At 44.8% G+C, this 1,153,433-nt stretch overlaps 9 protein-coding genes, 3 non-coding genes and 2 pseudogenes across 18 annotated transcripts; 10 read left to right on the top strand and 4 right to left on the bottom strand.

The window, feature by feature from the left end:
• Positions 1–25,173: 25,173 nt before the first annotated feature.
• PLB1 (phospholipase B1) lies at positions 25,174–141,359 on the top strand. Its single transcript, XM_054565700.1, has 58 exons — positions 25,174–25,234; positions 42,864–42,936; positions 44,534–44,595; positions 45,726–45,784; positions 49,182–49,222; positions 49,807–49,850; positions 52,820–52,910; positions 53,251–53,302; positions 55,143–55,229; positions 60,001–60,063; positions 60,764–60,843; positions 61,714–61,789; positions 62,614–62,718; positions 63,749–63,805; positions 68,290–68,361; positions 69,174–69,248; positions 71,324–71,387; positions 78,674–78,732; positions 80,451–80,524; positions 82,010–82,053; positions 84,063–84,171; positions 86,925–86,979; positions 87,261–87,341; positions 90,240–90,305; positions 90,626–90,726; positions 92,817–92,898; positions 95,426–95,530; positions 95,649–95,744; positions 95,979–96,050; positions 97,183–97,221; positions 97,743–97,803; positions 98,701–98,759; positions 99,713–99,786; positions 103,092–103,135; positions 103,659–103,767; positions 105,138–105,189; positions 105,583–105,663; positions 106,164–106,229; positions 106,927–107,027; positions 108,014–108,095; positions 108,754–108,858; positions 109,948–110,043; positions 110,569–110,640; positions 116,647–116,712; positions 119,819–119,879; positions 120,421–120,479; positions 122,331–122,398; positions 122,658–122,701; positions 122,919–123,018; positions 126,519–126,570; positions 127,537–127,617; positions 129,180–129,242; positions 129,791–129,885; positions 131,320–131,401; positions 132,405–132,509; positions 132,976–133,071; positions 139,600–139,674; positions 141,171–141,359. Exons 1-58 carry the CDS (start codon positions 25,174–25,176, stop codon positions 141,357–141,359), a joined length of 4,383 nt encoding a protein of 1,460 aa, XP_054421675.1.
• Positions 141,360–220,206: 78,847 nt separating this feature from the next.
• On the top strand, positions 220,207–259,563 carry PPP1CB (protein phosphatase 1 catalytic subunit beta). Of its 2 annotated transcripts, XM_054568403.1 has the most exons (9): positions 220,207–220,290; positions 220,509–220,648; positions 237,331–237,462; positions 239,483–239,713; positions 243,528–243,632; positions 245,534–245,605; positions 251,528–251,679; positions 255,097–255,231; positions 257,751–259,563. In XM_054568403.1, exons 2-9 carry the CDS (start codon positions 220,597–220,599, stop codon positions 257,853–257,855), a joined length of 984 nt encoding a protein of 327 aa, XP_054424378.1. In that variant the 5' UTR covers positions 220,207–220,290; positions 220,509–220,596; the 3' UTR covers positions 257,856–259,563. The 2 variants fall into 2 exon arrangements, with proteins under 2 accessions (XP_054424378.1, XP_054424369.1); XM_054568394.1 differs by lacking the exon at positions 220,207–220,290 and having other exon boundaries at positions 220,466–220,648.
• Positions 259,564–265,204: 5,641 nt separating this feature from the next.
• Positions 265,205–289,045, top strand: SPDYA (speedy/RINGO cell cycle regulator family member A). The gene is made up of 6 exons (XM_054568384.1): positions 265,205–265,439; positions 267,423–267,481; positions 269,572–269,657; positions 273,591–273,762; positions 280,978–281,275; positions 288,898–289,045. Exons 1-6 carry the CDS (start codon positions 265,205–265,207, stop codon positions 288,987–288,989), a joined length of 942 nt encoding a protein of 313 aa, XP_054424359.1. The 3' UTR covers positions 288,990–289,045.
• TRMT61B (tRNA methyltransferase 61B) lies at positions 288,892–297,878 on the bottom strand. The gene is made up of 7 exons (XM_054568369.1): positions 297,112–297,878; positions 295,834–295,936; positions 294,068–294,258; positions 291,005–291,096; positions 290,367–290,593; positions 289,376–289,453; positions 288,892–289,293 (listed from the first exon to the last, which is right to left on the bottom strand). Exons 1-7 carry the CDS (start codon positions 297,805–297,807, stop codon positions 289,250–289,252), a joined length of 1,431 nt encoding a protein of 476 aa, XP_054424344.1. The 5' UTR covers positions 297,808–297,878; the 3' UTR covers positions 288,892–289,249.
• A 3,497-nt stretch (positions 297,879–301,375) lies between these two features.
• Positions 301,376–302,424, top strand: LOC129064871 (40S ribosomal protein SA-like; annotated as a pseudogene).
• A 322-nt stretch (positions 302,425–302,746) lies between these two features.
• WDR43 (WD repeat domain 43) lies at positions 302,747–335,945 on the top strand. The gene is made up of 18 exons (XM_054568356.1): positions 302,747–302,991; positions 308,792–308,929; positions 311,103–311,224; positions 312,812–312,932; positions 313,709–313,848; positions 317,407–317,509; positions 318,050–318,114; positions 320,114–320,285; positions 321,734–321,820; positions 322,719–322,850; positions 324,289–324,420; positions 327,798–327,884; positions 328,496–328,527; positions 329,524–329,587; positions 331,701–331,814; positions 332,333–332,402; positions 334,511–334,557; positions 334,657–335,945. Exons 1-18 carry the CDS (start codon positions 302,767–302,769, stop codon positions 334,846–334,848), a joined length of 2,043 nt encoding a protein of 680 aa, XP_054424331.1. The 5' UTR covers positions 302,747–302,766; the 3' UTR covers positions 334,849–335,945.
• Positions 313,316–313,400, top strand: LOC129068174 (small nucleolar RNA SNORD53/SNORD92). The gene has a single exon (XR_008528907.1). It is a non-coding gene; the product is annotated as a small nucleolar RNA SNORD53/SNORD92 (small nucleolar RNA).
• LOC129068158 (small nucleolar RNA SNORD53/SNORD92) lies at positions 322,312–322,389 on the top strand. The gene has a single exon (XR_008528905.1). It is a non-coding gene; the product is annotated as a small nucleolar RNA SNORD53/SNORD92 (small nucleolar RNA).
• Positions 323,136–323,211, top strand: LOC129068166 (small nucleolar RNA SNORD53/SNORD92). The gene has a single exon (XR_008528906.1). It is a non-coding gene; the product is annotated as a small nucleolar RNA SNORD53/SNORD92 (small nucleolar RNA).
• Positions 335,946–367,904: 31,959 nt separating the features above from the next.
• Positions 367,905–406,022, top strand: TOGARAM2 (TOG array regulator of axonemal microtubules 2). Its single transcript, XM_054565694.1, has 19 exons — positions 367,905–367,932; positions 369,892–370,032; positions 371,658–371,939; positions 372,045–372,256; positions 373,064–373,254; positions 376,783–376,829; positions 379,182–379,348; positions 381,885–382,056; positions 382,259–382,423; positions 383,955–384,108; positions 384,806–384,911; positions 385,668–385,903; positions 387,810–387,968; positions 390,939–391,056; positions 391,411–391,505; positions 392,944–393,136; positions 394,039–394,255; positions 401,698–401,784; positions 405,543–406,022. The coding sequence occupies exons 1-19, from the start codon at positions 367,905–367,907 to the stop codon at positions 405,797–405,799; spliced, it is 3,027 nt and encodes a 1,008-aa protein (XP_054421669.1). The 3' UTR covers positions 405,800–406,022.
• Positions 406,023–414,423: 8,401 nt separating this feature from the next.
• PCARE (photoreceptor cilium actin regulator) lies at positions 414,424–425,492 on the bottom strand. Of its 2 annotated transcripts, XR_008528523.1 has the most exons (3): positions 421,801–425,492; positions 417,313–417,591; positions 414,424–414,442 (listed from the first exon to the last, which is right to left on the bottom strand). XR_008528523.1 is itself a non-coding variant. In XM_054566123.1 (2 exons), the coding sequence occupies exons 1-2, from the start codon at positions 425,490–425,492 to the stop codon at positions 417,405–417,407; spliced, it is 3,879 nt and encodes a 1,292-aa protein (XP_054422098.1). In that variant the 3' UTR covers positions 416,739–417,404. The 2 variants fall into 2 exon arrangements, 1 of the variants encoding a protein (XP_054422098.1); XM_054566123.1 differs by lacking the exon at positions 414,424–414,442 and having other exon boundaries at positions 416,739–417,591.
• A 24,714-nt stretch (positions 425,493–450,206) lies between these two features.
• On the top strand, positions 450,207–498,275 carry CLIP4 (CAP-Gly domain containing linker protein family member 4). 5 transcript variants are annotated; one of them, XM_054568326.1, is made up of 16 exons: positions 450,207–450,251; positions 456,261–456,408; positions 458,905–459,044; positions 459,840–459,933; positions 460,945–461,106; positions 462,811–462,929; positions 468,973–469,209; positions 473,179–473,314; positions 479,255–479,395; positions 481,233–481,322; positions 482,076–482,219; positions 483,905–484,039; positions 487,157–487,280; positions 489,456–489,520; positions 494,599–494,671; positions 496,585–498,275. In XM_054568326.1, the coding sequence occupies exons 2-16, from the start codon at positions 456,276–456,278 to the stop codon at positions 496,901–496,903; spliced, it is 2,112 nt and encodes a 703-aa protein (XP_054424301.1). In that variant the 5' UTR covers positions 450,207–450,251; positions 456,261–456,275; the 3' UTR covers positions 496,904–498,275. The 5 variants fall into 5 exon arrangements, with proteins under 5 accessions (XP_054424301.1, XP_054424291.1, XP_054424309.1 ...); XM_054568316.1 differs by lacking the exon at positions 450,207–450,251 and adding an exon at positions 450,428–450,542; XM_054568334.1 differs by lacking the exon at positions 450,207–450,251 and adding an exon at positions 450,428–450,546 and having other exon boundaries at positions 456,352–456,408.
• Positions 498,276–506,704: 8,429 nt separating this feature from the next.
• Positions 506,705–1,139,166, bottom strand: ALK (ALK receptor tyrosine kinase). The gene is made up of 29 exons (XM_054565684.1): positions 1,138,485–1,139,166; positions 951,886–952,005; positions 933,525–933,689; positions 798,142–798,343; positions 662,346–662,473; positions 612,412–612,543; positions 605,114–605,245; positions 602,739–602,839; positions 586,328–586,497; positions 570,314–570,408; positions 570,011–570,139; positions 550,497–550,659; positions 540,817–540,967; positions 534,915–535,046; positions 534,050–534,194; positions 531,341–531,523; positions 529,991–530,089; positions 529,329–529,481; positions 528,242–528,346; positions 526,273–526,459; positions 525,469–525,559; positions 525,295–525,359; positions 524,706–524,835; positions 519,958–520,055; positions 516,297–516,389; positions 514,231–514,332; positions 510,504–510,638; positions 509,622–509,712; positions 506,705–507,394 (listed from the first exon to the last, which is right to left on the bottom strand). The coding sequence occupies exons 1-29, from the start codon at positions 1,139,164–1,139,166 to the stop codon at positions 506,705–506,707; spliced, it is 4,869 nt and encodes a 1,622-aa protein (XP_054421659.1).
• LOC129067873 (4-hydroxybenzoate polyprenyltransferase, mitochondrial-like) lies at positions 1,128,667–1,131,624 on the bottom strand (annotated as a pseudogene).
• Positions 1,139,167–1,153,433: the final 14,267 nt, after the last annotated feature.

The following is a 1,153,433-nucleotide window of genomic DNA, read 5'->3' as shown; positions in this document are numbered from 1 at the left end:
CTCTTGCCAGAACAAGTTCCAACATGAAAGGCAACAGCCATTGTATAATTCTGCCCCAGCTCCACTTCTTGTAAAATGACATCAGAACAGCCTGCTCCAGCCCTTAGTTGAGCCACAACAGGGTACAACAGACAAGTACCGATGGCCATGTTATCTTCCGGGAGGTCCAGCCGCTCCTGGTGTCCAGTTACTGCAGGGAGGACAGCCCAGTACAGCTCTGCCACAGGCCACACTATTATTATTTTTATTTTTTTTGGCAGTTCCTTCAGTCTGCAGATAATAGTAATTAAACCTGTTCCACAGCTTAAGTAATACAGGAATGTGAAGGGAGGCGGTATGGACCACACAGCTAATGCTAGTCACCTAGACAGTGTCAAGCAAAAAGCACCAAGAGGCTGTGGTGAAAGGACCTAGGGAACAGATCTAGTCAGGGGCCGGCACTAGAGGCACAAAGGGTGCGGAAGCCTCAGGCTTAATCCCAGGGTGAGGTGAGGAGAGCGATCGACGTGAAAGGGTCAAGATGGTGGCTGTCATGATGGGGCGGTATGTCTACAGGTGGCAGGCCCCTCAGGGGAATGGTCTCACTCAAGCAGACTGACAGCGTCTTTCTGAGGGGACTCTGGGATCTGCGGTGCCTCCTGTGGCAGCCCCTGCCACCCAGGAATGGAGCCCGTCACAGGGCTGGCCCTGGACCTGGCTGTCACCTTGTTCCCATCAGATCTGTGTTTAGTTGCTCTGAGTCTGACCAGATGAAATTAATTCAAAACAGGATTTGGCCCACAGGGCAGGGGTGCTCCCATAGTATTTCGAACCTGGTAGCTTTCAAACTTTTTTCACCAATTTTACACCATAATTCAGGGCATACACACATTATACATAGATATATTTGCACATTCATTGAACTGAAACTTTAGTGAATGTTTGTACTAATTACTTGTGATATACTCTGATATTTTTTATTGTTTTTTTTAAACACTAGTTACAACCAACCAAATAATGTCATTACTCACCAACGGGTTCTAGCCAGTAGTTTAGAAAGCACCGCTCTAACCATATAAGCCAATCAGCAGCTCTGTTCTGTCTGATTCTCACAAGGTGGCAAACGGCATTGGGTCCCAAGAAATCTCATACCCCATTGATTATCTGGGCCTATCTCTCCATTCCCATAGATTTACATATATGAACTTCAGAGTACATTGATGTAAATGTATACTTGGTTCTCTTAGACCTGACCTCACACTCACTGTTCGGCACACTGAGAGCCACAGCGCTGAGCAACACTGAACAGTGTTGTTTCTCTGATTGGCTGCGCCCAGCATTCCCCCTTTCCCCACTCAGTCCTTGTGGGAGGTCCCCGAAGTTAAAACATTTCAATCAGAGAATGTCCGGGAAGAAAGAGACCTTGAGAAACATTGAATACAACCACACTTTTGATGCATCACAGTCTCCAGTCTCTGCTTGCATTCCTCCAGAGACAGAGAGCTCACTATTTATTGAGGTAGCCCCTTCCATCTTTGGACAATAATTCAACCAAAATTTGTCTTCCTATGGCTTTCATTTCTTAGTTTTTGTTTCAAAATTAGCGAGTCAGTATGTATTCTTAGAAAAATACCTGGCACATGGTAAGCACTAGATAAAGATTTCTTACTAGTATAAGTAGTAGTGCTTGTGTTGGTGCTATTAACAGTGGTAACTTGCTCTGGCTGGTGTGGCTCAGTGGATTAAGTGCCGACCTGAGAACCTAAAGGTCACTGGTTTGATTCCCATTTGGGGCATGTGCCTGGGTTGCAGGCCAGATCCCCAGTTAGGGGCATGTAAGAAGCAACCAGTTGATGTGTCTCATCAGTGTTTCCCTCTCTTTCTCCCTCCCTTGCCCCTTCTCTAAAAATAAATAAATAGCAGTAATAACTCCTCTCACCCTTGTCTCACACGATTGACCTTTGTATATTGAAAGGAGGGAATCACATTGCCTGGGTCTTCTCTTTTCTCTGCTAAACACCCCCAGTTCCATCGATCCTTCTGGCGCAGTGTGGTCTTCTGCCCCTGCACACCTGGCTCACTGCCCTGGTACAAGCCAGCCTCTAACAGGTGCGGGCGTCTCCGAAAAGGCAAGCCTTCGCAATCAGAGAATGGACTCCGCCTCATGCAGGGCGCCAGGGCTGCACGCAGAGACTTCCCCGCCACCCGCCTCACCCCCTGCGACCTGAGTGCCCTGTGGCTAATAACGCCTTCGAGGGTTATTAATCACTAACATCAGAGCAGAGCAAGACCTGCGAGCCCAAACAAAAGAGGAGTGGGAAGGGTGGTGGGAAATTAACAAGCTGGCACCCAGAAGGCATCGGGCCGCAGGAGTGCGGCAGATGCCCAGGAGGAGCTGCCCGATGGCTGCACCAGCGGCTCAGGTTCAAGTAGCTACAGGAGACAGAGGGATGGCGGAGCTGCAATGCGCTTGGGTGACACGCGCTCCGTGGGAGGGAGAGAGCCTTCATTCTGCTCAAGCCAGTTGCTACTGCGTAGGCACGTGGGCCCACATGTTATACGGTCATCCACGTTTTCAAAATAATCCTGAAATATGAAGTTTTCATTACAGAATCATCCCATTTTAAAATGTCAACTAATTCAAACATTTTTCAAAATACGGTGTGAAGCGACAGTGTCCAGGCTAAATAAACCAAACCACCGTCATCCTCAGTTCTCCTTTTGGGCTTCTGTGATGGGGGCTGGGCCTGGGTGGAGCCTGGGGCCTGGCCCGCCCACCTTGTTCCAGTCTCTCCTTCTCAAGTCACTGCCGCCAGCAGGGCCAGATTCAGGAGGACAGCTCTGTTTCCCGGCAGGGCCATTGAGCCTGAAGTGCTGTGTGGAAGGAGGCTTGGACTGGAATCCCGTGTCACCCCCCGCCCCTCCTCAAGGAACACTTGTACAGTGCCTGCCTGCTTGTTGGAGGAGGAGAAAATTGGGCTTTACTTGGCTTCTGGCTTCCTTCATGACCTCAGACTCTCCTTCCCAATGACAGTTTGCTTATGTCTTTGCAAAACAGTGAACTTAAAAACACTCCGTGTGTCTTCAGATATAAAACCAGCAATGTTTATGCTAAACATAAAATTTTAGTCTTATTATGGATCCACAGAATCATAGACTTTAAGAGCAAGAAAGGGGCCTTTCAACCAGCTAGGCAGTTGAATCAGGTAAACTGAGGCAGAGAGTAATTTGCCTGAAGCCTCACCACTGGGTCACTGGCCCCTCTGCTTCAGATAATCCTCCCAGTGCCTTGGAAAAACAAACCATAACTGCCCCCACCCCGTCCCACCCACTCAACATACTTCACAATGGGCCTGATCCTTAGAGATAGTATTGTATTTTATGCAAAATTTAGACCATTTGCATAAAATATTTATAAAAATGTAAACATGTTTTATTTTTAAATATTAATAAAAAATTTAGTATAGGCCCCTTGAAATGATGTAAACGCCTAAAAGTTTTAAGAATTCTTCACAAATTACTTACCTTGAAACCTGGCAGGCCAAGTGATTTGTAAGCTGTGTACGCTGTTGCCACATGATGGATGTGACTTTAGCTAGTAAACAGAAACTGCTACATTACTTTGTCAGGATTGATTTTAATGTATACGAACTCTAAAATGTGCAAGTTTCCAAAACACATCTTTCACATAAAATGAACTGTCTGGTGATCTACCAAGCTGGTTTGGTTGTTCTCCCAACTGGATGAAGCTGCTCTGGCTTGAGGGCTCTTGCTGATGACAGCTGTCTGCCTTCCCAGCAGCCATTGCTCCTTTCTTCCTTGTGAGCAGATTCCCGATTTTGTTCAGATACTGATCAACAGCATGCTCAGGGAAGGTGGTACCAGCCTAGGAGGTGAGTCATGCTTGGTCTGGGCCACTCATGGTGAGCCCATCTCCTTTGCCAACGACTGGCTTACAAGTGGTGATGGCGTGGCCCAGTTCTTCCTCGTAGACCTGAGGCAGAGTTGGCTGGAGACCTCTGGGAAAAATTTCCTCTGACAAAAAAAGAAAGATACACAAGAAAGTTGCATTTCCTTCCCATCTTTGGACATGATTATGTAAAAGTAGGATGCTTGGAGATGTGGCAGCCATTTTGCAATCACAACGGAAAGAAAAGAGAATCATAGAGAATACCACTATACAAGGGGGGGATCCCCCAAACCCCCATAGTTTGTTTATACAAATTGTGTATTTATTCCTACATGTTTAAACTTTAGTCAACTTCAAAGCACTCTTCATTTGATGCAATACACCTATCAAGATGTTTTTCCACTGCTCAAACAGTTTTTGAACTTGTTGATTTTGATGCCTTTTAGTGCTTCCGCTGTTTTTTGTTTCACCTCTTTCACATGGGCAAAATATTTCCTTTTGAGGACTTTTTTCATCGGGGGAAAAAAATGTTGTTTGGGGCGAGGTAAGGAATACAGGGAGGGTGGGGCATGGGGGTCATGCCATTTTTGGTCAAAAACTGCTGAACACTCTGCATGGTGTGGGCAGGTGTTGCTCGTAAATCACCCATCATGAAATGGGCGAATGCACTGAAAGAGTCTTCCGAAAAATTCACTGAAGCTGAGCGCAGCCTCTCACAACAATGCCAGCTGATGCACTGATACAGATGGGTTCCTAGAACACTCACCTAGCCAGGGAAACCTGTACGACAAGGGGTCCACCCTCTAGAAGGTAATTTGGGGATTTTGGGGGGGCAGCTGCACATTGAAGGGGACCTTCAATATGCCAGGCTGAAACCTGTGTTTTGTAGTGACAATAAAGGGAGAAAGGAGACAAAGACATAGGCATAGGAAGGGGAAGCATGTAGAGCCAGCCCTCTCGATAAGTCAGGACCAAGGCTGGGATGACATCGGGCTCCCCCTCCTTAGCCCCTGAGCTCTTTCTCCTCCACTAGGGATGTGTCCTTGGAGTGGGACCAGAGGGCACCCAGAAGGTGTGGGGATGTGAGGGACCCAGAGTGTCCTGTGCACTCTGAGTGGAGTATGTAGGACACACCCACGTGTACCACGTGCCACAGCAAAGCGTGCTCTGGAGAAGACGTGAGAGGCTCCCTATGCCCCACAGATATGTACAGAGTTGTTTGATGATGTGGAACATCCTTTGGAAATTAAGCCATTTGTCAATCCACTCAGTCATTTTACTAATTTACAAAATGCTGACTTTGGACCACACCCTGGGCTGCTTCTAAGAAGAGCAATCATGCTCAGAAATAATTAGGAGCCAAAACAGAACAAATCAAATACCAGGTGAAGGGACCAGGCAGCCAGGGCTTGGGGGTTCAGCGAGGGAAATGGTCCCTGGGACTGGGGTAATCAGGAAGGGCTTTGTGGAGGTGAAGGGCAAGAAGAGGGAGCCAGGTGGTGGCGGTTTGGACCTGGAAGATAGAACAGGGCCTCTCAGATACGAAAAGGAGCCTTTATCTTACCGCTTCCTTGCACTGATGGAAAGTGTTTAACGGCTAGGTCTTAATCTACCCTCTAATGCACAACTTCGTTCATGTGAACACATTTTTATTGAGCAGTTACTACGTGCCCGTATGTACTCACAACTGGGGCTATAGAGAGGCAGATCCCTCAAGGAGATGCATGTCTGTGTTGAGAAAGACCTGTGATCAGCCAAAGACCAGGGACAAGTGCTGTTACAGGAGGAGGGGACACAGGGTGCCACCAGGCCCCGTCAGCGGAGGGACATCAAAGAGGGTGGGGGAAATGGCAAGATGGTTTTTCAGGAGCACAGGCTAAAATCTATCTTGGGGACCTAGAAAATCTGTCGGGCTGGGGAGGCTGCTGGCCTGCTGATAAACTCATCCCCCGTTCAGCTTTCTAGTAGAGGCCAGTCCCCTGGGAGGAGCTCACCCTTGTCTCTCTGTATGGATGACCCCTGGTCCCCTGATTAGTCCAAATTGCTTTGGGCTCTCATCCCAGAGGAAGGGGCTGAATAAGGAGAGCCTCGCCCTCGCTGCCTGAACAGGTTCTCTTTGCTTTGCTGTGTGGACATCTGTAGGGAGACACTTATCGTCTCGGGGTGAGGAAGGGTGTGACAGGACAGTGGGGGCCACCTCCTTCCGTGTCCCTTTGTAGGAAGAGCTTGGATGTTGCTGGGTGTGCAGCTGCCCAGTGGCCCTGAGCTGCCTCCAGAGCGTGCTAGCTGCTCGTTGGGGACTATCAACACTGACATCTCTAATGGGCGGAGGCAGGTCCATCTGAGCTCAGCTGGTGGGAAAGGGCACTGAGAATTTAGGAAGGACACTCCCTGAGTGTGGCATTCAGCCTGCACAGTACAAAGAGATGAGGCCCTGTCGAGTGGCCAAGCTGGGGAGGCAGGGTCTGTTGGGGCACAGCTGCTCCTTTGGCCATCATTGGGGGTCAGCCAGGCCCATTCCTGCCCAGTGCCATTGTGCTGGAGCGACAGGAGGAACCAGGAAGCAGCCAGAGTGGCCTGACGCACCGAGATGAGGTGTGGGACTGGATGGCGCGCTGGTCTTGGCGCCAGAGAGCCGAGGCAGGACTCTGCAGGCTTTGGCGCACCTCCAGCCACAGGGAAGCGTGTGTTCGCCCCAGGATGGGTCATTACAGATCAGTTAACAATGTCTATTCCATTCAACAAACACCTTTCTTTTGACACCCAAAGGGGCGCACAAGGAGCTCCTGCTTTAGGGGAGTTTGCAGCCAGTAATAGATGGCCAGCTTGGGTGCTGACAGGGGACCAGAAATGCTCTAGAGCTTCAAAGGAGGGTGAGGTCACAGCTGGTGGGAGGGGACTGGAGGCAGCCTCCAATAGGGAGCGTTCCTGAGTCCCTGCCAGGGTCCAGGTGCCATGCTGAGTACTTCATACACCTGATTTTATTGAGCCCTCACCTCTCTAAGGTATGGATCATCCTTTTCTTTTGTAGACTGGGCAACAGGCTCAGAGGATATGAAGTGACTTGCCCAGGGGTACACAGCCACCAAGTGGCCAAGCAGAGGTTAAGGTCAGATGTCGCTGACTCCGAAGGGCATACGCATGCAGTTTGCTTGGCGCTGCCTGAGGCAGACGGGGCATGAGATGAACCTGGAGAGGGAAGGAACTTGTTGGGCGAAGACAGGAGGAAGGCACTGCAGGCTGAAGGTACAGCCGGACACCGATGGGGAGGCAGCGGGGTACCGGAGATGTGTGGTCAGCTCGAAGGGAGCCTCAGGGTGAGGCTGAAGGAAAGCTTCAGGTGTGCTGTGAACGGCCTCGAGGGCCTGGGCCAGGGCCGAGTGCCCCCTCCGGAGGCCACGGGACCCACTGGGGAAGGGAATGATGAAAAGATGATGGGGGAGAAGACGTGATGGCAGGGGAGCGCAGAGCCAGCCCAGAAGGCGGGGGAAGGAGGGCGTGCTGGAGGAACCCGTGGGACACCGGAGGGAAAGGGGAGGAGTTGCCTCCCTCATGTGGGCAGTGGAGTTTCTTGGAGAAGAGCCACCCAGAGAGCTTGTCCAGGACTGAAGGTGCAGCGGGCTGGCCTCAGGGAGGAGCCCAGCAGCACCCACCACCCCCGGGTGGAGACCGAGAGGAAGAAAGGAGCTTGTGACTGGTCAAGGTGAGAAATGACCCTCTGTTGATTTGGCTGGGGGGACGAAGGACGGACAGGTCCGGTGGGAGCCACCACACAGCCGGTACTCAGATATTTTCCACAGGCCCAGCCTGGCTGTGATGTGCTGTGGGCCTATGTATCTTGGTCAGGCCTGAAGGGACTCTTGAGGGAACGGGTTCCTACAGAGTGATGCCTGCTTTGGCCTGTCCCCTGTGGTGCAGGACCTGTGGCACTGGCTATGCACTGGGCCAGGGTCTGTGCCCCGGCCCAGCCGAAGCAGCCAGGCCCACAGTCCAGTCAGACTTGCCAGGCCAGCCCCTTACCTGCCAGCTCATGGCTGACCTCCATGCCTTTGCTCCGGTTCCTCCAATCAGCACATATCACTTTTTTAAGACCAGGTTCAAGAGCTGCCTACACCAAGCAGCTTTCCCTCAGGAGCTCACCTCTCGGCAGCTCGATGCATGAATACTTACATGGTCTTTTCTCTACTTAGAGTCTCCAGATTTTATTTTTTCATGTATGTTCTTCTTATCTCCCCAAGGAGATGATAAGGCCTTTGAGGGTAGGGATTCTATCTTATCTCACATCTTTTCTGTCTTCCACGTAACACCTCAAACTGGGTCACAGAAGGCCCGACACTCCCAGAACTTCGGAGGGGGAATTCCCTTCCACCCACTCTAGGAGTGTGACCCCGAGACCTATCAAAGGATGTGGTGACATGCAGGCGGGGTACATGCTTCCTCTGTGATGGTTCTCTGAAATGATGCGCAGCTGGGAGGGACCTTGGCTATGATCCCACCCCTTCCTCCACTGAGGAGCAAACAGAAGTCCCAGGTGGGGCCCAGGTGCCCGGGGCACAGCTGAGCAGGGGCTCTGAGGAACACCATGGAGATGAGCGATGACCCCCTTGACTAATACCCCGTGTTCCAGGCCTCATCCAGGCCTACATCCACCATTCGGAAATGTTCTTTTCTGCTGGACACACACCTGCCGTCATTGGCTGGTTCTCTGCCCGCCCTCCATCCTCGCTCCCTGGGTAGACTCACATGGCACAGCCGGACCGGCCACGTCTGACTGCCGCGTGGCCCGGCTCAGAATGCTCTTTTGCATGTCTGATCCACCTGTCCTTGGCATCTCTCGAGCCCCTGTCCTAAAGGCATAGGTTATGACTTCCCTCCACATTCTTCCCAAGAGACCTCAACCCTACCCAGAGGTCCCTTCTCAGGCAGGAATCACCGCCCCTGCCTGGGCCCAGGCCAGACCTCAAGGCGTCATCTTACCTTCCCTCTTACACAAAGTCCATCCGTGTTACTTCTTAAATATCGGGTTGCCCACAAAGTTTGTTTTGTGTTTTCTGTACAATGGCTCTAGTAGTGCTTAGTTGTCTTTAACTTCATTTCAGACAATCTTGTTAGATTGTATTGGGACAGCTGTCATATCAGCATGCATTTTTAAAAAACTTTTCAAAATTGGTGAACTTTTGTGCAGCCATTTTAATATTGAAGATGGAAGAAGATAAGCAACATTTTCAGTGTATTATGTTTTATTATTTCAAGAAAGGTAAAAACACAAAAAAAGATTTGTGCAGTGCATGGAGAAGCTGCTGTGACTGATCGAACGCATCAAAAGTGGTTTGCAAGGTTTCCTGGCACTATTGACATACCATCGGCCTGGTGGGCTGTCTTATGCATTGGAAGACGCTCAGCAGCACCTCTGGCCTTTATCCACTAGGAGCCAACAGAGGGAGATAGCCAACATACTCGAAATATCCAAATCAAAAAAGTCATTGGTAAAAATGTAAAATGTGTCTTTTATGGAAAAAACGACACAGGTCTTTGGCTAACCCGGCTTGTCCGTTCCCACATCTTTCCACCTCCACCGCTTCCTGACTGGGCTCCCGGCTTCCTTCCTGTCTCTCACCGACCACTCCCCACCACACAGCCATCCCTTGAAAACATTCAGCAGATCCTGTCATTTCCCCTCTTAAAACCCTTTATGGGCTTCTTGGTTCTCTTAGGATGAGGACCCAGATGTTAGCAAGGCCTACAAGGCCATGGGGAGCCCCTGCCTACCTCTCCTGCCGCGTCCTCCTTCCCTCTGCACGCCAGCCACGGTGGCCTTTGCCCTTTGGAATTCCCCAAGACCCCGCTAGTTACAGAGCCTTAAAAGGAGCCTGAGAGAGGCCCCTGGCCACATGTTTTTATATTGTCATTTTTCATTCATTTGTGAAACTAACCAATGCATGTCCCTCTCTCTACCTGCCTAGACTTTAAGTTCCACGAGGCTGAGACATAATGGTAGCTCAGAAAGTATTTGTTGACGCTTAGACCTCTCTCGGGGTGAACACTCCTGGGTCCTGGTCACCAAGCTTGGGTGCGAATATGTACGTCCCTGTGCTGGGTAAGGCGTGGGCACCTGGAGGCAGTGGGCAGGGGCCGAGAGGGCCTGGAGGCGATGACCACAGGGAAGGAAAAGACACAGTGACCAAGGGACGTGGCCTTGAATTGGGGGAAGAATTGTTTTGTTTTCTGGCAATAAGAGGAAGGAGGAAGGAGAGTTGACTTTGGGACTTTATCGCAAGGTGGATGGCCCTTATGTCCTCTTTAAGTCACTGTCACACATTGGAGACTCTGCAACATCTGTCGAGACCCCTGCTTACTGGGGCAATTACAGAGAGCCTTGGAGCCTTTCAGCAGCTGCGGCCTTACCCGCAGAAGCTGTGAGGGGCCACGGGAGAGAGGCTCCCGCTTTGGGCTGTGCTCAGCGTGGCTGGGGCCGGGGCCGGGGCCCTCTGAGCCCCCACAGGGAAGCCGCGTGTTACCAGCGGCTGCTATCCCAGGGCCCCCTGGGCTGGCTGGGCTCCTAGGTGCGGCCTTACCGCACCCCGGGTCTGGCCCCCGGAAGATGTGGGGTATTCATGAAGAGCTTTCGTAACACCTGAGTTTTGAAATCTTAAAATGGGGTAGGAAAAAGGTGTGGATCAGAGGAACTGAGCTGCAGCAGGAAACTAAAACAGAGACAGAGAAACCCCAGTCTTCTGCCCACGCCTGTGGAGGTACAGCTATGCCACTAAGCCAAGTAAGCAGGTCAAGACCCAGGTGGCCGCTTCACTGAGCCCTGGACACCTGGCACAAGCAGAAACCACCTCCATTCTGTCTTATCAGCTCTGCACACCTTTCTCTGGATTCACTCTTCCCTGCAGGGGAGCCCTAGGCAGCCCCACCCTTCTCTGCTCCTCCTGTAATAAAATATCTAGCTCCATAGGACACTGAAGCTCTGTGCCATTGAAAGGCTCCCCTCAACTCGGTTAGGCTTGGGGGTGCTGTGGGGGCAGAGGAAGGTAGCCCACCCTCTGCCTTCTCTCTCCACCTGCTTTTCCTGTCCTGGGAGAGCGAGGCTGCCTTGGGCGGAGGGGTGGGCAGGGAAGGGGAGGAAGTGCAGGGGAGGGCCCGCTGGCTTTTACAGCTGTGTGTGGCACTGTGCGCACGGGTAGGCAGACCAAAACCTGGATCCTCTCGGTGGGGAGTCTGGCCAGGTTGGAGCCTTTCGGGTCTCTGACGTGGGTTCTCTAACACAGGCCATGCCCCCTCAGGCCCCCACAGGATCCCCTGGCTCCCCCATCCTCACCTGGTCCTTCAGGGTCCTCTTCTGTGGGGGCCGGTGGGGGGGATCTGTATCTGTCCCCATCCCTGCTCCACCAAACCCTCTGAGATGTTGTGATTTATAATAAGAAATATACATCAGGTCTTCATCCTGGTTGGAGGCACAGGGCTCCTAAAACCCTTGGAATTTCCTAAGAGCTAAGAATGATAAAGGTGTCTTTTGTTATGTTAATGTGGCGACTTTTGGAAAACCCCTAAGTCTCCAAAGGCCCCACCAGAGATTGCCCATCAGATCAGAGGGTTGTCACTTTCAGTCCTAGACTCCCTCCTGTCCGCTCCCATCCCCCCAGCCCCCGGCCACATTTGGGAAACAGCCAAGAGGGGTGGGGATTGAGTTCAAACACCGGTGGCCAGGGATTGAATCAATCATGCCTGTGTGACAAAGCCTCCGTAAAAACCCCTGAGGCTGGGCTTCAGAGAGCTTCTAGGTTGATGAACAGGTGGAGATTTGGGGGTGGGGTGGAGGGGGGCAATGACATGCCTGGGGAGAGCCTGGAAGCTCTGGGTGCCTTCCCGCAAACCTGGCCCCACGCATCTCCTCCATCTGGCTGTCCCTGAGTTATACACTTTTATAACAAACTGGTAAAGAGTAAGCGAGCTGTTTCCCCTGAGTTCTGTTGGGCCATGTCAGCAAATTAATGAAACCAGGATAGAGTCATGAGAGCCACTAATGTACAGCGGGGTCAGTCAGAAGCCAGGACTTGCGATTGGCGTCTCAAGTGTGTGTGGGCGGGCAGTCTTGTGGGCCTTAGCTCTCGGCCCATGGGATCGGACTCTCTGTCTAGGCAGAGCGTGTCAGAATCGAGTCGGACTGCCGGGCAGTGGCTGGTGTCCCAGCGTGGCTCGAACACCAAGCGTCTGGGGTCAGAAGTGCTCCGTGATGGCGGTGTGAGGGCGAAGGAGACATGCAGGAGAAGTGAGCTCTTCCAGCACCCGGGAAGCCCGGTCCTTCCAAGGCACCCTCTCTTTTTCCAGCTACTCCTCTCACAAGGAGGCTCTTCAGGGGCCAGACACCACTTCTTGTGCTCCTCAGACTCCCGGGACACCTATCAAATTCTGTGAGTCCTCCTACTCTGGCGGGAGGGTGGGGGCGATGCCCATCCCGCAGGCGACTTCCCTTCATAGGAAGCCTGCCCGTGGGCCGCCCCAGTTTCCTGTGGAGCTGGAGGCGGGGCTCGGGCCGATGGGGGCACGATGGATTTCTCAGGCTCTGACTCACACAGCAGAGGGGGGCCAGCATCCCGAAATAGGGTGCGGCCTATTTGGCACCTACTGAATTGTTCTTGGCCCTTCAGGGCTCTGCCTAAAAGCTAAGACAAAAGCAAGAGCCCCTTGCGTTCTTCCCGTTTCATGAACATCATGAAAGGCAAGGATGTGTTACGTAGCTGGGGAGAAGAGGAAGGCCGGTCCAGGGAGTGGAACCAGAGCCAGAGAGGCACACAGAGGTTGGGAGGGGAAGGCCCATGGATGGAGCCAGGGAGAGGACAGGGACCTGATGTTGACACAGCAAGGGGGAGGCCCAAAGTGTCTCATTTCATTCTGTTGATTCCTTCCCCAACCCTGGGGGAGGGTATTATTCCCATTTTAGACATGAGATGGGAAAACCGAAGCTTCCAAAAGCAAGTGAGTCATAGGGCAAGAAGCAGAATTGGGGTCAAGCGAAATTCATCAACACAGCACCTACAAGGTCCCAGTTGTTTTCCCCCTTAAAAATAATGTCTAGTTACATGAGTGGTATTAAAATACATTCACCACGTGGAAAGATAAACAAAACTTTAATGATAAAGCTAATGACCTCTTTGACCGCAGAGCCTTAAGTAAGGGTAATTTCCTCTCTATCGCTGCCCACACACACATGCTCACATGAGCACACATATGGAGCTTTCCATAGAATGAATGTAGTCTTGTATTGATTGGTTTTTTGTTTTCTTATTCTTTTTACAAAACAGACCTCTCACCGTACATACCGTTGGGCTTTCCTTCTTCACTCCACATTATACCCTGACAAGCCTTTGTTAGTAGGTGTGGATCCACCCCATTCTTTTTTATTCCTGTATAATATGATATTCTACCACAGCCGCCTTAGCCACTCCCCTGTTGATGGGTAATTAAAGAGTTTCTAATATTTCAAATAACAGATGCATTGTTTAAAAGAACTGCAATGTTGCAGGAATCTATGCTGGCAAGTCTCAAGACTGGACAGGGACTGGTGAGGCTCACATGCTAATGAGCAGGGTCACAGGTGAGGGGTGGGGAAAGTCCCGCCTCGCTGCCAGGAGCCTGGGCTGAGGCTACTTCCCTTCTCTGGGCTTCTGTTTTCCTGTCTCTGAAACAAAAGCGTTGGGACGCCAGTGGTTCTCAACCCTGGTTACTCATCTGAATCGCCTGGGGGACTCTAAATAAAAAACCCAAACAGATTAACAGCAATAACAACAGTGCCTGGGCCCATCTCCTGGAGATACTGATTCTGTTGCTCTGGGGCAGAGCTCTTGCACCGGTCATTTTGAAAACTTCTCCTCAGACTCTGACAAGCAGCAACGTTTGAGAACCATTGTTCTAGACCAGGGCTCTCCAACTCTGAAGCGCCCACAAAACCCATGGGAACCTCCTTCAACTGTATTTCCGGATTCGGTAGGTCTGGGCTGAGCCCGAGGTTCCCCCTTTCCACCAAGCTCCTAGATGACACCAATGCTGCTCTAGACTGTGTTTTGAGCAGGAGACTAGATCCCCTAAGCTAGCTTTCCATTCCTATGTCCTTTTTGACCACCCTGTTTCTGCTCTGACCTTCAGCCAACCAACGCTGGGCTCAGGTTGGTGGGCAGAGAGTGCCTGAGAACTCAGGTATAAACCAGAATGGTCCCCCAGGACCGGGCAGGGCAGCTGGGGAGGTCCAGGGACTTGGGTCCAGCTGTGGGTGCATCAAGCCCAGAAGACATCAGGCAGAGGGTTGGCAGGGCTTGTGGGGCTCAGCGTGGTGCTGCTGGATCAGCCATGACATACGCTACAGTTGACCCAGGGACCTCCAAGAGGAAGTGACAGGTTCCAATCAGGCCGTCGGAGCCGAGCTGCAAGGAACTCAGGGCAGTTCCTGAGAGGAGGCCTGCCTCAGGAACGGCATCAGACACCAGAAGGGGCTTCCCCCAACCTGACACGGAAGCATTGGCACCATCTTCCCCCTGCCCCTGCCCCCAGTGTCCCCTCAGTTTACAATATTTATAGGCATCTTCATCAATAGGGAATCAATTAAAATGAGGACAGCCAAGTGTTTTCTGCAAAGTCATGTGTGTGTTTGGGATTTTTTTTTGTTTCGGTTTCAAAGCCCTTTCAGAGTATTCCACTAGATGTTGTAGAGTTTAGACTTTTTGTTGGCAAAAAAGTCTCTGATTTCAAGTTTAATCCATTTACAAAGTGAAGTGAGTGGCCAGCTTTGAGACTGACTCCTGAATCCGCTTGGAAGGTAATTTCTAGTCTGTCCCTAAAACCTTCCTTTGATTCAACTTTTCTCTGCTTGCAAGACTGAATCCAGATGCATCAATTTTTTAAAATTTGATTGCTTCTATCGACTTCATTTTTAGAGCAGTATTAGGTTCACAGCAAAATTGAGAGGCAGGTACAGAGAATATGTAAGTATCTCATGACCCCTCCTCCATTCCCCATCATCAACATCCAGCACCAGAGAGTGTACTTGTTACAATCAGTGAACCTACTTTGACACATCATTAGTACCCAATGCCCACAGTTTACACTGGGGTTTACTTTTGCTGTTGTACATTTTGTGGGTCTTGACAAATGTCAAAATACAACACTATAACAGCATGTACCCACCGTTGCAGTGTTACACAGAGCAGCTTCACCGCCCTGGAAATCCTCTGCGCCCCTCCTATCCACCTGTCCCTCCCTCCTAACCCCTGATCTTTTTATCATATCCGTAGTGTTGCCTTTTCTAGAACTCCATATAGTTGGAATGAAGCAGTATATGGCCTTTTCAGCTTGGCTTCTTTCACTTAGCAATAGGCATTTTAGATTCTTCTACATTTTTTCATGACTTGATCACTCATTTCTTTTTAGCACTGAACAATATTCCATTGTCCGGATGGACCACAGTTTATTTATCCATTTACCTACGCAGGATGTGTTGGTTGCTTCCAAGTGTTGGCAATGATGAATGAAGCTGCTATACACATCTGTGTGCAAGGTTTTATGTGGACATGTTTTCAACTCTTTTGGGTAAATACCAAGACGTGATTGTGGGACTGTATAGTGAAAGCATGTTCAGTTTTATAAGTAACTGTCATGCTGTCTTCTGAAATGGCTGCACCGTTTGGCACTCCTACCAGTAATGAGCAAGAGTTTCTGTTGCTCCACGTTCTCACCTGGCATTTGGTGTTGGCAGTGTTTTGGATTTTAGGCCATTCTAATAAGTATAGAGTGGTATCTTGCTTAACTTTGCAGTTTCCTAATAACGTATGATGTGGAGATCTTCCCATATGCTTATTTGCCATCTGTATATCACCTTTGTGAGGTATCCATTCAGGTCTTCGGCCCATTTGAAAAATCAGGTTGTGCATTTTCTTCTTGTTGAGTTTTAAGAGTTCTTTGTATATTTTGGATAACAGTCCTATGTAAGATATCACTTCGGCAAATATTTTCTCCTTGCCTTCTTATTCTCTTGATTCCGATCAATTTTACAGGAAAGGTCCCAGAATTTACTTCTAGTAAATGTCTGACCTGTTTTCTGGGCTCTCTTGAAGCTGCTGTTCAAAATTTCCCTGAAGTCTTTGCCTGGGTTAGTCTGTTCTGCTTTTTTCATGGATAATTTAGGATTCGATCTTCCTACTGACATGTGAATTAGCTGGCAGAGATCTGGCAGGCCTGGGTTATAGGCCCCTGGGAGGGTCTGGATTTTCCAGTAATGAGGTGCATATCTTGTCAGTTTGGGGCAATCTTGGAAATAGCTCTTAGTTCTGCTGAGATCAGGGTTTAAACTCTGTGGTATGAGGCATGTGTGATTCTCAAAAGAGGTGAGTTTGTAAAGGAAACCAATATTTTGGAGCGTAGGGGCCTTGTTAAGAAAAGGCCAGGGATCCAGGCGAGGGAAAGGAAGAGGCAGAGGGTGGAGGAACTGGGGTCTGATCCACGCATGAGGGGAAGAGAAGGCAGGGCGAAGTGGGGGTGCTGGAGGGGGGTGCTGGAGCGGGGCTGTTGAACGAGGGAGGCAGTTTTAGCCCAGACAGTTTTTACACTTTAAGTCATCAAGTCTCTTGTTTAGGTTTTACCAAAAAATTCTTTTGTAGTGTTGGAATTTCAGAATTAGAATCCTGCTTAGAAGCATCAGGGTACCGATCAAAAAACACTGCTCATTGGGCCTGAGAAATTTTATTCCATTTTGTTCTAAGGCCCCTCCCAAATGAGCAGTTCTAGGTAGTGTCCCCAAAGTGTCCATCAAAGGCCCAAATCATCCATGGTGAAGTTCTGCCCCTTAGAGAAGTGTAGGAGTTACATTGGTAATGGGGCACCTGAGAGAGGCAGCTTTTCCTAGAAGGGGACAAAGGTTAGACTGTGACAACTCCTGGCCACAGTCAGTTGGGAGTTACAGTCAGTGGAAGGCAGTCATACAGCCTTGTGTCTCGGGCCCTGACCTAATGGTCAGTGACCTCTGAGCACAGACCCAACGACCTGAGTCCCTGGCAGGTGGAGTATGTCAGAGAGAGGGAATGTGTTCTCTCTGAAACAAAATCAAGCTCTCGGGACAAATAGCCAGGAAGGGAAGACAATCTCATCTGGCTTTATTGGTGACTCACAGCAGTTTGTCCTCAGAGGCTGCTGGTCTGAGGAGAACTGCCAGCTCTCCAGCCTGTGAGGTTGACTCAAACAGCCAGCTCAGAGGACCGGCGGCTGTGCTCCGCTCTGGGACCCTCCTCCTCATGACAAATAACATGGAAGGACACTAGACAAAACAGAGAAAGGCAAAAGGAAATCACCGCGGACACAGCCCCAAAGGGGAACACCAGCCTAACATAAATACCCAGGATTTGGTGAGCAAATAAGACAGCTAAGGAACTCAATGCAGAGAGAGCGGAGCCGAGGTCCAGCGCAGAAGTCCTTGTCCATGTGGACAAGGCTTCCTGGGCAGTGAGGCTCAAGGCGCTTGGTGGACATCACACCTGGAGAAGAACACAACCAAGGGCCACAGTGACAAGCTGGTCAGGCTGGACCTGAGTCACAGCACCAAGATTACAGTAAAAAAAATCAAACAAAACCAGAGACAAAATTAGCCACAACTGTTCATTTATAAACAGGGAGACACAAGGGAATGTAGTCACTGTCATTTTAGCAGGAGTTCAGAGCTGCCTCAAAAAAGAGTACATTTTATAGGGGAAAAAAGAGGAAATACTGACAGTCTATGACTGGCAAGCATTCCATTAGGGGGGATTTTTGGAAGCAGGGGAGACACGAATTGACCTCCCAGTACAGCTGGCTGTCTTTGATTGGCTCACGATTCAAAACTTACAAGACTGGGACATTTTCAGGCTTCCCTGGTTTTTTAGGAGGGCTATTTTAAGAGATTTCTTAACTCTGGGAGAGGAGGAGGGGCTATGTGGGTCCGGCAGAGGCCACACAGGGCTCCCCCTTCCTTTGTGTGGCGATGAGTTGCTCTTGGCCTAAAGAATGCAATTCTTGGGACACAGCTTCCTACTGTGTGCAAAGCTACCATGTAAGGGAGTTACAAAGATGAATGAAGCATGTCCCATCCCTTTCCAGCCAAGAAGACCGCTCCAATTGAACAATTTTTTGATACCTGACATGACAAAGTAAGCAATGTGATGGAGCTACAGAGAGGGCAGGAGAAGTTAATATGCTGTGAGGGAGGACTTGATTCTGGGCCCCGGGGGCCCCTGCGGAGTGACCGCAGCGATGCTGGGTGTTATCATCCAGAGTCATTGTTGCAAACCTGCTGACGTCAGGCCCCGTGCCAAGTGCTGGGGACACAGCAGTGAACCACGCAGTCCTTGCTCATGGTCAGACACACAGGGCAGACTTTGAACAAGCAATTACAAGTGTGTGGTAAGTACTGGAAGAGAAGTACAGAAGGCCAAGGGAGCATGAGACAGGCCCTTACACTGGTTGGGCCAGAGAAAGCATTTCATAATTACGAAGTATTTCAACTAGGTCTGGAAGGAGAGTTAGTGAGGTCAAGAGATAAGAAGGGGATTGGTGTGGCCTGAGAGTTCCAGGCAGACGGAACAGCATGTGTTAAGGCTCTGAGGTGCCAAAATGGACGGCATGTTCGAGGAAGTGAAAGGAGCCCCGTGAGCCTGGGGCCGGAGAAAAAGGTGAGACTGGGGCTTGAGGCTGGAGGGGGAAAGGACATGCAAAACCTTCTTAGCCACCCTAAGATGGCTGGACTTCGTCCATAGGCAGCGGGAAGCTGTTGAAGGGTTTTATACTCAGGTGTGCCATTGGGTTTCCACGTTGAAAGGATTTCTCTGCCTGCCATATGAGAAAGAAAAAGTGGATCGGAACAAATAGGAGTAGAGATGGTTCAGCCATTCAGGGAAGCCAAAGTGGTGGCCTGGGCCCAGGTTCAGGCATTGAAGAAGGAGAATGGTGAGTGGTATCATGAGGTGATTTAGGATATAGAATTGATGGACCTCAGCCATTGATGATCTATCGGGGCTGAGGAGAGGGAATTTTCAAGGGATGCTCCTGGGTTTGCCCAAAACCACTGTTGCCCCCTTTAGGGGAGCGAATGAATGGGAGAAGATCCTACCTTCAGTCCTTAACCCCTCGAGCGTGAGGTGCCCGTGAGCATCGGAGTGGAGATGTTGGGTCAATCAATGAGTGTATGGGGTTTGAAGGTTAGAAGAGAGGGCTTGGCTGGAAATGGAGAGGCAGGAACCACGGGCACAAAAATTTGAAGTGAAGCCACGGGGGTGTGAAATATCACCTTGAGAGACGGAGGGAAAGGAGGATCCAGGCCAGTGTCTTGAGGAGCTCAGACAACAGAGGTGCACTGGCAAAGGAGGCTGAGAAGGCACAGCTGGAGAAAAGAACCCAGGGAACTGGAAGCGTGGGGGCCAAGGACAGCGCGGTCTGAGAGCAGGGGGAGAGGCCACCTGCCAAGTTCTGCTGAGATGGCCAGAGAGGTGAGGTCTGAGGACCTTATTGTCCAAATTGTTGCCTTGAGTGCATTTTTGGTAGAGTGATAGGAGCAGAAGCCACACCGAGCGGGAAGGAGATGAGAAAGTAGAAGGTATCTGAAAGGGTCACCCTCAGGATGGGCGCAGAACTGGGGTAGCCAGCCTGTAGGGATTGGTATAGGAATCCAGATAAGAGATGGTAAAACTCAAGAGCTTGGAGCCTCACTCTGGCTAAGAAAACATGGATCTCAGCGTCAACAGAGAGGAACAATTGGAAACTTGGCTCGAGGTCACTCCCAGACACACAGGAGGTGAGGGGGAAGGGAAGCAGCTGCCTGGGACCCTGCAGAGGCCACGCTGAGGTGCCAGCCGGCCGCTCTCTGGAAAGGTGCACGTCCCTAGCCACACGTGCCCTTCGGGGGCCTCTGAGGGTCCATTAAGGAACAAAGTGAAATGAACAAAAGTAAAGGAAGTATTATGTCTTGGATTAAGAACCAGCCTTTGGAACAGAAAACCCAGTATTAAAAATTCGCCTTCACCTCCCGCTCTCCGTGTGATCTGGGGCAAGTTCCTGAACATTTCTGTGGATTATAAGACAGAGTCTGTCTTCAGAATTGGTGTAGGATGAGCAAATGTGTGTGGATTGGAGTGGAGACAGGATGGAATCGGAAAACCCCTTTCCCTCTGCTTTTCCCTTCCAGGGGCTAGCCCTTGAGCTCTGAACAAGATCCTTCCTGAATCCGTGAAGGGAGGAAGGAGCCATAGACTTAGCCACCCCCTCCAGCAGGGCCCAGAGCGGGGCTACTCCCCGGGAGACAGGGCTGCGGTGACAAAGCTCCTCAGTGCTGTGCCCTATCTCGCCTGGCTGTCCTGATGCCTGGCGCTCAGATCAGATCTGCCCTCCTGACCCAGCCTGGCCCAGCAGGCCTGCCTGCATCAGGGCCTTGGGACAGAAGGCCGGCCCTCCCCGTCACCCCACCCACTCACAGCCCTCACCTTAGGTGGGGCCCTCAGAGGTAAATAATAGGCCTGCCCAGGGAGCTGGCAAAGCAAACATATTAGCACATTGTCATCTCGCTGAAGCTAATACCATGGGCAGTGCTGGGGGGAGGGGCTGGCAACCCAGCTGGTGATGCCTTGCCACGGCAGTCTCCTGCCCCACACAGCCAAAGGCCACGGGCCCCATCCTGGAGCAGCCTCGTGGATGCAGGGATGTCCCCAGCTGGTGGTAGGGGGGCTCTCTTCCTCCCCTGGACCCCTTGTCCAGGAGGAGTCTTCTTCCAGGGCAGGCACTGTGATCTGAATGCAGGCCAGGGAGGAACATGGGGCCAGCTGCCCCCCCAGCAAGGTCTGACGTGCGTGAGAGCCCCAGGAGAGACTGGGAGACTTGGCCTTTCCCTTTGGGCTTGAAGAACAGATCAGAGCTCTCACAAACAGGGTGCGAAGGGAACTGAGAAGTGAAAGACTAGCCACAGGGTGGGAGTTCCCTCAGGATTCAGCTGGGGGGCAGAGTACCCACATACCGCTTCTCGCCCCAGAGCGTCTGCAGGCCCTGTCATGTGGAATCTCAGGTCTGGAAGGTCCAGGGAAGAGTTTTTCCCGTGTGCCAGTGCCCATTGGCCATGCCGGCTGGTCTGTTTCCACAGGACCCCCTTCCCAGGATGGAGATGCGGGCCGTGGTACCTGCTAACGCAGGGTCCTTGCCTTGGGGGCAGAGATGGGGCCCCTTTCAGGCCTCAGTCCCAGACACTGGGCAGACTGGGCTCCACAGGGCCAGGGGCCCTCAGCCCTGGCCTCTCATCAGGATCCATCAGGGAACTTGGCAAAGGCCCAGTGCCCAAACCCCACCCTAGACCAGTTAACTGCTCAGGGTGTCTGAGGGTGAAGCCCAGGCACAGGTATTTGTCTTAATAAAAGTCTATTGGAATCTAGGTGATTCCTACGTGCAGTCAGCATTGAGGACCACTGCATGGGCAGATGATGGTGTTATTCTTGTTCTTCTCTTGGGGAAAAGCCGTGAGCTGTGAACCTTAGTGTTGCTTCTCCAATGTTTCTTTCCCATCATGCCTCTCTCTTTTCCCTTAGTTTATGATCCTAAAACATGATTTGTATTTCTTTTGTCTTTGCTATTCAGTTCTGTTGAGCTGATATTTTTTTATAGTAGTCTTGGTCTCTCTCCTTTTATACTGCCTTTCATGTGTTTATTGATTTACCTCCAACGTTTAGTGAACACAGGCTACGACAGGCAGTGTGCTAGCTGCTGGGGACTCAGCGAGAGCAAGAAGGCCAGGCCTCGTGGGGTGTGTGCCTACTGCAATTTTCCCTGTCGTTTGTTCTTTTCTCTCCTTTTCTGTGATATTTGAAAAAATTTTTGTAGACATACACGAGTGGTCCCTTCATTTTGTTTCTTTTTTGCCCCTTAATCAAACTGTTCTTATCTTTAGTACATGGATTATAAACATCGCCTCTGCCTAAGGGAAACTAAGTCAGCTCAGTTACTTGCATTGGATGATGTTGTGTGTGTGTGTGCGTACGTACACACAGTTGTGTTGTGTAGTGTATGCACAGAAGCACTGGCATCTGGAGCACATTTGCGTCTGGAGATTCCTCAGCGATGCCCCCTTTTACTCCTGTGACTGAGAAGGGTCTTGGAGAACCCAGGCTTGGCTAAACCAGTTGTCTCTTTGCCCCTGGACAACACTCAGCCAATGAATGGAGATTTTTGAGGGCCTTATATGTGCAGGAAACTGAGCTAGATGCTCTCCGGTGGGGGAGAGTTCTCGGGTACCAAGACAGCAGGAAGAGAAAGGTCCAGCCTCGCCCTTGGGAAGCCCACCTGGCACAGGCAGAAGGAGTAAGCCATAGAAGGTGCCGTGGTGACGCCAGTAAGGACTTTGGAAGAGGAAAGCTTGGAGCACACAGTTCTTGGGGCACTGCTGGCATCGGCACACGTTACCCTGATAGGCAGTACTGTGGCTCCATCCCTCCCACAGCTCTGGCGGGCACCCTTCCGCTCCCAGCTGTGCATCTCCATAAAAGAGGTGCTGATGGGCCCTTGTCCTGGCACATTGCAGAGCTCACCCAGGCGGCAGGAACTAGGTTTTTCTTGTTGAAAGAAGAGGACAATTTCACTTACTCTCTGCTTGCAACCATTACACGTTTCTATTTGTATTTCCTTCCCCAGGCCCAGAGCTCACCGCAGGCATTGTTTCTAGCTCCTACCACAAGGGAATTTGGTGTAGCTGCATCTTCTAACCAGACACACAAGCCTGTTTTCTTGTTTTCAAAGTCTAGGGATTTCTTTGTGGATCTGATCTACTACTCTCTGAGGTAGTGGTTTTCAAATTCTTGGGTTTTTTGTTTTTGATTTTTTTTTTTTACTGTGATTTTCATTAAGAAATACATATTGTGTCACCACATGTAGCTGACACAAAAATTTCCCAAAACATTACTTACCCTTGCCAAATGTAGTGCCCTTGGATATTTTATATTCTACTTAATTTTATTTAAAGTGGGTTTATCATTCACCAAATTCATGGGATAATAATGGCTCGTATGTAACCCCCAGTTTGAAAATACTCTTCTAAGGCCAGTTCTGCTTTAATCCACATGTTTGGTCTAGCACCTCCTTGTGGATTGTTGGACAGCAGCAAACACTTCAGCTATGGTATGAACACACTGCCATCCCCAAAATATTTGAATTTATGGGCCTATGCTTTTCCCAACAGGAACATTTGCTGATTGTGGCTAAAAACTAAAATGGAGCACCTTCCCTCCTCTAGGACATGTCGTTTTAGGACATTTTAGTAGCAAAAATCAAAGAACAAAAATTTACAAATAAGTGATAGAGCTTGCCTCTGGCTTTTGACCAGTGCTTGCCCCCTTGTTTTCACAGCTGCTAAGAGATCACATAATAAATAGGTGCCAATTAAACTAACACATGAGTAAAGAGCCCACAGCTGTGCCTGATAGAGTGCCCGAGGGCTGTTATTGCCCCACTGCCTCACAGCCCATGAGGATTTCTTGATGCATTGAAAGGACTCCAAGTTTTCTTGTACTTAAGAGGAAATTTAAGAATGCCTCCCAATGGTTAAAAGTGTTTTTAAGTCATTTTTCTAAATGTAAAAAAGGTTAGGTTGGTGTGTGTGCCAGCCCACTGTGGCCTGGTGACCGTACAGCGAAGCAGTGAAGAGACAGAAGCGAATGCATGGCTTGTAGAGCTGGGCTGTTTCCGCCCATTTCCCATCGTGGCGCCCACCCCACCTCCAACTGGCCGAAGCAAGAGTGGAGACCTGTGAATGCTCATGCAGTCCAACTAGGTTTGGAGACTCTCAGTAGCAGGACAGCAGCTTTGGGCCTCTTGGAGAGTGTGTGGGCAGTTTGGTGAAGATCAGTGTCAGGTGCTCAGGAGTATCTGTGCCCAAACGGCCTCAGCAGACCTCGCCTCAGGGGTGTTTTCCTCTTCCTTCTCTGTGTGCTGCTCTCTGCCAGGCTCTGCGGCCAGCCAGCTGGGCTAGCTGCATCCGTGCCCGCTCACCCCTGGTGTGACCTGAGACCTCTGTGTTGCTCTGCAGCTGAGCCTTTGTCATGGCTACATCAGCGGTCACCCATAAGCCACATTTTTTCTGAGCACATAAGAAAGGAGACCTTAATATCAGGGACTGAGGAACAAAGGGCCGCCTGCTTAATCTTCACTTTATACTTGCGATAACCAGGCTAGAACTGTGATTTTAAACATATAAAAGACACGTCAGCAGATCAAGATCTGAGGTTGGATAATATCAATAGAAACCAGCTCCAGATCCCAAAAGTCAGGCTCTCGGCCATGCTGCCATGAGGGTGGCCAAATGCAAGGGCATTTAAATATATTTGTTCTCATTAACCAAAGGCATTTGTTCCTTGGTATTTGTGGGGAAAATTGAAATTCACCCTCAAGGGCACTTGGTCACCCCGGTTCTAAATTTCGGGTCTGCCTGTCCAGTTTAGACTCACCTGGGCCAGCATTCCCACTGAGTGTGCCCAGAGGAAACCACTGATTGTGTCGAACAAGCTCCGTGACTCACCTCTGGCTGGCATCTCTCAACCGAACATGCAGACAATAGATGCGTGGTGTGCACTTCAGGCCAACATCACTCCCAGCCACCCACGCTTTGCAGGGGAGGCGGGAAGGGGGGGACAACAGAAACGAGCCTCTCTGTACCGTAGGGACCAGAGCCCCCAGTGGCGCTGCTGACACGGTGGGGACCCATTTCACAGTGCGATGAGATGGCGCATTTGGAAGTGGCTTCATCGTTTACAGTTGTTACAAAGTAGCTTTGCGCCTCTCTTGGCTTTTAATTCTAGAGCTTACAGCTGAGAAGCTGAGACCACGTTCAGGGATGCACCCAAGTCCTCACAGCTTTGGCCAATCTGAGATGCTAGCCCAGCACCCTGGATTTCCAGCCCCACTCGCCCCCCAGCAGACCAATCCCCAACAGCAGCAATTTCTGGGCACCCGCCGACCGGGGAGGCCATACAAAGAGCGCTGTGTGGGCCTGGTCTTTTGGTGCCCTTGTCTGGAAACTGCTACCCATCTTTGACCCATCCGCCTCGAGAAATCTTCTGCCTAAATGTTAATATTTATCATTTACAGCTGGCCACTGCCCCCTTTCAAAGGTGAGCACAGTAAAATTTATGACAGGCGCACTATCAGACAACAGAAGAGTATAAAAGGAGAAAGAGGGACAGGCCATCCACCTGCAGAGCCAGTTCATCCGAGGCCAGCGACACCTGGAGGATTTTGGCATGGGGCTGCTGCCACACGGTTTCCTCCTGCGGCTGCTGCTGCTGCTGCTGCTGGGGCAAGGTGAGTCTGCCCGCGGGTCCGCCTGCCTATGTCGCTTAGACATGGAGCTTGGGAGAGGAGCGTGTCCTTTGCGTGAGCACAAACTGCAGAGTTCCGGCCCGAGCAGGCTGGCATACTGCAGCCAAGTGCCCGAGGCTGTGGCGCCAGAGGCAGGTCTTGGGATGGGTGAGGAGGGACGGGCAGCAGCTCCCTGGTGGGGAATAAAAGCTGTGAGAGTAGGCAGCCACCAAGACCTGGATCCCAGCTCCCTGTGCCGTGTGGCCCCAGGGCAAATGCTCCCTCCCGGAACCTGGATTTTTTTTCTCATCCTTAACATGGAAATACCACTGCTAATGGTAAGCATGTTTTGATCATTCTATTTATGGTTTTTGCTTTTGCTAAAAGGACAGAGGAAGGCAGGTTTCAGGATGATACATTCTGAAGGATTGCCCACCTTCTTTCGTGCTATTGAACTTGGTGTTACCAAGTGGGCTCCCGGGCCAGGCTTTGGGCTTCTCCCGACACACGGATTAGAAGGTGATGCCTCTGCCATAGTCCCTCCCTGCCCTTCTTCATCTGACCCCGGCCTGGCTCTCCTCTCCTCCCTTTGTTTAGAAAGGCAGAATCCCTTAAACTGAGGAGAGCCTTAAAGGTGTTTTAGCCCCTCCAGAGGAGAGGCCTGGGCCCAGGGTGGGAGACAACCTGTGTCGGGGGCCACAGCGGGGAAAGGAGGGGGTCTGGGGCCGAAGCCTGGGCCTGGCGGCGTCCAAGTGCCAGCTCTGCTGCTCACCCCGGGCGGGTCTTCCCTGCCCGCCCCCGCCCCGAGTCTGGTGTGCAAGGCGGGCGGGGTGTGAGGTGGCGCATGATGAGACGCGCTATACTTATTGCACAGGGTGATTGCATCCTCGTAATTGCTAATGAGGCTGAGGTGCTTTTTAAAAATTGTTTATTGACCCCTTGAATTCCTCTTTCATGAAGTACCTGTTCAAACGTGTTTCCCATTTTTCTGAGTTTGTTCTTTTTTCATCGATTTTTAGGAGTTTTTCATACATGCCGCGTGCTTGCTCCTTGTTGGTTATACATAGGGCAGATATCGTATACTCTGATGCTTGTCTTTCCACTCTCTTTAGGGAGATGTTAGATGAGCCAGTTCCTTAATGTGGGGGGCGGCGGGGGGAATGAAGACCACCCAAATGAGAACAAATGGAGGCTATTTACTCAGTTTGCTATAGCAACGGGTCCACCGCTATCACGTGTGCTGGGCAGGGACCCTGAGGCAGGGGAGTGGGAACACTGAGGGGAAGCTTCAGGTCTGCCCTTCTTGGAGGCGGTTGCCAGGGGGAAGCTGGAGGTTCCGTAACCAGAAACGAGCTCTCTTACGTGATTTGTGTGGGGAACGTACCTGGCTTTCTCTGGTTGGTCCTGAGTCGGAAGCAGGGACAAACGTGGGGAAGCTGCAGCCACCGACCAAGTCCTCACCGCCTGGGCTGATGGCTACGGGCATGGTGCCCGGGCTTCCTGGGCCACCTGCTGCAGGTGTGGGGGGGGCTAGGGTCCTGCTGTCACCTGCGGTCTGCCCGTGGTCTGTTTGTAGGTTCAGTCTCTCCATCTCCAAAGCTTTTAATCTTTTCCTTAATGGCTTGTGCTCTTCGCGTCTTATGTGAGAACTCCTCTCCTGCTTTTCAGGCATGAAGATGTTATTCTAAAAATTTGGCAAATTCGATTTTCTTTTTGGGGTCTTTAATACATCTGGGATTGACTTTTGTGACTAGTGTGCTTAGGTTTTTAATGTCTCTCCAAGTTTTATTGTTTCCTCTGTCGAGGTCTTGCATGTGTTTCATTATTCTTAGGGACACGATTTTTGTTGTATGGTAAATGGGTTTAAAAATTTTTTTTGAAAATATTTGTTATTGATATCTAGAAATAAAATTGATTTTTAATGTATTAATTTTGAACCCATTTAAACCTTATTAATATTTTTGTCTTTGGTTTTATTTTTTTTAAGTTTTTAAATTTTTTATTTCTTTATTGTTCAAATATTTTTGTCTCCATTTCCCCCCACAACAATTCTTATAAATTTTAATAAATTATGTGTATATTCTTTTGGAAAGTCCATGTACACAATCCTGCCAGTAATAACAGTTTGGTGCTCTCCTTTCAAACTGTATACCTTTGCTTGCTTTTGCCTTACTGTGCTGGCTGGTGCTTCCATGGCAATGTTTCACAAAAGTGATGAGTGGAGATACTCTTAGCTTATTCCCAAGTTCAAAAAAAAAAAAAAAGAAAAAGAAAAGAAAGTGAAAGTGTTTAATGTTTGATCAGAAACTATGGTGTCTGCTACTGGAATTTCTATAGCTACCCTTTATAAAACTAAGAAAGTCCTATTTTATTCCCAATTTTTATGAGTTTTTTTTTTTAATCATAAGTGGACATTGAATTTTATCTAATACTTTTCTGCACTTATTAAGATGATTGTATGATTTACTTCTTTAGTCTGCTAATGAGGTGAATTAAGTTAGTTGACTTCTTATTTTATTTCTTTCAGTCATTATTAGATTAACAAAAGATCACACATTGCATTTACTTGTCCTGCCTCTTTAATCTCTTTTAATCTAGAACAGTACTTTCGCCTTTTTGTTTTTGTTTTGTGTCATTAAAGCTTTTAGGCTAGCTTTTGTCTTGTGCACTTCAATCTGGATTTGTCCAAATAGTTTCTCTATTGCTAGAATCAGATTAAACTCCTAGGATGGAAATGCCGCATAGACAATGTTGCGTCCTAGCTGTGACACATTGGGGGCTATACCTGACGTTGGAAATACCCTAACTGGTGATGTTAAATTTGGTAATTTGGTTTTGGTCGCGTCTGCCAAATTTCTCCCTTGTAAGGTATCTTCCCTCATGTGATTTATAAGTTATCTGTAGAGAGATGCTGTGATATCTTGTGACTGTTCTTATACTCAACAGCTTTTAGCATCCACTGATGGTTCTTGTCTGAATTGATTATTACCATAATGAATGTCAAATGGTGATTTTTTAAAAAAGATTTTATTTATTTATTTTTAGAGAGAGGAGAAGGGAGGGAGAGAGGGAGAGAAACATCAATGTGTGGTTGCCTCTCACGTGCCCTCTATTGGGGACCCGGTCTGCAACCCAGGCATGTGCCCTGCCTGGGAATCAAACCAACGGCCCTTTGGTTTGCCGGCTAGTGATCAGTCCACTGAGCCACACCAGCCAGGGCTCAAATGGTGATTTTAAAATGTCTACCACCCCTTCTAATATTGTTTGGTGGAATTCCTCCATAAAAAAAAAGAAAAAAGATTTCTCTCCTCTTCCTCACTCTTTGTACATTTTGTCTTTTTAATATAAAATGGATTCACAAATTCTTTTCTTAATCAGTGTGTTATAATTCAATCCTGTTATTTATTTTAATGCTCAAGCTATTACGAATTTGGCCAATGAGAGCTTCCTTAAGCTAACTACTATGTCCCCACCAATTTTTAAACACTTCTTAATTTTATGGGGCAAGCTGTTTCAGGCTAATCTTGTTTTTGTTTTTGTTTTTGTTTTTTCCCCCCTATCCCAGCCATGCAATTAGCCATTTCTTCAATTGGTGGGGGATTTTATTTAGAAACCAAGAGCTGGGTGCTTGGGATGTTCATTGCTGCTACAGTGTCATTGTGTCTAAGCCCTTTCCGTGGACAGAGCTAAAAAATACAGTTTTCTTTTTTATTTTAATGTATTTATACAGACATGTCTAATTTTAGTTAGAACTAGTCTTGTGTCTCCTTCCCCATTCCAGATTTGTATTGCCTTCCCACGGTGCAAACCAGGGTTATAATATATCAATATGTGTATTCATTTGCTAAATCCTATGATATATACACTATAATATTGGAATCATTACAGCACTAACACCACCACCAACAAATGAAGTTCAAAATTTCTTTGCTGTTCTTCGTCCTTAGATGAGATCCACTCAGGGTGTATAATGAAAATACTTTGTTCAAAAATCAATGGATTAATTTTTTGGGGGGGTGGTGGTTTCCTTTTGGGGTTATGTTCTCTGTTTGACATGTAATTAAGTTTGTCTGTTTGTATTCAGTTATAAGGCTTCTTCTGTTCTTGTTTATTTTACTTTATTTTTGAATATATAACATATTGACATGGTTAAAAAATCAAAACTGTGTGAAAAGCTATAGTACTCAGAGACATCCTACCTCTTCCTCCTTAGCCTTTTCATTCCATGTCTACCCACCTCTGTAGGTAACCAGTTTCAGTATTTTCATATGCTTTCAATGTTTCTTTTTACAAATGTATATTCTTTTTTTTCTTTTTGCATAAAGATAACCTACTATATACTTTTACTGCATCTTGATTTTTTTCATTCAACAGTATATCCTGAAGTGTTTATTTGGTTTCTTTACTTTATATTCCATGTCTCTTAGCTTTTCTTCCAACTTTAGCATCTTTTTGTCTTTCTATGCTGCATTCTAAGCAATTTCTTATGACACATGTTCTAGTTTATTTGTTCTTTCAGTTGTATCCAATTTGCTGTTAAACCTGAAGATTTGAGATCATTGAAGATTTTGAAAACTGACTTTATTTTTCAAATTAATTTACATTTAGTTATTTGCCAAATTTGTAAATGTTGCTTTTTTTGTTGTTGTTTTTTAATCCTCAACCGAAGATATGGTTAGAGAGGGAAAGGGAGGGAGAGAGAGAGGGAGAGAAACATTGACGTGAGAGAGAAACACCGATCCGGTTGCCTTCTCATATGCACCCTGACTGAGGATCAAACCTGTGACCCAGACATGTGCCCCAAATGGGAACTGAACCTGCAGCCCTCTGGTTTACAAGATGATGCTCCAACCAACTGAGACACAGTTGCCAGGACCAGGTGTTGCTTTTCAAAATGATTTTGTGTTCCTAGATCTTCAAGTTTATCTTTTTTTAAAACAGTTTTATAATTTTTGTCTGATAATTTCAGTACCCAAAGTCTTTGATCTATTTCTGCTCTATTTTTTTTCTGCTAATATTTGCTCCTTGATACCTTGTTTCTTTCTGTGTTTGGTTTTTTTTTTGTTTGTCTGTTTTTTTATTGTGAGCTACTCGGATTCCTTAAAAATTATTTGTGAGATTCTTTGAGGCCTAGGATAAAAATGTCTGCCTTCATAGACTATATACATGCCATTCTGTCAGACACTGGGGACATTACCACTTGAGGATCACTTCAAACTAAGCTTATATGGTACAAGTTTCCTTAGAACAGCAAAGTGCCATGTTAAAAAAAATACACACACACACACACACACACACACGACAGCTTCCCTTTAAGAGAGATGTACTGTTATCCCCATTTTACAGAAAAGAAAACCGAGCCTCAGAAATTAAGTAACTGCCCAAGGTTGTCCAGCAAGTAAGTACAGAAGCCAGAGTTCAGTCCTGAGTCTGAGTCCAGAGGTTGAACCTCTAGCCACCACCCTGCTTTACAATCCCGCCCCAAGGGAGGGAAGAATCACCACGGGGCTTTAATTTAAGCTTTAAAATGGACAAACAACACATAGGAAAACAGATTCTGGCTCTGAAAGTTCCGGCTTATGAAACTGAAACATCATGATCTCAAAACTGCAATCGGCAAAAGCAAGTTGGCAAGAAATCGCTGTGTCTAAGAAAATACAAGTTTCACCTGAATTTTATTTTCCTGGAATGATTCAGAAGTACACCAGCAGGCTGTCATGCCTCAGTGATGCCCCTATGCCAAGCCTGTCACCGCAAAGCCATAGCGGGGAGCTGGGTGACCTCATCGTGAGAGGCAAGGGGTACCGCTTTCATTATTAGAACAGGTAAAGCTAGTCAATGTTCATTTCACAAGGACCCTGAGTCCTTCCTGGAGGTTGCCAGACCAGCCTTCCAGAAATACTGTCTTTCCAAATAAGAGTAGAAAGCAAACTTGGAGAACTATTGGTGGCCCAAGTCCTTCCAGTCACTGATAAGAGAGAGGAGGGGACTTGCTTGAGTCATATATGTAGTTGGTGGCATCCCCGCCGCCCCTCCAGTTTGCACGCTGGCCTCCCATGTCCTGCTCCGGCAGCGAGCCCAGCCATGGGATTTTCTCTGAAAGCTCAGGAGTTCTGCCTTCCTGGGATGTCATGCGTACCTTGTAGATTTTTAGGCCTTTATTGTCAATCATGTTCATCAAGTTACATTTTTGCTGCTGCCAGTCAACTGTCTGAGCACCCTTCTGAGAAGTGGAGTTAGGCCGAGCCCGGCTGGTAGATAATAACCCAGGTGTAAGGAACCCTCTGGGGAGAGAGAGCTGATCTGCGTAAAATCACTGGTGAAGAATTGGGTACCAAAATAGGGGCAAGGAGCTGTAATAAAAGCAACAGGATTCAGAGAATTGAGATGCACGTGGGCTGGGAAAGTTTCATGTGGGAGGTGAAACTCGACTGAACGCTGAAGGATGAGTGGGATTAACCTAAACACAGAGGAACAGGGAGGACATGCAAGTGCGGGCAGCTGCACAGCCAAAGGCAAAGTGGGGCTCAGCGTGGGGGGCAGTGGGCGGTGGGCATGAGGAGCAGGGCACAGGCCTGAGCTGGAGTACGGTGTTGGCGCTGGGGAGCTGATGTGTTCGATAAAGTGGAGTTTTGAAATCCCAAGGCAAGGAGAACCATAGAGATGATCCCAGTGTCTTTTGGCTCAAAGAGACTTCTGAAACAGTTTCATCCAAATCTTTTCTTTTACATTTACGGAAACTGAACCCTACAGAGGTTAAGTGACGGGCCCAAGGTCACGCAGCCAGCTATAACTTAAATTTGTTAGAGTAGAATTGGGGGCCTATTAGAGGTTCTTCAACAGGTAGCTTAATGCCAATGGTATCTGGGCAAGAGGGGTTGGCTGGCTGCAGATTTACAAGGTCATGAGTCAGGAGACAACACGCTGGGGAATCAGTGTGCCTGGCTCCTAGAAAGAGGCCAGCAGGGAGTTTGCTGGGCTCTGGGAAGGCCCCGTGATTTTCTTCTACCTTAGGCAACCATTTCCTCCTGCACTCTTGCATCTCAGTGAGAAATAACACGCCCTTCTTCACAGCAGGAAGTTCCCGTTGTTTTTAGGAGCAGACCTTCCTGATGGGGTCACTACATGGCCTCCCGCACAGTCCCCTGGGATTCCCTTCTGCTGGAGCTCACAAGTCACTACTACTCCCTCCAGTCCCTGGTCCCTTTTAAAGTTGTGGCGGGTGGTGGCTGGGGAAAAGCTGTGGCTGGGAGCGATGCTGGAGGACGTCCGTGTAGGCAGACTAGGGGCTCCGGCCTGCCACGGGTGGACGAGGCTCCACTTGTTCACTCTCTCCAGGCAGCCCTCTTCTTGAGATTGTCCTTCCTGATTCTGGGTCTGCCTCAATTGTCCTCACGAGGACGTTGAGGAAAATACAATCTCCAAGCAAAGCGTTTCTTGTCTGAGGTCATGAAGTCATTCAACAGCAAAACTCAAGTCAACCTCGAGTGTGTTCTCCCCTGTCAGGACGCTCCCGGGGACCGCCTTCCCCGTCCGGGGGCATGAGGTGTGGACGCTGGACCGTGGGCTGGGGCAGGGGGGCACCAGCGGATGAAGACATGAGGGAGCACTGGTCTCTGGCTGGACTGGAATCTGTAATGGGTGGTGGAGTCTCCCCGTGGTCGTTGGCACAGGACACTGAATAGTTGGAGAATGGTGGCTTGGGATTTTCCATATCATCTCTGATGTGTCTTGGAATCTCATCAGACTAGAGGTTGTGTCTATTCAATGGCTGTAACAGTGTTAATCACATATCATTCTTTGGTGTTCTGATGATAAGTCTCGGTGGACTGACGGGTAAGAGAGGCTGAAAATATTGGTCTAGTAGACATGGCAACAGAATAAATTTCCATATGCTGGGAAGTCAGGTTATAGAACAACATACATTCTTATAAGCCTTTTTATAACCTTCTTTTAAAAAAACCTTGCTCTTGAGGAAAGCATACCAGGGTAGGTTAAGGAGACTCGAGCTCTACACATGGCCCTTTTTATAATTTGCTGAATGGTCTCTGGCAAATTTGCTAACCTCTCTGGGTCTTAGTTTCCAGAGGTATTAAATTGAGATGATCTCAAAGACCCGCCCACCTCAGCCATCCCACGGTTCTGAGACAAACATTCAGAGGTCAGACTGGTTACCCCAGAAAGATCTTCTGGCCCTCAGTGTCACCTTCCACTGATTACGACATGTGACCCCCCAAGCTAACATCCCACATCCCTCAGAGCACTGGGAAGGGAACCCTGCTGTGGGAGCAGCAGCCGGGTGGGGCTCACGGTTTCTGACTCAGCACCCACAGGTAGACACGTGCCAAGCTGGCTCACAGGTTGCCAGCAGTACCCACAGGCCCTGGGTGTGAATGGGTGACAGCTGGAGCCCAGCATCTTAGAGTCCAAAGCAGTACAGGGACAAACACTGGCTGACTTGGACGCGTCCCTTCCAGCCCACCAGGCTGCCTCACTGCTTAGCGGATGCAGTGGGGGATGCAGTGGGGTGCGAGGCCTCCCCCTGCCCCAGGTCTGTGTCGGCTGGTGGAAGTCACCTAGCCCCTCTGAGCTTGGAAAAAATGCCAACAGGGTCATAAATCCTGTCTCCCTCTACCCTTCAGGGTTGCTGTGAGGACATTATAATACACTTTTCAAAGAGCCCATGAATTTAACATATGGGGAAGTGAGGCTTTAATTCCCCGCAGTGCCCCCCACTGCCCAGGGCAAGCGCCTTCCTTTCATCCAGGAAGACGGTTCAGCCTCGCATGTGTACAGCCCTTTCCTGTTCACATGGCACCTGCCTCATCTTTGATCCTCACAACAACCCTGTGAAGAGGGCAGGGAAGCCAATCTTCTCCCCGTTTTATAGATGAGGAAGTCAAAGTTCAGACAGAGTAATGCATGATCAAGGTCACAGAGTGGCTGTCCTTCCTCAAGGCAAAGACAGGGTGGAGGGGAGCGGGGGAGGGTGGACAATTGTGCTGTAGGCTCAGTGTAAGTAGAAAAACATAAAGGAAACCTCTAAATGACTAGGGAGCTGTTCTAATTTTGTGTTTGAAATCACCTTTCCTACCCCCTAGCCATTTGTTGGGCTAACACTTTAGGTGTCTTTGAAGAGTCAGGGCTCTCACACTCAGAAGTACCCCGACTGCACTCAAAGGGCTTTTCACAGCTTGGTTCCTGGCACGCCCAGGCCCCGCCCCAGGCCAGTCAAATCTGCATCTCTGTGTTGTGGGGCCCTGGCAGCAGGCGAAGGGTTGAGAATGACTGTTCCGGGAAGTACTTCCCTCAGGGAGAATTGTGTGTGACTTCTCCTAGCCGAGGTGATGCTTCAGTGGCCCTTTGTCACTTCCAGGTCCCCAGTGGTAACAGCCATGTCCAGCGTGGATGACTGATCCTGGCCGAGCCTGTTTCTCAGTGTGTGCTTGGGCGTCTTTCCCTTTCACTTCCATCACGGTGGAAAAGTACATGTTTTTTTCCTTACCGACCTTATGGAGGTGGGATTTTTTCAGAGAGCTCTAAGCCTTTCATGAATATGAGCTTGAGGGTAAAACAACTGTTCAAAAGGGAAAAATTCCCTTGGGGTCCCATGATTGGGGTTCAAGCACAACACAAGTGCTTGGACATTTTTTCCACAATGCCTCAGGGTGCTGCAAGAACAGGTAAGAAACTTCCCTCCCCTTTACCCGGTGGAAAGCAGAACGACTGCAGTGTCACTCTAGGATTCAGTGGGGACAGGACCGAGGGGTCCTAAGTTTCCACATGGGTCTTCAGGTCTGGACTTTTAATGTTTATTGGGTTGGCCAAGAGGTCTGTTTAGTTTTTTTCCATAAAATAAAATATACATTTTTCATTTTCACCAATAACTTTATTGATTTGGATATTTTGAGTATGTCGGCTCTCTCCTGCATGGTATAATGTTGATCATTCCCAATTAATGTCTTGATTTGACCGCTGTCAACTTCAGCTGGTCTACGTCATCTGCAGCACAAAACCTCGCAAACCACTTTTGACAGGTTCAATCAATCACAGCACCTTCTCCATACACTGCACAAATCTTTTTTGTGTTTCAGTTGTGTTTTTACATTTCTTGAAATAATAAAGCATAATATGCTGAAAATGTGTATTTTCCTCCATCTTCAATATTAAAATGGCTACACAAAAATTCACCTATTTTGATAGGTTTATTTTAAATGCATGCTGATATGACAGCTGTTATTATACAATCTAACAAAATTGTTTAGAATGACGTTAAAGACAACTAAGTGCTACTAGAGCCAGCTTATAGAAAAACCAAATGAACTTTTTGGCCAATCCAATAGATTCCAGGAAGAGCCCCTTTGTGACTCCAGGGCAGTCAGTTATCATGGATGATTCAGATCTTCAGGTTGAAAACAGGAACTCCATAGCTATATGAGGAAATCCCAGAATATGGAGCCTGGAAGAGTCTGAAAATTGGTCTATGCTAACCATCTCTCTGACCCTCATTGTAACTACAAATTACTGAACCCTTCCCATGTGTCAGCTAACTGTTTGTGTTTACATGCATTTAATCTGTACAGTCACTCCATGAGGCTGGTATTATCAACCTCATCTTATAGGTTAGGAAGTGGAAGCACAGAGACATTGACTAGACCAAGGTTGTCCTAGCTGTTAACATCTACTGGCTATGCCTGTCACAAGGCTGCCAGGACCCCCACCCTCTGCTTGGATCTGTGCCCTGGTGGCCTATTCTCATTCAGGTAGCTCTGGCTATTCTACTAAGAGATAATCTGTGTCCACTGGTTTGGAGGGTGTCACAAAGAACCAGGCCAGGCCCTTTGGCAGCCAGCACTTTAGATGCCGAAGGAAGCTCTCATACACTTCCCCTCAGTGTCTCTTTTCTGGTTTTCCCAAGTGTGTTTAAATATGGTATCTATTTAATGCTTTCAATGTGTCCTACCTGTTCTATGGTTTAATTTCTCCTTTCTTTTATTATTATTATTTTTTGGCATTGGTTCCATCACCCTGCCCAACGTTAGCTTGCAGACTATATATTTTTTTGTTGTTTTGGCATTTAAGATTACAACATGCATCCTTGACTTCTTAAAGTCTAATATCAGCGTAACTCCATTTACTCCAGGCAAATATGCCCACACAGCAAGATGTTGCATGTATTTTAAACTCCATGCTGCATTATTTTTATTGTTTATATTGGTGTTGGCAAGCTTTTTCTATAAAGGGCCAAATGGTAAATATTTTAGGTTTTGTTGGATCATATGTGGTCTCTGTCACATACTCTTCTTTGTTTTTTTCCCCAAAACCTTTTGAAATATGTAAAAGCCATTTTATTTAGAGAGCCAATGCAAGAATAGGGTGTGAGCAGAGTTGACCTATGGGCAATAGTTTTCTGGCTTCTGTTTTTGCAGTCAATTTTATTTTGGATTTACTTACATATTTATTCTTTCTGTATTTCATTCTTTCTTACATCACCATGCTTCCCTCTGGAACCATTTTCCCCTAGCATTTTGAGTGGGTCATTCCACTGTTTTCTGGCCTCCATTGTTTCTGACGACGAGTCAGCCATAATTTTGGTCTCATGTATGTGAGAAGTTCTTTTTCTTCTGCTATTTTCAAGGTTTTTTTCTTGGCTTTAGAACTATACCTAGACACATTAGTTATTATAGTCGATGTGTCTTGGTAAATTCTTCTTTGTTTTTTTTTCTATCTAAGGTTTTTGGGTTGTTTTTTCCCCCAGTTTCTTCTGTGGCTGAATATTTTTCACCAAATGTGAGACGTTTTCAGTCTTATCTCTTCAAATATTTTTCTGCCTCTTTGTCTCTCTTATTGTTCCAGGACTTGTTATTTGTATGTTTTTATGCTTGACAGTATGCACAGATCTCTGAGGTTCTGTTAATTTTTCTTAAATCTTTTTTCCTCTATATTTTTCAGAAATGTACTTTTTATTGATCTATCTTTAAATTTATATGTTCTTTTTTCCTGCCATCTTGAGTCTGTTGCTGAGCCCACCTAGTAAATCTTTCAGTTATTGTACTTCTCAACTCTGGAATTTGTTATATTTATTTTAAATATATTTTATCTATGTAAATATATAAAAGAAGATATATATCTCTTCTATTTATTGAATCTTTAGTACATTTTTAATAGTTCTCTGAACATAGTTTCTTTAACTGTTTGAAAATTAATATATATTAATATATGTAATTCTTTGAAAAATATACATATTAGCTGCTTTGAAGACTTAGCTTGCAAAATCCAACATCTGAGCCCACCCAGAACCAGTTTCCATTTATTGCTCTTTTCCTGAACAGAAGACTAACTTTTCAGGTTTGAGGTATGTCTAGTAACTTTTGGTTGATAACCAAACATATTGATAACATTTCGTAATTCTTGATCATGTTTTATTTTTCTGAGAGTCAGTGGTTTATTCCTTAGCCCAGACATAAACTGCAAACTCTGTTTTCCTTACTACATGCAGCCATTGATGTCTCTGCAAAGCTTTGTATTTCTTGTGTTTATTTTTTTTTCACCTGGAATCCTAGGGGGTCATGCTTGAGTCTGCATGGTTTAGTGACCAGCCAATGATTTGGAGAGAGGTCGTGCTCACACATCTCAGGTCTGTGAGGCTCTGTTCATTCTTCTGTGAGTAGGTTGGCAAATAAACACAGAGTTGCAGCCAGTTCTCCAGTTTCTCTTTACCTTAATTTTACATTGGCCTCTTGCAGGTTTCCCCATCCCCAAATTCATAGATTTCCAGTCAGCCTGGAATATGTGAAGAGCATATCTCAGCCTGTCTCATTGCTGGGGTGTCCCCATTAAGTTATCTGATTGGTTCACCTCTATCCCAAACAGGAAACAAAACATCATGCTAACAAAGCCTCAGATATTACCCATTTATTCCCACATTGTTGTACCACTTTATACTGTCTATTGTCTGTTTTATTTTTTGGGTTTTTTTCTCCTCTTGTTTTCTGTTTATCTTGTGTTGTGTCCTGGTTTTTTTGTTGTTTTTTTTTGTTTTTTTTTGTTTTTTGTTTTTTTGTTTTAATTAAATGACAGGCATGGTATATGAATAAGTAGAAAGACAATATCATATTCTGGGTGGTGCTATCTTCTCCCATAAAGGCTTTACTTTTGCTTTTAGCAGACAGTTAGGTAGAGGCAGATCACCTTAATCTAAGCTGGAGTCAAACTGAAAGCTGTGATAAATATATACAATGGCATAAAAAAGAATGTGATAAAAAAGGAATGAAATCTTACTTCTTGTGACAACATGGATGGGCCTAGAGGGTATTGTGCTAAGTGAGATAATTCAGACAAAGACAAATACTATGATTTCACTTATATGTGGAATCTAAAGAACAAAATTAACAAAATAGAAACAGACTCATAGATACAGAGAACAGACTGAGAGTTGACAAAGGGGAGGAGGGTTGGGAGGCTGGGTGAAAAAGTGAAGGGATTAAGAAGTACAAATTGATAGTTACTGAATAGTCACAGATATGTAAGTTACAGCATAGGGAATATACGTTGTCGATAATGTTGTAATAACTATGTATGGGGCCAGGTGGGTACTTGAAATATCAGGGGGACTACTCTATAAAGTACATGATTTTCTAACTACTACACTTACACCTGAAACTAATACAAATGTAAACTGTAATTGAAAACTTGGAAAAAAGGAAAAACAAACCCTAAAACAAAAAAGCTGGGCTTCCGTCTTTTTGGCGGCTGGTCTGTTTCAAGTTTATCCCTGCTGCAAGGGTCTAGCTCTGTGAAGTCCCAACTGAAAGCCTGGGATACTTACCGCAGCCCCTCCGCCTTGCTGGGCACGGGACTCCCATATTTTCCCCACCTCCGTGGAACTGCCTAAAGCTCCGCTCAGCACATCAGCCTCCTAACTTCTGCTGCTGTTGCCTGTGATGGGGCAAATGCTTTCAGAGTAAAAACAGCATCGAATGTTGGTTTTACTTTCTTTACATCTCTTTGACTTTGGACCCGTCAAATACTTACCGCATTTTTGACTTTCAACAGATGATCTTTCTCAATCTCTCTCTCTCCGCCCCCTCCTCTCCTCTTCCCATTCTCCCCCCTCATTCCCCTCAATGTGGAAATGCATGATAATGGAATGTCTACAGAGGAAAAAAATAAGGTCCAGAATAGTCCAGAACAATTGTAGGAAAAATTGTAGGAATCCATCAACTGTCTTAAAAAATAACCTCTCTGAGCCCCTTTGGAACATTTTAGAACTAGAGTCAGCACATAGGACCTCTCAACCCAGCCCTGCTTCTCTAAAGAGAAATTTTTAACTTTTGCCGCTATAAAATCATACTAATAATGACATCTATCTCCCTGGATTGTTTTGATGGCAAAAACAATAGCACCTTTTACCAAAATTAACATATTTCAATAAACACTTTGTGCAGGCACTGGGCTAGATCTTCAGCTTATATTAATTTAAAATTTTTATAGAGTTCTGAGTATACTCACTGTCATAAAAATCTTTTAAAAATGGTTTTATTATTTTTTTTTATCCTCACCTGAGGACATGCTTATTGATTTTAGAGAGAGGGGGAGAGAGCGAGGCAGAGGGAGAGAAACATCAATGTGAGAGAGAAGCATTGATGGGTTGCCTCTTGTACGCACCCAGACTGGAGGACCAAATGTGCAACCTAGGCATGTGTCCTGGCCGGGAATCGAACCTGGGAACTTTCGGTTTATGAGTGGAAGCTCTAACCAACTGAGCCACATCAGTCAGGGCCTAAATTTTTTTTTTTTAATCTTTAAACAAAACTACTGTTTGTATCAGGGGACCAATGACTTTGAGGAGGAAATTTTTATTTTTTCTCAGACTTGGAGTCTGGAAGACTAGAGGTGCTGGGTGGGACATTTCTCAAAGACCAGGGAGAGTCAGTTTCTGGTATCTGCATTCCCCTCTCTGTGAAGGTCCTGGCAAAGCCCATTGAGGAGGTGTGGCAGCGTCAACCAGCCTGGTAATCTAGAGGCAGACCCCAGGTTTCCACCTACGACCCCTGGGCTAAGGCTGCTGTTGATCAGAGATGCCACCTGCCCATTTCTGCTTGATGACCACTCTTCTGTGGCCGTCCAGAGCAGGCATTGGAGGGCAAACAATGGCCCATGGGCCAAATTCAGCCTTCTGCCTTGAGCTGAGAATGGTTTTTCCATGTTTAGATTCTTTTTTTCCCATGTGGTTGTCTAGTTGTTCCAGTACCATTTGTTGAACAGACCATTTCTCCTCCACTGGATTGCTTTTGTTCTTTTGTCAAAGATCGGTTCATTCTATTTATGTGGTTTTCTGGGCTCTGCATTCTGGTGCATGCAACTATTTGTCTATTCTTTTGCCAATACCACACTGTCTTGATTACTGCAGCTTTAGAATAAGTCTTGAAGTTTTGCAGCGTTACTTCTCTGACTTTGTTCTTCTCCTTCAATTTTCTGTTGGCTATTAAATGTCAAAAATCAGTTTGGTGATATTCGCAAAGACTTTTACTTTTTTAAGTAGTTGGGGGATAAAAGAGTATTTCATGGCACATGAAAATTTTATGAAATTCAAATTTTAGTCTCCATAAATAAAGTTAATTTGTTTTTACATTGTCCGTGGCTCCTTTTACATGACAACAGCAGAACTGAGTATTTGTGGAAGAGACCGTATGGTCTGCAAAACCTAAACTATTGACCACCTGACCCTTTACAGGACAAGCTTGCTAAGTCCTGGGATGTTAGGCTCTGACTTAGTTTCTTGGTTATGAGCATGGCCCATGAAGCCAGACTGCCCATTTTCAAATCCTGTCATCACTATTTGCTAACTGTGTCACCTTCAAAATGCTGCTCAACCTTGCTGGGCATTATCAGTCAAATGGGGGGATAACAATCAGCTCATAGAGTTGTTAGGATCCAATGAATTATTTTATATAAGTGCTTAGAACAGTGCCTGGCACATAGAAGCTGCGCATAAGAATCGGTTACTACATGGATTCTGGTCCTTGCTTAGAAATATTAGCAAAATAGTCTCAAATCTTTGCCCTGCTGATTCACTTACCTCACTAGTCCCAGAGTGACGATCTTCTTAAATTCACAAAAATGTGCCTTTGAGTCTCTTCTAAGACCCGCCATGGCTCACTGTTGCTCACGGAGTAGCCTGGTGTTCACAGTCTGCAGCCCCTCTGCTGTTTGTCTGCAGAACCTCACCTGCCCTGCCTGCCTGCCTTTCCCCTGCCTCCAGTTACAAACCCTGTCCTCCAGCCATTGGCAGTGCTCTGTGCTTGTCCACACCTCGGCGCCTTCCCATCAAGTGGCTCTTTCTGTCCAGAGCTTTCCTCTGGGAATTTCAAAAGGGTTGCTGAAATCTGAGGGCAGGTCACAGCTACCATTCCTGGTATGAGCTTTAACATAGAAATTAGTGCCTGATCTCTCAGTGGGCATGAAATGCACTCTTGCTCCTCATCAAATTCCAGATAAAATCTTTTCAGGGTCAAAAAAGTAAGACTGCAAAAGATGACTAGGGTGGAAAAGAAATGAAGCTCTCTCCCCCCAGTAGGGCCTCCCTTTCACATTGTGTGATGCTCTTTGGGGGTCTCTCATGGTACGGCCTCACGTGGTATCCAGAGCAGAGGATTGGGTGGGGAGAAGTCAGAGGGAGCAAGGGACCTTGATCTCTGATTACATGTCAGTATCATAAATGTATCAGGAGTCTGTTGAAGTAAGCATCAAGATTATGTAACCACATGAAAAATGCTCAAGGTACAGCATTAAAGGGAACTCGCTGGACACAAAATTGCATCTGCGTTGATTACAACCAAACGAAAAGCGTGCCTGATGGGGCGTCTGATGGTGGGCAGGAGGAGCGTGTCCGCAAATGAAGCCACTTTTGGTTGGAGGGCTGGTGGCACTGTGGGTGGGGTTTTTTGGCGCCTTTATTGAGGGTGGTGTTCATTGTACTATACTATTACTTGTATATTTAAAAGGTTAATGAGTCTGTTTTATTGGATGTAAATTATGTTTTTTAAAAGTTAAAAAAAAAAAGGTTTTAGAAGACTGGCCCGAAGTACACTGGGATGAGGGAAGTATCTTTACAGTCTCCTCATCTGCTTCCCCCCCGCCCCCCGCCCCCGTCACCTACAGTCAGCAAGACCCCACGAGACAGCCCCTGGCCAGCCATCATGGCAGCCGTGGCTGCTGGGAATCCCATGAGTAGCTCTTCTAAGCTCACATCACTCATCAGACTTCCAGAACGTGCTTCACCTCCCCTTCTAGGTCCTCGCTTCCTACACAACAGCAACTATTTGTCCAACATCACTTCTTGGGAGGCCCGCCTTTTGCTAAGGAACCAGTAAAGGAGTCTGCACAATGTGCAACCCCTCTCAGAAAACACTGCCACTTTTCAACCTGGGGACTCTGCTTAAACAGGCTGCATTAATGGAACTGCAGTGTTTCAAACAATGGAGGTGATAGCTGAAGAAATGCAATCTAGATTTTCCTAACACAAAGGGTGTTACTGAGCTGGGCACATAGTTATATCTGGGAAGAAGGGCAGGAACGTATTTAACTCCAGCTAAATAACCTGAACTATATATGTTTTTTTTTATTTTAGGGACCACCCAGGCCCATGCCTTTCCTGGAGAGAATACATTGGAAGAGCAGCTGCGGCTGGAGGTGAGAGCTTTGTCCTCTTCAGGGGCTGGCGGGGTTTCTTCCAGTGGGCAAATGCAAGTTTCAGTGCAGCTTGGCAGGCTCCTTCCTTGAGGGAAAGGGCTGGCTGAGCTGCTTCCCCCAGGGAAGTCTGGTTGCCGTGAGACGGAGACAGCACGCCGTGTCTCCTGGAATTTGGGCTTCATCATTCCTGAGCACTGAGTGGGTGGTTCCCAGACGTGTCCAGAAAGAGTTGTAAATGGGCTTGTTATCTCTATGAACCTTGAAGCAGATGCTATGAGTTATCTGAAGGCAGCTGGGTAAGGTCTTCCCAGAACATCCCCAAGATAAGAGTGGAGAGTAAATGCTTTATCTCTTCCTTTAATCAGTAGTTCCAGAGGACCTAACCTGTGGTCGTGAGGTGTGGCCCGGGGACTCATTTACGGCCTGTTTTCCCTGCGGGAGTACAGTGAGTCCCACTTTAGTCGTGGATGGGCTCTCGTAACTGCAGTGACACAGCTTGTAATGAAACCAGTTTTCCCACAGGCTAGTTGGCCTAAACAAGAGCTAAGTTTCTGTGGCATCTCAGCAACATTAGAAGTTGAACGAGATGGCTTCAATTAAGGACCTGCTATATTTCCTCGTCCACTCTCAATTCTGAGCAGAAAACATCTGATCTCCCTTCCCAGAGCCTTTCACGTGATTCACAGAAGCAGAGGCTGACCTGGACCCCTACGAACCTAAGTAGCCTGGAGGACCCAGGCACTGGTCGCCCGGTCCCTCCCCACCTCTCAGCAGCCCTCTGGGTTTAGGGCACACCAGTCCTGTGGAGACACATGTCTCTAGTTTCAAGTTTACCCATTTCTGGCAGCACACAAACATAATGCCTCAAATACCTGCTTTGTATAAATAATCAAAAGAGAGAAAGTAGATAATACAAAGAAATGTAGCATAGATGAGTTTTTGAAATACTTTATTTATTTATTTTTAGAGGGGAAGGGAGGGAGAAAAGGAGAGAAACATCGATGCGAGAGAGAAACAGCGATCGGTTGCCTCTCACATGCACCCCGAATGGGGACCAAACCTACAGCCCAGGCCTGTGCCCTGACCGGGAATCGAAGTGGCAGCCCTTCGCTTCGTGGAGCGATGCCCAACCAACTGAGCCACACTGGTCAGGGCACGTTGATGCATTTTTTAAATCTTTTAGTCTAGGTGCACTGGGTCTCTTCTTAATGATTCCTTTTTTTATTGTGGTAAAATGAATACAATATAAAATTTACCATTTTAATCATTTTTGAATGTATAGTTCAGTGGCATTAAGTACAATGCATTCACATTGTGCAACCATCATTCCTGTCTACCTCCAGGACTTTGTCAACATCCCAGGAATGGATTTTTAGTCTCCCTCCTTCTCCATCCCACCTGCTAAAATCATTGTTAGAAGACACATGTCCCCTTATACTAGGTCATCTAGGCTTAATCAGTAAGACCATGACTATGGACAATTATTGCTTCTGGATTTCGAGCCTAGATGGTACAAGCACATGGTCGTTTTTGCACCAAGCTTTCAGGACCTGCAGGAGTTCCATACAAGGCAGCTGATGTCTTCAATGCTTGGTTGTATTTGCAGAGCCAGAACTTTCAATTCCTGTGCAACCCAAAGAAGTCAGGCTCCAGCATGCCTTCTAAGTCAGGTGGGTGACCCTGAGCCATGACGCAGGCGTGGCCAGCAGAGGCTCTAGCCCTACTTCTCTGGTACCTTTTGGCCATTCAAGTCCTTCCTCTTTCCCATCCTTAGTCCCTCACCCCTTCTCCTTTCCCCCCTCATTTATTTCTATGGGGGGACACAGGCTGATGCACCAGTCAGAGAGAAAACCAGCATGGCCCACGGAGGCCTGGCTGATGAGGGCAGCCTCCAGGAGCTCTCGCCCGCAGGAGGCAGACAGTATCACAGGAGCAGCGGGTTGGAGCCCAGTCACTGCTGTGCCTTCCCCAGTCCTGTGACATAGCCGTGGTGGCTGCTCTAGGTACTTTTTTCCTGTGAGCTAGGCCTGTCTAACACCTGGATGTTATGCATGTTGCTCTTCAGCTGGCCATCTTCTCTTGCTTTATCCTAGTAAGAGGCCGCATCATAGACCATTCAATGGCTTTATTTATGTTTGCATTGCACTGACTTACCACAGTATCCAGTTAAGCATGTCATTTTGACCGTTCCATTGTATGAGGAGTAGAGGCAGAAAAAGACATCTATGTATTTCTTAGGAAATGGCTTCTTTGGGAGTCCATAACATGACCAGGAAGCATGTCGGTGGTTTCTAGGGAGACTTAATTCTGAAAGTGCTGGCAGCCCAGGCGGGTCAAGGAGGCTCCCTGGGGTGCCATTTGCATGCCGCTTGCACCTGATAGTTATGTGTGTTCATGGCTCTGAGTGCCGTTCTCTGGCAGTCCCCAAGCCAATGTACCCAGGTGGTTTTCATTTTAATTTTTCCCTTTTTAATGGTGGTCCAGAAATACAGAGCCGTGGAACAGGTGAGAGGGGAAAGTGAGAGCCATGGGTGGCCCTCCCTGGGACATGGTCGGGAGATCTTGAGTTCAGTTCACAGTGTGGCTTCCAGAGAGGAGTGAGCCTCTTTTTGAGCAGGTCCCTGGGCCTCCCAGTGACCACCTGGTCTTCAGTTCCCCACTCTCATGGCCAAAAGACTTGGCCTCGGCCCTCTGCCTGGGGGACATGGGGACATGGGGCTGCCCCTCCCATCTGCTGTCCCTGGCCCACGTTGTGATGAATGCAGACCTGACTTTCTTACCTTGGTTCTTGTCTTTGCAGTCCACTCCCTGAGACCTTCTGATATTAAATTTGTGGCAGCCATTGGCGATGTGGAAACTGTGAGTATTTCAAGAAGATGGAGGTGGAAGCCAGAGTTTGGGATCTGTGACCCTCTGAGTGAGCTTCTGGTCGCCAGAAAGGATGTTTCATTTTGGGAGAGAAGCTTATTCTCTAAGTTGGAGAAATCCTCGTATCCGGGGCGTTCTGAGTCTTTTTTTCTTTCATCAGATCAATGCCTCCTTTTGTGTTCGGGTTAGAAACCTTTTGGGGTTTCTCATTAATAAATTAGACCCATTGATAAATTAAGTCAAAGATCACAAAGAATTTTAAAAGTAATCTCTTAAGCTTTCTATTTATAAGATAAAGAAAAAAATGTCCTTATCTGCTTGGTAAACTTTTAAAAACCCATTAATCCTTGCTAATACATTTTAAGTGGTGTGTTTCACGTGATCGAAAGGAGAAAGAGATAAGAGAAAGTTGGAGAGAGAGGAATGAGCACAAGGAGAGGCATCTGGAGACCAGAGGGTCGGAGAGCAGAGCGAATGCCAATACAATTCCTCACCCTGGCCTTCCACATCCCCCCTCACACTGGTCTTAGTAAAAGCCCATAGCCCTGCTGCCCACGGCCCCCACCCCCAGTCCCAGTGACCCCAGCTGGACAGACCACTTACCAGGTGTTCTCTGCTCTGCCCCAGAGCCCTGCTCTACCTCCCACACCGAACCAGGACGTTCCTCTTCCTCCAGTGTCATCGTCTCCCCAGTGCCCCTCCCCTGACCCTGCTGCAGGTAGCACCCCCTGCAACCTCGGCCCCTTCCCTCGGGCCCAGGCCGCCACCTCCCCATGGGCCCCAGCCCACAGGCCCCAGCCCACCGCCCCGCGCATAGTGGCAGCTGTATGCAAAGTATGAGACTTCACATGAGAAACCCCAGTGAAGTTGGCAGGCAGAGCTTCCTATCCTTGTTGTCTCCTAGAGGTGCTGGTGGTGGAGAAGCTGCACGTGTGACTCTGTGTGTGTGTGTGTGTGTGTGTGTGTGTGTGTGTGCGCGCGCGCGCGCGCGCGCGCTTGTGCTTCGGGGCGAAGGTGGAGGTTTACTGCTGGGAGAGATATGGAAGGAGAGATGGGAGTAAATGAGAAAAGAGGTTCCACGTCATAGAGAGAGCATTGACTTTGCTGAGCCCATGTGTCCCCGCATGCTGATGGTGACATTCCTGAGCCTGGAATGTGTGCCTCTCCACTGGAAGGCGCGTATTCTATCACTTTGGGCAGGAAATTCACTGCAGGAGAATCTCCACCCAAGTCAGGCTTCCAATTATGTTAAACCAATCAGTGACTTCCACTCTTTGGTCCCAGTTTGGAAGGGCTCCTATTCGTGCATTATTCAGACCCCCGCTGGGCCTGTCACTCCGCTCATCCTTCCGCCTCCTGTGAGCCCGAGGCCTTGGCGCAGCATTCCAGCTGCAGCCCAGGACATCTCCGGCCCCGAATCATCGCCGTGACACAGGCGGCACCTCGGCCCATCGGAGGAAGCCTGGAAGCCCAGCTCCCCGGAGGCTGCCCTCCTCTGGCTGCCCCGAGAGCGGCTGTTGGGAGCCTCGCCTAGTGCGCAAAAAATGCCAGGATTGGGAAAAATGAGACTGAGAATTTAAAGTGGAAAAAGTCCATAACTCAGATGCTTTTGCTTTGAGTTCCTGGAGCTTTTGGTAACTGAGGACAAACACTTACCTGCTGCAGTAACCAGCACTTGTTTGTTTAATTGCTCTGGACTCGCTTTTCCTCATAGAACTTAAAATATCAGATTTGTAAATGTTTGTAGATATTGTTTTCAACTGACATTTGTGATTCGTGTTTAATATAAGCAAAAATCAACCACAACACATGCATATAGTAGAAAATATTGAAAACCCCACTCACCGCTCCAATTCCTCAGCCTCAGTGCGCGTGCACTGTGTGTGTGTTGTGCGTGTGGGTGTGTGTGTGTAGCCTAAGCAAGGTCATCCTGAATATACTGTCTGCGACTTGTTTTTGTGATTAAGTGTCGGAGACATTTCTCCATGCCAGGGAGGTGACAATGCACTCTACCAAATGCCTTGAAGGCAGGGCCTGAGTCTGACTTCCCCTTGCGTCCCCAGTGCCAGACATCGTATCTGCCACGCGGCAAGCACTCAGCCAGTGGTGTGCGGGGAGGAGGTGCCTGGCCGCAGGCACGAGGGAGACACGGGGGTGTGCTGGGTTTGCCCGCCTTACCTTTCTCCCTGAGCTCTTCTCCCTACCCAGAGCCTTTTCTCTGTGATTTCCCCGACCCCCGTCCTTCCCTATCCCCACCCCCCTCCCCCATCAAGCTTGTCCTGAGGAAGAGCCCTGCTGTTGGTGAGACCCCCCTGGGTCAGGCACAGCTGTCCTTGTGGCCTCAGCCCCAGGGGGCCAGCTTCCCTCAGGGCTTCACCTGCTGGCATCCTTGTTTACGATTTCTGACTGGCATTGTGGTGGGACCTTTATCTGACAGGTTACTGTTCTCTGGAAATGTTGCCTTTCACACCCCTCCTTACTGAGGGGCGAGGGACTCCAGAGAAACGTGTGGTCAGCCTGTCCTCCTGAGGACCTCCGCGGGTGTGACCCAGTTGTATGGACTAGCTGTCATTTGAGCTGGGTGGGTATGAGTGACAGTATTAAAAGGAAGCAGCAGCAGGCCGGCTGTGGGCAGGGTGAGGACAGCTGTCCCTGCCATACCTGGAGACGCTGTCTTCTAGGGATTAAAATCTCTGAAAATAATACCACTGGCAACAGCTACTGTGTACTGAACACTCTCCATGTCGGGGGGGCAGGATCCAGACATCCCTAGGCCCTTGCAAAAGACACTATCCCCAGGCGGGTTCCCACAATCTCACCTCCAGCCCATAGAGAAGGTCCTGGGCTGTCCACCACTTGCCCGAGGGGAAAATCAGAAACTTATTTTGTTCGTTCAAATTGTATTTACTTAACCAATATTTACTGAGTACTTAGGATGTGTCAGGCACTGTTCTAGGTGTAAGGAATATCGTCAAGGGCGAAGCAGACACACGCTCCTGCCCTCGTGGTGTTCACGCGCTGGCCAGGGGAGTCAGGCAATGTGCCAAGTTAGCTGTAGAGTGTGGACAGTCACAAACGGTCTCTTTCGTTTTTGGGTAGAATATTCACGGGGGTTTTCGATGCCTTTAAATCTATGTTCTCCAGTCCCCATTTTCTGTTCCGAGGGAAACACACCCCCCTCCTGTTTCTCTGGGCTCCGACCCACATGCTGCAGGGGAAGCCTGGCGTGCTCCCCTCCCTGCAAAACTAACGGGGGCACCTGGACCTTTCTCTGATCTGTGGGTTCCCTAGGAAACAGTGAGAGGGCGTGTGGGACAGGCAGCCGGGGTCTCGGGAGGGCAGGCTCTGCTGCCCCCCTGGCTGGATTAACACCTCCTGTCTTCTCCAGCGTCCAGACTCGGGGACGGCCAACGCGGAGAAGCACCCATGGTAAGTAACGATGTTGGAATCCCAGAGTAGTAGAGCCAAGCGAAGCCTCTGAGCATCTGCTCCCCTTGTTTCACTGACAGGCAAACCCCAGGGCCGGAGGGGAAAGGCCTTCCTCCAGCTCCCTTAGGAGCAGGTGTCCCTTAGGAGTGGGACAGGGCCCAGTCTCCAGCCTCTCCGTGTCATTGAATCCCCCTGACTCCTCTGGGTGAATGGGAGGAAAGGCAGGAAAGCCCGCCTGTGGGATTCTCACTTCCCACCACCAGCCGGGCTCCCTGCCCTGCTCAGGGGGCAGCGCGCAGTGTGGACCGGGTCGGTCTCATTCCACACCGGGGTCCACACCCCCTTCCAGCTGTGGGCCAGACTGGAGATGTAGGCAGAAGGGCCCAGACGGATGGAGCTGTGCACCCTATTCAGGCGACTCCATTGCCATCTGAGCTGCATCTCCCGCTCCAGGAAGGGTCATCCAAGATGCGGAGCCGGGCTGAGCAGAAGCTTGTCAGGAAACAGATGGCAGCAGCCAGTGAAAGGGTTGTTGGCAGGGGACAAATACAACCTGACACGGGCATGTTTGCTTCTGCTCGCAGGACTGGAACAAGACCACGGCAGGCGTGCATGGGGGTGGTGACAGGTGAGTTCTGGGCATTCACGGCCAGACTCCAGGTTGTCCCCATCTCTCCTGCCATAGCTGCATTTTGATAAATGAACAGAATGTACCCTGTTGGCCATTTTGTCACGTAGCCTAAGGAGAGAAAGGGGGAGAGACTGGGAACCCGGGTGTGAAAAGTCAACCCACCATGAAAGGAGGGCATGAGAAATGTGTCTGACAGTCCCTGAGCCAAGAGAAGCCAGGAAGCTTTGGTAGGTTCGAGGCCGTAGGAGAGGGGGCCGGGGGTGGCCAGGCCAGGGTCCTCAGGCTCCGCCTCCCCCACGACCCCAGAGCTGGGCAAGCAGCCCTTCATCCGGGGAAACTGCCCCCCACTCACTACCCCCACCCGCCACACCAAGAGAAGATCTGGTCTTATTTTCAGCCTATTTCATTTTGTAATAACTCCCTCACTTTTTACTATATCAGTTGGGTTCAGAAAAATGAAGAAAATGAAAACCAACTGTATCTCACTCTCTGGAGATAATCACTGTTAACATTTTGGCCTTTTTACATTTGAATGTGCTTATGATATGCTATCTGTAACCTGGTTTTTTTTTATTTAACATCAGAGCCCCTTATGATTCTATTAGGTCCTTCTGAAACCTCAAGTCCCTTAATGCCAGCAGAATTAGTCTAGTGGGATGTTAGAGTCACTTCTGTTTGGTGCTCAGGGTCACAGCCAAGGAAACCACTGTTCACTCCATAGTTAGAGCAAGAGGGCTCAGACGCAATGCGTGTGCTCCGCGGAGCTGACGCTCCTGTGGGAGCAATGGCAGCGGGGTGGCCAGTGGCCTGCCAGCTCAGCCAGTGAGCTTCCCCCGGGGCCTGGCATTGCTAGGCTCCCTGCAGAGGACAGGTGAATACACCGCTGGGCCTGCCCTCAGCCCTCCCCTTCCAGCAGGGGAGGTGGGGGCCTGGTTCAGCCCCGCAGGATCCGACTGACAGGTGAGGAGATATTTGTGGCCACAGTGATGGGAGGGTCCCCTTGGAAAGAGTCAAAAGGTTCTGAAAGAGGAGGCCCCTGCCAACTGAGTGACTGCCGCAGCTCTGCCTGGGTTGGCCCTGTTTATCCTCAAATGGAAGGAAAGAAAGAAATGAAGTGGCATATTTGTGGTGTCTGGGAGGATAGGTTGTCGTTTAGACCCTGAAACCACAAATATAGCTGCTTTGTCTGATTTCGCAATTTACCTCCTTTTTTTGTCCCTCACCTACCTGGTAACAAGTCATGACTGCCCCTCCTTAAGCAGAGTGACCAGAGGAGTCCCGCCTGGCCAGAGATGCCGCAGCAGGCAGGGCAGTGAGAGCAGATCGGGCACCTGAATGTCCTCAGAGGCAGGACTCACCTGTAGCTGTCAGTGAATCCAGCCTCCCTAGCGCATGCGGAGCAGGGAGCAGTGGAGCGCAGGGCCTGGAGCACCTGGGCCTCCACGGGGAAAATGCTCCAGGACAGCCAGCCCCGTGCCGCGTGTGACGGGGCCCGCCCGAGCTCAGCACCCCCTGCATCCTTCAGTCCCAGGACCTTGGATCTCTGCAAACCAGCCACGCCCTCGCCCACCACAGCCAGCGTGCAGATGGGAAGACTGAGTGGGGGCAGGGAGGGACTGTCTCCCTACCAGGCAGGGTCCCTGTGAGGGCAGGCGGTCCAGCCCCTCAGCCTGTGCCCTTTGTTCTGACCCCTCTGAGAGCCAACAGAGAGGCAGCCAGGACAGAGCAGGTGCACAGCAGGCGTAAAGCAAAATGACAGGCAGGTTTATGTGAGGAGAACCAAGGTCCTGTTTGACCACAGAGAAGCCATGCAATACAAATACTTTTCATTAGAAAGCAACTCTCTTTCAGAGACTTAGCACCAGGTAGTCCATTCGCTGTCACAGACAATCCTGATGCCGGGGAGGAAAATCTCCCTCCCACACACTCACACTCACTCACACGCTCACACTCATTCACGCGCCCTCTCACACACTCATGCACACGCATCACGTACTCTCACACAGTCATTCACACACTCTCACACGCACTTACACCTCACACTCGTACACACGCGACCCATGCACACACTGTCCTGCAGTCTTCCACTGGCCTCAGAGCTCTCCATTTTCTCACCGCGTGTGAGAAGGGGCTCCTTCCTCAGGCCGGCCAGGGCTTGTCCAAGGAGGCTCATTAGTTTCGGCTGAGGATGAAGAAGATTGAGCCACACGTGGCTTGGGCGGCTGCCCAAGCCAACCCTGCTGAGTGACCAGTCTCCTGACTCCCAGCCCAGCGCAGCCCCGCCCGCCCCCCCGGCCTGCTGCGGGCCGTGTCAGCTCCTTCAGGGGCGCCTTTAGAGCCCCCTCCCGGATTCGGCCCCCACGAAGCCCCCGGCACTTCTGGATGGGGGCAGAAAGAGGGGAGAACTGGCTGGGGGGTGGAGACGTCTCCCTCCTGTGACACTCTCCATGCTCTGCCCTCTCCTCTCTCGGGAGCGAGACACAGCTTCACTGCTCCTGGCAGCGCTATTTTTAGTGGTCTGCTGGCTGTCAGCTCTGGGACATGTTCTCTGTCGCTCCCCGGAGCTTTCCCAGCCTGCTGTCACTCTCAGGGGGAGAGAGCAGCTGGGACGCAGCCTGCCCAGATCCCTGTCCCAGCGCACTTTCCCTAGCAAGTTGATAGCACACAACTCCAGTTAACCCAGGCACCTCGGGTAGGTTGCTTAGCTTCTCTCAGCCTCAGTTTCCCCTTCACATATACAAGGTGCTTAGCACTGAGCCTGGCCTAGCACTCAACAGATGTGAAGTTTTAGCTCTGTTCACTTCCAGGGGCCTGCTAGGAGGCTGACCTCGCAGCCTAAGGCAGGTATGGAGGGCAGGGTTTGGGACAGGGACAGCCACTCTGGGCACTTCACCCCAGAGAGGTCAGTCTCCACAGGTGGCCCCCAACTGTCTGAGCCACAACGCTCAGACCACCTCTCCCTTTAGTCCTTTCAGACATCGTCAGACACTTCAATCCATCTGTTCTGAGGCCTGTGTGCGCTCCTGGGAAGAGAGTGGTACCTCACAGTGGTGCTGAGTAAGTCCCTTTCCTGGCTCCCTCCAGGGCTGTGCACTCCCATTGGTCTAGGGCATGTGGGCAGGAGGATTGGGGGTGGGGGCTGGAATAGTCAAAGGGGCTCGAAAATAGAGGCCCATATTAAGTCAAGGCCAAAATGCATCTCCTGCACTGATCTAAGTCTGTCTGATGGGCCTAGCTTTCAAAATCAGGTCAAGGGCTGCCCTCCAGAAGCCAGGGGTGGTGCAATGTCACCTCAGACTCGGAGGCTGGCTCCGGGGCCGGGGCGAGGGCCAAGCTTCCAGCCCTGGACAAAGCTGTGGTTCACTGATCTTCTCTCTACCCAACCCCCTCTGTGCAGAGACTTGTGGATTCAGGCCAAAGAGCTGGTGAAGAGCATGCAGGAGAACCAGGTGGGAATCCCCCCGGCTCCGTGGTTGGGGCTGCCCGTGTCTGCTGTGAGGCAGTTGGACCAAACACACCAGGCCGCCATGGCCCCGAGGCCCTTGTGCCCTGGACTCAGCAACCCGGGTGGCCTGGGCGCTCCAAACATGCCCCTCCTGGAGGCCATTGAAACAGGGCCGCTTCTTAGGTGCACAGTGGTGTTCTGCGAGGTCCTGCCAAAAGTCAGCAGCAGGGCTATGCAACTTCTCACTTAGGAAGGCGGTTGAGAGCCTGGGTTCCAGAGGGAGGCCAGTTTAAATGGGAATCCTGAATTCTTCTCCTGTTAGCTGTATAATGGTGGTTAAGACCCTTTACCTCTCTAAGCCTCAGTTTTCCCATTTGTGAAATGGGCATAATAAGAGGCTATAGCACAGGACTGAGGGAGCATGAAATGGGGTGCTGGATGTGCCTAGCCCAGAGGCGATGCTCAGTGAAAGCCTGTAGCTGTCATCGTCACTGAAGTGGCAGTTGTTGTTGTTAATTACCGTATTCATTTCAGTTCTGAGGTGGGGCCTTAGTACCATACATGCCGGGGCCCTGGTACCCACCTGGCTGCAACCAAGTGCTGCGCCTGGACCGCTGGAACCAAGGGCAGCACTGTCTCAGGCAGCTGTGCTTTCATTAAAGGGCTCAGGCATTAAAGCCAGGTCCCTGCAGGTTATACAGGGTCAGGGACAAATGCAGGAGATATGCCACAGAGAACTGGTTTCCCACTCTGACCAGGGTAGCTCACAGGGCTGGGCATCATCCAGCAAAGTGAAATGTTGCTGATTCGGTTGCCAGTTGGGGCACATGCCTGGGTTGCAGGTTCAATCCCCAGTTGGGGCGTGTGGAAGAGGCAACCGATTGATATTCTTCTCTTTTTCCCTCCCTTCCCCTCTCTCTAAAAATAAATAAATAAAAATATTTAAATAGAGGTGGTTTCCCCCTAACAAGAGAATACCAGAATTTCTGGGGTAATCACAGCATTCTAGAAAATAGCTGAGAGGTGCTGAATCCAACCCGTAGTTTTATAGATGAGGAAACTGAAATCCCAGGAATTCATACAACCTGTCCAAGTTCACGCAGGCAGTTAGAGCTAAATCCAAATGTCTGATTTGCAGTCTTGTGCTCAACTGCATCCCGGTGCCTCTTAAAAAGCAAAACAAACGTTTATTTTTTGTTCCATAAGTGATACATGTTCATTACAGAAAAATCAGAAAACACCAGTAAACAAGAAGAATATTCCCCTGAGATAATTGCTGTTGACAACTCGGTGTATAACCACTTCCATATTTTTTCCAAGCACATGTGTATATTTTATAAAACAAGGCTGTTACTAGATGTAGATACTTTTTATAACCTGCTTTTCTAAGTATGGTATTTTCCCATGACAGCATTACATTTTCCAGCACCACTTTAATAGCTACACAGTGTTTCATCTTATGAGTGTTTCACAACTTGCATGGCAATTCCCTATTTTAGACATTTATGTTGCTTCCAGTTTTTTAATGTTATAAACAAGGCTTCATCGAGGTAGCTAAATCTTCCCTGTTTCCTTATTTCCTTAAAATACATTTTAAGAAACGGAATAGTTGGATCAAAGAGTATGCCTTTAAAATTTTTTAATGTTTATTTTGCCAAATTGCCTTTGAAAGCAGTTACCCATTTTGAGTTTCCTACCATATACTTTTCTTTTTGAAAAAATTCATAAATAAAATATGATTTTGTGGGGGTGGGTATATGAAATAGAAAAATAATGAAAAGAAAGTTCTTTAGGTATCAGGTTTGACCACTATCTCTTTTTGATGCTGTTGCCTTTTTCTTCAGCAACTTGACTTTCAAAATGACTGGAAGCTCATCAATGTGTTCTTCACGAATGCAAACCAGTGCTACCTGTGTCTCTCCACCCAACAGGTAAACCACAGGGGAGAGGGGCAGAGGAACTGCAAATGCCAGGGTGGGTGCAGGGCGAATGAACTAGACCCGCCTGATCTACACCTGGGCTGGGCCTCATGGCACCTGTTGCAGAATTTGGGCGGATGGATGGATGGATGAATGGATGGATAGGAACCATATACAGGGACAGGTGTTTTAACATCCCAGCTTTCCTATCAGATAAAGGAAATTGAGGTGTAGATAAGCCGAGTCAATGATCATTCCGCAGTTGAGAAGAATCAACCTCCTAGTGAAAACTCATTTTGTCTCTTTTAACTCTGGTTTCATTTAAATACTGAATTGAGGAAATAAAGCAGAATGTGCAGTCTTGCCATCACCTCTTGAACTGTATGTAGCTCACTGTGAACTCAAGTTGTAACAGGAAGCCTTCTGCTCACATACGTAGACCATCCTGCAGGCTCTCTAGCGTTCCTGGATGCAGCACATGAAATGAGTGGCTTCGTTTATTTTTTCTGTCGGTGACTATCTGGGACATAAGTTCTTATGGACGATCATCCAGGTCAGCATCAGTTGAGAGTGGAAGGGGTGGCGGAGATACCTAGGCTATGATGACATAGATGGTGCACACACTCTTCTTCAAGGGCCTGAAGAGGCCCTTGCCACCAAGCTGGCCTTGCCGCTTACGGCAGACAAATTACCTGCCCCTGTCCTCTCAGCCACCTTCCAGGGCCTCTGCCAGGCCATGACACAGGCATGGGCAATGTTTTTGAGGTGTTCCCTTCCTTTGACCTGTGCCCTGCTCCCACAACATATACCCTGGCCTTCTCCCAAACGCCCCGTGTTCCCACCGAGTCCTGGCCCACCACCCAGACCCCCTCCTTCAGTGACATTGGGCCCTTGGAAAATGCTGAGGGAAGGCCACCTCGCTGGACTAGCTCCTGTTGAGCAATAGTCTCACAGACCTCCTGGGTTTGTGGCATATAGATCTTAAAGGTTTATTTTACTTCGCCCCCTGTTTTCTCCCATGCCAAGTGAAATTTACAAGCTCTGTTTATTCTGTGCCCCTCTTTTTAGGGATTATGTACACCAAAGTTTCTTTATGAATTTTTGTATTCATGTGTTAAAGTGCTCAAACCAGCATTTAGGCATCGCTTTCTTCCTCTGTATATCCACTCATCCGTCTATCTGTCCATTAGTTGTTTATTCATGCATAAATTCATTTTCCCTTTTTACATGTAAGCACATGCTATTGTATTTATGATAAGTTATGTTCCTGTTGGCTTTTGTTTGATTTTTTTAAATGTTTGAATGCATTCATGGATGCTTACACTCATTCATGATTTCTCCCATGTGCTTTTCTTGTATTTAAGCATTCCTATGTGAATTCTTGCATTCTTTCATGTATTTATGCTTTGAAGCATTCTTGGCTATGTGATGCATTCCTATGTCTGCATGTGTCCATTTATTTACTGTTACTAATTTTTACTTAAACAATGCACAAATGTTTTTTCCTTTAAAAAACTAAAACATTACAGTTACAGCTAGAATACCACCTCCAATCCTCTCCCTCTTTTAATTTCCAAGCTTCTTACATATTTATGAATCTTAGTATAGCATATTGTATGTGTGTGCAAGAGACAGAGAGGGATTTAACACAATAATATATCATGAGCAATTTTTTCACTGAGCATTTTTAAGATGTAGACATGCTGATACCACCCATAGACTGAGTTTATTCCTGTTACTTGCTCAATAGTATTCCACTGTGAAAATGTACTAAGTCATGTTTTGTCATTTCCCTATTGATGGCCACATAGGTATTTCTAGTTTTGTTAACTTACCTGAGTGTGTGTGTTTTTCTAAATAAAGTGATTTTCAGGTTGCAGAGTGAAGTATATTAGTGGGTCAAAATTAAGCTTAACGGTTGCAATCAAAATTATAAAGATGGAAGTAGAATAAACTATAAAATATTATAGTTAATTGCATGTTATAAGATAAGTGTAGATTCAGGGTTATTTTTCTTCATTTTCTATGTAGATATTTCATTGGACTGTAATATGAAGTACATCTTACACTGTGGGTCATGCTTGAAATAATTTGAAGAAAAGTAGCTAGAATAGATTCTTAAACATAGAATTGCTAGTCATCAGACACATACGCTCTAAGTTTTAATAGGGACTGCCTAGTTACCTTCCAAAGTAGCTGAACCCATTTCTATTTCTCCAGTGCCCGAGAGTCTCATTTTCTACAACTTTTCCCGCACTTGTAACCAAACTTTTTGTCAATATGTGAAATTCCTCCAATATGTGAAGTTCTAGTCACGTTGACAGATATGGATTTATTTACATGTAGGACCTTAAGTAACTCCATCTCCATAAATTTAGTTCACTGTGGTGATGCTCATTAGCATCCACTCAAGTTCCCTCTTTATTGAATTTTTTAATTTCATCTTGGTTTTCCTTTTGCACAAAGACCACCAAGTCTTTGGAGCCTGGACTAAGTCCCACCCCCACTTCCGTTTCCCACAAAGGACCCCGTGGCCCCTAGGACAGGCTCTCGGCCTCTTTGCCCCAGGCCCGCCAGCCCCCTCTTCTCACCGCCCGTCACACTTCTGCCGCCCAGACCCACCCCTCACCCGCTGGCCTTGCTGGCGGAGCCTGTGGCCACAGGTCCCTCTTCAAGCTCACCCAGGGGCCTTGCTGGGTGTTTCCCATCAGAGAAGTCCCTCCACAGCGTTCCTGTGTTCCTACAGCCCTGGCCGGGACTCGCTCTGCAGTCCCGGGGTCACGGGGGCCACCGGTGGCTGAAGGCAAAGCTGAGTGGTGGGCTCCCAGCTTCTGCCTGAGGTCACAGAGTATCTCTGCCTTTGCCTGTGTCATAGGTCAACTTTTCCGAAGTAATTCCTATGAGGAAAAAAGTGTTTTCCTGTCTTGCCCTACGTAGAACCTGGAATTTTCTCCTCTAAGAGGGCTTCTTGGGTGGGAAGTAGATAAGGGCCTGTGTCCACATTTGTTCTTTGGAGGTTTCTTAAGACCAAAGTCACAGGAGAGTAAGGCCAGGAGTGCGCCATTAGGCAGTGACAATGTTTCTTTGGGGCTGCTGCTGCGGGTTCAGCTGTTCAAAGGCAGGGGTGTCGCCAGGCACCGGCGCCCTGGCTCACTGCCATGAAGTGAAGGTACTCACAGGGCCTGGGTCTTAGCGCTGCTCTCTGCGGTGTAGTCTGTTATGAGTAAGATGAAAACATCGGGCAACGGAAGAGGCAAAATGAAGGAAAACTCAAAGCTAAGGACACTGCTGGAAAATCTTTATACATTTATTTTTTGCAAATGCCTTTAGAAGCAAGTGTCAGCACTGTGGAGGGGCTGCTGGTACCTTTTGACTGGATCATCCTACTCCTTGGAATAATCCCAAGGAAACGATTTATTAGAAAAAGTTAAGTTTTGTCTCAGGCACATGTGTGGTAATAGAACATTCTTCTGACTCTGAAAGCAAAAGGTATAAATAAAAATATGCAAGTTCATTTGGAAAAAAATAAGCTTTTTCCTGACATTGGGATCAAGGAGGAGTTTATTATGTGTGCCCTTATAGACAAGGAACATTTTATAAGAGTGTACCATCTTCCCCTAAGGAACAGGGGCAGTGGGGACCCAGGTGACACACATTCAGACTCTGGGGTGACTGGGTGGCCCCAATTCACTCTGTGGCCATGAATACACCCTGGACTGAGAGGTTTCTGTAGCGGAGTTTGAGGTCAGGGGAGCACCACGAGACCTGAATGACCTGAATGCGGGGCAGCGAGGGGCTTTTCAGACAGAGCTCCCCGGAATCTTCAGAAGGAAAAGGGAGACATAGGGTCCTGTTCAGAGAGAGTCTCACTGAGACTGAAGAAAATGGGGCAGCAGGCGTCATGGCCGGTCATGGCAAACTAGTAGGCTGAACTGGCTTCCAGAGGACAGCCTCGCTCCTGAGCGGGGACTCCTGGGCTGGGACTTGGTGCGGTGAGGCTGCGTCCATGGCCTGAGTGATTGGCAGCTGTCTCCAGAATCCCCGCCTGTGTTCCCCCAGGAAACAGAACAGCTCCTGGGCCTTCCTGTCTTCCTGTCTGAGCCCTGTCCCCTCAGGGGACAGCTGGTTAGCAGGCAGCTTAGGAGTTTGTCTTGTTGTAAAAGTTTATTTTTGTTTAGTGTTTTCTGTTTGTTTTGGTTTTTTTTTTAACCCTGAATTAGGTAAGCCAGGGCCTATTTTTGAAGTGCTCTCATTTGCTTATTTATTTTCATTACCTGCAAGGCATTGGGTAGGAAAGGGGGAGGTTCTTTTAACATTTGGTGGCAGAGAGAGGTCTGATAAGAGTGTCATGTGGAAGTTTTAGGCCCATCTTGGTCCTTAAATCCAAGAGTAATTATGTTCTCCCTTTGGACCTGATTTTCCTCAGACAAAAGCGACTCTATCACCTTTGGGAGTAAGTCCTGTCTCCCGTCTCTCAATGTGAACTGTAGAGTTTCCTTGACCTTGAGTTTGCCCTTCCCTGACATGGAACTTCTCATTTGGGGGAGTTTGATATTTTTAGTGGATGATGGTTGAAGAAGTCAGAATGGACAAAAGCCTGGGGGAGCTCTGGGAACTCCACACTTGTTTGGGGGACACTGGGGTCTAGTAGGGCTTTTTGTCACTTCCATCTCAACTGAGGGTGGGGCTTAGGGAGGGGAAATGTCAGGCAATGTTAGCCCAAGCATCCTGGGCCCCATGTCTTCTGTCTCTACCTGCACTCAGCACATGTCTCCTCTCACAGGAGAGGCACGTGACAAGGGGCATGGACAAGCTGACCAGGACGCTGGACTACCTGCTCCAGGAGGTGAGGCTTGCAGCTCCGCCGGCTCCATGGGACCACGCACTTGGCACTTCCTCCTGGGTGTTTTCCGCAGACGGGGGAACCACCCTTCTGAGGATTGGCAGGAAAGGTTCTGGTTACTCTCAAAGTGCCTCCACTGGGTTGAGAAAAATGACGTAGAGGCAGACATCCCATGAGGGAGACCATGACTAGGGAAAAGGTTTAGGAGCCAGTCTTTTCAACATTTTCATGCAAACCTGGGTCAGTTGTAGAGCCCTTCTCTTGCAAAAGGTATTTCTGACGGACTTCTGGGTGGGAAGAAGGAGCAGAGTGCAGCTCGCCCTAAGGACTCAAACCCCACTCTATCCTCCCTGGCCTGGGGCAGTGATGTCCTGGAGTGTCCCTGAGCGCCTTTGAGGCTTCCCTTCTTAAAATGGCCAAGAGGAGCAAGTGCTACAGCTTCCGAGACTTCCGGGAGGCAGCTTCTCTGTTGGGCCCATCGTGGTCATCCCTCCTTGTTGACACCGTGAGCAATGGTGAATGACGCTTTTCTGCATAGCTAGCAGAGTGGGCAGCCTTGGGCCAACCCCAACCGAACTTCTCCCAAAGAGGCGCAGTGTGCTCAACCAGGTCCCAAATGGGCCTCCAACCATTTGGGCTCCAGGGAAGACCCTGGGCAGCAATGGTGACTTTGCAAATGCCCTTCTCCCTCGTTTCCTCTTAGGTCCCTAAAGCATTTGTGAACCTGGTGGACCTCTCTGAGGTTGTGGGGGTCTCTCCCTGGCATCTGGGGACCCAGCTCAGGTAAAAAGGGGAGTGGAATGGAACCAGCATTTGTTGAGTGGCTGCCGAGCGCCAGGCACTGGGTGGGGCCCTTCACATGCATTAACCCTATGAGAGGTTTAAAGGACAGAAGGCAGGAGAGATTAAGCCACCACATGTGCGAGGTCACACTGCTAGTGGGTGCAGCATCGTTCTGGCGACTGAGTCAACTACTGAGTCTGGCTGATGTAGCTAGATGGCCTGCCCTCACCAGAACGATCTGAGAGTTTAAAAAGCAGGTTTGGCAGAATATCCATATGCCAAGAATTGATACTTCTGGAAAGTGGGGGAAAAAATTTTTTTTTGCCTATATGTATTTTATCTTCACAGAACTGAACTCCCATGTAGTTCTGAAATTTGTTGTAGAATTTCAGCTTCTTGTGCCTACATCCTAAGACTCCTGGCTTTGTACCCAGAAAAGAAGTTGACATGGCAAAAGCCAGGGGAGGGGCCGCGGGAGGTGGGGGCCCTGGGAAGGAGAGGACAGCGCTGAGAGGAAAGGAGGGTTTGAAGAGAGGACACATGGGGTGGGGAGAGGAAGAGCTGGAGGTGGGCTTCTGGGGTGGAGGCAGCGAGGGGGGCGGTGCGTCAGGAGACGGAGTGAGAGGGAGCGTGTCTGCACACCCCTTCCCACCCCGACGGAGGGACAGATGGGGGGCCAGACCCCAGCGTACCTTTCAATTCTGTTTTCCCCAATGTGGTCGTCTTCCTTTTCCTGCACCCCCTGGGACTTCCAGCCTCTCCCCACTCCCAGAGCACCGCCCAGGGGCCCCGGCCTCTTATTTCTCCGCGGGGCAGGCTGAATAGCCGCACTGTATCCCGCTCTCATTTCTGGCTTATTTTAACCTGCAGCCCCACAGCAGAGCCCTGTACGTGCTCCGGGGACACCTCGAAGCTGTCCAAGTTTGTGGCACAGTGGTCCTATCAGGTGAGCCCACTCTAGGGGGCTGGTGGTTTGTGGAGGCTGGGGGTCATGGAGGAGAATAGGGATGAAAGGAACAACTAAGGTATAAGTCTGTGACTATAGGACGTCTCCAACGGGGTCAGGAACCAGAGAGCTGCTTTCAGCTCACTCCCCAGTGATGACTTGATTTGCCTGTATGTACCGTGGGGGCGCCAGTACTGGCAGGGTGGGGGTGGGGACAGAGTTGGTACTTTAGACAGCGAAGGACTTGGCAGATCTGTTTGGAAAGGGTTCTGATCATTGTCACTGCTTGAACCGCTGCCTCTGTGGCTGCAGAGCTGATTCTGCCTAAGCCGGGCTAATCCCCCAGATGACAGCCCAAGGGCGCCTCAGAGGTCCCAAAGCTGTGCTTTCTGATTTAGAGATGAGACCCCAACAGGGTGAGGATGGCTCCGTGGAAGCCATCATTCCTGTCAGCAAGCGGCTCAAAGCACAGTCTCTATTGTCATATGTTGACATGATGACTGTTGTTTAAGAAGAAAGTTACATGTGAAGCTGTATGGCACTTCTCTCACTCCAGTGGTGACATGCTTTGTGCCGTTAGCTGCACACCCCCCTCCGGAACTCAGCCCGTGGACAGAGCGTGGGTGCCCTGGCTGCGTGCCGCGCTGGCGTGCGCCTCCTGAGCTCCCACGGAAGAGGTTTCAGACCCATCTCTGGTGTTAATTCAGCGCGGCGCACAACAGGCGGTTGTGATGGAGGGGCTGCTGCGAGCTCCCCGGGGGGAGGACAGGGCAGGCTGTGCCTTGCTCGTGCCCCTGGGCCCACGCCTCTGCTCTCTCCTTCAGGAAAGCTGGGAACGTTTGCTGGCCACCAGCAAGTACAACGAGCAGGAGTCCTTCACAGTGGTTTTCCAGCCCTTCTTCTATGAGACAGCCCTGTCACCACTCTCGGTGAGTGAGGTGACCGTAAGGAGCCTGGCCCACCCCCGCCCTCTCTCACCCATCTGGGACCCACTGAGCCCAGGGTATGCACTCGCAGGGGGAAAATGCTACGATACTCTCTTTTACTTCCTGGATGCTTTCCCATGGGGTTGGAGGCCCCATGAGGCAGGTTCTTGGAGGCAGAGCGGCCCAGCAATCATGAGCCAGGCTGCTCCTGGCTCTGAAATGGGCCAGCTGTGTGACCTCGGACAAGTTGTTGGAGCTCTCTGTGCCTTGGTTCCTCATCTGGGAAATCAGGGCCATTATCAATATTCTCTCCCTCTAGGCAGATTGTCAGATTGCATGAGTAAATAGCTGTTAGGAACTTGGGAAGCCCTCAGTACCTCTCAGCTGTTGTAACTATTCAGGATAGAATTTTAGGGGGGCCATGTCACCCACCTCCCTCTATGTCCACCCCTGGGAGGAAGGGTAATTTGACTTGCCCCCATTTCCTCAGGTCACTGAGCAAAAGTCTCTTGCCCAGCAGGACACCCAGACCACAAGCATGGTGGCGGGTCAACACGTGCTCAGTAGGGCCTCTGACGCCACCGAGACTTCAGCACTGTTCCTCCCTCTAGGGTCTGGGACAGTCCCTTCCTCCAGACTCTGGCTCCTGCCTGTTGGAGTCACTGTGCCCCCTCCAGGACTTAAACAATGTTTAAATAGTGGTTTAAAAGGAGGAGGAGGGATATTAGTTCCCATTCCCCTCTACCGAGACCACACACAAGTCACTTCCTGATGCCGCTGCCTCTACTGTTCAGTTATGGAGAACCCCATGGTAACGAGGGGGTCCTACCTGCTCCTGCAGGCCCTCACTCCAAGCCCTGACCCCAGATAGCGGTCCTATACGTGCCTGTCATTACTGATATGGAAAGGGGCTGAGAGAAAGAGTCTGGATAGATCAAGGCCACTCCCTCTCTGCCAGAGACAGCCTCAAAGTGCCTGGCAGGTCCCGCCTATCCTTGGGGGCTCACAGGGTTCTAATCTGCTTCTCTTTCAGCGGGAGTGGCCACTCCAGGATGCCACCACGCTCGCCTTGAATCTCTGGAACAGCATGGTGAGTCGCCAGGACCGGGAGGCTGCTGGGTCAGCCCGGGCATCCGGCCCACAGGAGGGGCGGGGCTGCCACCGTCACATCTGCTCTGCCCACTGCTCTGATGGAGGGGCCGCAGGGTTCCAGCAGGATCCCCAGACAATGATTCTGGGCCACCGGGATGCTCCCCACATCTGGGGCCAGCCCAGCTCTGACTGTCCGGGAGTCTCACCTCCTTGTCTCAGAGCTGCGACGCAGCCCGGGCAGCGAGCAGGGCTCTCTGGGCACTTCAGTGTCACCGTCCCCAGAGGCAGGGGCGTGGCCTCAGAGTGGGCGTAGGAGGCTTCACTCAGAGTGGGGCACCGGGGAACGTCCCACACAGCGATTCCAGCCAGCTTCCCCTCACACCATACTTCAGCGCTATCATGTGGTTTCAAGGCCCGGGGGGCGGGGGGTGCTCCAGGATGAACATGGGCTTTCGAGTGACGAAGATCTGGGTTTGAATCCTAATTCCATCTCTCACAAATTGTGTGAATTTGGGGTCTCCCCAAAACCCAGGTCATAACCCCTGGCCCAAGAACTGTCAGGCGTGTGGCTCACTCCGGGCCCAGAGGGAGCACTCAGCACGCGCTGGCCTCGCTTCCTGTGACTGTGACAGGTTCGCCCACACCTCCAAGGGCCCCCCAGGGCTACCTGGGATGAGTCAGTGGATGGAGTGCGATGTCAAAACTTTGAGCTTTTCGAGGGCACCAGACAGACACCTGATTTTGCCGTCTGTTTTTTTTTTCTCCATCGAAGCTGCCCTATTTTTAGAATTCCAGTGACAGAAACTTGGTTTTCTCTTCCTTGAATTAGAATATTTTTTGCTCCATCTTTTCAAAGAAATGCTTTGGCGAGTGCCCGGAGCAGCTGTGTTTCACGTTGCAGTAGCCGGCAAGACAGAGAGCAGGGCGCGTGGGGGCTGGGGCAGGGGCAGGCGCTGGCCCCAGACAGCCCTGGCCTCTGGGATGCCGCTGTCCTTTAACAAAGAGCTCAATGTCTTGCTTAGTGGGCCAGGCCCTGGGGTGGAATTTTTTCTCCCCAGGAAACCACTTTGCTGCTGATCTTCTGTGAAGGGCAGAAGGAAGGAACCCAACCCCTCCTTCCGGGGCCGCCCTCCCGCGGTGGGAGAAGGGCTGATCATTCCAGCTCAGCCAAACCTGTCTCCTTCCCCTCCTGTGTCAGCCCTCTCCCAAGCAGAGAAAGGGAACCTACAGCGTACCCCGCCCTGCGCTGGGCCTGAGGAAGATACAAAACACGCCCCAAATGGCCTTTGCCTTCATCGAGCCTAGGGTATAGCTGGAAGGGTCAGGCAACTGAGAGGAACAAGAGTAAACTTGAACTCAGCCAGCAGTGATTTGCTGGACTCTGCACCCAAAAGTGATATGAGCAAGATGTCAGGAGAGCCCTACAGTGATGGGATTTGAGTGGGTTTTGCAGGGCATGTCAGAGGGGGCCAAGGTGGTCATTCCCAGGCAAGAGAACTCCATGAGTGAAGGGCATGGAGGAAAAAAAGCAAATGCATTATCAGGAGGCAGTAAAAGCTGGTCTGATAAGGCAGGATAAGGAGGCCCCAAGAACAAAGGGAGCACCACGAGCCAGACAGAAGCTGCAGAGAACAGATAGGGAGTAAGGGCCTCCCTCTCCCTCTTTCTCCTTCATCTTGCTCTTGAGCATCATCCGTGGTGGCGGCAGCAGTGACAATGGCCTTTATTGAACCCGGGTGATGCCCTGTTCCTTCAAACAGGCACAGCAGTGTCCTAGAACCTATTTACGTGTGAGGATGAGGATGAGGTTGAGCAGGTACAGGGAGGGGGAACAGAAGGTTTCACACTCAAGGCCAAAGCGCTGGGACACAGTAGATGACACAAGGGCTCCAAGGTGGCGGAGGTGGCTTTTCTGGACAGGTAGCCCCCTTTCCCCCGAGACTTGTCCCCCAGTCACCAGTCATTTCCCGGCGAGAGTTCTCAGGGATGCTGCAGCCAGTCCCCAAAGAGGGACGGCTCTTTCCCAGTGTGGGAGTTTTTTGTTTGTTTGGTTGGTTTTTTGCTGCTTTTTTTTTTTTTTGAGGTGAGTCACGTGGCCTTTTTGGGTCTCATTTTTGCCCACTTGCCAGAGGGGTATAATAACCCTCGGTCAGCCTCCAAGGGTTTTGGGGGTGGTTCACCCTTGGGTCCATCTTGGGTCCTCCCAGGGACACGGGGAGGCCAGGAGTCTGCCTCCGCCCTCTGGAGCTTCTGCTGTGGTGGGCTTCACCGAGAGCAAAGAAGCAACAGCCTGGTGTGTCCACCCGTGCCCACATTCGCAGACACACACAGCCCCCAGAGTGGGCAGCAGAGAGGGGCCCAGAGAACCGCTGGGACAACAGGTGCCCAGGTTCCACGCTCCTCTCCTCCCCCACGGCCCAGGGCTCCGGGGAGCAGGGTGACTGTGGGGGCCACAGCAGCATCTGCTCTGCGCCCCCGCCCCCTGCCCCCCAAACGCCAGCATTCTCATAAGCTCTGAGGGCCAGTGACCAGGAACGGAAACTCCGCACGGCAGTCCCTGCAGAACATGCGCCCAGACTGAAGCTGAGCCCCCGGTGCAGAGCTGAGGAGGATCTTGTGTTGGGGACTTAAGTTATTCCCTAGGCCCTTTCTGCCTTCTCAATAATATTGATAGTTTTTAAAACCCCCACAGTAGTTTTAAAGAGATCGACCTTTGGGGAACTCGATTCCCAGGTCCTTCCAGCCATTGCTGACCCCCACCTTGTGCCAAGCCCTGGGCAAGGTACTGGAGCCACGGGGCAGGATGGGAACATGCAAGAACTGCTCACAGTTGAGTGGAAATTCTCCTTGGAGAGAATGTCTCCGGCCACCCTCTCTCCTCTCCCACACTACAGGTTGTGTCAGGGTGGCAGGGAATCTGTGCGGGGGGAGATTTGAGCAATTACAGACACCAGCACCTGGTGTGCTGGGTCGGGCGTGTGCTTGCGTGCCCACGGCGTGGCAGGAGGATGAGGGGCAGTCACTCGCCATCTTCCCCTCGAGGATAGAGGGTCAGAGAGGGTGGAAAGGGGGTTAGTGGAAGGATGATTCAGGTGACTAAGAATGAGATGTTTAGCACAAGGTTCTTAATGGGAATGGGTTTATTGGGAGAACTTATGAATTTCCCTTCTTGGAGGTCCTTAAAAAAATAGGTTATGTTATATGCATTCTACCAGCATCATGAAGATGTGGCTCTTCCAATGCTTCTTTCCAGACTCTATTAGTCATTAAATTTTTAGAAGATTGGAGAAAGAAAGCAGGCCAGATTGACAGCTGGCCGCCAACCCAGGCCCACCCAATACTCCCTTTGCGAGCAGGCCTGGGCATTCCAGTGGGTCCTCCCATTTCTAAGAGTGTCCACCATCAAAATAAAACTGAAAAGGGACCTCAGTTCCTCCTCCAGCCCTTGGGCTAAAGGATTGCCACTCCTTTAAGGGTAAAGTTCTTCTCCTGCTTCTTGCTTAGTGGGCATAGATTCCGGGATAAGATATTGCCAAAGACTCTCAAATCCTCACGGAGGATGGCAGAACCTGTAACAGAGCCAGACAGGGCACTCCCTCCTGGAGCCTCCTGTCTCTTGTGTCCCCTGTCAAGGTCCTTGAAGGGATGATAAGGGACAAAGGTGTCGTAGGAGCCTAGCCCCTGTGGGAAGTAGCCCTGACAGCAATTGTGAGCTCTTTCTGCCTTCTCAATAATTTCTGATATTTAACACCCCCCAAAGGAGTGTTAAAGAAATCTCCTCCCACAGTAGATGACTGTTCTTGCAGAAGAAAATCTGTGATGTCTCAAGGCCACTGCATGGTCCTTTTTAAGTGTTTACATACATTTAATGAACATGGAAACAGAAGGAACTTTTAAAACATTGCTCCCACGTCAAGTTCTTCACTGCCCTCACTTTCCCCTCTTCCCTTCAGTGCTTTCATCTGCTGCTCCACCATGTACTTGTCCAGGTTGTTAGCGGGGCTTTGGTTGTCATTTCACTGGCTGCCTATGCCAGAGCTGGTGCCACTGTCACTCATCCCTGAATCGATAGACACAGGAAGCCGTGTGACCCACTGAGAGATGTTTGGTTGCAATGAGGACCTCGATGTCCTAGTCCCAGCCCAGCCTCCCTGGTGTTCAGTGTCTCCTGTGACATCAGGAGGGGCGGGCTAGGAATCCACGATTCCCCGTGCAATGGGTCTCAGCTCAGAAGGGCGCCGGATTCCCCAGAAGGACCCGTTAAACTGCCGAGAGCTGGACCCCGCCCCAGGGTTTCTGACTTAGCAGGCTGGGGTGGCGGTGGGGAGTCTACGTTGCTAATGCGTTCCCGGGTGATGCCCATGCTACTGGTCCGGGGCCACACTCAGAGAGGCACTGGACCTGCGAGCCTTTCTCAGTGGCACCTGGAATGCAGCCACCTGTGTGCAACTTCCCTCTTCTAGAGGTCACCTTCTTTTCTAGATGGAGCCAACAGGACAGAAGGATGAGCCGTTCCGTGCAAATGAGAAAAGGCTAACGAAATGTCCCTCTCAGGTAAGCAAGGACAGGGGAGGGGAGGACATCTATCACTGAACTGGGGGAGGAAGGGGGTCACCGAGCGGGCTTTGCTGTGAAGTGGGGCTTCTCTGGCTGAAAAATTAGCTGCTGTAGAGTCTTGGGTCTGCTTCCCTGGGTCTGGTCGCAGCTCTGCATTCTTGGCACACCTGAGGTTTACAAAATTTAACCAGCGTAACAGAACTGAGACATTTGAATAGAGTTATGGCCCCTTCCACACCTGTGTAGGAAGGGCATAGGGACAAAACCGTATTTCACCTGGCACCAAATGTCCCGAATGTGAAGATGGGTTTCTTAAATATGTTAAATATGTGATAGGCATATAATTAAAGTTGCCTAATAAATGGATGAGAAAACAACATGAACAAGTAGAATTCCTTTTATCATGTAATGGTAGTCAATGTTTTGGCTTTCTTGATGAGTTGGTAATTTTTTTGTCACTAGGTTATAAGGGCTATATCATTAATCCTGTTTCCCTCTTTGCTTTGGCTGCCAGGAAGCTTACAGTTAAGTTCTTCTTTTATGGAAATATGTGTACTTTGCTGGCAGCATGGGCCCCTACACAGAGAGCAGAGGTGAGGGCTGCAGCACACAGGAGCTTTTGAAGCTTTAATGGGCTCCTTCAGGGAACTCCTGGGCAGTACAGAGAAGAGAAGGCAGAGAATGGTTTTCATACGAATGATGGTACGAATGTTCCAAACTGGCCAAAGGCATTGCTGGATGATAAAGGCTCAGGATGAAAGGGCATAGATTCCTGGGTCATGGTTATAACACCTTACTTTTCTCTGCAGGAAAATCCCTATCTGTTCACCTATAGAAACAGCAACTACCTGCCCAGGTTCACAAAGCTCCAAGAAAAGCCTGAGGTAAGGAGAGGGCTTCTGTAGTTGACGCACATGCAAGTGAACCAGGGGGTCATATACCTTGCTGAGTGTATGGAAACTTCTATGTGGTTCTTTATGTCCTGGAACCCCACTGGCAGGCTGGGATGAGTGACAGATCAAGTGTGTGGCCGTCTCCTTGGTACTTGAAACAGATCTGCCCTTTGGCTCCATCTTGAGAACAGCCTGGCGACCAGCACGTTACAGCTTCAGGGAGAGTGTTGGGGGCTCAGCTTTGCCTGCTGCCTGTCTATCCTGCTGGAAGGCAAGGTTCTTCAGGTGCTTCCCAAACCTTGGACAAGTCCTTTTAAACTTGGTTGAGGCCTTAATCTGAAGAGAAAGTCAAGAAAAGGCCAAGAAATAGGGTGAAACCAGGTAGTAAAGAGACCAAAAGGCCTCAGAAGATGGCCCTCATCTCATGGGCCATCTTACACTTGCTCACATATTGCTTGTTGCTTATCTCAAGACTCTTTCTGATACTTCCTGCTAAGATTAGATAGGACACCCTCCACTGCTCTGAGACACTTGTAGGTTGATGTCCTCGTTCTCTGAGGCCTGGGGACTGATACAGATTGTAACAAATTTGGCCTAGTGTTGTCCCTGCCTCCTTCTTGTATAAAAGGGTGAGAGTTACTCCAGATGGTGGAGGCAGAGCTAATGACCTGGTCCTGTACCACAAAGCTCGAGAAATGCAGTATGAAACACACTTTGATTCACCAGTTTGCCTCACACTTTCAAACTAACGTGACAGCAACGAGGATACACCAGAGGGGCAGCATGGCACAGTAAGGGGAGAGAACTGGCTCTGGGTTCAAATCCATGCTCTTCTACTCAACTGGCTCTGTGTCACTGGACAAGGTATTTAACTCTCTCTGTGCCTTGTTTATTTTCATATTGGAAGTGGTGAAAGTCATAGTCCTCATGGAGTTGCCATTAAATCATAATAAATAACAAGTATAAAGCATGTGTAATAGGATCTGGCATGCTATGAGTTCTGTATAAGTGTTGCTATTACTATCATGTGATAATAGGGAGTGATACATTCCTACATACCTACCTGTTCTGTACTGCCAGGACTCGGGGCCAGTGAGGGTAGGGAATCAGAACAGGTACCTAATCATTATTTGTTGAATAATTAAATGGGTGGGCAGGTGGGTGGAAGGATGGATACCAGGCCTAAGAGGTAAAAACATCAATAAGATACTTGCTTGTCCTAAGGCACTCAGTCCAGTGGAGTCAACCAGCAATTATTGTACAATGGAGTAAGTTCTGTAATTAAAGTTTCCATGGAGTTTTCAGGAGGAAAGAGGCAGAGCAACTAATTGAGATAGGAGAGGGTTGAAGAAGACTTCCCAAAAAGTACCCATGACCTTAACTTTAAGGATGACTAAGGCTGAACCAGGTGGATGGGAATGTGGGAAAATGGAGGGAAGGAAAGAAAAAGGGAGAACAGAGAGAACTGTTCAGTCAAAGACATGGGGGCATGGAGGGTACGGTTTAGACTGGCTGGGGACCTCTTAGGCCATGCTGAGAAGGATGGACTTTATGTTGATATTAATACAGAGTAGAAATGTATTTACTGTTTGCCCAACAAATATTTATTGCACATCTCTGTGTACTGTCCTAGCCTCTGCGGATACAGCAATACCCACAACAGACAAACAACCCTGCTTTCACTGAGAAGCTGGGCAGGGAAGTGACATAGTTCCATTATGTTGAGAGAGAGAGAGAGAGAGACACCCCCCTGAATGGGTTCAGATGCTGGGGAGAAAGCCCAGGGGACTGAAGGTGGCGATGCTGCAAATACTGCAATATTCCAGGCAAGAAGCAACACAGGCCTGGATGTACGCTGAGGTGGAGGGACCAGAGAAGGGGACAGGTTTGGGAGCATTTGGAGAGGATGTTGTGGGTACCCAAATTTGAGTGTTGCATGAGAGGAAGAAATTGTAAAAGACATTTAGGTTGCTGTATTATAGAATATTTTCCAAAGTAGAGACTCTACTTCTCACCCAATTTCACATGTTCCATTTCTCCTTACCTCGTTGTTTGTCTCATTCCAGGTGGGAGATGGACCGGAGATCAGGTGCCCTGACAAGGATCCCTCTAACACAGTTCCCACCTCAGGTACACGGCTTGAGTCAAGTGATTTTTAAACTCATTTGAGGCCTGAACTCATCGAAGTAAAAACAACCCGTAGGATGACAAGGGATTTCCACACAATCTGAGATACACCTCAGCGGGTTTTTGAGGACAATAGAAATAGCTCTGTATGTACAGGCATGTCCTGTTTTGTTGTAATTCACCGTTGCTTTTTTTTTTTTTTTTTTTTTTTAATTAACAAATTGAAGGCAATACCGTCCACCAGCAAAAAAAAGATTATGACACACTGTTGTCATGGTCTGGAACCAAACCTGTAATACCGCTGAGGTGTACCTGTATATTTGTAAGTTCATGCCTGTGTTTGGGTATTCTTTAACTGAAAGAACTTATGATATGGTATGATGTGATATGACATATAAGATATGATAACATTATCAGAAAGCATTTATTGAGCATAAGCTGTGTGCCAGGCCACGTTCTGCAAGGAGCCAGCTCATGTCATTGTCCCTGCCTTTAAGCCTTGATGAAGTGAATTTGTTCTCAAAAGCTGCCTTCCTGCCAGAGGCAAGTATAAGCAGTCCACGCTCCCTGTCAGAGCCATGGGCAGGGTGCCACCAGCCCCGCACAGAACAGGAGAGGGTGCTGTCTTAGAAATGTGCTGTTTTTAGTGCTGCTCAGTATTTCCCAAATGGCTGGTATGGTTGGATCATGAAAAGGAGAATCATGGAATGTTCTAGGCAGAGACCTTGCCAAAAAGGGGCTGCCTTAGGGCTGAGCCTTTTCCTCCAGGCCAGCCAGAGTGGGAGTGGTGTGGCAGCGTGCCTCGCTCACGGGTGGTGGGGAGGTCAGGCACTCGTGTGTGGTGACCCGCAGGAATCAAAACAACAGCCAGGAGCATTTCCGCAGCAGTGAGATAGGATCCTGAAGGGAGACTCACTTGTTCATTGATTTGTTCACTTGTTCATTCATTGACCAGATGCTTGTTGAGTGCCTCCCATGTGCCTCGCAGGAGAGAAAGTTAGGTTTGTAGACGCCGTGGTGCCTAGCAGGAATCTTTCAGGGATGCACATCTTTGTATTCAAGTCGTCCCCTTTTGCTGAGTGTTAGTAGAACAAACAAATGCCCTGGCTGTTAGCCTGTCCTTCACCCATGTCTCAGCCCTACACACTATTTAGGCCAAATGAATGGGGAGTTAAAAATCTCCTCGCACTTGGGTGTATAACTGGCTCTTGTTCTGTACTGCAGAATTAAGGAACACATGGTTGAGAACTTACACATACATGCACACACACTCTCTCTCACACTCTAAACACTCACTTGTAGTCTTTGACTCCCCCCAACACGCACACACTCGGGGGCAACCCACTCCTATTGGTTAGTTCACTAGCAGGATTTTAGCAGCCGAAATAAATTATTAGCTTCATATGTAGGCCTTCCTATAGAAAAACTCAAAGGTGTATGTATGTATGTATGTGTCTATGTATAGAGAGAGAAAAAAAGAGATGCAGAATTTCTGTGTTTTAATAGCCATAGTCTTTACAGTGAAATAACATCCAGCCTCTTTTTAATCTTATCCTTCTGAAAGAATGATCTGTAAAGCATTTCACAATCTTTGTAGATTATATTCCTGCCATGACAATGATAACCAACCAATCCGTGAGAGCGTATCTCAACATCTAAAAGCCAATAAAATGTGAACCTCTTCTTTATTCCCTGACCCTGAAGATTGTTTATTGTCACGTGAAGACGTAAGAGCCGGAAATCTTGCAACCTTGAGATCGGAGATACACTGGTGATAGGGAGCTGTTTGAATAAGCAGACGGATAGAATCAGGCCTGCCTGACCCAGCCAAGGGCCTGTGGAGACCAAACCCTGTCTCTCCAGCTGTGTGGCCCCACTCACGGATCAGTGCTGGGCCCGCACGTCTGGAAAGTATCATTTAGACAAATGGCTACTACTAACGACAGCCGTAAGAAACTACTACTGTAGTTTCATGACACTGTGCATGATTTATGATTGGACATTTTAAACACAGTTGTGACCGTGGGGGCAGGCAAAAGGACTTAGCACCGGTCCACATTATTTATTTGTCTTTGATAATGATCATATTTCTGGTGAGGTCGTTCACTCCTCTGGAGATCATGTTTACAATTTCTCATTGAGATGAAGGCATCTGATATGTATTTAACAGATTATTTTATCTTTATATCCCCAGTGACTCAGCACCTGGTATGAGCCCATACCTGTTTGCTGAACTAATCTGAATCATCAAATATTTCTGACTCAGCAAATCAACAATTTTCATGCTTGAAAAAGACTTTCAAAACCAACTAGACCAAAGTATCTTCTGTCAAACCATTTTTCTTATAAAATAGCTGTTTTGCCTTCAGACTTGTTTTCAGAAACCTTCTTTGTTAGTCCCCTTTTCTAGTGTTTCTCTCAAACCAATTCACAGGTATATACCTAGATAACCAAAAGTGACGTTTCAAAATAGGATACTGCCTTTCTCAACAGGCCAGGGACCCTGGCGGCCAGGGTGTCTTGCTCTCATTCCATCAGCGCTCATAGGTAATAAACTTTTTCCATTGATCTGCGGCACTTTGGATGAGATATACAGGATGGATGTAATTTTTTTTTTTACAACCAATTGTCATTTGGTAGCCAATAAATGAATGACTGAATGAATGAATATAAGCCTCTAATTTTTCCCCCTACTTAGTTCACACAGTGCAGTTTGCTAGACACTCTGGCCTGTGGGTTTTATAACTTTGTAAATACTTGTATCATTTTATATTACTCCATGGCTCTGTCCCTAACATAGTTGGGATAACTTAAAAAAAATGTTGGGACCTGGCAGCTGAGGGTTTCCTAGTGAGTAAGGAGTAGCATTTTGCAAACAAAGGAGTGGTAATAATAAGAAGCCAGACGGCACATGGCTTATTGGCTGCCTATTGAAGTTGGTCTCAAAGTCAAGCTGCTAACTCCATGAAGAGGAGAAAATTTATAGTATTTGAAAATAGGGATCCACAAAGCTAATTATGTAATTATAATCATATATGTCACTGTCACCGACAGTATGAATCCGAACTGTTCATTCATTTAAACCATTGATTCCTAAGTCCCTGAAATCATTTATGTTACCCATTTGGCTGAAATGAGCCACTCAAAAGCTGACATGAAAAATTCCCCAGGTTACAGCACTGAGCGATCATTAAGGGTTTCACTTCATTGTGAACCAGCAGATTGGTGGCCAGTGTAGACCCCAAACTGTTTTTTTAGTCACCTCATGCTCACGGGTCTTGCACCTGAACCTAGCCTGTGACTAGGAAGGAATGACAGCCCACAAGGATGAACCGCCTACTTGTCCCTAGGCAGGACCCACCTGCTAAGCAAGTTCAAACTCACCCTAAAACATCTGGATGAATAAGTGTTCTCCTTCCCTGTAGTTTCCTTCCTTTTGAGCTTGGAAAGTTGTCAAGTCTCTGACACAGAGCCCCTTACTTAGTCTGTCACTTACTTTAACACATTTCTAGAGCTCCTACTCTGTTCAAGGCACGTGTTTTGTATAAACTCACACCAGAAGCCCTTCAGAGGCAGAAACAAGGTTCCAACCTTGGGCCAGCAGTTTATCACCATTGAAGAAGTCTTTATGTAAGTCCCTAAAATCCTTCACTGTTAGCTAGGGATGGGCAACCCTAGCTAACAGTGAAGAGAAAGTTGGTATTCAGATTGTGGACCCCAGTCATTTAAGCTATTGGGTTACACGAGACAAAAACTCCAAAGTACCAAGTCTCTCTCCTGGGTATCCCTCTTCATGTATAGAGATTAGTTTCCCTAACTCTCTGCACTTGCTACTCTTTCATTGCTATTCATGATATTTCATCATCATTTGGATTGCCTCCTGATAAGATATCTCTTCTGAAGAAATCTTGATGATTTAATGATGAGTTTATCAATTTCTTTCAAGGTGGTGCACAGTTTGTACCAGATAATGTTTAGCTAATCAGCCCACGCAAATTTAATCTTATCTCTAGATAGTTCTTTCCCCAAGGAGACCAATTGCTAAAGTGTTTTGCTGTGTTTCCAAGCTGTGTCTTTGTCATATATGATGATATTAACAAAGCTCAAATCAAGGTCAGCAGATATTAAACTGATGATATGTGTTGGGCTCTATCTTAAGAAAATCCCAGATAAGTCAAATTCCTCCTATCTAAGCTTGGCTCATATGGTTTATTATCTCTTGTGGGAAATCCTTTAGGATGATCAACAGGAGAACCCCCCTCCCCACCACACTTAAACCAATCTTTCTACACATATGCATATATATAGATATATACATGCCTGTGTGTATGTGTGTTTCCTGTCTGCTACAAATTTTGGAGATAGGAATGGCCAATTTCAGCTGCCTCTTTTTCAAATTGTAATGTGCTTTTGGTGCAGATATATCAATTTATTCCACATTTGTCAACCTTAAAGACTTCCCCTAACCTTTACACCCTACAGTGTTCACAGAATTCACTGTATTACACATTATGGCAACAAGAATATGGTGATTAGCTGTCATCACCAGGAGCTAAAATGAACCTTCTAGAGTTGGGGGGAAGGGGAATCTTTGTTGTTACTGCTTCTTCTTCTTCTTCTTCTTCTTCTTCTTCTTCTTCTTCTTTTTTACACACAGCCTGATTTATTTGAGAAGAGATCATTTTAATGTTCTTGTGCTCAGCCTGTGGGTATGTGCTAATGTGTGTAGCTGGCTTTGTGACTTGATATTGTTCTTCTAACCACATATCCTTGGGCCCACTGCAGTCCTACTAAATCCCAAATTCTGAGGGCGAGGACCAACCATCTGTCTTCTAACCAACTCTTCAGATGATTCTGATGCGTGCTCAAATTTGAGAACCACAAACCTATGTATTTTGCATACGTACATTCACACCTAGGTATGTGTTAGTTCATGTGCTGTCATAGGAAGAGGCAGGGACTTTTACTTGTCTAATGAGAGCAATTCCTGGGGGAGGTGGCCGTTCCCCATCTACAGACAGCAGGGAAGTCAGGTAGACAAGACGTCTCCATGGAGGGAAATGAGACATCTGCTCTGAGTGTTAATACAGCTTCCTCCACAGGTATAATTATGCAAGCATGATTTGGATGTTGATGAGTGAAGTGGGCTCTGTGCAGTCCAGCTGTGTTGAAAGCATTTTGTCCTCTGTGTTTCACTGCATGTTTATAGAGTGAGTTGGCAAAGAAGCGCCGCCGAGAAAGCCTCCTTGCACACAAGCTTCAGTTTACCCATCTGGAGCAACGGCCCACTGAAAGGATGGGCTTCTTCCCTCTGGGAATGGGCGGCTCCCTGGTCCAAATGATATACTAGACTTCTCCCAAGGCCTGGAAGCTGGCTGACAATTTAGTTCGCATTGCACCTCTGGAGCCAAGGGGAGGCGCATCTAAGAGGAGAGTGGGGCTATGGCAAACGAGGGTGACTGTGGAAGCAAGGCGCCCTGAGGAGCTGGGCGGTACGGCGGGAGTGGGAGGCGAGCCTGTGATGTGAGGGGACAGAGCTACATATGGCTTAAAGGGCCTTAGGTGTGGTCCCCACAATGCACTTGGATAGAGAAATACAGTGCAGGTGTGCACAAGCAAGTTATTATATATACAGGGTGGGGCAAAACTAGGTTTACAGTTGTGAGTATGTAAAACCCAGAGTTTATTCTTGTATTATTTATTAATTATTGTATTATTTTCCACACAAACAGCTGTAAGCCTCCTTTTGCCCCACCCTGCACAGCAATTCATGTTCACCAGGCATGAAAGGCCTGTGGCCTTAATCTCCTTTTCAGCGTTATTTTTCTTGATCTCCTTCTATACCCATCACTAAAGCCAAACTGTACAATTATCTGATCTTCATAGACATCGCCTCCTTTACCATCCCATACACGTCCTCTCTGCTTTCCCTCACCTACCTGGCTCTCCCTCCACCTTATCTCAGAGTGCCCTGAAGCTTAGTTCAAACGCCACCTTCTCCATGAAGCCGGCTCCGAGCCAACCCCGCGGCACCCCTAGGGGTGGACCATCCCCTCAGCCCTAGAACTTCGCGTCACTTTATACCTCTCCGAGTGCTTATCAGCCTATAAATTATTATAACTAGGGATGTTTCCTATTTCCTCCTTACCCTGTGAGGTTCTTGGGGGCATTTAATATTTCTGACCACCGTGCAGTCTCCAGCACACCCAGCCACTGCTTGGGGTTGAACGTGTTTGTCACTTGAGCAGAGAGCTGCTTAGCCACATCACAGTACGTGCTTAAACTCTAGATAAAAAATGGAGTCAGGCTGTAGGAAACAGTTTGGTGGTTCCTCAAAAACCTAAGCATAGAATTATCATAGGACCCACCAATTCCACTCCTAGACGTATCCCCAAATAATGGAAAACAGGCATTCAAATAAATACTAGTATTCAATACATGAACTATTCAGAAGAGCCAAATGTCCTTCGAAGTGGTATATCCATACAATAGAATATTATTCAGCCACCAAAGAAATGAAGTATTGACACGTGCTATAACCAGGGCAAACCTCGAAAGCATTATGGAAAGTGGAAGACGCCAGACACAAAAGGTCACATACTGTGTGAAGGCATTTGAATGAAGTGTCCAGAATAGGTAAATCCATGGACAGAAAGCAGGTTGGTGGTTGCCAGGAGCTGGGGGAGGGGGAGAAATGGGGAGTGGCTGCGAAGGGGGGCAGGTCTGCTTTGAGGGGAACGAAAACGTTTTGGAACTAACAGAGGCGGTGGATGCACATCATTGTGACTATGGCACTAAATGCCAAGGAGTTGTTGACTTTAAAATGATTAATTTTATGTTCTACAAGTTTCACCTTGATTTTTAAACATCATGGTATGAAAGCATTTGTCTTTTCACTGTAGAGAAGCTGAGCTCATTTTTTCTGTAGATGCTATGCTTTATTCCAAACACGACCAGACCCTAGAATAGATTAAGTACTGGTTGTGGGCTGTTTCATGCCCTGAGGATGACTACTCTCCTCGTGGCATTGGGGTCATTGAAAGCCGCAGACTCCTCTTCGAAAGCTGGTCATCATCCAGCCTGGAGGCCAGCGCCCGGTGCCCCAGGGAGGAGACTGGTAGCCAGGCTCCACGGTTGCTGCTGCCGAAGCTTAGGACAAGGATGGGCTCTTAATATTGTTGTCCAAGCTGAATAAGACAGACCTTCCCTCCGTTTTTCTGGGAGATCTTCATTTGTTTTCAGAGGAGATAGGAACCCTGCTCTTCCATTCACTCCTGCTGGGTTCTCAGTTCACAGGCTGAAGGTGGCGGACATCAAGGTGATCGGAGCCCTGGGGGACTCTCTCACGGTGAGTCACCCTGACTGTACAAGGAAGGGCAGGGGAGGGGCTGATCTGGAGTCACGCGAGAACCTGGAGTGAGGAATCCTCACTCCTTGCTCTTAAACATTGTCATCTTGGGTCCTGGTCTTCGGTCCCTCTCCGTGCCCCCGCCCACTCCGGAGGCGAGCATGCCTTGCCCATCTTGTTTGCCCACCCTAAACTCACCATTCCTCTCCCAATGCTGAAACGAACCAGAGGGCAGGAAGTGGGGGGCTCCCAGCGGCAGCACCGTGATGGAAGTGGCCCAGCGCGAATCATGCAGCGGAGCCGGACTAGGCCTCCCACCCACGGAGCAGCACTCCTTCAAAGACCTGGTGTTGTGTGTGTCCACGTGGGAAAGTTAAGGGAGGGGCAAAGAGACGATGAGACAGGAGCAAGTGCCGCTGGGGTGGAGGGGAGGGTTGCGGTGTGAGAAAATGGGCCCTGGAAGAGTCAGAGCTCCTGAAAATGATCCCAGCCTCTCCCTGGTGACACCCAGCCCTACAAAAAGCTGTCCATGAAAAGCCAAATCAGGCCCTTAGAGAGCCTGGCTGGGGTGTCCCAGAGGGACCCAGGCGGAAGCTTCCATTCAACAGCAGCTCCTTGCAGGCCAGCCCCACTGCTGGCTGTCGCATCCAGGGCCTCCAGCTGAGTGTCCCCCAAGACCAGCTGATAACTTTCATGTCTTCGGCCTGTTCACATTGACATTATTATCTCACTGAATATTCTCAACAAAATCCCCTGAAGTCTGGCACTCCCTAAACTTAACCAATGAAGAAGGTGAAGCCAAGTGATGAAAAGTCAGTGTCCACGGCCACACAGTTTGTTAAGTGCTGGACCAGGACCAGAACTCATGGGTCCTGCCTCTAAGTCCAGAATTCCGTCCCTGTGCTGTGGCTGTCTCCTCCCTGACCCCTCAGTGACTCTTCACCCCAAAGGCCCTGCTGCTCCTAACCCTCCAGGAAGGACGGTCAGGCTGGTTCTTAGCACTGCTTACCCCAGCCACTGCCTGCCAGCTGTGGCCCGGTATCACCTGCCTCCGTGCTCCCCTGCCCCCGTCCCTGGCTCCTTGAAGATGCTCTAGGAGTAAGAAGTGGGCAAGAATCAGCACAGCTGACCAGGGTTTCCTGGGGAGGCAGCACTTTGGGTATGACGTACCTGGCAGGTAGCAAAGAACTGGGCACCAAGGCAGGGATCCCACCCTAGGGGTGGCTCTCATGCCCTTTGACACGGCTCTGCTAAAAAATAACATGCTTTAGGCGAGGGCTGTGCACCTGCAAAGCACGTCCGGATTGTGGTTTAAAGGCCCTGCTCTTGCGTCAGCTGAGGGGCAGGTACAGGGCGTGCCATTTGATACTACTTTTTAAATTGCCCATACGTAAGATATAGTGATATAAAAGAATTGTGATAAGCCGTCTTTTAGCCCAGCTTTTTAAAAATGAAGAAAACGGGGTCCAAAAATGTGCCCTTTTGGAAAATGGACACTGGTCTGGTTTTCGGAGCACTTTCTCTAGACTAGTGTCACTGCGTCTTGGTCTGCACAGGGTTTTCTTGGGGTGAGCCCAGGGTGCCCAGCAGGGGCTCACTCATCTCTGAAAAGGGTGCTGTCGGGACCCTAGAGAGGCCCAGGTGATCCTGGCCGGAACGAGCGCGCTCCTGGCCGGTGGGCAGGGAAGCTCATTGCCTTGCTGCTTGCTCCCTCTCAGGCAGCTAACGGGGCCGGGTCCAGGCCTGGGAATGTCTTGGACGTCTTGACTCAGTACCGAGGCCTGTCCTGGAGGTGAGTGATGGCGTGGTGAGACCCCCAAATAGACTCCTTCCTGGCAGGACTGAGAGGACCCCTGGGCATGGCAGAAAACAATGCAGAGGGATAAGCCACCTAGTAGTTTTCATGAGAAACTTCTAGGCTTAATATGAGGAAGATATTTATCAGTTTCCCCAAACCACTGCATTTCCCAAAGCAGGGGCTGGGACCAGCAAGAGTTTGGAGGAGAAACTGCATAAACATTTGGGCTGGAGAAGCTTCTCTAGCTTCCATTTCTCCCTCTGGGAAGTAATCTTGGAAGGAGGCAGTGGCCTTTGGAGCCAGAGTTGTGTCTGAACCCTGGCAGCCCAGCTCTGTGCAACTTTGGGCCAGTCACTTAACCTCTCTGAGCTTGTCTCCTCATCTTTGATGCAGGGATAATAATACTGCATGAGCACTGTCCTGAGGATCGGAGTACCCCAGCACAGTGCCTGACACAAAGTAGGGATAAATGGTCACTGGTGTCATTATTAAGGGGCCTTCAGTTTACAGATGAGGAAGCAAAGCTCAGAGAAGGCAAGTAACCTGTCCAAGATCACACAGCCAGATGGTAAAAGAGCAAGAAGTCGAGTAGGTACTTGTTGACTCCTAGCCTGGTCGCTTCCCCCATTGTGTATGATGGCTTCCTGCAGGCTCGTCCCTGCCCTGCGTGCAGTCAAATCCAGGCTTCCCCAAGCCGCAGCAAGAGGGTTTGACCTCTGAGCTTTGAAGATAAGAGAGGGCAGGCTTGGTGCTTTCTCCGCCTGGAATCTGGTGTCTCTGGCGCCAGCTGAGTGTTGAATCCCTGGCATCTTCCCTCGCAATGCCGCACAGGGTTAAATCCCAAATACTTTGAGGACCTTGAAAATGTTCCCAGGCATACTTGGCAGAGACTGAAGGAATATGGAAAAGCAAGGGATTCAATAAACTCCGGAATGTTGCATGTTTTCATGCCTAGAAACCCATCCAACTTTGATTTTCTTGGAATTTTAGAAGTGGCTTGCAAGATCGGTTGCCCTCAAGAAGGTACCCTTGGAAAACGGGTTTGCCCAAGCCAGAGAGGAAAAGAGAGATGAGGGCAACCGTTTTACTGTGTTTTCGGTAATAACAGCAATGCGCAGCTGCAGCAATAGTGGGGCAGGGCTGGACACAGCCTGGAAGGAAGTCTCTTTCCCTTTCGAAGCTGGGGGAAAGAGGGCCCACTGTATTCCCCCTACCCCAAGGCCAACGCTCCAAGTTACAAATCAGCAAAGTCAGCCATGACGGGGTTCTTGTTTGGACGTTCAGGTGTGTGGGGAGAGGGGAGTTGCTGTATTCTGGGTTGTTTTTCAAGGTTTTTCCCTGAAATCATAAGTAAAAGTTAGGCTCTAAGCCCCCGAGGTGTTTCTCAGAAGCAGAAAGCTCTGTCTTGGTAGCGTCTGAGGTGTTTTGGCGTCGCTGGCATTTTCAACCTTCATTTCCTTTTTTGTTCCCACCATTCAGCATCGGCGGAGATGGGAACCTCAGCACCGTCATCACCCTGACCAGTGAGTCCACGCGCGCTCTCTCTCTCGGGCTTTAGATCGGGATCGTGATCTCCCCGCGTGTTTCTGCGGCGCCCCCTGGTGGCGGCCGCGGGCTTAGAGAACCGGGTGGTAGGAGACACCCACGTTCGGCAGGGGGCGCTGCTTCCCTGGTATGGCCGCCCTGCGATAAAAGCCTGGGAGATTTTTTTTTTTTTTTTTTTTTTTTTTTTAGAAATCGTATTTGTCCAAGGAAGAAAGTAAGAGAGGAAAGAGGTCTCAGGTCAAATCTTAGTGCAAGTCATTACTAAGAAATGATTCAAGAAAGAAGGAAAGGAAATCCTCTGCTGTGCCTGTCATTCTGAGCAGAGCACCTTTCTCTGAGAGGCATCGGTCTAGGCTTGGGCTGCAGTAGGCACCACTGCGTGCAAAGATATTCGATTCCTGTGTGTAGCTTTAGGAAACGCTGCTGTTGCAGCAGTAAAGGTGAAGTTGCCTCACAAGGGTAACAGCTCAGAATGATTTTTTTTAAAGCTTGACTACATTCTCGGAAAACCTTGTCTTATTCATCTTTTTATTCTTAGTGTACACACATCACTGTGCTTGTTCTTAAAGATACATGCAATAAATGTTAATACTGATTTCTGCCCCCTTACAATCTTACAGCTAATAATTATACCTGAGAGGAATTTCATTGGTCCCATTCTCAATTATTCTTCTTGTAATTACCCCTTTGTAATATATCTTTAGAGGCTAGGATGTTATTTGAGCATCAAATCACTAAGAATTTGGTGCTAGGAACTGCTTAATCTCCATGCAGGCAGAACTGATTGGACTTGACATTTGTTATCTGTTTTTGCTGTTTGCAAATCCCATTGAATTTAAGTAGGTACAGTTCCATGGCACAAGTACTCCCTGTCTTCTTTATTTCTAGGTCTACATACAAGAGCTATTAATAAGCTCCCCTATTGCTAGGAGATGGTTTGGGTTGCTTTTGTAAGTGTGACTGGCTGCTTGTGAGCTGGCCAGCCTGTACAGCAGCTTACTGGGCTCTCTGATTCCCATGCCATTATCATGGATAACATAATTGAAAATCATCAGGCTCAAGATCTTTCACCAAAGTGACTTACAAAGGATTGAGACAATGTCACCCTTCAGGTGGGCTCTCCTGACACATTTAGCCTATGTGAATGCTATCCAAAGGGGAAAGAATTGTCTTTTTCAATAAATGGTACTGGGACAACCGTATAGCTACATGCACAGAATGAAATTGGACCCCTACCTCACACCATACACAAATATAAACTCAAAATGAAATGTAGACCTAAATGTAAGATCTAAAACAAACTCTTTGAAGGAAATAGAGGAGCAAGTCTTTATGACCCTAGGTTCAAGAAAGCCTTCTTAGATATAATACCAAAAGCACAAGTGACAAAAAGAAAGAACAGATATTTTGGGCAAAAGTAAATGCTTTTGTGTTTCAAAGGAAAAAGACAACCCCAAGAAAGGGAGAGAGAACCCAAAGAGTGGGAGAAAATATTTGCAAATTATATATTTGGTAAGAAAATTGAATCTAGAAAATATGAATTTTTCTTATAACTCAGCAAAAAAAAAAAAAAAAAAAGACAACCCAATTAAAAATGGGCAAAGGCAACATTACAAAAGTATTTAATGCCACTAAACTGTACACTTAAAAATGGTTAAAATGGTAAGTTTTATTATGTGTATTTTACTATAATTTTTAAAAATGGACAAAGAATTTGAATTGACATTTCTAAAAATACAGATACACACACACACACACACACACACACACACACACACACACTCTCACACACTCACACACTCAAATGGCCAGTGAGTACCTGGAAAACTACTCAATATCAGTGACCGTCATTGTCTTTCCATGCTGAGTGAATAGCTTGGGGAAGGGCTGTGGGTGGGGGCTCTCCTGAACACCCACTGGCACTTATGAAAGGAATTGGAACATTGCCTTGGGGTATACTAAACATGTCTCTTCCCTGTATTTCCAGACATCCTCCGGGAATTCAACCCCTCCCTGAAGGGCTTCTCTGTTGGCACCGGGAAGGAAAACAGTCCTGGAGCCTTCCTGAACCAGGCTGTGGCGGGAAGCGTAGCTGGGTGAGCAGGGGAGCTCCGGAGTGAACAGCATGGGCCTTCTGGGACCTGCTTAAGAGCTTGGCCTGGACTGGGATTTATGACTGACCGCCGGGAGGTTTGGTGCAGGGGAAGGGCCTAAGGGTCAAAGACTGGACTAGGAGGGCTCTTTGGGGGGTGTCCCTGGCTGTGGGACACAGGAAGCTGCTAGCCCGTCCCCAACTCCACCCCAGGAACTAGCCACAGTTGACTCTGATGCCAGGAATATTCTTTGAGCAAATTACTTTTTCTTGTCTATGAATCTGACGTCCACATAAGAGAATGATGTAAGAGGGCTCACTGTGAGACTCAGTTTTTATTGTTTTGTTAATCTCTATCTTTCCCATCCTCTTCTCCTTCCCTTCCTCAGACACGCGTTTTGGGCAGCTTTCTCACGCTCTAGATCTTGCATCCTTCCTGAATCATGGAGAGCACTGGTCCCCTGAGTCTGAGTCCTGGTTCCCCCGTCACTCCCGCCCCCTCACCTGGCTTCACTAGGCTTAGCCTATGAGGGATGGGCCCACAGTGAAACCTCCCAGGGCAGTTGTGAGGCTCAATGCCATGTTGAATGTGGAAGTCCTGGTGAGCTGTAAACTGCGCACACCTGTTGGGACAGGATGGCGGTCCCAGCAGCGGTGCAGCAGAGATGCAAGACCCGGCTGGGAAGCCTGTTAGAGAGCAAGCGAACTACTGTGTCTTGGTGCATGAGTACTGAATGAATAGCGTTGGCTTCCCTGGGTCCTACGGCTCCATTTCTCTTCAAGGTCCTGGAGCCTTGAGCGCTCCATTGGGTGTCCTACCTTCACAGAGAATAAGTGAATGCTACACCCAATCTAGGGAAAATAAATGGAAAGATCCCGGTTCTGAGTCCTTTTCTTCTTTCAGAATAATCACAAACTTCACTTTACCACGTAGTTCCTAGGGATTCCTGTGTTTTTGTTCCTAGATTCCCTAATTTCATTCTCTCAGTTCTCAACGCAATCCTGAATCTGTGAGACACCCAAGTAACTCTTAGGTATTCCTGACAGGAAAGGACAAATTATCCAAAGCAGAGACCCTACAAAACCTAATAGCGTTCAGAATGAATTCTGTGCCTTTGCTGTCCTTTTGGTGAGGGAGGAGTGAAAGGCTACCACTTTTACTGCTTTAAATTTTTGCCTTGCTTTAGCATTAGCATAATTTTGCTTTTTTCCAAGTACACATCAGCTGGTGGAGTAAAAGGAGAGGCAGTTCTAAGCATGACTAGGTCAGGAAGACATCCCAGAAGGAAACCTGAGTCATAAAAGTAACCAAAACGGAGTGTGATTCATATGGCCCTGGATTTCTTCCCTGCTTCCCCAGAGGCCTTGGGGCTCTTTCGTGCAAGTAATCCATTTGTCCAACACATCCTGAGTTGTAGGGCAGGGTTAGAAGCTATCATTCCCATATCACAGAAACGGAAGCACAAAGAAGCAAAGTGGCCTGAACAGACACATCAACTCAACCACATGGCCTGTTGGCTTTGTGTCCTGCAGGCTTTATCCCAGGCTTGATAATAATGCTTCATGTTATTATCATACATGGTATTCAGCAATGTACAAGTTACGAAGTACCTTTGTTCCATTATTCCTTGTGTTCGACGCAGTAACTGTTAGGTGGACAAAGCAGAGGGTCAGGTACCCATGTTTTCTTAATGATGGTACTAGTGATACAGAGAGGTCAATGAGTCAACCCAAAACTCAGGTCCATAGAAAAAGCAGCTGCTCTGACAACTTCTGCTTTTCAGATGAGGAAACCGAGGCTTGAAGAGGTGATGTGGCTTACTCAGAATTCCCAGCCAGGTTAGCTGATTCCTAGCCTACTGTGACTAAGACCAGGCCAGTTGGGCTGACAGTTGAGAGGAAGAGGATGGCGGCCAACGGTTCCTGCTGGCCACTGTACCAGAGGCCGACTTGATGATAAGGGTGGTGATGGTGGCACAAATAATCCAACGGCTTATTTACAGTATGGATCCTGACCATGTGTTGTTCTACGTTCCTTATGGGCACCTTATTTAATCTTCCCAACAACTCTGTGAAGAAGCTGTGCTCACCACCCCCATCTTACATAGGGAAAAACGGAGGGCTGGCAAGGTTAAGCACTTTGCCAAGGTCTCGGAGCTGGTCAGTGGTGGAACCAGGATTCAAACCCGTGCTGTCCGGCAACTTCAGTAAGGGCTCTTGCTCCACAGGGCTGCTTTGCCCATCTCACGCACTGCTCCCAAGGACCCTCTAAGACTGGGGATTTTCTCCATGTTTGTAGTCTTTTTGGACTGGGAACTTAAATCACATTCCCACAGTGAGCAAGAGGTAACTGAATGTGAAACTCAAGTATGTCTGGCTCAACTATGTCCCCTGGAGGGTGAGGGCCCCTTGCGGCCGAAGTGATGGCGTGAGCCATGCGTGACATGAAACACTCCCATGGAGCCTTCTGTTTGCCCTGACTGAGCCTGGCATGGGAGAGAATGGAAAGCAGGTGATCAAAGACGCCAATCAGGACACAATTCCCCTGGCAGTTGCCTCCTGGCGTATGGAGGGTTCTGCTCGTCCCACCGCACAGGGGTGACTCCCCACCCCTGCTCCAGCTCTGTGACAGGAGTCTGGCCTTCAGTCCCACTTTCCTGCCACGTATTTTATTCCTGTTCTCTCTGCTAAGCCCCCTCCCAGCCTGGCTTCACAGTCCCTGCTCCTCATGTGGCTTCTTCCTGTGTCTGCCCACAGGGATCTACCTGTTCAGGCCAGGAGGCTGGTAGATCTGATGAAGAACAACACGATGGTAAGTCTGGGGGCAGTGCCACCTGGAGCCACTGGGGTAGGACTCCCAGAATAGGGGTGAGGCAGGAGAACTCCATGGAGACAGAAGGAGTAGCCTTGGGGGAGGACAGGGCCACAAAGAAGTCCAGAGAGTTTACCTCTAAAAAAAAAAAAAAAAAGTGATGATGTCCTCTAAACATGTGGTGTGTGAGGACCCATTCCTGCCAGTGGTCAGCATTTTGTATTTTCCTTGACTTGACCTTGGGGTAAGACACTCACTTGTTTGTTTTCTATTCATTTCAGAACATAAATTTTCAGGAAGATTGGAAGATAATAACCATGTTTATCGGAGGCAATGACCTCTGTGATTTCTGCAATGACCCGGTAGGTCCCAGGGAAGAATTTCTGCCCCAGGTTCCCAGATCAGTGCAGCGTGGTTGGGACTTGGGGCTTGTGGTCCAGCATGGATCCAACCTGGGATTAACCTCAAGACCAGGAGGGCATTCGCATCCAGGGAAAGCCTCCACAGGACAAGCAGGACCAATGATGAGATTAATCCTGATTAGGTTTTCTAACAAGGGAGCCTGAGCATATAATTCTAGAATCCATGATCACATTCCAATGATCTCAGAAAGTCTGGCGTATCTTCATAGCTGATTATAAGTCAGCTCCTTTCTCTGGCATTGGACTGCCTCGCCATCCCTGCCTTCGTGCTGCTACTTCTATGGGAAGGTCAATTTTCTCACGCAGCTGGCCCTCAGGCGCAGAGGCGGAGGTCAGAGCCCAGGCGTCCCAGGCCAATGGGGACCCCGGAGCCAGGCTGCTGCCCTGGGGGTATGGCGCCTTTTCCTGGAATCCCAGGTTCTGTGAGCTGGAAGACAGCCCGCCAGCCCTCCCGGCCAGTCTCCGCCCAGAGCAAAAATGCCTTCCGTAGAGTTCACTTGTCGAACATTTCCATTGGTGGGCAGCTCTTTAATTGGCAACGTAGCCCTAACTAGTAATCTCAGTGGGTGTAATTTGTTCTGTGGTGTTTCTTTGTGTTAAGCCCAAAGCTGCCTATGCTGGGGATGCCTCTTCTATATTCAACCCAGCTGACTTTTTTTTTAAGATAGTTGTTTCTTTTTTTTAAATTGTGCAAGTAGTACACACAGGAAACATCAAAACACAGAGAAAAAAATATTCTCTGTAACCAAATTACAACAGCCAGAAATGCCATTATTAACACTTTGGTAAATGTCTTTAGCATTTTCTGTGAATATGGAGAAAATGCTTTATTATTTTCTAAAAATGGTATCATCTCAAAAATATTGTTTGGTAACCTGCTCTTTTTCAATAGCTACACATTGGGCAGATATTCCTGTGTCAATATTTATTTTTCTAAAAATAATTCTTAATGGCTATATGGCAGTCCATAATGTAGATTGGCCATCATTTACTTAGCTGTTCCCAATTATTGGGTATTTAACTTACATTACTTCTAATTATACCTATAATAAAGTAACACCTGGATAAACAACCATCTTTATGTACATCCACAACTGTTTCCTGGTATATGTTCTAGGTAGTAAACCATTTTATAAGCAAAAATATCTGTATACTCTCTCCAATGTCTTATTTGCAAACATACTGGGAAATTGAAAGACTTGTATAGTAAGTGCCCGTATACCCACTACCTAGATTTTACAGTTGTTAATATTGTGCTATATTAACACATATCTATCCAACCATCTTATTTTTTGGTGACTCTGCACATTTTTAATGCTTTAGATACATATTGCCAAACTATTCCTGGAATGTTTATAATAATTATGCCTATTTCTCCACATTCCAACTGGCAATTCATATTATTTAATAACTGCTAATCTGATAAATGAAAAAAAATTGAACCCTGTTTTCAAATTTTGCCTTTATTTACTTTCTAGGTAGGAATGAACTTTTATTTCCCTTGTTTGACTCTTTCCTTTTGATAACTTCTATATTATGCCTATTGGCCATTTTCTTCTTTTTTTTTCTCTTTTTTTTATTGTTGTTCAAGTACAGTGGGCCATTTTCAATTAAGGTGTTTATCTTTTCATTATTGATTTATAAAAACCCTTTGTCAAATATGTTGCCTATTTGTTGTCTTCCATTTAGTTTGGTGACAGTGTTTTCTGATAAACAGGATTTTTTTTTTTTAATGTCTAGTATCATTTGCTGGGCATGTATTATATGCCGGGCATTGTCCTAGGAGCTAGGCCGACACGTGAAGCACAGGCTGTGTCCTCACGACACTCACCCCGTCGGGGGCGGGGGCGGGGGTGGGGGTGACACAGACAGTTGACTGTAACACGATGAAGAGAACGCCGCGACGTGGGTCTGTGGGTGCACCCAGAGGTCTGAAGGCAGAATTTCTGTGTCAGAAGTTTACACAGAGCAGGAGGCTTTCCAACTTGGACTTGAAGTCTAGAACATTTGTCAGGCAGAAAAGGGACCAGCTGAGCGAAATTTAGGGCGTGGAGAGTCTTGCCGTGGCCTGGGAGCCGCTGCCCTGAGGAGCGACCCCGCTCCCGAGACCCCTCCTTTCCTGGCCTCAAAGTCACCCAGGTGTGGAGGTTTCAAGCTATGATGTGAGAGGCCCACAGGGGAGCCCGGGGCCCAAGGTGGGGTCGGGGGTCCTCCCCCACATCCCTGCAACGTGGATTTGTTTGGTAGAGCAGAGCTCTTGGTTGGATTTCATTCAGAAAGGGTTCCACTGTTTTTTTAAAAAGTTGAAGAACCGCAAGTATCAAAATCAAGAGAAGTAACCATTAAAGTGTGTTTAGCCTTGGGAGAGGGGTCCCCCGGGGCCCTGTTCCCCTCCATTGTCTCCTTAAGTGATGTGCCTGGGCTGTGGGCACCTGAGGCTCTGAGCAGAAGAAACCAAGGCTCAGCCCAGAGGACGTTCAAGCTGCAGGAGACCTCAGAGGTTCCCTGCTCCAGGACCCCATTTCAGAGGACCCCAGAATGTGACATGCACATAGCTAGGACCCTATGTCTAGTTGACAGAAGTGGACCCGGAGCTTTCCATGGCTCCACACAGGCGAAAGGGCGTCTCTCCTGCAGAAGAAAGGGGTCACAGCCATGATAAGCCTGAGGCCTGTGGAGGTGGCTTGGAGGCTGGGGGCCCCAAGGCAAACCTGTGTTTCAGGCTTGTGCATTCTGGCTGAAACACAGGGAGGAGGGGAGGCAAGAGAAGAAGCGGCCCTGGTCTGCGTAGGGATTGGGTGACAAATGGTGTGAGATCAATGTTTCCTCTTCCTGCAGGCCCGCTATTCTCCCCAGAACTTCACGGACAACATTCGGAAAGCTCTGGACATCCTCCATGCTGAGGTACAGAGGCTGGGGCACGTGGCCTCTGTGCAGCTCAACCACGGTTTTCCTCGGGCCTCAGACCCAGCCTGGAGGGGGCTCTGGCTTCTGGCTGAGACCTCCTTGCCAGGTCCCCTTTACCTGGAGACCAGCATGACCACACCGTCAGTCCTGGTCCCAGTGGCCTGAACGCACTGGTGCTCATGGGGACGGGAGGGGCAGCGGAGGTGGGAGGGGCAGGGATGTGGGAAGTGGATGGGGCCAGACGGAAGGCCCCAGGCCCGACACCCAGCAGGAGCAACTGCCCCGTCCTGTCGGTGACTGGCCTTGCCTTTGCTCAGGTTCCCCGGGCGTTTGTAAACCTGGTGAAGGTGTTGGAGATCATCGCCCTGAGGGAACTGTACAATGAGAAGAAAGTCAACTGCCCAAGGCTGATCCTCAGGCAAGCTTTTCCCCTTCCCAAAGGGGCCATAGGGCCCTTATCAGAAAGTTGGCTTTGAGGAGTTAGAAAACCCAAGGGCAGAAGCGGGAGGAGGGTAGAGACTGCCCTGTTTTGTCACCTGACAAGGTTGAATGGAGGAGACTTTCATGACCCCATCAGAGACCCTCGCTCCCCTTAGAGTGTGCATCTACAACCCACACGGGCTTCTATTGTCATGGTAGCTCAGGACACCCTTCAGTGCCTCAGGGAGGGAAGAGACCAGCATGAGGGACAGCGGGGCAGGGAGCCTGGTTGGGCCAGGCTGCCTCACCGCTGCTAGGGCCTACGTTTAAGTGTGTTCAGTGCTTCCCCCCACGCCTAGGGACTCACGTCCAGAACAGAGGGAGACTCTCTTTGACATGATGCTCCAGGCTGGGCATTCACAAATGTAGGGCTCTAGTTGCTTGGTAGAAGAGAAGGTGGTCATATCAGAACCAGGAAGGTCTAGAGCACAGAGTCTTCCCCAGAGAACAAAGAGCCTTGTCCTGGGACAGCCCCCGGAAGGCCTTCTTCATCCCCAGTCTCCAGAGCCAAACACAGGTGGCTCCCTCTCTAGTACTGCGCATCTTCATGACCGTCAGGATTAAGATGTCTTTCTAACCTGAGCATGAACATTCACACAGCATTGCTTCCTGCAGACCTCTTCTGGACCATTAGCTGAGGTCATGGTTGCTGTGCCCATCCTCCCCTCCCCCGCGCCCCCCCCCAGCTCTGTACCACCCTCCCCACACACACACCATATCCCCAAGCATATCACATGGTAATTATTCATGTGCTTCTCCCCCACAGCCCCGAACTCTGTGTCTGAGTCACTGCTAGCACAGCACAGGGGCTCAGCGGCTGTTGGCTGAAGGGCTGAATGAATAATTCACAAGGGCCAGATTTGCTCTTTGAAACAAAGGGGTATCTTGGCTGCTCCCCTGAAAATCCATGCGAAACCTCACCTGGGGGCCCCGACTGCGCGGGTCCCCTCGGGAGGCCCGCGGGTGCTGAGAGCAGGAGGAAGGCTGCTGGATGACACATGCCTGTTAGAGCAGCTGGTGTCAGGCATCCTATTTTCAGCTGCTGACTCATCCCCCGGCTCCCACTTTCTCCAATCTCTGGGCCACGCGGGGTTCAGTGTTTTCATTCCATTTCAGAGCAGCTCACCCAAAAGTCTCTTGCTACCCATCACGGTAGGGTTGTTAGACAATGATAGCTAAAGGCTTAGAGCAGGCACTTACCACGCTGCTTCTCAGACCTGCAACGGCCAAGCCACTGACCATGGTTAGGCAGGCTCAAGGTCACCTGGTCCCACCACCTCTCCTGTGCGCTGCCCTCCCTGCCTCTCTGTCCTTCGTCTCGGTGGGGGTTCTTTCCTTGGTGGGGCTGAGTCTACCCCGAGCCATCCCCACTATTACCCTTTATCACCCCGGACCAAAAGCCTGGATTTGCAAGACGGCCGTCCAGATCAGAACGACAGACTGGACAGAAGTGGTTTAACCAGGGATTGAGAGCTCAGGTTCATCCCAGGCAGACTTGAGTTCAAGTTCTGGCTTCTACACTTAACTTCCATGTGACCTTGAGATAATGACCACACCGAGCCTCAGCTTTCTCAACTATAAAATGGGGGTAATGATAATACAACTTCTAGAATGGCAAAAGAGGATCAAACAGGTTGATACCCATAAAACTCTTGGCACAGTAAGCATTCACTATATGTTAGCCATTCTTATTATCATCATTGTCACTACTGTCATTTAAAAGGAGGCGTGCCTGACCTCCACCTTTCAGTTCTTCAGACAGACCCAGGGTAGCTCAGCTCCAAAAAGGCGCCAACTGCAGATGTGAGAGAAGTAACTATTTCATTTTCATGAGCCAATGCAGGTCTGGGAAATTTTCTTCGGCTTCATCTGGTACCACTGACAGGTTAGCCAGCCAGGGCCCCCGTTAGCACAGACTCCTGACACCTCCAAGTGAAATAGAATCTGAATCTCATGCCACCATTTGTGCATCACGCAATCAGACAGTGATTTGGGTGGGGTGGGGCATCTCTTCTGTTTGGTCTGCAGGAACTTGTGTCCCTGTGTCCTGACGCTGCCTGATAACTCAACGGAACTTGCCGCCCTCGTTGAACTGAATAAGAAGTATCAGGTAAGGCAGGAACAGGCTGCACAGAAACCGCTGTGTGACTTGGTTGCTCTGGTTGGAAAATGAGCACATGCCTACATTTTTTGACCCCCACTGGATGGGAGATCGCCTCTGACCAGTTTGCAGATTTGATGACACCCCTTAAGGCGGCAGGGACTGTGGTTCCTTTTTTTCGAATCAAGCTATAAAGCCAGGTCGCTGAACACGCTTTACCAAGACTCAGCTCCTGACCTTACACAGAAACAAGATTCTTAGTTCTCCACTGGGAATGCATATGAGCCCGACTCCTGCTGGGAAGCCTTTCCACCCAAGAGAGTCCGCATGGTTCCATGAGGTGACATGCATCCCCTCTGTCCTCCCCCCAGGGGAAGAGGTGTTACTGGGCAGCGGGAGGAGGAAGTCAGCGGGTGTTCTCCAACCCTCCCGTGGGTTGTGCCTGTCAGGCCTTTCTCCACCAAAGCTTTGACCAGAGCAGCTGACTCCCTTGACTCTCTCTTGAGTTTCCCCCTAAATAATTGTCCAGTCAGCCAAGAGGACAGTAGTAGCCTTCTGGCCCTTCTAGAATGGATTGCAAACAACTTCCAGGGTGTATTCACCCTTCAGGTCCAAGGACTCCTTAGGGCAGAACCCGTTCTCAGCAGACTCTTCCGGGGGCAGCCATACCTGCCGGGGGTATTAGGGCTCGGGAGAATGAACCTCTCTTTTTCATGCTCTGACCCCACTGCCCAGCACTCTGGGTGCCTCCCCAGCTGCATGGCCTTCTCTGTGCGCAGGCGCCTGTGCCCCCATGGCCCGCGCCAGGACAGGGAAGGCAGCTGGGGCCATGAGAGCTAACCCGTTCCAGGTGGGCTGCTTCAGTGCAAGCAACAAAAGCATATGCAATTCTGGTTTATTTAAGCAGGTTTATTATTTAAGCACAATATCTGGAAGAGCTAGAAAGCTAGGGTCAGAGGCCAAGCCACTAGAATCATGAAATTTTAGGAATCAAGCCATAAGAATCAGAATTAGACCAAAGACCTAGTCTACGACGCAGCTGCCACCCTCAGCAGAATGGAGTTTGTTCTGTCCCTGCATCTTCCTACTGCTAGTGTCCAGCCCCAAGCAGGAACATTCACTGGAGACCCTCGGCACGTGCCCACACCCTCGTTGTGAGGGGCATTAAGAAAGCCAGCATTTGTCTTTCTCACCTGCTACAGGGAGAGTCAGGCTGCTCTTCATACAGTGAAGTTTTTCCAAACAGGAAGTAGGTTCAGATGCTGGGTAGACAAAAGGAAAAACTATTCACCAAAATTGACTTCACTCACCTTTCTAGATTGGCCAGCTGTTCCCAGGCCTGATCTGGGTGCCACTGAGACCCTGACTTAGCATCCTGGAGAAGCTCACAGCTCAGCCACCTGAGGCCACCGTGCCCTCTCTCCGAATCCTCACTCCCCACTTCCTGCCAAAGCTACAGTTCCCATCATCCTCCCTGGAGATGATCATTGCTCTTAGTACCATCCTGTGCCAGGCATTCTAGACACTATTTCTTTCATTTCTCAAGAGACAGATGGTACCGCTAGGAGCCGTTGTGGTTGGTCCGTGGAGTAACCAGTAGCATTGGAAAGGATTTAAGGGATGGCCCAGGTCTTGCCAAATAGAGCTCCAGAGCGGGAAAGCATCTTGTCACACAGTTAGTAGCATTGCACCTTCTGCCTTATTAACGGCTCTGCTATTAACCAGGAAGGTAATGAGGAGACTCCCCTGTGAGGTCAAAACTGAGGTGTCTCCAGTATAGGGGCCCCCTTTCTGGCTGACTCTGGGCAAAGAAAAGTGTATGGTACCTTTTCAAGTGGCCACACTAATGTTCTCAGATCTGCGCGCCTGGCTTCCCTCTCCAGCCAGGGCTTTGGCCCCCGATGGTGTGAACCTGGCGAGCGGTGAGATGGCGGTCTGGCACAAGTGGGGGCCAGAACTGGGTTCATTGGTCCTCCTGGAACTGAGCCCAAGTGGAAGCTGTGAGCGTGACAGCTTCATTAGGCTCCCTGTCAGATCCGAGAGTCTCCAGAGTGAGCAGGCACGGGAGCCCCCGTGCGCGCACACACGCAGGCCATATGCAAACGCTATGATGGGCCTTAAGTGTCGTCAGTGATTCACCTTGGATTTTCTGAATATATGTAGTACAGAAAAAAGAAAATGTAAGAATAATCCAAACACGTCATTTAATCAAATACTTGCCCCCTCCCCCAAATTTTTTATCAGGAGCTTTAAAGGGGATCAAGCCCCTTTAAAGATGAGCTTTGGGTTTTCCTTACATTCCTTTTTTCACAGTCTCAGTCAAATGCATGCAATGGCAGCAGAAGTTGGGGACAGAGGTTGCGATAAACACTGCTTTAAAAAGTCAGTAGCTGGCTCCTAATCAGTTGAGATTTTGCTGCAGATTGGTGTCACTCCGAGGTCAGACTCTGTCTAATTCTATGGCAGAGAGAGAGAGATGGCATAAAGGTCAAGCAGGTGTGGAGAGCCTGACCCTCGTCCCATTCGCCCCCTGCAGGAGGGGACCCACCGGCTGGTTGAGAGCGGGCGATACGACACGAGGGAGGATTTTACGGTGGTTGTGCAGCCGTTCTTTGAAAAAGTGGACATGCCGAAGACCTCGGTCAGTAAAGCAAGCATCATAGATAAAGGGGGGTGCAGGTAGTGCCCACCGGTCTCTGAGTGTCATCTCATTACCTGACATCTCCTAACACGGCCCCTCTTGTCTGTCCTGTGACCAGGAGGGGTTGCCTGACAGCTCTTTCTTTGCTCCTGACTGTTTCCACTTCAGCAGAAAAAGTCATGCCCAGGCAGCCAGTGGTCTCTGGAACAATATGGTAAGACGATCAAGGTGGGAAACATTTGCCTTCCTCTGATAAGAAAAAGACTGCAGAAAGCCTTGGCTGGACCTCAGGGGCCCATCACTCAGGCTGTGTGAGTCCCGGCACAGCAATGATAATAAATCTCATTTCCTTTGCCCCTCCCTCCCTTCTCCAGCCCTGACCCACAGCCTGGCCTTTCCACTCTTGCCTCCTCTTTCTCACTCCCCATCTTCCTGCTTCTTGGTTTAGCTGGAACCTGTCGGCCAGAAGACAACACAGCGTGATTTTCAAAGCAAGATCAATATCACGTGTCCGAACGAGGTAGAGTGGAAAACACATCCTTGCAATGGCTCCATGTAAAGCATCTTTTCCAGCCTTTTGAAGTCTCATTAAGGCTTCTCAGTTCATTGCATACCAGGGTCTCTCCCTCATGCCCAGCTGTGTTCACCGGCTCGCTCATTCCAGACTCCAGTTAACCATCCACAATGTCCAGTCTGGTTGGACTGTGATGGATGATAGTCCCTGGTGGCCAGGAGGCCCTCGGGCACTCCTCCATCTCTTCCTGTCACAGCAAGCCCTAGCACTAGTCTAGGCTACGGGCAGCTCTTTCCAGTTGGAAAGAGGAACGTGGTACTACCATCCAGCCCTCATTTGGAAGGCTAGAGAGTGGGGACAGCATCGGGGGCAGGAAGGGACAGAAGGACACTCCATGTGGCTGTCTGCATGGCACAATGGGAAGAGTGAGGAACAGAGACCCAGAATAATATCTGCGAGGACAGGGATGGAAGCAGGGGTGGTCATTTGGAAGCTGGAGCTAGGAAAGCAGACATTAACCAGGAAGGCAAAGCCGATCAAACACCCCTCCACCCCCCATTCACCCACGTGTGGTTGAAAGATTCTTGGACCTCTGCGGCTGCCCCCTCCCCTCTGTGCGCTCCTTGTATTCCCAGTGGGGTCCCACTGAGCTGGGCTTGCCTGAGGCAGGACCTCAGAGAGCCTGTCTTTTCTTGCCTGGGCAGGAAGGAGCCCAGGCTGCTGTAGGGTAGGAGTGGCATGGGGTGGCAAGGGGGAGTAGGGACAGGGGCTTGTCTTAGCAGAAAGTGGTGCTCTGTTGGCAGGGGGCAGGGTTGAGAAAAAGGGGACACAGCCACCCAGCCAACTGCATAGGAGGTGAAGAGCAGACATGGCCATTCCTGGGAGCCACTGCAGGGTTTATTCTCACTGCTCCTGTGGGTTCCGGTTGGGTCCGTGTTGCAGAGCAGGCCCCAGTGCATCCTGGGAAAGAGCCCCCAGGGTCAGCCTGGTGGGGACGGGCTTGCGACGTGGAGCAGGGAGGCCGAAGATGTTTACAGTGTTTGTGCTGAGGTCAGCACCTCTTGTGGGTGGATGAACAGAAAGCAACTCAGGAGGCGAACTCAATTCATTGTGGCTTCTAACCCCCCTCTTCTCACAGAACTGGCCGTTCCTGAGCACCTACAAGAACAGCGTGCAGGTATCTACCTGTTGCTTTCTTTCCTCTCGACAGCCTATGCAGTGGGCAGCCCCTGAGCAGGGACTGGCCCAACAGGGCGGGTGAGAACAAAGGGGTTCACACTCTTTCATAAAGTCCATCCACCTACACTTCAGACAGGGTGGAGGGCAGAGTAAGCTCCACCAATAACAGCCCAGAATGGGCCCAGCCAATCAAGTCTCAGCTTCAGTAAAGACATAGGTGAAGATCCTACCCTCCCCATAAAGCCATTATGGAAGCAGGGATGGGGTGGGGTGGGTGGTTTTGTTAATGCCTTGATTCATTAGAAGGTGGAAGAGTCTGAACTACATTAGCAGATCTCAGGTGACTAAGTTCAGCATTGCCTAGGGGACCTTCTTCAAATGCCCTTCTAGGCTCTTCTCCCAGTGTGGGGGGTGGAGTGCAGTGTATGCAGGAGCCTGTGTTTGTTAAGGTCTCTACGTGTCTGACACTCAGCCAGTCTCTGATCCCTTTCACCCCTGAGATTCATTCTACGCCCTTAGGGTCACGGGAGCCACCTGCTGTGCAGGGACAGAGCCCCTTCTGCCTCGCTGCCCACCTCAGGTGAGCTCTGTGGGACCCATCGGGATGCAGGATCTCTGCACAAGGCCTCAGAAGCCCTTGAATGTTCTGACAAAATTTTCACATGTAACTCAAAGGTGCAGTTATGGCCATTGTTTGCTTCCTGACTGGGAGGCCACCTGGGACAAGTCCCCGATTTGTCCCCTCTGCCCTGTAGAGATGTCTTATCTGGCAGGCATCAAGGTGGCCAGGCCAGGAACTTTTTGTCCCTTAAAGGGAGCACAGTGGCGGAGCCACATGAGCTCCCCTTCCAGGGACCTAGCCCTGTGGTCATGAGGCCCAGAGGTGGGCATCGGGTGCCAAGGGAGTCCCAAGGGGGAGCCAGCTCTTCGGGCTGTCTTGGGGCTCCTGGCTCTGCAACCCCTGCCTGCACCTGCAGGGCTGGAAACTTCCTGGAGTCTTGGAGACACTTGAGGGCCCAGAAAGGCCTGGTATGATTATGTCTCAGAGTCTTGATGGAAGTCCAGAACCCAGCCCTAAATGGGCTGTGCGTCAGGCCCTGAACCTCATCTCAGATGGTCCAGTGCCATCTGGTTCTTCATTCAGGTCACAGCCGGCATGCCACACGACTGCCGGCACTGCAGTGGTGGGATCCCGCCATGCCGTCCCTTCCCCCCCGCCCCCCGCCATTTATCCATCCCCTTTCCTTTTCCCTCTCTCTCAGCACCCTTCTCTCCCCATAGGTCCAGGATTCCTTTATTGTGTCTCTTATAGGGAAAATTTGTCAATGTAACCTCTGCCTCCAGAGCACCACAGACGCTCAGTCCCACGTGGCCCAAACACACAGGCGAATGGTGTTCTGATCTTGTTTAAAGGAGCACTAGACTCTGACTGCAGCTTCCTCCCCGCACACTCACGCGTGTCCCCTTGTCTCTCCAGTGCACGCCCTGAGACCTGCGGATATCCAAGTTGTGGCTGCTCTGGGGGATTCTCTGACCGTAAGGACACCGGGGCCCCAGGTGGGGTGCGGGCGGCTGTGTCAGTCCCAGCCCCGAGTCCTCCCGTTCCAGGGCCCGCACTCCTGGCCCCTGCATTATGCTCCGCCCCCACCTCCTGGCCTTGCCCGTCCATGAACATGGCAGTGGTTCGTTTTGCCGCTACTTTCTCAGTCAGCTGTGCAAAGGGAAGTCTTTCTCAGGCGTGAACTGAATTATAGTGGAGGTTTTGAACTCTTAACAACACTTATTTAACAATTGCAAAAACCCATCATATTGACTCAAAAAATCTTCTACACCTATCTGTGTGGGTGCTCTTTTCCCTGTGGATGATGTTTTCCAAGCAGCTCAGACCACCTCCCCACCCCCCGCCCCACATCTGTTTCCTCTTTGCATGGGAAGTAGCAAAGGCTCCGGAGCTGTAGCTAAAGCTGGGCTCCTCAGTTCTGAGGAGCAGGGCTCTTCACCGCCCCAGAGGACAGCTTTCTGGCAGCACTTCTAAAGCCTTGCGGGAGCCTTGCGGGAGCCTTGCGGGCTGTCCCAGCGGGAAAGAAGAGGAACGTAAGGTTTGAGAGAAATCTGCCCAAGGCAGTCCACTCAAATCTATGAGCTCTTTCTTCATTGCTTGTGAAGAACTGAGGCTCATGAGGCTGATAGTAATAATATAACAGTGTCTCCCATTAGTAAAGCTCTTTAGAGTCTTTCAAACCATTTGACAACTCTGATCCTCTTTGGTCATCCAGAGAGCCCTGTGAGGTAAGCAAGGCCTTGTCCTCAGTGCAGTCAGGAGCCAGCTGCGATCTGCAGGAGGCGAGCCCAGGTCCCCTGACTCCCGGCCCAGTGTTCTGCTCGGGCGCACGGTGCGCTGGGAGCCACCTGCAGGCGCCCTGCACCTCGGCAGCCTCCGTTTTCTCTGACTTGCTGATCTTCCTGTGGATTTTGGTATGTTTTCAAAGGCTGGCAGTGGAATTGGCTCCAAACCAGGCGACCTTCCTGATGTCACCACTCAATATCGGGGGCTGTCATACAGGTAATGATAATACTTCACCCCTTCCCATCCCATGTTCACCCCCAGAGCTTGGGTGGGGGTTTGTCTCCTGTAAATCCATAAATAACAGAGAGCAAGGATCCAGTCTGGAAGGGGCTTTCAAAAGAAAAACCTATGTTACGTCTGCAAAATGTGACAGTGTGGTGAGTGGAGAGGGTCTTTTACTATTGATGACCTTTTTTTCTTCTTTTTCTTTTTCTTTTTTTTAAATTGTACAGAGAAGACAAACCAGGGTTCTTAGACTCCTGAGTCAGCAAATCCAACATGAAATGCACCCGAAAAGCACCAAATCCCTGAGTCTTCACCTGCCCGTTTGCATGTATACGTCTCTGTTTCCTGTCTATATGTATCCGTTCGTGTCAGTCTGTAGTCACACCTCTGCCTTTATATGTATGTACACCTCGGTACAGAAAACTCCACAATGCAACACATGTCAGGAGGAAATAACCAAGACAAACTCACAACCAGCAGACATTGAATGAGGGGAAGGTATGGGAAGCACAGGCAAATGCTTCTGTTCATTGGGCAAGTGCTGGGTAGAAGTAAAAAATGCCTGAGTGCCACAGGGACGTAGAAGGGGGAATGGCCAAGCCTGGCTTCCCAGCGAAGGTGGTAGCCCCGTGATGTCTTGACAGAACAGCAATTAGGTCGTGGAAAGGGTGAGAAAGAACATTCCAGATACAAGGTGTCAGGTGAGCGGTTGAATTCTTAAGTTTCTTTCCTAATAAAGCTCGTATTTACATACGCCTCACAGTGACTGGCAATTAGCTCAGCATTAAAACGCCTAGAACAAAACCAGCCACTAGAGGGCAGAGTGCTAATGAGAAACCTCCTCCCTTTTCTTCAGCGTGAATTCAAATGAAATGTTTCTTCCGAGAAAGTGAGAGGGAACGCTGGGGACGACTAGAATTGTGACAGTTTTCTGGTAAACTCTGAGGACGGTTTCAGAGAGAAAGGTTTTCCTGGGTGAGAGAGGTATCCTCCCTCCAGAGGTGTCCACAGAGAGGATCCAGGGCATGGGCAGGTGGGCACATCCCCCCCTGAGAGCTGGGGTACGGGCCTCTAAGCCCCTGCTGTCCCTAGGTTTCCACATACCTCGGCCAGGTAGGTGGTCTTGAACAGGCTGCCTCAGAGCAAAACAGAGCCTGCCCTCCTGACCACTCTTCCCCAAATGCTACTGAGGCTACAAGAGAGAAGCCAGAGAGAGAGAGACAGACAGACAGACAGACAGACAGAGAGACAGAGAGAGGCAGAGAGACAGACAGAGAGAGAGACAGAGAGACAGAGAGACAGAGAGAAAGCAGAGCTCATTCCTACAGCGGACCAAGGATGAGGTTGTGGCGGCTGGGTTCAGTTCCAGCTAACCAAGGCAGTGGCCTCACAGCACAGCTCGGAGAAATAGAAAATAGACAACCAGCCAACCGACGATGGAGAAGCTGGTCCTGGTGGTGTGGTCTGGGGAAGGGAGGTGATCCCGACTTTACACACACAGCTCCAGCGGGCGGACAGGCTCTGAGAGTCAGATGCAAATGGGCAATTTGCTAAACGTCTCTCTCTGCAGCAATGGAAACATTCAGCCAGTGCTCTGTCTCTTCCTACAAGTGAGGTCCAATGAGGCCTAATGCTTCAGTCTTATGTACTCGTTGGCTCATATACTCAGCCTCATATATTTAATGCTGCTGTCCCTTTAAACCCTTTGTTCTAAATGTTTCAAATACCTGCCCCAGGTTAAAAATGGAAGCTCTGGGTCAGAGTCTGAGAGACAGCTTGACACAGGGTAGAATATATAGACCAGTATTTCCCAAATTTTGTTCCATGGAACACTGGCCCCAGCCATGTTCCTAAAGAGGGCAAAATTATTTGTATTTTTTTTTTTTTGGAAACATTACTTACTATATCCTTCCCCTGGGGAATTCACGTGCATGTGAGCATACTAAAGGTTCTGAGAATACCTACAATGAATTTTTTTTAAATTGTATCTGTTTAATCTAGTGTTTCTTTTAATCTCAGAACACTTTCTTTGTCCATATACCTATTAGCATCCCCTGGAAACTGTCCACATACCAGAGCAGCGACTTTCAACCGGTGTGCTACAGGAATGTTTAAAACATGCAACGCCTGTCTGTGCAGTCAGGGACACTGACCTCTTTTCCTTCGGATTGTCAGATTAAAAAATGACAACAGCCAACGCAATAATAGCCATTCGGTGTAAATGAATCAATATTAAACCTTATTTTTTGTCCAATCATCAAAAAATGTAATGTATTTTTTTGGTGTGCCACAGAATATTAGTAATTAGTTTATGTGTGCCATGAGGTGAAAAAGGTTGAAAAATGGCTGTAGTAGAGTAATCTGAGAAAAGCAATTTTCTGAAGTCATTAAAGCTTCTAGATTGGAAGTGCTCAGCAATGAATGATTCTAAATGAATTAAAAATGTGATTTGAGCCTCTTGCTCCAAAAAAATACAAAGCGGAGGAAGTGGAGGGAGCGGACCTCATGGAGCTGGCCCAGCGGTGGGTAGCTGTGAGCAGGGCGGGCGGGAGGAGGTGTGGCTGACTTCCGAGGGCCCTGGGCCTGTGAGAATCATATAGCTTAACAGTCTTCAGAGCATTGCCTTTTCCTCAGTTGAAATAAACTGTCTTGTTTGGCACCATTCAAAAGACCAAAATAAAATTTACTTACCAAAAAAAAAAAATCGCATTTCTTTGTCTTGTTAATTAGGAGTTCAATCCTTGCATTACTGACACTCCTTGAACAAATGTTATGAAACATCTCCTCTGTGTTACTCTGCTCCACAGTGACGACAGAGGAACAAAGCCCAGCCATTGAGCTCATGGTGTAATTACCACAAATTACATTAATTGGCAGGTCTGAGCTGTTTCATATGGATCTGTTTTCTTTCATGTTTCACATAGCTCTGATCAAAACGAGGGCTTAACTTGTTGTTCCATATTTATTTGAATAATTCTCTTTTTTTCTCCTAGAATGGTACACTCTAAAATGGTCTGAGAGAGAGATTTCCATGGCCTATTGGTCTAGATCAATGTAGAGTGTTGAATTCTTGGCTGGGCATGTAGAATATTCTGGCTAAGCACTCTCCTTCCTGATTTGGTGGAGAAAAGAAACAGCTCTCTTTTGCCTTGAAATCCTGGATTTAGGGGGAACCAACCCACTGGAGAATTCAGATTTTCTCAGAATCCCCCAAACACAAGGAGATGGGTCTGGCATCTCTTACAGGAGCTAAAAACCTATGTACTGATTCAATCTCGCTGGCTTACTCCCTACAGCTCAGGAGGAGATGGCTCCCTGGAGACTGTAACCACCTTACCAAGTAAGTAACTGCCAGGGGCTCGAGGCTTGAGTGCCTCTGCTAAGGAAGGAGGAAGCAGCATCTTCCTTCCGACCACCATTGAAATGGAAGGAGAGGCCCATGAATAGGTGGTTTAGGGGGGTAGAATAAACCTTGTATTTGGAGCCCAGAGACCTGGGGTCAAACTCTGGCCCTTCTACGTGCTTGCCAGGTGACCTAGGGCAGGTCACCGAACATCCTGAACCTCAGGTCTCTCCCACTGGCCCAGAGCATGCAGAGATAATCAAATGAGATAGTGAGGATTCTCTGCACAATTCTCTGGTTGGGGGGGAGCAAGCTGGGACCCCTGCTGCCTTGGCCCATCCTGTCATCCAGTCATTTTGACTCCGCGAGGCCCCAGCCCCTGCTTGGCACACAGTCCACTGCTTCTCCCCCGGCCACCTGAGGACAGTAACACAGCCCACTGTGGGGACCCCAGGCCAGAAAAGCCCCCTGGCCTTTTGTCATAAGCTTTCTGTTTCCTGTTCACCCCCTCCTCTTCCAGATATCCTTCGGAAGTTTAACAGATATCTCACAGGCTACGCACTGGGCACGGGCAGCGCCAACGGCACAAATGCGTTCCTCAACCAGGCCGTTCCTGGAGCAAAGGCTGAGTACGGCATGTGGGGAGGGGGGCCTGTGGGAGGCACGCCCCTTTAAGGTTGCAATACTGCTCTCTGTGTGCAAAGGGCACATTCATCCATTTGCAGCAATGATTTGAGAGGCTCTCAGCCACTCCTTTCCTGGCCACCCTTGTCACTAAGCCAGAGAAACTGGGACTTGGACAGAGTCATGACCCTAAAGGCTGGACTTTACTTTCATGTGCAGCATGTTCTAATCATTCGACTAACTGACCAGCCTTATCCAGTTTTTAACACTTAGCATGGCATGATGGCACTAGAGAGATTCCCTCTCTCCAAAGCCTTACAAGTGGCAATTCCCCCCAAAAGATCAGAACGTGCCAAACAAAAGGACGGGCAAGCCAGAACCTCCTTCCGTAGAGGCCACTGGGGCAGCCAGTCATGTCCTGTCACCAGCCTGCTGTCGAGCTAACGGGAAGCTCAGTTGAGAAGCCAGAAGCAGTGAAGCAGAGGTGCTCAGCCTCCCAGGACAATCCCCCATGGAGGCCCCTCATCCTGCTCCTCGAGGTCCCAGCAGGCTGGGTCCCCTTGTTTTGGCCCAGCTGTCTGAGCCTCTGTCACGCTGTCATCTTCTTGCTCTGGCCCACACACTTCTGGTTGATGGGCATGGCCCTCAGAACCAGTCATTCAGCGGGGTAATAGAAATAGCTGGGGACAGATGGACCCACTATCGGGTCCCAGGAGACTGCTGTGCTGTGGATCCATCCCACCCAGACCTGTAACAGGGCCCTGGACGACTGGGGAGCTCAGGTGCCCAAAACCTAGTCCTCCCATGAATTAGAAACCCAGGCATGTGTACAATGAATATTTATTCTCCATCTCTTTCTAAAAGAAGCATTTAAATAAGTTTATTTTTAAAAAACACACAGTGTATACTTAAGAGAAAAATCACAGGCACTGAGGGGAAAGAGAGGAAGCAACTCTGTCTGTCTGAGCATTTTTATAGTTACTGTGCTTGAGCATCAAATTCTCAGCTTCCTGGCAGCCAAGGTAGAAAGAGGAAGCACGCTACAGCTGTCCCAGATCTAACTTCAGGGACCTTCAGAGATGGAATCCTCGAAGACACTTTGCACGAGTAGTTCTAGAAAGGAGATTATGAGCAACAGATATAATTGGCTGTACCTTCGATCACAACTTTAAGACAAACACACAATTGGACTTTCAGAGGGTTATTTGTGGTAATAACTCTCTGCAACAAGCAAGTAACTCCTTGTCCCTCAGCCTCAGGGTCTCTACCAGCTCATGTAGTTGGGCTAAGGCCATGAAAACCTCCAGTTCAGGCCCTTTGAGGGGAATAATCCAGGCACTGTTCCTGAACAGGACTGATTTCCTCTTCTTTTCAGGGAACTTGCAAGCCAAGTCCACACTCTGGTACAGAGGATGAAAGATGACCACGTGAGTCAGATTTAGGGTTACTTTTAAACGAAAATTTTCTAACCCACAAAAGTCCCCAGTGGGTTGGTCTGCCATGAAGACCGTGAGCCCCCTGTCAGGAGAGGCATTCAAGCGGCGGGAGGGTAACTGTCGTTGGGTACCTTCTGGAGGGGAGAGTGTGTCAATGGGGAGATGTTTGTTGCTGATCACAGTGACCTTGAAAGTCTCTCCTGGTGCTAACATTCTGTGGTCTAGAAACCTCTCAAATTCTTTCAGCTCTGAGGTTCTGATTCTACTATTTTAAGTGAGCAAGGAAGCCTTAGAGCATTAAATGGATTTCCTAGAGCCGTGGCATTTTTTTATTTGCTTGCTTGTTTGTTGGAAATCATGAAGTGTTTTCCTCCCCCTGTGTAGAGAGTGAATTTCCATGAGGACTGGAAGGTCATCACGGTGCAGATCGGAGGCAGTGACTTATGCGACTACTGCACAGATTCGGTAACAGGGGCCGGGCAGGCCTGTCATCACCCCTGACTTTGACCTGTAGGTCTGGGAGCTCCTCTTTGAAAACAGTCCATAAAGTCAACCCTAGATTTGTACAACTAGGCCGATGGGTGCGTGCATGCACACGCTTCTTACCCGTGACCCTCAGGTTTCTGGCTCCCCCTTGATGTCTCAGTGGTGTAAGGTAGCAGGTGGCAGATCAATGGTGCTTCTACCTCCCTCCCTTACAATTCCTGAGAATTCAGAAAGAGAAGAAACTGTAAGCCTCAGGCAAGTAGAAGGAGGACTTGCCGCTTTCAGCTCCTGACCTTAAGCTCTGGCTGAAAGTACCCGTCTTCTGGCTGGCCCGCTTTTATCACAGCGAGTGGGCAACTGCTCATCTCAGATTCCGACATGATGAGGTGGGGACAGCTGGAGGCCAGAGGGGGGCCTGCAACTGCCCCGAGGCCCCCTCCTCCTAACCAGTTCCTCCTCTCCCTCCTGTCTCTTTCCAGAACCTCTATTCTGCAGCCAACTTCTTTGGCCATCTCCGCAATGCCTTGGACATCCTGCACAGAGAGGTGGGCGGTAGCAGCCCGGGCACGGCAGGGGAAAGGGAGGGGGAAAGAAGGTGAAGGCACCCACCCGTCCTAGAGGTTAGGGCCCACCCACGGGGCAGCCTCATTGCATTTGGAATCAGCCCAGAAGGATGTCAGGCTTGAGGAAGGAAAAGCAGTGTGTGTACTAATCGTCCCCACACTATTACCTGGGACACTCCCTGGTGGCAGCAGCTGGGCAGCTCCCAGGCCAGGCACTGCACGCTAGGCCACACATTGTATCTAGTGCAAGCCCTTCTCTGATTCAGCACCCAGCAATGAGCTCTGTCCCCACCCCCCGCATAGCAAAGCCACTCCTGCACTCTGACCACCGGGTGGTTCTCTGGGTAGCCGAGTCCCTGGGCCTGCTCAGCAGAGTTAGTCCAGGCTGGGCTCACGACAAATGGTCGAGGGCTGACATCCTGCCCAAGGGGGCATCTACCCCACTACATTTAAAGCTAGACTATTTGGGTTCACTAACTGCTGGCTGCACGGAGCTGGCCTCTCAGCCTTTAGACTTGGGTCTGCCATGCTGTCCCATTCCAGGAGGTGCCATTCCCACTGCAGCCCGTGGGGGCGCACGGCCTGTAGGGTCCTAGGGCAGCCCAGTGTTCTCAGGGCCCTAAGGCAGCTGGAGGGAGGAGCCCCTGGAGGCCCCTCCCAGCTGTGCTCTTGCACTCAGGTGCCCAGAGCCCTGGTCAACCTTGTGGACTTCATGAGCCCCAGCGTCATGCGGCAGGTGTTCCTGGGGAGCCCAGACAAGTGCCCAGTGCAGCAGGCCAGGTAGGCTGTGCTGGCTGCCCTCATCCGCTGTTCCAGCTTGTGCAGCGGTAACTCCTTGGGGTCTTTGTGACTGGGTCTGTCCACGTGTCCAAGTCTGGAAAGGGGTTCTTGTGCCAGAACCACCCCTTTCTGGGAAGTTGGAGCCATGCCTTACCCCTTCTCCAACCTCAAGGGGTCAGCAGGAGCCTCTGTGATACGGGGGAAGCCACGGGGTGAGGCCAGGCCTGGGGCAAGGCTCGTGCTTGAGAGACGGTGTCACTCAGCCTATGAAGGAACAGCATGGGATGGTCAACTGAACCCGAGGTGACGAAATGACCCACACAATCCAGTCACCTTTAGCAGAAGTGGATTAGGGAGGGAACTTCAAATTGGGAGGATTTTGGTTCTTAAGCTGGGTGAGAGGGTACATAGGTGTGTGTTTTATTGTTATTTGTACCTTATATGTATGTTTATTTATTGAACAAATACTTTTACAGAACTTACTGTGAACCAGGCACTGCCTGAGTGCTTTAGAGATAATGTCTCTTTTAACATTAAGTATATTTTATGGGCATGAAATAATTCATAACAAAATTGAAGACACAGTGGGGCACTTGTGTCAACAGAGGAGATGTCCAAGGACATGAGCCACTGGAGACCCCCAAATACCAGCTCCAGTAACCGAAGATGCATTTTTATTTTATTTAAAAAAAATTAAACATTGCATTTTCATTGCCTAAACTCATCCGTTCAGTGTACTTCACTTCAGGCCCAGCGCCTGCAGTCCGGCACTGGGACTCCGTTAATGTGAGAGGGTGCTCATCCATGCGCCCTTGGGGGCTTATCCAGTCCCCGTGTCAGGCCTGAAACCTGCCCCTGAGCACACACATCGGAGCCTCATAATACATGGGCTCCAGAGCCCAGGCTCAGAGGAGCTGCCCTGTGCCACAGAACCGGCCCCTGACCAGAGCGCCAGCTCGCCCTCCTACCTCCCTCTCTCTGTGCAGCATCCTCTGTAACTGCGTTCTGACCCCTCGGGAGAACTCCCAAGAGCTGGCCAGGTTGGAGGTCACCGCCAGAGCCTACGAGGTGAGACCAAGAAGGGCACCACTTGGCGCACCCCTGCCCCCACTCAGTGAACACACCTGCCCAGAGCCCCCCAGGGGAGGCACCCAGGGGAGGGCCGAGCCGCTCAGGGTTTGAGGGGGAACTTCACCACCCAGGCCCCCTCCTCTGCCCCACCTGGCTGAGGTGTCTCAGGTAGCCGGATGGTTGGAGTCATTCCAAAGGAACCTAGGAAGCAAAGCCGCCATGGCCCTGATGCCCACAGTGCCTTAACTCTAATGCTTGACCTGAGGAGGACAGTAGCCTTGGATGCCCCATGGGACCCACGGTCCAGCTGCCCGTACGCCACCTGCCCCTCACCCCCTCAGCAGGCAGGCCGGGGGCTCTCTGGAGACCCTTCCCAGGATTTCATTCCTTCTGGGACTTCCAGCCTGGCCCTTCAGAGCTTGTAGTTCACATAAAAGCAAAACAAAAAGGTGACCCAACCTGTTCCCAATTCTCTGGAAAGAGCTTTGCAATCAAGAGTGTTTGCCTGCTCAAGAGAAGGGCTGAGTCAGCACTCCCCCCACCCCGTCTCATGTCCCAGGGGGATGGGGCTCGGCCCACCACTCCCACACTTGCCCCACTGGGCTCTCGGGCTACCTAGGGCCTGTGCTGAAGGCACCTGTGGGTGTGTCCCCAGAGCAGCATGCGTGAGCTGGTGGAGTCAGGCCGCTATGACACACGGGAGGACTTCTCCGTGGTGCTGCAGCCCTTCTTCTACAACATCAGTCTCCCCGTCCTGGAGGTACGTCCCTGCCCTCTCCGATGGGGCTTCCAGAGAGGGAGGGAAGTTCGGGGCAGAAGGGCCACGTGTTTCCATCAGAGTGTGGATAAAATGGGAAAGACTCAGGCGGCTCTGCAGGTGCTGGTCTGGTGGGTGCAGCCTCCTCGGACATCTGAGCTGCCTTCCCAGAGGCAACCGGGCATGGGCACTCAGCCTCCGCTGTGTTGAGCACCTATTATGTGCCAGGCACTGTGCGTGCCAGACGTAAAATCTTTACAACTGCCTTTTGAGGTGAGTTTTATCATCCCCACAGAGCGCAGGCTCAGAGGTGTCAACAGCCTTCCTAAAGTCACACAGGAAATATGGGACCGAGAGGCAAGATATGAATATGTCAGCCCCAGAAGATTCACTTTCTGCCATATGTACATGACACTGTAGCCATAAAGGAGGACTTGGGGTGTTCATTTGCAGCCTGGCTGTGCTCTGCGCCTGACACTCCCACTCTGCGCAGCTGCAGCTGAGCTCTGCAAGTGGGTGGGGTAGGGCCTGGGCTCCATCCAGCTGGGCTGCCATCCTAAGGGCCTCACCTGACTGGAAGGGGCTTTTAGCGCCCCTGTGAGTCCTGAGGAAGAGGAGGGTGGCACGCTGCCCTGCATTGGCTTTGCCCAGGCCTTCCCTGAGGCTCAGCCCCATGCTCCCCACCAACACCACCAGTTCTACCTGGCCAGTGACTGGGAAGTAGCTTTTCCCAGTTGGCTGGCCAAGACTCCCTTAGGGACTAGATATTCCCTCAGCCACGGATAGGCTAGGGCCTCACACCAGCATGCCTAAAAAGAAATATGGCACTTTTTATTTTTATTATTAAATAAGGGAAATTGTGGAGCCAGAAAGGAGGATGGGGGTTTGCGATCACCCAAGGCTTTTGATTTATGAGGTTGCTCTGATCTCTCCCTCGAGGTGAGCAAGCCCTGCAAAAGTCCAATGGCTCAGAGCACCTCCGGGAAGGAGGGGGTTGAGGGGTCAAGACCAGGGCTCAGGTCAATGATTGTGGCTCCCTCTTAACCCTCTGCACCAACAGGATCTTGAGAAAAATCTATTTCTCTCCTCCAGGATGGGCGCCCGGATATGTCTTTCTTTGCCCCGGACTGCATCCACCCGAGTCAGAAATTCCACTCCCAGCTCTCCAGAGCCCTTTGGGTCAATATGGTAAATTAAGTGGGGTGCCACTGGGGTTCCAGTCTACAGCAAAGCACCAGCATCCATAGAATGGACTGTTCTTGGCCTGCCTTTGCCAGCAAGGGGCAGAGGAGCAGTGGCTGGCACATCTGTAGATGTCTATTGAATTGAAAATACAGCCCTAAGGTCCCAGGATTAACCATGCCTTCTCCTCTGTGCTTTGACCTCTGCTGAGGGACTCTGCGTGAATGCAAGGCAGACCCCTCACGTAGTCAACATTCTCTGTGCGCCCCTATGCCAGGCAGCTTAAGCCATGTTACCTCATGGAAGCTTCTCAACAGTCCTGCTGTGTTGTGAGTCTATGAGGAAGCTGAGTCCTGGAGAAGCTGAGAGACTTGCCCAATACCCTGCAACTGGCAGCTGGCAGAGTCAGGGGTGGAGGCCAAGGCCCCTGAAATCGTGTTTGGAGCTTTCCCATGGCAGCCTGCTGCCTGGGGATGTTCACTTCCATGGAAACCAATGAGCACACCTGTGTCTTTGTTCTTTCCCAATCAGCTTGAGCCGCTAGGAAGGAAAACGGATACCCTGGACCTGACAGCAGATGTAGCCATCTCCTGCCCCACTCAGGTAATGCGGGAGGGCCTGCTTTATTTCTCCCCAGGAAGCTGGAGCTCTGACCTCGCCCCACCCCCTTTGGCCTCCCCCACAGCTTCCTCCTTGCCCACCTTGCCCCTCGTCTGGAAGCCAATGGACTTTGCAGGATGGAAGGAAGTCAAGGAAAGCAGGAAGGGGAGAAGCCCTTGTTGCTTTGGGAATGGGAGAAGCAGGTGGGAGAGGAGGCCTGGGTTTAAGCAGAGGTTGAGGGTCAGGGTGAGGCAGATGGATTCTTGAGCAGGAGAGTCAGGAAGCCAGGAGGAAGACGAGAAGGCTTGTTTTAGCCTCAGTACATGGGGCAGGTGAGGAAGTCAGACTGCAGGTGGAGGCCTAGCAAGAAGCCTGCGGGTCCGAAGTTGTGGTTCGTGGTGGTAGAGCCTGAATTAGGAGTTTCCAGCAGGGATAGGGTCAAAGAGGACGGTGCGGGAGATGCGTGGAGGAGGAGCAAGCCGGGGTGGCCTTGGTAGGAACTCAGCTCCTTTTAAGGAGGAAAATGTAAGTGGTTGTTCAGCTGGATTTCAGGCCTGGGGTGGGGGCAGGTTCATGTTCTGCATGCCTTCAGCTCCCTCTTCGAGGCTCTGTCTTATGACTTCTTAACCAAATAAGGCCAAGGCCCGAGAGCCCTCAGCGGCAATAAAAGCAGGAGGTTCTGACCCAATCTGGGAGACTGGGTTTCCCTCCGGGGGCAGCTGCGTCACCAGCTCCTACCCTCTAGGCAGGGAGCGGGGGAAGGGCCCCGCAGCTCCCCCATGTGTCTGCCAGGGTCCAGAGAGGGTGGCAGCCCTTCCGGACCCCCTGCGCCCTATCTGCTACCGTCCCCACCCCTGTCTGCAGCCCAGGCTCAGCCTGTGTGCCGTCAGCCTCATCAGGAGAACCAGAGCAGTGGGGAAGGAGGGCTGTGGAAATGAGGGCAGTGGCAGCAGAGGGCCTGGCTGCTGGCTCTGGCATGTGGACCAAAGGAGATAGTCCAACGGTGGAGCAACAAGGCCACCACGGATGCCTCCGCTCCAAAGGTCAGACGCTGGCCAAGAGGCTGCGGCACAGGCCCAGCGGACTCTGCTGTGGCGGGAATAAAGGGCCTGATTGCTAAGTCCTAAGCATGTCCAAGGGGTCCTGGGGGAAGAACCGGGCCACCTCTCTAGCGGGGGCATTTGGGGACTCAGAGCAGAGGCTGTAAATCGTACAGGAGGTAAGAGTGTCAATATTGTTACAGTTCCTATGGCCATACTGAACATCAGCCATGGAAAACCCTCTCCAATCTGCCCATTCAACCCTCCATTAAATAGTAAAAGTACTAACAATCCATTCCAGGGAGCCGTTGTTGCCCTTCCTCCCCACAAATATTTATTAAGCACCAGGTTAGAGCTGAAGCACTGGGTCAGGGAGAGCTCTATCACCATGGGCTTCAAGGTGAGCTGTGCTACCCTTTGCCGCAGACCAGGCAAGGAACCCCAAGAGGGTGTCACTCCACCAACACTCAGGTCACAGTGGGCTCCGCTCCTCCTCCTGGACAGAGCCTGACTGAGCCATTGGTGAGCAGAGGAGAGCAAATCCAGCCTCCTGGAACCGTAGAAGCCCAGCCTGGAAGAAGCGGTTGCCAGGCAACCCCAGAGCCCATTCCCAAAGGCTCCATCTGTTGGCCAGCCCAATTTCACGGCACCAGGCAATGGAGCGCTCTGTGTTCCTCAGGTCCCATCTGCTCCCTCCTGTGTGCCTCAGAGCTATATAAAAGTCCACCAGCAGCTCAGCGTGAGCTGCCAGGGGCCAGGCAGCACGTATTTTAGTGCTAGCTGTGTCTAAACATAGACGCAACAGGCAGGACCCATAGGGGAGGAGGGGGCCGAGATGGATGCGAGCACTTGGGAGCTTTCTCAGCCTCCTCCCTGTTCCTCCCCCCCCCTAGTCAACTGCAGGCTCATTCTGCCTGGCCAGGTCAGGCTCTTACCAACACTCCACGGATTTTGGTGGACTTTGAGAATGGACAAATGATTTTACAGCCAACTTTTGAATAACCACTCTGTGGACGATGACTGTCATTCCCTTCCTGCCTCCATCCCCTCTCTGCCCACTCCTTCCCTAACCTGGGGCAGCTGCCAGTAGCTCCTCAGGCTTTGAAGAAAGCAGCTGACAGACCAACACAGTCCTTTTTAAGCTCTTATTCATCTGGCCCTCTCTAAGCACTTGACAAAGTTAATTCCCTCCTCCATGGGTTTCCTGGGTGTGCAAAAGCTCCTCATTGTCATGTTTTTCTAGTTGCTGTCCATTCTTGTCTCTTCTAATGACCCTCCTTCCTTCTTCCAGCCTCAAAAATGTGGACGTTGTCCAACTGTCATGTCTCAGGCCTGTTCTCTCTTCTCTCTCCCCTGGCCCCTCACTCTGGGATTTGTCCATTCCCAGGAGTTCCTGTTAAATTCTTTGTATGAGCCTGTGTCTGTATCTCTGTGTCTGTAGTTCTTGTTTCTTTCCCAAACTCCACCTCTGTGTTTCTAACCCTTAAGAACTGTTTTCCCTACATAGTGTGAAGTTACCCAGGCAGCAGCTTAAAGGGATGGTCAAGGTATCAACAAAGCAGGGGAACCAAAGAGATGCACAGAGAGAGGGAGAAGCAGAGAGGCCAGGAAAGGGAGAAACCAAAATAGTTTCAAGTGACTTACATCCAGTCTTTCATGTTGGAAAAAGCAGAGGCCTGTTCGATTCCATTACACACATTGTTTAGCGGTGTTTCTATTTTGAATTATATACGGGGACGCTATTCCCTTTTGATGCTTTGGATTTCTAAATCTCCTAAAATCCTGCTCTGCTCTCACCATCACCTCAAACGCAACAAACTGTCACTCAAAAAATAATTTTTGAGTGTGGAGTGTCAAAATAGGAACTAAATATCTGTCTTTCCAAACTTGATGGTCCTGAGGACTTTTCTATTTCTGTCAGTGTTACTGTGGTTTCCACCTCTCTGCAGGCACCGAGGCTCAGGCAGGAGCCCTATCCAGTAGGACACTTCCCAGTGCCCCTCTAGCCCACCCCAGTACCCAGCTCCACCACCATCCCGCCCCCCATTTAGACCCTTAGCACTTGGTATACTGAAAGTTAGCTGGTCCTACATTCCCATCATAAAACAACAGGGGGTTATATAACCTTAGGATCTCAGCGGGGAGTACCTGGGGGTCCTGTTGATGTAATTCTCATAGAATAAATGGAATATTTTACCACATCCCTCCTGAGGCATTACCACAGCCTCTACTTCAATGTCTACACTCTCAAGGCAGTGCCTTTCAAACTGCCAAGTCGCTACCCATTAACAGGTTGTGAAGTTAGCCTAGTAGGTCACGCACCAGCATTTGGAATGGCATGGCCTGTTATGTCCTCTTCCCTCCTACCGTCCCCACCGCCCGTCCCTGAGCCTTCCCCTCAGTTCCCTCAGTCCTTTGTCACAGACGAGCCTTCTAAACCCTGTCTCATGTAGTAGGTATGTCTCCTTGGAACACGGCCCCTCTCCAGGCGGTGCCCAGGCCTGCCTGTACACTCCGGTTTGGTCCGAGCAACACGGAACAGAAAAAAAAGAACCGCCACTCCTTCACCGTGGAACTTTAAACCTAGTGACACAGCCAAGATGAACATGACCTTTTCCCGAAGCCTCTGACTCACGTTGCTGACTCACATCAGGTGGCTGCCCTGGCTCTGCCCCACCCCCAGGCAGGCAACACCGTCTTTGCACAGACTTCCTTGTCCCAGTGTTTAATAGGCTTCACCTTCTACTCACCAGTGTTACAAACAGAGCCTAACAGAGCCTGTCGGACTAATGATGGAATCTCTCCCCCAGTAATCTGCTCACCTCCAGGCCTTTAAACCACTCTGACTCATGCACACACCACACAGCCCCTGGTCAATAAAACAAGCCCTGGGCAGCCCAGTCCACCTGCCTGCAACTGGCCTGGACCTGTTCTTATTATTCCTGCTCTGGCCTCCCTCCCGCCGAATTACAGTGTCTCCCTGACCTCCCACCCCTTTGACTCAGTCTCTCCTCTCTGGCCCCTCCCCCAACTCTTGGGTCATATGACCAGATAGACTCTCCAGTATGACTTTCAGCACTTCTGTAAGGTCAGGGTGCTTCGTTGTCCTTTTGTTTTTCCTGTGCTGGCCACTCTGGGACTAGCTCTAGCCCCTAGACATTAGGCCCAATCAAGTTCCCTTGAAGTGGGGGGAGTATATTAATTAGCAACGTGCCCCCCACTAAAGTCCAGTCTTTGAGGACTCATCAGTTGTTGCACTTATTCTTTGCAACGAAGGCCACGACATTCTTTGATGCTTCACTGCTACCTCCTAGCTTCTCACCCTCTCTGCCTGACTTGATTGTAAGCCCCTTTATATCCTCCCCTCATCCCAGCATGATGTGTTTAGTGCTAAACACATGGGCGCTTGACAAATGTGGGTCAGTTATGTATAGGACACTCCCAGGTTGCCCTCATGTGATGGGGAATGCTCAGCGGATGCTAAATGACATTAGCTGGAGACAAGCCTAGTTAGCCATGGTGACATGCCATTGTAAGGCCTCTTTTGCCTTGTGCTGTTGCAGACAGTCTTGGACACACTTCCTGTCCCTGGCCCTGAGTGCTCCTCTGGCCCATGTGTCAGCTAGGAACAGAGACTCAGAAGGAAAGAGACACACACATGGTGTTTGGGGAGCCAGGGGGCTGTGGGTTGGGAGATTTGTGCATGGAGATTTGGTCCCCCAAGGTGACTGTCGAGTCCCCCTCTTCCTCTTGCTCTCTGAACATGCAGGGCCTGATACCAGCATGAGGAATGGAGCCAGGCCACTTCTAGTCAGGAAGGCCTGCCAAACCAGCTAGGCCATGTTCTCACTCACTACTTGCTCTCTACCTGTAACAGATCTCTTCCACCCTCTGGACCTCAGCTGCTCCTCATTTGTAAAATGGGGGGTTTCAGGGGTTGCAAACTTGGATCTGAGGCCAGTCAGGAACACGACAGTGTGAATGGGATTGGGTATGTGCCTAGAGGAAGCGGCGGGGCCAGAACTGAAGAGAACATGTTTCTTCTGAGAGCATTCAGGTTCTGTCTCCTCTCACTCCCCTTCCTCTGTTAACACCATTCAGGTGAAAATAAACGAAAATGTCCAAATCGAAATGTCTCCTGGATGGGTTCAGCCCGTGAACAGTCAGCTTTCAACCCCTGGAACTGATCTCCAATGACCTCTTCTCCAGCACTCTGGTTCTTTCTTCTTATTCCCAAATTTCAGACCATGGCCCTTCTACCTCCCTTTTCACATCATTGTGAAAGAGTTGATAGCCCTGGGCCTTGTGGTATTTCCTGATCTCGGTCTTCTTAACTAATTCTTGCTTCACCATCACTTTTATGTGTTTTCACTCCCTTGCTTTTCACATTTCTCCTTTGCCTCCATTCGTCCTTCTTGATGAACCCATCACCTGCAACTGGACAGACTTGGATTCTTGACTGGGCTTGTGTTAGAACCAATCATAAAGTGCATAGGTGAGTAGGGAATGAAGAGGATGTTCATGAGAAAAAGCGTGACCAAACTGTATGAAGCCAACCAGAAGGGGGTAAGACACACAGTTCAAAAGAGGAGGAAAGCAGATATTAAAAATAAATTCATAATCATAATACTGTAATATGAATCGCTTGCCAGAGAAATTACAAAGGAAAGAAAAAAGATCATTGCAATGATTAGGGAGATGCTCAGGTGCTAGGGAGAAAATGGAAGCATAGAGCCATGAATCAAACATACAGGGAACCCTTTTTCAGGGCTTTCATTGTGTATCCCTTGCCAAAGCTGATATGTAAAACCCTCTAGGGAATGAACAAAATTGTGTTTATACAGCTCTTCCTATTGGATGCAGAAGAATCATGTTAAATAAATCTAGAGGACAGGATTATTAGTTCTTATCTTTCCTAAGCAATCTTTGATATCGTCAGATAACTTCCTTTTCTGGTTCCTTTTCTCAGAACGAGCCTTTCCTGAGGACCCTCCGAAACAGCAACTACACCTACCCCACCAAGCCAGCCATCGAGGTAACTCCTGGCTCACGCCTGCCTCTCTCAGGGACAGACCATTTCCACCAGCCAGTGACTCGGGGTGTGATGCAGGTTTCAGAGTATTCGCTTAAGCAGAAATGTACCCTTCTTACAAATGGGAAATTGGAATGTAAAAAAAAAAAAAAAAAAAAAATTCCTGAACCACAAAGTTCCGGGACTTCTTACAAACGGGAAATTGGAATGTAAAAAAAAATTTCCTGAACCACAGAGTTCCGGGACTGTCCTAACCTGTTCCCCAGTGCTTACCTGACATCAGCAGCCAGCAAGAGGAAGTGCTCATGGATCCGTTTTCTTTGACCTTTTTGTACAAACATCATTTCTGATTAGGCAGCTCAGCCTTTCAAGAAGGGATGACAGGGAGGCAGTAGGTACAATGTGCCTTTGACTTGTTGAAAGGTGAAGGCTGAGCAGAACGTATCTTAATTCCAGGGGCTGGGCCCAGTGGAAAGATCATGCATATCCAGGTGGGTCTCCAAGGCTGGCTTGGTTCAAGTCAGTCGTACTGGCTCTGAGGAACCCCAAAGGATTCAGGCCTTTAAGGACTGCTAATCCAAAGGTGGCCTGGAGGATCTTGGACCACACCAGGCCTCGAAGGGCAGGCCTGGTCCAGATCTGGTCCTTTGGCCACCAGGACAGAGGCTCAACCACCAGTTTTGGTGGAGCATCTATGGTATGTCCAATCTTGTGTTAGAGGCCGGAGGGACTTCAGAGAGGTATCAGACATGGCCCTCCCCTTGGGGAGTTAGAGAAAGGTCAGTTCCACCCTGAGCACCTACTGCGTGCCAGGCACTATTCGAGGGAGACAGAGCAGAAGAACAGACAGATGGGTCCTATCCCTCATGGGGCTTACAGTCCTTTTTTTTTTTTTTTTTTTTTTTTTTTATTCTGATGAGCTGGGCAGGCCAGGCCTCTCTGAGGAGGAAGGATTTGAGCAGGGACATGCATGATGAAAAGACACCAGCTATCTGGAGAGCCAGGGTCCCAGGCAGGACCAGGGAACACAAAGCTTCAGAAAAGGGGCTGAGTTGGCTATATTCAAGGAAGAGAAAGAAGATCATGGTGGCTGTGGGCATGTGAATTAGGTAGAGGGAGGTGATGAGATCAGAGGAGTTTTCAGGGGCCAGATCACCCAAAATCTGATTCCCTAAGTAGGAAGGTTGGACTCCAGGTGGAGAGAGACGGGAAGCCATTGGAAGGGCTGAGAGAGGGCGACATATTCTTCACCTTTGAAAAGGTCTCCCTGACTAGTGTGGAAAACGGACTGGGGCACAGCAGCAGTGACTGAGGAAGGGCCTTCTGTAAGCTCGCTGCGCACTGAGACCCGCCCATAGGAAATTACTGATGAGCTGTTAGGTTCTGAGTTCTGGGATCCAGCCATGACAGCGTCATGGCCGGGGGAATGCCAGCCGTGCAGCCTCCCTGGATTCTTTCAGGCTCGCATTAGCCCAGTGGAGCTTTGTCCCAGGCACACTATCGACCAAAATTCATTATAATCAAAATGTCAGCGGCGTCTCGTCACTTAGGCATTTAATTATTTAGCATTTATTTATTTATTGGATGCCGGCATGAAGCAGGCACTGTGCTAAGGGCTGGGTAGATAAAGTGAGCCGAGTGGGCCTGGGCCTGCCCTTTTGGATCTTACAGTCTCTCTGTCTTTGCTTCTGCTGCTGGACGAGTGAGAAACCCAGGCCTAGAATGCGTGTATGTGTTTTTAATACCTTGCTAGTTTAGCCACAGACAGGCAGCATCAACATTACCTGGGAACTGGTTAGAAATGCAGAGTCCTGGGCACCACCCGAGTCCTACTGAGTCAGAATCTGCATTTAGCAGGACACCCAGGGGATCTGGACACTGCAGCATGTGGTTCTCCCCTCTGACAGATGAGCATGCTCACACTCCCACCTGTGTCTGGGAAGCTGCACAGCACCTGCTTGGCTGGGGCTCACCAGCTAGTGGAGAGAGTTCTAAATTAGTACTCATGGCTCCAGACCTTCTTTTTTTCAATGGCAGTTCTCCCAATATTTGTCATTGGCACACAAGCATATTCCTGACTGCAGTAGAACATCCGCACAGGAGAAGGAATCCATCAGTGTGAGGAATTGAGCAGTTCCTTGGAATAAACTAAATTCTATCAAATTAAGCAAATACTATTTAAAAGAAGTTTCATTTTGCTCCCTCATTAGAGGAGTGTTTTGTCTTCATCATTATCCAACTAAAACAGAAGAGATGGGCTTCCAAAGCCTTGGCAGAGAATCAGCCGACCAGTCAGTGCCTGTTTGTGCAGCTCTCCTGTGCGTCCTGCACTGGGCTTGTCTCTCAGGCCACCTTGGGGACATGCAGATGTGTGGGACTCTACACAAGAGATTTGACTTCTCCTCCAGCTTGCTGGCATTGGTAATTTCTGTGTCCCCTGCTTCTCACCCCATCCCTTCCTCCAGCACCTGGAAAAGGTGTTCTGTATTATAGAAACAAACAAATTTGACTAACAGTATCCAGGTTACAGGCATTAAGTTTTACACATGCAAGGAATTGGTTGGCTGTGAAGTTAAATATCCAAAAAGATATACACATGTGCAGGAAAAAAGTATGCAGAAACCAGGAACTTAGCAATTGCAAAACTTTCATGTTCTTTTCCTAAAAGCATTCTAACGAATTAGCTTACTGTCAAACAGCAAGGCCAACACCCATCTCTAGTCCCAAGTCTTGGGTGTCCATTAGGCGCCCAAGTCTCTGTTCCCCTGGGAGACAACCTGTAGCATCACTGCCCTGTGTTTCCCTTGCTTTGGTAGGATTGCCGGCTCCCCTTGAGAGTATAGATAGTGGAGATGAAGAAGGCTGTGTGAGTGTGCATGTGCGTGCCCACCATGGTGTGTTTTGTGTATAGGGAGAGGCAGACACCCATTTCCTCCTCTCTCATGCCCCTCACAGTCCGTCTACAACCAACAGGTCTTACCCTCACATGACCCCCTGCAGTCACATAGTTCTAGCCTCTACTAATAATTACTTAGCTAATTCTTGGGCTAAAGCTAACTGCCCTGCACAATGGGTGCTGGGCGTTGCATCTTTCTTCCTGTTGATTTAGAACTGGGGCAGTGACTTCCTGTGTGTGGAATGGAGTACTTCCAGCAGTGTTCCCACCTCGGGTGAGTGAGAACGTCATTCCCTGCTTCAGTTAAGGGCCGCGCGGAGTGCACAGGTGGTGGGAGACCCGACAAACATACCTTGGAGCCTCGAGCAGGCCTTGCTGATTCCTGTGCAGTGCAACCCATGACAAGCTGGCCTGCAACCCCTGCTGGGCCCCCAGGCCTCTCCACAAATCCCACTTCTGGTCCACTTGGTCCCAATGGTGTCCCTCAGGCCTCCCTGCCCAGCACTTTGGTGGGGGCAGTCAGGGATTGGGGTCCTCTCTACCTATGCTCATGATGCCAGCAGCCAGAACTTCCCTGGACCACTCCAGTGTGAATTGGGCTCCTTCAGGATGTCCAGTAACCATCAAGGCCATTACCTTCATTGTCTTGGTTGCTCTAAATGGACACAAGAGGCAAACTTGCTAGTGCCCTAAGCTGGAAATAAGTGTAATGGGAACCTGTGGGACTACAACAGAATCTCAGACTTCTGGTCAAGCTTATACTTTAAAAGGAAGACCTCCTCCTGACCATCCATCTTCCTGCCTGTCTGTCCTAGTCCATGAGCTCCGACCAGCAGATATCAAAGTGGTAGCCGCCCTGGGTGACTCGCTGACGGTGAGTACTGAACTGCACCAGGTGTGGGCACCAGCCAACCCCTGTGCAGAATCAACTCCTCCTCCAAGCTGGCTCTGCATTTAGCTGACACTAAGGAGCACTGCATGTGTCAGGCACTGAGCACAGCCAGGCAGCCACAGACATCACCAGGTTCTGTAGAACGCCCCACCCTCCGTCCTTCCACAGTCCAGCTCAAGCACCACCCCCATCCCCAGGTAGAGGCTGCCTACCCTCCCCGCCCATCCACACTGTCCCCGAGCATTGCATCTGTGTGCTGTGGTGCTCATCCAAGTCCCCCTGCCTCTGTCAGAAAACTCATCTCCTGCTCCCTGATTCACAGAGCGCTGGGTCTACCACACATTGCCCAGCGCCGCTCACCCCGCTTAGAGATGCATTCCCCGGGGCAGAGGGAGCCCAGTTCCTGCACACAGATGGCACGATCTCACTAAGTGAGTCATGTTAGCCAGCTGCTTCGCTACTGCTGTGTGCAAGGCGCTCTGCTGGCCCTTCTGAGCGGAGAGAAGTATGAGGCACAGTCGTGACCCTCAAGAAATTTGTTCAACTGGGAAAACAAGAAACTTACACAGCAGCTACCTAATCATATAGATAGCATACAGGACTTTTAAAATCAGGTGTTCATTCTGTAAAAACAAACAATTTCCCCGTAGGTATGTGAATGTGTTTTACTTTTGGTATGAACATGGAGAAAGCTATAAAAGGATCTATATATCTGTCTTTGTGTGTGTATATATATATATACACATATATATAAAAATATATTTTTTATATATAAGTATATATGGCTATAAAAGGATATATCCTTATATATAAAAATGTATTTATATATAATGTTATATATTATTTATTACATATATAATGTATTATATATTATATATAAATATATTTTTATATATAGCTATAAAAGGATACACACACATACATACATACACATACAAACACACCAGGCCCGTCCCCATTAATTAGCTTTGGTAATGTGTACATGTGGGTCAGGGGCCAGGTGGGAATGGGGCAAGATTACTGTATCATTTTACTAGTTATGGTACATATGTATTTTTTTTTATAAGTTTCAAAGAAGAATTTCTTTTTTAAGATAGGGCATTTAAAGAAAGCTTTATAGAAGAGGTAGAAACCGACAAAGCCCTTAAAGAATGAATTAGACATTCCAGGCTGGGCAGGAGGGAATTCAGTCTGCCCGGAAGGGATGGAGTTGGTGGTCATGGCACAGGCTGGTCCAAGGCCTTCAGCCTTCGGATCAATTTGCTTAGACCAGGAGGTTCGTGTGGCAGGAAAGGAGCGGGTGAACGAAGGAAGAAAGGTGGAAACCAGCTTATGGTGAGCTCAGAGAGCTGGTAATGGGGGTTGGCTTTGGGGGGGGCGGTAAGAGAAGCCCGCTGAAAGGTCGGCGTCAAGGGGAAGTTTGGAGACATGTGTGCTCAGGAGAGCAGACAGACAGCCTGGTGAGGTGAGAAGGGAACAGACGCAGGGGGCTGTGCGGTCAGGTGGGAGGTCAGAGGGTTGCCCATGGCAGGACGATAGCAGCCTCACCTCAGAATACGGCAAAGGGAACAAAAAGAAAGAGGTGGGGGCTCGAGAGGCTGAGAAGGAAGAATCTTGGTTCTTTTAACACTTGGTCACTGGTTGCATGTAGAGGACCAGGGAGTCAGGACAACTCAGAGATTAAATGTCCCAGGGAAAAGCTGGTACCATGTTCAGAAAAGGTAAATCCAGGTCCCGGCAGCCACCGGGGGGACAGAGGGCCTTTCCCAGCGCCCTCAGCCTGGCCCCGGCCCAGCCCGGGCCTGCAGCCTGCTTCCTCTTCGCCTTTCACAGACGGCGGTGGGAGCCCGCCCCAGCAACTCCAGTGACCTGCTCGTGTCCTGGCGGGGCCTCTCCTGGAGGTGAGGACTTCTCCACTTATTTTCTGTGGGCGACACTCCCCCAGAGGGGCAGGAGTGGTATTTCCCTGTCGGCCTCCAGAGGCGGGGCCAGGCTCCATGGCTCAGCTCTGAGAAGCAAGGAGAGACCCTGGTGCTCATGTTGGTCCTAAGGGAATGGGAATCCCCTCCAGGGGCAGACTCTCTGGCTCTGACTCAGAAACAGGAGGACATGCGCAGCAGCAGGCCAGGGGATTTGAACAAATGTGTTTCTCTTCCCCAGCGTTGGAGGGGACGGGGTCTTGGAGACCCACACGACACTGCCCAGTAAGTAGCCACACGAAGAAGCACCATCACTGTAGCCACAACAGCTGTTCGCAGGGGCCACGGCCTTCCCCTGAGAAACAGAAGAGAAGGTTGTCTGCAAGGAGGGAAGGCAGCCAGCCCCGAAAAGACCCAAAACCGTCCTTTCCCCAGCCCGTGCCCCAACACGGCACCTCCATCTCCCACTCACCCGTGCTGTCTGCTTCCTCCCTCTTAAAAGACATTCTGAAGAAGTTCAATCCTCGAATATTCGGGTTCTCCACCGGCACACAGGAGGAGACAGCAGGACTGAATGTAGCTGTCGAAGGGGCCAGGGCTCGGTGAGTGGACGTGGGGCCAGGAGGGAGAACGGAGGGCAGGCTGGGAGGTCCTGGAGGCTAAATAGAAGGAGGTAGGCTGGTTCCTGGGAGCCTGGCCCCAGGTGAGCAGCGATGGCTGCCGTGCACGAATGGGGTGCCTCTGTGTGCCTGGCCCTGAGCCGGCTCCGCACGTGGATGCTCTCAGGTAATCCTCGCACCCTTCAGGACACTGAGGCTTAGAAAGTTCCCCAAATGATCCAAGCTTATCAGAGAAAGTTATCAGAGGTGCCAGGATCAGACCAGGCTGACTCAGGGCCTCTGTTCTGCCCCACGGTGCTGTTACTGCCTCTCGGGGCAGCAGGAGGTAGTGCCTCCCACCCCCGCAAGGTGCTCCAGCTGACCTCCCGAACTTCTCAGGCGCTCAGCACTTAGTGTGGGACTCTATGGACGGCCACCTTTCCTCTCTCCCCCGCTGCCTCAGAATCTCTAGTGCTTGATGCTGAAAACGCTGTTATTTTGACATTAGGGAGTTAGATATTCAGGCCCCTGGAGCAGCATGGTAGTTGTTTGTTTTCACTCAGATTTCTGTTGTTGACAATAACCCAGACAATTAAAGCTGAAATGCCTGACAGAGTTCATTGATTTTCTGCACGGAAAGTGCTGGGTATTTGCTCTGCAGCAGGATTGCTGCACTCGGATCACCAGGGAGACAACACTGTCTTGACTCATTGTGTTTACAGGGAGCGTTCTTTTCAGGCCCTGTAAGGAGGGCCCCACGCTCTGTCTGAGTCTCTGAGCCACAGGAAGCTATGTCAGTTCCTCAGCGTCATAAGCAGGAAGAGCTTCTTTTTCTGTGAAAAACCGGGGCTTCGTGGGGTCACAACGTCAACACCTCACTGCTAATATGACTATTGTCATTATAGTTACTATCATTATCATCATCATCATTGTCCTTTCATCATTATTCCACAGCCCAGGCTTCATTAACCAGGAGGCGATTCCTCCGTCTGTTGACGATGTTTCAGCCGCTTTCTTGCTTCACCTCTCTCACTGCCTTTTCTAGTTTACTGCTGCTCAGTGCCTCCACCGGAACGAAGAACCGGTGGCAGGGGAAGTAGCCCTGACTCGCAGCTTCTTGTTCTGTCTCTGGTGCCCCGCCCGTGTTTGGGGAAAGGAGAGTAAGCCACTGACTTGAGTAAGCAAGGTTGGAGAATGGTTCTCTCTCTCCTTTATCTACACTCTGTGCCTAGGATGGTGTAGATAATGGTAAGTTCACCTAAACAGAAAGATAAACACCACAGCAGAGCAATTAAGATAAGGGGCCTGGGGTCAGACCCAGTGTGTGGAGATGTCAGCTCCCAGATGTGCCAGCTGTGGGACCTTGGGTAAGTCACTTGGTATCTCTGAGTCTTCATTGCATCATCTATTCATAGGGATAATAATAGTACCCATTTCTCAGGGTTGTCATAAGGATTAAGTGAGGTAATAATCCATGGAAAGCACTCACAACAGTATGTAATATGTATGCAAAAAAAAGAAGTTTGCCATTATTAGGGTATTTAGTTTTAAGGTTTTAGTAAACATCTAACCTCCCTTCAATCAATCAGCAAGCGAGAATTCACTGGACACTTGCCAGGAGCTGAGCCCTGAGGTGGTTACTAAAAGATACAAAACAGTCAAAAAAAGGTGAACTTTCTCCTTACAAAGAACTTGCTGTCTGGGTAAGGAGACTAAACAAACATAACTTTTTTTTGGGGGGGGGGACTGTTGCGTATGGCAACATTGCAGACTGAAATGATTTTGCGCTTGGGAGTGCAGCCAAGAGAACAGAAAAGGGTGGCATGAGGACTAGGCACTCCAAATACAGAGGCAGCCCCAGACAGGGGGACCCCAGAAGTCATCTCATCCAACCTTTTCATTTAAAAGGTGAGAAAAATTCAGCCCTAGCAGGACTTGGTAACTTGGGTAAGCTCACCCAACAAGTTACTAGCAGAGCTGAAAGGAGAACTCCAAGAGCAGGGCTCTTTGCACAGGGACAGAAAAGGAAATGCAGGCGGCGTGGATCGTGAGCTCAAAGAGCAGGCTCGTGGGGGAGGCGAGGCTTGCTCTGAGCCCGAAGAACCTGGCGGAAGGGAGGAGGACGTGGGCATTCCTGACTTCCCCCCTAGTGCTCCTGTGGGCTAATCACCCATGAATTCCCCTCGGCACATCTTGAACCTATTAAAAGGGTATAGGTTACCTTTAACCAGGACAAGCTTTCTTTATAGCTATCTGATGTACCCAGCAATAACAATAGTGTATGGGTGTGATCCTGGGTGAGTGAATGAGAAACAAAGGCAGGGAGGGTGTCTGCTGTGCTTGGCCTTGTGCTTGGCTCATCGTGGCCACACAGAGATTTTAAATGGCCATCCTGTACCCGTGGCTGCTTCTATATCTTCCCCAAGGAAGCCTCTATTGGCTGTATCTCTTTGCTGACATAACTTCTCATATACCTACAATACACTGCCTTTAAAAGCCTGCAATTTGATAAGTTTTATAGATGCACATCCCTGTGAAACCATCCCTGCAATCAAGATGATGCACACCCATCACCCCTCCCCAAAGTTTCCTTGTGCCCATTTGTAACCTCTCCCTCTTGCCCCTTCCTGTCCCTACCCCATACCAGGCAACCACTGACCTGCTTTCTGTCACTATAAATTAGTCTAGCTTTCTAGAATTTTATGTAAATGGGATCATAGACTATGTGTGCTTGTCAAATCTCTTTTATCCAGCAAAATTCCTTGGAGGTTGTTGCATCTGTCAATGGTCCGCCTTTATTGCTCAGTAGTATTCCATTGACATACAGCTCCCTTATCCAGAAGCACCCATGTTCTTTTTTCTTGGCAGACGTCCAGGAGGTGGAGAACTAACCCTGCCCATTTTTGTCCCCCTCGCATCCTGTTTTTTGGGGGGAGGGGGAAAACTGAGGTGACGGAGAATGGTTTAGAAATCCAGAGTAATTACAGAGAAGACAAACAAAAGGATTAGGCGAACAGAGAGTGGGACTTAGAAGTAAAGATTCAAGGAGCCGTGAAGCCTGGAAAGGGAAAAGCTGAGGGATAATTTAGGGCTCTGACTTTTTTCAAATACACAAAAGGTTATTTTTAAAGCAGACAGCCGAATAAGAAGTGCACAGACTCAGCTTGCGAGGAAAGAGCTGGATGAACGATAAGGACACATCCCTGATGCAAGGTTGAGCAGATGCCACCTCAGGTGGCCCAGGAGGATGGGCCTGCAGGAAGGGGTGGTGGGAAGCAGAGTAGCCCCAGGGAGGGTCCGGATCCACGCGGCTCCGACGTCTGTGGCAGATCTCTGATCGTTACTCAGCTGAGCTCCCTCGAGAACCAAGCCTTTCAGTACATGCCGAAGCAATAAACATAACCTTAGTCTTCCTGAGACACATCCTCGTCAGGCCCAGCTCCTGCAGCCTGAGCCCTAGCACCTGAGCCAGCTCTCACCATCCCTTCTCTCCTCCTGCCCAGGGACATGCCAGCCCAGGCCCGGGACCTGGTGGAGCGAATGAAAAACAGCCCTGTGAGTACAGGACCTCCGGGCACCTGAAGGCACTGGGTCTCCAGTGGGGGTGGGTACAGCAGCTCTGAAAGGGCCCCTCAGCCCTGCTGCAGCGCCTGCACCAGGCTCACCTGAAAGAGCGGCCAAACGAGCCACAAGAAGGGAGGCCTTACCACAGAGGCACCCTCTTTGCTGCACCCCTAACCCCGGCTCTGGCACCCGCATCCCTAGGGCAGGCAGCAGAAGGGCGAGATGGGCCAGAGCGCTGGAGATCAATGGCCGTGGCCTCTGGCAGCTTCCCACTTTACCCAGAGTTGGCTTCACAGAGCCCTATTATGTAAATGCTGGGCTCTAAAAATAGGCTTCTCATTCCAGTCCTTCCTCCCTCCCGCTTACCCTGCCCCTCTCAACCTTCTCACTAGTGGGCTTTTTCTTACACTCTGTGTTTATGCCTTGGAATTCAGCTCCTGGCAGAACTCCTATTATGGTCGGTCAGTCGTGGCTGAGGGGAAGGCAGGCTCCTTGGAGGGCCTCCCAGCCCCCAGCCCAACCCTCCTGTCCCCTCCCTCGTCTCACACCTGAAGAGCTCTCCCAACAGGCGGCTCTGGGCTTCTGCTTCTAGCTGCGTCTTTTGCGCTCGGCTCCTTTGAAGGCCTTCAGACCACGTTTTCAGGGGTGTGTTCATCCACTCCACCTCACAGGGGACTTCAGCTTTCTGAAGAGGATTTCGAAGGGAAAACAGTCCCCTGCACTGCATGAGCAGGCACACGCACACGCACACATGCATGCACACGCACACACTTTGAGGCACCCCTGTCCAGCACCAAGGGCAAGGTGAGGGAGGCTCAACTTGGCATCTTCTCTCCATTGTGATACAGAGTGAGAGATACCGGGGCGGGGGGCGGCGGGGTGGTGTCTGGCCTGGGAAGCACCGCCCAAATGTGCCCCCCCACCAAGCCCTAAACCTAGAATCTTCTGTCCCCTCAGGAAATCAACCTGGAGGAAGACTGGAAGCTGATCACACTGTTCATTGGGGGCAACGACTTGTGCCATTACTGCGAAAACCCGGTAGGCCCCCGGGCGGCCCATTCGGGGCCTGAGAAGGGAGCTGCTGACCAGTGGCGTTCTCCGTGCCCAGGGCCCTGGGCTCCCTCGTGGGAGTCCCACCGGCCTGCTCGCCCCGGCACCGGAGTCTGCCCAGGCAGCCGCTGGTTCACACATGCCCCAGGAGGCTGGACATTTGCCCCTGGTGAGGGGTCTCTTGGAGACCAGCTTCATTGGTTTCCCGATTCCAGAAGTGTCTAGAAGCATCCACACTTCAGGCACTGCGGATGGGGTGGCCTCTCTAACGCAGGCACACGCTGCTTCCTGGGGCCCGGGGGTAACTAGCGAGGCCCACCTCACGTGTGCTTGCAGTCTCTGCCCAGTTTGTGGGTGTTTTTTCGTGGGGTCGGGTGCAGAGTGTGCAGGGGGCACTGAAACATCAGAGGGGCTGGATGGAACAGAACCAGGCCCGATAGGACGGCTTGCCGCACTGCAGGGACGTCACGAGCTGACCGACCTCAGCTGGCCGGCCTGGGAACCCAGCCCTGTTCCTAACATTTCTGTGGGGAAACACATCCAGACTTACAAACTTCGGGAAGTTGTAACTTTTGGAATACATCTTGTTCTAAGTTGAGGACGTCCTGTATTTTATTTGGCCAGAAAAAGACAGCTGCCATTACTCAGAGATCATGGTAGAATGTTTGACAGTCACAGGTGAGGGGGCGAGGCGGTGGGCAGAGAAGACCTTTGTCGCTCCTTGTGGCTCAGAGGGACAGTCACCAAGGGCTTGATGAGAAGCCCTTCCCCCGCACAGGAGCGCGCCCTCCCAGGCCCTGTCCCCTCTGCGCTCCACCTTTTACTGCACAGACTCTGGAGGCAGAAGTGACACAACCCCCTGGGGATTACAATGTCATCGCATCTTGGACTCCACAGGGTCCAGGAAGCCCAAAGTCACCCCAGAGCCACCTGTGGACACTTGGTACAGGAAAATGCCTCTGCTAGCTTCAGAATACCTGTCCCTTGTGTAAACAGGTTTATACTCCTGAGAGTATTTTTACGAAAAGGACCTGACTGCCACCACACAGAACTAACTAGGAGGGGCTAAGTCAGCCTCCGTCAGAAGATGGGCCAGGGGAGGAGACCCCAAGCTGAGTCACAAGGGACAGTAGGAGCTGGGGGGGTTGGGGGGCGGGCAGTAGGGCCAGCATGGCCAACGCCCTGAGGAGAGAGAGCAAGGCCATCAGGGGCACCATCCTGACTGAGGAAGGTTGAGGCTGGTGACAGATGGGACCAGAGACTGGGCAGGGCCCAGCACTGCTAGGGTTAGAGATCCCAGGAGCGGGGTCCGGCGGGGATGGCTTGTGTTGTCTAATACGGGCCTAGGGATGACTTCTCCCAAGAGATTCTGCCCACCAGCAACAGGGGCTGGGCTTCCCAGCCCACCCAGTGCCACCAAAGCTCCTCTGAACACCCCCTCTGCCACCATCCCAGCGCCCAGGCCTTCCTCTGCTGGGCATCAGATCACTCTCCTCCCTTCCCGCGAGTAAAACCCAGGGGCTGAGGAGAATCCCCTTCTTTCCTCACAGGAGGCCTTCTCAGCTGGAGAATACGTTCGGCACATCCAGCAGGCCCTGGACATCCTCTACGAGGTAGGACGGAGCGGGGCACACGCCTAGGTCCCGATTCCTGCCAGTGACCTGCCTGTCTGCTTGCTCCCTGGGGCTGCTCCCCGGGTGCATCTGGGCAAGTTGTGTTTGACGAGATGCACACTGAGCAGGACCCCGCCATGAGTAGGCAGCAGGATGGGACAGGACAGGAGGGGCAGCTGCCCAGCTCCCCTGCGGGGAAATTCTAACTCAATCAGACTGTTGTATTGTTGGTGGCAAAGAGCTTGCTTCTGGAGCCAACTGGCCTTGGTTACAGCCAGGCGCTGTGGCTTACCAGCAATGTGACTTTGGGCAAGTGACTTCTCTGCGTCTCGCTTTCTTAATGTAGAAAGTGGGGCCGATAAAGGAGATTCAGTGAGATTAATACAAGTCATGTTCTCTCTCTGGGCCTCAGTTTCTTTATTGGTAAAATTGGGGAGGGGGAAGGGGGCTTGTCGATGATCCCTTAGGCTCATTCTAGTGGTAATAAGTGCCCTGACTCCCCCCAACTGCCAGTGGACTCATGAAGCCCACCCCTTTGCTCCCCACAGCTTCCACGAGCTTTTGTCAATGTGGTGCAGGTCATGGAGCTGGCTAGCCTGCACCAGGGCCAAGGCGGGAAATGTGACATGCCGCTGGCCGCTCAGTAAGTACATGGCCACGGTCCCGGGGGAGGGCACCTGGGGCATGTAGGGCTCATGAACGCCAATGGTGAGACCATTGCAGGCAGAGCAGCCAGTCCTGTCAAGAGGACAACTAGCCAGGGACTTGGAAAATCTTTTGGAAATGTCTGGACCTTATTAAATGCCTACTGTATTCAAGTCGCTTCATTTCTCAGGACTCCAGTTTGCTTTTCTGTAAAGTCAAGCAAATAGATCAAATGATCCTTAAAGCCTCTTGATGATTCCAAACTCCAACTCCAGTGAGTTGCTCCATGTTTGAGAGGCAGCAGAGGGCAATGCGTGTTCAAGACAGCTGCATGTGGCCTCAGATCCTGGCTCGCCATTTGGGAGCTTTGGGGCCATGCCCAAACCACCTAACCCTTTCTGGGCCTTTTGCTCTTCACCTGTACAATCTCCTTGCAAAGCACTAGGGAGATCTAGAGGAAACACGTGTAAAGGCCTTGGTCCCCATGGAGCAGGCTCTCTGGGAAGAGTGGGTTCCTTGCCCCAGGAAGATGATCCCCTTGCCTCTATAATGTCCTTGATATGACTGTCCTTGCAAGCCAGTGCAAGAAGAGAATTTCTGCTGGGGGCTAGAATTTATCTGAAGCTCAGGGGCAGCCCTGGGAGGAAGTTGCCATCCTCTGAGATCAGAGGGTCGCCGAGGATTTTGCCATGGCGGGGACGGGGAGATTCTGTACGGGGTTGAAGGGTCCTAGCTGGGGTCAAATGGATTTGCTGGGAAGGTGACAAGCTAGTTCCCAATCTTGCTAGGAAGCGCGCCCCTGTGTGAAACAGCCAATGTCTGGGGGGGTGTGATGGGCTCCTCCAGCCCCTGCTGTTCTTACATGGTACTTTGGCAAGGTACCCCAAGGCATTGACCTGTCCTAGCTTCTTAAGAGTCTGCCCACTCAGGAGCCCTAAGGGAGAGTCCCAAGCAGCCAAAAGTAGAGAAGGGAGGCATCAGGAACATGAAGAAAGACTGGGCCATCGTGGCATTCTTCCCCGAACTCCAGCCCCTACCTGGTCTTTCCCTGGAGAAGCCCCAGAAGCCTCAAGCTTGGGATGGAGCAGTCAGGCAGCACGGGGACTGGGCAGCCTGTCCACACAGAGGCCCAGGCACCAGAAGCCAGCTCTGCCACCTTCTCTCTCAACAAGTACCTGCTGGACCTCTTGACCTTGAGGTTCAGCTCTGTGACCTGGGTCCACGAGTCAGCAAGGCTGTATTGTGGGGGCACCTGTGTCATCCCCCATGTGAGGCAGCACAGGGCCCAGGCCCCTGTGGGTAGCTGCTTTCAGTGTGTGTGTGTGTGTGTGTGTGTGTGTGTCTGGCAGGGGGGTGGGGGGAGTCAGCCTCCCGGAGGCCCAGAGCCAGGCCGCTCCCAGTGAGTTTCTCTGCGGGACTCCTTGTCTTACAGGAGCAACTGCACATGCTTCAGACGCTCCCAGGAGAACACGTGGGAGATGCAAGAACTGAAGAAAGTGAACTGGAACTTTCAGGTAACCCGCTCCGCTTCTCTTCCTGCCCGAGATGGGAGGTGCCTTTGCTCCAGAGCAAGGATTCCAAAGTGTGTGTTCAGCAGGGTTTTCCTGAGAGCTAAGGCAGGTCACAGCCCTTGAAATGTGTCTGCAGGTGAATCAAACACCAAGGCCAGGAAGGGGTGGGGAGGGGAGTGAGAAATCTCAGCAAGGAAGCTGAGAGAACTCCTGCCTCCCGGCCCGGAGCAGGTGAGCTGCACTGGGCTCCCAGGGTTCCGGTCCTGTGACAGCCCCCAGCCCCCACCCAGGCAGGGCGGGGTGGTATTCTCTGCCTGTTGGCCTCTCTCTCTTCTTAAGAACCGAAGTCTCAGCCCCACCCATTTACTGTCCCCTCCCTTGACATACCCACTCTGAGCCTTTCGGCAACTTACCCATCTCACGCACAGGGTATCTCTTACCTCTTCTCAGCCATTCCCCCCGACCAAACTTCACCTTTGTACATCTCCCTATGTCAGCTTCAGCTTGCACTTCCCTGACCCTACATTGTTCTCACGGGGGGTTTTTTGTTGGTTTTTTTTTTCACATTTTGTCTCATTTTCCCAAGTGGATTATAAGCTCCTTAAGAATAAGCACATCTGGTCTATCTCTTTTAGAGTCCAGAATTTGGGCCTTAAGTCCAAAGACTGTGGACACTCATCCCCTTAAGCTCATGAGCATCTAGGGGAGCTGGCATGGAAGTGCCCCGTCCTTTGAGCGGGATCTGACTGGAGCCCGTGTCCTAATTCGCCTCTTCACGCCCCGAGATCAGGGAGGCCTTGGGCCCCAGCAGGCTGCCCAGCGGCTCAGACCCAGCCCTGTGGGGACTGCAGAGTGGAGCCGGGTGCTACTCCCGCACGCACCCTCTAAGTCACCTTTGTCTAGGGAGGGCTGGCCCCCGTCACGGCCGACCCAAGGCAGCAGGACTAGCAGGAGGGTCCGGCCCTCCTTGCCAGGAGGGCCGAGCAGCCTCTCTCCCCTTCCACAGAGCGGCATATCCAGGTTCTCCTACTGGCACCAGTACCTGGAGCGTGAGGACTTCACGGTAGTCGTGCAACCCTTCTTCCAAAACACGCTCGTCCCCCTGAACGAGGTAAGCTGCGGGCATGTCTGGGAGGCACCCGTGTAGACGCTGTATCTTAGACGATGTATTTTCTCCTCTCTGTGGGCTTTTTTTTCTTTTTGCTTCTCCTTCACCCTTTCTTGGAATATGATTAGAACCTAGCTGCACTAGGAAAGAAAAGGAGAAAATCAACATTGACCAAGCTCCCGGCGCATGGCCCTGCTCTTTGCTGGATTGGGCTAGAATGGAGAGCCTCCTAAAAATGTTATTCTTTTTCAACTGTGAGGGCAGAGAAGCTGAGGAAAAGGATGGACTGTGGGTGGCTACGATTCCTGCCTGTTTAAAAATTCAAAAATTGAGGCATTTCTCCATCGATACCCAAGCCAGTCGTCAGCAGGGTCGTAAGGAGAGGTGCCCTGGGGGCCTGCTAGGTGGGTGGGGGACCCGTCGTGGTGCCCTTGTCCCAGAAGGATGATCCCCTTGCCTTTGGTCACAGAGAGGAGGAGCTGACCTCACCTTCTTCTCCGAAGACTGTTCCCACTTCTCGGAACGTGGCCACGCCGAGATGGCCATCGCACTCTGGAACAACATGGTGAGTGCTGGGGGCCACCCCAGGATGCTGACCACAAACGCCTCCTGGCTGACAGAGCGCCTCTCTCCCCAGAGCTCAACAGGGCAGCACAACTTACTTGCTCTGACAGATTTGATTCTTTCAGTAATGCCCCAGTGCTGGGGCGGGTTGGGGGGCGGGGGGCGGGTAACTTTGTAATCAGATAAACCAGATGAAAGTAACAACGCCAACCCCTGACTGTGATCTTGGGCAAATGATCTTCTCTCTGGCCACCTGTGTCCACATCTGTAAAAACAATGAAAGTGACACAGATCTCAGAAATTTGAGATAATGTGTGAACAGCACCCAGCACAATAATTAACGTTCAACAACTGTCAGCCCCTCCACTCTGGCCTCAACACATTCCCAACCATTATTGCTTTAAACAGCAAAAAGGAGAGAGCCACCCAGCCTGTTTTCCCAGGCTGCCACCTATTCTCATCCTTTCTTAAGGTGGTAAAGGGGACCTTATGCAATGAACACAGAGCCCAGGGCCCACAGAACACCTGGTCTTGCCTCTGCCCTGTATGGCTGGCTAGTCAGCTACCATTGCACAGAGCTTGACCAATGACCCCAATAGCTGTATCCTCTTGCACAGAACAATGAAATGCCTTTCCAATCCACGGACGTCTTTTGCTTTAGTCTCAGTGGGTAGCCCAACACCCCCGCTAACGTGCACGTTCCCTCCTTTCTCCCGTGGGGACTAAGCACTCTGCACTCCTGACCCTTTGACTGCAGCTTAGACCTGCCACCCGCACTGTGCAAACATTCCCACACCTGTCAGATCATCCAATAGGTCCAGTACCTCGCTCAGCTGACTCACAATATTGACTCTGTCCTTAGCTACACCTTTTCCTCCTCTCTGGCAACCTCTCCTCCTCAGAACAGCACATAAGCAGGCTTTATCCTTGGCCTACGTAACTGCAGACTTGGCCTTTCTCTACTTTTGTTTTCCTGGTGTTTCCCTCCTGTTGGCATTGCCTTCTGCCCACTCCGGAATCTTTCATCATACTCTCAGCCCAAGACTCTGAATTTCGATCCAAACATCTTTAAGTTCCCTCTGATCCAACCTCCACACTGTAATTTTTTTAGTCCGGGTTTGTACAGTAGAGTTGATTTTTTTTGTAGATTAAAACTTCAATCTACAAAAGTGTGTTCTATGGAAACAAACTTGAGCAACATCCAGTTGTCCTTCAGTGGCTGAGTCATGACACTAGTCTTTTTAAAATCCACCCCTCCCCCTGCGAGAATGGGTACCTATGCACAATCCTATTTATCCCCCAGAGATCTGGGGGGAGATCTGGATTCCTAAAAGGGCCCAGAATGCTAAGTCCTTAGCCTTCCTTCCCAACATTTCCGTCACGTTGTGGTCTTTCTACCTGGTGGCATTTCGAGCCTGCTTAATACCAGGAGTCTCCTGGAGCTTGATGACTCAAAAAATGACAGGCCCCACTGCTTGCTTTCTGCGTGAATTAAGAGTGTAGCTCTGGCCTCCCTCTCCCAAGGCAGCTCAGAAGTTCCCCGCATTCACCCAGGGGAGAGGCTGTTATATGCATAGGCAAGTGGGAGGGGCTTAGATCTGAAACCCAAAGGTACACACACTGCTGTAGGGCCAGAGTGATAAAGCTACAGGACTGCCCACGGCTCCCCAGCCGTACTTAGAATTTAAAAAACAATAGAAACAAAGAAAAACTGGACTGGAATCATCAAAGAAAGTCTTCTATGCTATATAAGTTGGGGAAATAATTATATAGTCCAGTATTTTCATCCCAAACCATCTCAGATATATACCTGTTGCATCATGCCAACTCTTCAGATTATTTTCTTACTGGAATTTCACTCCTAGAGGATAAATAATAGGCCCATAGAACTAAAAAGGCTCTTAGAAGTCCTCTAGCCAGAATGCTCAGTAACTAAAGCAGAGACATGAAGCAGTTTGCCCAGGAGTGGCGGAACAGGGAATAGAACCCAGGTCTAATTGCCTAGTGCTCTGGACACAGCACCACCTGGCCTTCCCACTCCCAGCCAGATAAACGCATATGTAACCGGTGAATTCATGTCTCATAATTAGAGTCCTATGACATAGTGTCTGCAGCCTTTGGCTGATGCTCCCAAGGTCCCCTTCTGTGACAATAAACATGCTTTAAACTTTTCATCTGCTCCTCCTCTCTTAACAGATTATGCTTTTTCCAGAGACTTCTGCAAAGCCAGAAATGTTAGCAGTGAATGATTTTTCTCTTCCTTCTTATCCTTTTATCTTATAAAGTGTTTCCGTTTTTTTCTGATGCCTATTCCTTCACCGCTGGCCCCTTCCTCCAGTCAAAATCCCACACTTAGCTGCCATTTGCATCTCCCCAGGCGCTGGGTGACAACCTCGCCTCCCGATTGGCGTCCCTGTCTCCAGGCTACAGCCTGACAACAGCAGTCCTCAGCTGGGCGAGAGAAGAGTCACCTGGAGACTCTTAGAAACAGATTATGCCTGCAACCACTCAGGAAAACTCTTTGGTGTATCTACTAAGTCTGAATGTATAGATGCCCTGTGACCCAATGATTCCACTCCCGGGGTATTTTCCTCTCAGAAAGGAGCACACGGCTTCACCAAAAGATGCATACAGACTTTTCACAGCCCCACTATTCACAATCCCCAAAATGGGAAACTCCCCGTATGTCCACTAACAGGAGGATGAATTAAAAAAAACTGTCACATGCCCTGGCCAAGTGACTCAGTTGGTTGGAGCATTGTCCCATACACCAAAATGTTGCAGCTTCAATCCCCAGTCTGAGCACATACCTAAGTTGTGGGTTGGATCCACGGTCAAGGCGTGTACGGGAGACAACACATTGATTTCTCTCTAAAAGTAGTACACATGTCCTCAGATGAGGATTGGAAAAGCTGTGACACATTCATACAATGGAATACTTTACAATGAGGAGAGGCAAACTTCAACAACATGCAGATATATCTACATATAGATACATATGTATGTAGATATATATACATATTTCAAAAACAAGCAAAGCAATATCTTGCCTTATTGAGGATGAATTATTCCTGAAGAGGGTGGCAGGAGACCTCTGGGCACTGGTAATATTCTGTTCTTTGATCTGGATGCTTGTTACCTGCAACAATGATTATTCACTTCATCACAAGTTATCAGCTGCTCACTGATGATTTCTACTTGTTTCTGTATGTGTGTTAGCTTCATTAAAAAGTTTCCTTAAAATAAAAATTTCTGGGCCTCATCCCCAGAAATTCTTAATCTAAAGTGGCACCTGGGTTTAATATGTTTTAAAGCTCCCCAGGTGACATTATTTTAGAGGGTTTGCAAAGGATCGCCTGAGATTTATTCACCACAGAACAATCACAGCAGTCTGCAGAAATGAAAATATGACCAAGTCACTTCCTGCTTTCAAATTTACAAGGCCCACCCCTCCCCCAGGGAGCAAGGCCAGGCCCCTTAGCACAGCACGCCAGGCCTCCTGGGACTTGACCCTAGTTAACCTGTCCAGCAGCCGTGCGGCCACCCTCTGACTTGCACTTGGCAATCTAATAAGGAGTGAAATTTCCTGCGCTGCCCATGCTGACTGCCCATGCGTGTCTGCTGTCGCTCAGCCCTTGCCCCGGGCTGCCCTTCCACCTTGCTTCTCCTGACTCTTCCCTACCTCGCCACTCAACACCGGCGCCAGCTACCACAGGAAGTTTTCTCTAAACCCCCAGAGTGGCCTAGAGGCCCACCCGCCCCCACTGCACCCTGGCCCAGGCCTGTCATTGGACATCCATTGGTGTGTCTGGCTTCAGGAAGATGGGTTCTGGGAACAACAACCCCATTTTCTGTGGCCAGCCCCAGGCCTTCTGCCCGGAGCTTCTCCACGCAGGTCTCTGCGACTCCACTGTGTCCCTCTGCTCACTCAACAGCCACTTATTGAGCATCCCTGCGTGCTGGGGGCACAGCAATAAAAAAAGATGTCTCTTTTCTCATGGCGCCTACAGCCTAGTTGGGATGAGACAGATAAACAAATAAATGAACTAGGTAATTTCTGACCACATTCAGGGCTTTAAAAAAAATGCAGGGCAATATGACAGAGTAATGGTGGGAGAGAAGGAGGCTTCAAGGCAGAAGTGACGTGAACCAGAGAGTCGGCCAGGCATTCGGGGTGAGGGCTCGAGTTCCAGGCCGAGGAAACAGGGCCTGTGCTGGCCCAGAGTCAGGAATGAACTTGAAGTGTCTGAGGAACATACAGGCCAGTGTGACTGCAGGAGAGTGAGCAAGGTCAGGGAGGGGGCAGGGCCTGGTCCCTGGATGGCTTTCCAGCCATATGAGCCAGTTTACCCTCCGGCTGTTGAGCAGCGATGGTCTAGGAGGAAGCAGGAATGGTCTTGGAGAGGCCAATAGGAGGCTGCTGAGTCCAGGGGCGAGGTAGAGGAGAGAGTGGTCAGATTTGGGATATGTTTTAGACTGACTGACCAATAAGGTGAAAGAGACACAGAAGATGACTCCTCAGTTTGGGGTTGAGGAAACTCAGTGGATGGTTGAGGTGGTAGAGAGAAGTAGGCTTGGAAGGGAAAAACCCCAGTTCTATGTTGGATGTGGTAAGAGGTGCCTTCCAGATATCCACCCGGTGTTATCAGTAAGCTATTAAATATATGAGTCTGGCTCTCAGCTGATCAGGGATGGAGAGCGGGAGCAAAATGTGGGGGTTGTGAGCATGCAGGTGGTATTCAAAACCGTGGGGTTGACTGCGAGCTCCTAGAGAAAGAACAGGTGGAAACAAGTGTAGGACCAACTACCAAGCCCTAGGACAGTCATTCCAACTTGTGACACCAGCAACGGCGGGGGGGCGGGGAGGAGGGAGCCAAGAGAAGTGAGTGGTTTGAAAGAAAGGCATCAATTTTGACAAATGTTGCTGAAAAGTCAAACAAGGCAGAGACCAAAAAAAAAAAAGCGACTGTTGTCTCTGGCAATATAGAGGCCATTGGTGACTCTGACCAGAGCTTCAGTCAAATGAGGAGACCGAAGACTGATGGGAATGGGTGTCAGAGAAAAGGGGAGGTCCAGAAGTAGAGCCAGTGACTACTAACAGCGCTTCCTAGAGCTGTGAGAAGTAATGGCGAAGGTCGCTGGAGGGGATGTGGGATGGAGGCACTTAAAGGCTGGGGGACAGTGTGGTAGGCAGTGCTCTGATAGCAAGGAACCAGTAGAAAGGAGAAAACCATGCAGTCACCAAACCCATACGGTCATTACCTTCCTCTGCACCACTTAGTTTCTGGGTTCCTAGAATCTCATTGGGAATCACCCAACCTTGCCTTTAGCAGCCATGAGGTGCTTTGGTTACAACAGTGCTAAGTAGAAATAATAGTACCCTACATATGTAAGCTGCCTCCTGCTCACACGTGATTTCATTGCATCTTCTCATGTGATGCTCACGACAGCCCGGTGTGGAGTTGTCAGGATGGGGTTTAAGGCCCTGCAGCTAACCTTGGGGCAGCTCAGGAGCCTGCCTAGCACCATATAGTCATTACCTGTAGAACCAGGACCCCAGCTGCTGGGCCCACTGTGCCCTTTCCTGTCACCATGGTGCCTCTCCGAGGACCTGAGCGGCCTTCCTCCTCTGTGTTACTAAGGAACAGGTAGAAAGGCTTTAAAACCACAAGCAAGATCACAAGCCAGGTGTGATCATTAGCTGGCAGAGCACTTTCACTTATCTCATAGGCGGTACCTGGGGGGTCAGGACCCGATGAGGACAGGAACAGGCAGGGACGCAGATTATAAGACGGTGGAGGCCAGATGTTCGGGACAGGCTGAATAGGGGAATGTGCCAGGTGTCCATCCTTCTTGGTTGGGGCTGGCCACGTGTCAGGGGACAGGCTGCTGGCTGAAGATGCTGGGAGGAGGGGGTGCGGCAGCTTCCAGCTCATTCTCAGAGGGTCCCAGGATCAAAAGTCTAAAGCAGAACCTCTGCGAAACACAATTGCTCCCAGGAATGTTTCAAGTAAACCTTTTTCTCTGTGGAAAAAACAAAGATGCTCATGTGAGAAAAACCAGATATCTTAAAGTTGACAAACCAAGTGTGGTAATGGTGTCATGGTAACCAAGGTGCTTTCCAAGTTTTCCTGAGACTGACTAGCCCCATCCACTTCAAGAAGTTGGTCAATATGATTATCACCATTTTATAAACTGCAAATGCACAGTGTCTGTGATCACAGCCACCCACAAGGGAAGCAGGAAATGAAGGTCTGGGCCCTGACTTCCACTCACTGTGGGCTCTAGACTGGTCAGTCTCTCCTGGGCCTCCGTAAACCCAGGACACAGACTCGGGGGCCAGCCCTGTTCGGTGGACTCTGACCTGTCACTCTCTGAGTGAGGGTCAGGTCCAGCTCCGGCCCTGGGGCTGCTGGTACTGCCCAGAGTCTCACCTCTTTGCTGATTTCAGTCTTGCAAAGGGAGGGAGTCTGGGGTGAGACACTTCCTAGCTTCCGAGGGAATCAGGGTTTTTTTTTCCTCTTGTCAGCTGGAACCAGTGGGCCATAAGACAACCTCCAACAACTTCACCTACAGCCGAACCAAACTCAAGTGTCCCTCTCCTGTGAGTAAATCCTGCCTGTCTAGCATGGACCAGCACCTTTTGGGGGGGGGGGGCGGGGAGCATGTTGATAAAGCCACTTGGAGACAACAAAAATTCCCTGGGAGGCTTTGGCATTGCGTGCCTTCATTCACTGCCACCGTTCTCAAATCTCACCTCTCCTCGTTGCCCCTGCCACGTCTCAGCTCCTTAGAGTGCGTGGCCATGGGTGAGGGGAGCGAGGAAGCAACAGACTGAGGCAGAAGAGGCACTCAGGGGAGGCACACAGCGCTGCCCAGGACCTGAGTCACCCGCTGCCCTTAGGCATCTGAGTCATGCTCTGTCTTTACAAGGTCGAGGAGCCCTCCCATGCCAGGCACGGCACTGCACGGGGTCGGGGGTGGGAGGGGGGGTGGCAAAGAGAAATAAGACACCGTTGTCTGTTCTGGGAGCCTGCCATCCTCTTCCTCCCTTTCCAAGGCTGCCATATTCCAGGCCCAGACTAGCTTCGCCCAGACCATTGACAAAGTCCCTCCCTTGCTCCCCGGCTCCCCTTTCCCTCCATCCTGCAACCATTGCTGGACATGGAGCAGCCTCCCTGGAAGTAACTGCAGTGCTGTCAAGACAGCCTAAAACCCTTCCCTGCCTCCCGCTGCCCACTGAAGAGAGGCGCCTAAGCCACTCGGCTCCCGGAGCTACTGCCGCTTCCCAGAGGAGCCCCACAACTGCCCTCTGCCCCTACCAGCGGCTCAGCCCTCAGCGCCACCAATGGAAAATTTTCAGATCCTCCAGGCCTTTTCTGGGCTACTGTTCCACCTTATCTCACCCTCGGGTTCCACCCCAGACACACACCTGCTTTGGCCTTTCTTTTCTGTTTACACCTCTCCTAAGACACAGACAGGCTCCTTTGTGATGTTATTGCTTTGCAATGTGCCTTATCTTCTGGTCACATCTTAGCCCTCGGGGACTCTCCCAACTCCCAGCACAGGGCTCCACACTGCCAGGTGCTCAACTAGTGCTCCCTGCGAGGGAGGAAGGAGTCCCGGGAGGCAGGCCCAAACACCTCCCCACCCCCTCACTTTTGGTTCTCTTATCTACGGTAGAGCCAGCTGTCCTTCCACACTGAGCTTCTCTGCTCCCCAGGCCACCCTGGATGGGAGATGGGGCAGTTGTCCAGGGGTGGCCTAGAAGAAACTGAGTTGGGGGCCCTGCCAGCTCCCCAGGACTCTCTCATCGGTCGCCTGTCAGTTCCCAGTCTTTCAAAACTGGGTCAACAGGAAAGGAGATGCGGCGAGACACCACAAGGAAGTTGCAATGGCGTGTCGCTCGCTCTGGATACCCCTCCTCCTTCGGAAGATCTGGGCACAGTGTAGACAAGGGAGTGTTACACATGGAGGCACCATGGAAATGTGCAAGGCTACCGCAGCATCTCCATAATGGGGGTCGGGGGGCCTAACTAAGGTGGGCAGGTGGGTGGTTTCAGAGGCCCTTAACCCTCGACCCTCTCTCCTCCACCCCAGGAGAGCCCTTACTTCCACACCCTGAGGAACAGCTGTCTACCCCGAGACAAGGCTGAAGCAGGCCCCAACGTGCTCTCCTGGGCTGTGCCAGTGGCAGCAGGAGGTGGCCTTGTCGTTGGCGTCGGCGCGGTGATGGCCTGGAGAGCCGTGAGAAGGAGCCAGAGTGAAAATCTTTCAACCAGCTTCTAGGCCTGCCAGTCGTGTGGCGACGCTCATCCTAAGTGCCCCGGGCACACCATTTCTCACCAGCCCTCTACCTCAGCGCCCCCGGACCACCAGAGGGCCTGGCTTCGACACCCGGCGCTGCAGGGTGCCAAAAGGGTCTCCATGACTTACTGAGGCCTGAGGCCTATGCTCCTAGAATTGACACATTTAAATAAAGGCCAAAGCCCTTCTATTCTTGAGTTAACCTGCTTGAAGCTCTCACCTTCCATCTGTTATGCAACGCAGGCGTGGGAGCTGCCCAAGTGATGGCTGCCGACCAGAGCCAGACAGGCTCTAGCCCAGCACTGGAGGGACAGCGCCTCAGTCACAAACCCACCCACTATTTCAAAAGTGGGGAAAACACTGGTCACCAAGCGGTGGCTAGAACTCAGGAGCTGCCTGGCCACCATCCAGTGCAATCCAACACATTCCGGTCGTGCACCTGTTCTGTACCCAGGACCACGTAGAGCACTGTAGGGCCTCCAAGGCTGTGAGGTACATGGCCAAGAAGACAAACTCGTTCAAAAGACAAGAAGCTCGGTGACAGTATGAAATTCAGCACTGGGACATTGATGGGTAAATGTGTCCGATTGTTCTCAAGACTAGGAGCAATTCCTTGGGAAAAGTTCCCTGGGGAGGACAATTTTGAAATATCATTTTTAAAAAAATAAGATTGGGACATGAATAATTCACATATCTTCAACCCGATTTTCTCAAGGTGCTAAATTTAGGAAAGACTTTCTCTTTCTATATTATGAGGTTGCTGAGAGAGAGCTGGAGAACCTCAAGATACAGGCCCCGACAAAGGGCAAGGCCCTGCGCTGGATGGATGTCTTGCCCAGATTATTCCTTTTATTCTGCACCAAAACCCAGGGAGCGGGCAATGCAAAGTTTTGAAAATAGAAGTGGTGGTTGCACAGCATTGCGAATGTACTAAATGACATGACTTGTTCACTTTAAAATGGCTAATTGTGAGTCCTGTGAATTTCACCTCAATAAAAAGCTAACAAAAAAGAATCCGTTATCATCTGCATTCTGAGTACCTCTCTGATGCCGCAGCTTGGGATGACAAAGAATGTGAGCTAAAGCTCCAGGTGTGCCCCTTGACTATGTGGCCTTGGCAGCAAACCCCGTCACCAGCCTGAGCTCCATTTTCTCAGACACCTCATCTATAAAAGCAGACCCAGAGCACGCGTGTCGCCTGCCTCACAGCACTGCGGAAAAACGACACACATAAATGCTCTGTAATACATTCGGCACCCATGGAAAGGAGTTGTTTTCTCCTTTGCAGAGAGTTGAGATAGGGTCCAGGCTGTCAGGGAAGGAGAGAGACGAGCCTGGGAACTGGGCAATAATGTATGGATGAAAATTGCTTGCCACCTTCTCATAGAGGTTCATCAACCTCTATGAGAAGTTGCAAAATGGAGGGTTCCCAGAGGCCCTAGTTTCCATCCCAGTACTCTTTTAGCTTCAATTTCTGTTGCTGTACAATGGGGTTGGCATATCTGCTCCCCGTCTTCCTATGGACCGAAAGACATAGTGACAGAATCACACATCTTAAAGAACTGCCACGTCACAGCTGTGCTCCTGGCTTACCGCAGTGTAGCAACAAAGAGAACGCATTCAACCCGAAGGTCCATTTCCCTGATGCCACTTTCCCTCCGGTTTCCATTCCTCCAACAGCTCCCACTTCCAAAAAGCCCAGGTCCCCTCACTTAGTTTGGGGTTGGAATTTATACCACCTGAGTAATCCACGAGACTTCAGTCTGAAGAATTAACAACAACAACAAAAAGTGATCCCAGGCTGGTAGCCAAGGAACAGTTGTCACCAACAAAGAGATGTCCTCTCTGGAGGGACAGAAGTCAGGCCCCATTTCCCACCAAATCTATGCTAAAAAGCCAAATTTTAAAAATACATGGAAGTACGTACTTGAACCTGGTGGGAGTTCACATGCATTGGCTAAATACCATGTCCTTTACCTGTAGGAAAATGTTCCATCTCATAAGGACGACATCCGTAGCCTCACCACAAACAGAGCCACCAAATCCTGAGAAAGCTACATTCCATGTTCCTCTCCACAGAGGCTTTTTAAATTCAAAAGAGATTAGTATGGATTAAGTTTGGTCAAAAGCTTCATAAAGGACATTGAACTTCAACTGTGCTCTGAAGGATGGAGAGATGATTCAGTTAGAGGCCAAAAAGAAAGAGGTTGTGGAGACAGAAAACTCCATTAAGTGGAAAGATGAATGAGCGTGGTGTGTACGGAGGACAACAAGAAAGCCAGGAGAGATGAGGGTGGATGGAGGGGCCGGATGCGCTTGCATTCGTGGGACACAAGGGGAAGGCAAGGAGTCAGTAGCCATTGAGTCGTTATAATGGTGGTCGTATCAGGCTGCATTTGATTTGGGACTCTAAATGTTACTGGGAAAGGCTAATGCAAAGAAAAATTATACCACTAAGAGGTGACAGAGGGTTTACACTATGGCAGACACTGTGGTGCACAATAACGAAAATGTTTACATCCCTATTATCACCCCTTTTTTACAGAGAAGAAAACCAAGACTCGGAGAAGAGGTAACTGGCCCAGAGTTACGCTTTCATTACATAGTAAGACATTCATCAAAATGGGACCAGTGTCCAGGGTAGAGGGGATACCCCAAAACATAAATGGATGATTCCTGCAGTGAATTAGGCCAAATTGCAGATAAACGTGGTATGAAAGTCTAGAAAAGGAAGATACCATCTTCCAAGGCTATAGTGGCACTACGCGCTCCTCCTCTTTCAACTGGTCTGAAGAACTCAGCCGTCTCTTGTTCATAAGCTATGATTTTTTTTTAATTACTGAAGGGGACTACGATTTATTTTGCTAGAAATATTGGAGTTTTAGCAGCAGACAAATCTTTTAATGAAGAAACAATCCCTGTGAGAATCAACAGACATAACAAAAGGCAGGATTAGACTCACATTTTACATAACAGTCTTATAAGAATATTGAAGTCAGACCGTAAGTTTGATTAGAAAGATTAAAAACCAAAGGAAGTTAAACAGGAGATGAGAATAAAGCACCATTTAAAAAAATAAAGGCAGAATTATGAAAAACTAAGAATCAAATAGAACTTCTAGAGATCAAATATACTGGAATTAAAGAAAATTGAACTTATGGAGATATAACAGATTAAACACTTAGTGAGCCAGTGTTTCCTGTGTATTTACTGTTTACCGGGCATTGCCTTCTGCAGTAAGATTGTATTACTCATCAGTTCCCACAACTGCCCAGTGAGGTGCATACTACCATTCCCTTCATCTAACAGACCGGGAAACTGAAGTGGTTGTTATGTCTTTTCAGTCTTTTTGTAAGAATTAAATGAGATTAAAAAACAACAGTTTAAAAGACAGGTTTTCAAGAATTAACTTCCTGCCCACATCAGCGTTAATTCCCGTAGATTATTCAAGGGCCTTTGTAAAGTAAATGTAGTAATGAAAACATGGTTGGCATCTTAGAGTTTACAAGGCATTTTACTATATTCTCATTTGATCCTCACCACAAGCTTGGATGCAAAGGACAGTATTTTTATGAAAAAGGCACCCCAAACTTGGAAAGAAGGCAGGAGAGTGACCACTTGTCTTGCCAATGTCATTGACTCACAAGCTCACCTAATAGATGCTAGTTACCCAGAATACACTGTTAGACTCTGCTATTTACTCTTCAGTTAGAGCCCAGACACTATGTAGCTATGTTGACTAGTGGATTTCTGACTGGTTAAAAGAGAAAGAAAACCTCAAGTTTACAGTTTTATCACTAATATCTATGTACATTATGTACATAGACTATGTAATGTATAATGTCTAAGGGACATTATACAGTTTTGTGTCTATAAGTAACATCATTTCAGCATTCCTGTGACCAACAATGTAAATCTCCAGTCTTCAAATTCTTTGAACTAAACTTCACCATCTTAATGATTCCCTAATTAAGTACTGAGTTAAAAAGCCTATGACCTGTGTTCATCCTATATTATTTAAGAATCATGTTTTCAACTTTTAAAAAATAATGATTTTAAAAATAACAAAAAAAAAAAACAGGTTGCTTAAGATTTTAAGAAAGTATGTAAAACCTAAAAATATATTATTTAAAAAAAAAAAACCTCATAAAATCGAATCAGTAGGAGCCAACCACCCAGTAATTCTACCCCCAGGTAGTAAGTCTTTAAAAAAATATTTGGAAATATGTCTCTCTAGGGAGATGGGTGCACGCATATTTATGGCAGTGTTAGTCATAAAAATCAATGAAACTGGAAATGATGAGATCAATGTCCGTCAAGAATGGACTGGGAAGATATCTAATGGTACATTAACACAATGGAGCATTTCCGCATCAGTGAAAAATGAATCACTACAGTTGCATTTATCAAATTGGGGAAATCTGACATACAATGTTGAAAGAAGAAAGTTTTACCAGGAATTCATGAAATCTGATTCCATTTAAATGAGGAGATAGGTAGTGAAAGTAGTACAGGAAGTTGATGTAACAATTACAAACACTAGCAGTTACCTGTGAGAGAACGAGGAGACTGTGTTGAGGCTGGATGTGTGGAGGGCGCTAAGATACGAGAACTGCCATTTCTAACATGGGCGGTGGTGTCACAAGGTCTTGCTTGATAACTTTTAAGTTGATGTGCATGTATTTCAGGCTTTTTCTGTATGTACAGTTCATCATATTTTTAAGCTAAAACAATGAAGGAGCAGGAGGTTTTATACGAGAGCCAAGCTAAAGTAGGTTGCTCCTTTATTGAGTAACCAGCTGCTGGGGGCTCTGCGAGGCTCTGTGCCCAGGAAAGCCTCCACTCCCCTGGCCGTCGTAGAGAAGCTCTTCTCAAGAGCTACATGCAAAACTTGGGCAGGTGTTCGCTACAAAGCCACCAAAGTGAAGTAAATACAAGTCCTAGCGACGGGGGCAAAGAAACAGAAACCGACCCTTCAGGGCAGGCCCCAGAGCCAGCCTCCCAAGAGCAGGCAAGTTTAGGACCAGCTCCTTAGCAAGGAGGCACTCTGAGCTTCAGCCAAAGAAGCCACTGAAATAGGCTGCCCCTGTGTCTCTGTGTGATGGTCAAAAGGCTTGCCACTTTAAGCTGCCGCCAATGTTCTGGCAGCTGGCACGGTGATGGAACAAGAGTCAAGGGAATGTGCATCTTGGAGACAACCAGAGTCCTTCCCTACCGGCCCTGGCCGGAGCACCTAGCAACAAGCATTTGCCATCGGGACGCTGTCACACAGTGCTGGGGAGTGGGGGGAGCAAAGAGAGCAAGAAGGAAGAGAGGAAACAGAGGCTTCCCCTAAATATATCCTACATGGACAGTGTTCAGTCATTTGAACTCCATTCTTTATGAGCAATTAAAGTCTCAAGCACCCTCAGGCTCAGCGATTGGAGAATCCACACTGACCAGGGACGTGGAGGGGCTGGGGATTAGGAAGGAATGAAAAATGATTCTAGTCTTGCATTATTAAGAATGGCCCTATTTCTCCTACTGGAATAAAGCAGGGACAGTGTGTACCTTAAAAGGCTGTTAGTGGATTAAATGGGACAATGTTTGAACAGGGTCCGGCAGAGGAGGTGCTTGCTACACGGGAGCTGTGATGAGTAACATCTCCCGTGTGCACCTGGGCTGAGAGAGTGTCTGTGAGTCAGTCTGCTCTCCCCACCCTTGGCAGGGCATTGCCTACTCCAGTTCCCCATGCCTTCTCAACCTAAGCTCTCAGTAAGATTGTTTCCTTCTAGCAAAGGCTCAGCCCAATGCTGGTACCTAAGAAAAGGCCCCTCTCTTGGGCGGAACAACTGAGGCAGCAGCCCTGGGTCCCACACTTCTGAGCATTATTAAATTCAGTTTTGAATTGCCTGCCATCCCAAAAGGCCTATGAAAAAGGATGATGGTGCAGCCTACTTTCAAGTGCCATCATCTTGGGTGGGCCCTAAACATGGGGGACATTTCAGGGTCCAGGACACAAGAGGGAACAGACTTTTACCACCCAACCCCCAAATCAGCTGGGAGTGAGCTTCTTTCTCTGCCCACCCTGCCAGGGGACTGTCATATACAAAAGTCTGGTTTTAGGTTAAGTTTATTTCTAAACTTGATGTCAAAGGTTGAAATGGGCCTGTGGTCCGCAACGGTAGCTGGAACAAGCTCCCCAAGCCAGCCCTCCCCAGGACTACCCCATCTTGACCTAGGTGAAGGACTGGTTTTTCTCTCTGTGGCATCCAGTGCAAAATTAAAATATATGGCTTTTATTGAAAAATTAAGAACTTTAAGACAGCAACAGCAGAGTATTAAACCAAGGGCAGGACCTCTGAGCTCCTCGCAGGTCGCATACCCACGAAACTGGCCTACCTAGACCTTTCAGTGCTCCGTGCTCTTAAAAACCAGAGTGACCGAACCCTTGTCCCTGTCTATGAGGAGCAGAAAGGAGTAGGCCAAGGGCTCAACCCCCTGGAGAGGAGAGTGCCCTGGGCCCTGTGGCAGAACCTAGGAGGCTCTGCCCAAAGGGAGGCCTACCGGGCAGCTTGGTTTTTTTCCACTTACTGGAAAAACAGCTCAGAGCATATCTCCTATGACCAGTAGATCAATGATAAAGTCGTTACATGTGGAGGTTCAGTTTCGACTTTTCTTTCCCGCTTCTATTTTTGTAACTCGTTTTTCCCGGCAGGGGACATGATCAGGATCTCTTTGTGTCTGAAATGCCCTGGGGAGACGGGAAACGGAAGCAGTTTCCAGAACTGTCCCCAGGGCCACCCTTCTTCTAGAAGGAGGCACAGATACTTGCAAAAGCAGCACAGGCATTGGTTTCTTTCTCATAAGGGTGTTGTGAGAATGCGGGGAAGGCCTGGGCAGAAAGCACAGAGCATCACCAGGCAGAGGGGACACAATCTATTTAGCTACTATTAGTGTTATTCAGACAGGCAGCTTGAATAAGAAAACTGAGGGCCCGTTTTTTGCTCTGCCAAATGTCTATTTATCTATTCAGTCTTTTCCCCCCTGAGTCGGTATTTAGGTTGTTTCTATGACAGAACACTTTGACCTATAGGTGTCTTCATTGAGGCCATCAGTTAGCCAATCAGCCGGTGGAACTGAACATCATTATCATGTGTCCTGTGTGAACCACCAGAAAACATCGATGAGGAGGATACAAGTCACCTCCAAAGGTTTTACAGTCTGCCATAGGGATCACCATGCTTTTTTTATTACACACCAACATCAGCAAAAAATTTTATCATGTAGATCCCAATATAGAGATATTTATTTATAAATTATATATACAGAGTCCAGCAGAAGTAACGCCTGCTTCAATGTGGTTGATACAGTAATGATACAGGTGTAATAATTTATAGTTTTAATTTGAACATTTCACCTAAAATATCATATGGTGTGCTTCAGTATGATATTATGTTACAGAATTACATGTGTACGACTTTGTGATATAAGATTTTGTAATAAAAAAGGGGAATTATTTGTGCCAGACCCTGTATATGTAAAACTGTGCTAATATAGAAATCACAGAACATTCACAAAAATAGAAGTTGTTAAAGAACAAAATAAAGCTGAAATGAAGTTTCGCTCTTGTTAAAATAATGGTAATATTTGGGGGAAGGAAAACATTTTGATTTGAATGTGTTTCTGTGCTTTTGAAAATCTTGATTGGAAGCTTTGTAACACAATGATTTATTGGTCTGGTTTAATGTTAATTTTGTTTGTAAACTTGCTTTCAAAGGTTGTCATAGCTGAAAAAAAATTCCTCTCAAACATGGGTGATTCCAAACAGAAGAGGTACCTTGTTGATTGTGTTAACTAAATCACGACTGTCATTCAGTTACACAAAGATTTTTGTTGAACTGTCACTAATAAAATGCCCTTCTCCCTGGTTTCAATCGTTCCTTTTTATTTTTTAGCAAGCTAACTGGAAGATGTCCCATTTTTCACAAATGGGTTCAAACCCCACTAACATTCTTTCTTTCAAAATTTTAAAACCAGGCTTTAAATTTCCTTCTTTGTGTTTTTTTTTTATTTACAGATATGAGAGTCTTTATAGATAAAGCTCATCGCTGTCAGTTGCAGAATCACCAGAACAGTAGCAACATTCCCAAACATCTGTTTTCAAAATGAATTCCCTCCCTTACCTTTATTTTTAAAAAGTACCTTCCCACATTGCACTACACAAGCTACTTTTGAAAAGCAATTACTTCTTTTCCATGAAGTGAGGTGTTTTTTTTCCTAAAATATTTACTAGGTGACATATTACTGACAACCAGCTGTCATACCAGAAAAGGTCAGCAAGTTTGAAATTATTGTCTATTGATTTAAAAAAAAAAAAAGCATGATTTTCCTTCAAGCTTAATGGCTCTTCCAAGCATGTTGCCAAAATACTTTCATGCTAACTATCTCATTACGAAAATGTTGTAAGGATTCCATTGTGCTTAAAAGTCTTGTTTTTGTAACAACTACTACATTGATGATATCTTACCGTATTTTGTGCACTCCTGGCTTTGAAGAAATAGCTCACCAACAAATGATACAGGGAAAGAATTCCATTGACGGTGCTAGATTCGTACTCTTCCCAGGAACCTTTTTATTCGAGGCCTCAATTAGTGAGGACACGTCCACAGTTTTTTCCAAAGAAGTGTTTTTATTAAAGAAAAAAAATTGTTGAGAATATGTCTACACTAGTACATTTTTCTTTTAACAACATACATATACACAGCAATTGTATGTATAGTTCATAACTGAAACAATCCAAGAAATACCATAGGCTAAAAAATACTGGGTTTTTAAAAAATCTATGTTATATCCAGATGCCCAGTGCTTCATAATTTGTTCTAATGCTTAGCAATGTTTTCTCTGCATCTTCCAACAGTGTATATACTCCAGCTCCTATTCTTCTTGTGCTGTGTGATTTCCCTTGTCTTTTCATCATTACGACATGTGATTCTTTGCCTCTGCTAGTAAAACAACCTTGAAAAGATAGAAAAGGTCTTTAAACATTTATCTTTAAGTTTAGGGAATTTTGTGAGGTGTTGAATTCAGAACACTGCGATTTCAAACATTGCTTTTAAAAAGTGTAGTGGTTTATTGACGTGTACCAAATGTCTTGCTAATCCATATAGCTTCATATCATTAGCTTGTATCTGAATGCAACATATGCTTTTAGGGAGGGGTGTATATAAATCTTTATTCAATATGGACTTGATGATTTCAGTGTTTTGTCTTCTTGTCAGGTCTGATAGATCATCATTGTTTTCATTTCATGATGTGGCTGTGAGGAGCCCGACTGTCAGCTCTGGCTGTAATTGGTTTGACAGCTTGTTGTCAGATTTCAATTCTGATTCTAGCACTTGCTAACTCTATGACCTTGCAGGACAGTTGTCACAACATGTTGAAAGTAAATGATTGAGCAAAGGGCCCCTTCTAAGCTCTCTGGGTTGGTCCACCCTGCCACTCTTGGGCAACTTCCCATATGGTATGTGCCATGTGACACTTGAGAGTGCCAGGGTCAATCCACAAATAAAACATTAGGGAGGTAGCTTATCACAGGACCCAGCAATACATTTGCCAAAAAAAAAAGAAAGAAACATATCTATGCAAAGCGTTACACAAAAACTTTGATAGCAGTTGTGTTTATAATAGTCCAACACTGGAAACTACAGAACTTCAACAAGAGGCGAAAGGGATAAACAAATTACAGGATATCCGTACAAGAGAATCCTCCTCAGCAATAAGACAGAATGAACTACTAATCCTCACAACAGGGATGGCTCTCACAACATTAAAGAAGCCAACCATCAAAGAGTGCACACTCTTTTCTTTTTGTGAAGTTCTAGAAAAGGTAAGACAGCTATGGTGACAGAGAGCAGATAAGCATATTCCGTGGTCTGGGATGGGGGACCTGAGGGCAAAAGGGCATGAAGAGGGGAATTTGGGGGGACGGGACAGCTTTAGATCTTGATTGTGGTGGGGTTACATTTTTCAAAACTCATTAATTTCTCTGCTGAAAATGGGTACATTGTATCATACATGTTATATTGAGGAATAAAGTGGATTCAAAAAAATTTGTGCTCTTTCCACTAAACCACACTCCCTCATTCCCTAGCTCCACCCTAAATCACACAGTCCGCTCCCAGGCCCCGGGGATGGTAACCAACACTCCCCCAAAAAGGAGGGAGAGGCAGCAAAACAAGCGAGGGCAAACAGGGCAGCCTGAGGTGGAGATGAGCAGAGTAACCTGCTGGCTGTGCCATCCCGTTCAAGCTATTCAGCCTTTCTGAGCTTTGTTTTCTCAGCTGTAGGACGAAGATTAAAAAACAGGGATGTAGCCCCTAACTTTTGCACATGTACCACTATAGGTTTGTCTCCCCTTTGCCAGTATTTCATATAAAGGGAACCACAGAGTATGCACTCTTTGATGTCTGGCTTCTTTAATTTTTTTTATTCATCCATGTTGTGATTTTCATTGTGATGTTCTTCATTGCTGAGTGGTATTCCATTGTATGCATATACTGCCATTTATTTACCCCATTCACCTATTGGGCATTTCAGTAGTTTCCAGTTTGGGACTATTCAGTAATTTCCAGTGAACGAAACTGCCATCAACACTATGTACACATCTATGTGTATATCTGCTTTTTTTCTGTTGGATAAATACCTAGGAATGAGATGACTGAGTCATATGATAAGGGTACTTTTATTTATTTTTAACTTTTTTTTTTTTTTTTAGAGAGGAAGGGATACAGAAGGAGAGAAACATTGATGTGAGAGACAAACATCGATCAGTTGCTTCTTGTACACTCCCCGACCAGAGTCCAAACCCGCAACCTGGGCATGTGCCCTGACTGGGAATCAAACCGGTGAGCTTTTGCTTTTCAGGAAAACACCCAACCAGCCAAGCTATGCCCATCAGGGCAAGGGTACTTTTATTTAACTTTAGGAGAAACTGCCAAGCTGCTTTCCAAAGTGGTTGTACCACTTAGTATGCCCGTCAGATTGTGGGAGGGTTCCCTTTTTTCCACATCCTCACCAACGCTTGTTATTGTTAGTCTTTTTCATTTCAAGAACACAGGTTTTGAAGTCAGACAGACTTCAAATTCTAGTTCTGTCACTTCTAACCCCATAACTCTGGATAGGTCATCTGATCTAATTGAGTTTAGTTTTCTCATTTTTACAATGAGAATAACAATATTTCCACAATGGAGTTTTACGTGGCAAGTGAAAATACAGACTCTGTGTTCAATTAAATTGTTTAGCATATCTAATTACATCCACATGTGTTTACTCAGTTATTCTCAATTCTGAGGGATGGTTTATCTGAAATTCTAATTTAAGAGCCCTATCACGATGCCTTTGTCTAAAAACTACCTGGACTCAGGTGCAGCCTGATACCCAAGGGCTCGTGACAGCAGGAGGTGCTAGGACCAGGTAGGGCCATTGGTTCTGCCTGTACTCTAACCCCCAAGCGGAGAGGGAAGGAACTTACCCGCCAAATCAGGGTGTTTACACTTCCTAGAGCTTTCTCTCCAGCACTGGATGATGGGGAAATTATGGGACCTGAAGTCACTATCAAATTTCTTAAACCTTCTGAGCCACAGTATTTTCATCTATAAATTGGGGCTAATGAGATTTACTCCATAGAATTATTGTTGAAGATTAACACTGGACAGTCAGTGATATGCAAATGATAGCTTTACTTTCACTAGAGGGGTAAAAATGTATATGCCCAGATGGAGACCTTCCTAAAACTAATCAAATGGCAAATACAAGTCTTTCTTTTCAACTTTCCTGGCTACGTTGGAGGTGATGGATTTCTATGGCAATGGGAAGTTGAGGAAACTTGCTGCAGGAGCAGCCACCATCCCACAATAACGTATTTGGCACAGGAGGGAGGAAAAGAGGCCATGAGAGGCCCGGCCAGGAAGAGGCCGCCGAGACAACGACCCCTGGGGATCCATTTCAGCGGCGTGGAGGTGAGCCCAGGAATCTCCATGTAACCAGGCTCCCCCACTGATTCTGATACACAGGTATGGGAACTACAGGCCAGCAGTTTTCAAAGTACGAGTCCTCTGACCAACAGCATCAGCATTACCAGGCCTGTCACTGAAATGCAGCCTCTCAGGTTCCATCTCAGACCTAGTCAATCAGAAATCCCCAGGATGGGACACAACAGTCAATATCTTTAAAAAGCCCTTCAGGTAATTCTGATGAATATCCAGGTTGGAGAACCACTACAGTAGACCAAAGACCATTAAAGACTTCCCAATATAGAGGGGCTGAGGCCAGAGTGGGAGAAACAGGAAGAGAGCAGATTCCAGATAGGGAAAAAAAATCAAGCGGTATCTCCAGGTCCAGCCCAGATGGCTGTGGTCACAATGATTGACACGAGGGAGCGACAGGGTCTGGCTGCCCCCTACTCCACTCTGCCCCTTGGTTCTTGTTCATTTGTGTGAACAAGGCAAGCTGCTTATATGCCGGTGGTCAGAGAAAGAATCGGACCCTCGGGCTTTGTCGACCTTTTCTTCTGAATTTCAGTACAGTTTGGCTGGCAACCCCAGTGTACAAGACCTCAAACACCAGTTACAAATATATTAGACTATGGTAAGTGAGCTTTAAAAAGGCATAGAAAAAAAATACTGGAAGGAAACATGCTAATCAAATTAAAAATGGAAAGGTAGGCAAATATTAAAATCACAGTGCTGTCTTGTTCCGGTTTCTGACCGCTTTTCCAGCACACTCTGGGTGAGGGGACAGACAAGGGCCCGGGTGTGGGAAGCAGAAAGCGTCCCAGGTATGACCATTGGCCCAGCTGAGGGAGGGCTGGGTTGAGTTCCCCACACTGTGCTCCAGGAGGTGTTAACCCGTGCACCAAGGCAAAAAAAAAAAAAAAAAAAGGAAAAGAAAATGAAAGGGGAGGAGGTGAGAAGGGGGCACTCAAAAAGTTTGGGAACTTTGCTTTCAATAGCTCTCACCTGGAAATTCACATGGCATGTTTGCATATTAAAGGTGCTGAGAACTCCTGAAATAAAGAAACCTGTTTAACTCGATTTGGTCCAGTACTCCCCATCTTTTCTGAGCACACAGCCCTCCTTCCTACCACACTCAGAAGCATGGGACAGAACAGTGTTCTGAGAACTGTCAGCTTGGGGAACACAGCTGCACAAACCTTGTCTGCCAGGGACGCCCTTGCTCTTCACCTCCTGGTTCTCCCCAGACGGTCCGCTGGCCTGCCTGCCTTCCGCCATGGATTCAGACCAACCTAAACACTCACACCTAGTTCTGTCTTGGACAGGAAGTCTAAAAACAGCCTCTACTTTATGAAACCTGAGTTAGTATCAGGCCCCGTTCTTGGTATTCTTGGTGTCTTGCCTAGACACTCTTTTTTTTTTTTTTTTTTTTTGCCCAGACTGTTGCCAGACTTGAATCCTTAACAATTCTTCTCCAGAATTCTAGGTCTGGGCTCTTCAAACCCAGGCTCTGGGCCTGACCTACCTCCTGCCCCTCTGGCTCTCCCAGATCTGAGGTGGCCTGCGAGGGACGGGGGACATACCCCTGTCCTCTACTCCCCACATTAGCTGTCTCTGGGCGTGACCTTGGATGTACTGGTTTCTAATACCTGTACCCTTTCCTCTAGAAGCATTCCTGCCCCGCCCCTGGGTGTTTCATGTCCTGTTCTCACCCGATGCCAACTCAGCTCTTAGAGCACTATGCTGGTTAATCCTCAGATGTTTTCCTAAGAGTTGCATTTTTGGGTAATAAAAAAGAAATGACAGTTGCTAGTAATAAGTCTGCCAGGGCTTGGATACAGTGACCTGTGTGTCCAACTTTGCAGCAGGCGCATGTGACCAAAGGAGCCCCATACTTGGTGGCAGACAGTTTGCTTTCTGGACCTAGATCTGAGACCTTGAGCAAGTCCCCTGACCTCTTTGAGCCTCAGTTTTCCCATCTATAAAATAAGAATAATAACACCTGTCCTGCCTACCGTAAAAGGAGGCATTTGAAGGATAAAGATGAAATAAAGTACTGTGGGCCCTTTGAAAGTGCGCATTGCTATAACAATGTAAGGCATTATTATCTGTATTTTATGACTTAGCGTCTTTTCACCCACATCACAGGCTAAGGATGGGGGCAGAGTTGGGGGGGGACTGTTGAGGTGTGTTTTTTGTTGGGTTTTTTTTTGAGAAACAAATAAATGTCTTTCTAAGGTTGTTGACTCTACAGACAGAGTGACTCACTGACCCATCCACCCCACTGAATGAAGAGCTTGAGTGAAGTGGCCCATTCGGCTTCCTGCTTCGGCACAGAAGCAGGACCCTAACCCGATGGGGTTGGCCCCTGGGCCCGGGGGGGGCCAGGGTCCCCTCTCTGTCTGTGTAAGCGCTACGCCCAGGGCCGGATGAAGCTCTTCCACTCCACAGAGCAGGCCTCCCTGCCAGGGCGAAAGCCACAGGCTTACTGCTCTGACCGGCGTGGAAGAGGCATACAGGGCTCTCAAAGGAGACACTGGCCGGTGTGGGACAACACTTGCTCTGGGATCGGACAGCGTTTAGTCCCAGCCATGCCACTTACTAACACTGACACCTCAGCCATGGAACCTAGTTTCTCTTTCTCTATACTTCTAAATGGAGATCATGGTGCTGAGTCCGCAGGCTGATGTGACAACAATGTATGGGTGTGAGCCAGAGGCGGTAGAGGTGGAGATGGAGAGGTGGCAGTAATTTGAGTGGAGACAGAGGTGATGGTAGGAGGCAATGGTAGCTGAATAGAGCTGGATTGATTCCATAGAAAAATAATTGGGCATGTCCAAATATCACCAGAAATAATATTCAAGCTAAAAGGAGAATTTTGAACCACAGTGAGCCCAGACCATAGGCTCTAACAAAATGACCCCTAACAAAATGGTCCTTGGCCTCCCCTGCCCATGGGATCCTGGTGACCATCTTCCTGGCATCTTGGAAGCCTTTGGTCATCACAAGGGAGCTCAGTGAGGCTGCAGGTCACAAGCCTCTCTTCTGTAGACGTGCATCAGGGTGCCAGCAGCTGGAAGAAAGGAAATGCTTCCTTTCTCTCCTGTCTGGTCCTGGCTCATCAGGTACCGGAGCTCAGCAGACTGCAGACAGGGCTGGGACTGAAATTCTTTGAGTTCCAACCAGCAAACTTCCACTTTCTGATGAAGTAGCCATCAGGATTTCTTACCACCATTCACTAAGGATGCATGACTTCTGACCTTAGAGGGATGCTAGAGGGATGCTAGGTCAAGTCAGTAGATGATGAGTGGTCAGCTCTTAGGAAAGATGAAGACTCTGCTGCTCAGAGTGGAGCAAGTCTCAGTGCCTTCTGGGAGGTTTTAGAAGTGCAGCCTTGGGCCCCAGCCCAGACCTACTGAATCAGAATCTGCATTTTACTTTCTAATAAGATCCTCGGGAGATTAACATGCACTGGGTGTATGTGTGTGCGCACGTGTGTGTGCGTATGAGCAGGGCTGCATTCATTCTCAGGGCTCCAGGGGGAGAAGCCACTTCCTGGTCTTTTCTGGCTTGTAGAAGTCACCTGTATTCCTTGGCTCTAGACTTCTTCCTCCATCTTCAAAGACAGCAGCACAACATTCAAAATAAATGTAAGAGGCACTAGTATAGGGAGCCGTGTCTGGACTCACAGTCTTTTGGTGTTATTTGTCATAGTATTAAAATTAAGTATTCGTGCCTCTTCATTCAACATTCACTGTGTACCTACACTGCGCCAAGCATTGTGCTAGACCCTGGAGACAGGACAGTAAACAACACTGGCCCCATCTAGGTCCTAAAAGAGCTTACAGTGATGCCTTCCAGAGAAATGGAAAAAGGCCATGTCCATGACCAGCCTTTCCAGGCAGATGCCTCCCTGGCTGCGTTTGGGGAATTGCCCACAACGCTGGGCATTACCTGTGGCACATTTCCCCCGTAGATACCTCACCTTGCTGCCAACAGCAGAGCTCAGTGAGCTGTATGACTGCAGATGCTGGAATCAGTACATGGCATACAGTAGGGACACACTGTGCCTGCTTAGAACTGAATTGCTCAACTGTGACCAACAGACACTCCTCCCTCCTGCCCATCTCCCTCCTCCCATTTCTTCTTCCCCTCCTCCCTTCCTGTCTTTTTCCTCTTCGAGAATCGTCCCAAAGTGGCCTCCCTTATTCTTTCCTACCATTTTCCCCCTATGTCTTCCCAAGATTTCCAGGTACATGTCACCAGTCTGAGCAGCAAAAACAACTGGAAATCCAAGAGCTCTCAAAGGTCCATCTTAAGCCAGGATGACACACACACATCACATACCCCTGACACATAGGACTCAGGAATATCTACAGCTTTGTAATGTGACTCTTCTTTTTGAAGACTCTTTAGCTCAAAAGCATAGTTGGGGCAGGCCAATCAGCCGCCCACAGGCGCCAGGACGCTGGGAGCCGCCAGCCTCCAGGAAGATTAAATGCAGCTGTAATGCTGTGCGCGCCAGGCGCCCTGAAGCTGAATGACGCTCTGAAGGTCCAGCGGACCTCCCCTTTTCTGCTAATAGCAGCAAACACATCTCAGACTCCAGGGGGTACAGGGGAACACAGCGCAATCAGGGCTGTCTGAGGTAGTATAATCTAAATTCACTTCCCGGCTATGCGGCATGAATTCTAGAAATTCATTCCCACAGAGCGGAGCAGAGCATCGGGTTGTTCCAACCTAGTGGCACAGAGCAGAGGGCCTGTCCAAGTGCCTGAGCCCACACCCCACCCTGGTTCTCCCCAACCTGCAACCAGCTAGACTCCTTGTGCATGATCAGTGTTGTGGATGAGGCCCTGGCCCCAACCTTCCCTGTAACTGCAGTGGATATTGTGTGACTCCATGCCTGGAGGACTGAACTTGATCTCTAGGATAGAATATCCAGCATAGGTTCTCTCTTACCGAAAGGAAAGAAAGAAAATTGCCTTTGTCTTTCCAAGTGAAAGTTACAGAAGAACGCCCTTCTCCCCAAGCCCCTGTTTACAACAAAATTGATGTAGACAGGCTAATACATGTCTATCCAAAGCATTTCGGTTTTCAAAATAAAGAGGGACCCGAGTCATCTGTACAGTATGCAGGCTGGGAGGGGGAGCCGAGGGAAGCAGAGGAAACTAGTGTTGACTCGGAACCTTCTCCATGCTGAAGCAGTGCTTGGCATCCTCCATCCTCATGACTGCAATAACATTTGTGAAGAAGGCATGATGCATCCCACTTTAGAAAGGAGGAAACTGAAGCTCAGCAGGATGAAGAGAAACTCTTGAAATTCCCAGATTCACAGAGCAAAACCAGAATTCAGACCCCCATTGGCCTGACTCCAAAGTGCTTTCCTCTACAGCCTACTGTGTTCAGGAAGCAACAAAGCTCCAAAAACTGCCATGAGGGAAGGCAGAAGCAGGGCCATACATGCGGAAGGTCGACTTGTAATTAAAGCTTGGAAATTCCATGACATCCCCGGAAACTATCTAACTGATAACTCACGTTGTTTCCTGGCCGTGCAGTGGGGCCCCGGCATTGACAGCCCTGCCACCTGCATCCGAAGCAGGTCCTGGCAGGCACGTAGCCTCTCACCCTTTCGGCCGCACATCTGTGGCAACAGACATCCATGTGTCCACCAGCCTAGTTCAGAGGGAGCCCCTGTTACTACCCTGTAGCCCCTGTTTATTTGGCTGGTCCTTGATACAAAGCCTTGCCCTTGCCTCACCCAGCTCCAAACCTGAGGGAGTTCCGGGTAGCTACCCACCTGCACCCAGAGACTCCCTGTTCTCTGTCCCGCGCTTGGACCATAGCAAACCTTCATCACTCTCCTCATCTGTCAAACCCAATTAATGATGCAGACACGAGACATTTTGGCCACATCCTCCTTCACAAATGGGTCACTCCTACTCCCCCCAGTACCTACCTCCTCCCCACCTCCGCTGCTAAGATCCCAGCATGCCTTTCAGCTTAGCCACAGCTGTTCACAGGAGCAGGCACAGCCATAGCGCTGTGGCTGTGAGCACTGCTACATTATTAACATTGGTGTAATACATACAGGCCAGAACTTTCTCTGTCTGACAGTAAACATGAAGGATTTAATCACAGCATGGGACAATTAAGAGTTTTTCATAAAGTGATGTATGGATTTTAACATGAAACATCTAACTCAGCACGCCAGTCCCTGAGTACATGTAATATTAATATCCCATCCATCTTCTCATTCCTGGGATGACACAGCACAGGGGGGTTGAGATGTGGAACAAAAGCCTGAATACCAATCAGGTTGATGGTGCCTGTTGCAAAACATGTGCCTGCACTCCTCTGAGAGAGGCGATGTCCCTCCACCCCCCGTCACCACGGCAAGGAGCTGAGGGAAGATGGGGAATGAGCAGGGAAATATGGAGAGCTCCAAATTGCTCATCAGCAGTGTTTGCTCATGCAAGGCAGCCATGAAAGGCATTGCTGGCAAGGGCAGGGATCCAGAACTCACTGACAGCCGGGCAGCCTAGACTCTTTGGCCCGCACACAAGCGCACACGAGAAAGCTGGCCGAGAGTCCAGCATCTGCTCTGGCCTGGCCTCACATCAGCCACTGGTGCGCCTCGCCAGGCCGGTCGGTCCCAGCTGGCTGCTCCAGCCTCCTCCTCAGTTTCCTTACCTGTTGCCCATTGCTGGCCATGGCTCCTCCTCCTGGAGGGACCTCCTCCTCCCAGGAAACAACGCGTTCTGGAAAAAACACCTCAGTGCCTCCTCAAAGCCAACACCCTAGACAGGCCAGGACACACCTCACCAGCCTCCTCATGACTCTCGCAGCCAGCCCTTGCTCACTACCCTTTTCTACCTTCACCTGGGCGTGCCTGCTAGAGCAGTATTTCTCAGATTCACCTGAAGAGCTTGTTAGGAGAGTAGGCCTGGAGAGAGTCTAAGAATTTGCATTTCTAACAATACCCAGACGATATTGACGCTTCAGGTCCCAGTACCATCTGTGGAGAACCACGGTGCTAGTGACGGCCTGAGAAAGCCTTGAATCAGTGTAAGGCCCGCCAGCACTGCCCTGTTCCACAAAACTCCATCCTAGGCCCGAGATGGAACTAGACAGAAAAACACATAAGCAGCCCTGCGGTCTCATCCAATATGTGACATTGTTTGCCCTGGGCAAAGGCCTGGCTCTGATAATGTCCTTGAGTTCCTGTTCAGGGACAATCAACAATTAAATGAGACTTTTATGGTACTTTAATAACACACCATGTGGGATGGGCCTCAAGACAAACTTCTCACTGAAATCTAGGCAGCTGCAGATTCCAGGTTCATGGCCTCCCATGTGTTTACAAGGATGGCAATTGACAGGGGCCAGACGGTCAGTCCAATGCGGGGGCAGCCCCCCTGCGGAAAGCCTGCTCTCAAGTTCCCCTTTGGACCTCTCCTGGATTTGCTGCTTTCTCCCGAAACAGGACCCCAGGACTTCATTCATTTACAAAACAAAAGACTACAGCCCAGGGCACTGAGGTGAGGTGATTCAGCAGTCTGCTCCAGCCTCCCACTTTCTAAGGATCAGAGAACCCTGGGCCTGCAGTGAAGGAAGGCAGGCTCCAGGCCTGCTCAGCACTGACTGGATATGTGACCATAACTAGTGTCTCAGCATCACTGATTCTGTTGTTTCTTCTTTCCGGGGGCCGGGGGTGGGGAGGCGATGGGGAGTCTGTCACGTTTAATTCATAGGGTTACATTAATAGCATAATGATACTCCATGACATTATTGATTTTTATTAGTATTATTGTTATTTTTTTCTAGCACAGGGCTATGTACCCCAAAGCAGCCTCCCCCGGTGCTGGAACACTTCCAGAGCCTCTCCCACCTATATCTTTTCCAATGGTATCTGCTTATTCATCAAACACTTGTTGAGCCCCTTGTCCTTGCCAAGCACTTCGCCAAGTACCACAGTCCAAAAAGGAAGCTGACAAGATTCTCGGCCTGAAAGCGCTCTCAGCCTGGTGGGAGTGATGACAAGGGTCACATACTCCCATTTCAGCAGGACGTGTTGATAGGAGGGTGTGCAGAGTGCACACTGAGGCCAAGGGGAGACCTAGAGCAGAGATGGCTAGTTTCTCTCAAATATCTATTTACTCTTCTTCCTTAGCAACAAAAGTGCCACCCAGAATTAAGATTATACTTTCCATCCATCCAGGCGGCTAGATGTGACAGGTGACTAAGTTCTGGTCAATGAGATGTAATTAGGAATGGTGTGGGGATAATTCTAGGAAACCTCCTTAAATGGCAATAGGCATGTGCACTTTTCCCTTACTCCTTTCTCCATCCTGTTGCCTGGAATGCAGATGTGATGGCTGGAGCTCCATCTCTGTCTTAACCTGCAAGGATAGAGATATTCTGGAAATAACAGGGCAATAAACTGAAAGGAATGGGTTGGGATCCCTAACAGCTTTGTGCACCAATCATCGAATGTCTATCTCAGAATTTATTAACACAAGAGTAAGTAAACTTTCATCTCATTTTTAAGCCACTGTTATATTGGGTTTTCTGACCTATGCCACTGAGCCTAATCTCAACTAATTCAGGACCAGATTATGAGTGACCTGAGGATTTTGGACTTTATTATATAAGCAATAAAGAACTGTAAACTCTTTATAAGCTGTGGAGTAACGTAACAAAGAGAGATAAAGGAAGAAAGAATAGAAATGATCCAAGTTTCCAAGAGCCTGGGGAAGCCTATTTTGTTGATAGACATGGGGAACTCAAATTTAGAGGGAAGGATTATGAATACGGTTTTAGACTCATGGACTTTGAGGTGATTGTAATGATTCCATGCTAAAACTATTCAAAAGGGAGCTGGAGGCATAGGAGTGAATCTTGAGAGAGAGGTAAGTATTTGGAGCTACAGGCTTAGAATCACTCATGTGCAAATAATGATTGACATGCTACAACACAGATGAACCTTGAGGACCTTATGCTGAGATAAGCCAGTCACAAACAGACCAGCGCTGCACGATTCCATTTGCATAAGGTACACAGAGTCATCAAATTCATAGAGACAGAAAGTAGAATGCTGGTTGCCAGGGGCTTGAGTGGGGGGAAGGGGCAGTCAGCGTCGAACGGGGACAGAGCTTCAGTCTGGGAAGCTGCAAAGGCTCTGGAGATGGGCGGTGATGGTTGGGAGCAACGCAGATGTGCCTAGTGCTCCTGAAGGGCATGCTTAAAAATGGTTAAGATGGTTAAAAAATTCATACATGCATGAATAAATAAATAAAGAGAATATCTAGTAACTTTTCATAGAGCAATAGCTGAAAGCCCAAGAGTAGATGAGGTTTTCTGGGAAGAATAAAAAGGGGGCTGGCAGGGCTGCGCTTTGAGGATCAGAAGAAGGAAGCCGATCTAAAGAGAGAGAGACAGTTGGTCTGCGAGGATGGAAAGACACTACGTCACAAAATCCAAAGAGGGAGAGAATTGGTGACATGATTAGGTAACTTTTGGAGAGCAGCAATGAGAGAGAGAAAGGGAGGTTGTTCAGCAAAGTCTAGCCAAATTGTTTTGAAAACAAAGGAGTGTCTGAGTTAGCACTGAGCGCAAGATTGAAACTGCAGGTGGTGACCATCTAAATTGGATTTTTCAAAGAGGGTCAAAGAAAACATCGTTACAGCAAGACTGGGCCCGCATGAAGAGCAGCCCAGGCCCCCATTCCATTGTGATCATTTTCAAAGTGAAAGGCTGCCTGCATGAAGGACAATGGAGAATCCATCAAACCAAAAGTCAGTTTCTGAGCTATGGGAGAAACTGAGAAATGCAGAATAAAAAGTGCCTGCAGTGCACTGGGGCAAACGCCAAGGAAAAGGGAGAGAGAAAGGAGTCTGGAAAAGAATCTTCACCATCTTAAAACTGCACTCCCCGCTTTGAGTCAGACTGGGGAGGTGAGCTTTAACACTTACTCCATCTGTAGTCACTAAGATGTAACTAAGGCATGTTTAAAAAAAAAGGAAAAACAAAAACAAAAGCAAAAAAACCCCTTAGCTTGGTATCCGGAAACAAAATTCCTCTTAGGGAGGAAACTGCTTTCCCCTAGAAAAGTACCTTTATAAAACTTGAGATGGCAGGTATGACTGGAGGCCTAAGTTGGCAGGTGAGAAGCTAAGAAGAAAGTCAAACAGAGTTACATACATGGAAGGGCGGGAGGAGGGGGAGGACTAGCAGGACCGCAGAGTCTCCAAAGAACTTGCTGTTTGTGACTCTGAAATGAAAACACACTCCCTTTGTTTTATCAAGCTTGATTAGAGTAGGGAGGTTTGGGTAAAGATGAAGGAAAAAAAGATGAATTCCGTGTTGGCAAACAGCAGGGCAGCACGAAGGGAGAGGCCCAGAAAACAAGAACTCTTTGGAGACGGGAAGCTGGAACCGAAGGTGACCATGAGAATGAGAGCCGGATGACCCGAGGCAACATCTGGGGTAAATTACCTGAAAGGACTGGCTTTGTGCACAGCTGGGCTGGCGTTACTGTAATAGCCAATCAGCCTCTTGAGCAGTCTACCGCTTGTGTCCTTACTCTGGCTCCGTCTGTTTCCTTCGGACCTTCGCCTGGAGTTGAGAGGACGGGTGGCTCAAGCAAAGCAGAGAGATCAAAGAACAGAACTGGTGATATCAGGGGGAGGGCGGTAAAACGGGGTTAGACAGTAATGGGGAAAAAGACAATAAAACTAAGCTCTCTGATTTAAAACATGGCAGGGGTGGGGGACAGAAAAGGAGAACAGAAAGATCATCGGATTTGCACAACCTCCAAGTCACTAATGATGTCGGAAGGAGCATTTTCTGCAGGACGGGCCAGGGTCGCCACATCCTACGGTGTGGGTTGTCCACCGCACAGAAGCAGGCCATCCGGAAGGTGCCGCTCACACCCTGGTCACCACAGAGTGAGTGTCCATGGCAGACTTCCAGCCACAGGGAGAAAAGAGTCTCGAGGAATGGGTCCCTTTTCTTAATAGGCACAAGGGCATCTTATGGCAGACTAGCAGCAGCCTTAGTGGGGACAGAAAGCAGATGGCTATAAAAGGTTATAAAGAAGTGGCTAGTGAAGAAATGAAAGCAGTGTATTCGAAGCTCCTCTAGTGGGAATGTATGGTTTATCTACTGCTGCACAACAAATCACTCCAAAATTTAGTAGCTTAAAAAGAACATTGATTATCTCGGTTTTGTGAGTCGCGAATCTGGGACAGTTTCGCAGAGCACTTCTGGTTCAGGGGCTCTCGTGATGCCTCAGTGAAGCTGTCGGCTGTGTCTGCAGCCATTTCAAAATCCAGCTGGGACCGAAGGGTCCCCTTGGAAGCTCACTCCCAGAGAAGTGGCAGGCTTCAGTGCCTCATGGGCTTTTGGGCTGAGTTGGGCTCAGTTTCTTGCCATGCCAGGTGGGTCTCTGTAGAGTCGCTCACTGCATGGTGGTTTGAGAGCGAGAGAGAGAGAGAATGCAGCAGGAATGGGAGGAGAGGGAAGAGGAGGGGAGCAGAGGGGAAAGGAGGGGAGGGGAGGAGGAGAGGAATGGAAGAGAAGGTCCAATACAGAAGCCACTGTCTCTTTACAATCTAACTGATTACAAAATAAGGGTGAACCTGAGAGGCGGGGATCATTAGAGCCCTCTCAGAGGCTGCCTATCACGATAGAAAGGCTCAGCCAGCTCTTTCAGAAGGCAACATCTTTCTCTCACCCTGAGGGTGAAATCGTTGTGAGACAAACAGAATTTGGGGAAAGTCCTAAGCTCACCTTAAGCAGGGACCCTAGTGTGTTCCAGCAAGTGACCTGGTGGCTAAGAGGAGCCAGATGGCAGAAGCAATTGCCACTGGCTGCCCCCTCAGCAGGCGCCTGGTCATCTGCTCACAGGGCTTTAGCTTTGGTGCTCAAGGGAGCTGTCTGCATCCACCTCGTGCGGGTATGAAGGAAAGTTCATGAATGCCAACAAAGGTTTCTAATCCAGGGTAACAGCCCATGCAGAAATCCAAAGAGGCATTCAAGGAAAACAAAACGCCTCACAGGCCAGCTTTGTTTCTGCTTTCTGTGTGGAAAGACCTGTTATGCAGAAGTGTGGAGGAAAGAAAAAACTCACCAGATCAGCCGGTACCAGGCAGCACCTATTTCCAGCCCCACCATCTGGGGCTGTCCAGGCCCCCAAGATGGCCAGCGCTGAGGCTGTCAACTATCCCTAGATACACAAGCCTGCGTCCTTCGTCTCACCCTGACTCCCACCCGCCATGAGACTCACTATGTCTTCTTTTGAACTCCTGGAGCACAGAAGCACACAGGCATGCAAGAGAGGTATTCTCCATTCCAGCTGGGTGTCACCAGCTATTCTCATTCTGTGCCATTAGACTACAGCCAACTCTTCTAGATTCTTTTAGAGGCTCCTGAAATTTTTTAGCCACTCTGGAGTTGATTCAATTTATAAATATTTATCAAGGGCCTGTTATGATGATGAGTCAGCTCCAGGCCATAGTTGCCTGAGATGAAGTGAGCCAGGAGGGGACAGATCCAGGGGGTGGATCATTCTGGTGGGCCTGGTGGCAGGAAGCTGTCATGCCAGAGCTCTTTGGAAAGGAGATGTGCAGTTACCATGAATCCAAACATTGATCATGGGCAAAGACTGACGTGAAATCAAAGGGAAGACACACATAACACTCAGAATCTATGTAAGAGAGCCAAGGCTAAAGCTGAGCAGTTCCAAGTGAAGAGGGTGTTAACACATGCATAGCCCTGGCCAGAACGTACAGGCCAGGAGCCAGCATCCATTCCTGAAAATAGGAGCCCTGTCTGACAGACAGATGTGCTCATCCACTTAGATACCCATAAATCAAGGTTTGGGATCCAAGGTGGGCATCAAGAAACAAGCAGGGTATGGTGTTTGGACCCAGAGACTAGAAACGGCAGTTGGCATCTATGACAGGTACCCACCTGTCTATGGGACAGGACCATCTATGTTAGGTCCCCTGACAGGGACCACCTAACAGCCCAAGTTATGAATGCTGATTCCAGGGCTTTCTCAGGATTAATTGTAGAATTAATTGATTCTAGGGTTACTCATTTTAAGCAGCCTTTCTGTTCTACTAGACTGAGGCTTGGAATAATGTTTGTCTTGTTGATGGGGTATTCCCTAGCACAGGGCCTGGTATGAAATGCAGGTTCAATAAATGTGAGGGAGGAAGCAACTGCACCTAGAGAAAAGTGGGAAACTACAGGGGGCAGAACACAGATCTAGGACCCAGAGAATCCTTACAGGTCAACGCAGAAGTGGAGAGTTTTTTCTTCCAAGTTACGGAGACTCTGGTAGACCCAACAGAGCCCAGGTTTCAGATTGAGAGCAAGCAAACCATATTCTCTACCACATTATTTATCCTACCTCCCTCATGGGTCTCCTTCAGAAGAGAGCAGAGGACACAGATGACAACAGCTATTCACCTTTTCCAGGGCTTAATCTCCAGATTGTGGATATGTGTAAGCAGAAACCAAGCTAAAAACTTCAATGTGTGACTGAAGCATTCCCTTTGACTATAACTAGGTGCATGGCCTTGAGCAAGTCATTTAACCTGTCATTATTACAGCCTCAAACTGTTTCCTCATCTGTACTGAACGAAGTTTTTTTAGCTTGACATAGCCCCACTTGTTTATTTTTGGTTTTTTTTGCTTTTGCTATTGGTGTCAAATCCCAAAAATCATTGCCAAGACCAAGGTCAAAGAGATACTTTCTATGTTTTCTTCTAGGAGTTTTATGGTTTCATCCATTTTGAGTTGATTTTTGCTTATGGAGCAAAACAGATCCAGTTTTATTCTTTTGCATGTGACAATCCAGCTTTCCCAGCACCGCTTATTTAAGAGACTATCCTCGGCCCCTTTGTTGGAAATTAATTGATCATACATGTATGGGTTTATTTGGGGGCTCTCTATTCTGTTCCACTGTTCTACTTGCCTGTTTTTATGCCAGTATCATACTGTTTTGATTGTTATAGCTTTGTAATATAGTTTGAAATTAGTGTGATGTTTCCGTGTTTGTTCTCCTTTGTGAAGGTTGCTTGGACTGTATGGTTCCATGCAAATTTTAGGTTTCTATTTCTGTAAAAAAAAAGTCATTTACATTTTGATAAAAATTGTATTGAATTTGTAGATCATTTTGGGTAATATGGACATTTTTAACATATTCTTTTAATCCATAAGCACAGAATACATGAAGGAAACCATCAACAAAATGAAAAGGCAACCTACAAAATGAGAGAAAGTATTTGCAAACCACATATCCAGCAAGGAGTTAATATCCAAAATATACAAGGCACTGATTCAACTCGATCACAAAAACAAATAAATAAATAACACAACTAAAAATGGGCAAAGGATCTGATTCGCCATTTTTCCAAAGAAACACAGAAATGACCATCAAGTACATGAGAAGATGCTCAATCACCAATCATCAGGGAAATGCAAATCAAAACTTTAATGAGATAACACTTCACACCTATAAGAATGGCTATCTATGATCAAAAAATAAGAGACAAACACTGGCAAGGATGTGGAGAGAAGGAAGCCCTCGTGCAGCTGTTATGGAAAAGAGTAAGGAAGTCTCTGAAGAAATAAAAATAGAACTACCATACATCCAACAATTTCACATCTGGGTATATGTTCAAAGGAAATGAAACCATAATCTCAAAAAGATATCTGTACTCCTGCATTTGTTGTAGCACTGTTCACGGTAGCCAAGGGATGGGAACAACCAAAGGGTCCATCAATGGATGAATGGATCAAGAAAATGGAAGATTCCATAATAATGGAATATTATTCAGCTTTTACAAAGAAGGTAATCCTGTCATTTACAGCAATATGGGTGAACCTACAGGAAGTTATATGGAGTGAAATAAGCCCGGCGGAGAAAGACAAATACTGCATGGTATCATTTACATATGGAATCTAAAAAAAAATATTTAAACATCTAACACATACAGAGTAGAAAACTGATTGCCAGGAACTGGGGTAAGAGAAATAGGGAGAAGTTGGTAAAAGTATAAAAACTTTTACTTATGAGATGAATAAGGTCTGAGGATCTAATATGTAACATGATGACTATAGTTGATAGCACTGTATTGAATAATTGAAATTTGCTAAGAGAACAGAGCTTAAGAGTTCTCAGCAAAACTAATAATAATAAAGTAACAAACATGAGGTAATAGATGAGTTAATCAACTCAATGAGGGAAATCCTTTCAATTGTGTGTGTGTATCAAATCGTTGTATTGTATACTATAAATATCTTACAATTTTATTTGTCAATTTTACCTCAGAAAAGCTGAAAAAACAAAACAAAAACTATTTCCTCACCTGTCAAATGAAGGCATTAGACGAGATAGAAGATTCTGTGGTTCCCTTTCTTTTCCACTATTCTGAGGTTTATTTCTGGTCTTCTTTTAAAAAAGATTTTATTTAATTATTTTTAGAGAGAGGGGAAGGGATGGAGAAAGGAGAAGAGAAATATCTATTGGCTGCCTCTCACATGCCCCAACTGTGGACCTGGCCCACAACCCAGGCCTGTGTCCTGACCAAGAATCTAGCCAATGACCTTTCCATTTGCAGGGTGACACTCAACCCACCGAGCTGCACCGGTCAGGACTCTGCTCTCTTGGGACGAGGACACAGAGTAGGACTGCCCCACCGTGAAAATATGCAGCAGCTCATCAGCTTCCCAAAAGAATCGGAGTGGGCCTAGAAGGAATGTGTACACACCCTCTCTGTGCTGTCTCCATGGAGCCTGGCTCTCCTGGAACACTGTGTCTGTGGAGGAAGGTGAAGCATATTTCCTGTAGGCAGTTGCTTATGTCTCCTGAGCCCTCTAGGGAAGAGGCAGCATGACAAAGCTGGACAGCCTGTGGACTTAAAAACACGCAGACCTGGATGCCGGTCCCAAACTAGGTGTGTGAGCCGGCAACTCACCCATCACCTTTAGGTCTCCATTTGCTTATCTGTAATGAGCAGAATCCCCTTTGGCCTCACAAGATTGTTGGGAAAAGGCTTCTCTAAAATACTGCGCTAAACAGGCGGTCATATTGTTAGAAGAAGCTGATCAAAATGGCTCAGAGGACATGAGGGAATGTGTGGGGCCAGTGGTCCGTAGTTTGGAGGCAGAAAGAACTTTTTAAAGATTTGTAGATTCTAGAAAATTAAGGTGAAAGCTGGACGTTGTGAGTCTGTCTGGTAAGAGACAACATGGTGTAGCTGTTGAACCAGACAGTGGGAGGGTCGCAGTTCCCACTTTGCCATTTACTAGCTGGGAGACTGTGTGTGGCACCTCACCTCTCTTGAGTCTCAGTTTTCTCAACTATAAAATGGGCATAATCTTCTTGCCTTGCCTACTTCCCAACATTGCCACAGGATCCAGTGAGGTCATGTTTCTAAAAATGTAGCCCATGATAAAGGGACATGCACACTGGCGTCAATGCTCCTGGGTGTGAGGGACACTTAGTAGGGGCTCCAAGTAATTAATTGTGATGAGCCAGTGAGACACAATCCAGCCCACAGCACGAGCAATCAGGGTAGATGGACAGACACCTACAGGCAACTTGTGGGCAGCTACAAGGCTTCATCTGCCCCCAAACCTTCCCTTCCTCCCCAACCTGGAATTCTTCCCATTAGAATTACGCATGTTCAAATGAGAGGTTGTTCAGAGCCAAGGGTGTCTGGGTGAGGGGCAAGCAAGCGCTGGAGTCCAACCCAAACCCCACCCGTGAGGATCCGTGCCTATCCAGAGGGAGGGGTGCTTTTGGCTAATTATCATGGATTATGTGCCATATGGATCAGCACATCCCTCTCCTGGAGGTTGGAAACAAGTGATCCTGGTTTAAAGAAACAAATGTTCCCTGGAATGGGAGGGTCACTCTCCCCCTGCCTCCCATTAATAAATAGAATGCTGGGGAAATGAAATGCCAACAATGAATTTTGTGTGTGTGTGTGTGCACGCACAGAGAGAGGGAGAGTGAGTAGTATGATAGGATCCATCCAGGAAGCCCAGTGTTGGTGCTGAGGAGCTGGGAGACATGGGTGAAGGCTAGGTGAGAAACCAGGGCAAAAAATATACCCACCTGTGTTCTGGGGGAAGAGGTAATGGAGGGTAGATGGATGAACACAAGCTTGCCTATCCTCGGAATCTTGCTGGAGGTCTGTCCTTCCAGCTTAGGCCATTGGGGAACAAGCAGAGAGTATGATATAATGAGGGGTTACAGGGCTCCCTGCTCTGTACTCTACGATGAGCCCTCAGCCTTCCCCCAAAGCACTTGTTGAGCACCTCCCAGCCCCTCCTCCTTTGAGCAACACCGTTAGACCCTGAGCACTGCTGGTTAGCTTCGGTCAGATGGCAACAAGCAGCCACGGCCTCCCAAGGTCGCTGCATCCACGTGGTTTCTGCGACTCCTGTGCCCCTCCTTCTTCTTCACATGAGAGATCTCACTCTCTGAGGCTGTGAATCCTCCAGGGAGTCCTGGAAACAGGACGCTGGGCACGACAATAAACACAGAGGGCAGAACGTGCCATCATGGGAGGGGAAGGGATCTCCTTCAGGGAGGGCTGTACAATAGCCCAGGATGTAGCTTCCTATAAGCCTTAGCAGTGCAGCCTCACGGCCAAGGGCATGCTCACCTCACAGCAGGAGGGCGGGTCTGTGGCCAGGCAGTGCCGCCAGCCTCCTGGACAAGCAGAAGGCCCCAGAAATGGGCTTTCCTTCTGGTAGAATGAAGGCTCTAACCTAGCCCTTGTTCATGGGATGCATCCCTTCACCTCTGGAGCCTGAGAAACTTAATCCATGGAGAGAAGGAAAGGGAAAAAGTCATATACCTGTATGGGGTGAACGGCATACCCTCCCTGGACCTCCAGTTTTGAAGAACGGGGAATAAATGGCTACCTCCTACAAAAGGTCTTTTTGGTCCATATAAAGGCCTAGAAGGGACACTGTCAAGCATTTATGAAAGTTTCTTCATTTTTTTTTCTGAATGTTTTTTTAAAGATTTTATTTATTTATTTTTAGAGAGGGGGAGGGAGGGCGAGCAAGAAGGAAAGAAACTTCAATGTGTGGTTGCCTCTCAAATGCCCCCCACTAGCAACCTGGCCTACAACCCAAGCATGTGCCCTGACTGGGAACTGAACCAGCGACCCTTTGGTTCGAAGGCCAGTGCTCAATCCACTGAGCCACACCAGCCAGGGCAAAAGTTTCCTCAATTTTAAAGTAAAATTGATCTGAAGGCCAGAGTCAACTCTTTTCAAAAATGGATAGTGTGTTAACACAACAGTGCAGTTGATTCTTCAAGCCGTCCTTTACAGCCCATTCATGTTCTCCGTGCTACTGGCTGTGCCTTTTGAGATGTTTGAACACCCATCATTGGAAAAAACTCAGCCACGCTGTCTCCCAGGCATCGCAGTGAGTGGTTCTCCATCTTTTTAATCAGGGTTGCCCTGGGGTTTCTCATAAATGCAGGCCACACCTAGCATTTACGGGGCCCAGCACAAGTACAAACAGAGCCAAAAATAGAGTTTATACAGGTTTAATATTTAAAAGTTATTGATCAAGCTAACAAACAAATGAAATATGCTATACCAGTCTATGTTGATGAGCAAATATTCACAATGACTTAGAAAGCCAGGTTCAAATTTAGAACTCCCACCCTTGGAATTCTGCCACACAGAGAGAACCCTCTCCCAGATGCTCAGCCCTGAGCTTCTAGATCTGGACTTCTCTTCCCATCCCCCACTCCATTTACCCACATGCCCAAACTCTTTCCACACACTCTAATAACAGTCACCCCTTTGCCATCCTTTGCGCAGACTGGCCATACTGGCTGTGACCTTGGCCTTTGATAGGATGGACCTTGAAAACAGGCCTGAAGCAGGCTAGAATTCTAAGTAACCTAGAGAGTCTCTAAGTACTCAGGGAATGTTCTAGAATATTCTAGTTACCAGAGAATGTCCTGGAAAAGGTTCATGGACTCCAGGAGTCACATCTCCTGGGTCCTGCAGTCTCCTTACCCACTGGGAGAGGCATGGCTGGACAACTGTCACAGTGGGAGTCCTGGGAAGTCCCAGGGTGGGAAAGGGCATCTAAAGGCGTTATTGTTACACAAAATCTGAATGCAGGAACTTGGTGCTCACCCAGATCACTCCCACAGAGCGTGACTTTGGGTAACCGTGTTTCAACTCTCTGGGCCCAATTTCTTTGACTGTAAAATGTGGGGTTTGAGCCAGGAATTTTTAAATGCCTTTATAGAACCAAAAGCCACCCTAAATTTAGTTCCAATCACATGTATGGAGTACTTGCTGTGGGCCAGGCATTGTGCTGTCTCCTTCTGCACACATGATCTTGTTCAACCTGTGATTCCATCACCCTATACCCACTTCCCAGCCAGACAAGTTTAGGACATTGTGCCCAGGCTGGACGTCCCACAGACTTCCAGGGATGGACACTAAAAATGATGCAATGCTAAGATCAAGGGCCTCCAAGAGGGAACATTCAAGATTCAATGGAACCCACAGTCTACCTGTCACAGCAATCAAAAGGGGCTGTCCGAGAGGTGGACCCTTTGTGACAGACCTGGCAGGGGAGAAAGGGTCTGTCACAAAGACTAGGCCTCCTGCCTAGTCTACCAGGTGGGGAGGAAACTGTTTAGGGCTGCAGTTCAGACACAATTTCATGCTCACAAAAAACAATCGAAAACTCCTGTCTCATTGTATTTGCTCTTAAAGGGCCAGGCAAAAATAAGCAGTAGTGGAAAGAGGAAGCTAAAATTGAAGAAGGCATGAAAGTCAATCCCATGATCCTTGTGTCAAGACTGACGCAGGCCTGCAGGCTTTTGGGAGCAAGGCCTCCCATCCTTTTTCTGTTTCCCTAAGACTCTCTAGAGTTTCACAATCCCCAGTCTTGAGGTCAAGTTTACTCATGTGCCTCTTATCATTGGTTACTTGGCCTCTTTGGGTCATGACTCAGTATTTGACCTTGCACGAGTGTCTTAATTCTCCAGGCCTCAGTGTTCTCAACTGTAAAACGAGCCTTCTGAGGACCAAAAGAGATAACACCTGTTAAGATCTGGTAAAGAATAACTGGTCAAGAATTCCTCGGTGGTAGTAGTATTTTCCTCTCACATGGCAAAGCAAAAAAAAAGAGAATAGCCAATGTAGAGCTACATCAGCCCTGCTCTGTTCCCTAAAGGACAACGCCACCCCTTTCCTGAAGACATGGATCTCTGGCCTGTCACATCAGGCACAGGACAGCCTGTAGTCACAGAGCGGAGTCGGTCAGCCAACCACACCATACCCCCCAGCCTTCATCAAATATTGATACAGTGTATAATGTCTTCCGAACACAATACCCTGCTTCTCAGACTTGGGCCTGCCCTCCTCTGACCCCAGGGGAGAGCAAGGGTTTTTCATGTCCCTTAAGCGGCTACACATCTAGTAAATCTTGCCCTCATCCTTCATGGCAGGATGAAAACTCCAGCTGCCGGCTTTGAGATTTTTCGTACTAATCCAGCTCCCCAAGAGGGAAGGGAAGGACATGAAACTGATGTTAGCAGTCCCTCCTCCATGCTGAGTGCTGGACACAGGGCTGTGCGTGCGTGATCTCATTTAATCCCCATAGGAACCCAGGAAATTGGGCGGTCCTGGCTATAGTTTATAGATGATGGTGCTGAGCTGTAAAGGGATTAACTAGGTAACTCAAGCAAAGTCACATTTGTCCAGGGTGAAGTTGAGATTTAGAGCCACATCTAAAATCAGCATGCTTCTGCTGGCACTACCCAGGAAATGAGAACTGAGGACTGTGAGAAATCTCCACAACCCCAGTAGATCTGTTCCTGGGATCCCTGCCGAGGGTCAGGCCACTTAGCTGTGCCCATGCCCTTGAAGGCCAGTCACAGAGTTGAGCAAAGTCAAAACTGAAAATTCTATTGGCCCTGCCAAGTGATCCCTGACCAGATGAGTCATCTGACCTCCAGAACCAAACCCTGTTTTGTGTGTCTTTGTAAATCAAATTACATCTATTCCTTAGGAATCTCCATTGATAACACATTATTAAACTGTCCCTGTGGTGGGGCCCTGATCTGGATTGGGGCGGGGTGGGACATAGGTGTGGCATATCCATTTCTTAACACAGCCTGAAACCAGTATCACCCTGGAGTTATTTATAATGTACTTACAAGTCACAGGACTCATCGTAATAATCAATGTTATATATAAAATGTATTAGAATTCAGAAATTAACTCCACATTAGGGCACCATCGAAGGAAGATCATACATCTCTTGTGATCTTCATGACAACCCAAGAGGTCAAGAAAAGACTATTATGAGGAAAGTTGGTCACAAATTAGTTAAGTGACTGCCTCAGAGCCAGGACTGGAACCCAGGTCTGTTTTACAACTGATATAAATCACCATTTTACAGCCAGACACTTGAAAGTTTTTTAAAAAAACACACACACAAACAAAACAAAACTTCAGGCACAGAGAAGCAAAGTGGAGTGGCTTGCCTAGGGTCACACAGAGAGCTGGGATTGGAACCCAAGCAGTCTCGCTCCAGAGTCTGGGTGCTTAGCCACATACTTTGCCTCTGTAAGAACTAAATTTCTATGCCAAGGCTCCCTGCACTGTGAGCACAGAAACCTAAGTCCTGTCACTGCATGATTCCTTTTCCTTTATCTCTGAAGTACAAGTTCTGGGGGACTTGCAAAGTGCCAAAGGGCATCTCATCCTTGGGCAGGTCTGGGGTTCACTGACCCACATAGACCTCAGTTGCCCTGCCCTACGTGGTTGCCCTAATTGTTCTTGGTTCCTGTCCTCCAGCAGGATGCTCCATGCTCAGGGCAGAGACTCGGTCCCCTGTTCTGTGCCACGCTGGGCCTAGGAAGTTCTGTGAGGCCAGCCAAAGCCTCCTTGACCAAGGCTCACCACGTGGCCATCCCCTCTGGAGGCCTTGCCACCTGCCTCCAGGCTCTGCTGCAGGAAGCAGAGTGCAGGGCCCTTTGTCAACAACCTCCCAGGTGCCCTCTGCCACCACCAACTTCAGCTCTCTTGCTCTTACCCAGGTGTTTCCCCGAAACCCTCTATCTGTGTCCCGAATCCCCTCTGGTCTCCTGAAGATAAAGACTGGTGTGCCCCAAAGATAGGAAGACAATTTTGTTTCTTCCCTTGCCCTGTTGTATCCCTCCACTGAGGTGACAGGTTCAGAAGGCCTGGCTGCTGGAAGGGGAGTGGGTATTACATGGCCAGGGAGTGAAATCCTTGGAGAGAAGAAAAAAACACATCTTGATTAATATAAAAAACCATACAATTGTTTACATATATGCACATACATATTGAGGGAGGTCTGAGGGAGTGAATTTAATAAGGCTCCACAGAATACGTGTATTTGAGGGAGGTCTTATAGCAAGTAAATATTGATCAACCAAGAGGAGAGAAAGGATAAATATTTCCACCCAGCAAGTCAAGGGGTAAGGACAGCGCCCCTCGCAGAGCCAGCAACATTGAGGGCAGAGAGCAAGTTGTCTCATTCATGCTCAAGAAGGTGAAATAACTAACATCATTCAGGCTGGAGCACCTACTATGTGCCTGATACTGGGGATTCAGGCCAGAACGAAACTCAGAGCTATGCAGCAGGTCCAGGACTGGTAAAAGGCCAAGAAGACCAGCGTTCCAGGTGGCTGCCATGAACAGGTGTCCTCAAGAGCCACCAGCTTCCAGAGTGAAAAGCGGCCATGAGGTCTCCTCTGGTCTGCTCACAGCGAGCCCTCAGCATCCAGCAGACGCTGTAACGGCTGCCGCTGTTCTGAGTCTTGCGCACTCAGGAGCCGCATCACAGTTTGGACTCACGTGGGTACCTCCCCTGTAGGTGTAGGCTGGGCAGAGGAAGCCGGTGCTGTACATCCTGCTCGGTGGCCCCAGGGGACCTGTGTCTCCCAGTGTCAGCAGGGCTTCGCCGCCCCAGACCTTAGGCTTGGCTCAGGCCTAGAGAGAAACCTGCTTCCCAGCACGACTCCCACATTCCTTCTGGGTGGAATGCCTTTATATGGCCAAGTCCAAGTCCCGTGGGCAGGGACTTAATTAACTCTTTACATACCTTTACGAAACCCCACATGGGAGAACAATTCCTCCTCTATCTGGGAAAGTGCTGATGCCACGGGAAAGTGCTGATGCCACGGGAATGTTTCTATTTGGTTATTATCACCTTTCCTCTTGACAAGATCCTGTAGTTTCAGTAAACCCAAGGGCAGGGATCTGCTTGAGCACCTCGGGATGGGACTGGATAATTCTTGAGGGAAAGGGAGAGTTTGTTTAGTGGGGTTTGAGTTGGGCAGAAACATTGCGTGCCTGCTATGTGAGAAGCATCGTGTGAGGTATTCAAAGTGGGAAAATAATCCCATTCTTGATGTCAAGATAGTCCCCAATACAAGAGAGTTCACAAATGGTGGCAAACAAAAAGGAAAAGCAATCTGAAAGGAGGGTGACCCATCGGATGCTCATAAAACACCTGAGTTTTGAAGCAGAGGTTCAACTGGAAAGGGAAAAGCCAGGTGCAGCTACTATCCTCCGGCACCCCCATCCCAAACGGCTGAGTTAGGGCAGGGCACGAGGAGGATCCTCGCTTATCTGTGACAGCCACAGAGCTGTGGTCGCCGCCGGTCTGACCCATGTAACCCAACTGCCTTATCAGGAGCCCTGTCTGGCATAGCACGTGAGGGTCGGCAAGTGGCAAGGTGGTTCCAGGTCCCTGTTGGGAAAATGAAAGCGCTCAGGCCACCACTGGACTGTAGCCAGGGCCTTTTAGAAAGTCCCCTGGTACTAGGCACAGCCTATGCCAGTTCATGGTGCGTGCGACTCCCACCTGATCCGTCTAAAAGCCAGTTTGAACCATGTCCCTGCCCTAAACTTCAGTGGTTGCTTCCCATTGCCGAGCTCTTATTTAAACTCCTCGGCCCAGTGTCCAGTGCCCTTCACCACCTGACTGCAGTTTACCCTCCCAGCTTCACCCCAGCACTATGCTGGCCTCCCACCTAGGACACCTGGCTCTACTTTTTGAAATCCTGCCCTCCCTTTCAGGGTGGCCTCAAATGCCCTTTCCCTGCTAGGGGCTTCCCCGACCCATCCACAACGCCTCCCTGCCTGCCCACTCCATCCCATCCTGAAGCTGCCCTGAAGTGTACGCCTACCTGGCGTCACCGCCACACTCCCCCTGGGACTGGGCCTCCCTCACTCCATTAACTTGGAAGTTCCCTGAGGTCAGGGTCTGCCCTGTTGCTCTCTGTCTCACTTCATCAGAGTCCCACACTCAAGGTGCTGGCTGTGGTTTTGTCCCCCCTGGGCCTCTCGCTGTCCCTGTTCCCCTCCATACCCACACCTGCTCCCTCTCCTAGGCAAGGGGTCAGGTCCACAGGAAGCCCTTGGGGGAGACTTTTGCTGGCGGTGGTGTTGAGCTTCAGAATTCACATGGAATTAAATTGCTATGAGGTCTGAATGGACTCCTCTCTCCCTTTCTTATCTTGAAAAGCTTGGCTTAATCATTTAGTATAAAGCAAATTAACCAGGAACCTGCATTGACACTCCTTCAGCACCAACTTTTTATTCAGAACTTTCCCAAGAGGGAGGCTCACTCCTCAACCCAGGGAGCCTGGCTCGCTGGGTTTCCTCGCACGCTGCCTCCTCTGGTCCGCATCTCAGCTCCCTGACTACATCCCTGGGGCTTCTCTGCCGGCACCCCTCCCTCCAGCCTCGCAGTGCCTTTGATCCTCACTCTCTTCCCTTCTGGAGGGTCCCTCCTCAGAGCATGGGCTCACTGCTACTGCTCCCATCATCTCTTTAAAGGTGTTGACCCCAAACTCCAGAAGTGAAGTTTCTCCCGACAACCCTCTGGGTGTTGGCGCTTACACTGTTAGCCTCAAAGCGCCGGCACCTGCTCATCTCCAAAACACCTCCATTCATATTCAAATCCAAAAGTGAAACTATATTCTCATCCTTGGCTTCCCTGCTCCTGCCAGCAACACTGCCCCATGTAAGGGGGGCCTTTGAAACTGCTCCCCCCGCCCCCCAAATGCTCAGTCCCTCTCAGAATTCACTTCTGGACCAGCCTATCCCTACACATGCCTGTTTCCCTGCGGGCCTTGCTGCCGTCACCTGTCCTTCTCTCTCGGGCCATCCTCTCCAGCGCCACGCAAGGGTGGCCCTTCTTCCCTGGCTGTCACTCTTCTTGCTCTTTCCCAGCCTCAGACTGGGCTCCCTCCTTTACCAAGTATGTCTGCAGGTTGATGATGGAGTAGCAGACCCTGTTTCAGCCAGGTCCTGTGTCCTCACCCTGTTGTTCCCTGCTCACGGCAGCCCTGACCAGGCTCAGGGGCGCCTGGAAAGCCCAGGATCAACTTTAGCTTCTCCCCGTGCTCCAGGGCTGTGACCTTGGAAAAGTCCCCTGAAGCAGTGGTCAGGGAGATGAGGAAACGAGTGAGGAGGCTGTTGTCACAGGTGAGCTATTTGGAAGCCCTGGAGCAAGGTGACAGCAGAGGGCATGGTGACAAAGGTCCTCTTGCTCTTTGCCAGAACTGCACATGCTTCCTGCCTCTTCTACTTCTATTCTTTCATTTATTCAACAAGTATCCGTTGAGCCCTACTGTATTCACTGTGCTAAACACAGATCCACCCTTTCCACTCTCTCTCCCCCATCTTTCCCTTTCCTTTCCTCCCTTCTACATGCCTCTCCGTCTCCCTTGCCTTTCACCAGCTGCTTGTTTCCCTGACATCTTTGTTTATGTTTCTTTTCCAACAGGAACTCAGGGGCCGAGGCCCAAGCTTATCTTCTTCCAGAGCCAGGGCTCTGGGACAGGGGCCGGACAGGGTCACTGAGGCCCAGCGGCCACTTTGGCCACGCGGAACTGGCCCAGAGTCTCCAGAACTCAAGCTCAGCAGCAAGATGGTCTCACCGACCAAACCAATGTACCCAACTCTCCCCATCTGGCTTAAACTTATATACCACACAGCCTTACCCCATAATTAACTAGAGAAAGACAAAAAGAAACACAACATCTCCTCTACGGTAAACACCAGTGGCCTGACCCCTTATAGTGAGATCACTAACCTAAACTGGTACATTAGTCAGGATCCAACCAAGAAAACATAAACCACTATGAATATTTACAACAAGGGGGATTTAATGCAGGGAACTGGTCACATGAGTGACAAAGTAGCTAGGAAATCTGCAGGGGATGATGAGGTGACTCAGAACAGCTGGAAGCAATGGTCACACCTCCCCCTTCCCCAAGGGCTAAAAGGACAAGGAGAGGGAGAGGCAGAATTACCTGAGCCCAGGGGTCAGCGTCACCTGCCAAAAGCCGAATAGCAGCAGGCCTATCTGGCAGAAACCAGAAACCCAAAAAGAGTCACTGCCAGAAATGCCACTAGAGGCAGAGACAGACAGGAAAATATCCTCGCTTTTCCCCGCTTCTCACCCTCCAGTTTCCCACCAACACCTCCCATTGGTCAAATCCAGCCAGGAACCCAGATGCATAGGAAGCCTTCAGCGCTTAGCCTCCCTGAACAGACAGAGAGCCAGGCAAGGAACAGACCTGGGAGCCAGTGAGCTCAGGGCACAGCTGTTCAGGCTTCATCCTTCCTCTTACCATGTACCTGTGCCAGGCCTCCAGCAGCCCACCTTGCTGCCTTTGGTCCACCAGGTTGGGGCCTGAGGATCAAAGAGAAGTCACTTTCATCCTGGTGGCCAGATGTCACTCTGGACTTTGTTCCCCAGCTCCTTGGGTAATGACTTCTGGTTTCCATGCTTGTTTCCATTACATAGTCTCCCTTCCTCCCTCCCTCCTTTCTTTCTTTTCTTTCCTCCAGTATTCCTCGTTCACTCATTTAATCATGTATGGATTGCCCTCTATGTGTTAGGCACTGTGCAGGGCATGGGGACGTGAAGAATGAGACAGTTTATGTGACAACCTGGTGACAATTCCACATAAACAGGTGTTTACAGTACAGGTCCATTTATGACCCACAGAAGTGCAGAAGGGATGGTCAGTTCTTCCTCGAGGTGGTCAGGAAGGCTCCCAGAGGGGCTGATGTGTAAGCTGAATCTTGATGAACATTTAGCCACTGAGTAAACAGAAGTAGGGCTTCCGGGCAGAGGGAGCAGCATATACAAGGACAGGCAGGCAGCAAAGAGAACGATAATCCGGTGGGGCGGAGGGTGTGACAGCGTGGGGAAGGATGGGGTGACCTCCCATAGATAGTCAGGACTGGTTGCTGGAGGGTATGTGAGAGTACCTCTCCAGGAGCTGTGGAAGGGCTTTAAGAAAGACAGAAAGCTCCTCAGAACTGAGCTTTAGAAAGATCACTCTGGCTACAGCTGGAGGGGCACGGAAGTGGAAGACCAGGAGGAAAGCTGGCGCCTGTGCAGAAAGCCGTGCAAGCAGAGGATGGTGAGATCTGCGTCCGGGAAGGGACTCACAAGGACCCTGTTATACAGGCAAGCCTCGGAGGTGTTGTGGTTCGGTTCCAGACCACTGCAGTAAAGTGAGTCATGCCTTAGCTTTGGGATGTAATTGGGCACAGGGTCTTGCGTTGAATTTGAAAAAAATTTGACATCTGTGAAGCTCAATAAAGCAAAGCACAGTAAAACGGGGTATGCCTGTAGTGAAGGTCTGATTATTTGGAAGGAGGGAAGGAAGGAAGGAAGGAAAGAAAGATAGGAAAGGAAGGAAAAAACAGAGAGGAGGGAAGGAGGAAAAAGAAAACCTGCTTGGAGAAAGTCAAGCTTTTTTTCAGTAAGTCAGCCGTCAGGGGCTCAGGTTGCTAAGCTACGGGGAAAGTGGAACAGCCCGGTGCTAAAAGGAGCTTTAGGGGAGGTGGGTGTAATTGGGCAGGTTGCTGCCTCCTCCAGGCCCAAAGCTCCAAGCCTCACCCACCCACCCTTCCAGGGCTGCTGCAGGGAGGCAGGCGAGGGGGCTGCTACACCTCCAGGAAAGGCCTATGGGGTTCAAACGGCTGCAGCACAGCACAGAGGAGGCTTCAGGGCCTTGGCTGTGTCTGAGGTGCCCAGCCAGGCAGCTGGGCGTGCACCTTGTCCATCACTCACCGGGGCACCTTTGCAACACACTCCCAGCCCAGGTGGCACAGGGCTGTTCAACTGTGTAGGGTCACAAGCTGCATTCACCCTTGTAACCTGTTTCTAGGCCAGGGAGGTGTGGGCTTTTCTGGATCTCTCCTCTTCCAGGTTTGTCCTGTGTAACCAAGAGGATTTTTAAAAATGTCATCAACAAATGACTTGACTACCAACACCTGTAGCTTTTTGAACACATTCAGAGGATGGGGGCAGAGAGAGCAGCGTTGCAGCAGGAGGTCCAGCAGTGGGGGCTCAATTTACTTTCAAGGCCTTGGGACATTTTGACCCTGGAATTCAAACTGGAAGCCACAGGGCCTAATGGGGTCTGGAGACTGCGTGTGACCAGGAGCTCCAGATGCACCTTTCTTTGGCTGTTTCCTTGTACCAGGTCCAGCAGAGGCCGGCTCTGTGTTCGCGTTAGGAGAGTTGCTCTGAGACAGAGTGCTCTTACAGGTCCGTCCCCTCCAACCTCCCTCCTTCCTCTCAGACATGCAGAGTCCCCGTCCCCGCGGCCTCTGCCTCGCCCCGCAGGGCCGAGTGCTCCCGGAGCTGGAAGTTTCGGCAGCTGAGGACCATGTAAGTTGCCTCCCAGAAGAAGACGCAGAGAGGCAAGGACAAGGAAGTGACGGGGTGCCCAGAAATGGAGAAGCCAGAGAAGCAAAAGACAGCAAATGGAGAGTCGGGGGGAGGAGGGAACTGGTGAGGGAGGATGGAGTCAAGACCTGATCAAGTCTCCCTCAGAGAGCCTGTCCGTTGAGAGAGGTGAACGGAGTCACCAGAGTAGCAGCTGAAAAACAGTGAAGAGGAAATCAAGTCTGGAGCTAGAGAGAGAAGCCGCTGGGGAAAATGACCAAGGAAGCGAGCACCTAGAAGGAGAAACTGATTGTTGGCAACATTACCTGTGGAGCGCCCACCTGGGCAGAGACCATGCCAAACAGTGATGACGTAAGGCCACCACTTCCTCAGTCCTCGCAGATCCCCGTACTCCACCCCCAGGGGGTTATCTGTGCCTCTCCTACTGAATGTCCTGTTCCCACGTACTACCTATGGGACCTTGTACAACTGAACTTCTTTGTGTACTGGTTTCCTCATTTGTAAAATGGGGATAATAATCATCTCAATCTAACAGAGTTGTTGTAACGGTCCAATAACTTCATATGTGGGAGGTGCTTAGACCAATGTCTGGCACACTTGGTAAGTATGAACTAGTATGATTTTCATCATCACCATCATCTGCATTTTATTTTAAGTGTGAAATGAATGACTTCTATGCAGTGGGAACTCTGCCCCCTTCTGTAACTAGGGAAAACAAGGCTGAGGAGGTCAAATGCTTGCTAAGGCCTCAGGGCAAAACAGTGTTGGCGCCAAGATCCAAACACAGATCTGCTGGCTCTTCGGCTCCCATTCTTTTCCACTGTGTTCATTCATCTCTCTTGGTTCCTTGGGTCATTGATAATGACAAATGCGGGAAGCAGCCATGGGCTGGTGGGAAGATCAAAGCCGTGGAGCCAACAGCCGGATCCCAGGTCCTACCTGCTCACCAGTAACCTGGGACACACCCCATCTCCCTGGCCCTCAGCGTCCCCACGACCAATGGAAAACAATATTACTTTGGAGGCATATTGTGAGAAAGGTAAAGCTATTCATCATAGTGAAAACACTAACACAGAACATTCCCCGTGTCTTGTCGAAGACACGCAAAAACATTAGATGGTTCTCAGTCTTCTTCCCACTTCTTGTGGATTTCTCATTGTTATTTTTCTGGCTTCCTGTTTCACCCCCTGCCCTGGGAAATCATTTCAACCTCAATTTCTGAAATACCCTTTGCTCACTCTTTGTGCTTATGTTTTCTTTCCCTGGAAGTTTCCATCTACTTCTGGAGGCTCCAATCCCCATTTGCGGTTAGTGCCTAACTATGTGCCTGTACCCGGGCCTTTTGCTGGAGACTTAAAACACTGTCTTGTTCCAAGGACCAACCACAAGCAAACTGTGGGATTGGGGAGAGCTGAGCCTACTGCTCTTTCTCCTCCCCAGCCCTGGCACCTGAGGTCCGAGGTTTTCTCTCCATCTAATCAGAACTGATCTCTGGACAGGAGCTGAAATTCCTTTCCACTCCAGTGAAAGTAACAGATATTTGAATAAGGGTGAGAACTTTCTGCCCAAGCACTGAACTCCCTCTGCAGAATTTCACTGTGATGCATCTCCAAGGGAAAGAAGCTGGATTGGAGCACAAGCGAATGACCACACAGGCCGCTGGGACCCCCACCCCCACCCCCACCAACTCCCACCCCGGGCATCGGCCAGGCCCTGGCTAGTCTCTGGAATGTTTCCTTGCTTTAGGAACTGTCTTGCAGTCATACTTGTCACACCTATGACATCTGTTATCTTTCAATCTTAAAGAGCTCTGGGAATGTTAATTAATGCAAGGCAGTCTAAAAAAGCAGACTTGCAAGCAGCTGCCTCCAACTACAGCTGAGGTGCCTTTTATACTTAGAAGCCTCCACGAAGAAATTCAGGGTTTCTAAAGCCCATGTCAGCTCTGGCTCTAGCAAACAGGTAACATGCCTCGAGTGTTTTGGACCAGAGTTTTAGTTCTGTTCCTAGCTGATTTCTAAAAAGTATTTCATTATTATTGTCCCATGTGCATTAGGCACTCACATCAGCATATGGACTCAAGTTCAAGCTCCCAATCCCAACGGCAGGGCCTTGGGCAAGTCTTAAAAGATTTCTGTCTCAATTTCCTCATCAACAAAAGGAAATAATAGTACATAACTCTGGAATTATTTTCAGCCTTAAATGAGATAATGTCTGCAAAATATCTACCTCAATGCCTGGTACTTAGCCTTCAAAAAAGTGAGTTTCCTTCTCCCTTCCTCCCCCACATTCCCACTCTTTTGCTACACAGCACTGAGGAGAACTAAACAGATACATTCAAAGCTCTCCAGTACCCTGTGTTCTAAAAGGAGACACATTTAATTATAAAAACCTCAGACACATACTCCTTTTGTTTAACGACTTCAAATGTTCCCTTTCACCCTCTCCTACCCTTCACTAGGAAAGAAAAAAAAAGAGTGAAAAATGAACGGGAAAGTTGTGTATGCGGTCTTTTGTGTTTGACACACCAAAATAAACAGATTGCTTTGAACTAAGAGATTATCTAAAGTCTACAGAGTAGAAATAATAACCTGACCTAAGCAGCAATGTATACAAACGAAACCGCCAAGTGTTCCCTCCTTTGGCAGCGCCCTGATAATTCAACTGCCAGCTGGAGCAGCTGGCATTCACCTCCAGATCACAATAACACAGGTATCTTGTCCAGCTCAGTATGGCCTTCTCGCATCTGCTCTGGGCGTCCCCACTGTCCTAGATCTGGGGCGGTGGGGGAGGTCAATAGTTACTAACACATTACTAAGGATCTTTTGGATTCAGGATCAGAACCAGGAGAGTGAAAGGAGTGGTTCAATCGAAAGAACTGTTGAGTTAAGAACACCCAACCCTGTAAAGAATTCTTACAAGGTTTTATTTCAGCCAGACAGAGGATACACCTGGAAGCAAGATCTCAACAGACTAAGAAAAATGCTTCAGAGGATAAAAGTTTGCAGTTTCTTTTATGAATCTGGGACGAAGGAGGGAACAGAAGGAAGGTTACAAATGGGAGAAAGCAAGGTGGGGATTAGATTAGGGGATAGTTAAGATTACGTGCTCTCTTGAGGGTAGTTACCTTCAGAATTCTAAAAGGAGAATTTCTCTGGCACTTTAAGGGTGTGTTAACTTAGATGGACAGGGATTGCTTAAGGCAAAGATAAACCTTTTACTAAATAAGTTATATACCTGGGGTATGACTACCCGCTGTGACCTGCCCAGTTAGGCATTTATGATCAGATGACCTGTGAGGTTACTTTCTATCACTGGACTTGTCAGTTTTATTATAGAGCTCCTTTTTCATCCGCAATAGGAATGCGAAGCCACCTCAGGCAGTGAAGCAGGGTGTTAAGAGGCAAGCCAGAAAAGAGGATCACCGATCGTGGAAGGGTCCGCAGTGGGGTGCTGGCTGGATGGAGCGGTCAGCGTCAGCTGATCCAAAAGTGCCAAGCTTGGCCAGACACAGAGCGGGAGCCAAGTGCCAGGCCTGGAAAGGGAAAGGAGCAGATGGAAGATGAGCAGGGACCAGGAAATAGCCCAAGCTAAAAACAAGTGGAACAAAAATAGGTTAAGGTCAGAACTCGATGTCTGCCGCCTTACTGTCAAATCCACGTGTGAGTGACAGCAAGGACAGAGTTCAAGACACCAGCTGAGGGCTGGCGCTGCTCCACCAGACTGGGACTCCGGGATGGCAGGGGTGTCGCCCTAGAGAACAGTTTGCTAGGCCCATTATTAGAATTACATAAATACTAATTTCCCTTGGCATTGTGAAAATTGGCAGAAGTCCATGCACAAAGTGAAGGAACCCAGGGGATAGACTAAATGGCAATACCACGTCTGAAAGCGGGCCTTGTCAGTGAGTGCTCCACCTGCCTCAACGTGCCTTTCACCAGTGCCTTTGGCTGGATGTACCTAAGACCTTCCCCTCTCTCCTTTCCACGTCCTGGCTTCCTCACCTGTGGTATCATAACAGATTATAACGAACATGGTGATTCAAAACAATAGAAATGTGTTCTATCACAGCTCTAGAGGAAAAAAGTTCAAAGTCAGTATCTCAGGGTTGACATCAAGGCATCAGCTCCCTCCGGAGGCTCCAGGGGAGACTCCTGGCCCCTTCCAGCTTCTGGTGGCCATTGGCACTCCTTCGTTTGTGGCTGCATCTCTCCAATCTTTCCCTATGGCTTCACAGGACCCTCTTCTCTGTGCGTGCGTGCGTGCGTGCGTGCGTGTGTGTGTGTGTGTAATCTCCCTCTACTTCTCCCTTCCAGTAGCGTTTAGGACCTACCTGGATTTCCTGGGATAGTCTCTCTCTCGCAAGATCCTTAATTTAGTCACATCTGCCCTTTTTTTCTTCTGCGGTAAATTTTGCAGGTTCTGGGGCTTAGGCCCTGATTTCTCCGGGGAGGCATGGTCCTGCCCACCAAGGGTGGGGGGAGGGTGAACGCAACAGTGGCTGGGAGAGGAATCCAGCCGGCCTTTCCCTGGAAAGATGTGGCAGGGGCAGGCGTGTGATGAGGAGGGGAGGAGAACTGTCACCAGGGCAGAGGCAAGGCAGAGCGGGGCAGAGCAGGGGTACGGGGGAGGCTGGTGGGGACCCCGTGGTGATAGGCAGGGCGACGTCAGTGAAGCCGTGGGGCAGAGTGGAGCTCAGCACCAGCACCTGGGCAGAGGCATGTTGATGGCCTCCAGAGAAAAGCGTGAGTCGCTGGGACCCCAGCCACAGGAAGGAAGAGACCAAGGCCTGCCTGGTTGCACTGCTGGGGCTCAGGGCCCCGGTGGACTGTCCTAGGAGCCGCAGGCCTGAGCACCCCTGCCCAGCTGTCTAAGCAGGGCCCAGCAGGAACACAGCGAATAGGACACCTTCCCTGACCTTGACGAGCTCACATCCTGGTGGGGAGGCAGCAATATTAACAGTGCTCTACTAGTGATGCACTATCTGTATGAGTCTGACAGAACATATATATAAGAACATTTATTCTACCTGGAGTCAGACAGTGGTGGATATAGAAACTTTTAAAGAGATAAGACATTTGAGGTGAGTTTTCTAGACAGAGGTGGGCCCAGCTGAGAGATAAGGAAGACCGTGGGATTAAGGAAACCAGTCACAGCTTTGCATGTGCTGTGAGACAAGTAGCTCCTACGTCACACATAAATATGCAACTGAGCATTGTCAGCGTTTTCTAATCAACATGGCACTGCAATATAAAACAGGCTCCAAAATTGGAGTCAGAGGACATAAGCTCAAATCATGGCTTTGCCATTGACTAGTTGGGTGACCGCAAGCAAACCACTTACACCCCCTGAGCCCCACTGCCTGATCTGGAAAGGGAGGTAATAACATCTTCCCCAGAAGATTATTTTCAAAATTAAGTAAAGTGATACAAGTAAATTGTCCGAACACCTACATGCTCCAAGGAATGTTAGTTTTCTTCCTTTCTGAGCGGTAGACAGCTGCGTGTGACAGACCATCCCTGGGGCAAGTGCTTTTCTGGTTGGAGTGGGACAGGAGTCTTACCTAATCCCTTTACAAGCATTCAAGGCATCCGAACCTCACCAGAAACTAGACTTGTTTGTTCTCTCGATTGCATTTTCTTCCTCATTCTTCCCTTCCCCTATGCTCACAGGGAAACACTGGGAAGAATCCACTTTGTCCTTTGCCCGATTGTTTCTCTCAATTTTACTTATTAGAGAATGCTCACTCCTATAAAGAAGAATTCTCACCTTCATGGTGGCACTAATAAATACACATGCACACTCTCAACCCTGAAGATCCACCGCCACACTCCTTCATCCCGACTTTCTGGGAGAAGAGCCAGCCCCTCCCCGACGGCTCCCCGGACCCCTCCCATCAAGCTCCTGAGAGCCCAGTGCTGAGAGCGATGCCCTTCAAAGGTCTGCAGGAGCTTCCTCAGGAAGGTCACTATGAGCACAGAACTTGGGGCCTGCGTTCAAGTTCTGGCTCGGCCATTGACCCTCTATGCCTCAATGTCTCCTGCAAAGTGCAGTATTGATAGTGCCCACCTCACAGGAATGTTCCAGGGTCAAATAAGATGCTTGTAAATTACTTAGCACAGTGCAGGGCAACTATTAACTGGAGTACAAGGGAAGGATCAGGAGTAGAAAGAAGCAGAAGTTATTTTGGAAGCCAGAAGGAGATGATTTCCAGTGACTGGGTCACAGGGCAAACCCACAGCAAGGTGTGATCTGAGCTCTGCTGATAAAAGAAACTTTTCCAAAAGCTTGCTTTTCCAATCCTAGAGAGCCGGTTTCTTAACAAAGGCATTAGGAGTCCTCTGATAAAACGAAGAAATAACGTAGTAAATCATTAACATTTTTGCTCAAAATATTTAAAGTCTCATTGGGACCTGAAGGAGTGAAGTTCAGGACAGGTAAATTTTGACCAGGGGAGGTGTAGTGAGTGGAATGAGAGCCACCAAAAGACATACCCATATCCCAGTACCTGTGAATGTCTTTTTATTTGAGAGAAAGAGTCTCTGCCAATGTTATCCACTTAAAGACCTAAAGATGAGGTCATCCTGGATTATTCAGGTGGACCCTTAAATCCAAGTACAAATGTCCTTATAAGAGACACAGGAGAGACACCTGGAGAAGAGGAAGAGAAGACATGGAAGGAAGACAGCCCTGTCTAAATGGAGATATTGCTGCCTCCCCACCAGGATGTGAGCTCGTCAAGGTCAGGGAATGTGTCCTATTCGCTGTGTTCCTGCTGGGCCCTGCTTAGACAGCTGGGCAGGGGTGCTCAGGCCTGCGGCTCCTAGGACACTCCACCGGGGCCGTGAGCCCCAGCAGTGCAACCAGGCAGGCCTTGGTCTCTTCCTTCCTGTGGCTGGGGTCCCAGCGACTCACGCTTTTCTCTGGAGGCCATCAACATGCCTCTGCCCAGGTGCTGGTGCTGAGCTCCACTCTGCCCCACGGCTTCACTGACGTCGCCCTGCCTATCACCACGGGGTCCCCACCAGCCTCCCCCGTACCCCTGCTCTGCCCCGCTCTGCCTTGCCTCTGCCCTGGTGACAGCTCTCCTCCCCTCCTCATCACACGCCTGCCCCTGCCACATCTTTCCAGGGAAAGGCCGGCTGGATTCCTCTCCCAGCCACTGTTGCGTTCACCCTCCCCCCACCCTTGGTGGGCAGGACCATGCCTCCCCGGAGAAATCAGGGCCTAAGCCCCAGAACCTGCAAAAGTTACCGCAGAAGAAAAAAGGGCAGATGTGACTAAATTAAGGATCTTGCGAGAGAGAGACTATCCCAGGAAATCCAGGTAGGTCCTAAACGCTACTGGAAGGGAGAAGTAGAGGGAGATTACACACACACACACACGCACGCACGCACGCACGCACGGAGAAGAGGGTCCTGTGAAGCCATAGGGAAAGATTGGAGAGACGCAGCCACAAACGAAGGAGTGCCGATGGCCACCAGAAGCTGGAAGGGGCCAGGAGTCTCCCCTGGAGCCTCCGGAAGAAGCATGGTCCTGCTGACACCTCGATGTCACTCCAGCAACACTGATTTTGAACTTTTTTCTCTAGAGCTGTGATAGAATACATTTCTGTTCTTTTGAGCCATTACGTTTGTGTGAATTTGTTATGGCAGCTACAGGAAACTAAAAAGGGTGCCAAAAAGATTGATCTTGCTTTCCTAGTTTTTTCCCAAATTCCCTAATTTAACAATTGTCTCATCTGTCTCATTATGCACTATGGCCCCTTTCTCTGAGAACCTGGAACAGTAACCACCGTTCATTGAGTACCTACTACACGAGAGGCACTAAACCAGGGGGTTCACATGGGCCACATCACTAATCCATGCAACAACCCTATGAGATGGGTATTGAGGTTGAAAGAAGTTAAGTAACTGGCCCAGCCTCACACAGCTAGAAAATGCTCGAGCTGGGACCGAAACCCAGCTGAGTCTAATTTCAAAGCCTGTGGCCCTGGCCCTAGTGTTCCACTGTTTGAGTGGGCGCCCTCTCTTGTTGACCTGCAGTTCTCCAAAAGCCTATTGGCATCTCATATAAATTGCAACTGCTTATCATCAAAACAGCTCCATGAGGTAGGAGATATTATATCCCTGTTTTCAGACAAGGAAATTCCTGCCATGGGCAGAAACAGCCTTGGGCCTCGGGGTTTCTTGGGGTCCCAGGACCAACGTCTTTGCCTCTGATCCTCTCTACCTACCACTTGCACTAGTATGCTAGGCTATAATTGGCCTTGGATGTAGTTCAGATTTCTGAAAGGCTTCTGTGTTGTCCAAAGCCTGGAGGGCTTCCATCAAGTGTATGTGTAGGGCTTGCTGGTTAGTTTCCAGAGAGTTCAAAACACCCACCGTGCTGTAAAAATACTCTACTGCCCAGACATTTACAAACACCCAGCCCACATTCTCAGAAGTCTCTCTGCCTAGTCCTATCCACACCCTCCTCCTTCCCCTCTGCCTCATTAGGAAGCTTGAAAGAATTACACAGCAAAAACTGATATATTTTTAAAATCTGCGAAGTCTAAATTATTATAATGTTGGTCATTATAATGATAATATAAAAACTGGGAAAGAAAAAAATGTTGAGGAATTCTCCAAACTATGCATCCCAAATAAATCTTTCAAAAAAAAAAAATATCTTAACGAAAGTGAGCAGAGGAAAGAAAGCCAGGAAGGAGAGTGGGGGGGGGGAGGGAATGAAAGGGAAAGTAAAATTGTCTACACTTATAAACTCTGAATACCTAAATGGATTCATTTAGAATCAGTGGTAATTGGCATGCTTTCGTCTGAGATGTTGAAAAACTTAACTGAAATAGCAAGGCATGCAGCAGGGCCATTGGACAGCAAACTGCCTTTGGAAGTAAACTAAGGTTTCCTGGATCATCCTGGCTCTTAGGGGGGGTCTGGAAAGGAAGACGAATCCAATGAAAGGGAGACAGAACTCTCCATCGTTGTCAACAGAAGTAGAATAATGAAAAGAGAACAGGACCAGAGGCCGAATATTTGGGTTTCTGTCTTAGCTCTTCCACCCGTTTGCTGTGTGACCCTGCACAAGGCATTTCCCTTCTCTGGGTTTCAGCTTTTCCCACCTGTAGATGATTGCTATGGTGCCTTCAAATTCTCCAGGTAATTTTTAACCAATATAGAATCACAACCGGTGTTTTGTTTTGTTTTGTTTTTGCTTTTCTTCTTCAAAGCGAAACAGGCAAAGAGATACGATTGCTGCTCAACACACATTTATCCAGAGGGCAAAACCACAGATATTCAGTTACAGGTCTGACGAGAGCATGTCTCACACCCAAATCCCAAGCTCAGTGGAACTGCCCTCACCGCACAAGGCTGGAGCGGCCTCGCTAGGGAGGTCTGTGGAGCCTCTGTCTGAACCTCTTTCATTGCAACACTCCCAGAAGGCCAGCCCTGTCATTAAGCCTGCAGCGTAAACATCGTCCTCGGCAGAAGCCCAAGTTAGCAGTCACCTAAAGCAACGCTCGCTCTTTTAAAGGGAGCTCTTTCACCATTCATCCCTGCACCAGTCCCTGCTTTAAAACATGCTAACAAACATGGCGCTCCCCTAGGAAATCACGGGCCTTTTTTCCAAAATCACCACAGCCTGTGGGCACGGTTCAGAATTATGTTTCACTGGCTGGTCCAGACCCCCGTTTGTCTGGGGAGAGAAATGTCCACAAGGGACAGACAGGCAGGGTTCTGAGGGTGAGGGTAAGAAAAGGGCCCCTCTGCTGTGATTGCCACAGAGCTATGGATGGTATTAACACGTTCAGAACATTTTGCCCAGAGTCCAAAATTTAAACTTACCAATAAGCATTTATTGCTCTAAATATTTATTATAAGTATATTGAGTTTCTAGCATGTCATTTTGCTCTTGATAATTAAGCAGCTGCTTCATTATGTTGAAGGTGCTTCATTATTTTAAAGCTGCATCATGTGTGTACACCTTGAAGCTCCCCCACCCCCCTTCTAGTTAGCAAATTCTCCAAAGGCAGGAGTTCCAGTTGTTTGTTTCCGAGCCCAAGAAGGTACCCAGGGCAGAAGTGAGCCAAGGCAAGCAGGCCGCCTTCACCAGGGAGTCAAGAGCAGCTCCTCCATGTGCCCCAGAGCCCCTCTCCCCGCTGTCCATCCCCACCCCGTTCTGTGGCCCACAAAGCACTAGCTCCTCCCCAGGTCTGAGAAAAGTGAGGAGAGCACTGAGAAAAATGTTATCAGGTATTTCTACATACCCCATCTCGTACTTCCTGAATAGCGATGACTATACTAACAGCTAATATTTATTGAGTATTTACTATGTTTGGGCATTGCCAGTTGCTTTATCTTGCAACACCATCTTCATACCACCCATCTTACAGGTGGAAAAACTGAGACTTGGGTACGTAGCTAAGAAATGGTAGACTGGGATTCAGAGCGGGGCTGGCTGACTTGAATCCTGTGGTTTAACCTCTGAGACAGTGACTTTCAACTGGTATACCACAAGGATTTTTAAAACACGCAATGCCTGACTATTTAGTAAGGGGCACTGACCTCTTCTCCCTTAGATTGTCGAATAAAAAAAATGACAACAGCCAACACAACAGTAGCTTTCCGGTGTGAATGAATCAAAATTATACCCATTTTTTGTCAGATGAGCAAAAAATATAATACATTTTTTGGTGTGCTGCAGAATTTTAGTAATTAGTTTATGTGTACCATGAAATGGAAAGGTTGAAAATCGCTGATCTAAGATATACTGCTTCCTGAACTGGCTTGTAAATTCCTTAAGAGTAGAGGTTCTGTCTTTTTTTTTTTTTTTTTTTTTCTGTACTCCCGCAGAGCCTCGAAGAATCCCAAGCAATAGCAAGGTCTTGGCATCTACCTGTTAACCGACTGATTGATGAGAGGTCCATGCCCAGAGCAGTGCAACACCAGAGACAACATGACAAAAGGATGGAGACAGATCTTGCAAAGAGTTTAGAGAGCTGCTTAAAGCCAGGCTGGTTTAGGGAAAGTGGGCAGGGTGTAGCTGTAGAGACCCCCTCCAGGCAATACTCGGGAACTTGCAGAGAGCCCTGAGAAGGAAGGTGGAATTTCTCCTTTAAGGGAGACTCTTCAAGGAATAATGAGGCACCCAGATACTGCAAGAGCACAGGGATGGTTCTGGGGCCAAGCTTAATTCAATGTCCCCAACTTTGGTGATCACTAAGAACCAGTGTTGCTCTTTCCAAGAAATTCCTCATCTGCTGCCCTGGCTGGCTTCCAGCTTAGAAAATGCACAGTACTCAACTGTTCCCATATTTTGGGCAGTCTGTGGAATTTTCCTTCCTTTTCCTGCACTCAAGGTGTGAAGGATTGCAGCCCTGTTTTCCTATTGGCTTATGTTTCAATATTTGATTTGTAAATCAGTTATTTGGAACTGAGAACACATTTTCCACAAGGAACCGTGTTATTTTAAGAGGTTATGATCTCAGGTAGGTCCTGGAGCCCTTTTTTTAACCCATTGTTAATAGCATTGAGTCCAATGGTACACATCACCGACAAAGAGTCACATGTTTGTAGAGGAAAATGCGGTCCCAATTCTAACTCAGCATGTCAGAACATGATTCCCTCTAGACCTTGAAGTAAGGATTCTTGAGAATGAGAAGGCGGGCAACTCTGTGTGGTACCTGCTAGCTTTCTAGCTGGGCTTGAGGAGATCAGGGTATGAGGGGAAAACTCAAGCTAGCCCTTCAAGGAGGTCACATCTGCTAGAGTTTACCAACACCATTGATATATGCTGCCTCAGGGCGGCACATGTGAGGGTATAAGTCACACTCTTCACCTCCATTTTCAAATAGAAAGGGATGTCCTCCATTCTCAGCCTGTTAACTTCCTGAAGCAAAGAGATCGATACTATCCTAGTTCCAGCTCCATCCCAAGACCTTACCCTCCACCTACTAATCTATGCTGAGGGACAGGGAGCTGAACAAGTGCCTCCAAGAAGCTCCTTATGTATTTTTTAAAGAATCATTATAATAGCTAATACTTTTATTTAGCACTAACTTTATACCAAAGGCCTCTTAATTTACTACGTTTTAATTTATTTTCTCACAACACCCCTATGGTATATTTATCACTAATCTTAAGCAGACTATGAGAAAACTGAGGTTTGGGACGATTACATAACTTGCCTTGGACCACATAGTTAGTACACGGAGGAATCACGATCCAGGCCCCCGTCTGTTGCAAACCCCAGATTCCAGGCTGTTGGCTGCTATGCCGTACTTGTTTTTACAGAAAAGAAATCCAAAAAAAAAAAAAAAATCACAAAGCAAAGCTTGCCATTGTATATTTAAAATATTTGTTTTTATTTAATCGATAATCTTAAAATTGATATAAGCATAACCTGGGTCACTGGGTAGTCCAAACATAACTGAGTCCTGTCGAGCAATTTGACAGCTCCTTTTTGTGTTTGCTTATGTTTTTTTTCTAGCCAAGAGGAGGCCAAATGCCATTACAGCACACTAAATAAATGAGAATTTTGCAGTAGATTGGACAGAGACAAATCATGGGAGAATTGCTTGTTCATGCGGTCACACAGCACATAGTATTACAGGCATGCCAAGTTCACAAGGGTTTGCCCCTTTGGTAACATCCTCACATTGGAAGCCGATACATTACAAAGATTCCGTCTTTCTAGATCCGGCATTGCACGCATGTTGACTCATCATTTTGAGAACTAGCTGTTCAATTGCTTTAGTCCCCATGAGAATTGTTAAGAAATAAAGTTTTTCTCCCAGTCTTCTCTTCACCATCCTTTCTCAATGATGCAATGAATAGTTATAAATATTCTGTAGAAACTTCTCATTTGCCTAGTTAAAAGAAGAAACTCTAAGAAACAAGAAGACAGAAACCTGCTAGTTTAATCCTGCCATATGAATCACATCAAACTTGTTTGTGAAAAAGGAAAAATCGCAAAGTTTCCGTTTATTACAACATCAAAAAAAGTGGGAGAGGAGGAAGCACAGTAAAAGCAGTACGCATAGGAAACACAAAATGAGACTATAGAAATAAATCCAAATATCAATAATCACAATAAATGTAAATGACTTACATTGGCCTGCTAAAAAACACAGAGAATATTAGATTGAAAAAATATTAGAAATCAGATATACTTTTTATAAGAGACTTGCTAAACTATAAGGTTGCAGAAGGACAGAAAATAGAAGTATGAAAAATATAAAGCTAACAAGTATTAACCAAGAAAAAGCTAATGTGGCTATTATTAATATCAGACAAATGAGTTTGGAATAAAGCAAGTCACTGTGTTCTGATAAAAGTTTCCTCTGGGGGATATAAAAACTCTAAATTTACATGTCCTTAAAATTTACACAGGAGGAGTCATTTGAAATGGTCTTAAAAGATGAATGGTTCACCAGATAGACAAGAGGAGAGGGTCAGGGAGAAGGGCCTGCCAGACTGAGGACCACACACCAAACACCGACAGGTGGGAAAACCTAGCATGTGCAGAGGTCTAGGGCATTGGGGAATTATGCTAAGAAAGAGAAATTAAAACATGGTAAGTGGTAGCGAGTTCACATTCATGAAGACTAGTTTCTATGACAGTTCTCTGTACCAGAAACAACTAGACCAAGTCCTTTTCAGCATAAAACCAAACTCACTAGAAAAAGAACACTACTTACATAGGGGATGGGAGGAGCAAAAAGAGCTAATGCTTTCATTTGTCTTGGCAAATCCTTCATTGCAGATTTCAAAGTCCCAGAATAATTCAGTCTGGTGATGTCATTTCATCCTTGGATGATTGCATGTCCTGAACAACCATGTGACTAACACCCTCTGGCTGCCACCGAGAGGTCCCAGCAAAACCAGCAGCATTACTCAGCCTCGGAGTGCTAGAGAGCTGCCTTAGTTGCTCACTTTCATAATTACAGTCTGATTTGTTGCATGTAGTAAAAAGAGGGTAAGAAAGAAGAAAGAAAAACAAGTGTGGAAACTATTTCATACTAATGCCATGACCTAACACATTCATTTGATTTCAGCTGGCAAAGGAAGCAGAAGATCCAGTTTGACAAAAAAGATCAAGAATAGTTGCACAATGGGCTTCTGAGTTGGGAACATCTTTTATACATTGTCAGTTTCTACCATAACAGGTAATTCGCTCGGTTGTGAACAAAACACCTTAGAGAGTAGCAAAAAAGCCTTAGGAAATAATGTTCACTTCAGACATAATGAACTGTTTTTTATAATTTCAGACAATTTTTGCTCCTTGAATTTGGACTCATTTTTGCTGAAATGTTTAACTAAGGAGTTCTCTAATATACAATGGGAATTAACACCTATCCACCCATTTTTAATTTTGGTGGTGAAAACTGGGAACTGAGAAAGGAGGCTGGAGGGATGGGGGGTTGTCTCCTTTTATGGTTCCTTCAAACATGTCTTTTTCTGAGAGGTAAGCATGGTTTTCGCTTTAATCACAGCAGAAAGCATTTTCCACATGAGAGGAAGTAGAGTACAGGCTTTGAACCTTATGCTGTATTTTCTCTCCAGGGACCCACGTTTACCTCCACCCTGCAAGGGGCTCTCTGCCCCTCTTCTCTTGTTTCTGCCTCCTTTCTTTGTTCATCCCTCAGTTCCTTTCCTGCCCAACAGAGAATAGCAAGACTCACGCAACCTCGTACTTTTTGTAGAAGCTGCTTTATTCTATTAACTCTGTAAGTATTTATCAAGTGCATGCCATGTGCCAGCACTCTTCTAGGCACTGAGAACACTGCATGAACAAGGCAGACAGAGGTCCCTCCTGTCACTGAGTTCCACCTGAGGGTTCTCAGCGAAGGCATCTCAGAGGCAGTGCTCTCTGAGCTGAGATCTGACTATGAAAAGGAGTGAGCCCAGGGGACCACACCTGGAAGAGTGTTCCCACCAGCGGGAACAGCCCCGTGCAAAGGCTTTGAGAAGAGCATCAGCTCCCTGCATTCCAGGAAAAGGAAAGAATGTGGTGAGTCATTCCTGGGTTCCAGTCACCCACACCCAAAGGCCACTCAGAGCTGCTAGGTCACTAGGCAGGAGCCATGCCAAGAAAGAAAGAAATGTCCTTGGCCAAAGGTAAGAGGTTCGGATAACAAAGGCCCTCTAATTCCATTCTGAGCTCTGGGGGCTGGGGCGGCTGTGGTCTCAGAAAATCAATATGGCAGCCTGCGGCCATGGCCCTGAGCAGAAAGAGATTGTTATGAGGAACAGAGGGGAGACTCCAAAGGCGGTGGCAGACAGCAAGAGAAGGATGAAGTCTCTCTTCTTAGAGGAGAAAGGAGAGCGGGGCACAGTGCCTTTGGGAGAAAATTGTCAGTTTGGGTGAGGAAGAAGGGGGGACTGGAAAGATGAAATAAGATCAATTAGTTTAGGCCATTTTGCCTGCAGAGAGCCAGAATGTGAGTAGCAGCCAGAGAGAGAATCCTCTTCAGAGGTCTAAGAACAGGAGACAGGTGAATCAGAGAAGGAGGATCAAGTTTACGGAGGGGATGGGGAGGACGGATGGACCCAGACAGACACGTGCTCTTACGCAGTCACAGATGCACACAGCCATACCAGGTGCCTTTTCAAAATGTGCCAGGTTGAAGGAAAGGAGCTAAATGTATCCTTTTTTTAATATTTATAGAGGAAGCCCGATTGCCAAGGCTCTATTTTCATAGTCTGCATTTTCAAGACCCTTCTAAACTCTGTCCCTTTCTGTGAACATAAAATATACATGCCCTCTTTTAAAGTCATTTGAAATTTTACAATAAATGTAGTAACTAAAAACAAAGCAAGGTGATCTCAGAATATGGTTTTTTGTTTTAATTTTATGTTTTCTGTATGTTACTATATGTTTTCGTCGTTGATGCCCCCTCTGCCCGGGGTTTTGGTCTGTCCCCTTCTGACCCCTGGAATTTCCATGTGAATCCCTGCTGAGCTGCCTGCTGCCTGTAAATGCGACCAGATGTGCATACCAGCCTCAGGCTACTGTTCATTAACTCAGGAGGGAAAGGGAAAAGGCAACACCTTAGCGGACTGCCAGAGTTTGTCTTTAAAAATATGTAGATGGACTTAGTCAAGTGAAGGAGGAGGTTGCTGGGGTGAAGAGAAGTGGGAGCTGAGCACAGAAGAAACATCAGATTAATCCCAGAGCACAGGAAATTGGAATTATAATTTCTTAATTATTTTGTTGTTTCCAAAGACCTTTATATGTGTAGTGAAATGAAAATTCATCTATTGCAATTCAATAGAAGTTATACTATATAAAGGTTTTATTTTAAGACATGCATAATTCTTTTATTAGCCAATCTGCAAAACTAGAATCTTTATTAAACTAAGACCACATGTTAATATAAATAAAATGAGTATATATTTTAATAGAAATGACATGAGTATATAGTTTTGAATTGCTATGGAATAGATCAGAATAAAATTTCTAGACTCATAATTTTTTTTAAGTTTCAAATTTAAAAAATCTCACTAACATTTCTGGCAGTGGAAACAGTAAACACCCAGGCCTGCAGGTGAACTTTGTGGAAAAGCAGGAGCCTGCCTGGGCCTAGGGTCTCTTCCAATTCTTTTGTTCTATGAATTGGTTCGTATGTAAACACCATGAGCGCAGCATTGAGTGAGGGTGGTCCACAAAATTTTGGTTCTCTCTCTTATCAGAAGTAGCCAGTTTTAAAAAATAATCAATAGCATTATTCATTAGAGAAATACAAAGCAAAATCACAATGATATACTACTCTCACTACTAGGGTAGCTGTAATAAAAAAAGACAATAGCAAATGTTGACAAGGATGTGGAGAAATTGGAAGCTTCATGCATTGCTGGTGGGAATGTAAAATGGTGTAGCCTCTTTGGAAAACAGCCTGGCAGTTCCTCAAAGGTTAAACATAGAAGTATGTAGCATATGACCCAGCACTTCCAATCCTAGCTATATTCCCAAGAGAAATGAGAACATATACCCATAAAAACACTTGTACATGAATGTTCAAAGCATCGTTATTCTTAACAGCCAAGAAGTGGAAACAATTCAAATGTCCATCAACTGATGAGGAGATAAATGAAATGTGATGTGTCCCTACAATGGAATATCATTCAGCAACAAAAAGAAATGAAGTCCTGATACATGCGACAACATGGGTGAATCTTGAAAGCATTGTGAGTGAAAGAAACTGCATATTGTACAATACCAGTTACATGAAATGTCTGTGATAGACAAGTCTATAAAGACAAAAAGTAAATTAGCAGTTGTCCGGGGCCAGGAAGGGGATGGAGAAAGAGGGGAAAGAATTTTGAGGGGGAAATAAGGAGTGTCTATTAATGGCTATGTAGTTTACTTTTGGAGTGATGAAAATGTTCTTAAAGTTGATTGTGGTGACGGTAGCAAAACTCTGCAAATCTACAAAAAAAAAATGATATGTACACTTAAAATGAATAAAGTGTACAGTATATGAATTATATCTCAATAAGACTGTTAACCCAAAGACAGAAAGAAAGAATTTGGGCACCAAATTCAGAATGCAAATTGGCTGATAAATTCCAGACCAGTTTAGATTTCTGCTTGCAACACACATGCAGGGTGGGGTAGGGTATTGAGAGAGAAAGAGAGAGAGAAGAATGACAGCAAAGTGGGAAGTAAAACTTTAATACAAAATTTGCTAATTAAAGTGAGGTTTCTACCATGTAAATATCTGCTTCTAAATTCTGACACCAGAGGTTTTTTTAAGGATGAGTTCTCCTAAACTTCCAGATAGTACCACCCTGAGACCCAGGCAACCCCAACCCAAGACCCCTATGTTACCCCACATGAACTAAATTGATTAAAAAACACAGAGGTGCCTCTGGCCCGAAGGACCGAGCACTCCGTGATGGCCTCGTGCAACCATGGCCCGAAACATTTCTTCTTGAGATAACGTCATCCAGGACTCACAGAAACACCTCATACCTCTCTTGCCCAATGACATTCAAAACAAAAGAAGTTTTGCGGGTTGTGTGGCTGCTGATATTAGAAAGAAAAACTGCTTTGAAAAGATTTAAGTGGTGGAAGCTCCTAGGTAAGAAAAGACAAACTAATTAACTTGTCAAATCCTTCCTCTCAAAGTATACGAATGCAAAACCTCCTTATATAACACAGTATCATTATCCAGGAGTGCAGAGCATCCCTTTTCTGGCTTCTCATTGTGTTCCATCTCATACTCCTGGAGGTACTTGAGGATTAGATGGCATTTGCAATACTTGCGCACAATGACTGAGGATATTTTGCAATAGCAAACAATTCATATTAACTTTTAAAATGTAAATATGTAGATGTAGCTGCAGCATACATGAACCATAATATTGATTCTTCACACTGACAATTAGATGGATATTAAATGCTAGGACTGCAATAATTTAATTTATATAAATATATTTAATAATATTTAATCAAATATTTAAAAGTTTAGCTCTATTTAAATAATTTTATTTAAAATGTTGGTGTAGGACTTCCAGTCAACATAGCAGCATAGGCAGACATGGCTTGCCTCTTCTCAGAACCCCATTAAAACTATAACTAAAATATGAAACAACCATCAGTCAGAACCATCAGAAATTGAGTTGAATGGAGGTCTGACAACTACAGAATTAAAGAAACCACATCCATCCAGGCTGAGCCACAGAGCTGGCAAGCTGGTGCTGTATCTGAGACTCCATCAACCTGGCTAACCCACCTTGCAGATCCCCAGAGACTCTGCCCCACCCAACTTAGGGGCCCACCCAAGCTGCTTATATGAATGGTCTTGGCTCATGCTTCACAACTTCCTAAATCCCTTCGAACAAGCAACAGCTGGCCTCAGTGAGCCCCAGGCCTGGAACTAGCAGCCTAGATTCACAGTTTGGCTTCACCTGGAAATCTCCAAGCCCAGCAAAAACAGCAGCCATCATAGATTGCTTCATAACTCAGGCAGGGTGGCCCTGGGAAAAACACAGGTTGGGGCTGATCTTGGCCTGCACCACCCGGGAAACCCCAGGTGCCAGGGCACCCAGTGGACAGCTACAGACCACATCAGAGCACCACCACCCTGCCCCTGCACAGCTGATCTTCCACAGAGGGTAGAGGTTGGTGGGAAGTGGTCACAGGTAATCCTTGCAGCTGACTGGCCTGGGTAAATCCTTCCCATTGATCTGCCAACAGCAACCAAGGCTCAACTACAAAAGGAGGATATACTCAGCCCACATGAAGGGTGTACCTCGAGTACCGAGCTCGGTACTCGATAAGGGAGGCTGTGCCACTGGACCCTACAGGACACCTACTACATTAGGCCACACTACCAAGCATGGAATCAAAACAGCTCTATCTAAATACTTAGAAACAAACACAGGGAGGCTGCCAAAACAAGGAGACAAAGAAACGTGGCCCAGATGAAAGAACAGATAAAAACTCCAGAAAAAGCTGAATGAAATGGAGATAAGCATCTATTAGATGCAGAGTTCAAAGCACTGATTATAAGGATGCTCAAGGAATTTAATGAGGACCTTAAAAGCATATAAAAAATCCAGTTGGAAACAAAGGGCACACTAATTGAAATAAAGAACAATTTACAGGGAAACAACAGAACATCAAAGAAGCTCAGAACCAAATCAATGATTTGGAACGTAAGAAAGCAAAAAACAATCAACAAGAAGATAAGAGAATCCAAAAAAAATGAGGATAGTGTAAGCAGCCTTTGGAACAACTTTAAGCAATCCAACATTTGCATGATGGGGTACCAGAAGGAGATGAGAAAGAGCAAGAAACTGGAAATCTATTTGAAAAATAATGAAAGAAAACCTCCCTGATTTGGTGAAGGATATGGACATGCAAGTCCAGGAAGCACAGAGATTACCAAACAAGATGGATGCAAAGAGGCCCACTCCAAGACACATCATAATTAAAATGCCAAAGGTTAAGGATAAACAGAGAATCTTAAAAGCAACAAGAAAAAAGCAGTTAGCTACCTACATGGGAGTTCCCATGAAACTGTCAGGTGATTTCTCCAAAGAAACTTTGCATGCTAAAAGGGATTGGCTAGAAGGAATTGGCCAAAAATATCCAAAGTCATGAAAAGCAGAGACCTACAGCTAAGATTGCTCTACCCAGCAAAGATATCATTTAGAATCGAAGGGCAGATAAACAACTTCCCAGACAAGAAAAAACTAAAGGAGTTCATCATCACCAAACCATTATTATATGAAATGTTAAAGGGACTTATTTAAGAAAAAGAAGATGAAACCTATGAACAATAAAATGGGTAAATACATATCTATCAACAATTGACTCTTAAAAAACAAACTAAGCAAACAAGAAGAACAGAGACAGAATCATGGATACGGAGAGCATTTTGATGGTTGCCAGATGGGAATGGGGGCAGGGGAGACTGGGTGAAGAGGTGAGGCGATTAAGAAGTACAAATAGGTAGTTACAGAATAACCAGAGGAATGTAAAGTACAGTATAGGCAATGGAGTGGCCAAAGAACTTACATGCATGACCCATGGACATGAACAATGGTGGGGAGATTGCCTGAGAGAGTGGGGTTACTGAGTAGAGGGGGGTAAAGGGGGAAAACTCAGAACTGTAATAGCATAATCAATGAACTATAATAAAAAATGAAATATATGTAAAAACTTTTAAAAAATACTGAATATATAAGGGACTTGAACTGCAACATAAAAACAGAAGTCAGACCAAGCTTTAGGCATTTAAGGCAAATGTTTTTATAATCTTGTTGTAACTGTGAACCCCAACTTATTTTTTAGTAACAAGAGATAATACTTTCTCACTTACTTCATGAGGTTGTTATAAGAATTACTGGTATAATGTCTCTGAAAGCATTTGGAAGATGAAAAAGAACCACAGAAATGTAAAATGATATAATTATAAAAATAAGAATAATATACATTTCATCTACTTTAATGGAAAAGAAATTGTATTTGTTTTGGAGTGCAAATAAAAAAAGCCACTTTGACTTAGAAAAATAAATAAATAAATAAAATTGGTATATTCATGTATTTTTTATTTTGTCTTTTAATTATAATGATATAAATATTTTTAAAACAACTTCTTGAAAATATACAAAGTAATCATAACTTAAAATTGATATTTGCTTTAACTTCCATTTTGATAAAAATATACTCAAATATTAAATATCTTGAATATAATTGCATTTTGTTTTTAATTTTTTTGTTATTACTGTCAGTTGAACACAAATTACATGAAAATTTTTATTTTAACAATGTAATTAGCATTTTACTGAAATCAAGAAAGTAAAATATTGTGGAATAAAAGAATAATTTCTGAATTATTTGTCTTGTTACTCATACAAAATGTCACTAGCTCATCCGATCATATGCAAAAATAATTAAATTCAGCCATCTTTGCTATTTTGTTAACTTTCATCATATAAAGACCATAGTTTTATCAGTTTTTGGATTTTCTCTTGACTTGTCAAGATAGAAGAAGAAAACATTTTATTTGACATTTTTTAACTTTTTTTGCAATATTTAAACATGTGGCTCTAGGGTACTTGGGTGTCCTTTTGTGCCCTTGCCTGGCCTGCTTCCAGAGGAGTCCAGGTTATCCCAGAAAATCTAATGAGCTGGGGAGGTAGGGGGAAAGCCCAAATCTTTGCCTTCTCCCCCAAAATAAAGATAAAAATTCCAGGAATTCCTTTGGGTAGCCATACTTCTCTGAGCACACTGGAAATTTGCTTATGAGGAAAAATGAGTCAAACCCCTAAAACCTTAGAGATGGAGACATTTCATGAGTCTTTTCCTTAGAAGTGAAGGAGTCAAGTGGAGGGAGGAGGAGGGAAAAGAGAAGCGATAACAAGCCCAAGTTGCACCCCAGTTCTGCAAATCAAAGAAGAAAAGGACCACCCCAAATAATGCTTCCCAGTGGGGGTGAAGGGAGCAGTTCAGAGCCTCCCACCCTGCCTCACCAGGGCCCTTCAAAACTGAGAGATGATCTCCCGGCTCCGAGTCAACCCAGAGAGATGCTGCTGTTCGGTGCTGAGTGATCATCGTCCTGGCTGGAGCACTACAGGCCCCAGGGCCAAGCCGGCCAGGAATGTCGGGGGAGGAGTAGGGTCAGAGGCCCTCTGCAGAAGGTCTAGAGCCTTGGGCCTGGGCCCTGCGAGCTCCTCAGACTTTCATGCAAGTAAGAAAACCACATCCCCTTTAGTTAGAAAAAACATAAAAAGTTCCTCTTCCTCTTTGCAGAAGCAGCCCTGGGCCAGGGACTTTGGTTTGGCAAGAGGAGCCAAGTCTGGGTTTTAGCCCCCATGGCGCCTTCAGCTGGGCACCAAGCACAGCACACAACTTGCACCACTACGCATGTAGCTCTAGCCTGGGCAGTGGCAGCCACACCAGAGCAGGAAAGGTGGCCCGAGTTCTGGTGGTGGTGCTCAAGGGAGCAGAGATTCCAAAACTCCATTCCACACACCCCTATGTTCCACCGAGGTGCCTCTGACCCCCAGCCCCAAAAGGCACATCAACCACAACAGGTCCCTGTCACCTGATGTGCAGCATAGTTTTAGTTTTTGTTTTTGTTTTTGTCTAGAAAAAGAGATTGTACAACTTAAAAAAAAAATTTTTTTAACTCCAGACCTCGACCAGCTAAGTCATGGTCTCTGGGGGCAATGGGAGGAAGGGGTCAGCCAGGGAGGAAGGGGCGTGCTTTTCAGGGAGGCCACTAGCCACTGGCTTTTTTAGTTTCCATAGCAATAGGTGTGCTCTTCCCCTTGACCCCATCGGGTCCTCTCCTTTACAGCTACTTAGAATTCTTCAGAACCCTGGATGGGGAATCTCTTTGTAAATCTAAATTACTAGGCTTTATCAAACCTTTCACAAACCAAAGAAAACAAACAATATATTTACATTTTAAACATCCATGTTTGAAAAATCCTCTTAGGTATCACCAACTGTAACATATAGCCAACAAAGCAACCATGGCATTCTCTCAACCTCTTGACTAAATTTAGAAGCAAACATTTTCAGAATATGAAACTAAATAACAAAGGTCACAGGACAATGAATAATATGCCATGTGTGGTTAATTATTCTTGGTTCTAAAATAAGTCATCCTAGCCTCTATATAAAAATTGTGTGTGTAGTTATTTCACTTTGAAATGTCATAGGGTTACTGTTTCAAAAAGAAAATGGAAGTGCTCAAAGATGTTTATGTAATACTGAAAGAAGATATTTCTTAAGATAATGTAATGTTTAATTCTTTATTGCTTCCCTTTGTCCTGTGGCTGGCTTATAAATATGCAACGCACAATTCTTTGTGCCATTGAAATTCAGGGTTAAGATTATTTTTAGTCTTTTGAGGGAAAAAAAACCAAATAACTTAGATGCAGAATAGATATGGTTGTTTCTCAACAGCTACTAAATCTGATGAACCATTATAATCATAAGGTAGATAGGAATACATTTAATCTTTTCCCATGACGTGATAACCTCTACTTTTAGCTGCAAAAAAGATGCTGTTTTTAATCTACCCTTAATGCTTCAGACTTCAAAAATGAGGCATTTCTGAAATACTTGATTGAAAGCCACCTGTCTGACTAATTTTTATTTCAGCTGTAATTAAAGCGGGGGATGTAATTGGTAGTGAGTTCATTCTAATACTCCAATCAGATAAAATAAGCAAGCCCTGTTGTTAATAGCGATGACGGAAGTAATAGCTCTGGGCAGTCAAGCAAATATTTACTTGTGACTTGGGGTGATCCTCTGAAAAAAGATACATGAGGTCAAGCTTGCTTCTGCTTTTTTGGGTAATGTTGCCTTGCCATGCCCTGGGAGGTCACGGGAATTTTTCCTCTAAATTTTTCTTCCTGTTGCTCTAGGATTTACACTCTTGCTTCTTCTGATTAGTTTAACAAACATCACTGGACACTCACTAAGTGTCTGACACTGTGCTAGATGTTAGGAATGCAAAGATAAAGTATACAGTCTTGGCAGTCTGGAGGGTTCAGACAATGCGCGCTCTGTGTGACGTGTGCTAGAGGCCTGCACAAGGTGCCCGCCGCTGGCCAGCCCGTGGTTTTTGAGTCCAGGGCAGGTATTTGGTTTCTTCATCTGTAGCATTTTTCTAGGGTCCATTCAAACTCTAAAATGTACATTTCTAGTTATTTCAGATAAGGTATTTTACAGCTACACTGACATATCGGCAGTACTTCCACAACGTAGATGCTGGAAGTAGTCTTAGTCTCTTTCAGATTCCTCTTAATGTTTTCCTGATGTTATTTAACCCACACGGTCCACAACCTTTTTGGCACCGGGGACTGGTTTTGTGGAAGACAATTTTTCCATGCACTGGGAGTTGGGGGAAGGTTCCAGGGTGATTCAAACACATTACATTCAAGCTCCCCTCCTGCTGTGCAGCCTGGTTCCTAACAGGCCTGGGCCAGTACTGGTCTGCAGCCTGGAGGCTGGGGACCCCTGATTTATCCTACTTAAAGCCCCCAATTACATTTCATCTGTTGGGGAGAAGGGATGTTGGTATGTGTATGTTTTGAGAGAGCAATACCCCTTTAATCAACCCTCATTTGGTGCAGAATGATTTTTTTGTCATCTTTCTCCAGTTACTTGCCACAGATTCAAATTCTGAAAGAACTTACTTCTCTTTGATCCTTTCTAAATGAATACAAATCTGAGACACATTCCTCTCTTCTATTTTAGAAAAGAAGGGCCTTCAAAGGTTCTATCTGGTCATTTATTGGGTGGCTTCTTGCCAGTCTCTTGGTTTGCTCCATCCAAGCTTGTGGGGTTTGCTGATTCAAGAATCACTCTGCACTTTCTAGCTCTTCTGCTGGCCACTTCTAAACAAGTAGAAGCATTCTCCAGCTTCTGTTATGCAACTCATTTTTTTTGTTTATTCATTTTGTTTTGTTTAAAGAGGTCTCAAGAAGACCCAGGGCAAAATGAGATGAACTGTAGATCAGTGAACTTCATCTCGGGGTAAAGAGGGATGAGAGCTTTTGCAAACTACACACTGGCGTCCTGCCCACCCCTGTGTGCTGCAGCACTTGAGAATCTCTGCAGGCAGAGGGATATTAGATTAGAACCCAGAGCTCAAGCTCCAGTTACATTTCTATCACCAACTCCCCAGCTCCTCTGTGATCCTGGCTCACCTTCTGGTCAATCACACTCATCTATTCATCTTCATATTTTGAGTTTAAATAAATAGAAATTTAAAGTGATTTCAATCCCAAAGAATCAAATATATAATGAAAAAGCTATCATGGAAAACACATATCTAGGCTCTCTGCTCTACACTTACCGCCCCCCCCCCCGCCACAGCAAAGTTTTGTTTAGTCAGGTTCTTTCAGTAAGTCTCGTTGCCCCCTCCAGGAAACAGACATTCACTTGTACCGGGAGGATCCAGTTTCAAAATGATGTCCATTCATTTGTTGGGGTACAACTTCGGTGTGTTATCCTAACTCATGAGGGAGATCCCGTTACCCAGATGAATAGTAGAGAGCTGACAGGGCCCATCGGAGCCGGACAGGTACAGACCCACAGAGAAGTGAGTGTGTAGCTCGGAGACACCCATGAGAGGTCTCAGATGGCCTTGGGATTTGGTGCTTTCCACCAATCGCCTGAGCTCGTCTCATTCCTGGCCAAGGGATTTTCTCCTTATCTCTCTCCAGGAAGTCTCATCTTGCCCTCCCCGCCTCCACCCTTGCCCTCCCAAGTGTTCTAGCAGCAACAGCTCTTGTCTGGCCCCACCAGTCTCCGTTCCCCTCTGGGGCCTACCTGTCTCCTTCGCTAGCAAAGCCTAATAATGTGTTTATGATCTGGAAATTTACAGAAAAATTTTCTCAACCCATGAACTAGAGGATACCTATGGATCCTTGGTTGGGACCCTGTGGGTTCTTGAGGATGCGTCCAGCTAGAGTATGCTCCTGGCCTCTCATCTTTCCCTTACTCAGTATCCCCTCAGGAAGTCACGTGAGTTATATGATTAGTGAACTTGAGAGAAGAAACTGAGCTCAGAGCAGCCCTTGTCTTCTCAGAGCCAGCTTGTCACAGGCAATATAAATTCTGGTCCACTCTCTGCCATGCACAAGTCACTCTGCCCTGGAACTTTATCTCAGGGGTAGAGACACACTAACCCAAGCTCATAGAGATTGCTGTGTAGCCAGAATTCAAGTTTATTCCATTTTAAAAATTAATGCAGCCAGCTAGCACATGGGTCTTCATGTTAGTGGATCAGGGCATTTCATGCTCTGAATAGGGAATTCAAATTCCCTATTCAGAGCATGAAATCTGAGTAAGGAGAGGTAGGTATATGATTCGTCAAAGAATACATTTGCCACAGAGACTTGAGAGCTCAGGTCCTTGGGCAAAGACCCCTTCTCCTCTGAACGATATTTGGAAGGTGCTACCAGCTTCTGGCTCCTTCGGGTTAGGCTTTCCATGTTATAGGCTCACAGCACCTCTGCCCACCCCCTCTGTCATTCTGGCTTTCTCCAAACAATTGATTAGTTTTGTACTTGTTACATTTACAGTCTCATTCTGGTGCTTGCCATCCTAGGATTACCTGCAAGTCGCCTTGGCTGAAGTTATAGGTGTTTCCAAAGGCTTACCTATCATATTCATCTATCAGTTTATCAGTTGCCTGTTGTTTTACTCCTGCAGTCAATTTATTGTGTGTGTGTCATACTTATTTAACTCTTAAAAGGCAACCTCATTTCCTATTTCTAGGTTTTTTTGCAAGACACTTTACAATTTACCCCATTTACTGCCAACAACATATATTTGAGCTCTTTGGGGGAAAAAAGACTTTTAGTATAACTGTTTTTATCATACTTTGCAACTTAGCTACCTGAATTTAAGCACTTAAGCAGTTTTTCCTGGTTTTATATTGTAATAACTTATGAGACTGACCTCACAAAGACAAACATTTAGTGAGGACTCTCAGTTTAACTCATCTGTTTTTTTTTAACCACTATTAAATAGTCTTATGCAATAAACTCAACACATCTCTAAAATCTCTGATCTATTTCCAGAGGAGGTGGATAAAAATATTTTATTTTTAAAGCAAAGAAATGCCCTGTTGGATGCTTCCAACAATAGAATCAGCCTCAGATCAGAAACGTCTCTTTCCTCACAGTCATCCTTTATTTCCTCCTCAAATCTCTCTCCTGTGTTAGGCATAGCTTTTGGCACTTTAGATGTAACAATGAACATATAATATAATAGAAGATTCTTGTCCTAATGGGGCTGACATTCTAGTTGAGGGAGACAGACTATAAAAAAAAATAAACAAGAAAAATATCAGCAGTTGGTAAGTGCTATAGAAAGAATATAATTCAATAATGAAATAGTGACTACTTTAGGTGGGATTATCAGTGAAGGGTAATATTTAAGCTGAGAGGTGAACAATAAGAAGAAGCCAATTTTAAGAAAAAGAAGGTAAAGAACACTGCAGAGAGATGAAGCCAGCGACAAGGGCCAAAAGCAGGACCATGCTTGGTGAGTGTGTGAAGAGAAAGGAGATTTATGGAGTGTGGCTGGCAAGGAGTGAAGTGGCACAAAGAAAAAGTCTTCCACCCGGAGCATAGGATGTGGAAGGTGTGCAGGGGCAAACACCTCAATAATTTTCTCATTTAGAGGGACCGTGGAAATTCTAACTGCTTTACCCTGACTCATATTTTTTTGCTCTATTTTTAAAGTATCTAATAAGGAAAAAGGGGTATGTAATATGTGTTGGTTCACTTTCCATACCACTGTCTCTAGCCAAGCTCATTTGTGTGTGTTTCCAGGTTTTCCAGGTGATACTATGTTCTAAATTAGACAAATGTCATTTGAGAAGAACAAAAGGGTAAGGATGTTAAAAATTTATCACTATGTCCCTCAGTAGTCAGTAGTTCAGAGGTGGCAGGTGTTTAAAAGCCAAGCATGGAAGGGGAGGACCTAGGTGAGTGACTTTTTATGAACTGTTTTATTAAACTTGACAAATTTACCCTTTTAGAGGGATGGAGGTGTCAGGACTCTGGGTCTTAAAGGAAAGAATAAATCAGGCATCAAAATGTATGTTGGCCCTAAGGTTTGCAGGTTCATAAACTCTTTGTCCTCAGTTCATTCAAGAGAGAGCTGGCTTTAGGGAACTGATTCACATTAATCAGAGTTATAGTAGACTGACTAATAAAGTACAATACCATTTTATAACCTGTGAGGGTTATAACTCTTAGCTGAAATTCATGTTTGTTAGTCAGCACATAGTCTTCCTGGTAGGAAAATCAATTTAAGAAATCACATTGAATCCAGAAGCTTAAATGTTAAATATGGGAACTGAACAAATAAGTTGGATGTTTCGAAGGGCTATTTTCATTAAGCAATGGCAGCCTGCAACAGTCCTTTTTTCACTATAGGGACATACAGCCCCAAATGGGCAAATGATCTATGTACTCAGCTGGACAGCGAAGGCTATTCCTGGACAAATGCTGGCAAACTCTTACTCCCAGTCTCTCCTATTTGTAGGCCTGGGTCACTGTTTCCCAAAGGGTGGTCTAAAGTCTACCTGCAGAAAATTTGCCTTGGGTATTCATTAAAAATCTGTTTTCCTAGGCCTCATCCCATACTTCTGAATCAGAATCCCTGGTCTTCAGCTGAGAATATTAATTTTAACTAGTTTTCCGGGGGACTGAAAGCACACTAAGGTTTTGAAAAACCACTGCTAGCTGCTAAGCTATATAACTTCAGGCTAGTTAGTTACTTAACTTCTCGACGCCTCAGTTTATTTGTCTGTAAAACAGGGATAATAATAGGATCAAATGAGTCAAGATGTGTAAAGCCCTTAGAATACTGTCTGGCACCAGGTAAGCCCTCAATACTTGCTTGCTGTTATTGTTACTACCGCCATGAACATCATTCCTCATCTTCATTGCCATCATTCAGCCCACCACGTTCCTGTTTGCTCACAGATTTGTTTTCTTTTTTGAATGAAGTAAAGCCAAGTTTATTGTAGTAAGGGAGGTCGCACCCTTGACAGAGTCTTAACCGCATCTCCCAGACTGTTTATCATGGAGAATATTTCAGGATTCCTTCTTCTTAAGATGGAAGAGAGCATCCTGAGCCATTTCTAAGTCATGCAACAGGATGGATTTATTTTTAGGAAGGTTTCTAAAGGCATCCACAATGTTTGACTGAAAGTTTACCTTTGATCTCAGCATTTGGCATGTTATCACCCTGTAATGAAAGTTGGGTTGCATCTTATTTTGGGGTCTCAAAGTTTTCTGTCTACTGACAACAGTAACATATGACACGTTTAAACTCACCTCTCTAAATGTTGTCACTTGTCATGAATTACTCTTATATTTACACCTTCCTTTTAAAAATGAACAAATGTAGAAAGAGTCTTCTTAACTTAGTATTGGCTGAGTGACAGCAATTCTAATTAAATCTTGGAGGTACCATGCTAATATACATTTGGAAGTAGAGATTGTAAGTACAGTAGAACTTAGAATGACACATTCCCACCAACTCTCTCTTCATCTGAATTTTCAGATTGGGTTATAAACATTAATTAAGCCTCCAAATATCCCTGTGACACAGATAATTACGCTAGTCATTCCTGCATTTTAGATGGGCACATTAAAGAAGGAAGAAGTTAAGTGAAGTTAACTCTTTTTTAAATTTAACCTTTATTATATTTTTTTCCATTACCATTTAGTCCCCAGGTAGCCCCCTCCCCCGCAGCAATCACTCCACAAAGTTAACTTCAGGTTATGCTGGATCAGCAGCAAAACCACTCAAGGAACTTCTCAGCATTATAATCTAAATAGTTCTGCAACTGGTTTCCATAAGCTTAACATTGAAAACTGAGTTGTTGAAAATGAATATATTTTTGCAAAAACAAAAATTAAGTCTAATCTGGTGAATAAAAAAGGAAGTTATATCTTGGGTTCAGGGAGGCTTTAGCTACTCTGACTTCCTCTATGTCCAGTCTGCTTCCCCAGTGCTGGACCGCTCTCCCTTCTAATAAATATGGATTCTTGTTCCTCCTTCTCATTTCCATTTATCCGTAAACTGTGAGTCTACACGCTGCTGTTGACCTGTAGTAGGGGAAACAGCCTGAGCTACTCATGACAAGTGTGGCTTCCACAGACTACTGAGACAGCCCTGTCTACCAGGCCAGCTGGCTCCACCCACCCATTGCACTCACCTACTGGTTTCTGCTACAGAGAGCCCAGCTCCCAGGTCATCCTCAGTGGCAAGGCTCTGAACTACTATTTAGCTGGGTCCAGGACTCGCTCGACAGGTAGCTAGGATCCAGCTCTCGTTTTGAAAAATAATAACTTCTATTTTTCTCTTGTTATAATTAACTATGTCTTCATTTTATTCCTTTTTGGAAAATATAGCTGAGAAAAAGGTGGGAACATTTAAAACACATAGCAAAAAGAAGAAAATGAAAACTTCAGTACTCTTTATTGATGTATACTATATATAATAAAGTGTACTAATCTTAAATATATTTTAATATATTATGTAAGGATAATTGTATATTTATTTAATTAACCAAACCTAGATCAACATAAAGGATCTAGGACTCTAGCACTACAGAAAGTTTTTACTTGCCCCTTCCTAATCAATATCCCTATGCCCCAGGAGTAAATTCTATTTTGATTTTTACCACTTTTGATTAATTTTATCCACTTTTGAATTTCATATAATTCTTATATGAAAAGGGAATCATATGGTATGTGCTTTTTATGTCTTCTTTTTTTCACTCACTCTAATGTCTATTGAGATTCATCCATGTGTTACATGTAACAGTAGGTTGGCTTTTTGTTTGTTCATTTTTGCTGTGTAAAATTCCACCATGTATATATACTACAATTTATCAATTCCTCTGTTGAGCAATATAGCTTGTTTCTAATTTTTGGTTATTAAAAGTAAACCTGTCATAAACATTTGTCTGTGTCATTTAATGGTCATATACATTCCATTCCTGTTGGGTATACAAATAGGAGTGGAACTGCTAAGTCATAAGATAGTCTTGGAGGTGGCTTTCAGAGATGTGTCAGTTTTCCAAACTGGTTGCACCATTATACATTCCCATAAGCAATGTGTAAAAATGCCATTATAGGGTGGGGCAAAAGTAGGCTTACAGTTGTTTGTATGGAAGATAATACAATAATTAATGGATAATAATATAAGAATAAACTCTGTGTTTCATGTACTCACAAGTGTAAACCTACTTTTGCTCAACCCTACTATATATCCTCCCCAACACTTTATATTTTCAGTCTTTTCAATATTAGCCATTCTATAGAGTGTGAGTTGGTATCTCATTGTGGTTTTCATTTGCATTTCCTTGGTGACTAATGATGTTGAGCACTTTTTCAAACACATCCTTTTTTTGTGAAATGCTCGTTCTAATATTTACCCACTTTTAAATTGGTTTGTTTGCCTTTTTCCTACTGGCTTATAGGATTCTAGTTCTTGTTAGATATATGAGGTCTGTCTGGAAAAAGTTCAGCCATTGCTAATATAACAAGAATGGTTTATGTGACATTGATGTAACCCAGCAGCCAAGGAGAGTGGACTGGAATGCACGTGTGAGAACAATGACGACTTCACTGTACTAGTCAGTAGGGGCAGTAGATGCCATTGAGTGAGCACATGTAGTATGTGGCTGTCACATCCAGAGTGACTGAGCGAGTAGAGCAATGAATCTGCATTACATTTTGCGTTAAGCTTGAACATTCCTTTGGAGAAACTATTTAGATAATTCAGCTGCGGGCAACTGGTGACTGGCGGCTTCATCACAACAAAGCATCCACTCATGCACCAGTCTTACGCAGAGTTTTTTTGTGAAACATCAAATCACCCAGGTGATTCAGCCTCCCTACAGCTGAGATTTGGTGCCCTGCAATTTCTGCCTTTTCCCAAAACTAAAATCACCTTTTAAAGGGAAGAGATTTCAGACCATCAATGAGATTTAGGAAAATACGACGAGGCAGCTGATGGTGATTGGGAGAACTGTGTGAGGTCCTAAGTTGCCTACTTTGAAGGGGACTGAAGCAACATTGTCCTATGTACAATGTTTCTTGTATCTTGTATCTTCTTCAATAAATGTATCTATTTTTCATATGACATGGCTGGAGACCTTCTGGACAGACCTCGTATACTCTTATGTATTCTTCTCTCAGTCTGTGACTTGTCCTTTCACAAAACTTCTTAATTTTAATAGAGTCCAATTTATCAATCTTTCCTTCATGCTTAACTTTTTGTGTCCGTTTGTCTCTTTTGCTTTCTATCTTACCACTCTCAAACATTCATCAAACACACACACACACACCAATGTGTAGTCAGCAGAAGGTGTTAAACAAGTGTTTCTTCTCATGCTCTGAGTAGTTTAAACATTACATTTACATGTCTCATGGCTTAAGCTAATCCCATTCTATACAGGAATATCTGAGATATATTTAAAACCTAGAAAACATTCTGTTCAACCATCTACAGGAGAAGTTTTTCTTTAGCTACTAAAAATGACAATTTTGTGCCATTAAGTAAGTCAGATTCCTCATTTAGTCCCTCAGAGTCCTCATCTAAAAATTATAAAGACTGTAACACTAAAGCTCCTCCAAGCTTTAACATGCTACTGTTTTACTTAATGGATGCCATATGTAGCGATAAACCAGACAAATTCAAATAAAGATCAGAACATAAAATATATATTTAAGTAAAAACACAGAACAAAGAAAAATACAATACTAATTATAAACAATAAGATCTTTCATTTTAAAATATATTGAGGTAAATTGATACAAATATATAGATTCAAGTATGTATGGTTAAGATTAAATTATAGTCCATAAGTAATCAAGGAAAATGAACCAAAAGTTTGCACATTGGATTATAAATGCAGTAAATCGCCATCTGAAAAAATGAAGAGGCCCACTAAAAACAGAAATCAAAATGACATTAATGAAGTGATTCTTCAACCAGTATGCCACAAAATTTTTAAAACATGCACTACCTGACTATCCAGTCAGGGGTACTGACCTCTTTTCCCTTAGATTGTCGAATTTAAAAAAAAAAATGACAACAGCCAACACAATAGCCATCCAGTGTGAATGAATCAAAATTATACCTTTTTGTTGTTGTTGTTGGGTGGGCAAATAATATATTTTTTGGTGTGCCACAGAATTTAGTAATTAGTTTACATGTGCCACAAGATGAAAATGGTTAAAAATGGCTGCATTAATGTATCACTATTCACCTTCCCCCGGTGTATTCAAGAAGGACCCCCCTCCCCTCTCATTCCTAAAGACTCTGCTGCACTGAGAAATCACCCACCCCTCTGAGTTAACTGCTGTGAGTGAACTATTCCTGCCATCAAAGCAGATTATAGCCATTGACCAAGCCTGTCCATCTACTCCTTACTTCCTCTCACTATGGTGTCCCAGAGCTGGTTCACCTAACTAGCCCCAACTTCAACAGTGCCTGGTGTTCCAGCCAGGGCTGAAACTGAAATCAGACTGACGTGGTGGCTAGAGGCAAGGGAAGAATGAAGACCTCTCAGTCTTCATTCCCATATCTATAAAAGGGAAAATCCTTAAGTCACAGGATTTTCAGGGGGGCTAAATGTGGTATCAGTAAAAATTCCCAACACATGGTACACTTAGGAAATTCCAGCCAAAGCCTTCTTTCTGACAAGGGAGTAACACCAGTCTCTTGGCCATTGAAACACTAGCCTTCCCAGCTAGTTTGGATTGTAACAGAAGCACCATTACTAGAAGTACCCTAATGTTACTAGAGTTGGTATTCACTTTCTTTTTCTGCGTGGTTTGTTCAAATCTGGACTGGAATGCAAGGGGCCCGCACAATCTTCTTCTTCTTTTTTTTTTTTTTAGCAACTAGAAAGTTGTTCTTAGAGCCAAACAGGAAACTGTTGTACTGATGGTTGACCCAGCTGCCATGGAAGACTAGAGGATAAAAAGTACGATGAGGCTAGGCATGGAGGGTGCAGGGTTCTAAAGCATTCCTGCACAGGAAGGAGAGGAAAAAAGTAGGTTCTTACACAGTGTGATAGCTTTCAAGTGAAAATCAGAGAGAGATCTGAATAAATACCTGGGCTAAGAATCGTAAGTTCCAGGTTCAAGTACAAGTTTTGCTATTAAGTCAATGCAATTTAACCTCCCTGGATCTCAATTTCCTTAAATGCAGAATGAGTGAGATCGAAAGTAATGGTATTTTTTTAAAAAGTTCCCAGCACATATGCTCACTCTCTTTTTCCCCCTCTGCCCTTACATTTCTTATCTTTTGGTTTGGAACCAATTCCTTCCTGGCAACCAAACCCTCAAACACCATGAACTGTCCTCAGCCCACCCTCCTTATTGGATCAGAGCTATCAGAGCCTCCCTCACTCTCCAAGTTGCCAGCCCAGCCTTTGTTTCACATTTAGGGCCCCGGACAGCCTGTGAATTAGAACTAGAATTGTATTCATGCCTATTGCTCACGGTGGTGGAAAATACTGATAGATGTTTTCTGCCATGCCAAATTAGACCCCTCAATGGTTTTTTCCCCATAAAACTCTGTTATAATTGGTGGTTAGAGTCCCTATTACCATGGATACTCTTCTACAGTTACATTAAGAATTAAATTGATTTTGCAGACCGATCTGGGAATTTAACCACCATTTGTACCACAGTCTCTGTGGGAAAATATATTCTGTGTTCCAAACAATTGACCTTTTGGAGTTGATCCAGTTCCTAAGATGGGGACAGTGTGTACTATATTACATTACATTTTGGGTTTATTTTGTGTGTTCCAGAATCAAAGACTTCTTAGAGCTGGAAGAAACTTTGGAGATGCTTATTAATGGACTAATTTTGTAGGTAGTGAAGCCAGGGTTCAGAAAGACAGAGATTTGTCTACAGTTTAGTGTCCTATCTCCAAGCCAATACTTTTCCCACTGTCAAAATCATTGTGTGCTCATTTCTTCACATAATCATTAAGCCACTTAAAAGTTGGGAAGATCATGTCTTCCTCAGCACAGAATCAAACATACTAAATATTTCATAAATACTTAATTGGTTCATTATTCATTTTGCTTTCGAGGTCTATTCACTGTAAGATTTCCTTAAATAACAAGTACCATTGGGGTACTTTAATTAAGAATTTGTTTATAATAGACTGAATTTGGTTTAAATCAACACTTGAATAATAATTCATAAAAATATATTTGACCAGTGTGTTCTATGTAAAAGGACCTATCAGTGTTGGATGTCATTCCAATAAGTATTTTTCACAACTCACAGACACATTTGCTTTTAGTTGTAGGAGATACGTGTCATTACTTTTAACGTGGTCTTAGGGGAGAGCTACTCATTTTATAACTACATTAGAAAACTTAATGCTTTGTTTGTTTTATTTACCAAAACCAATTGAAACAGAGACTTATGAAACCATTCAGAAGTATACCTCCAACTGAAAAGGTGCCTCACAGATAATTTATATATGCCTCATGAGGAGAGCAAACACCATTAGAAACAAAATACTTAAATTGTTTTATTTGAAAATAGTTTTCATATTTTGTATACTTTTCTTCACCAATAAATGCATTTAGTTATTTCCTGGTATCCTGTTTGAGCAGACTAAAGGAGCACTGAAAGAGACACAATCTCATATATGTAGATACCATGGTTTTACATAGACAGCTGGCTCTGTAATCTAATTACAAGGAAAAGAAGGGCCACCCACGAAAAATTAAATAGTCATCCTTTGTAGTGGCTGCCCATCCAGCCTTAATTGTTTGTAACTCCTTCAATTACTAGGCATTTATTTTGCAATCATTTTATCTTGAAGGATAGTTAGCTCAAGAGGCAAGGCTCCACTGAGAGTTTGTGTGTGTGTGTGTGTGCGTTGGGAGGTGGGGGGAGGGTGCAGGGGAGGGTGCTGTTGTTGGCCAAGGGTAGGGGAAGAGGCTTTTGGTAATACCTGGCTTTATAATTTTTTGGACTAAAATAACTGAGAAAATGCCTTATGACTTAGCTGGTAACTTTGCTGCTTGATTATTCTCTCATCTGTGTATTGAAACCAAAACTAAGTCTTAAGGAAAAAATCTTGGCCCTGCCCAAGTGTACCTCCTAGGCCTGCTCTGTATTGAGAGGGGTGGCCACCTACTGATGCACGTGTCCCTGTTTGGTTTCTCAACATCCTTGAATTGAGCTGACTACAAAAGCCAAACACATTTGATATACAGAATGGCTGCCCTCAAGGTATATCTAGTAAAATTTAGAAATTACTCCCACTTAAGACTTATTAAAGACTTGATTAACAGGAATCATATTTTAGGAAAGACAGCCCAATAAATATCCATTCATTCATTTATGAACTAGCTTGGATTAGTCAGAGCAGCAAAGAGCAGTATATCACTATCACAACCTCCACATTTTGCTATCTAAACCTACTCACTTTCACACTATATTGGCCATTGACAAATGTTGAGGCATATATACACTATCCCTATGGACGTCTGTGCCACGTTTACTAAAAGAAATGAGGCTGCTATTCACTGTGTTCCAGAGCGCCTTCTTTGAGGACACTCCATAGGATTGTTTCAGATGGTTGGGTTCCTCTGAGTACTGCTCTGCCTTTACCTAAAGGGCACTGATCTGTCCCAGGCATTTCCTGTCAGTAAGTACAAATAAGATCATGATTTTATTAAGACCCCAAATCATGATTCCCAAAGTCCCTTGCAATCAGGAAGCACAATTTTCCTACACAGACATTTCTGGAATTACTCAAGAATATTGACATACATGACCCAAGCCTTCCTAAGCCCAGTGGTGTGCTGGTGTTTAACAACCAGCTCTCTGCAATGGAAAAAGCAACAGATTTGTAGCATTTGCTAACTTCCTTGTTGTAAAAACTCCCACTATGGTCAATATGATGTCATTATGCATGGAGTTGAAAAAAGACGTATAGCAGCATATCATTATGTAGTATTCCCATCATACAGATACAGCAGGTGTAAACAACCTCTAGACTATACATAATAACAAAATGTAGCAACATAAATAGGATGTGATGAATTTTGAGTAACCATTATCTTTGTTTTTAGTACTGTATAATTTACTTGTAAGTCTATATAATTTAATTTTTAAATAATGGCTCCGTTTAACAACTGGTTTGCAAAATTCCTGAAAGTTTAACAGTTGGTTCTCATAAACCAGTGTTAGCTGGCTTCAGCACACCACTATCTAAAGCCCCACTGGGTCGGGAGTACCAGCTAATAGTTTGCCCTTCGGTTTGTCAGATTAACAATCCTAATCTAACAAGGAGCAGGACCTTAGTCTGATCTCTTTCCTAAGTCATGCCACATGTCCAAAAAGAGTGGGAGACAGTTTCCTTCATGGACTCGGAACTACTACCTGAGTCCCCTACTCCAAAGTCTGGTTGAGTGATACACAAAGCTGCTGCCCTCCACGGTGCCTGGTCCAGCCAATGTCTCCTATACCACTGGCAGCCTTCTCTTGTCCCTGCTTCCCAGCTGCTGCCTTCCTTAACTGATGACCTCCACTCTGCCCACAGGCCACTGCTCACACTCAGGCCAAAGCCTCCTCAGTGATGGCAGCAGCCAAGCAAGGTTTCTCTCTGGTACCCACCTACTCATGAACTTTACAGTGGAACCGCCTCTATTGCTACTGTTTCAAAAATGCGTAATGCAGTCCGCGTTTTCCGATTAACGGAAACATGAATTGCTTGCAAAGCCCGGGAATGAAGCCAAGGAAAGAAAGAGAGGCGGGAAGAGCGCGACGACTACATCTGCGGAGCGCCAAGGCCTGGCAGCTGGGAAGCGGGAAGGTCGGCGCTACCTACACGCAGCCAACCCCGGGAGCCTCCGCTGCGATTCGGCGCAGAAGTGGCCAGAGCGGGCGACGCAACCGCGCGAAGGCGGTGGCGCCGGTGGCTGCAGTGGCGGCTGGAGAACCGAGTCCAGTGCGACTGCGCGGAGGCCGGGGCGGCTGAAAGGTGGCCGCGGAGGAGAGCGCCGTGCGCCTGCGCGGGAGCTGCGTGGCTCGGTGGCGGGGCTGCGCTGTGTGGAGTGAGTGGCGCTGCGGGTGGGGCCGTCGGCGGCGCTGGTGAGCTTTGCGGAGTTGGGCGGTGCCGAGGAGGAGGACGAAGTGGCGGCAGGGTCTGACGCGGCCCTGTTCGTGGGAGCTCCGCTTGCTTATTTATTTATTTATTGTGTGTGCTTCCAAGTGCGCGCGCTCCACTACTTGGTGGGGAGGGGGTGGGGGGAGGGCCCGGGGGGAAAAGGGGGAGCTGGAATCGGGGCGAAACGCCGCGTGACTTGCAGGTGAGGGAACGCCGAGCAGTCGCCGCAGCCTCCGCCGCCGAGAAGCCCTTGTTCCGGCTGCCGGGAAGGAGCGTCTGGTGCCGACAAGATGGCGGACGGGGAGCTGAACGTGGACAGTCTCATCACCCGACTGCTGGAGGGTGAGTGCGGGGCTCGGCCGGCCGCAGGGAGGGGGCGCCTCCAGAAGTCCCCATTCCTCTTCTGTTGAGGAAAACGGACGGGACCCGCTTTCCCGCCCCGAGGCGGCTGCCGAGGAGGGGCGAAGAGGCTGGTTGGCCGGGGGGAGCGGCCTCCGCGAACAGGGCCGGGGGTGGAGGGGCTGTCGCCGCAGGCGGGCGGGCGAGGCCCGTTGGCCCGCGGACGTTCGGGGACCGGCACGGCGACGCGCGAGCCCGAGGGTGCGAGGAGCCCAGGGGTGCTGGGTGACCCTTCCCAAGGAGGGTGCCAGGATGCGTCCTCCTCCGCATCGTTTGTCTGTGGAACATGTATTTCTTCTCTTGTTCTCTTTGTGCATTGCCCTTGGCTGCATCCGATTCTAATTCCGGGAGTGATTTTGTGAAAAACCTTCTGGAGACGATTGTTGGATCTGTTCTGCATTTTTATGTGATGCTATAGGACGAACTCTGTTCAAGGAGAGGATAACAACGGGACTTGAGTACTTCCCATTTATTATTTTGGTAAAAAAATACTAAAAAGTCTCTGATCGAGTTGAGGACGCACGCAATCAAAATGGAATATGTAGACACGTTTGCTGAAGGTAGTAGCTTTCGGGTTTGAGGATTTAGCAGGTTTGAACAGGATTCAATATCTGCACAAACTTAGGAAAGGTCTATTGTACGGCCTCTTGTGTTTCAGCGGGTATTTGCAAGCCTTCGCAGCTTTTGAAGTTTCCGGAGCCTTCAGTTTTTATTGAACAGTTTTATTTTGGGGTGGGATATTGAGGGAAAGGGAAGAAGACGTGGAGAGGCCAGGATGTTATTTAGAGTTAATCGCGGTCTCCTCCCAGTGAATCGCTTTACCCTAAAATTTGCGTCATCGCTAACTGCTTTGTGGATGCGTAGCGAAAAAAATTGAGTCCTTTCTCCCAGAAACCGTGGAAGGTTGCATATGTGGCAACTGTTTTATTTGCTTTCAAATTACCTGAAGGTAATTGACGCAGGAAAGCAATATGTACTTGCATTTGGAAAATCATCAGAAAAGTATGGGGGGGGGGCGCTAGGTTTTTCTTTTTATTAAACCATTGTCGGTATCTCATCATTCCTGTGTACCCGTTGGGTAACGAAGTGCAGTATATTTGCTCCAGATGTGAAAGCCTTCCAGCCATCTAAGACTGAATAAGAAGCGAAGTTTCACCAGGAACTCTTATTTACCTTTTGCTTTACTACCAAGTTATTCCTGGGAGGCCCCCTGGTGCCTGCAGCTAGTGTTCACTCCTGAAGACTTTGTGGACTTAGGCATATGTGAAAATCTTGCCTGAGTGTTTGAGACATTTGCTTTGAAAGAAAATTGTATTTGAGAAGTATGTGTTGTTAGAAATATAGCTGTTATAAAACTTTAATATCTTGTTAGCTTTGGGAGGGCGGAAGTTTAGGCCCACAACCGCTTTTATAGTTTTTAAATTTGGCTTATATATTTAAATATTTTTGAAATCTGATGTTTGTATCTCAATTTCTTCGCTTTTATTTTCCATATACTTACATATTTATATACTTTATAGGAATAAAACACAGTAGACTTATGTGTTTTAAAATGTTTGATCTGGAATCTTTTAAGTCAAATGCACCTTTTTGTGATTATAGATACTAAGAATCTTCACTAGTGGAAAAAAATACGGTGTGAAAAATAGAATAAGTGAGTGATTCCATTCGTTTTTGTGAATTCAGATTAAATGTTTGGTTCTGGCTTTGGATGATCATTTTTCCTTTTACTGGTGAGAGTTCTAATCCAGACATTTTCCCCTTTTTAAATTAGCAAACATTTATTGACCTGCATTGTGCCAGTCACCAGGAATCCAAAGATAAGACACAGGTTGTTCACTCAAGTAGCTCCCAATATAAACAAGTGGTTTGGGGGCATTTTTAGCCTCCTGTCTTTTCATATGTTCAACACACCTATCATTGAAGAGTTTCATTACTTAATCCAGGGAAATACATTTAGTTTGACAGTGCCTCTCTGAGATTCTTAAATTCTCCACACTGCTCCTCTCCTCTCCCCTTCCAAAATCTAGACCCATTAATTGAAATCCAAAACAGACTTGGATTTCCTAATAAGTAATTATTTTTAAATCTTCATATAAAAAGTTTTGTGCTTTGTTTTTTTCAGTAATGTCACATGATAGTTAAATTTAACTCAAATTTAAGTGATGGTATTTTGTAAAAGCTGCCCAACAGAATAGCTACTGTTAGTTTTTTTTTTTTAATTACATGAACATACAAGTTAAAATTTGGCACAATTTCTCTGTGGGTGGGGGGGTGAGGAATCAGCAGGACTGTATCTCATTTGAAATGTTGATTAGAGTTCCACAATATTCTTGATTCTTTTTTCTTTTTTATTATAGTAAATTGTCAATTAGCTATAAAACTTTTAGAAGTATGTTTTGCATTTTGCTTTGTATTTTTCTTTTTAGGTGGACATAATCCTTGATGCCATATTTACAAAGTGCCTAGAACAGTTTTTACATTTTATCATTCACTGCAAAATAATATACTGATTTGTTTGGATAGTGCATATTTTTTGAGTTATATTTTCTTGGCTTAAGTTTTACTTAGAACTATGAGCCACCGTACCCCCAGTAGTGGCCCTGCTACCACATTCTTGTGGCTTATTGTAGTGCTTTTGACTGTTTAAATTGCAGCTAGTTCCTGTGCAAATCCTGGGAATTCTTTGATATCAGTAGTTCCAAAAGGAGTTAGGGTGGCAGTGGAAGTATAGCAGAATCACCTGGGGAACTTTATTCAAATTGTACATGTTGAGGTAATTTTGGAAGAGGTGAAATAGGATGAGTAGAATCTGATGTTTTGGGAAGAGGATAAGTATGGAAAGCTACTTCCCACTAGTTGGGATAGTACTAGCTCTGTTCCCAGCACAGACTTGATCCACATGTTTAAAAACTGGGCTGTACCAGTTAATAATAACATGTGTCTATTATATATATATCAGATACTTAACTATATATGGCACATATTGTGTACATATCATATATGTATAAAACTGTGTTCTAAGATTTGCTTTTCTGATTACAAAAGTAAGTATTCTTGTAGAAAACTTGTGAAACAGAAAAGTATAAATGGGAAAAAACCCAACTCTTCCTCTAATTCCACAATCCAGAAACAAGTCTTTTTAAAATTGTGATGTATTTTTGCTTACATACTTTTCACTACTAGAATATTATTTTATAGCTTTATGCATTAATTTTCCAAGTATTACATCATGAATATTTCTCATTGTTGAAATGTTTTCAGAAGTATTTCAAAAGCTATGTGCTGTATGATAGAAAAGTTTTCGTAACGTTTTTTTATTTGACTTCGCAACACAGTTAAGCTTGACTATTACAGCATGAATTGTAGAATACTAGCATTGTATACACTTCTGTGGCAGAATATGATTTTTATATTTTTGGCCCACTACTAGCTTTATGAAAATCTTAGGCTATGAGTGTTCTTGTTTTGTTTTCAAATCCATTTTTCACTTTGTCTCAGCCTGTCAAATGTCTGAATTTGTGAACTTGCTGTGATCATTTAGTGTACGGCTCCCTTTCCTTTCTTATGGATCATGTACTATTAAAACTTACTGACAGACTAAGCAAATAGGAAATTTTCTCCTAATGTGTCCTTTTGAAGGTTAAAAAAAGAACACATTTGAAAAATAAAATATATTAATGAAACCACATTAAAGCCCACCTTCTCAAATAAGTTTTATTTAGATATAATTCATATACAGTTCGCCTATTTGAAGTGTATAAGCTAGTGGTTTGTAGCGTATTCACAGAGTTGTACAACTACCAGCACAGCCAACTTTGGAATGTTTTCACAGCTACCACCCTGTTCCCATTAGCCAACACTCTGTTTTCTTTACTGCCACTTCCCTCCTCCCCTACACTAGGCAGCCACTAAATCTATTTTCTACCTGGATTTTACCTATTCTTGACATTTGATATAAATGAAATTGTATAATATGTGGTCTTTTTGCGATTGACTTAATGTTTTTAAAGTTTATGTTGTAGCATTTGTCAGTATTTCATTCCTTTTATGGCTGAATAATATTTCATTATAAAAATAATATTTCATTCATCACTTGAGTTGTTTCTTTTTTTTGGCTATTGTAAAAAATTACTGCTGTGCATATTTGTGTACAAGTTTTCATGTGGGCATATTTTCAGTGGGGGGAGGAATGTATATAAACTAGGAGTGGAATTGTTGCATCATATGGTTAACTCCATGTTTAACCTTTTGAGGAATGGCTAGACTGTTTAAAGCCTCTTTTTTGAATAAGTTGTTTAATTATGACCCAGCAGTCTAAAGATGGGGCAGTTTGAAGGAAGTGCTAAGGTGGTCCTCACAGCCTCAACTTCTGCAGGGAAAGTGCATAGATCCAAAGCCAGGTCTGTTAGGAAAGAGCCGGTTGGGGAGCAGGGGAAATCAACTGAGGGATACCTTCTCTCTCCTTTTCCTTCTTGGATGAGAGGTTAGAGGAGACATGGAGATGGCCCATTTTTTAAAACTGATTCACAGATTAGGTTGGTTTGTTTTCCCATTAGTAAGTTCCTGCAGGTGAGGGAAAGTTTGACAGTTTAAACAAGTAGCCCAGAAGTGTTTCTATTTTGTTAAATGGAGAGCTGGAACTTTCTGGTAAATATCTAAGTCCAAGGTTAGGATTCATTGGGATTTATAAATCTGTTTACATTTAAGTATAGAGACAGGATTATATTAAGATTTAGGATTAGTGAAGAAGATAGTAAAGTATATCTGGTAAGTTTTTTCCTCTCCTATCTTATTCCCCACATTTATTGTTTAGCAGAGTATCCATTCTAAAGGCAGGCATTCTTAAACAAGTTTAACACATGTAAAATAATGTAAGTACATAAGAATGTCAAGATATTTAGAAATAATAACCAAAATAAGTGTTTCTGAGACAGGTTATCCTGGAAGTCTTGGGGTATAGGGATGCAAGGAGAAATGGTTTATAAATGTCATTCGGCTTAGTGGTGTGGTGGTGGAGAATAGGGATTCCCAGTTAAATCTTCTAGGATTAATTTTGCGTGGATACAAGTTTATACCCTCAGGCAGTGATCACTTCTTGTCTAGCTGCTGTAAATAGCCATTTCAAGGCCTGTTCTTCCTGGAAAATAGAGGATCAGCAAAGATAGGAGAAAGAGATCAGTAGCATAATTCTTGCACACCCTCCATCTCCCGCACTCCCAAGACTGAACTGAATTATTTTTGAAGTCTTGGTTATTCGTTGGTGAAATGTAATTTTTTTTTTTTTTTTTTACACCTTGTTCTTTAAAATATACCATGCAACCAGGACTTTCTATCTGTTGGATAAATGAAAATGCTTTCATGGAAATAACATCTTTATTCCACAATTAGGGGTAGAAGACTAAAAGTGCAGGAACTAATTCTGAAGATAAATAAGTATAAATAATCAGTAGTCACTCTTTTCTTAGTTTGATGGAGGAATTGAGTTTCTGGTCTTTGTGGGTACTTCTCATACAATGAAAGAAGTAGTGAAAGGATAGTGACAGTTGCCCTTCATTCTGCCTCTTCACTATTCACATGTGTGAATTTATGAGGATGTATATAACGTTCTTGAAAATCGCTGGCCTCCCTTCCCAAATTTACCTGCATTTGTGCAAGGACAAGGAGAGAGGTATTTATATTATGTGCATAGTCTAGTGGGAGCATTGCCTGTGGGTCTTCATTTGTGCTGACACTATGTAATTTGGAGTTTTTGACACATTTTATTTCATTATAAAGAAATTTTATCCCCTGAATGTTCATCAGAATATCCCCGAGTTCCCAACTAGTCAATTACAGGGTGTCCAGAACATCATCTTGGCTTTGCATGCTTACCTAACGCTATTTTTTACTTTTCCCCTAATCCTGTCCCTTATGTTCAAAATTTAGAGAAATCAAAGTTACTTTTCATAATAAAAGAAGTTTAAGGACATCTAACATATACTATAATTGTGGGTATTCTTTAATATTATACCAAAAATCAACAAGTGGTAATTTCTTAACAACAAACTGTTATGTGGAATCTAAAATATCAATGAATTTTTTTGTTTTCTTACATTAAAATTCATTGATCTCTTGCACTTTAAGTGAATCTTACACATGACTTTGTAACATGCATTGGTCATTTAGAGAATATGGGTTAATACTAAGTAAAGCAGATATTCAAATGTTGACATACTTTATACAATATCAAAAAAATCACATTTGTTAATGTTACAGTAAGGTATTATAAGAGTCCTTAAGTATGGAGAAGCTGTCAAACTTACGGTGCTGGATACACAGTTTCCAAAATTTTAATTTTCACTTGAAAGCTTGAATCATACCATTAGCAACAAATGTTGTCAATTGTTTTCATTGAAATGACAGACACACTTTTTAGGTTTTCAAGAGTATCTGTTAAATATCTAAGTGAATAACCATGGATTGTCAGTTGTGCTTTCTAGTAAAAAAAAGATGTTTTGTTGGGGGAAAAAAGGGTGGCTGCATCAGCTTGGAACTAAAACAGTTGTATGAGTGCTTTTCTAGGAGACAACCATTGTACTTCGTTTTGGTATGCAGCAGAAATGCTATATGGATACTTTCTTATTTCATCATATAGAATATTAAAAAGCTGTATACTCAGTGGTAGAGATTAATAAATTGATTGTTTTTACTGCATTGTCAAGGGGATTCTTAAACGAAACTGGACTTGTGTTTCACTGTAAGTACATGGCTGTAAACACAGGATGTTTGGCATCACTGACTTGGTTTGTGCTAAGATGCTTGCAGTTTTACTAGCTATTACCTTTACATCATGCGGGTGCCAACACAGTGAAAAAGGAATCACACTGTGGGAACCATAGTGCTATGGCTCTCCTTCCTCTGCTTCTGAATTTTCTAGCCCTCACCTATCTGTTACTTTACTTCTTTACATTTTCTCGTTATCTGTTTACCTGTGTCCCTGGAATGACTTTTTTGAAGATGATTCACAGACCCCTTGGAGAATTCATGAAAGCCATGGGTCTCCTCAGAAAAATATATATGTTCATGTACATACACACTATTACAGACACATGGAGGCATTAATGATACAGGACTCCTGAAGGCCATCTGTAGGCTCTGAAATCACATTAGTTATTCCTATCAGACTTAATAAGGCAAATTGAAATGGCAACTGCCTAATTCTTTTACTTAAAACTAAAATTTCACATTATAGCCAATTGTAAAAACATACATTTATTCCTTTTTGTGGCTTAAAGGTAGACTTACGTGCAAAATACAGGCTGGGGCAAAAGTAGGTTTACAGTTGTGAGTACACGAAACAGTTTATTCTTGTATTTTTTGTTTATTTTTTTAGATTCAATTGTTTCTAAATATTTATTACCATTTTATTCATATTTTTGTTTTTTCTTTATTATTATTATTATTGACTCTGTTACAAATGCCCCCATTACCCCCTGCCTTTGTCCACCTCCACCCAGCCCCCACCCCACCTGCTGGCTGTCACTACACTGCTGTCTGTGTTCATGGGTTATGCGTATATGTTCTTTGGCTAATCCCTTCCCCTTCTTTCATTCAGTCCCTACTACCTCCCTCCCTCCCTGAATATTTTTTTAATCTTTTTTTTTTTCCTTTTTCTTAAAGAAGACCCTCTAACATTTCATGTAATACAAGTTTGGTGGTGATGAAATCCTTATAGCTTTTTCTTGTCTGAGAAGCTCTTTGTATGTTCTTCAATTCTAAATGATCTTGGTTATAGATTATTCTCATATCATTAGTTATTGTATTTTCTATATGAACAACTGTAAACCTACTTTTGCCACACGATGTGTGTTGAAATTGATATTTCATTGTACAGAAAAATTTAGGAAATGTAGGAAACCTGGATTTAAGTGAACTTTGCTGTTGATTAGTATGTAATCTTGAGTGAATCTTTATTAAGGGTGGAGGTGGGGTGGACCAAACTGAAATTAAAATATTAATGAGGATTGCTAAGATTTCATGGGACAGGTACGATAGTGGAATTCTTTTTTCTTGGCATCTTTTCTGTTTTAGAGAAGGCAGGTATTCATAAGAACTTGATGGAGAAAATAGCAGGTGTTTATTGAAAGTTAAAATTTAGTATTCACACTATACACATATAGACATATATATAGCACACACAATTTCTAACTTAAAAAACAAACCTGCACTGAAAAAGTTTTCACATGAATACAAAACTTGAAATACAACAATTGAGTACAATTTTTTTGTAATCTTGAGAAGAGGGGAATTCTTTGGGAAGAAGATAATGTTTTGCTTAATTGAGGTTCAGTTAGCATTCTATATAAAAATCAATCACAAGTGTTCACCTGTTGATGCATTTTATCTTGGAAGATGTCTTTTAACACGGGTTCTGCCAAATACTGATAACCTGTCCACAAGTATATGACTTTAGTTAAGTGGTTTAGTTATCACTTGGAAGGCATTTATAGAATTCTGTTAGCCTTTTTTTGATATTTGCCTTTTAGTATGTCATATTGCAGATTAATCAGTGTAATGACTTGCTAAAGGAGAGGAAGAAGAGGGTTAGTCTGAAGCTTATCATCTGCACAATTAAGTAGGTTTTGATATATTTTGCACTAGCAATGTTGTCTGAAGAATGCTGTTAGAACTGTGGCTTGAGTTTAGAAAACTTTTTATGCAAATCATTGAGGGAATGAAGATCTCACTGGTTTTAACTTTGATGGCATTAGAGGTGTATACAGTAATTTCACGTTTACTTGTGATTCAAGCAACATTAGTTGTCAAAATGACTTCACAGCATACATTTCAGTCTAAGGGGTTTTTTTTTGTTTGTTTTTTGGGGGGGTTGGCCTTATAACTTTAGGATTAAGAAACATTACTGAGTTTGCAGTGAAATCTAATTTATAAAACTACTCAGTGTTTGATAATAGTGATTGAAGGTGATTTCTTCTCTATCAGAAAAATTTCTGTGTTGGCCCTAAACTAAAATATATATATATCACAATAAAACTTTATCACTACTAAGCCATTGAACTGCTGTGTGGTAGGATAAGTCAAGATAGTCAGCTTTTATTTCTGGCAAATAGCCATGGAACTGAAAGTGGTTAGGTTCGTGAGAGCTAATGAACTCCACCATTGATACCACTTGAATAATACATAACTGATTAAAATATTTTTCCAATGAGTAATTGCTCCATAGACTTTAAACACCTAAATTTTCACAAGCTCTGTAAAAATGTCCAACTAGGTCTTTTTCTGCTCCGTGTATTTTTATCACCATTGGTATTTTTTTCCCCTCCGCTTCTTTGAAAATAATATTAACTGTATTTGTTCTACACCGGCTATTGATAGAGGCTGACTCTCCCCCATTCACTTCAGATTCAGCATTAGCTCCTCAAAAAGCAACAGCTAAGTATTGATAATACCTGTGAACTCATCAAAAGCCTAGGGAACCCACCCAAAATGAGTCGTTTTGTTATTTTAACTTATTATTGATGTTGCTTCCAATGTCCTCAACTCTTCAAGAACTGTTTATTACAGAAAGGCTAATAGTCTTAAACAAGATTATTGTCTCAAGACATATTTGTTTGGCTTTTCCAATCAAACATTATTTCATTAATTCATCGTTAGTAAATGATTTTCCTCACTTGCTAACTTGTGAACCAGTTGGAAACTTATTTTGGTTGCAGCCTCATTTTTATTTTTGTGAAGAAATTCTGCTGTGGTAAGATTCCATTTAAATTTTTAAAATTTTTCTTGACTCACTTTCCTTTGAACTAGGAATGTTCTGATGAACGTATATTATATTCTTTTAACATAGCTATAATGTCATAAATACAATGCCTGGCTATCTAATTCAATAACACTAATTCACATTCTGCTGTGCCTTATAAGCACAACATTCACATTCCACTTACATTGCTTTGCCATGAATATGCACTGGTAATAAAAGTAAAATAAAATGTGGTGGTGCAGCAATAAGCATGACACTTGAGACACTGTGGAGTTATAACTGCATTTCTGCAATTTATAGTACACTGGGAAGAAGTGCCAAGCGATGAGAATGCCCTGTCATATAATTTTTATGTCACAAAGTATCGCTCTTTTTCCCCCAACTATTTAAAAAATGTAAAAGCTACTCTTCACTTACAAGATATAAAAAAATAGGCATTGGACCCTGAAGCATGCCCAAAAGTTTGCAGGTTCTATCCCAGGTCAGGGTGCGCATACAGGAGGAGGTGACCGATCAGTGTTTCTCTCTCACATTGGTATTTCTCTCTAACTTCCTCTCTTTCTCTCAAATCAATAAAAACATATCCTTGGGTGAGGCTTTAAAAAAAATACAAAACCCTGGCATGGGACCAAATTTGACCCTCAGACATTAGTGTTTTTCCTCTTTTTCTGATGTAAACATGATTGTGCAGAAAAGGTACTAACTAAACAGGAGTCAAGAGACCTTGGTGCTTCAACCAGTTTTGTGACTGATTCAGTTAGGTAAAATAGAGGATCGGATCCACAGTGTCTAGTCCTTGGCAAAGTATTCCTCTAAATTCTTTAGATAATATCTGAATTTATGGTTTGTACCCAACAGTTGTTGAAGAGCATCCAACAAAGGAAATATTTGAGGTTTTGATCTTTGAGAGACCAGAAGCACCAGTGACCTCACCAGTCACTCTGGCTTTTTTCCTGGAAGCATAGAGGAATGGACCCCAAACATAAAGTCACTGCCTTAACTCACGTAGAAGAGAGGTGAAAGCCTGGGGCCACTAAAATAAAACAGTTGAAATTTAAATCCAAAGGAGGCAAAATCTGCATAGACTCTAACTTTAAAATCTGCAGTCAGGTCCCCTTAAAGTCATTAACTGACTACTAAGGTATATGTGTGCAAGAGAAGAGTCTAAGAAAACAGTAGCTGGGAAGCTAAAGATCTGAGCAGAGATTCCACCATCCCTCCAGTGCCAGAGAAGCAAAAGTTGACGTTCAAACTCTGCCAAGTTAGAGGAGCCGTTATTACACTCTGAGTTTTTTTTCCATTGAGACCCCATCATGGCCACTCTGTAAGATTAAAAGCAAAATTGAAATAGATCAACCCTCAAGAAAATGTGACTATCATTGGCACTCTGTTTGCTTCTAAAAGGAAACAACTGTGGAGGAAGATAATTGTCTACAATTTCTACAATTTTTCATCCATAATCAAATATTTCATTCAAGACATACTAACAGGAATTAATTGACCAAAAATCAAAAGGGCAGGGAACAAATCCATACATAATTTGGGTATTAGAGTTTTCATACAGAAACTTTAAAATAATTGATTCAATGTGCTCAGAATAAAGAGGAAAAGATGAAAAATTTTTTATCAGACCTGGAAACTCTACAACTAAAAAAATACATTAACTAGAATTTAGACTTTGGTAGTTATGAAATGCTGAGAGAGGGGAAAAAAAGGAGGTGAAATACAAAAAGAAAGTGTAAGACAGTGGAAAGGTTTAACATGTACAGTGGGAGTCCCAGAAGGAGAGAACATGGGACAGAAAAAATAATGACTAAGAATTTTCCAAATTGAGAAAGACACCAAAACACAGGTTAAAGAACTCTGTGAATTCTAAACAAGAAGAATATAAATAAAGTAGTGAGACCCATCACAGACCTAACTGCTAAAAATGAAATAAAAAGAAAATCTTAAAAGCTGCCAGAGGAAGGAAATCATTATCTTCAGGAGAGTGGTTGATATATTACCTGAAACTACAGAAGCCAAATATCAATAGAATGAGCTCTTAAGTGCTAGGGAAAAAAAGAAGAATGCTAACCTCAGATTCTAAACCCAGTGAAACATATCCTTCACAAGTGAAGGCAAAGTAAAGACAAACTAAGCTTAAAGGAAATTTATTTATAATAAACATCGCTAGAAAATGCTAAGGGAAGTTCACGTTGAAAGAAAATGATCCCAAATAAAAGCACAGAACTGCAGAAGGAAATGAAGAACAACAGTGAGGATTCATGCATGTAAATATAAATTCTCTTCAAAATAATTACTGCTTGTAGGGTTTAAAATATGTGGAAGCAATACTATCTAATGGCTGTAGAACAAAAGGCTGCAGAGTGGTAAATCAGTCAAAGTGCTATTTGTTATCTCTAGATTAACAACCAAAAGAAAAAATATGTAACTAAAAAATAAAAAGCTAATAGAGAAGAAAATGGAATAATAAGTAATTTGATTTCTCTAAAGAAATGCAAGAAAGGTAAAGGAATAAAGACCAGATGAGACAGAACAAATGAGAGTGGTGGATTTCAACTCAACTGTCAATAATTATAGTAAGTGTAAAAAGAACAGACACTCAAGACAGCTCAGAAGACCTAACCTATATATCGTTTACAGGAGGGCATTTAATTTTAAGGGCACAGATGACTAAGTAAAAAAATGGCAGAAACTATCACATGTACATTAATGAAAAAAAACCTGAGTTGGCTATATATTAATGTCAGAAAAAGTATAAGACAGAAAGTATCATTAGAGGTTAAAGAAGGGCATTGTAAAATGTTAAAAGAATAAAGTTCAACGGGAAGATGTAATTATCTTAAATTTTTAGGTGTCTAATAATATAGGTCTTAAACACAAAAAAAAGTTGATAGAACCAAAAGTTAAAATAGAAAAAGCCACAACCATAGTAGATTAATGTACTTTTTTTAGTAACTAAAAGAAAAGCTAAAGATTTAAACAATGTGGTCAACTTGACCTAATGACATACTAAGAGAACACTTTACCTGACAACTACAGGATATACAGTTGACCCTTGAACGATATGGGGGTTGGAGTGCAGTCAAAAATCCTTGTATAACTTATGACTCCTCCCAAATTTAACTACCCTCTGTACCCACAGGGGATTGAGTCTAGGTCTTCCTGCAGACAACGAAATTCACAAATGCTGGAGTCCCTTGTATAAAATGGCGTAAACTAATGCATATAGTCAGCCTTCCACGTCTACGGATTCCCAACTGTGGATTGAAAATAGTACAGGTGTTTATTCAGGGCGGGGATGGGGGGACAGCTTATAAGTGGGCCTGAGCAGTTCATACCTGTGTTCAAGTGTCAACTGTGCTTTTAAAATATGTGTGGGATGCTTACTAAAGTATACCATACACTATACATAATAAAGCAAACCTCAGTGAATTTGAAAGAAACAAAATCTCAGATATGTTCTCTGGCTTCACTGATGATAAACTAGAAATCAGTAGCAGATAATTAGAAATACTCTCAAATATTTAGAAATTAAGCAGGGTATTTTTACATATCCTATTGGCTAAAGAAAAAATAGCAAGGAAAATTATGAAATATGTTGACCCAAATAATGAAAATAGGTGTCAAAACATGTGCAACTGCAACTAAAAGCAGTGCTTACAGCAATGTGTAGAGCTTCAGTGTATGTGTTAGAAAAAGAGGCTGAACATTAAGCTCCTATTTCAAGACAATAGAAAAATAAGCAAATTATAATCAAAATAGAAGGAAAATATAAAAATAAAAGCTGAAATCAAATAAAAAGCAGACATATGATTCTTAAAAATGAAACCATTGATAAAATCTCTAGAAAGACTAATAATATAAAAAATGCGAAACACCCAAGAAAGGTACAGGAGACATTACTATTTAAAAGAAGACTAAAGAGATGGAACAAGTAAATGTAATGGTATAATCCTGGATTGAATTCTGTGCTAGAAGGGAAAAAAATGCCATAAAGGGTATGAGTGAGACAGTTATTGAAGTTGTAGTTTATTAGATTTGTATTAAATTCCCTGAATTTGATAACTTGTATCAATATTAGGGTTATATAAGAGTTTATTCTTAGAAAATATATGCTGATGTATTTTTTAAAATATTGTTTATTTAATGTTAGAGAGGGGAAGGGAGGGAGAGAAACCACAATGTATGAGAGAAACATCTATTGGTTGCCTTTTTTGCATGCCTCCAGTGGGGGACCTGGGGTGCAACCCAGGCATGCCCTGACTGGGAATCGATCCAGAAACTTTCAGTGTGCAGAACAGTGCCCAAACCACTGAGCCAAACCAGCCAGAGCTGTACTGATGTACTAAGGAGTAAAGGAGCATTATGTATGCAATCCATACTCAAATGGTTGGGGCAGGGGGTGTCTGTGTGTGTGTGTGTGTGTGTATGAGAGAGAGAGAGAGAGAGGATATTAAGGAGTAAAGGAGCATGATGTATGCAATCCATTCTCAGATGGTTCGGGGCAGGGGTGTGTAAGGATAATAAGATATTATAAATATTTTAATGCTAATCAAATAATTTAGAAACTCACCTTGGCAAAACTGACACATGGTATAGAAAATATGAATAATCTTATATGTGTTAAAGAGGATGAATTTGTACTTGAAGAACTTCTCAAAAAGAACATTCTATACCCAGATGGTTTTACTATTGCCCTAAACATTTAAAGAAGACCTTTCATCAATGTTATGCAGTTTCTTACAGAAAATGGAAAAAGAGGTAACACTTCCCAGCAGACAAGAAGGAACTTCTGTATGTAAGGGAGCACTATTGAATTGAAAGATAGCTGGGTTTGCCCTGAGCCATCTACCCTAATCTCCCATTCAGCTAATTTAGTCCTAAAATGTGGTCATTTGTCAAAGGCTTAATCATCTGAAGAACGCTTAGCCTCTCTAACTGCATTTAATCAACTCTTAGATGTGATTGATTATGAAATGCACTATTATATGCCACCGGAGTGGGGGAGCCACTGCCAATTACACTTGTAAGAAATTTTTGATTGCAAAAGTATATCCCACCTTCAGATATTAATTGGGGAAAAACATGCATTTCAGAATCAGAAACATACGACATTTTATGTGGTATATTTTTTTTGTGGCAAATTTTTAGTTTCTGTAGATGGGCATGACTTATAATGGGAAGCATTTTTAGCTGTGTAAAAATGTTAATCAAAATGCACCTTAGAATAACCTAAATGGCTTACTTGGAAGGTCAAAATTAAATTGACACATAACTTACAGAGAAAAGAACACAAATATGAGATAAAATATTCACCATTGTAATTTAGACACTTTAAGTTGACATGTGAAACTGACCCCACACTAGTCTCCACCTAATAATGGTAACCTACAAATTGTATTTGTCATTTGAAAGCAACCAGAGATCTTTAACTCTTTCAAGGAGAATGCATTTTTTTCCTTAACCTATAACAGGTATGTTATGCCTTGATTGCAGAACTGTATTTTTCACCACTGTTTCCCACAATTAAAAGTTAATGCTAAGATTAAGAATTGTTCCTACCACAGAGCATTGAATCTAAGCTACTATTCTACATACTTAATGGAAGGTACAAAATTAGATGTCTTTTTTGGTCTTAGAAAAATTCAGATGTCCATGGGAAGTATTTAATTGATGTTTGAGAAGTAATTAAGCTAAGTTCCCATTATAAAAGTAGTTCTTCTGATCATTGTTTTAAATTTCAGGGATTGTCTTACTAACTCATGTTAGCTAAAGCACATTTCAGCATTTGTCTCCGTCTCCTCTTTGTTACTTCTATATTACTATAATAATGGAAGCTATACATGGATTGGCTTTTGGCAGTGGGTTGTTTTTTTGTTGTTTTTTCTTTCAAGCCTCTCTTGCCCTGACAAAAGAGTCATAGAAACTTTAAGCAAGAAATGTGTGGACTTCGTTGTAAATGGGAAATAGTAGGGGTATATAGAGACACAGTTCTGTTTTCTTTGTTGAATTGTATTTTCAGTTAATATTGAATGGGAGCTAGCAGTATATTTAGAGGTTAAATATACACATAAAGAAAAAGAGCAAGTGGAGAAGGTAATGAGAAGAAATGATTAAACTTCAATTCAGTAGGGCAAATAAGGAACTCCCTTCCCATGCACCATTTCTCCCCATTCCATCCCAGAAGTCATTGGGAGCCATATTAGTTAATGAATTTTGTTTGCTTCTTCATGTGAAAAATGCTTTCCTCCATCTATAGAATTTTTAATATAATGCCCTATTGTAGTAATAATGCATTAAAATTTATTAAATACCTGGCACCTTTTAAAATTTGTTTTGTTTTGATCAGAAAATAGAAGTGGTAGTTGCTAAAATTCTTTGGACTGCTGATATTCCAAAGAAGCATGTGAAGCCAAATCACTTATTGTCAGCTACTTTTCATAATCCCACCTTCATAGCCATAGCTTCTTACTAATGCTACTTTGGCTTTTTACTGCTAAATGCAAGACTTTGCTGAAAGAGTAGTCCAGACACTCAGAGGTACTGTCCCTGAAACCTTTTTGGTCTCTTGGGCTGAAGCTTCACCCTGGAATACAGAGGAGGACTGCATTTCCATGGTATCAGCTTTACGGAGCTTTATGAAGAACTAGCAATGATGGAGATAGAAACCAAAGATCTATCTAAATAGACACATATATCTAAGATAGAATAACCTTTCTGTTAGCCACACACCAGTGTATCGGGTAGTTTGTTACCTGTGTGACTTTTCTGATCTTCAAAATATGGGCTTGGATCTTTTATAAGGATTGTTATTTTATGGATAAATTTTAGAAAACTGATTGTTTAATTCATTGTTTACCAGTACGAGGATGTCGTCCAGGAAAGATTGTGCAGATGACTGAAGCAGAAGTTCGGGGCTTATGCATCAAGTCTCGGGAGATCTTTCTCAGCCAGCCTATTCTTTTGGAATTGGAAGCACCGCTGAAGATTTGTGGTATGTAAACTGGTAAAAGTTGGAAACAATCTCTTTTGAATCCCAGCTTTCCTTTCATATTTATGTTGAAGATAATCTAGAGAAAACATTTTAATGTTTTTGTATAAAAGAGAATATTGATGTTTTATTTTACAAAATTCTATAAAAATTGAAACTTTCATGAAATGACAAAATACAGGCAAAATATTTGCTACATATACAACAGATAAAAAGATCGCTATTCACACTATATAGTTTTTATAAATAAGAAAGATAGTACAATCAAAAAATAAAAAGAGGCAGATCTTAGAAGAAATTCACATGGCCAATAAATGTAAGATCCTCAGTCTCACTAGTAATCAGGAAAATGCAGTTTAAAAACAAATCCTGAATGCTAATTAGATTGAGGAAAAAGGTCAAAAATTGATATCCAGTGTGTCTTTACATTGGGAAAAAATGCATGTTAGTATACTGGTTAGGAAAAACAGGTACAGAATTTTGGGGGTCAGTATAGTAACATTCATGGTATTCTAATTTTATTATGATTGTTTTGATTTATTTTGAAAATTATGTAACTTTATAGTTTGTTCTTTTAAGTGTTGTAGTGGCATTTGGCCAAAAGAAAAAACTTAAGTGATTACATTTTTCCATAGTTCGTATAACAGTGGGAAATGGTATAAATAATGTAATGTTTTGCCTTTGGTTTAATAACGCAGTTTTTCTTGGTAGTGGTTATTAGTGTTTATGATACAGGTTTTATGGACTTAACCATCAGTTTTTGTTCAATCAAGGATTATTTGCGATATGCAAATTTTATTCTCCATGTTTCTTAGTGATCTACAGTCATACCATGTAATCTGCAATGCTTGATGTGCTCCTTAAATACTTTTTTCATTTTCTTTATGTGGTTTATTAAGTCATGCATTTAGTTGTCTCTTTGCTCAGTGCCTACCAAATAGATTAAGTAAATGTTTGTTGAAAAATTAATTAGCTTATAGTATCACCTTTAAGTAAAAGTTTGGAATTTTGTGGAAATGACCCATCCTTTCTATGATTTCAAATGAAGCAAATATAATTACTTAAAAGTTTTTTATCTTAAGATGAAAATGATTCAGCCCTGGCCGAGTGACTTGGTTATGGTGTCATCTGGCGTACCAAAATGTTTTAAGTTCATTCCCTGGTCAGGGTGCATAAGGGAGGCAACTGGTAGATGTTTCTCTTTCACATTGATGTTTCTCTTTCTCTCAAATCAACAAAAACATCCTTGGGTGAGGATTAAAATAAATTCTAAAATAAAAATAAATTGGGTTATTTTTTTAAAAATTAAAATGATTCAAATTCTCTGCAGGGATCTCTTTAAAATGCTTTAATTTAAAAAGAATTTGAAGGTACCAGAAGTTATTTATCCTAAATATTTCTAACTTCTTGCTATTCATCTTGCTATTTGGTATAACAAAATGACCTATAATTAAACTACCAGATGATACGATTAACTGTATTAATTCTCTATTATTGTGTAACAGATTACCCCAAAACTTTGTGGCTTGAAAGAACAATATTATCATCTCACAGCTTTTGTGCATCAGGAATTTGGGCCCAGCTTAGCTGGGCCCTCTGGTTCTAAGGCTCTCATAAGACTGCAGCCAGGGTGTTATTTGAGGCTGCAGTTACCACAAGGCTCAACTGTAAAAGGATTCAGTTCCTTATGGGCTGGTGGACTTAGGGCCTCAGTTCCTAATGAGCTGTTGGCCAGAAGCCTCTCTGCAGTTCTTTGCCATGTGTGCTTCTGCATCATTAAGAGCGAGAGAAGGCAAGCAAGTGCAAGCAACATGGAAGTCACAGTCTATTTTAACTTAATCTTAAATGTGACAGCCCCTCTTTCTTTTGCTGTATTCTCTTTGTTAGAAGCAAGTCACTCACTACCTACAGCCCACATTCAAGGGGTGGGAGTTACACAAGAGAGTAAACGAGGAATCATTTCATAGGAGGTGATTTTACCACAGTAACCAGATATTCTGAAACTGACTTTTTCTGTTTTTAGGGGATATTCATGGACAGTATACAGATTTACTGCGATTATTTGAATATGGAGGTTTTCCACCAGAAGCCAACTATCTTTTCTTGGGAGATTATGTGGACAGAGGAAAGCAGTCTTTGGAAACCATTTGTTTGCTACTGGCTTATAAAATCAAATATCCAGAGAACTTCTTTCTCTTACGAGGAAATCATGAATGTGCTAGCATCAATCGCATTTATGGATTCTATGATGAATGTAAGTAAAAATAAAAACCTATCTTTTATTAATGGAGAAATTCCCTAATAATTTTCTATCTCAAAAGGGTTCCTTCATTTCACAGTTTTTTTGAAAATATGAACCAATAAGCATAAGCCCAAGAAGAGAGCTTTTCATGGAAAAGGAACCTAAAACTGGCAAACATTGCTAATTAAATTGGTTCTTAGGGATCTCTTTAATCATATTCTTTCAGGTTTACTACGGCTTATTCAGCCAAAAGACCCTTTTGTAACTAGCTTATTACATAGTGAAATATCCAGGTGGAACAAAGTTCACTATAGACAGTAGCTTCTAGTTTTTTAGTGTCTCTTAAGGTTTTAGCTCTCAGCATTCTTGTGATATGACAGGAACTCTTACTGGCTCTTTGTCAAAGAAATATTGAGACATTCTGAAATTTTAAAGGTTCAGGTTATTATTAGGATTTTGATCTGTACCTGTAAACCTAGAGAGAGAAAGACACTGAGAATTCTGAGGTATCCTCATTGTTTACTTTTTTTCATCAGTAACAAATCACTGATATGCTGTTGTGTTACTGCTTCCATATATTATTACTGAATCATCCGTTTACATTTGAATTTTTTTTGTTTTTGCTAGATTATGGAAGTGAACATATATTTGGTTAATTACAATTTAGACCCAATTTCAGTGATTTTCAAATTGAATTTATTGTTTGTTAGCTCTTGAATTTTCCATTAGAATGTATTTTTGTTTTTCTCGATCCTTAAATATGGTAGAGTCTTACTCAAATTCCTGTCTCTTGACAATGTTTAAGGAGCTATTCTATACACTGGGAATGCAGTAGTGCACAAGACTGATGATCTCTTTCTTTCCTTCCTTTTTTTTCTTTTTCGATTTGCAGGTGTTTATTTTGTTATTATACTTAACATGATTAATAAGTTACAAGTTCAAATAGTATATAATATAAAACTTTTTAAAAAGTTACTGTGGATTCTTTAAGTACAAAATGAAAAGAAACCCGTGGGTAACATGTTGTAGACAAAATGTTAGTATCCTTAATAAATACAAAAAGCTCTTACAAATTCATAAAAAATTAATAAACATATTAACAGTTATGTCATAAAAGAAGAAATAGAAGTAGGCAAAAATATAGAAAAAGTCTTCAGCCTAACTAGTAAATAAACAAATTAAATTGATACTCCTTTTCACCTGTCAACTTGACAAAGATTGTTGATACTTAGTGTTGACCAAAATACAGAAAAAGAGATACTCTCAAGCCACTACTGGTAGGGTTATAAACTGATTTAGCATCTACTTAATTCTATGTTACGACCTTCTACTAGGAATATATTTTTTTACTTTTTCTAAAATATAAATTATTTTTAGAAGACTCAGGCGCTATCTCTAATATAATTTTACTACCTTTTAAGCATCATCAGAGTAAATACGGATGTGAATTTGTTGGTTTGTCAAGTTTTCTCAGGTAACTCCTTTAATAATCTTATCAATTTGGAAATGCTGCGTATTAGAATTCCAGTTAGTTAGCCTCTTAGTGTGATGTATTTCTAAAGACAGCTTGGATCTGAGCACACCCCCACATCTAGTATGGACATGGCCGGAAGGGTATAGTCAGTGTAATCAATACTTTGGGCCTATGAGGAATGATACAAAACTGTCAGGATTGTTTCTCACTGGTTCACTTAAATCCTAAGTATCTAATCAGTTGAACACTGGCTTCATAGATACAGAGTTTTCCAGCCATTCATTCAGTCACCAATACCCTTATTTGTCATCCCAAAATTGGTAAGTATATCAAGCATGACCAAAATGTTGAATATTAAATGTATAATGTATTAGCTCCCTCTTTCCCCCACAAGCTGCTGACTGGACAACAGGACCATTTAGCTAACAAGTATATTAGGATATAAGGAAGAAAAATAAAACTTCAAAATTACCCTTATTCCAGTTCCCTCTTGATTTACTAACCATCCTGTGATGAATATTTCAATCTTTCATCATCAAAATTGGATGGTTTGGACTCCAGTAGAAGAGATGACAGATGTATAATAGAAAGAAAGGTTAGTCAGAGAACAGCATGTAGGAGTTTGATATATAATGAAAAAAGTGTGGAACTTCCGAATAGAAATGGTGGATTTAAACACATGTACCTACTTTAACTCTTCTGTAACGCCCTTAAAACAACAGGAATGGAGCCCTGGCTGGTGTGGCTCAGTGGATTGAGTGCTGGCCTGTGAGCCAGAGGGTCACTGGTTCTGTTCCCGGTCAGGGCACATGCCTGGGTTCCAGGCCAGGTCCCCAGTGTAGGGTGCACAAGAGGCAACCACACGTTGATGTTTCTCTCCCTCTCTCCATCCCTTCCCCTCTGACTAAAAATGAATAAATAAAATCTTCAAAAAAAAAAAAACAAAACAGGACAGGAGATTTTATTTTAATGCATAAGCTTACAAGTGAAAAAAGAACAGAAAAAGTAAAACCTAGGAAGAGTGACTATTTAGCAAATAAGAGAAGGCTGAATCCTCTGGAGAAAACCAAGAAGCAACTGATTTCACTGAAGAATCACCACCACCCTCAAAGAAGTTTCAGGATCTTTCAGCAGCTTAAGTACCATTTATAAGGATGAATATCTGGTGGTAGAATTTCTAGGTCAAGAATAGCCATATCTTTAACTTCACTAGATAATGTCTAAATGATTGCCAAAGTGGTTTTACTGGTAACTCTGTTATATTGGGCAATATCATCATTTTTTTTTTAAAGACTGGTTCTTTTCTTTTGTACTGCTAATTATAAAATATCCTAATCACTTATTTTATGGAGTTTACATTCTAGTGGGAATAATTCTTTATTTGATTTTTTTATTGCAATTTTTATTTCTGAGGTGTAGTATGTGGTTTCAGTTGTTTAATTAGACCAGTGGACAGGAAGTGGGTTGTGTTATATCAAACTGTAACCACTTTTCTAAAGCTACGTCAGAAATAGAGGTATATTCTTAAAGGATAGAATACAGGCTTGAATATCCTTGGAACAGAAATTACATCAAATGAAATAATGCACTCGTATGTGAGAACATCTTGTAAACACTACTTTGTAAATACTTGCTTATTGAGAGGCAGGTTATGGCATGAAAACATAGGAAATTAGTGCTCGTGTCTTTCATCCCTTTCCTGGGTTAGTTGTTGCAACTTACTGCCAAGTGTCAAGTTCAGAAAAATTGAGTAACACTAAAAAGGTGAGTGTACACTTGAGGTTGTCTTTATTGTAGCTCTTTATGCTAGACTAAAGAAAAATCATAACCTTTGTGTCTCTATTTATACTTGTCATAGCGCCAAGTTGTAATTCACTTGAAAGTGAATACCAGTTAAACACTTGGAAATTCTCCTTTCCTGGCAATAAGTCTATGCTGTGTTACTCAATGCATTAGAGTTAAGATGTACAGTATCCAGAGGCACCCCTTTGTTTTTGCTTACTTAGTTGGCTAGGTATTTAACTAATACACATGTTGAATGGAAAAAATAAGCTAACAGTCTGTTAGACTATTTTCAAAGTTGCTATACTGTAGTGATCTTAAAAGACAAGTGTTTGATATATTTGTTTCATAAAACCCCTAGCACAATCTTTGAAGTCTTGGCCACTTTACTGAAGGTGAGGATGTTTATTGTATTTATTACCATTTTAAAAATACAAGTAACACTTATTTTAGGAAAACCCAGTGCTAGATAAACATAAAGAAGAAAATTAAAATCATCATCATCTTGTGTCTGTGAGATAAGTGATAAGTTTTATATTTACTTATTCTATTTGCTTGTTCTTTTTATAGGCAAACGAAGATTTAATATTAAATTGTGGAAGACCTTCACTGATTGTTTCAACTGTCTGCCTATAGCTGCCATTGTGGATGAGAAGATCTTCTGTTGTCATGGAGGTAGACTAGTAAATTTGCCTCATGGGTTTTTCTTATTCTTCTGTTGTTTAGGAGAGATCGATAATATTTAAGATGTTACCAGAAAACAAGACAGTGCTTTTGTGAAAACTGAAGTGATTAAAACTGTTTTAAACACAGCTAACATCTCTTCTACTTAGAAATTTATGATTATACATAATTAAAACTAAAATTTAGTATTTGTCTTTAAAGAATTTCACATATGAGGAGTATAACCATAGTTCTCTTTGAAAAAATGCCTTCCTTTTACCTCAGTTTTAACAGGAAGATGTCTGTACTACCTATAAAAATAAGAGAATTACTGTTTTTCCAGCCTGTATTAAATGTATTTTATCAGAATCCAAACATCATTTAATATTCCCACATGGCAAGAGTTCTAGGCTTTATATAATATGTCTGCTTTAGTCCTGAAAAAAATTTTTGGTAGAATAAGTTATTTTGTGTAACTTGTTAGAAAGCTTAAATATGAAAGTTTATCTGAAAAAATAACATGTTTCTAGCACTTGATGACATGAAAATATATAGCCAGTGTACGTGACCTGACCATCTTTGAGTAATTCAAAACCTTTTGGTAAAATGTATACTTTCAAAATAGATACTGAGTTATGAAATGAATTTAACTATGTCAGAGTACTTCTAGAAATATAATTATGAAGGTCAAGAAAGGGAAAGGATTGTTTGGTGAATGTTTATGGAGGCATGAATTTTGGAGAATAAATAGACTTTGGAATAGTGGAAAGGACATAGAGTCAGACCTCAGTTTTTGAACATCTCTCATGTCACACAATTTAGTTCTTGGCCTGACATCCCTTTCATGCTGATACCATATTTCTAATGGGAAAAAATTTGGCTAGGGGGAATCAAACGAATTTCTTCTCAAACAGCCTTCTGGAATGAATTAAGTTCAAGAACTCAGGTTCCCCTGTGAGACAATCTTTTTTATGTTTAGTTCAAGAAATGTGTAAGGACTGACCTGACTAGAACGTCAAGTGTTGGGGAATGATGGGATTAGATTCTAGAGATTTGAATACTGAACAAAGGAGTTTATTGAATTGTTTGATGGCCATGTTGGGTTTTTACACATGGAAGTACTGTAATGAAAATACTGTAGGAAAATTAGTTTTCCGTCAATATGTGGGAAGAATTAACTGGAAAAAATGCTAAAAAGATAGATGCACATTTCTGAGCCTGAGATGATAAATGGTTTATTCTCTAATAGAACATAATTCACTATATTGAAACACTTTACGGTACAAGCTAAACATTTAAGAAATTGTAGTTCTTGCACATTAGTATAGCTAAGAATAGAAATGTAGCAAGCAGTATGAAATATGAATATTTAATTTCATTCTTTCTGATGATGCTTAGATTGTGCACCAAAGAGAATACTGGCTGTTACCTATGTACTGCTTGAAGGATTACAAAATATTTTTATGTGCTTTTTCTTGTTTATCATTCTGAGCAACAATTATACTTTATGAAGAGAATGAGCATGTTGGAGTGGATTATAGGAAGGTATAATGGGACATAGGCACTTAAACTCGGAAGTAAGCATGTTTAAGGATAGACGGTAAGTGGCAAAGTTGTGGGAAATAATGCAATTGAGTATGTTCCTATGAAGGACGAAATGGTTGGAAGGTGGTAGAATTTCTTTCCTTAGGAAATCTTCCACAGTGAAAGGGAATTTCACTGCCTGGTAGGGAAAAGTGGAGAGGGCCTAATTATAATGTTCTAGTATATCAAAGTAGGATTGTATCTAGTAATATAATAAAAGGAACACTTTAAATATCCTTAGTTTCGCATAGTGAATCTACTTTATTTTGTTTTCATTTGAGTGAAAATTTTTTAGATGTCAGTACTATGACTCGTGTTTTTATTTATAGGACTGTCACCAGACCTGCAGTCCATGGAGCAGATTCGGAGAATTATGAGACCCACTGATGTCCCTGATACAGGTTACGTTTATAGAGAAGTTTGCTTAACTGTTTTATGTAAAATGTTGCCATATTTGAATTTAATTATATTTAGTGGATGTATGATTGGTTTATATAATAAATAATAGAGCTTTTTTTTTTATAGTAAGGAGGCTAACTACAGATTACTTGCAGTAACATAAAATATTTCACTTTCTACTATTCCCCAAAATATAGGACTTTAATTTCTATCTGTAACCATAATGTGGTTCTGTCAAACTAATTTATCACAAAAGATCTTGCTATTGATTTTTCTTACCCTCCTATCTTTCTGAATTCCCTCATTCATACCAACATTGGTTATGTCCTTCAAAGGCATCTTAAAAATTAGTCAACAGTTTTGAACTAAAATTTTTCTTTCTTAGCTTAGGATACAATTACCTTCTTTTAAATTATTTAGTAGTTTTGTTTTTTTCCTGCATCATTTATATTTAAATTTTTGGAGCTCTTAATGCTCTTTAGGCAGAAGATTCTAGAGATGTGTGGTGAATTTTATGAATATTATGAAAATTTTGCATGAAAAATTATGAAAATTGACCATTTAGAATAACTCTTACTAAGTGTAATCAAAACAAAAACAAGTATGTTCCAGTTGAGGATAAATTGCTGTGTTGAATAACGAATGAACCAAATGTAATTTTATAAATAAATGCCTAGACACAGTTACCACTTGCCCTAACTTTAATATTGGCTTTTAAATGGTAATTACTTATATTTGAGCACCAGCGTGTGTACTAAGGTACGTATCTCTTGTGACATTCATATAATAAAATGCCATGGAGACCTCTGAATTGAATGCAGTTATGTTGTTCTGTTTCACAGGTAAACTTTTGCTTAAAACATCAATACCTTTCTGTGTGGCATTTTTCTAACACTAAATATGTGTGGTTTTTCCACACTACAGTCAATTCTCCGACACCAAGTGAGTGTCACACAATTCAATTCTGACACGAACCTGAGAGATTTAAGGCCTCCATTCCACAAGACTGCCCCCACTTCAGATCCAGCCTCAAAGGGGGTCCCTAGGAGTCTCATACTTCTGCCTGGCTGACTACAAATTAGGGTTCCCACAACAACCTCCTCAGTTAATTTACTTATATTTACCCATTAACTATACAGGGTACAACTCAGAAACGCCAAATGGAGGGGGTACAGAACACAGGTATGGGGTGGGGATTGGTTGATGAACAGCTTCCACATCATTTGGCATCCGTGTGTTCACCAACCTGGAAGCTCCCCAAGTCTAGTTATACAAGAGTTTTTGTCTCAAGTTCTAGCCATCCCTTCCCTAGAGGTGGTGGGGACAGGGTAGGAGAGCTGTAAGTTTCAACCTTTTAATCAGATGTTTGGTCTTTCTGTTAACTAGCCCCCATCCTGAAACTATGTAAGGGCCCCTGGGTCACTTCTTTAGTATAAACCCAGATGTGATGAAAGAGACTCCTTATGAATAACAAAGGACACATCCATTATTTGAAGCAATTCCAAGGGTTTTAGGAACTCTGTACTAGGAATGGAAACAAAGACCAAATATAATTTTATTATATCACAATGTCATTTTTTTTTTAAAGATTTGATTGATTTATTTTTAGAGAGAGGGGGAAGGAGAAAGAGAGGGAGAGAAACATTTTAAAGAGAGAGAGAGGTGTGGTGGCCTCTTGTGCACCCCTACGAGCGACCTGGCCTGCAACCCAGGCATGTGCCCTGACTGGGAATTGAACCAGTGACCCTTTTGTTTGCAAGCCGGTGCTCAGTCCACTGAGCCACACCAGCCAGGGCTGTATCACAGTGTCATATTATTAAAAGCATGAACATAAACAAAACTGCCCTTTTCCTCAGTTTCTACCAGACTTTTAAAACAAATTTACATTGGGTTAATTGTCCCATTATTTGCATAATCAGACCCACCCATGACGTATTTTATTAATCAGCTCTCAACCAATTTGAATGTCTTTAAAATGAGGATTGCCTAGAGTGTATTAGGGTCCAGAAGTCCTATTATGTAATAGGAACATCATCATATATATTTTAAAAAACAAAGGTCTTTCAGTGTACTGCTAAGAGGATTGTTCATTGGTAATTTTGGAAGGGGAATTGATTATTCATCAAACATGGTTGAGCGGTTGGTTATTAGGTTTATGTCCCATGCTCTTAAGACCCAAAAATTCTAGTGGGAGGTAGGCTGAGCAGAGAGGGGTAAAGGGAGGGAAATGGGGACAACTGTAATAGCATAAACAATATAAAGAAAAACCCCAAAATTCTATGAGAAGATGAGCATTAAAAAATATTCGTGGGCCACTGCCTGAGTAAAACATGACTAAACTTCTAAATTAGACTGTTAAGAGAGCATGCATTTGTTTGCTTGTTCTCCAGGGTGATTGGATTGTTTTGCTCAGTGTACTGAAAGCCTAATAATATCACTCAAAGTGCTACTCATGACTAAGCATCAACCATTATAAACGGTTGTATAGATCCTCTGTGGTCAGTAAGCCACTGACATTACGTACTGTAATAAGTTGCTTCATACCTGTCTTGTGTATGCAACCCAACTTATTTATGTTGATTATAAAAGGAAAACATACATTTTACCAGATTTTGATTGTAATTATAGAATATATTAGGCTAAACCTAACAGAAACTAGTATTTATGTATTTGTTTGTATTTTTTAAAGATTTTATTTATTTATTTTTAGAGAAAGGGGAGGGAGGGAGAAAGGGAGAGAAACATCAATTGGTTGCTTCTTGTACTCACCCAGCTGGGAACCTGGCTTGCAGCCGAGGTTATGTGCCCTGATCAGGAATCAAACTGGTGACCTTTTGGTTTGCAGGGCAACGCCCAGTCCACTGAGCCACATCATTTGGGGCCAGAAACTAGTATTTAAATAATAGAACATTTATTTTAAAATGCTGTTTTTTAACCCTGGCCAGTGTGGCTCATTTGGTTGGTGAGTTGTCCCATGGACCAAAGGCTGAGGGTTCAATCCTCAGTCAAGGCACATACCTAGGTTGTGAGTTTGATCCTCATTCCTCTCCTCCCCTTATCAGGAGGCGTGCAGGAGGCGAACAATTGATGCTTCTTTCTCACATTGTTTTTTTTTCTCTCTCTCTCTTTTTCTCTCTCCCCCCATCCCACTTTTTCTCCTCTCTTCCCCCTCCCCTTTCTCTCTCTGAAAGCAATAAAAGCCCTCAGATGAGGATTTTTTTAAAAATTTTTGAATTGCTTTTTAAGGAAGATAGAGTAAAAATATATTTCAAGTCGTCATTACATTTTCAGAGTTCCTAATAATGGTATATTTCAGCTATAAATCAGTTTCAGTGATGATGTGTTAAGTTCAGGTTTCTCTTTGCATTTTAATTAAAAGTTTTTGAGATGTTCAAAGTGGTCATTTTAAGCTATGTAATCTACAGAAATTTAATTATAAATTAACAAAATTTTTGCTTTTTTAAAGATTTTATTTATTTACTTTTAGAGAAAGGGGAAGGGAGGGAGAAAGGGGGAGAGAAACACAGGTGTGCGAAACATTGATTGGCTGCCTCTCACAGGCTCCCAACAGCGGGTCTAGCCAGCAGCCCAAGCATGTGCCCCTACGGAGTGTCAAACTGGGACCTTTCTCTTTATTTGATGGATGATGCCCACTGAGCCACACTGGTCAGGGCTAACGTTTTTAAAACTATAGCCTAATATTGTGATATTAGGAATGAATTATAAAACACTGAACTTTGAGATTGTTATCTTGACTCCAGTAAAGCTGAATAATGCCAGATTGTTATTGCTACCATTGTGTGATTCTGTATGCATATGGGCTGTCGTCATTGCCCGAATAATTCCAAAAGCAGCTTCATTCTAGTTTTATTGTCACATTAGAAATATAGACTGATGTCTTGGCCTCCTGTCTATTACTGCTTCATGAATGGAAACAGACTGGATGGAAAATATGAGCAGTTAGAGCCCCGGGGGTGGGGTTTGCAGGGGGGGGGTGTTTGTGTTAAAGAATCAGCTTGTGATTTTTTTTTTAGAAATCACAAAAAGCTTGTAAATTGAGACTGACTGTCTGTCCCCAGCAGTATCACCCTGCTCATATATTTCTTAAAATGACACACCGGAGCTTAGGAAATGATAGAAATTAAGAATGTATTGCAGCCAGTTCTTCAGGGTGTTTTAGGTAATTCCCCCATCAAGATAAGCAATATTATGACTCAAAATGAAAATCTCCTTTCTTGATAAGCTATATTATGAAGTTTATGAACTGTTTAAAAAAAAAATCTTAGCACTGGTTTCTCCTGCCATTAGCATCATAGTTCTTAGAAAAGTGCTTAATATTACCATGTCCACTCCATCCCCTCTAACCTCACTACAATTTGACTTTTACCCATTCTCCTTCAAGAAACTGCTTTAATTAAAAATCTGATGAATTAATTGTAAGTGGCACTTTTTTTTGGTTTTTGACCTATTCCACTTGTTCATTGTATTTGATACTTAACCATTTCCTACTTCTAGATCATTCTTACCCATTCTAGGAGATCTCTACTATTCTCATCTCTTTTGTTTTGAGCATTTTTTCCTCAATATTTTTTAGTCATTCCCTCTCCTCTGCTTACTTATTAATGTTTGATTCCTCAGAATTCATTTACTGTTCTTCTCACTTTTCATTCCCAAGGTGGTGTGAGTTCCTCCTAAGATTTACACTATTATTATATATGGTAAAGATACCCAGATAAGCACTTTGAGCTTAGACCTCTTTTTTTAAGCTTGAAACATTACTAATGCCAATGATCAGATCTGATTTTGTTCATACCTTCTTCCATGCCTTAGTAGAAAATGTTTTCATCCCTCAATTTGATCTATAGATAAATGCAATCCAGTGAAATCTCAGGTGGGTTCATGGACTTAGATATACTGATTCAGAACTTTATGTGTAGAACAACTATGGACTGAAAATAAGACAGTCCTGAAGAAAAAATAGTAAATGAAGATACTAGCCCCACATTTATTTAAAAGCTCTGATGTATTGTTGACTCAGGGATAAATAAAATAGATTAATGGAGTAGATTCTAACACCCAGAAGTAGACAGTTTTAGGTAGCTCTTTGAGGAAAGGATAGACTATTCAGGGAATGCTGGATCATTTGGCTGTCCACATAGAGAAACTACGTACAAAAAGATGGACAGACTTTTCCACACATTGTGTGCTTAGAGTGTACCATACACATATATCTTATTTTTGGAAAGGGTTGCAAAATACTTCCTTTAGAAGCCAGGGAAACTTATATTTGTATGACGCTTTAACAAAGAATGGCTTGGTTTGCCCTGGCCAGTGTGGCTTAGTTGGTTGGAGTGTTGTTTTATAGACCGAAGGGTTACAGTTTCACTTCCTGGTCAGGGCACATACCCAGGTTGTGGGTTCAATTCTTGTTTGGGTGTGTACAAGGCGGCAACTAACCAATGTTTTTCTCTCCCCCTACCTCTCTAAAAGCAATGAAAAAAATGTCTTCAGGTTAGGATTAAAAAACAATAAGTATCCCTGGTTGGTGTGGCTTAGTGGCTTGAGCACCAGCCTGCGAGCCAAAAGGTTGCCAGTTTGATTCCCAGTCAGGGCCCATGCCTGGGTTGCAGGCCAGGTCCCCAGTTGGGGGCGTGTAAGAGGCAACTAATCACTGTATCTCTCACACATTGGTGTTTCTCTCCCTCTCTTCCTCCTTCCCTTCCCCTATCTCTAAAATTAAATCTTTAAAAAATAATAATAAACTAAAAAAAGAATGGCTAAGTTTGATAAACCAGGATACCAGGGGCAAGAGATTGGTCTAGTTTCCTAAAGGGTAGGAGGACAGGAGAAGAAATGTGTTAAAGATATACTTTATTTTATAAACTTTGTTCTGTTTTATTCATTGCTGTTTTTATTCTTTAAAGGTTTGCTCTGTGATTTGCTGTGGTCTGACCCAGATAAGGATGTGCAAGGCTGGGGAGAAAATGATCGCGGTGTTTCCTTCACTTTTGGAGCTGATGTAGTCAGTAAATTTCTGAATCGTCATGATTTAGATTTGATTTGTCGAGCTCATCAGGTATGAAGTATAAAATTTGGATATTTCAATATTAACTTCACCCAAGTCCACTCCGTCTAATTTTGAGGAAACTGAGAGATGAGACCTATACCTTATTCTCACAAATAACAAGCTAATGATTGTTAACCCTTTCTTGCCTTCTTAAGAGAAAATGTTTCCAAGGAATATATTTTTGCAGTATACTACAGTTCTAACAAAGTTTTTGGTGCTTGTCTGAAGCTTTCTAGAAATATTTGATCCCATTTTAATATGATGTTTAAATATAGATAGTAATCAAATGAGTTGTGGGGATTTTGGTAAGAACAAACCACATGGTAAAAAGACATTTTTGAGAAAGTTGGGGAAATTCGGTTATAGACAGGGTACTAGATATCTAGTGGTGGTTGTTCATTGTTTAAGCTGTGATGATGGGTCATTACTGTTACTTAAGAGGGATGTCCATATCAGAAATGCATACTCAAGTATGTAAGGTCAGATGACCTATCCAGGGTTTGCTTTCAAATATCTCAGCAGAGAAAAAAGGGGGATAAATTAAAGAAATGGAGTCAAATGTTGATCATTATTAAATCAGGGTGGTTAGTAAATGGGAGTTTATTAACTCTCTACTTTTGTGTATGTTTAAATTTTTGTTATAAAAAAATGCATATACTATTTAGGTTTGTTTTGTTTCATGTCCTCCACCACTAAATTGTACACTTTAAAAAAATATATTTTATTTATTTTTAGAGAGAGGGGAAGGGCGGCAGAAAGAGAGGGGGAGAAATATCGATCAGTTGCCTCTCACATGCGCCCCAACTGGGAACCAAGCCCACAACTCAGGCATGTGCCCTGATGGGGAATCGAACTGGCAACCTTTCTCTTTGTGCAACGATGGTTAACCAATTTAACCACACTGGTCAGGGCTAATAAAGTGTACTTTTTGAGGAGGGGGTTGTGACTTGTTGACCTTTCAATATCCAATGCCTTATAAATTTATTGACATACTATAGGATGCATTTAATGTTTGTTGGATAAAAGAATTAACAAGAGCTTATTTTAACAATAAACCAGTCCTCATGTTCTCTAAAACATAATTTGTATGAAATACGTTCAAAGGCATTTTTAAAAACCCTTTGTGGCTATTTTTGAACATATGCTAAAAGTATTTGAAATTTGTAAATATATTTTTAAAACTTCCTTTTTTGTTGTTAAAGCAAAATTTATTAAGTATATATTGTTCCACAGCACTTTTCTCTGGGGCTTTGCCTCTTTGTGATCCTGTGTGATAAATGCAAGTGACTGGCTTCTCATTGTCTGCACATGTTGTGTATCACAATACCTTTTTCGTAGCACAGTATCCTAGTTCAACGAAATGAAATCATGTCCCCAAATTCTTTGCTTTTGGCAGAATTATCTTTTAATCAGTAAACATTTTGTTTATGATGGAGGTAATTAAGATAAGAGGGCAGAGTGGCTAGGTTTCCTAGTAATATAGCCACTGATACTCACTTTGTTACAGCTATAGATCTCCATTCACTGATCTTTTCAAAAGTGACTTTTAGTAAGTCAGGTTACTGAACTACCTTAGTTTGTGTGGTCTTTTTCCAGACGCCTTCAAAATCCTATTCTGCTTAGTTTCATATATAATTGTTTTGGGTGGCAAATTATGCTCTGACCAAGATTATCTTTGTTGGTTGTTTAACACAGATTCACTGCAGGAATTACTATAATTTCACAAGCCAGTACTATAGAAAATTATGTCTCTTAATAAGCCAATAAAGAAATAACATATTCCAAAGTAACAATAGGTTACTCACACTGTTGTACCAGGCAAGGGGGAAAAAAGGAATAAAGTCCTAATTAAATTGAAGTGTATCTTTATATAGGAGATGGTAGGTACTCAGGCTACAGCTCAGGTTTTGGAGAGATGGCTTAGCCAAGAAGAGCTGACCATGTAAAAAGTCCCTTGTTGCTAGAGCAGCAGTGGAGCCAGTGCTGGCAGGTAAGATGATCTGATGGTCTCCTTTGTGGGGGCTGCTGCACAGCTTTCTCCCCTGCTGGTAAGCCTTTACCAGGGAGGAACCACTGCCCTAAAGGTCTTAAGAGAGCTATTTAAGTCAGCAGAGTCTCCAGAAATTCTCAGTGATCTTCACAAACTCTAGGTATTTATGGATAAAATGACCCCTTGCCATAGTTGCTTCTTCACATGTTTTTTGATAAGCCCCCAGCAGCGTCCCTGTGCAGCTGAGTTACTAAGGGCTTATCAGTGACAACAGATGAGATAATGGCATCCTGACATAATTTACTTCACTCTTATATCAAAGCAACTATACTCTTAAAAACTTCATTTTTGTCAGAAACAAGTGGATTTGAAATCATATCAAACCAACACATAATACATATTATCCCTAGAATTAAGAGACTTATGATGAGGAATAACACAAACTCCAAATATTTCCTGTAGAAAAGAAATATGTTATTTTAGTAAATGTGTGATTGAATGAACAAGTGAACAAGGAAACTAAGAACTTAAAAGGATGTACTGAGTGCCAAGCACCGTGCTGAGCCTGGAGTAGACAAGGTGGCCAAGCTCTTAACAGGAAAAGTTAATGTCTAAATTCTACCATGAGATAATTACAACAGGAGCATGTATCTGATACTAAGGTAGGGATTATTTAAAAATATAAATGATTTTGGAGGTACTCTCTTACCTTAGCAAGTATTGTAGGATAATTTTTGCTTAATCAAAGGATACCTAAAAACTTCAAAATGTATTTTTGCCTACTATAAGTAAATATAAAATATTTACCTATCATTGGCTACCTCTCAAACTGTAGAGCTGAGAAACAAATTGTTTAACTTACTCAGGAATTGACATTAGATTCTAGAAATTATGTTTAATCATTAAAGAAGAATTATATATAAAAATTTTATAAGCTAATTTTTGGGAGCATGATCTGTGTAAATTAAGCTCAATTTAGTAGAGTTTTGAATGTGTAGCTACATAATACTAATATAAAATTTTAAAGTGAAACAAGAAAAATGTCCTAGCTGTAACCTGTTTTTCATTATCTGGTTATTGTTCATGGAATAAAGGATTCTATAGTTGGATTATGATGCCACCTAAGAAGTACTTAGTGTCCTAGCTCCCTGTGGACACTTATACATATTAGCACATGGAGAGCCTTGGAAATACGATTTCTAAACTTCTTAATAATCATAAATGTATTATGACTTCATTTAAGCTAAATCCTTACCATTATAGAAAAGGCACACTAAATTTAATATTCTAAGGCAAGTTTAAGAATAAAAATCAAGCTTTCAAAACAAACAGGGTCTTTTTTTTTTAGGTCTTTGTCACATTAATCTTGGTGAGTACAGATAGTTGAGAATTACCTGTAAATACTTTTTTTTTTCTTTTGACATTTTGTTTGACAGGTGGTGGAAGATGGATATGAATTTTTTGCTAAACGACAACTGGTAACCCTATTTTCAGCCCCAAATTACTGTGGTGAATTTGATAATGCTGGAGGAATGATGAGTGTGGATGAAACTTTGATGTGTTCATTTCAGGTATAATATAAATTTATAACAACTAGTAATCTAATTAAAACTATTTGCAGAGAGAATTCTCTTTTAGATTTGTGTTCTTCCCTTGAGCAAATGTAGAAAATCAGTATTATTAAGAAGCGGTTCTCAGCATGGACTCATTAGAGATTTCTGTTTTTATATCACATGAATTATACCAATCATTCTTCTCCCCTTCCCCCAAATTATAAAAGAGAGTTTATTTAGAAGTTACAGAGATAGTGGAAGTGAGCCAGCTGGGCTCATAGGCTCAGGAAACAAGGTACAGAGGCTGAAGAAGGGCCCTCAGAGCTTAGGAGAGAGAAAGGGAAAGGTAATGTCTGGGGAGGGGAGGAAAGGAGATGGGGAAAGGCCCTGGGTACGTGTGCTGGGCCATTCAATGTGAGGGTTTTAAAGGCTGGAAAGTTTATGGGAGGATCTCAATAGAATAGTCATCATCTTCTATCAGTCATTCTTAATGCAGGTTTTAAAAGTGTTAAATTCCTTTATGACTCCTTGGATAGTGCTTTGCCTGCTAAAAGAATGTGAGTTCAGTGAATTATTTAGATTGTGTTTTCTTTTACAAGATAAATGGGTGGGACAGACATTGGAGGAGAAAGAATTATAGACTCAGGTGAAAGTAATGTAGAATATTTACCTAAGAAAAAAACTTTCCAGATAGTCTTCAAGTACCCATTTATAAGTATAGAAACATTTACTTTTTAAAAAATGAACTCTGGCTTTAATGTGCTACTAAAAATCATTCTTGTTCACTGACCAAAACAACTTTGATACTTTGTTTTTGCAAAGGTTATTTTATATCCCTAACATGCAACACACTATCTTTTTAAATGTAGACCACCCTGCTCTTTATAGTATACTATTTGTAACAACTAGTATAATTGGTAAATGTTTGACTTCTTATTAAGAATAGTAACCAGGTATTATCTTTCAGTAGTTGCTATAGTGGGTGGAGTTGAATTACTTTTTTCAGTGAGGCACTATGATGTTTTGAGTAGTTCTAAGAATACTTCATAAATCTTTTGCATGCATTTTTGTGTAAATATGGATATTTTCTATCTGTAATTAGGTTAAAGCTTTATTTATACCCACCAGAATAAAGATAATTTTAAAAAGACAGTAACAGGTATTGGTGAGGATGTGGAGAAATTGGAACCTTCACACATCTGTAGTAGGAGTGTACATAAGTGGCAGTAATGTAAAATGCTTTAGAAAACAGAGTTTCTGTATGACCTAACAATGTCAATCCTAGTTACTGGTATATACCCAAAAGAATTAAAAATAGGTACTCGATTACATGTATATGCATATTCATAGGAACATTATTTATAATAGCCAAACGATGGAAACAACCTAAATGTCCATCAGCTAAAGAATGAATAAACAAAATGTGGAATATCCATAAAATGGCATATTGTTTGGCAATTAAAAGTAATAAAGTACTGATAATGTGCTACAACATGCATGAACCTTAAAAACAAAAAAGCCCATCACAAAATAACCATACACTTTGTGGTCCCATTTATATGAAAAAGCCAGAAAAGACAAGTCAAGAGATAAAGTAGATTAGTGGTTGCTTAGAGTTAAAGGGGATTAGGGGAGTGGAAAGTGGAAATGGAGATGGGAATAAGGTTTCTTCTGGGGGTGACAAAAATGTTCTAAAATAGGTTATAGCAGTGGTTGTACAACTCTGTAAATATATGTACTAAAAATCATTGACTTAATATTTTTTAAATATGTAAACTTTATATAAAAATAAAGCTGGGGTTTTGGGGAGCTTTCTGTTTTGTGGGGGTTCTTTTGGAGACTTTTATACCCCCTTTTTAAGGAGTGGCCCCAGGATATCTGAGGGGGGTGTGGTGCAGGGTGGGGATGGGGAAAGTCCTCCCTCATCTCTGTTGTAAAGAGGAGGTGCGCACGAGCAACACAACCCCAAACGCCGAAACCCTTTATGTGCACTTTCTTTGTTACTTGTGGTTAAAAAAGATTTCATTTGCACGAAACTGATGACATATGCTGGGGAGCAGGATCTCATATGCTCCTTAAATAAAGCTGGGTTGTTTTTTTTTTAACTAAAAAGATCTGTTCATACATAAAAAATTAAGGTCTAAAGAGTTTGTGACTAGTTACCCTCTAAATAGTGGCAGAATTATGGTGAGAGCCTAGGTCTTTTTGACTCTTAAAGCTGGAGTTTTTTCCTCACCGCAGAGATACACTAATTTGATTTTTTTTTTTCTTTTTTTGCTTAAATCTAAGGATTGGTTTGCTCATAGGATTCGGGTACTTGAGCTTTTGTTACTGACTGATCAATGGAATGACAAGTAATAGCACTATTCAGATGTTTGCATACTCTTTAAAATGCGAGAAATATTTGCGGAACCCTTCTGTTTTTTCTGTACTTTGACAATTTGTACCATTTATTGAAAAAAACGCTTGTAACAATAATTTCCTTAAACTTACCGCACTTTAAAGAATAACACTGTTACTAAATTGTTTACTTTAAGATATTGAAACCCTCTGAAAAGAAAGCTAAGTACCAGTATGGGGGACTGAATTCAGGACGTCCCGTCACTCCACCTCGAACAGCTAATCCACCGAAGAAGAGGTGAAGAAAGGAGCTGTGTAAAGAAACCATCAGATTTGTTAAGGACATACTTCATAATATATAAGTGTGCACTGTAAAACCATCCAGCCATTTGACACCCTTTATGATGTCACACCTTTAACTTAAGGAGACGGGTAAAGGATCTTAAATTTTTTTCTAATAGAAAGATGTGCTACACTGTATTGTAATAAGTATACTCTGTTAAAATATTCAACAAAGTTAAGTCCAAATTCAAAATTACCCATTAAAGATAACATCTTCACTTATCACACAGTTTTTAAAGTTGAAAAGCATCCCAATTAAACTAGATATGATAGTTAAACCAGATGAAAGCATGATGATCCATCTGTGTAATGTGGTTTCAGTGTTGCTTGGTTGTTTAATTATTTTGGGCTTGTTTTGTTTTGTATGTTTTTGCTAGAATAATTGCAAATATTTTAAACTTTTTTCCCTAAACATTTTTAAAAGTGAAATGTGGGACAAGCTTTAAAGACGTTCACCAACTATAATTTTTTCTTGCTTATTTACTTATGTATCCGTTTGATCTTACTAAGAAAATTTATGCCTCATTATCATAAAAAGGAATTTTAGAGATTGATATTTTAAAAGTATGAGAACTGTCCCATCCAGTGATTTAATCAAACAGTTTGGGCAAACTTTGAGGCTGATAGTGACTATTTTGCTTCATACAGAAATTGCCACACATTTGGGTTTGTGCACTCTAATTTTTAACTTATTGATCCTCTATTGTGCAGTAGCATTTCATTTAACTTTAAGATAAGACTCATATAGTATTACCCAGCTAGTTGGTAATGTGAGTATGTGGTACCTTGGTTTTAGGTTTTAATTTGCACGAAACACCTTTTGGCATGCTTAACTTTCTGGTAACACTCTTCACCTGCATCATTTTTGTTTTCGGGGTTTTTGTTGTTGTCATTATTGTTTTTTTTAGATCCACAAAACAGAATCCTTTTTTGACAAGCCTTAGAAAGCTGACACTATTTTTTTTTCCCTCTCTCTGTACGAAGGATGTATTTAAATGAATGCTGGTCAGTGGGACATTCTGTCAACTATGAGTATTGGGTGCTTAACTGTCTAATATTGCCATGTGAATGTTGTATACGATTGTAAGGCTTATGTCACTAAAGATTTTTATTCTGATTTTTCATGATCAAAGTTCATATTGTATAGACATGCTTTGTAGTGAACTATAGTAGCAATAATTTCTGTACATGATCAAGGGTTTTTTGCAGTATTTCTTTTCCTGTTCTCTCTTTTTTTTAAGGGTTAGTATTAACAAATGGCAAGAGTAGAAAGTGAACATAAAGATTTTATAAGGAGAACTTAGAGAACACAGATTTGTGATTTTTGGATGCAATACTTTTGGATGTGATTCTAAAAGCTTTTATTGAGCATTGTCAAATTTGTAAGCTTCATAGGGATGGACATCATATTTATAATGCCCTTCTATGTGTGCTACCATAGATGTGAAATTCTTGACCTTAATATTGTCTTTAAAAATGTTAAATTGAGAACTCTGTTAACTTACATTTTATGAATTGGTGTATTGTATTACTGCAAGAGATTTGATTTTCAGCACAGTGCAACATTCTTTCAAATGCATATGTCTTTTTTTTCTAATTCCATTTTGTTTTAAAGCACATTTTAAATGTAGTTTTCTCATTTAGTAAAAGTTGTCTAATTGATATGAAGCCTGAGTGGTTTATTTTACCCACCTCCCCCTTTCTTTTTATTTACAATGAGACATTTAGACACTTTAGACACATTTTATTCAGATAGGTTGCAGTGCTTGATGTATATTGAATCGATCCTTTTCTGAAGATGTTCGTATACTGCATGTAATATAATAGGTAAGGTCACACAGGCTTTCTATCTAATGTGATTTAAATAACTGGAGTATAAGTTGAGCAATTTCTAATACAATTTCGATGTACTTTTAATAGTCATAATGAAGCAGGCCTAGAAAATAAGCCTTCGGCAGAAAACAGGGTACTCTTTTATTAATAAAAACATATTAATTTAGGTCCTATTTACTGGAGTTTTGTAATAATTTAGCCAGGTCAATACTGATTATGAAACCAGTCGCTAATTAAGCAAATTAATATTGGTCACTGAATTTTAAAAGATGGAAATTTATCATGTTTAAGTATTATTCAAGCAGTCTTAAAATAATTTTAATAGCTTCTATTTATATATTTGTATTAAAAATACTAACACTGCTACTTGAAACAAAACTTCATTTCTTAGGAGAAGAATACCCTGTAATTTTAATGTCACTAATTTATAGTGTCGTTCCTCTCTGATTTTTAATAGTTTTCTATGTTTAAATATATAATCCAAATGTCATGACATTCAAATTCATTAAACCCTATTAGATAATGTGATAGCATCAATTTCTGTTAGTTCTGGAATGAAGAGAATTGACTACAGTAGTCTCCTTGCATTTGAAGCTTTAATATTCATTGTTTTGCCCAGGGACAAATTTTAATCATGACCAGCAAAACTGATTTGTGCAAAATGTGGACTCAAATACCAGGGAGAATTTTAAAGCTTAAATGGTGGCTAATTGGAAGTGTTCAGAGGATTGATATGCCTTTCCAAAAAAGAGTTCATCTCAGGGAAAAGCAGGCGGAACATCTTCGCATGTGTCCCTTAAGAATATGAAAGTATATCATACTGAGCCAAGGAAGTAAGATATATCTTCATTTGTAAATTCAGGTACATTTCTTTGTCTCCTTGGCAACCATAACTTTTGAATTCAGCCTTTTTTTTCTTTCACATATTTATGCTAAAAATGTGTTAAGAGAAGGAAGATGGTCAAGTTTATTACTCCTCTCCTGCCACCCTGACCCATTCCACGCCTCTTGTCCACGTAGATCCATCCCTGAATCAAAGCTGCGCCTGAGAAGATGCGTAACAGCCCAACTAGACCAGTGGCATCTGCTTAGAAATGTTGTACTATGTCCCTTTTTGCTAGACTTCAGTGTTTTATAATTTCAATAAACAGCTAAAAAATGGTTAAAAGGATCTTGAAGTGACAGCATACCTTACAAAATGAAAAATAGTGAAATAAGACATAAACTGATTCCATATAAGTATACACCTAAAGTTTTTTCATTACACTCTTTACAATGTGTATTCAACAAATGGCATTTAGGTACAGTGTTACAATCTTTATCCTTTTAATTTGATTCACCCGCAGTGGAGTATTATGCAGTCAGAGGAAATAACTTAGCAATGCTGTAGCAACATGAAAAGAGGCCAGGTTATCCATTAGGTAGAAGGGAATAATGTCGCAGAATAAATAAAAGGCGGTGGAGGATCTTTTTTATGTATTCCTTCAACAAACATTAAGTACCTTCTACATCCTAGGCACCTGGCCAAGGGTTGAGGCCAGAACGACTCCTGTAGAAGAACTTAAAACAGGTTAAGCAGAATGGGGAGTATTACCCCTTATCATAGAGACATGGTATTCACACCTTTTACTAGTTTAAGTGATCTGTTCATATAATTATTTCGACATAGCAGGGCCTCTCCATCAAGCTGGGGGGAAGATAAATGGCTCCGATACAAGCCTGACTTTGTGTCTGGCTTCCCCAAGGGAAAGGGGTTAAATTAGGAGGCCCGCTAGGGGAGATCATGGAACGGTCGTGGCGTTTTCCTTTGCCGGGTAAGACAGGTAGGATAACGGTAGGTCCGCTGACAGCTGTGACTCAGGCGCGGCGCGCGCAACCTCCGGCTGGCTCCGCCCCCGGCCGTGGCCTCTGTGCGTTGATTGGCCCGCGCCGGCCTCGCTCTCCATTGGCGGGAGGTCTTCGAGCAGGTCGTGCAGCTGTGGAGCGACCTAAGAGCTACCGTTTGAGGCTCGGGGGCGTCTGGGGGAGGCTGACCGCCCGCCCGGCCCCTGTCACCGGCCCCAGGTTTTCGCAGGTACCTTAGTCTCGAGCGTCACCGGCGACTCCAGTTTCGGTGGTACCCAGTCTTTTCATCCCCTCTTACACCCCACCAAGCCGGCTGTCCAGCCGGCCGTGTGTGAAGGTGTGGCGGTGACTGCCCCTTCCTCACATGCTACGGCCCGTGAGTCCCCTCTGGTGGCTTCGCAGCGACGAGAACACATCTTTCCAGCAACAACGGCCCGGGCCTGGGGGCCGGGCGGGGCGCGTGGAGGTCGGACCCGCGGGCGGCTGGCGGCGGTGGGTCTGGGGAACGGCGGCGAGGCGCGAGTAGTGCTCGTCCGGGCGGGGCGGGGCGGCGGCCTCCGCGGCCGGCCTGTGGGGGTTACCGGGCGCTCGGCTCTCGCGGCCGCGCTGGTCGTGCCGGCTGCTGGGCGGGCGGGCGGGCGGGCGGGGGAAGGGGACGAGACGGAGGAGTCGCGCGGGGTCCTCTCGCAACTGCCCCGCCGCGGCCGCCCTCACGGGCCCGGAGCAGTTCTGGTTCCGCGGGCTCCCGGCTCCCTGCTCCCCGGTGCCCGCCCGCCCGCCCGCCCGCATTCTTGCGGGGTGGGGTCGCGGCGTTCTGAGTACCGCCTGCCTCTTGGCTCGCGTCCCATTAATCACATCTTTTTTTTCCCCAGGGGCGTCTGCACCAGCATCTTGAGATCGGACCAGCTGTATGTCACTTTCTACAACTTCCGTTCACTGCTCAAATGTTGCCAAATCCTTTTCTTACATTTTCAGTACCACGGGAGGCCTTCCCTTGAAACAAAGTTGAGGCGTCACTTCGCACGGAAACATTGAGATCCTATTTACAAACCTTATTCTCTAACATAGCACATTCTAAAACACTATTTTTTAACATTTAAATTATACGTATTAGTCGAAGCGAAATCGGGTTACCTGTCATATTTTCTTGAAAGACACCCTTCCTGTAAAAAAAAAAAAAAAAAAAAAAGGTACAATAATAGTGCTGATCTGTATTGAGTTGTTGGTAAGCTTTCAGCACTGCGGTCGGCATTGTTCCTACATGTGTTCCTTTCCTCAACCTTGCAAAATAGGTACAGTTAACAATGCCAAAAATAGCTGGTTTTTTAGTGAATATTTACTATGTACCAGGTTAAAAAAACAAAAAAAAACAAACAAATGGCTTTAGTATCTCGCTATCCTAAGTGAGGAACCTGACCCAGACGTAAAATGGCCCCACGTCACGAAGCTCGTGAGACGGACGCAGGTTTCCGCTGCGGTCCGCCCTCCGGAGCCCCGGCCCGGCCCGGCCCGGCCCGGCCCGGCCCGGCCGCGGGGCCCCGCCCACCCGCCTCGGAACGGCGGCCCGCGTTTGCGGGCCCGTCGCTCCGTTCTTCCCGTCCCACCTGGTGCCCGTGTGTTCCCACCACTTCACTGAAGTGTATTGTTGCTTTATTCACTGATGCGCTGGATTCCTAATCAGACTTGCACGTAATAGCTGTGCCGTGTAGTTTTACAAAACACTATAGTGGCCTCTGGTACTTGACTGAGGCTGAACGTGGTCTGTAGCCATTAGATAAATTGCGGGGGGGGGGGGCGAGTTTGAAGGTGAAGATTGTGGAGATTTGATAATGGCCTCAGCAAAGCCTCCAGCAACTTTGCCAAAATATTTTCCTAAATTTGCTGTATTGTTTTTCAATAATTAGATTCTATGGTTATAATAGAGAAAAATACTATAGTCATTTCAATAAGAAGTCTTTTTAAAGAGTTATTTTATTTTAGCACAAAGGTGATAAATCCATCTTTCTTCCCTACAGCAATGGCATGTTTAACCATGAAGTCATAATTTATTGTCCACACTCACACTCCAAATGCTAGAATTAAATTTTTATAAAGCATAATTTTATAGCTGTGTTTATGTTTTCTTGGCAAGATGACAGTAATATTGGACTGCTTACCATGTAGCAAGTGTTTTATACATGATTTCATTTAATCTTTAAAATAAGTCTTTAGTGGTTAAAGAATATGGGCTGTGGTGTCAGTCCTGGATTCAAGTCCTAATTTATCACTCACTAATTATGTGGTGATGGACAAATATCTTAACTTCTCTAAGCCTCAAACTTCTAGTCTAGAAAATAAGGATAAAATAACACCCACTTTCTAGAAATGTTTTGAGAATTAAATGAGATAATCCATGTAAAACTTTTAGCATAGTGACTGGCACATATTAAGTGTTCGATATAAGGCTGCAATTGAGGCTTACCTGCCTGCCCTGAATTGCCAATTGGTATTGTTATTAGATTTTTGTCACATAGGCAGAAGAATCTCTGAAATACTTACTTCATTGTATGGTTCCGTGAAACACCACCCCATCATTCTCTATATTACATGCAGAGAGATGAAATTATTTAGATGCCTATAGATTAGCTGTTGTCTACTTACTACCCCACTGCCTCCCCTCTTTTCCCACACACACAGCCCAGACATTTTATTCAACTACAGATTCTGGTACAATCTTTTTCATGTTGGTGGAATCCATGTAAAAAACCTCATTGAAGGATTTTGCCATATGAGCAAACATGGGAGTGATTATACATATTGTTAAATATTGATGGATTAACTTTGTTTCAAATTTCATTAGATTATAGCACTGTACATTCATGTACACTTATGATCTGTCATTCAATAGCATGCTCATACACTTGAGTTTAAATATTAAAGTGATCAGTTTATGAGAATCCCCCAAAATACATATACCATACATCTCTTTGCTAGAGTTGTTTTTAACTTTTCAGTAAATACCAATAAATGCTACTGAATAAGTGAATTTTTTAACATATTAAGGAATTTACCAGTAAGAAAATGTTTTTTTGCGGGGGTTGCTTTTTAATATAATACCCGAAATTGATTATAATTAAATCCTGCAAATAGTTTGTCTTGATGTATTAAAAAAACAATTGAGGTGGCATATATCACCCATATGATAAAAATTATGTCAATATGAGCAGAATAAAAATTTGAGGTGGCATATAATGACCATATGATAAAACTTATGTCAATACAAGCAAAATAAAAAATTATCAGGGCAAAAAGACTATGACAAGTAGATTATAAACTCAGCATAGCTTCTATAATTAACTTTCAAATTTGGTTTTGAGTTCCCTAGTAGTCAAAGCAAAATGGTATATAGGATCTTATTTCTCGGGAAGAGGAGGTTTATTAGTTACCCAAAGGAAGTGTAGCATTTCTTAGCACTGAATTCTAAAAGCACTTTCTCATGTGAGTCACTGTCACAACATTTTAGTAGCAAGGTCAATAACATTTCACAGGACTGCCTCTGGTGGTGTCATTTAGTTAGTTTTCATATAGAAATAATTAAGAGTGTGATAATTAATTGTATGTTTTACTTTTACAGGAATCTGGGGAAACCAAAATGAGGCATAATCAGCTGTGTTGTGAGACACCACCTACTGTTACTGTTCATGTAAAATCTGGGTCAAGTAGATCACATCAGCCTAAAAAACCTATTAATCTCAAGCGTCCTATTTTTAAAGATAGTTGTCCAGCATCTGAAAAAAATACGCAGAATAGCAACAAGTCTAAACGCCCCAAAGGACCCTGTCTGGTTATACAGCGTCAGGAAATGACTGCTTTCTTTAAATTATTTGGTAGGTTTAAAATATTGAAATAGTGGTAATTAGAGAGTACTTTAAAATGAGAGATTGTAAAAGTTTATTTTATTGTTTTCTTAATAATAAAAGAGGATGCGGTTATTTTCTGTCAGATTTCTCATTTCCAACCAAATCTATTTTTGATTTATTTAGTCTTTTTTTAAATGTTGGTTTTGTTTGTTTTGATTCTTTCAGATTAGAAATTCAGATTCATCTCACTTCTAGACTTCTTAAATCCAAGTATCAAATATAAATTCTGGGCAATTCAAATTCATGGCATGAGTTTTCTTTGACCTAAAATAGAATACTATATAAACTCTCATCCAAGCCAACTGACCCAGATTGAGGGTGTCCCAAGTCTTTCAGTGCTATAACTGAGCAATTTGGGAAGGTTAGTCAAACTAGAGAAGTTTCAGTATTACATCTGGGGAATATTAAAAGTTAACTATATTATCATGCTCCTATAGTAAAAATCAGTTTGAATTTATTCAGACTATGAGATAGTGAGTGCTACATTGATGATAAATTTTTTTAAATCACCAAAAAGAAACTTCTATATAGTATTTCTTCTAGCCAAGAAAGAGGTTTTTTGTTTGTTTACTTGTTTGTTTTGAGGTAAGGTAGTAAGGTGGACAGAATAAAGGGTAAAATAGATTCTGTTAGATCTCTATAGGAATGAAATCAAGTAGATACCACAGACTGTAGATCCAGATAATGAGCTTCCTTGTTTGTAGAGAAAGGCAGATGAGTGTAAGAGGAGACAGTTAGGAATAAGAGTATTTGCCCTGCTTAGAGGACAGAAAATTAAAAAAAAAAAAAAATAGTAAGGGCAAGTTGGTTACAATTTAAAGAAAAGCAAAATGAGGTAAGAAGAAAAAATGTAACATAAGTAAAAAAATGTTGAACTTGTAAGGATATTCAGGATCTATACTGCTGTTATAAATTTGCCTCTCTATTAAAAGTACAGCAAGATTATTACCAACAAACTTTTTTTCTTATTCATAACTAATCATGAGAAATAAGAGAAATTACCTGCCTATATCATTTTAGGTAATTTAAGAAATAGAAGTGGAATTAACAAGGCAGGAACTAATTATTCTCAGAAATTCAGTACTTATTCTTGGAACTTTTCATATATTTGACTACATCAATATCTCTAGGAGATGAAAATTAATATAAGAAGTTTTGCTTTGTTACTTAAAATGAAAGGGGAAAATGCAAAAAAAAAAAAAAACCAGATTTTTTTCAGCTTATATTCTACAGCTACCCATATATTTTGGGATTATAAAATTGAAATAAGTGTTTTTGATCTTTTTAGTTGTTATTCCTTTTTAACAGCATATTTCTTTGTTAATCTTTTTTGTTATAGTACTCAGTTTCTCCACAATTAAATGTCAGTGATAAATAATGAATTATGAATCTTCTTTATATAGACATTTTAATGTGCATTGGATAATATATAATTGGACAGAGATAAATAGGAAGAGAGAAGAAGAATCTAAATCTAAAAATACCCTGGGACTTAAAAGAAGAAAGGATAAAACATTTAGAAAAAATAAAGCATTTAAAAACTATTCATTAAGTCATTATTTCTTGTAGACTAAGTTCTCTATCAGATTCCATTTCTACTTGTTAAAGATTGATTTTGGAAGGTAATGAAGAGCTGATCTAGTACCCAAGACATATTTCCCAAAGAGCTATTGGGATACTCAATAAATCAAACATTTCTACCATTCCTGACCCAATCTGAGCTATACTATATTAAGAAAAATCAGATGGTAAACTGAAGACTAAAGCAGTAACTTTTTGAATAGTGCTCGCAATGGTAAATAAACCAAAGGACTGAAAACTACACCCCAGACAACATTGGTCCAACCATTTTTGTTTGTTTCTAAGTATTATGTATAATCTCATGTAGAAATTCTTCAAAAGGAAACATTCTATTTTTAAAAGACAAGTCATAGCTATCTTTTGTTGTAGATGACGATTTAATTCAAGATTTCTTGTGGATGGACTGCTGCTGCAAAATTGCAGACAAGGTAAATTTAGTAACAATATAATCATTAACCAACATTATTATATTATTAGACTATCAGAACTTTAATGAAACCTTATAAGAATTTCATATCTTCTTAAGTTTAGGAAAAGAACTACCCTGCTTTGCTCCTTCAAAGTGGAATCTTTACACATTAATTTTTTGAAATTAGCATATACTATAGATTAATTCTATATTTGGAGGAATTGTAGAATGTTATTGATTAGATTTAAAAGACCTTAAGACTATATCTGTTTGAAAACAAGAATCAGTACAGATTTAACATGTTTTGACCATAATTATTACCTTTTTTCAGAATGTGGAGAAAGAACATTCTGAGATTCATTTCACTAAGGCAGTCTGTTACACATTTTAATATTTTGTAGGTAATTTACATAAAACAAATCCCAAAAATCTTGTAGAGCAAAATTAGCTTATCATGTTCTTTATTTAGGAATCAATGTTTCATAAAAAAAAAAAAAAACCATGCTAAATTGCATACTAGGGATTGTGTTGTTTCTATAGTCTAAAGATTTAGCTGAGCAGTTACAATATCAGCTTTGTAAATGCCACCTTAGACCAGGTCATCATATCAGAAAATTCAGCATGACTTCACATCACACTTAATGTGCCAACTGATAAAAAAGGGAATGAATGGAAGACTAGCTTATGATTAAATACCCACTAAGTTAATACTTGTATGAACTTTTTAAAATTTCAGGTTTAAGATAACAGATAAAATTGGAGAATTTTTTTTTAAGTTTGGAATATTTCAACCATACACAACTTAGGGTACAGATTAGAACAAATAACTTCCATGTGCTCATCCTGCTATCACAATCAACTATTGACCATCCTTTAAAAAAAAAAATCTTTACTGGAATATATGTTTATTGATTTTAGAGAGAGAGGTAGGGAGAGGGAGAGAGAGAGATAAAAACATCAATAGGTTGCCTGCCGTACAGACCCCAACTGGGGATTGAACTCCCAACCTAGGTATGTGCCCTGGAAATAGAACCCACAACCTCATGGTCTTCAGGACAATGTTTCAACCGACTGAGCCATATAGCCAGGGTCTGTTGACCATTCTTGTTTCTTCCAATCCCTTTCCCCAAAATCAAATCCCAGGCATCCTAATATTTTATTGATAAATATTTCAAGATGTATCTCAAGACAAATGTTTCAAGATTATATCTTTTTAAATATAATCATGTTACCAACTCTTTTAAAAATTAATGGTACTGCCTCAATGTCAAATATTTAATTCATGTAATGTTTTAAACTTTAAGACATTACAGTAGAGAAAGTTGTTGGACAGCAGGGGGCAGTGCTTTTTTTAAAGTAACTAATGAGGAGCACTGCATTTTAACACTATTTCAGGAGTCCTCTTCTGAAAATTACATTAAAAACTTGGAATCCTCTTTATGGCCAATCCTGTGAAAGTAGGATGAATAGGCATTTTATGAGAGGGAGTCTGATACATCAGTACTACAACTTGTTTTTAAACTAACAGCCAGAACCTGTCATAGTGTCCTAATACCAGGCTAGATATATATCTTTTTAATAATAAATTTAAAACACTTTTTTTCAATGAAAATAAAATCATGTTATTCTAATCTTTTGTTAGTAGTTATTTTTTAAAGATTATGTTAAAAAGTGAATATGGATGTCTGTAACTAAAAAGATTCGAGGAAAATTGTATGCACACATACATCAAGCCAATGTGGCAACATATTAACAATTGGTGAATCTAGGTGAAGGATGTATGTTTATTTACTTTATGATTATTTCAACTTCTCTATAGGTTTGAAATTTAAGAGAAAAAATGGGTTTTTGGTTAAAAAATCTTGGCAATAAAATTTAGGAATTCATTCTAATTATAATCTTCATCATGGTAAATGATCAAGAATTATTTCTCACTGTTTACATGGATTACAGAAAGCCAAAACATAAGGACTCAAGTAGGTAATTCTATAATAAGAATAAATAATGCTATATTGTTTTAGCTTATTATTGCTCTTAAAGGTAACTGTTTTAAAGTGGTTTTATTTATGGAAAAAACATTAATATTAACTTTTAATTTTTTCCCTATAGTACCTTTTGGCTATGACCTTTGTCTATTTCAAGAGGGCTAAATTTACTGTAAATGAGCATACGAGGATAAATTTCTTTATTGCTCTGTAAGTATGCTTTCTACTAAGTGGTATTTTTTATGGTAGTTCTTTATAATATATATGATAATTTATTTAAAACAAACTGTTTAAAACCTCATATATATCTTTGAATAGACCTTCCTGAATAAAACCTATACATTTTTTTACTGTAATAGGATATTTTATGTTCTTTTCATTTATCTTATTTTTGCTTTATGCCTAAGATTTATTATTAAATATTCACTTGAATTTGATTTTACCTTTTACATTTTTCAGAGTGTTTCATATAAATTGTCCTAAGTTTTCCTCTTTTGGACTTCTTTTTAAGTCAGGATATTTTCTTTGAAATTTCCATTTAATATATAATAAAAATCATTATCATCATTGCTCTTTTACATTGAACAACTTGCTGAAAATGCTCTGGACATATTCATTGTGGATTCCTGTCTATATCATAGGAGTTACTCATATCTGATACCTATAGCGTCCTCTCATTGTTTCACTTAACACACTACACTGTACTTTGACCAAGACATATTGTTTTCCAGTTCTTCCATTGACTTTGTATCAGGCAGTTTATACTAGCTTTGTGATCTGGTAAATAGTCTTAATGACATGGCTTTCCAATCTGTAGGTCAAAATTCTGCTAGAATTAGTGTAAATTAAGAATATGTATCTCAATCTCAAAACCTGTTTTACCAGTACCTGGATATAGTATTGCAATTGGAAATATATTAATATAATTTTAAGTACTTAACTAAAGAACTACATATAAAAATATTTAAGTTGAACACCACAACAACTGTTAAAAATAAAGGATAAATTTTTACTCAAAGTCCCTTTAGTTCAAACTCAAAGGATTTGATCTTTGCATGTATTCAGCAGACACATTTCCCCGTGCATAGAGAAAAATAAATTCAATAAAATTTGGTGATTACTGCTAAATTGAGGGAATGTAATGGTATTAGCTAATACTGAGTATTATGTGCAAGGCACCACAAAAATTTTTATAAGCTCATTTAATCTTCCCTATGAGATACATTTTTTAATTATCCCCATTTTACAGATAGCGATATTAAGACTTAGATTTAGCACTTTCCAAAATCACAAATTAGTAAGCATCAGAGCTGGGGCACAAAATCATATGTGACTTGCCAATGGCCAAATTCAGCCATGGACCACTAGTTATATTGCTGTTTATATGTCTCTTAGTATTGCATTATATTTGTATGTTGATGCAACATCTATTTTGTAGTTTTTTCCTCATCTGAAAATTAACAACAAACCAAAAGAAGCTTTAGTTTAAGTCTTACCAGATGCCTGAAATTGGATTTGTTTGACTTTTTTTTAGAGAAGTTGTTATCAGTAAAGCACTATGTCAACTTACTCTATGAGGTAGTCTGTGAGGTTGCATTGCATGTTATATTATAAGCTTCATATTAAAAATAACATGAAATATAATTTTCATTTTATATATAATCATACTTTGTGTATAGCCTGACTCAATAGTTCTTCTCCATAATTCTTAGCCACAGTTCTAACTCAAGTTCTTTTCTTTTCTATATATTCTTGTAACACTGAACTTAATTACCATTCTTCCTTATCTCTTTTACAGTTATTTGTTTCATTCTCAGTTGCCTCTTTGACTTGACCGTAGGCTCTTTAGGGGCAAGGAGTGTGTCTCTTACCTGTTTTGCATCCTTACCGTTTTTGTATTGCTTACAAGAGGTTCTTAATTCTCTATTTGAATAAACATAATTAACTGTTATGCAAAAAAACAAAACAAAACTAGACTCTGCTCCAAAGAAATCTTAACTATTTCAAATTAGAAGGGAACTTATACGTATACAGTGCAGATATTTCAACATATTAAGCCCAAAAAGTTGTTACTCTAGAGTAGAATCATGTCTGGATACCATAGTACAGTATAGATTTTCCATGTTTCACTTAGTAAGCATGAAAGGGACCAATCTCCCATTCTATCTTCCTTTTACTAAGCACTATTAGGGAACCCTGGCTGGTGCGGCTCAGTGGATTGAGCACCAGTCAGCTAACTGAAAGGTCACTGATTTGATTCCCAGTCAGGAAACTTGCCTGAGTTTCGGACCAGGTCCCCAGTTCTGGCTGTGGGAGATGCAGCTGATCTATGTATCTCTCACACATTGATATTTCTCTCCCTCTCTTTCTTCTTCCCTTCCCCTCTCTCTAAAAGTAAATAAATAAAATCTAAAAAAAAACCTATTAGGGATACTAAAAGTAAGAAGTTACTTTAGGTAACTTTACAGAGGACAGGGTTTGACTCATATAACTAGGGTTTAACAATAAGGTACTTTATAATAAAGTAATATTAAAATATGTACAGTTATTTTAAGGAAGGATAAATAATATATAGGTACTATTTTATAATTTATGTAACTAAATATTCATTTTCACATGGTTTTTAAAAGTATGTAAGAGGGTATGAAATCAAGAGTAAGCCTTTCTTCCTTCTATCTCAAGACTTTGGCCTCCCTTCCCAGGGACAAAAACTGTTTCATGTGTATTTGTCTAGAAATAATTTTCTATATATGAATCAGTGCATATATTACATGAATAGAAGGTTACTCTATACTTCTGTACCTTTTAAAAAATTTTAATGTGAAATATGTACAAAAGAGCACATGGTATGTGTAGCTATAGTTCATTTTTATTGCAGAATAATATTCTATTGTTGCTTATATATTAGACTTTTTTCCTACCGTCTTGTTCTGTATTTTCTGTATGTCCCATTTTTACCTGTTTCTTCTTTCCCCTTCATTTTTACCTTTTAGACTTTTTTCCTACCGTCTTGTTCTGTATTTTCTGTATGTCCCATTTTTACCTGTTTCTTCTTTCCCCTTCATTTTTATCTTTTTTTTTTTTGGGTTGAGGTTTTTAAATTTTTATTTTCTGACCCTTTTTTGTCTACTTGTTTGAAAATTATGCAGTTTATATCCTTTTTAGCAATTACCCTAGTTATTATTTTTATTTTTTTATTTTAGAGAGAAGGGAGGGAAGGGAGAAAGAGGGAGAGAAACATCAATGTGCAAGAGATACATCGATTGGTTGTCTTTCACATGTCCCCAGGCTGCCTGAAGTTGTCTCATGGCCCATTGATGCTGTTTATTGTTTGTTTATTTTTCTGTGCATGTTTAATTTTGGATATTTTATACTGTTATGCCTCCAATGCACAAATCTTTTCTTCTGTAATATTTAACATGCTATTAATTTCACTCAGTGTATTTTTCATTGTATACATAGTTTTCATCACTAGAAGTGTACCTTCTTATCTTTTTGAACATCTGGAATAATGATAACTTTTAATGTTCTTGTATGTTACTTCTACCATGTGTGTCAGTTTGATGAGTTAATTATTCTCCTTATCATGTGTTGTGCTTTCCTGCTTCTATGTAGGCCTGATCCTTCACAAGCATTTGGCAGGACACTGGTTTCCTTTTGTGTATAAGGATGTTACCTAATTGTGGCAAAAGACCATAAGAAAGGATTGGAGGGAACAGTGCATAACATTTATCCAGGGCTGGAAATAGTGTCTGTTCCAGCCAGACTGAAAAATCTCATAATTCATAGGGTTTTGAGTAGAGTATTCAGGAAGGTCTTGCCTCACTAGTAGGGAATAATTAGCCCCATACAGAATATTGCTCCAGATCTACCTAACAAATCATAAAAACAAGATCTAAAATGATCAGACTGTTTCCAAGTAACTGCATATCAGAATAAAGCTCAAGATTTACAGGAATATACAAATATGCAGAACTCATTAAGTAAAATTCACTGTATCTCTATTTTTGAGCTATTATTTCTTTAGTTATGAGTAAGTTTTAACATCTTTTAATGTGTTTATAGTGATTTGCATTTTTTTGTGAATTGTCAATTCCTGTCCTTTACCTATTTATTTTTTTAAGTTGTTGGTTTCTTTGTTAGGTACCTGGCTAATACAGTAGAAGAAGATGAAGAAGAATCCAAATATGAAATATTTCCGTGGGCTTTAGGGAAAAACTGGAGAAAATTGTTCCCTAATTTCTTAAAGTTAAGGGACCAACTCTGGGATAGAATTGACTATAGGGCTATTGTAAGCAGACGATGCTGTGAGGAGGTAAGATTTTAAAATATTTTATATATGTAATCTCTGTCTTCTGTTAATACAATTTTCCTTGTCTTGTTTTTTTTAATGTGCCTCTAACATTTTATTTTTTGTACATATAAGGGTAGACCGTTAACTTGATGGTTACTGTGAATACAACTTGTGTATTATGATGTTGATATCTTGATTTTATACCACAAGAATTTAAAATTGCCATTTGTATTTTTCAGAGCAGTCTACTTCTGTAGTATTTTTATAGTATATTTATTTTAGTGTCTTTCTCTTGTCTAAAAGATCACCAGTTTATTGCACAAAGATAGTGTGCACATTTCAAAATACCACTGGAGTTGAATAATAATTCTCATTAAATAAAATATATAAAATTTCAAGTCCCCAAGGCTGAAATATGAATTGCATGATATAAAATTTATATAAATTTAAATATGTTTAAAAAAAACATTCCTTTTTTCCAGGTTTTATTAAGATAAAACAGAAAGACACTAAAAATTAAAAGATTGGTTATTTTATTTAACACTGTGGTTTTCAATAAACTATAAAATTAATGTTTTAAACTAAAAAAGAAATAGAGTAGAAAATTAAATGAAAGCAGTGATCACTGTAAACCAGTACTAGTTCAGAAAAGTTTGCTAAATGTGAACCAGATAATACTAGAATCAGTTAAATGGACTATAGACCAAAAGGTAATGTCAAACCTGAGAGAGAACTTTTTGGGTGTGTCACAAAACTCTGCCCAGAGCTAAACATGTTAATTATATTTGTTAATGAGATAAATATATAGCAAGTATGCATCTTTGTAGATTAAATAGGAGAATTGTTGAATGTTGGAAAAAATGCAAGGATTCAGAGATAACTTAGAAAAATGTACAGCAGGCCAAGTCTTTACAAGATTAAATTCAATTGAAAAATATAAAAAATTGAATGTATAAGGCCCCCATAATTTAAGGATCCTCATTAATTAAAGGATTTATATGATTCATTCCAATTACAGGACATTGAAAGAGTCCTGTACTGTTATTTTTTGTCACCACCTCTCCATGTCAAGAGGGGTAATTTGTGTACCTGTTGCCATCCTTGGACATGATAGTCTAAGCAAGGCCTTATTAGAACACTCTGATTTTTTCAATGCAAACACTGCAAGCCCCATGGAACATTCAGCTAAGAGCATGGAGCAAGAAGCCAGGACAGGCAATACTCATGGCAGATTGCCCACCTACTCCTAAGATATAATGACCAGTATTTTTTAAATTGCCACAACTTTAATTTACACTATTGGAGCTGGAATTACCACAGTTGCTGGCATCAGACTATTAAAGAGCCAGAGAATGGGGTGACTTAATGGTGTATGTATAAAAGACTAAAAAAGTTTCAGACAAGTATAGACTCAGTTGTGTAACGGGATTTACAGAAAAGTTTAGTCTCTCAAGGATTCAACATGGAGACTTAACAGATTTCTCCACTAATTTCAGATCTACATACCAAATTTTCTATTCATCTTTCATTGTCTAGTAGATACATTAAACTTAACATGCCAAAAATTGAATTTTGATTCCCCCACATAGACTTTCAAACCTGCTCCTCCTGCAATCTTCCACGTATTAATAAATGGTAACTTCATCCTTCTAGTTGTTCCAGCCAAAAAGCTGTCACCCTAGACTTTTCTTTTTCTTGTATCTATATCTGAAAAAATATCCAGCCTCTGCCCTGACCTGTGTGGCTCATGTGGTTGAGTTTCATCCTGCAAAGCAAAAGTCACCCGTTCGATTCCCAGTCAGGGCACATGCCTGGATTGGGGAGCATGCAAGATGCAACTGATCAATGTTTCTCTCACACATTGATGTTTTTCTCTCTTTCTCCTTTCCTCCCCCTCACTCTAAAAAATAAATAAATAAAATCTTTAAAAAAATATCCAGCCGCCTGCCATTTCTCACCTCCTCCACAACTAAAACCTGCTTTGATTGTCATCCCTTGCTTCACTTCTTGCCATAACCTTTGAAATGGTCTTTGTTACAATCTTTCTTCCTTAGAGTTTATTCTTTATACCCTAGCCAGAGTAAATCTTTTAGAAGTCAAGTCAAGTCATGACTTCTCTACTTAAAAGCCTCGAGGCCTCCCATCTCATACAGAGTAAAAGGCAAAGACCTTATCATGGCTCTACATAGTCTGCCACTCTCCTCATCTCTTTGACTGTATCTCCCATTCTTGCTCACTCCACTCCAGCCATAGGGGCCTCCTTGCTGTTTCTCAAACACACTAAGGGCACTCATACTTCAAGGTCTTTGTATTTGTCATTCCCAATACCTGGAATGGTTTTCTCCCAGATATTAGTATGTTTCACTTCCTCACTTCATTCAGGACTCTGCTTAAATGTTAACCTCAGAGAAACTTTTCTATACCACCCTATATTGAATAGTGTCTCGCTCAATGGAATACATAGAGGAGTCCAAAAATAAACCCTCACATTTATGTTCAATTAAATTTTGACAAGGGTACCAAGAAAATTCATTAGTAAGGGAAAAAGTAGTCTTTTTAACAAAAGGTGCTGGGACAACTAGATATCCACATGCAGAAGAATTCAGTTGGACCCTTACTTTATATTATATATAAAAAACAAATTCAAAATGGATCAGAGACCTAAATGTAAGAACTAAAAACTCTTAAAACATAGGTGTAATTCTTCATGACCTTAGATTAGGTTTCTTAGATATGATGCAAAAAGCACAATGAACAAAAGAAAATACAAAGTGGACTTCATCAAAATGTAAAGTGTCTTTTGAAGGACATCTTCATCAAAATTTAAAATGTCGTTCAAAGGACACCATCAAGAAAATGAAGACAACCCACAAAATAGGAGAAAATTTTTGCAAATAATCTGATAAGGGACTTGTATCTAGACTATAAAGAGCTCTTACAACTCAATAGTAAAAAGAAAACCCAATTTTAAAATGTGTAAAGGATCTGAATAGGCATTTCTCCAAAGAAGATACAAATGGGCAAAAATAAAAAAGGAAGCATATGAACAGGTGCTCAACATCATTAACAATCAGAGAAATGCAAAATCAAAACCACAAGAAGATATCACTTCACACCCATGAGGATGACTATCATCAAAAAAAGATAATTACAAGTGTTGGTAAGAATATGGAGAACTTTGAACCCTCGTACACTTCTGTTTGGAATATAAAATGGTGTAGTTGTTTTGTAAAACAGCCTGACAGTTCCTCAAAAAGTTAAACAGAGTTCCATGTGACCCAGCAATTCTATTACTGTTTATATAGTTAAGAAATGAAAACTGTATTCATAAAAAACTTGTACACGGATGTTCATAGCAGCATTATTTATAATACAGTCCAAATGTCCAACAACTAATGAACAGATAAACAATGATATATCCATACAATGATATATTACTTGGCAATGAAAAGGAATGAAGTACCACGCTACAGCACGGATGAAACATGAAAATGTTATGCTAAGTAAAAGAAGCTAGTCACAAATGACCACATGTTGTATGATTCTATTTATATAAGCTGTTTAGAATAGACAAATTGAAAGAGATAGAAAGTAGATTAGTGATTGCTAGGGAGGAATGGGCTGTGACTGCTTTCTTTATGATGAAAGGAATGATGAAAATGTTCTAAGATCGACTGTGGTAACGGTTGTGTAACTATGAATATACTACAAGTCATTAAACTGTACACTTTAAATGGGTGGATTGTATGGTATTTGAGTAATATCTTGATAAAGCCAATAAAATAGCAAGTAGTACCTCCCATTATTATTATGTATTCCTTTTCCTGTTTTCCTTAATAGCACTTAATCGCCATACAGCGTACTCTGTTTTACTTACTTATCTTGCTGTCTATTTCCCCCTAGTTGAAGATAAATTCCAAGAGGGCAGGGTCTTTACTTTGTTCTTATTGTATCTCCAGTGCCTAGAACAGTGCCTGGCATATCGTAGATACTCAGCAAATATTGCTGACTGACAGAATGATTGAAACTTACGGCTTCCAGTTCTTTTCCATGTCTGTTTATGCATGAAAGAGAAAAAAAAATTTAAAACACTTTTTCATGGAGCTCACTTAGCACTTTACTCTAGTGGCAGATAGATAGGCTTTTTTTTTTCCTTTTCCAAACCAGATATACTTGAATCATGTTGATGTACAGGAAAGGCAACTACCTAGTAAGATTTCATCCTATTCTCTTAAGTATTCATTCAACAGCTAATTTATGAATAAGACACTAAGTTCAGGGTTTATTATAAAGAAATATTACATAATCCTTGCCCTGAGGTTTGCAAGGCATGCTTAGAAATTTAGTTAAGTATACTATCCATTTGTTATCGAGAGCCTAGTACTGACATACTGCCAAACCAATTCTTTATTTTCATATTGTACAATAAACCTGTTATGATGTAGCTACAAACTGGTTTTTAATAATAATATCCTACATTTGCATTGTACTTATAAATTCATAAGTATTTTCATATATCCTCACAAAAATGCCTGTGAGGGTTGTAACATTCTTGTTTTAAGGCTGATGAAACTAAGGACCAATGAGGTTGAGATTTACTCAAGACCTTACACTAATTGTCAGAGTCCGAACTTGACCTCACAACTAAGGAGTTCACAAGATTCTGTTTTCTCTGACATCTAGTCTCCACCTCTCATTGACTAGTTTAGAGAATGCATTTATTTCTGTTATGTTATTTTATCTCAGGAAGTAAACAGCAGAAGTAATCTCCATTTTACAGAGGAAGAAACTGGTATAGAAAGGTTGTGACTTGTTCATGGTCATTCAGTTAGTAAGTAGCAGGGTAGTACTTAAATTTGATATTCTTTTCATTGTACACCACTGTCAAAAGAACTTATTCTCTCCTTTGAGATAATTGAATTTTGTAATTTGTCTCCTATTATTTAATCCCTGGCTGCTGCAGAGAAGCTAAGAACCAACTTTTATCCTTAACCAGATTAACTCTTACCCTTTATTACTGGCATGTCTGCTTTCCCACTTTAGGTATATTTTCCCTTTTGGGTCCTACTTAATGAAAAAAAAAATCATTTGCTCCTTTTAAAAACTGCCTCAAATCCTTTTGTGGAGAGATGAGGAATGATTAAATTGAAAAATGTATGTACGGCTTCTCCGAAAAAGAATAAAGACTATTTCAGCCTACTTATTCTAGTCTTATCTTCTTACAACGAGCTTATCTTTTTGGGCATCAGTTCCTCTGAGGTGGATTTTATTTATGTTGGTGTTAGCTTAATTTCTAGATTGACTCACAGATTATGGAGAATGCCAATCTGATGAGAAAGAGTTAGACTCAGTAGCAATTTTATCAAGAGGAAGTTTTTTCTTGTTATGTACTCTGGCCTAGATGGCACAATATCATCATAGCTGATTTCTCTGTCAGCTACTACTTGATTCCAGACTAGAAATTTAGAAAAAAAAGCAGTGATGTGATGTAAGCACTGCTATGAACAAAATAATCCAATGACAGTATGCAGAAGAGGCCCAATATAGGGGAGGTGCTGGAAAATGCTACACGCGCTATAGTTCAGTAAGCAAGGTGTAAACCCAGTGCCAAAGGAAAATCAATGATACAAAGTTATAATTATCATTATTTGATGGCTAGTTATATATAGGGCATATGAGAGAGTGAGCCGTCACAGTTTCAGACAGTGAGAGGACATTTCAGACATCGGAACTAAAACTATTGAAATGTTGAGGAAAAATAGTAGATGAATATAGAAGGAATAAGAAATTCTGATATTCTATTTTCTCAGGTAGCTCTGAGTCTAGTTTTATATTGTTAAAGATGTGTTTATAGAGTTAACACATTTACTTCTACATTTTAAAATATGTGTAACTTTTTGCATGTCATTGGTAGAAAACTTTTTTGAAGGATTTAGAAGTGGATTATAAAATAAATGTAATCCTAAAATATACTTTTTAAAAATTAGCATAGCTAACATTCTTTATGCCATTTATCTTGGGAAGACTACAATAACCCCACTTTCTTGAGGACTGGTCTTAATTTAGGGGTTTTAAGATATTCATTTTTTAACAGCATAAACCTTTTCTTTTTTTCCAAATAAAAATTTACACACAATCTCCCAAATTGAGCCTCTCTGCTTGGTCTGCTTCCCTTAGTCCCTCTTTGGACCCCCCCCCCAAATAGTCTGTGAAACCTTAGGGCTTCTCAAAAACAATCTGAAAATTACTGGTCTAAACAACAGGGGCACTACCTAATGCTTAGATTCCTCAGTTTTCATTTACCTTGAGTCACTGATAACTGCAACTAAACATTTTTGCTTAGAAGTAACATTCTAACATTCTTCCTAGGCATTTTAGACATCATGACATCAGCATATAGGTACAGTTCCCTAGCTTGGCTTAAATAGCTATCATTTGTCTGTTGCTTATGATGTGATACAGATTTTGCGCCTATCTAACCCACAGAACAATCCTATGAGGCAGATAGTATCCCCATTTTAGATATAAAGAAATTAAGCCTTTGAAAGTTTAAGTAACTTGCCCAGTATCGCGCAGCTAGCAAGTGGGAGTCAGGGTAAGAAGCTACATTCATCCTGACTCTAAAGGCAGTGTTTTATCTAACAAAACTTAGACAACAATGCCTGGCATGTAGTTAGAAATCTTAAGTGCTTTATAAATAATTCATGTAATCATCGCAACAACCCTCTAAAATAGACATATTCTCTTCATGTTACAGATGAGGAAATGGAGGAACAGAAAGGTTAAGTAACTTACCTGTATTCTTTCTTCATCCCTTGCCATAATTGCAAACACTTTAAGATTAGCCTAACATACATGGTTGGAAACCCCAATTAAACATATTTTCAGCCCAGTACACTCCAAAGTCAATAATTGTTTTGGGATAACTGTATTGTCTTTTATGAACTTAAAATATTCATGATTAAAAAACCCAAGAAGGTTGTTGCTTCAGTCCTATTTCCTATTTGCAATAATTTAAATAGTTTCAATTATTATCTTAAGGATCCAAGCAATGAATCACTTTATAGATAAATACTGTGGTATCTGGAGATGCTTTTTTTTTTTTTTTTTTAACATCAGCAACTTAGATTTTTAAACATAGTTTTAGAGGTAGCTGTTCTTAAGTTATAGTTTTTGTACTTAATTTTACTAAATTTTAAAAACAGTAAAATTCTAAAAAAAAGCTTTCCACTATAGGTTATGGCTATTGCTCCAACCCATTATATATGGCAACGAGAACGCTCAGTACATCACAGTGGAGCTGTTAGAAACTACAACAGAGATGAAGTTCAACTGCCCCGGGGACCTAGTGCCACACCGGTAGATTGCTCACTCTGTGGTAAAAAAGGAAGATATGTTAGATTGGGATTGTCTTCATCATCATCTTCATCCAATGATACAGTAGAGGTGATGGAAAAACATTCTCAGGAATCACAAAACTCACTCTCAATGGGCATAATAGTTGATCCTCCTCAAGCTTATAGCTATTCTGAAGGTATGATTTAGTGATATGTCAGAATTAGGTTTATACAAGTTATTAATAAGTCCAAGTTAGTTATTTACCTATAGTAAGTCTTTAACAGTCAGGGAAACATAACAACATATACTACAACAATGTGAATTAAATCAGTATTGAAAGTTCTTCCCCTTTTCAGTTACTTTTTGTCTTGTGTTACTGTTTTTGTTGGTAGCTTATCTAAACTAGATTTTTAACTTGATTTATGTTAAAGTGAGACCTAATCACTATGAGTCTTGAGTATTTTAGCTATTATTTTAAGAGCATTTGAAATGTTTATTTTATTTTAATTTTTGTTTATTGATGAGAGAAATATTAATTTGTTCCATTTATGCATTCATTGGTTGACATTTGTGTGTGCCTTGACTGGGGATCAAACCTGCAACCTTGGTGTATCAGAATGATGCTCTAACTTACTGAGCTACCCAGCCAGGACCAAAATGTTTATTATATTTAAAGGAGTTTTAAGAAGAAAATAAATTCACTTGTAATTTCATCATCTAGTTTTATCAGTGATTAATTATTGGTTTCCTTCTACACCTTTTTTTTTTTTTTTTAAGTTTAATAGTACTATGTTATACGGTTGAAAAAGAAACACAGAAGTCCTTTGTCTTACCCCTTCTTCTTTTTCTATATACTGTTAAAAATTGAGATATAATTGAAATATAACACTGTTTTAGTTTTAGGTGTACAATGTGATTTGATGTATGTATATATTGCAAAATGATTACCACGATAAGTTAACATTCATCACCACATAGTTACAATTCTTTTCTTGTGATGAGAACTTTGAAGATCTATTCCCTTATCAACTTCCACGTATCCAATACAGTGTTGTTGACTGTAGTCATCATGCTGCACATACATTCCCAGGACTTATTTATCTTATAACGGGAAGTTTGTACCTTTTGACAAACTTCATCCAATTTGTCTGCTCCTCTAACCCCCCATCTCTGGAAACCACCAGTAGGTACTTTGTATCTATGAGTTTGGGGTGTTTTTTTTCTTAATTCCACATATAAGTGAAATCACAGTATTTATCTTTCTCTAACTTATTTCACTTAGCATCATGCCCTCAAGGTCCTTCCATGTTGTTGAAAACAGCAGGATTTCTTTTTTTTATTGGCTGAATAATTCCATTGTATATATATATGCCACACTTGAATATTGTAAATAATATGGCAGTAATCATGAGGGTGCAAATATCTTCTTGAAGAAACAGTGATTTTGTTTCCTTCACTTAAGTACACAGAAATGCTATTTCTAGATCATATGGTAGCTCTATTTTTAATTTTTTAAGGCGCCTCCATACTGTTTTCCATATTATCTGTGCCAATTTACATTACTACCAGCAGTATGCAAGGGTTCCCTTTTCTCCATATCCTCACCAACACTTATTTCTTTTCTTGATAATAGCCATTCTAACAGGTGTGAGATATCTCATTGTAGTTTTGATTTTCATTTCCCTGATAATTAGTGATGTTGAACACCTTTTCATGTACCTGTTGGCCATTCGTATTTCATTTGAAAAATGGTCATCTCCTCTGCCCATTTTTAAATTGGTTTTGAGTTTCTTCTATTGAGTTGTATGAATTCTTTATATATTTTGAATATTAACCCCTTATCAAATATATAATTTGCAAGTATTTCTTTCCAATTCCATAGGTTGCCTTTTCACTTTATTGAACATTTTCTTTGCTATAAGCTTTTTAGTTTGATGTCTCTTTATTTTTGTTTTTCTTTTTTCTTCTTTGCTTTCGGTGTCAAATCAAGAAAACCATTGCTAAGACCTAAGCCAAGGAGCTTATGTCCTGTTCTCTTCTGAGTTTTTTTAATTTCAGATCTTACATTTAAGTCTTTTGCTAGCAGATTTTTGTGCATGGTGTAAGATGGTGGTCCGGTTTCATTCTTTTGCAGTGTTTCCAACACCACTGTCCTTTCCCACTTGTATTCATATTCTTGGCTACTTTGTTATAAATTAATTGACCACAGACCATAGATATGTTGGCTTATTTCTGGGCTCTATTCTGTTCCATTGATCTCTTTGTTTTTATGCCAATACAATACCATTTTGATTATGATTACTTTAAAATACTAAACACTTTTTCTACTTTTTATTTTTTTAAAAAGTAGAACCATACCATATCTAGGTGTACTTTGTTTTTTCTCCACTTACCATAAAGCATTTCCCCATGTCATTAGTTTTTGAAAACCTGATTTTAAATTGTGACATGGTACAAGTATCACAATTATTTGCACACTTCATTTTTGTTTGGGTTTAAGTAGCTTTGAAGAATATTTTATATTAGAAAATAATCATATAAACTAGAAATACTTTAGTCAATCACACCACAATTTTTTTAAAAAATCATATTTATAAATGTATAGTATTTCTGACATTTTTCTATTTGAAACAGAACCAGAATATTTTACCAGCAGTGATCTTTATTACTTCTTATAAAGTCTTTCTTCTAAATTTTCATCCATCTGAAGATATGACTGACAGATTTCTTATGGTTCTTTCTAACTCTTTGAGAGAGATCCACATTATTCCAGAATTTCATCTATTTATTTTTACCACATCCTTATGAGATTAACAGTGGACACTGAAGTTTTACTTACAGAGAAAGTAGACTGTTAAGGCTCTTGAAGAAGGTAGGGGTCATGCCTCAGTCATTGTTCCATTTCCTGGCCAGAGTAATCAGTACACAAGTTTGACTCATGGAACATGTAATCTATTCCCTTGTAGCACCTCCAAGTATAATTTTTATTGGTTCACTCATATTTGAGAAAAATAGGGTCTATCATAGGATAAATAAATAAGAATTTCCCTTCAACTTCCCTCCTCCCTTCTCCCAGCTCCTTTTACCTACACTCTTTGATCCTTATAATAGGTAAGCACTTGACATAGGGGAGTTGTAAAAGGAACTGTGCTTTCATTTGGCCCTTGATGAAAGCCCTTGAAGCGCTGGTTTAGGATATACAGGTCTTATACAGCAGTGGTCCCCAACCTTTCTGGCACCAGGGACTGGTTTCTTAGAAGACAACTTCTCTTTTTTAAAACAAAGTATTTTTAAGATTTCATTTATGTATTTATAGAGAGGGGAAGGGAGGGTAAAAGAGGAAGAGAAACATAAATGTGTGAGAGAAACATCCATCAGTCTCCCTCATGCCCCGAACTGGGGAGCTGGCCTGCAATCCAGGCATGTGCCCTCATCTGGAATTTAACCAGCAACTTTGCGGAGGTGGTTTAGGACTGTATATCCTAAACCAGTGCGGAGGTGGGAATAAGCTGAGCTGTGGTTTTGCAGGGAACAATGGGAGGCAGAGCTCAGGCTCTCACCTGCTCACCTCCTGCTGTGGACAAGGTGGGTGCGGGGCAGAAACAGGACTCCAAGCTCAGGCGAGCTTCGCTGGAGGCCTGGTTCCTAATAGGCAGCAGATTGGTACCAGTCTCATGCAGGGGGTTGGGTACCCCTGATACACAGGGAGGAACCAGTATTTATTTCTCAACTGTTTAATTCAAGAATAAATGTAAGACCTTTTTTTCAGAATGACAGAGGGTAGGAAATACAAAGAAATCAACTTGTATACCTGAACACTTACAGTCATTTTCCCTCAATAGGCTTAACAAGAGAGTGAGCTATTTCGGGGGAGGGACTGGAGAAGGAAGGGCAGTTAAGGGTAACACAATGTTATCAGGAGCAGTGGCCAGTCTCACTGCCTTAAGGGCTGCTGATTCCTCGTAGTGACCTCTGCTAACAAAATTTTCTTCCTCCCATCCACATGAAGGTGGTTGGAATCATCTAACAGTTTTTTGGTTGCAGAAAGTTCAATTCAGCATGCTCCAGAAGGGACACAAAGAACTGATGCTCTCCTCTGCGTTTTTATGCTAAAACTTAGTAATAAATGGTTATCAATACTTCCATCTTTCTTTCAAACATAAGCAAGTAACTTCTCACTTTTCAGGTAAAACATGTTTTTCTACTTTTCAAATTCTTTCTATAAAACAAAATGTTCCAACAACAAGCTTTACATAAACATGTTTATGACATTTATTTTTAAAATGTTCTTTTTATTGCTTTATTTTGAGAGAGGGGCTTTATTTTTATTTGTGTAAAGCTTTTTTACATAAACATGTTTATGACATTTATTTTTAAAATGTTCTTTTTATTGCTTTATTTTTTGCGGGGGGGGAGGGTGAAGGGGGGGAAGAGAATACACTGCATATTTTTTTTGAATTGTTACCCAAGGACATTTTTTCACTGCCTTCAGCAGGGGTGTCCAACCTGCAGCCCACGGGCCACATGTGGCTCAGGATGCCTATGAATGCAGCCCAACACAAAATCGTAAATTTACTTAAAACATTATGAGATTTTTTTTGTGATTATGTGTCACAATGTATTCAATGTGTGGCCCAAGACAACTCTTCTTCTTCCATTGTTACCCAGAGATGCCAAAAGGTTAGAGAGGAAGGGAGAAGGGAAGAGAGAGAGAAACATTGATGGGAGAGAGATGCCTCAGTTGGTTGCCTCCCCAACGTGCCAGGACCAGGGACCATACCACAATCTAGGTATGTGCCCTGACCGGAAGTTGAATCATGCTCCAACTAACTGAGCCACACCCGCCAGGGCTGCTCATTTTTATACTTACTAAACTAGTTGACCCTTAAACAACATGGGTTTGAATTGCACAGCTCCACTTATATGTGGCTTTTTCTTTCAATAAATCCAGTAAATGTATTTTCCTTACAATTTTCTTTTCTCTAGTTTACTTTAATAATATAGTGTATAATATATAAAATTTGTTAGTTGACTGTTATTGGTAAGGCTTCCAGTCAACAGTATACAATTAGTACAGTTGGTCCTCTGCATCCACTGATTCCTAACCCCGGAATGAAAACAGGTGAATCATGGATGCGAAACCTGCAGCTATAAAGGGCCAACTGTAGTTAAGTTTTTGGGAAATCAAAAGTCATATACAGATTTTTGACCACATGGGGGTCGGTCCCCTCACTCCCACATTGTTTGAGAGTCAACTATACAGTGATTCTCTTTACCTTATACTGTCTTAAGCAATATGACTCCTAGGCTAGTCCAGCTGAAACACAGATATATATTATTATGTATTACCTAAGGACTCCTCAGATTTTTGAGTGAAGCCAAGGGAAAAAAGCAGTATACCAAACCTTAGCCCCGGGTCTTGTAGGCAGGCATGGGACATTCTGTTATATAATCTAAAACCAAATAATTTTTCCTCAAAAATAAACCCTTCTCTGAACTTTCTTATTTTTGTCACTACTATTCTAGTCATCCAGTTTTAAAACCCTTACACTTAATGAAGACATAATCAGGGCTTATAAATTAATTATGTGACAAAGGCAATGCTAATTATATGATCAACATTTAGGAGCATTAAAGATTTCAGAATTAATTCTGTGAAGGAAGAGATTTGGTGAAAACTTTTCCGAGGAAGTATATGAGCTGGCCATTGACTGAGTCCAGTTTTGCCCAGAGAAGAAGGGAAAGGGCTTCTGAATAGAGGATAAAAATTTGAAAATATATAGCTTCCCTGCTGTTACATCCAATAAATTACCAGCTTATCTGGTTCTTCCTTCATAATCTATTTTTTATATCTATCCCTTTCCCTTGCCTTATTATTATTACCAATCACCTCATAGTTGTATACTATGTGTTACTATGAAATTTCTGATTTAACAGTTTTTTTGCTTCCAGTGTAAATACTCATAGATACCACTAACAGACTTTTAAAAATTATCTTCTTTTACATGACTGTGGAAACTTTAAAAGTTCCCTATTGATTCTGAAGTATAAAGTTCAGACTTAAAGACTTCCACAATTAAAGAGCTATACACATAAAATTTCCCCTAAAACAACCAAGGCAACAGATGAAACAAGACATGATACAATGTAGACTTAAAACCATCAGCAAACTTTTATTGACCATTTTCTGGGTGGAAAAGGCAGGACCTCTGGAAGGCACTGGGAGGAAAGTTGTGTCATTCACAAATCTCTAGGAGTTTACAGTATGGTAAATGAAAATCAGGCATGAACATTGAAAGCTAATTTTAGAAGAAGGTATCTGTCCCATAAGCCAGACTGTAAACATGCTTAGTGTTTGATGGAGAGATGGAGAAAGGGCTTAAGCTGGACTTTTATTAACTGTATAAATAAATGCTTATTTGGTTATGTTGTTTAGTTTTCAACTCAAAGTGGACACTGTTGAGAGGTCTTGTTCAATTCAACATCTACTGAGCACAGTATATGGAATAGAAACTATTTTACATGAAATAGGAGTAGAAGGCATGACTTTTCATTGCTCTTAAGTCAGCCCCTTCTCCAAGTAGTACAGTTAAGGCTTGCATTCAAACCATTAAGAGAACGACAGAATTCCACTGCTAGTTAAATAGAAGGGCAGAAGAAAAGGGAGCATTCCATGATGGAATTTTAAAATGTACTGCAGGCTTTCTATATATCTGGAAATGTTATGAAAACTAAAAAGCCATTATTATATGAGTGTTCAGATACTTACCATACAGAAATATGGCACCAGAACACACTACTTATGGTTCAATCAGTCCTCCAAATGCAAGTCTAAGCATCCCTGATATCCCTGACTTCATTAAATCCTTTATTGGCACCCCATTTTTCTTAGGATAGGCAAACTCGTTCACAGGTCTATAAGATCCTGTATGACTTGACCCTTACCTATCTTCCTAGTTTGTTTCACTCAACTCCAGCAACACTGGCCTTTTTGTTCTCATTTTCCCTGCTATGGTTAGCTCCTAGTTACCATTCAGGTCTTCGCTTGGTTGTCACTTCACAGGTAATTACTTAACCAGAGCAAAACCCCTATTACACTACCCTGCACGTCTTTGGAGCATATATAACGGTTTTAGTTTTATATTTATGTGATTAATGTCTAGCTCTACCATAGGCTATAAAGTCTTATAAAGGCAAAGTTTTACGTTAAAATTTTCCACATAATGAACACCATATAAAGCATTATTTAGAATACATATATATTATTTTAAATAGTTTTAGTATAAGGAATAAATCTAGGCATGGCATTTATCCCCCAGGCATTATTACTATAAAACTCATAAAACATCTATGGTTAAACAACAACCTAACATTCTAAACCTTTGCCTGTAAAATATGGATAACCTTAAAGATAAGCTATACATCCTAAGTGAAAAAACTATAAAGTTCTTAAAACAACGTAAAGGCACATGGTAAATGCTAAATAACTGCTGCCTATGAATAATAAGTCCTTTGTTCTAATTAATTAATATATAAAGTATATTTCTCCAAGCATTTGATTTATGTAATAACAGAATAATTCTAATGTTCTTTCAAGCTGGTTAAAATGATTCTGAGAAGGATAAAAGTGAAGCAAGAATTGTTACATCTTTTGTTATAATTTTCATGGTGATTATATCATTCTTAACTGTTTCCCCCTATTATTTTCTATAACTCAGGGTTATTTTGTAACTTTTAAAGATATATACCAAGCCATTAAAATATGTATTTAAAATACAGATACATAAAACTTATCTTAAAATGCATATTTTATTTCAGTAGCCAATGACCATCAATCAAACAAAGAAAAGAAAACTAATTTCATGAAGAAAGACAAATCTATGGAGTGGTTTACAGGAAGTGAAGAATGAGATGCCTCAACTAAACCAATTTGGAATCATTAACTACAATATGTCTAACTACAAGATAGGCATCAAAATGGGACATTTAAGCAGTTTTGAAATGTTACACATCTTTCTTTAGTTTTTGTTATTTTTCAAAATTATATGTAAAAGTTACACAAATCATAGTAATGGCTACAAATATCAATCTATGAAAGTAATGATTTGCAATATAAAGTTGTATTTTGATACTTTTTTGTCTTCAAAGCTGTTGCTGTCACCTGAGGTGCTCAGTTCAGTTGTGGTTTGAACTTCCTCAATTTGACAAGAAAAGCTAATTTAAGGGGGAAAAAAGAGAGGTCATTATAATAATTAGAAGATGACATCATTTAATATGGCTTGAAAACATTACTCACCTGTATGACCAGTTTGCCAGTGTATAGGTCTAGCAATATAAGGAGATGATCCATATGGAAAATCAGAATGTGATTCTTCTGTTGTAGAACAAAATATGTATTGTAAGCTACATAAACTATTTCATAATTTGTTCAAATATTTTAAAACTTTGTTAAAATACAAATTAATGTCCCTTAACTATAAATTTTTCTTTCACATAATTTTTTAGCATTTGTTTTGGAGCTACTATATCAGTTATCTTACAGAAACAATTTGTCAAGGATTACATGATAAACTTACATATGGTTTTAAACCAAATAGATAAATCCATACCATAAATCAAGGGATTTTTCAAAAAAACTTGTTTGTAATCTAAATAACGTGTACAGCCCTGGCTGGTGTGGCTCCGTGGATTGAGTGCTGGCCTGCAAACCAAAAGGTCCCAGGTTTGATTCCCAGTCACAGCACACGCCTGGGTTGCAGGCTAGGTTCCCCAGCTGAGGACGTGTGAGAGGCAACCAATCAATGTAATCTCTTGCACACTGATGTTTCTCTCCCTCTCTTTCTCCCTCCCTTTCCCTCTCTCTAAAGAATAAATAAATAAAGTCTTTAAAAAAAAATGTATACATAAAACAAGGACCTAAATTTAGAGAATTCTATCAGCATAAATAGCAAATATTAATTATTTGCATAGCAGGTCCTATGAAATTCTTTTCCTTCAGTAATAATCACTGATTTAAATTGTAAACAATTTCAAAAGCCAACCTTCTTGTCACTATAAAATATGAGTATCATAAGAAGCTAAGTTCTTCAAAGGTATCAGAGCTTTACATAAAAGGCAAGCAAAGTCATTATTCTTTCCCTTACAGCTTTAACACCATAAATACCACATGTCAATTTAGATAGAAAAAAGTCCCTGAGAAATATTTTTATAATTTACTGGTCAATACATTCAGAAAACTAGTCTATTTATTACTGCAAACACCTGTATAAAATAAATTTAATGCTTACCATAGTCATCCTCTTGAAACATCTCACCTTCAATTCTACTTTTCTTTTGAGAATGTAATTGTAAATCCACGTTGATTTTAGGTTCTACTTTTTGAACTGAAATCCCACTTTTCTGTTTTGCAAGGCAAACCAACCAATCTCTGACAATGACTTCGCTTATCTTTTCACATGAGAGAGCAAGTTCACAGAAGCGAATTCCATCTAAAAGTTCAATAACCTGTGTGATGCTTTCAGAAAAGTAAAAAATGTACTTTAAATTTTTGGTACAACAACTTTATATTTAAGTTTACTATATCTCTTATCCAAATGTAAATGCTATTGTTAAATGAAGGGGAAAAAAGTAAAAATGTAAGTTAGAGCACATAATAAGCAATTTCATAGAATACTAAGTAAAAATATAGAGAACATAATTTAACATTATTGTTCACATCACAATTTTAAAACTCTTCTTCTAAATTTCCAGAAAAATATGCATCCTATGTCATCATTTATGTAAAGGATGATTTAAACAGCTATATAAATGATTTGGGACATATGTCATTTCATAAGTTCTAGAAGATAACATATACATCTAACTCAGTAACAAAATGACAAGTGTTTAAAAATCACATTAAAAGTAATAGCCACACATCACTCACTTTGCTAGATATACAGCACATACACCACCCTGTTTAAGATTTGGGTACAAAACAGGCAAAGCAACTTGAGGATTCAACATATCCAAAGCTACCTGTGAGGAAAAAAAGAGAATCGGACTGAGTTCTGTTTAAATAAAGCATAGGTTTTCTTTTCTTTTCTTTTTTTTATCATGGTAAATTGGTACCCAGTTAAACTATTTCATTTTCCAGAATATAGTACTACTAACTCATTCTATTGCTCCCGAAAAGACATATTATTATACGATTTGCCACAGTACTTAACTACACAAACATTGTAATGGCATGTCTTGCACTGGGCAATACTGGTAATACAGGAATCCTTCTTTAGCTATATTTTATATACAAACATATACATACATACAGGGCAGGGCAAAAGTAGGTTTATGCGTGTGCCCTTATTTCTTTATTCTTCATTCAACTGTATAATACAGGGCTATACTCACAAAAGATGTCAAATGAATACAATGAGTAAATAAAATTTCCCCCCTAAAAACTAAAAAACAAAAATAAATACAGTCAAAATAAAAACTAAAGTGACTATTATTGAAAGGTAATTCCAGACACTAAGAGTTGTTGGCACATCAATATATTTACTAAATGAGAAGTTATTCTATTGTTTGTGTTTTTTTAAATAGCATAATTTGTCAAGGAACATCATTATTAATTAAACCACTAATTATTCGAGCACCTTCCATGTGCCAAACACTTTGCTATATGGTAAGGATATAATGGGAGCTTACGTACCATTTGGTTTCCTGGGACTTTGTATTCTAATAAAGAGACAGACATTGAACAAATATGCAATAAATACGTAAGTCAAAGGGTGATGAGTATCATGAAGACCTATAAAATTATAAAGTATAATAGGAGGGATAGAGAGTGACAGGGCAGGGAGAGAAAGTGCTATTTTATGCACAGGCTGGTCAGTGAAGAGACCTGAAGAAATGATGATGCTTACCCTGGGGAAAGTTAAGGGGAAAGTGTGCTCCCGACGGAGAGAGCAGCAAATACAAATTCTCTGAGTCTGGACGATACTTGGTGAGTCTGAGAAGGCCACTATCACTGCAGTGGAGACAGAATGAGGAAAATGGTAAGAGACGAGTTCTGAAATGGTAGGGATGTGGTGGGAGTGGGAGAGGGATAGATTTCGCAGGATTTTATGAACTTCAGCTTTCCTCAGGAAGAGGAAAAGCCACTGGAAAGTTTTAAAGCATGTTATCTGACTTTTTAAAAAGCCTTTTTTCCAGGGTAAACATAATAAGAGTTGCCATTTTAAGTGTATAATTTAGTGGCATTATGCACATTATGACTTACTTTTTAAAACTCTATGTAGAAAAGACAGAGAGGGCAAGGCAGGATGATGATGGCTTGCAATAGCTAATGGCATTGGATGTGATGAGAAGGGGTATACATTTTGAAAAGGTAAGAGCCAAATAGCATTGGCTATGAGATGGAAAAGAAACATAGGAGTCAGAATGAATCTGCAAGAATGGAGCTGTCAATTATTAACAGGGAAAATGATGAAGACTATGGGAGGAGCAAGCTGGGGAGAAATAATCAAGAATTTAGGTTTGAACATGAGTTTAAGTTTTCTATTAGATATCCAAGTGAAGAGCTCAATGACGGGATCAGGGATCAACATGATGGACCTAAGTAGATTTCGTTGACTGCAGTTTCACTATATGGTTGACAAGGACCAAAATCAGATAGCCAAGAAAACTGCCAACATTTTTCAATGCTCTATTCTAAGTTAATGTTAACCATTCATCCAGTCATTTAAACCAGAAACTTAAAGTCATAGTTTTCTTTGAGTTCTCTTTTGAGAATCTGTGCAGTTTTATGCTTCTGTTTTGGGTAAAATTATCCAGTCCCACAAATCTATCTCTTAAGTATTTCTCTAAGTCGTCTACTGCTAATGTCTTAGTTCAGGAACTCATCATATCTTGTTGAAACATTATAGCTTTCTATATAGACTCACAGCCTCCCTTCTAACACCAGAATTATTCTAAATCAGGAATCTGAACATTCTACTCCCCTACTTAAAAACTTAGTAGTTTCCCATAATCTACAAGATAATGTCCTTACCCCCTTAACTTGACTTTTTTGTCCTTATTAACATACAATATGCAAGCCAAACAAGGATGAGGAAAAAGAAGTGTGGCCTTTATGTCCAGGAAGCTGTGCTACTCAAACTGTAGGCTTTCGATAAAGAACCAGTCCTGATAAAAATTGTTACTCTCCTCTTTGACATTTCTCACCTATGTTCCCTTATAAGGGTCCTAAAATAATCCAACCTTCTAACAGCCAATTAAGAAAAATGAAGACTCCTTACCTAGACCTCAGTCCATAATGTCAAGCTATGACTTGATAATGGCATCATCAAGGATAAAGCCATTTATACTAGAATTCCAAAACCTTGAAGCCAACTAAAGCCTCCATGTCCCACATGTCCCACATCACTGGTCACAGCTTAAAAATCTATCATCTGGTCACCTATCGTTTTAGCTCCATACTACTTTGCTTCTCCTCCTCTAGCTCAACCTCCCACTGGTCCTCTTTTTCACAAAGTCTTCCACTTTCCGGAAATTTGTTCATGATAAACGCTTCTATCCTCAACATTGTTAATGAATACTCCTCTACATCATGACTCTGTCTAAAGATGCCTCTGGCCTGTTCCTTCTCATATGGAGGCTATTTATTTCCCGAGATCTCACAATGTGAGGTCAGGTGCTGGTCTCATATGCTCCCAATGCTGCTTCCAAATTCTTATTCCTTTATCCCAGAAATGCTGAGGTTTATGATGCTAAACTACTCCTCCTTGGTCATTACCCTATGTTTATTAGCAACTTTGGCAACTGATTCAATAAATCTCTCTACTCTAAATCCCACCATGATATTGAAGGAAAAGATTCCTCCCACGCCAGATATAGCAATGGGGCAAATAACGACGGGAGACTTTCTCCCATACAAAAGAAGTGTGATCCTTGTTTTCTTCGTACTCAGTATTAGATATTATCACAGGAACCACTTTTGGAAACTTACCGCATCAAATGTTAAAGATTTTATGTCTTCAGTTGCTTCTGAAATATCTTTATGAATAAAATCCACATTGTCTGGCCACTCTTTTATGTGACTAATTTTCCATGAATCACGCCAGTGTTTGTAATTCTTCTTAGCCAGTTCATGGTAGTCTTTTCGTATTTCAAAACTTATGACTCGTCCTTGTGATCCAACTTAATTAAAAAAACAATAATTTATAAGACTTCGTAGTATTAATCAGTTCACAAAATATTAAAAATGTGAAAATATATGCATGTAAAAATTCAAATAGTTCAAGTATAATAGAGCATATTTCTATCTGTAATCTTTATAAAATTGACCCATATATGCCTACACCTGCTCTAACAGTTTATTAGTTTAAAAAATGCATTAATAAAGAACAATATAAATGATTTTTTTTTTAAAAACTACCCAAATAGAGTTCTGTCACTGTTCAGGAATCTATTATTAGGTAAGAAAGGGAACACTGCACAGCCAGTCAGTGTTCCCTGGCAATCAAAAGAGTTAAGTGGTCAAAAAGAACAATAATCAACTAAAATAACAGGAATCAGAAATCAAGTAGTGGGAACATGAACAGATACATATATGTTTACTACATACCTCTTAATTTTTGATCAGGTGTCCCCTTCAAGCAGTACTTTTACCAACTGACAATTCATATAGATTTTCTTAAAGACAGGAACATTCTTCATGATCTAGCTTTAACTTAGTTCTGTATTATGATTAATCTATTTATGAACACCAACAATAATTGTTTCCCTATGATAGTATGCCAGCCCAGCAGCTGACAGCTCTCCCTCTACATTCTTTCATACTAAGAATTCACCTGGCACTATTACTAACAAAAACATGTAGGATGGATAAATTGTGATTTCTTTATAAAAACGAGGGACTATGTAGCAACCAGAATGAAAGAAACACTGCTACATGCAATGGCTGAATCTCATAAACAGGATGTTGAATCAAAGTAGCCAGACGTAAAAGAGTACATACTGTGTGATTCTTTTTATCTGAGGTTTAAAACAGGCAAAACTAATGAATGGTGATAAAAGTCAGAATAATGGTTACCACTGGGAGGACAGGACTGAGAGGAAACACGGGGGGCTTCTGCAGTGCAGCAGCATGTCTTGATCTGGGTAATAGCTACATGAAGGTGGCCACTGTATAAAAATTCATTAAGCCCTGGCTGGTGTGGCTCAGTTGGTTGAGTGCCGTTTCCCAAACTGAAAGGCTGTCTGTTCGCTCCCTGATCAGGGCACATGCCTGGGTTGTGGGCCTGGTCCCCAGCTGGGGTGCCTGCAAGAGGCAACTCATGAATGTTTCTCACACATCGATGTTTCTCTCCCTCTCTTTTTCCCTCCCTTCCCCTCTCTCTGAAAATAAATAAATAAAATCTTTTAAAAAATTCATCGAGATATACACTTCCAATCTGGGTACTTTTCTGAAGCTATGTTATGCTCCAAAAAAAGTTTATCTTTTTCTTTTTATTAAAATAAGGTAGAAGTATTAAAAAGAATGACAAGAGTAAGAGAAATCAAAGAAAATAGAAGATTTAGAAAGAGAGTGGAAAAATGCAGAAAATGGAAATTGAGTTGCTTATATTTGATTTCAAAGAGAATTCTCTACATCCCAAAGTTATGTGAATATTTTCTAAAACATCTTTATTTATTTAACTTTCTGTTATTATGAACAGTTTGAATGTTTTCTTTAATATATATATATTTAGCTCATTTATTCCAATCTCTTACCAGCTTTGGATAAAAACAAACTCATTCCTCCAGAGCCCGAGCCAGCTTCCAAAACAGTATCTCCTGGGTGAATATTCATCATCAACAGCATCATATTTACATCCTATAATTTAAACACAGTAACCAGTAAATATGTACTAAACATCTACTCTTATCAAATACTATGTTGGATTTGGAGAAGAAAAAAATGAAAACAAAGGATTAAACCTTAGCCCTGCTAGCAAGAGTTTATATTTTACTTGATGAAATAAGAGGTTCAAGAATCAATTAGCAAATAAAGCAGTATAATACTGAAATTACAGATAATAAGTACAACAGGAGCCCCGAGAAAGAACTCAGTAGATTTTCCTAGTTTAAAGACAGAGTGGTGAATTTAAGGAAACAATCACAAGGTAGAAACAGCTTTGAACAACAGACGGAGGCAAACACAATTTGCCTATCTCAGGAGGAGAGATTAGGAGAGACTTAAATGCCAGGCTAAAGCATTTAAACTTGACCTGGTAACTGGGACATGTCGCTGAGGTAGTATAAATGGCTTTTTATGAAAATTAATCTGACAGGGGCCTGACCAATGTGGCTCAGTTGGTTGGGTGTCGTCTTGCAAAGAGAAACATAGCTGATCAATTCTCAGTCAGGACACATGTCTGGGTTGCAGGCCAGGTTGCCAGTAGGGGGCGTGCGAGGCAACCAATCAATTTTCTCTCTCATATTGACGTTTCCCTTTTTGCTTCCCTTCTTTCCCCTCTCTCTAAAAATAAATAAATAAAGTATTTTTTTAAAAAAGGATATTCCTTTTATGTTTAACTTTATCTGTTTTAATATAAAACTTTTTTCCCGAAAGGGGAAGTACTGTAATATATACATTTTTGATAACATATACTTCTGCTAACATGCCTTATTAAATGATTAAAATATTACCATAATGGTACTAAAAAATTGTCCCTAAAAGAGTTCAACATGCTCTCAAGTGCTGAACTTGCAAACTTGAGTTATGGGGAACAAATATAACTATTTGTTATGTGCTTAGTGAGTCCACATCACTCTATATAATTAGTCGACATTCTCTTCACTTTACAGATCAGATCATCGAGACTCCCAAGTCAAAATTCCTAAAAGTAGCGTAAAAGCCATACCTGTTGATTTATTCCCCCCAAAGGCTGAGACTAATAAAAACCTGAAACTTATGTGGTGTGCTTTAAGTACGTGAATCAGGTCTGTAGCAGAGCATTAGCTTTGCTCTTTCTGGAACCAATATGCACGTAACTCCCATTGCGTTACCTTTGGGTATGTTATGGCAGGACCTCTCTTCATCAGTAACACGTAGTCTTCCAGGGTCGGCCTCTTCAGCATGATGTGCTTACCAGAGGAACTCCTTAGTATCTGACCAGGGAACTTCCCCACGATATCGCTGAACGGGACTGCCCCCCAGTTACTATTTAAATGTCCAGCTTTGTTCAACCTAAATAACTTTTTAAATTGTGTTTCTCTCTTACCAGTCTCCGCTAAAATCAGTTCCCCAGCCCGAAAGGGCTCCTCTCTGGAAGCTGACGAGGAAGAGGGGACGTGAAGTTCTTCGACCAGGGAAGATAGTGAGGGAGTCCCGGATCCCCAGGGTGCGGGGTTGGCCTGGCCCTGATCTTTACTCGAGTCCTCGCGCTCTCGAGGGGCTGATTCCTCCTGAAGCGTCGGCAGTCTAAGGCTTTCCAGGGACGAAAGACATCTAGTCCCAATGCCCTGGACGCTAGGGTGTAGAGATGGAGGCGACTCTGCGCTGGGAACTTTCTTTGGTGTCGCCTTGTGCTCTCCCTCTCCATCTCGCGCATCTCTTTGAGAGGACTTGCGACACAGTGACCGGGCTCTCCCGAAGGGCTCTTGCCCGAGGCCGCGCTGGAACGGACAGGTCGCGATCACTGGCCACCTACTGAGGCGCCGCAGCTGGAGCAAGCCCGGACCGCGGCGCCCTGCTGACAGCATGCTGCCTCGCGCAGGCGCCGGCGCAGGCAAGAGACGTAAGGCTGGGCGAGGCCCCGCCTCTCGCTGCCGGAAGCAGGGACGCCGCCGCCTGGGGGCTCCGGGGCGCCTTCGGGAGGAGAGCTTCGTGAGTGCGCCTGCGTTCAGGCGGGACGGAGAGGCTGAGCGGACGGAGCAGCGGAGTCCTTGGATGAGTAACGTGCCAGCAACGTGTCTCAGACCCTCCGGGGGCCTGTGTTCTTCTTTGGAATGTGGACAGACCAAATAATGACCGTTGAAAAGCCTCCACCAGCACCGCATGAGGACAGGGCGATTTAAGAGAGACAAAGCCTATGAAACCTCTGTGTAAACTGAAGTCCTATGCCAGGTTTAGTTCTCCAGTAATTTCTAGCAATCAGGAACACGAACGTCTCTTGGTCACCCCTAAGACGTATAGAACTGGCCCAGAGTTCTGTTTGACAGATGGCGGTTGGACCGGGCACCCGCGTGACCCACGCTCTTTCCTAGTCCTATCTCCGTTCTGAACACCTGCACGCTTGACCCGGGTTCAGAGGTTAAAGTGGCAGTGATCACTTTGTGCTTATTTAACATAATTATTTTTAATAATTAAAATATAATATTTAGTTAACCAAGTATTTTACCCTCCCCCAAACTAGAAGCATCTCAAAAGGCCATCGCTAAAATGGATGGCAGAGCATGTTAAAAGCTTAATTTCATCCCTCCCCAAATTCATGTGCCGAAATCTAACCGTCCGTACCTCAGCATGTGACAGTATTTGGCGATAGGGTTTTTACAGAGATACTTAAGTTGAAATGAAATACTTAGAATGGACATTAATCCAGTATGACGGTTATCCGTATAAGAAGACATTGGGACACAGGCAGAAGACCACCATCTACAAGCCAAGGAGAGAAGTCTCGGAAGAGCCAAACCTGTCCACATCTGAGTGTTGGACTTTTAACTTCCAGAACTGTGAGAAATTTTTGTTATTTAAACCCCCACCCTTCCAAAAGCATTAATTGTATTTTATGATTCTTTTTAATTGAATCTCTTTAAAAGGTTTTGACACCTTCCCCCCAAAATTAAAAAGAAAAAATTTATTTACACCTAACCCCCCCCCCAAAAAAAAACAGAACCAGGAAAAGATTATCTTTGGAGTCCAAAGGCTCATTTAACACTAAATATCACTAACCTATTTACTTCATATTAATTCAGTTGGCAAAAATTCACGGAGGGTCTGACAAAACCAGGCATGTTAGGTATTTATTTCACTTAAGTTTACAATAACCCTATGTTAAAAATAAGTTTTCCCATTTTATGTATAAGAAAACTGACCCAGGGGGGATTCAGTGATACGGGCAACATCCCATAACTGACAGGTAACGGGACAGGGTTCCCATCTAGATCAGTCTGGTTCAGCAGTCCATGCTCTTGGTACTTTAATGTCCCTTCTTAGAGACCTGTCAACAGTACAATTGAATACAGAGTTAAAGTCAAAATGTGTTCAAAGGGCTGTGAATTCAGTTTAAATTTGATAAAATAGGTCTTGTTATTACTTTTGAAGGCTTACTATTTTTCTAATCTGTGCTTTCTAAAATATAAGCAACCATAAATTCCATCATCAGATTTCTGTATTTTAATACTAAAAATCAATAAAGAAACTGCTCCCCCCTCCACTCTAAATGCATGTCTCACTTTTGGTTTTGATTTTTTTAAAGAAAAGTTCTTATGACCAATCTTTTTATTATCATCAAATATGGGTCTCAGTTGCTACCTTCTGAATCCTAAGTCTTACAATCATTTCTATCATTCCTACTTTGTTATCTCTTAAATACTATTAAATGATATTTGACTCTTATTTCAGAGGAGTGGGAATTGGAAAGAAGAAGGTATATTGAAAAAATATGGGAAATAAAGTTACATGTCTTTGAGTTCTGAGATAAACTGTGAACACTAAATGGTATTCCTTTCCTTCTGTTGTTTGAATAACAGACACAAAGTTATAAGTATTTTGTCTTACACACATTAACATGTTTTTAAAAATTTTAATATTTTTAATATTTTAAAATTTTAATAATTTGAGCCAAACTGAGGATGTATGCTGGGGAGCAAGATTTCAAATGCTCCAGAGAATAACAGTTTGGCAGCTTTTTAAATTCATTTGAAAGTAAGGTTGGGAAGTAAGGAAGTTTGCATGGAGGTGGAAGAGAGCAAGGCAGGGATTGAATTAGAGGGTAGTTACCAAGATTATGTGCTCTCTTGAGTGTGGTTATGGCTTATTTCAAAGGTGTGTTAATCACATTAACACATTTTGAAAAATATTAATTATTTAGTTATGATCTTTTAGAGTACTTAAACTCTCAAAAAAGATCACTCTGTGTGCCTTCCTATTTCTGGCTATACTTTTCCTTCTGTCTTCCCTATGAAACTGTCAACCTGCACTCTGAAACTATTCTCTGAAAATCTGAGGCATCATCATCACATCTGTTTACATTATGATATAAGACCAGAAAGACACTGTCATGTTGTGGCATTTAGTCAGCAATTACTTTAAAAACCAAATAGCTGTCAAAGGATACTATGGTTGATGGCTGACATTTCTAAACCTCCAGTCAAACTAGATCACTAGCTCTGGTTCTACAAATCTTCTCCCATAGCTCTTTGCACATGCTTTTTCCTTCTATTATGTATAACTTCCTTGTCCTTCAGATATCAACCTCACATTGCCACTGGAGTGGTGGCTAACAACAAAAGACTGTGAGAAGTGCCTCTCCTCTGTGCTCTTGGTGTATCCTCTCTTTAGACCTGTCATAGCATATGTCATACTGTGTGGAAGTCACTATTTACCATTTCCCAGGTTAGAGGATAAGATTGTTGAGAGGGCTGTGTCTTGTTCATCATGGCGCTTCATAGCTGTAAAAGCTTCAGTCTCCCCATAGCCATGATGGTAGTATTTTTTTGTCTTTCCTGATAAGCAATAAGCTCTGTGTGGGCTAAACAGTACTTGACATTTCTCGAATCAGAATGCATAGATTTGGTGAAATATTATGGAAACAAACTTTTTCTATTTGATGTAATAATATGTAGTAATGTGATGAAATAAGAGGGAATGGGTGCTACTGTCATTATTTTTACAATGTTATGATTAAATAAATTGTTATGTGTATACATGATTATAGACGAAGTGGGTAGGTAAAAATAGAAATAATTGTTATAATCATGCAATTATCAGTGAATATTTCTTTAAATTTTCAATCATATTATTTTTTAAGATTTTATTTATTTTTAGAGAAAGGGGAAAGGAGTGAGAAAGAGAGAGAGACATCAATCAGTTGCCTCTCATACACCCCAGCTGGGGTCCTGGCCCACAACCTAGACATGTGCCCTGACTGGGAATTGAACCAGTAACCTTTTGGTTTGCAGGCCAGCACTCAGTTGCTCAGTCCACTGAGCCACAGCAGCTTGGGCTCAAGCATCTTGTTAAAAAAGAAATAGCTTTCTGTGCTACTCTGAGAGGGGTCCATACTGTGTTGCTCTCGGTTCCCACATAACTGAAAGGGAAACTTTCACAATGTCCAGAGACCTTGATGGCCTGCAAATAAAGAAGGATGCCCTCAAATTCCTTGAGGAACCCACTCAGGTGATACCAACCTTGACTTCCAAATGGAACAGGACATCTACAAAAGGAAAAGTGATGGCCTCTACATCATATATCTGAAGAGAACCTGGGAGAAGTTTTTGCTGGCAGCTCGTGCCCTTGTTGCCATTGAAAACCCTGCTGATGTCAATTTCATATTGTCCAGGAACACTGGCCAGCAAACTGCTGAAGTTTGCTGCTGCCGCTGGAGCCACTCCTAGTGCTGGACACTTCACCCCTAGAACCTTCACTAACAGATGCCAGCAGCCTTCTGGGAGCTGAGACTTCTGGTGGTTACTGATCCCAGGTCTGACCAGCAGCTTCTCACAGAGACGTCCTATGTTAACCTGCCTACCATTCATCTGTATATCACAGACTCTTCTCTACGCTATGTGTTCATTGCCAGCCCTTGCAACAAGGGGGCTCACTCAGTGGGTCTGATGTCGTGGAAGTACTGCACACGGCACCTCTCCCTTGAATACCCATGGGAGGTCATGGCCAATCTTTACTACTTTTTTTAAGAGAAGATTTTATTTATTTATTTTTAGAGCGGTAGGCGGAGAAAAAGAAGGGGAGAGAAACACCTAGCGGTTGCCTCTTGTATACATCCCGACTGGGGACCGAACCCACGATCCAGGCATGTGCCTTGACCAGGAACCCAACAGGCGACCTTTAGCTTTGTGGGACAATGCCCAACCAACTGAGCCACACTGGTCAGGGCCAATCTCTACTTCTCCAGAGAACCTGAAGAGATTGAAAAGGAAGAGGAGGAATTTCAGGGTGAAGGGAATGCTCCAGCTTCTGAGTTCTCTGCAGCTCAGCCTGCGGTCACAGACTGGTCTGAAGGCGTGCAGGTGCCCTCTGTGCTTATTCAGCGGTTTCCTACTGAAGGCTGGAGTGCTCTGCCTGCCATAGAAGGCTAGTCTGCAGTCCCTACTGCTCAGGCCACTGAATGGATAGGAACGACCACTGAGTGGTCTTAAGCTGTTCATCCACAAACTCTTAAACAGACTGGAAATAAGGCTGACAGAAAAAAAACAGTTTCAAAAATAAATCCAAACCTCTTTCTAAAGAAAAAGAACGGGCCTCCTGCAATGCACAGTCTAGTTACTTCACTGGTCCTCTCTCCCGATCGCAAGTTAGCATTGGGCCCAGCAGGCCACTGTCCACAGGTTGGGCCGGCCCAACGTTCTCTTGCGTCGCGTAGAGCCACTCCCTGGGCTCTCTGGGGTCCCTCCACCCCAACTTCCTCCCTGCAGGCCCCGCCCCGGTGCGGTGCGCCTGCGCACGTGCGAACACGTGGCTGCCGCGGAGCCAGAGCAGCAATGGCGGCGGGTGGCGGCGGAGTTGCCGACCCCCTGTCTCCCTCGGGGCTCCCCTGCGCGTTCTCCCCGCCGAGTCAGGCCTACTTTGCTTTGGCGTCTGCCGACGGTCACCTGCGAGTGTGGGAGACAGCCAACAACCGTTTGCACCAAGAGTACGTGCCTTCCGCGCACCTCAGCGGTACCTGCACCTGCCTGGCCTGGGCGCCAGCGCGGTTACAGGCCAAGGTAAAGGGAGCGAGGCGGCGGGAGGTGGGTGCCCACGGGGGCTCGGGCTCTGCGCCCCCGGGCCCGACGGCGCGTGGCTCTGCATCCCGCGTGGCCCTCGGAGGCCCGCGGCGAGGAGGCACAGAGTGCGGCGGCGCGTAGTGGGCCCGCGCCGCCAGTTCCGTGCGCAGCCTGCCCAGAGGCAGTGACTGAGGGCTCGGCCGGATACGACAGGCAGTGGACCGGAGCCTTGCTCGCGGGTTCCGTGCCGTCTTCGCCCCTCTTGCCTCTGTCCACGGGCCGCCATGTTCGCCGAGGCCCCGGCGGCCCCCCCACCCCCGGGGGCTGCCGGGCCTCGCTCAGCCGAATGTAGTCTTCTGAGCCCTGGCTTTTGACAGAGCTTCACCGCGGGACTACACTGCAGACCCACTCACTTATCCTCTCTCATCGGATTTGTCTTGGGTGGTTGGAATCAACAAGTCTCTTTTCTTGCTCCCTTTCACTGCCACCCTTGGGTACCGGCTCACCACGTGTTGTCTTTCACGTCCGAGACGTGGGGCTTTCCCTCTTGATTCTCCCAGGCCCATTTCCAGTCTAAGCCGTTTGAACATTCTCGCTTTTTTATTTTTGACATCGGCTCGACTTTATAAACCCCTTCCCCCCAAGTCTGCAGTTTGCGTCAGGATGTGGAGGTACAGTGGAGTAGTTTAACTTAAATATGAGTCCAGGTGAGGTTTGTCTTAGATGGGACACTGCCGGACTTGGGAAGGCTTTTCACTGTTGGGGATCCATTGCAGGTAAGATGCCATTCCCTGGTGACTCACTCGACTACATCTGTTCTAACACATAACGCACGTGGGAACAGCAGTTAAGTATGTTGCCTAGGGTTGAATCCAGGCTTGGTTCCTAGTAGTAATTTTGCCTCGTTTCCCAATTGTAAAATGGGGATAATAGTGCCCACATTATAAAGTGAAGGTTAACATGTTTAATAATGTATAAAGTATTTAGAGTAGTTCTTGATGTGTAAGTGCTTCAAGCTTTTGTTATTATTAGTTTCTCATATTTGTATGGTTGGTTAGTCCTGCAAGGTAAGGACTAACTTTCTGTTTTGTTTGGGAGGAAGAAACAAGGCTCTGGAAAATTAAACAACTTGCAAAAAGCCAAAAACTGAAGCTGGACTAGATCTCAGGTATTTAGAGCTCAGTTCTCCATTATCTGCAACAAATAGTTTATATTAGACTGGCAAAAATTTGTTGCCCGCTCTGGTTTTCTGTCAACTTAAAATTGCATTGTATGCTTCAGGAATAAAATATCTCTCTAATCTTAAATGTCCTGTTAAAAGTCAGAGTTTTGGATTAAATATAGCACTCTGATACAATAGAAAAATATCTGGATTTGTTTTAATAACCAGGACTCAACTCGAACTTGGTTTTGTCACATTGAACAAGTCATTTTAATTTTGGAGGCCTCATTGAAAAATGAGTTGGGTTACTTTAAAAGATTTTTGTAGGTTTTCAATCCATTTGCCTGTATTCTCTCATTTTAGCCACACAACTCTGTGAAATGCCCTGATATTATTAGATTTTTAAAAACAATAGGAACTAAGAAAGTTTAAGTGACTTCACCAAAGCCTCAATAACCAGTGAAGTAATTGTGCCTGCTGGGGTCAAGACACTAGGACTGGTATAGCGTGGCCTGGCATATAGTGAGTGCTCAGTAAGAGAGAGTTGTTAATGGATAAATCAACAAGTGTTCCATATCGGCTCATTTGTCATTTATTCCTCAGTGCAAATCAGTTTGTAAAAGTATCCACCTGTTTTAGTAGTTGGCAGTTCACCACCCAAAGGACAAAGTTTGATGACGTTATCAGGGAGAAAAAAATGAGTTGGTGCTGTTTTGCTTGGGTAACAGGAGTTAAAGCAATTCATAAATGTTTAGAAAAATTAGACTGCTGCTGCTTGTTCTCAGTCACAGGAGGGTTATAATACTTTCCATTTATGCCACAATAGTTTGTAGAGGGTTTTCGTACATGTTGTGTAGCTGAGCATTTCCACTTGGTTGATGGAGCCTGGGTGAAGAGGACCTCTAATGATGAAAAGTACGGGGAAACAGATTGATGGACTGTGAATGGATGCCATTGTTTTAAGTTCCTTGGGTTTAGGTGTATAAACTGAGGCTATGATATTCTATGATATTTCAAAGCCACATAGTAAATGGCTGAGCCACCTAGCAACTGACTGTTATTTCATTCCCCCCTTAAATCTCTCAAACTTTTCTTTTTCCTTCCCTAACAAGGGAAGAGTCCTGAAGAAACAGATGTTGTCTACTATTGGCTACCACAGTAAATGTATTTGTGCTGTTTTGCTATCACTGCAAAGCACACCCACACAGCTTAGTGTCTGCTGAATGAAGCTCAAGGCATTTTAGACATTGGGCAGGGCAAGCATAGTAACATTAAGGATGCTTCTGGGAAAAATCTGAGCTGAGTGTCCCCATTCCTATCCGTTAGAGAGGTAGCACAATCCCACTGTGTTCTTGTATAATGCTCTGTATTAAGGTCTGTTCAGTATTTAAACTTCGAAAGAAGGTAAAGTTTGTAGATTCAATCCCATAGGCAGAAATAGACATTCCGGTGTATTAGAATTTGTTTTTGACTTAAATATATGTAGTTATATATAAAATACACACATTCTGTTCATTGCTATCCATGACAGTTGCCAGAGGAAATGACTTAAGACCAAGAAATGGCATAGGGGACTAATTGCACAATGAAGTTTGAAATATTAGCATTATTTTCAGTGTCCAGAGGTCGATATTTTTCAAAAATAGGTTTTGATTTATTAGTGGGTTTTGAAACAGATTTAGTGGGTTGTGATGGCATAAGACATCATCAGTATATTTTGCCTGATAAAGGGCTTTTTAGTGAAACTTCTTTCTGTTATATATACATATGTTCTTAGGAGTATACACCATCGCTCTGTATAAACACTATTTTTACTTCCGGATCTCAGTCTAAAAAGTCATTGATTAATTGATCAAATTCAGACTTTACATTACCTGGCTCTGCTTTTTTTTTCCTCTCTTCATTGCAGCTGCACTGTGCCTTGCTTTTTATAAATTATGCACATGTGCCAGTCAGCCTTCTATTGCCTTTGGTATCAAATGCTGATAAGCTTTCATCAGACTGGTATTGGTACTTAATGCTTAGCTCAGTCACACTTGCATATGGAGAAAGACTAGTCACTCCTGGTACCTTCAGGAACTCAGATTTTCCAATCACAAGTACGTACATGAACTAAATTTTTAACCTTCCTTTCCCATTACTTTATATAATTACATGTACAGTTTCTGTGCATATCCCATTGTGCTAGGCACATTAGAGGAAACAAAATAGTATATCTAAAACATCAGCAAAGATATAAAGACAATTCAGATATACTATGTCTGTAGTTCATAGCAAAGTATGACTTCTGCCTTAAGAGAGAAGTTTTAGTGGAGAAATGATTTTTGAGAGGGGCCTTGAGGCATGGATAGATTTTTTTTTAACCAAATGAAAATTGAGGTGAGTAGGAAAAGGCCCCTCCAAGTACAATGAAAGGCAAAGGCAAAATGGGAAAGTTTACTTGTGATTAGGTTGTGTAATGTAAAGACGGAATTAAAAATAAGGGTGGACAAGATGGGTTGGAGGTGAATTCTGGATGCTTTTGAATGCCAGAGAATTCTGTTGATTGACTTTTTTCTGGGGAGTCATTGAAGTTTTTGATCACAGGAAGAACAGGTTCAGATAGAGAATGCCCACAAAGGCCTGTCATAATCTGTAGTCATCCATACCACTTAACTCTTGGTTTCAGAAATATTTAGTAATGGGGTTAATACTTAAAATACTAGAGTTCACTGAAATGCACATTAGTTATTTAAACTGATTACCTGGTTGATGTGTTACTTGTTTGGACATGTTCATCCTGCTGAATGGGAAGTTATTTTTAAGAACATCCAACTCTGAGAATATATACATGAGTCAGTAGTTCTTTGAGATTAATTAATTGGATTATTATTTAGGTTTAAGTCAGTAATCCTCAAAATTGGGCATAGATTCTGTGGATACTCCTCCTAATTGTTCACTCTGCTTGCTTCTCCCCAAAATATAGAGATTTTTCTGGTAGGGGAACCAGGGCTTTGAAAGTGTTATTTTTTAACTTCTAAAATTTCTTTGCTTTGAAATGCAAATTCAAATCTGCAGAAAAACATACTGTACATATTTGGACCAGCCTTTGTTTCACTCGTTAGAAACCTCAGTATAGATGATTGTAATTTGATTTGGGGAAAACCAAAACCAGAAGAAATAATTTCTAGAATCATTCAGAGTTTCCTATTGAGGTAGCAATAGCTTAGTGTACTTTTTCCCATTGTCCTGGCCTAAAGTAGGTTTTTGTGTCCATAATCTTAATGCAGAAACCACGTTTATTTTCAGGGATCACTTAGAGGTGGCTTTAGAACTTCATTTAACTGGAGCTGGGATCTGGGACAAGGCCTGTGCTAAAGTTTCAATGCTTCAAGTAAATTAAATGTTACTCTTGAGTTTATCAGATTGTTTTATACTTTGGTTTTTAATTGTAACTTCTCTTTCGGGTTTATGAATGTAAGATACATTTTTCAGGACTTGCAGAATGTGCATTTTTTCCTGTATGTAGAATGTTACCCTATTTTTAGTTAAATCTTTTTTATTGTTGTCAAGTATGTCCAGCAAATCAAAATTTTCAAATGAACCATCTCCATAAGATAACTTCAAGAAAAAAAATGAAGAATGCTTTATAAATCTACTCCTTGATATTCTTTATGCACCAGTAACATAGTTTTCATTGGTGGGTTTGCGGTTGAGCAGATTTTTGTGGATCCTGGATTGCTTTTTTGAGCTGTAAAGATCTTGTATTATTGAGAAAATGTTCCTTTTCCTGTAGTATTGGTCTGTTTTACACTAAAAGAATAGATTTCTTGGAGCTGCTTTATGCTAAAATATGGGCTGGCAAGCTTTAATTTAAAAGAATTTATAAACATGGAAGAGAAATTCTGAAATAATTTTTCAGAATTATAAACTGATGTAGTACTCTGAAGTTAGGGTCATTGTCTTTTTGGTGAACAGACAAGAGCTTTTATTATTTTTGAAATAAATCAAAATCCTGTGATGTTTCACACTAGATTTAAACTTGTGCCTCTTTAGTCATTGGAATCACCAAGACAGCATGGAACTTTGAGACTAGCACTTAATCAGATGCTGGAGCAACTTCTCTAGTGTGTGTTCTGTGCTGCTTCACTAGTTACAGCTATTTTTTGACTCAGATTGAAGTAAATGCACTTTAAAAATATAACAACATTTGTGTTCCTTTTCCTAAAAACAAAGATAGAATGAAAGAAAAGATGAGGGAGAAAGGGGGAAGTATTGGGTATGGATCTATCATCTCTTTGCTTGGGAGTTGGAGCATTGGACCTGTTAAGAGAATAGCAGGAGCATCACAGCTTGTTCTATTTGATGTCTTCCTTCCATAGAGGTAGGAGATAGGGGGACAAGAATTAGGAGCTCTTCTGTATTGCAGTGGGGGTTTTTTTGTTTGTTTTTTGGGTTGTGTGTGTGTTGTTTTTTGGTTTTTTGTTTTTTTTGGTAAGTAGCAAGAAAGAGGGAATCCTACTTCCTTTTTTTTTTTTAAAGTAAGTATCCCTTAGTAGCAATCACATTTAATTTGTGGGCTATTGGGCATTTGCTTTTATGCATTAGTGATGTTTCAGTGTTTGAAATACAAAATAAACTTTTTTCTTTTATTTTTAGGAAAGTCCCCAGAGGAAAAAAAGGAAATCAGAACCTATAGAAACGAGTAACCAGATTGACTTGTTGGCTCTTGGTACAGCAGTTGGTAGTATTTTATTATACAGTACAGTAAAAGGAGAATTACACAGTAAATTAATAGTAAGTATGTGTGTTATTTTCTCTAAAAGAGATATGGCAGGGAAACTGGTATATTAGAGATTCATTAAATAAAAACAACTGCTTAGGATATGCTCTAGGATCTACATTTTGGGGGCATTTTGCTGCCCCTTCTACATTGAAAATTCTGAACAGTAATAATTGATAATAGCTATGATAGGAAACATAGTTCTTATTATTGATCAGAAGATGAAAAATGGTTGACTAGATTGAAAAGAAAGGGTGAAAAGAATTCTAAGTATCACGCATAACTGCAGGAGGGAGCCCACCATCTCTAGGGCTAGAGAACAAAGTAGGCTGTTGGAATTACTGCTGGTAATTAAGAATGGAAGTAAGAGGAGCTGGTGTTGCTCTCTGTGATGCTGTCTCTTGAGCAGGAGTTGGCCCGGTGGGCCTGGGGTTCAGAACTGAGGAGGGGACTCTAGCTGATTGCTGGTGTCTCTAAAGGGAGGTAAGGAAACTGGTTCTCCAGGTGACGTAAAAATTGCATTCAGTTGCTGCTAAAAAGGGTGCCAGTGCTGGAGTGAAGGAGCAGTGGGGTGGTGCAGACTGGGAGGCAGGAAGGAAGAAGTCCCTTGCTGCTCCTCCAGCACCCGTTATTGGTGCAGCCTACTGGCCATCCCGCTGCCAAAGCAGCAGTGTGGTTTGCAGGCTTCCAGCATTGCAGAGCACAGAGGAGAGGGCTTGGCTCTGCCAGACAATAACTTAACTGACACAATTTATTTCAGACAATATCTTTTGCAGTGTATTTTGGTATTCACTGAACTCCAGTCTGTGTATAGGAATGCTTTCTGCAGATTGGACTCAAACAATGTTTTAAGTAACATCTACCTATAGCTATTTTGGAACTACACAATGTTGAAAACAGAAAAAAATTTATACCTAAATCTGTCACTGGAAGATCCTCTGATTAATAGATTATATATTTCTTTGCTTAATGCATGTATTTAAAAAGTACTTTTTGATTCTGTCCATCTATTTTGTATCCTGATATTTTCCATTACATTACAACATAAAGAATTGTCATATTTGTCAAGAACTAGTTATAAACATTTTAAGTGACTGGCTAAAATACCATTAAATTGGATAGTCCCTTGGTGATTTAACTAATACCATTTAGGTGGTTTCTGGTTTTTATATGGTTATTATACATTGTTTTGTTACATGTTTCCTGCAATTAATGAGTCAAAGGTTTTTGAACATTAAGGTGTTTTATATATAGTAGTATAAAAATACTTTCTGAAAGTGTTTTCTTAATTTGTACTTAATGGTACCTGTATTTCAGTAGTGTTAATGCCACCATTGAATATTCCCATTAAAACAGCAATAACACTAACAAAAAAATAGCTAATTTGATAGGTGGAATTTTATCATCTTGATTTTTAATCTTGTACCTCTGAGTGAGCAAGCATCTTGCTATGCTAAGAATGTTTGAAGTATTGTTAATATGGTATGATCTCTTAACACAGGGAAACATTTAGTGTTTACCCGAAGAAACATTTCTTTTATTAAGAGATATTTTTGGCACTTTTAAAAAAAGATTTTTGCCCTGGCTAGTGTGGTTAAGTGGACTGAGTGACAGCCTGCAGACCAAAGGGTCGCCAGTTCAGTTTCTGGTTGGGGGACAAGCCTGGGTTGTGGGCCAGGTCCCCAGCTGGGGTGAGTGAGGCAACCACACATCAGTGTTTCTCTCTTTCTCTTTCTCCCTTCCTTTCCCTCTTAAGAATAAAATCTTAAAAGATTTTCAGGTAGTTTGACTAGACATGATTTTTATCTTAAATGCTGACTTTAAACTCTTTAGGATTTGACTTTTACTAGTTCACTCAAGTGTCACAAACTTTGCCACTGTACATGAAGTATTTATCATGCTTTGTGCAGGCCTTCCTGACAAAAGCAAGTAGCATTTAGGAATAGTGCCCTCTAGCTTAGTATGAAGAAGTATGTTTTTCTAGCAGAGAAGGGAAAGTTAACATTTGATGAAGTTATAGCTAATTTATCTCACTTTCTGATGTTAGAAATGGATAGATGTCAGGTTTTTTTGTTTTTGTTTTTTAGTTAGGTTAAAGCCTAACATTATAGTTAACTGTTTAGTGATAATTCCAGGGTACATCTCATATCGGGTGAGTTTTTTTAATCTTTTTTAAAAAATTTATAGAGCGGTGGACATGACAACAAAGTCAATTGCATACAGTGGCATCAAGACAATGGCTGTTTGTATAGTTGTTCAGACGATAAACATATTGTGGAATGGAATACACAGACATGCAAAGTAAAGTGGTGAGTAATGTTGATGGTTCTATGGTATTGGAGGGGTGACTTGATTACTGTTTGGAAATGGATTAGAGTGTGACAAGACTGTTCTTGCTATAAGTAAAATTTGATATTGGACATAGTGGGAAATGTTGACACTAATAAGGCCATGTGGACTGATTTCAAGGAGCTTTTAAATCATGTAAGATTTTAACACATAAAAGTTAAATAATGGTACAAGAGACAATTGCACAAACGATGTCATAAGGTAGCATGTGATTACTGGACACGGGAGTAGGGCAGTGTTGGAAGGCCTGGTGGAAAAGAAGGGATTTCTGTTGGGCCCTGTAGGATAGATAAGATTTGCATAGAAGAGGGTGGGGAGAGGAAGGTGGGGAAATGGCGAAGGCTAGGAGACAGGAAAGGGAAAGATTTACTTAGAACTGAGTTATGCAGAGGAGAGAAGTACTAGGAGGTTAGGTTGGTAGAGGATATGGGGCAAGTGTCTTAAGAGTGATGGCCTTAAGTGCCATAGATAAAACAACAGACAAGTATCTGGTAAGTAGGAGAGAGCCAGTGAAGGGCAGTGTCTTAGAAATAAAGTAACCAAAATAATGCTCTGGGGAAAAGTAATGTCAGCGATATCTAGAATACATGGGAAAGAGCTAGTTCAAAGGACCTCCTGCCCATTTGCCTAGTTTTGTATATGCCTATCATGTCATTCTCCTGTAGTAGGGTAATTCTCAGTTATTTTTAGACACATTAGTTTTATTATTTCTTGGAGGCTTTCCTCCAGTTACATTTCTTTCTTGGAGGACTTCTGCCTCCTTCCAGGGTTTGCTGAACAAGCAGTTGTCCTGGGATTTCCTTTCTCCATCATCTTGAAAATTCTTTTGTCAGATAATCTCCTCTATTTCCTAAATTCCATTTTTCATTGTTGGTTTGCTCCTTGTTTTGATGAAGCACCAAATTGGTAGCTTTCTGAGAAAGGGTGCATGGAGAGATAAATTTACTGAGATTTTACGTGTCCACTAGAGTCTTTATTCTAGCCTCACAGTTGATTCATAATTTGAGTTTTCTAATTTTAGGTTGGAAGTAATTTTCCCTCAGGATTTTGATACATTGATTCATTGGTTTTATAGCTGTCAGCGTTGTCCTTAGTACTCTCAAATACCCTGAGATTTTTTTTTCTTTAATCATTGAATTATATTGTCATTCAAGAGGCCGTTTTTCCTGCAAATTCTTGTTCTTCATTTTTCTTGTCCTGTGTTCATCCTCTCTGCTTCTTAAAAATCTTTCTCTAATACTCACTGTTGTTTAGATCGGGGGTCCCCAACCGCTGGGCCACAGACTGTTAGCGGTTTGTGGAAAAATCGTCTCCCACGAAACCGGTCCCTTGTGCCAAAAAGGTTGGGAACCACTGGTTTAGATGTTACATCTCCTCTTGAGAACCTCTCTGTCAGGATGGCTTTACCTTAGTGAGGGGTTAGACCTGACACTAACTTTTAAGAAATGCAGTTGGTCATAGAACCTTAGGTAGTTCTGTTATGTTTTTTTTGTTCTGAATAACGTTTTCTCCGTATTCAGATATTTTTGTTTCTCTTCTCAATATAGCAAATGGAAAGGTGACAATAGCAGCGTCAGTTCCCTGTGTATCAGCCCAGATGGAAAGATGTTGCTTTCAGCTGGTCGAACAATCAAACTATGGGTTTTGGAGACCAAAGAAGTCTACAGAGTGAGTGGATCAACTTAGTTGTAAGCATAATAGTCATCTGGAGAAAGCATGGAGAAATATAGGCATCTGAACCATAGAATATTGTTTTAAGAATAGAGATTCTTTATTTTCTAGCATACTGAAGAGTAGAATTAATAGATAAAAGTTAGCCTCCAAATCTGGTGTGTTGACATTAAGTATGACATTAAATATGTTATACACGTCTACTTCACATGCATTGGAGAAATGAATAGAACAAGTAAGTGGAATTTGAATTAAAAATCTTTAACTCTTCTACGCAATGATTTTAGTGATTTTGATTTCTAGCTTACATCCAGCATTTGGTCCACTTAAGAGTATGTAACTGTGAAGATGTAGTGAACTTGGGGGTTACTGAACTTTTGGTGCTGTGATGATGCCTTAAAATTGTGGTTTCGACTCACTGAGAGTAAAATGAAGACCTACAATTCCTTGGCTGTGTCTGAGCACCCGATCACCCCTCTAAAAAGGAGCGAATTAGAGTGAATCTTTAACCCAAAAATGGAAGAAAGACAGATTGTGGGGGGTATAGTCATGGGACTTAAGAACATCTCAATTTTCATTATTTTCAGATGGAGTTTTAAGAAACGAGAAGAATATACCAGAAATAACCTTGGTTGTTTAGAATTTGTTACCTTTAGTCTGGAGCTCTGATTTCACGCTTATGATACAAATCTTATGATACATGTAGATTCTTCACTTTTTTTACTGTTTTGTATCCATACTATCCTAAATGTGGTGTGACTTTTTTTTTTTAGCACTTCACAGGACATGCAACGCCGGTTTCATCACTTATGTTCACTACTATCAGACCTCCTAAGGAGAGCCAGTCCTTTGATGGAATTACAGGTCTTTATTTTTTATCTGGAGCAGTACATGACCGGTTACTTAATGTCTGGTATGTAATCTTTTAGATTTGGGGGATAACTTTGTCTTGAAAGACTGTGTCACAGCTTATATGGTTACTCTAAATGATGAATATGAGACTTGCTTTACTGTATTCAAGGTTAGATTTATCTTGTAATGAAGAATTGAGCCTGCGTTAAGCAGATTCGTATCAGAAAAAATTAAGAGTATTGCATAATAGAACAACCTCCATGCTTGTTTAGAGGTGTAGTGGATTGAATATTTTCATGACTGGGCAATTTAAAAGTAAAAATATTTCAGGAAAACCTTTGATTTTGTTTAAATCAATGACTGTTGGGTTAGTACAGCAATGTCTATTTCCTGATGGCTTCCTGAGGACATTAAATTCCTTGGCTGTGTTTTTGAAACTACTTTTAAAAGTAAAACTAACCCTAGCTGGTGTGGCTCAGTGCACTGAGCGCTGGCCTGTGAACAAAGGGTCGCTGGTTCAATTCCTGGTCAGGGCACATGCCTGGGTTGCAGGCCAGGTCCTCAGCTGGCGGCGTGTGAGAGGCAACTAATCCATGTTTCCTTCTCTTTCTCCCTCGCTTCCCCTCTCTAAAAATAAATAAATAAAATATTTAAAAGTAAAAGTTAATTTTGTATTAAAGGGCAATCAAAAAGTTTTAGATTTAAGAAATATAAGAAATTTATTGGATTTTATGACATCTGATGGTGAAGTTAACTTTTTTAAAATCTCTTCATGGGCAAAGTAAGTAGAGATTTAAAAAATAGAAGTAGTTTCTCATCTTAGTAATCAGTTACTTGAGCTTTCTCTTGACTATATAAAGTTACTGTGAATTTATACCAAATAATACTCAGATATAATGGAACTCATTGAAATAACGTATTCCTTAAAGTAGTTGTGTGGGGAAAGGTTCATGGGGTCACTGTTCACCTTAGAACATTTGCTAAGCTGTAGTTCAGAATTGTGTCTCAATCAGATTCCATTCATTTTCTGTCTTGTGTCTGATATTTGAGGAATGACTATCGGGATGATTTCATTTAGTTCAAGAGGGTTTAACACTTACATAAGAAATTCGTAATGCCAAAAATCTAAAATCTGGCACCACAGTTTTCTGACGTTACTGAGGTACTTCAGCGTTAAATGCTTTACCGCTTTGGCTCCCTAGACATAGGGGTTTCTGGCTACAAAATTTCTTCTGTAAAAGAAAAGGTGATTTCTATTGTCTTAAGGGTCCTGATGGCTTCCTAGTAACAGAGGAATAAACTTAAAAGACAAACCCATATTGAAAGACTGTCCAATAAGGCCATTTACGAAAACTTTTGTGTTTTGATAGACGAGGAAGCCTAAGGTTCCCTTATAATTACCATTGAAAGACTCATTTCTGTAAGGAAATAACATTTGAAGGCTCTTTGCTGCTGAGTGAAGATTTTAAAAAACATTTTATATTACTATAAGACAACAATACTGTCTCCTATTGATGGGCTAAGATAGCAGTTTCTTCTGTATATAGTGGTCTGATGGCAGTGATTTTGAATATGTATAGTATGAATGACCAGGTTAGAATGAATGTTGTTATGAACATGTTGTGCATGAAATATTTAGAATTTGTCAAATCAACTCTCAGTTTTTTTCTGGACAGAAATATTAAAAGAATGTCTGGATAGGTTCTTTGATTAAGTGTCTGTTTAAATATTTTGGCCTATTATTAGATTGTTGTCTTATATTGAAGTGTTTTTTTTTTGAGAGAGAGGGAATGAAAGGAGAGAGAGAAAGGGAAACATTGGTCAGTTGCCTCTTGCATGTGCCCTGACTGGGGACCGAACTGCAACCCAGGCATGTGTCCTGACTGGGAATCAAACCCATAACCTTTCAGTTCATAGGATGGTACTCCAGCCAACTGAGCCGGCACACTTTACTCAGTTTTGAGAGTTCTGTGTATATTATTAGTGTAAATCCATTGTCAGGTATATGCTTTGCAAATATTTCTCCAAGTCTGTGACTTACCTTTTTGAAGAGTAGTTTTTAATTTTGATGCAGTTCAGATCATGTTTAGAAATCTTTGCCTAACCCAAGGTCACAAAGGTTTTTCTCCTGGCAGTTTTGTAGTTACATTTGTTTCTCTAGTTACATTTAGCTCTGTGATCTCTCTTGAGTTAATAGGTATATATGGTGTGAGGACTGGATTGATGTTCATGTTTTTGCATTATGGATATCCAGTGGTACCAGTACCACGTGTTGAAAAGACTCATCTCCATTGAGTTGGTTTATATATACATTTATATATACATTTGAGTTGTGTATATATATACATATATACACATACAGTCCTTTCTTGTTATTCACTGTAATTTTATGTTGTATAAGGTTCTTGAGCACTAATTTAGTGATACTGAACTATTTGTATTTAGTGGAATGAACTATTACTCCTTGGGGAAATACAGGTTTACGTTTCTACAAAGCCCCTCTGGTTACAACATTTTTGTCATCTAATCAATATATAACCTTGTTTTGTGTGTCTTTCTGTTTAAAGATACCTTACTTTACACACACATGCAGAGAAACATTGCGCCTTGCTTTATTGCGCTTCACAAATGTTGAGATTGATCACAGCTTGCTGTATTGTAGTACTTGCTTTATTGGGATGGTCTGGAACTGAACACACAATGTCTCTAAAATACGCTTGTATTGGTTGACTCATGTCAGAACAGAGTTTAATACAGACATTTTCTCCATAATACCTATCACAGCTTTTTTGCTCTTAGGGACATTAGACAATACTTCATTATTACACATGTGCCATTATAAACAGTAAAATCACCAAAAAACACAAAAGTAAAAAATAGGCCACAAAAAGAATACTTACAGTATAAGAGTTGAAATGGAAAGGCAGAACATAGCCTTGATTAACCTTGTGAGTGTTGGCCAACTCATTTTTTTCCACTGTCTGTGTGCATACCTGTTAAAGACCATGAAAGCTCAACAAGTACTGATCTTGGGGTTTACAAATAAATTCTGGCAGGTAGGTAAATTCTCAAATAAGGAATCAACAAATAATGAGGATGATTTTTGTGTATGTGTCTGGATTCTTTTTTTTTCCTCAGTGTTGCTGTATTCTCAAATTAACCTATAGATTGAATGCAAACCTAGTCAAGGTCCCAGCAGACTCTTGCATAAATTGACAATCTGATTTTTAAATTCAAATGGAAATGCAAAGGACATAGCCACAGTGAACTTGAAAAAGAAAAATGTTGGAGGGTTCATTGCCCGATTTCAAGACTTGTCAAGCTACAGAAATCAAGACAACGTGATATTGGCAACCATCAACATAGACATAGATAAATGGAAAAGAACAGGATGTTTATCTTTGTATAATCTCCTAGAAATGCATTAATGCTTTCTCTTTTCCTGTGCAATCATGTTATAATGGTAGTGATACAAGTGCTTCCTTATTTTGATCTTTAGTCACCTTATTAGCTTTCAAAAGATGAGAAAAACTATTGGGAACTTAATGCTGTGACTCCTTTTAGGTGTTTGCTTTTTTAATATCTGTTTTACTGTCCAATTATTGGTTTTGTTATCTAGGCAGGTCCGGTCAGAAAACAAAGAAAAAAATGCAGTGATGTCTTTCACAGTTACAGATGAACCTGTCTATATTGACTTGACTTTATCAGAAAACAAAGAAGAGGTAAATGGCTCCGTTTTTGAGAATTTGTTTTTGGATTTCACTACTATTTTTAAAATCAGGGTTTGATGATTTAATGATTCGAGAAAGAGGGGACATGGGGAGGAAGAAGGAAGTAAAGCAAAAGTCTTCTTAGGCTATTTGAAGTGACTGTTAGGTCAGCACGGTCAGCTCTCATGAGGGGAAGGGACAGGGAGCAGTGGCATCTTCAGCAGTGCCGACTGCTCTTGTGTGCAGGGCCCGCCAGCTTCCTGCTGTCAGCCTGTGCACTTGGAAGTGGCTTCTCTCATACAGCTTCCAAGCTGCATTCTCCTTGCCTGTGTTACCTTCTTGGCCTAAAAACTCTTATATATAAGCTTGACAACAACTCGAATTGTTATTTTGAAGACAGTAAGTGTTTTTAAATGCAACAACTGTTCATCCTTACTGTTCTTTTTCTCTGATTATTTAAAGGAGTCGGGAGGAGAGTTGAAGTTTCATAAATATTTTGTAAAAGTATTATCCATTAGATTTACCGATTAATCAGTTATTTATTTTTTTTAGCCTGTCAAGTTAGCTGTTGTTTGCAGAGATGGTCAAGTTCACCTTTTTGAACACATACTAAATGGGTAAGAACTCTTTTAAGTCAGAAATTTATTTTCCTTTCCTGACTTGTCACTTTATACTCTTACCTCAATATTCTTTGAATTACATTTTCAGTTAGATTGTTTTGAAAGCATCCTTAATTCTTTATCCATATGATTATATACATTACCGATGAGAACTTAAGTTTTTGGCTCATGTATTATTCACATTTGAGGTTAGGAGAATAGCTCTTTATGATGCACACTTAGTAAATGTTGGTAGTTCTAGCGATAAATATTCAAAGAAAATGGTTTAGTTGTACAGTTTGGCTTGTGAACTTTTGGTGAAGACTTAATTTCTAACTCAGAGAGTGCTTCCCCTTGCCACACATGTGGGTCGGTGCAGTGTGGTGGTGCTAGTGTTTTTGTGGGCAGAGAGGAGTGTTGCTGGTAGGATGTATAGTAGTCAGATTAAGGGGCCAAACCTGAAAGAGACCATATGTGGCCCCCCAAAACTAAAATATTTACTATCTGCTTCTTCATAGGAAGTTTGCCAACCTTCGCCATATACTATAAACGTGATCTGTGACTCAGTCATGTCCATAATTATGTTAAACTTTAAAATAGTTTCAACTTTTTATTGTCAGTTGATAGATAACCTTTCCTTTTACAGTTTTAATGTAGTAATTTGTTTAAATATAAACTTTGTGGAAACAATATACACTTATTTTCAAGCATTCAGGATGCACAGACAATTAAAAAGCCATCTCCCTCTATTGAGTTCTGCTCTCTAGAGGTAACTGCTAATAACGTGATGCCTTTATTTACATAGTCATGTGTACATGGAACATATAATTGATGGTCCTGAAGTTGGTGGGCTGTGGTGAGGATTTGGGCATTTCTCCTTAGGCAGTAGTAAGCTGTTGATGGATTTTAAGCAGAGGATGCATGAGGTTTGACCTAAGTATTAAGTCATCCCGCCTCATAGAGGGGTGAAGGCCAGAGCAGAGGCCAAAAATCCTGGATAGAGATGGTTTGGGAGTCAGGGTACTAGGATGGATGAATTGGCAAGATAGATAGTGGGGTGCTTACAATTGAGATTATGGAGGCTGTGCCTTTATTAGTGGTAAAATGTCTGCGGTGTGAGCAGTGAGTGGCTGAGATACAGTGAAGGACACAATTGTTGGAGGTATGAGGGTTAAGGAACTAAGAGGACAGGGTATCAGAAGGATCATCGACTTGCATACTAGATATGGAAACCACCAAAAAAGGCATTCCTCAAAGGAGTGTTGAAAAGAATGGCAGTGAGCCACTAACATTTTTTAAGAAATGTGGGGGAGTGACCCAGAGGTCATTGGATGGCAGCAGGAGATGAAGGTGGCTGATACCTGGTGACAACAGTTTCAAAGGTTTTAGAGATGAAGGAGGGAGAGAGACTATTAGTGTCTGAGTATTAAGAGAACAAGAAGCATGTTAAATCATGTCCTAGGCCCCTGCACCAAGGGCGTTGGGGGCAGACAGCTACAGCTTGAGAGGGCCGCCGCAGCGAGCCGTCATGCAGCAAGGCGGAGAGTGCTCTTAGACAGGATGTGGAGGATTTACTTTCGTCAATGATGTTTTGCTGATAATTTCGCTCCTGGAGCTATGTTGCTGAAGCGATGGTGAGCCTTTTAGTGATTGGGAGCTATTAGAGTTGGGACTGATTAGGGCATGTGCAGAGCCGTCCTGAACAGAAGCTCAGGGTGGTGAGAGAGCCCTTGGGCCTTGGGAGTGTGGGGCCTTCTGCGGGGATGGACGAAGTGGGAGAGAAGGGTGGATGGGGTTGAAGGGAGATTCTGGTGGCGAGGTCTTGAGTGTTGGCGGGGGGGTGGGGGGCGGGCCGTGAAGTCCTGATGGGAACGCTAGTGCTCTGGGGTCCCTGATCACCCCTGAAGGTAGTGCAGAGGCCAGAGGAGGGTCACATCTCACGCCAACTTCAGATAATTACTGTGAGGTGTTGTCATTTTAAATATTCTAATTTAATTATTTTTTTTTTAACTTCTAGATACTGCAAAAAGCCTTTGACTTCCAACTGCACAATTCAGATATCAACACCTGGGAAAGGCAAGAAATCAACACCAAAACCCATCCCAATTCTAGCAGCTGGTTTTTGTTCAGACAAAATGTCCTTGTTGCTTGTATATGGCAATTGGTTTCAGCCCATCATTGAGAGAGTGGTACGTAGATGCTACCTTGGAGTAAAGCAGTATCAACATGTCTACGGAAAAGATGATTTTAAAATGATACATTGATATACTTACTGGAATACTTAAAAAGAAGTCACGTATTTTCCCTGAAGAACCCTTCATTGGGTGGTTTATTTTAATTTGTGAGAACTCTATATATACTTAAACCAGCCTCTCTAAAATATGTAAATACTTAGTATAAAACATTATTTGAGATGTGTGATTCCTGCTTCCCCTCTATTAGGTGTACTGAGTACTGTACCTGGTGTGTATTTTTCACTTACATGCACATCTCAGTCTGAACTAGGCATGTTTTAAAGTGCCCAACAGCCCCATGTAGCCGCACATACCTAGTGGCTGCTGTTCCCAGCACAGATACAGGTGAATTTTGCCCAGCTACTCGAAAGGTAAACTTTAATGAAAGAGCCCTTAATGATAGCACCCATTGAATTTTCAAAGTGGAAATTAAATGGGTGGTGCAGTGATTTGGCTTCTTTTGATCACAGAAGTTCAGAGACTTGGTGAGTTATTACCAGCCTGTCCAGTAGGCGATTTCTTAGGCTTGCATTTGTAACATATTGATTCAGTAAGGCCCTCTTCAGAGAGACTTGCCCAAGAAAGCTGCTGTTGAGTTTACTTAAAAATACTTTTTAAATCCCGGTATGGCTCAGTTTGTTGGATCTTCATCCCATATACCCAGAGGTTGGAGTTTCCGGGGGCTCACTTCCCAGTCAGATCATTCACCTAGATTGGAGGTTCGATCCCTGGCCGAGGTTCATATGGGAGGCAACCAATCAATATTTCTCTCAAATCAATAAACATACTAAAATTTTAAAAATATTTTGTAAAAATTTAATGCATGGATTTGGCTTGTCCTTTCCAGATGCAGCCACTGTTTCCTGTTTGTTTTGTGTCCTTCCAGGTAGTGATTGATTACATGGGCATAGGGTATTGCATACAACCTTAAAGCTTTATGAGGACATGTGGACTTGGCTGTACTTGACTTTCCCCAGTTTAACACTGTATGCAGAGCACCGCCTCGGGCGTTTCATTAGTCAGCATTGCTGCCTTTGGCTTGTGCATGGAAAGGGTAGCAGTAGAAAATTTTGGGCAGGGCCGTTCTTTGTTAGCACAGAGTAATTCTTTGCGAGGGTGATGAACTGATGTTTTCTTTGGAGTCTGTCCCATTTAAAAAATCTGGTGATCTTTTAAAGCTATACATGTGAAAAATTTGAACAGTTCATAACTGAAGAAAGTAAACATGCTCATCGTCAGAGTTTTACCCATTTGCTCAGTGCCATAAATCTGAGTGGCTCACATTTTGTGTGGAAGCCTTTCATGCCTTTCTGTATTTTTATGAAAATGTATAAGTAGGCATTTTTATTGCCAGTTGTTTTGACACACTCTCCTCCTTCCCCCCTTTAAAATTATATTTTCAGGCTTTAAATTCCAAAGAATCTCATATGTGTTTAGTAAGAGATATTTCGAACTGCTGGGCTCCAAAGGTAGAAACAGCCATAACAAAGGTGAGTGCATTACATATAGAAGTTGAGAAAAAGATTTGGGTGAATTGAATGGTTATGTAATATGTTTAGATTCTTTTAATATCCTCTTTATCGTCTTAACAAATGTTGTGGGATTATGTTTTAGATATCAGTATTATAAAAGTATTCATTTCTGTGCTGTTGGTTTGTTGAGTGAACAAGGGGATAGGCGACTAGAAGTTGAAGACTTTGGATTTAGTTCTCCTTGTCTCCCATGCATGATCATGGAATAAGCATCAGCATCAAACTTATTAAAGAAATTATTTTTTCAATCTCAGTACTTAAAGGAGCATAGCTTTGTTGAGAGGAATGCTGTATTTCAGGGTGGAACAAGACCTGAAACCATCATGGGGCTGGAATTTAATACCACATATATGAGCATCATCATAATGCTTCATTTTGAATATAATGTGGCATCTGCGTGTAGGTTCATGTTTGGCAGTTTCATGAGGAGAGGAAAGGAAAGCCATGACATGCTGTGATGACATCCACATGGTTTCGCTTCTGGCTGAGTTTCAGAGATGACACCTTTCTCTTGGCTGTCTGAGCATTTCTGGCAAAGATTAATTACTGGCGGTGGTTGTAAGATGCACAGCTTTACTCTTTAACAGTTTCGAGTCAGCATGTTCATGTGTAATCTGTAGATTGTTTTTTTCTGGTTTTTATCCTTAGGTGGTTTTGAATGCCTTTAAAACTGTGGCGTTTCAGATTATAAGTTAAAAACTTGTCAGCATTCATTTAAAATTTGTCTTTACTCCATATCATATTAAGTTAGTTATACTAAGTCTTCTAGTAGAAAAACCTTGTAAAAGCTGTTATTTTTCTCATTGGGGACTGAGGCATAATTTCTTGTCACACCCCTGGTGTTCCTGGTTCACAGGTGAGAACTCCAGTGATGAATTCCGAAGCAAAAGTTCTGGTGCCTGGGATACCTGGCCATCGTGCAGCCATCAAGCCCGTCCCTCCACAAACTAAGGAAGTAGAGAGCAAGAGGAAATTAGGGGAAAATGAGGTAATGGAACTGCCTGGCCATGTTGAGTTTGACATTTTAAGATTGCTTGGGAGTTGAAACGTTAGAAACTTGCCTAGATTGCTGCTGTTACCCTCTCTCATCCCAGCAGCGTAGGCTCTGAAATTCCAGGTTCTGACCTTTGTGAGACACTCAAGGTTAATAAATGGCTTATTTACAAAGCTGCTGTTAATGGAGAAGACAGCACTCTGATTAACTAAAGAAAGTGGTGTTTTGGTCAGTTGCTAGGTTAGCTGGACAACATACCTGAATAGATTAAGCCAGGACGTGCCGTGATGATTTCCATTGGGTTTCGCATGTTGCTGAGCTCCAGTGATGCCTCTTCTCTTGGCTGTCTGAGCACTCCTGGCTGGGGTACTGCCAGTTGGTCTTTAAAAGTGATCGTTTAATATAGCTGCGTAAAGCGCTTACAGGTTTCATTTTTTCCCAACTCCCCAGACTTCCTGCAGTCACCGTTCTTGTCTATGTGGGGTCCTCTTTTTCATCCTCCATTCACATGTGTCACTGCTGTCTAAGGAATCTAGCATTTTAAGCGGTTTATTATCAGAGAAAATTGTAAAGTTTCTTTACCTGATTTTAAATGTGTTTGTTGAATGGTGGGTTGGGATAACATAGCTGTTCATAAAAACTGTTTCTCAATAACATGTTATCTTTATTTAAAAATAGTGTGCTAACTTACTTGAACTTGCAGCTTAGTTCCAACACTTTAATTTCCTCCTGCCTTGTTTACATTTTTCATAAAATTAACAGGAGTTTTTAGCAAAGCATCTCTTTTGGCTTTAGTAGTCCTAGAACATAATATTTTGATTTAGTTAGACTTGGTTTTATAAGGTATCAGTTTTATACAATTAAGTTTTTTATAGCATATCTTACCATGTTTATTTATACTTTATTTTAGATATTTGTTGTAGTATAGCATCTTAAAGAAAATAAATCACCATCCGGAACTGATTGATAAAGAGAAAAATGGGAAGACAGTTTAAAAATTGTTTTTTGGAAATATAACTATCTTTATGTCCTTTTAATAGTACTTGTTTCCTTTTGCAGATCTGAGGTTGATGGCAGAGAATAGTTATGGAAGGAGAAGCTACTGTGAAAATAGGTCTTTTCTTGTGTGTTAGTAATCAGATACCAGATCCTTGCCTTTTTTGAATCTTCATTATGAGTTACATTTTTAAAACATGGCTTCTTGGGCAGTTGTTTTTTCACTAGACTCTGGAAACTTGAATTATAGATATTACACTTGTCTCCAGCATTGGCTTTATGGTAATGAGATTCTCTTGACACACTTAGGTTTTTCAGGGTTGAGGTGTGAACCAGTCAGTGATCTTTGTCTCCTGAGACATAAGGATAACGTAATTTGACCAAACTACTTCAGGCCTTGTGTGGTTTACATTAACAGGTCACCTTTCTCCTGTAGGTTAGCATTGAAGAACGCCTGGGAGCACTGGACATAGAATCAAAAAAAGAAAAAGATAGCCTTCCGCAGACAAATAGCTTTCCAGTTCTTCTCGCGCAGGGTTTAGAAAGTAATGATCTCGAAATGCTAAATGTAAGTATTACAGCAGTTTTTAAATGAATTAAGATGGTTAATTTTTCTTAGGAATGACATAGCACATTCAGAGTGAATAGTCGTGTTTTATAGCCATTTTGAATTTAACATTTTGTAGATTTAGTAAAATATATATCATTTGGTGGCATTATACAGACAGTCACTAACCTACAAAGAGATTGTATTAAATTATTTTGAACCTGGAATGCATTTTCTCATAGAAATACTGTTCAGAATTGTTACTAGGTTCTTAGGCTTTAGTTCACAAAAGCCTTTATAAACATAGTGTACCCGCATTATAATACTCAGCATTCTAGATCACAATTTATATTTTTTTCTGTAGGAAAATGCGTTCCTGAGTTTTTACTCTGGATTCCAGAAACTTATTTCCCCCTGGCCGTGAGAGGGGGCGGTGAGGTGGAACCTTGGCAATGGGTAGGAGGTTTGGGGGGAAATTGAAGAGGGTTGGGGGTTATGTTATGAAGTATTTAGAAGTAGAAGTACTAGAAATTTTGTATAAAGGGAGGCGTTTATGATTGCTGTGTTTGTAAGTTGGTGACTGCTTGTATGAAGTTACTTAATTAAGTCTCCTTAAGTTCCAGAGTTTGACAGTGGTCTGTAGAAAACATTTAAGTGTAAAAAATTGTATTTAAGCACTGCTTGATCAGCTTATAGTAATTTACATGGCTAAGTGCATTTATTCTTAGTGATTCAACGATATTACTGTACCACTTAGTAAAGATGTGACTTTAATATGTAACCTATGCATAGTATTTTTTTAATTTATATTTTGGTCTAAGTGGGAGTATATTATATTTGTCTAAGGTAAAAGTTTTCCCTCATTTGTAAAATGAGATGGGAAACCAGCATGTCTAAAAAGTTGAAATTACTTTTAAAATAGTTGATGGTTATACAGGATCCAGCACAAACAGCACCCCTTTTTTATTACAAAATCTTTTTTTTATTTACATTTTTTTAGAGAGAGAGGAGTGGGGAGGGAGAAAGAAAGGGAGAGAAACATCAGTGTGTGAGATACATGGTGGCCTCTCACACGCCACCAACTGGAGACCTGGCCCACAACCCAGGCACGTGCCCTGACCAGGAATTGAACTGGTGACCTTTTGGTTTACAGGCCAGGGCTCAGTCCACTAAGCCACACCAGTCAGGGCCACGCAGTACATTTTAAATGTGCACTGTTTATTTCTCATCAGTTGTAATGCAGTAAAGCTGTAAAAGAAGAAACCCATTGTCGATATTCTTGGTAGTTGTGGCTGTGGTTTATAGAGTTGTTTTTTTAAATACATTCTCAGCAGAAATTAATGCTGACTCCTGTATCCATTTTATAGTTATGCGTGGTTTGGGATAACTTGTTTTTTTTGTTGTTGTTGTTTTAAGATTGTTAAATTGAATTTATTGGGGTGACAGTTCATAAAACCATATAGATTTCAAGTGTACAAATCTAACACATCATCTGCAAACCACATTGTGCTTGCTTACTTTAAATTTGAAAATGTGTCATATCATAGAACCTCTGTCTTTAGCGAGTATAAGAATTATCTGAGAGTTTGTTAAAAATTCTTCTGCCCGCAGTTTGGAATAATTCAGAGTTAGGCCACAGGTAATACTATGTTTGCCTGTGGCAGTTGTTGTCTCCACCTCTTACCTTGGTGTAATTATTCATAATAACTCCTTTCATTCTCAGAAGTGTCCCTGGGACAATAGGTTATATGATCACTTTACATTTAGAGCACTAGAGGGTTTCACAAACTTATTTTTCAAACCTTCATTCCCGAACTGTTTTTTAACCAAGCTTTTGGTATAATGTGCGGCAACATGTTCAGGAGTGTCGTGTTTGACCCGAAGTGCTGCTACCCTAGTTGGTCACTTAAGACAATGAAGCCTGGTGGTTTGATGAACATCCAATGAAAATTGAGGACCTTAACAAAAACATGCTGTATCTTAAAAAATAATTTGTAGACCATTCAGATGCACCATTCCCTGTAACTTGTACATTTTTAGAATTCTGTGATAACTGTTTATAATAAAGAGGAATATCTAATGTCATTAAGCACCTTCTGAATTATTGCTGAAGTTCTTATCAACATACTCTGCTTTGAGTCTGGTATTCTGATTATTTGAAAATGAAAATATTGGGTTAAGTGGGACAGTTAAATTAGGGCAGTCCATCTCTCAGTTCCCCAGTGACTACATAAAATGTTTTATTTCTTTTGCATATGGAACAGTGTAATTATGCCCCTGATAGGTTTTAAATAGTACTTGATAGGCTTAATATAAAGATATTACAAGCAAATAAAACCCATAGGGAAGTCCGAAATGATAATGTTCTGTATCTTGTCCTTTGGTACTTGTGCTGTTTAGTTCCTGAGCGTGACATTTATAGCAACAACTACCACAAACAGCATGCACCAGCCACCAGGGAAGTTCCTCTAGGAGCAAACTGTTTTGAAAAAATAAGTATTTAAAAGTATTCAAGAGGTAGGGGAAGTCAAGATTGTGAGAGCTGAGAGGGCTCTTATTTCTCACCCCGTCTTAGAGATGGGGCATCTGGGGTTTGGAGAACTTGAAAGGCCTACCAGGATTAGGACTAACCTGTTTCCTTTTCTCTACCCTGGGGGGGAAGACTGGGTTTCTCTCATTGATATCCCTTAAAGCACTCATTATACAATCTTTTCATTGTGAAGAAGTTGACATTTAATTTTTAAATGGTGTTGCTTTTCATGTGTGATTTTAGTATGTTTTGCTTACTCCTCTGTGGATACATCTCTAATTTCATAAAATAAAGGTTGGAGAATTTTTCCAAAGTTCCCAAAGTTTTTCATCTGCATTTAGATGTTCAGAGGTGTTCTTTTCTGTTTCATATAAAAAAAAAAAAATTAAGTTCCTGAAAGTTTAGAATTTGTAGTGAAGAAACCTATTTATTTTTTAAGATTATATTTTACTGTTTGTGGTGTTACAGTTGTCCCAGGTGTCCTCGCGTTGTCCCCCTCCACCCAGCCGCCCTCCCACGCCCTCAGGCAGTCCGCACACAGCTGAACATGTCCGTGGGTCCTGCATATTTGTTCTTTGGCTACTGTATTCCCTGTGCTGTACTTTGCATCCCAGTGACTATTCTGTAATTACCAGTTTGTACTGAAGAAATCTGTTAATTGAAGTTAATGTGTTTATAGGTAAAGGCTGTACTTTTCTGGTAGCCATAAAATATAAAATTCTTCATTCAGTTTCTCCAGCCTTTATTTGCTAAAAATAAGTTGGTACTTCATTGTTTAGCTTTAAAAATTATTTTACTGACAGTTTTCTTTTTTTCTATAGTGTTCTTAGCTTCTGAGTATGCTTATACTTGTTTTATTTTCTCGCAGAAAGTGCTTCAAACTAGGAATTCAAACCTAATAAGGAGGACTGTGTTAAGGATGCCCCTGCATGCTGTTATTCCATTGTTGCAAGAGGTAACTGAGCACTCTGTTCATTTTAAGGTTCTGTTGCTTGGAGTTTAAGACTAGATCCAGTATTGAGAGAAATGGATTTGCAGGATGTAAGCAAGCTGGATATTCACAGTGGATGATAGGTACTAGATCTACTCAAACAATATTTGCTTAACCTAGGTTTTTCCTATGTATTTTTTATTAAACTATAACTTAAAACCATAACTTCACCCTTTAAAAATGGATGTTTCAATATTTTTGGGGGTATTCACAGGTTTTACAGTTGTCACACCCAAAAGAAATTATGTACTTGTTGGTCACTCCCGATTCCCCCTTAGCCCTAGTTTCTGGCATCCTCAAACCTATTCTCTGTCCCTGTGGATTTGCCCGTTCTGGACAGTCATTTGTATAAATCCTAGCCTGGATTTTATTAGATAATTATGCTTATTGTGGGAATACATTTCCAGATTCTGTTATATTGGTTGAAGATGGAGGCATTAGGAAATTTAGGAATAATGATTTCCTAATACGGTCATGATGTTCCTTTGTTTTTGTGGGTGTGTGTGTATTACCAGAATTGGTGGAGAGGGGCTATCACCCAAGTGCTGTTGCTGATACTGTTTGTTCTCCCCTAGCTTACGAAGAGATTGCAAGGACATCCTAATAGGTAAGATGTTTATGTGACTTAAATTGCTTTCCTTTTGTAAATATTTCAGAGGTGATTGTTAAAAAGAGCAACGTCTGATGGTATGAAATGACATAATAGGTAGCCCCAAATTCTGACTAAAAAAGTCTCTTTAAGTGTCAAATATTGCTCTCCCCACATTTTAAGTTGATTCTTTATTCTTACAATCTTACTTTTTTTCTTTTAGAAAATTCCTATGTAGGGTGTTTAGTTTTATTATCAGCTCATTTAATGAATTAGTCTTATGCAATGATTTGCTGTAAAATTGCCATTTGTAGAACTTGCCATACCTCTGGTAGCTGCTAAGACGGCATAAGGCGATATGTTACAAAAGACTAAATTTTGTGGGTCGTCTTTGTTAATAATCTGATGATTAAATATTTAAATAGGAAGTTGATATTTCAGAGATCCTGAGCTTTAGCATAGTACTATCAGTGTCCACAATATGCAGTTTTTCTTTCTAAGTTACTTTCTGATAGGTTCCAAAAAGAAAACCTAAAGAATTTATTAACTAGGCTCAGCTCACACATTTTGGTCTATAGTTGTCTTTTAATGTTGGTGCAGGAATCTTGCTGTCTATACCTGATAATGAGTAGAGGACGGGCTCAAGAATCATGAACATAAAAATGCAAAGTCGGCAGAGCCCAGGTTAGGGCCCTGGTAGCAATTAATTATGAAGTAAAGCTTGAGTTTTGTTCTTCACCCATTGTCGAGGAAGGGACTTTTGTCCTGTTTCCCAGTCCTTCTCATTTTCCCCTCCCTCCCCAGGAAGTTAGCGTATTACACAAATCTGAAATTCTCAGTGAAAGAGTGTACAGACTGTCAGATTCGCAGTGGTTTCTTTACTGTAATCATTTTCCCAGAGCACAGTTTGTAGATCTTCACTTTGCCTGAGCATTCCTAATTTTATAACTCAGTTGTGTTTAATTTTGAATTAGTGTACATTAGTTCACTTGGATTTTTTTCACTTTTTTCCAGTGCTGTTTTAATGGTTCAGTGGCTAAAATGTGTGTTAACAGTCCATGCATCATACCTGTCCACAGTAAGTCTTTTCAGCTACAGTTGCTAAACTCCTCGGGTTTGATAAAGATCATAAACTGACGGCTAGGCAAAAAGCGCCCTCTTCTCCATCTGTCCTTCAGCCCCCAGCCACTGCTCCTAGAGAATTTTGGTTTTCCCCAGGTGCAGTGGCATAATGTTGCCATTGTTGTCTTTTATAAATTGGTCTTTTTGTCTCCTGAATTTAAAAATGACATGTTTATAGAGAAGTTGAAGGGAGATAAATATTGACATTAGCTTTCAGATGTTTTTCTATATCCATAGGCTGTTCAGAAAATTATATTGTATGGGTCTTTCCATTTCCCCCTTAAAAACTTAGCAGATTTTAGAAGTTTTGTATATATGATAACATGTTGCCCTGCCTTGTCCCAGGACAATAAGAGGCAGCTTGTTATTACAGTGACATAAGTGAAGCCTTCAGCCTGTGGCCTTTTGCTGCGTCTGCTCGCGGCTCTTGGTTGTCTGTGCAGATGGAAGGGAGGGAGCATAACATCTTACAGCAGCACAAGGCAACGATGATGTAGGTCAGAGTACGAGTTGGGTTCTCCCCATGCTGTTAATGAGTCAGTTGTATTTTAAGGTAGGAAAAAATGTTCTTTTCTTGGATTATTTGTCACTTTACAATAGGTTTGTTTAAAGGGTATAGTGGATAGTTTAAGTACATTTTTAGTTGCTCTTTAAGCTGTAGCACTTCCTTTCTTATTGCAGTTCTGCCCAACCCCTGCCTGGCCACTGCCGTTGTTCTGTCTCGGGCCCCTTCTGCCCTCAGTAGTTTGAAATAGGGAAAAAACGACTGGGTAAGCTGCTTTGCAGTCAGCAGTTTGCTCTTTGTGTGTTCATGGAGATTCTGCTTAAAATGTTAGAACAGGAAGGAGATAAGAAATAGTTAAAATGGATATTGAGCTTCCCTGCTGGCAGGAGTCTTGGGGTGAGTAGAGTGGCCGAGTAGCATGGGCTGCAGAGATCATGGGAAGCATCAGGTCTTGGGAGTCTGGCTGGTAAACAGACAACACTCATTTTGGGATCTAAATTACCTGCTTAGAAGTGAAAAGAGCTCTAGGAGGCCTTACGGTAGAATTCCTCCTGGAATCGCCTCCTAAAGTGTAACTACTGAAATAGTAGTTGTGTAACATTCCAAAAACAGAGGAACATGTTTGGTCTCGGGAGGGCTGACAGCCCATAACAGTTCTCTCCTCAGCAAACAGTGCTGTTCTCCTACCTTTCCTTTATTTCAGAGTTGGATCTTTAAGAGGCTTTCCTAAGCCTAGGACGATCTAGGCACGGGTGCTTTGGTAGTGTCAACAAGGCACTCTGATCCTCATTTCCCTGGAGCTTATAGTCCGAATAGGGACATATAAAAAGGAGGCGATGGTAATTGAAATGCAATCACATTAACTTAATTTTTATTTTTGTATATATTTGCTGTTAAAGGTTTAAACATTTTAATGAAATAACGTTTATTTATACTGAAGTGTCATACAGGAGGACAAGTAAGGCTAATTAAGAGCAAGGAGAGTGGGGTCTGTTTTTCTGTAGCTCTGAAGAGACAGAATTAACTGCATTTCTTAAGCAGCATTCAGAGGGTTGATTACAATGTGTTTGAAGTACTGTAAGGCCAGCTTTGTACTCTGTCACTCTGTCCTGGTGGTCTCTGGAAGTTGTGAGAAGCTTCCTCCAGCTTGCTGGGGCCTAGTGGATGCGGTAGATATGGGGTACTCTCAGGGAGTACGTTCCAGAGGGGACCCCCTGTAGCCCTGAGATACATGGTGGGAGTATTGTTTTATTTAGTGTCTCCTCACATTGACCATCTCTGAAATAGTGTGGTGAGTACAAAGAGGTCTCGCCCTTCACTTGGTCCTGCCTTGATATTTCTCCTTCCAGTCTTGTATTATTATTTTTTAAACTGTGTTACATTTTGCCTGTAGGATATTGAAAGCCTCTGAAGGTTTGAGATCTTGCTAGGCTGTTGTCACAAGCAGCCCCTGCAGCCGGTGGCTTGTGGCGCAGCAGCTCAGTACCCAGGCATATCAGCATGATCTGTGTATTTATTATCTGCATTATGTCATAACAGTATCAAACAATATTTTTTTCTTTAGTTGCCTGACCTGGTACCTCAGCTGGGGACACTATACCAGTTAATGGAGAGCAGAGTAAAAACTTTTCAGAAACTCTCCCACCTTCATGGAAAGCTTATCCTTCTAGTTACACAAGTGAGTAAATTAAACATTTCACTGTGCTAAAACTTCTGGATGTGAGAGGAATGGGGAGGGAGGCATAAGGATCATTTACCTGAACATTGAAAGCTCCCTGTCTCAGTAAGAAATCGGTAAATCAGGAGCCAGCCTATAACTTGGAAATGATATGTTATTTGACAGTGAGTAAACTCAGTTGTGCCTATTTCAGCATGTCCTCAAAGGTTCTCATATTTCAGTTGTTAATAGTTAAAATGATTGTGGTACTATAAACAAAAAATTATAGGGTAGTTATATAGTTAAAATTTTGGCACAGGAAGAAATTTTGATCACCTTTTTAAAAGGTTTTCAACTTCTGCAGAGTACTTCTCTCCCTGTTGTACTTGAGTTTTGTTTCTGCCTTTTATTTGATCTACATTGGATTGAGTTCATCTGTTACGATGGTTGAGGGTGAATTTACTGTTGGAGGATGTTGGGTCATGATACTTGAGGTAAACTTATACTCTATGACACAATTGTACTTTACTATCTTTCAGGTTACAGCTTCAGAAAAAACAAAAGGAATGCCTTGTCCTGAACAGAAGGCAAAATTGGTGTATGAAGAAGGTACAGCTTGGGGGTGTAGGGCAGATTGTTTTTCACATTGACTCAATTCTCTTACCTTACATTGTAAAACTATCAATGTGAGTAAGATCATGGTTTGGCACACCTTCTGTAATAAAATGAGCAAGCCTGTGGCAAAAAAGGGCAAAAATATGATTGGGTAAGAAAAGGCACAAATAGGATAACAGTAACAAAAAAGGGCACTAGGTGTGGAAGAGATTTAAGTAGAAGAATACTGAACGAACCTTATGCCAACACATTGAACAGCCTGATGGTGCAGGTAATTTGTTAGGAGACATCAATGGCTAAAACTGACTTACTAGAAACCTTGAAGAAGACACCAGCTTTAAAATTGATGTAATGAAAATTTTCTTCCACAAGATACCAGTTGCGGAGGATTTATGTGTGAATTTTATCAATCTTTCAAGGAATAAGTTGTTTTTGCTGTATACAAGTTAGGCATTTTGTGGCTCCAAATCAGACAAAGATAGTGAAGAAAGTAACATTCTAGATCATCTTTAAATATCCTAAGTAGCAAATTGATTATAGAAGTGCTTAAGAAATTAAGTCATTACCAAGTAGAATTTATTTAAAGATTGTAAGATGATTTAGCATCAAGAAATCTAACGTAGTCACCATATTACTAGATTAACACGGAACAGTATGTATTTTAACAGAAGAAATTTAGTAAAATCAAATGCATCTCATTATTTGATAATGTAAGCAACCTAGGAATTTGAGAGAATTTCCTTATCTATATCAAAAGTTTAGAAGCATTTTCAGAAAGTCAGGAATAAGACAATGAATGTACCTTTTATTGCTTCTGGAAGTCCTGTCGAGTATTATCTGAAAGGAGTAAATTCTAGAACACTGAACTTTGCAGTTACTATCCTTCTCCACATAGAAAATACAGCAGAATCTACGGATACACTGCTATTAATGAGATATGTAAACAATGAAGCTTACTGGATACCAAGATCGGCAAAAATGGAATCTGTAGCATTATTATATCCCAATAATGTGTTTACTAATGTATGTCCCAGTCAGAAGATGTATTAGGTAAAAAAAGATCTCATTCATAGCAATCAAAAAATTATGAAGAACCTAGAAATACATCTAAAAGGTGAAACAAAACCATTGTGAATTATAAAACAACTGAAGGACATGAGAGCATCCCGTGCTGTACACATGCAGGGTTTGGGTATAATAGAAGTTTGTACCTTTTGACCTTCATCCACTTCATTCTCCACCTCTGGCAACTGCTAGTCTGTTCTCTGTATCTCTAAGTTTGGTTATTTTAGATTTCACATGTGAGATCTTCCAGTATCTATCTATCTCAGTTAGCATAGCATCCTCGTGGTTCATCCACGTTGTCACAAATGGCAGGATTTCAGTTCTCTTTCTTCTTTTATTATTCCATTGTGTGCACGCAACATTTTCTGATTCATTTGTTGTGAACACTTAGGTTGTTCCCATACCTTGGCTCTCATAAATAATGCTGCCACGACCATGGGGTGTAGGCTCTGGTTTTGTTTCCTTGCACACTCAGAGGAGGAGTTGCTGTGTCGTATGGTAGTTCATTTTTAATTTCTCCAGGAACTTCCATGCTGTTTTTTCCCACAGGTTTCTCCATATCCTTGACTTTATTTTGTTATTTTTTATTTTGTTAGTTTTTAGAAGATTTTACTTATTTTTAGAGAGAGAAAGAAGGGAGAAAGATAGGGAGAGAAACACCAATTGGTTACCTCTCATATACACCCCATCCAGGGACCAAACCCACCGCCCAGGCCAGTGCCCTGACCAGAAGTGAACCAGCGACCTTGCATTTTGTGGGACGACACCCAGCAAACTAAGCTACACCAGTCAGGGCTCCACTTTGTTCTTTAAGATGAGATTTTGTTAGGGTTTTGGTACTTTGTCTTGCTTAGTGAAATCTTTGTGGAATATGTGTTTTTATGCAGATAAAAATATTAATGTTACTTCTTAGATGGATCATATTGAACATAGTATTTCTGAAAGTAAATTCAGGTATTTGATTCTGTTTAATTTCCAGGGCTTTGCCCTCTGCTTTGATCACAAAATTAAGGCTGAATTTTTTCCCCTCCTTACAGAATCTTCTGAAGAGGAGTCTGATGATGAGATAGATAAAGATTCTGATGTGAGTAATTTGTTTGCTGGTACATGAATCTTCCATAACCTTGTACTCTGTAAGAACAAGGCCTTCACAAATGCTTACCTTGCTTAATATTTCTACCAGGATAATTGGGATGAAGATGAGGAAGAGAAAGAAAGTGAAAAGGATGAGGATGTTGATGAAGAGAATGAAGAGGAAGATGAGGATTCAGAAGAAAAAGATGAAGAAAATGGTGAGGACAGAGATGTGGCAAGTGAAAAGGAATTAAATGGAGATTCTGATTTAGATCCTGAAAATGAAAGTGAAGAAGAGTGAAGACAGAAGAACAAGCCAATGGAACTGTATAAACTCTGGCTCACCTTACCCAGTGCTGCCGAGTTCTCCTGGGGAGGGTTGTCTCTGTGACGGATGCCGAGGACCGTTGCACATTTCCAAATTCCCACTGGTGGCTCCCCTGCCACCGTGCTGTCCCGAGCAAGACTTAACTGTGTAAATAAGAGCGTGTTTCATTCAAATGTTAATAAACTTTACACAGTAAATAGACACATTTTCTGCAATGTACCGACATGAGTGTCCAATATATGGTATATTTTTATAATATAATATCCTAGTATGACTTGGTTATACCAAGAATTGACATCAGTGAAGGTAAAGACATTTCCCAGGTAGGGGGCTCAAGAACTGGACTTTTGTGAAGAGGTCAGCTGTTATCTCAGGTTGGTATCTTTCATCAAATCCAGATATGAAGCAGCACTAGTGAAAGAGATTTTTAATTTGGTACATTTTCATAAACTACGAAGGGGGAAAAAAAGAGTAAAATGATTGTGATTAAAAAATGAAATCACCAGTGTCCCTAGCTGCTCTATTAACTGTGGTGATCTGATCAGAGTCAGATTGGATATTTGGAGTGCTTCCCTAAGACAACCACTTATTTTTTAAGCTGTCATGTGAAATATTTTTTAAAAATACAAAAATTATGGTAATTAAAAACTAAAGAGTTAGCCCTATTAAGAATTTTTCTTGACTGCAAGTTACCTGTAAAGAATCATTAGTGTCTAGATTTAGAATTGCTCATTACCTGCAACTTAAAAAATTTCTGTTACAGCTGCTTTTGAAGATATTTTCATTTTTATTTAAATTACTAATGGATCAAAGGACAATTGTTTATTTTTTTCTCTTTGGTTTTAGATATTAATGATAACATTGTTGGAGTTTTTTTCCAAAGAAAATATTTTTATAATTCAGTAATTTAATGTTTTCCTTCCTTTTCATTACCCACTCTTGGCAGTGTTAGGGTATCTGTTTACCTTTAAAATAAATCTGACTCAAGATTTTTTATGTATGTATCAATAAGTATTTTGGTGTGTTACAAAAGCTTTTTCAAATTATCAGAAATTTTTTTTTTTTTTTTTTTTAAAGAACAAGCCAGTATTTGTTTAGTGCTCTCTAGGGAATGCGGATGGACACTCAGCTCTTAAGGAAGGGCTGGGGAGATGGTGTTCTTTTTCCCACCTGTGAATTTGTAAAACCCAAACCGTGATCTCCAAGGGGCTTCTTAACCATCAGTGGCAGAACAGAGAATGTTCAACTAATAGGGCTGGAGCTATACAGGCATCTTGGGAAAGTACGTTTGAGCCAGCTACTGTTAAAATGTACAGTTATATTTGTCTATAAATGGAGCTGTTTATGGGAATTTAATACCATTCTCTTTGTAAAGTGAATAAATATTCATCTTTACCCATTGCTTGTCTTGTGGTGTATGGAGAGAAACGGCCACGTGTTTGGGCTTGTGGTGTGAAGGTTAGATATATAAAAGCACTCTTACTCCACTAGCAATAACAGGTAAATGCTTTCAGTGCTTGTTGGAGATCCTACAATTTGTAATGAAGTGAAAACCAAGAACTTTGTTGTAACTCAGCGGTGGTGCCTTGACACAGCCCTGCTTGTTGTCCGGGCCGCTCTACCACCGCCCAGGGCCCCATACCTTGGCTTTACCGGGGTGTCCTTACCGGGATGCACTTGCTCCTGTAGTTCCTGCTTGGTGGTTTGTGAGTCACTTCCCCGCACCTGACAGCCTGAAGAAGTGAAGGACTGTAACTGCGGTGATTGCTGCCAATTGTGTGTTGGTTTAGATGAGTCCAGAATTGAGTTAGGTTTGTTAAAAGATTTCGCACTGTTCCACTCCTAATCTGGACAACACAGTTGTATGTATGGTGGTGTCTTTTGTGAGATTAATATTTCCAACTTTTGATTTTGAAAAACTAACCTTTCACGATCAAAGGATCACACACAGTATTTGGTTGCCACATCGCTCCGTTAATCCAGAATACTCCCCTGTGGTGCGTGCGTGGTTCATGATTGGGATATTTAAATGAGTCGACATAAATTAAGCTGTGTTGAAGAATGTCTTAGAGTCTGTCTGATTGTTTCCTTATTAGAGTCTGGTTTAAATGTTTTTGGCGAGAATACTAAATAGGTGGTTGTATTTAAGGTTAATTTGTAAAAGTAAATTCTTTGTGTGTGAGTATGTTTGATGTAGGAGATGTTGAGACTTTAGGCTTGGGATGTTTGAAGCCATAATGCAGAGAGATGTTTAAGCCTCAGGATGGGATCTTGACAGACCATTGAGAACATTGATGTGGCATGTAAGGCTGTTAAAATCACTGTGGAGGTTAATTCTCAACATTATACTTTCATTTATGTAACAAATACTGCCTACTCAGCCAGGGGCTATTTAGTTGCTTGGTATATACATCACTGAATACCAGCCAAAGAAGATACCTGCCTCCGGGAACTGATACTCCACTGGAGAGACATAGGCAATAAACAATATGATGAGTAAGTAAATTAAATATACAGTGTTGGAAGGTGGTGACTGTTACAGGGGACAGCGTGTAGCAAGGAAATTGGGATTTGGAGTGGAGGCTGCAGAACTGTAGACACATAGTCAGGACGGGGCTTACTGAGAAGACAAGATCCGAGCAGATGAGGAGGTGAGGAAGCTGGCTCAGAGGGTACCTGGGGGGGAGTGCTCTGAGCCAAGGTTGTGTGGCCAGCACGCCTGCTGTATTGGAACAGAGGAGACGCATGTGGCGGGGAGAAGGGGAGATATGATGGTGACTTCGACCAGGGTGGTTGTAGCAATCTGGGAACCGATTTTTGAGATTGTTTTGAATTCAGAGCTAGTGGGATTTCCTGTGAGATGTGAGAAAAAGGAAAGAGTCAGGTGTGTGACTCCCAGGTTTTTTGCTGGAGGACCTGCGTACTGCTGCGGGTGCTGCGGGTGGAGCGGGTTTGGGACGGGAGATAGGGAATTGGGCATGACGTGTAGAGTTGTATCTGTTACGAATGCAGACACGTGCCCAGTCAACTTTTGGGGGAGAGTTCGGGATGGAGGTAGAGATCCGTTATTGCTGCGAATGGCAGTAAACACTGGACTGGGCGAGCTTCCCAGGGGACTGAGTGTACGTGGGAACAGCACCCAGCTCCGGAGCTCCAGCGTTGGTGTGAGGGGAGAGAAACCCCGAGAGACAGGAGAGGTGGGAGGCAATGAATCTGAATTCGTGACAGCCCTCAGCCGGAGTGTCCTTCGGCTGTAATTGATATAAACCCTCCCAGTAATGCCGTGATACGATGTTTGCCCTTCATATGATTGATTGTTAGAAGGCCATCACACATAAAATTTTTCTTCTTAGTGTAGTGTTGTTCACCGTTGTGGCACCTCAACACGGTCCCTCTTGCGTTCCTGTTTCTGGTTTACAAAACTGGCAGCAAGAGAGGCCCCGCAGTGTGAATGGGTTAGCAGGCGTTACTCAAATAGGAAGCGGGAGGAAAGCGGGGCGGAGGGTGCTCGCCCTTCTGGGCAGGGCTGGCCGACTGGGGTGGGAAAACATGCCTCCTCGGTACTACAGTGCATTTTCACACGTGTAATTTTTAATATGCAAACAGTTCTGAGAAGAACAGGGTGAGATGGGGAATATCGAATGAGAAATCCAAGAGTTGAAAATCACTACTTTAAAAAGCTCGGCCTATCCTTTCTAGGTAATAATGGCTCACTCGGGGCGGACATACACTTTCTGGATACTAACGTTATAAAGGATTTCCTAAAGGAAATAGGGGTGGAAACAATTTGTTGTCGACTTGCCCTTGGCCCTGTTGTAGTTGAAGTTTTTCTAGTTTGAAAGAAGAGAAGGGGTGTGGTTGGTTGCCTGGTGAAGGCAGTCACTGAAGTCAAGAGACAGCTTGGCAGCTGTCTTAGCTGGCCCTGTGTGGTCACGACGTTTCAAAACGGCTGCAGCTTCACAGGTTCAGAAATTTAATTTTGTCCTTGTCTCTGGAGTGGATGCAATTTTCATATAGTGGAATCATTAACCAGGCTGCTGGGAGAAATTGGTATTTAAATGGTATATTTATTTTTAATGGGAAATACGCCCCTCAGGTGGATCAGTGTTCATATTGGGTGGTGACAGGTCTTTCTGCTCAAGAAAATGACCCAGTAAGCCAATTTTATAATTGGAAGATTGCCTTTGAACCGGAGTGTGAAATTGGAATAAGAAATGAATTGGCTGGTCTTCGTAGCTAAGGACAGTGTACAGAGCAATCTGTCCTTTCACTTTGCACCGACCCTTCTTTTAACAGGACTGTTACAGTGGTTGGGATGTTGGTGTTTGGAGTCTACTCAGGCACCCACAGGACTGCCGGTGAGGGCGCGGCCTGATAGTTTAGGGGGCGGCTTGTCGCGGGGACCACCACCACAAGACGGCTGCACCTATGAAACTTGCTATTTTCAACCAAACTTTGATACTGTTAATTTTCAACCTAATGAAGTCTGTCCCCACTTTTTTTTTTAATTGTGGTAAATTGTACATAAACTGTACCCTTGTAGCCGTTTTTTTAAGTGTACAGTTCTGAGGCAGTAAGTGCATTTACATGCTTGTGCAGCCGGGAAGGGGCTCTGAATTGGTGATTTTTGTGGCAGGATCTGGTCCAGAAAGTGAGGGAGGGTGAACATGAATATAGTCAGTCTTGCAGAGACCGAATTTTGGGTAAGAAGCTCCAATTCTGGGTCCACGCTGCAGCATGGCAGTGGTACAGATACTTGATTTCTCCTCCTCCTCCTCCTCCTCCTCCTCCTCTTGTCTGTGACAGGAGAATAATAGTAACGCTGTCTGCCACAAGGATGCTGGGAGAATCAAATGGGACAATGTCTGTGGGATCCTGGGTAGCCAAACTGCAGCACCTGGCAAAGGGTTGTTTATAGAACCATTAATTGCTAGACATTTTTTCCAATATGGGAAGGGAGGATGGTGCACAAATTCTAAGGGGGAACTAACTCCCTCTTGTCTCTGATGCTTTTAAGAAATTGAAATAGTCTTGCAGGTAAATAGTCTTTTTCCACAGGAGAAAAATTAAATTTTTCTCCTTTTCTTTAATGTATTTTTAAAAGATTGTTTTAAAAGAAAAGAAATTCTTTGAGTAAATTTAGGAAAATACCAGAAAGCAGAAAGAAGGAACATAAGCCCTGGCTGGTGTGGCTCAGTGGACTGAGTGCTGGCCTGCGAACCAAAGGGTTACCGGTTTGATTCCCAGTCAGCACAGGTCTGGGTTGCAGGCCAGGTCCCCAGTGGGGGACGTGCAAGAGGCAGCCACACACATTGATGTCTCCCTCTCTTTCTCCCTCCTTTCCCCTCCCCCACTCTTTAAAAGTAAATAAAATCTTCAAAAAAAAAAAGGAACAAAATCATGTTAACAAAGATAACCCTTTGTAATGTTTTGGTGCGTCTCCTTTTAATCTTTTTCTCTTTGCATGAGTGCACACACATTTTTCTTACAAAGTTGGAATCATGTTTTATCCTTTGTCACCTAATACATAGTTAATTATCCTTTGAAATAATAATGCTTGTGGCTATTAGTATTCTACCCGTGTTGCACTTAAACTAAACATTCTCCTATTTGTTGTAAGTAATGTTACAGTGAACATTCTTACACTTTGTATTTTTCTTTACACGTGTCCTTATGAGATATTCCTGGGAGTAATGCTACTTAATAAAAAAACAAGATTATCATCTCATACTTAAGAAATTTGCCAAAACTCTTTTCCAGATTTTAAGCCCCACAAGCAGTGCTTGTGTTTCCATTTCATCTTGAGTCCCAGTTCCTTTTTCTCTTTGCCGCTGTATTTCTTCCGAGTGTTGCAGGCTCAGGTCCTTGCCTGTGCTTAAAGGGATTGCTTTATTAACCTGTAAAAGCTTTTTGTATATCAAAGATACTCACTTTTGCCACACATAGGCTGCAAATATTTTCCCCAATTTGCCTTTTCATTTTTTCATGGTACTATTTTTCTTTATAGTTTTCTTGTTTTTAAGCTTCAAAAACTTCCCCCTTGGAAGATACTCCTTGTATTTTGTTCTAGTCGTTTTAGATCTTTCATTTTTTAAAATAAAATTTACTTCTTTAGTAACTGGTTATGATTTATTAGTGCATTGATTGTGAAATAAAGTCAGTTGCAACCACTATTTTTCAAAGTAGGAAAGGTAGTTAATATGGAAAACACCCGTGCACTGCAGGTAGTTGAGGATAATTACTTTGAGAGGTGCATGTGCTAGGGTGTGACGTGAAAGGTGTTTCTGTGGGTCGGACATTTGAGAGCTGCCACTCTAACCCCGTGGAATTCTTCGTCAGGGAGCTGAGGCTCTGACTTAGGGTCGTCCCCCGGGCACCCCCCTGCCAAACACACACCAGTTTTCTCTAAACTGTTGGATACCGTTTGCAATGGACTGAATTTGTGTCCCGCCCTCAAATTCTTATGTCGAAACCCTAATGCCCAGTGTGCTGGTGTTTGAAGACGGGGCCTTTGGGAGGTAACTGAGGCCTGAGAGTGGAGCCCTCCCGATGGGATTATTGTCATTTCAAGAAGAGACAGGGCTGGGTTCCTCTCTGCTCTCTGCAGTGTGAGGACGCAGCGAGGAGAAGGCCACCTGCAAACCTGGACGCAGGTTCTCCCCAGATACCAGGTCTGCCGGCACCTTGATCATGGACTTCTCAGCCGTCAGAACTCTGAGAAAGAAATGTTTGTTGTCTAAGCCACCCAGTCTGGTAATGGGTTATAGCAGCCCAGACGGAGAAAAACGCGCTTCTTCCACCCCAAGGACCTGTGCTCTGTCACGTGGCGGGTGCGTTTCAGTGCCGTCCATCCCAGTCGGCTGGTCTTTCTTGTGCCAGTACAACCTTACTCAACTTTTTTTATTGTTGGTATCGTTAATACCTCTTTGACATGTTTTCCTAAACGTGTTTTTGCCTTTTTATTCTTCCACATTATTATGTAAAGTTTCTTCAGTTGTAAGAAACAAAAACTTCCTGGGAGGCAGCATAAGCAAAATAAATGTATTATAATTTTGGAGAATCTCAGTGCAGAAGGAAGCAGCTGGGCCTCAGGAAGGGGCTGCAAGTAGGTGGGGAAAGGACCGTTAGGGCCTCCGTGTGCTCCCTTATCTGCTGCCTCATGGTCCTGCCTGGCTTCTGTCTGCCGCCCAGTCCTGTATCCAGCTACTTGCTGATTTGCCAGAAAGCAGCCCGTATTCTCTGCCTCTCTGGTCCAGTGTCTGCCCTTCACTGCTCCGGGCACAAGGAGGTTGAGTTTTAGACACTGCGTCAGCCCAGCCCTGCTCCCTTGTCTGGCTTCTAACTGGGCTCAGCCAATGGGTGGGCCTGGCAAGAGACTGGAGGGTGGGAGGGGAGTCGGGACACTGATTGCCCTGGTGAGCTGTGTGTGTCTCCACCTGCGCCCTAACCCTAGCGGGAGTCCTTTGCTCTTTGGTGGCTCCAGTTTATTTTTAAAATTTTATTTATTTTTCTTTTGTGGCTCCAGTGTACTTAATTTTTTAATTTTATTTATTGATTTTAGAGAGAGAGGAAGGGGAAGAAAGAGACATCAGTGTGGTGTTCCACTTATTCATGCATTCATTGGTTGATTCTTGTATGTGCCCTGACCAGGGATCGAACCCGCAACCTGGGCACATTGGGACGACACTCTAACCACTGAACTACCCAGCCAGGGTGTGTGGCTCCAGTTCAAAGGTTGCTTTTTATTCTTGTCTGCCCTAGATGCCCTCCCCCACTCCTGCTGGTTTCCTGAACTCTACCCACACCTTTGTAAGAAGTCTGTGAAACACAGCAGGTGCCTTGCCTCTGTGTGTGTGTGTGTGTGTGTGTGTGTGTGTGTGTGCGCGCGTGTGTTCTCTGTTGCCTGCTGGGAGCCTAAGCCAGTTCAAACTGCCTGTTGCTGGGAGATACTGGCTGCATCTTGCTTAAGGTGTCCACCATGTGCGGTCACCCGGGTACAGGGGCAGTGCCATGCCACATCAGTGACTTCTGCAAGTGTACCGCTGTGAAGAAGGCATCTTCCTGGCAAAATCAGATTCACTGTGAACTGAGCTGGTGTCGACCTCACAAACTGCTTAAGCTTTTTAAAAATACGCTTTTTTTTGTTGTTGTCACTGGTACAGCTCAGTGGATTGAGTGCCGGCCTGCAAACCAAAGTGTTGCAGGTTCGATTCCCAGTCAGAGCACATACCTGGGTTGTGGGCCAGGTCCTCAGTGGGGAGTGCGTGAGAGGCAACAATGCATTGATGTTTCTCTCCCTCTCTCTCTTCCTCCCTTCCCCTTCCTCGAAAAATAAATTTAAAAAAAAATACGCTGTTTATTTTTTAAATTGTGTTAATGTCCATAATAAAATCTTACCATTTTAACCATTTTTTAAGCTTTCGGTTCAGTGGTATTAAGTATATTCGCACTGTTGTGTAACCGTCACCATCATCTCCTTTTTCCTTTTGGGACTGAAGCTCTGTGCCCATTAAACTCTAACCCCCCACTCCCCCGCCCCCTCAGTCCCTGGCACCCTCCATTCTCCTTTCTGTCTGTGAATTTGCTTACGGTAGGTACCTCATCAAAAATAAACTTTCATTAGACAAGTAAACAGAGAGATGCATTCTTGTAAAAAAGAACGAGAACATTACCTACGAGGCTAAGCTAGCTCTGCGCACCCCCTCTGACTGCTTGCCACGGCTGCAGGCAGAAGGGGCCGCTGCTACTTTAAGAGTTTCGGTTTCTGTAACCCTTTCTGTGCGCTTGTATACCTACAGATGTGCTCTTAGAAAGTAAGTCCTTTCCTTTTTCTCACATGAATGGCATCATACTGTATGTAGAATTCCGCTACTTGAACTTGTTTTGAGTACCCGCTGTATGTTGGAGGACTTTGAAGTTAGTGACAGAACCACCTCGTTCGTTTACACTGCTGGAGGGTCCGCTGGAGGGCTGGTGGAGGGCAGATTGCGGGGCCCACCCTGGCTGGCTCCACTCGGGAGACCCCCAAGGCAAAAATAAATCCAATGGGAATTTTGACTGGGCTTGAGATAAACCAATAGATGAAGAGAATTGATTTCATCATGGAACATTGTAACATTAACACTTACTTTTCTCATTTAATAAAAATATAATATGGTTTTTTAAAATTGGGTCATGGTGGCTCTTCTGTCAGGCTGGGGCAGTTACATCGGAAATAGTGATCCAGTTACTCCTTTAAGAGCATGTAGTTGAACATTTGCACTTAGGCAAAGCAGGTAAATGAGACTCATGGTATTTAGCAAGCTCCTACCTCATGAATGAGTGGTTTTGTGTGCTGATTTAGGGCTCCAGTTCAATAAGACTGGAAGGACTGTGGGTGCATAGGTGGGAGTCTCTTCAATGGGAAGGAATTTTTTTGGCCTTTTCTTCTCACAGCTGCGTCCTCAGTGCTTTGCACGCCGTGGACTGCATTTGACACCACAGTGTCCCTGGGGTTGGGATTATGGCACTTACATATAGGGATGGGAATGAGGAGGGATAGACAGTCAAGCAACTAATTAGAATATAGGGTAGAATGAAGTAAATCTCATGTACTTTCACAAATAAAGTGCTAATGGAAGTCACAAGAAAGCAGAAATTGATCTATTCCCATCCAGAAATCAGAAGATTCGAGGATGTGAGTATGTTGGTCCAGGCCTTGTAGGAAGGAAGGCTGATTAAAGTGAGTAGCTAATAGGTGTGCTCTAGAAACTTGCTACTCAAAAAGCTTGGAACTGAGGTCCTTGATTCAGTCAAGTGTGGGAGAATATCTAGGTTTTTAAAAGGTCTTATTAATTTTTAGAGAAGGGGAAGAGAGGGAGAGAAACATCAGTGTGTGGTTGGGTGCCTCTCACACGCCCCCTACTGGGGACCTGACCCACGATCTGGGCCTGCGCCCTGACTGGGAATCAAACCGGCAACCCTTTGGTTCACAGGCTGGAGCTCAAACCACTGAGCCACACCAGCCAGGGCAAGGCTATCTAGTTTTAAAACCCTAACATGAATTTCAATGAATAGATAGTGAACTTTTCTCAGGTGGCCCCAAATCCTTCCTCCCTCACCAGACGTCCTATGTGTGGAGTGCAGATCGCATGTTTGTGTTGCTCACAGCTGTTGCTCTGATTTGATGAATTCAGTGGGTGCACATTAGGACCAGGGCGCTCTCATCACATTTTCTCTCACGCTCACCAGGCCTGTCCAGGTTGCCCTGGTTACCTTTTCCAGTTAGAAGGGCAATGTCAATATAAAAAACAACCACTAAGTGGCAGCTTTGCTTTGTGCAAATTTCTTATCACAGACTAGGCGTCTTGAAAACAGCTGCTTATTGCGACCTCGTTCTGTGTAGCACATGTTGGAGTTGATTGTTTCCCTACTGTGGGTTTAACTCATTGCTCTGTCCTCTGGATTTTCTATAATCTGGATGTTATATCCCAGTACTATCCAACAGAACATTCTGTGATGATAGAAGTATTCTCTGTGATGTCCAGTATGGTAGTCACAAGGCACATGTGGGCACCGAGCCCTTAAAGTGTAGCCAGTGGGGCTGAGTAAATGAATTTTAAATTTTATTTCCTTCTTATTCATTAATTTACATTAACTAGCCACATATAGCTCAGTGGCTGCGTTGTGGAACAGCACCGATCTTAAGGCTCGATTAGAATTAGGTTTCATAGTTTTGACAAGACATCAGAGGCCATGATGTATGTACAGTCATACCTCGGTCCTTGTCAGCTTCCAAACTCATCAAACCCTGTACTTAACGCATTTTGACGAGAAAAGAAATGTTTCAGCACTTGGCACTTGCTTGGGACTTGTCGCACTTGCTAGAACTTGTATGAGTCATGATGCTGCCCCCCAAGAGACAATGCTTCCTCGTTCAATACTTGTCACAAGTCACGGGGCAAATTAAGGATGAGTACCGAGGTACCACTGTACTTCATACTACAACACATCAGGCGAGAGGTTGAAACATTGCCCCACTCGTAGTGATGCTAGTTGAAAGAAACCTTTACTGAGGTATAATTCACAATTAATAAAAACATACATTTTAAATGTGAAAATCAATGGTTTTCATGTGTTTACACCTGTGTAACCATGACATGCTGCAGATACAGGATATTTCCATCACCCCCAAAAGTCCCCTTGCGCACCCTCCCAGTTAATCCCCAGTATCCACCCTTCTCACAAGTTGGTGGCAGCCACCGATATGCTTCCTGACACTATGGAATGGATATCTTTCCAAGAGCTTCATATAAATAAAATCATATAAGTATATACACTTTTGATTCTGAGTTTTCAATGGAGGATACTCAACAGAAATGTTTTTGAGATTCATTCATGTTGCTGCATGTATCTATAGTTTGTTCTTTTTATTGCCAAGTGGTATTGCGCTGCATGGATGTGCGACAATTTGTTTATCTCTCTGTTGATGGAGATTTGGGTGGTTTCCAGTGGAGTGTTGCAAGCTAAGCTTTTCCTCTGAGCACAGTTTTAGCTGCACCCCCCACATTTTATAGGCTCTGCTTTCATTTTCATTCAGTACAAACCATTCTCTATTTTCTCTTTCTTTTGTGAGTTCTCCTTTGATGTGTGGCTTATTCAGAAGCACGATTTTTAATTTCCAAATATTTGAGGATTTTCCAAAGATCTTTGTTATTAATTTCTAATTTAATTCTGTTGTGGTAAAAGAACACTCTCTATATGACTTAATTCTTTACATTTTTTATGGCCCAGTATATGATATATCTGGGTGAATATTTCTTATGCCCTTGAAAAAAATATGTATTTGCTATTGTTGGGTGGAGTGTTCTATAAATATCACTTAGGTCACATTGTTTGATAATGTTCAGGTTCTCGGCTTTTTGAATCTACTTATCCTATCAACTATCAAGAGAGGTCTGTTGAAGTATTCAATTATAAATGTGGATTGTCTGTTTCTTCAGTTCTGCTAGTTTTTGTGCCATGTATACTAGGCTTTCTTATTGAGTACATACACAATTAATATTGTTTTATCTTCTTGATGAACTAACCTCTTTGTCACTGAGAAACACCCTTCTTTGTATCTGGTAATATCTCTTGTCCTAATGTCTACTTCATCTGATATTAATGTAGCCACTCCAGTTTTCTCATGCTTCTTGTTTTCATGATTTATCTTTTTTCATACTTTTAACCTATTTATGTTTTCAATATTAAAGTGTACTTCATGTCATTGGGTCTTACTTTTACCCAGTCTGGCTCTCCCTACCTTTTAATTGAAATGTTGATGCTATTTATATTTAATGGAGTTATCAGAATGATTGGGATTAAATGTACTGTTTCGCTATTTGTTTTCTATTTGTCTCATCTGTTCCTGGTCCCGCCTGCTTTTTGTAACTTTTGGTTGAATATTTTAAAAATTCTACTGTATCTTCACTGTTGGTTTATTTGCTCTACTTCATTTCTTTAGTGGTGCCCCTGGGCCTTGACACAGGCACCGCAACGTGCACGGCCTCACCGAGTTCCCCAGCGGACGCCCTGCCTTACCAGCAAGGGCTCTCCTTCCTGGCTGGTTGGAACTTAAATGCTGTGCACGCTCAGGGAGCTGTTTGGCTCCCTGTTTCTTGGTGGCCCCTTGTCTGACGTCCTGGGATCCCATTCTGCACGTGAGCATCATGGTGTTCGTTAAAGACTCCAGGGCACATTCCTGGGCAGACATTTTCTCGAGCTGTTTTTTTTAAATCTACTTCTTTCTTTGCCAAAATTCTGTTCTGCAAGTTCTAACTACCTCAGCTTCTGTGAACCCCAATCTCTGTCTCCATAACACAGCTGGCTTGGGGATCCCCTTCCCTGTTCTGTGGTGTTGCCAAGCAGAAAGTTAGGGCTCCTATGAGCCTCACTTCACTGTTTTTTTTCCCTCTTCGGTTTCGCAGTGCTGCCTGTTGTCCAAGGTCTGAAAATAATTGTTTCGTATATTTTGTCTGGTTTTCTAATCGTTTATTGTGGGAAGGTAAATTCGGTCTATGTTATTTCATCATGTCATAAGGAGCAGTGTCATTTAACTTTTGATTATTGATCTCTGTTATGTGGCTACATGGTCTTTATTATAGTAATTTGAAAATGCATATAAATAATCTATGTTCAAGTAGAAAACCTTGAAATGCCAACTGAAGTAAAAATCATCCATAATCCCTTCCATCCGAAAGTAAACAGAAATAATGTTTTAGCATTTATCCTTCCAGACTTTTCTATGTGCATATGTATCTATAAATACAAAAATAAGACCACACTACCACACTATCCCCACGGTAACGATGGTTTATAACAGCTGCCTATTCCCAAGAACACAGGACAAATGGCGCCCATTTGTCCTCAGCATTAGGACAGCTCATGAGTGTCACAGGAGAGCCTGCTGCATTTCAGAAATATTTGCAGGACCCTGGACCTGAGAAATTCCACGTGTAAAAGAAAACCATTATTAAAAAAATTTTTTTATTGATTTCAGAGAGAGAGAAACATCGATTTGTTGTTCTACTTATTTATGTGTTCATTGGTTGCCTCTTGTATGTGCTCTGACTGGGGAATCAAACCTGCAACCTTGATGTATCAGGTTGATGCTCTAAGCAACTGAGCTACCCAGCCGTGGGGTGGGGGGACATTATTTTTTAAAGTCCACAATTCTGCAAGTGCAAAAATTTGCAAGAGGAAATCTTTTATTTAACAGAGAGAGAAAGACACAGAGAGAGAAGCAGATATGACATTGCATTTTTAGGCCTCAAACAGGCTTGTTCATCAAATGCACGTAGTGGACAAAGACAGACATTTTTTTTATGATTTGTCAGATTTTAAGAAATTTGTCCAAGTCAGACTTCCAGCCAAGATAGAGGGGAAGGTAGGCACGCTTCACCTCCTTGCACAAGCATAAGAAGAATCACAACTAACCTCAAAACAAAAAATAACAAGAACTGCCAGAAAATTGAACTGTATGGAAACCCAACAACTGAGGATTTAAAGAAGAAATATCCATCCAGATGGGTAGGGGGGTGGAGACGGGGACCTGAGGCAGAGAGGACCTGGTGTGGTGGTGGTGAATGGGGGTGAGGTAGAGACGGCAGCACCTGGGAGGGACACCTGGGGAGTGGGCCATCCCAGCCCCAGACCAGACTGCGTAGACCAAGGTTCCAGTGCCAGGAACATAAAGCCTCATAACTTCTGGCTGTTAGAGCCAGTGGGGATTGGGGTGATGGAAGAAACTCTAAGTCTCTCAGAAGAGTCCATTTAAAGGACCCGTATGGTCCTGGGACATTTGCAAAACCACCCACTCTGGGATTCAGTATCAGGGCAGAAGATAAAGGGACATCATTCACACATGGTGGGGGGGAATAGATCAGAAACAGGGTGCGAGCTGAGCAAGCAGCATTGTTCCCTCTCAGACCCCTCCCCCACATACAGCACTGCAAAGTGGCAAAGTGGGTTGCACCACCTTGGTGAGCACTTAAGCCTCCGCCCAGTACAATGTAACAGGTACGCCAAGACAGGGAGTCATAGCAGCTCCACCTAACGCACAGAAACAAACACAGGGAGGCTGCTACAATGAGCAGACAAAGAAACACGGTCAAATTGAAAGAACAGATCAAAATTCCAGAAAAAGAATTAAACAAAATGGAGATAGGCAATCTATCAGATGCAGAGTTCAAAACTCTGGTTATAAGGATGCTCAAGAATTTAGTGAGGACCTGAACAGCACAAAAAAGATCCAGTCAGAAACAAAGGATTCACTAAGTGAAATAAAGAACAATGTATAGGGAAACAACAGTGAGTGGATGAAGCTGAGGATCAAAGCAATGATTTGGAATATAAGGAAGCAAAAAACAACCAATCAGAACAACAAGAAAAAAGAATCCCCCCCAAAAAAGGATAGTATATGCAGCCTGTGGGAAAACTTCAAGAGGCCCAACATTCACATCGTAGGGATCCCAGAAGGAGAAGAGAAAGAGCAAGAAATTGGAAATCTGTTTGAAAATATAATAAAAGAAAATTTCCCTAATTTGGTGAAGGAAAAATAGACATGTAAGTCCAGGAAGCATAGAAAGTCCCAAACAAGATGGCTGCAAAGAGGCCCACTCCAAGACACATCATAATTAAAATGCCAAAGGTTAAAGATAAAGAGAGAATCTTAAAAGTAGCAAGAGAAGTTAGTTACCTACAGGGGAGTTCCCATAAGACTGTCAGCTGATTTCTCAAAAGAAACTTTGCAGGCTAGAAGGGACTGGCAAGAAATATTCATAGTCATGAAAAGCAGGGGCCTCCAGCCAAGATTGCTCTACCCAGCAAAGCTATCATTTAGAATTGAAGGGCAGATAAAGAGCTTCCCAGACAAGAATAAATTAAGCGAGTTTATCATCACAAAATCATTATTATATGAAGTTAAGTGACTTAAGAAAAAGAAGATCAAAACTATGAACTATGTAATAAATACATATCTGTCAACAACTGAATCTAAAAACAAACTAAGCAAACAAGAATAGAGATAGAATCATGGGTATGGAGAGTGTTTTGATGATTGCCAGAAGGGGAGGGGGGTGTGGGGGAATGGGTGAAGAGGGGAGGGGATTAAGAAGTACAAATTGGTAGTCATAGAATAGACAGGGGGATGTTAAGAGCAAGTATAGGAAATGGAGTAGCCAAAGAACGTACATGCATGACCCATGGACATGAACAAAGAAGGGGGAATCACTGGAGGGAGTGGGGGCTGCTGGGTGGAGGGGGGCAGAGGGAAAAAAATGGGACAACTGTAATAGCATAATCAATAAAATATAATTTAAAAAATAAATAAGCCACTTTGCTAAAATACATGCACACAATAATAGATACATTTATTGAAGAAGATACAAGATACAAGAAACTGTACACAGGACAGTGATGCACAGTCTCCTTCAAAGTAGGCTCCTTGGGACCTCACACAATTCTCCCAGTGTGTCTTCCACTGTTCAAAACACTCTGCAAAATCCTTTGTTGGAATCACAATCAGCTTCCCCTTCATAGTTTCCCGAATCTCATTGACAGTCTGAAATCTCTTCCCTTTCAAAGGTGATTTTGATTTTGGGAAGAGCCAGAAGTCACAGGGCACCAAATCTGGGTTATAAGGGGACTGAGTCATCTGGGTGATTTGATGTTTTGCCAAAAATCTCTGCATGAGACAGGATGCATGAGCAGGCACGTGGTGGTGAATGAAGCTGTCAATCAGCATCTGCCCATAGCTGTGGCCCTTCTCTTCGTATTGCATTTCTCCACCAACACAGAACACTGAGGTAGTGCTCCTTATTGTTTGGCCTAGAGGGGTGTACTTGTGATTGACAGCACCTTCCCAATCAACAAACACAGCTAACATGGTCTGGATCTTGCTGAGACTTTGCTGTGCCTTCTTCAGGCATGGAGAAGGTGACTTCCATTGGGACAACTGGACCTTGGTTTCTCGATCCTAGCTATAGACTCACGATTCATCTCTGGTTATGAGCTTTTTGAGGAAATTTGGTTCATTGGTAGAAGTTTTCATCAAGTCATTAGCAACTGCAACACGGTATTCCTTCTGTTCTGGTAGCAGAAGCCATGGAATTTTCAAGAATTTTTCCATGGCATGTTTCATGCCAAAATCTTGAGTCAAAATCTTGGACAAGGGATTTTTGGAATCCCCAGATCCGCTTCTAGTTCTTGCATTGTTAGTCGCTGATCTTTGTTGATTGCAGCCCGTACGTGTTCAACATTCTTAGGTGTTCTGCTTGTTGCAGGCCTTCCAGAACATGGATCACTTTCAACAGATTCTCGACCACCTTTGAAGCATTTTTGCCACATTTTTATTTGCATTGCACTCATTGGATGGTCCCCGAAAGCCTTCTGGATCATCTGAATAGTTTCTGTGGAAGAATGTTCAAACTTAATGCAAAATTTGGTGCAGATTTGTTGCTCTACTAGCTCAGTTTGAATGTGATGGCCTCACAGTACACACACTCACTCAATGGCGTCTACCACGCCTACTGACTATACAGTGAAGTTGTCATTGTTCAAGCATGCGCATTCCAGTCCACTTGCCTTGGCTGCCAGGTTACATCGATGTTATGCAAACGATTCATTATATTGACAATGGCTGGCCTTTTCCTGGACAGACCTCGTATGCCTTTTCTTCCCTCTCGGACCCATGCACACTCTAAAGAAAGCGTGTGTGCACGATGTGCCTCTGGGGGTGGCACCTCGCAGGGCCCTTGGGGAGCCATTGCCTGGGCTTTGGCCTCAGTGTCACAGAGGGCCCCCCAGCGTGCTCGCCCTGCTGCTGGGGTGGATGAGGTCGTTTCCTGGCAGCCCTGTGAGCTCCAGGAAGACCAGCATGAGACAAATACAGAATATTTCCTCTTTGACCTCACCAGAAGAATGTGCCATCGCCATCTGCAGTAGTGACAAACGATGAGGCACGGGGGTTCTCTGTGTGTGGGGAGGTTCCAGGAGGATTCCCGCTGGGCCTCGGGAGCTTTGCAAGGTGTGCCCTGTGGGCCACCTCTGGGTTGGGGTGGTGATCTTCTGTTCTGGTTTCAGCCCCATTTAAAGGTGATGGCATTGGGGCTGTAACTGTGTGGCAGGACGTGGCACAGAGCGACGGGGGCTACAGAGGATTCAGGGGCAGGGCGTCTGGGGCTGGGGTGGGCACCTTCCCCGAAAGCAGATGTCACAAGCTGCAGCCTTTCTGAGGCCAGTGAGGCAGGACATGCTCACACAGGTGCAGCAAATGAGGATTCCAGAAGAGTCGAGTCCCAAGGGGGTTGGGTTATTAAGGCTAATGGGTTCTTTTTGTACCCATGACTTCATGGTATACAGAAAAAAAAAACCCTAAAAAACAAAAGTTTTGGAACCAGATAAACCTCTGTTCAAATCCAAACTCCTGGGCTCCGGGACTATGAGGTCTGTGACAGGCTTTCCCTTTTGGTTCCTTACCTTTCTTGCAGAATTAGTGATAAGCCATTGTAAGTAGCAATGTAACTGCTCTGGGACAGGGTAGGTGATTAATGAATGTTAATTTCCTTTTGTTTTCTTTTTCCTGACTTTGGATAACCTTTGACATGATGCTTATAACAGTCCTAGAACATAAACAGGAAAAATATTTGTATTCCCTTTTGAGAGATGAGAAAATGGGAACAGAGACAATGAATGGTTCGCAGGAGGCCACAGGGACAGAGCTGGGTTTGGATCCCAGAAGACCTGACAGTACAGGAGGACTGTGGACAAGCCGCGTGTTAACCCTGGCCCAGCACCACTGGCTGGGTGGCCTCTCCAACCCTCAGTTTCCTCATCTGTCAAGTGGGTAGATAAGAGCTCACTCCCCTGGAAGGCCGGAGCTTGCTGTCAGTCTCTGACTCCCGTGTGTGTCTTGGAGTGACCGTCACTCAGGAAGAGCTCCCTCTTCATATTTAATGGGCAACTGACAGGCACCAAAAATGATTTACATCCATGGCAACTGTCACCCAGGGGAAGAGTGGGAAACAAGAGTCTTTTCTTTCCATCGACATCAAACAGAACCAGTGGCCAGAGACCATTGGGCCTGGCTCTCCTTCCTGGCCCTCGCTTGTCTCTTCAGAAAGGCTGTGCATCTGCTTCCCCTCCTCTGTTCTCCCCACCAGGGAGCCCGGGCTGACCGCGGGGGTGCTGGGGGCCCCCAGGCTGAGGGCTGCAGAACCAGGGCTGTGGCTCCACACCTCTGAAAACTCCCCTGAAGCCTGGCTCCTCGGGTAACATGTGAACGGCCTGGAAAGTGTCTGTCAGTCATATTCCACAGGGGCGGTGAAATGGCTCGGGAAAGCTTGCGTTTGGTGGTAGTTCATAATTTCTGGAGAAAAGATGAGTAGCAGTGGTGGAGAGTTCTGATCAAAGTTCATGATCCAAGTTCTGTTGGGAAGACACACATTCCCTCACTCCTCACCCCTGAGGCTGCTTTTGTATCTTCTCAAGATATTTTTTTCTCCAACAGTTTTTCTTCCTCTTCTCCTTCAAATGACTTTTCTGGAGGGAAGTAATGATGTTCTGGTATCAGCTGGAGAGGGAGAGAGACACTCGGATTCATCTGGGCACCTTTCTTGAGATCTGATTTCTCTTGATGGTCCCAAGAAATAAAATATAATTTGAATTGAATTCTAAATTTGTTATTTGGTTGGGCTCAAGTGCTGAGCGAGTGGCCTTGGAAACTTCGAGTCAGATCAGAGCATTGTTTTGCATCATGTGTTCCTTAAAACTCTGGCCTTAGAAATATTTCATGAACAAAGGGGCCAATGGTTGTATAGATTGGAAATTGCTTCATGCTCCAACCCTTGTAGGCGCATGACAATGCATAGAACATACAGGGTGGGCAAAATTTTATAATTGTTCATATGGGAAGTAACAATAATTAGTAAATAACAATCCAAGAATAAACTCTGTGTTTTACATAGTCACAACTGTAAAACTACTTTTGTGCCGCCATAAATTAAAGGCCCTGAGACATCGTACAGTTAAGAAACTAGTTTCACATTATTTATGCTGTGTTTCCCAAGCTTTCTGTAAAAGATTTTTTTTTTTTTTTTTTGCATTCACATTTGTTCCACAAAACAGAAGTGGGGAATGTCTGGGCTGGTGATTCCCACTGGTCCTGGGGTAGGTCTGGCCAACAGAATATATAGCTGAAATGAAACACAGGCTCCATCTGAAATGCAGGGGATTGTATGTCTCATTTCCTCCATATTCCAGAAACACTGAGCTATAAAGGATCTCAGTGGGGTTGGGAAATGGGTGGTGAGTCGAGGGGAGCCTGGACCCCTATTCAACATCCTGGAAGGTTGCTGCCTGGTTTCTTGAACATCCCTAAGGATGGAGAGTTTGCGGCCTCCTGGGGAAGCCATTCTTTAGAGTGTTAGGAAGTCCACCCCCTGTGCACCCATTAATTAGTGTCCTGGTCTCAGGAGCTCTGTGGCCTGGTCCGGTCCATTGTGGCCTGATATTCCCTAGAGAGGCTCAACGGAGTCGTCCTGTTTCCCTCTGAGCCCTGTCTCTCCGGGTCTCCACTGTTGCTTCCATGATGTGGCCTAGGGCTCTCCGTCATCAAGTTCCCTTTCTTCTGGATGGGCTGTCGTTTGCTGAGGTCCTTCCCACAGTGTGGTGAGGGGAAGCAGATCTGGACAGACTGAGCACTTCCCTTCAGAGCCCAGAGCAGCGCCTGCCCCAGTCTCCGATCCGGGAGGGCCGGCCGAGTCTGTCCTCACCTGCTTGCCTTTTTCCTAGGGAAGCAACTCATGTGTTGGGCAAAGTCTCTTCAGTTAATCTGTCTATGCGAGCGCGTGGTCCGTTTTCACATGGCTGCATTAGATATGGCCCTAATAAGAGAGATTTGTCAAGCTTTCTATTTTAGCCTTCTCAGCACAAGGGCCTTTGACTGGATAGAAAGTGTCAGAAAGTTGCATTGTTAGTTAGGAAGCTGTCATCTCCAAGTAACAGAAAACCCTCCTCAAAATGTCTTAAGCAATAAAAAACCTTTATAAGCACTCTAGCTCTGGCATTCAGCAGTGGAGCCTGAGGGTTGCTTGACTCAAGTGCCTCAAATATGCTCCTCCCCTCTGACCCTTTACAGTGTCCAATTGTGTAAGTGGTGCCTGGGGACTTCCAAGCTTTGGGAACACTGTCTCACCCTGTGTGCCTTCCCTGCTTCAGGGAGAAAAGGAATAATTTTACTCTTCCCTGTTCTTTCTTTATTCCTGATATTCCAAGCTTCTTTCTTTTTATCATTGTCTTTCTTTTTGAAGCACTACCTTTAGCCATTCATTTAGGGTAGGTCTGAGGACAAGTTCTCATAGTTTCCTTGATCTAAGGATGTTTGATTGCATCTTCATTCCTGGAGGATATTTTTGCTGGGTACAGAATACTGAGTTGACAGGGTTTTTTTTCCTTTCAAGATTTTTTTTTCTTTGCCTTTAGTCCTCTGAACTTTGATTATGATATATCCTGATCTGAATTTCTTTGGGTTTATTTCATTTGGTATTTGCTGAGCTTCTTGAATATATAGATTCTTTCACTAAATTTTGAAAGTTTTCAGCTATTATTTCTCTGAATACTTTTTTTAGCTCCACATTTTTCTCCTCCCCACTTCACTATTACAAATCTTTGATCTTTGGTTACAGTCCTGCTGGTCCCTGAGGCTCTGTTAATTTCTATTCAGGCTATTTTCTCTCTGTTATTTATATTGGATCATTTCTATTGCTCTATCTTCAAGTTTGCGATTCTTTGTCAGTCATATTCACAGAGTTGTTTATTTCAGTTGTACTTTCCAGTTTTAAAATTTCTGTTTTTCTTCTTTATATCGTCTATTTCTTTGCTGAGACTTTGTATGTTTTATGAATTTCCAGCACGTACATAATTGCTCATCAAAGCATTTTATAAAATCCTTGTTAGATAATACCATCTGCGTCACCTTGATGTTTCATCATTGATAGTCTTTTCTTGTTTAAGATGAGGTTTTCCTTGTTCTTGACATGAGGAGTGATTCTGAGTTGTGTCCTGGACATTTGGGTGTTACGTTGTGAGACTCTAGATCCTATCTCATCGTTCTGGCAGGCAGTCGCTCTCTTTCGGTGCAGCCCATAGATCCAGGCGGACATGGATGTTCGGTTCCTCACCGGGCCCCGCGGACACCAGCAAAAGCCTCGCGCTGCCATGCCTTGCCACGCTGCCAGTGGGTGGGGTGGGAGCTGCACTCCCCACTGGACTCTGCTGGGTGGACTCTCAAGGGCTGTGCAACATGCGCCTCCCTTATTATAGGTAATGCAGGAAGCTAGAAAAGCACCTGTTGGGCTTCCTCTCCACCACTCAGCTCCTGCGGGCAGGCTGCGGTCCCTCTGTATCGGCAGCACCTGGCACAGAGTGTGGCACAGGCAGCTGTGTGTTCGACAGTCCAGCAGGGTCAGGGTGCGAGTGAGGGGAGTGAGAAGAGACGCTGCTGAAGGGCAGAGTAGGGGCCGGGGGGAGGGGCTTGTTGGCCAAAGCACTGAGTGTGGCCATTACCCCAAGGACACTGGGAGCCACGAGGGGTGTCTGGCTGGGGAGTGACCATGTGTGTTTTAGAAGCTCTGACTCTTGGGCTGTGATGTGAGCGTGGGTCTGGGAGGAGATGCACATGTGCCCTCTCCCAGGCAGAGCTGAGGGACAGCAAGGCAGACCTCGTCGTGTCCCCACCCTCTCTGGGGTTCCCACTGATGACTCACTTTTACTTATACACTGTGGCATTGAGCAGGTGTTGCCTTTAGAGGCCTCAGTTTCCCCATCTGTAAACCCAGGTATCTCCATACCCCCCTTACAAGGAACCCCATGCAAAACGCAGGAAGCCTCTCTGGCTCCCTGCTGCCACCAGCCCTGGTTTGGAGGAAGCACCTCCGTCCTGTTGGAGGGAGTTCATTGTTCCAGCTCACCTTGCCAGATTGCCCCGCCCCCGAACCTGCCCCAGGGGCCTGGGAGAGCAGCAGCCTTCGTGAGGAGCCCAGTGCGCCTGCGGGTTCTGGCTCCAGGCCAGTGCCTGCCCTGGAAGCTTGTTCTTACTGCTCATTGGCTGCCCTCCTTGGCCCCTCCTGGAGCTTGGCTAATGAAAGCTGCTCCCTCCAGGGCCTCAGAGGAGGCCCCCCACAGGCCTGCCCTTGGTGGTATCTCAAAGAAGAGGAGAGAATCTTAGCAAAGTATGGGGAAGGCCAGGACTGGGTTCAGCCAGCCAGCCCTGGACACGCATGGCAGGGTCAGCCAGGCCTCCTGGCTGTGCGAATAGGCTCCTGCAGGCTCTTCCTGCTTTGCATTTCATACGGCTGCCAATTCCTCTGCAAAGACCTTGCAGGGGTCTGCCTGGAGAACTTCAGAGTGTCTTTGGCAAAGTGGCTCTTTGCAAAGCTGTATAAAGTTGGTGAGGTCCTGGTTTTCCCCGTGCCCCTTGCGTGATGAGGGTTAGAAGAGGGTAGGGTAAGAGTGGGAACAATTATCATTTGAAGGGGGACATGCCAGCCTCGGTATATCAGTTTAAGGGCCTGGTTTCCATGAGGAAGCACATATGGGCTGCTAGCGTTCACATTGCCCAGGAGCTGGGGCCGTGGAATCTGGTGGAGGAGAGGCCGCAGGCTTTCTGCTACCCCAGCAGCTCTGGGGGAATGCGCTAGCAGTGGAGAAGGGCCTGCTGTGGGCTAGGCATAATCACAGGCCTGTCACAAGCCCTATTAATCCTTACAGCAGCCCTATCAGTCAGAACCATTGTTATTCCCATTTTATAGATGAGGAAACTGAGGCTGAGAAAGGTTAAGTATGGGCCAGAGGTTACAAACCTGGAAGAAGCTGGACCAGGATTCAAATCCAGCTCTGCCTGCTGCCAAGGCCTGGATGCTTGCACCGTCTGCCCACCTGCCTCTCGAAGCAGCCTGAGAGCCTCCCGGAACTGGGCCCAGAGGCCAACTGCCATGAAACCAGGGGTTAACAACCGACCGCTTCCCTGCCCAAAGCCTGCTGTGCCCACCCTTGCTTTGGCCACCAGGCAGTGGGGACCCAGCTCTCTCTCTCTAGTGGCCCCACAGGACAGCTTGGCCACTTGGGAGTACCCAGTGCCTGGATGAGCCCCAGAGGAAGTAAGCCAAGGGGAACGGTCTCCTGGCTTCTTCGCTCCCATGCAGGGAGCTGTGGGATCCTTCAGAGCAGTGGTTGCTATGCAGCCTTGTTTATTCAAGGAGAGCCTGGCAGAGAGCAGGAGCACGCTGGCAGCAGGGCCAGCAGCTGCCCCCAGCACCTGCCCAGACAGGAGGTCCACAGCCCAGGGCTGCGAGGCTGAGCCCGGGCCAGGGCCGGCCAGGCATGCGGCCACTCTGTCCTTGCCTCCCTGGACCCACCAGCAGCATCGTCTGCGGAGAGACCATGGAACCTGGATTCCTCCGGTGACGGGGTTTAGTCTCTGGATGGAGCAGTCAGAGGTGATGTGTCCACCAAGCTGTTTGTAGGGGGAGGGGGAGGGGAGGTGGGTCAAGGCACCTGATGTCCTTGGAGGGGCGTCAAGGGCCTTGCTTTGTTCTGAAGCAAGGACAAAAGGTGCGTTGGGAGGAAAGGCCTCATGGCACGAAATGGAGGCTGTGTGCCTGCGGGGAGGTCCCTTCCTCTCTCTGGGCCTTCCTGGGTCAGCCCTGGGGGAGGAGGTGGGACTGTTCTCTCTGAGCCTGTGAGCCAAGGAAGGAGGGGCTGCCCGGGCTGTCCCCACTGCAGCCATGCCCTCTGTCAGAGCGCTCTGCTTTGGGGGTGAGCTGCACGCAGCACAGGCCCTGGCCAGCCAAGGTGTGGGCACCCTAGAGGTGCCAAGGGGGAGGTGACCGTGCAGGCGGGGTGGGGCGTGCAGGGGCGAGGCTCTGTGCTCAGGCCCACGGGGGCGCCCAGGTAAAGCGCCGGCCTTCCAGGGGCTCTGCGCTGGGTGGGAATTCCAACCCCCTCACCGCCTACTGGCTGTGAGGACCTAGGCTCTTCTTATTCTGAGCCTCAGTTTCCTGACCTGTAAAGGGGGCGGGGCTAAGCAACCCTCTCGGGGCTGCTCACAAGGAGTGGGGATAGGAAGGAGGGCAAACGGAAGCTACTTTTGTCGATGCTGTTATTATTGCAGAGACGATCGCATTCCTTTCCACGGCAGATTTCAGGTTTCTGAAACAAGGGTTTCATGAGCCCCTTCTTCAGGGCAAGGACCCATGTTGGCTGGGGACCTTGCAGGGCTGGTATTTCCTCCAGGGCACTGGAAGGGACTGAAGTGTTGGTGCATCGCTGAGAGGGTCAGAAGGCATGGGGATGCCCAGCCCCAGGAGGGTGTGCAGGGGGAGTGGTCAGCCTGCACCTGAGCTGGACAAGCGCCACACTGCCCTCCAGCTCAGTGCCCTGGCGGGACCAGGCCCTGCAGCCTTCCAGCCCGGGCCGGCCAGCTCCCAGGACTGGTCCGTCTCCGCCCGTGCAGCCTTGGCCTAGCAGAGCTGAAGGAAGAACACAGGTGGAGCAAGTAATGGGGAGATGCCCAGCTGAGCTCTGGCCAGACTTCCCCTCTGAAGGTCTCCCGTAGCCCCCCGGGCCACCTCAAAGCACCAGACCCTGCTCACCAGCACTGAGGCTTAAAAGTTTATTATTTGCTTTAGACTCAACTTCTTGTAGACAGAAGAGCCCATAAAACTCACAAAGAGTTTAAAGAAGGATTATACAGTGAATGTCTGTGAAGCCGCCAGCCCCAGGTCTAGAAATAGACATCCGTCTCCCTTTGAACTTTATATAAACAGAATCCCACTTTACCGAGTCTTTTGTGTCTGGCTGCTTTCACTAAACGTTATGCTGTGGCGTCTTCTGTGGTGTTGAGTAGAGCAGTAGTTTGTTCGTTTTCTTTGCTGTGGAACACTCCATGGCACCTGTACACTGTGGTTTATTTCTCCATTTTCCTGTGGGGCACTGGGATTATTTTTAGTTTTTGACTGTTATCAAGAGAGCTGCTATGAACATTCTCATACTTCTTTCCTGGTTCACATGTGGACGCTTTTCTCTGGAGTAGACACCTAGGGGTAGAATCGCTGGGCGTAGGGTTTGCACATCTTTGGTTTCATTGTAAAGCCAGGCCGCTTTCCCTAGCGGTTGTGCCTCCTTGCACCTCGCCAGCTGACTGTGCGAGCTGTTCTCTCTGCATGTCGTCAGCATCTGGCATCAGCTGTAATCTTAACTTTTGCCAATCTTTGCAGACCGGTGGTAGCATTTTATCCTGACTCAATTTGTATTTCCCTGATGATCAGGAGGGCAAGTGTCCGTGCTCCCCTTTCCTCTTCCCCCCTTTTCTTTTGTTTTAGGGTGCCCTCTCTCCTGTCTCCTCTTTTAGCTCCTTTGTTGTACTCAGTTTCCTGATCTTCCTTTCTCTCTTGCCTTCCGGCCCCTCTGTCCCTACCCTCCGGCCCCTCTCCTAGGGACCCCGATCACTTATCCTTGAGCAGACCTGGTGTCCAGAGCAGCTGTCTGGAAGTCTGAGATTCCCACTTTGTCTCTGCTTCAAAATCTCTGGTTATTGACTCAACCCACATCTCTTCCTGGGTCTTGAGTTTCCCTTCCATAAAATTAGGACAGAAAAAAAAATGACCTTCTGCAGAAGCCATTTCAGCTTCCCAGGCAAAACCTGGCACATGCTCTGGAGAGGCACATGAACAATTCTAGCTCTTGGTCAAGGACAGTCGGCTTTCTCCTGCAGCCATTGGAAAGGTCTGACGTCTTCTGAGCTTCCTGCAGGAGGCCTTTGTCAAGAGCCCTCCCCTGGAAGTGACAGGCGTTTTGATGCTAGACATGGTCAAAACGACTTGGCTGAGACTCTGATTGGAAAAGATGTCTTATTTCTTCCCAATCACTTCTGGCTCCTGTAAGTGTCCACAGACCGCAGTGTGAAGGCTGGGGCTCCAGCCACTGGGCAGGGCTCCCTGAGAGGCCACGCCTCACGGAGGCATTCCCGGGAGTGGACCGGGCTGCTCTTTGATGAAGACTCCGGCACTGTGGTCAAGCTCCAGGACAACGTTGACCTTGCTGGTGGAAATCTCTGCGTGGGCAGCAGGCTTCCAAGCCCTGGCCAGGAGCTGAGCAATTTGGGGCAGGATTTGACACAATGGCACCCAGGCCCACCAAGAACCGTGGTCCTTGGGAACCTGCTGTCATGACTCTAACTGGGCCCTGTAGTTCTGAAGTGACTGTTTTGGGAGGCTTTGCGGGGAGGCTGAAGAAGCAAGCTTTCCTCACAGAAAGAGGGAGGGAGAGAGAGGGAGAAACATCAGTGTAAGAGAGAAACATCGATTGGTTGCCTCCCGTACGTGCCCCATTTTTGTGTTTCAATAAACAAAAAATTATTGTTATTTTTGGGATATCCCTTGAATTACGATGTCCTTGTGCATTGCCCCACCTGCACGATCAAACAGGTTGGCCTGCTTGCCTCCTGCCTTCATTGTTTGAGAAGCACAGCTTACACAAAACTCTCTCACCCACAGGCTTCCCGTGTCTTCTACACTAATGATTCTCATATCGAACTTCCTGGGGTGGCGGTACAGGTGGCTGTTTCAGATGTCACCGACCTCAACGTCGAGGTGGCTCCCCTCTTCCTCTCTCTAGTCCACCCACCCCCCGCAAACACACACCGAGCTATTACAAATGGAAGGCCGCGTGCCTCAGCTGTGTTGAGCATAAAAACAGTTGAGGAGCACTGCTCTGAGCTTTTGACCATGAGCTCCACCATGTCCCGGGGGTTATAAGATGCAGGCACTAAAGATAAAAGGAGATTTCTTGGAGCGTTGCCCAGCCAGGCGGTACTTGACCTGCTCTTCTGTGTCTGCCCAGGCTGCCCGCTGACTCCTGCTCACCCCAGAAACCTTAGCCAATGAAAAACACCCTCTTCCCTGGGGTGGCACCTCCATGTTGGCTCCCAGCCTCAGCAAGGCCCCTTGTAGCCTCTCGCTTTCAGAAAAGACGTTTTCCCTCTCTTTGAACACGCAAGGTAAAATAGTTATTAAGCAAACAATGGTACTAATAGCCACTGCTTATTGAGTACTTGCTAGTGGTTAGACATAGCATTATATGCTTTTCACATTTTATTGAATACTCTCAATAACCTTGTGACATAGACACTATTTCCATTTTGCAGTTAAATAAAGGCTGGGAAGTGTTTAGTAATGTGCTGAATAAAGGCCTGGACGAGTTCAGTAACGCGCTGTGTGCTCAGAGAAGTGCAGCTGCATGAAGTCACAGCCAGCAGGCGATGGACATTAATCCAGGTCTGTCGATTTCTAAGCACAGACTCCGAAGTACTGTGTTTTACCACCGAGAGCAGAGCGTATCAGCCTGGAGCCTTCCCCTTAGTGGCTCTGTGGTCTTGATCTGGTTACATAACCTCTCTGACCCTTCATCTTCTTATCCTTAAAATGAGGGCAATACTATCTGCCTTATTGCTCTACTTCAAAAAGTAAGTGGCAGCGCCTAGCCTGGTGCCTGGCACAGAGCACCATGGAACTGAGAAACGTTAGTTCCCTTTACTTAGTTTTTTCTCAACAAGTCTGGAGAGAGATGTTTTGATTTTGATTTCCTCATTCATTTGTGCTACAGACAGTTATTGGGTATACGATGCGCAGGCACTGTGTTGGCACTTGGTCTGTGGTTCTTTAAATCCCCCGGGGCCTGCGAGCTGGCCTGCGCCTCTTAATGTCTGGAGGAGAGAGCACCGCAGGAGGTCGGCCCCACCGCATCCCATTGGCTCCGGGGAGATGGTAGTGCAGCCCCAGTGGGCGGGCGTGTCTCGGCGCTGGCTGCAGGCCAAAGGACAGTGACGGTGCAGGGCAGGCTCCTCTATGCATTGCCTTCCTGCGGCTCCCTGTGCCAGTCACAGCTGGAGCCCGGAGCCTGAGTGGGGGCCCTGCGACGCCCCCTCGGAGGGTCTGGGGATGGGCACCCGTCTCCTGGGTTTGGGAGGAAGAAGAGAGGAAACCAGGCCTGCCGTAGGCTAATAAAAATAGAGGCATGGGGCTGGGGCTGAGTGGAAAAGGAATGGAATCGTTTGTTTTATCTGGGGTCAGAGTACACCTTGCTCCGAACTTCAGGGATCTGAGTCCAGCTCTCAAGCTCAGCAGTCTTAACTCCTACTTCATGGACAATATCACTGCCTGCCAACCTGGCCTCTTTCGCCTCCCTGCCCACTCCCTCTGGACCCCCCCCCGGCTGCCCTCCTCTCCGGTGCCGGTGCTGAGGACTGGTGCCCTCCCCCCGCAGACCGACCCCCGCCTGTGCCTGTACCCTTCTCCCTGCCCCGCCTGTTAGCGCCAGGCTCCTGCCCCATCAGCGCCTCTCTCCTTCCATACCTTCAGCCTTTCCCTGCTCCTGGCTCTTCTCTCCTCCTGTGAACATGCTGTAGTAATTCCTATCCTTACACACACACACACACACACACACACACACACACACACACACACACACGACAAACGAGCTAATCACACAAACTTCCTCCACCCCACATTCCTCTCCAGCTACCACCCAATCTCTCTCCTCCCTTTCTCATCCGGCATTTCCAGATGTCTACACTTTTTGCTGTCTACACTTTTTGACCTTCCACACAGTGTCAACAGCAACTTTCTGTGACCTCCAGGTTCTCACATACATAGAAATTGCTGTCACTAACCTTCTGGATGATTCCCTCATGGTCACATTCAATGGGCCCTTCCCAGTCCTTACCCCACCCAACCTCTCTGCTGAGGCGACACTTCTGGTCGCTCTCTACTCTCTTGGCTTTCCCGGCACCCGGGCCCGGCCTCCCTGCTCCCTGGCTGTCCTTGCTGTGCGCACACTCTCATGGCCGGCTCTTCTCATGGACGGCGTTGGCTCCCGGGGCTTGGCTCACCGTCTGGGTACCGGGGTTTCCAGGCACGTGTGAGCACGTGTGTGGGGGGACGGAGGAGCAACTACTCTATACCAGTAATGGTCCTAAGTTATTTTTACACATGACTTTATTTAATCCTAACACTACCTTTTATTAGGACTTTTTTTTTTTAAGAGGAAGAAACCAAAGTCAGAGGAATTAAATAAATTTCTCAAGTTAAGATAAGAGGGGCAGGGGCAGGCCTCCAACCCAGCCGTCTGACCCCAAAGCCAATGTTCTAGGAGTCCCAAGGGGGACATTTAGGAGCGTTCTGGACCCTGGCGTGCGGAGTGGTAGGGGTGCCTGGATCTAAGCCTCTCCTCAGAGGGTATTTCCACAGGAGGCTTATTTTGGGTTCAAAGTCAGTTCTGCTCACTTTCCCCTCCTCCTTTTCTCTGCTCACCTTGGTGCGGGCACTATGGTTCCCACCAGACGCGTCTGAGAGAGAAGGACCCCGGCCTCCTGGCACCACACCTCTCAGCGGTCTCCACAGGAGGAGTGGGCAGTGTCACCGGCCCCCGGCCCCGCAGAGAAGCTGTGAGGGCGGCAGCCCCGGGAGGGGGCAGGTGGGGCTGCCTCTCCCCTCCTGCGCTCCAGGCTCTGACCCTTCCTCCCTCCTCAGAGCCTTGCTTTTGCCCCCATGCCTGTGGTCTGGTCTCTCAGGACGGGTGTCAGCCAGCCTCCGGGGGGCAAGGCAGGCGGACGTGGGGCAGGGCCTGCTCCCTATGGGCTGGGAAAGTCGCCGGGGTGGTCGGGATTTTTGTCCTTGGGGCTGAAATTCTTAACTGAGCCAGTCCTAATTTTTGTTTCCTTTCTGCTTGAAACCTGAGTCCCTTCTGCCACCTTTCTTCATTCCTGTGGTACTGGTCACCATGGAACCTCTGTAGTCATAGCTTTAGTGGAAGGAGTGCACAACGTCCGGTTACCTCTGGCTGCCCCGTTCCCTGAGCTGGAAACTGAGGCCGAGGGCAGAGGACCCACCAGGCTTGGGCAACCCAGAGCATCGGGGAGTGAGGATAGGTCCCCAGAGCCCCCCGCTGTTAGCCCTTCAGGTCAGCGCCTTCAGGTCAGCCACTCCTTGGTGCCCAGAAGAGTGTGCTGGGAGCAAGTGGGGGCTTAGTAAATTGTGCCTTGTGGGGTCCAGCACTAAGCACTATCCACACTAAACCCCAAAGTTTTGTTTCCATTGGGCTGGGATTTCTGATTCTAGTTTTTATGGTTTGGACATGGATCTTGAAGTTCCTACCAGGTCCTGGGCTAAGTGATTTCCTGAGGAGGTGCCACCCATTTCTCTCACATAAGACATCAAAGATGGTTGGTTGTCCATATGCAGCTGTAGCCGCCTCCCCTTGGGCAGGTGCCTAAGAGGCCCTGCACTTTAGGCCTTGAGGGTCTGAGAGGTCAAAGGCATAGGCCCAGATGGGGCAGGCCTAAAAGTGGCCCAGCCTGCTGGGTAGCCTTGGCAGGCTGTGGAGGGGACCCAGGTTTCCTTCCTGTACCGCTGGTGTCCCTCAGGGCAGGGGATCATGTGGGCTCTTGGCTGGTGGCCATTCGGCCTGCTGGGTGGTTTGTGGTGGGCAGGGTGGGGGACAGTGTAGTTCAGAAGGCCCTTTGCCATAGCGGGGGCCACGGAAGCTTGTGTTCTCTGTCCTCTCTGGCAGCTCCGACTCTTTTCTTTAGCCTCTGGTGAGTGGTCACTTTGGGGAAACCAAGGCAAAAATAACCATGTTGACAGCTGAAGGTGAGAAGTAGGGCTGGGACCTTGTTATAAAGTGAATCTGAACTGTACAGCCCAGTGGTTCTCCATCCTGTTTGAATGTCAAAATCACTCGAGAGTTAAGGGGAAAAAAACAAACAGATCCCTGTGGCCTGCCCCTTAGAAGACTAATTCAATAGGAGCCTGAGGTAGGGCCTTGGAATTTGTCATTTTAATCAGTCCCCAGGAGATTCTCAGCTGTAGCCAAGGCTGCCAACAAGAGCTGTGGCTAAATATTGCTTGTCTACATGTAATTTGCATAGAAAGTCTAAACTCCTGTCAGTTGCGGTAGTGGGAGGCTGTGGGGTCTGCAGCTCTCCCTGCTCCCAGAACCCGGACTCCAGCTTGTTTGCTTTTATTCAGCTGGGGAAGGTCTGTCCTCTTCTGCAACATTCCTTCTGGTCTCTGCTGGAAGCAGCGTCGTTCCCATCTCTTGTCTCTCTCCCAGCCCACTGGGACGAGGAGGGGCAGGAGGAGGGGCAGGGTGTTGGAACCTGCGGAGGAAAATCTTCGGCCACCTTGGCTTGGGAGAAATGCTAAGTCTCTTGGACACGGCTGGCAGCTTGTCACAACTCTGGCCAAATCCTCATCCCCATAGCAGGCAGACAGGGAGTTGCCTTCTTGCCCTGGTTGTGAGGAAAACTCTCTTCAGACAGAGAACCCGAGCGCCTGGAGGTCCTAGGCCCTGAGAGCAGGTGTGGGCTGGGCCAGAGCCTCTGTTTGGCCAGAAGCGTTGCCAGGAGCTGCTGTGTCTCCTGGGCCCTGGGCGGGACTGTGGCGGGCGGTTCCCAGGTGGAGGGCAGGTTCTCTCAGTCCTGAGTGGGGATTTCTTGCTCAGCCAAAGGGAGTTGGCACTGCATCCTGCCCTGTCCCCAGATGGTACTCAAGGGAGCTACCTACCCTGGAGTAGAAATTGGTGGCCTTTTACATGTAAATGTGGCTTTAACCCCTGATTTTTATCACTGGTCAGCTCTGGCCACCCATCTCCCTGCCTGTCAGGGGAAAAAGTGCTCACCATTTTCTCAGCAAAGAATTTATAAAATTGTGTGAAGTCACAGAGTCTGCGGCGAGACTCTTGTTACATAGAGAGTGAAGTTAGGTTGAAGATGAGAGCTGATGGCCGGCCCCAGAGGTTTATGGGAGGCTGGGAGGAGGTTTGGAGGGGCCAAGGTTTGGCTTGGCAGCGAGGTGAGAATGAGGGCCAAGAGCTGTGGGCAGGGGGTGACGGGCGTGCCCTGAAGGAAAGCTGGAGAGCTGGCTCCTGGGAGATGCCACCAAGCGATGGCTGGGATCACAAAGCTTGACATTCGTTGTGAGTTTCCGGGGCATCTGGCAGAGCAATGGTTTCTGCAAAAAACGGAAACTGATGGAGAAACTAAGTGTCAGGCTCCCCTTGATAAATCCCTCCATGCCTGCAGCCCTAAGGCATGTCTGCAAAGCCAGGTTTTCGGGTCTCCTGGATGCTCTTCATCAGGGAGACTGCCCCCAGGCACGTGCCCTTGACAGTTGGAAACTTTGAAGTGTTCAGAGAGGCCAAATGTCAGAAAAGAACTGTCCTTCAGCCCAGTGCCAGGTTGTACTAGAGAATGCTTTACTTAGTTCCTAGCAGGTGTTCTGGGAAGTATTTAAAAAGCATTTATTATCCGTGAACTGACTTCTTTCTCCCCCTCCCCACCAGAGGTCCCTGGATGTTCATGGGTGGGGGCCCTTGAACTCTTGAGAGCTGTACTCACTGCCAGAAAGCAGCTGCTGCCTCTGGACAATCTCCCAAGCCCCTTCTCCATGCAGGGCATGGCTGACCGTGACGCCGCCCCCCCAGGTAAGAGGCAGTCACGGAGGCCATGGGTCAGGATCTTCTGTGGCCCACCCTGGAGACCGGGCTCTGCCTGGGAGATGCAGCCAGGGGGTGGGGGTGGGGGAGGAGGGCCACGCCTCCCACCCTGGCCCAGCTGTCCATGGGCTGACTCTGGTCCTCCGGCTCAGCTTCCTGCCTGAGGGCGCCCTGGCCTGGGGAGGAGCGGCCAGAGCCCAGCCTCCTCTCTGAGCTGGGGGGCCGGCCAAGGGGCTGCCCCCTTCTGTGGTGGGATAATGAGGATGGCCAGAGGATGTTGGGGGGTCTCAGGGAGAGCTGTGTGTCCCCATTTCCTCTGCTGACAAGATAGGACAGCGGGGACTGTGTGGCCGGCTCAGTGTCAGGAGACGGGGTTCTAGGCCTGGCACTGCCTCTGGGTGCCGGTTATGTGAGCCTCAGTTTCCCCTGGAGAGTGAGGGGCGAGCGGGTCCTGCCCCGATAGAATGGGTGCTCTGAAGTGAAGAGCCGCTGTTCCGTGGAGAGGTTGGAGCAGAGGCTAGGCGACCACTTGGGGCGAATGCAGGGGGCCCCCGAATGAACACCAGAGCCTGCCTCAGGGCAGGGGTGGCCCACTGAGCCCCGGGCAGAGCGCCCTGGGCTGTGATACATCAGCGTCGGTGGGAAAACAGCTGCCTAGCTTAGTGCAGTGTCAGATCCGGCCCCAGGAGGCGCTGAAGGCGTCAGAAAACTCTAGAAACCTAGAAATGGAATGAGGATGTGATTGTGTGAGCCCCTGGTCCTGTTCAACGCTCTTAACTTACTGATCCGGGGACAAACAGTCATGCAAGTTATCTTATTTCCCCAAGGTCACACAGGGACACAAACAGGATGGGAGCCCGGACCCCTGGCTCCTGGTTTAGGAACCTTCCACCGTGGGGGTGGGCGTGCTGGGTTTTCACCTGCGTGGGGGCTTCTCCAGGTGGTGGACCAGGGCCCCCGTACTGAAGTGTGTGTGGGAGGAGCTGAGCCACGACCATTGGTTCAGTTTGCAAACATTTAAGTGCCCCCCTGGGCTCACACTACAGAGATGAATGCAGAGGCCACAGGGCCAGGCAGGGAGAGGCACGGAGGGCAGAATCCACTGTGGAGGGGGCTGGGTGCTTTGGGAGGCAGAGCAGATGCAGGGCTTCTCAGAGGAGTGGCGCTTAGCTGGGTCTCCCCTCCTGTTCATCGGGCTCTCAGCTCAGGGGTCCTGCCCCCGGGAGGCCCTGCCTGTCCCCACCCCACTGGGGCTCACAGCCCCCACACTGTTATTGCTGGTTGCTCATTGTACCCCCACTGGGGACTGAGTCAGCCTTGCCAGTGCTGTAAGCCCAGGGGCTGCGAGGGGCTGGGTCCCTGACAGAGTAGCTCCTAATAAACAAGTGCAGTGGGGTCCATGGTGCCGGCCGCTGAGCAGGGCGCTCAGGAGTGAAGAGGGAGGCTCCTTGTAGGACCCCAGGAGGCGCTCGGGCCTCTGGGAGAAGGCAGTGGAGCAGGAAATGGGTCTCTCTGCTCTGCCACGGGAGGCGGGGCATCAGAGCCAAAGGCACAGGTGAGGGGTTACTGCGTGGTGGTGACAATCAAAGGCATGACAAGGAAGGGGCGGCCCAGTGAGAGCAGCTGGTGTGCAAGGTGCAGGGGATAGAGGGGGAGGGCGGCCAGGAGGGCTGAGAAGGGGTGCGGTGGTGGCGGGTGAGGAGCCAAGCTAGGAGAGGAAGGCCACAGGGTGTGTGTGTTGGGGGGGGGGCGGCAGCCTGGCAAGGGGCTGGAGGCGGGCGGGGGGGCAGGCCGCGGCCTTTGGGGTGACCATGGTACCTGGCCGGCTGGGTGGGGCTAGCAGGCCCCCATCTGAGGGCCAGGCTCTGGTGCGGAGGGATGGGCCGCGGAGGCCCCAGGGCCAGAGAGCTCGGGGCAGCCCGCTCCCCAGGGCTGGTCTCTGAGAAGCCACTTTCCTTGCCATTCTGTCCCCAGCTAAGGCACTGGCCCCGGTGGCGGTGTGCTGTGGGAGCGCCCCCCGGACCAGCTTCGGGCCCCGAGTGCTCCCAGGCGGGGGCCGCGACTCCGGGCTGCAGGCTGATGGAGAAGGTGAGATTGGAGGGCTCGGCCTGGTGTCTCACCAAGTGGCTTTCAAGTGCCCAGGCTGCCTCGCTGGGGTCTTTGTGTGGAGAACGGGGCACACTGCCCAGCAGCTGCCCGGTCAGGGCTGGTGACCACAGAGCAGGTGTGGGGCTCATCCCCGCTGACGATGCCCTTCGGTTTGCGGTGGGCTCTTTCAACTCCGGGCCTTGGGGGATGGAGGTGTACAGAGGGGGACCCTCGGAAAGGGGACGTGGGGACCTCAGCCGTGCCTGGCTCTCCTGGAAACCCCAGGGAAGCCCTAAGAGCCCCAGAAAGACAGAGTCTGCTGTCCTGCAGACCCAGTGCTTGGGTGCAGAATCTGGGCTGGCCACATGACCTCTTCCAGGCCAGCCCCCTTGCAGGCCTGTGGCTGGCACCGAGTTCAGCTTTCATTGGGTCTGGCGCTGGCACGAGGCCAGTATCGTGGCCTGGGCAGCGGGGGCTCACAGTTTACATCAAGGTGCTCCAAGGAGAGCTGCGGGCAGGACAGTTCTGCAAGCGGGTCTGTTTGTGTGCTCCCCGCCCCCACCCCACCGGGGCCAGGCTCCTTCAAGGCCTAGTTCAAACACTTCGCTTCGGGAGGGTTTTCCAGATCCTCCTCCTGTACGTGCACCAGGCATCTTGTTGTTGTCTTTCTACGCCATGTCTCACATCTTACCCTGTAATGAACCCACTTAGGAACATAGTTGATTTCTCTAATAGATTGAAAGCCCGTTAGTGATAAAGACTGGTTCACGCAAGTGGAATAGAAATTAGATGCTATTCTACATTGTGTTTTATTCCTACACAAACTGTCATAAGGGACATGTTGGGTGGAATCCTAAAATGGGATAATAGGCACTTGAAGATCCTAAAGAAAAGAAAAAACCCTGGGGCGTTACTAGGTAGCAATTCTGTTTTAGAGCAATATTGTTGAACTGTTTTAATACCGAGGAAAGAAAAAGATTCAGAGGATTTTAAAATCTCACAACGGTTTTGCTATATCTTGTCTATGTGTTCTCATGGTAATATCATAAATTATTTTCAAATAATTTGTTCTAAGGTAACGTAGTAAGAAAAGAACCTCCATTAAAAAAAAAAGTGTGCCTCACACACCTCTGCATCTCCAACCGCCTGGACAGTGCTTGGCGCGTACTAGATGCTCAGGGAGTGTCTGTTGAAGGAGTGATTGGATGAGCTGGCATCTGTGTGGGAGCGGGATTTGTTCTGATCCACAGGAGTGACCCTTTTCTGTCTGCCCCTGGTGGGTGTCAGGCGCTCAGTATACCGAGCGAATGGGCTGGGTCCTGGAGACTGGCAGGCGGGGGTCCCTGGGCAGAAGGCCTTCTGCAAGTATTTATGGCCCTAGACTAGGTGCTGTGATGGGCTCCATGTCAACTCCACTTTTCACCCCCTAGTTACCTCATGACACAGGTCTCGTTCGGGTCAGGTCCCTCCTAGGGGCTGTCGAGTGAATGCATCGCCCCATGGAGTGATGGATTCACCGGGCCACCGGCTGGTGGTTCCAATGAGGCAGCGCCAAAGAGTTTGCTGGTGCTCTGTGCCACCCTGGGCTCTGTGCGCCGAGACAGTCTTGCCTCTGTTTCCCTCAGCTTCCCTCCAGGCAACGTCCAGCATCCTCCTGGAGAAGCCGTCACCGCTCTTGAGTGGAGACAGCGGCCCTGGCAGCCTCAGGCTGGATGCCCCCCTGCAAGGCTGGCAGGCCAGGAATGATGCCCCTAGACCCCTCGGGGCCTTGTCTCAGGGGTCCCACTCCCTGCTGCCCCCACCCTCGATGGAGTCAGAGGCCAGCAGTGTGGCCCGGGACACCACCCAGATCAAGGACAAGCTCAAGAAAAGGAGGCTCTCAGAGGGCTTGGCAGCCTCTACCCAAGGTGAGCCTTGGGCCCTGCCCCCCTGCCCTCCCCCGCCAGCCTCTGAATTACCCCCACTTTATGAGCTCCTGGGACTGACTTCTTCCCTGTCCCCACCCCATACAGCCTCTCTGGATCCTGGGGGAGGCCCCAAAGGCATTCCCCTGAGGGGTGCCTTTCCCCGGGCCACCTCTAAGAGGCTGCTGAGGGTACCCAGGCCGATGCCTCCCATCCAGAGCATCCCGACAACACCCGAGACCAGCGGAACCAAGGAGAGGAGCCCGGACCAGCCTGGGAGCAGCCAGGGGCCCCAGGAGAGGAGATCCGGTGCCCAGGAGGTGAGGAGACTCGACTACGCTGAGTTTTGCCTCTCTGTCCCTCTGTCTTTCCTTCCATCCCTTATCAACCCCTGTTCCCGAGCTCCATGTTTCTCCAGAGGTGTCTGAGGGATGGGGATGCACTGGAGGGGCTTGGGGGCCCGCATCCCATCTCCTCCACAGCCGCCAAAACTGTTATCGCTGGCCTGGGAGCTCTGGGTGGCTGCCCCCATCCAGGCAGAGGCTGTGTGACCATCGTCCTTCACTTGGTGGCCCCCAGCCCTTCTCTGGTCTAAATGCTCCAGAATCCCTCGTGCTTCCGAGCCTTCCCATTTAAGGCCAGGGAGTGGGGCAGGAGGGAGCGCATGCTGGGTGAGAACTCAGGAGTCTGGGCTCCGGTTTCCGCTCTGCTTCTCGCTGGCTGTGTGGCCTTGGCCAAGTCAGTGCCCTCTCGGGGCCCCAGTTCACACACCTCTAAAAAATGGGGACCGGGCCAGATGCTTTTGAAGATCCCTTCCTGCTCTGACATTCTAAGATTTTTCTGAAATGAGGGGAACAGAAAAACAAACGCTAATTATGGGAGAAGGGGTTGGAAGGGGGACGAGGGGTCCCCTTACCAGTCTTGTTGCCTGGAAGAGGCCAGGAAACAACAAACTTTCTGGGGGTCCCAGGGAGGTGTGGCTGGGAACAGAAACCAGAGGACACTTCCCCGCATGGCCGCCCAGGTGGCCCCTGATAGAAGTGACCGCCCCTGTGAGGGCCTAGGAGGTGGGTGTCCGGCAGGGGGTGGTTCTGTGGACCAGGGCCTTTCCCCACCTCTGCTCCCAGGTGCGGATCTCCCGGCAGTACCTGCACTGCAGTGACCGGAAGATGCACAAGTCACTGGGCGGCATTGTGATCCCACCCATCCCAAAGGCGGGGGTGCCCACGGGGACCTCCTCCGGCACGCCTGGCTCCCTTCCCAGCCTCTTGCTTCCAGGCCGGGACGTCCTCAAGGGTCCGAGGGCTCCCCCCGCACGGTAAGCAGCTCTAAGTCAAAACCACCTTGCAAGCCTCTCTCCTTCTTTCCCCCCAAGGTCTGCCTGGGGTCCCCATGGCTGAACCTCCATGCCAGGGCAGAGCTCTGGGGCACTGGGCGTGTGGAGGGCAGGCCCCTCACCCATGAGCTGGGGAGGCCGCGGCGTCATTACCCTGCCCTGGGCCTCGACTCCCCGCAGCCTGTCCCTTCTGCCAGTTTCCTGGTGTGTGTGTGGCTGCTGCAGTGATCGATGAAATACAAGTTAGTTTAAAGTTCTATTGAATTCATGGTAGCTCTTTGTTATTATGTATTCTCTTGATAAATGGACACTAAAAATACAAGCATTATCACTTGTTTGAGGGTGCAGGCAGAGGGTAGTCCACAAAACTTTGAAAGGGTCTTCATACCCAAACAAGGCTGGGAACCAGCAGGGCAGAGGATCCCTGTGCTGTAATGAACTTGAGTTTATGGAGTGTAAGCGGGACAGACAGTGCTCTGCGGATGGACAGGCACACACCTGCGGCTGGTCCAGACTGGAGTCGGAGTGTGTGCGCACGCACGTGCACATATGACAGAGAGAGAGAGAGAGAGAAAGAGGGAGAGAGGGAGAGAGAGAGGGAGAGGGAGAGAGGGAGAAGGGCTCATGGCCTGGCTCACCCACCACAGGTCATGGCCAGTCTCCTGCTGTGACTTACTTCTCTGCCATTTCCCTGGGGCCCGATGCACTGACTTCCGTTTCTCTCCGCCCTTTACTCTCTGTGTCTCTCATGCTGCCTTCCCTCTGTCTGCACCCGTGTCCCCATATTCCCCCCACTGGAGCGTGGGGAGCTGTCCGTGGACCTGCTCCGGGACCTGAGCTCCATGCTTGGTCCTCACCCAGTGGCCTGCCCCACCGCCTCTTCTCCCTCCCTGTCAGACGCTCCCTCCTTCTTTCCTGCTTGTACATCTGCCCCTTTCTCGCCTCTGAGAGGCGTTCTTGGTGGCTAGAATGACTCTCCGGCTCCAGACAAGTGGCCGGCACATTGCTCTGAGAACTCTTCTCCTCCTCCCCCTTTCTCGCTTTCTGCCTGCTTCTCGGCCTTCCAGGCAGCCTCCCGAGTGCCCTCTTTCATCAGTCTCTTAAATGTGGCGATTTCTGGAATTCGTTCCAGGGCCCTGTCTCCCATCTGCTTGTCCTTCCTTGGGATCTTACCTGTGCGGGTGGCTTGGGTGACTTCCACACCCCTTGCTGTGCCCAGAGGCCTCCCCAGAGTCAAGCTTGTGTTACTGCAGCACCACCTAGCACCTCCTGTGTCCCCCAGCTGCCTCCCCCACGACGACCTTTTGACTTCCTCCCCAGGGCAGGCCTCCTCCTTCATCTCCCATCTTGGCACCGTTTGTGACTCTTGCCCCTACTGCCTTCGGTCCTAACAGATCGCCTCATCCCCGGCAGGTCTTCCTTAAAAGACAAGGGCTCCCCCCTCCCTTGATGCTCCCTTCCTCTCAGGCCTCCGTTTTGCACTTACTGGCTCCCTCTTGATCTCCTCCCCCGCCCCCTCCCCCGCAGCTCTGAACCCTGGATCTAATCTTTTGTTTCCCCCCTCACCCCATACACCTCGCCCATGCACTTCACCTGTACTGACTCTCTGCTGCCAGCAGCTTAAAGATGAGTCTCCTTGGTCTGCCCTTCAAGGTGCCCCAGCTCGCCGCTCCCCACTCCTGGGCTGCTCTGCAGGCGCCTTCCCACCTGCCAGGGCCCTGCGGCTGCCCAGCCCGAATGGCACCTCCTCTCTCCATCCCTGAAGCTCCACACGGAGCCTTTCACCCTGCCCCGCCACCAGTTCCTACTGTTCTCGGGCCCTGGCCCCACTTTGGCCCTCGCTCTAGGGTCTCCCCGGCTCGCCTTGGGTGGGAGGTGACTTCTCTGCACTGTCCACATGGTGTGAAGCCTGTCGGGGGCCCGCCTGCACCTTTTTGTTGATTTGCTCAACTTTTATTTAAACCCATTCTATTCTTTAACTTGGAGCACAACAGGGCGGGGGCCGTATCTCGAAATCTCTGTGGCTTCTGTGCTACCAAGCTTGGTGCCTGGCATGGATGGTCACATCACAAATATCTGCCCCCTTGCTGTCGGGATGTGACACAGATGCCTCTTCACTGGCTCTGCGAGACTCTCTAGCCAATGGGTGGGGAGGAGCCTTAGTTACCACTTCTTTCATCCATCCATCCATTCATCCATCTGCACCCATGCATCCTCCCACTGACTCACTTTAAAACTATTAAGTACCTACTATGTGCCAGGTGCTGCAGAAACAAAGCTAAGCCAGCCCCGACATCTGTGTTCTAGTGGCTCATGAGAGAGATTTACAAGCAAACCATTGACTTGAAGCCCAGTGAGTTAACTGCTAGGATAGAAATCTGTCTGTCACTCTGGGGAGCCCAGTGGCAGATGATCTGTCAGGCTGGGAAGACTTCCTGGAGGAGGTGAGGCCCAAGCTGAGTTCTGAAGGCTGTGGGAGGGTTTTTGAAAAGGAGAAGGCGGGGAGAGATGTGAAGGAGTGACCGGGCATTTAGGCGGCTGCCAGGCCCTCTGTCCGCCATGGTTGCCTGGGACAGAGGTCCCTTGGGACCGGGCAGGCACTGACGTGGGCTCTCCTGCTGCGCGCCCTCCAGCCACTCCAGCCTGGGTCATTCTGCTGGGTGAGCCCTCTGAGGTCAGCACACAGGATGTGGGCTCCCAGTCCTTTTGCTGTGGTTTTTACGCCGTCAAACCCCAGGGGTCCCGGTGTTCGTGCAGTTCCCCATGAGAAGAGAAAAGCCACATTGGTGGACCTGGTCCTCGTGGAGTGTAAGCTCTCGGAGGGAGGGGAGGGGTCATCCTCTGATTTATTGACACTCGCCACTCCCAAGGGTCTAGAACTGTGTTCAGCGCAGAGTAGGTCTTCAACAAATATCAGTTGAATGAGTAAATGGTGCTGCCTATTTAAAGTATCAACTATTAAAACCAGTGCAGAAATGTCTCTCTATTCCCTTCCTGTGGGTAGTTTGGGATCTAAGACAAACAGTAGGGATTTCCCATCAACTGCAAAGGAACTCGATCCCTCTTGGGGTGCACGGGGTGGGTATTTAGGGGTCAGGCTCTCATGAGCGGGGGGTGGGGGGACAGTGCGGAGGACTCGCGCTCAGTCTGCCCCAGACTGAGAAGAGAGGTGGCCCTGACCTGCTGCAGGTCACAGCGGGGGGTGGGCTTTCCTTAAGACCAAGCGGTTTCGGCAGACAGACTGGCCTCCCAGGGAATCGGGGGTCCATGCAGCCGGGAAAGGGGGCTCAGAGCTGTGTCTGGGCACCAGCCTTCCCCGGAGTTGGCGGAAGGAGCTGCATTACTGTAGCTTTGAACCCCTGGCTACGAGCTGCTTTACAGGGCCCCCTTCCGCAGTGTCCCCGACCTCGGGTGTCACCAGACCTCAAGCTTCCTGCCCAGGGCTCCTCATGGCGGCAGCTTTCCCTTGCTATTGCTTACGGTGCTTTTTTTCTCCCCCATTCTTTTAAGATTGGTTCGGGAGAGTGGGCCTCGGGAGAAGACCCCTAAATCTCTGGGTACGTACTGTCCACGCGCACCCCCATTTGTAATTCAATGCTCGGGTTCCTGTGCTGGGTCATGGGATCAGAATTAGGGCCAGGAGAGACCCGGGAGCTGTCGGATCCCGGCCCCTCACTTTTGGGATGGGGACGCCGACGTCAGCGGTCCTGCCACACTGGTGGCCCCAGCTGTGCCCGCGTGTTGATGGGCACCAGTGCGAGGAGCTTCTCAAGGACCCAGCTGAGGGCGGAGGCGCTGTGCCCCTTTGGCCAAAGAAGGGACGACTGAGGCTCAGGGAGCCAGACCTTGTCCTGGTCTCGGAGCGTGGAAGGCAGCCAGCCCCGTGCGTCGCCCCGTGGGCCCACGTGGCTCCAAAGCAGCACCCCGCGCAGCTGCCCCTGCGCTCTGTGAGGCAGGTGGAGGAGGGTGTTCCTTACCGGGCGGGGAGAGAAGTTACCCCGCGTCCCACAAGCCGGGAGTCAGCCAGCAGGCCTCAGGGTCGGGGAACAGGGCCAGCGGGGCGGGGAAGGCGCGGGGAGACGGGCTTCGGTGGGAGGGGAGGAGGCTCTCCACCCGGTGACCCATCTGCGGAGATGCAGGCACGGTGGCCCGAGGCTGACCCCTGGGCAGGTTAGGTGAGGGCACCTTGGCAGAGCGCCCTGAGCCCAGCCTCATCGGCAAGGGGAGTGCGCTCCTGGTCCAGCTGCCTGCAGGTCTCTCTCGTAATCAGCTCAGCAGGTGGGTCGGCTGGCGAGGCGCAGGCTGCTGCCCAAGAGGCCCGGGTCAGGATGTGCAGCTGCGCCCGAGAGGCAGGCCTGGCACAGAAGCCCCTGCGGCAGCTGCGCCTGCCCCCTTCCCAGGCCGGGCCATGGCGGGTGAGCTCAGACAGCCTGGTGTGACGCGCCCTGGCACCCCGGGCGTCCCTTAGAGCTGACCCTGAGAGTGCCGGCGTGGGGGTTTGGGCAGGACATCCCGGTCCCTAACCACTCCCTTGTCTGCCTGCCTACCTGCTGCTTGAGGAACCAGGTCCCCACAGCCTGGGGGCAGGGGCAGGCTGTTTGGACAAGGCTTTCCAGTGTGTCTCCTGGAGGTGTAGGTGGGGAGGGAGGATTCAAAATAGCCAAGTCCTTACGGGGCTCTGCTTCTCCAGCTGTCACCTGGGGGTAATACAGCCCGATACTCATAACGCTCCTGGTCCAGAGAGGCTCACGTGGTATCGTCTGAAGCTGACGGCTGCCCCAAACCTTGTGGCTTCCTGTGGTCCTTGCCTTGGTCAGCTGGCACCAGGACACATCTGCCCTCTGTTCTGCCTCTTACTTCCAGGCAGATGGAAGGCGAGCCAGCGGCTCCTCCTCCTTGGCCACGGGTCCTTCTCCAGCGTCTTGGGCACTCCTTGCTCCAAGCAGAGGGGGCCTTCACATGAGGCACGGGCCAGGCAGAGGGCCGGGTGCCCTGGGAGCCCCGCAGAGCCCCAGACTCAGACGTCCTTTCCAGCCTCAGGCATCCCCAGATGGTGGCCCTCATCCCAGTGGACCCCCGATCTTCAGGTTCACCCAACAGTGGTGAGCTCCAAATTTGTGAGCAGGAGAAACTGCTTAACATTCCTTTCATTAAAAGAAAACGAATGAATCTACCCTCACCCTGTTTCCCTAATAAGAATGTATTTTTAAAATCATTTGATCAGGGGAATATAGAGTGACAAAGAAATGCCATGGATTTGATGTCATTTGGAAACAAGTGTGTGTCACAAGGGCATCTGAAGGTCGCTGGGTCTCAGCCTTCCCATCTGTAAAATGAGAGGACTGGGTCAGCATCAGTTCTCTGGCCCCTTCCCGCTGTGTCGTAGCCTCAGACAGGTGCACACTGGTGTAAAATGGTCGGTGGGCTCGTTTCATTTTTTCCTGAGGGACATACCTCCCTCAAGGACATGCCTCATAGGCCGGGCACACCCACCCACAAGTCCATAAGTTGGATCTACATTCTCAGGAAGTATCTTAAACTGCTTAGGTAACGGATCAGATGGCCTTGTTTCTTGCCCAGCTTCCTCCGTGCCCTTCCCTGTAGTAGAATGAGGTGCGCAGTAACTACTGAGTAAGTGAATGAGTGGATGAATGAATGCATGAAAGGAGGAGGCTATTGGTCTTTGGACAGCCTGTGCTATGTCTGGCAGGGCAGCTCTGTACAGTGAATTTAACCTGGGTCTTTCTCCATCCAGGGAGTGCTGGGCCGAAGAATCAAGGGTGGGGGGCTTAGGCACTAAAATGTCACACACAGTCACAGGGTCATAGAGCCTCAGGGCTTCCCAAAGGGACAGTTGCTGGTTAGGGTGCTGCGTGTTCTCAGTTCCCTTCTTGCTCCTGACTCCTCAGCGCCAAAACCTTCGGCCCCGCCCACCAGAGACAGGTCTGCGGCCCCTGTGAAGCCGGCCCTGCCTTCACCCCAGTCGGCTCCCTCAGACACAGCCTTCTCCTCCGGCCACGCCAACGAAGCCCACCCCTTGCTAAAGGAGGAGGACCAGAAGGAGAGCAGCACCAAGGTATCTGGAAATCCAGGGGAGGAGGAAGTAGGGGTCAGAGTGGACCCCTGGCTGAACGCAAGCATGTTTTTGAACTATACCAGTGTGGGTCCAGCCTGAGGAAAGCAAGGAAGGGTCTCAGAGGCAGCCGCCCCAGTACTGAAGGCGAGAGCCTGCAAGGGGCTTGGGGAGAAGGCTAAGAAAAGAGGAAGGAGAGAGCAGAGAAGGAGGGGTGAGGAGGACTGGGTAGAGGGGAGAGTACAGGGGGAGCTGAGGGCAGCGGTGAGGGAGGAAGGGAGGGAGGAAGGAGGGCACATGTGGTCCAGAAGGAAGCAGGATGTGGAGTGCAGAGGGGCTTAGGTGAACCAGGCCGAGTAATCTGAGCCAACCCCCAAGATAGCAACTGAGAGGCAGCTGACTGAGACAGATACAAGCCAAAGGCTGTGCTTGACAGTCTGACAAATAGCTTGCACCTCTAAGGTGACCTTGGCCCAGATGCTTCTCTTCCCTGGTCTGAGTGAATTTAGTAAAGCTGGGAGAGTCACTGTGATGGGGACTCAAGCTCCTTCTTTGAAACAGAGATGTAAAAGCGCAGCAAACACATCTCGAAGGCCTGCTGTGCGCAGGTGCTGTGTCAGGGCTGGATCCAGTGATGGCGACGGTAAGGCCGGGGCCCACGGTCCTCCCACCGCGGCGAGGGGACAGGGCCGGGACAAAGGAGGATGATTCCGTGCTGCGAACGACCCCGTCCTCCACCTCGCCTTAGCCACTCACTCCCACGGCCACACCGGGGGCCTCGGCTCCGGGAATAACTCCTCCCCCGCCGGCATCTCAAGGTCAAGCGTCCTGTTCACGCACGGCCATCTCCGGTTGTTCTAGCTCAATCTGTCTGATATTCCAGCTCTAGCATCGTGTTCCTTCTCTTGCAAAAACCATATTCTCCTCGAAAGGGGATCATTCCTATCAGCATCTTAGCTCCTTGTTGTTTCTTGCATCTTAACAAAACAGAACAAAACCAGAACAGCTCTCTCGAAAACCAGAGCCCGTTCTCGCCTGAGACCACTGCAGTCAGGCCTGGTCCCCACGGCCCCACTGAAACTGCCCACGTCTAGGCCACTGATGACCGTCCCCCTGCCAGGGCTGGCACCTCACTGCCCTCTTTTAACTTGATCCATCAGCAACCTTTGTAGTGCATTCTACTTGCATTCCCCGCCTAGGGGTGGGGGCTTCTTCCTTGGTTCTCTGCCTGCATTAAGGCAGCCCCTGCCTGGCTGGTCCTCCTCGCGTTCCTGACCTCTGCGTGCTGCGGGCCCCCAGAGCTCAGACCTCTGGCCTCCTGTGCATTTATACTGACCCTTGTGACCTGATCTAATCCGTGGCATTAAGTACCATCTATGTGCTGAGGACTCAATGTCCCTTCCAGCCCAGACCTTCCCCTGACACCCAGTGGCAGTTAAATTGTATACATACAACCCTAAATTATCATATGTAATTATATAAAAATTATAGGTCTATAATATATAACCATATATAGGTATATACATATATATACATACTCACCATCCCTGTTTAGGTATCTAATTATCTTTCAAACTTACCTTGTCCAAAAATCAACTATTGAAACCTTAACCCCCCCAAAACCTCGACCCCCCCAAAACCTCCCTTTCTCAATGCCCCCTCTCAGCGAGTGGTAATAAAAGGCAACTCCAGCCGTCCTGCTGCTCTGGCCAAAAATCTTGGGCGCATCCTCCCCTCCCCTCTCTCTCTCATCGCACACCTCACACACCAGCAAGAGCAGCGGGCTCTGCTTTGAAATTGTCTAGAACTGGCCCGTCTGCCATCCCCATTCCCGCTACCTTGGCACAAGCCCCTCACCCCATTGCATGGGAACTTGGTTCTATTTTTGCAACATCATGTGAGTCTTAAGTCATTTCAAAATAAATTATAAGAAAGAGCAGTAATAAGTTATAAAAAAGAACCCCCGCCCCCAGTGGCAGTCAGATCATGTTACTCCTCTGTGCAGAACCTCCAGTGGCTCGCTGTGTCCTTCGGAGGAAAAGCCGAAGTCCTCAGCAGGGGCCATCAAGCCCGCGCATGCTCGCTCCTGCCCACAGCCCGCCATCCTCTGCCTTGGCTGCCCCAGCCAGTACCATCCTCACTGCTCCCAGCAAGCCCAGCGCACTCCAGCCTCAGGGCAACTGCATTCGCTGTTCCCTCTGCTGTTCCCTCTGCGGAGGACACTTCTCAAATTCTGCTTGCCCTGCTGCCTCGTTTGTTTACATCTCTACCTGCACTTCGCCTGGTCGGCTAGTCCCCCTGGGCCCCCCTACCTAAAACCGAAACCCCGTCACCCTCTGTCCCTTACGTTCCTGCTGGGATGCATTGCCTGTCCTTAGAGACTGGTCTGTTTGTTCTTTGTCCCTTGGGCTCCCCATTCCATAGCCGCTTATTAGGAGCAAGGACTTGGTCATTTTGTCTCTTCTCAGAACAGCGATTGGCACACGATGAAATGAATGAAGGTATGGAAAGCACAGTTGGGTCCCCAAGGGTAATGGAGTTTGCCTTGACCTTGTGTCACATCCAGGTCGCCATCTCCAAGTCCGCCCAGGAGAAGATGCGGTTAAAGCAGGTGAAGGAGATGGAGTTGTCCCAGAGGGTGCAGGAGCCGGAGCGGGAGCAGGAGCTCCTGTCGCAGAGCCTGGGTGCCCGCAGAACTGTGACGAAGGAAGGTACTGGGTACCCCGGGCAGGATGCCCTCGGGCTGGGGAGACTTCTTGGCCAAAAGAGAGGTTGCCACAGCTCCCCACCAGGCGTGGACAGGGAGCCAGACCTGCTCTCTCGAAGCCTGCCCTTGGGCCCATTTCCAAAGGAGAACGGGGCCACGGGACAGACGGAACCGGCTCCATCCTGGGACTTTTTCTGCCCCCGCAGGCCTGCTACCCCTCCGGAGCAGGGGGACCCTGTCTGTGCCCGTAGGGATAAGCAGCCCACGCAGAAACAACATCGGTGGCAACCCGAGGAAGCGAGCCAACCGGGCCTCCCTGCCCAGCATCCCAGTCAGCAGGCAGGAGCCCCGCTTCGCCCGCCACGCTTCAGGTGGGGCCCGGCCCGGCCGGCGGGGGCACGTGTCCCTCTTGCTGGGCTGTCTTTGGGTGCTGTGGGCACGGCAAGGGTGCACTTGGCTGCTGTGCTCTGTCCATGTTAGAGTAGAGGTGGTGGTCCCCTCACCAGAGAGAGGAACAGAGAGTCTGGGGGTCAAAGCACTATGGGCCAGGCTGGGGACCCAGGGAGTCACCATTGGACTTGTGGGTGGGTGTGCCCAGCCTATGCGGCATGTCCTGGAGGACTCACCGGAGCACCGGCACCAAGATGCTGGGAAACAACCTCCACAAAAGTAGCTGGAAACACCAGGAATAAGGAGAGAGGAGGTTCTGGGGAGACCGTGGGCTCCTGCGTGCTGCCTCGTATGATGGCTGGGCTGGGCAGAACGGGGGACTGACTGGGTCTGCGGCCCCAAAGGTTCCATGGGATGTTCAGGAAGCGGCCAAGGGAGGCTCTGTCTCTCTTCTGCCAGAGGAATATCTGTTTTGTGCACTGGGCATCCGCGTGAGATTTCACTTAAAAAGATTTTGCTGCTAAGGAGCACTGGAAACCACCAACCCGGTTCAGCTTCTTTAAGTGTAAGATGCGCGGGGACAGGGTGGTAGAGCGGAGCGCTGTCTCTGTGCTCCCTTCCCCACTCTCTTTCTATCCTGGGGATTCATCGAGTTTGCTTCAGCATGTCTGTAAGGCCTGCAGACACTGTATCCTTTTAAAACAGAGATCTTCCTTCAGGCTTGAGACGTCAGAAGCAGGCTGCAATTCTGTAGCTTTTATAGTTGATGACATTCTTTCACTTTTGCTGTGAATATTTACCATATTTTATGACAAATAGTATTAGTTTACCAATTACGGTAGTAACGTAAATTTCCCCTTAAAATAAACATATGTAGGATTTGAAAAGTGGTTTAATTTGAAGAAAAATACCACGTAAGTATATTGGTATTGTCAGTCCTGCAAGTGTGGCCCGATCTTGACCACAAGTGCCTCGCTGCTGCCTTCCTGTCCCCTGCTTCCTCGGGCCACCTGCCTTGGATCCCTTCCCTGCCCTCGCGTGACTTCACAGAAGGATGGAGAGTCGGGGGAGGAGGGTGTGGAGGGGGAGAAGCTGGTAACTTAGGCTCCTGGGGGGTGCGAGGTTAGGGCTCCCCCGCGAGTAAGGGAGTCATTTCTTGACAGGCCTACTGTGCTCACCCCACCACAGGCAGGGCAGGACTGGGGGTGCATCAGTGGCAAGGGGAGGGGTTTAATCACATGGCATCCAGGAGCACATCACAGGCTGGTTTGTTTGTACAGTAATATTCAGGCTGGCAAAGGCAGGAGTGGGAGGAGGCAACAGAAGGTAGAGCTGGTAGTGTGCGTGGCCTCCCAGGGAACGGAGCCTGGGCGCTGGCTTCTTAGCTGCCCCCAGTCCCTACCCCCTGATGCCTCCCCCGCCCCCACCCAAGGTGGCTCAGCGCTGCTGCGGGCCAAGCCTCGGGGCCTCCTGCTAAAAGCCCCGTGTTCCTCTTCTTTCCTGTGAGTGCAGCTAACTCGCTACCTGCGGTGCTCACTTTGGGGTCCCCCGAGTGGGAAGAAGACGACGACGAGATGGATCCTTGGGGCTTTAAGGAGTTGAGGCCTTTCTCGAACCCGGAGCTGGGGTTGATGGATGCCCTCCAGTGTCTCGACAGCAGTGACTGGTGAGGCGCCACCTTCCCCTCTGCGCACTATGGCGGGGCCCGGTGGGGCCCGGCGGGGCCCGGCGCGGGGAGCTGCAGAATAGCTCCTGCTCCCACGCCCATGGCCCCCGGCTGCCCACCTCTCCCCCTGCGAGGGCCTGGTCCTGGGGAAGCAGGGGCTGTGTGTGTGTGTATGTGTATGTGTGTGTGAGTCCATCCTCCTGTGTTTGCCCTGCGCCCTCTGACAGCCCAGTGTCCTGCTCTGTGGCACACCGGAGCCAGGCATGGCCGGTGTAAATGTGGCTCCACATGTCCCCAAGGGGCCTTAGAAAGGCCACAGCCTTCATTTCTCCACATCAAGCTCAGCCTGCTCCCAGCATCCTCCCCTGCGCTGGTGGCTTGGGGTCCAGAACATTTGTGGGAAGGCCTCCCTGCCTTCAGTCCTCATGTTCCAGTCCCTTCCCTTGAAGGCACCAGTGGCCTGTGTCAGCTGTGCTCCCAGGGGCTGGGAGTGGGCTTCTCTTTTAGGTGAGGCTGAGCCAGGGGCCCATTAAAATGGCTTTTACTGGACTGTGAAGGTTTCAGCCTGGGTGTTACACCAGGCAACCCTGCCTTTGGGGCCAGCAAGCCCCACCCTGCTCTGGTGGACGGTGCGGGTGCCCCTGGTTTGCCCCTCTTGCCGCACCTGCCTGTGACAGGCACTGGACTTGCTTCTCAGGTACGTGAAAGAGAAGGGCCTGCTGAGCATCCGGCGCCTGGCAGCCTGCCACTCGGAGGTCCTCGCTGGGAGGCTGCACGAAGTGTCCTTGGCCGTGACTGGGGAGGTGAGGCCTCCCAGACGCCTGTGTACCGGGTGCCCTGCCCGCCCGCCGCCAGTCCCCCTTCCCTGGGCTGCTGTTCAAAGCAGGTCACATAAAGCCATGGAGGGGCCCATGGCTCCTTGGGACAGGAACGCCCTCTACTTTTTTCTCAGCCCTCAGCCAGAAGTGAGAAGTAGCCACCCGTTTCTCAGATTGGAAACCTGAGGCCTGGGGTTTCCTTATTTGTGTGTCACAGCCCTGCATTGTCCTCTGTACTCAGAATGCCAGGGGAGGGGTGGAGTGTTCTGGGCCAGATCCCCAGCCTCAGGGCGGCTGTAGCACTTCCCAAGCCCTTTCCCCCCACCGGGGGCTGGGCCAGGGGCTGGGCCAGGGCCTGCGCTGGTCCCAGATGGGCAATAAGATGCACCTGCTCACAGATGGCGGCCATGCCCCCAACCCCTTCAGGACAGATTGTTCCAGTGGGGGCTGTGTGCAGGTCAAATTGGACATCATTTATAAAAGTGCTTTGAAGACCGTTGTACAGATTTCAGGTGGTAATGATGGAATTAGTCATTATAATGATAACAACAGTAATATTTTTTAAAAATGGAACTACTCTGCCCCAAGCTGCTGCAGGGTTTCTGTTTCCAGCCCGGCAAGGCCTGGGCCCAGGGTGAGGGTGGCGGTGGCGGTGGCAGTAGGGGGTGGTGCGGCGCCCCGTTCTTGGTATGTTCTGGGGTCCAGCAGCACTGGAGGGTCCCTCTCCCATCTCTCTCCAAGGTCACCAACCTCCGCTCCAAGGTGTCCCGCTTGGCCATCAGCACCCTGGGAGATCTCTTCCGGTCCTTGAAGAAGAATATGGACCAGGAGGCTGAAGAGATTGCCCGCTGTCTGCTGCAGAAGATGGGGAACACCAGCGAGTTCATCCAGAGAGCGGCCAACCGGTCCCTGGCAGCCATGGTGGAGCATGTGACCCCTGCCCGAACCCTGGCGGCCCTCACCTCAGCGGGCATCTAGTATGTGCCAGCCAGTTGTCTGAGGGGCGAGGGTGGTCTGGGAAGGTGAGGGGAGCGCCGTGGCCCTGGGATGGGAGAGGAGGCGGGGGATGGTGCAAATGCTTCACACATTTGGCTGGGGAGCTTCTTTCTGGGGGGCTTCTGACCCACCTCCCTCCAGCCAGGCGATGGGATGAGCTCAGGGCAGCCCCAAGTCCTGGCTGAAAAGGGAGAGGTATCTTGTTTTGTTCAAAACGTAGGAGCTCATAGTGGCCTTGGTAACATCCCCCAAGACCGGTTTGTCTGTAAGGGGAGGGGCGTTTCTGATCAAACCCAGGCCGTCAGCAGAGCAAGGCACAACGCGTCATTCTTCGGCTGGCTGGCGTGCTCAGCCTTCTCCTGGGGAGGAGAAAGGGCCGATGACTAGATGACTACCCCGCAGCCAGATTTGCTTTTCCCGTCTGGAAAAAACAAAAGCAAAAGCATTTCTAAAGCCCTTTCTCCCAGAGAACAAAACACTTTCTACCACAAGCCAGTCACAGCACTTCTCACTTCTGCTTCACTTCTGCCTCACTTCTGTGAGGCTTCTCAGAGGGTCCCTGGGGCGTGGGGAACCGCTGGCAGGCCTCTGGGCCCGGGGCGGCCGGGGAAGGAGAGGCTCCGGAGCCCGGATGCTGGATCCACTTCCTGGTTACGGAACGTCCCTGTGCCCCCGTTCCCCCATCTGTAAAATGGCAATAATGATAAAATTGTTGTAGGAGTTAGTGAACAGACTGATTCATGGAAGGGCCCTTAGAACAAGGCTTGCCTCCCCGCACCTAACATTTATCACCTGCTTCCTGTGGCTGCTATTAACTCGGGAGAAATTAATTGTCCTTTTCCCGGATCCCTCCCTTTGCCTCAGCTTCCTCACCTGCAAGATGATGAGATCAGTAGCTTATGGGGTGGAGGAGATCATGGCTGAAGGTGCTCAGCGGGGTGCCTGGCACCAAGGGTACCCTCGCTACAATCTGGTCCTTGTTGCAGGAGCCAGGGTCGGGGTCCTCAGGGGGGCCTTGAGGTCCTGAGGCCCTGGCTGAAGTGCAGATTGTGATGCAGATGCTAAGGGTGCGGGTGCCTGGCCCGCACTGACTAGGCAGAGCCCGGAACGTTCCTTTGTATCCCACTGGGAAGAACATGGAAGGGGTGAGGGAAGGGGCTGGCGAGGCCCGATGGACTGTGGACACCGGGACCCTGCTTGATAAAGGGGAAAAAGAAAGAGGTGACACCCTGATGAGGTTCTCTTGTCAGATTTGAGGTTCCTGCTGTTAGGACGGCCAAATTGCCCGTCAACCCCCCGCCCCTGCCTCCTGTCCCAATTCAGCTCAACCGTGAGCTCTCGCTAAGTGTTGGCATGTGCCAGGCACCAGTGGGCGCCGGGGATTCAACTGGGAGGGAGACTAGCTGTCCTCTCCCGGAGCCCCAGCCCTGCTGGGGAGCCACAGGGCTGGCCCTGCGCTTCCCAGGGGACAGGGACAGTGCTACCCCAGGGAGCACCCAGGTCTGCCTGGGGGGCTCGGGAAGGCAGAGGAGATGTTGACTGGGTAGGATCTTTCCAGGTGGAGAAGAGACAGGGTGTCCACTTACACAAAGGCACACTGTGAGCTCAGGGAGGCGCAGAGAACAGTGGGCACAGGTGTATCCAGGGAAGACCAAGTGGCTTCCCTTTTCTTCCCTGTCCCACTGTGGCTGTCGTTGTCCTGACTTCCATTGTTGGGAAGGCTCTGCTCTTTCCTCAAAGATTCCCCTTAGCCCACAGGGGACAGAATTCAGAGCCCATCACAGAATCAAACGTGGGCGCACAATTGTAGGTCCATGTGTGCCAGCGTGGGGACCCCTGCATCCCATTCCCTGACGGAGCCCTTGACTGTGCTGTTGCTTCTTTCAGCCACAGAAACCCCTTAGTCCGGAAATGCACTGCGGAGCACCTCTCGGCTGTCCTGGAGCAGATTGGCGCCGAGAAGCTTCTCTCGGGCACCAGGGACAGTACGGACATGCTGGTGCGCAACCTGGTGAGACTAGCCCAGGACTCCAACCAGGACACCAGGTAATGCGGGGCCAGGGGCCTGGGGCCGGCTGACCTGGCCAGTCCAGGGCGGGTAAGGCGACCAGCCAGCCGTGGCCCGCATGGCGCCGCCTCCCCAGGATCCTGTGGATGGGCAGTTGGAGGGGCAGACCTGTGTTCTTTCCTTACTGCTGTCCCCAGGCAGGCCTGCTCACAGCCAGGTGTCACAGCCAGGCCTGCTCAGGGAACGGTCAGAACCCCTCACCTCCATGTCCCACCTCCCCTTCTCCCTGCAGCCCCCACGACCTTGCCCTTGTTCCTGTCCCACCTCAGGTCCATCCTTTGTAAACACAGTGCATTCATTTTTTCAAGAGATAGTTAATGAGCACTCTTTTCATTGTTATGGATATGACAGTGAATAAGAAAAATTAGGACTCTGCTCTCTTGGAGTTTACCTCCTAGTGGGGAAGATGCACAATAAACAAATAAATAATTATGATAATTTTAGATACAGCTGAGGGACATGGAGGAGAAAACAAGCTGAGCCTCCCTCCTGCAGGCCGCTCCGCCCGCAGCGCCCACGGTGTGCCTGCCTCCTCACAGCGGTGCACTAACCGGATCTCCGATTTTTATTGATCTAATGGGTGAATGTGCCGGCTTGTGGTTTCGGAGTTCTTTGTTTCCCAGTTACTAGTTTGACTGTTTCTTTTTATGCTTGCTAGCCTTTTACTAAAAAACAAACAAAAAAACCCACTCTGCACCAAAGAAAAACAAACAAAAACCCCCAAAACAACAAAAAAGCAAAAAACAATAAAAAAAAACCCACACCGAACCTCTCTGGCTGCTCATTGGAGCGTTGATAGTGGGTGAGTGGTCAGGATGGAGGAGGGACACCGGATGATTGACGGCTACCCCACTGGCCAGGCAAGAGGCGCTGGAGGTTGGCTGCAGGGAGAGGAGGGGTGGATTTGGGTCTATATTGAAGGCAGAACCCACAGGAGGTGGGTGGTGAGGCTTTTAAAGAGGGAGCAAAGATGACGTTTAGGTTTATAAACTGAGCAACTGGGTGAACAGTATTACCATTTACTGAAATGAGCAATATTGGCCAGTTTGTTTTAATTGTCAGTGGGGGATGAACCTCAAAGTCTAGTATCTCTCCAGATCTAGTACCCCTCTCCATTCTTTTACATTGGATGGTGTTGACTACACTTCATTTTCCTCCCCAGAACCTTATGCTTCTCGTTTCCACGGCACTGGAGTCCCTGGGTCCCGTTGTCCTTCAGTGGCCCTTTCTCTACCCTACCTGTCTTCTGAATGCAGGTGGCCACAGGAGTGTCTTTAGTCCTTGTCCTCTTCTTGCAACTTTCCCTGAATTGTGTCATCACTTCCGGTGGCTCTGGTCCACACCCTCTGAGTCCCGTATCTCTGATGCTCCATAGGACCCATCACCAGGACGTCCACCTGTCATCTTCAGTGCCAAGTGTCCCGAAATGAACTCATTGCCTTCTCCCCAAGCCTGCTTCTTTGGCTGTGTTCCCTGTATTGTTAAAAGTCACTATTATTTACTGAGTCATCTAAGATACAGAATGGGGAATTTCACACTTCATTGATTCTAAGACACACACTTCCTCCCCACATTTTAATATCTTACAAACAGAGGCAAATCACAGTTATTGACCAGGGAGCAATTATGACTTAGGTTTTACAACCTGCACATTTGCAAACTTGCTCATGGTATAAACCTTTGCATTATAATTTGTGCTGTTGGAACTATGCTATGAACCTTTCTTTGCTTGTTAGCCTTTCATATTTATTTTAATAAGTCACTGTGGATGCTCTGTGAGGAATTGTTGAACTTAATTGCTGTTTAAAATGTCTTAGAAATATTACACCATTACTCAGCATTGAAATAAAAACATATTGCATATGAGGAAAGGCATGGAAATAGAGTGACAGGGTATAAATCAGATGTTAATGCAAACATGCATCGTTGAAGGAATGACTGAAATCCCACATTTTCTTGCAAAGCAGCCACCAAATACTTTACCCGACCTAAAGAAGAACCTGACCCACGAGTAATGTTACCTTCTGTTCCTGAGAGGGCAGGTGAAGGGCCGTCTCCACAGGTGAGGCAGTGTCGCTGAAGGCAGTGATACTGTCCCAGCCCTATCCGCAGAGAGCCATCCTCTGCACTGTTGTTAGGGACATTTTGATTTGATCAAAGGGCAAATCAGACCCTTCCTCAGCTTCCCACTGCCTGCCTGCCCAAGCCTGATTCCTTCCCAGCTCCCTAAACCGGTCCTACCTTCTTCTCCAGCCTATTCTGTTCCTGGGCCCAGTCCCAGTCTGCCTTTCTCCCAGTCCTCACCTGCTGACACATCATGCTGCTTTATGGACCCTAGAAGGTCCCCCTCCTCCCATTTATTTACTCCCTGATCCTGTCCCACTTGTGAACTCCTACTCACCATTTGAGTCCCAACCCAGGGGTCACCTCTGCCATGAAGCCCTCCCTGATTCTCTTCCCCACCTACCACTATTCACCAGGTAGAATTTACCATTCTCTTCTATATTGCCCTACTGCACCCTTCCTCAAACTTCTAAGTGTCCCATACAAAAAAAAATTACCTACATTTTTGGTATAATCATCCAATGATATATTATGTACCTCTTAAAAAGGGTGACATGGGAAGATGATTAATGATAAAGTGAAAAAAAGCTAGATACAAGTTGTATATGCATTCGGATATAAGCTAAATGTATGTATAGGGAAAGACGATGAAGAAAACATGTAAAAATATAATAGCGGTTTTTCTCTTGGTAATGGGAGTATGAATAGTGTTTATTTATTTTTTTTTTATCAATCTAGTTTTTAACTGGGTAAGGGTTCTTGCCATAATTAGAAAAAGCATTAGACACCAGTTACTATAATTAGAAAATTAAGTGCAGTCGTGCAGCACATTTGTGATGCATTTCTGTGGCTGCTTCTTCATCCTGCTCTTTGCCCTGCGGCAGGTTTTACGGCCGGAAGATGGTGAATACCTTGATGTCGAACACGAAGTTTGATGCATTTCTGAAGCAGTCCCTCCCGTCCCACGATTTGCGGAAAGTCATGGCGGCCATTAAACAGCAGGTGAGTTGGTTGGTGGGATGGGTCCTGGGTGGGGACCGGAGTTGAGCCGGCAGCCTCCGGCCGGTCGGGGATGGGAGTGGGGGTGGGGGGACTGCACTCCAAAGGCTTTTAAGTCACCTGCCCCTGCCCGCGGAGATCACGTGATTCGCTCGGCCTTTGCTCAGCCTGGTTCAGCCTCTCACCGCCTGTGTCCCTTGCGCCTCCCTGGGTCTCCACGTCCTCGCCCGTGAAATGCGGATCTTGACCGCCCCCCCCTCCGCCCCCCGGTGGGCGGGGCTACGGTCTATGCTGGAGGGCCTAGCTGTTCCCCAGAGGCCACTCCTTTTGGTTCAAGTCCTGTGTGCATTTTTCAAGGGACTAGACGACAGCGATGAACTGCCATCTGCCAGAGGCCACAAGGTGTCGAGGAGCCTGGTGGTGCGTGAGAACGGACTGCCTGGTGAGGACGGGTATGGCCACTCTTCGCTCTCTGGGGCTCCCCCTGCAAGACTTGATGAAGGCGGCAGGGTGGCCCGGGAAGGAGCGCGGACTAGGGCTACGGCCGACGCCTGGCTGGGTGTGCAGCACTAGAGGAGAAATTTATAGGACGTGGTCCCGCGCCCAAGTCCTAGGAAGACTACGTGCTAGGCCTCGGAGCCTGGATGGGCGGAAGCGGGTTCCTACCCTCGTGGTCAAGGGGGCGCCACTGCGTCGGTCAGGCCACCCGTGGGAACCCAGCGTTCCTCGTTCACTTAGACCGGCAGATCCTTTCACCAGCGAAGCAGTCGGCCTGGGACTAGTTCAGAGGCAGAGCTGGGACACAGGCAGATGACAAGGAATGGACTGAGGTGCTGGAGGGTGGCTGCTAGGAGGAGTTAGAAACCAAAGGTCATTCCTGTGCCTAAAACGTGAACTCCCCAAGGACCACATCTGAGCTCCTTAGCAGGGACCCCAGGGAGGCCCCGCCCACCTCTTCAGCAGAAGCCTCCTGCTCTCTCTCCCACACTTGCCCTCAGCCAGACCAGAGCAGCCGGTGGGCCCGCCCACCATGCTCCCTCCCTACTGTGCCTTTGCTTCTGCTGGTTCCATGCCTTATGCTGGGCCATCTGCACCTAGAACATACCTGTTTACTCCCCAAGATGCCATGAGATTCAGCTCACCTGCCACCTTCTCCCAGAAGCTCTCTCTGACACTCTGCGCCCCCGTGTCTTCTGGGTGGACAGGTCATCCGTGCTCTTCAGTCCTCTGTCAGCCCGCTGACTTTGCTGTCCTGCCTGTGAGCCCCTCTGCAGACTGTCTCTCTCGCCTCCTTGTTCTCAGCACCCAGCACAGGCCCCAGCACTCGGCAGGCAAAAAGCGGAGAATGTAGGAATGAGTGACAGAACGGAGGATGCTGGGCTCTGTCGGGTGGGACTCGGGTGGAGGGCAGGAGCTCCAAGACGCAGGCTCTGAGCTGGGGCAGGGCTTGGAGAATGGAATGGAGCTGCTCTCGTGCCGGCTAGACCGGGCCAGGGGCTGCCGTGGGCGTGTGATCCCAGCCTAAGACAACAGGGCTTCTTAGCCTTTCCCTAGTTAAGGGAGAACAGCGAGCAGGGCCTCGGCAACAGGGGGTCAGGGTTCGGGCACCGGGCAAGGTCTTCCCCCACTCTTAGATGAAATGTGCCCCGTTATCCTTTTGTGGATTCCCCACCCCTCCCTATAGGCTTTCTCCCATTTTTTACCTGTCTTCTGAAAAGAGAAAGAAAGGCAGGAAGAGAAATCTCTGCCCCTGAGGTCTGGAAACCACCCCAGTCCCCTGAGGAGAAAGGATTTCCAGAGTTCCCAAGCCCCACCTGTCTGTGGGAGGGGGCATGGGATAAGAGGTATCCATCCCCTGGGCTGCCCAGGTCAGATGCTCCTTCCTCTTAGGCTTGGCTCCAAAGGCCCGAGGCTGGCGGGGCTGCGCTCTTCCAAGTGGGGTGGCTCGGAGGTGGCGGAGCAGCTGCGAGAGCTGACGCGGCTGCTGGAGGCCAAGGACTACCAGTCTCGGAGGGAAGGCGTGGGGCAGCTGCTTGAGCACTGCCAGGCCAAGCCAGAACTCATCACCGCCAACCTGGTCCAGGTAAGCGCTGCCCCACCCCTGCCCTGCCACCTGTCTTTTGCCAGGGGTGCCACTTCAATTTGGAAAACTCTGAACAGGGTTAAACATTGTGCCAGACCCTTCAAGGTAAGGGGAGCCCAACAAGCATTTGCCATCCAGTTGCCTTGGTAACACTCTATGAATACTTGGAAGCAGCTGAAGGGGGTGAGGGCACTGCCTCCTATCAGGCACCTTGGGACTGCTTGGAGGTATCCTGGGCATCTCCTGCCCTTCTGGAAGATTTTGGGGAGGAGGGAAGACGTGAAGGATGCTGTGGCCATGGGCCTCTACTGGTCTAGTATGTGCATGATGTTTTGCGGGCAGAGCCTGTAGATGGCCAGGCGACGGGGCCAGGATGGCTCAGGAGCAGCCACAGCCCATGCACAGAATGGGAAACAGGACAGAGGCTTCTTCCAGGAGCAAGGCTGCTGACAGGCCACAATGCAGCTTGGTTAAGACGCAGGCAGGAAGTCGGCAGACCTGGGTTTCCGTTCACGTTTCTTACGAGCTGTGCGGTCTGGGCAAGTGATTTAACCTCTTCCAGCTTCAGTTTTTGTTTGTTTTTAATGGTAAAGCGAGGATGAGTACCCATGCCTCATGGGTTGTTAAGATGATTCCAGGAAAGAGTGAGTGCCGAGTGGCTTACAAGATGTTCTAGAACTTGGCACACGATGAGTGCTCAATATATGGTCGCTCTTCCCTCTCGCGCCACCCCCCGCCCCGCTTTGAGGGGGCTGACTCTCTATCACTGCGAATGCTCGGCATAGGGTGGAGGACCGCTGTCCGGGATGCGGGAGGAGCCCCTGCTGAGGGTGGCCGGCTGGGCTGTGGGACCCCTGCCAGCCTGGGTTCCCATGGGCTCTTGGTTTCTGTTCCCTGAATAGGTCTTTGATGCTTTCACCCCAAGGCTTCAGGATTCCAACAAGAAAGTGAACCAGTGGGCGCTGGAGTCCCTCGCCAAGATGGCCCCCCTCCTCAGGGAGCGCTTGCTCCCCATGCTGCTCTCCATCATTGTCGCCGTCGCGGACAACCTCAACTCCAGGAACTCGGGGATTTATGCTGCCGCTGTGACTGCCCTGGATGCCATGATTGAGAGTCTGGGTGAGCCCCCCGCCTGGCCCCTGCCTGGGCATCTGCAGAGCGGTGACCCGCACAGGTTCAGCGTTTGCCCGGAGGCTGTGTAGGGTGGGGGTGGGCAGCCCAGGGCCTCCGAGGTTCTTGGTGGGCCACTTTCCTGTGTCACCCCATGTGTGTGTCATAGATGGTGAAAGCAGAGGAGACGTTGGGGATGATGTGGTGTTGCCTTCTTTAGTGCATGTGATTGTCAATGTCTCACCCAAGGCCACACAGCACCGCGGTGAGCGAGCCAATGGCGTATTGAAGGAGAGCAGGTCAGGATTGCCAGGAAGGAGCTGGGAAGGGCTGCCAACAGGTTTTAGCTGTAGAGATGGGAGCAGTGAATGTGGCTTGTATGGGGACCAGGCAGGATGCCTGTGAGACCGCAGGGCGAGCTTATTGGGGAGGACAAAGCTGATGGGTAGGTGGGCCTGGATGGCGGGCCACCTCGACTGTCTGGCACAGGAGTCAGGCTGGCGTCCCACTGGCTTTTTGAGTGTGAAATGGAGGAGAGTTGCCTTTTCGGAGAATTGTTTGGGGCCAGAGCTTTGGGTGGGAGGGGTTCGGCATGAGGCATGGGGAGTGGAATTGGAGTGGGGGTGGGGGAGGAATGAAAAGAACAAAGAGGAGGGAACTATGAGAGAGACATCAGGAAAGGAGGGAGCTCCCCAGTTCCCTGTGGGCTTTGCCGTATCACATCTTGGTTCTTTCGGGTAATGTTTAGTGCGAGTACACAGGCTGAAGTGTGGGTTCACAACCCCCAGCACATGTGAGAATGTAGTTCATGAGTAGAATTAAGTCCCAACCAGTAGAAGCAAGAGTTTTTGCAAACCAGTCTTGCCTTGATGCAAGAACACGTACGATCTGAGAACCGCCTGTGTTTGCCGTGTGGCTTGTTGTAGGTCCTGAGGAGCACAGAGCGATGTCCTGTCTTTAGCACCCACAGAGCACCCCTCTGGTGAGGCTGGACCCTGCCAGGCACACGCGCACGCCCCCTGCCTCCCACTGCCTCATCCCCACACCCTGGCCTGAGCCCAGCTCCCTGGGGCTGGGACAGCACCGTGTCCTTGGCTGAGGCCTCCAGGAGAAGTTTCAGTCACAAATCAAAGGCCTGGCCTGGTCCTCCTCCGCCTCTCAAGTTCATAAATATTGTCAATTTCCTCTCTCCATCTCAGAGGGAATTTATGATTTGCTGGGTTTGTGGCTGTAGAACAAACAATATAAATCCAGCTCTAAATTATGGCTTGTTCTTAGTGCTGCTGTGGGTAAGTGAGATTGCTGTTGCCAATAACCAAGGCTCTTGGTAAATCACCACAGGACCTGAATTTATTGGAAAAACCTACACCAAGCAAAATAAGCTTTAGCTATTTGAAGAGGATAAGCACCCTTGTCTGGGGAGAGGAGCTTTTAACTCTTCCCTTCCAGGTGTTTTCCTTTCTGTTTTTGCCATTGGATCAGTCTTCTTTCTTTTTTGAAGATTTTATTTATTTATTTTTAGGAAGGGGGAAGAGAAGGAGAGAAACATCAGTGCATGATGCATGGGAGATACATAGATTCGGTTGCTTCTTGACACCCCCAACTGGGGACCTGGCCTGCAACCCAGGCACGTGCCCTTCCTGGGACTCGAACCAGCGACCTTCTGGTTCGCAAGCCAGTGCTCAGTCCACTGAGCCACACCAGCTAGGGCTAGGCCAGCCTTCTTGAGCACGTGGAAGTTCTGAAGCTCTGGGCTGCGGAATCTGGTGTCTCGCATTTTCACAAGGCTCAGGTCCACTCTGCCTGGGGCCCTGCTACGTGATCCTGGGCTGAGCCCCCTGGAAAGGGGGCGTGGGGATGGTCTGCTTTTGTGACCTGACCATACCTTGAGGCAGGTTGTGGTTTACAGGAATTTGCCTAGAGAGAGGGTGTCCCTCAGATTGGGCTGACGATGCCCGGTCTGGTCCATCAGCAGGAGGACTCAGTGCAAGGAGAAAGGCAGCAGGCCTGAGCGGAACTGTCTTCCTCTCTGCTCTGTAGGTCAGCACCAGGCTGGGGTGGGATGGGGCTGGCCTCGGAGGGATGGAGGAGCCAGTGAATCCCTGGCAGAAGGCTCCTGCGGGGCCCAAAGGGTGAAGCTCAGGGTCTTGGTTCTGCGTCATTTTGAAAGGTGTGCCTACCCTCTTAGCCCCACCAGCAACACCGGTGCTGAAAACATTCTTAAAGGTAACGTGATGAGCCAATTTCCATATCCCCCTAGGTCAGAGCTGAAGGGATTTAGGTTGCCAACAAGGAGAGTGCATCACTGCCAGGGTGTGCCGCAGGAATAGTGGTCTGAGCCTAGTTCGCACCACTCTGAAATGGATGAGCGTAGCTAAACTTCCCATTGTCCTGGGGCATTGGGTGGTAGAAGCAGAGATGAGGTAGGTGGGACAGAAGAGAAGGGGTGTAAATCTTCCTTCCCATGGCACCCAGGCTGAGCCTGGTGGCCCTAGTGGTTCCTGGGGGGACCCTTAGCACCTTGCAGCCTCCCCCCCCGCCGGAGGTGGCTTGGGGCCCTTTGAGCAGAGGAAGCTTTCTCCCAAGCCTGCTCCCTCATGCCCCATGAGAGATCCTGGGCTCCAGGCTAGAGAGAATCTGGGAGATGCTATGAAATACTTAACTGTGAAAAATCACAGAGCAGCAGCTCGACATGCTGTATTTGTTTCGTGCTCTGCGGGGGCCCAAGGGGTCAAGAGCACAGCCAGGCTAGACCATCTTCTGGCACAAAGTCCAGATGGCACAGCCAAACTGGGAGGCTGGCTTCTCAGGCGGCTTCTTAAGATCGTTCTTTATTCTGGAAGTCAGTGATAAAGTGGACTCCTCAGCTGCCACAGCTCTTCTAGTTGTTTGGGTTTTTTTAGGGACAGGTGGTGTGTTGGTAGGCAGAGCCGGTGGGATTTCTGCCCATGTTCCCTTTTGGGGGGATGGTAAGGAAGGAGACAGGTTGGGCGCCTTGCCCCCTAACCTCTGCCCTTTGTCCCTGCCTGCCTTGGGACCTCTCCAGGGGTGAGGCTGGAATAGTGCCTTCTCTACTCAGCACTGAGAGCCTCTGATTTTAGGGGCATTCATTCAGGTGTCCAGGCAGTTCCTGAGCTGACTGGTGGGTTCTTTGGGCTCCATGACTGGGTGAATCACAGAAGAAATGCCACTAATTAAAACATCAGACCGCTGGCAGCTCACCTGCTCCAGGTCAGACCTCTCTACATGCGGGCTTGTGAGCGCCCCAAGTTCTCTTGATTTACCACAGCCCCTGGCCAGTGCTGGAGAGGGCGGGAAAGCTCAGAAATGGGTGACTTCCGACTTATTTTGGCTATTTTTCTCTTTGACTTTAAACTTATTACCTTATATAAAATATTATGCCCAACATTACATTGTTAATGGAATTTACACATTCATCCATGGCGCCCCTCTGATACAGCAACTGCTTAAAAACATCTCTTTTATCGTTTGCTTCTTGTCTACGTGCACAGAGATTTCCTTGGTTAAAAATCAGAATGTAAATACAGTTTTGACTTTGCATCTTTCATTTAATACTACCCAGTTTCCCATGCTATTATGCAGTCTTTCTAGTTAATTTAAAAATATAGAGTGTACTTTCCACCATTGTAAAAGTATACTTATTAATTATTGAGAAAATAAAAAGTGCAAAGCATCTGGAGAGAAAAAAATACCTCACAGTCCCAACTCTTAAAATAAACCATTATTAACATTTGGCATTTTTCATTATAGATATTTTCATTGCCTGTTGGTATACATGGCTGTGATTATATAATACATTTGAATTTGCATCCTGATTTTTTTTTAGACAAAGCATGATCATTTACATATAATGACACACTTGAATCACTTTTCACCGCTCCGTCACCTGCTACACCATAGCTTGCATTTTCTGTTTAGGTGGGTCATTCCCAGTTTCTTCCTGTGATGCAGACCTCGTTTTGGTGGCTATAGAGCTTTGGGCTCTGTGACATCATAACTTACTGAGCTCATTGCATTGCGACACCATAGCCCTGAAGCATACTGTCGGGAGTCCGGTTCGATTCCAGTTTCTTTGCTGCCAGTGTTCACATGCTACTACGTTTTTTACCCTTTCTTCACAGCTCCACTCTGGTCCCCCAGGAGCAGGAGGAGGGTGGGGCCCCGCGGCCTCAGGGTCGCTGCACAGGCAGGTGGCGGCCCCTGGCCTGGACTCCGCCCCAGTGCAGAGCGGGAGGCGGGGCCGGGGAAGGCAGGGTGTCTGGCCTGCCAGCGGAGGCTCTGCCCCGCATTGTGTGGCTCTGCTTGCCTCTTGGTGTGGGCAGCACTGAGACCCGCTCTGGCTTCCTTGTGGTGCAGAAGCAGAGCCTCTGAACCCCCGGGGCCAGGCTAACAGAGCATGGATTTGAAATTTTCAGAAGTTAGATTCCAGCCGCTTAACTGATTTCTTCACCATGAAGTTTGCTGGGCTTTCGGGGCATTTTAGGGGAATAGTAGTCATAGCAACAACAGTAGTGGATACTTACATAGTAATTGTATGCTCCAGTTTCACTGTCCTAAGCATTATGTGAACTCATTTAATCCTCGCAGCAGCTCTGTGAAGGAGGTACTACTATCATCCCCATTTCATAGATGGGTAAACTGAGGCTTAGAGAGGATAAGTGACTTGTCCAACATTACACAGTAAAACGTGGAAGGGCCAGGATTCAAACCCAGGCAATCTGAGCTCAGGGCCCACACCCTTAACCTCTAGGCTCTCCTGCCACTTATGGAACCTGGGAGTGACTGGGACGGTGAGCACCCTTCACCGTAAAAGTAATCAGAGGAAGAGAGGCCAGCTACCTGGGGGGCATGGTGCTTGGGCAAACTTTGTGTCTCTGCTATAACATTGCCCGGCACGCTGTAAGCATTTATTGAGCACCTGCTGTGTACCAGGCACCATGGGAACATGGTGTGGCATAGATGTCTGTGGGATGTGCCTTTTTAAGGATTCCCCAGGTCTTTACTTCTTTCCTGCTCTGGAGGGGAGAAGTCCTTGCCATCAGAGGTGAGCTCCTAGCTGATAATGGGAGTAGGGTGAGGGGAGGAATAGAAGCGCCGGCACACAGTAATGCAGGTGATGATATACAAACCTGTTTTTACACAATTACAGCTTTACTGAGACATTCTGAGATCACTTCTTGCAAACTGCAATATTTTAGAGGCTGGTATCTCTTTTATCTCCTGGCACAAATTATTTTAAAGACTCTTGCCTTCTGGACGGAGCTTCTGTAAGCAGCAGAGATGTACGCTTTCTCCTATGTATACCTTAGACATCTCAGGAAGAGAGCAAGGGAAGCAGAATTAGATCTTAGCTGGAATGGTTGCCTGATGGAAAAAGAAAGCTTTGATTGCACATCTGTGGGGAGGCTGAGGCTTGGTGCCGCGGTAGCGCAGGAACCCAGCAAAGATGCCACTTACCAGAAAGGATTCCTCAGGCAGGCCCCTAATCACTGTCCCCTACAAAGAGAAATATGGCCTTGAGACGGTCAGCTCCTGGGACCACAGGGGCCTGCTCTGGTAATGCCCCTCACCTCCCAGACTCCTCAGCCACAGCCCTGAAAAGTGCATTTTGTGGCGGGCCCCACCTCCCATTGGGTTACGCCCTGACTGCTGTGGTCGCAGACTCTTGGGAGCTGGGTGAGGCGCCACCTCCAGGGTTCGGGGCCGAGGCGGTTCAGAGGCCATGGAGACTGGCCCTACCTTGGGTATTTTCTAGATGAGTGTATTTTCCCTGTGTGAGGGGCCACTTTCCTTACCTTACGTGTCTTTGTGAGGGATGCAGGATTTCAAGGTTAATAGTTTGAGACGCCAGGAGGTGCCACCTAAAGTGGGGAGGAATGCGCAGCTTCTAAATTCAGTTCCTATGGGGCCAAGTGGAGTGCACTTGAGAAATATATCAAAGGATAATGGAGACTCGCCTCTTTATCTCAGAACACCCCCTTCCCCCATTTGCTGTGATTTCACCACTAGTGGTTCCTCTCTGTGATTAACACGCCTTCAAGATCCGAGTGGGGAAGTGCTTGGTCCCTAGGCTCCATCCATGGGCACGGCTGGGTAGCACGGGAGCTGGGCTCCTGTGTTTGGCTGTGGCTGGGGCGCTGGGCGGGTGTGGGGGTGCGGGACAGTTAGACAAAGGTTAAAACTCCATCTTTTGCCTGAGCCTTCTGAAAGGTGAACTGGGGGCATGTGGAGGGTATACTGTGCTCTCTTTCTGAGTGTGGCATCTGGGCCTGGGTCTCACACGATGAGGTTACATAGAAACTATTGAGAGAGAATACCTGCCCCTCCCCCAACCCTCAGAGTCTGGCTCTGCTGGCCCTTGCAGAGTCTGATGGGTGATTCTGCTCCCAAGAGGGTGATCAACCATCCTGGTGTGCCGAGGGCTGGGAGGACTCCCGGGCTGTGGGAAGGTCGGGGTGGTACAAGCTGAGTTGGTCACCATAGCTCTGGTCACCGCCCTGCGCCCTCCCCCAGCTCTTAGTCCCTTGAGCATGTGCTCCCCACTGGGCTAGAGTTCACGTGTGAGTGTCTGCCTCCTCACCTTCTCGAGGGGAAAAAGGAGGAGGAGGAAGAGGAGGACAGGTCTTATTTAGCTCCTAGTTCCATGCCTATACACAGAGGGCACCAATAAATGTACAGTGTGGAAATCACTGACCACCCCGTGGTGAGTACCTCCTACTGCTCAGAGCACAAGCTCAGGCTTTGAGGACAGCTGCAATTTCTGAATTCTGACCTCAACCCTTATCTGTCCATCTGTCTATCATCATCAGTCATCTGTCATCCATCAATCTATCAGTGATCCATCTATCATCTATCTCTTCCTATCTGCTCTTTGGCGTGACCATGGCTCAGTTCCTCAGTTTCCCCTAAGACTATATCTGTATATCCAAATCTATGTCCATCGATCTGTCTCTGTCATCCATCACCTACCATTTATCACCTGTCTATCTCTCTATCACCAATCATCTATCAACTATCTATCATCTGTGTGTTATCTATCAATCTATCAGTCATCTACCTATCATCATCTGTTATCTATCAATCTGTTATCTGTCTAACTACCTGTCTGTCTCTAACTCCATCTGTGTATCCCCTTGCCCCCCCAGCTCACAGCAGTTTTGAGGGAGCACCGACAAGCCGAACCCCTTTGGCTTTCCTCTGTGGGAGGAAATAAGGCCTGATTGGGGCCACTTGAACTATTCCAGGCCACTCACTCGTCCCCAAACAACCCATGTACCTTCACTTTTTAAAGTGGCCCCATTGTGACCTGGAAAAATTAATGCAGCCCCCAAAGGGCCTCTTCCGCACGTCGGTGTTGTGGGTACCTGGCGCTGAGCTGGCGTCATTGTTCAGCCACAGCATCACAGCTGCAGACGCTCTGTCTCTTTCAGACAACATTTGCCTCCTGCCAGTGTTTGCTGGGCGAGTGCGTTTCCTGAGTGGCCGCGCAGTGCTCGACGTCACAGACCGCCTGTCAGGTGAGCGCCCCTCACGGCCCTCCCCCCACCGCCTCCCGGTCCATCTCTATTCTCTGCTGGCCAATAGTCACAGACCATTGAAAAGTTTTCAGAATCTGGTTTTCAAAGATAATCCCCACATTGCCAGAAGACGGTCTTTGGTTTTGTTCCAAACAAAACAGGTTTGTACATAAGCAAAATGGTTCTTACGAAACCGCGATGCCTTTTTTCTCTCTGCCGCTGGCCCATAGGGCACCTGACCCTCCTGGGCAGACGCTGCCAGTGCATGCCAGCGCACGCCAGCAGCAGCGTTGTCATGACAGTTTGATAAAGCTGCCTCTTCTGTGGCACGTGCGGCCTGGCCAGCGGAGCCTGGGCTGGGTTTCAGCCCCTTTCGAGCCCTTGGCCAGGTGCCCGTTACATGCACATGGGACCTCAGCCTGAATCTGCTCTGCCCTCTTCAAGCCTCAGCCGAGGAAAGCTGGCTCCGAGCTTACGTCTGCTTCGCTTTTGCAGCGTTAGCCTGGCGTGATTTTGTTCCCGCACTGAAACCTTCTGCCTTGGTCCTTGAGGGGGCAGCACAGCAAGGATACTGTCTGTGGGAGACAGACCCATTTCCCACCTGCGAACGCTGACCTAAGGGCAGGTTACTTAAGTTGGTTTGTTATCTTTCTTGCTTGCCAAAAGCTTCCCCCTCCATCTTCAGAAGGTCCCATCTAGGGAGGAGGCAGGATGCAGTCCGTTCTCAGGACTCCGGAGGGCCCCCTAGAACGCAGACGGGCCATGCCATCCCCCACCTGAAGCCTTGCGTGGCTCCGCAGCTGTCCTCAGGGGTGTGACCGGGCTCCTGGAGTGGCCCACAGGGCCTGTCTCTGCCTGGCCCCAGACTCTGCCCCCTTCCCTGACCCTCAGTGACAGGTCCTGGACCATGAATCCTGACAACCCCAAAAGGAGGGCGTGGGTTCCATGATGGCCCCTTTAGTAGAAATAAGGAACACGGAGCTCGGAAAGCTTAAGTGCCCAAGGTCCCTGAGCGAATGGTCCAGGCTTTGTCCCCAGGAGCCTGGCCGCAGAGCCAAGCGCTCAACCTCAGTGCTCTGCTGCCTGCCCCGGGCGGCCCCAGCCTGTGCCTTGTAGGCACCGGTGCACAGCCCTCCTTATAGAGGCCGCCCTCCCGCGCTCTCACCGCTGCCTGCACCTGTGGCCCGCCTGCAGATCCCTCCTCCACCCTTCTTCCTCGGCCAGGGCAGCGCTTCCTCTGCCTCCCCCGCCCCAGCCCTCCTGCCTGGTGCCATGCGCCTCTGAAGAGCACAGGCCACACGGTGCTGGCCCAGCCAGGGCCCCACAGCACTGGGCCCTTGGGGTGCCCAGCGCCTGCTGCCTGAGCGGGGACATCACTCCAGCTCCTCCACCGCCCCTTCTCTTGCCTTGCCGCTTGTCCTGGGTTGGTTCTCTCAGTGACCTTGGAATAGCCTCTAACCTCCCGTCCAGGTGCCAGGCCTTCCCCAGGCAGGTGAGGCGAGTGAGGCAGGGCTGGGGCTGTGATGCAGCCGTGGCGCCATGCTGTGGGCGCCCTGGGGGGAGAAAGGCGCCACCTAACTGAGACCACCCTGAGTACCAGACAAGGAACCCTTTCTGTTGCTTAAAATCAGCATTTTCTCGGTGAAAGCCTACCCGTCCTCGTGTAGGGCATTTATGTGGCCCAGAGGTGGGTGGGTACCTCACTTTTGATTGCGTATCTATTTATGGTATATGTTTTCTGTCTACTTCCAAGAGACCCCACAAGCAAGAGTTTGTTTCGCCATAGCTCTCCTGTTAACCGGGAGTCAGCCAGGAACACAGAAAAAAAGTTTCAACTGACACAAAGTGCGGACTAAGAATAGCACAGCTTAACAGCAGCAAATCTTTTGCTAATTACCTCAGCTACCTTTTAAGCTTAATTTTAATGGGTTTTCTTCCTTACGATGATACCCAGAAGGGTCACTGCCAGTCTCTGCCAGCCGGAGACCCACCCATCAGCCAGGTGCCCTCCCCCTGCCTGCCCCGGGGGACGTGGGACTCAGGTGGGCAGGATCGAGGCCTGGCCGTGGGAGGGAGAGGGTTCCAGTGTGGCGGCTATGGCCAGACAGGGAGGGGAGCTCTATGGGGCGGGGGCGGGGGGACAGGGAGCCCGTCACCCTTTGGTGGAAGCCGGGACCCCTGCCTGGGCCTAGCTCTGGGGAAAGTTCTCACCTTCATTTGAAGTGGGAGAGTTAGGAAACCCTTGAGTAATAGATGTTCGGAGTAAGTAGCTAATTAGGAGCATTTTCTTTTGGTTCCCTTGTGCTGCCCTCCTCGGACTGCCCCTTGCTCCCTGACCCTTGTGGCTGATGTGGGTGGCTTTCCTGTTAGCTGGGCCCTCCCTTCGCAGCCTGTTCCAAGAAGTTGCCCCACTTTGTGCAGCTGCTCAGGGCTCCTCCCCCTGGGAGACTTTCCCAGTGAACACCTGGCATGGCTGGGTGACTCAGCGGCTGCCGGCCTGCCTGTCCCAGGAGCGAGGATCACCTGTGTTTCTAAGGGCTCTGTGACATTGCGGAGCCCCTGGGAGGCCCCACAGTGCATGGCCTGAAAGCCAGTGTACACAGTCCTTGGGAAATGAGCGGCAGGCCTAGCTGAGGGGGCCCAGGACACCTCTGGCTCCCCACTGTCCCAGGCTGGCTCTGAAATCAGAGGGCCCCGTGGGACTCCTGCTGGGAGATAATCTGAGCGATAGGGTGATGTTCAGCTGATGATGGCAGGACAGATGTGGTTTCATTAAAAATAAAACTCCTAGTCAGCCTCTGAAATGCAGAACCTATAGGGGCTTTGGGGCATGAGCAGTGGAAAGGACTTGAACTTTGGAGACAAGGCAGGCCTGGCCTCTGTCCTCCACTCTGCCCTTATTAGGTGTGTGGTGTTGGGCCGGCACTGAGTCCTGAGTCCTGGCTCCTTCTCTGTGAACGGCCAGCACTCTGCTTCTCGGGATACCATGAGGATGAACAGAGCCGCGCGTTCACGCCTCCCGAATTGCGGCTGGTCTTCCGGTGAAGTTTAGCCTGCAGACACTGGGAAGGCCACGCTGGCCTGTCCTCCTGGCCTGACCTGCTGGCTGTTTTATTTTCCAGAATGTCTTTAGAAAGAGTGTTGACTTCTCTCTCCAGGACAAGTTTTCTCTGTCTTTGCATGAAGGCTCATAGGTGGCGACGTGGCTTGAAGCAGTACTAGTGCTGGTTACTCTTTGTCATGTGCCTACCTACTTAGGCACTGCACGTACATTTATTGTCTAATTTCTAACAATCACGGACTTTGGTTCAGGATTAGGATCTTTACAGATGAGGGCACAGGCTCAGAAATGTTGGGTGGCTTTCTCAGCCTCCCACCGCCAGTGAATAGCAGAGGCGGGATTGCCATCTGGCCGTGTCTGTCCCTTCCTCTCCCCTGGGCCACAGGGACCCGTTGTGTCTGTCATGGGCCCTGAGCACTTTGCCTTTGTCCCTCCCTTCCTCCATTTAAAAAAATATAAGAAAATTGTATTTTGTGATCGGCTGCTATAAACAGAATATAAACCAGGCTGCATATCTTCATATTTGCTTCTTCTGACTTTAAAAGAAACTAAAACATGTTCATGGGCCCCTAACATGTCAGGCGGCCCCGGTACTGTGTCTGCCCTTTGGGGACAGAGTTGGTGTCCCATGAAGGGGTGGTGAGGGAGGAAGAGAGTGCCTGACTCACATAACTTCCTCTTTTTTTCTGCGCGGCAGTGCTGGTGGCCTCGGTGTACCCCCGAAAGCCCCAGGCCGTGGAGCGCCACGTCCTTCCAGTCCTCTGGTACTTCCTGAACAACATGGCGGGGAACGGCGTCCTGCCTGGGCACGGCGGGAACATCCGCACGGCGGTGTGCCGGCTGTCCCGGTGCCTCCAGGAGCACATGGGCTCCCGGCTGCAGGACGCGGCTGCCGGGCAGCCAGAGCAAGTCCTCAAAACGCTCCAGGAACTCTTAGACACGGAATCCCGGTGAGGCAGCGCCAAGGTCTCCGTCAAGAGGGATGGCAGCCACGGTGAGGCCTCTGGCAGCTCATGCCCCTCTGGCAGCTCACGCCCCTTTCGGCTGGATTGGAGTCAGATCTGAAATGGACAATCGTCATTTTTTATCTTATTTTATTTTTATGATGGCCTCATCTCCTGGGCTACTTTTCCTTAGCGTTCCAGATGTATATAGTATATTTTGAAGTAGAAATAAAAGAGTGACTTATTTTTCTAAGGTTTTCTTGTCTTCCACTTTTTTAACCTCAGCAAAACCAGCTGCAGATAATACTGAGACCAAGACTTAGGGAGAAAAAGTGTAGCACAGACTCGCATGTTGCAGGCCAGTTTTTGGGTAAAGTTCCCCATCTTTGAGCAGCTGCAACTCCCACCCCCCAAACCTAGGGACCCTGAGTTGGTCATTCCAGTCTAGTCCATTTGCCATTGGCCTGACTTGAGGTGAGTGTAACAGACACCTCTGGGGGGCATTGTGCCTCTGCCTCATATAATCTGTGCAGGCTCGAACGGTCCTATGCAAGCCTCCTAGTGAGATCCACCCAGCGTATCAAAAGGCAAGGAAAGTTCGGCATCTGCATTACCGAGAGCTGGGGACGGTGAAACAAGGAAGGGCTTAGCGCAGAAGGAGCAACAGCAGAGCCTGGGCTGGGCCGCTTTGGTTTCGTAAAAACGTAGGAAAGAAACGAGTCAAGGCAGGGCTGCTTTAGCTCACCGGGAAGTCAGAGAAAAGGGGGCCTTGGAGACAGGCTCTGGGGGTTCGCCCTGGATGAGCTGCTGCTGCCCACTCTTCCCCTGGTCACAGGTCTTGTGGGGACCCTTAGAGTTTAGGAAATATGTGCCTGTGGGAGAAGAACAGGGGAAAGGGGACTGGCAAGTTCCCCAGAGGGAGAGCGAGCGCTGGATCCTTTGTCTTGAGGGGTTTTATCCTTCTCTTAGGGGTGGTCTTTGGTGGGATGGTTGCTGCAGAATAGTCATCAGTTTTCCCGGTGTGCTCCTTCAGGGCCGTGGCCTTTGCTGATTGGTCAGCCCGGCGGGTGGTGGTGGCGGTCATTAGCTGATGCAGCTGGTCCTGGCATCGCCCGCCCGGTTTTGCTGCTTTTCTGGGCCTGGAGCTGAAACACAACTGAGGCCTAGATGTTATCCTTTAGGGAGGAAAGGTCAGGGGAGGGTCTGAACCACACAACCAGTGATATGAAAGGTCAGGGGGTCTGAAACATGACCAGGGATACGCTAGGGGAGGCAAGGCCACCCTGGGGGCGAGGTCCTTGTTTCCCCAGTTTGGCCTGTTGCTAGGCGCCCAGGGCTCCCGGGGACCTTCAGGGCCTGGCCCTTCGGCCTTGCTCTGCTCCTGTCTGTGTAAACGCCTACCCCAAAGCCTTCTCTGGAAGTTGACATTCTGGCTAGTTCTGGGGAGGACTAGATGAAGTTTACACTGGAAACACCACGACTGAAGGCGCTTGGAGGCGTGCGCAGCTCTACACGGTATGCAGACGTCTCGTGGAAGCTCTGAAATGGCATGGGCTGCTGCGCTGGGGCCAGGACGCGAGGAAGCCGAGAGGGGGCGCTGCCCACTGATGGGGCAGCCAGAGAAAGGGCAGCCTGGCGCTGAGTGGGGGATGCCGGGGCCTGGGTCCTGGACACAGCGGGAGTGGCCCGGCCTTGACGAGGGCTCTGCCTTGACAGCGATGTGACCAGGAAGAACTCGAGCTCCCATCATTGACTCCAACACACGGGTAAAGTGAAAGCTGACGGACAACGTCTCAGTCCCAGCCGAGGAGCCCAGACCCACGGCGACGCTCTGGGGCAGATCCAGAGGGCGAAGCGCTGGGGGCCCCCACGCCCCGCCCTGCCCTCACCCCGCACGAGACCAGCAAGTTCTGTCCCCACTGCCACCACCCCAGAGCAGAGCATCACTGTTCTGGCCTCTTCTGGGGAGTTTGCCCAGGGCAGGCCGGGAAGCCCCAAACTGACTCATCTCTGTATTTCCAAACGCTGTGGGTGCCTCTGGCAGGGGAGGCTGCTTTTCCGCGTGGCCCACGTTGCCAGGTGTAACTAGGCCGCCCCTCCGCCAAATGCCCTGGGGTGAGCTTGGGCACCACACAGCCATCCAGGGATTTGGGTTCTAATAGGCAGCTTAAGTGTGACTTTGTGTAATTCTAGCGCCAGTGTGAGCACTTCTCCCCTAACTGTGACCCAGCAGGGGCTTCCTGGCTACCCCCTTGCCCTTTGTTGGTTCTCTCTGAACCAGGTGAAAGGCCTGCAAAGATACTCAAGAGGCTGATTTTCAATGTTCGTGAAGTTTTACACACTTTAATTGGTTTTGTTTGCTGCAAGTCAGAGCACACTTTGGGGGGTTGTTCAGGAGATTGAATTTTCTGATCGTCACAATTCTACAACCTGTCAGAACATTTCAGGGCTTTTTTAGAACTGTAGGAGCCCGGGGACATAGAGTCTGGCAGGGATTTTGAAGGCAGAAAGTACCCTGTGTCATTGTCCTGTCTCCCTGTGTTCCTGACCTGCCTTCCAAGTACATTTTCAAACGCAAAGCTTCCCGTGCTCTCTACTCACCCCCGTGGTGGAGGTGTTTAAAACGACGGAAGCCAGCTGAGAAGCAAAGAATGCATCTTTACCTGGTTCTGTTTTCCTTCACTATTTCAGGTTTCAGTCTGGTTCCAGGCACCCTGGCCGACAGGCTGGGGGTTCTGCCCAAGTCCGTGCATTGGCACCTGGCGGTGCCCGCCAGAGCGGGGCCTCACGGAAGGCCGGCGTGGGGACTCAGGGCCAGCCTGGGAGCCGCGGTGGGTTAGAACTGGGCCACCACTGGCGGCTTGGGTGTGTGCGTGGCCAGAAACTACTTACCTAAAATGCTCTTTAGGGTGGGAATATAGCCTCCAGAAGCACGTGCTCTTTCCAGTGTGAGAATCAAGGATCAAAGACTTGGTTTGAGAACAGCTAACTGCTTAGGACTTGCTTAGGACGTCCTTTCTCATGCAGACGTCTCGTGGAAGCTCTGAAATGGCAACTGAGATTTCGAGATTTTAGAACACTCAAACACTTTTTCCAACTCCACGGGCAGCAGAAACCACAAGACCCTGATCCTAGCTGCTCCTAAAGCTAGGACCCCCCAAAACGAATGGCCAGCGCTCCAGGGCTCCCTGGGCTCTCGGCCTAATGCTAGGTACTTCGTGAGGATTATCCCATTAATCATCACAACAGTCCAGGGAAGACGGGCGTTGACGTCTTCTTCCCCCTTACCCACCTGTCACACACATGCACCCGCGCACTTTTCCTAAGATCTACCTCTTGTCTTGTGTTTTTCTGCTTCATCTCCTCCCTTCTGTGCTTCAGCATCGTCTGGTGAGATTTAAAAAATACTGATGTCTGGGCCCCCTCCCTTGGAATTTGGATTCAACTGGTTTGGGTGGGGCCCAGACAGCTGTCTTTTCCTCTTCTCTTCTTTCTCTTCTCTTCCCCATCTCTTTATTACTGTTACTACTATTATTATTATTGTTATAATTTTGGGTCTCTTCAGGTGATTCCAACGGGTGTCCAAATTCTAAAACTACAGTAAAATCAAAGGTATAGGCAAGTGGCAAAGGCTGCGGCCCTCCAGGCGTCTGTCCTGCCAGCTGTGCTCAGCTGGCGGCCGTGGGGACTCCTGGGGTTGGGGTCAGAGACTAAGGCCAGGCACTGGGGTCAGCAAGGCTGCACTCAGGTCCAGGCACTGCTGCTTGCTGGTGCGGCCTTGGACCTGCTCTTCAGCCCCTCTGATCTGTCCTTGCCAGTTCTCTGTGCGCGGGTGCATGTGTGTGACAGGTGGGTAAGGGGGAAGAGGATGACAACGCCCGTCTTCCCTGGACTGTTGTGATGATTAATGGGATAATCCTCACGAAGTACCTAGCATTAGGCCGAGAGCCCAGGGAGCCCTGGAGCGCTGGCCATTCGTTTTGGGGGGGTCCTAGCTTTAGGAGCAGCTAGGATCAGGGTCTTGTGGTTTCTGCTGCCCGTGGAGTTGGAAGAAGAGTGTGCCTGGGGCTTCGTGGAGCCTGAGACCCACCGTGCTGGGCTCAGTTCAGAGCATAGAGCATGTTTGTCCTCTCTGCTGGGGGAGCAAGGGCTCTTCTCACTCTTTGGGGGCTTGTCATCTCTGAGTTGCCAGCCTGGGCTCCTTCCTTGGCATGCCCCTCACGGCCACCCTCGGCTGTGGAATCTGGCCGCTGTTCTCCAGGCAGGTGCCCTCCCTCCCCGCCCCAGCTGGGGGCACAATGGTTGGGAGGATCGCACAGCACTTTCTTGCTGAAAGCATTTTCCTTTATTATAACTATTAGGGGCACAAAGGGAGAAATGAAGAGGGTAAAGAGGACAGTCTATTCTCCTGGTAACAGAGGGAAGGAAACAGAGCCCCAGGAAGGACAGATGAGAGGAGGAGCCAGCCTCTCAGCTGGGTGCCTGCAGCACTCCCAGTCCGTGGTCCTTCTGGACCGCCTGTAAGGAAGATACTGTTTACCCCATTTCCTGGAGAGGAAGCTGGGCCTCAGATGCTTGATAAGCGAGCCCAGCCAATGCATGGGAATGTCTGGGCAGCTTGTGAAAGTGCAGATTCAGATTCAGCAGGTCTGGTGGGGGGCCCAAGCTTCGGCATTTCCAGGAAGCCCCAGGAGACGTCGATGCTGCTGGTCTGGTGGGGACTGTATTGCGGAGGCCAGGCCCTATCTAAGACACAGCTAGAAAGTGGCTGGACCTTGGATCTGTGCTCAGGTCTGTCTGACTCCAAAGTGCTTCCAAGATATTTACCTCCATAAGAGGTGTCAGCCTGAGCCCTTTGAGAGGACCAGTTGAAATCCCACGATGTCCCTGCAGTTAGTCTCGCCCCATAGTTTTGCCCCTAAAGCCTGAGGGCAGAAAGGGTCGGCTTGGTCTGCGCTGGTCACCAGGGCATGCTGTGGACACTTGGACAGGATAGGATTTGTGGAGGTAAATGAAGACCAGCCAAATGAGAAACGCCAAGACTTCCTTCAGCGCTCTCTGTACGTGGCAGAGGAGTCGGCCATGAGCACTTGGGTACCGGCGGAGACTCATGGGCAGGCAGAGGGGCAGAAGAGCTTTACAGTGGGGCAAAGTGGGGGGCAGGGCACAGGGAAGCCGTGCCTGGAGGCTGTTGGGATGGGAAGGCGCAGGCACAGGGCGCTGCTGACAACAGCAGCACAGCCCTGGGTCATGCTGCAGACCTAGTGAATCAGAACCCTCAGCCACTCTTATCCTCAAGGTCGAGAGCCTCTGCCACAGGCTCAGTGCCCTCGGGGGTGGTTAGGTTCCCAGGCTGCCCCCACCTGGGAGCCAGTGTCCCTGAGCCAGTATTGCCCAAATGTGGCTGATGAGAATAATTGCTTGGGGAGGAGGGAGGGAGACTGGGATAGAGGTGCTGGTTAAAAATGCAGATTCCCAGTCTCAGCTGTAGATCTGTCCCTGGAGCAAGGTGCATGGAGTCGGCCAGTCGTCCCCTGAGGTCAGGCAGGGTGGAGAGGCAGCGCGCGCCCCGCCGGTCGCAGCTGGGCTCGCAGGCGGCTCAGCGGTGGGTGTTTCTGAGGCAGGGGCAGGCAGGGCTTCCAGCACGGTCCTTCACAGGTCTGGGGCTTCTTCTGGCGGCGTTATGGCTTCTCCGTATCCTGTCACCTGGTGTTTTAGTGAAGCCGATTCTGTTTTGTTTTAATCATGGCTTTATAATCGCCTCTGTGTGCGTTGACAGCTGTGATTAGCGTCTCCTTGGGTTCTCCTTGAAAATTTTTATATCTAGAAAGTGATCCAGGCCCTCCCAGCCTGATGTCAGAAGCTGTTAACTAAACAATAGCTTTAAAAAGTCACCAGGTGTTATAAACACAGGCAATCCTGTCTGTCTCCTTCCAAAGGAGAAACAATAAAATAAAAGAGATGAATAATTTTCAGGAAGGCGATCTGTCTCCCAGGGTCTGTGTTCCCTTTAGTCTCATCCACTGGCCTTCACCACTTCGGGGCCCCTGGCAGTAAGGTGTCATCCCTGTGTCCTGTGTCATCTGCTCCTGTGAGGGTCTCACCTGCAAGTCCCCTTTGGGCTTCATGGCAATGAGAAATAAAGATATTTTTGGAAAAGAGTTTACTTTTTTCCTTAAAAACTTTTTATATGTGCAGTTTTGTGTGTGCATGTGTGGGAGGGATGGGGGACGGTTAAGGTGTGTAAAGGGACTTATTTTTTAAAATTCTTTTGGATATTATGTTTTGCATGTCCATGCACATTAGTGCAATAGGAATGACTAAGATGATAGCTGGGCTTTGGCTGGATATGAAAAAGAATATCCTGTTTGTAAATGTTGAGAAAACTGACAGTTTCTTCCAAAGAAGGCTGTGGGCTGGTGCCCAAGGGTAACGAAGTGCTGCTCGCAGCGGGCGTTAGAGCCCAGGCTGGCCCGGGGCGGGCGGCCGCAGGCCACGGGCGGCTCAGGGCGGCTGCGAATGCAGCCCAGCACAAAATCGTAAGTTTAGTTGAAACACTATGAGCTTTTTTTGTGTGTGATTATGTCGCCATGTATTTAATGTGTGGCCCGAGACAACTCTTTCTTTCACTGTGGCCCAGAGACACCAAAAGTTTAGACGCCCCTGGGCTAGGGGACCTGCTCTCCCAGTACCTGGCTCTGTGTCTTTGGAGCAAGACATTTGACCTTTCTTGCCTCACTTTTTTAATTTGTTAAAGGTATTAAAAAATACTTGCTTTTTCCATAGCGTAGGATTTTCAAATGATCTAATAAAATAATATAGATAACTGTATTTTGAAAAAGTAGTGTTGCCACAAAAGAAAGGTATAATTATTAACTTCAGCCTCATCCCAGCAAAACCTGTGGTTCAGAAGACACTAAAGTCATTGCTGCCATCTGGCTGACAGATCCCCCACGACTCAATATGCGAATAAATGGGAGCTTCTTAAGCTTACTTTGTTTTGTTTTGTTTTTCCTGTTTGGTATGCTCGACGTGAGGTCGTTGTGATTGGAAGCAAAATGTTTTAGAGTTATTCCACCTTGAGAGGCATGGAATCCTTTGGACATGGAGGTCCACGCTGGCTGAGTTTCACGGCTCTTTCTTACTTTCTCCCAGGATCAAAGCGCAGATCTAGGACGAGGGGAAAAGGGCACTGAGTTCTTCTCTCAGTAATAATCTTAATGCGCAGGGATGTCAGAGATGGACATTAAAAACAAAAATGGCAGCGAGGTTATGAGCTCAGTTCCCCAAGGGGGCTCGGAAGATGGTTTAGGAAGGGAGCCAGGCCCAGAGCGGGGTGATGAAGTTGTCCTCGCTCCAACCATGAGGAGTGTGGTCAGCTCTGGCTCCCAAGGGGGACTGTCACATCCGTCACAGCCCTCCTTTTTTCTCCTCCCCCTTGTTTCTTTCCTCTTCCTCCAGCGTAGGCCTATCCGGGTTGTCTGTGGTCAATACCTGCATCCTGCTAGTGACGTCATGACAGCTGAAACACACGGTTGATGCGTGTGCTAGACCTCAGGGCGGCTGGAATCACAGCCTTCGGAACTGGGCCACTGGATCAGCAGGGTTCCGTGGCCACCAGATGCAGAGCCCCCAGGCTCTCAGCCAAGTTACTTTCTGAAGCCCAGGAGTGTCATCAAGACAGCAGTGACTGAGGTCCTTTGTAAAAAGGAATTAGTGTGCTGAGCGAATTAACTGTTTCCTCCTCTGTGTGTGTAACGCATCTTTAATTACATTTCATAAAACCGTCTGGATGGATTGATGGAGCTTTATTTCAGCTCCAGGTGGGCAGAGAGAGCAACGCACAGTAGAACACAGTGTAACACGTTTTGTTGATACAGGCCCAGAACACTGACTTTGTGGTGGAGCTACTTAAAAAATAGATTCTCTCTGAAAAGCTCGTCTTTGGAAGACGGGATGGGGGTTGGCAGCCTGGAAACCATCACCCAGCCGATCCGCTGACAAGCACGTTGAGATAATTCACTGCACTGGCTCCCCAATACACGCAAATCACAGGCTTATTTTAGAAAAAAAGAATATATTTCTCAAAATCCCTTCCATTCCTGTTGTAGGGTTTATGAGGAAAGTCTTGTGAAACATCAGCTCCTCATAATGAAAGAAGAGTCTCTTTGGTGTGTCCGCCCTGAACTTTCTCTCCACACGGATTGTTTTAGGTTCTGAACTGGGTATGTGATGTGAGGAAGGAAAGTAGATGCTGTTCATAGTAAACAACCGCTCAGACCCACAGTGTGATGGGAAGCTACAGCTCAGCTTCAAGACTGTATTTATACTTGCGAAAAGCTATCACTGTTCCCCTAGAATACTATATTTGCTTTTTTTCTTCACTAATCTTTTTGAGGAAACCAGGGAATTGTGTTTCCCCCTGGGGCTGAACTCTTTGCTAAGTGACTAAAGTGTTGGAGGAAGAGCTGGCTGACCCCTCCCTCCCTGCAGTTGGGGGTCCTCTGAGGGTGGAGGAAGAAGGTTGTATGCTCCCCACTGGGGGGAGTTGGCCCAAATAAAAATATGGGTGTTTTATGTACCCTTTAAATGGATCTCCGGTGGTGGGCTCCCTTTTGTCTTCCTACACAACATTTCTCCTTTGTTTCTAACCCTGTGAAGAAAAAGCACAGGCTCTTGAGTTCTCCATGGGTTGGGTCCATGGTTTAATTAATTTAAAGAGACAAAACAAAGCAAAAACCCAGCCCTCCCTTCTTCCTTGAGCACAGGAAGTGGACTGGACGGAACAAGGACGAGGTTCGTGAGGGGAGGGTAAGAAGCATGTGAGAAGCTGTGGAATCGGGCAGCGGGCTCTCTAAGACAGAACCCAAGACAAGTGTTTGACAAAAGAAAGGCCTGGTCTCCAGGAGGCCCAAAATTAGGCTGATGCCACAGAAGTGGTCAATTGTGGTAAATTTAATTTCTTCTGTACAGAGCATCCTTTGCAAATAATTTGGGCTAAATCTGGTAGTTAGGATGGAAGCCAAAAAAGCACATCTTGGACTCATCTGCTCAATGCCTGCTTGGCCCTGCTTCACTTTTGACCTTTACTGCCTCCCAGCCCCTTGCCTTCCCAGCCCCTCCCTGTCTCCCCAGAGAAACTCTGATCTGGGATTCCTGAAGCCTTCGGGTCCTTTGGCAATAGGATGTCTACAGGAGCTTGTCATCCCTGCTGCCTGAGCCTGTGGGCTCCTGGGACCTCTCATTACACCACACCGGGGGGATACCCGGCAGAGCCCAGCACTGTCCTGGCACAGGTAGTTGCTCAGTAACGCAGAGGGATGAGGAGGCAAGAACTGCTTCCCAGCTGGTGGCAGGAATCCTGCCTGTAGCTCGGAGGGGAGGGTGTTGGCTGCTGCTGACCAGCCCAGCTTGGGGGAGGGGCAGCTCTTCATTGCAGAGAGCCTCCCACCAGGCACGCCCATGGAGGCCAGCAATGGTTCATTCCAGACTCTTCCGGGGTGCTCTCCCTGACATGGGCCCCCTCCATGATAGAATACGCTGCCTGGCTCCCAGCCGCCCATCTGCAGCTCCCACTGCTGCGCCAGGTGCACTCAGCGTCCACCTGTGCTCAGGCCAGCCCCAAACCTCTAAGGCGAGGCCCATTTTGGGGGGTGGGACGGGGGGGGGCCTGGGCTGGATGCTGAGATTCACTTCGCCTTCCTGTGGATCTGGCTTCCGCTTCTGTCCTGGCTCTTGTCACTAGACCTTTAGTTGTCCCTGTGGTTATGCCGCCATGTTGTGCCGCAGTTTTGTCAACAATGTCCCTGCCCCATCTCCCTGCAGCTGGGGTTCTGCTTTGCTTCTTCAGCCCTCCAGGAATCCTGCCCCTAACCTCCAGCACCAGGGGGCTCCCCACTGCTTGCCTCCTGCGTGCCCAGCCTGCCCGGCCCCCACGTTGCAGGCCTAGCCATGTAGATAGACTGCCCAGCTCTGTATCAAGCAGGTTTCCCAAACCAGATGTTCTCACACATCTACCTCAGCCCTGCCCTGCCTGGGCAGCTGGACTTCCTCCCATTTCCTGCAGCCCAGGCAGTTCCCAGGGTCCACCCACATGCTCATGGGTGCGGCTGGGCACCAGAACCGGCCCTGCTGCTGCCTGAGCTCTGCTCGGCCGATTAGTGCAGCTACAAGCAAACGGGAGCGTACAGGTGGGTGTACACAAGCATTTCCCAACGGGAGTCAGCTGTGGCCCCTCTTCGTAGTTTAGTCTCTGTTCCTTGGGTGCCTTTGAAGACTTGATCCCTGTCACCCCTATTTTAATAACTGGACAGATCAAGGTGGGATTCATTCACTTGGACCCATGCCCACCTCGGAGGAGGTTGCTTAGTCCCCAGGATGCAGTGCAACGTATTCTTGAGTGATGATCTATTTCAACAAGAAAGGATCTGAAGTCTATAATTTTCCCAAACTTAAAAAAATCAGCTCTGCGGCAGATCTGGAGGGTGCCTCTTAGCTATAACCCATGAGTGAGAATTCTTGTCTTGTGACTACCCACGGAGCCTGTATTGAATCACCCAATTACTGCAAATTCTTTTCTAAATAGAAAGCACTCCACAGCCTCCAGTGGAAAACTTCCAAGGTCTGCAGCAAATATCTAGCTCGTTGGCAGACGTGACTTTTTGGCGTAAATGACCGTTCTTCACTTCAGTTTCAACTTCAGCAGAAGTTCTGCCAGTGACCCAGAGAAAGGCCGCCGAGAACCCTTGGGGGGAGATGGCACATGTACAAGGGACCTTACCCACACACCCACCTGGGCCCCAGACCCCGTGGTGCTTGGAGAATAGGCTGCCTTGTTTGGGAGGCTTGGCCGTGCCCACTCACTCTGAGGCATGTGGACGCGAAGGGCAGAGCATTTGAGACGCGTCTCTGAGACACCCAGCCTGAGAGACGGCTCGGCTGCTTGAGTGGGCCGGGAACTTTGCCTTTTGGGCTTTGGAGCTGAGCTGGGGAAGGAGGAGAAGCAAGAAAATGGGTGGGGCTCTCATCGCTGGAGCAACCAACTTCTAATCAAAGTTCTTCTTGGGGACCCGAATGCTGTGCCAGTATTTAACCTTAAAAAACAAAGCTTTCCTGTTGTTTGCACAGCAGTATCTGTTTTAGGCTGATGGAGTGAGGGGACATTCGGGAGCAATGAGACGTAATGAAAGACAACAGATTCTACGCCCCTACACCTGTTCACTTTATTGCTGGGCAACCTCAGGCAAGTCACTGGGTGGGGGATGCTTTGGTTTTCTTGCCCACAAAGCCAGGAGAGTGCTATCTGCTTCCTGTATGGTGAGGATGAAGCAATGTCAGGGGCTGAGGCAGGTGAAACACGTGGCCCATCAAGCATGCAATAAACTCATGTTTCCTCTAAATTAAGGCCAGTACCTGAAGGATTAAGAGTGTTATTGTGGCATCCAAAGTGTTAGTTAACTTTTGGGCCCCAAGGCAAACCAGGAGCTGGGACCAAAAACAGTGATTGTTTATAATGTAGCAGACCTGCTGGGCAGGGTACCTTCCAGGCCTTTCCAGGACACCTCAGGAGGAGTTTGGTTGGCCCGCCAGCTATGGGGCAGCTTGACGCTTGGCGGTCACCCTTTGCCTTCTTCCTTCTGCTGGGGCTTGTCCTGGGTGCGGCCGGCACTGGCCTCCCGTCGCAGCCCGTGGCCCAGCACGCAGAGTCCTGGGGGACAGACGGCCCTGCCACTGCCCTTCGGTTCTGGGGCGCAGGGGCTGCTCAGGGGCTGGGAGTCCTTGCTGGGGTTCTCCTCACTGTTGCTGCCAAGAGAAAGGACAGGTGCAGATCAAACAGCCCTCTGTTGTCCCTCTGGCCCCCACCCCTGCTCTCCATTCTGCCTCTCTGTCCCTCCCTGTCTGTCCCTCCCACTGGCCCGGCGGACCCCTGGTGCCCGGCCTCTGCCTTTCTGCATAAGGCTTGCCCGGCTGGCGCTGCCCTCGCGCATGCCCACTGAAGCTGGGCAGGGCGGCGTGGAAGCCAAGCTCAGGCCGTTTCGACTGACAGGTTGAGTCCTGTTCTTCCTCTCCTGCCAGGACCCTGCTGCTCTGAACAAAGCCACGCCCTCAGGGGCCCTGGGAGCGGGCCTCTGTTTTGTTTTTGTTTTTGAAGCACTTTTAATTTAATAAAAGGCTAGGCTCAGCTAGTTGAATTAAAACAACACAACGTCCTGGCTGGGTAGCTTAGTCAGTTGGAGCATTGTCTCAATAAGCCAAGGTAGCAGGTTCCATCCCTGGTCAGGGAGCCTACAAGAAGCAACCAATGAATGCATAAATAAATGGAACAACAAATGGATGTCTCATGCTCTCCCCTACCCCTAGAATCTATAAATAAAAAAATTTTAAGAAAAGAACCAATACCAGCATTAACATCCAGCCCTCCACCCCAAATCCACCCTGCTTCGCTCAGCTGCCGCCCTCTTCCTGAATGGAATAAAACAGGAGCTGCTTGGGCCAGGGCTGGCGTGTGGCTGGAACTGACGCTCCCGGCTACAGTGAGGGGCCGAGTGGGGAAGGACACCCGCCGTGTGATGGAAGCCCAGAATGGAGGGTAGTCACAAACATGGAGCGAGCCTGGGCCAGGATGGTACCAGCTCTGAAAGCCACACTGGCTGTGTGCTGACAGGCTGGCCTTACAATTACTGCAGAGGTTGGAGTCTGGCTGTCTGGGTTCAAGTCCCGGCTCTTCCACTGACTAACTGTGTGGCCTATAGCACGTTACTTAGTGTCTTCAATTCTCCTTTTTGTAAAATGAAGATAATAGTAGTACCCTTCTCATAGGGCACTCAAAGGTATCAATATTGGATGAAGTGTGTGAAGCTCTTAGAATGTAAACTAGCATGTGGTAAGTGCTCAGTAAATGGCCAGCGGTCACTCTGGTGCAGCTTTGTAGCATGAATAGGAAGTCACATCTAGAAAGGACAAGGTGGCCCCTGTCACTGCAGGTTGACACTTGAGGGTCAGAGCCTCTTGATCAGTCACCATAGGGCCAGGCTCAGACCTGGGTCCCCACATGCACAGGGCATAAGGCCCTTCTCCCTGCCTGTGATAGCTCATTCTTTACTCTTCTATGAGTTCCGTTACGCAGGCTGCCCAGGTAGCCTGATCCAGGAAATGGGGCGGGGGGAGTTCTGCAGAGAGGCCCTGCCTGGGGGTTCCAGTCCTGGCAAAGACTAAGGGCACCACATTTAGGAGAAAACGTCTGGACCTTCTCGAATGCTCACAAAGTGCAGAGACCTAAGGACTGGCACCTCCACCAGGGGATTCAACATGTTAGCAACAGTTGGAGCTCAGTAGCTGGGCTGCCTGGGTGCGCCTCCAGGGACTGTTCCCCATTCCCTGGTCCCCAAGGTCAGGAAGATACGGATGTCATCATTTTTTTAATAACGGGGGCTTGCGCCCAGCACGGATGACCTGAAGGGGGTCAATGCCGGCTGCAGGCTGGTTCACCCTGCGAGGCTGGCTTGGTGGCCGGGTCTCATAGGTGTGGCTATGTCTGTTTCTGCGAGTCCCTGCTTGGGGGCCAGCAGGTTCTGAGCGGTTTTTGGCCCTCTGGCACAGGCCTGTTGGCTTGTTGCAGGATCAGTTTCCTGGTATAGTGTCCCTGAGGCAGGAGGACAGGGAAAAACATGCTCGTCATCTACAGAGTAGAAAGCCTCCATGTTCTTAGAGCTGGCGGGCTTCAGCTCCCAATGCCTACCTCGCGGGGTTGAGTGGGGGCGGGGGATGAGCACTTCCCCTTCACATCCATTGCACTCACAGTTGCAGAGTTGGGAGTGGCTCAGGGGTGTGGTCTTCCTGGGGGTGGGGGATGGGTGTGAGTCATCATGTGACCTTCCACATGGCCTTGGGAAGGTAGGTGCCTGTTTATGAATCCTCCTCCTGTGACTTTCAAGCTACAAGTACTGCCCGCCCCCCCCACCATGTCTCCAAAAACTGAGACTTCGTGATTAAAACAACCTTTTCGGCTGCCCTTCTCTGAGGAAAAGCCTGAGAGAAGGGCAATCTTTTCTTCTTGAACAATTTTATGTTGTTTTATTATTGCTCCTAGTGTTTTAAAATGTTAGTATTTTTAATTAATGCCATTTTATTGTCCTTGTTTTTTCCAGTTTTTTCTCCTGAAGGGCATAGCTTTAGCAATTTAATAACTGAATAAGTGGCGAGAGTGAGGAATATTGCATTAACATGTATCGGAGCTCTCAGATGGAAGGCACTGTGCTGTCGGAAGCTCATTTCGGATTTAAGAAAAGAGCAATGTTACATTAAGATTCTTGCAAAAATAATCAATACTTCATTTCTTTCAAGTGGCTGGGGAAGTTTATATAACTATAATAATGCACAACTTTCCCAAGATAATATCTTTATTTAAAATTGACTGCTGAGTACTTTGTAAAAAAAAAAAAGAAATAAATTACCATTTATGCCTTGACAGATGGGGAAGTCACTAAGACATGTCACTCTGGCAGAAATTAACTGCTGATTTACACATTGTGGGCAATGCAAAGATAGCAGGGACTGGTGCTCGTTGAGCTTTGTCTGATCTGATATCAAGACACATTGGTAAGAGTTCCCCTCTCATAGGCCTCAGATTTACGTTTTCCCGCCATGCCACAAGTCTGGAATAGACGCATTTCTCCATATAGTCTGTAAAGCAGCCATTTGAGCACATACCAGTCTGTTCAATGCTCAGGCTGACGATAGTCTGACTCCTAGCCCATGCCAGGCCCTTGCTGAGTAGCTCAGTCGGTTAGAGCCTCAACCCGATAAACCAAGGTTAAGGGTTCGGTACATACAAGAAGCAACCAATGAGTGCATGAATAAGTGCAACAACAAATCAATGTCTTTCTCTCAAAACCGTTCAATTAAAAAAATAAAAAAGAACTCCGTCTGCCCAGGGCAAGGATGGTAACCCTTCTATCTGGGTGCTGGTGCTCAGTGCTGATGACGACCAGTCTTGTTCTTACTTTCTACACTTCTGAAGGCAGGGGGGTGGAGATGAGCCTGGATTAGAAGAGAAGCGAGGCCAGGCCCCTGGGGGATGGGGAAGCGGAACTTTTATTTGGCCCATCTCCAGGACCAGTGCTTTTCCAGGCTTGTCCCCAGGGTGTGCCAGAGGCACTTGGTAAGGAGGGCCTATGAAGTCAAAACTATGCTAATAGCAATACTAAGACATCATCTGCCTTTTTCACTCATTCTTCTATGAGTGTAGAGTGGAGTTTTCCTGTCTATATGATGTGTGATATCACAGCAGATTGACGGCAGAAACAGATCTGAGAATCTAGCTGTCTTTCTGTGAAGCCACGCACTAAAGAGATTGGCAAAAATGTAAGACAGCACCATGCTTTGCGGGATTTTTTTTGTTGTGGAAAATATGGTTATAAGAATATATTATTCATGTTAACATATAATGGGGCCAATATTTCCAACATTTCTTAATTTTAATTTCTAACACAGTAAAAAGGGACGGGCCCAACCCACATATACAAAGGCTCTTTTGTGTTCTCAATATTTTTTAAGAGTCTAAAGGGTATTGGGACCAACAAGTTTGAGAACCTCCCACCGAAATGCAAACGACAGAAATGACAGAAATCAGACTGCTGGTCCTAGACAGAGTGACAGTGACTCCACAGGGGGAGGGGGGGCAAGTCAGGTCATCTCAGCCCTCCCGCCCCCCCACCCCGTTAAAGAAAAGGCTGTGTGTGGCTGGAGGAACTTGATTGTTTTAAACTTTCAGTCTAGCAGAACCTCTTTTCAATTAAAATCTCAAGAACCTGATAGGAGTGACAAATGAAAGCACAGTTGCTTGGAGTTTTGGGGGGCTGGTTGGGGGAGGCCGGACATTCCTAGACCCCTTTGTTCTAACCACCTCTCTTCTAGGAGCACAATTTGAAAGCTACTGGCCCAGATAATCCTGAGGGCCCATTGGCTCTATCGCAGTCTCTGAAGGCGGTGGCCCCCGGGGACTCTCCTTACCTGCTCTGGCCAAGCTGGGCCTCCCAAGCGCTGCTGGCGGCGCCCAGGACAGGCAGGTGAAGGCAGACACCTGGCTGGCGGTCAGAAGCTGCGCGCCTGATGAAGGGCTGAGGGTTGAGGGCACACAGAGCCATCCCCCGCTGTGAGCACCCTCTCAGCCGTGGCCCTGAGCTGCTCCTCCAGCATCGTGTGGGGCTCCCGCGAGGGCCCCCAGCTTCAGGTGGCAGTAATGAGGTGACTGGGTGGGCTGTTGAGAATGGCGATTTAGCTTCAAACAGACAGGAGGCAGCTGGGCAGAACACGGACCGCGATTTCCCAGATGCTTTGGCTGCGGCTGCCTGACTGTCTTCAGGATATCTCGTTTCCTTGTGTCCCTGTGGCGGGGACACTGGAGGGGGTGGGGAGGGGCCAGAGGCAGGGAGAATTGCTTCTGTGCACTGGGTAGGGGAGTTGGGGATCTTGTGCTGAGCCAGTGAGCTCTCGGGGGGAGGGCTGGGCAGATTGTGCTGGGGTGGCGGGGAAGCTCCTTTTGTTTCTGTTGTGGGGCTTAGTGCCCTGGGGCTCACCAGGGGGCTGCTTGTGGGGCTGGGGGACCCATGCACAGAGGGGGCATTGGGCAGAACGGGTCTGTGAGAGGAGGGCAGGCTTGGGTGGCTTCTGTCTGCTCTGGGTGCCCAGTGTGCCCTCGCAGGGGAGGCCCCCCTGACCAGGGGGGAGCTTCTCTCTTGGCTCTTCCTTGGGGCCTCCGAAGAATGTGGCCCCCGAGTTGGTCTGGGCAGGCTGGGTTCTGAGGTCCTGTGCTGCCCAGAGGTGTGGCCGGAGTGGTGCCAGGCGCTTGCCTTCGGGGGCTGCCTGGAGAGGCTCGCGGGTCTGCCCACGCGTGCCTGGCTCTGAGCCCCACCGCCCTCCACCTCGGGGCTGACTGCTGGGGGGCGGTCGAGGCCCAAGGCCCGCTCTCCAGGACTGCAGCCGCTCTTGCTGCTCCCCGGCCCTGCGCCGCAGGGCCCGGCGGGGGTGGCGGTGCTCCTGCTGGGCAGCAGGTCAGTGGGGCTCACAGAGGCCCTTAGCTTTGGGGGCGCCCATGTCCTCCGGGCAGGGCCGGCCTCTGCCAGCCCTGGCACGTGGGTCCCTTCCGGAGAGCTCCCTGCTGGCTTGCTGCTTTTGGGGGGCTCCAGAGAAGTGAATGATTTGTCCATCAGGACTTCCAGAGGCGGCGGAGGGAGGAGCTCTGGGTCCTCCCCCGCTGTTTTGCCGTGGACGTCCTCACCGGTGGACGCCGTGCGCAGAGGGGGAAAGACAGGGGCTACGGGCCTGCAGCCCGGGCCCCCCACAAGAGGTCCTCTGCATGCCGCTGGAGAAATTCGGGGCTTTGGATACAAAGGGGCAAGCCCCCTGTAAATGGGAAACCTGGGGGGCATGATGGGGACCCCCCACTTCCTAAGGCAGGGGTTGGGCCCAGAGTCTGTGGACTCCCCCAGTGCCTGCAGGTTCTCAGTGGAACTGAAAGTTTCAATGAGTTTCCTGACTGATGTCCTGGGAGGGTGGCCCCCGACACCCCAGTCCTCAGCCCTGGGAGCCTCCCTGACCCTCTGCCCCGATGGAATGACATTTGGAAAGCCCCCGGCTGCCCCCTGCCACGGCCGTCCGCCCTCGGGGCAGGGACTGCATTTCTGCAAAATGCTCTTGTCCTGACTTGGTAAAATGCTGCAGTTCTTGGTCAGAGAGGCCTTCAGCTTGCTGATGGGGCTGCTGGGGGTGGGGCTGCTGGGGGCCGCCCTGCAGTGGACGTCGGGCCTCAGAGAAGCTGCTCTGGGCTGCAGAACTTGCTCCCTGCTCGGCCCCTGCCGTCGGGTGGCCAGGGAGCAGAAGGACTCCAGCCGCTGGCTGAGGTCTCTCTGGACCCACTGCAGCTCGGGGAGGGTGGGCTCCTCCCTGTGGCTCTTAAGACACGCCTCTGACTGGGACCTCCTCTGCCTCACGGGGGCCCTCCGGCTGTCACTGACGGTGCTGGGTCTTGGTGGGATCACTGCCCTCTCCTCCTCCTCGGCCCAGTCCTGGTGCCCTGTGGACACAGGGACAAACTTGATCCTTTCACTGATTGCTTCTTTCATCTTCAGAATCATTTCCTGGGTGTGGGGGCTCCTAAGCCTCCTGGGGTACGAACGAAATGGGCCAGCCGGTGAAGACTGCGGCCTTGGATGGAAATCATTTTCCTCCTCCTCTGTGCTCCTGTCTTCCCCCTCCCTGAGGGATGGAGTATCCATCAACCCAGAGCCTGTAGAGAGACCTGCTTCCACAGAGATCCCGGCCACAGAGGAGTTATAGGAATTGCTTTTGCCCAGTCCCACGGGCCTGGAGGCAGCATTTTCTGGGCCTGAGCCGGAGGGGCCTGGGCTCCCTGCTCCACCCTGGGCTGCTGGCTGAACCTTTGCCTCAGGAGGCCTTGAGAGTGGGCTTTCCTGGGGTCCATCCAAACCCACCCAGACTGGGCTTTGCTGCCAGGCATGTCCCAACAGCCCGGCCTCCACTGGGGGTGAAATCCCTGTCTTCCAGTCTGCAGGGTCCGGCGTTAGGTCCCAGCTGGCTTGCCTGCCCAGCTTGTCCACGAGGTGCACAGATTCGCTGTCCGCACCAATGCCACTGTCCTCAGAGCACAAGGGTAGACCCTGAGCCGCAGGGTCACTGTGGCCGCTCGCCAAGCTCTCCAGCTGCCCGACAGCCTGTAGGAGGCGTGCGTCCACAGCCCTCTTCGTGCTCAGCTTGTTTCCCAAGTGGCTTGCGGCGGCTTGCAGGTAGCTGCTGGAGCCCTCCAGGGAGCCACTGGTGAGCGAGGCCGCCGCGCCACGGAGGCCCTGCAGCCTGCTGACTGTGTACTGCAGAAGCTGCTGCAGGAGCCCTGGCGGCTCCCGGGGCTGCCCTTTCCTCCACGGCCAATCCAGGTCCTCCCTCACTTCCCGGAGGAGTGCTTCTCCGTCCTTGGAGATCTCGCCCAAGAGCTGGTTGACCTCATCGAAGCACAGCAGCAGGAAGCTGACCATGGGCTGCAGCAGCTCCTGGGTCTGGGTGGCTTGATGGGTGAGGCTCAGAACTGCTTCGTATTTGGAGAGGCAGGAGTGCAGATAGGTGTAAGCACGCTGGTGGGCCTTCACGAGGGGCTCGGGAAAGTCCACTTTGCCTTCAGACCCCTGAGCAAGAGGGGTGGTCTGGCAACGAAGGTCCTGTTGCCCTGACCCGTGGCATTTTGGCTCCCCCTCCCACAGGGAGGTCTCATGGGTAACACTTTCTGCATTTTCTTCCTCAGAAAAGATTGCTCTTTGTGACTCATGGGAGCACTGCGTCTTGAATGGAATGTCCTTAGCCCTGTGGCTTTGCGACTTGTTCAGCTGGGATGGGGAAGTTTGGGTTTCTGAGATCCGCCCTTCTAGATCTTTCTTTGTGCCTGCAGTGGAATCTCTACCTTCAGCCATGGTTTGTGTCCATCTGGGACCTGGCTGCACCTCCGCTGGCCTCTGTCCCTGGGAAAAGTTCCCCCCAGAGTCATAGCAGGTGGAGCTTTGAGCCAGCAAAGGGACAGAGCATCTTTCACTGTCCCCCTGACTTCCTGGCAGAATTGCTTTGGGTTTTTTAAAAAACTGGATGCTACTCTTAGCCACGCTGTTAACAATGTCACTGTGGGAAGGTGTACACCCCATGATTTCAGCCTGTGGTCATCTCCCACCCGCAACCTTCATAGTTTCCACAGAATCGCATTGGAAATAGTGGCAAAAGGCAGTCTTACTAGTCAATCCAGGCAATTTCCAGGCCAGGCTCCTTTGAAGTCCATGGTACCACGTCCTCAGCGCGGCACGAGCTTGCCTACTTCCCTGGCCCCGCCATGTAGAGGCAGTGGTGCCCGCTGTCCTCTGCTGTTCCAAGTTTGAACCCTCTGCTGTTAGTGAGCAGCAGGGCAATTGTCAAGGACCTCGGTCTCATGGATTAGGGGCCTTGTGCTTTGCTTGGGTCCTGACAGATGTGAATGGCAAGTGGAACTTTAAGCCTATTAGGTTAATCATGCCCCAGCCAGTCAGCACTCACAGTGTGTTCTAATATAGAACTTCTCAGCATTTGCTATCTTGGGAAGCGGATTATTTTTGCACGTGCTTATGCTTTTAATTCTGTTCAGACGCCCGCCATGTGAAACCGAGAGAAATGAGCTGTAGTTGAAAAAGGCTCTGGAAGAGACACATTTGTGGGAAAGAAGCAAGGGCTCCCCGATTACAGTTCCTCGCAGAGAAGTGACCTCCACAGTTTAATAAGGGCAAACCAGACAAGTGCGCTCCAACCTGCTCTTATCAAGAAGGCCCCGCACCGCATGATGGACAGGGATGGAAGTCAAGCTTTCGTGTTTAGGCAGCTTAGACAAACGCCACAGCTGCAGAGCCAGAGAACGTCTCTAGATGAGACGGTGAATAGAGAAGGCCAGGGGGCCTTTCCTTGACACTAGAAAAGTGAGTCAGATGGCAGGGAAGCCGTCCTCCCAGTTTGGAGGGGAAAGCAGAACACCCACCAACCTGTGAAGCTCACGGGCAGTTACAAAGGACCATGGAGGCACAGGGAGGCAAGACGTTCACAGGATGAGGCTTTTTGCTAAGCCTCCCTCCTGGAAATACAAGCTAGAACTGGGCGCTGGAGCGCCATGGGGTCATTAGAAGTAGAACATAAGGTAAAAGTGTACTCTCCTTTTCAAGTGTATTTCCCGACCGCTAGCCCTGTGGCTAAGGGTAGTAATGGTCATTTAAAAGCTTCTTTGAACCTTTATTTGCTCTTAGTAAAGGAAGGAGAAGGAATAGGGAGACTCAGGTTTACGTCCTGACTCCTCCTCCTTGTAGTTGGGTAACTTCCAAACGTTAGTTAACTATCTTGTGGCATCTTTGCCACGGGGATCATGGGGCCTGCTTCAGGGGGCTGTTGTGGGGATTGAGTCAATTGGGGCTTAAGTGCTGGTGCTTAAGTGTTGGCAAGTGGTAGGTACTGCATTTTGCCATGAATAATGGGCACTTTTCCTCCCCAAATATTGAGGGAAAAATAAGGATGCACATTATACATGGGTATAATGATTACATACCATGGGTATAATAATCCCATGTATAATGCACACAAAAATGTGGGTGCACATTACACACGGGAGCGCATTGTCAAAAAAAAAAAAAAAAAAAAGGAATTTCTTATTCTTCTCTCCCGGGCATCTAGGCCTCTTAGAATAATAAAAGCAATAAGAAAATCTGTTAGTTTGTCCAGGACCAAGCCCCAGTCTTTCCTGAGTTGTCTGGAAATAATCATCTCCCGGTGGGCTTGGGTCCCTGGGACCCTGGGACCCTGGGACCCTGGGTCACTGCCGTTCTCTGTGTGGAACGGCCCTCTGCTCACCACACTGCTGTCCTGGGATTTTTCTAGATGTCATCGTGTCCCTTCTCTGCTCTTCACCCACTGACAGCAGGAGGAAGAGGGGCTTTTGTCTTAACCATTTTCGTTTTTGGACCTACAGCCTGTAGCGATTTTGAAGGTTCCTAATAGAAAAAAAGAACTCATTGACCATCTCCTGAAGGTGCTGAGATTGGAGTTGATATTCTGGCTCTATAGTTTTTGTTTTCTCTCACTGAGCTCCGTACCACCAATGAAAATAACACTGCGGGTGTCCGGGCAGTTTCAGAAACAGGGAGAACTTGGAAATAGCTCATCTGCTGTGAGCAAGCAGGAGACGAGCTGCCGGGCCTAAGCTCGGCTGATGCCTATGGCGGTCCAGTGCCTTAGAGTGCATTGTTAGTCAAGTTCTTCGATCTGTTTGTTTCAAACAGAACCCGTGGGGAATGCAAAGCTGACTCAGTGCCTGGGGGCGTTCTGCATTTGGCATCATTTGACACAGCGCTGGGCTAGCCCCGTAAACAAGAGCACTGGGACGAAAGAGTCTTTCCTTTTCCATTTAACAGAAGGGTTCTATATGTAAATTCTTCTCCTCTCAGGATTTGGGTCCCTGCTTGAATCGTCTTTGTGAAAACCTTTGATCTAAGCGGCTAAAGTTATTTCCAAACCAACAATCAAAATAAAAGTATTTGCCAGGAGGTTCAGTTGTCAGATAGCTTTGTGCCTGGTAGGCTGGTTTTCTTGTCTCTTCCAAATAATTTAGGAAACTCTTTACTCAGTGCTACTCATTTTTTATTAATACTGACTTTTGTTTTTCTTTCTTTTCAAGCTAGGGTTGCTCCAAATGAAAAAAAAAAATACTGTGAGTGGGGATATAAAATGACCCAACTGCTTTGGGAAATGGTTTGACAGTTAAACATATACCTGCCTTATGACCCATCAATTCCACTCCTACGAATTCACCCAAGAGTATTGAATATATAGGTCCACAAAAGGGACTGGCACAAGAATATTCATATTAGTGTTATTTATAGTAGCCTCAAATTGGAAATAATTCAAATGTCTGTCTGCAGGCATATAAATTTGGCATAACTGTGCAATAGAATACTTTCCAGCAATAAAAGGAAGAAACTACTGAAACATGTAACATCATGAATTTGAAATGTATTCTGCTGAGTGAAAAAAAGGCAAAGATAACACACACTGAATGATTCCATTTATATGAAGTTCAAGAACACACAAAACTAATCTCTAATTATAGAACTCAGAAAAGTGGCTACCTCTGGGAAGAGTTATTAAGTGGATATGGGCATAAGGGAATTTCTTAAAGTCTGAGAGCAATGAAAATGCTCCATATCATATACAGGGGTATATGCATATAAGTAAAAATTCCTTGAGTTGTACATTTAAGTTGTGCACTTTATACTATGTATGTGAACACACAAACACACACACACCCTTAACTAAAATGCAGTATTGTATGCTTTACTTTGTGCCTAAGAGAGCCCCTGTATTAGTTGTCTATCATTACATAACAGATTATGCCCAAATTTAGAAGATTAAATAAACAGTAAACATTAACTCATTATGAAATCTGTTTCTGTGGGTCCCACACTTGGGAGCAGCTCACTGGGGGATGGGAGCTGAGCGTCTTTTATGAAGCTGCGGTCCTCTGAGGGCTTGGCTGGGGCTGGGTGATTTGCTCCCAAGGTAGACCATTCACATGGCTGTTGACAGAGAGAGGCCTCAGTCCCTTGCTGGGTGTTTACAGGGGGCCTCAGTCCCTTGTCACATGGGCTCCTCCATGAGGCTACTTGAGTGTCCTCATAACATGGCAGGTGGCTTCAACCAGAGCAAGCAGGTCAAGAGAGAAGGAGGAGCAGGCCACTCTCTCCTAATCTTGGACGCCATACCCTTTCACACTCACCGTGTTCTGTTATTTTAGACACTAGTCACTAAGTATAGTTCATATTCAAGGAGAGGAATATTAGACTCCATGTTTAAAGGTCACACACACACACAAAAAGATCTAGACATATCATAAGTAAAACCATGACATCGAAAACACAACTTCGTAAACATCAGTTTACTAAGAGCTCATCTTTGCCCTTCAGCATGTTAAATAAATTCCACCCCATTTTAAAAAATGTGGCCCTGAACTAATTGATCAGCAAAAGATGGTTCTAATGTGGCATCAGTTTTGAGCCAAAACTAGGTAATTTAAAAAAAAAATTATATTTTATTGATTATGCAATCACAGTTGATATATTTCCCCCCCTTTGCCTTCCCCATCCACCTGGCACTCCCTCAGGCAGTCCCGCCACCATCGTTCATGCCAACCGGTCATGCACATAAGTTCTTTGGCTACTCCATTTCCTATACTGTACTTTATATCCCCATGGCTATTCTGTAACTACCTATTTGTACTTCTCTTTAAAAAAATTTTACTTACCGGTGTTCAGTTACAGTTGTTCCACCTTTTTCCCCATTACTCTTCCTTACCCAGGCCTCCCCTCGTTCCCACAGTCAATTACCCCCCGCCCCGTTGTCCTTGCCCATGAGTCCTCTATTTGCGTTCCTTTGCCTGCCCCTTCCCCTTCTTTCTCCTGTTATCCTCCTCTCCCCTCCCCTCTGGTCTCTGCCAGTTTGTTCTTTATTTCCATAATTGTACTTCTTAATCCCCTCACCTCTTCACCCATTCTCCCCCTCTGCCCTCCCATCTGGCAACCACCTGATAACTAACTTCTTTTCTCTTGCTGCTTTTAAGAGTCTCTCTTTATTTTTAACCTTTGGCCTTTTAATTATGATGTGTCTTGGCATGGGCCTCTTTGCATTCATCATAATTGGGACTCTGTGCTCTCTGGACTTGCATGTCTATTTCCTTCACCAAATTAGGCATGTTTTCTTTCACCAAATTAGGCAAGTTTTCTTTCACTATTTTTTCAGACAGATTTCCAATTTTTCGCACTTTCTCTTCTCCTTCTGGCACCCCTATGATGCGAATGTCGGACCTCTCGAAGTTGTCCCAGAAGCTGTTTATAGTATCCTCATTTTTTTGGATTCTTTTTTCTTCTTGTTCTGCGTGGTTGATTTTTGCTTCCTTATGTTCCAAATCATTGATTTGATCCTCGGCTTCATCTACTCTAGTGTTGTTTCCTTGTAAATTGTTCTTTATTTCAATTAGAGTATCCTTTGTTTCTGACTGGGTCTTTTTTATGCTGCTCAGGTCCTCATTAAGTCCCTGAATGTCCTTATAACCAGTGTTTTGAACTCTCCATCTGATGGGTTGCTTATCTCCATTTTGTTTAGCTCTTTTTCTGGAGTTTTGATCTGTCTTTTCAGGTGGGCCATATTTCTTTGTCTCCTTGTTTTGGCAGACTCCCTGTGTTTGTTTTTATGTATTAGGTAGAGCCATTTTGGCTCTGTGTCTTGGTAGTGTGAGCTAATGTAGTAGGTGTCCTTTAGGGTCAAGTGGCACGGCCTCCTATCACCAAAACTGAGTACACAAGGTGAACCCTTTATGTGGGCTGAGTACACCTTCCTCTTGTAGTTGAGGCTTGGTTGCTGTAGGCAGGTCAATGGGAGGGATTTACCCAGGCCAATCAGCTGCAAGGACTGGCTGTGACCACTTACTACCAACCTCCACTATCCATGGAGGGTCAGCTATACAGGGGCAGGGTGGTGGTGCTCAGGAGTGGTCTGTACTGTCCACTGGGTGTGCTGGCCCTGGGGTTTCCTGGGTTGTGCATGCCAAGGTCAGCTCCTACCTGTTTCACCTAGGGCCACCCTGCCTGAGCTGTAAAGCAATCCGAGAGGGTGGCTACTTATGCTGGGCTTGGAGATTCTCAGGTGAAGTCAAACTGTGACTCTAATCTGGTTGCTGGTAGGGCTCACTAAAGCCAGCTGCTGCTTGTTTGATAGGATTTAGGCGCCATGACCAGCCATTCTTATGAAAAAGCAGCTTGGGTGGGCCTATGCCTCTGGGGATCTCCAAGGCGGCCAAACAGTGTTAGCCAGGTTGATGGAGTCTCAGACATGGCACTGGCTTGCTGGCTCTGTGTGGAGAGGGTTTAGCAAAGGGACAATGGCCTCTGCTCACCTTAATGCCACACAGTTCATCTTCTCTATACCGCTAATGCCTTTCAAGCTGCTACCCTGGTGCTGGAGCTCAGAGGGAATGAGTCTGAGTAGGTGAGTCCATGTGTGGGTTCTTTAAGAGGAACTGCTTATGGCTCCAGAAGTTTCTTCCACTGACTCCATCCCCGCTGGTTTTAGCAGCCAGAAGTTGTGGGGACTTATCTTCCTGGCACTGGTGCTCTGGGCTGGGGGACTGGTGTGTGTGGGACTCCTCATTTCAGAGATAACCCGCCCAGATTTTTATCCCTATGGATGTGGGACCAGCCCGTTCTGCATCTGCACCCCTCCTACTAGTTTGGATGGATGTGGTTTCTTTAATTCTGTAGTCGTCAGATTTTCATTCACCTCAATTTTGTCGTTGTCAGGCTTCCATTCAGCTCAATTTCTGACATTCCTGAGTGATGGTTGTTTTATATTTCAGTTGCAATTTTGATGTGGTTGTGCAAAGAAGCGAGTCATGTCTGCCTACACCGCCATTGTGACCGGAAGTCCATCCAGACCTAGGTTATTTAGGCAACCTGAAACAAATGTCTCATCTCTCAAGTTCTATCAGCTTTACCAGTGAGCTCTCCTGAGCCATAAAAGCTAAGAAAAATTTGTCACTAACCAAGGCCAAGGGCATCCCTGGTCAGATCTGAGGGGATGCTCTTTGCAACACAATTCTCTGGTCCAGATGTGGGATGAACAGGCAGCAATTGAGCCACTGCTGCTGTGAGTTGGTAGAAAGACGGAGCCAGTGCTTGCATTCCAGGCACTGTGCTCCAGAGACCGTTTCACTAGCTGACCACCTCTTCTGTGCTGAGGAGAATCATTAACCATCATTAAAAAAATGAATCTGGTTATTGCCATATTCCTTAGCACAATCCATCCAGAGTTGCTCATCCCCTACCCAGTTTCCCCTATTATGAACATCTTAACATCACTGCGGTACAGTTGATACAATTAACGAACCAATATTGATACCTAAATTATTCACTGAAGTCCATACTTTATTCAGATTTCATTAATTTTCACCTAATATTTTTCCGTTTCAGGACCCTGTCTGTAACAACACATTACATTTTGTCATCCTGATACCTTAGGCTCCTCTTGGCTGTGACAGCTTCTCAGACCGGCCTTGCTTTTGGTGACCTTGAAGGCTTTGAGAATTGCTGGTCATAGTGTAGGTTGTCCCTCAAATGGGATTTGTCTGATGTGTTTCTCGTGATTAGATTGGGGTTATGGATTCGTGAGAGGAAGATTACAGAGGCGATGTAGCATTTTTATTACATCACGTTGAGAGTACATACTATCAACATGATTTACGACCGCTGATACTGACCTTGATCGCCTAGCTGACGCCGTGTCAAGTGCGAAGGGATCCCCCTTTCTCTTCTGCACTCTTTGCAAGTACTGTGAGCAGCCACGCTTAGGGAGTGGGAGTTATGCTCTGCCCCAATGTAAACATTTTTAAAGCTTTGGGACAGATTGTTAAATGACTCTCCAGAAAGGCTGTACCAGTTTACCTTCCCAGCAGCCGTGTGAAAACGTATCTACTTTAGTGCAAACTTTGCCAGCATTGGAAATTATCCTTTAGAAAAAAATCTTCTGCTCTGAAAGAGGAAATGGAATCTCTTTTTAGTTTGCATCTATAAATTTATTAAAAATTATATCCTTTATTGGGCATTTAAATATTTTCTTTCAGGGTTTACTTGTGCATCTTCATTTATTTTTTAAAATTGATGTGTTTAGCTATGTTTTGTTAATTTTTAGGATATTAACATTTTAACTGGTCATATATGTTGCCATGTGGCCAGTATTTTTTTTTTTTTTTTGAGTTTTCCTTTTGCCTTTTAATTTTGTTTATGATCTTTTTGGGAGTAGGCAAATTTTCATTTTACACAATCAACTCTTTCAGTTTTTTTCTTCATCATTTCTTTGTGGTCACATTTTAAAAAGCTAAATTTATACTTTGTAAAATACCTGGACTAATTTATACTTAGGAAGCTATTATTTTTGGAAGTTATCATTTTTAAAAGTTGAGCTCCTATGAAATGGGAGAACATGACCAGTTTGAGCTTTGTCTCTGGAACTGGTTGTGGACACATGTCAAGAAGGGTGAATGTAAATTATGGGTTTTTTTTCAGGGGGTTCGGGAGCTGGTTTAAAAGTTTTAAAGAATTCTCATAATGCAAGTGAACCAGCTGCCATGTGATACTAAGTTCTTTGGAGCTGCTGATAGCAGACTAATAGGATAACTTGAAAATGTGTGAGTATTTGTGAGAGATGAGCTTTAGGGTGAAGGAGGGTAAGAAGTATGATTATTCAGTTAAAAGGCTTTGATCACCATCTTTCAGTAATTTACATATCCAAATGAGCAGTCAGAGTGGGGAGATAGGGACTTGGGGGTGCTGAAGTGGTGGGGGTGGCCATAAACATGTATTTCAACAAGCAGCTATTTCCCCAAAATATTTTTAGAACAGTCTCATTAGCATTTTCTGAGCTAATTTCAGTCATGAAATAAAATGAGTTGTACTTCACAAGGTAAAATAATACATGGAAATAAGCCAGACTATATGTGGCAGACGGATGTGGACGGAATGTTAATGACGTGCTTTCCTCTCCTCACGCTCTCAGGTTTCCTCACGGCCATGTTGGAAGGACCCTTCAGTGGGGAGCCTGAGAGCAAGTCAGCGAGTCGTTGACTGCTGCTGCAAAGACTCCACTCAGGTATAAGACGGAAAGTACGTCGCGGGACTTGGAGGAGACAGAACAGAATCGTCTCCCCACCCCACCGCACCCCCTTTCCACTAGTTAAGAAATACCTCCTGAGCTAGGAATGGGAAAGAATTTAAAGAGAAGCCACAGGGTTTTATGAGAGTGTGGGATCCTCTGTGCCCTACCTCTGATCTTGAGGCTTCACCTGGAGGGTCCTGAGAGAAGAGATGCCTGTGTCCCTGTTCCTGGGCCAAACCCTGAGGCTGGGAGAGGTGAGCCAGCAAGCCCTGGGGAGAAGTGCCCCGTGTCACCTTGATGTGGTAGAGTTGGAATGGCGATGTGGCATGTCTAGGTACAAAGGAATGTCCCAGTCTCCTACAGGTCAGAAGGGCTTAGGAGGACCACCACAATGACCTGAAGTCTTCCGTGGAGAACACAATTTAGCAGAGAAGGAGAGAGAGCCAGGAGGTCAGCCCAGGTGAGGTGTGAGAACCAGGTGAGGCTGGAACTGCCCTCTCAATGGACAGGACCAGTGAAGACCCTTGGGACCAACACACCACCCAGATCACCTTCCAAGGGAGCATAAATCATGCCCAGAGTTTGACAGGACAGATTAAGACCGAGAAGTGGGCTCCTCAGGTAAGTCCTTGAGAACTGAGATTTAGTTCCAAGGAAGAGGAAGAGAGGGAGAAAAGAGTTTTAAACCTAATTGTGACTGAATTATAAACTTGACTTGACTATGACTAAATTTGCGTGAGTTTATCTGAGAGTGACTACATTAAATTTTCTGTGCTCTGAGGCAGAATGGAGGCTCAAGGCAGAAATTACACTCAATTACGGGAGAATAGAGAAAACGACATTTTTGCGCACTTGAGTCAGTGACTGTGAAATTTGTACTGGCTCCAGTAATTACAGGCAGCCAGGTGACAGCAAAATCTCAAGACAGACCATGGAATCATTATAGGCTGCCCTTCCAGGTTATTGCCTGATCTTGGCTGCAGCGCAAAAGGTCAACACGATATTGTATTGGAAATCGTGATGAAATCCATTCAAACTTCTGTTCCAAGTGTTCTCTTTATACCAGAAGGCAGAGCTAACACTTGCTGGTGGAACAAATACATTTTTCAACTTCTGAGGAGGCCCAGTCTGGGTCAGAACCTCATGACCAATAGGGAGAAGGTGTGGAATTTCAGGCTGTGTTGAATAGCCTCTGTTTGGCCCCCAGGCCGGCCCGCACGCCCTCTGTCTCTCTCAGTGCCCTGGGAGGCAGATCCCAGGTATCCTGTCCTTCAGAGTCATGGGTGGGAGCTTGGAGGAAGGGAAAAGCATGAGTTGGGGAATTGATTTTCCCGTCTGCCTTTGGGAGAGTCTCTTCAGCTTCCCAGGATTCTTCCCTTCTGGGAAATGAAGGACCGGGTCATGCTGAAGAGGTTGGTTAAGGGTCTTAACTAGTGGTGCTTGGCCCTTTAAATCTGGTATCCATGGCACTGCATGCAGGATCATTATTATGTATTTGCTGCCTGTAGGGAAGCCGGCTGGTGCACTCCAAGGAGGACTCCACCACAGGGAGGCAAGTCAGAGCCTGCCACCGCCACCCTGGCTTTCTGTACTTGGAATCTGTATATTGGCTCAAAGGAGCCCATTATGAAAACGCCTATTTCCATACACTCCCAACCAACACTCTAAACAATTGGCACTCTTGCTGAGGAAGACCCACAAGGAATTGGAAATAATTTTTCTGGGTGACACTGAGGAGACAGTGACATGATTTGGGTAAGTTTCATTATCAGATGAATGTTGTGCCCACCCAGGCCTCCGGTGAGACCTCATTCCTGCTAAGGGAGAGGTGAGTATCTGGAATAAAATGTACTATTATTTTAGATCAGTGAACATGAGCTTTAGTAACTGAACATATATATACTGTGAGACAATTTAGGCATATTTTGCATCGAAAAGTAAAGTCAGTTCAGTGTTAAAAACCTGAAGGGAGTATTAAAAGCTTCACAGTTCACCTTCTTTTCTTCCTGCAGCTGATGAACTGATACTGATACGTTACTAATTAAAGCCCATAGCTTATATTAAGATTCACTCTTGTGTTACATGTTCTACGGGTTTTGACAAATACATACTTCTATGGATCCAACCTTATATCACACAAAGTATTTTCACTGCCCTATACATTTTCTGTGCCCCACCTACAGGAAACCATTGATCTTTTCACTGCCTTTAATTTTGCCTTTTCCAGAATGTCATATGGTTGGAAATCATGGAGTATGTAGCCTTTCAGACTGGCTTCTTTCACTTAACAATACATATATATTTAAGGTTCTTCCAAGTCTTTTTATAACTTCATAGATCATTACTTTTCATTGCTGAATAATATTCTGTTGCATAGATGTCCCACAATTTGCTTGCCCATTCACTTATTAAATATTTTGGCTGTTTCCAGTTTTGAGGAATTATGAATAAAGTTGCTATAAACATTCATGTGCAGGTTTTTGTGTGCACATGTTTTGAAATTATTTGGGTAAGTACCTAGGAGTGAGATTGCCAAGACTATACTTATTTTTGTAAAACTCTGTTCAAAGTGGCTGGTACCATCTCTCATTTCTCTCATACCAGCAATATATGAGAGTTTCTGTTGTTCCACATCCTTGCCAACGTTTGGAATTACTAATGTTTAGGATGTGAGCCATTCTAATAGGTCTTCAGTGGTTTCTTATTGTTTTAATTTATAATTTGCTCATAGCTTATAATGTTGAACATCTTTTCATATGTTTACTTGCGATCTGTATATCTTTGCTGAGGTCTGTTAAGATCTTTTGCCCAATTTTCTAGTTGGGTTGTTTTCTAATTGATGAATTCTAGGAGTTCTTTTGTATATTTTGGAGACAAATCCTTCACCAGATATATGTTTTGCAATGATTTTCTCCCAGTCTAGAGCTGTCTTTTCTTTCTCCTAACCAGTCCTTTTATAGAGCAGAAGTTTTACATTTTAATAAAATCCAGACTGTTAATTTATACTTTCCCAGATTGTGTATTTGGTGTTATATCTAAATTATTAAATTCAAGACCATCTAGATTTTCTCCTGTTATCTTCTTCAAGTTTTATATTATTGCATTTTACATTTATGTCTTTGATCCATTTTGGGTTAATTTTTGTGAAAGAATTTTATTTTTTAAGAAGTTTCAGATTTACATAAAACTGGGCAGACAGTATGGAGAATTTCTACAAACCTCCTCTGTCCCCTCCCGGTATAGCATACACTTGAGTTTTTAAACAAGTCCTTTCTTAGCAAAAGGGAGAAATCAGTGTGTTTTGGAGCAGTTAGGGAGCTAGCATTCCATGGAAGAGGTGAGGTATAGGGAGGCTCTGGAAGAGCAGTAAGATTTGGATACGTGGAGGTAGATTGAAGCCCAAGTCAGAGCAGAAGGAATGGCCTGCCCAGGGTTGCAGATGTGGGGATGGTGGAGGGATGGGCTTTATCTATCACATTGGGCAGAGCGGGGAATGATCCTGAAGAACATCAGTGTGATAATCAGAACTTGATAAAGTGCTTAGAGTTGAGTTTCTATGCATATCCTTTGGGTCTGGTTCTCTTAGGACCATTGGCTTGGGTTTTGCTTACACTTCAAGACAGATATTCCAAACCATTTGCTCTTTGAATCAGAACTACAAGCTCATGCCAGGGAGTGTTTCTAAAAGAAGGACTCCCCTTCTGGGGGAAGAGCTACCAAATGGGGCTGCAGCCCTTTCATTAGCCACAGGAGGAGAATTTTGTGTATACACATGGGGGGCGGGCGCCTCCTGGGGAGGTCCAAAATAGCAACGCAGACCCCAAGGGAAGTTGTCCTGAGCTCCACAGGCCTCTCCCTGGCTGGCCACACTGAACCCACTTTTTGAAGGACTCTAATTTCTGGTGGGCAGGAGGACACTGGGGGGTCTCTCAGGAGGGGAGAAAGTAGAAAGGAAACATACCTGTTCATTGCTTTACTCACCACTAAGGGAAGAAAAAAGAGGGCATTAATTACCTTATTTTTATTTCTTGGTCTGAGCTTCCCTAGAGGTACATGTAATGGCTTATTCAGGTCACTAATAATGATGCTACAGAAATTTTGAAGTTTTCATAGGGAAAGGACACATTCATCTTCAGAATGTTAGTAACTGCCTTCTCTGTTATATTTCTCTACATCCAACTCTTTTTCCCCAATCCTAATGCCACCACCTTGAGTTCAGGCCACCTACCCAACTACAAGGCCAGCCGTATACTTGATCTCCTTGGTTATATAGTCCCTCTCTTAGTGACTTGGGTTCAAAACATTGGACTCTCACAGTGACTTGGGTTCAAAACATACTTTTCCTTTGTGAAGTCTCTCATACATTTCTTCCTGTTGATTCCCACCTCAGGCCAGGACCTCAGCACCTTACCTCCCACTCTCCTGCACCCTCTGCAACAAATCTAGGCTCTTTGGCTGCGATCTCAAGATGTTCCCTCTAAAAACTTAGGAGACCATCCCATGCATCCCTCCTCTCTTTGGTCCACTGCTGCTCATGTTTTTCCCTCTCTGCCTAGCATATTTTTTCTTCTCTCTTCCTCCAAAGAGCAGTTTATGTTCTACTTCTTCTATGTAGGGTTGCCATCTTAAGTAAATAAATTACCCAGATATTCAGTTACATTTAAATTTTAGATAAACAACAAAAGCTTTTAAAATATGATACCTACTTATGCTAAAAAACTGTTATTTTTTTGAAATTCACATTTCATTAGCCACCTTATATTTTACCTGTGAACCCTACCCAAATTCTCCCTTATCTTCGTCTTTTATTTCCTAAAGTATCTAATTTGCGTTTTCATTATATGCTATCTTGTAGTTATTGATTATATACATGGTATTAACACTCATTGAGCAATTATTTAATATCAGGCTCTGTATTTAGTTTTTCATACAGTTGTTTATTGAATTCTTACAAGAAATATGTGATAAGGTAAGTACTACTACGATACCCATTTTATAAATGAGGAAGCTGATTCTTTGAGAGGTTATTTTATTTGTTCAAGATCCCAAAGCTAATTAACATTGAACTTTGATATGTCTGTAGGGTGGCCAACTTGTTCTGGTACCCCTGGCACTGTTCTGGTTTTAATATTGAAAGTGCTTTTTTCCCCAGCAACCCTTTCATTTTGGGGCTAACCCTGTATGTCTGACTTTAAAACCTGGGAGCCTCTCCCACTCCCCATTTTTTGAGCTGAGGACTGTGTGGACTAGTGTGCCTAGGGGTGGCCAGTCCTAGGTGCAGCTGAGACCTGAGCATGGCCTGTGTCCATGATGTCACTGGGCACTGCTTGCAGATGTCAGGCTATTGTTACCAGCAACAATTCTATGTTGGTGAAAATGCATCTTCTTGGTAGGTGTGTGGTGCCTCACTCGACAAGCAAAACCTTGAGAGCCTCGTTGCTTTGAAGTCCGAGTGAGGGCATGGGCGAGGCTGGAGAAGCAGAAACCATGGTGTCAGGAGGAGTGAAGCGCAGAGGGTGGGCAGCAAACTCATCAGCACCCTGCTGGATGGACAGCGCCCAAGGAAGCTCCCAGTGGCTGGCGTTCTTTTTGAGGGCACTGTGCTATTGTGTGGTGGGCACATATCCAGAAGATTATTATATCATCACATTATTATATAATAACCAAGCAGTTAACATGAAGATAGATAGGGGTTACTGTTCGGCTGCAGAGTGGTCAGTGAGGTGTAATGGGAAAGGCACGAACAATAGATTTTCATCCTGCAAGGGCACCTGTGTAACTTGTCTCAACTTCATTTTGAATGCAGGTCATTACTGAGCACACACTAAATGTGAAAAATAAGCTGGCTGCGGAGAAATCATTTGCTATTTTAAGAATATTTATTTAAATTGAATTGATAAAGGCTAAGACTCAAGGCAACTTTATTTTTTAGTTGATGAATTTCACTTCAAATGCTTGATTTTTAAAAATATGCTTTTGTTTCAGGCTTTTACGAGAGCATAACAGTTAGGGGGCATAAAGTTGAGGGAGGAGTTTCCATTTTAAACAGTTCTCACAGATTCTCTAGTCTTGTCTTCTTTAGAAAATTGTGGGGTCTTTTCCCCACAGGATAATCAAAGCCATTTCTGGTCAAGCCCCAACCTAACTTTCCAGTCTCTCCCATAGGCTCTGCTTCAGATAGACTCTACTCTTCTCCAAACACACATTCAGCTTTTTTTTTTTTTTTTTTGCCTCCAAGCCTGTCTTTTGCCCCTGAGACTTCCTTCTGCAACGTGTCATGGTTAAGGGTTTAATCTACTGAACTAGACTGTCAGGTTCAAATTTTTGTTCTGCTGCTGACTGGGTGCTTATGGGCAAGTTACCTAACTACTGTATGCCTTGATTTCTCCTACTGGAAATGAAACTAAAATGATATTTCTTCATCAGGAGTAAAATAATTCGCAAAAATGCTTAGAAAAACACTCATCACATACAAAGCACTCAGTAAATGCTAGTTCCTCATTTATGTAACTGGATCTCATTATCCTCCACACTTGGCTCAAAAGGTCGCTTCCTTGAAGCCTTTCCTGATTAGCCTGCCCTGCAATGGACGCTCCTCCCTCTTGGGAGAGAGCCCAAGTACTGACACTGCTGCTTTGGCAAGCGGTTGATATTCTTTTCTCATGACCACACACTACAGTTCTCACCCTGCTATTTATTGAGCATTCACCTCAATAAATAGCCTTTTTGAGTCAGGCCTAGGGCTCATGACTAAGCTTGGAAGCAGGTATTCTTTATCTCGTTTTACAAAGGAGCAAACTAAGGCTCTGAGGACTTAAGTGATTTGCCAGGTTAACAGAGTTACGGAGAGATAATCTTGATGTTCCAGCTCAGGTTGCACACAATTGCAGCCACGAGTCTCTCCCCTTTACTAGAAAACAAGGAGTGAATCCTACACTAGGCCAGCCTCCACATGGCCCTCCAGGTAGTAGGCACTCCGTATATTTCTGGTGATTTGATGGACCAATATGCAATTTGGTTGCCTTTCAAAGTGTCATTCAGTGCCTTATGGTTGTGATTATCTTAATGATGATTAAGATATTTTATAATATAGTTTGATGGGCTATTAAAAGAGAGACTATAACTTATTCTTCTTGGGTTGAACCCCCTGTGAATCTACAAAGGCAATTAACATTTATTTTTACCTTAACTGTTCCCTGCTGTTGCAAATATAGTGAGATGAGAAATGTCAAACAGATCTTATTATCGATGCTGTTTTTGTCACGAAGGAGACTTTCTCATGATTCAGTACGAGCTCATTGGGCTGTGAATGGCTTTCTTTGTAGGTGAGTCATTTGATTCATTGTTGACATGATGCAAGCTGCTCTCTACCCACTCTGGGGGAGCTCTGGTGGGTCTGTCTTCTCTCACCCTCTTATCAAGATGCTATTAAAGCAGCTGATGGTTTACAGTGAACAGGGAGGAAACTGTATTGGTTTTGTAAACAGCTGCTGGAAAGACAACTTGGTGAAGTTTTGGTGAGGTATGAATTTTAGAGTGTGTGCATGCAAGTGATACAAAAGCAACTTCTGTGATTTCTAAATTCCTTGGACATAATAGGGTCTCTTTACTGAGACTGAAATCTTAAAGAACCAGCCTATTTGATCAAAAAATATTTATTGAATTTGTACTATGTGCCAGATACTGCTCTAGGTACTGAAGATAAAGCAGTGACAGGAATAGAGTGAATTTCCTCTTGGAGCCTTTTTAAAAACACCTTTTTTATTATGGAAAAAATCCAAATTTATGCAGAAAAGAAAGAATAACATACACATCATTCAGCTTTAATAATTATTAATATTTCATCATTTTTCATCTATCTCTCCCACTGCACGTTTTTTCTATTGAATAAATTCAACAGTAACATTGTGTAAATTAAGGCATACACTGTGCTACTTTGAGAAATTCCTATACTGTAACATGATTGCTGATATAGTGATATTTATGACATTACATAATTATGGTACAATATGATTGTCTCTACTGCACATTGGAGTTCTATGGCTTATTTAATACTCATTACAAGTTTGTACCCTTAAACACCATCCCTCTTATCCTGCCCCCATCCCTTACTGCCGCCAACCCCCTGGTAACTGCTATTTTGTTCTCAGGGTTATTTTTGTTTTCTTTTTTTGACAGGTCTAACTTTTTTAGATTCCACATCTAAGTGACATCATACAGTATTTGTCATTCTCTGACTTATCTTGCTTAGCATAATGTGCTCAAGGTCCATCTATGTTGTTGCAAATGGAAGAATATCCTCCTTTCTCACACTGAATAATAATCTATTGTGCACAGGCATACCTCAGAGACACTGCAGGTTCGGTGCCAGACACTGCAATAAAGTGAGTATAGTAATGAAGCAAGTTGTAATCTTTTTGCTGGTGGAGATTCTTGCCTTCAATTTGTTAAAAAAAAAAATGCAACCTCTGCGAAGTGTAATAAAGCTAAGTGCAATAAAATGAGGTATGTCTGTATATGTAACACATCTTTTTTTATACATTCACCCACTGATGGGCATTTGGGTTGTTTCCATATCTTGGCTATTGTGAATAATGCTATGATAAACATGGGAGTGCATATGTCTCATTGGAATCTTACTTTAATTTCCTTTGGGTATATACCAGATGTGGAATTGCTGGACTGTGTGGTAGATCTATTTTAAGTTTTTTGAGGAAACTCCTTATTTCTTTGCAATAGTGGTTGGACCAATTTACATTTCCGCCACACATTTATTTTTAATGGAGCACTTTAAAGCAAATCCCAGCTGTTAAACATTTTATCATAAATACTTCAGTATGAATCTCAAGCAGATAAGAACTTTTAATAAAAACATAATCACAATGTCATTATGATACCTAATAAAATTACCAAAAATTTCTTCATATCATTTTTTTCAATTGTCTCAAGAACTTTTTTTTGTCTCTCTTTGAGACCAGATCCAAACAAGATCTTCACATTATAGGTTGCAGATAGAGCTGTTAGGTCTCTTTTGATCTACACTGGTTTCCCTTAGCTATTTTTTGTTTGTAGGAATTGGGTCATTTGCTCTGTAGAAGTTTCCACATTTCGGACTTGGCTGATTGCATCTTCATGGTGTTGTTCATGGTAGTCCTCTATGCTTACCTAACATCCCAGTGGACCTTGGCTTGATGCTGTTTCTGTGTGCCAGAGATGTTTCTGGAGGTGTCTTCATGGCCAACAATTTGGGTGGCCAGTTTGAAAAGCTAGTTCTCATACAATACTGGCAATTTTGATCCTGATGCCATGAAATATTCCCTTTGCTCCTTCTTCCTTCATATTGGCTTATAAAGAAGACTTTTAAAAGTGGTTGTGTCACATGGTATTGGGAATGGTACCAACTGGAGGACCTGGGAAGCTGTTCCTCACATAGAGCAAGTTGTGTTTGAAAATTCATGTTAGTCCCTTCCAGCCAAGATGGAGAAGTAGGTAGATATACTTTGCCTCCTCGAACAACCAAAAGAAGGACAACAAATTTAAAAACAATAAACAACCAGAACTGCCAGAAAATTGAACTGTATGGAAGTCCAACAGCCAAGGAATTAAAGAAAAAACATTCACCCAGACTTCATCACAACACAGCAGCATAGGTTGCCCTGCCCTGGTGAATACCTAAGGTTCTGCCCCTTATAATATAGCAGGAGCACTTAGACAAAGAAATATAGCCCAAATGAAAGAACAGATCAAAACTCCAGAAAAAATACAACCAGGTGATAAAGAGGTAGCCAATCTAACAGATGCAGAGTCCAAAACACTTGTAATCAGGATGCTCACAGAAATGGTTGAGTATGGTCGCAAAATAGAGGAAAAGGTGAAGGCTATGCAAAACGAAATAAATAAAAATGTACAAGGAACCAACAGTGAAGGGAAGGAAAATGGGTTTCAATCAACGATTTGGAGCAGAAGGAAGAAATAAACATTCAACCAGGACATAATGAAAAAACAAGAATTCAAAACAATGAGAGGTTTAGGAACCTCTGGGACAACTTTAAACATTCCAATGTCCAGATCATAGGGGTGCCAGAAGGAGAAGAGGAAGAGCAAGAAATTGAAAGCTTATTTGAACAAATGATGAAGGAGAACTTCCCCAATCAGGCAAAGGAAATAGACTTCCAGGAAGTCCAGGAAAGTCAGAGAGTCCCAAAGAAATTGGACCCAAGGAAGCACACACCAAGGCACATCATAATTATATTACCCAAGATTAAAGAAAAGGAAAGAATCTTAAAAACAGTAAGAATAAACGAGAGAGTTACCTACAAAGGAGTTCCGCTAGGACTATCAGCTGTTTTCTCAAAATAAACCTTATAGGCAAGAAGGGGCTGGAAAGAACTATTGTCATGAAAGCCAAGGACCTCTATCCAGCAAAGGTATCATTTAGAATGAAAGGGCAGATAAAGTGCTTCCTAGACAAGGTAAAGCTAAAGGAGTTCATCATCACCAAGCCCTTATTATATGAAATGTTAAAGGTACTTATTTAAGAAAAAGATCATCAGAACTATTAACATTAAAATGACAACAAACTCACCACTACCAACAACTGAATCTACAAAACAAAAACTAAGCAAACAACGAGAACAGGAACAGAATCACAGGAAGGGAGATCACATGGAGGGTTATCAGCGGGGAAAGAGGAGAAGGGAGAATGGGGGAAAGGGTACAGGGAATAGGAAGCATAAATGATATGTACAAAATAGACAAGGGGAGGTTAAGAATAGTATAGAAAATGGAGAAACCAAAGAATTTATATGTACGGCCCATGGGCATGATCTAAGGGGGAGGGGATACTGAGAGGAAGGGAGGTGCAGGGCAGAGGGGGAGAAAGGGGAGAAAAAAATGAGACAACTGTAACAGCATAATCAATAAAATATGCTTTAAAAAAAGAAAATTCATGTTAGTGACTTCTTGGGAAGTAGGCTAATGAAAGAGAATAAATGTACAGAATAGCATAAATCTAAATCAGATCAGACGAATTAGGATATTGGAGGGGGCCGGTAGGGTTTACTTTGTGGACGATATCCAGGAGATTCGAATGGTTAACTCAGAATGAAAACCACAGATTCAGAATATAAGGCCAGCGAGGTCTTTGGTCTGCGGTCTGCTTCAGCAGGCAGTCCCCACTGGAAGCCTTGAGGTGGCAAAGGTGGTGGGTCAGAGGAAAGCAAGCCCAAGTGGCAGCAGAAGGAAGCTCCTGGGGTCTCCACCGATGATTGATTTATAGAGATTTCAGTCGTATTGATGAATGTCTTCATCAATAAACGATGTCATGAATTTAAGAATGGGCAATAGGACTTCGGTGTGGGGAACCCAGAATTAGGAAAGAAACGACTCCAGTGAGCCAACAGGAGAATCAGATTAACATTTATGACATGTGAAAAGTTGTGGGGAAATATTCTATTTTGAATATGTTATTTTTGGGGTGCTTATTTTACACTATGTTATATGTTGATGTTGGCAGTTGGATGTATGTATGTCTGAAGTTCATGGTTTAAGAAATTTTGCAATCATAAAAATAGATATGGTATTTAAAACCATGAACTGGATCACATCATCTAGTAAATGACAGAATGGCTTCCAAGAGGCCACATGTAGAAGGTTCTTTCTTGTAGGACCATTGCAAGTGTTCCTCTCAGGCATATTTAGGAGGGTTATGATTGCCAAGTCATAAACCATGCTGATAATTTTTTTCATTAAATAGTGCCAGATTGTTCTATAGAATGTGTTTACCACTTTAAATTCCTATCATCAGTACTGAGGATTCCCATTTCCCCCTATTGTTGCCAATATTTGAGATTACCTTTTTATTTTTGCCAAACCGGTGGGTAAAATGGTGGTGTCTGGTGGAGCTTGCTCATGCAAATGAATTGGACACATTTCTTCCCAACTCCTTATTCAGCAACCTCATACTTGAAGCCTAAAATTGGCAGGGGTGAGATAAGAGTGTTTGCACTGTGGACATTGGGCAAACACTATAAATCAGGACTCCCCCATCCCCAAACTGGTTTTTAAATAATAACCAATAGCTAGAGGTAGTATCACACGGCTCGTATTTCTGTTCTCTCATTGCTAGTGAGATGCTCAAATTCACTTGCCATCTGACTTTCCCTGTTGTGAATTGCCTATTTCTACCCTGTTCTCATGTTTATATTGAGTTTTCTGATTTTTTTTTTGTTGATCTGCAAAAGTTCCACATATATATTTTAGATATTATTCCCTAGGTGCTTTTGAGCATACCACATGTACACATTCTCCCCAATTTGTCAGCTGCCTGTTGGTTTTTTCTATAGTATTCTTCATGAAGAGAAACATAAATTGCAATGCAGTCAAATCTCCCAGTTTTTTGTTTTGAGGTTTATGCTTTTGTTGTCTGGTTTTATGAAGTCAATCCTTACTCTGCATTCGTAAAGGTATTCTCCTATATTTTCTTTTCAACCTTTCAAATGTAGGTCTTTAATCCACCTAGAGTTCATCTTCTTGTGTGTGGCAGGTATGAGAAATCCAACTTCATTTTTTTTTCATAAACTGAGCCAATTTCCCCAACACCATCTTCTAAATAATTTATATTTTCCTCATTGATTTATGGTTCTACTTCTACAAATATTGTGGTCCCTTGGGTCTGCTTCTGAGCTCTACATTCTGTTTCGGTGTTCTCGTAGTTATTGTACTGGTACCATATACCCTTATCACTATGCGGTAATAGCATAACATCTGGCAGGGCAGGTTTCCTCTGTTGCTTTTCAGAATTGATTTAGCTACTTTGAAATTTATTTTTCCTTATGTATTTTATAAGTTTATTGGAGTTCTTTAAACTTTGTGTTCCTGATGGAATTTTGGTGGTTAGAACAGTAAATTCAGAGATTATAAATTGACATTTTGACAATGTAAAGTCAACCTATCCACAGTATATTCTTCATTTATTCAACCTTTTTATATGTCCTTAAATAGAATTTAAAAATTTTCTCCATAAAGTTCTTGAAAGTAGTTAGTGAATTCCTGGATATTATGCTTTAGATTTTAATTGCTATCCTGAATGGTCTCTTATTGCCTATTATATTTCCTGGTTGCTTACTGCCAATGTAAAAGAAACTATTGATTTTTATAAATTGATCTTGTACTTGGCCACCTTGTTGAACTCACTTATTACTTCTAATAGTTGATTCTGTTGGGTTTCCTAATGCTAATGATTATATCATCTACCAATAGAAATATTTTAGGGGCTCTACCTAGTGCTCTGATATTTTGCATTTAACTTCCTCTGCTAGTTTGCCTCCACTCTAGCACGCCGACTCTGACAGCCTGATGTCTCTTGTGGTCCTAATGCCTTGTACACCCAGATTCTGGAAACAGAGTTCTTTCCTTCCTCTCCTCTAAATGATATCCTGCTCAATCCCTCCGTCCATGTAAGAGCAGTGACATTGTCTTCTTTTGCCTATTTCCTCTAACTCTTTTCTCATGGTTTGGGGTCCTGTTAGCTGGACCTTCTTGTAACAAACCTTCTTGTTACTGACCTGCTGATTGTCAGCCTGAATTTCTGAATGATCCCTCCTGCTCAATGCAGCATTTCTGTGTCCCGAATGCCCAAAAAGACACCCTATGTGGGTCATTTAAACTAGTGGGTCAAAATAGGTGTTCATATACTGCAGACTCACGGTGGGATCTTATTTCTGCCCCCGGGTACAAGGAGCAAATCACACAGCCTCCTGGAGTCTGGCTGTTCGTTTGCAAAGTGAAGGCATGTAAGATTCCATAGGTAAAGGGCCATACCTATGAGAGACCACTGAGCAGGCCCCTTCTCCACACTGATGCTCACTACCAGTGCTGACCACCCCCTGGGACTGTGATTTATTGCCGCGTTGTCCAGGAACCTTGTACCTTCAGATATAATTCAGATCTCAGCAGCTGCAGCTGGACCATATCCCCATGTGCCTTCTTACACTGGTGGAAGGTTCAAGGTCGAGTGCTAGGCCTACATCATGGCCTAGACCAACTTTTGTTAACTTGGCAATACCTGGTTCTAAGAATTGCATGACCCATGGAATGCTCCACGGAGCAAAACTCTGACGGGCACTTGTACTCCTGATGATGGTCTAGGGGATAATTTCAGTTTTTTGAGGAAGGGCAATGAGGTGAAAGGGAGACTCTCTCTAATGGTTCGGTATCCCTGGAATTTGCCTGTGTGTACTATGTGGTGTTTGGGTGTAGCAGAAAAAGCCAGTGGCCTGGCTGGTTCTAACAGAGACTTTTATTGTCATTAGGAACAACTCAGCTAGCCACACCCTGTCATTTACTAAAAGCGGTATCTCAGGGTAATAATTTAAATCAGCTATAAAAGTGAACTGTATACCTGTAGAAACTTCACCAATAGCACCTTCTGTTACACACAGATCTTTATGAGTTTCTGTGGCTCACTGATAATAGGGAACATTTATAGCTGCTGAAAGCCAACCAAGGATAGATTGCCTTCTTTCTTTTAATCAGTTAAGAGGTGGGAGGGGTCAGACAAGAACAGGCAAGGAAGAGAAGAGCAGGGAGAGGGAGGTGGAGCCTTACCTCCACCCCCTCCCCCCATCTGCGTCACATTATCATTCTTGAAAGAGCAGGAAGATGCTAAACCTGCAGGGACAGAGAGATTGGCAGCTGACCAGGGGCTGTGGGATGGTCATGGTGTTTACATATTGCACAAGTGCTATAGTTTTAATTGACAGTATGCCCCACCCCATTCAACAATGTGATGTGACTGCTGCAAACAACTATCTTGATACTTTGAGCCACGCTAATAGAAGTATCACATGTAGAAAGTGGTGGCAGTTTCCTCTCTGTACTCAACGGGACACCCAGTTCCTTCTTGAGCTCTAGACAAGCTGAGATGCTTCACCCAGAGTCCCTCAACATGCGGCGGGTGAGTGGGGTCTTAACCATGTCCTATAAAGAGCAGCCAAAGGCACAGAGAATGCTTGTCCTAAGTACCCGGACTTGGAGTCGGACCCAATTTGCAAATTCCCAGAGGTAGAAACAAAACACAATGAAGGAGGAGATCCTGGGAGCTGGACTTTAGCTCCAGGGTAGGAAGAACTTTTCAACGAGGCTGATCAAAGATAAAATGGCTGCTTTCAAAGGAAGCGAGTTCCTGGTTACTGGAGGTGTTCAGCTCCGATCATTTGGTGGGAGGATGTTGTAAGGGAGACCCAAGCAACTGGAGGGGGTTGGTTAGCCTTTTCTAGTCCCTGGAATCAATGATTCTAATAGGAAAAGATGCTCTGGTGTACCCCGAACTGTACTCTGCTCCTACAGAGACAGGGTTGGACATTCATTCCGCATCAGCCATTGCCGGGCACTATGGAAGGTGAACAGAGGGGTAGAGAGGAGTAATCTGCATATCAGAGCCAGAACAAAGAGGCTGCAGAATTGTTAAGTGTGACACTACCACTAAGTGTTTAAAAACCTCAATCAGGGGAGAACAATGGACTCCTTACGGTTCTTCATTATGGGGACTCTGCCAAGTAACCCCTTTCCTTCCACTGGATAATGGGGAACCAGGATGTCAGCATTCAAGTCTGTGAGTTGTCACAGTTTTACCACTTTCTGGTTCTTGGGGGTCATAGAAGGGGACCCAGAGAGAAGGAGATGAGAAGAGTGCAAAGCAGGAAGGGAAATACACTTCTGGGATTACTACTTCTACCTCTACGCTGACACACTTGGGTGTAATTATTCAACTTTGGGTATAGCATTAACTAGGCTTTTTACAGCATGACCTCCAAACAGGTAATTGACTGATGGATCTACTCTGGGCTGTGCAGGGGGCTAGACACTGGGGAGCCCAAAATGGATACGGCAAGGTCCCTGCCTGGAAGAAGGTGGCAGGAGCGCTTCTCGCCCAGGATTCAGGTCAGATTCCTGGGGCCAAGGGCTTTAATGGAAGAATGTCTGCACGGCGCGCTGTGGGCTGCTCCCCCCATTCACTGCTCCGGGCCAGGCTGGGTTCCTCGGAGAGCCCGCACGTGGCTGCGGTGGAAACGTCACACCAGCACCACCTCCTCGAAAGGTGAATCCGTGAAACTCCTCTGCCCAGGGCCCTACCCTCGAAGCCCAACCTTCTGTCTGCTGAGAGAATGGGGGCTCAGGCTGCAGGTGACCTAGTGCAGGTACGCGCCCAGACCTCCATCCCCGTCTGGCGTGTGCGCGGCGCCGGGGACGAGGCCTGCGCGCCGCCCGGGAGCCAGGCTTGCGAGCGCGCGTGCGCGCGCAGACCCCGCGTGGGGCCGGCTCTGGCGCGCGCACAGGCGGCGGGCGGGAGGGGCCGCGGAGGTCGGAGCGGCGCGGCAGGAGGCTCCGCGGTGGCCACCGGAGACAGGCTCCGGGCGGAGGAGCGCGCCTCTCGGCCTTCCCTCCGCTTCCCCGTGTTCCCAGCCTGCCGCCCGAGAGGACCCTAGGAGGCAGGTGGGGCGGGAGCGCGCGGGGCTCCAGGCCGGGTGGGCGGGGGCGCGGGTGCCCGTGGGTGGTTGGAGGTTCCGCGAGGGGAGGCGCTGGGGGCACTGGGAACCTGCCGGCCGCCTCCATTGGGCGCCGGTGTCGCCGGCGCCCTGAGGCCTCCCTAGGGTGGCGCGGCCCACCGGCGGGGATGTGGATTCTCGTTTCCGTTCCTCACGGACGGTTTAACTTCAGGAGCAGAGGCCCCGCGGTGTGTGGGACCGGCAGGAACCGCGGCGGAGCTCCAACCTTGACCGCCCTGGCGCCCTAGGAGTGCCCCGGGCACATGGGTGTGCTGCGTGCTGTGCTCGTCGTCTTTTTCTTTTTCTTGAAATGGGCCTCTTCAGACCTTCCCTTGCTTATTAAGAAACCTTTTGCCAGTGGAATTTCAAAATTAAACCAAATGACTTTGCTTCCAGTCTTTTGCTAACCCGAGATTCCTGAATCCTAAATTGGGATTGGGAAGTTGGGAGAAACCCTTTCGCTGAGACCTGTCCTAAACAGAGACGCGGTTTAGACCTTACCCTTGTGGATTAGACTGATGGGTTTATAAATCAGCTTTCTTTTAAATTAGATATCAGGTTGTTCCTTCATTCAGAGACTGTACCGGCAATTCGGGTTTAAACTCTGTTTGAGACAAATGTTTTGATATGTATCAGAGGATGATATTCTCATGGGACATTAACTTGCTCTATGCTCCCCTCTAGACCGTGGTTCATATTGTAGCAATGTCATCGTAAATATGCCTTAGGAGTGTTTCAGTCCTCTTCCTAGAAACATCCCCGGAATCCTTTAATTGTAAATACTTCACATTCACGTTGACATTTGCCCTTTAGGAATCATCTGCGCAATTTAAAGTGAGTCGTCTAAATGGCAGATCCCACGGTGCGGGGCACGCAGCCACTAAGGAGGGAAAGGAGAGGATGGAAAATGGCAGAAGTTTAGCTTTCTGCATTTTTATGCTGCACAACCTTCCTGGTTCTATCTTACTTTGCTAACAGAAGTATGCATTTTTAAATGCTTTCATTCAATGTAGACTACCTGGACTGTAAGATTCAATCTTGAAATGTAATGAATATATTTATTTCTGTTTTATAGACGATTTGGCGCAAATAACATATGCGGGATTTCTTTCAGACATTTCGTATCACCAGATACAGTTCCCACCAGCAAGACCTTTTAAAAAAGTGATATTTGCCCTGGCTGGTGTAGCTCAGTAGATTGAGCCTGGGCCTGTGAACCAAAAGGTCGCTGGTTCAATCCCCAGTCAGGCAACATGCCTGGGTTGTGGGCCAGGTGACCAGTAGGGGGCGTACAAGAGACAACCACAGGTTGATGTTTCTCTCCCTCTCTCCTTCCCTTCCCCTCTCTCTAAAGATAAATAAAATCTTTTTAAAAAAGAGGGACACATTCTCATTTTTAAAAAGTGATATTTTTATGGTGTCTTTTATTGCTTGTAATAACTCCAGTTTTTTGAAACATGCTTGTGATCTTTATGTTACAGAATCAACTTCACTCTTTCTCCCTGTTTAAACCTACAAATATCTAGTTACTTTTAGGATTACTGTTCCCTTATTAATTATGTCCAATTAACTATGCTGTAATGGGCTTGCTTAGTTTGTTAGCCTGTATGTGTTTCTTGACATTTTAGGCATCTGTATATTGTTTTCTCACTTGCGCACTGAGCAGCGCAGTTCTCCTTCAGCGATATTCAATAGCGCTTTCCACATGTGGCCTTGAACACTTGTGTGGAGCTAGAGAGATGGAAGCACTGGATTTTTAATTTGATTTAAATAACCACATGTAGCTAGAAGCCACCTGCTTGGGCACTGCAGCTTTAGCGGTTAGTCCCTCAGGAAGTTTCCCCGGGCTCTCTTGAACCCAGCACTTAGCACAAGTATACAGTGATTCCAGCTTTCTTGCAGGAACCCTACACTAGGCTGTATCATCTATTGATACGCCAGGGCGAGGGCTTATCTATTTTCTTTACCTTTGCTATGCCCAGCCTAGGATTTAGTAAGAAACACTTGATTAATGTTTGTTGGATGACTAAATAAACTTCTGGGGGGCATGTATCTTTTATATTCTCTCAAAGGCCTAGAGTGAACTAAGGATCAAGCACTGCAAATCCCTGCATAGTGATTGAACAGATTTCCTATAAATGGATTGTTAGAGATATATTTTAAATGCTTATTTTGGCTGGATTACTTTTTTTGGAATCTCTCTTTTTTTCTAACCTTCTCCTGAGGACATTTTTTCACTGCTTTTAGGGAGCAAGGAAAGGAGGGGGGAAAGGAGAGAGAGAATGAATCATTGATGTGAGAGAGAAACATTGATTGGTTACCTTCTCATATGCGCTCCAACTGAGGTTTGAACCTGCAACCCAAGCATGTGCCCTGACTGGGAATTGAACCTGCAACCTCTCTTTCCTATGGGACGATGTTCCAACCAACTAGGCCACACCCGCCAGAGCTGGACTCTGTTGAAGACTCGTGAGAAAATACTGTACAAAGTTGAATGAAAGGGTCCCATGACTCCAACTTGTATGGACACAGCTTGGGTTTCCTGTTAGTTGAGTAGCTGAAGGATGCTGCCGTTAAACCATATTCTGGAAAAAATCTGAGGGCATCTCTTGGCCTCAGTGAGGCTCCTTGGTGAGGCCCTAACAGCCTTCAACTACTCTGAAGACATTAGTGGGCTTCTCCACCCACCACCATTCTGTGTTAGGGCATGGGCCAGGAATCCTTGACAAGTCATGAGATATTACAGCCATGTTACCACATGCTTTTGCTCAGAGCTGATTTGGGGTGTTGGAGTAGGTTAGGATCCTATATAAATCAAAGTTTTGGGAATTTGAGTCTACTGATTGCATGTTATATAGACAATTAATTAGGGCCAACTTTTTTTTTCTTTTAACTCTTAGGCTTACTTTGTATAATCTGTTAATCACCAGTTACTTGTAGTAGAATTTGAAATGAGTATATGTACTCAATTCAGATTGGTATATCTCTGAGTTTGACCAACATTCCCAGGTGTTGAATCTTTGCATCTAGAAATTGATTTTAGAAAAGGATTCTAAGACTATACAAAACTTTGTAGAGGTGCACAATTTTCTTTGGTGGGACAAAAGGTAGAATGTTGAGTTTTTAATGTAGGAAAGGAAATGAGACTGAGAGAAAAATGCGAGGAAGACAAAATACAAAGAATGTTCAGTACATTGGTGAGGTAATATCATAGCTTCTCTGGGCTCGAAGTAGCTAATATGTAAAATGATGAAGTTGGTTACATTTTGTTGAATGAACCATCTTTCCACCTTGAATCTAGGACTTCAATATTTATTAAGTATGAGTAAGCCACTAATCTAACTCTCGTGGCAAGTGATAGTTGTATAAGATAGTTCTTTAAGAATCTCAACAGTCTACAGGGAAATGAAAGATGCTTTGGGGATCACTTTTTTAAAAAACATATTCGAATGGAAAACCCATTCTTTGAAAGGAGGATTTTGAAACGTGGCTCCTCTTAACTGACTCAGAAAGATAACCACGCAATCACTTTGCTAAAGAATTATGAGTATAAAAAAACATGACAGTCTCAAAGTGTGATTGTAGTCAGGTTAATCTTCCTAGAACACAGCTTGATCATCTAATACCCTCCTCTTAACTAATCAGTGGTTTTCAGTGCTTGTGGAATTAGATGGTTCGGTCTTTGATCAGGTGTTTGAAGTGCTCCTGAGTATAACCCTAAAAAACTTTTACAGCCTTACCTCTTACTGATTTCCTGGACGTAGGGCACATTGCAGCCCACTGTTCCTTTAAAGTGCCTCCCTCTGAATTTCTGCCCCAGTTTCTGCCCAGTCTTCTTCCAAGACCCATCCTCGGTGATGTCTTCTTTGTGGCACCACTTCTGATTCTCAGGAGCTGCCACAGGATATGTTCCTTGTACTTACTTACGCTCTACGGCAAAACCCATTCTGTTTCATCATCAGTAGTAATTAATGCTATCTTAGTCATCCTAATAGGTTGTAAGCACGGACCATCTGTTACTCATTCTTGTATTTTCTGAAACATCTAGAGTAGTGTAGTGCCTCATACAAATAGTTGTTACGTATTTATTTATAACATTTACTTATAATGTTATAAATATTTATGTTATAAATGTTATAAATAACATTTACTAAAAGTTACTTCTCTTCCTTGACTTCTAAGGTAGCTTCATACTCTGCATAGAATGTTTTGTCCAAACTTAACTGCCAGACAGCTAGAGGCGAACGAGTAGAATTCCTGAGTTACTTCCATACTGAGAAGTTACAGTGTTGAAGGAGAGCTGTCTTGGTGGTGTATACTTTTTGGAATTGATAGTATTTAAGGAAGATCACCATGTTGTATGGCGCCAACTCCTTGTTATTTTCCTATTTATGTGGCAAGGTTAATGTCAAAATGCTTCCAAGTATTGGGTGGCAAGTAATTTTAGCATCCATGAAAACTTGAATGCCTTTAATGTAGTAACACTGAATTTGGTTATTTAACATACAATAATATCCATGTCCATATAAACATGCACCTGATGAGAAAAAAGAAAGCATCTTACTCTTTACCAGTGCCTGCTAGGATTCAGAAAGCCTGTAAGTCAAGTTGGAAAGGAACCAGCTGTCTCGGAGAGGTGACTGTTTCCTTAGAGAAGGGTGGTGACCATAAAGGTGATTAACTTAGGTGTGGGGTTGGCTGACCAAGTATGACAGAGTGCACATTGAGGAATATCTAACATGGCATAATCTTCCAGGATAAGCTCGCAGCTACTTTTACTTACTCTATTTTTTTCTACTGAAATAAACTAAAATTATTTTCACTTGATTTCATAATACGGTTTTCTGCTTATATTTAAAAACAGACATAGGGAGTCATAATGGTTCATACTTTGAAGATTTGATGTAAAAGAAATTGAAAGGTTTTTGTCTTCGTAGTTCAGTTTTGCTAACATTTTCTCTGCTTTCCCCGTCATTTCTGATATATGGGCTTGGTGCGACACCAGCCTAATTTAGAGAAAATTTATTCAAAGCGCTCATATTGTTGGGGAAAAAGAGGTAATACCTGTGACATGGTTCAAAAGGCATGGCCTTGCATCTTCTTCTGGGATAGAGTAAACAGACCCTGTGTACTTTTCAGGAGTGGGACCACGTCAGGCTCTTGGATTTGTAGGTGTAATGTGATTTATTTTCGCTAAAGTTTTCGGAGATGTCAGAAATTAATGAGAATGTCCTAAACTGGATTATTTTCCTGTGATGAGCACATGGCATGAGCTATTGGATGACAGATGGTATAACTTGTGCCAAATTCCACGGGAAGTTGAAGATCCATTGACAAGGGATACTATGCCCTTGTTTATTCCTGTGAGTAAAGAGAATATCACCAATTTAGATTAGCTCAACAGTTAAAAAATGTTTTCACCTATTACTGGGAAATAATGTTACACCTGAGCTTTGTCTAGAAAGATGATGCGTGCTGCTGACCCTATAAAAGTAAGGAAGTTTTTGCCGCCTTCCTCTTGAAAAGAGATTCTTGGAGGTTGAAGTTAAAAATGTCAGTATGTTAGATATGAAGAGAATGTAGTCCTTCTGGGATTGAAGGCAATCATTTAGTTGCATACAGATATAATAATTTATGCACTCTGCCCCCCTCTCATTAAAGGTGGCTTTCTAGAAGATGACCATAGAGGACCTTCCAGATTTTCCATTAGAAGAAAATTCTTTGATTGGAAGATACCCATTTTTATTTTCAGGTTCTGACACACCAGTGATCTTTTCCATTTCTGCAGCACCAATGCCTTCCGACTGTGGTATGTTGGCCAGCGGTCATTATTTTCTGTGAACTGGTAACTTGACTTCTGTCTTATGTCCTTGTTACACTTGTAATTTTTCCCAGAACAGTTTGCGGTGGTTTTCATAAAATTGCTAGTTTTCACTTTTCAAAAATACAATTGCTTTTATTGCCTCTTAAACTAAATGTTTTATTTCTGCTATCGGCATTTCTATTATGTAAAAATGTTCATTTTAAGCACCATGTTGGATTTAGAGGATCTTATTTTTAGGATGCAAGGGTGCTGAGGCATCTAGCATTCTTCTGCTGTTGATGTGTTTATTTTGGTTAAATACACTGACTTATTTAAAAAGCCCTATACTAAAAAAATGACCTAAAAGCACCGTCAACTAGCCATCTCCAGGGGCCTTGCCGCCTCTGAGATGCTGGAGTTCTAATCAACACTGTAAATAATGACTTCTGAAATGAACCAAGCTTGGCTGACGATGTAATGACAACTTTCAGTACGCGCGCAAGCCTAATTTGGACCCTGTCTCAGTCATCTCCCATTGTGATAGTCAAGGTAACCACAAAAAAATATAGTAAAACTTTAAAAAAAAACAGAGAGGGTGAGACCTTTACTTGGAATGTGGAATGAGATTGGTTCATACTTAATTGGTTCATTTAAATCTCCTCTGGAAAACATATATTTAGAAGTGTTTGAGTTTTCCTCTACTTAAACTTATTTCCTCCAGACCATATTTTATCAGATAGTTGAGTTTATAAGTCAGCCCGGCTTTAATTCTGGCTCAACCACATTGCATGACCTTGGGCATGTTACTTATTTTCTGTCTGCCCTGCTTTTTTTTTTCAGCAAATGAGTATAATGAGCCTACCTACCTCATAGGGTTGTTATGAGGATGAAGTGAGGTAACATACATAAAGTTTACAGGGTGGGGTAAAAGTAAGTTTATAGTTGTTAGTATGGAAAATAATAATTAATAAGTAATAATACAAGGATAAACTGTTTTACCTACTCACAATTGTAAACCCTACTTTTGCCCTGCCCTGTATGTATATGTGTATATATATATAACAGTCCCTGGCACCTATTAAGCACTTAGTAAGTATAACTTACTATCATTATTATTTAAATGATTCTATTTGCCATTACCTCAATATATAATTACGGAGCATTGTTACATGCTTCAGTATTTATTGGGCTACCTCCACCCACCATTATTCTTGGTTCAAATCTTCCTGCTTATTTCTCTTACAGCCGTTTTCTAGATCTTTGCCGTTCACAGTGTGGTTCTTAGTCTAGTAGCGTTGGCATCACTGGGAACTTGTTAGAAATGCAATCCAAGGCCCCACCTGAGACTTACTGGGTTAGACTCTACACTGTGACAGAAACCCTAGGTGATTCCTGTCTCCATTAATGTTTGAAAAGTTCTGGCACAGGTGGATAATAGAATAGTTTTGTCTGTCCCTTCCTACAAATAAATCCTGGTGAGATTTCGATTAGAATTGAAATTATTTTAAATAGTGTTCTTGGGAAGATTGATAGCTTTCAATATTTTATCTTCCAATGCAGGAACATAATGTGTCTCTCTCATTTAAGTTTCCCTTACCCCTTCAGCTTTGTTTAAATAAGCCTCACAGATTTATGGGCATGTTTGTTACTTTTATTGTTATTGTGTATTGGTTTTTCTTATTGTACTTTGTTTTCTTTAAAAATAGCAAATCATTTACAAATGCAAAAAACAGTGATAGCAAAAATGTATATCATACATTCACCATCAGAATGAACAAATGTTAGTGTTCTGTCATATTTCTTTTAGCTCTTATTTTTTTTAAACTAAATGAAATAAAACTTTAAAGAGAAAGTTGAAATTCCCTGCATTTTACTTTCTGATCCTATTCCCCTTGCTCCCCAGAGGTAACTACTAGCTTATATTTAGTGTGAATATTGCAAAGTGTAATATTATACTTTTACTACTTATATGAGTGTCTATGAACAATATGCAGTATTTTTTGTGTATTTATAATTTTATGTAAATGGTAGATATTGTATATTATTCTGTAACTTAATTTATTGATCAGTGTTTTTTCAGACCTATCTTTATAAGTTTATGACTTAGACATCTAATTCATTTATTTAGTTGTGCACTTATTCTTCATGACATATTTATGTTTTTAGAGGCAAAAATAGTGATAAAACTTGACAAATTTTTTCTGATTTAGAAATAATTTTTGGAACATTCAGGGTTTGAGATAAAGGTTTGTGCACTTCTGTTTTTCATTTATCTGTAACAAAATGTGGTATGATAGATCAAAATTTCATGCTCACAATTCAGGAATATGTCATACTTTTTAGTGATTTTGACTTTGCTTTCAAGAATTGCTTGAGGTAAACCTACTTTTCTAACATCTAAAAGTATTTGTATCATTTACGCCCTGGTCTTATTGTATATTATTTTTGATATAATTATTTACAGCTTTTAATAAATTTAATTTGCACCTTTTTTTATTTCAGAGTTTTCTTTCTTTGATCCTAATGATACATCCTGTCAGGAAATTCTCTTTGATCCCAAAACTTCTGTATCAGAATTATTTGCCATTTTAAGACAATGGGTTCCTCAGGTCCAGCAAAACATCGACATTATTGGAAATGAGGTAAAGAATTACTACGTTTTAAGTTTTGCATTGTTAGGGTTATTAATCACATACATTTCTCCCCCCCCATCTACATGGAAAAATGGTGATAAAGGGGAGACCCTTTAGAGTCTGATGTTCGTGCTTTGTGTTCCCCGGTTTCTCACGGAGCAGGCAGTCAGCACTCTAAATTCTCCATTATTCCCTCATGCCCCGCACTTTCTTACACTTGGAATTCTGACATTATAGATGTTTTGTGAAAGCAGGCATTTTTTCATATTTTCTTTCTTGTACAAATTAATTTTGTAAACTTTAAAAAAATTCATTCATGAGGGTATTTGATTACCATCATACCTTGATTACCATACTATACTTTGGTGTGGTTTGTTAAAGATCTAGGCTTAAATGTAATTTAAAAAATACTTGGTGTTTTGAAGGTGAGATGAAAGAATAACTGGATTCCTTGACCAGCATGTTGTCATATTATAAGAAGAGAGAGCTTATACTTTTTTTTCAAATACAATGACAAGTATTAGAAAGAAAATTTTGCTCACCCTTTGAGAGGGTAAGAACATATTTGGAGTGCTCGATTACCTTAATACTCTTTAAAAATTTCCTTCAGTCTGTTGACAAGTTCAGTTTTCATTGCTGTTGTGTGCATATTTAAAATTTATCATCAAGAGAAGGCAGTTCTATCTATACATTTTTCTGAGAACTAGTTCGGATACGATAGACGAACTTACTTGCCCAGCATTGGTTGGGAACCAGTTGACTTCAGTAGTCCTGTTGTTATTGTGTCTTCCTTGGTTTCCTCAGATTCTTAAGAGAGGTTGCAATGTGAATGACAGAGATGGACTGACAGATATGACTCTTTTACATTATACTTGCAAGTCGGGAGCTCATGGTATTGGTAAGTATGTGGTAAATCTGGGAATGGCGTGGAGCACCTGTATTGGCGTTTGTGAAAGCTCTCTGTGCCAACCGAGGTCCCTGGGGGGCGCCTAGCTCTGATGATAACTTTCCCTGAACAGGCAAGGACTCAGTTAGGTCCTTCCACAAACCTTGTTCCCTTTTCTTCCTTTTCCCAAGATGGTCTTTGTGGCCGCCTGGCACCTCCCACCCTTTCCGTCCAGGCTCAGTTTCCAGGCAACCCAGTCCCTATAGACCACAGTCTCTGGGCCTGTCTAAGGTCTGTTCCTACAAACATGACATATGTTCACATTTTCTAAGCTTGGCATTCTCCTTTGCTTTACTATTGTATAAGCCTCCCTTTACTATTTAACTATTATGGCCATCTCTCCATTTCAGTTGTCTGATACAGTGCTTTTTAAATTATTGATGGTGAAGGATTTTTTTTTTTTTTGCAATCTATCATGGACTGATACTTTTGTAAAATAAAAATAAGATTATAATAGAAAAATGAAATAAAGACATATAAAAAGCAAGCCCAAATATTTTTCAAAAGGCATAAAATGACATTTCAATTAATATATTCATAAGAAATGATTACATAGGGAAAAAGAAAAGAGTTATAAAACGTACAAACAGATTATGGTTTGGAACAGGCAGGGGTCCATGGAGCACTGGTCCAGTGTACTGTTTTCAGGGGCTTTCTAGTATTCCATCCCATGGATGTCTCAGAATTTATTTAATGCATTTCTCATCATTGTACTTTCAGGTTGTTTCACAATTTTTATTCATAAAAAAAGTGCTGTGGTGAAGAGGTTCATAATTACATGTTTATCCATCTCTCTGAATATGTTTATTTTGTTAGAATAAATTCCTCATAAGTGAAATTTCTGAGGTATAAGTGTATATTCAGTATATACTGTTTGCTTTGTCTTTCTAAATGAGGTAGTGGCTAGCCATCCATTGGAACTTATTATGTATTGAAGAAAATAATTTAGAAAACCTTCCTTAGGTGATGTTGATACAGCTGTAAAATTTGCAACTCAACTTATTGATCTGGGAGCAGATGTTAGTTTGCGGAGTCGCTGGACAAATATGAATGCTTTGCATTATGCTGCTTATTTTGATGTCCCTGAGCTTGTAAGAGTGATTTTGAAGACATCTAAACCAAAAGGCAAGTACTATAAGATCGCCATTAGATGTTACTAACTGAACATTTTAATAGTTGCATAAAATGATAATTCAAAGAGGTTTTTCTTTCTAATCCATCTTGTTCCATTGGCTTCCCATCATTTAAATAAATACTTTAAGCTTTCTATATTGAAGAGTAATTACTATCCTTTCACAAAAGACTTAGTACAAAGACATACAAAATAAAAAGTATTTTCTGGGTTTTATATATCTGCAAATTTTCCAGTATAACATGGATTTTATAAAATATAATTGAATTTTTGTACTGTATAATTCTTTGTCTTTGAGTAGCCAGAAACAGAGCAATAAAGCCTTCAGAGCTAAGCACTGAAATCACAGAATATTTATTTTAGGTGGCATTTAGTTCTGTGATTCTATGAAAGGATGACATTTCTTTCTTTGCTTTTTTTCCCTTCCTGTACTGATGTTGCTATCTTAAACTTGAACATCAAAATGTCTAAATTACAGTCCTGGTATTTTGACTTTTTCTCTGGTTCTCTCAGTGGGTCAGTTTTCTTTTGAGAAAACTATGAAAGCGAGTGCAGTGGTTTTACCTGTAAAAGCAGTGTGCTGTGTTTTCCCCATTTTTAGAAGACTTGTATTCAATAGGTAAATTCCCAAGAATGTTTGTTTGTGGCCTCTGTTCTGTCTAAATGTCCATTTTCTCTATAGCCTTTTTGCTTTTTGAATAATGATAGAGGGAAGGCCTTTCGTGATAGTACAGTGTCTTTCATAACTCAGGAGAGTTTGTCCTGAGCACATCTGGGTGGTTTTCAGTTGTCGGTAAGGCACGTGAGGCGGTATAATTAGGTGAAGGTAGCAGAACCAGAGGTATAGTAAATCCCTGTTTTGGGAAACATTCAAAATGGGATTCCCAAATCTGGAGGATTTCCTGTGTCCAAATATAGCATCATGGTGATTTATTGAAAGTATTAAAATGTCCTTAGAATTGCAAGCTTTCTTACATGAAGCCTGTATTCATTTGTTGAATAAAGTATTATGGATGAGTACAATATGGAGGCATTTATATTTTTAATTAGTTTTTATCTTCTTCCTGGTTTGAAACTTCTGTATTGTTTTACCTATGATTTTATTTTGTCAAGGGTCCGATAGTAAATATTTTTGGCTTTTTATGGTTTCTGTTGCAACTACCTGATTCTGCAGTTGTGGCATGAAAGTAGCGGTAGAGAATATGTAAATGAATGTATGTGACTGTGTTCTGATAAAACTCAATTTACAAAAACAGATGGTGAGTTCATTTTGGCCCGTGGACCATTAATTTTTGGTTCTGACCTAAACCTTACTACTTCCTTGTAGTTGTCATGGCAAATATATGAGAGGCTTAGTGAGAGATTGTGTTAAGATCGTTGTCTCTACAAACATGAATTATTGCCATTAATTGCTCTTAAATATAGTTTAGTTTGTGATAGTTGGTAAACCAATGGTAACATTAATCTGTTTTACAATGAAATTTTATTATACTAAAAAAAATAATTAGTTAACCATATTGTGACATGAATATTTTGTTCCATTGTGAAATGTTGCTTCTAGTGGGTTAAATCTTAGAAACTGGCTAATGACGTTCCTCTCTCCAGCCGTCCCCCCAAAACCCGAAACCTGTCTCCTTTTACATTGTCATAGCTAAATTTAAAATTTTAGTTAATATATTTGTGATGTTTGATCGCAGATGTGGATGCCACTTGCAGTGACTTTAATTTTGGAACAGCTCTGCACATTGCTGCATGTAACCTGTGTGCAGGTACCGTGAAATGCCTGTTGGAACTTGGAGCAAATCCCGCATTTAGGGTAAGAGGTTAAATTAAAAGAATTAAAACATCTAACATGATATCTCAGTAAAGAGTTGAATCTAGATGTTGTTATTGAACTCTTATGTAAGTAAATAATTTGTATTTTTGTGTCACATATGGAGAGTTATGATGATAAATTTTATTGCAAATAAATGTAGGGCATAGCAGTAGATTTCAGCCTCCTTACATTGTTAAGCTCTACAAAACTTACTTTCATTCAGCAAAGTAAAATGCTCCTGAAAGTGTTGTCATCTTTGAGTTTAAGGATCTTTCATAGGCCTTTGATATATTTATAAAAGTGAATGGTCAAATACAAATGCATATATTAAAGTTTTGTTCCTGTATTAAATTATATTTTAAATATAATTGGTTTCCTCGTCACCCCCTCCACTTCTTTTGGAAAAATTCTTATTTCAGACAGTTTATTTAAAAATGCATGTTTAAGAATGGAGTAAACTTTTAAAAATCAAATTAAAGGAAAAAGTGTACTTTTTTCATTTAATGTTACTGATTTACAAAGTTACCACATGGGAATGAATTCATAATCATGAAATCCTTTGGTATTTTACTGTTTTCACAAAAGTGGCTCTTGGTGTTCTTTTCCTTCACATTAATGTCAGTAACTTGCTCTGACAGGGATTCTTTTATTTATTCACATGTTTAAATTATAGTTTATCGATTATGCTATTCCAGCCGTCCCAATTCTCCCCCCTTGGCCCCCTTCCTCCTAGTGTCCCCCACTCCCTCAGGCAGTCCCCCCACCATTGTTCCTGTCCATGGGCCATGTGTGTAAGTTCTTTGGCTACTTCATTTCCTATACTGTCTATACTTTACATCCTCATGGCTCTTCTGTAATTACATATTTGTACTTAATGCCCTCACCTCTTCACCCATTCCTCCATGTCCCCCGCCCATCGGGTAGCCATCAACACCCTCTCCGTATCCATGATTCTGTCTCTGTTCTTCTTGTTTGCTTAGTTTGTTTTTTAGACTTAATTGTTGATAGATATATATTTATTGATGTTTTATTGTGCATAGTTTTGATCTTCTTTTTCTTAAATAGGTCCTTTTAACATTTCATATAATAATGGTTTGGTGATGATGAACTCCTTTGTTTTTTCTTGCCTGGGAAGCTCTTTATCTGCCCTTTGATTCTAAATGATGTCTTTGCTGACTAGAGCAATCTTAGTTGTTGGTCTCTGCTTTTCATGACTTTGAATATTTCTTGCTAACCCCTTCTAACCTGCAAAGTTTCTATTGAGAAATCAAAAACTGACACATCAGCTGACAGTTTTATGGAAACTCCCCTGTAGGTAACTACTTTTCTCTTGCTGCTTGCAGGAGTCTCTCTTTATCTTTAACCTTTGGCATTTTCATTATGATGTGTCTCGGAGTGATCCTATTTGTGTGCATCTTGTTTGGGACTCTCTGTACTTCCTGGACTTGCATGTTTATTTCCCTCACCAAATTAGAGAAGTTTTTTTTCCATTATTTTTTCAAATAGATTTCCAATGTCTTTCTCTTTCTTCTTCCTCCTTGAAAAGAGAAAGAGTGAATGCTGGAACTCTTGAAGTTGTCCCATAGGCTGCTTACACTTCCCTTATTTTTTTGGATTCTTTTTCCTTCTTGTTGTTCTGATTGGTTGTTTTTTTCTTCCTTATGTTCCAAATCATTGATTTAATTCTTGACTTCATCCATGGCACTGTTGTTTCCCTCTAAATTGTTCTTTATTTCAGTGAGTATATCCTTGGTTTTGACTGGATCTTTTTTATATTGTTGAAGTTCTCACTAAGTTCCCTGAGCATCTTTATAACCAGTGTCTTTGGACTCTCATCTGATAGATTGCTTATCTCCATTTTGTTTAGTTCTTTTTCTAGAGTTTTGATCTGTTCTTTAATTTGGGCCATGTTTCTTTGTCTCTTCATTTTGGTGGCCTCCCCTGACCCTGACAGGAATTCTTTTTTTAAAAAAAAATTTATTTTTAGAGAGAGGGAGGAGGGAGAAAGAGAGGGAGAGAAACATCAATGTGTGGTTGCCTCTCATGCACCCCATACTGGGGACCTGGCCCGCAACCCAGGCATGTGCCCTGACTAGGAATTGAACTGGCAACTCTTTGGTTTGTAGGCCTGCACTCAATCCACTGAGCCACACCAGCCAGGGCCAGGAATTCTTTACTGGGTCTGTGCCTGCCCTTGAAGGGGTAGGGGTGGGGAATGTTTGAAAAAGGTTCTTCTCTTCCTCTCTTCCTCCCTGGTTTCCTCGTCACCCCCTCCACTTCTTTGCCAATTTTCATTCTGTTTTACTCCATCAGTTAGTTAATTTTTCCCTCCCTCCCTCCCTCCCTCCATCCCTTCCTTCCTTCCTTCTATCCTTATTGTTTATTGGGCACTGGGAGAAAACAATAATAAATAAGGTAAAAGTCTTTGTCTCCAAACAGAAAATGCTCTAGAGTGCAGGATGGACAAGTAAGCAGTCAGTGTTGCTGTAGTGTGTTAAGTCTAGTGTTAGAGGGGCAGGTGGGGCGTGCACAGAGCGCCAGGTAGGAGGGGTGTCTATCCAAGGCTTCCTGGCAAAGGTGGTATTGAGTGCTCAAACATAGCTAAGAATTAACCCCTTATATACAGGAGGGAGGAGAGGTAAGCGTTTGAGGCAGAGACGGCAGCAGGAGCAAAGACTGGGAGATGATGACTCACTTTGGCTGGAATGGGAGGTGATCCCTGTTTGCTTTGCTGATGTTGGCAGCGGCAGGAATGGCACCATGTGTTAGACCTGTGGGGTCAGACTGGACCTTGGTTCATCGACCTCTGTACTTGAGTTCTGGCTGGGAAAGAATTTAGAGCCAAGACTCAAACTGTAAGAAACTTGTTTATTTAGAAAGTCTCAGAGGTAGGAATGAGTGGTAGCAGGAATAGCCTCAGGAAGCAAGTCACAGAGGCTAAAGAAGGGCCCTGGGATCTCAGGAGAGAGACCAGGACAAAGGCAACATGCCTCGGGGAAGAGAAAGGGGACTTGCTCTGTGCTCCTGGCCCTCAGACCTAAGGGCTTTTAAGGAGGGGGTTTTCAGGGGCAGTCCCGGGAGAAGGATTTCTATAGAATACTCTCAATCTTTTCAGGTGTGCCCTTTCAGGGTCTTGGTCTCCACTGACAGGTCAGTGCCATGGCAGGGGGTCATTAGTCGCTGCGGCTGGTCCTGGCATCACTGGCTGGTCTTGATGCTTTACCGGGCCTGGAGCTAAAACACAGCTGTGGTCGACATGTGTTTGTCCCGAGGGCTTAATGCTTAAGGGCTGTTCTCCTGGCTCCCTTCTTCACTCCCCCTCTAAGGGAGTCTGACCCACAGGACTAGCAACATGTCAGGGGAGGAACGGTCAGGGGAGGGTGGGAACCAACAGCATGACCATCGCTGTGAAAGGTCAGGGGGCCAAGCCACATGACCAGCACTATCTAGGGCAGGAAAGGCCACCTGGCAGCAAGGGCCTTGTTTTCCCAGTTTTGCCTGTTGCTAGGCACCCGGGGCTTTCCGCCCTGGTGACCTTCCTACCGGGCCCATCGTCCTTGCTCTGCTCCTGTCTGCCTGCCTGCCTGTCACACTAGTACAGCTGTAAGCAACGCCTCATTAGTGGAGAGAATATTTTGAATTTAGTGAGATGCAGCGAGGTATGTCATTGAGGTATAAATTATCAATTAGGCCAGAAATAATAATGGACTACCATATTTTTAACTTTAGTGCTTAAGAAAAAAATCAGTCAATACAGGGGTCAGCAGTAGCCCTTGGATCATGCGCTGATAACCACTGTTTTAGAAAAAATGGAATCCTGTAATTAATCATGAACAAGCCTTCTTATGTTAGCATGACAATCCTCTTTTTTTTTTTTTTTTTTTTTTTTAGTATTTTTCTTAACAGACGTTTTAGTTGCTAAATTTTATAGGAATTAACACAAGTATGTGACTTAGTCTAGAAAGGTGAGGACTTAACAAAAATATGAAGTAAAGTATGCATTGTAAATATAGCTTACAACTTGCCAGTATAGGTATTTATTTTTAAGATTTTCTAGCTCTCTTTTTTTAAATTAAATTTATTGGGTGACATTGGTTAATAAGAATGTATAGGTGTCAAGTGTGCATTTTTGTGATACATACATAGTCTCCATATTACACTGTGTGCCCACCACCCAAAGTCAAATCTTCTCCTCTCACCATCGGTTGACCCCTTTTACCCTTTACTACTCCCTCACCCCCTTCCCTCAGGCAGCCGCCACACTGCTGTCTGTGAATTGTTGTTTGTTCTGTTTTCTTGTTTGCTCATTTGTTGCTTTCAGTTTTGCATTTCATATGTAAGTGAAAGTATATGGTTCTTAACTTTTTCTGTTTTTATCAAATACGTTAATGCTATACATACCTTCATTACATATATACATGTCTTGTATTTTTTTTTTCTTTGAAATCTGGGATTAAAATAGCCCATAACCATCCCAGAAATGTGATAACATTCCTCCTACCAAATTTTTACTTAAGGACCAAACTGACTTGAATTTTATTTGATTGTATTTATTGTTTTTCCTTACCTGAGAACACGCTTATTGATTTTAGAGAGAGGGAAAGGGAGGGAGAGTGAGAGGGGGAGAAACATCAATATGCGAGGGAAGCCTCGAGACTTGCCTCTTGCTCGCCCCCAACCATGGACCTGGCCCAGAGCCCAGGCATGTGCCCTGACTGGGAATTGAACCTGTGACCTTTCAGTTTATGGGATGATGCTCCAACCAACTGAGAGCCACACTGGCCAGGGCTCTGACTCAAATTTTAAACCAAAAATTGCACTTTTAAACTTATTGCCACCATATGAATCATTTGCAGATAATTATCAGTGGAGAAGAAAAGGGAAAAAGCTTCTCAGCATATTAAAAGGAGATTACAGTCTGGAATCTGGCTCATAAATTCTAAGTTTTTCGGTTAGGGAACATAGAAGAAAGATAAGCTGTTTGAGGCAAGCATAGCATGGAGGGGAGTGCTGTGCGTCTGGTGGGGCGCAGACATGGATTATAATGTCATCTCTGCCAGTAATCGTGTAAATGACTTTGAGCAAGTCATTAATCTCTCTTGGCCTAATTTTCCTCATTGGCCAACTGGATATGTTAGTAATACTTAACTTGATTAGTTGGTGATTGTCTCTCCTACTGTAGATTCTCCTATGATAAATTCTTAACAGGCAAAGATTTTTAGCTGTTTTATACACAAACTTCATCTCGATGTGAGAGCCAAATGAGATAATTTGTATGATAGGGTTTTCATTATATAAACAGCATGGAAATGTCCGTGGGCTGGCAACTGCCCCATTTCATCTTCTTGCAGGATAAGTCCCAGGACACAGTGTCTCCTTCATAGGGAGAACAGAGCTGTTTTCTTGATTCAGAGCCCAAGTTTGAAAAGTGTGGAAGCTACATGTAGCTTCTATTCCTGAAATTGGAGTCACTCCCTGGGTGTGCAGGGGGGGCGAGGTCACAGAGCTGAGGGGGCAGTGTGAAGGAGTGGAGAGGGTCCTGGGGCTGGGGCTGGGAAGCCAGTCAGTCCTGTGACTTCTGTCTCCAAACTGGGCTTCTCTACACCTGTGCAGCCCGGCGTGCTGTGACGCATGGCTTTAGCACTTGCTCTTCCCGGAGCCTGGGATGCTTTTCCTTCCCAGCAACCCGCATGCTCCCCGCACACCCGGGGCCCCTGCGCTTGCGCATCGCAGCACTGAGGCCTTCCTGGGCCACTCTGCGTGAATAGCCACCTCTGTCCCTGTGTCCTCTGTTCCTCTTTCCTGCGCTGCCGCTTTTTCCTATTAATACACCATGTATTTTACTTGTTTGACTGTTGATAGTCTGTCGCTGCCACCAGAATGTGCTCTTTCAGGGCAGGGTTTTTTATTTTCTCCATGTGGTATCTTTAGCACTTAGAATGGTGTCTGGCATATAGTAGATGTTAAATGTTTAAAACAAATAATTTTACATGACTGGGGAGCTCCAAGTAGGCGTGACGTGAAACTTTCTCTTTATTTGCAGAATGACAAAGGAGAGATGCCTGCGGATGTGGTCCCAGACCCGGTGGAAATGCCCTTGGAAATGGCTGATGCCGCGGCCACCGCCAAAGAAATCAAGCAGATGCTGTTAGACGCGGTGCCTCTGTCCTGTGATGTCTCCAAGCCCCTGCTTCCGAATTACGATCCTGTGACTAGCAAGGCAGTGCTTACGTCAGCTGGCCTGAAGCTGGGGGACCGTGTTGTTATTGCAGGACAGAAGGTATAGTAAGGGACTGCAGCGTCTAAAGCTGCGCCTTAGGTCACTGTGTTTGTAGTGTGTGTGCCAAGGGTGCGTTCTGTGTGGTCAGTTTTGAATCTTTAAAAAAAGTTCAGTATATAGGTAGATATTTAATGGAAAATATGAAACAGAAATTCACATTTACCATAAAGTATGGTTTAAGAATATAAACTATTTGAACTTAACAATGAAGACATCTTTGTTTCGAGGGGAAACGAGTGGACTGTGGCAGAGCTTCTGAGTGAACTGAGGGGCTTGGCTGAGCCGGGGGTTTCTCCTTGTGGCCCCCGCTCGCCTCTGCGGTGGGGCTCCCACAGCTACGTGGCAGAAATGAGCAGAGGGAACCTCGCCACTCCTGGGCGCCTGGCTTTGAGATCCCACACACAGCGAAATCTTAGAGAGAATTTTAACCTGATTATAAAGACATATGTGGAAGAGAGGACCCCACCCCCGGCTGCCCCATTGAAGACGCTCCAAAGCCTGCCTTTTTCTGGCGTTCCTTACGGCATTCGCTTGTCACCATTCTCTTTTTTTGATACCTCATGTGGGAGGGGTGTTTTGTTATTTAGGATTTTGGGGTTATGGAGAATGGAACAGGGAATTCCTGCTTGGAAATTGAGTTTCCTAACGTAGTTACATCTAAATATTTGGGTAGGCTTGTAGGGAAGGTGATGCATCCTTCTCAGAAAACACTGAAATTCCAAAGTTTGATTGACTGAGAAAATTGCTTCAAAAAGGATGGCAAGCTACAGACAAACTACTAGTTTGAGAATGGCATTTACTAACTTCCAAAAGAATACATTCATAGGACATTTGTTAGTTTTTCATTGTCCTCTCAGTAGGGCTAAAGTATCAGGAAATTATGAATGCAGAGCATTTTTTTAAACTTGGGATTAATACTCAGCTTCTTTAGTATTCCTGTCCTGTGTCTGAGAACGTACTTTTAGGAGAATTATTCTATTGTTTTCTTTTGGAATAGTTCAAAGCTATACAAAAGTAGAAGCATATAATGAACATGCATATACCAGTCAGCTGGGTTTAACTTTATCATCTTGTTTAATTCTTGTCATATTTATATTTTCTTTCAGTCTATTGCTTGGTTTTTCATTCTCTGAAGAGTATCTTTCAAAGAACAGAAATTTTAAATTTTGAGGAAGTCTATTTCATCAATGTTTTATTTCATGGACTATGTGTTTAGTATATCTAAAAAAATTACTTCTTCCAAGAGTTTATGATTTTAGGTTTTACATTTAATTTTGAGTTAATTTTTATATAAAGTACTGGGTGTAGACAGAGGTCCCTGCCATCCTCCTTCCTTCCCTCCCTCCCTTTCTTTCCTTCTCCCCTCACCCTCTCTTTCTCCTTTTCTTTCCATCCATTCATCCATTTGTTTCAATGCCTTTTTTTTTTTTGAGACACTGGGCACCGGGAGACAGTCCTTAGCGTTTGCTCCAGTTTCAATAAATCTTACCACTACACCTCATTCTCCCAAACAGCACCATTTTTTGAAAAGACTGTTCTTTCTCTCTTGAATTGCTTTTGCTTCTGTGTCAATTGGCCGTGTATGTGTGGGTACATTTCTGGATTCTATTTTGATCCGTTGATCTGATGGTTATCCTTTCTTCAGTGCTACTCTGTCATGATTGCTGTAGCTTTACAGTAATTCTTGCCATCAGGTATTTTTAGACCTTCAATTTTTTCTTTTTTCTTTTAGTTCCCTTGCCTTTCCATCGACATTTTAGAATCAGCTTATAGATTTTTATTTAAAAAAAAATCCTTCTGGGATTTCTATTGGAGTTGTGTTAAATACAGATCAGGCTGAGGAGAACTGACATCTTAAAAATGTTGGGTCTTTCAATCACGAATATTCTGTATTTCTCTATTTAATAGGCCTTTGGTTTATTTAATCAGTTTGTAGTCTTAAGCATATAAATATTGCACATACTTTGTTAGATTTATACCTGAGCTTTTCCTGATCTTTGGTGCTATTGTAAACGGTGGTGGTTTTGAGATTTCATTTTCCAATTGGTCATTGCTAGCATATAGAAATACAATTCATTTTTGTTTATTGACCATGTATCCTGTAACCTTGCTAAATTTATTAGTTCTATTAGTTCCTCTATTTTTGTGGAGTCTTTGAGATAGCCTATGTAAACAATCATGCTCACTTTTAATTTTAAAGTTTTACTTCTTTCCAATCTGTATACTTTTAATTTTTCTTGCCTATTTCACTGCCTAGGATGAATAGAAATGGTAAGAGCCAACATCCTTGCCCTGTTCCCAGTCTTATGAGGGAGAGCACTCAGTTTTTCATTATTAAGAATGATAATTGTTAGCTATAGATTTTGTATAGATCTGTCTTATAAGTTGAGGAAGTTGCCCTGTATTCCTAGTTTGCTGAGCGTTTTTCAAAAATTAGTATTATCATGAAAGGATGTTGAAATGTGTTACATGCTTTCTTTTTTTTTTTTTTTTTTTTTTTTTTGGCATATATCAAGAGAACAAGGTTTCCCTTCACCTGTTAGTGTGTGGAGACAATGGATTATATTAACACTGAAATGCAGAACTAGCCTTTCATTCTCATGATAAACCTCACTTAGTCAATGATCTATGATTCTTTTTGTATATTGCTGACATTAATTTGCTACTGTTTTGTTGAGAATTCTAGTATCTGTGTTTGTGAGGATTATTGGTTTGTAGTTTTCTTGTAATATCTTTGGCTGGTTTTGGTATCAAGGTAATGCTGGCTTCATAAAATGAGTTGGGAATTGTTTCCTCTATTTTTATAACCTAGAAGAGTTTATATAGAACTGATACTATTTTTCTTTAAATTCTTTGGTACAATGTACCAGTAGGTCCTCTTGGGTCTGGAGTTGTTTTTTTTTAAAGACTTTTAACTGCAGATTCAATACAGGTGCAGGTTCTGACAGTTTATATCTTTTAAGGAACTAGAACATTTTGCCTCATTTGCCAAATTTATAGGCATAGAATTGGTCATAGTATTTTCTTACTATTCTTTAAATGACTTAGGAAATGTAGTAATAATGTCTTTCTTTCACTTGAGATGTTTATAATTTGTGTCTTTTTATCCCTCTTGAAAGTTTATTAATCTTATTTATTCTTCCAAAGAACCAGATTTTGGTTTCATTGATATTTCTTTATTGTTTTTCTGTTCTTAATTACTTACCTGTATTTTTTCCTTCCTTTTGCTTGCTTTAGCCTCTCTATTTTCTGAAGGTGGAAGTTTGTGTCATTGATTTGAGACCTTTGCTAACACAAGCATTCTAATGCTATGAATTCTCCTCTGATCACTGCTGTGTTGCATCCCATGTGTTTTTATATGTTGTATAGCCATTTTCATGCAATTCAAAATATTTTCTAATTTCCCCATGATTTTCTCTTTTACCATGAGTAATTTAGAAGTATATTGTTTGATTTCCAAATATTTGAAGAGTTTTCCATATATCTTTCTGTTAGTGATTTCTGGTCTAAGAATGTATTTTGTATGATTTCCGTTCTTTTACATTTGTATCCTGCTCTTTTGGATGGAGGTTTTTATACATGTCAGTCACATCAAGTTGGCTTAGCTTTTTTTTTTTATTCTTACTGATTTCCTGCCTACTTGGCCCGTTGATTACTGAGAGGTGTGATGTAGTCTCCAACTGTAACTGTGGGTTTGTCTGTTTCTCTTTGCAGTTCTATCAGTTTTTACTTAGTTTGTTTTAAAGCTCAGTTAAGTACATACAGATTTAGGTCTCTCATATTTTCTTGGTGAATTGACTCATTTATCATTATTTAATGTCTCTTTTTATCCCTGGTAATTTCCTTGTTCTGAAGTCTACTTTGAAGTCTACTGTTTGTTTTTTTAAAAACTTCTGTGATAATGCAAGAGTAGGACACTTAGAACTACTAGTAATACTCAAAAGTTATTCTAATTTATATCTTCTTTAGGTTGGAACATTAAGATTTTGCGGAACAACTGAATTTGCAAGTGGGCAGTGGGCTGGCATTGAGTTGGATGAACCAGAAGGGAAAAACAATGGAAGTGTCGGGAAAGTCCAGTACTTTAAATGTGCCCCCAAATATGGTAAGGAAGAGCCTGTCGAACTTAATGATAATTAAGTTAAAATAATCAAAGTTTTACTCTTTTATTGTTTTAAAAGAAAAGTCTCCCCTGGTCACTTGCGTAGTATATGAAGGGCTGCGTTTTCCTTGCTGTGAGCAGGGCAGTGGTTGGGAGGCAGTGTCTCACCAGGAGCGCGCCTCACTCCCAGGCCTCGCGAAAATCCTCCTCGTGGTTGGATGGCGGCTGAGCGAAGAACTTCATTATCAAGGAAGTACAGCACGCTGCAGGTCGAACTTGGAAAACCGCCAAAGCAAGTGGGGCCAGCTTTATTTCTGTTCTCCTGAGCTGGGATGATTCTCTTTCTGAGAAATGATTGTTTAATTATACTTACATTCTTTCTCTCTCTCTCTCACACCACCCCCCACACCCCTGTCTGCCCACTTTGATTTCAATTTGTTTGTCACATACTATGTTGTGAATATTTTTCCTTGCCATGAAATATCCTTCTAGAACATACAGTATTTCATCTCATAGCTCCACGGCAGGCAGTATGGCGTATTGCTGAACAAGATGGGCTTTGGAGTCTCAGAGCTTGGGGAGGAATCGGCTTCTCTGCCCACCAGATACGTAACCTTTTCCTTTGCTTGTGACTCAATTTATCTTCTATAAAATGGGGATAACAATACCCCAAGAATTTGTATGAGGATAAAATGTGTTAATAAATATATAACGCAGCTAGAATAGTGCTCGAATCCCTGTAAGCACTCAAAAAATATTAGCTATTTGCAAGCTGTTACAAATTTATCAAAATGACCAGTTTCCTTTTGTCATACATTTAAGATGCAGCCTCATTTCTTTGACCTTTTATTAATATTTTTTGTTTATAAAAAATTCTCATTGTCTAAGATTTGAAAAACTAAAAAGGAGAAAGAACAAAAAATCTGTATATACTTTCTCACAAGATTGTAAAAAACACAAAAAAGCTGTATGTTATACTCTTGTACTTGATAGCCAGTATAATTCCCCAAACCTTTAAATGCTGTGATTTTTATGTCTCCATTTTTAAAAATTTTTCTAAATTGATGGGCAAAAATCTGTGTTTGAATTCATATTTCTTTGTGGTGAAATAAAACACTTAAATATTTTATTGTAATATATGCATTGTTTGTGTTATCTTGGCAATTGCCAAGAAATGTTCATATTATTTGTCCATTAAAAATTTGGGATATTAGTGCTTTTTATAAACTGATAAGGGTTTTTTAAAAAATAAGTACATATTTAGAATGTTAAGTCCTTATGGTTATTACACATATTTTATTCAGTTTGTCATTTGCCTTTGAATGTCATTTGCAATGTTTCATGTAGTTAAAAGACTTTTCCTTTCTAATTTCTAACATTGCTTTTAAGCTTAGATAGATCTTCCTAATCCAATGATTAATTATAAATTATATATTTTATTCTTTTGAATGTTTTAATTTTTTAAACTACATTACTGAACCCATTGGGATTTATTTGATTAGTTGTGGGAGATTAAGAAATTAATTTTCCTCTAGTAGCTCATTTTGGCAACTGTCAAGCAGACTAAAGGCAAGATTAAAACCATTAGCAACACACATGGCAAATGTAAATCAGATGCCTGGGGAATGCTTATATTGTAACAATGTATGTGGGCTTCCCAGATCTCATCACCCTCAGGAGAGGCATGCTTGATTAGGACAAAGCTGGATACCCCAAGAACCTTGCCTCTGTCTTCCTTTACAAACCTAAGAGCAAGTTGTGGGCGGCAGGGGGCAAGGATCATGTGTCGGATTGTGTAAAAAACAGGAGCGGTCTTCCTGCTGAACCAGCTTGGTATCTGAACCAGGCCAATGCCAAAGTCCTGTGAGGTGGGGGGAAGGAGAGGCAGGAGTGGGAAAGGCGAAGAATCCCCGGATTCAGCAGAAGGCAAAGAATTGGTTTCTTCACAGCAGCGGTTTTCTCTCTCTTTTCAAATCTGTCACTTCCCCCTTGACTTCAGTTTCCTTTATTGTAAGTTCTTATAAAGGCTATAGTCTGTTTCAAGATTGTTTTGTTCCATTGATCTGTCAATTCCAGCACATATTACATTTTTTCAATTGTAGAAATTTTATAATAATTTTTAAGACTTGATTTTGTAGAGTAGTTTTAGGTTCACAGCAGAATCGAGAGGAAGGTAGTGAGGTTTCCTCTACATGAAGAGCCTTCGCTGTCTCCCACATCTCCTCACCAGAGGGTACCTTCTTTACAAGTGACGAACCTACACTGACTGTCACGATTACTAAGTCTGTAGTTTACCCGAGGGTTCCCTTTTTGTGTTGTACATTCAATGGGTTTGGACAAATGTATAATGACATGTATCCATCAGTGGAGTACGGTATTACACAGAGTATTTTCACTATCCTAAGAAAGTCCTCTGTGCTTTGCCTATTCATCTCTTCCTCCCTCAGTCCGTGGCCACTAGTGAGCTTTTTACTATTTCAGTGGTTTTGCCTTTTCCAGAAGGGCACATCATTGGAATCATAGCGTATGCAGGAAGCCTTTTCACTTTGGCTTATTGCACTTAGTAATATGCATTTAAGTTTCCTCCATGTCTTCTCATGGCTTGATACCTCATCTCTTTTTACTGCTGAGTAATATTCCACTGTCTGTGTGTATCCCAGTTTATCCTTTCACATACTGAGAGATATCATGGTTGTTTCTAAGTTTGGGCAATCATGAAAATTTTATGATAAATTCTAATATTGATAATACTGTTTATGCTTTTTAATAATCACCAAGGTGAATATATGTACCTAGTTTAGTAAGTGGAGTTGTTATTGTAAGATTTATTATTGTAATAACAACTAAACCCTTTGTGGCTTGCCCTTCCCTGACCCTGAGGCTTGCTCTTCAGAGACAAGAACTTTTCAACTCCATGATATTCACATTTGTAAATCATATATTTATATGAAGCTTTCTTGATTTTTCCCAATTTTAGACTTTTCCCATCTTTTGACTTTGTGCTATGAAGAGAAAGATTTGGTGCCAGTGCTGTTCTAAGTCAGTTTGTTTTGTTCGTTTGTTTCTTTCCTTTTTTGTTTTGATGGAGCATATCCTTCAGTATCCTTTTGACAAAGGACTCATGGGAGGTAAATTTTTTGGAATGTTTTATACTAAAACAATGTTTATTTCTACTCTCACACTTCATTTGACAGTTTGGTAAGATAAGGAATGTTAGGTTGGAATTCGTATTCTCTCAGTATTTTTGTAGGTGAAACTTTATCATCTAATGTAGTTTTGGCAAGCTTTTTCTGTGAAGCCCCGGGCAGTAATTATTTTAGGCTTTGTGGGGCATGGTCTCTAGTTGCAGTTACTTTGCTCTCCTGCTTGGTGAAGAAGCAGCCAAATGCAATGTATAAATAGATGGGCGTGGCCGTGCTCCAACACTGCGTTACAAAAACAGGCCTGGGCAGGCCAGGGCTCTCCCAGTGCATTTTGCCAACTTGAGCTTCCAGTGTTGCTGTTTAGATGTTTCCAAGTGTTTCTGTCTTGTTTTTGACATTTCTCCCTCTCTCTGGGAGCTTCTTTGAGCACTTTTATTATTTTTTCTCCTTTTTGTCATTTTCTTTTTTCTTTAGAGTTTATACCACTTTTATTTTTTTCTAATATTTAGTAAAGTTTTGGGGGAAATTGGAGTCAAACACACATGTTCAATACATACATATTAATGGAGTTAGGGAGGAAGTGGAGTTAAACAAATATGCTGTGTTTCTCTGGAAATGTACTATCCTTCTTTTTAAAAGTAATTCCTCTTTATGTGTTTATTTTTCTTAAGCCTTACAGTTATATGTCAAGATCTGAAAAAAAATCCCATCAATACTTTGATTACTATGAGTCACTGAGCAGGAAGGTTTGCCTGTCACTGTGCACATTTTGGGTTTTGATGTTAGCCAGTCATTGCTTTAAGTTTAGTTTTAGTTCTCCCAAATGATTTGATTAATTTTTTAAAAAGCAAGAAGAATAAGAATTATACAGACAAGATTTTATATATAATTGAAATCTTTATTATTATTATATATATAAAATAATTATTTTATTAAAACAAATACACTGTATCATGTGGAATTTTTCTAGTAAGACTTTGAAAGAAAAATCACAATTTTTTTAAAGAATTCATTGAACTTTACTGTTATTGATACAAATTTGAAAAATAATAGTCTGCTCTCATAAGTATATTTTAGTTTCCAATTTTCTACAGTTCTATTTATAGCCACATTATAATTTTTAACAGATCTAAACATAATGTAATCAAATATATTAATTAATTTCATATTCTTGATTTACTTTTCATATTTTTATATTTCTACATAATCTTTATTGTTTTACTTATGAATGGTGAGGTTATAGTTCATAAATATAGTTCATTCACTCATCCTATTTCTGAAGATTGTTTTTCTTATAAATAGTATTGCAATAATGACATATTCAGGTATATAGACTTTTCTTCCTATTTTTAAATTTTTTTCATGAGTAATTTCTAAGAATGAGTCATCGTATGTAATAAACTAGAAATTGTTTTGGCTCTTGAAATCTATCTTCTCCTTATAATACACAAATGTAACTTCATAACCTTTGGGCACACCTCTAACTATTTCCTTATCGTTCCTTTTATCTTTCTGTAATATTGTACAAATTTATATACCCAGTGTATAAAATAATTTTTTCCAGCTGTTGGCAACGCTGGATGTAATCATTATCAAGGTTGTGTGTGTGTGTGTGTGTGTGTGCGCGCGCGCGGCCAGGGGGCGGGGCACAGAACAGAAAGCAGAGGAAAACCAAGATAGGCAGGAGACAGAAGAGAGAACACTGTGGATCAATAACAGAAGTAGGAAAATCAGGATAAGGTATTGTAGAATACAGGGGGGGAAAGAGCTTCAGGGTCAGCAGAAAAGTACTGTAGTTGGCACTTGTTATACTTGTCAGCTATTAACAAAGCACTCACTTTTTGTAGTCTCGAGCATTTCTGCAATCTTGTTTTAAAGCAAGTTGTTTATAATATTGAGGGTATGCAATATTACATTTTACTCATGATGTCTTTTTTAGGTTATAAACGCTCCATGGAAGAGTATAATATACATATTAGGACTTTATTTTCTTTTAAAAAATGTCTTAGCCAGATAATTTTGTATTTATCATCCATGTCCCTATTCATACTGACTATACATACTTACTGATACTGGGTTGTTTTTTTTTTGCTTGGATAAACTCCCTTTTGAATGGCATTCTGTGCTCCCAGCCACTGCAAGTAGGCACCCCCGTCCGCGTCCCTGCGTGCCTCCCCTCCCCAGCACACGCTGCTTCGTTTCTGATCATCAGGAGTGGAGGGCTGGGTATTTAGGGAAGATTGCATTTTATACTCGGAGGATTTTTTTATGTCCTTATATGCGTAAGGCACTGTAATTCGGTATGGTGGGGAAGTGCAGAGATGAGTAATACTGAACTTTGTCTTCTAAAGCTGTACAGGCTTGAAGAGAGATAAAACATGGACATAAAAAGCTTTAATATGAGAAAAATAGAAGTCTGAAAGGAGATGTAGATAAAGTGACATGAAAGGGTAGTTTTATATTATGTAGTGCAGTATTTATCAATAGCTTAGTCAGAAATACTTATAATGGAAAACTGTTACCTCTACTCATTTCTCTTCCCCTGTATTTCACTTAATATCCGATTATGGGTCTTGTATGTGATTCTTAAATTACGGTGTGTGGTGTTAGCCTTGACAACTAGATTGCCAGCTCTCTGAGGGCATGTACTGTGTCCTACTTTCTGTCTCTCACTCCAGGACACCTAGTAGGCACTTTAAGAAAAGAACCTAAAAGATTTACATTACTAAGTACTTGCATTGGCCCCTTTATTTGAAATGCTTTTAATTGCTTAACACTAAAATTCTATGTTCTCCCTTAGGTATTTTTGCACCTCTTTCAAAGATAAGTAAAGCAAAAGATCGAAGGAAGAATACAGTCCACACTCCTTCCACCAAAGCTGTGCCTCTCACAAGGTCCCAGAAAATTGATGTAGCTCACGTAACGTCAAAAGTAAACACTGGTAGGTCAAACCAGAAAATTAGATATGTTCTTCAGCATTGTAACTTTATTTGTGGAATACCTTATGCCTTATATTTAGATTCCTTCACACCTCTTTTGATACCTAACGGTGAAACTTGAATCTCATAAAACCTGCATCTTAACCATGTTTGTAGACCTCAATCATAGTTTATGATTTTAATTCCTGACAAGCCTATTTCAGAACTGTCCCTTTTCTTTCCTACTATCCCGATACCTTCATCACTCTGCCGTTCTAACCTCACAGCTAGATTGTATACCTCAAATAAATCTATATACAACTAGCTTTATGTTTATCACCTATTCAAAAATTTTAGTGACTTTTTTTTTAAACTAGAAAAGGTCCCGACTCTTGAAACTGGCAGTCAGAGTTCTTCCTCTGTTTGATGGGGTCTTCCCGCTTCCGTAGTTGGGTGGTGGTTTGCTGGAGCTCATTGTCTTCTGTGCTCAGTGTTCTCACTCTTCCCTGAACACTTTGTCTAATGCTATTTCCCCGAGTGCAGCCGTTTGACCTCTGCCTTTTGAGGTCCTAGCTGTGCTTTCCCTCTTTTTCAGACCCTGTTTCTCCATGAAAACTTCTCCAGCGACCCCAGGTCGCTTTGATCTCTTCATCCCCTAACTTCATCCCCGCTTTTATCCGTACTGCTGATTGTTCTTTGTTACCTGGGTTTTGTCCTCCTGCTCCTTTATTTGGGCAGATCTTGCATTCTCTCAGCAAAATTTGAAACTTTAGATGATGGATTGTGAGAGTATTTTGTATTTTGGTATGCCCTTAATGTCTGATTATGTGTCTTAGCACATAGCACAAAATAGGAGTGCAATACATAGTTGTTAACTCCTTAATACTTGATGCAGAAAGGCTTTCTACTGTGGTTAAAGGGTTTTGTCCAGGAATTTGTTTGGCCTTTCTAATCTGTTCCATTGGGCTATTTGAGTATCCCTCTGTTGATCCTGCACTTCCTAATTACTATAGTTTTTGAAAAACGCTTCTTGATATCCAGTAGAGGAAAGCCTCCCAACTTGAACAGCATCTTATCTATCAATATTTGGGTCCTTATCAGTCACACTTTCATATAAATTTAAGACTGGGTGTAGTTCACTAGATTTGTTGTTTACGTACTTTGGTTCTATAGAATTCATACAGGAGTCTTAATAAGGTAGAGTCTTAGTCATAAGCTTTTTTTAGTGAGGTTTTTTTTTTTGTGGGAGTTGGGTATATTGAGAGTGGTGTGGTGATTTTCAAACTATCAGTGGCAAAGAGTATAGGATTCCTTACTATCTGACTCTCACTTAAATGTTATAGTTATTTGTAAAAAATTCTTACCCCAAATTCACTATCTAAATAGAGAATGTTCTATAATGAATTTGCATGCACATACCGGTGAAATCACGCCAATTGTTTACAAGTCCTAGCAAGTGTGCAACAGACTTATCGCAGCTGCATTAGGTTTGCTTTGCCTGTTGGCATTGTGCAAACACACTGATGAGTGCATTACATCTCAGACAATTAAGTAACTGTGTTGCAAATGCTTTATATTATCTAGAATTCCTTAATGGAGCGTTAAATAGGTTTAAAAGATACTTTAGTGACATTTGGGGAAATTGCGGTTTTCAGGTGGGCTAGGAACGCATTTTTTTCCTTTTCAGTAATGAATTATTGGCCCCTGCTGTTTGTGAATTTATTATCCAACATGTTTTCAGAAGTGGATAGGATTTAGGTAATGAGGGATGTCTGTACTTGAAAAAGAAAGCACATTTTCATGTTTAACGTTAAACAGAATCTGCTCTTGCTGACGGCGGCGTCTGTTCCTGTGTTGCAGGGTTAATGCCATCAAAAAAGGGCAGCGCTTCTGGCTCAACACTTTCATTGCCTCCTGGTGAGGAGCTGAAAACTGCAACAGAGAAGGATGGTAATATACTTGATAATTTATGTTCTCAAAATTAAATTCACAATGGAACTTTAATATAGTGATATAGCTTATATAGGGTTTTAAAATTTTTCAAGGAAAAATTATTACAGTAAAAGTTCGTCCTTGAAAATCGCCTAAGCAGCTCGTACTAAAGTATGTATATGTTTTTATATAAAACCCTGTACTGTGATTCTTAGGCACACTTCAATTAGAGAACTGCCAGGCTATATTAAGAGAGTAGAAGGCAATCATTTATTGTAGATGGCTTGATAAAATATTTAAAATTGCTGTTAGCTATCAAATCATTGGGCGAATAGAACATGAATAAGAAAATTCAGAAGTATTTCTGCTTGCCTTCAGATTTACTCAAAGAATTTTAATGTTAAACTTTGTTACCTTAAAACATATAAACAGTATTGTTTGTATACGTAAAATGGGATTCTACTGTCCCACCTAAAGAAGAGGTGAGAATGGTGGTTAGAATAGGTCAGTCTAAGTCCATTGATGTGATGACCTTGTCCTATGTAAGATTGTCATAATATTGTGTGAATCCTTAAAATACAGTTGCTTGAGTTACAAAATCTTTTATGTTTCAACTGTATTGGAGTGAAACCAGGCATTTAATCCAATACCAGGTAATCCACAATTGAAGAAGTGGAGAGTTTCAGAAAGATTTGCCTTGGAGAGGTATCTCATTGGTTCACCTCCTATTTTTCAGCCCTTTGATATATTCATTTCCTTCTCCTGTTTCAGTTAACCTGCCTGGATCCATCAGCAGCTTGTCCTCTGCCTCTTCCTTGGAACACAGACAGAGCAACCCCAAGAAGCTGAATGCACGTAGCAACAGCAAGAAGACCATGAGCAAGAGCCCGTCTGTTTCATCTCGAGCTAGTGCTGGTACCTGTGGCTTTTCAACCAGGCTTTCTTGGTGTTTTTTTTTTTTAAATCTTGGTTTGTTTGTAAGTAGATTTGCTCTTTTTAAATGTGTAGAAGGACATTTATTTCGGTCAGATTGAACTGCTTGCGCCCTTCTCTCTCCCCACAGCCGTCCACCTCCCTTCCCTCCTTGGGCGTTCTCTGGACTTCCCAGGCTTTCTCCTTGCGCCCCACTCACCCCTCCTTCCTTGTCTGGCTGACGTCTTCCCCACAGGTGTAGGGCCTCCAATCCTTTAAGGTTTGTCATCAGACTTTATGACGCATCCTCAGATAATTGGAAATATATGGTTTGTTATCTTACTTCTCTCTTTTCCAACATAAACCTAATAACATATATTGTATACTTACTCCTTTAGATACTATTCTAGGCACTTCACATATTTCATTGCATTTAATTCTCAAAATAAACCTATGGAGCAGGTACTATTTTCATCATCCTCATTTTACGAATGAGGAAACTGTGAAGTGCTATGGAAATAATTAGTTATTATGGGGGCCTTGGACTTTTTGGTATTTTACTTCACCCAGACTTTCTCCTCCTCCTCCCTGGGGTTTATGTTGTGCATCTGTTGCCGTGGTTTAAGTTTCCCCCGCTTCAGCAGTGTGACTGATCTTCTAGCCCATGCGCTCCCGGGGGGTCTCCAGGCCTGCCCTGGCAGCAGCTGTTCAGATCGGCTTGTGGCTGCGTGGAGAAGCCTCAGCGCCCACCTCTTCTCTGCTATCATTGAACAGCTTTCTAGACAGTGTTTCTCCAGGGTTTCTGATGTTAAATAGTGGGCAGTTCAGGGTTTAGGTGTGAGTCACAGTGACGGGGGAGTAGTTTGTTTCTAATAAATCATTTGGGGTCATTGAAACCTTGTAGCAATTTCACTTTCAAATCACATTCCTGTATGTTTCATTTACACGGAGTCCCAGTGAACTACTATAATTTTAGCATTTTACAATTGACCAATGACAGACAGCCCATAGGCCAAATCCACCTACCACTTGATTTTGTAAATAAAGTTTTATCGGAACACGCTATACCCATTCTGTTTATGTCTGCTTTTGTGCAGCAACAGCAGAGTTGGGTAGTTGTGACAGAGATGGCGTGGCTTGCAAAGCCTAAAATATTTACTATCCACCCTTGACAGAAAAAGTGTGCTGACCTCTGTTCTCGGAGGCGGTGCCACCAGGCAATCAGATGGCGTTGATCAGGAATCGTGTGTTAAACTCCTGGGGCAGTGATTTTTGCAGGAAACCTTTTGCATTGCCTTTGAGTAGCTTGACCCTCACATATGAGAAACAACTGTAGAGCAGTGATTTTCAACCGGTGTACCACAAGGATTTTTAAAACATACAATACCTGACTCGTCAGAGGCAGTGACCTCTCTTCCCTTAGATTTCTAATAAAAAAATAGCAACAGCCAATACAGTGCTGCAGAGTTTTAGTGATTAGTTTCTGTGTGCCATGAGATGAAAAGGCTGCCAGTCACTGCTGTGGATGACCTCTAATGGAAGGCATCCTGTACTGAAATCTCTAACCAGCTAGGCTGGTTGGAATACACAGTGATTTTTTGGTTAACGTGCTTTTTGATTTTTTTTTCCCCTTTGTTTTTCCTCCTCTTTTCCTGCCCTATCCCTGTCCCCGCAAAACAATTTACCAGGTTTGAGTTCCTCGGCAACATCCGTGGCAAACAGTGCCCGCTGTGAGGGAGAGCTCCAGCCTGGAGACAGAGCGCTGGTGGTGGGCCAGAGGCTTGGCACCGTTCGGTTCTTTGGGACAACGAACTTTGCTCCAGGTAACTCATCTGTCTGCTCTTTGTTCCATCTGGATTCTTTACAATACAAAAGGTTTCAAATGTTACACGTAAGTGCCATTTAATTAGAGAGAATTTTCGGTCAACATTTGGTAACTATGGTGCAGAAAATGCAAAACAATGATCAAAATGCAGACTGTTTGTACTCAGGTTGACTGTTATCCATAAAATTTTCTTGCCAATTGTCTTTTAAATTGCCAAGTGTTGAACTCAGTCGTCACTCGCCGACTTTACTCTCACTGATTGCTGAGTGTGCTTGACAACAGAGACAGCATTTTAGGACTGAATTTTTGCTGTGGATAATCTTGAAAATGAGCAGCTAAGGAGTTAACTGCACAGCTTTTATCAGAGCGGGTGGGAAAGAAAGGCAAACAAGGGCTCAAAGGAAAATGATGAAGCTTTTGCATATCTTGGGGCCTTACAAATACCTTTGTGTGTTTATATATTACTTCCAATCTGGATTTTTATTGTGTTTCCAAAAATACAGGTTATTTTTTCCTTTGCTTTTTTAGTGACTGTAATTTCAAGTAGAAGCCAGTTGAATAAAACCATGTTCGTATGTTTTGAATAGCAATGTGCTATTTTGACACACGGTGGCATCGCAGCATGTAAGGACCAGGTTACTGAGAGCACTGATTTTTTGAAAAGTTAGTAGCGGTCTGAAGAACTGCGAAGGGTCTGAGAGTTTACCCTATTTGCAAGCGGACAGGTTAGACCGCCAGTTTCACGGGTGCTGTCAGATGTTGGGCTCCTGGGTCAGACAGCGGACCTCGGTGCTCACAACAATAGCAGTAGCCAGAGGGTCCCCTTTTTTTTTAAAATTGTTCCCTGCGCCCTAGCCCCCCAGAGGGTGAGACAGAGAGGGCAGGTCACCCTTGCACACCCAGTGGTTTGGGAGAGGAACTGTGAGCTTAAGGAATCTGAACCTTTGTTCCAGACAGAATGCCCATCTTTTGTCCGGGAGGAGACCCTGTCTCCCTCCTCCAAAGCTGTCCTCTCTACAGACACCCATGCAAAGCCAGTCAGTGCCTCTGTCTGTAAAACACGCAGAAACTCGGGTGCACCATGGAGAACTCTCTCCCAACACATTCTTGTTTCATTAATATCACTTATCATTGCAGTCTACTCATTGATTTGAGAGGGGCTGAATGGTTTATTATTCGTGTTTCTCTTAGGCCTCCAGGTAGTAACAGAAGTTAGTTAGAATGTCCTTAATATAGTTCTCAAATGAAAACTTAGGAACCTTAAAGGTGGGTGTCTTTTTCACAATCGCCATATGTCTTTGAAGTTCCTTTCTGTGATTATATTAGACAAGGCAGGGGTGGTTTGATTCAATGGATACAGTTCATGGTTTGGTTTGACTTTTAATTTTTAAATGCCGAATGCAAAGCGTTTAGAAATCTGGGAAGTAAGATGCACATACAATAAAAGAAACTTTTGTTAAAATTATTCTGTGTTTTAGGAAGTAACAGCATGTATTTCTTGTGGCATCAAAAGTTAGATCATTCAGTTCTATAGAACAGTGCTCTCGAATCTAGGCTTTTTGTGGATGATAAGATCTAGACCTGAGAGAGCCCGTGTTTAGCCTCTTCAGCATTTTTATCAGTGCCACCTCTGAAAGGACAGTGCCACTTACGTGGAAGATACCCCTGCCTCTCACTGCCTGACAGTGTAGTCACTGCTGTTGACACTTGTCATAATGCCTTTTTGTTGTGTGTTACACATTTTCAGAAGTTATGTGGTAAACATGTAGTAGTTATATGGTATGTTAAAATGGGAAAATGCAGAAGTTTATGTAGGAAAGCATCAATGGAAGAAGAAGTAAAAGATGAAAAACTATATAACTCTGGCACTCAGAGAAGTAACAATGTCAGCCAGGCCAACCTGGTTAATGACGTTCAGACATGCAATGAGCTCTTTTCAGAGCATCAGTTATGGCCAAGTAATAGGCTTGTGTATATTGCTTTCTACCTGTGCACAGTAGGACTGTTTAAACATAAAAGACATGGGCATGCAGTTAATGTTTCCAACCCAAACTCCAATATTTGGAAATGGGCTCAAGTGTCATCTTTTTGAACATAAGAGGGAAAAATACTAAGAACTTCTAGGCTGTCTTCTTAGGCATTATACAATTAACTCTTCGAACTAGTAATCTGAAAAAAACAATATTTTTGTATTTTGGAATTCATAATTGCAATAAGTTTTTAATACTTATATCCTTATTTTTTATTTGATATTGATTTAAGAGACTGAATAAAATTACTAGCATATTTTCCTTTTAAATAAATAAAAGAATGGATTATTAGCTACTTTTAACTGATCTTGAGATGCCCTCAGTTTGAGAATCTTTATTTGAGGTGCATTTGCCCATTTACCTCGTATTTACCACACTAAAAGCAACCTCACTACTGTAATTTTAGGCTCTCTAGAAAAAGAAATTGTATGACTTTTCTTAGAGTGGGCCCTTTTAAATACTTAAAAGCCTCTTTGAAAATCCTTCCTCTTAGTGAACCTAAATCTTTTCATTCAGGTTAAAAAGACTTTGTTTTCATCCTGTGGTGGGGGGGACAAGAAAGAAAAAGAGGAGTCAGCATGATGTACAGTCATAGTCTCCATATTATTTTTGTCCTTTAATTATTTGAGCACTGGTTGTGGTGTTTCTAATATGGGGAGAGTCACGTGAACAGACGGCACGTTCATTTGTAGATCCCCATTATTAGGCTGCGCCCCTCCCCCACTCAGTGACGCACCGTAGCACCCAGCCCGGGCCGTTCCTTCCACGCGAGGGCTGTTAGGTGGACTCTGGTCACCCTCCCCTACTCCTCGCATGACAGCTAATCCTTGCCAAATTGTGTTTGTGAATTTTAGCTTTCTCTCTTAATGTACAACTCTGCAACCAAGCTTGTAAAATGCTTTTCCTGTTTGTTTTTCAACTTTTCAAATTTTATTGTCTGAGAGCGGAACGATCATGATCATGATGATCGTTCCTCATTTCGGTCACTTGTGAAGATGTGACTCTATCTAGACTCCGGATTTGCATAACAGTAGCAGTTTGGGCCCCAGTGCGGACAGACGCCTTTCCCACCCTTCTCGTTCCAGGCTATTGGTACGGGATAGAGCTGGAGAAGCCGCACGGCAAGAACGACGGTTCCGTCGGAGGCGTGCAGTATTTTAGCTGTTCTCCAAGATACGGGATATTTGCTCCCCCATCCAGGGTGCAGAGGTGAGGAGAAATAGGATTCATGTTTATTCACAAGAACTTTTTGTAATTTGCATGGTTTATAGTTAGAGTCCCTAATTCTATATTGAAGACGTGCGCTGACTACAGCTCTTGTCATCTTTCAAGGGGTTAACCAGCCACCTCCTTCAGAGCGAAGGCTCGTGGAAGCTAAATTTGCTTTGCTGAAGATTTGCAATTTTATAAACCTCCTTTATTCCTCATTTGCAAACCCTATGAGTACGGGTAGGCTATTAGAAATGACGTTTGCAGCTAAGAAAGAACAGTGAGAGCAGCGAGCTTAATCTGTCATGCAAACAAAAGTAAAAATGCTCTCTGATTGCCTCAGGCACCCCATTCATTCTCCTACAAACCTAATGGAACCAGAATGGCTTTTTCCTCTGATTTCTTTAGTTTTCAAAAATAGATAGGCAGTAGATCTTTGGGGGAAGTGAAGCTTCAAGGATTTATGTGTGATATACCTCCTCAGTATCTCTTAAGATGGCACACTCTTGTACCAGCTCACTCTGGTTTTAAAAAATAAGTTGAGCAGAAACTAAGTCGTCCTGAAATTCCAGGTACTGTTTTGTAGTGTGACTTCTGTGCTGAAAGAGCCTGGCTTGGTATGCCTTCCAGTGCCGGGGAGGTGGGGTGCCGATCTTCTAACAGGAGATGACATGTGTGGTATAACCACGTCCAGGACAGTAGCTCCGCAGCCGCAGCCTGGGAGTCTCAGCCAGTCCACTTCCAGCTGTGTGACGGCCTCCTGCCTCTTCAAACAATTTTTATGTCCATTTTCTTTCTTTGCTTTTCATATTGAATAATTACTTATAATGTTTGTGTTAATTTTCTTCCATGATGTATGCGATATAATTTTATTATTTATGATAATATAGTATTTAACACACCATGCTTTGCAGTCTATGAAGGGTCTTCAATTAAATGCTGCATTATTCGATCCTATTAGTATTTGGTCAGGTGGGCTGGGAAATTACAGTAGCTATTCCAGACCTTTACTGAGCATTTGCTAAGGGGCGGCCTCCGCACCCCACATTTTGGATGCACATCTCATCAATCCCCACAAACCCAGTGGGGTATGAGCATCCCCATCTTGGAGGGGAAGAACCTTTCAAGAGATAAAGTAGTTTAGCTGAAGTCTTGTAGCTAGTGTAGGGGAGGACGAACTTCTCCTCTTCCCTCAGGATCAGTAGCGACGGTGGGGTGGGGGCGGGTCTGTGAATTACACTCACAACAGATAGATTAACAGGAGAAGGGACAACACAAATATATTAAATTTTATTTTTTCATGCATGGGGCATCACAGAAGGAGGTGGATACCCAGGGAGGTGAGGTTGGAGCATTTATAGGCCGTCTTAACGGGGCAGAGACAGTCCTCTGGGTTCTCGGACTGCTTTGGACAGATCTCCGTGAACACAGTGCTGCAGTCTCCTAGTCACGGGGACGGGGCTCTCCATTTCATGTTTGAGTGCCCAGAGGACACAGTGTGGCATATGGTAGGCACAGTAAGTATTGATCAAATCGAGCGCAGTGTTTTTTGTGCTGTAACAGCTTTTCGTCTCTTTTATGTTGAGGAGCCACTTTCTTTTTCATGGTTTCGTCTTTTTTTCGCTTTGTTAATGGAACACATGTTTTCTGATTTGGTTTTTTCTTGCCTTCTGTTTGGTCTTCTTTTAAGGTGATTCATTTAAAAGCACCCCCTCTTAAAAGAAACAGGGCTCTCCCTCTAAATGAACTGCTGTCTCCATCCAGCTGTCTTCCTGTCGTCTTCTGATTGTCTCATTCATCACCATCAAATACTATTAAGTGTCTTTTCGCACTTTGTGCTGTGCTAGGCATTCTATAAGCAAATAAAAGAGACGTGGTCCCTGATTCTGAGGAGCTCCTCGTTTAAGCTAGCTTTGGAGCTCCTTAAGGGCGGCGCCGATCTTCGAGGAGGCGGGGTTTGAGACTAGGGGCTGCGCGCGGACAGCCCGAATGAAGGTCACAGCCAGTCGCAATCCTCCCAGCTCTCCTCCCAGGCTGCAGCTGCCTTTTTTCTCTCCCTTTCTATTTAAAAATGTGCCTCCTGTCCCACAATCTTGGCGCATGGTTTTTCCTCTGCCTAGATGGCTTTCTACTAGCACCCACATTTTATCTAGTTTACACTTGTTTTATTTACAGAGTACCCGATTCCCTGGACACGCTTTCAGAAATTTCTTCGAATAAAAAGAATCATTCTTATCCTGGTAAGATTACACAGTTTTATGTTTCTAATAATTATTCCTTTGCTTTTATTTATTGAAGCAGCTTACTGTGAAGAATGTATGTATACTAAAGAGTGTGTCAAATGTACTTGTGTAGTTTATATAGACATAAGCAGACAGCCGTTACCTACCCCAAGCTGAAGACGACAACTACTTGAATAAAAGGAACCCCGTAGCTCTTCTACCTCCCTTTTCACATGCCTCTCAGGTTATGAGGCTTGAATTTTATGTTAATTATTCTTTTGATTTTCTTTATATCTTTTATCAACCCTCTATAGATATACCAGCAAATAATATATGTTTAATTTTAGATGTTTGCTATTTTGTTACTTAGTGTTCCATTAAAATATTCATTCTGTACTTGATGTATATTTCGGTTACATCCTGTTTTTTACTATTACAAACTACACCACTGTGCACATTTGCAAGTTTCCCTAGGATTGCCAGGTGCGTACCACATCTACAGCCCAGCTGTTCCAGTGCACGGCCTTGTGAGCAGTGGGTGGGGGTCTCGGCTGCTTCTCAAGAAGCAGCACTGGTCTTGCTTGATTTGGAAGTCTTTGCCCATCTGATGGATTTAAATGGTATCTCATTGTGGTTTATATTTGCATTTTCCAGTTGACAGATGAGGTTGAGCCTATTTTCATATTTATGGGCCACATACATTTTCTCTTTCATTACATAACTGTTCAAGTCTTTTGCCCATTTTTCTTTTGGTTGGTTTGTCTTTATTTCATTAATTTGTAGGTTTCTGTATATATTTTGGACACTAATATTTTATCAGTTTTTTGCAAATATTTTGCCCATTTTTGACTTGTCTTCTCTCCACCCCCATTTTGATATATTTTGGTGAGCAGTTCTTAATTTTAAAGTAGTTAAATAGCTACACATTATGTTTTGCATGTATCGTTTTAAGAAGTCTCTTCCTAGAAGAGGCATCATAAAATATTTTTATATATTGTTTTCTCAAAGTCTTTTATTTTTGCTTTTCATACTTGTCAGTTCACCTGGAATTGATTTTGCATATAGTAAGGATCTAATTTTATTTTTCTTCTTATAAATAACCATCTATGAAAGAGTGACTTGTATAATACCAATCTTTAAATATTTGTTGAAGTTAATTTTATGGCCTGTGAATTTTCGCTATTCTAATAGGTATGAAGTAGCATCTCATTTTAGTTTGAAATTCCTAACGATGTGTGATGTTAAGTAAGTTGGATAGGGCTAGCAAACAAACTACCACAGGGCGGGGGTGGGGTGGGGTCAGACAATAGACATTTATTTTCTTGGAATTCTGGAGGCTCGAAGTCCAGGATCAGGGTTGGCAGGGCTGGTTTCTTCAGAGGCCTCTCTCCTCGCCCTGTAGGTGGTTGTCCTCCCTCTTTGTCTTCACACGTTCTTTCCTTGTGTGTGTGCCTGTGTCCAAACCTCTTCTAATAAGGGCACCGATCATATTGGATTAGGGGCTCCCATTTTAACCTAACTACAACCCTTTCAACTATCACTTTACAGGCCCCATCTCCACATACAGTCACATTCTGAGATACGGAGGGTTAGGGTTTCTGCCCGTGAATGGGGGCGGGGGCATGATTCAGCCGTAGCAGGTGATGAGGGCCTTGGTACATGCTTATTTGCCATCAGTGCATCTTCTTTGGTGAGTTGTCCATTCAGAGCTTTTGCCCATTTTTAAATTGTGTCTTCTGTTTTCTTATTGTTAAGTTTTAAGTGTTCTTTTTACTTTTTGGCGACTAGATCTTTCTCAGAATGGTTTTGCAAATATTTTCTTTCAGTTGGCTTGTCTTTTCATTGTCTTCACAGTATCGCTCACAGAGCAGAAATGTTCGATTTTAATTAACTTTATCATTTTATTTCTTTCATGGATTTTATTTTATTTTTTTTGGTGTTGTATCTAAAATATTCTTGCCAAACCCAGGGTCATCCTGATTTTCTTCTGGTATCTTCTGAGAGTTTTATCATTTTGCATTTTGTTTAGATTTATGACTGTTGAGCTAATTTCTTATGAAAGGTGTAAGGTCTGTGTTTAGACTTATTTTTTGTTTGTTTGTTTATTTATTTATTTTTTCATGTGAATGTCTAGCTGTTCCAGCACTATTTATTGAAAGGACTATCCTTTCTCCACTAAATTTCCTTTGCTCTTTTGTCAAAAATCAGTTGACTGTATTTGTGTGTCTGGGCTCTCTCTTCTGGTTCATTGATCTATTTGTCTGTTTTCACTAATATCACACTGTCTTGATTACTATAGCTTTATAGTAATTCTTTAAGTTTAGCAGTATCAGTCCTCTGACTTTGATCTTCTTCCTCAATATTTTGTTGTTTATTTTGGGCCTTTGTCATTTCATATAAACTTTACAATCAATTTGTTGATTTCCACAAAGTAATTTGCTGGGATTTTGATTTGGATTGCATTGTATGTATAGATCAATTGGGAAGAACTAATCTCTTAACATTGAGTCTTCCTATCCGCAAACGTAGAATACCTCTCCAGACATCTAGATCCTCTTTGATTTCCTTCATCAGAGTTTTATAGTTTCCTTCATGTAGACTTTGTACATGATTTATTAAATTTATACATACGTAATTTCACTTCTAGGTGGTAATGTAATGGTGTTGCTTTTATAATAATTCTTTTTACCATGTATCAGCTTTCTTTGTATTTATGCTATCTTACTTGTTTTATATTTTTTCAGTATTTTTATACTTAAATATTTTTTCTTTCTTGATGTAATTCTGGCTATTTTTCTACCCTCCTTTTATCCCATTTTATTCTCTATTTGTATAAAAGTTATGCCTATAAATATACTTCTTAGTAGTTACTATAGGTATTTTGACATACATATTTAGCAAAATCTAACTAATCATTGTGTTTACTCTTTCCCAAATAATAGAAAATTTTTAGAAACTGAGTTATTCAGTTTCTATTTTATTTTCACCACAAATTTTCCATTATCATAATAGTTTTATATGTAACCAATATGTATTTAATTTGCTCCCATATTTGCAAATATCTCTAGTCACTAATCCTCAAAACTTCTACTTGGGGTCATTTTGTATCTACCTCATGTATATTCTTTAAAAGTCCTTTTAGAAAGGGTCTGCTGGTAGCAATGTCTCTCAGTTTTTGTCTTTTCTTATGATAGTTTTACTGGGTAAAATGAAAACTTAGTGAAAATTTAAGGTTGAAAGATATTTTCTCCCTGCATGTTGACAATATAATTCTGTGTTTTCTGTCCCCTGTTATTTTATTTTATTTTTTTTGAGAAGTCAGCTACGAGTCTCAGTCCTACTGTTGTAGGTCACTTTTTAGGTGACTTTTCTTTTTGATTGCTTTCGAAGATCTCTGTTTCTTTCATGTTGCCATTGCCCTGTGATGTGTCTAGGTGGGGGTCTCTTTTGTTTATCCTGTTTGGCATCATGGGTCTTCCTGGATCTGGAAAGTGGTATCTGGTCAATTCTGTAAAAATTCTTGTCCATATGCTTAAAATATTTTCTTCTTCATTCTCTTTATTATCTATTTCTGAAACTCTGATGAGTAGACTTCTCACTCTCCCATGCCTTTTTCGTCTTTTTCACAAGTTTGTCTCACTGGGCAGCATCTGGATAGCTTCAGATCTATCTCTTCGTTTCTTGGTTCTTTCTTCAGCTATGTTTATTCTGCTGCCTAATCTAACCACAAAGTTTTTAATTAAGTTTTTTATTTCCTTTTGTAAATCTGTTTGGTTGTTACTTACTGCCATTTATTCTTTCCCCATATTTTCAAGTTTTTCTTTTGTGTCTTTAAACCTTTTTAATGTTATCTTTTATTTTATGTTAAATACTTCAACATTTGAAGTCTTTGTGAATCTGATGCTGCCATATGTTTCCTCTGAGCCTAACTCATGGTGCCTTTTATCCTTGTGAGCTGCGTAGTTTATTATTGTGAGATGCTTCTTTTACTCAGAATGTAATGCATGGGAATTTTTGAGGCCTGGGTTGATGCTTGCAGAGAAAATTATATATACTTCTGGCAATTGTCTGGAGGCACCAAAAACCTGGGGCTATTTTAATTTATTGCCTCTGCAGTTTTTTAAAATATATTACACGGGTAAAATAAAATTCACTTATGATCACAAAGTTTGAAAGGAGAAAATTTTGCCCTTTTTTGAATTTCCCTTTGTCTTTGTCCAAATGGTATTTTCATTTCATTTCTCTAACCTTACACCAAGGGTGAACAGTTTGAGATCCTCCCTTTAACCAGGAGTCTTGTGAGAATCCTCATGTTGGCAGTTCCAGGCTGTCTGTCCTTCCCCGTCCCCTGGGTGGTCGGTGTGGCGGAAGCATCCCGTGGTGCAAGGTGGTAGATTGCTTTGGTGCTTGATTACTTTACCTCTCATGGTCCCTTGTTTTAGGTTTTGGCCTTTTTGAAATTATGCCTTTGTGTCAACTCAACAGTATTGAAAAAAAATAGTTGTTTTAAATTATACTCACTTTAATCAAGAGATTCATTGAGCACATCTGGTCTGCCGTCAACCACCAGAACTGAGATCCCAGTCTTTTTAAAAACAACTTTTTAGAAATTTACCTTGTATAAAATCTTTTTAAAAAAATATTACTCTGTCATTGGGATGACAGCAGTCATAAGCTCTGAAATTTATTACTTAATATTTTATAAATTGGATATATTTAGTGATAGTGTTTTAAAATTATTTTATCCTTTTTGTATGATTTATCAAGATTAACTTTTGAGAAGCAAAGATTCAGCTTTATCAATGTATAATTCAGTTTTACTTGATTTTCAAGAAATTTTGTAACAAAACTTTCAAAGTTAATGTTATGACCTTAACTTACTCATATATGTGCATTGTATGTGAGCAAGGTAAGATGAAAATTTGTCATGAAATCTAAACTACTTCTGTAATCTGTATGTATGTTCTTTGCTTTCCATTTCCAAAAAACATTTGAACAAACAGAACATCTATTAGAAGAGATAAAAGATAACTTTTAATAAGGACTGCAAATTTGTCATTTATTTTTCCTCTTCTGACCTTAACTTTCATATTTAGGTTTTAGGAGAAGCTTTAGTACAACTTCTGCTTCTTCCCAAAAAGAGATTAACAGAAGAAATGCTTTTGCCAAGTGAGTATTAAGAAGATTTAGAAAAACACCCTTTCAAGAGGAACATGACGAGATTCTGTGAAGAGCGAAAAGTGGAATGTTATATCTTTACATGGCTTGGTAGAATTTTAACACTTAGGAAAAAAGGTGTGAGGAGTGTATTGATAGGGGTTCTTCCTCTCTCCTTTGCAATTAAAAATGTCAGGAGTGACTAAAGCTACTATACTGCATATATTTTCAAATTTGTTTAGTACTGTTAATAAAAGTTGGAGGAATTTACACTTTGTGTTATAAATGAATAGGGTGGATTGATTTTTTAAACTCTGTTAACAGTTAGTCAGAGATTTAATATTTTCAACAATACATGAAAGAAATGTCAGGCCTATCTGCTACAGGGTGATCCTACCAGCCTTTAAAAAAATACTCCCACTTCGTCTTCTGCAGTATGCTGCTCAAAATGCTGTTTGTTCTTTGTTTCTTATAGAGAGAATCTCTTTTTCTCGTTTACATTTATTGATCCCACACCCATTTTACTTCCCCTCAAAGTTTTCTATGCCTTTTAGAAACTATTTCACTTTTAGAGGAATGTGAGGGTCTCTTCTAGACTGGGGTAAGGAGGGTTTTGTTTTTTTTTTTAATTAAAATTCTTCCAATAAATCTATGAACGATGTCCTGGGGTAGCTGGGGGCAGGGAATGGTTCCTGAGTAGGGAAGTGCATGTCCTTACTCAGATAGTGAGACCCTAGAAGCCACTAGAAATTAGAGCCCAGGCGCGGGACCGGACGGTCCGCTGAGCCCCAGGCGGGCATTTCTACACCGCCCTGCGGTGAACTTACCGGGAGGCCTGGCGGCGGCCGGAGGTTCCCCCTAGCCCGGCGCTCGGTCCTCGGGCACTGAGCGCTGTTTCGCAGGCCGGGCGGGCGTGTGTTTCCCTCCCTTAGAGCCTTCCCTGACTGGGGAGAATTTGGAAAGTCGTCTCCCCACTTGAGTAGCTGAGCGAGTTTAAGGGCAGGAGTAACTTCATGCTCCAGTTTATAGAAGATATGCAGGAGTTCTTAGGCAGAATGGAAGAAGGTGCTGAGAGGAGACACCAGGCCTTAAGGATTCTGAAGGGGGAGAGGTACAGAGTGAGAGGTCCAGAGAGATGTCGGTGAGTGGGAGCCTGCGACACAGAGCCGGGCGGGGGCCGGGGGGAGGGGCGGAGACGGCCAGAGCGTGGGGATCGGGGCAGGTGCGGTCCTGCAGGAGGGGAACCGCTGACACGGGAGGACACTGTCAGTGCTGTGTGCTTCCTGCGGAGAGGAAGATGGACGAAGCTTTCCTGACGCCTACAGACTGAGACTTAGCACCTGTTTGAAAAGGGAAATATACTTCTGAGGATGTGTATTCAATTTTAAAACTCATTTATATTTGTAGAATATGTGACCAAAATGCATGCTGATTGGTGTTGCAAGAACAAAAGAAAGATGTTGGGGCTTGGCTGGTGTGGCTCAATGGATTGAGCGCCGGCCTGCAAACCAAAGGGTGTCCGGTTCGATTCCCAGTCAGGGTCGGTGCCTGGGTTGCAGGCCAGGTCCCCAGTAGGGGGCGCGAGAGACACAAACACACATCGATGTTTCTCTCCCTCTCTTCCCCTCTCTAAAAATAAATAAAAAAAATTTTTTTTTTAAAAAGACGTTAGGTGCTGGCTGACTCAAGGGTCTTAAATATATATAATCTTAAATCCAGTTAGTGTAGTATTAAAATAGTCAAAAGAGAAAAAAATCTTCTAAAATGTTAAAATATATTGTAATATTGCTATTCAGAATAAAAAATCCAGTTGTGAAGATAAGGCATTGTATTAGCTAATTGTGAGCGGGCCCCGGGAACGAGCCCGAGGAGCGGCGTCGCGCGCAAGACTGACAAGACTGAGTCTCCCCTTTCCCTGTGCGCAGGTCGAGACCCGCCCTGCGGCGCAGCTGGAGCGGCGCGGCCGCGGGCGGCGCAGAGCGGGGCGCGCGGCTGCGCGAGGGCGCGCAGGTCCTGCTCACCAGCTCCAACGAGATGGGCACCGTGAGGTACGTGGGCCCCACCGACTTTGCTGCGGGCATCTGGCTGGGACTTGAGCTCCGAAGCGCCAAGGGGAAAAACGATGGAGCGGTGGGTGACACACGCTACTTCACCTGTAAGCCGAACCATGGCGTCTTGGTTAGACCGAGCCGAGTTACCTACCGGGGGATAAAGGGGTCGAAGCTCGTGGATGAGAACTGTTGAGTCACACTTCGGGAGTGTTCAGTGAGAGTGTGCGTGTGTACGTGTGCACATATACACGTATATACAGGAGGTAAAATAAGGAGCCTGTGGCACATGGTGACTTTATTTAGCCATTATTTAATATTTGAAAATATGGCTGTCTTCCTAGAAATCATTAGAACATTCAGAGAGACTCCTTTAAAAAGCTAGCAGTGTGAACTATGGGAATGATGGCTCTCTTAAAACAATTTTGAAATGAGCATGTTAAAAAGCTTTTGAGGCTTTAGACCAAGAAAACTCTGAGACTTACGGAAAAAAGTGTGCCATTAGGTGAACAGCTGATGTTGCTTACTCTGTTCCATTTTTGCACATAATATTGGATTTAATTTTTTTGCACGTTTAACTTTCTTATTGGACATATCTCCAAAACACACACAGACACACACAGACATACGAAGCACTTTTAAAACATGATGCACTTTCATCTTTGCCATCATTTCCTCCTGGGATATGAAAAATATTAAAAGATTATATTTAAGAGAAGAGTGCAAATTAAGATGTGTTACAAAGAATGTAGTGTTCATTTGTTTATTCTTGATTTTTTGTTTTATTCATAAAGCTGATTGTTGTAAATTCATCCTGTTACAACGCTGCAGAATTGTATCATGTTTTTATTTTCCTTGTTGAGCACATGGTAACAAACTAAGCTTCATCATAGAGTGATGTAATGCAAAACATTTGTGTTGTGGATAGTATTGAAGTTTATGGTCCTATACGTGTGATGATTTATCTCTAATTGTACATATTTAGACTTTAAATTACAACAGAAATATCAGAACAGTTTGCTTTATAAGATTAAAATCATCTTTCAGAATGGAGTTTACTTTGTGCTTAGAAATAATATGTTGAACTATTTTGTAATACGCTATTTAAAATCTAAATTCTGTTGCTTTGCTGCCTTTTTAAAAAGAAGTGTGGCATTTCAAATATTACTAGAGCTATTTTCCTGAAATACATTTGCAAAATGAGGCTGCTTTATAACCAAGGAATATTTTTATTGATTAAAGAAAATGACTGTACTGCTATTCAAAAGTAAACTTATTTTATTATGTAGCTTATTTCTTAAAGACTCTATTTATACTTTAATATGCAATCCCAGATTATACTGAACTTGGGTGTCTATAATTCTTTCTGTTAAATATAAAACACTGTTAGAAACAGTAATGCCAACACTGAATCTATTTTGAGATCAGAGAACCAATTGTTCTCATATTTAGGATTATTAAATCCATGTAATAGGTATGTTTACAGGTACTGTACATACAAATTCAGTGTTTTCATTTGTGTTTTGCTTATTAAATGTCAAAATTCACTCCTCGAGCATTAATAAAGAGGGAAGATGTCCTGGTTTTGGAATGGTGTCTGTCCTTTACTGCAACCTGCTTTTCCTGGTTACCTTGGAGGAGAGGTGCTTTGTACTTAACTTCTTTTTCTTGGAGTAATGACTTGGATTTGCCAGGTCCTTATAAAGTTTTACAAAGTGTCATGCTTTCTACTCAACAAGTAGAGTTATATGTCTAGCCACCCCTATTATATTGTATGGATGGACTGAGAGCCATTTAAGAAAAGAATGTTTCTACAGTTTTCTAAAATTGCTTGACTGTCTTTTATACCAGTGGGATTTCATTTGTTTAAGGTAGGCTAGAACACATTGAATTTAGATTATAAAAATACATAAATAGTTAATCTACAGTCTACTAAAAACTTTGTTTCTATATTTATATATTCTTATGTTTCTGTATTTCTATAGTCTATCCTAAAATGGGTAGTTCGATAGGAATATTTTAATGTGCTTAAAAGCGTTCCTGTACGGATGTTGGCTGAACCTGAACTGAGACATTGTAATCTTGCTGTGAGTCCCTTCACCAGCCTGACCTGAATTCCTTCTCTCTCCTCATGCTTAATTTTTCTCCTGAGCATTCAGCACCCCGATCGTGGTAAACTTTCTGCTTATTATTTCTCTCTTCCCTCCCTGGGTTATGGGACGGATATTTAGCCATTTTGTTCATCACTTTTTTCCTAACGCCTGGGATAATACTTGGCTTCTAGCGGGTGCTTGGTGACATTCACTGAATTCAAAGAGGCAGTGCAGGCCACTGACTGTTTCCAGCAGAGAGGTTGGCTGGCTGGCTTCAGACGGGGCCTTGAGAGAGCTGGCCACGGAACCGGGACGTGTGACCAGGTAAGCAAGGAAACAGGGCAAGCAAGGTTTGAACCATATAGCCCAGCTTTACCCCAGCATTGACATGAATGAGGTAGAAAATGTTGGGTGTTGGGGGAGAAAAGGGGACAAGAAAGACACAACAGAAGCACCTAAGGCCACTGCCTTTCGGTTTTCCCATTGCTCTCTGGTACCATTTTATTTCAGAGGTTTCTTTTGGACCTACATACATAGAATATGTGGTTATGTTGTTTAAGCCACAGTGACTGATAACTACAGACCTAATGAGTTGAGAATAATTCTTTAAAAAAGATTTTATTTACTGTTTAGAGAGAGAGAGAGAGAAACATTGAATTGTTATTCTATTTATATATGCATTCATTGGTTGATTCTTGCACATGCCCTGACCAAAGAGCGAACCTCAACCTTGGCATATTGGGACGATGCTCTAACCAACTGAGCTACCTGGCCAGGGCAAGAATTGTTCTTAGTTAAGAAGCAGATGTAGTCATTTTAACTACCCACCAGTCATTTGTTATCTAAATGATTGACTCAGAGACATGTAATATGGATCACCACACTGCAAGCCAGTGAGAATTTACTTTTTATTTTTCTTCATGCCCTTTGCTTCACTACACTTATTTAAAATACAAATACATTAGTTAATACAAAACTCACATTATCACATATATTTTTAGTAATTGTTTAATAATACCCCTTGGTACGTACATAGACCCTTATTTACAAACAATGTCACATCAGCTGCTTGACTATACAACGGACATTCCTAATGAAGCTTGTGTGTAGGCTGAACGAGTTGAACACGTTAAGATTTTACGACAAGCAGGGTATGATGCCTTTACATAGGCAAAAATAATTTTTTCTACCAAAATTTTTGCTAATGCTTCTAGTTTACAGGAGAGAAAAAGAAGTGTGTGTGGAGGAATTAGGGTGCCGGGCACATGTTACGGACAACGGTTATTTTCATTATGTTTGGTGAAAATAAAACTATTTTTATGCTTACAGCCTCTCCCTTAAGGAGAAAGGCACCAAGGGGTGGGGGCACCCTATCTCCTCTTATCCCTTCAGAATATATTTTTTAATTATTTTTTTAAGGTTTTATTTTATTTTTAGACAGAGGGGAAGGGAGGGAGAAAGAGAAAGAAACACCAATGTGTGGTTGCCCCTCGCGTGCTCCCCACTGGGGACCTGGCACGCAACCCAGGCCTGTGCCCTGACTGGGAATCAAACCGGTGACCCTTTGGTTTGCAGGCCGGCACTCAATCTGCTGAGCCCACCAGCGAGGGCCAGCATATCTTATAATGGATGGAATTTTCATGATAGAGCAGCAGCAAATTTCATCACTTACTATACGGTTCAAGTAAGAGAGTGTGGTGCTGAGAAGGGAGCAGTAAATTCTGAATCATCTCAGTAAAGGTATTTTACGTGTTTAAATTGAGGCTATTTGCCTAAGCTGTAACCTGTTCCCAGTGGTCAGTGCTGTCATTTAAGAAAATGCTCATAAATCAGGTTTAAGTTCAGCTCTAAAACCCTAAAGGAGCCCAGACATACAAGGGCGTTGCTGCCATAGACGTGTAGGTATTTACACGTGTGCACACCTTTGTCTGGAGGAGTGTGGTCTCAGGAGTGGGTACTTAGAGTTGTTTGAATTGCATAAATCAAATTAAATAGGGAGTCTCAGAAATCTTCTTGCACTGCACGGAATTTAAATTTGAAGCATCTCCCAAGTGTAGGAAGTTTAAAGACCCAGATGCTGTGTTCTTGACAGGTGTCAAACTCACAGAGGTTAAGTTCTCTCAACTTCAGCCTAATAGAAGTTGTCATGGCTTTGCTTGAAGTAGACATAGCTCCTTGAAGACTGAACTAATTATTTTTCACAAGACAAACCAAACTAGACTGACATGGAAATAAGTTGTGTTGAAATTCTACACACAGATTCAGGCTGTTCTTTTTATTCTTTCTTAATATGACTTCTGGATTCAGCTTACATCCAGGTCAAGTGTTAATGACATTGGCTGTCCCTTGCAGTCCTTGTTATGAAGGATGGGTGTTACTATCCAGTGTTTTGGGGGGGGGGGGGACATCCTAAAATGGATTTAAAAATGAATTTTAGTAGTCACAACAAGTCCCACATTGATAGTGGGGAAAGTGGATTTCGCATTATAGACAACAGAGGAGAAGAGTGAGGTGAAAAGTCTCAGCCCTGCTTATTGAACCCGCTGATGAAAATGGCTCCTAATAAGAATTCCAAGAGATTATACATATTAGTTAAAAGGTAATTTTGTCAAGTGATCTTTTTTGAAGGGAGGAGAGTTTAGGAAATTAAGAAATAGCATGAGATTTCCAGAGGCCTCGCTGCACACTCCCCGGTGTGCGGCCAAGGAGAGTCTAGTTCTGCTTTAGTTTCTTACCTTATAAAACGTCACCAGCTGCTCCCTGCACACACGAGGAAAAAAGAATTTCTGTCTGTAATATTACTTTATTTCTTCTGAGAGCTGTGAAGTCATATATAAATACTACCTTGAAATAATGCAAAAAGATTTAAATTGGTTTTTTGGTTGCCCTTTAGATGCACTAAAACGTAGGTAACAGCCTGCCATCTTCGGTCTTGCCTTGGGGGGTTATTTGAATGGGCTGTCTTTGTAGGGTTGTAAATCTAGTATACAGGTTTCTAAAAATTGCCATCCAGTAGCAGTGAGTGTCTCTCAAAGTCTGAAAAGAGGACTTTTATTCCATTCTGTGTAACTGGGAGAGAGGATGCCTGTTCCTAGTGAGTTCCTCGTCCTAACAGCACCGGGGCGCTTGTTTACGGACGCCGGCTGCGGGGTGCTGGCCGCACAGCACCCCCAGGGCTCAGCCATGGGCCTTACTCTGGGCTTCGTGACTTTGCTTTGGGATGGGAGGTGCAAACTGTCAGGTGACAGAAAGTGCATCAGATCTCTCATCGACTATCAGGTGTGGTAAAGGATAACTTTCCTAAGGTAAGTTTGATAATTTTGCTTTGCTAATAAGGGTGCACTTGTAGCAAATGTAGCAAAAGAGAAATACGTGGTGTGATTCTCATAGTCTTGTCAGCTTTCCTTCTTTGGGATCCCATCCCGATTAACTTCATTTTGCTATGGAAATGATTTTATGATTTAATGTTAAAGAGATCTTTGAATAGAAAGAATAAATAGCAAACCGATACTAAACTTCTTTCTGGTTTACTTCTATGTAAAGATAAAATATAATATGGTTCCCTGGGATTGTGCGCTGAATTAATTGGCTTTGGCTGTAAATTAAGAGACAAGGTCAAGAAAAAGAACACACGCACACGTGTGTGCACACACCCACATGTCCTACATGTCCTACAGATGGAGTTTACCTTACACAGAGAGATTTTACACACAGAATCTCAGACTCCAGGGTTGGAAGGGGGCCTTTGAGACCAAACGGCCCATATTTTTAAATGAGAGAGTAAGAGTTTAATTAACTTGAGTAAACCAACTTCTGCCACACCCTGTAGATAGATCATTGCAGTCTCATACCTGGGTCCTGCCCAGTCTGCTTGCCCTTCCTCAAGCAATTGACAAATGCTAAACCATCCAAAACATTATGCTCATTTGAAGTTTCATCAGTCTGATCTTCATCTATATTGGAAAGTGAGCTCTCTTAAAAACGTAAATATCCTAAGGAGCACTAATATGTTAGTTGCTAAGGCTTAGTGAGAGTTTCTTTAATAAGAAGGCCTTTGAACTACCACCAGCTGACAGGCGCCTGCTGATGTTAGTGATGGCGCAAGAGCTGCTTTCAGAGAGGCGGGAGGTAGGCCTAAATCAACCGAGCGGGGAGAGCACTTGAGAGTGTGTCAGGCAGAGGGGTCCAAAAAGTGGACGTGGGAGGGCACTGGGAACAGATGTTGGTCCTTGCAGGTTTTAGAGGTGAGCCTGGTAGTGCTGTCTTTACAAGCGAGGGTCATGCATTTGTTTTACATTTGCTCAGGCCCGGAGGGAGGAAAGCCAACACTTCAGTTTGGTGGTTTGGGTTCCTTTTCATTCCTCCCTCCCCTCAGTTGCAGGTAATAGTCTGTTTTCACGCTGAGCTTTTCCAGTGTTTTTAAAGTTGTTAAGCAAGAGCTAAAAATAGCTTTGTACATGAGCAGTGCACTGGAAATTAAACACACCTACTCAGGATACCAAATGAAAACAGAGAAGCCTGACTATTTGTTCTCAGCAATCATCTCTTATTTTTGGGCGTTTAGTGGAGAACCACAGGAACACTGGTTTTTGTTTTGTATGTTCACATGACATGAGGAACCATCTGTTGCAATGAAATTAGCAAAGTTGAATTGCACGTTCTTTGGTGACCCATTTAAAAACTCACTAAAGACAGATTGACAATGCACTTCAGACAACTTTACAAATCTTGTCATGGGAGTCTGTTGTTCAGAGTAGTCTGAATTCATATGCATCTGTTTGATGTCTGCAAAGCTCATGAATTTTTGTCCTGCTAGTACTGGAGAAAATCTGTTGAAATAGCCTGATCACTTTTAGTATTTTAATGGAATAAAAATCATCTGCAGTTACATAATATCTTACCACTGTAGAGTTTACCAAGTATTATATAGAGATGCCGGAAACTTAAAAAAGAAAAAAAGATTACTTAGATTGATTAAACAACTTCCTTTCTGTGATGCTTATTTATGATGCTTAGTTCTAAGTTTAACATTCATCCTTTGAGCCAAAAATGACTTGGTTCTGGTAGGATTCTTGCTACTGTCATTAAACAAGTGACAGATGAAGTCACTCAAGAGACAAGGACACAGGATGTGGTGGGAACAGGAACCCCTGCCAAGCTGTGGTGGTCAAGGGCAGGGGTGCATAGACACTGACTTTTGCAATCCTTCCCCCAACCCCCAAATACTTGGGAATTCAAGAGCTGTGGGGGTTGGGGGGGTTGCTTGTGCTTTCACCGGTTTATAATCTCCCCAAGGCCAATGAGAAAGGGAGCAACTGTCCTTGTTTTGTGTATGGAGATGCGGAGGTCCAGGCAGGCCCAGGGCCCCAGGAAGATCCAGGACTCCCGCCTGACCGGGGAGAAGAGAATCCAGTCTTCTGACTACTAAGTAAATTGTACTCTTCAAAAAAAAAAAAAAAGTTTGCTCCTGCTAGTTTGATTTGGTCTAATTTTGAGGTGCCACATTTAATTAATTGGTAATTCCTCACAAACTGCCAGTGTCCCAATGGAACGGTTGTGAACTTTTGATGAGCTTCTTTATAGACATAGAATAGGAATGATTATTCGAGCTTATAGTTTAATTAACATGGTTTCTGCAAACTTTACTTGTGCCTGTTCACATTCCAGGTGGAACTTTCTATCGCAGTTAATAGGAGAGTCACAGTGTCTGTATGAGTAGCTGCAGCGGTGGTGAGCGGACAGTGGTCCAGCGTAATGCCGCGCGGCACCGAGGCTCCCAGCGAGGTCAACGGCATGTCTTAAGGGCATCGCATTGCTGTGTGGAGTTGTTTGCTCACCTGTGTACACAGGCTTTTAAGACTTGACTGTCTTTTGAACTTGACACAAAAATCGTGGTAAGGCACAACCTGAAAATGTGATTATTTCTAGTTTTTAAGAAGAGAAAGGGTTGAGGTCCCCCCCCCATTATTAACAATGAAGAGTCAGCTATTGGACCATGTAGCATGCTCCGTGTTTCACTGGATACTGGTGTTACAAATATGAAATGAAATCCACCTCAGTTTTTGACATCTGTCACCACCTTTCAGGAGAATGTTTCTCAGTGTGATCCTTGGGCCCCTTCAGGTGGTTTATGAATTAGATTACTGTTTATATAATTATACTATTTACTTTTGTGCCTGGCAGGAGCCAAAACTTTCCCGATATGCTGATTCAGAGGTGGGTTCGTCTGTTGGGAAGGTGAGGAAGCCTGGTCCAGAGTGTCTGCAGGGTGCAGAACTCCGACCGGGGGGGGGGGCGGCGCGCAGGAAGTACGAACACTGTCTTGTATTGTCGAGAGCAGAATGGCTTTCCCACGTCCACAGAGCAGCTTTGGGTTTTGGTGAAACCAGGCGGCCGAGGAAAGGTGTATTTACATACTCATTTGGGAATGTGTAGAGTCCAGCAAGTAATAAATGCTTTCCTCCCAAAGCGATGCTTTGGCACAGCTGCTACCAGGAGAGGAACTGGGCAAGAGGATGGAGGCAAAGCAGAAAGAGAGAGCGGAATGAAAACTTATCGATAAAGTAAAGCATTATTGCATAAGTGCACATGTAAAGCTGAATAGGTCCCCAATTTGTGTTTGTGGAAATAAACTTCATCTGTGAAAGCCAAGTTCAGAACTTACACTGCAAACCATGTCGCTGTTGACCTCAGCATTCCAAATGCCCCTTCATTCCTCTATTCATTGCCCCCGAGATGAAAAATTCTTGGTTTTAATCTGCATTCAGTAGCTATACAAATTATGCCATGTATATTCATTCCAGCAAATGTGTGCTCGCTCCTGGGTGTGCTGGTCTCACGTGTTTAGGGGGAGGAAAGACAGCCAAAGGCTGGGAGGAGGACACGCAGGAGCGCCCTCCACAGGACTGCCGAGGGCCTGCCGCTCCAGGAGCCCTCTGTCGCTGCAAGCAGAAACTTCGGTCGAGGGGCTTTCGTGACTGGAACTCTGAGAAGGTTTTGGCCTAAGATGGATTGACATTGTGCCCGTGAAGGGGTATGTTTCAATGCTTCGCTGCTGCTTCAAATTTTTATTCTTAAATGATCAGAGTTTAATTAGTGGAAAGTTTAAAAATAACTAATTAAGTTAAATTTTCAGTTTTCAATCCAGTAGGAAACCTCACACTCAGATGTTCACTTTTGGTAGAAGAGTTTTTCTTAAGGCATGAGGTATGTTAATAGAATTCTTTTGGATCTCCGGATCTGTACTGGGTTTTATCACACTCAAAGCACCTCGCGCGTCTGCCTCTCAGTTAGATGAGGACACACACAGGTTTTCTCTATGCCACCGTCACCGTTCACATTTCTACGATCGTCGATGGATCGGCACAATCGAAAGCGCCTAAATGTCATCTAATGTGAGACGTTTCAGTTCTATGAGTTTTCCAAGAAAAGAACGTCTTTTCCCATGCTGACTGGTTCCAAATGACTCCTCTATTTCTGTTCCCTCTCCCCCTCAAGTGGTCCAGGGCCACATGGACAAGGTAAGGAAGCTTCTGTGACTCCAAGTGTGAGACGCACAAGCAGCTAATTCCGACCGCGTTGAAGCAGGGCACACACACAGCTGGAAGGAGGCGTGAGGACAGCACGTCGAATGGGCGTGCGAGAGCCTTAGGCAGCTGAACCCCGGCCTGGCATCTCTCACTCATCTTGACGATGTTTTCTCCCTTTGGAAGAACAGGATGAACCCACGCTCAAAACCTTTCAAAAGCATTTTGAGAATACAGCTTCTTGACGTGGCACTTCAAAACAAGTTGGCACAAAATGAAAAGTGACATTTGGTCTCTGGTGTGTGGAGGAGCTATTTATTACCTGTCCCCCTCCGTGGGCTCCGGGTTCCCAAGGAAAGGAAGTGAGTGCCAGTGGGCTCAGGGCCCAGGTTGGTTCTTCGCAGCGGTGTCCGCATACTGACCCGTTCCAGGCGCAGTGGTGGCCTCCAGAGGTAGGCCCTGCTGCTGGTAGCCGTAGTTGACATTTCCGCACGGGAAGTGACGCAGCCTGAACAAGGGCACCTCCTTCATGTTGGCAGTCAGCGAGGAGGGTTCCAGGAGCAGGGCGGCAGCCGGACCTCGGCCTGCCGCCACATTCGGGGGCACCGCGCAGCTCCCCTCGCGTCCCAGGTTCCCCGTCTCGCGCGGCTCCTTCTTTGCAGGAGGGTTGCTCTTTTTCTCCGGTTTCTCTGTAAACCACGAGCCGTAGGTTGGGTTCCATAGACTGGTCGGTTTGTTTCGGGATCTCTGGACTTTGTGCAGCTCCGACGGCAGGTTGGACTGAGAGAAGGCCATGTTAACGTGTCCCCCTTCCACGGCCGGCCCTCTGGTGACTCGGACAGACACCTCTGCAGCCGCCGTGGGCTTCTTGGCGGCTTTGCCAGAGGAAGCGGAAGGCAGCGGGGGCGGGGCCGCTGGGTTCTGCCCATCCTCCCCTTTCCCTGGCGGCGGAGAGACCAGGAGAGGAGCGATTCCCTCGGGGTCTTTGGGCCTCGTGGGCACTTTCTCCTCCTCCTCCACGAGCGGGCCGTATTCTATGGGCAGAGCGGTGTTGATCACATCTGGGTCCTACAGGCAGGAGAAATGACCTGATTAAAACCCAGGCGCAGACACACAGTGTTGGATCTGGAAGATGCCTGGGTGACGATCACATCCCAGCTTTACCGATGAAGAAACATTCCATGTTTCTGGGGAATATATTAATTTGCAGCCACTGGGGAATAAGAAACCAATGGGAAGTCACCTTCTCCTCGAAGCGCTTAGAAGGCAGCTCAGGGACAGAAGTGTGTGCCGGGCACTGGGAAGCCCCCCCCCCCCCCCGCCCCCCCCCCCCGCTGCCTGGGGCAGGGGTGGGTCAGGAGAGGCTCTGCGGGGACCACGATTGGGCAAATCTGGCAGATTCGTGGATTTCAGAAAAACAACTCTAAATTAGATTAGAAAATTATCCCGGTCTATTCTCAATAAAATCTTTCCAATTAAAAACTGTATGTGTTTCACCCCAGGGGTGTGTGCGCGTGTGTGATGGGGACAAGGGGGCGGGAAGGGAGGGGAGGCGGGGAGAGAGAGACCATCCCGCGCTGGCTTACAAGGTTCATCTCTCGTCCTTCCCTTGTTACCGCCCTGTCACCCGCCAGCTGCCGCAATGCCGCGCTCCTGTGACTCGCTTGGAGCTGATGGATTTGCAAATCCCAGGAAGCGCGGCGAGGAAAACCGCCGGCACGGCCAGCTTCGTGCTGGACGGTCTGTACAGCTGTGGGCTGTGACGCACGAGAGCGAGAGCAGTGGCCAGAGGTGTGAGGAGAATTTGTGGAAGGCAATGCACACGTGGGGAAATTTAACTCTTTACTATTTTATGCAAATTGGGAAAACCACTACTGCAGTTTAATAGGAAAGTATTCATCAGTAAAGAGTTTCAGAATAAAAAATAACTACCTTCTGATTCTCTTTTATATTTTAGTTCCTTTCCTGTGAATTATTAATGTCTATCGCGAGTCATTCCAAATGTGCTCCTATAGAACCACCTGTTTTTTGGAGGAAAATCACTCCAAAGTACATCTACAAGGTGGGGCAAAAGTAGGTTTACAGTTGTTTGTATGGAAACTAATACAGTAATGAACAAATAATAATACAAGAATATAAACCATTTTGTGTACCCACAACTGTGAACCTACGTTTGCCGCACCCTGTATTGAAGGGGCATACACTCTATCAGCATTACAACACAATAGCCTGAACTGCCACTGACTGTCAAGTTTTCTGAAAGGACCTCAGATAACTTGATAAATGAAGCCCATCCAGATAAATGCCAGTCCACCTACTCGGTGGACCTGGAAGGATGGATCCATGAGGCTAGGAAATGACTGTCCTAGGAAAATGCATACGTCTTTTGTCACAACCCGGATGAGGGGATTTAGGGAGTGGTTGATTGACTCCTAAAACATTCTCTACAGGGACATATCCTGGCCAAACGAGAGCTGAGAGAGAGAGGGACAGAAGGCAGATGCAGTGGAGGTAATGGCGGAAAGAAACCCCGAAGGACAGCTGCCGGTGTAGGGGGAGGGGTCACCTTCAAGGGCGGGAGGGACATCGCCTCCGCTGACACTGGGGGCAGGTGGTGAGCTCGGTGTGGGTGCAGAGGAGGCAGGAGGACCAGTCACCTGCCGGAAACGGGGGAGAAGAGGGATCCGCCCTGGGCCAGCGGAGCGCCGGGGGCCTCCCCTCCGCACCTGGAAAATGGGGGTGCTGCATGCCCCTCAAAAGGGACTGAGTGAAATACATGGACAGTGGCGCGTGCAGCACAGAGGCCGTACTGACGCTGCTGAGGATGGCAGATCTCCCCAGACCACTCCAGCCGTGCCTGCCTTTAACGCCTCTGCCCCGTATCATCGGACATACAGTTTCACAATTTTACACCGTTGCTTATTCCATGAGCCAGGCTAGAAGCCACTTGAGAGCAGGTGTTTTCCATACTTCTGTGAAGCTCCAGTTGTATTTAATAAAACACGAGGGTGCCCAGTAGAGATTTACTTATACTTGTGAATTGCACGGATTCCCTAATATTATTGAGTGTCTGCCACCATGTCACGGGCCGATGAAGAAAGTGGCAGTTACTGGTATTTATTATAAAACACACAAACTGAGAAGCCACTCATTTTACTTTATAGACAATTAACGTTCATTCTCATGATCATAGCTCCCATTTTCTAGCTGGTTTAACTTTTGTTTCATGTTTTGGTATTTTCCATCCCTAAGACTTTTCCATATAAGGGCTGATCAAGGGGGAAAATATCTATACCTGAGTGCAGTATTCGATCCTCTCCAAAATGATGGCGAAGTTGGGCCTGTCTTCAGGCTGATGTTGCCAGCACTGGGTCATTATCCTGTATCTAAAAGAAGAATGAGCACATTAATTACCATCAGGAGAGACGAGGATGAAAAATACTTTTTTCTCCCAGCCCTTTTCTAACGGGGGCCGGGGGTGGCGCTCTCTTGGAAGGTGGCAACTCCTCTAGGCCCCCTGTGGTTGGCCTCTGCTGCCCTCTGCTGATGGGCTAAGGAATCGTGCCAGGCGGGAAAGCTGTAACGCCGGAAGCTCACCCACCGGGCCCTGCTGGGTCCATTAACTAGGGCTCCTCCCATTCTGTTCCTGAATTGAAGTCAGCTCTGGAGAGGAATATTCTAGTTCTATCACCCATCTTCCTTGCTTGTGGGAAGCAGGTGAGGGATGACACAGGACAGCAGAAAACGCAGGAAATGGAAATACAGGGTGGGGCGAACGTGGGTTCACAGTTGTGAATATGTGAGACACAGAGTTTATTTCTGCGTCATGAACAACTGTAAACCCACCTTTTCCCCCCTCTGTATTTAGGGGACTCAAGTACAACGGTGCTGGGCGGGAGGGGCGGAGGTCAGGACGCGATTTCCTTGAGGAGTGTGAGCTTGGCGAGTCCAGGGCCTCTGAGGCAAAGGACGGCACCTGTTCAGGCGTGACAGAGCTTTGGGAGACTAACCCTTCTCATTGGCGTCACAGACCCGTTCCTATCTTGGGGCTTATTCAGTGAGGTCAGCCATCTGCCCTTTCATCTTAAAAACGTGTATGTGGCTGCAGATTTTTTTTTTTTTTGAAAAGGAGAATCATGTTTAGTCACTTCTAGAAATGTTCCTAAAAGAGTCGTACACAGGCCCAGGGCAGTTCTTAGGTGGGTCCATCCGTCCTCCGCTGGTGACGAACTCCAGAACTTCCTGGTTGCTTTTGCTAGGGTATGGCATGTATCCAAGAGAAAATATTTCCCACAGCAGCACTCCAAAGGACCTGCGCACAGGACGGGAGACGTGGGTGTGGGTGCCCAGACACACGTGTGGCCACACAGAGACACACACACAGATACACACGCGGACATACACAGACATAGACATGGACGTACACAGACACACACAGACACAGATGTAAAATTTTAATTGTTTCATTACACCTTTTCCACAATAGAAAATTCTTACTATGGAGAAAAATAAAAGAACAAGAAAGCCACATGTGATGCTCCATAAAAAGACAGCCACTATTAGCATGTTATTATTATTACTTTTTTTGCTCCAGTCAAGTGTCTGTGCTTAAATGTTTTTACATAATTGCACATATATTCAAATTGCAATTCTGGACCTTGATTTTTTTTTTCTTTTTGCAAATTCCATTGTAGCATGAACATTTTCCATACTGATAAGAACAATTTAGAAATAGAATTTCAAATGGCTATAAAACAGTCCACTGAGTGGTTTTGCCATAGTTTGTTTTATCATTTCCAATTTTTAGAGTATTTAAAATACTGTGATGGACATCTTTGTGCATTTTTTATTTTTTTAAATAATTTATTTATTTTTAGAAACAGAGGAGGAGAGAGAGAAAGAGAGGGAGAGAAACATCAATGTGTGGTTGTCCTTCATGCGCCCTCTTCTGAGAGCCCAGCAGCAACCCAGGCCTGTGCCCTGACTGGGAATCAAACCAGCGACCCTTTGGTTTGCAGGTTGGTGCTCAATCCACCGAGCCACACAAGCCAGGGCTCTTTGTGCATTTTTCCAAAGGATAATTTGATTAGGATAAATTCCCTGAATTTAAGATTAGACTATGCTAGTAAATTCTAAGGTAATTCTAATGAAATGATTAGATCAAAAGAATACTAATGCTGAAAAACTCTTGACACAAACTATCCACTTGACTTCTAAATGCGCCACTCTGATCATCACCCAGCATTGCCCAAGAACGCGTGAGACGCCCGCGCTGAGTACTCTTTCTGCACACAGCCGCCTCCCACTTCCTTCCGTGCGGCTCGCTGGCACCACCGGTCCTCCACTGGCTCCAGCTGCTAGTTCAGGCACTGTCCTTGCTCCCACTCTTCCCCGCCTCTCCCACATCTGGCTATCGGCAGTCCTGTTAACTCCCTACTTCCAAGACAGAGCTTAACCTAGGCACGTTAACAGCTTCCGCTGACCAGCGAGGTCTGGCCTCTCTCGTCTCTTATCTAGAAATGCGCGGTATATTCCCAATGGTTTTCCCTCTTCACCTGTCCTATTCCATTCTGTTTTCATCGGCAGCAAGTGATCCCTCCCCACCTCCCACACTTGCTTCCAGCTCCTCAGTGGCGTCCCACTGTGCTCAGAGTAAAACCCACACCCCCTCACCTGGGCCCTAAGCCCCCGGCCCTTCCCGCCCTGTCGTCTCGGCTCCCATTGGCCCTGTGCTCGCCAGCTCCTGCCGTGAAGACTTGTTTCCAACCCTCAGACTTGGCCTGGAGAGCCTGTCTCTCAGATCCTTCCACGTCAGCCTGGCTCCTCCTCCACGGAGCCTCCGCCACCGCCCTCCCCCCACCTCCACCCGCGCCCCCAGCAGCTTCCCTCCTCTGGCCCCGCCACGCCCACACGCTCTTTATCTGCTTTTTTGCCTCCATAGCACTTATTAGAATCTGAAGTTATGTGACTTGTTTGTAAAGCATTTTATGAAACAATGTAAACTTTAAAAAGGAAAAGTAACAGATGTCTATGTAACTAGATGTTAATATTTTGCCTTGTTTGTATCAGTTCTCCCTCTTATTGAAGAAATAAAATTGATACAGGCAAGCCCCACCTCCATTCTTCCTGCTCCCCTCCACTGAAATGAGCACGTATCCTTCCCCTGTATTTTTTTTTTTACAACGGGTGAAAGCATAAACAACGTTTCTATATTATACACTTAATTTTTGTATTGTAAAATTATGCATAAATAATATCCTGCCTTGCTCCCCCTCCCCCCACTAAATGTAGTTTTTGAGATTTCTCCATGTTGATGTATGTAGGTGAAGTGTATTCTTCTATACTGCTAAGTTGTTTCCTGTGATATACGAGTAAGTAAATCACAGTTTATTTATTTTTATTTTGTACTTGAGGGATAATTGGGCTGTTTTAGCTTTTCTTCTACTGTGAACAATGTTGCAAATGAGCATCCTTGTCCAAACCTGTCTGTGCCACCCTCTCTCCAACAAGACACTTAGAACCGGCCTCGCTGGGGTAGCTAGGCCTGTGTTCAGAACAATGACCTAATTAATTCCTCCCTGTGTCTGGATGGGGTAATTGGTGGAGCTCTAATGCAGGAATCACCTGGAGGGCTTGTTAAAACCACCGGTGCTGGGCTCACCCATAGAGTTTCTGTTTCATTAGCCTGAGGTGGGGGCTGAGATTTTGTTTCTAATAAGCTCCCAGGTGATGCTGATGCTGCTGATCATGGGTCTCACTTTGATATCCACCGGGTTAGGAGGAGCCAAAGGTAAAGACAGAGCTACCTTATGACCTAGCAATCTCCCTTCTGGGTAACTGTCCACGAACTCGAGTTAGTGTTTCAAAGAGGTGGCTGCCCACCCACGTCCACCGCGGCGCTGCTCACAACAGCCAAGACACGGAGACTCCCCACGCTCCCGTCAGCGGGTGAGAGGGTAAGGGACAGGTGGTGTGTGCGTGTGTGTGTGTACGTATGTTTCTTTTGATTAATTAATATAATTATTGATATTAATAACTAGCTGTCTAGATTAACACATACTAATACATACATATATTATCAATATATGTTAATACATGTGTGTACTCATAACCACACATACCACCTTTTACAATTCATCCGTATATATTTTCAGCCTTAAAGGGAAGGAAATCCTGCCTTCTCCGACCGCGTGGGTGGCCCTGGAGGGCACTACGCTGAGTGAAGTCAGCCAGACACCAAACGGGCTGTACTGCGTGAGCCCAATTTTGTGTGGAAGCGCAGAAGCAGGGAGCGGGCTGGGGTGGGGGGGTCAGGGGCTGGGGGGACGGGAGGTGGGGGGATGTCGGTCAGGGAGCTCACACTTCGGTCATGCAGGGTGATTAAGTTCTGGAGAGCTACGGTACAGTGTTTCCCAAACTTATTTTTAGTTGTAGAGGGGTCTCACCCCCATCACCAGCAGCGCTTCAGTGCTCCCCCGTTTGCTCCTTTATTCTGTTAATGTGGAGAATCTCAATGCGCAATGTTCTCATCTTAATGTGGCACTCCTGGAATAAATCCAACTTTGTTGTTATGTACCAAAAAAAAAAGGAAAGAAAGGAAAGAAATGGCGTGTGCCTCTCAGTGGGTGGCCCCTGGCCAGCAGCGTCAGCCTCACCTGGGAACTTGTAAGAAATGAAGATTCTCAGCCTGAATCTTCAACTCCCCGGCGGGGCCCAGCGAGGTGTTTAACAAGCCTTTCTGAGCACTCGGAAGGTGCCCGCCTTCGAGAGCCACTGTGGTGCGGGCTTGTGGACCCCTCTCCGCCGACCCTCCCCCTGCCGCAGGGCCTCCCTGCAGAGAGTGGGGGTCCCCCCACCCCCGCGAGGCCCGGGGAGGCCCGGAGGAGGGCAGCAGAGGGACTCACCACGTGTCTGTTTTGGACGTGAATATCCCTTCCATGAAGGCCTCGGGCGGCATCCACTTCACCGGCAGCATCGCACAGCCCCCCTTCCGGTAGTAGCTCGCTCTGTGGGGAAGGAGAGGGAAACAGAACGTGGATCTGGAGACGGCCCTGGGCAGACGCTCCGGGCCACTTGAGAAAGATCCGCCCATTAAAGGAGCGGCATTAATAAGGGGTTCTGTGGTTCGGGCGGAGAGCGAGGGAACAGAGGCCATTTGGTTAAAAACTTGGTGTCATTTAATCAGTGACAACACTGCCCACCGGAGGCATAAACGAAAAGGTCTATACAATGACTAAAATACCCACTAGAGGATGCTTACACTTACTTGTCGGGTTTCACTTGTGAGAGCTCCCAGTGAATAACATTACTCCAACCGTATAAAGGCAGCCTGTTCCCGAGGACCCACAGCAATGCAAGGGCCAAAACGGGGGCACTGAGAGCCCGGCCTTGCCTTGCTCACTTGGGCTCCTCCATAGCACCCGGGCAGCACGTGGTTCATCACAGGCGCCCAACAAAGCTCCTGGCGGCTGGCCAGGCAGCTGCCGCCCATCGCAGAGCCCCGCGGGACACAGGGCGGGGTGGCCTTCGGGGGTCTGAGTTAATGTATTCGTTTTTATCAGTGATGTCATGAAGGCGACTCACTGATAAAAACCAATACATTACCTCATACACCTTTGACACCGGCTGCGCCGCCAGCGCTGTGTTCTCCTGCCTCGGTTAATTAATTACCTTCAGCAGACACGTACTGAGTATTTAGAACGCATCAGGTACGCTGCCATGGGGTGAGCACATAGATGTGTTGTAAGGATACGGTGTAGTGGAAGAAACAGATGTAAGGACAGCTGCAGGACGGAACGCCACAGGTAATGATGTGAGGACGCAGGAAGCTCCGTGACACGGAGGGGGGATTGATTCGTTCTGCTTCAGGTGGGGCTCAGGTGCAGGAAGCGCTCCCTGGGGGGCACATGGGGCTGAGGGGTGAGGAAGCTCTCCTGGGGGCCCGCGCCTGCCCGTGGAAATGGCACAGTGCGTGTGGGGACAGTGGGGCTGCAGGGAAGTTGGGGTGTGAAGCCCAGAGCTGGGAGCTGTCCGCGCTGAGGGTGGAGAGGCGGGGCTGGCTAAGGCGCGCCGCAGCGTTTGTGTCTCGCTCCCGGGTTCCCTGAGAAGGAGGGGAAGGAACGCTGGGACTCGGACAGTAAAAGACGGCGCTGTGGTGGAGACCAGAGGTAGGTGGCCGTGGCAGGGTCATCCCTAACTCCTCGTCTCCAGGTGCTGCCCCCCTGGGGGCCCAGCATGGCGCCAGCAGCCTCCAGCCGGAGGTGGGCGCCAGTTCTGACAGACGCCTTCGGGGGTCTCCCTTGCTCTTGGAACAGTGCGAGCTCTGAGTGACCATCTCTCTCTGTCTCTGGGTTGGGGAAGGTGTGATCCATGACCGTGAGTGAGCTTTTTGGCTCAGGGAGCAAGTAACTGCAGTAAATCATTAGATGAGGTAACAGGAGATAAAGTGCAATAGAAGTATTTGTTTAATTAAACATTATTTTAGTTTTTAAATGTAGCCTCGAGATTTACAGGGAAAAAGAAAGGAGGCTGGGCTGCATACCTACGGGCTTTGGGCTGTACTCCCGAGTGTCCTGGTAACGCCGGCCAGTGAGCTGGGCCCCGAACCTGCCAGCTCTGGGTGCTCCTGCTGGGCAGGGTGGAGGCTAAGGCCGCTCAGTTCACTGAGAAACTTTTTCCATATCGTGTATCCAGGTTATTCCCTGTCTCAGCAGGTGTTAGGGTTAGAGTGTTGGAGCCAGAGAGACAACCTACTTAAGAACTTGGTGTCCGTTCCGGCAGGCAGTGTGATCCTGGATTTAGACTGGTTGGGCGTGGGCACTATTTAAGGTCTTCCATCTCCAGAATAGGACCTTAATGAAATTTTAGGCAGCAAGCTGACCAAGTGCTGGCGATGACTTAGGGCACAAGCAGCCATGTCCCGTTCTTTCGAGGGGACGGGCCGTGAGGGGCGGTAGCAGTCTCTGCTCACCTGTAGATGTCCCGGGCCATCCCGAAGTCTCCGATCTTGGCCACTCTTCCAGGGCCTGGACAGGTTAAGAGGCAGTTCCTGGCGGCAATGTCCCTGGGAAGAAAAGAAAAAAAAAAAAAAAAGAATGAGAAAATCTATTTCCTTATTTTGTTCCCGGGAAAATAAATGTGTTCGTTGCCAGGATTTTCACCTCTAATCTGAAATTCAAATGGTTCTATCTTCTGCTCTACATTTCTTTTACTACATTATACTTTGGTATAAAAGAAATAGCTATGCCAATGCTAGGCCTCAGAGCGAACAGGGCAATGGGAAATGATTAGGGAGATGATTGAAAATGTTTAATAGGATAATAACATGAAAATAACTATAATAGAAACAAGAATTTATTGGCCTTTTACTATGTGCTAAGTATTGTCCTAAGTGCTTCATATCTAATTCTCACAACAACCCAATGGAATACATGGTGCTATTATTATCTCCATTCTATTAAACAAATTAAGCTAAAAGCAGATAATATAGGGACGTAAGAAATGCCATTTGTCCTTAGGCTATTGTTTGTGCAGATTGCTGCTTGAGTTAGCATGGCTTCCATTACATCAAGTTCAAGCAGGTTAAGGTATTCCCAAATATTTATAGTTTTCTTTTTAAAATATTTATTTATTTTTAGAGACAGGGCAAGGGAAGGAGGAAGAGAGGGAGAGAAACACTGAAGTGTGAGAGACACATCAACCTGTTGCCTCTCACATGCCCCCAGCTGGGGACCTGGCCCGCACCCCAGGCATGAGCCCCGTCTGGGAATCAAACTAGTGACCTTTCACTTTGTGGGACGACGCCCAACCCACTGGGCCACATCAGTCAGGGCTGCAGTTTTCTCTTTAAATAAGCCGTGACGGCTGGTGTCCATGATCTTATCTAAAGTCTTAGCCAAGCTGTTGGCGTCATGGCTAAGTAGCTGAAGAGTGGCTTCCTTCCGGTCACAAAGCTATCCTGTCTCCTCAGTCGCCACGCCTCAATGGCCTGTCTGCCTGCAAGCCTGCCTGTAAGGCGCCATCAGAAGCTGTCCAAGACTCACCCACTCCTGCTCACTGCCCGCCTGCTCCCCACTCTTGACATGTGTGGGGGGAAGAAGGGGACAGCCAGAAAAAGTCTTGAATGGTCTCCAATAATATTAAAGTTCAGGACAGAAAAAAAGGTAGTAGTACTTGAGGGCCACAGATGGTGTTTTCATGTTTTGACTGGTTTCATGAAGGTCCTGATCTTTGGTCAAGGTCATGGAAAATAAACAGCCAGATAATATTTAAAAAAACTGGATCCGGATTGAGGACTGTGGCTTAGGATACCAGGACAACGGGCCAGGGAGGGAGATGGATGTTGCTGATGCTGTTGGCCGCAGCCAGAGGTATATCTTGAATTTTGAGGAGCAATGGTGCATAAAGTGCCCTTATAAAACTATAGAAGTATAACAGGTATGACATCAAAAAGAAGAAAAATAGCAGAATATATAGCCATTACTTCTCAAGAGAAATACAGTGAAGTAGATCAGGAACAGTATTTATGGCTCCAGCTAGGGCCTGACGTGGATGTGCATGGAAAGGTTGCTTAAAAATGTGATCTTGAATTCAAAGGTGAGAAAGTAAATATAATATCACAGAACACCCTAAGAATTGGTAGAATGACACATAATTCTTGAAATGGTAATAAACTATAACCAAAGGAAACAGATCACGTAGAAAAATGGGAGTGTGTGTATCTGGGTGGGGGGCGTTCTGCTCCGAACTCAGGAGGTGTATTTGCTGGGAGCTTGAGAGTCATGAAGCAGATACAGGGGGGCAGAGAGAGAATTAGAGGTGACATTTTTGTGGGAGTGGGCCACAGACCTCCTGGCCATTTAGAAGATGCTTTCCTAATACCACTCACCCCAGGAGAAAAGCTTGGATTGAGACGGTCAATTTCTGCGCGAAGTTGCTTTTTGCTTATAAAGCAGATCATCTGATATATTCTTGATTTATCTTTGACAATTTCATTTCTCAAAAAAGATAAAAGCAGCAACAAACTATTACTCTGGGATCAAATTCTGACCTTCAGTGACTATTTATAGATATAGGAGCGATAGAAATCTTGAGAGAATGTGATCCTGTTATCTTATTATCTCTAATAACAGAGCATTGGAAATGGTGCAGTGTATCATGGCTCTAGGGAGGCAGATCTGACAACATCAGAGGAAAGATGGATATGACCCGTCAGCCAGAGAACCTGTATGCTCGGCGACTAGCACGGGCGGACATGAAAAAGCAGAAATGATCGCGGGGAGAAGCAAAGGGAGACATCTGAAGTCACCAAGGTGACTGCACACGTTCCTCTCGGGTGAGTCCAGACTTTAAAGGGCGTGGACACAGAGGCAAAGGTGGCGGTAGCCAAGGACGAATTCCACCGAAAGCACAACCTTGTCACATCTGAGCACCAGTAAAGCCCAGAGCTGAGGTGTGTGGAAAGTTCTGGGCACAACAGAGAGGGCGAGAGCAGCAACGGCAGGACCGACTGTGGTTCAGAGCAGAGGGCGTAGCTTTGGATGGGAACGTGAAGGAAGGGCCCAGCTCCCGCCCCGCTTCTGTTGTTTCTGCCAAGAAGGGTCTGGACTCGAGGAAGAACTGAAAACGGACAGTGAAGTGACGGCAAAAGCATGAGCCAGCACGAGAGGCCGTGTCCTTGTTTTGGGAATGACTTTGGGCACCTGGGCGAGGGTAGTCCTTGATTTTTAACTTCCCCATTTTCATCAGGGAGAACGTGTGGCTTCCTGTCTGCTTACATGCTTTTCTATGTGTGACCACATGCAGCATCGTTTACTTTCTACTTTGTATTTGAGTATTCTAGTGACTAGGAATATGCCTCATCCTCCTTGAAGCTGCGAGTTAACAAATAATTTGTTAGTTCACCAGGTTGTTATTTTCTAAATTAGACGGAACTCATTAGGAAGAGCTTTGCAAAGAGCCTAATGATCTATCTGACTTTTCTGAATGGAGCTGTCCGCTGAGAAAGCCACTGACACCCACGCAGAAAGAAATCGGTGCCATCTCTGACGTCTGTAGCATGACGCGAGGGCTTGACGTTGCAGTCCAAACATCATCGAAACGCAAGGATCATGTGGAGTAGAAGTGAAGTGTAGAAGTAAATCAAATAATCATTATGCTCATTTCAGGGTATTTCAGAAACAAATTAATTTATTCAGCCAACACTTCTTGTGCCTCACTATATGCCCGGGATATGAAGATGGATAAAAGAGGGTCCTTGCCTTCGAACACCCGTAGATAAATGTGTGAAGATATGAAGTCCTTTAACTTCCCTTCAGGAGCTCAGTTTTCCAGAAGAGGGGAAGGATAAAGTGACAGAGGTCTTGAAGGATTCACTGCAAGGTACAGGCGGGGGCCACACAGGAAGTCAAGAGCAGCCCCCTGAGGTCCTCCGCACTGGTGTGGGTGTTTTGATTCCCGCTTCACATATGGGGCAAGTGAAGCCCCGATAGAGTGAGCACTCATCGGAAAGACGAAGAAAGCTGAACCCGCACTGGAGAGAACCCGCAACTATGCTCCACAGGGGGTGGTCGGGGCCCTGAGCCGCGGAAGGAAGCCGCAGAAGGGGGAGAGGGGCAGGGCACGTGACTCACCGGTGGATGAAGTGGTTTTCCTCTAAGTACTGGCAGCCACAGGCAATGTCCCGAGCCACGTGCAGAAGGTCCAGCATGGCCAGGGAGGAGGGCTGGTTCTGTGGTGACACAGAAATGATCCACTGGTGAGCAGCTTGCAGGGAAGGAAGATCTGAAACACCAGCTCAAGTGCACACAAGGCGGCCGAGCCCAGATGAGCTTGGGGTCCCTGGTGCCCTGGCGCTGGATGCATGTTAAAAAATCACCTGGACTTCATTCCTGCTTGTCCCCACTGGCTGTGTGACCTGCGGCTAATTGGTTTGTCACTCTCCGAGCCACAGCCTCCCCGTCTGCGACAGTGGAGTGGCACCCAGCCTCGCTGGATTGTGAGGAGGACTCACGGAGGGGGCGCAGCAGGGGTGCCCCTAAAGGGACCTGCGGCTGGGGGTGGGGCTGCGGGGTGGGGGGCCGTGTGTCTGAGCGGTGGGGCTCTGCAGGGGCCTCACTTGGGTCAGAAATGCCAGGTACCATGAGGGAGACAGTCCCCATTTCCTGGGAAAAAGAAAAGTAAATGTGTTTCTGAGGAAAACATTCATCCACGCTGCTGCTGCTCTCCTCGGGAAAATGCCTTCTGATCCAGCCAGAGGGGGACCCACTCTCAACTTCCCCTGGGTCTCCCTGTCCCCCCATCACTCAGGATGGCAGGGCCTTTGATGGCTCAAGTGCTCTGTGAGCCTGGCACGCTGCAGAGGCAAAATCTTCCCAGGCATTCACCCGCGGGCCAGGTTTATGGGGGCCCCCTGTCTGGGGCTGTTCAGAGCAAATTAACTGCTCTGCTAATCACTCTGCACAGAAGCGGACAGTTGGCCACCAGAGCGGGGGTGTGAGTGAGTGTGAGTGTGGTCAGGGAGGTGTGCACGGTCTGGCAAAACCGACACTTTCTCACAGTAGCCGTGCAGAGCATAGCAGGTGTGCTCCGCGCTGTTCGTCCCCATCCGGGGCAAAGGAGGGGCTGGAGTCAAGGTCCCCCCCACCATCTGCTCCTGAGGGCAGCACTTCCGTGGCACCCTCAGGCCGTCGAGGCTATGGGTGCATTCTGTCCAGTATCACAGAGAAGACCTTGTCCCCTGTTTCCCAAAGTGGGCTTGTGGGATGGAATTCGATCAGAGAGGCGTGGGAATTCTGGGGTTAATAGGTCTTCGTCGCAGGAGTGACCAGGGTCTTTGCTGTACAGTAATGCACGTTGGGGACCGAGGAGGGGGGCCTGCCACGGCTCCAGGCCTTGGCCACAGAATCCCTTTGAGCACGTGTGTGTGTGTGCGTGCGCGCGCGCGCTGGAGTTCCTTTCGGGGGCGCTGTGTAGACCGGCACCCGCCTCACAGGCGAGGAGGCAGGCCAGTGAAGCAGAGGGATTTCTTTGGTCACAGCTTCTGAGGGGCTCTTCCCAAAGGATAAAATATACAAATAAAAAACAATAATATCGACATCTAGCCTTTCCTTACGGAGCTTCTCCTGAGTCATTTAGAGAGGAAGAATCACAGGACACGGGGTAGGATCTGTTTCCCCAAGTGAAAAACAGAACAGTGACACATTTTAAAATTGATGTGGAGAAGAGCGAGAGGGAAAGACGAGGGAAGCTGCAAATGCAGAGAACGCAGCATATAAAAAGCGGCCAAAAGCCGTGTGAAAAGTGATGAGAAGTCAATGCTTGTGGGCCCTCCTCTTCCTGGCTCCTCCCATGGCTGGCTCTCCCCAGGCGCCCGAGGCCCCTTCACGCAGCTGGAGCCAACGATGGGGTGACAGGACCAGAGCCAGGGACCCAGATCTGAGCGGAGTCCACACCAGAGCTTCCCTCCTGTCCACAGTGGCCTCTGGGCTCCAAAGAGCCACTGAGCACCGAGCACATGCTCGAGCTATTCCCCACAGACGTCACCGTGTTCCTCATGCATGCAGACACCGCAGGGGGCAACGGCTGCCACCGTGAATGAAGAGATCCCTGACTCCTTAATGGCTTTTGTCATTATTGAAGGAATCAGCGGCTACTAAACGATGGCAATTAGTCCGTATCTGGCATATGATAAATCCTCAATAAATATTTGTGCAGTAAAGACAGGGTCTGCAAAAAGTTGTTTTTGACATTGAAAGGGATCTGCCTTCTTGAAAAGGTGGGGGGTCCTGGGGCCAAGGGATGTTTTCACTGGTGAGCCATGAATTTCGTTCCCCTGACAGACGTGGGCGGCCTGCGCATGCCTTCTGCCCGCTGCTCCGCAGCCTGTCGGCCGCCGCGCGCCTGTGGGTTTGCTTCCTGAAGCCAGGGCCTCTTGGACAGCCTCTGAGGTGCTTTGATCCTGAAAGCCTGTGGAACCTCTGAGCTCCAGGGATGGGGGAAGGGAGGGCAGAGATCTCATCTGTCTGCTTCTGAGTGCCCAGGCGAGTGCTTGCACACAGTAGGCCATCAGGCAGAACTTGGGGGATTCAAACAATGAGCCAGGTAGAAGTCAGGCCTTTGAATTCAGGGAGTTCCGCAGCCTGCAGGCGTGACCCCCGCGCCCCCGCCATATTCCTCCAGCCCTGAAATCCATTAGCCATCCCTCCCTCCCTTATGTGTGGGGTTTACTGATATGGGCCCCTCTGTGGACTCAAAATCACATTCTTTACTTGACCAGACCGCCACCTCACTAAGCTGGATTGTGTGGCCCCCAGAATCCATGCAGGATGCCCGGCTTCTCTAACCCTCCAGGGAGGCTGCTGCCACAAACGCATTTGCACGGGGTCCCTCCGCAGGGTTGTAATCAGACCTTTTAAATCGCCCCCCATGGAAGGTATCTCAGGAAGGACCAGCTCTCCTGGGAAGGGTAGGTGTCAATGGCAGGGGGTGAGAAGAAGGATGACAGGTGCTGTGAGACTCGGGGGCATGGTTGGCAAGGGGAGCCACAGGGAGCAAGAGCCAGGTCAAAAGTTAAGAGCGGGTTTGGTGACCCTTAGAAGGGGCTGTCCCAGGACAGTAGACTGTCCCATGGCTGTGGGCATGTCAGAGGTCAGCCCTCAGCAGCAGGCTCCTGCTCTGAGCCTCTCTCTTATGGTGGCACTGGGGGTGGGAGGTGTCAATGACTTGCCTTTCCTTCCTGGTACTTTGTTTCTCGGGACGATATTCAAACCATCTCTCATCATCAAAAGAGAGCGATGCCCCGCTCCTCTCTGCTACCCCACCCCGGCCACCGCGGTCCGTGGACTTGCCCAGGGGTGGTTCCCAGATCCTTCCGGTGCCTGTACAGTCCTTCTCCTCCGGCCCCAGGAATGTCCAGCGGGAAGACCAGAGCCGTGCCTCTTCCCAAAGTTTCCGCCCAGTGTCCCCCGTTTGGCCTCTGCCAGAAGCACCGCTGAGACTCTCAGGGCACAAGGAAGCCTCTGCCTTGGTGGGTGGTAATGGAATAGCCACTGAGGCTGGTGCTCGGACCCGGGCAGACAAGGCTGCCTGGCTCGCAGAGCTGGCTCGTCACGACCCGGCCTCGCCGTGGCTGGCTGTGACTTCCCGAAGAGGGTCACTGGGAAGAGGGCACAGCGGGCTGGAAAAAGCACTGCGCGGGACTCGTAAGCCCTGAGTTCTGGTCCCAGCTCCTCCACTTCCTGTGTGGGCCTGGCAAGTCACTTCCTCTCTCTGAGCCACAGTTTTCTCGTCTGTGAAAGATCTGTGCTGTTTACTTCCCAGAGTGGCTTGGAGAAAGGTGAAAGCTGATGAGGGCTGTTAGGAAGTGGGTCCCTGCGGGCGTGCTCAGGAGCACACACACACTCATCGTTTCAAGGAGCTGGATGGGATTCTTAGCTGTCAAGATGGGCCACTTGGACTAAGATATTCTCAATGGAGCCTGGCCTGAGGAGGGGACTGGAGCAGGTGTGACCTTTTGGGGTTTCTGCTACCACCTGGAGTCCCTGAGAGCAGAATGCTCCATCCCCGGCTTTCTGTAGCAGGTGTCTATCAGTCTTCCTGTTTTCCTGGGTGTGGGGAGGGCGCAAGTCTTCCCTGTGGTCCTCACAGTCCAGTGGCAACTCCAGGAAGCCAGGCCCGGCTCAGGGGTCTGCTCTGCTCCGCTTCCTGGTTCTCAGGGCCTCCTGAAGACCCAGCGGCAGCAAGAGTGGGTGGCTGGGTTCTGGGTCGGCCTAGTGCGCTGCGCTTTGTAACTCAGAACCACGTCTGAGACGTTCCAGCCCAGCCCCTGGAATTCACGTTGCAGACACTGAGGCTGGAGTGGGCAGTCTGAGCCACGTGTTGTCTAGTGGCCAAGCAGGGCTGGGGCATGACATTCCTGGATCCACGTAGGTCTCTTCACTGTCCACAGCTCTAGCCCTTCCTAAATATTTAATCACTTTGATAGTAAAACTACAAAGTCAGATGTCACCATTTGAGAAGTGACAGTGAGGTCCAGAACAAGTAGATATAGACTGGCCCGTCCCACCTCAGCTGTTTGGGTAAGTGACCTGGCTGGCATGAATGTCCCTCTCTGTGCTTGTCCCAAGTTTGGTTTTCCAGGATCAGCCAGGCATAAAAATGGACCCAGGCTGGAGAACGCACTGCACAAGCCTTGCGTGAGCTCCCAGGGCTGTTGTCCCCATTTTGTTCATTCTCCCCTGGCCATTCCCCCAGATCTGGGCCCAGGGGCTGACTCCCTGCCCCCTCCCCACCAGTTGCTTCCCAGGATGCCCATTCTTGCTCCTCCCACCCAACTCCGTTCCTTGGCACAAGCGCTGGGGGGAGGCTGGGCCTCACTCACCGGGCGGGGGCGGGTCTCCCGGAGGAACGACTTGAGGTCTCCTCCTGCCATGAGCTCCAGCAGGATAAACCGGGGCAGGGCCTGAAGGCTCACTCCGATACAACGCACAATGTTCTGGTGATTGAATTTGCTGCAGAGCAGACGGGAGGAAGCAAATGTAACTGAGCCGAGTCTGGGAGAATCTTAAGTGGTGAAAGCAGAATACAAAGTCATGTTTTCAGCAGACACTTTAGGTAAATGCACTCTGCAAACACTGGTGGCAGGGCGCAGGCCTGCTGCGCGGACCAAGGTGGGATGGCTTCCCTCATGTTAGGGGCACGAGACGTGAGAGCGGGCAAAAACCAGCACGCTCTATTAAGCAGGGAAAGAGAACGAATGGACTGCGTAGCAATGCCGGCTGAAGGCAGAGTGGCATTAATTGAATTATTAGGCCATAGATATTTTTTCTGAGATGACCACGTGGGGCCGTTCCACCCTGGTAAGGCAGGCTAAGGATTTGGGGGAGTCTCCTGCCGAAGAGGGAGAGGCATGCTGGCGACATCTGTTAGAAGCATCTCCGCAGGGCAATGGGGTGTCTCTCCGGGACTACCTGATGATCAGCGCTTCCATGAGGAAATCCAGCTCATCCTGCTCGGAGCACACCTCAGGCAGCGTCTGTGCAGAGGGGAGAAGGCCGTTAGCTGCGGGAGCAAGGGCTCCAGCAGAGCGTGCGGCCGGCAGAGGCCGCGGGCTGGGGCCAGGTCCTCGAGGGAGCCCCTCTTACCTTTACAGCCACTTGCAGGGGGCTCGGGTCGCTGGGCATTCCGGACACCTGACCTTCATACACCTCCCCAAACGCACCATGGCCCAGGCCCCTGCGCAAAGGAGAAGGCAGGAAAAGGCGCGATGAGGCAGAGGCCGGCCGGCCTGAGAAAGGGGTCGGGCACAGTGAGTGGCCGCCCACGAGAGACTGGGGGGACAGGCACACAGGAGCTGCACCCTCGGCCTGGCTTTGCCCCTCAGTCCCAACCTCCATGGCTTTATCTGAAAGCTGGCAAGACATGCTCCAACTTGAGATCCATGACAATGGTTGAACATCCCTCAGGGAAGACTTGAGTCTCTGATATTTGCCAGGGACACAGGAGTGACTAAGACCTGGCCCTCGCCCTGCAGGCTCACACTCCCTGCGGAGGAAGGCACCCGTCTGGGGCAGACACTTCGGTGGCGTTGTGCACTCAGTGAGTGGCAGACATGCGCAGAGTGCTCTGGGAGCTCAGGTTGGTGGGGTGGTATTTGGCTCCAGCAGGAGGAGGGAGGAGCCAGGAAGGCTCAGGGAGGGGTTACTTGTGAGGATTTTGAGGTGTCCTGGTTCCTCCCATCTAGTCCTCCTCTCACTCTGCAAATCCCATGAATACACAGGGTGTTAAGTGATTAAATACTTGCCAAATGGCCCTGAACACAAAGCCTTCTCCATCTGGGAGGGTCGCAGCTGGGCTGGCCTCCTGTGCCTAGAGGAACCAGTGGTGCTGAGGTGACATCCAGGCTTCCAGAACACCCCCTTCCCTGGAAAGATGGCATGGGCGCTCACCGAATGAGGGTGATGTTTTTCCGAGGCACCTCCTTCAGGTCGCTGATGGAGGAGGTCTTGCCAGCAAAGCAGTAGTTGGGGTTGTAGTCAGTCATGATGGTTGAGGTGCGGAGCTTGCTCAGCTTGTATTCGGGGCTCTGCAGTTCCATCTGCATTGCTTGCAGCTCCTGGTGCTTCCGGCGGTACACTGCAGACAGGGGGAGGTCAGCTTCAGTGTGGCCAGGCAGCCTGGCCCTTGAAGCCCAGCTCAGGCCACCTCCTCCAGGAAGCCCTCCTGGATCTCCACCCCCTCTTCTGAGATCAAAACCCTTCCACCACACTTGGTAATGCTAACAAAATGATTATAGATGTGAATGTGTACTTTTAATCAAAAGGTTATTTAAAGTAAAGGTAAAGATTAAAATCATGTAAGTGGAAAAGATTTTACTGTATCATACAGGGGCAGAGACACCTTAGTTTGCGTCCTCGGAGAAGGAGACCCAAGACAGGATTAATGTGCAAGAATCTCTTTAGGGAAAATGGCAAGAGGAAACGAGGAAGGAGCCCGGAAGGCCGGGAGAACTGTCAGGCTGTTGAAAGTCCAGCCCCGCATGCGGGAGGGTGAGGGAGGCTGAGTAAAACCCTTGATGGCCATGCAGTCTAAAGACGGTCCTGCAGGGCTTTTGGGACATTCTGGGGCCACGCTGGCCTTCAGAGGCGTCCCACGTCTCCCAGGAACAGGATGCTCTGGCGTCCCTGCTGTGCCCAGCCTTTGGGACGGGCACATGTGGCAGTGGACTTGAGAGCGGCTGGGCTTTCGTCACCTGTGCCTCCTGTGGTTGGAGAACTTCCAGGGCGAACAGGTCCCTAAGCTGGCACATAAACTGGCGCCTGAGGGCCCGAGTCTTAACTTCACCTTGGTCACTTACAAGCTGAGTGACACTGATCAGGTCTTGTGACCTCTTTGGCCCCCAGCCCCCTCTGTAAGCAGGGAACGGAGCTCCTGCTCTGTCCATTGAGCCTCTCCACCCCTCCCCGTCCCCAGTGCCTGGGGGGTGTTTTAAGAAAATAAACTCACCACTATAAAATGGTTTTGAAAAATTCCAAAGAGCTCTACCAATGCAAGGGACCATTAACCCTGTTGTCACACACGTGGGAACACTCTGTAGGCCCCCCGTGGGAGGCAGCACGAAATCGTGACTCATGGGGCGAACTCTGCCTTTAAAGCCCAGCCTCGCCCCCTCCAGGTCGGGGCGAGTGAGCCAGCTGCTGTATGCTGAGCTTCCTCCTCTACCTGGTGAACTAAAATGTGTAAACCTGGCATGTAGTATGTGTGCGACACGTGTTAGCGCGTATCATCCTGTCCTTTGAAGGAGGCGCCGTGTGGGAATTACACCTGCTGCCCTCTCCCTGGCCGCTCCCAGGATCCCCTGCTCCGAGGAGGCTGCTCCAAAAGTGCTGCCCCGAGCCGAGCTTTTCCCTCTGCCCTCCTGCCTGAGCCTGCCCACCTGCCCTGGGCGTTTCCAGAAGGAGGAGCCTGGCTGCACCCTGTGAGCCCCCTGTGATCTACCGATCAGCTTGCCTCAGCTCACAGACCTAACAGGAAACACTCACAAACCAGCCTTGCATTCTCTGCTTGTTGTGGGGAAGCAGGGGGCTGGGGGTGTCACACAGGGAGTGAGCCCAACTAGGGGAAGTCCTGCTGAAGCCCCTATCTGGTGGGAGCTGGAAGGGAAGTCTGGGGGTGGGGCTGCGCTTGAGCTATGGCGCCCCCCCTGCAGAGTGTGCCCCCTACCCTGCCCCAGGAGCTCATTCACAGGGCTGAGATCTGGGATCAGCGGCTCCCAGGGACCCCAGGGTCTGGGCTGCCCCAGTCGACACCCACGCAGAGGGACACCTCAGGTCTGTGGCAGAGCCTGAGGCGCTGTCCTGCTCGGCCAGGCCTGCCCTCCTGCCTCCCTTGGGAGCCCGGGGGCTGAGGCGCACTCACCGATCATGATGCCGGAGAACGCCAGCACCAGGGCGGCCACGAGTGCCGAGGTCACAATGGAGAGGACCAGCGAGAGCGGCAGGTGGGGCTCTGGGGTGGGTGACGCTGGAAGACAGGGCCCCCACAAGACACCCATCACTGCGCTGATTCTCCTGTGAGCTGACGGGAGCCAGAAACGCCCTCCCCAGCCAGGACAAAAGCCGTCTGCTCCTCTCATGCCTGGAAACCTCGCCCACCCTTCTGTTTAGAGGATCAGGCGCATAAAGCAGGCTTGTCCTGGTTCACAGCCTTCAAGAAACATGGAATGGGCCTAGATATAAAATTCTAGACTTTAATTCAAAATATCTACCTCACGATGAAGGGATAAGGATAAAAGGTGAGCCAACAGTGGCTTTTGAGAGAGACTCAGTGGCTTTAGGCGGCAGTGACCTCAGTCTGACCCAACAACGGTCTGTGTCGGTCGGTGACAGTCTGAGCTGAATTGCTTCCTGGGGCCCCGGGATCCCGGGGCCCAGGGCACAGGAGGGAGGCTCCCAGCGCCACACTGCCGTCAACCACACTGTGGGATCATGCCTGGTCCAGGCACTGCATTTCAAAAGGGACATTTGAAACACCTGCAGGCAGGGGACCCCAGGATGGAGAGGAGACATTAAACTGCGTCCTGCGTGAGTGGACTGAAATGCAAGGGTCACGAAATCTGGAGAAGGCGTCCCGGTGGAGGACACCCTTGACAGGCTGTGGGCAGTGGGACCCGAGGAGCGGGGGCTGAAAGGAACGGGCCCGGAGGAAGCGCGGGCCTTAGGCGGTCCGCGTCCCTGGAACGGGGGGCGTCCCCGTGGAGACGGAAAGGCCCCTGGGTGGGGAGGTGAGCGTTCATGCCCTGGGTCAGGGGTGGGACTAGATGACTTCAGACTGGGGACCGACGGCCCCTCTTTTACACTCTGCCTTGTTGTCAGAGCATTCGTGCTGGAGCAGATGACGGCGGGGCGAGGGTAGTTCGGAAGTTTACAAAACTGCGTCCAATGTCTCCAGAACCACGGAAACCAGCCGTGGCTCAGTCTCTGCGCCTGCACTCCCATCCCCTTACCAATGCAAGAGACACCGTCCTCAGCCAGCACTGTCCCGTGGTCACAGAAGCAGATGATCTTATGGCTCTCAGGGTCCATGTGGCACTCATCTACCTCACAGTGGCTGCAGTTCAGGTAATGCTTAATGTTCACTTCCCCGTGGCCTTCCATCACTGTTGACAAGAACGAAAGGTCAGCCTTGGGCGGAGCCTGTGACAACGGCCCCGCGCCCCAGCCCAGCCCCTGTGCTTGTCTCCAGCTGGTCAGTGCGGGTTCTGGTCCCCGTCCCCACATCCCAGACGTTGCAGCACGGCTCTGTGCAGGAAAGTCCCCGGTGCACCTGCTGAGTGCAGTTCAGGCAGAGGACATTTGGCTACATTTACGGAGCTGGGTGGGAGCATCCACACGCCTGGCCCCTAAGTTGGCTGCCACAGGTACAAGCCCTGTTACTGTTGCCTTTTCTAGGACCAGCCTGCCTGGTGGCCATCTTCTGCCTCTGTCCACATGAGATCATGCCTCCTGACTTCTAGAAAACTGGCTGAGGTGACACCAGGCATCCTTGCCTGCAAGCGGCCCATGATCATGCCTTTGCGTCCTGCCCTCATGCCCGCAGCTCCGACGCTTTAGCTGGGCCGAAGAACTGGCCTAAGGAAGTCGGTTCCGCACCTGGCAGAGGGGGTACCTTTTAAAGCCGGGGTATACAGGATGCCCAGGGGACTGATGAAGGACACCCCGTCCTCCCCGTCCATCTCAGGGTCATTGTTGGAGGCTGCGTTGCCGCCTGTGGCAAACCAGAGAAGAGTTTAACGCAGAGAGGTGGGTGCCCAAGTCTCAACACGCGTGCGCATCAGCGGGCCATGCAGTGGGGTCAGGGAGGCGCCTGGAAGGGCGGGGTGACGGGGAGGGAAGGGAGGCTCAGGGCACAGGGGCTGCGCGCGGGGCTTGGCTCGGTGGCTGCTGGATGTGGGGCCACTTTCCTCTCCAGGGCCAGGCCAGCTCCCACGCGGGAGTCCCCACTCCACTGGGGCCCCTTAGGAAGAAGTGCGTGTGAACGAGGGCCGCAAACGTTCCAGTCTCCCCAGGCTGGCTAGCCCCGCGGGGCCTCTTCCGGGACTGGCCAGGGCAGTGGCACTGAGGAGTTGCTCTCCAGTCCCGCCGGGTAGGGCTTGGGACATGGGGGTCGGGCCCCTGTGCCTTGAGGCTCCTGTCCCTCCTTTCAGCTGGGGCTGGGTTATCTCTGGGCGCCCCCCAAGGGCTCCACCCACCCACCCACCCACCCAGGGCTTGGAAAAGAAGAGCATCTGGTTAAGGCAAGCAGCTCACACAGCGTAAAGCAAAACACAGACAGAGCATCACAGTGCGTGCATGCATTGTGTCCTAGTCTGTGGGGACGGTGGAGCCACCGTTTCCCAGCCGCTCAGCTTCAGAAGGCGTTTGTGCTCTGCACTCGCGCAGAGGAGAGCTGGGGCCCGGGGGCCGGCTGCTGGCTGAGGGGCTGGGCTGGGCGCGTGGGTGCCCGCAGTTGCCCTCCCGAGCGGTGCCCATCAGCACGGCGAGTGGCGTTCTGGAGCTGGTGGGCTGGGGCAGGGAAAGGAAAGCGAGGGGTCCTTGAGGCTGGAAGCCGCAAACCAGGCCCTTAGGGGGCTGGCTTGGCAAGGACGTGGGCCAGGCCATCCCAAGGGAGGCAGGCGGTTGAGGTCTGGCCTCCGAGGTTCTCAAGCCAGCACATCCTTAGGGTGGCTCAGAGAAGAGTCTGGGAAGCCAAAGCCTCTGTATCATCGACTTGGGGGTGATCAAGAACCACGTGGGATCTTGATGCCGTCACTGTTGAAGCCTCGAGGAAGGATGCTGGCTCGCAAGCCAACGCCCTGCCTCTGGCTGGTCCCCAGGCTGAGCAGAAGGCGTGCACAGTTACATCACAGTCCACACGGGGCGGCCAGGGGTGGGCAGGCGAGGGCTGGGAGAGGGCGGGGAGGGGGTGCCTAGGACTAAGAGGGGAGGGAGCGACACCTTGAACACAAATCATCTTTACCTATATATCCTCCGCCTCCTCCACCTGAGGAGCACCCCCCTCCACCCCCTCCGAAACCCCCTCTTGTCTCCCACCCCCACTTCTTCATGGCCTGGGGGCAGGAATGTCCTCCGGTGGCCCCCTCCAGCAAAGATTTTCCAGACCAGAGCAAGGAAGTGTTATCATTCCAGCCACCTCCACCACCTGCGGGGAGAGACGTAGAAAACTATAGTGAGGTTGCTGGCGGGGTGAGGTCCGCCGCTGAGCCTGGCAAAGGAAGCAGGACTCGTGCGCTTTGAGGGGGCCCAGGGGCCCCGTCTTTAGTGGGGCCCGGGAGCTGGGGTCCATAGCTGGAAGACCAGGAGCGTGGCCTTGGTCCTAGAGAGGCCGGCCTTGGCTGCAGCTGAGTGTCCTGGTGGGCACAGGCCTTGTACCACTGCTTCCTGTCAGGCCTCGGGCTCAAAAGCCCTGAGAGCGCTGGGCCAGGAGTGCGGCGGGTGAGGGACAGGCAGCCCGGTGACTCAGCTTGTTCCTCTGCCTTCTCTCCATGTCCACCGACTCCTGAAGAGCTGGGCCTTCCCTTTGTTAGCTGCTTCCCATCTCAGCAAGAACCAGGGCCCACCAGGCCCCGGGCAGCCAGATGCCGAAACCCTGCAGAGGTGCTGCTGAGAAGCTCCTTGCAGGAATCCCGGACTAGGCACCAGATGACCCAGCGGGCTTTATTGTTTCCTGGGCAAGAACCTCCATGTCCTGAGCCTGTAACTTGAGGATAATGAGACTCACCCCAGCAGGTTGCCACTTGGATCAAAGGAGACAGTGAGGGTGGGGAATGCTTCATAAACCACCAAGCGCAGGGCCCACTGGGCCCTTGGGAGGCAGGGCCGGTGCTAGCGGGGTGGGTGGGGCCTCCCCCTCTGAAGCTCAGGCAGTATCTCGCCTGCCTGCTCCCGAGAGGCTTCCCTGAGGCCAGGAGCGGAGAAGGCGGGGGAGGGGTGATGGATCCGCTGGTGGCAATGGCAGCCACCGTGGCTGTGCTGCTCAAGGCCTGGGGCTGCTCTGAACTCGTGCAAAGGAGGTACTATTGACAGAGCTGAGGTGGAACTGACCACGGTAAATGTTTCCTGCTGGCTCTTGAGATGCCAGGACCTCCCCCGCACCGTGTTGTCTCATATGGTATCGCGGCAGGCAGCCTGCTCCCAACAACCCCAGAGCCCTTTCGGCTCCTGCAGATGATGGTGGGGGGCCTGGAGAAACAGCAGTTCATGGGTCTGCTGGAACCGAGAGGGTTAATGGGCCTGGGAGGTTCTGCTGGACCCCGAGGGGCTGTAGAGGGAGGCTGGGGGGTGGTGTGTGTAGGGAGGTGAAGTGGGGGTGCTGTGGATAGAGATGACTATTATTCTCCAAGGCAGGCGCCAGGTTTCAGGCAATGAAACCCGGGTGAGGAACAAGCTTGGGTCTGGCATGGGGACACACAGAGCCAATCAAGGCCCCCAGGCAAGTTGTGGGGACCTTTTGCCACCTTTGGAAGTTACAGGGGTGCTTCGGCTTCAAGTGGCTGGTCTCTCTTCTGTCAGCCGTGGGTGGGGTGTGGGCCTGCCGTGGCTGTTGATGTCAGGTGGCAGAGGGAGGGCCCTGCTCCATGGGGGGACCCGCAGTGAATTCAGGAAGCTGGCCGTGCGGAGCCTGAGTGCAGTAAATGCACCCAGACAAGCTGGGCCTGACGCCGCGTCCGCCGCCTTCCCCTGTCCCGCTTCCTGCCCTTGCGTCCTTTCTGTCCCTTACTCTATCTAGCAGCCTTCAAGCAAATGCATGGGAAAGAAAATACTGGACATAAAAATAAATCAACAGCAATGTGTTTTTTTAAAGGATTGAGTTGGAAACTGTTTAGCTGTGTGAGAAAAAAATCTACCAACTTTCTGTGAGCTCACTGACTCTTGCAAAATGGGAATAATAATATCTTTCTGGAAAACCCTACAGGATTGCTTTGAAAAGCATACGTATAATAGATGTGGAAGTGTTTTTGAATTTATTAAATCTGTACCGATGTAAGGAGCACTATAAATCTTGCGAGGGGTAATTCTTCACTGTCGACCCAGTAACAATTTCTACTTTCTTCTATCCCTAGTCATCTCTTGATTAAAGGGGAAGTTTGAGTATTGGCTTTAATTAATCTCAAATGATAAATGCCTTCGAAGATCCTCCCTTGCTCTGATTGTGGAGAAAATACAAACACGAACCTCATTTTCTCTTTTGGGATGGCTGATTTTGGAAGAATCAGAGGACCCACATGCCCTGTTTGTGTGGCTGGCTCTCACTAACCAGCACAGAGAGCCAGCCACCTGGTTCTCCAGAACGGGCTTCTCCAGTGAGGAGCCGAGGGAGCTGCTGCCCTGGGCCTGGAGGAGGAGCGCGGGGGTGTGGGGGGCCTGGCTCCGCCCAGGGTTCTCCCATCCGCTCGCCTCCAGTTGCACTCGGGAAAACCCCAGACCCGGGGAGGGCTGGGCTGGCTGGCTGGGTGCTGGGGCCTCTCTCATTTTCTCAGTGACCTTCCGCAGGCCCAAACCGCCCGTCAGTGAGGTGGCCTCTGGGGCCCAGGGATGCCGCCTGCCCTTCCTCCCTGGGTACCTGTCCCAGAGCGCCCGGCCTCTCAGGTGCTGGTAACTAAGGTGCCCAGAGGTGTGGGATGGCCCCGCTCAAGCAGGAGAAAGTTCTGGGCCAGCGCTGCTGTACCTGCGGCTCCGGAGTAGCCGTTGAGTCCGAGAACCGAGGAGTTATTCTCCAGTCTCTCGGGGTGGAACGTGTCCATCTTGGCCCCGTAGGCCCTGCCACCACCGCCAGCTGCAATGATCAGAGGCACTGGCACGCCGTCCTTCATCTGGCCGGAGAGACAGTCAGAGATTGACAAACCGAGCCGGACTTGCACTCTGGAGACCCCAGAGCCCCGGTCTAAATGGTTAAGGTGTCCGAGTCTTTGCTCGGCATGGGTGACATCTTGGTGGCCTGGGGGACCTGAACTCGTGCTACAACAACCCAACAGCTCGCACTCCACCTGCTCCCTCCCCGCAGCTCCTGTAACATCCAGGGCTCCATCAGAGAGAAAAACCACTTGTGGGTTCAACCCTAGAGGCTGCTCATGTGGCCCCTTTCCTGAAGCTTTGGAGAGGAGCCTCAGAGGTTTGGGTGCTGGAGGTAGAGCAGGCCCCTTTGCTCTCTCCTCCCCTCCACTCTGGGTCTCTGGCTCTGACCCCCACAACCTCGATATTAAGCCCTCAGCGTCGCTGTCCCTGTGGGAGCAGGGCCTAGCAGGGAGCCTTTGCCCTCAGTTTCTGGCCTGGCCTTGCCGAAGCCAGACAAGCCCACCTGAGGGCTGGGGAGGGCAGGGCGGGCCCCCTGGTGGTGAGTCGGGTGGGTGCCTCAGCAAGAGAAGAGCCTGCCCTTTCTTGGACAGACAGGGAGCCCTGCATCTCTCTGGGTCTTGGTTTCCTCATCTCCAAGTGGCACGAAGTGGCATTTGGGTCCCAGGGCTGTTGTGACGTTCCAACCCCATGACACACGGAAGTCACTGCCCTTGAGGGCCTGGCACAGTCCATCTCACCTTAAATACATAGGTGGCTCCGCCTCCTCCTCCACCCCCTCCTGCCCACTCGTGCACGCTCCTGTTCACACGGATTTCTTCTTCGATCACGTTGTTCTCGCCAATGCAGACTTTCTGGATTAATTGGTTTGTCTGTAGAAACAAAAAGCACCTCAGGTTAGTGTCCACATTTCTCTACCTTCTAGCAGACAGATCCCCTATGTTTAAAGGCAGGGTCTATCTCTCAAATAGCTTACAACTGAGTTGAAGAGACCAAAAAATACACCCAGATAACTGTCATTCTGGGCATTATTAGAAAAGGACCACAAGGACAGTTTAGTTAGCAAATGCATGGGAAGTTGGGGGAGGGAGGGTGAGCCCTTGCTGCCAACTGGTGGTGACCAGGGAAGACTGCCTGTAGGAGGTGGCATTTACATAGGTCCTGAAGAACAGGAAGATTTTGTTTAAAAAAAATTAAAGCACATTATATTAGTTTCAGATATACAGCATAGTGATTTGACATTTATCTGAGGAAGTGATCACCATGTTAAGTCTAGTAACCATCTGTCATCATACAAAGTTATTGTGATATCAGTGAGTGTATTCCCCAGGTTGTAAACTACATCTGACAGAGAGATTCTTAAACACAGAATGGGAGAAAGTTCGGGCACCTGAGGGAGAGAGGAGCATGAACCTAGAAGGTGAGTCGGGTGTTTGGGGGGGAAAGCCAAGGAGTCTTTTTGGCTCAGAAAAGTCCATCTTAGGGCAGGGAGATGGTTCCGAAGGACCTGTAAGAGTCCTCTGGCCTCTGAAGAGGGGGTGACTGAGGGCCTAAGTGGGGAGATAGGTCTGGAGGGAGCGTGAGCGGGGGCAGGTGGAAGGCCTTACACGGGACTGTGGCAGGGGCCTTGGACACAGCCCGAGAAGGAGATGGATGTCATTCTCTAGGCAGCGGGGAGTCATCGAGGTGTTTAAGGAAGCCGCAGTCCTGATGCCTCAAGGAAAGAGGAGAGTGGGAGGCCAGACTTGTATTATATTCCCAGTTTATCTTTGGCAAAGTCGTTTCTTCCCTTTGGGCAACTCATTCCTCCCAGCTAATGTCCCATTTCTTGCCTCCAGAACCCCCCTGGCATAGCCCTAAATAGAGATCGCTGTGTCTGCCATGGAGAATGGCATGAACCCTGGAATCAGTGGGACACCCCTAAACAACCGTGGAGGGGGCGCTCGACCTCTCTGACCCACATGTGTGGAATGGGAGTGAAGACACCACAGGCTGTGGGTAGCCAAGGACGGTGTCTAGGATAGTATCTTGCACGTGTCAGGGACTGAATAAATGGCTGCTGTTTTATTTGGATTCACGCTTGAGCCCACGCATGGGGCTGGTGGGAGCCCAGGCACCTGGGAGTCCCAGGGGTCGTGGAAATTCCTGAGACACAGATCCCGGAATCCCTGTATAAAGGGGGCAGTGCTTCAAGAACAGCCGCCCTGCTTATTGGCCGCAGCTCAGATGAACTCTGCAAATGTCGGCTGACCTCAGAGGAAAATGACTTTTCTTTTACTTAATAGAAAAAAGGCCAATAAAACATCACATTTCCATCGAATGCTGCTGTGTAACCAGCCGGTGGATGTGGCAATTCATCTTTAGCCACTCCTTATGCTAAAGCACTCAGGGGTGCCGGCAATGAGTACTAAAGAAATTTCCAGATAAATAGCTGAGATGCAATTTGTTTTATGGCATTTTGGATTTAATGACGGAAATAATTTGATATTTTTCAGAGCGGATTTAGTGTGGGTGGAAGGCTGCGAATTGTTATTATAGAAAGCTGACATTTGTCCTGCATGTGCGGTGCCTTCCAGGGCTGGGGGTCGGGTGCCGTGGGTGGGGGGCTGCGGGAAGGAAGCCCTCATAACTGCTGTCTGGGGAGGGCATGAAACGCAGGAAGCATGCGGGAGTGAACCCCGGGTCAAGGGACGGAAATGTGGCTGTCAGCTGGGCAGAGCAGAGCACAGAAAACGGGCCCGTTTTGATTGACAGGCTCCGCCGGAGATTTGCTGAGCCACACTAGCCCAGGCCCCTCACCTCTCAGACCCTCCTCCTCCTCTGTTAAGCAGAGGGCTGTCCAGCACACCCCGCCCCCTCAGGCCCTACTCCCTCTCTTAGGGCCTCTGGCCCTGGGGGTGCCCCTTCCTACGAACAGCATCTGCAGATGCCTGGAGGCTGCGGCCTTGGGCTGGACAGTGGCCTTTGTGTAACTAGAGGCCAGACTCGTGCTCACCCCCTGCTGCCCCTGCCAGGCTGTCTCCTTTAAACTGGATGGGGGGCGGGGGATGGGAGATGGTCGACTTAGCTTCTTGCTGATCAGTCTGCATCTCGAGAGACTCTGCCAGTAGCAGGATGGAGCTGATCGCTTCTTCATAACATAGTTTCTTCTCCCTGACCCTCTTGAGTTTCTTCCCACCTCCCTGGCTCCTCCTCCTTAGCCTCCTTGCTGGTTCACCTTCTTCTCCCCGCCGGGGTCCCCAGAGCTCAGTCCTTGGTCTTCTCAACCTGGACTGCTCCCTAGGCCATCTCTTCCTGTCTTGGCATTATGCTGGTTTCTCCCAAATTTGTGTCTCCACTCTAGACCTCTCTCCTGAGTTCAGTGAAGTCCCCTCCTGTTGTCCACCGAAGTCCCTGTTTGGCTGCCTCCCAGACAGAGCTCTGAGACTCAGCATGTCTGACACCAGCCTCCTGATCTTGCCCCAAACCTGCTCCTTGCACAGCATTCCCCAGCCCAGGTGAGGGCGGCTCCCTCCTTCCAGCAGCTCGGGCCTGGTTCTTAGAGCCATTGGGGTCTGCTCTTTCTCTCAGTTCATCATCTAATCGAGCAAGATATCCTTTTGGATTTTACATTCAAAATATGCCCAGAATTTGACCATTTTTCACGAGGGCCGCTACCATCCTGGTCCAAGCCATCATTGCCTCTTGCTGGGATTAATGCCATAGCCATGGAACACAATCCTCGGCTCTCCCCTCGGGCCCGTGTGGTCTGTTCCCTACTTTGCAGCAGAAGGGGGCCTTTAGATACCAAAACTGCATCAGGTCACTTCTCACTACGCTGCTCAAAACTCTCCTATGGCTTAAACTTGACGTTTCAGTGGCCTCATCTGGTGCCCATTCCCTCTGACCTCATTGCTCACCTGCCCTCCCTCTTGCTTCCACCTCAGGGACTTGGACACCCCAGATATTTCCCTGGTTCAATCCCTCACCTCTTCCGGGACTCTGCTCAAGTGTTGTTTTTTCTAATAGGCTTTCCTTGAGCACCCTATTCAAAATTGCAACCTGCCCCCAACCCTGGCATGTCTAACTTCCCTTACCCTATTTCTATACACTCTGATACTTTCATGGTTGGGCACCCTGATTAACTTATAAACTGATGAACTACTTATTGCCTGTTTGTCCCTCCACGCCCCTGACATGAATGTAAGCAAAGATATTGAGAACAAAGATATTTCTCTTGTTCATGGATATTTTCCAAGTTCCTAGAACAGTGATGGGCATGTAGTATGTATTCAACAAATATTTGCTGAATACGGTTGAACAAAGTGGGTGCACATGCTGGCCCCTTACGATATTTGCATGGTGAGCGGTGGTAGGGGTGAGATTTAACATTTAGATCAGTGGTTTTGCTCCCTCGGGGACATTTGGAAATGTCGCATGCATTTTTGATTGTCATAAGTGGGGGATGCCGCTGGCATCTGGTGGGTAGAAGCCAGGAATTCTGCTAAACTGCCTAGTGCGCACAGGATAGCTCACACCTCCAAGAATTACCTGCTCCAAAATGTCAATAGTGCTGATGTCGAGAAACCCTGGGTCACGCCACCAGTTCAGCCTGGGAAGGAACTGGAGGAGCAGGGGCTGGGGATGTGTATGAGGGGCTCCCAGCAGCTGGAGCCCATTCCAGGCCCAGCGTGGCCAGGCACACACAGGGAGAGCGACTCTGCATGGATGTGCAGCTGAACCAGCAGAGCTGCCAAATCCTGCAGTTCACTTCTTAGAGTCCACTTTGCCTTCTGGAGCACCCTCTCTAGACACCATTTTGGAAAATTCGAGATTGAGGTGGTGCCTGTAAACAGTCTTTCTTTCTCCTTCTCCCAGTGACTCCTGGGGGTTGGAGGTGGGGAGCAACAGGGAAGACCAATTCCTTTCCCCAAGCCCATGCTATGCCCGGTCTGACCAGCAGAGGGGGCTGCCCCCGTCCCTGGCTGAGAATTGACTTCTGGACTCTTCTGAGCATCCACCAAGTTTGAGAGTAAGTAGGTTGATTAATGAAATGATAAAGTGCAGCAACCCAGAGGAACAAGTAGATTATAATTGAATTTAGAAAAAAAAAAAGGACGTGGTCCTGTGAAAAGACATAACTGATTACAATCTAATCAAGTAAAAGTTCCTTGCAAAAGTCAATGCAATCTTTCTGCTTAGATGAAAGAATTACATTAGTACTCAATAAATACCTGTGAAAATTACAGCAGCCTACGATTTAATGACTTAATATATTATGTTAGGTTGAAAAGTCCTGATTATAGTTGCTAAATAAAAGTTGGAGTCCAGACATTTCTCATTCACAAGGTTGTAGCTGTGAAGCTTACTCCTGTTGCTTTGTTTTAACCCCATGACATGGTAGGGGTGGGGGAGGCTACGCTTTGCTTCCAGCCCAGCATGTAGCTCTTAGAAGGCCTGAGTTTATTTTGTGGAATTGAATTGCTTTCTCAGTAGCCCTTGTTCCCACATCTGTCCTCCAAGGCAACCCTCCTCGTGAGGTGGAAGCTGTGCTCCAGATGAGGGTGGGGTCTGGCCCGAAGGGCGACTCGCCCTGCAGGGTGCTGAGGTCCTGCCGGGACAGCCAGCACTGCCGGGGCCTGCCTCTCCTCAGCACAGCGGGCAAGGAGCAGGCAGCTGGGTGCTGGGAGTTGGCACGGCTGCTGCTTGGTTAGCCTTCACTTCCCATTGGCCCGGTAACGTCAGGCCACCACCGGCTTTCCTAGCTCCTGCTGCCCAAGCTCCCACGTGTGACAGCTGGACACCCGGGGGATCAGAAGTCAGGATGACTGGCTCTCTCTGGGGCTGCAGAGAAGGGCAGCCTGGCCCGTCAGGTGATGGGCTGCACGTGGAAAAGGAAAAAAGGTATGAACACCGAGGCCCCAGCAAAAACAGGAGCCCGAGTCCCTGTTCTGCGTCATGTCATGAGTGACTTTGAACTGGTCCCTTCATCTCTGTGGTCTCCCTGTTCTCATCTGTAAAATGGGACAAGTGGATAGCATGGTCTTCCAGCTCCGATCTGTGCTTTACACTGTTTAAAGTTTTAATCACACAAATAATAAATAATATACGAGGACATTCTTTTTCTCACCACATCAAGCCTTGCTGATAAAGCACCCTCAACTGCAGTCCCCTCTCCAGAAACAACGACTGTTATCCATATCTTTCAGAACTTTTTCTATGCAGTTATGGACAGAGGTGTGCCTAAGAGCGGAACAAGAAATGTTCAAGCTGGTATTTGTCTGTTTGTAATAATACAAAAACAGTGGTGCCTTAGCAAGAAAGTCTAGGAAGTGGCTTCATCTCGCACTTCTGCTAAAAGGAACAACCATTTGCCCATTCCAATGCAATTCAGTTCTTAATTTTAAGGGTCACTTGGGAAACCTGTGCCTCAGCCTTGGTCCCCGTGGGGATATGAAACCCCAGGAGCCACACCACCGGCTTTCTCCTGCACCTAGATGGTCCCTGGAGAGGGAGGGGCATTTGCAGCAGGACGAGGGGAAGAGTCCTGCCATCTTTGAATATGTGCCCCCAGAAGGAGTGTGTTGGGTGCTAGTGCCCTCTGCGGGGCCTTCCCGGGTCCTAGGTGAATGTGGGGGCCAAACCCCTGCTCTGGGCACTTACGCTGGGGCAGGCGTCTTCCCCCTGCTGCCCCACCAGGATGTACAGTGTGTCGTCCTTCTCCAGGTTGAAGATGCCCAGCACAGACACGCCGTGGGACCGCATCATGGTGTTCCTCCCGCCTTTCCCACCAGCGGCTCCGTAGCCCGAGATGCTGTAGTGGGACAAAGCACATGGGCTTCAGCCACAGGGTGAAGGCTGACTCCCTTCCCGCCAGCCTGGCAGCTTCCAGAGGGCCACGTGCACCCCCATACTGGTCCTCATGGGTCTCCCCTCCATGAGCCCCTGAGGTCAGCAAGGAAGGTCCCTCTCCCCACAGTCAGGAGAGGACAGTCAAGTCTGGAGAGGGTCAGTGAATTGCCTCACTGGCAGAGCTCGGCAGGCAAAGAACTAGTAAAGGGGTGCAAGAAAGAATGGGAGGGGAAAGGAGAGGGGCAAGGAGCGGGGGAGGGAGGGAGAGAGAGAGAAGAGAGAGCAAGTCAGGATTAATGTAGGCTGTTGAGGTGAGAGCATTCTGAGTACCTGGGATTTCTCCATTATGGATTTATCTCCCTGTTCAAAATCAAAGGACTCATGTGACCTTAGGCAAGTAACTTAGCATCCCTGTTCCACACCTGTAAAATGGGGACAGTAAGAGAATCTGCCGTCTAGTCCATGGGTGTTGTCAGGATTAAAGGCATTGAGATGCAGCCTTAGAATTGTGGCTTAGAATAAGCACTCAAACGTACTATTATTATTTTATTATTATTATTATTACTATTATTGGTGGAATTAGCAGGGACTGACTATGTAGACAGTTTTAAAGTCCCCCTAGGAGGCCCAGACACAAGAAGGCCCCCCGTGGAATGGCCGAGGGGAGCGCTGTTTTCGTGCCCAGACGCTTTCTCCCCATCCCACCAGTAACTCCTTCTGGAGCAATCTCTGTGCAGACACCAAACCGCCACTTACGATAAAAATAAAAACAGTGTGGGGATGTGCGATTATTTCTGCTGCCTCTTAGGGTGCTGCGGTTGGTAAAGTCAAGAAAGGATGGGGAAAAAATGACTCAGTTGGTGAACCAAGAGGGGCGTGTCTTGCAGACAGTGTACCAGGCACAAGCGCCTCCCAGAGACCGGCTGCCAGGGTTGGGGCTCGGAGGCTTTCACGTCCCTGCGTATTCAATGCAGGGTCCTTGACGAAAGGTCTCCAGGAAGAGGGGCGAGGCAGGTCTGCTCATGCGCACACACTGTGGCTTCTCCTATTTTTCTAGGAAACTCCCCAGGATGCAAGTGTGTGAGGCAGCTCCTGGGCCCCCGCGAGGTGGGGCTCAGGCCTGTTCTGCAGAGACGAGCCTAGAAGCTGACTGATGGCCAGTGTGGCAGGCGAGGAACGGGGGTCCCTGCGGAATGCGAAGGCGAGCCTGGCGCCCGCAGCCCTGCGACCACAAGCTGGCGTGGCATAGGGTCGTGCGCACCAGAGGACCCCAGGCGGGCTCCAGGCCGGCAAGGGGCTTACAAAGAAAGCGGGGAGATGATCAAGTTATGAAAAGAGAGATCCCGCCATCAGGGTGGCTGCATCGGGGAGGCAGGGCGGACGGACCAGAGGGCTCCGGGGCTCCATGATCAGAACGGGCCGTTTCCTAGCCGTGTACCCTCTCAGAATCCCACCCTCTTCCTGGGTCAAATAAGAACCACGTCTTATTTTTCAAACTCACAGGGTAGTTGGGGTTCAACATCAAAGGAAGACAATGGGGTGAAAACTTAGAGAAAGCGGGACATCTGCACCAAATCAGGGCGACAGATGCCATGACAGGTGCTGAGATCTCAGGCGCTTGTGGGGCGTGGGGGGCGGGGTTTGTGCGGGCCTCACGGTGGAGAGGACGGACAGGTAGGACTCTCAGACATGCAGGAAGAAGTGGGGGGTGGGAGTCAGGCTTGCGTGGATGACGTGAAGAGGCAGAAAGCCTGGGGTGTGTGGGACTGTAGCAGGTGCCTGCGGTGGCAGGGAGTGGGGGCGGGGCAGCGGTGGGGCTGCAGAGAGGGGAGGGGCCAGTGCCTGTGAATCCTACAATGTCCCAGGCCTGGATGCAAGTGTGCCCCCCACCCCAATAGCCATCAACAGTAGCTGTTAGTTATCTCATTTGACAGATGAGGAAACTGAGGCTCAGAGGGATGAAGTAACTCATCTGAGGCCACACACCTGGCAGAGCTTCGTCCACACCCCCACATTTCCCCTCACGGAGGCCATTTCCTTCCTAACGCGCTGCTGCGAGGCTTATCTGGGTGCAGGTCGAGGGTGGCCTGAGAAGCCAAACCCTCGCTTTTGACCCATTGGAAGTAATGGAGAAGGTGATAAGGACAATTAAGCTGAGGGAAAAGGCAGGCTCATTAGTGACAGGCTAGCACGGAGAATTATTCAGCTCAGAGGAGGGAAGCCGGAGCAGGGCAGGCGGTGGTGCTGCTGGGGGCGGGGCTGGGGTGGGGGGTGGGGGGATAGTCGGAGACTGTCTGCTCAGAGTCGAGAGATGAGCAGTGTGGATGGCCCGCCTCTGTCCCGGGGCTCTGTCACCTTGCACAGGAAAGTCGTTTCAACCCAGGGGTGTGGTTTGCTTGCCTGAGATGGAGTCCTGGTCCTGCCCACTCCTGCTTACAGCTGAGAGGTAAGCTGTACCCTTCTCATCATTTTCTGCATCATTTACATATTCATTTGCATCAATCTGCATGCATTATGAATCAATCTGAACTCTTTCACGTGTTTAAATTTAGCCAAATTATTATATTTTATAAATTATTTGTTCCTGACACTTCCCCCCCTCCAGGCCACCTTTCTTTTTTCTGTCACCTCCAAGCAAGTCCAAATGCCAGCCTCATCTAGGTCTTGACCTAGTTCTTGGCGATGAGATGGGACAGAAAGAGCCCTGAGCTCTGCTCTGCTGGCTGTGTGACTTGGGGCAACTTGGTGAACCTCTCTGAGCCTCAGCTTTCCCTCCCAAGGAGAAAAATGAGGACAAGGGCTCCTGCCCTCACGGGGATAAGCAGGGCCCCTGCAAAGACTGCAGACTGGTGGCCAGTGCAGGTTGGACCTGTGGCTGGGGTCAGCTCTAGGGATTCTAAGCAGGTGAGAGCTTGATGAGCAGGAGCCAATGGCCAGATTTTACTTTCTTGTGTGATGGTCTCTGCCCCACATTTTTAACCTGGATTATGGACTCGCTTAAAATCACGGGGAGCAGACAACTACCCATCTGGACTAATTGCAGGGATCTTGGGAAGCAGTGCCTCCCTCGTCAGCCCTCTGAGGGCTGAAATCCCACCGCTGAGCTTCACTGCTTTTAAAGCTTCTGGTTGCCACTGCAAGGCCGATCTATGAGCAGGATGTATCACAGTGACAAAAGCACAGACCCGAATGCAGGCAGACCTGGATGCAAATCCAAGCTGTTACTCAGGGACATGACTAAGGTGAGGCAAGAGCGGCGACCCCTCCCAGGTGCCAACCCTGCCCTCAAGTGACCCCCGAGAGCCGGTGCCTCCTTAAAGGCTCTGTCCAAGGCACCTTGCTCACCTCTCCTGGCCCGGGCTCTGCCAGTGTTACTCACTAGCTGTGTGACTTTGGATAAGTCACTTAACCTCTCTGGGCTCCAGTTTCCTCTTCTATATAAGGGAGACATTAATAACTACCTTGAAGGATCATTGTGAGAATTAAATGCGATAATGCCTGCAGCGAACCTAATTTGGGGCCTGAAGGGCAGCCGGCGAGAGACAAATAGTAGCTTCTGTTGTGATGTGTTGATACCGCTGTGGCTGAGCCTGTCCACTGCTCTCCAGGGAGTGACTTTTGGGAGGCAGGAGAGTGAATGGGCCCTTGGTTGCTAGAGAGCAGTAGGCAGAGCAGGCTGTGGCCAAGGGGCTCTGGGGTCAAGGCTGCTCAGTGTCCCCCAGGCCCCGCCTCTGTAGAGCCAGTGGGACCCAGGCCAGCCCTGGCACTTCTGAAGACCCCAGAGGACTCTCTGAAGCTTTCTCCCCATCCCTTGTAAACAGGTTATTTTTGATGGCTGACAAACGACAAATTAATTTACCTGCCACTCAAGTGGGGAATATGACTTGCAGTCATTCAAATTTACTGGAAATTACAAGACACTGTTCTCGGCGAGCGGGTGCTGTAGTTTTGTTTGTTTGTTTTTCCTCATCTACGTCCATGGCCCCCGGTCAAAATGGATGTTTATTGGGTTTGCATTTTGTATTATTGACTGTGAGCTATTGTTACGTGCTGTTATTGAGTTGTGAATCTTTTTTAAATAAAGAATTAGCAGCCTATCAAAGTGGCTGCTTGCTGGATCCTGAAATGAGAGCACAGCTGGCGTGTGGCACAGTGGCTGCGTGGGCACCGCACCCGAGGGGACGCCGGGGTGCGGGGGCGAGTGGGCCCCCCTTGGAGGTGCGTGAGGCACCTCATGCTGCCCCTGCATCCCACTCTGGGCTCTGCCTCGAATTCCCAGCGGGACCTCGGGCGGGTCCCTTTCCCTCCCCTGAGTCTCGGTTTCCCCCTTCATGAAATCAGGATAGTAAGACCTCCCCGCCTGCCCCAGCCTGCAGGGCTCCTGGGAGCACACGGGAGACGTGTGAGTGTGCACAGGCCTCGGTCAGTGGGAAATTCCTGCTCAGATGGATAATCGGATGATCAGGCGGGTCATTTGAACCATCAGGACATGCTCCTGGGGTCAACAGGGGTGGGCCAATTGTCTAAATAAAAGGAGCACCTGCTTCTTGCTGCCCAAGTCCTGTTCTAGGTTGCACCCACGAGTGAACGTGCACTTCTTCCCGGCAACCTGCCTGAGCAGGGCAGGCCGAAGCGCCCGGGAATGCCAGAGCTGGAAGAGGACTCAGGGACCCCGCCCTCTGCAGATGGGCGACTGCAGAGAGGGGAAAGCACACTGTCAAGGTCATACGATGGACGTGGCAGAAATTAGACCCAAACTCCATTCTGCCTGCAGCCCATCAATCTTTGCACCACCCCCCTCTCCCGCCTTTCGCTGCTCTGTGCTCTTCATGGCGACAGCTAACTGTGCAGTTACTCTGACAATTAATCATGACTTGTGACTCCCTTCTATAATTGTCTAGGGCTTGATTGATATTGAGGACTGTTATTTAACTTTTCCACCTCGTGGTCTTTCTGAAGACTGTGACGCTCCAGAGCCTCAGTCCTCTCTCTAAGACCCGCAGCACCTACTCAGCGCCCTGCACACAGTAGGAGCCCCTTGGCTGGGAGTGGTTCCTGGAGCCAGGTGAGAAAATGGGCATCAGGGATGGAGAGCGACAGAAACAGCTGTGGCCGGGTCAGCTGGCAGGACCGCTGGCTCCAGCTGGGATCTGGGGCCTCTTGCACATTGTGCCTGAGGAACAAGTGGACCATGCGAGAGCTGCTGTCAGGCGCTGTGGGACGCGCTCGGCAAATGTTTCTGCAGGTGCTGTGTGCGTGCGTGCGTGCGTGCGTGCGTGTGTGGATGGGGGAGGACTAAGGGCTGGAAGGGTGCTGAGGCCTGGAGAGGGAGGAAGGGAGGAAGAAGAAAAGGGAGGAAGGCGGGTTGGAGGAAGAGGGGGGGATGTGGAGGGGAAGAAATCGGGAAGAGAGCTGCCGGCCGGCACACGGGACGCGGACTGCCTCTGCGTGCGGGTGCCGCGCACAGTCACACGGAACCCGCACTGTCCCTGGGAGCAGGGCCCTGTGGGCACCGTCTCTGTTACACGGTGAGGATCTCGCCCCTGCCCCCAGTACACGCCCCGTAATCTATGCTTCTGTCGTGAGCCGCATCAGCCATACCGGACGTCCTCGGAAGTGTTCCTGAACCAGGTGCTCTTCTTGCCATCACCCTCATCAAGCTCCTTGAGATGGCATCAGTCCCTCCTGGTCTTGGCTTCCCCAGCCCTCAAGCATGGCTGTCACCTGGGCACTGCCACCGCCCCCGGCCCTCCAGTCATGCCGATTCTGCCCCCCACACTTCTTGTCCCTGCGCCCTCTCCCGATCCGTATTTCTCCTGCCCTGGTGTGACCCTTGCTAACTCTTGCCTGGTGGCCCTCAGCCTTCTCCTGCCTCTAGGCTTGTTTCTCTCGCTGCCACCCCACGCTGTCACCAGAGGGAGCTAAAGGCATTTGCCAGGCGAGCTCCAGCCCCAGGGCCTGGTGGCCTCAGGGCCAGCCCGGCCACGCCCCCGGCACTCCTTCCATTGGGAGGCCCTCCCCTCTTCTTTACAGACAGCCCTCGCCACCTTCAAGGCTTAATGTGGGTTCCTCCCTCCTCGGGGAAGCCACTCCCACACTCAGCCTTTCCCCAGCCTCTGACCACAGTGCTCTGGGCAAACCCCCACGTGGTACTTTCCACACGGCTCTGAAGTGCTGCTTCCACCACGCCCAGGGGCTGGGGCTCCTCTGGGCGGGGAGGGGGGGGGGCATGTTGTTCATCTTTCTTTATATATGGTACCCAGTATGTTTAATACGGTCCACTGAGATTTGCAAAGCAGCTCCGGGCACAAGGACCTAAGTTCTTGGAGGGAGCTGACTGTGTCACCTCTACTGCTGTGATAGAGAAAGTGACAAATTCAGGGGAAGGGCAAGAAAGTGGAGGTTGGGGAGGGATGGGCATTTGGGTGCGGCCCGATTCCCACCCCCCACCCCCCACTGGCCTCTCCCTTCATGGTGTGTGGTGCAGTAGAGGGTGGGGGATGGGCCCAGGATAAATGACCAGCTAAGAGTGGGGGTGCTTCTACCTGTATGCGTCCCTGAGAAAGCCCCAGCATGATGGCCTCAGCTCTGAGTATAGCAGGTGCCTGACAGGCATAAGCTCCCCTTCCTTCAGCCCTTTGAGCAGAGGGTGGAGAAGTCCGCTGAAGCAAGAATCCTGCCAGAGCTCAGGCGGCACGTAACAGCACTAGCCGAGCGCCCACACTTCCAGGAGTCGACGGATCCCACAGGAATGCTTCCAACCCTTTGCTTCCAAGAACCTTTTTCTCATGTCCTCTGATGTGTCCTATGTTTACTTCACTAGGTGAACTGCACTTACTAAATAAAAATGAGTTAATATGAAAAAACTGTCTTCCAGAAAAAGGGCACCTGACTTCTCAACATGGATATTCTGACTCGGGGACATTTTGATGTGGTCTAAAAAGCAAATCATTAAACTTTTCCTCTTTGAATACTAAGTAATGTGGACAATAGACATTAACATCCAAGCCCAGAGCCTTTTCCAGGGTCAAGGATGAAATGAAGGTCAGAAATGGTTGACCCTCTGTATCAAGTGGGTTCAACATATGCAAATTCAACCAACTGCAGATCAAAAATATTTGAAAAAACATGGTCTTGTTGGTGATGTGTACTACTCGTACGTAGTTAGGCCTACGAATGGTTGCATCTGTACTGAACATGTACAAATTTTTTTTCTTGTCATTATTACCTAAGCAACACAATATTTCAACTATTTGCAAGCATTTTCATTATATTAGGTATTGTAAGTAATCTAGAGATGCTTTAAATTATACAGGAGGATGTGTGTAGTTTATATGCAAATACTATGACATTCCATATAAAGGGACTTGAGCATCCTCAGGTTTGGGCATCCCAAGGGAGGCCTGGAACCAGCTCTCCTGGGGTACTGATGGATGATTATATCTGTTATAGCCTTTAATTGGTTAAAAAACAAAGATTCAACAACAACCCAAACCCAGTGCTTTTTGGTTTTGATTCTTCCATTTCGATACGATGCTATTTCAGGCCAGTTCAAAGTGTCCCCTTTACCAATCTGGACACTTCACAGTGTCCTGCTTCAGCAGAAAAACGGCTCCTCGTGCATGTTTCCACTGAGCCTTCACCAGGCAACGCTGGGGGCTGCGAGCTAGGCTCAGCATCCTGAAGAGAGAAGTGGGAACCGTTCTCTGATTCCGGCTTGTGTCAACACAGCGTGGCGACACTGTGGCAATTCAGGCAGGTCGGAAGCCTGGCTAGACTGAGATACAGCTCTAACTAACAACAAACGGGAAAATGAATTAATTATTATTTAATAGTGCAGTTTGTCTGGCAGGCAAAATCTTTGAAAACATGGAGTCCATGGAAGTTGGAAACACGTTCTTGGAAGCAGAAAAGTGGGAAACTACTGTCTGTGGGAGCAGTCTGTGCCTGGCTAGGCTGTCTCTGACTGTGTGGCCTTGGATCTCCTCGAAGTTTCTTTGACTCCAGTTTCCTCGTGTGGAAGCAAGGGAACATCAATAATAACACAACCTCATTACTAAAAGGGGGAGAAATACCCAGTAGATCCTCAACAAATCATCACCCCCTTCCCTCCAGGAGTCCTCCCGCCTGCTCTGGGACAGTGGACGACCCATGGAAGTTCAGCCAGGCTGGAAGGGGAGGCCTGGCCAGCTCGGGGTGCTGGGGCCAGTGGTGGCCGTGTGTCTTTGGCCATTTACGGGGAACGTGCAGAACCTAGAGCGGCAAATCTGATTGCAGCCAGCCCTTGTAATTGCATTCCTGCCCAGAATGTCATTTAAAAAGCACTTAGGGCTCTCCCAGAAACGCTTTCACCCTGAGGTCCCAGGAGTGGAGCTGCCACAGACAACAGGGCAACTTGAGAAGCCTCCTTTCTTCCCAGGGGGCGGAGGACATGCTGGGGAAGGCGGCTGCAGGAGGGGAAGGAGCGCTTACTTCCCACTGCACTCAGCCCCCGGGGGCACATTCGCCCCAGCAAGGGCATGATTACCAAGCCTGCTGTTTGAACAGCCTGGCCCTGCGGTGGAAGGAGCCACAGTGAAGCTGCGTCTCAGGAGTCCTGGGGCTGCAGGAGGTTTCTGGGCTGTGGAAGGCTCCTGACCTTTTAAGCCTCAGTTTCCTCATTGGTAAAGTGAGGACGGCAGCACTATCCTTGCCCACATCACAGAGCTGTGGGAGGACCATGGCCAGGGTTTTGACCTAACTCAGTGGTTCTCTGGGAACCACTGCATCAGCGTCACCTGGGAACGTGTTAGAAATTCTTATTCTCAGACCCTGCTCCAAACCTACAAAATCTGACGCTCCAAGAGGGGGCGCAGCAATCTGTGTTTCGACCGGCCCTCCAGGGATTCTGATGCCCCCTCCACCAACGAGAGCCACTGGTCTAAGCTCTACCATTAGCTTTGCCTTGTGCCATGACCTCAAAGTGGCCCTGGGGAGTCAGGCCTCCCCTCAGCCTGGCTTTGCTCTAGTGGAGAGCTGAGGGCTTGGGGTTGGATGTGGGACAAGAGTTCAAGAACAGCTACTTTACTTGAAAATGGTGAAGTCCCAGGAAAGGAAACTCAAGGATAAGGACATTGTCTTTCATGCGCATCATACTTTTGTTTCCCAAGCATTTTTACATGTGCTGCCTCATTGGAACAGCATCAAGTAATATTCAAAGAATAGCCCACTCTGATTATAATTATTAATAATAAAATTAAAAATTTCTAAAGCCGGCTCATGCATGTATATCATCTCCACCAATAGTCAACGAGCTCCTTGAGGATCGAGGAGGCATCTTCCTTCGCTGCCTTATTCCATTATCTCAAATCTCCCCATTTCCAGTCTTTACACCCTGATGTGGGCTAGAGACTATGGCTCAAGTACACCGGGGACATGCACCCATAGGCAGGACCCCAGTCCTCTTCAGGGGGACGAATCTGCCCCGCGGCTTCCCCCTGCCCCATACGCACCTGTAGGTGTCGGTAGCTGGCACCTTCCAGGTCTGGATGCCCTTCAGGGGGCCCTCGCTCCCCACCACCACACTCAGGTTGGTGTTCCGGTAGGCGTTGTTGCACTGGGCCTGCGTGGGGCCGTGGGGCCCGCTGGCCCCGCACGTGGTGAACAGCCAGTGAACTGTGGCACGAGAGGAAAGACGATCACTCACTTGGTCTGCCCCTCCCTCCTCTCTGGGTCTCCCTGGGCTGCCTCCAAGCTGTCTCTGAGCTGTCTGCTCCTTGACCCTAACATTCTGCTCAGGCGTTCAACCTGGAAACCGCTATTGAGGACCAGCTCCATGCTGGGCCCTGGGTCAGATGAGAGGTGGGTCAGGTGAGAGACACAGGTGGAGAGACTTGGACTGTGGCATTGAGAAGCTCACGGCCAACCAAGGGAGACCGAAAAGGGTGCAATCAGCCACAATATAGGGCAACTAAAAAATGCCGTGTGAATTCGCGGAGGGGAAGAAGAGCCGTTTCAGGTGAGACAGGTGCAGGCCGTGGCTGGGTCCTTCCCTGGTTTCTCATCAAGGCCAGCACAGTGCTGGGCAAACAACAGGCGTTGTGCTGTTGTGACGGCATCTAACCTGTTCCCAAAGATTTGGCATCTTCACATAGGATCCTCACAGCTTGGAGAAGATCAAAAGAGTAAACTGGACACAGAGTCAGCTCCATGACCCCTCATTGGCCCAGGGACCCAGGACAGTGGAGGGATGAGGAAGACTTGCACTCCAGCTAGTGTCTTTATCTATGTGCCAGGCCTCAACAGGGCTCAGCCTCCTTATTCATAACCACTTGGATTTAGAAACACTGTGAAAGCAGCTTTCCAGCTCTCAATGACACGGTGTAACAAATGGGGAAGCTGGCCACACCATCTTTGGTGCACGCCCTCTCTGTCCAAGCCCCTCCCCACTGCCTGGGGCTCTGTCCTTGCTGGAGCACCCCATGCCCTTAGATGACCTTCTGGGCGTGCTCCGGCACACCCCACCCCTCCACCGCCACCGGGCGTTTCCTTTCGCACTTTCTATCTTTGAGCCAGGCGGTATCTTGGGGAGCTGTCAGATTTCATGTTGGCCGGAACGCTAACGTTTTTTTTATAACCTATAAAAACTTAAAAAAACTATATTCTTGATAAATGGCTTTTACTTCAAATACAAAAATCTCATTATAAGATTGAAGAAATCATTTCCCTTTAAAGAGATTAAATCAAATTCTACCTATAGAAAATTATGGAAAGATTAATTTGGGCATATATGGCCTTTGTTCAGTAAAACGTTAAAGGGAAAATTTTTGGAAAACTTTCAAGTAATTTAATGATGCAAAAATGAAAGGTTAATTTGGGCTACTAATTAGAAGCAATCGGACTGAGATTACACCAGGCAATCTTGACAGTGTGAAAACCAGGCCAGCTGGGGTGGGCTTCGGTGACTCCACCCTGACCCCGAGGTCAGGAGGACAAAGTTCCAACTGTGGCTCCAGTAAAAATACCTAAGCGACACTGAGTGTTCCACACTCTTCTTGGCTTCATTGTTGGTTTTTTTTTTTTCAGATGAAGATGTCGATTTTTATTTGGTTTCTGAAGGTTGCTTCAAGGGCAAGAAAATGACGAACCCATTCGTCTGTAGTGTGCAAGGCTGAATGCTAGTTTTCTGATCTATTTGTATCATAAAGGGGTAACCTGTTAAGTCAAAGTTCTAACCCTTTACCGAAGGCGTTTTAGCAGAAGCGCTCTCTCGCCCAGATCCTGCGAGTGGGCTGTGCAGCGGGGAGTGAGGGCATGAGGTGGGTGAAATGGAAAGGACCCAGGTTTTGAAATCAGCAAGAACACCTGGGTTTGGGGACCGCCCCATCACTTACTGACTGTGGGACCTTGACTGGCATTAGGATGAAAGGAAACAAGGGATATGAAAGGTCATTGTAAAGTTCAAAACTCTAAAAATGTGAGTTGTGTCAGTGACTCCTGCCTGCACCCAAGGCTGGTGCTGTTGCCAACAATGGGAAATTTGGCTAGAGCAGCGTCTGTAAATACAGATGGATCCCTTGCCTGCCGCACCTAGGAATTTAAACTTGCTGAGTTGGGGTGAGGATAGGGGCAACAGGAAAAAAGAGCTTGAAAAAGAAGATGAAAATTCTACTCTTCCTATGATGTCTAGCTCCTTGAAGACTATTCCGCAGGACCAGTCTCTGCCTACTGCAAGCAGCCTCAGCCTCATCAATCTGGGTAGATGCATGGTGGTTCATTTAGTTAATTCAGTCTTAGTAATTAAAGAATATATATATACATATATATATATATATGTTTCACTGGATCAGACAAGTGCGATATTATGTGTCTAATAACTTCTGCCTAAGTTAACATGGTTCTGAAGGTTCTAAGACATTCCTGGACACACTGGGCTTCTACTTGGCCAGGTGGAGCATCTGGTGAAACAGGAAGAGGGACGTGGGCTTTGGATCCAGATGGGCCAAGTTTTCTCATTCTAGATTTTTCTCAGGACGAACAGGAAGATCAGGGTAAACTGCGTAGGTTCTCTGAGACTCAGTTTCTTAATATGAACAAATGGAGATAACAATACCTATCTCTTAAGCATCTTGTTGGTGTTATAGGATGACCTAAGCAAAGTGCTTAGAACAACAGAGAGGATAAAATGGACCCCAAGGAGGAGCCTGGATTGGGGGCAGGGTAGGGAGGAAAGCTCGCTCTTTTTCTCTTACTTTAAAAAAACAAACAAACAAACAAAAAACTGTTGTGTTAAAACTCATTTATGAAAGAAGAAAATCTTCTTTATGTTGTTCTTACTTATACTACACACTGGAAGCCTAGGTTAATATTCATTCACATCTAAATTGTATAAAGAACCCGCAAACATTAAAATACTGAATGGTTATAGACATTTCAGTAAAGAAAAATTTATTAAGCACTGGGTTTCATTTTAAGTATATTGCAGAGCCCTCCAAGAAGAAACAAATCAATTAGTAATATACAGCACAGTCTAAAAAAAAAACAAACAAACCAACCATAGGCTAGACAGGGATTGTCCTGGTTTTATTACAGTTGCTAAGCCATCTCATCTGCTCAACTAGATGCAAAGAAAGTGCTATAAGAAGGAAAATAAATTCTCAACTATCGCTATTCATCACAGTAATAAGGATCTGCCTCATGTTGAAGGCCTGGGCGGTCGCACCACAGAAGAGCACCCAATGGCTCACGTGGATATTTTGTACCACTTTGATTCTGATCCTTGGAACTGAAATTTACGCTCCCTGTTGACTGAGCTGAACTTCAGGGGACCCGCAGCATATGGAATCATTTTGATGGCCTTCACAGATCCCATTAAATACAATCATGACCAAAATCTAAGTAAATCTAATCATTCCTCATCCATAATGTACACAACATCATTCTGTATTGTAAACTGGAAAAAGTAACCCTTTCTGAATGAAAAGTTAATATATTGTTTTCTTTATTAGGGTGAAATGAAAATAATGTATATATGGTAGCCACTGTGAGGTTAAAACATTTCTACCATCTGTCTTGACTCTTTAAACAAGGGAGCAGTGCCCCCTTTTATATCTGTGATCAATGCCTGATTGTTGTTTTCTTTTTGATGTTAGCAGTTGTTGAAGCTTAACACCTAGGTCCGTTTATTTATTGGGAGTGGCAAAATAATGGGGCTTCACTGCTTCCTCTCATTTACTATTTGGTTACCCATATAGGAAAAGCAGGGTAAATGCTCAATTCTTTCTCCTTATTTACGGTTTTCAAGATAATGAATTGTTTCTCTTTCATCCTCTAAAGTTGGCCAATTAGTTGTTTAGATGATATGAATCCTTGAAGTTAAACATATTTTTGAGTTCTAATTAATCACATTTTTGGTCAGTGGTAAGCCTTCTAAGTTCTTTTGCTTCCTTGCTATCTGGTATGACAAAATATGCCTTTTCAAGACCTGAATTCAGCCATTTTCTTCAAGACCTTTGTTTCTTTGGAAAAAGGTATTTTGATTACATAATCTGAGGGCTATAGGCCCTTATAGCTACTGGGTTGGTGATTGTCTTTAGGTTTCTTCAGTGGATAGAACTAAGAAGTATATATGTATGTATATGTATACACACACATGAATATGACAAAATACCTCATGATCTCCCATTGATACTTCCAATTCATCTTCAGGACTAGTGAGTTTTAGATTTAACCTTTTCTGTATTAATCTCTATTTCTTTTTCTACACTGAGAATCTTGGTTTTTAAGGAATATTCTAACAGAATATTCTATACTTATTTATTCACTTTATTCTTCATTATACATACAGTAGTATCAGAGTAAAAATATTCCTACAATACCATCATCAATATAAAACCTGAAATCTGCTTTATATATATAAGGAGTATATGTTGACATCATTGATATCTCCTGTAAATTCCTTGGAGTTGTATTCCACCTACACCATTACCCTCCTTGGGCCTATTGCCATTACATATGGCACTCTTTCCTCTTTAGTCCTTAGTCTTACTTCTGTAAGTACCATGTGTTTAATGTTCACATTAGTCATACTAATATATCCTAGTCATTTTGGTTGTCTGAAACTGGTTTTCAAGCAGATTCTTTAGGAAGGACTCATGGGAGAAATATTCTTTGAGTTCTTGATTTTTATAATATTTTTTACCCTTGAGTATAGTATATGTGCTAATCTATTTTCTTATGGCATAAAGAATTATTGTAAAAAAACTGTGATGATAATCTAAATTTTATTCTCTAATCGCTTGGTTTTTTTAGGTGCCCAAAGTATTTTTTCCTTTAAGGGTTTGGTGATTTTACTAGAATGTTCTTTGGTATTGCTCATTCTGGGTCAATATTCTCAGATACACATAGTACTCTTTTAATAAGTAGTTTCAATAAGAAAATTTTTTTTTTTGGATTATAGCTTTAAGTATTTGTTTACTCCACTCCTTAGGCTTTCATCTTTAGGCACTCCTGTTATCTATATGTTGGATCTTCTTTGCCTAGCTTTGATGTATGTCATCATTTTTATTTTAAAAAAATTTTTCTTTTTTCACCTTCTATTAGCATTAACTTGTGTTTATTTGCTTTTGCATTCCTTCTAATTTAATTTTCATCTCTGAATTATTTTTTCCTTTTATTTTGCACTATTTTCTGAGTTCTGCCACCTAGTTTCTCATCTTTTGTAATACTGACATGTTATTTTTCATGTCTTGTACCATTGTTTCATTTGTGATCATTTTGAAATAGAAGGTTATTCTTTTGATCTGTCTTTTGGAGATGCTTTTATTTTTTTTTTGTACAGGTGTTATTCTGTCCTCTATGTTCTTTTAAAATTCTTATTGTAATTTTGTATGCGATGCGATCTTGATACTTATCTGTTATATGTTTTTATGTAAAATTAGTTTTCTAGAACTTTTAGGGTACAGGATATTTTCTAACTTCACAGAACTCCCTCTATTCTTCTTCTTTTTAAAATATATATGGTATTTTAAAATATGGTAGCTTGCTTTCTGATGTTTCTGGCTCTGTTTCTTTCACCTACTTTTTTATATCTGGAAACGCTCTTTTTTTAAAAAAATATTTTTGTCTCTATTATGCCTTTCTTACCCAACATTGATTTTACTCCCAGGATTTTTTCCTTAATGTGGGCTCTTTCCTGGAAGGGAGGCTTGGCGGCCAGACTGCGCTCGTTGCGTAAGATCTTTCCATGGGCCTGTGCATTCATGCACCACTGAACGGGGCAAAGCCTCTCGCAGTTTCAGAAGCTTTTCTCAGATTGGCTTTCTGTCGTTTCCAGCAAATACCTATTAGGCATTTCAGGTTTCTCCCATTCTCAAGTTTGTAAGACAGCCTGCTGCTTTCCTTGTCTTTCTCTAGTTCAGGTGTTGACACTATGCAGATCTCATGGTTGTTTGTGCTTTATTCTCACCGACCTGTATTTTGGGGTTGGCGGGGTATGTGTTATAAAATAATTTTGTTACATATATCCATGGGTTTTCAGTTTTGATATGTGGTTGCTCTGTTTTTATGTAAGGATTCAGGGAGAAAAAAAAGAACTATGCTGTTATTGCCATTCCTGCCAGATTCCCAGGATCCTTGAAAAAATTTTAATGTAGGAATCACTTGAGGTCATTTTCTGCGATTAATCCCTTTATACCACCTATCTGGTCAGGCCCTAACCTGCATTTCTATTTCTGGGGCTGCAGGGTTTTTCATATTTCACCTCATTGATATCTCCAATGACCATGGCCTAGAACCTGCTGTTACATCATGTTCTGCCCTTTGTTTAAAAAGGTACCCACTAAGTATAATTTAGCTTTTTCTTGAAAGTGCTACCTAAAATCAACTAGTTGTTTAGGGCTATTTCACCCTTCACTAAATGGCCCAGCTGTAAATATTTTATATTGACCCACTTTCTTCTCTCTCTACTGTCAGATACGTATCCTTAGTGCTTCAGCACGTCCTCTTATGTTTAATCTATTTTATATACAATGTTGGGTGAGGGTGTGAAGGTGGTCCTACACTTCCCTTGTATATCGGGCTGAGGGACAGCTAGCTGCAGGAAGCCTTTATTTTTGTAGTTTTGGAATGTATTTATATTTTTGAATCTATCTGGTGGATGGTGGAAGAGAGGGGAAGTGTAATCTCAGGTAAAAGGACATTACTATGGTTGTGAACAAACAGGGCTGGGAATCTTTAGGCCTGTGATTTTAATGTGTGTCATTACAGAGCGTTTATGTAGCACCTTCATCTTGCGGTGAGTTTGGCTTTTTAAAACCATGTTATGTCAGCAGGTAGGAGAGGAGAAAGAGCTATTACTTTTATGTCAAAAGATAGGCAATCACGGAGGAAAGATAAACAGTGGCCTGAGACAGAGCACACCTGAGGCTGATGTGGGACAAGTCACAGGCACTTGCTCTGCAACACCGTTTTCAGTTGATGGATTTTCCATGTTGCTCTAGTTTGTTTCTTAGACTGAATTGGTTGGCATGTATATGCACATGCTCACGCAAACCCTACCCCCCGCCCAAAACACCTCATTTGTTTGTGCAAAGCTTTCTGGCCATTTCTCTCTTGGGTTTCTTTTCTTTCTTCTCTTTTCCTCCCTTCCTCCTTCCCTTCCTTCCAGAAGTTAGCAGGTGGTAACATTAATAGTTATACCACCAGCCCTGTCTTTGCCACTAGCTGTGTTCACACACATGATTTCTTCCTCACTTTACATCTCTGTCTCCTCTGCTCTCACAGAGTTCCTCTAGACAGGATGCCTGGAAAGGCTGAGGTCCCCCAGGGGCCGAGAACAGAGGCCCCTCTCTGCGGGGAGGCAGGCGTTGCTTCACTGAGAGGAACCGCCTGGTGAGGCAGCTCGCCCTCAGCAGGGCCACAAGTCGGGGCTGTGGAGATAAAAGCGGCTTTCAGAGCTGAATTACCCTAAACACCTCTGACGCGGGGAATCCGAGGGAGTTTTAATGGCTCCTGTGGTGGCTGCTGTGTTGTGCGCTCAGTCACCTCCCGCTCCCCAAGGGAAAGTCAGAAACACATGAGAGAAGAGAAAGGTCACAGGAAAACACACTATCCTGAAAGCAGAACTGTAAAAATTAAGTTAAGGGACGCCTCGGGGCTAATTTGGTTATCCCCAGTTGGCTCCAGGCCAGGGTTGTGATAATGAAGTATTTGATACTGATGCGGGGGCCTGGGGACTCACCCATCTGGCGGTTACACCTAATGGATTTGGTTTGGAGGCTTAAGTGGGAGGTGGTGGTGGTTCAAATCTGAGCTTTGCCACACTCAGGCCCCAAGAGTCACCGATTTGTGCCCTAATCATCTCTGGTCCCCAGCCTGGGGAGATAAAGCCTCAGCCTGATGCTTGCCCACAGGAGTAATATTGGTAGGATTTGCCGCCCCCTGTTGTAAGGTCCTCTGGCTCCTGAGAGGGAGGGGACAGTGCGGGGGCCAGAGCCCCTCACTCTTTCATTCTTAGACGTTCTTGCTTATCGTGTGGCTTTAAGTCACAAAGGGTGACACCCTTACGAGGCCTTTTTGTGACTGTGACACCTCAGGCAGAGGGGCAGATGGAGGTGCAGGCAGCCCAAGTGGCCTCGTGATTTGGAACAAGCAAGAACCAATGGCTCCTGGGTCTGGACACCCTCTAAGATAAAGTGGAGAACAGGGGCACATGAAGAAGAGGGAAATCCAAATGCCAAGGGCAGAAAGCAAAGGAAGAGAAGGCAACACATGTAAGACTAGAGGCTTGAGAAAATAGGGGAAGAGATGCTTCTCCCTTGTGCTGGCCTGCAGCGCAGCCATGGTGGCTGCAGATGCAGTGGCGCGAGGCAGCAGGTGTAAGGGGAAGACCGAGGAGACCGCAGAGATATGAGTCTTGACATCATCAGGCATTGAATTAATGACGGTAGTCATGGAAGGCCACTGAACTAACAGTGGCAGTTATGGGACTGGGTCCTTCTTTGGGCTCCCAGGTTGCCTGCGTCAGCCTTCAATCGGAGCGGAGCCTCCGAGAACCCAGATCTCCCACCTCTTTGCAATGAAAACACCACTGACCAGGGACTCCTGCTGCTGCTGTCCCGGAAACAACAGCGCCAGCCTGGACGGGGGCCGGGCTTCCAGTGCTTCTTGAGGCACTGCCTGTGGCCTGCAGCCCGCCATCCTTGGTCACTTCCCCAGCCCAGCCTGCTCAGCCCAGGCCGCTCCCGTCTCTCCACCTGCCCTCTGCTGCATCTCCACACTCTTCATCGTCAAGGCCACTAGAGTGTATTAGAATTGCAGCTATGTTGCGGAGGGCCTTGGAGGTTGCCTCAGGCCACACCAGCCTAGGAGCAAAAAGTAGGGTCTTAATATTAATAACAAATTGGATTATCCAGTTCTGTTCTGATGCACTCTTGAAGGAAGGTAAAGTTTTCTCCCTCACAGCATACCTGCTCTGTCTGCCACTGTCCTCTCTGTTGCCCTTAACTTGCTTCATTTTCTTATGTCACTATATGAGACTATCTCATCTATACACGTGTTTGTTGTCTGTCTCCCCAGGTAGCGTGTAAACTCTACAAGAGAGGGGCTTAGTTGACTTTGTTCATTGCTTTTCCTCCAGGTCCTAAAGCAGTGCTGGCCACATAGAAGGCGGTTCATAAACCCTTGGTAAATGAACACCAAAACCAAAACTAGACATAATAGAAAGAAGAATGTAGGTTAGGCCGCAGCCCCCACACCCACTTGAGTGGTCGGATGGGGGCTCATGCATGCTGGGGCCCTGCGTGTGGCCCTTAGTCAGCAGAGATGCCCGTGGCCCTTTGGAGTTCCTGTTTTATAGGAATATGGCAATGCAGGGTGGAGGGGACTAGAGGAGCTCCGCTAGCATAAATGGGGCTTTGCCGAAAGGTATTTTGCCTCTAACCCAGGACGGCACAGCAGAGATGGGGTAGGCGTTCTAGGGACTAACACACACCCCCACATACTCACTAGCACACACTCATATTTGCAAACCCACACCCACATTGCTGAGATCCAGCGAGCCCTGCAATCCGTAAGAAAACGCTCGAATCCTACTCCTTAGCCGTGTGGACACTCTGCTGCCCTGAGGGTTGATGGAGTTCAACCATTCAGTGTGTAGGCTGAATGGATTAGTTAGAAGGGTCAAAGTCATAACGCTGCTTGAGGGGAAAGAAGTAGTCCTCTTGTCCAGGGTGCTGTTCTGAGGCCTGGGGAGTTTTTCTGATTCTTAGTTAGATTACTGGACAACCTTGAGAAATGCCTTATTTTCCTTACGTGTTAACACTGATTCTGGAGGAGGATCATTCATTCAATCTGTCAGCTACTTCATAAATAATAATTCAATGAAGTCATTGAATTTTATAAATAAGTAAATAATATTTGTTTATTATAAATACATAAATGATAAATAAAATTATTTAATTATTACTTAATAGTAATTAAATAAAATTTGCCCTTACATTATTTTGAAGTAACTGTCAACGTTCATTATAAAAACCAAATCAGCCCTCCCAGATGCAGTGACCAGGGATTTGTTTGAAAAACTTCCTGGAAAAAGCTCCAGCGTCCCCATTATGGCTGAGATCCTGACAAACTTTAAAAGACTAAAAATCCTCTTTCAATATCTGTTCATGAGAGAGCCTTTTGGACAATTCTCTCCCCCTACACAAGCTGTTTATTTCCAACAAGGAGTTGGAGGGTTTCACCTGCAAACTGATGACTGGTCGGATTGGGAGAACTGATAAAATGAGAGAACCCAACATGCAACCTATGTGTCTCTCCACCCCCTCCCTTTTTTTTAAAACATGGCCAGGTTTAAGAGGGCAGAAACTGGAATTTCCTTGAAACTTCTGCACAAATCTTGAGGAAACATACAGAAATGCACACACATGCATAAACATGAGTGCACAGCTCGTAGGTTAGGGAGGAGGATAAACAGCAATACAGGGAAAATTTATAGAAGGCAACATATGGAGGACCGGTGAATTGGCCCATTTCAATAATAATGTTAAGAACAATATCACAAAACATGATATTAGTATATTCTTCCGTACCTTGCAAAGCCCGTTGGACGTGATCTCATTTGCTCACTCCAATAGTCAGGCCTGAGAAAGAACTGTGGCTGGTATAATTATCAGCCCTACTTTACGGATGAGGGGAAAAAGGGGGCCCAGGGTGCTCGATTCTCCGAAAGTTGCACAGCTAGCACCTTGGTCTCTAGGATTCTTTGATGATCCGCTTACCACCTTGGTATTACCTGGTACTCAATAGGTGCTTTGTGAACATATGTGCCTGTGGGCTCTAAGATGGTCCACAATAATGTCTACCTCCTGGAAGTCATAATCCCCTCCCTTTGAGTATGAGCAAGGCTTCTATCCAAGAAAATACAGCCAAGGTATTTTTGCAGTTTTGTTACATAAGACTGTGACTTTCACCTTGTTAGCAGTCTCTCTATACAGGGGTGGGCAAAAATAGGTTTATAGTTGTGAGTCCACAAAGCACAATTTATTCTTGTATTGTTTATTTATTATTATTAATCTACTTGTGCCCAGCCCTGTATATACTTTTCTATACTTTCTTCCCCTCCCCCCACCAGGAACTGCCAATAGCTATGTGAGCGTGGACTGATGACTCCTTCCCTGTTTGAGCTTTCAGATGAGTCCCTAGCCCTGGCTAACACCCTGATTGTAACCTTATGAGAAATTAAGAAGCAGTGGACCCAGCTGAGCTGTTGCTGGTTTCCTGACATACAGAAACTAAAGAAACAAATGCATGTTGTTTTAAGCCCCTATATTGATGGTAATTTGTTACTAAGCAAACTATCCAGCCTCTCCAAAGCCCCTGCCTGTGGCCAGCACTTTGGCCTTCTCCTCTTTTGTGTCAGCACCCAGCCTGGAGGGTGCTGACTGGGCTGAGTTCTTCTCTGAGGCCCCTCCCCCCTCCCTGCCTCAGTGACAGCCTCGGTAATTCCAACTCCTATTGCTTTCCCTCTTTGCCCCAAAGGAGCAAGTGGGAGGAATCCCCTTTTGTGACCTAGAGTTAGGATGTCAGCCTTTCTCCTCCTAGTTCCTCTGTCCAGCTCCAGGCCCAGATGAATCTAAACAAAATAACATCTATCTGCCCAGGACCACTGAGGCTTTGCTGCAACAGGCAGAGAGCTGAATGGGCTCCGAGGGGATGCAGGGTTGTTTTGCAGGCGGAACCAGCAAGTCTGGGAGAAAGTCGATAATTAAAAGTGAACTTCCCAAATAATAAGTGCTTAATGCACTTGCACTGATGGAGGGGCCTTTTGTGTTCTGCTAGTCTTGAAGCTAAATGATCTTAATCAAGGCGTGCTGAGACCAGAGTTCTTGGATCATTTATTGTCTCCCACTTACGTAACCCTTCACAGAAGCAAATGGGAAAAAAACAGCTTGTTTTCTCAGGCCAGCCAGGAGAGAGACAGTAGTTCCCTCCACTGTTAAGAGCAGCCACAGCATGGTGTTGAGGCATTCTGTCTTCAGTTTACCATAATTCCAACCACTAGTCTACAGCGTTGGATCAGAGGTTCATGGGGGCATTTTGGGGTCTGTCCGAGTTGGGTAATCCTACACTATTTCTCCAGTGGGGTCCAGGGTGGGCATGTCTACAGTAACACTGCTGATTCCTGGCTTTCTCAGAGGACACTGGATTTCTTTTTTAAAAAGGGATGATCAGTATAATTGCAAAGCACCCATCTTGGATGAAGACTTTCTCACCCTCCTAGGCAAGATAAAGTCAGAGCCATGGGGTGGGGGACCTGTCCTAATTCCAGGTGTGTGCGACTGGAAACAGGAAAGGGGACCCGAGTCTTCCTCGTGGGGGACAATAGCCGCTTCATATCGGGCTCACGTGAGCCCAGCCCTGGGTGGTGCAGTTTTCCGGAGCGGCACCAGCCCAGGGCGTGGCCCAGAGCAGGCACACGGCACATGCTGGTTCAGAGGAACTCAGCTTTAGTGAGGTTGTTCTTTTTTAGAATTTGGATTCAGGGAATTGCAAAAACATTGGCTAGAAAGCAATGATGTTTTCTGCATTGAACGCTGAGTCAAATCTCCAGAATGGACGGAGGAAACGGGTCCATCTGGACCCAGTAAGAGCTTCCCCCACACCATGGTCAGCATCTGGGCGGCACTTGGGGTTGTTCTGGGGACTGCGGGGCTAGGGCGGGAGACTCGAGTGATCTGGGCTGAGTCTGGACCCCGGCTTTGCAGTTTACTGCTGGGGCAAGTCCCATGACCTTTCTGGTTCTGTTTCCTTACCTCTAAAGCGGGGAAAATAGCCATGGCTCTGGTAAGCCCTTGACATGTGATTCTTTCATCAAACCTGTGGGATGTGAACACTAAGCATATAAGCGCCATGTTTTAAGGTGGGAAAACAAAGGCACAGGAAGGAAAAAGCAGGGGCTTAAAGTAAGTGGCATAGCTGGGACCTGAACAAAGGGAGTCTGGGTGTTAAAAACTGCTCTATTGCTTCCTGCTAATAATGTCCATCCTCAGGGAGCCTGGGGGAGCCTGGAAGGATCAGACGAGATGCACTGAACATGCTGAGTAGCTGCGGACTGTGTACAGGTGAAAGCGGGCAGCCTGCACGCAGGGAACTTCCCCCTGGGAAGCTGTGTTGCAGGCGGGCACTCTGCCCGGGAACCTTTAGTTCTAACTGCCACCAACACAAGGTCCCTGTGGAAGTGCTTTCTCTCCCTTGGCAGCCAAGCAGCCCCGGGGCCTCGGTGTTGGCCACCCCTCACAACGTTGACTGGCTCTCCAAAGCGCAAAGCTGCTTGCACTGGAAGAGACTCCTTAACGTCGGTAATGGGGATCATGAATCACGAATTAGTTCCACGCTACCTCTCTTCCTGGAGCACAGTCGTGTTTAGGGGAGGGAGATGCACCTAAATGAAGAGTGACATCCTAATTGGGACGGCGCCGAACCTGCTGCGGTGACTGGGGGCCCGTGAGCCTTGTTAAGGCTGGTGCTTCGTGTGTCATCACTAGTTTGCTTGTTATAAATAGATGAGAATCTACAATTAGTAAAATAAGGAGAACATGAAGCACTTGATTAAATAGTGGGCCTGCCAAGCAGGGAAATGTCAGTGACCTAACTGGTTCCAGGAACTATATCTAAGTCCCTGGGCCTGCCTGACTCTTGGACTTGCTACCCCCACAGCTGAGTGGGTGCAGGCAGGGTGCCGTCCATGCGCCCCAGTGAAGGCTGGGTGCAGAGAGGCATGCCAGTCGCTGCAACTATCAGCTCTCTGACGTGGGCGTGTGGCGTGTGCATTGTGTGCGCAGAACGCTGGTCTGAGTGTGAGCGAAGATGCAGATGTGCTCTGTTTAAGCAAAAACTGACGGTAGAAACGAGGCTCCTCAGAGAGATTCCTCCAGAAGGCCTTCTCAACAGTGGGATGCCTTTAAAATTTCTTTCTTACAACCGTGCCCTTCTGAATGTTACTTGGACTAGAAAACTTTATTTTTTTCCATGTGATTTAAAAAAATCCTTTCTTTAGCCTTTCATATCAGTTGTATAACTTAGGGCAAAGCTACTTAACCTCTGTGGGCCTCAGTTACCGTGTCTGTAAGAGGGGGTCACACTGAAAAGTGAGGTAATGCATACAAAAGAGTCAGCCACCACCGACTGGCACTTAGCGTTGCCGTGAAAAGAGGAAACGGCACGGAGCAAGACCTCGGCTGTCCGAGAGCTGAAGCCTCATGTGGATGCCCTGCAGCTCAGAGCCCGCTCCTCGCCTGCCCACGGCCCAGGCCCCTCTTCTCCGTTGAGAAAGCTGGGCTGCCGTCTGGGGTGCCTACAGCTTTGTTTCAAATCAAACTTTCCTTGAGATTCACTAAAAATGCAGTCTGACCTTCCCTTCTCAAATAGTCAGATCCCACAGGTCTGTGGAGCCCAGGAATCTGTGTTTTTAATGAGCAGCACTTGAGGGTCCCCTTTTCCCAGCCAGGCGACCAGAGCAGATGATGCGAGGGTACAGGGGGGAAACCCTGGGCTGGGCCTAGGTTCCTGAAGGGTGACCTACTCCCTGCCGCACCAAGCCCAGCATTCTGTTGCTGGGCACTTCTGGGGAAAGCTGTTAATGACGCAATGGACCCAAGAGCCGAATCTGAGTGTCCCCCCAGAGTGAGTGGGGCTCCCTGGCCCTGCAGCTGTTACGTGTGTCCTGTCCTCCCAATGCCTGGCACCCAGTGAAGAGCTATGGCTACAGCGGGAATCTCAGCTTCCTCTCCGCCCCGGCCTAGGACCGGGTTGCCTGCAGTGCTGACAGGTATAAGATAGGATTTTTGAAATTGGGTTGGAACATATTTATTTATTTAGGACCTGGGTAAGTCTTTACTCTTGGGCGTGCTGCTGAAGTAAGCTTGGCAGGGCCCGCAGGGCCGGAGCGCAGAGGCTCTGATGGAAACGAGCGAGTGAGAGGACAGGCTCTGAGCAAGGGGGCTGGTCCGGCAGAGCCTGCCCTCCAGCGATGCCGTCATCCTCAGAAGGGCGTGCTTGGAACGTAATGGCTCTAGCTACAAATTCTATTAACTCTAATAGTTGTTCTGTGGTGAATGGATAATGCATTTAGCAGAAATAGACCCAATCAATTTATATGAAACACATAAAACTTCCTCATTGGAATTGGCATCTGTTCTTGACTCACAGGAGCGTTATGTGGGAATGGACAGTCTGTCACTCTTACTTCTGGGCACATTAGCAGTGCCATGGGTTAATCAGAGATCCGGGCCACAAAAAGCTCGGGCTCCCTTATGCCACATCCCTTCACCCTCAGACCCGAGGGGGCTGAGGATGGGGCAGGGCCTGGAGACCGTGGACCTCCAACCCCAACTTTTGAAAACACCAGTTTTTTCACCCTTGTCTGTGTTCCCGTCAGCCCCTCACACACGAGCTCCGTGACCTGCGTGTGTGCCGACGTGTCCGTCTCAGGGGAGGGCGGGGAAGGTGTGCAGGGGCGGGGCCACCCAGGAGCACCGCTTGCTAGTGCTGGCCAGCCAGGGCCACGCACAGGGAGGGGTTCTGACTCCTGGCCCAGGGCTCTTTTCGTGACCCTACATATTTTTAATTAGCCCCTCCAGCCCCCGTAAGGCAAGAGATGTGTCCTCAGAAAATGGTAAACCAACCGACAACAGCCAACTGGGAGGCCAGTCCGTGGTGTGACGCTAGGACTCCGTGAGTTTGGTTGCTTGCAGGCAGGGCCCAAGGTTTAGGCTGGTTCTCAAACTGAGGCAATTGCTTTCTGCTCTCCCTATACAACCTGTGAGCTTGTAGGAGAAGAAGAAAGGGCTAAGGAAGCTGAGGCAGGGTCACCAGGCCTTGGGGGTCCTGCCTGACCTTACCTGGGCTTTTAGAGAGAGAGACAGGATGGCGGAGCCTATTCACACCTCCTCACCCCTAATGTTCATTAGACAGACAGAGAGAGAGAGAATGAGAGAGAGAGAAGAGAGCGAGCACTAGCTCTGGAGCTCTGTGATTGCATTATCCCAGCCATTTGGTTAGTGTAATTGTATGTGCAAAGCTGACAAATGTAATTTTCTCAGACTTCATACTTGCCCCATTTTCTCTCTCAGTTTCTTTCTGATTAGCTAAAGTGACTCAGGCTTCCGAGAACGCTTTGTGAGGCACCTGGCCGGGTGCTCCCCTGCCTGGCTGCTCAGCCCCGCCCCGGGGGCTGGGGGTGAGGGACCTGGGTGTCAGGCCCTCATGGGGGTGCGGGGACTGCCTGGGAGGAAGTGAGGAGAGTTTAGGGAAAGTTGGAAGCTTTGCGAGAGGCTGTCTTCTGAAACTGCCTTCCCGTTTCCAGGAGCTGTTCCAGCGCCTGCCAAGAGGAGACCCGAAATGCCACCAGCCGCCCTCGTTCCAGCCCAGCAGAAACGGACAGCATTGAACTTTGGGAAGAAAATCTTATTATCTTGTCTCCTCTGACAAATGATTTGTTTACTGGTCAGTCAGGGGCTCTCATCCGGGCTGCGTTACCTGCTTTTTCTTTTTTGGTGTTGATCTCTGATCGGAGACCTGGATACTCTAAAGTAACTTAGCTGGCTGAAAAAATGTGGGCTTCAGAGCCGCATCCTGGCGCCTTCCCTTACCAGCTGTGGGCACTTAATATTCTTCTAGATCACCTGCCTCATCCCTTCAATGGCAACACCAGCAGCTGTCCCGGGGCCGGGAGGGGCTGACAAGTGCAACACCCTAGCCCAGGGCCAGGCAGGCTCATCCATTATTCTTCCCTTTCCTTTCCCTCCTGGGCCCCAGCCCTCCCTTCCTCTCCACGCGGGGGGTTGGGGGGGGCTCCCAGGTAGGAGCGCTGCGTCTGGGTTATCTTCACGTTGCTGGCTGTGATCTGCCCATTCCCAAGCCTCTCGGCTCCCCCGGGCTAGAAGCTCCAGAACAGTGAGAGTGGGCTGACCTTGTCCCTGCAATGCTGGGCCCATGGGAGGTGGGTGCCAGGCCAGTGTTCGCCCTGGTGACCATTTCTGAGTGGCTGTGGCCCTGGCCTCGGCCTCTCCGGGAGCCTGCCGGACCTGCCCTCCCCCAGGACCCTCCTTTCCTGCAGGCACTTAACTTGCCCTTAATCGTTTGTCTATCTGTGCTCTCCCCTTATAATCTCTTAGTTCTTTGAGCTCCTGACCTGGATCTTGTTCTGCTCAGCACCTCTCAGCGCTGAGCTGCCCTCACAGGAAGTATGCAAGAACGGTGGGTGGGTCTAGATTAAAGCTGCCGAGAGCGAACCTCAATTCTCCCTGACCATGGGGCTGAGTCCTGGCCAAGGGCTGATTCAGAGGGCTCGGTGGACCTTGTCTTGTAGGTGGGGGGGAAAGGAGGCCCTGCTCCCTGTTTCCCTATAAATCTTCCTAAGACAGAGGCACTCCCTCCCCGCACCCACTGCTAGGGTCTCCAGCAAGGTGGGACTGGCAGATCTCTCAGGCTCAGGGAGAGATGCCTCCAGCAACTGAAATCCAGCAGGGGAGGGGTGCTGGGAGCCTGCCTCATGTCTCCCTCACGTGAGCTGCTCCCCGACGTGGCAGTGGGTCCTGGGAAAGTCCTGGCTCTTTGGTTCTCTAAAGCTTCCCAAGGAGCCTACTAAGACTCAGTGTCCTCTTCCCTTTGAGTTGGGGTTGCTCCAAAGGGGGTCTGGGGACAGAATGCTGGCCTGTAGTCATTTGCCTGCCACCCTGCTCTGAGGCTGGGGCCACACAGTAGAAGAGGATGCGTTCCAGCCATTGTCACCTCCAGCCTCTCAGGCAGCCGCTCACTTCTCGTTTTATCTGGAGGTGGAAGGGGAGCACCGCTGCTTTTGAGTCGCTGCGTGATTTCATTAGCCTGAGTGGCCATTGGGCAGGCCCTTATCGATTAGCCTTTTGGGAACAGTGGGAGTTATATGGCAATAAGCCCGCGAGTCAGGCAGGGTGGATGGCTGGGTCCTGAATGCCGGCTGCAGGGGGGCCAGCAGCCGACATCTGAGAACTGAGCTCAAGCATTAAGTGCCCACCAGTCAATCAATAAGTGTATCTGGAACCCCTGCTATGTAATCAGTGCTGGTGGTGAGGCAGGGCGGCCACTTGCCGTGATGTTTGCTTAGCATGTCTTGAATTTATCGCAGGAGGCAGTGGTGGAAAAAGGGCCCGGAAGTAAGGGAGGTAACTCAAGGGGAGGGGGTGGTGGGGAGGGCTGTTGAACAATTAACAGCGGGCTGCCTCCCTCCTGCTCGATGCTTTTAGGAACCGTGATCCGCTGGGCAGGGTCGGGAAACAGAGATTGGAGCTTAGGAGGCCAAGTTCCCCTTTGCGTGGAAACATGGAAAGGTATTTTGGGGTTCTAGGTAAAGGTGAAGAGAGGAAAGGGGAGAGGTGATGGGAAGAGCAATGGACTCTCCCCTGGTTTGGCTAGAAGAGGCAGGAACTGGGACAGGGTAGTTTGTCCTGGGGCCGCTGTCTGGAGGAGAGAAAGGAAGGGGTGTCTTCAAAGGCAAAACAAAGCTAATGTTTACTTAATGCATAGAGAGCCAATAAATTGAGCACGAAGGTATAAACCTCTACCTTTTGTTCATTTAATGTTGCATTAAATGCGGATTTCACATCTATAGTAGAAATTAGAGATTTATCATTTCTCTACTGTTATTTTAGTAAGGAGTTATCTTTTATAGGAAAAAGTGTGGGTGAAGCATGTGTACTGTTCGCCTGCTCCTCCAGGTCTCACGTCGGAAGAAGCCTCCTGCACTCAGGTCCAACTGCCCACTAGGGGGGACCCCTTGGCCTGCTGACGTCTGCCCGGGGCCTCCATCAGCTTCCCTGGGGCTGGGCTCCCAGAGTTAACAAGTGCTGAGGACCATCAGGCTGGCTTTGAGGCTGATTCCAGGAGATTTCCTCCTGGTACAAAGGGTAGCTAAGAAGTCTTGCCCATGGTTTCGGGGCAGAGGCTGAAGAGGCCTGTGTTTGAAGCGTCGGAGTCCCCATGAGAAGCCCTTCGGCCTGGGGGCTGCTGAATCAAGCAGCTTTGGAGGGGAGTCAAGCTTTGGGCAAATGCATTGAACCTGACACTCCTGGGCCTTTACCCAGGATGGGCCAGCCGGCCTTTGTGCCACAGATAACCTCGGTCTTGGGCCCTTTATGAGGAGTAAAGTCTGATGGAAGGTGTGCTTGGCTCAGCAGTGGAGAGTGGCTTCAGGAGACTGAGTTGAGAGGACACCAGCTTGGTTCTCTCGTTTGTCAGGGCCTGGCTGTTCCCCTAGCGTGTGGGAGAGACGCTCCCTTGCATAGCTTTCAGAAGCTCCATTTGCCCAGGTACTAAGAGAACCAAACAGCTTCCTTTTGGAGTCCCAGGGCCAGTGTATGGGAAATGTTCCTTCTAAAGGCTGACATTTTATTCTTTAATAGCTCCCCACCCCAATCAAAACACTTATCTTTCTTCTGCCTTTTGCAACAAAAAGAATTACTTTGTTCAAATTTGTAAGTTGAACTCTTACCTGTAGGGTCAAAGACGGGGGTCTCTTTTGGTGTATTTTCCCAGAGTTTCATCTCCTTGTTTGGGTTTCTCTCAAACAGGTTTCTTGATTTGGGTGCTGTGTCCTGCAGCATCTTGTCCTCCCCACTGACTAGAAGAGAGAGAAGACCCGTCGGCTGAGTTACAGGAGGCTCCTTAGGGAGAGAGGTGAGTATGCTCGCGGGGAAGGCAGGGGACAGTGGGCCCAGGTGAGGGCAGGGCGGTGAGGCCCGGGGAGGTCTGGGCAGGAGAGCAAGGGCCAGGGCCAGCGCCGGGGCGAACTCACTGGTGAGGTAGCAGTCCAGGCTGATGGAGATATTGTCGAAAGCCACGGTGGCTCTGGATCCTTGTCCCCACCAAGCGACAATCTGCAGCCAGAACCTGTATGTGTGCCAAGAGGAGCGTGTGTGAGGAACGCCCAGGGTTGGCTGTGCCTTAGGACTCAGCAGGCAGCACGTGGTGCTGATACCTGCCTGTGATTAGCTTTCGCCAGCCTTGCCCAACCTCAGAGCGACTGTCTGAAGGAAGCAGCCAGCCTGACCCCTACTTCTCCAGCCCGAAGCACTGCCCTCCCTGGGGGATTGTTCCGTGGGTTAATCTAATGTGGAGTTTGGGGCTTGGGTATAGGACACCTGGAAACTCTGAGGAGACCCTTTGCTTTCTGGGTGTACAAGGTGGGTGGAAATGTGTAGGCTTGATATTCAGCTGGTTCTCTCCAGTGGAGTCTAAGTCACTATATATTAAAGTGCTTTGGTACCAACTGATAAAAAGCCACTGTCTCTTCAGAGTCCCCAGCCTGTGGCTTCAGGCAGCCTGGCTCCTTCCCCGGTGCCCCTGGATTTCCCCCTCATCCAGCAAGCAAAATGTCAATCACTCACACGGCGGGGTCTCAAGGATTTGGTGCCTAGCACCAGCTCTGCCTGGGCTTGGTCTGTGTAGTGCCCACCTGGTTGTTAAACATTAAATGAGTTGCTTAGGAGCCTTGGGGGGTGTTTGTAAACAACACAGAGTGGGCCGTAGGTATTCACAGTAAACCCTCTGAGGTAGCATCGCTTTCCACCTGTTTCATAGCCTTGCAGGGTCAGTCCTAGGACTGTGGCCAGGGAAGACGTTGGAGTGGGACAAACAGAAAACAACTTTGGTTCCTTTGTCTCCTTGGGAGTCGTCCTCCTGGAAGGCTGTCAGCCAACCTACTGTGGAGGGAGAGTTTCCCGAGAACTTTGAAAACCTTTCCTTTTCTCAGAAAGTCAATGCCGGATGACCTGCAGGAGACAATGCAGCCTCTGGTGTGGCTGCTAAACCATCAAGAGAGGGAACCCGTGCCTCCACTGGTGACTGAATAAATCCAATGCGGGTGGCCATGCAATGGAATGCTGCTCCCCAGTACAAAAGAATGGACCAGGATACAGGCTCTAAAATGGATGGACCTCAGAAACCCCATGTTAAGCTAAAGGAGCCAGACAAAAAGTTAAAGACCTTGTGATTCCACTCATATAAATGACTCCATTTATATGAAATGTCAGGAAGAAGCAAATCTCTAGGGACCGAAAGCAGATTAATGGTTTCCTACGGTTGGGTGTGGGAACAGTATTGACTGTAAACCAACACAAACGTCTTTTTGGGATGATGAAATTAGTCTAAAATTGGACTGTGGTGCTCTTTGTACCACTCTGGATGTTTGTTAGAAGTTGTTGGCATGTACCCCTAAATCAGGTGAATAACGGTATGTAAATTACAGCTCAATAAAGCTGTCAGGAGTAAAGGAGAGAGAGCGGAGTGCCGGCAGCCGGTTAGGTCGGTTAGGTCGCAGGAGCAGAAAAGCGGAGTGTTGGCAGGAAGGGGAGACTGACAGTGTGGGGACCGCAGGGCAGAGACAGCAGAGGCAACATGGGACACAGATGCTACGGGGGGAGGAATGGCCCGTGGGGAAGACGTGCGCAAGAGAAAGAACGTCCATTTGGTATATGTGCGTCACAGTTGATGAGCGAGCTGTGGGCTGGGCTGGAAGCCATGTTGTGCCCTTGAGCAGATGGCCCCTGATCAGCGCATGGACGGGTTAGGTGCTGGCTTGGTGGCTCCCGGCCAGAGAACAATGACAGTCTCCTGTGTGGGGTTGGGGGGGGGGTGCTTGAAGCCAAAAGCAAGCTTTTGCCTAAATCGTAAGTTTGTGGTTGATTATTCTTATTTGAACTACATAGTAAGCCCGCCTATGCTTCATCCATCTTGTGAAATCTGGTCATTCACAAATAATCTTGCTTGTTTGCAAGTCCCAGTTGGAGGGCCCAAATGTGGTTCAGTTCTAAAGAGGAAATGCCGGAATCTGTGGTACCCATGGGCAAGCCCACTGGTGCCCTTCAGGCCACGTTCCCTATGCTGGGACCTACGTCCTGTATCCGCACCACCCCCTGGCCCTGCCCGGTCAGGATAGACCAGCAAGGAGGGCAGGTGGTTCGCTGGGCACAGATTGAGAAGTGCCCAGTGGAAAATCCCCACATCCTGCTCTGGGGCGCCTGGGCACACTGGATGGGCATGCGTGAGGGATGGGCAGCACGAAGACCCCCAGCTTGTCCAGCCAGCTCTCAGCACTTGGGTTTCTGTCTCTGGGGGACATCTTTCTCTATGACTTTGATAAGCACCTACCAAAAACATTTTCATTTCAAATGCACCCATCGTGTGTTGGACCCTTTTTAAGGCCTGTGGGGAACTCTAAGAGAAATCCAACAGGAACACTGTATTCTAGTTGCTTCCTGTCTAGTGGAGAGATGAAGGATGTACGCGCATGTCAGCACAGAATAGGGCAGGAGGCAAATGCCACATGAGAGTTGTGGGTAAAATGCTCTGAGAGCTCAGAGGAAGGAGGAATTGCACCAGGCCGAGGAGATGGGGGTGCGGAATTTAGGCTGGTGTTGGGAACCAGAAAGGACTCCAGGATGTGGGTGTGGGGAGGGGGAGCAGTGAGGAGAGGGCGTCTCCAGTGGAGGAGCTGGAGTGCGGGTGTGTAGGGCGGACGGGCCCCTGTGGCCCGAGTGCAAAGGGTGTGGAAGGAGGTGAAGACAGTGAGAGGCACGTGTGTCTCACATGCCTTCAGCGGGTTTCTCTGAGTCTTAGCAAAGTTACAGCTCCGGTTCCCCAGATCTCCATGGGGCACATTGTCCGTAGAGGACTTCCTGGCTGAGCCCGTGTTACCCTGGACACAGCCCGGCCTGGGATTCTCAAGTGGCAAACGAGGGGCCTAATACTGCTGTCTTGTTTTCTTTACAGCAGTGGCCTGGGTTAGGGAGAGGCCGCTCCCAGGCACCTGGGATGGGGAAGGGAGGGAATCGTGCTCCCTGCCAGCGGAAGCATCAGGAAGGCAGAGCTGCCTGATGCTCCTGCACAGCAATGCGTAAGGGGCCCACAGCCCACTTTTCTGATTCTCCAGTGAGTGTCATCTCCTAACCTGACATCCATAGGCCGAGGGGCCATGCCGGGCCCTGAAGTCATTGTTGAGCTGCATCATGGATCTACCATCCCTGTGGGCTTGGGGTGCCTGAGCCAGTAACTTACATACGTGTGCTTACAGCAGCACAGGCGGGCGTAGGGGGCGGGGAAGGGGCCAAAAGTCCCTGTTTTCCCCTAAATAGGCCCTTACAGAGAAACTGTGCGCCTCCCCTCCCACCTTCTTTATTATTGAGAGATGAGAGCTGCAAAGTTCTCAAGCAGCCACTGGGACTCTTAGCATGGGTGACGAAATGCAAGCTGGGGCTGGAATGGTTTCTAAACAGAAGAGCTTCTGAAGTGCTTTGCAAGGCAATGGCAGTGGCAGCTGCTGTTTAACAGAGTTTGATTGACACTGGGAATTGCACATATTTTGAGTTAGGAACACTCACAACAATCAGGGAAGACTCAATCAGATGTCAACTCAGATGTAAACATGAGATGCTGCCTCTGTCTACCAGGAAGCCTACCCTCCCCAACGTGCTCCAGACTCCAGATGCTACAGGGAAGGGACAGGTGGGACAAAGGCTGTGGGAGGGGCAGGGGTGAAGCAGAGGCAGTAGGGGAGTGGAGTCTGGGGATGGTAGGTGATGGGGTAGGAAGAGGACAGCGGAGCCAATCTGTGGGGGCGCTGGCCAGGAGGTGGCCATTGGGGGCAAGCCAGATTCAGCCTTCTTTACTCTGGACGGCACCTGCTTGTGTGTCTGCCCCTGAACCTTAGGTGAAGAAGAGTTGCCCCTGGCTTTGCTCACCCTCGCCCTGCTGGAGACGGGTCCAACTTCCTCAGGGCTCTCAGAGTCTTTCTGGCCCAACCACTCTTTTCTGTTGACCACCCCCCCTCACCATACCTACCCAAGTGCAGGCAAGTACAGACACCAAGCTACTCTCCAGAGTCAGCCATGGCCTCAGGTCTTGAGTTCTAGCATGTGCCTGGTGAGCTGCTCTGAGAAGACCAAGGAAGATTCTGGTATGTACTGGGTGGAATGCTCTGGGCGTGAGGGAAAGTTCTAGCACACACCAGGTGGACTACTCTGAGACTAAGGGAAGGTTCTGGTATGTACTAGGTGGAGTGCTCTGGGTCTGAGGGAAAGTTCTGGCACGTACCAAGTGAGGTGCTCTGGGTTTGAGTGAAGGCAAGGTCCGTTCAGGATTGCAGGGGCCAGGTGGTTCTAATGCACATACAGGTCACTCTGCTGCCCCTCCCCCAGAGCTGTAGCTTGTAGCTCCACGTGGGGAGAGGAAGCTGAACCCCCAGTGCTAGAAAGGCCTTGCCCTGCCTCTGTGTGGGCAGCTTGGCCGAGGCGAAGGGAGGAGCCAGCTGTCTGGGGCTCCTCCGGCTCCCTCACTTATCTGTGCTGCTCAGGAACATGGCAGCTGAGCTCCCCTCTGTCTAGCCCATAGCACTGGAGATTTCGTGACCTGTCCCTCTATAGTTCACACCTACTCATCTCTTTTGGTGTCTCTAAAGAAGACACATTTAATTGAATAGGTTGTTGTTGCTTTTTCACTTTTATCGAGCTGGTGGGGTTTGGAGCTTGTCGGTAAAACAGACTCGGCTAGAGATCTTGGTTGGAGCCTGGCTTTTCACAAGGAATACACCCCCTGACTCCTTTTATAAAGAGGCCTGTTGAAAGTTGGCCCCGGGGGATTCTGGGATATAGCCATTTGGACACTGGGCCAGGCTTAGAGGTGTGGCTTTGGAATTCAGTTTCTCCCAGACTCACTGGGCAGATCTCTGCACAGAAAGTGCCGACGCTGCTCCTACATAGCTCGAAAAATGCTCAGTCTCATTCAAGCAACAGACTGTTAATGGACAGTGAATATAATGCCTTATTTGCCACTCTGCCAGCCTTAGGGATTGACAAACCTAATTAAGTTCACTTAATGATTTTAAGTAGCTGACAAAAAAGTGTGTGTCTGCACACAGACGGAGGGAGTGGGAATGATTTGGAGAGAGGGCAAGACAATGGCTGGACTGGGTAAAAGGCACCTGACGGATGGGCGCCATGTCTCAGATTCCTCCATCAACCATTCCGTGGGCTCAGAAGGAAGGAGGCTCTGCATCCCTCCTCGCAGCTGGTGCTTGTCCGGGCTCTGGCTGCTTCGGATAGAGCTGGCAGATTCTGCTGAGGAAAACCACTTCTCCCATTTCTCACTGCACAGTTGATTTGCTCGGCAAAGTCTTCTAAAATAGTCTGTCACAAAGCCTGGGTTGCAGTATGCATTTCTATTAGAATAATGTATGTGATGAAAAAGCCTGCTGAGTCCATCCTATTATCTGTGTAATTGACTTCAGTTACCAGTTGAAGAGGAGGGGCCGATGGCCAGCTTTGGGTTCCCGAGACCAGTGTTGACTGGGATCAGCATGGTCAGGGCTGGACATGTGTGCCCTGACTCTAGGAATCTTTGGCTCTTGTGCTGTTCCGTGGGGATGGCTGGACGTGCAAGGCCAGGCTCGGCCACTGGGAGTGCTCTCTCTCCCACTCTCAGAAGTACTTTACCATCTCTTGACTTGGTTTCCCAATGGGCTTAATGACACCAAGAGCAGTGAGAAAAAGTCAATACAGAGTGACTCTAGGGTGGCCGAGGACCACCAAGACTTTTCACAATGACTCAGGAAGCTCTTTGGGGTGGAAGAGGGGAGAAAATGAATTTTCAGTCAGGCCGAGCAAATGTGAAGAACTGCTCAGACTCGTCAATGTTCTCAGTCCTGGACTTCCAGGTGCAGGCTGAGACTAAGGATTTCTGGCTCCCACACCTGCCCTAGCACTGCAGGGCATGTGCCTGTGCACAAAAGCACCTGTCCCACGGGCTGGAATGCGTCAAGTGCACTCAGGAAAGAGAAGTAGTGTACTTGGAGGTGGGGGAGGGACGTTCCTGTAGGAATCACTGAAGTGAGATTATGTAGGGAGGCCAGCGAAAGAGGAAAGAGCAGGAACCTCCTGGGAGCATCCTCTGACTTTCCTGGTTCCACAGCGAGGCAGTAGCAGAGTAAGTTGGGGACTCACATCCTAGGCAACCTCTTTCACTGCCCCTTACAGAACCATCCAAATTCTTTGATCTCATTCAGTCTCTTGTGTACTCCATAGTATTGGTGAAGTATGCTAAGCCCCTCAGAGCAGTTGGGGACCTGGAGGGCTGTCCAGAGCTAGAAAGTGCCTGCATCCATTCTTCTCAGAGCTGGGATGTCTGCTCCGCCTTTCTCAGGCAGAGGTATTCCCAGCCCTGGCCTCTTCCACCACCCTCTGCTGCCGTGCTGGCGGGCGGCTCGGAGGGCTGGGCTGGTGCTGCAGGTGGTGGTGCTTCCCACGGGGAAAAGACCAGGAAAAGGGGGCTCTCCCCCTCAGGTAATTTCTGTGGGTGAATTAACAGCCTTCTCTGTTTGCTGGATGCCGTTTCAAAGGGAGAGTGAAGACTGGGCTATATACTTGGTGGGAGCCTGAGCAAGTCACTGAAACCTGGTCAGTGCCACCTTGGTTTTAGAAAACCTGTCTGGTGGGTGTTTTCACAGTGGGCATCTTTTTTTTTTTTCTTTTTTTTACATGGGAGAGTCCAGTTCATTGTTCCTGTTTTATATTACATTTTATTAGAAATCTGTGTTTCTTCAGGTAGTATTATAAGTTACATATTTCCCCCTCTGCCTTTGAGTAAAGATTATTTGAGCGCTTAATGAGTCAGGCACTGTGTCTACAGCCGGAAGTATGGAGATACATAACACAAACCTTGACCTTGAGGAATTTGGACAGATTTGTAATTTACATTATTCCTGACTAAGGGATTTCTAAAGTCATTTTTAGTTCTTTCCTCATAGAGCTACAATCTATACAACCTGGAAAAATGTTGAATCTGTGCAGTGAGAGAGAAGTCAAGAAAGCCTCTGAAGAACACCTAGGAGAACGGTGGAGCAGTGGACAGAAGAATCACTCAGGAGCAGGTTTCGGGGGTGGGGCTATGTTTAAGGTGTGGGTGGGATGCCAATCAGGCAGCTGGAAACCCAGGTTGGAGATACAGGTGGAAATGAAGACTGTAAATTATCTGCATGAAGGTGAGGAAGAAAGCCAAGAATGCTAATGAGGATCTTGGAGAACAACACACAGAGAATTGGATTCTGCTTTGCTTCAAATATCAGCAGCCCATTTATCCCTTAAATTCTAAACTTCATACCTGGGGAGAGAAGGGACTGAGAACATGGTGCTACATTTTCAGAGGCACTAAGAGTTATGAAAAACGTATGCATCTGTTGACTTGTAAACTGAGCTGTGGGTATTACCAAGAAAATCTTGAGCAGATCTGAACATCCCTTATTCTAAAGGGGTTCACTTATTGACATTTTGAGCAACTGCTTCTTAAACCAGGCTCATAGGCCGGATCTGTCTCAGTGCTTTGCACTCTTGATTGTAAAAACTTAGCAATCAAAAGCAACAACTTGTCCCAAACGTCACAGTAAATCAGTGTTAGAAATAGGATTTAAAGCTCAGAATTGCTAATCTACTCCTTGCTCCAATGATCTGGGCTATTTTCTGAGAAAGAAACAAGGCCAGATCCTTCCGGAGTTATGAATGTTTGATTTGTACACATCCATGCCTTGTTGCACAGTGCACTGCTGAGCACCAGCCACAGCGTCCCCCCTCTTCTCAGAAGGCCCAGCCAAGGCTGTCCTGGGCAATGGTGCCACTTGGAAGGCAGCAGCAGAAGGGACCTCTTTTCCTCCAGCTCCTCTTCCCCCCTTTCTGAGCTCCATTTTGAGGCTCAAATCATTTCACATTTGGTCCCTCGCAAGAGCCTCCAGCAGTCTTGGTGCTCTGGTTTTTGGTCCTCCATCCAATCTCCGTGCTCAGTGGCTCTCTACTCCCCACAGCCCAGAGTCCAAAACACTTGGCCCCGTGCCCACATCCACCCTCCCTCAAGGAGACCACTGGGGACTCTCTGGCACAGCCTACTTGAACCCACACAAGACATTCCTGTCTCTGAGCCTCTGCACGCCCTGACAGCCTTCTCTGGGATGCCCTGTGCCTTTTGCATTTCCCTAAGACCGACATTTTCCTTGAGTTCCATCTTATAATGGTCCCTTCTTCTTCATGACAATTCCCCTGACACATGCGGGCCTCTGTGCCTCTTGAACACTGGGTATCCTCTGTGGGACCCTGCATGACGTCTCCTTGTGCTACTGTCTGCCTCAGTGCATATGCTTTGTGTCCCCTCTCAGTGCGCAGGCCCTATGACCCAGCAAGAGGCTGGGTCATGCACCTCTTCCCATCTTCTGTACTTGTTGAGGGCTTAATGTATGTTTGCTGACCATGTGACAGCTAATGACACTTCACCAGTTACTTAAGGCGCTGTCTTGTCCACAAGATAGTTGAATTTGACATTTTATGCCAGTGACTTCCAAATGTGGTCAAACATCAAAACCACAGAGGAGACTTTTAAAATATACGTTTCCCTGGGCCCAATGTGTAACCTACTGACTTAGAATCTCTGTGTGTGGGGTCAAGAACTGAAGATGCACCAATGCGTAGGGGAACTAAACGAGGAATCAGTGTTCTCAAAGGACTGACTCCGCCTAATGATGACAGCCCTGCTGGGGTCCTGGCCCCTGCAGCTCCCGGAAGGGACACACGCTGCCACAGCTCGTTAGGGCACAGCACTGTTCTCTTTGCCTGCAGCGAGGAAGACCGTGGAAGGGCTGGGTTTTGCCTGCGTGTGAGGCAGCCAGACTCACCTCAGGAGGGGCAGCACCATCCGGGGGCGGGGGCAGAGCCTTGAGATCTTCCCCTCCCCCCGCCCATCTCTGACTGTGGGGCTGCTCCCAAGTGAGCCCCTGAGGTGTATCTGTGGCTAGTGAGTGAATGAATAAGGGTTGGCTTCCCAAAGGCGACAGTCATTGCTCTCTGCTTCCGTTGGCGTGGGCACATGGGGCAGGAGAACCACAGACTGTCTGCTAAGGGAGAGGCCTGTGTGGAAGTGAGGAGTCCCAGCTGTTTTCACTCTGTCTCGCTTTCTGTGCCTCCCCCGCCTTCTGGCCCCGCTGCCCTGTGGCGCGACAGTCTTTCCTGCCAGCTTCTTCCAACAGGTGACGTCCCCGGGGGCTGGGCTGTACTGCCTGTCTCGGCACCAGGTAGGACAGCAGGTGTTGGTTAGATAAATAAATACCTAATACCCGGATGATTTCCAAGGTTAGCACCATTTCCCATGTGAGCATCTTCACAGGCTACTTTCTGATGGAGTGAAAGGAGGTGGAAGCAGGACCGCGAAGGAGGAGCCTCTATGTTGAATTACCTGTAGGTCATTGATTTAACCTGTCTGTGCCTCAGGCTTCTCTCCTGAAAATGGCAGGTGACACCTGCCCTAACTACCCAGAGGCAGGGGACAGAGTGGGCACCTTGTGCTGTGATGGAGTAAAGGACCAGGAAAGAGAGGTACTTGGCTGTTGACACGGGACACCATGGCTGCAGAGCGTGGGGAGGCCCAGGGGCGACTGTGACAGCCAGGGCAGCGTGCCCCGCCGGAGCTGGCTTGGGGCGGGCGGTGTTGCTGAGCGTGACATCCACCCCTCCCGGGGCATCTCTCCTTCCTGGGGAAGGACTGGGGGTGGGGGGTGAACGCAAAGCAGCGACCAATGGACACTTGTGGGGAGGCAGGCAGGCAGAAGGCGGAGACCACATGCAGGGCCTGACCCTCTGCTGGCTTCTCCTGGGGACAGTGTAGCCACCGTGTGGCCTGGATTTTGTGTGTCAGTCTTTATGGCAGTGAACTTTATTCTCTACCAAGGGTGGTTTGTTCAGTTTATAACTGAATGTATTTTATTTGTGTGCTTTTGTTTGACATGGCACATTAATATATTTGCAAATAAAAAATGTCTATTCGAACCTATGCTCTCCTTTTGGAGTGGGGATAGTCAAAGGCCTGCTAGGATGGTGACTTGACCAGGCATGTGGGGAGGGGGCCGCTGTGCCCTGGAAGGCGAGAATGTTCCTGGGGTGCCCGCTGGAGGTGTGAGAGAAGGGGAGCAGGTGGGTAGGGCTAGGCGGGGAGTGGTCTTCAGCAGGAGCTGGTGGTGGGGAATTAAGACGATGGATTTAAGGGGGCGGGTAAGCAAAGAAAAAGGCAAACTCAAAATGAATAAGAGGTATGGCCTAAAATAATCCCAAACCAAAATATTTTGTTAACAACAATGGTTACCATTTATCAAGTTTTGCACTACATGCCAAGCACTATGCATTCATTTCCTCAGGTACGTCCATAGGAAGCCTAAAGGGGTAGAGAAGAATTATCTCACCTCTTTAGACCTCAGATTCCTCTTATTAAAAAAAGGGATTAATTATAGTGTCTGCTCCAAGGGGACGGTTTTAGGGATGAAATGAAACAATGCATGTTGAGTACTTGTTACAGTAACTGACGCACAGCAAGTACTTAACAAATGGTAGCTATAATCATTACTATTTAGAATTCTTCCCACAGCCCTATGAAAACGCTGTGGTTCAACTCATAAAAATTTGAATTAAACACAACTTTTTCAGAGGTGCATGCAGACCTGCAAACTAAGGTTAATTGGAAATACCTGGATTTCCATTCACTGGAATTTACTCCTTCTCTACTCAGGTAAGAATATGTCGTGATGAAATTGCCCCTCTAATGCCTTTCTCATCACAGAGAGATGCCCCACAAACAGAGAGTGTTGCTATTGATAGCACACATAGAAAATGGGGACTCGGTGGATGAGAAACAAGAATGGAAGAGGAGGAGAATCTTGGCTCGGTGGAGTTTCTGGTCTAAATACATGAAGACATAGTTCTGCGTTTCACCGACCCCATTTGAAAGATGCATTTGTGAAACATACCACTTGTCGTTTAGGGCAAAAGATGCAAATGGAACAGGAAATATAAGTATCTCCAGAGGGGACATTTTTTCTTGTTAGACTCTGTATATAGTGCACAGCTAAAAGCCTTTATAATGATAATGCTGGGGAACAGCCTGCACACATATGATAGGTTATGTGCTTTCTATTTGGCTGTACAATTGCAGTGATTTGTGGGACATGATTTGATCCATGGTGTTTCCAAATCCATCTTGTAATGAGTTGAACTTAGCATCTGCTTCTGCTCCATAAGCATGTCAAAGTTTAGAGGGGTGTGGGAACATTGTGTTTCATTTAGTAAGATATACGATTATAAAGAGGAAAACTTGGAGTGTGTCCCTGCAACAGACTGACATTTAGAATAAAGGGAGAGAACTTGCCTTTCTTCCATTTTGAGCAAAGGGAAGAATTAATTCCAACAGAAAGAGTGGCAATTGAATGGGAGGGGGATAACCAAGTGGGGAGAAAATGAAGAAAACTAGGTAAATGAGGGGGATGTAAAGCAATGAGATGACGTTTAAGCCCATATCAAGCCAATATTTAGATTGGCGCTGTCCTTCAAGGGGACCTTGAGAGCACATATCTGTATTCCAGGGGTGCTGCCGCTGCTCAGACATCTTGGGCACAGCTCTTGGAGATTTTTCTTGTCAGCCTTTAGAGTGTAGCTGTACAGCTAATATCATTTCATAATGATGACAGACTATGACATTATTTCTATCACTTTGCCTGTTTGTAAATGGACAGAAGAAATATCATTCCAGGGACCAGTGTCTCCCTGTCATCAGCCCACACACAGCTATGGCATAGCCTCAGCCTCTGCAGAAGGGCTGCTGTATGTGGCGGCAACCTGAATCCAGCTGTTTGCTCAAAAGTGCTCAACTGTGATCTGCCTACTTACAAGGACCAGGGCACAAAATTAAGACCCAAGTCACTTATGCAAAGAGATTCTGACAGGACAGTGACCAGAGACAAAGGAAGCATAGATTAGCAGGCAAATCTCTAAGGAGAATTTGTTGTCTTAAGAGTAACAAATGCTATTTTGGGGGAGAGGGTTCATCTGATGGGACACAGGTATTGTGCTGATATATAGAACGTTTTGCAGTAGTATTTGTTATAATGTGATTTTAAGTTTTGTTAGACACAGGTTGAACAGAGGAGGAACGTTAGATGGATTTCAACAAGTGAAATTTGGTTAATTCAGCTAGAATTTGGAAATATATGCAATTTCCCTCAATTCATTCTGTCAACACATATTTACTAGGTATACTATGTGTTATTAATGTTTAGGAAACAGTGATATAGAAGACAGCTCTGATTTCTCCCTTATTGGTATATATTCAGATATTGACAGAAACAGATAGCAAAGTATGACAAGTTATGATAGGGCCATGGGAATATATTGTAGGTTTTCTATATTAGTCTAGGGGTCTAGGAATTCTTCTTTAAAAAGTGAAGGAAGAGCGGTAGCTAGGATGATGAAGGGTACAAGAAGAACATTTCAGGTGAAGAGAAAGGCAGGCATAAAAGCCTGGAAGTAAGAATTTTGCATGGTACAACTGAGTTGAAAGAAGTTCAGTGAGGTTACCAGGGAGAGTAATAGAGGGAGAATGGTATAAAAAGGGATTGGTGAAGTTAATGTTGGACAGAACACATGGGCCTAGATAAAGATTTTATTAAAGGAGTTTGAAAGGCACCCTAAAAACCACAGAAAGCCATTGAAGGATTTTTAAAATAGGAAAATGATTAGCTTTACATTTCATAAAGTAATGGGTGGGGAACAAAATGGAGGCAAGGAGACAAGCTGGAGGTCACTGCCATATTGAGGCAAGAGGATAATGGCTTAAGCTAGGTTCATGTAATCCCCAGGGACTATGACCAGGGTCTGGAGTCTGGGAGCTCTTTGGGGATAACCTGTAAGCCCTGATAAAGTTTCTGATGTGTGGCAGTTGGGGGGCCTGGGAGCAGAGGTGATCTGGGACAGCACAGAGACCAAAGGTCTTGCCTCTTCTAGGCGCATAGTTGGGGAACTGTCCAGCAGTTGGGTGCTGATGAACTGAAGCCAGGGCCTGCCTAAGGAAGCTTCAAGGGATGTGGACAGGTGGCACCAGGTGCCCATGCCTGCCTCAGGATCAAGAGGAAGGGTGTTGCTGGTCTTTTTTTGTATTTGATCTATTTTTTTTCTCATTCCCTTATTTATGTCCTTCCTCTACCTTCTTCCTCCCTCTATTTTCATTTTCTGGCAAAGTGGGCAGCTGTAGCTCACTCTGCTTGGAAGGAAGAGGGAAGACTGTGCCTCTTGGTTCTCCTCCATCAGAGACTTACTGTTATAAGGAATCTACAGAGAATTGGTGACAGAAAACTCATAAGAGGCCCTCATTCCATCTTAGGGTCGGGTCACTGGTTATCACTGTTAAATCGGCAGTCCTGGCCTCTTTTGAGACATTAGGTGGGGAGATGATGGTGATGGTGATGGTGATGATGATGATGATGATGATGATGAAGAAGAATTATTAACTGAGCAATTACTGGGGGCCAAGTCACTTTCCCTAAGCACTTTCCTTCCCCAAGCCCCTAAGAGGTAGATGCTATTATTGCTCTCTTATAGAACATGGCTTGACTTGGAAGATCAGTGGTTGTGATTTGTGCTATTTTTTCAGTAAATAATCTGAGGTTACATAACTTAAGGATGAGAACAGAGAACATGGGAAATAAAAATCCATTGATATCTACTATATATGGATGCCTTTGATAGTCATTTTATTTAGTCTTCTAATAATCCTATGAGGTTATCATAGTTATCCTATGTTGTTATACTCACTTTATAGATATAAACACTGAGGCTGAGAGAGGTTCAGTAATTGGCTGAGGCCACACAATTACTAAGTGGCTGAGCCCATTTTTAAACTTGGGATTTTCTCACACTAAAGCCTCTGCTCTTTTATCTACAGTGCTTTTTCTGTTTGATGGGCCAGTCACATCTATAGCCTAGTTGGATTGTAGCAAGTGAGAGCCCCGGGCCTCGTCCCCCTGCAGTTCCACTGGCCTCTGGGTCTCGCTGCTCCAGATATCGTCTCCAGCTCTGGGCTGGGAGTGTGTGTGTGGGGCAGCTTCCCACATCAAAGCATGTCCGTGGTGTGCAGGCTCCCTGAGAATGGGGGCGCTCACGTGTTCTGTAAGTCCACACTTGTTAGGTCATGAGGCATCATCAAACCAAACTGGCCTTTGTCTGAATCCCCACTGGAGAGTTTGGTCTCATCAATATTGGAAATGTCAGTCTGGTAAACAGCCCTAAACAGGAGGAGGGAGGCCAAGAACAAAGTCTCCTTCCCACAAAATTCTGGTGTACGGGAGTGAACAGAGTCAACATCTTACTTGCTGTGAAATCCCCTGGAGTGGCTATGGAAGAGAGAGGACTTGCTGGATCGAGGAGAAAAAAATCCCTTTGATTCATCTGAATTAATTTAGCATCTCCCAGTAGGGGAGGCCCCGGCATCACCCTCCTGATCTCGATCCCCTGCACACGGCCCCCACAGTCCCGAAGGACAGGAGACTAGTCGATGGTGGGGAGCGCCCACGCTGCCCCTTTCTTCACTCTAATTAAATCCATTTGTTCTGGGCCCACTGAGCCTTGGGTGTCCGAAGCTTTGATCTTTAACCCACAGACATGGAAGGAGCGGGAGGCCGGTGCTTGGAGAGAGGGCGGTGCTTTCTGCCTCTGACTGTGCAACTCGAGTTATGAGCTCCTGGAAATGGCAGACTCTGTGAAGTTTGGGTGCAGGATCTGAGGCCCAGTTTTCCATTTACAAAGCTATGTACCAACTGAAATCACCCTCTGTCTTGCCTTGAGCCCTCTTCCCTCATTTTTTGAAGGTGGATCCGCCAGGACAGCAACTGAAACGTATTTCAGGAGTCTAATGCAGAGGCTGCTGTGGACTGTAGGGTTTGATATTTAGCCTACTAAAGATGGCTTTTCCTTCCCAGATCCACTTATCTGTCCCCTTTATAGAAGTAACACCCTGTCCCTTTTTGGTCTGGAGCAGATCAGCACCAACCGTCTATGGTTCATGATGACACACCAGAGTGACACGTGAGTGGCTCTGCTGGGCCATCTTTACTCAAGCACTGCTTGCCCCAGGCCAACTGTAGGTGGCAGCCTGGTGCCATCCCGGGGAGACAAGTGGCAGCTGAACTCAGCAGTTACTGCTTCATTTCAGAGCCACGTGGACTTAACGATCTTCTAGTCTAACCCTCTCTGTTTAAAAAAGATGAAAAAACTGAGACCTGGAGAAGCTCAAGGTCATAAAGGTCATTAGCAATAGACTGTAATCAGGAAGCGGGGCCTCTGGTGGAAAAACTCTGTTTACTGAAGAATTTGTCATCCACCTCCTCCACCTGCCTCGGGGACCTGACGCTACAGAGCACTGGACGCCGATCGACCTGAGCGCCAGTCCGCACTCTGAGGCCAACCTGCTGGTGCTTCACCTCTCTGGCTCTCAGTTTCTTCCCTCGTACAAAGGGCAGGAGCGGGGAACATGGTAAGGCCTGTTGTACCTGCGTGGCAGGTTTTGTTGTTGTTAATTAAGGAATAAGTAGTCAAATGGAAAAGGAAAATCCATTAAGGAGAGAAAATGCTGTATACATGTAATGCTGATTATTACTTGGGAGTGACGTGAGTTGTCCCACTTTATTTCTTCCTACAGACATTGGAGGCAGCCCATTGGGCCAGGCCAGAGGTGCGGGATGGTAAATGCTCATTAGCACTGGCATCCCTCCAAGAAACTCCACACTCTGCAAGCCTGCAGAAAGTGTGTGGGTGTTCGTGTGTGTGTGCATGCGTGTGTACACATTTATGCATGTGCACACCTGGATGTGTGTCTCGGGTAGAGAGGACGGGGAGGGAAGGTGCGACTCCCTCTGCATTCTGGCTGAGAGAGGAAAAGGGAGCAGTGGGGATGGGGGGAGGCCCACCTGTCAGTGACGTCGAGGAGAGGCAGCACCGTCCACTGCCACAGGCTCAAGCCCTCGTTAGTGGCAACATGCCAGACCACCCTGCTTTGTTCCTTCCCGGTTTTGTTCTCCACCAGCACCAAGGAGACATTTCCCCGCAAGACCCCACGGATGAGCCAGGCCATTCGGAGCTGCAAGGGAGAGAAGAGCCAGAGGACATGATGTGGAAATGCAACTTTAGGTCCCCTTTCTGAAATTCTCAGCCCTAAAGGATTTTGCTGGAAACATGGCCAAGTGAGGAGAGCTAGATGCTGGTGCCTGATCTTGCTCCTTGTCTCCCAAAGGTCTTTAGTTTAGGTTCAGCGGGCTGGGCAGCTTTGGAACTTGGTTCAGGTTGATGTCATCATGTTAAATTTCACAAGATTCTGCCTCTGAGGTGACATCAAGATCAATGGGGGCATTAAATGGACTTCCTGAAGAGGGCCCAAATATTCTTCTCTGTATCCCCAATTTACTTTGTGACCTTGGGCAAGTAATTTTGTGACTCAATTTCTTTCAGTGATGTGAGTATCATAGATTTTTCAAATTTCTTCCCTGAAGAGGCTAATAATTTTATTTAAAGGGTACCATATCATTTTGTTAGCTAACAAAAGACCCTGTGACTTGATACCTGTGGCCGCTGGGATGCAAAGGTGAGGCAAATATCTATATATTAAGATCTTTTAATATGGCTGTCTTTCTGAATGAGAATGCCCACTTCGCCAAAAGAAAGCTACAGTCATATGTAGTCAGTATGTATTTATTAAAGGTTTCTATGGCACCATTCCATAGGCATATGAAAAGAAAATGTAGCTAATATTTCTAAGAAAGTTTAAGTACTGTTATGGCCAGAGGCAGTGCATACTATAAACGAGGACTCTGATTCTTTGTGTTGAAAGTAATAGAGGTTGTATTTTTTCTTAAAGATTTATTTATTTATTTATTTTCAGAGAGAGGGGAGGGAAAGAGAGAAAGAGAGGGAGAGAAGCATCAATGTGTGAGGCACGCTCCCACCCGGGGACCTGGCCTGCAACCCAGGCCTGTGCCCTGACAGGGAATCGAACCAGTGACCTTTAAGTTCACAGGCCAGTGCTCAATTCATGGAGCCACACCAGCCAGGGCTAAGAAAGTTTAAGTACTGTCATGCCCAGAGGCAGTGCATCCTATAAACAAGGTCTCTGATCTTTGTGTTGAAAGTAATAGAGGTTGTCTGTGTGATAGAAACAATCTATAAACAACATTTAAGAGTTAGGGCAACCACAGCAGAGCAGTGCCCAAAATAGTCCTGTTCAGATCCTACAATAAAAAAATGGCTATTATAGAAAGCAAGGTAAAATAAGTCCTATGCAAGCTGGAGTTCTCATGAGTTCTGGTGCCTCCTTTTTCTCTGATTCTCATTGTTTGAAGACATTCTTTTTTTGTAAAGTACTGATATAAATACTGTCTCCCTGTCCCTGAGCTCATGGTTGTCTCGTAGTTTGACCAGAAAGATTACTTACCATGAGGCACTTAAGCCGAAGACTTCCCATTATGTTGCATATGAGCCCTTCACCAACAAGGCCACACCTGGCATTGGGGTGCCCAAGTGCTGTACTACTCCTGAGACCCCGACTCAGGGAAGCCTGACCTTTATGTCTTCACTGACACCTTTCCCATTTCCCCAAATGCAGGTAGCAAATCCTTGTCTCTACTGAGACCTCTCAGGATCATTTAGCAAAACCGTTAATTTTTTCCTGGCCCCACTAGGCTTTCTAGTGCAATCTGGACTTAATGACTAGAAATTTTAATCCTAACCTTGCAAACTAAACCCTCTCAGCCCTCAGCCCTCGCCCTGCTGTGCCCTGCTGTGCCCTGCTGTGCCCAGCTGGAGATAATGCTCGCCGCATGCTTTCTCTCCTTTTGCTTCTTGGCCATGGAATATTGCTAATTTGGGCTTCTGTGAAATCTGACTGTTGAACCTCAATGCCCTGGATGGTTGGTGGTACTTATTCACCCACCGTTGGTTTCCACAGTTGATTTCTAAACACATAGAGCATAATGGCTGTTTCAAACTCTCCCTCAAACACAGGTGTTGCCCCTCCTTGGTCCTCAACTTCCAATTCATTATTCTGAGCCCCATATCACTGATAACGTTTACTCTTTCACGTGTGATCTCCTTCAGCCTTTTTTTTTTCCGTGTGTCTCTCCCTTTCCTGTCTTAGAGGAAGGCGTGTCCTTCATTTCCTTCTGCGTGAACCCGTACCCTCTCATCCCCCCTCAGTCCGTGTTCCCTCAGTTGTTTCTCCCCCTTTCTCCAGCACTTTTAGAGTCTCTCTGTCTTTTCAATGCTTTGTCTACAAACAAGACAAGGTTTCGCCCATCCTGGAAAAACGTCCTTTCGTTGGCCCTGCTGGCTCCTCTGGCTGGCCACCCATTCCTGCGCCCCATCCAGCTGTTACGCCACGGGTAGCTGCGGTGTAACCGCTGCTTCTGTTTCCTTGTCACCCTGTCTCTAATTGTTATCCTCGTCACTCCGACAAAGGGACACCCACCATGTCCTTCGTAATTTACTCTGTGGACTTTTCCCATAGCCTCCTGAAGTGCCTTTCTCTCTCCACTCTTTCTCCTTTCTCACTTCATTTGTATATCTGTCACATTTTCCTCACTATCATCGCCACTTGTGATTCTTCAGTGGTTTCTCTCTCCCTACCAATTACTATCAAGGCATTCACGTTCCTCTATAACCTAAGCAAATTGCCTTTTTATTCATTTAATGAATACTTATTGAGAATTTATGTGGAGCCACATGTATCCTCCATTCTAGAACAGTCTAAGATCTCTAGAGTCAGAGAGATCTGGATTTGAAACATGTTCTTGCCACATTGGTCATTTTGAAGCTCAGTTCTCTATTCTCTAAGGTGGGAATACGTTTATCTACTTTATAGCGTTATCATGACACTTAGATAATAAGTAATGTAACAAAAAGTTAAAAAGGAATTTTGGCTGAAGCACTGAGGCACTAGACACTACATTTCAAAGGAAGTCTGAGGGCACAATGATACAGAGCTTTCAAGAGAGATGGACGAAAACAGGTCACATAATTCTCAATCCCTCATCCACGCTTTGGACAAAAAAAGTTGGTGGCTGACTCTCAGGAATGTGTTCTTGCTACATACAGCTCACCTCACCCTTCCCCAAAGAAGGATCCCTCTCATCCCAAGTCAAGAGAGAGTGATTTGGATGAGAACATGTGGAGCAACTGATAGTAGCCCCTGCGGTTCGGGGAGCACAGCGGACTAGCGTCTGCCTCCTGCCTGGAAAAATGAAAGTGGAGCGAAGGGCTGGTCAGCCGCTCTGCTGGCAGAGCTGGAGAGAGGTGGCAGCACTGTGCTCCCAGAGTTTGCGGAGACAAAAAGTACATGAGGGCTGCACAGAGACAAGAATGAGCCATGGACGGGGTCTGCGTGAGTCATTCTACTCATTTTAGGTCTTGTCTGAGTGGGCTGCTTGGAGGGGTAAACAGCACTCAGCAGAAAGAAGCTGCAGGCATCTTGAGATGCCCAAGGGCAGAGGAAGGAGTAAGTGACCTCTTGAAATGGAGATACATATGTCCGAGTCAAGGCAAAAGGTTCTCAGCTATCGTGGAGGGGGTGAGGAAAAAGGCAGGTCTCCAGAGAAAGTACAAAGTGCCCCTGTGGGAAACAGTAAGCCTTAAACATTTGTCACACTCAGAGAATACCAATGCCAGCTGTGTCGGCCACAAGAGTCCCAGTCAAGGAAGAACTCTCCTGCTCCCCTAACCTTGTCTCCCTCCCCGCATGCAGAAGGCCTTGAAGGGTGAGAAGTGAGCAAGGCACAGGAGAAGAGAGAGCTGGGTGAGGAAGGGGAGAGACCAATGACCCCTCTTGCCCTGATTTCAGGCTCTTCATCTGCAACAAGCATGGTGGGGGCGGGGAAGGGGAGGGAAAGAAGCTCTGACTTAAGAGAAAGTTTGAAATTTTGACCAGCTGGGCCTTTTGATTTCTACATAAGCCAGTGTTTGGTGTTTTGAAGTGCCTGGAGAACTGTCTGTACGACCTTAGAGCAACCAGAGTGCTTCTCTGGGGTCTGCCAGGTTTCACCCCGTCATCCACACATGGGGACTAAGTTCCTAGACCCCCTCCCCCAACCCCGTCAGCTTTGTAACTACCTTGCATTTTTCTGCTTCTTGCTTTTAATTCTTCCATTTCATCTACCCTTCTCTCCACTTCAAAAAGATTAAACCTACTTTCTTTTCTGGGAGTCTTTTATCATCATCCATCTCAGAAATTGCATCTGTCTCCTCTGAAATCTTATAACTGAGGCTACTGGGACCATCACAAGGTCTAGTTCTGCTTCCTTGTCTTCCCTCTGTGCCCTCCATCCCCTTGGACTCCAAGTTCCTTCAAGGCAGGGACTGCCTTAGGCATCTTGAATTCACGGTGGTTGCCAAGCGATGGCACGTGGCAGGAGCTCTCAATGTCAGATGAACATATGTATGTATACACTTATAGGAAGACCCTCCTCGCTATACTAGGGCCCCCTCTCAGGGCCAGGAACCAACTTCCCACCCCATGAAGCTCCATTGCACCGTCCTGCGTTCCAGGGGCCAGAAAAGGGGAGAGTTTCCACTCCCTTTGCAGCCAACTGGCTGTAATTAAAATTGCCCGGTTCTCAGCTGCTCTTAGGAAACTTTCCGTTTGGAGTAGAGAATGCCAGTGCCATGAGCATGCTGGGAGATGTAGCCCAGTCACGTTAGCACCGGGGACATTGACCGGCTGACTGCTGAGCTTTCTCCCTCTTCCTGCACTGTATATTTTAGGCCACTCTACCTGGGCAACAACGGTGCAAGGAATGGCTTCCTTAGCTTTTGAGGAGGTTTTACAGGATCCCTCTTGGGATCAGTGCTTGCGGGAGACGATCATGCCTCCATTCAAGTATTTACTGCACAGCCAGTCTGTGCTGCGTATTATGCCTACTTTCCCCTACCCTTGTGTTGCTTATCTTCTTGCCAGGAGGTCTGAACTTAAAGGAGTGTAGCAAAAGAAGTACTAAATGCCGTTCGAAAATGAAGACATAAGAGAGTCAAGACACTTGACACACAGTCAGGACTTGGGTCAAGAGGGCCACTTGACCCAACCATTCAGTGCTATGGATAAATAGGAAAATTAAAGATTTGACTTTCTTTTCCTCTTACAATACTATCACCTGCGTTTATAGCAGAAACATATTGACAGCCAAACTGAGGACAAGGAGTGCATTGTTTGAGATTCAGCAGTCTCGCTCTAGAAACAGGAACAAAAACTTTGGGGTAAGATTGCTCATTAGCAGCCAGTGAGTGGCCAGCAAAGTTTGTTTTTTGATCTTTTTTTTTTCCCACCCACTGAGTGTGAGGTAAGGTGGTGCATCCAGGCAGATGTTATTCTTCCTCAAGATCACAAGCAGTCTCTCACGTGGCCTGCTTCTCCCTGCAGTTATCCCAGTCACTCCAGATTCTGCCTCAAAGTGTCAGCCAGTGCTTCGCTGCTCAGAGTCTGATCTTCAGGCTGGTGTCATCGGCGTTACCTGGACGCTCCTTAGAGATACAGTCTCTGGCCCGATCCCAGACCTTCTACATCAGAATCTGCAGAGAAGTGCAGAGCTAGACAGCAGCCTCTGGGGCCCTGCTTCCTTTCTAGAATGTACCAGAGGCAACTCCCCCTTGTATCAACATTTATTCTCATATGGTTTGTCTTACTTTCTTGTTTTCTTATCTGTTGGCAATGGAATAACTTGGAGTTTACACTCCAAAGCCAAAGGGAATCAATTGTGTGACTTGAAGCTTACCATTCACCCTTTCTGAGCCTCTATTTTCTTATAGACAAGTTTGTGATACCTCCCCTGCCTGCCTTAAAATGTGGTCCTAAAGATTGAGCGATGTGAAGAATGTGGAAGCAGAGCTCACAGGTTGCGTGAAATGGTTAAACTGGAGGTTTTCAACCTGGGCTGCAAACCAGAATCTCCTGGGGAACCTGTGTCTGGGCTCCGAGATTCAGATTTAAGTGGCCTTGGGGAGGGCCTGGGCGTCAGCAGTTTTTCCGATCTCTCCAGGTGATCCTAAGGTGCAGCCTGAGCTCAGACCACTGGGGAGCTGGGCTACTTAGGGCAGGAAGTAGCCTGGCCTTCTCAGCAAGGGGTCCATTTCATCCTGGACTTCGAGTAAGAGGCAATTCTTCATAACTAAAAATATAGCTTAAAATGTGCCCACCATAGCCAAGGTGTGGAAAGAGTGTTTTTCCTGCAGCGGGGAGGACTTGGCCCTCATCTGAAGGCCTTTATGTGGCTCCCACGCTACCCCTGGGTGAAGAATGAGAACAGCCCACAGAGTAAGAGACCCCTGGGTGGTGAGCAGCGATGACCTGGAATGCAAACGGGACCAGAAGGATCCTCGTGGACCTCCTGTGTATGGTTCTCACCAATTTCTTAATCAGAAGAACTGAAGGACTGATTGATATCAATTCTTACTGAACATCCCTTATTGATTATTTGTATCTAAATGAATAGAGCACCTATCTGTGGTTCCCAGGGCAGATCGCAGGCTCAAGTCCCTCCCAAAGACTTCCATTTTCCCAGGTTCAAGAATCCCTTGATATCATTATGTGTAGATACCCACGCCAGGTAGACTTTGAGGGTCACTGTTCAGGTGCCCAGAGTTGGCAAAAACACTCTTGGAATTTGATCTTAATAAGACCAATTTCTATCTGGGTGGCTAACAGAATAATGCAATTGTATATTGACTACTAGAGGGCTGGGCTAGGTACTGGCACATATGCTGTCTCATTTTGTATTGACAATGAACATAGATATTACAATACTCATTTCTCAGATCTGGAATCTGAAGCTTAGGTAGGTGAAGTTAGCCACCCATGATCCCTAAGTTCATATGTTGTAGACTTGGATTCTTACACTATGTTCTATTATCTTTCTACTGTATCTATTGTGCTATAGACATGTTACACATTGTAGTAACATGTACTTAAATATTTGGGGTGGATTGTAGAGGTTTTCTGGATCCTTGTTGCTCAAAGCGCTGGCTGGTGCGGGGACCAATGGTGCTGGCATAACCTGGGAGAAATGCAGGATCTCAGGCCCCACCCTTGTTATATTTTAATGAAATCTTCTCCCAGAAATACCTTCCCATTGGGGGAATCAGGGAGAGAGTGGATTTTAAACGATTTATAAACACCGTCTCTGCCAAACAATTAATAGCTCTGTGTGTGTGTGGGGGGGGGGCAAGGGTATTCACCCAAATATGGGAGATCTTATGTAATTTTTGAAAAATAACACTTGTTGGGGCCTGGAACAATACAATTTTTGATCCTTCTAGAAATGCCCTAATAGATTGTAGGTTATAAATGGCATCTTTGGACTAATAAACTCTTTTATATGCAGGCAGCAAATGAGACGAGTGAACAGAGACAAGGCCAGGAGCACCACACTAGCAATTATGTCTCTGGCTCCAGCCGGCCCTTTCACAAGGGCCTCCCCCCCACCCCCCACGAGGGCCTGATAGACTTTCCAATTATGTGCTACCAGTGTTTTGGCATTTTATTAATTAAAGTTCTGTATGTAAAGCAGAAGCAGCATTGCGGCTAGGCCTAATGCCATTATTTCTCTCACGGCCCTTCCTCCCCCAGAGGTAATTACTGCAGTTTTATGTCAGAACATGCCCCGTGTTTGCTATGCATACCTTGTGGTAACTTCACAACAATCTCTTGAGCCCATAAAAAATATCAGCATGGAATTCAGGCTGCAGTTGGACAAAAGGGAATCAAAGATATTGCCCATTCTGCACGCATCCCAAAATGGAGGGGTCTGGGTGTCTTTCTTCGCATTTCTGGGGGCTGCATGAATTCCCGCAGCACAGACAAAACCCAGGATGGACACTCTCGTGTGTATTTCACTTCAACAAAAGAAACATTTTTAAACAGACAGAGATGCTCAAAGATGTGCTTGCTAGAGGCAGATGGTGGGTATTTCCCACATCCAGTCACTGCCGAATGGCCAGGATTGGGGTCACCATAGGGGATATCCAAGCTCTGAATGATGGTTAAGAACCCTTTCCAACCTAAGGTGGCATGAGCGTGAACTTGTCATTTTAACAGTTCTTGGATTTCCACATGGTCTCTTACTAACTTTGAGAGTATTGACTCACTGCAAAACCCAGTTGTTTTTGCACACCACCTCCTAATTCACCTGGAAAAAATAAACACCAATGCTCTAGCTATAAATAGCCTAATGAAAAATCAACCTAACACAGCAAGAAGCAAGCCAGATGCGGATTTTTGATAACAAGCAAATCAAATAAGCTGGCAAATACTTGCAATTATGGAGGCTTAAGAAATGCTGGATTTCTGGCTGAGTAGGAGACAAAAGATGCAGCTCCTTTCTGAAAACAGCACCCCATGTCTGTCTCTTTCCGAGGCATACCTCGAAGACAGAGAATACTCAGCCAGGGACATCCACAGGCCCCCTTGGTAAAAACACAGCAAGAAAATGTGAAGGCTTTGTATAAAAAGAGTAACCATGGGATTTCTGGCTGGTGAGGTTATGGAGTTAGAGGGTTGTTTTTTTTTTTCCCTTTTTGGTCTTTTTGAAATTTTTTACAATGGACATCTATTACTTTTGACAGCTAGAACAAAAACAATACAATAAATTTAGGGCCTGCAGCTATTAAAAGCATGTTTATAAAGAATGATACTGATATAGAAAAATATAATATTATGTGGTGTGATACTAAATGTATAAACTCTTTATCTATCACTCTGCTCAAATCTACATTTATTTGCCTGGAAGGAAATGTAGCAACATGGTAACAGGGGTTATCTTTGGGGAGTAAGGCTGTGGGCAATTTCAATTTTCTTCTTCATTCTTTCCTGTATTTTCCTAATGCTCCATAATAAACATAGAGCACTTTTATAATCAGAAAAAACAATAAACACTGTATTAAAAAAGCAGCGAGGGAGGAGGATTCCGATGCTGCTGGCAAGTGGGAAGAGAGAGCGCTGCCTCTTCTCCTCCCTCGGGGAGGGTCAGGTTCTTGCCCTCAAACAGACCTAGGGGAGGAGGCAGCCTCTGGGGAGTGAGGTGGGGCCAAGCTGAGGACAGAGTGTGGGCTTAGAAATCAGAAGAGCGGATCTGCCTTTATGTATGATGTAACACGGCAGACCCTCATCTTTTATCTGTAAAATGGGGCCAATTGTGCTCTCCCTTAGAGTTACTGAGAGACTTTAATAAGAACAGGTGGGCCCTGTGCCCAGCTTACCAAATACTTTTGCTCAATGTTAGTTCCTTTCTCCCATATTGGAAAGAACAGGCAGGGAACACCATGCTAAAGACAAACAGCTCCCAGAAAACAACGGGCAGGGTGAAGAATGCAAGATTAAACATTTCAGTCCAGTGTTTTCTCTTCCAGGTTCCCCAGAAAACTATGTTCCCAGGCTCATGGGAAGAAAACAATGATGTTTTCCTTTAAGTTACATCGGAGTGGTGTGCCCTTGGGCTAACAGCCTCCTCTGTGCCTCAGTTTCTCTGTGTGTGATGGGGCGGACACTGTGAAATGGCTTTGTAACCCTTTGGATGGGGATCAGGGCCGACTCTGTGCAATGAAACTCCTACATATTTTACAGGCAGCCATTGGCAGGAGAAGGGACTCCAGGCACAAGAGTGTCTGCAGGGACACAGTCACCCAGGGAGTGTTTATTCTTTGACAACTGGGGACAGTGTGTGCTTTCAACAAGGTCCTTCCGTGCCTGGGCCACCTGCATACGTTATAACCATCACCAGTGGGAGCCACAAGGGGCCACATTAACACATGGATTTTGAAGGGGAGCCAACTGTCTGCCAAGTGCCAGGAGGATTTTATTCACACCCATGCCTTGACAGTAATTCTTCATTTATCTCCTCATGTAATGGCAGAGGTATTAATTTTGAATGGCTCAAAGGTTTTGAATTAATTATGTCCTATTGCAATTAAAATTGCTGTTGATTACTTTAGCCCATTAGCATGTGTCCTGGCAGCGTCAACCACATCACAGCAAGAGGTGATGGAACGCTAGGATGGCAGCTTTGCAGTTCTAGGTACTGAGGTAAGAATTCTTTGGGCTCAGAAATCTCGGGAGGGCCACACTTGTCGAATCCTCGACAATCAAGGGGGAGCCTCCTTGTTAGCTATTATCCTGGACCAGCGTCATGCTCCTAACTGAGGGGCTGCCCAATTAATTAATTAAAACTAATTTTTGGTTAAATAAATTCACTGGGCACATCCTCCTGGTGCCAACGCTGGGCACTGTGCGAAACAACGCTCCCCACCTGCCCGCATGCTGCTCATCAACCCAGGGGAGGAATAAGAACACACATCACGTCTGACTTTATGTTTGCAGCCATTGCTTCATGCACGGGCAAAGTAAGACGAGGGATGGTCATAATAATAATCGCTAGCTCTCATAAAGTATTGTAGAGAATAGGGTTTTCACATTTTTATTTGATCGCTGCAGGTAAAACAGGTATTTTTATCACCAGTTAGAGGAAGTGACTTGCTTGAGGGCTTATGGCTCATAAGTGACAGAGGTGGGATGCAAACTCAGGTGACCTAAATCAAGTTCAGTGACCTTGCAGGGGTGTCCAACCTGGGGCCCGTGGGCCGCCCGCAGCCCAGGACGGCCATGAAGGCAGCCCCAACACAAAACTGTAAATGTACTTAAACCATTATGAGATTTGTGTGTGTGTGTGTGATTACACATCGCAATATATTTAATGTGTGGTCTAGGACAATTCTCCTTCTTCCAGTGTGGCCCAGAGATGCCAGAAGTCTGGACACCCCTGCTTAGAGTGTGTACAGATTTGACTTTGAGTGGGACATCTGAATCATGCTTCTGCCTCTTACTAGCAAGGTGACCTTGTACAAGCCATTTAAGTTCTATAAACCACTGGTTCTGCATCAGTACAGGAGGGTAACAATCTCTCACAGGTCTTTTTGGTAAGAAGATAAAGCAAGTGAAATCTTAGCACATTGCCAGCCACATGATAAGGGATCGGTGGTTTTAAAATACTCCCTAAGTTGGAGTAACAGTTGTGAAGGGTCCCCTGCCTCAGCTCGCTGACTGAAAGGTTTCTTTCTCCTAAGGGTACAAAGAGTTAGGGAGTTGGAGGGCTCTAGGTCAGACTTTGGGATTGCTTTTTAATGTAGCGCAGCTGAGTGATCCATAAGTAACCTGGAGACCAGGACCTGTCATATCGAAAATAAGTATTCTTAACTTTTCTGGTGAATAAAGACTCTACAGAGATCCCAGATTCCTGCTGTCTCGCCCGCATGGCTGGCCACATGGTGGGTTTGAAATGAGAACTCGCTGCCTGGCTGGGGAGCCTCCGTGCCCTTCCCTACCTCGCCCTCCTGCCAGGCGACAGTGTGCCCCTCCCAGCCAGCCTTCCTCCCCGCTGCCTCTCTGGTCCAGGCTGTGTGGTTTCCCGCCCTTCTTGTCCTGAGGGTGCTGCTCCCTGACTCCCCATAGAAAGCCACTGAGTCGCTACCTTTGAGGTCAGGGGACTTGAATTTGAGTCCTGGTTTCTGCGTGTCTGAGCTTGTGACCTTGGGGCACCTTCTGGGCCTCTGAGGCTTGTTCTTCCTCTGTAGATTGGGGAAGATTTCAGTCACCTCCCAGGGTGACTGTGGGGAGTCGGGCAGTCTCTATAATCTTTGATGGATGTATATAGGGCATTCTTATAGCAGCAATGCTATTACAGTGTGTGAGATGGTTGTTATTGGATTCTGAAAGTGAGGCCCCAAATCTCTTACCAGTGGGGCTTTGTAAAAGCCACTGAGATAGAAAATGCCTCCAGAACCACTTCTGGCCTCTGTCCCCTTCCCCTCTGATGCAAAGAGGCACGTTCTCAGGCCCAGCCCAAGGCTCTCTGAGATAACTGTCTCCGTCGCTGAGGGGGTGAGCTGAGGCCCCCTGGACTTTCATACCCAGCACCAAGTCAGGGGGACACATGAAGCTGGGGGTGGGCAGCAGCCAAACACACTATCGATGGGCTTAAAGGTAGCTGGGGGGGGCGGGGGGAGGTCACACAAGGCAGGGAGCTTCAGAGGAAGGCAGCTGGTGCAGAGCTCTTCCTCTGGGCTTTTGAAACTGGGGGCGCCTGATGTTTAGCTCCGGGTCATTCCCCAGACCCCTCCCTGCCTTCGTGACTTCGGTCTAGTCTTCCTCCCCTTTCTCTGAGGTCTCCTCATTTACTGCTGCTGTCCCATTCAGAGGAGGTCTCCCGGGGAAAGGGGAGATGCTATTGTGCCTTAGGGACGCTGGGCCGCACTGCTGGCCAGCTGTGCAGGATTGCCACAGGCAGGCTGCCTCCCATGGGGGCTCCTTCTCAGTGGGGCTCTGAGAGGGGCTTACCAAATGGCAGAGGGCAAGTCCAGATGCCAACCTCCTCTCTCACATCTCACTGGGCCACATTTGCTGGTTTTAATGACTCCGAGTGGAGGCTTCCTTCCTGGCAGGCCAGGGAGTCCATGCTGCCATGGAAGAGCCTGCTGGCCACCTTCTGCCCTGAGCCGCTAATCTAAGCTGGTGTTGGGCAGAAAGGCCCAGCCGTGTTCCAGGATCCCAGCGTGTATGTGTGTGTATGTGTATGCTCCTGTGTGTAAGGAGAGGACACAGGTGGCTGCCGCTCTGGTAAGGCCTTATAACCAGCAGCTGGGAGCTGACCTGCCCTAAGGTCCCGTCACCAGTTGAGTGGGTCTCATCCTACACTTCCTGGGTCCCTTTCATTCCTGCAGCTCACAGAAGGAAAATTGCTTCCATGTTTTGGAGGGGGAAAGAGAATGAGGGAAGCCCAGCTTTTCCCCCCAGGCCTTGTTCTGTTCTGAGAACGTGGTTTAAAATATTCCAGTCACAGGGAGGCTATTCAAATAAAATAGAATCTCAAACCACACGGGGCCTGTTGAGACATTCAGGCTTCTAGGATGTGTGAAAGGCAGGGGGCGGGGCAGAGACAGGCCCTGCCACTCTCCCGTCCTCTTTATTACCAGCAGCTGCAACGCTAGACTCATCCGAGAGTGTCTCCCAGCCAAGGCGAAGTGAGCGAGCGGGTCTGACAGCAAGAGACGCATAAAAGCCACTGCAAGACTCCCCTCCCTGGTGGCAACTTTAATTATTTGAACCAGAGCTCAGCTAAATAAAAATAAAAAATAAAATAAAATCTGAATATAGTATAACTAACTCCCCAGTTTCCCACGGAGAATAGATGGTGAGGCATGGGGTGGGCGGCCAGAAACCCACAAAGCGCTCTTGTTTGTGGCAGGGCTAGGAGGAGGTCTTTAAATATTCATGCCCCATATGTGACCACGCAGCGCAATGGAGGTGGCCGGGCCTGCGCCATGGCCATCCGGGCGAGAGGTGGCCGGCTGTGGTGGCTGCACGCGTGTGGAGGGAGAGGCCAGAGCCGGCATGCTTCTGGAACGCCCTGGAAGCTGGCCGACACCCTGGCGATGTCTCCGCCTTCGGTGGACACCTGACCTGGCTCCCTGTGGGCTCTGACGGGCACTCTCCCAGCCCCTTCTGTCTCCACCACCTCTGTCCCCTACCTTGTCATTTCTAATTCTTCCTCTGACTCATCCTTCTAAAAGGTTAGCTACACAGCACCATTTGGGGCCACAGGTACTCGAGGGAACTCTCAGCATGGGCTCAGAATAAATTTTGGTCACAATTGCCAAGAACATCATGGCCAATGATTCTCAAGTTTCAGTGCCCAACCAAATCCCTGAGGGTCGGGTTTGGGAATGCAGACTCTGGGCTCCGCTGCTCAGTGATGCTGTTCAGGAGGTCCGGGTGGGGCCCAGGAGTCAGCATTTATTACATTTTACAAGTGAATGCAACTGGGGAAACGTATACCTACTAGGTATCTTGTATCTAGATTTTCATGCAAATGCATTGAAGGTGAAGCCAGTTCTCCTGTGAAATCAAGGCATGGCTGTGGGGTTTCTTGAGAAAACATTTTGTGACATTCTGTAATCACTTCAGCTCCCTGGGGGTCCTGTGGACCAGTCAGGTCTAGGTTTGGAGAAGAAGCCCGGTGATGGTGTCAGCCCTGAGCGCAGCTGGGCTAGCTGCCGGTCCCTGAGGACCTGGCCCTCGCCGGAGGCTGCCGTGGCTCTGGCTAGCATCCACTTCCCTGCACTGGGGCCCCGGCCGGTGGGGTTTGCAGGCCCCAAGTTCACCTCATACAGCTTCACATAGCAATGCAACATCCGTTTCCCTGTCACTGACATTCAGCCAACCCAGGAGGAGGAAATCAACTTCCTGCCTTCTGCATTTAGGATTTGGAGAAAATAAATGTCAAGGCGTACAATGCTGGAAATGCATATTTCTATTTTGGTTATTTATTTTTCTGATGAAAACGCTTCCCCCAACACTCTGAATTCAGAGACCCATCAGCACTGGATGAATGGCCGGGAAACCTGACTGCGAAACAACTGTGAGCTGCGAGCGGAACGGACTCACTGCTTCCCCTTCATTACTCCTGCTGAGCGAAGTTCTGGAAAAGGGCAGGAAATAGCAGAACCAGCCCAGAGCAAATGTGGCTGGAGGAAAAATAAAGCAGGCCAGTAAAACAAAACACCTATTTAAGCTATTGATCAACTCAAATGTTATTAGAGAAAATGACAAAGTGAGAGAAATACAATATCATTTTTACCTTGACATTTCTTTTTCTAAAACCAGGCTCTATTAAATCCAGTGAAGAGTACATTTAAAGACCAAATGCTTTTAAGGATCCCCCTCACCTCCCAGGTGGGCGCACCAACTCTCCTCATTTGAATTTCCTCTTAAAAAGCCTTCCTTTCCAGGAGCCTGCTCCGAGGCACCTGAGAAATATCAGCAATGACTGTAATTCTACCATATGCATCAGAAAGTGTGGTTTCTCAAATACAATCGAATGTAATGAGCCTATTTCTTTGTGCCCTGACTTCTTCCACAAAGGGTTTAAGGTGGCTCACAGAGATACATAAACTCCAAGCAGACAGCCTGAACTAGAAGAACTACTAGAAAGACAGGGCAGATGTTGAGCCTACATTTAATCGGACCATTCTTCCAATTAAAAAATTTCATTGATAACATCTTTTATATTGTCATTCATTTTATGTGTGTACACTTTTATTTTACAGGAAGCCTGGGAGGCCTGCCAGGGAAGCTGTCGTGCGGGCCGGAGCAGCCTGGGATTCCTACCGGCCGGCCGAGGAGAAGCGGGTCTCGTCAGTTTCACAGTGTCCACAACTTGATGGCTCAGAGGCCATATGGCTATTCTTAAAACAAGCCAGCAAGGAATTTGTCCTCTAAGTTTCCAGAAAGAGAGGGCTGGCCAAGTCGACACTAGGTATTGGCTTTCTACCATGTGCAAGGGGTTGATGTGGTACTGTGGGGGAAGGGGCCGGCGGAAGGAGGCAAAGAAGCACAGGTGTAGCCCGGCTCCTGGAGGGGAGAGTCTGATTTTTGGCTCAAGTTCTTTTTCTCTTCCCCCGTTCTCCTTCCATGTGTTTATACCAGGTGCCAGGCACTGTTGGCTAACTCTTGTGGTGCTTAATTTGTGCCAGGTGCTGTGATAAGCCCGTTACACACATTAACCTATTTAATTCTCACCTCCTTGGGGTAGGCACTCTTACTGTCTCCACTTTCCAGATGAGGAAACTGAGGCCCTGAGAGGTTATTAACTGCTCAAACGATTTGGACAGCCAGTCGGGGTGGAACCTGGCTTGGACTCAGTGGATTCCAGACTCCATGAGCTTAATCACTGAGCTGTGTTGAGTCTAAGCACATTTCTTGGTCCCCACAGAACATGGCCTTATGCTCAGAAACATGGCAGCACCCCCTCTATCCTCACCCTAAAGAGCTAACAGCCACAGGAACCGTTCGGGTAGGTGACTCTGGAGGTACCTCACTGAATGCCAGTGATGGCTTAGTGAAATCTATGTAAGTCAAATTTTTGATGCTCTATAAAATTTGAAATGTATAACAAGACTGTTATTTTTAAGAAAGATTCTGTAGAAAGCGTTTTGCACATCACTGTTACCCTGCCCTCCCGCCCTCCCCCGCACCGATAATGCCTGAAGAAGTACTGTGCTTTCTGAATCTGCTTCAAGGTCTGGCCGCAAAAGCTCCGTGTGGCTGAGTGGCGGTGTTTAAGGTAAGATTCTCTGCAGATGGGACTTTACCGTGGTGGTGGGTGCTCTTTGTCTAGACGAGGGCAAAATGGCCCTACGGTCCTCCCACCAGGCGGACAAAGCAAGCTGCTTTGCCTGTCTGGAAGTGCAGAGGTGAGGGTGGAGGGGCGGTCGGAGAGCTGGAGGGACACTGAGACTTACCTCGCATGGGGAGTTCTTCATCGGTGCGGGAAATGTAGTGCTGGTCACTGCGGCACTTTCCGAAGTGGGGACTTCAGTGGTGTTGAGCAATAGGGCGTGGTCTAGGGCAGAGAGGAAAAGAGCCAAAAAGGCACTGTCATTGTATAGTGAAGGGTCCCGGAGGTGCAGGATTAATAGGCGCAGGGTTAATGGGAAAGTCTTCCCTAGCCTTCGAGCATCGCTGCGGTCCGGCTTTCTGCTGTCTCCAACGGGTAAGACGGGCCACTTGTCACAGTCAGCAACACTTGGCTATGCCAAGGTCTTCATTCTAAAGGGCCTGTGATGTCCTCGTGTCCTATGTCTGAGCTACTGCATCCCTGATGTCTCAAGGGGCCGGCTTTAGCCCCTAAGCCAGGAGCCGCCTGGAGCACCCTGGACGCCCCTCACCCCAGCCCCACTGCTCCCCATTTCCAGTCAGGCCAGTGCTTTGCCCACCAATGGTCTCTATGGCCTTCACTCTCTTCTCTGCCTTCTGGAGCCCAGGTCCTCCCGTGCCACAGGCTCTGACCAGAAGACTTGTTTCTTGTGTTTCCTAAGCACCAATCTGCCTGGAAACCTGGGAGAACATGACCTCCAACCCCATGTGGTGGTGGAAGAAACATCTGCCAACACCCAGGAATGGCAGGGCATTTTGTAGGCGGTCAGTGCTCTGGAGGCAGGTGCCAGAATGAGCCCATGACATTTTGGGCGCTCCAGAGGACCCTCAGCAGGGCTTCAGCCATTCATTTCTCCTTTTCCCGTGTCTTAGCAAAGTCTGTAATTGAGCTACTACTAAGTAACACATCTAGGTGAGTCCAGAACAGAGTAACCAGGCTGGGCCAGAAATCTTAGAAAGCATGCCGCCCCCGCTTCCCGAAGAGTCAAGCTGATGGGGTGATGTGGCTGGGGAGGAAAAGGGCCTCATTCGGTGTGGGGGTCACCATGGTTGTCTTTCAATATGTGAAGGGCTGCCTGCGTGGGAAAGGCCGCAGTTTGGGTCTGTGGGGCTCCAGGGGACAGAAATCATAAGCAATGAGTAGAATTTACAGAAAGGCAGAGCTTTTCTTGAGATAAGGAAAACTGGTCTGTGCTCAGAGCAATCAATGGGATGAATTACTTCGGGAGGCATTAGAGGTATTCAGCAAGTGCTGGACGTTTATTTTCTATGGGTGCCTATTTGCTATGGGGACTATCAAACTGAGAGCAGAGCCACAGAGGCCACGTCTCATTTGAGCTTGATTTCTCCCTTTGGTCCTGCAGACGGGGTGCTGAGCACCGTGCAGCGTGCCCCGGAGGCTGGGGGCAGAAGCAGGGGCCCTCGGGCCTCTGGCTCCGGTGAGGGTCCCTGCAGAAGGTTCCCGTGGCCGAAGCCAGCCCCCCTCTAGTGTGGCTGGCTCTGAAGACCAGGGACAGGACTGTAGGGGCTCTGGGATCAGTGGTTGCCCTGGATTTTGTCAACTCTCACACTTTTATAATAATAATAATGATTAATTCTTGAAGGCATCGTAGGATGTGCGATGTCTTGGAAAGAGAAGGATTCTTGTATGAGGGTCTCTAGTGCCACACAGAGTGAGCAAATGCAGAGGAGGAAAGGGAGAGAGAGGCCCTCCCCAGAGCCCGTCCTGTGGAGAGGTGGGCCCAGGGCCTGCCCAGGCCTCCCCGCTGGGCAAGGCACGAAGCTGTGCCAGAGCCTCTCCAGCAGCCCATCTCTCTGAGCTGGGAGGGCCCCACAGACCCTCCCTGCTACCATCACAGCCAGTGTCTCCAAGTGTGGAGTCTGCTCAGCCGGGTGTGGGTGGCCAGCTTCTGGGTGTGTGAGGCCCTTTGCCCCCCTGGCAATCAAGCGTGAGTCTCGGGACGACAGGCTGTGGTGTGGGGGGAGGGGTTGCCAGCGTAAGCGGGATGAGAGCGTGGGGGTAGAGGTGAGGAGGCCAGGCTACAGGGAACAGGAGGCCAGGCTGTAGAGGAGGGCCATGGTTCCCAGGGCATCGCTCTGGGACTGGGGACACAGGTCCCCCTGTGCCTCAGCCTCGCCAGTCCTAAAGAGGGCTACCATTTTTCTTACCTCTCAGTGGGCTTGACACACAGTAGGTCTCAACAAATACTTGTTGAATAAATTGATTGTTATTATTGTTGCTGTTATTCTTATCTTTCATCTTATCTAGGATGATTTAATAATTCTAGAGCCCAGGAAGGTCTGAAGTGGGAACCAGATGGGAACACCCCAGGGCAAGCTCTGGACAGCCACTTGGGCTGGCCCTGAAGTGTGGGGCAATGTCCAGCTGCTCTAGGGCGGTGTCCTAAGTCTCTAATCTGGCCAGGTGGGCACAAGGGGGAAGAAAAGGGAGTGGAAATACCGTGGTGGTCCTGGAACCGGGCCTCCTTTAGGGTCTTGACCTGCCACTGGGGCTTGTGGGAGGAGAGTGTGCCTTGGGACCAGCCACAGAAGCCATCCTCAAAACTGCAGTAAAAACCAGCCGGGAGTTTACCTGCAGGGAGAGCACAGGGACACAGTCATTTCCAGGAAGGCCAAATGCAAAATATGCCAAAGTCAAGTATAATTAGCCAGGTGTGACCGAATTGTTCTCACTAACAGCTCCCCAGCCAGACCCTTGATGTCTAATGATACTGATCATAATGAAGAGAAGCTCCAATCCCTAACCTGTGCATGTGCTGGTTTACAATTTTCTAATCTTCAGAAGAAAAAAAAGTAACATTAACCACTCCACAGCTATGGGTTATTTTTAACCTAGTTTTAGATAAGACCAAGCAGAGGCTCAGTGATGTTAAGCAACCTGACCCAGGCCACACAGCCATTAGGGAACACAGCTGGGACTTGAATCTAGCTCTTCTATTTCTAAATTGTGTTCTTTACACAGCTCCACAATGAACGTGACCCCAGGAGAAGCCAACGTATAACTCACTGAACTACATTTCGAATGGCCAACACAAGGGCAAGAATGTACTGGTAGCAGTAGCAGCGTTGGCCAGGAGTTTGGTTTGGGTTCCTCAAATCACCCTCTCTACAGAGACACACTAGTTCAGAACTAACTTTTTGCTCCTCTTGATTTCCCAACCCCCTTGCAGTTCGGTAAAGCCACAGGAGCAGTTCTGGCCAATGAAATATGAGTAGAAGGGATGTGCCTCTTCTGGATTGAGGCTGAGAACAGTCCTTGTGCAATTCTCAGCCTTTCCCTTCTCCTGTTGCAGGGGCCAAGGAGAATCTTGTTCCTGGGGACGCTGCCATCTGATGATGGAGCCCCTGCCAGCCTGCGTCCCTGAGAGATCCTGTGGAGAAGAGGCCCCCAACCCTCAGTGGAGAGGGCCTGTAAATGTCCCATTAAGCCCCCGAAGTGCCGGATGGTTTATTACTGCAGCATAACCTTGCCTATCCTGACCAAGCAATACCAGCCACTGGGGCCTCTTTCTATCATCTGTTGGCTCAGCATAAAGGGCCCCATTATCCTTTTCTCTGCATCACACTGACCTCAGGTCCCATCGATGAGGCCACAGCCAGCTTTATAGACCATCTATTTCCCGCTGCCCACAGAGGGAGGAGGAAAGGGGAGAGGGTTAGAGAGAGCTTATGTTCTGCAGTGTCCTCAGAGACCGGCTGCAGGGAAAGCCCTGGGCCCGGAGTGCACCATTCTGGGCTAAGGCGATAGCGCCCAGCAGCCCGGGGCCAGGCTGTGGAGAAGCAGCAGGGCTGTGTCCTGCACAGGAGGAAAGGCACTGGACCCGCTGCTCTGTGTCCCTCCTCTATCTCAGCCTTCTTGGCAGCGGCAGGCTAACAAAGAGAGCCCTAATGCTTCCTCGCTGTGACAGCACCTTAGTGAATTATTACTCATTTCCCCCTGATTCTCTGTGCATTTCACACAGAGGCAGATTATAAATTAAAACAGGCTGTCAGTGACTTTGAACATCTCTTCCCATTTATACCCCCCTGAAGAAATAATTTTCCCCCAAGCCCTGCATGTTCCTCTGATTAAAAATCCAAAAGCTAAGGAGATCTTTCTGTTTTATTTTTTATGCCCCCCTCAAGGGATCCCACATCCACTTCTTTTGCAAAAACTAACTGGTGACCTTCCATGAAGCATCCTTTAGAGGCGTATTTTACCAGGAGCTACAGTGGAAGATTCTAGCAGGTGAGGGGCTCCTGTCAGAAGGAGGAGGCAGGGCTGAGCTGGGGCCTGCTGGGCATATCACTCTCTCCTCACCCTTTCAGGAGTGACTTATGGGCCCTGGTAGCTCAACAGCCCTGGGATCGGGAATAAGTCCCAGCCTTACTACGTCCTGCTGTGTGACCTTAGGCAAGTCACTTCCTCCCTCAGAGCCTCGGCGCCCTCATCTGTAAAATGGGGTAATATTAGTGTCCATTTCATGGAGCTGTTTTGAGGACAAAATAAAAGAGCGTGGAAACTTCTTGTAAAAAGACAGAGTTGAGAAAATACAGAGTGGTGGTGGTCTTATTAATTATCCTCCACATTTGGGGCAGGGCACGCGCTAAGCAACCGCCACTGCCCTGCAGGAGAGACAGGCCCCTCAGCTGCCTTCCGAGAAACAAAGGCCTGTGGTGGCTCTGCCCTGCCTTCCACCTGGACAGGAATGAGGAAGGCCATTGGCAAGCTCCACCTTCTAGAAGCCCTTCCTCGTTCTAGCTTGGCAAAGGATCCAGGGTGAGCTGGGATTAGAAGCATCTTCCTTTTCAGGAGTTAGGCAAAATCGATCAATGGACAATTTGTGTAATAATTAAAACCTGGAAGGGTAGGGGGCGGGGGAGGTGATGAGAGGGTTTCTACCAATACAAGCACTTGGGGGCGTGTGCTCCCCAAGAAGCTGCTCCCAAGGAAGTTGGTGGGCGTGGGCATCAGGACAAAGACCCTTGTGGTGGCTTAGGCCGGGTTTGGGAAATTGCTGCTAAGGCCAACTGCTGGGCACAGCGTTGGCACCCAGGGTTGGGTCTAATGTCAATTCTTCCTCTGATCGCCCCTTTCTCCGCTCGTTCACCCCAAGCACCTGTGCAGTGCTTGGCACCTGTAGGATCTCAATACTTAGCTGGTGAATGGAATGGGAGTGAGCTCAGTCCTCTAACCCCTTGACACTCAAAATATGGGCCAGGGACCAGCCACGTCTGCATTGTCTGTGCAATTGTTAGAAGTACAGGATCTCAGGTCCCCCCCACACACCCCATCCTCAGGATCAGAATCTGCATTTTTAACAATCTCCAGGTGGTTCCTGGCATCTGCAAAACACTGCTCTACCCAGCCCTGTTCTTGGGCTGCAGCCAGATATTTCATTGGCTTGCTGGCCAAATTGGGCTGTGTGTGGGTCAATCAATCCAGCAATACTCGGCAATTATGACACCTGATTCCACTCTAAGAGAGACAAATTTGTGGAGTCATAGAGATGTGACCTCAGCAACAGCTGTAAGAACTGCCAAGTTTAAACTCCAGGCCAAATGACACCACTTCTTTTCCTTCCTGTGTGACAACTCTGTTAACATTTTTGATAAATATGTGTTATACATTTCCTTGAAAATATAGTCATGGGAAAAAAATGTTAGAAGAAATACATCAAAATATTATGGTTATCTCTGAATGTCTGAGAGGGAGGATTATGGGCAATAGTTATTTTCTCCTGTGTACTTTTCTAGATTTTTCAAATATTTTACAACCAACATGTTTTATTTTACAATAAAAAAACATAAAAAAAACCCAACCACCCTGTTTTTGCCTGGCAGGAAGAGTATCCCCCCAACCAGATGAGATTACTGAGTACTTGGAGGGAAAGTGAGCCGTTTGCAGATACACATCCAGGGGATGCAGCAGGAGCCCCTCACCCTCTCCTGGGCAGACAGACGCATGCCACGGAGGCGGAGGCCGCTGCTGACACGCGGGGAGCCCTGATGACTCCCCTGGTGGGCTACAGCTCCCTGGATGTCTCACCCGGACCGGCAGTGTTTAACGTGAAAGAGGGAAGGGGGATGGCATAGGGGTTTGGAGAACGGGGTGGGGATGGTCATGCTCGTGGCTGGAGGGAGAAGGGCAAGGGCAACGTGACCACCTCCATTTCAGGTCCCCACTTATCTCAGACAGACATGTTGCTCAGGGTTGAGTCTGACCATTTGAATGAAGCTCCGGAACGTGTGGGGAATCCCTTCTGGGGAAAGCGTGGTGTTGAGGCTGAGTGTTAATGGGATACAAACTACTTGGTTGACTACCCTGGACCAAGATTGGTGATCCCCCTGGGGGTTCCTTAGAAGACCTGAACATCCCCAACAGGTGAATACCTGCTCAGAGAAAACATTCTAATAGGTTCCAGACTACCTGGGAAGGATCAGGTGAGGTCAAGAGCATTGTCTGAATGCATTATGAACATCAACACATTGGTGGGCATCCTGTTCCAACTCATATGACAGGTGAGGAAACTGAGGTCCAGGGGTGGGGATGAATGATCCTACCCCCCACCCCTTTCCCAGGAAGGTGGTGGCAGAGCCCTGTACCTTCCCTGACTTTTTTCCTGGTCCCATCTTCCTGGGTGGATATGTAGCCACGGTTGTGTTTTTCACAGCCAACTGTGGGAAACTCACAGAACAAAAAAGTCTGGCTTGTAGTGGTTCAGAGTGTGGGCTTTGGAGTCAGACTGAGTCTGAATCACTGCTCAGCCACTGGCTAACAGTTTGACCATAGACTTCAGGTTCCTCATCACTATGGGTTTAACAGCATCACAAAGAGTTGTTGTGAGGATGAATTAAGTTAATACATGAAAAGTGTTTGGAGCAGCTCCCAGGACACAGGGATGCCAGCCAGTATTATTGTTGTTGTTGTTGTTGTTGCTGTCTTCCTGGGAATGGTTTCCAGAATCAATGTCAGTCAGTGTGATAGGAAAAACAGCAAATATCCCAGAGAGAATGGGGCGCACAAATAAGAAAAAGGGTTTACTAAGTGTACTGCCCAGATCAGAGTGGCAAAAAGATCGAGAAACCCTCCTTTAAAACTGAACTTCTCTTCCTAGCAACTGAGTTCTGTGGCCAAGAACTTGGCGGGGGTATCCTCCGGTGTGGAGCTGTCATTCTGACAGCTGGTCTGAGCAGCTGTTCAAGTGTGGCTGCAAAGGCCACTGGGCCCCAGGTGCCCGCCCTCCGGACCACGGCCAGGCTGCCCTCAAGCTTGGAGTGGGTCCCGGAACGGAGATGATGGCAAGTCCCAGAACGGGGGCGAAATGCCCTGAGCACACAGTAATGGGCTGGACCCCGCAGGCTCGATGCTCTAATCAAGGCTCTGTTCCTGACCTGCTGTGCTACCGGAACAAACCAATTACCTTCTCTGTGCTTTCCATTTTCCCAGTTGTAAATCAGGGCATGCCCTGCCTGATCTGTGTCCCTACTGGGAAGTGGATATCAGGCAACTGAAAAAAGGCAGAAGCAAAATCACATGGCTCAGAGGCACTGCTGGAAATACTGCAGAGGCCTGTGATTGGAGGGGCACACCTAGGTCTCCGCTCGGGGCAGCACAGGGGCCGGCCTTGCTCTGTCTGTGCACAGTGCGAGCTCTGCGCGGAAGGCCAGGGGCCAAATCTTGTGGGACAAAGTGCCTACCTGCAACTCTTTACTGAGTTTTCTCAAAACAACCACGATTTCACGATTACTGGAAAACTTCACCAGAAATTTTGCATAAAGATGTTGTTTTTCTAGTTGAAAAAATGGATTTCTTTATTGCTTCATTTAAAGGAGAATAAATAAAACCATTTCCCCCCAAGGGACAGTCTGTCCTCCAGGTGACCTGGGAAACACTGTTAACGTTCTAAAGCTATTTTGCAGGCCGGCATCTGGGGGCTGGTTCCTCGGGGGTGAGGCCGGTGCTGCTGAGCCTGGGCCCACAGCACGGTTCCTTTGTTTCCCTTCCTGCCCCTGTGCTGGATTTTCAGTGCTCTCAGGGAAGGTGCTGTGGTATTCATCTCTGCTTCAGGACCTAACATATTTTCTATCTCAAATTTCATGTGTTCTGTGTTTGTGGTTTCCCTGGAAGAAATGGAAAAAACCTATAGAGTTTTACTCATAGCCAAGTAACTACTGAGGGCACTATTGAAATGGAATGAGCACTGGGCTGGGAGTCTAACTCTGCTGCTAACTAACAGTGAGACCTCAGCAATTTGCTCTCTTTTATGGAGCCCAACTTCCTCAACTTATTTATTCATTTTAATCAACAAGAGTTAGTTGTGCTGGAAATCACTTGAGGTTTCAGTACAGGGAACAGTACCAGACCCAATGTGCTTACAGAGTGGGAGGGAAACATGGAAACCACCCTTCTGAAAAGTAATGGATGTACACCTTCTAAGGTGGCTAAAATAGAAAGGCAGATGATAATAAATGCTGGTGAGGATATGGACAAATTAGAACCATTATACGTTAGTGGCGGGGGTGTAAGATGGTGCAGCCAGTGTGGAAAACAGCTTGGCAGTTCCTCAAACTGTTAAGTATAGTTATTATATGACCCAGCAATTCTACTCCTCAGTATATACCCAAGAGAAATAAAAACATCTACCCACACAAAAACCCGCACACAAATGTTCACAGCGAACATTATTCGTAATAGCCCCAAAAGAGAAACAACCCAAATGCCCATCAACTGATGAAAGGATAAACAGAATGTAGTATATCTCCACAATGAAATATTATTTGGCAATAAAGATACATGGAGGCCTGATACAAGCTAAGACATGGGTGGCCCTTGAAAATATGCTCCATGAATGAAGTTAATCACAAAAGACCACATATTGTAGGATTCCATTTATATGAAATGCCCAAAACAGGCGAATCTCTAGAAAGAGGAGGTAGATTAGTGGTTGCTTTAGGACTAGGGGAGGAGGCGTAGTTGGAGGAAAGTGGGGGAATATTTCTAGGGGTTTCCTTGCAGAGTGATAAAAATGTGCGGAAACTAGATTGCAGTGATGGTTGTACCACCCCTTGACTCTGCTTCAAAAGTGGGTGAATTAGATGGTATATGAACTACCTCTCAAAAAAAGCTGTAAAAAATGATGGATGTTATGGTGGATAGAAGTATAGAAGGTCCAGAGGAAGAAGAACCAACTGTAACTTGTTGGGGATGGTCAGGGGAGTTTCCCAGAAGAATCGCCTGTTGAGGTGAGTCTTGAAGGAACAGATGTGACTTGAGAAGGGACAGGGCATTCTGGGCAAGGGATATGACACAAACAAAGCCACGGAGGTGTGCGGGGGCTGAGGCGGTCTGATATGGCTGGAGCTGGGGTACACGGAAGATTGGGGGGTAGAGAGAGGCAGGTGGGAGACAAAGACAAAGATTAAAAAGTGAGGGAAGTCCGGGCCTGGAAGGCTTCTAATGTCATGTTACAGAGCTGTGCTTTGTCCTGAACTTTTCTTTTTTTCTGGGCATAAGGAAGTTGAAAGCATAGCTTATAAGACCTTGTTTGGTTCCTAACTTTTATGCTGTTTCTGGACCACAGATCATAGCTGCCTCTTGAAGACTGTGTAGTTTTTGAAAGTTGCCACTGAGAAGAGACATAAACCGCACTGGATGTAAGGAAGTTGTCCAAGTTTGAGTGCAGGGGGTCATGGGGGCAGAAGAGGGCTATGCGCGTGGTCTGGGGTGGGGTGGGTGGGGCCGCCGCATCTACTCACTGCACAGCTGGCCCTCGTCTTCTCCCTGGGCGCAGTCCCGGTGGAAGTCGCAGGCCTGCCCGAGCTGGAGGACTGTCCCATTCCAGCAAGTGAAGGAACTCTGCAAGGCCATCTTGGAGCCCGGGGATGTTCCTGGAGAGCACATAGAGACACACACCCCTGGTCAGTTCGGGTGGCCCTGCCATTTACATCCCAAGGGACTGACTGAGACATTGGCCTCTCGTTATGTCCATGCCCATGGCCTGACACCAGGAGGCCAAGAGGAAGTGAAAGCCCTAACACCCCACAGCCCCTGGGGACCTCATTTTCTAGTGATGGGGAACAGTAGAGCAGTTGAGGTTTGGTCCACGTACCCCCAACAATCTGGGGTCCTTAAACCCCAGGTGCCAGGTAGCTTGCAGGTGGCGCCTCATCTTTAAGGTCAAATTTGGGATATTAAGGGGAATATCTGGTCCAGTGTATGCCCCCCATGTTCTTGACCCTAGACCCCACCACTGGAGTGATTCAGTGACATGCTGTCCTCTGGGCTGTGGAACATGAAGACCAGTGTTGCGAGGGCCCAGGCCTCAGACCGGCTCCTCCCGGGCTGCCCGGGGCACTGACTGCGCCCCTCCTCTGTCAGCCCCCGCCTCTCCATTTACAAAAGGAGGGGTTTGGCCATATTTCTAAGGCCTATTCCAGTTCTTAAATTCCAGAGAAATCATAATAGACAGTGGAGGAAGGGAGAGGGGGCAGCTTTTAATGAACATGTTAGCAGTTACTTGTTTCTGTATCAAGAACAATGCATTATGATAATTAATTAACCTGTGACCCCAGAGAACCAGGCGTAGGAGAAGGCTGGCCTGGCCCCGTGTGCCCTACCGAATGGGTGCTTTGCCTGGGACCACCTAGCCAGGGTCTGGCTGTTGCTTCTGATGGCACCTTCTGTCCCCTGCTCTTGGTTGGTGTGTGGTGGGGGAGCCTCTGCAAAGCTTTATATCAACTTCTCAGCTCCTTAACTAGTTTTGTGACTAGATCTCTGTGGTTCCCTAGACTGGTCACCTCTGCCCCTTTCTTCCTCCTGCAGAAGGAGAAATGCCACCCCTATCGGTCCCTGTGCCTCAAGACAGCCTAAGCCAATGTTTTCTCCAAATCCCCCCAATGCCAAGTGCAGGGAAATGCACTACTTGTCAATCACATTCCCCTGGAAGCTAGGAAATGAAATGCTTCTAAGAAACTGGTCTTGGTCCCTGGAAGGTACAGCCTTCCCCATGCAGAGGGGCATCCTCTCTAAAGGGCAGACTGCGGGGGCTATTCTGAGAGTGGCTGTGGCTTTGCTGCAGAAATCAAGCTCCCAACAAGGGAACCTGGCATCATATACAGGGTACCTGCTACCTGCCCCGCACGGTGCCAGCACTTTACCTGCCTGCTCACTAAACTAGAACCACTAGGGCAACTCTGATTTTTATCTACTTACCAGGGAGAAGGTGCCAATTAAGCGAGGGTGAGGGCAGTTGCAGGCAGGTGGCCTCCTGTTGGGGGCCGTAGTGAGCACCAGACCAGTGGGTCTACCCCAGGCTGGTGGGTCCTGCCTGCCCGGCAACACTGCCTGTCCTCTCTGCCCCTCATGCCAGGTAAAGGTATTTAGAATAAGAAGAAAAATTCTACACATGAGCTTTGGGGCTTTTAGTTTTCAAAATATTTGCTCCCAGCCCTAAAGAAGAAAATATAAGCAAAATAGGTAAATAAATAACCTGTAAAGCCTTCCTCAACCAAGGGCACCCACGCAGGCAGTGCTGCGGTTTGTTCACACCTTATGATCAGGCCTTGTTTCTCGTTGTGTGTTTTCATGAACACATGCATGTTTCATTTATCAGTGACTTGTCCTTCCCTGAATACGTCCTATAGCTTCTTTTACTTTCCTTCATTTTAAAAACATACACCAAGTGTCTAAAGTGTGAAACTAGGGGAAAAATAAACAAAAGCAATGCCTAGAATCTCACTATCCAGAGACCATTTTTAATAATGCTGACTTTTTTTTTTTTGCCTATTCTTTCAAAGAATGTATAGTTGTACCATGTGTATTTATGCCTTAAAATAATTAAATAATACTACAAGCTTTTCCAAGGATTTAAAAATTCCACAGAAGAATACCTTTTAATAGCTACAATACTTTGTGATACGTACCATTATTTATTTAAACATTATTCAATGACTGTATTGGTAGGTTGTTTATGGTAAGTCTTTCAAGAATATCTGTGAACATAAACCTTTGCTTGCATTTCAGATTATTTTTCAAAGGAAAGATTCCCAGAAGTGGAATTACTGAATCAAAGGGTGTAAACATTTTAAATGCCCTTAATAGATTCTGCCAAATTGTTTTCTAGAAGTTAATCCAATTTACACTCTCACCAGCTGTGTTCGGACATGCATGCCCCTCTCACTGAATCCTGGCCAACCCTGAATATTATCATGATTTTCATTTTTAACTAAAGGTATTTACCTGCTGTTTTATTTTGTATTCCTTTGGTAGTTAGGCTAAATATATTTTTCACATGTTGCTAGCTTTATTTTATTTTTACATTGTCCACTTCCATCTGCCAATTTATCTATTAGGTTCTTCGTGTTTTCGTATAGAATTGTATGAGATTAGGAATAAGGATGTGACACTGCTTATTATATATTTGACAATTTCTTCCCGTATTTTATATGTATTTTCATTCTGTTTATAATGTATCTTTATATATAGAATTTTTAAGTTTGTACATAATCTAAACATATCCACATTTTCCTTGGTGATTGCTCCTTTTTTTCTTTTACGTTTAGAGAGCTTGTTCCATGTGGGATTGGTTATGTGGGGGTCACCCTCTCTGGTCTTTGGGTTGCCCTCTCGCTTGGGAACACCTCCCACCATCATCTCATCTCTTGGTAATGGGGACTTAGACCTTACCACCTCATCAGTGACGTTTCCGTGGGCTCTCCCATTCTCCCCCTTTTGCTTGGACTTCTGTCGCTCATTACTTCTTGCATTTAACACGGCGGACCTTCTGCCTCATGTTGTAACTCACTGTTTCTATGCCTGTTTTCCTCGCCAAACTGTACGTGGCTGGAAGGGCAGTCAGGAGCCAGTCTTATCCTCCTGAGTCTGTAACAGTACCATGTATGGAGATCTCCCCACCCCAATATTTTGGAATTGAACTGATCCTATGTATTACATGTGGAAAGTTTTATTATACCTGTTTTATAGTTGAGAATACAAAGGCTTAGCGTGGTTACGTGGCTTGCTGAGGGATTGGTGAAAACCCGCATTTTGACATCTTGTTCTCCACCCTTTGTACTGTGTCTGTCTGTGAGGTCGGCCTACCTCAGGTCATGCAGGTCCTTGGAAGCGGTGAGTACGCCAGGGGAGGAAGTTCGCATCCCTGCTCTTCACCCCAAACCTTGACAAACGAGGGGTCTGGTAGCAGTAAGGTAGCGCTGCTTTACTCTCTGGATGTCCCAGAGTTTGTCCCCCAAATCTCTCTTTTCTCAGATAAAGCATAGCCGTAGCACAGAACCGTAGCCCAGAGAAGCTGTCTCCTTCGGCTCTTCTACCACCTCCGTCCCATCTCCTTCCCCTGGCTGGAGGTGGCTAGGCTCCCTGGCATCGTTTCCTTCGTACACAGGGAATTTGTGCTTGTGAGAGATTCAATTAGATGCATGCCTGGTACTCTGATCTCTACTACCGGCCCAAACTCCAAACTAATGAGGCGCAACAGAAACAACCTCTCTGTCTTCTCAAGTTCTTTTTTTATGGGGCCCATAAATTGCAAGGAAGGAAGTAACATTGGTGAATGATTTTAATCAAGGGCCTGAGTTTCTTAAACAGCATCCTCTCTGTGGTTGCGAAATAATTGTTGTGGCTTATGGAGTGTGGTACCTGAGGCCCAGGGTGGTCGTAGCCAGTCTCGAGATGGGCAGGGCCTCCTGTGGGCATTTCCTGATGCTCTCCACCCATGGGTGCCAGTGATTCTTGGTAACCATTGTTATACCAAATGCCCTAATCCCAGAAAGCTTAGGGAGATCTGAGACCAAGCTGCTCTAGGGAGAGTTGGTGCTTGGGGATCTTTTGTAAGGGTCTTCTTTGTGGGAATTTATTTACTTTCTTTGAAACAGCAGGTCTTCCCAGAATAATGATGGGAATCACAGGGGACAGTAAATTATCTTCATTCCTTACCTTTTGTATAGCATTTTAATAGTTTACAATGTGCTTTCTTTATCCTTCCTTGTTTGAATCTCATTAAAAAACTTACAGAACAGTTATTATTTCCATTTGATTAATCAGGAGATCAAGGGTTTGAGAGACTGAATCATGTGCAGACAAATGTTTTTTAAATAGTAAGGCACTACGAAATGCAAGCAGTTACTTGCCAGGTACTTTGCTTGTGGTCTCACAGCAAATGACCGCAGGGGAAGGCCCAGAACCTGGTCAGATGAACCCAGGCCGAGTTCCTCTCCCATAACTTGGATTAGGTCATCCTGACTGCCCATGGGAGCCACTCGGGAAATTGGAAATACAGTGGATCTTCAGGCCCCCCTGGGCCAATGAAATCAGAAGACAGAGAGGCCCATGGCATTGATGGTTTTAAAAGCCACCGGAGTGGTTCCCATGAGCATCAGGTTGAGAACCACTTCCTCGGAGGGCTGGGAGATCTGCCCCTGAGCACCTCGGTGTCCTGGATGCATCTTTTTCCTCCGTGGGTCTCCACTGGCCTTGATTCAAAGAGGGTGGGGCCTCAGCTCCAACCTTTAAGACCACCATCCATTGGCAACACCTTGATCCTGGAGCTCTGGGCAATGGTTGTTGGTGGCTATATGTTTACAAGCTCGATGTGATATAGTAAGTGCCATCTTTATAAATACTGACCATTTAATGACCCTTCCCTGAAGCCTTCTTCCCTCCCATGCATATTTACTAAGCCACTCACCCAGCAAGCTTCCTTTGGTTGCTTCATGTTAGCTTTTCCTGCCTTAGTCATCTGTCATTTGCATCCTGGAACATGTCTCCTGAAACAGCATGCCACATTTGTTTGCCCATTTATCTACTCTCCAGTGCACTAGAAATTAGTTCATATTTGCATCTGAGACACATGTAGCCCAGGTCAGGTTACAAGAATCACTGTTCCACACCATGAATGACTTATTGGGTTCACTCGCTGAAGAGGATCCCTTTTCCCTAATTGTGCATTCAAAGCAGAAATCCAACATACTCCCCTCTTTCAATCATGTCTTGGAGATTTGATGCTCCAAAATCTACACCACTCTCCTTACTCAAGTTTCTTTTTTAAATGAATGTCAAATTTTAGGTCACTTAATTAATTTTTAATTAAGGTGATTTAAGTGGCATTGAAAAAGGCACACTTGTATCAGCTTTTGGGTGGTCTCCCACCTGCTTGCTGTTGCCTAACCAATGACTCTCATTAAAGGGGGGAAATTGAGTGATGCTTCAGTGAGAAGGGGTCTTACTCTTAAATTAAAGGCAACGGGTTGTGGCGTGTGGGAGGATGGGGAGGTCAGGAGTGGGGCTGGGCCAGGCTCCCACCAGTAGAAACTGATTGTTTCCCAGGAGAAGGAGAATTGGGTACTCAAGGGTAGACAAGCCCAGAGACATGAAGAAGGATGCTGATACGATGAGGATGCAGTCAAACAGCATGCGCAGGCTAACAGCTGTTACTACTGTGCTGACGTTAATGGAAGGCCTGTGAACTGTGTAAATTATGCCTGGCAGAGACCAGTCCTGCTGAGGGCTTTGAGCCTCATAAATTGTAGCGTGGACACAGTCTCATTAAAGAACTGGCATCTTGGGTTCCTACTCAAAATGTAAATTGGTGAGGAGAGGGCCTACCTATGGAGCGCCGACAGTAGGTGGGTAAGGAAGTGTTGTGCTGGGAACTGAGAGAGCTGGTGGGAGGCCTAGCTCTGCCAAGAGGCCTCTGGGGCAACGAGAAAGCCATTTCTCTTCTGGACCTCAGTTTCCTTGTTTGTGGAACCTCTAAAGCCAGCCATTGGTGGTGTGTCTACAGACCCTTCATAACAAAGTCACACTGGACCTTGCTAATCATGCTGCTTCCTGGGCCCCCTGTAGACTTACAGAGTCAGAATATGTGGGGGTGGCACCCTGGAATGTTCCATAGGCTCCCTGGGTGACAGCTGGGTGCGCCAAGGTCTGAGAGCCTTGGGTATTAGAGAAATTAGTGGATCTTCAGTTTCTTCTTCCCTTGGAAGAATCTCGAGCCTTCCAGCCCCACACGCCCTCTCACTGGGACAATTCCCTCCTGGGCCCAGGGTTATCAGGGCTCCTTTTACACACAGCTTCCATTTCTGTTATCCTCCAACGGCCCATGCTATCGCTTTGTTCACTTCGCATTGATGAGACCCTTAAGGTGCAGAGAAAATAATACTTGGTTCCAGCTCCCTCTTCTACTGGCTAGTGGTGTGAACTCTGACCAGTCATGGGATTCTTCTCCTCTATAAATCAGGGATGCTATCTAATTTATAGGATTTTGGTGATGAGCAAATTAAACTGTACACACATGTGGGGTGCTTATGAGAGAATTTTTATAGACTATCCCAGGGGCTTTGGGAGAACTGCCTGTGGAGGGGTGGTGAAAGCAATCAGTAAGGGGGCTGGACAGGCCAGATCTTGGAGACAGACAGCACCTCGGGAATCCCTCATAACCCATAGTAGAGGTGAGCATCCGCAGGGCCAGAACCTATCAGTGAAATGATGATAGAAACAAACCTGATAATAATTTGCAGCACAATAGTAGCTATGAAAAATAATGGCTGCAATGGTGAATTTTCAAGCTTATTTATCTCTGGAGTCACCCCCTACCAGAGTTAGCTCTCTGAGCCCAGCTCCTTTCGGTCCTAATCCTGCCATAAGCCTTCTCTGGTTTTCATGGCATTCCATTTGAATCGAGGCTTTGAGGCCCTGGCACAAAGGAGCTTTGCTGTGCTCCTTTGCATGTTTAGCTAAACACTGTGACTTGCAGTTTCTTGAACATGCGGCCTTAACCACAGCTTTTTGTGTAACCCAATTCCTTTGACTAGAATCATCTTCTCCGCCTGAACAATTCCTCCTAACTCAGATGTCACTTTCCCCAATGGCTTGTTCTTCTCCCTTTAAGAGAGAGAGGTGACTGGCTCCCTCTGGAGTGCTCGGGTAATCACTCCACACCTTTAACCGTGCGCTCGCCTCACCTACTGCGTGATATGTCTGCATTGCTAGCTTCGCCCACGAAATTCTAAATTCTTTGAGGCAGATGGTCCATCTTACTTATTTTATCTCCTGGAGAATGTCTGGCACATAGTGAGCACTAATGAATGTATAGTGTAAGGGTGCAAAATAGATCACCAAGTTTACATAGAAAAATGGGGTGGGGTGGAGTTTCCTTGCATTCTGGAAATTGCTAATTTTTCTAGTTTATACCATAGAAATTTCACTTACTGTCCCCTCCCCTCCATCCCATTTAAACTTTGGGTTACTTCGCGACTGTGTTCAGAACTTCTATGAAGGGCCTGGCACTGGGTTAAGGTAGTGAACAGAGGGTAACATGGGTGACCTAGTTTGATCGGTGGGCCACATGAGTCCTCTCTGGGGAGCTGATATTTGAGGTTATACTGAAGAATAAGAGAGTCCATCATGCAAAAAGGCCGTGGAGAAGCAGGAAGGAGGGAGGAAAAGTACATTTATGATCTAGAAACATGGCAAAGGTCAGTGTGGCTCAAGAGGGTCACAGAGGGTCATGAGAGCTGAGAAAGGTGGCTGGGGGTGACATGTGGGGCGTCAGAGGCCCAATCAGGTAGGACCTTGCAGACCTGTAAGAGGAATGGGTTTTGCTTAAGGAGTTGAGACAAGAGACTGAAAACAATGTGATTCGTTTTTTAAAAGATCATTCCAAGCAATTTAGGAAAAATGGACTGGAGAACACAATAGAAGTGGGAAAGCCAGTTTGTAGGCTGCTGTAACCAACAAGCAAGCGATGAAGGCAGCTTACATGAGGCCAGTGCGAGGGGAGAGGGAGAGAAGGGAGTGGGGTAAGTCACACGCTGGAGGTGGCTCTGACAGGAGGGCTGATGGCCTGGAGGTGAGGGCGAGAGGGGGGCGACATCAAGGATGGTGCTCGCATGAGACCATGGCTGCCGGCTGACATGACAGAGCCAGTGCGCGTTTGTTTCAAAATCCCAGTTCCTTGGACAGAGTTCGTCTCCGTATACATTTATGACGACCCACTAAGATTCCCTTCGGCCCCTAGTAGGAAAGCAGAATGTGTTTCATTTCTGCGGCTCAGCCCTCTGAAGGAAGTAGAAATTCTACTCTTTCGTGCCCTCAACAGCCCCTTTATTTTGCTGCATGGTCCTTTCCCAAGGATTCCCTATTTGACATTTATCTTCATTCCTTTGCTGAAAAGACACAGCAATAGTTTTGTTTTTAATATTATAAATGGTCTTTCTCTACAATTTACCAGTAGCCTCCCTGAAAAGCAGTGACATTTATCCATTCCACACCACCGCTCCCCACACAATGTTGTTTTCGCCTCTTGTATTTTCCAGTAAACAATGAACAATTCCAACCATACCTTGGAAAACTAATACTAATCATGGACAAATGATAGCTACAGTGGATACCACAGGAGAGACTATGCATATTATAGGGTGGGGAAGGCTGCCTGGAACAGAGAGCAGAGGTGAGCAGGGGCCATGGAGACTGGAGGAGTAGAGACAGGGGCTGATCACGGGGAATGGCCTCTGGAAGCACCTCCACTGAAGGGAGCTGGGTGGACTCGGCTCCTTGAAATAGATAAGAGGTCATCTTGCTGCCACTGGATCCATGGTAGCCATGGGGGAAGGTTTGGCTACTTGCTGAAGGCACAAGATAGTCATTGGGTGCTGATGTGGGCATCAATCTGTAATAATAATGACTACCCCTCACCATTTATTGAGTGGTTTTAATCTTCTAGGTACTTTAAAAAAAATTAATTTTAGAGAGAAGGAGAGGGGGAGAGAGAAAAACAGTATGGGAGAGAAACAGGTATCGGTTGCCTCCTGTACACACCCCGACTGGGACCGAACCCACAACCTAGGTATGTGCCCTGACCAGGGATCAAACTTGCGGCCTTTTGGTACCTATGATGATGCTCCAACCAACTGAGCCACCCGGCCAGGGCCAGGTACTGTTTTAAAGGCTTTCCATGCATTATTTTATTTAGACCTTACATCAACTACATGAAATAGTTTTTACTATCTTCATTTTATTGAGAAGGAAACCAAGACCCAAGGGTTCATAAAGACATTCCCAAAGTCCTAGAGGCAGAATTTTATGTTGACCTGACTCTGGAGCCCATGCTGTTAATCGATATGCTAGACTCACCGGGAGGAAAGTCCATTTTAGGAGCCCCAGGAATAAACAAGTGAGAGAGGATGTGGACTGCCAGCCGGTGGAGCACCAGAGAGAAACTGTGTGCCAGAGGCTGGTGACGGAGGCCAGGGGAAGGAAACTGCCAGCGCCAGGATGGTGGAGGGCAGAGAGCCCAGCTGGCTGGGGTTATGGACTGGGTTCTTGCCCCTCAAAGTCCTGATAAAAATGTTTTTAGGGGAATGATATACCAGGCAGGTGCTAAGACAGGGTCCAGGCATGAGGGAACAAGATGGAAACTGAATATCAGAATTCTTAGTTTGTTTCCTGGGCCAGGCAAACACCCCATGGCTCCTGGAGGTTGTTGGGTCGACAGAGATAGTTAAGGAAGAGTCCTTGGTAAACCACTGAGTACCAGCAAATGATTAAGATTTTATTTCTATAATGAACCACCTGACATTCACGTAGAATCTCAGCAAAGCCATAAAAGTCTCACTACCTCACTTCTTTGTCCTTTCTGAAATGCTGCCTTCTCAGGGCAGCCTTCCCTGGTGACCTTATCTAAAATCCCTCCCTACCTCCACCCAAAACACGTACACTTCCTGTCTCTGTTCCCTGCTGTGTTGTTTATCCTTGCTCCTTATTCTGGGACAGTGTACACTTTCCTTCTTGGTTCCCTTGCTAGTCTTCCTCCCCTACTATCAGGGTTTTCACTGCTGAAGCTTCAGAGCCCAGTACAGTGCCTGGCATATAGTGGGATCTCAATGAAAGTCTGTTGAGAGGACACGCGAATGTATCTCTTTCACAAATTATTTTGGGCAATGGATTCAAAGCAGGATTTATGTTTTATTCACAATTTAGTACTGGTATTTCAGAGAAAAGGCATTTCCCTGGAGAGGACTTCCATGTAGTCCCAATTCCCACAGCTACATGGGTACAAAGCACGGATCTGTTCCTACGAAAAGCAAATCATGTAAGGAGCTCTTTACAGTGATTGTGGCCTTCTCTGTTTCTAAAGGCCTTGCTCAGTGCTGCCGACCCCATTTTTATATAGTAGCCACTTTAAATCACTTATTTTCTTGTATATTTAAGGTAGGTTCATTCAAAGAATCAAGTAAAAGGTAATATACACATGTATAGGATGTGTATAGGAAGGATGGCTGTACAGTCATACACACAACTGAATACTAACCGGGGGAACTAAGGAAGCTGCAGCAGACACGGGGTGCTGGGAGCCTGCCATGCACAGGGAAGAGAAGGGATGGCCAACTCACAGTAAGTAGTGAGAGGCTGATAGACTGTCGAAAATACTGCCCATTTCAGATTCAAAACCAAGAGGAGGCTGAGACCGGGCCACAAGCTGTCAATGTTCAGTGGATGGGCCACTTGCAGCCAGAGTCAGGAGGAAGCAGGATTTCCTTGGAGGAAATGAGAAGATCATTTGTGTTATTCAGTTTGATAGACAAGAAATGTGGAAAGGAGGCAGAGGCTCCTATGGAAAGATCAAGGTCACTTGCTTTGGCTAGAAGTCAAGAATGCCTAGTTTTTAGTCTCTAGTTCCTTCTAAGGCTCTCATGTCAGGGTCTGACCTTCTCAGGACCACAAAATTGGTAGAGATCTAGTGAAAAGGAAAGATGGATAACAGTCAGGGAGGAAGGATGAAAAATAATAAGAAGAAATAATATTCAATGAGTACCTACTATGTACCTGCCACTTTCTTTTTGTGTATATTACCTTTTACTTGATTCTTTGAATGAACCTACCTTAAATATACAAGAAAATAAGTGATTTAAAGTGGCTACTATATAAAAATGGAAAGTAGGCCCTGGCCAGATAGTTCAGTTGGTTAGAGTGTTGTCCCAATACACCAAGGTAGTGGGTTCAATCCCCAGTCAGTGCACATACAACAATCAATCAATGAATGCATAAATAAGTGGAACAACAAATCGATGTTTCTCTCTCTCTCAAATTAATACACTTAAAAAAAAGAAAATAACATGTATTGGTAGGATGTAGCAAATAAACTGTAATCCTTGTGCACTGCTGGTAGGAAAGTAAAATTTTGTAGTCACTATGAAAAACATTACGGTGGTTGCTCAAAAAATTAAAAATAGAATTACCATATGATTCAGTAATTCACTTCTGGATGGATATCCAAACACACACACACACACACACACATATATATATATATTCAAAAAGCTGAAAGCAAAGTTTTTAAGAGATATTTGTATACCCAAGTTCATAGCAGCATTATTCACAACTGCCAAAAGATGGAAGAATCTCAATGTCCATCAACAGGTGAGTGAATAAACAAAATGTGGTATATATGGATAATAGAATATTATTCAACCTTAAAAAAGAAGGAAGTTCTGACACATGCCACAACATAAATGAATGCTGAGGACATTATGCTAGTGAAATAAACCAGTCACAAAAAGACAAATACTGCCTGATTCTACTTATGAGGTACCTGGAGCGGTCAAAGTCATAGGGCCAGATAGTGGAACGCTGGTTTCCAAGGATGAGTGGGAGGGGAGAATCGGGCATTGTTTAATGGGTAGAGAGTTTCAATTTTGCAAGATGAAAAAGTTTTGGAAATTGGTTGTACACTGTAAACATTATGAACACAACTGAACTGTATTCTTAAAAATGCTGTAAGATGGTGAATTTCATGTTATATGTTTTACCACAATTAAACATAAAGATGACTGGTCTTGAAATAAGCCCTAATTAAGATGGCAGGGCAAGAAGACAATAGTATGGCCTACTGAAATGTCTGTTGTTATGGCTCTGCAAGGAGCTCAGTTTCTTTTTATTTTATCTTTTAAACTCCCCTCCTGTCTTGCTTCCAGTGCCATACAGTGGCGTGTGAGACACTGGATGCAGCCAGAACAGACTGGCTGGACGCGAAGAGCCTCAGATCTGCACTGACGCTGCGGGGCACTAGCTGAGCGGCGTGGGATCAGCCGTGTGCCCTCTCCCACCTGCAGTCTGTTTATCTGTGAAATGACACGGTTGGACTTTATTCCCCCTCTGCCATGGGCCAAGGTCTCAGCCAACAAGCAGCAGCAGTGGGGAGGAGTTACACATGCAGGAGAAAGGTGCGGGGTGGGAGAGGAGGGACTGGTAATAGTGATAAATGTGGGTGACACATCAGAAAGCCTACGGGAGACTCGAGCTCAGCCAGAATCCCCTCAGCCCCGCTCTTGCTATTAAATGTGGGACACGTCACACAGAGAGGGCTGCTTCAGGCCCAGCAGGTCCCCCAACACACAGGGCTCCATTTCCATTTTTATGAGTATTTCCCGAACTCGCATGGGATTTCTGCCAGGTACTATGTGCTTGAGAGTGAAGTGCCACTGAACAGAGTTTACAGTTTCTTTTAGAGAAAAGAGGTGAGAAGACAGACAAGACTTGACGGGACAGGCCTGTGACGACACTCACGGGACTGTTCATGCCCACAGGTCTCAGGCAGGCCTGCCAGGTCACGGGGCAGCGGCACACACATCCTCTCAGTTCAGGAAAGGTCCAGATCGGGAAGGGCTTCTGCCACACAACCGCTGGGAGTACGAGGATGACATGTTTTAAATGGCCCCAGCGGAAAGTTTTTAGTTGTGTGGCTGCCCTGAATCTCCAGTGGTCTTTGTAATTTGGTGAGCACACTCAGAGCCTAAGAAAAGAGGATTGGTTTTGGAGATAGATGGACCGAAATTGAATTCTGACTCCAACACTTGGTCTTGTACAAAGTACTTGATTGCCTTGAACTTCAGAATCTATCTTGCAGGGTTGTATCAAGGTTTAGAAAAACTACAGGTAAGCATCTGTGGCTGGTACACAGTGGGTGTTCAATAAAGGGTAGACATTGAAGAAAACATAGTCTACATTCTTGAGGTGGTTCTTTATATTGGGGCAGATATGTGGGCAAATAATAATAATAATAATATAATGTGCTAAAATAGATGTGCACTGTAACAGTTTTAAAACATCTACAAAATTTTAAACAAGCCTCTTGAGAGAATTATCAAGAGGTAGGGATCTGTCTTCTCCCCTTGAATCTAGGCAGGCTTGTGGCTGCTCAGACTAATAGCACATGCTGGAAGCCACCATTGGACTCTGGAGGCTAGATCATAAAAAGCTATGCAACTCCCACCTTTCTCGTAGATACATTTGGCTTTGGAGCCAGAAACTGTGACGCAAGAAGTCTGACTAACCCAAGGCTACCACGCTGAAGAGGTCAAGGGCAAGCACTGAGGAGACAGTCCCAGCCGAGCCCAGCCTCCCTACCATCTTTGCTAATGTACATGTAAGCAAAGCCAACCTGGACCCTGCGCACCACTTGATCTGTCAGCTGGTTGCCACTACATGGCCTCTCTCAATGCCACATGATACAAAAAAAAATTACCTAGCTGAGCTCTGACTGAACTCTAGTTCCCCAAAGTGCAGCAGTTGTTTTAAACAGTTACACTCTGGAGTATTTGTTATTTAGAAGTAGGTGACTAAAATGTATGAATGACAGGCACACAGAGAAGAGGTGTCTGTGGGACAAAGGAAGGCTCTTGCCTAAAAGTGGCACTTGAGGTGTTCAAAGAATTGACAAGGAGAAAGGACGAGGGAGTCCCAAAAAGAGGAGGAATGCTCAGGGAACAGCAGGTTGTCTGGGGACCTGGGGTGAAGGGCAAGCTGGCAAAACAAGCAGGAAGCCAGTCACGAAAACCTCGGATGGCATGCCACAGAGTTCCGACTTCAGGCTTTATCAGCATTATCTTGTCGAGACCTTACAGCAGTACGTGCAGTAGCTGTTGTCATCTCCATTGTACTCAGAAGGAGTCTGGGATCCAAGGATTTGTAAGGTCATTTCCAAGGTCATTCCCAACATCATAGAGGATTGGCAGAGCGAGGATTTGAACAGGTCTGCCTGACTCTGAAGCCCACGCTCTTAATCAATATGCTGGACCCACCAGGGAGGAAAAGGCCATTTTAAGAGCCTCCAGAATAAACAATGGGGAGAATTATGAGCTACAAGCCTACAGGTGACAAAAAATATCTAAAATACTTTCAGAGGGGATAGGATGAGAGCAGGAGACAGGACTAGCACCACATCCTAGAGGGGTGTGGAGTGATGCCTGAGGTGGGGAGGGGACTGGAGGTGTTGGTGGCCAGAGGGCCACTGCAGGGTCTGGCGAGCGCTGGGTTAGCAAGAGGCTGTGCGGTGGAGGGCAGGGGGGCTGGCGAGAGCTATTTCAAAGGTAGAATCATTAGGGTAGGACCGTGGGATGATGGAAGAAGCAATACTAGATGGCACCGAAGCTTAAGGATCCGCAGAGGCAGACAAAAAGAGGAGGCTGCAGCCGGTGGGATTGCCTTGAGGGGTAATGGCTTGGGTCACCCTTACTATTTCCTCTCACAGGGCCTCCGGGGTCTCACAGAGCAGCTGCTGTGATGTCAGGGAGGCCCAGGTGGCAGGGCCGCATAGGGGGCTTGGGGAGTGCCGAGAGGATTCCGACTGTGGCTCGGGGCAGCACAGCCAGGATGGTTTGGGGTGAGCAGGGCATTCTGGGAAGGCGGGGTTGAGGGACAGGCTGGTGGACTGGCTGCCGAGGGTGCAGTGTGGAGAGAGAGCTGGCTCTGGTCCCTGCTAATGCGGCTCCCCCATCACAGGCTCCTCCCTGTCAGCTCCTACCAGCTCCTTGACACAAGGTGGTCCTTGGGGCTCAGCGAGCAGGTGGCTTCCCAGGTGCAGTCACCATAAAGCATTGTGTGTTGTGAATTGTTAGCGAAGCCAAGGCTGGCCTGAGGATGGAGCGATGCCTTCTTCCCTCCCCTTCTCTGCTCCAAGGGTCCGTCTGTCCTCCGCGCCACCCGCGATACATGCCAGCAGTTTGTGAAGCCAGGCATCCCTAGCAAGGCTGTGTCACAGCGTCTGGAGAGAGGCGGGCAGCCATGTCACTGCTCTGGCCCTGCTCCCCTTGTGGCAAGGGCCATGGTAGAGATGACACAGCGCGTTTCTCCCTGTGGGTCACAGCCTTCCCAACCAAAGCCACCTGCTCCTGACTCCTTCAGAGCACAGCGGGTGAAGGGAGCGGAGGCTCTGGAGTCGGCAGACCGAGTTCACGTTCAGCTTGGTCACTGACTACTTGCGTGACCTTGGATGGACCAAGCTCTCTGGGGCTCAGTTTCCTCTTCTGAGGAAGAATGCCTTTTTCCTTTGCAGGGTAATTTTAAAGACAAGCAGAGTTTAGGAAAGCAGCCAGAGAGAGGCTGGTTTGTAACAGTTCCCTCTCCAGCGTCCACCAGGGGCTCCATCTCTCTAAAGAGGAGAATGGGCAGGAAGCTCCGCTCTGAGCCCAGATTGGCGGCCACTGGCCTGCCTTGTCTGCTGAGCTCTCTGGGCCAACAAGAGCCACCCTCATGTGCTCAGTTCAGACCTGCTTCTTGGTGGGCACTCTGCAGGCCTCGGCGTCTTAAGGGACTGCTCTGTGCGGCTCCCCGACATGGCTCTCTTGAAGCGCCTGGCATGCGAAGGGGAGAGGACAGGTGCCAGGTGGGAGGGAGGATGCTGGCTCAGACCCGAGGGGTTCGCGCCGCTCTGCAGTCTGATCCGTGAAGCCGCAGCAGAGCCATTTCTGCACGTCCCTGGAGCACGGCCAACGTGCGGTGGAGCAGGAATCCTTGCCTGTGGCGGATTCTGGCCAAGGACCAGCACCGCCAATGTCGATGACCCGTTGGCCTGGGATGTGTTATGTCCAAAGTAGGATCAGCAAAGAAGATACCCTCAGGAAGAGCTCAGAACATCTTAGCGCTAAGCAGCCTGTGTCCTGCAACGGTCGGTCGTGTCTGACCTCGGAGGTCCCCCACCGTTGACTGAGGGAGGGGATGGGAAGGAGTGGGAAACTAGTTAATCACCAGGAACCTGGCGCTGGATTCCTCTGTGCGCATCACTCTGGGTTCAAGTTTCAGAAAGGAAATGAAGGCGAGCGCTGCTAGAACTTCTTATAAAGTCCATTTTAGTGATGGCAAGGCTACTCTCGTCAATGAAAATAAGCTCAGCCCTTTGAAGATAATAGGTGAAAAAGTTAACTATTTCTGTATTGTTCAAAAAAAGGATGTGAGGTGACCTGCAATTACATATCATAAAAGTATATGACTAAATAAATCAGGGTGATCTAAGGGTAATATTTTAGTACCAACATGCCATAAGATTTCTATGTGGTAACTAAAGCTTGGCTAAAGTATACTTCTGTGCTTCCTAGCAGCCAAAGCAAAAGGGAAATAAGATCAGTTATAGATTCCAAGTGTTCACAGGAAAATGTATGTTCTTTCTGACACTGAGCTCCAAGAGAAGTTGCGCTGTGGTCCTCATGGTGTTGTAGTTGACAAGATACTCCCCTGTGTCTGCAGTGTGGACACTACCCTCCCCTCGGGCCATCTTTTATAGTCCTGTCCCTGAAGCACAGGTGTCAACTGAGGGTTAGGGTTTCAAAACTGGGCTGCATTAAATTGGCATCGATTTTAAAGTAATATTCAGTACCGGAAAAGAGGTAGTGGGTTAGAGACTTTTACATATTGCTGGTGAGAATGGGAGCTGATAGAACTTTTCTAGACACATTTGGCAAAATACTTTGAGAATCTTAAACATTTTGTTCAGCTTCATACACCTCAAAATTTTACTTCTAGGAAACATCCTTGAGGAAATAGAGAGTTATACAGGTACTTAGCCTCAAAATATTCATAGTAGATTATAATAGCATAAAAGTAAAAACAAACAAGAAATCCAGTGAGAGGGGAAAGATAATAAAAGCTGCCAATACCTGTCTCACACAAAGATGTTTTTGAAGAACTTTTACTAACAAGAGAAAATTTTCATGATACATTAAGTAAAACAAAACAAAAAAGACCCGCAACCTATATCTAAGGCTGTTGGAACAGCATGCCAAAACCCATTGATATACACAGAAACAAAAACTAGAAGGAATATCTCAAATTGTTAACAAAGTTACCTCTGAGCTGGAGGATTATGAATGCTTTGAGTTTTCTTTTTCCTACCTTTCTGAATTTATATGTGGTTTGTTATGGCATACATAACTTTTATAATCAGAAAAAAAACAAAGTAGCTACTCTAAAAAAAGATTCCTCTCTCTTCCCAGACCTATACCTACATTCTAAGGATACCTATTCACCCCACATTTCTATTCATGAAACTCTTCAAAGCACTTTCATACCCATAATCTCATTACGGTCTCACATTCACTCCAGGTGGCAGGCAGGGCAGGGGTTCCATCCATTTTTAGCGGCGGGGGGAAATGATCCATAGGACGGTACCATTGGAATGGAGACTGCTTTATTTTTAGAAACCCACCCCTCACTTACACCCTGACCCACACCTGCCTGCGAATCTCCTGCCAATACAAGCGAGGACCTAGGCAGGGATGGGGAGATGGACCTCAGAAGGTGGAGCTGCCAGCTGTTGACACTTTCAGGGCTGCCGCGTCTCTGAGACACCCACAGTGCCCTGGCGAGGCTTCTAAACCACGGTTTAGACCGCACTTTTAACAGAGGCACAAATTGCCACTTTGTACTGCAGTGAATCTCGACATCTGATTTCCATTGACAGCTAAATTAACAAATCAACTAAACCCCGCTGTATTTTATGTCTCATCTTGTGCCAGATTTAATGTGTTCCAGACACAACACAGTGCAGAAGAGTTTGGATTTAGTGGCTCAGGGGTAACTGTCAACTATTCACTGCATCCATTTCACTCACTGAACTAGGAAGCAATTCCTGTGTCCATCTGTCAGAATCTCTGAACTGGGAGGAGATGAATGAAATCAGAGGCAGCTGACCTGGCCAGGCAGTGCCCAGGAGCAGGTCATTCACTCTGCGACACGTGTCCTGGGTCTCTGTTACAGTCGGTGGGATAATTGCACTTACAGTTTCTTGCCCTGATGGTCAGACTTGGTCTTTATCCACTTCCCTGAGCTCACTTGGCTCCTTTGAAGAGTCACTCAGAATAAAAGACCTTCATCTGCTCAGCACTTCCATTTTTTGAAGCTCAAAAACAGAAATGATTTCACTTGATCCTGACAACAACCCTATGACATGATACTGTCACCTGATTTCATAGATGAGGAAGCTGGCTGGCTCAAGGTCAGATACGTGGCAAAGGGTAGAGAGGGACTAGAATCTTGATCTTCTGGGTGCCAGTGCAGCACACCTTCTAGAACATTCTAAGGGTGCGGTCCTCTGACCCTGCTTGAGGAGAGGGACCTTGAAGCCCTGGTACTTTCCCTCTGCTAAATGCCGGCTTTCCAGGTGGGCCTCTGTGCTGGTGGAGAACATGCTGACCAGGCAGCACGACAGTGATAGACACCTGCGAAATCGTCACCATAGTAAAAAATTGCAGAACCTCCCCATCGCCGCCAAGACACTCCTTGTGCCCTTTGCAGTCCATGCTTTCCCTCTGTCTCTGGGCCCACACAGCTACTGCTGTGTGTTTTGTCATTCTAGATTAGCCTGTATTTTACGTAAATGGAATCTTACGATATGGACTCCTTTGTGTCTCCTCCATTCTTGATTAGGCCACCTGTTGAACTCAGAGCCCAGGTGCTGGAGCGGGGCGTGAGAGTTGTAATGGGGAGGCCTCTGTTCGAGGTTAGTGTCTTCACATGGAGGGACTCATGACGAATTTCTGAGAAGCCACCCTGGGTAGCCTGTGGCCACCATCAGCTTCTGGGCACAAGCCTAACTCCACAGGTTGGTGTGGCCAGATTGTTCCATTTTTTATTCATTCTGCAAACCCTTATGCAACTCATTTGGAACCTGTTTTCCTCAAGTTGTAGGACTCTAATGTTCCTATATCCTTACCTTAAAGTACGGAGGCCTACGGCGAGCTGGAGAGAAGAGGAAACAGCCCCTTGTGCCACTGCGCTTTGTGTGTGATAGCTCACTTGGGTCTCACAGCAGCCTGGGAACCTGGGTTTTACTCTTCCCATGTTCCAGGTGGGAAACAACTCTAGAGGATTTAATAACTTACCAAAGGCCACTCATTGTTTAGTTCTGGAGTCGTCTCTCAGGATCCAAATCCTGGGCTTTCTCTTGCCCTCAGCCTCCGGAGGGGCACAGAGATGCCTCACGAGGAAGACAGTGGGCTGGCAATTGGTTATCGCCCCAGCCAATACTGACTTTCCCTTATTAGCAATTCCTGCTAGCCCAGGCCAGTGTGAAGCTCTCCCTGACCTGCATCCTGAGTCGGGTGCTCCTCCCTGCAGACACTGTCTGCCGCAAGGTCGTGGCGCAGCCCTGAACTTGGCGCTCCTTCCACCCAGGCTCTGCTGATAACACTCTGGTGAACCCAGGGCAGGTTTCCCCCTAGTCAAAATTACTGCAGAGCATCCTCCATGTGCCATACGGGACGGCAGAGAAAAATGAGACGTGGCATGGTCCTTTCCCCTGCAGCTACCAAGTAGGTGTGCCAGTATGTGGGGGGGGGGGGCGGGGGAGGTCAGACTGAGCAGGAAGTATGCCTGGTGCTTCTGCTCACGTCCCAGGTGTTAGTTAACCTGGAGCTACCTGTCAAGAGCAGACTTCTCTGCTTAGCAGTGAGAGGTGAGAGCAGTTCCATTAGCACTTGGGAGAAATACAGAACGGAACCACTACAGATAATCAGATAATCAGTTGGTTTGGATGGGATGAAGGTGTGGGGGGCGGTCGGGGGGGTGGGGAGTGACAGGGTTGGTGCTCTGAGCTGGGGTGTGCCTGCAGCTAAGACCTCAGCACCTTTCTTAGAGGGCAGAGAGGAGATTTAAGTCCAGATTCTGGGTCCCAAAGCAAAGAATTTGGGAAGCCTGCCTCCTCTTACCATTTATTAATGATAAAAGAACTGATATATGGTCCTATTTGCTAAGATTCAGGGACTACTTGGAGAGTAAGGGGAATGCAGGGGGGAAATGGGGGGACATTCAACTCCTCTGCCTTTGAGGCTCCAGCCCTGGGGATAATGACTGCTCAGGAAATGAGCTGCCGTAAAGCTAACCTTCTTCATCTGCAGAGTGCCTGCCACGGGCCACAGATTGACTCCAAAGAAGTGGTTTTCAAACTTCAGCATGCATCAAAATTATGCTTTTTAAAATTTTTTAAAAAATTTATTGATTAGAGAGAAAGAAAGGAAAGGGGGGGAGAGAGAGAGGGAAATTCTGAGAAACATTGACTTGTTTCTGCAAATAAGTGGAATGCATCCACTTACTTATGCATTCATTGGTTGATTCTTTGATTCTTGTTTGCGCCTTGACTGGGAATTGAACCCGCAACCATGGTGTATCGGGATGATGCTCTAACCAACTGAGCCTCCTCGCCAGAGGCTGTATTTCTAATTATGCAAATTCTGGTTGTGCCGGTCCTGGGACTGTATCTTGGATTTGCCTGCAAGGCTGTGAGGGTTTTCTGTGTCACCTTGAAGGCTTTTTTATGAACTTGATGTGGGCTGACGAACTGGTCCCTCTGGACAGTGGAAATTTTGGGCGTGAAGGAGCCTATCTCTTCTCTCAGGCGCAGCATGGTCTGTGCCAGGCTGGGTGGGCATTGAAAGCATCAGTTACAGGATTTTGCCCTCACGCCAGTGAGCCAGAGTCTCCCCATCTCTCGGAGGCTGAGTTGGCTCCTCTACCCAGCCAGATGGTCCCCTAGGGTGGTCCATCTGGGTCTGCTTATGAGAATGAATAAACTGTCTGTAAAGGGCTGGCAGCTCTGGAGAGGGCATCTTAGCACAATCTCCTTCATAATAAATGCTTTCCATTCGCATGGTATGCTGTGTGTCCTCAGGGTGCCCACGGGCCTCTGCTCACTGGGGCTTTGCAACAACCTGGGCAATCAGGTCAGGAGGAAGTAAGGTGAGAAATGCGACCATGTATCAGTAGTTCCACTTTATGGTTGAAAAGCTGAAGCTCAGAGGTACCAAGTCACAAAGCCAATGGGGACATTTCAGTTAGCTAGTTAGTAGCAGGACCAGGGTTCTTCATACGCTGCGTATTCATATGATATGACAGCAAGTACTAATGACTCACATGGTCAACATCCTGGTTTCTGAAGCACTTTGAAACTGTTATGAGATTTAGCCTTTGTCATATTTCTGTGAGGTAGTTATAAAGCCACTGGGAGATTTTGCTATTGTCCAGGTCACACAGAAGGAGCGAGGCAGATCTGAGGGCAGCCTGCTCTCTGTTTACAGCCGCCTCTGTCAGGACAGATTCCTAATTCGATGCTCTCTTCCTGTTAACAGCGTTCACTGAGATGCCCCATAAAAGGGGCCCAGATTCAACCAGGACTCCTCAGTTGGTCCTAAGCTGAGCTCTGAAGACAGACTGCCTGTGTTGGGCCCTGCTCCATCACATACTCTGTAGGCATGGGCAAGTACTCATCCTTGCTCAGACTCAGTTTCTCATGTGTGTAACGGAGGTAGTAAAGAGTACCTTCTTCATCAGGTCTTTGGGAAGAGCAAATGAGCCAGTGTCCGCAAAGCACCCAGGGGTGCCGACGCGGAGCCCAGCCTGATGCATGTTGGCTGCATTACTCTCACAGCCCCAGAGGGAATGGGATGCAGGGTTGCCATGCCCCCAGGCCTGGAGAGGACAGTGGAGTCAGCTTTCTTCTATGGGGCTCGCTGGGTCCTAATTACTAGCAAGCAGTGGTTTCTCTGGCCTGCAGCACAGCCTGTCCTTTCATTGTTGACCCCATTCTGACTGATTAGGCCTCGGCCTGGGTTTGGCCTCTGTTTGTCTGTGGCCTCATCTATGGACAGTCATTTCAAACTGCTTGCTTGTGATTGCCTTCTCCTAGGCTGAGATCCACAGGGTGGCACTGACTTAGTAGTCCATTAGGAATCACCGTGGGGAGATCACAGTGCATTATGTGGAGGCAATTGGCACGGCATTGACTATGGTAGGGGCAGCAGCAGAGGAGAGAGGTTCATTTAGACAAAACCCAACTCCACACCCAGGAAGCAGGGGTCCACTGTACTGGGGCCGTTTTCAACCCTCCAATGCAACAATCGGTGGCAACCTTTGCCCTGGCTGGTGGTCTCTCTTTTCATTATTTGCAGCTTTCGAGGAGCACCTTACAGGGGGCATAGAAAATGTATATAGGTTGGCCAGGTGATTAGGGAGAGGGATGAAGATGTGGTTCATACATTGAACCCCTGGGAATATACCATGCTTAGTGGAGAGCAGCCTGGGGTATATGGTGAGGTCTGGGGAGAAGGCTTCAAGCTGGACAAAAGGAACCAGTGCCTGTAAGGTCCCAGTCCCCATGGTTACTAGAGAGGGCTGTTTAGGAGGGACCTGGCTCAGGCAAGGAAGAAATCACTGAGACAGGAGCTCGCATACTCAAGGTGGAGGCAGGCAGGCCCCAGAGCCCTGGAGGCCAACCTAAAATCAGCAAGAGCATGTTCAGCAGGCGAGGCTGATGAACTGTTGATCTCAGCACAAAGGCTCCGACCCCTGGCTTACTCTTTCCATGCCTCACTTCCATATCTGTAAGACGGGCATGAATAATTCCTGTCCTGTCTGTCTACGGGGTTGCCGGGATCAGAACTGTCCTGAGGCACCGCTCCAGGGCCTGTCACGGGAGGTCCATCAGACATGGTTCAGGGGATGAGGCAGAAGCCAGAGAGGAAAGTGACTGTTTTATTCATTGTGCTGCATGGGAGTGACTTATCATGGTCCAGTCTAAGGGGCCAAGTAGGGTCAGCGGGCATTTGCTGTGGCCAGGAAGAAGTCAGCGGTCCATCATTGGTCTCTGGTTCTGCTACGGGAAATGGCAGATGTGACCTTCTGGAGGTCCCTGCACTGGGCTGAGTATCCAGCCTGGCTGGGTTTCTGTTGGCTGTCAGAAGCCACCAGACCGCTCCGTGGTGCTGTGCTGCTGAACAGGCTCCTCTGGAGTAACTGCTCTAGAGTAAACTCAGTGGCAGAGGAGTCCCAGGAAACTAAAAGGGACCACGGATTGGGAATCCGCACAGTGCCAGTCATTGTGGAAGTCACTCTGCACACACTCTATGTCATTTCATCCTCCACCAGCCCTGTGAGTAGGTATTATTGCCTTTGTTGAACAGGTGAACAAACCCAGGCCCAGAGAAATTAAGTGATTTGTCCAAGGTTACAGAGCCAAATTTCAACTATGACTTGTCCACACCTGACTTGAAGCAACTTCTGCTACATTGATGTCTCCCAAACTGTTTTCGGCAGAAGACAGTAGTTCTGAGGCTCTTTTTGGTGCTTCATAAGAAGGTAATTTCATGGCAATAAGTACAGGAAGGCTACAAATTCTATTTTCCTCTTAGAGATTTATATCACATATTAGCACCTTAAGCACTCAATTTCCTGCACTAGAGAAATTTGGGCAACATTGTAAAACTCAACACTCATTACATGTATTTGAAGATGGGGCACTTTTTTACCCCAACAGTGTTGGGAAATACTGAGCTATATCAGAGCTTTTTAAAAAAATATATAGAATTATTAAAGATAGGTCAAAAATACTTTCATTCTTTTGGGATCTTATGTTCCCATGGGGGCTAAGACACACGTGAAAACTGTGAAGAGAGACATATGGAAGTTTAAGGGGAGGACTGGCTCACCCTCCGCGAAGGTAACACCTGCGCTGGGCCACGACCCATCAGGAGCAACCACTGGATAAGGACAGAAGGGAAGGCAACCCCGGCGAAGGCCGGGGCACGAGCGACACGCCTGTGCTGGATGTGTCACCCTGCTGCCTTCACTGCCCGAGTTCCCGCCTCCCGGAGACCACCTCCGTGCCACACAACACCGGCTCCGGCCAGGGGCCACCAATTCCTAGGCTGGCCATGGCCTCTGACTTAGGTGGTCTGGCCCAGAGAATGAAGTAGAACATCGGATCCTCAGCATAGGAAATTTGACCAAACACATGGAAAGGCTTGATGATTTACAGCTGAAAAGTCTCAACGTGGAGTCAGGCTGGAGAGGCTGAGGTGGGCCAGCTGCAGTTCAGTTACCTCAGTGGGCAGTGGGGGTGGCGGAGGAGGCAGATGCTTACTCCTCAGGTAAGGGCTCTAGCGGGGAGAAGGGGAGCAGGAGAGAGGCGTGACTCCGCTGGGGCTGATTCCTGTGAAGAGCAGATGTTGGCTTTAGGAGCCAAGAACTTTCCTGCCGGGGTCCCTGCAGCCCCAGGTATTCAGAGCCTCCTCAGCCCTGGCCACAGAGAAGCCAACTCTATCATTGCTCCTAACCTTGCCAGCCACCATCTCTTCTTGGAGCTCCCCTGGTATAGGAAGCTGGAAATCACAGCCGTCTCAGAGCAAGGCGGTGCAGTGCTATGGAAGAGGCACCAGGCTAGAAGCCAACACTCTGGGTTCTGGTTCCAGTTGTGCTAACCTCCCAGCCACCCACTCCACGTCTATTCTGTGCCCTCACCTTCCCCACTGCCGACCCGGTGGAGACAATGAGGCCTCTGGGGAAGAGCCAAGGAGGCACCTGTACGAAAGCTCCTGGTAAACTGTCACAAATGGCATACATGGATTAGATTATTAGTTGTGGGAGTGTTGGTAAGAAGGAAAGCCAGAGATGCCTTTAGAAGCCACATGGGGCCTGGCGATGCTGGGGGAGCTGTGTGAACCAGTCTCCAGCTGAGGTGGGTCTTGTCTCAAAGGAAGTGCGGCGTGGGAGCCACTGCTCGGGGCCCTCCCCAGCCTCGCTCTCCCACCTCTCCCCCTGAGTGCGCCTGTGAGCTGGCAGCAGTAAATATGCTAAAGCAAAGGCACAGAAGACAGATATCAGATGGGGAAACTGAGGCCTGGAAGGATTATGTGACATCATGATGTGATATTGAATAATTAATCAGCAATTAGCAAGTCAGGCACTTCCCGATCCATCTATAGAGTAGTGAGCGCAAAGAACTGAGGCTGTCATGGGTGAGAGGGAGGAGAAGAGAGGCTGAGGGAGGTGGCGGGGGGTGGGGTTAGTGAGGAAGAGAAGGGGATGTCAGAGAGGGGCAGAGCCCAGTAGCACCTGGGGGGAGGGGCGTCTGGGAAGACAGCAGAGCGAGAAAGGGTCAAGGGTGAGGGGGCGAATGGGCATGGACCACTCATTCATTGTCATGGTCGGCGCGGGGCTCCCCCCGGCTGCCCTCTCTCATTCCAGGTTATCTGACTATGTCCACCCCTGTCTCAGAGATCACTGAGGCTGAACAGCAGCGAGAGTGCACCTGACTGAGGAGTCATTTTGCAGATAAGGAATCTGAGGTCTAGAGAGGGGAAAACACCAGATCTGAGTTCCCTGGTGGTGGTGGCTGACCCCGGGGTTCCGCTTCAGCTACCCCCATCCACCGCGCCCCACGTCCTCCCTCTTGCCCTGGCCGTGCAAGAGCCGCAGGGCGACAGCGCTGAGGTCTGCTGGGCTGGCCGGGCGCGTCTCCAAGGAAGATAATGAGCTGGATGTGCTGCTCATCTCTGTCAATCAACCGCCAATTTTTCACTTTTTGTATATTTACATTTGCAATTGCTCCAATTTCAAGGGAAGAGAGAAAGGAAACAACATAATTGAACAGAACACTGATCTCTGGAATTTTCCAACCTGAGAACACGGAGTTTTTGTTGCATTGCTAAATCTCGGTCTGGCACCATGAACAGCAAATCCCCCTTTTCTTGAGGGCAGAGGGCAGGGGATTTGCAAAGTGCTGTCTGAGTTAAGCCTCGCTCCTGTCTGCACACCAGGAAGAGGTGTTTTGTCCATCACACACTTGTGCTGGGTGGTAAGTGATCTCAGGGCAGCGTGTTGAGGCCGTAATATTTTCTGATGCAGGAGGTCATGGTAGGGTGAGGGGCCGCCAACTTCCTGTTGGGTTGAAATTGCTGACATCTGACCATTTTGGACCCATGGATGTGGTTATTCCATATGACTCAACCTAATACACCCCAGCACTGCTGAATTTTTCATAAAAACTCCACAAAGAAAACACTTGTACTTCTTTTTGCCCGATTAGGATAGAGACTCACAGTCCAGAGAGAAATGGGCGAATGCCGCAACTTTCACCAAAGCACAGCCCTCGGGGGCCTATTTACAGGAAAGCATTCGCTCTTAGACTGAGGCATCTCTTTCACCTACAGCTCTAACGTCCCCAACCGTCCCCCCACTACCACCTGCCCCTTTCGTGTGACCTTCAGGGTGGTCTCATGTGCTACCACAAGGTTTTCAGAGTTTATTTATGAGTGAGTAGGGCCATGAGAAGGCTGGATAGAAGGTTAAGGAAGCAGGAGGTTCCGAGGCTGAGTATGGCCTGCCCCCTGTACTGGCTTCCAAAGAAGTCCGCCCCGCATTACGTGACCCCCTCCTGGCCACGGCTGAAGAGGAGCCCTTCCGCAGGCTGGCCAAGCCCCACGATTTATGTGGCCTTGCTCAAAAGCCCAGGTGGGCCCGTCAGATGTCTTCCTTCAGACTTTGAAACTGACGCAGTTGTGATTGTCTGGGAGGGCTCGGCTGACGGCCCCGGTGCAGGCCTGGGGCCCAGGCGGCTGTATCTCAGAGTGAGGAGCACCAAGCAGCACCCCAGCGGAAGCAGGGACCGTGTGTGGGGCACTGTGCCAACTCTTCATCTTACTCTTCATTCTTTCCCTCATGAGCCCAATTTTAGAGACAAAGTGAAGGCTCAGAGGCGTCAGTGATCCCTAACACAGAACACCAGAGGTGAGATGCTCTCACGTCCCCTTGGAGAGATAAAGGGTTGCTTTCTTGGCACTGGTAGCTTTCCGATTCCAGTCCCAGGCTGTGGGTTCCCTTACAACGCTCCTACTTTTCTTGGTGGTGAAATGACTGGGTGTCTGACACCTGCCCAAGCAACTGACTTGTTTCAGAGGCCTCTGGCCAATTGGCCAACCCCTGGGTGGGGTGTTCTGTCACTTCTCTGAATAGAGCCTTCACAGACAGTATTTTACTTGCTTCTACAATATTCCTGTGAAAAAGCAGGTAGACCTCTGGACTCCCATTCCAGCACTTGTCTTCGCAATCTTTCTGGTTCTTGGGCTACCTTCTACTAGGGTAACCACTGAGTTTGTCAGTCCAAGAATCTTGGCCCCTCCTGGCCTGGGCCCCCCCCCCCCCACACACACACAGTCCTTGAAGGGCTCTGCCACACCTGTCGCCACACCGTGCTCCCCCGCCCTTAGCTGGGGCTCGTTGCCCAATGGGCTCTAGCAGTAATTGAATGGCTGTACTTGAAGGGAAAGCCTTTTAGCCACAGGAAGCAGTTCTGCTGATTCAATCTCATCTAATTAAGAGTCACTGAGTGATCAAACACATTACCTTTTGGATTGGGCATAAACCCAAGATCCTGAAGTCTCCAAACTCTGTTCTTGCCCTGCACTCTGCCCATTCCTTGACGTTTGCCTGCCATTGAGAATGGAGGGCTTAACTGCAAAGCTTGGGTTCCCCTGAGGCAGACTGTATGGAGCCAGAGCTGGGAGGGGCCTTCCAGCTTCTCTGGGTCCCACACTAGGCTCCTGAGTCCCAGGGCCAGATGTGTGCTAGAGCCAGCTGTGGGCCTGCATCTCTTCCTAAGTCTGTGTGCAGTGACCCCAGGGTGACCTTGGTCATTATCGGGATTATTTACAAGGCAGAGGTTGGCAAGAGCTGGAATCAGGGCTCCCTCTTTCCTTCCCCTCTGGAGAGCCTGTTGTTCAGCACCTGCTACATCATCACTGCCCAGGGCTCCAGAGGTACCATGAGAGCCTGTGTGGGGAGTGTGGGGGAGGCTCACCGGGCAGAATTACAGACCCCTCGGTCATCACGCAACCTGGGCAGCCATGCTTTTGTCTGTCCCACAGAATAACAGTAGCAGACCTTCCTGAGCATTAAACATGTGCCCGGTGTTCTGCTGGTCTATACAAGTGTTGGCTCAATTTACTTGCTTATGACTCGAAGAGTAGGTAGTATTATTGATTGCCATTTTGCAGATGAGGAAAATGAGGCTCAGAGAGGTCAAATAACTCACCTTAAATTACACAGCTAATAAGAGTGGCACCAGACTTTGGATTCAGGCAGTCTGACTCTTAAACTACATTCTTACCTTCTATGCTCTATTGTTTTTCCACATCAGATTTAATTTGGGGAAAAAATGCCCAGGTAAAAAAATGTTAGAAAATCAATGAATATTTGCACTGAAGTATTAATTGAGAGACCTGAGTATTCCCTTCTACCCTCCTGCACTTTGCTGCCTCTGTCCTGAAATTTAGTAGAAGCTGCTTGCTCAGAGTTGGCTGAATCAATGAATGATATGCAGGAACCCCAAACTTTCTCCACCCCTCCTATCTGATCTTGGGACGGGATACTGAGCTGACCCACCTTGGTGTAGAATCACTCACCTATGTTGAAAATGACATCTAAATAAATAAAGAAAATCAGTTGCACCATCTGGGCCCCGCACACAGCATGGGCTCCCAGGCATCTGCTGGGTGCTGTTTATTCCAGGCTGCCTTGGCTGGAGAAGAGGTCAGCCAAGGGTAAAGACTATCCGGGTAGGAGCTGAAACCTCAGTGCCTGAAGCCTTCTCCGCCATTTGTAACCCACCCTGGACAGCTCCAAGTCCAGCATTCCTCAAAAAGTCCCAGTCCCACCCACTGGACCTTCAGCCACCCCACATCGCTCACAGTTTGATAGGCAAGCCCCAGGCTTTCCCCCATCAAATTGAATGAAATGATTCAGTCAGGCCAGGGCTCTCACCTTTGTTTTTACACATTAGCTCTAATTAAAACCTCTGTCTCTTAATTTTCTCTCTATCTAAAATTGGAATAATGAACTACTGGGTGGGTTATGCGGAGGAGTGCCAGATAACTCATCCAGGGGGCTTAGCTCAGACTTTGGCTCCTGGCCAGGATGGGATACGGGTCAGTGCCGACTGAAGGTGGCGCTGTTGCTGTTAGTGTTTTGCCTTCATCCCCCCGCCCCCTCACCACCATCCTCACTGTCTCGCTCCTGGATTACCCTTTACCTCTCTCTGCCTGAGTTTCACCCCTGCAAGGCCCCACTCACAGGGTGCTTCTTCGAAGACCCCAGTGTCTCTTGCGGGGGGAGTGGTCTCCGCCCCTTCACGCGGCATGTCATCACACTGCTTCTGGCTTCTAGGAAGGCCAGTTACATTACTCCTGAAGTCTCAGCAGTCTTGGCAAACTTTCATGGCAGATGCCGGTGCTGTTTAGGATCATACCATGGCCAGATTCAGTGCCATTCTGCCTCCTGATCATAGGTGAGTGCTGTGACAAGCCCCTGGCCTCCTTGTCCTTTGGAATATTCAAGGTCTCTCATGTCGAGAGCCAAGTTCCAGCTGGGATTTGACCCAGTACCTTCTTTCATATTAGTGGCCCCCTTTAGAATCTGCAGGCTGCCCTGGCTGGTGGGGCTCAGTGGATTGAGCGCTGGCCTGCAAACCAAAGGGTTGCAGGTTTGATTTCCAGTCAGGGCACATGCCTGGGTTGCAGGCCAGGCCCCCAGTACGGGGCGTGGGAGAGGCAGCCACACACTGATGTTTCTCTCCCTCTCTTTCTCCTTCCCTTCCCCTCTCTCAAAAAAATAAATAAATAAAATCTTAAAAAAAAAAAAAAAAGACACGCTAACTTAGCAAGTTCTTCCTGTTGGGGTGGGTGGTAAGAGTTTTCTTCTTGCATGTGGTGGTCAAGGGAGTATCTCAGAACCATTCCCCTGAATTTCTGAAGCACTTAATGATATCTCAGTGGCTTGGCCCTTTCAAAACATTAACTAACAGCAACAGCGCCATCATCAGCCAGTGCTGTCCCATACCTAGTCCTGGCCAGGAACCAAACTCTGAGCTAAGAGTAGTTGCTAGTTATCAAATCTCCTTATGCACTAATCGCTGTGAAAAACACAAAATATACAATATCTTATTTGCTCCACTTGACATCTATATGTGATAGGCACTATTGTTATCACTGTTTTACAGATGGATAAATTGAGGCTGAGATAAGCAAAGGAAGTGGCCAAATTCACACTGCTGGTAAATAGCAGAATGGAGACTGGAGCCCAGGTCAGACTCCAGAGCCAGAGTTCTTAACCAATATGGCATTGAGTTTGTCAGGGTACCTCTAATGTTTTTGTTATGTCATGAACTACTTATGCAGGGAGACCCTACAGGTGTTGCAAAATAAAAGAACAACTGTCCCAAGATAGGCGCTGTTCTTTGAAATTAGCAATAATGTCCTCATAAGATATTTTATCATATTTATTTGGAAATTTAAATCTGAATGACAACGGATAGGACTGATCAAATTCTATAATTTTTAATAAATGTTCTGGTCCCAGGTGAAAAATAAAGATGAAGAAAACACCTAACTCAGATAAATATTTGAGCCTCACGCAGAATGTTAGGGACTCAGCCTGCTTCTGTTTAGGGCTCTCGCCTCGTTTGTCTCCAAGTAAGAGTAGAAGTCGCCCAGCATAGGGCCCCCAGGAAGCAATCTGGCTGACAGAAAATTCTTCCAAGGGCTCTGGGGAAGCTGTTTCAATCTTAAGTTTGCTCAAGCGTCAGGAAAGTTGACTGTTCACCAGTTACACGCAAACGTGGATTTATCCTGCCTGTGGGTACCCGCCTTGCCGTGCAGCTTCTTATCTTCATCTCCATGAAATAAAGTATGTGCGGTCTCAGGGAGAGGCGGCACGGATGCCATCTCTCCCATTTGGAATCGCCTGCTCATTTGTGTCCCTGTTCTTCCCCCATGGTGGCACTTCACTCTGTTGTAATTAGTTGTCGCATACCCTTCTCCTTTTCTACCATATGAGCTCTGTGAGGACCAGCAATTCCTTACTGTGCACATTCACAGATGTGCATAAATGTCTGGGGGATTGATAAGTAAATGGTTCTGGAGTAGGTGTTTTTCAACGAAGGGATGAACAAGTAAGAATATTCTAGGTATATGGAGAAGGACAACCCACTTGCACTGGCGTATCCGGGCTGGGACTGGTGCCTCCCTGGATCAGCAAGTCAGGGTTTGCACTGCGGCCAGCGCCCATCCGTGAGGAGTGGATTGTTGAGGCTGGCCCAGCGCTCCTCTGCACCCTGCTGCTGGCTTCCTCCCCTTCCAGTTTCACCAGCGCTGTGCCATTCACTTTCCAGACTGTTCCCCCCCACACAGCAGGGTTCCTGGCAGGTTAGTTCCTTCTCAGTGAGGAACTTAGTCAATTAGCCCCGAAATCCTGTTCCCTTCTCACTGGATGCTTTTTTTTGTGGTTAGGTCAAGTCACGGCATTTCATTAGGATAATAAAAGGGAGAAAGACAAACTCGTAGAATGTGAAAGTCTCTCACATAATAAAAGCTGACTGGTAATTTATGGCTGTTGCACCTGAGGGTGACTTTGGGATCAATACCCTCTCTAGTTGGACTTCCAGAGACTCAATTCATAAAGGCTTTCAGCGCATCATTAGCGAGCTGCATCCGCCAGCTCCGCTCCCAGAAGGCAGCAGCACTGGCCAGCTCATCCCCAGATGGAAAACCTCCTGAGCAGGAGGGCTGACGGGGTGATCTCACACCGCCTTCTTGCCTCCTTTCTCCACCTTGGAGAAAATTTTACCTAACACAGAGTTTCTGCAGCTTGGCCCTTGGGCGGTGCCTAGGCCTTTGCAGACTTTGTCCAAATGCTTCCTCATCAGTGTGAGGAACAAGACGAGCATTTCAACTTCCCCCTGATGTCCAGGGCAGTAAGCGCCCACAGTCTGACAGCCTGACCAGATTTAAAGCCGTGAGCTGTGGCTTTTCCGGCTTAGCTCGTGTCCTTGGCCTTCTCCAGTCCACTGACGCTCCTTTACGGGAAAGTCTACAGAGCCACGGGCAAGTCTTCTGGGTACCAGGCTCCGCTTCAGCCTGAGCTGGCTCCGTTTCCTTCCTTTCTGCATAAGGCGCTGCTGCAGAATTTGCACCCTGTCTTGAACTTGGCCAGCCAATCCTCTCCCACCACAGGGCTAGTCTCTGTGTAGCCAACTGGCCTTTGGAGAGCAGGACGTACAAAGGGAGCACGTTACCCAGAGCTTCTAACACAAGCCTCACCCCTGCGCACAACGGGTACCTTTCTCTAAAGCTGTGCATTAAACATGTTTTTGTCAGTTACTTCACGTTAAGGTTTTACTCACTGGGCATCTTCCCTGTATATGGTTCTGTGGTAGGTGTCAGGTGCTGCGGAAATACAGAGATGATTCATTGACCCTTCTCCTCCAAGACTAGGAATCTTAGGGCCGATGTGACAGGAGCACAAATAACCAGGAACTGTGATAAAACTTAAGTACCATAATGGTGGTAAAAATAAAAGCCTGCGGACATTTAGAGGAGGAGAAGTTATTTCTTGGTTGATGAGATGAATTAATTATACTTAATTTATGTGCTTTGTAGTTGAGATGCTTGTATATGAGGTCTGTTTACAGGACGCCACTCGCCTGGGTTCTTCTAAGAATAGCCCGTTTCTCTAACTCCCTACTCCCTGTGCACCCCCTGTCATTGGGGCCTGGAGCCAAATAGGCTGGTGCGGGGGCGGGGAGTGCTCAGAGAAAGACAAAGGGAAGTGGAGGAGAATGACCATATTGGAGGTAGGCTCCCAGAGGCCATGCTGTCAGGAGCTGAGCAGCAAAGTCTCCCTGGATCTTCCTGGTTGGAGAGACTCTCTCCAGAGCCCTCAGGAAACTGATGAACCTGCAGGCTGATCTCTGAGGCAGTCTCAAATCGATACCCCTGATTGGCGAAACAGGTCCCCGTGCTATTAGGAGTGGTGACAGCTTTCAGACGGGGCATAAACTAATTGTTAAAGACCCCTCAGCATTATTCACCAGGGCAGGAGAATTAGTTTTAGTATCCGGGAAAAACAGCCATTTGGATAATTACATTCTGTTTCCCTGTGTCTCCTCTAACGCATTAGCGGGAGATAATATTCCACATTCTAAGTCCAGAACCATCCCACAGAGCTGCTATTAAACAGCTGTCACCTTCCTCCCCATAACTGGATGCATTTCTCGGCAGGAAGAATGACTCCCTGCGCGTGTGTGCGTGTCGGCTGCATCAATCCTGGCACGTAGGAAATGTATCACCAGGGTGGGAGGCAATGCATTATAGCGAGAAAAACACTGGACTAGTTGTCAGGAGACTAGGGTTCTGGATTTGGCTCAGCTGTGACTTGCTGGGTGACCTTGGGTAAGTCACTTAATTCCTCTGGTGCCTGGGTTTCCTAAGCTGTGATGTGAGGAGGCTGGCAAAGGCGATTCCTCCGGGATCTGAAGTTGGAGGTCACCATGTGGTATCTTTATGAGCAGAGCATGGGGTCTCCATGACTCTTGCTTTGTTCTGGAAACCCTTGAAACAGATTGGCCACATGATCCTTGGAAACTGTGGCCTATCCACTGCCACCAGCCCCAAAGAGTAAGGCTGTGGAGGCACTGGGCCTGGTTCTTCTCTTTTCCTCATTGACCTAAAGCTACGAAGACAGGCTGCCTTGGAAAAGCATTATACTTGGCTCATCCTTTCCCCTCTTCATTATTTTTCATGACCCATATCAGACCTCTGACACCACAAAAAGTAATGGAAATTAGAGAAGAGAATGATGGAGAAAAAGATGAAAAGGGCTAGGGAGGAATCGATAGGGAGGAGGAGAATTAGAAGAGGACTGGGGAAAAAGCTCCTGGAGACAGAGTTATTAAAAGGTGGCCAGGTACAGGAGAATGATGGAAGTTATGAAAATAAGTTCTAAAAGTTTTAAGAAACTCATTTCCCCCTCCCCTTCCTTCCCTCCCTTCCTCCGTCCCTCCCTCCCTCCCTTCCTTCCTTTCTTCCTTCCTTCCTTCCATCCATCCAACAAGTACTTATCAGCAACCAGCAGTCTGACACACAATATTCTACATCAATATTCTAGGTGCTAAGGATGGGTAAGTCATCGTGCTAAACATGAATAAAACATTGTCCTGGAATACAAGGAGTTTATAATATATTAAAGCGACGCCAAGTGTTTGTGTGACAAGGTGTGGAAAGACTATAATAGGAGTACACAGCAAGGGGAATAGGTCAGTTCTACTGGGGGAGGGAAGGAGGGTGAGGGAGGCTTCATGGAACTGGATGGGTCTCATGAGATGAGAAGAATTTCTGTGCTCTTCTATTGTGTAGAATGATCTTCCTTTATGCAGGCCCTGAGTTAGTCACTCCATTCTCCATATTTCCATGGTGCCGTGAAACAACTTTAGCTGCATTCACCTTCCTGTGCTGTGATCACTTCCTTCCATATCTGTCTTACTCATTAGGCTGAGTTCTTTAAAGCCAGGAAACAGTTTAGTTGCTTTCGTATTTATATTGCCCAGGACCTACCCAGCACAGTGCCAACAAACAGCAGATGCAACCCCACAATTTGACCCCCAAACCAAAAAAACCAAAAAGCCCACATTGAGTGAGAGTGTTAGGCATCTATAATTTCTCTCCTACTAGATCCCATTTACATGGGTTACCATAAGAGCTAACTCCCCCCATCCCATTATTTCCATCACATCACCACCATTTTGGGGAAAGATGTTGCACTGAATGCTTCTATCAACATCCATGTATCTCTTCCCCCTTCTTCCTCTTCCTTTTCCTTCTCTTCTGTTTCTTTTGCACCTGCCTCTTCCCCACTTCAGGAGTCCCCAGTAGAAGTAGGTTAGTCTCAGTTTCTCTTTCACACTGGCTATCTAGAATGTATTTCTAAGAGTGTGATGTTTCAGAGGCCTCTTCCCAGGCAGGGCCTGGGGTGTGCCTAACAGCAGATCGGTGGCTCCTGGGAATGTCTCTTCCCTGGGAGTACGGACCCCATTGGCTGTCTTCCTCCTAGGGCACCTGCATACGTTGCTGCTGGGCTATTTCTTGGAAAACAGCATATCCAGGTAACTGGAGGCATGTCCCTTTCCACGGAACAGTGCCTCTTTGAATTCATGTCACTCAGCCCCAAAGATGTTGGTGTCTGGACTTGAAACTGTAGGTGGAAGTCACCTGGCCTTGTCTCTCCCACCCTCTTGAAATGGTCACTTCCACCAGGACATGTACTCCAGTTCTCTGAGCTCACTGGACCCCCTCTGGATCTAAGGTGTAGGACTACATGGTTGGCTAGATTGTAGTTGGCTTGGCCTATGTACAGCTTAATCAGTCTATTTTTCTGAGGGAATTGTGTCTTTTAATCTTTGTGCACAAGCTCAGGGACCTCCGTGATGCACACATTAAAAAAATCAGAATTGTTAATTCTTCAATTCATCATTTCCACTTCTGATAGCAGGATACTTGGAAAGCTGGTACAATCTGAGTCAACAATTCAGACTCAGTCTTCTCTTCAGAGGAGTTATTAAGAAGTGTATAGAGGAAACCAGATCGCATTCTGTTTGTGGAAAGGCATCAGGAGACTATTATACCTTAGCTAGAAAATGGAGTAACTCTGGAAAGAATAGGCACTCTCTCTCGTATAGGACCTTCTTCTTCCTCCCTTCCTCCTCACTTCCCTTTTGGAACTGAGATTATAAAACTCTAATGGTCTTGTTGAAATAAATCTAAGCTCTTAAAAATGTCACCCAATCTCATAGTCCCTTATTATTATGGGCTATAAATGCAGAATTAAAATCGGAAAGATCTAAATATTACTGAGTTAATGTTCTACATTGAATTGAAGTTTTTTTGTGGGTATAGATTAATTACAGGGAGACTTTCTATCCAGACACATATGTTTAAAATAGCTGCCTAACCTCCATGGTAGATACTTGGTGTATGCAGGCTAGGGAAAAAATGCCCAGCCTGGGTAACAGTAACACCCGGCATGGCTGACAGGCTTTGCTTTCAGGAATGTCTCTCTGCTCCCTCCTGGAAAAGGAAGTGACGCAGCGTGAGGAGCGAGGAGGAGCGTGGAGACTTCTCTGAGATGAGGGCAGGGGTGGAGCTGGGGGGAGGCCAGCTAAGGAGGTTGGCTCGCCATGGGCTTCCTGTCACAGCTTAGGAAAATGGAAGCCCTGATACCTTTGTACTAAGAGGAAACTGAAGCCCCACTCAAGGACCCTTGCTCAGCTCCTCCTTAGCAATATGGATGATGGAGACCTGGGGCTCAGGGCAGTGGTCAGGAGACGACTAGAGGGGAAGGGCCAGTGAGGAGCCCCTGGGCAACAAGGTCTGTGCTTTCTTAGCTGGGACTTGGCCTGGTGGGGGTGGAGGAAGGAAGGAAAGGCCAGAAAGGTTGAGGGGACTTGCAAGCAAAAAGACACATGTGCCCTGGACTAGCACTGGGCTCTTCAACAGAGCAGGAGAGTAGAGGGGGCGGCGGAGAGTTTGTGGGTGGAAGGAGCAGATCTCTCTGTAGTGGCCAGAGTGGGTAGCTCTTCCCGACCAGGTGGCAGACAAGAGTTCCCATTTTTCTCACTCCGCAGAGGCATGGGAAGGAGGATGGACAAGAATTCGGAACCATCAGAATATCTATCCAAAAGGATAAAGAAAATTCCTGTGTCAGAATTGACTTTTAGAATTGACTTTAAATTAAGCTGTCTGCTGCCAGTGGAAATGTGGGGGGGGGGTGCCTCTAAGAGCTACGTTAAGTTTAATATTTCATTTTTGCACACAGACTGTAAAATTTACATCCTCTTTATAATGTTTAAAATCTTTTTCAATGGGCTGATTCTTTTATATCACAACTGGCCTGGGTTTTCTTCCCCTACCACAGCTCTCTCCTGCAGCTTGCTCTTTCACTGGGCTGAGTGTGGGCTGATTCTCTCTTTGAAAATACAAGCTGGGGTATAAGGTTCCAGGATGCTTATCACCCATGGGCAACTTTATCAGGATGCCATATATTCCATTTATTTCAATATAAGACCAGGGACAGAGCATGTGTCTGTGCCAGGCTCTGTGCTGGATGGTGAGGACCTGGAGTGAAGCTCTCCGGGGAGTGGGGAACAGAGATATAGACATTAGAGTCACCTTCTAGTCTCCCCAAGTCTGAGAACTAGCAGGGAGATATTGAAGGAAAAATTGAATAGGAGGCAAAAAGTCATGACTTGGCCATGGGATAATTATAGAACCTTAACTTCTTTGGGTCTCAGCCTATCAATCTGTATTACTGGGGAGCAGGGAAGACAGGAAAAAAAATCCTTGAGGCCCTTCCCAGATGCTGTTATACGAAACATGTGATTTTCAAAAGTGAAAAATTGTATTGTTAACTGAAGCCCCAGAAGGCAAGAGAATTGACAGGGTACAGTGAGTGCAAGTATATTTGCTGTTTGATTCTTTGGTAACATCTTCAGAGCAATGGCAGAATTCTGTCTTCAGCAATCTCTTGGGGGTGTGTTTATCTCTGATCACCTCCCTGGGTGGTCCTGGCAGAGTTCAGGGACTTGGGGAAGGAGATTCTAGACAGTATGGACTGGAGGGCCCATACTTGCTATTACTATTATTATTATTATTATGTATTATTATCATTTTCTTGGCAGGGGAGAATTGGAAATTTAAGCTTACACGACCAGGTGTGTTTGCCCTTGTCTATACTGGTAAAGTAGAATACCCTTAAATGATTATGTGGATATCTGAAGTTATCTGCAATATTGATGTATTTGCCTTGATTACATTTTCTAGCTACTGATCTCAATTTTCCACTGTGCATTCATAGACACTCTCCCACACCACACTCATGACTCATTTGTTCATTCACTCATTCAACACCCTACAAAAATTCATGGAGCCCTATCATGTGCCAGGCTTTGAGCCAAGTGTTAGGGATGCAGAGATGAGGTAGAAGACTTGCAACTTAGCAGGAGGAAAAATAGCACAAGCAGAAGTCAAACAGGCTGCAGAACTCGAACGATCCACCTCCGTTTTATGAAGCCTTGCTAGACCTCTGTAGAGAGAGTGCTGGGCTGCTCCTCATACGACTCTTAAGGGGGCCATCTGTGCCCTAGTCCAAGGTGGGGCTGAGGGTACAGGGGGAGTTCTATACTTGACAAAATATCCCATCGAATGGTGACTAGCTCTTTTCTATTTTTATCTCTGAAAAGCAAAAACCAATGATAAGAGATGGTGGCACCTCATAAGTCAGTGGGGCTTCTGATGAAATTGCACCAGAAAATATAATACATAGAAATGCAAAAATGAGTTTAAAAAATCCCAAAGAGTGTGTGTTCTTTAATAAAGCCCCTAGTCTTGATTCTGGAAACACAGGTTCCTGTTGCAGAGTCCAATCACTAGGTGGGGAAGAAATGGGGAGCTCAGTAGATGCACCTGGATAGTTACCAGGTGGGGGGATTCCACCTTCCTTCATCAGTGCAAGCTCAGGACCTCCCAGTTTGGCATGTGGTAGGGGGAGCAGCTAGACCACATAGCCTTTTTCTCCCTGCCTCATTTCTTCCCTCTCAGTCATCTTCCTTCTTTTCTGGAGATTCATCAATTCCTTGGAGGATCCTACAGATCACTACTGCCATCATCAATCTGGCATGATGCTTAAATCCTTTAAAGCCCTGGCCAAAGCCCAGAAAAAACTCCTGAACTATAACCACGGTAATTTGGAGTGTTCAATGTGACTTTACTAAAGACTGGGAAAGACAAGGCAGAAAACCTCTAGTGTGTCCTACGTGCTTCAACACTGTGCTTTGCTGAACATGGGTTTTCCCAAGACTCTTCTTCCTAGCTTCCAGGGTTTCCTATATGCTGAGTGTGACCTCAACTCCCACTACCCAGGAACTCACTCCAATTTAACTTCTTGACTCCCAGAGGAGAATGCTGGGTCATCTTATCTACCTAGATCCTTGCCTTTGCTTCGTATAGACAGTGGGAAGAGCCTCAGCCTTAGGAAAAACCTGCCTTTCCAAATGAAAGCTGTGTGTGGTTTTGCCCTGAGGCTCTCTTTAGGATCACTGTTTCCAAATGCCCCACAAAACCAATCAGTGTTCATGTGTTTGCATATGCTTGTGAGTATGTGCATGTGTGTTTGTGTGCGTGTGTGTGCATGTGTGTGTGTGTGTGTGTGTGTGTCTCCTATTGAAGCAATGACAGGTACATGAAGGGAAAGAAGGAATAATAGGTGAAGGGAAACAGTAGGAGAGGAGGAAATCTATGCTTATGGTAAGGAAGAAAAGAGAAGAAGATGCTATATGTGCACACCCTGGATCTGGGCCCTGTGTAGCCAATCTGAACATTTCAGCCGTTATTCATGGGTACAGAGCCTGGAGGGAGAGCAGAGCATGCTTTGCTGGTAACCAGTGCATCGCCACAGAGATCAGATGACCAATTCAATGACCCAGTTTTCTCCTTATATAACAAGATGAAGAAAGTTGAGAAGTGAGAATGAGTTAACAGACAAGCAAAAAGATAAAGATGTCCAGGGGCTGAGAGAAGCAGAGGAGAGGCTGAGGGTGTAGAGATGTAGAGAGAGGCCGTTCATGGGATGTCAAAACAAACGTTTGAGAAGGGAAATGATCAGTATACCTTAACTTATTCATTATCACACAGAGTAAACAGATGATATGACTCTGTGAATTGAGTGAGTGCTTTGGCATTACAAACAGCCACAGGTCAGAAGTGGAGAGAGAAATGGGCAAAAGGGCCATGTCAGGTGGTGGGGGAGGGCAGGGAAATAGCAGTGAATGGGCAGGGCAGCCCTCTACATTAACATATGCACATATGCACATATTTGGGAGAGCACGTATGAAAGCCAGCAAGTAAGAGTTTGTGCCTGTGCACTAATGAGAAAGACAGAGATGGCAAGATAAGAAGGAAAATGGAGACCATCTCTCCTTATAATTTCCTGCTTTCTGTTCTACCCCACATCATGTAATCCGAGGAATTCCTCCCCCCTAACTTTATGTGCTCATAAGCCCAGACGCACAGGACAGAGGCTTTTCGTTACTCACAGGCTCTCCTTGACCTCTGGGGAGCGGAATGTAGGTAGCTTTCCTCTTTGCCAGCCCTCCCCAGGCCAAAGTCACCCTCTCTAAAGGTCATTCTGCTGCTGTTCCCAGCTGTGGCAGCTTGTTCACCAGCCCTGCTGTGTGTTTCTGAATCAGAAGCCTACAGACAGGCTGCCTCCTGACCCAGACTGCCTGTCCCTGTAGCATTGGGGAGCTAATCAAAGCCAACGTCTTCATTATATTTACATTTCACAGATGATTGAAAGGATCAGCTTAGAAAAGCAAAAGAAAGTTGAGGCATTCAAGCTCTCTGGGCCTGTTAAGACAACAGACTTATTATGTCCATGTGAATTTCCAGGAAGGAGCCTCTAATTAAAGCTTATTGCCTTTCAGCTGCCACTGGCCAGCAATGTGGCTGGTCCTTCCTGTTCATTAAAGCAAAAAGGCATCACAGTGAGGTTGCAGCTGCACAGAGCCCCTGCCCACCTTCCGGCCCCACGCCCCCGGCGAGCTTGGGAGGATCCCAGGGCTGCCATGATGGCCCATCACCCCCTGCATGTGACTTGGGATCTGGGACAGGATATTACACCCCTGTTCTGGAAGGAAATGATAAGACCCTGGTCTACCAGTTGCATGAATGATTAATGAAGGATAATTAGTCAATGTTTGTTAAGCATTTTATAGACACGAAATGCTGGCTAGGAGTTAAATGAAAGAGCAGAAGCAGCAAAATCCAAAAGACTCTACATGCACCCAAATGCTGCTCAGAGAATCCCAGAACACTGGTGTGAGGAAAGGGGACATCGCAGAGACCTCGGGCCCTGCGGTGCACAAGCTGCGCATGGCAGGGCCTCTGGGAAGCTGCCCAGCATCTGCCTCCCAGCATTTCCTCCCCAAATAAACCACAGCAAGAAAGGCAAACTAAAGTGCCACAGAAACCATATTTGCGGCATAACTTGAAGACAGATAATACCAGAAACTTCAAAATAACCATCAGTAAAAAGAGAAAAAGCATCTCATCCCAGCAGCGCACTCTCTCATCCTCCCATTCTCTGCCCAGCAGCTAGCGGATGGCTCCATCGGCCCTTGCTCATGGCCCTCCGCTGTGGAGGACTTTGAAGTCTGGTTCCCACAGCCCAGGTGGGAGGAGTTCTGTCCAGGGGTGTGGGCAGAGGGGGACTACAGTGGCTCCCAGTTCTTCAGATAAAAGTTTAGTACCCTTCCCTGTGTCCCCCTCCGAACAAAACAAAAGAAAACCAACTCTGAGATTAAGCCTGTCCTTGGGAAAATTTAAGAAGCTTTAGGCCAATGCACAGGGGACTCTAAAATCTAATATTTGATAAGTCTGGCCCTCACCTAGTACCTCAGTTTTAGGAACTGAGCCCTTCTCTGCCTAATTTGGTGGGTTAGGGTCCCATGGCCAATCTCTGGTGTCGCCTGGGGACTCTGCTTACCATGCGCACACCTATGGCTTACAATGAGAGGATACTGGCCCTCTGGCTCCACCTTTCCAGCCGGTGATGCTGGGCCCGGCTGTACCTCCCTCTCTTACCCATGTCCCTCTGTTTCCCTGGAGTGATGCTTCACCAACATCCCCCTTGATGTGTCCCAAATGGCAGAGAAGGATGAAGTCGTCTCCCAGAATCTGGGGATCTCTGTGAGTAGGGAATGTCTTTGAAGCTCATACTTTATCTTAAAATTCGTGTGTAGTGTGCACTGGAGTGCAATATACCGCCATGCTAGTTTTCATATAAAAATGTCCCTCCATTCCACCTTTTGGTAAAACTAAAGCTCTGTTGATTCTGCGGGTTTGCACATTCCCAGAACACCACTACGCATCCGCAAGATATGTGTCCAAGTGTGAGAATTAGTGGCCCCACTTTATCCTGGTCCCTCCCAGTTTGCCCACAGCCAGGTGCCTTAGCCAGTTCCTGTGTGGATGAGGCTTTGGAGGCAGCTTGCTCTCAGACCTGCGGGCAGAGCATTGGGAGCAGAGTCAGTTCCTCCCTCCTCCAGGAACATCTTTGAACTTTACCAAGCCCCCAGGTTGAACAATTCATGGTTAAGCCAGTGTTTCTTGATGACTCATGTTAATTGTTTGCACCGTGGTCAATCAAGAGTTGCCAAGGCCACTGGGTGAACACCACCATGATATGCTCTTTGACCTAGGGAGGGGCAGAACTGGCCCTGACTGATTTCCCTATAGGTTGCAGGCACTGTGTCACACTGTCATATTTAATCCTCACACAGACCCCAGGGCAGGGACCACTGTCTTCATTTCATATACGAACGACCTAGTACTGCTGGGTGTAATGGACATGCGGCACCCACACAACTCAGTTGGGATTCAAATCCGTGTTTCCCTTATCCAAACCCTGCTCTCCTTCCACCATCCATGATGTAGTGTCCTTGCTTTTCTTTCTGTTGCATCTTTTTGCCCATTTCCCTCACAAAGGCCTCTAGCGAAGAATGAAAGACGCAGACACAGGAGGCGAGGGTGGGGTGTATGACTTCTGCTGTCAGCTGTTTTAGGAAGATGGAGAGCGTGGGGGAGACATGGTGGGTTGAAACCAACGTCTAAGCCAACGTTTCTCTTACCATCTCGAATTAATTTATCTTGGTTCACCTTGTTCTTCTCATAGCCACAGATTTTTAAGGAATGGCTGTAAGAGGGTCTTCGGAGGCCTCTTACAGAAAATGTAGCTTCACCAAGCCTCTCATTCACCACCAGCTGCAGCATCGGTCTCATTATTAACTGGGGTTTAATCCTCCACATTCAAAGAGATTCCCATTACCCAAAACAAAATTTTTTTAATTACCCAGGCAGAGTATCAATTACATACTGAATACCAAGAGTTACTTAAAACTAATAAATGCTTCTGGAAATTCTTTGAACATTTAATGAATTAAAAGTTATGAAATATTTATAAGCAGTAACAACACCATTTAGTACCATTAATAAAATAAATACATTAAAGAATAAAATTCATTACTATTTTACCACTAGACATTGATGTCGATGACTGAATATTGCTCCAAATTAGTTGTAAAATACACCAATTATTTTAGTGTGATTAATCTTTTCAATTATTTCTTTTATGTAGTTATAATTTAAAAGTAATTTTCTTCTGGGAGTACAATGACCTCAGCACACTAGATCCTTATTTATTTATATGTAAAAACCTTTGTGTCTGCCCCTATTTCCGGGTGATTTCCAAGAGTCAAATATTTAAAATAGTTGCCTTATTAATCATTATTGTTCCTCAGCCCTTGGTGGGGCATTTTTAAGTGGCTTTATTAATGATTATGAATAAGTCATTCCAAAGTTAGAAAATCTCCACCAACGGCAGTTATACTCCAGTAGGGAAAGGGGGAACTGGCCAAACCCTTTCCTTGTTCTACCGGCTCAGGGCCCCGCTGTTAGAGACCCTGAGCTCAGCATGAGGGAGGCCGTGTGATCAGCAGGTCGAAGGACTGCTAGGCTCTTCCCTGGCCTCCAACCACCCCCAGAGGATTAAAGAGTCCCACTCCTTTACATGGTGCAATGAATTTTGTGCAAAGGGAAAAATGACTTTATTATAGATAAAAGCATGGGTTGTAGGGGGTGGGGAAGAGAAGCAGCTGCCTTCAAAATCAGCCGTAGATCTGGGCTGTCAGTCTCTGCCGGAAATGGGGTAACCTTTCCCTGGGCCCGTTGGTTCAAATAAGGCCCAGACGGAATGTGAAATGTGGGCACGAACGTGCAAGCGCACTCGGGGGTGGTTGTGCGGAGTTATTTAGCCCTGGCTCCAGAATGAGGACATTCTGCTCAGTGAGGGGACACAGGAGAGAGAAGATGATGGCATTTAGTGTGCCAAGCACTATGCTAGGGGCTCTACACACAATATCAGTTTTAATTTCCCAACAAGCCTATAATTACATATTATTAGCCCCATCTACTAATGAGAAAATCGAAACTCACAGACTTTTTAAAAACTGTTCTAAGCTCAAAAGGGTGGTAAGTGATGGAGCTGGGATTCCACACTCATTCTGTCTCATTCTAAAGCCGGTTCGTCTCTCTTACATTGTAACAAGAATACCCTTACTCAGGGCTTACCCTGAAAAAAGCATTGTTAGTTTTTAATCATTTGAATAAAGAGATAAAGAAAGAAGACACAGTCTTTTGATTCTAGCAACTTAGCATCTAATGAGTGAGACACATAAATAGCTCTGGAAAGAAGTAAACTGTTCTAAAATAGAAATATCTGGAAACAATTCTGAGCTGGGATTTCTTGGAGAAGACAGTGTTTGCGCTGAGCTGTGAAAGCGGTGCCGGGTTTCAAAAGACAGGGTGGAAGGCAGAGATGAAGAGCACTCTTCCTGTGCCACAGCTGGAACAAAGGCTTGGGGCGGCGGGGGGAGCGTTGGAAAAGCGTGCAGAATCTCGTGGCTATTCATCATTTTAGTGCTTATCTTCTAAACAGTACAGTCCACAGGTAAATTATGAGCAGGACGTTTCAGAAAGAGGGAGTTATAAGGGAGAGTATTTTGAAAATGGGGTTCACCTTCCACCCAGAGGACACTCGGCTGACGCTACTATTCTCCTTGGCTTTGTCACTTCCAAGCAACACATCCCACTGCTGCACAGCTGATTCAGTTGCTTGAAGTGACCAATGCAGATGGAGCTGCCTGGGTGCCGGTCTCAGCCTGGCAATGCAGTGGCTCTCTAATCACCCCCTGGGCTTTAATATCGCACAGCTTTGCAGGAGGAGTCAAGAGCCAATTTATTTTTGTGACTAGTGTTTTCTCCATGAGAAATTGAGCTGCATTGGGGGAGCAGCTGTGTTTTTAAGGCTTCAGGCCAGGTGAGGCCCAGAGAGGCCAGGTGGGGCCCAGAGAGGCCAGGCAGCTCAGGCATAATCTACAACGCACCCCCATAGCCATCTTCTCATTGACCCTCATGATTAAGGTCCATTTTGGGAAGTCACTGACATAATTATTTCTATTTTAAATTTAAAAACAGTCAATGTGCCATTCTGAGGGAGACCTGTAATGTCCCTTCTGATCCAGAGTTGGCTATCTATGGCAAATAAGAGGTGGAAAGGGGACTGAAAGCCCCTGATTGCTAGTTCCATGCTCACTCTGTGGTCTTTTTGAGAAAGGCACATGGGCACTAGTTTGGAGGAAGACATCTCTACAAATGGAGCAACTATTCAAGGACTCTGGTGCAAATTACATGTCAGTCAGGGATGCCCTTTGGCGAGCAGTTTCTGCGCAAAGTAGAATGGAGATCTTAAAGCTGCCACACACACTCAAAGCAACACATTTATATCAGGGCCAGGATGCTATCAGCTTAGTATTTGCTCAGTAAATGTCTATTGAATTAATGAGTGAATGCTTGGATGGATGGATGGATGGATGGATGGATGGATGGATGGATCTGCTACATATAGACTTTTCTGCTGGCAGTCTCGAGACAGACGACGACCACAGTAGCGGACTTCTACAGGTATAGACTGAGGATTCTGTGGTGCCTTGCTTGCTGTTGGAACAGAAAATGCCCAGCTTGGGCCAGGCTGCCAGGAGCCTATGAGGTTACTCCCGACTTTACCCAGCTGTATCTTGGAGCCTACTCTAGAGGCTGATTGTGTCCACATGGCTGGTCAACATTAGAATCTGTTTGTTTAGCTCCATTCATTCTTCTCATTCTCTTCTGGTGCAAGGAAGACATCCTCCACTGCCTGTTATTGTCTTTGGTCAAGCAGATGAGAGAGGAGACGGGACTGGAAGATGCTACACATTTTTCACTGGGAACATTCATATTAGCTCCGTATCTAGCATCTCAAAGCCAGGATCCACTGGAACAAAAACCTGCCTTGTAAAAATGGCCTACATTCAACATATAATAGCCTTGTGCTTAGTCTTAATCATGTATAGGAGGTATGGCTAATATAACTATTTTTGGCTTTTACATTTTAAGTACAGAATTGTGAGATCAAAAAGCTGGAGTTAATGGGAAAGCTAAAAATTAGACTGTCCAGGGTTTCTCCAACTGTACTTCATAAAATGCTGTGTGTGTAAGTGGGTATCGGGGCTGTTGACTAGGTGAGTTCTGAGCTCCCTGCCCCCACCTCCCCTGGGGCAGCTCTGCTTGTGTAATTATATATAATGGACTTCCATATAAGACTTTGGATAACAGTTAAGCCTCTATAAAATATTTGAAGACCTGGCTCTAGTTTAAATGCCTTCATTTTAGGCCCAGAAAGGTTAAGACATCCGCACATGTCTAACTCTTTTGAGATGTGTTTCAAGATGTTCATGGTACAGGGACTGTATTTTACTCCTTGGATTCCTCCTCCTTTCTGAGCTATAAAAGTTAGTGAAATAGCCCCTCACAGGCAATGTGAGGATTATGGCAGCCGCCCTGCTGAGTGCAGAGCATTCCTGCAAAGCTCATATGAGATAACACACCACTCTTCGCCTTTGCACATGGTAAGTACTCCGCTGAGGTTAGCTTTTATTGCTTATTAACCGGGCACCTACTAACCGTTCAACACTGTGATAGGTGTCAGGATTCAGAGAGGAAAGAGGCATGGCCTCGGCTCTGTGGTACCCACAGGCCGATAGCATCTCCTGTGCAGGGGGGATTGTTTCAGCATCCCCTGCATGGGCTTCTCTGGATTAACTAGAATGGCGCCTCTCTCCATGTGAGCCAAGGAAGAGCTTTGGAGTTCCATAGATGCATTTCCCTCCACACACCACCGGTGCCTCATATGAGCGGACCAAATTACTATCAGAAAATAGACCAGACATCCTGTAGACCTATCTGCATCCCTGGTTAGCATTTCACCAGCCGTGCTCACCCCTCCCATACATACAACCTCTGTCCTCCCTTTCATGACCTAAACAAAGCAATGACCTTAGGACATACAGACATGTGCCTACCTCAAATAGGCCTTGAGTATGCTTCCCAAATAACTCCTCTTTAAATACATGAGTATAGTTTTAGGATGCTGCTGCTGCTTTTTTTTTTTTGTTCACATCAACTGATGTGTGTCTCAATTTGTTTCGCTATGGGAAGGAGAGTTAGAAATGCTCAGGAAACACTGAGATCACTTTGTTCTTCTCTGCTCTCTGCCTTACACATCCACACTGATCCCTTCACACCCCGATGACTGCAAGAGTCCAAGCCAGAGAAGGAGTGCAGAGAACACCTGCTGCTTCCCCATGGACCCCAGCTGCTCTGGACCTGGAGCCTCTGAAGGAAGGTAGCTAGACCATTAGAATCTTCCTAGGTCTCTTGGCAAATCCACCTTCCCCAGGGAAGCAGCGGCAGACATCTTTCCTCCCTCTGCTAAGAAAGCATCCTGCCAGAAGAAACACTTTCTGGATCATTAGAGAAAGAAAGGTCAGCTCTCTTGGTTTCATACAAGTGGAGAGCAGACAATAAACAGGTCTTTTAAACTCTACAACAGACTCCCTGCAGATGTAACAAAAGCTACAGAATAAGATTTTTGTAGGAAAAGGGAGTTGTAGGGCTAAGGAAGTTAAAATTTGCACAACTGGTTGAGATCCTTGATCAAAGGTACAAATAATTTTCACAGGAATTGTGATAAGCCTGATATTTGGGGATTTGTAGGCTCTTAATTCCTTCTCCTGATGTTGCTTAAATGAGATTAGGCCAATTCTGGGAACTGATACCCTCTCCCTGTCACAGTCTTGTTAACTGGCTCCATTTCAACACATGGCCTCTTTTGGACGGTACACAGGCCCTTGACGTCTGCAAGGATTGATGGTGTCCAGAGGCACTCACAAATCCCTAAGTTTGTGAGTGCGGAAACATTTGTACAAGCCCCTGGCTTACTCCCAAACCACATGTTTCTTGTACATTGCCTCACGTCACAGGTTAACCACCTCTTCAACTTGAACTGAAGTTCAATCTATCACATTATGGTGATTTTTCTTTCCTTCACACAGAAACCAGTTTTGATTAAAGGGACACACACACACACATGCATGCGCAATCTTTGTAAAAGTTCTTGCAGAACAAGCAATGGATGAAGGGACACAGTGGCATAGGGAGCTGGGTGGTCAGGGCAGCTCCCTACGGAAGGGAGTGTCTTTCATACCCAAGCTCCAGGAGGCACAAGATTTAAAACCGGGCCTCTACATGCAGCAGATGGCTGTGTGCTCTAAGCCTCTGTGGTTGTTCCTAAATAGCCCAAATTGAGAATTTAGCTCTGCAGGTGCCATGGGCTTCTTTCCTGTCCACAGTTCATTCCAAGGCCTCTGAGACCACAGATTCCTTGGTACAGGTACGAGCTCCCTCCCTAGTGAATCTCTGGGCAGAGCAGGTGCAGCAGGAGAAGAGCAGTAATGAAATTAACTTCTTCCTGAAGGTTCCCCTATACCTGCCTCCTATACCCTTTGCAAGTGGGGAATAGTGAAGGATGTTTATGATCATGACCCTAGGCCTTCCGTAGAGTTAAGGGAAGACCAACCTCATACCAGGATGGGCAAAAGTAGGTTTTCAATTGTGAGTGTGTGAAACATAGTTTATTCTTGATTATTATTGTTTAGTTATTGTATTATTTTCCATACAAACAACTGTAAACCTACCTTTTCCCCACCCTGTATTTACTCATGATCTAGTTCATCCTATTTACCAATCAGAATTGAGGTAATATCTGGTAAAAAGAATCACATAAAGTAGGACCATGAAAAATAGGAATAGAAGATCAAAACTTGTATAGAGGAATGGGGAAATACACTTATCAAAAAACTACACAGATCTAATTACTCTGATTTAGTTCAGAGTTCTCTGGCAACAAAGGCAAAAAGAAAAAAAACAATAAATTATGCTTCAGGAGACAGATGCCTTCTCAAAACAAACTCACAATGTGGGACTTATGCAAAAGGAATTCAATCACACAGTGGACCGTGCTCTAACGCTTTTTACTAAGTAAGTGAAAAATTTGATATATTTCTCTCTATTTTTTTGACATATTTCTCTCTATTACTTTTTGTCCAGAAAAATTTAACAGGTTTATTTATATTGTGATAGAGCTGAGCTGCGGAAACTTGTTCACTGACACATTTTGACTTGCATCAATGCTTTATGTCCCCACATTTATATTTTTAAAAATTCACACACAAATGAAAATGGAAAAACTGCCAATACCTGATTTCTGTCCCCTATTTTGCACTTGGAATCACATACTTAAGTACCTTTTGACCTCACTATATCATTCAAAATACTTAGTTTTCTGTGGGTAGAGATATAGGTGAAACAAAAATGGCAGAATGTTGACAATTACTGAAACTGGGTTGAGGGTATATTAGGGTTCATTGCATTACTCTGTTTATTTGTATACATTTGAAATTTTCCACAGTAAAAATTTAAGAAAAATGGTCAAATCATTTGGCAGCCAGAGAGTTTAAGCTAGTATGTTATCTAATAAAGACTATATTCCAAGTTTTAAGTTAAGCAGATGTAATGTTATACTCAATCTTTAAAAACTGGTCATCTGGGCTGTGAAGCCCTTGATGATACTCAGAATAAGCCCCTCAGCACTGTAGACTTTCCTGTGTACGTGTGCACGTGCCCCGCTAATAATGGCGGCAGGTTACCGACACATGTCCGGCCACAAGCTGTCAAGGAGGAAGGAGAAAGCCAGGCTCACATACCTTCACTGCAGTTCTTCAGGGCAAAGAAGTCCACTGCAGACAGGCTTCGGTTTCCACTTGAGATGTACTCCAGGGCCACTCGGAACGGGTTCTCTGGGCGCCCAATTCTTCCCTGCAGCACTGTCCAGCTGGTCGCGTTGGAAAGCAGAAGGGAAACCACAGAAAACAGTGATGAGAAGCAGGCCTAGCCTTCAGCGAGGTCCTGTTCCTGCTGGGACTTTAGGGCCCACACTCTTCAATGGCACTTGCCAGCAAGAGATGGAACCCTAAGTGGCTTAGAGGAGGGAGGCCCCGAAGCAGCACACAAACATTTGCTTCCTTCCTGTCCAGCTAACTCAGAGACCCCATTTTCAAACCCACAGTGGTCATTGGTGGGTTGTTTGTTTTTTGTTTTTGTTTTTTTTGGTCATATTCTCTTTAGGCAATTCAGACCTGTAGGCTGTTTCAGTAGCCAGTCTTATAGGAAAAGAGTATATATACTTGAGCGTATACACTTGAGAAAACTTGGCATTAGAGTGAAGGAATAGTCTTTAACAGACTTACCTGTCTATCTATAATTATGCCTGGGAAGATAGCTTGGATTTCAGAATTTTATCTGATCCCAAAGTCTCAGAATCCTCAGGTTTGTTATATAGTTACTTTAAGGAAGCTTGCAAGGGCTATTTATTTACTGCAGGAAAATTAAAGTGCACCGAAGCATGTATCTTGGGGTAAAAGGTACCTAAGATTGACGTGGACTCTGCGAAAAGGTGCACATGGAAAAAGACAAAAGCCGGTCAAATGGTGAGCTTTGTCTCCATCTATAATCAAGGACAATGACACTGCGGGATGACAGAAAATAAGCTAAATGAACATTTTTACACCTCACTCAGTCTATTAACCTCTTGGAATAGCCTCCTGTTACTGATTGGAACATCAAATTTGCTTTCCAACACTGATTCAAGTTTTTAAAGAAATATGTAGATATTTTGAGAATTTTGTATGGAGAATGGAAATTACATGGATGATTTTATGTTTTATTTTATTTGAAAAAAAGAATTTCATTGAGGTGTAGTTGATGTACAACAGATTACATGAACTAAAAGTGCACAGTTTGATGACTTAAAGTGTATAAAATGATGAGGTTTGATATGTGTATCACTTGCCACTTGCCAGCAAGTGGCCAGTCTTATACGAAAAGAGTATATATACTTGAGCATATACACTTGAGAAACCCTGGCAGTAGAGTGAAAGGGACTCCCCCTTATCCGTAGTTTTGCTTTCTGCAGTTTTAGTTACCCATATTAAATAGAAAATTCCAGAAATAACCTACTCATAAGTTTTAAGCTATGTGCTGCTCTGAGTAGCTTGATGAAATCTCACACTGTGCTGCTCTGTTTGTCTGGGATGTGAATCTCCCTTTGGGAAGCGCAGCCACGCTGTATACACTACTCTCTAGTTAGTCACTTAGCGGCTGTCCAGGTGATCAGACCCACTGCCACGGTATTGCAGCTCTGTGTGCAAGTGACTTTTATTTTCCTTAATAATGGCCCCGAAGCCATTCACGTAACTTTTACTACAATATATTGTTAAAATGGTTTTTTATGTGGTTGTTGTTAATCTCTTACTATGCCTGATTTATAAGTTAAACTTCATCCTGTATGTATGTAGAGAAAAAGCACAGTATGTATGAAGTTCAGTACTATCCACGATTTCAGGCATCCACTTGGAACACACACCCTGTAGATGATGCAGGGGTACTGAACATGCGTGAACTCATCAGAGTGTTTCATGTTGTCTTACCACTAGGATGGACTTGGGTGTGGCAGTGCAAGGGCTAAGGAAGGTAGGGAAAGACTAGCTTTCTGTTTTTCAAAAAATTTAAAGCATCCTCCTCCATAAGTATAAAGTGATGCTTATTATTAAAAAATGTTAAAAGTCCAGCAATTCAGGAAAAAGTTGATAAAGAAAAGTGAAAGTCACTTAGAATTTCATTATTCAGGGGTAACCACTGTCAGCACCTCAGAGAGCAGCCTTTCAGCTATAATTTTACATAAATGAGACCATACTACATATGCTCTTGGTGACTGCACTTTGCCACTCAATGGCATGTCTCAGTATGCTTTATTGTTATGACACAATAAACATAGATTACAGGATCAGTCACTGATTGCATTTTTAATGATTTGTGCATTGCTCCTGATTTTTCCTCTTTATGATCATGCTGATGCTTACCCTGTGTACTTATATGTAGATACTGCTTTTGGACCAATTCTTAGAGCCTGAGCCAAAGCGCATGGACATTTAAGACTCTGAGGCACATTGTCAATCCTCCAACAGCGAATCAGAGGGCCTACTTCTCCATTTGGCCACAACCCTGGAACCCGCCAAGCCTTACTGTTTTTGCTAACCTTCGGTGACAAAGGTGCTGCCTAAGGCAATCAATGGTTTTTCAGTGGGGTGCTCCTGAATGGCAGTTTTAGGCTGATTGTGCACTGGGAGTCTGCAGAGTGAAGAGGGTAGTTTTGTTCCCTTTCTACACTCTTCTGTAGTTAATTCAGACCACTGGAGCCAATGCCTCGGCCATTTAATAAAAGTGTATTAAGTTTCCCCACAATAGATGCTGTAGAAGGGATTATTGCTGTTGTAAAGCTTGTTCTCTGTTACTGTACCCAGCAGATTCTCTATCCAAAATATAACCAGTGCAATTAAATTAGGAGAAGGAGGCCTTTTGGTTTAAATGTGGGACTGTTAAAGAAAGTATTTGAAAAGAAAATGTAAACGAGGATTTCTTATGGAAAAAACAAACAGAGAAATTAGCATTTTTCTTGTTCTTCTGAAAAATGAAGGACCTTATTTTTGAGGAAAGATGATGGTGAAAGGCATGACTATTCATATTCTGCCAAAATCTTAGCTCTCTGCTCCGAGAAATGATGGATTTTAATTCCAGGGACACGGTGGCCCTTGACAATGATTTCCATTTCTGTATTGGCACTAGCCCTCTGGATAAATGTGTCAAGAGTTTTAGGAATTAGTTTCTGAGTTACTGATGCAATAACTTTTGTCTGAAATTCTCTGGCCTCCCATAGTTTACTGCTGCAACTTTAATAACTTTCAGAGTGGTTGCCAAACATGTATTTTATAACCAGGGAAGTTGGGACCAGAAAAGGGCAAGCTTATACCTAGGGTCAGATTTGTTTAAGAGACAGCCAAAAACCCCATGAAAAAGAAATCCAAGCTCTCTCTTCTGTCTGCCTCCATTTTCTTTACTTACATCCCAGTGGTCATGAAACTTGCTCATCAGGGTCTTGTTTTCCTCTTTAGCTGGTGGCAACTCTACTAGTGCTCGTAACAGGGAAGGTTATGTTCTGACCGAGAGTCTCCTAGAAACAAACGTGCAGCCATATCCATGTGCTGGGGATTTGAGAACATCTTAGTAATGATGCTTCAATCAATCAATTTGACAGTGTGGGGACTCCATCTGGACTTTGGGAAGCCAGAAAAACTGTATGGACAGCCTGTAACCATTCATTATCTTCTAGTGTCTTTCTGAAGCTTTCTGCTTCCAGTTCTGGCTTTGTCCTTCATTTGTCTGCTGACTTTGAACAAGTCACTTTACTTAGAATGCCTGACATTTCGTATGTTTTCTGATCAATTGTATTCTTAGCCAGATAAAGTGTCTTCAATTTTGTGTGAATTTGCTGAGGAAAAAAACTAACTACACATTTTTGCTGAGTGGCTTCATTATGATGAATAAATTAGAGCCCCCTGAAAAAAGGTAGGAGAGTTGGTTTGTGAATATCAAGGTTCATTTCTGACCTAGGGGCTGGAAATAGTATGTACGAAGGCCACTCTGTTGGGAGTGTGTCGTGGATCCTGGTCCAGGATTTGCATGGGCTAGTGTAAGTCCCTGCACCCCCTGGGTATTTAGTTTCTTCATTAGCAAAACGTGGACATTGAATTTAAAGTTCTCCAGGGTCCCTTGTTGATTCGATGACTATAACTTCTCCCAGAGACTGAAGGAGTCCTAGTGACAAAACTATTCATGAAAGCCCTGAAAGCTGCAATGGACAAATAATATTCTATGGAAGGTGGAAGGAGAGTTATTAGTAAAAAAAAACAAAACAAAACAACAACGCAGATTTATTTCTGCAGAGACTCGCTTTCACCCCTTCAGAAAAATGGAGAGACTTGCCCAAGGTCACACATTTGGTTACCTACAGAATGAAGTTTAAAATCACATATATTATTCCCCCCAGATTGCCAGTGCAAGGGACAATGCAAACTATAAATCAGTCTGTATTCAGTTGCTTTTCATATCCCTAGAGTCACAGAGATGAAAAAGGATTATGTCTACTTAGCATTGCTAGTGGGATCACCAGCCTGGGTTTTGAGGATAGACAGGTCAGCCAGACAGAACAATACAATATCAGCATGTGCATACACAAAACAGAACATCATAAGGAGCTCTGGCATGGGAACAAAAAGAACCTGCAAGGCTCCCACTGTTCCATACCAGGTTAGTCTCCATGTGCTCAAAGGAAATTGTCTGGCATGTCTGGTGTGAGACAAGCTGCTGATGAGACGGAAGGGTTGGCAGTTGTCTCAAGAGGACAAAGGCACCGAGTTATTTTAAGCCCAGGATGAAGGGGCATTTCTGACAGCCTGTGAGGGCAGTTGACAAGATAGAAGAAAGCATATTATTTTGTGGCTGCGTGGCATTCCAATAGGCATAATGTTGATGCAGGGCTAGCTCATGAAAGCAAACCCTCACAGCCCACATGCTATTCAATGGAACGCTGTTCTGAGGTGGTTTTAGCTGTTGTCACACCCCGAGGCTTAGATTCAGTTCTCAGCTCCCCCATTTACAAGCTAAATGACCTTAGGCAAATGATTGAACTTCTCTGATTTTCGGTTTCCTTATTTTTAAGATGGAAGTCATAGGACTGAGTTTGCTGTATTGCTGTGAGGATTTGTGAGAAGGAGGTATGCAAAGAAACATCTTTACAGGGGGCTCAGCACATGGGAGCTATTCTTACTGAAGACCACAGCTCTCTTCACGGAATGGCATGGGTCCATGATACTACTGGCACCTCAACTCATTTATGAGATTCAAAGGGGAAAGGAATGTAGATAAAAGAAAGTGAGAAAGACATTTTATTTATGACTAGCAACCACCTTATTTGTTTAAATAAAAAAAATCTTGGTGAAATGAATCTTTATATGTTAAATACAACCCCCAGAAAGTATGCTGAAACACCCTTATAACAAAACATATTAGGATTGGACTATAATAGCAGATCAACCTTCTGACCAGAACCTCCAAAGCACCCTATCTCACAGTAAAAACCTCTTATTTACCTTTGCATCTTCCTGTAGCATGGGAAAAGATGCTTTGTGTATAGATCTCAGTTAGAACTCCGTGCATTCCATTTCTCAGGTAGTTATTGGTGCCTTGTTACACACTGGATAAAGTATTAAATGCAGTGAGAACTCTAAAGGTTTAGGATTTAGCTTGGCATTCCAGGAATTTACAGACTAGCGAGAAAGAGTGAAAGTACCAAAGAGCTAAGTAAGTGGCTTAGGTACTCTACACTGGAGGGCAAAATGGTGTCTCAGGCTGGGTGATGAGGAGAGGTGTACCCTGAAGATGGGTTATGAAGAGCGGGCAGGAACTGGGAAAAGGGCAATTCAGAAAGACAGGATGGGTGAGCACACGGGCAGAGGCCATACAGACTGTGTGTTCAGAGAACAGGCTGTCCAGTTGGGCAGCAGTCAATGCCGTCCATTGGCCTCTAAGGGAAGAAGGCCCCTGTGCCTTACCCACCCACCCCAGCCTCCTTAAAGGCAGGATTGGTGGATCATTCATCACTGTGTCTCCAGTGCCTGAAACATCACAGATGCTCAACATCAATATGTTGCATGAGAGAGCAAATGCATAAACAGATTCCTGTTCAATCAGATAAGATTCTGACATTATTGGCCAAAATTTATATGGTTGTGAAGTAGAGTTAATATGAAAAGTTATGTAAATTTATTATTATTAGCTCTCATCCATTCAAGATGACTTCCCTGTTAGGAGGAACCTAAGGGCTGGGGAACTTTGGGGGTTGAGGGAAGTTTGGGAGTTAGTCCATCCCATAGCTCTTGGCTCCCCATTCATCCATAAGCTCCCCGCCTTTTTTTTTAAAGAAGCAGAACCATGGGAAACATCCATCAAATTAGATCTTATTCGTGCACCTAGAACCAAACAAAGGAATCAGAGAATCATTGTAATTGAGATGTGGAGGCAACCTGAGTACTCAAATAGGGGAGGTTGTGGGAACCACATAAATTAGACAACCAGCCATAAACATCCCTTTCACGTAGAGCTCGGCCACATGATTATCATTATTAGCAAATGTAACACTGTTAAGGCTCAGGCCACACAGCTGACAAAGCATGCGGACGTGAATGTGAAGGCGTGAAGATTTGTTAGAAACAAGAAACTGAGCCTGAGGGAGCTCATCTAGATCAATACAGGAAAAAAAGAGGCAATTGCACTTCTCTCCCTAATCTTACCTTAAAGAAAAAAAACCCACATATAACTTTCAAGTTTTTCTTAAAATATACCTTGTAGTAATTCTGCAGCAAATATAAACCATTCAGCACTATTTTTTATTGTTTCCATTAAATCAGCCTGCATTTAAAGCATTTTTATGGGAGATAGCAGGGGGAGAAAATGCCAGATCCATGTAAATTTTAGTGTGGAGTTCTTTGTTGCTAGTTAATTTTCTGTAATAATAACACTTGGTATGTGGCACAAGGTCTTTTATCCAAGTGGCCTTGACTCTGTTATTCCCTTGCCCTTCACAGTTTCCCAGGCGCTGGGTAAATATGCCCTGGAGAAAATCAGGTCTGTAGGGAAACAAGGTTACAGGGTGATTCAGGCTGTGGCTCCAAGTGGCTAATGATAAAGAGAGAGAGAGAGAGAGAGAGAGAGAGAGAGAGAGCTGCCCTGAGGCTACAGGTGGCTTCTGGCTCTGCTGGAGTGAGCACAGGGGGCTCTGAGACAGGGGGAGGCTGGCTGGGGCCATGGGTGGGTTCAGCTGAGGCCTTAGCACGGGCAGCTCCAAAACAGTTTTGGTTCTCATCAGAGGAGCTGCATGGTGACAGGGATCTGGGAAGTGCTGGGCCTTGCCAGGGTAGGGGCTAGGAAGGTGCTTCCAAGGTGCATTTGCCCTGATTTTTCTCTCCTGCTTTTGAGCTAAGAAAAAAATTAATGGTCTTGAGTTCATTGCCCTGGTCCCGGTCTTTAACTTCTAATTTTGCCTCCTCCCTCCCTCCCTCCCTCCCTTCCTTTCTTCCTTCTTTCCAGAGAAATATATTGATTAAGAGCTCAAACTTTGGAGCCAGACTTTTCTGCTTTATAATCTTAACTCTGCCTCCTGTTGGCTGTGGCCCTTGGCCAGCTACCTAATCTAACCTCTCCGTGCCTGAGTTCTGTCATTAAGAAGCAGGGATGATAATAGAGGGATGTTGTGAAGATTACATCGGTTAAGACATGTAGAGCATTTAGCTAACGCTTAATAAGCATTAGCTAATGCTGTTATTATATTAATGTTGCTTTTTTCCTCCTAAACCTTGTGTGACAGATGACCTTACAAAAAATGACCTTACAAGAAGGTAAAATAGGAACATATGATGGTATTTCAGGGATTGGGAAGAACATCCCACCGCAGAGAACCAAGATTTTGGGGACTCCTTTCATTCCCCCATGTGGAGATAAAGAGACAAATGTACAAATGCAGATATCCCAGGGAACATTGTGCCAGGCTCTTGAAACACATTTCATTTGTTTGAGTGTGTGTTTATTTATGTTTCACCTCATTCCAGAAAGGATTTAAGGCAGCTATTTTACTTTATCTCATCTAATTTTTATACCGTATGAGGCAGATATTATCATTCCCATTTTATAAATGAAAAAAATTGAGATTGAGGCTCACAGAGTTCATACAGCTTGCCCACGTAGTAAATGGTAAGAGGTAGTATGAACCCAAGACTATTTATCTTCAAAACCCTTGCACTTTCTGCTATATTGCACATAGGTTGAAACTTGTTAAATTTAAATGTTTTGATTTTTAGAAGAGCTTTTTAGTGGGTTGGTGGATATTTGAGGAAGAACAATACTCCGAAAAGGGTGCATCCAAGAAACACTTTGTCTTCTTCCTGATATTGCCCCAGGTTAGCCTATTCCTTTTCCACTCAAGTTCCACAGTATCATAATTGAGGTTAGAATACACAGGCTTGTGGGAGGCAGACATTCACCCTGGTTCCTGGCTGAGAGTCTTTTCTTCATTCTAGTATCAGGCCAGGAAGAGGAAGCTGAGAGTCCACCTCTACAGACCTAACCTCTAAATCAGTGCGGGTGGGGAGGAGTAGACTCATCATAGCTGCAGTTGCAAGGAAAAATCATAGAAGTATTCTCCACTGGCCTCCATGTGACCAGTTTCCTTGATAGATTAGCACAGTCTCTACATTTTACATTCAAGGAAACACCCCCCTGCCCTCCGAACGTTCAAGGTTAACTAAATATTCAATGTTATTCTCCAGTGCTCCTATGACCTTCCACTCCTACTGCTTGAGTTGTACACCTACTGAGTCAGTTTTGCTTGTTCCCAAGCCCCTCCATGCCAACTATACTCATTAAGTTGCTGCAACATGGGGAAGAAAAATTTGAATTACTTTTGCAAAGACTCCAAGGGATAAGTCACTAAAAATAATTATTGTTTAATTAGGCAAGAATAGAGCAACAGAAAAGAAAGAAAAATCTTAAAAATCCAGTAAGCATTCAGATTAGTTCATAAATATTCTAAAGTTATTTCCATTCTAAAGAAACTAAAACTGAAAATCATGGATGTGGTGCAGTGGTGGCAGGAATGGAATTTATGCAGAGGGACAGTGCAGAACTCCAGCCAACAGACCCACACTGGAAGCAAAGGTCTTGGCCTTCCGTTAACAGACTGATGGATTTTGCATTCATTTCGAAGTTGCAGGTTAAGAGAAATCATTTAAGGATGTAAGTTGATTCCTAAGCAACTGTTGCTCCTGAGCTTATTGACTAAGAGGGCTTCTTCTTTGTTCGAGTTTGTGTAAAGAAATACATGGATGATCCACTAGTGCTTTTTCATCTTTTTAAAGAAGAAACACTGATTATCCAGGCCAAAAATTAACAGAGAAAATGTCTTCAATTCAAGAGTAGTGAACCTGCGAATGCTGAATTTTCTTTACCGGTTTCTCTGAGTCTTGGATCAGGTCCCATGCAAGCACCACCCCTTCCAGTTGCTGAACATCCCTTTTGGGGAGAGAGGAGGAATCCTGGGGGAGGGACTCAGCTGGATGCTGGGCAGGAGAAGTGAGAGGGGAGAGAGTTCGGTTGGTGCTGGCATTCCAGGAATCACTTAAAAGTACACAAGTGGGCACAGGAGTTCCCCACCCCACAGATTTGTCAGGCTGTCTCTCTGGCTCTCTGGCAGGGGCAGGGGGGAGTTATCCCAAGAGCCCCAGGCCACTGTTTTGACCTCTTTCTGGGAAGAGGCTTGGGCACATCACCCACACCAGCAGCCGGGGTAATCTGGAATTTGGTTTCCTAACTCTTTTCCTTCCAATAACTTTTTAGCACCATCTGTTCTTTTCAATTACAATCTTTCCTTTCCAGCCAACTCAATGCAGTCAGGTTTTTTTCTGTTGTTGTTGTTGTTTTTTTTTTTTAAATACACCCTCATCAGGCAGAAGGAGAAAGACAACAGGGAAACTGAACCAGGGCTGTTTCTGTAGGCTCCCTCTGCTTCGGCCCAGCCTGCACCCAGCTTGAGCCCTGAGTCCTGAGCGGGGCTGAGTTTGTGGGGTTTTCCTGCACCCCTGTCTCAGGGATCAGGGCCGGGCTAATTAATGCCTAGGATCTCCCAGGCCTCGAAGGAATCCCCGTTTATGCTCAAATGCTATTCAGTCGCCCACCCTGTGCCCTACAGAGCCAACCTAAATGTCACTTAATGCATTAATGTATTGATTGGTTCAATACGTAGGCCTCCGAACCAAGCAAAATGCTGATGCCCCAGCTCAGAGGTTCCATTTCAGTCATAAATCTCTGGCCAAGTCAAGCAACAGTGTTGAACTTTTTATGGTAGGGTAGACCTGGCCATAAACTGCAGCCCTCCCTGTAAGCAAATTCGGGGGCTGGGACCGTGGTTAGCTGAGCTGGAAAAGCCTGGAGGGGTCTGGTGAGAAGGCTGAGGGCAGCCCACAGGCTTGATCCTGTCTGAGATGACCCCCCTCACCATCCCATTCCACGAGGCTGCTCCTGCTCTGCCTCTTTGCTTGGGAGGCGGTCCAGGGATGTGGAGGAAATTGCCAGTGGCGTGGATGGATCATGTCCGGAGCCTCTTGATAATGACATTGTCGTGGGTTTGAGAGATGTATGACAGGCATGAATCTTGGAAACCACCACATCTAATCCTTTCAAGTGGCAAAGAGGAGCAGAGGGCTGGAGATATACCCACCTCACATACCCATACAATATCGAACTTTGTCCCTCCAAAAAGGTATGTTGAGGTCCTGGCCTCCGGTGCGTCAGAATGTGACCTTATTTGGGAACAGAGTCTTTATAAAGGTAATCCAGTGCAAATGAGATCGTTAGAGTGAGCCCTAATGCAATATGATCATACCCTTAGAAGGGGAAATCAGGACATAGAGACAGATACACACCCAGGGAGAACGCTGCATGAAGAGGCAGATGGAAGTTTGGGGTGATGCCCCTACAGGCCAGGGAATTCCAAAGATTGCCACCAACGCCCCTGCTGCCGGGAGAGAGGCATGGAACACATCCGTCCTCACAGCCCTCAGGAGGAGCCAACCCAGCCAATACCTTGGACCTCTGGCCTCCAAGACTGTGAAATAGGGAAGCTCTGTGGTGTGAGCCACCCAATTTGTGGTACTTATTTGTTATGGCAGCCTCAGCAAACTAATGTAAGTGGCTAGTTCAAACCCATCCCCACCAAGTGGAGAAATAAACTTTAAAATATTTTCACCTACTATTGATGCATAGCATCATCTTTCTGTGTGATGGCCAGCTCGGGACAGGCATCCCACAGGCTGCTGAGAATATAACCCATTTCTCACAAAAGAATCCCATTTTCCTTGGGGCCAGAGAGAGTACAGGACATTTTTCTACACATTCATCTCTGCCTCCCAGATGAATAATATCACCATCGCCTTTAGGGAGGCCCTATATTGCAGAATGAAACTAGGAAGTGCTTGCTAAGGCCCGGCAATCATGGGACCCATTAGATTCGCCCAGGTAGTGCTAGTACCTTTAATTCATGCTTGAGGAAATGAATGGAACTTGGACTTCAGGCTTCTGCCATGTCAGCCCGGGGGGAGCCTTCCCGCATGTAGCAGACAGAGCTGCTTCAGAGCCTTGAGGCTGTGCCAATGATGTGTTCACCTGGGAGCCAGTTTCTGGGCTAGAAGTGCCACTACCAATTCTTGTAAGACATTTGAGGGTCAGCTCAAAATAGTGACCTGGAATTTTTAGGGGATGCTGGGCCTGTCCTGGAAGCAGAGGCGCGTCAGGGAGCCGGGAAAGTTTAAGCTGGGGTGGTGGGGGGCCGGAATCCCCATGCATGAGGCTGCCCTTCACCCCCTCTCCTGGTTTCTCTTGGACTTTGAGTATTTACAGTAAGAAAGCCCTGAACACTCAGAATTCTTTGACACCATCCCTGACCCTATGTACTGGAAGCTGTGGTTTTTCTGGGAAAGGCGGCCTTCTGGTTTCTGGCTGGTTCAGTCCTTCAGTAATAAACAGGGTGGGGCAAAAGTAGATTTACAGTTGTTTGCATGGCAAATAGTACCACAATTAATAAGTAATAATATAAAAAGCAACTGTTTAATGTACAACTGTAAATGTACTTTTGCCCCACCCTGTATCTAATCAATAATTACTCTGCCTGAGGAAGAGTCAATCACCTATAAGATAGGAATAGCCCATCTTCCTTTACCAGCCTCCCAAGAGATGGATGCAAAATGCCTTAGAAGAAGCTGCCTGGATATCCACTGTATCCAATATCCAATGTCACCATAGCCACTGGTTAGCCTGCCGCACAGTTTTGGTAAAACTAAACCAAGCAGAAATCTCCAAAGAGTAAATGAAAGCTCACTCCTGGGGATGAGGTAGTAAAGCCCATCTCCTGCCTCAGGCCTTTTCCTGATAGATTGCAGAAGCCGGAGCCCAGCCAGTTGTGTGGTGTGTTTCTCCTGAAGCCAAAAGGGAGGGCAGAAGTCCCTTTCTCCTTCTCAGTCCTTGGCCTCTTCAAAGGACAGAGGACTTTAGGGACAAACTGTGACAAAGGCGGGGAAGAGCCTCCCGGCTCGTGCGAACTCTGTGGGTGGTTCAGAGCTCTGCCAACAGCTCAGAACAGATTCAGAGACATCATTCAAAACAGCCCAAGCCTTCGATGCCAGGGGCTGGTGGCCTCTGCAGCGCACGGGAGGTGGGCACATGTCTATGTGGCGTCATGTCACAGGGCTGCTGGGGATAGACTCTGAAAGGTGTGGAACGCGTGTGTGGTCTGCAAGCATCTCTGGCTTTGGAAACCAGTGTTGTCATCTAAGCACTGACAGTAATAATTGTAATATTGCTGTTGAATTGCTATAATTATTATAATGTCTACCGCTCCTACGATGCTAATGCTGTACCAGACACTAAAGGAACTCTTAGGAGCTGTAAGGTAGGAGTTGTTGCCCCACTGTACAGATGGGGAAACTGAGATCCGGCCGGTGAGTTATCTTGTTCTTGATTTAATAAATAACAGCTGAGATGCAAACCCGGGCCTGTCACATTCCAAGTCCACGGCTGTCTCTCTCTGCCCCGGCTTCCCACAGAGGCAGGAGGCAACCTGGGCTGCTAAAAATACAGGCGATGATGGCTTCAGGCACTCAGAGATCCCAGAACTTCAGAGCTGAGAGATATCTGAGACATGGCGGAGACAGTTTCTTGAGAGCCCACTATGCACGGAGCACAGTACTGACCACATTTATCAGGAGATTTAAACCTGAAATGGACTCAGGGCAAAGATGGCACTCAGTCCAGCATGCCCAGGTAAATGGGCGAGCGCCCCTTGGTAGAGCCATGGGGCCTCTGCCTCAGCGACGGGCTCCCAGCTGAGGGGCTCCATGTTTCCACGCACACCCTCTCATCCGATCCTTACGGCCACCCTGTGTGGTAAGAACACAGGTGCTCTTGTCCTTGATCACACGACCAGGCAGTGAGGAACAAAGGGATACAGGGCTTGTTCACAGACTAGCTGGGATGTGCTAGAGCGCGGTCTTTTGATTCCAGGGCCGGTGCTTTCCTGCCCATCTCCTGAAGAGCCCTGAGAACCGAAAGGGCCTCAGAGTGTTTGCATTGGCCGCCATGTTGCCTGCTTGGTGTCGGGACATGTCGGGCCTGACCAATGACATTCTCCTGTTTCTAGAGTCAGCCTTTGACACCAGTTCTTACTGGATGGATGACACGTGATTGGCTGTCCCTGTTTCACAGATGAGAAAGCAGGCTTGGGAAGCAGGAGGAAATGGAACCCAGCTCTGCAGACAGGGAAAGAGCACAGACACCTGGCTCTGTGCATGTTTGTAGTATGTGCCTGTGGACGGACAGGGGCTGGAGCCCCACGTGGAGTTAAATCATATGTTGCTGAATCCTTCAGTATCAAGTCCATCATTGAATGTAACAAATTTTATTACTTATTTGCCTCTATTATGAAAATCTTTTGAGCATGCACAAGTAATCCTGTTCATCTGATGTTAAATATTAGTAAAATGTAATGCCTTACTTCTAAGGTAGTAATATGTGCAATTAGCTATGTTAATGGCGCCCGCAGTTCATCATTTGCCCGCGCCCGAGTGATGGCACTCTGCGTGGCGGTGCCCCGTCTGTTATCGCGTGAGGGAGAGGAGAACCCTTGAGTGATGGAGCCTCCTCTCGCTCAGTACAGTCCATCAATCGCCTCCTCACAGGCCACGCCAGCCAGGGCAGGCCCTCCCTCAGGGAGCCAGGACAGGGCTGCTGGCGGAGAGCCCGGGGACAGCTCCCTGCCAAGGCGGGGGAGTCTCGTTCCCTCTTGGCTGCCTTTACCCAAGGACAGGACTTTGAGCATCAATGTGTGAAGCCCCTAGTCTTGTTTTTCCTTTTTTTTTTTCTTTTTCTTTTTTCTCCCAAGCCTCTTTGGTGAATTTCCCTATTTCCCAGCCTCGGCTTGGTCCCCATCTAGCAGAAGATGATTTGGGTCCGTAATTAAACCTTCTTTCAGCAATTGGTCACTCTGGATACAGAGTTATTACGCATCTCTCATACAAATTGCTGCCACCAGGTACACAGCACTAAATGACATTGCCACGGTGGCTCCTTAGCTGCCTCCCACCTGCAGCACTCTGCCTTAGCCCCTTCACTGCACCCTGACCCCGCGGGGACTTCGGGAGCTTGCAGTCACCCCAGCTCTTCTCTCCTCTCTGTCACAGAGCTGCCCTTTGCACGCTGTTGCTGCTCTGGTGTCCTCACTCTGTCCTTGGTGGTGGGAGGGGGTCCCTTTCCAATACTGCACGACACCTCAGACGGCCTTTACTTCCCCAAAGCACCCCAGAGCCCTTGAGGGTTCAGCCGAAGGAGCTCTGCCCTGCTCTGTGCCTCCCACCTGACTCCCAGCCTCATATTCCTTGAAGCAATTTCCCACAGAAGGATTCCCAGTATGCACTTGCACATTCTCGGAACTGAACAGCTTTTACAACGAGCATGAGCCAATGTGTCCATCCCAACGCATTAATCTCTTGCTTCCTACTGGGAAATGAGGGGGAGGGGTGGGTGGGGGCACAGTCCCTAAACTCAGGACTCCTTGCGGGGGAAGCTTCCTTTCCTAAGAACCCCCAGGCTCCTTGGCAGGACTGCTTGTCAGACCTGGCGTCTTTAGACCAGACCCGTGGCTAGAGCCTCCCGGGTAGGACTCTAAAGGAGGTGACACAAATTGATCATTCAGATCGGCCAAATCTCGGGGGGCCACTGTGTAGAAATAATTGAAGTCTTTTAACAGAGGTGTCTAAGAGAGCGATTAAAAGGGAATTGCAATTATGGAGCCCAGAGGTAAAATTTCAAAACTGGCCCATAAATCCTGGTCTGACATGAAATTTAAAACTCCCCAATGGTCTGCAATGCCATATTAAAAGGATTTTAATACTAAGAAGTAGAAATAATGAATGATAATCAGGGTATTGTTTCTGGGAGCAGGGGCAGCTCTGAAGGACGGGCAGGCGGGGACAGCAGGCTCTCGTAGTCGGGTTGCGTTTCACCTCCCTCACTTCACAAGAGGTGGGTGGAGGAATGGAGGGTGGGCTTGGCAGAGGGGTGTTGGGTGCAAACCAGGCAGGGCCATTCCTCAGTGAACTCCAGCCCAAGTTCTGCTGCAAGTCAGCAGCGCAAATGGCTTTTGCCTGCTGTGCAGCTGCTCTGGGCCAGACTGTTCAGGGAGCAGTGGCCGGGTGTGGGGCGGTGGGAGCTGCCGTGGAGGGACAGCCGGGAACCAAGGAAGAGCGCCAGGTTGAAGGGTCCAGAGATCCTGACTCCCGACCAGGCCTCTTCATTGGCTGGGAGCTTCAGCCAAGTCATTCCGCCTCTCTGAACATGGTTCCTCTGTTTGATTAAACCCTCCCAGGACTGCTGGAAGAATGAAATGGTAGAATAAATAGGAGAGTGCTTTGAAAATATGTCGTCATGGGTTTCTATTGTTTTGGCTCCTGGTGCTCGTCTTAATGTGGTCATTCTCATCTGGGCTTATGCTAATTCCCTGAAAACTTGTTGATGAAAATACAGCTGGATGATTCCAGAAGTTCCTCTCAGCTCCCAGAGACTAGGCTGATGGCGGAGCCTTGTGCTCATCTGGCCAAAGCAGGGAACGCGAGGGTCAGCCCTCCCTGGGATTTGGGCTCTGCATATTACCTTCTCAGGCCGTTGCACAATGCATGGCTTTGTGCTGGCTTGTGATCAGTTAGAACCCCTCCCTTTCCCTACCCTTCTCTAGGTTACCCATAAGCCTTTTCTTACAAACTGTTTCCAAATCAAAATTTCCAGACCTTATTTGTTGTGACTCAAAGCAGCTGGTTATTTTGAACCTGAATGTAGGATCGCGACATTTCCTGCAGCACACTTTAACTGGTTTGGTTTCTGGAATTTAGGTTCTGTCATCCATGGTATTAGCTCTGCTGCCAAGCTTGGGGCCATCGGCAGCCCAGGCCACCTGTGAAACGTGATTGTGAAAGTACAGCTTCTAGCACGGCAGCCAGAATGTAGGTCTGAACAAATATTAGGTTCTCTCTCTGCCACCATCTCAAACGTGCATAACAAACATGGAAGAGCCAAAGGTCAAGTCAGAGTCCTCTATGTTTTCTGTGAAAGACACATTCCAGATGGACAAAGCTCACTCACTGGGCCTCTTTGTTTGCAAGTGATCAATTTGCTGCAGACACGCCTTCCGGAATATCAAGGGAAACCCTGTCAAATGTGTGTCTTAGATTAAGATGTGCTGTGTCTGTCACATCTCCTTATCATGCTAATCTCAGAGCCTTACTGAAGGCCTCTCCCAGGACTTGTTTTGGGTGGTAAGCCTGTGTTGGATGTTGGAATCACTACATTTTTTTTTCTGAAAATCCCCAAACCACTTCTTTAGCAACTTGTTTAGAATTTGCCTGGAGTTAATATTTTTAAATTCAAACATTTTTTGATTGACTCTTCAAGTAAAAAGAACCCTTAAAATATAGCATTGAGATCTTTGCATTTAAATCAAAAAGTAAATTGGTTATAAAAGAAAATCTATTCAGTCTAGCCTAGTTTCATCTTATAGGGAGAGCATGTAACTCTCTACTCTAACAGGACACTTTATAATTCATGCTGTGTTCCTATAAAAAACTGACTTTAATCAACAATTAAAATGGCCATCCAATATGTGGAGATGTGGTTATATAAATCTATAGCAAGTGTTCTAGCAGTAGGGCAAAGGAAAAATAAGATGAGATTCCTACCCTTAAGAACTTTTTAGTTGAGAAGACTAAAGAGGCAGTATGAAATAAGAAACAAATAAGCCCGAGGCACATACCAGCAATTCACTGAATTCCACAAACACTTACCGAGCAGAGTATGTACCAGGCATAGGGTGGGCACTGGATATGGGTGGTGGGACACAGTCCCTGTCCTAAAGGAACTTATATTCAAGAATTCACACGTGCTGAGAAAATTCAAACTCAGGGATTTTGTCCAGCATGGGACAGGATTAACAAACTCCTGTCATGAGTCACTAAAAGACAAGGATACCTTCTGAGAAATGCTTTGTTAGACGAGTCTGTCACTGGAAACATCATAGAGTGCACTTACCCAAACCTAGACGGTACAGCCTACCTCGCACCTCGTTTAAATGGTAGAGCCTGCTTCTCCTACACTACAAACCTGTAGACTTTATAAATACTTCCTGAAAAGGCTTCCTCCTGCTTCCTTCTGATAGGGTCAGAAACAGAACATCAAAGCTGTCGATTCTGTTCCATGGACAGACATTCGGGTTGGTCTGGCTGGGAATAATGACGGGAAACTGGCTGGGTGGGACATAGGTCACCACAATAGTGACTGTCGGGATGGAGTGAAAGGTGGCCTGAAGATCAGGAGGAATAAGAAATCAAGACGGAGGGAGGAACAGGGGGGATTTGGCTACTGTAGGTTGAAGCAGTGGTCAGATTAAGAAATTTTGTGGCACACAAAAAAGAGGGTGTTTAGTATGGAGAGGGTATAGAACTGAGGACTCAATATTTTGACTTTGGAAATTAGTTTTTTGTTCCAATGACCCTATCTGGCACTAAGGGGTCTCTCTGGCATTGAATCAATGGAAGAAATAAATTTTGTCTAGGCTTTAGGTCATTACAAACTGAAAATGTTCATAAAGTACAAGGGCAGGCAGGCTCTGCATGACCACAGAAATCTTTTCCTGAAGCGGCAGTGGCACTTCATAGTTGCTAAAATAGCTCCTGTGGGCCGGTGTCCTTGAACAGGATCTTAGGTCCTCAGCAAAGAATGTGCAGCGATGTTCTCTGAAGACCATGAGGCTAGATCTGGGAGGGCCGTAGTGCCCTCTGAGTCTGTAGCGCTGCGGGGACAGGCTCCTCCGCGCTGAACCAGGTCAGCGGCTGACTGGGGTCTTATCTGTGCACTCAAAACCGAGGCACTGTGAAATGAAATCTATTGCTAAGCCCCACAGATACTGCTCCCATCAGAGGGAAAAAAATCTTCTGAACCACATATCCTTCCCTTTTAACAGAAAATTCAGTTCATTATAATCTTAAGGACCACTGTTGTACATGCGAACCATCCTTGATCATGACATTTTGTGAGGCGTGACTGTAGTTGGTAAATGGGAAATTTGAAGGAGGTGGAGGCAGGGGAAAGATGTCCCAGACAGACATTATGACATAAGGAAGAGCAGCATGTGAATCCTTTCACCCAGCTCCAGTGAGCAGGGATGGGAATTCTTTGTGGGGGACAATTTGAGATTCCGTCACCTGATGGCTCCAGACTTTTCAAGTTCAAATCCCCTAGACAGAGACCAGGACAATTCAAGTTTAACAAGAAATAGATAATGTTACAGGTCAGAGAGTCCATTTCAAAACAAGACTTTCTTTTTGACAGTATCCCTTTAAATGATGTGACTTGGGGAACTTTTTCTCGCTCAGCATCTGCCATCCTACACAATAATTAGCCAGCGACACATTTTCTTTGTTGTTCATTAAAGATTAATGAGAGGCAGAGCTTAAGGCCTGGTTAGATGGAGACACTCTGAAGGGTTCATTTGAACCTTTCATATCTGTTCTTTTCAGAAACCCTGATGAACAGGTTTTCAATACAGCCGCAGCCGTCTGCCTTCTAACCTGCAATATGTCTTCCGAGAGAACTCAGACGTTTCTGGCAGGCTGTCTCCCACCATCAGCTTAAAAGCACATGCACAAAAAAAGAAAAAAAAAAAAAAAGCCGAACAGATGTTTGGAGCTCTGCAGCGGGTTGAGCATGTTTCATGCAGGGGTGACAGGCCCTTTCAGCAAAGCGTATCTCCTCGCTGCGTCCTGAGTTCCTACGGTCCCATCAAGTGGAAGCCCCAGGTAGCAGGGCACCACTGGGCACACACTGCAAGGTCTGGCCAGTTGGGAGGCAAGTCTTCCTCCACCTATTTATTTTGCTCTGTTTGATTTCTGCGAGTTCTCCCCCTGCTGACAGCCACACCAGGAGAGGCTGATAGGCGATAAAAAGAAAGTTTATTTAACAAAAGGGATAATAGGAAAATTAATAGAAGTTTAAATACTGTTGCTTAAAAGTAGGCAGCTGGAAATAATGAAGACAGGCATGATAAAGAAGAGCCTGGAATAATTAATGCCTTTCGGGAATTTAGGAGGTGCTGGCCCTTTAAGATTAGCTTGCTTGAATGGATTGAGGCTGATTTAGATCTTGCTACTCAGATGCCCTGTTTGGTGCACTTGCCGCTCTTTTCTGTCTTTCATTTTCTGAATCTGTATTTGGTATCATTTAGCATCTTGTACAATGCCCTGTATCCACAGGAGCTCAACATCCATTAATAGATGATGTTGATGATGCCAATAATCAGAGCTAGGAGCTGTGATTGTGTTACAAGCAAAGCATTTGAATAATTACAGATCCAATAAGGCCCAGAGTGATATTTCTCTGTCCCTGTCAGTGATGAGCATGACCTTGGAACTAGTCCACCCCTACTTTTCCCTGGGATACAATTCAGGGAAAGCCCAGGCATCTTCCATAGAAAAGGACAAAGGAACCAACGTATCACTCCACCAAATTCACTGCCCTGTGTCTTCCCAGCCTCCCCTAGGAAACACTGACTCCCTGAAAGCCCTCTCGCACATGTCTCCATTCTCCGTTTCTCTGCCCAGAACCCCTTTGCACTGAGACTCCGTGGGATTTGAGGTGGAACGAGAATCTATGAGGCTATGTACTGAATGATTCTAAGCCGGTTCTCGTTTGTGTTCAGTAAACATGAGGTTCCTCTTAGGCCCAGAGGCCTCAGTCTGGGGGATGCCCAACACCTCTGAAGTCAAGCCCTCTATTCATTTGTAGAAACCGTGTATAGCTGATCCAATTCATGGACCTCCTGTATTAGGAAATTAAAACAGAATTTTCAGGAAGTGGCAGGGAAACTGGCCTGAATAATGATTGAGAGGCAGGACTTCCTGCCCACACCGCCCCCCTCCCCACACTCTCTGATTTCTGTCCGTGTGTCTGCTGCTCCCATTAGCAGCACATCTTATTTTGAGTGTGGAGTCTACATGCATCACCTCTGCTCTCTTCTCAATCCTGGGCAGGCAGAGCTGTTCCTCAACTCTCCAGCCAATACTTGTAATTGCCCAGAATCCACAGTTTTCTGATCTGAGGTAGTTCTTTATCTTCTTAGCAGAACATATTTTCCACCAGGCTCCACCATAAATACATCTTGAATTGAATTTGTTTCCTTGGATGAGATGTGGAACATCTCGGATGAGGAACTCAAGAGACCTGGGTTTCCAATTCCACCTCCTCTGCTCCTAGTCACAGCTAACATTTCCTGAGTTCTCATTAGGTGCTGGGCATTATGTTAGGCACTTCATATCCATTACTTCATTCAACATTCACCACAACCATATGAAGGAGGTCTGTCATGATGAGAAAACAGAAATGGAGTGAAGTTAGGTGACTTGCTCAAAATCACACAGCTAGTGACAGATGGGAAGTTTTAACTGAGGACCCAAGTCTGCCCAACTGCAAAACCACTGCTCTTAACCACCACTGGTACTGCCTTCCCAGTCTACACAGAACCAGGCCAGGCCTGTTAGGTCTCTTGGAAATGGTTTCTTCTTTATTTGCAAAATAAGGGAGTAGGTCTAGGACTTCCGAGGTCCCTTCAGCTCCCACATGCCATGGTTCAAGTCCTCACACCTCCTCTTTGACCCAGCAGCCTTTTCTACCCTACATTCCATTCCGAGTTCCGCAGGGCTGTTCCCCCTTCCTACCGGTCTGCCGACATTTCTCTTCCCATGCGTCATGTCATGATGGCCCAGCCATCATATCAGCTGGTAAACTCCTCTGTCTCTGTCTTCCTTGCCTTCTGGATGAGTGTGGACATGAGAAAGGAAGTGAACCAAATAAAGGCCAATTCCTAGTGGCCTTGTGGGGTGGCCTTGGAAACCAAAAAGCCACAAAGAGCCTTATGCCTGGACACAGTGAAAGATATACCAGCATGGTCAATGGAGAAGGAGTGAGCAGGCTACGGGGTGGGTCCTGGGAAGATTCCTGGAAAAACTTTTTAAAGGACCTAGATGGATCTTAAAATAAGAAGGGGCCCTGAAGGGCAACAGCACACTGGAGCTCAGGGTGTGTGCCAGTGGGGCAGGGCATGTGATGCATCTCAGCCAACCTCTTCAGGAGGCAAGTCCCTGTCACCAGTCACCTGGAACTAGTCTTTGGACTCTTAACCTGGAGTCTGGGGTTCCCTGGAGGGATACGTATACATTATAGGGACTCATAAGTTATCCTTTTATATTTTAAAAGGCGTTCATGTAATACTCTGATTTGAAAAATACTATCTAATCTGTTATATGTACTAATGACCTTGAGTAAGCCATTTCATTTTTCATTAAAAAAAAGAAGAAGAAAAACCCCAACAAAACGGGGGATGGGTACAGATCATTTTTAGTTCCATGAATTTTAGGCTGAGGAGATAGCCAGGCAGACCTTTGTGAGATTGCCGCCCTAGCTGACTGCCTCAAGGTCGCCAGTTTTGAGCGGGAGAGTGCTCAGTTAGAAAACTGAATCAAGACAAAAGCAGGCTTTGGCTGATGTTTTCGTTGAAATGAAACTGTTCAGGTAGAAGGAAACAAACATCCATATCGAGAGGCTGATTTATTTCTGTGGCTTCCACATCTCTACCCACACCTTCTGAAAGAAAAGGAGACCTGAGACTTGTTTTGTTGTTGTTTGCATTCTGAAGACAATGGCAATACCACCTCATCAGTGAACAATAATGTAAAATGAAGGAAAAGCACAGACAGGTGACTCTGATAATATGCAACTCAAGGAGGAAATCCCATATTTATTCTTGTGTCCTCTAAAATGCCACCCATCCTTTATCTGACATGTCTTCAATATATACTTCATTATTTGTCTCTAGTAAGGTGAAAGGATAGGTCACTTTTTAATTTATTTGCCCAGCTAGAATGGGAAGGCTCGCTAAGATCATCTCTGACCTTTCTCTTTCTCTCTCTGAGGAGAGCTTGTCCATTCTCAGAGGTTCAGTGCTGCTTTCTGTGGGAATGACTTTCAGATCTTCAGCTTTAGCTCTGATCCGCTGACTCATCTGGACCATCAGTGCTGCATTTCCTGTGCCTTTGAGCCATTTCTACCTGGATGCCCTCTATCACATGGAGCTCCCTTCAATCAATCAGCTAGTCTTTCCATCCATTATTCTACACGTCTCCAGAATGCAGGAAACAATTCACAAGTCCAGGGCGCTTTTGATTTCCTTTAATCAGAGAAGATGCTTTTGGACTTCCAGCCTTGTAATTACTACCACTAGCAGGGCCAAGCAAGCCTCATCTCTTCTTTGATGCCCTGGGATGTGGTCCAATATTTTTTCTGAGTTTTGCTTTTCTTTGTCAAGACTCTTATCTGGGTCCTTGATTCCTAAGGGACATCCAGCCTGCCTGCTTACTCTCTTAGTGACCCCAGGCCTATTTGGCTACTTGAGTTCTGGATTCTCCTGCCCCATTGCCCACTTCTCTACCCTGTTTCCGGCTTCTCTGTTTGCCCATTGTCCATGTGCCTTGTTAGCTGCTCACCTGTTCTCTGCTTGGACCTTGATCTGGGTCAAGTTCTTCCAGTCCCACTCCCTTGCTTGAGCTTTTATCTCAGTCATATACATTTTCAAACATATGTTCTCTCTTAATTTATAGTTCAGGAACTCAGGATCATAGTATGGGAAGAATCCCTTACTATCCTTACGTGTAAATCAAGGAGTTGAATCAAATGATCTTTAGAATCTCTTACAGCTCTCAAATGCTATCATTTAAAAGCACTCAGAGACCATTTAGCTAAACAATTTCATCTGAGCAATGAGAAACTGAGACCCAGAAAGATAAAGTAATTTGACAGTTTGGGTACTAAGCTGGGATTAGAATTTAGGCCTTTTAAGTCCTGACTCTTGCCAAATCTCTCAGCTTTGCTGTTGTCTCCCTCCCTCCCTGCCCTAGTTCGATCCCCCTGGCCATCTGTTAGAGTGTTGTTTATTTGGGCGTAAGAAGGAAAATAAAGGACCCTTGTGCCCAGGTCACTGCTTGCATTAGCAGCTTCAAGATGACAATGAGAATGTGCTACCCACTTACGAGAACAAACTGTTTTTAAGGACTCGGGCACATTGATTGTTTGTGTGCAAGTGAAACCACTAATTACAAATAAGTCCTGTCTATTTATTAAAGCAGGCCCTTTTCAGACATTTCCTGCATACAAATGATCCTTCCCCACAATTAGGGTAAATTAGTAAGGTTTTACTGAACTAATGAGACAATGTTTGTGAAGCTTGTCTCTATGCTTTCCATGCAGTTTTGAGACAAGAGTCTGTAATTGGGATTCTCAAAGTGCCACATTCAAGACAGTCTACATGGGAAGAGAGATTATCAAAACCCCAATTCACTTCAGAAAGTGTCACATGGAAGTGTGGCTCCAGGCCCAGGTGTATGAACACACATGCATGTACACACAGGATATGTGTACCCACAGGATGTATGCATATACATGTATGCAGACATACCCCCTACATATAGACCTAAAACATAAAATCATGCATTTCCATTCATAGTTAGGCTTCCCCTTCCCTCGCTAAGAAATGGCTCTCCAGAATGCCATGGTGCTGACCGGCTAGGTCGGAAATCTTGCCTGATTCATGAGGGATAATGCAAATAAAGCCAAAATAACAGGTACTTTTTATTGTCAACTAGACTTTTGCTCTATGTTAGCAAATTATCTATCACAACCTTCCAAAAGAAATGTTATTATCTCCATTCATTTGAGGAAGACACTGATGCCTAGCAACCCAAAGCACATGGGTATAGGCTGAGCCAGCATCCAAACCCATTATCTTACCACTGTGCCCCCCAAAAATGCATGCTTTATCCCTAATCTAGTTTCTTGTGTTGAAGCTCTATTTGGTCAACCGACCTGGCATGCTCTCCTTTAAAACTCTTTTTATCCTTTTAGCAAAAGATGGAGTCTAAGCTCAGGTCATTAGCCTCACCCCAGCCTCCACCCTGCAGCCCTTCAGGAGGTAGTGGGCAACGGTGCAGTGTTGCTTCAACCCAACAGGTCTGGAACGAGCAGGCGCCCCAGTCTGGGCCACTGGGTTGAGGACATAGGCCCAAAGTCTGCAGGTCAGAAGAAGTGGGAGGATGGGGTGGGTACAGAACCAGCTCCACTGCCTCACTTCACAATCTTTACCAGGCCCCTGAATGCTTATAAGCCAACCCAACAGAATGCCAGGGGCTATAGGAATGGGATTAGGAAATGAAGCTCTAAATCGCAGGAGAGTCATCTTTCAGCTATCTCTTCAAGTAGTTGATGTGTGATATGAAATAAGATAAGTCCTGTTCTAGCTTCTAGAAATACTTAACACGGCACCAAGGGCCAGGCTTGAGAGGTTTAGTTTTGAGTTTTCCAGAAGCAATTTTCCAAGGGGTTAGCATGATTTACAGGAGATGCTTCAACAAAAATTATTTTTAAAAGAAGTGAGGGATTTTCAGAGACTATCCTACTTTGGGTATAGTGTCAGGAAGCCAAAAAAGCTCACTTTGGTGGCTCTATTAAGAATATCAAGATGTCAGATCCAGTCTCAGGCTCCAGATATCACTCCTTTGGTCCTTTCGTCTGGATCCCTAAGGTGCAATATGAGGTACTGCAGAGATCAGAGGTCGAGGGTTCAAATTCTGATTTCACCCTCCAACAGCTATGCAACATGTGCTGATTACTTAGCCTCTTTTCTTTTCCATCTGTAATAAGGAATTAGACTATAAGATCCATGTTGCATCGCTAGTACCTGGCAGAGTATCTGTCTTGTAGTATGTAGTCAATAAATATTTGCCCATAAGACAAGAATTACTCCTCTCTTACAGATGTTTGGTGCATGAGAATTGAATTTAAACATGCTAGCAGGTCAATCAATGTGAGCATTATTTGTTTGCTTTGTTAGTCAACTTCTGAAACACTTTCTCCTTCCTTGTCTCAAAATTCCTAAACCTATTCTTGATATAGCCCAAGAGGCAAACTTGAACTGCAAAGCAATAGTCCTATAGATTCTGCGTAGAATAAAGATTCATAGACATAGAGATTTTTACCCACAAGAGAGAGCCAGGGGGTCAAAAAGAGACCTTGAGACCCTCTATTCTAATCCCTTAGTTCACCAGATAAGGAGATTGATGGAGAAGGAGTTGACTTGCCAAGATTATAGTGCTAGTGACAGAGTATGTTCCTTCCAAGGCAAGACTGTTTCTTCTGATTAAACAGCCTCTAGGCTACATCCCATGATCACCAACTAGACAATTTCCAACCCAAATAAAAAAAACCCAGATATGATACTCGAAAGAGACTTTTCCCCAAGGCTGTCTCCTACTTTTATGCTTTGAAAGCATAAGGACTACAACTGCTGTGTTCTCTTCTTGCAGCTGCTAAGTATGATTGTCCCATCAAGTGAAACACAGCCTAACACTATGCTTGCGACCAAGAGTGCACTCACCCTAGTGGCTGAGTTTATAAATTGTATGCTTCAGGACACGTTTATGTTTTTTATAAGTAGAGTTGTAATTCTACTTGTGAAATCAACAGAAAAGTCCTCTAAGCTTCACACTCCTGGGGTGCAGCACCCCTTTAAGTTCATGCTTTCTGGTTTTCTTCTCTTTCTCTATACTCACAACCCATAAGAAGTGGTTTGCTTTTACTGGCTGGATTCAATTAGCCCTTAATTTGAGTAACCAGTCCTTAAGGTAGATTTCCAAGTTTATGACCTTTGAAGATAGAATCAACTGTGCAATGAAAAAATATCCACCCAGACTAGAAAGCAGTCAGCCTCTCTATGCTTGGGCGAGTCTAATTCCTGATGTTTTTCAATCTCTACAGCACAGCACTCCTTGGGGACCCCTGGGACCAGAAAACCCAGCTCTTGGTTCTAAGTTTTCATCATTCTCCTAAAGCATTTTCGCAACAAAGGATTTTAGAGAAAAAGCATAATTAGTAACAGGTATTTTATAACTTTGCTTTTCAAATCACATTACTAAAAGGTAAGTTCCTTTGCTTTTGGTGGCATAGGAAAATAGAGACTACAGGTTAAAAGTATTAGCTAATTAATCTGTTGATCACTCATTCATTATTCATATATCATTTTAAAATTTATTAAGTGTATATGCCATGTGAAGGAGTGGGCTACCTTTACATATCAGTTGAGGGGGTAGGGTAGAAATACAAAAAATACAAGGTCCTTGCTTTTCGTAACCCTATAGGCTGGGGGGAAGACAAGATATTTACTCATATGTTATACTACGAGAAGATCAGTAACAGGAGTTATCAATAAAGACTTCCCGACCCTCGGGCATGAGTTGGAATGTGATGGACAGAGAGGGGAGGGGAGGGCCTTCCAGGTGGAGGAAGAGTCACAATAAAGTTACAGAGTGGGGAGGTGTGAAGGGTAGCTAAATGTGAGGGGTGACCCTGCTTGGCCGGCCCGGAGAGTGTAGGAGGTTGGAAGGGTACAAAGCAGACGACCTCACTCTCTCTGTGAAGGGGTTTTGTATTTGCTGAGAGTCAGTAGGGAGCTTGTGAAGTTTTATCATCATCAGAGAAGTTAAATAAGTAAAGTGACCCCTAGGAAAAAAATGTCTTGGCATTAGCAACAATAAAAATAGGGATAAGGGGACTGGGAAGAGTGGAGACAGGCCCATGATGGGAAACTAAGGGTCAGGCTTTGGGGGGATAAGGCTTTAAGTGGGACGGTGACAGTTTGACTAAGAAGGTGGGGCCCACACTGGAAAGGTCTCCAAGGAGTTATGCTAATACACCTGATACCGCATTTATAAAAACGTTTAAGTTCAGATCTTCAGCCTCTGTAATGCAGGGACCAAAAGTAGTCAGTAGACGTAAGTGATGATAGGCTAATAAAACAAACTTTTACCGGTATGTGGAGGTTTTAGATGGTCGGGAAAATGCCAGAGTCCAGCAAGCCCTCAAGTTGGCTATGAAGCAGCCGCTCCCAGGCTCGTTACCGTACTGGTCAGTGGTTGTTTCCATTCCGGGAGCGGTCCCACCCAGGGCTGATTTTTCCTGCCAGCCCGCCCAACCAGAGCTTCCTGACACAGTGCGCTCGAAGGAGGGAAGAATCCTTTCCTTCTTAACATTCTGCAAGAGGCACAGGCGCATTTCCGAAGTCAATCATCGTGAATGAGGCCATTTAAGAGTGAGGCCAGCGACTGCTCTGTGCGGATGAATAACCAGGCAGAGTGAGTCGCCGGCAGAGGGGACTGCGGATGCCTTGGTTTCGGCTTTGTCACCCGTTGTGACCTGTCTTACTGTCTCAGCGCCCTTCACAGAAATGTCTTGCTTTGCAGAAAGAAGGAGATAACCACAGAGAGCAAAAATGCTAGCCCTGCAGCCTGTTATTTAAAAAGTCTGGGGATATGGGAGGCTGCTGACCAGACCTTCCTTTTACAACGACAAACGTACCCCCTCTGCTTCGCAATTACACGCCCAGAGCTGCAGCCGAAATAGCAGAAGTGACCTGGAGGCGGCATGCCTTCCTCCTGACAAGTCATGCGACTTGTCAGGAAAGCAGTGACCAAGGGGGCTGCTGGTGGCCCAGGACACCTCTTATCTCACTGTTAGTCCATGTCCAGCCCAGGGTGGCTCTGGCAGAACAGCACTGTTGGTTCCCTTTGGCTGGTGTCCAAAGGGGAGAGGGGCTCTGATCCGCCCCTGATCGATGGCTGTCGTCTGCGGGTGCTGTGAGACCCAGCCCCCTCCACCCAGAGGTCCCCGGCGCACTGAGAGGAAAAGCTGGCCAGATTGAGTGCAGGCAGGAGGCCACCTTTGGTGAGCCTCTCTGCTTGGCTTCAAGTAGCTGTGCTTGAATGCGTCAGTTAGGCAATGCTGTGTGTAGACTTGATGAGTGATAGGGGTAGGAAAAGGCCTTGTGCGCTAATTTCAGCTCTGAGTCACCAGCACAATGCGTACTCTCCCATTCAGTCAACATTTGTTGAGCACCTATCCTGTGTCAGGAAGCATGCTTGGAGCTGAGAACATTAAGATGAATGGGACCCCTGAGGGATGTGCTGGGGGAGGAGGTGTTTGGAAAAGCCATTTGGTCTCTCTAAGCCAGCTTTCTTGAAAAGCAAGGGCGGTGCACATTATTTCTAAGGTGCTTTCCCACTCTAATAGTCCGTGAGTGGTGGCCGGGTTCTGACCCCAGCGGAGATGGGCACTGGATTAGAGATCAGTGTTTCATGCTCAGCCTGGCTGCCTCCGATGTCTCAGAAAGCTAGAGTATATGAATCAGGCATGAGAATCCTAAGTGCCAGGCCTTGATCAGGCATCCTGAGTAACCCCTGCCCAGGCCATGGGCTGGTTGGGGTAAAGAAGAGCCCTTATATTTGAGTCTCTCTGCAAAGCCCCATTCTGCGAATCTTAAGCTCTATAATATACCCCACTGTAAAGTCTCGCGGAAGAGCCTTTGTTTTCTAAGAATTCTAGAAAAGCAACTTGCTTTATAGCCAACTTCTCTTTTTCTCCACCACTGGGGGCGTTCAGGATGAGCTTTTAGGGGAACTGCATTCTGGAACTCCCCCAGACCACTTCGTTTTGGTAAGGCCTCCGCGCTAAAGCTCCAAGGGCTCTGTCCATGAAGAAGGCGAGGAGTGAGTCGGGGATGAAAGGCAGGCTAGCCTGTGGGGAACCTGGAGCTGGGTGTGACTCGGTCCCTCTAGGCTAGGTGCGTAACAATAAACGGCTGACTTTAGTGATAGTGATACTGACTTTAGATTAGTGAAAAGGACTTCAAGTCCTTTTCCAAAGACCCTGAAAATACTCAGTAAGATCAGTGAGATCCAGGAAGGTTACCAGGGTCCGCTGACTTCCTAACTCATAGAAAACACTGTCCCTCTTGGCACAGGGACAGCCTTAATTAACAATGACTGGCCACAGGCCCCAAATGGTGGGGACCTACTGACTCAGAGAAAACCCGCTTCTCGATCCTCCTGGGGCCTCGCTAGCCCCAGGCTGCTTACTACAAATGATGAGTGCTGCCTGGGGGTTAGTAGGTTTGGGTGTTTCCGGAGGTGCCACTTGAATGTGACGCTCCCCCTTTCCCAGCTTCCCCAACACTCACAATGCACCACTCAAGAAGATTTTACTTAGTTTTTTCTTATTCAGACTTCTTACATGTCTTTCCCATCACATAGAAATAATGACAGTGATATCTTCTGCCAGCTACAGTTTCTTCAAGAGAATTCCCAGTGTAAAGGATGGAAGCATCTGCATGGCCTGGTGTTACTTTTCTTCAGGGAGTCCAAGCCTTACTCTTCCTATGGATACTGGGAATCTTTTATCTTTACAGCTTTTTTTCAGGAACTGCTTCAGAAGAGCTGCCTGGGTCTACAACAACTCCAAACCTCAATCAGAACAGCACTTCGTACTTTCTTTTTTCCCCGCATCAGATCTCTACCCAGTCCGAGGGATTTTACCTGTTAAGTTTCACTAACAATGCCATTGGAGACAGGCATGGGTGAAGACTGTTCCCATATTTGTAGAAGGAGAAATAGAGGTCACATTCATGCCAGAAGGAGATAAAATTTCTTTTTCTGTCTTAGCACAGGGAAAGAAAACTGGCAGTCAATCACAGAATATCTCTATGTGCCCCTGCATTAATGGAACTAGGTTCTTTCAAATGTTATTTCATTTAATTCTAGAAGGAAGAGAAGGGGCACATTCTGGAAGGAAGAAAAGGAGAACGAGGAAAGGGAGGAGGAGAGCAGGGAGGAGGGAGAAACTAAAGCTTAAAGAGACTGTGACTGGCCTATGAGCCTTCAGCTACAGATGTAGCTGGGATTTGATTCAGGAGTGAAACCTCGAAGTTCTTGCTCTTTCCACCACATTGCATTGAACTAACCAACAGCCTGCATCCTTTTGTGATTAACTATTTGGGAGCAATTAGTGTCACTTGGGGTGATGGCTAAAATATACACCTGGATTGTGCCATACCCCAATCTGTCTTCCCCAGGCTGCCTCTTCTGGAATCTCTAAGCAAGGAAGGAGCTTGCTCTTGGTAACACAATATGCCTTTAGAAGTACCGTTTTAATTCTTTCTGCTTCTACAAGATCAAGCTGGTGTTTACTGGCAAATAATCGAAGCAGTAAAACTCCCATAAATTGCAACAGACCAAGGTAATAGAAAATGTGCATTGTAGATGAAAAAGGCAAAGGCAAGAATAATGATGCTCCATTTTTCCTACTCAAGAGAGAACAATTAAGAAGGAGCAAGTGATTCCTTGGGCCAGTGGAAGCCCACTCGGAGGTTTTGGCTGAATTTACCTTGTACACATGTGGGGAAGTATATTCACACATTTGCACTAAGAATTGCAGTGAAGAAAGGGAATGAAAGAGGAGGAGGATAATTTCTCCTTGTAACATATTAAAACATTACAGATGAGCCTAGTGTCTCTCTGACCAGCAGGCTCTCTCTTCCCCTTCCAATTGCCATGCCTAGAAGTAACAACTATGATACATTTGGAATATATCTTTTCAGGCCCTTTTTCATCTCTCTCTCTCTCTCTCTCTCTCTCTCTCACACACACACACACACACACACATCCATAGGGATTTTCACAAGGAGAATAAATTCATGTGGTTACTTGGGTAATGAAAATTTAATTCTAAAAACAAAAAAAAAAGAGAGAAAAGAAAGAAAAGTGGAACTTAAAGCACTTTTGGAATGAAACTACTGATTCAACTTTTAGGTGTCCAACACATCAATGTAATTGTCAGAAAGAGACTCAGGTAGAATAAATCTGTGAATGGTATATATCTGACCTGAATTTCTTAACAATACAGCTTTAAAGATGACCGACCTAAAAATAGCCAAACTGATGAATTATGCAAAAAATCAAATAGTACGAAAAATACTACTGTGATCTGTCACCGAAATAGACTTGAAGGAAAGGCCTTTTGCAAATTTCAGAGAGCTTAGTGTTATACTTCCTGACCATTGCAGCTATCTAATACCCATCACTCTAATTTAATGAATTTAGGATTAAAGTTGCTCTTTTACATTATGATTTTCATTAAGGCAAAGGAACTAATTAGCGAAGTCAGGGGGCTGCAGTGAAGGTGCATCAGTCAGCGTGAAAGCAAAACGTGAAAGGACCTGACAGCAGCCACGAGCCAGCAGATATTCTTAGGCTTCTTGTACCTAAGAGGTTAATTATTTATTCATTGATTTATAATATTTTTCATTCATTGACCCAGCACTTGGACCCCAAGCACTATGCCAGGAGGCAGTGATACCATGGTACCATGGTGGAACCTATAGAGAAAGACTTGGTTTAGGCTTTTGGCTCCAATACTTACTAATGGTGAGATTTCAGGTAGTTCCTTAATCTCTTAAGGCTCAGTTTCCTCACCTGTGGACTGGTGATAATAAACAACTTGCTATTGAGAGGATGAGCAGTAACATTCACAGAGCAGCACAGCTTCTGGCACAGAGCAAATGTAGATAGCAATTATCATTTGGACACCTTCCTTACTCCAAGGGCATTCACTGTCTGGTCATGAGAGAGGGAAGCGTGTAGGAAGTCTCCGAGGGTTCCACTTTGGAGGTGGCATGAGGAGCTCTGGGGATCTGCTCCCCAGTGAAACAAGCATAGGTGGTAAACTTATTTTAAAAATCCAATCATGTAAAGTCTCTGGAAACTGTCCAAAGGGGGTACAACAAATGAAAAAAAATAATTCAAAATATCTACTAAAACGCAGAACAGTGAGAATTTTTGATATCTGAACTTCCTTCTCCCCTGCTCAACATGATGGATACTCCACCCCAGGCAAGTTAAGACAGGGCCCCCTTTTCCCCAGCTCTGAATCTAGGGTTCTGGTACCTTCCCAGGAAGTGTGGACCTCCAGCTTTTCTCATCTTCCTCAGCTACATGTGGCAGAGGCTAAATTCCAGATGAACGTGGCCAGTCCCCGCTCACAGTGGAGGCTCTGTATCAGGTATGGCGCACTGGTCATACGGGGGTCCCAACTGGCCTCACCACAGCTCACTGGTAAGACAGAGGTTCCGAGCTGGGAAAAGCAAGTTGGGAAGAAGAGAAGCTACTAACTGTGCCCAGCACCCTGACCACAAAGCAGGGTATCACTCTAAGAGAAATAGGCACTATTATATGCCCCCAGCTCCAGGGAAAGGCAAGCATGAGAGCAAAGATCTAAAAAGTTTTCTTCAAAGGAACTGACTTTATTTGAAACAATGTGGAGAAATTCAAGTCTTAGGATGCTTTCAAAATGAATGCTGATTGAGGGGAGACTGGTAGATTCACAAGAGCAAGAAACTAAACACCAGGCCAGCTATTTTACCAGAGAGAACAAGGGAAAGAGACAACTAAGAACCTTCCATCTGAGTTCAAAAGAAACTTCAAAGACTGAAAAGGGACCCAAATTGAATTGGATCAGACTTGGAGCAATATATGCCTCGGAGCTTTGCCGGAAATAACAGAGCAATCGGCTAACAATTAGTGGGAGCCAAGAGCTGGATGAGATGCCAACAAAGCCAAACAGCTTAACAGAGATCAGGAAAAGGGACAGTGAAAGAGAGCCCTGTTGAAAACACTGTCATTGTAGTCTGGCATCCTAGCATGACCAAGACTACGCCCTCTGAAAAGTGACTTCAGATGCTGTACACAGCAAGGGAGACTTCACCAAAGCCAAGTAAGTTCACATCACAGGTATTGGGGGTTAGGACGTCAACGTATCTTTTTTGGGGGGGACACATTCAATCTCTAACATCCGCATACAGACACATTACAGTAAAAATGCTGAAAACTAAAGGCAAAGAAAAATTCTTAAAAGCAGCAAGATAAAAATGACTCTTTACTTGTAAAAGTACCTTAATAAGGTTAACAGTTGTGTTCTCCTCAGAAACAGTGAAGGCCAGAGGCAGTGGGAAGACATACTCAAAGTATTGGGGTCAGAGGTGGGGGTGCAGAGTAGTCAACCAAGAATCTTATGTCCTGTAAAAATATCTTTCAAAAATGAAGGTTAAGTAAAAACATTTTCAGATAAACAAAAATGAAGAGAATTTGCTACTAGCAGACTTTCTTTACAAAAAATACTGAAGAAAATTATTCAGTCTTAAAGCAAGTCATTCCGCATGCATGCACGTGCACACACACACACACACACAATAATGCTGGTGTAGGTAAATATGTAATTATAAAAGTATAATTGCATATTTTTATCTTTCCCTTTTAATAGTTTAAAAATCACTTGTATAAAACAATATATAATTGTATTGTTGGGCCTATAATGTATAGAGACATAACATTTTTTATAGTAACAGTATAAAAGATGTGGGTGATGATGCAGCAAAGTTGTAATGAAGTAATAAAATAATACTGGATAGTAATTTTAACCCACAGGAACAAATTAAAATAAATTATAAATAAGAAGGTTAATATAACTAACACTATCAATATAAACTTGCTCTTTTTTCCTCCCAGCTTTTTAAAATTATATAAAGTAATAATCATAATGGTGTATTTAAGTTTGTAACACATATAGACACAATATGTGTAACAGTAACAGCATCAAAAAGGGAAGGAGGTATAGACCCATACAAGTAAAATTTCTATATCTCACTGAAATTAGGTTACTCTAAATCTGAAGTAGATTCTGATAAATTAAGATGTATATGGTAAATTTTATAGCAATCACTACGAAAACAACTCAAAAGATATTAGATATAAAACATATTAGAACTAATAAATTAGTTCAGCAAGATTGCAGGATACAAGTTTAATACACTTGTGATGCACAATCCAAAAATGAAATGAAGCAATCATATTTACAACTGCATAAAAATAAAATATTTAGAAACAAATTCGACAAGAGAAATGCAAAACTTACACCCTCGACAACTACAAAACTTTGTTGAAAGAGAGCAAAGAAGGTCTAAGTAAAGGAAAAAAACACTCAGTTTATGAATTGGAAGACTTAGTATTGTTATGGTGGCAATAATCTCCAAATTCATCTGCAGATAAATGCAATCCTTATCAGAATTCCAGGTGACTTTTTGGTAGAAATTGATAAGCTGATCCTGAAATTTACATGGAATTGCAAGATAGTCTGAATAGCCAAAAACATCTTTAATGAGATAAAAGTAGAACGCATACTTCCTGATTTCCAAGTTGCTACAATGCAACAGTATCAAAGACAATGTGGTACTGGCATAAGGATAAACGCATGGATTAATGGAATAGAACTGAAATCAACCCTAATGTTAATGGTTAATTGTTATTTAAGAGGAAGAAGGTACTAAAAACAACGGAATGGAGGAAAGAATAGTCTTTTCCGAAAATGTGGGGGCCAACTGGACATCCAATGCAAAGGAATGAAGTTAGACCCTTACCTAACAAAAGGTACCTCAACGTGTTCAAAGACTGAAATGTAAGGGTTAAAACTATGAAATCCCTGGGAATGGGAAATTCTTTATAACCTCAGATTTTTAGTAAATACGATGCAAAATGTACAAGCAACAAAAGAAAAAACAGAAATTGGACTCCATCAAAATTTAAAACTTTTGAGCTTCAGAGGATACCATCAGGAAAGTAAAAAGACAATCCCAGAATGGGAGAAAATATTTGCAATTCGCGTACCTGATAATGGATTTGTATCTAAAATACATAAAATATTCTTATAATTCATTACTTAAAAAAACACATATGAACCAATTAAAAATGTGCAAAAGATGCTGCAAACTAATTATAGGAAGATTTTTCTGGCCATATAGGAAATATTTTAAATTTAAGGGTCACACAGTCTAACGACTCAACTTTGCCACTTGTAGCATGAAAACAGTTACCAAAAATATGTAACAGATAAGCATGGCTGTGTTCCAATAAAATTTTATTTATAAAAACAGGTGGCTGCCCTGTGGATCATAGTTTGCTAACCCCACCATGGGAGCAACTTCTGAAAAATAAAACAGTGGAAAAGCTAGCATGTCAATTCTGAAGATAAAATGGAATCTATGGGCACACGCACTGTAATAGGTACTCACTTCCTGATATAAAGAGAGCAATTAATGAGTACTGTTTAAGTAATGAACACCAACAGAGAAATGAATGGGGTGAGGCATAGGCCACATATTGTATAGGATTGCCCGTGTACCCTGGTGCAAGTTTCCGCACAAATCTCCTAACACCCTGCGTTTTGGGACCCCCGATGGAGAGCTTTGGGAGAAAAAGAGCCCCGCTAGGGCAGTGCTGGGACACTCTGTCAGCATTCCATGCGGATGCGGCTGGGCTGACGTGCAAGGTGAAGACAAGGTGGCTCTACTGCAAAGGGAAGGCTTTTTACTTTTCTATGACTGGGGGATAAAATGAAGGGTTCTCGGAAACATAATCATTTCTACAAGAGACAGATTTGGAGATGCTAGACACAAGAGAATCATTATAAGCTACGAACCAGAAAGGACAACAGGAAGCTAGGGAAAAGTGAAGGAAAATTGATTTAGGTGATTCAGTCAAATGATTTCTGATATCAAACACAAAGGGACAAAATGATAAATTTGGGAAGATAACATGCTCTCAGGCTGTATCCCTGAAGAGTCATTAATGTGCATTTAAGGCTGTGTCTATAAGGCAGAGCACAACAGTGTGAAAGCCGAACCTTCAGGCTCATGGATTAAGCAGGACATGGGAGTCGATCCTCTTGATGCCTGCAACCAACTGACTCTGAATTTTAGCCAAAACTAAAGCACAGATAAAAAACACGCAAGTGATTTATTTATTTTTATTCATAATGATTTATTTGAGGCACATGAAGACTGACAAATCAAACGTTTGGTCAAACCTTTCTTTTTGCTGAGGATTCTGAGCAAGCTGCCTGCTTGCCCTTCCACTCAGCTGACTGACAAGTGTGTGCACCACACCAAGTACAGGCAAGAATAGCATCCGAGACTTTGGAGGTGTTCAGAGAGGTTTGTACCCCTGGTGATGGTTGCCAGAAGATTTAGGCCTTTCCAAAGTTCTTACAGACATTCTTGGGATGGAAGCTGAGTCAACAGGTAAATTATGAAATAGTCCCCCAAAAGTTCCACCAAGCAAATAGGGACTAAGGGCCTACTGGCTACTAGGTGCTCTGGGGACCCAAATATAAATCGGATGTGCATTCTGTCGTTAGGCGCTCCCAGGCCAGTAGAGGAGAGAATGTCCTGGCCTAGTTGTTGAGTGGACAAGGCAGCATTTAGCTGGTCTTTGAAGAATGAGGTTTGGGGAGGATATTCTAGCACAAAAGGAAACTTTAATGTGACCCCCTCAATCCTTGAGGCTTAGGTTACAAGTTGGCCTCTCTCCAACACAGATTTTCTGGAGGACAAATAACCTTGGCTTGAATAATAACCAGGTCTTTTTTGTTTTAATGATTAAACTTGGTCAGTGTCCACACTGTCCCCATGCCATAGCATTAACTGTGATACAAAATGGCCGTGTTACCACAATTTCACTTTCTCCACTTGAGAATTTGTCTCTAAGCAGTGGATTGTCCAATGGTAAATTAGATGTAGTCATTTTTTTACTGATTGCCCCAATCCACTGCGCAGCAATTGATTTGTAAATGACTCATTCAGACATGCCCTTCAGCTTCTGTCTTCATTTCTCAGTGAAGTGGAGGTGAATAAGCACTAGATAATAAGTTCAGAAAGCTCAATTATAGCCTCAACTCTCCCACTTACTAGCTCTGAGGTTTCCTTATCTCTGTCAGAAACAGGTAGTCAGTAAGATCCTTCCCAGCTACACCATCTATGATTTTACATAACCTACAAAGAAGACCCTCTTTATCAGAACCCTGGAGAAAACCCCTAATTATTTCCCAAGTGATCAGGCCATATTAAATCACTGTGAGAGGCTGTTACGACAATACTGGATGCATGGTAGGAACTTCAGGATGCCTCCTGTGGGTACTCTTTGATTGGCTAAGTGATTGTTTCTCAGACTCCTGTGGACTACCGTGGTGCTTCTTAAACTTTAATGTGCATGTGAGTGACAGGAGGATTTTTATGCATACAGATTCTGATTCAATAGGTCCACGATAGGGCTTGAGATTATGTATTTCTAACAAGCTCCCAGTTAATACTGATGTTGACCACACTTTTGAGTAGCAAGGTTCTAGAGGGCTTTTATTAAGAGACATGAGACTGGTATTAGGAAGCTTAATACTATATCTGAGAGAATAACAAATTTCAGCTAACTTGTGTTTTCCCTAAGTGCGTAACCAAAGGCATCGTTCAAAGCAGTGACTAATAAGTGCTTGCTCGCTGATTGATGAATCTTACTTTTATTAAAGGCTAGAAGAAATGTATCTCTTTCCTTCTTCATTACCTAGGGCCGTTTAGCTCAGATGGCTACCTGCAATATCACACCCCACCCTGTTGGCAATTCCTATTAAGAATTTCTAGATTTCTTAGGCAAAGTTTAATGGAATATTTACAAGATATTTTAAAACTCGGAGCTTTTTTGACCCCAACCTTCCAGTAGTTGGAATCAGTCAATGTGCTTTCATAAAGTATAGAGAGATGGCAGGCATGGGGAAGCCTACTTTTGTCTACAGTCTTATAATGGATGTTTTCCATATCACTTTGTCACGTGCACCTGTACAAGAATCCCCAATGCATTAGCCTTGGTTAGAAAGGGAATGTTTTCCAAAACTCCTAATCTCAGTCTTATATATCTATATGGCACTCTTCAAGTAGGCACACTGTCCTTTAAAAAAAGATGGAGAGGCATAATGGATGAAGGAAAATGGGATTGGGCTATGATGGGATATTGGGACAGCTTATTCCTCTCCTGAAAGTTGAGAAAGCAGAATCTGTTGCAAGGCCCACTGCCATCCCTGCTTTGTCTCCTAAGAATATCAAATTCATATTGATTGCTCTCTGATGAATGCTTTGCATGGCTAAAATAGAAACATGGTCATCAATTTCAGCCCTGGCTAGCCATAATGTGTTTCTTCCTGAATATAGTGTGCGTTATTTGGAAGCAGCACTAGTTGCATCATAAATATTTCAGCGGTCAACATTTGGGACTTGTTTCTTTGACCTGGCTCTAAACCAGTCAATAAGTAATAACAATAGTTTGGTCTTTAGAGTTTGAGGAGTGCTGACAAACCAGATGATTAAAATTCATAAGATAGGCATTTATCAAAATAACACTTCACCCACAAAGGAAAGGCATCGATCAGTCCCCAACATGTATAATATCCACTTACAATGGAGACTTGCCTTCCAATTCTAATGGACATGCCTGGGCTTATGGTTGAGTGATGAGGCAATTGTATGTTTTCCTATTAGGTCATCAGGGAATCCATTTACAAGGAAACAGTCAATTTTGGATCATAGATCATTAGAACTGGAAGGAATAATAGAAATCTTTCAGCCCAAAGCTGTCATTTCATAGATAAGGAAACCAAGACCTAGAGAACTGAACTGATTTGCCCAAGGCTGCATGACTAGTTAAAGCACCCAGAGCTCTTGGCTGTTAGACCAGCACAGTTCTAGAAAGCACCTGCCTTGTATCATGCAATGCCCTTGGAAGCAACCAATTAAGTGGTCCATTACCATTTCTACCAATAGATTTTTGTGGCTGTGATCCAAAACACAGTGGAAATGAACTAATCAATGAAAGGAAACAGTCTTACCACTTAATATTTATTTATTATACAAAATACGTGTTGAGTCTACTATGTGCCAGATACTCAAATAATTAAACCCTGAGGAGTCATTGAACTCTTACCCAGAACTTCAAAGCTCATTTCTCAACAGAAAGATTCATAGCATCACCAAACCACTCTGCTGAACCTACTTCAAGAGTAATGACTTCATGCACCTGTCAGAGGTGGCCCTGTCAAGCCCTATAAACTAAAAGAAAACATCAAAAGGTTTTAAACTTCCAAGAGCAGTGCTAAGTGCTCTCACATCCATGATTTCATCTAGTTCCGTCAGTTACAGAGTAAAGTATTGTTTCCTTCTCATATTCAAAAATAAACAAACATAAGAATACAGAACTTGGGAAAGGTTTCATGAAGTTAAGCCGAGGTCACATAGGTACTAAAAGCTGGAGTTAAGATTTGAATACAGGTAAAGTTGACTCCAGAGGCAATATAAGATTTGCCTTCTATTTGCCAATTTTATTGAGGAACTTTGTCAAGAGCAGTCAGCTAGACAGGCCTTGGCAACTTCAACCCTTAAAGTAGTGCTATATACTGAACATTTATGTCCCCTTCCCCCAAAATTCATGTGTTGAAGCCTAAATTCCCATTGTAAAGATATTTGGAGGCAGGGCCACTGGGGGTGATTAGGACACGAGTGTGGAGCTTTCATGATAGACTCTTGCAAGGGAATGAAGAGACCAGAGCTTCCTCTCTCCACCATTTAAGGACGGCAAGAAAGTGGCCATTTGCAACCCAGGACGTGCGTCCTTATCAGACACTGAAGTGCCAGTGCCTTGATCTTGGACTTCTCAGTCTCCAGAACTGTGAGAAAATATTTATTGTTTAAGCTACCTAGTCTGCAGTATTCTTGATATAGCAGCCTGAGCACACTGAAACAAGTACAAAGGTGGGATCCTTTGGCCATTAAGATTCTTTCCTCCTACTCATTAACCATTTAATTTTCCATCTGTCTTAGGTATTTTTTAAAACTTTTCTGTGGGGTGTCCAACCTGCAGCTCATGGACTACACATGGCTCAGGATGGCTATGAATGAAGCCCAACACAAAATTGTAAATTTACTTAAAACATTATGAGTTTTTCTTGTGATTATGTATCACAACGTATTTAATGTGTGGACCAAGACAATTCTTCTTCTTCCAGTGTGGCCCAGAGACACCAGAAAGTTGGACACCCTTGGAGATGTGGCCTTAATAATGCAAAGATTGATTTGAGTGTAATTTTGATCCAAAAAAACCCAAAAATGATAGCAAGCGGCCAAAAAATACATAGCAAGTACAGCCTGAGAACTTTTCTAATAATGTAAGAAAAATGCAGAATCCATACATTATAAAATCATCAGTAAGACTTGAACTCCTGAGAAATCTGATAGTCATTTAAATTTTTTTACTGATACACATCAACCAATTTTGCCACCTCTTCCTGTCTGAGTGAGACGCAGTGAACTGACAGAAAGGAGGCAGGAGCCCTCTGCTTCCTTCTCACTTTCCAGTGCGCACTGCGTATTCCCCAGGGCACCTGCTTCATAATGTCATCATCTTTCAAATGATACCTCCAAATCAAATTATCACCTCCAAACTCTTCTGCTACATCATTTTCATTAGCTCCTTCAAATTATTCTGATTCAACTGAAGCTATTAACTGAGATATGAAAGGCATCAAGAGTTCATCTTCTACTGGGTATCATGAGGTCTTTGAGAAGAGCGCTGTTCAACAGAGGCCAATTTTGTTGCTATCATATTGATGTTCACTCATCAGCTGATAACTCTCTATTAGCCCATCAAGTTCAGCTTTTAATGGCCAAACTGTATTTGTGACCACAATTCAATTTCCACTCTGCACTTGTGGTTTCTTGATACCTCGGAATTCTTTAAATCTGCTTGATTAACCACCTGAGGTAAATGGCTTAGTCATTTTAAGTTTTATGAAACATCTGTGCACATTGATCATAGAACAGCCAAAAGAGAAAATGGCTCTGGAATCCTCCTCAAACCATTTAGGAAGCATAGACCCCAAGATCTATGTGACATGAAATTCAGGGAGAATGGAAGAGGTAGTTAGAACCAAATCTATAGCCAATCCCAGGATTTGATTAAACTGGTGCCTCTTTCAGGGAACTGAGTGTGGCTTTGGTGTTTTCTAGGCTGACCTTTAGGGCCAGTTATGAAATGGAATCAGCTCAATCCACTTGAGTTCTTCCTGTGATTCTGGAGTCTTGGTGGATATGCAAACACACTACAGCCTTACAACAACTTCTTTCTCCCTTTAAGCTTCTTATTCCTTCCTCCTTGTTCTTCTCCTTCCCTTTTTCATTCTCTTACCTACTCTGAATTCATCTATTTTTGAAACCCCATGTGGGCCCATTGTTTGATAGAGAATCTGTTGGTTTAAAGATATGTAATATTAAAAAGAATTAAAAAGCAGCCCCTGAGGTTCAGAAGATGACCTGGCACTCACAGCTCAGCCCTGTTATTCTCCTGTCAGATATGAATACAAAATACTGAGCTCAGACAACGTTACTCTATCACAATGCAGCAAGATAGAGCAAGGCCACTTCTAAGCACAGACTGAAAAAAAAAAAAATCACTGTGCTGCATATGAAATACCAAACATCCAAGATGAGTTGCTTCGTACCAATTACTATTACAGCTCTATACTCTAGTTTTACTTTATACTTCTAGTTTTCTCTCCCAGCAGAGAAGATTTATTGAGCTATCCAATCATACTGCCCTACTTTCTGACAGCGTCCAATTTAGAGCAAATCCCTGCTTACCTAGGCCCTCCCTCAAACCATCTGATCAAAGCTTAACTCCCTCTTACTGAGGTACCCCATGGTTCCCATGATGTTTTTTCTACTGCACTGCAACCAGTGATAAACCCAACTTCTTTTATCTACTGGTATGTTCCTGGTGGTCTTTGCCTGAAGGATATTGATAAGTGGCAGAAATAGCTCACACTTAAATAGCAATTTATATTTTAAAAGACTTTCACATCCATTATCTTTTCAATCTTCATGACATTGTGGAAGATGGGCAGTATTATTATACCAATTTTCCAGATTAGAAAATTAAGGCTAAGTATAGTTAAATGGGTTATGTTTGTTAAAAGGTCTATTAAATATTGGAATTCGGGCTGTAGCCAAATCTTCTTGTTCCACATGTTACAGGTCCAAAGTCCATGTGCCTGATACTTTGGAAGGCCAAACCCAAAATATGAGGGTTTAGATTAAGGAGAGGTGTATTGATTCATAAGGTGTCAACCAAGAGAATGGGAGACCTACTCTTCATATCCATCTTAAGAAAGTATGGAGTTGAGGCTTCTTTTATGTCGAGGGAAGGGGAAATGAGAGGGGCTGTTCTTATAAAACTCAGGCCTCAAGCAGAATTACACTAATAATTAGCATGTCTATGGCAAGGCAATGCAGAAGCTATTGGTCTGAAGGCCACGGGAACAACATAGGATTGCACAAGATGGAGTCCAAGAAATCGAGTATTTCACTGTTACAGTTATTCACTGTTTCTTCCCTTGGCTGGTCATAGAAGAAAGAAGTTCCTCAACTATTTATTCAGTGCTTCTCCAACTGGAGATTGCAGGTGAATAGAGTGAAGAAACAAAATGGAGTCACTATAGCCAAGCTAACAAAAATTTCTTTAATCAGAATGAGTTGAAACATGACGAATATGTTTTAATTTACTTTAACTAGACTGAAAGCTTAAGCTTTTGAACTTTACAGTTGTGCATCAATTCCTGGAGACTATATATATCCTAGAGATAACCCTTTGAAGAAGTTAGGAAAGAACATTCATGGGAAAAACTTAGGGAAAAATGTTCATGTACCCAGACCACCTGACATCCATTATCCAGACCACCAGACTATTATTTCAGAAGATTATTATTTCAGACCAACCCAGAGACTAAGAATGAAGGACTGATTCTTCTCAAGAATGTACTTTTTACTCTCAAGTTTTCTCTTTTCTTTGGAACACACTGGGTGTAACCTGGTAGTATCCCTGCTTTGTGAATCTTAAGACCCTTGAGTAAAACTGTCTAATTCTAGTGAAGCCTCCCGATTCACTTACACTCTGTTGACACAGGTGAGAAGGGAATGGGGTTCAAATATCTTTCAGCAGTATCAACTTTAATCAAAGATTTTTTAGGAAACAAGTTAGTTTAATATTTTTTTTAAAAGAATGAGGTTTAAACATCTTAGAGTTAAAATTTAAAAAAAATTAAAGATAAAAAGAAAGCAAGAGAGTTCATGATTTGCTACAAGTGGCTTAAGGCTATTCTCTAAGATTCAACTCCCCAACCCCCGGGGTCTGTATTTAGGCATACTTATTTGGAGCTGAGAAGTCCATCTAATGCCCATCTGTTTCTGGGTCAAAGAGCAGGAGGCAAACACCTTGAGCTGACATTCAGATTCTCTTGTTGGAGTACTGAGGGCCAACTTGTCCTTAGGGCCATGAGGGTTAATAGAGTCAGATACGGTGTTTCCTGGGGCTCCTTCAGATCCTGGGGGAGGTGAGCGGTGGCCTTGTCCTAGGCACTAGTTTGCCTCTAGGGTTCCAGGGACCACCCAGCTATCTGGAGCCCAGCTATCTCCAGAGCAGCCCTCCCTGTAGGACTCAAGCCAGAACCTACCCCCTTTCCAGCCCAGCTATTACCGTAGAGAGACATGGGTGAGGGAAGGAGACCCTAAAAGAACTGACCTTGGCTCCAGGCCATGTTAAAGCTCATCATTTATCTAGTGGGCATACACTGGTCCTATGAGATACACAGGCCTTCGGGGAATTTGAAATCTGATTATATGCTGAGACAAGCTCTTTTTAAACAGATCTACTCACATATACATGTTTTGAGAAAAACTGCCTCGAGACTTCCGGTCAAGATGACAGCATAGGGAGACATGGTTTGCCTCTTCATACAACCGTATCAAAATTACAACTAAAATATAGAACGACCATCACTGAGAACCATCAGAAATCGAGTTGAATGGAAGTCTGACAACAACAGAATTAAAGAAACCACACTCACCCAGACTGGTAGGAGAGGTACAGATGCAGAATGGGCTGGCCTCTCACCCATGTGTGGTGGATAAAAATTCGGGAGGGATATCTCAGGAGCGAGGAGTCCCAGCCCCATGCCAGGCCCTCAAACCCAGGGTTCCAGTGCCAGGAAGATAAGTCCCCACAAATTCTGGCTGCAAAACCAGTGGGGATCGAGTCGGTAGAAGAAACTTCTGGAGCCCCAAACAGTTCCTCTTAAAGAACCCACGCATGGGCTCACCTACTCAGATTCACTTCCTCAGAGCTCCAGTGCCAGGGTGGCAGCTTGAAGGGCACCAGTGGCATACTGGGAGAGGCTGAAGTGTCTGGCATTGGGGCAAGCAGAGGCCAGTGTCCCTTTTCTGAGCCTTCCCACTGCAGAGCCTTGGAGCTGGCAGACGGGTACTATATATGAGACTCCATCAACCTGGCTAACACTGTTTGACCTGCCTTGGAGACACCCAGATACTCTGCACCACCCAACTTACAGGCCCACCCAAGCTGCTTTCTCATGTGAATGGCTGGTCTTGGCTCATCCTTCACAATTACCTAAATCCTTTCAAAAAAGCAACAGGTGGCCTCAGTAAGCCCAAGATATGGCACTAGCAGCAGCCAGCCTAGATTCACAGCTTTGCTTTGCCTGGAAATCTCCAAGCCCAGCACAACCAGCAGCCATCTCGGACTGCTTTATAACTCAGGCAGGGTGGCCCTGGCCAAAACAGAGGTGGGATCTGACCTTGGCCTGCACCACCTGAAAAACCCCAGAGCCTGTGCATCCAGTGAACACCTACAGACCACATCAGAGTACCAGCACCCTGCCACTGCACAGCTGATCTCCACAGAGAGCAGAGGTTGGTGGTCAGTGGCCACAGCCAATCCTTGCAACTGATAGTCCTGGGTAAATACCTCCCATTGATCTGCCAACAGCAATCATGACTCAATTACAAGAGGAGGGTATACCCAGCTTACATGAAGGGCACTCCTTGAGTACCCAGCTTGGATGATAGGGAAGGCTGTGCCATTGGACTCCACAGGACACCTACTGCAGTAGGCCATTCTACCAAGACATGGAGTCAAAGCAGCTCCACCTAATACACAGAAATAAACACAGGGAGGCTGCCAAAATGACGAGACCAGGAAACATGGCCCAAATGAATGAACAGATCAAAACCCCAGAAAAAGAGCTAAACAAAATGGAGACAAGCAATCTACCAGATGCCGAGTTCAAAACACTGGTTATAAGGATGCTCAAGGAACCTAGTTAGGACCTCAACAGCATAAAAAAGATCCAGTCAGAAAAGATCCAGTACTGAATCCAGTCAGAAGGATTCACTAATTGAAATAAAGAACAATTTACAGGGAAAAAACAGTAGAGTGGATGAAGCCAAGAAGCTTATCAATGATTTGGAACATAAGGAAGCAAAAAAACAACCAATCAGAACAACAAGAAGAAAAAAGAATCCCCAAAAAAGAGGATAGTATAAGCAACATCTGGGACAACTTCAAGAAGTCCAACATTTGCATCATAAGAGTGCCAAAAAGAAAAGAGAAAGAGCATGAAATTAGAAATCTATTTGAAAAAACATTGAAAGAAAAGGTTCCCAGTTTGGTGAAGGAAGTAAACATGCAAGTCTAGGAAGCACAGAGAATCCCAAACAAGAACGATGCAAAGAGGCCCACTCCAAAACACATCATAATTAAAATGCCCAAAGTTAAATTATAAGAGAGGATCTTAAATTAGCAAGAGAAAAGAAGTTAGTTACCTACAGGGGAGTTCCCATAAGACTGTCAGCTTATTTCTCAGAAGAAACTTTACAGGCTAGAAGGTACTGGCAAGAAATATTCAAAGACATGAAAAGCCAATACTTACAGCTAAAATTGCTCTACCCAACAAAGCTATCATTTATAATCGAATGGCAGATAAAGAGCTTCCCAGACAAGAATAAACCAAAGTAGTTCATCATCACCAAACCATTATTATATGAAATGTTAAAGGGGCTTATTTGAGAAAAAGAAGAAAATCAAAATGATGAGCAATAAAATGGCAATAAATACATATCTATCAACAATTGAATCTAAAACACAAACTAAGCAAACAAGAAGAATAGAGATAGAATCATGGGTACAGAGAGCATTTTGATGGTTGCGAGATGGGAGGAGGGTGTGGGGAAATGGGTGAAGAGGTGAGAGGATTAAGAAGTACAAATAGGTAGTTACAGAATAGCTATGGGGCTGTAAAGTACAATATAGGAAATGGAGTAGCCAAAGAACTTACATCCATGACCCATGGAGTTGAACAATTGTGGGAAGATTACCTGTGGAAATGGGGGGGTGTTGGGTGGAGGGCAGCAAAGGGGGAAAAATTGGGACAACTGTAATAGCATAATCAATAAAATATAATTTTTTAAAAAGAAAGAAAAACACTGTCTCTTCTCACATCTAGAATTCATGTAGACCCTGGGGACTCTAGTACTGAAATAACATACAGCTACTTTAAAAAGAACAAAGGAAAATTGTCAAGGACTACCTGAGCTGACAAACTATTGGTATGATAATGTTATTTTAAAATGTACAGCATAAAAGTGGGTATAAATTGCTTATGCTTATAGCTCTAGCATGACTATTAAAGCCAAACCAAGCAACCCAATAACTATTTACAAGCTAAATACAAACAAATGTCAAAACCATGCAATTCAAATGAGCAGATCAATTCAATGTGATGGAAGTGGCTATTTGCTGAAACAATATCACTGCTCACAGGACAACTAGGGCACAGACTGTTCCTACTCAGCTTCTGTTATGAGTTGAGTTGTGTCCTCCAAAAAAGCATGAAGTCCTAACTCCTGGTACCTGTGAATGTGACCTTATATGAGTAGAGGGTCTTTGTACATGCATATAAATTAAGATGAGGTCATTTGGTGGGCCCTAATCCAATATGACTGGTGTCCTTGTAAGAAGGAAAAGAGAGCCCTGGCTGGTGTGGCTCAGTGGATTACATGCCAGCCTGCGAACCAAAGGGTTGCTGGTTCGATTCCTAGCCAGGACACATGCCTGGGTTGCAGGCCAGGTCCCTGGTAGGGGGTGTATGAGAGGCAACCACACACTGATGTTTCTCTCCCTCTCTCTCTCCCTCCCTTCCCCTCTCTCTAAAAGTAAATAAATAAAATATTTTTAAAAATGGAGATACATTAAAAATAAAAGAAGGAAAAGACATAGAGAGAAGGCCATGGGATGACAGAGATAGAGATTTGAAGTGATATGGCTGCAGGCCAAAGAATGCCAAGGACCAACTGCCACCACAAAAAGCCCTGAGGGAGCATGGCCGATCTGACACCTTGATTTTGGGCTCCTGGCCTTCAATGTTATGAGAGAATAAGTCATCCACTTTGTGGTGCTTTGTTACAGCAGCCCTAGAAAACAAATATAGGCTTTGTAGGTTGACATGCCCATGCTACATAGGTTATGTAATGAATCAATCCTCTCAAGAGTTTTCGCTAGATCAACTGCTACAAACCCTTCTCTTACCGGGGTACCCAGTGGTCCTTTGGCTGTTAGGGGTGTGAATGCTCACCGAGCCTGCCTCACTTCTTTTTTCATGTGTTATGGCACTCCTTGGTAGCAAAGTGATTGAAAACATAGGTCCAAAAGTAGAGGCAAAAATATCTTTCTCTTAGATTATCAAAATAAAAACAAATCATTTGGATTATTATAGAGAATGCACAGACCCTTGTATGTCCATGAACTCTGATTGAGGGGCAGAAACAACAAGATTCTGTCCATTTCTCATTCCCTCTGGCCTCCCCAGATTCTTTGATTACTGTGTGGCTCTGGGCCCTGGCTGTTAACTCTGGGATCAAGAGCTTCTGGCTTCAATAGTCACTTTGGACTTCTACTCCCCATCACACTTGACCTCAGCATGGCCTCGCAGTCAGGGGCGGGCAGGCAGCCTCTAGCACTGTCCACCCAACCTCTGTATGAGGCAGAACTTGGCACACTCTGCTCCAGGCCTGGCCCAAGTCAACCACACAGCCAAGAGGGCCCCACACCTGCACAGGCCCCTGTGAGAAGCCCTGACTTCCCTGTGTACCTCACTAAGGGCTTTGAGCACACAGTGTGACATTAAAACCTTAGCAACCACTCACTTAGATTCCCTCCAGGGGACCCACAGGATGGTCATTTGCATGCGGGGGCCACTATAAATGTCAGGGATGCTGTCTCCCTCAGCAGGAGAGAGCCTGTTTGGCTGGGGGCATGCAATGATGGGTCAGGTACACAGAAGCCATGGGGGCCAAACTGGCAAAGTGGAGGGTGCCAAGATGGCTCCTTATTGGTGCCCACCTGGGCTCCTTGATGCTGGGGCAGCTGGGGAAGTGATGGGGCACTTGCAGGGCTTGGAGAAGTGGCTATTTTCCAACTGATCCAGAAATACGTCCATGTTTTAATAACTGGCATAACTGTAATTTTGTGTACCACCTGAACATCAGCCCTGGTTTAACAACCACTGAAGAGCCGATTATGTGCTTCCGTGAAGTGCTCTGGAAGGGGCTGGATGTTTCTCAAGACCTTGATTTTGGGTATTAAGATTACAGTGAGATTAGGGAGGAGCAATGTCTTTTTGAATGTTGGCAGGACCAGGAATACCCATCACTCCTCTGTAGCCCAACGAGGCCCCTCTGAGGCATCCATCTGGCCCATTGTGAGAAGAGTAAAAGGTTACGGCCATAGGAAAGAAAACAATTTTCAGTTATGCTGTCTTGTAGAGGCACAAATCATTTCCAAACAAGCTAAATGAGCACTAATTGGGAAGCAGATGTCCTACTCCTTGTCTGGAACTTGCTGGTTTCATCATTCAAATTTTTGCAGGACGCAGGCTCATAGGTACGTCAAAGCATGCCTAAGACCTCTAATGACAAACCCAAATCGTGCCTACCCTCTCCTCTCCTCTGGCAGGAATCTTTTCCCCTCCCTTACAATCCTCATGATAATGCCACTTGACCAGTAAAAAGAGCATCTGTTGGGAGAATGCACTGCATCAAAAAACCTTACAGTACTAGGAGCTCTGGGGCGTTAATTACACAGATTGCCCATCAACTCCATTGTTACTCTCTTTCCTCTGATAGATTTTAAAAAATGGTGAGACTTCTAAGCATGAATGCAGTTAAGCCAGAAGTTTTCCTATAAATATGGATGGGAATCCAGGCTCCTTCACGGCAGCCATAGCCACGAGCTCTGGACAGTTGACTTGTAGGCAGTATTGGGGGTGGGAAGTGTGCTGCCTGGTGTTAGGAGACTGGGTTTTACACCAGCTTTGCTACAGCAACCTGAGTAATCTTGAATGTGCTCCCTTGACCTTTTGAGCTTCAGCTTCTTCATTGGTAAAGATGGAGATATATAGGGTCCCTCAGAAGTAACGCCTGCTTGAGTGTGGTTGGTAGGGTGATTATAGGGGTGTAATAATTTGTAGTTTTAATTTGAATATTTCACCTAAAATGTCATATGGTGTGCTTGAGTGTGATATTGTTATGTTACAAAATTACATGCTTATGATTTTGTAAAAGGTTTTATAATAAAAAAGGGGTGTTATTTGTGCCAGAAGGTATAGTACTTGTTCTCCAGGCCTAGTTACAGTCTGGATGAAGCACACCTAGACTCTCAGGCATCTGGAAATGTGTTCAGTGTGTGTGCGTGTGTGTGTGTGTGTGTGTGTGTGTACGCGCGTGTGAGTTTTAGTCGTGACTTCTTTGCTGTTTGAACTTGCACATGTCTCTTAACCTTCTGTGCTTCAATTTCATCTGTAAAAAAACAGTGTTGGACAAGTGATTTCCAATGTCCTTCCCTCTGGTTCTCACTCAGAACATGAATGGGACAGAACTCTACCGCTGACTGCAGTTGGTGCCACAGGGTAGCAACAATTTGACAGAGACGCAGAGCTTGCAGAGCCCTTCCTGGGAGTCCTGCTCAAAGGACAACCATGCAATTGAGAATGAGGCCGCAGCCCTGAAGTGACACTCTAGCATTTGAGGGTGTCCTTTCCCTCCCCATGACATCTTTATCTTCCCTTTCTCCTCTTGCTCTTCCTTTCCTTCTCCAGCTTCCTCATCCCTTAGACGTCAGGACTTCCAGGAGGTTGAGCAATGATTTCAGAAATGGTTGGGAAGGGACACTGCTAAGTCTCCAAGCTGCACCAGCCACTGGCTCTCAGCCTTGCACAGGTCAGGGTCATGGACTGAGGGTAAGTGAAAAGCGGGGTCCTTTCAGTAACGATGAAATTAATGGATGGTGATTCAGGGAGGCAGCACAGGAGGATGTTTAGCCCCATAAACACAGGAAGTCCTTATGCCATGGGCACTCTGAGAAGCTTGAGCTCCCTGAAAATCTAGCTAATAATAACTCCTAGTTCAGGTAGAATGTTTCTTCTGAAGGCATTCAGTACCTTCTCAGTTGTAATTTCACTCCTTCGCTCATTGTTCCTACAAGGCTGCATTTGTTAGCCCTAGTTTGCAGATGGGGAAACTGAGGCATAGAAAGGAGAAAGTCATGCCATTAATTGTCTTTAGTTCCCCTATGTCCTCAACTGTTTATGTCCAATAAGCATTTTCTGCCTCCTGGGTCTGCAGGCTGTAATAGCTGACCCTCCTGGTCTGTCCAAGCCCGTCCAGGCCGTGTTCATCCAAACTTCCAGGATGGGTTTGAACCTCCAGGGGGTATAAATACATCATTGCCTTACAGAGGGAGAAACTGAAGCTCAAAGAGTTCAAGGTCAAATTATCAGAGGTGGAGAAGCCAGGGTTTGAATTTAGCTTCGTTTGCCCAAAGCTCATGATTTGACTCTTCCTTTCCAATCTGTGTATCTGGGCTGCTGCTGAACACCACTTCCCCAGACCAGAGGTCTTCCTGTCTGAGATCTGCAGCAGAAATACACACACACACACACACACACACACACACACACACACACACACACAGGGGTGGGCAAAAAGTAGGTTTATAGTTGTTCGTATGCAAAAAGACATGTAGGTTATGATTATTACAATAGCTTTATTAACTCAAAAGAATGCCACGATGCAACTGTAAACTTCCTTTTGCCCACCCCTGTATGTGTGTGTATATACATTTTATATAATTTTTATAGATATAAATTAGTAATTAGGCAATGGCGAATCAATGATAGTAGATGATAGGGAGAAAAGTCTAAAAATAAATGCTACATAATACAACGGAAAAGGTCCCACTGAGCAACAGAAAAGATGCTCAGAAGGAAAAAGAAATCATTCCCAGAGAATTAATGTTCTAGTAAACTGTAAGCTGCTTATATTTTCACCCCATTACCATAACTTTCAAATAACTGTCTCAAACAATAAAAAGGCAATTACTTAGGGCCGGCTGCAGTACAGGCTAGGCAATGCTGTCCCTGAGCCATTGGGGGTTCCCTCATACAATTTCCTGATGGCATTGGAGTGACTGAACAGGAGATGCTGGATTAGCAGAAAATGGGGGCATTTCACCTCTTCTCCAGGGAACTCTGGATCAATTCGCAAAGCATCAAGATTCTAAGGACCAAGACCATTTACTTGTGTGTCATGAGCAAGTTACTCCACTTCACTAATGTCCTCACTCATTAAAAGTTCTTAACAATCCCAGCCCTACCAAGCACACAGGTTTGTGAGGCTTACATGGAATAAGGGATGTAAATGGGGTTTGCGAAATACAGAGCTCTGTCCAGAGGCTTGCGACTTTACCCTGCCCACGGGTTCCCAGCGTTCAGGCTTGTGTCTGTTTACCTCTGGATCCACTGAGCTCTGGGTGGTCCCAGCTTCCCCAAAGCTGGCTCTTTGATCTTTGCTAGCCCCCTCACCACCAAGACCCCCAGGCTGTGGTGCCATACAATGGCAGCAGATTACACTAATTTATTAATGTTTTTTGAAAGTACTATGCAAATATAAGTAAATGACTACATTTCATGCAAAGTAATGTACAAATAGTATCCCTGGGTTGGCTTAGAAAGACCTGGTGGCCAAAGGTATAAGAATACTTTAAACTTCAGTGACCCCTCCAGGTATTTTAAAAAATATAGGGCCCCCAGTGACGTTATTATCCTTTGTCAGTCTTCACTGGGATATCTGACATCAGTTCAGCAAAGTCTTCGGATCATTAACCATTCAACAATGGTGGCGCCAGGCCCTTAGCGGTTGGGGGAGGAGTGAGGTATGAGCCCTCGCAGAAGCAGCTCCCTGCTAATGCGGGTGACAGCGCCGGCTGTCGAAACCTAGCTCGGGCATCAGCTTCTTGGCGCACATTCACGGGTGGGGCCCAGTCCCATTCTGAATAAAGTCCAGATACCTGTTGGAGGTACTCAGGACTCTCCACAACCTAGCTCCAATGGACCTTCCCACCAGCATCTTCCGCCTTCCCCTCTTCACACCATCCCTGCTTTTCCCAGATGCTCACTATGTAATTTTTAATATTCCACCAAACAGGTTGACCCCGTCGCCTTCTCTTGCCTCAGATGTTGCGTATTTCCCAAATACCAAAGAGCATTATATCATTGCTCCTGGCCTGGGTCTCCTGTTAGTAAACAAACAGGAGTGTTTGTTATCTTCTGCTTCTTAAGCCAAAGACAGAGCAGGTTGAGTCTTTAGTGAACAATCACATAATCCTACACCCTTGTTCTATAAATGAGTAAACTGAGCCCAAGAGAATAGAAGGAACTTGATCAAGGTATTAGAGCTAGAACAAGAATCCAAGTGTCCTGACCCAATTCCAGGACTCTTTATAACAGGCATACCAAGGTCATGGGGTCATCTTAATAAACCATGCTATGTTGATTGACATCCACCTTAGGAGGCAACCAGTGAGGGGACATTAAAGTTCTTGGACAAGGCTATCCCCTCCAGGGGATGTGCAACCAGCCTTCAAATTAACAAGAATAATCATAATGAGTGCAGCTCATGCATACTGTCTATTAACACTGGGTTGGGCACTGTGCAACCTTCTTCCATTCCTCCAGAGTCTAGACAAGAAGTCCTCAACCTTGGCTGCACGCTAACATCACCTGGGGAGATTTAGAACTTATCAGAGCTCAAGCTCCACCCCGACAAACTAAACAGAATCTTGGGGTTGAGGTCCAGGCATCAATACTTTTAATATCCCTGGAAGGTCCAGCAGAGAAGGGAGGTGAGGTGGCTCCCTTACAGTGCCTAGAGACCCACATTGTGTCCTTTGACTCGTCACCAAAATGCCCCGTATTTGGTTCATTCACCATGGTGACAGCACAGCTGCAACACTGATACTCCGTCCAGCCACCTCTCACCTCCCACATTGGGCTGAAGGAGCAAGCAGAGCACAGACTTTGCTGAACCCTGACTCTCTTGAGGCAAGTCCTATTCCTTGTCCAGAGGTTTTTTGCTGCTGTTCATTAGTACAGCCCGTTATGATTTCCTGCAGAAAGCTCTCTGGTAGGTACACCCACACCTGGGCAGCAGAGCATTCTGGGTAGGTTGGGGACAGAAAGTACACACAGAACAGGTCTGCTGACATGTGGTGCTTTTGTCAGATTGGTAAATTATTCTGAGCAGCACAGCAAGCAGTGGCTTCAGAAGGGGGAAGAAATCCAATGTGTTTATTATAATGCAGTCCGAGATGATTGCCCTGAATGAATGAAATATAATAGAACTGGTCCCGGTTTGCTGAGCACACATAAAAGAAAAGAAAATGAAGTCTGGCCCTGTCCTTCTCTCCACAGTCCGTTTCTATTAAGAGATGACACAATTCAGTGGCACCTTTGGTAAAAAGAAAGTGGCTGGGGGAGAAATGGAGGAATTTCACCTTGAACACAGATGGCCACTTGAAATCTCAGGTTCAGTGGCATCACGTCCTCCAGGTAAACTCCTGGTTTTGCTTCCTAACTGCAAACCCAACTTGTCTTTGGGGTGGAGAGACTTACCATTTTGAACTTGTTCCTACCTCTCGGATGCTTAAATCTGTGTGAATTTCAGCACAAGTGTATTGCCTAAAAGAGGGATGGGAGAAACTGATGTTTCTTTTGATGCAATTTTGCAATTAGTGAAGTAAAAGGGTGAACAAAAAATGATAAAGAGTCAAAACTATTTTTTTAATTACAATGAAGAGTAACATTTTTGTTTCCTTGCGATATTGTTTTCTTTACAAATTGAGGGCCAGATGCAGCAAGTGATGCTTTATTATTCTTTCCTGTGGTGCTTGTTAAAATTTTCAAAGTTCTATCATACTGACTTTTTTCCCTTTGTATTTCACTGCTAGGGAACACGGTTTGAATCAAATCTGTAACAAAGAGAGAAGGCTCAGAGCCTGCTTGTTTGCTGAAACCGCTGGAAACCCTTTTTGATTTTCTAGGAAGCCACAAAGAATGCAGGGGTTTCTGTAGTCCAGATTTAATATACAAAGTAATTTAGGAGGGAGGCTGGTTTGACTTTGCTGGTAATGTGAGTTCATTTGCAATTCTTTTCTCTTCTTACCAGGCTTGGAAATGACTGTTGAAATTCAGAAGACGGTGTGGGCCCTTTCGGGGCGTGTTAAGCCAGAGAGTATGTGCTCTGTGTCCACACTGTGAAAGGGATGGCCATGCATCAGTTTTTACAGCTATATTTGCACAGGTGGGACATAACAGTGTCATCTTAAAACAGCAGACACAATGATATACGTGTTTGGGGGCATCTACAGAGCACAGTGAATCATGCAACATGCAAGTGAGCCCACTATCAGTCAGTCCACGGTGCCCACCAAAAACTCCTTAGGTAAGTGGAAAGGCTGCCTTCAAATTACTTTGGAAGATGAAAAATATCCCCATTTTAGTCAGACCAATAAAGTAGCCATGCAGGTGAATAAAAACAAATCCTGAAATCAGTCTCAAGGTTGGAAGAAAACTTAAAGGTGCCTAGACCAGCCACCCATCCAAATACCATGCTTGCATCCTCTTAAGGGCGTCTTTGCATATTCTCTTCCAGTTTCTGATTTGAACCCCTTCCACCTTGGGGAATCTCACTGCCTCCCCCAAGAGAGTTAACCCATGTCAACTTCTCAATGTCCAGACTGTTAAAAAACAAAACAGAACAAAACAAAACCCTGTACTTTATGCTGTTAAAATCATAGCGTGTACTACTCGATCAACTATTGCACAAAGGGTAAAAAAAAAATCCCTCTTGGCATGACAGTCTTTCAAAAGTTGCAGACAGCTGTCATGTCATTAATTTATTTCTACATCATTAGCTGAACAGGTAGCGAGCACCTACTATGTGCCAGAAACCAGGGTCTAGAGATACAATGCGGATAAGATGTGAAACCTGCTCTCACAGCATAATAAGGAACGAGACACCTAATCAACTAATTTGAATTTCCTGTGATAAGTGAAGGTCTAAACAAGGTCATCGGGGTAGGGGGGTGTGCTCTGGAGAACGTATTTACTCACCTCGTGGGTGGGTGGATAATTGGAAGCAGAGCAGGCTTCCTGTGGTGCTGGTTTTGGTGCCAGACCCAAGGGCTGCATATTTCCTCCCTTCTCTTGAAACTGTTTTGCAAATTCACTTAGAGATCTGCATGTTGGTGTCTGTCCAGCCATTGGGTTGGGGTCTCCATTAACGTAGGCGCTGACAGTCAAGATTCAAGTACTCTTCCCTTCTTAATCCTAACTTGCTTCACCTGGGTATGCAACCTGAGGCCACTTCATCTGGAGCAGGGAAGCCCTTGGAAGGAGACAAAGACCCTAAAGGTCTGGGTGCAGAACCAGAGGGCTCATGGATGTTAGTTCCCAACCCAGCCACTTCCCTACAGGGACTGTCTGTGCAGATGAGACTCTTATGTCAAAACCTGCATCTGTCTTGTAGAGGCGTGAATTACTAGAGGAACCCTTGAGGCTCCTTTTGCAAGCATTTTGTCCACAACATGACATATTTGGAAGAAAGGGGCCACGTTAAATTGTGAAAGCGCCCTACCTGTGTGGAATCGGAGGAAAGGTCTGTAATTATCACCCTCGGGACTCCCCGTGTACCTGTGAATTGGGAACGGTCCTCTTGAAGATGAGCTAATGGAACAGCTGCCTGTCGGTGCAGATTGCACCTGGGCATGCGGCGTTGGAGGAACAGGAGGAGAAGGCATCGGACGCGGACGTGGATGACAGCAGCAAAACCCATAGGGCAAAGGGGAAGATGCGGCTGCCCTCCTGCTCTCGCCTTGGCAGTAGGGCTCCTGGGACCCCAGGGAAAGTACATCAGAGTCACCAAGCGCCTACTTTCTCTGGGACCATATAGTAAAGAGCAAAGCCTGTGGGATCCTGGGGTGAGAGTCCCGGGTTCAAAACCACTCAGATATTTACTGTGTGCCCTTGAGGATGCCACTTAGGCCCCTGGAGAGGACGTAGTCTCACCTGGGCTAATGGCTTTGGCAGTGGCTCCAGTTTGGCGGGGTAACTAGGATACTCGTGGTACCCGTTGGGCCAGAGGCACACAGGTGCCAACTGTGGTGACCCGCGGACCCTGCAGGGTTTACGGAAGTGGTTCCAGCAAGGTCCTTGCTCTCACGGGGTTTTCACTTGTGCAGGGCACACGGGGCAAAACAAATGTCGACACAAGAGGCAGGTATGTGGGTGAAGGGTAGACAGATCAAGCTCTGGAAATCAGTATTTGGGGGAAAAAGAGGAAAATGAAAGGATATTTCTTTAAGCCTAGTTTAAGTGGATAAAATAAAAAGTGTAAGTGGAAAAATATGTTACAGTTCTCTTCAATCTATTACTTCAAGGGAGTGGGATAAAATGTATAATGAATGGGAGAGGAATGTTTTTTTAAAAAAAATATCTTCAGGGTTAGAGCCTAATAAATAATGAGAATGGGAATCTGTTCACTTCAGGATAGCAAGCCTACTGGGAATGGGATTGGGCAGTGTTTCTTGGGAGCTTTTTAGATTATTGTTCCTTTTGTTACAATCCAGGTCCGGAAGCCCTGTCCCGTAGCTATGAAATCAGAATGTCTAGGTAAGCCCCAGGATTCTGCATTGTAACAAACTGTTCAGGCAATTTTTATGAACACTAACATAAAAACAACAACAACAACAACAAAAAACTCATAAAACTCTGATTTGGGTGAATAAGCATTCACAAAGAGCAACTGTTTATGAAATCTTGGAATCAAGTCCTATGGGTCTTGTTTGTTAACGTTAATGCCACAGTTTCAGTATTTACACTATGGTTACATATGATGTGTACTAGTTATCAAGAGAAAATAATATATTTTCGTATCTCAGAGTTTATTTCTGAATGTTATATTTCAAGCAGTCTGTCTTTCTGTGCCTGAGAATGCTTTCGGGTTTTAGAAAAATACATGCTGCGGGGTGCGGGGGGGGGGGTGACCGCACACTGCCCCACTGCAAGTGGCTTTCCAGCCCCCTCTGCCTGCAGCGTCTCCCTCAGCCACAGACCGCCTGCCGCACCACAGAGCGGCCAGTCCTGCTGAACACAGCTCTGATAAGGTTACTTCTTTCGTAAAAACCGTGAAGAATTCCTCATGTGACAAAGATGAACTCCTGAGCCTGGCTGCAAAGTCTTTCTCACTGTGTGGCCCACCTGCCTGCTAATCTTGCTCCTCACATTCTCTGACACCCCCTCCCCGCCAAACTCCAGCCAACCTAGACTACTCTGCATCTCTCACACCTCAGCTCATACCAAACCTTTCATCTGCAACTGCTTCCTCATCTCAAGCCATCAGAATCTTACCATCCTTCTCGATATCCAAGCGTGGCTTCTCCATGAAGCCTTTTCGACCTTCCAATTGAAAGTGCTTTGTCCAAATCTTACAGCAGGTTTTCTGTGCTGTGCTTCTGGTCTTAACACAGGTTATCTGGTATTGCGTTTATTTGCATATTTGTCTCACCTTGAAGTGACTGGAGAACGGGGGCTGTAACTCACTCAACTTCTATGGGTCTCTCCCACAGAAGCTAATAAGGAATGACCCCCAGAAGGCAGACACAACAGCGCTGTCTGATAGAACCTTCTGCCCTGCCATGATGGAAATGTTCTGTATCTGTGACCCGGCAGGGCAGTCTCTAGCGACAACGGTGACTACTGAGCACTTAAAAATGTGGCTAGTGTGACAGAGGAGCTAAATTTTTTATTTGATTTGATTTCAATTAATCAAAATTTAAATTTAAGTAGCAGACGTGGCTGGCAAATGCCCTGTGGACAGCACAGACAGACAACACAGTTAATGAGGGAAGTTGCCCGGCACTTAGAAAACTTCCAAACTCTCTATCTGCCTTCAGGGTTTACCAGCTCTTCCTACTTCTGTATCCTGAGCTCCCAACCTTTTGCCCCCTATTCACTTCACTCCAGCCACGCCTGGCTTATTTATTTCCTCAAATAGGCCTTGTTCCTTCTGGCTTCCAGACACTCGGTCTTGCTTTGTGCTTTGCCTGGAGTGCTTTTTCCTCAGATCTCATTCAGCTGGGTTTTTGTCATGCAGGACTCAGCTCAAACGTCACCTTCTTAGGGAGGACTTCCCTGATGTGCCACCTGAAGTACACCTTTCTTTCTGTCATTCCACCTTCTTATATTTTCATTACAACTTGTACCATATCAAATCATCTGCTTTATTTGATCACCATTTGATTGTCTAGTTCCTCCTAAGAAAAGGTAATCTTCTTGAGTAAGGATGCACCAAAAAAAGTATAATGAAAACCAGTAGGTAAAAGCATGATAAGGAAGAGGACATTTGCATAGTCTCAAAATATCTCCCCCAAAAGTATCAATTAATTAGAATAGAGGAACTGATTAGTACAGAGAAGAAAACTATCAGTCATCACCCTCATCAAGTGTTAACCTCTCCAAGCATAACCCAGGATTAATATCACCAGGGATAAGACATTTTGGCATCAGGTACCTCCTTCATGTGATCCCTGAGAAGGATGCAGCTCTGCTTCGGTGTCCTCCCAAAGATGTAGAACCTCCATCTAATCATGACAAAAACTTTAGATGAGCCCAAACTGAGTGGCATTCTACAAAATACCTGACCAGCTCTATTCGAAAGTGTCAATGTCATGGCAGACAAAGACTGAAAGATTGTGAGACTGGAGAAAACTTAGAAGACTTATGATAAGTAAACACGATACAGAAAGCTAGATTGGATCCTGGGCCAGGAAAAGGGAGTAGGAAAGTTGGAAAAACCCTAAACAATATCTGTACGAGAGCTAATAGAAATGTATCAGTGTTACTTTCTTTGTTTCAGTATTTCGACTATGATTATATAAGATGTTGGCAGAAGGGGAAGTTGGGTGAAGGGTATATAGAAACTCTACTGTTTGCAACTTTTATGGGTCTAAAATTATCTCAAAATTAAAGGGTTTTCTTAAAAAATATAAGCTTCTTGAAAGCAAGTGCTTATGTCTCTTGTTCTAGAACAGTAGCTACTATAGTGTTGGTATAAACTGTGAATGAGAGAAAGGATGTGAATGAAAAAGGAATAGGACAGAGAGGAGGAGGAACTGGTGAAGGGAAAGTGGGAGGGAACGGAGATGAAGGATGTGTGAAAGAAGGGAGCGTGCAGCTTTGGGAAGACTGGCAGTGTCCTTTGAAGAAGATGTGGGACACACAGACCTGCTGGAGCTCTCAAGAAAAAGGCTCACTCACAGCCTCCGTCCCGTGCCATGCCATGCCATCCCTCAGGCAGGGCCTGTGGTTATTTACCTTTGTGTCCCCAGAACCTAGTGCCCATGCCACACTCTAGGTGTTCAATACACACTTATTGAATTTGATTTAATTAAAATAGTTAATGACGTGGATTAAATGCAATGGTTGGATTAACGCATGCGATGCCCTCCCAGGAGAATTTTTCAGCCTTTGGTGGGCAGGTTAACAACTTTGGTGAATGGAAGTGATGCAGTCTTAAGGCCTGGATCCTGAGGGCTTTGGTAAGTGAGTCTCTACAGACTGTTGGAAACTGGAGCAAAATTAATTCCGTGAAACAGAGCTCATCCTGGAATGAACTACAGAACTGAATTTATTTTCAACTGCAGGACATATAAAATTACATGCTGTGCGGTCCTCCGAACCTAAGCACATAAAAAGAGCTAAAAATTTGGCGTGTTTTTCCAGTAGAAGAAATGAAATAATTCTACCTCAACTAATAATTGTGTGCCTAGCATCTCCTTATATACTTTCTTTATTATTAAGTTACTATTTATGCTTCACAGATGAGGAAACTGAGGCTCAGAGAGGTGAAATGATTGCTCTTAATTTGTACAACTCTGAAGTCATGAAGCCAAGAACTCAACCCCAGCTCTCTTTTATCCAAAGCTCTTAAAAAGGGTCTGTCATCTGACCTAAACTCTACACTGCTTTGACCCACCTTTCATGCTGCCGGTAGGAGGCGTTAGCAGGTGAGAGAGACTAGACTTTAAGAGAAAGAAACCCTTAGCCATGGCTCCTTTCACAAAGCGCAGAAGCACAAGGCCGGCAGGAGCAGTGGCCAGAATGCCAGGGGGCCGTCATTCAACTGGCGTCCTGTCTTGCTGCTCCCATAATTTTAGCTGGGGAATCTCAGTTAAGACATTTGCCCTGTGTGAGCCTTTGCTGTGCCATCTGTCAGATGATGAAGATAAGGAAGCCCTCTTCTACCCCAGGAGAGCGGCAGGGTGGGGCCTACGTCTGGTTCCTGTTGGAGTCGCTTGTCCTCTATGTCAGGGGTGGATACGGAAGTTGTTTAACTGGCTGAAATGTGGGTGCCATGTTAATTACATCCATCACAATCCTCTCTCTTCTCTCCCTCACTGCCTCTCTTTAGCTGTTTTTTTCTCTCTGTGTCTCTCTCACTCTGAGTTTTCAAATAAGAACTGTTTGTTAGCTCCACAATCACAAAGACCTAATTGGCTACAGAAAGGAACATGTACAATGTCGGAACTTTAGTCCGGATGCAGGAAAGAAAAGGTCAAAAACCACTTGACTGATCAAGAGAAGTAATAGAAACAGGAATTCAAAAGCCTCTATTTATAACCGTGGAAGCTGAAGTTCTGAGCTGTGCTGTTGACCAGGCAATTACATCATGGAAACAGCCTGTCCACCCTTGGGTGGCTCTTGAAAATGGAAACAGATTCAACGGGGCTCTTTTCTTAAACAGACCCTCCCCTCTACGGCTTTCCCGAGGGCCCCGTGTTCCCAGCATCATGCTGATGCAAGAATTACAGCATGAAGTTGAGGTCTAAGAGTTCTGGATTGGAACTGAGCCTCTTTCACTTACTAACAGCTGGATGTTGACTGTTACCCCTCGTTTCTCAACCTCAGCTTCCTCAGCTATAATATTGGGATGTCACTCCACATTCATTAGGATGGCTATCATCAAACAATAGCAACCAGGAAATCACAGGTGCTGGCAAGAATGTGGAGTAATTGGCACCCTCGCGCATTGTTGGTAGGAATGTCAAATGGTGCAGTTGCTGTAGAAAAGAGTTTGGCAGTTCCTCAAAAAATTAAACATGGAATTATCTTATGATCTAGAAATTCCAATTCTAGGTATAGACCCAAGAGAACTGGAAGCAGGGATTCAAACAGAGACTTATACATCAACATTCATCACATTATTTACAAAAACCAAAAAGTGAAAACACCCACATGCCTTTAAATAGACGAAAGGATAAACAAAATGCAGTATACACGTATGACAGAATACCATTTACCTTTAAAAAGGAAGGCAATTGTTTTTTTAAAATATTTATTTATTTATTTTTAGAGAGAGGAGCAAGGAGGGAGAAAGAGAGGGAGAGAAACATCAATGTGTGGTTGCTTCTTGCATGACCCCTGGGGGGGAACCTAGCCTGCATCCCAGGCCTGTGCCCTGACTGGGAATCAAACCAGCGACACTTTGGTTCACACGCTGGTACTCAATCCACTGAGCCACACCAGCCAGGGCAGGAAGGAAATTTTACACATGATACAACATGGATGAAACTTGAAGAAATTAAGCTAAGTAAACTAAGTCAATCACAAAAGGACAAATACTGTAGGATTCCACTTATATGAGGTACCCAGCACAGTAAGTTCATAGAGACAGAAAGTGGAGTGGTGGTTGCCAGGGGCTGGAAGGAGAGGGAAACGGGGAGTTAGTATTTAATCAGTACAGAGTTCCAGTTTGGGAAAAAGAAAAAAGTTCGGAACAATGTGAATGCCCTTGAAGTTCATACTTAAACTGGTTAAAATGGTAAATCTTATGTTAGGTACATTTTATCACAATAAAGGGGATATTACCACCTAACTTGAGGGTTATTTTGAAGACCAAAGTAAATGACCCATGAAAACTATCTAGGACAATGCCTGTCACAAAGCAATTGTTCAACACATACTGGTTTCCTTCTCTGTGCAATTTTCCTGGAGCCTCTTTTTGGCTTCTTAGTCAGGGGGTTATAACTGCAAGGTGGCCACATAGAAGGAGATGGTAGAGAACAACATTTCCGCACAAAGATGACCATACTTAAAGAGACCAGACGTTAACTACAGCTCAGCCCTGAGACCCGGGTTCCTTCCATCTTATGCTTTAAGAATAACCTACTTCTTGAGGCAAACCGAATGCAGAAAGGCACACCTGAGGGGCTGCTGTAAATTTTTTGAATTTAAAACAGGAAGGGAGGAATACCTTTCTAGGCCTTAAAAAATGAAGAAAAGCATCTTTACCTACCTAGATCACTGGGCCAACAAACATTTCGACATGGGCTTGACTCAGGTGTGGGAACTGTAATTGTGCCTGCCTTGCTGAGTGGTGTTTCTGGGTGGAGAGTCACCACACCTACCTACCCCTGCTCAGGTGACTTTCAGAAACAGAATGAGGAGGAAAATTGAAGGGCAGCCTCCTGGACTTCTAAGAAATGAAGGCAGAGTTCTCCAAGGATTCTTCCACATCCAGCTTTCAGTGCCTCTGTGGCTTCCATGTTGGATGCCAGGCTGCAGCCCGCGCGTCTCCGGGACAACCCTCCCAGCAGGAGCCCAGGCAAGGCCCGAGCCCTGCAGCACATCTTGCCATGTTGGACTGGAATTCTGTCATTGATGCGGTGCCATCTTAACGATGTCCCTCTTTCTCAGATGGTGCTTTGCACACTATGAGTAAGGGAACTTGGGCTCAAATCACTTCTTTCTATCTAAGTATAGAGAGTAATAAAAGTAAAAATAACAGTAGTTTATAAAGAGCCTGCTGTAAGTTAGAGGCTGTACTAGGTGCTATCTATACATTAGTCTATTCTAGCTCCATAACAATCCTTTGATGCTGGTATTATTATTCCCATCTCGTGAATGAAGAAGCTAACATTGAGAGATGTTAAGTACCTTATCCAAGGTTAAAAAAAAAAATCTTCCTTATTTTCATATACTTTCCTCCCTGCCAAATTCTGAATTTTCAGCATCTTGAAGGTACTATCGCCACTTTAGGAACTTTAGGATAATCTCAGATGCTATACCTACCAATAGCTTTTGTGCAAGCCTTAGAGGTATTCTTAGCTTGTAAGAAATAAAGGTTCAAAGAGTAACAAATAGAGACATGCAATTTACTTTTTAAAACAATAACCATGTTGAGCATGTGCCTTCCATAGTATTTTTACACTGTGCATGTATATATAAATAAATGTAAATATATGTGCATTTATGTGCATATAGATGCATATAAGCATATCTGTATGCATATACATATACATTTAAATATATATGTGTATATGTGCATTATACATATTTCATTTGACCAATAACTTCAAGTCTACTTATGTAACTTGGGACACATAGGTTAGAATGATCACCTCTAAGGTGATTAATTTGTTCCAAAATCAACCAGAAAACTATCTGCTCAATCACACAAAGATACTTCACTTTGGACATGCTATGTTATGTTATATAGAACCTTTCAGCATTTTTCCAAGGGTTTTGAAGTAATTTATCATCTGTCCTTTCCAACAGTCTGGGATAAGGAGATGACTCTAATCATTACAGCTTGAATTTGTTTTCTGCTGTCTTTCTTTGGAGGGACTTCATACCCTTTATAGATACCACATCAATCTTACCTTCAATACAGTCTTGAGGCTTGAAATTTCTTATTGACCCATAGAATGCATTGGAACCTTCCCCATTGTTCCCTGCAGAGTGAAGTAGGAGGCTTCAATTCTGTCTACTGCCAGCAGATTTGAGTGATAGTGACTTCATTTCACAGGCGGTGACTGAACAACTGAACCATAGCTAAGGGGTCCATTCAGATCTAGGTCCTCTGATGCTGGAGAATATTGTCAATAATGTTATAAGTTGCCAACATTATGGAGTGCTTACGTTGTGTAAGGGCCTGTGTTAAAAAGAAGGTACAGTTGCTGTTCAGCAGCCTGCTCCTTTGTTTGGTGTTCTCCTCTCTAATGCCTCAAAATAATCACTGCAAATGCATGGCTCCCCAAGAATACTTGGTTCTACCTTGTCAGAGCATCCGCAGTCATGCAGAACCAAGTTTCTCCATTTTAGTGTGCATAAGAATCATTTGGGAAATATTTTAAAATATAGGTTCCTGGGATCTATCTAAAAGTTCACCTTCAGTAGGTGTGAATTTATATTTTTAATTATCAAGCCTTCTAATGCCTTCTAATGTAGGTATCAATGGGGCTACACTTGGATAAGCCCTGACTTAGGACTATCAATGTCATTCTTACCCTCTATTGAAGTTTTCCCCATCTATCATTTCTCAAACATTCATTAAGAGGTTAACGTTGTAAAAAAATCTCATTTCTATGGTGCTTGTATAGATTAAAAGTCACTTTCACATACACCCTCCTAGGAAGCTCACGTTAGCCATCCAAACTCACTGGTCAGGTGTGGGGACAGATATGGCAGACGCCAGTGAGCACTCCTCTTCTGCTCCTTCTCCCCTTCTCTCCCACTGGACCCTGACGTGTTAAGTAAGGTGTTGGGCTAAAGAGCCCATGGAACTGAGAACACGATCCCTTATCCCATTCCCAGGGAAAATTGTCGATTGGTCCAAACTTCTTACTTTTGGCAAATAATTGGCTAAAGATGGGCATTTTCTAGCTAATAAGATATAAGATGAAGTATGCTGGGGAGAATTTCCCTTCCTAAATGGGGGAAAAAAACCTCCTAACTTCCTCAAATAGGTGCCTTTTCCCACTCTTTCTTTCTGGAACTCACAAATAAGTATCCATCTGGTGACCTTGAAGCAACAGGCATAAGGATGAAAAAGCCTAAATGCTAAATATGGTGGGACAGAAATACAAAACCTCAGCAATTACATCTGAACTTGTTTTTAATTAAGAAAAATAAGTCTGTTTAGGTTATTATAAATTGGACTTTTTTTGTTACTTTCACCAAAAAATATTCCTAACTGATACAGATGTAGTATAGTTATTAACATCTGAGTTTTATAGAAAACAGCATCAGAGAGGTTAAGTAACTTGCTCAAAATCTTTCATCAAGCAAATAGTGGATCCTGGACTTGAACTCAGACTGACTTCTCCTGAACCATCAGTTCTGAAGCTTCACTTTACAATACAGTAGAAGAAACTCAGTGAGTGCTGGGGGCCGGGGGTAGGGGTGTGGATTTGGCTCCTTATTCAACTTCAACCAGAAGAATTATTATTAATTGATTTTATAAATTGGACTTTCATATGAAATATAGTTTAAAGAAAAGGGTTCTGCTGATTTGAAAAAGTAGTTTAAAATACAATAGAACCATACCATGCCTCTTTGCTCTTACACGTAAGGCATTGTAGATACAAAGAACTAAAATACTTGATTATTGTTCTCAGCTCGTTTGCTACCTACTTGAGGAGGTAAGACATACACACACCAAACTGAGGAACAATGCAAGAGTTAAACCAAAGCTGTTTAAAGCAATGGCTACTTTTTGCTAAAATATATCCCTGAAAACAATGTTGTAAAACAAATTAGTACAAAATGATTCCGATTTCCCCCATAGGAATTATGTCATAAAAAGGAACCAAATAATTATAAATATAGCCAATAACAAGGCACAGAGCAAGATGTAATATTATTTGAAATAATAAAATGATGACCCACATTCTATAAAGTTAGGGAATAAATATATTGAACATATTACAGCACATTTGGGCTAATTATATAATCAAAATAGTTGTATAATATATAAACATAAAAATCAGCACCATAAACCTGACCTAAAACTAACATGCTAACAATAATAAACCAAAAACATGTAATGAGTGATAATTTTATATCCTTCTTTGAGATTTTAGATGGAGTTTTACAACTAAAATGTAAGTGCGAAATATCTGAAGAAATTAGTATGTACGCACTCTCTGGTTTTAGACTGACTCCTGTAGCAAGCAGAAATATTCCAAATATTCCTTTCACCTGAAATTCCATGAAAGATGATGACTGCTGTTCAGAGATCCGCAATCACAGGAGTAGTATTTTTAATATGGGGGAAAAAATTTTAAATGTAAATGTATTCTGTTGCTTTGGTTTATTTAAAGGTTCTCATGGACACTTCTGCTCAGCCCATTAGGATTAACTACTACAGGGATTGCCCTCCTGTCGTAATCAGTTAGAAAACCCAAAAACTATACAATGCAGTAGATATCAGACAATTCACAACATATAGCACAAGACTGTGATCCATGAAAGAATGGAAATGAATGAGATGAGCCTTTTAATTTCCCCCATCAGCTTCCACGTTGCAGTACAGAGAGAGTAAACCCCAACAGAGCATGGTGACTTTGCTGAGTTGAGGAGGCAGAGATGGGAGTTTGGGGAGGCCAAAGTAGGTACATTTTCAAGGAAGAGATCAGAGAGGAAGCTGGGGGAGTGAGGTGGCAAGAGGGGAGAGAGAGCTGAAGCCCTGGAAATCTGCAGAGGATTCCTCCAGAATCTTTGGCGGAGTAGTAATTCATGCATGCATGACAGAAAAATCACACAGGACAAAGAAAGAAACACCAGAAAACAATAGGCTGACCAATTCCCAGAGCCAAGGCTATAAACAGTCTGTATCCCAACCAGCTAGAGTGGAGAGATCTAGTAATACCATTCAGTAGAGTCCTCAGAAGAATTACACTTTAATAGTTGCAGAGTTAAATTAGTCCCAGAATAAAAACTACTCTGAACCTGACATAGCAAAACTTAAAAGTAATTCTTGAAAGGATCAAACTGATCTGCAAGTTACTTAACTGTACATTGAAACAAAATCCAACATTCTTTAGGGGAATATAGCAAATATCCACTTTCCAACAATGTAAAATCACAATGTTCAGGATCCAACCAAAAATTACCAGGCATACAAATAAGAGTAAAATATAACCCATAATCATGAGATATATCAGTCAATGGAAACAAACCCAGAAGTGATAGAGATAATAGAATTAGTAGACAATGATCTTATAACAGCTACTATAAATATGCTCAATTATGAAAAGCAGCATGAAACTAATCAAAATGAAGCTAAGAGAGACCAAGAATAAAAAAATAATTAACAGAGTAACAGTGGGCTATGGGGCGGTTACCAAACAATCTAATCTAACATCTGGAATTGAAGTCCCAGAAAGGGAGATCGCTATTTGAAGAAATACTGGCTGAAAGATTTCCAAGTCTGTTGAAAACTATAGATCCACAGATCCAAGATGTTCAAGGAACTCCAAACTGAAGACACATAAAGAAAATCACATCAAAACCCATCATAGTGAAATTGCTTAAAAACAGTGATAAAAAGAAAAGCATTAAAGCATCCAGAGGGAAGGGTACATTATGTACCCTTTATTAACATAAACATAAGAATGGCAGTCAACTTGTTTGAAGTCATTGAAGCCAGAGTCAATAGAGCAACATCTTTAAAGAGCTGAAAGAAAAACTTGTCAGCTCAAAATTTTATAGTTAACAAAAACATGTTTTGAAAATAAAGGAAAAATAAACATTTTTTGCAGACAAACAAAAGCTGATAGAGACTTTTGACATAAGACATATTAAAGGAAGTTCTTCAGACAGAAGAAAAATTGATACCAGATGAAAATTTGGATCTACACAAAGGAATGAAGAATGCCAGAAATGGGTAAATATTCAGGTAAATATAAGAAATATTTTGTCTCATTCTTCAATTCACTTAAAGGATTTGACTCTTTAAAGCAAAAGCCAAAAACAATATATTGTGGGGTTTCTAATATATGTAGAATTAAAACGCATAACAATAGCACAAAGGCTAGAGGGTGGGTGTTGGACATATACTAATATAATAATCTTATACTACATGTAATGTTTTTTGAGGTAGGTTTTGATAACTTTAAGATGAATACTAAAATCCCTAGAGCCACGTACTAAGATATAAAAGCAAGGAGATATAGCTACTAAAAAAATAGGTGGAGATAAAATGGAATTAAAAATTTTTTTGAGTAACCTAAAGCTATTGATGGTCCCAGGGCTTCTGGGCACCATGTGGATAGCTTTCTTCCTTATTCTCTAAACAGTCACAAAAAGAATCTCCAAACCACTAAAATAGTACTGATATCTTAGTCCTCAATGTGTGTTGTTATTCTAGGTCTAGAGAGTTATGGAAATCACACACACAATCACACACACACACACACACACACACACACACACACACACACCACATGCCAAACTTCATTTGGAGACTGAATGTTAAGTATGTCTCATAAATATATGTAGAACAATTTTCAAATGCATGTGGATGCTCTCATAATTCAAATGCAAATTTATTTTGAAGTGTTATTAAATTTATAGGATATGCTGTCATCATGTGTTTTTTAAAATCAATTAATGTTATAACTAGCAGTTAACTTCTACTACATGGGAATCTTTAAAAGGGCTCCTCAACTTTGAAAATGCAGGGAACCATGGAACCACTGTGATGAACTGAAGTCCTTGAGAGTTTGAGAGCCTTTCTTACAGACAACAAGCAATCATTGATGGTTTCTGAATGGCATTACATATGACAGCAATGTTCTGACACATTTTACATCTGGTGAAAGTGAGGTAGAAAAAACCTATGGACTTCTAGTCAATATGGCGGTGTAGGTAAACAAAGTTTACCTCCTTGTAAAACCACATCAAAATTACAAATAAAATATAGAACAACCATCACTGAGAACCATCAGAAATCAAGCTGAATGGAAGTCTGACAACTACAATTAAAGAAACAATATCCATTTAGACTGGTAGGGGGGAAGAGACATGGAGCAGGCTGGTCCTACACCCATGTGTGGTGGATAAAAATTTGGGAGGATTCTCTGAGGAATGAGGAGTCCCAGCCCCACACCAGGTCCCCCAGCCCCAGGTTCCAGTGCCAGGAAGATAAGTCCCCATAACTTCTGGCTGCAAAAAACAGTGGGAATTAAATAGGTGGAAAGACTGCTGGAGTCCAAGCAGTTGCTCTTAAAGAACCTACACACAAACTTACTCAGACTTACTCCTCTCAGCTCCAGCACCTGGATAGCAGCTTGAAAGGCACCAGTGGCATACAGGGAGGAATTTAAGTGTCTGGTATCAAGGCAAGGGCTGGGGGACAGCTATCACCCAGACAGAAAGACGGGCAGAAACCATTGTCCCTTTTCTGAACCCTCCTCCCACAGAGCTAAGAGTCTGCAGGCCAGTGTCATATCTGCAGTCCATCAACCTGGCTAACACTGTTTCTCCCACCCTGGAGGTCCCCTGAGACTCCATCCAACCCAACTTATGGATCCACCAAAGCTGTTAATAGGGACTTTTCCATACAAATGGCTGGTCTTGGCTCATGTTTCACAACTTCCTAAATTCTCTCAAACAAGCAACAGCCAGCCTTGGTGAATCTCCAGCCCCCATATCTCTTGCTAAGTGGGTAGCCCCAGGCCTGGTACTAACAGCAGCCAGCCTACATTCACAGTTTGGCTTTGCCTGGGAATCTCCAAGCTCAGCACAAGGAGCAGCCATCTCAGATTGCTTTATAGCTCAGGCAGTGTGGCCCTGGCAAAACACAGGTCAGAGCTGACCTTGGCCTGCACCATACAGAAAACCCCAGGGCTAGCGTACCCAGTGGACCACTACAGACTATGCTGGAGCACCACCACCCTTCTCCTGCCCAGCTGATCTTCTACAGAAGGCAGAGGTTGATAGTCAGTGGTCACAGCCAGTCCTTGCAGCTGACTGACCTGGGTAAACACCTCCCATTAACTTCCCAACAGCAACCAAGGCTTAACTACAAGAGGAGGGTGTACTCAGCCCACATGCACCTTGACTACCCAGCTTGGGTGATAGGAGGCTATGCTACTTGACCCTACAGGACACCTGCTACTTTTGGCCATGCTACCAAGACAGGGAGGCATAATATCTCTGCCTAAAACATAGAAACAAATACAGGGAGGCTGCCAAAATGAGGAGACAAAGAACATGGCCCAAATGAAAGGACAGGTCAAAACTCTGGAAAAAGAGCTAAACACAATGGAGATAAACAATCTATCAGATAAAGAGTTCAGAACACTGGTTAGAAGGATGCTCACAGAACTTAATGAGGACCTCAACAGCACAAAAAAGATCTGCTCAGAAATGGAGGATACATTAATTGAAGTAAAGTACAATTTACAGGGAAACATTAATAGAGTGGATAAAGCTGAGAATCAAATCAATGATTTGGAACATAAGGAAGCAAAAAACAATCAGAACAAGAAGAAAAAGGAATAAAAACAACAAAAACAAAAACAAGGATAGTGTAAGCAGCCTCTGGGACAACTTCAAGATGTCTAACATTCACAACATAGGGATGCCAGAAGGAGAGAAGAAAAAGCAAAAAATTGGAAATCTTTTTGAAAAAAATATTGAAAGAGAACTTCCTCAATTTGGTGAAAGACATGGACATGCAAGTCTAGGAAGCACAAAGAGTCCAAACAGGAAGGATGCAAAGAGGCCCACTCTAAGATACATCATAATTAAAATGCCAAAGGTTAAAGATAAAGAGAGAATCTTAAAAGCAGCAAGAGAAAATTAGTTAGTTACCCACAGGGGAGTTCCCATAAGACTGTCATCTGATTTCTCAAAAAACTTTGCAGGCTAGAAGGGACTGGCAAGAAATATTCAAAGTCATGAAAAACAGGGACCTACAGCCAAGATTGCTCTACCCATTTAGAGTCAAAGGGCAGATAAAGAGCTTCCCAGATGAGAAAAAACAAAAGGAGTTCATCATCACTGAATCATTATTATAGGAAGTGTTAAAGGGGCTTATTTAAGAAAAAAAGAAGATCACAACTATGAACAGTAAAATGGCAATTAATACATATCCATCAATAATTGAATCTAAAAAACTAAGCAAAAAAGAACAGAGACAGAATCATGGATATGGAGAGCATTATCTTGATGGTTGCCAGATGGGAGGGAGGTGTGGGGGAAATGGGTAAAGAGGTGAGGGGATTAAGAAGTACAAATAGGCAGTTATGGAATAGCCATGGGGATGTAAAGTACAGTACAGGAAATAGAGTAGCCAAAGGACTTATACACATGATCCATGGATATGAACAAGGGTTGGGGTTTGCCTGAGGGAGTGGGAGTGGGTGCTGGGTGGAGGGGGACAAAGGGAGAAAACTGGGACAACTATAATAGCATAACCAATAAAATGATTTTTTAAAAGCCTGTGGTTCATTATGAGGTTTAGAGACTAAAAGTAAATCATATAATCACAAATCAATCACTCAATTGTTAACCTCACTGACAGACAGTTCTCTGTTTGAATTATGAAGTGACCAGACCACATATTACACATACTAATCAAGTAATTAATACATATTAATCAAGTATAATGAGTTTATACTTGATTACATAAGCCATTTGTTGATAGGTTATTATGATATCTTTAGTGAACATCTGTAATTTTGTGTGATGTATGCTCAGTATTCTTTATTTTTGGAAACTGCCACCTTCCCACTTAATTTGATTCTAATAGGATTGTTGAAAATTTCACCCCATCTCCCCTTTAAGCTGGCAATACCTATTCCACTAATATACAATAATTATTCAGCTTGAGCGCATGGCCCAAAAAGAGACAATAACTTTTCTTTCAGGGGCATAATGTAGATGCTGTGTGATGGAAGGAGTGGTTCTTTGTCTGGGATCACAGGCGCTGAGAACCCTGCCGCAGCAGAGCTGCCCGGGCTGTCTTGCCTCACCACGGAGTCTTACTGATAGCAGGAAATATACATGGCAAGCAGAGTTGAAGAATGGAAACAGAGTCCCTGTAACAGTAATTAATGTAGTGTTTATTAGCAAATTTATATTGAGTATTTATTATGTGTTTAGCAGAATTCTTGGCCTCGGGGATATGTCAATGAACAAGCCCTTTAGATGCTTACATTGTAGAGAATTCTTGAGGCTCTTGATAAGACAGAACCTGAAGCCCGGTCCTACCGGTTTCGACATTTTAGTTATATGAGCCAATTAATCCTCCTTTTTTATGTGCTTTATCTGAGGTTGCTGTCACTTGAAAGAGTTCAAATACACTATTAATTCTGATTTTAAGAAGCAAAGAGGGTCTTTTAAGAAGAAGAGCCTGGTTTAAGGCCAGAACTTGAATCTTGTCACTCTTTCTGGTGTAAAAGCCTATCAGTTAGATTAGAGCTTCTCAAAGGGTGACTCAGAGATCGGGGATTCCTGGGTCTCAGGGGGTTAACAAAAGCAAAAATTGTCATTTTTCCATAATTAGGAAATATATTTTTATAATCATATTTAGATATTATTTGCCTTTTCTATTTTCATTCTCTCATGAGTACATGATAGAATTTTCTAGACACAACATGACTTTTATTAAGCCAGTCATTAAAGAGATTTGCAAAAATGTATGATGCCACTCTTACAACTAAATTTGTTTTAGTTTTTGGTAAATATAATTGCTTTTTATTACAATTTGCTACTTACTTTAATATATAATGGGATTATCATAATTTCCAAGTGAATTAATAAATAAATATTTTAAAAATTTCTCCATTTAATATCAAATATGATAAAATCAACAGTTTTAACCCACATCAACAAACGTCTTTGGGAATCCTCAATAATTTTTAAAAGTGTCAAGTGTTCCAGAGACAAACATGTTTGAGAACTGCCAATCTAGATCAGTGCTGAGACATTGGTGGGTAAATAGATATATTTTGTGGTAAAACTCAGGAATCATCGAGATACTGAATAGAAGAGTGCTAGCTTATTAGACGTATGAGTGCAATATAAGTTCATGAATATATATTTCTTCCTTCCGTTTGTCTAAATGAAAAGTTCCTGGTTCAAACTGAATAGACAAGAAACAAACTGCAGTAATTGCCTCAATAGTCATGGCACAGACAAGTGTCTTGGAGGTAGCCAGAACTAATGAGGCCTCAGAGGGTAAAGACGGTGCTAACAAGCTTTGCAAAGGAAGCTACCCACACTGCCAGTTTGAGTGAAGGAGCAGGCATCTCGTCAACAAGATAAATGTTCGATCTATTCACGTCTGTGGATATGCTGCACTAATGGAGGGAATTATCTGAATCAGTGGTCATCAGTCATTATCTTGTGCCAAACTGACTTTTCAATACCCAGAGCCTTTGACTTAACAGGGACCGGGAAGAGCCAGTATTGTTAATGGGACTATCAAATAAAAAAATAGCAGGTGGTCTTAGGATATTCCAGCTTTTATTAGCCCTCAGTAATTTGATAAGATCCCTCTCAGTTTAACTTTTGATTTGTATTCCAACGCTTCTTTCCCAAAAGGCAAAGTCCCTGGCTCTATGCAGGCCCAACGTCTTTTCACGTGTATGCTCCAGCTCCGTGACCGTCAAATCCCTTCCCATTCTTTTCTAATTTGGTCCTCCTTGAACTTCTCTTAATGTCATTAACCTCCTTGTTACTGAGGTTCCCAGCTTAGAGTGTTGACTTCGCCTTCTCTGTTGCCAATCTTAATCATTTCCTCCAGCCCCTGGTTTTCAATACATTGCAGATTCCTGCCAATTCTATCCAGTATTTCACTGAGAATCCACAGCCCCGAATCCTTGCCTGCTAAATATGCCTGCTAAGAGAAAATGAAACTTCTCCGAAGAACAGCATCATTCAGAGTTCCTGGAATTCAATAAAATATTATCAGAAATGAAAGAAAACAGAGCCAAATGACCCAAAGCCAAGATAAAAAACAACACAGACAAATAGACCTTGAAGTCTGATGCTGAAGTTGTCAAATACACACTTTGAGATAATTATCTGAAGTTCAAGAAAAGTGATGAAATATAAAGGATTTCATCAGAGAACATGAATCTCTGACATGAGAATCAAACGGAAATTCTAGAAGTGAAAAATATAATATAATAAGTAAAATAAACAATTCAATAAATGGATTTAGTAGTAAATTGGATATAGCAGAACAGAGAGTTTGTAAACCAGAAGAGAGGTTGGTAGAAAACATCCAGACTGAGTCACAGGGAGAAAAATAAAAAATAAAACTACAGGAGAGTCCAGAAGACATATGAGACACAAAGAAAATAGTTGTAATCTGAAGTCCCAGAAAGAGAGGAGAGAGGAAATTACAGAGGCAATAATATATGAAGAAACACTGCCTGAGAATTTTTTTAAATTAACAAAAACTTCCAGTTTCTTCATTAACCCTAAACAGAATAAATATAAAGAAAAACACACTTAGTCACATCATAAGAAAGCTGTTGAAAAATCAAAGACAGGAGGAAAAATCTTTAAAATAGCCAGAGAGTGAATATGTTAAACGCAGAAAGAAAATGACTGTCAGATAAGAATTATTTACCCAGTAAAAATGGTCTTCAAAAATAAGGGAAAATAAAGAAATTTTCAGGCAAAACAGCTCAGAAGTACTTTTTCCTACAGCCCTCCACTGAAAGAAATATTAAGGAGAACTCTTGAGGTGAAAGAAAATGGTCCCAGATAAAAGCACAGTAATACAAAGGACTAAAGAGCATTGGAAAGGGAAAATATGGGGAAATATTTAAGTGGATTTTGACTGTTTATTACAGGAATATGCCTGGAGAGGTTTAAAATATGTGTAACAATAAAATGCAGTACAACAAAAGAACAAAAGATAACAGTATCATCCTTGATTTGCCTAACAGTATCATCTAAAGGGACCTAAGTGAACTTCATAGGACACTCCACCCAAAACAGCAGAACACATTAAAATGTTACATGTGCAATATAGCCCATACTGAGCTATAAAATAAGTCTTAAATATCAAAGCAATTTAAAATCATCTACTGTATGAAATGTAGGTAATCTAAGGTCTTTTGCCTTGTTCAGGAATGATGAGCATACTAACTTAAGATCTATTTTAATGATCCCTAGATAACCACAAATAGTGTAGTATATAAAAGAATACATAACTAACAAGTTAATAGGGTACTTTTTCACAAAGATTATTCAAGGCCAAAATGGCTTCACTCGTGAATTTTTCTAAATATTTAAACTTTTAGCTGAAAAAAGAAAAAAAGAATACTTGGGACTACATCAAATTTAAAAGCTTCTGCACAGCTAAAGAAACCATCATTAAAATGAAAAGGGAACTCAATGTATGAGAGAACATATTTGCCAATCATACATCTGATAAGGGTTTAATTTCCAAAATATATAAAAAACTTAAACACCTCAACACAAGGAAGACAAACAACCCAATGAAAAAATGCCAAAGGACCTCAATAGACACTTCTCCAAAGAGGACATACATATGGCTCATAAACATATGGAAAAATGCTCAACATCACTAATTATTAAAGAGTTCAAATAAAACCACAATAAGATATCACCTCACACCTGTCAGAATGTCTACCATCAATAAATCAGCAAACAACAAGTGCTGGTGAGGATGTGGAGAAGAGGGAACCCTCATGCACTGTCGGTGAGAATGCATACTGGTACAGCCACTGTGGAAAGCAGTTTGGAGTTACCTCAAAAAATTAAAAATGGAACTGCCTTTTGACCCAGTGATTCTAATTCTGAAAATATATTCTAAGAATCCTGAAACACTAATTCAAAAGAATATATGCACTTTTATGTTCATAGCAGCATTGTTTACAATAGTCAAGATCTGGAGACAGCCTAAGAGTCCATCAGTAGAGCAGTGGTTAAAAATACCTGTGGTATTCTATTTCTCAGACATTTCAAAAATTTATATGGAACCATAAACAAACCCAAATAGCCACAGCAATTTTAAGAAAGAAAAACAAAGCAGAGGGATCACAATGCCGGACATAAAACTATATTACTAGGCCATTGTAATCAAAACAGTATGGTACTGGCACAAGAACAGGCACATAGATCAGTGGAACAGAATAGAAAGCCCAGAAATAAACTCATGTCTCTAGGGTCAATTAATATTTGACAAAGGGGGCAGAAGCATAAACTGGGAGTAAAAATAGCCTTTTCAACAAATGGTGTTGGGAGCGCTGGACAGCTACATGCAAAAAATTGAAATTCGACCACCAACTGACACCATATACAAAAATAAACTCAAGATGGATAAAAGACTTAAATATAAGTCGCAACACCATAAAAGTCCTAGAGAAGAACACAGGCAGGAAACTCCCAGATATCCGAAGCAGCAATATTTTCACCGATATGTCCCCTAAAGCAAGGGACATAAAGGAAAGAATAAATAATGAGACCTCATCAAAATAAGAATCTTCTGCATGGCTAAAGAAAACATCAGCAAAATGAAAAGGGAACCAACAGTATGGGAAAATATATTTGCCAATGATACATCAGATAGAGGTTTGATCTCCAAAATATATAAAGAACACACATGACTCCACTCCAAGAAGACAAACAATCCAATTAAAAAATAGGCAAAGGACCTGACATTTCTCCAAGGAGGACATACACAGGGCCCAGAGACATATGAAAGGATGCTCAGCATCACTAGCTATCAGATAAATGCAAATTAAAACCACAATGAGATACCACTTCATCCTTGTCAGAATAACCATCATAAACAAATCAACAAACAATGGGTGCTGGCCAGGCTGTAGCAAAAAGGGAACCCTAATACACTGTTGGTAGGAATGCAGACTGGTGCAGCCACTGTGGAAAACAGTTTGGAATTTCCTCAAAAAGCTGAAAATGGAACTGCCTTTTGACCCAGCAATTCCACTGCTGGGATTATACCCAAAGAATCCCAAAATACCAGTTGAAAAGAATCTATGCACCCCAATGTTCATAGCAGCACAATTTACAAATAGCCAAGTGCTGGAAGCAACCTAAGTGCCCATCAGTAAATGAGTGAATCAAAAAACTATGGTACATTTACACAATGGAATACTACACAGCAGAAAGAAAGAGCTACTACCCTTCCCGACAGCCTGGATGGAACTGGAGAGCATTATGCTAAGTGAAATAAGCCAGCGGGCGAAAGACAAACACCATATGATCTCACCTATAAGTGGAACCTAACCAACAAAACAAACAAGCCAGGGAAATAAAACCAGCAACATTGAAAGAAAAAAGAAACCAATACAATCAAGAGGGAAGAGGGGGCAGGGAAAGGGAAGGGAAGGGTCAAGTCAAGGAACATGTATAAAGGACCCATGTACAATGCCAGAGTGGGAAAGGATTGAGGCAGGGAGGGCAAAGGAAAGTGGTGGCGGGAAGGTAGAGACAAATGTATTTGAACACTAAAAAGTTAAATAATTAAATAATAAATAAAATCTTAACAAGAAAAAAAAATACCTGTGGTACATTTACACAATGGAATAATATGCAGCAGTAAAAAAGAAGGCACTCCTACTTTTGAGACAGCATGGATGGACCTGGAGACTATTATGCTAGGTGAAATAAGCGGAGGTGAAAGACAAATACCATGTGATCTCACCTATATGTGGAATCGAGTGAACAAAATAAACTTATGAACAAAATAGAAAGAGAAGCACAGATACATGGGACAGACTGACAGCTGCCAGAAGGGAGAGGGGAGGGGGTGGCTGAATGAAAGAGGGGGAAGGGACCAGTCAGAGAACATACATGCATGACCTATGGACACGGACCGCGGTGTGGGGATTGCTTGGGGTGGGGGCTGGGTGGAGCTGGGCAAAGAGGAAATGCATGAGGACAACCGTAATAGCATAAATAATAAAATGTAATAAACAAAAGTGGAGACATGACTTGGGGTGGTGAACATACAATGCAATATACAGAGGATGTATTCTAGAATTGTGTATCTTAAACCTATATAGTTTTATTAACCAATAGAACCACAATAAATTTTTAAAAACAACGAAAAGGAATACTTCCCATCTTGTTTTAGAAGGTTAGCATAACTTTGATAACAAAAGCTAAGAAAGCTTACAAGAAGGAAAAATTACAGGCCAATCTTTCTCATGAAGATAGATGCAAATGTTATAACCAAAATCTGAGCAAGTCAATATGAGTTACATATAAAATGGAGAATCCAGCACAAGTTGGGTTTATTCCAGGATATAAGATTGGTTTAATTCTCAAAATTCAATAGGTGTAATTCACTACATTAATAGAAAAAAGAATAAATAGTATACAGATGACTGGATATATGATTAAACCCCTCAGCACACTAGGGAGAGAAGTTGTGGCAGACTATATTTTCCCAAAATGGCCACAGCAGTGTTTTTGTTCCCACAGGCTCTTCTAGAACTTGCAGAACTCTCACTATCTTGTTGCATGGAACCTAAGGGAAATGATACTATGTGACTTTCGAGGCTAGATCCGAAAAGGCCCCGCAGCTTCCCCCCAGCTCTCTCACAGGATATTCCCCAGGCTCCGAGAAAGCTCAAATGAGTCTGTGTGGATAGACCACAAAGAGAAGCTGAATAGAAAGGCCCCCGGCCAACACCTAGCACCAACCATCAGATGGTGAACAAGCTTTGAAATGATCCCATCCTCTCAAGTTTGGGCCTTCCAGCCGAGGTCCCAGACAGGCATTGTGAAGAAGAGACCAGCCTTCCCTACTGTTCCTTGTCTAAATTCCTGACCCTCAGAATCTGCAAACATAATAAATGGTTATGTTTTTGCTACTAAGTGTTCAGACTGAAACAGAAGGAAACTTCCTCACTCTGGTAAGTGACATCTTTGAAAATCCTACAGCCAACATCACACCTAATAATGAGATACCGAAAGCTTTCCTCTGAGTTGAGGAATGAAACAATGACACCATCACCGCTTCCAAAATACATTCTACTGGTTTTCTTAGCCAATACAACAGGCAAAAAAGAAAAAAAGAAAGAAAGGAAAGACATACTCTTTAAAAAAGAAAGCCATTAGCTTTGGCAGATTTTAGGGTAAAAAATCTAAAATAATCTACAAACTTCTAGAATCAAGAAGTAGATTTAGCATGGTGTTTGGATACAGAGTCAATGTACAACAAAAACTGTATTTTAAAATTCTAATCACAAAAGAAAATAAATTTTTAAAGACATCTTTTCAAAAGCACTTGAAAATCACAAAGAAATAAATCTAAAGAAAATTGGCAAGAACACAAAGAAAACTACAAAATATTACTGACGGAAATTAAGGATGACCTAAATAAATGGAAGTCTCTATTATGCTAATAGATTGGAAGACTCAATATGGTTAAGAATGTCAGTTCTCCTCGAATTAATCTAGATTCAATGCAATTCCAATAAAAATCTCAGCAGGTTTTTAAAAAATGAGCGATGATTCGAAATGTATATGGAAATGTAAAGGGCCAAGCACAGCAAAGACAATCTTGCAGAAGAACAAAATGGGAGCACTTAAGGTACCAGATATCAAAATAGATTATAAAGCTACATTAATAAAAAAACAGTGGTATTAATGCAAAGACAGAAACATAGAGACCAACTGAATAGAGTCCAGAAACAAAGCCACGCTTATAATCACCCAATTAATAACAAAATTGCCATTGTAATACAATGGAGAACTATAATCTTTTCAACAAACAGTCTTGAATAAATAGGATATTTATATGAAAACCAAAACAATGCAGCTTCTTGAAGATAACACAGGAGAATATGTTATGATGCTGACACAGGTAAAGGCTTCTGAATCAGGACACAAAATGTGCTAATTGAAAAAAAAGGTAAGCAGGACTTCTTAACAATTAGAGAACTTCTCTAGAAGATACTATTAAGTAAATGGAAAGGCAGGTCACAGACTGGGGGAAATATTCCCAATATTCACAATGTATAATCTAAGAAACAACTTCTGCTTAGACTATATCAAGAACTCCTAAAATCAATAAGAAAAATACTGATAACACAGTAACAACAACAAAGGAGCAAAAGATTTGTGCAGGTCAAACAAGCATATGAAAAAATAGGCAACCTCATTAGTCATCAGAGACACTGCAAATTAAAACCACAATTAAATACTGTTTCATATCTACCTAAAATGACTAAAGACAAACAAACACAATAGAAAAAAAAATACCCTCCTAAGTTTTGAGGAGGTGGAGCAGCTGGAAGTCTCATACATTGCTAGAGGGAGTGTAAATTGGTACAACCTTTTTGGCAAACTGTCCAGCAATATCAATTAAAGCTGAATGTACACACACTCTTTACCTTCCTATGTAAATATACAAAAGAAATGCATACATGCTTGCAGCAAAAGACATTTACAAAAACAACCAAATCACTGGGTAAAGGTGGTATACAGTGGAAAGTTATGTGACAGTGAAAATTAAATGACCACTACATACAATCAAATGGAAATATCTCACAGATAAAAATAATTAATACTATTCATATGCTTATTCACATAAAGTTAATTACGTTTTAAAAGCAGAAAAACCTAAGCTATAGGGAAAGAAGTCCAGATAATAGTTATCTTTAAGGGATCTGTAATGACTGGAGTGGGCATAGGGAGACTTCTCACATACAGATCTTAGTCTGTGCGGTAATTCTATAAACAATTTCATTTATAAAAATTCATCCACTGGTGGGTGGTTTTTGAGTATATATATTACACTTCATAAAGAGTTTAACAATGAAAAAAGAAAGACCATGAGCGGGGGCTTGGGGGTCAACCGGGATGATGTTCCGTCCCTAGGCTGACGTGCGTCCTTGCCCGAATGCCCACGGGGCGGGCCTCATGCAAGTGTCACACGGAGAGTTCTGGTCAGTGCTCTGTAACTAACTCTGCAGCAACACTGTCTATTTTGCCTCTGGGTAAAAGTTGGGAGTTCAGAATATGCCTCTTCACAAGACAGCACCACAGAACAGAAAATCACGCCTGAATTCATTTCTTATTCCATTGGATTTGGGGAGGTTTAGTTCAGGTGTTTTTTTCCAGAGGAACAGAAGTGAAGGGGGGAGGTGGTGAAAGACGGGTATGGGTGGGTGATTCATCAGATGAGGCTGAAAAGCAAAGACAGAAGAGCACAAAAACCTGAACTAATTATCTTCAAAGTGCTTTGACGCTCTTGCCACTTGTCAGGGCTCAGGCTTGGGTGTCACTTTGAAGGAAGACCTTAGGAACCCTTGAAGTTTCTCAGAAGCTGCCTCCGTGGCTCCTCTGTCTAATCTGAAGTCCTCTCCTACCTGCCGCAGTCACCATCCACTCCAGCTCTGATTCCTCCTGCCCATTCTCTGAAGCGACGGTACCCAACTCAAGCCCCGAGGGGAGGGAGTGAGAAGAAACGTCTATAGAAAACAGTCATGGGGATGGAAAGTACAACAGAGAAAATACAGTCGATAATATTGCACTAACTATTATGGTGCCAGATGGGTACTAGACTTATTAGGGTGATCATTTCCAAAGGTATATAAGTATCTAACTGTTATGTTGTACGCTTGAAACTAATATAATATTGTATGTCGAAAAAAAATTAAAAAAAAAGAAACTGAGGAAAGCGGTAGGTAACATCAGAGGCCCAGTAGCCAGTCCTAGAGAAATCCCCTCCTTTGCTGAACCAAAGGCACACCCTGGGGACAACCTGGGTCTCAGACAGCCCGAAGGTGGCATGGAAACAAGAGCATTTCCTGGTATGGCATGTCTACTACATAGACATTCTCAGATAACATTATCTCCATTTGATTGATGGGAAAATAGATTCAGAGCGGTGAGGTCTCCTTCCCAGGATGACACAGGTAGCAGGCTGGGCCCAGAGCCCCACGCCCACCCCTCCCACGCTGCGGAGAGTTCTCTATCCTCAGAGGTCCCTACACCGGTGCATTCTGGGCTGCCGCAGGGCAACTGCAGGAGACACGTCCCCAGGCTCTCCCAGCCGGCACCAGAGGGAGGCGGGTCGCCATCCTCACTTTTCCATCTTACTGAGGGGCTGAATCCCCGCTGGCACTGTGGAGATAAGGGTGAACCCCCCACGCCGGTCTCCATTTGGCCTGGGCCTCTCAGTCAAAGGTCTGGAGAATCTGGCTGGAAATTTAAGACAGCAGAGAGCACAGCTGGCTCCCACAGAGGAAGGAGTACTGAGCCCCCGATAAAGGCTCATTCATCTCTAGGAGCTTCATGCTTGAAAGGCTCTGAACGCCTGAAGAGAAATTGTGCAACTGACATCACAACAAACAGAGAAAGCATGTCTATAAAATTCCAGACAGGCGGCAAACGTGACCGGTGACATCAAATCCCACAACTGCAATGAAAAGAAAGTCTCGGTTGTGCCATGGAGAGCTGCCTTAGACAGATAGGGTGGGGGCAGTGGGACAGACACCGCAGTCAGGGAGCTGCTTGCCCGCCGGTGCTTGCTAAGTGAGAGAATGGTCACAAGACTCCAGGAACAATTCATTTACTTCTCATGTGGAGGCCAATAAAATTTGCGACTTGCTTTCCAGATGATGAACTGAGGTTCGGATCCATGTTTTCAGTTGTTAACTCAATTGACGCCCTGTTCTTCTCGCTCATTTATTCATTCATTCATTCCTCTGACATACAACAAACACATAGTAAGTTCTGAGCCTTGAAAATAAAGCAAAAAAAGACCAGAGTTCTGGCCTTGGTGATTCCATAGTATAGTGGGAGTGACAGACATAAATTAACCACAGTCTTTTTTAAACATCGGCATCTTTTCTATTTATAAAGGTAATGGTGGGAAGGATGTATTGTAGAAAAAAAGAGAAAGGATCTAAAAGTAGTATCTAGAAGGAAATAAAAACCACGTATAATCCCACTATCCTGAGATAACCATATATGCACTTAGGTATATGGACATATATGCACTAAGGTAATGTACACAGTTAGGTATATGGATAGCAATGTACGCAGTCAGGGGTATGGAGATAGCTCACCTACCCTCCTTGTGACCAGTGCCATAGAAGAGGCGGGCGTGAGTTGGACGGAGCACAGAAGAGAGAGGGAGTGAGTGGCCCAGGAGGTCGGGAGGTCTGCCCAGGTGGAATCAGGCAGTGCCTCCCTAGCAGGGAGTGCAGGAGGGGCAGGAAAGCCTGGTGTGTGGGCTGGGACCTCTTGGGTGTGAGGGCAGCAGCGGAGGAGGTAGGAGGAGAGGTTGGGATGGCAGGACAGGCAGCTCGCAAAGGAGCCCCGGGCCCTGTGCAGAACTCGGGTCCCATCAGCAGCCTTTCTCCCTCTGTCACACTGCAGACGTTAGTTGTGAGACGGGTTTCTAATAATTTGTTACTAGTGACTCTCCAGGTATTGATGGCCCTGCCTTTCTACAGTTAATTTACATTAGAATAGATTCCAGCTGGCCACTCTCATCCACATACTGAGCTGCTTCCGGGGGATGGGCCAGGGGATGAGCTGGCCAGGTGCGGTGTCTCCCCCAGGGCTGAGCGCCAACGCCCCTCCTGCCCCCTCGACGATTATCTGTTTTGTCTCCTCTTCCTGCGGGATGAACCGCAAGCTCTGCAAGGGCAGAGTCCATATCTGTCTGGATGTTTGCCAGAGCTGCTGCCCCTAGCACAGGAGCTTTATTCATGCAGTATTTACTGAATGCCTACTATGTGCCTGACAAGTGACACATTGCCCTACGGTGAACAAACTTCCCTGCCTCATGGAGTTTATAGTCTAGTTAATGCGGGAGCGGCAGACTTGAAACAAATGAACACACCAATGGGCGTTTCACTATAAATGGTGACAAATATTGTGAAAGAACGTACAGGGGTTCTGCAAGGGGAGGGCTCATTAGACCAGGAGCAATGAAGATATTGCTGAGGAAATTACATTTCAGGTGTTTTGTTGTTTTTTTTTTTAAGAGGGGCTGGACCATTCTGGGTACTAACAAAAGTATGTCTTGAATGGAAGAAAGGATCTGCAGACGCTGATGGATGTGTGCTGTGCGCCAGGCGGAGGCTTGTCTCGACTGAAGCCAGGCTGCTGTGGCCGACAGTGCTGAAGGGGCTGCAGTATGGGAAAGGCACGGTCAGAGCTGTGACAGGAAAAGAGGAGAGCTGCCTCTTTTGGGCCTTAGACTCTTTTTCTAAGAGCAGACCTAGATGATTGCTAAGAATTCTACTTCCCCACTTCTGGAATCCTTGACCAACCAGTAACAGCTACCCACCTGGCCTCAACGCAAACGGCAAGAGGGCGAGGCCAGTCTTGACCTTCCTTACCCTCCCCCACTCTATCTCCTTTCCCCAACTGCTATTCTTCTTTCAATTGCCCTAGGGATTCTTCCTCTCCTTATCAAAACTGCTTTCATAAAGTGAGATCAAAGAAGAATGTAAATGTTGGATAAGACTTACAGCGTTATTGCCTCCCCTATTAGCAATGATAAACCGTGGAGCCAAATAAATGAATGCAATAATGGAATTCCAGGCAAATGGAGGAGCATAGATGGAGTCGTCAGGCCCATACTTACCGTTCCTGTAGGGGCCTGACTGGGTGATGCGTAGGTGGGGTTCCCGTTTACCATGTGGTGGACACAAGATGCAGGAGGGACACCCAGTCTGCAAAGGCTGTAGGTGTCCATAGGGAGAGGCGATTGGTGAGGGAGAGTTGCGCAGAGTCGTGCAGGTTCGGTAAGGTTTAGGTATGGGATAGGAGCAGGGAGGTGATTCTTGGCACAGAAAGTTCGAGTCGGTCACAGAGACTGGAATGAGCAAGGAGCCTGGAAATTATATAACCACCATCGACATGCTCAGTACCGACTTATCCTACTAGCCAGAGACAGCAGCAACATTAGAGACAGCTGCTCTGTGGTCCAGAGCACATTCTTAACATTTCTGAGATGCCATATTGTAAAATAAATCACAGTACCGACCTCTCAAGTCATGAGGATTTTTAGGAAGATAGAAACCATGAACTTGCATGACTGGCACACAATGTGTATTCAATGAATGTCGATTCTCTTTCCTTCCCAGCTAAGCCAATCAGTCAGTCCCCAGTCTCAGGATCGGGCTGTTGCTTCAGAGGCATAATGTGGTTCCAGAGTGGTTCTCAGGATCGGAAGATCACGGATTAAAAGGAGGGCTTCAAAGGTTCTAGCTGCTTTTGTTCTGGGGCTCAGCAGTTCTGAGGGCGATAGATCCTAACCGGCTGCCGGTTTCAGAGGTACGCGATGGCAGGGTTAGGGGCTGTGAAGAGATGTGAAGAGATGTGAAGGAAACAGGGGGCTCTGTGTCATAGGGGGCGATGAGAAGTGTGGGGACTTCAGATGTGGCCGGGTGACTTAAGGCAAATCGGTTACCGGGCCCACACAAGGTTGGCGGTCAGAAAATCTGAGCTGAATCTGGATGTGACTTAGAATTCCAAAGCTCAGGTTCAGGCTGGAGGGATTGTGCAGGAGCACATAGGCAGGGCAAGTGAAGGTCTTTTGCTAGCAGATGAAACATCGATTTTAAACAAAAAAGAAAAAAGACTATTTTCCCGAATATAAGTTCAATATTGACAAGCTGTGCAAAGTGCTGCCCCGCTTGGTATGTTTCTCCATCCTGAAAAAATGAAGAGACCTCATTTTCCTCTTCTCAGAACTCCCCAGGCTCCCTGAGTTTGGCTCCAGACCCAATAGGTAGAAATATGGATATTAATATAATCGCAAACACAAATACAAACACACATATGGACGTAAATATGTTCATAAATATAAAACCTAAAAATACACATGCATATGGTTCCCCTCTCTCCTGCAGTCTCTGGGGGAAGACAGCTCACTCCATATTCCTTTCAGAGTCAATTGACAAACCATACTTTACTATACACAGGACAATAATGATCCTTATTTGGTAAAAAGTGCATTGGAGCCTCAGAACAGCTCTCACATCCATTGTCTGCCAGGAGCCACACAAGCCCCTTCCAAGAAAGGTAGGGTGAGTGCTGCCATCTGTGTGTGCATGTGGAAGAGCCGTGGCCAGGTGGAGGGTCTGCCTCCCCGGTGGCTGCTGCCCCCTTACTGTAAGCCAACCTGTAGAAGGGCTTTCAAATAGAGGATTTATTCTGCACCTTCAAGGCTCCTACAAAACTAAGAATGAGTCATTTGCATGTGCAAATCAATTAACTCCATCAGGTTATTTAGAGCAGAGGTTCCACCCTGAGCTGCCTAGACCCCAGGACTGCCTGAGACAGTTGTAGCATTTGAAGGCTCAAAGCCTACAGCTTTCTTCCTGCACAGCTGTGTCGTGGAGCCCTAGGAGGGAACTCATAAGCAGGTCGAGGGAATGCTTGAACACATGGGTCTGAAACTCACTTTACCCGGTTGGTAATTTTGGAATTAATTAAATATCCCGTTTTACCAAAGCTTTAGGGTGTTTTTGTTCTAGAAAGCTTCTTTTCTCTTAACTAAATTGAGGCTCATAAATGAGAAATACAGTGCATGAAATTTCTGGGTGTCACACCATAAATCTCAGGCATGCAGCTTTGCAAATCTCCTTTAGGATAAATTGTAGCAATAAAGTATTTTATTTTTCTCCACATATTGTTGGATTCTGGGAGCTGGACCTTCCCCAGTCATGGCACTTGGACTGTTGACCATGGAATAAGAGAGGAGGACTTGAGGAGGCAGCTTGACTGTAAGCCCTGGGGGCTGCCTGTCCTCTGCCCTTTGTCACCGCCCACTGGCGCTTCTGCCCAGGCAATGACCTTGGGAGAAGTTAAGGACATTCTTCTCAGTGGTGGAAGGCATAGGCTTAGACCAGGAAAGGGGGAATGGAATTCTTGGAATCTGCCGCAGAAAATCTTTGACCTAAAATACACTAACACAATAACTAAAATGTGTTGGTTTTTTCCTAAACAGCCTTTCTCATTCTCTTCAACCTGACTGTCCCTGAGTGTTTTACTCATTCAGTTAAATATTAAACAGTAGTTTAAAAAGAATGAGTAAACTCTAGCTACTTCAACACAGAAAAATCCAAAAAATAATATGGACTGAAGAAATGCACGTTTCAAAAGATATATACAGTGTGATCAAAACAAGCATATACAGCCATGGCCAGGTAGCTTAGTTGGTTAGAGCGTCATCCTGATACACCAAGGCTGCAGGTTCAATCCCTTGTTAGAGAATATACAAGAAGCAACCAATGAATGCATAAATAAGTGGAACAACAAACCAATGGTTCTCTTTCTGCTCTCTCTCTCTCTCTCTTTCATGTACACTCTCTCTCTAAAATCAATAAATAAAAAAAAGTTAAACAAGCATATGCAATATGCATTGACTATGGGCACATTCATGTATAGAGAAAGTATAAAGTGTCATATGAAATAATACCCAGCAACTTCAGAAGAGTGACGGGAGAAGATAAAGGGGGAGTGGAGTGAGCCGTTAGTTTTGTTAAAAATGGGGGGAAACTAAAGCCAATGGGGAAAATTGTTAAATCTATTAATTCTAAGTGTTGGGTACACGGGTGTTTATTATACTCAATATATTGTTTTTATATGTCAGCAATATTTCACAATTAAAAGCAAAATATTATTTTTAAAAGAATAAAAGTTATACTGAGAGGTGTGAAAGGATGTCTCGTTGCTTTAACTTGAATTTCCTGAGGCTGAGCATGTTTTCATAGGTGTATTGACCATTCTACTTTTGTGTGTGTGTGAATTGCCTGTTCATATATTTGTTCTCCTTTTGTTTGTCTTTTGTTCTTTTTACTCTTGAACTAGAAAAACTTGTATAACAATTCTTTAAATAGATATAACCCTTTTCTTGTACAGTATTGTAAGTATTTACAGTTTGCTGAGTTGTATGGAACTGTTTATCATCTCTAAACTAAGTGGTCCTCTGTTGTCTGTTTATATTTTAGCTTTTTATTGTCCCTTTGTCCCAGCAGCACCTAATGTTTGTGGACGTTGTCAGTCAACCTATCCACTTACTTCAGTCACCAGCCAGGAGGAAAGCCCCGTGAGGCACAGGGAGGCAAGCAGGACCGGGGCTGGCTGGGTCAGGCAACGGTCCGCCAGGTGCGCGCGCGCGCGCTCTCTATACTCAGGTGGATGCAAAAGTGGGCCCTGAGGAAGCTCAAAGGAAAGCCATCTATCCACCATCTGCGAAATTGGGGAGGTATCTTAAGCCAATGCTTCGCAAACTTAAATGTGAGCATGAATCTCTTAGAGGCCTTATTAAATGAAGATTCTGATTGAGCAGGTCTGGGTGAGGCCTGAGAATCTGAATTTCTAATGACACCCCAGGCGATGCTGCGGTTGCTGGTACAAGGACCACACATTGAGTAGCGAGGTCCTAGGAAGGAAAAAGAGATCCAGCATGATTCTTTGAGTCACCCCATATAGCGCTTGGGTGTTTTCAAGAGGAGCTTTGCTCCTACATCTGAAGATAAGCTTCAGGTTCGATGGGGGGGGGGGGGGGGTGGGGGGGCTTGAAGATTATTCTAGAATAGCTGGAAAGAAAATAGTGCCCATGAAGGCTCAGTGACTCACCTGAGGCCATGCAGCTGGGTAGTGGTGTACCTGGACTAGAACTTGAATTCCTGATCTGTAGTTCAGTGCTTTAAATATTTTACCATTTCATCATTTTCATCTTAGTAAGAAAACAAAGTCAACAGTAAAAATTCATTGAATGGCTTTAAACAAGTCCCCTGCAGCTTTAAAATAAAAGAGCAATGTGAAAGGGAAAAAAATTGTTTTTCAGTCTTTATCATAGGATTCCTATAAACTGTAACTTCACATAATAGACTTCACAAATCATTTGATTTTACCAAAAATTGATTTATACAAACGATTTTATCAGCACGCATTGCATAAACACAGGCCAACCTTAACTGATTACTCAGTCCCTGCCACAGCCCGCGTTCCAGAATCTCTGACTTTGGTAAAGCTATTTCCTTTGGCTTCAATTTCTTCACCTAAAAATGGTTTGGACTTGTTGTCTCTAAGGCCTTTTCAGTTTTAATGGTTTCCGAGTCTAAGTCTTCCTTCTTTGTATACCTTAAATGTGGTTTTCCAGGATTCCCCTCTCCTGCCATCATTTCTCCCTCTACATGATTCATAGCTTTCCTGCCCAGAAAAGTGATAAGTAAAAGGAAGAACTGTTGATACGGTAGTTATTTTATATTCAGGAAAGAGGGTCAAGGTATTATTTAAAACCAGCAATGGAATGACTTGTGGATTGATTTTCAAAGGCTCTAAAGCTTCAGTTCTTCCCACACACAAAAAGAAAGCAATTAATTGTCCCATGTCCTACCTGCCTCAGAAGAAAGAAATACTTAGTGCCGTGGGCCTGTTGGAAAACCCAATCAAGCCAGCTGTGACGCTCCCTTCCTGCCTGTGACCACAGATCTCAAATAGACAAAGTATAAACCTTTAGTGTAACCCCTGGGTAAATCCTAACCGGCCATTGTCTCTTTCCCCTGAGACAATTCTGGTTTGAGACCAATATAGATAATGAAAATCCCAGTAGTGTCGGAATCATAAAGGCTCTCTCTGGGTTTGTAAAGATATGGCTGGTGGTAGGATCCAGCTGGTCAGTATGAAATAGACCACTGGACAGCACGCCATGAACGGGGGGAGGGAGTTACCCCTCTACTGAGGGCCTTGGTTTTTATAAAAGGAAGGTGTTAGTGTGCAAGATCGTCTAGTCTCTTTAATAGTTCATTGTTCTAGGATTCTCCATCTAAAGGTGGACTTGGAGTACAGGCATAAAGCCTACCTGGTTCAAGGTCAAGGAGAAATAAGGAAAAAAAAATGTTTATGCCTACATCTGAGGGAGGAAGTTTCAAGTCTGGGTGGATTAGTAAGGGAGAACAGAGGTCAAGGCAAGAAAAGATCAAAAACCAGGCATGCCTGGGAAAAGTTCACCTCATGTTTTAAACCTGTGCTGAAGCTAATGGTATGACATGAGGTCATGTGCTAAGGCCTTCTGCAGTGTGACATCCATGGCGTGAGAGAGCAGTGTCGCAGAAGAGAAAGCAAAGCAAAAACCAAACCGCACCAAAACAAACAGCTGACAAACTCAGAGACCTGGTCTTTGGAGAAGAAAGTTCTTTATTCCTCCCGGGTGTTACTTATTCAAATCCATGGCAAGAAGCTCCCCAAGAGCATCTGTAGTTGTGCTAGGTGGGGAACTGGGTGGGGAGGGAGGTGGCTGAGGAGTGCCTACGGCAGCCTGACTAGGTTTCCCATCATGTTTGGATCTGAGCGATTTGGTTTCGCTTGGCTACACCTACATAGCATTGGGCTGCAATGGGAAACCCCAGGGGTGGGAACTAGAGAGAAGCAAGTAAAAGTTTGCATAAGGAAAGAGAACTAGACTACGGATTGCAAGAGCAGCCACTGTCAGTGGGTCAATAGGGAATCCTGTTTTCTTGGAGGGTTGAAGTCAGTGTATATTGTTATTTCCTATCCTTGTCCAGAAGGACAAGGCCTGTGGTTCCCTATCATTCCATGCATTTCCAGAGCCCAGGAGACTGTTTGGCATGAAATGAGCACTTCACAAATGTCATAGAAAAACTGAATAAGGTTCTCTGGACATTTTTCTGAACCTTTGTGATAATGTTCTTACGCTTAAATTCAAACATCTACCCCCTGGACCATAACTTCGGTGTTGCACATAAAGTCAGCACATTTTTAAGATCAATGACATCTTGAAGTCAGCCATTAACTGCAAAAGTCAGAGCTGCTTAAGAGAGATATGGGTATGCCCTGTTTTATCACAAAGGAACAACATGGAAAAATATTCCCTGATATATATCCTGCCAGTAAATTAAAAACAATAAGCAAATACCTTCAAATGGCTTTCACAGTGTGTTTTGCACGCCTTTCTCTTTGAATATGATTTATAAGAAATAATTTACTGATATTGTTGTTGTCCTAAATTATACACCAAATAAAATTAAAAGCATTACACAGGAGGAAATAATGAATAGTAGCATTTAATTAAAACCAAAGTGAATACAATCAATGCCTGTCTAATACAATAATGAACTTAATTTAATTTTTACTTAACGGGGGGGAAAAAGCTTAAATCAACTGCCTATGGAATTAAATGACAGCAATTTTAAAAAAAATGCAAGTTTTTCTAAAGCAGAGTGCTAAGAGAATAACAATGACCAAAAACAATGCCAACTAACGGGTCCATATGCGTTTTCCAGTAGACGTATAGTGAAGAGTTGTTAGCAGGACTATGTATTTTGAGCTTCAGGGAAGTAGAATTAATTAAAAAGCAACACTTTCACTTTCTGATCTTTGGAGTCATCAAAAAAGTGGACAAAAATTGGATTTCTAACGGTTGCCAGCTTGGAATCATGGTCCAAAAGAGACAGAAATACACAAATTAGCATGTGTGGGAGCTTCCTATCAGCTTCCTGCTGCATACAGGGCAGCAACTGAGCTTGAGGTGGGAGGACAGTGTGGGGGGAACTGCCAACCCCGAAAGCTTTCTGTGGCTCTGACTGAATCTGCAACTCAGGGTTTAGGATTCAGGTTAGATAGTAAGGCGGGACTGTTTTTCCAAGTCTCAGTTTGGACTTTGAGGGAAGTGATTAGGGAAGTCCCCAATTAGGACTGTGCTATTTATGAACTCCAACTGCAGCGGAAGAAAGGACTCTACTTGAGATGGTTAATTGGTGAAAACATGAAATGGGAGGCAAGATGGTTTAGTGCTCTGAGCACCAGATTCGCAGTTGGGAGTCCCGTCTCTCTAGTTTAACAGGTCTGTGACTTGGGGCAGATCACTTGCTCTCTTTAGGGTTAGCTTCCTCATCTGAAAAAATGGGGTTAACAATAGACAATTCAGAAGATGGGGAGACATTTGTTTAGTGCCTACTATGTACCAGTCACCTTACTAGATAACATTATTTCATTTAATTTCCTGTCCATTTACTGATCTAGTTGCCAATTTACTGAGGCAGAGTCAGGGCCACAGATAGGGCCAGACCCACCCAGCACTCAGAGCGCGTGCCTGCTCCCCTCCCTACAAGCTGCATGCTGTTCCGTGCTTGTTCCTAGAACTCAGTCCATATTCCAAGGCAAGAGGGACCCAGTGTGGGTGGAGATATTTTGGTGTTCTCTGTTTTCTCATCACTTTTGTTTTGATGGACTCTTCCAAAACAGTTGTACACACATGCATACACACACAGACACACACACCAACAGCCTTCCACGTTCTGCCTGCCCTACTTAGACTTGACTTCATAGCAGCAGAGAACATCTCATATTCAGTTCTAGGTAATCCCAGGACAGTTCTCCAGGCAAAACAGATGCTATTTATAAATGTCTATGTAAAAGATTTAACTATGTGCATTCACTTAGTTTTACAGGCTGCTTTTTGGGTAATTGACAAGTTCCTGTTATTCATTCCTTGATAACTTGTCACCATGCTCTACCAGGTGCTTACTTCCTGTTACATAAATTGTGTTTTATAAATTGTGCTGTTGTATTCAGCAGAATTCTGGGGTCACTCCCTAACCCCTCAACCTGAAACTCCAACCAGTGGTGAGTCACCAGCTCTCCTAAACATCTAATTAATCACAGAAGCACTGGAGCGGAGCCGCGCTGGTTCAGGGCATGTCAAGCGGTTCCCCAGCATGACGGATGGCATCGAAGCTGTGGGGTTGGTTTGGGCCAGATTGTATTGGTAAGAATCCAGTTAACTTTCATGGTCATATTTTATAAATTATGCGTAGGTTAGGTGAAAAAGCGAAGACTAGAAAAAAGACATCTAACATTTTTGCCTTCATAATTTACTCATGATCCCTACCTCTTATTTAATAATAATGGTATATAGGGAGAACATATGGGAAATTCCGTTCTCTTGGAGGGTTGAAGTCAGTATATATTATGTTATCTCCCATCCTTTAGAATACAAGCCCCAGAAGGACAAGGCCCGTGGAGTATGCGGAGGACAATTGTTCAGACCCAGTAGAATCCCTTAACCATGGGGTACCTTCAGAAGGAGGTGAGGATGTTGGAAGTGGAATACCAGTAGACTTAGTGGGAAAGTGAAGTTAGTAGAGCCCTTTCGATCACAGCCTGGGCCTCCTCCATCTGGGAAGGCTGTTGTCCTCATCCAAGCTCACAACTTTGGTTTCACAAAGCAAAAGAGAAGCATATTACATTATTAGCCAGTGCAACGCCAATGATCGCTGGGGTCACTGGAGGAGTGAATGGGGCTATAGGCTCTGAGAAGAAAATTTTCCAAAGAAAAACTCACAACGGGTCATCTTCAGGGGTTTGTTTTTTTTTTTATTTTTTATTCCACTTAAAGACCAATTAGAGATGAACTATCAACTAGAGCAGAACTATGCAAATGGATGTGCAAAGGAGATGAAAAGAGACCACAATTATTTCTGTACATGTTTACATCTCATAATAGTCTGTGCATTTCTTTTCTCTTTTTATTGTTGTGTTTTTCTTCTTTTAAATTAATGGCTCCTTACTGGCCCTGTTTCCATAGTGGCTACCAGGTGGAAAAAGGGGGAGGGGAACCAAAAGGTGTGGGGAGGGGTTATTACTGGCAGGGGTGGAGAAAGGAGAGAGGTCCAGAGGGTAAGGGGAGCACTATTTGGCAAGTGGGTGAAAAGATGGGCATTCTTCTGCTGGGATCCCCCAGCTCCTCTGGCTTGGCAGGAAGGGGTCAGCCTGCAACCCCACAGGTAGGAGGCAGGTCTGGGGCTGCCAGATCCCCCTAGCCTGGGGCGGGGGGCTCACAAAGGCTTGCCCCCCAGCTTCTCTGCCAGAATGCAGTGGTTCTTGACCTCCTCATTAGTCTGTGCATTTCTTAAAACAAGATCTACATCTTAGTTTTTTCCCCCTTTTAATCCCTAAGGCTTGGCATGATGCCTAGTACTTACTAGATACTCAATAAATGATGGATTAAACTCAATATTTTACAAGTATAAGCACTTCCAAAAGTCTTCCGCTTAATCCTACCCCCCCAAAAAAACCCCCACAAGGTATGACAAATGTGTTATCTAGGCCATTATGGGGTATGTCACCATGGTCTCCAGAAGAATGAGGTAACTGAAACAGGCGGAACCTGGACCCCAGAGGCTTACTCCAGGATGGGGAGCGGTCTCAGGTTCGAAGCCCAGGAAAGGCCCAAGATCTGGTACCTGAAGGAAATGGCTGCGGAAAGCTGGGTATGCAGGTGTTCTGAAAAGGATGCAGCCCCACATGAGAGAGGAACACGTCAATAAGAAGACCAAAAGCAGGCAATGGTCATAAATGCAGGAAGGTGGGTATTCTTTAGGTAGCAGGGACTCAGTTGTTGCACTACATCCAGGCTAGAATTCTAAACCCTGAGCATGGGAGCAGGAACTTGCCTAGCATGGATGAGGGTATGAGGCAGGGCCTTAAGGCTCACAGAATAAAGCAGAAGCCTACTGTCATCCCAGGGATAAGAGACAAGGGCTTAGAGACAGTAAGTATGACGATACTAAATCCCAGAACATTCAGTGTTCCTTAAGTTGTCTCTGCCTAAGTCAGAATTGGAGCTAGAGGCAGGGGAGAAACTGAGCTTGCAATCAGCAGGGTCACATGACCCTGGCCATGGGCAGAAGAGGGGCTAAAGCCCAGCAGGGCCTGGCCAGCAGTCAGACAGTATATGCATGTGTTGCTCTGGATCATTTGCTAGTACTCCACTGCCCTGAAAGTGTTCACGTGCCAGGTCAATGTTGGGAAGAAGCCACATTTAAACACTTGCTATGTACTAGGTCAGGGTTCTCAGAGTGTGGTCTCTGAATCAGCAACGTCAGACTTACCTGAGAACTTGTTAGAAATGAAAATTATTGGGCCTTGCCCCAGACCTACTGTGCCAGAAACGTGGAGGCGGCAGACAGTGACTTGTGCTTTCACCAACCGTTCAGGTGATTTTGACACACACTCAAGTTGAGAACGACCATGGTAGGTGCCGTCTAAGTCACCTAAGAAAGGTGTTTTCCCTTTGCATGTGTGTCACGAACTCCTTTGACAGCCTGGTGAAGCTGGTGGACCCCTTCTTAGAGTAATGTTTTCAAATACATAAAAGTAAATACTAGGACTATAAAGGAAACCAACTATACCAAATACAGTTATCAATACATAAAAAGTTATGCTATAACACATTTAATAACAGTTTCTTATGGCAGATCTAATACCTGGAAATTTGAAGTGGCGATGAGCTTAAACAGTATGTCATGATGCTGCAACAACTAAGCATATGAGACTCATACCTGTGATACTGTCACATAGACTGCTACTACCACCATGGATTTGTTGCCTGCACTGAGAGCGGAGGAAATGCTAAATTTCCATCACAAGTAGTAAAGATAAAGATGCAAATTTTTCATCCAAGTTTATAGACCTTTCAATTCTATCCACAGTCCTCTAAGGATCCATGAACCCAAGATTAAAACCTGTGGTACAAGCATTTAATAAACATTATCTTATTTTATTCTTTTAATAATATTATTCTTTTTTTATGTTCAATTTATTCATCTTTTTAATCCTCCTAATCATCAAGGCCTACCACATAGTAGGCATCAACAACTATTTGATCTTTAAAGTGTGGCCATTCATGAATCCATAATCCACTTTATAGTATGAAGATGGGTCATATTCAGGCCCCATACGTATATTTCAACAATATTATTCTTAATATTCCCATTTTATGGATGAGGAAATTGATGCTCAGAGAATTGAGGAAACATATCCACTGTCTTACACAGCTAGGAAGATATCAGTGCAGGTTCAAAAGGCACTGTGCAATCAAGTTTTCCCGAGTTATCCACTAGTTTCTCCCCAATGCCCAGAATAGGGCTGGGTCCATAGCATATCCTCAGCAAGTATTTGCTGAATGAAAGAATACATTGAACTGGACTGATCGAAAGTCAAGCCTCCAACCTCCACAGCCCAAGCTCTTTCTACTGCCACCCTCCCTATGCTACTACTAAAATGGGACATTTCTTATTTATTCCAGGAGACAGGAAAGGGAAGTTCAGTTCCCTCATCTGCTAGACCCAAAAGCTGAGCTTTGATTAGAAAATTCATTTTGAATACACATATCATGAACATTCCATCAAAATTGGGAAACAATTCAACAAATTGAAGGGAGGAGTATCTCAGCAAGGAATATGAATTCCTCTGGTTTCTCTTGGAAACAGTGGAGCGGGTTTCTGAAACAGGTTGTTACTTCCGCTCTACTTGTAACCTTCTGTAACTGACAAGTTAGGTAGGGCCAGCAGTAAAGGAGAGAGGCGGGGACTAACAGGGGAGCGGATTTGGAGGACTGGGGCCCTGGGAAAAATACAAAATTAGGGGAAAGAAACTTAGAAGGCTGCTTTCTTATCTGAGCAAAACAAATTTTTCTCAGGGGCTTTACAAAGATGTCTAATATTCTTAACTAACCACACTTAATTTAATTACCTTAAAGGTGAATTGAATGCCAGAAATTCATTTATGTAACAGCAATTCTAATGCTTATAAATTGCATGAGCAATTAAACCTTTAAAAACAATTGTATAGGCTATAAATGAAATATCTATCTAGTAGAATTAATGAAAAGATAATCATGAAAAATTGCACCCTTGTCCTGACTGGAAGTATATGCTACAGTTACCATTCCAAATTGCAGGATTGCAAGACCTGTTTTAGTACTCAATCATATTTATTGGCAACATTACATTTAACATGCTTCCATAATCCTTTTCTTCTGAATCAGAAATTCATTGATCTTTAGACCGTGCCCTCTTGCCCCACCCCATCATTACCATTGTTATGGCTGTTACTGCTGTATTGAGCATATTGGACATCGGGAGGCTCGCCACTGGGGACGCATCAAGAAATAAAATGCCGCTTCTGCCCTTGAGGGAAAAAGAGACAAGGATGCAAATCCTTGGTGGTTCAGGTCAGAGTTGCTTTAAAAAAGTGGGGAAAAGGTATCAGGAATGGAATGAAAGTCAAGGTCTTATTGTGAGACTCAGCATTGGCCTGAACTGGGTCCTCTTCAGTTCTGGGTTTCTCCAGTGCCTGGCTCGGCATGTGGCACATAGTGAGAGCTTAGCAAAAGCTTTGATGGCTTCACCTTAGTTCAGTGATTCTGCCTACTAAGAACAAAGCCAAGAGTACAGATTTGGGGCTGACTTCTCTTTATAAAGGTTCTTAAAGATGATTTTTGAGCTTGTCTAAGCTACGGAGGTAATCCAAAGCTACCTGGTTATGCAGGTGCCTGTTACAGATTAGGTCTCGGTGAGGGTTCTGATTTACAAAATCAACCTCATAGTGGTAGTGCTGGCATAAGTCCTTGGCCAAAGTTTAAAACAGATTTCCAACCAGATTGTTTGGGAGCATTTAGAAAAAGAATGTGGGAATCGTTGGGAAGCTACCATGGGTAAACTCAGAGTCAGGCTTGCAAACCGATTTTTCTCCTCTGAAAGTCTTGGCTCACGGCAGGTTGGGGAGTAATGCAGTAGAGAGCTTGCATCTCATTTCAGCTTTTGATGAAATCTTTCCTGCTATCCTTTCGAGTAATAAGATAGATGTGGATTAGTTGATAACAGTATTAAGTGGATTTACAGTTACTTAGTGTCAGCCGCAAAGGAGTGTGGATTAATGTCTCAGTCCTTTGCCCTGTCCTCTTGAAGGTTTTTATCCAACTCTGGGATGAGGACTGGAAGGTTTGCCGATTAAATTTTCAAATGGCTCTACCAGGGTAACTTGCTCCTGAAATTTTGGTGTCTCAGTTGCTTCAAGGACTCCTCAGATTCAGACCCTGGTCTCCCCTCACTCCAAAACTCTGTCCCCCAACCCAGGCAAAGCCAAAGCCATGTTCTATCGGAGCGCGTTTCCTCCAGTTGTCCCATAACAGAATGAGCAGCCTTGGAAGGACAGTGTCGGTTTTAGAAAGGACATTTTCTAGGTCCCTGCATCAGTAAAAGGTTAACTAAGATGATTTCTAAAGCTTTCCTCTTTGCTCTTTTTTTCTTGTATGATCTTTGCGAGCAGTATACAATGGAAAGAACACTAGTTTGCAAAAGAAAGCTGACTTCATTCTTTACTCCTTTGGAAGTCTCAGTTTCCTTGACTGTACAATGGGAATCACATCTCCTATTTCACAAGGGCGTGAGTGGATTGCATACCTATCTAAAGCCCAAAGCACAGCGTAGGCTCTGGATAAGTGTTAGTTGCCTGCCATCTTCCAGCACCCATGTCTAGGGTGTGCACTTTGCAAGGAGGCTGGACAAGGCTCCCTGAGGTGCGCTATGCCGAGGTTAGAGATGCAGCCCACAGGTCCCTCTTTGAAAGGCCACCACTGCCAGGATAAAATGGCCCCACACATGGTGAAGTGGCAGATTCTTCCTACCTTTGAAGGTGCTTGATTCTGGCAGAGCAGAGGGAAGGCAGAGGGGGAGTGCAGTGAGAGACACTGGTCTCTCACTAATTTGTCATGGAATCTTCAGCAGGTTGCTCAGTGTCCACGGGCATTGTCCCAGGGTTCTCTCCTGAGCCATAAGAAACAGAATCCCACCCTGCTGGGTTTGGGGGAGGTTCCTTTAGTTGAGATAAGGTAGTGAGATAAGGTAGCCTGGATCAGAGCCTGGCGCTCAGGAGGCACTGGATAAATGACAGTTTAAAACATTTTTTGTAGTAATAATAGTATCAAGAACAGCCTCAAGTCTTTAAGCCTTCAGGCCTAGTATTAATCCATTTAGGCTTTCTGTTAAAGGTGAGGGGAAACATAATTAAAAAAAAACTTGAGCGGAAGCTGTGGGAAAAATATGAGCTGGGAGGTGGGTGTGAATACTGCAGGGGGCATTGAGAAGCCCCACAAAGCTCGTGGGCTTGAGATCTTAAAAACCAGTAACCTTTCCCACAGTCATGCTGAGACGCTGGAGTGAAACACGGAGTCCTCCAGGGGGCTCGTGGGGAAGCAGGGGCTGGGCATGGCTCCGACGCAGGCTCTGTCCCATCCGGGTATGCGTCTGACCAGTCAGGCCCTACTGCCCCTGACCCAGCCCTCCCTGGATCGGAAAGCAGTGGGTTGGACAAGCTGCTACCTCAAGTCCTTCTCTGAGTGAAACCCCTAGGATTCCAGGGGTGCCTGGACCGTGACACCATTACATAGGGCCCTTCAGGTGCCTCTATAATGTCTCAAGGCTGGAGTCTCAGGGCTGACTTAGTGCCTAGTAAATTCCATGCTATTGTGAGAAGCTTAAAGTTCTTTTGTGTGTGTGTTGAGTCTCATAGTCCCTTGCTGATAGACCAGTTGGAGGTATTTTTTTTCTTTCATTTACTTACTCATTCTGTAACTATATTTGGATCACCTACTAAGGCCAACTCTGTGCTTTCTGCCATTATTCCCCATAAATTGCTACCATTCTCTACTCAAAATTTTTTCTAGCACACGCATTTCCATTTGGTATGCTTGAGAGAACAGGATGGTTGATGTACGTTAAGTAAGTTCCTGTTGCTAAGACAGGCTGATGGATGGAGGGTGCTGGGTGTCTCCTGCCCACCCCCAGGTCTGCTCTGCCCTGCTTCCCAGGCAGGAGCCTGAGCTGCAGGAGCGCTCCCCCAGTGCCTTTGCTTTTTGGCCTCTGGTTGGGTTTGACCATCAGGTAGCATCACCGAGGGAGGTAGGGGAGGGTGGAAGGAGGGGAGTAGCATTGGGAATGTATTTCTCTGCTCCCCTGGTGCGCCACTGCCACAATCTGCTGTCATTCAGCAAAGGGCACTGCCCCTCTGGTGGCAGCCTTGTCTCCACTGCACTTTCCCTCTGTATTCTAGGAACCACAGCACCCTGTCCCTTCAGGGCTGGGGCAGGCGTGGCCTGTGGTTACAGGCTCTGGGACACTTCTATCCTGCTCACAGCTTTCTCTAGAATCTCCTTTCTTAAACTCACCTTAATTTTTTCCATTTGAATCTGCCATCTATTTCTTCCTGCAGCCTTGAATGATAAAGACTATTTATTTCAACCTCCTCATTTCAACAGAGGAAGAAACTCAGGAAGTGACTTGCCTGAGGTCACTCAACTACAGAAAGCCAGGACCCAGATTTTCCTGTTTTCTTGTGTTTAGTCTTTTTCCTCAGTCCCTAGAAAATGCTGGCAGGAGGTGTCACAGTGTAATTAATTAGGCTGGTACATAAACTGAATGGAGCTATGGTTCAGCACGTCTACTTGAGATGCTGATAAATTTAATAATGAAATGCACATTTAAGTTTCAGTTAAGAGAATCCAAACCTAGCTGAGGAAAAGAGCACAATCTACATGCTGTTTTTTTTTTTTTCTTTCTTTCTTTTTTTTTTTTTTAAAAAAAGAGGGAAGCTTTATATAACTCCTGTTCTAATACTCCCTCTCCAGCCACCCCCACTCCCAAACTGATAACGATTCTTTGCTTTGGAATCTCCTGTGGCTCCATATATAGGGATCAAATGAAATAACTTATTTGAAGTATTTAAAAAAGTGTAACATGCTTCACAAAATGTGAAATGCTATTGATATTCAATCTATAAATATTTGATTTAAGGAGAACATATGCATGTAAACAGCCTTTCTGATCATTATCTATTACATCAGCTCCACAAGCTTGAGGCAAGATGCAAAGGCCCTCTAAAACCCGCTGCCTTTCCCCTAGAACTCCCTCGCTTTGTCATTATGGCAGTGCAGGGTAGTGGAACTAATACAGGCCATCTTGATTCAAATCCTGGTTCACGGTCACCGTGTACAGCTGTGTAGTCTGTCCCCTGCACAAGGATGCCACATCTAAGGCATTCACATCATAGATGCTGTAGATCTTTGTGGGGGTTTTTATGACAGTTTTCCAGAGGGTGGTAGTAGAGTGGCTTGCTCTGCTATAATTGGTATATTGTGACAGTTTTATAAAGATGACAATAAAATGTCTCAAGGAAGGCATTATGACCCTAGAGCTTCACAAAAAGTAACTCTGAGTTTACGGAAGTTCTCTCATTTAACTCTGGGTTTGTCATCAAATCAATGTGCATCCCTTAAAATAGAGATGGCAGATATTTGCCACAAGTACCGCAACACCCCCTGCCTGCTGCGGGCCCTAGGAACCCATCAGGACTCTTTCTCACTAAGTCTGGATGTAACCCACACTATGTCCTAAGCAACTACCACCAACAAAATGGGGCTGGCGTGTCAGCTGATGCCTACTTGCTGTTACTTCCTGAGAGGGCGTTGTAATGATTTCAGAATGATGAAGCTATAGTACCTGAAATATGGTGATGATTGTTGTCATATGAGACCACAAAACTTCCAGCACAGCTCTGGCAATGTTCTTCACCTTTCCGTTACCATTCTCCCTATTGCCGATACCTGGCTCCTGTCTCTCCATTGATCAAATATGAATGAAGCCTTGGTCTGTGTCGGACACTCTGCTTGTGCCCCAGAAGACCTGGGCTCCCAGCTCTATGTATGTCCTCACTGACCTCAGCTCACCCAGGTCCTTGTCTCTTCTAGAAGCTCTGCACAGATCCATGTTCTGTTGCTCGCTACTACTAATCAGCACTTGGTGGTGATTTGTAAGTCTCTGTAAAACTAATTATAACTTTTATGTGTCCAGGCCCTGTATTCCCATCAAGAAGGCAAATCCCTTGAAGGGAGTCTTTTTCTGCTTTAGGTTCACTACTTGGCTCACAGGGGAACTCCACAAACCATATTGTTTTGGTCACATAGGGGGCCTTGACAAATAAAGCATGATCATCAGTTATAACTAGTCCCCGGTCTCCTTTTTCATGTGAGGCTAAGAAAATGAATATAGTCGTAAAATGATTATTGCTCTCCTGGTCCAGAAAGTAAATTTACATTTTTTTCTCTCGAAGTCCAAAAAACCCAAAAACCTAATTAAGAGCTCCTGATATCTTTATAATACTAAGTAATAATAGCATAAGTCAAAATGCAATTCCTTATGCCATTAGTATTAACTTCTTCAGGATTCATTTTTCTTCCTCTGCCCCCCTTCTCATTTGGCCAAATGCATTTCAGTAAGTGCATCTAGGAGCCGAGAGAATGATAAAGAATTATGGGAGTCAGTATTTATTCTATGTTCTCCTAATATTGCAGCTATATTCCTTCCAGAGTCGGTGGCATTTTGACTGTGGCTGATATGATTCATATCCAAATATGGTTTGGACATGGAAAGGGAGGCATGGCCACCAGGCTGGGGGGAGGGGGAGAGAGCCTCCATTCAGTGTCAAGCTATTTAGGTTAGGAGATACTCATTGGTATACAATATACAAAAACCAAAAACAGAACAGTTTTGAAATGCAACCCTTTTCAGAAATGTAAAGTGTGTAGGGTTGGGGCACTGTGTGGGAGGCCACTCAACACCAGGAAAATTGCCGCAGCCTTCTGCGTTCTGATTTCTTCACCTGTAAAATGGGAGCGCTGACTCAGTGTACGTGACATATCTGATGTCATGCGGATTGAAACCAGGGTCGCAGGTATGCTGACTGGGAATGTCAACCGAACACCCTGCTGAGGGGAGGAGGGCACCCCAGTCCAGCCTGGCCCCACTTGCCACGCCATGGCCTTTTGCTCACCTGCTTAATTTGCAAGGAGGAGCTGAGAGCGATAGCAGCCACCCTGATTGAGATAAGTGTGGAATGACATTACTATCCAGCTAAGGGCTTCCCTTTTTTCTTAGAGAGAGTCTGTCCCTCCAACCAGCGGAGAGAATGTGAAGTTGGATCGTCATTATAATTGAACTCAGGCAGACATGCTGGCATGAAGAGGATGCACATTCACATGATCACTGCATTTTGCAGCTGGAAGATCACCTATCTATTCCAAACACCCATTTTGCAGAAAAGGAGTCCAGGACTCAAAATAAGTCCCTTAACACTCAAAAAAAAAAAAAAAAAAAAAAAAAAAAAAGAAAAGAAAAAAGAAAAAAAAGAGAGAGACTTGTTATAATGTTCATAATGCAGGCTGGTGGCATTGGGATGAGAACTCTGGTACCCTGACTGGCAGGCCTGCAGGTAAAAGGCAGGAGTCCTTCATTCTCAAGACATATGCTTGTCACCCTAGTGTGGTGGCACTTGAGAATCCAACATCTTCTGGACCTCCTTCCCAGGGCTTCTCTCCACATGCAGGTTGAAGGGGGACTAGTTTCACAGATGCCTGGAATTTTGAGGCTTTCCTAAGCACACATTTCCAGGGAAATGACTCCACCCTTCTGGAATCTTCTCCCATCCTTCCAGCCTGCCTCCTCATCTGGCTTATTCATACATATTGCTCAAACAATAAATCCAAATCCCAGCTTTCTCCCTCCAACTCTCCTTCCTTCATGGGCGGGCTCTGCTTTTCCCACAGTGGACCCCCACCTCAGTGGAAGCCGACCCATGCTTCTGGCCCATTCCTCCCATCCTGACTGACTGGGTCTTCCTGCGTCCTTGTCAACCCATGGGCGCAGCCCCATCAGCAAGCTCTTCTACTTTTGTCCTTGTGGACCAAGTAAACCTTCCCCTTCACACTCTCTACTTCCCCTGGTGGGTGATTGTCTTACTCATCTACCACTTGGCTCCACCTCATCATCCTGTCACCATCGTGGGGACATTTCAACATTCCACAAGTGCGTGCACTTCCCAGTTCTTGGACTTAGTGTGGATGGTGTCCATGCATCGCCACCACTCTCCTGGACCCCGCTGCTCCTCAACCATAATGACTGGCTCCAAGCTTCCTGTTTGGCTACCTTTTGGTTTCCTTCATCCTGTCTTACCCTCTCTTTCCTCCGGAACCATCTCCACACACTCATGAACTCTAGTCCCTGACTTCATATCCTCCTCGCTCCCTTGGATCCTCAATTCCTTACCATCAGCCTGGACTTTTTGGACATCGGTTTCATCTATGTTCTTGCCTCTCCTGAGGAGGCACATCCCTCTGGCCTGCTGCTGACCCTGTCTCACGCAATCTCCCTTCCCAGGAGCTCAGCACTGTGATGTGTCAGGGCCTGCTGGTCTTCCTCTTCACACAGGGGCTCTCCTATTGGCTAGATCCAGTGCTTTCTTCTCCATTTGTGTCCATCCACCTTCTCTATAACACCAGCTCCAAACTCATTCACTCTAGTCCAGTGTTCTCTTGTCTCCTCACTGCCAGCACTTGCTCTTGCTCCCTGCCTCCCCGAGGGGACTGGGTTGTCCACCAGGAGCCCTTCAGCTCCTTCTTGTCCACCTTGGCCCTGACACCTCCTTCATCTTCTTATCCTGCCCTCTTATTTTAAAGAAAAAAAAAAAACCCAAAACACGAGCTGTCCAACTCATCTTTTCCATCCATTCTAGGTACTTCCTGAACCTTTTTTTTTGGTTCCTCTGTCTCTTGCTAAGTCTTTCTCTCTCCTCCACTGATTCTTTCAATTTTCTACCATCCTTCTCCTTCATGATCAGATCTCAATGTCTTCTTTTCCATTCACTTGGTATTGAACCCTGTGCAGCCTTATTGTTGGCTTACAATCCTTTGAAGACAAGCTACCAGGAGTCACCTGTCACCTCCTACTTGTCAAATCAGAAGGCTTTGCACAACAGCCGTTATCCTTTAAGAGATCCTTGTCAGAACTCTCCGACCCTTCCTTTCCATGTCCCCAGTTGGCCCACTGCTCCTGCAAGTTCTGACTGCCCTTCCCTAGACCTCCTCCCCCTGCCACCTCTGAAGTGTCCTTAGCACAATTCCAGGCCCTCTTTTTCCTCCCTCTGGGGAAAGCACGCACCCTCCCCATGACCCCTTCTCTGAGGAATGCCCCGTTGCCTCTCCTGCCTAGCTTTCTCTGGACTTCTTGCTAGCCCTTTCACATTTTTGTTGTTCTTATTGTGGTAATATACACATAAAATATTGACCACCTTAAGCATTTTTTAGCATACACTTCAGTGTTATTATCTACTTTGCTCTAATACCATCACCACCATCCATCCCCAGAACTTTTTTCATCTTGCAAAACTGAAACTATACCAATTAAATCCTAACTCCCCATTCCCTTCTACCCTCAGCCCCTAGAAACCATTCTACTTTCTTTCTCTATGAATTTGACCCCTCTCAGTATCTCATATAAGTGGACTCATACAGTATTTGTCTTCTTGTGACTGGCTTATTTCACTTAGCATAATGCTGTCCAGTTCATCCACGTTATGACATATGTCAAGATTTCCTTAGCTTTTAAGGCTGAATAATATTCCATTGCATGTATGTACCACATTTTTGTTTATCCATTCAACCCTTGATTCATACTTGCCATTTAACAAAAAAATTGCTTTCCATTAAACACACTTTTAATGAGGTTCTCTGTGCGGGGCACTGGAGAGCAAACAGATATTGTCCCTGTCCTTGTGGAGCTCACAGTCCATGTGGTGCCCTCATTATGGGGTAGGAGTTGCATCTACCCTAACAGGAGGCCCCGTTTGGATACAGACCATATCTGGCTCTTTTGGCAGCCCCAACCCCTAACAGAACTCCTTGCTCAGAGTTGATGCCTAGTGAAAATGTGTTGAATGAGTGAATGAATGAACCCAATAAGCACTTGTGAATAGATCAGCTTTATAAATACACACTTTGAAATCCTTCTCTTGAAGTTTCATCCCCAGGGAGTGTTTGCAGTAGAAGTTGCCTCCAAACACAGCATGGATCACTCAAATTTTTATTACTGAGAGGTTCCTGTTACTCCATAAATCTTGAGCTCCCCAATGTAAATTGTCATTGAACAAGCAGAACAATGACATGGGCATTCTTTTTATCAAGGGCCTAGTATTAAGACAGATTAACTTGAGGGAACAGCACCGGCCTGGGTATCTGCCCCATCCCTCATTCTTATTGTGATTAATGAGATGGGGGACATACTTTTTTCTATTCTGCCTGAAAACATATTGAGTTTATGCCTCGTCCCACACTGTTAAATATTGTCTTAGAATTACATTATCTTTTACACAGATGGATGAGCCTGGTGCTGTGTGTACTGCTGACAGTTTTCCTGAAATGGAACCAGGATCGGTAAGGAAATCATTCAGCTGTTATTACAGCTGGAAAGCATGCAGAGGCCCCCAATAAAACTCGCTTATACAGCTATGCAGTGAATCTAAAAGCAAAGGATTAAGGCAAAGATTCAGAGATGGTGCAGACCAAGAGCCAAGAGAGTAAGAGGTAGATGAGTCTTCATGGTGGATGGGAAGCTAATAATGACATCTTGCAGAATTAGAACCCTTTAAGGGACCTTGTCTTCATATTTGCAATTTGAGTGCCTAATTGTTGCATAAGGTTTCAATATTTAATTTTATTCTTAAACTAATCTTGTGAGATAGATAATGAATCATTATTACCAACTTACAGGTGAAGAAACTGAGACACAGCGTGGCATTATGAGTCACTTGAATTACCTGGGAACTGGGATTAATCATCTGGGCTATTGAATTTACATACAGGGACTGCTCTTCTACTTAATTCATTCATCTCTTCAACAAATGTTTGTTGAGCAACTAATATGTTCGGTACAGGTTCTGTACCTGATTTGAGTGAAGGCTGAAGAGATGGAGAAGACATGATCTCTTGCCTTGGGGATATCACAACGTACAGAGGCTATGGATACGGAAATGATTCCTTACCACAAAGTTGCCAAGAAGAAGAATAGAGGTCTGGGCACCATACTGTGGCACAGGGAGGTCTGGGGGAAGAACTTTGCTTGGGGAGGCTGGAAAGGCTTTGTGGAAGAGATGATCAGAGTCTTCTAGAGAGACACAGTGGCTTAAGAAACCCAGCTGAGGGGCCTGTGCAAAGGCACAGAGAGGCACAGCGGCTGGCATCTTTAGGGAATTCCTGTCAGCATGGCTGGAATGTGGGTGCTGGAAGAGTAGCAGGGGATAGTTTCACTTAGCATTTAATTGATAAGTTTATTGAGCACCTACAAAGTACTATGAACTGCGTTGGATGCTGTCTATGCAGTAGCTATAGCCAGAGAGAGAACAAGTCCTTGCCCTCATGGAGCTTTCTCACTAGTGAGGGAGTGAGGGAGTTAGGGACCAAACAAGGAACCAAATATATTAATAAATTACCAGATAGTGAGCAGTGCTGAAAGGAACTAAAGAATGTGTTGTCATAGAGAAAAGCAGGTCAGGGCAAGTGTTCTGGTGGTGGTGATGTTTTAGCTGAGACCTAAAGGGTGAGCTGGAGATGATAATGTAGAACGAAGGAAGGGTGTTCCATGCTTGGGAGCAGTAGGTATAAATGGTCTGTGATTGGGAGAAACAGATGGATAGCGTCTGTGGGGAGAATGTTTGGATACAGGGTCAGGCATGTGGGTAAAGCCAGTCATACAGAGCTTTTGGCCAAGGTTTTATTCTAAGACCAACAGGAAGCCATTTAAAGGTTTTATAGTGAGATAACATAATTTGATCTATATATTTTAGCCTACTCTGGCTACTACAGGGCGGGCAATAGTAGGTTAATAATCATAAATAACACAATAATTAATGAATAATAGGCGAGCATGGCTCACGTTTCACACAACCACATCAAAATTACAACTAAATTATAGAACAGCCGTCACTCAGAACCAGCAGATACCAAGTTGAATGGAAATGTGACAACTACGGAACTAAAGAAACCACATCCACTTAAGCTGGTAGGAGGGGCACAGACGCGGAATGAGCGCATCTTACATACACACCTGTGGTAGATAAAAATTTGGGAGGGATATCTCAGTGGCAAGGAGTCCAGCCCCACACCAGGCCCCCCAGCCCAGGGTTCCAGGGCCAAGAAGATAAGTCCCCTTAATTTCTGTCTGCAAAAACCAGCAGGGATTGAGTCAGTGGAAGAAACTTCTGGAGTCCCAAGCAGTTCCTATTAAAGAACCCATACACAAACTTACTCAGACTCACTCCCTCTCAGCTCCACCATTGAGGTAGCAGCTTCAAAGACACCAGTGGTGTACAAGGAGGAACTGAAGTGACTGGCATCAAGGCGAGAGCTGGGGGACAGCTTTCTCCCAGACAGAAAGGCAGGCAGGGCCAAGGAGCAGGCAGGCCGGTGCCATATCTGAGACTCTATCAACCTGGCTAACACTGTTTGCCCCACCCTGGAGATCCCCTCAGGCTCTGTTCCACCCAATTTACAGCTGTTAACAGTAGCTTTTCCACTTGAATAGCTGGTTTTGACTCAAGGTCACAGCTTCCTAAACCCTTTCAAACAAGCAACAGCTGGCCTCAGTGATCCCCCAGCCCCCATACTTCTTGTTAATTAGCCCCAGGCACAGCACTAGCGGCAGCCTGCCTAGATTCCCAGCTTGACTTCGTCTGGCAATCTCCAAGCCCAGCACAAGTAGCAGCCATCTCAGATAGCTTTACAGCTCAGGTGGGTGTGCCTCGGGCAAAACACAGGGGGCTGACCAGGGCCTGCACCAGGGCGTGTGTACCCAGTGGACAATTACAGGCCAAGTTGGAGCACTAGCACCCTGCCCTTGCACAGCTGATCCTCCATAGAGGGTGGAAGTTGGTGGTCAGTGGTCACTGCCAATCCTTGCAACTGATAGGCCTGAGTAAATCCCTCCCATTGACCTGCTAACAGCAACCAAGTGCGATTTTAAGAGAAGGATGCATTCGGCCCACAGGAAGGGTGCACCTCGAGTTGCCAGGTCGTGTGATAGGGGAGGCTGTGCCATTGGACCCTACAGGATACCTACTACATTAGGCCATGTTACCAAGACATGGAGTCAAAGCAGCTATCAAATACATAGAAACAAACTTCTATGTTTCACGGCAGGGAGGCCGTGAAAACAAGAAGACAAAGAAACATGGCCCAAATGAAAGAACAGGTCAAAACTCCAGAAAAAGAGCTAAACAAAATGGAGATAAGAAATCAGATGCAGAATTGGAAACATGGTTGTAAGGATGATCAAGGAACTTCTTAAGGACCTCAACAGCATAAAAAAAAAGATCCAGTCAGGAATTAAGGATACACTAATTGAAATAAAGAACAATTCACAGGGGAACAACAGTAGAGTGGATGAAACCAAGAATCAAATAATGATTTGCAACGTAAAGAAGCAAAAAACAACCAATCAGAACAAGAAAAAAAGAATCCAAAAAAACAAGGATAGTGTAAGCAGCCTCTGGGACAACTTCAAGAGGTCCAACATTCACATCATAGGGATGCCAAAAGGAAAAGAAAAAGAGCAAGAAATTGAAAATTTATTTGAAAAAATATTGAAAGAAAACTTCCCTAATTTGGTGAAGGAAATGGACATTCAAGTCTAGGAAGCACAGAGCCCCAAACAAAATGGATTCAAAGAGGCCCACTCTAAGACACATCATAATTAAACTGCCAAAGGTTAAAGATAAAGAGAGAATCTTAAAAGCAGCAAGAGAAAAGAAGTTAGTTACCTACAGGGGAATTCCCATAAGACTGTCAGCTGACTTCTCAAAAGAAACTTTGCAGACTAGAAGGGACTGGCAAGAAATATTCAGTCATGAAAAACAGGGACCTACAGCCAAGATTGCTCTACCCAGTAAAGCTATCATTTAGAGTCAAAGGCCAGATAAAGAGCTTCCCAGGGAAGAAAAAACTAAAGGAGTCTTTTGTCACCAAATCATTATATGAAATGTTAAAGGGACTTATTTAAGAAAAAGAAAAAGATCAAAATTATGAACAATAAAATGGCAAAAATACATACCTGTCACCAATCGAATCTAAAACACAAACTAAGCGAACAAGAACTGAGGCAGAATCACGGATTCAGAGAGCATTTTGATGGTTGCCAGATAGGAGGGGGGTGTGGGGGAATGGGTGAGGAGGTGAGGGGATTAAGAAGTACAAACAGGTAGTTACAGAACAGCCATGGGGATGTAAAGTGCAGCATAGGAAACGGTGTGGCCAAAGAACCTATACGCCTGACCCATGGACATGAATAATGGTGGGGCGATTGCCTGAGGGAGTCGGGGGGCGCTGTGTGGAGGGGAGCCAAGGGGGAAAAATTGGGACAGCTGTAATAGTATAATCAATAATATATAATTAAAAAAATCCAAAAAGAAATACAAGAAGAAACTCTGTTTCACATACTCACAACTGTTAACCCACTTGTGCCCACCCTGGTGTATGGAGAATGAATTAGAAGGGAATGAAAGTGGAAGTAGGAAGGCCAGTTAGAAGGCTAGTGCTAAGATCCAAGTGAGAGATGACGGTGACTTGGACCAGGATGCTGGGAGACAGGATGCAAGTGGGGAAGTGTATATTCTGTAGGTAGAATTGATGGGTGGATGTAGGGTGAAGAGGAAAGAAAGCGATGAGGAAGGTCACCAGCCTGGGTAATGCGTGGATGATGGGGTGTTCCTGAGATGCAGCGGAGTCAGCCCAGGGTGAACAACACGGGAAAACTAGAGACCTCGAGGCTCGGCAGCAGGATCAGGCGTGATCCTACAGGAGATGGGGAGCCACTGAGTGATGCTGAGTAGAAGATAGTTGGGTGTTGAGAGTGGGGCCAGGGAGGGAGTGCACAAGGCCCGTAACAGTCAAGACAAGAGTCTAGACTTTTGAGTTTAGATTCCAAAATACGGCAGAGTCCCCAGGCTGCTTATGGTCTGCTGACTTCTCAGATGTCCGACTCTTATGATTATGAAAAAAAAAAAAATAACACATTTGGGAGGAATTAATAATTAAAGCAAAGAAAGGGAAGCCAGCTAGACCTAGAGTAACCCCGGACCCTTCGGGGCCTTTGATGGGAAGCAGCTGGGAGGCTCTTTGGCTCTCAGAGTGGAAAGGCTGACAAAGTCTCTGCTCGATGAGGAACCTTTGTGGCAGATTTTTGACCATCGGAGGCACCCAGACCTCACACTGTCTTCAGCATAGCTTTCCACGGCTACCAGGAAGGGGGAGGGCGCCCAGGGACCTGCTGTTAGACAAGAGCTGGGCAGGCGGCTTCTTCTCGCTGGGTGTGTGCCCGGTGCTTCTCACTGGACTCCCGGGCCATCCGCGGCCCCAGAGGGAATGTGCTGTCTGGGGGTGACTAAACTCTCTTAGGAGCAGTGAGTTCCCGGTCACAGAAGTTCAAATAGACTGACAGCCCCTTGGCAAGGGCTTCCAATACCAGCTGGAAGTTGTACTAAATGTCCTAAAAACCTCCTTCCTGCTGGTTCTGATGAGCTTGGGAGGAACTCTGTGTTGGACCGGCACTCCTGACATGATTGAAATTCCAAGGACATCGGCAGCGGGCCCTCTGCTGCCTCGCCCCTTTTTGTGGTGGTTGGGGGCTTCAGTGAGTTGCTTCATATTGATAAAGGGGTGCAGGGCAAGCCAGGGGGGGCACCAACGGCCATGACACACATCAGAATAGAGAAATCATCTTTTCAAGAGGCCAGCCCCAGCACGCTTCAGCTCCTTCTGTAATACAGAAAGTAGCCAAGAAGTACTACAGCCTTGCTAAAGAGAACACAGTGAGAGGTTGGGATGAATTCAAGCTCAAAAAGGGGGCAGATTAATTGGGAAATAAAGTAACATTTGTTTGGTTGGGCAGCCAGCAGCAGCCGCATTGGGGCTGTTCATTGGCTTCCACCATGGAGTGAATGGATATGGAAGAAAACTCAGCCCTTGTGTAAGTACGTAGCTTCTGATGTTGTAATGAAACCCACATGGGCTCCTACAGCAATGCCCTGAACTAATGAATTCTGGTTTGCTGCATTTGCTGTCAGCTCTCCCAGCGTCGGTCCTGCCCCAGAAGGGTTTCTCCTCACCTGATGATCGTTAGGGTCAGTGCTCTCCATGGGGACTGTGTCTGTGGGAAGGATGTTAGGCCAGGCAGACGCAGAGGACTGGCGTAAGTGTCCACCAGGGACAGCGATCTGGGACTGCAGCACATGGTTTCTTTTCTCCACGTACACAGTCCTCAGATCAGGGGTCAAGCTTTGATTCCTAACCCTAACCCTCAGCCTTTTTCAGGGTCTTCACACTTTTTTTTTTTTTTTTTGTATTATTCTATCAAATAATAGCAATTGCTTTCACTGCTAGGTAGAACCAAGGAGCATAGAATGTGACATCTATTTGGAGCAACAGGAGATAATCAGAGAAGGATGCACTGTCTATCATCAAGGGAAAACAGAGTAGTTGGTCTCGGGCATGACAAGGTGAGTGTATCAGTGCCAGATGTCATCAGACATTCTAGAAAACGTGAGACCTGACTTGGCTTTAGATGTTGACCAGAATTTGGAAGGGGCAGAGGAGACTGAGAGAATATTTTGGGTGGGGCACTATGGCAATTGCCCAGGTTATAGCAGAGGAGGTCGCTTAAAGCAGTGGCAAGGACACGAATGTACTGGAACCCTTGTGCACTGTCCATGAGAAGGTAAAATTGTGCAACCACTGTGGAAATAGTATGGGTGGTGATTCCTCAAAAAATTAAAAATAGAATTAGCATAGGATCTAGTAATTCCACTTGTGGATATATACCCCTAAAATTGAAGGTTTCAGAGAGATATTGGTATACCCATGTTCATAGCAACATTATTCACAATAGCCAAAAGGTAGAAGCAACTCAAATGTCCATCTACAGATGAATGGATAAACAACATGCGGTATATACATTCAATGGATTATTATTCAGTCTTTAAAAGGAAGGAAATTCTGACACAGGCTACAGCATGAATGAATGTCGAGGACATTATGCAAAGTGAAATAAACCAGTTACGAAAGAACAAATGCTGTGTGATTACACTTTCATGAGGTACGTGAAATAGTCAAATTCAGAGACAGAAAGTAGCGTGGAGATTACCCGGGAGCAGGGGAAGGGAAATGGGGAGCTGCAGTTTGACGGCTAGAGTTTCAATCTGGAAAGACAACAAAGCTCAGAGATGGGAAGCAGTGATGGTAGCCCAACAATGTAAATATGCTCAAAACAACTGAACTTACACTTAAAAATGTTTAAGACGGCAAATTTTATGTGTGTTTTACAATTACTAACATTTTTAAAGACTAAAAATTATTTTTTTAAAGAGACCAAATGGCTCGCAGAAGCAAATCAGAGGAGCAGGACCCTCTTCTCGCTGACATGCCTGTGGCCTCGGTGTCCCACACAGCACCTGCGCGTGGGAGGGTTTCACTTAAGAGAGGATTGTCACCAATCATAATATGTTTTATCAGACATTTAAAAATTAGCGTATGTGACTTACATATGTCTTTCAGGAAGGTACTTAGCCTGAGTCCTGAGTAGGTCTGGCCCTCAAAACTGAAGGTCTGATCTAGAACTAGGTGAGCACACTGAAGAACTGCCACCTTCCAGGGCCTTGCTGGCTTTCTAGAGAATTGAGAATCATTTCCACTACCACACATCAGATGAGCCACGAGAGAGCAGGAGGTGCTCTGGGACTCTCTCTAGTTGGCCTCACCTCTAGCCTCAACTGATATCTCTGTGTGGACATTCCGATGCATTTCCTTTGAACCCTTGCAGCCCCATGCCTGGAGCAGCATCGGCCTTGCCAGTGAGCTTGTTACTAATGCAGATTTTCAGCTCCATCCCTGACCTACTGAAATGGTATCTGCATTTTTAACTAGATCCCTAGGGAATCCATGTGTGCAACAAACCTTGAGAAGCTCTGCTTCAGGCCACCTCATTCTGGTTTCCCAAGCTTGCTTAGTCATGGGGGTCATCTGGGGCACATTACTGAAGAAGATCCCCAGGCTCCTCCCCTTGTGGTTTTGATTTACTAGGTATTTTTATTTTAATGGAAAGAAAAAAAAAAGGTTCCTAATGGGCTATGAGTGCCACGTGCAGAGACCCCTATGTTTGAACCATCAAGGAAGAGAAGTACTCAAACCACGTGTTTCTGGGACACAGACAATCCCACAGTGCCAATGGTCATGTGCAGAAGGCTTCCTTGCAGTGAAAGCTTCTAGAAGAAAAGAGTATTGATTTTTGTGAACGTTTATAGCACTTTGCAACAAATTTCGAGTATTCACCATTTAAATAATTCTGACTTTGACCTTTACCAGCATTACTGATTTCAGCTTCATCTCTCTCTGAAGCATCTTCAAAACATCCCTGGTTTTCTTCTACACACACACACACACACACACACACACACACACACAAAGCAGCTTACTTTTAAAAAGTGTAGCCAAGATAGAAAGGCTTAAAGAGAGTAGGGATTCCTTCAACCATGGAGAAGGCTGTTTTAAGAGTAAATCAGATCAGCAAAAGTTTTCACTTGTACAATCCCTTTGTACTCACTTGTACAATCCCTTTCAGCCCCTCCTACTCTCCCGCTTTCCACCGAATATAAACTCTGAAATCTGAAGGAAAAGAGCCTTTCTATCTTCTAGGCAAGTATCTCAGTCTGGGTCTTCATGAATCCTTGGAAACCTTCATTCATGAATGAATTCTTATCCCCGTCCCCAAATGATGCATCAAAGAACAGTGACTCACCCTAAATTGGGCAAAAATCAAGAACACATAATTAGAATCTAGTTCCAATGTATTTCTACTACAATGCCTTTTACAACTAGAAGAACTTTTTTAGGTAAGCAATTATAATGCAGAGTTTCGGGGACATTAGAGAGCCAAAGAGAAGGTAGGGTTGGAGAAAGACATTTAAAAAGGGAGGGAGGGAGGCAGGGCGGTAGGAAGAGAAGGAGAGAGAGAACTGGAGAGGGGGCTTTATTTGCAAGGCAATTGAAAGGTAGTTTTTCTGTTCAGCAGTTATGATCCATTGGTATTTCAAGTTTGGGACTTACCCGCTTTACAATCAGAAGAAAGGCCAATTAGTGGCAGCAGTCACCACTCCCTGCTCCAGGATTCTCTATGGGGTCATGAGTGGAAATGGAAGTTCCCACATTGGTCTGGGCCAAAGTGGCCAGTGGAAGGGGCCACAGTCCCCTGACAGTGCCGGGGCTTCGACTGAAGGGGAGGGGAAGTCCCAGTGGAGGTGAAAAGACAGCGGGGACGAGCAGGGAAGGAAGCTGACCTATCTATTCTCCGCCCCGCTCCCCTCCCTGCAACCCTGCTCCAACACAGTGACAAAAAGCCCAGGACCCCTTTAATTAATTCCTTACTCTGCCCCAGGAGGATTAAATGTACCTAGCAATTGACATTCTTAAAGCCCCTTAAGAGTCCTTGGTGGCAGGTGGTTGCTATTTTAAAGCATAAAAATCTTAGCTGGGGGAATCAATCAATGAATAAATCAATATTTGTTTAGCATCTGCAGTGTGCGTAGCACCATAGCAGTTGCCGCAAAGGTGTGGAAAATAAGTATAAAACATGCCCCAATTGGAAGGAGGGCATGACTACTGTGCCTATGAACAGGCTTTAGAACTCTGAAAGAAATGAAACTCAGAACTCAGAAAGATCTAAGTTCAAATCCCTGTTCTACTACTTGGGGAAATTGCTTAATTTCCCCGAGTCTTTGTTGTTTTCTACCCTGTAAACTGAAGCTAATAATACTTACTTCATAGGATGTTACAAGTACTCAATATGTACAATATTTTTATAGAAAAATTCCATAGTAGCGAGAGAACAGTCTCAGGGAAAACCAGAAACACCTACACAAAGCAATTTATAAACAAAGATAACACTGGACATTGATAAACTAAGGAAACAATGATTGACTATAGCAACCTACAGGTATTGTCTGATCAGATGAGGCACTGGAGTGTCATTTTGTAGTCTAGACAGTTTTACAGAGTTGAAAAAAAAACAGAATGGGTTGAAGTCTGGGAACCCTTTGTGAGGGAGACAATACATGAATCAGGGCTGTATCTGAGCCAGGCATGTCAGGCTGAGGTACAAATGGGACTTGAATAAGTGGCCTTGATCTCTCTGTCCTTCCGGCCGCCACCTCTGACCGCCCTTCGCACTTAAGACCTGTCTACAGATGAGAAGCTTCACTACTTTTACTCTTTTGTCTTCCCACTCTGTTCCCTCTCTAGGTATTTTTTTAAATGAAGTTAATTGAGGTATAATGCATGTGCAATAAATGGCATCCATTTAAAGGGTACAACATGATGTCTTTTAATAGTTGTTATACCATGAAACCATAACCACATTCAAACTGCAGATTCCTGCTCTCTCCCCACCACGCCCAGAAGCTCCCTCCCCGCTTTGCAGTCGGTCCTGCCCCGCTCCCCAGGCCATCCACTGCCCTGCTTTCTACTGTCACTGCAGATCAGTAGATTAGTTTGCATTTTCTGGAACTGTATGTGAATGGAAGCACACACTACATGGTCTTTGTTCCTGGCTCCTCAATAATTTCTCCTGTTCTGCGTCTTGGTTTTTCATAATTTTAAATGGAATCCTTTGAGAGCAGACTTCTCATTTTGACTATTTCTAATTGATCGATATTTTGTTTTATTGTTTACGCTTTTTGTGTGCTAAGAAATCTTTGCTTACCTAAGTTTGCAGATATCTTATACAGTAAGTCCTCACCTAACATCATCACTAGGTTTCTTGAAAACTGTGACTAAGTGAACCCCTCTATAATGAAACCAATTTTACCATAGACTAATTGATATAAATAAGAGTTCCATTCCTGTGGCACATTTCTGGTCACAAAAACATCACCAAACTTCTACATAAAGACTCAAAATACCTCTAATATTAAACGCTAGAATAATGTGAGCTACACATACACTCGAGAAGGATTAATAAAAACAAGTAAGCTAGTTCTTTTCCAGCCTGCTTATCCTAGCTCACGGGGGTGGGTGGCAGGAGCCTCTCCCAGCAGTTCCGTTCCATCAGAGGGCCGGTCACACACACTCATGCAGACAGGGACAGCTTAGACATACCAGTTCCCCTTACGCGCACATTTCTGGGATGTGGAGGAAGCCAGAGTCCCCGAAGAAAGCCAGCGCAGACATGGGGCAAACCGTGCAAACCCCACGCAGACAGCGCCGCCCCCGGCAGTCGGCTTTTTCTGTTATCAGTTATAAAGAAACAATGTTGTTTGAGGACCCGCTGTAGTTTAGATTTTACATTTAGGTCTATGACTCATTAACAGTTAATTTCCTAGGCAATTTAATACAGTCCCACTGGCTCCAAGGTCATGCCAACATACCAACAAGTCCTACAGTTTTTCCTCCAACCCAAATCTTTTCTCTGAGCTCCAGAACCCCGTGTTCACCTGCATATCCACTTCTAAAAATTCAGCATCTTCACACGGAACTTTCTACTTTCCCCTACACACCTGTGCCTCCTTCATTTTTGCCTGTTTTAGTGAATGACTCTTCACGCTATCGGTCAAGGCAAAAACACCTTCCTGTCTCTGCCATCTATATCCAATCCATCACTAAACCTGCCTATTGTATCTTGTACAAGCCTGTTCATTCTCCCTGTACTTCACTCTCCAGTCAGGACTAGCCACCTGCCCCTGGGTCTCCAGCAAAGGTCTGGGGTCTCCATACCCACTGCTGCCCTACCTCCAATTCCCTCTCAGACCTGTCCTTAGAATTCTACACCAGCTCTTCCTTTGCTCCTGAGGGAAGAGCTGTGATCCTACATGTGCCTGGTCTCTCCCGCACCTGTCTTCCGCTCCATTTTTCCCTCTAACACGCCTCTTTACTTGCAGGCCCAGATGTATCAGTTTTCCGTGATATCCTCAAAAATGTCTCACTTCTTTCCCTTCAGGGCCTTCATAAGCTATTCCCACTCCCGGAAAGAATCTTGCCGATTTGTCATACTGCTACTCTCTCTGCAGACTTTGGTTCCAATGCCCCTGTTTTGGGAAGGCTTCTCGGACCCCCACGCCCCTGCCTGGGTCAGGTCCCCCTCTTACAAGAGTGCAGAGAAGCCTGTACTCCTCCATTGAGTATCGCTGTGGTAACGTCACGATTATACACATAGTCAGTAGTGTATGTTCATTCTCCCTCTAGAATGTAAGCTTTGTGAGGACAGCAATTGCTTCTGCTTGTTTCCAGCTCTATTTCCGCCATCCGGAGCATTTCCCTGGATGTAATAGAGGAGTATTTACTGAGATAAGTATTTACTAAATGAATGGATGAAGGCAAAGAAAAGGGCAACCCTGGATGGACAGAGGAAAGGGGACAGGCCAAGGGCCAGGACCTCACCAAGACAGCGAGGTCAGAATGGAATCATGTGGTTGTGGGAAACAGGACTGTTGATTTGCTTTCCGAATCAGGAATTAAGAAATGATTTCCTTTCCCCCATCATATAAGCAGACAACTAATTATAGCAAGACTGGTGGGAATTATGTTGCTCTCATCAAAATCAACCTGTAACCAGCTTTAGAAACATATGGTAAAGTCGTTTCAGCACAAAAGATGCAGATGTAACTGAATTCTCTGATCACAGCAGCTTCCTGTTTAAGAGCAATTAAGTTCAGGCATCAAAAGGCAAAAGCAAAAGGGGAAAGTTCAATTAGAGGCGGATATTCTTATTAGCCAATTGGAAAAGAGAGAGGTTTTTTTCCCTTTTCCTCTAGAGCTTTGGAAATCCTATTCACACTCCTGGGAAAGACCTATTCAAGCCTGACCAAGCAAGGCTGCAGAGAGGAGGTCCCAGTGATGGGGGCGGGGGTGCGGTTTCCCATCCAGCAGCAGAATGTATGCAGACTTTGGTATTTCCATCTTGCCTCAGTTTATCCAATAATACATTATGCATTCATCCCTCCTCTTAGTGGTTTGTTATTTAATTTCGCCTATGAATAGAAGGGAAGGACTAAGTGCACTGCTAGGAGACTGGGCGGGAGGCAGATCCGATCTCCTTCCCCTCCCCCTTGCCACTCCTGTCCTCAGGACACAGGGCCACGCAGGACGCTTCTCTCCAGCTTGCAATGAATCAGCCTGCAAGGGTTCTGCTCTCGATTTTCCCCAGCCAGCACCATGCATAGCATCCTCCTCCCAGGGCCTAATGGCAGCTGAATTAAGGGGCCCACTCTCTACTCTGCAGGGAGTGGTGTGTCCCTGGGTAGGCAGTGAAGGCAGTGAAGCTGCTGTTTCACATGGAACATGTAGAAGAAGCAGACAGTCTTTTCTCACTGGTATGTGCCTCTGTCCACCTCACATGTCACCTGTCGGGGCCACTGATGAACTCCCCTGCGGGGGTGGGAATGGGGGAAGCCACCTCTTCACATCTCATGTCATACTGTATGGTGGTCATGGGCTCTGGAGACAGACCCTTGGGTTCAAATCTCAGCTCTGACCATTAATAGCTTATAGGACTGTGGGCAAGTTCAGTGTCTCCATCCACAAAATGGGGATAATAATGATATGGTACCTCAGAGAACAATGCCCGCCATATAGCAAGTGCTATACAAGTCATAGTTGTTATTTTCAGGCATCAAGCTGGTAAGCAGTGGTCTTTGTGCACTGATTTCTATCTCTAGTCAAGGATCCAGCTGCTTTATTCCTACCTAGCACAAAGGTGTAAGATACCTTTCCTCATCATCTGCTTCACCTTGCAGAGCAGCGTGACGATATTTTTTCAGTTCTAATTGCTCAGTCCACAAACATCTATTGAATACCTATTCCATGTCAGGCATCTGTTTTGGACTTTGGGGACACCAAAAGGAAAGCACAGTGTATACCTGCATGAGGCCTGGACTCCACTGGGAGAAATTGGCAGAAATGTCTACAGTTGCTGAGGTTCCGTGGGACTGGAGCTGTTAGTTACCAAGGACCTTAGAGGGTAAGACAAAAGGGATGCCCAGGGATAGAGGTGTCTGGGAAGATCTCCCTGAGAAGGTGCCATCCTCACAATCCTCATGGTTGTGCATCTCAGGGCTTCAGGATCCTAATTATGGCATTATACAATTGGTGTTTTATTTCTGTTATGTATATGATGCACCATTATATCTCTGAACTTAAAATAGACCAAACAGAATCACCCATCCTTTACGGAGGCACTGTGCTAAGCGCTTTCACACGCATATCATTTAGCCAATTCTCTATGAAGACGTCCAGGTTTCTTCGGAAACCTGGATGCCAGGTAGAATAAATTTTTGATGGATGGAGTCCATTACCAGTTTAGGACATGAGCCCAGGTGACTGAAAAAGCATAAATCAGGCAATTGTCCTGGTGTTGCCACTCTCTCCAATTTTTAAACCTTTTATTACTAATGGAGATATTACCCAGCTCTCTTGATGATTAAAGAATTAGCTCATCGAAGCACCACATGATCATCTGAATTGCAGCTCTTCTATGTCACCGGTCTCCAGGATATTGTTTAATTTTTACACTGGAGAATGTTGGCCGCTATCTTTTGTTTCTTTGTGTGTGCTTTATTTTACTGTCAAAGACTTCTGGCTACCTGGTTTGTACTTAAACCTAGATGTCATGTGTGTGCCTGACATATGATGAGAGAGAAAGAGAATCTCTTCTCCCCTTTGTCTCCTGCTCCCAGCTGTGTTCCACTCTGAGATCACCAAGTCAAGCTCAGTTTGTCAATCAAGTTCCCAAATCTGAGCTCTTAAAAGATCTCACTGAGTTCAGGCCCTCCCTCGGGGGATGGAGAGTAAAACGGGGCTGGGGATGGGTCACAGGATTCCCCAGCTCCCTGCTGTGGAGTCTGACTGTAGGGAATGAGTCAGAATAGTCATGAGGCTGTCTCCCTGGCACTTACCGCAGACCCGTTTTAAATAACATAGCTAAATGTTAATGCACACTTACACAACAGTGCAGCTCATGCTCTTCCCAAATTGATTCATTTTGCAGTGGGCCTGATGCAATTTACTCAGTATAAAAATGTCTCTGGCAATTAGGGGAACAAAGGGGCAAAGCTGGAAGACCACAAGGATGACAAACAAAGCAAAATGACGTGAAAGCTGGGGACAGAATTAAATTTCTTTTGAATCAGACATTTTTGGGAATGTTAATAGCAACCAAGAAAGGCCTTCTGTGCTTGCAAAAGCAACTTGCGGATGCTCCATCAGAAATAAAAGATGCAAATAGTGTAAGAAATGGCTTCGATGAAATGTTACTACAGCCTCCCAATTTCTAACGTTGTCAGTTTCAGGGTGTCCAGGGTTCAGACAAGTGCAGGATGCAGCTTGCGGAAGAGTGATCCACACTTCAGCTACAGCAGCAGGTGGAGGTTTCCAATCACCGAAGAACAGGCCACTGACTGTTTCACTGGTAAAATCACATTGGAGTTATGTAGCTCTGGGAAATATACTATAGAAGAAACTGAAATTGTTTAGCCTAGGGGGAAAAAAAGTTAAAAACAGGTAGAAAAACTATCCTCCAAGGGGAGAAAAACTGCCTTGTTAGGATCAAGTATGCTTGTTCTATATGATTCCAGAGGAGAAATGGAAGATCAACTGGATAATGGTGAAATAAGAGGAGGAACTAACATACATTTTCTGCCCAAGTTATTCTAAGTAATACAGTAGCATAGTATTTCCTCATACTATGGTATGTAGTATTAAATGCGATCCTATGCCTCAGCGCTAAGTACTGGTAAACTCTCAGTACACATCAGCTATGTAATGTGAAAAGCAGTGGTCCTCACAAAGCTCCTACAAAGTAGATATTACTATTCTCATTTTACGGATGAGACACGAGGGGCTTGATTCGAAGTCAAATAACTTTTTAGAGACATTCAATAACTTTCCCAAGGTTACAAAGCCAGGAGGTCATTCGCGAGTTCTCTCAAGCTGCACCTCAAGCTGCCCCACGGTGGGATGGTCTGCTTTGCAAGAAGGGGAGCACCCTACTGGTTGAGCCAGGTGAGCTGAAGTCAGATGAGTTTTGGAAGAGGCTCCTGCATTGGTTTTGGGGGGAGTGGGTGAGGGAGTTGAACTCAATTACTTTTAAGACTCTTTTCTGCTCAGTGATTCTATGATTAAAATATTTTTTCAAGTTCTATGAGCTAGACCATGCCTTTAACCCATCCTAGTATAAACAGTCCTGTGGGAATGTGAAATTGGAGAGGCAGCCACAGAAGAAGGCCAAGGGCTCAAGGACCATGAACGTACAGTAAACTACAGGAGGTTTTATTTTCCTCTGAACTCTGGCTTTGCCAACCCCCAAATTTCCTGGTTCGGTGCCATACACAGAGGACCTACTGCCACCAGTTCACCAAACCCCAGAGGCCAGCCTTAAGTTAGACAAGGTGGTAGAAGGTTAATCAAGAAGGTTGATAGACAGTGAAGACTTTTAGAAACGGAAACCATCTGGGTCTGTTGAGAGGATGACCATTCAATGGGCACCAAGAGGGTCCCTACAGAAAGTGACCTGGGAGGGACACTCCGGAGAGAGCATTCACTCCGAGGCCTGCAGCTAAACACCCAGTGGGATAATGACGAGAATTTCATGCAGTTAGAAGGAATTTTAGTCCTGGGAGAGAGCAAAACAAACTACAGGAGGGACTATTTAAGGAACAGTTGGAGAGAATGCAATTGAAATTCATTCTAGCTCCTCTGAAAAGATAAAAAACTCAACAGGAGTCAGTGTGCTTAAGTGGGGATGTAAGAGGAGGAAACTAGGCAGAGGGGGAAACAGAGGAAAAACACCAAGCAGAAGTCTCTTGTGGAAGATGAGGAAACATACAGGCGACATATATAACAAATTGCCTGGAAAATCGGAGGGGTTAAAACGATCACAGGGAGGGCAACCAGAAAGCCTGGGAACCGTCTTATTTTAAATTCTATTTCGAGGCTCACGTAGGTCAGCATTTGCTTTGCTGTGTGAATGATTAGGGCTACACATGGAGGTGGCGCAGACTGAGGATAGTCATCATGTCTGGGGTTGGGGAGAAGGAAATGAGTTGTTATGGAGGATGGAGACAAAATGTTGGCCAAGAGCTTTCGAGATGCATTTTGTTTCTTAAAACCATATCTCAAGTTCTCAGAGTCCCTGGTCCAATTAAATTGGGGGTTTGTTCACTGAATAACCATTTCTTAAACACTTGCTGTCCCTGTGCTAGGCATTGGAGATACAATGACAAATACTGCTCATCCTTATTCTTAGGGAGCCTGGTTGCCAAGAAAGACATGTAAAGGAACAAATGTGGTGCCGCTCTAATGAGCTGCTCTAACAGACATGTGGAAGAGGCAGCAACAGAAGTTGGTGCAAAGGATGGAGTAGGCAGCCCTGCCTGGAGTGGGGCGGGGGCCTCTACAAAGGCTTGGGAGCTAAGGGATTGTTTCTTGAAGGAGGAGAAGAATTGTACTTGGTGGTCAGGGAGGTGGGAGAAGGCAAGAGGGCTTGAAACAACTTGTTTCACTTGGGGCAACTGTGAGTACTTTGATATAAATGAAGTATGGGTCCAAAGGAATGGGTAAGCCAGGCTCGAGAGGGGTGGGGTCAGGTCAGGGTCATGTGCCCTGCTAATGAGGAGCTCAGACTTGCTCCTCAGTTTCACAGGGTTTTCACCAAAGGGCTCGGAGCAGATTAATAGCCTACAATGTTCACTTGCCAGTTCTCTCATCAAGCTCTTGATTCATTCCATTCTGGGACTTCCTAATGCCCAGGAAGAGAAGTTATCATTCTCAAAGACTTCAAGGAACATTTCACAGAATTAACAACACAAAAAAACCTCATGCTGCTGCAGCTGAACTGCAAGTCTGAGTCAGGAAGTGAAGCCAAGGAGGGCAGCACAGCACCAGCTCTGTCTCCACGTTCCCACTGTTCACCAGCCACTTGACAGAAGTTGTCCTGGGGGCAGGGGGGAAGGCTCCAGACCCTCAGGTAACCTGGTGCTCCTGTGTGAATGGTGTCAAGACGTACCCAGCCTACTAGCAATGTTAGTTCTGGTGCCTGGGCTCAGTCTGCTCTCAGTTAATAAGCGGTGGGTGGCCTCCCCTGCATACCCTCCCCTTTCTGGCCGCCCTAAGACTTACCCTCCAGCCGAGGGAAAGCGATCAGTAACTTGAAAGTAGGAGTGGGAACCCTCCTTCTAGGAGCTTAGTGATGTAAGATCCTCCCAGGAATAAACACTGCACCAAATCTGTGTGTAGATTTTGTAAAGCCTTCTAAATGTGAAATCCCGGGGTTGATAGAGCTCTTAACTAAAGCTCTGAACCATAAGAAAATGCATTTCTGTAATAAAAAGCAAGAAATTTAGCTGCTATGCGAGTGTGGTATATAAACCAAACAAAGGGGGAGGGAGAAAACCTCGGAGCAGGCCAGGAAATGAGAAGCAGGGAGGTGTACCTGGAGGCCCGGAGTGAATGCCAGGCTGAGCGGAGCTGCGAAGCAGGGCCGAGGCTCTTCACTCAATGCCATCGGCACTGGTTGCCTGGACTTTTTCCACCTCAAATAAAAGGGCCAATGATTCCAACACCTGACTGCTTCCTCAGTATGGGCAGAGACCTGTATCCGCAGGTGAGGGGACGGGACTGGCACAGAGCTTTGGGGGCCAGGGAAGCCGAGCCCGCACACTCTGACTGGACCTTTTATAACACCCTGCAGAGCCAGGCATAACGCTCTCCTGGCCTGCTCTCAGTGCTGCCTGCTCACCAAAGTGCCGCTTCCGTGGGCCAAGGCCTTAGAATTTTGCCCTTTATTTAGGGTGGAAAAGGTCACATGTATCTCATAGAAAATATGCAGCTGGGTATTTATTAAGAATAAACAATGGTTAATAATTCTACATAAATAATAATATATTCTTAATTTTTGGTTGGTGATAGGAAGGCCCACAGAGTAGTGGTTAGGACTGGACTGTGCAGCTAGACGGCCTGGGTTCAAGTTCAGCCTGTTCCCTACTGGCTGTTTGGCTCTGGACAAGCTGTTTGACCTCACTGAGCCTCATCTTTCTCTCTGTAAAATGCAGGTTTTAAAGGTGCCCCCCTCACTGAGTGGTGGTAAGCCTTGTGTGTAAGCATAGTGTTAAGTGAGATGACACAGAGAAGGCACTTAGAACAATTCCTGGCACCGCAGAGTGAGCACTAAGTAACTATGCCTCTTTTTCCTTGCTATGATCTAAAAGTGTCTCCCAAATTCCTATGTTGAGACCTAACCCTCCAGGTGATGACTGAGGAGGCAGAGCCTTTAAAAATTGATTAGATCCTGAGGGTGAAGCCCTCAGGAGAGGGATTAGTGCTTTATTTTTTTTAAAGGTTTTATTTATTTTTAGAGGGAGGGGAAGGGAGGAAGAGAAACATCATTGTGTGGTTGTCTCTCGTGCACCCCCTACTGGGGACCTGGCCCACAACCCAGGCCTGTGCCCTGACTGGGAATCAAACTGGCCACCGTTCAGTTCACAGAGCGGCACTCAATCCACTGAGCCACACCAGCCAGGGCAGATTAGTGCTCTTATAAAAGATGCTCCAAAGAGCTTCCTGGTCCCTTCCTTCACGCAAGGACACAGCAGGGAGGTACTGACAGGGAACCAGGAAGAGAGCCCTTACCAGAACACAACCAGCCTCCAAAACTGTGAGGATAAATGCCTTCTGTTTATGAGCCACCCAGCCAGTAGTGTTTGTTGTAGCTGCCCAGACAGACACTTCTCCTTCTCCTCATTGTTGCTATTATGATTATTATTCAAATGAAGGAGAGTCAGGAAAGGAAGGACCGGCATTACTCGGGAGGCCAGGGTGCAGGGTTCCCCCCAGCCAGCAGCCTCCCTCTCCCTCTCCCCTATGTGTGGGCGCTTAGGTGCCAGCAGTGAAGGGGTCCCCAGTGACTAGTGGGAGACACAGGTTGGGCTGGGTCATCACAGGGCTCACAGGAGCAATGCCATTCGAGAAACCCTAAAGGAGCTGGTCAGAGAAGGAGACCGTGAACTGGGTGTGGAAAAACGATTGAGAGACTTTGGTGGGAAAGGTGATGAAGGGCAACCCACTGAGAATAACAGACTTCAGCAACTCTGCCTGTAAAATGGGAGGAGAGGAGGGACCCCAGGAAAGTCCTGGAGTCTAGTCAATTGTATCCAAAAAGCGGAAATAGCTTGTATGAAATCCGCGTGTGCTGGGGTGGAAAATAGTTGCACACATGGATTGTCTATAGAAACTTGGAATCCTTTGCTAGGAGGAAGATACAACCAGAGAGAAGAATGTGAGAAAAGTGCCTGAACCCACAGTGAAATCTTTTGAGCACTTGTAGCAAGGTATTTGCTACAAAAAGAGGTATGGAAGGGATGTGGGGGGTTCAGGGAGGACACTTTTCTGTTTGGAGACTGCCTTGGTGGGGAGGGGGCAGGGAAGCGGCTTTGTTGCCACACAAACTAGTGGCACATACACACAAAAATATGAGCACTCTGAGCAACTGGAAAGGGGCAGGGAAGCTGAGTGACACACCCAAAGGATGGTGCAGACACAGCATACCGTATTCTGCCGTGTATAATGCGCACCCACCCTTTAGCTCCACCCATGCATAATGCGCATCCTTATTTTTCCCTAAAAAATTTGGGCAAAAAATGTGCATTATACACGGCAAGACATGGTACTACCTATGTTCTCAAGCTGCCAAGCACTGGCACACATGCCTTCTCCGTGTGGGGTGCCTTCCTACCCTCATGCACCTAGCCACTCCCCTTTTCCCTTCAGAGCCAGCTCAAGTTGTCGTCCCTGTGCCAGCTCGCCTGCCAGCCCCCCCGCGCATTCAGGCATGCCCTTTCTGTGCCCTTTTGGCACCTGTGCATGCATCCATTACAACCCTGTCTCCACAGCATCGAAACTGCCCCTTGTCATCCAATGCCAAACCTCATTGTGAACCCCTGATGCAGGATGAGTCATGAACAGCTGCTTCAGATTCGTAAACAGTTGTTGGCAAAATGCATGCTGAAATGACGGAGTGAATCCTCTGACATCAGTGGTCTCTTGCCTCAACTCCTCCACCTATTTGCAACATCTCCCTCCACACTGGGGAATGGTTAGGCTCAATAAACACTGCTGAGATGAGAAGTGATTGTCTCTATGCATTTTGACCTCTCTTTGTATACAACCTATATTTATCATTATGGGACTTGTCAAGATGTCATTCTGACAAGCCAAGGAGTTACAGGTATTCACGATTCTCTCATCTTCCTAGTGCTCAATCCATCAAATACTCAGGGCAGAGTGGGAAAACGAAAGCAACTGGCTCAAAAGAGCCCCACTACAATAGCCCTGGGCTGTCAGATCTCGAAGGTCAAAGCTGGCAGAAGCCAGTGGTCTTTTCAATTATTTTTCTTGACGCCCATCAATGAAAGCAATTGTGAGTAAAAGTTGTACCTGCCAGGAAAGGAACTGTCCTTTGTACTCAGTGGCACCCTTCACAGTTGAGGTGCCCTCTGACAGCTGCTTCCTGAGCCCCGGGGAGGATTATACATCTATCCCTGCACCTGGGCAAAGGGCGGGTGGAAATGCTTTTCATCTTGTTGTGAGTTGAAGACTCTTCTGTGATCTTGGACTGGAATTTAATTTTTAGACCCAGAGCTTAGGTTGGAGAAGAACTTTGTAGAAGCGCCATAAATTGATATGGGGTTTATTCACCCAACACAGAGCACCTACTATGTGCTATGCCAGGCACTGTAAAGAATAAGAAGACACATAAACCTAGACCGTTATTTTCCAGACTGGTGGCTCATAATGAGATAACCAAAAATCAAATGAGTCTTCTTGAAAAGAGCTTTTCCTGACTGATGAGAATAGGTATCATTTTTCTCAAAGCCAGGCGTGATACCAGGGTTCAACTGCAAGGCCTACTTGGGGAAAGGGCATGAGAAAAGGTAAAAAAAAAGACCCCAAAAATCTGTGTTCCCCATGACTATAAGCTAATGACTGAACATGTTTGAGATTCAGTTTACTCATCTGTAAAATGAGCGTAATACTACATACGACAGATAACAGAGAAGATGAAATGATAGATGTCGTTGCAGCTGGTGACCTGAAGTGCACTATATGACAGTGCATGTTCCTCATGAATAGCCATCATGAATAGTAACATAGCATCTGCCTCCTGAGACCAGAGGTTCTTCTGTCACCCTGGACCTAGATGCAGGTCAACACGTGACATTCTGAAGAACAAAGACGGGCGGTGGAGGCGGGGATGGACAAATCGATGGGTGGATGGGTGGAGGTTCCCTCTGCTCTAAAAGATCTGTGTCTCTCTAGTCTACTTGGTGTTCTTCTCAGGCCCCTCTGGCCTTGAAAGCCACAGTCTTTTTGAAGAGAAAACTAACAGGCGTGTCCTCAGTAGACCTATGGGTAGAAAGGCCAGTCCTATACATGGCCTTAGACATACCCACCCTGTCTCAGCTTGGGGGCTGCGCAGGCAGGTCAGGCATGGGTTGGAAAGCCTTGTCACAGCTGCCCACCTACGTGAGGGAGAAAAATGACTCTCCACCCTGCAATCAGGACCATCTTCAAGCTTTCTTTTTGACTTTACTCCTTATTATTTAGTAAATGGATATAAAAAAGATGCCAGCTTATGCTATCGACCAGTTCAAGCTGAGATGTTAGCAGGGTTCTTAATTTTCAATGCATACCAGGATCCCTGTGGCACCTTCTAAAACACATACCCTCATGCTCCTTCGCAAGACTAATAAAATCAGAATCACTTGGAATGAGACTCAGCCATATGAATTTTATATAAATGCATGGTTCTGCTTTGTACCCCCAAAGCTTTAGACCTACCCTATGGATGGCTTCACATCCAGGTGCTCTAGAGAGGACTAGCATTTTAGTAGTTGTTTCAATATTACTACTCACAGGGGTAAGCAATGTGGTAAATCCAGGCATAGTCAGTGGGGCTAGGCCTTCAGAGCCCACCTTAGAGCACACAGGGGATTACTTCCAGAAGGAGGAGTATAACATTGCTAACCTTGGCTCTCCTCACTCCTGCTCCCCTACCACCCAGAGCAGCCTGGAGGAGGCCAGCCCTGGACCCCTTACACTGGCAGCCAGGCAGGGAGATGGTGGGAAGAACAGATTAACACCCTTTCTGTGTATTGTCTAATCTAATCCTCATAGCAATCCTGTGAGGTGGGCCCATTATTACCATCTTCCCGGTAGGGAAACTGAGACTCACAGAGATCCAAAGACTTGCCCAAGCTCACACTGTGTGGGAGCGACCTACCATCACACCAAGGACCCAAGTCTTGTGACCACACTATGCTCAAGGAACTCCCAGCTGCTCAACCGTTCCCATGCCTGGGAAATATGCCCTTGACAAGCCTGGGTGTGAGTTTTAAGGCTTTTAAAAATTATCTTTAAAGCCTTTGAATGGCTTTCTCTTTTTAGTGTAAATCACCCAAACATTAAAGCCCTTATTGTATATTTATCAGTATGTTATTGAGACCAAGGGGAAAAGGGAAGAAGCTGACACCATGAATGACTTTGAAAGTGAGAAAATGTTCGGCCTGAAATTAAATCATTGCAATGCTGCCACTTGAGGGCATCAATTTCAGTAAATGATCACCTTTTTTCTTTCCGATCTGTTTATCATGTAGGAAGGATGCCAGGAGAACTTGGGCTGGGCAATGTTGAAGGCCATAGGCTTTTGGTTTCCCCTCACTGGCCAGATTTGCCACATTGCTCTGGGCCAACTTGAGTTGACCCCACGTAGCTTGACAAAGGCAGTCAGGCATCTTTTCAGAAGCAGATGCCTTGTGGCATCTTTCCATGTGGCCCTCTCCTGAGCCTCTTCCTCGCTCAGCCTGCTGAGACCAGATGGTCTATCTACAGGACAGTTCTGGGTTCTGTACATTAGTGGCAGAAAGTGTCTGGGGGTCAGTGATGGGTAACTTTCCTGTTGACCAGAATAGGGGTGGGCAAACAGCAGGACCTGTGCAGGCGAAGCCATGTCCTTCTACCCCAGCCCTGAGCGGCAACCTGAGGTGAGGTTGCTGATACTGCAGGATAAAGGAAGGGAGCAGAGTGCAGCTGGGAGCTCCATTCTAGAAGGTAAGAAGGTGAGGCTGGGAAGGGCTGAGGTTGCTCCATAACGACACTACAAGTGAGCAGTAGAACCCAGACTGCAACTGCACCTCCTGACACCCTCTGGGTTAAACCATTTTGGGTTTAATTACTTTGGCAGGTCTCCCATTAAGGTTGTTACTGGTTTTACAGTTGGGATCTTTGGTCAGAAGTGACTGGTTGACATAAACGTGGCAGCCATGTAAGCACCCAATACAAACACTGGTCTTTCTTCACCTGGGGAGGCTGCCTGCAGATTTTAACCTCAGGGCAGTATGTTCCAGGACTTCTCAACACAGCTGTTCAGCTGGGAGACAGAGCACAGGTGGGCCGGGCTCTAAAGGGTCAACATGGGTGTGATCCCTGACTGTGCCAAGAGTGGGCACTCAGACCTCCACGCATCAACCCCACCTCTAGGCTTGGTTCCCACCCCAGCCCCTCACCTTCCCTATCAGGAATCAATGGGGAAAATGGAACTCAAGTCTCCTCTGAGTACAGGGCCTAAGATCCTGCAGAAAGGTCAAGCTTTGTGCTGAGAATACTCTCATTTCTCTGCTGCCCTTTGGCATGAGCCTTGTTTGTGCTATGAAATGGTCCTGACAGCTTATCTTGGTTCAAGCCTGAGTATCACCAAATCCTTTAGGTTTAAAACATCTTTTCAAATATAGTAATTCAAATGATTGGCAACTTCTATCCCCTCAGGGCCCAATTCTTCCTTCTACACACTGTGGAGTTCTGGTCACACATAATAAAGTCCCCAGATACCCCAGGCTGCAGGAGAAAGCCGAGTGCTCAGAGAAGAAGCACTTGTGATGGATGTTCTTGAAGGAGCCCTGGAGAGTCGCTCCTACAGCCAGAAACACCACCAGCCCTTGAGCTTGTGTTTCTGAGTCCAGGAAGACAATGACTTCACACTGCCAAATGCTGCTGGATTGCTTTCTCTAAAACAGCTTTCCACAGAAAAGGCAAGGAGGTGCAGGGGGCAGAAGTTGGGGCCGGGCTTCCTGTGCTGACCTGCTGGCCAGTGATCTTAGCTTAGCCTTCTAATATCTCTGGGACTGAATGCAAAAACGTCTGCACAAGCATGTGCCGTTGCTATTTTGCCTGTGTGCTCCTTATTGGTCTGGACGCTCCTTGAAAGCCGTGTTTGTGTTGTGTCTTCAACTGTGAATTCCCAGCACCTGTTATGTGGTAGGTGCACAAAATCCATGGTTGTTAAATAAATGTATGAACTGGAAAGGATCTAGCATGTATTAAATATCTACTACAGTCAGGCAAATTTGTGAGCCGTTTTCCTATGCCATTTCACAACTCACCATGTCAAATAGGTATTATCATATTCATTTAACTCATGGGGACTTTGTGGCTTCTAATGTCTAGTTAAGGTGTTCTATCCTATGCCTGCTGGATTCTGTGGCCACTGGGGCAGGGCTATTTGACATCCCATTTTTCTGCTTCCTTGCTTCTGTGCCATCCTGCCTGGCCGGATGAGCAGATGAATAGGACGGGCACTCGCCATTGTCACCTGGGCCCTGGCAGACCCTGGCCAAAGCCAGGCCATTTTGGCCAATGTGTGCTCACTCTCTGTAACTCATTAGACCTCGTGCATTCTGCTGCTTTCCAGGACAAGGAAGGGGGCAGCTGCTGGGATTCTCCAATGGCCTTCCTATCTCCCGCGCCTCCAAGCAGGCTGCTGCTCCCCGTGATGTTGCCTGCTCATGACTCATGGATTGTGGGGCCTTGGTGGCCTCTCTGACTTGCCGTTCCTCAGCCCACTCTTCTGCGTCAGGCTCTCCCCAGCCGACTTTGCTATGACAACTTCCTGCCTCATTACTGTAAATGCTGAATGTCATTTTCCAAATAGTGGTCCCCAAACCACCATGTTCTGTTCTGAGAAGAAACCAGCCTCATTTGTAATCATCACTGTCCTCACCACCAGCATTTCACTGCCTCCCCCTTGCCACACTGAAGACTGTGCTATTGGGGTCATCTCTGGCAGTAAATGGGGTGAGCTTCTAGAGAGGCAAACTGCCCAGGATCTTAAAGCCAAAGGATTCCTGAGACTCACACTAACCCATAACCTGAAAGCAGATGAGTCTCAATCACTTGTGCCAATATTCTGCACAGATCAGAGCCGATTAAGGCCTTAATGGCTTCTTACCTTTACATCCAGCTCAGAGGGTGCAAAACCCTTCACATCATAGATTGCGCTGACCCCACGGCATCACGTGAACAGACCAGCAGCATCATGCCCACTGCATAGATGGGAAACTGAGGCTTTGGAGGGGATGGGATTTGCCTATAATCATAGAGCTCTTTCATGGAACATCCTTTGGTGGACCATCAAATGCTGACCTTTTGTATCTCTTGTGCCTCTACAATCCTAATAAATAGAAAATAGCCAATAAATGACTACTCACTGAACTGATAATTAAATAGTGAACCATGATTTAAATGCAGGGCTTTGATTCACAGCATAACAATTTTTTTATGCTGCACTAATGTAGACTAATTGAGCTTTTCCAGGAATGGGTCTGGAAAAATAGTCTGAAGTCAGACTAGTTAGGTTCAGATCCCCTCCACCCTGTCTACCCACTGAATTTCATTATCTATAAAATGAAAGATAATAATAGCACCTGCTTCACTGTGTTGTTGAGTGTTAGTTAGAAAATGCATGTAGAGTGCATAGCAGTGACTACCTAGCAGTTAGATCGAGGAAATGTTTAATAAGTGTTAGCAATAGTTATTGTTATTCAAGGTTAGGGACTGGGCATTACATATCTTTGTAACCCAGGACTTAATACAGTGGTTGGTACATGCACATGAGTGTAGGGCTCAAGATACTTGCCTATCAACCCTGACACTCATCATGTGACATGGAGCAAGTCCCTTCCTTCTCCTGGGCCTCAGTTCCCATACCTGTGAATTGATGAGGCTGAACCAGGTAAACCCCATGGTTGTTCCCAGCTCTAAAATGCCCTGTTTGTTTCTGTGGTTCTCAATGGGGATGACTTTTGTACCCCAAGGGACATCTGGCAATGTCTAGAGACATTTTTTTGGTCACAGCCAGTACTGGCTTTTCGTGGGAAGAGGTCTGGGAAGCTGGGGACCATGCACAGGACAATGTCTACAAAACCAATTATCTGGCCCTAGGTGTCAATAATGCCAACACTGAGCAATCTGGATCCAGCTCTGCACAAACACCCAGAGCTCTTTGAATTGCTAGGCAAGTGCCTGTGTCCTGCAGTCTGCTGAAGCGCCCAGCACAGCAGAACTCCTCCATTCAGCAGCGCAGTCTATGGATTGCCCCTTCAGCAGCCACCTTCCAGCCTCACCACGCTGATCTTGTTGGAGGTAGGGAGGCTGGCCCAGTCATCTTTAATTTGAATTTAGAATTATGTCTGCTCATACAAAACTCCCAGATGGCTCTGGCAGGGCTGGGGGAAAACATCTCAACACACGGTGCACAGGGCCTAGCCTAAGGCAAAGGCCCTGCCAGCGTAGGGGCAGCCCCAGGCAAAGCCATCGAGTTCGTGGCCTTGCCCTCGCACCCCTGCTCCCGTTCTCCCGCTGCAACTCCCACCTTCCGGGGGCAGACCAGTTCTGATGATGGGAGGGTCACCCTGGAAGAACATGTGTTGGCCAGCGGGCCTCAAGACAGGTGGCTGTGGCAGCCTCAGAGGAACTTCACAGCCTGCCCACACCACACGGTCCTGGTCTCCTTGTTCTCACCGCATGTGGAGGGGACACTGCCATCGCATGCCCCCTGGGCTCATCTGTTTTGAGGCTCCTTTCCCGATGCCTCCCTTCCTCTGAGTGCCTACTGAGAGGCTATGGATTTCCTGGAAAGAGCACAGCTGAGGAAAGGGGAGACCTGGGGTCTTTCCCTTTTCCCTTGGCCCATTTTGGGCCATATCATTCACTCCATTCCATTTTCTCCTCAGTTCAGTGGGAACTGACTTGGTCATTAGGAGCATAGGAAGATGAAGCGGGGAAAGGCTCATTGCAAGCCCTCATGTGGCTGTCACGCTGACCGTACCACACAGGGAACCAGGTCCTGCTACTTAGAAAGCACCAAAATCGCCCTGGCACTCTCCCTCCCACACTCACACATTCTCAGCTGATGTTTCAAGGAGGCCCCCAACCTCTGCTTCCCCCTGTGACATCAGTGAGTCCCCCGACTCCCTGTTCCCTCAACAGATTGATGGCCTGAAGTCCCAGGAGCCCTGAGTGGCACTCTCCGGTCTCTGCCAGGCTTGGGAGGGCAGGAGACAGAACAAACAGCCCACAAGGCAAATGCCTAGGGGATGGCACAGCAGCTGAGGCCACCACTGGCCCCACCCATGGAGGAGCAGCCTTACCCCCTGGGCATCTCACAGGAAAGGGAGGCCATGCTGGAGGGAGGCCTGGCCGAGGGGACTGCTCATTCAAAACAGTGGGCAGCCCGACACCTAACGTCCTTGCCTTCTGAAAGAGACAGCAAGAGGCCCTTGGTGGCCGGGGTCTTCGCAGCCAGCCCCAGAAGGCATTCCAGAGGCAGAAAGATGGATATGCATTTATATATGGGGACAGCAATCTTCTTAAGCCAAGATTTCATTCTTGCTAGGATTGTAGTAGCTTGTAGTTTTTTGAAGCACAACTAAATACAGATGGGTCAGCAGGGGAGTGGGGTGGAGACCTTCAAGAGATTACTAGGGAGGCCATATAGCTTTACTGAAAAAGCAGCAGGCAGAATCTCCCGCCCCCAAGCCAGCACACCATGGAGGTGGAGATGAGTAACATCATCGTTCAGATGGGACCCCTCTGCAAGGAGTGGCTAAATCTGAGCTTAGCTAAACACTAGAGGTCTTTCTCCTGAAAACATGCCATAAAGGAGAATCTCTCACCTTTACTGATTACAGAGTAATCAGATCTGGGGCCATTCAAAACTGGGGTCTTACAATGGTATTTGAACTTATGGAATGGGAAAAAAAGGCAGGCGCAGAGATGCCCTGGTTCAAGTTGGCTTTCCAAAGTCACCACTTCTAGAGGCCCAATGGATCACTAAGTAAGCCGGTGAGTATCTTCTGGAAGCATAAAGTAATTCACTGATATGAGTATTGGGTGTGACTTCAACATTGTGTAAGCCTTAGATGTTCTAGAACGAAGGTTGTTCCAGACTCTGTGGAGCTGATACCATTGTGGTCTCCCTGATCAATTCTGCTCTGGGGTCCCACACTGCTGTAGGACCTGCCTGGGTGGCTACAATAGTTTGCTATTTGCCTTCCCGCCAAAATTCTGCTGGTAAAACCCACTTTCCAGCATATTAAATTACTTTCATTTTGGCCTTTTAACACTCCCCTTGGCTGTTTTCTTCTTGGCTCCGTTTGGCTTTTGGGAAATGAATACCCACTCATTAAATATCCACTCTGCCAGCTGGTCCTCTGGCCTCTGGAAGGGCCACCAGCTTGGCTAGCCAGAGGGCCCCAAAGAACAGTGCCCGAGACACTATCCAGGGAAAATTAGCAGTTATGGTTCAATCTGGTCCCTACCCATTAAAGGGTAATTTTGAGTTTTAAGTAGATGTCACAGACTCTGGAAATTTGCAGCCAAAAGCCAAATCGCCTTTGATATGATGAGTTTTGGAATGGGGAAAAACTTACCCATGCTTCCCGGGAGTGGGTACCAGGAGGATCTCTCTTCCAGCCTCGTTGTGGGGCAGCAGCTGGGCGACGTACCGCCCAGAAGGCTGCAGGTGCCTGTGCACAGACACGGCCAGCCTGCAGTGCTCGCTGCTGCTCCTCATCCATGGGCTCAGGATGGTGTGCTTGGAGTTTGCCGAGGTGTTCAGGAGGAGGAATGCACCTGCCAAGAGACAGGGAAAGTGACTCTGCACGTGTGTCCAGACAGGTAGACCAGCAGCAGCTCTGGGGCGGGATTTAGAGACCAGTGGCATCAAAGTCTGCAATGCTGGAGGCCTTCATCATGTTCCTTGCACACACAAGCCCTCTTCCCCCTCTCTTAGGTCATCTTTGCAAGAGAACAGTGAACAGTGGGCTTTATAATTAGGCAGACCAAGGTTCTCACCTTAGCACCCCTACTTATTAGCTCTATGTCCTTGAGTCTCAGGTTCTTCACCTGTAAAATGGGAATGAAAACACCTATTTCAAAGGGTGGTTGCAAGAAGTATGTGAGATAAGCATGAAGAGCACTTCTCTAAGTTTTAGGTAGGGAGAAAGCACCCTAGTACACAACCAATTACTTGATTTCAACTGCCTTCTAAGTTAAAGTAGAGATGACAGCTCACAGAATCTTTGCCAGCCAATAGGCACAATTAACAAAGTCCCATAGGAAACAGGGGAAGACTGGTGTGTATTACTTCATCCCCAAAGAGTGACCAGAGTCAGAAACCCAACCCAGGTGCTAAGATATTCTTAAAGATTTATATCCTGGCCCAGGGGGACAGCCTAATAAAGTCACTCCCTCCATAAACATCCCAAAAGTAAAGCCAGGACATCAGTGCCGTCTTGTAAATACCAATGTAGGGTACCTCACACCTCACAAACCAGGACACTTCGGGCATCTCAGACAACCCTGTAGGTCACAATTTAAATCTGAGCTGACCTGAGTTCTCCAGATCAGTATCATTCAAGTCAATGTGAGACACAGTTTACAACTGTTGGAGAGTTCAGAGCTTCCTGGTAATGGATGGGTTGGCGCTAGGCTCTCAAAGAGTTATGACTGGTTCAAGGTTTTCCTTGAGAGGTGGGTGGCTAGGAAAGGAAGTATTCAGGTCACTTGCCATGTAGCAGTTAGGATCAGGGCTCCTGCTCCTTTGTTTACTAGCTGAGTGATCTTGGGCAAAGCACTGACTTTCTCAGTATTCAATTTTCTGTTTATATAATAGGGTGAGAAGGGTTGGCTGAACTTAGTAATCCCTTAAGATTCATTTCTGCTCTTGAGTCTGTGAGTCATGTGAATTTGCAACTGGTTTCCACAAAGAACGCCTTGCAAAGCCCCCCTAGTGCTGTGCCTGCGGCAGTGTCCCTCCAGGGCAGGCCAACCCTAATTCCAGTAGCACTGGCCAAGTGACCTGCAAGTAACCCATATTCATGGGATTATGGTCAGCATAAAAGCACAGCATTCCTCCTGATGCATTAATTTTACTTGTCACGCTTCTGCGTTGAAGTTTGGGTCCATAAGATGCTGCTTCTCTTGCAGTGGAAGCTATTCCAATGAGATGCCTAATGTGTCCAGTGGGAAACAGCTAATGAGAGCTCAGCCTTTACCACCCCCCTCACCTCTCACGCCTCAAATCAGTCTCATTCTCCAGATAACCCAATTTACCAGTAGGCAAATGAACTAGCAGCCTGCAATAGAGGATGAGGCAGATAATAAATAAAAAGTGGGAGGAGAGTTTCCTATGAGAAGCAAAGCAGTTTCCAAGGAGAAGGTATTGTGTTGAGATTGGATATTTGCACTATTCTGAAAGTAGGTAAATGTGACTTCTGGTTATAATCAGGATAAGGTCAGCGCAAGACTATTTCTGAGCTGGATGGGGAGCATGGGTCAGTACTGGAAAGTGAACCCTCTATAATTGTTAGGAAGTTTTAGCACGGCATATGGGCCTTTGGAAAGTATTCTACAACCCTCAGTAAATAATCTACATTATTACCTTTTTGACACTGGGGGAGACATTCTTGTCATGGGCACAGAGGTAAAAGGATCAGAATCAAAAGCTCCAAATTATAAAGGACTTATCGATCATGTAATACAACGTTCTTGTTTTTCTATGAAAGCAGACTGGAGATCAGAATGGAAAAATGACTTTAGAGTCTTCAATTGAAAGTCCAGACCAGACTCTAGGTGGACTCCCAACCAGTGTCATTTTCTTTGTATCTTTCTCATTGTCCCACTGTATCCTTTATCCTGAAATATGATCAGGGTGCCTTGTGGCCAAGTTGCGTCGCTCAGGAGTTCAGAGGGATGGGAAAGACGAAAAACAGGCATGTGGGTACTGAACCAAACCCATCTTGGCTTTGGTTCACTGGCTTCCTCACTCTCTGCCCTCAAATGTCAGGTATTGCATGCCTGCTCCAAGCAAACATTCAGGCACCGGCTCTGCCCTGGGGACACAGACATGAACCACAGTTCTGACCTTCAAGGCACTTCTGGTCCAGGAGAGATGAGGAGAGGTCTTCAGTAACTACAATCAAAAGTAGAGGCACTAAAGTCATAAGACACATATAGGTAAAGCACTTTATGAGGCTTCAGGAAGGAGACAGTAAGTTAAATTGGGAAGATTCATGAAGAAGTTGACCTTTGAGCTAGGTCTTAATGTGCAAGAAAAACAAAGGTCCTGGCAGAAGCCACTGTGCAGGAATTGAGAGGCGTAAATGTAGAAAGTGTGGCATGGTGTTTGGCTGCAGAGTGGGGTACACGAAGGGAAGCCTGGGAAGGAAGAAAGGTTAGGCTGGTAGGTGTGGGACTAGACCATAAAGCATATTTAATTCTTGACTGAAGATGTTAATCTCTATTTTGTGGACAATAGGAAGCCAGAAAAGGTTTTTGAGCCTGGCAGGGACATCATCAGAGTGGTGCTTCAGGAAGATTAATCTGGGATAGTCAAGGGGGGTGTGGCGAGGCAGTCAGTACTGGTCGGCCTCATCCTGCCCCACCGGTCCGCTCTTGGCAGGGATGTGACTAACTGTAAACATGACGTGTTCGGTATGTTACTGTTTTAAGCAAAGGCACTGTGTTGGGGACAGACTCTGGGACTGACTGGGGTTTCCAGCACTGTACTAGATTAGAGTGTATCTGTCCAGAGCAGGTGAGGGTTCTGGAAACACCTATGGGACAGAGTCTTGCTCCAGACACCTTGAGGACATGGTCTGGGGTTAGGATAAAGCCACGCATGTCACATATAAGGTGCCCTGGTCTGAGATCATACTCTGATGTATTCAAATTGATGGAACCCAATTTTGGAACTTCTGAAGGAAAGAATGTGGGTAAATAAAGGAGGTGTTCCCCTTCTCAGGAAGATTACATGCATGTCCACATGTGCACACAGATGCATGCAGGTACACCCCCACCCCCGGGAAATTCAAGTTCCCAGCAGGAGAAAATGAAGCTGAAGATGCTGGAACTTGGGGTCTTCCTGCACCGTTGTTCCCACGTTGTGGGTGTAGAAACATGCAAATTCAGTCCTTGTGATTCAGTACCTCAATAATGGGACTCTTTCAAAGCTGACTGGAAGATGGATGATTTTTCCACTTCTAATATGCGAGATGATGTTTATATGAATTTTATTTGGTGCAACTGGACTATCAATAAGAGACTGAAGTTAAAGTATTTTCAATGAAACTCTATAGTTGAGAGCTATCTCTTCATCAGCAGTTTTTCTCTACCAAAAAATAAAATAGAATACATTTCATAAACTCCTTGGGATATTGTCGGTATAAATCTTTTAAAGTCAGTGAGAATTTATCTCTCCTCTCCCTCTTTTCTGTTTCCTGTTTGCTTTGCTCAGAATAGCTTGGGGCTATGTGAAGGCTCCTGGGTCCCTTCTAATTAAGAAAGATGGCCTGGCTGCTCACAGGCCTTCCTCCATGGTGGGCCATGGGGGAATGGAGAGGGGATCAAAAGCTTCATTTATGCAGTGCTAGGACTGGTTCATGTTTTCCTTATTATTGGATTGTGTTGATGTGTCCAATGATTAAATATGAAACGGTTATTATTTTTACCTTTGGTCACCAATCCAGGTGTGTGTCGCTCTCAGCCAGCTGAGCTCAAATTACAAGCCAGGAACCAAGGGCCATGAACCTTGCGATCAGACTCCTTCATATCCAGCCTCTGTCTCTATCCAGCTATAGGCTCTAGATAAATGCTCTAAACTCTTTAAACCTTATTTTGCTCAAATTCAATATGAGTATAGCCTACCTGATACGGGCTTTGTGGAGACTAAATTAAATAATATGCGTAAAATGGCCAGTACAGTTCCTGGCCCTTAGTAGGTATGTGATAAACGGTGACTTCCTGCTTCGAGGGGTGTCCTAATCTAGAAGTCCTTTTATCCATCATTATACTTGGAAACAGAAGGACTGCATTCGAGCCCTAGCTCTGCCACTACTACGTTTCCTTTGTTTGTGAAATGAAAGGACAGGATAGAGTCTCTCTAAGGACCCTACAGCTCCAAACTGTCAGCAATTCTATCTGCCTGCCTAGAATATTATTAATCTAAAGGAACCCTGTCAAGTCTCCAAGCCCCCAAGTCCTAAAGACGCCTCCTAATTCACCTCTCTGGGGGTTTTGTACCAAGAATTTCAATCAATTGGCCAAATACTCTGTGAACTGTGATTCCCTGCTCCACTTCCTCGTTTCCCATTTAAACAAATACATCAGGGGCTCCTGTTTCAGCATCATTTGTTTCTGTAGACACTGCTGTTATAAGGCTGGAACCACTGCTAAATGTCCGGTGTTACACAATGCTTGCTACAAGGTAGGTATTCAGTGACTTTTAAAAATCAAGGTAATACATACACATGGCAAGAAATAAAATTGTTCAGAATAACTAATAATAATAATTTAAAAAACTATCCCCAAATCATGCTCCTCTCAGGTCTCAAAAAATTACAACAGTGCAGTAATTGCGGGGGCCGGGGGGGTGGGCAGGGAGGAAGGTGGGTAGAGATGGAAGAGAGAGAGTATGGGGGGGAAAATGGTAATGGAAAAAAATGCCATAAAAATAAACTATTAAAAATAAATAAAGATTTCTAATTTCCTTTGCCTCATGACTAAATATTACGATCACAGTGTTACTTGTGGGTACAACAAATTTACGTTCCTTCCATTGATAGTGCAGTAAGAAAAATGATGCTTTCCCCTTCTAATGCTTGATTTTTTAAATCCCTTTTTTACTCTTTCATTACTTACCTTTTTAATTTTACATGATAAATTTATTACTTGTTCCATCAGCTTGAGTCAGTATCCCCTCGCTCTCCTCACTAGGAGATGCCGCTGTTAGTCTTTCTGCCTCTGTCTGCACTTTCCTCTTCCACGTCCACCTCCCAAGCCAGTTGTGCTTTTCCTTTCCCTTGTCAAGGTTGTGTAAGACTGATTAAGTTTTGTGTTTTGTCTGAAGGTTGATTCTAAACATTGAAAATCAATAAGCAGATCTTTTATAGTGATGACTGTATATTTTTGCACTGCAGTGAACAAGGGTTGTATTATAATCTTCTCTATAGGTTCAATAATGCATCCTGCTCCATGGAGAATGTTTCTAACATCAAGATCGAATGAATATTCTCATTCTCTCTCTCTCTCTCTCTCTCTCTAACACACACATGCACACATACACAGCCACTTGTCAAAATTGTGGCACATTTTATTAATTAGCCTTATATTTGACTCAGAACTTTCTCGCGCAGCTCATTTTTCTTGAATTTTCTAATTGTTCTTCTCTATTTATTTTCTACCTTCCTCCTTCCTTCCTTTCTCCTTCCCTTCCTTTCTTTATTTATTTTCTATTTGCTTTTCTTACCATGTCACTAACAGTTCTATATATTCCTTGAAAATCTTTCCCTTCTTGAAGTCATTGGCTTCCTGTTTTAATTTGTAACTCTTGCTTTCTGGGCCTCCAGTACAGCTATATCATTCTGGAATTTCTTTTCACTGGGACACTCCCATTAGTCCCAACATCCTCAGGAAACTTCTTCAGGGGGAAACTTCTTTGTGAAGTTTTGAATATCTCAAACATTTTTACTTTGTCTTCACATTTGGTTGCTGCCATCATTTCTAGATCAGAAATTATGCTTTAGAAATTTGAATGCCCAGCTTCACTGTTGTTTAGCTCAGTGACTGAGAAGTCTGTGACTATTTTTATTGTTAATGTCTGTGTAGTCAACCTGGTTTTTTTCTCTTTGGAAGCTTTCAGGATCTTTCTTTAGCACTGATGTGCTGAAATTTCAATATACTGTATCTAGGTCCAGATATCTCTAGAAATTCCTCTGTGGCACTTGATTGGCTCCTTTAATCAGAAAATGCTTGTCTCTTTCATCTCTGATAAGTTTGTTTTGTTATTTATCTGATATTTTCATTCCCCACCCCTCTTAAATCTCAGTCTTAAATCTTTCTCAAGAGCTTTATCATTTAAATAACATTTTACCTAATTTATCTTTGTTTCCTCTGGTGTCAATTTTTTATGTTGACAGTTCTTTTTCATGCTTCCAGGCTATTCATATTGTTAGGGGGAAAAAAAAAAATGACAGCCCAAAATGGAGTCAAGTGTGCTAAGCCCCACATCACCAAACTGAGACAAAATACCTAACTTAAATACAGTTTTAACCTCTCCCAGGAATGGAATCTTAAGCTAGTCCATCTGGAACCCTACTGTCTCCTAAAAGAAGGTGACTTTGCCATAACCGATCTACTTTTTGCTAGTGTAACTTCCTTGTCCTACTCCCTTCTGAATATAAAAGTCTTTCATTCTGAACAGCTTCTTGGAGGTCCTTTCCATTTGCTAGAGGAGTTGCTGCCCAGTCACAAATCATTGAACGAAGCCATTAAGACTAAAATTTCCTCAGCTGAATCTTGTTTTTTAACCATGTGTTGGATGATCCTGGATCAGTCCCTTACACTTGCATGGGAGAGACTAAATGCTGGCAGAACGTCTGTGTACATAGATTATGCTTATTCTCTACGTCAGAACTGGCCTTGATGGCAATGGTCAGGAATAGACCACTTTACAGGTGTCTGCTCTCCAGTACCAGCATGATGGATACGCCACTCTGGACATGAACTACCTGCTCCCAGGAGCAGCCCTAGTTCTTTCAGTTCATTTAGATTTTTACAGAAGACCTCCCTTTGTCTTTCCTCTGTGGTTAAGCATCCTGCTATCTTTTAATCTGAAAAATGGGGTGGAAAAGGGGCTGGACACCATATGAGTTTGTAACACCACAGAGGGATTTCTTCCTCCTCAGTCTCATACTTGCTTCTGGAGGAGATTTACCAGTGCTCCTGTGGCCCCTCCCAGCAGATGGGCTCCCGCCTCTGCCCTAACCCCCTTTTGGGTCTTCTCAGCTATGGCGACTATATTTGCTCCATCAATAGCTTCCATCTCCTCTTTGTGCCCTAGAAATCACTCATGGCTCCCTTCCTGTTCTGTTTGCGATTCAGAATTTATTCCTCCACTAAATCCTTTATTATCACTTTAGTGGGATTGCGGGAGAGGAGACAAATGTGTGCTCAATCCACCATTCAGAACAAGAAGCCTCTTAATCAGTCTTTGAGTGGGAATCTGAATAAACAAAAACATGAATGGACAGATTTCCATTTCAATAAATCACACATGATTCTGGCACTATTGGCTAATTGTCCATATTGCAATTAAACTGTTAGATCATTACTATAAGCTATCAGTTATTCAAATGGTCATGATGCCATTCATATCAGGTGGAACCCGAGGAACAGAAGTTTAATGGGCTGGAATATGGACAAAAGGAGTGAAGTGTGATGCACACAGGCCTCTACCACTAGATGTAGTGTCAGGGGACGATGCTCCATGGAGCACTAGCCCCGCCAGGAGGTGACGGGTATAATGAGAAAGCTCTGGGATCAAGCCAATTTGAGGATTGCTGGGTATAGCAAAAGGAAACAGGCCCTTTTGCTGCAGGACTTCTTAGAACCTTAACATGCCAATAAGAGTGATGACTCTTCAAGGGTGGAACACACAATGAAGATTTCCAACTCCTTTAAGAGCAGAACTCTTTTGCCATTGTGTATAATGTACCATGTAATAGGTTTTGGAAACCCTTTTCTAGTCTGTTTCTGCTCTAGATACCATTTTCAGAAAGTAAGAAAGGAAAAAAATGTTATGCAAATGAAAAGGTATTCTAGAGGGGAATAATATGTCTATATGTATATATACATTTATATCACTTCTTAAATCTTATGTCTTCGCTGTTTGTCGGACTTTCGAACTGTCCTCTCATCACAAACTAAGCTCCTTATGGCAGAAGAGTGCTTTTGGAAAGGCTCCTCTGAGTTACTGCATTGGTCTTTCTACCTGAGGCAACTTAAGAATGCTACATTCCATATCTGACTTTCGAAATGTCAGAGCTAGAAACAAACATGGTGATTACACAGCTCAGTCCCCTGCTGCACTGAGAGGAAAACCAAGATGCAGGGATAACGGACTTGCCTAAGTTCATACTGCATATTAGTGGCGGATCTGGGGTTGGAAGCAAGGCGTGCACTCCCGTGCAGTGGGGAGCCCGGTCTCCACCTGCTCAGGATAGAAACCTACGATGTTTCCAGCCAAACGTCCTATGGTTTTGGTCCCCAGTTGCTCCGACGTCGCCTTCCTTTCTCTGCACTGTCACAGCTCTGAGGAACAGGTCAGGTGGGTCTCATGCCCACCCATCTGACTGTCCCCAGAGGTCACAGACTAAAGTCTGGGCAGGCAGGGCCCAGACAGACTCGTCCTCTCTTGACAATCACTCACGGGGTCTCAGCACGGTCACCAGTGGCTAGGCGGTACTGGAGGGTCTCTTTCATCCCCATGGTGTTATGAAGTGGCCAGATCAAATTGGGGTCACTGAAAGAGTTCCCTTATTGTATATTTTACAAGTTCTACTTCTACTGCCTACATAGCCTCAACCCAGGTGTTAGATTTGAGAGGAGAATTTTGAAATTTAATGGAAGGAATAGGTGGAATCACCCTCACTGGCATGCTTTGGAATAGCTCGGGACTCCAGAACTTCAAAGGCCTAGAGCTCTTGGTGATCATTTAGTGCAACCTTTTCCCCTTGCAGGCAAGGACATTCAGTCCAGGGAGGTGAGAAGATATTCCTGGGTAGCCGAGCTGCTTAGGATCAGGTGTCTCTGGTCCCAGTCTTGTGCTGTCTACTGTCTGCCTCACTCTGCCATGACGTCAAATATCTGGAATTAGCTCAGCTACCCTCTATCACCAGGACTTGAATTCACTGCTCTTCTGCACCTTCATTGGGAAACACTTTGAAGAGAAGTGGTATCAATGTTTGAGATCAAATGATTAGAAAAACCAAGGGTGTTCATTAAGGAAGGAAAGGGAGGTGGAGGGAGTTGATTTTTCTTGACAGTATTATTAATCTTGCATAATGAGTTCAGTTGTAGCCTAAAGTAGCAGTACATTTGCATGTGTGGTGGCATTCTGTAAATTACTTCTCAGAGGCAAAACTTCCCTAGGAATGGCAAAATATATCTATGCTTGTGTGTGTACATAGAAAATACATGTATATTTGTGTGTTTGCATATATATATATAGCTATAGCTATTTCATATATACACATACACATATTTACAGTTGACTCTTGAACAACACGGGTTTGAACTGCATAGGTCCACTTGTACAGAGGGTTTTTTTTTTCAATTGCCCACAGTTCAGTAGATCCACACAGTTTAAATCCTCCTTGTTCTAGGGTCAACTGTGTAGTTGGGAATCCCCTTAGGCACAGGGACCACTACAGTTATACATGGATTTTTTACTGCATGGGAGGTTGGCGTCCCTAACCACCACGTTATTCACGGGTTAAGTGTATACGTATTAATATAGGATCTCTGACCCTGTTTAAAAGAAGAAACCTTTTTGGGGGAAGATATATAGGTTTTTGTTTGTGTGTGTGTGTTTAACCAACAGGTTTTATTTAGGAAAAAGCCAATAATCTCTACATACTGCATGTGTGTCCTGGAGTGTCAGCCAAAAAAACTTAAAAAGAAAAAAAAGATAATAAAAGGCAAAGCAAATAAATAGAAGGAAATAGAAGCTAAAGTGCTGAGAAATCTTTTTTTCCCTAAGAGCTCATTTTGGTAATCCTCAAGGAAAACAGAAAAGCACTTGATCTGACAAGAGGGAGAAAGAAGCCGCCAAATGAAAACTAAACAACTGATGTAATTCAATGAGAGCCCGGAGCGGGGCGATAACGGCGTCTGCTGCAGGCGGGGGAGGGAAGGCAGTGAGGGCGCTGGAGTGCCTTTAACTAACAAAATCCGTTTTGGAAAGAAAGAAGCACGAAACTATGTTTTCTGTTTCCCACTGAGGTTCTTAGCTCTGGAATCAGTTTGCTCAATTCTTGCTTTAAGTCTCACATATCAGGGTATAAAAATCTTCCTTGTTATTTTTAAAATTTGGTTAAGAGGTAGCAGATTTTACTGTCTTTTTGGTGAATTTTATTGATTTTTTAATTAAAAATTTTAAAAAGCAATTTTTAAATATAAGGCAAAGGCCAATAAACAGAAGGAAACAGAAACAATTTGTTCCTTGTGTCTCAGAGGATCCCAGCCTAGTAAATAAGAAGCTCTAACATTCCTTGTACGTGGCTCTCCGACACCCCATTGCTGAAGAAAGAGAACAGAACGTGGGCAAACATTGACAACTGAGCCCTGCAGCTGAAGAGCAAGGGAAGGCCACTGGGATAACTGAATGGAGACCCAACACACCACCCCTCCCAACTCTGTGTTTCTCAGAACAAGAAACTCCCCTGCAGGAAGGTGAGGTGTGTGCCTGCCTCAGGCAGAGCAGAGCAAGATGGCTACGCTGTCTCCCTAAGGTGCTGGGGAAATCTGGACTTCCTCTAACAGGTCTTCCCACTTCTCACTTACCCTCCCTCCATATATTCTGCACACAGCAGCTAGAGCTATCTTCTTAACTATAATTTAGCCCGTCACTCCCTTGTTTTTAAACTCTTCAATGGCTTCCCATGGAGCATAGATTAAAATGTCAATTCCTTACTATAATTTACAAAGAAGATCAGAAGGCCATAGGTTGGCTCACTCAGCTTTCTGACCAACTTCTTTCTCTCTTGCCTTTCTCTCTTATTGAGACTGGAAGTTAAAAAATGATTTGATTCAACAGACCTCTCTTGCAGACAGCAGTAGTCATGTAATATAGTTTGGGCCAGTGACACCTAAGCAGAATTGCGCTCATAGGATTGCCAGAGTTAGCAAATAAAAACACAGGACACTCAGTTAAACGTGAATTTCAGATGAATACTGAATAACATGTTCAGTACAAATAATACTAAAAACATTTGTCCTTTTTCTGAAACTCACATTTAACTGGACGTCCTGTGTTTGAGCCGAACAATGTGGAGCAATCTTCCCCTCTTTGCCTCTCTCTCCTTCTTGGCTAGAGCACGAGCACAGTGCCTGGGGATGTGTCTTGTGGCCATGAAGTGATAAGCGCTGGTGCACGGAGTAGAACAGTAAGGAGAGTTGCGTCACTAAAGGTGTTGTTGGACATCTGCACCATTGCCTGTCTCTGGGCGTCTTCTTACGTGAAAAATAAAACAAAACACCCAAAATCTTTACTTGACTAAGCCATTGTAGCAAGCACTTTTGTTGTTTTGCCGCTGATGCTCTGTGATCAGGGATCTTGTCTATGTTGGTCCAGCTGTCTAGTGCCTATCACAATGACAGGGACAGTGCTTCCTTAATACGCATTTGTGAAAGGATACAGAAATGATACTTAACACAACAAAAACAACAACGAATGGGTAATTTGCTCATTTCTTTGTCTCTTATCCAAAATAGTATCATGCTTCTTATTTATATTGGGGAGAATATTTTTCCCTTTTGAACTGACTGGTAGCTATAGAGGGGTATTATTTGCAACGCAAAACAAATCAATTTTTAAAATGCTCGTAAGTTTAGACTCTTCAGATCAGTGTTTTTCAAATTGTGGTTTAGAACCCATTAGTGGGCCATGAAATCAGTTTAGTGGGTCATGACCAGCATTAAATAAAAAGGAAGAGAAGCAGAAGGAGGGGCTCAGGAGGAGAAAAAATATTAAATGAAATTTAAAATATCCATATTGTCATTTTCCTTTGGGAAATAATGGCTGCTAATCTATAAGTACACACACATACACACATTTATGTATACCATGGTGTTAGGAAAGAGGTATTTCTTACTGTGGATCACAGTTAAAACAATTGAAAGGCTCATTGAGTATTGTTCAAATTTCCAATGTCCATATATGGAAATTACGCTGGCCTAATTCTGGTCCCTGAGCCACCTCTCATTAGCTGAGTGACTTTGGGAGAAGTAATCTATTTGGACAGTACTTCATGATTTATAAAACTCTCTCGTACAAACAATCTTATAACAACTTGGTGAAATAGATGTTATCTCCCCTTCTAACTGTGTCTAATGTAGCAGCCACAAGCCACATGTAGCTACTGAGTACTTGAAATGTGGCAGATGCAACTGAGAAACTGAATTCCTCATTTCATTTAATTTTAATTAATTTAAATTTAAAAACTGAAACCAAATTTAGTTATCAGAATACTATGTTTGGAACAGCTTGGGCATGTGAATCTAATTTTTCAACTATACACTTTATGAAATACAGATCAAACGTTTCAGACAAAATTTTAGCCTCCAACTTGAAGTACTTTAAGCATAAAATGCACACCAGCTTTTCAAGATTTAGTATAAAAATACAATATTTTATGAGTACTTTTATATTTATTACATATTAAAATGATAATATTAGATATATTGGGTTAAATAAAATACATTATTAAAATTAAGTTCCCCTGTTTCTTTTTACTTTCTGTAATGTGTTTTCTAGAAAAATCCAAAGTGACATTTTGGGTCATGTTACACTTCTCTTGGACAGCACTGCTCTAATGCTTAAGTGCCTCGCACTAGGCTGCCAAGTGAGTAAATCCCTCAGCCACTACGACAATCCAGGTCATGTAACTCCAAATCCATGACTCCTCCCCTGAATTACAAGTTACCTCTCCTGAGGCCTGGCGCTCCTTTAAAAACAGTGAGAGAACTGGAGGATGACAACAACAGTGATGATGGCCTCAGTAATGAACGTTTAATGAGTGACTAGTAAGTCCTGGGCACCGGGCTTACATTTTATGCGTTTACTGCATTTGATTTTACAACAACCCCATAAGGTAGGTATAGGATTGTTATACCCACTTCTTAGAGCAGGACACTAAGACTCAGAGACATCAGCAAACGTGCCTATCACCTCAAGTTGGTACAGCCTGAGGAGCCGAGGGCCTAGGAAGTCCATGCAAATGACGGAACACTGAGGGCCTTTCCCTGGCCTGTGGCCCTAAGGCAGCTGGCCTCTGTTTAGGTAACATGTCGCTGTGTCTCCCAGAGGCCCATTGGATTAATTTCCTTTGGGAAATAATGTCTGTTGATCTTGCTGCTGATTCCACACCACACAGAAGAAATCTCCAAGCTCCAATCTTTGAATATATAGATAAGAGTCAAGAAGGTGACTTTGTATCTAAAAAATTTTCAACCAGAAAATTGAAATATGGGCTTCATTACTATGGGTGCTTATTTAAAGATCTATTTGCAATGTGAAACTAAATTTCAGTAACAGCCTCAATATATAGAAACAAATCACACTTTCCCAGTGAAATTATTTTTCTTCTGTTATAAACATTGTGTACACATTAAATGCAATTTAGAAAAAAAATGGTAAGAGGAAACAATGTATATATCTATTACTCAAACTTTCTTTTTTTGTTGTTCCTCCATATTCATAGGATTTTAAAAAATGTTATTATTAGAATAAATATATTTTACTTGCTCTTTCACTTAAAATAATGTCATAAGCATTTTTCTATTCTCTTATGTAGGCTTTGCAAAAATATTTAAACACTTGTATAATAGTCTAATAAGTGAACATAGCATTTAAACTATTTCTTCAGTTTAGACAATTAAGTGTTTCCCATTTTTGGCTATTATAAAGTTGTTCTATTCTTTTCAATATGATAGTCTATCTGGAGGGATAGTCCACTAACATGTATCAACACCTTATACTGTGCTTATTCTTTGACCCAACAATTCTCTTTCTTTGCAAAGATTTTCAGCATTTTTCACATGAACAAATATTTAGAAATGGTAAGTGTTGCACACAGATTAGTTAAGTAATGCATGGTGTTTTCATGCAATCCACCATAAAAATATGCTGTCTTAAAGACTAGGTGAGGATTATAAATACTAGTAATAATAATTACAGTGCTTTCTGTTACTGAGTACCAGGCACTGTGCTTATACATATTTAGCATACAGTTTAATCCTTAACAACCCATGTGTTTGGTACTATCATTATCATTCATTTCCTTTGTACAGATGAGAAAAGAAGCTTAGTGGGTTAGGGGACCCCTCGGGCCACACGGCTGGCAGCCCGGAACCAAGCAGTGGAACCAAGACACAGACCTGGCAGTTTGTCTGCAGGGCTCACACACTTAACCACTGTGCTGTGTAAACGTCCAGGGTGTTCACCATCTACCATTGGATGCAAAGGCAGTTACCAAACAGCATGAATGGTGTGACCCCAATTTAGTAAAATATAGTGCATCTATGAATATGTATATTAAAAAAGAAAATATTTGAGAGTAGCTACCAAAAAGTAAAATGGGTAACTGTGGATGGTCAACTATGGTTCCATACCCTTTTTTGAATTTTCAAAAATATGTTACTTTTCTGTATTTTTTGTTGTAAAATATACAGTACATAAAATTCACCATTTGAACCATTTTTTAAGTGTATAATCAGTGACATTCACAATACTGGGTGACTATCACTGTAATAGGGTGCAGAGCAGGGGTCTTTTGAAAATAGTAAAGCATATCACCCACGAACCTGGAATGGGGGAAGGTGGAAGTGAATGATGTGGCATTGAAGATACTTGGCCTAACCACGGCAAGTTAAAAGCTGTGCTGTCAACCTGAGAGGTGCACATGACTTTAAGGGCATCCTGTGACTCATGACATAGCCAGGGGAGGCGGATGCCCACCCCGGATGCCCCTGTGTCATGGGGAACGCTTGCCCTGACTAAAGATGGCAGCTGAAGAAGGTAAAAGATACATGGGAACTGGCAAAGGTAACACATCATAGAAGGGGCTGGGTATGAGGTCACATAGGAAGTTCTGGGCCAAGCATCTAAAATAAGGGCGGGCTGAAAGAGACGGGTTTTTCCACCATGCAGCCTGGGGTAGTAAGGAGGAAGATGCCATGTGGTCTGTAGTGAGGTAGCACCCATGGGGGCCGGAGGAAAGGATGTAAGGAGAGAGCTGATGGAGCAGTGCAGGGACCTGCCTAGCCAAGCATAGACCCAAAGGAGATACTTGGAGCTGAACTGAGCTGTGACCCGGGATGCTGAGCTGTGGACTTCTTCTCTGAAGGATGTGTGGAGAAGCCACTCTCTTGGGACATGCACTTCCCTGGACTCCACCATGATCCTGGGTAATATGGCACATGTTTCCCTGGACCATTACATGGAGGCTGAGGTACCCAGATCCTGAAAGAGGGAGCTGCTGCAAGAGGATGGAGACTCTGAAACCCCTCAGAGCACCTTCCAGAGAGGATGGAGGCCTGTCTGCGCAGCTGGCTGAAGAACAGATAAGGATATGGGATTTTCTGGGCAAGGTGTTGGCTTATAGTCTAGTGGGGAGCAAGGGAAGTGCTGGGTCTTGTGGGAGAGGAGGGCTCGGAGTAGGAGAGCTCTCAGCACCCCAGAGGTTGGAATCCTGTAAATAAAAACCTGTTTTCTTCAACACTAATTGTTGGGTTGCGCATCAGGGTATCAAGTGGACATGCTCCAGTTTGGTCAGTTTTATAACCACTACCCAATGCCAGAATTTCATCATTCCAAACAAACTCCCTATTACTCCCTTCCCCCAGCCCCTGTAAATGTCTATTCTACTTTCTGTCTATGAATTTGACTACTCTAGGCACCTCTTACAAGTGCAATCATACAGTATTTTTTTCTTTTGTGATTGGCTTATTTCATTTAGCATAATTTCTTCAAATTTTATCTATTTTATAGCATGTGTCAGAATTTCATTTCTTTTGAAGGTTAAGTAATGTTCCATTGTATGTATATACCACATTTAGTTTGTCTTTTCATTGGCCCTTGAACAGTTAGGGTTGTTTTCTACCTTTTGGCTATTGTGAATAATGTTGCTGTAAGCATGGATGTACAAATATCTGGTCCCTGCTTTCTGTTCTTTGGGATATATACCTAGTAGTGGAATTTCTGGGTCATGTGGTAATTCTAAATGTAACCTTTTGAGGAACTGACAAATTGTTTTCCATGGTGGTTATGCTATTTTACATTCCCACCAACAATGAGCAACACTTCAAATTTCTCTAAATACTCACTAACATTTGTTATTTTACTTAAAAAAATAATTGTCATTCTAATGAATATGAAGTGGTATCACTGTGGTTTCCATTTGCATTTCCCTAATGACTAGTAACATTGAGCATCTTTTCATGTGCTGATTTGTGTATTTTCTTTGGACAAACATCTATTCAAGTCTTTTGCCCAATTTTTAATTGGGTTGTTTGTTTTCATCTGTTACATTTTAAATTAGAAAGATAGACCACAGTGACTTTTCTGCAGAATTAAAAAACATGCACATCTGATTGTGCCCTTTCTCTGCTTCTGTCTCTCACGCAGCCGCCTACTGGCCTCTCCGCCTCACGCTCAGTGCAGCAGCAGTTGCCACCCTTTCGCTGATGACGCCTACCCTTCTTTTCTTCCTCTCAGTGCCCTTCTTCATCCAGCTAAATTCTAGCCACCCTTTAAGACTCAGCTCAGGATCTCTTCTTCAAGTAATCCTTCCAAACCCTCCAGGCTGAGCGATTGTCTTTCTCCTGCACTTGCTTCATGCTGTGGATGTTTCTGCCATTGAACACCAAGTGATGGAATTACCTGTATGTCTCCTGCACAGGACACACTCGCTCACTCACTGGGAGTAAGGGTGGACTTTTGTCATCTGCATACGCCGGTTCCTAGCACAAAGGAGGAGCTCAATAGTTGCCTAACTGAATGGAACTCCTGATTTACATTAACTAACTGCTAACCAACAAGGCTTTCTACTTTGTCTATCAGCAATGCATAGAGGTACCTGTGTCATTGCACCCTTGTCTGAACTGGGAATTATAACATTTGTGGTTCAATTTGCATTTCTTTAATTACTAGCGAGGTTGAACAGTTTCTCCATATGTTCCTTAATTAGTTATTTTCCTCTTTTGTGAATTGTCTGTTCATTTCTTTTGTTCTGTTATCTACAGGAGGCTTGGTGTTTTCCTCATTGATTGGTAAGAACTTTGTAAAGCGAGGCCATTAACCCTTTGTCTATTATATTTGCTAAAAGAAAATACTCCTATTTCTCTTTGTCATTTAATTTTGTTTTAAATGAACAAAATTTGTGCAACTGTATGCTATTAAATCTTATATATTAGGTTTATCAATTTGCTTTTGTATATTGATGAACTTAAATGTTCTATAATGGCTTTAATAGTATTACTTTCAATAATATTTGATAAGAATATAAGAACTGGTATCTAAAAATGCAACTGAAGTTGAATATTAATTTTGTATCTTGCTATAGTCCTGACTTATGTTTTTAGTTCTCATAGTTTATTGTTGGAATCTTTACAGTTCTCTATGTATAGTTTCATGTCCTCTGTGAATGATGATAGTTTTACTTCTTTCCAATTTGGATGCCTTTTATTTCTTTTTCTTGTATAATTACTGTGGCTAGGAATTCCAATACTATATTCAATAAAAGTGGTGAAAGTGGAAAAAAAAATAATAATATTTGATAAGAATAATAACTTTATATAAAGGTATTCAAGTTGCTTTATGAATCTTTGGATGGAAGTTTTAAGCATAATCATATTCCTAGTAATTGTAAAGTAAACAAACAGAAAAAAACAACACAGGAGAAACTAAGTGAAATCACTAAATTTTTAATTGTAAATTAAGCCCTCTTTAGGACTTCCTTAGCTAGGAGAGGTTTAGGAAAGAGATGGCAGATAGTCAGCCCTCGGTGCCCATTGTCCCTTGGCCCAAGTCTTGATCAGCACTGGCTTTTAAATTTGGATTGGCAGTCAATGTTCAAAAGTCAGGAAACATCAATCACATGAACATCTGCATATCCAGCTGCTTTGGCAGGGGCTGGGAGCTGGGGGGATACCTGGCAACAACAGGCCTGTTTCTTTGGTGGCAATAATTAGCTGGGTTTGAGTATCTGCTGCCCCCTCAGATGGCCGTGAGCTCTCACATTCCCTGGTGTTCCATCACTGAGGATGAGGGTCAGGGGCCATTTGTCATCTTATTCTCGGCCCACTTCACTCAGTACTGTGTCTGCCAGGCTGCTGAAGGCGTTTGGGTTTTGGTTCAGGACATCAAATCAGGCTTCTGGAACCTGCTTGGTGATCTTACCAATCATGGAGCTATGAGGATTGAATTTAAATCCTCTTCTGAACTGGGAACAGTCAATCTGTAAGTATTTGACTTCTCTGTTTCTGTAAGTAGAAACCGCTGCCTGCTTCCTACCCCACTGGATCTAATGAATATGATTTATATTGACTTCAGGTCAAAAATTCTGCACCTAGTCCAGCAAAATAAAAAGATGTTGAAATAACCCCCATTGCAAGAGCCTGAAGATGCACTTGGTATCTTTTATCTTACATCCTGATGGCGGTAGGTAATGAGGTAAAGAAATAAACGCAGACTCTTAATTTCTTTGGAAAAACACAATACTTGGAGTTTCAAAAATCAGAAGGAGAAGACAAAAAGGACCAAAGATCAGTCAGTTGTTTGGGATTAAAGAAAAAGAAAAAAATAACTGTTAAATATTTCTGAATAAGATTCAGGGAAAAAACCTCTTGGTGGTGAAAGAACAAGTGGCTTTTCTTCCTATTAATGATATAAGTTTATACAGAAAGAAACTGTCCGTAGAGCCAAGCTAAAGAGTCCTGACACAGCAGTGGCTGTGTCCTCACTGAGTGAGGACAGAGTCCACATTAGCTCCAGGGGGAGCCTGGCACCAGAGCTCTGCACCTGCGATGCCCACTCATACCTGGGATTTTACCTGGGAGATGTTCAGCCTAGAGCGGTTGGCTATGGCCCTGTGCTTAGAACGTGACCACCTGGGCCAGATTCTGGCTCTGCATTACTTGCTGTGTGAGCTTACTGTAGGATGAGGTACATAGCCTCTCTATGGCATCGCTGGAGTAGGGACAATAATAGGACACTCTCACCAAGTTGTGGTGATGATTCATGAGGAAAGCCATGAAAAGCACTTAGCATAATCTCGGGTATTCAGCAAGGACTCAATAACTGCTCACGCTCATGCCTGCTGTCAACACAATCATTACTATCGCAAACAAGACTGTCGTGAGTACTTGCGTTGCTGTCAGGACAACTTTCAATGATGAGGGATACAAGAAATGCAGCAGGGACAAATTCTCAAGGTCATAGTCACTCTATAGGAACCTAAATGGCGGTGGGCCAGGTAGGGGGATTAGAAAGGCAGCCACCGTGATTTCATAGGTTCATTATTCTTTAAATACAAGCTATTATAAAAAACCTTAGGGTTTGCGAGTGATTTGGGGCCTGTAAGAACCACCCAGGTTTCATTTAAACCTGGAAGGGACATTCAGCTTAAGGTTTTCTAATCAATATTCTACTTGCACAGATTTATATCGATGACATTTCCTAGGTTTCTCAAGGCTTGTCAGTAGGCCTCAGGGGATCTCGCCTACCCTCCATTTGGAGTTTATAGGTTTATACTATGTAACGTATGTTATAAGTTGTAAATATCTCTCTTCCAGACAACTTGTAGTAAATTACATTTCCATAATTTGATTTCTTCTTTCTTTTCATACTAACTGGTTAAATTAGAAAATATCTTTACAGGTGTTTCAGTTTTACTTTCTGACTCCCTTCTACAATACTTCATACAACATGTGGTGTATTCCATTGATAATAACATTTACCATACAAACGTATAATAAAATCACTGATACTTTGTTATCTAAGTACTGTGTAGGTCCTAGACAAGTAGATGTTTACTAACTGAAAAACTGCAAATTCAACCATTTTAATAGAAAAATGAAAAGACTAAAGGAGCTAAGAATAATCCTGAAATTGAGACATATCCTCTAAATTCTGCCTGTAAGTAGCCCAGAACAGATCATCAAATAGCCCATTTGGAAACACTTAGACATATTGAAAGTGCTTGGTTTTCAGGAACCAAATGGTCATGAAAAATGCAGGTACTTCCTATCTAGCCAAAGATGCTGACACTCTCTTAGGGAACTACCTTTTAAATAATTCCAAGCAGATCATCAGGGCTCAGAGCTCACTGAACTCAGATCATGGGGTACGTGGCAAGAGGAATGCTGTGGCAGGTTGACAGACTGGGAATAAGTAGCAAGAGCAAATCGGCAACATTTACTCTGATCCCTTAACTAACAGCTGAGTGCAAGACAAAACTGACCAAGGGCCCTGGAATAAAAGCATTCTCCTTCATTCCACAGGTCATGAAATAGTTTTAAGCATCTATTATATACACATTATATTGAGTGGGGTTGGGGGATGTCTCTAAAGCAGTGTGTGTGCTCTCCTTGTCCTCAGGGAACACAGAGCATAGTGGAAAGAAAAACAAGAAAACAAAAGGCACAGGTAGGTCACAGGTGCCAAAGAATTGTGACATAAGGGATGCTGAGATTTTAGGTTGTGGGTTAAGGTTAGACACTTGCTTGTGTCCAGTCTCCTGAGCTCTCTCCCCAAGGTCTCAGGGAGACTGAGCTTGCATGCAATGCTATTTTGAACCCCTGGCAAAGGTGTCCTCCAGGCTGGGGAGTCCGTGCTGCCTTTGAAGAGATGAAAGACCATTTCTTTCCTCCTTCTCTGTCTGGCCAGTGATGTCTGCATTGCATTCCCAGTTTGAGTCCTGTTTCAAAAATTCTCCTGATTGCTGGAAAAAAACTGATGCCAACCAAATCTGATCTGAAAAGTTCTTCCTTCTTTCTGGCATGTGTAAATACTACATGATCATCCTTAATTGTGGACTTACTGGTATTTCTTCTTCATTTTCATTATGTTTGTTTGCTTACAGCATGTTACAACACTACAGATCATTCACAGAATTAGACAACCTTGGACATGAAAGGACTCTTAGAATTGGAAATGTCTGACATCCTTGCTCATCTCAGGGTTAATCCTTGGTTAAAGGCTTTCACTCTGCCTCTGCCAGGGGTACTTTTTACTCTGAGCCTTCCCTACAGATTGAAGTCCAAACTCTTTAGCCTGGCCCAACACCCTTTTTATACCTTCCTGACCTCAGTTCCTTTAGTTGACTCCATGAGCCCGCCCCCAATCCACAGAGCTGGTCACTGCTCTCCAAGGTGCCATTCCTCCAATTCTATAGATCATCCTTTGTGCCTTTTCCCCTCATCTCCACCTAGAAATCTCCTATTCACCATTCTTGTTCAAAGGTTGCCCCCTCTGGTATGCCTTTTCCAACATCCTCAAGCAAGGTTAGTCTTGTTTTCCTTTCCTACATCCATAACTTTGTGTATCATTATGACAGTATATGTTTCCAGCTAGTCTATGTTCCACCCAAGCATGCTCATCCAATCATTTATCCCAGTCCTGACACATGGTAGATACCCATAAGTGACTCCTGAATTAAACAGATGGAATTTAGGTTTAGAAATGTGAAATAATCTATCAATTGCTTTAAGAGATCAAAGTTGAAAATTTTAAGCTTATAAATTTCCGTCCATAAATACTACCATAAATATGCACAGGTAGGAAAACTATCTTTCCAGTCAATATGCATCCAGTACCTGATACTCTTTGAAAGATTCAGACAGGTCTACCCAGGTCTGAAAGCAAAGAGAGCTCCTGAAAAGTTGCATGGATTGTAGCTTAGTTGCCTGAAGTGGTGTAGAAAACCCCAAACAGAACTTCAACAGCCTTTCCAGGAATCCCCATCTGATGGCCTTGGGACCTGTACTCTGTAGGTGGTTTTGGAGACTCAGAATTATATCCAAGGCTATTTTTAGGGATTCAGAGAGCCAAGAGAGTGAACATCTTGGGTTCTTGGCTAACTGGATAGGAGTGATAGGGTAAGTAAGATAAGCAGCGCCAGACCCCTGAGTGTGGAGCAGCAGAGGATCACTGGCTGAACACGTGTTATCCGTGACAAGTAACAGAGATTTCCAGGATGATGACACAGTTTTTAATATGTTCAGCTTTCTAATCTTTGTTGTCTCTCTACATTTTTAATATTTGCCATCAACCCTTAATGAGGTTCTATATCTTCATTTGGAGGGATATACTTCTATTAATTTATCACCTCCAGTCCATGAGAAATTTCAGCAAGTCATGGATAAATTATTGTAAAGTATATTTATTTAGTGCAATCTAATTACTGTGACATTCAGTAAAGGCAAATGAATAAGTAATGAACAAAGAGTAATGAGGGCAGAGTTGCTGTGCATGTGTTTATGGTGAGTGTACATATGTGTGTGGAGATGTGCGCGCACGCGCGTGAGTGTGTTGCAAAATGCATTCTTTTGATCTGGCTTGGGATTTGAATAGAATGTTAGTGCAGAGACACTTGAAGTTTCTTAAAATTTTAAACCTAGTGTTAACATATACCTCGCAATTCCATTCTTAGGAACCTACCCAAGAGAAATGAAAACACATCTACACAAAGATTTGCACATGAATGCTCAAAGCAGTTTTATTTGTATGTAATAGCCAAAGGCTAGCCCTGGCCAGTGTGGCTCACTTGGTTGGAGTGTTGTCCCGCAATTGAAAGGTCATAGGCTCAATCCTGGTCAGGGCACATGCTCCGATGGGGCTGCGTACAAGAGGTACCTGGTTGGGGCACGTACAAGAGGCAACCAATCAACGTTTCTCTCTCATATTGATGTTTCTCTCTCTCTCTCTCTCTCTCTCTCTTTCTACCTTCCCATCTCTCTAAAATCAATAAGCATGTCTTCTGGTGAGGGTAAGACTGAAAAGAATTCAAATGTCCATTAACTGGTAAATGGATAAATGAAATGTGGCATATCCATAAATGGGATATTATTCAGCAATAGAAAGGAACAAAGTACTGATACACGCTACAACATGAATGAAAGTCTAAAATATTATGTTAAATGAAAGAAGCCAAACAGGAGACCACATATTTTACAATTACCTTTAAAGCTATAGAGACAGGAAATACATTGGTGATTCCCTGGGGCTGCGGACAGGAACTGAGAATGATTACAAATGGGCTGAAGCCTTCTTTTTGGGGTGAAGAAACTTAAAATTAGATTGTGGTGATGGTTGTACAACTCAGTAAAGTTACAAAAACCATAGAATCTTAAACCTAAAATAAGAATATTTTGTAGTATGTTATAGTCAATATCTCATTCATATGTAATAATTCCCAATGTAATTTTTTTAAAGATTTTATTTATTTCTACAGAGAGGGAAAGGAAGGTTGTAAGAGAGGGAGAGAAACATCAATGTGTGGTTGCTTCTTGTGAGCCCCCCACTGGGGACCTGGCCTGCAACCCAGGTATGTGTCCTGACTGGGAATAGAACCAGCAACCTTTGGTTCGCAGGCCAGTGCTCGGTCTACTGAGCCACACCAGCTAGGGCCCCAATGTAACTTTTAACAATAATTTTTACTTACATGTTGAAATTGTATTGTTTGGAATATGTTAGTTTAAATAAAATGTATTAGTAAAATTAATTTTACCTGTTTATTTTTCCTTTTAGAAATGTGGCTACTAGAAAATTGCAAATTACATACATTGCTTTCATTCTGTTTCTACTGGAAAAAACAACTTTAGAAGTTTCCATGATACCAACTAAGCAATCCTCGTAACTGTTCAATTTCAGAGAATGTATTTTCCCTCTTCCTGGCTCACAATCAGTCTCATATATGAACAGAGGGCTTGCATCCTTCAAAAGACTTTAAAATAGAGGGAAATTGTGTGGATTGCAGCTGTTTGGGTAACTAATTAAACAACAGTACTCTGGTGATTGGAAGAAAGACGTAGGGCTGGGCATGGAAGAAGCTATGGCCCTTTGTCAGTTAAGATACAGAGGCAAAAGGGAAAATCAAGTTCAATGTCAGTAGAGCACCCACCATGTCTGAAAGTGGGTCATGTTCATTGTACATTCACATGTCCACACACTCTTTATATCTCTTGATGCCAGTGTTGCCTGTTAAAATAATATAAGAATATAAACTACCAAAACTATCTAGGAGGATCTTAGCTTAAATACTACTAATTTATTGAGACAAAACTAAATTTTATTTTTTAAAACCATGTCATTATGCACGTTAAACTAGTAGATGTAAGTGGCGGGGGGTGAGGTGAGAACAGTAGGGTTCTCTCCTTGTCTGGGAACAGTGGTTCCCAGATCAGGCTTTCCATTAAAATTACCCAGAAACTTTAAAGGTATGTGGATTCCTGGGCCCCATCCCCAGATATTGATTTAATTAGTCTGGACTGGGTTTCTAGTAATGATATTTTGAAAGATTTTCAAAGTGACTCTAACAGAGGCCAGCATGAGCATCACGGACCCAGGTCCTTGCTCAATAAGCACTTAATAATGGACTTTGGAGTAAAGGAAAGAGGACAAGGAAGAGAAGGACAAGCAGAAACCACAGGCCTCCTCCCAGCCAGGGCAGGAACCCCCCTCTGCTCTCCCTGGAGGTGCGCCAGCTTCCTCTGGAGAATCCCTGCAGCTTATGAGACAGCTCTTCCTGGGTTGGACAAGCTGTAATTGTGAGATGTGTCTTTCCCAGCCCAAGCTCAAACTTGCTGCACTCTAATGTCCACTTCTCAGTCCTATCCTGCCATCTGGACAAGACTGATAAGTCTGTCCTCTCCACACATAGTGATCTTTCCATTATTTGAAAACAATTATCGGGCTCTCTAAGCTCTCTTTTCGACACTGTATACGCCAGTTTCTTGACTTGTTCCTGGCATGGCCCCCGCTCCAGGCCTGTAACCATCTCTCAGCATGAGTTTGTCAATATCCCCTTTAAAACATGGAGACTCCAAATGTTCATCCTCCAGATGGTGTCTGCCTAGGGCTGAGTACAGCCGGACAATTGCATTCCTTGATAAGGCCATTACATTCCTAGTAACGCAATCACTACACTGCATTGGCTCAATAGCAGAACAATTGGAAAGAGGAAAGGGAAGAAAAAAAAAAGGAAAGTTAGATTCCTGAAATTTTTCATCTGTAAAATTTTAACGTTTCAGTGTGGCATTTCACAAAATACTCATCTAACTGAAAGTGGACCCAATTTATGAGAACAGAGGGATTGTGGACAGAGAAAGGAATTCTCATTATTCTAACTTATTTCTTCACTATCAGGCTTTCATCAAGTGTTCCAGGGATCAAAGTTTGGGGACATAGGCAAAATGACAGTACTCAGCAAAGGGCATAGCCCGTCTGAAAGGGTTTGGTCTATCTTGGGTAGGGTACATTCTATTTGGGGAAATGACTTGGTTCCCAAAGATAAGCTCAGATCAAATGCAAATACACCTGCTGAGAGAGGCCATTGAACCCCATGCTGTGAATTAAAGCTGGGCTTTACCGTTGCTTTGCTCACAAAAACATGGCCTCCCAAAGAGCAGTGGCCATGTTCGACTCCTTTATGCTGGCACAGGGCCCAGACAGAGGTAGAAGGTATTTGCTTCTCAGCCAGCTTAATTATACATATCTCCCTCCAAAGACAATTTGTTTCAAGTTCAATTTATGTATATCGAGTACTCACTCTGATAGATACCTAGGTAGGGTGCCTTCACATATGGTTTATTATATAAACATTTTGGATTTTTTGCAATGAGGTAACTTGGATTACAGAATGGAAGGGGAGACGTTAATTGATATTCAGAAAAGATCACTGGAGTCCATAGGGATGGAGAGTTGATGTTGGAGTTGGGAGACGACCCAGGGAAGTAAGAGAAAAACTCAGGAATATTTGATTTTCCTGCCTAATTTTGGGATTATTGATAGACTAGAACCATTTTCAAATCCTCCCACGCTGCCTTCCACAGCAATGCTGTTCACATGGATCGATTCTCCTGCCCCCTGAAATGGACAATGCTCTACAGGCAGACACGGCAGAGGCTGAAAGGAACACCAGGGAGGGTAATAGATGCTTTTGTAACATATAAACCAATAGCCTCCTCTGGATGTGAAGGGCTGTCTGCTTCGGCCCCACCCCACCACCAGGTAACACACCCTCCTAAGGGATAATTCTTTTGAACACTGAAAACAGACTTTTCCAACTTGGATTCTCAAAGGCCAGTCTCCAGGGGTGACAGGCACTTTCTCTTACCTATCTTATCTATTTAACTATCAAAACCAAAACAAAATTAAATCAACAGAGGAGCAGACACTGTCACATGGGTATTTTAGTAAACACGAGAGAGCACAGGACACCTAGCCATGCCTGCCATGGAGTGCTCTGCCATCACTTCCTGTCCCTAGTGAAGGGGGCGGACTGCTGCTCTCTCACTCGGTTAAAACCGTGCTGCAAAATGGCCGTCTCCTCCAAGGTTTCCTGTCACTGCCATGGTCTTCCTGATGGGGGACCCCTCACACTGGTTGGTCAGCCTATCCACTTCCCTCTTTTTTTTTTTTTTTTTTTAAGATTCATTTATTTTTAGAGAGAGAGGAAGGGAGGTAGAAAGACAGGGAGAGAAGCATCAATGTGTGGTTGCCTCTCGCGTGCCCCAAACTGGGGACCTGGCCCATAACCCAGGCATGTGTCCTGCCTGGGAATCAAACTGGAGACCCTTCGGGTCACAGGCTAGCACTCAATCCACTGAGCCACACCAGCCAGGGCTTTACTTCCCCCTTAAGAACTAAGTGAAAATAACAAAAAGTGCCGGTATTTGCCGAGTCCTGGAGTGAATGGCAGAGCTAAGTGGATCCACCCACGAGTGAGGACTCGGCCAGGGAATGGAGGTGGCATTAAAGCACTGCTCCGCGTCAGAGACAGGTGGAGCCACTTGTTCTCTTCAGGTCGCTGCTTTATGTTTAGGTGTGTTTGTGCTGCTGTACTTGACCTTTCCGTGGTCCTTCCAGGGTTTGATCTGAGAGGACCCCTCACCTTCTCACTTTATAACAGAGAGACCAGGGGAGGCAGTCCTGCCTGCTGAGGGCAGAGTGACTGGAAGCTTATTTTGGTTTATTTTTCTCTTAAGGCTCTGCCTATGGTGTTGCAATGCTCCCTGAGTTCTTCCAGGGAAATATATATTAGTTGCTGTACCCATGAAGTGTGCAGCAAGTTGGCCTTAGAAAAAGACAGAATGGCGTAATGGTCAATGGAATGATACAAACCCCACAGCGAATTTTCCAACAACCCTACTCAGGGGAGAAAGCACTAGGGTGAGCCAGAAAATGGCAGGCAGGGACCATGGCAGGCTCTAAGCCGCTTCACAACCTAAACCTCTTTCCACCTTAGGCTAAACCAGCGCTTCCCAAATTGGCCTGTCATGGGAATCACCTGGTGGCTTTAAAAAACCACGGAGCGGTGTGTGTCCCACTCCCAAGATTGTGACCAGTCAGTTGGGGTGGGACCTGGGCTTCAACAATTTTTAAAAATTTTCGAGAAAATTCTAATATGCAGATAAATTTGGGTACCTTTGGGATGAGTTGTTGGAAAGCACTATTTTTAGAAGAGATCAGGAATTGTACAATTTGACAGTTAGATCAATTCCAAACTCTGACCACAGCATCTGACTGAAGGGCCCCAAGTGAAGCTCGGCAGTGCAGGCAAGGCAACAAGTCTCGTTCTCACAGGTACCCGCAGCGTTTCCCCCAGACCGCTCTCTGCCTGAATGACGCACACAGGGCGAGCCGCACTCAGAGGCACACTGCTGTCTTCCCTGGGAAGGAGAAAATTTTGTCTGCCTTCAGATCTGCTATTTCCAGAGAAGCAGGACAGCTAACTCACAGTGCAGCCCTGGGTCTGCAGGCCACGTGTAACCATGGGCATTCCCCAGGACCTTTTGGGAATCATAGTCTAACCTAATGACTTGAAGCCATTTTCAGAGAGGAGAAGAAAAAAATAATAACAACAATGAAGACCACAGCTTCTATTTACTGATCACCTACTTGTGGCAGGCATGGAGCTGGAGAAGGGACAACTGCGCCACACAACTCTAGTGGCAATATGAATTGTGTCCTCTGGGCTCATGTGCTGTTGTCGCCCTGCCTGGCAGGGTGACTTCACGTAGCCTCATGAAATCCTTACATAAATCCCTGAGAGAGAAGATCATTATACCAACTTATGCAAATGATAAAACAGACAAAGAAGGTTCAACTCTAAGGACAGAAAGACCATAAATGGTGAAACTAAGATTTAAATGTAGGTCTTGCTAGCACGTAGCTTACTAATAGTGAGCATGAAGATAGATAGGTAAATAGATAGATGATAGATAGATAGATAGATAGGGAAATACAGACATATAGATATCCTAAGACCCTGTTTAGCTGCTTAGCAAGCTTAAGGGGAACTTACAATTAGTGAGGGGAGGGTGGTTAGAGCAGAGGAAGGCAAAGTAAAACCGAGCTTCAAGCAAGCAGAGGATGAAAAAGTGGTAGTTGATAGCTACTGAACAGACAACAACAGAGATTCGGTAAATGAGGGGATCCCTGGGGATCTACTATCCAGTCAGATTATTCAGTGGAGAATCCTCCAGGTGGCGGCCTGGCTCTCCTCCTTGCCAGCAGCCACCTTTCCCTTGGTTTATCGTCACGTGGAAGCAGGGCAGCAGGAGAAAGGTGGCCGGCCTCGCCTCGCCTGGTCACTGTGGCACAGCGACTGCAGCACTTTGTAAAGATGAGAGGTGGTTATTCTGAACAGAAACTCCTGAGTTCAATACTTAGTGAGATTAAATAGAGCAGTTAAAAAAAAAAAGGAGAAGAAGAAGAGGAGGAGGAGGAAGGAGAAGGAAAGGAAAAAAGAGAAAAGAGAAAAATCTATGGACAGGTGTGAGGCCTGCTATTAACACTCAAAGCATTGTGTATGAGCACCAAATCAGCCTTTCTGCCTGGCTCTTCCAACACTGAAGCGGTCCTTTACAGAAAATTGAATGGGGTGTTCCTCACTTGAGCTACAAGTTTGCAGAGAAAAAAACTAGGCCAGAAAAACAGGTGAAGGCCAAAGCCAGAGGTCCCCTGCCTGGATCACGTTATGTGCCATCCAATGGATTCTGGTCTTTTGATGGTGGCCACTCACCACTGCTGAATTCTAATCAGTTATCAGGATCCAAGTGATTTGAGTGGACACATCATGTTTGCTCTGGACATTTTAGGTGTATACTGAACCCACCAGAGCATCGAGGACGCACTGCTAGCTTGCCTCATTGTATTGAAGAAACCAGCAACAGTAGCAAAATTAACTTGCTTTATCCCAGTACTGGAAATAAATTGCTCTTATTATACTGACTTGGGTTTACATAGAACTTAGATGATATTTGGGGGGCAGGATATCTCCCAAACACTTTCATATTATTCAGAAATTAACCCTTGCAAGAAACCAAGGCAAAAATGCGTAGAAACAAGTGGTTGCATGCACTGCTCGTAGGAATGTAAATTGGCTGAAGAGTTTTGGTAAAAAAATTTGGGAAGAACCTCAAAATTTGGCAAAGACTTTAGCCTAAGCAATTCAAATTCTCCAAATTTATTAAATGGAAATGAAATGGAGGTGATAAAAATTTAATTTATAGAATATTCTAAAAAGTATTGGTTATAATAGCAAAGAAAGAAAAGAGAAACAGTCCAAAAAAGGTGAATGACTGAGTGAAGTAACCAACACAAAAAATGGGAATAGGAGGCGAGGTTGGAGGGGAGTGAACAATGACCTGGAAGACAATCCTGATATATCCATATGTAATGAAAAATCCACAAAACAGAATGTAGTGTGATATATGAACTATATATTAATATGTAAATAATATGCTTATAAAAGAGACTGGGAGGATATGCACCAACATGTTAAATGTGGTAATCTTTAAGTCATAACATTATGAACAATTTTTCTGAATTTTTATGCTCATCTTTTTCTCATTTTATTCACAATGAATATGTTATTTTAATCAAAATAAGTTATAAAAGTGATTTTTAAAAAGATGCGATGAATTCTGGCTTTATATAATGAAGAAGTCATAGCATAGGAGGAGCAAAGGCAACAGGAACTAGGTAACACCCCTTGGTTGTCTCGCTGTCTTCTGCATTCTCACAACTTGAAGGACTCAGTAGACACTCAGCACATCCTTGATGACAGACTGATTACCTATGGCTTATTGCTGTAGTAGGATAGTGGGACCAGAGTGTTGGCCTTGCCAAGAGTCAACAACCAGGACACTCGGACATCTTCCGCCTCAGTGCAGTCACCCACTAACGGGCAGGAGTCAGTCAAGCTCATGTTCTTCTCCACATGCTCACCACCTGTCCTGCACCTGGCACATAGTAGGCACTCAGGTGTCTCCTTGAAATTGACAAAGCTTTTATCTGCCCTCCTTTTCCAGTAGGAGTGCTATTTCAAAGACTCTTACCCAAAAAGATGCCTTCAGATAGAAGTTTCACACTCTCATGATATCAGCTTACTGCTACACTTGAAAAAGTTCTGGAAATGGACTTGATTCTTTCTTACGGAGTACCATGGCACAGACTCCCTGAAACAAGTTACTCATTGTTCCCTATGCAAGTCTAGCCAGCCTTCTTCTTTCCAAGTGACAGGCGAAAGATGAAGCAATTATCTGGAGAGTTCAGGAAAAATGTCAGCTTTTTTTTTTTTCTGAATCTCCTTTCTAGTTTAAATCTCATTCCATTTCCAAGAAAGCATTTTCCTGATTCATTCTGCTACATTTTCTCAATTCCTAGTTGAGTTTCAGAGAGAAGGTTCAGCCTATTAGTGTTAAATACTGGTCTCTGGGATGAGTGCACCTCCTGCCATCTCTTGAAAGAATATTTTACCATGAAAAATGGGCTTTAATAACAGAATGCTGAGAAAGATGACACAGGGATGATTTAGCCACATATGCATGTATTGTGACATATTAAATTGCAGGCAGTTTGGGTGAGACTTGGAGCCTTAAATGAAACATCCAATATCTGCACCGGCCCACAGCCAAAGAAACTGCAGAGAAACAAAAACATGAAAACATCCATATGTCACTGGGAGCAGCAGGGCCAAGTCCTGCCCTGCCCTGCCTCTCCCCACACCAGTCCCCACCAAAATGACTCTACTATGGGTTTACGCCTAGCTGCGGAGCAATGAACTGAAAAAGTGGTTAATTAATGAAAGATTTAAAATTCAGCAATGAAATTACCTTTCCCAGTGACTGACAAAGGCAGTATAAATAATTCAGTCTCTCCCACAGCTGACTGAACAGAGCACTTTTCCCCTTTTGTCGACAGCACAGAGACATTTTTTTCCCCGCTGCCACATTTTGTAGTGGCAACAGGTGTTACTGCCTAAGTCTAGAACTGAGAATGGGTAGAGGAAACCGAATTGCAAACTGGTTTCAGTCAGTAACTCTGAATGCGCAGTGTGCCTTTCTGGTGGTAACTCAAAGTGCAGGGCAGGCCTTTCAAGCTGAGGTTCCTAGAGGTCTGCGGGCAAAGCACAGCCACTGGAAGTGGGGAGCCAAGTAACTCTTTACACCCCTGCACTACCTGCTCACTGATCCCACGGCCTCTGAAATAAAGGGAGAGGAAATGTGCACTGGCCTCCTGGCTGGTGGAAAGAGGAAAGAGAGTTAACCTGAACTTGGGGAAAGGTCCCCCCTTCCCTTTTGGGTCCTAAAGTTGAGGTGTTGCCAATGTTTTCTCAGTGGGGCTGGGCGGGCAGGCATTTGCCTTGCCCCTCCATGGCCCTGAGAGATGTCTCCGCCTCCTGGCCCTTGTGTGCAGCCTGTAGGTGGGACCCACAGAGTGCTCTCTAAAACTAGGCTGACTCTTTTCACTTCTTGCTGTGGAGGGTGGCAGCGGGCAGGTGAATCTTTCTCTAGAGGCTGTAGCCTGGGCCCCTGCAGCACCCCTGTTCCCACAGCAGGCCAGAGGCTATGTGCCCAGGGGGCTGCTAACACAGGGTCCCACTGGTAAGCCCTTTGGAGGTTGGCTGTTAATTTGCACTTGATAGGGCTTAAACTACTTAAATTTCATCCCATATGCCAAGCTCCTCATCCTATCTCAATGAATTTTGCATGTTTCCTCTCATTCACCCTTAGAGCCTGGGCTTGGAAATCAAATAGCCTGGCTTTGTAACCACGGGGCGGGGGGGGGGGGTGGGGGGGGGGGAGGAGGGAACAGTGATTACCTCCCACTGTGTCCTCACCACTGCCATTCAAGGTCCTTATCCAAAGTCACTTAAACCGAAATCTGTTACTTAATAACTGCACTACTTGGGCCAATGACTTAGCTTTACTCACCAAGCCTCAGATGCCTTGGTAGACTGGGATGGATACTAAAATGTGCTTCATAGAGACTGGGGATAATAACAGATGAAAAAGCACCTAGCATAGGGTGTCACTCATGCTCAATAAATGTGACTTCCTTTCCCTTTGCTTCCCCCAAGTGAGGGCCAGAGACTGTTTTCTTTTAAAGATGCGGACATGGAAGCAAGAGGAAAATGATCGAGTTCCATAGCCATTGCTCAAACCACCAGGGGAAACAAAAGTGCTTCCGGGGGCTATACTGGGTCTGTCCTCTGCCCAGAGCCTGTGCAAAGGACTTAAGGGAGTACCCTGGTGGGATAAGAAATGATCCCAGCCCTAAAGGAACCTCCTGCTTAATTGGGGAGTAGTCTACCACTGTTGAAACAATTAGCAAATCTCCTTAACAAGAGCCTCTGGGTAAAGAAGTTTCGCCTTCATTCCTACGGGAGGCTGTTTAAGATTATTTATTTCTCATTAGACTCTCTAGGGCATGCTAAGAGCTGCACAATTAAACTCCTTATATCAAGGAAACAACTATTAAAACCCAGGAAGCTAAAGGATTTCCAAAAAGAAAGAGAAGATAAACAACTGAAATGAATTTTCAAGATATTACAGAGGCATTAGACCTGGAAGATGATGCTTAATAAGGAAGAGTGAATACATGCATATGTAGTCATCTTTGCATATGAAATTGGCTTCTTTTTTAAGGACCTCTTCTCCAGGGAGCTTGGTGAGTTTGCTCAAGAATGTGAAACTTCTAAGGGTGCCGTGTGTGAAGAGGGGAGCACTTGAACAGAAGGTGTTTGCACTCGTGAAAGTGCTCTAGGGTGACAGGCCTCCTAGGGTCGCCCAGTCCTGACCACAGAGATTCCCATGGAGGTGGAAACCGCCTCAGAGGCGGTCCTGAGGCTGCGCCCTTGCAGAAGGCTCTTTCTCAGAACCGGTAACCCCAGCTCCGGGGCAGCTGATCCTCAGAGCTTCTGACAAACACTGCTTGTCTCTTTTAGACTTCCCACTCTCTCAATGGGACAGCTGGCCGCTTGGGAGGGATCCTGATGAGAACAGGGTTCCCTGGCATAGGGCGTACTCGTGCAGAGAGCAGATGGCGAACATTTTATCCAATGAGGGCTCATCGACAAAGAAGAACTTATTTACCTGTTTCTGAAAGAGGAATGTCATTCCGTTCTCTCATCAGCCTTTTAAACTAGAAGCAGGAACTATAATATCTTTTCAAATTACAACAAAATTATAAAATCTTCTGTTTGCATTATGCATAATTATGAAGCAGAGACTCAGAGAGAAGGGAGTGGGGAGGGGGGACGAGGGGAAAGAGGTAGCTGGAGGAGAAAAAAGAAAACAGAGGAACACAGAAGGAGTCTGCAGGCTCAGAGTGATGGGAGAGGCATGGTATCACATCCTTCCTGTGCGCCCCCCCCACCCCGCCCTGAGGACGCACCACTAAAAGGAATACGGAATACTCTGCAGAAGGACAGACCAAAGGAGACCTATGCAGAGCCACCCAGAGCCCCACAGGGGCTCAGTCACACGCTGGGATAGTTTATAAACAAGAACACCAGCAAACACAAAGAAGACCCACATGAAGAACATGCTAGTAGACCCTCCAGAAGCAGTAATACATGGTTAAGAGACAATGTGAGGAAAAGCATCTCATACTCCCTGTCACCAGAGACAATGCTAAACTTTCATCTTACATAGTGGGTAGAGTCACATCTCATTTTAAAGGCCTGGGTTCAGAGTATCATTTCCAAATTGTGGTACTGTGTTTAGAATATCTTGGCTGGTGTCACTTAAAGCCATTTTGGCTTTGTTCAGCCCTAAGTAGAGAGGATTTCTCTTTTTTGAAATTGCCTTGTGAGGCAGATTTGATGAGAGGTCTTGGGCCCTTGATGGAGAACTCAAGATTTTAGCCCATCCAGAAAGGAGGCTGGCTGCCACTGAAAAATTTTAAACTTTAAGATTGAACCCAAACTCCGTAGCACAGCACACAAGGCCCTGGGTGAGCTGGGTACTCCCTCATGGGAGGGTCCTTACACCTACTCCGCAGCACAAACCTCACAGTGCAGCCATATTCATGGCTCCTTCATGCCACTGGATATTTGCACATGTCCTGCATGCTGGGCATGCCCCTCCCCACCTTGTCTGTCAGAAAAACTCATACTCTCCTTGGCACCTAACCTAGGTGCCTATCATATTCTCCGAGCCCCCTCTATTTCTTCTTCGTGGCACCTACCGCCAACTTAATAAAAGAATGGTTAATGTCTATGAACCCTGTGCAACTGTGAATTCATCAAAGGCAAAGCTCATGCCTGTCTTTATCTTTAGCTCCTTTTCAGTGCCTCTCAACACATGGTAGTTGAATGTATGAATGAAGGCTTCTCTCAAATATTTCCTACTGAGAAAGTGCTTCTGATCCAGCCTGTTTCCCCAGGCTCGTGGAGGGTCCTCTTCCCTGCCATCCCACAGTGCCTCGTGCATTCCTTCACTCAGCCTGAGACACAGCACTGCAGTTGTCTATGCATGTTTGGGGCAAGTGCTCTGCAGGGTCTCTCTAGAGAGCCAGCCCCCAAGATGACACTGCTTTTCTGAGGCCCTGGCTTCTAAGCTCATTATTCTGTCTCTCCATAGGTCTAAAGAGGTTGCTGTTGAGGGGACCCGAATCTGGGTTAGCTTCAGGGAAGCTGGGAGAGCTCTTTGTCTTCCTCTTGAAGTGATGAAGAGTTCCTTCAGCTTCCTCCTTGCCCTCCCTCCACTTAATGTAAAAGAAGACCACTGGCTCCCTAAGCACAGGGCTGAGTCTGACTTCGATAGCACCCCTCACGGCTCCTAACTGCTTCAGAAACACCTGATAGCTGAGAAGCTGTTCCTTGAAGCAATTGCATGATATGGTTGAGTTAAGCATTTGTTTATTTGCTCATTCAACAAATATTTCCTGTATGTCTCCTCTATATCATCCACTGATCTAGACAAGAGGTCAGCAAACTATAGTTGACTCCATCCCAACACCTGTTTATGCGACCCAGAGGTAAGAATGTTTACATCCAGAAATGGTGGCGGGGAGGAGAAGAGTATTTCATGACACAAAAACTGTATGAAATTCAAATTTCACTGTCCATAAATTAAATATTATTGAGAGATAGTCATGCCCATTTGTATACGTACTGTCAATGGCTGCTGTCACGCTACAATGGCAGAGTCAAATAGTTGTAACAGAGAATCTATGGCCCCAAAAACCTAAAATATTTACTGTCTGGCCCTTCATAGAAAGAACCAACTCCTGATCTAGTCACTGGGCTAGAATGAGCATGACAAAGTCTCAGCTCTCACGGCTGCACTCAGGGAGGAGCCTGACAACCAGAAAGGGAGAAATGCTGGGGGTCAACTTTAAGGAGGGGACATGTGATGGGCAAGGGCGGCTGGTGAGAACTGACCTCACTGGTGAGCTGGCATTTGAGCAGAGGCCCAAGGAATGTACAAGAGGAACACCGGACACATGGGGGAGAGAATTTCAGGCACTTGGAACACCAACTGCAAAGGCCTTGCGGGAGGAGACTCCTTGGAAAGAACCTTTCATTTGAAAACTTTCCTTGCAGCGCTCCTTGACGCTGGAGCAGAGCTGACGAGCTCCACTGCTTCTATTCTTGGGTGGAGAGGGAGTGTGGTACAGTGGTTAGAACCGGGCTGTAGCAACAGGAGAGCTATGTTTGGATTCCAGCTGTGCTCAGAGGCTTGCTCATGCCTCTCAATCTCTCTGAGCCTCAGCCTCCTTGCTTGTCAAGCAAGGCCCTGACACCTTCCCTTAGCCATCCCTGACACATTGAATGAGATCAAGAACGGGAAGGCTGTTTCTGAATTGAAACATGCATGAGGGGGTTAAATGTCATTATGATCCGTTTCCACCTGTTTGCCTTTGTTGGCGTTCTCAGCTTTGGCTGTAAAGCCCCATAGGTTGGCACCATTTAACTCGAATTTTCTGGGACCACTATGATTTCATATGTGTGGTCCCACTGGCCCCATTGAAATGTTCCAGCAAGTCTCCTATTTCGGCCTCCAAACTACACCTCCTGACTGCTTCTGACAGGAAGTGCCCCTTTGCAGACCGTTGTTAGCGAAGATTTGGTGAGAAAAGCCTGTCCTCTGGGCTCATGCACAGGAACAGGGAAAAGTTCCCTGGAATTGCTTTGAGGTCAGCGCTTCTACCATTTTGCCAGTTTTGGGGGTGGAGGGACTGCTGGCCCTGGACTCCTCTCCCAGCTACTGCTCAGTCCTCAGGAGCTTCTTATGGGCCTGTGTTCCCTGCTCTCAAACAACAAGATGCCTTCAGGACGATAGTGAGCTTGCTGCAATGCTTTTGAATGCCTGGGAGACTGGGAGAAAAAGAGCATGTGAAAATCAGGTATTACATTATTAACGCCCTTTCTTCTGCGACTTCAGAGAACCCAGGCGGCACAACCAGCAGCGCTCCAGCTGCAAACACAATTTTATTTCCTCCTGCAGTTCTCCTCCGAGAGCCTCTCGAAATCAAACCCTGTTTCTGATCATGTGAACTTTGTTTGCTGATGAACTTTGATTCACGAAGTGGCCACTCAGGGTGAAAATTTTCACAGAACTCAATTAAACCAAATTGATTGTGGTTGGTTGTAAGAATGAACCGGGGGAAAAATCCATGGGAGGATACCGGGAAGGTAAAAATAACTCTTAAGAAAACTGCCAAAATAATAGCTTTTTGCTTCTTGCAAGCTTCCATCCACACTGCCTTCTACAGACTCTTATTTTATGGCAAGCGGGGAGTATTTAAACGAGGTTTTATCCGTTTACATTCTCCCTAGTTATCGAAGTGGTGGCTGAGGTGCGCTCTAATGCTAGCCTCCCCACCCCCACTGCGCCATCCCCATTGACTGGGTCTCCTAAAGGATCACCGTAGCTGTGTGACATTTTAATTTGCTAGAATGAGACAGAATATAAGCAGGAAGGCTCAGGTCTGTGCATTTATCTTGCTTGGGGGAAATTAGTGCTGGCTCTGGAGCACACCCACTGTACACACCAACGAAAAAATACAATTCAATTTGTGTTGGCAGCTTTAGGAGAGCAGGGCAACCATTTGTTAAGTGTGGGGTAATTCAGCGCCTGGTTTTGCAGGGAAGCAGCGCTGAATCCCCAAGTTGGCAATTTTGCCGGCAGATAAGTGAGTTCCCAGCCCTCTGGAAAGTTCCTGGGCAGAAGATTGCTCTTCTGCAGGACTGTGGCCCGGGATGGTGTTCAGGGTAGCCAAGTCTGCCTAGCTGCCAGGCTTGCCAACACGCAAGCAGAGTGGAGTCCTGGGCCTTCGCATCAGGGGCCTGGGCGATGTTTTCCTGCAAGGCATATCCTAAAACCAGAGTGCTGTCCGGAAAATGTTTTTATTTAGAACATTTCGCACACCTCTTCAGCCTCCCCGCTCAACGCATGCCCGAAGGCTCCCACCTGCCTAACTGCTGCAGACCGAATGAGGTGGAGCTCTGCGCAAGAGCCTACAGTCACCCCCTTCTCTACTAGGTGGTACATGATGCATAGGATAGAGGGTCAGGCACTGAGGCTGATGAATTCACTGCAGCTCAAGACTGAAGTGAAAGAGAGGCATTTCGTAGAGACTGTGAGTGAATGAAACAGGGAATGTGCTGAGCTGAAAAAATAGGGGATATCTATCTATCTATCTATCTATCTATCTATCTCTCATATATATATATATCCCCAAATAATCACTGGATATTCAGAAATGATTTGGTTTACAAGTGTGCTTTATTCCAAATTCCTCTCTGAGGCCAGGAGGGAAACTCTACGTCCTTCTATCCTTCCTCCTTCACGGCTGGGGCTAAAGTCCCCGGCGGGTCCGCTCTTCATTCCCCACCCCGCCCCAGCTTCCTCCCTGACACTCTGCCCCCTCCCCTCTGACCTCTGGCTAGCCTGGCAGCTTGCCCTCTCCAGTGTCAACGGCAGCATGGTGACGGAGGGGCGAGCGCCCGCAGCAGGTGCCCTGCCAGTGGTCAAACTTCCCAGCTGCCTGTCAGTCCCTCACGCTCCTTGGAAGACCAAGACTTTATCTATGTTTCCGCATAAAGTGGCAGTGGAAGTTTGTAAAATAAAACTGGTGTATTTGAGTGCAAATCTTGGGCCTGCCCTTTATTCTCTTTGAGTCATTTTTCTGCTCTGAGCCTCAGTTTCCTCATTTTGAAATCAATAATCCATTTCAGATGAGTTTAAAGCAGATGACATTCGTAGCAGTCCCTCTATGCCCTGTGCTGGCACCCCGCAGTCACTGAGCAAGTGACACTCCCTTCCCTTCCTGAGGTGTGAGAAAAGGCAAGAAGGGATTGGTGAGCAGCCCAGTGCTAGGAATATGTCTAATTTCCTTATGTAACACAGTTAATAATACATGGGCGCAGGCAGAGGGTCGGAAAGTCCACCTGCGCAAGATCCGGGGCTGAGACGGTGAGAGAACAGCAGAGGCAGAGAAAGGAAACGAGGGCCTGCTCTGAGCGGTGCGGCAGCCCTGGGCACACTGCCCTTGGCGGGACCCTGGCTCTAGCACGTGCGGTTACAGGAGGGCTCCGTGCGGCTCCCTGGTCTCCCAGATGGCCTAGCACACGGGTCTGAGAGCACATCATGTGCCTGGTGAGTCTCCGGCCCAGCTCTCACATGCACTGGCAGGTGATGATTTTTTCCAGCAATCTAAATGGACAGTCTCCTAACATAATTCTCAAGACACCAAGGCCTCTCCTCCTGCAGGACAGGCTTTCAATCCTTGAAGCCACACTGCTTCTTGATCTGGGGCAAAGCCAAGAGAGAAGCAGCAAGTACCGTGCAGATGAGCAGGTCCAGGGGGACAGCCCCTGTCTGCACTGGACTCTTTGCGCTGGGCATAGAGGAGCTACAGGGAATCTTGATCTGCAATAGCTCGGGGAGAGGTCACAGGGTATTGTGCCCTGTATTAATATGGTCTCTGCCCAGACACCTGAGTCCAGGCTATTAACAGAATCATAAAATGCTAAAGCCAAAAGAGCTTTGAGACAGCTTATTCCATTGTTTTTCTATGTATGCTCTGCAGAGTCCTGAGTTTAGGAAGAGGCCTCGGGGCCTGCTTCAGGGTGCAGAGGAGATGGAGAAGGCACAAGTTCCTCGCTGCCTTCAACCAGAACCACTCCGCTCCATCTCTCCCTATTAAAATGCTGGGTGGTGACCAAGGAAGGCTCACCTAGAATAAAAGGTTCCACTATAGCAAATCAAAAACTGCCACTAAGGTCCTAGAGCTGGTTTATTCCATGCACACATTTTAATCAAAGGAACCTCAAGTCCAGAGAATGGAGACTGGCCCAAGAACACCTAGCTGGTTAGGACAGATCCCAGCTGGATAGTTGAGCGCTTGCCCCTTCACTGGTCCTTCAAGAAAGCTGAGCGCTATCTCTGTGCTCCCTTGGCTGGTAACACCAGGAAGTATAGTCCCAGACAGCTAAGTGTGGGAAGGGAAAGGAGTCCTGAGGAACATGGATGTGGGAATGCATCCTCTTGAAGAAGCAGCATTTACCTGCTGTGTGATGCTTGGGGGCATTCTTGGTTCGCCAGGTCCCTTCTTCAGCACGTGTAGGTAGCCCTGCTGAGTGGGTCTGGGACTCCACAGGACACAAAGCAGCACCAAAGAGCTCAGAGTCCAAGGTTCTAGCCCTAACTCTGCAGCCAGCTGGCCCTGTGACCTTGGGCAAGTAATTTTGTCTTAGCATCTCCTCATGTATGAACAGATTATTTCTAAAATCCCTCTGGCTTTAGAATTCTAGGCTCTCTCTCTGATCTTTAACAACAACCTCATTTTCGCACCAATGCCTGTATTTTAAATCAACTTGCCATAAAAAATTGGTCTCTGCTGCTCCTTTCTAGCTTCACAAGCTTCAGGTGACTTAAAGATCCCACGGCTTATTTTAATCGGACCTTCAAAAAGGTCCACATAGGCATGACATGATAAAAGAAAATGTTCAGTCCAGCTTTGGATACAATCATGTGTATTGATTGTTACATGCAAAGAAAGCTCTGGTAGCTTCCCCACACATCCTCAGCGATGGCCTTTGTACTCTTTGCTGGTAGTTCGCTCTTTTCTTCTGTGCCCTGCAAACTAATTCAGCTGATGTAAGCCATTCTGAGCCTTCTCCAAGAGCACCTACTACGTGCTAGACATGAAAAACTGTTCATACAGCCACCCAGTCAGGCTAAGAAGCAGCTGCTCCGAGGGACAGCAGGGCCTGTGGCAGACCGAAGGCAGTCCCGTGTGCCTCGGACACTGGATATGTAAAGGAAAGGTTAGCAGATCCCTCGGCAAAAACTGTAGTCTTGACCAAGCTAGATGCATGAATATATCGCCCCCAAAGTGGGCATAATTCTAGGCGTCAACAGCTTCAAGTTTTTCACTCACCAGGGCCCAGACTCATTGTAGGGAAAAGCAATGATTCACTCTGAGGCTTCAGAATGGTACTAAATTACTCGTCCATTACTATGTGATTTATGCTGGGATTGGGCTGCGAGGTCCCTGCATTGCTTTCCCCTCGTCACCCCCTCCCCACCCCCTTTCAACCACTGCCCAAACATCCACAGAATTTATAACGCAGAAATTGGCTCTGAAACCCAGCACTGTGGCATTTTCTTTCTGCCAGAGGTTTTTGCTACCGTGTGGGTTTTATGCATATGTCCAGATGATTCTTATATTAAGCCACAGGAAAAAAATTCAATTTGTTTTTTATTAAAGTCCAACCATTGCCCTGCCAGTCAAACCCATTTATCTCCCTGAGCATGGATCGCTTATGTCAATCTGCGATTACCATGTGCTACCTCGATAACAGCCTGCTGATTATCCCAACATCTGAAAAGCTGCCTTTTGTAAATTACATTGCGACTAATGAAGCCCAGATGCACTCGCTTCGGTGTCCTCTCTCACTCTTGCTCTCTGTCATGCACAGGAGCCAAACCGCAAGGCCAGCGCTGGCATCTGAACAGCATTTTAACCAAAGCCTGGGATTTCAGGCTCAGGCACAACGAGGGTCTCTTTTGCTGCGAGCACAGGGAAATCAGGTTTACATGATTCCCCTCCCATTCAATAACCTCCTCCCAAAGTTTGGGAGTCTGATTAGAGCTCCATTAGTAGAGACAATGCAGAAAATCCAGACACCAGGCCACACTTTAATTTGGGATAATAAGGAAGATGAACAACATGTGGTGCCGATCGTGTAGGTGCAGGAGCTGTGATTTTTAAATTACGCAAAACAGATGTGGAGGGGAACGTTGCCATGCACATGACAGTTTCGTTCAGCCTGAACGAAGACAGGCCCTGACGTGGTTTGGGGCTACTGATGCCATCCTGCTGTCCAGTGGCAGCGAGTCAAAGATGCTGAGCCCCGGCTCACGCCCCAGGCCCAGCGGTGGTCAGCGGGTTCTGCTGAGCAAGACTGAGATGTCCTTCCTGTCTCAGTTCCCTCAAGTCTCGGGTGGAGGAGAAGGCGCGTCAAGGCCAGGACTGGGGGATAAATCAGTATCGGTGAACATATGTTGCCTCTTTGCCCAAGGTCAAAGTCTTCCGCACAGGAAGGTCTCACAGTGTGCATCCGCTGAGAGCTGCGTGGAGCGGGGCCCACGCACAGCAGCAGCTTAGGGGAAGGGTCTTCCTTGGTGGAATCCACCTGTGGCCCCAGGGCCTAGGACACACCAACTAGGGCCACTTTGCTGTGCCCATCTCTCACCAGGCTCTGCTCGCCACTCCCTGCTGCCAGGGCACTTGGGGAAGACAGGCTGGGAAAGCGAAATACCACCTGAGGGCACCTCAAGGTCTAGAGGCTGCAGGTCAAGATGAGAGGTGGGAGTCGCTTGGACCAAGGCCCAGAGCTCCAGGAAGTGATGACCAACTAGATGACCAGGGCAGCGAGGGTGACGCAGGGAGCCCAGCTCCTGGACTCCCAAATCAGGACAGCCTCTTCTCTCCTTTTACTTCTTTCCAAATTGGAATAATTTCTGAGGAGACTGGTATTTGGCTGTGCCAAGGATTTGGCCAATGATGGCTGAAATGCCCACCCTGCCTCAGTTCCTGGTCACTTCAGCAGAGGGAAAGGTGTGAAAGGCCAGGATGAGGGAGGCAAGGCGGTGGGGGTGGCGCCCTCGCAGAGTGAGCTGCAGGGCGATGGTCATTATGCAATTCGGCCTCTCAGGCTCAGTGCAAACATTCACTCCAAAAGCACTTCTTAGTTCCTGTCTGATTCCGAGGCATGGGGTGAATGTAGGGAAGATGTAGAAATATCTCCCATGTACAATAGTTTCCGAATGCTAGCTATTTGCAGTTTTTAGAAGATCTGCAGAGACAAACCGTATCTGGAAGAGAAACGGGAAGAGGGCCTCAGAGTTGGGGACACAAAACACTGCAGGCACGGCCGAGGGAAATGGGCTCCTTACTGAGGCGACCCTGAGGGGCACGTGGAGGGGGCGGAGATGCCAGAAACTCCATCCCAAACCCTGGAAGAACGGAAATCTCACTCCTCTCCTGTGTGTGTGTGTGTTTCCCTCAGTGCAGAATGGATTTTGTCCTGTATTTTAATAACAGGGTCTGTGAGTTTGAGGCAGGAGCTCATAGAACCAGCCTGATAACTAGGACCTGAAAGTGGGGCTTTGGGTTTTGGTGGGGGACATGAGAGTGTTAGATTGCTCAGATGCTCCCTCCTGGCATTCTTGCCTGTCTGATATCTGCTAGTCTTTGGCAAGGCTGTCGAAGCTTGCAAATTAAAGGGACACTGTGATGCCACCTTATTTTGTTAGTTTCTGGGCAGGGGGGGATGCTCTAAAGAATGTTTACTTGCGCAGTAGTTCTGGGGAACACTATTCTCCAAAGTCTGGCACCAAGGTGTCCTTTCAAGACACCTTGTCATGTTTGCTTCATAGATTGAGACAGTAGTGCAAGACGTGGATACAAAGAAATACAGACAGACTGAATCAGACAGGCAGATTTTTTTCCAATGTCATGTTCACACAGGAAAAAAAAAAAAAGAAAAAAGAAAAATCAGAATTTAAGCCCAGCGCTCTTCTTAATCCAGAGAAACAGTTCTCTCCCCTGCACTTTGCTTCCTGCTGCTATTTACAATATTAAAACTAAACACTTGCATCATTCTTCACAATTTGCACAGCATCCCAAGTCTCACAAGTTAGTGATCCTTTCACCATTATTAGTCTCTATTTAAAGATGAAGAAATTAAGTCACAGGGCTGTGGAATGATTTGCTGAAGGTCGCCCCACTAGCCAGGGGGAAATCGCGCAGCCTGCCACTCTGTTAGTCCAAGGAGGCTTCTCTCTGCAAGCAGAGGGCCTGGCTCCGCGGGGGCTCTGGTCGCTCAGAGAACCCGGAGCCAGTCCTGTCTCGAGTCTCAATCCAACCTCTCTCCCTCTCTTTTTTATTTTTCTGTGTTCTGATTTTTTCTAACACTGAGATAAAAATGCTCCCTCCATTCTCATGCTTTTCCTTTTCCAATTACCATGAGAAATCTGCACTCTTCCTCCCTAAAAAAACCTCCTTTTTTTGGATGCTATTTTCTGATTTCTTCTGTGGCCACAAATGGAAGGACAGACACCCATAAGCACCAGAAATGCCTCTTCCTTTTTGTTTGTCCCTTGTCGCATCTCTTGCAGACAGAGCCACCTGATGAGCCAGATAAATGCTTCTACAGAAAGCACAGGATGTAAACAGGGTGATCGCTGGCACGCGCCTCTGGGGCTCTGTCAGGCCTTCAGTGGAAACCTCGTTATCTGCCCAAATTTGTTTACCAAATAAATGAGACAACCTATTTATCATATAAATTTAATTAGAGGCCTGATTTATTTACTCTGTGTCTGTCAAGCTCTCCCCACCTCCCCAGTTCTGCGTCCCAGAAACTCCAGCCACTGTGTGTCACAGCAAAAAGTAGTTCTGCCTTTATTGGGTTTTGGCCCTGGAGCCGCAGGGAGCCGAGTGCTAGAGACAAAGCCAAGATGCCGTGGAGTGAGAGGGGTAGAAGTCCAAACGACTGGCTCCCCGCCCCTCAAAAATCCTCCAAAGAATCACCAAATCTGAGCGGGGACCCTGTGAGAGTGGGTTCCTAGGAACCATCAAATCTAGTAGGGTTTAATGCAAGGGCAATAATACAGTGAATCCACAAGGAACCACAAGGAATGGTACAGTCACTCCATGACACAGGGAGCTTCCTCTTTTATTATATGTTAACTTATGTTCCTCTGCTTTCAAAAGCAATAAACGTTCCGTGGGAATTTTTCCCAAGTAAAATCTGAGAAAGACGCATGACTTGTTTACCTGGATTGTAACAGGAATTTTGCAAAGAAATTAGTCAAATAAATTTGGGCAAACCTGAACTCAACAAAGTTTGATTTCACAGCATGAGCCAGGACTGTCAGAGAGGCACACAGGATCCACAGGTGTCCTCACGCCCCTGTGACCAGGTAAACATTTCCTCTTCTCACGGAGAAACGCGGCCTCCAAGGATCTGAAGAACTTATTCTAGAACGGCCGGTTTAGGTGTCCTAGAGTGTATACCTGGATTTAGCCAAATGATTAGAATTGCTCTTCGGATTTACACCTCATCAGCCCCTATTTAAAGGTCACTGTGAGTAATGCTGAACAAATTGCACTGCTGTGATTATTATTCGGATGATACTGAGTGTTAATCTTTCTTTAAGAACCCATGTAAAACGTTTCTATCTGGTCAGTTTCAGAACACACATATCTTTAATAAGCAACTGGTTTGGTTTCACTGTAGACACACTGTGAATCTTGTAACTGAAAGCACTTCATGCCTTGTGAGGGTGGCTGGGCAGCTTACAGGCTACGCTGCGGTTTCCTCCGTTAGTGAGTTGTAATACATGGCATGTTTTTGGAACTAAGGAAATTCCAAGGCCCACAGTTATTTTCTTATTCACAGTTTTTTACTTCCTCTTAAGTTCTTAATTATTTCTAATGTATTTTACCTGGCTAACTTATTCATATTTTTAAACCCCAAGGTCTTTATGAAATAAGACAAGGAATAAATGCAAAATGAAAAACTTTTAAATGCTCATTTTAAGGGATGATGCAAGAAAGTGAAAATCAACTGTACCCCCAACACCTAGAGAAAGTTATCCACTGCTAACATTTTGATGCATTTCTCATCTATCGTTCTAAAAATATTGGAACAATATACTACATACAAGATTGTACCTTGCTTTTTTCCATTTACAGTATTTAATATGCTATGACATTAAATATTCTCTACATTGAACACTTTCTTATTTGAGGGATTTTAGCATGTTTTCAGGGTTTGATTTTGTGTTGTTTGCTGTTATAAATGATATGTGCTAAAGATCCTTCCAGAATATATGTATTTTCAAATTTCTAATTATTATTTTAGAATAGATTCCTAGAAGTTATGCTTCAAAAGATATAAACATTTTTATTTTTATTTGTTTAATGTTTTATTGTTTATGCTATTACAGTTGTCCCATTGTTTCCCTTTTTGCTCCCCTCCACCCAGCCAGCCCCGCGCTGCACAGTCAGGCCCCACACCGCTGTCCCTGGCCATGGCCCCGCATGGCCTGGAATCACGGAGCAGACTATGAGCTGCAAGAGGGGAGGGTGCGGTAGCGACTGATTGAAAGATGGTGCAGGGATTAGTGAGAGGCTGTGAACATTTTTAGTGCTTTTAACAAATATACATCTGCTTTCCAAAAATATTGTGTTAGTCTACATTGCTGGTAGCAGCATAAGAAACATGCCTATTTCATCATAACTTCACTGGCATTATTGTGTTATCACTTAAAAACTTAGCTATTTTTGTAGCTGAAAACAATTTATTTTTTAATTTGCATTTTTGATTACTAGAATCTGAATCATTTTTCAACTCTTTGTTAATCTTTTTCATGTGTTTTTCTTTGGATTTTGCTTCTTAACAGTTGCCTAGTCTTCTTTCAGGGATATTAATACATTTTTTATTGATGTGAAGTTTTTTACATATTCTAAATACATCATCTATTTTCCTATGTATTTTTGGAAAATATGTTTGTGTTCCATTTTTTAAATCATTTTAGATTACAGAATTTTAATTTTTATATAATCATCTCAACAGATTTATTCAACTTATTTTAATTCTTATCTACATTTGAGGATAAAATAACTATTCATTTATATATATCCTTAAGTTTCAAAAATGCTTTGATCTTTTAAATGTAACCAAATTTAGCTACAATTCATGTTGGTATATTCTGGTCTTCTGTTGAAGGCTCCAGGCCTGAGCCTATGGGGATGTATCAGTCGCCTCCAAGATCCCCTGGTGCTGTGGATCTGTTCTCTATCCTGGGAAATTAGGGGTACTGTTAAGTATTTCTAATTTAGGCTGCTGTCTGTGGAGAAAGAAATGCTGGTAACAGCTTCCGCAGGATGGTTGGAAGTGAATCAGTGAATCCCTCCATAGCCACCTCTCAAAAAAACATACAGGATCTTTAGCATCTAAGGACAGGACCCAACCAAATTTCACCATTATACATGTATCCCTTCTTTTTCAATAGATTACAACAAACAATAACCCAAAAGTCGAGAAGCAATACTTTTGAGCTGGTTCCCAGAGTCAGAGGTGATTATTTTCCAAGACTTTAAGCTAAGAGTCCCAGACTCAGTGCGACAAAATGTAGGCTGGAGGAGCACTGGGAAAGGGGACCCACAGGGCTGAGGTGGGTACAGGTTTTACTGCCCATGAGGATGGGGCCTGGGTCACAGCTTTGCATCTGTGTCTTCCGCTCTTCCCTCCCCTAGCCTGAGAGTTAGCCTTCCCCTCACAGATGGGGGTGAGAAAGGCAGTCCCCCAGGGCAACTGGAGGGACAGTAATGTATTTCCTGTGTACGCAGAGAAGGGGCAGAATGTCCCCAACGTTCCCTGGGCACAGACACAAAGACCCTGTTCCCCTGGTACAGCAGACCTGCAATCCCTGGCTGCTGCTTGATGTGTTGCATTTGTCTTTCATAACTTGGTTAGGCTATAAGCTTATTTTTAAGCACAACTCAAAACAGTGACTTCCCAATGAAATATAAAGCCCAAGGTGACAGGGCCCTGACCTCTGAGAGATCACTTGTCCCCCCTGCCCCTCCCAGAGTAAATTAGGTTTTTGTTTGTTTGTTCCCCTCTGAAAACCACTTCCCTTTTCACTTGGACCACATGCTGATCTGTCAATTTGCTGACCTGGGGCAAATACTTAGTATTTGCTTTTGGTTTTCTTGAAAATGCATAACTGTCAGCAGCTTCACACTTCTTTGACTTCTTTCATCCCTGATCTTCCGCACAAATAACTAGAGGCTGGGTGATGGACCATATTTTTAGTAAACTTGAAAAACTTGAATGAAGGTGAGAGACTTTTCATGTTGTTTTCAGTATTCTCTTATGGGCTAAAAATAACATTTTAAAGTAGTGTATCACTCCAAAAGCAATAACATACAGAAATATCAAAATATTGCCTAAACAATGAGGTTGCAGGTTGGGGCAAAGAGGGGAGGTCAACTTTCCCAGAATCCAGCCCCTCTCCACTGTTGGGCAAAGAGATGCCTCTTCTAGTTCAGGAAGCCAGGGACTGAATCCCTTCATGTTGGGACCCACAGAGCCTCCTGTCCCCACTCTGGACAAATGTACTTTAGTTTGCTCACACCAAGGGCATAAGGTAGGGTGACCATGTGTCTTAGCTTTCCCGGTTCCATCTCGGTTTATGCACAGTGACCTTTTTTACAGTCTCTGCTGTCATCTGAATATTTGTGTTTCTCCAAAATTCACAGGTTGAAATTCTAATGCTCCAGGGATGGTATTGGGAGGCAGGCCCTTGGGAGAACCCTATCCTCATAAATGGAATTAGTGCCCTTCTGAAAGAGACCACACAGAGCTTCCTAGCCCCTTTCTTCCTGTGAGGACACAACAGGAAGCCTGGAGCCAGGAAGAGAGCCCTCCCCTGCCATGCTGACACCTGACCTCAGACTTCCAGGCTCTGGGACTCCTGTAGTTCATATACAACAGAAGTTCACTTCTCAATCAATCTGTAGCATTTTGTTATAACAGCCCAAATATGACTAAGACACTCTAAAACAAGGTCTCAGTTTGGACAATAAATTATACTGCTCTCCTAATTGTGGAGAAAATGATGAAGCAGAAATTTAAACTCTCGTTTTTCTCTCTAGCTGTGAGGATTGAGGTAAGGTGAGTCACATGTTATTCTAGGAGCTGGCAAACATTATCTAAAAAGAAACAGAGTAAATTTTTTAGGCCTTATGGGCCAGACAGTCTGTTGCAACTATTCAACTCAGTTGCTGCAGGGAAGATGGCCAAAGACAATGCATAAACAAATGAGCTTGACCGTATTCCAACCAAACTTTATTCATGGACACCAAAATCTGAATTTCATATAATTTTCATGAGTTACAAGATAGTTTTTTTATTTTGATATTTTTTCAGTCATTTGAGATGTAATAGCCATTCTTCACTCACGGGCTAGATTTGGCCTCAGGTCGTAGCTGGTCCTGTGCTATTGAACACATGCAGGTGCTGGTGAATAAGCCCCTTGGTCTCTCAGAAAGGGGGCTCTGTCAGATCCATTTTCTCTGCGTACATTTGGTATCACCATTGTTAACATTTACATTTATATAACCTGAAGACAGGCATGAGGTTTGAGATCTTTAGAGTGGAAGAAATCTTATCATCTCTGCAGTTTTCAACCACAGAGCCGCGATAGATGAGGTGTATCCTAAGTAATTTGCTGCTGATGATAAACTACCAAAGCTTACAAGTGATTTATGGCTATATAAATTAGAGCAGATTTGATGCTTTCATAAAAATGCTGTTCTGCCTCACTTGCATTCTAATCTGCTTTCTTAGGGTACAGAGAAGGGGTCTGCGGGGACATGAGTGACAGGCGAAGTCTGCATGTCGGACAGATTGTCCCAGATGCCCCAGACCTGCCTGATGGGAGAGGGTGGAGAACCTCTAACCTAACCCATCCTCATCCTTTGCCAGATGAGGCCCAGTCTTCACAACAGCCCTGCATGAGGAAATGTCCAGGGAAAATGTGTAGTCCTAAGTTTGCACACTCAGCAACCCGAGGAGACAGGCTGAGCAACGTGCTCAAGCAGTAGAGCTGGAACTCCAGCAGAGATCTTTGGACTCCTGAAATTTGTCGGTTTTGCTATACTACACAACTTCTAGTATCACAGGTGTTAGAGAAACCTCAAAAGCTCATGACCTGCTGTCCTCAGGTTGTGACTAGGACAACAATACCCCAAGGCATTGGGTAACTATACCATTATTGGACAGAGTTGGGGCCATGATACAAGCACGGAAGGTCGCACTCTCCCCACTCTATAGATGAGTAAGCTAGTTCCAGAACATGGCCTACATCCAAAGGCTGCAATCGGTATTTACAGTATTTCTATAAAGATAGACTTGGTGGCCAGGGAGTAGCTATCTCCCTGGTGCCAGGTAAAAGCTCTCTGGCAGCACATAAAGTAAACAGCAAAGTGCCCTGTAGCATGCTCGTCAAATTACTACTCTGTAAGGACTTCGCAGAAGGGAGAGTGGCTATTGGGTCAAACTCTCCAGGACCCAAGGAATAAGACATTATTGAGCACATTGGGAAAGAATCACCCCGGAACACCATCCAGCCTCAGTCACAGCTAGCTTATCTGGTTTGTCATTGAAGAGACTACTTCATTAGTCAATCCACGCCTACATCCATAGGGCAATGATGACTGATGTGCATAATTATCACTAGAGGCACTCCAAAAAGAACACGGGCATTCTTAATCATGAAACAATTTAATTATTGTAAACATAATGTTGTTGGTAGTCTTATTATATTTTAATCCCTTGAAAATTGGTCACTAATTTGTATTGCATTAATTAGTCTATATCAGTAAACCCCAAATCATGCATGGTTCCAGAGCTTGTTTTCAGCTGGTCCTTTTTAAGCATTGAATTTTTTACATCCAAACTCATGTTCATGTTCAGTTAACACCCACATTAAAACAAAACACCAATGCCATCTAAATCCCCTTCACTTATTAGGTCCTTTCGAGGTCCTCATTCTAACAAGATAAACTCTTCTCTCAATCCTTTCAGTCACTAGAAAGAAGTTCAAAGATTGAATGCTCCTCTTAAGTTTGGGATCTCAGAGAATATTTGGCTTACCAGAGCGCCCAGCCAGCCATAGGCAGCGAGGTAACCAAAGGGAAGCACAGACGGAGGGGCACGTTGGGGCTGGAGGTCGGCAAGCGGGAACGGCCGCCTCCTCAGTTGCACTGCACAGCTGTGGAACGTTACTGGTGACGGCGCGAAGGACAGGAGAATGTAAATCACCGTGGGAGTGCAGGTGGGGGCTGGACTCTGCGGAATTTAAAGAGATGGAAATGGACACAGAGCTCCAGAGCAACCCCTCAGAAGCTGGGTTTTGGATTTTTCTTATTAAATGCAGACAAGGAAGGAAAGAAGGAGAGAGAGAGAAACAGAGGGAGAGAGACATAGAGAGGGGGAAATAGAGAGAACTGGAGGAAGAGGAGGGAGGGAGTCTGGTAGGAGAAAGAAGGAAAATTAAAAATAAAGTAATCAATTCCCAGAACTATAGTGATGTATATTCTCAAGGTGGCGTGTGCCCTCTCATTTCACTGTTTTTAGAGCTAAAAACAAAACCAAAAGAACCCCACAAAACCTTTTGGACTGTTGCTAGCATTTTCCATGACCTGAATTGATTCTGGGTTTTATTCCTTCTGCTGTCTTTCTCATGGGTTGGTCTTTATCCCTTTCGGCTTAAGATCCATTTTTGCCAGTCTCTGTCTCAGGTACAAAGTCAAAGCTACCACCGTTGAAGGCTGGGGAAATTGTCACTGGAGAAGCAGTCCCCAAGAACACCTAGATGACAAAGATGCAGGGACAGGCCTGAAAGAGTGGAACGAGGGCAGGAAAGGGGCCCAAACCCCCTGAGTCACCAAGAGCCGATGGCTGCCCGGATGCTCAGAGGGATCCCGAAGCCCCTTTCGCTCCCTCCAGGTCTCCTCCTTTGCTCCTGTAGCACCACACGCCACCCAGCCCCAGCTGCAGCCACACAATGCTGTCTCTTTGCTGCTCTCAGCGCTTGGTTGTGAAGCACTGTGCAACCTGGGAACCATCTCCCTGATCTCTCAGGCCAAACCTGAGCCAACCCTGCAAGACCTCTCTGCTTCTCAACCTACCTTGGCTTAAATACGCCTCTTGCAGTTAGAAAGGGTTCCTCTTGCCTGAGGTGCCAGGGCTACCTCCTCAACATAAGCTGGTAGGAGAAGGAGGAAGTGAGGGTGTTTAATCCCTCCCTGACCTGGAGAGAGAGATAGTTGGAAGCCACAAAGTCATCTTTCCCTCATTCCCTGGCTAGTTTTAGTGCTGGGTGGCCAAACTGCATAACTCATGGAACAGGAGAAGTAACCCTTACTCCTAATTCTCTTGCCATGGGTTGAATGGTGTCCCTGAAAAAGGATGTTTTAGTCCTAAACTCCAGTGCCTGTAGAGGTGACCCTATTTGGAAATAGGGTCTTTGCAGATGCAATTAGTTTTAGATGGACCCTGAATCCAATGACTGGTGTCTTTATGAGAGACAAGAGAGGGACATTTAGAACTCAGGGAAGAAAGGCGTGAAGATGGAGGCGAAGACCGCAGTTGTACTGACAGAGGCTCAGAAACGCCAGGAGTCACCAGAAGCCATAAGAGACAAAGGAGGCTTCTCTCCTAGAGCCTTCAGACAGAATGTGGCCTTTTTGGCAATTTAGTTTTAGACTTTTGTCCTACAAACCTATGGGAGAATAAATTTCTGTTGTGTTAACCCACCTAATTTGTGGCAATTTGCTGTGGCAGCCCTAGGGAACGGGGACACCCTAGGAGGCTAGGTACATTGTACCGATAGCGGAATAAATTCTGCTGGCACACAAGGGGCGGCATGGCTGTAAACTGGCCCTCACAACTTGAGATGAGTTAGTCCCCATGTTATGTTTCTTTGTGCCCAGTCAGCACGGGCAGTGGGGGCTTTGGGTGGCTTTGGTCTGTGAAAGGTTATCAGGCATTTGATGTGAGCCAAAAGTGAGGGTGCCAGGACATCAGGAAAGGCCCAGAGAAAGAAATGGTTGGACACATCTCAATTTCCTGCAGGGGCTAACCTTGCTGACTATAGATGAGGCAGGGATTGCCTCCCTCCCGACCCCCAGGGCCTGGCTGAGCTCTCAGTTCACGCTTCTCACATTCCAGTTCCCCTCCCCCGAGGGTACAGAGATGGGGGCAGGCTAGGATTTCTTATTCCAGGACACAGTCTCTTCTGACAATGAGAGAGCTGGCGCCTCTTCATCCAGATCACAGCGGAACACTGCCTTCCAGGTCTCCTCCTCCTTCCTTCTCTGCCCTTCACCTCCCACTCCAGGGTTGGCTTCCTTGGACAGCACATAAGGATGTCTGGGAAGTTCCCAACTTTGGCTGAGTAGAAAATCACAATGCTAGAGCTGTGCACTGAACAGTCTACTTTAGAAGAAAATTAGGCAGTCAGCCAAGACACTCTCTACTTCAAAGAAAACCAAAAATGTGATGAAGGAAAGATGCTGCTCTACTTACAGGGACAAGAAGAACTTGGCGGTAAAACGCACAAACCAGAATGGTCAGAGTGGTAAACCATTAAGCTCTCAGAATAAAGGAGACGTAATGGTGGGTGAGGGAGAGTTGATTGTTAAATTTTCAGGAATTCTGAAAAAAGTACTGTTAAATACAGCCATTATTAAAAGTAAAGTACCTAAATTTATAATTTAGTGCTTCTCACCAGGGGACATTTGGCAATGTCCAGAGAAGTTTTTTGGTTGTCACAACCAGAGCGTGGTCTCTTATGGGTAGAGGCCAGGGATGATGCTGAATATCCTACACAATCACAGTGCAACCTCCCAGAACAAAGAATTATTTAGCCCAAAATGTCAACGGTACCAAGTTTGAGAAATCCTGAATTAAATACATTAAATTAAAAACAAAGGTGACCAAAACAACAACATTCACCACTTCCTAATTATTTACTAGTGCTTGTATTTTTGATGTTCTGTGTTTACATACATATTGTATGGAGAAACACCATAGAATGGTGTGAACTTTGCAGCTCTTTCCAACTCCACATTCAGTAAGGTCATGGGAACAGGCAAACACTACCAATGAGTGCTCCCCTCCTTTTGGACACCCAATTGACTAGAGGTATGGATACAGGTTATCTGAAAGGGTGGGATTTTCTCTTTCTTTTTTCTTAACACACAATAGACTGGAGAACTTTATTTTTCTAAACAACAATAGGGAGGGAACCAAAGAAGACTGAAAAAATGAAGTCTCTGATACAACTGCAAAAGGAAGAAACGGAAGGAATAGGGTATTCACAAGAAGTAATTTAAAATGGAAAGGAAGTCATGCATCTAAATCTATCTTGTTACACTATCAAAATATCTGGATGGAAAGTGAACAACTAACTAATCCCTCACTCGGATGTGATTTCATTGTGATGTCAAGTAGATAAATATTTGAATAGATCATATGAAGCAAAATACTGCAATATTAGGAAATATTAAGATGATTCTCTTCTCTTTTTGTCTTGCTGTTCAGATATTTGAAAGCAATTTTCCTTATGCTAAAGTAGAAGTTGGTTTCAGAGTGATCAAAGTTGGAAACTAGAGCACCTTATCCAGATTTACTTACTTATCTTGTGAAGAGTTGGAAATAACTTTGTGATGCGGTAACAGACTTAGGAGTCTCTCTCAATAAGAAAACATAAGGGGAGGAGAGGAAAAGGAAGAGAAAGAAAACAAAACATTGTCAACTATACTAGAAGTTTATGAATTTTAAAACTGAACACATGCATGAAACACATGTGAGAGTGAGTGGTGCATAAGAGAGTGAAAATGGTCCTCTGCAGCTGAGAGAATTCTGGAACAGAGAGAGCCCTGGACACTGCCAGGAGTGAACTGTGGTCTGAAGTCAGACATCTTGTGCGGCAGGAGCTGCAGGCCGGCTGGATGATGAGAAAATGGGCTAGGACTGTGTTCAGGACGAGTGAGTAAAAGAGAATGTTCCCTCAGGCCCCAGGAGCCCAGACAATTGAGCCCAATCCTTACAGTCTAGAAGGTGGAGGTGCATGTGGAATGTTCACCAGCCTCCCTGTTGTCAGTCTACTATTAAAGGCCAAGTCTACCTCAGCTTGAGGGGCTATGTGAAAAATTAGTATCCTACAAAACAGACTGGAAAGAGCTCTCCAAGACAGTAAAACGGGCATCACTACCAGCTAGGATTATGGGAAGTTTCTATTTTATTCTTTCTTTAGTTCTGTGTTTTCAAAATGTCCTATCATAAACAGGAAATATTTATAACCAGGAAAAAAGTTGTTTCTAAAAAGAGAAATTGAATGGAAGTAAACATATGTAAGTGGTCCATGTCCTTCCAGGTTATAGGATAATACAAAATGATTGGCCCCACAGACAGCACCAAACTGATCTTGTTACAGTTTGGTTTGTTTTCCTAATAGTATCGGCATCCTACCATACTATTGATAGTTGGCAAAGACTTAGATTAACACATCGTTCTGATTTTTAATACCTCAAAGGTAGAGAGCAATCTAGACCAGTGATTTTCACACTTCTTTGCTCAACTCCTCCATTTCTTTTCTAGTTTCACATTCTTTCATAACTAGAGTAAAAATATATGTGAATAGTCACTTTAAGAATTTCAGTAATTTTCACGTTATTTTTGAAGTTTGATTTTAATATACTCCCTTAAACTACCCAAGTTCCCAATATGACAATGCCTATACTTCAGTTTTAGATTAATAAAAAATTATTTGAATTTATTCATTTAACAGATATATATTTAGTATCTAATATATTCAGGGCATCATTCTAGGTTCTGTGGACACAATAGTGAAAAAATAGATAGTGTTTCTGCCTCACATAGCAGTATGTCAGGTACATATATTATTGGGAAAATATACTAAATTAGGATTATGGATTCCACTAAGAGCTGAAGGCTCAAATCCTTTAAGAATATACTTCATTCCATAGTTGTGAGAACTGAGGTCAAATGCATTAATGACTTCTCTAATTAATGGCAGTGCTAAGGATAGAACCTATGTATTTCTAGTCCAGTGTTTCTACTATATCCCAAAGATGATAAATATTAATAAAAATTAGACCTTGTTTCAACAGTACCTCATCTGTTGATAATTATCAATTATTTCCTGAGCTAGATTCAATGACTATTCTCAATCTTCATCCTATTGATCTCTCTGAAATAATCTGGCACTGGAATTATCTCTTGGGTGATACATTGAAGGCAGCATAAACTTTAGGTTTGATTTTCAGCTACATGTATGTAAATAACCTAATACAGTGTTGGCATTAACTAGACACTCAACAAATGTTAGCTGCTCTCTCTTACTTCAAATCACACACTACTTTGATTTTCCCCTTACCCCTGATTTCCCTCAGTTAGATCTGTTTCTACCCTACCTTTTCCATGAAATTTCCTTCCCCCAAACACCACTAGAGGTTCTAATCGGGGTCCCATGCCCTTCTCCTTATATTCTGATTGATGGCTTCAATTTTCCTATCTCTGAAAATGACTCTTAGGTCTGCAACTTAAGTCTCAACCTCTTGCATTCCCTATGTCCTATATTTTTAGTAGCCATAAGTCTCTTGAATATTTTGCTGTTATCGTCACTCAACGTGCCCTAAACAACTTACTATCCCTTTCCCAAAACCATTTTTCCTCATCTAAAAGTGTTCCAGGCAGAGGAAGCAATATGCCTAAAGACTAAAGGCAAGAGGAAAATACAGACATCTAAGGAAATGGTAGAAATTCAGAATGGCTGGGAGATGAGGAGTAGGAGGGGAGCCTGGAGACATGATCAGGGCCAGATTCCGAGGGCATTTAGCCATGGTAAAGATTTAGGACTTGATCATGGAACCCAGCAGAGAACTCTAATGGTAAGGTGCTCACTGTAGACAAGAGTCTTTGAGAATGTGCACTCTAGAAGAGTGTTGGCATGGTGGCAAAGGCTCTGGCCATTTGAGAATTCCCCAGGCACATAGGGGCAGGCCCTCAGCCCTGATGAGGAGTATCAGAATATGTGGGAAACACCTCTAGAGTGCACACTGACTACTGCATCTTGAATGAGGTCAGTCCTCATATAATGGTCCACGATGTCTTTCACCATTACCCTGTGGTGGGGACGAAAGGCCCTTTGTCCAGTACTGAATTCCTCCCCAGAGAGTACGTTTCAGTCTGGGCCACTGGATCTTTCACTTGTGTAACTGGGCCAGTCAGTAACTGTATCCATTAGCATCCTCAACTTCAGAATGGACCGGAAAATACCACTTACTCCAAGACTGGGAATAAGACAGGTCAATGGAATTCCTTAAGGTCACAGAGAAATGCCTGGGAAATATGAGACCATTATTAAAAGTCAGATGAAGGAAATTGGAAGGAAAGGGAGAGTCTTTGGAAATCCAGTTCCCTGACTCATGATGACAGAAGTAGTGAACACGCAAGCCTGACCAGCCTCACAAATCAGATTCTACTTAAGCAGCTACTGTCAACCAGGTGGTGAGGGAGAGGAGATTTAGTGCTCGCTCCTGGGCCATCATACCTGTTGTGTTTCAGAGCACGTGAAAGAAGATAAATCAAATAAGAGTATGAATCAACGCTGCTAATTCGGTGCCGAGTCATTCCATTTGCCATGGAGTGGTCAGAAATTCTCCATAAAGCCAAGTGCCCTTTTCTTAAAATTACATAACCTATCAAATAATAATAAATTTATTAAACCTTAACATGAGCGTGACTCATGCAGACTTTGCATTAGGGGGAAAAAAAATCTGACAGCTGAAAGGTCTCAACTGATTCTAATGATCTAATGAGTAATTCTGTCCATTAAGGGAAGATGTGGCTGGCTTTCTGATTAACGTGGAGGCTTAGCAGTATTTTTAATAAAAGTTTTAATATGTAGTGCTGCTCGACTGGAGTCATGTTTAATTAAAACCTTGGAAGCTCCTGGAGAACTCCCTCTTCCCTTGAGCAGACGAGGAGATGCAGAGAGCCTCTGGAGGAAGGGAGAGGACAGCAGGGCAGGGAGCGGGGTGCAGGGCTGATGGGGGTGGACAGGCGAGAGGCCAAGCACCATTTGCAGGAGAAGAGCAGCGGTGCCAATGCCTGTGTCCACTGTGGGGGACGGGCCCAAAGTTTTACAACCTACGCTGTCTCCTTGCTTTATGGAGGAGAAAACTGTGGTTCAGAGGGTACTTTAAAAAAGGGAACAGTAATCAATGATATTATAATAACTATGTATGGTGCAGAGGGGTACTAGACTCTCCAGGGTGATCACTTCGTAAGGTGTATGTCTAATTGCTGTGTTGTACTAATGTAATATTGTATGTCAACTGTAATTGAAAAATACATTTAAAAAATAAAAAAGCAACACATTTTTGTCTTTATTTGTTACACATAGACAGGAGTATGAGGAGACAGTGTACAATACTACAGGTGACACTAAGGCACTGTATGATCCTAAAGCAAATCGTTCCCCCTTAATACCTTTTATTAGGGATACTATGAGAGCTCATGGCTTTGCCACCTTATACAGAAGGAGGGGAGCACCCACAGCTTTAGACAATAGAGGGCACCTGGCTCCTAGTTTTTTTTTTTATATATATATACGTGTGTGTGTGTATATATATATATATGTGTGTGTGTGTGTGTGTGTGTGTGTGTGTGTGTGTGTATATTTATAATATGGCTGGGAGAAAATGTTCCATAATGTTAATAGTGATTAATAGCCTCTAGTTAATGGAATTATGAATTTTTATTTTCTTATTTTACACATTTTGTGTATTTTATGAATATTCTCTACCTTGCATGAATTGCTTTTACAACAGAATATAAACATATAATTTATATTATACAAATAATTACTATGTTTCAAGTTATAAGGCACCTTAAGCCATATCTTCTGTTCCTTAGTACAAAATATATAGATGCCTTTAACTACATATACAATGACATAGGAAACCACAGATTTAAAAATATCTGTATTTTCAAATAACATTGTCCAGGCACTTAAGCTGCATGGTGTGGAACACTATAAAAAGATATAGCTGTGTCATCAGTAGATAAGTTACTCTCAGAGGTAGCTTAAGAAACAGTGGCTGGCTTTAAAATGACTACAAAGAGAACTCAACAATAAAATTCACTTAGATCTCTGACTCTGCAAAAAAAACCCCCAAAAACATTACAGTGTCAGAGGAATGTTACGTAATTGAAAAGCCTATGGTGTAACAAGAACATCCTTAGTATAAGGGACAATCCCAGATGAGATAAAATAAAACTGTGAGCTCTTAAGTACTTTTTAATGTTTCAAAGTCAATGAGGGACCAACAGCCAGGAGTAGGATGACGACTCCCTCACTTGATACTTTTTTTTAAGCTGAAAAATCCCTTAGCAGGGGATGAAGAGCTGTCGTTAAGGAAGCTGGAAGCTGGAACCATGACATACCGAGGGGGCCTTTAGATTAAGCTGTTGAATGAGCCTGCTCTTGGGGTGTAAGAAAGTGAACAGGGCTTTGTCTGAATGGTCCGTAGAAAAATGCAGGGCCCCAGGGATCTGCCTGAATCCGATGTGTAGATTTTGAACTTGAATGTTCTGTTCAAGATGGCAAATTGAGTATAAGCTGACACTTCTTTCCCACACCAAACACAGGAAAAGATAAAAAGATATACATGAATTAAGAAACATAAATCCATACTCAAAAACAAGAAAGAGACTTCTCATTAGACTAAAATAGGAATTCAGTAAACCCCAGAAAGAAAGAGAAAAATGGAAACCCATCATGGGCAATTGGGTCAACACTTTTGCCTACGTCAAGGCCAAGATCACCATCGTCAGGCTGGGTGCTGAGTCATGATACTCATCATATTGCAAATCTAAGCTTGTGTCGCCGTCCACCCCACCCCGCCCCGCCATCTTACCAAGGTTGGCTGGAGGTGATGCTCACCTGTTTCTAGGTTAGGAAAGCTCCAGTCACCTGAGATCAGGACCCACTGTCACACAATATCAGTGAGGTCCAGGCTCAGTGCCACAGTGCCCATCCAGGGGGGTCTGACCAAAGAGGTAAAGGAGGCGATTGCATTCACGGAGAAAAATATAAGATATGGAATAAGAACAGGTAGTTCCAAAAAAGACAATACACAGACATTTTGGAAATAAAGGTTGTAAAGGCAGAAGAAGAAATTAAATCATTGTTTCTGTGGGAAATGAAGTGCTGAGGCTAAAGACATAGTTCCTGGCATCAGAGGAGAAACAAAGAGAGAGACTGGGATGAGCGTGGCAGGCTCTGAAACAAGCTGGAGGACAGAGAGGTGAGCTGTCCTGATGGAGACCACGGAGCCCCCGGGAAGGCCCTGGGTGTGAGCAGTGTTGGTTGTACAGTGTGGTGCCCCCGAGAGCTCTGAGGACTCAGGCAGGGATGAACTTGGTGGGAGCTGAATGGGAGGACGAGATGAGTCAAAGGGAGGGGCTGGGAACACTTGAGGAGCTGGGGTAGTAAATATACGAAGTAGAAATTAGTAGAGAAGGGAGGAACACTGATGGGTGCGAGGTGGGAAGGACCCAGGTCATGTATTTGAAAATAGGAAGCTTAGCTTGAAGAGCTAAGAAAGGGCTAAATGTTTCCACTGAAGCATAACAGCAAATTCCTTAACAGGCCAGCCCAGAGGGACATCCATCTAGGTGGAAAGAGAGAGGGCTGCTGGGGTCACTGACTATATTTGGTTAAAGTTTTCAGAATTGAGTTTGTAACCTCTTCTATAATTCCTCAGAAATCACTCATTCATGAAGCTCAAATTCACTGTAAAATAGTTCAAAATAACCAGACTTGCATTTGCACATAGCTGTGCCTGAATGCAGAGGACTTTGCTTTGTCCGATGCCCCTGCTACAAGCAGTTTCCAACTGGCCAGTTCAGAGCTTGGCCTATGGCCTCAGTGAGTAAAACAGAAAGTACTGAGTGCACAGGGCCAGAGACTCAGAGTCTGGTGTTGCAGTAGTCCCCAGTCTGCTTCGAAGCACTTTACAAATATTAATTTCATAATTAAATAAGACCTTAGGCATCAGTTATAGCTCCATCCCTATTTAATAATTTGACCCTGGTGCCTCAGCTTCTCCATGTATCACTGGGGATAATCATGCCCCTTCTGCCTACCTATTAGGGTTTGCTTGAGTGTCCATTGCAAGGATATGAGTAAAAAAAACCCGGCCGGGTGGCTAAGTTAGATGGAGTGTTGTCCTGTACACCAAAAAGTTGTGGGTTTGATTCCTGGTCAGGGCACATACTTAGGTTGCAGGCCCAATCCTTGGGGTATGCGGTGTCCATTGGAGGCAACTGATTGATGTTTCTCTCTTACATCAGTATTTCTCTCTCTCTCCCCTGTCCCCTCTCTCTAAAATCAATAAACATATCCTCGAATAAGGATTAAATTAAAAAAAAAAAAGACTTTGTTAACTGTGATGTGAAGCCAGAGTAGGGGCTGAGGTAGGAGGATCTCCAGGGGCAGGAGCTCCACCCCTAGGCCTGGATTCTAAAGGCTTCATTCATCTCAGTGGCAGCCTCCAGAGTACAAGTGAGTTTTTTCTCAGTGTGACAGCTGCGAGGAGAGGACGAGACAGTAATACGAGGCTCACCTAGCTTCTCTGCGTGTTCTGTAGAGTGAAGGGAGCTGTGGGAAGAGACCCTCTGGCAGGGGTGTCCAACCTGCGGCCTACGGGCCGCATCTGGCCCAGGATGGCTGTGAGTGCCGCCCAACACAAAAGTCATAAATTTACTTAAAACATTATAAGATTTTTTTGTGTATGTGATTACATGTTGCAATGTATTTAAAGTGTGGCCCAAGACAACTCTTCTTCTTCCAGTATGGCCCAGAGGCACCAGAAGGTTGGACACCCCTTCAAAAGATACTGGGCTGAGGTGACTCAGAAGACGGTTTGGGAAGACTTTCAAAAACAGGGTCTAAAACCCCGTTCTGGCATGGCTGTCTGGACGTCCCTCACCAGACTCAGAAGTGAAGCTTATTGGCCTACCAGGACCAAGGGGGAGACAGAAGCTCTGATGGGAACATGTTCAACGTGACACCCAAGGCAGCCTCTGATGGCACCTGAAGGTGCAAGGGCAACAGGAACTCAGCCCAGTTCAGCCTCCTCTGTGATCTCCCTGCAGGACGCTGATTTACTGGGAAGGTGAAGGCCTTCCACCTAGTTTATGTTACTAATTGCCTGTGGTGTCACTGATGTAATACAAGGCCGAACCACCTGGATATGAATTGTTTTACTTTTCCGTGGTATTTTGCCAGCTGGATGGGGTTTGTTATTTCCCTGGTTTTCCCAGAATCTCGCTGTGGAGGGTTTGGATGGGCACTCCCGCAACACCTTTTCCCAGGGAGTCCCCAGACCTGGGTTTCCTCCTGGCTTGAGATCCAGTGTGGAAAACCTTGGAAGCTCTTGTCACAGAATTGAGGAGGGAAGGCCTGGGTAGGAACCAGCAGTCACCAAGTCCAGTGACTTTTTAAGGAACTCTATTTCTGAAACAACTCCTTAATATTGTATATGAACAGATACAAATAGGGCTGCCCTGAAGGAACCAGGGGTAATGCCTAGGTCACCTGCCTAGAGACTCTTGATGTATAAAAGCCCTTTATTTTTCAGCTGGAGAAAGGTTTGGTGATGTCACTAGAACCACATGACAGGGTGGCAGGAATGAATCTAGAACTCAGGACGCATGACTCCCAGTTGTCCAGAGTTCCTGTTCTGCTTCACAATGTCCCTGACCCTCACGTGCCTCCCAGAGAAGTAACAGTGATTAAGATCAGCATATAGAGGTCTGACCCTCTGTGAAAACACACCATGACAGGAAGGTACAGGGAGCGCTTTTTTCTGTTTCACATTTGGAGACAAGGCCGTTCCTCTGCAATGGATCACCACATTCTCTTGGAAAATTTCCTGGAGCGTTTACTTACCTGATAGGACTGCAAAGGGGGATAACAATCACTACTACCCAGTTATCAGTGTGAGCTACGACTCCCCTCTGCCTGGAATGCTTCCTCTATTATCTACTCTTTCCTGGCTAGATATCACTCATCACTCTGTTCTCATTTCACTTGCTGATTCCCCAATTTAAACATTTTCCTGTTATAATTCCTAATTATACCCTTTCTTTCCCTTGCTACGCAATTAGTAATTACATAAAAGTGATTTGAATTATTTGTTTACTATCCATTTCTCCCATCAACAGTAAATGCCATGAGGCTGGGACTACGTCCATCATCATCACTTCTGTAAATCCAAGGTTAAGCACAGAGGCTGGCAAAGTACAGCCCATGGGACAAATCTGGTCCTCCATCTGTTTTTGTGTGACCCAAGAGCTAAGAACAGTTTTTACATTTTTAAATGGCTGGAAAAAATCAAAAGAAGAATAATATTTCATGACATTGAAAATTATATGAAATTCAAACTTCATAAAATAAGCAAATTGGAGCACAGCATGCTCATTCATTTGCAAATCAACTGAGGTTGTTTTCACATAACAATGGCAGGGCTGAGCAGTTACAACAGAGAGAAAAAGGAGAGAAGGACAATGCTAAAGTTCAGACCTGTGTCAGGGATTAAACTCAGACCTTTCAAACTCCTGCAGGGTTTCTGCTTATTGAATTTCTCCAAAGTGGCAAGAGAACTGTGAACACCATGGTCCAGAATCTAACCTGACCCCTCTCAGCTGGTTTTCTGGGCATCCACGATAGGTAAATATCCCAAGGACCTGGGATAAAAGGTGCTTTGTGAAAAGCCACTTTGAACACCTCCCTGAGAAAAGACACTTAAAGGGATAAAAGCATTTCTGGTAAAAAGGAGCCGGATGTATTCTGTTTGTGGTGAAGTTGAGGTTGGTGTCCATTCTATTACAAAATGAAATTACCCTAGGAGTTTCATGTTCTGATGCCACATTGCTCAGCTCTAAGATCTTGCTTTTGTTCCTGCTTACGTCGCTGACATGGGAACAAAGCCACAGTCCTGTGCAGACAAATGCCCTTGGATTAGAGTGCCTTGCTTCAGCTCAACCTGCTCAAACCACAGCTGTTTTAATGTGGTGACACGGATGTTAATTCATGTCTATTGAAAGCAGGTGAATCTTCCCGTCAATCATTACTGTTGTGATTTCTGGCATGTTTCACTCCACCTAATAAATATAGGTGATGTTTAATTGGCAACAGGAGCTGGGGTAGTTGTTGGAGGAAGTTATGGCTAGGAAACTAATCGATAGCCCAGGGGAAACCATTTTTGAGTTGATACCTTTGATTCCATAAACTCCCAGGATTGCGAGTGGCCTCAAAAGGTTATCCAGCCATTATGGACTGAATAATTGTCACCTCCCAAAACTCATATGTTGAAGCCCTAACGCTCAATGTGATGGTATTAGGAGGCGGGGCCTTTGGGAGGTAATTAGGTTCAGATGAGCTCATGAGGTTTGGGCCCCAATGAAGGGATTAGTGTCCTTATGAGAGGAGGAAGAGAGACCAGAACTCTCTTTCTCTCTCTGCCATTTGAGGTCATAACTGGAGAACAGGTGACTGTGAGTCAGAAAAAAAGTGCTTACCCAGAGCCTAACCTGCCAGCACCTTGATCTCAGACTTCAAAGCCTCCAGACTCTAAGAAATAAGCATGTACTGTATGGTATTTTATTATAACATCCGAGCTAAGATGCCGGGCAATCGGCACACCTGAATTTGCGTGTCCTCTCCACAGCCTCTCTTTGAATGTTCATGTAACGATGCCTCCTCACCTCCAACAAAATCAAGATGGCTCCTGATAATCAGCTGAAATTTGCTCCCTGTAAGTCCGACATGATGGTTTCAGTTCCAACCCTGGGGTTCCCAAGGGAAAGTTTATTTTTCCTTTCATGAAACAGCCCCACATCCATTCCACCTGTCCCCGCCTCCAGCTCCCCATTGCTACCTCCCCATAACCTTAACAGTCTTCTTTTCTGGGTGCAACAAGCTCGTATTTTCTAAACGTTCTTCACATGATACGATTCCAAGTTTCATGTTTCCACTAAAGCTTTCAACAGAGACAATAAGCAGCCAATGTGGTAGATGCTCACTCCATTTCCCTTCCATGTCTCCTTCCAGGAATGAGAAAGTGAGGGGATGCAGGTCAGCAAAAGCCCTGCCTGCTAGATAAGCCACTATCTGGATCATTAAGAATTGCTTTCAATTTAAACCCAACAGTTGTCTTGTGGACACAGCATAAAGAGGAGATACTCCTGGTCAGTCACAGCGGGAGGGGCAGGACCTCAGAAAGAAAATGGGATTCTATACGGGCCATTCCACGTCTTGGGTCTCCATGTTAAAAGAATCTGTGTATTTGAGAATGTTCTTAAGGGAAGGGAAGGAAAAAATAACCTCTGCTACACAGAGGTAGCTAGGAACCGAGCATCCCTATGCTGGTTAGACTGGAGGAAAATGAGTTCATCTCTTGAGGCAGATTATTTGATTCAATGGTTGGCAAACAACTGTGGCTTTCAGGCCCAGTCCAGCTGGTGACTGTTTATAAATAAAGTTTTTTATTGTGTATGCTTACTTCTCTTCCATAACAGCAGAGTTGAGTAGTTACGACAGAGGCTACAGCTCAAAGAGCCTAAAATATTTGATACACAGCCCTTTACAGAAAGAGTCTGCCAACCCCTGGTCTAACTCACCGTCTCCTGTATTGTATGTCTTGCGACACATAGTAGTCTTGTGTGATACTCCCCTAAACGTATTTGGGGAAATTCTTTACACCAGATGCCGCCTTGGAAGATTCTTCACACCAGATGCTCGCTAGCCTTTTCAAAGGCTCCAAGAAGTCTTGCAGCCCATTTCTGTTTAACTTTGTTTAACTCAGCATTCCTCCGACTCACTTGACCCTATCAACATTCTGTGGAGCATAAGGAGCACACTCGGCGAAACACCAATCTTGTTGCTTATTACTGTTCTTTGAATTGATTTTCTTTCTATTTTTTTTCCTAAGCCTGTGGACGAGCCTTGCTTAGATTTTCCAGTCTAGTGACTGTTATGCTGATGAAATCTGAGGGAAGGGCTGCGGTGTTCCCCTGAGACCAGAGTGGTACAAGGGCCTCTCTCCCTGAGAAGGAGGCCACATCAAAAATTGGGGAGAACCCTCCGTGGGCCAGAGGCTCCCCCTCCAATGTCATCATACTTTCTGTCTTTATTGGATCACCCCTAGAAGCAAAGAGCATACTATCTTTCAAACAAAAACAAACCCTTTGTTGAACCCCCTCCCCATGCAGCTACTACCCAGTTGCTTGCTGACATTTACAACAGAATTCCTCTAAAGCATCATCTATACTCATTTCTCCCAATCCCCTCTCCTATTCTCTCTATAATGTACTTCAGTCAGGCCTTACCCCCCATCCCGCCCCTGAACTGGTTCTTATCAAGGTCACCTTGCTCTCCATGTGGCTAAACCCAATGGTCAAGGCTCAGTCATCATACTCAAAACATCTGCAGCGTTCTCCACGGAGAATGATCCTCCCTCCCCCAAACACTTCCTCCTCTTGGTTTCTGGGATCCCACTCTCCTTTGTCTCCCCTCCTTCTCAGCTACTCACTGGGTCACCCTGACCTCTACGTACTGAAGCATTTCAAGATGCCTCAGTGAAATGCTGTTCTCTATCTACATTTTCTCTAAGTAATCTCATCCTGCCCATGACCTAACTACCAATGACTCCCACATTTCTATCTCCATCCTCAGTTTTGAATGCTTTCCCCTAGAAATTTGCTTGGTTTACTTCTTTCATCTTTCTAAAATATCACATTATTAGTATGGTCCCCCTGACCAGTCTCTATAAATGTAGGTATAAATAACAGCCCTCGCCCCAACACCCCTGCCTTCCACTGTTTCCTTACCATGCCTTCTTTTTTTAACCTTCTCAGCCACCTGATAGCCTCTCTTTCTGCTTAGTTATGTGTTAGTTGTTTGTCTCCTCTCACTAGAACATAAGTTTCATGAAGGGAGGAGCTTTTTTGTTCTAATCCCAGGGCTTGGAAGCCTAAAAGACACAGAGTTGGCACTAAGTAAATATTTTAGGATGATGAATGAAGGTGTGCGTTGTCCACCTTGGGACCGTAGCCTTCAATAGGATTTCACAGCTTGGGGAGCTAAGTTTAGGACTTTTTGCTTCATATCCCATGGCTTGTTAGTGACTGATATTAGAAGCCTGGTCATTTATTGAGTCTCTACTAAGTGCCAGGCACTGTGATGGACAGTGGGCACAGGCTCCATTTCTGCTCTTAGGAATGAAGACCTACTTTGAATGGACAATGGCAGCTCACCCCCTTGACCTCTACGCTAGGTTCCCTTAATGGTCCCTTATTATCACCATCATAATGATTCTTTGAGACCAAGAAGATGTTTGTCTTTAAATGGGTATTACTCTTCCATGTAGCATAAGTCAACAGGAAATGAATTCATACCTCACATTCAAGGCAACTTCTTCAACTCCCTAAACTATAACTATTAACAAGTGGTAGGCATGTTGCATGATTTAGAAGGTGTCCCACTATCAAGTGGCTGGTCTCTCATATTTGCATTTCCAGTGTATAACACCCACACCTTATCTAAGTGAATAGATTTAATTTTGTTCACCCTCACTGGTGTCTAGGACGAGGCACTGAAAGTCTGCCTTTCCATGTTGAGAAGGTTGTTACACTGTTGAAAGGCCAGCGAACGAACGGAGTCTGTGAAATATATACCCCACCCTGGTGGCCCACAGAAGAAAAATGCTAAGAACCATTGTTCCAAGGTCTTCCCTCAAGTCATCGGCACTGTTCAATGTGAATAACATCTTAGAACCCAGTTTGGCATGGGATCTTGAATGTCATAATTGTCCCACTATTTTGCACCAATGCAGTGACGCTTGAAACATTTGTGACATGTGGGTCATCTTCACTTGAGCCCATTAAAAAGAGAATATATTTACTCTCATACAATTTTCCTTGAGTTGAGTCCAAACCAGATCCCTAAAGACTCCACACGTTGGTCTTGATTTTGTCTTTGGGGCTTACTTTCATTTAAGTCTCACCTTTCACTTATTTGCTGTGTCTACCGATAGGCCTGTGAGTATAAAAAAAAGCATTCATTATATTAATTTTGGACCTGGATACCAGCATAACTCTGTTGACTACTGAACCACATATAGGCTAGTAAATATTTCTATTTACCCACAGGCTACAAGAGGAGTCTTAATCATTGCCATTACCAGGGTATGGATGGGACACCAAGGCATGCAGATGGCAGATGACTCACTGTTGGCTCAGTGGACAAATGGTTTGGGCCTGCTCGTCCTTTGCTTTGACTGGGGTCCCCTAATATACTGCAAACTTTGGAGAAAACTATTATAACAATGATTCCAACAACATTAGAATTCCTATTATTGAGAAAGATGCACTTCCATTTAAAGGGTTTCATTTTTTTTTTAGATGAGTTCTACTTTCTGCTTTCCCTTCATTCAAGTCCCATGTTTATTATTTCCACTCCACTGCTGGCCTGATAAAACTAAAATTCCACTCACACCAGCCAGCAAACTCGACTAATAGGCAGCAGCAGACAAGAGCACTTGGTCTGCTGGAGACAAAGGTTTCTCTCCAGTTTGGTCAGCAAGCTGGATTTAAACTGACAAGATCATAGCTCTACAAAAATAAGATCTATTAATTGTTCTGTGGAAGGAAAAGGTCATTGGGCAAATGTTACTCCGTATCTCATTTTACAGCTAGGGCCTGGGCTTTGTCATCAAATCATCTCTCGGTAACTAGATTCTGCCTCTTAACAATAATTTAAAAAATGACTAGATAAAATCACGCTCTAGGTCTGCTTGTGAATTTTGTTACTTGAATACATTTCACTTACACCGAAATCAGTCTGGAGTTGCTGACACTGTGCTTTCTCCAGGACCCCACTGAAAAATTTATCTGAGGTGTCTGGAAGCATTAACTGATCCTCTCAGACCGCTGTTGGAGCCCATTTCTCAGGCTTCAGCGCCTGAAGAAGAACTGAAGTTTCCTTCAGGTGACCTGAGTCACTAACAGTGGTAGAGCATCATGGGAAAGGGGCAGGCGGGAAAATGCTGCCCATGAGACCAAACACGATTCACCTCCAGGGATGGATGGGCTGCAGAGAGGAAAGGCGGCAAGGAACACCATGTCCAGGTTACAGGCCTGGAAGGGGTGGGGGTATGGGCATGTGTCACGCCCAGGGAAAGGAAGCTGCTGCAGCAGAGCCTTTCTCTAGCTGTCTCTGGGGTATCGTGGGCACAAGCCACAATGCTCCACCTCCTTGGACTGGCGGGAGCACGCATTCAGATTGAATACACGTTTACAGAGTATCTACCATGTGCACCCATCCAAAAAGTAAACATTCCCATAAATAGCACTTCATTTAATTCTCATTACAGCCATGTGAAATAGGTAGAGTTTTAATGCCCTGCTTTTTCCTGCTTGTTTGCTATGAACGGCTTGGTTAAATGGCTATGCCAACCATCTTAACTCTTACCGGGAGGAAGGTGGACACTGAATACATGAACAAACAGCAGGCAGACAAACAGGTTCTTCCTTTACAGCATCAATGCCAGTACCTCCTTGCAGGAGGAAAGCCAGGCAGGACCACTTGCCCCAGATCACATGGCCAGGGAGCAGCAGAAGGGGGCCATGGGGACGGAATGCAGCTCTGACACCCAGGCTGCCTCCTCCTTCCCTGTCCCCTGCTTTCCATGTTAATGATCTGCTCGATGCCTTTGTGCTTATAAGATACTTTCATAGTCACCCTCTCAGTATTGTTGCGCCCCCTTCATTTTAACTCCAAGCTTTGTTGTTGTTTTCTCAATCTTTATCTGGATGATCACTCGAGTCCCTGATAACCTTCCTATCGCTCTGCTTTTTTTGGTCTCGCTCATTCATGGCAGTTAGGTCCACATTTCAGGGTTCCGCACTGAAGGCAAATGTAGGAATTCTACTTCCAACATGGAGAATTCCTCTCCGGTTCCCCGAGTTATCAGGAGCTCACCCAGCCCTGCACCAGCTGTGGCGGACTCTTGCTCGCCCAGAGGAGAGCTCTCCCTGTGGTCGCTCCCTTTCCCGCTGCTGCTCTGTTGACCTGCTCTTTCTCTGCCCTGGCCCCGCACCCCGAAGGCCAGCGCTGCTGTGGGGGAGTCCATGATGGCAGCTTCTCCACGCAGTCTGGCTCAGGCAGGGGGTGGCGGTGGGAATGCGGGAGCCACAGTGTTCTGACTGAGGGTTGAAATGTTAATGTGAGTGAGCAGGTGAGTCTGGGAACAGGCAGTTTTGCTATCTTCCTTCCTGTCTTCAGACAAAGACTCTCCTTGACCTAACTCTAGTCAGGCTCCTCTAAGCCCTCTAAGCCTTGACCTTCAGTGCTCCTCCTCGTCAGGCCTGCAGAGCCCAATTTCAGTAAGAATGCTGTCAAGTCGGTTTAGCCAGAATCCGCCGGCCCCATCATCTGACCAAGTTATTCAGCCCCCACTGTCCTGCAGGTGGTAGGCGATCACCCTAGCCTGCCTTCAGCAAGAATTCTGTGAAGTTAGTGCAACCAGAATTACCCTGCTCTTTTAGTAATTTCCATCCACCCACTGCTTTTGGCTATAAATCCCCATTTTTCCTTGTCGCGTTTGGAATTGAGCCCAGTTGTAAGCTGAGTTCTCTTTGCTGCTATTGCAATTGTGTCCCTGAGTAAAATCTGCTTTTACCGCAGTAACTGCTCGTCAGCACTGGTTTCCTTTGACACTTCCACAAATGCCTTTGGAAGTTTAGAGTTCTGTACTACGCATCTCCCTCAGAACAACTGTACACCAGTTTGGGGAGAATGGAATCAAAACAAATATAAAACTTAGGGAGCACGACCTTCTCTCACTCTGGGCTCACACAAAGGCTGGCTGGAGTACGCAGCATGTGAACATGAGCTTTGTCAGAAAAGGAAACTCCGAGAGCAAGTTCATGAATTTTAGTCCTATTTACATTTCAATCTCCCAAGCTCGTTGTTTAGTCTTAAGTGTTCTGCCATGATTGTGGTCATCGGTCACTTTCTGTAAATTAAACTAAATAATTCTATTAACCCAAACTATTTTCTGACTGCCTGTGCCAAAAGGAAGCCTAGAGCTAAATTTAGTGCTCAACTGCAATAATAAATTTATCCCAGATGCCTGGCATTTCTCATTCTCTTCTTTTAATTAGTTTTGGCTCCCTGTCCATTTTTAATTGTCCAGGTTTATTTGATATTTAACATAATAAAACACTTAATCCCTTTTGCATTTCTCCTCAGGAAGTCAAATTAGCTAATATTTTCAGATGTTGACACTTCCTTTCAAGGAATAAGACCTTCCTGTAAAAAATGAGCTTGAAAACATGAGTGTAAATGGAAACCCAGCCCACTGGTTTGGACGCTGTGCTTCCTCGCTATGGACATTAGCAGGCTTTGATCTCCAGCTGGGGCATGTATCACATAGGCACACAAGCATCTTACACACCTCTACCTCCTCCACTAAGAAAATAAAACTCTTTTCTTCATGAATGGAGATTTTGAACACTTTAGATAGTGGGCCGAAGTTCAGTTTTTTCACAACAAGTAAACAGCATTTTATACCATAAAATGAATTTGCACCATCCAAGCAAAATGGCTTGGAATATAGCCCAATGTGATCATCAAAATGGATTTACTCCTACCCTGCCCGGGGTAACCTGGTTACTTAGCCTTGTGAGGTTCAGTGGGACTTGCACTTCCCTCTGGCTAAGTAAAGGCAGAACCACTTGTAGTCCTTCAGAGTGAAGGTGAGCTCTATCTAGCACAGGGGGGACCGGTGGACAATAAGGCAGAAGCCAGTGCTTGCTCCCCAACCCCACCATCCAACAGGTGTCGATCCAGCCCAGGCAGCCGAAGCTGTGGGAGCCCCACCAGGGACGCCGGGAACTGGGAAAAGCGGAGGGGCTGGAGAGGCTGGAGAGGCTGGAGAGGCGCCGGGGCGGTGTTAGTTTCCTCCTGCCCTTCCTGTGGCTCCTTCCCTGAACTGGTGCCCTGCTTTGCTTGGGCTCCTGTGCCCTCAGACAGCTGCTGACCAGGGCCACCTGCTTCCCCAAATGCTCCCTTGACAGCAACTCCTGTAGCAGGTTCCAGGGGTGGCTGGCATCATGGGACCTGGTTTCTAATCCCAGCTCTGCCACTTGCCAGCTCTGTATCACTTGACCTCTTAGAAGTTGGGTTTGTTCAATAGGGAGAGCAATCCCCACATCCCCACATGATTAAATTTAACCCCCACATGATTAAATTTGATCTAAATTCAAAATGAAAACAGAGTATCAAAAAGATACTTGCATTTCATGTTTATGACAGCATTTTGCACAATAACCGGGATATGCAAACAGCCTAAGTGTTCATCAACAAATGAATGGACAAAGAAGATGTGATATGTATATAAGAACCTTATTTGGTCACAAGAAAGCAGACAATCCTGCCATTTGGGATAACACAGAGGGACCCTGAGGGCCTTACGCTGAGTGAAATAAGTCAGACTAAAAAAGACAGATCCTGTATGGTATCACTTACATGTGGAATCTAAAATAGACAAATTTGGAGAAACAGAGGGTGAAGTGGTGGTTGCCAGGGGGTGGAGGGGGTTGTGGGAAAAATGGGGAGATATTGCTCAAAGGGTACAAATTTCCACTCATAAGATTAAGAAAGTTTGGGGATCTTACATACAACATGCAACTATAGCCAATAATACTGTTATCATATGCTTTAAAGTTGATAAAAGGGTAGATCTTGAATGTTCCTACCACATACACACACACAAGAGTGGCCGCTATGTGACACAAAAGAGGTGGTGAACGCCATGGCAGCAATCATTTTGCGACATGTAAGTATCAAATCACCAAGTTGTACCCCTTAAACTTACACAATGTTATGTATCAACTGTATCTCAATAAAGCTAAAACATTTTTTAAATACTGTCTGTCAAGTGCCTGGCATGGCGTCAGGCCACAGTAAAGATTTCGTTTTGGTTAGTCCCCCGCTCCTCTGTCCTCCGGCCCCTCTCCCCAGCAGGCTCGCCTAGCTTGTCTCTGCACTTCTGGTTCTCCCCTCTGGACTGACAGTCACAAATGGCAGGGCTTCCCTCTTTTTTAAGGTTGAATACATATATTCTCACATTTTTTAAATCAGTGCAGCCATCAAAGGACACCTAGGCTGCTTGCACACCTTGGCTGTTGTGAATGGCGCTGGGATGAGCATGGGAGCACAGAGAGCATTTTGTGATCCTGATTTCAGATCCTTTGGCTGTACACCCAGAAGTGGGACTGCCGGCTCAGGATGATCTTAGCGATAATTTTTTGGCTATGACACTGTAGCCCAGTGCCTGGTACCCAGTGACTCCGCAGTACTGACAAAGGCCCTCCCTGACCTAACTTAACTTGAGTTAGGCTCCTTGGAGCCCACTTTGCAATGAGGCGTCCCATGGCCCCCATCCCGTCTTTGGCCTGCCTAGCCCAGTTTTAGCAAGAATCCTGCTAAGCTAGTTTAACAAGAAATCCTTTGCCCTTGAAGCTTCTTCTTAATAATTTTCCATCCACTGATCCTCTCACCCACGTGTTCTCCTTACATTCAGAACTGAGCCTGATTGTTCTCTGCTATTGCAGTAGCCTGAAATAAAGCCTTCCTTACCATTTTAACAAGTGTCAGGACATTCCTCTTTAATAGCACATGCCAATGATTATTGCCATCCTCTCTCCTCTCTTCCAGCAATCAAAAAGTTGTAGAATTTGTCTGGCTAGTTCTTGGTTGAAAAGGCAGCATTTCCACAGTCACGTGGTAACTCTTCCTTCCCGGCACCATAGTTGGACCAGGGAGACCTGCCCTTAAATGGTAACTACAGGTAGGTGGTTTGGGGTCAAATGGAAGAGGGGGAATGGAGTCTGCCCCAGCACATCCATCATTCTCCTTCCTTGGGGTCAATTTGGTGAACTGCCAAGTAGGGGCAGGGCCAGTGCTTTAGAAGCTGCTCCTAGTCTCTGACCCACGCTCAACCCAGTTCAGAGCAATCAAACAAGCTTTTAATCAGGGAAAGGCCTAATCTTAGGAAACCAATGTTTATGATCAAAGGTCAACCTCAAAATCCAATCCAGAAGCAATTACAGTAGAGTTTTAAGAACCACAGTTGAAGTTCAAAGTCCAAGCTTTTTTTCTGAAACAACTTGCCTCTGCCCTCTGACAAACAAGGTTGAGTCTCAGGGGACTAAAATACAATTTTAATTTAAAACCTCAAGCTCAATACTCCTTTCAAGTTGTCATCAGTTAGTTATGCTCCTTTGTTTAGAAAAATCAAGGTCAGTGGGCATGAGCTCTGTCATCTTCTTTATTTTAATGGGGTTCCGCCCCTGGACCCACAGGCCCTCATTTTGGGGGAGGAGGGTCCCTGCTCCTCTCCGGAGCTAACCCCTCTCGCTGTGTCCCTGCCCTGCCCACTCTCTCCCCACCAGGATTTGCAGATGCTGCCCCTGCACCCGTTCTCCTCTCCCCACCCACCTGCCTAGCTCCCAGAGCAGAGCTGTCCGAACTAAGAAACAAGTGGGTGAGGACTAGTGGTGAGGTGCAAGATGATCGGAAAATAAAACACTTTAAAAATTGTTATGCACTTATTTGAATATGTATTAAGAAAAAATTATTCATCTAGCACATCAAACCCATAATTTTGTAGATTTTATTGCTTTAGATGAGGTCAAATATATATTTAAGTTTTAATTCAAAAAGCTAACCGACTTAGAATCATGCCCAGGAAGTGACAGCATGAGCGACAGGAGCCTTTGGGCACAAGGGGGTGAGGCTGGCATGATCTTTGCCTGGCAGGGAGCCCTGGGTTGGCAGAGCCCAGAGTGTCCCCACTCTGCCACACACTCGTGTGGCCCTGGGAAAGTGTCATAACATCTCTGGGCCTCCTCTGGGATCATTTGTGACTACACAGGGCTGGCTCCTTCCCCAATTTTCAAATGTGCTCAGGTTTCCCCAGTATGGGGGAAAAATCCTCCCCTAACTGCTCCTTGGGCCTGCTGAACGCTCAAGTTCCAGCTCTCTTCATGCTCTCCCTCCCTTTTGAGTGTATGGACTCTGAGGGTAATGCCTCTTCTTTCCCTTCAGATCCTCACCGTGTGTCTGCCAGCCTGATGACCCCACTGAAGGAGCGCCCCTCAATAACACAGGGATTTCCACAGCAGAAAGCAGTGCTGCCAGGACGCAGCTTCAAGAACAATACAACTTACCTGGACTTCGTGGACAGGCTGGGAACCTACCCTGAGGTAGGGTGTGCCTTATCCCAGGAGGATGCATTCTGAACTCCTGGTGTCACATTGATGGGGTGACTTTTAGAACCTCCCTCCATTCATTCATAGTTAAAGACTCTCCTGGGCTGTGGAACAACTTGCAACTAGGGTCCCTCGGCCGCTGCCCTCACTCAGCCGGGCGGCTGCCTTCCAGTGACGGGAGGAGCAGCACAGCACTGCCAGGAAGTAGCCCCTGGGGCGCTGGCATTTCGTTATGGGCCGTATCAGGTGCCTAGGCCCACAGCGGAGTCCTCCCAAGGACGTCAAGCAAGGGCAGCCCAGTGGCAGCAGCCCCGAGACAAGCCCTGGGGGGAGTGACTGCAAGTGCCTGGGGTTTCGAGATTCGCTACTTGGCTTTTCAGCCCTGGGCCACATGGTTCTCTTTCTTCCTGTCTCAGTTTCTTAATGTGCTAAATGGCACCATGAAGTATCAAAAGTAGGAGAGACTGTTTCTTTGTTAGGGCTGCTGTAAAGAAGCACCGCAAACTGGGTGTTTACAGGACAGAAATGTATTTTCTCACAATTCTGGAAGCTGGAAGTCCAAAAATCAAGGTAGTGATGGGGATGGTTCCTCCTGAAGACTATAAGGGAAGCCCTCCTTCCAAGCCTCTCTCCTTGGTTTATACATGGCCACTTCCACGTGCACATGGTGTTCTCCTTCCATGTTTGCCGGGGTCCAAATTTCCCTCTTTTATAAGGAAACGAGCCATATTGGATTTGGGGCCCACACTCCTCCAGAAGGGCCTCACCTTCATTCATTGCATCTGCAGCAACATTGTTTCCATCTTGGATCACAGTTGTGAAGTACTGAGAGGTTAAAACATCAACATCTAAATTTGGGAGGGGCCCAGTCCAATCCATAGCAGACTTGAAGACCTGAACAGGGTGTCAGGGCGCCTGGACTCAGGGCACCAGTTCCACCACTAAGCAGCGGTCTGCTGCTGGGTGTATGGAGTCAGCCCCATAGTCCTTAGGCCTTGTTTCTTCAGTTGGAAGGTAGGGCTAGATCATTCCAAAGATCCCCTCAGCTCTAACAGTCAATAGCTTCATTATCTAATTGAAATGGATCCAAATGTTTGCTAAGCATTTAAAACTTCTTTTCATGGAAGATGCAGTATAAACACTAGGAAATAATCACCCCAGAGCCTCTGCAGGAAGAGTGCATACAAATTCAAAGTGGTTTTCAAACATTATTCATTAATCCTTACAAATCCCCTGTGATGTAGTATTATTAAAGAGCAAACTAACAATTGTGCTATAATCTGGTCAAGTAAAAGAACAATATCGCAGACAAGATAATAGCAGACTTATCTGCCACGAGGGAGAGGCGAATATGCAGAGGCCAGGCAAGTCAGAAACAGACAGAAAATTTCTCCTCAGGTGGCATGAAAATAGGGGTTGGAAACGAGGCTTTGGCTGCCATCCTGGGACTTTCCAAAGAAGGGAGGGGAGATTTATGAGCAGACCTTCCAGAGCACATGCATCATTCATGGCCTCTAATTTTTCATGCATAAATGTTTGAGCTGATATTTAAGATCCAGGAAATCTTTGGGGGAACAAATTACAGTGTTTTCCTAAGGAGAGAAAAAAAGTATTGTTCTAGATGATTTTTTTTTTTTTTTTTGGCTCCCTGAAAGCAGAGAAAAGATGTCAATTTTGTTCTTCCAGCGCTAAAAATGTAAGTGAGGTTGACACTACGAGAATGTGGCCATTCCCCAGCGGCCCGCCCTCCCCCAGCCGTTGGCCACTGTCCTCGTTCTGACCCACTTCCAGAGAGAGCTGGGCACGAGGCGCACTCTAGCCCAGAACGCTGGTTCCACACTCCATCGGGAAGGCACAGGGAAGGCTGGTGACCTGAGGCTGAATGGACCCTGAGCAGCAGGACAAGTCTGGACGTGCACGGCTTGCCCGCCCCAACCTTAAATAGCTCCTTCACTGGCCCGCCTTCTGGCCTCACATTCCACTACTGGGGATTTTTGGGTTGTAAGAATTTCTATCTCCAAGTCATCTGTTTCAAAATCCAAATGTTTCTGGAGAGGTGAAGACTGGGGTGACATTTGTTAATAAAATAATATAGGTTTCAGGCATACAATTCTATGATAGATCATCTGTACATTGTGTTGTGTGTTCCCCACTACAAGTGAATTCTCTTTCCATCACCATTTATCTTGCTCCTACCCTCCTCTACCTTCCCCCAATCCCCCTTCCCTTTGGCCATCACCTTACAGCTAAGTGAAGTAAGCCAGTCAGACAAAGACAAGCAGCATATGATTTTACTTATATGTGGAATCTAATGAACAAGGCGGAGACAGACTCATAGATACAGAGAACAGACTGACAGCTGTCAGAGGGGAGGCGGTTGGGGGCGAAAGGATTAAGAAAAAAAAGACTCATGGACACAAAACAATAAGACTAGGCCTCTTAACTTATCACTAGCATCTCAGGGGGGAAGAATTTGTCCCAACTCTCCTCCTCCATAGTACTGAGAGATTACTTAGAGAGGAACAGGGCGGGGCACGCCCCCAGACCCGTGGTGGGAACTGGGCAGGAGGAGAACAAAACAGGGTGAGGCGGGACGGTGGGGAGACTCTGAACGTCATTCTGCCTGCCTCACTGCCTCGCCGCGTGGGCTCCGGTAAGGTTAACCTGATCTAGCGAAGCGGCCATACTAGTAGTTCACAGGCTTTTTTAAATGAAGCATCAGTAAGGCTGAATTACTTGACCATTTCATACTGTGACCTAGTTGGCAAACCTGATCGTATGCAGTCAGGCACTCTCCTGGGTTCTGCCGAGGCTGCTTTTATTATTAAAACAACAAGTTGTAAAGACAGTGACTGTAATAGAACCTGGCTTCTCTGCATGGCCTGGCCCCGGCCTCCGCTTTCCGCACTCCTTCAGACATGCCTACACCCAACCTCTGGTAGGTCCCCAGGGTGCCAGCCCTCTCATACCTCTGCCATACATGCCGTTTCCTTCGTGGCCCTTCCCCCTGGCTAAGCACCATCCTTCATTCAAGACTAAACTCAAGCCACCTCTTCCAGGAAGCCTTCCCTAACTTCCCCAGTTAGTGAGGGTCCCTCCCTGCACCCTGAAGCACTTGTCACTCTGGTTGTAACTGTTAGTTTAGTATCCAATTCCTTCCTCTAGACTGTAGGCAGAATCAACAGTCTCCATCTAGGCATCGCTGGTATGAGGCCTGGCCCCTGGCACCTGGGAAATGCTGAAAATCACTTACTGTGAATGAGCCTTTTTTTTTTTTTAACCTGTTAAACTTGCTGATTAAAAAAATGATAAAGCTCAGTCCTGGTGAGGGTGAGTTGAAGCACTCATCTCCTTTGTGGGGGAAACAGAAACTGAGTCGAGGCCTCTGGCAAGCCACTTGGCACCACGGATCCTGAGAGGTAGCGCCTGGACAGCCTTCGGCCCTGCACTCCTCTGCTGGGCGTCTAGTCTCAGGAAATGGTGTAGACCGTGGGAAGGGGGCCACCATTACGACAGTTGGGGCAGCATTATTTAAAGGAGAAAGCACCTGGAAGGCACTTAAACGCCCAGTTCCAGAGGAATGGTTAGATCGCAATTCAATGCAATGTTTTGCAACCATTAAAAGTCATGGATATGAAAACCTATGTCAAATATGGAAAACTGTGACAAAACATTAAATGAAAAAGATCAAAAATGCACATATAGAACGGCATGACTATGTAAAATAAAAATAATAGGTAATACATATTGGTGGCCCGCCATAATACTTCACATGCGCAAACTTTTTGCGGTAGGTACTCACAAAGTCTCTCCTGAACCAAACTCGAGGCAGGCTCTTCTGCATTCCCTTTTTAAGTAGGCCCAGATGGCGGCTCTTGGGTCCTTCTTTGTGGAGTTCAATTCTAATAAGAATTCTGCTAAGTCAGTTTAGCCAGGACCCCTAAAAATCTTATCACCCTCAGTATGCGATCCACTTCTTCCCTCTCCACCAACTCTCAGGTGATGTTTAATCGCCCTTATCTGCTTTCAGCAAGAATCCCATTAGATCAGTTTAGCCAGAATCCTGCCTTAAAGCCCCTGAGGTTCCCTCTTTCCATCCACTGACTCCCACCCTGCTCCGTGGCTATAAATTCTCACTTTCCCTTGTATTCAGAGTTGAGCCCAACCTGTCTCCACTACTACCAACCCCATGGTGGCAGGCCCCCCTGAATAAGTCTGCCTAACTCTTCTTTCACGAATATCAAGAATACCTCCTTTAACAGTGCTATTAATCTCTCCATTTTATAGATGGTGGGGGCAGAAGAATAGAGAGGTTTGGTAGCTTGTCCTAAACCATACAGCTAGTAAGGACAGTGCTGGACTTGAACCCGGTCTGTGTGCTCTTTGCCACTATGGTATGAAATGCATCCAGAGTTTGGAGGAAAATAAACGAACTGTTATTGCTTTTTGTAAGGTCGTGAAACCACAGGCGACTTTTCTTTTTTTCTATTTAGAATTTTCTGTAAATATGTTTTTACTACCTTTACAACAGAAAATACTTTAAATAAAAACGCTATAAATTTAATCATAACCTATAAATCATCTTCAGATGTCTGCTTGCAAAGCATGTTTACAACAGTTGTTCAGTTGTTGGGTTAAATATTCTGGAACTTCCTTGAATAAAAATGTTGAAGTACTAAGTTATCTGATGCACATACAGACAGATACACATAAAGCTAAAATTGTATTTCTGCTCATGTATTTTTTCCTTTTCAATAAAGTGCATTCAGTGTAATGTGTAACATATGGGATTGGATGTTTATACCCTAGCAAGACTCTTCATAGAAAGAAATCAATTCACTAGTCAGGGAAAAAAAAAACCCTTTGTCAAACCATGCCTCCCGCTTTCGGACCGCACAGTATGCTCACCACAGTGTGCGAGGGCGGGCGAGGGAAAAGGGGTCGCACTCCGGCCCCACTCTCTCTAGCTGGTGGTGGGAGCCCTAGGCCACGTCCTGGGGGCCCTGCTCGGGTGGGGCTGTGTGAGGAGAGGCCAGTGCTGCGCCTGTTTCAGGGGCACAGGGAAGGGTACCTTTAAGTTTCTCCCAAGTGCATCTGATTTGAGGTATTTTATGAAAGCAGACCCAACTCTCCAGACTTCCTTGAGTTCTGGCACAAAAAGTTCTCTGTTACAAAGGGAGACTTCCTGTCTGTAGATGAATGAAAAAAATTCTAAGGGGAGTGAGGACTGTAAAGAGAGAGGAAATGTTGGCGCGGGGGGCCTGTTCCACTTCGATGTTCAGACCTGCAGGGAAGGAGCGCAGACCTTGCCTTGGAGGAACTATGCATGTGGAGCAGAGCAAGGGGGAACGCCAGTAACGTCATCACCATCTCTCAGAACCTGAGACTCATTGTCCTGTGTTCCTTCCTGGTCTCCACTCCGTTCAACTGGTATTCACAGGGAGAATGTTCGCCATGGGCAGAGCCTGGTCCTAGATGAGGCAGGCGTGCCTCATCTCTAGAAGCCTACATACTTGTGGGGGTGATAAGGTCATCACCCAGATAAGAGGTAGCTGATAGGCCTGCACTGTGTGGGATTCAGAGCGCCAGGGGGAGTGGCACGGAGGGAATGGCACGGGTCAGCGCAGCTTGCCTGGGCGACACGTGGGACACCGGGATGGCCGCTGGCAGCCTGCGGGCTCGGCGCCGAGCTACCTCACTACATCATGTTATTCTCTTCAACATCCTATATTTATTTATATTTTACAAATTAAAAAATTAATCATTAAAGGGGTGGGAATTCTACTTCAAAAGTAACTCTGATTTCAAAATCTGTAAGTAGAATGAAAGAAGAATACCCACGTGTATGTATGTAATATGTACGCATGTATGTATTCCTAAAAATCTTTCTAAAGGGTTTGAATCAAATAACATTTTATCATTTACAAAGCTCTTCTTTTTTAGGAGTTTAATGTAATTCTCCCAATAGCCCAGAAAAGTAGCAGCTATAATGACCTTAAGGGAACAGATGAGAAAAGTGATAATCAGGGTAAAAGAGAAGTAAACTGGTACATGGCGAAGTAAACGCATGAAGGCATTTTTCTGGCTGTAAGCCCCATGCTCGCTGTGCTTGCTCATTCACCTGGCCAACCTCCACTGCCGGCTGCTGGCGGCCAGGACTGGGCGGCCCGGGAGACACAGAGGAATCACGCTCCATCCCTGCCTGGTGTGGAGGAGGCCCCTGTGCTGTGTTTGCCATGCGGGGAGGGAAGAAGAGTGCTGGGGTGGGGCACACGCTGGGATCTAGGATAAGGCTGGGGAGAGTTTCGAGGGCCTCTCATGCTGCATCTTAAAATGTGGGTTTGCCAAGAGAGCAAGACAGACAAAGGTATTTCCAGTGGAGGAAACAACATGTACAAAGGCAAACCTGTGAGCAGTAGCACAGGGCTCTGAAAAGCGTTGAGGGTATGTGTGAGGGACTGAATGTCTGTGTCACCCCCCTGCCCCGCCCACATGCATCTGCTGAGGCCCTAGATCCCCTCTGGGATGGTATTGGGAGGTGAGACCTCTGGGAGGCAATTGGGCTTAGACAAGGTCATGAGACTGGGACCCACATGAAGAAATTAGTGTCCTTATGAGAAGAGTGCATATATCTTTGTGAATAAAGGTTTTCTATATGATCTTATTAGCTCGATTGTCACCCCGATACATTTAATTAAAAGAAGATGGAGGAGGAGGAGGGGAAGGAGACCTGAGTTCTCTCTCTCTCTCTTCCATGTGAGGACACAGCAAGAAGGAAACCATTTGCAAGCCAGAAAGAGAACCTTCACCAAAAACCTGGCCATGCTCAACCCCTGATCTTGGACTTCCCAGCCTCCAGAACCATGAGAAATAAATGTCTGTTGCTCAGTCCTCTGCCTGTGGTATTTTGTTTTAGCATTCCAAGAAGCCTAGAAAGGATGCTTTTCCCACTCTACTTTGCTGCTTCGAACATGGCTGCCTTCTGGCAAGACAGGCCTCCGTCTCTGCGCAAGATGATGGTGGAGGGCCAAGGGAATAGGGGACCGGCAGGGAAAAGAAAACTCCTTTCATTCCTTCCCCAGCTACCAAACATCCCTGCACCCAGGGCTCCTCCACACCACCTGCGATCTACCCATAGCAGTTATTAGACCTGCTTCTAGGAACCTGGCTGCAGTTTCCTTGTGTCAGGTAATCACGCACATCATCTCTTAATGATGCTTAATACTAGGCGACGCGGTGGCTCTGAGGCCCGGCTGACACAAGGAGGCTCAGCTGGGCTGGATGCTCTCTGGAAGGCATCCAGCAGCCTTTTCCAGACACCACAGCAGAAGATTTCTCTGTAGCCCAATTATAACAGAAAATTCTCCTCTGTTCTCCAGCCCCGACCGCCCGCTACACAGTACCCAGAGAGAACAACACATCATTTCATGCATCCTAAAGGCAGGGCTGTTGGCAAGAACCATGTACTGTTGATGCTGCACATTCCTGCAGTAGGTGGCAGGTAGCCCACCTCTACTTCCTCATTTAGCAAATCAAGATGATCATTGCATTTATGTTGTGTGAACCATAATGGGCAGGGGAATTGTGAAGCATTTGGACCATCCAACTTGTCTCATTTTTTACACACGTGTCTCTGGGTGGTTTACTGCTTAGACCCTACCTAGCATAAGAGGGGAATGAGGAGGCATGAGTCATGTCTTGTTTGTTACAACAGGAAGAGGTCCCAGGACCTTTTGGAGGGGTGGGGGAAAGTGGAACGATGAATACTTCAAGTTCTATGAATCAAATACGAATTGAACTGTAATCAGGGCTTCAAGTAGATGGCTGTATAATAAGTGCTAAACAATTCATCTTTCTGTCAGGCAGCAGAGAGTAATTTATTCATTACCATTTAAGCAAGAAGAGATCTTGTGTGTATGACGATCAGAAAGTTTAGCATGTTCCATTTAAGATGGCACTGCAAAGGGCCCGAGCTGAAAGAAAGTGCCAGAAAAGGGAAAAGGAGTGAAATAATCTTTTGCATCAAACCTTGATTTGAGTTGGGAAATATCATTAATTCCCTTTCAGCATTCAATTGAGAAATCAACAGGGCTTAGTTTAAGAATTCTTTAGATGAAAAACTGGTATATTCAGTAAAGCTTGATCTTACTTTATGTATCTCAGGCAGTCCCCAAACAGCTATGTGTAAAGTTAAAAAGTATGCATTTAGCTACATTCTTCTCCCTTTGACTTCCATTATGATTTCAGAGATATGTTTCCTTGAGACCCCAAAATACAATAAAAGCACCATTTAGGCCTCTTTTGATTCACTGCAAGCAATCTACCTTTGTCAACGTGCAATCTTTGAGCATTAAATCGTCCCACAAAACCGTAAGAGAAATGTACGCTTTTCCGTATAATCTTAGCACATTCAGGATGAATCATATATACTCTCCATTAAAACATGTTATATAACTAATTTCTACTTTACTTCAATTTTTCATGACTCCATGGGATGTAAGTGTACAAGCAGCCATAGTACCAGGGGAATGCATGCTTCAGGGTTTCAGCCAAACTTAGAAGCTGGAGGAACCATATGGCAGAGTTTTCTTGGACAGGGTTCAGTTGTACCACTTCACAAGTATTAGACTGTACTCATTTGTTATTGCATAGCAAATACTGTGTTGTGTTATAAAGAAACTGGCTCACAGTTTTGTTTTAAAACTTAGTGAAATTCTGTTTAAAAAGCTTAAGTTAGAAAAATATGTCTGGCCACCTTAATAACTAAAACCAAATGTTTGGTGGAGACCAGAGTGCAATACCTGTTTTCTAAAAGAGTTCGCGTGCAATCCCAAGTAATTCAATGCAAATTAACTTTTAAGTTAATGAAGCTTCAAAGGAGAAAAGCCTGTTGTGTTGTTTTTTTTTTTTAAAGACGGCAATAAAAGAGTTACATGATAAGAGATATAGTAGGTTCAAACTCTGTAACTTGTCTCTTCACAGTAACTTGTTCCAAACAGAGAGTGACTCCATGTACAGGGAGCATCATTCTGTCTAATGTAGAGAAGATGCAAGGGCCCAAAGCAGAAATGAAGCCTAAGACTGCCATGGGGGTGTTTGAGAGGCAAAGTGATATGCTTGCTATGGTAAGCTGCACCTTGGTATTTAAAGGGGGCACACACCTCTCTGTTCAGCTATGTGTGTGTTAAAGCAGCGGAGGCAGATCTAGACCCAGACACCCCATGAGAATTGTCTCCTCACACATGTTTCTGGGCACTTAAGAAACCCCACGCTCAAAGTCAATCTATGGGGCCACTACCTATTAACTAGGATTAAACTAATTTGTAATATCAAATATTTAGAACTTTACTGTATTTTAAAAAGTAACTATGAATACATACAAGTGCTAGAAAGTTCAAAAGTCTAAGGAAAGAATGGGGCAAGTAGAAAAAAATATTTCCTAACCACAGGTGTTTTTTCAAGCAGATGTCTGTGATCATGTGAACAAATATACAATGACCTACAACAGAAGGGTTTTTTAAAATCTCTCTTGAAATGGAATATTGAATTTGCCCAAATAGTACTCTGATTTTTCTTTTAGGATTTTCAAAGCTAAGGTTTATAGGACAATCTTAAATTAAATAATCTGAAATTGCTCTCATAGTTCTTTCTGGAACACCAAGTACAGATTCCAAGAAACCAGATCCAAGACACTGCTGTCCTCTTAGTAACCACGATCCATCTTTCAACAACAACAACAACAACAACATCTAATATTACCATGTTGCCTGGCATTATGCTAAGTCCTTTACGTACATGACTTTAGTTAATGCTGATAACTCTGAGGTGAGTACGCTACTATTCCTACTTCAAAGATGTGGGCTCAGAGCAGCAAATCACAGTGTGGCAGGTGATGGGTCAGACTTGAATGCAATTCAGGCTGACTTCAAACCCATGCCTCACATTCCTAGACCTACAAAATGGTGGGTGTACCCTAGAGGCAGTGGTATACCCAAAACACAGTTCTCATTCTACTCCCCACCATTGCCTGTAAAATGCTTTCATGCTCAATAGTAAAACATTATATTTTTAGGTAGTTCATGTCACTTGTCTTCCTTAGGCACCACAACTACAATTCAGAATCTAGACAGAAACTTGATTGAATGGTAATGGCCATGTGTACCTTAGGGGGCTGGCAACTGGCGTGGAAGAGGGTGAGGTGAAAGAACACTTGGCTGGAGAGCAATACTTGTGGATGGACAGGGGAGTAACCAGAGAGGACTGTGGGTATTTCTTCTCTCTGGTTTCTTCCAAAGTCACTAGGGAGAAAATAAATTCCCTCCTCTTCTCAAAGAAAGAGGGAAATAAAACAATAACTGAAAGGTGACCTTAGGGATTTTCTGGTATTAATAGAGCCATCATAGATAAGAAATTTTATTTCATTTTTTTTTGCAAGAATATTAAACCTAACTATAGTGTCTCTAAATTCCAAACACCAGGAAGTTATATGGTAGCTTAGGGACTTAGAAACTGAAATCTACTATAAATGAGAAGAAAATGTTAAGCTTTTATTGAAAGCAGAAAAGGAAAAGAGACATGGAATCAAGGTTGAAAATTACTAAGTACCTGAGTATACTAGGTATTTACAATTTTAATATAATTTTTAAAATATCATTCTTAAGGGTATCACAAAAAATGTCTTACAAACCACCAAGTATTAGCAATCCTCCTAGATTAATGCTTTCTTATCTGAATAAAGACCTATTTTTTACAGGAAGTATATACTATAGTTATCACAGTTTATGTTTTGAAATTTGGTTATCATACCTCTTAGGGGAACTTCGGTACTTACACTGCAGGATTCACAAGCTAGTTACCTATAGATATCCATTTTTTCCAACAGGCTAACTTTACAAGCCCAGCATCACAATGGCTATTATTAATCAAGGATCCATTACTAATCCCCCTACAGACAGATGTATTTATAGGTGTGATTTGTGTAGTACAGGGTACTTTATGTTTTTTATGAAAGACCTGGAAATGTACATGTTCATAATATTCAAATAAAAAAGTCAATTCACAGGTATATAGATACATAAATGACCAAAGTGAAATTGCGCTAAATACATACAAACTAAATGAAAACATTAAAGAAGAACCAGCTCTTACAATATATACAGAACTCTAAGATTCAAAAAGAAGTTATGCATTCTCTACATCATAAACGTTGTTCATTGAGATTCACTTGAGAAAATTTCCTGTTAGTAGATGTCACTAAACGAATGATGCCGTTGCCCTTGTACCCTATCTCGTGAAGAGAGTGATGCAGAGGAAGTCTGAAAGTATGACAAATCAAAGGCAACCCAGCATTTATAATCGCTCCAGGTAGGAACTATAAACTGTTCCTAAATTTGGGAGAGTTCAGCTCAATCAGGGAAATCCTGCTGACACAGGGGAGCCCTTACTTGTGGTTCTGCTGAAACGTGTAAACCCATGAACATGAAAAGGGCTTTAATTCTAGATCCCATCCCGGGAGTGCCCATGCATTCCTGCAGTATCTAGGTGGGGCAGCAGAAAAGGACTAAAATAGGAGTTAGAAATCCCAGCTTGGCCAGTTACTAGCTGCCCAACCTTGGCCTATTAACCTCTCTGAGCTTCTACTTTTTCTTCTTCTAATCTCTAAAACTGAGAATATAGTACCTTCATGTGCGAAAGAACCATGTATCAAATGAGAATGGATGTCAAGGTTTTCTAAAACCTGTTAAAACAGATATGCATTTAACTGCACATTGAGCCTGTTTTAAGAATAAAAAACAAACCAACAGTAATGAGAGTGGAGGAGAGAGGGGGTTACAGGAAAAAGAAGGGGAAGAAAGTCAAAGAATGTGTATAAAAAACCCATGGACAAAACCAAAGTGGGGAAGGATTGAGGGTGGGACGTGGGGTGGGTGTGGCAGGAGAAAGTGGTGGCAGAAAAATGGAGACAAATGTATTTGAACAATAAAAAAAAATTTAAAGAGGAATAAAGATTAGATCTTGCAACGTAGCCCTCAGTGCCCTACACCATCTAGTCCCATCCCACATACGTTGCCTCAGTTTCCTCTCCATTGATCCATGTACCCTCTGCTCCACCAACAGGAATCAAAGCGCTATTTTCTCCCATATGGCAACTTTGCATAACAATTTCTTGTGTTACACTTGCATATTTCATGCATATCTCATTTAATCATCTTAACCCATTGAGGCAAACAGAAGAGAGATTGTTTCTAATTAGCAAATAAGGGTGGACATAAGTGAATTGCACACGTCCCACAACAAGTGGTGGAGCCAGCAGCTAAGTCCAGACTTGTCCCTAAGTGCTGCCTCCTGGGCAGAGTTTCTGCATGTCTCCCCCCAGAGGTGGTGGGGAACCCCCAGAGGGCTAAACCTGCTCCCTGTCATGCTTCCATGCCGTCTGATGCAGAGCTTCACAGAGTAGGAAGTCAATAAAAGTGAGTGATGCCAAAGTGACCCTGTAAGAGCTGAGAGAGAGTGAAGTTCCCCTCTCAGCGTGTGGGGCTGGTGGGAATGCAGGTGCTACCAAGTGAATTGTGTGTCACTCTCCAAATTTATAGGTTGAAGCCTTAACCTCTACCGTGACTATATTTGGAGATACAGTTTTAAGGAGGTAATTAAGGTTAAATTTAGGTTACTGAGGCGTTAATTACTGTTAAATAATTAAGGTTCAATAAAGTTAAATTAAGGTTAAAGAAATAAGGTTTAAAAAGATAATTAAAGGTGGGGCCCTAATCCAATAGGATTGGTGGCCTTTTAATCGGAAGATATTCCTTTCTCTCTTTCTCTCTCTATGGCCATTGGCAGGCCCGAAACAGGACTCTAACCAGAAACCTACCATTCTGGCACCCTGATCTTGGACTTCTGGCCTCCAGAACTATGACAGAACTACAATAAAATGAATTTCTGTTGTTAAATACTCCCAGTCTATGGTATTTTGTTATGGCAGCCCTAGCGGACTAAGACAGCAGGGGTATATATGGAACATTGGGCCGGGGGTGAACTAAGTCCATGACGACTCACCTCATGGGTTTAATGGGCTTCATGTCTCACTTCTTCTTTTGGTAGAGTCTGCTTAGTCATGGTAATAACAATTATCATGTTAAAAGTGATCTTTAGAACATGAAGAGGCTCCACTTGGTATGTGCTCAGGAGGTGTAGAATCATTTACCGATGTCAAATACTACCTATGGGTTAGAGGGGAAGTCTCAAAGGAAGTTTAAAAATGCACTGAACTGCATTTGAAAATGAAAATGAGAAAACAACACACCAAAATTTGTAGAACACAGCTAAAGAATGCAGAAAGGGAATTTTATAACACCCTATGCTTACATTAGAAAAGAATAAAATTCTCAAATCAATAATCTATGCTCCTAACTCAAGAAACAAAAAAGGAAAAAGAAACCCAAAGAAACCCAAAGAAAACAGAAAAAAGGGCATAATAAAAATAACAGTGAAAATTAATAAAATTGAAAACAGAAAAAAATAATAGCATAATCAATAAAATACAGAGCTGGTTCTTTGAAAATATCAATGAAATTGACAAACTTCTAAGTGAGAATAACAAAGAAAAAAATGATAAGATGCAAATAACTGATATAAGGACTAAAACAAGGAATACTATAGATCCTCCACCCATCAAAGGGATAATAAGAAAGTACTATAAACAATTCTACACATATCAATTTAACAATGTAGATAAAATTGACCAACTATTGAAATCACAAACTATCACAACTCACCTGATATGCAAAAAATAATTTAAACAGCTCTACAATTATTAAGGACATTGGATTCATCATTTAAAAATTCCCCCAAAAGAAAACTCCAAGTCCAGTGGTTTCACCGGAGAATTCTACCAAACATTTAAAGAATGAATACTGATTTCACACAATCTCATCCAGGAAATAGAAGAGGTAAATTTCCCAATTCATTTTAGAAAGCTAGAATTATCCTGATACTGAAACTAGACCAAAGCAGTACAAAAAAAAGAAAAAAGAAAAAAGAAAGAAAGAACACTACAGACCAATATCTCTCCTGCATATAGATGCAAAAATTCTTAACAAAATATTGGTAAATAAAATTCAACAATATATAAAAATAATTATGTAGCATGACCAACTGGGATTTATTCCAGGGATAGAAGGCTGATTGAATATTCAAAATCAATCAGCATAACCCATCATATTGACAGGGTAACAAAGAAAAATCACATGATCTTATCAATTGATACAGAAAAAGCAATAGACAAATGCAACACCCTTTCATGATAAACACTTAGGGAGCTAAGAGTAGAAGGAAATTCCTTCAACTCGATTTTTAAAAAGTCTTCAAAAAGACTTTTTAACATCACACTTACCAGTAAAAGGCTGAACACTTTCCCTCTAAGACTGAGAACAAGGCAAGATGTCTACTGGAATCTCTGCTTTTTAATACAGTCTAAGATGTTAGAGCCATCTTAGAAAGAAAGGAAATAAAAGGCACACATATCAGGAAGAAAGAAATAAAACTGTCCTTATTTTCAGAAGGCATGATTGTCTACATAGAAAATCTGAAGGAATTAACAATAGAATGTATAAGTAATAAATGAATTCCACAAGGTTGCAGGATACAAGAACAACATATATAAATCAATGATGTTTCTATATACCAGCAGTGAATGTGCGGGTATCAAAATTAAAAATAAAATACCATAGAAAATTGCTCAAAAAATTAAATACTTAGGTATAAATCTGTACCAAAACCTGTACAGAACATGAGTGGTGAAAACTACAAAATGCTGATGGAAAAAAAATTTAAAAAGATATAAATAAATGGAGAGACATAGCCCAAATTGATATACAGCTTTATAGTAAGAATGAACAACGACCATCCAAAAATATCAGGTTCTAATCCCTGGAACTTACAAATTAAATATTAACTTACAAAGAAAGTGGGTCTTTGCAGACATGATTGAATTAAGGATCTTGACATGGGGAGATTATTCTGGACTATCCAAGTGATAAATCCAATCACAAGTGTCCTTATAAGAGAGTGGCAGAGGGTAATTTTATACACACAGAGGAGAAGATGATTAACAATAGAGGCAGAGATGGGAGTAATTCAGCCAAGGAAGTCTCTCTTAAAGTAAATATGGTTTCCACTGCAATGATGGACACTTAAGAAGGATTGAGAAATACCTAAAATTGGCCGTCAACAAAAGGAGACCTTATACAAATGGAAATGTAGCTTTTACACAGAATTTCAGTAGAGGTTACAAAGCTCACTCTAGCCACTCCGCAAAAAAGGATTCAGACCTCAAACAGGACAGAGTCACTCACACAGAAGTGGGTCACCTGAGGACAGTTTTCATAAGAGAAAAGAAACTAAATCACCCCACTAAGCTGTTCCAGAAGGATTCCCTCTCCTGGAAGCCCCGCCATGTCTTTGCATGGCCAAGGAACAGCCCTGCCCACAGGATTCTCTCTATTCACAGGTCCTGCCAATGCTCCTTGCAGGAAAGGAACCCTCTGCCTTTACAGGGACTGTATCTCAGAGCCTCGTGAAATTCTTTTTTTCATGTATCTCCCTACTTCATTCCACTAAGGATTTGAGGCAGCTAGCAAGGCTTCATACTCTAAAATAAAAAGGTATAAATAATTTAATAAATCAAGACCATAGTAAGTAAATTTAGAATGGAAAATTGAGACATGGCCAAAGCTATAGTGTAAGTATGCAAGCCATAGATTTCTACAGTTACAAAAATTAAGCTGGGGCTATGGCTCTGAACTTCTTGGTAGGAAAAGAGTGAAAAAGGCAGTACACAAATTCAGTGGACATAAGGAAAACACGCAACAATTTCTGAAGGAAGCAAAGCCCTTCCTGACAAAAAATCTAAAGGAGCCATTTCTTGGCTGAGCCTTTCTGTAAGGGACACAAAGTATGATAGCAAACAGCATCCTCAACAACATGCCCACAAAGCACAGTTCTCGACTCAGTGCAGCTTCACCCACATATTCTAGAACAGTGATTTTTAACTGGTGTGCCACAAGAACTTTTAAAACATGTAATATCTGGCCATTTAGTTGGGGGCACTAACTTCTTTTCTTCTCAGGGGTGTCCAACATGCGGACCATGGGCCACACGCAGCCCAGGATGGCTATGAATGAGGCTCAACACAAAATCGTAAACTTACTTAAAATGTTACAAGTTTTTTGTGTGTGTGTGATGACACGTTGCAATGTATTTAATGTGTGGCCCAAGATAACTCTTCTTCCATTGTGGCCCAGAGATGCTAAAACGATTGGACACCCCTGCCTTAGATTATAAAATTAAAAAATGACAACAGCCACAACAACAATAGTCATCTAGTGTGGATGAATCAAAATTAAATGTTTTTTTTGGTCAGATTGGCAAAAGATGTAATGTAGTTTTTGGTATGCCACAGACTTTTAGTAATTAGTTTATATGTGCCATGAGATTAAGAAGGTTGACAATAGTTGTTCTAGAGTAACACTGGAGCAACAGTTTCAAGAAGTGTAGAGGTCTGTCTGGGAAAAGTTCAGCCATTTGTTAACATTACAAGAACGATTTGCACAACATCAATATAACCTGGCAGCCAAGAAGAGAGGACTGGAATGCGCATTCATTAACAATAATGACTTCACTGCACTAATCAGTCGGGGTGGTAGACACCATTGAGTGAGCATGTGTACTGTGTGGCCGTTACATTCAAAATGACTGAGCGAGTAGAGCAATAAATCTGCATCAGATTTTGCATTAAGCTCGAACATTTCTCCACGGAAACTATTCAGATGATTCAGAAGGGCACAGCTATGGGCAAGTGGGGATCGGCAGCTTCATCACGACAATGCACCTGCTCATGTGTCATGTCTCGTGCAGAGTTTTCTGATGAAACATCAGATCACCCAGGTGACTCAGCTCTACTACAGCCCAGATTTGGTGCCCTACAACTTCTGGCTTTTCCTAAAACTAAAATCACCTTTTGAAAGGGAAGAAATTTCAGACCATCAATGAGATTCAGTAAAATATGATGGGGCAGCTGATGATGATTTGTGAGGTCCCAAGGTGCCTACTATGAAGGGGACTGAAGCATCACTGTCCTATGTACAGTTCTTCTTGAATCTTGTGCCTTCTTTCATAAATGCCTTCTTTTTCATATTATATGGCTGGATAACTTCTGGGCAGAGCGTATATCCAATATGTTGGGCCTTGATGTTTAATATAGGGATAGAAATGTCTTAACCACTTAAAGTTTTAAAAAACATATGGGGGTGGGGATGTGAATACTGGGAAAAGGAAGGCAGTACCTAACTCTGGGGAATAGGCAGGGGTAAGCCCAGTACCTCTGTTTCCCCTAAGATTTCTATGATTCTGTGTGGTCAATTCAGGTGTCTGGTCTTTACACTCATTCCTCCAACGAATAACTATTAAGCCAGATATGTGTTGGACAATGCGGAATTTGCTTCAAAAGGAGAGCCATGTCCTTTGGGGGCTTATCACGAGTGAGAGAAGAAAGATACTGAGTAATTACAGTGTTCTTGCTGTTACCAGTGGAGAAGCACCAGGTGTTATGGAGGGGGTCGATGGGCGTGTTAATTTAGTCTGGTTATCATGGAAGCCTCCCTGAGAAACAGAAATTTAGGCTGAGAACCAAAGGGTGAAAAGAACATAGCTGGGGAAGGAATCTCAGAAACAGAAAGGAGAACATGTACAAAGTCCCTAGGCAAGAGATGTTAGAACATTTCAGAAGCCCAAAACAGTCTGGGGAGAGGGAGAGGAAGAGACTGGTAATGAGGTTGCTAAAAGTAAGTGGCACAGTTTATTAAGGGCCTGGGAAGCCTTGCCAAGGATGTTTATTTTGTCCTAAAAAAAAACAGGCAGATATTTGTAGATTTTAAGCAAGGGAATTGTACACCAGCTCACAGTTCTGATGATCACTAGCTGGTGTGTGTGGGGTCAGGGAGCGGGGGAGGGAGAACCATAAGAACGGAGGGCAGAAAGACCAAAGTCTTCCTCAAATTAGGTTATTTGGTAGGAGCGGGAGAGGAAAGAGTCTTGAAAGAGAGAAGAGTCTTGAATGAACAATAGGTGAACAAAAAAGAAGATGACTGCATTGGATTCTGAAAATGAATTCAACAGCTTGTAAGCTTAGCACTGCAAGTACGGTACATCATGAATCATGTCTGCTGAGCACAAGGGCCCCTGGGAGAGGCAGGGGCCCTGAGACAGACACTAATAACAATGCAAAGTCATTTGTGCTTCTATTGTCCAATTATAATGAGTCCACTCATCACGGTAATAATAATGATGATGTGTTTGAATAACATAATTGCTTAATAGCTATTCCTTACCACCACCACCACCACCCCCTACTATTACGATAAAACTAAAATATTCTAGAGTATTTAGCATTCTAAAAGGGTCAGAAAAAAAATTGGATTTTTGTGTTATAGTAGATTTAAATAAATAAAATAGATACAGGATCCAGTTACTTCTGTCGCTTTAAAGAGGAACTTTCCCTTAGGGTAGCAAAATGCATAGGGGGTATTTTTTTCAGGAAAATCCCTTTTATATTAACAAAATCTTTCTTCATGGAGTTTAAGTAGTTAGTCTCTGGGCCTCAGTTTAGCCATTTCTAGTGCGCTAGGGGGAGGATTAGACAGTATTTGTGGTCCTCAAACCCAGTTGTACATTACCAGGAACTAGGGAGCTCATTAAAAACTTAGCTGTTTGGGTCCCATCCAAGGTTACGAGTGTGGTGCCTGGGTATCTGAATTCTGAATTGTTCCCCTGTGATTCTAATCACCAGTCTCGGCTGGGTTCTAAGATTCATTCTGTTTTCAAAAGTCTAGGACCCTGCTATTCAGTGTGAGAGCTTGTTGGACAGGCAGATTCTCAGGTCCCGCTCCCAATCTGCGGAAATGGAATCTATTTCTTCAATGAAAGTCCCAGGAGATGGAGTTCACATTAAAACTGTAGACGCTCCAGGCTGGGACTCCCCCTTTCACACATGGTCCTCCTTTCCCACAGTTCAGGAAAACTTGGCTGCTGGGGAACATCCAACTTTCTAGGAGTCATACAGCAGCTCGCCCGCTGAGCCTAGAATACTGCTCGTCCTTTATCAGCAAGGACACAATGTCTCCCTCACAGCCATAAATAAGCTCAGAGAGAAGAAGCCGAATCAGCAAAGGTAAATCAAGTCCTGGATTGTGCTGGCTCATGCATATATTGGGAGGAAAGGAAGAAAGCAAGCACTAAAATCTGTGCATATTTCTTTAAAACATATAAATAGCAGATAATCAGAGGTTGACTTCAATCTGGGTCTGCATAAATTTCTCCTCAGGGGTACTGTATATCCTTCTCCCTTTCAACTTCCTTTTTCACTGGGTCTCTCTCATCCTGGGCTACGTTCTGCATTCCCCTCCCCTCAGACTTGGATCTTTTTCATCTACTGTTTAAAAAAAGGCAAATGAAATAAGCAACCATCACCACATAAACCTGTTGTAATTCTTTCCATGAGTAGTTAATGAATAAATTCCAAGTCTCTTTTCATTCTTATCTCTCTACTCACATTTAATTTGCCTACTGTCTTCAGGAATTTATTCATTAACATTCATTCAGTCATTAATTCACCTAATATTCATTGAGCACCTACTTAGTATGGTACCCCATGTAACATCCTAGGTCAGGTTAAATGGAACCTGTCTCTACCCTCTGGGAGCTCAGAGTTATTAGGGGTTTAAACTTCAGGAATAATAATACCTAACAAAGTGCAAAGTGAAACTTTCAGAAGAGAAAGAGATAAAATGGTTTGGAGAAAAGCCAAAGGAAAGATCCCTTTTGGTTGGGGAGAAAATAATAAAGATTTCTTTTTTCATACCAAGAACAAGATTTTATTTATACACACACACAATCTGGGAGAGATAGGAGCCCTTCAGTACACACACCCACACACATACAGCACAAGAGGCCCCTGCGTGCAGTCCTTTGGCTTGACATTTCACCATCAGCAGGTTAACCAACAGCACGTTAGGTTTCATGTAAAGGGCCTACACCCCTTTCTAGTGGAGCAAAGTCCATCCGTGGTTACACATAGTTTGTGGAGGAAGATCTGCTTCTAATTTGTTGAGATTTGTGATAGAATTCGTTGGTGGCTTTCATGAATCTCTGGGCAGGTGCCCCAAATGCAAGGCTACCATTTGTCACGCCCAGAGGACAAGCACAGCTGTTCTGAGCAAGATCCTCTCAATACAGTCCTGGCTCCTCCAGAGTCCGAGGGATACCCTAAGTGGGGGGAAGGCAGGCAGGTGTTTTGACTGAGCAGACATTTCTCTAAAAATGTCTGGTGCTGTCCCCAGAGCACCACTGCTTTGGTAAGGGGGCCCCAGGTACTCTATATGAACAGAGGACTGTAAGTATATCCAGCCTTTGCAGTTATGGTGTTGTCCCCCATTACTGTACCCGTGGTCTAGATAGTTATGCTCCAAGTGTTCTGATGGCGTTTGTGACACAGTGGCCTTGCATCACCGCTGAGACATTGTTCCCTCTGAGCGCACCACCTGTGTTTTGGCCAGGAAGGCCCAGCTATACTGATGAAAAGTGGAAATAACAGGTCCAACAGTCATGGGAGTGATGTTGTACCCTCCCACGGCATCACCTGGACTCCACACAGGTGGGCTCCAGGTGCTTGGAAATAAGGTGGAACTAGATGTGTGTCTAAATACAGGAAGGAGGCTGGCACTTGTGTCTATAATGGATGTAATGTAGCCAGGTGAGCTCCAGGTGGTCTAATGAAAGGCGGAGACAGACATGTCTCTTGGCACACATTTCTTCTCCATGGCGGTGGATGTTGCAAGTGTAGGAGGTGTTCTATGCCCAGTTGGGCTGCAGGTGCACGGAGGGCAAGTGTGAACACTAGGACCTCCAGTCATGGCAATGGTGATATCCCCTCCCATCACCCAAAACACCGTGCCATGTAAAATGGGGACTGGTTCTCCCTGGAGATGGGGAGACTGGAAAATGACAGCCTGGGAAGGAGGCGTGGTGTCCACAGCATTGGTGTCAACAGCAGGGGTGGTTTGCAGAGGTACTGTGTCCTGGAGCAGGAGTCTACGGAATCCACAAGGGGGAGTCCGATGCTAGCTAACAGGAGCACTGTGGGGGTTCTCTTCTGCTGACCTTGAGGGGTCCCTAAGGTGGGATGAGGGGAGGTTTGAAGGCCGAAGAGATGGTGTGGGGAGGACAGGAGTCCTTCAAAGCAGGTGGTCCGGTGGAGGAGAATGCTTTCTGGAGAAGAGCTTCTTCAAGGGACGTGTAAAGGCTTTTCACCCTGCATTTCCTTACCCAACCTCAGTGAACCTGGCAAGCTGGGTGGATGATCTTCACCCGACACTTTCTTTGTGGATCTCTCCGGCGTCAGGGAGCGGCATGGGGTTGGGTCAGAGGGCACTGCTGCTTCTGACTCAGGCTTCAGAGGGCGCAGGACAGCTCCCGCAGGGTTGTGTGACCTTGTGACCACTTGGCCTTTGGAAAGGAGTGCATGGGAGACATATGGGTGTTCTCACTCAAGCTGTCCTGTGGGTGCCTGGGATGGAGGTCCAGAGGCTCAGGACTGCACTTGAGGGAAGTGAGGACCCCACTGGTCTCCAGGAGTCCAGATGACAGTGGTAGATTCCCACTGCTATGGGGGTTGTTCCATTTGTCCTGTCCATTGGTCTCAATGGGATGCTCTTTGTTCTTTGCCATACCTTTCGGGGTTCTTCTTGGACCTTCACCTCCAACACCTTTGGGCAAAAAAGTGGGATGATACTGAATGGTTCAGGCTTCACAGCCTTGACTACCTACTCAGGTGGTCAACTCAGGAGAATACACTGGTGCCCTGAAAGAGGGAGGTTTATGGTGTTTGAGTGTCTGAACATTATGGAATTACAAGCAGACAGCACAGGCTTCTTTGGAGGGTCCTTCCAATTAACCAAGGCAAGGGTCTCCAGAGGGGAACACACGGCTGCAGATTAGATACCGTCCCTTTGGCTCAGTGTAAAAGCCAAGTAAAGGGATTCTGTCCCCGTGAAACTGTCTGTGACCAGGGTGGAGGCAGCAGGGTGCTCCTGGTCAGGCAGGGCATCATCAGGGCAGACAGGAAAAACCACTGGGTGATGGCCACTGGGCAAGGGACAATGGTGACATGGGGGACAAAACTTACAAAGCAGATTGCCCACATAGAGCCAGCTGTGTGCCAAATGAACCTGAAAATAGAGCACAAAACTGGGAGAGCTCCTGCACTTTCGACGCCTTTCAAGGTCTAGCATGCACTGAACTAACTGTTCAGGCAGGCGCTTGTGATGTCTCCTTGGCCATGTCACAGAGAAAGGTGCCCACACAAGTCTAATGACCTCAAAGGGACAAAGCGTGAGGCCTCCATGGCTAGCCAACGTCTTCTGGACTTCTTAGCACCTGGGACTTCCCACAGTGGGTTGCAGGTGTTTGGCACCATATGGACCATGAAGTGGGGACTGTTCCGGACGGTGGAGGTCCCACGCACCAGAGGTCACTCAGCCTGAGTGCCAGCTAGACAAGCCACTCGATGCCTTCCCCAGGGTTCTGGAGGCCAGAGCCTGCTGAAAGCCAAGTGCTGGAGCCACCGAGATCCTGCCCAGATATGACCCATCTCCTTTGGGGGTCTCCCAATTTTTTCTGTGGGGACTGGAACCAGGTGCATTTTCTCCATGGCCACCCTGGCCGCCAGCCTCACCAGCCAGATGTGAAAGGTTCTGTGGGGTGGGCAAGGAGCCCTGACCTGATTGAGTGCTATACCCCACACACTCCTTCCGGGCAAACAGGCTCTCTTTTCACTTTTTAGAAACTTGGTGAAACAACATTTAAACTTTAGACTGTTCCTCAGGTTACACAGTTGGCAGCAGTTTGGCCAGGATTTGAATCCAACTTGTGCGACCACAGAGCTCCTGCTCTAGACTAAAGATTTCTTGGGGCTCACAGTGGGTTTTAAATATGCATTGCCAAGTGAAAAACTTATGGGCAGGTGTTAAATTTCTAGGGCTGGCCCTCGAAAAGAAAGATATCACCAGAAAACAAAGCAGCACATCCAAAGGCCTGTTGGTTACCACTTTAGGGTCAGTGGGCAACTGAATCTAGCAGAGTCGACTTGAGTGGCCACTGCATGAACACAAAATTCTGAAACACTATGCTGGAATAATTGTTGGGTGTGTTAGATGCTAGGCTAAGAAATTTAAACTTTATTCTATTAGAAATCGAACCTCTAAAGGCTTTCTCAACAAAGGAGTGACACAGCCAAGTCCAAGTCTTTGGAGAAAAGTCCTGATGACAGGGGATTGGACATTGAAAGCCCAGGGGAAGGATACAGGAAAGGCTTCATGAAGGGCTACGGAGGCGTGCACTAAGAGCAGGCAGTGAACAGGGGGCAGGAACAAAAGATGTAATGTCATAAAAGACTACAAGTGGCATCTAACTGGACTGCAGTTCATTGGAGGTTTGCAAGAAAAGAAAAGAAAAGAAGTAAAAGTAATGCTTAGATATTGATATCTGAGAGGATGATGGTACTAATTAGGGAATCAGGATGGTCATCTTGAAATAAAAGCAGTAAATTCAGATGCCAGGGGAATTCAGGAGGAAATGTCCAGCAGGCAATTAGAAATAGGCAATTGAGAATGGAAGAGATTGAAGGCAGTGATTTGGGACCACCGTTCTGGAGATGAGAGTTAAGGGCGTGGGACTGAATGAGACAGGAGAACTAGAAGGAGACAGCAGCACCAAGGGTGTTTAGTTAGATGTTCTGAAGTCAACATGGCAGAGCTGAAAATTCTTTATCTATCTACTCTCCCCACTCTGTTCAACCTTCACAACAGCTTTCCCTGCATGTTTCAATCAAAGCTTCTCATTCAGATATGCCTCTAAAGTCTTACATTGCACAGATGGCTTAAAGAGGCCATTGAACCATTAGGAAGAACACTAGCCTGGGAAACCCAGACGTTAGTCTTAGTTCTGCTCTAATTTCTCTGAGGCTTGGGGTAGATAATCCTACTTCTCTGGTCTTGAGTTTGCATCTAGAGTGGACAGGAGCCCTGACCAGTGTGGCTCAGTTGGTTGGGCCTTGTCCCACAAAGCAGAGGGTCACCAGTTCAATTTCTGGTCAGGGCACATGTCTGTGTTGGGGGTCCAGTCCCTTGTCGGGACACATACAAGAGGCAACCAGTTGGTGTTTCTCTCTCACTTTGATGTATCTCTTCCTCTTTCTCTCTTCCTCTCTCTCTAAAAATAAACAAATGAAATCTTTAAAAAAATAAATAAAGTGGAGAGGAATAGACCAGGAGATCCACAGTCTAACTCTATGAGTCTTTCCATTGTGACATGAAGGAGTTTATGAAGACCAGCAGCTTCATTCTCGATGACATCCCTCAAATATGTCACTTTTTCTCCCTTTCAATGCCAAATTACTGATAATGTGACACTTCTACTAAATTTACTTGGCCTGCCTGCTGCTTCAATGCTTCCCCATATCGAATTATAAAATTGGATTGTAGTATGTTTAGGCCTCCATCATCAGTTTGAGCTTGCCTGTTTCCTCTCATTTTCTGTCACAATTAGAGAAACTGCCACTCAAACATTAACTAGAACAATGTAAAACTTTTCTATATTTATACAGAACTATTTCAAGAAATAACCATCCAGGTAAAGTTAGCCTTCAAAGTTGTCTTAAATTCATATGGTCTTTAATTGCTTCCTTTATTATGAGAAACTCTGATATCTTTATCTCACTCATTTGATCTGGTGTTGAATTCTGGGGTTGTTCAGGACAATATCAGCTTCTTTGGGGAAAAGACCCTTCTCAGAGTCAGTGGTAACTTGGGCTCTCTCCGTTGCATTCCTCAGACAGCGCTGGCTCAGGAGGGTCCAGGGAGGAGAGGACATGGGTTGCTACAGTGATAGAAATCCAGCAGTTTCCTGATACCTTTTATTATTCCTTGCTAAGAGCTGCTTCCAGCTCTCCCTGTGGTTTCAGGAACACAGAGAGATTATGGTCATGTTGGTATGTCTTTGCATCAGCAGAATAAATTCCAGTAACTTTTTTTCCCCAAACTAAAGGGGGTTTTGGTTTTGCTCCCCCCGCCCCGCTCCAGGAATAACAGAATCTTCTCCATTACTGTAGGAACACAGTTGTTAGCTATTATGTTGGCTGATGATTTAAAGAAGTTTTCTATCCCTTAGCAAGCAGTAACGCTCACAGTTTGTCTCTGACACAAATGGAAGACCTCAAGAATATAAAAACTCAACCTCTACTAAAAAGTTTTCAAAAAGTATTTCTTCAAAAAAATAATTATAAAAACTCTGTTTGCATAGATAATTTCTTAAACAGAGAATTATAGTGGCTTTGCAGTCAGGATTAATTTGAATGGCCCTCCCTTACTTGGTTCATTCCTCCGAGAGTATTCAGATTATGTTCAGCAAGTCTGGACTTCATTGGCTTTGGGGGTAAGGACTCCATGCCGAGCACCAGGTGTCAGAACTCCATGGGGTCAGGCAGGTCCCACATCCTCAGAGGCCTTGGAGGCCTCACCAAGTCAATATTGCCCCGAAAGACCTAGAACCAACCCTTGAGAGCAGTGGACTATGAAAGGCTCTTTGCTTTCTCCTTTTGCTCTATTTTGTAACATTTTTGCTACCACCAGGTGGTAGTAGGTAGGTGCATCCATGGGGAAGGTGGAGTTATCAAAGTGTAAAGGCTCACTTCAAGGAAATTACCAAAACAAAGTCTGTTTAATGAGAGTCTGGAAATCTTAATTAAATAGGATTAGCATTACACATGAAACACAAACAAAAACACAAATGTAAATAAGGTATCTCTCCTTGTGGGAAAAGTCCAAAAATGTGCGTGGGTACGTGTGTATGTTAAATTGAAACAAACCCTGAACTAATTTGGTGTTTTTTTCACATAAGACCCAATGGTCAGCTTGCTGAATGTCCTGCATTTCCGCCCACATTTTCCTCCCTCTGAGGAAAGAGAAGTCCTACACAAGTTTCAGAATCCAAATACTTTTGTGGTATCAGTTTCAGAAAACAAAAACAAACAAACAAAAAAAAAACCCCTGTTCCATTAGAATCATCATAAAATCTTACACTTTTAGAGCTAGAAGGAGCTTTAGAGATCTTCTAGTTCAAACCCCTCCCTTGACAAATGAGGAAACTGACTTCATAGAAGTTGTGTGAACTATCCAGTCACCCAGCCTGTATGGACTAAGTCCAGCAATTATGCTGCCAATCAGGCTTTTGCCCCCACCGTCCCCCAAGCTGCTCCTGCCAACGTCACTAGTCGCCTCCCCGTCAGCCCTCAGACCCTGTTCCTAGATCTTAAGCAGCATTCACCCACTACTGACCCTGCCATTGCCATACTTTCTTCACTTGACTTCCAGGACGCAGGAAACCTCTCGGTTTTCCCCCTCCCTCACCATCCTCTCATCAATCTTTTTTGCTCTTCCTCCTCATCTCCCCCACCTTTTAATGGTGGAGTTCCCCAGGACTCAGCCTTTGGACCTCTGCTCTTCTTTAGCTTCACTCATTCCCTTGGGGAATTCCATCCGCCTAGTGGAGACCCCAGAGTTTAATCTGCAGCCCAGACCTCTCCCCTAAGTTTCAGACCCATTTATCTCTCTATCTTCCTAAAATCTCCACTTGGACTTCTAAATAGATGTTTAAATTTTCTAAGTCAAAAACTGAATTTATAATCACCCACACAAACTTGATTTACTCATAGTCTTCTGAAACTCTAATTAGTTGCAACTCCATTCTTCCAGGCCAAAAGCATTGGAATGTTTCCCTCACATTCCACATCCAAATCATTCACTCTCCCTCTAAAATATCCCTCAAATCTGATAACCTCTTACCCCCTGTCCTGCTAGCATCTGACTCAAGTTATTTTTTTTTTTCCTTGCCTGCATTCTTGCAAATGCTTCCTACACATCTACCTGACTCATCCCTGGCTTCACTGTAGTCTAGTCTCAACATACCAGTTAAAGGGGTCCTTTTAAAACTTGTTAAAACATGTCACTCCTTTGCTCCAAACCTTCCAAAAGCCTTCTACTCCTCTAAGAGTAAAAGCCAAAGTACTTATAATGGTCTATAAGAACCTGTACATCCTTCTGCCCCCCAAACCTCCCTGAGCTCAGCTCCTGATACTCTTCCACTTGCTAACCCTGCTTCTAGCCACATTGGACTGCTGGCTATTCCTGAACATTCCAGGTGTTGTCCTGCCTCAGGGCCTTCATGCTTGCTATTCCCTCTGCCTGGATGGTCCTTCCCCAAATGTCTATATGGCTCATTGCCTTATCTCCTTCAAGTCTTTGCTCAAATGACCACCCCCATACAAGGCTTTAACTGACCATTCTTTAAAAAATTATGCCCATCATTCTTGCCTTCCCAACTTTCTTATTTTTTCCACAGCTTTATTATTCTTTATAGCACTTATTCACTGCCAGCACATTGTATATTTTACTTATTCATTTTTTTGTCTCTATGAGAATCTGAGCATCAGAAAAACAGAAATTGACATCACTTCTGTTCACTGATGGGTCTCTAGTGTTAGAACAGATCCTTGCACATGTGTGTTGAATAAATAGCTGCAGCATGATCAAAGGAATGAATGAATGTGCCTCCTTATATTATTATTCACTTAATGGTTTCCTTAAAGTCAGTTCACATTTATTAACTTAGTTAAGGAATCTATATCACTATTACTATCACCATATACTGGAAACCAGTGTCATTTGTTATGAACTGAAGGTAATCTTATAATTAAGCATGTAACTATTCAAATGACAAAGATCATTTGGTACACCTCTAAGTGCCCACCACGCTATGGGAAACACTGGTCTAGGGAACAAAGCCCCAGCTCTTTCCCAGGGCCTATCCACCACCCTCTAGGAAAGTGGAACTTCTCAGGATTCACTTCATGCTGTTTCGTGGTTCTGTGTCTTTTTTCTTGCAGTTCCCTTTGCCTAAAATGCCTCTCATAATAAAAATTGAGTTTTAGGGATTTTTATAATTAAAGTATCGCATATAAACAGTTTAGAAAGTCAATTAGTACTTTAGTCTTAAAACAGCAAGCTGTTGTCCCTCCCTCCTAATTCCCACTCCACAGAGAAAGCACTTACAATTCTTTTTTTTCATTGTCATAAAATATAAACAATATAAAATTGATTATTTCAACCATTTTTAAGTGTAGAGTTCAGTGGCAATAAGTACAATCACATATTGTGCAATCATTACCACCATCTGTCTCCAGAATTTTTTCTTCTTCCAAACTGAAATTTTATACCCATTAAAAAATAACTTCCAATTTTCCTATCCTCCTAGCCCTAGGCAAGGACCATTCTACCTTCTTTCTCTATGAATTTGACTACTCTAACTCCCATATAAGTGGAATCAGGCAGTATTTGTCAATCTGTGACTGGGTCATTTCACTTAGCATGATGGGTTTGAGGTTCATCTGTGTTGTATGGTAGCATGCAACACATTCAGTTCACCCCAGGTCTTCTTTTTTCCTTTATGCTGGGAATTTTCTTTGTCTACCTTATGGGGTGGCTCTTTTGTTTCCTGGTTCCTATGTTCTCCTATTCCTTGTTTTATTCCTTTACTTACATGCAGCACATCCTCCAATATCTTTTTAAGCAAGGTGCATAAAAGATAAATTTTTAAAGACTTTGCATATCTACAAGTAGCTTTACTTTAACTTCACATTTAATGATAGTTTGGCTGGGTATAGAATTTTAGGCTGGAAATAATTTTCTTTGAGATTTTAAAGGCATTTGTTATTTGACTTTTAGAATCCAAAACTGCAGAAATTAAGGCCGAATCGACTTTCTATCCCTGTTATTTGCAATGTGATCTATATTTATTCCTATGAAAGATGTACAATCTTTTCTAATTGTCTAGCATTTCAATATTTTACAATGATATGCTATTGTATGATTTTTATATTTTGGAATTAATTGTGCTGGGCACTCCCTAAGGTTATTTTGTATGTGTGTAGGTGTGTGTGTGTTTAAAGTTGATTCCTCTTCCCAGGACTGACTCTGAGAAACCTCTTTGTTCTGATTTTCTACTTGGTTTTGATCTCTGTTTTTGTTTTTTTCTGATAGAACTCTACAATTAAATATCTGGTGGTCTTTGGCTATCCTTTTTTGTTTTGTACTGGGAGAAATTAAAAACCAATCAGAATTTCTGTGTGCATGGACGAGGGCTGTTGCCTTGTAAATTTTACGGGAGGTTGATGAGACCAAGACCTAACCATTGCATAAAGGGTTCCTCCTGCCTCTATCATTAGATATTTCTCTTGGGCTTGCCAGGCTCCTTAAGGAGAACGCTTCTGCTTTCTTTCTGAGGTAGGAGGACATAAGCCTAACTGCCACTCTTTTGAAGCCTGGGGATATAGAGAAGGAACAGGCTAGGGAATCTCACCATTCAGATACATACTCTCCCTTAATCCACCCAAGATCTCATCTCTGCCTGTCTCTTGGACTCTGTCTTTAGATTCCATTTTGTGCCCCTCTATTCTTTTCTTCAGTTGACCCTCTGTACCCTTTAGTCTTCACATGTGTCTCCTTCATGCCTGCTTTCTTCCCCTGACAGCCTTCACTTAAGACATTATATCTCTGGTATTTTTTAATGAATTCATAATTTTTATCTTTCACATAAGAAATAGGGCCTATGTGTAAATCCCTAATTTTAGATGGAGGACTAAGACCTTTTGGGAATCAAACTCCATATCCTTAGAACAACAAGAGACTCAAGAAAGGGAAATGCTCAATCAATGTCTTTCAGAATTTCAGTTCTTTGACCTTAAGATACAAAATAATGAGACTGAAAATGAACATCAGGAAATATTTTAGACTTAGGCAAGCTTTCACATAGTATGCACACAGTAGGTGCTCAATGGAAATACATTAAAGTGAATTTAACATATGGACTGGGTGGCAGGTTTATGGTTGCTTTAACTGGAACTAACATTTGGGGTCTTTGGATATCAACGATTGGCTTCCTGATACTTTTTTGATGATGCACTGCCTCCCCTTTATCAGTCCTTTAGTTTCTAACCTAATCTTATTTGTCATGATTCTCTGAGACATACTAAATAAAGCTTTCAGGTCTCTGTGTATTTTGGTATCTAGATGTGTCTGATTCACTTAGGGGCTTTCATCCAGTGACACTAACCATGCCCGATGAGGTCTCCATGTTAACAGAGCTTAAATGTTTTCTACCCCTTCAGGCTCTTTGGGTGATGATTCAACCAAAGAGAAAATAGGAAGTGAAAGTTTGCACCCCTCCCCTTCTGACTCCAGTGCATTGCATAGGGCTACTTCTAATGTGCTTAGCAACAATTAGCTCTTGAAGCTGCAACAGCTGCACAATGCTGATGCTCTCCAGATGCAGCCGACGAATTAAATCATGCGATAATTCAATTGGAAAATTGGGTGTAATTATGGAGAATGCAGAGTCTGCTGGTCGCCTCACAGTGACTTGGAGCTCTTGGAACAACAGTGGGGTGGGCCATTCAGAGTGTGAGCGGCTTACACAGAAACTGATATGGGTGTTTGCAGGCATCTCCGTCTTCTCTCTGACAATGACGGCATTACCTAGCCCTGTCCTAGGTTAAGAGCTGACTTGGTGCCACCAAAACAAATTTCCTTTGTAACTTCAAAACTTTTCACAGACCACCCTTCATAAAGTGATAGCGGCTGCACTTTGAATACCTGCTGGTTGGAAACATATAAAACAAGCAAAAGCTAGGTTTCCCATGGACTAGCAGTCTATGTGTTAATCAAAAAAGGCAGTTAAGTCAGAGAATCATAAAATAGTATACCTTAAACATATGTTCATACACTGATGTTTTAATGCAGGACCAAGGCCAAGGTCTTGGGCCCTCTTTTATGAGTCATCTTTCTTACATTCTCACCATACCCATAAGACAATGTGTTGTCTGTCATTTCTGATTCAGGTTTATGTAAAGGGGGATTAAAACCTAAAAATATTTGCAGAGCATTTGAAATAGGGACTTCTTAAAGATATTGATACTTTTCCTTCCAAACTTTGTCTTCGTACTCCTAACGCAAAGGCTCTGTGCTGCCTCGCAGCTGTGCCTGCGCAGCCCTGGGCGCGTCGTCCAGAGTCCTCCTGGAGCTGGACAGCAACAACCTGCGGAGCCTCTTAGTGGCTCTGCCCCACTCGGCAGCGGCTTCTTTTTTTACTGGCTTGCCTTTATTGAATCTTTCCAAAGCATTCCACTGAATTTTCATAGAAATAATAGCTCTCTTCTTGCATTGTAATTGAATTTTGTAATTACCATAAATAACTTTGAGGACAAATACAATGGCCTCTTGGGAAACTAACATCTTCACCGATGGCAGAGGAAATGTGCAGGTAGAGTAGAAAAAAGCCCGCTGACCTCGGGTTTGGGGCTGCTGTGGTCATCCATCAGGGTGCTTAACAGAGGGAGCGGTTTAATACAGTGAGTTGGTAAAGTGGAAATTAATTAAGAGAGCTTCTACTGGCCTGTGAATTTAGTGATACTCTGAAGTGAATTTGTATTTTGTTCTTAATTATTGCTTCTATATAACTTTGAAAAGTAGCACCTAGAGGTGTGAGGCATTTTATCTTTTCAGTCGACAGCTTTTGGGATGCTGTATCATAGCTCCGCAGGCATACTAGACCTCAGGCCAGAAGCTCTCGGCTTAGGGTTTCCTTCCCTAGGAGACCCTAACAAAGTGAAAAGAGATTGAGGGCAGTTAACAAGTGATAAAGCATTCTCTTTGTGTAACGGTAATTTAAAATGAAAGGGGAGAATGGCGAAGGGTGTTCTACTGAGAGCCGCCCTGTTCCAAAATGAGAGTTTCCTGGACAGCTTGAAGGGCACAAAAAACACCAACCCTAAAGAAGAAACAAAGCCACCAATTCACACATTTGGAGCTTTTTCCAATTTCTGTTCCTTTGCCTCTCTCTGCTTTTCAGTGAACCATACCTTGTCTTTTAATTAGGCCAGGGCAGGAAATGGCTACCTCTTTAGACTCGAGAAGACCTCACTGAGGAACAGTGCCCCCAAATCAGAGAGTCTTCAGTTCAAATCAGGACTCTGCCACTTGCTCACCTAAGTTAACTTAATTCGAACATCAGTCTCCTGTTTGTAAGAGGCAATAAGCACTCCACAGAATTATTGTGAGGATTAAATGCTTCAACATGCCCCACAGGACCAGATTTGTGTAGATGTTCCCTAAATATTAGATAGGAGCATACTGTAACCGAAGTTTTATTGGAAGGTAAAGGAATTGGGGAAGATGCACGGTGTAAGGAACAGAAGATGCAAAATAGGGAGAGAAAGAATACAAGAAGTAGTAAAAATAATCTAGAGAATTTTATAGTTATAATGCAAATTTATGCACATTGTATCCGCAGCGCACCCTGACAGCCCTGTGAGACAGGACGGCCATTAGTTTTCATTTTACAGATGAAGAAGCTGAAGTTCCAGAGATAAAAAAGCTGGCCTAAATGATGGAATGTCTCTTTATTCCCAGCCCAGTACTTTGCTCATGAGACCATATGATCTTCAAATTTCTGTCTTTACCACCCTACCTCCAGGACTCAGTGATGAATCCCATCCTCCAGATGACCAACTTGCGGTCTAGAGATAATTTATACAAGCAGAGTCAGGACTCAAGTACGCTGCTTTGAGTCTTCCAAGTCTAGCATGGCTTCTATCAAATATCCCAAGAGAAACAAGAATGAAGAGAATAAAAAAGAAAGTTTGGGCCATGAGTTTGTGTACAGGGAATACTGCGTATGAAAACTACAACTGGAGATTACCCATTGACATCAAGAGCCAGAAAAAAAAGATGTTATTAGCCTTGATATTGTTATTAGTGGATAGAAAATTACAGGAAATGATATGTTTTGAGGATTAAAATTTTAAAGGTCTAATGTAATTCTCCAGGCACATTAAAAGACAGTATTTCCATATTCTTCTTGTATAATCAATCATGCCATAGCAAATTATGAGTTCTTATTTTTAGCCCTATTAGCTACACAATGATAATGAAAATTGATTATAGTCACATTCTACTTCTTAAGACACTGTCAGCAAGTGAACTGAAATGCCCCAGAATCAATCCATTTAAAAAATGTACTAGGGGTTGTGGGGGGGAAAGCCTTCATCAATTACTCTGACATCTGTTAATAAAGAAAAGATGATAAAATGGCTGCTTCTGTCACTGCTGGCTTACTACAAGCCAATAAAACCAGGCCTTTGTTTCACCAACTAGAGACATCTTCAAGGAGCTTAATGGAGCTTAGCTACTGAAGACAGATATTGGTTCCCAGAAACAGAATTGGAGAAACATTAAAAAATACTAACAGAAATGTGCAAAAAACAAACAGAACAAGCCATATTTGTCTCTGATTTATCACCCTTCAAATTCTAAGAAGGTTGTCTGTGTCTGGACTGGAGAAAAAGTGATCTCAGAATGCTCCTGAAGGTGGAAAAGCGGCACCTTTGAGATATTGTAGAAACATTGGTAGGTGTTGAATATGGCCACGTTAATAAACTGGATATTTGGGGAAACTGGGAGCTGTGCATTTTGTGGACCTGGTTGAATTGCTTTGAGTTTCATGATTTTGGAAAGATATCAAGACATCTAAAGGAATAGTAAATGATAATATACCAGCTCGCTGTGGTGTTTCTCCAAGCCAGTCTCCTAGGTACTTGGGAAGATACTAAACATAGTATCTTAGGAGACCCACATTAATCTACCAACAGATTCCATGAGAAACTCAAAAAGTCCTCCCTCTGGTTATCTGAGGTGTGTGCGGGGAGGCTCACGATGATCACATGGGGCAAGAAGATAGTCCTTTGGGTTCTAGGCCTATGACCCTTGGACTCTACCACTCTCACCTTATAGTATAAAGGCTCACCTAGTTTCAAAGATCAGGTTCATTAAATAGACATTCTATGGGGGAAAAAACATATAGTTTCATTTTTCTTTTCTGAGGGATTAAGTTTAAACAATTTGGAAAAATGCTGGATTAAATCTCAAGTTTCTCAATATATCTTGCAATTCTCTAGTAATTGACATATAATCTTATATTAGCTAGAGACTGGGTCAAAGGAGTTGAGTCTCTATTCCACTAAGTCCTTCTATCTCTATCTCTATCTCTACCTCTATATCTCTATCTTTATTTCTATTTCTCTCTCTGTCAACAGACTTCTTCTTCTAAGAATCTATAATTCTGTCTGAGGGTCAAAAGCATATGCATATATACAGACTCAAATACACGGGGGAGGCATGACAGAAATGTTTAAGGTGAAAAAATTTTGTTTCTTTGGTGGTGGTTTCATAGCTGCATGTGTTATCCAAACTCATGAGAAAGCACATTACAAAAAGTGAATTTTACAAATGTAAATTTTTATATTAAGTACTTAAATAACACAACCTAATATAAAGTTTACACACACACACACACACACAATGTTGGTTCAGAAGGCATCCAGCCACGTAATATGAAAAATAGAGACGTTTATTGAAGAAGATACAAGATACAGGAAACATAGTACATAGGACAATGACACCTCAGTCCCTTCCAAAGTAGGCATCTTGGGACTTCACACAGTTCTCCCAGTTGCCAGACCTGGAATTTTGGAGACTATGAGTCCCCATCAGACATACATCATTGTCCTTAGTCTTCTTCTCCATCCCTTTTTTGTATGAGATAAAACTGCCCAGGGAAGAAACCTTAGAAATCTCTTCCTAGTTATATAAAGAGCACCTAGTTATATGCCTCCCTGATTGGGCTCCTCATTTTCTCCTCCTCACTAAGCACACAAAGTATCCACCAAGGATGAGGGTGTTAGTTCTGAGGTCGCTGGGAGAAGGAGCTGACTGAGGGGATCCTTTGTAATCCAGTGCCCCTGCCCTGCCATCTAATTATGGTGACTTTCAAACAGTTGGGCCCAAAAGTCTCAAAGAAAGGAGCAATGGAGCTAAGGTATAAGAAAGTGGGGATGGGGACTGAACATCTGGACTGCAAAGATTATAGAAGAAAACAAGGGACCAACGGGCAACTGTGGTGGGTGAGAGAGAGCACTGATTTGGAGTCAGAAGTCCTGGTCCTCATACCAGTTGCACCTTTCAACGAAAGCATGACTCTGGATATGCCACCTCTATGAGCCTCTGTGACCTCATCTATAAATGGGATAGCACAGTAAGGTTGTTGTGAAGATTAAAGTAGCCTTTCAAACTGATGTGCACATTGTAAAGCACCCTGCGAATATGAATTAAGACGGCCAAACACCAAACTAAGGTGACTGGACAAAGAAGCCAGGAAGGCTGTCAACATGGAGCAAGTGCCCAGGTCACCGAACACAAAATAGCTCTGCTGTTAATGAAAAAACTGTAAGTAGATTTGTTTGAAAGTCACTTCTGAAAGAGACCTTAACGAAGGGATGGAGAATGTTGGGGGTGGAGAGAAACTCCTCCCAGGAAGACAATGAAAGATGACAAGTTAGGTCACAGTGGCTGAAGAGGAGACAATGATTTGTTGTCTAACACTCCAGCCATGATGGGACCGTAACTAATGAGGTTATTCTGGTTACAAAGGAAGCATTCAGCCCCCTAATGAAAAACTCTTTCGCGACTGGTGATAGGAAAAGAAAAAACAAACTGGCAGCTTATTATTAGTTCCGCAGCAAGTTAATTAATTTTTGCCAGTCACTTCAGGTCACTTGCAGGCCAGATCATCTGTTTCACTCAACTGAACTGCGGGAGGGATTGTAGGTGTGTCTCCAGTCCTGAGCCTCTGTCCTAGCTCTGGGATTAGGTGGGGCCAACTACAAGGACAACAAAACAGGAGCTTCCAGTACTCTTCCTGATCCTTTCCTCCCATGATCCCTCTAGCCAGGCCAAAGAAGTCCATGAGACACAGAAAACAAGAATTCTTAGAAGGAGGTTATTCCCACGTCTGCACCTCCATCACTCAGATGAGAAGCAGAGTGCTATGATGCAATGAACACTATAGAGCTTGCAAAAGTTCTTGTCCAGACCACATGCCCATCCTCCCCAGTGAAGAGATCTAGAACTATGACAAGGTTGCTTTGGCTCCTCCAGGCTTCCCTCAGCTTGCCTAAACTGCCCACCTGCATGGAAAGATGTTCATCTGTCATCTCTTCTAGGAAAATGTCAGGCATTTGCCAAATAACTGCTGAACATCCTCTCAGAGAGAAATCAGCAGCCTAGTACGGACCCTCTTCAGAGATAGGAGAGCCAAAGCTAAGAAAGTGCTCAAATAAAATACCCACGTATTTGTATAGAGGTTGACCTGGGCTCAAAAAATGTTAGTATTTTTTTAAAAAGATGTATAGTGTGCAAGTACAATGGATGTCACTTTTTTAGCATGCATATTCTTGTTGTATTTTTACTTTCTAGGGTGGATTAAGTGACACAAATTTTCTTAATTATGTGTGCTGCTTAATATATGATACACATATATAATATTTATGACACAGCCACCTCCAGAAGAGACCAAGATAAACTACAGCAGAGCAGAGACTATAAGTTTAATTCCCTCTATGAGCCAGTTTAAGCTACTGATCAGCTGCTGTGGTTTTAAAGTCTCTTATATTTTACTCAAAATTATAAAGTTTTCAACAAAAAGAAAAAATAAAACTGGGGAAGGGCTCATTATCTCAAGTCACCATATATGCTTAACGGCCCTCCAGGCTTGCCTTCTCTCCACCTCCTCACTGTGATGCTGAAGCCCAAGTTTTAATGCCTGTCCAGGTGCTCATGAGCTATGGTTTCCCCCGCCCCCTGCCTCCCTCGCACACGTTCACTGTCAAACCTGCTGCAGGTAGTTAACAGGAATGATTGGGGTCCTTTCCATTCAAACAAGAGAATTAGTGGCTGATAGGGAGATTTGCAGTCTCACCAGAACAATGCTACTTAATGAAATAAGCATTGCACTTATAGACAGCACTTGACGTCCCATGACAAATCAGCTGGTGATGGTCCCTAGGATAGGTGAGTATGTGTGACTGAGCATCACTGCATCCAAGAGTGGGCTCCTGTGCTTGAGGAAGTGAGCTAAGGAGATGCCTGCCCTTTACTTGGGTCTACCTGGGGGTGGGTCTTATTTGGGGGGGGGGGGGGGGTCTCTTCTGCCATTTCTGCTGTCCTCTGTGACTTAGCACTGCACAGGGCCCGGACCGCTCACAAAAGTTGGCCACGTGCTTTATATGAGCAGCCCCTTAAGAAAGGGGAAACATTTGAACTTCTCTCAGGGCTGAGACTAGATCTAAGATATTCAAAAAGCAAGCGAGTAAACACACTCCACCAGTCTATCAGGTAAACAGACATCGACGTAAAACCCAGCCCATTTTTACATTTATAGTATCTGTTCTCAGGGACAATTCACTCTAATGCAATATTCACTTATAAAGTCTGTGTGGTTGTTAGTTTCTAAAAATGTAACTTATGTATTTATGTATGTAGTATGTATACATGTATTTTTATTTTGGGGTCTTGATCTTTGTAAAAAAATTAATGGAAGCACTTTGATCGATCTCTTACCCTTGCACCCTCCTTTCTCCCCCATCTCACTTTGCCTCATCTCTTCTGTCCTACTCTGTACCTTCTCCCTTTGCCCTATCTTCATATGGCCCTTTCTTGCATATCCTCATTTTTTGTATTATTAGCTAGAATATATCTTTTGAAAAGATCAACACTCCCATCTCAGGACATCACAAAATAAACAGCCCTTTAAAATACACAATTTTGGGAGGAAGCCTTGACTTTAGCAAGCATGACCTTGATGTACCACAGAAAATGGAGGCATCGAGCATTTTCCCAGGATGGTCCCTCTAGGGCTCTGCACCCACAGACCTCCAAACGCGCTTGCTGACTGGTTGTGTGACTTAACACTGGTCCAGGAGATGCTGTACCAGCTAAATAAAGAAAGTGTGCAGACTGTGAACACAGACCAAAGAGCATTTTAAAATCTGAGTCATCTGTGCCCAATTTGTTCAGAGGAATCGGGAACAAACTGTCTAAGAAGAGTGCCCAACGCAGGACTCAGCAGCTCCCTCCAGGGCCCCCTCTTATCTTGAAGTTGCCCAAGGGGGCAGGGCTACCGCCTGGATGCCATCCACCCAGCTCGGTCAGCCCTCAGACCAACGTGATGTTGGAGGAAAGTGAGCAAGCCACATAGGAGGAAGTGAGGGCAAGAGGGGGATGAAGGAAGCAAGGAGACGCCTGGGGAAAGGAGCAGAAATGGAGAGAGAGAGAAGCAAGGGATAGAGGAGAAGGAGGGCAAAAGGAGAGGCAGCGAGCCGGAAACCAAGGAAGCCTGGAGCTTTCTTTCTAGTCAAGAGTGTGTGCAGCTGCACCAAAGTGCACTGATTTCTTCCCTTTGGAATCTTCTCTTCTTTTCCATTATTTTCTGTCTCTTCCTGAATGTCTCTCCCTGAACAAACAGAACAGAAATAGACTCATAGACATAAGAACAGCCTGATGGTTGGGGGATGGGTGAAAAAGTTGAAGGGATTAAGAAGCGCAAATTGACAGTTATAAAATAGTTATGGGGATATAAAATACAGCATAGGGAATAGTCACTAATACTGTAATAACTACATACGGTGCCAGGTGGGCACTTGAAATATCTGGGGGATCACTTTGCAAAGTATATGATTGTCTACCCACTATGCTGTACACCTGAAACTACTACAAAGTGATAGTGAATATAAACTGTGACTGAAGCATAAAATTGAAAAATAAATAAATTTTAAGGTGCTGAACAATGAAAAAAAATATGGTTTCACTGGTCCTCTCTCCCCTCTCTCTTTTTTTTCAGGAAATATCCTCTCATTATTTTCATCAGAACATATGGACATCCCTGACTTAAGGTCTGTTACCTATCCTTCAAGCAATTCATTTTAAGATACTTTTCCAAATAAAGACAGTTTCTTCTCCAGAGGAGTTTGTGCGCCAGCTTTCATAACACAGTTTGTGACCCTTATCACATGTTTGTGACATATATCACTTTAATGAAAGTGTAAGGTCCTTGGAACAAGAATCATGTAGTACTAGGATGTATTTCTCACTAGGCCTGGAATAGTGCTCTGTAGATACTAGGTGCTTAACAGCTGCTTGATGACGGACAAGAAACAAGATTTGTACGTTCATACATTGACTCACAGGAAGTCTGAGTATTAGACTAGTACTCCCTGCATGGAACACATCCCCTGAACAGCACCGACTTTCCATCAATCCATGTACAGCTACCACTATATTTTCTTAAAGGACAATTCATAAATCAGAGCAGTCTAAACTGTGAGCCTAATTTCCCCATTGAAACTCATAATATTCATCTTCCCGAGCAACCGTAAAACATGATTCCAAAATGACCTAGTGATTATATCTCGGGGACATTGAAAAAAGTTTAAGTAAAACTGTCTTGATTACACTGACACAATATTCTTTCATGAATCTACACTCTTATTAATCACTTCAGGTGAGTCAAAGTAAACATAATCAGTCAAAGCTTTAGAGGAAGAGAGTGAAAGAAAATTCTTGGTCCAGAAGTGATTGCTCTCCCTCCCTTTCTCCTTCCCATTGTCCTCCTTCACTCCCGCCCCCAGTCCCTCGGAACCTTTCATCCAGGAGAGAGCACAGGCTGTGATGGCAGCTGTGACCCTGGCGCCACTTCCCTCCATGGAGTGTCACCTCAGGAGGACCATTTCAAGGGACTGGATTGCATTTTGGGTGACTCACAGTTATGTCATGCATCAAAGACAACGATTTTTAACTGTTGTGCCGCAAGAATGTTCGGAACATGCAATACCTGACTATTTAGTCAAGGGCGCTGATCCCTTTTGCATTAGATTGTGAAATTTTAAAAAATGACAACAGCGAACACAACAGTAGCTGTCTGGTGTGAATGAATCAAAATTATACCTATCCTTTTTTTTTTTTTTTGTCAGATCAGCAAAAACATAGAGTTTTTGGTGTGCTGCAGAATTTTAGTAATTAGTCTATGTGTGCCATGAGATGAAAATAAGGTTGGAAATCACTGATCGAGGTAAGGCATTTAGCATCTTCCCACAATAGGTTTCAATGAATCAGGCAGTATCTTCAACTATTTTCGTTCTCCTTTTTTTTTAAGATTTAAAGGAAAGCACAGGACCAAACCTAACTTGAGACATCAGGGGTTGTGAGAGTTTAGATTTGGTTCCATGTAACAACGCAGGAAATCACAGCAAGTTGGTCTAGTCTATAACCTGATATGTTTCAGGTCAGGATATTTATAATGCTTCTCTCTAGTGGCTGCCTACATGTCAAGGAGAGAAATGATGAAATGCTTGGCTCCGTGCTGAAAGCACCCTGAAAATGACTGTTGAAAATGTTTCGTTGTTACATTAAAACAATAAAGTATGATTGGAAGAGAGGAAGGAGGGTAATATCTTTAGGAACTCCCTTGTTTTCTTGATGCCTCATTTACTTCCTCTTACTTAGTACAGCTTTTCCAACTCTTTCCCAGGTAAAATCTCCAGGGATGTTTGTCCCAGGAATACTGCTCCAATTGCCAATGTTTCTGAGATCCAGGACAGCCAGCTCAGTGTCAGCCCATCAAGACTTCACTTCTACAAGCGAAGGTAGTAGAGATGAGAACAGCATCCCTACTGCATAATTCAGAGCCTTGATTCGCATAAATCCAGTTAAACTTTCCATGGGATGATAAAAAACCAGCCTCATGGTCTGCTGTCTCTGAGCTCCGTTTCTTAGATAGTGTTATTACTAAATATCCAGCTTCCAGAACTATACAATTAAATTAATATTAATTCTCTTTTCTTCAGCTAGCAAGACAGATCTCGGATTCAAAGCTTTCTTTCTACTCCCAATGTGACTGTCCTGGTTTGAGTCTTTGTCTGTCAGCTGATTATTTAAGTAACCTTTTACCTGGCTGTGTTTTGGCCACTCTTGACTCATATGCCTCCTCTATCACCGTCAAGAGTGATCTTGGTAAAACAAGATCTGGTCAAGGCACCCCTTTCTTTATAAGCTCATTAAAGTTCTCCTCTTTATTATCTACTTTATAAAGTCTGGATTCCTTAATGTGACTCTTTGCAGGTCCTTCCTCACAAGCTGGTTCTACACCTGTCTTTCTGTCCCCACGTCTCACTACAACACCTCTCACTGCCCCGTGCCCCCACCCAAAGTGGCTGCCAACCATTGGGCCTCTACTCTGCTGTGCACAGTGCCATGTCCTACGGAAACAACCCATCACTTCGTCCTCACAAAACACTTCGGGTTGATGTGATTACTGGTAGAGTGTTCCAGAACATTTACAGAGGTTCAGGAATGCGTCCAGGTTCACTCACTAGTGTCTATCCTCTGGCTGAATTGCCCTTTCTTTTTCTATCCTATATAAAAATCTGCCCTTCCTTTAAGCCCCTGGCAAAATGTCATCTCCTCCTCAAAGCTGGCCTCAGCAACCTCTGGCTCTCCCCAGCTCTCCTTACCTCCCATCTAATGTTACTTTCAGCCTCCTCCATTTTCCCACAGAATGTCGTTTAAATTTGGTTACAGCGATAACCACTACCAGTTTTAATGTGTCTGTCACCTATTCTGAACCAGGAACTGTCCTTTATGTTTATGTATTTATGACCTCCTTTATCCTGTATTTTGACCATGGGCCTCACGAACAATAGGTATTAAGTATTTAATTATAGGGTTCAGTGCTGGGCTCCAAGGTGTTGGAGGGCTCCCTGGTATTGTGGGTTGAGAGGGTCCCTAAAACGGTGTGGTGACAGAGATAGGTGGGGCCCTTGCCTAAGGCCATCAACTCATCATTCAGAATTAGAGTTGAAGCTCATGCTATTGTTTGCACCCACAGGTCTTCTCATGGGACGCCCCCCCCCACCAGGGTGGGGCTACATCTGTGACTGGAAACCAGGTAAACTTGCTAGCTTTCCAAAGACTTTTTCATTTAAACACACAGATAAGGCATACTATAAATTTTACTCACGTAAGAGCTGCCTCCTCTTCTTCCTGAGAAGTAATGCAATAATTAAATAGAGCTGGCCCCTGACCTGAACCTCCCCGCCCCGCATCTCCTCACTGTGACGCATAGCCATTTCCCGCTCCCCTCTGCCGTCCTGCCACCGTGCTGAAGTTCACACAACAGTGCTCATCTCTAGGCCATTTTCAATTAATTTCCTGAGTAAAATTTCACGAGACACTATCAAACCTTTTGCTAAAATCAAGATATATTACATCTACTCTATTCCCTTAGTCTACTAATCAAAAAAGCAATCAACTTTGTCTGGCATGATTTGTTCTTTTAAAACCCATAATGCTTATTGCTCATAATTCTATTATCCTAGATAGTATTTTCTCCTCTTAATATTTGTTCCACTATTTGAACAGGGATTGAATTACTAGATGGTCATTTCTAGGATCCCTCTTCCCCTTGCTGCTTTGAAAGTCTGCTACCTAATGAGATACTATCAGCAAAATGGTATTTCCTTATTCTGTCAAATCACAGGAGAGTACAAAAGGGGCTTCCAGGAGTCACTGGTAGGCACCCCCGCTTCTTCACCAAGCTCTCATCGCCTTCCCAAACCATGCCAGACTACTGTCCCTTATCCACTGTCCCCGAACAGGAAAGTCTGAGACCTCTTTTGATAAATGAATCAATGATTCACAACCTGATGCTCAGGAAGCACTTCCTAATTTCTCATCAAGGCCCCTTCAAAAGGAGAAGACACAGATTTGAATTCAAATCCTCAGTGCGTCATTTACTAGCTGTGTGACTTTAAGTTACTTCCTTTCTTTTTAAATGAGAAGTAAAAATTTTGAAATAAAAACATATAAAAATGTTATGTCTTTTTTTTTTTAGTTAATTACAAAAGAAATTGATGAAAAAATCCTAATGATACAGAAACATATTCTCCCCTTGGCTCTCCAACCAAATTCCACTTCCTCCAGTAACTGGTGATAATGGTTATATATATATATATATATATATATATATATATATATATATATATATATATGTGCTTCCAGGGTATTTTCTATACCTAAATAAATATGTAGAAAACCAAAACGAGGCCATGATATGCATATTGCATATTTTACAACCTGCGTTCTTAATTTAACTATTAATATCCTCCTCATCAGCACCTACAGCTATCTAAAACTTTTTCATGGTAAGTATGTATTGATTTTGTAATTAAATTTGTATAGATAAATCCTAGTTAATTTGGTTGGTTCTTGTTAATGGACATTTAAAATAGTTTTCAATTTTTCTCTCTTTCAAATAATACTGACAATGAACTACAATAATGTTTAAACAATCAATGAAACACAAGTGAGGGGATGGGTGGGAACTGCGAGCCCAGGAGACTTGCCCACTAAATGCAACCTAGGGGGTCTCCCCAGGCTCCCCTAACAGCAGAGCTTGATGGGAGGAGGCCTTATCTTATCCCCTTTCACTTACCCAGTGTGATGTTCACTGTGGAATTTCCCAAATCCTCCTTGGACACTGCAGGCTGGAGCCTAGTTTATGCTAAGTGTCCTTGGGCCAGTTCTTCACATTCTCCGGAGTTCAGTTTACTTATAAAATAATTACAACCATTCTGATAATCTATTGAGTATTTATTTACTATATGCCAAACATTATGTCAGAAAGAGCTTCAGCACATTATTTTAATTCTCACTAAATTCCTTTGAAATACATGAGGTGACTCTCATCTTTAATTGGAGTTTTAGTCTTATTATTGAATTGTAAGAGTTACTTATTTACATATTCTGAATACAAGTCCTTTATATGATATATAATTTGCCAATATTTTCTTTCAGTCTGTGTCAACTTTCTTAATTGTGTCTTTTAAGCACAAAAGTTTGAATTTTGATAAGGTACAACTTATCAATTTTTCATTTATTGATTGTGATTTTAGCATTGTATCTAAGAACTATTTTCCCAACACAAAAATCAAGATTTTTTTCCTTTTTTCCCCTAGTTTTAGCTCTCACATGTGAGTCTATAATTTATGATGAATTAATTTTTTTATATGGAAGAAGGTAAAGTTCTAAGTTTATTTTATTTTTGTATATGGATATCCAATTAGCCTAGCACTATTTGTTGAAAAGACTATCTTTCCCATATTGAATTGTATATGCACCCTCATCAAAAATCAAAAGATCATAAACAGAAGAATTTATTTCTGGAATCTCAAATTTGTTACACACACACACACACACACACACACACACACACACATATGTGTCTCTCCTTGCTCCAATATTGCACTGTCTCTATTACTTTGGCTTTATATTAAGTTTTAAAATCAGGTAGCATAAGTCCTCCAATTTTTTATTTTTTAAAGATTGTCTTACTTTTTCTAGGTCCTTTGCACTTTCATATAAATTTTAGGCTACAAAATAAAAGGTCTTCTGGAATTTTGATAGCGATTTCATCGAATTTACAGATCTATTTGGTGAGAAATGCCATTTTACACTATTGAATTTTCTAATCCATGAAAATGAAATGTCTCTCTTTTTGTTTACATTATCCTTAATTTCTGTCAACAATGCTCTATAACTTTTAGTGCACAAGGCTTTCACTTCTCTTGTTAAATTTATTCCTATTTTCTTCGTTTTGATGCTTTTATTGTGTAAATTGTTTTCTTAGTTTCCTTTTAGAAATGGTCTGTTGTTAAACATAGAATTATAATTGATTTTTGTATATTGATTTTGTATCTTGTCATATTGATAAATTTATTTATTTGTTTTATTAGTTTTGGGTTTTTTGGTGAATTCTTTTAGATTTTCTAAATAAAGGACCACGTTGCCTATTAAGGGAACATTTTAGGTTTTTCTTTTCAATCTTAATGTCTTCGATTCCTTCTTTCTTTCCTTCCTCCCTCCCTTCCTCCCTCCCTCTCTCCCTCCCTCCCTCTCTCCCTCCCTCCATCCCCTCATCTTTTTCTCTTTTCCTATTACACTGGCTGGGTTTACTGGTGAACAGGAGTGATGAACGCAGAAATCCTTGTCTTGTTCCCAGCCTTGGGGGAAAGCTGACAGTCTCTCATCAAGTATGCCGTTAGGTATGGGTTTTTCAAAGATACTGTTTTGCAGGTTTCAGAAATACCCTTCCATTCCTAGTTTGCAGAGAGACTTTATATCATAAATGAATGTTGGAATTTATCAAATACTTTTTCTGTTTCTATTGAGATGATTTATGTCCTTTATCCTACTAGTAACATGGAGTGCAGCATTGATGTCTTTGTAGATGTTAAACCAACCTTGTATTTCTGGTTAAATTCCAGTTTATCACAGTATCATCCCTTTCACATGCTGTTGGATTTTCTTTGCTAGTATTTTGTTAAGGATTTTTGTATCTGTGTACATAAGGCATATTGGTAAGTGGCTTTGTTTCTGTGTGACATCTTTTTCTAGCTGTAGCATCAGTGAAAAGTGAGTGGTCTTACAGGATGAGTTGGGGTGTTTATTCCTTTACTTTCTTAAAAGACTATTGGAAGAATTCCTGTTATTTGTTCCTCAAATACTTGACAGATTAGACCAGCAAAGACATCTGGGTTTGGGCTTTTCTCTGTGGGAAGATTTCAATTATTACAACGAAAAAAGTTATTTACTTGTTCAAAATTTTCTCTTTCCTTTTTTCATTAATTCTGGTAATTTGTGTCTTTCTAGGAATTTGTCCATTTCACCTAAGTGGTCTAATTTATTGGCAAAAAGATATGTGTAATATATCCTTATAATCACTTAAATTCTTTAGGGAGAGTAGTGATGTTATCTTTTTCATTTCTGATTTTGGTAATTTGTTGTGTCTTCTCCTTTTTTCCCATTGCTTAGTCTAATTAAAGGTTTGTCAATTTTGTTGATCTTTCCCAAGAACCAACTTCTGGTTTCATTAGTTTTCACTATTTTTTTCTGTGTTCTGTTTCATTGAGTTCTGCTTTAATCTTTCTTTTCCTGTGTATGCTTTTGGTTTCCATTGATTTTTGTTTGTTTCTTGAGATAGAACACTAGCTTTGGGTTTGAGACTTTTCTTTTTTCCTAATATAGGCTTTTGAAGCTATACACTTCTCTCTAAGCATTTAAGTTCTGTCTCATAAGTTTTGATATATTTTATTTTATTTCTTTAAGTTAAGCTATTTTCTAATTTCCCATGTGATTTCTTCTTTTATGCATTGATTATTTAATTTCCTCATGTTTGTGGGTTTCCCACATTTCTTTCTGTTATTAACTTCTAATGTATTCCATTGTGGTTGAAGAACATATTTTGTATGAATTCTATTATTGGACTTGTTTTGTAGCTTAGCTTGTGGTCTATCCCAGAGAAAGTTTTCTGTGTACTTAAAAGGAATGTGTATTCTACAGCCTTTGGGTGGAATGTCCTGTATTTTTCAGTTAGTCCTGTTGGTTGGCAGTGCTGTTCAAATCTTCTATGTAGTTTTCCGTTTAGTTGTTTTATTCATTATTAGAAATGGGTAATTGAAACCTCCAACTGTAACTGTTAAATTAGCTGTTTCTCTTTTATCATAGTTTTGTTTCATGTGTTTTGAGGCTCTATTATTAGATACATATACACTTATAATTGTTGTATATTCCTGGTGAATGGACCCTTTTATAATTTTTAAACGTCCATTTTTTTAGTACTATTTCTTGCTTCAAAGTCCATTTGTCTGATATTAATGTGGCTCCTTCCATTCCTTTACGGTTACTATTTACACAGTGTCTCTTTTTCTATCCTTTTACTTTCCTCCTCTTTGAATCAATGGTGTACAACTTGTAAAAGCATATGGTTGGATCTCACTTTTTTATTTTTTTAATCTAGTCTGACAATCTCTGTCTTTTGATTGACTATTGGAACTGTTTTTATTTAATATAACCAGTGATTTGGTGGGATTTACCTTAGTCTTTTTGCTATTTATTTTTATATATCTTTTTTTTGGTTCCTCTATTCCTACTTGACTGCAAAGTATTTTTCAGTGTACCGTTAAAAAACTTCTATTGATTTTTTAAAATGTTTTTGGAGTGACTTTCTTGGTGGGTGCTCTATATTACATGCATCTGAACCACAGTCTACTTCAGATTAATACCTACCTAATTCCAGTAAAATATAGCAACTTTGTCCCAATATAACTCCATTTCCTACCCTTTACTGTCATATATATTACTTGTATATATGTGTCAGCCAAACAATATAGCTTTGTAATTATGCATTTACATAATCTTAATGTCTTTCAAAGATGCTAAAAAAACAAATAAGAGAAAACATATCTATTGAGTCTTTTATTTTAACCCACATGCCTACTATTTCTGGTGTTCTTCAAGTTATCTCTTGATATGATTTCATTTCAGCCAGAAAGACTTGCTTTACTATTTATTGTAAGGCAGCTCCGTTAGCAAATTCGGATTCCAATTCTCTGCTATGAAGATTATTGTTGCTTCTTTTATTGTTGTTGTTTTGTTTTATTTCTTTCTTAAGTTAGTTTGTTTCTTTGTTTAATAACTTGGCTGAGCTGTATCTGTGAAATCTGTTTTCCCTGCAGTGTGTGACTGCTAATATATCTATTCAGCTTCAAAAAAATATATATTCTTGTTTTGAATTTTTAGCCTGGCTTCCTATGGGATATCTCTGTGTAGCATAGTGGTGTACTAATGTTTAGACAGAGGACGTGCTCAAACACCTTGAACCAGTAAGACTTCTCTCTTTTGCCAAAAGAGCTGTGTGTGGATGTGGGGCGGGGTTTGGGGGTGCTTTCAATTCTCAGGCTGCTGATGTCTTTCATATCTTCTTTGCAAATATACACAGTCTTAGCATCAGTGAGAAGGCTGTGGCTAGCTTGGACCCCTTCCCATCTCCATTGGAAATATATGTATAATCTCATTGAATATGCCTGCCCCTACCATGAAAGAGCCTCAGGATAACTGAGTTGATCATCACTTTTCCTGTGATACTGCTGGGCATATACTTTGTCTCTTGTTCCAAATCAAGTGAGCCCCCTTCAACTGTGGCACAGAAGCTTCCGCTCTTCTTGGCATGCCCTACGCGGGCAGGACCTTTTTACAGACCGAGTGAGGCAGACAGAGGAAGCACCGGTCAGAATGCCACAAATTTCCAGGGTTCTTTCCTGGGTTTTATCTGCAACCACACTCTACAGGGAACATAGAAGTTCAGCCATTTCTTAATTACAGATGCTTTGCAGACTGTTATATTTATTTGATCAATTTTCAGAGCACTCAAAGGGTTGTTTTTGTCAATTTTGTCTTGCTTTAGAGTTGCTTTTCGGGGAGAGAATTTGCCAGTCTCTTCACCTAGCTATAGCTGGAAGCCCTGCCTCATCTTCCTTGAACGCCATTAGTCTGGAACACAGCAGGCCATGCTTCTGAGATGATTTCATGGGGTTATTGTAAAAATCATACAAGGCAATGTACGATGTGGGCTTAGCATAACATAAGCCCTTGATAGATGTTGACAGGGTCACTGTACACAGTTAACTGATATGTGTTCTCTGCAAAAATATGCTGAGTGAGGGGGTGCGTGGGGCTGAGATTCACGCTCTGCTTGAGCTCTAGCCCTGGCTGCATCCATCCAGAGGGGGCACTCTTCTTAATTCCTTTTTCCAATTGACACAGAGGTGCCATAACAGATGTGCCACACAGCTCTGCTGATCCCCAAACATTAGGCGTGTTGCTTTCCCTCCCTTCAATCCTAGTCCTTCTTGGTCTCAATCTTAGCCCTTCTTGGTTCAGTCCTTCAGCTTGAGCTGGCCCAACATGCTCACACAAAAGCTCCGTATCAACCTCATGCTCTTTGGTTGTTCGGTTGTTCCTCGTCTATTTTCACTTTACTTATTTATTTACTTTTAAGATTTTATTTTTAGACAGAGGGGAAGGGAGGGAGAAAGAAAGGGAGAGAAACATCAGTGTGTGGTTACTTCTTGCATGTCCCCCACTGGGGACCTGGCCTGCAACCCAGGCATGTGCCCTGACTGGGAATCAAACCCACCAACCTTTGGTTCACAGGCCAGGGCTCAATCCACCGAACCACCCCAGCCAGGGCTATTTTCACTTTATTTCTTTCCCTTTTCCAAGTAAATGGGCTTGGTGACTTTACTCTTGTACAGAAACATGAATTTTAAAAAGTTGTGGGGTGCTGCTGCTGCTGCTGCTGCTGGGGCTGCTGCTGCGTTGGAAACAGTGTTGCTGATTAGATTTCCTGCAGAAACCCAACTTCCAAATCCCTCTGAAAGACACAGGACCCCTTCAGGATCCTTTCACTCCACACAGGCACTGGTTTCATTCTGAAGGACACTAATTTTCACTCAGGGATAAGGAAGCCAATTGACTCAGCTTATTTTCCTATTACCTGAGATTTTTATTTTAATTATTTCTGCACAGAGCGGAGGACTTCCAGAATTTGCCTAACTCTCTTGTTTCTCTCTAGCAAGCAATGTTTCTCAAATTTATCCTTATACACATGTCACAAAAGACCGACAGGTCTGAATTGGTCTTTTTTTGGTTTTGGTAAGGGAAGCCTGCTTTCGGCTTATGTGCCAGCCAATCCTGCTGATCCTTCTGCTTCCAGAGTTATAGATTGGAAGGATGCATTTGGCTTTTGAGGAGAAAAAGAGGTGGAGGAATAAAGAGAAAAAGAGGACACAGGGATAGAAGAGAGGGGAAAAAGCAAGCCACAGGAAAGAGAAAGAAATGCAGCACTCGTGTGAGGGCCGGACAATCGCACGTTATCTCTGGAGACCTGCCATGTCAGACTCTCTCACCTCCTCCCAATCCCCACTTTGAAAGCATTAATTCTTTTAATTGTTCATTTTTTTAATAGTGTCCATGTTCTTGACCTAACGTATAGTTAAAGCCTCTAAACAGGATGTACTCCGTGTTAAGGGCCTGGCCACAGGGGACCGCGGCCGCTGCACTGAGCATCCCCGCACTCAGCTCCCTGCGCGCAGCCGCTGCGGAGTGGATACCTATCGGGCACGAACACGCGCGTATGCCTTGTTAGCAAAGAAAGAAAAAGAATTCTTAGCAGAGGGCAAGTATACTCGTATAATCTAAGGAACATGTTAACGATACTTCATATTTGCATAGCCCAACCAATACTGGAGACAAGGATATTAGACAAGAGTACCCTGTGCTGTTGTTGCCAAAGTGGGTACAACGTCTATCTACTTTACAATGAGAAAATCACTCTCATTTTATGTGTAAGTAATAAGTAGCTCCTTATTGCCAGCAATCTCTCTCTGTCTCTCTGTCTCTGTCTCTCTCTGTCTAATCCTCACCCGAGGATATGTTTTTATTGATTTTAGAGAGAGAGGAAGAGGGAGGGAGAGAGTAAAAAACAACCAGTGTGAGAAAAGCATCGATCAGTTGTCCTCCCATATGCATCCCAACCAGGTATCGAACCTGCAGCCCAGGTATGTGTCCCGATCAGAAACCAAACCCCCCAAATTTTGGTGTGTGGGATGATGCTCCAACCACCAAGCCACCTGGCCAGGGCCAGCATAATATTTTAAATACCTCTTTATTGTTTCCAGGGGCAGAAATGCTGATAACATTAGAGAGAAGACAGCTGCCAGAGACAACAAAAGTGCAGGTCAGGGAACTCCATGGCAGACACACAGGGAGCTTCCACACCATGCACGCAGCCCCATTCGTTAACAAGTAAACCCAGCATCCAGCCTCTTTCCAGATAGTAACAGCTTCAATATAAATGAACTAAGAAAGACCCAACACCCAAGAAATGTGCATCAATCAAGCATGACTAGCAACCAGTACTAAGAATTCTAAAACAAGAAGTGGAAAAAATCAAAATAGATCTTTTCTATTTTGATATCTAGATGTTTCATATTTTGATATCTAGATGCCTTGGATAGGAATAGCCTGAACTACCACCATAGCCACCCAGGTTAAAGGTCTTTCCCAACTGCTCAGTGGGGAGAACTGGACACTGAGATCTCAACGCATGTGTAATCTGTAGATCCCGTGATTCCATTTGTAAATGTGCCTGGCTACCACTATGGGTGAGTTCTCAGTCATTTTCAGCAAATTATTCTTTCGTCCTGTCCAAAAAGTCCTACATTGAAAACTACTCCTAGAAATGTCATACAGGACACCTGGGTGGTTTAGACCCCTGCCTTCCAGGGTCATAGTTCTTAAATCCAGACAGACCAGAAACTCTCGCTTCAGTCCACGGTGGCCGCGGTGAGGGCTGCCTGACTGGACTACGTGTCACTCAATTATGCCATTTTCCTGTTTACAAAGTGGTCTCTCGTGCATTATTCCCATTAATATTTGTAATAAATCAGGAGAGAGAGCTGCAGGGGTAAAACGAGCCTCAGCTCCCTCTTCACCTTTCACTGAACCGGCCTTCCTCCATCTTGAATGGGTAAAGCTTATCTCCCGTTTTAAGTAGGATTACACTGTAGCTTTCCCCATTCAGAATTTTATTTTCTTTCCCTTTGCAAGGTCCTGACTTTCCTTCAATTCTCTTCAAGCATAAATTTAGAGCAGTTCATGGCATTTCTTAGACAGAGCCTATATTTCTTTAACATGTGTCTTATCTGAACCATTTGCTAGGTACAGGGTGCACAGAAAGTAGGTTTACAGTTGTTCCTATAGAAAACACAATAATTAATAAGTAATAATACAAGAATAAACTGTGTTTTGTGTACTCACAACTGTAAAGCTACTTTGCCCCATGCTATAGAAATCAGTGAGGCTAAAAATTCCAGACAACACTAAGGAAAGGTTCCTATTAAGAGGAAGTAAGGAACTCAGAAACACAGGTTCACTTACTCTTAGAGATGATCCAGCCCAACCCACTCAGTTTACCAGCTGAAAACTGAGGCCGAGGGCCACAGGCCAGCCAGTGGCAGGTCCACTGTGTACTTGTGACTCTCAGCGCAGGGCTTTTTCATTTCTAAAAAGGCAGTGCTGGTTAGAATAACCTGATGCCGCCTTCCCACACTGATTGCGCCACTCAGTAGCCCGGATGGCACATTTCATGCTGTGGTGCCTGAGGCAGCACCTCTCGCCCTGTCCATCTACGAAGAAGATGTAGGTGAGGGCGGGCTTCCTAAGACTCTTCTGAAGACACTGCCCTTAACATATACCACAGTGGATGAAGTTTGGTTGTGTCACAGAACAGTGTGAGTCTCCTCAGTGTCACTGGCATGTGAACAATGCCCTCAATTTTTTAATGTACTGCTAGACAATTAATGAGGGTAAGTCTTAGGTAGGTAAGGTATTGTGTTTTAAGAAGAATTTAATATAACGTAAAGAACATGGGATTCAGCCCTGGCTGGTGTGGCTCAGTGGGTTCTGCTGGCCTGGGAACCGAAAGGTCGCCAGTTCGATTCCCAGTCAGGGCACATGCCTGCATTGCAGGCCAGGTCACCAGTTGGGGGTGTGTGAGAGGCAATCGATTGCTGTATCTCTCACACACTGATGTTTCTCTCCCTCTGTTTCTCCCTCCTTTCCTCTCTCTCTAAAAGTAAATAAACAAAATCTTTAAAAAAAAAAAAAAAGAATGTGGGATTCAGAGTTCAAAAACTGAAATTCAAGACCCAGCTCTGCCACATACTGGCTTGGTAGGCTAGAACAATTTACTTTTTCTCTCTAAGCTTCCATCTGTGGGTCAAGAAGTATTTAATGAATTTCTACTTTATCCTGGAACTTAGGCCAGGTTCTTGGGACCCCATAAGAATGAGAAAGGCCGAGTTTCCTCTGCCTAAAGCTTACTATTTAGCCTCAGTTTTAACAATCTGTAAGTTAGGAAAACTAATAATACCCATCTCACTGTGTTATGGAAATCACATGTGATCGTGGATGGAAAAGCACTTTGTAGCCTGTAGCTCTTGCCAGTTTCATTTGGGAAACAGCCCAGGACCAGTCCCTGAGTCCAGCTGACAGCTCGCCACAGGCCCTGTGCATGCGATTCACAGCCTCCTCAGAGGGCCTCACTCAGGAGCTTCACAGGAAGCAGCGCCGCGGCTTCCTTCTACAGGTGAGGAAGGCTCACCCCGCTCCACCAGTGCAGGCGGGGACCCTCTCCAGGCCCTTGCCAGGGTTGCTCCAGTCCCTCTTATCCACAGGAAACAAGCTCCCAGACAAGACTGCTTATTTCTAGCCTCAGATCCTGCTGCTGCTATTTCTGTTCCATTTCTGAACCACAGAGATGCCTGCCTTGTTGCCAGTGGTGGGGAGGGGGGCGGGTATTCTAGAGACTGCCCTCCCAGCAATTACTCATTGGACTCCTTCTATAATAACTACAGGAGTTTTCTCCAAGGCCCCATCAGCCCTCTGAGTCCTACTTTTTCCGGAATGGTCACCTGAAAGCATATCACATTTTCTCCAGACTTGGTCAACGCCTGCTATACTAGTTCCCTATTGCTGGGGTAACAAATTACCAGGAACGTAGTGACTTAAAGCAACACAAATGTATTATCTCACATTTCTGGAGGTCAGAAGTCTGACACAGGTTGGTGGGGCTCTGTTCCTTCTGGACAAGATTCTATGGAGAATCCACTTGTTTGTCTTCCCCCTGCCCGCCCTGCCCACCCCAGCTGCCAGAGGCTGCCTGCTTCTACCCTCAGGGCCCCTTCCTCTATCTTCGATGCCAATGGCTGTGCGCTGCTGCTGTACCTGGAACTGTACCCCCTTGATTTTAGATGTCCTCTTGACCTAGATTTTCATCTGCAGTGTCCTGCATTCAGCAGGGACATACAGTTAGTTGTTAGTTTAATGAAGAAATATGTGACCCAAAGAATAAATAAAATTTCTAAATGGATACAAACTACCACATTGTTATAATAAACACCCTTCCAATCTCTGTCACTCTCTGGCCTCTGCTTCCATGGTCACATCTCTCCGACTCTGGCTCTCCTGCTTCCCTCTTTATCTTATTTGAACCCCTGCCATTTCATTGGGCCCAGCCAGGTAATCCAGGATAATCTCATCTGCCATGTCCCTTTTGACACAAAAGGCAACATATTCCCAGGTTCTGGGCATTAGGGTCTATCTGGGCAGTTGCCGTCTTAGCTGCCACACTAGCCCACAGCAGTGTGCTGGGGACTGGCCTGCAGGAGCTGACCTGGCTGACTCGTCTACACTGAGGGATGCGGGCGCCCCTCTTTCTTCCTCCAGGCTGCCACGCAGGTTTCTAGAGGCAATGCTCCCATCTTCATGCTGTAGTGACCAGATGGTGGCCTGATCCGTGGGGCTACCAGGCTTCCAGGCGCAATGGCAAAAACTTGGGAGGCGGATATTTCTCTCAAGGCTGGTGTGGACTTCTGTGGTTCACAGATTTTCAGCCAGGTACACAGGGACACCCTTTGCAATGGATGTTCCTAATCCCATTCTTACATCAGAGCAGGAAATAGCCTCAGTGGCAACCTAGTCTAAGACATTTACCTTGCAGATGAGACACCCAAGGGTCAAAGAAGTAAAGTGACATCTCTCGTGGCAGTACTGGGACAAGAGCCCAAGTCCCTTCTATCTACAATACCTGTCCTTTCCTTACTCGGCCTGCCTACCTCCCCACTGCCTGGTGGGCAGAGTTGTTAGGTTCGGCTCAAGTTCACAGATTAACTATAATCCGTTCCCTCCCTCCCACTGAAGGATTCCTTTAGAAGACAGAAGCAACACCCTGGGAGAGGCCCGCCCTGACGGGGAGAAGCAAAATACTTCACCAGACACCCTGCTCAGTGAGGCAAGGCCCTCTCTGGAACTCAAGCTCCAGCTGCCAGGTTGGCACCATGATCTCATCAGGAGGACAGAATCACACCTTGCTGAAGGGATGGCTCGAGGGACAAGATCTAAGGTCCAGTGACTTCCAAGGTCCAGTGATCCAAGGCATCCATTTCTCTCAACAGAACTAGAGAACTAATGTAGCCTCTTATGGTAAGTTCCAGAACAGGGACAGGGATAAGAGGCTACAAATCTGCCAAAAGATGTTGAGAGGTCATGCTCAAATGAGAGGCATGACCAGCCAGAACCCTCCGGATGCAGGGCAAACACTGGACTGAAATAGAACGCATTTATGTCCCTCCTGCTTACATTCTGCATGTGGTCCCCGGGCTCATTCCTGAGCCTGCTGCCCATGGGGGTGCCACAGTTACCCTTTCCCGCCCTTCAAGGACAAGCCGCACAGGCAGAGGTTAGGGTAGGGCACTCTGGATTTGTAAGCCTGTGCGAACTGCCAAAGCCCTGTGCCCGCCCCGGCAGGCAGGAAAACCACCTGCTTGTCTGTCTGCTTGTCTATCTCTCCCCAGCCAGTAGTGCTGGCTCTTTTGGTTATTGTTGTGGCAGAAAGTAGTTAACATGTTTTTTCCTCCAAAAAGTAAAAAATAGTTTAGCAGAATATTAAATGAGGATTTTTGATCCCCTCGTATTAAAAATAATGTGTTTTATCTTATTATAAAAGTAATGACTAATTACAGACTCAGGAAACAGGACCTTTGCAGATGTAATTAAGGATCTTGAAATGAGATCATGTTGAATTTAGGGTGGGCCCTAAATCCAGTGATTTGTGTCCCTACAAGAGACAGATCTGAAACACCGAGACACGCAGGAGTCTGCCATGTAAAGATGGAGACAGAGATCGAAGCGATGTCCCCTCTAGGCAAGGAGCGCCCCCGACTGCCAGCAGTTAGCAGGAGCCAGGGAAGAGGCAGGGAATGGTTCCCCTGCAGAGCCTCCAGGCGGCCCCCACCCTTCCAACACCTTGAATTGGGACCCCTGGCTTCTAGGACTGGGAGAGGATAAATTTCTGCTGTTTTAAGCCACCCAACTTATGTTAATTTGTTATAGCAGCTACAAGAAACTAACACCCTCAGGTAGAGCAGGAGGGGACCACAAGGCTGGGTGGACCCACTCTGGCACTGCAGCACCCGCTCCTCCTGCAGCAGCATTGCTGGCCGTTCCTGGGCTCCAGGACACTCCTTCTCAACCTTCTGAGAACGAAGTAATCTCGATAAACAGAAGAATCTCAGTAGCAAAGTTCCGTCCAGGTCCTCAACCGAAAACAAAAATTAGTTGAGCTGATGCAGGAAGAGTCAGCCCCTCCCAGCTGAGTCTACTCCTGTTCTTTTTGTGCATGCATAGGAGTGAGGTGCTAGGGAGCCGCTCTGCGGAGGAGGTACTAACCTGCTTTCCATTTTAAAACTAGGGTTCATACTAGAGATCAAAATCTTGTCTTTCTGGAAAAGAAAGACATGTTCCTTTGACTACATTCCAAAACACTGGAAGTAGCAGAAATCAAATATGCCCCTGGGACTTCTTGAAAAGTCATAGAATTCATCAACCTGATGATTCCTCAAGACTTTATTAATTTATAATATTGTGTTCCATCAAGATCATCACTTTTTATTATCTTGCTGCTCTGAATTGTATCTCCCTTATTATTCTCATCTACAGGGGCCATAAATTAAAATCATGCAGAATTTATAATCTTACAGTTCATTATCTGTGATTGGTATTATCTCACTGCTTTTTTCTGGCCCTTCTATATCCCCTGACAAGAAATATGGCAAGAGAGTCTAAATACCATCTAACCAATAAATGTTGGCTTAAAAAAACCTCTAGTGACTACACTAGTCTAAAGGGCACTCATCACTCCTTCTTATCTCTACTATCAGCATACTTTCTGCCAAAAAGACACAGAAATTCAGATTCTAAAGAGCTGGAAGTTAGAACTGGAATGTAAGTCCTTGCTTTGCTCTTCACCTTTACCTCTTTTTCTGATGGTCAAGGGTCTTAAAGATACATCGACTTCCTTTACAAGGCACTACTTCCTTTATAAGCCCTACTTCAGGAAACACGTAGTGATGTAATTAGTTGACTCAAAAAGGAATGAGCAGCCCATCACTGAAAGTTCTGAACACTTTCTTAGTGACATTCCAGAAGTGTCCCTGTGAAAGCTGGGATGTGGTACTTGTTTCTAAAACTTATCAAGGTGTATGAGTATAGATCCCCCGTTAGAGTCCAGGAAAAATAAACACAAGTTTTTTGAAAGTGGTGAGATTTCCCCAACTTATGTTTGGATGTGCCTGTTCACTAAAGAATCTGATACAGTAAACCGGTGTACCCACAGTGGCATTTGTCATGATTATTCACATCATCGTCCTTAGTGATGTGACATACTACTATGTTGGAAGAGCAATGTTTTTTCAGAGAGATGGAAGTTGGCAACAATTACTAAAAACTAGATATTCCAGTCTTGACTGATTTATCTAATGGGAAGAGGCTCACATTCAGCACATACCCTGGTTCTTAGGACCCAACTTTATAAAAACATAAAAGCATTGATATATTCCCATACTGATGACTGAGTGTCTTTCTCTCCACTCCCTTTTCCTTCCTTTTTCCTCACTGTAATCAGGGTAGCGTGCAGATGTCAGAGATCACAAGATAGAGGATGGAGGAGGAGAAATGGGCAGAGAGTGGCAATGCCCGATCTATTGGCACTGTTGTAAAAATTGTTTAAAAATTGGAAAAGCACCAGCTTTCCAAGTTATAAAGTCTGACTCCACAAAGTGTGTACAATAGATATTTGTCTTTCTTTCCAAAACTGTGATCACAATACAACAGTTATCAAATTTAAACAAACAAACCTACAATGATGAAAACTGCATGTACTGGAAGGACTATTTCTAGAAGCTGGGGAATGAGATCCAGAGATATCCCTAGGGGAGGCTGGATGGGAGTAAGTCTGAACGGGGGTTCACATCAATAGTACAAAAATCTAGCTATGCCTCAGAACCCTCTGAGACACTTATAAAAATGTAAAATAAAACAGAGTCCCATGGAAATTGAAGCTGCAATGAGATACTCTATTTATCTAACACATGCACAAAAATGACAGAGTCTGACAACACCAGGCACCAGCGAGAATGCACAGGCCTAGGGAAGAACACTAACACACCAGTAGTGGCGGTGTACCCTGGCACCGCCACTTTGGAAAATAGATCAGCACTTCCCGTCAAAATGGAAACCAGCACTCCCCTTCTTACATCTTTGCTCCAGAAAAACTCTCAGACACGCACATGCACCAAGATATATATATTATATAAAGGGCTCACATTAGTGTTGTTGGTAATAGCAGAAACCTGGGAACAACCCAAATGTCCAATAAGAGTAGAAGAGATAAATTGTGGTATTTTCACACAGTGGATCCAAAACCAAATGAACCACAGCAACACGTATTAAAATGGACAAATCACAAAACAATAGTTTTATTCCATTTGTATAAGAGTTTGCAAACCTAGTCCAAATGCCGTTTGGGGCTACATACCTAAGTGGTAAGGCCATAAACAAAAGCAAATAAATCATGAACGCAAAATGCAGGGTAGTGGTTGCCTCGGAGGGAGGAAGAGATTTTTGATGTAGGCGTGGGACAGAACAGATTGTAAAGAGATGGACAACGTTCAAATTCTTACACTTGACGGTGAGAATACAAGTGGTGACTTTATTATAATCTTTAATCCATGCGTATATGTTTTATCTTCTTTTTTTGCACATGCTAAATTTTATAATAAAAATTTAAAAATGAGCAGATTTCTAGACTCCACCTCAGATCTATTGAATCAGAATCTCAGGCTGTGGGGCCTATGCAGTATTTTTTATAACTTCTCCAGAAGATTCGGATGCACTATCGGGTTACAAGCCAATCCCATACATACACACACCCTACAGCATACCTCGATATCCAGGTGAAAGCAGCTTACCATATAAATCAAGGTTAGGCAAGTTCAAGGGAGTCATAACAAAAAAAAGGAGAGTCTGTAGGATTCAAGGGTTCAGGGCTGACATAGAAGCCTGAGAGCATCAGGTACTTCTGTGCCACCTCCAGTGGCTCCCGTGAGCTTACCTGAGCCCTATTCCTGTTAAGATGCCCACTGACACGAGCCCGGGGTACACACCCCCACAAAAGGGGCCCAGGGCAAGCTCTGGCCATAGCTTCTGCTACCAGGAAGACACACAATGTGGTAGAAAGCATCCTTGTCTGGGACCCATCACAACAGCCATCTAGACCTGCACCCATATGTACAAGTCGTGTCATCTTTAGCAAGTTCCTTCCCCTTCCTGAGCCCTGGCTTTCTTGTCTTCACGGTCTCCCTCCTAAAACTGCAATCTAGTGAGACAGTGGAGGTGAAAGGGCTCTACAGACTGAATGGACCATGTCAATTATTATTTCTTCCTGAGAGCCAGAAACATAGGCTGTTGATTCCAAGTCAGTTGTTTCCTGGGTCCAAGGACATGGAAGCTCTAAGATGTGCCTTAGAGAGAACTGAAGGCAGGAGTTGGGCTTAGTGTGTCCACATCGCTCCAAAAACTCAGCAGATATTTAAAAAGCACCTACTACTGACCCAGAGCCTGCCTTTACCAGCCCGTGATAATTCAGAAGGGGATGTTCCCAAACAGCTCAGGACTATTAGAAGCGCCTTGCAAAGCTATTAAGTATACTGATTTTCATTAATGGTTTTGAAACTAATACTTAATCTGGTTACACAATACCTTCCAAATTAGGATTGCCAGATGTAGCAAATAAAAGTGCAGTGCACTCAATTAAATGTTAATTTTTTAGTATAATTGGAATAATTTTTAAAGTATAAGTATGTCCTAACTATTACATGAGATATACTTATATGAAAAAGATCACCTGTTGCTCAAATTTAACTGGGTGTCTTGTGTTTTATCGGGCAGCCCTGATCCAAATGGACAAGATCAGCACTTTCTCCTGCATCTTACACTGGGAAATCTGAGTGAAAGAGAGTATTGAAACCCTGGTGTGTTTTGTTTTTTTGTTTGTTTGTTTGTTTTGTTTTTGTTTTTTTTTAACTTGGCAAGGTAGTAAAGGGTGGATTAATCTTGAAATTGGACTTGCATCCTCCCCTTCCTTGCATGGCCCAAGAACACACAGAGAGGCCCAGGAATGAAAAGCAGGTTTCAAAGGAAATAGGATAGAGCAGGGGATGGGGGAAACCTTAAAATGTCAAACAGAAATTGACACTCCAGCCCGGGCCTGACCCATGTAGAACACCTTGCAGTGGCCTCTGCCCTTACCTCTGGGCATCTCCTTGGAATGCTCTGCCTCGGGCCCATCCAACAGGTCCAGCTGGGAGGCCTCCTCGGAGGGGACGCGGCGCCAGGACCAGCTCTGGTTCCCGAGGTCGTGCAGCGGAGGGGAGTACTCCAGTTCACAGGGGAAGTCGAAGCTGCACTCCAGACCTGCAACAGCAGCCAGCGGTCAGCGGGGCACACTGTTTCCCAAATGCGACTTTCTAGCCCCATGCCTCCACTGCAGGAAGCTGGCCTGCATCTCCTGCAAATCTTCACCCTACCCTGAAGTGGCACATGGTCAACTTCACTGGTGGCTGGGCTCCACACCGGTGAAAAGGAGACTGAGAGGAAAAAGGTGCTCTTGGTGTGACTCAGATGACGGAAGGCGTCCTCCGGGAAGGCAAGTTAAAAAAAAAAAGCTAACAGCTTGTACCATTAGACGCTCTGCATCCTAGGAGGCTACCTGGTGACAAGGAGAGGGCCTGAGGGCAGAGGGCAGAGCCCGGCTTTGCAACCAGACAGGCCTGAATCTAAGTCTGGCTCTGCCATTTACCAGCTGGGTGACACTAGGAAATAAAATTAACTTCCCTGGTCTCACATTTCCACACCTGTACATTGGGGATGATAATAACTACTTCTGGAGTTCGCTGCCAAAACTACTAGGATAATGCATTGTCTATATTCATGAGCCTAGCCCATCGTTGATGCTCAAAAAAAAAAAAAAAAAAAATGCGAGTCAGGTCCTGCCCTCTCTGAGAAGAGGAAGCCAAAGGGAATGCAAGCCCTGCGCACAGCCCTGTTTGCCAGGCCTGTCGTCCACCTGCAACAGCTCCCCGGAGAAGAGGGTTAAGGCTATGCCAGCTAATCCAGGTTTATTGTCTCTTGGGGAAGGAATGGGAAAGGTCACTAGATAAGAAGAAAGAAGAGAGGTGGGAAGAGGCCATGTCCTGGGATGTTTTATGACCTTTTTCTGGGCTTTTTAGGGGGAGAGTGATCCTTGTGTCCAAATCATTCCATGTTTGCTGTCCTTCCAGGGTACAATCACCTTCCCGTTCCCTCCCTTACTCATTGTGCATTACCCATGGGGGGTGAAGTATTTATTGGCTGGTAGGCTCACAATGCTACCTGATGCATTAACAGAATATTTACCGAAAATGCCAATCATGTATCCACCTTTTACTTTATCGTCTTTCCTCAGCAGGGGTTGTGAAGAAAAAAAGAACGCACATCAAGAACAAACTACTGGGTCAGAAATTTGAGGGAAATTTGAGGGTTTCACTGGGTTCCAGCTCTGGCCCTGCCACTGATTTGTTGGTTACTTTTAACAAGCCACTTAGCCTCACTGGGCATCGAGTTCCTCAAACTGAGAACTAGACTAGCTGTTTTCTAAAGCTCCATACTGAGGTAACCTTTTAAAGGTTCCAAATCCTCGCTCTCAGGATTTATAACTGAACTGATAAATCAGTCTGTACAATGGTGCTAATGGGTGCTAAGTCCTAATCATCACTGTGCACTTTAATAGCTGATTCTGGGGCTACTGCTCTCTTGTTCTCCAAGATGAGTCTGGTGTTGAGAATTTCGGAACACTGAGAAGTGGAGCCAATCCTCGTGTAGGCAGGGGGCCACTGGACGGTCACACCCGTAGGGAGCTCGCTGGCCCTGCCCCGGAGTGGGAGTAAAATAATTCCCATTGACACCACCAGCCAAACCATCTAAGTTTAGGGGGAAGAAAAAAAAATCCTTCAATTACACTTCTATTAAGTATCTTTCTGCTTCTCAGCCAGTGGAAATTTATGTACCAACTACTCTCCAGAAGCTGCCACTCTTCTGGTCCTAAGGTTAATACCACTTGACCTTTCACGATCCAGACAATTCACCTTTATAATGGCAAGCTGAAACAGGCCTTGTTTGAGTTGACATGACACTTGCTGCCTACATATTTTGTCAGCCTGGAAGACCTTCCGCCTGCCTCTGGGGGCTGAGCTGCCGCTCTGAATTGGTATCCATGAATTGTAGGCTGTCTTCATCTTCAAGACTTTCTTGCCAGGCATCTGGTTTTGATAGCAGAATGCAAGGAGAAAACTGATCCAACGTGTTGTACTCAGTAACGCAGAAATTATCCTCATAATGAAACTAGTAGGATAATGCATTGTCTATATTCATGAGCCCAGCCCATCGTCGATGCTCAAAAAAATACTCATAGTGTAGCCACCAAATCTGGCTCTTCTGGGAAGGCTCAAAAAGACCCATCCACACTAGGAAATGATCCAGTCATAAGATGAGAGAGAAGGTTTCTGGCCATCCCCAAACCACATCAACTACTGCTGGTGCCTTTCTCAGAGTGTTAACTTCTGTGGCCCATCCTCTGTCTTAATTCTTTTCCTCCAGTTAAAGTCACCCTACTTCTGTTTGGGACAGGCGTATGGTGTGCATTCTCAGACACCACCTGGCAAATGCGCCTTGTGTACATAGTATAGATAAACAGAGAACAGAATGTATAATCATCATCAAGTATCATGAACCTTGGGACCTTTGAACTCTGGGAAGTCTAATATCGGCCGTGCTTGGACCAGACCCTGCCTTGTGAAACAGGCGAGGCAGACATTCCAATTATCAAATGGGCTCATTTTGAAATTTCTGCTCCAAGGCAGCCTGTCCTTAGCTGTCAAAGCTGTACTATTTGGCTTTAAATAAAAATGGAGTTAACATTACCGCTCATTTTGGGTGAAATTAAATTGGGCTTTTCTACATTCTGATTTAATTTCTCATTAAACATCAAGATGGGTTTCTTGCTCCTGAGCTAGCTAGTCCTCATGTCTTTTGTACAATAATGCGTGGGATGCGTCTTTTCTAAAAACACCAGGGTAAGTCTCATTTTCCTAACGTCATTTTTGAGGCTCTAGACCTAAGGGGCTTCTTGAATCTTTCTCTTTGACCTTCCTCTGGCTCAGTCCCTGGGAGATGGGAACTGTGCAGGCTATTTTACAGATGGGACTGAGACGGATCAAGGCCTTAGTGCAGTGCTTAGCCTTAAGTAGCCCAATGGCGAAGGCAGGCCCACACTGAAGGGAAGGACAGGACGATGACATTCGTTGAGGCCCAGCTATTTGCCAGCAACTATGCTAGGTATTTTCTTATGTCACTACATTTAGTTTGCAGAAAAACAATGAGAAGTGAATGATGTCCTCTCTCTATAGATGAGAAAGCTCAGGCTCAGAAAGTTTATTCTTCTTGTGAAAAGATCAAAGAACAACCCTAAGGCAGAACCAGAATGTGACCCAGGGCTGGATAATGATGAAAACCCAGGTATTTTTCATCACACCTCCACAGCTTCAAAATTTCAATCCACTGTTATATTTGGTTATTAGACTCAAAGTCTGCAACCTCATCAGATCTGCAAAGGCTTCTCTACTACCCTAGGGGACAGATCGATATTTCCTCTGCATCAGGCCCATTTCGCAAAGTGACAGCAACCTTCAGAAGAATCCGAAGATCTCAACCTTACTTTATGTACCTCTTAGGACCTAGGAGGACAATCTAATTATTGTAAAACACAATGAGAAACAGACATACTTTCTAGAACCTTCTGATCACAGAGTTGAAATCACAACCACCCACTTTCTAGTTACTTCCATCATGAAAGAAAAATAAGGTAATGGAATATCCTGGAAAGAGTTGGCCTGCTGAGAGTCAAGTGCTGTTGAGGGAAAGGTCTTGGCTGGGCAGTGAGGACGGTTCCAGGCTCAGTCCTGCAAACAGCAGCTGAAGCACCTCAGCAGGAATATCCCCCTCTCTGTGTCTAGTTTTGTGCATTTGAAAAATGAAATAAATGGAGCATACACCCTCTACGGTGCCCTCCATCTGTGAAGGTCACTTATTCTATAGGGCTCATTCTGGACCAACACAACCGAACACATAGACTGTCAGTCAGCCACTTCCATTCTGTCTTGTTCCAAATGAGGGCTTGTTGCCATCCCTAGAAGCGAATTCCTCATGGCAGGAGGCTGAATGTGCATCCCACTCAACAGGGATTCAGTGTATCTCCAAATTCTCCAAGACTTAAGAAGGAAAACTCAGGTAAGTTTTACAGATGACTGTTCCTGGATGATGGTGTGTGTGTGTCTGTTTTCATGCATTTTTATCTGTTTGTACCTATATTCTGAACCCCTTCAGAGTATGAGTCACATTTCAAAAACTGAATTCATTAGCAGTTAGCTTCAAGACATTGTCCTAGTATAAAATGCAGCCATTCAGAAGGCTGTTATGGTAACTGATGAGAAAACTCCATGGTGACCCTGCCCAGAGATGCCCAGTTTCCTAATCAAACTCCCTTGTCTGCTAAGAAGTTGGCAGTGACCACCCACTCTGACACTGAGTCTGAGGGTGGAAATCTAGTCGTTAGGTATGTGTGAGGCTATCCAAGTAGTCATGTGCAAGGCCTGTGCCTAGTGATGTCTAGTTTTGTGCATTTTAAAAATGAAATAAATTGAACATATACCCTCTGTAGTGCCCTCTGTCTATGAAGGTCATTCCTGGGCAGAGATGGGGACCGTCCCAGCCTAAGGCGCGTGAAGGAGATTGTGTCAAAGTTTTAGGCACCCGTCCGCAACACCATGGAAGGGTAGCCTGGAGATGTGTACTTTGGACATTCAGATCATCCCTTGGGTGAGCTTAGAAAACCCAACAGTTCTCCTTTGTTGCTAGACTGGCCTCAGGGTCCAAAAAAGAAAAAAAAAAATCCCTTGAGCCTAGGCCTTTCATGCTGTCTTGATCTTGACCCTAGAAACCCAGAGACCTCTCGCTGGTTTCTTCAGTCCCTTAGTCAATTTCCAGTTAGGGAACAAGCAACCTCCTTTAGTTTTTAAGATACTGGTTCAAAGGCTAACCACTTCCCAGAGGACCACAGGGAGGCAGAGGCCTTAAGAGCAGCTGTCCTGGGGTAGGTTGCAAGAGTTTACTGGTTAATGTCACTCAGTCTCAGCCCGTCACAATATCAGGAAGCAAATATTACAAAGTGAAAACCAATAATAAAAAAGAGAACACATGCTTATCAATCCCACGGATACTCGCCCTTTTTCGTTTTGTCTCATATTACGAGTGTTTCAGAAGTCAAGCTTGGAGTCACACTTAGGTTCTTGACTCTGGCAGCATGGGGTGCGTGTTTATGGAAGAGTCCCAAGCTCTGAGGGTAGGACCTCCAAGGAGGCCTTGGAAAGCATTTTCACAACTGGCGACATTTCCCGAAGTTTTTCTGTGGTCACATGTGAGGCCAGGCACCCTACGTCATTACCTTCTTTAATTCTTATGATGTAGGCGGTGTCTTACCCCCATTCAACAAGGGAAGACACTGGGGCTTAGAGAAGGGAAGTCACATGTGAGGATACCGAGACAGGAAGTGAGGAAGTGATTGAGTAGGCTATCACTGATCTGCTTCTTCTCTGGGACACCTGAGGCCTTGATGTCAGGATCTGATAAACAGAACTGTGAATCATGGTGGTAGCAGAAATAGCTCCCCTCACTCAGAGCCACAGATACCAATAGGGGTTGAGACCTTGAATGAAGCAGGGCAGGAAGTGAACCCATAGAGGGACAGGCAGGGCTGGAGGCAGGACAGAAGCCAGAGCATCTGAACTGTCCTTAAAGGACCTGACACCACTTTATAAAGCTGCACCTGAGAGGCTCTAGTGAGGAGTGAATCAGAGTACACATTTCCAAAATGCAAGTCGTAACCCCAGTGGATGTGTGACTCAGGAAGCCAAGGCTACGTGGACAGTGAGGCCCAGGGTTCAATGTTCCCATCTAGGCTTCCTGACGTCTTCCAGGATATGTGCTGTGCTTCTCGGATAAGACTAGGGGTCCCAGTAGAGGGAACTGAGGATGGGGTATGCAAGGTTTCTGGGGCCATCGGGGGCACAAGACAGAGTTTATCCAACTGGATTCTTGGCTGAAAACAGAGAATCGTCAGGTTTGTTGCTAGTTTAAAGTATGGCAACACGATTGTAATTTTGTCTTGGGGTTATTTTCCTGTCTCTAGTTACTTTTTTGACTTGATGTTTAACTGCCAGAATGCAGATGGCCTTGATGTTGGGCCTGATGCTCCGCACTTGTTAAATGGTGGTCTCTATGGTAACACCCGGCCCTAAAATCTTTTTCTATATATCTGTGTCCATCACCATGATTCCTCCTTAGGCACAAAGCACAAGACCTACAATTTGACTCCAATTCTGCCACTTGTCAGCTGTGTGGTATGGGGGGTGCTCTCTCCCTCACTCTGAGTCTCAGTTATACCAGTGATAAGACTAACTTTGCAGAACTGCTAGGAGGACTCAATAAGAGGACGCATGTGCTTGAAATGGGGAAATTCCCAGTGCACACGAGCTGATTCAGAATGCACACAGCCTTGCCCATTGTGAACACAATTTCGTGTTTACCATGAGAAAGAGTATTTATGTAGGCCATTCCAACTCATGGAAGGTGGCCATTCCCCTAGTGTTTCAGTATCCTATGGGAAGGCTGGCATGTCTGCTTTTAGGTGATATTCACAGAGTCAGAGGCTATTAAAATGTGAAACAGCATTTGAGGTCAACTGCTCCTCTCATTGGACAGAGGAAAACAAACCAAGACCCAGGCAAGAAAAAAGATTTTCCCAGGGTCATGTGGCTGGTCAGGGAGTCCCTCATGCACAGAGTGGGGGTCATCTCTACTAGTCGTGGAGGCCTTGCCGAATGCCATCCTCTCAGGCAGCACCAGGCCTGGCCTAGGCTGGACATCAGTTAATAAACCACCAGATCTCACTTCCTCAGGCTCAGCTTATTGGCATGTTTGCGCTGAGGCTGGATCGCCTCATGGCTGGCATACACAAATGCCAATGTATTCCTGACAAGCCGATTTGTGTATTCAACAGAGAGCCATATGAAGCATCATGCTCATGTGGCAATTCTCTTCCAGGGGGATTATACAGTTCTCTTAGAGATCACATCATACAGCTCCATATTTGAAGCTGCAGTTTATTATATAGAGTCCCAGGAAGTAACATTCTCAAACCACCATCAGTCCTTAAAGACTGCATCCAGCTCAAGGGTACATCCTAGGCTATCGCTTATTCTCAGGCACAAGGCAGGGTCTCCTTTTCTTAAGCAGTTTTCTAGAACTTCCCAATCTTTGACTTTCAGGGTCATGAGAGACCTTGAAGAGCATCTGACATTGGGGAGCTGAGGCCCAGAGACACGATGGAGCTCGTCTAAGGAAGCACAGTGGGTGGGTTGCAAAACTGGTACTAAAATCCAGTTCCTAACCCTGTGATGGTGATGATGATGATGATGATGATGATGACAATGATGATGATTTATTCAAAGCTATGGGTAACGAACAAGCAAACAATACTTTAAAGAATTAGGAAAGTTCTCCAAAATCTAGATGGAGTATGGTTTTCTGCAATAAGCCAGCAAAACATACATGACTTGGTTTCAAATATCTCCCAATAATTCAATAGCTCAAATAATTTCTAGGAAGGCTTTCTGGATTCTCTCATCCCAGACTTACTTATCTGCCAACAAGTCATTCTTTGATGGTTGCTGGAAGCTCCCTGTTAGAGAGCAGGTCTGCACACAGGCGAGAATATACAGTGAGAACAGAGGGAGGGGAAGCAGTGGCTTAGAAGTGAAGGATAAAGATCTCTAGAGAATTCTTGGAAACTCTTCCAACTCTGAGACAATCAGCCTGTACTGTTGGGCAATTCACTTAATCACTTGAGTCTTGGTTCTCTTGTGTCTAAACCTGAGATATTTATCACAATAATGATGCTGATAAAAATACAATCTGCTGTGACAAACAAATAAGAAAATGAATGTGGAAGTGCTTTCTTAACTGTCAGATACTGTCTGTGGATGTCCTTACCACCTTGGTCTCCCTGAGCCTCCGATTCGCCACAGGAATGGAGGGATAAGCTGAACTGATAACCCTGGAGGACCCAGGGCAACTCTTACTAGAACAGGTGTCCTCCCTCCAGCCCTATTTCATATCCATACTTCCGGGGCCACCTGGGTGTCTGGGGAGTACTTAGGAGCACACATGCTGCGTGCAGCTAGGCTGCTCAAGATGAAAGCTAGGCCCTGTCACTTTACTAGGTGTGTATCTCAGGGAAAATTTTTTAAATTCTCTGCCTCATTTTTTCATCTGTAAGATGGGGATAAAAGCATGGACCACCTCAAGGAATTGCAAGGGGATGCAAAGCAATACGTACATGAAGCACCTAGTGCAGTGACTGGCACATAGTTTATTATGAAACGCTAGCACACCGCGGCTGACTCCAGGTGGCTCCAGGAGTCAGCCATGGCAGAGGAGAGTTAAAGGGGCGCATGGTTAGCACTGAAGGCAGAGAGCTTTGACTATGTCCACCCTTGTGAAACTCCTTCCTCAGTCTTTGCTTTTTGATGCATTGATCAAGCTTCCCTTTGGAAGTAAAGTCACACTAGACCTTGAGTAACCAGAGCTGGATTCTAGCCCCGGCCCTGTAGTGTGACTTTAAGCAAATCATTTAACCTCTCTATGCCTTAGTTCCCCATCTGAAAAAAAATAAAGTAGAGAAATAAAGTGATTCTCAGGTCTCTTCCACCTCTACCATTCTAAGACCAATTTTACCTTTTGGGTAAATGGCTGAAACAAGTTCTGTAGCTTGCTCTCGTCAGTTAGTTTGCAGAATCCCAAGAGTCCTGACTTCCAGCCCAGGTTCGAATAATTAGGGGCTTCTACTCCTCCCTCTCTAGGTTGTCTCCTAAAGGGGCACTTAGCCCACCAGTCACCTTTGATATGAATCCACCAGCTGTCATCAACATCTGGTCACTCACTTCATAAAACTAAGTACCAAACCTGGCACCTGCCTGACCCCTCCCACAACCACTCTTCATTTGTCATGGGGTCCTAGAACGGAAATCATTCACTTCCCGCCAGCTTGCTCCCTAGAATGCATCTGGGAACCAATCTCCCAATTCAAGACATCTGTTTAGCTCACTTATAATCAAGCTGCAGTGAAGAAGGGCCAAGTCTCCTTCAATGAATCAATTATATAAACAGAGCCTTGAAGACAGTCTTGGAAAAGGCTGCATAGCATGCATGCCCACATGGTAGGAGACAGGCACCAAAAGCTTAGTTCTCATTTTTCTTATCTGTGGCCATAACAATGTTACAGAATAAACAAATGGGACTTGCTTCTCATCCTAGAACAGAAAATCGAAAATAATTAAAATTGTAGGCATTCTGAAGCTACTGGCCCAGCCTCCTCATTTTACAGATGGGAAAAGCTTAGGAAGGTGACATGACTTGGCTAAAGTGGAATAGCCTAGGGCCTGGAGAATTAAGAGAGTGGAGATCAGAGCTCGGTTTGGACTTCCCATCCAGTTCTCTGCCTGTGATTTTCAGGAAGCATCCATGGAAGCAACCACCCACGTGGGGTCTCTGTCAGAATGAAGCAGGCTCCAGAGTCATGATAGGCATGATAGAGACTCTAGTGGTGTGTAGACTGCTCGGCATGACATCCATCCAAATGCGATCATTCCTGAAACTAGGAGGAGGGACAACAGCTCTGAGGAATGTGGCATCTACAACAACCAGAGGAGGCTGTTGGACATAGAAGGTCTCTCCCTCAGAACATGCACAACGGTCCTGCCCACTTGCTCTGCTGTCTCTGCTGGTGAGAATCTCCTGGAGGCTGGAGGTGAATATGGAGTTCTTCTCTGATGTCAATCTCAAAAAACCAGGAAATGCCAGGCTTCCCTACCACAGACTTTGGGCCCTTTCAGAACCCCCAGCCCAGCGGAGGAAATGGACATCCTCACTTGACTCTCACAGTGAACAGACACAGTGAGGCCATGAGGACACAGAATGAAGGAGACTGACTACCTGGGAGGACCAGAGGCTCGTGGAGGAGACAACTTTCGGACAGCACCTTGAAGCATGAAAGGATTTCTATAGGTGGTAAAAGTTTAGCTATGACATTTGTTAAGAATAGAGGAAAATACAAGGTTATTCCGGGCAGGTGGGAAACTAGTACTGCTTATTTTTGTGTAGTTATATAAATTTTGATGCTGGACTGCCCAGGATTAAATCCTAGCTTGGACAGTATCATGGTTAAAGGTAAAGTGCTTTGAGGTTGTGAAGGGCAAAGCTAGGGACTTGAAGAGTTTAAAGGAAAAACCTCCTGGAATATAGAGCCATGCCACCAAAATGCAGGCTATTTTACTGTCCTCTCACTAGAATGTCTCATTCCTCTTCAGAAGGCATCTGTGCTCTGGGCACATGGAAATCTGTCCCCACAGTTTTTGCAACAATATTGTCAATTAGGAATCATGAACATTCCCATTTTCATACAATGAATAGAATCAAAAGAGTAGTTTACTGGCTAAAGGTAGCAAATAACTTACAAGAATCAGAACTGGGAATGAATCCCACATCTCAGTTCCCAATATGTTTCTTCCCCACTGCTCTGCGCTTTGCTTTCAGACAGAGGCTAGAAGGCCACTGGCTTGGATGTTACAAAGGAGATAAAAATAGGCAGTGGAGAGTTGAACAAAGACTTGCGGTTCCCAAACCTAATCCTCGTCCCCAGACCCCAGGATCTTGTTTTTAAGAAGTTCTCAACGTGCCAAGGCAGCAACTAGACAGGACCTGTCCCAGGGTCCATCCACACCAGGATGGTACTGACATGCAACCCTTAGGATAGCACAAACCCACCAGGCCGGGGGATAGTCAGGGAACCAAAGTGATGGGATGGGCAAAGCAACAGGCAGGAGTGACATGTGAGGACATGCTTTGTGGTCCTGGTCTGAGAAAATACGAACCTCTGCTGTGGAGGGATTACATGTGCGCTCCGCCAAACAGGTGGCCTGGTGTGAACCGCAGCTTTGCCACCAGCCTCAGGCAGATCACTGGCCTCTTGGTGCCTCATTTCTTCACTTGTAAGATGAGGCTGTCTGGCAAGACTGCTGTGGGTCCTGGCAGCTCACAACCCCTACGAATTTCTCATAGACCAAATTATCCTAGTCATCTACTCCAATGGGCTAGTTAAAATCCTATTAATCTGAGGTCTCTTCTGACATAAAGTTTTGCATCTGAGGTTGCTCTTGACAAAACATTTCATTTTAAGAGGATTTCCTCTCATTTTTCTCACTCTTGATCAGTCATTTTGCTGCATATGTTTTGGACACATGTCTTTCTAAGCTGGTTAGAAATGTTCTGCATATAATATCTCAGATGTCCCAAAGCTGTCAAAACAAAAATTCCTCAGCTCATTCCTGTCTACTGAATATGCATTTTTTTTTTTTTTAGATTAAGAGAAAACATAAGATTTCCCACAGCAGTTAAAGCCACAGCTTTGAATTCTAAACCAAAGTATGGTCAGCCTAGCTACTGTTCTCCTTGTAGACATATGTCTTTCCTGGAACCAATTACATGACTTTTGGAAGCAATTACATGAATTTCAGAGGATTGTTGGGAACATCCCTATTTTTAAAAAATAAAACAGACACCCTCAGGGGTTGACGACTCCAGGCTGAGAATTGAGAGATCTGCATATATTCCTAGTTTGTCCCTGGGTTGTTCAGCAAATGTTGCAATTTTATCTATTATATATTTATTAAGAACCCAACTGAGGACAAAAACACTGGATTAAGTACTAGGGAGGCAAAGTGGAGCAAGGTGTGGATTCCTTGACCTCAAAGAGCTTACAGTCTAGGAATCATGATGTTTCAGGGCCATGAATAACTAAGAGATGAGGAAAACTGTGACATCAGGCACATAAAGTGCTGCAGAAAGATATTATATAACCTTCCTTGGGGTGGGGGGGGAATGAGGTCCACAACCTTGCAGGCTATTATAACTTGGGGTTAATGTGGTCACCAGCTGCTAGCTGTGAATGCTCACTATATGGTTTCCAAAAAGAAACTCTTCTAAAACTAACAGGCCTACAATGTCTTTGCTAAAACTAAAAAGACTTGTTTGCCAAGCAAACCTTCCTATTAGGTCTCACGGTTCCTCAAATCCAGAGGTACTGCACACACATATAAAACAATCCTACCTTTTGAGACAGCATGGATGCAACTGGAGAGTATTATGCTAGGTGAAATAAGCCAGGTGGTGAAAGACAAATACCATACAATCTCACCTATAAGAGGCACCTAATGAACAAAACAAACAAGCAAAACAGAACCAGAGGCAGGGAAACAAGGAACAGACTGACAACAACCAGAGCGGGGGAGGGTGGGGGGCCGGGGGGTAAAGTAGGGGAAGGCTCTCATCAACGAACAGCTATAAGCGACCCATGGACATGGACAATGGAGTGAGGATGGACTGTGGGAGTTGGGGGTGGGCAGAGCAGAAAAGAGCAAAGGAGAAAATTGGAACAACTGTAATAGAACAACAACAGCAATCATACAGCAAGTATTTAAAAAGTACTTTCCAGATAGATGTTTGGGACCATCTTAAACCTGTGATAAAATTGCACTAGGTGAGAATCTCTATAAGGGGCAGGGGCAAAGAGCTTGGCAAACTGTAAACACTCACTGGATGAATGGAGAAATGACAGAAGGAAGGAAGGAAAAAAGAAAAAAAGAAGGAAAGACAAAGAAAGTAGGAAAGACAGAAAAATGTGGCCTTTAATCTCTCTGCTTTTTGGTTAGGTCCCTTAGACTCATCTGTGATTGCTTTATCAGGTGACCTACATTTGGGCCATAAAAGGGATAAAATACAAAGTATGAAAGTGATTTGATTGGAAAGATTAATCAGGGAAGCTCCAGGTTTGTGAAAATGGGCATCATCCAACTGGAGAATTTGGGATGTTCAGGAAATAACATTCCCTTTATATAAATCAGAATTTTCTCAGATTTCAAGAGGGGGTGATGCCACTCTACTGTTATTTTTAAAATTCCATCAATATGCACACTCATCCCTCTGCCTGGAATGCCCATCTCACTGGCCTCGGGTGTCCCTGGTTCCCGTCTCCAGAATGTCTTCTCTGGCACTGGCCCCTGCTGTGTTACAGGGAGCTTTCAACAGGCCTCTGTGACTGCACTTGCTGTAGAGCAGGCAGGGCTCCCTCCTCCTTGACAGCTCCTCGAGGGCAGGGAGTGTGTCTATTTGTCCTCATCACTGCTGTGCCTAGAGCAGAACCAGACAAGCCATCGGTGCTCAAAGAATGTGTATCCCCATCCTCCCATTCTCTGTGGTGTCAGAGACACACTAAGAGGGAAATAATGCATGGAGGTGGGGATGCAAAATTGACCCTCGGGAGGGAGGACAAAATTGGACCAGGCATTAGCGTGTCACCTGCCCAGGAATGAAAGCTGAGACCATGTTAGCAGGAGAATGGATACATGGACAGAAGCCCAGACAGCCCTGGGTGATCCTCCCCATGACTGTCTGGCTGTCTCCCTTGCTCTCAGTTTCTCTCTCTCTCTTTCTGTCCCTCATGCACCTCTTTCTTTCCCTTTTCTTTGCTCTGGCTGTGACAATTATTTTAAATGGATCTCTTTTTGACTTGCTTTTCTTGTCTTTGTGCCAGCTGGTTAATCATTTATTATACTTTAATCTGACTTGTTTCCTTTCTTCTTTTTATTCAATCTGTCACTAACAGAAATAATTGTTGGTATTTATTGAGTGGATCTCTGTGTCTTCATTTCAAAGGTACAAGATATGATCAAGTGGAGCATTTTAAATAAGTCTCTCCTTGAAACGCCTGAGTCAACTGCTCTTTATTTAATTTTCATGGGTTGAGTTCATTGGCTCCCAGCAGGCCAGTGGTCCTCAGGGTGACAAATGTTCCCTGCTTTTGGTCTTGTATGACTGCTTGCATTGCTGTCCCCTTTGGGACTCAGACTTTATGGTGAATGCAGCCAGGAGCCTTTTGCTTACCATGTTGTAGATAAAAGTGCAGTAGCATGGAGTAGGAAAGAACTTGACTTCCCAGCTCAATAGAGCAGGGATGGGAAGAGAACCCAAAAAGGCCTGGCCTGTCAGGGCAGAAGAATTGGTAAGAAAGCTTTCGGCCCTGACAATGGTCCACAAGGGAGCTGGGAGCTGCTTTTCAGTGATTCCAGGCTCTGGAATGGCTGATCACGGCCAGCCACATTCAATACGTAATTTCAGAAATGGGATCAAACTGACTTCCTGCCAGAGCTATGAAGCAAATCCTACAGGAGACTGGAAGGCCTTTTGTTTACGATTTTTGATTCTGTGGTAGGTTGATTTTTTTTTTTTTTTGAGGGAGAAATATATTGAATTTACTTAGTCTTTTCAATCAAAAAAATTGATATATTAACAGGACAGGTGATAGTGGTAGCGACAGCAGGGAAAATAATTTAAAAGTCTAATTTTTCTTCCATTTCAAAAGCACCAGTCCCCAAATTGGGTGGTCCCATGGGTTTGAAAGCAGGCAAAGTTTAGATAGCAGTTTTATTTGAAGTCCAACAAGGCCTTTGTTGTGCCCTGATGTTGAGGTGTTGAAAGGAATTTTTCTTTTCCAGGAGTTAATGTTCTGGATATTGGAGAACTGGAAGGATGAAGAATTGTATTAGTTTATTAGAGCTGACGTAACAAAGTACCACAAACTGTGACGGGGGTGGGAGGCGGGGGGCGGCGCTTAAAACAACAGAAATTCATTCTCTCACATTCTGGAGGCCCGATGTCCAGAATTAACATGTCATCAGGGCCATGCTCTCCTCGACAGCTCTAGGGGAGAATCTGCCCTGTGTCTTTCTCATATCCTGGGGTGACTGCCAGCAACCCTTGGCTTGTAGGTACATCACTAATCCCTGCCTCCATCTTTGTATGGTGCTCACTCTGTGTGTGCGGCTTTGTCTATTTACTCTTATGATAAAGACACCAATTATTCTGAATTAGCTCGCTCTAATCCAGAACAGACTCAACTTGATTGCATCTGCAAAGACCTTGTTCCCAGATAAAATCACATTCCCAGGTACTAGGTGTACACAATTCAATTGATAACAGGGACCACAGGCTCTGGTGGGGAAGATAAGATGGACCATGGTACCTGGGGGCCTATACCCACATTTAGGAAGATGTGAATTATTTGGCCTGCCTGGGACAGTTTCAATTTAGGGACATCAAGTCTTGGTCCTACAGCTGCCCAGATCTTGAATATCAGACCTGTCATGCACTTCCAATATCAGGTTGTCTAGGAAGTGAGAACCCCTTTATTTAGAGGAGACTTTATCTTTGAATTAACTGTGTGATATGGTAGAAAGAGCATTCAACTTGGTGTCAAAAAATCTGGATTTAGTCTTTCCTGACTGTACAGCTGCTCCATAACTTGGGAGCACAATTAATAAACTTCTTTGGCCCCCGATTTACATTTCTATAAAAATGTTCTATGAAATAATATCCACCTACCACCATTTCATAACAAGCTTAAATTAGAAAAGGGGTTATGAAAGAGTTTTGTAAAGTATCAAACTTTTTTAAAAACACATGAAAATTCTCTTTCCCCTCTTCATTTGGGCCAGAACCTTTGGTTATTCTGTTTGAAATGTTGGTCTGATTTTCCCCACACCCAGAGTGAGCAAACATGAGTTATGGTCCGGTGGGATACCATCTGTGCTGGGGCTCTAGAACTTAGTGCCCCGCAATGAGTCATCAAACCCCACAGTGGCCTTAATTTCTCAGCACCTGGAGCTAATGGATGGAAGAGATTTTTATCTGGGTAGGTAGTTAGAGCCCAATCCTTGTAGTCAAGTCTATAAATAAGTCTTAAGGCATCAGAGCTGATGATAAAAGGAAAAAAACGAAGTCTGTCTTTAGATATCCTCCCTCCTTCAAAGCCTAGGGGGATGAATGGACAGCCCTTGCTTGTCCGTGATGAAATTAGCAGCCTCTGTCACTCAAGACAGGAGGCCAGCAAGAACTGAAATCTGATACCAAATGCCAGGGAAGAGAATATATTTTACACAACATAAAAGACCCCAATGTAAGATAGAGGAAATATAGGGAGACTTCAAAAAGGTAGGTCAAACTTTTTCCTCAAGCAGATAATTATAGGCTGGGACTGAGTAAATCTTACTAGCCTCCCTGTAGTTTGTCTCTGCTCATAAAACACTGGTGAAAAGAAAGCCACACTCCACACAGGACTGGACAGCCTGCCTGACAGGGCTGGCCTGCCGCTGTGTGTCATGAGGCCTGTGGCCAGGCTGGCGAGGCCTACTCTCGTCACTCCTCCTGACTCCTCCCCAGAAGGCAGATGAAGACAGACGCCAGGCGCAAAGCTCCATCACTCAAGTGCCTGCATCGACTCGCTGAGACTTGATTACTTCTCACTGTCTGAAGAACTACCCCTTCAGGCGGCAATTTTCTAGTCAAATTTCTCTGCCTCAGTTTGAGGACTTAAAATTAATGAAGTTGTTAACATTTCTTAAAATACCTTTCATGTTAGGCTGCAGAAAGGTGTGAATTTATCACTGCTGAACCTGGTGGCCTCTTTGATTCATGGAGAGATGTGGGCGGAGCCCCGTCACGCCCTAACCCTGCTTTTAGTTTGCTCTGCAGTGGGTCTCAGGGTGAGTCCTCAGCGCTGGTGCCCTGGGGTTCTCTCCTCTCTCAAGAAGGAAAACCATGAGGATTCTGGGTGACAAGGAGAGTCCGAAAGGGACCTCTGGAATCCTCCAGATCTATTCATTTGCCCCTCCATCCTAACTATACAGACAAGAAAGACAAGGCCCAGGGAGAGGGAGTAGGTGTATCAGGGCCTGTCAGTGGTAGGCAGCAGCTGGATAAGCCCGCCTCTCAACCTGCAACTTTTTTCTCTGCCACAGAGAATAAATGCAGTGTCCTCTGTGTCATGCAGGGGGTAAACCTGCCTTTTTTGGATATTTTGCATTTTATAAAAGTTGTCATTCTGTGGAGATACTGAATGACCTGGAAAGCAAATTCAAAAATATTATCCAAAGACCAGTTTGTACCACAAATCTGGTTAAAAGGCAATAATGATACAAAGGGCCATATTTCAATTATTTATAGACACTTCCCCTTATTATAAGACGACATTCAATGTCTGGGTTAAATAAAATCAAGAAGAAATTCTTATCTAGAATCTCCTTACAACTACTGATCTTCCTCTCCCACTGGGGAGGCTTAGGACGAGGAGGGAACATCCCAGCAGAGTATAATCCTAAACTGCCTTAGGGTTTTTGATGCATTTATTTTTTTAAGTTTTAAATGAAAGGTACAACTATTATTAACCAAGACTATCTGCATTATGGATGAGGGACAGCAGTGAGTGGAAAATCTCTGTTAGGTGCATTTTAAAAAGCTCAGGCTCAAGGGCAGAGACTGAGTATCTGGAATAGGTAAATATACCCAGAAGGGATCCAGAACTCAGTGCTGTACCACGTTCATCAATATTTCATTGAATCAAGCCCAATGAGTGAGTTCCATCCCTGGAAACCTTCTGCATTGCTCTCTCATGCACCACCTTTATAAGTGTTTTCTATGTGATGGGATAATGTGAGGAACAAACACAGCTTAGTGCCTGCCCTCATGGAGTTCACTCTAGAGGAGTTTAAGAGAAGAAGATGTCCACCTGGAAATACGGCAGCTCTCCTCCAGGGCTGCTCATTCCTCTGCACAGACCTAGCTCCTATGAGCTGTTAGGATGAGCACAGGGAAGAAGGAATCCTACCTCATGTGAATATGGCCTCCTGAGGGCTCCTAGGATAGGACCTAGCAGGCTGAGTAGGCAGATAGAGCCCTGGGAGACAAAATGAACATCAGGAAAGAATTCTAGATTTGTAGTTAGAGAATCTACTCTGTGTGATCTTATTAGGCTCAGTTTCTACATTTGTTAAAACATAACGAGACTTGGCCTCCTACCCCTAAGATTATTGCAGGATCAAATGAACTGAAATAATATCCAGAAACATGTTTAGGTACCTTCAAGGAGATACCAAATGTCAGGGAGTCACCTGAGGGTCCCAGAAGACCTGCAAGCCTCATAGAAACAACCTTCTCTCAAGAGATCACCATTATTAAAAACACTCATGGGTTAGAACCCTTTATCTGGAAAATCACAGTCAAAATGCAAATAAGCATTACATCTAACGATCAGTAAGGGGATGCTGGGAACACCGCAAAGGCTGGGGGCGGTGCGGTACGCCAGCAATAAAGCCCTTAGTGTCCTTCAGGATACAGAATGCAACTGTGGGTCTGGAGGGGACAGGCCTGGGTGCCCATGGAAGACCACAGAAAGACTTCCTTTGTGTATAGGGGGTTGAGGGGTCCATGGAGAGCCATGAATAGATATCACACTGAAATTTACAACTTCCTTAATTATGAGATGGTGATTGTGCATCAGAAATATACTTACCATATCGGCTGCGATGAGACAGGAAAGGGAAGGAATCTTTCATTATCCAGGTCAAATTCCATGCAAAAGAATCAGGAGGAAGAGAAGGCAGATTTGTCGGTGATTCTAAGGAGCTGTGACCTGGATGTAAAAACAAAGAGAATAATAATGAATGTGCTTGGGATGCATCTTTTTAGCTGTCATTCATATCACTTACAAAAGAAAGTTCATAAGAGGCTTTCATGACATCCATTGGAAAATGAGGTAGAAAAGACTGAGCCACTAGAACATAGGATAAACATCAGGACTTCAAGGTACATTTGTTACTGAGGGCAGCCAAATCTAAGAAGTCTGAGTCTTGTGACCAAGGCCATGCCGAAGATCTCTGGGAGACGAACTAGAAGGCAGGATACTTGATGGCTTGGTCTAACAGCTCTGTCCAAAGTCTCTTCTGCCTATAAGAATTTGTGCAACTTTATAGAGGACTTCCACTCATCCCACCCAAAGAATGCTTTACCTCTACTCTATGTTCAGACTTGTAACTTCATTAAATGTTGTTTGCTTGGGTTATTGCCTTATCAATGAGAAGGTTGGAATTGCACTAAGAAGTTATGAGTTTTTGATGATTATGTTATTTTTTTTAAAGCTAGGTGATGGGTTTTTTTTTTCCCCTCACATAGCCAAGAGTCCAGAAAGCCACAAAGGATTAATATATCTTATCTGCATAAGAGAAAAAAGGATTGAGAGAAAAGGAGCAAAAGCAACATTATTCCTTTGCATAATGGAACCTTGAGTGGGTTTTGTGTGGTGAAAAGTAATTTCATCCAAGGCTACACAGGTTTACTTGGGGGCAGGCTCAAGTTTATTAGACTTTTAAAAAATTAATTAATCTACAAATCAAATGAACACACATTACAGGCTCTTATGCAGTTCTTCCCTGAAATCCCCAACTCAATCACTATTTTTGCTAATGTTTTATGGTGTGCAAAGCTTTTTCTGTTAGAGAAAGAAGGGTTAGGGAATAAGTTCTGTTTAGGAAACAAATACGCAGCCCAGATACATCTTTCTGGTAGCATTTCTACACAATGGCTCAGAGGAAATGCACGGAAAGAGGTCAGGATCTCTGCTAGGAAGTTTCAGAGAGAAGCCATCTCATTTCACCCTCATAGCTTCTGTTTTATAGACGGGCAGCAGGGCTGAGAGAGGTGACGCCAAAGGCCAGCTAGGTCTCCTTGGGGGCAGGCTTGAGTTTATTAGACTTTCAAATAATTAATCATATGAATTAAGCACATATGGACCAGGCACTATGCTAAGTACTTTCAGTGTCAGATTACATTCACTTCTTACAACAACTTTGTGAATAAGTACTATTGTTGGTCCTCATTTTGTAGCCAGGGAAACTGAGGTGGAGAGAAGTTTGATATTCTGATTGTCGCCACCCAACAAGTAGACCAGGGACAACAGACTAGGCTGGTCTGATGCTATCACCCACAGTTTTTTTTCCGCCTTCATGGACCCCCACGAACTACTGCAGGGTGTTCTACAGCTCCTACAGGGCCATTCAGGGCCCCCCACAGGGCAATGGCAAAGGTCAGAGGTCACCGCTGAGCATACTCCAGAATAGGACACCAGTGTGAGGAGTCTGAGAAGATTCTGGCAACTAGCCCCTACAAAGACCTTTATGTGAATAAAAATTAGCACTTCTATGTCTGAGTCATACATGTGGCTCAAATTTTTAGTACTTCTGAAGCAACAGGAAGATCAAGCCTAGCTGTATTTCCTGATTTCCAAGTGAGGTCATTTTTCTTAAACATACAGTTTAGGAACGGTATTAACTTATTCCTGAATGTGGAGCACCAAGCAGATAGAGCTGGACTTCAGGAAGCACTTATGACTCTGTGAGTGGGCACAGAATGAGAGATGACTTTCAATATGGACAAGGGCCAGGTTATATATTCAGGGACAGAATAATATCTGAAACCATTCAAAAGAAAGGTCTCTGAAAACAGAATCACGGCCCAGCAAAGAGCCATGGGTACCACTGCGGGTCACACCTAAAGAAGCTTAAAGCGTTCTGTATCCAAAAACTGCCAATAAATTATTGGCTATCTTCAAAGCCGAGTACTGGAGAGAAAGCAGGAATTTCTGCCTCGCCCTTACAGGAACTCCTAGAATTTCTGCCAGCAGGCTGAGCGTGCAGGGCTCTCAGAGGGCAGCGGGGACAGATTTACTGGATGAGGCTGGAGGTACAAACAGGGAGATCAACCAAAAGGATGGGCCTCCTCACCTGAAAAGGAAAAGACCAAGAAAAACACAGCCGGCATGAGGGAAGTTGTTTGCCAATGTCTAAAGCACTGAGACAGACGTGAGTTCTAGTCACAGCTCCTAGAATACTTATAAACTTAGAATATAAAGGAAACACTTTTGAATTTAGCAAGGGCTGGGAACAGACTGTGCTGCCTCCGCGTTCCCTCCCCTCCCTACCCCCACCCCAACATAGGGACAAGTGATGCCATGAGAAGCAATCTGCTTAGGCGAGAGAAAGCCTTGTTTTGGGGGCTTTCCCTCTGAAAAATGGGAGGATCCGGAGTGAAATTGGCCTGACCAGAACCGACGTATGGCTGAAGGTGTGAGTTAAGACACGCTGGCTCAGGAAGAGTGTGTCTTGGACCGTGGGGAAGAGGGGTGAAAAGCAAAGGAAAGGGGAAAGCAGGAGCAAGAGCTTTCAAGTTCCTGGCCGAGGCCACCACTCGCCTGAGGAGAGACAAGTGAAGGCACGCTCTCCGGACTGAAGGCATTGTCGATAGGTGACAGGTAACACTGCTTCAGGGTTTGGGGTTTTTGTTTTTTCCTGAGCCCTTTCCAGGTGCCGCAGGGTGTGCAGGCAGAGCAAAACCCCCAACTTCTTGACACAACTCTTTCCACAGTGTCACCTCCTCGTGCCGTCAGAGAGTCCCAGGGTTCATCGCAGTAACAATCCCCTTGCAAACGCTGCAACTCCTTTGCCTCTTTCCTCCTTCACAACTGTCCTGAGTGGCTGAATGTCGGGGTGGGGGAGGAGGGATATGCCCCAATGCTGACAAGTCTCACTTTAAGTTCCTAACCACACACCCGGAGAGAGCGCTCAGGACTCCCAGGAGTCCTTCCGCATCCCCTGACGCGCTCCACTTACCTTCGCTCTCGCCACACCGTCACTTCCAACTTTCCCTTACCTCTCACGCCTCCCATTACCCCCATTCCTGCACATTTGCAGCTAGTAATCTTGTTTCTTATTTCATTGAGAAAGGAGAAGCAAATCTACCACCTTACAGGGGTCACGAGCCCTACATGCTACCTTGTCTCCTGTTACGCACTGAGTACACTCAGAGCGGGGGCAGCCTTCCACCTGGGTGCTAGCCTCACCCCTTTTCAAGAAATCTGCTCTCACAAGGTCCCCCCTTTCTCCTACATCAACAATCCCCCTTCTACTGCATCAATATTATCTGTGACAAACACATATCATCCTAAGTAGTAAGAAAAAGAAAAAAATTTCCCTGACCTTCATGCTCTCCTTCAGGCATTGTCCCATTACTCTGCTCTTTCTCATGGATCAGTCTCTTAGATTTGTCTATGTTCCTGTCTCCACTTCTTCCCTCCCATTTTCTCTTTAACTCAGTAAAGTCAAGATTGTCTCTACTACTCCAGGTCAAGGTCACTGGAGACCCGAAGGTGCAGATACACTGGCCACATCTCAGTCCTTACCTTCCTCAACCTCTACGCAGCACTGGACCCTGCCAACCATCCCTACTTCTTGGATTCCTCACGTCTTGCTGACCATGTGATCCTTGGTTGCCATGCTCCTTGCCTCCTACATCAGTGGCAGGTCCTCTTTGCTATTCTTTGCCAGATCCTCCCCATTTTCTCTGCAAAATGAACATTCTCCGCTTTCCGGCAGCACATGCCTAGGAGAGTTCACGTCTGAATACTGTAGTTCATTACAGTGACTTTAACCAGCTGACAGAGATCAAAGACCATGAATTCCACGTGACCCCAGGACACAAGACCCTTCATGGACTTTAATGAACAAGGGACTTGTTTTAACCAATCACATACACAGTTATAAACTCACTCTCTCCAATCTAAAGAGCTGAATTTTAGTTCTGAATTAGCATGACTGCCACGTAACCAGCTTCTTAAAGCTTTAAAGACTCTGACCTTTCTTACTTAGAGAACTACTCACTGAATTTCTCCTTGCCCGGCACGTCAATAAGCTCAGCTTTTTAAAATATTTTATTTGGGGAGGGAGGTCCTCTATTTTATTATTTGACAATTGTTAAAAGTTGGGAAGCTTGGGCCTTTTCTCCATCTAAACTCACTCCCAAAACCCAGTTTCACAGACTTAAACAGCATCTATATACTAGTGCCACCAAATTTATGTCTCCAGCCTCAACCACTCCCCTGAACAACAGAATATATATCCAACTGCCAGTGTGAACTTCCTTTTATTGCCTGATATATATCCCAAACTGAACACATGCAAACTTAATACAGCATCGCTCCACCTAAACCCCAGGTATTCCCCATTTCAGGAGGTGATCGATTGAGCCAAAAACCAAAGAGGAATCCTTGGCTTTTCTCTTTTTCCCACACCTACATCAATTCAGCAATAAATCTTTCCCTGAATAGTATCCCTTCTCATCCCTCCCACATCGCCTTCCATCAGAACTACTGCTATGAGTTCCCAGCTGGTCTCCCGCCGTCTGCTATTGCTCACCTGTCGGGTGTTCTCCATGCAGCAGTTAGATTGGCACTTGAGCCCTGAGAAAGCTTTCACATTTCTTGCCGTTGCCTGACCCATGAGGCCCCACGGAACGTGGGCCTTGGTTCTCTCTCTGGCCTCAGGAACAAACATCTTCCCCTTGCTCAAGGAGCTCCAGCCCCGCAGGCCTCCTTGCTGGTCCTCCCACTCACCAAGCACACTCCACTGGGGGAGCTCTCTCCTGGAAAGCCCTCTCCCCTGGACACGTACGGTCATCTCCTCTCTCCAGCCAGCCCTCTGCCCAAGTGTCCCCTTCTCAGAAATAGCTTCTTTATCACCCTACAGAAAAATGTCACTCCCCATTGGCTACTCTCTACCCCCTTGCATTTATTATTTCTTATGTTTATATTAATTTTTTTTATTGTGTATCTCCCCTACTAGTCACTGTTTGGCACATAGTAGGCACTCAGTAAATATTTGTCAGATGAATGAAACCAGATCCCTTGAGAAAATTACTAGCACTAGTACTCATTAGCTGTTGAACTGTAGGCTGATCACATTCTCTGTGGAATGCCAATGCTCTGAAAAAGATGATAAGAACAAGAGTAATATATGCTCTACCAGCTCTCCGTGTTTCTTAAGGGCCAGATGCGAATGCGTGCATGATGTTCCCTTTAAATACCAGTCATGCTGTTCTTGGGGTTTATGCTCCTATCTCTGCTTCAGAATCCAAAGTGAACGGGAGTCTTGGTTCCTTTCCCACATCCACATCTTGAATCCAATGTCCAGAAACCTAAAGTGCTCCCAAAGAGCTGCTTCTTTATCATTCACTCGTTAATTATTAGTGCTGCCAACTGTCCACGGTCTCTGCTACCCCAATTTCAGCCAGTTGGCAATATCTCCATTTCCAGTCTTTATTTTTACATGTCTCACTCTGTGTCTGTTTATTCCTTAGCCAATGTACATGCAACGGTGAATGTATCATACGTGTGTTGGCACAAATAACAAAGCGCTATGTGTGTGTGATGGTTATTTACATGAATGTCCTGGGTTCACTGACAAGCATGTTTTACAAACCCACATCAATAAAATGTAAAAATGTCTCTCTTCTAAATGCTCCTTGGAACTGCTCCTGCCTTGTACGCATTTAATTATTTTTTTTCTTCCAATAATAAAGCAATCAGTGACAGCCTGCTAGTTTCCCTCTGTATTTGAAAACACACTTAATAATGCATTCTTGTGCAATGATTTTTTGTCACACAAAGCAAAGCTTAATGTGGCCAAATAAATAGCAGTCCGGATGTCAAATGGCGGCGGGGAGGAGGCAGGGCAAGGCCAGCGCACAGAGCAGGCCTCCCGTCTTGGGGGGGTGGGGGGTGCGCCCTAGAGGACTGGGCTCAGCACTCACGGTGCTTAGCCCATACCTGTTCAGCCAAAGGAACCTCCTCAGAGAATTTATATGACTACTAGAGTTAGCAGTGATGTTGAGGTAGCAATAGGCAGTTCATTCAGTCTGAAACACAGAGATAGGATTTTCAGAGGAAAGAAAGGGGAGTTAGCAGCTGTGGCCTTTGTCCTAAACACACAGGCCTCCCACACCTTCCTTTGGCCTGGAAAACGAGGGGGCTGAGCTAGCTGTTCACCGAGGTCCCCTCCAGTTCACACACTGTCAGTCCTCCAGAGCTGCTTTCAGAGTTGCCTGCAGCTGGCTCATTCAGAGAGGAGCTATCAGTGTCAGGGGCGGAATTTGAATGAAACTCAACAGCCCCACTGCACCTCACCTTTCTCCAAGCCCCACTCCCCCTCTGCCAGGGAAGGTTTGCGCTCTTTTGGTAGCTCAGGTCCTGAAGCGAAAATTAGTACCTACTATAACACTCTCTTGTACAGTTATCATTTCAACATGTTTCTCGCCTCTCCCCACCCCCAGAAGGATCCGTGTGTAACTACTGAATTCAGTCAGTGGAGAATCAAACCCGTCATTTAATAAAAGCAGCACTCCTTCCCCCGGCACAGCATTAAGGACTATTGAGGGAGATACAAAGGAAGCTGTTATCTTGTCCCACGTCTCCAGGAAGCGGGTTACCTGCAGGATAGACCACACTCACACCAAAAAGGGAGTAACGAACTGGTTACTGCAGGAAGAGCTGGGATCTGAAGCCTTCACATTTTGGCTACTACTTATTTTTTTCGGCCTTATTTCCCACTCAGGACCCTTTCACATTCTACGGTTTCAATTACTCATAAGTCTCCAAACTTTTGGCCAAGCTGATTTCTGCCTAGAATGCCTTCCCCTACTGGCTGTGTTCCCGAATCCTACCCTTAGAGGCCCAATGCAAACCCCGCCTTCTCCAAGGTTTCCCATCTCCCCTGAGCTGAAGTGCCATCAAAGCAGTTGAGCTGGGATTCAGTGTGCACCAGAATGAGATGTGAACTGGGCCTTCTTGCCTCCTTAATTGCCACTGCTATTGCCACTTAGGACAATGGCATCTAGGCCATCTGTCCAATATGTTGTTCAGGCTACTCTGATTGATCCTGACAATGGAGTATGATAGTGTCTTAATTTCACTTACAAATCTCAAGATCACATATAGAGAAGAAATTAGGGAAAAACTTGTTCAGTCTTATGTAGAATATGCTTCCCAAGGTGAGGTCAGGGTCAAATCAGAGGTATCTTATGAAGCCCATACCCATGCAAGCTACTAGATAATAAAGGCAACATGACAGTGGATGCCACCCCTTCAGAATTCGTGTCCCAAATCGCTACATTTTGACTTATCCAGAGAGGACATCACTCTCCCAAGCCAGTGCTCCTGGCTCTCCTCCTGCACCAGGGTCTCCGCTCCAAGTGTTCCTGGTCACTAGTCCTACCTACCCAGCCAGGGGTGGGGCTCTCAGGGCGGGAGCCAAGGAAGACTGACATCTGTACTTACTAATCCAAGAGAGCAGTCAAGAGGATATCACTCTCCAGGTGACCTGATTCTACACACACACACACACACACACACACACATACACACACACACACACACACACATCCCCCAGGCCTGAGTGCTTCCATTAGCAGGGCAGCATGACTATCTGCTCTGGGTCCATTTTTGTGCCTTGCTTCTACTCTATTCTTTAAGAAACCTACTCCACTGTGATCTAAGCCTATTTTCTCTCCCCAAAATATGTGGACTAGAATAATAATCAAAAGGAAAACTTTGAACTACCACCAGGCCTTTCATCTTGTGATCTCAGAGAGCTTTACCAGGCACTAAATAATTAATATACTGCAAGTGACACAAAGACCTGGCAGCCAGAAAACCAAGTCCATCAGTGAAAGACCTGTCTCTTACACAGCAAGCTCATAGTCTCTGGGTAAATTAGACAAGAAGCTACAAACTAACCAGAAAAAAACTGGCTTTTTTCTTGACTTGACATTTCAAGATGGGAAGGGACCATTACCGGGGTGACCCAAGGGAAGGTCGTGGCCCACTTTCACAAGAATTGGTGAGCACAGAAGAATGGATACTATTATACACTCATCAGGATTTATGTGTCTCTGATGCTTTCAGAGCCACGCACTCTCAAAATCCTCATAACAGTCCTGTTAGTTACCCTTCTTATAAGTGAGAAGATTGAGACTCAGAAAGCACAACTGCCTTTCCCTAGGTCACAGAGCTAATGAGAACCAGAATAGGGCATGTGACGGAGGAGCCCTGATAGGCAGACCAACCAGAAATGCCATTCTCCAACACAGATCTCTTGGAGATGATGTTGAGTGCCCTAGAGAAGAGCTAGATTGAGTTAAATACGGCAGAAAGATTGATCAGGTTGCAGAGGCCTGCAACATTCTCCTGACTGAGGGTGACAGAATCCCTTCAGGTCAGCCAGGAAGATGACCTAGAATCACACACCTTCAGTCAATGCAGCTCGCTCTCCAGAGCCTCAAGCTCAGCTAGCACTGTTTCCATGGCAACCAGGTCTGATGCTTGGCCCTTGAGATGGGGCCTTAGCTGGTCCAGTGAAAGAAATGTTTAGGATGGGAGGAGGGAGAGGGGAAAAAACTTTCTACTAACATCTAGCCTTTTTTATCCCTCTTTATCTACTTGTCACCCCTCTGATTTCAGCAAAAAGAGTCTATCCTCCAGGAAACCTCTCACGTTATCACATTGCCCAGGACAAAGACTTCACCCTTGGGTGGGCACATTTCCAGAGATTGGAAGCAGAATGTTCTAACAGGCTGGTGTGCTAGCTAGAGACCTGGGTTCCTTGGAACAGCAATGCTACTGTGCGACCTTGCATAAGCTACCTAACCTTTTGGAAGACTTGTTTCTCTACATATAAAACAGAACTCATCATGCTTTTCCCATCCAACTTCAGGGACGCTCTGAGAATTAATGAGACAGTATGTACAAAGCCCTCAGGCTCTTTTGAAGAAAGATACACTAGAAATCCTTGTGCTGTGACCAAAGGGCATTGTCACGATGATACATTTTAAAACATTCTTCACCTGTATTACTAAAATAAACTCAGCCTGTATTAAAAATAGATAGGCCAATAGCCTAATTTGCTTCTCCCTGTTCTGATGCTGCATTTCCTTTTTGCTTCTATTCATCTTGTACTGTGAATAACAGTGATCAATGTTACCCTTAACCCCTCTGCAGAGGCCCAGGGTGAGTGAGTTGGAGAAGACTAAAGACCATTTATCTATGTCTTTCCATCACACATACAAGGAAGCCGAAACACAGGAAGGACCAGGACTTTACCCAAGGTCTTCTTATTATTGAAAAATCAAGAATCTGACCTTCTTATCCTTCATTCTAGGCCTCACCCAACCAAGGAAGAAGATACTAAAGAAGGGAGGAGGGAGAGAAATAGGCGTACATGTATTTTTGCTTTTTAAACCTTTAAACTGCTACCCTGCAATATTCAGGGATGAAAGAGAAAAGGAAAGAAACCATAACTTCATGTGTGTGTCTGTTGTGTATGCAGGCCCCATACTGGGCATTTTACAACCACTGTCCATGTAAATCGCATGATTTTCTCAATGAGGGGATTATTATTCCCATTTTTATGGAGCAACCTGAGGTCAGAGAGGGTAAGTAGTTTGCCTACGGTCGTACAGCCAAGGGTATGGAGCTAAGAGTAATTAATTCTTTGATGAATACTTAGTGACCACCTCCTATGTGCCAGGCTCTGCCTTTGGCAGTTGGGATGCATTAGTGAGCAGAATTAAACATTACCCTCTTAGAGGCTCCAGGCGGAGGAGCTTAGATTGTGGCAGGGTAGCGGACAGCGGTCCCGCAGCCTCAAATCTACACCACGTCTCAATGCTGGTATGTGCTGTAACGGAGACATACATGGCCCTCTGAGGATGACTTCAACCTTAAGGCCAGGGGAGGGCTGCCTGAGAAACTGATGCTTGAGCTGGGTCCTAAAGTGGGTGAGTAGAGGCAACTAGTTAAAGGGTTCGGGATAGGGTGGGAGGTCAGAGAGGGCAGAGGTCTTTTCAAGCCCAAGGCTGTCTCAGTCCAGAGCACCTGCTCCTCAATTGCCACCAGGAAAGGTGAGGTGTTACTGAGGATCCCTGCTGCATGGACCAACCAGTGACACCACTGTTTATTCCAGAACCTCTTAGAGATGATGTCGATTTCCCCGGAGAGCAGGGACACTGCAGTATAGCAGGAAGAGAGCGGAGGGCAGACGTCCGCAGCATTCTCCGAACTGAGGACAAATGCCCCCTCTGACTTCCCATCCCAGCCCACTCTCTTTTAACTCATTAACTCTATTCATCCACTTTAGGAGGCCAACTTAAGCATCAATTGCTCAGGCAATTCTGCCCTAACCTTAAGGAGAAAGTTAAATGAAGATATGCTGGCTGTTACCAATCTGAAAACTGAATTACCCTCTGGAAAAAGAAAGGGATAGAACTGCCCCTGGAACCACTCTTGCAGCCACCTGGCTCCTTACGATTCACCTGCACTTCCATTCGCCTCGCCATGGCCCCTGCTACCTACTCAAATCCTGCCTTTCTTGCCACCATGTTTTATTTTGCTTTAAATATTTGGTGAAGAAAGTCGGGGTAGGAGGGGCAAGCTGAAAAAGAGAGAAAAAGAAGAGGGAGGAAGTTGAAAGAAGAGATGGTGAAGATACTAACAATAAGATAAGGAATGGGCAGAAACAAAGAAGAAAAGTACAGAGAGAGAAAGGGAAACCATCTGATATTTTTCACTATTTGGAAGTTACAGGGAGAGGAAAAGTTATTCAAAGTACCCTTGTAAAAAGGCCATAAAACACCTTGGGGAAAACATGAAAGTCAAGCTGCCACCATACAGATGAGCACCCTGGAATTAGCTGCCAGAGCAATGTCTGAAAAGAGGAAATTCAATGGCCCACATTGCTGCCTCCTCTCCCTCCCGCCTGACTTCCACCCCCTCCAAATAGCCTGGCTCTAAAAGCAGAGGCAGTAATTTTGAGCCAGCAAGTGTGAAGGAATGTCAGAGCTGTTATTTGCCTTCATGAAGCACATCTTGAGCGCATCTTTTAGAAATATAATTTAATACACTCTCAGCTTCACTATAGAACATCTGAAAAAATCAGGAAGGTCTAAAGAAGTCAAATATAACCCACACCTCCAGCATCCACAAAACAAGTGTTAACATTTTATGGTATATTGTTTTGTGATCCAGTTTTCATACACTTACAAGGTAACATTTGGCTTAAGGCCTGATGAGGACAGAAGGGAGTTCCTCCCAACCCAGGAGACCTCTGTCTGCAGGGCTGAGACAAGAAGATATTCTTTGGAACTGGGGTGGGGGTGGGGGTGGGGGTGGGGGCTCAACACCAGCCAGCTCATAGCCTAGAGCACAGATTCTGAAACCAGGAAACTTGAAATGCTCTTGGCCTAGGGCCTAGGGCCTGGGCCTGCATGCGAAGGCAACACAGGCTCCAAGGGAACAAAGGCCAGTCGTTAGTGGGAGGGGAGGCCTGAGCCTGGGTGGACCTGACACATTTGGAATGGAAACACAGATAGATCAAGGGAAGGCAGATACACTGCTGTTTCTCTTCAGCATCACTGGGCAGAGAGCCAAGGGACTTCTGCTTTGGTAGATGCCTTAAAAGAAGTCACAAGAACCAAAAACTATAGAAAACGAATTATGTCAGTGCCTGAACCTCAGTGAAAGATGCAGTACATTGATTTCATAACTTGAGATTTTTAAAAAGTGGAATTCCAGCCAATGAGGGTAAACTGACGACAGAGTCCTACCTCTCTCAGAGGCCAGTGATAACACCTGATAAATGTATGGTAGCTCTTACAGCCCCTTCATACGTATTCAAGTCTTTGATCCTCGATATGGTCTTGTAAAATAATTTTTAAAAGCCCAGCTTACAGAGGAGGAAAATGAAAACCAAAGTCAATACTTCCTAACCTTTTTTCATATCGTGACACACAGGGAAAATGATAATATTTGTATGGCCCACTGGGGTAAATAGGTGAAGCTGCCCACAATTAGAGGCAACTGGACTGAGTGCTTCAGCCACTTCTGGTCCAGCCCAGCCTTCCAGAGCGCTGAGGGCTTCAACAGGTTGGTATCTCTTCTGCACACCCGAACTTCTGTAGCTTTCCCAATGCACAGTGCTGGGGAAGGAAGCTCTGGGACAAGAGATGTGGCCACAGTCACACTGTGAGAAGCGACAGAGTACCATCCACCCAGCATCTCGTGCTGGGGACATTTGAAACAGCACTACAGATGTCAGCCATAAAGGATTCTGGGCTTACTTTGTGGGCAGAGTCAGGGAGACAGCAGGTAGGTCCAACACTTTGTCATCACCCACACAAAGCAGGTGATTTGGGTGAATAAGAGTCTTGAAGTTGGATCTGATGGGGCCTTAGAACATTCCCATCAAGCATTTATAACTGCTGGGCTGCTTCACCAAAGGAAAAGGGTAAAATTCAGCTCCTTTCTCTTCTCTGAGAAATTCAGGAAATAATTTCACAGGATGGTTACTGAGTGGCCAAAAAGTAATGATTACAAATGACCGAGTTAACTGCTGTACACGGCCTCATCTGTCATCGTACCAGAGTCTTATCAGAAGTCTCATCAGGATTAGTGGCTCATCAGGACTGATGACATTTGCCGACCAAAATGGCTTGGCTCCCTCCCTTGTCCCTTCAATCATAGTGGCAGGAGGAGCCTTCTAAGGTTTGAGCATTAACTCTGAGAAATTGCTTTCAGCAATGATTCCAGGAGTGGCTTCCAAGATAATGGACTCTTTTTCTGCAAGTGACACTCTATCTCCCCAAGATTTCCCAGGTCTGCGGCCATTGGAGATTTGGGGCAGCACTGGGGATGGTGGCTGCTACGCTAGATGTATATGAAACTAAGCTTTCTAGCCCGCTGAATAAAAGGTTATACTCGATACAAGCAAGTTATACTCAGGCAGCATCTTCACAACATTAAACCTCTGGATGGAAAAGTAAAAATATTTCCTGAGTTCCCCAAATATCTCCAAATGCAAACCAAAGGTTTCCATTCTCATCAGGATAACACCCAACCCAACTCCAGAGAAGCAGTCGGAAGTAAGCACTAAAAATACTTGGAGCAGGCGAACGAAACCTGGGCTAATTGAATAGTGCTACTTTTATCGCTAATAATTTTACATAAAGAGCATGCTTGACTTCTAGGGACATTCTGTCAATGACCTGGAAAGGTGTTGTAGGAAGGTGAAGTCCCTTCCCTGCTAATTGCTCAAATTTGACAACAGATTAGCACTGGGTGAGGAGGAGAGGCAACACTTTGCCTTGTGTGTCTTACACACAGGGCTAACCCTTGATTTTTGAGAAGATCCTTCCAGAAATTTCTGAGACCTGCCTCCATCCTTGAATCATGCTGTAACACACAAGTACCTTCATAAAATAGATTGCCACAGTAGGCATAAAACAACAGTCACTCACTAAGTGACTTGTGACCACATGCAGCCTAACAATATGAGACTTTCAAATTTTGATCTCAGCCAAGTGACAATTTATTGCATATTGTAGAATTAGGAGTCATTTGCAAATAATAGGAACTGGGACTATTAAATCTGGCACTACTGAGAAGTTGCTGTAATCAAAATATAAAAATTACTTTTCCAGGTATATTGAAATTCACTGAGAATATATTGGGGGTCCAGACCCCGAATGGGGCAGGGGCTGCGGGAGGCAATAACTATTAGCACACACCCCAGAAGTTCTAACTAACCCTGGTCTCCTCACTGTCCCCATTTGTAGATCTATGCAGTTTTCCCATCCGAGGTCAGTAGCACTTATGTCCACAACAGGTTTAACTCACCCTTGAAGTGAAAAGACTTGAGGAAGGCATATTTCTGGGTTGCTAACCATTAGATCCCAAAGACAAAGTGGAATGGACATAACAGATATAGAGGGAAGTTCTAGGATATGAAGCAGGCTGCCGGGGAGAGCAGGAAGGAAGCTAGAAAGTGAGTAGAGGAAAAGCCACTCACACAGCAAATAGGAGAATGACACCCAAGAGAAAGACACACAACTGGCCGTCTGCAAAGGGGCACAGATGAAGAGTAACGCAGCCAGTGATTACAAGCAGGTCAGGGAGGAGAAAACCTGGTATCACCCCAACGGGATGAATGGCAGCTGGGGCCTCTCCCAGCTTTGGGCGGTCACTGTTTGTAGAGGAGTGTGGTATGAACCGTGGTTGATAAAAGGGACTACAAACTAGATTAGGAAGAGGAGGTCAGATGGGGAATCTCAGATGGTGCCATATCATCTTGGCATTGAGATCATGGGCTTAGGCATCAGGTTGACCTGAAATCACCTCATAGGTTACTGCTACCAGTGTGACCTCAGACAAACTGAAGTCCTCTAAGCTTTGCTTTCTTCACCTGTGATGTGGGAACAATGACAGAACCATAGGCTTGCCTTGAAGATGCAAGGAGAAAGGGCTTATGATCCTCTTAGCATAGTGCCTAGCACAGAGTAAGTGTTCAGTAAATGCTATTATATCACCACAAATAATAATTTATTATTATTTTAGTGAATAAAGTACATGCTGGACAAAATTTGGGCGCAGCCAGTAAGAGGTTTGAGTTCCAAAATTTCAGGAAAGAGCCCACATGCCCCCTACAAGGGAGAACATGTGTTTGGTGGGCATCCAGACACAGCCACAGGCGGGTTTTGAGGCTCTGTCTCGGGAAGAGGTGGCAGTGGGAGCTTGGACTGCAGCTCCTAATAGGCCACTGGGCGGCACCAGAGAGGCTAGCAGCAGGTGGCCTGAACTTGGAGAGCTCATGTCCACCAATGGTGGAGAGTGCCCGCTAGGTTGTCAGTCTGGGAGCCAGTAAACCATAAATCAGGTTACTAAGCTGAAAACTCAGGCATTGAAAAATGAGTTAGGGATCCCATTGTGTGTGTGTGTTGTGGGGTGGGGGGTGGGAGAAGTAGGGGAAACCTGGAGAACAAGCTATGGGAAAGGACACAGAATGAAGGCTGGGCCCAGGTGTCAGCCTCCTGCTGATCATGTGTCCCAGGTTTGTTGACTATAATCAAGTAGTCTGTGCTCTTTATAGTCATTCCACTTGCCCACATTCAAGTCCAAGCAAAAAGTGCTACAGAAAATTTCCATCACCTTCTGGAAGCTCTGAGCAATCATGAAAATTTCAAGTTGTGCCAGAGATAGAATATTGGCTAATGTTTACAGATTTTTTTTTAATGGGAAAATAAAAAGGAGTTCAGGGACTATAGCTTTATAAGCTTAAAAATGGTCTCTGGTAAAATTCTAAAATGGATAATTAATCAGATGGCTTAGAGACCTTTAGAAACATATACTAACTGCAGGGAAACAAAACTAGGTCAGTAAGAATAAGACTAAGGATAGTATCTTCACTCTCAAAAGAGCAACACAGTCCCACCTCAACATTCCCTGCCCCTCCAAAAAAAGTAAAAGAAGTATAAAATCAAGACCCCTCTAAAATAAATAGATCCTACTGTATCTCTCTCTCTTTCAACCTCCCTTTTACTGATGCATACTCACTACATAAACTCAAATGGCTAATTAATTTTTGAGAAAAGTTCAACTCCAACAGTAACCAAAGGAAAGCAAATTAAAACACTAAAATACCACCTTTTACTTACCAAAATACCACCTTTTATTAATATTTAATATATTGAATATTTTATATATTCAATATATTAAATATTATTTAATATTTTAAACAGTTCAAATTAATGTAAAATAAATTTTAAAGTAATTATGCCCAACATGGGTAGGGGTAATAAAATAATTTTATCCATTCCTAGAGGAGTATAAATAATACATTTAATTATTTGTGGTAATAATCTAATAGGGGTAACAATGAGTGCTTACTATCTGTAAAGCCCTATACATGTGCATCATATTATTTATTTATCACAACAACTCCAGGAAACACAGAGTGATAACCTCAATTTCCATATTAAGACATTAAGAGGATAAGAGTTGCAAGTGCTCTAGAGATTTTGATTCTCGCTTGCCATCTGGGGAGGGGAGGAGGAGGATGAGCAGAGAGAGGATGAGAACAGAATTAAAAATCAAACAGGTTATTCTGATTTGGTCATAACTATCTTCCTGCTGAGAAAAACAAACTGTATTATACTGTAGATAAGTGCATATAAGTGATTTTGGCAGTATTTAGAAGATTAAGAGCATTCATAGCATTGACTTTGACTCTAGCCTAAAAAATATTCTGAAGTTATAAAAATATTTGTGAACAATTACATTCTTCAGTAATTTTATAATAGGAAATGTTATCTCAATTGGAAACAGCTTAAATATCTAGCATAGTTAGAATAATTATGAAAATAATAGAAATAATAACTTTTATTGCATGCTCATTATGTGCCACGTACTAGTTTAAACTTTACTTGTATTGTCTCATGTATTCCTTATAGAAACCTTAAAAGATAAAGATCATAAATATTCCATTTTGCATATTAAAAACTGAGCCACAGAAAAGTTAAGTAATTTGTCTGAGATCACAAACTAACCCAACCCACGGCAACATTAGGACCAGAACTCATGCAACCTTACTCCAGAGTTCTCACTATTAACCACCAAATTCTATATATTTAATTCATTTCCATAATGGAGTATTATGAAGCTATTAGAGATAATGTGTTCAAAGGACTTTTTATAACATGAGGAAATATTTACATTTATATGCTTGGAAAATTGCATACGGCACACACACACACACACACACGCACGCACGCACGCACATGTGCACGCAAATGAAGAAAACGCCTGGAAGAAAATACACCAATTAATAGTAACTGTCTTTGAATGGTTTGGTCATTTATTTTCTTCTTTATACTTTTCTGAACTTTTGTAATTTACTAAAATCAGCATGTGCTTTAAAAAAAAAAAATCCAGGGCAGACAAAAAAGAAAGTCATCCTCATGCCAAATTACACTTATTTCCATTTTGAAAATGTATTTTAAAATTTTACAAAGTAACTTATATTTGCTGCATTAAGAAAGGAAACAAGTTTAATATAAAATGTCTCAAATTATTTATTAATGCAACAATGCTTCTTGTATTAAGTAAATAAAAGAGGACCACAGTTAAGGTTTATGCATGCACTCTTGAATTTCTGAATCCTATACCCCAGAATCTAACCGTGACTTATTCATTAACTTCTGGAATATGTTTTCAGAATGAGTGATCTTATCTTGTTTAATATTTTTTAAAAATCAATGACAAAACATGGAAGAACTGTTTATCAAATTTGTAGCGATAAGTGATGCAACAGAAAACAAAGTCAAGTTTGACTTATCTAAGCTGAATTCAGAAAAAATGTAATACTCAATAAAGTTTCCAAAGTATCAAATTTTTTATATATCAAAAGTCTTAAAATGACTTATCCATCAATTTACTGGGGTGATTCAAGAGACACCCCAAGGAAATAATCACAAAAGGGCACAAAGGCTCAGCCCCAGTGTTTCTCCTTGGTAACATTCAAAGATCAGAAACAACTAGATCCGTAAGGTGGAAGATTAAATGTACTGTGGGTATACTTAAAACAGAATACTATACAGTAAAAGGATGTTGTAAGAATTTATTTATTGATGTAGAAATATTTTCATAATATGTTAAATTAAAAAGGCCAGTTATATGAGGCCTGTTTGGAAAAAGTCCAGCCATTGTTAATATAATGAGAACAGTTCAAGTGACATCCATGTAATCTGCCAGCTGAGGAGAGTGGACTGGAATGCACATGCGTCCCTAGCCAGTAGGGACGGTAGATGCTGTTGAGTGAGCACGTGTACTGTGTGGTCATCACATTCAAAATGACTGAGTGAGTAAAGCAATGAATCTGCATCAAATTTTGCATTAAGCTTGAACATTCCTCTGAGGAAACTATTTGGATGACTCAGAAAGCTTTCAGGGATGATGCAATGAGTGCAGTGCAAATAAAAATGGGGCACAAATGCTTCAAAGATGGTCAAGAACCTGTTGAAAGTGATCCATGTTCTGGAAGGCCTGCAACAAGCAGAACACCTGAGAACACTGAACGTGTACAGGCTGCAGTCAACAAAGACTGGCAACTGACAATGCGAGAACTAAAAGTTGATCTGGGGATTCCAAACACTTCTGTGTCCAAGATTTTGACACAGGATCTGGGCATAAAATGTGTTATGGCAAATTCGTTCTGCAGTTTCTGTTACCAGAGCAGAAGGAACATTGTGCTGCAGCTGCTAATGACTTGATTCATAATGCTACCAATGAACCAGATTTCCTCAAGAAGGTCATAACTTTGAAGGGGTCTAAGGCACATTGTCCTTTATACAATGATTCTTGTATCTTCTTCAATAAATGTCTCTATCTCTGGCTGATGTGGCTCAGTGGATTGAGTGCTGGCCTGTGAACCAGAGGGTTGCTGGTTTGATTACCAGTTAGGGCACGTGCCTGGGTTGCGGGCCAGGTCCCCAGTAGAGGCGCACACAAGATGCAACCACACATTGATGTTTCTCTCCCTCTCTTACTCCCTCCCGTCCACTCTCTCTAAAAATAAATAAAATCTTTTTAAATAAAAAAAGTCCATTTTTTAATAGTACATGGCTGGAAACTTTCTGGACAGACTTTGTAAAACAATACACACAGCATGATCCTAATTTGGTTAAAAATATAAAAGTGATAAATAGCTAGAGATAAATACAGAGAATACAGATTGGAAGGCTATATATTAAAATATTAGTGGTGGGTACTTTGCATGATGTAACACAGGTAGCTTTATGTGTTTGTATTTTTTCCACAATATTCTGTTAAATATGAAATTACTTTTTTTAACATAAAAATATCTTCTCTACAACTCTAGAATGCATTTGGAGGTGTTGTGGTTGGTGCTGATTTTATAGCATTTAACGTACCAAAAGAAGAAGAGAAAAGCAAGTCTGGATGTCCATTGCCCTAAGCTCTTATGTAGCAGCAATGCAGCATGGCAGCTAAAAAGACGTTAATTCCAATTTTAAGTGACACCACTAGAGGCAAAACCTCCAGACTATGGACAGCAGTGACTCCCCTGGGCTCTGCAGTGGGCAAAGCACATAGATAATATTGCATTCAGTTTCTGGCATTATTTTAGGAAGAGAACCAACAAACCAGAGAGTCCAGAGCAAAGCGGCAGGTGGCAGGGACATCTGTCATGAGCAAAGTTTGCCCAGAAAAGCAGAGTCTACTGGGAGGCATCACCTCTACCATCCTTCCCAACTTGGTATCTGTTTCTTTTTACATAATGCTCCCTAAGTATCTACCGCTGGGAAACATCCTGGGCTAGTTCCCCAGAACAGTACAGCATTGTCTGCTTTCAGGGTAGGAAGTAGTGGAAGCTGGAGTTGGAGTGAGGCCCGGGAGGAACAGAAAGGTCCTGTGGCGAGGAACTAAGCTGAAGTGAGAGGGAGAAAGGCAGGCACAAGAGACACAAGGGCAAAAGTGCAAGCCTGGAGGGCCTCATGAGAACCTTGAACCCCAGATCTTTGCATGGGAGGAATTGAGAAGCAACAGCAAAGTAGAAAGGTGGCTTTGGCAATAGCTCTTGAAGTGCCTCAGGTTAGGAAGGAGCTCATGTTATGTTAAACTCATTCATTTATTCATCAAATACTATCTGAGTATGTGGGTGCTGCAGACACAAAATTGAGTTGCACATCGAAGTGTCCCTGGCCCTCATGGAGCTAGGAACCTGTGTCAATAGAAAAAGAACAACCAAATGCATTTTGTTGAAAAATAAATGACATATTACAAATTTACATGTTCTTTTTACAGAAGAATCATGCTCAAATTCTATGTTTCATTACTTTTTATCATAAAATAGGCTTCCATGTTTACGTCCTGACAGCATAATTTAGCTCACAAGCCCACTGAGCAAATTCTTTAAATGGCACAGTCATCTACTATTTTGTTGTCGCTCCAGAATTATAGGGTGGCCTAAAGTAGTTCATGTATCAATCCCTGATCATTTAGAATAAGTAGCCCAGGTTTTTAAGACCAAAAAATAAAAAAAATAAAAATTTGAGGCATGATTTGAGTGAGCAGATCTTAGGACTTTTCAACATGAAGAAAAGGTGTCAAATGAAAAACTGAAATAATCAAACAGGGATTATTGAACTCATTTATCCTTTTTGGAAAATGAATTTATTAGTGACCTGGATTTAAAGCTAAGACATGGTAAGAACACCATGAGCCATTTGCTTTATTTAAAGCTTTATGTTTAAAATTTCATAAGACTCAAAGTGAAATGTTTCTAAGTTAGAACATGGAAGGATATTTTCTACTGATAATCCAAATCCAAAAATAGTATCATAATAATAATAATAGTAATAATAATTTCTGTGACATGTGATTTCAAGGGAGCACAGAAAAGTGTAGAAAAAACATGGGTACAATATTTTCCAAAGTTTGATAAACTTGAATTTACTTTTCCATCTGATGGTTTATTAGGTATGTGATTGAGGCAGATTAATGAACATGTTTGAGTCTCAATTTTTTCATCTGTTAAAAAACTGAATGGGGATAAAAATTCTGTTTTATGTGAATATTAAAAGATTTTATGAGACATGTATTGTAAATGCCAAGCACATATCAATGACTGCTTTAATGCGAGTCTCCCCTTCCCTCATTAGAATCAAATTATCAGAGGCCAGCACAGGTTTTGACTCTGGGCCAGTTGATTCACAACACGGCAGTGCAGGCAATTCTATCATCGTATGTGCCTGGTGCTAGAGATGTAACTAGAAATGTAGATAAAATGTCAAAAACATCTTTCAGTACATGTAATGAAGTTTTAAAAAATGCATTTGTAATGTCTCTTTTATCATTTTTATTGCATTCAATTCGGCAAACATTTATTGAGTGCCTACACCATCCATATTCATTTTCTAGTTTAGCAGAACTTCAGAGAGCTATTGCATTTTGATGTGAGGTCAGAGATTGGTGTTTCAAATCTCTTGTTCTCACTGACATTGAGTTTCCTGTCCTCAACTCCACAGTGCCAGTTTACTTGGCCATTAAGTCCACAATGGTACAAAGGAGTTCTATCAGCTTCATAAATTAATGAAAGATAATGTTTTCCACTTAGTAGGAGATCAAATACTTATTCAATAAAAAAGGGGAAAGGAAGGGTTTGAAGATGACAGAGAGAGGGAAAGACAAGGACAGTTATAGACATAGAAAGCAGTCAGAAAGACAGACAAAGGGACATTCAGAAAGATAAGCACTTAGACAGACAGAAGGATAGTCAGGCTGACAAAAAGACTCTGTTCTCTTATATTTAAACCATGGTAGTATCTTACCCACTTAATAGGCTACTGAAACAAACATTTTAAAAATGAGAGAAAGCCCTGGCCTGGTGGCTCAGTTGCTCAGAATGTTATCCCACAGACCAAAGGGTCACGGGTTTGATTCAGGTCAGGGCATATACCTAGGTTGTGGGTTTGATTCCTGGTCAGGGCACCTATGATAAGGTGACCAAATTGATATTACTCTCTCACATGGACTTTCTCTCTCTCTTTGTCCCTCTCTCTCTATCTCTCCCCTGCCCCGACCCCTTCCTCTCTCTCTGAAAGCAATGAAAGAAATATCCTCAGGTAAGGATAAAAAAGAAAAAAAGAGAGAGTATTAGGTTCTAAATGGTAATGGAAAGTATCAATATTAAATGTGAAATAAAATAGACAATACATACTAACATAAGTGTATTTGATCTTTAAACATTTCTATAATCTGCATACTGAAGCCAATCAACCTTCACCAATAAATTCTGAAAAGAGGTCAGATCAATTCTGAGCCTTTAAGTTAAGCTGCTTGGTTACCATACTAATCAGCCTATGTTTTCCCCAGTGACGTTCACCTAGTCATCGGGAAGCTCACAGGGAGCAGGCTTGATCTCTCTCTTAAGAGAATCATTCATGGCAATTCTTCCAACACAAAAGCCTCTTTGGCCCTATCCTCTTACAGAAATCTCCAGGGCAAGTTCAAGGTGCCATACAGATAAACTGAATCGAGCTGCAGGGCTCCTCCACAGCAACAGAGGGGCCCAAGTGGCAAAGCCTGACCGTTACTTGACTGGTACACAGGAGGTTTGGAGGAGGAGCTGGGTGGGAAGGCAAACTACTTAACCGAAGTGCTGGGACTGAGAAGTTTTCATCATCCATGAAAAAAAAAAATCCACATATTTTTGGAAGAAAACCTAAAATCCACCTCCCATATCAATGAGTATACTGTCCTCTTCCACACCAACAGCTTCACTGCCATAGGGTTCCCTTGGGACCTGAAGACACGTCTACCACATGGCAGGGCCCGTGTGACTATGGATGAACTGGACAGGGAGGTTATTTTGTCCAGGGCCCTCTTGCTGGAGGAGATGCGGGGCCAGGTTCATTATGTGAGGTGTCATCTTTAACCCTAAGGTGTCACTGGTGACAAATACTCATAGAGCAAACACTCTAAATTGCTTTTCCCACAGCAGGTATGGACTATCAGTGCTAATAGCTTCTCTGGTCACCTCTGTGATCAAGGGCTTGCCTTTACAGGCTGCATGCGATCTGAATTGAAACCCGGGATGAGGTGAAAGAAGACAACAGCAAACTTGCCTCTGTTGCAGGCTGTAGGCTTATCATTTCCTGGCTGTAAATCTCAAGACTCTGCATTTGTAATATAAAGGGGCTGGAATAATTGGTTGCCAAGCTCCCTCGTGGCTGATCGTACCTACAACCTTTATATCCATATCTTAGATCATTCCCCCAGCTAGGGATCCAACACTGGATATTGATCCCTCAGTCTCGTGCTCTGACCAACAGAAGCCAACGACTATAGCTCAGGGCCAGGGACCACCCCCCACCCTCCGCCCGGCAAGAGACAGCCAGCACGTCTGACCTACTCTCTCATTCTAACCTGAGCAAAACTGCATATTCTCTCCCTTTCCTTTGCTCTAGGACAGAGACAGCATTCCAGAACAGGAGCCAACCCTGCACACAAGTACAGGCCCCACTAGGGTGACAGTTACGAAACCTAGCTGATGAGCAGAGCCCTTCGTACATTAGTCATCCTTTAGTTAAGGACTCATAACACCAAGTATTTCTTGCACTTTGGCAACACTTCTGCCAGTATCAGTAATGGCCAAACTCTAGGCAGTAGAAGGAGAGAAAACCCGATAACACAGGGATATAATCCAATCTCAGTGGCCTTAAACAGACCAAGAAAAACAAGTTGTGTTCTTTCTGGGTTCTTAGTACTAACTTTTTCTGACATTCGAGTTTCATGATTCCCCTGTCCGTGGGTAGGGGTTCAGGGTAGGGGGTGGAGAAAAACAAACCCATTTTTCTATATTGATATCCCATAAACCAGCAGAGATCTCTAACGCCTCTACAATCTTTTTTTTTTTTCTTTTCCCTCATCCAAAGCTTGCCCAGGAGTTTCCTTTCATTAGAAGAGTTTCTTCTGTTTCATTTAGAGGTGTGATGTTCGGCATGGTGACCTGGTTTTCAAAGCACCCCTTCTCCAACCAGCTTTTGTTCATTACAGAAGCCTGGCACTAATGTTACAATAGTGACATCCACAAGATAGAGCAGGCTCACCTCAGTGGTATAAAATTAAAGAATAAGTGAAGGAGGCAATAGACTTTGAGAGAAAAGCCACCCCCTTGGCAAAGAAGGGGGCTGAGAAGGAGGATACTCAGAACAGCCCAGCTCGCTTTCCCTTTGTCATTACACAGCCCCTGACAACTGATTCCTGTTTGACTTGGAGCCTGTAGTTTTGACAAAGTCCTTGAACATGACCCCTAAATTGATTTTAAATCCTTCTTCCGGAGAAACTGAAATGATAAAACACACAGCACCCTTTAGAGACCATCTGCCAGAAACTACTCAACAAACAGGGACTTAAAACTCTGTCAGCCAGCCCTTGTTTAAATTTTATGAGAATCTGCAGGTGTCAAATGGGCCCCCAGGATGGCAGGCCTCTTCGGGGCACAGCTCCTCACGAGGACGCCATGGGAACTACTTGACAATCGGATCAGGACAGGCCTGTGAGGTTCCAGCCAAGGCCATTGCATGGTTCACACGGAGGTCTTGACCATGCAAAATCTCCCTCTCGGATCCGAAGGGCTTAAACTACATTTTCTCTAACTGAAAATTCCCAGAGCAAGCTCTCAGGGAATGGCATGGTGGATTTCTATACTACAGAATGTAAAACACAGGCTTACAATCCAAAACACCAAAAGCTGGTACTTTTTCCTATTTCCATATCAGTTTCCTACATGACTGTGGGACTAGCAAATTCCTGCGAGTATCTAATCCCAAGCCACTGCACTGGAAGGAACTGAGGCCCACATAGGAGAAACTACTCTCCGAAACTCCGCAGGGTGCTGGTGGAAGAAAGAGGATTCCACTAGTACAGTGTCCTTCCCAATCCCTCTGCTACCTGCGGCCCAGGACAACGGGAGAGGCTCTGACTGGGGGGCAGGGTGGACCAGTGCAGGGAGGTGTGCTTTTCCCGTTATCTGTTGCTATGTAGCAAACCACCCCGATATATAGGGCTTCAAACAATGACAACATCTGTTTTGCCACAAATCCACTGTTTGGGCAGGGCTTGGCAGGGACAGCTTATCCCTGTTCCACTTGGAATCAGCCGCAGCATCTGACGGCTGGACACTGGAACCACCCAAAGGTGCATTCGCTCCTTTGGTGTGTCCAAAGGTGCATGTCGGGGGTTGATGCTGACTCTTGGCTAGAACATCACCCAGGGCAGTGGCTGGAACACCTAGAAGTGGCCTTTCCATGTGGCTGCTTGGCCTCTTCACAGCATGGTGGCTGGGTTCCAGGGTTTGGGTGGATGGGGCATCCCAAAAGAGAGAGAGAAAGCCAGACGGGAGATATTACCCTTTCCAAGGTGCCTCAGAAGTCACTCAATGTCATTCCTGTCTATAAGTTAGGTGTGAGTAACCCAGGCTAGCCCACTTTCAAGTAACACAGGCAAGGAGATGGGAGGAGTGTCAAAGAATTTGCAGATATGTTTTAAAGCCATCACATAGCCAAAGACTTCTTTTTCGACCACATGGGTAGAAAATAGGAATGGGTTTCCACTATTTTAAAAAAACTCACAGGAAAATTTGCTTGCTCCATGCCTACTCTATAAAGAGCACTATACTAAACATTTTATGTGCATTATCTCATTTCAATTTTACTAACAATGAGAAACCACACTCTCATTTTACAGATGAGTAAACTGAGTCTCTGAGAATTAATTTGCCTAAGCTCCCTTAACTAGGAAATGGCAGAGAAAGGTTGTAACCCAGGCCTGGATCTAAAGTTCACTCTTTCTCATGAGCTGTATTTCAGCAGCGGGCAGGAACTGTATCCTGGTGATGTGTGATGGTTAATTTACACGTCAACCTGACTCAGCCAAGGGACGCCCAACTATCTGGTTAAACATTATTTCTAGGTATGTCTGTGCAGGTGCTTCTGGAAGAGATTAGCATTTGAATTGGTGGACTGAGGCAAGGGTGTCCAACCTGTGGCCCATGGGCCGTGTGCAGCCCAGGACGGCTGTGAATGTGGCCCAAGACAAAATCATAAATTTACTTTAAACACGGAGACTTCTTTTGTGATTATGCGTCACAAAGTATTTAATATGTGGCCCAAGACAATTCTTCTTCCAGCATGGCCCAGAGGTGCCAAAAGGCTGGACACCCCTGGAAAGCAAGTGGCCCTCCCCAGTGCGGATAGGCATCATCTAATCCACTGAACAGTACCAAGGGGAGAAAGGAAATATCTTCTCTCTCTTGCTGCCTGTTTGAACTGAGACTTCAGTCTTTTCCTACCCTTGGGCTGAACTTCCACCTTCAGTGGTGCTCCTGGTTCTAAGGCATTAGGGCTCTGACTGAAATTACACCACTGGCTTTCCTGGGTTTCCAGTTTGCAGATGGCAGACCATGGAACTTCTCAGCCTTCATAACTGCATGAGCCAATTTATTATCAAACATCTCATATATATCTCATGGTTTTACTTCTCTGGAGAACACTGACTAATACATGGTGCAACATCCTAAAAAAAATGTTGAGCCCTAGAGAACTGTGACGTGATGTGCAATAAAATTAGCGGAACTCTCACAGTTGCTAGCCAAGTCTACTTCTTGTACAAATAGGAAAGAGACTGGAACTCTCAGCTTGGGTGGGGTACTCCTGGTGAAACCATGCCTACCCTGTGGGCTAATGGAGTGATCAGTAGTTTTTTGCCTGGCTAGATCTTTTTCACTCTTCAGGCGCACTTCAATGTCACCTTCTCAAAAAGTCCTTCCCTAATCACGCTATCACAGAAGGTTCCTGAACACTGATATGTTCTATTACTGTCTATTGTTTGTTTCTCTCACATTGTTCACTCCAATCTATAATTACATACCCATTTAATCACCTGTTTATTGTCTGACTCCCCTCCTAGACTGTAAGCTCCATGAGGGCAGGGAAAATCACTATCTTATTCATCTATACCAAGTGCCTAAAATAGTGCCTCGTAGAGAGTATTTTTGGATGAACAAATGAATGAATGAAACAATGATCCTAGGTTGTGAATATCTGGACATCAATTCTTGACCTCCAGGATGCTAAGGCCATAGGCCCTAGGCCCCTACCTTCAAACCCCACTATGGAAGAATCAATTATAGTAGTGATCTTAATGAACTACTTACTCTCAGTCAGATACTCTGCTAGCACTCTATGAATACGATCACATTTAGTCCTTACAATAACCCTGTAGCATGTATGTTCAAATTTTTACCATTTTACAGATGAGGAAACTTAGGTTCAGAGAAGATATGCAGTCTGCTCTCAGTTAACACTGCTAGAAAGAACCAAGGCTGAGATTCCCACTGAGGTCTGCCTGACTCCATAGCCTCATCTCTCTGTGATTAAGCAATACTGCCAACAATGGGTTTCTTTAAAGGTCTGATAAAAAAAAGCAACTGAACATATAGCAAGGACTCTGAAAAGGGGAAGAGGGGTGGGGCGGGGAGGGGGGAAGGAGAGACAAATGTATTTAAAAAGTAAATAAATTAATTTAAAAAAAAAAAAAGCAACTGGAGATCAATTTTAAACAATTTTTACTTAAAAAATGAGAACTGCATACCAGAATTCTGACAATGCGCTGCTGACATAAAGCTGGTCTTTGGACCACGTCCCTGCTTACTGGTGATAGACACCCAAGCTGTAGGAGCTGCATTCATGAGCCACTGGAAGCCTGCATCTTTGGAAGACAAATAAGGAGTGGTGTGAAAAGGTCCAGCCTTGCTTGAGCCCTTTAAATAAGAGGATGACTTAATGTAACTTACACTAAACTCTCAGTTCTCTACCTAGGAATAGGTTTTGACACAGAACCTGGCCCCAGCATCACCTCAGGCATTTCTCCTAGTTGTGTCGTGTTAGGCACTCATGTAACTGAGAGCTCTGTTAGTGAGAGAGCCCTGATGTTTGCTGGGCTCCTCTACAACTCTAGAACTTTCCACTAATTTAGGAACAGAAGTTCCTGTAATTGTTCCCAGTTGCTAGCTCTGAGATATCTACTGCTCTCCAAGCCTTTTATGTTTTCTACTCAGTCCACTGCATTTGAGCCATATTCCCAGTGCCCTCTCACCTGGGGGAGGAAAACAGAATCTATCAGGCACCTGCCAGCCTTTCGATCCATCCTGCAGACACACGATGGAACAAGCCATATATTAGATACTGTTATGCCTTGAGATGAATCTCATGCATTGTAGGAAGGTACTTATGAGGCCACCAAGTTCATGTAGAAGCTCAAAGCCCTTGGCAATAACAGCTGATCCTTCTGCCTCTCCTCCAAAGTTCCAAGTGTGTTTTCGAGGGTAGTGGGTAGGGAGAGTCACTATAATCCGTGAGTGGCCAATGCTGACTGATGGAAAGTCCTCTTTATTTAGAACTTCAGCTTGACCTTCCCCAAACTGCCATTTAAAAAACCAAAGGACAAAGAGCCCATTTCTTCTCTAATCAGTGCTTTATTCATAAAAAAAAAAAAATATGTTCCAAGTAGTATGAAATTTTAAAAACTTATCTTTGAAAGCAGATGCTCTTAAGAAAGACTGTTTCCATAATAAAACCTAAAAACAAATTTCAGGAACAATTATCTACAAGTAGTAGACATTAGAATTGTTGAACAAATGACATTAAATTGTCGAACAAATGAACAAATGAACGAACCAGTATCTTCACCCCAATTAAAGTGGAAGTCTCCATTTTCTTCTTTATAGGAACCATGTGTCACCCCATGGGCACATTGATTTTGAAGCGGGTAGAGGAGGGTATCTTGCAGACCTCAGAGCGAGGGCCCATGTCTTGTTTGCCTTCCTTACCTCAGCCTGGGAGACAAGAAAAAGCATCTGCCCACTTTGGAAATAAGGAAACAGAGACTTGGAAAGCTAAGGTAAATGCCCAAAGCTACCACCATCTAACCTGGGTCTGTGGCCAAAGACTTCACCTGTGCTCTATCTGTACCCTGCGTCTTCTCCTCTCACATACAATGCCCACACTGTGCAATGACCCTGGAAGGCAGGAAGAAGGAAACGGTCTCATCATCCAGGCAACTACACCAGCCTCACTGTGCAAGACGTCGAGGGGCACACCCGAGGCTCAGCAAGAGGATTCTGAGCTAGAACAGGGACTGAGGCGTGGCCGGCTGGATGCCTGCACTCCAGCAGCAGCTAGCTGCGGCTCTGCCAGAGCCTGAAGGTGGAGTCAAAAAGGGGACATCCTTTGGGCCACACGTGTCCAGCTGCCACTTGGTCCTGAGGCTAGAGGGAGGGGGGCTGTGCGCACTCGACGCCCAGGATAAAGTGCCCGTCTACTCTGCTAGGCCCGTTCAGTCTCATTTCTCTGTCAACACACTGCTGAGGGTCTGCCAACTCAGAAAAGGCCTTTGAAGCTAGCATTGTTCTGCCCGTGGCAGAAACACACAAAAGGAGGAGAAACAGGTTGAGAATTTCAGAGTGTGCAATAAAATGGAAACCCCTGCAGTGTTCCTAGCACAGAAACATTAAAATAAAATCGTTTGACAATTATTTGCCTGGATTGAGAAGGTGAAGTCATTTTTGGAGCAGTCACTAATCTTAGAAAATAATGAGTATGATTTGATCCATGAAAGGAACCAGAGCATTTGAAGATTTTGCTGCCAGAGGCTCCAAACTTCCATGAGGTAGCCACAAAGACTGGGGGGAGGGGAGCAGGACCACTGCCAGCATTTGCAGAAGTGGTTGGAGTCTTAAGATCAATGATTTCCTTGATTACCTTGTTTCCCCCCTAGCAAGCCTGGTCTCCGTCTCAATTTCTATTCCTATCAGCCAGAAAAATAAAGATTGTTTACTGAGCTGAAATAACACCTGCTTGGTTTATCTTATTTTAGAAACAATAAAAGCTAGAGAGTTGGAAGGATTAAGGAGGAAAAAAATCAATTGTGTTCTTTCATGTTAGAAACATTAAAAAATAAGTCACCCTGCTACCCGCTCTAAGGCCCAATTTGGCTCTACATTACCCAGGGCGATTTCCAATTTCATCCTGCAGCGTCCCAAGGTTTAAACTCAACTGAACCATAACTGGGTGCCCTTGAAATACTCCAAGAAACTTTTTTCTGGTCAATTTTTTATAATTTCAGGCCACAGATCTGATGCTAAACAAGCTGAAAGAAACAAAAACATTTGCTTTTGACATTAACATCTAAATACAGTCACAGCCTGAATCTGGCTGAATTGCTTTGAATGTTTTCAAAGTGTTTTACATCTTATTACAACTTTGCAGCATCTTTGAAAGGAAGACAAGGGAGATTCCCTCCCATTATACAGATGTGAACATTGAAACAAACAAAAAAAAAAATTAATTGACTGTCTCCAGGAAACAAGGATACCAAGTAGCTAAACTGGATTAGAACCCAGGTTTTCTGTGCTTCCCTGCACCTTTGCAGGATGCTGCCAGCCCACATGAAGGCGAGGGGGAGAAGGCAGCCGGGCCTTGAATCCAGGCCATCGAGGCACTCATGAGCAACCGCAGCAGAACACAAAGCACAGCACCCTGTCTTCCCTAGATGCATCTCCCTGCAGCAGCAGATTAGGAGGAAAGAGCTGTTTGGAGGGTGAGCTCATCACACTGACCATGACTAACACACATACCCCTGCCCACCCTCACCGACTGCAAACGGAAACCAGCCACTCCCTGACTGTCTCTTCATCTCTGATGAGGGAATACTGAATATTCTAAAGCAGCATTCCAAATCTCTTTGGGAATGAAGGTCTATTTTAAGACTAAGCATTTTTGTCAACTCATGCATGTTGGTAAGTATACGTTAATAGTCAATGACATTATTTACCAATAAGAAAAAAAATTCTGAGTTTATAGTTTCCTAGCCATGCCAGCTTCTATACTGATTTGAGGAAAAGTAGTACAGAAATGGGCAGGACGAATATTCCCGCAGTCTAAGGAGCTGCTGGCTACCAATGTGAATGTACATATGGCACAGTCTCTTCCAGATCCTAGCCTCAGAGCTCGTATGAAAGGTGTATAAATAGGTGATTTTGAGCTTGGTTGCCTATGAAAAAAATGTCTATAAAGTTTCTTCACCAGCAGCTTCAACTTCAGGAGGGGGGTACTGGGGAGGGCCGTGGGGAGGGGCTGTGAGGGGTCCTCTGGCAATTGTCCACAGTGAGGTGATTATGTTCCGAAGCTGGTGGCCAACTCCCTGTCCATGGGATGTTTGTTTCTTAGCCACCTTCCCTCATGCATGGACTTCCCTTATTTTTTTGGAGTGAACCTGCTTCTCTTCAAAACACCTCAACCCTGTATTTGTAGGCCTGCCTCTCCACAGATGAGTGACCCTATATGAGGCCTATGCTGCATCACAAAAGAGCTTTGCCAGGAGGCTCCAGTACGTAAAACACACAAACTTTATCTGTGGCTCTGTGCTGAGAAATCTACTGGTTGGTGCTTTGAGAAGGAACCCCGAGGTTTTAGGGGAGGATTTCTCTGGGGACCTATTTTACCACAGCACCTATATCTGCAAACTATGTCAGGCACTGGGATTCAGAGGGCATACAACAGAAAATGCTAAGCTAAAGTCTTCTTTCTCCTCAAAATGGATCCTACCAAGTAGGAGAAGGCTGGGTTTGAGAAGTGGGAAGTGGGAGATAGGAGCTCATCGTTCCTGGGTGCCCCGCCTGTGGTAGGCAACAAACCAAGCACATTATATACCTTTTCATGTCATTATCTTATTAACTTCATGGGCACATATTATACCCACCTCCCAATTTTGTACATGGAAAAGTCGAGGGTAACTAACTTTCCGACGATTACAGCTTGTCAGTGGAAGAACATCCACGGCTGGCTCTGTCCCCTGCGGGTAGAAGGCCCTCCTAAACACAGGTCGACTGTTTTGTGACAGCCTTAGAATTCTGAACTAAGTACCCTATGGAAGTACATCCCATTTATTAATTCATTTATTTTTCAAATAAATGCCAGAGACTGCGCTGGAGATTAGGAGCAAGTGAACAAGATCAGCAAGACCCCACCCCCAAGAAAACTGACATTCTAGTGGGAGTGCAGACCAGGAGCAAATAGCACAGATGTATAATGCCAGGGAGCGTTAAAAACTACACTGGCAAAGTAAAGCAGGATACAGGGCTAGGGAGTGACAGTGGGGCCAGGGAGGGCCTCTGAAGAAGACCGCAGCTGAGCAGAATTCCAGAAGACAGTTCCAGGCAGAGGATGCTGGGTGTATGGGCTTAAAGGCAGGAGCCCACGTGGCAGGGTGTGGGGAAGGCCGGGTGCCACTGTGCTGGAGTCAAGTCTGGGTGTGGAGAGTAGCCGGGAGTGAAGTCAGTCGGATGGCCTGCAGTGAGATGATGTAATAACCACAGACCGCTCCTGATAACTTGCCTAGTGACAGGGACTGTTTCTGGTGCCCTAGGAGACCCCGTCATCCCCATTTTACAGATGACAAACCTGAGGCATAGAATAGTCAACTACACTCTTGGTTATGCAGGTGGCAGAGCTGGGATTTGAACCCAGAAAGTCTGATTCCAGAGCCTGTGATCTTTCCATACCACCCCTTTATGCCCTTTACTTAAAGTTGCTAGATAAAATAAAGGATGCCTAGCTGCACTTTAATTTCAGACAAATAGCAAGTAGTTTTTTAGTATGAGCACATCCTAAATATTGTGTGGGCATCTTGTTTTTATTGCTGTTCTCACTGTTGGTTATTTGTCAGATCTGTCAACACTATCTGTGAACCATAATGGACTTAGGGCTTTTCCTAAATGTGCCAAAATCCTCTAGCAGAGGTCAGCAAACGTTTTCTTCAAAGGATAAGATAGTAAATATTTTGAGCTTTGGAAGCTACATATAGTGTCTTGTCAAACATTCTTTGTTTTTTTTTGTTTTTTTTTGGCTGCTGTTGTACGTTTTTAACAACCCCTTGAAAAATGTAAAAACTATCTTAGCTCACAGGGCATGCCAGCTGCAGTTTCTGATCCTTGATCTAGAAGGTTCTAGACAGACATGACCTAACTTGGGTCTGGATTCTTCGCACTCAAGAAAACTCTTGTGCCTTCCTAACCAGGACAGTATTCACACCTTACCCACGAAACTTATTTGGGGAGCTGGAGGGGCGGGCTAGGATATTAAGATCAACACCGACAAGAGAACAGCTCCTTGCTGGCCTCAGAGCTGGCACGCACCTTGGCATTATAGTTCAACCACAGCTCCTGATAACCAAGGCTCTGGATAAGCCTTTTCTGAGCATGAGGCTTGTCCTAGTTGCATCTGGGCTGGTGATTTGGCCCCAGCACTTCCATGTCCAAGTGATATATCAAAAATAAGGATGATTTGCACCCTGTCGACCTGTCTCCTTGGGCTCCTTTCTGCTCCCATCCTTCTGTGTGTGGAATCAGGGCCCCATCACTCTCCTGGGATGCTTCTTCTCTCCCCAGGCTCTGCTTCTGCCTTATTCATCACCTGTCTCCATGGGTGACCCCCTCCTGGTCTCTACGGATTCTTTTTCTCTTTCTTCTCCTCCTAATTAAAAAGGCTTCAGCCAAAATACATTCCTCCCTACATCAGACCTTCAAGTTTCCCATTTGTAGTCACTTCAGATTTTCCTGAAAGAGTCTCAGAGGCAATGCCTTGTTCCCCTTTTGTTCTCACAATGCCCTACCAAGTCCTTTCGCATGCGTAGAAACGACCACCTCTTTATATGCTCGGTGTACATTGTCCTAAGATTTGACTTCTCCAAGGATTCAAAGCAGATCTCCCTTTTATTTTTCAATCCACACTTTTTTTTTTACATAATGAAGGCATTAGAATATGTGTCCAGTGGAATTCTTTCATGTGCCTTCCCCTTTCTCTGTCCAAGCTGTCTCCTTACTGCTTTCCAGCCTCATTTCTTTTCTAAAGTTAACCAATTTGAATGCAAGTCTACAGGATCTTCACGCCAGACTTTTTTCTTCATTATTGTACCTTCCTGCTCCTTGAGAATACTCATCATCTTTCACCTAACTTAGGTTTTCTGTCTGCCTTTCCACTTAAGCAATTTAGTGGGTGATTTAGCTAGCTGCATGTTGCCTGGTGTACAAGAAATGGTAAGTAATAATAAAACAGCCAAGTAATACTATTGAATGAGCCCTCCACTAGGTACTTATGAAATTCCAGAGAAAGGAAAGATCCCTGAATAAGGGTGTGTGCACGCATGCACATCTGTATGGGATTAAGGGACAGAAATGTCATTTTGATTTAGTCTTCTAGGGACAGGATATACTACAGGAGCCTTCCCTTGACATCCTCTCTAGGGAATTTTCAATGTCTGGTTTTGACCAATCTGTTTTAAATCAGAAACACTCTATGGCTTTTGGACAGGATTCAAAGTCATAATAAGAGAAATGCCCGTAATTTCTCTCTCTTTTCTGAAATCTGGTCCTTTGGGTTTCATGATCTGGTGGAATTTGTAGCTGGAGAAACCCATTAGTGACAGGTACCATGATGAGCAGATCTGAGTATTTATTTAACAACATTGCAGATAAAAGTATTAATAAGTCACTGTTTTCAAAATCAAAAGCCATTGTCACGTTAAGTCATTTGTGCACACAAGATGTCCGCTGTTCCTAAGAGTGCAAATAATAGCTTTGCCAATATGAAAGCAAAACATAATTACTCAACAATAAACACCCTGTACGCTGGTAACAGCTGTTATCAACAGCATGTTTGAGGCCAAAACAAAGGAAGTGTTGCAGCATTTCTTTTAACCCCTGCCCGTCATTCCCAGGAAGGTAAAGTCTTTTTCTTCTATCACAGGAAGTATGATTAAGTTTCCACCGTCTTACTCAGCCACCATTCTCCTCTTGCTTTCAGGCCAGGCCAGGCCTCATTTTATCCAGCCAGAAAGTGAGCAGATGAATTCTAAAGGACGGTTACAAAGAAGGTTTTCAGGACAGGCCTATTTATGCAGCATGTAGGAATATTATTTTTTTCTCCTTGATATTAGAAAAAAAATTGTTTTGATAATTGCTTTACTCCGGCTGTGAATTTTATACCAGCCTTCCAGATAAACATATAGCAGTGGCTCATCATGATTTATGCTGAGACTTTTGATTGATAGCCCTAACATGGGAAAGAAAATGATGGTAAATATATATTTGTTTCTTTCCATGCAGTCACAAGAACGCCAGCACAATTCAAGACAAGTGTGAAAGAGGCAAAATCCCTCCCCTTTCATCGTCACCTGCCCCCCCAACACACCTTTCTGTTTGGTCAGCCCACCCCCTAGGGCCTGAGTGACTCGCTTGTATGAGATTCTTGGCACTGGCCCTTGTTATCTGCGTGACCTCAGGCACGCTGTTTCTCTCTCCAAGCCTCCCTTTCTTCATTTGGATATCAAGGATAACAGTAGTTAGTCCTTGCATCCTTACTGGGTGAGGATGAAATGAGAAAGTGTTTGGCAAGGTCCTGGTTGCCACACCTGGCATGGAGTCAGGGACTGCTAAATGTCAGCAAGTGTTGCTGTTGTTCTTGTTATTATCATCAGCCAAGCTCCCCGCCCCCACCCCCGTGCAGAACCTCACCAAGGCCCATCCTTCCTAGGAGTGTCACAAGTGCTGGACTTCAACAGCAAGATGGACCCATCATATTCCATAAAACCCTGCCCTTTGTTCTTTGCTAAGTAGTCTGACCTATGACCTGGCCCACATGAGTGTCAGTGGATTCATGAGCTACCTTGGAGGACTGGCTTTTGTCTCTCTTGCAATGGTCATTCTACACACTAATATTAGTATCATTGCTCATTTTTCTTTAGGATGGAAAGAGTGTTTGGGACCCTAGAATCCATCTTACAGAGAAGCTTGCAGACGATTTGTTAATCTACAGTAAACTCAGATGCACCGTCCTCAACATGCCTCAACATCCCCCGCCTCCTTCCTGGAACTTTGAAGAAGTCTCTGGCTATTTTCATACCTGTACCCCTCCAGAGCCTCCTGGCGCCCCCTCCTTCCCTTCTGCTGTAAGGAAAAAAACAACTGCCTGTGATTTCAGGTTCTCCAGAAAGCTCTGATCAATTATCTCTGAAGCTCTGACCACGCCTGCCAGGGGACACAGGGCCCCCCTACTCAGAGAGAACACGTCCCCTCCCTTGGAAACTTTTTGTCACATTACAGAATCCTACAGCTGCAGGGTCAACTTGGCCTTAGTGGTCCCCTACCCTACTCACCAACAGAAAATAAACTCAGGGAGAAGATACCCACCAGGCATCTATTTATAAATGCGGGAGGTATCACAGCGGGGAGGGAGAGTAAGCAGACATTTGTGTCGGACAGATATGGGTCAAGTCCCTAGTTTCTCTAGCCCTTTTGTGATGTGGGGCATGTTTCTTACCCCTCAGAGCCTCAGACCTGCCGTGCCTGAGAGGACTGTGGCAAAGGTTAAGATACTCCGCACAGAGAAGGAGGCTCTCCCTTTCTTCACCGAACCCGGAGGGCAGCGTTACTCAAGGGGGCGTGCAGTTACAATCTTCCTGGAGAAGTAAATCCTTTAAAAGCATCAGGAAGAGCCACGACTGGCAAGCAAAGAAAAATACATTGGAAATGACTTCCAGTGGAATTTAAGCAAACACAATGGAGCTGCCTTCCCCTTCCACTGTGTGCTGCGCGCTCGCTGGGGAGTCTGGGGAGTCCCTCTGCGGCCCCATCATAGAGGCTGCAGGGCTTGTCCTCGGGCTCCCCACAACCGCGGGTACAGCGCTGGTAAAACAGCTCGTCGCCCTCTGCAGAGGAGAGTCACCCTCCCAGACAAAGACAGACTTGTGGATGGAGTAAGCAATTTCTCCCCCTGGGTTCCAGTAATGAGTGCAGGAGTTTAGAAGGACTTTAAGCAGGAGGCAAGGAGAGTACAATGTATATTTAGTATCTAATTTAGACGGTTCATTTAAAAATCAGAAGTCATTCACCTCTACTCAAAAATTGCCCATTCCAGGTTAAATTCTTAATTATTCTGGAAAATGCAAATGAGAAGCTATAAATACAGAGTCGGGGAATAATCATGGTCTGCACAGTATAAATTCAAGTCAATCGGTAAAGGGGGAAAGAAAACCATTTAATATTAAATCCATCTGTTCTTTAAAGTTGGTTTTCCCTAGCCGAGGATTTTGCATTCTCTCTGATCATACCATCTCCAAAACCTTCTGAGTTTAGACAATACTTAATCTGAACATCTAATCGGTCATTCTTCTCTAACATCATTGAACACTTCCATTAAACCAAAGTTATTATTATCAACATTATGAGGCCTGTCAGATGCAAGCCCATTGTTCAAATGAATTGACCTCCACTACAATTGACCTTAACATTGCTCAACTGTTTGACAGTCAATTATCCCATGATCTCCCTTCAAATGGGCCTCATTGCTGAAATAACTAATCCATTAGAGAGGGAAGGTTATTTTAATAGCTGAGCAGAGGGTTGCTTTTTGCAGTCTCCCCATGAGTATATATTGCAGAACAACTTGTAACCCTCAATCTGTCTGATTAGAGAAAAACCATCATACCAGGTTCATGTTTCAGGAGAGAGAGAGGGAAAAAAAGGTTCGGTTAGGACTCAGTTGTGGTGGAGATGATGTTGGCCTTAAAAACAGAGCAGCTCTTGGAGACATATCCCACTGTGCCTCTGAAGAGGAAATGAGGATAAAAGGAGGCTTAAGTAACTAGCTACAGGCATCCAGCCCCCCAAGGAGGCTGTATCCAGCCCCCCAAGGAAGAGCTGGAAGCCCCTTCTAGCTCCAAGAATATACGGCAGTGCCTCAATAATGGGCTTTGGAGTCACGTGACCGGAGTATAGGTCTTGCACCAGCACTCTCTAGCTGTGTGGCATTGGACAAGTTGCATACATTTGCTAAACCTTGATTTATTCATCTGGATAATGGAGGTAACAACATCCATCGCATAGGATTGCTTTGAGGATTAGATGACATAGAAGGCACCAGCCCAGGTTCAGGTGATGGTAGGCATCAAAACAGCATTATTACAACTATTATAAATGCCATTATCTCCTCCAGTCACTTTGTGAGTAAGCTTTTCTCCCAGGCATGTGGCCCTTGAACATCTCTCTGCTTATATGGTAAATCTTGGCATTGAGAACCATAAGGACAGAGATTTTCCCAAATTGTGAATGAGGCCTAATAAAATAGAACAGTTAATAAAAATCAGTGCTTCATAAATCAGGGAATTAGATGTTTCCCCATCAAACCAGGCTCAGCCCCCATGGTTATTGGCCGTTGGAGACCCTGCTGCCTCTGGAAGAGCGCACAGCACCTCTGCTCTAAGGACACCAGTCGGCCCTGCCTGACAGGCCCCTGGCTGTTGCAAAGGGCTGAGGGCACTATCCTGCTGTCCCTTCACGTTGGTGTTGAGGGATGCACCTTATTTATGATTTGTCTTAGCCCCCCTGAGATACTGAAACCTTAATCCATGTCCTCTAATCCCAGGACACTAAAAAAGAAGTCTTCGCTCCCGTTCCCATACAATAAGGCCTGGGCGCATCCGGGGAGGAGAGTACAAATGGGAGGAGAAAGGAGGAGGGAAAGAAGTAACTTTCAGGGTTCCATGCCCACTTTCAGGGATCCTTAATAACTCCCTCTGGTAAGGCCTTATTTATTTTGCCCTTTAGTCACCTTGGGAGGTAGAAATCACTAATCACCAAAGAACAAGTAGAGGGTGAAACCAGATGCCTCCTGTGACCTCTTTGTGGTCAGTCATGACCGTAACCTGGACTTCCCTCAACCTTAATCCAACATTTATAATGGATTCCCTATTTGGTGTCAACCCCTTGACATTTTCTATACTCTGTTTAGGGACCACAGCATTTAATCCAAGTTTCCTCAAGGCCAGGGAGAGGCCTTGGGATGACTCCAGGGCAAGGGGCAAAGCAGAGTTCGCTGAGAGAGTAGGGAGATGGTGGGTTCAGCCAGAGAGGCGCCTGCACATAGTGACTAGAGGCCCTATGTCACCAAGTGGGAGACCAAGTGGGAAGTTGTGTGCTGGAGCATGTTCCCACAAGCTCTCAAGAGCCCATCGTGCTCATCTCTTTCCAACCCCAAGTTCAGCAACTTCACATTTAGAACTTGAAAGTGGCCATGATGGGAGTATCTGTATCACAAATGACAGATGAGGAATTTTTTCTTCAGAGAGCTGGTTGTTCAACATGTACCGGCACACCACAGGGGTAGGTCCATATTTTATTCATGTATTCATCAAACATTCTTTGAGCAGTCACTCTGGGCCAGGCACTGTGCAAGGCACTACAGATATGAATGGATAATGGATCTTGTCTGCTTACGTCTTTTGTTCTGTCACTGGTTTGATCTATCCCCGTAGAGTCCGCGGGAATTCCCAAGAGCAGAGACATTGAAGTCTGGCCAATTTGCTTTTTGTCATCGGCTTCAATGATAATGTGGTTGAGAGGGGATTTGAAATTCTAGGCTACAATGAAGGTCAGCAGTCCCATTCAAAGCCATGAATGCTTTATTTTCATGACATTTGTTCCTGGTCTTCGGGTTGTATGAAAGTATTGGCCAAGTATCCACTTTCCATGTATTTCTCACCTGAAAGTGACTGAGAGTCTTTAAAGTTATAGGGTGGCCTCTTTCAGAAATCCCAATGCAGTCCCCTGCCCCCCACCAACGGTGCCTTATCCCAGGCCCCCATGAGTTCCCCCAGGACCGCCAGAATAATCTTCTCATTCGTCTCCCTGCTCCCACCCCTCATCACGAGAATGCTGCCAGAGTGGGCCTGTTGTTTTTTTTTTTTAATTAAAATAATTACCTAAGTAATGCATGCTAACTTTAAAAACTTGGAAAATACAGACAAAGCAATCATCTGTAAGCTCACCACCCAGTGATGCCCAGGATTTTCTCTGAGTATATGTATATGTATATGTATGTGTGTATATATGTATATATATGTATATATGTATATACACACACGTGCGCACACACATACACACACACTGATGTGCTGATAAATGAACAAGTTTCTCTCTGTTAACAACAAAAAGCCTTGATTTGTAGTATTCACAATTTTCCTTGACAGATACTTCCACTTGGCTGATTTCAGGCTACTAGAATGATGTCACTGAACGTGGACTTGGGAAGAGATGCTAACAGTTGGTTCTTTCGAGCTCATATGAGCTGACTCTAGCACACCACTGTAAAATACTTTTAAGTGAAATGTGGTAATGGTACCTCCTTCTTTATAATCCATTCTTTAAAATTTGTTCATGCCCATGAGTATACATCTCCAATATAATTTTAAGTAACTGTATGATATTCTATTCTATCCATGCACACTGCAATAAACATGAAAACTCTAATTTTTGCTAATATAAACAAAACCCTGGGGGACATTAGAAAAATCTGTATAGACAAAGCAAGTTCAAATCCAGAAATATGACCTTTCCCATTTTCCCCTTACATACCCGGGATGGATCCCCTCGGACCACCTACAAAGCCCAGCTCCTTCACAGGGCGTTTAGTGCCCCACAGGCTGTTCTGCATCTCTCAGATGGTGAGCTGGGTATTTAAACTTACACAGTATGGGCTCCATTGCTTTCTCAACCATCATGAATCACTCCATTGTCTCCATACAGACTATGCCTCACATATTTGAAAACTGTCCCTCTGACTTCTGAAGCTCCCTTCTCTTGTCCACCATCTCCTGCTCATCCTTCAGAACACAACTGCACCCACAGCTGCCAGTGCTTTCCCTGGGCACCCAGTGCTGCACACACACACCTGTTTTGGCACCCAAACAAATGTCTATGGCCTAGAGTTCTATAAATCTGTCTATTCGACAGGACTACAAATCCTCAAAGATATGATAGTAATTGAGTCTTCCTCAACTTTGTATGCAAAACAACTTGTATCAGGCCTGGAGCAGAGCTGAAGCTTAATAATGATCGTTAAATAAAACCCTTTATATACTTTTCATCTCCCCTGCAGCACTGAGTTTCTAAGAAGGAGCATGGAACGGTCCTTGACAGAATTGGAACACATGTTCAGGGAAGAGGAGGAGATTTTTACTGCCAGCTTCTGAGTGTGACTAATAAGTTGCCCAGAGCCCAGCCTCCACAGGGCTCTTCTGGAAGCCACTGTACGCCCTGGCTTTCTGAGACTTCTGACTCCTCTTGATGAGAGAAATTCAAGCCAGAGGGTAGAGATGACTCTCCTAAATCCAAGGGCTCTTCCAGTAATAATGATTTAAGTGTACTCTACTTTAAAAAAATTTTTTATTGAATTTATTAGGGTGACACTGGTTAATAAAATTATATAGGTTTCAGGTGTACAAGCCTATCATACAGCATCTGTACACTGTATTGCATGTTCACCACCCCAAGTCAAGTCTCCTTCCATCGCCATTTATTCCCCCTTTGCCCTCTTCTCATTCCCCCCACTACCCTTTCCCTCTGGGAATCACCATACTCTTGTCTGTGTCTATGATATTTTTCCTTTGTTTAATCCCTTCACCTTTTTCACCCAGAGCCCCCAACTCCAACCCTCTGTCAGCTATTCTCTGTGTCTATGAATCTGTGTCTGTTTTGTAAGCATAACCTACTTTTGACGATGTTTTGCATACACTGAAAATGAGAGCCACAGCTAACATTTAATAAGGCCTACTAAGTGCCAGGCACTATGATCAGGAATTTTTTTTTCTTTCTGTTATCACAGTAACCTGATGAGGTATTCACTAGTATTACCCTCATCATAGAGATCAAGAAGTCAGGTCTAGCTTAAAGACGTTAAGTAACTTGATTGAGGTAACACAACCTATAAATTGCTCTACCTCCCAATACATTGGCATTCTTTCTTCAACTTTTTAAAGGAAGAGCAGGGATAGATGTCATGAGACTGGCTCAGCAGGATAAATGACATAGCCAAAGCCACATAGCTGGATAAGGAGACCAACCATCCCAGTTGGCCCAGGACGGCTGCAATTTTAAAATGAAATGTTTTGTGTCCTGGGCAAGCCATCCAACCAGGATGCTCGGTCACCCCATGAGGTAGTAGAACCCAGGGCCTCTGACTCCTAACACAGGGCTCTGTCCACCGCAGACAGTGTTTTCTCTCTTCATAAGGGAAGATGAAGTTGTTAGGATGCGTGTACTCATTTTCCCCAGGCCCTTAGTGAAACAGGCATTTCGGAATCTGTTTAGAACATTAATCAGCCAGGCTCTCAAGAAGAGACAGACCCCAGCTGGAACTGATCTTTCTAGCACACTCCAGTGATGAAATGCCCAGCTCCTCCCCGGCCTCCTCCCTTACTCAGCACACCTGGACTCCTGCCACTCTTCTGTAGAATGTGCCTAGCGCCATCTGGCCCGACATCTCAGGTCCTGTCAACAGAGATGTCAAACAGGCAAGATGAAAGGACATAATTCCCAGGAACATTGCTCGTCTCCTGGCCCCATCCTGGGGAAGTCATGACGACTCCTCATTAGGTAGCGACAAGGAGAGCAAAATGACTTGCTGTAGTCCGAGTGTCAGTTGGTGCCTGGAGCAGTCTGTGCTACTTCCTGCTTTAGCAAGTCTTCTGGGGAGGATCCTAGGACTTTCAAATTAAGGTGGATATAGGCTGGAATATCCCAAGGGGCTACCTGGGAATTTGCACAGTTTAGAGGTCCGATGGCAGCTGTGACAAGGTCTTGGTTCTGCTGGTAGCTAGCAGGCCCTCTCCGTGAAAGTGGCAGAGGGAAGAATGGGCAGACTTAACAAAGGGACCCAGAGCTCTAAAGAGCTTAATCTTCAAGCCTTCAGACTCCAAGTAAGTGTGACCCTAATAAATGATAATTGAGCAACTGCAGGAAAATCTGATGGCTTTTGGAAAAATAAAGCTACTCATGTCCTGTTCAGAAAATCTACTTAGTATACTTCCTTAGGAAAAAAAATGGATAGGTTTGACTACATGAAGATGTGAAAAGCAGTAAAATGAAACACCTGAAGGAAAAGACACAACAAAATGTTGATAATGTTGATATGTAAAATTCTTAATAATCAATTAAAAATGATAAAACTTCAAATATTAAATTGGCAAAATTAACAAAATAGTAATTTTAAAAAGTTACCTAATATCTAAAAAAAAAAAAAAAGACAGGCAATAGTTTAACCAAATATGGAACTGCAAATTTTAAAAATAAATTTTGATTGTGAAATATACACATACACATACCCATTGTGTGAGGAACTAGAGAAATAGTTTCTTTTATCCTCTCTGCTGTTCCTATATATGAGTGCTACATTTATTTTTTTTGACAATCTTAACCTCTTTAAAAATGTCCATTCCCCATAATCCAGTAAATCCATTTCTATAATTTCTAAATAAATATAATTAAAGTATTATTTATAATAATGAAATATTTTAAAAGCCTAAAGAGTTTAAAATGCAAAATATATTTACACAGTAAAATTCTGTAGTCATTAAGAATCATGCATTCAGCCCTAGCTGGTGTGGCTCGGTGGACTGAGTGCCAGCCTGCAAACCAAAGGGTCACCGGTTCAATTCCCAGTCAGGGCACAGGCCTGGGCTGCGGGCCAGGTCCCTGGTAGGGGGCGCATGAGAAGCAACTATACATTGATGTTTCTCTCCCTCTCTTTCTCCTTCCTTTCCCCTCTGTCTAAAAATAAATAAATAAAATCTTAAAAAAAAAAAAGAATCATGCTTTCAAAGCAAACTGATATAGGAAGAACTCACTGTAATAATCAAGAAAAAAGTAGTATTTAAAACTGTATTTAGCATGATTCCAATGTCATTAAATTATATATGTGTGTATATATGCATATACAGGGTGGGGCAAAAATAGGTTTACAGCTGTAAGTACAAGAAACAGAGTTTTTTCTTGTGTTATTTATTAATTATTGTATTATTTTCCATACAAACAACTATAAACCTACTTTTACCCCACCATGTATATATTTATGTATACATGTATATTTATATATACACATGCACAATTATAACAGAATCTTTAAAAGTGGTAGGATTATCAGCAACTTGAAGTATTTTCTCTATACTTCTTTCTCAAATTCCCCACATTGAATTTGTATTACTTTCTAATTGAAAAACAATCTTTCATATAAAAAGGGCAAAGAAGAATAGAGAAAGGGGTTGGAGCCTCTTGATTTTCATCCTCACTTCAGCCCTTCCTTTTCCTAGCAGTCTCCAGAATGTTGTGTCTCTGTGTCTAGGTATGTCTAGGTACCCTTCACTTCCCCCACGCGTCTTTTCTGATCAAGAGGGAGCAGCTAAAGCTTGTGATTAGAGCCATCACTTCTCTCCTCAGCCACTGAGATGTCCACAGTGAGAACCAGACTCCCTACGGCTGATGGGAGGAAAGCATCACCCAATTGCAAGCTCCGTCAGGGCACACACTGGGCCCCCAGTGTCTGAGCCTCAGCCCCTAGTCCCATGCCTGGCTGGGCCATGAACTGACCTTAGGGTAGGAACACGTCAGCACACGGTTATCTCTCACTGCTAAGTAGTGAAGGCTATTAAATATGTGGGATGAATTTCTTCCTTCGGAGGAACTCCTTTTTCAGAAGAGAAATTAGATTTGCAATGAAGTATAACACTCAAAAAGAGGTGCAGTGAAATAAACGTGCACTGAAATGCTACAGAAGAAAAGAGGGGCATAAACGTGCAAGGACTAAGAGAATGAAAAAGCAAAGAGCAACATTTTGGAAAGTGGGGAGCAAATGGATGACTAGGCTAACATCCAACTGATTGAAAAGATGTGAGAAAGCAGTATCCTCAAGTGATGGTGTGAGGGCCTAGAAGCAGCCTTATTTCCTCAGCAGACCCCCTCAAAAAGGGAGGAATTGATTTTGCTGCCTCTACGAGTGTGGGAAGGGAGGAAAGTTGTGTAAAGAAGTTTGATCAAAGTCTACCTGAAAAGCAATGGGATCCACAAATCACCTCCACTTTCCCAGCAGGAACTGGGAGAAATGGAGACTTCCGGTGGACAGCAGGCACAACTAGAGGAAGAGGGCAGGGGTACCTGACGTAGCGGGTGGTGTGAGCACTGGCATCCTAAATGCTGAGACCTCCAACTTTCCTCCCTGCTGGGTTTCCACAAATGTGGCTACCAGACCTAAACCTGCAAACAGCAGACTGGGAGAATTTTCCAGGGGGATTTAAACAGCTCAAGAGGAAAGATCTAAAGATACTGAAATTGAGGTTCTCCAACAAAATAGCTCGGCCCCACCCTACAGTGAAGCCCATAGGTGACAAACCCCAATGGCAGGTTCAGAACTTCAGATAGTATCTGAGCACTCCCTTAATAAGAGCAGAAACTAGAGTTCATAGACATTTGAGGAAAGTTTTAACATGAAAGATGGAAATTAAATGAAACAAACAGGATAAATGCAACCTAGCAGGGATTATGTAAAAAAAAAAGAAAAACATTTTATATTTGAAATATATTTAATATCCTGAAAGATAGAAAACAAGATATATTGCATTTATGAAAAAAGCTGGATACTATAAAAAATGAACACTGACAAAGTAAAATAGGACTGGTGAAATTAAAAATATTACAGTAGAAATGGAAAATGTTGACAGAGGGTTATAAAATAAAGAGACAGAATATAGAACAGAAAAGATAAGAAAAATAAATGATGAGTCCAGAATAGCCAACATGCAAATAATAAGAGTTCCAGAAAGAAAAAACTAACACACACACGAACACACACAATGAAAAGAAAAAAAATGAACCACAAAATAATTCAAGGAAATGTCCCTAAACTCAGAGACTTAACTTTCCAATTAAAGGGGTCCATCAAGCAATATAGATAAAATAAACTCCAAAGTCACAGTGTCATGAAATTTTAGATCACAGCACAAAGACACAATCAAATAAACTTCCAGAGGGAGAAAAATAAAGCATCCCATTCCAAAGACTGTGACTCTGAATGGCTTTGAACTTCTCAACAGCAATGCTAGGAGCCAGGAAATAATGGAGTGATGCCTTAAAAAAAAACCTGGAGAAAAATGACCTCCAACCTAGAATTCTATATGCAGAGAAACTACTGATCAAATGTGAAGGTAAAATAATGGCTCTGCCAGATACACAAGGCCCCAAATGTTTTATCATCCACAGGAAGCTGCCTGTGGATATGCTCCAGCAGAGTCAGTGGGATCCTGGAAGAGTGGGGTCGAACACAGGAGAGACCCAGGGAATTCCCAGAATGAGGCAGAAGGGAGGGCCCAGGATGCCAGCGGGCAGCCCAGCCATCAGGCCAGAGCAGGGTACAGGGCTCCAGGAGAGAATTCTTAAAGAAAATGAGGTTGACTGTGGTGCACAGGCATCTGATGTGTGGAGAAAACACTGAGACAGCTGGAGGAGAGTTTGGGGTTGAAACCGTGATCAATTCAGAGGAAGCTAACCTAATATAAAATGATATAATGTAATCTAAATGTAAATATAAAACAAAACCAAACCTCTAAGGAAAATAAAAGAGTGTGCATGAAAGGAAAAGTAAAAGCTTAGACATCAATATCATTTGCATTGCCATATAATATAAACACTGAATATTGATTTGGACGAAATTAAAATGTAACACGATTGGGAGAGTGGAGGGAAAAGGAAGGCCCGTCTAGGCATGCAGAGTGGGGGAGTGGGAACGATGGGGGGTTATGGAAGCATGAGAGAACCCCTTCCTCACCTAGCATCATGGGAAGTCAGTAGATTGCTTCAAAAACCCCACATCAAGATAACAACATAATCATGTTATCCAGAGACAGAGTGCAGGAGGTGGGCCCATAGCAGCTACATTAGTTGAGAGTAGTCTCTCTAGTGAGAGGAAACGGAGGGTGAGGGACAGTGGGCTACTGTTTTTCATGATAAGTCTTGTATATTATTTTTTAAACTATGGGCATGTATAAAATTTGATAATCTATTAGAACCTAAAAAAAAGTGAATCTCAGTTCTTCAAGTGCCCTTCCCTCTCACAGGTGATAAGAGAGTTTTTCCCGCCAATACTCATGTTCAAAGCAGAGGGTGGGCATAAGGACTTTGGCTTAGACCTGGGAAAATTTCTTCCCTCTCAGAGCTCTAGGAAAATGGGACTCACCCAGCAGCATGCTGGGGTTCCTCATTGTTTTGATCTATACCTTATTGTTTCATGTTTGTCTTACCTGAATATAAATAAAAACAGCAAACAGCACTGATGTTGTGACTACACCCACTTGTTAAATTCCAACCATATGTTGATTACAAATAAATTTTTTGGCAAAATGAAACAAAAGCATTCTGTGAGGATCAATATGAATTTACAAAGAAAAAAAGTATTTTTATTATTTGTAAATTGTGCACTACACATTTTTTAGATCAGTAACATTGATAGTAAATGTGTGTGTAGGGACACGCGTGCATACATAACTCTTTCTTTTCAGCGTGACAGTTGTGAAACATTTACCAGCACGCCACTGGGCCTATACCTATTGCTCAGGAATGAGGAATGAAAACTCCTGACTAAAAACAGAGAATTGGCCGATAATTCCTCAGAGCTGACGTTCTTGGAAGGAACCTCATTATTCTCTGCTACTTGGGGACAGGAATCCCCTGACCTTTGGAGGGTCTCAGCCCTGACTTCGCCAGTTAGCAGCTTGGTGGGTTTTCCCGAAGGGCTCTGGCACTGATGCGCAGAGTGGGCAAAACTCACTACATAAAATGGGTTTCTTTGATATAAAATTAGGAACTACTGATAAGTGAAAGATTCATTTTTGGGTTTTTTTTTTTTTTTAAGAAATACAATTAAAACATTCACCCATTGGGATGGACGATGGAAATGACAACTGAACTATTTACTATATTAAGCTCTGCATTTGGGGCTGCTTTTAGTTTCATGCATTTCCTCATGAAATTTTATTCTTTCCAAAAAGCATCATAAAAAAATAGGACATCAAAGGAAGAGGAGATTAGTTTAAAATCTTGAAGGAAACCAGGAGAAGGAGAAGATCTATGAAGACTTCTTCAATGTGAGGACTTCTTTAAGGAGCAGGTATGAGAGCTAGGATGGCACCAGACATCAAAATCTTTGGGGAAAGTGTAACTTGATTAGATAATAGCCAATTGAGAGCAAGTCCTGTTGAGGAAACTGTTTAAAAGATATAACTAAGGTGCCAAAGCACAGTGGTGGCTGGAAGGACACACCTTTAGTTAATGCCACCTTCTAAAATGGCCCAGTTCAGGTTTGTGGTACACAAACAGGATGTTTAATTAGTGTTCATAAAATTGGCACAAATGGCTGTCAGCAGAAATTTTCTCTCCCATTGCTTTGAAATTCCCTGGCTGACACATTTCTGAGTGACAGCAATGCTCAGCTCTGAGGCAACTTAATCTCAACCCTTCCCAGACATCTGCAGACGCACGTTCTGAACAGACAAGAATCAATTGTCAGGCTGGGAGCTTGGGGCTCCCTTACTCTCAGCTCCCCACTGCCACTCTTGCCCACTTCATAGCCATTCTGGGAACCCACGGCCTTGGCCTTGCATTTGCCATCCTGTGTTACAGTTTACTAAGAGCTCTTATATATTTTGAGGCTCTCAACAATCCCATGACTGGGGCAGAGCTGGCATAATGCCCATTTTCCTGACGCTGAAACCCAAGTTTCCAGGGCAGAATTCAACCTAGGACTCAATCGGTTATTTTGGCTTCTAGCCCTGTGCCCTTTCCATAAAAGGCTGACACCTGGACTCAGAAATGGGCCTAAGAGGTAAAAATAGAAAACTATACATCTGAGAAATTTCTCCAAGAGAATGCAAAAGGCACCACTCTGTGAACCAGAAGAGCATAAAAACTGGAGACAGCAATTAAAATTTGAGTTGTGCATACATGACCTCTCCTTGGAAATGGATGCTATAAGTATACTCTCAAGAAAAATCAATAGATGAAATGCACTTCACCAAAGAGTTGCCAAAAAAAATGATTTCAAAATTTTGATTTGGGGATGGGTTAATTCAATCACTGGATGTCAACAAGCGCAAGGCCACTTTGTGTGACTAAAAGATAAACCAAAATACACCACGCTTGGTGGAAGGTTATAAAGGGGAGCATTCATTAGATAGGGATTTGGACAAAAGGGCCTTTAAAATCCTATATAATTCTCAGGTCTTGATTAACTCTGAGCAAAACCATTCTCTAACTTGGAAGTTGGGGTTTCGCTCACTGAAGCTGACTACTTCTGTTACCAAAACACCTGATGCAAAGTGACAGAATCTCACTGGTGTGCTAACCAAAGGAACTGGAGGTAGTCATGGCGTAGGGGACTAAAGGGTAATGGAAAAATTTACTATAAAGATTAAATTTTTAAAAACACACACATGGAAGGATGAGATGAAGGACTGAAATGTTCTATCTCTTCTTCATAGCTGGAAGCCTGGCCCACCATGTAGGATATGAGTAGTTTCCCTTACCTGCAAAAACACTAAAGCAGATGGAAAGAGAGAGAGAGAGACAGAGAGAGAGAGAGAGAGAGAGCGCACGCATACACTTCTAGATGATGATAGTGCAGCTGTTAATAGCTTAGCTCTTCTAGAAAGACTTCTCTGGGCTCAAATCCCTGCTTCCCCACTTACTAGCTGGGTGAATCTGAGACAGCTACTTAATCTGTAAAATGGGTACAATCACAGCACTGAACCATTGGCTTTTGTAGAACTAAATTAAGGAGAGTTACCTGGTTTCCTTACTGGAAGAAGTAACCACCCGATGAGTATTAGAATGAGCAACTGCTGTAGTTCAAAGTTTTCACTGAGAAAGTGTTGCACTGAAGAAAAACCACGAAGGTTACAGCAAGAGAAGTCTTGGCATCATGGGGCGTTTCACACATCCTTGATCATTTTGAAAAAGTCACATGCCTGTTCAAAGACTAGAGAACTCCCAAGTCTAAAAGAGCACACGTGGAAGGCACAGAGAGGGACATTTTCTAATTCCTACTTTTGAAGCAGTGAATCATGTAATGGATGGTATCATGAACCCTTCAGTGAATCAGACACACATTGATCACCTTCTCCCTGCCAGGCATGGTGCTAGGTATGACACAGAGTTTAAAATTTCATATAACACCTCTTTAAAGAAGGATATAACAGGGTCCGGCAGAAGTAACACTTGTTTGAATGTGGTTGGTAGGGTAATAATGTGGGTATGATAGTTTATAGTTTTAATTTGAACACTTCACCTAAAATGTCATATGGTGTGCTTGAGTGTGATATTGTTATGTTACAGAATGACACGCCTATGATTTTGTAATAAAAGATTTTGTAATAAAAAAGGGGCGCTATTTGTGCCAGGCCCTGTATATCCCTAACATATATCCTTTATCAGGAATTTGTAAAAAGCAATGGAATTTTTGAAAAGAGAGCTTACTGCCAACAAAACTTTTGATAAGTAAGCTCGCCCTTAAAGCATGGGCAAGAAGGATGTTCATCAAAAATTCGATGACAAAAGAAAAAATTGATTGACAAGTCTAGAGCAGCCAAGATTCTTAACTTCCGCCTCCGTCCTTCCAGCCCAACCCTGACTCGGTGTGGCGTGAGAAGTGGCGTGGGCAAGAGGCCGAGGACAGCATTCAGGAGGGCAGCTCCTCGCTTTCAAAGCCTCCTGGTTACTCTGACCTTCTGATGGAGTCTCTCAGGGACCCATTCCTTGGGGCACGCCTGCTGTGGGCCTGTCAGGGAGCCAAGCTGTCCCTCTGATCCTCAGGCACGTAATGAAATGCTGGCGGTTAAAGGACTAGTTAGCTTATTTCAAGTCTGAGTTGGGTCTGCTTTGCGTCAGCATCCAGGCACTAAGATGTGGAAAAATTCAAAACAGGTTCTTGACACCTAGAAGCCAACATTATTTTCACGATTCCTTCAGGGCATCAGCTGTGCTGAGGTGGACCTAGGATTACCTGAGCAGAAGCGCCTCTCCAGCTAGGACCCCAAATACCAGGTTATGGCCCAGTGTCTACTGATAACTGGTTCTGTCACTGAGGAGAAAGCGCAGAGCTGGGACCTTAGTCTCCTCATCTTGTATCAGGAATGAGCCTCCTCTGATCGAAGTGAGGACACCTCGACGGTGCAGTGGGCAGGCTCTGATGCCCCTAGTAACAAGCCAGGCCACCGGCAATGCTGAGGCTCACCCACAAAACTTGCATTTGCTATTTTAAAGCAAGGATCAAAATATCCATCAAGGGGAAGATAGAATTTCATTAGATTTTTTATACCTGTTTTATAGTGTATTGCTATTTTATCTTTAATTTTATGGCAGGAGCAGGGAAATGAATATACCATAAACCTCTTAGGGACCAGGGTCTCTTAAAATCATCACCCAGCCTAGGAGTCCCAACTTATGAGGCCAGTGGCATGTGGGGAAAGAGAAGAGGAGGAAGGGATGTCCAGGAACTCTTTGTCTACTCAGCCATCTCACTGTCCCCTCTCGAGTCACCAGCTATTCCTTTGCCTACTGCTGGGTTCCTTGGTCCTTCTGCCACCAAGACCCCAGAGTCAGAAATCTGGGCTGCAAATTCTTGTAGGCTTGCTTCCCTTCTTTTCCCCACATATACATTTCATCAGTGCACTATGTCTCAGAGGGACAGTTATTAAAAGGACAGCCCATCAGATGAAGGAGCTGACTGGCTGCTTTCTCTAACATGTCTACAGACCACCTGGGGCTCTTGCTAAAGTCCAGGTTCTGACTCAGCACATCTAGGTTGGGGTCTGAGATTCTGCATGCTACCAAACTCCTGCATCATGTTGATGTCTTGGGTTGTCAGACCAAGACAATGTAGGAAGGGATCAGAGAGCCTTCCAGCTCTGACTGCCCCAAGCCTGTGAGCCAGAACCATCTCGGCAAGAAGTTCCAAGAACAGTATAGTCTCAGGAGTCACTCCTTCAGGCTGCTTGTTTTTCCAGCTGTCCCCACACACCAGCCCAGTTCTCCACCTGGTAAAAACAATGAAGCTCAGATGTGGAAGGACTCCAGCGGCAGGACACCTCGGCTCCAGGCCGGCGGGGTTGCTAACAAAGCATACAAACCCTTAGAATGCCTACAGCAGGCCTTCAATAGCTCCAGTTATCCTCCCCAGGGGAGTCCTCGCAAAAGGAAAAAAGTCTAAAAGAACCCCCCTAAATCATTTGCATTCACAGTACAGGAAATACAAACACATTAGGATGCTCTCCACAGCCCTCGGTGTCAGGAGGCAGAGCTAATCACCTCACAGTGAATCCGATTGGGTTGGTGGCAGTAATTTAGCCTCCCTTAAGCATCACTCTGGGCTCATATGTGAGGATAAATGACTGAAAAGACTCTCAAACAAATAAAGAACGTCTTATGTGGTTGGCCCAGGCTCCAAGGAATGGCCACTGTCACTGAGTAAATGTCAGTTCAAATGCCAGACTTGGAGAAGATGTCTTCCCACCAAAGTAAGAATAGACTGGAATGGTAGCACCATGGGTGTTCCCAGACAGCTGAGATTCACTGGCTTTACGGATGCAAGGCTGTTCCCCATAGGAGTGTGCATGTGCGCGCATGTGCGTGTGCGTGTTGGCGGGGCAGCGGGAGCACAGCAGGAAGGAAGAGGTAAAACAGGGATCCTCTCCTTATAAAATGGCTGCCATCTCCTTGGGACCCACCTTTCTAGGGTATTTGAAAGGTTACTCAACCACCTTTTCTCCATTTCGCTGGAAAAGCTGACATTAAAACTCCGTCCCTCAAAAATCTAACAAACTTAAACAAGAAATAGAGTCCACTCTTATGAGGTAAGGGGAGGGGTTATGATTATGATCTAGGTACCCGTTCCACTTCCTGAATATCCTGCCACAGTTTTCCTGTCTGAGAGGACATGGAATAAAGCAAAGCTTTTCGGTGTTTGACTGGACTATCAGGAAGGACCAAGTGGAGAAGATTTACCCATGGAGCCTTTGCAAGTTCAATTTGGAAGCTGTGTATGTCCCACGATCCCCCAGCATCCCACCATTAAGCATTCTCTGCAATAGGGAGGCTTAAACAGGTCCAGGCTGACCGGGCTGAAGTCCCGCTGTAATGGTGAAGGCAGGTCAGTTTCTCTACTGACACCTGCCAGCACTTCTTTGGCTATGACTGGTAGACATGGGTAAAGTGCCCCTTTGAAGACCTTGTGGAGCTCTAGAAGAACAGCCTCACTGGGCATAACATTTGGTCTCCTAACTCCTAATTCAAGCCAAGGCTCTCCCCACACCGGCTCCATAGATTTCCAGTACTAGTCCACACAATTCTACCTACAGATTCCTTGGTGGGTGTTCAGAGTGGTCACCCAGACATTAAATTCTGCAAGAGAAGCTCTCCAAGGGAGCCAGTCTTTGGTTCTGTAAATACTACATCATGTGCTAAATCATTCAGAGAAATGCCACCCAGATGTTAGAATAAAGAAGGTTTAATTGCCAAATATTAAGCTTTAAAAACCAATCAAGTATAGAAGATAATTTTAATTAAACAGAAGAATCAAATAAACAGAATGTAAAAAGCTTAGTGTTTGAACAGCATGTATCTCCTTGTGCCTTTATTCTCCAAGGACATGGAGTCAAAAACAGAGATGAGGCCTCTGCTACCCACTTTGGGACAATTACAAGCAAAGGAGACAAGCATATTACCTCACTCATATTCAGAAACAGTAAATAGTCTTTCACTTATGGGGTATTGGGATATGACTCCTTGATCTTGGGAACACTGAGAACCAAATAACCAGCATCAATTGTGGCTCAAGCATCCCAGCCCCAAAGACAATGGGTATCGACTGCTGATCTCCACATGCACACACAGAAACACAGACTGAAGATTATCAATCGATTTGCAGTCAATACTGTCTACACACTGCATCCATCTTGAAAAGAAAAAAAAATTGAGACATGTCACAGCAGTTTTTGACTCTGGCATCTCAACAACTTTCAGGATCTTGGTGCTCTCCTGTCATCTATAGAGTTGAGATTGCCAGGTGACAGATTGCTCACTTCCCTGCTCTGTCTCTCCCGCAGACCTTTTCCTGAAGGCATGATGAATTCACCACCCCAAGTTCACCGTCAAGCCCAGAGACTCTCGCCTGTTGAAACAGCTCTGAACTGCAGGGCTCGCTCCTTCCACTCACGTGGGTGTTTTTAGGTCAGAGCATAGAACAAAACTGAACTTTCAAACAGAAAAGGAATGCAGAGTACTTCAGGCTGGTTTCCAAAGGGCAAAGCTTATTTGAAGACTATTGATTGGGCCTACCTGCCTCATGACAGGGTCGCCTGGGTTCAGGAGTACGCGGGAGGAAACCAGGTGGGGAAAACTAATCCCTGGACCCTTGAAGGAGGCCTGAGGAGCACCCTCCACTGAAGGTCATCGGCCGGGAAGCGCAGCTCATGGGCTGTAGGTGGGAACGAATGTCACAGGAAGAGCCCATGTTGCCTGAGGAGGAGGATGCTGGCAAAGCTTTCCCAATATCTCTGACACCCTTTCTGTTGACTAAGCTTTGGCCTTATCATCATATAAAAGCCTAAGTTCTAATTTTTAAGATGTTCCTCACCTACTCAGCAAAATGTTCTTTGATGGCTTTCTGGATGCTTAAGTGCAGCTTGAAGAGAAGGCCTGGGAGGAACTGACTGACAAATATGTCAAAGCAGCCAGCACCATCTTCAGTAAGGTCAGAACTGCCTCGAACTCTGTTCTTCCCCTTCACTTATTCTTATAGCAGGTGTTTTCTGTGTACCTACGATGTGTCTGGCAGCTGCCAAGAATGAAAGGAACACAAATGATTCAGATACTGCCTCCATGGAGTTCAAATTGTAATGAAGGAGACAGTTACACAGAATATTTAAGACACACCCACCTCATTCCGAGGCCGAGTGCAAGTGCAGCAGCTTGTTCCAGAAAATGCCATCTTTGTTTTCCACCCCACCCTCTGCCTTGGCAGGGCCATTCCCTCAAAAACCTGCCCCCCAGCATTTAAGCTTTTGCACAAATCCTGTACTCCAGAGAGACGCGGAAACCACTCTCTGGGCTACTCGCAGGCTCACCGGTAGCTGCAGCGCACCAGCTTCCCCACTCAGGTCGGAACCCAGGCTCCCGCCTCCACGGAGGAGAGAGAACATCCCCACGGTCACACAATTAACATGCTAGGCACACTTTTTAGAAACAGATCATCTGCAAAGAGACATGAAATCATTACAATATGGAAAGTAAACAAATACAAATTATCTCATCTATATAAAAATAACACTGCCTACTTATGATGATGGGTGAGGAGCTGTATTGAGTTTTTTCCCCTCTCTTTTCCCTTGCTTAGGACCAAAAGGTTGCAAAGCCATAAAATATGAGACCCAGCCAGGTTTCTCATGGGTTCTTTCCTCTGTCTCCTGTCTTTCATCTCCTATCTCACTCTGTAAGAGAGGTCTTTGAGGGGCTTTTGGACTTTGTGAATTGCCCACAGAAAGAATTCTTCCTTGACAAGAAGCTGATGGACTCACAGATGGGTGCCCCCTGCTGACCTGGGTGCAGGCTTCAAAAGCTCAAAAATAAGGTACGTGTTGAAAGAGACACATATAATGACGCAGAACAGGGTGACAGCTGGAGATAATAACTGACGGGCTTTTTATTCCATATATTTCCTCTTACCTATTGACAGCCCCCTTCCCATTCACTGCATCAGGAGAGGGGTGACAATAGAAAAACCCAGAAAAGTGGTTGAAATGTAAGAGCCAAAGCTTTGCTTTACAAGAGCCCGGGCTTTGCAACAGCCTAAGACTTGAAGGGCTGGAGGCTTAAGAAAGTGATTCAGAAGCTAGCTCACAAATCATGGTCCCTTGCCCCAAAATTTGATTAGGACTCTCGGAAGTCTGGAGAGGTGGGAGAGCAGACAGAGGCAAATCAGAGAGGCGAAGAGGCCTTATGGATCGGGCAGAGTTTCTTCATGAGACTCAGTCCAACTCTCTGTCCTGTGTTCCCCAGCTCGTTTGCAAACGGGCTGACCTCCAGATCCCTGCAGCCTCATACTTCAGGGAGCCAGAGGGATAAGGAAAGCACTTCCCTCCCTCCGCTGTGCTGCCTGCCATCCTGTGCCCACCTAGCATTTAGCTCCCTTCCCACCCCAGCAGAATCTCCTCCTGGCCTCACAACAGTTCCGTACCTGTTGCCCTTCACAGCTTTCGGCAGTCTTCCAGGAAGGGAGACCAATTACGGTGAATACGTTTAGGAAGTCAACTGAAAGCCAGGACTTAATTTCCCATCAGCCATCAGGCTGTAACAATTTCCAGCAGTTAGGGTTTGAAATGAACCAGTGACCTGCACTGAAGTGAAAGGCTCCAAAAACCATTATCACTCCCCAGAGCGAGCCTCCGGCTTCGTCTCTCACGTCCCTTTGCCAGAGCACTGACAAATGACCCTTCTTGACATGTTTATGCCCGTTCCTCTCCCCCAGTCCCTATTCTCAGGCCCTTCTGCAGAGTGCCCTTCAACCACATTCAACAGGGATGTCCCGTTGTGTGAGTCATTCTGCTATTCATTAACATTACTCAAAACAGCTTTCTTTGTTTTATAATTAGCAATATGAATTTAATGAGAAAACTACATATAACATTTTATAAATTTACGTTATCTGATAAATCAGAAAGCTTTTTTTTGCATGTATTACATAAACATATTTTAACTCTTAGCTCATATTTGCATACTTTTTGCAAAAGAAAAACAATTTGGCCAGATTCAAAACCAAAATTTATTTAAAAATCCAACCATTCATATTTCTTGCTTATTTTTGAGTTGCAAACTCCTTCCAAAGTTAAAAAAGAAAAAAGAAAAAATAAGGATAACCAGGCCTTAGGATTCTGCACATTTGCAATGGCTAAATATAAACCTGATTACAAAATTTCTTAATGGCAAATGAAAAGAAAAAACATAAAAGAAACCATATAGGGCTTTCAGAAAAATCAAACACAGTTATTTTGCAGCACTTAGATATATAAGGAATGCTTAATCTTGAACTTCACCTAGAGTGATGATTTTTCTAGCAACTTTCTTCCTGTCAGGCATTTTTGAGATTTACTTATTTCTTGAGTATAGTAATAACAATCATAATTGCAAACACTTAATAGGGCCTTACTTCAATCAGGCACTGTGTTAAGAATGTTACCATCATTAACTTTTTTAACCCTCATGACAGATCTATGAGGGAGACAATATTATTTCCATTTTAATGATTGAAATGAGGCACAGAGGTAAATTGACTAGTCATTTAGCTTAATGAGTAGTTGTGACAGGATTTTCAACCAACCAGTAATGAATTTTAAAAATGATCAGTGATAGTAAAAGATAATATTTTAAAAATGTATTTACAGGTAATCCCTAACTTGTTTGCTTGCTACTTTCAATCTTTTCAAGTGTAAAAACTTTCCTTTTTTTCTAAATCATATAATAAGCAGTTAAGAAACTTTTAGACTTTCAGTCAAGATAGAGGCATAGGTAAACATGCCTCACCTCCATACACAACTATAGCAAAAAATACTGCACCCTACAAAACAAAAGTCACCCAGAATTGTCACAAAATCGAGCTGTGTGGAAGTCTGACAACCAAGGATTTAAAGAAGCCACATTCATCCAGAAAGGTAGGAGGGTGGGAGACAGAGAGAGACATGGAGAAGCGGAGTGGCACAGAGAGGCAGGGAGGGGGGAATGAGTGATCCCACATCCACAAGGGGTGGATAAAAAATGGTAGGGATGCCTCGGGAGCAAGGGATCCCAGCCCCAGTCCATACCACCCAGCCCAGAGTTCCAGTGCCAGGAAGACATGTTCCCATAACTTCTAGCTATAAAAATCAATGAGGGTTGGGATGGTAAAAGAAACTGTCCTCTTAAAGGGCTTGCAACGGACTTAGAACTCATGCAGACTCACTCCCTCTGGGATTCAGCACCAGGGCTACAGCTGGAAGGGCACCAGTAGTATATAGAGAGAAAGTAAAGTGTGACTGGGGAGACAGCTTCTTCCTGGGCAGAACTCCAGAGGCCAGGCAGCAGCATTGTCCCCTCTGCGAGCCCTCTCCTACACAGAGCAGCAGAGCAGTGACACAGGTTTCCCTGCCCTGGTGATTACCTATGGCTCCATGCCAGACAACTTAGCAGGTATGCTAAGACAGGGGGTCAAAGCAGCTCTACCTAATACACAGAAACAAACACAGGGAGGCTGCCAAAATGAGGAGATAAAGAATTATGGCCCAAATGAAAGAACAGAACAAAACTCCAGAAAAAGAACTAAATGAAATGGAGATAAGCAACCTATCAGATGCACAGTTCAAAACACTGGTTATCAGGATGCTCCAGGAACTCATTAGGTACTTCAACACCATAGACAAGACCCAGGCAGAAATGAAGGTTGCATTAAGTGAAATAAAGAAAAGTCTACAGGGAACCAACAGTGGAAGGGATGAACCCAAGAATAAAACCAATGATTTGGAACATAAGGAAGGAAAAGGCTTTCAATCAGAACAGAAGGAAAAAAAAAAAAGAATTCAAAAAAACAAGGATAGACTTAGGAACCTCTGAGACATCTCTAAATGTACCAACATCCAAATCATAGGGGTGATAGAAGGAGAAGAGAAAGAGCAAGAAATAGAAAACTTATTTGAAAAAATAATGAAAGAAAACTCCCCTCATTTTGTGAAGGAAATAGACATACAAGTCCAGGAAGCACAGAGAGTCCCAAATAAATTGAACTCAAAGAGGAGTTAATACACATCATAATTAAAATGCCAAAAGTAAAAGATAAAGAGAAAATCTTAAAATCAGCAAGAGAAAAGCTGAGAGTTACCTACAAAGGAGTTTCCATAGGACTGTCAGCTGATTTCTCAAAAGAAAGTTCACAGGCTAGAAGGGATTGGCAAGAAGTATTCAAAGTGATAAAAGCGAGGACCTACAACCTAGATTACTCTACCCAACAAAGCTATCATTTATAATTGAAGGTCAGATAAAGTACTTCCCAGACAAGGTAAAACTAAAGGAGTTCATCACCACCAGGCCATTATTATATGAAAGGTTACATGGAATTATATCAGAAAAAAAAGATCAAAACTATGAACATTAAAATGGCAATAAATTCACAACTACCAATAATTGAATCCAAGTAACAAACTGAGCAAACTAGCAGAACAGGAACCGAATCATAGATATGGAGATCATTTGGAAGGTTATCAGTTGGGAGGGGAAAGGGGAAAAATGGGGGGGAAGGGTACGGGGATTAAGAAGCACAAACTGATAGGTACAAAATAGACAAGAGGACATTAAGAGCAGTATAGGTAATGAAGTAGCCAAAGAACTCATATGCATAACCCATGGACATGAACTAAGGGGGTTTGCTGGAGGGAGGTGGGGTACCGGGTGAAGGAGGGCAAAGGGGAAAAATGAGGAGAACTGTAATAGCACAATCAATAAAATATATTTTAAAAAGAAACTTTTAGTTATCTAATACTGAACCATCTCTAAATGTAGTGGCTTAAAACAACTACAAGTTTTAGGCTTCTGTGGGTTGGTTAAGCTTCACCAAGAGGTTCTTTCATTCTACAGTCACTGGCTGGAGGAACTTACTCACCAGTAATTAGCCGATGGCTGAGATGGCCTGGAAATTTTAAGAAGGCTTCCCTGTCTGTGTTCATCCATGTGATCTCTCCACATTACTGGCTTGGCTTCTTTACAGCATGGTGGTTCAGTAGTTCATTTTCTTACAAAGTATCTGGCTTTAACATGAAGGAAGAAAAGATGCCAATCTTCTTCAGGCCTGGACTCAAGAGTTTGAGCTTGCCACTTGCAGCATATTCTATTAGTGAAAGCCAAGTCACAGAGCCAGTCCAGATTTAAGGAAAAGGAAAATAGATTTGACTTCTTAATGGACTGGAGCAGCAAGTACACACAGGGAAGAAAAACCTTCCCAGTAACTATTTCCTGAGACTATCACAGACACTAGTCTATATTTTATTTTTTCTATTTCTCATTTGACTACTATGTTTAAAACAATGTCTAAAACAATTAAATGCAAAAAACAACCACAAGAAAAAGGAATGAAGAAATAAAGGAATAAGGCAGTCTAAATAACAGAGACAGTAATATATTTTTTAAGATTTTATTTATTTACTTTTAGAGAGAGGGGAAGGGAGAGAGAAAGAGAGGTAGAGAAACATCAATGTGTAGAGGTACATCGATAAGTTGCCTCTCACACGCCCTCAACTGGAGACCTGGCCTGCAACCCAGGCATGTGCCCTGAACAGGAATCAATCAAACTGGTGACCTTTCAGTTCACAGGCCAGCGCCCAATCCACTGAGCCACACCAGCCAGGGCAACAGTAACATTTTAGAGAAGAATTTAAATGAAATTTGTATAACCCAATTTCTTTTTAAGTTTGTAAGTGGGCAAGGGAATATTGTACATCATATAGGTAGAAGAGCTTGGCCAAAGGCCCGCAGGCAAGAAATGACAATGGAGTTTTGAAGGAGGGCTCACAAATCAATAAGACAGAGAAACGAAATGCAGGGGAGTGTCTGTTCAGAATAAGAATGAAAAGATACGGAAAGGACAAATTATGGAAAGCTCTGAATGACAGGCTGAGGATTTCTTTAACATTACTCCTGATGCCTTCAATGGTAGAGATGTTGGGCTCCATTTACAGGCTGATTCAAAGAAACCTGAACCAGTGTGACGCATTTGTCATCACTCGAGGGCAGTGACTTAAAGACTGCAGGCTACACTATAGGTTTCCTTTTCTTTCCTCTCTTTTTCGCTGGGATATGTTTTTCTCTTTTCAGCATCATAATCAATAGTTCTTCTCTCCTTTGTGATGGAGCATATCAGCCACCACTATGCTAAATTGTCACCTGACATTTAGTTTGGACGCTATTCTCCCAGATGGAACACAATTTTCTCTCTGTTCAATGCCCAGAATATTGAACAGGCCTAAGCAACAATGTCCAATTATGTGTTAAGTCACAGTTTTGCTATAGGAATAAGAAAAGCGAGCACATCCTCAGCTGCTCCCAACTCACCACGGACCAATGAAAAGCAAACTCAGTAAGTGTCAACTAGTCTCATAACAAAAACTCATTTATTACTGGGAGAGCAGATATACACACAAATTAGATCAAAGGCTCACTATTGTTCATTCATGATCTGTTATCCATGCTGAGCAACTGTAGACTTTTATATAACTGAAAAAAATGTAAATACCCCCAGTCCAACAAGAGAATTTGATAAGAAATCTTGGCTGAGTTTTGCTGCCCCAGGAGATGAGCTGCTTTAGCTGTTTTATCAGAGAGCTTTGAAATATAAAATGTTCCTGAGGGGTTAGAAAGGAAAGTGAAAAAAACATTGTTCCTTAGGGAGACTGAGAACCGTATCATCCCTGTCCTCACCAGGCTCCTTAGGGACTGTCATCTTTCACATGTTCACCCCCAGGGACAGAGAGTCACACAGGAGCAGGCACACTGAGCGCACACACCGCAGTTCTCCAGGATTCCACCACCTGGTGGGTGACCTTGTCTCTATGTAAACTTCCTTGTCTCAGTTGTCTCATTTGACACACAGGAGCTGGATACAGAAATCTCCAAGGGCTATTTTAGCTCTGAAACGTTATGATTCTTAGATGGGGAAGACAGTAACATTAGATGTGACAGAGAGCAAGACTGAAAATAACAGAGAGAGCGAGAGAGAAATTAGGAAGTGAGGAGACATAAGATAGAACATGTCTTTAGGCAACCGCATGAGAAGTACAATAACAGAAAATGGAAAGGCAGACAGAATGGGGAGGTGAGGATAAAGAGATGAGGTCAAAGTAACTTTTGTGCTAACAAGCACCCATAATGATGCTAGCTTCTATTTATTCAGCACCGACCATGCTATATATACATTTTCTCTAATATCCACAGCTTTCTGAAGTTAGTATTAATATATTCATCTTACAGATGAGATTCATCGAGGTTAAGAAACTGATCCAGGTTCACATTGCTAATAATTAATTAGACATGTTTGAACCCAAGGACCCAAGCCAGTCTCTCTGCGATACTATGCCGCCTCCTAAACCATTCTCCCAATCCTTTCGCAAGAGATCAGTGCTCTCTTCTGCTTGAGTTCATAAAGTATAGTTCAAGGGGAGGATTTATCAAAAATCCAAAAAGGCAGCATCTTTATCCATCAGCAGTCTTGAATGTACCCCTAATGTAGAAGGAGAATATAAAGGTAAACATACCCTAAATCATTGACAAGAAGTACCATGCTTTAGGATGAATCCCATTATGGCATAAAAGAGGGACACACGCTCGCTCAGAAATCTGGAGAGCCCAGTCTAGGCTCTTGCTACAAATTTCTTGTGTGATTCTGCTGGGCCTTGCCTGCCCTACTTCCAAGTACTGCAGAAAACCTGGGGGCACATGTGCTAATAGGTGTAAGGTGTTAGGTGTGAGGAAGGGACAGTTCTGACCCAGGCACTTCCTGTCAGTAAGTGAGAGGAGAGGGGGAGGTCAGAGCTGTTTCAGCACAGTACACTGATGTCCCGCAGGCTGCAGGCACCTCCTCATTGCTTTGGGGAAGTCAGGCTCAATTTTCAGAAAAGTGGTGATTACACAAGAAAAAGACCTTTCAGAGCAGACAAACTGGTATGTGAGATTGTTAAAGTCTTTCTCAGTTTGTGCAAGACTCAAGCCTGGCTTCTGTTAAATAGAAAGCTTCCAAGTACACTTAAAAGATGGGTAAATTTACACAAGTTCCATTTGTCCACAACCTTTCACACAGCCTTATCTTAACAAAGGAGTGTCACATGGGCATAATCCCACGTGAATTGGAAAAATGTGTAAAACAAGAAGCAAAGCATGCGAATTTGTGCAGGCCTTGAAACTAAGACCTGGAAAGAAAGCAGATGAGACTGAAAATAAATATTGCAGCAGGAAAAAGAATTTAGTATGAACTGCAGCCATGAACCACCGCTGAGCCCCCAGCCTGGCTCCCTGTGGGCACTTCCTGAGGGTTCTGACTACTCCTTATCTTTCATTCCCTTGATATTAGAAGGCGCAAGAAAGGTTCAGAAGAATTTCATCCCCCCAGGGGGACAATGTTTTAGAGTTGATAGATTCCTTTTTTACCCTATCTGCAAGGTTGGAACTAAATATCTTTTTTATTCACTGTTCCTGGATAAAATGCCTTTTAAAAGTTATTCACCATTGTCATTTCTACTTGTGCCTTCACTCACATATACAATAAAAATAAAATGAGACTGGAAATGATTGATGCTCCTGTTTTTAATGATGAATGCCGACGAGGTTTATGTCCTTTGGAGAGTTTTTTCATATTCATTTTCTTTGCCCAGCTTAGTTTTTCCCCCTTCTTCTGTCCAATCTTTCATTTTTCTCCCTCACATTATCCGGAACTCCCATAAAGCCCTCAAAGGACAGGGCTTCCCCCCGGCTCTCACCATGACCCCACGAACCAACACAACAGCAGTTTCCAACAATGTGAAAACGGGAACCACCTCATTCTGTTTAACTGAAGCATCAGCTCAACCAGCAGGGATTCTTTCTTGAGGACAATCCAAAGGCAAATGGGTTGCACTTGAACAAAAAAAAATTTGCTTAGAGAGGAAACTCATCCATAATGATTGATGTTAAACCAAAATGTGTGTTAGGAGAGATGGTGCAACATGGCTTCCCTGAGTAATGTAGAGATCATAACATGGGCGTGCCTTGAGTAGCATTTATAAAGCGCCAGGTGTATACCAGGCACAGAGCTAGGAAATTAGACTTCAAGGGGAGTAACACAGTCATCTGACTGGAGGACTCACAGAGTCTCAGTGGTGGGAGTCCGAAGTCCAGGTGAAAACTACTGGCAAATGAAAATGAGAAGTTTCCTTCCCTTCCCTTTGCTTCTTAAGTTTGCATGACAAATGTCCCAAGGATTGCTCTGAGAGCTTTCAAAATGGATGGAAACCTCTAACAAAAAAGAAAAGCCTCCTAAAGTCCAATTTCCTGCATGTTCCACATCAAGTTCAATTTAACCCAAGTAAGCATCATTTCCAAGTAGGGCACACTGGCACCACAGTAATTCATGTGGTAATGGTTCATTCATCGAGAAAGCATGCGTTATGCACCTATTATGTACTAGACACAAAAGTAGGTGTCAGGTGAAGGATAGAAAGATGAATAAATCAGTGCCTCACTCTTCGAGCCACTTAACATTTTCCATGATTGAACCAGAAGTAACAGATGGCAATACAAGGCCTGGTGTTTGTTACTTGGCACTTGTATTTATTCACTTGCATCAAAACACATTTTGTGCCCATACTGTAGTTATCATGTATGTGAAACCAAATGATGGCCAGGCTTCTCCTTTGAGAGTTCAAAGAGCCCTGGCCATGTGGCTGAGTTGGTTGGAGCATCCTCCCATACACCAAAACACTGCAGTTTCGATCCCTGGTTGGGGCACATATGGTAGGAAAGCGATTGATATATCTCTCTTTGATGGTTCTCACTCTCCCCCACCCCTTCCTCTTTCTCTAAAAACAATTAATCCTCAGATAAGGATTTAAAAAAAAAGTTCAAAGAAACATAAGTGGACCGTGGGATGTGTGCACATGAAAGGTACTCTCACTGGGGGAAGGAGGTTATTGGCTCAAGGAAGACTTTATAGCAGAGTTGACATGGGAGTTGAGGTTTGAAAAGTGAGTAAGAATTAGCCAGGAGGAGAATGGGAAAAGGACACTCCAGAGAGAGGAAGCAGCGTGGGTAGAAACGTGGCGCTGTGAGAGAGTGGGCTGGGCTCCCTGCGGGAGAACAGTTAGGTGGTTTTCTGAGGGGGAGGCAGGAAACGAGGCTGAAAAGGTGGATGGGAGGCAATAATGGACATGCCCCTCATACACCAAAAAAAAAAAAAGTGTCAAAGTCAGTAATGATCATCTTTGGTACTTAGGCTTTAGGTAGGGCACGCTGATACCCCAGTAATCCATCTGATGATAGTTCATTCTCATTAAAGCATCAATCCCAGTAAAGCGAGCTAGGACTCTATCTTTAATGAAAGTGTTGGTCTCTGAAAACATTGATTAGGTACGACATGTAAGCCTCTTTGTGGAAATGAAAACACATCTTTATTTGCTGCAGACATTAAAAGTTTCTATGAAGGCAAGAGACTTTCTTGAAGACGAGCAATGATTACATTTGATGAGAGACCTGCTTATAGTCTCCGGCTGGTCTTTAGGCTGTGGCCTATCTTTAGGGACAACAAATGGAGTTGTCTTAGCTCATCAGCCATGCGATGGTGAGACAGCTGTTTAGATTAAGGGGCCTAGTGATAATCTGTCAAGTGCTTCAGTGATGTGGTTCATACCTTGGCCACGTAGCCACAGCACCTGTCATGTCAGGTTTCACAACAAGAAGGGCTAAAGTGTCATGGAAGTCAGGCAGTAAGGGGATGTCCCAGTGGATGTGCTAACATAATGTTCTTCATTAGGGAAGGAAGAGATCAAACTGATGAAACCAGAGAGGTCTCTCCCACAACCTGCTTGGGGGAACTTGTGCGATATAGAGGCAGGATTCCTGGGCCTGCGAGAACCGATAGTTGTATGGGGACTCAGGAACTCACAGGAAAGGGAAGCAGCGGGGACTAGATAAGGACTCAGCTCCTGAATAAGAGACTGGAGAAGGTTCACAGGAACCAACCAAGACTCAAGATACTGGGAACATAGCACAGGTCTAGGAAGGACCTCAAGGACACTGGCTTACTGTCAAAAATAACAAAACTCAAAGGGACATTCAGAACTACTGAGCTGGGGGATGGAAATGATTCCAGATTCCAGGGGCAAGGAGTCTGAGCTTCATGAGCCAGTGAGCTCGGGAGCAGGAGCCAAGGCATTCACTGTGGTGTGCCTCACATAAAGCTAAAACGTAAGGTAACTGCATTTTCTTATTCAGATGTAGCTTTATGTTGTTTGCATTTCCAGTTCCCCAACCAATTTCACTTTCTGCACTATTACTTTTTATCTGGTTCTTTCTCCTCCCACCCTCAACTCAAGCCAAGTTTTGCGAAGAGTCAAGTCTAAAAACACGCCCCGTACTGGTACAAGCACAAGTGTTTGACTGGATCTGGGTCTAGCTTGCGCAATATCCCAAAGTAACAAAAGTATAATATTGGGTTGGCCAAAAAATCCATTTAGTTTTTTCCTTAAAATAAAAGACACACTTTCCATTTTCATCAATAACTTTACTGATTTGGATATTTCGAGTATGTTGGCTATTTCCTGCTATTGGCTTCTAGTGGGTAGAGGCCAGGGCTGCTGCTAAATGTCTTCCAATGCATAAGACAGCCCCACGGCAAAGAATTATTTGGCCAAAATGTCAACAGTACAAGAAGTTTCGTAAACCACTTTTGACATGTTCGATCAGTCACAGCACCTTCTCCATACACTGCACAAATATTTTTTTTTTTGCATTTCAGTTGCATTTTTACCTTTCTTGAAATAACAAGTCATAATACACTGAAAATGTTAAGTATTTTCTTCCATCTTCAGTATTAAAATACCTGCACAAAAATTCACCAACTTGGTAAGTTTTTTTTAATGCATACTGATATGGCAGCTATCACAATACAATCTAACAAAATTGTTAACTTAAATTTTGTTTAACTTCATTTTAAAATGAAGTTAAATACAACTAAACACTACTAGAGCCATAGTATGGAAAAAACTAAACTAACTTTTTAGCCAACCCAATAATTATTACCATTTATCAAACATCTACTATGGACACTGTGATAAATTCTTGAATGTCTGATCCTTATAGTGCCATTCATTCATTCATTCTTTATAGGGCTGATGCTGAGAATCTCTAGTGTTCCCTGGCACTAAGCTCATGATAGAAAATAAGCATCATTACACACCCTGTAAAAGGCAAGGTCTGGAAAAGTAATGTCAGACAACTAAGTAGACCCTTCTATCTGAAATGCCTGAATCAGCCAACAAACTGATCTCACTGATTCTGTCCAATAAAATGATTAGTTGATTGACTAGCTTGGAAGAATAACACAGTTACTCTAGCATCTTGTTGTCATAGCTTTGCAATGTGCCTCTGTTGGTGAAATAAAGTAAAAAGCTAAGAAATTACTCCAAATATTTCCTGTATCAAAGATACTAGCCTGGATTGTTAATACCTCAAACAATTTTGACATAAGACAAACTGTATGACATAGTATAACAAAAGGAAGCCATGGACAGATCCCTAGACAGAAGTGTACAGATAGAGCCCCACCCTCTTAGTTTGCCTTTGTCCAGCTAAACTGCAACTGCGGCTACCCAATGGAATTATCTATGAAGCTTTTAAAGGGACAAATCAAGGAACACATATGAAGGACCCATGGACAAAGACAACTGGGGTGGAGGATTCAATGTGAGAGGTTGGGGGTGGGTAGGGTAGGGGAGAGTAATGGGGGAAAATGGGGACAACTATAGTTGAACAACAATAAAATTTTTTTTAAAAATCTGACCCTAAACCAAAAAATAAAATTAAAATAAAATAAAATCATTGGTGGAGTGAGATCTCAGAGACACTCATTAAATTGGTCAGGGTGGAGCCTGGACAATGGTATATATTTTTAAAGCTTCCCAGGTGATACTTACACATAGCAATGATTGAGAAATTTAACAAGATAGACCTTCTGGACCTCAGTTTACATTTTATTTAACAAGGATGTTAAACCAAGTGATATGTAGGGACCTGCACAGGTCCTAGCTCCCCTGTTAATCTTGATCCTATCCCCAACTGGCAGACAGCTCTGAAAAGACCACATTCTCTTTGCATAATTCAATTCCCAAATGCCACCAACATGGCTGGCCTACCACAGAGGGTTGGCATGTGGGTTAATGAGATCATGTGTGTGAAGTGTTTGGGGCTCTGGGGCAGGAATCTCTAATATATGTAGCTAAAGAATGATTACAGCAGCATTAATGTCATTTTTTTTTAAAGACTGAACCACAGTTCACAACCTTGCATCTGCCATAATTAGACTATCTAGTCAGGATGGAGAGCAGCAGAGTAGAAAGTAGATTAAAGAGGGTCTGCTCTTGTTAAGACTAGATGCCAGGGCAAGTGTTCATGAGACACGTCTATTCAACTGACATGGACTCGACTTAAAAAATATTAATCTTTTCTGAATCCTCTAGTCTTCAAGCACATACCAGTAGGCTCCTTTGTGGCCTGAATCTTTGTGAACCTACTTTCATATAACAGAAACAAAAGATGAATCTTGCAGGTCTTTTCGAAGAGTAAACAGTCATCAGTGGGACTCGACTTCTTAAATATCACTATCTGTGCTACGTCTCATATATTGAAATTAGAACAGGTGAAATCTGTTTAAGAATCTGCACATTAGCCCTGCTTGTGCACAGGTGAGAGGACTGGAATGGATTGCAAAGACTCTGGAGACCAAGAGATTTGAATTTGTATTTGACATCACCTTTTACAACCTTCATGACCTCCATGAAAGTCTCTTCCTATTTTGTACCTTATTTTCTTTTATAAGACAACACATGAAAAGCACCTAGCAAAATACCTAGCACTGCTCAATAAATACTTAGTTTCCAGTCTCTGGACAATACATGGGGAACCACTGGTTGATATTATCAGACTTAATATCGGGGATTTTCAAGTAGCAGCCACTCTGCCCAGTCGGCAATGAAGGCATCTAGTAAGCCATATCTTTTTTTTCGCACAGTCTGTCTGTAATCTCATTCACTCATTGACTTATATTCAACTAATTTTTATGTTTTGTCTAATATAGACCTAGAGACAGACTTTGTCATTAATAATCAATTAATAATTGAAATTCTAGGGAATTTAACACATTGCATATCAGAGCTCTCTCCAAACAATCAGGATAATTCAGATGCACCAAGTGATCTGAAAATCAGTACTTAGTATTTCATGTTTAGGAATCAACAATTCTGATCATAACATGAGTGATGAAATAAAAGTTAAGTTAGAACCTTGAAGAAGTTGGGTTCATATACAGGGTTAACAGTTCTAACCAAAACACCAATAGCTTTACTCTGGAACTTGGAAAAATAATTTTAAAATTCCTCTTGTAACAAATAGTTTTAAATAGTTTTAACCTTTTTTTGGTGGGGGGGGGGGATTAATGGCTGAGGGATTCTCTAACCAAACATTAGGGTATTTCATAAAGTTTTAATTCTTAAAAAGTTTGTGCTGACACAAAAATAGACCAGGGGAACTCAATGGAAACTCCAGAAACATACCCAGATCTAAAAAAGAATTTATCAACAATATATAATAAATGGAGTATCTCAGTTTAGAAGTAGGGTGAGATTAGTCAACAAATATTGCTGGAACCAATGGTTAACTACTTGGGGAACCTCAATTCAACTCATCCACCACAATAAAAGGCAGATAAAGTAAAGTGTAAAAAACAAGTTAAACCGTAACAAAACTCAATGAAAATATAAAGTAGCGTTTCACGCATCTCTAGATGAGAGGATTTTCTAAGATTAAAAACAGTAAAAAAAAAAAAAAAAATAAGAGAATAATTTGACTATGTAAAATTTTAAAACTGCATAAAAATGATCTAAAAGGCCTTTGAACTGGGAAAAATTTACAACAAACATGGCAGACAGAGGGTTACTCCTGACACTATTGAAATAATTGAGCAAAAAAACTAAGACTAACAGTTAAAAATGCTATGAACATACACAAAATTCACAATACACACATTGCTAAAAATAAATTTTTTTCAAACTCACTAATAAGCAAAGAATTGCCATTTAAAATATGATGGTATTTTTTCTTTACCTATTAAATTAACATACATATTTTTTAAAGTCATACTCAGTTCTAGCAAGTGTTCATTGAGATAAGCATTCTTACACACTGCTAGGGGAGTAAGTTGTTGTAGCAGAGCATTTTTTAAAACTCTCTGAAGGGAAAATATGGATAGTCCTTCCAATGTGCCTATCTTTTCACCCAGTAGTTTCACTTATTAAAATCCATCCCAACAAAACGAACTGATATACACATAAGTGGAAATCTGCGTTTTCCAAAAACATGCAAGGAATCCGGTGGACTGTACTTCGAGAAACAGTGCTGTAAGAGCGAGCGAGAAATATTTACTAAGAACTGATCCCCACTTTATCCTTTTCAATTTTCCATCATCCCAGTAAATAATTTGTATTTGACCATGCTGGCCCAAACCATGTCAGATTAACATTCTAAATCTGTTTTTATTATATCCATTTAGGGACCACAGGAGGAATATAAATCACATGTAAACAGCATGGGAGTTTTGCAGAGAGCAATAAAAAATGGAGAAAGAATACCAAAAAAAAAACAAAAACAAAAAAACAAACAAAACCTTTTTGCGTAAGGATAGTCATTGCTCCAATCTTTATAAAGGGGAAAAAAAATCCAGAACAACTAGGAATCAAACTAGCTACCTGAAATAAGAAAGGATAAACTATGGACATCCACAAGTTAATATGTAACCTCTAAAAAAGATGTTGATTAAGGGTTTCTGTAATATTAAGTGAAAACATCTTTGAAATATTATAGGTACTATATTTTCAACTCTACATTTAAGACTCAGAAAGTAAAGACTGACAGGAAATATTAAATTGCTAAAAGTAGCTATTTTGGGATGGTAGAATAACTGATAATTATTTTATTCTCTATTTTTTCAATTCTTTAAAATTAATATATATTACTTTATAATTAAAATAATAATTTTATAAACAAACACAGATGTACAATCCAGTTGTTACTTTGCAATGAGGAAAGAGGGATTGAGTTTTCAAATTCAGCCGTCCTTTCATTCTAGCCTTCTTTTCCTTCCTAATCTCTTTCTATGAAGCCCACAGACATAGCCTTGAAGGAGGAATAAAAGGATTACTTGTCATAGGACTGACTTTTCCCTTTTATCCTGGCAGCCAAATGGGAAGGTTTCCTCTAAACAGAAGATCTAAAGCATTATGCAGGAAGAAAAATAGATAAATGCTTGACAAAGGCTCTCTCTGCTGGGGAAGAGCTCCTGTAATGACCATAGATTTTGTGATAAAGCGTCCAGTCCCTGTGGCTGTCTTCCTAATAAGCCAGAAGCACATTTACTGTAGCCTGGTGGGTAACGATCAGCAAAACTTATAAAAAAATATAGCACAGATTTCCTCCAAATGTTAGCAGCCAATTTCACCCTGGGAGGTAAAATTACTGGAACTGATAAGCCAATATTAAAGGACCAAAAAAGCTCCTTACATATTCCAAAGACCAATTTGAGCCATCAGACCCACATCTGAATAAACGGGAAGATGGCAATCTGAAAATTATAATAAGAATGAATTGATTTTGTACCTCTACTCCAGTTTCATTATGATCTCTGACAGCAGAATGGATTCATTTTATGTCATTTTCTCCTAAGCCTCATAGAACATTTTCTTTGCGGTCCTGAGATGTGAACAGAAAGCACAGATGGCCCTGCCTGCTTCAGCCCGGCAGAGACTAAGGACAACTTTGGAGTTGTTTAAACTTGTTCCTTTTCTCCAAGCAACCTGGTTATTCAGCAGCTGTTCATTTCAAGCCTCCGAAAGATGAAGGTAGAGATGAAACTACCTTAAAGAAAACCTGGGGTGGCTGGGATGCGGCTGGGGGGAGACATGGAAATAGTTTATTATGAATGTCATGGGGGAAGGGAAGAGCAGTTGAGCTATCTAGTAATTTTTTTTAATGTAAGAGTAAGTTCAAATAAAATCCTATTGGTTTGATTTTAGCAGGTGCACACAGAGTCATGGTGTTTATACCTTACTATCAAATGGTTCAATGAAACACAGTAACAGAAATTATATGTAAAAGGTGAGATTTATATGCTCTGAAGAGAAACCCAACTATACAAAAGTTATATGTAGATGCACATATGTACACATATCAGTAAGTATATATGTATACATGCATGTGTATGTAATGCGTGCATAGGTACATATATAATGTATGCATATATGTATAAATGTACATATACAGTGAGAGTGGGAATATAAAAAAATATTAAGAACTGAAAAACCTAAAAGAAGTGTATATGGAGATTTACATTATTCTAGCCATTTTTCTTTAAATTTGAATCATTTTTATAAGATTTTAAAAATAAATTAAATTAAAAACAACTTGTTCTATAACCTCCTTTAAGTCCTGTTTCCATAACTGGTGTACACTCTAGATTCTAACCAGTATTTCTTGAGCACATTCTCTGCTTTCCCATCCCTTTGCCTTTTTTCCTGCCTTGTCCTCCACCAAAAATGCTGTCCTCCTGCTACTAGTCATTGGTCTATGAAGGACTTTTTTTTCAAATGCTTCTTCTTGACGCAACTTCTGACCCCTGCTTCTTCATCCCCAATTAGAGTTGATTTCTTGCCTTTAAACCTCTCTGAAGAACCTGTTGATTAGAATAGTCACCCTGCCTCTGAGGTCCCAGACCACCCTCTCGTCCTCCCATCCAATCATTCATTATTCCTACTATTGTCGTTTTTTAATTGTCTCTCTCCCTTGCTGGGTGATAGGCTCCCTGAAGGCAGGAACCATGCCTGTCTCATTCATCAATAAAGCCCAAATACCTGGAACAGCGCTTGACACAGAAGTACTTGCAACATATTTGTTAAATGATTGAACTACTTATATACTGACTAGTTCTTTGTTTACTCTTAGATTTTAAATCTTTTTAAGACCAGTGAATCTTACTTATGTCTATATTCATGCATAAAGTAGGTGCTCAATAAATATTTGTTGAATCGAAAATGAAACAGAGCAGAGAAACGTGAAGAATTTTTCACTTTCATCAAAGGACTTGACTTGTTCTTTCATGCAGTCACTGGTCCAACAGTTTGAGTCAAGCAACACGTTAGCCCGAGCCAACCAAGGGGCACAAGAGGAAGGCAAAAGGGAGTGGTGAGACCATCTGCAGAAGACACTGCGGCAGTGAGCTTTTGGATCTCCCTGGTCAATGAGCAAGTCTCACAGCTGGGGAAGCTGCCTGAGGGTAATGACCAGGTATCTTGCGGTTGAGCATTGCCCTGTATTGCCATCAAACACTGATCTGGGAAGGTCAGATTTCCCACACTTCCCTGTACCCTTTATAGCTAATCAGGAAATGAGCACAAAAGGGGAATATCTGTCACCAATTTGGTAATTACAACATAGCCCAATCCCCTCATTCTCTGCTCATGTGTGAAAGTATTGTGAGTGATTTATTGTCAAGTCAGTATCTTCACCAGCTCCCCTTCATTGTGGGATAGCCAAGTGCTCTCAGCCATATGTTCACACACAGAAACAAAGGTATCCACATAAGTCCCATTAAGTGGAAAACCAAGGAATCAGAGTTCTGTTTTATTGAAATTGAAAAAATGTAGTTTCAAATATTGCTGGGATGAGAATAGTAAGAACTTAGAAATCATATATGATATAGATTTTGTTGGACAAAAGATATGCAGAATGCTGTCTTCCCATCACAAACTACAAAATCACCTACTCCTAGTGTCCAGCTCTTTCTAGAAAAGGTACTTTCCTGTGTATTTAAGGAATGGAGAAGCTCTCGAGAATCAGGAGATGATCTTTGATTGTATTTATAAATTGCCACCATTTCTAGTACCTGCCATGCTTCCTCCATGCCCCACTTAAGTAAAGAAGCCTTCATCTTGCACCTAAGAATATTATGTTCAGAAAGCTAGGTCCCAGAGAAAGGAATGCTAACCTTTTTGCACTATTTTTCTGAAAAGAGAGAGAGACCAAGAGGAGGGAGGCGGGGGGAGTGGGTAGAGGAAGCTACCTGGCGCAGTGGCTGGAACTGTGTTCAGCAGGGTTACTGGCTCTAGCCCTGCCTCGGAGCTTACTGCCCATGAAAACTTGAGTAAGTGGTTGAGTAAGTCTGAGTTTCAGGTTTACCACATTTACAATGAGAATATTACAGATTTACTTCACTATTCTTCACTATTTACTTCACTATTTACAGTAAGTAAATAGTGAATATTTACACTATTTTACAGTAAGATGAGGGGATATAAAAATGTCTGAAATCTGAACCCATGGCTGCATCAGCTATTTTTTTAATTTTTCAATTACAATTTATATTCAATATTATTTCGTACTAGTTTCAGGCGTACAGCATAGTGGTTAGACAATCATATACTTTAAAAAGTGGTCCCACTAATATTTCAAATACCCATGTGGTGCCACTCATAGGTATTACAGTATTGTTGACTAAAATCCTTATGCTATACTTTACATCCCTATAACTATTTTGTGACTACCAATTTGTATTTCTTAACCTCTTCACTTTTTTCACCCAGCTGGTCCTAAACCCTCTCAACTCTGGCAACCATCAGTCTGATTTCTATGTCTATGACTCTGTTTCTATTTTGTTTGTTTGTTAATTTTGTTCTTTAGATTTCACATATAAGTGAAATCGTATAGTATTTGTCTTTCTCTAACTGCTTATTTTATTTAGCATAATATCCTCTAGGTCAATGTTGTCACAAATGGTAAGATTCCATTCTTTTTTATGGTTGAGTAATATGTTAATAATTAACATACATGTACCACCACTTTTTTTACCCACTCATCTATTGATGAGTGCTTGGGTTGCTTCCATATCTTAGCTATTGCAAATAACACTGCAATGAACATAGAGGTGCATACATTCTTTCAAAATAGTGTTTCAGATTTCTTCGGATATAGTCTACCCAAAAGTCAAACTGCCGAGTAATTGAGCAATCCCATTTTTAATTTTGAGGAATCTTCTTACTGTTTTCCATAATGTCTGTACCAATCTGCATTCCCACGAACAGCACACAAAGGCTTCCTTTTCTCCACATCCTCATCAACACTTATCTTTGTGGATTTATTGATGATAGCCATTCTGACAGGTGGGAGGTAATATCTCATTGTGGATTTAATTTGTCTTTCTCTGATGATTAGTGACATTAAGCATCTTTTCATATGTCAGTGGGCCATCTGTATTTCCTCTTTGGAGAAATGTCCATTCAGGTTGTCCATCCATTTTTTTAAAATTGTATTTCATTGTTTATGCTGCTAAGGTTGCCCCAAATTTTCCCTCTTTGTCCCCTGCACCCAGCCACTCTCCCACTCCCTCAGACAATCCCCACACCATTGTCCATGCCCATGAATCCTGCAGGTATTTCTTTGGCTACTCAATTCCTTATGCTATACTCTACATCCTCATGACTATTCTGTAATTACCAACGTGTACTTCTTAATCCCTTCACCTTTCTCAACTGTCCTCTTGACCTCCCATCTGGTAACCATCAAAACATTCTCTGTATCTATGTCTGTTTCTATTCTTCTTGTTTGTTTATTTTGTTTTTTAAATTCAGTTGTTGATAGGTACATATTTCCATAGTTTTGACCTTCTTCTTAAAGAAGACCCTTTAACATTTCATATAATACTGCTTTGGTGATGATGAACTCCTTTAGCTTTTTCTTGTCTGGGAAGCTCTTTATCTGTCCTTCTGTTCTAAATGATAGCTTTGCTGGGTAGAGTAATCTTGATTGTAGGTCCTTACTTTTCATCACTCTGAATATTTCTTGCCAATCCCTTCCAGCCTGCAGTTTCTTCTGAAAAATCAGCTGACAGTCTTATGAGGGCTTCCCTGTAGGCAACCTACTGCTTCTCTCGGCTGCTTTTAAGATTCTCCCTTTGTATTTAACCTTTCACATTTTAATTATGATGTGTCTTAAAGTGGGCCCCTTTGGGCCCATTTTGTTTGGGACTCTGTGCTTCCTCTACTTGTATGTCTATTTCTTTCACCAAGTTAGGGAAGTTTTTTTACATTATTTTTTCAAATAGGTTTCTTCCTTCTTGCTCTTTCTCTTCTCCTTCTAGCACTCCTACAATGCAAATGCTGGTATTCTTGAAATTGTCCCAGAGGCTCCTTACCCTCTCATATTTTTGTATTCTTTACTCTTCTTCTGCCCATTTTTTTCATTAGATTGTTTGTCTTCTTAGTGGTGAGTTGTGTAAGTTCTTTATAAGTTGTGAATATTAACCACTTATGAGAGGTATTATTGGTGAATAGCTTTTCCTATTCAGTAAGTTTTTTCATTTTTTTGATAGTTTCCTTTGTTGTGCAAAACCTTTTAGTTTGATGTAGTACCGTTTGTTTATTTTTGTCTTTTGTTTCCCTTGCCCAAGGAGATATATCAGAAAAAAAGTTGCTAACAGGAATGTCAGAGATTTTATTGCCTATATTTTCTTCTAGGAGTTTTGTGGTTTTGAGTCTTACATTTAAGTGTTTAATCCCTTTTGAGTATATTCTTGTGTATGGTGCAAGAAGGTAGTCTAGTTTCATTTTTTGCATGTATCTATCCAATTTTTCCAACACCATTTATTGAATAGACAGTCTTTACTCCATTATGTATTCTTGCCTCTTCTGTCACATATTAATTAACTACATGGACATGGGTTTATTTCTGGGCTCTCTATTCTGTTCAATTGATCTATGTGTCTGTTTTCATGCCAGTACAATACTGTTTTTATTATCATATTCTTGTAGTATGGTTTGATGTCAGGTCGTATGATACCTCTGACTTTGTTCTCCTTTCTCAAGATCACTGTGGCTATTCAGGGTCTTTTGTAGTTCCATATAAAATTCTGAATGATTTTTTTCTAGTTCTGTGAAAAACACCATTGGTAGTTTGATAAAAATTGCATTGAATCTATAGGTTGCATTGGGTCGTATGGATATTTTGATGATGTTAATTCTCCCTGTCCATGCCAACTAGCTTTTTTTGATGTGGCATTTCTTAATAGCCAGATTACAATGGAACCAACAAAGTTTCCATAGACATTCTCTATACACTTTTTTTCACTTTACTTGTCTTTCAACTAAAGAAGCTTTTCAGAAACTTCCACTCTAGACTTCCAGCCAAGATGGAAGCATAGGTAGATAATGCTCTGCTTCCTTACATAACCAAAAGAAGGACAACAACCAATTTAAAAACAAAAAGCATCCAGAACTGCCAGGAAACTGAACTGTATGGATGTCTGACAACCAAGGAGTTAAAGAAGAAACATTCATCCAGACTGGTAGGAAGTGGGGAGCTGGCCAGCTGGGGCAGAGAGGATGCATGGCAAGGAGGTGGTTGGCAGACAGGGTGGTCCTACATTTGCATGTGGATAAACTGGGAGGAACAACTGGGGAGCGAGACAGACCACACAACCCAGGGTTCCAGCACCAGGAAATAAAGCCTCAAAACCTCTGGCTGTAAAATCTGTGGGGGTTGCAGCAGGGGAGAAACTCCCAGCCTCACAGGAGAGTCCAGTGGAGGGACCCATGTGGTCCTAGAATGTACACAAACTCACCTACCAGGTATCAGCACCAGAAGGGCCCAATTTGCTTGTGGGTATTGGGGGAAGTGACTGAAAGCTGGCCAAGAGCCCAGCAAGTAGGATTATTCCCTCTCTGACCACTCCCCCAGTTACAGCACCACAATGCATCCAAGTGGGTAGCCCCACCCTGGCAATAACCTAAGGCTCCACCCCTTACAACACAACAAGTGCGCTGAGACAAAGAAATATGGCCCAAATGAAAAAACAGATAAAAAAAAAAGAACTAAGTGATGAGGAGACAGACAACCTATCAGATGCATAGTTCAAAACACTGGTAATCAGGATGCTCACAGAAATGATAGAGTACAGATGCAAAATAAAGGAAGAAGTGAAGGTTATACAAAGTGAAAAAAAGGAAAATACATAGGGAACTAACAGTGAAGGGAAGTAAACCAGGACTCACATCAATGGTTTGGAGCAGAAGGAAGAGGTAAACATTTAATGAGAACAGAATGAAGAAACAAAAATTCAAAAAAATGAGGACATACTTAGGAACCTCTGGGGCAACTTTAAACATTCCAACATCCAAATCATAGGGATGCCAGAAGGAGAAGAGGAAGAACAAGAAATTGAAAACTTATTTGAAAAAATAATGAAGGAAAATTTCCCCAATCTGGCAAAGGAAATAGACACGCAAGTCCAGGAAGCTCAGAGAGTCTCAAAGAAACTGGACACAATAACAAACACACCAAGACACATCATAATTAAGTTACCCAAGATTAAAGATAAGGAGAGAATCTTAAAAGCATCAAGAGAAAAGGAGAGAGTTACCTACAAAGGAGTTTCCATAAAACTATCAGCTGATTTCTCAAAAGAAATCTTGTAGACTAGAAAGGGCTGGAAAGAAGTATTCAGAGTCATAAAAGGGAAGAACCTACATCCAAGGTTACTCCATTTAGCAAAGCTATCCTTTAGAATGGAAGGGCCGATAAAGTGATTCCCAGATAAGGTTAAGTTAAAGGAGTTCATCATCACCAAGCTCTTATTATATGAAATGTTAAAGAAACTTATCTAAGAAAAAGAAGATCACAACTATAAACAGTAAAGTGACAACAAACTCACAACTATCAACAAGTGAACCTAAAAAAACAACAAAAACAAACTAAGCAAACAACTAGAACAGGAACAAAATCACAGAAATGGAGATCACATGGAGGGTTATCAGTGAGAAGGGCATGGGGGTAGAATGGAGGAAAAGGTACAGGGAATAAGAAGCATAATTGGTAAGGACAAAATAGACAAGGGGAGGTTAAAAATAGTATAGGAAATTGAGAAACCAAATAACTTATATGTACGACCCATGGACATGAACTAAGGGGGAGGGGAATGCTGGAGAGGAGGGGTACAGGGTATAGGGGAATAAAAGGGAGAAAAAAATGGGACAACTGTAATAGCATAATCAATAAAATATACTTAAAAATAAAAAATCTTTACAGGTTAAAAAAATAAAAGAGTTAATACATTTAAAAAAAAAAAGAAAGGAAGAAACTACCACTCTAATTTAAAAAACAAAAGAAACCTCCAGAATGGTCCATCCAGGGTGGTGAGGAGGATGTTGAAGTGTTTCTGAATGGGGCTGTAGGGAACAGATGGGTCAGAAAGAACAACCATGCATCACTTTAAGAACCTTAGTATTTGGGGTTTTGTTTTGTTTTATTTTCAAGTTAGAGAGCAGTTGGCCAAAAAAAGCAAAAGAAATAGAGAAAAGGATAAAAAAGTATTATAAAAGAATACTTCAAAATGAAAAAGAAAATATTTTACTATCATTAACAAATTACATTTGACTGCACAGGAATACAATAGTAGACCCAAAATGCAGTGAGCCAATGAGGGTCATGCCTGGGGCCAGTAGGTCCTATGTTCACCTCTTACTCACAGCACCTGTGTTCAGAATTTTCTCTCTGCCAGGCGCTGTGCAGCATTAGGCTGTGGAAGAGGACAAAAGCCCTTCCTCCAAATAAGGGAGGCAAATATGTGGTTACAACTGTGGTGACATCAGTACTCTAAAAATGATGGCCACCCAAGATGAGGGAACCCACATTCTTTAGAGGTAGAAGTGAGGGGTGGGGAGGAACAGGGAAGGGAGAATGTGTCTGAGGAGGTGATGATTAAACTGAGTCTAAAAGGGTGAGGGGTGGGGCATGGCATTCATGGCTAAGAGGCAGCAGGTTCAACCTCTCAGAGAAGAAAGGCATAAGATAGGTCCAGCCACCGCCATGCTAACCAAAGGAAAGGCCCCGGATTTAGTCAGCACTAGCCTTCATCTGGGCAGCACAACAAATCTTTGCACACATCTTCATCATTCCTAGCAGTCCATGGTGGTTTCATAAAGATGAGTTGGAAGAAGCAGTTTCGGACTTCACAGAGAATAAGTTGCTATGGAACAAAATTCCTGTTAAGAGCAGCTGGTCAATGGAAACAGACTGCTCACGACCCCCGATTATCATCCGCCCACCAAAAAAATTGGGATTAGGGCCCCTAGAAGCTTCCAGTGGAAAGGGCTAGAAACTGAAGATCTTTCAGGAGGGCCAGGGAGGACACTGAGGGCATTCAGATTTCCTCCTCATAGTACTGAACTGCAGGCTCTTCTCTTAGAGACTGAAGAAGAACCCTTTTGCATGAAGTCTAATCCCATCAGCTCCCACCACCAAGAAATGCAGGCAAAAGGGAACTTCCCCAAAGGCTGGGGCCTGTAGGGTCCTGAGCAAGACAATTCGGAGCGCTAACTCACAGCTCACTCATTCTGAAGCTCTGTTACATAGTGACACAGCAGAGCCTGGCAGCCGGGAATGCCCATGCTGTTGGCTCTCATATTCATTCCCATCCTCTCTCTTTCCCCCTCCCTCTCTCCCTCTACACACACACACACACACACACACACACACACACACACACACACACATTCATTCTCTCTCTCTCTCTCACTCTCTTTCTCTCTCTCTCTCTCTCTCTGATTCAGATGGGTCTTACTCACAGCTAACAGTAGAGCAATCTAAAGGCATGCACAGCCTTCTTCTTCCTCAGGGAGAGACAGATACTGAAGCAGCTCTCCCAACCTCCCATGAACCCACAGATGGCAAGATATGTATAACCTTTAACCCAGAGAAGACTGTGAGGTCCAAGGAGACCCCTCCCATACCTAGATGATGGAGGAAAAGAAAACTATATATAACAACTAGTGGATGGTGCAAGAAACGTCTGCCATCAAGAGTAAGAGAAAAAAACAAGAAACGTGGTAAACAAGAACCCATTTTCTTTCCCAGTATGCAGTTCCCCTTCATTGCACCTAATTTGAAAAACTCACAGAATTTTTTAAGCTTAATGACTAGTCATCTATCTCTTGGTCCCAGAGACTGTTTTTTGTTTGTTTCCCTGTTTTTGTTTCTCTAAAAAAAAGAGCATTCTGATTGCTACCTATATTGAGCAACATTTCAGTTTTCTAATTTACTTTTAATGACTGTGAATTCAGTTCCATGACTTGTAAGTTTTGCCTGCATCGTGTATTGCGTGTGTTGCTGCGACCTTCAGCCTTTAGGGATCAGAGGAGCTACTAAAGTCACTTCAATAAAAATTTGCTTTTATTCCTTGTTTTCTCCTCCTTTTCTTTCCTTAACTTCTTCATTTTCTGTTTTCTATCCTTCTGCCTGACTATCGCACCCCCCATCCTCCAGAGAAAAGAAACACATCTCTCCATTTTCTGGATGTATACAGACCACTGAAGTTAAAAGAATCTCCAGAAATCTTCCAGTAACTCATCATCTCATGTCGAGGAAATCAAGGTGGAGAAATCACAGCTGTTTATTGAGTCAGCTCGGGACACGGGTCAGCTGACTCCTTGTCCAGAGTCTTTGTACTACAGTGCTGCAATATGGTTGCAGAGCAAATCAGTTTGGGGTGTGACAGAGTTAACAACTTCTTAACCCTGAGGTCTAGAAGGGCACAAATAATAGTGATGATGACAATAATAGATTCCAAATCAAAATCTACCTCTAGTGTTGTAAGGTAAACTATGTTATCAAAGAGAATAGTTCTGCTTTAAATGTTTACTTGGCTTAAATGTCAAAACAAAACAAAATAAAATCTCCCAAACCTAATTAAGATCAAATATGTTTTGCTCAGTCACATAAGAAACCCACACATGTCTCCCAAAATAGTTACCCACTTAAGCTCAGTCAAGTATGCAGTCTGAATGAGAGGAGAAAAAAGCTTAACCGTTGTAGTAGTAGGCAACCCTCACTTTATAGAGGAAAGGGAAAGGAAAGGAAGGGAAGGGAAGAGGAGGGAGTGGGAGGACAGGGGTGGGGAGAGCGAAGAAAACCCTCTATAGCCAATTCTGTATTCAGGGGCTGATTATCATGTTGGCAGATTATTCAGCATCTTTGCTTTTTCTGTCTCCCTTTGCCAATATGATTATTTAGATCGATGCTGTATTCCCTTGTACCTACACTGAAAAAGAGGAAAAGAAACAAAACACTGAAACTAACTTGTTTGGTTATCCTTTGCGGTTTATAACAATGAAAAAATGGGGGGTTTAAAACCAAAACAGAAGTCCGAGGCACATTGTAGGCAGTCATAGCCACGCCATCTACACCAATTCCCAGACCAGGTATCCTGGCGTACGTCCAGTTTTTGCTGTTTCCTCTTTAACGTGCAAATAGCCTAAATGGGTTATTTTAAAAAATAAGAGAACTTTTAAAAATAGTTAAGTATTCAAAGGAATTCTTTCTTAATTATCTAAAAGGCTCAAACTGTAATGTAAGTGAGGGATTGTTTTTATTAAATGCCAAATCTTTTTTTAAGCAACCTCAGGGAGATACAGTACTCACTCTCAATGAGCTGTATCCATGCCAGCAAAACAAAGTGGTGGTTTGGGCAATTGTCCACATAATTCAGACCAAAGAAATATGCCATCACTGCAACTCCATTAACATGAGGTTCTGAACAGCTTAGCTCATTAGGCAGCTGACTTGGGCAGGGAATGAGATAGAAGAGATCAAGCTCTCAAAGCTATTATAGGAAAGCTGAATATAGTCAGGCAAACCTTTTTTGCTTGAATTTAACTGGTTGTTTAATAATAATTAAATGACCAGCAACTGGTCATTAACTTCTTTAAAACAGTAATTGGTTATTTGCATAAGTCCACTACCCCTCTATCATGTTTGGGGGATTTTTCACAGATAAGGTGTGGAAGATTAAATAGAGAGTCTTAACTGTTTCAATTACATTGGCTGTCAGGGTGCTGGTCTTCACCTGTTAAATCATTAATTCAGATTGCTGTGTGTTTGATCAGACCCATCAGGTGGAAACCGTCGTTTTATCCTACTAAGAGAAATAAATTAACTGCACCAGGGTTGATTCATTCACGTAGAATAAACATTGTCCTGGATTGTAGAACAAAATGTAGATCAGAGGCAGCTATACACGTCCCAAGCTTGGAAGCTGAGGATGGGGGAAGGGAGTCCAAACTTTCTGTGCTTCAGTGAATGACACAGCTCTCCATGTCCCCATTCATCCATATGGGTTCAGCCCTGATGTCCCTTAAAGGCAGCATTTTCAGGAAACAAACAACTCAGACTGAGGAGAAATTAACCTTCCCCAAGCAACGGCAACAGGAGATAAGTAAGCTGGGAGACATAACATATGTAACGCTAAGTATGAGAAGCAGAGAAAGAAACACCATATCAATTGTTTTTCAAGATAATTAGGCAATACTCAGAGCCAAACCAGGAAAACTAAATCTCCTTTTCTCCCCTCATTACTACATTGCAAATTTAAAAGACTGCCTATCTGTGAAGCCAGCAGTTAGAACATTTTCAGAACAGTAATCTCCTCTTCCAAGAGCTAACTGTTGTATTTACAAATTTCCAAGTGAACTTTAAATGTGCCTGCCTGCTGCTCCTAGTCCCACAGACAGGTGAGCCGGGGTCACAGGTTGGGTACAAGGCAGAGCAGCCAGCATTCTGTCCCCTTTGATGCCACTGCATCCCACTTGGACCTAATGAGACCTCTGAGAACCCCAGTGGGCCTGCATGCAGGGTATGAGTTAGTCCCTGAAGCCTTACATTTGCACAGCATTCTTCAGGTCACAGAGAACCCTCACCTCCTGTGCAGCTTATGACCATGACCATGTAAGGTGAGTAAGGCCAGGATGACCGTCTGCATTCAGCTGTTAAGGCAACAGAAGTTCAAAGTGGATCCTGAACTCATAACAGGTTCCTTACAGGGAGGTGGGGCCCGCGGCCCCCGCCATGCCCCCACTGCTTTCCGTGTCCTAGAGGAAAGCCAGCATTGGGCTGAAGGCGCTCACCGGGGGCGCTGGCCCGTTAGTCCCGCCTCTGACCTCTCGGAATAGGTCTGCGCGCCCTGTTTCTTAGATCTGTCACCTATAACATGAGGCCAGAGTAGTGTTCATTCCCCAGCCTCACAGAGTGACTGTGGGGAAGAGCTAAGAGAATAGACAAGGAGTCCTCACACACATCAAAGATTGCAAGATAGGAGCCCTTCATACAGGCATTAGCCCCGCGGAGCAACTTCCTTCCATTACCACCCCTTCTGGCCATTGTGCGTCTCAGGATACTAGCTTCTTCCACCCTTCTTCACCGCTTGTCTCCTTGTCTCTTCACCGCCTGTTTCACTCTTTATCTGAACACCCTCTTCACGGCAAACATACCGGGTGAGAAGTACATACCCCAAGCTGCCAGGAGTTTAGCACATTGGGTGAGGCACGTGCATATGAATGAGGAGGTGAAACGGAGGGGCCCTGTGTGTGTGCGTCTGGCCAGGCACGCGCACACACGTGCACGTATGCATGCCCACTGTAAAAACGTGGGAGACTAGAGATGAATCTATACAACCTCGGCCCTCAGTGGATGAATAACTTCCAGGCACTTTCAAATATGTAGGTGTTTAATTAAAACTCCCAATGCATTGTTACACTTTTCCATTGTCTTCTGGCTATGTCACCATATGGAGAGGCCTGACTGCTTTAAGGGGTTTCAGAGCTGAAGACAGGGTCACAGGAAGTTGAGTGAAAGCCCCAAAGCACACTGTGTGCGTGGTGTCCCGCGTGGGTGTTGCTGGGGGGAGGGATGCAGAATGGCGAAGGCCTGAGACTAGCTTCTTCATAGCATTCAAGAAAGACTAACAGTGTTATATATTGGAAGGAAAAAGGCCCATGGGGTAGAGGAAGAGGAAAAAAAATTTAGAAAAGAGAAGATGAGATAAAAAGCTAGGGATATCCCAGCAAAATGGCAGAGAGCTGTAGACTCTACTGTTAAAGAATTGGAATTTAGGGAGAAGGCACTGAAAGTCCATGTGGACAAATACAAGTCTACCTAGAGACTGCAGAGTGGCTGGCTGGCTGGCTGGCTGGCTGGCTCGCAAATCTGGGCGGGGCCTAGGGCTGGTTGCGGCCATCCTTTCCACGTGCTCTCCTGGCGCGATTTTCTACCCGAGCAATGTAGGTATCTCCAGGTGAACTCTGAGACCGGAAGAAAGGGAGGTAAGGACTTTAAGTTTTCGGGGAGGGGCAGAGGGTTGTTGAAGAATTGGTGACACCATGAGGAGGTCAGATGGGGAAATGATTGATCCATGACAGCTCTCCCCTCACCTCAGGGGGAACAGCAAGGCCTGGGAAGGGGCTGTTTTGGGGTGTCTACGAGACAGAAAACAAAAAAAGTGAGTGGCAGACGAACGTTTAGAGTTGGATGGTGATAAGAACAAGCAGGCGTCTTGGAGGAACAGATCATTGGTCTGTGTTAAACGACTGTCAGGGGGGAAAAACACACACATCCCTACCTTTATGAAAGATCTCAGACAACACAACCACCTGAAGTACCTTCACACTTCACCTGGGAGCAATCCTCAGCAAGGACTACAATCTGTGCAGGTTGAAAATGACAGGTAAAATGTTAATTTTTTTAAAACCACAAATAGTACTTTGAGCCTTTATAGTGAGTTGGCAGGTGCTACAAAGAGCTCATCTTTCCTATCTCTCCCTTGACAGCCTAGAAATATCAGTCACTCTCGTCCCTGTGGCTACCACAGCGATATAATAAGAAACAAGGGAGGAGATGAATCTCTCCCCAGACTCTCATCGAGGGAAGCCAAGGGAGGCTGAATGAAAAACAATAGAAGATAACCAGAGCGGTGTGAGCCTAGTGCTATCGATTTTGCATCTGTCTCAAAACATTACTCATTGGAATGGGGCAGGCCTCAGGAAGGGTGCGGGAAGGTTCCCTTCCCCCAGTTAGGGCTCTGTGCCTGAGAGCCCAGTGCGCGCCAGGAGAGGTGGGCAGAGGGGTGCTCGGCTCCTTCCTTGGCCTGCTGCCGGGCTCCAGTAATTGGCTGAGTTTAAGTGTCAGAGGTTTTTAATTAGCACTTGAAAGTTTTTTTGAAGGTGCAAAGTGCTAGGTGAGTGGTTCGAATAAATACCAGCTTAATGCAGGCCAGTGAGCAACTAGTAAAAGTGAAAGTGGACATAGAAAGGGTTCATTAGGTGATCATGAAGGATAATAGGCGAACAAAAATTTGAAGTTGAGGGGAACTACAGATTCCTAATACAGCTTTCCTCAAAGTATAAGATTCATGCCATTATTAATATTATATATGATTTTAGATGGTCCAGAAAATGCTGTATGAATGACACAAGTATGGGTTATTATATTACGAGAAAGTTACTCCTTGTTTCAATTTTCTTTTATCCCTTCCCAGTACCTCAAAGAGAAAGTCTCAATTGGGTGCTACAATGCATTTAACACTTCTCTTAGCACTTGCCAACTCCCTTTTTAACAAAAAAGAGAACAAACTTCTAATGTTGAGCTTTTGTTTGACCAAAGCATCTAGCCAGAATTTAATTTCATTGCTTGGTTTTCATTTTATTTATTTCTTCACATTTTTTCTATACCCACTTACTATAACAATATAATGTTTCCTATTTAAAACTACATTTATTGAAATAAAATATTAGTCCACTGGGAAAATATTAAGCCCACTAAACAAATAGGACACAGATGATGAAGGTGGCGCAAACACAACCAGAGCTTGAGGAATAAAAATGCTGGGCCCTGGGCAGCACCAGACTTGCCCACAGAGGCCTACTTGCTTGGTGCCTTCTGCTCCTGCTGCGGGAATCTTATGGAGGTAGAGTGGAGGTCAAAGTCAGCCTTGTCCAGAAAGGATGTGGAGCTCAGAGAAGCCACATGATTTCCCTAAAGCTTGGGGTCCCAAGATCCTCAGCAGGAGGGCCTTCTCAGGCCAAGAACCCTCCAGACAAGAGTCAAGTAAGGTACATTGCATGGCAATGACAGAATAAGTTGCTTTGCCTCATTTTCTTTTCCTTTTCCATCAATTTCCTAGATCCCTGGGAGATAACAATTGAGCTCAAGCCAGGACATCCATCAGAGAGAAAAACAGACACGCCATTACCCTAGACTCACCGGTCTGTTCTCCAAACCCCTGATGTCCTGAATGCTCCACCACAGGAGGCAGAGGCTGCACGGAATGGTGTAAGTGCAGGGTTCCGGGCCGCCGGGGGCTAATCGCTGCCTTTCCACATGGTAGCCCAGCGTGACCAGAGTACAAAGTGGAAAGCAGAAGTCCACCTTCACACTGCCTGCCATGCATCACATCCGCACACAATTGCATCTTGATGGATGCAGCAAACACAACTCTCTCTGTCTGCCACGGCCCCAGTGACCTTTCAGATCCCTGAGTTAAAGGGACCATTCTTCATCTTTATGAGCAGCTTCCTATGACAGGTCTGCATGATAAAGCCCAGAGACACTTTGATGAAGTAAATAATTTAGCCCCATCCATAATGACCTACCATTCCCAATTCTTAATGCCTTTCCAGGGATTGCTTCACCAAACCAATGAAATGGTAAGTCCCTTATTGATGATGCCGGGGCAGCATAAACTTTACACAGAAGCTAAACTGCATCCAAGGGCATATGAATTTTAAAGAAGAATATAGATCAGGAACATTTTATTATACAAGGTTGTGCAAGAGTATCACACATTTCCATTTCTTAAATAATGGATACTCTTTATTGAGCATCTACAATCTGCCACATGTTTTACTTGCAAATTTCATGCATTATTTTGTTTAATTCTCCAAACAGCCTTACAAGGTGGCTGCTAGTATCTCCATTATACTGTGAATCAAAATCAGTTGAGTGTCTATGAATGTCACCCCAATAGCAAGTAGCCAGGCAGCAAGCCATTAAAAAATTTTGTAGGAATGAAAGAATGAACGACTACATGACAGAGTTGGGATGTGAACTATGGTTGGTCTGACTCCATCCATACTCATTTTACTAGGCCTCTCCACTTCCCTCTCAGTGAGAAAGCTTGACTTAAGACAGGCAGGGGCTGCTTCTTCTCGATGTATTTTCCAGGTGCCTTGCATCCTACCAGTCCCTCATCCTGATGACAGGGGTACAGGACATTTGGAAGAGCATGTGAAATCCCAATGACACCCACTTCCCATCTTGAGATACAGTCAGACATAGGCTTCATGGGGCTCTTGATATGTCTTATGCTGCCCTGTCCTGAATTCAAATTATTACATAAAGGCCCGAAAATGTCAGAGGGTACCTAGTATTAGCCAGCTGATTTGTGAAGACAGCAACGAAGGAGCTGCTGGGCTTTCTGGCCTCATAGGGACAAACCAGTCTATCTGCAACCACTTTGCACCGCACGGGCTTGTATCTGCCTGTGGTTTTGGAATCCTCCCAAATTATTGAGTGAATGAGCTTGACAAGCCGGTGGATTTCCTGCTCCAAGTCACTCATTATAACTGAGCTAATGAATACATATGGATAAAACTTGAAAGGCGACACAAAGAAGAGCAGTGATTTTGTCAAGATGGTGGTGTTTGGACTAAAATTTTCTTCTTTACAATTTAAATTAATAGAGATGTCATCAGTAAAAATTAATGGGTATGTAGTCATATTGTGAAATGCCGTCAAGGACTGAGAAAAGACTGTTGCACTTTCTACTTGGGTTTGACTTGTGATGGGGGACCTGGGAGAACAATGAGAAGAGGTCAAAGGCAGAGACAGACAACTCAGGTTCTCTGCACAGCATCCGTGTTGATCAGCCTGGCAACCTTGTGCAAGTTGATTGACTCCACTGTCAAATTTTGAGCCTCAGATCCTATGCTAGTAAAATGACAATCACAATGCTGTCCTGACCATCTCCTGAACCTGTATATTAAGGGTCTGTCATGGGCTGAATCGTGTTTCCCTAGAACTCATATGTTGAAGCCCTAATTCCCAATGTGGCTGTATTTGGAAATAGGGCCTTTAGGGAGGTGATTAAGGATAAATAGGATCATAAAAGTTGGGCCCCAATCTGACAGGATTGGTGCCCTTATGAGAAAAGGAAGAGACACCAGAGAGTTCTCCTTTCTTCATGCACCCACAGAAGGAAGACCGTCAGGACACGGTGAGAAGGTGGCCATCCACAAGCCAGGAAGAGAAGCTTTACCAGAAACCAACCCTTATGGTACCTTGGTCTTGGACTGGAACTGTGATACATTTCTGTTGCTTAAACCACTCCGTCTCTGGTATTTACTATGGCAGCTGGTCAGAATAACATAAGAGTCCAAAAAGATGAGGCCTGAAAAAGAGTTCTAAAGTGACACACAAATGAGGAATAGTCACGTATTCTGAGGCGAGGTTGGTAGGAAGCAAAGGGAAGGTAAAGAGGTAGAGAGGGCACATTTGGCTCCTCCATTGCAATAGAAGAGCATGAGACAGAAGATTGGTAGGATGGGGTCAAGGTTCTTTCCGTAAGTAGCTGACCTTTAAATCCAGATCAGAACCAGGAATAGAGAAGCAGAGAGACTGCAGATCTTACATTAAGATGTGGAGATTGCCAGCCCATGAGATATTTTAAAATAGCAGTTACATTGGGTAATTGTGAAATTGAACCATTTCTCAAGAGAAGAGGATTAGACCACATGTAATAGTCCTTCCTAACCTGGTGTCCCCTGATTCCCAAGGATATGCATAAGCAGAGCTTTCACATCTTGAGGCATGTGACTCAGCAACAGGGTGTGAGATGGTACTGTTGGACTCACAGAGGAGATGTCCTGTTCTTCTCTAACACAGCTGATTTCACACAAGGAGGTGACTCTGAAGCACAAAAGCAAGAAGACCAAGCAGAGGATGATGGTTGAGCAAATAGTAAGGTCTTTTATCTCTTTGCTTCTCCTTTCCTGATTCTGATCTGGATTCTAAGTTTAAATTGTTGGTGATTCTACTCTCCTCCCTCAAGGCTGCATAATTCTGCATAAATAAAGTATAAGGTAAGGCACTGGGGGGAAAACTGAGTTTAACGATAACTACTTATGAGCTATGTGACCCTGGCAAACCACTTAAGCCTTCTGATGCTCAGTTTTCTTACCTACTTCATGCGGTGGATTGAACTCAGGGTCTGTAAGTACACGTCAGGTGCAAAGCCAGTCCCTCTCCCTATACCCCACACCCTCAGCAGGCAAAAACCAACCAACCCTGGCTCTCTTTCTCACTGAGCTTAGACACAAAGTAACAATGCAGGTAAGCCTCAATCAGCAGATTCGATTTGATACAGGGAATAAAATCTATTTTGCCTTCCTGGGTACTAGATGATGTCTAAGTCCCTTCTAGTTCAAATGTTCATAGACTCTGTGATGCTAATATGGCAGCACTATGTGGCACAAATACAGAAAAGACTTGGGGGAAAAAGTAGGAGCTGAAAAGGGAAAAAAACAGAAAGAGGAAAGAATAGACAAATGTAAAAGATGATGAGATACATCCCTGTTTTTAAATTGCAGCAATTCAAGTCCTCCATGTCTCCTCATGCCCACCAGGTAGGTGTTCGCCAGAGGCACGTAGGGGCCTGAAGGAAGAAGGAGGTATGAGACCTGGAAGGCTGCAACACAGGTCACATTCATCCAGTTCTCCTTCACGTGTTTCATTCTGCTGAGCCCATCGCAGCTCCGCACAACAAGCAAACATAGGCAAAGCCAGCGGAACCGCGGGGCGAGGGCGAAGATGGAGGGAAGGAGGGTGAGGCAGCTTGCTGGTCCGTGTTTAGCAACGCTGAGGAGAAGAGAAAAGACAGGCTCTGATTGGTAGCATTTGCCAATTTCTGTGGTATAAACACTCCCACGGTAGTCAGTTTCTGGCTGCTAACAACAAGTCACCAAACAGAGTTTGGAAGGAAAGTGCATTGTCGGCTCTCAGGGGTTCATGTGAACCGAACCCCAACGTACCACCGAGGGGAGGGACATGCAGGGCTACTCCCAACTGCTGAGTATCTTCTTTGCATCACTTACCCTAAGGCAAATAGAATTTAACCTGAAACCTCACAAAAGGGTAACTGGCAGGGTCTTGAAAGATGAGTGGAAATGTGCACTGCTGCCAAAGAGAAGACAAGCGCAGTCACAGGGCGGGGGTGCGGGCATGGACACGGCCGTGTGAGGGACATGTGGTTCTGCTGCGGGCTAGGGTGAGGCAAAGGCGAGCAAGACACATCGCTGACCTGGAGGAAGTTCCGAGACTGGAGGAAGGGCAGACTTAGAGTTACACTGCAGACCACCCCCGTAGAGAAAAGGCTGATTCAAGTTCACACACACACCCCCTCACTAATGCTCTGTGCTAGGTACTATTCAGAGAATGAAGATGAGGTGCCCCCTGGTCCTAACGTGGACATTTGCTCTTCTTCCAGGGAGCCGGGACTTACACCTGACACAATGTGAAGGATGCTACTCTCTTAAGAAGTGAACTTCCTGGGGTATCGTATTAGAAGACAGTATTTCTGGATGAAGACACAATCAGGTAAAACTCCATTGAAGAAGCAATGAAGGATTGATGAGCATCCCAGTAAATATGACCCCTTCTGAGTGCAGAACATGCATGGTTCCCTCTGGCCAGGGCGTACGGAGCACCTAGTAAGCTCCACACTGTGCCGGATGTCTCTTGGGCTCCCCTGCCCTCTGGTCAGTGTGCTCTCTCTTGTATTTCGGGGAAGGTGCCCAGCAGCCCTTTCAGCCTGGCCAGCAATCTCCAAAGAAGGGCAAATCGGAGGGGCCACAAGCTAGAATCTCTGGCACTAAGGTCAGAGGTGCAAGAGGAATTAGGAGGTAGATGAAGGGGAGGGAAACAGGCCATGAAAATAACTCTTTCAAGGGCTCAGAGTTGAATACGTATTCTTGTTACGCCAGAAGCACAGAGACAATGTCTCCCTCAAAACAGTCATCACTTAGATGAAGAAAGAAGCATAAAAATAAACCTCCTAGAATTTACAGGGATGTGGTCATGTTTCCTCAAAAAAATGGGAGGCCTCCTGCCCCTGCGCAAACAACGCTCCCCCGGAGGAAGGCCAGCTTGTCGCCTCGACCAGACGCTGACTCCGCAGTGCACCCTTGCAGCGCCCACACCTGCCCACTCTGAGTTTCTCATCTGAACCATCCAGGCCTGTCGTCTTTGGGGAGCGCTTTAATCCACAGTCGTGTGGCAAACAGCTGGCTGTTATTCTGCCAGGCCCATAAGCAGCTTCCTAGGAAAGCCCCTTCTATAACTCATATCCAGAACTAATACTACTTTAGTGAATTAAATTCCGCTAAGTCCACGGCTGTCATGATTGAAAGAAACTTGAGGAGAGGAAGAAAGGGTAAGTTAATGTTCCCTTCACATGAGAGAGGCTGTCTCTTCAAGCCTCTCTCCAGAAGTCCGGGGTCTCATTTCTCCCTCAGTGGTTTAGGGGAGGGAAAAATATGCAACTGACCTAAAAAAAAACAAAACTGAACAATATGGGTCAGGCATGGCTCTGATAATCTGTATTATATACTGAGTCTCGTATTATTTTCTATTCAAACAACTGTAAACCTGTGTTTGCCCCTCCTGTGTGTGATGTAACATCACCCCCAGGAGGCAGGTACACTACTGTCATCCCATTTCGCAGATGAGGCTAAATGAATTGCCCATCTCACGCTCACGCTGTTACTATAAGGGTGGAGCTGCACTGCAAACTCAGGCAGTCAGCGGGGCTCTTCCAGTGCCCTTGGGAAGACAGCCACACCCCCTCTCCAACCCTCCACCCACCTCTGCTCAGGGGTTAAGAGCCTGATCAACCAATCCTGGGTCTGCCTTACTAGCTGCATGAACTTGTGTATATTATTTAACTTTTCCGAGCCTTTGCTTTCTCCTCCATGAGATGAGACTAATACCTATTTCACAGGATTGGTAGGAGAACTACATGCAATTGAATGCACATAACAGAGCCTGACAGCTGGCGAGCTGTCGATGCCGGAGAACGTCACTGGCAGCCGCGGTGGCGGTGTGCCTCAGACCCACAGAACGGCAAGTCCTAGGGACCCTCTACTATAGCCTGGGATGAATGAAAGAATGAAGATGCGGAGGTCTAGTCTTAGCATAACGTGCTTTCTGGAATGTTCCAGTCTATGAGCAGAGAACCATAAAAATCTAGAGTGCTTTATGCATTGCTGCTGGAACCTCATATATCCCTGTTGCAGCATTCTAAAGGAGTAAAATCTTACTTCTGTCACTTAATAATTGTGTGACTTTGGCTAAAATGTTACTTAGGCTTTCTCAGCCTTTGTTTTTTTTCTCTGTCAAATAGGGATAGTATTAGCCAGCTGGCAGGGTTGTGAGGCTAAGAGCCAAAGCGTTAAAGCATTTAACACAGTACCTGACATTTCTTTATAGAATCGCTACTTAGCACACTTGTTCTAAACTTAAAAAAAAAAGTAGCAAAACACTGTCTCTGCCCCCCTGTCCCCAAACACCTTCAGAAGCTTCTCTCCCTCCCACGCTAGGTCCTTGGGCATCAGTCACATGAATGCAGTGACCCTACTGGGTCTCTTAAACTGGTAGCCCAGGTTGCATCTCACCCTACAGTCAGTCTTGTTTATCACATGGTTTGTGTGTGTTTGTCATTTTATTTTGTTTTCTTTTAAAATCAGTTGCCAACACTTAAAAAAGAGCAAGCTTCCATCATGGTTCCACATTCCCATAGGGCAAGAGTCAACCTAAGTCTGCCCTGGCCACTTTCCCTGAAGCCAACTTGTCCCGTTTTATCAGGCCGGGCTCTCTTTATTCTTTCATTGCACTGCATAGGTTACCTACACCTACAAGGCATTTAATTTGTGATCCCTTTGGATTCAATTAAGATGATCTGTTTTTACAAATCTTTTAAATTTATTTAAAAATAAAAGGGATGGAATAGGGGCTGTTCATTCAAGCCTTTGACTGGCCACACTATTCCTAGTCCACCATCTGTTTAGAAAGTTCTCTTTGTGGGGACCTGGAGGTGAGGGAGGTATCCTGAAGACTGTTCCCTTCCGGTAAAGGAGAGGTTTGCTCTTGAAGCCTTATGCTGTTAGGCTGCGGACAGGTCTCTCCAGTGGGATTCAGAGGAGGCCGCACAGGGTTGCATGAAATCAACTGCTTTAATGAAGGTGGCAGTACCATCATTCATTCATGAAGTAAGGAAGGATTTAAAGAGCGAGGAAACTCCCTCTCACCTCCTGCCCCTGTCCCCCGAACTTTTGCTTCCTGATGTCATCCTGAAACACTCCACCCCAAGGCAGAGCCCCTGAAGCTCCCATACATACGCCTTCCCCCGGCTTTGTGTTGATACAGCCGGAGGAGTCCATAAACGTTTAGTTGCCAGCCTGCTCTCAAAGCATCATCAAGAATTAGAAGGCAAATAGCTTCAACCACATTGTACAGAGGAAGAGAAACACAGGCTGGTGAGTAAATGGATTAAGGCCACACAGACAACAATATTTGTGTCTGGACAGACCCTGTCTCTTCAGGGTTGGAGGCAGCAGGAAAAAAAAACTTAATAATTTCTTCAACAAACACATATTGTGAGCCTGCTGTGATTACCATAAACTCTTTAAGAATACAAAGAATTCTTAACACGTGATCCAGGCTTTCCAGTGAAGAAAACAAGAGAAATCCACATGAAACATTAAGTAACATTCATTCATTCAGGCAAGCAGGAAGAGTGGGCCATTTGCAGACAGACGGGAGCCCTCCATGCTGGCTGAGTGGCCCTAAGCAACTTTTTCTTTAAACCTGTTTCCTCCTCTCTAGAGAAGATAAAAATAATCACTGCCTCTTGGCATTGTTGCATCAATAAGACAGAGATATATCTTATTATAGTACTTTGTAAATAATGAACTCCTAATCCAATATAGCTCATTGTTGCTATTAGCGAATACCTGCTATGGACAAAAAAACACGCTCAGCACATGGGGATGTAAGATTAACAAAGAAAGACTACTCTACAAGTGATTACTAATCACATCCTAGTAAAAGGGCTTCACAGGAGACCAGGCACCAGATGGAAAGAGCAGCTCCGAGTTCCAAAGAGGGTGGCCGCCCCATGTCAGGAGGAAAACCCTGGCTGCAGAGTTGGTCCCCGTGGATTTGTGGCTGGTGCTGCACCAGCCGGCTCTCTGACCTTGAGCAACTGGCTGCACCACTCTGTGCCTCTGACTTCTCATCTGTAAAATGAGGGGGTTGAATTCAATTATTTGCATGGCTCCTCCCAGCTGGACAGGCAGTGATCTATGGTCTATGAAGGGCTGGGCCTTGAAAGATGAATCCGATTTCAGTAGAGGAGTGGGAGCCCATGAATAAAGGTGCAGATGCAGAGACAGGACTATGCAAGAGAAGGGGAGTAATAAAGAAAAGTTGACATTTATTGAGTACCTACTCTGGGCCCTGTTTTAAAGTGCTTTATGTGTATTAACTCATTAATTCCTCACAATAACTCTATAAGGTACACAAATTATCATCCCTCTTTTACAAGGGGCAAGGTAGAAGCACAGGGAGGGAAAGTAGTAATTTGCCCCAAATCATACAGTTTAGTAAGTAAGGAGCAAGGCCTGAGATTTAAATCTAGGCAGTAGGATCCCAGAGCCAACACACTCCACACTCAACTGTAGAATAAAGTAAAATCAAAAGGCATGAATGTAGTGGGGGAAACAAAGTGTGAAATAAGTAAGCAATGTGACTGCAAGATGGAATCTCTTCCAGTGGCCTTTTCCAACCCTCTGAGCAACAAGGCTGGGGCCATGTCTTCTACCGTGGGTCTGCCCAGCTGACCACTGCCCCACATAGTGGACTGCAAATCCAGAAAAATGAAAGCCTTCATAATGAAGCATCAGATGAGAAAGAGTGCTTCAAGGTCACCTGCCCAAAACGTCTCCACCAACATTTTACTGACTTGAACACAAAGGCCCAAGGAACTTAAATGACTTTCCCAGGAATTCATTCATTCATTCATTCACTCACTCACTCACTCATTCATTCACCCACTCATTCATATTAAGCATCTCCTGTGTGTCTTGTATTGTGCAAGGCCATGGGGGATGTAGGGCTGAGCTAAACATAGGCTAAACAAAAGTAATAAAGAGAAAAGAGTCCTCCAATAGGGAAATGGAGTTGATAAGGGCAAGATGACTTAAGAGGAGCAGCCTAGCCAGAGACCCCTCCCAGGTTAACTGTTAATCATTGCTTATCTGTTCCTGTAGTCCGTTTTCACATCCCTTCCCCCGCCTGGGTAGCACATCAATCTCATCAATCTCCCACCTGAATGCTAATCCCTTCCCCCACCTGGGAAGCCCATCCGTTTCCCGCCGGAATGCTAGGGCTTATAAACCCCCATCTAACCCCGATTCGGGGCTCAGAATTTGGAGACTGCCTCCTCTGAGCCCGCGCGTGTGAATAAAGGCTTACTCCGTTCCCTGAATCGTGTCTTGAGTCTGGCTTTCCGTAACAGAGTGGGGATGCTGGGAACTTGAATCTGGAAAACTTAACTTAGGCCAGGGAACTAGAGGATGCCTTCTACAGGGAGCTAAGTTTAGGCAGAACTCTAAAGTGTGGGTGATCTGATTACAGAGAAAGCAAGGAATGAAACCAAATCCCAAGTGCCTGCCCAAGGCCAGTCCTCCTCAGGCTTTGTGTTAGAATCTTACAATGTCTCCTCTTGCCATCCAGCATTTCTCTGCAGAGTACAATGCATTAGATACCTTCTTGGTTCACCAAAATCTGCGAGATACTGAGAATAAGACTTCTTATTCTTATTATTATCTCCTATTACTGATTACTGTTTGCTTCCATTTTCCACCCAGGTTTTAAATTTGTAAAACAGACAGGACTTTTGATGTGACCTGGATTCTACAAACACCTGCACGGACGTCAACCAGTTTTCTCTCTCCAAGAGAAATCACTGCAAGTGGGTGTGTTTGAACCAACTCGGTCATTATGCCATTTGAGTTTTTCCCTTTTCCATGGCTTATTTTTAGATTCCTTCTCCTATTTTCTGAGCTCTATTAGAATTAGGTTTTCATTTTAATCACGCTCTCTGGGCAAGCCAAATTTAGGCATAATGAAAACAAAAACTGTTATGCAATTGAGATGTTAGAGGAAGCCCGGCTGGGCACATGTGTGCACAATCTTCAACATGCACAGGCCGGGAACAGCACGCAGGTTTTCTAGGCTGGGGCCTGCTGTTCTGCCCTAAAGACAGGCAGCCCATTAGTGCTCCAAGAATATTCTGTTACCTAAATAACACAGCTCTGAGCTGCTCTGTCCCTAATCCCTTCAGCCGCTAGGCAGCAGATAAAGGGTTTGGTAGTGCCTGGCCCAGCACGGGTCAGCCCACACTGAGCCAGGCACTACCAAGCCTCACTGGGGGACCTCCATCCCAGATTCTCGGAAATGAGACAGTTCAGGTCCCAGACTGCAAATGTACTCCGAAGGCCTTGGTTCTACACTCTGGCTGCAAATGAGAATCGCCTCAAGTACTTTAAAAATACTGCTTACCCTGAAAGATGCCCCGGGCCAAGTGAATCAAAGCATCTGAGGGTGGAACGGAGGCACCGGACTTGTTTTGTTTTTGTTTCTTTAACATCTTCATAGTCCACTCCACCCCTACACCCACGATTCTGACATCTAACCTGGGTGGAGAACCTTTGTTGAATGAAGAGACGGGGGAAGGACTTCTTATCACTCAAAGGGTAGTTCCCACCCGACTCCCATCATCACCTGGGAGCCTGTTAAAAATGCGGAATCTCAACCGCCAACAGGAACCCACTGAATCAGGATCCATTTTAACAGGCTCTCCTGGACTCCAGAGGGTTCATATTCACATTACAGGTTGAGAAACTGCCATCACAGCTGTGTGTAAAGCCACTAGGACTTATGTCCAAGAGCCCAGATCAGCAGTTAGACACTTGCTGAGTCAAAACCACTCAGCTACTTATTTCAACATATACTTTGTACATGTTAGACAACCTCCTTGTGTCTGTTTTCTCATCTATAAAATAAATCACAGCATTTCTTTCACTGAATTGTTGCGTGAAGGAACTCAGTTAATGCTGCCTGAAACAGTGCTGGCTCACTCTAAGTGTTCTCTGTTATGGCCCATCACCTGAGAGGGGTGACTGGGTGAAACCCGAGACTGGCACTCACCCTGGTGTTTTCACACCCTCTTGCGTGCACAGAAAAATCTGTTGACATTCCAAACTGATGCTATCGATTGAATGGTGGCATGAGGGCATTAGGAAAGGGTTAAAACAAGCAGACTCAGCATGAAGAGATGTGAACCTCTGTTCTCCTCCACTAAAAGGACTTCCGTTCTGAGAGAGAGACGCCCCACAGTCAGCAGGGCACTAACAGGCGTCACCCGCAGCTTGCTTCACACCATCCACGCCACCCATCATGCTACCCAGTGGACCAGGATGCAATGTGCCTTTCTTGGGACTGAGCCCCACTGAAGGTGAGGAGGAACAGGCAATGCCAGTACCCACATTTACTTGGTATGAGGGCCAAAAACATCTGTCCCTACAACTGGGGTGATGTGGGTAATAGGTTATGTGGTTTTTAAACATGTTCACAAGTTCTCTGATACTCTTCTCTTCAAGAGATGGACCTTAATTCCTCTGTTCCTGAAACTGACCAGAACTTAGTGACTTGCTTCTAATGAATAGAACATACAGGGTCCGGCACAAATAATGCCACTTTTTTTTTTATTATGCAATCTTTTATTACAAAATCGTAAGCATGTAATTATGTAACATAAAAAAAAATTCACACTCAAGCATACCATACGACATTTTAGGTGACATGTTCAAATTATTCCACCCATGTTATTACCCTACCAGCCACACTCAAGCAGGCCTTACTTATGCCGGACCCTGTATAGAGCAAGATTAGGTTACAGGTGGCATGGCAGCTTCCTCCTTGCTCTCTCTTATATCTCCTGCTCTGGGAAAAGCCAGTTACCATGGAATGAACTCAGTCGAGCAGCTATATAAAGAGCTCCTCAAAGGGAAGAACTGAGTTCTTGTGAGTGGGCCACAACTTGACTGCAGCCTCAGGCAAGACCCTGAGCCCAAACAGCCAGCTTAGGCCCTCCTGGATGACTGACCCACCAGAAGTGTGTGGTACAGTAAAAGTCTGTTGCTGTTTTGAGCCATGGAGTTTTGGGGAAATCTGTTATGCAGCCTATATAACTAAAAGGCAAACAGATATCTTCTGAGAGCCTGAGCAATGCAGAGAAGTAAAAGAAGATAGGGATCAGGCTGAAAAAGAAGCAAATCTTGGGCCATGAGAGAAAGTGAGGACTTGTGAAATCCTCGAATTCTGAGAGATCTTAAAGGACACAGACTTCAGAGCCCGGAAACTTGAGCTTGAGCCTGGCTTTGCCACTGACTGGTTTTGTGGCGCTGGATGGGTCCCTTAACCCTTAACGGGTCTGCCTCACAGAATAGAGAAGATGTGAGGTCAGAGACCTAACATATGGGTCTCTAAGGGCTGGAGCTGCTACCCCTATACAATACTTCTTCTCTTCTCCCTTTTCCTTTTTTTGTTTCTAACTTTCAGATCTCACATGGCTGTTACCCTAACCCCAGTACATTTGCCTTGGGGACCGATGTTGCTGTCACAGAGCAGGGGTGGGGAAGAAGGAGGACAGGTGGAGACGAAGGAAGGAGGAGATGGTACATATACTCCATCTGAGTGAGGAAGGGGTCTGACCGAAGTGCCCACCAAAGCAGCGACTGAGAGTTCTGCCTGTCAAACCAAGCATCCCTGGTGAGGCCTGGGGAAGGCGGCACAGTGTGGGACTATGTGGAACCACCTTCTGTTCTTACAACCCACTGGTGCTAGAGGAAGAAGAGGTAGGTTATGAGTAACAGGGGCCACTCTCCCCCACTCTACCTTCCACCCTCTCCCAGCCTGCTTGGTTCTCCTTTCCTCTGCACTCTCTGTTCCTTCACCCGCTCCCTCGTCAAGGATCTACCTCTTGGAAATACTGTAGGAGGACTGGCATGAACCTTGACAAATTTCTCTTGCATAAGAGATAAAAGTGAAGAGAGCCTGATCTTCAAAACCAAGAGATCCTCCCAATGAGAAGTTCTGATCTTTATGACTCAATCCTCCCGCCCTGAGAAGATCAAGACCAAATTTCACAAATAAGAATAAAAAGGAAGCCAGCCCCACCCCCAGCCCTGCATCTGGAGGGGTTCTGGGGTGCTCAATTACTCCAGACCACGCGGCCCCTGGCAGAGGCCCAGTGCACACTGGAAGACCTCGGGACTGTATTTCACGAAGTGAATTGTCCTGGCCTCCCTCTGTTGTTCCTACCCTCAGACCTGGGGGAAGGCAAGGAAATGCAGTCTCCTGCCTGCCAGCCACGATTCAGTCTTCAAAGGAAAGTCAGCCTTGAGTGAACTCCCGCTCCCCACAGCTGCCCTTCTAAGGATGAGCACAGATGGGGTCTTGGAGGTGATGGGTCACTCCAATGTGGCCATCCCATACTTTGCCCTGACACTCCTCATGGCCTATTACGAAGAAAAAGGATCTCAGGAAGCTTTCTCAGTTTCTGTTTGCTTCACTTCTAAGCCTGAAATCAGTCCTCCTTCTGCAGGAAGAAATAATAATGATGTCTGGGCTTTATACTACCCTTTCCCCCAAGGAGTCCAAAGGATTTTATGCACATTTTTCCGACAATCCACTCAAGTCAGCTCATGGGCTCTGGATGCCTCTTGATGCAGCTGAGGGAGGAACCAAAGCGCGTCTCCCCACTGTCCAAGGGGGAGATCTGGAATTCTACCTGGCTGGTCTTGGACCACTACCTAGCATCTGCTGGTGGTTTAGGGGACCAGCCCAGGAAGCTACAGTGCCAGAGCAATTAAGCAGAAGGAGGACAAACACAAAAACAGCTCTCAGCTGGGAACCTGGGTGAGGAAATGTGAAACTGGTGTGGCTAAATTCCAATTCGCACCATTTCTCCTGGCCTCATGAATAGTCCAAAGTCATGTGCTATTGGCTCATGGGTTGCCTCACTTCATCGTGAAAGTGGCTACCATTGAGTGCTGATGCCCATCCTGTTCTCCAGGACTTTGGCAATTTGCAAAAACTGACCTGGAGCAAGTCATTCTGCCTTTCTGAGCCTCAGTGGCGTTCCTTACTCATAAAATGACAGATCTCCCATTCTAAAGTTCTAGGAACTGAAAAATATGAAACATTTGGATATACAGAAAGGGATGCAGGATATTGGAATAGGAACTGGGAGAGCTGAATTCCAGTCTGAGCACCCTAGATGGCTGTGTGATGTTGGGTGAATTATTTGACAGTCTTGATCGTCTCACCTATAAAATGAGGCAGTTGGTTAAACTCTTCCTAAGGTCCCTCCCAGTCCTGGCATTTAGCTCTAAATTCAACAATTGTACATGGAAGAAGCTGTAGTAGAGTCTGTTCCAGACATTAACTCCTCTCTTTACCTCATCTCTTCACCTGTCCATCTATTCATTTGTCACATATATACTGAGTGTCATTAGGTGGCTAGGCTTTCTGTTAGGCACTGGGACATAACAATGAGGAAATGGGGATGATTTGGTGGATGTGCCCACTACAGTCAAGGAGAGACAGAGAATTAAATAAATATCACAAAGTGTGTGTGTGAAGAGCTAAAGGAATAAGAGACCTTGGTGCTCCAAGGAATGTAAAAAAAAGTCAACAGGAGTTTTTTGATTACAGCTTCAATTTCACTAGTTATAATCTGTCTATTCAGATTCTCTGATTCTTCCCAATTCAGTTTTGGAAGATCGTATATTTCTAGGAATTTACCCATTTTGTCCAGATTGCCCAGTTTGTTGTCATGTCATTGTTTGTAATATTTCCTTATAATCCTTTCTATTTCTTTGGTGTCAGTTGTTACTTCTCCTCTTCCATTTTTTATTTTATTTATTTGGGTCCTCTCTTTTTTTCTTGATGAGTCTGGTTAAAGGTTTGTCAATACTGTGTATCTTTTCAAAGAGCAAGCTCTTGATTTCATTGATCTTTTGTGTTTTTTTTAAGGCACTGACATAAAAACAGACATATAGATAAATGAAACAGAATAAAGAGCCCAGAAATAAACCCACACTTTTATAGTCAATTAACATGAGACAAAAGAGGCAAAAGTGTACAGTGGGTTAAAGACAATCTATTCAAAAAATGGTATTGGGAAAATTGGACAGATTCATGCAGAAATGAAACTAGATCACCTTCTTCCACCATACGCAAGAATAAATTTGAAATGGATTAAAGACTTAAATGTTGGACTCAAAACCATAAAGCTCCTAGAAGGAAACATAAGCAGTAAAATCTTGGACATTTTTGTAACAATATTTTTTCTGGTATATCCTCTCAGACGAGGGAACCAAATAAAACAAAACAAAATAAAACACACACATACACACACACACACACACACACACAAAGACAAAGGAAACTATATCAAACTAAAAAGTTTTTGCATAGCAAAGGAAACCATCAACAAAATGAAAAGACAAACCACTGAATGGGAAAACATATTTGTCAATACATCAGATAAAAGCTTCATATCCAAAATTTATAAGGAACTTATAAAACACAATACCAAAAAAACAAACAATCCAATTAAGAAATGGACAAAAGATATAAAAAGCCCCTTCTCCAAAGAGGACATATAGATGGCCAACAGACGTATGAAAGGATGTTCACCTCACTAATCATCAGAGAAATGTAAATTAAAACCACATAGAGATATCACCTGACACTTGTCAGAATGGCCATCACCAATAAATCAACAAGCAACAACTGTTGGTAAAGATGTGGAGAAAAGAGAACCCTCGTGCATTATTGGGGGGAATGCAGAATGGTGCAGCCACTATGAAAGCAGTGTAGAAATTACAGCAAAAAATTAAAAATAGAACTGTCTTATGACCCAGAAATTTTACTTCTGGCAATATATCCAAAGAAACCCAAAACACTAATTCAAAAGAATATATGCACCACTATGTTCACTACAGAGTTATTTACAATAGCCAAGATTTGCAAGCAGCCCAAGTGCCCATCAGTAGCTGAGTGGATAAAAAAATCTGGTACATTTACACAATGGAATGTTACTCAGCCACAAAAAAGAAGAAAGTTTTACCTTTGTGACAGCGTACATGGACCTGGAGAGCATTATGCTAAGTGAAATAAACCAGTCAGAGAAAGATAGGTACCATATAATTTCACTTATATGTGAAATCTAATGAACAAAATTAACAAACAAAATACAAACTGACTAATTAATACAGAGTACAGGCTGACAATTGTCAGAAGGGAAGGGGATTGGGGGCTGGGTTAAAAAAGTGAAGGGATTAAGCAAAAACAAACAAACAAACAAACAAAAATCTCATAGACACAGACAACAGTATGGTAATTACAAAAGGGAAAGGGGGTGGGGGAGGTAGAAGCGGGTAAAAGGGAAATAAATGGTGATGGACGGAGACTTGACTTGTACTGGTGACCACACAATGCAATATACAGATGATGTATTATGGAGCTGTACGCCTGAAACCTACATCATTTTATTAACCAATGTCACCACGATAAATTCAATTTTTAAGATCACAGTGTGGTGCTCAATCCACTGAGCCACCCCAGCCAGGGCTTAAATTCAATTTTTTAAAAAAATTCAATAAGTTAAGCCATGAGGTATGAGCCAAGGAAAGATGGCAGTTGAAGCTGGAGAACAGGCAAGATGCAGAGCTAAAGAACCTGATACTCCAGTTTAAGGATGATGTTTTCCATCTAAAGGAATCCTAGAAAAGATCATTGAATGATTTTAAGCATGGATGTGATGCAGATAGATTTTTGTCTTGAAAAGCTCATTTTTTATTTTTTTAAAAAAGAACACTATTGTGTGGCACGGATTGGTCAGATGAAGATAAAGGAAACCAGCTAGGAGACCAGTGCAGTGCTCCATCCATGAGATGATTTGAACTTGGACTATGAAGGAGATGGAGAAACATGGAAGCATCTGAGAAATTAAATTTAGAAGCTAGAATTGAAACAACAAAATGAGCAATTAGATGTTGTGGCTGTGGGGCTTTGAAGAGAGTGATTATAAGAAACACCCTGGAGGCTGGGGAATCATGACTAAAAATGCCTGGTGACCCACGCCTTGACCTGGTGACTCACTGGATGCGAAACCAAACAAAGTACATCTTCTCTACACAACTGCTCTCCCTGGGGCCCTCTTACATGAGAGGCACCCACCTGGGACTGGCCGGCCTTGTGCCGCCCCACCACCCCTTCCATAGCGGCTCTGTCGGGGCCCTATAGTTCTGTAAAAGACAAAGAGACTATAGCTCTGAGATCTACAGGACGCCTGCCTCTTCACCTGGGCTAGTAGAAATCCACCTGTAAAACCCCAAACTCTCGGAGAAAAAGAAATGCAGAGTGGCTTTGATTTTATAAGATGTTTTTGTGTGTAAAAATCAAGCAAAATCAGGAATTATCCCCCTAGTTTCTGGCATTTGGGCTTGATTTATCATGGGCCCTGATACATCACCATGACGAAATTCCACGACGAGATGCATCAAAACATGCCAAGTTACTACAGACAGCCTCTTGGTTAATAAAATAACTAAATAAACAAACAGACAACCTTAGGTCTTTACCAGGCTCTCTCCTTCTCTCTCTCTTTCTGTGTCTCTTTATGAGTCAGGATTTAGCATTCACGTACTCAGTCAGTTTTATACAAGCCTCATGCAATATTAAAATGTTTATGCAACCCTTTCTGCGCTTGAAGCAGCAGCAAATGTTCCTGGTGTGCAAGGACTGAGGAGAATAATGCTCCTATACTCTCTCAGGAGAAAGTCCGACACCAGAGCAATTCCTGTCTTGTCCTCCATGATTAATCAGAGTAATAAATCAGACCTCTTTCTCCCCAGATACCTGCCACCCCCTTGGGACCCCCCAAGCATTGACTGAGCACTGAAGGGAGGACGCCACCTGGTTCCTTTGCTGCAAGGAACAGAGAATTGGACCGGTGCTCAGGAGGCTTTTATCTAAGCCCCTGGCTGCAATTCTATAGGCATCTGCTATGCTGATATTAGTCAGATGTCAAACTTTAAACCCATTTAAGGGGACATGTTAATAGTGGGACATTTCAGAAAGGTTTGCCTTTGGCTGCTACACTCTTACAGGAGATTGATTTCCAAATATATTGACTTAAATCCAAGTGCTGGAGACTAACAGAGAAATCAGTCTCAATCCAGTATCTTTCAAGCAATGATCATAAGATATTTGAGGGAACAAATATTGCTAAAAGGAAAAGACAGGCTTAGAAATAACAAGTAATGGTCTCAGGACAGCATACAGTTCAGACACAGTTCTGGAGGCAGAGTTTTGCCAATCACAGGAAAATTAGAACATGAGAGCTTGAAGGGAAGGCCTTAAGATCAATTTCTATGTGAGGAGTCAAGGCCCAGGGAAGCTAAGGGATTTATTCAAAATCCTTAATTTGTGGTTCACTGTCTAATGCAAAACCCCACTGACCTTCTAAGAAGAAGGGACAAGCCAAACATTTCCAACAAGAAACACATTTGCTCCCTGTGGTTCGTTGTAATGATGTGATATTCTCTAATGCACAGGTCTTCTCTGTTATGAGTTGCTATCAAATGATGAGTTCTCAGCAGAGTCAACATATTAGAGATGCTTTCAGGTTCCTATGCCTAGTTCTTAATCCAATCTGTTTAGTGAGCTCTGTTGGCTAAAGGCAGGATCAGGGACTTGATTAGAAGGCTCAAAACCCATCTGAGGTGATTTAGTGTCCCTACTGAGAAACTAGTTCCACAGTCCAAGAAAGATTCCCATGACTGGCTTTGCAAGGCACCCTGGGATAAAGGGTGGATATGACTAAACTAACCCAGCAGAACTCTTGGGACTGGCTTAAGCTAAACTTACATCCCTTGCAAGACAAGGGAGCTTGGGTGGGAAGCATCTCAGGTGGTTGTCTGTAAGACAGAGATCAAGAATATGCCTGACTCTTAGTCCTACTGCTAGAGATCACTGCCAAGTAAGGCTATACGTGCTTTAGGCGGGCCACAGCTGTCTTGGGGACAGTTTATTTAGAATCAAATTATAGGTCTGCACTTGTATGAATGAAGTGGGTACACTTCTAAGATCATTTCCACCTACACAGGGAAGTACATTCTTCATTAGGTTAATTCTCAGTGAACAGCGAACCCGTCCCACCACTACCGAGTTCTGGTGTTAGAAAAATCCCAGAGTACCAGTGCAAGGCTGTCCCAGATTCTCTGAAGCCTGTCACTCCAAAGTATGGGTGCATGCATCCCTCTCCTCTTTAGCCCAGTGTGACCCTGATCTGTGAGGCTCCGTCCCCACATTGGGCTTTGATCTCTCTTCTCAGTAGCCACAGGTCTCATCAAACACTCTGGGCTGTGGGAGCACAGGAGCCGTCAGCCTCCAGGAGATTTGAGATTTCCATTAAGTAGATGCCATAATTTGCTGTCTCTCCCAAGGTTTGGGTTTCCAATCTAGACATCCTTCATCACTCCCTTGGCAAACCGAAGTGACATGGAGCCGCTGGCTGCCCACCAGTTTAACATTGAGTTGGCGCCAACTTTGAAGACAGAGTGTTCGTGTAGCCTCTCACCCCCTCTATTCTACAGGGACTGGATGTTTTAGTGAGGCCCTTGGCTGTAAATACCTTCAGTAAAACTTATTTTCCATCATTTCTTTTATCTCTGTGAACAAATACATGCTTTGTCCTTTATACAGGCACCAACAGCAAAGAGTTCTTTATCCCTTCAACTGAATGAATAATTGTAAGGGGAAATGATTCCCAATCTTCAAAAAATAGGGTTGCTGCAAATATAGTCTAAGAAAAAAATCACCGGTCAGTTTCCAGGAGGTGGGGGCATACCAAGATGCTCCGTTGACAGTCATTACCCCCTCACCCTTAGGATGTAAAAAGACTCCACTGGGGAAATGGACCTGAGGCTTTGAAAAGAGACTTCAGTTAAGAGCAGTCCTGCTGGTGCAAGGTCTTTTCCAGTCCCCGCCCAGAGCTCCTGAGACCCTGGCTATTCAAGATGATCCAGTAACAAACAGCATCAATGTGGCCTGGGAGCTTGTTAGAAATTCAGAGTCCCAGGCTCCACCTTTGACTTCCTGAATCAGAATCTGCCTTTTCACAAGATCCCTAGGAGTTTTGTACATATATTACACTTTGAGAAGTGCGCTTTAGCTCTTCTTTCCCCTGTGCCTTTAGGTATGAGGACTCTACTACAGGCTGAGGTCTGAGTTCCTAATCAGCAACAATTCTGTTTTTACTTCACACTGTGTCCTATGAGGCCCCAGTCCCAGAGCTGTTGACCCAAGTCAGTCCACCAAATCCAATCTCTTCTCAAGGTTTAATACCTAATAGTTAGCCTCCGTTGTTAATAAAAATCACTTAACCTGTCTAGGCTACGGTTTCTCCAGATGCTAAATGGTGATATACGTATGTGTCACTCTCAATGGGACGCACATGCCAGGAGGACAAATGAGGTTATGCATATTTAACAGTGCTCATTATTAAACAGTGAATGCAAGGCATTATTTGTGAGCATCTGTCTGGATTAATGGCCACTATGCTCCTGAAGAGGTTAACCATTTTCAGTCCACGCTTAATTGTAAGGCTGTTCAAAAAGCTGGGGTTTCACGATGCTCTCCAACAAGGGAAAATCGTATCACTCAAAGACTTCAGTGTACTTAACAGACTTTATGAAGAACCTCTAGCAACAGGAAAGAAATCTTGAGTAAAGGTGAATCTTTACTATATTGAATGGTAATGTCTCCTGCCTAAATTGTCATCTCTATGGAAATGGACAAGCAAGGGAAGGTAATGTGGGATATCTTACTCAAAATAAAGGAGAGACTGGATTGGAATTCTGGATAATCACAAACCAATTCCATAGAACTCTGGACCAATGACAGGAAGGGAGAGGGTGGAAGACCCCAAAAATGAGGCAAGCTGGTGGCAATTTCAGAAAGCTGGGAGTGGGGGATCCTATCACATTAGTCCCTGGCAGGAAGTCTCACAAGCAGGAGTATGTCCAAGAGGCAGAGAAAGAGCCCAATGTGTCAGAACCGAGGAACCATGATGAAGAGAAAAGGGTAAATTTCCCGAAGGGACAAATCAAGGAACAACAATCAAAAAACCCCAAGGGAGTTGTCTTTGGAGAGTTGAAATAAGAAGAATGCATGTGAGAGTGAGGGTATGTGCCCACTAGGGCTTACACAAATGCCCTAGCTTTCCCTGTCATGCCTCATTGCCCTACATATGTGTCTGCTTTGCCCAAGGATTTTAAAGTTTCCGAGCTCAGCTTCGGAGGGCTAGTAGGAAAGCTAGAGCCCTTGCTTCTCCAGCACATGGGGCCAGCCACAGACCATTGCGTCTGCTTCCTAATATTCACCTGTCCACTCATTTATCCGCCCATCCTACAAATATTTATGGAGGACCTACTATGTGCCAGGCTTTGAGAAAGGCAGTGCTTATCCTTATGGATCTCCAGGACTAGTGAATATAGATCAAGTAAGCACAGAAATGAGTGTAAAACTGTTGCCCCACTATGAGAGCATGCAAGGGAATTTGACGTAGTTAAGAGGTCAGGAGAAGCTTACTTCCTCAAGCAAATGGCAGCTGAGCTGAACTCTGAAAGATGTGTAAGAACTGACATGTTCAATGGAGGCAGGAAGCATGACAAGGGAAGAGAGCCAAGAGAAGGCCAAAGTAGGTGGGCTGGAGAGCCCAGGGAGGTAGAGTCACACCGCACAGGACAGCAGGGTTTATCAGAGGAGACCTTTAGGGCAGCCACCAGATTTCAGCCACTTATAAGTCTTCATGTGCAGAAGGCCAATGAGCACCAGGCCCTTATTCTCCTCTCCTCTGTCAGGATATCTGTAGGTATCTGACGGAATGAGTGATGAAAAGGCAGCTCTACCCTCCTCTGTCTGCATCTTCCTCTGCCACCTATCATATCACCAACTCTCCATCAATAAATAATGTAGCAGCCTTGAGGCTTGGCCTTGAACCTGGAAGAGACTAGACAAAAAATATCTAGCTCTCTTCATGTTATCAGGTCCGTCTATGGACATGTCACCCATGCCCCATCGTCTGAATTTTCACCAGTTGGGTCAAAGAATTCAGTCGTTTTCCATATTCTACGCTCTCTGAAAGAGACTGGATTTAAACGTGATTAAGGAGTGGTCCCCATAGCAAGGATCATTCAGTTAATGGAATAATAGTTGCCTTTCACTGAACACTTACTAATGTGCCAGGCATAGTACATGTGCATCACATAAATTGTTTTATTTAATTTTCACAACAGTGCTGCATATTATAGGCATTTTAACTCTCGTTTTACAAATGAGGAAATAGACTCAAAGACGTAGAACATACCCAAGGAGACACAATTAGTAAGCGGTGGATTCAGGATTGGAACCTAAGTCTACCTGGTTCTAAAGGCCTTCCCGTATCTCCTTTCCTGCAAAATTACAGAAGTAACTCATAATCTCCAGTTCCAGGCAGTTTTGGTGCCATTGTCCTTGGAAGCTTAGTTACATGGTTTCTGGAGACCCCTCACAGACTTTGTCATTAGCAATATAAGTAGTACTTCCCAGCCCAACCCAGCCCTCATTTTCTTAAACCAGGGCGCACAGTTTAATAATGGAAAGTCAAAAGGGCACATAGTGGGGCAGATAAAATGAAGGAAGGTATATAAAAGCATTTTGTAAACTACAAAGGGCCATACAAATGTTTGATGTATTATTTATAGTATCTTAAGATATACATCAGGAATGTGAGACTCCCAAACGCTAGTGAAATTAGATAATGTATCCAGCAAGGTCACACACATCTGGTAAGGTCACAACCACTGACTTCTCAGCCAGTGCTGTTTGGGAGCAGTGTGAGAAGAATGTTTCTTTCTGACTGAGAGCTCTAGTTTACATGGTATCTTTACTGTCTACATAGTACCCACCTAATTAGTAAAAATATGAAAAATTCAGCTGAGTTAGCTGACAGCCAAGTAGCCAGTCTCATCAATTTTCTCACCAGATTTGACAGGTTATTTTGGCAAATGGGTTGACAAAGCTAGAGGCGGAGGGTTCTACAGTAAGGATCAACTCTGAACAATCAGGGCAATGTTAACATGTAGATACTATATAGACTGTGGGGGACAATAACAATTTTCCAAAGTTAATAATGAAGTTGGTTTAAGCATCAAGATAATGCCTATATAATAGACATTCTACCAGGTTAAAAAGCAAGTTGAAGGACTGGGATTACAACAGGAGATATTTTGTCCAGAAATGTCAACAAATAAAAGGGGTCTGAGTGTAAAGAAGGGAGACCACCATAAAAAGAGGAAAAGCAACACAGGGTTATGATTCTATATTCCCAAATTGGCAATTGGTGGCAAACCACTTTACTGCCCCTAATTCAGAAATCGTTCCACATCACTCACACCAAAACACAAAGACCAGAGTTCCCTGATCTGCCTTTGGCACTAACTGCACCATCAACTACAGCAAACGAAGCACGTACCTTCACTTCCAACGGTGGTGGGCAAAATTCCATTTGCTTTACCTTTTGAAAGAGCACCAAGGCAATGTAACTCATTCGGCTCTATTAGTAAGTAAGTAAAAAAAAAAAAATCTCTCCATTAGTCAAGCTCCCCAAAGCCTTGAGAGCTAAGCCACATAAGGAAGCAGCATCTCTCAGGCTGGGCTGATGAGAGAGTAAATCAAGCAATGACAAGGAAACAAGCAATTGTGAACCATGTCTTTTTGTATAGCAAAGGGGTCTGAGCACCTTGGTGGCAGCCAGTGAATAATAAATAAGAGTTGAAAGCAAATTTTGAAGCTCTCTTTTGCTCTAAGTTGATTCAGAGGCTCAGAAAGTAGGAAGAAATACTAAAATTTGGGGAGAAAGCTCAGTGGCTATACAATGGAGTGTTAACTGGCAATCCCGGCATACTGACCTAGGAAAGAAAAGGTCTTTCCATTGGAGACTCCTGCAACCACCAGCATTTCTACCCTCTTATATTACGGGTGGTTTATTCCATGCCATTTTTGTAAGAAATAAGAGTCTCCCTCCTGTACATAACTGGCGGCAAAGGTACAGAGCTTTTCCTTCCCCCCTTGTGATCACAGTAGTGAACCAAGCTGGTGCCTCACCTAGATCCGGTGTCATCTTCTACTGGTTCTCTGTGCCCTGCCTTCCCTCCGCAGCCCTGGCTGTGTGTGGACCTAAGAGGGCCCAACTCTCTTGCCTTGAATTGAGACAACACCAAAGCAAAACTCAAATTCCAGAATTCCCCTGAAAACTCAGGCTGTAGCACACCACCCAAGGGAATTTTATCTGAGACACCCCTTTCTCCCTCCCCCACCCTGCTTCCCCCCACTCCTTGAGCAGTCTCTCCTGGTAGTGATTCTCTAATAAGTCATGTTCATGTTAATTTTCATCTCAAGGTCTGCTGCTGGGGACCCAAACTAAGGCAATCAAGTTTTATCAAAATTCTCTCTATAATTTAGGGTAGACAATCAAGTTTTTTCAAAATTCCCCCTATAATTTAGGACGGACTAAGTTGTATTATGAAAATATACAAACCCTAAAGTTTCAGTGGCTTAAAATAAAGATTTATTTCTTGTTCATGCTACATTTCCATTGAGAATTAGTAAGAAGCAGCCTCTGCTCATCTCAGTCACTCAGAGACCCAGGATAACAGAGCCATGAACTTGAACGTGGCCGGTTCCCATGACACAATGGAAAGATGAGAAGACTCAGTTAACAGTAAGTGCACACTCAGAATTAACACGAATCACTTCTGCTTATAACTCATTGTGTCCTGTACAAGTTTCATGGCCCTGTCCAACTAGACGTGGGTCAGGGGAAACTCCCCTAATGACTACTGTGGGGAGTCAGCACTTAGGACCCTAAGAGCTGTTGCATCTCCATGAAATTCAATTTGGTTTCCACGAATATCAATTTATCCCCATAATCTGCTTACATACACTTTCTACAAGAGACTGTGTGGTTGGTTAGACTAACCAAGAGCTGAAAACTGTTGCTATTACCCCATCTTTGCCATGGGTTGATAATGTCGTGATCCTAGGTGATCCTTGCAAATGCCGTGGGTTTCCCATAGGTAAAACAAACTAACGGAACCACTTTATGTGGCCTTTCACTTGGCGACGATAGAGTAAGTGGAACCGAGCTATACATCCCAATGAAAACATTTATACAACCAAAAAATACATAGAAAATTACTGTTTTCAGACACTGAACAGGAAGTGGCAAAAAAAGCCAACTCCTGAGAAAAGAGAAACACATGAGACAAGCTATGCAATCGACTCAGCTTTCTATCTGGAGACACTTGTTGGATTGTGGCACAAGAAGGAACCCAAACATGATATTGCTGAGCCCAGGAGACAGATATTGGGGTTCAGGGCTAGTGAGGTGGCTGAAATTTGTGGGGCATGGTACAAGAAAGAAGGGAACTATACAAAGAAAGAGATCCACACCTCTGCAAAGCAGTCTCCTTTACTCTTTGGCTGAACACTATGTTCCCACGTTCAAGGAAGGCTTCACAAGCCAGGAAAATTATACCTACTAGAGAAGGAAAAATTACCAGAGGATAACTGTTCCCATATCTACTAGAGGTTGCATCCCAATCTACTAGAGATTACACAGGACTGGGAGATATTTAAGTACTTCTGAACCAGAGTAGAAAATCATCAATTAATTCAGTAGAAACCCCCGAAAGTCGATGATTTACAAGCAGGCCTAAGATAGCCCTAGGTTCAAGATACTCTAAGTATTCCTTAAGAAAGTTTTAAAGCAAGCCTGAAAAACATTAAACTGATTTGCAAATAAATTAATTGTCTACCGGAACAAAAATTAATTATTAAGGGAGACAACAAAATCAAGGCAGTCAAAAAAGTAGCATAAATAATAACCAGCATGCAATAAAAATAACCAGATAGGCAAGGGAGCAAGAAAATGTGATCCAGTAACCAAGAAGAAAGTTGGTAAAATTGCAAATACTAAAGAAGAATGAATTAGCAGTCAATGACTTTAAAGTGGATATTATAACCATATTCAAAGATTTAAAGAAAAATGTGAACATAAAGAGAAAAAAAGGAGGAGTAACAATAGAGAAAATGGTAAGTAAAAAAAATAACCAAATGGCGATTCTAGAATAGAGAAATGCAATCTCTGAAATAAAAATTTCACTGGACGGGATTAACAACAGATAATACTGTGAAAGAAAAGGTCAGTGAACTTGAAAAGCAGTCACTAAGAACTATCCAAACTAAAAAGTTACACAATGGAATACTACACAGCAGGGGGAAAAAAAGGAATTCCTTCCATTTGCAACAGCATGGATGGAACAGGACACTATTATTCTAAGTGAAATAAGCCAGTTGGTGAAAGACAAATCATATATTCTCACTTATAAGAGGAATCTAATGAACAAAATGAATTAATGAGAAAAACAGAGTCAGAGGCCTAGAGTCATGGAATAGGCTGATGCCTGTAAGGGGGAGAAGAGTGGTACCGACTGAAAGAGGGTGAAGGGATTAGTCAAAGAACATCCATGAAGGACCCACAGACATGGAAATGGTGTAGAGATGGAATTCAGAAGCTGGGGGCGGGCTGGTGCGGGGGCGGGGGGGATGGAACAACGGTAATAGCATAAACAATACAACAATTAAAAAAAAAGAAACCAAGGAAAAGGAATGACAAAAAAATGAGCAAAGTCTCAGTGATTTATGAAAAAATATTAACCAGTATAACCTACCTGTAACAGGATGAACAGAAAGAGAGGAGAGTTTGGGTCAGAAAAAAAAAAACTTCAAAGAAATAATGGTAAAAAACTTTCCAAGCTTGGTGAAAACTACAAATCTACAGACCTAAGAATCTCAATGAATTCTAAGCAAGATAAACACAAATAAGGCTAACGCAAGGCATATCATAATCGGAATGTTAAAAAAAGTTAACAGTAATACAAGATTTGTGTAAGAAGTGCATTGCCACTTTATTTATAATGCTAGCTCCTAACTGGAAATAACCCAAAAATCCATAAACAAGAGAATGTATAAAAAAATTGCAATGATTATACAATTGAATACTATTCATCAATAACAAGGAGCAAACTGATACTCACAACAATAGGTATGAATCTCACAAATATTATGCTAAGTGAAACCAGCCAGACACAAAATAATACTTTTATGAAAATATGCTAAGTGGAAGAAGCCATACACAAAAGAACACACACTGTATCATTACATTTATAGGAAGTTCTAGAACAGGAAAAACAAACCTATATTGAAAGAAATAATAGTAGTTGCCTCTGCAGGGGCATTACTGGCAAGGGGTGTGGAATTTTCCTGTGGTGATGGAACTGTATGTCTTGACAGGAATGAGGTTTACGCAGGTACATGCTTTTGTCAAAACTCTTCCAACTGTACACTAAAAATATGTGTATCTCCTGGTACATATTTTATTTTCAATAAAAAAATTTTAAAAGAAAATCAACATCTATGTATAAGTAGTCAATAACATACTTCATTTTTAAAGTATACTCTGGTTTTATCTTTATCACCCAAAATGGCTTTCCTGTGAGGCTATGGATGCCTAAAATTCCAACTTATTTATCTGAAGCTCCTATCCCTGTTCAAAAAGCAGAAGACTCTTAAATGAGGTCACAATGAAAACCATTTTCACTGTATAATAAATTAGTTTATCAGGTCCTTTTTTAAGAATGCATTTTCCAAGGATGGCTGGGTCAAATACCTTTGGGGTCAAGACAGTTTTTCCTTGTGTGTTCTAATTTTTCCTCAATAAACATATACTACTTAGGTCTTAAGAAAAAATGATGAAGGTTTTTGTTTTGTTTTGTTTTTAGCCCATGGAGATCCTGGATGACTAGGCAGGTGGGAGACTCAGCCAGATGACAAAACTGGGAGAGGGAAAAGTAGCTGAGAATTCCAGAAGACAAATTTCATCATCTTTAAGATTTCACATAACTGCCTTCCAATTCAGACCAGAAAAACATTAGGATAATTGAGGCAATTTCCTACACAGAGAGACATGGCAAGATATTTTTATGGAAATTTCCAAGTCAGAATGAATACATTAAGTAGATTACCACACGGGCTTTTTGTTCATGGCAGAATGAATGTCTCCCCATTCCAGATTCCCAGCACTTGCCACATTCTCTCCTGCTTCCCTCTTTTGCTTCTCTCTCTCTCTCTCTCTCTCTCTCTCTCTCTCTCTCTCTCTCTCTCCCTCCCCCCCCCCCCTTGCATCTGCCAGGAGAAAATCCTTTCATCCTGTAGCCCAAGGATCATTCCCCAAAAAGCCTTTGCTGAGTGTTCCCTCCTCTGAACTTCCGTGTCTCCCAGAGCCTGTCTTGGGAATGTTACTGTGGATCGTTATAATAACGATGATGACACCAACAATAACTCCCATGTGTTATGGGTTTACTAACATATGCTACTCACTGTGCTTTACATACATCAGCTCATTTAATCCCTACAGCCCCTCCTCAAGGTAGACAGCATTAAAGAGGAAACCAAGGTTTAGACAAACCAAGTAACTTGCTCAAGAGCAAAGCTAATTTACTTCGCAGATGTAGGATTAGACACAGAGCTGTCTGACTCCACTGTTAACCACAATTCTATCTCCTGACAGCCCTGTCTCATCTATCCTGAAACAACAAAAACAACAATCTATGTACCTCTATCTCTGAACCACTTATTCTGTGACAAACAGAGTGTTCAGTGTTCCTTCAAGGGAGGGATCATGGTTTGCATAGTCTTGTATTGTTGCCTGCATTTCACATGGTATCTGTAAAATAGATACATCTCAACATATGCTTCAAGGGATGAATAGATAGATAAGTCCATTGCAAGATTTTAATTCTTTCCCCAATTCAGAAATTTGTATTTCTAGAGTCTTAAGCAACTAAAGTGAATGAATAAATGAATAACTAAATGAATACAGACAAATCTTAGTGCCTACGACACACATAGTCTCAATATTGGCTACAAATCCCCTGGTTTTGCTCAGTCCTGTGAATTTCCTTCCCATTCTAAGATCTGCAAGACTAGTTTCTGCTCCTTGGTACTTCAGAAATATTTCTATATCTCTTTCCTAATTTGTTCTCTGTTGGAAGGAGATTACAAAGGAAAACTATGGCTATAATGCAGTTTAATGGGATCTTAAATTCAGGAAAGAAAGGATTAAAGCATTCACTATGTCACTAAATTTGGACCATATAAATTAGTGCATCTATTAATAACTGAATACTTGTGTGACACTTTGCAGTAGGCAAACTACTTCCATTGTATTACCTTATCTGACCTTCACACTTTAGAGTAGATAAGGCAATTTGCATTATCCCAATTTTGCAGATGAATAAACTGAGACTCCTTAGGAGTAAGAGATTAGCTAGTAAATAAAGATCTCAATCTAAGTCTTTCAGCTGTAGTTAAAGTTATATTTCACCCACACCATCCAGTATCCAGCTTACTGGTCATCAAAGAATGCCTTCCCTATTCTAATGATCACTCTAAGTGTATATAGATAAGTGACCATTTTGTTAGGCCTGTGTTGGGGGACAGGATTAGCCCTCCTCCTTTAGAGTAAGCCATTTTTGTCAGATGGTTCCTCAATGTGATTCCTAGAACTTGTAGTAATAGAAAGTTATACCTTAAAAAACTTTGGAAAGCCAGACTCTCACTATCTCAGTATCATTCCATCATTTTTTAGGTAGGCAAACGAAGGCTTAGAGAAATTAAGCAATTTTTTCCCAAGGTAATATAGGGCATAGAATCAAGGTTTTTACATGTCCAGTATACTGTGTATATACTGTATCCAAGTTAATCTAATCTGATCTCCCTCCAGTGCAGAAAATTCTTCTATTGAATTCATGGCAGATATGCCTTCATTTTTCTCTTTACCACGTGAATCCAGTTCTATCTCTTTGTGGGTTAGGTAACCATAAAAACCATTGCCATTATAGCTGAACCTCTCGGGAGACTGCCACCCAATTTTGCTCGATGTTCTTGGGAGCCCTCTATTGGCCTTCTGGGGAATAGCAGGCATTCTCTGCTCGGGGCTCTGCTCATCGAGTCCTGGAGAGCTATACATACTGAACAGCCAACAGAGCCAATACAGCCCAGCCAGTGATGCTCATTTCAGCACCATCTAAAACACAAAACATGGTGAAGAAATCTGTGTTTGCCAAATTGAAACAAGGCAGACATAGCGGTGAAATAAACTTCCATTTTCTCAGCTTCCAAAAATAGCTATCAAAATTAATTTCTCAACAACAAAACAAAAACCTCAGCTCTGAATCCAAAGTTTGGCCTTTTTTAATGAAAAATGTCCTTCACCCTCATCCCCCCTCCTCCCCATTCTTACCTCAGCCAATGGCGCGCAGTGTGCTGACATACAGGTTGTGCAGGGTACCAAGCATCTCCTAAAAGCAAGCTTTGCCTCCTCCCTTCCTCCCTCCATTCTTCTCTTCTTCCCCTCTTCTTTCTTACTCGCCCCTTTCTCCCTTTTCTCCTTCCCTCCTTTCCTCCCTCCTTCCTTCCTTCCTCTCTTTATTCTAACAAATTTTATTGGAAGCGAGAAAGATGACTTTGAATTGGAGCCCGCCTCAAGGAGTTTATAGTATGATAGGGAAAACATGAACAGGTATATTTATGACTTGTGTTTCTATGTAAAAAGAAGAGACATGAAGGACCCTAGGAAAGGTTCGAGCTAGACAGACGCTTGTGGTTGCAGTGAGTTACCTCAAGTAACAAGGGATTTATCGGGAGGATTCATGAGCCCAAGAACTAAAGAAAAGCCCTACCGTGACACTTCAGAAAAAGCAGAAACGGGAGGGTGAATCTGAACCTGGGGGTGTGTGAGGGGCTCACCCATCATTCCAGTGCTCCACCAGGGCACACAGCTACATCCCGTATGTCTGCAGGGGTTGGGGGGGGCGGCAGTTGTTTGTTTGTTTTTTATCACTTAACGATGGACTTTTCCACCAATGGACTCTTCTTTAGCAATGGACTTTTTATAGCACATGGTTATCGCTCAACTCTTCAAGGAAGACATTCATGCTTCTGGGTTAGGGGGAGTCGTGCTTAAGGGGCAGTAAGCCCCTGGACATTTCCAATAGCAAAAGGGCAGCAGATGATTACCGTCAGCCTCCAGGCCTCCACAGCACGGACCAAACATCGGGACCAGGCCACAAGAGGAGGGAAGAAGGGAAGGAGGTACTGAGCAGGCAGGACTCATTTCCATCTGAGCAGGTTTGCCAAGCACTGCATTTGACTGTGTAGTCTCAGCACAAGCGGTGCGCTCCGGGCACCTGGGGCTGTGAAAGCATACCTTTCCCTATCTAGTTCCATCCCAACTCCTCTCTTACACGTGGGGCAGTAAGGTCCACTTGGGGGAACTATGGGCTCAAAAGCCATTAATATTTGGGTGGTGGGAAGCTGAGGGAAAGGGGACATTTTAGTAAATGTTCTAACATTACAGGCAGGGAAATGAGAAAGGGAAAGGCCTTTGGCTTCTCACCTCTCGTGAGACTAGGTTCATAATCTTTCCTCTCCGTGGTGGGAAGTCCCCAGGACGCAGATTGACCAAGTGGCAGGGGAAGGGTGAGCATGTAAGGATGATTGCATGAAAAAGATATCAGGACTCCAGACTTGAGTAATACTGACATTATGAAGTAGTTTTGGTGGAAACGAGCTAAATAGAATGGGAGAAGGGGAAAGGCAAAGGGAGTTATCAGCTAGAGAGGGTCTTAGTGCCCCACCACTATGCGGAGTTATTTTCAACTATGAATTGGAATCACTGGTAATGAAATTTTGCCCTACTTTGCATCCACTCCCACCCACCAGGTATACACATATATAAAATTTCCTCCAAGAGTTTTCTCTGTGTGTGTACAACTCTTTAACTTCTGAAGGTGCTTATGCACCTGCTAGAAGCAAGGAGAAAAGGAGAAAGAAAAGAAATAAGGGATGGAGGGAGGGAGAGAGGGAAGGAAGGAAGGAAGGGGGCTACTGTTGGATGTGGTTATTATAAAAGGTCTGTCCAGAAAAGGTCCAGCTACTGTTAATATAATGAGAATGGTTGGCACTACATCAATGTCACCTGGCAGCCAAGGAGAGTGGACTGGAATGCGCAAGCATGAACAATGATGACTTCACTGTACTAATCAGTGGGAGCAGTAGACACTGTTGAGTGAGCATGTGTGCTGCGTAGCCATGCCATTCAAAATGACTGAGCAGGTCAATGAATCTGCATCAGATTTTGCGTTAAGCTTGAACATTCCTCCACAGAAACTGTTCAGATGAGTCAGAAGGTCACAGCTATGGGCAACTGGTGATTGGCAGCTTCATCACAACAGCATGCCCATTCATGCATCATGTCTCATGCAGTTTTTTGCTGAAACATCAAATCACCCAGGTGGCTGATCCCTACTATAGCCCAGATTTGGCGTCCTGCAGCTTTTGGTTTTTCCAAAAACTAAAATCACCTTTGAAAGGGAAGAGATTTCAGACTGTTGATGAAACTCAGGAAAATATGACAGGGCAGCTGATGGCGATTGAGATAATTATGTGAGGTCCCAAGGGGCCTACTTTGAAGGGGACTGAGGCTTCATTGTCTTATGTACAATGTTTCTTATATCTTGTATCTTCTTCAATAAATGTCTCCATTTTTCGTATTACCTGGCTGGATATCTTCTGGACAGACCTCGTATACTTCCACAGCCTGAGGGTGGGCAGAGTAAAGTCCAAGTTCTGCCTGTAGATTTATTCATTGAGAGAAATTTATATTGTAGAGACCTGGCACACAGCTTTGTGAAGACTTAGATGCTCACTGATTTACCTAGAGAAGGGCAAAACCTCTCATAATTTGTCAGCATAATGAACACAATCAATGAATTGTCATTTATCAAAACCAGAAGCCAACAGCAGCACTGGAAAACATGAAATGAGTTACCTCAAGATACAGTGCATGCTGGTGACAATAAACCACCTCTTTATCCCGCACACAGTTACTAACCAGCACCTACTGTTTGTTAAGCACATGATTAGGCACCAAAGACCCAGCCCCTGCCCTCACGAAGCTTACCATCTAGTGGGGGATCCAGACATCAATCTATCGATTACTCGCACAAAGAGAGGTAAAACTCAATAGTGACAGGATCTTTAGAAAAGAAACATCCACAGTGCTATGAGAACATAGAATGAATAATCTGACATATAGCACCTGGTAAAAGAAGTTAAGGAAACGTTCTCGAGGAAGTAACCCCTGAACTGCTATCTAAAAGATAAGATTATTTTGTCTGGGCCAAGGGGGAAGAAAAACACACATTAGTCAGAGGGAATAGCCTAAGCACCGCGGAAAGTAAAGCATGGTGAGCACAAGCGCTCTCAGCGGGGCCACCGCATGGCTTCAGGGGCGGCTAATGGGGACGGGGTGAGTAGAGCCAGATGACACCAGTGGGCAGTGGGGGGTCTTCATGCAGGGCCCTGTGAGCCATTCTAACGAATGTTTTTACTTTATCCAAAAAGCAAAGGGAGTCAATTAAGTGGATTTAAATAAGTACTTGACTAAAAAAAAAGTACTCAAGAAATTGGTATTGAATATGTTATAGATAAGGAGTGTTAAAAGGCTTGTCAACCTCTGATGCAGGTGAAATGTTGTATGACTACCTGTCTGCGCTTCTTCCCCAGGGTTAAGGCCCATAGCTGTCATTAGATTCCCAAAGGGGTCCACGATCCTCCAGAAGTTAGAACCATTGTCCTGGTTCTTACTGGAAGGGTGGACTGAATGATTTCTCACTAGGGTCCCTTCCATCTCTATGATTCGCGAGCCTAAGACTAACCCTGAGTCATCCAAGTAGCTGGCAAACTGAAGTTCACTGTCACCAGAGGGAAATTAGAGCTCAAAGTTAGAAAACATGGGTTTGATGTTGCTGGCATCAGAGTAAAGAATACACTCATCCTCCCACTGATTGCTTTCTCTCTCTCTCTCTCTCTCCCCCCCCACCTCTCCCCCCCCCACACATATACATACACATACTTCCCGTTCTAAGGAAAGACCCTTCACAGGGTGTGGATGTCCATCTTTTCAAAAGCCTGGCTCTGGGGCTGTCATCTAAGGCCCAAGAGCATTTTCATAACCAGTTCAGTTGCAGCTGAGTCAGGCGGGATTATGAATACACATCTAGTCACCCCCTCTCCCCAGGGCCTCCCTTGTCCTGCTAGCAAAGTGAAAATAAAGCAAGTGGATCAGAGCCAACAAAGGCACAGTTGACACTCAATGATTTGAGTCACTGGAGGGGATCATCAGCGTGAACAATAGTAGGCATGAGTGGCGAATCATTCATCCTCCGATTCCGAGGCTGAAGCTACTGATCCCTCAGGCCCACAAATACCCCAGCTTTTTCTTCAGCATTGATTCCCAAAGGGTGTTCTTTGGTACCTTAATTCTAGGGGATGTTAATAAGAATTCTGAAAATAAATAAGATTCCATGGTCATATAAACTTGGGATACATTGGATTACAAACAGGAAAACAAGTATCTTTGCTGCAAGACTTCCCCAACCCTCTATGACATTTTTTTTAACCCCGGAGAAGAAAATCTACTTCATTATTTCCCCACAATTTTTAAAGGCTTTCCCAGAAGCCTTTGGATGAGGAGCATCTCATATAGCATCTGTACTCCAAGGCAGATTTTAGGAAATGTGGCTCTCCAAAGCGCTCCTAGCAGGCCCTCACGCCCCGGGTTCATGCCGGGGCTCTCTTTAGCACAATGCATAACCCTTATTTCCCAGTCAAGGCTTGTATTAAATCCTACTTCATGGGGGAAGGCTTCTCCAATGGTCCATCTACATTTAGTGCTTACAGGCTGGGCCACACATTTTAGTCCATGATTAATTTAATGTGGGGCTTTTGGGAATGTGATGTCTTCTAAGTCCCATGGTCTGACCCTTGCGGTCTCTCTGACATCACCTGGAACTGTCCTCTCCCAGGCCAGTCACCTTGGACTCCTGTCTGTTTCTCAGACATGTCAGGCTGATTCCTGCCTCCAGCCCTTTGCACTTGTCTGCTCTTGTGCCCCACAGCCAGTTCCGGCCAGCTGGCTCCTTCTCCGCCCCTGGAGCTCAACTGCACCCCTCCCTGCATGGCCTGCTGTTCCTTTGCCCTACTTTATTTTCTTTGTAGTAATTATCCCTATGTAAAAGTGTCTTGTTCATCTATTTATATGCTTATTTATTGTCAGTCTTCCCCTCTAAAATATAAACTTCATGAGAACAAGAATTTGTCTCTTGTACTCATCCTAGAACTGGCTCACAGTAGATAGATTAAATATTTGTTGAATGAATGAATGCTCTCAACGATTTGTTTCCTGTAACTTTTGTCCCTTAAGAAGTATTGCAATCTCCTTGAGGGCAGAGACTATTGTCATCAGTGCAGTGAAGCAGAAAGGAAGCCAGGGTGAGAAGAAGCCTGGGATCAATCATAATTCTACCACCGTGTCCCCTGAAAGAAGGCTCTTGATTTCTCTGTGCCTCATTTCCTCCTTCTGTGTAGCAGTTGAGCTAGTCAGCATTGCACACCCACATCAGGCTAGGCACAAAACACGTCACTGAGTGATTGAATAAATATTTATCACAACTACTAGATAATCTATGAGTATGAAATAAAACCATAATACATAATTTTTTGTTTATATGGGTAAGGGGGATATAATCCTTTGGTGAAAAGAAACAGGCATTTACTTTAAGTGAATTTTACTGGCATTTGTGTTGATGTTCAAAGACTGAATCTGTGCCATATTTAGACTCTCAGTCTCCACTTTCTGTTCAGTCTATCTGGGCAAAGGTTTTTCTTTCTCCATCCATAGCTTTCTGGGTGGTCCAAGACCTACCTCCTCTCCCTGGCACTGAAGGACATGCAACACTGCATGCCCAGTGATGCCATCCTGCTCTGGAGACCATCAAAAGTGGGGCAACCTCCTTCCTGGATATTTGTTAGGAAATACTACTTCTGCTGCAGCTGCTGCGCTGCTGCTGGTAGCAGTAGTAATAGCAGCAGTTGTAGACATTACTTATTGAGAGTTTATGTGCCAGGAACATGTGAACATGTAAAGCTTCTTATATATATCATTTAATCCTCGTAAGAATTCCAAGAGATTGGCTCTATTATTTTTCCACTTTATAAATGAGGAAATGAAGCTCAGAAAAAAAATCACCTGCCCCATGATTTATAAACAGGTCTGCCTGTCTCCAGAACCAGACTCTCGCTCCACTATAGAACTGTAAATACACATGATGGGCAGGGGAGTGCAAACGGCTCTGCCACACTCTCCAGCTCGTGCATGGAAACACGAGAAGAGGGACTGGGTGGCCGCAACGGCTAAGGCGCAGGGAGGAATCTCACTGCAGGTAGTTTAGGAATCGCCAAGAGCTCTGATTCCATGGGTTCCTTCCCCTCTTTGAGGGGCCTCAGCGTTCCCGACCCATTGACAGTTAACTCACTTCTTGAGGTGAACATGATGAGCTACTCACCACACATTGGCAAAACACTAGTGGGAAAGCTAGGAGAGGGGTTGGGGTGGGGGATGTGCTGACCAGAGCTCGGGGAGCCTGCTTCTGCTCCCCTGGAGCTCAAACTTGGCCAGCAGCCCAGGGAGCCGAACAAATGCTCCAGGCGCCCAGAGGTGCTAGAAAACCAACAGGGGATTTTAATTAAAGCAACTTGCTGATCAGGTACATACTTAATGTTATAATTACTGGGTGATGACAGCACCATGAAGTACAAGCGAGCAGGAAGTACTGACCAAGCAGTTTTAAAAGGTTGGTCTAATGCTCTTCATTTTTCACTAAAGCCTAAATTGAGTTTGTGGCTTTCAGAGAATAATGAAAAAGACAGAAAGGTGAACATGACAATCCAATTCCACGCACCCCAGACCAAAAAAAAAGTGAATTTTCCTCTGAAGCCAAATAATGACATTCATCCATTCATCCAGTCATTCATGCATCATACTTCATATAATAGTTGTTCTGTGCCAGGCACTCTGCTCAATGGTGGAATATGAAGCGCGGGGCGGGGGGGGGGGGTTAGGGGGAGGAAGAGGAGGAAAAGAGGAAGGAGGGAAGAGGGAGAAGGAGAAGGGAGGAAGAGGAGGAGAGGTAGGAGAAAGAGAAGAAAGAGAAGGAGGAGGAGAGGGAGAAGAGGAAAGAATCTTGCCTTTGATGAGCTCATTGTCTGTCATGGAGACAGACTCCTGGCTCCAAAAATATGGCCTCAGCTCAGCAGCCAACTGGATTTAAATCCCGCCGTAAGTGGCAGGGATTTCCAAGTCTCCAGGAAGTGCCCTCATGGCTGCTGGCGAGGCTGGGTATGCCGCTGCCAGGGTCCCTGGGGGCTCAAGGGCAGTGAGGCATGAGTGTGCCTAAGCGCCCCTGGAAGGTGGTAGGACTTTTCTTCCCAGCCAACTCAGCAGTACAGTGGGAATTCAGTTCAAAAGTCAGTGAAAAGGTTAGAAAACATCACATGGAGTCAAAACTATGCTTGAAAATCCTATAAAGTACAGCACACATGCTTTGTGTTTACTGTGTGGTTCAGAAAAGCTTTTTCACATGCTAATTTGAGAACCACTGAGCTAGACTTAAAGGGAGGCAGGAAAGGAGCATCTCTATGCAGATGATGGGCTTTCAAACCATATGGCCTTCAAGATAATCATCAAATTGCCAATGGTGAAAGAGGGATGAGTAGAGTATTCTAAAGTGTTTCTACTAGCCGGCAGGTTTCTGCATAATGTTTTAATGCCTAGCCTCTAACACCTTAGTGAATGTTAATGGATTTTGCCTTGTTGTTGTTGTTGTTGTTGTTGTCGTCGTCGTTGTCGTCGTTGTCGTCGTAGTCTTCGTCCAGAGCTTTCCGTAAGACAGGGAGTGCAGGTTAAGCTCTCACGTCTATGGGAGGGGACAGGTCCAGGAGGTCTGAACCCTGAGCTCTCTGAGGCTGGTGCCAGGAGGGTGAGATGGGGCAGCCTTGCTCTAAGTGCCAGCTGAAGGCCCCAGGGAAGGCTGAGTCCGGGGGTGGTGGACAGCAGCTTACCTAGGGGACGGGGTGAGGACAGAAGCTGAGCTCACAGGAAGTGCAGAAGTCAGGGCCACAGAGATTTGGCAGCCAGAGGGCTAAACAGTGGCCAAGCCGTGGCGATCTCGGAGCGGGAAATAATGACTCAGGCAGTATTTGGTGGACTGAGCAGCCACAGTATCCTCCTAGAGTGTGTATTCTGAGTACAACCAGGATATGCCTCTCCCACCCCCTCTGGTAACCTCACTGGGCCCCCAGCTCCTTCCCATGCCTCCCCCAGGTGGGCACTCAGGCTGGTCCCCCATCTCACAGGACCTGGCCGCTCTTCTCTGCCAGAGCAAGCATCACCCTTTCTTAAGGTCCCACTCAGATCCCACTCCCCGGAATAGCTAGGGCTCCCACGGCCACACCTGGGAATGGCTCCCTCTCCGCCATTCCCCCCATCCCTTACTGCTGGCTATGCTCATTTGACCCCAGCTGTAGCAGCTAAGACGTTAAGAGCGCAGATGTGAGCCTGACCAGCTGGCTCTGGAAGCTGCCTATGAGACTGTGAGTGCGGGCCCCGCATGCTGCTTGGCCAGCTGTGCCTCAACTTCCCCCTCTGCACCTGGGGGTAAGAAGAGTAACTACGCCACAGGGCTGCGTAAGAATTAAAGGAGGCCAGGGATGTGAAGCACCTCAGGTCCCTGGCATGGACAGACGCACTTGACAAACATTTTTCAAAAGATCCTCAAGAGAAGGATCTCATACCTCACTGTATTCTCAGGGCCCACCTGGCACATCACAGATCCACAGCAACTTGAGTGCTTTGTTTTATTAGAAACTCATTCATTCAAGAAAACATTTACAAAGTGCCTACACCAATCCATTAAAAAAATGAACAAGTGCTATTTCCCACCCTCCACAGGCTCTGGAGAGCAATCCGCCTGACCCAGGTGCGCGAGGGCTCAGCTGGCAGCACGCTGGGCAGGCCGCTGCTGCGTAACCTGGGTACCCTGAGGAGGACGGGGGAGGAGGTGGAGGACGGGGGAGGAGGTGGAGGACGGGGGAGGCAGTTCCGCTTTTCTTAACCTACCTATCTCTTGCTGTTCATTTTTTATTTAGAATTCATTTCTGTTTATTTCCTTTGCCAAATACACATATGAGTACAGCAGAGCATTCAAAGTTTTAGAGGAGACAAATTTAGTGACAATAAGGGAAACCTTAGCAAACTGAAGAAAAAGGCCCATATCAAAGGTTAAGGTGTGACAAAATAATAGCTCCAAACTGGAAGCTACCTAACCTGCTCATCAACAGTGGAATGAACAAGCATACTCTTCTGTACCCACACAATGGACACAATGAGAAGGAATAATCTGCAACTACAAGCAACCATGCAGATAAATCTCACAAACGTAAGGTTGGGTATCCAGAAACAGAGAATCCATAAGCCACAAAAAGCAGCAAGTTAGCAGTCAGAACAGTGACTCTCGAGAGGATGGGCACCTGGCAGGGAATGGTGGGGAAGGGGCGCTTCAGGGCGCTGAAATGTCCACTTTCTTGACCATGGTGGGGTTAACAAAGGTGCATTTATTTGGGGAAAGGCTTCATGCTGTTAGCTTAAGATCTGTGATTAGTATATTTCAAGAAAACAATATAAAAACAAATGCAAAGCAATCAACTATCAGGGGGTGCCCAGGTGCCTGGGAGAGAGATGGAGAAGTAAGTCTCTGCAGCAATTGCAGAAAACGGCCCCCGTCACCCTGCCTGAGGCCTCCCCCGAGCGCCCTTGACAACGGCCCCAAGGGCGGCCTCCTCTGGGGTCAGCTCAGTCTGAGGGCCCGTACGGCCAGCCTGGTGAGCTTCTTCCTCCTAGGCCTGGCTGCACAATCTGGCCTCAGCCTCTCCTCCCGTAGTATTTTCCACTCCTTCGCACTGTGATCTGTGACCTCCTGACCAGCCTGTTCTCCCTGGATGCAGAGAAGTCCCTGGCAAGTCTCGGCCTCTACGCTTTTCTCCCGGGCCCTCCTCCTCTGCCATGCCAGGCTTGTGCCCCTCTTTCTCTGGGAAGCCCTGTCTGCCCCAGCACTTCCGCAACTACCCGGTCACTGGAACCCTGCCAGCCCATTTCACCAGGAACGCCCGGCGTCCCTCACTGCGTGGGAGTTGTGTATGTGTCCTTTTGTCTTGTCTTCTCACCCAGGTTCTCCATCCTTTGAAAGAAGCCGACGAGTTTTCCGCATCCTTTATCGTGCCTAGCACAGTGCCAAACACACAATTAGTGGTGAATATATGTTCATGGGTTGGCCCAGTAGTTATATTGTGCTTTTTCCTGAATTAAAGTGCAGGCTCTAATTGAGATAATTAACTGCCTTTATTGGATTGTAAGGAAATGTTTTAAAATTACAATAGCGTGTTATTGACCAGAAGAAGTACTTCTCTGCTTAAAATCTGTTAATGGAGTCCCACTGACCTGAGCATAAACTGCAAAATCTTTCCCAAAGTTTACATCAAAGGCCTCTTCCACGGGGCTGCTTCCTTCCCTTCCCTTCTGCATTTGCTCTTTCTTTGCTCCTACCACATGGGACTAATTTCAATTTCTCAAAAAGAGGACCTTCCTCTGGAATGGTATTATTGACCTTCCCTCCCCTCGTCTTTGAGCAAATTCTAACTATTTCTCCAGTTTCGGTGAAGCCGTCTTCCCAGGAAGGCTTTCCTGAGGGCCTAGACCGGAGGTCTCAGCCTTGGCCGTGAGTCAGAATCTCCTGGACGGCTGATTAAAGCGCAAGCCCTCAGCCTTTCTGATTCAGTAAGTCTGAGGTGAAACCTGGAAATTTTCATGGTTAGCCAGTTCCCAGCTCACTACAGGTATTCCCTGCTTTTTGAAAGTTTCATTTCTGGCACTTTAATGTTACCAGAGAACCTTCAACATGCTGTCTCATTCGATCTTTAAAGCAGCTCTGGGAACAGGGCGGCGCGGACGCAGAGTGCTCCTATTCTTCAGGTGGACCGGCGGAGATCCGGGGTGCCCAGAGAACTTGCAGAAAAAGGTCAGACAGGTGGTAAACAGTGAATGTGCGCTAGAACCTGATTTTCCTATGTTTCAGCCCAAGGGAACTTTTTGATATTATCACTCTGTCCTGGCTATATCTGCCTGTGGGTACAGATAGAGAAAAGAGCAAAAACCATCACTGATTTTTCCCTTGTGCTCCCTTAGGTCCTCCACAGAAGAAAGAACTCCAGGCCATTGTGCAGCATTTAGCCCATGATCCGTGGCACAAAGTTTGATTCCTTGAAGGGGTTTATGCTAAGGCAGCAATGAACCAATAATTCACACAATATCTTCCTTTCCACAGACATCACAGCCTTCCAGCCAGGTGACAATGTGACAGGCAGACAAGGCATGCCAGTGCAGAGGCTACTAATCCTCTCCTTTGCCGTGAAATCTATGTGGCTCTCCCTAACCCTTAGAGACTCACAAACACGCCAGCACCCTTGCCCACCATCACCCAGGTTCCCCAGTACAAGCTTCCCCAGGGGGGCCTACGAGTGTGACAGCTGATGCTGATGCATTCTGCAAGATCAAGGTCTCACACCATGGGACAGGCTTCTCAAACCCTAGCTGTAGGAGTTGGAATTGGAGGAGCAGCCTGCCTAGAAGAAAAATTCCAGAAGTTCTGAAATCTTCCTCCACAAATGCTCCTCTCATCCAAACTCACTCAGTTACAACTCCTGATAGAACACCACCTAACAGGCGCGCTTGACAGCTACACCCGAAGAACAACAGAGAAAACTTACACACTACAAGTTGCTATTATTAAATAGCAATTCGATGACTTCCCAGCTCCTACCTCCAATCCCAACTTCTCCACAGCCTGTTTTCTCTCTCCATTTTTTTCACAGACGCCTCAAATCCAGCATGTCCAGAGCGGAACTTTTTGTCTCTCCCCACAAACCAGTGTTCCCCATCTTAGTTAGTGACACCTTGACTCTTCCTATTACTTACACCAAAAATTCAGGTTTCGTTCTTAATTATTTACCATCTCTCAGCTAGGTAACCAATTTATCAGCATGCACCGTTGGTTATGACTCCAAAGAACATCCCAGAGCGACCCATTTTGCTCTCCCCACTTGCACCCCAGCCCATCTGCCAACGCCTCTCACCTCGTCAGCCTCTCGGCTTGCCTGCTGGCTTCCCCCTCTGCCCTCCTCCCCATCTATTCTCCAGGCAGCCATTGAACAGCCTTCCTAATGCCTAACTCAGACCATACTGTCCTCCCACTTAAACTTCTACAAAGGCTTCCATCACGCTTGGAATAAAAACTGAATTCATGTCGATGGCCTGCGAGGTCTAGCAGGATCAGATCCTGCGTGGCTCTCCAGCTTCTGCGATACCTCTCCTTCCTCTTTCAGTTCTCTCCTCACTTGGGGCTCATTTTTCAGGCTTGCCAAGCCCCTCTTTACCTCCCAGCCTTTGCATTTACTGTTCCCCAAGTCACCCCGCCCTGCAACACCCCACACAGAATTAGTCTTTCCCATCATTTATTAATCAGATTGTGAACTCCTCAAAGGGGCATTCACTATCCACATTATCTTTATTAACACTCCCTGGGTTCTCCTGTATTTATTTATTCTTTATGGATTAATATCATTTCTTAATCAATCATCCACTATTGGACCATTAAGTTGGTTTCAACTTTAGAATAACAATCTTGGCATTCAATGTCACCCCAATAAATTTTTTAAAAAGTAAAAAAATAAAATAAAAAGGAGAAGAACAGAGAGAATAAAACAATAGAAAATTCTAAAGCTTTGGCCTGAGAAAAATAGATATTATTCAGCCACATGCAATAAAAGGTACTAGTACTATTTTTAATTCATCATTCCTAAAATCTAGAAAATAAATTTTGTGACAAACAAAACAACAACAACAAACAAGCCTGGCATTAAACATCCTTGCAATTCAATTCAATCTTTGCTCATCTGTATTTATTTCCTTAGATAATATTTGAACTTATCTATTTCAGTCAATATACACTTATACAGCACTTCCTCTGTATCAGTCAATATTCTAAGTGTTACTAATATCAATTCATTGATGTGTGTACATACTTTTCTGTAGTCACATACACTAATTTATGTATTTGTCTATGAACACTTAACCTGAGGCCTACCCACTTAACAAAATTTTAAGTCACAATGTTGTACAACAGATTTCTAGAATGTATTTATCTTGCAAAACAAAAATTGTATACCCATTGAACAGAAAGTTCCTATTTCCCTCTTCCTACAGCCCCTGATATGTTCTCTTTAATATTTGTGTTCTTTTCCATGTCCTTTAACATATTTTGTAATTACATATTTTACCTGTGACTTTTTTGTCTGTCTTTTCCATTAGACTGTGAGCTCCTTGAGGGTAGGACAGCCTGCTTTATTTTCTAATGCAAACAACATGACCCACGTAATCCTGGTACATGGCACAAGCCTGGTACACAGAGGGTTCACTAAATATTTACTGAATGAACCAGTGAAGGAGCAGGTACTGTGGCCCTTAATATGCATAATCTCATCTAATCTTCACAGTTGCCCTAGGGCAATACTATGTGCTTTCTATACTTGAATACACCGAAGCTCATGGGTTAAGAGACTTGCACCTACGTCAGTCTGCATCTTGGGCTCCTGCTGCGCAGTGCTGCTGGCTAGGTGCACAAATGACTCCTTTCCTTGTGCAATGCCATGCTCGTTTCTTAGGAGTAATATGAGGTGAGGTATCCCCTTCTTTCTACCAAGAGATTGCTGCCTCACATTCCTGGGAAAATGGAAATGTAAAGGCAAAAACCTTGATTAATGGGCCCATATGTAACCTTTAATTAATTGGTCAATATTCAAAGATTACACCTCGAACTTTAGGAAGTATTAACAGAACGGCTTCTAAAAATTAATTAGTAGAAATCAGCACACTGACAAAAGTCTCCATGGCTCCCTCAAGTAAGTGGTTGCAGAAATGCATGTCTTGGTTCTTGCCTTAGAGCGACCAGTTCAGAGAGAATTAGGCAGATGGAGGCCCTGTCCCTTTTGTCTTAATACGGCCATGTGGTTCCTAAAATAACCCTGATCAAAACTAGCCTCTGTTTTGTCTTCTCAATTCTTCAATTATTTAGTGGTTGATTTCCCTATAATTTGCTATGTGTAAAGAAACATCAAATTTTAAAACAAAAAATGCCCTAAAGATCATGTTTTGTTTCTTTAATGCGTGACCCCATTAATTCAGATGACATTAATTTGAAATTCATAATAATTACATAAACATTGAGTGAGAGGTATTGTGGCTCTTTGCAGTTAAAATATGCATATTCTCTTTACTGATATGCTGTCTCTCCCTAAGAAAGACGTGAGGTGACTGCCTGATTAATGTACTGAGGTTCTCTGAAAGAGGGTGGGGAAAATGGACATGGAGTTGTGGGTTAGGGCTCCTTCCTCAACTGTCAGAAAGATGTGAAGTTGAATTTTGGCTCTACCATTTTCCAGCTATATGGCCGTGGCAAGTGACTTACCCCAGCCCCAGCTCTTTCATCTGTAGAGTGGAAAATAAAAATAGCAACTTTATTATAGGTTGTTGTGAGGAGTAAAAGTTGATATTGCATGTGAATGGCTCAGCACAGTATCCAGCATGTAGCAAGTGTTCAATAGGTTACTACAGCTAGTGCTAGTAAACATCAGTCCTCATAACAAAAGCATCTACTATGTACCAGGCATTTTACATACATGACCTCACTTCTCACCTCAGCTTTTAAGAGAGGTTTTTACATGAGAAGAAATAGCCTGAGGGTGAGCTTGTCATTTGCTCAGGGTCACCCAATTAGGAGGTACAGGCATAGATATTTGAACCCAGATCTATGTACCTCCAGCGTCTGGCTGTTTTCACCAAATCATCCCTCCGTGGAGACACTCACATGTAAGTGGGTGAAAAAAAGGATGGGTGATATGATCCTTCTACCCATGGCATGCACAGAATGACTGCAAAAGCAAGTACGTGTGACGCTGAGGAGACGGGGCATCAACTGGAAGAGAAGTATCACAGCTGGGGGGACCTGTATCCCTCCTGAGGGCCAGGAGCTATGGACTCACCGTGAGAAACACTGTCTAACGAATGAAGTTCTTGAGTTCAGTAGAGCACTGAGTTAGAACCTAAATGACCTCAGTCTTTCCTGACGGTAGGATTTTGTTATAAGTTAGACCTCAGTTCTTAGTTTTACATCAGCCAAGTCATCTGCATGCCCCTGCATGACTGTGTGGGCAGGGCAGTGGGCTGTGGGGATGAGATTTGGCAAAAACGCCACAGAACCCTGACTTAGACATGGGAAACATCTGGAGGGGATGACTGTGCATTCTGTGGAATGAGAACTAGGCTCAAATTTATTTATTTTATTTATAAATTACCCAAAGTATGGTATATGCAGGATGCTTCCATATTTTGCAGGGTGACACTAAGTTTTTCTGGATATTAAATTGACAAACTGATGGAAAAAAGCCAAAAGCTCCAGTGATACCCTGTAAATAGGTGTGGAAAGGCAGCAAGGAGTTGTCTTGCATTCAAAGGAGTCAAAGCTCTGAGTTCTCAACTAAGACCCACAGAATTCGCCTGGATGTCTTTCCTAGACTGGACCCCAAAGACTTGCATTGAGTGTGTTTCTGTAACCAAACATGCTGGAAAGAAGAAAAAAAAAAGACGATGAAGGAAAATAACAACCAAAGAGAAGATCCCATACTGATGGTGCCAAACCATGGTGCAGTCATGATTGGGCTGTGGCTGATTGTCGTCTTATCCAATGACTCTTAGAACTTGTAGGAAGCAACAAATGCACAGGTGAGGGACCAGAGAAGAGTGCTTTAAACAACCAAAGGAACATTGAGGTTGTACTAAAATTATTGGGATTCTTCAGTTCTCAGGCAAGAGCACCAAGGGACGTGTGAATGATGTCTACAAAATCATGACTATAAGAATAAAGACAGCGCTGGAGAAGCTGAAGCCAGAGGTGCATTTGGAAAGTAAGTGGAAACATTCTCTCATTAGGCGAATAGGAACCCCATGAAATCTATTACTCTCACGAGGCAGAATTTGCTGAAAAATAAATGGTTCAATTCAACAAATACCACTGAGTATTAGAACTAGGAGTGCTAACAATTTTTTTAATTAAACTTTTTATCTTGAGGTAAGTATATATCTATATGCAGTAGTAAAAAATAATGAGAGAGAGAGAGATCCTGTGGTGTACCTTTTACCCAGTTTCCCCCAGTGGTAACATCTTGGATAATTGTAGTACAATAGCACAACCAGGATGCTGACAATGATTCAGATTTACTTGTACTTATGTGTGTCAGTGTGAGGACAGGTAATGTCCAGAGGTTCTAGCAGCTGGCTAGGGAACAGCCAAAGCAGGAGAGAAAGAAACAGAAAAGGAATCAGGAAAACAAGGATAAGATACAATTGTAATTGTTAAGATGTCTTGGTAATACCAGAAGCTACACCTTGACCGTAACACCTGTTAGGTACCATACTGCCAGCAGCCGTGTGAAGGCGCTGCTCAGATCTCCTGCCGTGGCGGTGCAGCTGACTGCCAGCCCCAGCAGCCATCCCTCTGACTCCGTGGAGCCCACAGCAAGGCGACACCTTTCCCTGGGCAGTTCCCGACCAATGACTGACTAGGCAAGGCATTGACTAGTGGTCCACGAGACGGCTAGTGGTCCACGCTGTTCACTGAGTTGTGAGACTCTTCCAACATGCAGCTCTGGCTCAAGCGCTTCCCCTGGCCGAATCTTTCTTCAAACACCTTCCTTCTCTGTCTCCTTCATAGATGTCAGACCTGCACTGAGGTCTGAAGACCCTCTCACCTTTTCTGGCTTCTTCCCCTTTATCCTCCAACATGTTCCTCCCAATAAATCTGTGGCACATCTAACCCTATCTTGGTATCTGCTTTTCGGAAGACATGATTGAATGTAATGCTTTATCCCATTTCATAATTATGATAACCCAGGACATAAGCACTATTATCCCCACTTTCCAGGGGAGGCAAAGAATGAGTAAGTGCTTACTCAAGATCCCCGCAGTCACACGAGGCATATTCCATGTCTTGAACACACCCACCTCTTCCTGCCTTGGGCCTCTGCCCACAGCTTCTTCTATCTGGAATGCTCTTCTCTCAAAGGGCTGGCTCTCTCTCCTCCTTTAGGTCTTGGCAGAAGAGTACTCCTTGGCCTCCCTAGCTAGTATATCCTTTCTGCTTCCCTCTGCCTCTGCCCCTGGCTTATTTCCTTCAGAGCACTCATTTCACTGTAAGGTTATTTCCTTTCCTTTACTGCTCGGTGTTTTCATCTTTTCCTGCCCCTCCAGTGCAAGTCCTATGAGACCAAAAAGCATGTCTTTCTCTTTCTAGTGTATTAATAAATCCCAGTACAGTGCCTGGCACATAGTCAATATACGTTCAATGAATAAATGAAGGAATGGGTGAATAATGAATGTATTTGCATGTCATTTTCCCACCAATATTACCTTGTTTAATGACAGGGAGAAGAGAACACAAAGGAAAGAAAAGGGAAAGGGTAAACCTCCTGGATGGGAAAAAAGATTACTACTCACATCCCCCCAAAATGGCCTTGGGTGCCAGGGTGTCTCTGCTAATGGGAGAATCTGCAGCCTGTGAGGAAATGTCCCATCTTTGGAGAAATGGCAGCATTTTTCTTAGAAGAGATGTGTATAAAACTAGCAGTTCAAATGCAAGTCACATCATGATGACAAACACCTCCCATCCTCAACCCTGAAGGACACTGGCGATCAGGCAGGGCTATTATCCATCAAAGGTGTCAAAGATGTCAGCCAAGTCCTTTCAGCCACATTCTGGCCTAATGCTACTGAGTTCAATGGGTTTGTCCCTGTCAGCCCAAGGCAGAACTCTGCTGTTGACAATTAAAATAATAGAGCTAGTGGCTGGAGTGATTTTGCTCAATGACATCTTCCCAACACAGTCGTGACCTTCTTGCCACCCTAAGGTGGAGTGATCAGGGTACGTGCACTTCATGAGACTGCAATTTAACCCCCAGTCTTACCGAACAGTGGCCAGAACTAGTTCAAGGTCATGGGGTTAGTGCTGGGGTCGGGTGTTGCCTGAAGCAGGAGGAGGAAACACATCCTCCTCCTCCTGGGAGGGCGGACCGAGATCCATTCTGGCAGATCTAAGGCAATTGTTCTTGAGGCACTTTTAAGAGGGAAGCCAGCTGCTCCCCTGACCCACGTTCCATCCTCACTGAGCTCAGACTTCTAGATCAGCAACGTAGTCATCCTGGAAGCCACCAGGTTCAGCACCGAGTCCAAGTCTACTCTACCTGACACTACATAACGCCAGCATCATTTGATTTCTACTAGAAAATTCCCCTCATGTTTCATCTTGTAAATAACCTGTCTGTCACTGTGTAATATTAATTATCATCATTGTTGTCATCATTATAGCCATCATCATCATCCAACAATTCTCTGCATTTTTAAATAAATCCTTTCAGCTTGTAAAGCATCCTCAGACACATGGTCCCATTTAATTTTGACAGTTCCCCTTTGCACAGAAAGAAATGTATTACTTGGGACTTTTTGTTATAATGGCTAGAGAGCCAATTTATACTCGCTCCCGCCAAGAAGGGAAGATTTTACCAGTATTTGGGCTGCCTCACAGAGTCCAAAAACAGGTCAACAGCTGGATATCCACAACACACTGGTTCCTGGGCCTAGAGGATCCCTAGGACCCCTCTCACTTTCTCATCTCCACCATTCTGCCAGTTTGCTTCAGTTGTTTCTCACGCATGGACCAACTCCCCCTGCTCCTCCCCAGCTCCTGAGTGTGATGTGAACAACCGCATGCCCAGAGACTCAAAGATCTATATTTCTCTGCCTTCTCTCCCTCTCTCCCTCACTCCTGATACAATTTACTCCCTAAATTCCATGATAAAGAATGATTGGCCCATCTTTGCTCAGACATCCACCCCTAGATCACATGACCAGAGCCATGGCGACATGAGCAGGGGGGCTATGGTGAACAAAAAGCTAGGCTGACAAAAAGCCTGTCAGAAGAAGAAGGAGAAGGGGAAGGGGAAAGGGCAGAGGATGGGGAAGAGGAAGAGGAAGAAAAAGAAGAAGAAGGAGGAGGAAGAAGGAAGAAGAAGCAGGAAGAAGGAGGAAGAAGAAGGAGGAGGAGGAGGAAGGACGAAGAAGAAGAAGAAGGAAGAAGAAGAAGAAGGAAGAAGAAGAAGAAGAAAACAGTTAAAAAGGCAAATTTACTTAAATAGATAATGTGTATGAAATCACCTAACATCATGCCTGGCACATAATTAGTGCCCCCAAACAAAAGTTATTACAGTTATTGATACTGTTATATTGCCCAAAGTCAGACTGTCAGTAAGAGAGGACTCAAAACTTAAAACCAGGTCTCTGGATGCCCAAGGACCTCTGGGAGCACGGACCAGTCATTCAGCACTGGATCCTTGGCATCCAGCCTGATGCTTGGAAGGGAATGGGTTCTTCAATTTTTTAAAAATTAAATTAACACTTGTTTCCACTGTTTCTAGGACCACAGCAACATTGACATCTTTCTCTGCACAGGGCAGAGAAAGACAAGGGCATGGGGGAAAGCAGGGGGAAGCTGCAGGCTGACCTGGACCGGGCCGCAGGCAGCATCCCATGCCTCAGCAAGTGGAATGAGGAGGTCATTTGGTTCCTTAGGAGACGGGGTCTTCCTCCTCCACATCATCCCTCATCCACAGCTGAGCTCCGGATCTGACCTCCTTCCCACTGACTGGTAACTGGAGAAAGGAAGGGCAGTGAAACCCTATATATTGCATTGGCCAAAAAGTCCATTTAGTTTTTTCCATAAAATAAAAGGCACATTTTTCATTTTCACCAATAACTTGATTGATTTGGATATTTTGAGTATGTTAGCTATCTCCTGCTGTTGGCTTCTAGTGGGTAGAGGCCAGGGCTGTTGTTCAACATCTTCCAATGCATAAGACAGCCCACAGCAAAGAATTATTTGGCCAAAATGTCAATAGTACCAAGAAACTTTGCAAACCACTTTTAAACATTCGATCAGTCACAGCACTTTCTCCATACACTGCACAAATCTTTTTTTTTTTTTTTTTTTGCATTTCAGTTGTGTTTTTACCTTTCTGGAAATAATAAAGCATAATATCACAAAAATGTTGCGTATATTCTTCCATCTTCAATATTAAAATGGCTACACAAAAATCCACCAACTTTGATAAGTTTTTTTTAAATGCACACCGATATGACAACTGTCACAATACAATCTAACAAATTTTTTTTAATGAAGTTAAAGACAACTAAGCACTACTAGAGCCAAAGCACAGAAAAAAACTAAACTAACTTTTTGGCCACCCCAATATTTACAAAGCAACACCTGACAGCACAATATACCAGGGGCCTTGTGCACTGAGAGCACGCAGCCTCCAACGCCTTTCAGAGGAAGGTGCCAGCCCGGAGTGCAGCGAGCACATGGCTTTCACAGCCCGCGAGGGGTCGGCGGGTTTAGCGGACCTTGTCTAAGGACCAAACCTACATGGGACTGGAAGAATTTTTAATTTCTATGGTAATAAGGAGATTAAACTCCAGTTCTATTTACAGGCTAAACTTATGAGCTACATCCCTTTGCCCCAGGCTAATCACTGTGATGTGTAGATTTAGCAGGAACTCGTGGTGACTAAAGAGAACCTATGTAAGGAGGAATTAGAGGTAGCAGACAAACATAGCTCCATGATTAAAGGGGCTGAGAGAGATGGAAACAGAAGGGACTGAAGGAAAAGGTACTCAAAGGCCTATTGAAAATGTACCACGTGGAATACAGATCACCTGTTTGAAACTCCAAAACTCTTGCAACAACTGATGGGAGATTCAGATGTTGGAAAATTTTTAGTTTCAGGTAATAGCTAATAAGCTTAGTAATCAATGTATGTAAAAAGCTCCTGTTTCAGGAACTGCAGGTATGACCCCTCTTGACTCCAGGAGACCATAAGCAGTTCCACCTTGGCGCCTTGTGAGGATTACCAGCAATCAAGACGCGATCTGAGCCATTGTGCCCCAGGGTGAGACACCCACTGCCCAGGGCACAGAAGAAAGAATGCTGCAGCTGTTACCTGATTAACCTTTCCCCTGAATTCCAAACCCCTTACCTGCCCTTTTCTTTTCCTTATAAAAAGGGTCGGTTTAAAATGTAATTTAAGATGGTCTGCTAGGGTACAAACCCAACGTCTTTTCAGGTCGCAGACCATCTGAATAAAGCGCCCATAAAGATTCAGTCCCTTATCTCTGCTTATTGGGTCTGGTAGGTGACAGGCAGCAGGAACGCCCGGCTCCTCCGGTTTCACAATCCTGTGGGCAGGAAACTTGCATGGGCACCCAGTGAGGCTGCTCAGGGCCCTCTGCTCCTGCTTTCTCTGATCTGTGGCTCCCAGACAACAGTGTGCACTGGAAGCCCTGGGCACCTGCCAAAGCCACGTTCCTGGACCTTTTTTGCCGCTTAAAAACATGCCAGTTTCTATCTTTTGGATGAAATATATACACTGGCTCAATATTTGAAGGGTAAAATTCATTATCTGACTGGCACTGGATGACAATTCTCAGGGCGGAAGGATTAATATATTTACATAATGAAAACCTCCAGTCCACTCCCTAATCTGCAGGATACTCCATGTCAGCAAAATGACAGGTTGAAGAGGAACTTTCTGGAAAACAGTTCCCAATTTACAGTGGCCCAGAGCTCAAATAAGCATGTCAAAGAAGGCAAAATTAAGTTACTTTCTTGTGTCCTCACATCCATTCAAGAAAATTCAGTACTTAAAAAAAAAGAGATTGTCAGAAGTAGAAGTACCATAATCAAAATAGGCATTTTGTCAGAATTAGAAATAGTCACAATGATATTTCTGGAAGGTAATTTGATCAAATTACAAGTTTCACTTGTCCTAAAGAGTTATTCAACTGTTTTGTTGCTATCTTCACATTATTCAACTGATTTCATGAACTGCAACAACGCTGTTTTGTCTCTGACAACTTCAGGGCTTAGAGCTTGGGATGTTTTATGATTCACTTTTAGAGAAACTGAAACAAAGAGACTTAGAAGTGGTCCAAAGTCGCCATCCCATCAGAAGGAAACTGAGGTCTGCAAATGGAAATTCACAGACTCCAAGTCAAGGCATCTTAGCTCCAGCTGCTGGTTTTTGTACCCCTGGGCAAGCTCTTTTACTACACAGATTTTCAGTTTCCTCATCTGCAAACGGGGGCCTCCATACTTGGCCTTCCCGCCTCCCAGGACTGTCCTGAGGACCAAGTGTCCTCACCGCACTTGAGTAGAGTGCAGTGAAAGAAGATGACGCAGCTTCCGTGTGAGGATGGAGGACTGCGCAGCTGCCCCAGCAACAGTGCCCTCACTTCCCACTGGAGGGAAGGGACAGAAAGGACGCAGGCGCTGCAGAATCAGGGGGAGAGCAAAGGTGGCTGGCAGGTGCCTTGCAGGAGTCTCTTCCCGGGCAAAGCAGCAGACCGTGGAAGTGGAGTCATCCTCCTTGGGCTCCTGTGACATGGAAATGCCACCAGAGCCATTAGAACCCCTGTTATTTCCTCACACCCAGGCCACAGTTGCTTGTACGCACTTCCACTCTGAGGTTGGGCCTCAAAAGTCTGACCCTTTAAATGTCCCCAACAAAGCTATGGCCTCTGGCCAATAAAGCAGACATTGCCCCCATGTGTCATGGGAACCTGGTTTGTTCTGGAAGCTCTCTTTTGACATGGCCCAAATTAAGCAGTGAAAAACTACAGATTCCATAGAGGAACATTCTGGCATTGACCTCCCAACCATGAACAGAAATTGCTCCACGAACAAAGCATCCAACTACTGACCAAATTTACAGATGCAAAGAAATGTATGTATAAATCCTCTTCTCTCCAGAATCTGTACATCCCAAAGCACTTGTTGGCATGATTGCTTCTGTGGCTTTAAAAGACTGTGAGATTATTTCCTTATCTATGGCTTCCTTCACTGATCCCCACTCCGCCCCCACCATCCAGGACCAAGCAACCCTTGGCATCTATCATCTGAAGCCCAGTATAAAAAAGTGTTCTGTTGGTGGAACAAAGGCTGACATACTTACAAGAAACCTTGGCAATGACAAGCTGATCCAAAGGGACTAAGTGAAATAACAGCTACGTCAGATGAGACATTTTTCTCCCTCTCGAGAGGAGCCCAGAAACCAATGAGAGGATTCAGACGTTGAAAGTAAGCCAAACTGCTGGTGCCCTTACCTAACGCAGTTACCGTCCATGGACAGAACCCCCTGGCCCATGTGCATCCAGAGAAAATCCTGTTTATATTACTGAAGCGCACTTCAGAGGTTTTGTCCCCATAGGACCAGGAAGAAAGGAGGGGCGCAGGCATGATAGGGCCTTTCACACGAGGAAACAGACACATGGGGAAATCATTTCAGAAAACCCCAAAGGAAGCAAATGGGAGGGTCCAGAATAAATTCTGGACTTGGATACAGTTAACTGTCATACCAGAGATATAAGATATAATAAATGGCATTGGGGGTGAGTTGCACAGATAGGACACCTTGCACTTAAACACTGAGATCTGCCTTGACTCCTTGCCGCGCCCTTCTCCACCCACCAACAAACCTCCTCAGCGGTCCTCACCTATAGTCGGTTCTTACTGCTCCAGCCGCATAGCAGTCACCTAGGGCACTTTTTTTTTATTCCTCACCCAAGGACATTTTTTCATAGCTTTTAGAGAGAGAGGAAGGGAAGGAGAGGGAAAGAGAGAGAGAAACATCGATGTGAAAGAGAAACATTGACTGGTGGCCCCCCATATGCACCGCACCTGGTGACCTAACCTGCAGCCTAAGTATGTGCCCCAGCCGGAGATTGAACCTGCGTCAGTTTATAGCAGGACGCTCCAATCAGCTCAGCCACATTGGCTCAGACACCGAGGGGACTTTTAAAAACATACCTGTATTTGGCATTTCCTCAAAAGTTAAACATAGAATTGCTATATATGATCCAGCAATTCCACTTCTGAGTTTAGATCCCCAAAAACTGAAAGCAGGGACTCCAACAGATATTTGTGCACTAGTGTGCAGAGCAGTATTATTCACAATAGGTAAAAGGTGGAAACAACCTGAATGTCATCAACAGATGAATGATTAAACAAAATGTGGTATAGGCATATCATAAAACATTCCTCAGCCTTATAGAAGTGAAATTCTGACACATGCTACAACATGGATGAATCTTGGAAATGTTATGCTAAGTGAAATAAGCCAGAAACAAAAGGACAGATATTGTGTGATTCCATTTATAGGAAGGTCCTGAATAAGGCAAAACCTTAGAGAGGTCCAATGAAGTAACTGCTTGAGAATCAAGTGCCTCCTTGGAAGTTTCTTGTCTGTCTGTAAACTAAATTTGGAAGCTAATGTGAGCCAAAAAAACACTCCTATCTCAGACCCATCGTACTTTCTGTTCCCTCTGCTTAGAGAAATGTCCTCCAGTATCTCACGCCCATTCCTGCTCCAACATCCCCTGTCACAGAACCTGCCCTGTGCATCCTAAGAAACTGAGCACCCTCCCCACACAGCGCTGCCCACCCTGTTCCCCAGGCTACATTCTCTCCCTGTCCCTTGTCAGTCCCTGAGATGTCATGTATTTCTTGGCATATTTGTCTACTCTCCCCTCTAGAATAGAAAAACCATGAGAGCAAAAACTTTTTTCCATTGTCTTTATTTCTGTATTCCTAGTGCTTCAAATGATGTCTGGCACATGACAGGTATTAAATAAATGATCGTTTGTTCATTCATTTATTCTTTCATTCATTCATTCAGTAAGTTAGTCAGTTGTTTATTCTATGAACTCCTGAAGCCCGGTCCACTGCTGATTTATAACTGGTACAAAACTTCACAGAATGTAAAGGCAAATGATGGGCAAGACCCTCCCTTCCCCACTCCTCCCACACAGAGGCTCTGTGCATCTCCGGTTTGGGAACCAGGCCCTCAGGCCAGGAGAGCTAGGTCTGCCCGCTGTGGTGGCCCCATCTCGGGGGTGGGAGAATGCGGGGGCTGCCCAAGAGGCTACTCCCTGAAGGACGACCCCCTGTCACGAGGCTCCCTGAGAAGCAGAGGCAAGGAAGTCCCTCTTCCTTCTGCCCAGCCCAAGGACACTGGCCTCCCTCCAAGACCCAGAGGAAAGACACATCCACCAGATCAGAGGGTGGGGCACCCACCTGCTTACCGCTTACTGTTTATTGGTGTCTGTGAGGGCCATTATCCCACCCACCCAAACTTGGCAGACACGCGGAGGAGAGTATTGTTTGGTAAAAATAGCTTTGCTGCTATTGAACAGAATGAAAAACAGTCTCTTTCATTTTGTAGGATTGCAGGATAAATCAAGTACACAGCTTTTTGTTTACCAAGAAACCACATGTTTGCCATTTGTAAAGGGACTTGATTGCCTCTGGGAAACATCAGCAGGGAGCCACAGCACCCCACCCACTGAAGAGTGCAGGAGAGCAGAAAGGGGAGAGAAAGGATGAGGATGGAGGGTATGGGTCTGCAGGTCTCCGTGAGTTTGGGTAATTATAATGGAAACTATGATAAGACAAGCCTTGTTTTAAGTGCACATCCAATGCATCTATTCCTCATACATTCCTGTGATTATCCATATTTTACAGACGGATAAACTGAGGCTTAACAGTCACATGACTTGCCTGAACTCCAACACCTGGTAACCATCAACCCCAGATTTAACCCCAAGCCTAAATTTTGATTTCTGACTATTCCTAAGCAAATATGCTAAGCTGTCCTGCTGGAGCATTTTGTAACACAACTTTATCCAGCTCAGATCTGGATGTTACCAGCAGGCCCAGGTCACTAATGGGACCTTGAAATTTCCAGTCCACCCTAGAGAATGCATTGATGCCAGTCACTATGATGAACTTCCTTGCCATAGGATTAGGTAGCAGAGAGAACGCCAAAGTGAGGGAGTTGAGCCAACACAGTGGTGCCAAGCCCAGAAGAGAGCTGGGTTGAGGGGTTGCGAGCATTAGAGTTGGCAGGGTTGTCGGGTACAGGGTTCCTGGATCTATGGGCGAAGTAGCAGCAGGAGACAAAATCAGCCAGGAATCCAGAGTCAAGGAGGCAAAGCTGACAGATAGAGCAGGGAGAGAGGCCAGGGCAAGGAGCTGCACAGGAACACAACAGGCTGGCTGGACAGAGTCCAGGCAGAGCAGCCAAACAGAGAGCAGGTGAGAAACAAGACTGATGCCACGCACCCTGATGGGCCTGAGAGCACCCAGGGAAGGCAATTCCACCCAGCACCTTTTGCCAGCAATGACTGCAGAACCATAAAATTCCTTGAACTCAGTGAGCTAGGGCACTCAGCTTTCCCCTGCATGGTCTTGAAGGGCTACTGTCTACAGGTAGCCTGGGTCTTCATGGAACCACCAGGACACACAAATCTGACCCAGTGGACAAGAATCCCCAATTAATTTTCCAAGATTCAGAGAACATCTGGCCTGGAAAACTTTCTAATCTCTAAACATAGCAGCTTATGGAAATATTTTCATTTTCAACCAGTGCTTCTCAAAGTATTAGTCTATGACAAATTAGGATTTTACACCAAGCAGGCAGCAACACACTGAATCCTCCTTCAAGGTCTTGCAATTAAAAAAAAAAAAGTCAACTGAACTAACCCCCACATTAAGTGATGAAGGTGATTTACATTCTGGTGCAAGATCCTTATCTCACCAATGACTGGCAGGGGTGTGTGAGCAGGCAGCCTGTTTTAAACTATTCTGCTCCAGCAACTTGGTCTAATGCCCTGCCTCTCCCAAACCAAGGCTGCAATTCCCCGTGTGTCCCAGGAGACTGACGACATGGGGAGCTGTGGCCTCAAGGACTTGTCCCCTAAACAATGGTCTATTCATCTTGACTCAAAAGATGGGGTATTTGCAGTGTACCAGCTTATTCTATCCTTTTGCTCCCAAAAGCAACAGAGTTATTGTTCCTTGGAAACAAAAGAGAACATGCCCACTTATGAATCAGAAGAGGAAGGAAAATTGCCCAGCCAAAAAATCTATTAGAGATAAATTTCTCTTCTCTTTGGTAAGAAGCAGCCAGTAAGTTTCCTGTAAATCTGATAACTATTAAGGCCAAAACTTCATGGGCTGAAACCGTGAGAGAAAACAAAGGTTGCCTCAATTATTTCAAAGGGACGAATTATCCCTATATAGTCCTCTGACGCTGATCCAACTCTTTACCATCTGAGGTGATTTTCCTCTGACTGCCAATGCCCCATGGCCGATTTAAAGCAGATCCAACAAAACTTGTCCTACAGATTTCTTCTGCATCTGTTAAAGGCTGTCATGTTAGAAAGGGGATTACGGAAATGCCATCTTTCCTGCAGACCCATCCTTGGAGATGTGTCTGTCTCATTACTGACAAGGCCACTTTGTCATGTCTCCGAGCAAATCTCTCCCTGGCTGCCTTGGGGAAGAACCTGTTCCTCTCCATTCTGCTTCACGCCTTTGCTACCTGTCAGGTTCTATCTTGACTGTGTCTGTGGTCATTTGGAATTAGCTGTGAAGTTGTAAAGACCAGCTGGGAAGGCTGATGGGTCCCAGTGCAGGAGGATGTGATGATCTGATCTGGAAAGGAAGCAGGAGCTTGGGGTTTGTCAGAGCCCTTCACTGACTTGCTAAGCAACCTTGGACAGTTGTTCTTAAATATTAGCGGTCATGAATCCTACAGAAATCTAATGAAAACTATGAACCCTGTTCTCAACAAAGAAAAAAGTGTCCATAAGTGCTGCACCCCCTACGCACATAAATCCCCAACCCACTTGTGGACCCCAGTTTAAAAGCCACTGACTAGGGGCTCTGCCCCACCTGAAGATCACCCAGACTCCTCCTTTGTAGGCCACTGGGAATCTATGAGTAGATGGATTTGAATTTTCAGCACTGAAAGAATAACCTAAGTAGGTTTATTATAAAGGCATACGCATGGGATGAAAAAGATCTGGGTTTAAATTTTTCCAATATCTATTTGTTTGGGTGTAGAAAAAATGCATTTCCTCTAGCCCCCCATCTAAAAATGAGGGTGATGAACAATTTCTTCAAGGAGCCTTAAGGGTGCCACGGAGTAAACAGGGGGCTATGGCCGTGGCAAGGCACGGGCTGGGGAGCAGTGCTTTGCAGGCATTCTCTTATCCTTCCCTTTGAATCAGAAGGCAGCTCTGCTGGCCTTAAAAAGTGTGAAAGTCTTCGGATTAAGGGATCTCTAAGGTCCCTTCCAGACACAACTTTCTAGGATTTTAGGTCTGGCCAGGACAGAGATGAGCCAAGGATGACGAGCTCAGGACAGGTCTCCCTGGGATCTGCACACCTTGGCTCTTGCCTCTGCCCCAACAGAATGTGGGTCTACCTTCACCCTTGTAGCCTCAGACACCATCTACTCGAGCTCAATGCACCTGGCATGAGATGCAAATTGTATGACAAGGAAGAAAGACCTTTTGGGGAAGGGAGAGACGCAGACGGTTTAGTTCCCACTTGCAGTCCCTCCAGTTACAGGGAGCTGAGCCTTGAAAAGTTCCAGGGGCACCACGTGAATGCTGAGAAAACAGCAGGCTGCTACCAACCCATTCAGTGTCGAGCTGCGTTATTAGTGTTGTTCTGCTAACTTGCTAAATAGCCATAATTAAAACAAGGCTATTATCATTAATTGTGATCTTCCCTCTTCTGATTGGCAGGTTAATGCTTTTATCAAGTTTCAAAGAGCAGCTTTCTGTATCTTATAGGAAGTAAGGGACAGAGACGGAGCTGAACTGTTCTGACTCTGCAGCAAAGGGCACGGTGGCACTGGGGGCATGGCAAACGTTTATGCCCGTGGAGCAGGCTCCAGGCCAGCTTACCCAGACACAACAGGCGCTGGCTGGCTGCCTGCCTGGCCCCTCAGCGTGCTGAAACAGGTCGGGCCGTTGTCCTCTTCACAAAGTAATATGACGGGACTGAAGAGTGGATGAGATTCCACAGGCAAGAATGGGGCAAAAATTCTACACAGCTTTTTGAGGCTCGGCGGAAATGTCCCCTCCTCCATGAAACTTTGCCTAATTCCTTACCTGCCTGCACGCCTTTTACCTTCTCCGTATCAAAATGAGTCACTCTCTCATCAGTATTTTCATTATATATTTCTGTCCCCTTTCCCTAGTCTTGAAACCTCAAATTCTCTATAATTCCTACTGCCATGAAACTGGAGGGAGAATCAACTGGAGGTTCCTTGATCCAATGGGCCCTAGGGGTGGGGCAGGCCCTTTGGGGTTACGCCCACCCTTTTTGATCCCCAGCCCTTCGGCAGCCTGGTGAAGACCCTCAGTAACACCACAGCCCTCGCTCGGTTTGCCCATCTGCAGACAGGGACATAGTATCTGAGGTTTTCTAACTAAACATAACCATTTCGAAGTTAGTCGTGAAACGCAAAATGTTGTGAAGGATTCCAAGTGTGAGGGCCTTGGTATCCCCTCAAAGCGAACCTTGGTTTGAGGCAGGACACCTTCCAGAACTATGGTTGTCAGGCTTGAAAGTTAACATCAGGAGAATAAAGGCAGACAGGAAGACACCCAGCGACAAAATGCAAACAAGAATTTTTAAAAAATGTATAAACAAAACACGTCTGACATAAACATTAAATTAAAACTTCCTCTATTTATAAAACCTAAGCAATACCAAATAGGTTTCACCTCACCTGTGGAATAGACATGAGGAGTCAAAGAGGCCATTTATATTTTCCTAATACTAGAACTGCCTGATAAAACTCAGAACACCCAATTAAATTTGAATTACAGATAAAGACTGAAAGACTAAATGTTTAGCATGTGTGTATACCAAATAGCATAGGGAATATGTTTACCTGAATTCAAATTCAACTGGGCATCTTGTATTTTTATTTGCTAAATCTAGGAACTCTATCTACTACCCAAACACTTTTTTTCCCCTTTGTCATAAATGAAAAAACAAGTAAGCTTACCATTGACATTGACAGGAATTTTTTTCTCCCAAAAATAAAAAAAGCATTGCCCCTTACTTACCTGTTAGAAGGGTCTACAGAACGGGGAGCCCCCACCACAGCTTCACACACGCGACAAAAAGCCAGGACTAACTCCAGCCACTGAGGCCTGTCTGCCCCCCCCCCCACTCCGCCCCCGGAATCCCTCTGACCCTCTCCGCACTCTAGGCTTGTGCTTTAAGTATCCCTCTGGCTGAATGCCTTCAACCCTGTCTCTGCGAAATTCCTACAGGTCTATCTTCTCTAGAAAATCTTCCCTGCCCTTCTCAGGCCACCGACCCTCTGGCCTCTGCCCAGTCATTTTCGTGAGTGCATGACGAAGTCCTCAGGGGGTGCTGAGGCCTTCCCACCACTGTATCCCCCCGGCAGTGCCAGCACTGCACCGGACATGCAGTGACACCCAGTGAAAGATGCTAAATTAAAATGCATTTCCCTCCCAAGAGAGGAACACAGAGAAGCTGACTAACTTATACCCAATGGGGTAAAACTAGGCTCGGACTCTTCATTCTTTGAAGAGTTAGACAGAATTTCACCTTAGGCCAATTAGTTACACCGGAGCCTGATGCCTTAGAAATGTCCTGCACATCTGTGCAGCTCCTGGTCCTGTACCTCCCCAGTCACCTCCTGCCTCTTGATCTTCGTTAGCCCTCCATTAGGCACTGGATATTTTTTTTAAAAGATGAAATTCAAAACTCAGGCTGATGGCACCAACCATGTCAGTTTCCTCTCAGGAGGGAAGAGAAGGAAGGAAGAGCGCCCTTGACAGCACCTTGTCTGGTCTCAGGGCAAGTGCGGCCCAACCTTATGCCATCGAGAGATTGCACAACATGAGAAAAAGAAGCATTCAAATCAGGGAGACTACATTTCTCCGTGGTGGACCTTCAGCAAATTACATAACCTCTTTTGCTTCAGCTCTATCATATAACATAGGAATAATTACATCCAGCTCATAGGGTTGCTCTAAAGAGTAGCTGTAAAGAGTAGCTCAATGCTTGGCAGAGTAGATACTTCATAGATGTCAGTTTTGAAATTCTTAAGATAAGACTTGCTATGGTTGACACAGTAAAGATGAAAAGAGGAAGACTGAAAGAACATTTCTGACTTGAAATCAGAAACATCTTAACCCACCCTAGCATTCTGACTACTCTGCACATTTCTCTCAGTGCCTCCCTGAGAAATTTATTACTTTTTTTTTTTGTCTTGTGCGTCTTAAATTCTTATTGGGCATACAGTTCGCCTGGTACAGATACATTTCATGTATCTCACTGTCTAACAAAGTACCATCAAATGTAGTGGCTCAAAACAACACCATTTTATTACATCTCATGAAGTCTGTGGTTCAGAAATTCAAGAAGGGCTGGGCTAGGTGATTATTCTGCTCCATGTAGCATCAACTAGGGTCATTCAGTGGTATTCAGTAGGTCTAGAGGGCCCATGGTAGTGTCCTTCACAGGTCTGGCACTTTGGCAAGAATGCCTGGAAGTCTAGGCTTAGGAGGGACAGATGATCAAAGTGCCCTCATGGCTATCTGAGGATTCTCGGACTTCTTACATGGCAGTTGGTTTATTTCACAGTCAGCATCTCAGAAGAATCAGGAGAAAACTACATGGCCATTTCTAACCTACTCTCAGAAGGTCATGCAGAGTCACTTCTGCCATATGCTATTGGTCAAAACAGTAACAAGCCTGTCCAGATTTAAGGGAGGAGGCATAGAATACACACCTCTCCATAAGAGGAGTATCAAAGAATTGGGGCCCAGCTTTCATACTGCCACCCTGGAAATCTTGTTGAAATGCAGATTCTAATATACATCTGGAGTGGGGCCTGGGATTCTACATTTTAACAAATTTGCAAGTGATGCTGATACTGCCAGTTCCATAGATTACACTTTCAGTAGGAAAGATGTCAACAACTCATTATGTTGCATACTCCATTGTATCAAATTCCTGTCCCTTATTTTTCTGTTGTCTTATTCCCTTGTAGCTTCATTTAATTTAATCTCAGCCTGTCAATCTTCTCTCAGGGTTGCTAGAAGGGCTGCTATGTTCAAAGACCTTTAAAGAAACATCCCTGTGTTTAGATTTCACAAAGGAGCTTAAAATGGCTAAAGAGAAACATTTGGCAAAGGAGGAATCAGGTCAGCTAATTATAAAACCTTTTGGGTACCTTTTTCTCTACTATCCATTTGAGTAGACACACATACAAAAAGATAATTGTGAGGAGAGAACTCACTGGCAGTCTATCACCTCTTAGATACTCAAGCAATAGCTGAGACTCAGCTTGCCACTGAACAATAAATATTGATGCCTTGGGTTCTAGTCATACAAGCCAGTTACCCAATTATCATGGCTGTTCCTGGGTTTTGAGGGTTGGACCTGAAGCCACTGAGCAAATAGTTCAATCAATTATTTTTTCTATAAAAATGGAACCTCCATATTAGCTAATGATCGATGCTAACAAAACTTTATTTACTAATTTTTACTTATTTAAGGAATGATACAATTCAAAGCAGAATTCAAAATAATATGAACCTCTAGATATAATATGGTGACTTCTGGATTAATTCTCTTTGGTTATAAATTACCATCTGTGCAGCACCTATTTTCTTTAAAGAGGCTTTTCCCTTTATTTGGCCAAAGCAAGTATAAGTGTGGTCCTGTATAGAACTTTCAGGAGCTGTGCTGCTCCAGCTACTGAACCTCGTTCAGAATTCAGAGGCACATGGGCACCAGTGGCCTTGAAATGTGACATAATTTACCCAAAATAAATCATTAGTGCTTCTTTCCAGTGTACCATATTAGCTCTAGAATGCTCTAACTCACAAAAATCAAGTTTGAGACATGTACGTACTTCCTTTTAACTTCCCAAAAGGAATTTTTCTTACTATACCCACAGTCTTTGCATCTTTTACACTTTCATTCAAAAAACATTTGGAAAAAAAAAATACCAAGTTACATGCCAATTTCTAAAACGGTTCCTTTACTGTAGAAAACTCTTATAAAAAAAAAAAAAGATACCAACTGTGAGTCTTCAGGAGTCAGAAGGAAATGGTGTACTATATGAACATAGACGCTAAAATCCTCCACAATATATTAGTAAACCGAATACAGCAATACATCAAAAAGATCATACACCATGATCAACTGGAATTTATTATGAGAAAACAAGTTTGGTACATTCGCAAATCAATAAATGTAATTCACCACATAAACAAAAGGAAGGATAAAAACCACATGATTCTATCAATAGATGCAGAAAATGCATTTGATAAAATCCAGCATCCATTTATAATAAAAACTCGCAGTAAAGTGGGAATAGAGGGAACATACCTAAACATAATAACATATATGACAGACCCACTGCCAGCATCATACTCAACAGACAAACACTACAAGCATTCACCTTAAGATTGGGAAGAAGACTCGGATGTCTGCTTTCACCTCTCTTATTCAACAAAGTATTGGAATTCCTAGCCACAGCAATTGGACAAGAAGAAGAAATAAAAGCATCCAAATTGAAAAGGAAGTAGTAAAACTGCCTTTATTCACAGATGACATGATTCTGTACATAGAGAATCCCAAATATTCCACCAAAAAAACTACTAGACCTGATCAATGAATTCAGCAAAGCAGCAAGATACAAAATTAATATCCAGATATCAGCTGCACCTTTATATGACAATAATGAACTAACAGAAAGAGAAATCTAGAAAACAATCTCATTCACAATTGCTTCAAAAAGAATAAAATATCTAGGGATAAACATAAGCAATGATGTAAAAGACCTGTACTTGGAAAATTATAGGACACTAAAGAAAGAAATAGAGGAAATGAATAAGTAGAAGTACATACTGTGTTCATGGATAGCTAAATAACTTGTTACTTAAAATGTCCATACTACTCCATGCAATCTATAGATTCAATATTATTCCTATCAAGATTCCAATGACATATTTCACAGAAGGAGAACAAATATTTCAAAAATTTCTATGGAACCATAAACCCCCCCACATAGCAACAGCAATCCTGAAACAAGATCAAAGTTGGAGGAATCATGCCACCTAATATCAAACTGTACTATAAAGCCATAGGAATCAAAACAGCATGGTGCTGGCGTAAAAACAGACACACAGATCAATGGAACAGAATAGAGAGCCCAGAAACAAACCCACACCTTTATAGTCAATTAATATTCTACAGAGGAAGCAAGCATACACAATGGGCTAAAGGTCATTTACTCAATAGATGGTGGGGAAATTGGACACATATGTGCAGAAAAATGAAACTAGACCACCTTCTTACACCACATACAAGAATAAATTCAAAATGGATCAAAGACTTAAATGTTAAACCCAGAACCATAAAAATCCTAGAAGAAAACATAGGCAGCAGAATCTGGGACACTGCTCCTAGCAATTTATTATTGGATACATCTCTCCAGGCAAGGGAAACAAAAGGAAAGATAAACAAATGGGACTACATCAAACTAAAAAGTTATTGTACAACAAAGGGAATCATCAATAAAATAAAAAGACAACTCATAGCATGGCAGAATATATTCGCCAATATCTCTGAGGAGGTGTTACTATCCAAAATTTACAAAGTATTTACAAAACTCAACACCAAAAACACAAAGAACCTCATTAAAAAATGGGAAAGGGACCTGAATAGCTAGTTACCCAAAGAGGACATACAGATGGCCAACAGACATACGAAAAGATGCTCAACATCACTAATCCTCAGAGAAATGCAAATTAAAACCACAATGAGATACCATCTCACACCTGTCAGAATGGCTATCATCAATAAATCAACAAACAAGAAGTGCTGGCAAGGATGTGGAGACTGGGGAACTCTTTTGCGCTGTCGGTGGGAATGCAGACTGGTACAGCCATTACAGAAAGCAGTATGGAGATGCCTCAAACAATTTAAAAATGGATCTTCCTTTTGACCCAGTGATCTCACTTCTGGGAACATATCCGAAGGAACTCAAAACACTAATTCAAAAAAACATAAGCACCCCTATGTTCATTGCACCATTATTTACAATTGCCAATATATGGAAGCAGCTTGTGTCCATCAATAGATGAGTGGATAAAACAACTACAGGACATTTACCCAATGAATACTACTCGGCCATAGAAAAAAACAAAAATTTTACCCTTTGCGACAGTATGGATGGACCTGAATAACATTACTCTAAGTGAAATAAGCCAGGTAAAGAAAGACAAATACCATATGATTTCACTCATACGTGGAATCTAATGAACAAACTGGAGTAACAAGGAAAATGGGGACAGACTCATAGATGGAGAGCAGGACAAGCTAAGCAGGGGGAGGGGAGGTTAGGAGATGGAGGTATTGAGCAAAAAGGAAACAGTACTGTCATGGACAACAGTGTGTTGGTTGCTGGGGATGGGGGGTATAATGGGGACTAAAGGTAATGTATAAAAATACAATAAAGATTAAATTTTAAAAGAATAAAAACAAAAAAATCATGTAATCAAAAAAAAGGGTGGGGCAGGTGATGGAAATTCTAGTGAAAGAGACCTATGTTTGCATCCTAGGTCTGGCATTCTGGGCTGTATGACTTTGCATAAGTTCATTTCTTTGGAACTCAGTTTTCATTTATAAATTGGGGATGCTAATACTTCCTTCATGGGGTTTTTGTGAGGATTCAGTGAGCCAGCATAAATGAAAGCACAGAACTTGTTGAGAAACACAAGTGCTCTAAAAATATTTATCAAATTGAAAAAATGGAAAAAGAGGGGGCCTTTTTGCCCTTTGGCGGTTAAGTCTCATCTTCTCTAAGAATAATGGAATAATGACTACTCATGTACACCTTTGTGACACCCTGCGGCTTTGCAGATTTTTTAAAAGAGGTGAATGTAGGAGAAACAAGCCCCCAGAGTAACAAGACACCTGGAGAGGATGCTGGTTGGCAGTCACCCTGTACAGTAACGTGCGTAATGCAGTGCAACTTTAAAGAGCAAACTGCTGGGATTAACGCATATGCATGAGGAAGTTTCAGATCAACTATTTCATATCTGCTTCCTAAACACTTGTCAAATCATCATGCTCGCAGACCACAGAAACTGGAAATGGCTTCAACTCACGCTACCACATTTCACTGAAAATGACAGTCTGGGGCCCATAAAAGAGGACATTTTATGATTCTGAGGAGAACTATAAGAAACTGCGGGATTCTGTCGCGGCCTGGGCACAAGTGTTAACATTTACACCCAGCTACTTCGGGAGACCTGATTCACCATCAACTCACACAGACCTCAAACTGCCACCTGGGGACTAAGGGAGAGCGAAGGCACTGGTCAGGGAGGTGTCTGCCGTATTGTAGGTGGAGGCACAAGACACAGCCATATCTAAGGGCAACAGTGGTGGGGAGAACGCGGGCACGACTCTCTGGACATCTGGCCTCTGTCCACACAGAGCCAGAGCCAAGAGCAAGAGTCTGCAGCAGCCCATTCTCCGACAGCGTGTCCACTGCTTGGGTAAACAGGGGTTTGATTGAGTTCAACCACTTTTCCCCTGATCCTCTCCAGCGACTTGGTACACACAGTCATGGTCCCAAACCTACTCCTCAATTAAGGCGCAATCTTATGCTCCTGAAAATGTCAGGCGCTCCTCTCCACCGCCCATGGGAGGATGTACTTCCCTGCCTGATGGTTGTTGGCCTTGGCCTCAGGATTTCCTTTGGCAACTGGAATGTTTGTAGAAGTACCAAGATACCAGCCCCAAGCAGAGGGTCTCAGAGCTTTTGAACCAGTTTCCTTTGCCAAGCCTCAGGTAAGAGACGCCCCTTCATACCGAATCCCAGAGTGAAAAGATGCACGGAGCATACCTGCACCTACTGAGAGCCCGAGGCAGAGCAGCAGCGGCCACCCCCCGGCACCGACAAGCAGCGTGAAGGAGAAATGCTTACGTGCTGGAAAAGCAACTGGAGTCTGAGGTCATTTATGCAACATAACCCAGAGAAAACTTTCTACTACACTCCATTTGTTGGATTGCGTGAATGAAGAGATACACCTATTTCCCCCCCCAAATAATTGTTTCTGATCACTTACTCTGCGCTAGACACTGTGTTAAGTGCTTTACAATCATTAGCTCATTTGATCTTCACAATGAGTAATAATTGAGATATTTAGTTTCCACTGGACACATGATAAAGCTGAGGCTGAGAAAACCTGAGGACTGAGAATGAAAGCGATAGGTCACATAACTGGGGGTGACCAGTCTGGTACTTGAAACCAAGACAGCCCACGCCAGAGGCCGGCTCCCACCAGCGCCACCCCAGACTGCTTCTGTAGGGGCTGATGACTGGAACGCAAAGGGGCCTGAGAGCCGGAACCTCTCTCCTGCCCCAACGCACATACTATCTCCCAATGCAATATAATCTTTTTTTATTTTTAAAAAGACTCTTGGAAGAGGGGGAAAAATGACTTGATCTTCAGAATGATCTAAGTACCCCACAAGCCCATTTTTAAAAGCCAGTTGAATTCTGAGCCTTCCCACGGCTGACGCAGTCAATCCCATCATGCCCAGAACCCGGGAGTACCCGCTTTAGAAGTCCTTCAGCCCCTTCCCCATTAAGGCATAGCAGTGTCTTGTGATGGCTGTAAGGCTTCTCCCCTTGACTTACAGCCCCATCTATTCTGGGCCACTCCTGATGGGCTGTTCTTAGCCCCCACTGCCTGACAGCTTTAGGGATTCTTCTCAGGCTGTAATTTCTGAATATTTCCACCCCTTCCCTTCCCTGGCCCTGGAATTTCAGCTAGTTTTCATTCAGAAAAAGATTGCTCCATTTATTCTGAGCTTCGTGGGTCTTTATACATTTATCTACTGCTCAGGCGCCTTCCTGATCAGGTATTTAAAGATAAGCCCATCTCCTTTGATGAGTGACCCTGCTCCTTTTTCTCATTGCTCGGAATTTCTCCCTGGCAGATTCAATATCATTTTATATATTTTCAGGCTTCCAACTCCTTCCATTATTCTTTTCCTCTTACCAAATGAGATAATGGATGTGGAAGGGCCTGGGAAAATATAAAAAGGTGTATAAATAAGACTTCTTTGTTACTGTTGTTGTTTTTTAAACTAACGACTTCCCAATTTCAATTCACTGAGGTGAAATATTAACTCTCACTGCTGTGAGGGCTCCTGGGTACATTCTCAGCTTCCAACAAAGCAAACTCCTGGGCTGAGGCTGTCCAGGTTAGAATTGTCGGGCATACAAGGCTGCCTTGATAAGTGGGTTGCTGCCCTGGCTTCGGCATTGCCTGGTTACTTACATTTCTCTTTCTGTGACGTCTGCAGTAACAAGAATTAGCTCATTTAAATGAATGGAGCTTACCAAATTTTGAGAGCAGTAGCTCAAGAGCTTGCTTACATGGGGAAATCATGGGGCTGACAGTGCTGGATTCCAATTCGAGCACTGTCATTTATAAACTGAACGGTCTTGGCCAAGGTAACCTTTCTGAACCTCCAATTCCTCATTTGCAGTCATACCTGGACTGGTATGAGGACTAAATTAAAGAATCCTATAAAAACCCACAGCAGAGTGCCTTCATCCAATGGAACTGTGTGACTAATAATATTAATAAAGAAATGGAAGACTAGAAGTCATTGCAAATAGTTTAAATGCTCTTAAGGTTTTAAATGGAAAGGATGACATGGATCTGAGCTCTTTTCTCAAGCAGAACATCAAGAAACCCAGAGACAAAAACCAGATTCAAAACAACAACAACAAGAAAGTGTTAGCTCTTAAAACTTTCAACAACCTATCTAAGATCACCTGGTGAATTAATGGGAAAACAAGGAGAACCCAAGAAGCATGACTTCTAGCCAGGATATTTTCTCTAACGCAGAAAAAATAAAATTTTAAAATATTAGTGTGCTATAATATTATATACTGTTTCATGCTTACACCTAAACACTTTTTAATGCAGTACATTTTTTTTTTAACTCTAGAGTCCCTTTAAATTCTCAAGTATTTTGTTTTTCCATTAGGAGGAAGACAAGGGAAAATGTCAATATCTGAGAATAGTGATGCTTCAAACACACACACAACACAGCACATCACAACACACAAGCCCCAAGTATTCCTCTTAAAATGCACTTTGGGGATCAGTATTTCCTATAGAAAGGTGGGGTATTTGCTTATTAACAATCAATGGAAAGCATACAACCCCTAACATTTCTATCAGTGGCAAGATCTCAGTACATCAAGTCACATGCCCGGGCTCCTTTCTGTGGACTTAATATCAAGGTGTCATCATTATCCATAATTTGTTTTTGAACCAGCTCTTAAAACTTACTGTGGCTTTTTTGCCTGGAGATAAGGTGGGATTTGGGGTTGGCAAGTTACAGGGGCATATGTGAGGGCCGCTGGTTGATCCTAGTTCTCTAGAATGATGTGAAGCCTTAATGAGCCCTGAAAGCTATTGCTGGGGTAGCTTTGCCCCATTTTGCACCGTGAATGGGGGACACCCTGGGAAGGCAGACCACACTGAAGTGAATCAGGATTCCATTAACAACTCTTTTCATTTTGAAAGACACTGAAAGTGAACAGGGCTAAAAGACAAAGCTGTTCTCTAAAAGAGAACGGGCTGTGAGCTGAGTTGCATGACTAAAAGTCTTGGCAGAAAGACGGAAGCTGAGAATGGAAGCAGGAGGCTTCGGCCCCAAGGACCCCTGCACTGTAGCTATCAGCCAGGCTCAGCCATGGTCTGGCTCCTATACCAGCCCTTCAGAAACCTACTGGGTGGCTGGTTCAATAACGTGGAGAAGAATTCATGGTCTTAGTAATGAGTGTTGCGTGATTTGCCACAGTTTCTTATTTTAATCCTTCTAGATAATATTTGCATTTTAATAGTCCTTCCAGTGGCTTAATTCAGGAGGTCCCTTGCCATCTCACTTCAACGGTTAATTGTGAGCCTCAGTCTAGTCGATTATCAGCCTATCAGCCAGGTTATTGCCTCTCCCAATGAGTCTTTTTTTTCAGCCAATGTGATTTGAAAGGAAGAACGCAGAAGGGAGCCCATGGTTCTCTCGTATTCTCAATGGCCTGAGGTGAAGAAAGAGGACGGCCTGCATGTTATGTCTGTCTCTTCCCCTCGCCTTCCATGCATTTACCAGACATTGTGTGTCATGCCAGAAGATTTTGGCACAGGTCTTTCCATCCTGAAGTATGGGACACACACTGAATGTCTCCCTGGAGTTCACACGCACTGTTACCTGCACTGGGAAGGTGGGAGTGGCCGTGGGGGTGCGAGAGGGCCCGGACATTGCACAGAAACAGCGAGACAAAGCATGCGGTCACGAGCTCTTGGGGAACGTGAAGGAGGGAGGAGTCTCCCTTGTGGAGGTAGGGAGGGGGCTACGGAGGCTCTGTGTCTTGGAGGAGTTAACATTTGAGCAAAAATTTGAAACTGAGCATTTCCCACGCTGGAGAGAAATGGAAAAGGAACCCCAAAGGAGGGAACCCCTTGACAAAAGCACAGAGCTGTGAGGATAAATTTGGTGTTGCTATGGATTGCGTTGTCCCCTCACACATGAGAGGAAAAAATACGGGGGACGAGTGAAGGGAAAGGAGAGCAGAAGACCCAGTGTGTGTGTCATTAATTCCCAAGAACAGAGCCAAAAAGAATCCCCTCCCGCCCGCTACTGCACCCCAGGGGCACCCAGAGATGTCCATCTCCCGCTGCCACCAGCAGCAGAACAGGTACATTCTCTCAATGAGCCCATTTTGATTCCTTCTTCCAGAGTTGAGGTTTAAAAGCACAGGGAAAGGCCACACTCCTTACCAAACATGGCAAAGAGTTTCTTTGAAACTGTTCAAATGCAATTAAGGCAGAATATCCAACTTATATATCTTTGATTAACCTTTATCTAGAGAGAAATGATTGGTGATTAAGAATTAGATGAGGTGACTAATTATATCAGGAATCTTCCTTCGAAGAAATCTCTTTTGGTACCAGAGAAAAGTCTGATAAAAAACAATCACAGCTGTAATGGTACCTTTTAAGGAGAATAATTAACCTATAATAACAATTTTGGCCTTGACTTAAGCCCTGTAAAATAATCCTTTTCATTAACTACAAGGTCTATTAGCATCAATAACGAGTATTCATTTAGAAATAACCGCAGCAGCGAGCTCCCTAATGGCTGCATCTGCGGCTGCTCAGCTTCCAGCTGAAAGGCCCCCAGCCCTGGCTGCCACCGAAGCCGCACAGCCCTAAAGTGGGGGCTCTGAGTGTATTCACTGTGAGGCAGAAAAAATGTTTATATCTGCAAAGTATAACTTTCATATGACACTGAAGTTTGCAGGGAGGAAAACGAAGAAGGGAGAAGACAAGGAAGAGGGGAAGGGAGAGGGGGAAGAAGAAGCCATCACCACGGCTTCCAGTGCTGTGCTAATCCGAGTGTTTGATACCCACAAGCCTAAGTACAGAGTGATAGTGAAAGTCCTCCTGTCTTCTGCTGAGTTGGAATTGGAATCCAGACACTCTCCAGGATTGTCCCAAATAAAGGGAAACTTTCCTCCAAGACACAACCCAGAGAAGATTAAGAGCATTATATGGAACTGGCTGTCCTTTGTATAACTCCAAAATTTAAAATGATGATGTGACTACTCAGCAGGCATTTCCCCCTTCCTTCTTGTTCACAGAAGCTCAATTTTGATCTTGTTGGGGCATCTTTGCATTCAAGGGCACTGGCCTAGACCTGGGAAGTGACTGTTGAAGAGCTTAAGACAATGCTTCTCAAAGTGTGGTCCCCATACTAATAAAGCACTTGTTAGAAATGCAAATTCTCAGGCCCTGCCCCAGAACTACTGAATCAGGAACTGGGGATGGGGACCAGCAATGTTTTGACAAGCCCTGCCAGTGATTCTGTTGCATTTTTAAGTTTGACACTCAGTGAATTGTGTTATTTCCATTAGATTTCACATAAGAGGATGTCAAGTGCCTGGCATATAATAATGTTCAATAAATGTTAGCATTGTGTGTTTTATTTCTCCAACTCTCCCCCCTCCCCCGATTATTAACTTATCTAATGTCAAGTGTGATACTCTCTGTGCTAGTAATGCTTAAGAAAAGCTACAAATGAAAGCTTGGTGCCAGGAGAGAAGGCCCAGCTTCAAGATCATCCACCAGGCTCTACAAGCTCTACTTCACCCGAGCACATTATCTGCCAAGCAGCTCATCTCTTGCTGAGAATCAGTGCTTTACTTAAGAAAAGCTGCAAATCAAACAACAGAGCTGTCCAGGGAACTGAGAATTTAGCTCTTTAAACATTTCCTTATATAAATAGAAATGATTGCTTTCCTCTAGAGGAAGTTTGCATCCCTCTGATCTCTGAAGGATTGGAGAGGGTGCCAAGAGGATCATCATATCTTCTGGTGAACACTCCCGATCACCTTAATCCTTCACTGACAATCTTCTGATATGACAGAAATAAAGGTTATTGTGTCCCTCAGTTTTAAAGTAGTAGGGGGAGAGGGGAGGATCAGAGGAAGAAAAAACACAAAAATCACCAGGGAGGCAGAGGAGAAGGGAAAAGAGAGAATTGCTTTTAATACACTTACATCATCAATAATTCAGCAAGCTTTTCACTTCTCTTATATTCTAAAAATTACGAAATTAAGTTCTAAGCAAAGTGCATAATGTATGAGTCGTCTCTGTGCTGATGAGCCCCAAATCCCTATGCCTAGCCTTGACTTCTTACGAGTTCTAGTCCCACATTTCCAATTACCTGTAGGATATTGCTGCTCAGAGTTAGCTATCCTCTCATTTCCCCATGTGCAAACACAACTTAACTCTTCTTCCCAACTTTCATTTCTTTTCCAGTCCTTTCCCATCAAAAGAATCACTGTTATCCTAATCTTGCTGGCAGAAAGTCCTAGAAAAACTTGGAGTCCTCCCTTCTCCCTCTCCTGCCTCTGACGCCAAGACCTATGAAGTTTTTTGGAGTCATTTTTTTCTCTGTTATTTCAACTTTCCAAATCTTCCCTATCCCACCACTCCAGACGACTGGCTGCAGCCTCTACACACTAATCCCGACTGCACATCATTACCAATTCCATTCCTAAAAAGCTATTCACATCACACCTATTGATGGCTGCCTACTTCTTGCTATGAGGTTAAACACTCTTACTGTCTCTCCAAGGTCCGCCTGTCATGTCTTTATCCCATACTCTCCACTCAACTATACTTTCCAACATAAACTCTCTTCTCCAAACAAAGATGTCCCAGCAGAGCATGAGGTTCATATTAGGTCCCCAGAAGTTTTAATCAAACTGAATACAGCACCCCTCACTCCATGACCATGCTCCCTGCTCCCTTCCTAGAATGCTCCTCTTCTTTCATCCTAACAATCCAAACCCTACTCATCCTCCAGGACCCATAGAGCATCAGCTGCATCAGGAAGTTGCTGCTCACTTTCCCTACTCACTATTCTTTTCCCCAGCACACTTAGCCTTTAAGTCTATAATCTCTTGTACTATTTCTAATTAAATAGCTGGTGTAATACTTACAGTGCTTTCTATTTTACAAAGCACTCTTCTACATATATAATTTTAACAACCCTGTGAGAAGGGACTCATGCTCTGCACTTCACTATGTCTCAAGAGAGTTCAAGTGAAGATCACAAAGCTAATTGATGCTGGTGTTAAGTCTTGAATCCCCAACTTTTGATTTCAAATTCTGTACTTTTGGTTTTCCTTATTTGACTATGAGTTATTTAAAGTCAGGAACTACATTTTGTAATTGTTGTCCTTTGCCCTATAGAACTTCACAAAGCTCTGAACACACAAGAGGTCTCCATGTTAAAAGAATTGAAGTTTAAGGAAAGAGTCAATGAGCTATTAAGAAGTGAGTAAATAAACTTGTAATTGCATACTGTGTTTACTGGGGCATAGGTTATTAAAGATGGAAAGGACTTGCTCAAGTAGTCCTTTTAACAGACCCTATTTTCATCCCTCATCCATTCTTTATTCTTTCTATCATTGACTTAGCAAGCGTTTACTGAACATCTCCTGTGTCCCTCATACTGAGATAGGTGAGTCAAATACTTCCATATTCCTCAAACCTTCCCCTAGCATAAGCCCTGCAAATAAGGAAGAAGTACAGTTTTATTGTGTGTAGGTACATAGATATCTATCTATTACCTATGCATGTCTGTCTGTTTGTCTGTCAGTCTCTCTCTCTCTCTCTCTATTGTCTCTGTCCACACAATTGGTCCCTGACTGGCTCTCATGATTAAAACAGAATACCAGAACAAAGCATCTTGGATAAGTTTACTATATATCTAGAAAAGCATCAAAATATCTGGTTTTTGTTTGTTGTGAAAATGAAAATAAATTTCTTTAATTTTATTATAGTCTCTACCCATATTAGTTAGAGCCAAATAGATATTATCACAATCTTCTAAGTTATCAAACATAAGAATAAAAGGTTATCATTTCTTATCACTGCTCTGTGAAAGTCTAACTGACACCCACACCAACTGTTTCAAGAAAGAGCATCTTTCCAGTATCACCAGTACTACTTCAACACCAGTCCTGGGAACAGGTTAGAACACAGAATTTTAATTTGAAAGGGAGAGTAGAGATTAGAACTCACTTATTTCAGATGACAGAACTAAGACTCTAGAAAGTTTAGGTGATTTTCTCAGGTTCAAACAGAACAACTTGGCACATCCTAAAACATAATGCCACATCTCCTAGGTCCAGAACTCTCTTCCCTCCTACCAGTGCCTCAATTTTCACAGTTTTTCAAACTTCACAGATAACTGATTTTTCTACTATGAAAATAAAAGACCTTATAATAAATACATCAAGCCCAGGCCCACGTGTGCTCTGCTCAGCTCTACTCACAACCCCGATCTGAAGCTCCTGATGAAGCGCCTTCAATGCTCAAGCATGTCAAGTATTTATTTAAAGACAGAAGCAGGTCTGGGTAGAGACCCAGGATGGCAGAGAATGGTGAAAGCTACACTAACCTCCTCCCAGGACCAATCTGTAATTACAACTAAATTGAAGAGAAATCATCCTGAATAACCAACTGAACTCTAGCTGGAGAGAAGCCGTATGACCAAGGACAGACAAAAGGAAACACTTCACCACAATGTGACTGGTAGGAAGTGTGGAGGAAGTGCAAGAGGCTTGGCTGGGCTCCCACGGGTGGCAGCTGGAGATCTAGAGGGATATTTCAGCAGCCAGGGGCTTCCCCCTGAGAAGTGTGGGGTCTAAATCCCAAGCTGGGCTCCCCAAGCCTACAGCACCAGAGCTGGGAAAGGAACCCAGATAGCATCCAGCTGTGAAAAGCAGTGGTATTTATGCACACCATGGAGAAACAGCTGGAGACACAGAGAACCTCTTAAAGGGCCCACACACAAAATTTCAATTGCAACCACTTACCCTGGTCTCCAGCAGGGGGAGAGCAGAATAGACTAGAGACACATGAGGAGAGCCTGGGGCTGGTGGCTCTGCACAGAGAACTGAAGGAACAGCAGCCAGGATCCCTATGCTGAGTCATCCCCCATACTGCAGAAGCCATCTTTCTTAGGCAGAATACTCCAATCCAAGAGGCATCAGCCTGAGAGGAAGTAATAGCCTTGCTCCCAGGAATTACTCTGCCCCACATTGTGGAGCCTAAGCCAGGCTGCTGAGTACAGCTTGAGGCTATATCATTAATTAGTTTAATAACTAATACAGCTCTCTGGGAGCTCTGAGACTTTAGCAGATCCTCCTCCAGGCTGGTGCTGGTAAAAGTTTGCCTTGGTGTACAGCTTGGTTCTTTCTGCATGCACCTAGGCCCAGAAGAGGGAGCCACAGTCTGTGGACTACAGATAGCTCCAAACACATTGTCCAGGGCCAGTACAAGCATCATCTGACATAGGCTAGTCCCAGTGTCCTTGCAGATCAACCTCATACATAGAAACAAATACAAAGAAGCAGTCAAAATGGGAAGACAAAAAAAAAAAGGCCCCAAACGAAACAAGAGAATTCTCCAAAAGAAAAATTACATGAAATGGAGGCAAGCAATTTATCAGAAAGAAAGTTTAGAGTAATGATTATAAAGATACTAAACAGCATGAAAAAAGACATAGAAACCATAAAAAAGGACCAGTCAGAAATAAAGAATGAAATATTTGAAGTTAATAATACACTGGGAGGAATAAACAGTAGATTAGATGAAGCAGAGGGTTGAATCAATGATTTGGAAGACACGGTAGGAAAAAAAAAAAAAAACAGGCAGAACAGCTAAAAGAAAAAAATTTTAAAATGAGGAGAGCTTAAGAAACATTTTGGACAACATGAAATGTAACAACATCTGCATCATGGGAATACCAGAAGAAGACACTGAGCAAGGGACTGAGAATCTATTTGAAGAAATAATGTCTGAAACTTCCCTAACTGGGTGGAGGAAAAAGACACACAAATCCCAGAAGCTCAGAGAGTCCCAAACAAGTTCAACACACAGAGGCCTACACCAAGACACATTATAGTTAAAATGGCAAGGCTGAAAGAAAGAGAAAGAATCCTAAAAGCTGCAAGAGAAGAGCAGGTAGTCACCTACAAGGGATCACCAATTAGACTATCATTTGCTATCTCAAAAGAAACATTTAAGGCCAGAGGAGACCGGCATGAAGCATTCAAGGTGATGAAAAGTAAGGACCTATATATCCATGGCTATTTTACCCAGCAAGGCTATCATTTAAAATCGAAAGATAAATAAGGAGCTTATAAGACAAGAAAAAGCTAAATGTGTTTGTTAACACCAAACCACTATTGCAACAAATGTCAAAATGTCAAAGCACATGGAAGAAGAAGGAGGAGGAGGAAGAGGAGCAGGGGAAAAAAAAGAGGAAAATAGTCTAATAATAAATTGGCACAAAATACATATCTATCAATAATCATCTTAAATGTAAATGGCTTAAAGTACTTCAATCTAAAAATATAGGGTAGCTGAATGGATGAGAAAATAAGACCCATATATATGCTGCCTCCAAGAGACCGACCTCAGATCAAACGATACATACAGATTAAAAGTAAAGGGATGAAAAAAGATATTTCATGCAAATGGAAAAGAAAAAAAAACTGGGGTAGCAATATTTATATCAAACAAAATAGACTTTAAAACCAAGGCTATAGTAAGAGACAAAGGAGGACACTACATATGATAAAGGGAACAATCAACAAGAGGATATAAACCTAGTAAACATTTACACACTCAATGTAGGAGCACCTAAATATGTGAAGCAAGTCTTGATAGACATAAAGGAGAGATCCACAAAAATACAGTCATAGTCAGGGATCTTACAACCTATTGACTTCAATGGATAGATCTTTCAGACAGAAAATCAACAAGAGTCAGCGGCCTTAAACAACACTCTAGATCAAATGGATTTAATTGATATCTTCAGAAAATTTCACCCCAAAGCAGCAGAAATATATATACATACTTTCCAAATGAACATGGAACGTTTTCTAGGATAGACCACATCAGGACACAAAACAAGTCTCAGAAAATTTAGGAAGATTGAAATCATATCAAGCATCTTCTCTGACAACAATGCAATGAAACTAGAAATCAATCACTAAAAGAACACTGAAAATCACACAAAGACATGGAAGTTAAATAACTTGTTACTAAACAATGAATGAATCAACAATGAGATCAAGAAAGAAATCAAAAGAGAGCTTGAAAGAAATTAAAATGAGGATACATCAATCTAAAATCTGTGGGACACAGGGAAAGCAATCCTAAAAGGGAAATTCACAGCATTACAGGCTGATCTTTAAAAAAAAAAAAAAAAAAGAATAAGAAAAGAAAAAGTTCAAATGAACAATCTAACTTTACACTTAAAGGAGCTTGACAAAGGACAACAAAGTCCAAAATGAGTAGAAGGAAGAAAATAATAAAAACCAAAGCAGATATAAACAAAATAGAGTCTAAAAAAAATACAAAAAAATCACCTAATCCAGAGCAGGTACTTTGAAAAGATAAATAAGATTGACAAACCTTTAATTAGACTCAGCAAGACAAAGAGAGAATGACCCAAATAAATAAAATCAGAAATGAAAGAGGAGAAATGACAACTGACACCAAAGAAATACAAAAGATTGTAAGAAAATATTATGAACAACTATATGCCAAAAAAGCTGGACAACCTGGACAAATGGATAGATTCCTAGAAATATACAATCTTCCAAAACTAAATTAGGAAGAATCAGAGAATCTGAATAAACAGATTAGTGAAATTGCAGCAGTAATCAAAAAACACCCAACAAACAAAAGCCCTGGACTGGATGGCTTCATAGGGGAATTTTAACAAACATTTGGAAAGCACTAATACCTTTCTTTCTCAAACTATTTCATAAAATTCAATAGGCTGGGAAGGCTCCAAGCTCATTTTACAAGGCTGGCATTATCCTAATTTTAAAACCAGATAAAGACAGTACAACAAAAAAGGGAAAATTATAGGCATGTGTCCCTGATGAACAGAGACTAAAATCCTCCACAAAATTAGCAAACCAAATACATCAATGCATCAAAGATATCATACATCATGATCAAGTGGGATTTATTTGGGGTATGCAAGGTTGGTACAACATTTGCAAATTAATAAATGTGATTCACCACATAAACATAAGGAAGGATAAAAACCACATGATCATTATCAATAGATGTAGAAAATATATTTGATAAAATCCAGCACCCATTTATAATAAAAACTCTCAGCAAAATGGGGATAGAGGGAAGATACCTAAATATCATAAAGGCCATATATGGCAAACCCAAGCCAACATCATACTTAACAGGCAAAAACTACAAGTATTCCCCTTATGATTAGGGAAAACACAGAAATGTCCATTTTCACCTCTCTTATTCAATAAAGTACTAGAAGCTCTACCCATAGAAATCAAACAAGGAGAAGAAATAAAAGGCATTCAAATAGGAAAAAAGAAGTAGAACTGTCTTCATTTGCATATGACATGATTCGGTACATAGAAAACCCAAATATTCCACAAAAAAACTACAAGAACTGATCAATGAATTCAGCAAAGTAGCAGGATATAAAATTAATACCCAGAAATTGGTTGTATTTTTTGTGCCAATAATGAACTAGCAGAAGGAAAATCAAGAAAACAATCCCATTCACAATTGCTTCAAAAAGAATAAAATACCTAGGAATAAACTTAACCAAGGAAGTAAAAGACCTGTACTCAGAAAGTTATAAGACACTGGTGAAAGAAATGGAAGCAGCTATGAATATATGGAAGCACATATTGTGATCATGGATGGCAAGAATTAACATCATTTAAGTGCCCATACTACCCAAAGCAATCTATAGATTCAATATTATTCCTATCAAGATTCCAATGACATATTTCACAGAAGTAGAACAAATATTTCAAAAATTTCTATGGAACCATAAACCCCCCCACATAGCAACAGCAATCCTGAAACAAGATCAAAGTTGGAGGAATCACGCCACCTAATATCAAACTGTACTATAAAGCCATAGGAATCAAAACAGCATGGTGCTGGCGTAAAAACAGACACACAGATCAATGGAACAGAATAGAGAGCCCAGAAACTAACCCACACCTTTATAGTCAATTAATATTCTACAGAGGAAGCAAGCATACACAATGGGCTAAAGGTCATTTACTCAATAGATGGTGGGGAAATTGGACACATATGTGCAGAAAAATGAAACTAGACCACCTTCTTACACCACATACAAGAATAAATTCAAAATGGATCAAAGACTTAAATGTTAAACCCAGAACCATAAAAATCCTAGAAGAAAACATAGGCAGCAGAATCTGGGACACTGCTCCTAGCAATTTATTATTGGATACATCTCTCCAGGCAAGGGAAACAAAAGGAAAGATAAACAAATGGGACTACATCAAACTAAAAAGTTATTGTACAACAAAGGGAATCATCAATAAAATAAAAAGACAACTCATAGCATGGCAGAATATATTCGCCAATATCTCTGAGGAGGTGTTACTATCCAAAATTTACAAAGTATTTACAAAACTCAACACCAAAAACACAAAGAACCTCATTAAAAAATGGGAAAGGGACCTGAATAGCTAGTTACCCAAAGAGGACATACAGATGGCCAACAGACATACGAAAAGATGCTTGACATCACTAATCCTCAGAGAAATGCAAATTAAAACCACAATGAGATACCATCTCACACCTGTCAGAATGGCTATCATCAATAAATCAACGAACAAGAAGTGCTGGCAAGGATGTGGAGAAAGGGGAACGCTTTTGCACTGTTGGTGGGAATGTAGACTGGTGCAACCACTATGGAAAGCAGTATGGAGATGCCTCAAAAAAATTAAAAGCAGATCTTCCTTTTGACCCAGTGATCCCACTTCTGGGAATATACCCAAAGGAACCCAAAATACTAATTAGAAAGAACATAAGCACCCCTCTGTTTATTGCAGTGTTATTTACAATAGCCAATATATGGAAACAGCCCAAATGTCCATCAGTAGAGGAGTGGATAAAACAACTATATGAAGTTTACATAATGGAAGAGGACTTGGCTGTAAAAAAGAAGAAAATTTTACCCTTTGTAACAGATAGTATGGGTGAACCTGGAGAATATTATGCTAGGTGAAATAAGCCAGTGAGAGAAAGACAAACACATTTCACTCATATGTGGAATCTAATAAACAAACTGAACTAACAAGAAAAATAGAGACAGACTCACAAATAGAAAGCAGGATGACAGTAACATTGCGGGGAAGGATGGAAGGTAGAGGGACTGAGCAAGATGGAAAAAAAGACTCATGGGCATGGACAACAGAGAGGTGACTGCAGGGGGAAGGGGTATAAGGTGACTACGTGGTAACTGAATAACCCACAGACCTGGACAACAGTATGGGAATTGACTGGGGGGGGGGGGGGCGGCAGAATGGGCAGAGGAGGGCAAAGGGGGGAAAACTGGGCCAACTGTAATAAAATAACAATAAAAAATTATTTAATAAAAAAGTATCATTTTAAAAATATAAACTAAATTAAGAAAGAATTTAGAAATAACTTCCATGACTTAATTAAAATATTTATCATTAAAAATATGACTTATTGATTGCTTACGGTATTTTTACGACATACACAATAGGATGACACTGATTTTCTGATGCCTTTAGCTGTCTGAGAAAATAGGCTGCTTTAGTCTACAGTATTTAAATATTTCTTTTGGATCTTCCACTCGCTTATTTTCTACAAGGTAAACTAATTTTGAGTATAGTTAGATTTCAGCAAAGATGATATGAAAAGAAAGCCACAAAAAATAATGAGAGAAATCCTTTTGTTTTAATAAAACAACAATAATAAAACAGAAGATAATGGGTAATATTTTCAGTATTTTAACCATGTGGCAGGTGCTATACTATACTCTTCCTTAAAAGTATCTCATTTACTTCTCATAAGATCCCTGTAAGGCAAATGCTATAATAATCTCTATTTTATAGATCAGAATGCCAAGAGCAGAAAAATTAAGTTACTGTCATACGACCTTAAGAACTTCTAACTAGTAAGTTCTGAAGCTGAGTGCCAGACCCAGAACTAATTCCACATTCTGTTTTCTTAACACAGTGCCATACTGCGTCCTTTCAGAAGCAAATGGGTTAACTCCTGTTCACAGTTTAGAAACAAAGCCACCTTTCAGAGCCTCCACTATGAAAGGTAAGCTGCTGCTTCTGATGATAATTGAGTATGAGGCTGAGGAGAGAATTACACTCTAGGCTGGAGGATTATACTTCTATCAGGATTTACACAGCTGGAGCAAGGTGATTCTCCCTCCTTCTGTTTTAACAATAAAATGTCTTTAGTAAAACAGGGATAAGAGATACAAGTAAAAATGCATACACTATAAAATATTTTGTATTTTATCAAAAAAAAAAAGGACATGTGGATTGTGGGTCTTTCTCTGGAATGCCAACATACCACACCACACAGATATGAAAACCCAAACACAATTTTGTGTTGCAAAATACTCTCTTGATGTTCTTATTACCTATCAGGAATCTGATTTTTCACATTTCCTGTTTCCTGAAATGTAAACATCTCGGCTTATACTAGTTCCTTAAAAGTGCCTATGATTCTCATAGGTCAGACTCTTTACATAAAGTAGACTTAAGTCTAAATTACGTTTCTCCCCTAACTATTTAAGCACATAAATAATCTCTAGCCATCCTGGCTGTCATTTTAAGCTATTTGACATTTATTTTTCTGAAAAGAAGAAAGGTCAGATGTATCAAATCTGCATTTGTACTTCTTGACATTTTTCTCCAACCAGATTTTTTCAGATTATGGTACTGAGACTAACACTATGGCAGGAAGGAAGGGAGGGAGGGAGGGAGGGAGGAGGGGGAAAGGGAAAAGGGAAAGGAGAAAGAAAAAGGAAAAGGGAAGGAAAGGAAGGAAAGGGACGAAAGAGGAAAGAAGGGAAGGAGAGGAGAGGGCCTTCCTACCTTAGCTGGCACATGTATTTAGTAGACCTTTGTGCTTCCTCCCTCGGCTACATTTGTCGAGGAGATGCGTGGGTACAGAAAGGCTGGAGCATGAAGGGAAAAGCAGGATCTGTAGAATGCATGGCTTTGGAATCTATTTAGCATGACCTTTGGTAACACTTCATGGAACATAGTAAGACTATCTGGCCCCACTCCTGAGCTCTCTGTCCTTCGTCTGCACATTTGTCTTTTTGTCCCAGAGAAGGGAGGTGTTTTCCTTCTCTCCAGTCTCCTGCTGTGGTTCTACCCATTCCTACCTCTAAGCTGCATTAACACAAGGTTAAGAGCTTCACTCTGCTCCAAGAATGTCAGGTTAGAGTGGTGGAAACTTGTCCTCATTTAAGTCCACTCCTTAAAAGGAGACAAGGGGGAAAGAAGCAAACGTAGTGAACACTCTGAAATCCAGAGAGTATGAGGAAGAGTGATGAGGAGGGCTAGAGCTGTTTGTTTCCTTCACAGCATTCATTACTGCTTCTTATTGTGTATTTGCTCACTCATATATTTAATATGTTTCCCTAGCCAGTCTGTAAGCCCCATAAGGGCAAAGCCCTGGTCTGTTTCATTCATTGCTATCTGTGCAGCTCCTACCACAGTGTCTGATACATTGAAGCTGATCAATAATTATTTGTTGAAATAACAATTATAAAAAGAAAAGAAAAAGTAGGCAAAAAAAAAGAAGAAGAAGAGGAAAGAAAGAGGCGACAAAGTCAGAGTTAAACAGGCTGGGATTCAAATACCAGATCCTTTTATTACTAGTTATATGACTTTGGCCAGTTACTTAACGTCTCTAAGCCTGTTCCTTTATTTGGAAAATGGGAATAATAATAATATCAACCTTATCTTGTTACAGTGAGGATTAAATAATCTCTGTAAAATTGTTCAGTGGTAGCAGTTATCATTAATACTGTTACAAAGGAGTAGAATTTAGCCAGTATTAAATATTTTCCCAACAGATCTATCCAGCAAGGAGAGAGTGGCCTCATAAAGCAGTGATGCCCATCTCCCAGAAACATTGTAAAAGATGAGATGGAGGGAACTCTCTTTTAAGAAGAGACTGCAGAAGCAGATAGGGACCCAAATGGAATGCATCTAAGGTCTGTATATGAATCCTAAGCACCCAGATTGCATGGTCTTGTTACACAATCATCCTTTCTCTTCCTAAAACCTCCTTTCTCCTTACCTTCTGCCTTTTCTGATTTTTAACGTGAAGAAGGTTCACCTATCAATACATCTTTTCTTCATTCTGCCGATCTCTTTAACATCACTGACATTTCATTTTCTTTCGGTTCTTCCTTTCACAGAATGAATGACTGCATAAGCATATTTTGCTTTGATTTCTTCAGCAGTCCCTCTAAACTTCCTTCTGCCTGTCCCTGCTCTCCGGAAGGCTCTGGGCCAAACACAATGGCCTTTCCATCCCACCTCTGGAACATTTGCCGCCCTTCGCTTCCATGACACCACACGATCCATTCAGTGGCCTCCCTTCCTCCTTATGAGAAAGTTTTTTCTGGTAACATCATTGACTCCATTCCACTGTCTCATTTTGAACTTTCCTAAATCCAAGTTGTGACCTTCCTTCCCCTTTCTTCTCAGGAAATGCATCTGTTCTCAAGAATTAAACCACCAGCTCCAAATAAATAACTCCCATATTCATATCTTCTGCATGGGCCTCTCAGCTGTTCCTGCTTCCATGCCATATCTTCATGTGCACACCAGGTAACCTGACCTCCCGATGGGTGCCCACCACGACTGTTACCATGACTGCCGCTCTCTCCCCAAATCAGATCCTCTACCCAACTGTCTCCTTTATCAGTAGTACCATCAGTCTTCAGGGTCCCCAGGCCAAAACCTTAAGCCTTTGATTCCTTGCTTTTTGTTCCTCTAACAGGAGTGTATTTCTTGACCCAGCTCTGAGGTCCTGACCCCTAGGCCAGTCCCACAGCCTCCCAGAGTGCCGATCCCACCACCTCTCTGAAGTCCAGGCCAAAACCCATGACTGAACTACATTTTCTAAAGAGTCTGCCATCTACATGCAGTCAACATGCATCTCTCCTACTCAAGAACTAAGCAATTTCTGATTTCTTCAGAATCAAATATAAATTTCTGACTCAATAAACCAGACTTACTTCTAACTCAGAGTTTCTGACACAACACCTTAACCTCTCTGGCTAGTCCTACTTTCTTGGGTGCGCATGCGTGCGTTCTCTCTCTCTCTCTCTCTCTCTCTCTCTCTCTCACACACACACACACACACACACACACACGCAGTTCTCTCCTTGTCTCTCTCCTCCTCCTCCCTAATCAATAACCAATTGTTCCTCCCCTGAGCATTATTTTGTGCTATTGCTCCAACTTGGAGGCTCCTTCACACTTTTCTCTTCCAAGTCTAATTCTGTACTCCCCCCATGACCCTGTTCTCAAATCACCTCCCTCTGGAAGTTTTTTCCTAACTCACCTCTATCTCAATACCAAAAGAAAACCACCATTTTCAGTAGATAGCCTTTGATGGACTCCCTGCCAACATGCAATAAGCTTATCCTTTCTAAAATTCCAGAGCTATAATTTCTTGCCTCGGAAAAACTTCACTTGTCCTATGAGGCACTGAAAAAGTAGAGCTCATCAGCCCTTGAGGGAATGGTTTTGGAGATCTGGAAGTATGGAATGAAACTGTCCCTAATCTCCCCAGCAAGAAGTGACCTCTCCAAGCCTCCACTAAACCACTATAACCACTTGTATCATTTATTTAGCACTCAAGTGCTGCCTCTCGCTGGAGTCATTTATTAGCATGCCTTGTCTGTCCTCTCTCCCCAACTAGTATTGTGAACTCCTCCTAGAAGAAGGACGTTGTACTTCATTCAACTTGGTAAGTATTCAGTAATATAAAAAAAACCCACAATTAAACCAATAAATAAGCATTTTTTCAGGCAAAAGTCCAAATTTTATATATATATATACTATTTATATACAAATATAACATAAATAGAGAGGGAATTCCCTCATCTAGTTTCTGTTGATGAGCACCTTTCACACAGATCTATATGGTATATCTGCATATAGGCCAATATGACCATGATCCAAAGGTCATTATCTAGGTTCCCAGCCATGATGGGGTAACAAGTACTGGATTAGCCCTATGCAATAAATAGCAATAAAATTGGACAAGTAGAAAAAAAAAATCTGTTGTCATTGGATAATCAGTAGCACAGCACTGTAATCCTTTCGAAACAAAAAGTAAATATGGTAGACCCCAGCTCTGCTGTGAGCTTCTGCCTGGAGGCATTTACCAAACACTGACAAAGGAAGGACGGACTAGGCCCAAATAGAGTATGGTGGTACCATTGCCCTGAGGGAACAGAGAATGGAATTTGGGAAGGTTGAAGCACCTTAACTTTCCTGGGAGCAAACCAGAAAAGGGACATAGACAAGAGAGAAAGGGGAGAGGGAGAGGTGGGGGGGGAGAGAGAGAGAGAGACAAAGGAAGGGAGGGAGGGAGGAAGATGGGAAGGAAGGGGAAGAAGGAGGAACAGAATACAGGGCAATAAACAAACAAAGACCCAAATAATAAAATGGTGACTACAACACAACATATTGGTTATAACATTAAATACTAGTGCTTAACTGATCAAGTAAAAGACAAAAATTATAAAATTAAATTTTTAAGGGGAGAGGTAGAAGAAAGTAAAGGGGGGATAAATGGTGATAGAAGGAGATTTGACGTGGAGTGGCAAACACACAATAGAGTATACGGATGATGCACTGTGGAATTGTATGCCTGAAACCTATATAATTTTATTAACCAATGTCACCCCAATCAATTCAATTAAATAAATATATAAAACTGAATTTTTTTAAAAAATCACGTAAGATCCAATTATATGTTTTCTACAATAAACTCACTTTAAATAAAGACATAAAGTAAAAGAATGGAATAAGTATGCCATGCAAGCACGAATCCAAAAAAAACCCCCAAAAATCTGAATGGCAATATTAATATCAATCAAACTTCAAAATACGAATATCGCCAGGGATAAAAAGAGATATTACACAATAATAAGAGTCAAATCATCAAAGGAAGACTCAATTCTAAATGTGTAGGTACCTAGTAATTCAAAATACATGAAGCAAAATTTGACAGAATTACAAGGAAAATAGTAAACATAAAACTTGGAGGCTTTAACACTCCTATATTGGTGATATGTGTAACAGACAGAAAATCAGTAAGGATACAAAAGAACTGTCCAACAGTATTAACCAAACTGACCTAACTGACATTGACTGAACACTCCATTCAACAAGAGCAGAAAATCTGTTCTTTTCAAGTGTACATGAAACATTCAGCAAGATAGACTATATTCTAGACCATAAAATAAACCTTAAAAAATTTTAAATAACTGAAATCAAACCAAGTATGTTCTCAGACAGTATCAGAATTAAACTAGAAATCAGTAAGAGAAGGATAATTGGGAAGTGCCCAAATATCCTGAACTAAAACACACATGAATAACCATGGGTCAAAGAGAAAGCCAAATGGAAAATTAGAAAATATTTTAATTGAATATAAATGAAATTCCATTACAACATAATGAAATTTTTACAATGCAGCTAAAACAGTTATTAGAGGAAATTTTTACATTACATGCTTAAAGTAGAAAAAGGAGGAAGGTATTAAATCAATTATCTAAGCTTTCATCTTAAGAAACTAGAAACAAGAAGAGCAAATTAAACCCAAGCCAAACAAAATGAAAGGTAGTAAGAGCAGAAACCAATGAAATCAAAATTAAAAAAAAAAAAAGAAGAAATTGGTATCATATAAGCTGGTGTTTTTTAAATCAATAAAATTGGTAAACCTCTAGCCAGAATTACCACAAAGAAAAGAGAGAGATGATATAAATTACCAGTATCAAGTATGAAAGAAGAAATATCACTATTGGCCCTACAGACATAAAAAAATAAGAAAAGGAGGATGTTATGAGTAACTTATCCTATATAAATCCAACAGCTTAGATGAAATGACCCAATTTCTTAAATGATACAAACTGCTAAAGTTCACTTAAAAGAAATAAATAATCTGAAAAATCCTATAATTATTATAAAATAAATCTAACTGGTAATTTGAAACTTTCCAACAAAGACCATATTCCCAGGCCAAGACGACTTCAGTGGCAAATTCTACTCCATAAAAATTCAAGAAAGAAAAAATTACAATTCTCTTCCATGAAAATTAGAAAATTAGTGAGCACTCACCAACTCACTTTATAAGCCTATCATTACCCAGACCCTAAAACCTGTCCAAGACAAGCAAACTACAGACCAATAATACTTACTAACAAAAGCTGCAGAAATCCTCAATGAGCTAGTAGTGAGTTGACCCAGCAATATATAAAAAGGATAATATATCATGACCATGTGGGGTTTATCCTGGGAATGTAAAGCTAATTGAACATTTAAAATCAAACTCTATAATTCCTCATATTTACAAAAAAGGAAGAAAGATTATATGACCATCTCAATTGATTCTCACTCTGAGGGAAGCCAGACACCGCGCCACAAAGATGTTCCAGCAGGTATATGGAGAGAACCACCTGGAGGACCGAGACCTCCCACAAATAGCCAGCATCAGCTTGCCAGCCACGTGAGCAAGGCATGTTGTAAGTAGACCGTGCAGCTCTGGTCCAGCTTTAAGATGACTGCAGCAGTGGCTGATACCTGACTATAATTTCATGAGAGGCCAAGCAAAAAATACCCAAGTCAAGCTGTTCCTAAATTCCGAACTTATAGGAACAATAAAAGATAATACAGTATACTGTTGTTGTCGTTGTTATTCTGAGCCACTAAGTTTTAGGATAATCTCCTATGCAATGCTAGATAATGAATACAAAGAAAGATACATTAAAACCATGAGATACTACCATGCTTTGGCAATACCAAGTATTCCCAATGATGTGGAGCAAATAGAACTCTCATACAGGACTGTGGAGAATATAAAATGGTAAAACTACTTGGAAAAAGTTTTTCAATTTCTTATAAAGTTAAACATACATTTACCATAAAATCCAGCAATTTCATATTGGATTTAAGAGAACTGACAACATATGTCCACAAATGACTTGTACACAAAATGTTTGTAACAGCTTTATTCATGAGAGCCCCAAAATGAAAACACATGTCCATCAACAGATGAATGGGTTAAAAAAAAAAGTGTGGTATTTTCATACAATGAAATACTATCCAGCAATAAAAAGAACTAAACTACTAATATGCACAACAACACAAATAAAAGCATTGTTCTAAATGAAAGAAGCAAGACACAAAAGAGAATATACTGTGTGATGTATATGAACCTCAAAAACAGACAAAACTAATATATCGTGATAGGAATCAAATCAAAAGTTGCCTAAAACAGGAAGTGTAAAGGGTTCATTGCAAAAAGTCAAGAAGGATCTTCTAGGGATTGACAGAAATGTTCTCTATCCTAATTAGAGTGGTGGGTGCACAGCTGTATAGATTTATTAAACAAATCAAATGGTACACTTAAAATAGGTGCATTATGAGTTATACTTCAATGAAATTGAAAACAAACATCATATAAAGTTGGACACAGAACTGGAGTGCAGATTTTGACGCCAGGTCAGAATCATTCCAAGTCAAAATAATCAAATGCCCCCTCCTCCCCACCTCCTCTCCCTCATTCTCTTTTTGTCACTCTTTTGGTCTCTTTTTCTGTATCTACGCACCTCAGCACCCAGGAGGTAATTCCTGCCCTGCCCTCTGTATCCCTGGGCTGCCTCTCCTTTCACATTCTTCTGTTTCCCCACCTGTAGCTTTGTTATTCTCAGTCATTTTTGTCTCTTTCTTAAATGTGGTTGTTTCTCTGTCCATCTTTTTCTGTCTCCTCTACACTTTTTCCTCTATTTTTTATAATTATAGTAGGAAAATTTTTTATTTACTTAAATTCTCCTAAAATATATTTTTAAAATAACAGAATAGTTTTCTGAATTACAACTGCTGGCAGTGAGTAAAGGTCACAATAAAGAACAACAAGGGCCAACTCTCTTTATTTTTCCCTAAAAAGAGAGTTCATTTTTCCTCTAGACATTCATTTAGGTGAGATACATGTCAGGTTTCTTCTAAAGTCATACAATTCCCATAACTACAGATAAGAATTATAATGAGCAGATCACATCAGCTTAAATACTCAAGGTCATCTCAAATCCTGAAGAGTCTCAGGTTTCTGTGACAGAGGAAAAATTTCTCTAGTAAATACTTAAACTAAAATCAGGCAAATACACTCCAAGTCGTCATCTTCTGGTTCTTAATTCTTTCACATAGTGTAAGACTCTTATTCAAATCTAATTATGTAGCAACAAGATGTGAGAGTGTTTTGTAAAAGTCTGATTTAAAAATTCCTTGATAAACTCCATTTGCTCATTTTCTGTTCTATCTATATTTTTCTTTGTTTCGTCTGTCCTCTTTTCTTTCCACAAGTTCCCAAGGACAATCGCTGAAAAAACTATCAGTCCTATTGTTCGGTGGGAGGCAAATTTATCCCAACAATCCTCATGTCTGTGGATGTCTAGACTGTAAACCGGTGAGTCAGACGGGCTCCCGTGGCAGCCAGGGTAGTGCGACAGAGCATGGTCTGACCAGCGTTCACTCCCCCCAGGCTCAGCGTCCTCCGTGTCCCTACACTGAAGCCACTAAGCCACTGCTCAGTGTTTTCATGAAATCTCAGTGCTGTGGACTTAACACCAATCAGAGCATCACCTCCCTTGTCCTGATGGGCACAGATAGCATCATATATTAGAGCCCACATAATTCCAGGAAAATAAAGAGGTAGTCAAACAGATGGATCACACGAGCCCGTGACAGCATACCACCCAAGCAGTGCTCCCCAATTAAAAGGGAACTCCAAGGCTAAATGAGGCCAGTCCATAATTCTCTTCATTAGGGGGTAGGTAATGACAAGAAGTAGGGGTGCTGCTCCAAGAGCTATACTGTAGCAGTTCAGCCACAAAAGAACAACCAAGGTCAGCTGTCCCCAAAGAAAAACAAGGGACTGAAAAGTTGAAATGTCTCCAGCTGCTACTGGGTGATTTGTTGTCCTTGAAACCTTTTTATCAGAGTCCCATCCCAGTCCCACATGTCACTAATAGTAAAGCCTGCTCCACGCATCAGAACAGCTCCAGTGCCAAAGAGGAGATAACACGTACTAATCTGGAAAACAACCCGGTTCCGCTGCCAAACCAACGCTCCAGGTACATGGCAGCTAAGGCAACCAGGTTCCAATGGGCTTCCCCTACAACAAAAGGTGCAGACAGGGCTGCAGAGGGCAGGGCTAAGTCCAGGACTGCCTTGGCTTATGGGCTGAGTGGGATCCAGCAAGGCCCCCGGGAGCAGCCACGCCTGCGTCACAGCCCGCGGGCCCCACGCAAGCCCCAAGCTACCCTCAAGGCATGGGGTTTTCCTCTCTTCTTTAGTTGATCTGGATGCAAGACCAAAGAGGTGTGTGGTTTTTTTTTTAATTTTTTGATTTATTTATTGAATAATTTATTTTCTTTGTTAATTTTGAAAGTTAGTGTAAAAATATTTGTTTTATTAAAATTATTTTGTTAATTTTAAATAAAAGCATTTATTAAAAATTATTACACATAGTTTACATGGTTTTTCATTAATACTTTTACCTCTGTGAATTAATGGTCTCACTTGTAAAAGACTTCCCCTTCCCTGCTTCAGGAAATTTCTGAAGTCTCCATGCTGGCCGTCAAGGGGAAAAACATATAATCAAGAACTGAGAGAAAAAGCTAACACTACTGAATACCGGCTGTGTGCCAGGGCCTACTACATGCCTCATCACATTTAATTATCACAATAACCCTGGAAGATTGATATTATTTTCCTCACTTTACAAATAAGAAAACTGAAGTTCAAAGATAAGAAAATAAATAGCCTTGGGCCAGTAAATGGTAGAGCAGGGCTTCAACTCCACATTTAAGACTATGCTACCCATTATTTGGGATAGACTCTTTTAGATTTACTTTTCCATAAATGGTAGGAAAATGGTTAAATAAGTTGTGTTATATTCACATAAAGGACTACAATACAGCATTTAAAAAAAGAAAGGAGAATACTGGTACACACAATGACATTGATGAAGCCCACAGAAATCATGTGGAGTAAAAGAAGCCTAATACATAAGATATGATTTCATCTACACGAAGTTCAAAACCAAGCATCACTAACTGATGATGTGGAGATTAGAAGGATGTTACCTTCAGCAGGGGGAAGATACAGACTAGAAAAGGACAAGAGGGAACTTTCTGGGATGCTAGAAATGTTGTGTGTCTTTATCTGAGCAGTGATTATATGGATTTTGCATATGTGAATTATCATCAAGCTGTACGCAGATTAATGCATTCAATGAAATTTATATTTGTCATTCCTCAACTTTTTTAAAAAATCATTTTCTGATGTTAAAATGCAGGTTCTTTTTTTAATAAGAATTTTTTAAATACTTTTTTATTTATTTATTTTTAGAGAGGGGAAGGGAGGAAGAAAGAGAGAAACATCAATGTGCAGTTGCCTCTCATGCGCCCACTATGAGGGACCTTGCCTGCAACCCAGGCATGTGCCCAGTAGGGAATCGAACTGGCAACGCTTTGGTTTGCAGGCCAGTGCTCAATCCACTGAGCCACTCCAGCTAGGGCTAAAATGCAGGTTCTTAGTGTCCGACTATCAGAGATTCATTTCCAGAAAATCTAGAATTGAGAAAATTGACTCCAGTGGGCGCGAGGGAAACACATTTTGAGAAATCTTTGGGAGCGGCCACATAACCCCTGTCCAGAACCACTGAGCTGTTAATTGAACCCCAAGGTCTGCCTCAAAATCTGGGACCTTTATGCTGCTACTCCTAAAGCCAAGGGTAGGTTGAAACCATAAATGGATGAAGCAGACTCTCAGCACTTTTTACAACCTTGTATATTCATTTCTCTACTGCCTTATATATTTATTTCTAAATAATCCAGACTGAGGCCTTTCACGTAAGTTATCTCATACAATGCTCATAGAGATTCCATGAGGTAGTCAAGACAAGTTTTATATTATCTCCTTTAGGAACCAAGAAGCCAGTGACTCAGAGGCTCAATAAGATTAAAGGAGTTTCACAAGATTTCAAAGTGAATAAAAAGCAAATATCATAATAGAATCTAAGTCTTCAGTCTCCTAGTCTAGTGTCCTCTCTGCCACAGAACACTTACTTTAATTATCTGGGCTGAGAGTGCAGAAAGGATCTGTAAAGGAGACCTGCCCATGCCTACCCTCATGAACTATATTCCAAAGAAAACTGAATAAAAGATAAAAAAGAGGGGAAAAAAAACTATAGTCAATGGATTAAATTTTCCTTTGGTTAGTTGCTTCCCTTTAGCCCTTTTCTTACTCTAGAGAATTCTGCTTGCCTACCTCTGCATGCTCCTGTCATTCCTTAGCCACAAAGGTAAGGGTTGGGTATATTTGCCCCGAGGGAGTTCTTCTGTCCAGCCTGGGACCTTCCACTTTCTGGAATGCCTACATTATATCACAGAGTGATTCTGATATTCCCCTGGGGAAAAAAAAAGACCTAAGCTCAGAATAGCCCAGCTGGAAAATCCTTCACAAGATTTGCTGAAGGAAAAAAAAAAAGTTGTTCTGAAAAATTGGCTCATCAAAAAAGGTACTGGGATACCTCCCACCCCCTCCGTACCTCACTGCCAGGCCAAAACCCTCCTTTAACTTCTCCTTCTTCACACTTTGACCTGTGTGAAAGAACCAGGTCATCACTAGATTAAGAAACACTGGCCACATCCTAGACCAGAGGAGACATGATGTCTCTAAGGAAGAGGGCATCCGTAGGGCTCCTTGGTGGCTTTATTCACAGCTCTCTCCATGTGATTCCTGGACACCTATAATCATTCTCACCAATACTCCCTATTCTTCATCTACTCCCAAGGAGAGATGATGTCCATGGGCTTCTGTCGGAGGCAATCTCTCAGCTATGGCTCATAAAAAACACCACCTGTAAAATGCTGTGCAGATGCTTAACAGCTTTTTTTGGATGGAGGCATTTTCCTGGGGCAGCCTCCCACTCAGATCCTTGGGTCATGTTTCCCTGGAATCTCAAAGGTTTAACTGGTCTTTATGGGCTCTTGTGCACTAACCAGTTGGTACTTTTCATCTCTCCTGCCTTTCTCTCGACAATGAATGGTGAGGCTAGAAATGTAAGAAAAGGGCACATCTCCAGCTAATTACAACAGAGGAGTCTCCAGAGGCCAGTGACCCAGCACTTATCTGGGCATGGAGGGGCCTGAACGACATAGGTCCCTCTCCAGGAAGATCCACTATCTGAAAACTACTCCTCTGTAATGCCTCTATCTTATTCTTTCTCAGTATTAGATTTCATACTTTCATTACGTTAGGGCTTGGTTTCTTTCTACAGAAGAAAAAGAACTGGACTGTGAATATGAGGATACAAGTTGGTAGAAATTAATTGAAACACCACACCTCAATCCTCCTCATCCACAATTCTGGGAAAGGCGAGCCTCCCATAGCAAGATAACAGAAGCTTCCATGCGGGTCACTCTCGCCATCTCCACCAGAGCACACCTCTCGTCTGTCAGGGGTCAGAAGTTAGTTGCATGGAAACCCACAGCACCACAACTGCTGCTGCCAGGGCTGCCACGTACAGCCACAAAAAAGGGCTGCGCCACGCCAGGTGGCCCCGGTTCAAACTGACTCAAGTGTATATGCAACATTGGGGTATTGCTCCTCCTCGGGAAAGCCATATGGTGCGTAATGAGGGAGTACTGTTTTACGTATATTTTACTGGGTTAAGTATTTACACGTATCACTTAATTTAACCCCCATGACAACACCTTGAGATAGAAACTATCACTATTCCCATTTTTTCTAATAATGAAACTGGGACTCAGAAATTGTGAGAAACTTTTCTAAGTCATGGCCATGGAACACCAAACATTTGTTTCATGGTCTTATAACAAAGATAAAATAAAGATTTTCATTTATTTACATGTCCTGGTTGTTTATAATCTGCACCTTGAGATGATGCCCTTAGTGGAAAGAGCTCTCATTTGAACAAAAGGGGACCTGTGGTCCTAGGCAGCACCTAGCACAGCATCTAGCATCTCATAACCTCTCAGGACATAAATTAAAGTTTCCAGGTCTACCACTTCCTACCTGTATAATCCTGAAGAAGTGTTATCAAACACCTAGGTTTCAGTTACTCCACTTAAGAAATAAAATGATTACTTGCCCTGCCATAGGATTGGTAAAAATAATAAATGTGAAATGCTTTATAAACTGTAAATCCCATAAGAGGACATTAATAACGGTCATAAAGGCAAAATGTCTTTTAGGAGTCAAGCTGGGCAAATTCCCATGAAGTGAATTTATCAAGCAATAATCTGAAGAGTGGCAAGGAACTGCAACTTCTGCTGATCCAATACTCTCTCCCTTCTCCCTGCAGGCTAGTTCCCCCAACCTTCAGCAGACAAATCTCCTTATAAAGATTCATTTTTACTAATGATAACACTTTCCTCCCCACACAAAAAACCCATCATGAGTTCTCCTTCTTTTTGTACATTTGTGAAAGGATCAATTGGATTTAGATGAACTTTTTTCAAATAGCCCTATACACTCTCAGCATTGCCAAGGGTTTTCAGGTAGCCAGTAGGAGTCCACCAAACCTAGAACTGATCTCATCTTCTCAAGACCCAGGTACCTTCTGCCCTGTCCATGACGTGGTGATGCACATGACTACAGATGCATCCTAATGCTTTGGTGAGTGTGCCTCCCCACAGTGTATATACGGACAATGCCCTAGAGAAGTACTCTGTGTTTAATCTGGGGGCAGAGAAGAATAAGCCCAGTAATTTCAATTTTTTTTTCATTAACAAAATTCTAATAAACACTTCCCACCAAACTCAAAGATACACATGCAATTATTTTATCTTTGCTCTGGAAACACCAAAACTCATAGGCTCTCAAGAGTTAAATCCTGTCATGGCAATCACTTCATAAGTTACATAGATGCCTAATCAGGATGTTGTATACCTAAAACTAACATAATATTGTGTGTCAACTGTAATGGAAAAATTAAAAAATTATGAATAAAGAAATAAAACAGAAAATAGAGTTGTATCCCAAAGGATCCTGATTCCTGACACTGTTCCCCATCCCAGCTCTCCTGCCCATTGTGGCTTCTCAACATTTGAAAGTACAGAACTGATTAATTATGAACTTTGTGGCTTGTCTGACCCACATCTCACCTTACTCTTTGCTCCCCTGGAGTTCTATTCCATAGTAAAGGAGTGTCAATTTCAGAAAATAAGGTTTCCCTGATACCCAACCTGAAGTTTCCTTCTGAAAGTATCATCCTATTACTTCTATGGGCCACACTAAATAACTCCTCTCCTTCACTGCCACTCTCCCTCTTCAGAGATCTATAGATTGTTTCCATAGCTTTCTCTTCATTGCCACTTAGCCCAGCCATACATATTTAATTCTTTTCATCTTTCATCATAAATCAGTCCCTTCAACTCTTAAATCAGCTCTCTGCTCTTCTCTGGTCTAGTTCCATCTCTCCCAACTCACTTCCAATAACTGATATCCCTTCTGAGAGCTCCAATTTCCTCTCTCTCTTCCTTCACTCTCTTTGTCCTCTCCAGAAATGAAATGGGAAGGGACTGACAGATATATGAGGTCAAGAGTCAAGTGTATTAGATTGCACACAACTACTTTAAATCGCTCAGGCCTCCCCATAGTACATGCAAAGTCCCCAGTCATATATCCCCTTTCCTGGAGTGGGAAGAAAGGGAGTACTTACAGGGAAATAGGCCCTCCTATCCCACCACAAGTCATCATCCTCTAGACCTCTGCCTAGGGGATGGCAGAAACAAGATGTTAAAACATCTACAAAACAGGATACAGAGTACAGCTGTAAGCAGTGTGTAGCCTCCAGGCAGACCTCTTTCTGAGGTCCGGACTGACGGTGCACTGCCACTGGCACAGCCCCAGCAACCGTCTCTCTACCTCTTCTCCATGAATGGGTGCTCTGGGGGCCCGCCTCCGACTTTGAAATACTGATCCCATTTGTGAGCTCAAAGCAATTCACATAGAAAAAACATTAGCATGTCATGTGTTACAAGGTGTCTCAGACATCCTTTTGTCATCTCAGACAGCCCAAACCACAATCAATCCCAAGATATTGCTTTGTACTGACAGGGTACTTTTCCATTTTTAGCCCATCCCTAGTCATGATCCTGCTCAGATTTAGGAACCTATCTTCAGCCAGACTAATGGACTCCTTGGGGCCCCCACCACAAGGGGTGGCACAACACGCATCCTCTCCTCTCCACCCCCGCCCCCCACAGATAACCTCATCCTTGTGCCCCTCAAGGCCAGACCACCAGTCATCTGGGCAGAGGCATGGAGATATAAACTGAGTTATGCCTATTTTCTCTTTTTATACTTGAAGATTCTATGTCACAGAGGAGTTAAATGCCTTTTCTATAAATCACAATCTATATAAAAAGAATAAACTCACTTCCTCAAACATGATAAATAGTGAAATCAATCCAAGTGCGAGAACCTCAACTTAAATTTCTGTACAAGGAAATGAATGAAACCACAATGATGTATGTTGCCCCAAACATGAAACATGACATAGCAGGGTGTGACCACTCCCTCCATGGGGAAGTCCTGCGGTGGAGAATACATCTGAATGAGGCTGGGGAGGCAGTGGTAAGACAAGAGGTCAGCCCTGCATGGCCAGTTGCCTAACTGAAGACAGCATATGCCTCAGAGCAGGAGAGTCCAGCCTGTTCCAAGTGTGATCACCACAAGGCCAGAAGTGCTTTTCAATAAGCTGTCTGTCTCTCTAAAGGTCATGGGGCACTCATCCAGTTACACTTAGTGTCTTATTTGATCCTATCAATTATCATTTGATCCCAATCCTGCTGAAAAATGCTTGGCCAAAATTTCTAGCTTTTTAATGGCAGCATCCTGGCTCTTTCTAAAACCAGGATTGCTAGATGTGTCAAATGATGCATAAGGGCTTGGTCCAGCTGCCAAACAGACTGTGCTGCTGAAGGAGGACTTGGGATGCTCACAGTGCTTCCCTACTCCCAGTATCAGAGCAGCTCTCAAAGCTACGCAAAACTCCCTCACTCAGCAGCTTCATCTCCTATCTAAAGCTCAACTAGAATATATTCTTCAAATGCATTAAGCATGTGACTCTTTAGAGATACCCTCTAATAACTTCATGCAACCTGCCAGTTTATAGGCAGGTTCAGGGCTGCAGAAAGGACCCTTTCTGCCTGTCACCAACATCTAACAATAGCTGATCTAGCCTGCTAGGGCCTATGGTCATTTAGAAGAAGTGATGGGAAAGCTCTAGAGATGCTCATAGACATGAAAGTGGAAAAAAAATTCCACATTCCCAGAGAAGTCATTTTTATATCCATTACTAAAATATTAGGCACTAAAAGAGAATGTTGTGTGTATAAACCACAGAAGCCACGATGACATTAAAACACAGCTGTTCTTTACAAAAGTACCTCCGGTGAGACAACAGTATTGGTCTCCTATCTCAGTTCACAGAAGGCAGACCCTGCCTTTTACTATGCATTGATATATATTCCAGCATTGCGCAGAAAGGGGTCATTTTAGATGTCAATGCCGCTGATGTTAATGCTAAAATGTGCATCCAGACTCTGTTTTGTTTGGGGACCACATACCAGTATGTTTACCATGCCATGACTGAGGAGCCTCAGCTTCTGATTATCACTGCTGCATCAGAGTTCTGGGGTTATGTAGGAGTATGCGTGTGTGTGTTGGGACAAGCATGGGAGATACCTGTAGCTCTACAATGGGCTTTTTTAAAAATGCTTTTCATCCAATTAATACTAGGCATTAGTAACCAGTGGGGCATAAGAATTTCATTTATTTCTGATGATAAGAATGACATAAAACATGCTGGGTTTGCTCAAATGAATTGGTGTAGGCTTTTTAAAGGCATGGTTTCTTTTCTGTGCTTTCTCATTCATTTACATTGTGTATTTTATTCACAAGTCTTTCCCCAGTGGTCTTACTAGAGAAATATCCTTTCAAAACCGCCTGGTTATCCAGTCAAAGGATACCATGGGAAGAGACAGAAGTAAGTGCCCCCTCCACCCCACCCCCACTCCCCGGCACACACACACAACTCAGTGAATATGGGAAGAAAATGAGAGAGTAAATGAAACAGAAACCTCATTTCAGGAGTCTCCAGCAGAGAGAACTGCAGTGAAACAGGCCTGCCAGAGACAGTCATCCAGAGCTGCCACTGCAGACATTCAAGATAAGAATGGGAGAGAAGGAAGGGGGCAGGGGAAGACAGGAAAATCAACTATTTTCTCTTCCTGACTTCACAGTGACTCCCCAAAGGAAGACTATCTTGGCAACTTTACTCCCTTCTCTTCACATCTCCCTCCTGTGCCCTGTCCTGTAGCTTCTCTGGCTCTCTCCCAACAACATCTGAGAGGAATCACAAGAGTTTGAAAGTAGACAGCAAACTGGGGTTGGGGAAGGACAAACTAATGAAGAGGCAATCCCTAGGTAACTCAACATTTGGAAAAAACAGCTGGGTGGAATTCATTATGGGGAGAAATTCTAGATTCCCTAAGGAAGTGTACCACATTACCCAAACTTGTGGTGGCCAGGAAGGGGAACTAGAAGAAGGAAAGATGGGCAATAGTTTTTAGACCCAGAACTAAACTTGAGACATAGAAATAACAGAGGTATTTTGACTGTTGCAAGGGCCGCCGAAGAAGGGCATCTGATTGATTTTGGCTGGAACACTCTGTAAGTCAGGAGGCGGCGGCAATCTGCCAGGACCAGAAAACTTTTCTCCCCATTTGATGGCTGAAGAGGAAGGAAGACCTTTGGGGAATGACTGCCTTCATGGAGAAAATATGATCTAACCGGGGAAAACGTTTGCAGAAAGAGAAAAGGGGACTAAGAACTAGAGGCAGAGGTTTTGGAAATGGGAGTTAGTTGACAGTGGCTGCAAATTGATGTCTTAAAAAAATAAAAACAAAAACAAAACAAATGCCGACAAGCTAAGGCGGGAGGTGCTCACCCCAGGTCCCAAAGATCTGGAAGAAAAGGCGGGGCTGGGAGGCACGGATCGCTGCTGACAGCTTTCCCTCTCTGCCTACTTCCGACGCCTTCTTCTCAGGCATCAGGCGGATCCTCAGCCGACCCTCGCCGTGGCGAATCCACCAGCTGAACAGCTCACTAAGGTTGAACTGGAGCAGCCCTGCAGTCGCCTCCCCTGGGGGCCCGACGCAGCCCTCGAGGATAGCCTCCTCTCCCAACTCCAGCACCAGCTGCTTGGCGCGTCGGAGCTTGCGAACGGAGCCTCCCTTCAGCACCCTGGACAGCGTCTGCGCCGGGGCTGGGGAGCTGGTGGTGCCCGCTGTCCAGGAAACTCCGGGTGGTGGCCCCACCAGCCTAAGCAATGGGGCGCAATCTAGAGCCAGCGAGCCGCGCGCCTCCGGTCGGCCATCCCTTGGCTGCGAGGGGGAAGGCGGCGGCAGCAGCAGCTCCCGGGCATAGACGCGGAAGAGCGAGGGCACCACAAAGTCCACGGCCAGGCTCTTCCTCTGCAGACGCGAGTAGCTAAGCGGTTCTCGGGGCTGCAGCGCCGGCCCCGCTGCGGGTGAGCCCACGCGCTGGCCGGTGCCGGTCTCGGTCCCGGGGCCCAAGGCTGCTGCTGAAAACAGAGGCGGCAGCAGCCATAGGAGTCCTATGGCTCCCATCCCGCCAGAGAAAGGTTATTTATACTACGCTCCTGACTCTCCGGAATCCAGCCTCGCCCTTCGCTTCCCAAATGGGAAAGGGCTCCAAACAGTCCTTGGTCCTGAACGGCTGCTTCCACCTGGTCTCTGGAGAACTGTTCGCGTACTCGATGATTCTCTCGCTTTCCTCCAACTGCAAGGAGGCCAGCAGTAGTCTCCAACAGAACTGAGCTGGAAGCTCAGGGGCGTGTCAAGAGAGGCTGAAGCGCTCTGGGCTCAGCAGCTGGGACCCTGCGCCTCTTGTGTGCCGCGCCCCCGTCTGTAGCTCGCTCGCTGTGCTCTGGAACAAGAAAAACTACGATGGTCGAAGGGAGGTGGCAGTTGGGTACCGTCTGCCCCTGCCCCCTGCGGCCTGAGCTGGGTCTGTCCGCTCTGGATTGGCCTCCAATCCTCCACAACTTTCCAGCTGGGAACGGTGGCTCCGAGCTGCTGTCTGCTGTTCCGGGAGGCTGCTGCACGCTCTTCAGCACCTTTGAGCTTCTCGCCCCCTCTTTCGGAGGTAGGGGGGTGGCAAGGGCGGGGACTGCTTCACGCGTACCCTCCTGCGGCCCTTCGCTGCGGGAATTCTTCGGATTGCACCACTCGCTAAACTTCTGGGCTTGAATTGAGCCCCCGCACTGTGAAGCGGAGGCTCAGGCGCAAGTTTGTAGTAGCTTCCTTGCTCTCCTCCCGTGTCGCTTCTCTTCAGAGTTCTCAGGCACCACCAAAGCGGCCCCAGCGGCAGTAGCTGACTGAAATCATTCAGGGCAGGAGAGCCCGAAATCTTGCTGCCCTGTCCTCATGCATCGGCAGCCCCAGCGGCTTCGGGTAGGCTGGCCGGAGGGCGGCCGGAAGGCGCCGTAGTGCCCCGCGACCCTTCAGACAGCGGCGGAAGGAAGTGCCAGCTGCTACCGCCGCTGTCGCCCCGGAGCCGCTGGATCGCATCTGCCTGGGCGCCCGCCACTTACAGCTAGCTGGCAGAGCCGAGCCGCGAGCGCGCGCCGCGAGGGGGCGGGGACTCGGTGGGGGCGGGACTCAAAAACCAACTCCTGCCGCGGCTAGACCTACGCAGGCCTGCCCCGCCCCTCTCACATCTGCCAACCAATGGCGCAGCGATGTCGGCTCCTATGCAAATCTGCAGAGACCTCGACATTCATTGAGAAAAACACAGAGCCCGTCCTGCCCTCCCTCCACCCCCTCCCCGCTCCTTCCTTCCTCCACCTCCAGATTCCCTGCCCTATTTCTCTGCTGTGTGAACAAGAGCTTGTTTTAGATAAATGGGAGGATGGAAGAGGCCTTTGCAATCAAGCACTCTCCCTAATTATGCATTTAAGAGATTAAATGGGTCCGACTTCGGAAAAATCATGTTCTGGAATAAAACTGGAGGCGAGGATTAGGAAGGAGGGGAAGAAGGGGCAGGTTTGACATTGCCAAATACGAGGAGAGCTTGGACTAGGGTCCTGAGAGACTCTTCTCTGACCCTTCTATCATTTGAACGCATTTCTGAGAACCTTGCAGTCCGTCATCTACACAGGGAAAATTGGCAGGGTTGTGGATGGAGAGTGACAGTGATAACGCAGAGTTCTGCTAAAATAAATACTTTTCAGACCTGACATTCCCCCGGGTTTTCTCAGAATAGTACTTACATGTGTCACTTCCTTCAGTCTCCGCAAGGTAAATATTTTAAAGTCCAGTTTCAGAGATGAAGAATTGAGTCGCAGAAATCTTAATTGATTTTCCCTGGATCACATAGTCATACCTGTCTCCAAAGTGCATACTCATCTGCTCTTAACCACTGTTTCACCATACTACCATTCCCTGACTTTGAGTAACAGTCCAAGAAGATCTAGAAGTAACTTAGCTGGTAAGAATAATGATCTGATACTCTTCCTCACAATCTCGAGAGTTCAGAACCGCAGGCCTTTTTTTTAATTCCCTGTGAAGTAAGGACTGCACCTCTGGTCTCTCTTTCCCTTCATCTCTCTCCTAGCTGCCTACACAGAACTCAGATAATGGCTGTGTTTATAACAAGTGATGATCCACTAGAACAAGAAACAAAACTACAACCTTTAGTTCACACAAATTCCTCTGCATTCCTTCTTCTTAAAGGTCAATTGTCAGATCTTGTACTAACTGCAGGAGTTAAAAATAAGGCAAGATCTTCCCTTCAGGAGCTCAATAGCCTGGCAGGTAGCAGAGGAGTTTCCTCGTGGAGTCAGAGCACAGAGTAGAGTTGAATTTCTCTCAGTGAGCCTCAAAAGGCTGCAGTCACTTGCGTACTGCCCCACAGAAGGTAATGGCCAAGCAGGGTCCCCACTCTCCAAAGCTGGGCTCTTTTGAACATTGTAGTATAATGCCTGTGGCAACCGGAAGACCCAGTAACAAAAAAAAAATTGTTCTTTCTAGGAATGACTTGCTTTCTGCTCTATGTTTGGCAACTCTCTTTATTTGAAAGGCAACTGGCCTCTCCCCGAAACTCAAACTGGGTACACTGGCTCTTCAAATTTAAGGGCAAAGATTAATTTGACCTAAGAATAAATTACGCTCCTACCTAGGTGGAGGAAGGCAGGGAGGAAGGAAGAGAAAAAGAGGAAGGAAAGGGTATAGAAGTTGATACTTTGCTAGTATGTGAGCATATATATTTGGATTTTCATCAGGTTTTGCGCACATGTGCCCTAATGAAAGAATAATTTTCCATTTAAAATATTTTTTAAAAACTAAAATTTAAGCCCTTCCACTCCTCACTCCATCCCCTATTCGCTATATTAATTCTTGTTCTAAGTTAAATTGACTCCAGTAATTTGTCAATTAATTATAGATCGTCTGCTACAATCAATGGCCACTAGGGGGCTGCAGAGGCTTGAAACTTCAGATGAGCTGTGAGGATTTTTACATTTCTCCAGGTTACTACCCTGGACCATTCATTGCATTGCGTTTGCACCCAGTAAATGCAGAGGTCTTGATTAATTCTCACGCTTTTCTAAATTATCTCAAATTTCCCCCAAGGAAAGGCAAGTGCTTCTTCCTGTAGATTATATCACACCAAATCTCAAACATGTTCCCTTTTTGTTAATTTAAAAAAGGAGACAGGAATGAACATTAATAAAGTCTATCAGTCACTATGCATATGCATCTGTGTGAGTGAGTGAGTGTGTGTGTGTGTGTGTGTGTGTGTGTGTGTGACATCATACTGTAACCTTTTGGGGAAAGTTACATACTGTTATTTCCATGGCAGCGACAAAACAGCTAAGGCTCAAAGAGGCAAAATAACCTGCCCAAGGTCAAACAACAAGTAAATAACAGAGTTGGAATTCAAACCATTGATTCTTCCCCCCCAAAATTTACACATCCTGCTGGAACAAATAAGGCCTTTTCCTCATGCTGATAGCTATAATTTTGACAGGTCTATCCTATATCATTGTCATCTAGAAGATGCGAAATGAGAGAGTGCAGTTAAAAGCAAGCGGGGGAAATAGAGACAAAAAGATTAAAAGTGTAAGAAAAAGTACTAGCAAACATGTCTTGTACACTTATATTTATTATAGGCCAGCATATTTCAAAATAATTATCATATATTATCTCATTTAATATTCACAATAACACTATGAGGGGAAGTAATAGTATCTCCTCTATTTTACAGATCACAAATGAAAGCTCAGAAAGGGTAACTTTCCAACAACACTACATACATAACTAGATAACTTTCCAAAACTACATAGATAACAAGATTTGTTAAATTATTTGAACCTGGATATCTGACTAAAAGTTTCATGCTCTCAAATCCTGAGCAACCTCACAAGAGAGAAAATGAAGTGGATGGAATAAATTGAGATGGGCAAAGGTGGACACAGAAAGAAACTAAAAGCCTAACTCAAAAAGAGAGAGATAGAGGGAGGGGGTGGCAGGGGGTGGCACAGGAGATACTGGAAGCCCTGAGGACACAGTTAATGAGGTGGGCTACACTGAGTCACCCTGCCTAGGGCTCCAGCACTTAAGTTGGGGAGGGAGGTGAGTGAGTAGACAATGTACCAAGAGGAGAATGGGCCATGGGGGACCCTGAGAACACTAAGACCCTCAGAAAATTTCCAGTTTCTGGAAATGAAGACATGGGCAACTCAGTTCAGAAGGCATCTGAATTCTCTATAAGGGGAGCAACAATAAAAATGGCATCTCAAATCCAGGCAGTGTGACTTAAGTCCAAATACACGCCACCACTGCAAAATCTGACTGAGAACTAAAGGGTTAAGTTGGTCAAGAAGAAGGAGGAGGATGAGAAGGTGGAAAGAAAAAAAGAAGGAAAAAAGGTAGAGGAGCAAGGAAAAGAGGAAGGAGAAGGAGAAAGGAAGAAAGGAAGAAGGAGAGGAGAGGAGAGGGGAGGGGAGGGGAGGGGAGGAAGGAAGGAAGGAAGGAAGGAAGGAAGGAAGGAAGGAAGGAAGGAAGGAAGGAAGGAAGGAAGGTTGGTTGGACTGAAGCTAGACATTGGAAGAAGATACTGCTAGGACATCTGGGAACACACAACCTGAGTAGCTTATCCTGAGCCAAGAGGAGGAACCAGGACCCAGAAGAAACATTCACATAAACTGTGGATTTGCGCTCAGGAAACTGGATTTTAATCACAACCTTGATTCTCAGAGGCTTGGGGAAACCCTTGATTTTTCTGGGCTCATGTATCAAATTAAAGGAAGGACCAGGTATAGTATTTAAGACACATGCCCACTGTGAGAGTCTCCAAGTGGCCAAAAAAAAATATCCAAGACTGGAGACCAGAGTTGACAGGTTCTAAAAGGAGATTATGAACTTCCATGAGAGCCATGAAAAGAGCCTGGATCTAATGCTGAAGAGCACAAAAGCTAAACAAAGATTTCTTTACCATGGCTCAGTTGGTTGGAGCATCGTCCCATATTCCAAAAGGTTGAGGGCTGGATTCCCAATCGGGGCACATACCTAGCTCCCAGGTTCGATTCCTGGTCTGGGTGTGTATGAAATGCAAACGATCAATGTTTCTCTCTCACATCAATGTTTCTCTCTCTCCCTCTCCTCTCCACTCCCTCTAAGATCAATGAACATATTCTCAAGTGAGAAAAATACACACACACACACACACACACACACACGTGCATATATATGTGCCTGCCACTAAACAAATCTGAGCTCTAAACCAATATTCTGCAATTGCTGACCAGTCACACATAAGGTATCTTCTAATAATCATCATGCTACGAAGAAAGTAGTTATAGTTATTAATTCACCCATTATTTATTAGGTACCTACTGTATGCCTGGCTTTGCATAAGGTGCTGAGGAGAGATATTGTGGTAAATAAAACAGTCAAGGCCCCTGCCATAATGAGGCCTTGATAAAATTAAATAACCCAGGATACAAAATTTAACTCAGGCTTAGGCTACAAGTAAATATTACAAATATAAAAAATAAACTGGAGGAAAACATTGAAAAATAGACTGCTTGGGGTGGCGGAACTGTGGGTGATTTTTTTTACAAATAATTTTTAGTCATTTGTATAATAAGAATTTGACCCCCACAGTAATAGAATTTAGTAGAGGATGTATACGAGATCTGTCCAGAAAAAGCCCAGACATTGTTAATACAACAAGAATGGTTTGCTTGACATCAATGCAACCTGGCAGCCAAGGAGAGTGGACTGGAATGCGCATGTGTGAACAATGACAACTTCAATGGGGGCAGTAGACAGTCAGTGAGCATGTGTACTGTGTGACCTTCACGTTCAAAATGACTGAGCAAGTAGAGCAATGAATCCGCATCAAATTTTACACTAAGGTTGAACATTCCTCCATGGAAACTATTTGGATGATTCAGAAGGCTGCAGCTATGGGCAACTGGTGATTGGCAGCTTTATCACAACAACGTACCAGCTCATGCATCACATCTCGTACAGAATTTTTTGGTGAAACATCAAATCACCCAGATGATTCAGCCCCACTACAGCCCAGATTTGGTCATCTACCACTTCTGGCTTTTCCCAAAACTACAATAACCTTCGAAAGGGAAGAGATTTCAGACCGTTGATGAGACTCAGGTAAATACAATGGGGCAGCTGATAGTGAATGAGAGAACTGCGTGAGGTCCCAAGGTGCCTACTTTGAAGAGGACTGAGGTGCCATGGTCCTATATACGATGTTTCTTGTATCTTGTATCTTCTTCAATAAATATCTCTATTTTTCATATTACATGGCTGCATACCTTCTGGATAGATCTTGTATCAGTCAGAATAGTCGGCTTATGTTACAAGAATAAACAAACAAAACCCCAAATCTCAGTAACTTAAAAACAATGAAATATATTCTTCTGGTAGTCCATACCCATTTCAGGTGAGCAGAGGGACTTAACCACCAGCATTTAGGGGCCCGTGCTGATGGGGCGGTCTTTACTGTGAACTTGGGGGGTCTGGCACCAACAACTAAATAGTCCAGCCTGGAAATGTCACTTGTTATCTCCCCTCACAATTCTGGCTATAACTCTCTATGTGGTCCTAATGTTTCACGAGAGGACTGACAAGGTAGACAGTCAGAAATATCTAGCAAACAGCCTTACTGATTCCCAAAGAAGGAGAAGGCCTGCATGTGTTGCATTAAATAACTTGAACCAAGAGGACTCTAGAAGACTGGAGTTACTGCTTAATTCCTCTGGGATCCACAGCCACCTGGGGAACCCAGCCACCACCAGATACCACAGCCTCTCAGGCAGCGCAAATGTCATCATGAAAGCAGCAAAAGAGCTCAGTCTACTTTTGCCCTCCCAATGTGTGATATGAGTCCACACAGCCCCAGGAAAAGCCCTTCTCAAACACTACGCAGTGACAGCTCTCTCCCGGAAACTACAAACAGTATCACATTTACTGCAGAGAATAGAAACAAGATAGATAAAAGCAAACAGTACACCACTATGCATTTCACAGCAATCCCTGTGTTTGCCAACCATAGTACATTAGGGAAAAAGAGCGTGAATTATTACTGTAAGTAGCATGTGTTGATCGTATCACCTGCTGCTATCCTAATATTTTCTTGTCTTTTTAAATATCCTTTTTGGTTGAAGAGGAGGAAAAGTAAAACCTTTAAGGTGGTTTGTCTATCAATATAGTCATCTTGAAAAGCCTGACAATGAGCTCAAACTCAACACACAGTACTCATTCCATTGGCCTCTTTCTGACTTTTGGCCAACACAGGTTAGTGTGCTGGCCTATGACTTTTACTGGCATTAAGGAGAAGGCTTTGGTATCATATAGCCTAGTCATGTTTGTGTGATGAATCAGATCAACTGTAGACAAGTCAATCTCTGAGCAATGGATTACGTCCAACTGCCTTAATGATCAAAAGAACAGACAGTCCCCACTAGCCAGTCTGATCTGACCCATCATTTCGCATTTGTGCTGTCCTGCCTGGACGTCTATTCCTCCCCTCCTTTCTTTCCCACGCCCAGTCCTACCAAGTCCAGAGACCAATCTGAGTTCTACTTAGGAAGAATTAAGATCAGAAGGCTCAGCATCATTTGACTCTCATATTAAACATCCTCTTATTTTTGAATCTATATCAAATAACTGCTATTTTATCTTGCCCCTGTGACCATGCCACACTTTATCCTTAATTTCTTAAAGGGCTGGCTTAGCCCCATTTTTACAGGACTCTCTCTCCAGGCAATATCCTTTCTCTGAAGTCTGCTCTCCACTGACTGGCTTCCCTGAGGCCACAATCCTCTCTCAGCCCAGGTGTATAATACTAATTCCCAGTCCTCTCTCCCAGGGATGTGAAATAAAGATGCCCATCTTTTATCCCTTTGCCCCCTTCTTCTAATTGGTCCCACAGCAAAGAGAAAGTATCATTAATTACCATGGGATACAAGCCATGGCCATACCTGATTAGACCAGAGATGAACCCTTGACTCAAGAGAGGCCAATCCCTACACTAGGTTGAGCCCATCAGCTTCTCTTTCCAAAATTTGAACTAAGAACCAAAGAGGCTGTGTGGAACTGACATTTGAGTCATGTTAACAGTCGGGCACCCTAAGGACTGATGGTTTCTAACAGATCTGTGGCCTTCCAATGATTAAACTCACTCTTAGCAAATTTGGGATAGATTTTGCGCCTGGCAAATAAAACTAAGACAGGCTGAGAACGTGCCTTCTGCTTTCATTTCTGTTTTGACTGTGAACTGAGTAACCAGGTAGATTTGGCTAGCACTGGAGAAACCTAGGTTCACAAGGGCCATATTTTCTTTTTCTTTTTTTAATTATATTTTATTGATTTTGCTATTACAGTTATCCTGATTTTCCCCCTTTGCCCTCCTCCACCCAGCACCCCCCACTCCCTCAGGCAATCTCTACACCATCGTTCATGTCCATGGGTCATGCATGTAAGTTCTTTGGCTACTCCACTGCCTCCACTTACTTTACATCCCCCTGCCCATTCTGTAACTACCTATTTGTACTTCTTAATCCCCTCACCTCTTCACCCATTCCCCCACACCCCCTCCCATCTGGCAACCATCACAATGCTCTCCATATCCATGATTCTGTCTCTGTTCTTCTTTTTTGCTTAGCTTGTTTTTTAGAGTCAATTGTTGATAGATATGTATTTTTTGCCATTTTATTGTTCACAGTTGTGATCTTCTTTTTCTTAAATAATTCCCTTTAACATTTCATATAATAATGGTTTGGTGATGATGAACTCCTTTAGTTTTTTCTTGTCTGGGAAGCTCTTTATCTGCCCTTCGATTCTAAATGATACCTTTGTTGGGTAGAGCAATCTTGGCTACAGGTCCCTGCTTTTCATGACTTGGAGTATTTCTTGCCAATCCCCTCTAGCCACCAAGTTTTTTAAGAAATCAGCTGACAGTCTTATGGGAACTCCCCTTTAGGTAACTAATTTTCTCTTGCTGCTTTTAAGATTCCTTCTTTATATTTAACCTTTGGCACTTTAATTATGATGTGTCTTGGAGTGGACTTCTTTGCATCCATCTTGTTTGCGACTCTGTGCTTCCCAGACTTGCATGTCTATTTCCTTCACCAAATTAGGGGAGTTTTCTTTCATTATTTTTTCAAATATTAACTTTCCAAATTTTTGCTCTTTCTTTTCACTTTCTGGCACCCCTATGATGCAAATATTGGACATCTTGAAGTTGTCCCAGAGTCTGCTTACACTGTCCTCATTTTGGAGAATACTTTTCCCTTCTTGTTGTTCTGATTGGTTGTTTTTTGCTTCCTTATGTTCCAAATCATGACCTGATTCTTGGCTTCATCCACTCTACTGTTGTTTCCGTGTAATTTGTCATTTGTTTCAATCAGTATATCCTTCATTTCTGACTGGATCTTTTTTGTGCTGTTGAGGTCCTCACTAAGTTCCTTGAGTATCCTTATTACCAGTGTTTTGAACTCTGCATCTGATAGATTGCTTATCTCCATTTCATTTAGTTCTTTTTCTGGAGTTTTGATCTGTTCTTTCATCTGGCCATGTTTCTTTGTCTCCTCATTTAGGCAGCCTTTGTTTTTTTTCCACATATTAGGTAGAGCTGCTTTGACTCCATGTCTTGGTAGTGTGGCCTCATATAGTAGGTATTCCCCAGGGTCCAGTGGCACAGCCACCCCTATCACCCAAGCTGGGTACTCCAGGTGTGCCCTTCTTGTGGGCTGAGTACACTCTCCTCTTGAGCTTTACTGCTGTTGGCAGGCTAATGGGAGGGATTTACCCAGGATAGTCAGTTGCAAGGATTGGCCGTGACTATTGACCACCAACCTCTGCCCTCTGTGGAGGGTCAGCTGTTCAGGGGCAGTGTGGTGGTGCTCTGAGGTGGTCTGTGGCTGTCCACTTGATATTCTGGCCTTAGGGATTCCCTGGTGGTGCAGGTCAAGTTCATCCCTGACCTGTGTTTTGCCCAGGGCCACCCTGCCTGAACTATAAAGCAATCTAAGATGGCTGCTACTTGTGCTGGGCTTGGACATTCCCAGGCAAAGCCAAGCTGTGAACATAGGCTGGCTGCTGCTGGTGCTGGAGGCAGCTATTGCTTGTTTGAGATGAGTTGGGAAGTTCTGAAGTATGAGCCAAGGCCAGCCATTCCTATGGAAAAGCAGCTGGGGTGGGCCCATAAGTTGTGTGGGGCAGAGTCTCTGGGGATCTCCAAAGTAAGTCAGTGTTACCCAGGTTGATGGAGTCTCAGGTATGGCACCAGCCTGCCAGCTCTCTGGAAGGAGGGCCCCCAGAAAGGACATACCAAACATCTCAGCCTCCCCCTGCATGCCACTGGTGCCCCTCAAGCCGCCACCCTGGCACAGGAGCCCAGAGTGGGGGCAGTCTGAGTAGGTGAGTCCATATGTGGATTAAGAGGAACTGCTTGAGACTCCAAAAGTTTTTTCCACTGATTCAATCCCCACTGGTTTTTGCAGCCAGAAGTTGTGGGGACTTACCTTGCTGGCACTGGAACCCTGGGCTGGGGGGCCTGGTGTGGGCCTGGGACTCCTCATTCCCAAGATATCCCTCCAAAATTTTTATCCACCACATAGGGGTGAAGGATCAACCTGTTCTGCGTCTATGCCCCTCCTGTCTGAATGAATGTGGTTTCTTTTATTCCATAATTGTCAGACTTCCAACCAACTTAATTTCTGACAGTTCTGAGTGACAGTTATTCTATATTTTAGTTGCAATTTTTATGTGGTTGTGTAAAAAGGCAAGCGATGTCTGCCTACACTGCTATCTTGACCAGAAATCCACAAGGACCATATTTTCAAAGCCATAAACCTGGACATGTGGTCTGATATGATCTCTATGTATAGCAGGCTTCCACATAAGAGGCGATTTGAATGCTGTGATGTTCATATTTTGCAGCTATTTCAAGGATTAATGAAAAATAAAGTTACATCATGCTGATCTAAAGCATCCAAGATGCAAGATTATAATGCCAGTGGCCAAGATTTGGGCCCCCGGCATGTGACACCAGTCCTAGAAACAGGAAGCCATCTAGTTTCAAAAGGAAAGACCCTCGTCTGTACATCCTTCCACTTTCCAATGCCCAAACCCTGCCTGATGGCTCCCGGTGGCTTTAGCAGCCTCCGTATGGCCCAGGAAGTCAGTCCCCACTCTGCAAAACAGACCCATAAGGCCACCACCAGGCCAGGACGCCTGGCCATGGGGCAGTAAGCAAGCTCTGCAGCCCTGCTCATTACTCTGAACAGCAAGTGTCCGCCTGTAGTAACCAGCCTCAAAGGCAGTCCTCTCCCTTTCTATGGGTACCCTTGTGCATCGCTCTCCTCCACGGAATAGGGCTGATCAGTGTCACCTATAGGTATGTAGCAATAATCATGTATGACTTCTAAGTCTGGTTGTAAAGGATGTGGCTTTCTTGGATCATTTGCTCCAGGGAAAACTAGCTGCCATGGTATAAGGATATTCAATAAACCCCATGAAGAGGTCCATGTGGCAAAGAACAAAGGATTCCTGCCTATAGCCAGTCCCAATTTGCCAAGCAGGTGAATAAGTCACCTTGGAAGTGGATCCTCCAGCCCCAGTCATGCCTTCAGGTGTCTGTAACCTCAGCTGATATCTTCACAGTAACCTCATAAGAGACACTGAGCAAGAACGACTTAACTGAGTCAAGTTCTTGATTCCTGTAACCTATGGGATGATAATGTTTATTGCCATTTTACATATCTAGGTTTGGGGTTAATTCATTGTATACTAATTGAAAATGAATACAATACCTCTTTAAATTCATGAGGTTCCTCCATTTCCTCTTGACCTGCATTTCCAGCCAAACCATGCCACTGCAGGGCAGTCCACCACACCTGGTGCCACCTGTGCCCGAACATCCCTGAGACAGCATTCATCACTCAGGCCACTCACAGCCCCTCAGTCTCAGTAGCCAGGGGCAGGGTACCCCTCAAAAACACTTCACTGTTCTATCGGCACCTGCGGCAGAAGCTACACATCCCTCAGAGCCCTGTGAATAAATCGTGTACATTTTTTTCTTTTATAGCATTTTCTTCCTGGTTATACAAGTGATACATATTAATTATGAGAAATTTGGAAAATTCAAAAATATATTTAAATGAAAGTTTAAATAGCCCATAATCTTACTACCCAAAAATAATGACTTAGAATTCCAGTATCGTTTTAAATTAGTACAATTTAGTTCAGGCAAAGTTATATCCTGCTATATTTTTTAACATTAGATTGTGAGCATTTTCCCATTTCACAGGACATTCTAGGGATTTATGATTTTTAATGACTACATAGAATTACAATGTGTAGATGTACCATTATTTGTTTAACCAGTTTCCATTTTTGGAAATGTGGGTTTTTTCTAAGTCTTTGCTGTTAAAAATAATTTTGTGCCAAATATTCATGTACATCAATCTTAGTCCATCACTCTAATTCTATAGCTCATAAATCTTTTTGCATTTCATTTCTTTAGATCCTTAAGTTTCTTTGTTTAAAAAAAAATGTAACCAGTAACACATGAATAGAATTGAAAAGTTACAAGGTTATGCAGTGAAATGCACCTTCCCCCCACTGGGGTTCTCTGATATTCCCAGTTTCTTTATCCAGAGGCAATAATTGTTGCTGATTCTGAGATATTCATAAAGAACTCTTCTATGCACATACAATCACATATTTGTAGATCAGCAGACCACTGGAATTCCTCAAGAAGCTTTCAGGGAACCCACAAGGTCAGAACCCTGCTTATTGTAATACCAAGGGCATTATTCATTTGCTTCACTTTTATTCTCTCACAAGTGTACAAAGGCATTTTTCTAGAGACTGTGTGACATGTAATGATATCTTTACTTTGACACTAACAGACTGTGTGGTTGTATATTCTTGAGGTTTCTAGAATTTTCTAAGGCAATCCTTGATTGGGGTCCTTGGTAATTTTTAAGAGTGTAAGGGCCTCTTGAGACCAAAATTTTTTAGATCTGTTGGTCCAGAACTTAAAACATGCACACATGCACACACACTCACAAATGTTGACATCCCACACTGTAGCTTTCTAAAATATGACAATGTATCTTTGAGATGATTTCATCCCAAAACCTACAAAGTAGCCTTGATATTTTAAAATATTTCATTCTATTTTATGATTGTTCCATAGTATTCAACCAGGTCCTATTGATGAAATTTGTTTTATTTTTCAAATCTTTGCTTTCATTACTACTATTATGTAATAATAGTACCTAGAATAACTTTGTTTCTCTTCATTTTGTTCAAATGCAAGTAGTCCCCTCTTATCCTTGGGGGATACGTTGCAAGATCCCCGGTGGATGCCTGAAATTGCAGAGAGTACCAAACTCTATCAACATTGTTTTTTCCTATACACACATAACTATAATAAAGTTTATAAATTAGGTACAGTTAAGAGTTTAACAATAACTAATAATACATATAAAAAGCATAACAGTATACTGTAATAAAAGTTATGTGATGTGGTCTGGCGCCTGCCATCAGGTGGGGAGAGTGTACAAAGGGGTGATTCATGTCCCAGGTGGCAGGGAAGGGGACAGCACGCGATTTTGTCATTCTACGCAGAATGGTGTGAAATTTAAAACTTACGAACCGTTTATTTCTGGGTCTTCCATTTACTATTTTCAAACTGCAGCTGACCACAGGTTAACTGCACCTGCGGAAAGTGAAACTGCAGGTAAGGGCGGACTACTGTATAGCACTACAGTAAACTCACAGTGGTGGAACCGCACGCTCAGAAGGTATACGCAGTTAAAATAGGTGCTGCCAAATTGCCTCCCATAGAGAATACATCAATTTTTTAAACCAAAATAGATGAGAGTGACTGCTCCCTCACAACTTCACCATCACAGGATGCTATCAAACTTTTGGTCATTAATAGCTGATACTTTTAAACATGGTATCCTATTGTACTTTTAAATTCCATTTCTCCTATGAACAGATCAGTGTATTTCCTATTTTGAAAAGTCTTTTGTAAATTTTTCTGGAAAGCTCCTACTCATGTGCTTTGCCCATGTGTCTTCTGATCTGTTGGTTCTTTCTTATTTATTAGTAGGATTACTTTACATATTAAGGAAGTTAGCACACTTCTGTTTTTTACATTGATTATTTTATCTTACCACAAAAAATAAATTTTGCAACTATCAAATTAATCATCTCTTTGATGGCTTCTGGGTTATAAGCTCCCACTCACCCCACCCCCCCACACACAAAATATTTTAAAATTTATCCTATATTTTCTTCTAGTATTTTTATGAGTTTTTAGGTTT

The sequence above is a fragment of the Pteronotus mesoamericanus genome, unplaced genomic scaffold (genome assembly GCF_021234165.1).
Source record: "Pteronotus mesoamericanus isolate MK-2021 breed Mesoamerican mustached bat unplaced genomic scaffold, CSHL_Meso_final contig_101, whole genome shotgun sequence".
In the NCBI taxonomy this organism is placed as follows: Eukaryota; Metazoa; Chordata; class Mammalia; order Chiroptera; family Mormoopidae; genus Pteronotus; species Pteronotus mesoamericanus.
Note: the sequence above shows the minus strand (reverse complement) of the source record. Positions and strands in the feature narration are given on the sequence as shown.

Bases quoted from the DNA above. Each gene is read 5' to 3' on its own strand.
- PLB1 (XM_054565700.1), top strand. From the start codon at position 25,174: ATGGGGCTGCTGCCACACGGTTTCCTCCTGCGGCTGCTGCTGCTGCTG. The intron at 52,911-53,250 runs GTAAGTCCCTTT...CCCTCTGTGCAG, and splicing joins GTACCTCACAGTGGTGCTGA to AGACTTGTGGATTCAGGCCA. The intron at 103,136-103,658 runs GTAAGTAACTGC...CTCCTCTTCCAG, and splicing joins GACTGTAACCACCTTACCAA to ATATCCTTCGGAAGTTTAAC.
- PPP1CB (XM_054568403.1), top strand. From the start codon at position 220,597: ATGGCGGACGGGGAGCTGAACGTGGACAGTCTCATCACCCGACTGCTG. The intron at 239,714-243,527 runs GTAAGTAAAAAT...TTCTTTTTATAG, and splicing joins TTATGGATTCTATGATGAAT to GCAAACGAAGATTTAATATT. The intron at 243,633-245,533 runs GTAGACTAGTAA...TTTTATTTATAG, and splicing joins GATCTTCTGTTGTCATGGAG to GACTGTCACCAGACCTGCAG.
- SPDYA (XM_054568384.1), top strand. From the start codon at position 265,205: ATGAGGCATAATCAGCTGTGTTGTGAGACACCACCTACTGTTACTGTT. The intron at 267,482-269,571 runs GTAAATTTAGTA...TTTTCCCTATAG, and splicing joins GCTGCAAAATTGCAGACAAG to TACCTTTTGGCTATGACCTT. The intron at 269,658-273,590 runs GTAAGTATGCTT...TTTCTTTGTTAG, and splicing joins ATAAATTTCTTTATTGCTCT to GTACCTGGCTAATACAGTAG.
- TRMT61B (XM_054568369.1), bottom strand. From the start codon at position 297,807: ATGCTGTCAGCAGGGCGCCGCGGTCCGGGCTTGCTCCAGCTGCGGCGC. The intron at 295,937-297,111 runs GTAACGCAATGG...TTTAAATTATAG, and splicing joins CTGCCATAACATACCCAAAG to GATGTAAATATGATGCTGTT. The intron at 291,097-294,067 runs GTAAGTTTCCAA...TTTTCCTCACAG, and splicing joins AATCTTTAACATTTGATGCG to GTAGCTTTGGATATGTTGAA.
- WDR43 (XM_054568356.1), top strand. From the start codon at position 302,767: ATGGCGGCGGGTGGCGGCGGAGTTGCCGACCCCCTGTCTCCCTCGGGG. The intron at 313,849-317,406 runs GTATGTAATCTT...TTTGTTATCTAG, and splicing joins GACCGGTTACTTAATGTCTG to GCAGGTCCGGTCAGAAAACA. The intron at 334,558-334,656 runs GTGAGTAATTTG...TATTTCTACCAG, and splicing joins AGATAGATAAAGATTCTGAT to GATAATTGGGATGAAGATGA.
- TOGARAM2 (XM_054565694.1), top strand. From the start codon at position 367,905: ATGGCTGACCGTGACGCCGCCCCCCCAG. The intron at 391,057-391,410 runs GTGAGTTGGTTG...GCATTTTTCAAG, and splicing joins TGGCGGCCATTAAACAGCAG to GGACTAGACGACAGCGATGA. The intron at 394,256-401,697 runs GTGAGCCCCCCG...TGTCTCTTTCAG, and splicing joins TGCCATGATTGAGAGTCTGG to ACAACATTTGCCTCCTGCCA.
- PCARE (XM_054566123.1), bottom strand. From the start codon at position 425,492: ATGGGGTGTACACCTTCCCACAGTGACATTGTTAACAGCGTGGCTAAG. The intron at 417,592-421,800 runs GTAAGGAGAGTC...TTCTCTTGGCAG, and splicing joins GCCCAGCTTGGCCAGAGCAG to CAACAGTGAGGAGAACCCCA.
- CLIP4 (XM_054568326.1), top strand. From the start codon at position 456,276: ATGACCATAGAGGACCTTCCAGATTTTCCATTAGAAGAAAATTCTTTG. The intron at 473,315-479,254 runs GTAAGGAAGAGC...GTTCTCCCTTAG, and splicing joins TAAATGTGCCCCCAAATATG to GTATTTTTGCACCTCTTTCA. The intron at 479,396-481,232 runs GTAGGTCAAACC...CCTGTGTTGCAG, and splicing joins AACGTCAAAAGTAAACACTG to GGTTAATGCCATCAAAAAAG.
- ALK (XM_054565684.1), bottom strand. From the start codon at position 1,139,166: ATGGGAGCCATAGGACTCCTATGGCTGCTGCCGCCTCTGTTTTCAGCA. The intron at 952,006-1,138,484 runs GTGAGCACCTCC...TTTTACATCCAG, and splicing joins CCAGATCTTTGGGACCTGGG to GTCACAGCTCCTTAGAATCA. The intron at 612,544-662,345 runs GTATGTGAGCCT...TGTGCTCTCCAG, and splicing joins CCTGAAGAACTGCAGTGAAG to GAACATCCCCGGGCTCCAAG.